This window comes from Aythya ferina (genome assembly GCF_964211825.1).
Source record: "Aythya ferina genome assembly, chromosome: W".
Lineage (NCBI taxonomy): Eukaryota > Metazoa > Chordata > Aves > Anseriformes > Anatidae > Aythya > Aythya ferina.
This window is the reverse complement of record NC_140313.1, coordinates 9,967,565-10,832,980: the sequence shown is the minus strand read 5'-3', so window position 1 is coordinate 10,832,980 and position 865,416 is coordinate 9,967,565. Positions and strand designations below refer to the sequence as shown.

General features: G+C 45.1%; 8 protein-coding genes, 2 long non-coding RNA genes and 1 pseudogene across 23 annotated transcripts in view; 6 read left to right on the top strand and 5 right to left on the bottom strand.

Moving 5' to 3' along the window:
* Positions 1-6,967: 6,967 nt before the first annotated feature.
* LOC311426334 (transportin-1-like) lies at positions 6,968-19,288 on the bottom strand. Its single transcript, XM_084502780.1, has 6 exons — positions 19,171-19,288; positions 16,359-16,407; positions 14,962-15,133; positions 10,083-10,238; positions 8,559-8,784; positions 6,968-7,077 (listed from the first exon to the last, which is right to left on the bottom strand). Exons 1-5 carry the CDS (start codon positions 19,284-19,286, stop codon positions 8,684-8,686), a joined length of 594 nt encoding a protein of 197 aa, XP_084358906.1. The 5' UTR covers positions 19,287-19,288; the 3' UTR covers positions 6,968-7,077; positions 8,559-8,683.
* A 5,152-nt stretch (positions 19,289-24,440) lies between these two features.
* Positions 24,441-94,206, bottom strand: LOC311426494 (transportin-1-like; the record flags this gene model as incomplete). The annotated part of the gene is made up of 6 exons (XM_084502861.1): positions 92,215-94,206; positions 92,017-92,109; positions 63,505-63,580; positions 35,205-35,354; positions 27,826-27,916; positions 24,441-24,450 (listed from the first exon to the last, which is right to left on the bottom strand). Exons 2-6 carry the CDS (start codon positions 92,098-92,100, stop codon positions 24,441-24,443), a joined length of 411 nt encoding a protein of 136 aa, XP_084358987.1. The 5' UTR covers positions 92,101-92,109; positions 92,215-94,206.
* LOC311426281 (uncharacterized protein) lies at positions 68,056-380,763 on the bottom strand. Its single transcript, XM_084502551.1, has 2 exons — positions 378,415-380,763; positions 68,056-68,081 (listed from the first exon to the last, which is right to left on the bottom strand). The coding sequence occupies exon 1, from the start codon at positions 380,549-380,551 to the stop codon at positions 378,479-378,481; it is 2,073 nt and encodes a 690-aa protein (XP_084358677.1). The 5' UTR covers positions 380,552-380,763; the 3' UTR covers positions 68,056-68,081; positions 378,415-378,478.
* Positions 109,897-157,701, top strand: LOC311426295 (endogenous retrovirus group K member 10 Gag polyprotein-like). 5 transcript variants are annotated; one of them, XR_014686655.1, is made up of 4 exons: positions 109,897-110,867; positions 110,973-111,065; positions 140,366-140,441; positions 157,267-157,701. XR_014686655.1 is itself a non-coding variant. In XM_084502634.1 (3 exons), exons 2-3 carry the CDS (start codon positions 110,982-110,984, stop codon positions 127,953-127,955), a joined length of 1,689 nt encoding a protein of 562 aa, XP_084358760.1. In that variant the 5' UTR covers positions 109,897-110,816; positions 110,973-110,981; the 3' UTR covers positions 127,956-131,068. The 5 variants fall into 5 exon arrangements, 2 of the variants coding, with proteins under 2 accessions (XP_084358760.1, XP_084358759.1); XR_014686656.1 differs by lacking the exon at positions 157,267-157,701 and having other exon boundaries at positions 109,897-110,816; positions 140,366-141,714; XR_014686657.1 differs by lacking the exon at positions 157,267-157,701 and having other exon boundaries at positions 140,366-141,714.
* LOC311426255 (microtubule-associated protein 1B-like) lies at positions 171,314-256,554 on the top strand. The gene is made up of 7 exons (XM_084502468.1): positions 171,314-174,580; positions 182,412-182,513; positions 225,333-225,415; positions 236,213-236,353; positions 236,966-243,230; positions 247,547-247,785; positions 252,158-256,554. Exons 1-7 carry the CDS (start codon positions 174,409-174,411, stop codon positions 252,311-252,313), a joined length of 7,158 nt encoding a protein of 2,385 aa, XP_084358594.1. The 5' UTR covers positions 171,314-174,408; the 3' UTR covers positions 252,314-256,554.
* On the bottom strand, positions 371,684-574,013 carry LOC311426361 (uncharacterized protein). 2 transcript variants are annotated; one of them, XM_084502818.1, is made up of 5 exons: positions 573,770-574,013; positions 530,615-530,655; positions 529,164-529,226; positions 516,868-516,951; positions 371,684-371,940 (listed from the first exon to the last, which is right to left on the bottom strand). In XM_084502818.1, exons 1-5 carry the CDS (start codon positions 573,942-573,944, stop codon positions 371,869-371,871), a joined length of 435 nt encoding a protein of 144 aa, XP_084358944.1. In that variant the 5' UTR covers positions 573,945-574,013; the 3' UTR covers positions 371,684-371,868. The 2 variants fall into 2 exon arrangements, 1 of the variants encoding a protein (XP_084358944.1); XR_014686675.1 differs by lacking the exons at positions 371,684-371,940; positions 573,770-574,013 and adding an exon at positions 510,267-512,905 and having other exon boundaries at positions 530,615-530,853.
* On the top strand, positions 383,983-397,451 carry LOC311426479 (very low-density lipoprotein receptor pseudogene; annotated as a pseudogene). The gene is made up of 3 exons: positions 383,983-385,300; positions 390,825-390,953; positions 397,321-397,451. The product of its transcript is annotated as a very low-density lipoprotein receptor pseudogene (transcript).
* An 85,867-nt stretch (positions 574,014-659,880) lies between the features above and the next one.
* LOC311426256 (chromodomain-helicase-DNA-binding protein 1-like) lies at positions 659,881-752,488 on the top strand. 6 transcript variants are annotated; one of them, XM_084502473.1, is made up of 37 exons: positions 659,889-659,996; positions 660,812-660,830; positions 661,419-661,623; positions 696,276-696,480; positions 700,405-700,472; positions 706,042-706,191; positions 706,473-706,732; positions 713,669-713,894; positions 714,826-714,926; positions 715,185-715,363; positions 715,849-715,976; positions 716,076-716,292; positions 716,889-716,978; positions 717,807-717,997; positions 719,116-719,304; positions 719,474-719,636; positions 723,646-723,798; positions 724,093-724,164; positions 725,691-725,840; positions 726,532-726,680; positions 730,140-730,236; positions 730,331-730,426; positions 731,409-731,585; positions 731,765-731,925; positions 732,626-732,667; positions 733,631-733,761; positions 734,148-734,286; positions 735,029-735,179; positions 736,196-736,318; positions 736,670-736,795; positions 738,106-738,363; positions 738,786-738,926; positions 745,904-746,082; positions 746,243-746,339; positions 747,109-747,166; positions 748,969-749,179; positions 751,081-752,488. In XM_084502473.1, the coding sequence occupies exons 3-37, from the start codon at positions 661,571-661,573 to the stop codon at positions 751,241-751,243; spliced, it is 5,094 nt and encodes a 1,697-aa protein (XP_084358599.1). In that variant the 5' UTR covers positions 659,889-659,996; positions 660,812-660,830; positions 661,419-661,570; the 3' UTR covers positions 751,244-752,488. The 6 variants fall into 6 exon arrangements, with proteins under 6 accessions (XP_084358596.1, XP_084358599.1, XP_084358595.1 ...); XM_084502469.1 differs by lacking the exon at positions 751,081-752,488 and adding an exon at positions 749,393-750,863; XM_084502470.1 differs by lacking the exons at positions 660,812-660,830; positions 751,081-752,488 and adding an exon at positions 749,393-750,863 and having other exon boundaries at positions 659,881-659,996.
* A 36,801-nt stretch (positions 752,489-789,289) lies between these two features.
* On the bottom strand, positions 789,290-795,866 carry LOC311426538 (chromodomain-helicase-DNA-binding protein 1-like). Of its 3 annotated transcripts, XR_014686801.1 has the most exons (6): positions 795,693-795,866; positions 795,438-795,534; positions 794,611-794,668; positions 792,598-792,808; positions 791,910-792,384; positions 790,914-791,788 (listed from the first exon to the last, which is right to left on the bottom strand). XR_014686801.1 is itself a non-coding variant. In XM_084502964.1 (5 exons), exons 1-5 carry the CDS (start codon positions 795,857-795,859, stop codon positions 790,534-790,536), a joined length of 696 nt encoding a protein of 231 aa, XP_084359090.1. In that variant the 5' UTR covers positions 795,860-795,866; the 3' UTR covers positions 789,290-790,533. The 3 variants fall into 3 exon arrangements, 2 of the variants coding, with proteins under 2 accessions (XP_084359090.1, XP_084359089.1); XM_084502964.1 differs by lacking the exons at positions 790,914-791,788; positions 791,910-792,384 and adding an exon at positions 789,290-790,696; XM_084502963.1 differs by having other exon boundaries at positions 790,914-792,384.
* An 11,594-nt stretch (positions 795,867-807,460) lies between these two features.
* LOC311426453 overlaps positions 807,461-865,416 on the top strand; it is a 385,986-nt gene continuing 328,030 nt past the window's right edge. Inside the window, exon 1 of the long non-coding RNA XR_014686771.1 lies at positions 807,461-808,238. This is a non-coding gene — a long non-coding RNA (uncharacterized lncRNA). The remainder of the gene's footprint in view (positions 808,239-865,416) is intronic.
* Positions 850,290-865,416, top strand: part of LOC311426377 — a 150,893-nt gene continuing 135,766 nt past the window's right edge. The window contains exon 1 of the long non-coding RNA XR_014686685.1: positions 850,290-856,010. This is a non-coding gene — a long non-coding RNA (uncharacterized lncRNA). The remainder of the gene's footprint in view (positions 856,011-865,416) is intronic.

Genomic DNA, 865,416 nt, shown 5'->3' with positions numbered 1-865,416 from the left:
TCAGCTGGTTTCCCTTGATCAACTAGACGGGTGATGTTATCATAAATGTTATCATAAAAGGAAATCAAATTTGTTAGGCATGACCTACCCCTCATGAACCCATGTTGGCTGGGACCAATGACTGCATTGTCCCCCAGGTGCGCTTCAATAACTTCAAGAATCATCTTCTCCATAATTTTACCAGGCACTGACGTGAGACTGACAGGCCTGTAATTGCTAGGGTCTTCTTTCTTACCCTTCTTGAAAACTGGCACAACATTTGCCAGCTTGCAGCCTACTGGGGCCTCTCCAGATTCCCAAGACCATTGAAAAATAATTGAGAGGTCACCCGATGACATTAGCCAGCTCTTTGAGCACCCTGGGATGGATCCCATCCGGACCCATGGACTTGTATGGATCCAGGTGGAGCAGCAAATCTCGCACACGTTCAGGGTCGGTTGGGAGTTTGTCATTCCCACCATCATGGTCCTCCAACTCAGGGCACCCTGGATCCGAAGCCCACCATCAGTGTTGAAGACAGAGGCGAAGAAGACATTAAATGTGTCTGCTTTGCCTATGTCATTGTCTGTGAGGAGACCTTCCCCATCAAGTATCGGACCTATATTTTCTTTGGTCCTCCTTTTTCTGTTCACATATTTTAAAATGCCCTTTTTATTGTCTCTCACAGACATGGCCAGCTTCAACTCTAGTTGGGCTTTGGGCCCACAAATTTTCTCACTACAAACATGAACAGCATCCCTGTATTCCTTCCTCGTCACCTAACCCTCCTTCCAGCAGCCGTACACTTTCTTTTTCCATCTAAGCTCCAGTAGAAGATCCCTGGTCAGCCAGGCCGGCCTTCTGCCCCACCTGCCTGCCTTCCAATACTTTGGAATCACCTGATCTTGTGCTTTTAGGAGGCAGTGCTTAAAGACTGACCAGCACTGATGGATGCCAATGCCTTCAAAAGCAGCTTCCCAGGGGACCTTAGTAACTAGTTCCCTGAGCAGCCTGAAGTCTGCTCTCCCCATATCCAGGGCTGAAGCGTTGGTGGCAGTTTTCCTTCTGTCACCATAAATTCTAAACTCAACCACTTCATGGTCAGTATGACCGAGACAGCTGCCAATTGCCATGTCTCCCACAAGACCCTCTCTGTTTTGCAGCAACAGATCAAGGAGGCCACCTTTCCTAGTTGGCTCCCTTAGCACCTGCACCAAGAAGTTATCATCTAGGTGCTTTACGAACCTCCTGGACTTGCTTGTGTCAGCTGTGTGGTGATCCCAGTTGACATCTGGCAAGTTGAAATCCCCCATAAGGACAAGGGGAGTTGGATCTCGAGGCATCTCGTAGTTCTGCAAAGGATAATTCATAGATGTCGTCATCCTGGCCAGGTGGTCTGTAATAGACTCCCACTATGACATCCCCTTTATTTATTCTTCCCTTAATCCTTACCCAGAGGATCTCAACTTTGCCATTGCCAACTTGAAGTTCAACACAGTCCAGCCCATGCTTCACAGACATCGCCACCCCGCCACCTCACCTACCCTGCCTGTCCCTCCTGAAGAGCCTGTAACCATCCATTGCAGCACACCAGCCACAGGACTCATCCCACCAGGTTTCGCTTATGCCGATGTCGTAGTTGTAGAACTGGGCCAAGACTTCTAGCTCATCCATTTTATTCCTCATACTGCGTGCGTTTGTATAGAAGCACTTCAAATGCGCCTCCCTACATGCAGCACCTTGTGGAGCTGACCGAAGGACCTTATCGGCATACAGTCCCTCTGATTCTAGTGCACCATCCCTTAGCTCATCACCGGCGTGCCATGTTTTATCCCCTTCCCCCTTTTACTCTAGTTTAAAGCCCTATCTATCAGCCCTGCCAACTCCTGAGACAAAATCCTTACCCCCCTCTGAGAGAGGTGCATCCCATCTTGTGCCAGCAGGCCTGGTGTCACGTAGACCTTCCCGTGATCGAAGAACCCAAAGATCTGCAGGTTGCACCAGTCCCGAAGCCACGTATTAATATGATGTGCCCACTTGTCAGCACTGATCCCCCCTATTGAAAGGACAGAGGCAAACACAACCTGTGCCCCTGATCCTTTAAGTAGTCGCCCCAAAGCCCTAAAGTCCCTTTTGATTGATCTTGGACTTCTCGTTGCTACCTCGTCATTACCAGCCTGAAAGACCAGTAGCGGGTAGTAGTCAGTGGGCCGTACCAGTTGCTTGACTTTCTTAGCTAAGTCTCTCACCGGAGCCTCAGGGTGACAACAGACTTCCCTGTCGGTTGGGTCCAGTCGGCATATCGGGCCCTCTGTTCCTTTCAAAAGGGAGTCCCCCATGACAATAATCCTTCTGTCTTTCTTGACAGACAATGTAGCAATGGAGGGGGTAAGTTGCCTTGCCTTAGGCACCCTCTCCAACTGGGACGGGCCTTCGTCTATGTTATAAATGAAGTCTCAACTCAATCTGAATTTTGTAATATTTATAAAACAAATATTTATAAAAGGTATAAAAGGCAAGTAAACAGCGCTGGGTGTGCGGGGAGTCTATGCTCCACCAACACGCACACACGAACATCAAACATTCTAAACATATAGAACATGGCTTTTACATACTAAACCCAAGTATGCCTATACATAGGTACAATCAGGAAAGAACAAACAATCCTTTAAGTTCCGTGACTTAACAGTCTCCATTTTCCATTCCTTTTCTTGATTACAAACAACAGTCTCCATTTTCCATTCCTTTTGAACAATATGTCTCGCTTTAAGTTGTCAAGCAACTCGGTCTTTGGGCCTTATGTATCCCGTTCTTCCCAGATTGAAGAAAAACATATCTATCTCCTTTGCAAGGCCAATGAGGCCTGGGTCAAAAGGCACGTTCAGGTCAGCAGGGGGCGTAACAGCAAAAGCCTTCGATGGCTGTGGCAGCAGAGGGGCCGATGGTGATGGCATAGCAGTCGGATCAGTAAAGGAGCCCGCAGCTCCCTCACTATCTGGCAAGCCACACGTTTGTGATTGTGGCTCCACATGGCTCTTTAAGGCCTCAGAGACTGCTTGCCAGGTGCTGAGCAATCCCAGTCATTTTTAGTTGCAGAGTCCCACACCTTGACCTCAGTTTGGTCCCATATTTCAGGATCATAAACTGTCCGATTGTTAATAAGGAGAATAAGCTGTAAGGTTACCAGGACAGTCTTTGTTCCTAAGGACGTATGATTCCCCATAATGCTCAACTGCTTACCAGCAAGAGGCAGTTGTGTGCACGGGTCCGCTTCTCTCAGCTCGAGCTTCTCTCCAGCTCCAGTGCGCCTGTTTCCAGCAACTTTCTGTACGAGCTTCTCTGAGTGGGGGCGGGGGGGGGGGTTGCTGGTTAGAACAGTTAACATTTATTGTTTAGTGTGGTTTCAAGTGTTAACGAAACGCGGGAAAAGCAATCATGTTTTGTTGCTTTCGGGAACCTTGTGGTGGGCAGAGCATGTGCAGAAGAAGAGGGAGACAGTCGAAGCCGCTCCTGCAGTCTGGAACAAAAGGTTGCTAATGGTGATGGGGAAACCATGAGCCTTTCACCCACAACGACCACCACAAAGAGAATTATAATATGAAGCGAGGATAGGATATCCATATGTATAGGCGTACTCGGGTTTCTTGTAAATATGTAACAGCAATGTCCTATATATATTTGGAAAGTTCGATGGTTGCGTGTGCGTGTTGGTAGAGCATAGACTCCCTGCGCGCCCAGCGCTGTTTACTTGCCTTTTATAAATATTCTTTTATGTTACTAAATTCAGAGTTGAGACTTCATTTATAACAAATTGGTGACCCTGACGTGATCTTCTTGGACTTTGGATCTGCGACCGGTAAAGGGAGGCGCCCCACCTAGTGGCCCTTGCTGATAGCAGTGCTAGAGTTCAACAAGATTTCGAACATAAGAGGCAAGTAAAAAAAAAAAAAAAAAAAAAGAGCTCTCCGTCAGTGACCCGTAGTCTTGCGCGCGAAGACCTGAATGAAGAGGATTTGTGAGTATACCGGTATACCGTTTGGTTGGGTGGGATTTGGCTGTGTGACTGTGTATAAGGGTGTGACTGAGACGGAACGTAGTTCCGAAGCGAGTGCGGAGGTCTTCTAACCGCGGTTCCGATCTCCCGCGAGGGACTCGGCGGGTGAAGGACCGAAGCGATTGTTCTAGGACTTCGTGGGTGGGTTAACCACTTGCAAGACACCTCTACACAAACACAGCCAGGGATTCGGAACCTCTTTAAGGTTTCCAGGGATTTGGAACTTATTTTAAGCTTCCAGAGATTCGGCCAGGGATTTGGAACCTCTTAGAGGATTCCAGAGATTCGGAACCTCTTTAAGGGTTTCAGGGATTCGGAACTTATTTGAAGGTTCCAGGATGGGTCTGGGGGAAAGTAGATTCTCCAACCTGGGAGACTCAGAGAACCCAGACATTCCACCAGAAAGCCCATTAGGGATAATGTTAAAATATTGGGATGTTTGGGAATCGATGAAAGGAAAAAATAAAGAGAAAATGGCTCAATTTTGTATGATAAAATGGCCAAAGGAACCTTTAAGGCCACATGTTTTTTGGCCATTTTTTGGATCCTTTGAGGATTGGGTGTGTCAGGCATTAAACCACTATGTTAACTCTAAGGAGCCTTTTAACCAAGAAGAAAGCAATTATGCAGCTCTGTGGGTAGGAGCCTCAAACGCATTTCCCCCAAAACAAATATTTGCTTTAAATACAAGAACTGACAGGGGAAAGGAAGAATGGGGACCTCTGGATAATATACCCCCTCCCTATTCATGGCAACCAGAACCGCCACATTTTGAAAGTCGATTGCCCACGGCCTGTTCTCTATCCCTCTCCTCCTGCACAAAGGACTAGAAGTAAGATAAGAGCCACAGAAAGGGAGGAAAGTGAAACACGAGGCCGGACTGATGATTTAGGAGGCCTTTACCCTTTGAGGGAGGTACCCCTTGGGGGGAACCAGGGGGGAATAGGGTTTGTAGTGGTTCCTTTGAACACGTCAGATGTAAGAAATTTTAAGAAGGAAATGGGAAACCTTTTAGATGACCCTTTAGGAGTTGCCGAAAGATTGGACCAGTTCCTAGGTCCAAACACGTATACCTGGGAAGAAATGCAGTCCATATTAGGAATCCTCTTCACTACAGAAGAAAGAGGAATGATCAGGCAAGCAGGAATGAGACTGTGGGAAAGACAAAATCAGGGAGGTCCTCCAGGGGATGTGAAATGGCCAAATACCAACCCTAACTGAGATCATCAGGCTGCTCAGGGGAGGCAAAATATGAGGGATCTTAGGACCATAATGATACAAGGGATAAAGGAATCGGTTCCAAGGGGACAAAATATAAATAAAGCTTTTAACGAGTGTCAGTGCAGAGATGAATCTCCAACTGAATGGTTAGACAGGCTGAGAAAAAGCCTTCAGATGTACTTGGGTATAGATACTGATTCCCCTGCAGGAGGGGCACTGTTGAGAACCCAGTTTGTAGCAAAATCCTGGGAAGACATCCGAAAGAAATTGGAGAAACTTGATGATTGGCATGAAAAAGGATTAGAAGAATTATTGAGGGAAGCAGAAAAGGTCTATGTGAGGAGAGATGGGGAAAAACAGAAGGCAGATAGTGATGAAAAATTCAGAGTTGAGACTTCATTTGAGACTTGAGACAAAAGGAATGGAAAATGGAGACTGTTAAGTCATGGAACTTAAAGGATTGTTTGTTACCTTTTCTGATTGTACATATGTATAGGCATACTTGGGTTTAGTATGTAAAAGCAATGTTCTGTATATTTAGAATCTTTGATGTTCATGTGTGCGTGTTGGTGGAGCATAGACTCCCCGTACACCCAGCGCTGTTTACTTGCCTTTTATGAATATTTGTTTTATAAATATTACAAAATTCAGATTGAGTTGAGACTTCATTTATAGCAAAACGTATCAAAAGATCCATCAGATGTTGTCAGCTAATGCTATGTCCAAAGACAGACTATTCTAAGTGACTAAAGAAAGTCCCACCATCAGCAGGATCTTGCATTTAGCTTCCTTCCTTCAGGTGCTGTCAAGTGTTAAGCTGACCAGGGCCAGAGAGAGATTGAAAAAAAGGTCCTTTGATAGTATCGGGTCTTGGACAGCAAGTAAAATACCATGGAAACAACCCAAACTGTTTTATTCTAGCGTGCCTGTGCCATGTGAAGCACTACATAGAAATAAAACAAATTTCAATAGCTGTCATAAGAAGATGCACACAACACATACGCATATGCTATTAATAAACAAATGTATGCTACAAAACAAAAACAAAACAAAACAAAAAAAATGTTTTTTTTGCCCATGTTGTGTGTTATCTGTGCTTTGTCCAAAGTATTCTGTGTTTATACATAAATTTGCATGTCTATTGTACTCTCTGATAAAGCAATTTCTACCGATGATGTGCTCTACTACACTGGAAAAGGGACACACAGAACAGCTTAGCTATACTGAAAGCGGTTACCCCCCCAAAAAAACAACAAAACAAAACAAAACAACCACCACTCATTAGAAATTAGCACACATTGCACCAATTTCTATGAAGTCCTATTTAACATTTATATTGATATACATATCTCCTCTGAGCTGAAAAATTGAGAACAGGAAAAAAAATCATGATGAAAAGCACATTTCACAAGCCACCACATACACAGACATTTATTAAAAATGGAAAGTATTTGTATAATAGTAGAATAATTGTGTATTAGGCAAGGCAGTCTATGTATTTTACATGTATATATTTAGTATTATCAAAATCCACGCAGAAAGATCAGCATTTCTCTTTTGTAACATGTAAAGCACATTGCAATAACCACTGAGCCAGTTTTTCAATATATGATAAGTGCTTTTACAGAACATAAGGTATACTCACTGGTTTACATGTATTTAGATGATGTCCTACAGAATCTGCTAGAGTTCCTATAGCATCATAAAGAATCAGCAGGTTTTTATGCTGGTATTTACTAAATGCGAAGACCAAAGTATCAAGTATATATGCAAGATCAGGAACAAGCTCTGTACAAGCCTCTTCTTCTAGAGTAGCAAATGCACTTAAGGACCAAAACAAACAAAACAAATAAACAAAACCCACGAAAACACAACAGGTCAGTCAGTACCTTGAAAAACAACACCACCCCAAAACACCCCACACTACCCATTTCTGTTTAAACATAAAATTGTATTTAGTTCTCAAATTCATCCAAGGTATGTTTTTAAAATGGTATTACTGAGGTAATCTCATTCTATTTTGAACAAACACATAAGGATTCAGCTCTTAAACTGTGATCAAGAAAATTCAAAAATATTCCTGTTATGTGTACACAGGAAGCCCACCCCATTCCCCCCCAGCATTACTATACATAAGTTGCAATGTATTAATTGCAATAGTAGGAACCATAACAACAAATGCTTATTTCAGCTAAAAACAGCTCACTATATTTAATGTCTACTGCTGCAGCTGCATCTAGAAGCCCCAGTGCTGTTGTGCCAGTACAGCACCAATATCAGACTGTATTCTCAGCAGTTAACTACATAGAAAAACAGACACAAAGGCATGGAAAACTAGAAGCAAAGACAGCTGACAAACAATTTTAGCCAGCCTTGGTCAATGCACAAATCATGACATCATGGAAACTTTACAGCTCCTTTGTCAAGTGTTAAATAAGCATTAAACAAAACAAAACAAAAAAAAAAAACAACAAAGCAAACAAAAGTCCCCAGTATGTGCCACTTCAGAGAAACAATAAAATATGAGGTGAACAAGCTCCTACTTAGCCCTCTACCAAGTACACAAATGCCTTTTTCTTAACAGTGCAACTGTGAACGCTTTGAGTGACTAGCATTATTTTATTTATTCTTTTATTATATTATTTTGAAGTATTCTTTCAGAAAGGCATAGAACGTGAGCAGGAAAACATGTTTCAATATCTTTTTGGGTACCCCCAACTAAAGGAGCAGTTTCTCAGTAGCACAGAAATGAAAGTTAGGCATCTGAGATGATACAGAAGATAGTGATGAAAACATATAGTATCCTACAACCAATTTTCAATATAGTAGACTAATGATCCGTGCAGCTATTTACTATAAGGATGCAGGTTGTTTTTGCTCCTCTCCAAGAAGTATTGCTAAATTATATTGCTATTTATAAAGCTAGTATGTTTTGACTTGACATTTTGCAGCCACTCACCGAGGTGATCGGCTCCAGGGCAGACACATTCTGCAGTGGAGCGGGGCATCGAGGTGGGCAGGGCTTTTTTTCTGGCATTGAGGCAGCTGAGGGAGCTGCTGGGACCCTTGACTTATTACAACTCAAGAGTAATTTGTGACTACTCAAGAAACAGCTGAACCTACTCAAGTTAAAAATAAAATAAAATAAAATAAAATAAAATAAAATAAAATAAAATAAAATAAAATAAAATAAAATAAACACTAGAAATGAAGTCATGCATTCATTGATAAAGGCATTAAAATATCTTTCCATAAAAAAGCAGTGTCATGAACAGTACTTTTTGGTTTTGAAGCTTTGGCTTACCTGCAGGCAGCTTCTTGTACTCTCTTGTTGCTATCCAGGATATGCTTTAGCAACTCAGTCATTAATGGCTTCAAGTATGTGTCTGGGTGTTGACTAACTACCCAGTGTGCATAGCGACTAAGAGTCTAGCATGTAATGGAGCGCACAAGAGCCTTTTTGTTGGAAAGGCACTGAATAAGGTGAGGGATCAGCTCAGGAAGATATGCAATCATACCCTGCATGCAGCCTATAAGGAAAAAATATAGTTATTGCAGTACCAGAACCAAAACTTTTTTTTTTTTTTTTTTTTTTTATTTCCTAGAAGGGACATATTTTCATTCTTTATCATGTAGCAATACATTTTAACAATATACAAAGCAATCCTAAGTCCTAAAAAGAAACCTTACCATAAACAATAAATAAAATCTACAATCACATTTATATTAACTTCAACCATATTTCTACTTCAGTGTTTTGCCAATCTCTAGAAATACTGTTTTATTAAATGGATTACAACACGTAGATCTAAGTAAAATGAGTTTATAAAATTTGCATGTCCTACATCAGTCAACTCAGTGACTAAAACAAGTAGAGAAAAATTTGACCTTTATAACAAATAATCACATCATTTAAAAGGATTCATTGAGAAATCTAATTTTCTTGTCTTCTCCTAGCATCACACAAATACTGAGCAGCAATAAAAGCTACACCTTTCAAGTCAACAAGGGCAGTAATACACTTGCTAGAAGAACTTTTACCTTGCTTGTCTTGAAATCAAAATCAACAAAAGTTTTCTAGCAACAAAGAAAAAGGCACTGTGAAAAAGAAAGATAATCCAGGAATGGACCCAAATGTATTCCTTCATTTTGCAAAATGGACATAGATGATAGAAATACAGACAGAAGGCCAAGCTTGTGACTAAGAACAAAGAAATAGAAGTTATCACAGAATCATAGAATGGCTCGGGTTGGAAGGGACCTCATAGATCATCTAGATCCAACCTCCCTGACATAGGCAGGGATGCCACCCACTAGATCAGGGTGCCCAGGGCCTCATCTAACGTGGTCTTGAACACCTCCAGGGATGGGGCATCCACAGCCTCTCTGGGTAGCCTGTTCCAGTGCCTCACCACCCTCTGAGTGAAGAATTTCCTCCTAACCTCTAATCTAAATCTCCTCTCTTTTAGTTTAAAACCACTCCCCCTTGTCCTGTCATTTTTTTGCATGAGCAAAGAGTGGCTCTCCATGTTTTTTAAAAGTCCCCTTTATGTACTGAAAGGTCGCAATGAGGTCTCCTCGGAGCCTTTTCTTCTTTAGGTTGAACAGCCCCAGCTCTGTCAGCCTTTCTTCATAGGAGAGGTGCTCCAGCCCCCCCCAGTCATCTTTGTGGTCCTACTCTGGACCCGCTCTAACAAATCAATAGCCTTCTTGTGCTGGGGGCTCCAGACCTGGATGCAGTACACAAGTAAATGCACCTAGAATGAATCACAGAGCTACTTTAGAGCTAATTAAAAACACAGCAATCTGATACGCACTGCTGCCTTACCTTCAGCAATTGCTCCAAGCACAAGAATACCAGATTCTTTAACTACCCATTCTGGATGGAAGAGCAGTTCCTTCAAAAGAGGCAAGATGTATGGCAGAAGTTCATCATGTACATGTACATTGGCCAGGACATCTAAAGCAGCAGCAGAACATTTCCCTGAGGGGAATCAACAGCAAGAATCTCTGCTTATTATACAACCAGTTGTAGTTAGTATAATTCTTATTTTAACTTTGAGCCGCCAGTGAAGTCTCAGGGCATTAGAAAGAAGGATACTTCCATTTCATTACAATACATGGTGATCTACTGTGTGCTGGTGAAAAGCTACAGCTACCAGTTTTGCAGTATTTAGAATAACCACTAAAAAGACATATACACTGGGGAAGTTGAAACTCTCACTTACAGGAACCACACAATCATATTGCAACATTGCATACACTATGTAATTTCAGGATGGTGTAACACTAAGGAAGAGGTAAGGTCTGTGACATGAATGTAACATACTGGAGAAACTAAGGAGTGATGACCTAAAAAAAATTAGCATTTGATTGAAACAAAAATGTTCAAACACGATCCATGTTTCAAACCAAATTAAAGTAAAAATAAATTAATAAAAAAAATAATAAAAATCAGTCTCTACAGACTGAAAGGAATCCATCAGCCTCTGTTCTGAGCTCTTATACATTATTGCTTTTTTCTGATGCACCAGTACAAAGAACACCTCAAAAATAATTTGAAAGCTTTTAATCTTGTGTTTTTACCAAATAAAAACACATAAAAGAAAAATCAGTAACAACTTCAAAATATGATTAAGAAATCCTTACTATTTTTCTGCTGTGGTGTTATGTCTACAAAAACAATTCTAAGATTGTTTTGTAAAGAAACTTTGTATTATAGAATTTATACTGCTTTTTTTTTGGTTATTAAAATCTCGGGTCCTTATTAATCTCTTAGAAATGGTGCAAATGGAACAAAATTACACACTAGACAGATATCAGGCAAAACATACATAGCATACAGAATCACACACAGAATCACAGAATTTCTAGGTTGGAAGAGACCTCAAGATCATCGAGTCCAACCTCTGACCTAACGCTAACAGTCCCCACTAAACCATATCCCTAAGCTCTACGTAACATGCAGAAATCCTAAAATGGACCTGAACTGTTAGTAGACCCAAATATGACACAGATAAGTTTCAGCCGGGAGGAAGGAACTATTAGAATAGATAATAAATATTAACCTTTCTGCTCTGCTCCTAGATGAGGTCCAACAGATTTGCATGAATCAAAACATAAACCCTCAACACAGAGCACATCTCAATTACAAAATAATAAACATCACCAACTCTCAACAAAGATCAATACATGCTGTTATTAGCTAAGGCTGTTTCAGCTTTCTACTAGAGGCAAAAAATGGAGGGCTCCCATAATTAATTACCAGGTGTAATTAGTAAACAATGCTGTTAACTGTTAGGCTGCACTGATGTTTCCTTTCTGTTCAAACTGGAAATCAAATATACAACAGAGGCTAAGAAATAGGGCACGAAATTCTGAATTTCAGATAATCCGAAATCTCTCGAGCCCAGATGACATATTTCAATACAGATTTCCCCAACTGTTCTGCTCTTTCTCTTTCAGGCTACCACTCACAGTAGCTTTAGCTTCCTTGCCATTTTAATCAAAACTCTGGACCACAGGGCATTCTCTGTCAATTTCAACTATGATTTTCAGGAAATATGTATTTAATTCTGCAATCTCTACACACAACAGTGACAACAACAGTGTTATGAATCTAAAAAATAACTAATAAGAGAATTTATAAAAATAAGCATATTTATGCCCATATTTTCTTCAAAAATAATAATGTATTGTTTTTACATGGCAAGGGTTTGGTAGCAGGGGGCTGTAGAGGTGGCCTCTAAGAAACAGCCCTGCAGCCACCAAGGTGTGTGAAGGAGGGGGAGGAGGTACTCCAGGTGCCAAAGTAGAAGTTCCACTGTGGCCTGTGGAGAGGACCATGGTAGAACAGGCTATCCTCCTGCAGCCCACGGTGTACCACGGTGGAGCAGATTTCCACACTGCAGCCCATGGAGGAGCCCATCGTAGAGCAGGTGGATCTGACCTGAAGGAGGCAGCAGCCCATGTTGAGCCCCTGATGGAGCAGACTCCAGGCCAGACCTCTAGCTCATGGAGAGGAGCCCACACATGAGCAGGTGACCTGGCAGGAGCTACTGCCTGTGGGGGACCCAAGGTGGAGCAGCGTGCTCCTGATGGATATACCCCGTGGTACGGACCCATATCTGGAGCAGTTCTTGAAGAGCTGCTGCCTGTGAGAAGTCCACGCAGGATCAGTTCGGGAAGGACTGCATCCCGTGGGATTAACCCCATGTTGGAGCAAGAGAAGAGAGTGACTGTGAAGGAGTGGCAGAGAGGAAGTGCTATAGACTGACCACAACCCCCATTCCCCTGTGCTGCTCAGGGGAGGAGGTTGAAGAGGGTGGAGGGGGGAGGGAAGGTATTTTTAGTTTCTCACTGTTCTAGTCTGCTAGTGATAGGTAATAAATTATATTAATCTTCCTATGCTGAGTCTGTTTTGCCTGTGACAATAATTGGTGAGTGATCACCCAGTCCTTATCTCAACCTTTGAGCCTTTACCATCATATTTTCTCCCCTGTTTTCTTTTAGGAGGGGGAGCAAGAGAGCAGTTGTGGTGTAGCTCAACTGCCCAGCAGGGTAAAACCACCATAAATAATTTAAAAATTTAGATATGTGCCAAATTTTTTTGATCCATAAACTTCAAGGTACATTCATCTGTTATGAAAACTCAAGGCTCTGTAAGAAAAAATAAAAATTATGTGGACGAATCATCTAAATTTCAAAACTGAAAAAAGGGTTCTTTAGGGAAGAAACTTTCCTGTAATATGTATTTCATGATACAGTGAGAAGAAAAAAAAAAGTGCAAGGACAAGTTGAAGTACAATTGTTGAGAACCTTCTGAACCAGAACTGAGGCAGCCACCAAGATCAGGCATTTCATTTCTATGGCTTCTCAGGGACTGAATGAAGTAGTTCAAAATCACATTATTAAGTTGTCAAAAAAAACCTACAGTATGATTTCCTATTAATATAAGTAAATCTAATTATAGATTTTATAGATTCATAAAGAACACATATTTTCTCAAGTTAATCCACATCAAATATAAATTTCTAATGGCCCCAAGCAGTCATACTTCCTCACTTTATCTAAAGGATCATAACTGAGAAGTCAGCTCTTGGACTGGAAATAACCCTTCAGCAACAATATGAAGTTTAACAAGAGCAAGTGCCAGATTCTGCACCTGGGAAGGCACAACCCTGGTTATACATACAGACTGGGGGACGAGATGCTGGAGAGCAGCCCTGCAGAAAGGGATCTGGGAGTTTTGGTTGATAGCAAGCTGAACATAAGCCAGCAGTGTGCCTTGGCAGCCAGGAGGGCCAACCCTATCCTGGGGTGCATCAAGAACGGCATTGCTAGCTGGTCAAGGGAAGTGATTGTCCTGCTCTACTCTGCACTGGTGCAGACTCACCTTGAGGACTGTGTGCAGTTTTGGGCACCACAGTATAAGAAAGACATAAAGTTGTTAGAGAGTGTCCAAAGGAGGGCTACAAAGATGGTGAAAGGTCTAGAGGGGAAGATGTACGAGGAGTGGCTGAGGTCACTTGGTTTGTTCAGCCTGAAGAAGAGAATACTGAGGGGAGACCTCATCACAGTCTACAGCTTCCTCATGAGGGGGAGCAGAGGGGCAGGTGCTGATCTCTTCTCTCTGGTGACCAGTGATAGCACCCAAGGGAACGGTTTGAAGCTGTGACAGGGGCGGTTCAGGCTGGATATCGGGAAAAAGTTCTTCACCGAGAGGATGGTCAGGAATTACAACAGGCTCCTCAGAGAAGTGGTCATGGCACCAAGCATGCTGGAGTTTAAGAAGCATTTGGACAACACTCTCAGACACATGGTCTGATTTTTTGGGTGGTCCTTTGGGGACCCAGGAGTTGGACTCGATGATCCTCATGGGTCCCTTCCAACTTGGGATATTCTATGATAACCCACTTGAGAATGTGTTCTACGTTTTCAGGTGGTCAGCACTAGAACCAACAAAAAAGACGGTGTGACAGCTACATATCTATCTCATGTGGAAGCAGATAGTCAGAAGACAAATCCTTGCCTGTTCCAGAATGAGGCTGCTTGCAAAGTATATTTAAATCAGATTTGCCAAAATTCTGCTTGTTGTCTGCTATCACTGAACTTAAATAATAATAATAATAATAATAAAAATTCCTAAAGATCCTATGACATATACACAGACCATCAAAACTATGGTTTCCTCACAGCTATCTCCAACTCTTCATAACTGAGGTACTATGTTCTGGTTAGAAGCAAACTTCTCATCAGTAGCCAGTTTCAGAGTGTAGACTGAAGTAAAAGAAAGCACTATTTAAGCTTCCCCCAGCTATGAACAATGTGTAAGAACTTTTTTTTTTAAAGGTAAAGCTAAACAGGTGATCTATGATTTGTGTTATATGATTTGTATTATTCTGTAGAATTAAAATTCTAACTCCAAAGCATCTGTTAAATTACATCCATTATGTTTGCAGCTCCATCTGCCATATTCACAATAAGAAATAAGCTTACAGATAGCAAGCTTTTCTCAATGCAGTTATATAGTTCAAATATCATCTGAAAGAACACCCCCCCAAACCACCAATTATATCAGGAGATGATTCTTTTTCTGTTTTTCTGTTCAAAAGCAAAGTTTCTGTATTCCTATACAAAGTCCTATTTTTACTGTGGGATTTTTTTTAGTTATATTTTAAAACATTTTACACATTACTTTGACATACTTAAATTCCAGTCAGAAATAGTATCATCATCATCATCAAGTTCATCATCATCATTGTCATCATCTTCAATACCATCTTCTTCATGTTGCTGAGCCATTGTCCGTGAACGATGAAAACGAGGTCTTATGTCCTGTTCACTATCTGGAATAGCTTCATCTTCTTCAATATCCCCCTGTCATCAAAATATTTCATCAGTGTAACTATATTGCTTAAGGAAGTTAAGAACGCAGTATAAATTTCAGTTCAGAATTTCATAACCACATGAAAGATTCACCTCCCACTTGTGCTACCCAGCTAACTAAAAATGTTATTATTCCTGCATTCTGCTACAGTATTTACCAGAAAATAACAGGGGAAAAAAAAAAAAAAAAAAGCAAGAGAGTTAAGCTCACATAAAAGCACAAAGTATCTGTCTTGTTAAGAAATCACTCTCAATGTGAATGAATTGGAAAGAAGTGATAGAGAAATTCTGGTACAGAGGCATATCCTAAAACACTGTGATGGAAAAAGTGTAGTTCAGTCTAGAAGGGCATTAGAACTAATTCTGAACATTTTTTTTAGGCTGCATTGTTACAATAGTTCTTGGGTAAAAGTATCCCAGCTCTGCCTAAGTTGGGTGAGAGAAGGTCAGGGCAAAGCAGGAAACGCCATGGATTATTTTCCAACAAGCATGGTAACAGTTAGCATTCAGTAGTTGGAACAGCACACCTTGCCCCAGAAAGATAATTCTCCATTGAACAGATGGAAGACTGGGTCTGGCCTACCAGCTGAATCATTCCGATTTACAGGTGTGTTCATTTGACTGGGCTCAAGTTATTTTTCTTTATAGAGGCTTGTATGGTGTTAAGTTTTGGATTTGTGATGAAAATAGTGCTGATACACACCAATGTTTTAGTTGTTGCTGAGCAGTGCTTACACAGAGTCAAGGACTCTCATGCTTCTCATGCTACCCTGCCAGCAAGGACGCTGGGGGTACACAAGAAGCTGGGAGGGGACACAACCAGGAGAGCTGATCTAAACTGTCTAAAGGGCTATTTCTTACCATATGATATCATGCTCAACAATAAAACTGGAGGGAATTAGCCGGGGTGTTACCATTGTTTGGGGCCTGGCTGGTCATTGGTGAGCTGGTGGTGAGCAAATGCATTGTGCATTACTTGTTTTGTTTTTCCCTTTGGTTGGGGGGGTTACTGTTTTTTTGCCCCCCCCCCCCCCCCAACTGTCTTTATCTCAACCCCACAAGTTTTCTCACTTTTGCCTTTCTGATTCTCTTCCCCACATCCAGCTAGCGTGAGCAAGAGGCTGTGTGGTGCTTAGCTGCCTACTGGGTTTAAACCATAACAACAGGTCAGAAGCTAAGCAGATATTCCCACAGAGCAAAAGAAATCAATGCTCACCTTCAGCAAAATAATATCTATCTCTGAATATCTCATACCATTTATCAGCCTGCAAAGAAATATTGATACATTTCAAAATAATACATAAATAAGGCAAGCTAATTTTCAGTTATCTGGGCCATAATTTTGATTGTAATTATCCCCCCCCCAATTAAAAAACAAAACAAAACACACAAACCACAAACTAAAAAACACAACAAAAGAAAAGAAAAACCCACAACTTCACCCTGATAACAAAAGCTAGTACCTAAACTAAGTTTCACTTCATTAAGTTCATCAATACTTTGTAATCTGCAGAAGTGTTAATTTAACAAGCTTTCTAACTAGAGGCAGACAGGTGGCACAACTGAGTTTTACACTTTAAAAACAGGATATTTTTCCATAAGATCAAACTTATTCTGAAACACCTTTCAGATATTGTCTAAAGCTTTTCAGTAATAATTCAAACTCTCATAATATGCTTGATAAATAAGTTGGTTCTCTCCAATAGTACTTGTCACTTTATTTTTGGCTGAGGACCCTATCTCAATACTGAAAGATGGAAGTTTTCACCTTCTGTGATTACTTTGAAGTATCACTCCTTAAGGCAAGTCCCCAACATAGAAATCTTGACTAATCTATATGAGAACTTCACTTAGTTATTAAACTGTTAATAGCTATGAGACTCCAACTGTAAAAAACTGAAAAAGTACTAGGGGGAAAAAAGGCAAATAGTTTACATGAAAAATATATTCACCACAACAAAATCTATAAAAATAAACATTATGTATTACAAATCAAATCAATCTAATAAAATCACCATGGACTGACTCAGCACGTGTGACAGACTCAGTCCCTGTACATTCTGAAACTGAGGAGTAATCAGGCCAGCAATAACATTCACACATTTCAATGGTATGTTACTTTCTGAACTTTTAATGAAAGAATACTAAGTATTCAGATTAATACCAATTTGCTGGCATTTCTGCAACATACTTCATGAAGTACGCAGAAGCTATGTATTTTGTAAGAAAGCCTACAGGAGCAAAATGGAACAAGAAATTAGATTTCACATAAACAGGTTTTTAGAAGATCTTGCCCCACCCTTAATTTAATATAAAAATTTTTGAGGTTGTCATCAAGTATTGACAGACTTTCAGAGCGCCCTATTCAAACTGGACTCATCAACAAACAAGTTGCTTGCAATAAACATAACATTGAAAGATCATGAGAGAAATTTCACATTACTCATCTGTTTTCCAAGAAATTTAAAAGCTTCTTAAAAAAAAAAAAATCAACCATAAAGCTCTTGCAATGTCAAGAGAGGTTAAAATTTCATACTACTCACCTTCTCAGTGTAAATATGATGTGTAGTGGGAAGGGGGGTGAGTAGAATCAAGAATTATACTATCATTCTTTTGTCTTTTGAGCTACGGGAGTAGGAATTAAGTAAAATCATTTTAAAACTTAAAAATCATTTCTCATAACATTATTTTCCCTGTTTTCAACCCCTACTTTCAGTGCTAAAAAATATGTTTTAATCTCAATTCTCTACTTTCTGATTGCTTATAAAAACTGAAATTTTGTTGATTTTTTAAATTGCTTCTCATCTAAAATTCTCATTTCTGTCAAAAAGAAAGCATCTTTACTCTCAACATCTTGAGAGTAAGAACAGAATCACAGACAGAACTGCCCTAGTATTTTCAAAAAACTTCCATGCATACATAAAAAAACAGTCTCCATTTACTGGGAACATTGAAGAATCCATTAATTATTACAAAAGACTTCAGATTAGTATGAAACAAGCTACAAACACTGCTGCAGACATGCAGATGTATAAATCTCAAACATGGATATTCATTTCCATTCAATCTAGGACCTACATTTTGAGGCTTATAATAACTTTTTAGAACTTACAAAACACTACAGGCAATCTGGTCTGAAGAAGTATAAAGGAACACATTATACATGCTTTGTTCAAGCCTAAATTGCAGTGACAATTAATACAAAATTGATTCCTAGTTCTAAGTGATCTTATGTCATTTTGTTATGTTTATAAAGATGGGCATGACTGTGCACCCAGAAGCATTGCACAGTGATCCCCAAAATGGCAGTCATCAAGTTTATGTGTACTGTGTTATGCCAGATATTATAGGCAATGTCACGTGGAGATCACAGAATCACAGAATTTCTAGGTTGGAAGAGACCTCAAGATCATCGAGTCCAACCTCTGACCTAACACTAACAGTCCTCCACTAAACCATATTGCTAAGCTCTACATCTAAACGTCTTTTAAAGACGTCCAGGGATGGTGACTCCACCACTTCCCTGGGCAGCCCATTCCAATGCCTAACAACCCTTTTGGTAAAGAAGTTCTTCCTAACATCCAACCTAAAACTCCCCTGGCACAACTTTAGCCCATTCCCCCTCGTCCTGTCACCAGGCATGTGGGAGAACAGACCAACCCACACCTCGCTACAGCCTCCTTTAAGGTACCTGTAGAGAGCAATAAGGTCGCCCCTGATGTTTGAGCTTAAACACACATTATATCTTTGTATCCATTTGATGCTTAACAGGCTGTTAAGCCTGAGGTAAAACACCACAGTGACAGAGTTAGGTTGCTTCTGGAGCTAGCTGGGTAAGAAATTCTCATAAGTCTTTTCAACGAACTGTGCTACAAACATTTTTACTAAGTAGAAGAACTAGCTACAGGAAATCTCTTCTAAAGATGCTGCAAGCTAGATACAATCTTTATAAGAGTAACTAAGAACAAGTCAATTGAAGTTTAAAGATGACTATAAAAAAAAAAAGAGTTGTAATTACTTATACTTACTTAGTAAGATGCCGACATAATACATCTTTACAAATGGGCTGTTCAGTCAAAGTCAGCCAAAACTCACAAGCTTCCAAAGCACCATTTTCATCTTGGTCCTGGGTCCTTTGAAGCATGTACTACACAATATAGAAACAAATTACTTGTATAAGATAGAAGTTTTAAGTACCCAGAAGCTACCAACATTGCAAAGTGTGTTTGCAAAAACAGAGTATGCCACCATAACAACTTTGTTTTTTGGGGAAAGGGGGAGAAAGATACTTAAGAGACTACTTAAGGCTATGGTAAGAATAAGCTAAGGAACTTCTTTCTTAATCCTAGATGATTCAGATTCTAAACTCCTTCATTGTTTAAGTGAGAACATTATTACCAATGGACAGAAATATGAACAGCCCATGTCCTAACTGAAACCAGGACATATATCCACCCCTTATCCCATACCATTTACGTCATGCTCAGGTTACACTCTTTCCAATACATTCTGATTAATCACCATTTTCATCTATGGTATATAGTAATCATAGTAGTGATGACACTCACTCAATGCCATGTTCTTTGGCCCAAGTGTCTATAAGGTTGTTTCGGAAATGAATCCCATTGTCTGACTCTATTCTTTCTGGGGTGCCATGTCGCCATAGGACTTGCTTTTCAAGGCCCAGGATAGTGTTCCGGGCGGTGGCAGGAGGCACAGGATATGTTTCCAGCCATCCGGTGGTTGCTTCCACCATTGTAAGTACATGGTGCTTGCCGTTGAGGGTTTGAGGGAGTGTGATGTAATCAATCTGCCAGGCCTCTCCATATTTATATTTCAGCCATCGTCCTCCATACCAAAGAGGCTTTGGCCGTTTGGCTTGCTTGATTGCTGCACGTTTCACAGTCATGAATAACCTGTGCTACAGCGTCTACGGTCAGGTCCACCCCTCGATCACGAGCCCATCTGTATGTTGCATCTCTACCTTGATGGCCTGAGGTGTCATGGGCCCATCGGGCTATAAATAATTCACCTTTATGCTGCCAATCCAGGTCCACCTGAGCTACTTCAATCTTAGTAGCCTGATCCACCTGCTGGTTGTTTTGATGTTGTTCAGTAGCCCGATTCTTGGGCACATGAGCATCACGTGGCGTACCTTTACAGCCAGGTTCTCTACCCGAGCAGCAATATCTTGCCACAATGCAGCAGCCCAGATGGGTTTGCCCCTGCGCTGCCAGTTGTTTTGCTTCCATTGCTGTAACCATCCCCACAGGGCATTTGCTACCATCCATGAATCAGTGTAGAGATAAAGAACAGGCCACTTTTCTCATTCGACAATATCTAAAGCCAGCTGAACAGCCTTCACTTCTGCAAACTGATTCGATTCACCTTCTCCCTCAGCTGCTTCTGCAACTCGTTGTGTAGGACTCCATACAGCAGCCTTCCATCTCCTATGCATCCCCACAATACGACAGGACCCATCAGTGAACAGGGCATACTTTCAGGTAGCTTGTACAGTGGGGCTTCTTCAGCACGACCCACCTCCTCCTCTGATGATATACCAAAGTATTTGCTTTCTGGCCAGTCCATAATCACTTCCAATATTCCTGGGCGACTGGGGTTTCCTATTCGAGCCCGCTGAGTAATCAGTGCAACCCACTTGCTTCATGTAGCATCAGTTGCATGATGTGTAGAGGGGACCCTTCCTTTGAACATCCAGCCTAGTACCGGCAGTCGGGGTGCTAGGAGGAGCTGCGCTTCAGTACCGACCACCTCCGAAGCAGATCGAACTCCTTCATATGCTGCCAATATCTCCTTTTCAGTTGGAGTATAGTGGGCCTCAGATCCTCTGTATCCCCGACTCCAAAACCCCAGGGGTCGACCTCGAGTTTCCCCAGGTTCTTTCTGCCAGAGGCTCCAGGTGGGGCCATTCTCCCCGGCTGCAGTGTAGAGCCCATTCTTTACATCTGGTCCTGTTCGAACTGGCCCAAGGGCTACTGCATGGACTATTTCCTGCTTGATTTGTTCAAAGGCTTGTTGTTGTTCAGGGCCCCATTCAAACTCATTCTTCTTACGGGTTACTTGGTAGAGCGGGTTTACAATCAGACTGTAATTTGGGATGTGCATTCTCCAAAACCCCACTACACCTAGGAAAGTCTGTGTGTCTTTTTTGCTAGCTGGTGGAGACATAGCTGTTATTTTGTTGATCATATCCATTGGGATTTGACGACGTCCATCTTGCCATTTTATTCCTAAAAACTGGATCTCTCGTGCAGGTCCTTTGACTTTATTTTGTTTTATGGCAAAACCGGCTTTCAGAAGGATTTGGACTATTTTCTTTCCTTTCTCGAAAACTTCCTCTGCTGTGTCGCCATGCCACACAATAATGTCATCGATGTACTGCAGGTGTTCAGGAGCTTCCCCCTGCTCCAGCGCAGATTGGATCAGTCCATAGCAAATGGTAGGGCTGTGTTTCCACCCCTGGGGCAGCTGATTCCAAGTATATTGGACTCCCCTCCAAGTGAAGGCAAACTGTGGCCTGCACTCTGCTGCTAGAGGGATGGAGAAAAATGCATTAGCAATATCAACTGTGGTGTACCACTTGGCTGCCTTCTATTCCAGTTCGTACTGGAGTTCCAGAATGTCTGGCACTGCAGCACTCAGTGGTGGCATGACTTCATTCAGGCCACGATAGTCCACTGTTATTCTCCACTCACCATTAGACCAATAAAAACTCACCATTAGACCAATAAAAACTCACCATTAGACTTTCGCACTGGCCATATGGGACTATTGAAAGGTGAATGAGTCTTGCTGATCACTCCTTGGCTCTCCAATTGACGAATTAGCTTATGGATGGGAATCAGGGAGTCTCAGTTGGTGTGATATTGCTGCCGGTGCACAGTTGTGGTAGTGATTGGCTCTTGCTGTTCTTTGACCCTCAGCAACCCCACAACAGAAGAGCCCTCTGAGAGACCAGGCAAGGTAGATAATTGTTTAATGTCCTCTGTCTCTAAGGCAGCTATACCAAAAGCCCACTGGAACCCTTTTGGGTCCTTGAAATATCCTCTTCTAAGATGCCAAGGATGCATAGAGCATCCGGGCCAGTCACAATATGGTGCTTTTGCCACTCATTCCCAGTCAGACCCACTTCAGCCTCCAATACAGTCAACTGCTGAGATCCCCCTGTCACTCCATAAATACAGATGGGCTCTGGCCCTTTATAGCTTGATGGCATTATAGTACATTGTGCACCGGTGTCTACTAAAGCCTTATACTTCTGTGTACTGGGTCTGGCTGGAATGTTAACTTTCCCGGCAGCAGCCCATACAGTGCCGTACTCTGTACTTGTAGCTGGAACAGCAGTGTTATCACACCAGTGTTGTGTCTACTGCTGAGCAGCAGTGGCACAGCATTGGGCCTTTCTCTAACCCTCCTAGGGGGTGGGCAAAAAGTGAGGAGAGAAACATCACTAGGGCAGCTGACCTAAACCAACCAAAGGGATATTCCATACCATGTGGTGTCACACTCAGCAATAAAAGGTGGAAACAGGAAGAAGAGGGGAGGGGTGGGCTCTCATTGAGAAGACGTCGGTCCTCCTCTCGAACACCGGCTGCGTGCGTTGAGGCCTTGCTTCAAGGACGTGGTCAATCATCGCTCATTTGTGGGAAGTAGAGAGTAATTTCTTTCCTCTGCACTTCCATATAGCTTTCATTTATTTTGTTTGTTTGTTTTCCTCCCTTTTTCCCCTTTCCCTTTTATTTCCCCTTAGTTAAATTGTTTAGTTCATGGTAGTCTTTATTTAATTATTATAATTATTTCCCTTTAGTTAAATTATCCTTATCTCAACCCGTGAGTTGTTCTTTGCTTTACTTCTCCCCCTCCTCATCTAAAGGAGGGGGAGTGAGAGAGAGGTTGTGGGGTTTAGCTGCCCAGCACGGTAAAACCACCACAGTCCTTTTTGGCGCCCAACGTGGGGCAACACAGCAGAAGAAGTTTTTGAGAAAGGGAAGAAAATAATCCAAATTCTCCTGAAAGCTGGTTTTGCCATTAAAAAGAGCAAGGTCAAGGGGCCTACACAGGAAATCCAGTTCTTGGGGGTAAAATGGCAGGATGGACGTCGCCATATTCCAATGGATATGATCAATAAAATAACAGCAATGTCTCCGGCAACTAGCAAAAAGGAAACGCAAGCTTTCCTAGGCCTCGTGGGATTCTGGAGAATGCATGTGCCAGGCTATAGTCAGCTTGTGAGTCCTCTATATCGAGTGACTCGAAAGAGAAACTATTTTGAGTGGGGCCCTGAGCAACAACAGGCATTTGAACAAATCAAACAAGAAATAGCTCGTGCAGTAGCCCTTGGGCCTGTCCGTACTGGACCAGCTGTGCAAAATATACTGTACACTGCAGCTGGGGAGCATGGGCTCACCTGGAGCCTTTGGCAGAAAACCCCAGAAGAAACTCGAGGTCGACCTCTGGGCTTCTGGAGTCGGGGCTATCGAGGATCAGAAGCCAATTACACCCCAACTGAAAAAGAAATACTCACAGCATATGAGGGTGTTCGAGCTGCTTCAGAAGTTGTGGGTACAGAGGCACAGCTCCTCTTGGCACCGCGGCTACCTGTGTTACATTGGATGTTCAAAGAGAAAATTCCCACTACACACCATGCAACTGATGCTACATGGAGTAAGTGGATAGCGTTAATTACACAGCGGGCTCGAATGGGAAAACCCAATCGCCCAGGAATCCTGGAAGAGATTATGGACTGGCCGGAAGGCAGAGATTTCGGAGCGCCAACAGAAGAGGTAACCCGTGCTGAAGAGGCACCACCATACAATGAGTTGCCAGAAGACAGAAAGCAGTATGTGTTGTTTACTGACGGATCCTGCCGTGTGATAAGGAGCCATCGGAAATGGAAAGCTGCTGTGTGGAATCCCATACGACGAGTTGTGGAAGCCATGGAAGGGGAAGGTGAGTCGAGTCAGTATGCAGAAGTAAAAGCCATACAACTAGCCCTAGATATCGCCGAAAGAGAAAATTGGCCAGTATTGTATCTTTATACTGACTCATGGATGGTGGCAAATGCTCTGTGGGGGTGGCTGCAGCAATGGAAAGAGAGCAACTGGCAGCGCAGAGGTAAACCTATCTGGGCTGCTACCCTGTGGCAAGATATTGCTGCCCGGGTAGAAAACCTGGATGTTAAAGTACGTCATGTAGATGCCCACATGCCCAAGAGTCGCACTACTGAAGAACATCAGAACAACAAAGAAGTGGATCGAGCTTCGAAAATTGAAGTGGCTCAGGTCGACCTAGACAGGGAACGTAAGGGTGAGCTGTTTGTAGCTCGATGGGCCCATGAAACATCAGGACATCTGGGGAGGGATGCCACATACAGATGGGCTCGTGATCGAGGGGTGGACTTGACCATTGAGGCCATCACACAGGTTACCCATGAGTGTGAGACCTGTGCTGCAATCAAGAAAGCCATGAAGGTAAAATCTCCCTGGAACAGGGGGAGATGGCTAGGGTTTCAATATGGTGAGGCCTGGCAAATTGACTATATCAGACCACTCCCAAAAACTCGCCAAGGCAAACAGTACATACTCACCATGGTAGAAGCAACTACTGGGTGGCTGGAAACATACCCTGTAAACCATGCCACGGCCCGAAACACTATCTTGGGCCTGGAAAGACAAGTATTGTGGCGTCATGGTACACCAGAGAGAATTGAGTCTGACAATGGGAGTCATTTCCAAAACAATCTTGTTACCTCCTGGGCAAAGAGGCATGGTATTGAGTGGGTGTACCACATCCCTTATCACCCACAAGCCTCTGGGAAGGTTGAGAGGTACAATGGACTGTTAAAGACTATGTTACGAGCATTAGGTGCTGGGACTTGGCTAGTTAACAATAGGGGGTCTGACAGCCGTGCTGGTCCTGCCGAAACAAAACCCCTACACACTGTGAAAGGAGCTAAAGTTCCCGTAGTGCATATAGGAAGGTGGATGGGGAAGGCAGTGTGGGTTGCTCCTGCCTCGGGAAAAGGCAAACCCACTCGTGGGATTGTCTTCGCCCAAGGACCAGGGTATACCTGGTGGGTCATGCAAAAGAATGGGGATATCAAGTGTGTGCCTCAAGGAGATTTGACATTGAGAGAAAACTAAGTTATATGTTGTAGGAAGATGCTGTAGGATCAACGACAGGTCAACTTTGCAAGGAGCCGGGCAGTGCAACAAGGACTTGAGCTAAGCTGGTGCTGGTGTCCAGACATCCAACTCCGCCTGCCTTGAGTGGCCACTTTGGCAGATGAAGACCTAATCATCAACAGTTCTTATGAACATTTTCCAAGAAAGACCCATGGAATGAAATATACACCTGCCTATTAATCCTGTCCTGTTAAATCCTTGTCCTGTTAAAGGACAAGGGATAATGATGAGAATGCTTGTATGCTAAAGTATGGGGATCTGAGTGTGACACAAATGTTATGGAATAAGGGGTGGAGGTTGTACTGGGTCTGGCTGGAATGTTAACTTTCCCGGCAGCAGCCCATACAGTGCCGTACTCTGTACTTGTAGCTGGAACAGCAGTGTTATCACACCAGTGTTGTGTCTACTGCTGAGCAGCAGTGGCACAGCATTGGGCCTTTCTCTAACCCTCCTAGGGGGTGGGCAAAAAGTGAGGAGAGAAACATCACTAGGGCAGCTGACCTAAACCAATCAAAGGGATATTCCATACCATGTGGTGTCACACTCAGCAATAAAAGGTGGAAACAGGAAGAAGAGGGGAGGGGTGGGCTCTCATTGAGAAGACGTCAGTCCTCCTCTCGAACACCGGCTGCGTGCGTTGAGGCCTTGCTTCAAGGACGTGGTCAATCATCGCTCATTTGTGGGAAGTAGAGAGTAATTTCTTTCCTCTGCACTTCCATATAGCTTTCATTTATTTTGTTTGTTTGTTTTCCTCCCTTTTTCCCCTTTCCCTTTTATTTCCCCTTAGTTAAATTGTTTAGTTCATGGTAGTCTTTATTTAATTATTATAATTATTTCCCTTTAGTTAAATTATCCTTATCTCAACCCGTGAGTTGTTCTTTGCTTTACTTCTCCCCCTCCTCATCTAAAGGAGGGGGAGTGAGAGAGCGGTTGTGGGGTTTAGCTGCCCAGCACGGTAAAACCACCACATTCTGTGCATCTTACATGTCAGGCCATCGAATCCACACAGTCCAATAATCTCGATTGTCTCTTTCCTCCCTCTGGCTGGAGGCAGGGCCCCCCTAATCCTGGTCAGAATCTTCTTCGTTTCTGTGTTTAAAGGACTGTCTGCTGGAAGTTGGAGCAGCAAACTTGTCAGAGAATCCCTTTTTCCCAATTGTTTTCTTTTGCAACACACGTTGACTTCATCTGGATCTGTGGATGTTTGTCCATTGTCTGGGTCTTCATAAATCACCACCCGTATGGCTAATTCCCTCAGGTGCTGGATTCTCCTCTCCATAGTGGTCCACTTGCCTGGTAGACATACAAGCTTGTCGTTGAAGAGGTACCTTTCCCTCACAGCTGACAGGAGATGCCTCCAGAGGCTGTAAGGTCGTGCTCCATCTCCAATTGCTTTGTCAATGCCTGCGTCTCTAGCAAGGGATCCCAGCCGCCTGGCTTCCCTGCCGTCTAATTCCACACAATTGGCTCCCATGTCCCAGCATCGGAGCAGCCAGGTGACAAGCTGCTCACCTATGCAGTGACCAAAATCTTTTTGCACGTCTTGTAGCTCACGCTGGTATAGGTTTCGGGTAGTTACTGTTGATTTTTCGGCATCCTCATCTTCCTCCTCCTAAATCCCCGATGGCCAGGCATCTTCTTCTCTATACCTAGATTTGGCAGAAGACTCTCTACGTTCTAAATGACCTGAATCTCTATACCATTTTTTCACCTTCTCTACAGGGGCAACTTGCACTGCTACAGCTCGTTTCTCTGACACAGCCACAGGAGCTGGAGGGGCTGCAAGAGCTGGATCTGGAGCCGCTGCAGGAGCTGTAACGGCTGCAGGGGCTGGAACTGGAACAACTGCAGGAGCTGGAGTGGCTGCAGGGTCCATCGTAGGGGTCGGAGTGGCTCTTGGGCCTGTCACAGGACTTGGAGTGGCCACAGGATCTGTCACTAGGTTGATAGTAGCATCAATTACAGCTTGATAGGCGTAGGCCAGACCCCAGCATGTTACAGTGATTTGTGTCACTTTGGAACTGTCAGAGTCATGACACCCTTTTTTCAAGCATTCTACCAGTTTTTTAGGATGTTGCAGTTGTTCAGGGGTGAATTTCCAAAACACTGGAGGTGCCCACTGCTCTAGAAACCTGCCCATATCCTCCCACACTCCCTGCCACTCACAACTATCCTGCCTCAGGACAGATCTCTGGATGAGATTCCTAAGTAGTTGTTTAAACAAAACCTGAAGTGCATTCATGAGGAATAACAACAAGAACATGCTGGTCTGAGTATCCCAAGGATATTCAATATCTTGGAGAATTATTGTAACAAGCTTGGAGGACAAGAGGGCAGTGAAGGAGAAAGGGAAAGTGAACAAGTAAGAAAAAATATCTCCCCCTTTCCCCTCCACAGATTGACTCCCTGATGAAAAAAAGGCAATAGGTGTTATTGTTAATGGTTTCTGAGATATGGTTTCCAAAGTATAGAGTCGACGACAGTGCTGAGTAGAAATACCAGGTTAGAGTCATGACCGGAAATTTCATCATCTCATAAGCCACTGTTACAATGCACAGGAAAGTGAAGCCTGTGAGTTGAGATAAAGACAGTCTATTAATATAGGAAAATAATAATAACAATAATAACAATAATGATGATAAAAGTACTACTACTAATAATGTGTACGAAACAAATGATGCACAATGCAATTGCTCACCACCCGCTGACCGATGCCCAGCCTAACCCCGAGCAGTCCGGCCCCCTCCCCCTGGCTAGCCACCCCTATATATTGTTTAGCATGATGTCAGATGGTATGGAGTACCCCTTTGGCTAATTTGGGTTAGCTGTCCTGGGTCTGTCCCCTCCCACCTCTTGCTGCACCCCCAGCCTGTCCGCTGGCAGGACAGAGTGAGAAGCTGAAACGTCCTTGGCTTGGTGTAAGCACTGCTCTGCAACAATTAAAACATCAGCATGTTATCAACATTATTCTCATTCTCAATCCCAATCACAGCACCCTACCAGCTACTAGGAAGAAAATTAACTCTGTCTTAACTGAAACCAGGACAGTTTGCTATTGTGAGTAAGAACACATAGTAACAGAAATACTGCTCTAGTCTGAGTTGTTAGCAGATTACAGCTTGGAAAATTGAAAAATGCCCTAATGACTTTCCAATTGCAAACGAGACTTCATTAATGCAACTGAAATTAAGAGATTTGGCATTTTCCCTGAGAGGGCTTAAAAAAATCACAAATTTGTTGTATCCAGTTATTTTTCAGGAAGACAAAAACAGAGTAACAAAAAGTAATGTCTGAAGGCACTCCTCACTGTTGTTATTTCTTTTTTAATTATGCATTATATGTATTAATAGTATATGCTCCATGAAGTTAGATATTAATACATTAAAAAGGCTATTTAAACCCAGTGGTATAAGATAACCATGTGCACAGCCTGGAAATCATAGAAAGAACAGTGTACATAGTAACAAAGCAAAATGTGGGAAGGGTATTTGAAGGTTTTTTTTTAAATATTACCATGCCAAATTTTAATAAGTACTTCCAGTGGTAAGCTATAAAGTTCTACTGACTTCAGGCAATGGATATAGTTGCTTTGTAACCATAAATTACAAAATAGTATAGGAAGATTATTCAATACAGTTTTGTATACTCTATAACAAACAGTGCTGTGTTAGTCTTATTAAGTCAAAAATCAGGAAAAGAATGGCAAGATACACAAAGCATTAAGAACAAAGACTTTATGGAGTAACAGACATCTTTATCTGAAGAAAGCAACAGGATGCACACAATCTTATGACTTCAGCAACAAGCTGAGTTTCTGTTATAACTTCATATCATCAATACACCATTCATTACAAGAAATCTCATTATGCATTGTATAATAAAAAGAAAGGATTTCTACTGATAAAGACCTTAGGAACCATGCATTATATAAATGTCATCTGTGAACATACAAGTACAATCTAATAATTGAAATCTGTTAGATCTACTCCTGACATATCCTGTTATCGTGTTTTCAGAAAAAAACAAACAAACAAACAAACAACAACAAAAACAATAAAACACCCATCTGTTTCTGCCCACCTGGAAGTGATGAACATGGAGCTCTTGACCAAACTTAAACAGAAAAAGACGGCCTACAGAGAGCAGAAGCAAGGACAGATAGCCTGGGAGAGATACAGAGACATTGTCCAAGCAGCCTGGCATCGGGTTAAGAAAGCCAAAGCCATTTCTTTTAGAATTAAATTTGGCCAGGGACATCAAGGGCAATAAGAAAGGCTCCTATAGGTACATTGGTGATTAAAGGAATACCAGGGAAATTGTGGGCACTCTCTGGAAAGAAACAGGAGACGTGATCACCCAGGATATGGAGAAGGCTGAAGTACTTAATGACTATTTTGCCTTGGTCTTCACTGACAAGGGCTCCAGCCACATAGCCTGTTATAAATGAAGTCTCAACTCAATCTGAATTTTGTAATATTTATAAAACAAATATTTATAAAAGGTATAAAAGCTATAAAAGGTATAAAAGCTATAAAAGGCAAGTAAACAGCGCTGGGTGTACGGGGAGTCTACGCTCCACCAACACGCACACACGAACATCAAACATTCTAAATATACAGAACATTGCTTTACATACTAAACTCGAGTATGCCTATACATATGCACATTCAGAAAAGGTAACAAACAATCCTTTAAGTTCCATGACTTAACAGTCTCCATTTTCCATTCCTTTTCTTGATTACAAACAAGTCTCCATTTTCCATTCCTTTTGAACAATAAGTCTCGCTTTAAGTTGTCAAGCAACTCGGTCTTCAGGCCTTATGTATCCCGTTCTTCCCAGATCGAAGAAAAACATATCCATCTCCATTTCAAGGCCAATAGGCCTGGGTCAAAAGGCACATCCAGGTCAGCAGGGGGCGTAACAGCAAAAGCCTTCGATGGCTGTAGCAGCAGAGGGGCCCATGGCGTAGCAGTCGGATCAGTAAAGGAGCCCGCAGCTCCCTCACTGTCTGGAAAGCCACACGTTTCTGACTGTGGTCCCACAAGGCTCTTTAAGGCCTCAGAGACTGCTCGCCAGGTGCCGAGCAATCTCACTGCAACCTTGCCATTTTTAGTTGCAGAGTCCCACACCTTGACCTCAGTTTGGTCCCATGTTTCAGGATCATAAACTGTCCGATTGTTAAGAAGGAGAATAAGCTGTAAGGTTACCAGGACAGTCTTTGTTCCTAAGGACGTATGATTCCCCATAATGCACAGCTGCTTACCAGTGAGGGGCGGTTGTGTGTGTGGGTCCTCTTCTCTCAGCTTGAGCTTCTTCCCAGCTCCGGTGCGCCCATTTCCAGCAACTTTCTGTACAAGCTTCTCTGAGCAGTTTGCTGAGTTTGGCCGAACCTATCTTCATGAGGTGATCAACATGCCTGTTCCCTTCCTGGTCTCCGTTCTGCTAGCCTGTTCCTTTTCATTCCTTCTTTCTGCTTCTTTATTGATGACATAACTTCTTCACATCGTGTTGTCTTCTTTTTTTTTCTTCTCTTTTTCTTGAGGGCAGGCTCCCCTCTTATACCCTTCTCTCCACAGCAGTTCTTTTCAAAACAACTTTTCATTGGTCAAACAACTTTGAATGTAACAACAGCAAACACACAGAAACTTCCATGCCTTAATGGCTGGAGAACAAGCAACCCGAGACTGCATGGAGTCTCATGAATTACCCTTCTTTGTTCCCTCTAAACTCTTTTATATTCCTGATGACCTCATCGTTAAGAGTCTAATGTTATCTCAAACACAGGGCTTTCCATCCCCCATGGCCACACTCTCAAATCTTCCCCTTCTTTATTAATATCAACCATTTTCTTGACACGAATTACCACTCCATATGTAACAGCCCAGACCCCAGATCACAAAGGCAGGGACTGGGAGAATGATGAACTGCCCAGTGTAGAAGATTAAGTTCAAGACCATCTAACTGAAAATCTTTATAAAAATATGGTCTTTGATTTGTAACAAACTTCAAATAAATATTACAGAATCTATTAATATTTCCCTTGACAAATGTGAAATCTATCAGATACAGCAGTTGGAGCTAATTAAGCAGTAAATATGTGAAAGAACAAACTCCAGAGGTATATTGTTAAAAATGGAAGTATAATTGTCATGACAGCATCTTTTTTATGCCACTATTTCAATTACATGCAAACCCAGTTTTTAGCATCAACTCTACAATAAAAAATTTGAGCATAAAGGAAAAGCACCTATGTTTCAGTACTTTTGTTATAAATTAGACCACACAATTTACTGGTCTATTGAAATTATTTTATTAATCAAGTAAGCAGACACAAGCAAAACAGCACTGGGCAGCTGGGGAGTCTCCGCTCTGCAACAGCATGCAACTTCCCTTTCCAGGGTTGCTGTTTTATAGCAGTCAAGTTCCAGATTTTCGGGACTTGTTGAACTGGCTGAGGCTGCGCCTTCTATTGTTGAGAGGGGGGTCGTTGTTCCTCTGCTGGTGATCACGCTTTGTGCTTGTGTTCAGGTGGGGGTAGTGAAGCGGCAAACAGGATGTCTCGTTTCACTCAAGGATGTTTACCCAGTACCCCCTCCTGCTATCTGCTTGCTTAATCCTCCCCTTTACCAAGGCCGTTAAATTGTACAACATTATCTCCTCAGCAGATTCTCCAAATTCCTCAAAGACAATGAACAAACCCCCACTAATTTATCACACTTTCATGCCAATAACAGGACAGGGGAAGGCTGCTGTGTGTGGTTTTTTTTTTGGGTGTTATTTTGACTCTAGCTCCTAAAAGCAGATTTCTAAACTCCACAACTCTAAAAAGCTGAACTTCATGACAAAATTCCCCCTCATAGGGCAATCATTAACTTTCAATTTCCTTCTGTAGTGAAGCTCTTCAGTCCTTCCACTGCTCTTAAACATTCAAACCTTGCTTGCTTATAAGGAGGAGCTACGCTAAGGTCCTGCCCAGCTTAGAATCCCTGGAAAGTTTTAACAGTCAGACAACTCCTAAATGGAATTATTTCCTGATAACTTCGTTGGTCCTCAACACACGCAGCATTTATTTCTTTTTAATTTAAATCCATGTTTCAACATTGGCACAAGGGGTTTTAAAACCCTTTGTGGTGCAATTGCTTGAAGTAACGAGGAAAATAAAACTAACATTCACATTTTAAAGAAGATGTACAGCATTGAAGAGGCTTTCAGGGTAGGGCGTAGTTGCATTACCTGAGCATCCCTAGGCTTCCAACCTTAGATGCTATCGCGCTGGGGAAACCTGGTGTGCTAGCTTTAAGGAACAGTACGGAGCGTAGAGTGGAGTGGAGACACCAAAGCTAGACTCTGTGACCAGGTGGGGACTCGATGGTTCTTGTGCACACTGAGACCGGTAAGCTGCACTTTTTGCTACCCTGAGCCAAGGACCTGTCATGTTTTGACAAATGCTGTCCCCTAGTGTACTTTTGCTCATTATAATATCATTATAATACCAAAACACACCTCCATCCCAAAAGCTACCCGCCTCCAAGGTGCGACCACCCCTCACCAAGCATGCACTCTGAATTTCTCAGAGCCTATTACTTTAAACGGAGACAGGAGAACTTTTCACCAATCATAACTAAGATATGCTTGACTAGAGTCCCTCAAGCTCCACCTAAGATATAGAAAATAATATAAATTGGCCTAAGAGAGAGGGGATGTCAGGGAAGATACCACTGTCAGGGGAGATACCATCCCGAGGGAATACAACATCCTTAGGACCTCCTGAATCCTGGGACCAGTCGACGGGCTGAGCCTCTCTTCCCCCCCCCCCCCCCCCCCCATTGGGACACCTTTGGGTGAGATTTGAACACTTGGTTATAAATCTTTCTAGAGTCTTTGATCGTTTTAATGCATTAATTTCTAGGCTGCGCACCTGTAACACCTGTAACACCTGCGTATTTCATGTGTGAGGAATGTTTTAACAATTCGTGTCCATAAAGAACAATTCTGTTTGAATCCTGTCTGCCTCTGGGCCCTGCACTGGCAATGCACGAGTCGTGGTGAATGGAGCCAAGTCCAGTTGGAGGCCAGTCACTAGTGGCGTCCCCCAGGGCTCGGTGCTGGGGCCGGTCCTCTTTAATATCTTCATCGATGATCTGGACGAGGGCATCGAGTGCACCCTCAGTAAGTTCGCAGATGACACCAAGTTAGGTGCGTGTGTCGATCTGCTTGAGGGTAGGAAAGCTCTGCAGGAGGATCTGGATAGGCTGCACCGATGGGCTGAGGTCAACTGCATGAAGTTTAACAAGGCCAAGTGCCGGGTCCTGCACCTGGGGCGCAATAACCCCAAGCAGAGCTACAGGCTGGGAGAGGAATGGTTGGAAAGCTGCCAGGCAGAGAAGGACCTGGGAGTGATGGTGGACAGTCGGCTGAATATGAGCCAGCAGTGTGCTCAGGTGGCCAAGAAGGCCAACGGCATCCTGGCTTGTATTAGGAACAGCGTAACCAGCAGGGCTAGGGAGGTGATCGTCCCCCTGTACTCAGCTCTGGTGAGGCCGCACCTCGAGTACTGTGTTCAGTTTTGGGCCCCTCGCTACAAGAAGGACATCGAGGTGCTTGAGCGGGTGCAGAGAAGGGCGACGAAGCTGGTGAGGGGCCTGGAGAACAAGTCCTACGAGGAGCGGCTGAGGGAGCTGGGCTTGTTCAGCCTGGAGAAGAGGAGGCTCAGGGACGACCTTATTGCTCTTTTTAGGTACCTCAAGGGAGGCTGTAGCGAGGTGGGGGTTGGCCTGTTCTCCCACGTGCCTGGTGACAGGACGAGGGGGAATGGGTTTAAGTTGAGCCAGGGGAGTTTTAGGCTAGATGTTAGGAAGAACTTCTTCACTGAAAGGGTTGTGAGGCACTGGAACAGGCTGCCCAGGGAAGTGGTGGAGTCACCATCCTTGGAAGTCTTCAAAAGACGTTTAGATGTAGAGCTTAGGGATATGGTTTAGTGGAGGGCTGTTAGCGTTAGGTTGGAGGTTGGACTCGATGACCTTGAGGTCTCTTCCAACCTAGAAAATTCTGTGATTCTGTGATTCTGTGAAAAAGGCTGTTAAGGTCCTTGAAAGCATCCAAAGAGGGCAACAAATCTGGTTAAAAGGCTAGAAGGCATGTCCTATGAGGGGTGGCTGAGGACACTTGGGTTTGTCACGCTTGGAGAAAAGGATGTGGAGGGGTGACCTCATTGCTCTCTATAACTTTCTGAGGAGGGGAATTGGAGAGGGAGGGGTGGCCCTGAAGTAGTCTGTCAGTTGGACTTGATAATTAGAATAAAAATTTAGAATAAAAATTCTGCTATACAACCAAAGCAGGTGTTAGAAGTTGCCTGCAAATAAGTAAAAAATGCAAATATGCTTATATTGTGGAAGAGGCACACAATAAGACAGTAGTTAGAAAATCAAAAATCCATGTAACAACAACAAAAAAATCTAGCTGATGTTCTCTTCACCATACTTTATTTACTGTTTTCTGACAGAAGAGAATAGGAAGCAAAATCATAGAATCATTAAAGTTGGAAAAGACCTCCAAGGTTATCTCGTCCAACCACCCCCCTACCACCAATATCACCACTAAACCATGTCCCACCACGTCCAACCTTTCCTTAAACACCCCCAGGGACAGCGACTCCATGACCTCCCTGGGCATAAGTATGACTTTCATATATTCCCACTGAAGATGAATATCAGCAACAAAACATGGTGAAGTTGCAACAATTATTGGAAGCAAACAGTTTTCAGAGTTTAATAATTCTTCATCCCGACTAGTGCAGCTACAATCTATATCAATAACTTTTTCAGTATGCAGAATATAGCAATAAGAGCAAACTCACCTACAGTAGCTCTGATTAAGGGGGAGGAATCACCAATATTGTTCATACATTCACTTTTAATGAAGTCAGTTACCCCATTTGGAAAGCTGTGGAAATGTGTTTTTACATTATTCTTCAAGATGAGACCACTCAGGGAACGTGTTGGTTCATCTGCAACAGAAAATAAGTTACATTCAACCTTCATTTGGCCCATAGGAGAAGGCAGATTTCCAGAACAACGCTGCAAAAGCAAAGCTTATAATGATAAATATTAATCTTTATTTCCTTATCTCTCCTTCCAGCTACACACATCAATTTATGTAGTAAAGCTTTTAATGTTCAGAATTCATTTTATTTATTTATTTATTAAAAATGAGAATATCAGTATTGTCAATTCTACACATTTTAAGAGAAAGGTTTCTAAATATAAAAGCAATAAATAGATCTGAAGTCACAGGATATAGGAGACTCATGGAAGACACTGGTCAGCCAAGGACATTCAGACATTCTGACTATACAAGACAAGTTTGCTATAGCACTGTTACTATAAGAAATTGATGACAACCCAGCTTTTACCACAATAAGACCTAAAAATGAGGTAGGGACTATGCAGAAAGTCCTTTCCCCCCAACTCTCACAGAAATACATTGTTCAATTTTTCTACAAAATATTATACTCCCTTCAGATGCCATCTGTTCTATTCATCTATTAAATTAATAATCAGAGGGAGATGAAAAAAGGCTTTATAAATGTTAACAGATAAGTGCTATATAGTGTGAACCATAAGAAAAAAGCTACTAGAATTGACCTAAACAGAGTAAGAATTTAAATTTAAGTAAAAAATTGAGTTCTCTTCAATGAGCTATTTTACTCCTGCATATTCCTCTAAATTATTGGAACAAGAGGGGAAAAGGAAAAAGAACAGCCAAGATTTTTCAGTTATACTGCAGCAGCCTCATGTTTGGCTCTTCAACCAATTTAAGGGCCAACAACTTGTAAATGGGGTTGCATCAGGCTGGTGACCTGTCACTAGTGGGGTTCCCCAGGGCTCCAGGGACAAGTCCTCTTCAATGCTTTCATAAACAGCTTGGATGAAGGACTTGAAGGTTTTTTGAGCAAGTTCACAGATGATACCAAATTGGGTGGAGCTGTTGACTCCGTCAATGGTGGTGAAGCCTTGCAGAGAGATTTGGACAAATTAGAGATCTGGGCAATTGCCAACAATATGAAGTTTAACAAGAGCAAGTGCCAGATTCTGCACCTGGGAAGGCACAACCCTGGTTATACATACAGACTGGGGGACGAGATGCTGGAGAGCAGCCCTGCAGAAAGGGATCTGGGAGTTTTGGTTGATAGCAAGCTGAACATAAGCCAGCAGTGTGCCTTGGCAGCCAGGAGGGCCAACCCTATCCTGGGGTGATAGAACAGCATCAAGAACAACATTGCTAGCTGGTCAAGGGAAGTGATTGTCCTGCTCTACTCTGCACTGGTGCAGACTCACCTTGAGGACTGTGTGCAGTTTTGGGCACCACAGTATAAGAAAGACATAAAGTTGTTAGAGAGTGTCCAAAGGAGGGCTACAAAGATGGTGAAAGGTCTAGAGGGGAAGATGTACGAGGAGTGGCTGAGGTCACTTGGTTTGTTCAGCCTGAAGAAGAGAATACTGAGGGGAGACCTCATCACAGTCTACAGCTTCCTCATGAGGGGGAGCAGAGGGGCAGGTGCTGATCTCTTCTCTCTGGTGACCAGTGATAGCACCCAAGGGAACGGTTTGAAGCTGTGACAGGGGCGGTTCAGGCTGGATATCGGGAAAAAGTTCTTCACCGAGAGGATGGTCAGGAATTACAACAGGCTCCTCAGAGAAGTGGTCATGGCACCAAGCATGCTGGAGTTTAAGAAGCATTTGGACAACACTCTCAGACACATGGTCTGATGTTTTTGTTTGTTTGTTTGTTTGTTTTGTTTTTTTTGGGGCGGCGTCCTTTGGGAACCCAGGAGTTGGATTCAATGATCCTTTTGGGTCCCTTCCCCCTGGTATATTCTATGATTCTATGATTCCATGACCTTTTCTGGGAGAATGGAGAAGGAGGGAAGAAAGGATTTGTTATTTAAAAAAAAAATAATAAAGACTGGATGTATGATGATAATTTTTTCTCAACCACAGGACTTAAGGGTTAAGAATTAAGAGTTGTGACAAATATTATTTTTACTCTGCAAGTCAAATCAAGTAATTCTGTAATTTTATTTAAAGTTTTGAAGATATCATCAGTAAAGGTGTGTTGGGTCTGTCTGAGCTGGAGTCACCTTTTCCCTGCAGCAGTCCGCACAGTGCTGTGCTCTGCACTCGTATCTGGAACAGCACTGATATCACTCCAGTGTTGTGTCTATTGCTGTGTAGTGCTGGCACAGCATCAGGACTCCTTCCAAGCCCCCAAGAGCCAGCAGGCTGGGGGTGGGCAAGTGATGGGGAGGGGACATCGCAAGGGCAGCTGACCTAAACCAACCAAAGGGATATTACATAACACCTGATGTCACACTCAGCAATAAAAGGAAGGGCTCTCGTGGGGGAGGGGGCTGTTCCTCCTGAACAACCGCTATGTGTTTTGAGGCCCTGCTTCCCAGGACGTGGCTGAACATCGCTCGTTGATGGGAAGTAAAGAATATTTTTTTCCCTCTCTCTGTGCTTCCTCACGGACTTATTGTTTCTTTTGTTTCTTTTTTCTCCCCATTTCCTTTCCCTCTAATTAAACCTTTCTCATCTCAAACCTCGAGTTCTCTGTGTTGTATTTTCTCCCCCTTCCTCTTTGAGGAGAGGGGGAGTGAGAGAGCGGTTGTGGTGGAGCTCGGCTGCCCACCTGAGTAAAACCACCACAAAAGGTCAGTTGGAGAATGACCTAAAGACAGAAGTCCTCACTTAAATGCTTGATCAGTCTCAGGTTTGACTGAAATGCTCTCAGAATTAAAAATAAAATCTCTGTATCAACTATTATACCAATTTAATATGTCAAATGGATTGCTTTACATAAACTCTAATCCACTGATAGCACATCTTCAAGAAATCCAGTCCTGCATAAATGATTAAGATTTAAAGTTCTGCCTATGTACCTGGCCAGGAAGGAAGCCAAAGGGGACTTCCTTTCATTTCCATATGATTTAAAGCCCTTCAAACGACAGTGAATGCATCATCTTCAGCAACCAGCTAGACACAGAATTCATTGGTTTCTCATTCTTTATCAACCAGCAGTATCTTCCTGTGGTGGAGGTGAAGGAACTCACCAAAGTTCCAAACAGAATTCTGATTATAATATTGTACATTAGCAAGTATTAATATAAACTATAGCGAGACAATATTAAACAGTGCATTTAGGAAAAATGTTTATCCTTTAGAATGCCTGGCTACGACTACAAAAGAAACAAGGCAACAGATTCAATTAAACCAAGCAGAGATAGAGATACTACCATGGAATCATAGAATCGTTATGGTTTGAAAAGACCTCCAAGATCATCTGGCTTAATCATCCCCCTACCACCACTGTCACCCACTAAACCATGTCACTAAGCACCAAGTCCAACCTTTCCTTAAACACCCCCAGGGACGTTGAATCCACCACCTCCCTGGGCAACCCATTCTAATGCCTGACCACTCTTTCTGAGAAGAAAAGTCTCATAATTTCCAACCTAAACCTCCCCTGGCACAACTTAACGCCATTCCTTCATGTCCTATCGCTGGTTATCTGGGAGAAGACACCAACCCCCAGCTCCCCACACCTTCCTTTCAGAGAGCAATGAGGTCTCCCCTGAGCCTCCTCTTCTCCAGACTAAACAAACCCAGCTCCCTCAGTCACTCCTCATAAGACCTGTGTTCCAGACCCTTCACCAGTTTTGTAGACCTTCTCTGGACATGCTCCAGGGCCTCGATGGCTTTCTTGAAGTGAGGGGCCCAAAAGTGAACACAGTACTCAAGGGGCGGCCTCACCAGAGCTGAGTACAGGGGGATGATCACTTCCCTGGTCCTGCTGGCTACACTATTCCTGATACAAGCCAGGATGCCGTTGGCCTTCTTGGCCACCTGGGCACATTGTCGGTTCATGTTCAGCTGAGCATCAACCAGCACTCCCAGATCCTTTTCCTCTGCACGGCTTTCCAAACACTCTGTGCCAAGCCTGTAGCATTGCATGGGGTTGTTGTGACTGAAGAGCAGGACCCAGCACTTACCCATGTTGAATCTCATCCCATTGGCCTCTGCCCAGCAATCCAACCTGTCCAGGTCCTTCTACAGGGCCTTCCTACCCTCCAGCAGACCGACACTTCCCCCCAACTCGGTGTCATCTGCAAACTTCCTGAGGGTGCACTCAATTCCCTCATCCAAATAATCAATAAAGATATTAAAGAGGGTGGGCCCCAACACTGACCCTGGGGGAATACCACTCGTGACTGGTTGCCAGCTGGATTTCACTCCATTCACCACCACTCTCTGGGCCTGGCCATACAGCCAGTTTCTAACCCATCCATGGGCTGCCAGCTTCTCCAGGAGAATACTGTGGGAGACCATGTCAAAGGCTTTGCTGAAGTCTAGGTAGACTACATCAACAGCCTTTCCCTCATCCACCAGGTGGGTCACCTGGTCATAGAAGGAGATGAGGTTGGTCAGGCAGGACATGCCTTTCATGAACCCATACTGGCTGGGCCAGATCCCCAGGTTGTCCCCTGCTACCAAAACCTTGCCACATAAGCCCATTACAGTGATCTAGTCTGTGATGGCTCCTAGGAAGCAACATCATCACCTCTTTCTAGATTTTCAGAAAGTAGACTTGCTGTGAAACTTTACCATGGTGTCAGAAGTTTCTTACACTGCAGATATACTTGTTCAGCTTCATCTACATGAAGCCAAATATAATCTTATAAAAGGCCTGTTATCACTTCTTACACAGGTCATATGAGAATAAGAATGCCTTTCCTATATCACCAAACAGGAGTGGAAACCAGAGAACAAATACTTTTCAATAACACCAATAATAGCACCCACAGTGTTTTTGCCAGCTGCAGAGCTGAGCACCTTTTCTGAAGGCAATCTTAAGAGCCCATACAAAAGTGTGTCTTGATCCCACAATCAAAATATCTGATGCTACTAAAATTGACTTCAGTAACTGGCTACGCGTTATTCCTGCTTTTGCAAAGTCTTTTAAAATTATTTCCATTCCTTCTACTATGACATAATTTTAACTCCTCAGAATGTGGTGGTGCAGTCCTGCCCCCCCCCCCCCCTCGCTGGACTACTCTGCGATCTCAAGATAAACTAATGTTATGTTCTTGTCATTATTACAAGTGCAGTGAGTTGGGGTGATGAGGCACTCCCTAACTGCACCTGGAATTCCTGCTAACTGGATACCAGAACTGTACAATCTGGAATATACCTGGAATTGTATGGCTGGTGGGCAACACAAGAATTAAACAACCTGAATTGGGGCCAGGATGGAAAAATACTGACTAAAGCCAATCATCTCGCAGTCCTATAAATACTGGTCCTAAGCAAAACACCCCTCAGACCTCTCCAGGACCACAGCAGGTTGTGACCTAGCATCTCCCCCTGAGGTGGGATGCCTTTCAGGGCAAGACTCCTCAAGGTTCAATCATAGAATCATAGAATACCCCTAGATGGAAGGGACCCACAAGGATCACCGAGTCCAACTCCTGGCACCACACAGGTCTACCCAAAAATTCAGACCATATGACTAAGTGCACAGTCCAAATGCTTCTTAAACACCAACAGGCTTGGTGCTGTGACTACGTCCCTGGGGAGCCTGTTCTAGTGTGCGAAAACCCTCTTGGTGAAGAACCTCTTCCTGATATCCAGTCTGAACCTCCCCTGTTGCAGCTTGACACTATTCCCTCGGATCTTTTCGCTGGTCATTAAAGGTGTGAAATGTGTTCATCTGATTCATGTCAATATGGAACAATGCTAGGGCCACATGATGAAATGTGACCTTCTGTCTTACATACCCTTGTATAACCACAAGTCTAAGAAAAACAGAGTAGTTAATGTATATAGTTCTTGTATCTTACAAAGGAATGGTCCAGCAATTCGTGTCAGTAGGGGATTTGAAGGGTTAACATTGAGGCCTGGGTCTAGGGGATAAGAGAACAAAGGGGTTTTCAACAAAACTGCTGACTATTGCAAGTCTCTGGCATCTGGCCCAGAGACTACCAGATAAGAAGAGAGCTCAAGTTTCTGATATCTGGCCAAGAGATTAAGGAGAAGGGGAAAGCTGAAGGACGACTAAAAGACAAAGCTTGCGTGGGACGCTACGCAAGTCTCTGACATCCGGCCAAGATGGACAAAGGAAAAGGACAAGAAAAAAAGCCTGGGAGGAAGACTAGGAGCCTTCAACACAAGAGACCCCCAGAGGGACCACCAGAGACTGATACGCATGCGCCAGTGGAAGGGTTCGGATTGCAGGAACTAATTGTAATAACCCTGCCTTTTCTACAAGTACTAATGAATATGTATCAGCCTAGGAGCATAAAAACCATCCGCCTGAGGTAACTGGTGTGCGTCTTGGTGGAGCAGAGACTCCCGGCGCACCCAGCGCTGTTTGCTTGCCTCTATTTGTTTAATAAATTGTAAACTTTAATTGCAATCCTATTTGGGACTCAGTCATTTATTACAAAGGGAAGAGATCGGCGTCTACCCCTCTGCTCCCGCTTGTGAGGAAGCTGTAAAACGTGATGAGGTCTCCCCTCAGCCTCCTCTTTTCCAGGCTGAACAGGCCAAGTGACCTCAGCCGCTCCTCATATGTCTTCCCCTCTAGGCCCTTCACCATCTTTGTAGCCCTCCTCTCAACACTCTCCAATAGTTTCACGTCCTTTTTGTACTGTGGTACCCAGAACTGCACACAGTACTCGAGGTGAGGCCACAGCAGCACAGAGTAGAGCAGGACAATCACTTCCTTCTACTGACTAGCGATGCTGTGCTTGATGCACCCCAGGATATGGTTGGCCCTCCTGGCTGCCAGGGCACACTGCTGGCTCATATTCAGCTTGCTATCATTCACAACCCCCAGATCCCTCTCAGTGGGGCTGCTCTCCAGTGTCTCATCCCTCAGTCTCATCCCCCAGTCTGTACGCATAGCCAGGGTTGCCCCTTCCCAGGTGCAGGACACGGCACTTGCCTTTGTTAAACTTCATGCGGTTGGAGATTGCCCAGCTCTCCAGTCTGTCCAGATCTCTCGTTAAGGCCTTTCCACCCTCAACAGAGTTAACAACACCTCCAAGTTTAGTGTCATCAGAAAATTTGTTCAAAACACCTCCTAGTCCTACATCCAAATCATTTAATAAAACATTGAAGAAAACTGGCCCTAAAATGGAGCCCTGGGGGACCCCACTGGTGACTGGCCACCAGCCTGATGTAACCCCATTTACCATAACCCTTTGAACCCTACCCATCAGCCAATTATTCACCCATCATATGATGTTTTAATCTAGCTATATGCTGGACATTTTGTCCAGTAGGATCCTATGGGAAACCGTGTCAAAAGCTTTATTGAAATTCAAAAAAATCACATCAGCTGGTTTCCCTTGATTGACTAAATGGGTGATCTTATCATAAAAGGAAATTAATTTTGTTAGGCAGGACCTACCCCTCGTGAACCCATGTTGGCTGGGACCAATGACCGCATTGTCCCCCAGGTGCACTTCAATAACTCCCAGGATAATCTTCTCCATAATTTTACAAGGCACTGACATGAGACTGACAGGCCTGTAGATGCCAGGGTCTTCTTTCTTGCCCTTCTTGAAAATTGGCACAACATTTGCCAGCTTCCAGCCTACTGGGACCTCTCCAGATTCCCAAGACCATTGAAAAATAATTGAGAGGTCACCCGATGACATTAGCCAGCTCTTTGAGCACCCTGGGATGGATCCCATCCGGACCCATGGACTTGTATGGATCCAGGTGGAGCAGCAAATCTCGCACACGTTCAGGGTCGTTTGGGAGTTTGTCATTCCCACCATCATGGTCCTCCAACTCAGGGCACCTAGAGTCCCGAAGCCCATTATCGGTGTTGAAGACAGAGGCAAAGAAGACATTAAATGTCTCTGCTTTACCTATGTCCTTGTTTGTGAGATGACCATCCCCATCAAGAAACAGACCTATGTTTTCTCTGGTCCTCCTTTTTCTGTTCACATATTTTAAAATGCCCTTTTTATTGTCTCCCACAGACCTGGCCAACTTCAACTCTAGTTGGGCTTTGGACGCATGAATTTTCTCTCTACAAAGGCCAACAGTAGTTGTGGTTGTAGCCAACAGTTATAGTGTCCATCTATTTTAGGTCAGCGAGTTTCTAAATCTTATTTTAATCCTGTCACAATTCTCTCCCAGTTATACTCTTCCTTTCTTCCTTTTAGTCTTCCACATCTACTACCGTTGGCAATAAAGAATTGCAGCATCCAAGTTATAGAATCTTTCAACAGAACTCTCAAAGAAGAGTCAGAAAAAAAACACTACTACTAAACAACCCCCCCAAAAAAAAATATTAAAAAAAATCATGGAATCACACAGAATCACAGACTCGTTCAGGTTGGAAGGGACCTCCGGAGATAATCTGGTCCAACCACCATGCTCAAGCAAGGACACCTACACAAAGTTGTCTGGGTCCATGTCTGTTGGGAATTGGCATACAGGACATGTGCCCGTGGAACAATTGTTCAATTTGAGCTTGCTTTAAGCAACCAGGGGTAGGCCTTAGAAATCTCAGGGCCTGCTGTAGCTGAGCAAACCAAGCTGCCAGAGTAACTGTGAGAAGCTCCCACGGCAATGACTCCCACATCGCCCAATTAAGGAACTCAGAAAATATTGTTACCAGCAGCTGGCCTCAAGGACTAGGTCTACGTGACCGCTGATCACAAAGGGGGTTGTTTTCCTGACTGCTAATCAAAAGGGGGGTTCTTTTCTTGACAGGTGGGGTTGTTTTCTTATAGTTGTTTGTCTGAGTGCTCTTGACCAATAATCTTGTGTGAAACACTGTCCACCCCTGTAAAGTTCACTATAAAAGTTAGGCTATTCGGGCAATAAAAGGGAGCAGCATGATCTGACTCAACTGGTGTCTGTCGTGCTTTCGGCCATGCTTCGCAACACATGTCCAGGCAGGTTTTGAAGATTTCCAAGAAGGGAGACTACAGCCTCTCTGTTCTACCTGTGCCAATGAACCTACAACAGAATCATAGAATCATAGAATACCCCTAGATGGAAGGGACCCACAAGGATCACCGAGTCCAACTCCTGGCACCACACAGGTCTACCCAAAACTCACAATTCAGACCATATGAATTAGAGAATGGTCCAAACCCTTCTTAAACACCGACAGGCTTGGTGCTGTGACTACGTCCCTGGGGAGCCTGTTCTAGTGTGTGAAACCCCTCTTGGTGAAGAACCTCTTCCTGATATCCAGTCTGAACCTCCCCTGTTGCAGCTTGACACTATCACTGGTCATTAAAGGGAAGAGATTGGCGCCTTCCCCTCTGCTCCTCCTTGTGAGGAAGCTGTAAAATGTGATGAGGTCTCCCCTCAGCCTCCTCTTTTCCAGGCTGAACAGGCCAAGTGACCTCAGCCGCTCCTCATATGCTTTCCTCTCTAGGCCCTTCACCATCTTTGTAGCCCTCCTCTCAACACTCTCCAATAGTTTCACATCCTTTTTGTACTGTGGTACCCAGAACTGCACACAGTACTCGAGGTGAGGCCACAGCAGTGCAGAGTAGAGCGAGACAATTATTTCCCTTGACAAAATAGCAATGCTGTGCTTGATGCAACCCATGATACGGTTGACCCTCCTGGCTGCCAGGGCACACTGCTGGCTCATATTCAGCTTGCTATCAATCACAACCCCCAGATCCCTCTCTGTGGGGCTATGTCCTGGTTTCAGTTAGAAAATAGTTAATTTTCTTCCTAGTAGCTGGTAGAATGCTATGTTTTGGCTTAGGATGAGAAGAGTGCTGATAACACCCCGATGTTTTAATTGCTGCAGAGCAGTGCTTACACCAAGCCAAGGACATCTCAGCTTCTTGCTCTGTCCTGCCAACGGGCAGGCTGGGGGCGCAGTAAGAGCTGGGAGGGGACAGACCCAGGACAGGTGACCCAAACTAGCCAAAGGGGTATTCCATACCATCTGACGTCATGCTAAACAATATATAGGGGTGGCTAGCCAGGGGGAGGGGGCCAGACTGCTCGGGGTTAGGCTGGGCATCGGTCAGCGGGTGGTGAGCAATTGCATTGTGCATCACTTGTTTGTACATATTATTAGTAGTAGTACTATTATCATCATTGTATTATTATTATTATTATTATTATTATTATTATTATTATTATTATTATTATTATTTTCCTGTCTTATTAAACTGTCTTTATCTCAACTCACGGGCTTCACTTTCCATTTCTCTCCCCCGTCCCAGAGAGGGAGGGGGGAGGGTGAGCGAACGGCTGCGTGGTGTTTAGCTGCCGGCCAGGTTAAACCACGACACATACCTTGACCCTAGAGGCATAGCTACCCAAGTTGAAAGGAAATACAGCCACCAAAAGGTGTTCTACCAAAAAAATTACTGCTCCAGTTTCTGTTGGGCAGTCCCCCAGAGGGAGTAGAAAGGCTGATGTTACTTCTGACCCTAATGAAGGGACTGCTGAAGGGCCCTGCTTCTGGCTAGGCAGAGGAAAGGGACAACCAGATTTACTGGACTGTGTGGATCCGATGGCCTGGCACATTGGACCCACAAGAGTACTCTGGGAGTATTGCCATGGGGGTCGACAAGCCCCATGGTTGGTGATAACATCGGACTCATAAGGATGAAGCCATGAGGAATGTAAACAAGTTAGAAGGAACAAAGAAGTGGCGATTCATGAGAGCCTTGCTGTCTCAAACTGCTTGTTCTCCAACTCTTATGATATGGAAGTTGCTAAATGTTTGCTGTTGCTGGGCAAAGTTGTTAACCAATGAATAGCTAGTGGGAAAGTACCGCTTGTAGAGCCAATGGTATAAGAAGGGAGCCTGTCCTCAATAAAGGTTGTTGAAGTTATTGCTCCTTAAAGAAACCCTGGCGTCATTATGCCACAGAGTACAAGGCTCTAGTGGAGACTGGTGCAGTGTACCCTGATGCCATCAGGCTACCAAGGGGTTGAACCAACTGTATCTCTAGAGTGACAGGGGGATCCCAACTGTTAACTGCATTGGAGGCTGAAGTGAGCCTTACTGTGAATAAGTGCCAAAAGCACCCCATTGTGATTGGCCTGGAGGCTCCATACATGCTTGGCATAGACTTCCTCAGGAGAGGGTACTTCTAGGAACCAAAAAGGTAATGGTGGGCTTTTGGCATAGCTACCTTAAGTATGGAGAAGATTAAACACCTGCATACGTTGCCTGGTCTCTCAGAGGATCCTTCTGTTGTGGGGTTGCTGAAGGTTCAAGAACAGCAGATGCCAATAGCTACCATAACAGTGCACTGTGGAATAACTGCCTGAGGTGACTTGGAAATTAAACTGATATCCACATTTTAAAGAAAAGGTACAGCACTGAAGAAGCTTCCAGGGTGGAGTGTAGCTGCACTACATAAAAGTTCATTAGGCTTCCAACCATATATGTTGGAGACACCTGTAGTGGGTTTATGTGGCAAGGTTTTGGTAGCAGGGGGCCATAGGGGTGGTTTCTGTGAGAAGGATCTAGAAGCTGCCCCATGTTTGGTAAGGGCCCCACTGCTGACCAGAGCCAAGCCAATAAGTGATGTTGTTTTGCGCCTCTGTGAGAGCATATTTAAGACGGGAAAAAAAATGCTGCTACTCAGCAGCTGGGACAGTGAGAAGAGTGAGAAACAGCTTTGCAGGCATCAAGGTCAGTGAAGAAGGAGGGGGAGAGGTGCTCCAGGCGCCAGAGCAGAAGTCCCCTGCGGCTTATGGTAAGGACCATGGTGAAGCAGGCTGTCCCCCTGCAGCCCATGGAGTACCACGGTGGAGCAGGTGGACCTGCACCGACGAAGGCTGCAGCCTGTGGAAGACCCCTGCCAGAGCAGATTCCGTGCCGGACCTGTAGCCTGTGGAGAGGAGACCACGGAGGAGCAGGTGACCTGGCAGGAGCTGCTGCCTGTGGGGGATCCAGGTTGGAGCAGTTTGCTCCTGAGGAATGGACTCCTTGGTACGGACCCATATCTGGAGCAGTTCTGGAAGAGCTGCTGCCTGTGGGAAGCCCACACCAAATCAGTTCAGCAAGGACTGCATCTCGTGAGAGGCACCCCACAGCACAGGGAACGAGAGTGACCAAGAAGGAGCAGCAGAAAAGAAATGCTATAGACTGACCACAACCCCCATTCTTCCGTTCCCCTGCACCACTCAGGGGGAGGAGGTGGAAGAGGGTGGATGGGGGGAAAGGTGCTTTTGTTTTCTTTCCTTTGTTTCTCACTTCTCTAGCTTGTTAGTAATAAGCAATAAATCTTACTATCTCCCTATACTGAGTCTGTTTTGCCCGTCATGATAATTACTGTGCGATCTCCTCATCCTTATCTCAACCCTTGAGCCCTTTTCATCATATTTTCTCCCTGCTCCTCTTTGAGGAAGGGGAATGAGAGACACATTGTGGTGGAGCTTGGCCACCCACCCGAGTAAAACCACCACAACACTGTGTCCAGGCTCTGTGATAAGACAGGAACTTGATTGTTCCTGTGCACACTGAGACAGATAAGCTGCACATTTGCTACCCCGTACCAAGGGCCTGTCATGTTTTTGATAAAATGCTGTCCTTTGCTCATTATAATATTATAATACCAAAACACACTTTCATCCCAAAGGCTACCTGCCTCCAAGGTGTAACCACACCTCACTGAAGATGCGTTTAAAAATGTTTCTAGTCTATACATTTAAAGCAAAGCAAGAAAATTTTGCACCAATCATAACCAAAATATGCATGACTAGAGTTACTCAAGCTCCACCTAAAAGATAGAAAATAATATAAACTGGCTTAAGAGAGAGGGGATGTTAGAGAAGATACCATTGCGAAGGATACCTTCTGATTTCTGTGATCAGTTGATGGGCTGAGTCTCTCCCCACACACACACACCCCTTTGGGTTAGACAGGGAACAAGATAAAGGATGTTGATTCCATAGGTCTTAGCTAGCACAATTGTATGTTAACGACCCCAAAGATAAGGGAGTAAAAGACTCTATGCATAGATAAGGGCACCAGAAAGAACTGGCTTGACTGTTGAAATCTGTCAAAAAAAGGAAAGGTCAGAAGTTTAGCAGCAAGGAAGACTTCTAGCCTTCATCAGAAGACCACCATAGTACACCGGATGACCACCCAGGACTCTAGTATGCATGTGAATAGGGGCGGGAACCTATGTTATTGATTCTTCGGAGACCTGATGAATATGCAAGAGACTTATGGGAAATGAAATGAATATGTATTTGTCCCACTAATAGTAACACTATTAGTAACCCTAATTACACTACTAGTAACCCTTGGTGTGTGTGTGTGTTCAGCAGAGCAATCCCCACACACACACGGTGCCATAATAAAGAATACCTGCTTAATAACTTTGGTTATTGAGTTTTCACTGCGTCATGGGTAAGATATGAACACTTGGTTATACCAAGTGCCTCCCTGGGAAACCTAGAAATCTCTATAGAGTTGCTTTATACCTTTTAAAGTGTTTATAGCCAGGCTGTGTTACTCATACTTTTGGTATTTGAGTATGCTTCGCAAACAGTGAATTTATCACTGGAAATCCAAAGAACCTGTATACCTGTTGCTTTAATAAATTGCACGAGATTGCATTAAACCTAGCCGTGATAATTCTCATTGAACACAACTGAAATCTTTAAGTGTGACCACGGTAGTTCATGGAGCGAGGGATTCACAAATGTGCTACATTAATACATTCACAAATAATGTGCTACGTTATTTGTGAATCTGTAATCATGATAATTCAGTACCCTGAATCCAACCGGACTTAGCTAATTGGGCATCACACTCAATTACTTTAACCTTTAATGAATCAGAAAAAAAATGACATAGTCGGCAGGATAGCCATGGATAAACTGCTGCAAAAATACAAATGTGCCCCTTCCCAGGCTGGGAAGGAGTGGGCTCAAAAATTTTGGAAAAATTGAGAGAAAGTGGTAGAACACATTAAGCAGTATCAGGCTGTGCAAAAGATTGGAGTGAAAATGGGTAAAGATGTAATCTGTGCAGTATTAGGAGCCTGTTTGTCTTGCACTCAGCAAGAAGCTAAGGAAATTCCTGCTCCCAAACTAATCTCTGATGTGGATATACAGCTTTAAAACTGGAAAATGAGGTGTTAAAGTCATTTTTGTTCTTTGAAAGAAAGACAGGAAAAACACTAGGAATCAGAGTTGATAAACTTTTGAATGAGAATAATCATCTTAAACAATTGCTGGAAAGGGTTAATCATCTGTTAGATAAAATACAGCCTTCTGCTCCAGTTAAGCAGGTTCGTAGATTAATGCGTAGTGCAGACCCTGAAAGCTGGGATGGTGATATTTGGCTTGACAGTGATGATGAGGTCAAAGAGACTGCCAAACCTTAATTGATTTCCTTGAGACTTTTGGTTAAAACTGAGACCACTGTTGATGACAATGATGAAATCCGCACTCCTGTGTGAACAATCCCATAGTCACCAGCAGAGTTTATAAAAATACAGGAAAAATTCTCAAGACGGTCAGGAGAATCGGAAGTCGAGTATGTGTGGTGAGATTCTCTTGAAGGTGGAGACCAAATTATGTTGAGTGAGGAAGAAGCAGGAAGCTTTCGGGGACCAGGAACATTTTAAACTACCACGCCAGGAGATCATAACTACTCTATAACTGCACGAGCTGCATACTGGGCAGGTGGTATAGAACCCCAGGAGAGAGGGGAATCACTGGAAATTAGAGCCACAGGCTATTCCATCTTGGCTGCCGCAGTACAGAAAGCAGCCTGCATACAGGCGATATATGAAAAAGAGAAATTTAGGAAATTCCCCATGTTAGCCCCCTATCGACCCAGCTCGATTAACCTCTCTTATCCGTGGCCTCCATGATTGTCTCAAGATGTCTGTAGCAAATACAAAGGATCACATACAAGCTGCTCGTAGGGATGGTGATTATAGTCGTAGATGAAATCCACACTCCCTCATTCCCACCTGGAGTGAATTTGTATGAGGCATAGGTAAGTATGGATGTCGAATGGGCTGGATCAGTTCATCCAGTACTAAGCCCCCAAAACACTCCCAGCAAGATCACCAGATCCACACTCAAAAACCCAGATACCCCAATTTCAAAGAGAGGTTCAAACCTAATAGGGAACGGGGCGAGTTGTGGTGTAAGGCCCTAGATTTGGGTGTACCCCAACCAATCTTGCATGGTGTCTCTACAGAGGATCTCCCTACATTAGTCCAATCTCTGGGTAAGAAAAATATTCCAGCTGGGGAGAATTGCCTAGCTGGAAAACTCTCAACCCATAAGTGCACCTTCTGCACCAAGCCCAATTGGCAAGGCAGAATCTCAGCAAAAAAAATCCTATCCCCGGGGAGGGCAGTGAGCCACACTGCTCAACAGGTATTAGCAATTCAATGGCTCTCTGATGAACACTCTGACCCTATCATTGCCATTCCTGTTGAACCCAAAAAAATATTGGTAAATTTTCTTATTGATACCAGGACCCAAATGTCAGTAATTACACATGAGACAGCACAGACCCCGAGCATAACACCTGGTCAACTCAGGGTTAAATTCATGGGAATCAATGGTGTGGAAAAACAATGCCCCACTGCAGAAACTTCACTCTGGTTGCCAGAGGAACAAAAATTAACCAGGATAGAAGTATTAGTTGGTGCTGCATATACTAATATTTTAGGATTTGACGTACTGCATAGGAGAATGTGGAAACTCCAAGATGGAACTGTGTAAAGTTTTGCAACATATCAAAGGGATTCAGGCACAGTGAAACTGAGTCAGTTACAAACATTTGTACCCTTACCCCCCTCTCAAATCACTGATGTTCGGCGACATGCATTGTCATCAGCAGCACTTAGGGGGATTGACGGGGTGGTAAGAGAATTGGAAGAAATAGGTATTGACCTGATGAGATACATCCAAGGGTCCTGAGGGAACTGGCAGTTGAATTTGCTAAGCCACTATCCATCATATTTGAGAAGTCATGGCAGACAGTGAAATTCCCACTGACTGGAGAGGGGAAACATAACCCCCATTTTTAAAAAAGTGTTCTGCGTCTAGCCGAAGAATACTGGCACAGCATCAGGACAAAACACCGGTGTGATACCAATGCTGTTCTAGCTACAACGGCAGAGCACAGCACTATATGGGCCACTGCAGAGAAAGTTAACTCCATCCCAGCCAGAGGCAGTACAACCTCAACCCACCAAAGGGATATTCCATATTGTATGATGTCACACTTATCAATAAAAGGTGGGAAAGGGGAAGGAGAGGAAGCTCTCGTTATAAAGACGTCCGTCCTCCCAAACAACTGCTACACGTATTGAGGCCCTGCTTCCCAGGACATGGCCACACATTGCTCATTGATGGAAAGTAGAGAGTAATTTATTTTCTCTCTCTATGCTTCCGTGCAGCCTTTGCTTGTTTTCTCCCCTCTTCCTTTTCCCTTTAATTAAATTATCCTCAGCTCAACCCGTGAGTTGTTGTTTTTTTGTTTTGTTTTGTTTTGTTTTGTTTTGTTTTTCTTTCCAGCATACTTTCTTCTTCCCCTCTTCTTCTAAGGAGGGGGAGTGAGAAAACAGTTGTGGTGGAGTTCAGCTGCCCAGCAGGGTAAAACCACCACAGTCCTTTTTGGCACCCAACGTGGGGCTCGAGGGTTGAGATAACAGTAGAATTGATTAAAATGCTTATGTCTAATACACTTACTTTCTAGTCACCATGTTCAGTTTCCTGTTAATATTTTCCTGTTTGATCAAGCCTCATGTAGTCCATGCCATGTTCTCCCTTCTCTATATCCAATCAGAGAGTATGCTAAAATCTGTATTCGGATTCTTTAGTTCACTGTGCTGTAAAGCACTGGCCTTGAGTTTAATCTGGTACTCAGGCCCTGCACTGTTATCATTCTGGTCTCTTGGAAATCATCTTTTTGAGAATATTAAAAATTACACTGCTTTCTTTTCCTCCTCTGGAAGTCAGTTTATGAATAGTATTGGGAATGATGTCTCCTCCTTCTTTCTTTGTGGACTAATTACAGCAGTTTTTGAGTACCTTGAATGTCCATGGCTAACCAACATACTCCTATTGCTAGGTCTCCACAGTGTGTTTCTTCTTTTTTCGTTAAACAATTAGTTAAGAATACCACCCAGGAATCTGCCCCAAGACAGTGTGGTGGCAGGTGGCAAGGTGTGTGGAAGAATATGGGCAGGTACCTGTCACAGTTCTCTCCTCCAGTGGTTTTGAACTTCACCCCTGAACAAGTGCAAAATCCTAAAAAAAATTATAGAATGATTGAAAGTTGTATGCCCTGACCCTGGCAATGCCGGAGAGCTACAGCTCACTGCACTGTGCTGGGGTGTGGCCTGCACCCATCAAACAGTAATTAACACTACCCAGCACCCTCAAGGGAAGAAGGAGGTCTCTGAATCTGATGACCAGATAACATGCACTGTGGCTAAACCAGAGGGCCAACCATCCATGGTATCAGTCGCCCCCATAGCCAAGACAAAACAATGGAAACAAAGTAAGCTCCTTTAGTGAGGGAAGAAGCTCCTCCTAAGAAGGAGGGAAAAGAGGAAAAGGCAGGAACCTCTAAAGCACAGCTACCACAAAAACAGCAGGAAGAAGAGACAAATCAAAAATAAATCAGAAACCACCTGATCCCTATGCCTGAGTGAGCTGCAAGATACATGAAAGGATTTCAGTCCTCACCCAGGCAGGCACATCCTCACGTGACAGCTTTGATGCTGGGACACCAGGGCCAATAGCCAGGAACTAGAAAGCCAGGAAGCCAAGCAGCTAGGATCCCTCTCTAGAGAAAGGGTCATTGATAGAGTAATTGGTAGAGAGGCAGAGCTTCTCAGCCTCTGGAGGCAACTCCTGTCAGGTGTAAAGGAAAGGTATCCCTTCATACTGTATATCACCAGCAGTGTGCAGGCCACAGTTTCCTTTCACTTGAAGGAAAAGGAAAACCCGGGGAACTACAGGCCAGTCAGTCTCACCTCCGTGCCTGGCAAGGTCATGGAGCAGATCCTCCTGGAAACTACGCTAAGGCACATGGAAAATAAGGAGGTTACTGGTGACAGCCAACATGGCTTCACTAAGGGCAGATCATGCCTGACAAATCTGGTGGCCTTCTATGACAGGGTTACAGCATTGGTGGATAAGGGAAGAGCAACCGACATCATCTACCTGGACTTGTGCCAAGCATTTGACACTGTCCCCCATGATATCCCTGTCTCTAAATTGGAGAGACACGGATTTCACGGATGAACTATTTGGCAGGTCAGTGGCTCAACGTCAAGGTGGAGATTGGTAACGAGCGACTTTCCTCAGGAGTCAGTATCTGGACCATCACTGTTTAACATCTTTGTTGGTGACATGGATAGTGAGATTGAGTGCAGCATCAGCACATTTGCCAATGACACCAAGCTGTGTGGTGTGGTCGACATGCTGGAGGGAAGGGATGCCATCCAGTGGGACCTTGACAGGCTTGAGAGGTGGGCCTGTGCGAACCTCACGAGGTTCAACAACAAGGCCAAGTGCAAGGTCCTGCACTTGTCTTAATGACATAATGGTCTATCCTTGTATATTACTACTTATGCTGCATACATGTATATTGGATAATGACTACATAAGTATTTCCCAATGATAGCAATTACTAGTTAAGTTTGAAAACTGCACTGAACATTGGGAGCAGTTATTCTCTCTATGCAAGGCGCCAGACTTGGGTGTCCAGGTTAGGAAGGAAATCTGTCTGATTCCTATATCGTTAGAAGAAGATGAGATGGTGTTCGGAGCAGGAGCCTAATCTGGGTGCTGTGAACAGCACTCTGCAAGAGTGCCCCTTTTCCTCCACTCATTGCAACGGGAACTGAGGAATCATAGAATCATAGAATGATTTAGGTTGGAAGGGATCTTAAAGATCATCTAATTCCACCACCCCCCTGTCGTGGGTATGGACACCTCCCACTAGACCAGGTTGCTCAAAGTCCTTGAATACTTCCAAGAATGTGGCATCCCCAGCTTCTCTGGGTAATCTGTTCCATTGCCTCACCACCCCTTTAAGTACTGAAAGCCTGATAAGGCTATAAGGAATATGAACCTTTCAATTCAGGCCACTAGATTAAATGCCTAAAAATTAACTGTGGTAACTAAAGCTTATAATGGTAACATTTTATATTGTGTATGGAAAGTGACCAAGTTACCAATTTTGAATGAAGGCTAAAGTATTTCTGGGTGCTTAGCTGATGACAAGTCAAAAAGGCATTGGTTCATTGTTGGCATGTAAAGGTGGTATATGAAGCCCTGCTGAAGTGAATGAACACTTTGTCACTTCTTCAGTTGCTGAGTTTCATCTAAACTTAAATGTCCAAATAAAATGGTAGTTAAAGAAATGACTGGAGATGAAACTCTTGATTTTGCCTCTTGAAATATTCATTGATGGCCAAGATGACCAGAAGGAAAAATGATTGATGTATACTTTAAATGAAAGCAAGTTCATTTACTTTACCTTTTTTCCTCTGCCTCCATGTCATATTGGTAGATGCTAACCCATAACCTCATCCTATAATATTGATTCAGGTTTGTTCTCACTGAATGTCACCTGGTTTCCTAGCAACACACACATGCCACAACCATTTTGTAATGCAAACCATTCTATAAAAGGTGTGGTATATAAACTGAAAGTGAAACAGTGGTATATAAACTGAAATTTAATGAAATAGTAAAGTATATGAAATAGTAAAGTAAATAAAATGAAAAGGAAATGAAAAGAAATGAAATAGTAAAGTAAAAGCTTGTGGGTTGAGATAAAGACAGTTTAATAGGACAGAAAAGGAAGACAAATAATAATAATAATAATGATAACAGTAATGTGAGAAACAATCTGTAGCCAATAACACAGGTTCAGGCAAGGATCTCAGTGAGGTAGCATTTTTATTCGTGATTGTAATGGCAGGCATCCTGCAAGCAGGAGTGCACAGCAAAAGTATATCATAAGCTTATATTCCCTATTACCTGGCACTTGATTCCTCCCGTTTTCTCATTGGCTGAGTACTACAGGTTCACAACCTACTTGACGCACTTCTATGCCATATATGTACAATTTTATTTGACCAACCATTAATTTCTCCTTTTCCTTTTTTTTTTTTCCTTCTTCTCTCGTGACTAGAGGGCCTGTGATTTTTTGTTTTTACAGATTTTGCACTGCTCATCCTGTTTTCCCTAGATGTCCTCCTTATTTGGGACCTTCCCCTTATCTGCTTAACATGCTCCACACTGCTATGCCTCTGTTATGCCTTCCCAATCACTTTTGAATATGCAAGGTTAGTGGAATTTTCCACTGCAAAAACACAACTTTAATTCTCACAATTCCCCCCTCCTCTTCTTTTCTTACTCCTATTGTTGCTTTTGTACCTTTTTACATTCCCCACTCTTGAGTTTTTCCAACATTTCCCTGTTCCTTTTCACTAGAAGATTAGCTGGAGTCCTCTTAATTCTGTGTGTATGGGTCTGTGGTGTAATTGCCTGAAGTAACTAGGAAAATAAAACTAACATTCACATTTTAAAGAAAATGTACAGCATTGAAGAGGCTTTCAGGGTAGGGCATAGCTGCATTACCTGAGCGTTCCCTAGGCTTCCAACCTTAGATGCTATTGCGCTGGAGAAACCTGGTGTGCTAGCTCTAAGGAACATTACGGAGCGTAGAGTGGAGTGGAGACACCACGGCTAGGCTCTGTGACCAGGTGGGGACACGACTGTTCTTCTGCACACAAAGACGGATAAGCTGCACTTTTTGCTACCCTGAGCCAAGGACCTGTCATGTTTTGACAAATGCTGTCCCCTAGTGTACTTTTGCTCATTATAATATCATTATAATACCAAAACACACCTCCATCCCAAAAGCTACCCGCCTCCAAGGTGCAACCACCCCTCACTGAGCATGCACGCTGAATTTCTCGGAGCCTATACCTTTAAACGAAAGTGAGAAAACTTTAAAACTTTTCACCAATCATAACTAAGATATGCTTGACTAGAGCCACTCAAGCTCCACCTAAAAGATAGAAAATAATATAAATTGGCCTAAGAGAGAGGGGATGTTAGGGAAGATACTATCCCGAGGGAATACAACACCCTGACTCCCGGGACCAGTCGACGGGCTGAGCTTCTCTTCCCCCCCCACTCCCCCATTGGGACGCCTTTGGGTGAGATTTGAACACTTGGTTATAAAAATTTCTAGAATCTTTGATCCTTTTAACACGTTAATTTCTAGGCTGCCCACCTGTAACACCTGTGTATTTCATGCATGCTAGCTTGCTTTTGCAGACAATCACTATCGCTGGCAATCCAAAGAACCTGTGTACCTGTTGCTGTAATAAATCACACTTGATTGCATTGTTATAGCTCTCATTAAGCGCAACTAGGGTAAGGGTGGTTATATGTTATTGGTGAATCCGTGACCGTGATGGTTCAGTGTTCTGAATCCAACCAGACCCCAGACGGTTATTGGTGAGTATCCGACCGGACCCCTAATGGTTAATGCATTATTGGTGAAATCTGTGATTGTGATAGTTCAGTACCCTGAATCCGACCGGGCCCATAACGGTTAATCAGCTACACCCCTTAACGCGAAAGGGTCCCAAGGGGGCTTTGGCTTTGTATGTCTTCAATAATAGTTACATTTGGAATTATCGCCCCCAGGGCATAATTTCTCTTCCATCCTCGGGGCAACACATTCCTCGCTTTATTACCGCATAGCCAATATCAGCCCTTGCCGTTTGGGACTGGCCATCTGGTTACAGGATGATTCCATTGTTGTGTCTGATGTGCATTATACATATTAGCATTCCTGTAGCTACCATATTCGGTACCGTATGGATAATTTCCTATCTCACACGTAACATTTCTACACCTAGGATCAGTATTATTGTCCCGTGAATTTTCATCAGTATGGAGAATAATCAAGATACTAATATAAAAACCAGAATACCCTGGAAACACTCTAACTCTATGTAATCCAACTCTTTTTCCCAATTACACGTGGTATTCATTAATTTTTCCTAAGGAAAAGTTAAATGTCAATTTACAACTATGATTCACACCTCCTCCTTATTTTTAATTTTAAAGGTTCGCCTATAGGAACAGTCTCTCAGGTCTCATACTTAGGAATTATCTATTCTAGAATTACCTTAGCTACCGTGTTCGCAGCAGCAGATACTGATGGGAAAGTTTCCACCCAGCCTGACAAATGATTGACCAAGACTAGTAACTATTAAATCTACGTACTCTAGGGAGTTCTGTAAAATCTACCTGTATGCTTTGGAAGGGTTGAATTCCTGGTTCTCGCCCCGCTTTGGACTGACTGCAGATAATTTTCCTATTTACCTTCTGACATCCTACACAACTCCTGCATACTTGCTTAGCCAGAATACAGATATTCCTACATATACATGTATATACATGTATTTCCCTAGCACAGCATTGGAGGTATGCCTCCAACCACCTGGGTTTCCTCGGGTCCTCCAGAGTTGCCCTCAGCCTTTCCCACGTGTGTCCTGCACCATCAGGAGCCTGGAGGCGACAAAACATGGACTCCTCAATGCCAGGTGGAGATTAAACAAGGTGCTTCTTCCTCAGCCCCCCGAATCGAATACAAATAGAAAGCTCCAGCAGCCACAACACGCGAGGGAAGAAGCAACACCTGGACCTGGCCACCTCGGGACACCTGTAGCTGCAAACACCCAAACCCCAACAGTGAGCAAGGAGGTTGCAGCCAACAGAGGAGAAGCAGAGATGAGAAAGCAGACACAGGAGTTAGGAACGTCGTTACTGTTTACCATCTGTTTTACTACTGTAAAACTTTTACCATCTGTTTTACTACTTGGCCAGCAGGTCAAGCGAGGTGATTCTCCACCTCTATCGAGACTCTTATGAGACCCCAGTTGGAGTACTGGGTTCAGCTCTGGAGCCTCCAGCAAAAGAAGGACATGGAAGAATTAGAACGAAAACCAAGGATGGCCACAAAGATGATGAAGGGTCTGGAAAATCACTCCTAAAAAGACAGGCTTAGGGAGTTGGGGTTGTTCAGCCTGGAAAAGAGAAGGCTCCAGGGAAAACTTATAACAACTTAAAAAGGGCCTACAGGAAAGATAGAGATGGGATGTAGTGATAGGACAAGAAGCAACAACTTTAAACTAAAAGAGTGTAGATTTAGAATGGATATAACAAAGAAATTCTTCGCTATTGTATTGGGTTTATGTGTCAAGGTTTTGGTAGTAGGGGGCTGCAGGACAGGCCTCTGTGAGAAGAATCCAGAAGCTGCCCCACATTACATAAGAGCCAGTTTCAGCCAGCTCCAAAGGGATCCAACGCTGCTCAGAACCAAGCCAATAAGTGATATGATTGTGCCTCTGTGAGAGCATATTTAAGAAAGGGAAAAAAATTGCTGCACAACAGCAGCTGGGAGAGAGAGGAATGAGAAACAACCTTGCAGACACCAAGGTCAGTGAAGAAGGAGGGGGAAGAGGTACTCCAGGCACTGGAGCAGAAGTTCCCCTGCGGCCTGTGGAGAGGACCATGGTGGAGCAGGTTGTCCCCCTGCAGTCCATGGTGTACCACAGCAGAGCAAATTTTCACATTGTAGCCTGTGGAGAGGAGCCCACGCAGGAGCAGGTGATCTGGCAGGAGCTGCCACACGTGGGGGACCCGTGTTGGAGCAGTTTGCTCCTGAATCACAGAATCATACAAATCCCTGAATAATCTCCAGGTCATTAGCTAGTGTAATCCATGTTATCAATATGTCAAATTATACCAGCTGAAAAACTAACCTGATGCATCTATTCTATAATACAAAAGCTTTCACCTAGATATTTCTTTTAACCCCATCAAAAAGGCTATCATTTATTATCTTTCAGCACATGTATGCTAATTAACAGAGGAAAGACTTCCCAAAAGATAATTCTTTCCCTGCTGCTCACATACCAGAGCTCTCATTACCCTGGGTACTGAATGTATACAATTTACTTCTTTAGGATATACACCATCCTTCTACACAGAAATGTGGCCTTACAGTTCGACTACTCTTCATAATTAACCAAAAATTAGCATTTCCCATTTATTGGCATTTACCCTGCAGAACCACACTGATATTAATACTGAATAAATTTAACCAGAAATGTGCATATTCTCCTATAACTTGTCAATTACCTGAAAGTCAAAAGTTGTTCAAAAATCACATAACAAACTATGAAAAACTGCTTTGGATGGAACCCATGGTACAGACCCATATTGGAGCAGTTCTTGAAGAGCTGCTGTCCATGGGAAGCCCATGTAGGATCAGTTTGGGAAGGACTGCATCCTGTGGGAGGAACCTCACATTGGAGCAGGGAAAGAGTGACTGTGAAGGAGCAGCGAACACAAAGTATTATGGACTGACTGCAACCCCCATTCCCTGTTCCCCTGCACTGCTCGGAGGGAGGATGTAGGATGGAGGGAGGGTGGAGGGGGGAAGAAGATGTTTTTAGTTTACTTTTAGTTTCTCACTCTTCTAGTCTGCTAGTGACAGGCAATAAATTCTATTAATCTCCCTATGCTGAGTCCATTTTGCCCGTCATGATAATTGTTGAGTGATCTCCCTATCCTCATCTCAACCCTTGAGCCCTTTTCAATGTATTGTCTCCCCCTTTCCCTTTGAGGAGGGGGAGTGAGAACACAGTTGTGGTGGAGTTCAGCTGCTCGGTAGTGTGAGGAATGTTTTAACAATTCGTGTCCATAAAGAACAATTCTGTTTGAATCCTGTCTGCCTCTGGGCCCTGCACTGGCAATTTAATTCTTGAACCACAGATGCAGTGTGTCCCAGTCTCCCCCTCATTCTAGTCAATTTATCACTTCTTAAAGTTATGAACCTGTTTGCTTTTGTTATTCCGGACTTCTATTTCTAACACTGCTATAGATGTGTCTGTGAATGGCTGGGGAAGAATGTTTTAATTACTCGTGTGTCTGGGAGTTTCAGAACAACTGATAACAACTAGTGACTGTTATGGGATACTATGTGGATCTTTGGTATCTGGTTAGGGGGGGCCGAGAGATAAAGAGGAAGGAGAAAGAAGCTGAATGACGGCTGGGAGACAAGACTTGAAGAGGATGTTCTATAAACTTGGTATGGTGCCCAGTAAGTACAAAGGGGGAGAGGAAGACTACGAGCCTTCAGCATGAAAGACCCCTAGAGACCCCCAGAAGAGACCCCAGAGGAGACTGTGCATGCTCCAGTAGGAGGGACTGCACCCCGGAAGCTAATTTTAATAATCTATTTTTTTTAGAAGTAGTAATGAATATGTATTAGTCTGGGAGCATAAAAATCAGCTGCTTGATGTAACTGGTGTGCGTCCTGGTGGAGCGGAGACTCCCGGTGCACCCAGCGCTGTTTGCTTACCTCTATTCCTTTATATTCTTTCAATAAATCCTATTTTTTTTATTTAATCCTAATTTGAATCCTGAGCCATTTATAACAGTGGGGTAAAAACACCACGACTATGAGGCACTGGAACAGGTTGCCTAGAGAAGTTGTGGATGCCCCATCCCTGGAAGTGTTTAAGGCCAGGCTGGATGGAGCTTTGAGAAACCTGGTCTAGTGGAAGGTGTCCCTGCCCATGTCAGGGGGTTTGGAATTAGATGATCTTTAAGGTCCCTTCAGTTATAAATGAGGTCTCAACTCGATCTGAATTTTGTAATATTTATAAAACTAATATTTATAAAAGGTATAAAAGCTATAAAAGGTATAAAAGGCAAGTAAACAGCGCTGGGTGTGCGGGGAGTCTACGCTCCATCAACACGCACACACGAACAGCAAACATTCTAAATATACAGAACATTGCTTTACATACTAAACGCAAGCATGCCTATATATACATACAATCAGGAAAGGTAACAAACAATCCTTTAAGTTCCGTGACTTAACAGTCTCCATTTTCCATTCCTTTTCTTGATTACTAATAAGTCTCCATTTTCCATTCCTTTTGAACAATATGTCTCGCTTTAAGTTGTCAAGCAACTCGGTCTTCAGGCCTTATGTATCCCATTCTTCCCAGATCGAAGAAAAGCATATCCATCTCCTTTTCAAGGCCAATAGGCCTGGGTCAAAAGGCACGTCCAGGTCAACATGGGGCATAACAGCAAAAGCCTTCGATGGCTGTGGCAGCAGAGGGGCCGATGGCAGTGGCATAGCAGTCGGATCAGTAAAGGAGCCCGCAGCTCCCTCACTATCTGGCAAGCCACACGTTTGTGATTGTGGCTCCACATGGTTATTTAAGGCCTCAGAGATTGCTCGCCAGGTGCCGAGCAATCCCACTGCAACCTTGTCGTTTTTAGTTGCAGAGTCCCACACCTTGACCTCAGTTTGGTCCCATATTTCAGGATCATAAACTGTCCGATTGTTAAGAAGGAGAATAAGCTGTAAGGTTACCAGGACAGTCTTTGTTCCTAAGGACGTATGATTCCCCATAATGCGCAACTGCTTACCAGCGAGAGGCAGTTGTGTGCACGGGTCCGCTTCTCTCAGCTCGAGCTTCTCTCCAGCTCCAGTGCGCCTGTTTCCAGCGACTTTCTGTACAAGCTTCTCTGAGCAGTTTGCTGAGTTTGGCCGAACCTATCTTCATGAGGTGATCAACGTGCCTGTTCCCGTCCTGGTCTCCGTTCTGCTAGCCTGTTCCTTTTCATTCCTTCTTTCTGCTTCTTTATTGATGACATAACTTCTTCACATCGTGTTGTCTTCTTTTTTTTTTTTTTTTTTATCTTGAGGGCAGGCTCCCCTCTTATACCCTTCTTTCCACAGCAGTTCTTTTCAAAACAACTTTTTCATTGGTCAAACAACTTTGAATGTAACAACAACAGCAAACACCCAGAAACATCCATGCCTTAATGGCTGGAGAACAAGAGAACCAGCTGGAGAACAAGCAACCCGAGACTGCATGGAGTCTCCTGAATCACCCTTCTTTGTTCCCTCTAAACTCTTTTATATTCCTGATGGCCTCATCGTTAAGAGTCTAATGTTATATCAATCATGGGGTTTTCCAACCCCCATGGCCACATTCCTAAATCTCCCCCTTCTTTATTAATATTAACCATTTTCCCGACGCAAATTACCACTCCATATATAACACTTCCAACCCAAACCATTCCATGATTCCACATAGATCAATCAACCAGCAAACTGACTATAGGTATAACTGGTACCCGCTGCTCCTGACCCCTGACAGTATGGTTAGCAGAACCAGCAATAAGGCAAATATCCGTAATATGTAAGCAGGCTGTTAATGTATACCCCTGCCCCCTTCTCCTCCCCCTCTCTGGCCCCAGGGTGTGAGGACACCCTTTGTCATGGTGATAAAAAGCATTAGTGTTATCAAGACCCAAGTGCTGAATCACCAAGGATGATATGGGGGAACCAACTGACAGGGTGATTAAGTTTCTCAGGGCTATCAATACCCAGGTGCGGGGTTGCCAGGAGATGATGACATCCCTCCTGGAACAGGGAAATGTAACAGCACAGGGTGCATTGTCTATAAAATCGAGCAGCAACAAGCCCTAATTGGGACTTAGACTGGAAGTGCTGCCGGGCAACAAAACCCATGATATCCTTCCCCCTCACCCAGTGGCCAGGGCTGCCTCCACCACTCCACCATCACCTTTTTCCTCAGAGGACTGAGTGAGTGACTCATGTTCTTTTACATAAAGCCTGAGTCTAGGTTATGATTATATTACACAGTGAACAATAAGAATTTGACCCAATCTGCAGAAGGTCCATCCAGGTAACTGAAAAGCCTGTGTAACTCACAATTCTAGAAATTCTGTGCAACTATAAGCTACGCTAAGTGCTAGAAACTGTAGATAAGCCATACTGATTGTTAATATATTTTTAATGTAATAATAAAAATAAATCTATAATTGAAACCACAACCCTGTTGCAGTCCTCATTCTGCCAAGGGTCCCTAAAGAACCTGCCTGTCCTCCATAGTGCTGGATGACAACAGGAATAAGCTTCCTATTTCTATCAAACTGAAGAGAAGAAAGTGAGGCGGGGGGAGGGGGGAGCATAAAACAGTCAATATCTCAAAAAAAACTTACCTTCAGACTTTAACTTTGTAAGAACAAAAATCAGGTAGTTGTTGAAATCTGGATACTGACTGAGTTCTTCTAGTTTCTGAAGAGAGAACCTGTTAAGGAAAAGCTGAATTTGGTACACACAGCATTTATAGCTTTCTAGATACAAAGATTATTGAATGAGTTTATGTACTACTGTGTCATTTCAAACAGCAATGACCATAAGCTCACAATACACAGAGTGAGAACAATCTGAAAGTAGTTTCTGCAGTTTTCATACTGAAGCAATAGCTTTTAGCTAAGGTGAAATCTGAAATTAATAACATAAAATAACATAACATAAAATAACATAAAATAAAAACAAAACCCAGGGACAAACACACAAACTGATGCTTAAATATAATCAAATCCTGAAAAAAAGCTTCCTCTTAACAGTTTTGGATTTCAATATTTACACTTTGAAGCCCATGATACCTAAGAAATCCACTGAGAGACAATCACATAAGTCTTTATTTGTATCTGCAACAATAAAACAGCTATTATGATTCTGATAAGCTACTCATTTTCTTATTATTAGAAATATACTTCTTTATGATTAACTAACCACATCCTGAGCTTTCAGCAGTTAGATTGTTAACTGCAAATGCCCAGATATTTGTACCAAGAAGTTTATGCTTATCCACTGTCTCCTAATAAAAGTAAAATAAAAATCTGTATTCATACCCATTTTCTACAATGTCAACTCATTGAACGAGCATCTTACTAGCAATACCAACACATTCACTATGCCCTTGAGAGAACCACAAGAAGAATTACATTTCTTAACAGCTATGAAGCTATATAGCAGTTTTTCTAGAATTTGTAACTCTTTCGACCTCAAACCTCCAAGTATTCTGACACCGCTTGACTAGAGCATTAACCTGGCATTCTTGTTATACCCTGTTCTCACACCCTGCTATTCATTAGTATCCTCCTTATTCCTTTCCTCCTAATTTCTAACCTAAATCTCCTCTGCCTTAGTTTAAAACCATTCCCCCTTGTCCTATCACTATCAACACATGTAAACAGGCGTTCCCCCTCCGGTTTATACACTCCCTTCAAGTACTGGAAGGCTGCAATGAGGTCTTCCTGGAGCCTTCTCTTCTCCAAGCTAAACAAGCCCAGTTCCCTCAACCTTTCTTCATAGGGGAGGTGCTCCAGCCCTCTGATCATCTTAGTGGCCCTATTATTGGTCAAAGCACTCAGAAAAACAACTAGAAGAAAACAACCCCACCTGCAAGAAAACAATCCCCTTGTGATTAGTAGTCACGTAGACCTTATCCTTGGTACCCGCTGCTGGTAACAATATTTTCCTGCATTCCTCAGTTGGGCGATGTGGGAACACTGTCATAGAAGCTTCTCACAGTTATCCTGGTATCTTGGTTTGCTCAGCTGCAGCAGGCCGTGGGATCTATGCTGTTTCCCGATTCCCTCAACAATTCCCCCTTCTTCTTTTGAGCAAACCAAGCCTGACACAGCAGTTTTACAAGTAACTCTTTTAGCTATACCTACAACACACTACGATGATTACCACCACCATAAACCAAATCTTTAATCCCCTTGTGACTAAACCCAGCAACCATCTACACCTTGTTTCAAACAAATCATCGAGCTATTAATTGAAAGAACCGATATCATTTTGAGTCTCTCTCATGTACTACTCTTCTGGAGTAGGTGACGCCCGGGACAGACAGGGTGACATTATACTGTTCTGACCATCTCCGGCACTCACAGATTTTGTTGTTGCTTGATCTTGGTCACAAGTGCAAACATTGCTGACAATATTAGAATCTCCGTCCGTAATTTCTCCGTCCGTTGGAACATTCTGGACGGCCTTCACGAACCGGCTTGGCACCCAAACTGGTCCGGCCGTTGTAGAGACACAGAAATATCCCCGGCCAATGAACAAGACAGGAACTGGACCCTTCCAGACTCCTGTAGCAGGATCATGGTAACTTACTCTTATTTGCGGCAGCACATTTGGTGCTGCTTTATTCATGGATTGAAAATGGATACTTGCAGGAGGATCTTCTCGGTCACCGGTCAAGCATAGATGATTCAAGACGAATAACGCCTTGGACAGTCGCTCATCAACATCTTTAATTTCTTTTAACCTTGCTAACTGTTCCTTTAAGACTTGATGTGATCGTTCGACAATTGCTTGGCCCGTGGGAGAATATGGGATGCCTGTGATATGCGTTACTCCCCACATCTTCATAAAGGTGCTGATCTTTTTGCTGACATACGCTGGGCCGTTGTCCGTCTTGATCTGCTGTGGTACCCCCATGATGGCAAAGCACACTGTCAAATGCCTGCACACATGGAGTGCCTTTTCCCCTCCCTGTGCTGTTGCCCATATGAATCGTGAAAAGGTATCAATACACACATGCACATATCTTTTAGTACCAAATTCTGGCATGTGCGTGACATCCATTTGCCATACCTCGAGTGCCTTAACACCCCGTGGATTAATACCCAAGCCTAACCCCGGCCCATGATGACTGCAGGAGGGGCATGCTCTTACTATTCCTTTAGCTTCTGCCCAAGTAAGTCCAAACATTCTCCGAAGACCTTTTGCATTCTGGTGAAACATTTCATGCGACACACGTGCATGCATAAAGTCACTTTCTGGTCTTGCTGTGATTACACTTACCAACTTGTCTGCTTGCGCATTACCTTCTGCTAATCCAATTGAGAACTGGTGACTACGTATGTGAATGACACAGTAAGGTGCGGTTCTTCCTTGAATGGCATCTCGCAGTTGCAGAAACAATGACAACAATCTGTCCTTCTTAGTTTGCCGTATCAAGGCGTCCTCAATCCGGTTCACTACATTGACAACATACAGAGAATCTGAAACGATATTAATTGGCTCATGCATCCAGCGTTGGCAAGCCCAAACAACTGCGGACAATTCTAGTGTTTGTAATGTATCCGCTGTTGTCCCTGTAATTAGGTGATTTTCCCAGGTGCCATTCTCATACCACACACACACTGCCTGCCTACTTACTGCACCGGCATCAGTATAGACTGTGCGACCCACTACCGGCCGAGGCGAAATTTGCGGTACCGCTTGCCATTTATACGATCTTATAACTTGCCATAGAGGCCCTTTCGGGGCCTGGGAATGTACCAATCCCGGGAATCCTAGCACGGCTTCTTGTAGAGGAATGGATTGCTGTAAACACCATTCCAAATGATCCTGAGTTATCGGTAGACTAATATCCCCGGGTTCCTGGCCGCTGATATCAATACTCCGAGAGCGACCCTTACGTACCAATTCCGCAATAGCTTCCGCCCGGGTCTGGATACTCATTTTTGGCTGTATTGATAGAAAAATCCATTCCAAAATTCGAAAATGTTGCCCTATCATCCTTCCTTCATAATTATCTATTTTAGTTATATCACTTCTACTTTTAGGGTCAGTGGCATCCGCCTCACACTGTTCCTGTCTTTGTTGCCCCTTATTTTCACCCTCTTCTTTTTGCCACTGACCAATCACTGCAAATGGGTGAGACACATGATTGACTATTACAAAAGAGAGTGGAAGTTTTGTGATGCGTCTGCAAGCCGCGCCAGCTGCAATCTTTAAAGATATGCGGGAAAGGGCCTGCCGTTGTTCATTCATCAGTGTAATGCTTTGTTCTGCCCTCCTACCCCGCAACAAAGGTAACAATAGAGCCAGGTCATCATTACTAATTCCCACGATACGCCTGACCCACTGAATATTGCCCAAGAATGTTTGGACGTCCGTTAAATTATGCAAAGTAGTAGATATATCGACCTTCTGTGGTCGGATGGTAGAGTCTGATATCTTCCATCCCAAGGATAGCCAGGGCCGTTTCCGCTGAACTTTTTCTGGAGCTATCTTTAGTCCTTTCGCTTCCAGGGTGTCGTGGTTTAACCCGGCTGGCAGCTAAATACCACGCAGCCGTTCGCTCACCCTCCCCCCTCCCTCTCTGGGACGGGGGAGAGAAATGGAAAGTGAAGCCCGTGAGTTGAGATAAAGACAGTTTAATAAGACAGGAAATAATAATAACAAAATAATAATAACAATAATAACAATAATGTTACAATGGTGATAATAGGAAAGTAATAATAATATGTACAAACAAGTGATGCACAATGCAATTGCTCACCACCCGCTGACCGATGCCCAGCCTAACCCCGAGCAGTCCGGCCCCCTCCCCCCGGCTAGCCACCCCTATATATTGTTTAGCATGACGTCAGATGGTATGGAATACCCCTTTGGCTAGTTTGGGTCACCTGTCCTGGGTCTGTCCCCTCCCAGCTCTTACTGCACCCCCAGCCTGCCTGTTGGCAGGACAGAGCAAAAGGCTGAGATGTCCTTGGCTTGGTATAAGCACTGCTCTGCAACAATTAAAACATTGGGGTGTTATCAGCACTCTTCTCATCCTAAGCCAAAACACAGCATTCCACCAGCTACTAGGAAGAAAATTAATTCTGTTCTAACTGAAACCAGGACATCTATCCACCCCTTATTCCATACCATTTATGTCATGCTCAGGTTACACTCTGTTTCATACATTCTAATTAGTCACCTATAGTAGTCATAGTAGTGATAACATACAGTATTATATAGTAATTAACATGGTACAATTCAGTTCATGGGCTATTCTCACCCAGTATTAAATCTCCTTGAGGTACACACCGGACCTCTCCGTTCTTTTGCATCACCCACCAAGTGTATCCAGGTCCCTGAGCGAAAACAATTCCACGAATAGGTTTGCCTTTTCCTGAGGCAGGAGTAGCCCAGACTGTTTTACCCAGCATATTTCTTACATGCACTACAGGAACTTTATCCCCATCTACAGTACGTAACAGGTTTGATTGGGCAGGTCCAGCTCGGTTGGCAGATCCCCTAGTATTGACTAGCCAGGTGGCCTTTGCCAAATGCGTATCCCAATTTTTGAATGTTCCATCGCCCATTGCTTTTAATGTAGTCTTTAACAGTCCGTTGTATCGTTCAACTTTCCTGGAGGCTGGTGCATGATAGGGGATGTGATACACCCACTCAATACCATGTTCTTTAGCCCAAGTGTCTATAAGGTTGTTTCGGAAATGAGTCCCATTCTCTGACTCTATTCTTTCTGGGGTACCATGTCGCCATAGGACTTGTTTTTCAAGGCCCAGGATAGTGTTCCGGGCGGTGGCATGAGGCACAGGATATGTTTCCAGCCATCCGGTGGTTGCTTCCACCATTGTAAGTACGTGGCGCTTGCCATTGCGAGTTTGAGGGAGTGTGATGTAATCAATCTGCCAGGCCTCTCCATATTTATATTTCAGCCATCGTCCTCCATACCAAAGAGGCTTTGACCGTTTGGCTTGCTTGATTGCAGCACATGTTTCACAGTCATGAATAACCTGTGCTATAGCGTCCATGGTCAGGTCCACCCCTCGATCACGAGCCCATCTGTATGTTGCATCTCTACCTTGATGGCCTGAGGTGTCATGGGCCCATCGGGCTATAAATAATTCACCTTTATGCTGCCAATCCAGGTCCACCTGAGCTACTTCAATCTTAGCAGCCTGATCCACCTGCTGGTTGTTTTGATGTTCTTCAGTAGCCCGATTCTTGGGCACATGAGCATCTACGTGACGTACTTTCACAGCCAGGTTCTCTACCCGAGCAGCAATGTCTTGCCACAAAGCAGCAGCCCAGATGGGTTTGCCCCTACGCTGCCAGTTGTTTTGCTTCCATTGCTGTAACCATCCCCACAGGGCATTTGCTACCATCCATGAATCGGTGTAGAGATAGAGAACAGGCCATTTTTCTCGTTCAGCAATGTCTAAAGCCAGCTGAATGGCCTTCACTTCTGCAAACTGACTCGATTCACCTTCTCCCTCAGCAGCTTCTGCAACTCGTCGTGTAGGGCTCCATACAGCAGCCTTCCATCTCCGATGCTTCCCCACAATACGACAGGACCCATCAGTGAACAGGGCATATTTCTTCTCATTCTCTGGTAACTGGTTGTACAGTGGGGCTTCTTCAGCACGACCCACCTCCTCCTCGGATGATATCCCAAAGTATTTGCCTTCTGGCCAGTCCATAATCACTTCCAATATTCCTGGGCGACTGGGGTTTCCTATTCGAGCCCGCTGAGTAATCAGTGCAACCCACTTGCTCCACGTAGCATCAGTTGCATGATGCGTAGAAGAGACCCTTCCCTTGAACATCCAGCCTAGTACTGGCAATCGGGGTGCTAGGAGGAGCTGCGCTTCAGTACCGACCACCTCCGAAGCAGATCGAACTCCTTCATATGCTGCCAATATCTCCTTTTCAGTTGGAGTATAGCGGGCCTCAGACCCTCTGTATCCCCGACTCCAAAACCCCAGGGGCCGACCTCGAGTTTCCCCAGGTTCTTTCTGCCAGAGGCTCCAGGTGGGGCCGTTCTCCCCGGCTGCAGTGTAGAGCCCATTCTTTACATCTAGTCCTGTTCGAACTGGCCCAAGGGCTACTGCATGGACTATTTCCTGCTTGATTTGTTCAAATGCTTGTCGTTGTTCAGGGCCCCATTCAAACTCATTCTTCTTACGGGTTACTTGGTAGAGCGGGTTTACAATCAGACTGTAATTTGGGATGTGCATTCTACAAAACCCCACAACACCTAGGAAAGTCTGTGTTTCTTTTTTGTTAGTTGGTGGAGACATAGCTGTTATTTTGTTGATCACATCCATTGGGATTTGACGACGTCCATCTTGCCATTTTATTCCTAAAAACTGGATCTCTCGTGCAGGTCCTTTGACTTTATTTTGTTTTATGGCAAAACCGGCTTTCAGAAGGATTTGGACTATTTTCTTCCCTTTCTCAAAAACTTCCTCTGCTGTGTCACCCCACACAATAATGTCATCGATGTACTGCAGGTGTTCAGGAGCTTCCCCCTGCTCTAGTGCAGACTGGATCAGCCCATGGCAAATGGTAGGGCTGTGTTTCCACCCCTGGGGCAGCCGATTCCAAGTATATTGGACTCCCCTCCAAGTGAAGGCAAATTGTGGCCTGCACTCTGCTGCTAGAGGGATGGAGAAAAATGCATTAGCGATATCAATTGTGGCGTACCACTTGGCTGCCTTCGATTCAAGTTCGTACTGAAGTTCCAGCATGTCCGGCACTGCAGCACTCAGTGGTGGCGTCACTTCGTTCAGGCCACGATAGTCCACTGTTAGTCTCCACTTGCCATTAGACTTTCGCACTGGCCATATGGGACTATTGAAAGGTGAATGAGTCTTGCTGATCACTCCTTGGCTCTCCAATTGACGAATTAGCTTATGGATGGGAATCAGGGAGTCTCAGGTGGTGTGATATTGCCGCCGGTGCACAGTTGTGGTAGCGATTGGCACTCGCTGTTCTTCGACCCTCAGCAACCCCACAACAGAGGGGTCCTCTGAGAGACCAGGCAAGGTAGATAATTGTTTAATGCCTTCTGTCTCTAAGGCAGCTATACCAAAAGCCCACCGGAACCCTTTTGGGTCCTTGAAATATCCTCTTCTAAGATAGTCTATGCCAAGGATACATGGAGCATCCGGGCCAGTCACAATGCGGTGCTTTTCCCACTCATTCCCAGTCAGACTCACTTCAGCCTCCAATACAGTCAACTGCTGAGATCCGCCTGTCACTCCACAAATATAGATGGGCTCTGGTCCTTTATATCTCGATGGCATTATAGTACATTGTGCACCGGTGTCTACTAAAGCCTTATACTTCTGTGCGTCTGACGTGCCAGGCCATCGAATCCACACAGTCCAATAAACTCGATTGTCCCTTTCCTCCCCCTGGCTGGAGGCAGGGCTCCCCTAACCCTGGTCAGAATCTTCTTCATTTCTGTGTTTGAAGGACTGTCTGATGGAAGTTGGAGCAGCAAACTTTTCAGAGAATCCCTTTTTCTTGATTGTTTTCTTTTGCAACTCACGTACCCGTGCCTCTAGGGTCGCAGTAGATTTTCCATCCCATTTTCTCATGTCCTCTCCATGGTCTCGTAAGTAAAACCACAGGGTGGCACAGGGTGAGTACCCACCATATCGTCTTCCTTGTGTGGATGAACGCCTACCCCTGATAGCTGAGACACTGCTCTGTACAGGTACGGAGGAGAATAATCTCTCTTCAAGTTGGTGAACCTTTTCAGAAAGTTTCTCCACAGTGTTCTCTTTTGGTCGGTGGACACTGGTTGGTTCAGGTGGGGATGAAGATAGATTCTCTTTAAGTTGGTGGAACTCTTCAGAAAGTTTCTCCACAGCTGAGACGCAGGCCTGTAAGGAAGAGGAGAGACTTTCTTCGTACTGCCGGAGTTGTTTAGCCACTTCATCCACTGTGGGTTCCTCGTCCTCTTTCCAGGCCATTATTGCCAATGAGCTGGCATATGATGATGGTGCACTCCGTACAAACTTCCGCCACATGGGTCGTGTACACCTGACTTCATCTGGATCTTTGGATGTTTGTCTGAGGTCTGGATCCTCATAAATCACTTCCTGTACGGCTAATTCCCTCAGGTACTGGATTCCCTTCTCCATAGTGGTCCACTTGCCTGGTAGACATAAAAGTTCTTCCTTGAAGGGATACCTTTCCCTCACAGCTGAGAGGAGACGCCTCCAGAGGCTGTGAGATTGTGCTCCATCTGCAATTGCTTTGTCAATGCCTGCGTCTCTAGCAAGGGATCCCAGTCGCTTGGCTTCCCTGCCGTCTAATTCCACACAATTGGCTCCAGAGTCCCAGCATCGGAGCAGCCAGGTGACAAGCTGCTCACCTATACAGCGACCAAAATCTTTTCGCACATCTCGTAACTCACGCTCGTTTAGGCTTCGGGTAGTTACTGTTGATTTTTCGGCATCCTCATCTTCCTCCTCCTGAACCCTTGATGGCCCAGCGTCGTCGTCGTCTCCGTCGTCTCTATACCTAGATTTGGCAGAAGACTCTCTGTGTTCTAAACGACCTGAATCTCTATACCATTTTTTCACCTTCTCTACAGGGGCAGCTTGCACTGCTACTGCTCGTTTCTCTGACCTTGTTACAGGGTCTGCCACAGAGGTTGGAATACTCTCCGCAGGGTCAACTTGCACTGCTACTGCTCGTTTCTCTGACCTTGTTACAGGGTCTGCCACAGAGGTTGGAATACCCTCTGCAGGGTCAACTTGCACTGCTACAGCTCGTTTCTCTGACCCTGTTACAGGGTCTGCCACAGGGGTTGGAATACCCTCTGCAGGGTCAACTTGCACTGCTACAGCTCTTTTCTCTGACCCAGCCACAGGAGCTGGAGCGGCTGCAGGAGCTGGAGCAGCTGCAGGAACCGGAGCTGGAGTGGCTGCAGGAACTGGAGTTGGAGCAGTTGCAGGAGCTGGGACTGGAGTAGCAGCAGGAGCTGGAACTGGAGCGGCTGCAGGAGCTGGGGCTGGAGCGGCTGCAGGAGCTGGGGCTGGAGCGGCTGCAGGAGCTGGGGCTGGAGCGGCTGCAGGAGCTGGAACTGGAGCGGCTGCAGGAGCTGGAACTGGAGCGGCTGCAGGAGCTGGAACTGGAGCGGCTGCAGGAGCTGGGGCTGGAGCATCTGCAGGAACTGGGACTGGAGCATCTGCAGGAACTGGGACTGGAGCATCTGCAGAAGCTGGGACTGGAGCGGCTGCAGAGTCCACCGTAGGGGTCACAGTGGCCGTTAGATCTGTCACAGGGCTTGGAGTGGCCGCAGGGTCTGTCACTAAGTTGATAGCAGTATCAATGGCAGCTCGATAGGCATGAGCCAGGCCCCAGCATGTTACAATGATTTGTGTCACTTTGGAACTGCCAGAATCATGACACCTTTTTCTCAAGCATTCTGCCAGTTTTTGAGGATTTTGCAGTTGTTCAGGGGTGAATTTCCAAAACACTGGGGGTGCCAACTGCTCTAGATGCCTGCCCATATCCTCCCATACTCCCTGCCACCCACAACTATACTGCCTCCGGGCAGATCTCCGGATGAGCTTCCTAAGTAGTTGTTTAACTTTAAGCAGAACCTGAAGTGCATTCAGGAGGCAGAACAACAAGACTATGCTGGTCTGAGTATCCCAAGAATATTCAATATCTTGGAGAGCTATTTTAGCAAGCTCGGAGGGTAAGAGGGTGGTGAAGGAGGAAGGCATAGTGATGCAGGAGGATACAGGGGTGGTGAAGGAGAAAGGGAGAGTAATCAAGTAAGAAAAAATATCTTCCCCTTTCCCCTCCACAGATTGACTCCCTAATGGAAAAAAACAATAGGTATAATTGCTAATAGTTTCCAAGATACAGTTTCCAAAATACAGAGTCGACGATGTTACTGAGTACAAATACCAAGTTAGAGTCATGACCAGATATCTCATCGTCTCATAAGCCATTGCTACAACACTCAGTACCATAATGATCTGAAACCAGGGCCCGGAGAGGATAAACAACATGACAGAGAGCAAGTACGGAAAATAATGTACTATAATACTCAATTTGGAAAACAGGCGCAGCAGAGTTGAGATTAAAGCGATCGGCATTATGACAAGTGACTATTAAGCAGGTCTAATACTTACACCAATTTTAGTTTAACACACTGTGGTCAGATCTGCCGTTATCTCAACCTTTCGTGCCCCACGTTGGGCGCCAAAAAGACTGTCGTGGTTTAACCCGGCTGGCAGCTAAATACCACGCAGCCGTTCGCTCACCCTCCCCCCTCCCTCTCTGGGACGGGGGAGAGAAATGGAAAGTGAAGCCCGTGAGTTGAGATAAAGACAGTTTAATAAGACAGGAAAATAATAATAACAAAATAATAATAACAATAATAACAATAATGTTACAATGGTGATAATAGGAAAGTAATAATAATATGTACAAACAAGTGATGCACAATGCAATTGCTCACCACCCGCTGACCGATGCCCAGCTTAACCCCGAGCAGTCCGGCTCCCTCCCCCCGGCTAACCACCCCTATATATTGTTTAGCATGACGTCAGATGGTATGGAATACCCCTTTGGCTAGTTTGGGTCACCTGTCCTGGGTCTGTCCCCTCCCAGCTCTTACTGCGCCCCCAGCCTGCCTGTTGGCAGGACAGAGCAAAAGGCTGAGATGTCCTTGGCTTGGTATAAGCACTGCTCTACAACAATTAAAACATCGGGGTGTTATCAGCACTCTTCTCATCCTAAGCCAAAACATAGCATTCCACCAGCTACTAGGAAGAAAATTAATTCTGTTCTAACTGAAACCAGGACACAGGGTATTCTGAATAAACTGTAGATCGGAATCCTGGAAGCAATCTGGCCTGCAAAACAGAATGTCATCCATGTAATGGTAAATAATGACATCACACCACGCTGTTCGGATTGGCTCCAAGGCCCAGGCTACATATAGTTGACATAATGTGGGGGAGTTCTTCATACCCTGCGGAAGCACGAGCCACTCGTAGCGTTTTGCTGGGGCTTGCTTGTTAATGGCAGGTACCGTAAAGGCAAATCTCTGGCAGTCCTTGTCTGCTAAGGGAATTGTAAAGAAACAGTCTTTTAAGTCTATGATCAAAAGGGACCAATGTTCAGGCAGCATGGTCGGGGATGGTAAACCAGGTTGCAAGGCTCCCATAGCTTGCATTTGGTCATTTACTTTTCTGAGATCTTGTAGGAGTCGCCACTTTCCCGATTTCTTTCGAATCACAAAAATCGGCGTGTTCCAGGGACTCGTGGATGGGTGTATGTGTCCTGCCTGGAGCTGTTCTTGAACTAAAGTCTGTGCTTGCTGCAACCTGTCTGTCGTCAATGGCCACTGCTCCACCCAGATAGGCCGATCAGAATGCCATGTCAAGGCCAGGGTGGGCGGTTGCTCAGCAGTGGCCACTAAGGAAAATCCTTGCTGTCGGTAGTAATCACTGCCCCAAGCTGAGAAAGTATATCCCTCCCGATTAACATTTGAAGATTTGCGGGCAGTGCCATCACGTACAGTCTAGCTGAAATCGTTTTCTCTTGGAATTTTAACGTCACAACCTGTGCACTGAGATATGTCGCTGAGCTGCCGCCAACTCCCGTAATTCCAGTGGCTGGAGATGTTAGTGGCCAATGTTTTGGCCATATCGTGATGCTGCAGATCGTAACATCCGCACCAGAATCGATCATGCCGGTGACAGTAATTTGGTGTGATCCGATGGATAATATCACATTCATCATAGGTCGGGAGGCCAGAGATCTGGTAAAACAGATAACATGGTCCGTGGAGCCAAAACCTCCTGTTCGGTCGACCTGTGCTCCCGCACAGGGTTGATAATTTTGGAGTGCAACAAGTTGGGCTATTCTGGTACCTTTCGGAATAAACAAGGGTGGGTTGAGCGTGTACGCCATGACTCTAATTTCTCCTACGTGGTCAGCATCGATAACCCCCGGAATGACCATCAATCCTTTAAGGCCTACAGAGGATCTACCTAATAGCAAGCCGCCTAATGGTGTGTTTGATAGTGGGCCTTGGATCCCCGTAGGAATGGCCGCTACAGACTTATCGGAAAGCGTGACGCTTACTGATGTTGCCAGGTCCACCCCGAGGCTTCCTCTGGTGGCTGGGGCATTATTGTCGAGAAATCCGCCCCGTCTGGCTGTACTGCGGCTACTGTTGTCGTCGCGCGGCCGAACGCACTCCTCTTGGAGTTTCCCTGAGCCCTGCACATCGGTGTAGCATGTGTATCAGATCGGCATAGGTCGCACCAGAGGGTAGCTGTACACTGTCTTCTTGTATGGCCAAGCCTCCCGCATCGATAACATCGCCACTGCTCCTGGGGGTTACGTCTCGAGGGACCACCATTGGATCGGGACACTATGGCAGCCAAAGGATCACCGATGGCTGATGCAACAGCTTGAGCCATCACAGCTGCTTGCTTGGACTGATCAACACACTCTACCCTCTCCAACATCTCTTCGATGGGAGCAGTTTTTGGTAGTGTAGCTAGGATGCTTTGGGTTTTTGTGTTCGCGTTGTCAAAAGCAAGCATTCTAAACATGCTCCGTTTCAAGTCTGGTGTCAGGTCAGGATGATCCATGATCGCTGTCCACAATCGGTCGATGAACTTGGCATAAGGTTCACCTTGGGCCTGGTGGATTGAAGCAAATGGAGGAGCTTTCTTTTCCCCAGGGAGGGCAAAAAGAGCTCGAAGTGCAAGCTGTGCAGCTGTTCGATGAACAATCTCAGGGAACTGCAGCTGAAGCTGAGGGTCGAAGTACGGGCCTGTCCCTGTTAGCATTTCAACTGTGGTGCCATATAGGGGGTCCCCCGTTGGACGCGGTTGACTCGCTTCCACTTGTGCCAATCGTAGCCATTCTCTTTCAAAAATCAACAGTTGAGAGGGAGTTAACAACAGACGGGCTATGTTTTGGCAGTCGAAGGGACACATCAAATCTGCCTGGAAGATCCAGTGAATTATCTGTCGTGCTGCTTGGGAGTGTAAGCCATAATCCATGACTGTTTTTCTAGCTTGTTGTAGAAGCTTCCAATCATGTGGCTGCCATGATCCGGTGCCTTGCCCAGAGTTGACAATAACTGGGCAGGCCAAAGAGGAGGAGGCATGCCAATCTCCCTCGAGAATGGCGTCACGTATGATACCCGACCACCTGGTTGATATCGGTGCTGATGGAGTTGGGGTGGCAGATAACGGGGGAGAGACACCCTGGGTGGATTTATGGTTCTCTGGCGGCGGCGCAGATGCTGGGGGCATCGTGTCGAGATTTTCCGGTGCAGGAGGCGAAGAGGGCAGTTCACAGGCCGCATCCGTACCGGGCTCAGACAGTCCCTTGGCGATGGCTGCTGCTGAGTCCTTTATTGAAGAGGTCATGCCTCGAACCGGGGTCAGTATAGGACCCGATGGAAATAATCGTGACAATGAGGTGTCGGATTTCGTAGTCGATGTTTTGGTAGCCCCAGACTGCACGGACAAAGCCTGTGTTGCTGCCATGACAACCTGGCGTTCGGCCTTCAGACCGCTCAGGGCATCAATCACCAAACGCCAAGTTTTACATAAATCCTTGTCAAACTTTCCACGTGTGGTACTCGTCTGACATAAACGGTCTCCTATGAGTTGCCACTCATCTGGGCTAAAAGTTTGAGGGGTCTCCTTCAGAAAACCCTCCTTCTGGGCCCAATTTATCAAGGATTTAACCTTTTTCGTATTGCAAGCCACGCCTCTCATAGTGAGGATGTTAGAGAGAAGCTGCACGGCCGCCTCCGCCTCCATGGTTACGCGATCTCCGCCCTGCTGTTGTTCGGCGACGCCTCTTATCTCCCGTAGCAACTCGATCCCGGACGGCCTGCGTCGCACCGTGATCACGTCAATTTCCCACGTTCCGTAGCAATTCCGCGTCCCGCCGCGATTCCGCGTCCCACCGCGATTCCGTGTCTCACCGCGAGTCCGTTTTCCGCGTCCCACCGCGATTCCGCGTCCCACCGCGATTCCGCGTCCCTCCGCGAGTCCGTTTTCCGCGTCCCACTGCGATTCCGCGTCCCTCCGCGAGTCTGTTTTCCGCGTCCCACCGCGATTCCGCGTCCCACCGCGAGTCCGTTTTCCGCATCCCACCGCGATTCCACGTCCCTCCGCGATTCCGCGTCTCACCGTGAGGCCCGTGTACAGTGTTTTCGGGTCGGTGTCTGGTCTGCTCCAGCGCCGGTCAGATGGGCGCTCCGATGTCCCGGCGGCGCGGCGGGGTCGCGGCGCCGCTGCTCCCGACGCCGCTGGCTTCTTGGTCCCCCTGTGGTCCGATGTGCCGGCGCCGCTAGTGTCCCACTGCGCTGCGATGTCCGTCCCGGCGCCGCTGCGATGTCCTGTTCAGGTCAGCCTGTTCGGGCGCCATATATTGCAGGAAGCACAGCCGAAAGCACGACAGACACCAGTAGAGTCAGATCATGCTCCATTTTATTGCCCGAATAGCCTAACTTTTATAGAGAACTTAACAGGGGTGGACAGTGTTTCACACAAGATTATTGGTCAAAGCACTCAGAAAAACAACTAGAAGAAAACAACCCCACCTGCAAGAAAACAATCCCCTTGTGATTAGTAGTCACGTAAACCTTATCCTTGGTACCCGCTGCTGGTAACAATATTTTCCTGCATTCCTCAGTTGGGCGATGTGGGAACACTGTCATAGAAGCTTCTCACAGTTATCCTGGTATCTTGGTTTGCTCAGCTGCAGCAGGCCGTGGGATCTATGCTGTTTCCCGATTCCCTCAACACCCTTCAAGTACTGGAAGGCTGCAATGAGGTCTTCCTGGAGCCTTCTCTTCTCCAAGCTAAACAAGCCCAGTTCCCTCAACCTTTCTTCATAGGGGAGGTGCTCCAGCCCTCTGATCATCTTAGTGGCCCTCCTCTGGACCCGTTCCAAGAGCTCCACATCCTTCTTGCGCTGGGGGCCCCAGGCCTGCACGCAGTATTCCAGGTGGGGTCTCACAAGGGCAGAGTAGAGGGGGACAATCACCTCCCTCTCCCTGCTGGCCGCCTCTTTTTTAATGCAGCCCAGGACATAGTTGGCCTTCCAGGCTGCAAGTATGCACTGCTAGCTCATGTCCAGCTTCTCGTCCAGAAGGAAGTCCATCAAGTCCTTCTCTGCAGACTACTCTCAAGTTCTTCTTTGCCCGGTCTATATAAATACCTGGGATTGCCCCAGCCCAAGTGCAAAACCTTGCACTTGGCCTTGTTGAACCTCATTACGTTCTCATGGGCCCACTTCTCCAGCCTGTCCAGGTCCCTCTGGATGGCATCCCTTCCCTCTATTGTATCGACTGCACCGCTCAGCTTGGTGTCATCTGCAAACTTGCTGAGAGTGCACTTGATTCTGTCATCTATGTCGTTGATAAAGATGCTGAAGAGTACCAGTCCCAAGACCAACCCCTGAGGGACACCACTTGTGACTGGCCTCCACCCAGACATAGAACCGTTGACCACAACCCTTTGGCTGTGACCAACCAACCAATTCTTTATCCACCTAACAGTCCATCCTTCAAATCCATACCTCTCCAATTTAGAGAGAAGAATGTGGTGAGAGACCATATCAAAGGCTTTGCTCAAGTCCAGGTAGATGATATCCATCACTCTTCCTTTGTCCACCGATGCCATCACTCCATCATAGAAGGCCACCAGATTGGTTAGGCAAGATCTGCCTTTGGTGAAGCCGTGCTGGCTGTCTCGAATCACCTCTTTATCTTGTGCATGCCTTAACATGTCTTCCAGGAGGATCTGCTCCATGATCTTCCCAGGCACAGAGGTGAGGCCCACCTGCCTGTAGTTCCCCGGTCTTCCTTTCTCCCTTTTTTAAAAACGGGAGTAATGTTTCCCTTTTTTCCAGTCACCGGGGGCTTCACCCGACAGCCATGGTTTTTCAAATATGATGGAGAGTAGCAACCACATCATCCATCTCTCTCAGCACCCTGGGATGCATACCATCTGGCCCCATGGACTTATACACACCCAATTTCCTTAGGCAGTCCTGGACTTGTTCCACTGCCCCCGTGGGACAGAATCCGCTCCTCTCACCCTCTCCTTGAGGTTCAGGGTCCTGACAGACATAGGAAACTTGACCACCAGTGAAGACTGAAGGCAAAGCACTTATTGAGTACCTCATATTTTTACATGTCTAAGAAAAGCCAGTTCTCCCGTCTCATTTATCAGAGGGGGAACACTCTCCTTGGCCGGTCTCCTCCTGCCTATGTATCTGTAGAACCCCTTCTTGTTATTCTTCATATCCCTTGCCAAGTTCAGCTCCATCTGTGCTTTGGCTTTCCTGATCCCGTCTCTACACATCCGGATGACACCCCTGTATTCCTCCCAGGCTACACAACCCTGCTTCCACTTCCTGTACATTTCCCTCTTTTCTCTCAGTTTAAGCTGAAGGTCCTTGCTCAGCCATGCTGGTCACCCACCTCCTCTGCTCTATTTCTTTTGCTGAGGGATGGAGAGCTCTTGCACTCTCAGAAGGGTGTCCTTAAAGAGCTGCCAGCTCTGTTCCGTTCCTATGCCCTTAAGGACAGTTTCCCAGGGGATCCCAGCAAATAGTTCCTTGAGCAGCCGGAACTTTGCTCTCCTGAAGTTCAGGGTCCTAACTCTGCTTTTTGCAGACACATATTCCTCAAGATCACAAACTCCACTAGGGCATGGTCGCTACAGCCAAGGCAGCCTCCAGTCTTAACCTCTCTAATGCTCTCTTCCACACTGGTGAGCACCAGGTCTAGTAAGGCTTCACCTCGGGTCAGTCCATCTATTACCTGGACCAGGAAGTTATCCTCAACACACTCCAGGAATCTCCTGGATTGCCTGGAACCCGCCGTGCTGCTACCCCAGCAGATATCTGTGTGGTTGAAATCCCCCATCAGGACAAGAGCTTGTGAGCACGACAGTTCTTGCAGCTGAAGCAAGAAGGCCTCGTCGACAGACTCCCCCTGATCAGGTAGCATGTAGCAGACCCCAACCACTAGATGTCCTTTACCAGACCGATCCTTGATTTTCACCCACAAGCTCTCAACCTGGTCACGGCTGTTTCTCAGGCACAGCTCTTCACAATCTATCCACTTCCTAACATAGAGAGCAACTCCTCCTCCCCCCCTTCCTCGCCTATCCCTTCTGAACAGTTTGTAACCATCAACAGCCACACTCCAGTCGTGGGAATCATCCCACCAGGTTTCTGTGGTGGCAACTACATGATAGTTCCCCACTAGCACGGTGCCCTCCAGCTCCTCCTGTTTGTTACCCATACTGTGTGCATTAGTGTAAATGTACCTCAGCTGGGCCACCTTTTGGGAGGGAGAAGCCCTAATACCCTCTTGACCATACTCAGGTGATTCCATAGTTCCCAACCTCTCGCCAACCCTTGTGTCCTTCCTGCAAAATGTTATGTCACCCTCATCCTTCCCCAAGACACAAGATTGCAAGGTCTTGCTATCACATTCCTTACCCACAAGAACTGGCACGATACATTCAGGCTCCTTTACAGTGCCCCTGGTTCCACCCCCACCCCCTTCATACTTAGTTTAAAGCTCTGTCAGTGAACCCTGCCAACTCCCATCGTAAAATCCTTTTCTGCCGGTGAAAAAAGCTATTCCTGTATGTTGTCAGCAGTCCTGGTCTCAAGTAAATCGACCCAAGATCAAAAAAAAACCAACCCTGCTCGTGACACAAGGCTCAGAGCCAATTATTAACCCGCTGGCTCATCACGTCCAGTCCCTCGTTATTTCTTATAACTGGAGGGATAGAGGAGAACACGACTTGCGCTCCCGAACCCTTGACCAGTCTCCCCAAGGCTCTGAAGTCCTTCTTCATAGTCCTTAGAGGAGTTCTTAATATTTCACAGAATTCACAGAATCATCCAGGTTGGAAGAGACCTCCAAGATCACCTAGTCCAACCCCTGACCTAACACTAACAAGTCCTCCACTAAACCATATCACTAAGTTCTACATCTAAACGTCTTTTAAAGACCTCCAGGGATGGTGACTCCACCACTTCCCTGGGCAGCCCGTTCCAATGCCTAACAACTCTTTTGGTAAAAAAGTTCTTACTAATATCCAACCTAAACCTCCCCTGGCGCAACTTCAGCCCATTCCCCCTCGTCCTGTCACCAGGCACGTGGGAGAATAGACTAATCCCCACCTCGCTACAGCCTCCTTTAAGGTACTTGTACAGTGCGATAAGGTCGCCCCTGAGCCTCCTCTTCTCCAGGCTGAACAATCCCAGCTCCCTCAGCCGCTCCTCGTAGGACTTGTTCTCCAGACCCCTCACCAGCTTCATTGCCCTTCTCTGGACTCACTCGAGCACCTCCATGTCCTTCTTGTAGTGAGGAGCCCAAAACCAAACACAGTACTCGAGGTGCAGCTTCACCAGAGCCAATTACAGGGGGACAATCACTTCCCTAGACCTGCTGGCCACACTGCTTCTGATACAAGCCAGGATGCTGTTGGCCTTCTTGGCCACCTGAGCACACTGCTGGCTCATATTCAGCCGACTATCCACCAATACTCCCAGGTCCTTCTCTGACAGGCAGCTTTCTAACCACTCTTCCCCCAGCCTGTAGCACTTCTTGGGGTTGTTGTGCCCCAGGTGCAGGACCCGGCACTTGGCATTGTTGAACTTCATACAGTTGGCCTCAGTCCATCGGTCCAGCCTATCCAGATCCTCCTGCAGAGCCTTCCTGTCCTCAAGCAGATCGACACATGCACCTAACTTGGTGTCGTCTGCAAACTTACTGAGGGTGCGCTCAATCCCCTCATCCGGATCATCGATAAAGATATTAAAGAGGACTGTCCCCAGTATGGAGTCCTGGGAGACTCCACTAGTGACTGGCCTCCAACTGGACTGGACTCCATTTACCACGACTCTTTGGGCCCGGCTATCCAGCCAGTTTCTAACCCAACAAAGCATATACCAGTCCAAGCCAAGAGCAGCCAGTTTCTTCAGGAGAATGCTGTGGGAAACGATGTCAAAAGCCTTGCTGTAATCAAGGTAGACCACATCCACAGCCTTTCCCTTATCCACAAAGCGCGTCACTTTGTCATAGAAGGAGATCAGGTTCGTCAAGCAGGACCTGCCTTTCATAAACCCATGCTGACTGGGCCTGATCGCCTGCTTGCCCTGCAAGTGCCGCGTGATGACACTCAAGATAATCCACAAGCTTTCCTAGTGCTGAGGTCAAACTAACAGGCTTATAGTTTCCCGGGTCTACCTTCCGGCTCTTCTTGTAGATGGGTGTCACATTTGCTAGCCGCCAGTCGACTGGGACCTCCCCTGATAGCCAGGACTGCTGATAAATGATGGAAAGCAGCTTGGTCGGCTCTTCCACCAGTTCTCTCACTACCCTCAGGTGGATCCCATCGACTTGTGTACATCCAAGTGCTGTAGCAGGTCGCCAACCATTTCTTCATGGATTGCGAGGGCCACATTCTGTTCCCCATCCCCTTCTACCAGCTCAGGGTACTGAGTATCTAGAGAACAACCGGTCTTGCCATTAAAGACTGAGGCAAAGAAGGCATTGAGTACCTCCGCCTTTTCCTCATCTCTTGTTACTATGTTTCCCCCCACATCCAGTAAAGGATAGAGATTCTCCTTAGTCCTCCTGTTCGCGTTAATGTAGTTATAAAAACATTTTCTGTTATCTTTAACACCAGTAGCCAGATTGAGCTCCAGATGAGCTTTGGCCTTTCTAATTTTGTCCCTGCACAGCCTCGCAACATCCTTATAGTCCTCCTGAGTAGCCCGCCCTCTTTTCCAAAGATTATAAACCCTCTTTTTTTTCCTAAGCTCTAGCCACAACTCTCTGTTCAGCCAGGCCAGTCTTACATGCTGGCTCGTCTTTGGGCACGTGGGGACGGACAGCCATTAAGATTTCCTTCTTGAGGAGTGCCCAGCCTTCCTGAACTCCTCTGCCCTTCAGAACTACCTCCCAAGGCACTCTGCCAACCAGTGTCCTAAACAGCTCAAAGTCTGCCCTCTGGAAGTCCAAGACAGTAGTTTTACTGGTCCTGGTTTCATCACTGCCTACTTGAAACAATAAAAGAGGATAATAGCCTGAGGGCCGTACTAGGGAAGGAAGTTTCTTCCTTACGTCTTTAACCTGGGCCCCAGGAAGGCAGCAGACCTCCCTGTGCAGCGGGTCTGGTCTGCATATCGGGCCTTCCGCTCCCTTCAGCGGTGAGTCACCAATGAAAATGACCTGTCTTTTACTTTTTACTGGGGAGGTTTTAATGCAGCGGGTAGCCTGATTAGACTTTGGTGACACCTCCAAGTAGGAAGAGCCATCACCCTGGCCATTGTACAGTTGTCCTCGCAGAGCAGTGTACCTGTTCTGCAGAGGCAGCTGGGGAGGTAGGGGAATCACCAGGCAAGTGCACCTGCTACGCTTGTAACGCCGAGCAGGGACCTTTTGCCATTGCCCCCTGTCCCCCAGTTCATCGCCATCTTTGTTAGGGGGAGGAGAGGAGAGGGGGTTCACTGTAGCAGGCACTCTGTCTGCCTGCTGGTCCCCTCCTATTACCTGCTCGCAACGTGGTAGGGGGTGATGTGTTTCTTGTGGAGCCTCTGCTGGCTGCCTAAGCCTCAGGGCTGGTATTTGGGGTGTCTCACCCCGGTGCCTTTCTTTCAGGCCTGGCAGGGAGTTGCTCCACCAGTCTATCTCCTGTTCACACTCCCTGATAGCCCTTAACCTCTCCACCTCCTCCTTGAGCTCTGCCACCAGGCTGACCAGGTCATCCACCTGCTCACACCTCACACACGGTGTCTCTGCCACCCTCAGATGGCAGCAACAGGCATCCCTTCCCTCCAGCGTGTCGACCACACCACACAGCTTGGTGTCATTGGCAAATGTGCTGATGCTGCACTCAATCTCACTATCCATGTCACCAACAAAGATGTTAAACAGTGATGGTCCAGATACTGACTCCTGAGGAAAGTCGCTCGTTACCAATCTCCACCTTGACGTTGAGCCACTGACCTGCCAAATAGTTCATCCGTGAAATCCGTGTCTCTCCAATTTAGAGACAGGGATATCATGGGGGACAGTGTCAAATGCTTGGCACAAGTCCAGGTAGATGATGTCGGTTGCTCTTCCCTTATCCACCAATGCTGTAACCCTGTCATAGAAGGCCACCAGATTTGTCAGGCATGATCTGCCCTTAGTGAAGCCATGTTGGCTGTCACCAATCACCTCCTTATTTTCCATGTGCCTTAGCGTAGTTTCCAGGAGGATCTGCTCCATGACCTTGCCAGGCACGGAGGTGAGACTGACTGGCCTGTAGTTCCCCGGGTCTTCCTTTTTCCCTTTTTAAAAATGGGGGTTATGTTTCCCCTCTTCCAGTCAGTGGGAACTTCACTGGACTGTGATGACTTCTCAAATATGATGGATAGTGGCTTAGCAACTTAATCTGCCAGTTCCCTCAGGACCCTCGGATGCATCTCATCAGGTCCCATGGCCTTGTGCACCTTCAGGTTCCTTAGATGGTCTTGAACCTGATCTTCTCCAGTAGTGGGAGGTTCTTCATTCTCCCAGTCCCTGCCTTTGCCTTCTGGGGCTTGGGCGGTGCGGCTAGAGCTCTTGCCAGTGAAGACCGAAGCAAAAAAAGTCATTGAGTACCTCAGCCCTCTCCCTATCCCAAATAACCAGGTCTCCCGTTTCCTTCCATAGAGGGTCCGCAATTTCCAGAATCTTCCCTTACGTATAGAAGCCTTTCTTGTTGCTTTTGATGTCCCTGGCCAATTTTAATTCTAATAGGGCTTGTGCTTTATTAATCTGATGCCAAGCTGCTCGGACAATTTCTCTGTATTCCTCAGAGGCTACTTTTCCTTGCTTCCACACTCTGCAGGCCTCAGTTTTCTGCTTGAGTTTGGCCAGGAGCTCCTTGTTCAGCCATGCATTTTTGCTTGACTTCATCTTTGTTGGGATGCATCCTTCCTGAGCTTAGAGGAGGTGATCCTTGAAGAATATTAACCAACTTTCTTGGTCCCCTCTTCCCTCCAGGGCTTTGCCCCACGGGACTCTACCAAGCAGATCCCCGAAGAGGCTAAAATCTGTTCTCTCAAAGTCCGGGGTAGCGAGCTTGCTGTGCTCCCTTCCTTGCTGCCTTCAGGATCCTAAATTGCACCATTTTGTGGTCGCTGTAGCCAAGACTGTTCTTGAGCTTCACATTCCCCACCTTGTTGGTGAGAATGAGGTCCAGCATAGCACCTCTCCTTGTTGGCTCCTCTATCACTTGGAGAAGGAAGTTTTCATCACTGTATTCCAGAAACCTCCTGGATTGCTTATGTCCTGCTGGGTTGTTCCTCCAACAGATATCTGGGTGGTTGGAGTCCCCCATGAGGACCAGGGCTCGCGAACGTGAGGCTGCTTCTGTCTATAGAGGGCCTCATCTGCTTGGTCTTCCTCATCAGGTGGCCTGTAGCAGACCCCCACTATAATGTCATGTCACCTGTCCCTGCCCTCCCTGTAATCCTGACCCATAAGGTCTCTGTCAGCTCCTCATCCATTCACAGGCAGAGCTCCACGCATGCACTCCAGCTGTTCATTGACATAGAGGGTGATGCCCCCTCCTCATCTCTTGTGCCTGCCCTTCCTAAAGAGCCTGTGTTCCTCCATTCCAACAGTGCAGTCATGGGAGCCATCCCACAGTATCTCTGTAATGCCAATGAGGTCATAGCTCTGCAGTCATGTGTACATTTCTAACTCCTCTTGTTTATTCCTCATGCTAAATATGTTAGTGTAGAGGTATTTAAGTTAGGCCCCTGATGAAGCTGACTTACTGGGGCCAGCTTCCAGTCGACTGGGGCCTCTCCAAATTTCCAAGATTGTTGAAAAACAATTAAAAGAAATCTCACGATAACATCAGCCAGCTCTTTGAGTACCCTGGGATGAATCCCATCAGGCCCCATAGACTTACGTGCATCCAGTTGGAGTAGTAAATCCCCCACAAGTTTGGAATTGGCTGGGAGTTTATCATTTCTACAGTCACGGTCCTCCAACTCAAGGTCCCAGGGCCCCCGTCATCAGTGTTGAAGACAAAGAAGGCATTAAATATCTCTACTTTGTGTATGTCTCTATTTGTGAGGTGCCCATCCTCATCAAGTAATGGACCAATGTTTTCTCTGGTACTCCTTTTGCTGTTAATATACTTAAAGTCCTTTTTGTCGCCTTCCACAGTACCGGCCAGCTTTAACTCTAATTGAGCTTTGGCCTCACGAATTATCTCCCTGCAATGTTGAACAGCATCTCTGTAGTCCTCCCATGTCATCTGACCTCGCTTCCAGTGTCCATACACTTTCCTTTTCTGCCTAAGCTCTAGAAGAAAATGTTCCCCTCAGAAGTGAATCACCAATTACAATAACCATTCTTTTTTTTTCTTGTCAGAGATGGTCATGATGTAGGGGGGGTAGGCTGACTTCCCCTTGGTGACCTCTCCAACCCATAATGACCTTCATCCACATCATAGGAATAGTCAGCATGGATTCACCAAGGGGAAGTCATATTTGACCAATCTGATATCCTTCTATGATGAGATGACTAGTTGGGTAGATGAGGGGAGAATGGTGGATGTGGTCTACCTTGACTTCAGCAAGGCTTTTCACACTGTCTCCTATAGCATCCTCATAGGCAAGATCAGTAAGTGCAGCCTAGATGACTGGACAGTGAGGTGGATGGATAATTAGCTGGATGGCAGAGCTCAGAGGGTTGTGCTCAGTGGTGCAGTCTAGTTGAAGGCCTGTAGCTAGCAGTGTGCCCCAGGAGTCAGTATTGGGTCCAGTCTTGTTCAACTTATTCATCAACGACCTGGACAATGGAATGAGAGTTTGCTGAGAACACAAAAGCTCGGAGTGGCTAATAGCCTAGAGGGCCGTGCTGCCATTCACAGGGACCTGGACAGGCTGGAGGGTTGGACCGAGAGGAACCTCATGAAGTTCAACAATGCAAGTGCAGGGTCCTGCACCTAGGGAGGAATAGCCCCAAGCACCAGTACAGGCTGAGGGATGACCTGCTGGAGAGCACCACTACTGAAGCAAGTTCAGAGGAGGGCTACTAAGATGATTAGAGGACTGGAGCACCTGTCATATGAGGACAGGCTGAGAAAACTGGGCCTGTTTAGCCTGAAAAAGGGGAGACTGAGGGGAGGGTGTCAAGAGGGTAGAGCCAGTCTCTTTTTAGTTGTACCCAGTGCCAAGACAAAAGGAAACAGGCACAAACTGAAGCACAAGAAATTCCATATGAATATGAGAATCACAGAATCACACAATTGAAGGGGTTGGAAGGGACCTCAAAAGTTCATCGGGTCCAACCCCCCTGCCAAAGTAGGTTCCTCAGAGCAGGCTGCCCAGGTAGGCGTCCAGACAGGCCTTAAATATCTCCAGAGAAGGAGACTCCACAACCTCCCTGGGCAGCCTGTTCCAGTGCTCCATCACCATCACCGTGAAGAAATTCTTTCACGTGTTGGTGCGGAACTTCCTGTGCTCTATCTTGTGACCATTACTCCTTGTCCTGTCCCTACAAACCACTGAAAAGAGGTTGGCCAAATCCCTCTGTCTCCCACACCTCAGGTATTTATACACATTGATGAGATCCCCTCTCAGTCTTCTTTTTCTCCAGGCTGAACAGACCCAGGTCTCTCAGCCTTTCCTCATAAGGAAGATGCTCCAGGCCCCGTATCATCTTTGTGGCCCTCCGCTGGACTCTTTCCAGGAGATCCCTGTCTTTTTTGTACTGGGGAGCCCAGAACTGGATACAGTACTCCAGGTGAGGCCTGACCAGGGCAGAGTAGAGGGGGAGGATCACCTCCCTTGACCTGCTGGCCACACTCCTTTTAATGCCCACCAGGATCCCATTGGCCCTCTTGGCCACGAGGGCACACTGCTGGCTCATGGTCAGCCTGTCATCCACCAGGACCCCCAGGTCCTTCTCATCAGAGCTCCCCTCCAGCAGGTCGTCCCCCAGCCCGTACTGATACATGCGGTTGTTCCTTCCCAAGTGCAGGACTCTACACTTGCTGTTATTAAACTTCATTTGGTTTCTTCCTGCCCATCTCTCCAGCTGGTCCAGGTCTCGCTGAATGGCAGTGCAGCCTTCTGGCGTGTCAGCCCCTCCTCCCAGCTTTGTGTCATTGGCGTACTTGCTGAGGGCAGACACTATTCCCTCATTAAGGTCGTCGATGAAGATGTTGAACAAGACCAGACTCAGCACCGACCCCTGGGGAACACCGCTATTCACAGGTCTCCAGCCGGACTCTGCGCCGCCGATCACCACCCTCTGAGCTCGGCCAGTCAGCCAGTTCTCAACCCACCTTACTGTCCACTCCTCTATCCCACACTTTCTCAGCTCTGCTATCAGGATGTCATGGGAGACAGTATCGAAAGCCTTGCTAAAGTCAAGGTAGATGACATCCACTGCTCATCTACCCAGCTGGTGATGCCATCATAGAAGGCAACAAGGTTGGTCGAGCACGACTTCCCCTTGGTGAATCCATGCTGACTACTCCTCATAACCTTCTTCTCTTCCAATTGCTTGGAGATGGCATCCAGAACAAGCTGTTCCAACACCTTCCCAGGATCAGAGGTGAGACTGACTGGCCTGTAGTTTCCCGGATCCTCCTTCTTGCCCTTCTTGAAGACTGGAGTGACATTGGCTATCCTCCAATCTTCAGGCACCTCTCCTGTTCTCCAGGACCTTTCAAAGACGATAAGAGAGCGGTTTGGCAATCACCTCTGCCAACTCCCTTAGCACACGTGGATGCATCCCATCAGGACCCATGGATTTGTGTGCATTGAGCCCACTCAAACGCTCCCAAATCACTCCCTCATCAACCGGGGGGGAGATCTCCACTTCCCAGACTCTTTCTCCTCCCTCCAGGGTCGAGGAGTCCCGGGGGGGAGTCCTTAAAGCAAAGACTGAAGCAAAGAAAGCATTCAGTATCTCCGCATTCTCAGCATCTCCCGTTACCAGGACACCCCCCAAGGGGGTGAGGGGGCACTTCTTTACTGTGAGGGTGACAGAGCACTGGAACAGGTTGCCCAGAGAGGTTGTAGAGTCTCCTTCTCTGGAGATATTCAAAACCCTCCTGGATGCCATCCCGTGCAAGGTGTTCTAGGTGAACCTGCTTGGCAGGGGTTTGGACTAGATGATCTTCAGAGGTCCCTTCCAACCTCGGCCATTCTGTGATCATCACTTGTCTGTCCATCAAGTTCCAGAGCCTCATACCTGTTGTATAAGGGCACCTGGAAAGGCGAGGTAGACAGGGAAGGGATTTGTCTGCTTGGGGTGGCAGGCAAACATGTAACATATACATATGTATACATTGTTACATACATACACAGACATTTTCAATTACAGGACATGCCCTGTCAAGTTATAATGAAACATTTTCCCAAGCTGACATACAATGATAAAAATATGCCACAAATCTAACCTTTCCAATCCAACATATGAGGACCTTCTTGAAAGCACAGGTATCTCAGCACAGCAGGGAGTTACTACTGCCACTTGAAAAGAATTTGAAACATCAGTTAACTGCACCTTTGTTTAGTCAATTTGTACTCGTATTCAGGACAGCATCCACTATATTGCCCATCCTGCACATACAGTGCTATTTTTCAATACACAAAGCAGATGCTATTAAGTTATTTGAAGCAGAACTTTAAAATATAATTTCACATTAAAACTATTGTTGCTATAAACATTTTTGTATTTGAAATACTGAAGAAGAACACCTATTTAAGTTTAGGGCATTATCAGAACTTATTCACTTTGCATAGAATTTTTCAAAGGAAGCAATAGCATCTTGAAAAGGTTAAACATCTGCAAGAACAAGATGATTAAGATGAAAACTAACCACCTTTTAGATAAGGGCAGAAGCCTTCCCAAGCCTGACTGCATCTGTTAGGAAAGCCCAGCAGTCAAGTAAATTTGGCTTCAAGCTAAACTCTTAAAATAACCATATATATGGGTCTTACCTATGTCAGTGAATTATTTTGCTTTATGTGAAGACCTTCAAGCAAATGCCTTAAAAAGGGATCAAAATGATAAACTCATAACCTTCATAGATGTTCAGAAGGACTTCTTTGTATTTCAAAGCACTTATATGTTAACTTAAAGAGCAGGAGACAGTAGGTAAGAGTTTGATTTTTCAAGATCTATGCTTCTATTAGTCTTAATTTAAAATTTCCCCCTCAAACTTTGTTCCTTAAAACTCTGCTATTTTATCATTTCTACAATCAAAAGAGACTTAAGGGGGAAAAAAAAAATATAAATCCAAAACACTAACATCGAATGCACTGCAAAGCAGCACGAGAAGCTGCATACAGTAGATTACCCCCTTCTTGTCAATTTGAAAGACAAATAAGAAGCAGTATTTTAGGCTCAGGCTTCCAGACAAGCAGCAACATCCTCACAATGCAGCAAAACATGCAGCGTCAGGGCCAGCGAAAGCATGCAGGCAACGGCTCCACCAGCGGCACATACCCCCCACTAGCTCCGGCTTTCGTCTCGAATCCCAGCGCCAGATTAGCTCAAAGGCTCCTGCTCGCTGACCCTCCCCTTCCCCCCTTTGCCGCATGGACGATGGGTACTCCGCAACGCGATGCGAGCTCTGCTACACGGGCAGCGAACCCCCCCCCCCCCAGCCCCCTTGGCGCGATCCGCCACGGCGAGGGCGGCGCTCCTGCCCCGCCGCGGCTGGGCGCTGGCAGTGGCCCAACGTAAATCCGGTAAAGCGACAGATACCGAAGCAGCCACGCCAGGATTTGAAAAAAAAAACAACAACCCTTAGCCTTTCTTTTTTTTTTTCTTTTTTTTTTTGATACCAACAGGTGTCCGGACCTGCGGCGGGAGAAGGCGACTCTACACAGCCTTTCAAACGCCGCGCCACACGTCCATCCGTTGAGCCGGCGGAGGCTCGGCTCAGCACGCCGCCACAGCAGTGCTGGTCTGCGGCTGCGCAGGCCACACTCCCCCCACCCGGCTCCCCAGTGCCCGCCCGGGCCCCCCTCCGCCCTGCCTGTCCCATGCAGGCCTCGGCCAAGGATACATGTTGCACAGCTCTCTGTGTGGTAGTGTCTGGGGATTGGGACTCCTTGAGTAGCTGCTCGTCAGGCTTCCACTCGTACTCCATCTTTGCTTGCTGGAAAACACCAGAAAACAGGAGGACGCGGTTAGCAACGCAGCAGACCCCAGGCCGTGGGGGAAGAAGAGATCAAGCGAGCGGCCAGACCCGGCCCACTCTCACCCCTTTGGTCCGCCAGCCCAGAGCCCGGCCCCATGACCGGCCGGAACCGACCTGTTCCTGCTGCCGCCTACTGAGCGCCACACCGAGCCGACAGACAGCGCGAATTTGCAATCTGGCCCTAACAGCCGCCTTGCGAACTCCTGGGTCCTAGTGCCAGGCACGCCTCCGACCGCCTGGGCTGCCTCGAACCCGCCAGCGTCGCTGTCAGCCTTTCCCGGGTGCGTCCCACACCATCAAAACAAAGTGCTTCTTCCTCAGCCCCCCGAATCGAATACAAATAGAAAGCTCCAGCAGCCACAACACGCGAGGGAGGAAGCCGCCCGGACCTGGCCACCTCGGGACACTTGTGGTTGCGAACACCCAAACCCCGACAGCGAGCAAGGAGGTTGCAGCCAACGGAGGAGAAGCAGAGATGAGAAAGCAGACACAGGAGTTAGGAACGTCGTTACTGTTTACCATCTGTTTTACTACTGTGTGATTTGGTTTAATGTTGAGTAGATTTCAGAAGTTCTCAGTGTCACATGTATAAAGAGGGAATAGGTCTGACTACACAAGGAAGGGGGAAAGAAACTCAAAAGAAACTGTTGTGAATACCTAGTGTATCTTATCCTTAGCCTCAAAATATATATTTTAAGGGAGATCTCAGGACAAAAATATCAATTTATACATATGTATATCATATAAATGTATTATATATATTATCATAGTGTTGTGGTTTAACCCGGCAGGCAGCTAAGCACCACACAGCCATTCGCTCACTCCCCCACAGTGGAATGGGAGAGAGAATCGGAAAAAAGTAAGAATGCAAGAACTTGAGGGTTGAGATAAGGGCAGTTTAATAAGAAAAGGGAGAAAACAAGAATAAGAAAAAGAAAAGTGTCGTGGTTTAACCCGGCCGGCAGCTAAACACCACGCAGCCGTTCGCTCACCCTCCCCCCTCCCTCTCTGGGACGGGGGAGAGAAATGGAAAGTGAAGCCCGTGAGTTGAGATAAAGACAGTTTAATAAGACAGGAAAATAATAATAATAATAATAATAATACAATGATGATAATAGTACTACTACTAATAATATGTACAAACAAGTGATGCACAGTGCAATTGCTCACCACCCGCTGACCGATGCCCAGCCTAACCCTGAGCAGTCCGGCCCCCTTCCCTGGCTAGCCACCCCTATATATTGTTTAGCATGACGTCAGATGGTATGGAATACCCCTTTGGCTAGTTTGGGTCACCTGTCCTGGGTCTGTCCCCTCCCAGCTCTTACTGCACCCCCAGCCTGCCCGTTGGCAGGACAGAGCAAGAAGCTGAGACGTCCTTGGCTTGGTATAAGCACTGCTCTGCAGCAATTAAAACATCGGGGTGTTATCAGCACTCTTCTCATCCTAAGCCAAAACATAGCATTCTACCAGCTACTAGGAAGAAAATTAACTCTGTTCTAACTGAAACCAGGACAAAAAGCAATAAAACAAGTGATGCACAATGTAATTGCTCATCACCTGCCAAGAGATGCACAGCCAGTCCCCAAGCAACAGTAGTCTTCCCAGCCAAGTTCCCACAGTTTTATTCTTGAGCAAGACATCATATGGTAAGGAATATCCCTTTGGCCGGTTTGGATCAGCTGTCCTCGTTTTGTGGGAACCAGCTTTTCCTGCATTGAACATCCAAACCAGTAAACGTATGTTCTTTTAGATAATACAATTTCAGATTTGCGTACGGTTATTTGATCTTCATTTCCTACTGTCATCCATTCCCTTTGGCTGGTGGGTCTAGGAATAGAATAAGAAGCTGAGGAAACTAAATTGCTAGCTTTCTATCCTATTGAGACAATTCCAGCTATAATAGTTTTTGCTTTATGTTGCATATCATACTAGAAATTGTGTACATGTGCAATCGATCCCATAATACACCACTTTGTAATGAAGCTGACCTCAGGTTTCCCGGAACACTGGACATTTCAATACTAGAGGCAAATAAATCTGTAATGCGATTATTTCTCCATGGAATATCAGCTAGATATAGTACCTTTGATCAACTAATCTTCTGGACAAAGGCCAGAGTAATTCATAGGATCATAGAATCATAAAAGTTGGAAAAGACCTCCAAGATCATCTAGTCAAACAGCCCCCTATGTCGCATTAAGGGGTGTAGCCGATTAACCATTATGGTCCTCCTCAAAGGGAAAGGGGGAGAAAATACGATAAAAAGGGCTCAAGGGTTGAGATGAGGACAGGGAGCTCACTCAACAATTATCGTGATGGGCAAAACAGACTCAGCATAGGGAGATAATAAGATTTATTGCCTCTTACTAACAAGCTAGAGAAGTGAGAAACAAAGGAAAGAAACCAAAAATGCCTTCCCCCCATCCACCCTCTTCCACCTCCTCCCCCCAAGAGGCACAGGAGAACGGGGGAATGGGGGTTGCGGTCAGTCTATAGCACTTCGTCTTCACCGCTCCTTGGTCACTCTTGTCCCCTGTGCCGTGGGGTCCCTCCCACGGGATGCAGTCCTTGATGAACTGATCCGGCGTGGGCTTCCCACAGGCAGCAGCTCTTCCAGAGCTGCTCCAGATATGGGTCCGTACCACGGGGGCCATGCCTCAGGAGAAAACTGCTCCAAACTTGGTTCCCCATGGACAGCAGCTCCTGCCAGATCACCTGCTCCTGCGTGGTCTCCTCTCCATGGGCTACAGGTCCGGCCCGGAATCTGCTCCGACAGGGGTCCTCCACAGGCCGCAGCCTCCGTCAGTGCAGGTCCACCTGCTCCACCGTGGTACTCCATGGGCTGCAGGGGGACATCCTGCTTCACCATGGTCCTCACCACAGGCCGCAGGGGACTTCTGCTCCGGCACCTGGAGCACCTCTCCCCCTCCTTCTTCACTGACCTTGGCGCCTGCAAGGCTGTTCCTCACTCCTCTCACTCTCCCAGGTGCTGTGTGGCAGCATTGTTTTTTTTTTTTTTTTTTCCCCTCCCCTGTCTTAAATATGCTCTCACAGAGGCACAAACAACGTCGCTTATTGGCTTGGCTCTGGTCAGCAGTGGGGCCCTTACCAAACATGGGGCAGCTTCTAGATTCTTCTCACAGAAGCCACCCCTATGGTCCCCTGCTACCAAAACCTTGCCACGTAAACCCACTACAATATCTGAATTAGTTTGGAAGCAGGAGTTTCCTTAGCTTCTTCCTGAGCACAAGACAGACACCTGATACTGCACAGATTACAGCTTTACCTTTTCTCCCTCCAATCTTTTGTGCAGCCTGACACTCCTTAATGCTTTCTACCACTTTCTCTTTATTTTTCCAAAAATTTTGAGCCCACTCCTGCCACACCTGGGAAGGGACACATTTACATTTTTGTAGCAGTTTATCCATAACAGTCCTGCTGACTACGTGTAATTTCTCTGTCGCATTAAGGGGTGCAGCCGATTAACTGTTATGCGTCCGGTCGGATTCAGTGTACTGAATTATCATGGTCACAAATTCACCAATAACATATTAACCGATATGGTCCAGTTGGATTCAGAGTACTGAACTATCACGGTCACGGATTCACCAACAACGTAACATGTCCTCACTCTAGTCGCGTTCAATGAGAACTATCACGGCTAGGATATGTGCTCGCTTCGGCAGCACATATACTAAAATTGGAACGATACAGAGAAGATTAGCATGGTCCCTGCGCAAGGATGACACGCAAATTCGTGAAGCGTTCCATATTTTTTTGCCCACCTGTTAAACACGTGGCTCTGGGGCTGGTGCCAACGCAGAAATCTTGTTTTTTTCGACCATGGGGCACTTTACTCAGCATCCGGCCTGATGGCCGCAGACGGGTCCCTATCTTTTAGGGGAAAAAGGATCCTGGGCCAGGAGCTGGCAGGGCTCATTGAGAGGGCTTTAAACTAGGTAAGAAGGGGGATGGGGCTGAAGCAAGGATTGTTGGGGCTGTGCCAGGGGGAACAATGGCAAGGCCGGAGGATAAGGTAATGGCCCAGCTGAAGTGCATCTACACCAATGCACGCAGCATGGGTAACAAACAGGAGGAGCTGGAAGCCATCGTGCAGCAGGCAGGCTACGACTTGGTTGCCATCACGGAGACATGGTGGGACCAGTCTCATGACTGGAGTGCTGCAATGCCTGGCTATAAGCTCTTCAGAAGGGACAGGCAGCACAGAAGGGGTGGTGGTGTGGCTCTCTATATTAGAGAGTCTTTCGATGTTGTAGAACTCGAGGCTGGGAATGACAAGGTCGAGTCCCTTTGGGTTAGGATCGGCAGGGACAGCAAGGCTAGTGTCCTGGTTGGGGTCTGCTATAGACTGCCGAACCAGGATGAGGAGACGGATGAGGAGTTCTACAGGCAGCTGACAGAAGTTGCGAAATCTTCAGCGCTTGTACTCGTGGGGGACTTCAACTTCCCTGACATATCCTGGAAGCACAACACAGCCCTGAGAAAGCAGTCTAGGAGGTTTCTGGAGAGCGTGGAAGATAGCTTCCTGACGCAGCTGGTTAGTGAACCTACCAGGGGTGGTGCCCCGCTAGACCTTCTCTTCACAAACAGAGAAGGACTGGTGGAGGATGTGATTGTCGGGAGCTGTCTTGGGCAGAGTGACCTCGAAATGGTGGAGTTCACTATTTTTGGCGAGGCCAGGAAGGGGACCAGTAAAACCGCTGTATTGGACTTTCGGAGGGCTGACTTTGAGCTGCTCAGGACACTAGTTGGTGGAGTCCCTTGGGAGGCAGTTCTGAAGGGCAGAGGGGTCCAGGAAGGCTGGGTGCTCTTCAAGAGGGAAATCTTAATGGCACAGGAGCGGCCTGTCCCCATGTGCCCAAAGACGAGCCAGCGGGGAAGAAGACCAGCCTGGCTCAACAGAGAGTTGTGGCTTGATCTTAGGAGAAAAAAGAGGGTTTATAATCTTTGGAAAAGTGGGCAGGCCACTAGGGAGGACTATAAGGATGTAGCGAGGCTGTGCAGGGACAAAATTAAGAAGGCCAAAGCTCATCTGGAACTCAATATGGCTACTGCCGTTAAAGATAACAAAAAATGTTTTATAAATACATCAACACAAAAAGGAGGACTAAGGAGAATCTCCATCCTTTACTGGATGCGGGGGGAAACTTAGTTACAAGAGATGAGGAAAAGGCGGAGGTACTCAATGCCGTCTTTGCCTCAGTCTTTAGCGGCAATACCGGTTGTTCTCTGGATACCCAGTACCCTGAGCTGGTGAAAGGGGATGGGGAGCAGGATGTGGCCCTCACTATCCACGAAGAACTGGTTGGTGACCTGCTACGGCACTTGGATGTGCACAAGTCGATGGGGCCGGATGGGATCCACCCAAGGGTACTGAGAGAACTGGCAGAGGAGCTGGCCAAGCCACTATCCATCATTTATCAGCAGTCCTGGCTATCGGGGGAGGTCCCAGTCGACTGGCGGCTAGCAAATGTGACGCCCATCTACAAGAAGGGCCGGAGGGCAGACCCGGGGAACTACAGGCCTGTCAGTTTGACCTCAGTGCCAGGGAAGCTCATGGAGCAGATCCTCTTGAGAGTCATCACGCAGCACTTGCAGGGCAAGCAGGCGATCAGGCCCAGTCAGCATGGGTTTATGAAAGGCAGATCCTGCTTGACGAACCTGATCTCCTTCTATGACAAAGTGACGCGCTGGGTGGACGAGGGAAAGGCTGTGGATGTGGTCTACCTTGACTTCAGCAAGGCTTTTGACACCGTCTCCCACAGCATTCTCCTCAAGAAACTGGCTGCTCTTGGCTTGGACTGGCGCATGCTTCGTTGGGTTAGAAACTGGCTGGATAGCCGGGCCCAAAGAGTCGTGGTGAATGGAGTCCAGTCCAGTTGGAGGCCAGTCACTAGTGGCGTTCCCCAGGGCTCGGTGCTGGGGCCGGTCCTCTTTAATATCTTCATCGATGATCTGGACGAGGGCATTGAGCGCACCCTCAGTAAGTTTGCAGATGACACCAAGCTATGCACGTGTGTCGATCTGCTTGAGGGTAGGAAGGCTCTGCAGGAGGATCTGGATAGGCTGCACCAATGGGCTGAGGTCAACTGCATGAAGTCCAAGTGCCGGGTCCTCCACCTGGGGTGCCATAACCCCAAGCAGAGCTACAGGCTGGGAGATGAGTGGTTGGAGAGCTGCCAGGCAGAGAAGGACCTGGGAGTATTGGTGGATAGTCGGCTGAATATGAGCCAGCAGTGTGCTCAGGTGGCCAAGAAGGCCAACAGCATCCTGGCTTGTATCAGAAACAGTGTGACCAGCAGGGCTAGGGAGGTGATCGTCCCCCCGTACTCGGCTGTGGTGAGGCCGCACCTCGAGTACTGTGTTCAGTTTTGGGCCCCTCGCTACAAGAAGGACATCGAGGTGCTTGAGCGGGTCCAGAGAAGGGCGACGAACCTGGTGAGGGGCCTGGAGAACAAGTCCTACAAGGAGCGGCTGAGGGAGCTGGGCTTGTTCAGCCTGGAGAAAAGGAGGCTCAGGGGCGACCTTATTGCTCTTTACAGATACCTTAAAGGAGGCTGTAGTGAGGTGGGGGTTGGTCTATTCTCCCACGTGCCTGGTGACAGGACGAGGGGGAATGGGCTAAAGTTGCGCCAGGGGAGTTTTAGGTTAGATGTTAGGAAGAACTTCTTTACCGAAAGGGTTGTTAGACACTGGAACAGGCTGCCCAGGGAAGTGGTGGAGTCACCATCCCTGGAAGTCTTTAAAAGACGTTTAGATGTAGAGCTTAGGGATATGGTTTAGTGGGGACTGTTAGCGTTAGGTCAGAGGTTGGACTCGATGATCTTGAGGTCTCTTCCAACCTAGAAATTCTGATTCTGTGATTCTGTGGTAAAATGAGGTCCACTGTCTGAGGAGAGTCCCTCTGGTATTCCAAAACGAGGAATTACTTCTTTCAGTAAAACCTTTACTACCTCCCTAGCTTTATTAGTTCGGCAAGGGAAGGCCTCTGGCCATCCAGTGAATGTGTCCACCAATACTAGAAGATATCAATATGATCCTTGCTTAGGCAATTTGGAAAAGACCACTTGCCAATACTCCACAGGTTTCATCCCTTTCCTTATGTGCCCTGGCGTTGGTTTTGGCTGGATCTTGGGGTTGCTGGCACAGCACACAGGGCACCTTCGCACTACTTGGTTTGCGATAGTTTGCATTTTTATTCCAATTAAAAAGCGCTTCAGGCAATCTACCATGACATCAGCACCAAAGTGTGTCCCTTTGTGTAAGTCTTTCATTAGCTGTTCAGTCATAGTTTCTGTTATCAGGAGCTGTTCATTGGGGGTCTCTCACCATTCATCTTTTTGCTTTGTACGTTTTAGTTTTTCCGCTAGTTGGATCTCTTTAGTGGTATATTCTGGTGGACTGAGCAAAGTCTTTGCACAGGGGACTAACATGCCTTGTAGGTCTCCTGGTGCTCTTCTAGTTGCTTCCTTGGCTGCTAAGTAAGCTTTCCTGTTTCCTATTATTATGTCATGATCACCCTTTTGGTGGGCCTTGCAGTGCATTGCTGCTACAGCTTTGGCCCTTTGCACTGCTTCTAACAACCGTAAAATTTCTGGACTGTGCTTAATTGGTCCTTCAGCTGTTGTCAATAGCCCTTGTTCCCTCCAGATGGCTCCATGGGTGTGAAAAACTCCACAGGCATATTTAGAATCTGTATAGACGTTGAGGGTCTTCCCTTCTGCAAATTCCAAGGCCCTAGTCAAGGCAATTAATTCAGCTTTTTGTGCTGAGGTATTGTGGGGGAGTGACTTTGCTTCTACAGTGTCCCAAAGGGCCACAACTGCGTATCTTGCTTTGGGTTGTCCGTTTTCCATAAAACTGCTACCATCCGTAAAATACTCAAGGTCCGCGTTAGCGATTGGTTCATCCTTAAGGTAAGTTCAGCTGGTGTATGTGTGCTCAATAATACCCGCACAGTCATGTTGGATTTCTCCCGTCTCCTTGGCTGGAAGAAGCGTTGCTGAGTTCAGGGTGCTGACTACAGACAACTTTATGTCTCCTTGGTCTACTAGTACAGCTCAATATTTAGTTGTTTGGCTTGGGGATAGCCAGACGTTTCATTTGGCTTCCATTACAGCTAGCACTGCATGCAACACAAATACCATCAAGGGTTGTCCCAGAGTCAGTTTTCTAGCCTCTTGGACTAGGAGTGCAGTCGCTGCTACTGCCCTCGAAGAAGGCGATCCCTTACTCGTTTCATCTAGCTGCTTGGAAAAATATGCCACTGGTCTTTTCCATCTTCCAAATATGTGGGTCGTTGTACTGGGTCTGGCTGGAATGTTAACTTTCCCGGCAGCAGCCCATACAGTGCCGTACTCTGTACTTGTAGCTGGAACAGCAGTGTTATCACACCAGTGTTGTGTCTACTGCTGAGCAGCAGTGGCACAGCATTGGGCCTTTCTCTAACCCTCCTAGGGGGTGGGCAAAAAAGTGAGGAGAGAAACATCACTAGGGCAGCTGACCTAAACCAATCAAAGGGATATTCCATACCATGTGGTGTCACATTCAGCAATAAAAGGTGGAAACAGGAAGAAGAGGGGAGGGGTGGGCTCTCGTTGAGAAGACGTCGGTCCTCCTCTCAAACACCGGCTGCGTGCGTTGAGGCCTTGCTTCAAGGACGTGGTCAATCATCGCTCATTTGTGGGAAGTAGAGAGTAATTTCTTTCCTCTGCACTTCCATATAGCTTTCATTTATTTTGTTTGTTTGTTTTCCTCCCTTTTTCCCCTTTCCCTTTTATTTCCCCTTAGTTAAATTGTTTAGTTCATGGTAGTCTTTATTTAATTATTATAATTATTTCCCTTTAATTAAATTATCCTTATCTCAACCCGTGAGTTGTTCTTTGCTTTACTTCTCCCCCTCCTTATCTAAAGGAGGGGGAGTGAGAGAGCGGTTGTGGGGTTTAGCTGCCCAGCACGGTAAAACCACCACAGTCATCACCCCGACCGCCACCCCCTTCATTCATGAACAAACAATTGGAAAGTTTTTTTCATGTTTGGCAGCCCTAGGGCTGAGGCTGACATTAGGTCCCTTTTTATATTATCAAATCCCTTTTGGCACTCGGCAGTCCCTTCAGACACATTTTCTGTCCCCTTTGTTGCTTCATACAGAGGCTTTGCTATTAGTCCAAAACTGGTGATCCAAATTCAGCAATAACCTGCCATCCCTAGGAATCTTCACAATTGCTTTTTCATTTTGGGGACATCAATTTGGCATATAGCTTAGTTTTGCTCAATACAAATCAGTTGCTGAATAACTAATGGGTCTACTTACAATAGGCTGACTGAAATTGAGACCTTTTATACTGATTCTTCCATAAAATATACCAACTTGGCCTCCCATTAGTCTAACTCCTTCCATCTTCAACACAGATCCTTACTTAATTAAAAATGTGGGACAACAACGAGTTCTCTTTAAACCTAGCTGGTCTCTAAAAAGGGTAGAGCTAGTTCTGTGCATTAATCTCTCAGAAATCAACCCAAAATGTACCACTTTTTAGAGAACTGCCTACACCAGCTGGTTAGCATGGTTACACAGACGTTCTCTGAAACAATCTCGGTGCATGCCACGAGATGCCACTGGGTTATTGGGAACAGGATTAGGTATACTAAATAGCATTGACGCTGAGGTTCTAATGAGTAGAATAACTGCTACCACAGACAACCTAAGGAAATTGGAATGACCAATAAAATCATCCTTATCGACCTCAGGAGCAAGTCAATGGCTTCTATCAGACATTTTACCCCACTGGGAACAAACTGAAGAAAATGATCATCAATTAATTGTAAATGACCTTGGAAAAACTCAAGGTGATACTTCCCTTGCCTTGAGCTGCATCCAAGCACAGTTGTGGATACAGTCTGTAGCAGCAACTATTATTAGAGAGGGAGAAGGAGGAACTTTGCCCACTGAAATTTGAAAATTGATTTGGGATGATGCTTCAGAATTTGAAAAGGAGTTTCAAACATGGTGGCAATTAGTCAACTTTACCTACTATGCAGAAAGTGTTAAAATTATTGCCTTTATACTTACCATAAGCAATGTCACAGTATACAATGTGTATCCAATCATTGCATTAGGACTCAATCATAATGGAACTATACTTTATCCTAAGGAGCGTAAAGTATGGGCCCATCAAAAGGGAGGAAAGTGGCAGACAATTCATGTAAATGCATGTATTGTGCGTGAACAAAGAGGCTTCATCTGTGAAAGTAACACGCTCGAAGCCCAAGACATTTGTCTTGACACTGAACAAAACATTTGTCACTTTGAGGTACATCCTAATGAAACCCTTGAAACTGTACTTGTATATATTGGGAAAGGCTGTGTTTGCATGAGCAAAGATAATACTACTGTAAAGTGGTCACCCTAATGTTTGTGTTTGTAACTTTACCAAAATTCTATGATATGATTTTAGTTACTCAGCTCCTGTCACCTCTTACCAACTTGTTACATCCAATTATATTCTGCTTCATAATCTGCTGCCTACTCCTATTGGAATGAACCTTACACTGGTGAAGAAATTAGTGTTACATGAAGACTTGAAGTGGCTGATGAAACAAGTTTGAGAAAATGGATGAAAGACTCTGATTACCGTCCATCATGATATAGAAGAAATACATTGAGTGATGGAAGAGTAAGGAAAGGTGAAAAACACCACTGGTGGGACACTTTGTTTGGATGGTCGCCAACTGCCACAGGAATCTTCAACAAGATGCTTCGCCCTGTTGTTCTGTTAATACTCATTGTATTATGCTTTATGCTAACAACTAGTTTGTATGTTAAACTCTGGATCATGATGAAATGTTAAGTAACCCTACACAATATACATACACTCGATAATCCTCATCCCAAGAATGTATGTGATATACCTGATACATTCCAAATGTCATGAAGCTTGAGTGACTATAGTCATGGGGTGGATTATGTGGAGTAATTGCCTAAAAGTAAATAGGAAAATGAAAATAATATTCACATTTTAAAGAAAATGTACAGCATTTCAGGGTAGGGTGTAGCTGCATTACCTGAGCATCCCTAGGCTTCCAACCTCAGATGTTACCAAACTCGGGGAACCTGGTGCGCTAACTCTAAGGAACAGTAGGGGCCGTAGAGCGGAGTGGAGACACCGCGGCTAGGCTCTGTGACAAGAGGGGGACTCAATTGTTCTTGTGCACACCAAGACGGATAAGCTGCACTTTTGCTACCCTGAGACAACGACCCGTCATGTTTTTGACAAAAATCTGTACTCTAGTGTACTTTTGCTCATTATAATATCATTATAATACCAAAACACACCTCCACCCCAAAAGCTACCCGCCTCCAAGGTGCAACCACCCCTCACTGAGCACACGCTATGAATTTCTCAGAGCCTATACCTTTAAACGAAAGTGAGAAAACTTTTCACCAATCATAACCAAGATATGCTTGACTAGAGTCACTCAAGCTCCACCTAAAAGATAGAAAATAATATAAATTGGCTTAAGAGAAAGGGGATGTTAGAGAAGATACCATTGTCAGGGAAGATACTGTTGTGAGGGACCTTCTGACTTCTGGGATCAGTCGACGAGCTGAGCCTCTCTTCCTCCCCCGTCCCCAATGGGACAACTTTGGGTGAGATTTGAACACTTGGTTATACTGCGTGTCTCCACAGAAACTTAGAAATCTCTATAGAGTTTTTGTGCCTTTTAACACATTAATAGCCGGGCTGTGTACCTGTGTATTTCATGCATGCTAGCTTGCTTTTGCAGACAGTAAATTATCACTGGCAATCCAAAGAACCTGTGTACTTGTTGCTGTAATAAATTGCACTTAATTGCATTGTTCCTATCACAGAATCACAGAATTTCTAGGTTGGAAGAGACCTCAAGATCATCGAGTCCAACCTCTGACCTAACGCTAACAGTCCCCACTAAACCATATCCCTAAGCTCTACATCTAAACGTCTTTTAAAGACTTCCAGGGATGGTGACTCCACCACTTCCCTGGGCAGACTGTTCCAGTGTCTAACAACCCTTTCGGTAAAGAAGTTCTTCCTAACATCTAACCTAAAACTCCCCTGGCGCAACTTAAGCACATTCCCCCTCATCCTGTCACCAGGCACGTGGGAGAATAGACCAACCCCCACCTCACTACAGCCTCCTTTAAGGTATCTGTAAAGAGCAATAAGGTCGCACCTGAGCCTCATTTTCTCCAGGCTGAACAAGCCCAGCTCCCTCAGCCGCTCCTTGTAGGACTTGTTCTCCAGGCCCCTCACCAGGTTCGTCGCCCTTCTCTGGACCCGCTCAAGCACCTCGATGTCCTTCTTGTAGCGAGGGGCCCAAAACTGAACACAGTACTCGAGGTGCGGCCTCACCACAGCCGAGTACGGGGGGACGATCACCTCCCTAGCCCTGCTGGTCACACTGTTTCTGATACAAGCCAGGATGCTGTTGGCCTTCTTGGCCACCTGAGCACACTGCTGGCTCATATTCAGCCGACTATCCACCAATACTCCCAGGTCCTTCTCTGCCTGGCAGCTCTCCAACCACTCATCTCCCAGCCTGTAGCTCTGCTTGGGGTTATGGCACCCCAGGTGGAGGACCCGGCACTTGGACTTCATGCAGTTGACCTCAGCCCATTGGTGCAGCCTATCCAGATCCTCCTGCAGAGCCTTCCTACCCTCAAGCAGATCGACACACGTGCATAGCTTGGTGTCATCTGCAAACTTACTGAGGGTGCACTCAATGCCCTCGTCCAGATCATCGATGAAGATATTAAAGAGGACCGGCCCCAGCACCGAGCCCTGGGGAACGCCACTAGTGACTGGCCTCCAACTGGACTGGACTCCATTCACCACGACTCTTTGGGCCCGGCTATCCAGCCAGTTTCTAACCCAACGAAGCATGCGCCAGTCCAAGCCAAGAGCAGCCAGTTTCTTGAGGAGAATGCTGTGGGAGACGGTGTCAAAAGCCTTGCTGAAGTCAAGGTAGACCACATCCACAGCCTTTCCCTCGTCCACCCAGCGCGTCACTTTGTCATAGAAGGAGATCAGGTTCGTCAAGCAGGATCTGCCTTTCATAAACCCATGCTGACTGGGCCTGATCGCCTGCTTGCCCTGCAAGTGCTGCGTGATGACTCTCAAGAGGATCTGCTCCATGAGCTTCCCTGGCACTGAGGTCAAACTGACAGGCCTGTAGTTCCCCGGGTCTGCCCTCCGGCCCTTCTTGTAGATGGGCGTCACATTTGCTAGCCGCCAGTCGACTGGGACCTCCCCCGATAGCCAGGACTGCTGATAAATGATGGATAGTGGCTTGGCCAGCTCCTCTGCCAGTTCTCTCAGTACCCTTGGGTGGATCCCATCCGGCCCCATCGACTTGTGCACATCCAAGTGCCGTAGCAGGTCACCAACCAGTTCTTCGTGGATAGTGAGGGCCACATCCTGCTCCCCATCCCCTTTCACCAGCTCAGGGTACTGGGTATCCAGAGAACAACCGGTATTGCCGCTAAAGACTGAGGCAAAGACGGCATTGAGTACCTCCGCCTTTTCCTCATCTCTTGTAACTAAGTTTCCCCCCGCATCCAGTAAAGGATGGAGATTCTCCTTAGTCCTCCTTTTTGTGTTGATGTATTTATAAAACATTTTTTGTTATCTTTAACGGCAGTAGCCATATTGAGTTCCAGATGAGCTTTGGCCTTCTTAATTTTGTCCCTGCACAGCCTCGCTACATCCTTATAGTCCTCCCTAGTGGCCTGCCCACTTTTCCAAAGATTATAAACCCTCTTTTTTCTCCTAAGATCAAGCCACAACTCTCTGTTGAGCCAGGCTGGTCTTCTTCCCCGCTGGCTCGTCTTTGGGCACATGGGGACAGGCCGCTCCTGTGCCATTAAGATTTCCCTCTTGAAGAGCACCCAGCCTTCCTGGACCCCTCTGCCCTTCAGAACTGCCTCCCAAGGGACTCCACCAACTAGTGTCCTGAGCAGCTCAAAGTCAGCCCTCCGAAAGTCCAATACAGCGGTTTTACTGGTCCCCTTCCTGGCCTCGCCAAAAATAGTGAACTCCACCATTTCGAGGTCACTCTGCCCAAGACAGCTCCCGACAATCACATCCTCCACCAGTCCTTCTCTGTTTGTGAAGAGAAGGTCTAGCGGGGCACCACCCCTGGTAGGTTCACTAACCAGCTGCGTCAGGAAGCTATCTTCCACGCTCTCCAGAAACCTCCTAGACTGCTTTCTCAGGGCTGTGTTGTGCTTCCAGGATATGTCAGGGAAGTTGAAGTCCCCCACGAGTACAAGCGCTGAAGATTTCGCAACTTCTGTCAGCTGCCTGTAGAACTCCTCATCCGTCTCCTCATCCTGGTTCGGCGGTCTATAGCAGACCCCAACCAGGACACTAGCCTTGCTGTCCCTGCCGATCCTAACCCAAAGGGACTCGACCTTGTCATTCCCAGCCTCGAGTTCTACAACATCGAAAGACTCTCTAATATAGAGAGCCACACCACCACCCCTTCTGTGCTGCCTGTCCCTTCTGAAGAGCTTATAGCCAGGCATTGCAGCACTCCAGTCATGAGACTGGTCCCACCATGTCTCCGTGATGGCAACCAAGTCGTAGCCTGCCTGCTGCACGATGGCTTCCAGCTCCTCCTGTTTGTTACCCATGCTGCGTGCATTGGTGTAGATGCACTTCAGCTGGGCCATTACCTTATCCTCCGGCCTTGCCATTGTTCCCCCTGGCACAGCCCCAACAATCCTTGCTTCAGCCCCATCCCCCTTCTTACCTAGTTTAAAGCCCTCTCAATGAGCCCTGCCAGCTCCTGGCCCAGGATCCTTTTTCCCCTAAAAGATAGGGACCCGTCTGCGGCCATCAGGCCGGATGCTGAGTAAAGTGCCCCATGGTCGAAAAAAACAAGATTTCTGCGTTGGCACCAGCCCCAGAGCCACGTGTTTAACAGGTGGGCAAAAAAATATGGAACGCTTCACGAATTTGCGTGTCATCCTTGCGCAGGGACCATGCTAATCTTCTCTGTATCGTTCCAATTTTAGTATATGTGCTGCCGAAGCGAGCACATATCCTAGCCGTGATAGTTCTCATTGAACGCGACTAGAGTGAGGACATGTTACGTTGTTGGTGAATCCGTGACCGTGATAGTTCAGTACTCTGAATCCAACTGGACCATATCGGTTAATATGTTATTGGTGAATTTGTGACCATGATAATTCAGTACACTGAATCCGACCGGACGCATAACAGTTAATCGGCTGCACCCCTTAATGCGACAGAGAAATTACACGTAGTCAGCAGGACTGTTATGGATAAACTGCTACAAAAATGTAAATGTGTCCCTTCCCAGGTGTGGCAGGAGTGGGCTCAAAATTTTTGGAAAAATAAAGAGAAAGTGGTAGAAAGCATTAAGGAGTGTCAGGCTGCACAAAAGATTGGAGGGAGAAAAGGTAAAGCTGTAATCTGTGCAGTATCAGGTGTCTGTCTTGTGCTCAGGAAGAAGCTAAGGAAACTCCTGCTTCCAAACTAATTCAGATATTGTAGTGGGTTTACGTGGCAAGGTTTTGGTAGCAGGGGACCATAGGGGTGGCTTCTGTGAGAAGAATCTAGAAGCTGCCCCATGTTTGGTAAGGGCCCCACTGCTGACCAGAGCCAAGCCAATAAGCGACGTTGTTTGTGCCTCTGTGAGAGCATATTTAAGACAGGGGAGGGGAAAAAAAAAAAAAAAAAACAATGCTGCCACACAGCACCTGGGAGAGTGAGAGGAGTGAGGAACAGCCTTGCAGGCGCCAAGGTCAGTGAAGAAGGAGGGGGAGAGGTGCTCCAGGTGCCGGAGCAGAAGTCCCCTGCGGCCTGTGGTGAGGACCATGGTGAAGCAGGATGTCCCCCTGCAGCCCATGGAGTACCACGGTGGAGCAGGTGGACCTGCACTGACGGAGGCTGCGGCCTGTGGAGGACCCCTGTCGGAGCAGATTCCGGGCCGGACCTGTAGCCCATGGAGAGGAGACCACGCAGGAGCAGGTGATCTGGCAGGAGCTGCTGTCCATGGGGAACCAAGTTTGGAGCAGTTTTCTCCTGAGGCATGGCCCCCGTGGTACGGACCCATATCTGGAGCAGCTCTGGAAGAGCTGCTGCCTGTGGGAAGCCCACGCCGGATCAGTTCATCAAGGACTGCATCCCGTGGGAGGGACCCCACGGCACAGGGGACAAGAGTGACCAAGGAGCGGTGAAGACGAAGTGCTATAGACTGACCGCAACCCCCATTCCCCCGTTCTCCTGTGCCTCTTGGGGGGAGGAGGTGGAAGAGGGTGGATGGGGGGAAGGCATTTTTGGTTTCTTTCCTTTGTTTCTCACTTCTCTAGCTTGTTAGTAAGAGGCAATAAATCTTATTATCTCCCTATGCTGAGTCTGTTTTGCCCATCACGATAATTGTTGAGTGAGCTCCCTGTCCTCATCTCAACCCTTGAGCCCTTTTTATCGTATTTTCTCCCCCTTTCCCTTTGAGGAGGACCATAATGGTTAATCGGCTACACCCCTTAATGCGACATAGGGGGCTGTTTGACTAGATGATCTTGGAGGTCTTTTCCAACTTTTATGATTCTATGATCCTATGAATTACTCTGGCCTTTGTCCAGAAGATTAGTTGATCAAAGGTACTATATCTAGCTGATATTCCATGGAGAAATAATCGCATTACAGATTTATTTGCCTCTAGTATTGAAATGTCCAGTGTTCCGGGAAACCTGAGGTCAGCTTCATTACAAAGTGGTGTATTATGGGATCGATTGCACATGTACACAATTTCTAGTATGATATGCAACATAAAGCAAAAACTATTATAGCTGGAATTGTCTCAATAGGATAGAAAGCTAGCAATTTAGTTTCCTCAGCTTCTTATTCTATTCCTAGACCCACCAGCCAAAGGGAATGGATGACAGTAGGAAATGAAGATCAAATAACCGTACGCAAATCTGAAATTGTATTATCTAAAAGAACATACGTTTACTGGTTTGGATGTTCAATGCAGGAAAAGCTGGTTCCCACAAAACGAGGACAGCTGATCCAAACCGGCCAAAGGGATATTCCTTACCATATGATGTCTTGCTCAAGAATAAAACTGTGGGAACTTGGCTGGGAAGACTACTGTTGCTTGGGGACTGGCTGTGCATCTCTTGGCAGGTGATGAGCAATTACATTGTGCATCACTTGTTTTATTGCTTTTTGTCCTGGTTTCAGTTAGAACAGAGTTAATTTTCTTCCTAGTAGCTGGTAGAATGCTATGTTTTGGCTTAGGATGAGAAGAGTGCTGATAACACCCCGATGTTTTAATTGCTGCAGAGCAGTGCTTATACCAAGCCAAGGACGTCTCAGCTTCTTGCTCTGTCCTGCCAACGGGCAGGCTGGGGGTGCAGTAAGAGCTGGGAGGGGACAGACCCAGGACAGGTGACCCAAACTAGCCAAAGGGGTATTCCATACCATCTGACGTCATGCTAAACAATATATAGGGGTGGCTAGCCAGGGAAGGGGGCCGGACTGCTCAGGGTTAGGCTGGGCATCGGTCAGCGGGTGGTGAGCAATTGCACTGTGCATCACTTGTTTGTACATATTATTAGTAGTAGTACTATTATCATCATTGTATTATTATTATTATTATTATTATTTTCCTGTCTTATTAAACTGTCTTTATCTCAACTCACGGGCTTCACTTTCCATTTCTCTCCCCCGTCCCAGAGAGGGAGGGGGGAGGGTGAGCGAACGGCTGCGTGGTGTTTAGCTGCCGGCCGGGTTAAACCACGACACTTTTCTTTTTCTTATTCTTGTTTTCTCCCTTTTCTTATTAAACTGCCCTTATCTCAACCCTCAAGTTCTTGCATTCTTACTTTTTTCCGATTCTCTCTCCCATTCCACTGTGGGGGAGTGAGCGAATGGCTGTGTGGTGCTTAGCTGCCTGCCGGGTTAAACCACAACACTATGATAATATATATAATACATTTATATGATATACATATGTATAAATTGATATTTTTGTCCTGAGATCTCCCTTAAAATATATATTTTGAGGCTAAGGATAAGATACACTAGGTATTCACAACAGTTTCTTTTGAGTTTCTTTCCCCCTTCCTTGTGTAGTCAGACCTATTCCCTCTTTATACATGTGACACTGAGAACTTCTGAAATCTACTCAACATTAAACCAAATCACACAGTAGTAAAACAGATGGTAAACAGTAACGACGTTCCTAACTCCTGTGTCTGCTTTCTCATCTCTGCTTCTCCTCCGTTGGCTGCAACCTCCTTGCTCGCTGTCGGGGTTTGGGTGTTCGCAACCACAAGTGTCCCGAGGTGGCCAGGTCCGGGCGGCTTCCTCCCTCGCGTGTTGTGGCTGCTGGAGCTTTCTATTTGTATTCGATTCGGGGGGCTGAGGAAGAAGCACTTTGTTTTGATGGTGTGGGACGCACCCGGGAAAGGCTGACAGCGACGCTGGCGGGTTCGAGGCAGCCCAGGCGGTCGGAGGCGTGCCTGGCACTAGGACCCAGGAGTTCGCAAGGCGGCTGTTAGGGCCAGATTGCAAATTCGCGCTGTCTGTCGGCTCGGTGTGGCGCTCAGTAGGCGGCAGCAGGAACAGGTCGGTTCCGGCCGGTCATGGGGCCGGGCTCTGGGCTGGCGGACCAAAGGGGTGAGAGTGGGCCGGGTCTGGCCGCTCGCTTGATCTCTTCTTCCCCCACGGCCTGGGGTCTGCTGCGTTGCTAACCGCGTCCTCCTGTTTTCTGGTGTTTTCCAGCAAGCAAAGATGGAGTACGAGTGGAAGCCTGACGAGCAGCTACTCAAGGAGTCCCAATCCCCAGACACTACCACACAGAGAGCTGTGCAACATGTATCCTTGGCCGAGGCCTGCATGGGACAGGCAGGGCGGAGGGGGGCCCGGGCGGGCACTGGGGAGCCGGGTGGGGGGAGTGTGGCCTGCGCAGCCGCAGACCAGCACTGCTGTGGCGGCGTGCTGAGCCGAGCCTCCGCCGGCTCAACGGATGGACGTGTGGCGCGGCGTTTGAAAGGCTGTGTAGAGTCGCCTTCTCCCGCCGCAGGTCCGGACACCTGTTGGTATCAAAAAAAAAAAGAAAAAAAAAAAGAAAGGCTAAGGGTTGTTGTTTTTTTTTTCAAATCCTGGCGTGGCTGCTTCGGTATCTGTCGCTTTACCGGATTTACGTTGGGCCACTGCCAGCGCCCAGCCGCGGCGGGGCAGGAGCGCCGCCCTCGCCGTGGCGGATCGCGCCAAGGGGGCTGGGGGGGGGGGGGTTCGCTGCCCGTGTAGCAGAGCTCGCATCGCGTTGCGGAGTACCCATCGTCCATGCGGCAAAGGGGGGAAGGGGAGGGTCAGCGAGCAGGAGCCTTTGAGCTAATCTGGCGCTGGGATTCGAGACGAAAGCCGGAGCTAGTGGGGGGTATGTGCCGCTGGTGGAGCCGTTGCCTGCATGCTTTCGCTGGCCCTGACGCTGCATGTTTTGCTGCATTGTGAGGATGTTGCTGCTTGTCTGGAAGCCTGAGCCTAAAATACTGCTTCTTATTTGTCTTTCAAATTGACAAGAAGGGGGTAATCTACTGTATGCAGCTTCTCGTGCTGCTTTGCAGTGCATTCGATGTTAGTGTTTTGGATTTATATTTTTTTTTTCCCCCTTAAGTCTCTTTTGATTGTAGAAATGATAAAATAGCAGAGTTTTAAGGAACAAAGTTTGAGGGGGAAATTTTAAATTAAGACTAATAGAAGCATAGATCTTGAAAAATCAAACTCTTACCTACTGTCTCCTGCTCTTTAAGTTAACATATAAGTGCTTTGAAATACAAAGAAGTCCTTCTGAACATCTATGAAGGTTATGAGTTTATCATTTTGATCCCTTTTTAAGGCATTTGCTTGAAGGTCTTCACATAAAGCAAAATAATTCACTGACATAGGTAAGACCCATATATATGGTTATTTTAAGAGTTTAGCTTGAAGCCAAATTTACTTGACTGCTGGGCTTTCCTAACAGATGCAGTCAGGCTTGGGAAGGCTTCTGCCCTTATCTAAAAGGTGGTTAGTTTTCATCTTAATCATCTTGTTCTTGCAGATGTTTAACCTTTTCAAGATGCTATTGCTTCCTTTGAAAAATTCTATGCAAAGTGAATAAGTTCTGATAATGCCCTAAACTTAAATAGGTGTTCTTCTTCAGTATTTCAAATACAAAAATGTTTATAGCAACAATAGTTTTAATGTGAAATTATATTTTAAAGTTCTGCTTCAAATAACTTAATAGCATCTGCTTTGTGTATTGAAAAATAGCACTGTATGTGCAGGATGGGCAATATAGTGGATGCTGTCCTGAATACGAGTACAAATTGACTAAACAAAGGTGCAGTTAACTGATGTTTCAAATTCTTTTCAAGTGGCAGTAGTAACTCCCTGCTGTGCTGAGATACCTGTGCTTTCAAGAAGGTCCTCATATGTTGGATTGGAAAGGTTAGATTTGTGGCATATTTTTATCATTGTATGTCAGCTTGGGAAAATGTTTCATTATAACTTGACAGGGCATGTCCTGTAATTGAAAATGTCTGTGTATGTATGTAACAATGTATACATATGTATATGTTACATGTTTGCCTGCCACCCCAAGCAGACAAATCCCTTCCCTGTCTACCTCGCCTTTCCAGGTGCCCTTATACAACAGGTATGAGGCTCTGGAACTTGATGGACAGACAAGTGATGATCACAGAATGGCCGAGGTTGGAAGGGACCTCTGAAGATCATCTAGTCCAAACCCCTGCCAAGCAGGTTCACCTAGAACACCTTGCACGGGATGGCATCCAGGAGGGTTTTGAATATCTCCAGAGAAGGAGACTCTACAACCTCTCTGGGCAACCTGTTCCAGTGCTCTGTCACCCTCACAGTAAAGAAGTGCCCCCTCACCCCCTTGGGGGGTGTCCTGGTAACGGGAGATGCTGAGAATGCGGAGATACTGAATGCTTTCTTTGCTTCAGTCTTTGCTTTAAGGACTCCCCCCCGGGACTCCTCGACCCTGGAGGGAGGAGAAAGAGTCTGGGAAGTGGAGATCTCCCCCCCGGTTGATGAGGGAGTGATTTGGGAGCGTTTGAGTGGGCTCAATGCACACAAATCCATGGGTCCTGATGGGATGCATCCACGTGTGCTAAGGGAGTTGGCAGAGGTGATTGCCAAACCGCTCTCTTATCGTCTTTGAAAGGTCCTGGAGAACAGGAGAGGTGCCTGAAGATTGGAGGATAGCCAATGTCACTCCAGTCTTCAAGAAGGGCAAGAAGGAGGATCCGGGAAACTACAGGCCAGTCAGTCTCACCTCTGATCCTGGGAAGGTGTTGGAACAGCTTGTTCTGGATGCCATCTCCAAGCAATTGGAAGAGAAGAAGGTTATGAGGAGTAGTCAGCATGGATTCACCAAGGGGAAGTCGTGCTCGACCAACCTTGTTGCCTTCTATGATGGCATCACCAGCTGGGTAGATGAGCAGTGGATGTCATCTACCTTGACTTTAGCAAGGCTTTCGATACTGTCTCCCATGACATCCTGATAGCAAAGCTGAGAAAGTGTGGGATAGAGGAGTGGACAGTAAGGTGGGTTGAGAACTGGCTGACTGGCCGAGCTCAGAGGGTGGTGATCGGCGGCGCAGAGTCCGGCTGGAGACCTGTGAATAGCGGTGTTCCCCAGGGGTCGGTGCTGAGTCTGGTCTTGTTCAACATCTTCATCGACGACCTTAATGAGGGAATAGTGTCTGCCCTCAGCAAGTACGCCAATGACACAAAGCTGGGAGGAGGGGCTGACACGCCAGAAGGCTGCACTGCCATTCAGCGAGACCTGGACCAGCTGGAGAGATGGGCAGGAAGAAACCAAATGAAGTTTAATAACAGCAAGTGTAGAGTCCTGCACTTGGGAAGGAACAACCGCATGTATCAGTACGGGCTGGGGGACGACCTGCTGGAGGGGAGCTCTGATGAGAAGGACCTGGGGGTCCTGGTGGATGACAGGCTGACCATGAGCCAGCAGTGTGCCCTCGTGGCCAAGAGGGCCAATGGGATCCTGGTGGGCATTAAAAGGAGTGTGGCCAGCAGGTCAAGGGAGGTGATCCTCCCCCTCTACTCTGCCCTGGTCAGGCCTCACCTGGAGTACTGTATCCAGTTCTGGGCTCCCCAGTACAAAAAAGACAGGGATCTCCTGGAAAGAGTCCAGCGGAGGGCCACAAAGATGATACGGGGCCTGGAGCATCTTCCTTATGAGGAAAGGCTGAGAGACCTGGGTCTGTTCAGCCTGGAGAAAAAGAAGACTGAGAGGGGATCTCATCAATGTGTATAAATACCTGAGGTGTGGGAGACAGAGGGATTTGGCCAACCTCTTTTCAGTGGTTTGTAGGGACAGGACAAGGAGTAATGGTCACAAGATAGAGCACAGGAAGTTCCGCACCAACACGTGAAAGAATTTCTTCACGGTGATGGTGATGGAGCACTGGAACAGGCTGCCCAGGGAGGTTGTGGAGTCTCCTTCTCTGGAGATATTTAAGGCCTGTCTGGACGCCTACCTGGGCAGCCTGCTCTGAGGAACCTACTTTGGCAGGGGGGTTGGACCCGATGAACTTTTGAGGTCCCTTCCAACCCCTTCAATTGTGTGATTCTGTGATTCTCATATTCATATGGAATTTCTTGTGCTTCAGTTTGTGCCTGTTTCCTTTTGTCTTGGCACTGGGTACAACTAAAAAGAGACTGGCTCTACCCTCTTGACACCCTCCCCTCAGTCTCCCCTTTTTCAGGCTAAACAGGCCCAGTTTTCTCAGCCTGTCCTCATATGACAGGTGCTCCAGTCCTCTAATCATCTTAGTAGCCCTCCTCTGAACTTGCTTCAGTAGTGGTGCTCTCCAGCAGGTCATCCCTCAGCCTGTACTGGTGCTTGGGGCTATTCCTCCCTAGGTGCAGGACCCTGCACTTGCATTGTTGAACTTCATGAGGTTCCTCTCGGTCCAACCCTCCAGCCTGTCCAGGTCCCTGTGAATGGCAGCACGGCCCTCTAGGCTATTAGCCACTCCGAGCTTTTGTGTTCTCAGCAAACTCTCATTCCATTGTCCAGGTCGTTGATGAATAAGTTGAACAAGACTGGACCCAATACTGACTCCTGGGGCACACTGCTAGCTACAGGCCTTCAACTAGACTGCACCACTGAGCACAACCCTCTGAGCTCTGCCATCCAGCTAATTATCCATCCACCTCACTGTCCAGTCATCTAGGCTGCACTTACTGATCTTGCCTATGAGGATGCTATAGGAGACAGTGTGAAAAGCCTTGCTGAAGTCAAGGTAGACCACATCCACCATTCTCCCCTCATCTACCCAACTAGTCATCTCATCATAGAAGGATATCAGATTGGTCAAATATGACTTCCCCTTGGTGAATCCATGCTGACTATTCCTATGATGTGGATGAAGGTCATTATGGGTTGGAGAGGTCACCAAGGGGAAGTCAGCCTACCCCCCCTACATCATGACCATCTCTGACAAGAAAAAAAAAGAATGGTTATTGTAATTGGTGATTCACTTCTGAGGGGAACATTTTCTTCTAGAGCTTAGGCAGAAAAGGAAAGTGTATGGACACTGGAAGCGAGGTCAGATGACATGGGAGGACTACAGAGATGCTGTTCAACATTGCAGGGAGATAATTCGTGAGGCCAAAGCTCAATTAGAGTTAAAGCTGGCCGGTACTGTGGAAGGCGACAAAAAGGACTTTAAGTATATTAACAGCAAAAGGAGTACCAGAGAAAACATTGGTCCATTACTTGATGAGGATGGGCACCTCACAAATAGAGACATACACAAAGTAGAGATATTTAATGCCTTCTTTGTCTTCAACACTGATGACGGGGGCCCTGGGACCTTGAGTTGGAGGACCGTGACTGTAGAAATGATAAACTCCCAGCCAATTCCAAACTTGTGGGGGATTTACTACTCCAACTGGATGCACGTAAGTCTATGGGGCCTGATGGGATTCATCCCAGGGTACTCAAAGAGCTGGCTGATGTTATCGTGAGATTTCTTTTAATTGTTTTTCAACAATCTTGGAAATTTGGAGAGGCCCCAGTCGACTGGAAGCTGGCCCCAGTAAGTCAGCTTCATCAGGGGCCTAACTTAAATACCTCTACACTAACATATTTAGCATGAGGAATAAACAAGAGGAGTTAGAAATGTACACATGACTGCAGAGCTATGACCTCATTGGCATTACAGAGATACTGTGGGATGGCTCCCATGACTGCACTGTTGGAATGGAGGAACACAGGCTCTTTAGGAAGGGCAGGCACAAGAGATGAGGAGGGGGCATCACCCTCTATGTCAATGAACAGCTGGAGTGCATGCGTGGAGCTCTGCCTGTGAATGGATGAGGAGCTGACAGAGACCTTATGGGTCAGGATTACAGGGAGGGCAGGGACAGGTGACATGACATTATAGTGGGGGTCTGCTACAGGCCACCTGATGAGGAAGACCAAGCAGATGAGGCCCTCTATAGACAGAAGCAGCCTCACGTTCGCGAGCCCTGGTCCTCATGGGGGACTCCAACCACCCAGATATCTGTTGGAGGAACAACCCAGCAGGACATAAGCAATCCAGGAGGTTTCTGGAATACAGAATCACAGAATTTTCTAGGTTGGAAGAGACCTCAAGGTCATCGAGTCCAACCTCCAACCTAACGCTAACAGCCCTCCACTAAACCATATCCCTAAGCTCTACATCTAAACGTCTTTTGAAGACTTCCAAGGATGGTGACTCCACCACTTCCCTGGGCAGCCTGTTCCAGTGCCTCACAACCCTTTCAGTGAAGAAGTTCTTCCTAACATCTAGCCTAAAACTCCCCTGGCTCAACTTAAACCCATTCCCCCTCGTCCTGTCACCAGGCACGTGGGAGAACAGGCCAACCCCCACCTCGCTACAGCCTCCCTTGAGGTACCTAAAAAGAGCAATAAGGTCGCCCCTGAGCCTCCTCTTCTCCAGGCTGAACAAGCCCAGCTCCCTCAGCCGCTCCTCGTAGGACTTGTTCTCCAGGCCCCTCACCAGCTTCGTCGCCCTTCTCTGCACCCGCTCAAGCACCTCGATGTCCTTCTTGTAGCGAGGGGCCCAAAACTGAACACAGTACTTGAGGTGCGGCCTCACCAGAGCTGAGTACAGGGGGACGATCACCTCCCTAGCCCTGCTGGTCACGCTGTTCCTAATACAAGCCAGGATGCCGTTGGCCTTCTTGGCCACCTGAGCACACTGCTGGCTCATATTCAGCCGACTGTCCACCATCACTCCCAGGTCCTTCTCTGCCTGGCAGCTTTCCAACCATTCCTCTCCCAGCCTGTAGCTCTGCTTGGGGTTATTGCGCCCCAGGTGCAGGACCCGGCACTTGGCCTTGTTAAACTTCATGCAGTTGACCTCAGCCCATCGGTGCAGCCTATCCAGATCCTCCTGCAGAGCTTTCCTACCCTCAAGCAGATCGACACACGCACCTAACTTGGTGTCATCTGCGAATACAGTGATGAAAACTTCCTTCTCCAAGTGATAGAGGAGCCAACAAGGAGAGGTGCTATGCTGGACCTCATTCTCACCAACAATGTGGGGAATGTGAAGCTCAAGAACAGTCTTGGCTACAGCGACCACAAAATGGTGCAATTTAGGATCCTGAAGGCAGCAAGGAAGGGAGCACAGCAAGCTCGCTACCCCGGACTTTGAGAGAACAGATTTTAGCCTCTTCGGGGATCTGCTTGGTAGAGTCCCGTGGGGCAAAGCCCTGGAGGGAAGAGGGGACCAAGAAAGTTGGTTAATATTCTTCAAGGATCACCTCCTCTAAGCTCAGGAAGGATGCATCCCAACAAAGATGAAGTCAAGCAAAAATGCATGGCTGAACAAGGAGCTCCTGGCCAAACTCAAGCAGAAAACTGAGGCCTGCAGAGTGTGGAAGCAAGGAAAAGTAGCCTCTGAGGAATACAGAGAAATTGTCCGAGCAGCTTGGCATCAGATTAATAAAGCACAAGCCCTATTAGAATTAAAATTGGCCAGGGACATCAAAAGCAACAAGAAAGGCTTCTATACGTAAGGGAAGATTCTGGAAATTGCGGACCCTCTATGGAAGGAAACGGGAGACCTGGTTATTTGGGATAGGGAGAGGGCTGAGGTACTCAATGACTTTTTTTGCTTCGGTCTTCACTGGCAAGAGCTCTAGCCGCACCGCCCAAGCCCCAGAAGGCAAAGGCAGGGACTGGGAGAATGAAGAACCTCCCACTACTGGAGAAGATCAGGTTCAAGACCATCTAAGGAACCTGAAGGTGCACAAGGCCATGGGACCTGATGAGATGCATCCGAGGGTCCTGAGGGAACTGGCAGATTAAGTTGCTAAGCCACTATCCATCATATTTGAGAAGTCATCACAGTCCAGTGAAGTTCCCACTGACTGGAAGAGGGGAAACATAACCCCCATTTTTAAAAAGGGAAAAAGGAAGACCTGGGGAACTACAGGCCAGTCAGTCTCACCTCCGTGCCTGGCAAGATCATGGAGCAGATCCTCCTGGAAACTACGCTAAGGCACATGGAAAATAAGGAGGTGATTGGTGACAGCCAACATGGCTTCACTAAGGGCAGATCATGCCTGACAAATCTGGTGGCCTTCTATGACAGGGTTACAGCATTGGTGGATAAGGGAAGAGCAACCGACATCATCTACCTGGACTTGTGCCAAGCATTTGACACTGTCCCCCATGATATCCCTGTCTCTAAATTGGAGAGACACGGATTTCACGGATGAACTATTTGGCAGGTCAGTGGCTCAACGTCAAGGTGGAGATTGGTAACGAGCGACTTTCCTCAGGAGTCAGTATCTGGACCATCACTGTTTAACATCTTTGTTGGTGACATGGATAGTGAGATTGAGTGCAGCATCAGCACATTTGCCAATGACACCAAGCTGTGTGGTGTGGTCGACACGCTGGAGGGAAGGGATGCCTGTTGCTGCCATCTGAGGGTGGCAGAGACACCGTGTGTGAGGTGTGAGCAGGTGGATGACCTGGTCAGCCTGGTGGCAGAGCTCAAGGAGGAGGTGGAGAGGTTAAGGGCTATCAGGGAGTGTGAACAGGAGATAGACTGGTGGAGCAACTCCCTGCCAGGCCTGAAAGAAAGGCACCGGGGTGAGACACCCCAAATACCAGCCCTGAGGCTTAGGCAGCCAGCAGAGGCTCCACAAGAAACACATCACCCCCTACCACGTTGCGAGCAGGTAATAGGAGGGGACCAGCAGGCAGACAGAGTGCCTGCTACAGTGAACCCCCTCTCCTCTCCTCCCCCTAACAAAGATGGCGATGAACTGGGGGACAGGGGGCAATGGCAAAAGGTCCCTGCTCGGCGTTACAAGCGTAGCAGGTGCACTTGCCTGGTGATTCCCCTACCTCCCCAGCTGCCTCTGCAGAACAGGTACACTGCTCTGCGAGGACAACTGTACAATGGCCAGGGTGATGGCTCTTCCTACTTGGAGGTGTCACCAAAGTCTAATCAGGCTACCCGCTGCATTAAAACCTCCCCAGTAAAAAGTAAAAGACAGGTCATTTTCATTGGTGACTCACCGCTGAAGGGAGCGGAAGGCCCGATATGCAGACCAGACCCGCTGCACAGGGAGGTCTGCTGCCTTCCTGGGGCCCAGGTTAAAGACGTAAGGAAGAAACTTCCTTCCCTAGTACGGCCCTCAGGCTATTATCCTCTTTTATTGTTTCAAGTAGGCAGTGATGAAACCAGGACCAGTAAAACTACTGTCTTGGACTTCCAGAGGGCAGACTTTGAGCTGTTTAGGACACTGGTTGGCAGAGTGCCTTGGGAGGTAGTTCTGAAGGGCAGAGGAGTTCAGGAAGGCTGGGCACTCCTCAAGAAGGAAATCTTAATGGCTGTCCGTCCCCACGTGCCCAAAGACGAGCCAGCATGTAAGACTGGCCTGGCTGAACAGAGAGTTGTGGCTAGAGCTTAGGAAAAAAAAGAGGGTTTATAATCTTTGGAAAAGAGGGCGGGCTACTCAGGAGGACTATAAGGATGTTGCGAGGCTGTGCAGGGACAAAATTAGAAAGGCCAAAGCTCATCTGGAGCTCAATCTGGCTACTGGTGTTAAAGATAACAGAAAATGTTTTTATAACTACATTAACGCGAACAGGAGGACTAAGGAGAATCTCTATCCTTTACTGGATGTGGGGGGAAACATAGTAACAAGAGATGAGGAAAAGGCGGAGGTACTCAATGCCTTCTTTGCCTCAGTCTTTAATGGCAAGACCGGTTGTTCTCTAGATACTCAGTACCCTGAGCTGGTAGAAGGGGATGGGGAACAGAATGTGGCCCTCGCAATCCATGAAGAAATGGTTGGCGACCTGCTACAGCACTTGGATGTACACAAGTCGATGGGATCCACCTGAGGGTACTGAGAGAACTGGTGGAAGAGCCGACCAAGCTGCTTTCCATCATTTATCAGCAGTCCTGGCTATCAGGGGAGGTCCCAGTCGACTGGCGGCTAGCAAATGTGACACCCATCTACAAGAAGAGCCGGAAGGTAGACCCGGGAAACTATAAGCCTGTTAGTTTGACCTCAGCACTAGGAAAGCTTGTGGATTATCTTGAGTGTCATCACGCGGCACTTGCAGGGCAAGCAGGCGATCAGGCCCAGTCAGCATGGGTTTATGAAAGGCAGGTCCTGCTTGACGAACCTGATCTCCTTCTATGACAAAGTGACGCGCTTTGTGGATAAGGGAAAGGCTGTGGATGTGGTCTACCTTGATTACAGCAAGGCTTTTGACATCGTTTCCCACAGCATTCTCCTGAAGAAACTGGCTGCTCTTGGCTTGGACTGGTATATGCTTTGTTGGGTTAGAAACTGGCTGGATAGCCGGGCCCAAAGAGTCGTGGTAAATGGAGTCCAGTCCAGTTGGAGGCCAGTCACTAGTGGAGTCTCCCAGGACTCCATACTGGGGACAGTCCTCTTTAATATCTTTATCGATGATCTGGATGAGGGGATTGAGCGCACCCTCAGTAAGTTTGCAGACGACACCAAGTTAGGTGCATGTGTCGATCTGCTTGAGGACAGGAAGGCTCTGCAGGAGGATCTGGATAGGCTGGACCGATGGACTGAGGCCAACTGTATGAAGTTCAACAATGCCAAGTGCCGGGTCCTGCACCTGGGGCACAACAACCCCAAGAAGTGCTACAGGCTGGGGGAAGAGTGGTTAGAAAGCTGCCTGTCAGAGAAGGACCTGGGAGTATTGGTGGATAGTCGGCTGAATATGAGCCAGCAGTGTGCTCAGGTGGCCAAGAAGGCCAACAGCATCCTGGCTTGTATCAGAAGCAGTGTGGCCAGCAGGTCTAGGGAAGTGATTGTCCCCCTGTAATTGGCTCTGGTGAAGCTGCACCTCGAGTACTGTGTTTGGTTTTGGGCTCCTCACTACAAGAAGGACATGGAGGTGCTCGAGTGAGTCCAGAGAAGGGCAATGAAGCTGGTGAGGGGTCTGGAGAACAAGTCCTACGAGGAGCGGCTGAGGGAGCTGGGATTGTTCAGCCTGGAGAAGAGGAGGCTCAGGGGCGACCTTATCGCACTGTACAAGTACCTTAAAGGAGGCTGTAGCGAGGTGGGGATTGGTCTATTCTCCCACGTGCCTGGTGACAGGACGAGGGGGAATGGGCTGAAGTTGCGCCAGGGGAGGTTTAGGTTGGATATTAGTAAGAACTTTTTTACCAAAAGAGTTGTTAGGCATTGGAACGGGCTGCCCAGGGAAGTGGTGGAGTCACCATCCCTGGAGGTCTTTAAAAGACGTTTAGATGTAGAACTTAGTGATATGGTTTAGTGGAGGACTTGTTAGTGTTAGGTCAGGGGTTGGACTAGGTGATCTTGGAGGTCTCTTCCAACCTGGATGATTCTGTGAATTCTGTGAAATATTAAGAACTCCTCTAAGGACTATGAAGAAGGACTTCAGAGCCTTGGGGAGACTGGTCAAGGGTTCGGGAGCGCAAGTCGTGTTCTCCTCTATCCCTCCAGTTATAAGAAATAACGAGGGACTGGACGTGATGAGCCAGCGGGTTAATAATTGGCTCTGAGCCTTGTGTCACGAGCAGGGTTGGTTTTTTTTTGATCTTGGGTCGATTTACTTGAGACCAGGACTGCTGACAACATACAGGAATAGCTTTTTTCACCGGCAGAAAAGGATTTTACGATGGGAGTTGGCAGGGTTCACTGACAGAGCTTTAAACTAAGTATGAAGGGGGGTGGGGGTGGAACCAGGGGCACTGTAAAGGAGCCTGAATGTATCGTGCCAGTTCTTGTGGGTAAGGAATGTGATAGCAAGACCTTGCAATCTTGTGTCTTGGGGAAGGATGAGGGTGACATAACATTTTGCAGGAAGGACACAAGGGTTGGCGAGAGGTTGGGAACTATGGAATCACCTGAGTATGGTCAAGAGGGTATTAGGGCTTCTCCCTCCCAAAAGGTGGCCCAGCTGAGGTACATTTACACTAATGCACACAGTATGGGTAACAAACAGGAGGAGCTGGAGGGCACCGTGCTAGTGGGGAACTATCATGTAGTTGCCACCACAGAAACCTGGTGGGATGATTCCCACGACTGGAGTGTGGCTGTTGATGGTTACAAACTGTTCAGAAGGGATAGGCGAGGAAGGGGGGGAGGAGGAGTTGCTCTCTATGTTAGGAAGTGGATAGATTGTGAAGAGCTGTGCCTGAGAAACAGCCGTGACCAGGTTGAGAGCTTGTGGGTGAAAATCAAGGATCGGTCTGGTAAAGGACATCTAGTGGTTGGGGTCTGCTACATGCTACCTGATCAGGGGGAGTCTGTCGACGAGGCCTTCTTGCTTCAGCTGCAAGAACTGTCGTGCTCACAAGCTCTTGTCCTGATGGGGGATTTCAACCACACAGATATCTGCTGGGGTAGCAGCACGGCGGGTTCCAGGCAATCCAGGAGATTCCTGGAGTGTGTTGAGGATAACTTCCTGGTCCAGGTAATAGATGGACTGACCCGAGGTGAAGCCTTACTAGACCTGGTGCTCACCAGTGTGGAAGAGAGCATTAGAGAGGTTAAGACTGGAGGCTGCCTTGGCTGTAGCGACCATGCCCTAGTGGAGTTTGTGATCTTGAGGAATATGTGTCTGCAAAAAGCAGAGTTAGGACCCTGAACTTCAGGAGAGCAAAGTTCCGGCTGCTCAAGGAACTATTTGCTGGGATCCCCTGGGAAACTGTCCTTAAGGGCATAGGAACGGAACAGAGCTGGCAGCTCTTTAAGGACACCCTTCTGAGAGTGCAAGAGCTCTCCATCCCTCAGCAAAAGAAATAGAGCAGAGGAGGTGGGTGACCAGCATGGCTGAGCAAGGACCTTCAGCTTAAACTGAGAGAAAAGAGGGAAATGTACAGGAAGTGGAAGCAGGGTTGTGTAGCCTGGGAGGAATACAGGGGTGTCATCCGGATGTGTAGAGACGGGATCAGGAAAGCCAAAGCACAGATGGAGCTGAACTTGGCAAGGGATATGAAGAATAACAAGAAGGGGTTCTACAGATACATAGGCAGGAGGAGACCGGCCAAGGAGAGTGTTCCCCCTCTGATAAATGAGACGGGAGAACTGGCTTTTCTTAGACATGTAAAAATATGAGGTACTCAATAAGTGCTTTGCCTTCAGTCTTCACTGGTGGTCAAGTTTCCTATGTCTGTCAGGACCCTGAACCTCAAGGAGAGGGTGAGAGGAGCGGATTCTGTCCCACGGGGGCAGTGGAACAAGTCCAGGACTGCCTAAGGAAATTGGGTGTGTATAAGTCCATGGGGCCAGATGGTATGCATCCCAGGGTGCTGAGAGAGATGGATGATGTGGTTGCTACTCTCCATCATATTTGAAAAACCATGGCTGTCGGGTGAAGCCCCCGGTGACTGGAAAAAAGGGAAACATTACTCCCGTTTTTAAAAAAGGGAGAAAGGAAGACCGGGGAACTACAGGCAGGTGGGCCTCACCTCTGTGCCTGGGAAGATCATGGAGCAGATCCTCCTGGAAGACATGTTAAGGCATGCACAAGATAAAGAGGTGATTCGAGACAGCCAGCACGGCTTCACCAAAGGCAGATCTTGCCTAACCAATCTGGTGGCCTTCTATGATGGAGTGATGGCATCGGTGGACAAAGGAAGAGTGATGGATATCATCTACCTGGACTTGAGCAAAGCCTTTGATATGGTCTCTCACCACATTCTTCTCTCTAAATTGGAGAGGTATGGATTTGAAGGATGGACTGTTAGGTGGATAAAGAATTGGTTGGTTGGTCACAGCCAAAGGGTTGTGGTCAACGGTTCTATGTCTGGGTGGAGGCCAGTCACAAGTGGTGTCCCTCAGGGGTTGGTCTTGGGACTGGTACTCTTCAGCATCTTTATCAACGACATAGATGACAGAATCAAGTGCACTCTCAGCAAGTTTGCAGATGACACCAAGCTGAGCGGTGCAGTCGATACAATAGAGGGAAGGGATGCCATCCAGAGGGACCTGGACAGGCTGGAGAAGTGGGCCCATGAGAACGTAATGAGGTTCAACAAGGCCAAGTGCAAGGTTTTGCACTTGGGCTGGGGCAATCCCAGGTATTTATATAGACCGGGCAAAGAAGAACTTGAGAGTAGTCTGCAGAGAAGGACTTGATGGACTTCCTTCTGGACGAGAAGCTGGACATGAGCTAGCAGTGCATACTTGCAGCCTGGAAGGCCAACTATGTCCTGGGCTGCATTAAAAAAGAGGCGGCCAGCAGGGAGAGGGAGGTGATTGTCCCCCTCTACTCTGCCCTTGTGAGACCCCACCTGGAATACTGCGTGCAGGCCTGGGGCCCCCAGCGCAAGAAGGATGTGGAGCTCTTGGAACGGGTCCAGAGGAGGGCCACTAAGATGATCAGAGGGCTGGAGCACCTCCCCTATGAAGAAAGGTTGAGGGAACTGGGCTTGTTTAGCTTGGAGAAGAGAAGGCTCCAGGAAGACCTCATTGCAGCCTTCCAGTACTTGAAGGGTGTTGAGGGAATCGGGAAACAGCATAGATCCCACGGCCTGCTGCAGCTGAGCAAACCAAGATACCAGGATAACTGTGAGAAGCTTCTATGACAGTGTTCCCACATCGCCCAACTGAGGAATGCAGGAAAATATTGTTACCAGCAGCGGGTACCAAGGATAAGGTTTACGTGACTACTAATCACAAGGGGATTGTTTTCTTGCAGGTGGGGTTGTTTTCTTCTAGTTGTTTTTCTGAGTGCTTTGACCAATAATCTTGTGTGAAACACTGTCCACCCCTGTTAAGTTCTCTATAAAAGTTAGGCTATTCGGGCAATAAAATGGAGCATGATCTGACTCTACTGGTGTCTGTCGTGCTTTCGGCTGTGCTTCCTGCAATATATGGCGCCCGAACAGGCTGACCTGAACAGGACATCGCAGCGGCGCCGGGACGGACATCGCAGCGCAGTGGGACACTAGCGGCGCCGGCACATCGGACCACAGGGGGACCAAGAAGCCAGCGGCGTCGGGAGCAGCGGCGCCGCGACCCCGCCGCGCCGCCGGGACATCGGAGCGCCCATCTGACCGGCGCTGGAGCAGACCAGACACCGACCCGAAAACACTGTACACGGGCCTCACGGTGAGACGCGGAATCGCGGAGGGACGTGGAATCGCGGTGGGATGCGGAAAACGGACTCGCGGTGGGACGCGGAATCGCGGTGGGACGCGGAAAACAGACTCGCGGAGGGACGCGGAATCGCAGTGGGACGCGGAAAACGGACTCGCGGAGGGACGCGGAATCGCGGTGGGACGCAGAATCGCGGTGGGACGCGGAAAACGGACTCGCGGTGAGACACGGAATCGCGGTGGGACGCGGAATCGCGGCGGGACGCGGAATTGCTACGGAACGTGGGAAATTGACGTGATCACGGTGCGACGCAGGCCGTCCGGGATCGAGTTGCTACGGGAGATAAGAGGCGTCGCCGAACAACAGCAGGGCGGAGATCGCGTAACCATGGAGGCGGAGGCGGCCGTGCAGCTTCTCTCTAACATCCTCACTATGAGAGGCGTGGCTTGCAATACGAAAAAGGTTAAATCCTTGATAAATTGGGCCCAGAAGGAGGGTTTTCTGAAGGAGACCCCTCAAACTTTTAGCCCAGATGAGTGGCAACTCATAGGAGACCGTTTATGTCAGACGAGTACCACACGTGGAAAGTTTGACAAGGATTTATGTAAAACTTGGCGTTTGGTGATTGATGCCCTGAGCGGTCTGAAGGCCGAACGCCAGGTTGTCATGGCAGCAACACAGGCTTTGTCCGTGCAGTCTGGGGCTACCAAAACATCGACTACGAAATCCGACACCTCATTGTCACGATTATTTCCATCGGGTCCTATACTGACCCCGGTTCGAGGCATGACCTCTTCAATAAAGGACTCAGCAGCAGCCATCGCCAAGGGACTGTCTGAGCCCGGTACGGATGCGGCCTGTGAACTGCCCTCTTCGCCTCCTGCACCGGAAAATCTCGACACGATGCCCCCAGCATCTGCGCCGCCGCCAGAGAACCATAAATCCACCCAGGGTGTCTCTCCCCCGTTATCTGCCACCCCAACTCCATCAGCACCGATATCAACCAGGTGGTCGGGTATCATACGTGACGCCATTCTCGAGGGAGATTGGCATGCCTCCTCCTCTTTGGCCTGCCCAGTTATTGTCAACTCTGGGCAAGGCACCGGATCATGGCAGCCACATGATTGGAAGCTTCTACAACAAGCTAGAAAAACAGTCATGGATTATGGCTTACACTCCCAAGCAGCACGACAGATAATTCACTGGATCTTCCAGGCAGATTTGATGTGTCCCTTCGACTGCCAAAACATAGCCCGTCTGTTGTTAACTCCCTCTCAACTGTTGATTTTTGAAAGAGAATGGCTACGATTGGCACAAGTGGAAGCGAGTCAACCGCGTCCAACGGGGGACCCCCTATATGGCACCACAGTTGAAATGCTAACAGGGACAGGCCCGTACTTCGACCCTCAGCTTCAGCTGCAGTTCCCTGAGATTGTTCATCGAACAGCTGCACAGCTTGCACTTCGAGCTCTTTTTGCCCTCCCTGGGGAAAAGAAAGCTCCTCCATTTGCTTCAATCCACCAGGCCCAAGGTGAACCTTATGCCAAGTTCATCGACCGATTGTGGACAGCGATCATGGATCATCCTGACCTGACACCAGACTTGAAACGGAGCATGTTTAGAATGCTTGCTTTTGACAACGCGAACACAAAAACCCAAAGCATCCTAGCTACACTACCAAAAACTGCTCCCATCGAAGAGATGTTGGAGAGGGTAGAGTGTGTTGATCAGTCCAAGCAAGCAGCTGTGATGGCTCAAGCTGTTGCATCAGCCATCGGTGATCCTTTGGCTGCCATAGTGTCCCGATCCAATGGTGGTCCCTCGAGACGTAACCCCCAGGAGCAGTGGCGATGTTATCGATGCGGGAGGCTTGGCCATACAAGAAGACAGTGTACAGCTACCCTCTGGTGCGACCTATGCCGATCTGATACACATGCTACACCGATGTGCAGGGCTCAGGGAAACTCCAAGAGGAGTGCGTTCGGCCGCGCGACGACAACAGTAGCCGCAGTACAGCCAGACGGGGCGGATTTCTCGACAATAATGCCCCAGCCACCAGAGGAAGCCTCGGGGTGGACCTGGCAACATCAGTAAGCGTCACGCTTTCCGATAAGTCTGTAGCGGCCATTCCTACGGGGATCCAAGGCCCACTATCAAACACACCATTAGGCGGCTTGCTATTAGGTAGATCCTCTGTAGGCCTTAAAGGATTGATGGTCATTCCGGGGGTTATCGATGCTGACCACGTAGGAGAAATTAGAGTCATGGCGTACACGCTCAACCCACCCTTGTTTATTCCGAAAGGTACCAGAATAGCCCAACTTGTTGCACTCCAAAATTATCAACCCTGTGCGGGAGCACAGGTCGACCGAACAGGAGGTTTTGGCTCCACGGACCATGTTATCTGTTTTACCAGATCTCTGGCCTCCCGACCTATGATGAATGTGATATTATCCATCGGATCACACCAAATTACTGTCACCGGCATGATCGATTCTGGTGCGGATGTTACGATCTGCAGCATCACGATATGGCCAAAACATTGGCCACTAACATCTCCAGCCACTGGAATTACGGGAGTTGGCGGCAGCTCAGCGACATATCTCAGTGCACAGGTTGTGATGTTAAAATTCCAAGAGAAAACGATTTCAGCTAGACTGTACGTGATGGCACTGCCCGCAAATCTTCAAATGTTAATCGGGAGGGATATACTTTCTCAGCTTGGGGCAGTGATTACTACCGACAGCAAGGATTTTCCTTAGTGGCCACTGCTGAGCAACCGCCCACCCTGGCCTTGACATGGCATTCTGATCGGCCTATCTGGGTGGAGCAGTGGCCATTGACGACAGACAGGTTGCAGCAAGCACAGACTTTAGTTCAAGAACAGCTCCAGGCAGGACACATACACCCATCCACGAGTCCCTGGAACACGCCGATTTTTGTGATTCGAAAGAAATCGGGAAAGTGGCGACTCCTACAAGATCTCAGAAAAGTAAATGACCAAATGCAAGCTATGGGAGCCTTGCAACCTGGTTTACCATCCCCGACCATGCTGCCTGAACATTGGTCCCTTTTGATCATAGACTTAAAAGACTGTTTCTTTACAATTCCCTTAGCAGACAAGGACTGCCAGAGATTTGCCTTTACGGTACCTGCCATTAACAAGCAAGCCCCAGCAAAACGCTACGAGTGGCTCGTGCTTCCGCAGGGTATGAAGAACTCCCCCACATTATGTCAACTATATGTAGCCTGGGCCTTGGAGCCAATCCGAACAGCGTGGTGTGATGTCATTATTTACCATTACATGGATGACATTCTGTTTTGCAGGCCAGATTGCTTCCAGGATTCCGATCTACAGTTTATTCAGAATACCCTGTGTCCTGGTTTCAGTTAGAACAGAATTAATTTTCTTCCTAGTAGCTGGTGGAATGCTATGTTTTGGCTTAGGATGAGAAGAGTGCTGATAACACCCCGATGTTTTAATTGTTGTAGAGCAGTGCTTATACCAAGCCAAGGACATCTCAGCCTTTTGCTCTGTCCTGCCAACAGGCAGGCTGGGGGCGCAGTAAGAGCTGGGAGGGGACAGACCCAGGACAGGTGACCCAAACTAGCCAAAGGGGTATTCCATACCATCTGACGTCATGCTAAACAATATATAGGGGTGGTTAGCCGGGGGGAGGGAGCCGGACTGCTCGGGGTTAAGCTGGGCATCGGTCAGCGGGTGGTGAGCAATTGCATTGTGCATCACTTGTTTGTACATATTATTATTACTTTCCTATTATCACCATTGTAACATTATTGTTATTATTGTTATTATTATTTTGTTATTATTATTTTCCTGTCTTATTAAACTGTCTTTATCTCAACTCACGGGCTTCACTTTCCATTTCTCTCCCCCGTCCCAGAGAGGGAGGGGGGAGGGTGAGCGAACGGCTGCGTGGTATTTAGCTGCCAGCCGGGTTAAACCACGACAGTCTTTTTGGCGCCCAACGTGGGGCACGAAAGGTTGAGATAACGGCAGATCTGACCACAGTGTGTTAAACTAAAATTGGTGTAAGTATTAGACCTGCTTAATAGTCACTTGTCATAATGCCGATCGCTTTAATCTCAACTCTGCTGCGCCTGTTTTCCAAATTGAGTATTATAGTACATTATTTTCCGTACTTGCTCTCTGTCATGTTGTTTATCCTCTCCGGGCCCTGGTTTCAGATCATTATGGTACTGAGTGTTGTAGCAATGGCTTATGAGACGATGAGATATCTGGTCATGACTCTAACTTGGTATTTGTACTCAGTAACATCGTCGACTCTGTATTTTGGAAACTGTATCTTGGAAACTATTAGCAATTATACCTATTGTTTTTTTCCATTAGGGAGTCAATCTGTGGAGGGGAAAGGGGAAGATATTTTTTCTTAGTTGATTACTCTCCCTTTCTCCTTCACCACCCCTGTATCCTCCTGCATCACTATGCCTTCCTCCTTCACCACCCTCTTACCCTCCGAGCTTGCTACAATAGCTCTCCAAGATATTGAATATTCTTGGGATACTCAGACCAGCATAGTCTTGTTGTTCTGCCTCCTGAATGCACTTCAGGTTCTGCTTAAAGTTAAACAACTACTTAGGAAGCTCATCCGGAGATCTGCCCGGAGGCAGTATAGTTGTGGGTGGCAGGGAGTATGGGAGGATATGGGCAGGCATCTAGAGCAGTTGGCACCCCCAGTGTTTTGGAAATTCACCCCTGAACAACTGCAAAATCCTCAAAAACTGGCAGAATGCTTGAGAAAAAGGTGTCATGATTCTGGCAGTTCCAAAGTGACACAAATCATTGTAACATGCTGGGGCCTGGCTCATGCCTATCGAGCTGCCATTGATACTGCTATCAACTTAGTGACAGACCCTGCGGCCACTCCAAGCCCTGTGACAGATCTAACGGCCACTGTGACCCCTACGGTGGACTCTGCAGCCGCTCCAGTCCCAGCTTCTGCAGATGCTCCAGTCCCAGTTCCTGCAGATGCTCCAGTCCCAGTTCCTGCAGATGCTCCAGCCCCAGCTCCTGCAGCCGCTCCAGTTCCAGCTCCTGCAGCCGCTCCAGTTCCAGCTCCTGCAGCCGCTCCAGCCCCAGCTCCTGCAGCCGCTCCAGCCCCAGCTCCTGCAGCTGCTCCAGTCCCAGCTCCTGCAGCCGCTCCAGTTCCAGCTCCTGCTGCTACTCCAGTCCCAGCTCCTGCAACTGCTCCAACTCCAGTTCCTGCAGCCACTCCAGCTCCGGTTCCTGCAGCTGCTTCAGCTCCTGCAGCCGCTCCAGCTCCTGTGGCTGGGTCAGAGAAAAGAGCTGTAGCAGTGCAAGTTGACCCTGCAGAGGGTATTCCAACCCCTGTGGCAGACCCTGTAACAGGGTCAGAGAAACGAGCTGTAGCAGTGCAAGTTGACCCTGCAGAGGGTATTCCAACCTCTGTGGCAGACCCTGTAACAAGGTCAGAGAAACGAGCAGTAGCAGTGCAAGTTGACCCTGCGGAGAGTATTCCAACCTCTGTGGCAGACCCTGTAACAAGGTCAGAGAAACGAGCAGTAGCAGTGCAAGCTGCCCCTGTAGAGAAGGTGAAAAAATGGTATAGAGATTCAGGTCGTTTAGAACGCAGAGAGTCTTCTGCCAAATCTAGGTATAGAGACGATGGAGACGACGACGACGCTGGGCCATCAAGGGTTCAGGAGGAGGAAGATGAGGATGCCGAAAAATCAACAGTAACTACCCGAAGCCTAAACGAGCGTGAGTTACGAGATGTGCGAAAAGATTTTGGTCGCTGTATAGGTGAGCAGCTTGTCACCTGGCTGCTCCGATGCTGGGACTCTGGAGCCAATTGTGTGGAATTAGACGGCAGGGAAGCCAAGCGACTGGGATCCCTTGCTAGAGACGCAGGCATTGACAAAGCAATTGCAGATGGAGCACAATCTCACAGCCTCTGGAGGCGTCTCCTCTCAGCTGTGAGGGAAAGGTATCCCTTCAAGGAAGAACTTTTATGTCTACCAGGCAAGTGGACCACTATGGAGAAGGGAATCCAGTACCTGAGGGAATTAGCCGTACAGGAAGTGATTTATGAGGATCCAGACCTCAGACAAACATCCAAAGATCCAGATGAAGTCAGGTGTACACGACCCATGTGGCGGAAGTTTGTACGGAGTGCACCATCATCATATGCCAGCTCATTGGCAATAATGGCCTGGAAAGAGGACGAGGAACCCACAGTGGATGAAGTGGCTAAACAACTCCGGCAGTACGAAGAAAGTCTCTCCTCTTCCTTACAGGCCTGCGTCTCAGCTGTGGAGAAACTTTCTGAAGAGTTCCACCAACTTAAAGAGAATCTATCTTCATCCCCACCTGAACCAACCAGTGTCCACCGACCAAAAGAGAACACTGTGGAGAAACTTTCTGAAAAGGTTCACCAACTTGAAGAGAGATTATTCTCCTCCGTACCTGTACAGAGCAGTGTCTCAGCTATCAGGGGTAGGCGTTCATCCACACAAGGAAGACGATATGGTGGGTACTCACCCTGTGCCACCCTGTGGTTTTACTTACGAGACCATGGAGAGGACATGAGAAAATGGGATGGAAAATCTACTGCGACCCTAGAGGCACGGGTACGTGAGTTGCAAAAGAAAACAATCAAGAAAAAGGGATTCTCTGAAAAGTTTGCTGCTCCAACTTCCATCAGACAGTCCTTCAAACACAGAAATGAAGAAGATTCTGACCAGGATTAGGGGAGCCCTGCCTCCAGCCAGGGGGAGGAAAGGGACAATCGAGTTTATTGGACTGTGTGGATTCGATGGCCTGGCACGTCAGACGCACAGAAGTATAAGGCTTTAGTAGACACCGGTGCACAATGTACTATAATGCCATCAAGATATAAAGGACCAGAGCCCAACTATATTTGTGGAGTGACAGGCGGATCTCAGCAGTTGACTGTATTGGAGGCTGAAGTGAGTCTGACTGGGAATGAGTGGGAAAAGCACCGCATTGTGACTGGCCCGGATGCTCCATGTATCCTTGGCATAGACTATCTTAGAAGAGGATATTTCAAGGACCCAAAAGGGTTCCGGTGGGCTTTTGGTATAGCTGCCTTAGAGACAGAAGGCATTAAACAATTATCTACCTTGCCTGGTCTCTCAGAGGACCCCTCTGTTGTGGGGTTGCTGAGGGTCGAAGAACAGCGAGTGCCAATCGCTACCACAACTGTGCACCGGCGGCAATATCACACCAACTGAGACTCCCTGATTCCCATCCATAAGCTAATTCGTCAATTGGAGAGCCAAGGAGTGATCAGCAAGACTCATTCACCTTTCAATAGTCCCATATGGCCAGTGCGAAAGTCTAATGGCAAGTGGAGACTAACAGTGGACTATCGTGGCCTGAACGAAGTGACGCCACCACTGAGTGCTGCAGTGCCGGACATGCTGGAACTTCAGTACGAACTTGAATCGAAGGCAGCCAAGTGGTACGCCACAATTGATATCGCTAATGCATTTTTCTCCATCCCTCTAGCAGCAGAGTGCAGGCCACAATTTGCCTTCACTTGGAGGGGAGTCCAATATACTTGGAATCGGCTGCCCCAGGGGTGGAAACACAGCCCTACCATTTGCCATGGGCTGATCCAGTCTGCACTAGAGCAGGGGGAAGCTCCTGAACACCTGCAGTACATCGATGACATTATTGTGTGGGGTGACACAGCAGAGGAAGTTTTTGAGAAAGGGAAGAAAATAGTCCAAATCCTTCTGAAAGCCGGTTTTGCCATAAAACAAAATAAAGTCAAAGGACCTGCACGAGAGATCCAGTTTTTAGGAATAAAATGGCAAGATGGACGTCGTCAAATCCCAATGGATGTGATCAACAAAATAACAGCTATGTCTCCACCAACTAACAAAAAAGAAACACAGACTTTCCTAGGTGTTGTGGGGTTTTGTAGAATGCACATCCCAAATTACAGTCTGATTGTAAACCCGCTCTACCAAGTAACCCGTAAGAAGAATGAGTTTGAATGGGGCCCTGAACAACGACAAGCATTTGAACAAATCAAGCAGGAAATAGTCCATGCAGTAGCCCTTGGGCCAGTTCGAACAGGACTAGATGTAAAGAATGTGCTCTACACTGCAGCCGGGGAGAACGGCCCCACCTGGAGCCTCTGGCAGAAAGAACCTGGGGAAACTCGAGGTCGGCCCCTGGGGTTTTGGAGTCGGGGATACAGAGGGTCTGAGGCCTGCTATACTCCAACTGAAAAGGAGATATTGGCAGCATATGAAGGAGTTCGATCTGCTTCGGAGGTGGTCGGTACTGAAGCGCAGCTCCTCCTAGCACCCCGATTGCCAGTACTAGGCTGGATGTTCAAGGGAAGGGTCTCTTCTACGCATCATGCAACTGATGCTACGTGGAGCAAGTGGGTTGCACTGATTACTCAGCGGGCTCGAATAGGAAACCCCAGTCGCCCAGGAATATTGGAAGTGATTATGGACTGGCCAGAAGGCAAATACTTTGGGATATCATCCGAGGAGGAGGTGGGTCGTGCTGAAGAAGCCCCACTGTACAACCAGTTACCAGAGAATGAGAAGAAATATGCCCTGTTCACTGATGGGTCCTGTCGTATTGTGGGGAAGCATCGGAGATGGAAGGCTGCTGTATGGAGCCCTACACGACGAGTTGCAGAAGCTGCTGAGGGAGAAGGTGAATCGAGTCAGTTTGCAGAAGTGAAGGCCATTCAGCTGGCTTTAGACATTGCTGAACGAGAAAAATGGCCTGTTCTCTATCTCTACACCGATTCATGGATGGTAGCAAATGCCCTGTGGGGATGGTTACAGCAATGGAAGCAAAACAACTGGCAGCGTAGGGGCAAACCCATCTGGGCTGCTGCTTTGTGGCAAGACATTGCTGCTCGGGTAGAGAACCTGGCTGTGAAAGTACGTCACGTAGATGCTCATGTGCCCAAGAATCGGGCTACTGAAGAACATCAAAACAACCAGCAGGTGGATCAGGCTGCTAAGATTGAAGTAGCTCAGGTGGACCTGGATTGGCAGCATAAAGGTGAATTATTTATAGCCCGATGGGCCCATGACACCTCAGGCCATCAAGGTAGAGATGCAACATACAGATGGGCTCGTGATCGAGGGGTGGACCTGACCATGGACGCTATAGCACAGGTTATTCATGACTGTGAAACATGTGCTGCAATCAAGCAAGCCAAACGGTCAAAGCCTCTTTGGTATGGAGGACGATGGCTGAAATATAAATATGGAGAGGCCTGGCAGATTGATTACATCACACTCCCTCAAACTCGCAATGGCAAGCGCCACGTACTTACAATGGTGGAAGCAACCACCGGATGGCTGGAAACATATCCTGTGCCTCATGCCACCGCCCGGAACACTATCCTGGGCCTTGAAAAACAAGTCCTATGGCGACATGGTACCCCAGAAAGAATAGAGTCAGAGAATGGGACTCATTTCCGAAACAACCTTATAGACACTTGGGCTAAAGAACATGGTATTGAGTGGGTGTATCACATCCCCTATCATGCACCAGCCTCCAGGAAAGTTGAACGATACAACGGACTGTTAAAGACTACATTAAAAGCAATGGGCGATGGAACATTCAAAAATTGGGATACGCATTTGGCAAAGGCCACCTGGCTAGTCAATACTAGGGGATCTGCCAACCGAGCTGGACCTGCCCAATCAAACCTGTTACGTACTGTAGATGGGGATAAAGTTCCTGTAGTGCATGTAAGAAATATGCTGGGTAAAACAGTCTGGGCTACTCCTGCCTCAGGAAAAGGCAAACCTATTCGTGGAATTGTTTTCGCTCAGGGACCTGGATACACTTGGTGGGTGATGCAAAAGAACGGAGAGGTCCGGTGTGTACCTCAAGGAGATTTAATACTGGGTGAGAATAGCCCATGAACTGAATTGTACCATGTTAATTACTATATAATACTGTATGTTATCACTACTATGACTACTATAGGTGACTAATTAGAATGTATGAAACAGAGTGTAACCTGAGCATGACATAAATGGTATGGAATAAGGGGTGGATAGATGTCCTGGTTTCAGTTAGAACAGAATTAATTTTCTTCCTAGTAGCTGGTGGAATGCTGTGTTTTGGCTTAGGATGAGAAGAGTGCTGATAACACCCCAATGTTTTAATTGTTGCAGAGCAGTGCTTATACCAAGCCAAGGACATCTCAGCCTTTTGCTCTGTCCTGCCAACAGGCAGGCTGGGGGTGCAGTAAGAGCTGGGAGGGGACAGACCCAGGACAGGTGACCCAAACTAGCCAAAGGGGTATTCCATACCATCTGACGTCATGCTAAACAATATATAGGGGTGGCTAGCCGGGGGGAGGGGGCCGGACTGCTCGGGGTTAGGCTGGGCATCGGTCAGCGGGTGGTGAGCAATTGCATTGTGCATCACTTGTTTGTACATATTATTATTACTTTCCTATTATCACCATTGTAACATTATTGTTATTATTGTTATTATTATTTTGTTATTATTATTTCCTGTCTTATTAAACTGTCTTTATCTCAACTCACGGGCTTCACTTTCCATTTCTCTCCCCCGTCCCAGAGAGGGAGGGGGGAGGGTGAGCGAACGGCTGCGTGGTATTTAGCTGCCAGCCGGGTTAAACCACGACACCCTGGAAGCGAAAGGACTAAAGATAGCTCCAGAAAAAGTTCAGCGGAAACGGCCCTGGCTATCCTTGGGATGGAAGATATCAGACTCTACCATCCGACCACAGAAGGTCGATATATCTACTACTTTGCATAATTTAACGGACGTCCAAACATTCTTGGGCAATATTCAGTGGGTCAGGCGTATCGTGGGAATTAGTAATGATGACCTGGCTCTATTGTTACCTTTGTTGCGGGGTAGGAGGGCAGAACAAAGCATTACACTGATGAATGAACAACGGCAGGCCCTTTCCCGCATATCTTTAAAGATTGCAGCTGGCGCGGCTTGCAGACGCATCACAAAACTTCCACTCTCTTTTGTAATAGTCAATCATGTGTCTCACCCATTTGCAGTGATTGGTCAGTGGCAAAAAGAAGAGGGTGAAAATAAGGGGCAACAAAGACAGGAACAGTGTGAGGCGGATGCCACTGACCCTAAAAGTAGAAGTGATATAACTAAAATAGATAATTATGAAGGAAGGATGATAGGGCAACATTTTCGAATTTTGGAATGGATTTTTCTATCAATACAGCCAAAAATGAGTATCCAGACCCGGGCGGAAGCTATTGCGGAATTGGTACGTAAGGGTCGCTCTCGGAGTATTGATATCAGCGGCCAGGAACCCGGGGATATTAGTCTACCGATAACTCAGGATCATTTGGAATGGTGTTTACAGCAATCCATTCCTCTACAAGAAGCCGTGCTAGGATTCCCGGGATTGGTACATTCCCAGGCCCCGAAAGGGCCTCTATGGCAAGTTATAAGATCGTATAAATGGCAAGCGGTACCGCAAATTTCGCCTCGGCCGGTAGTGGGTCGCACAGTCTATACTGATGCCGGTGCAGTAAGTAGGCAGGCAGTGTGTGTGTGGTATGAGAATGGCACCTGGGAAAATCACCTAATTACAGGGACAACAGCGGATACATTACAAACACTAGAATTGTCCGCAGTTGTTTGGGCTTGCCAACGCTGGATGCATGAGCCAATTAATATCGTTTCAGATTCTCTGTATGTTGTCAATGTAGTGAACCGGATTGAGGACGCCTTGATACGGCAAACTAAGAAGGACAGATTGTTGTCATTGTTTCTGCAACTGCGAGATGCCATTCAAGGAAGAACCGCACCTTACTGTGTCATTCACATACGTAGTCACCAGTTCTCAATTGGATTAGCAGAAGGTAATGCGCAAGCAGACAAGTTGGTAAGTGTAATCACAGCAAGACCAGAAAGTGACTTTATGCATGCACGTGTGTCGCATGAAATGTTTCACCAGAATGCAAAAGGTCTTCGGAGAATGTTTGGACTTACTTGGGCAGAAGCTAAAGGAATAGTAAGAGCATGCCCCTCCTGCAGTCATCATGGGCCGGGGTTAGGCTTGGGTATTAATCCACGGGGTGTTAAGGCACTCGAGGTATGGCAAATGGATGTCACGCACATGCCAGAATTTGGTACTAAAAGATATGTGCATGTGTGTATTGATACCTTTTCACGATTCATATGGGCAACAGCACAGGGAGGGGAAAAGGCACTCCATGTGTGCAGGCATTTGACAGTGTGCTTTGCCATCATGGGGGTACCACAGCAGATCAAGACGGACAACGGCCCAGCGTATGTCAGCAAAAAGATCAGCACCTTTATGAAGATGTGGGGAGTAACGCATATCACAGGCATCCCATATTCTCCCACGGGCCAAGCAATTGTCGAACGATCACATCAAGTCTTAAAGGAACAGTTAGCAAGGTTAAAAGAAATTAAAGATGTTGATGAGCGACTGTCCAAGGCGTTATTCGTCTTGAATCATCTATGCTTGACCGGTGACCGAGAAGATCCTCCTGCAAGTATCCATTTTCAATCCATGAATAAAGCAGCACCAAATGTGCTGCCGCAAATAAGAGTAAGTTACCATGATCCTGCTACAGGAGTCTGGAAGGGTCCAGTTCCTGTCTTGTTCATTGGCCGGGGATATTTCTGTGTCTCTACAACGGCCGGACCAGTTTGGGTGCCAAGCCGGTTCGTGAAGGCCGTCCAGAATGTTCCAACGGACGGAGAAATTACGGACGGAGATTCTAATATTGTCAGCAATGTTTGCACTTGTGACCAAGATCAAGCAACAACAAAATCTGTGAGTGCCGGAGATGGTCAGAACAGTATAATGTCACCCTGTCTGTCCCGGGCGTCACCTACTCCAGAAGAGTAGTACATGAGAGAGACTCAAAATGATATCGGTTCTTTCAATTAATAGCTCGATGATTTGTTTGAAACAAGGTGTAGATGGTTGCTGGGTTTAGTCACAAGGGGATTAAAGATTTGGTTTATGGTGGTGGTAATCATCGTAGTGTGTTGTAGGTATAGCTAAAAGAGTTACTTGTAAAACTGCTGTGTCAGGCTTGGTTTGCTCAAAAGAAGAAGGGGGAATTGTTGAGGGAATCGGGAAACAGCATAGATCCCACGGCCTGCTGCAGCTGAGCAAACCAAGATACCAGGATAACTGTGAGAAGCTTCTATGACAGTGTTCCCACATCGCCCAACTGAGGAATGCAGGAAAATATTGTTACCAGCAGCGGGTACCAAGGATAAGGTCTACGTGACTACTAATCACAAGGGGATTGTTTTCTTGCAGGTGGGGTTGTTTTCTTCTAGTTGTTTTTCTGAGTGCTTTGACCAATAATAGGGCCACTAAGATGATCAGAGGGCTGGAGCACCTCCCCTATGAAGAAAGGTTGAGGGAACTGGGCTTGTTTAGCTTGGAGAAGAGAAGGCTCCAGGAAGACCTCATTGCAGCCTTCCAGTACTTGAAGGGAGTGTATAAACCGGAGGGGGAACGCCTGTTTACATGTGTTGATAGTGATAGGACAAGGGGGAATGGTTTTAAACTAAGGCAGAGGAGATTTAGGTTAGAAATTAGGAGGAAAGGAATAAGGAGGATACTAATGAATAGCAGGGTGTGAGAACAGGGTATAACAAGAATGCCAGGTTAATGCTCTAGTCAAGCGGTGTCAGAATACTTGGAGGTTTGAGGTCGAAAGAGTTACAAATTCTAGAAAAACTGCTATATAGCTTCATAGCTGTTAAGAAATGTAATTCTTCTTGTGGTTCTCTCAAGGGCATAGTGAATGTGTTGGTATTGCTAGTAAGATGCTCGTTCAATGAGTTGACATTGTAGAAAATGGGTATGAATACAGATTTTTATTTTACTTTTATTAGGAGACAGTGGATAAGCATAAACTTCTTGGTACAAATATCTGGGCATTTGCAGTTAACAATCTAACTGCTGAAAGCTCAGGATGTGGTTAGTTAATCATAAAGAAGTATATTTCTAATAATAAGAAAATGAGTAGCTTATCAGAATCATAATAGCTGTTTTATTGTTGCAGATACAAATAAAGACTTATGTGATTGTCTCTCAGTGGATTTCTTAGGTATCATGGGCTTCAAAGTGTAAATATTGAAATCCAAAACTGTTAAGAGGAAGCTTTTTTTCAGGATTTGATTATATTTAAGCATCAGTTTGTGTGTTTGTCCCTGGGTTTTGTTTTTATTTTATGTTATTTTATGTTATGTTATTTTATGTTATTAATTTCAGATTTCACCTTAGCTAAAAGCTATTGCTTCAGTATGAAAACTGCAGAAACTACTTTCAGATTGTTCTCACTCTGTGTATTGTGAGCTTATGGTCATTGCTGTTTGAAATGACACAGTAGTACATAAACTCATTCAATAATCTTTGTATCTAGAAAGCTATAAATGCTGTGTGTACCAAATTCAGCTTTTCCTTAACAGGTTCTCTCTTCAGAAACTAGAAGAACTCAGTCAGTATCCAGATTTCAACAACTACCTGATTTTTGTTCTTACAAAGTTAAAGTCTGAAGGTAAGTTTTTTTTGAGATATTGACTGTTTTATGCTCCCCCCTCCCCCCGCCTCACTTTCTTCTCTTCAGTTTGATAGAAATAGGAAGCTTATTCCTGTTGTCATCCAGCACTATGGAGGACAGGCAGGTTCTTTAGGGACCCTTGGCAGAATGAGGACTGCAACAGGGTTGTGGTTTCAATTATAGATTTATTTTTATTATTACATTAAAAATATATTAACAATCAGTATGGCTTATCTACAGTTTCTAGCACTTAGCGTAGCTTATAGTTGCACAGAATTTCTAGAATTGTGAGTTACACAGGCTTTTCAGTTACCTGGATGGACCTTCTGCAGATTGGGTCAAATTCTTATTGTTCACTGTGTAATATAATCATAACCTAGACTCAGGCTTTATGTAAAAGAACATGAGTCACTCACTCAGTCCTCTGAGGAAAAAGGTGATGGTGGAGTGGTGGAGGCAGCCCTGGCCACTGGGTGAGGGGGAAGGATATCATGGGTTTTGTTGCCCGGCAGCACTTCCAGTCTAAGTCCCAATTAGGGCTTGTTGCTGCTCGATTTTATAGACAATGCACCCTGTGCTGTTACATTTCCCTGTTCCAGGAGGGATGTCATCATCTCCTGGCAACCCCGCACCTGGGTATTGATAGCCCTGAGAAACTTAATCACCCTGTCAGTTGGTTCCCCCATATCATCCTTGGTGATTCAGCACTTGGGTCTTGATAACACTAATGCTTTTTATCACCATGACAAAGGGTGTCCTCACACCCTGGGGCCAGAGAGGGGGAGGAGAAGGGGGCAGGGGTATACATTAACAGCCTGCTTACATATTACGGATATTTGCCTTATTGCTGGTTCTGCTAACCATACTGTCAGGGGTCAGGAGCAGCGGGTACCAGTTATACCTATAGTCAGTTTGCTGGTTGATTGATCTATGTGGAATCATGGAATGGTTTGGGTTGGAAGTGTTATATATGGAGTGGTAATTTGCGTCGGGAAAATGGTTAATATTAATAAAGAAGGGGGAGATTTAGGAATGTGGCCATGGGGGTTGGAAAACCCCATGATTGATATAACATTAGACTCTTAACGATGAGGCCATCAGGAATATAAAAGAGTTTAGAGGGAACAAAGAAGGGTGATTCAGGAGACTCCATGCAGTCTCGGGTTGCTTGTTCTCCAGCTGGTTCTCTTGTTCTCCAGCCATTAAGGCATGGATGTTTCTGGGTGTTTGCTGTTGTTGTTACATTCAAAGTTGTTTGACCAATGAAAAAGTTGTTTTGAAAAGAACTGCTGTGGAAAGAAGGGTATAAGAGGGGAGCCTGCCCTCAAGATAAAAAAAAAAAAAAAAAAGAAGACAACACGATGTGAAGAAGTTATGTCATCAATAAAGAAGCAGAAAGAAGGAATGAAAAGGAACAGGCTAGCAGAACGGAGACCAGGACGGGAACAGGCACGTTGATCACCTCATGAAGATAGGTTCGGCCAAACTCAGCAAACTGCTCAGAGAAGCTTGTACAGAAAGTCGCTGGAAACAGGCGCACTGGAGCTGGAGAGAAGCTCGAGCTGAGAGAAGCGGACCCGTGCACACAACTGCCTCTCGCTGGTAAGCAGTTGCGCATTATGGGGAATCATACGTCCTTAGGAACAAAGACTGTCCTGGTAACCTTACAGCTTATTCTCCTTCTTAACAATCGGACAGTTTATGATCCTGAAATATGGGACCAAACTGAGGTCAAGGTGTGGGACTCTGCAACTAAAAACGACAAGGTTGCAGTGGGATTGCTCGGCACCTGGCGAGCAATCTCTGAGGCCTTAAATAACCATGTGGAGCCACAATCACAAACGTGTGGCTTGCCAGATAGTGAGGGAGCTGCGGGCTCCTTTACTGATCCGACTGCTATGCCACTGCCATCGGCCCCTCTGCTGCCACAGCCATCGAAGGCTTTTGCTGTTATGCCCCATGTTGACCTGGACGTGCCTTTTGACCCAGGCCTATTGGCCTTGAAAAGGAGATGGATATGCTTTTCTTCGATCTGGGAAGAATGGGATACATAAGGCCTGAAGACCGAGTTGCTTGACAACTTAAAGCGAGACATATTGTTCAAAAGGAATGGAAAATGGAGACTTATTAGTAATCAAGAAAAGGAATGGAAAATGGAGACTGTTAAGTCATGGAACTTAAAGGATTGTTTGTTACCTTTCCTGATTGTATGTATATATAGGCATGCTTGCGTTTAGTATGTAAAGCAATGTTCTGTATATTTAGAATGTTTGCTGTTCGTGTGTGCGTGTTGATGGAGCGTAGACTCCCCGCACACCCAGCGCTGTTTACTTGCCTTTTATACCTTTTATAGCTTTTATACCTTTTATAAATATTAGTTTTATAAATATTACAAAATTCAGATCGAGTTGAGACCTCATTTATAACTGAAGGGACCTTAAAGATCATCTAATTCCAAACCCCCTGACATGGGCAGGGACACCTTCCACTAGACCAGGTTTCTCAAAGCTCCATCCAGCCTGGCCTTAAACACTTCCAGGGATGGGGCATCCACAACTTCTCTAGGCAACCTGTTCCAGTGCCTCATAGTCGTGGTGTTTTTACCCCACTGTTATAAATGGCTCAGGATTCAAATTAGGATTAAATAAAAAAAATAGGATTTATTGAAAGAATATAAAGGAATAGAGGTAAGCAAACAGCGCTGGGTGCACCGGGAGTCTCCGCTCCACCAGGACGCACACCAGTTACATCAAGCAGCTGATTTTTATGCTCCCAGACTAATACATATTCATTACTACTTCTAAAAAAAATAGATTATTAAAATTAGCTTCCGGGGTGCAGTCCCTCCTACTGGAGCATGCACAGTCTCCTCTGGGGTCTCTTCTGGGGGTCTCTAGGGGTCTTTCATGCTGAAGGCTCGTAGTCTTCCTCTCCCCCTTTGTACTTACTGGGCACCATACCAAGTTTATAGAACATCCTCTTCAAGTCTTGTCTCCCAGCCGTCATTCAGCTTCTTTCTCCTTCCTCTTTATCTCTCGGCCCCCCTAACCAGATACCAAAGATCCACATAGTATCCCATAACAGTCACTAGTTGTTATCAGTTGTTCTGAAACTCCCAGACACACGAGTAATTAAAACATTCTTCCCCAGCCATTCACAGACACATCTATAGCAGTGTTAGAAATAGAAGTCCGGAATAACAAAAGCAAACAGGTTCATAACTTTAAGAAGTGATAAATTGACTAGAATGAGGGGGAGACTGGGACACACTGCATCTGTGGTTCAAGAATTAAATTGCCAGTGCAGGGCCCAGAGGCAGACAGGATTCAAACAGAATTGTTCTTTATGGACACGAATTGTTAAAACATTCCTCACACTACCGAGCAGCTGAACTCCACCACAACTGTGTTCTCACTCCCCCTCCTCAAAGGGAAAGGGGGAGACAATACATTGAAAAGGGCTCAAGGGTTGAGATGAGGATAGGGAGATCACTCAACAATTATCATGACGGGCAAAATGGACTCAGCATAGGGAGATTAATAGAATTTATTGCCTGTCACTAGCAGACTAGAAGAGTGAGAAACTAAAAGTAAACTAAAAACATCTTCTTCCCCCCTCCACCCTCCCTCCATCCTACATCCTCCCTCCGAGCAGTGCAGGGGAACAGGGAATGGGGGTTGCAGTCAGTCCATAATACTTTGTGTTCGCTGCTCCTTCACAGTCACTCTTTCCCTGCTCCAATGTGAGGTTCCTCCCACAGGATGCAGTCCTTCCCAAACTGATCCTACATGGGCTTCCCATGGACAGCAGCTCTTCAAGAACTGCTCCAATATGGGTCTGTACCATGGGTTCCATCCAAAGCAGTTTTTCATAGTTTGTTATGTGATTTTTGAACAACTTTTGACTTTCAGGTAATTGACAAGTTATAGGAGAATATGCACATTTCTGGTTAAATTTATTCAGTATTAATATCAGTGTGGTTCTGCAGGGTAAATGCCAATAAATGGGAAATGCTAATTTTTGGTTAATTATGAAGAGTAGTCGAACTGTAAGGCCACATTTCTGTGTAGAAGGATGGTGTATATCCTAAAGAAGTAAATTGTATACATTCAGTACCCAGGGTAATGAGAGCTCTGGTATGTGAGCAGCAGGGAAAGAATTATCTTTTGGGAAGTCTTTCCTCTGTTAATTAGCATACATGTGCTGAAAGATAATAAATGATAGCCTTTTTGATGGGGTTAAAAGAAATATCTAGGTGAAAGCTTTTGTATTATAGAATAGATGCATCAGGTTAGTTTTTCAGCTGGTATAATTTGACATATTGATAACATGGATTACACTAGCTAATGACCTGGAGATTATTCAGGGATTTGTATGATTCTGTGATTCAGGAGCAAACTGCTCCAACACGGGTCCCCCACGTGTGGCAGCTCCTGCCAGATCACCTGCTCCTGCGTGGGCTCCTCTCCACAGGCTACAATGTGAAAATTTGCTCTGCTGTGGTACACCATGGACTGCAGGGGGACAACCTGCTCCACCATGGTCCTCTCCACAGGCCGCAGGGGAACTTCTGCTCCAGTGCCTGGAGTACCTCTTCCCCCTCCTTCTTCACTGACCTTGGTGTCTGCAAGGTTGTTTCTCATTCCTCTCTCTCCCAGCTGCTGTTGTGCAGCAATTTTTTTCCCTTTCTTAAATATGCTCTCACAGAGGCACAATCATATCACTTATTGGCTTGGTTCTGAGCAGCGTTGGATCCCTTTGGAGCTGGCTGAAACTGGCTCTTATGTAATGTGGGGCAGCTTCTGGATTCTTCTCACAGAGGCCTGTCCTGCAGCCCCCTACTACCAAAACCTTGACACATAAACCCAATACAATAGCGAAGAATTTCTTTGTTATATCCATTCTAAATCTACACTCTTTTAGTTTAAAGTTGTTGCTTCTTGTCCTATCACTACATCCCATCTCTATCTTTCCTGTAGGCCCTTTTTAAGTTGTTATAAGTTTTCCCTGGAGCCTTCTCTTTTCCAGGCTGAACAACCCCAACTCCCTAAGCCTGTCTTTTTAGGAGTGATTTTCCAGACCCTTCATCATCTTTGTGGCCATCCTTGGTTTTCGTTCTAATTCTTCCATGTCCTTCTTTTGCTGGAGGCTCCAGAGCTGAACCCAGTACTCCAACTGGGGTCTCATAAGAGTCTCGATAGAGGTGGAGAATCACCTCGCTTGACCTGCTGGCCAAGTAGTAAAACAGATGGTAAAAGTTTTACAGTAGTAAAACAGATGGTAAACAGTAACGACGTTCCTAACTCCTGTGTCTGCTTTCTCATCTCTGCTTCTCCTCTGTTGGCTGCAACCTCCTTGCTCACTGTTGGGGTTTGGGTGTTTGCAGCTACAGGTGTCCCGAGGTGGCCAGGTCCAGGTGTTGCTTCTTCCCTCGCGTGTTGTGGCTGCTGGAGCTTTCTATTTGTATTCGATTCGGGGGGCTGAGGAAGAAGCACCTTGTTTAATCTCCACCTGGCATTGAGGAGTCCATGTTTTGTCGCCTCCAGGCTCCTGATGGTGCAGGACACACGTGGGAAAGGCTGAGGGCAACTCTGGAGGACCCGAGGAAACCCAGGTGGTTGGAGGCATACCTCCAATGCTGTGCTAGGGAAATACATGTATATACATGTATATGTAGGAATATCTGTATTCTGGCTAAGCAAGTATGCAGGAGTTGTGTAGGATGTCAGAAGGTAAATAGGAAAATTATCTGCAGTCAGTCCAAAGCGGGGCGAGAACCAGGAATTCAACCCTTCCAAAGCATACAGGTAGATTTTACAGAACTCCCTAGAGTACGTAGATTTAATAGTTACTAGTCTTGGTCAATCATTTGTCAGGCTGGGTGGAAACTTTCCCATCAGTATCTGCTGCTGCGAACACGGTAGCTAAGGTAATTCTAGAATAGATAATTCCTAAGTATGAGACCTGAGAGACTGTTCCTATAGGCGAACCTTTAAAATTAAAAATAAGGAGGAGGTGTGAATCATAGTTGTAAATTGACATTTAACTTTTCCTTAGGAAAAATTAATGAATACCACGTGTAATTGGGAAAAAGAGTTGGATTACATAGAGTTAGAGTGTTTCCAGGGTATTCTGGTTTTTATATTAGTATCTTGATTATTCTCCATACTGATGAAAATTCACGGGACAATAATACTGATCCTAGGTGTAGAAATGTTACGTGTGAGATAGGAAATTATCCATACGGTACCGAATATGGTAGCTACAGGAATGCTAATATGTATAATGCACATCAGACACAACAATGGAATCATCCTGTAACCAGATGGCCAGTCCCAAACGGCAAGGGCTGATATTGGCTATGCGGTAATAAAGCGAGGAATGTGTTGCCCCGAGGATGGAAGAGAAATTATGCCCTGGGGGCGATAATTCCAAATGTAACTATTATTGAAGACATACAAAGCCAAAGCCCCCTTGGGACCCTTTCGCGTTAAGGGGTGTAGCTGATTAACCGTTATGGGCCCGGTCGGATTCAGGGTACTGAACTATCACAATCACAGATTTCACCAATAATGCATTAACCATTAGGGGTCCGGTCGGATACTCACCAATAACCGTCTGGGGTCTGGTTGGATTCAGAACACTGAACCATCACGGTCACGGATTCACCAATAACATATAACCACCCTTACCCTAGTTGCGCTTAATGAGAGCTATAACAATGCAATCAAGTGTGATTTATTACAGCAACAGGTACACAGGTTCTTTGGATTGCCGGCGATAGTGATTGTCTGCAAAAGCAAGCTAGCATGCATGAAATACACAGGTGTTACAGGTGGGCAGCCTAGAAATTAACGTGTTAAAAGGATCAAAGATTCTAGAAATTTTTATAACCAAGTGTTCAAATCTCACCCAAAGGCGTCCCAATGGGGGAGTGGGGGGGGAAGAGAAGCTCAGCCCGTCGACTGGTCCCGGGAGTCAGGGTGTTGTATTCCCTCGGGATAGTATCTTCCCTAACATCCCCTCTCTCTTAGGCCAATTTATATTATTTTCTATCTTTTAGGTGGAGCTTGAGTGGCTCTAGTCAAGCATATCTTAGTTATGATTGGTGAAAAGTTTTAAAGTTTTCTCACTTTCGTTTAAAGGTATAGGCTCCGAGAAATTCAGCGTGCATGCTCAGTGAGGGGTGGTTGCACCTTGGAGGCAGGTAGCTTTTGGGATGGAGGTGTGTTTTGGTATTATAATGATATTATAATGAGCAAAAGTACACTAGGGGACAGCATTTGTCAAAACATGACAGGTCCTTGGCTCAGGGTAGCAAAAAGTGCAGCTTATCCGTCTTTGTGTGCAGAAGAACAGTCGTGTCCCCACCTGGTCACAGAGCCTAGCCGTGGTGTCTCCACTCCACTCTACGCTCCGTACTGTTCCTTAGAGCTAGCACACCAGGTTTCTCCAGCGCAATAGCATCTAAGGTTGGAAGCCTAGGGAACGCTCAGGTAATGCAGCTATGCCCTACCCTGAAAGCCTCTTCAATGCTGTACATTTTCTTTAAAATGTGAATGTTAGTTTTATTTTCCTAGTTACTTCAGGCAATTACACCACAGACCCATACACACAGAATTAAGAGGACTCCAGCTAATCTTCTAGTGAAAAGGAACAGGGAAATGTTGGAAAAACTCAAGAGTGGGGAATGTAAAAAGGTACAAAAGCAACAATAGGAGTAAGAAAAGAAGAGGAGGGGGGAATTGTGAGAATTAAAGTTGTGTTTTTGCAGTGGAAAATTCCACTAACCTTGCATATTCAAAAGTGATTGGGAAGGCATAACAGAGGCATAGCAGTGTGGAGCATGTTAAGCAGATAAGGGGAAGGTCCCAAATAAGGAGGACATCTAGGGAAAACAGGATGAGCAGTGCAAAATCTGTAAAAACAAAAAATCACAGGCCCTCTAGTCACGAGAGAAGAAGGAAAAAAAAAAAAAGGAAAAGGAGAAATTAATGGTTGGTCAAATAAAATTGTACATATATGGCATAGAAGTGCGTCAAGTAGGTTGTGAACCTGTAGTACTCAGCCAATGAGAAAACGGGAGGAATCAAGTGCCAGGTAATAGGGAATATAAGCTTATGATATACTTTTGCTGTGCACTCCTGCTTGCAGGATGCCTGCCATTACAATCACGAATAAAAATGCTACCTCACTGAGATCCTTGCCTGAACCTGTGTTATTGGCTACAGATTGTTTCTCACATTACTGTTATCATTATTATTATTATTATTTGTCTTCCTTTTCTGTCCTATTAAACTGTCTTTATCTCAACCCACAAGCTTTTACTTTACTATTTCATTTCTTTTCATTTCCTTTTCATTTTATTTACTTTACTATTTCATATACTTTACTATTTCATTAAATTTCAGTTTATATACCACTGTTTCACTTTCAGTTTATATACCACACCTTTTATAGAATGGTTTGCATTACAAAATGGTTGTGGCATGTGTGTGTTGCTAGGAAACCAGGTGACATTCAGTGAGAACAAACCTGAATCAATATTATAGGATGAGGTTATGGGTTAGCATCTACCAATATGACATGGAGGCAGAGGAAAAAAGGTAAAGTAAATGAACTTGCTTTCATTTAAAGTATACATCAATCATTTTTCCTTCTGGTCATCTTGGCCATCAATGAATATTTCAAGAGGCAAAATCAAGAGTTTCATCTCCAGTCATTTCTTTAACTACCATTTTATTTGGACATTTAAGTTTAGATGAAACTCAGCAACTGAAGAAGTGACAAAGTGTTCATTCACTTCAGCAGGGCTTCATATACCACCTTTACATGCCAACAATGAACCAATGCCTTTTTGACTTGTCATCAGCTAAGCACCCAGAAATACTTTAGCCTTCATTCAAAATTGGTAACTTGGTCACTTTCCATACACAATATAAAATGTTACCATTATAAGCTTTAGTTACCACAGTTAATTTTTAGGCATTTAATCTAGTGGCCTGAATTGAAAGGTTCATATTCCTTATACCTGTCGTGGTTCCGCTCGAGTGGGCAGACGAGCTCCACCACAGCCGCTCTCTTACTCCCCCTCCTCAAAGAGGAATGGGGAGAAAATATGTGAAAAGGGCTCAAGGGTTGAGATAAGGACGAGAAAATCACGCAATAATTATTTTAACGGGCAAAACAGACTCGGCATAAGGAGATAGTAAGATTTATTGCCTACAAATAACAAGCGAGAGAAGTGAGAAAACAAAGGAAAAAAAAAAACAAAAGCACCTTCCCCCCATCCACCCTCTTCCACCTCCTCCCCCCGAGCGGCGCAGGGGAACGGGGGAATGGGGGTTATGGTCAGTCTACAGCACTTCTTCTCTGCCGCTCCTTCTCAGTCACTCTCGTCCCCTGTGCTGCGGGGTCCCACCCACGGGATGCAGTCCTTGATGAACTGATCCGGCGTGGGCTTCCCACAGGCAGCAGCTCTTCCAGAACTGCTCCAGATATGGGTCCGTACCACGGGGTCCATCCCTCAGGAGAAAACTGCTCCAACCTGGCTCCCCTACGGGCAGCAGCTCCTGCCGGGTCACCTGCTCCTGCGTGGTCTCATCTCCATGGGCTACAGGTCCGGCCCGGAATCTGCTCCGGCAGGGGTCTTCCACAGGCGGCAGCCTCCATCGGTGCAGGGCCACCTGCTCCACCGTGGTCTCCTCCACGGGCTGCAGAGTGGAACCCTGCTCCACCGTGGTACTCCATGGGCTGCAGGGGGACATCCTGCTTCACCATGGTCCTCACCACAGGCCGCAGGGGACTTCTGCTCCGGCGCCTGGAGCACCTCTCCCCCTCCCTCTACACTGACCTTGGCACCTGCAGGCTGTTTCTCACTCCCTTGACTCTCCCGGCTGCTGTCTGGCGCAGCGTTTTTTCCCTGTCTTAAATATGCTCTCACAGAGGCGCAAAACAACATCACTTATTGGCTCAGATCTGGAAAACAATGGGGCCCTTCCCAAACATGGGGCAGCTTCTAGATCTTTCTCACAGAAACCACCCCTATGGCTCCCTGCTACCAAAACCTTGCCACGTAAACCCACTACACCTTATCAGGCTTTCAGTACTTAAAGGGGTGGTGAGGCAATGGAACAGATTACCCAGAGAAGCTGGGGATGCCACATTCTTGGAAGTATTCAAGGACTTTGAGGAACCTGGTCTAGTGGGAGGTGTCCATACCCACGACAGGGGGGTGGTGGAATTAGATGATCTTTAAGATCCCTTCCAACCTAAATCATTCTATGATTCTATGATTCCTCAGTTCCCGTTGCAATGAGTGGAGGAAAAGGGGCACTCTTGCAGAGTGCTGTTCACAGCACCCAGATTAGGCTCCTGCTCCGAACACCATCTCATCTTCTTCTAACGATATAGGAATCAGACAGATTTCCTTCCTAACCTGGACACCCAAGTCTGGCGCCTTGCATAGAGAGAATAACTGCTCCCAATGTTCAGTGCAGTTTTCAAACTTAACTAGTAATTGCTATCATTGGGAAATACTTATGTAGTCATTATCCAATATACATGTATGCAGCATAAGTAGTAATATACAAGGATAGACCATTATGTCATTAAGACTGCAATGAAGACAAGATGCAGTTATTATGGTGACTTTCATTAGACCCCAGATTCAACCCAGTGTGAGCTAAGGCTTGGAGAGGTGAACAAACAAATTTGAAAACCAAGGCAACAATTGATTAAACCTTACATAAGAGGACAAAGTGTCCATATTAAGTATATCCCATTTTCTGGAAATGTAACCTTTTAGGACAGGTTAAATCAACTGAATGAAAATATATTAAGCATTTCAAAAAAGAAGATTAGAAGCTATTTGGGGCAACTTACACGTTATTACTTTTTTTACACGTTATTACTTTTTTACACGTTATTTCTTTTCCTTCCTAATAAAATGTCTTTATCTCAACACATAAGCTTTTACTTTTTTTCTTGATTTTCTCCCCCATCCCGCTGTGAGGGGAGGGTGAGTGAATGGCTGCGTGGTGCTTAGCTGCCAGATGGGTTAAACCACAACTTCCTTTGTTAGTATTATCACAGCATGCTAAAAGTGTATCTGGAGAGTAGATGAGCAGACCTCAGATGAGATGTCTCAGGCTAAGAGACAGCAAAAGGGAAAACAAACAAGAATGATAATTCTCTCATGTTATGAAATCTCACATTCAACTAATTTACATGGTGACAGCATCTCTCTGCTTTTTAAATCAATGACATCAAGCAGATAAATGATTAAGGTAAAGAAAATAATAGAGGAACATTAGGAGAAAAATCCTTAAAAGTCAAATATACATGTAGGAAATTGAGGGGAAGAAAATAAATGTAAACAAAAATGCAGAGAATAAATACTTCTATTTTTGCTAAGAACTGAATATCTTCTAGCAGAACATGGCTAAATGTGGCCAATAATTTGAAAAATTATTAATCCTTGGTACATCTCCTTTTATCATGTATTTCAAACAGCTTTCAAAAGAATAGCAAGTATTACTATCTGCTGTTTATAAATGAGAAAACACGAGAATAATGACGGTCAAATATGTGATTCAATATAAATGCATTTGTGACAAATATAAAACACATTGGTTCCATTAGCAAATTGACTACTCTCATTCCTTCAGAATTATATTAGCTTACTTTACTTGCTAAAATAAGATTTTACTATTTTTTAACTGCCATTAGCAGTAGAGAACAAATTCAGATCTTGGAAGATGAGATGGTGTGGTGGTTTTACTCAGGTGGGCAGCTGAGCTCCACCACAACCACTCTCTCACTCCCCCTCTCCTCAAAGAGGAAGGGGGAGAAAATACAACACAGAGAACTCGAGGTTTGAGATGAGAAAGGTTTAATTAAAGGGAAAGGGAATGGGGAGAAAAAGAAACAAAATAAACAATAAGTCCGTGCGGAAGCACAGAGAGAGGGAAAAAAAATTATTCTCTACTTCCCATCAACAAGCGGTGTTCGGCCATGTCCTGGGATGCAGGGCCTCAAAATGCGTAGTGGTTGTTCAGGAGGAACAGCCCCCTCCCCCATGAGAGCCCCCCTTTTTATTGCTGAGTGTGACATCAGGTGTTATGGAATATCCCTTTGGTTGGTTTAGGTCAGCTGCCCTGGCGATGTCCCCTCCCCATCACTTGCCCACCCCCAGCCTGCTGGCTCTTGGGGGCTTGGAAGGAGTCCTGATGCTGTGCCAGCACTACGCAGCAATAGACACAACACTGGAGTGATATCAGTGCTGTTCCAGCTATGAGTGCAGAGCACAGCACTGTGTGGGCTGCTGCAGGGAAAGGTGACTCCAGCCCAGACGGACCCAACACAACCTCCACCCCTTATTTCATAACATTTGTGTCACAATCAGGTACCACACAGTTTAGTATATAGATGCTCTCATCACCTTTGTTCTCTGTCCATTTAAGTATTTATACGTCTGTACTTCTTTTCATTCCATAGGTCTTTTCCCAAAATGTTCATAAAAACTGTTGATGGTTTCAGCTTCATCTGTCAAAGTGGTCACTCAGGGCAGGCGAAGTTGGTTTTCTCGACACCAGTACCAGCTTAGCTCAAGTCCTTGTTGCACTGCCCGGTTCCTTGCAAAGTTTACCTGTTGTTGCTTCTGCAGTGTCCTCCTACAACACATAACTTGGATGACAGATTAATTTTCTCCCAGTGTTAAATCTCCTTGAGGCACACACTTGATATCCCCATCCTTCTGCATTACCCACCAGGTATACCCTGGTCCTTGGGCAAAGACAATCCCATGAGTGGGTTTGCCTTTTGGCAGAGGCAACCCACACACTGCCTTCCCCATCCACTTTCCCACATGCACTACAGGGACTTTAGCTTCTCCCACAGTGTGTAGGGGTTTTGTTTCAGCAGGACTAGGACGGCTGTCAGGCCCCCTGTTGTTAACTAGCCAAGTGGCCTCTGGTAGATTTATATCCCAATGTTTCCACGTCCCAGCACCCAATGCTCGCAGCATAGTTTTTAACAGTCCATTGTACCTCTCAACCTTCCCAGAGGCTTGTGGGTGATAAGGGATGTGATACACCCACTCAATGCCATGGCTCTTGGCCCAGGAGGTGACCAAATTGTTTCGGAAATGACTCCCATTGTCGGACTCAATTCTCTCCAGTGTACCATGTCGCCACAGCACCTGTCTTTCCAGGCCCAAGATAGTGTTTTGGGCCATGGCATGCTTTACTGGATATGTTTCCAGCCACCCAGTAGTTGCTTCTACCATGGTAGGTATGTAACGTTTGCCTTGGCGGGTTTGTGGGAATGGTCCGATATAGTCAATTTGCCAGGCCTCATCATTTCAAAATCCAAGCCATCTCCCCCTGTTCCAGGGAGACTTTACCCTCATGGCTCGTTTGATTGCAGCACAGGTCTCACACTGATGGGTGATCTGTGTAATGGCTTCAATGGTCAGGTCCACCCCTCGATCACGAGCCCATCTGTATGTGGCATCCCTCCCCAGATGTCCTGATGTTTCATGGGCCCATAGAGCTACAAACAGCTCACCCTTACGTCCCCAGTCCAGGTCCACCTGAGCTACTTCAATTTTCGAAGCTCGATCTACTTCTTCGTTGTTCTGATGTTCTTCGGTAGCACGATTCTTAGGCATATGGGCATCTACATGACGTACCTTTACAGCCAGGTTTTCTACCCGGGCAGCAATATCTTGCCACAGGGTAACAGCCCAGACAGGTTTACCTCTGCGCTGCCAGTTGTTCTGTTTCCATTGCTGCAGCCACCCCCACAGAGCATTTGCCACCATCCATGAGTCAGTGTAGAGATACAGTACCGGCCATTTTTCTCTTTCAGCAATTTCTAGGGCCAGTTGTATAGCTTTCACTTCTGCATACTGACTCGACTCACCTTCCCCTTCCATGGCCTCCACAACTCGTCATGTGGGACTCCACACAGCAGCTTTCCACTTCCAATGGCTCCCTACCACACGGCAGGATCTGTCAGTAAACAACACATACTGCTTTCTGTCTTCTGGCAACTCATTGTATGGTGGTGCTTCTTCAGCACGAGTTACCTCTTCTGTCGGTACTCCGAAATCCCTGCCCTCCGGCCAGTCCATAATCTCTTCCAGGATTCCCGGGCAGTTGGGTTTCCCCATTCGAGCCCGCTGTGTAATTAACGCTACCCATTTACTCCACGTAGCGTCGGTTGCATGGTGTGTAGGGGGGAGTTTCTCTTTGAACATCCAATGTAACACAGGTAGCCGTGGGGCCAAGAGGAGTTGTACTTCTGTACCAACAACTTCTGAAGTGGCTTGAATCCCCTCATATGCTGTTAATATTTCCTTTTCAGTTGGTGTGTAATTGGCTTCTGATCCTCAATAGCCCCGGCTCCAGAACCCCAGAGGTCATAGAATCACAGAATCACAGAATTGTCTAGGTTGGAAGAGACCTCAAGATCATCAAGACCAACCTCTGACCTAACACTAACAAGTCCTCCACTAAACCATATCACTAAGTTCTACATCTAAACGTCTTTTAAAGACTTCCAGGGATGGTGACTCCACCACTTCCCTGGGCAGCCCGTTCCAATGCCTAACAACCCTTTCGGTAAAGAAGTTCTTCCTAATATCCAACATAAAACACCCCAGGTGCAACTTTAGCCCGTTCCCCCTTGTCCTGTCACCAGGCACGTGGGAGAATAGACCAACCCCCACCTCGCTACAGCCTCCTTTAATGTACTTATGAAGAGCGATAAGGTCGTCCCTGAGCCTCCTTTTCTCCAGGCTGAACAAACCCAGCTCCCTCAGCCACTCCTCGTAAGACTTGTTCTCCAAACCCCTCACCAGCTTCGTTGCCCTTCTCTGGACTCGCCCGAGCACCTCGATGTCCTTCTTCCACAACACTGGAGTGATTTCAGTGCTGTTCCACCTACGAGTGCAGAGCACAGCACTGTGTGGTCTGCTGCAAGGGAAGGTGACTCCATCCCAACAGACCCAACAGAGATGGATTTTATTCTGATTTACTTACCATCAAAATAATTGTTAATTAAATTCTCAGTGCAAAATATCACTGTAGATGCATCAGCCCAAAATAATCCAGCTTGACTTTCAGTGTTTATTATATTCTAGTGTATGTTTTCCTGTTCATGCTCAGGAAAACAAAACAAAACAAAACAAAACAAACAAACAAAAAAAAAAGCAAAGCAAACCAACCAACCAACCAACCTAAAAAAAAAAAAAAAAAAAAAGGAACCAAAATCCCTTTTAAATGGAAATTTGTCTGGAAGTCACTGGAAAAGAATTCTTCTGGAATAAAACTTTTAGTGGCTACCCTCAGTGAGAAAGGAAGGCAAAGCCAAGCTGGAAATAAGTTAGATGTCCCTGACTAGTCCTTGTGCATTTGTTGCTGGTGCAATCAATAGTGGATGGTCAGGCTAAGTCAATAGTAACACAATGAGAGAGATAGAAGGAGGCAGGGGTCTGCATGCAAACTTGCAATCTTGCAATTTCTCCCCAAAGGCATGGAGTTCAGTATGCTTGTTCATAGTATGATCGCTCTGAAAAATGCTTACTCACAAGAGCATCCCATTAACTTTCAGACTTGGAGCCAGAACACCTTGGCATTGCCTGAAAAGAAGTTAAAAAGCAGCACACTATAGCAATCCCGCTATATGATTCTATGCTGCTACTTTGGACAAACAGTCCTGTTAATTGCAGCAGGCTTTTTTTATTGTAGTCAGTAGGTCCATGGAAATCTGCAGGTGCTATCTCAGGGGATGTGGAAGGCAACTTGGAAAATCTAGTCTGTTGTATGTTGCAGGAAGGACAGCTGAAAACATGAGAGACACCAGTATGGTCAGATCATGCTCTCTCTTTATTACCCGAATAGCCTGACAAACGGATGAGACACGATTGCTTACCAGTAAGAAGAGTGCACCTTCTGCTATACATCTGGAAGCCGTGCCAGCTGCAACCTTAGAAGCTATTTGTGAAAGAGCCTGCCCGTGGTCATTTGTTAGTGTAATCTGCGGCTCTGCATTCCTGCCCCGCAATAAAGGTAGTAATATAGCTAAGTCATCATTAGTAATCCGTACAATGTGGTGACCCCACTGAATATTACCCAGGAACATTTGTACATCTGTCAAATTATGTAACACCGTAGTTATATCAACTATCTGTGGATGAATGGTAGAGTCTGATATGTTCCATCCCAAGTATAGCCATGGCTGTTTCCGTTGAACCTTCTCTGGGGCTATCTTCAACCCTTTTGCTTCCAAAGTATCCTGAATAAACTTTAAATCTGAATCCTGGAAGCATTCTGACCCAAATGTCATCCATATAATGGTAAATGATTACGTCACAACATGCTGTCCAAATTGGTTGTAATGCCCAGGCCACATATAATTGACATAATGTAGGGGAATTCTTCATCCCCTGCGGAAGCACTAGCCATTCATAGCGCTTTGCCAGGGCCTGTTTGTTAATGGATGGTACCGTAAAAGCAAATCTCTGACAGTCCTTTACAGCCTGTGCCACCACATCTGGTTGCCTGGACTGATCAGCTCTCTGTACCCTTTCCAACATGTCCTCTAACGGTGTGGTTCTCGGCAGTGTAACTAAGATGTTTTGAGTTTTTGGGTTTGCATTGTCAAACGCAAGCGTTTTAAACATACTGCTTTTAGACTCCGCAGTTAGATCAGGATGATCAGGAATTGCTGCCCACAACCGATCGATAAATTTAGCATATGGTTCCCCAGGGGCCTGTTGTACTGATGCTAACGGAGGTGCTTTCTTTTCCCCTAGGAGACTAAGAAGAGCCCTCAGTGCGAGCTGTGCAGCTGTTTGGTGAATAATCACAGGAACTGCAACTCAATCTGGGTACTGAGATAAGGACCTGTTCCCTTTAACATCTCTGCAGTAATCCCATACAGAGGGTCCCTCGGTTGACGCAGTTGACCCGCTTCCCCCTGTGCTAACCACAACCATTCCCTTTCACAGAATCACAGAATCACAGAATTTCTAGGTTGGAAGAGACCTCAAGATCATCAAGTCCAACCTCTACCTAACGCTAACAATCCCCACTAAACCATATCCCTAAGCTCTACGTCTAAACGTCTTCTAAAGACTTCCAGGGATGGTGACTCCACCACTTCCCTGGGCAGCCTGTTCCAGTGTCTAACAACCCTTTTGGTAAAGAAGTTCTTCCTAAGATCCAACCTAAAACTCCCCTGGTGCAACTTTAGCCCATTCCCCCTCGTCCTGTCACCAGGCATGTGGGAGAACAGGCCAACCCCCACCTCACGACAGCCTCCTTTAAGGTATCTGTAAAGAGCAATAAGGTCGCCCCTGAGCCTCCTTTTCTCCAGGCTGAACAAGCCCAGCTCCCTCAGCTGCTCCTCGTAGGACTTGTTCTTCAGGCCCCTCACCAGCTTCGTCGCCCTTCTCTGGACTCGCTCAAGCACCTCCATGTCCTTCTTGTAGCGAGGGGCCCAAAACTGAACACAGTACTCGAGGTGCGGCCTCACCAGAGCCGAGTACAGGGGGACGATCACCTCCCTAGCCCTGCTGGTCACACTGTTTCTGATACAAGCCAGGATGCCGTTGGCCTTCTTGGCCACCTGAGCACACTGCTGGCTCATATTCAGCCGACTATCCACCATCACTCCCAGGTCCTTCTCTGCCTGGCAGCTCTCCAACCATTCATCTCCCAGCCTGTAGCTCTGCTTGGGGTTATTGCGCCCCAGGTGCAGGACCCGGCACTTGGCCTTGTTAAACTTCATGCAGTTGACCTCAGCCCATCGGTGCAGCCTATCCAGATCCTCCTGCAGAGCCTTCCTACCCTCGAGCAGATTGACACACGCGCATAGCTTGGTGTCATCTGCAAACTTACTGAGGGTGCACTCAATGCCCTCATCCAGATCATCGATGAAGATATTAAAGAGGACCGGCCCCAGCACCGAGCCCTGGGGGACGCCACTAGTGACCGGCCTCCAAGTGGACTTGACTCCATTCACCACGACTCTTTGGGCCCGGCTATCCAGACAGTTTCTAACCCAACGAAGCATGCGCCAGTCCATGCCAAGAGCAGCCAGTTTCTTGAGGAGAATGCTGTGGGAAACAGTGTCAAAAGCCTTGCTGAAGTCAAGGTAGACCACATCCACAGCCTTTCCCTTATCCACCCAGCGTGTCACTTTGTCATAGAAGGAGATCAGGTTCGTCAAGCAGGACCTGCCTTTCATAAACCCATGCTGACTGGGCCTGATCGCCTGCTTGCCCTGCAAGTGCTGCGTGATGACTCTCAAGAGGATCTGCTCCACGAGCTTCCCTGGCACTGAGGTCAAACTGACAGGCCTATAGTTTCCCGGGTCTGCCCTCCGGCCCTTCTTGTAGATGTCACATTTGCTAGCCGCCAGTCAACTGGGACCTCCCCCGATAGCCAGGACTGCTGATAAATGATGGATAGTGGCTTGGCCAGCTCCTTTGCCAGTTCTCTCAGTACCCTTGGGTGGATCCCATCTGGCCCCATCAACTTGTGCACATCCAAGTGCCATAGCAGGTCACCAACCAGTTCTTCGTGGATGATGAGGGCCACATCTACATTTCAAACAATAACAATGGGGAAGGAGTTAACAATAAGCGCGCCAAGTTTTGACAGTCAAGTGGACACATTAGTTCTGCCTGGAAAAGCCATTGAATTATCTGTCGAGCCGCCTGGGATTGTAATCCATAGTCCAAAACCATTTTTCGAGCTTGTTGTAAAAGCTTCCAATCATGCGACTGCCACAACCCGCTGCCTTGCACAGGGTGGATAATAATAGGGCAGGCCAAGGATGTAGCATGCCAATGTCCTTCTATGATGGCATGATGTACGACGTCGGAGCACCTGTCCCTCCTTGGTGCTGACAGTGTTGTAGCGATAGATAATGAGGGAGTTGGCTTCGGTGGGGCAGACAAGAGAGGAAGCTCCTCCGAATCCTTAATTTTTAAGTTCTCCAATTTCTCTAGCAGTTCTTGGAACAGCTACTCCAATGATGGAGTCGAGTCCGGTGGGGCAGACGAGAGAGGAGGCTCCTCCAAATCCATAATTTTTAAGTTCTCGAAGTCCACTAGCAGTTCTTGGAACAACTCCTCCAGTGAAGGTCAGTTTTCGCAAGCTGCTGCTGCACCTCTCATTGCCAAAGCATCCCGAGTGGATTTATTGCTGCCTGACAGTGGCACAGATGCTGGCAGCACAGCTTTATCAAGATTTTCTGGCGCAGGGGGTGGGGAGGGCAGCCCCCACTCCCCATCAGCACTCTGCTTCGATAGTCCCTCAGTTATTTCTGCCATTGATTGATTTATTGGAGAGGTCATACCTGGAACCGGGGTGGGTGCAGGAACCAACGAAAAAGATCGTGTCAGCCGCATTCCTGAGGTCTCAGGTTTTGTACTTCATGGTCTGTCAGTCCCAGACGGTACTGACAAGGCTTGCACCGCCGCCATAGCGAGCTGCTGTTTGGTTTTCATATCACACAGTTCATTAATCACTGTGTGCCACGTCCCACTTACACCTTTATCTAGCTTTCCACTTGAGATGGATTTATCCCATAAGCAATCTCCTACGTGCTGCCACTCATCTGGGCTAAACATTAGAAGGATTTCCTTCAGACAACCCTCCTTCTGAGCCCAGTGCACCAAGGATTTGATCTATTTTCTACATTGCAAGATACACCTGTCTTAGAGAGAATACTAGAGAGAAGCTGGATAGCTGCTTCCTTCTTCGTGGTTATGTCAGACAAGCCGCAGGGTCATGATCTCCACCCCTCTGCTATGTGCCAACTTGCCACACGGTGCGGTCGTCTGCTGTTTCCACTGACGCCTCCGATCTCCTGTAGCAACTTGGCCCCGGATGTCCCGTGTCTCACCGCAATACGTCACTTTTCCGGGTCTCACCGTTATTCCTCTGTTCCTGTGTCTCACCGCTATCTCTGTATCTATCTCCGCGATCTCTGTATCTATCTCCACATCTCACCGCGATCTCTCTATCTCCGCGTCTGCCAGGTCTCTCAGTGTCTCTCAGCGTCTGTGGCTCTCAGCCTGTTCGGGCGCCATATGTTGCAGGAAGAACGGCCGAAAACACGACAGACACTAGTATGGTCAGATCATGCTCTCTCTTTATTACCCGAATAGCCTGACTTTTATAGCAAACTTAACAGGGGCGGATAGTGTGTCACACAAGATTATTGGTCAAAAGCACTCAGACAAACAACTGCAAGAAAACAACCCCACCTGCAAGAAAACAACCCCCTTGTGATTAGCAGTTACGTAGATCCTGTCCTTGAAGCCAGCTGCTGGCAACAATATTTTTCTAAATTCCTCAATTGGGCGATGTGGGAGCACTGTCATTGGAACTTCTCATAGTCGTCCTGGTAGCTTGGTTTGCTCAGCTGCAGCAAGTCATGGCCTCCTTGCTGTTTCAAGAATACCTCAACAGTCTCCCAATCTTTTCTTCTTCAATTTATGACTTTTACTGGTCCTTCTACTGTGGTCTTAATTACATTTTCCATTAAATTGGCCATGGGTGGCTGCTTAATACTCCCCACACAGAGACACTAATTGAATGAGAAGAAAATGTTATGGTGAAACTGGAGGCTTGAGCCTAGAGCTATAAGATGCTGTAAAATGAAAAGGTAATCAGAGACTCCTCTGGGGATAAGCAAAACTTTTCATTGAATGATTTATCTACAATTATATTAATGTTAAAAATACAATGTGTGAATGCAGAAATATAATAACGAACTATTTTATAGTGCATGGGTCATAAGGAATTGTTTGGATGCCTTTTCTAAATGACAAAAGCTGCTGTGACTAAACTAACTTAGTGTAAAACCTCCATAGAAAACACGCAGTCCTTGTGGTAAGGATGTCCAAATAAATAACCTTGTTTCCGTAATTTCTTAGTAAAATTATTTCCTGTTACAGAGTTGATATATTATGGTTTGCATAAATGTGATATTCTCAATAAAATGTGAAAACACAACTCTGACCATGTGTTGCTAAAATCCAGGGCCTTCATATTACCCAGTGTGGTGGCTTTACCTAGCTCGGCAGCTGAACTCCACCACAGCCACTCTTTTACTCCCCCGCTTCAAAGGGAAAGGAGGAGAAAATATGATGAAAAGGGCTCAAGGGTTGAGATAAGGACTGGGAGATCACTCAACAGTTATTGTCACAGGCAAAACAGACTCAGCATAGGGAGATTAACATAATTTATTACTTATTACTAACAAGCTAGAGCAATGAGAAACAAAAAGCAAACTAAAAACATCTTCCCCCCATCCACCCTCTTCTACATCCTTCCCCCAAGTGACATAGGGGAACGGGGGATGGGGGTTGCAGTCAGTCTGTAAAACTTCATCTCCGCCCCTGCCTCATGGTCAGTCTCTTCCCCTGCTCGAGTGTGGGGTCCCTCACACGGGGTACAGTCCTTCCTGAACTGCTCCTATGCGGGCTTCCCACAGGCAACAGCTCTTCAAGAACTACTCCGATATGTGTCCGTACCACAGGGTCCATCTGTCACAAGCAAACTGCTCCAACATGGGTCCCCCATGAGCAGCAGCCACCTTCAGGACAGATCTACCCGCTCCACCGTGGGCTCCTCCACAGGCTGCAGCGTGGAAATCTGCTCTGCCATGGTACACCATGGGGACAACCTGCTCCACCATGGTCCTCTCCAAAGATCACAGGGGAACTTCAGCTCTGGCACCTGGAGCACCTCCTCCTTCTTCAGTGACCTTAGTTTCTGCAAAATTGTTTCTCACTCCTCTCTCTCCCAGCTGTTTTTGTGCAACATTTGTTTGTTTGTTTGTTTGTTTTTCCCTTTCTTAAATATGCTTTCTTAAATATGCTCTCACAGAGGTGCAAACAACATTACTTATTGGCTTGGTTGGCTTGGCTCTGGGCAGTGGTGGGTCCCTTTGAAGACGGCTGAAACTGGCCCTTATCTAACATGGAACAGCTTCTGGATTCTTCTCATAGAGGCCACCCCTGCAGCCCCCTGATACCAAAACCTTGCCACGAAAACCCAATACACCCAAAAATGGGGATTACATTCTACTGCACAATGTAATTCAATGAATTTATTTGGAGGGGTTATATTTTTCACACTTCCTTTCAAAAAACTGAGTACAACTGCAGCATGTTGTGTTTTATCTCAGAAATAGCAGCCTTTCAGCACTGGACAAAATTATTCCTATATGTAGAAAATTGTAGTTTCAGGATTACTGGGAGTAGAAAGAGCAGTGGGCATTTAAATACATATTATTGTGCCAGATAATGACGTTATAATAGTAAAATATGTCAGATCTTGCTAACATAAACCTTGCCTTCCTTGTGTTTTGAAGACTAAACCTTTTAAATTTGTAATTTAAAAACTTGCTGTAACGAACATAACAGAGGTTCAAAAAAAAAGTTCATGCTATCTTGGTGTCCTGGTTTCAGTTAGAACAGAATTTTCTTCCTAGTAGCTGGTAGAATGCTGTGTTTTGGCTTGGGATGAGAAGAGTGCTGATAACACCCCGATGTTTTAATTGTTGCAGAGCAATGCTTATACTAAGCCAAGGACATCTCAGCCTTTTGCTCTGTCCTGCCAACAGGCAGGCTGGGGGTGCAGTAAGAGCTAGGAGGGGACAGACCCAGGACAGGTGACCCAAACTAGCCAAAGGGGTATTCCATCCCATCTGACGTCATGCTAAACAATATATAGGGGTGGCTAGCCGGGGGAGGGGGGGCGGACTGTTCGGGGTTAGGCTGGGCATCGGTCAGCGGGTGGTGAGCAATTGCATTGTGCATCACTTGTTTGTACATATTATTAGTAGTAGTACTATTATCACCATTGTATTATTATTATTATTATTATTGTTATTATTATTTTCCTGTCTTATTAAACTGTCTTTATCTCAACTCACGGGCTTCACTTTCCATTTCTCTCCCCCGTCCCAGAGAGGGAGGAGGGGGGTGAGCGAACGGCTGCGTGGTGTTTAGCTGCCGGCCAGGTTAAACCATGACACTTGGATAAAACCGAATGAAATACTTTGAAAAGAACACAAATATAATGCTTCTTTTCTGCATTTTGATATTTGCTTGGTAGCGGAGCTATGTTTTTGTATTGGAAATCATACTTTTCAGCAATGGCTTTAATATTGTCACTCTACTGCATTTGCAATACTGAAAAAGAACAAAACTTTTACATATTTCAGAAATATGTTGAGAGCACTCTAGCATTAGAAGTTGTCATACAACATTTGCTAAACACTGGAACCTGACAAAAACTGGGACAATTCTTTGGCAGAAATCATGGAGGGCTCCTGCCTTTCCCAATGTATGGTTCCAGCTCCACAAGTGCTCTTGGGGCGCTGCCTTGGCAGGACCAGGAAAGACCCCCATGGGTGCAAGGCAAACACTGACTGTGAGCCCTTGTACATCAGAGTGCACTGTGGTGGTGGTCTCTACCCACTCCCAAAAATAGAGGCCCTTAAGCAAAATGCTCTGCTTGCTGCCCTCTCTAGGCACCCCTGATGCATGCCGTCTACTCGGGCCATTGACTAAATTCTACAATGTAACTCTTAGTCAGCAAATCTCAACCTACTGCATAATATTGATGACTAGGAATGACATTAAATTAAAGAGCAAATAAAGTAGAAAGAAAGAAGATATCAGAGGAAAAACATCCTTAAATCATCTTTACTTTGTATCAGCCTGTTGGGAGTGCATGGAATACACAGATAAAATTAGACAGAAACAAACTGGAAGCCAAAACCAACCCAAAATGATGCTGCAAAACTATATGGATAGTAACATTGCTCTTAAGCCATAATAGAAAGTGCAAGATGATGGAGAAGAAGCAGATGGTTACTCATGTAGATGGTTTGAACAAACAGCTCTGGTGTTTTGTTTTCAGAGATGTAACATGAAGTTAACCATGCCTCCTGTTCATTCCGTAAACATAGCAAGTTCTAAGGAAAAATATGAGCTTTTGTTGTAACTGAAATAAAGAACTAGATTATCATGGCAGTATGGCTAAATGACACTTCAGTAGAATAACTAAAACCTGTAAAGGCAGTATCAATCACAAAATATTCCCATAGGAATAGGCCACATTTCATTCTAACATACTACACATCTTTAGGTGATATCTAGAGTTCTTGAAAAAGAAGTAGAATGAAACATGTCATGGTTTTGGCTGGGATAGAGTTAATTTTCTTCCTAGTAGCTGGTATGGTGCTCATTTTTTTGATATAGGATCATAGAATCATAGAATGGCTCGGGTTGGAAGGGACCTTAAAGATCATCTAGTTCCAACTCCCCTGCCATGGGCAGGGATGCCACCCACTAGATCAGGTTGCTCAGGGCCTCATCCAACCTGGTATTGAACACCTCCAGAGATGGGGCATCTACAACCTCTCTAGGCAACCTGTTCCAGTGCCTCACCACCCTCTGAGTGAAGAATTTCCTCCTAACCTCTAATCTAAATATCCCCTCTTTTAGTTTAAAACTATTTCCCCTTGTCCTGCCATTGTATGCCTGAGCAAAAAGTTGTTCTATGTCTTTTTTATAAGCCTCCTTTAACTATTGAAAAGCTGCAATAAGGTCACCCCTGCACCTTCTCTTCTTCAGGCTGAACATAGAATCGTAGAATCACAGAATGGCTTGGGTTGGAAGGGACCTTAAAGATCATCTAAGTCCAACCCTCCTGCTATAGGCAGGGATGTCACCCACTAGATCAGGTTGGCCAAGGCTCCATCCAGACTGTCCTTGAACACCACCAGTGTGGAATGGGGCATCTACAACTTCTCTGAGCAACCTGTTCCAGCACCTCACCACCCTCTGAATGAAGAATTTCCTCCTAATGTCTAGTCTAAAACTATTCTCTTTTAGTTTAAGGCCATTCCCCCTTGTCCTGTCATTATCTACCTGAGTAAAGAGTCCTTCTCCATCTTTTTTATAAGACCCCCTTTAAGTATTGAAAGGCCACAATGAGGTCTCCCCAGAGCCTTCTCTTCTCCAGGCTGAACTTGCTCAGATCTCTCAGCCTTTCTTCATAGGAGAGGTGCTCCAGCCCTCTGATCATCTTTGTAGCCCTCCTCTGGACTCGCTCTAACAGGTCCACATCCTTCTCGTGCTGGGGATCCCAAACCTGGATGCAGTACTCCAAGTGGGGCCTCACAAGGGCAGACTAGAGGGGGACAATTACCTCCCTTGACCTGCTGGTCACACCTCTCTTGATGCAGCCCATGATGCAGTTGGCCTTCTGGGCTGCAAGCATGCACTGCTGGCTCATGTCAAGCTTTTCATCCACTAGAACTCCCAAGTCTTTTTCTGCAGAGCTGCTCTCAATGAATTCTTCACCCAGTCTATGCTCATGTCTGGGATTGCTCCAGCCCAGGTGCAGCACCTTGCACTTGGACTTGTTGAACTTCATTAGGTTCATGCAGGCCCACTTCTCCAGCCTGTCCAGGTCCCTTTGAATGGCAGTTCTTCCTTGTTCAGTATCAACCGCACCACTCAGCTTGATGTTATCTGCAAACTTGCTGAGGGTGCACTCAATCCCATTGTCTATGTTGTTGATAAAGATATTAAACAATACCAGTCCTAGGACAGACCCCCAAGGGCCACCACTCATCAGAAGCCTCCACCTGGATATAGAGCCCTTGACCACTACTCTTTGGGTATGACCCTCAAGTCAATTCCTTATCCACTGAATGGACAATAATGTTGATAACACACTGATGTTTTAGTTGTTGCTGAATTGCGCTTGCATTACGTCAAGGACTCTTTTGTTTCCCATGCTGCCTGCTAGTGAGAAGGCTGGCAGGTACACAAGAAGCTGGGAGGGGAAACAACCCAGACAGCTGACACAAACTCACAAAAGGAATATTCCATATCCTGTGACACCATGCTGAAAAAGAAAACTGGAGGGAGTTGGCCAGGGGGGCAGCCAATGCTTGGGGACTCAGGCGAACCAGTGTACTGGCTATACCCAAAGTCTTGCTCATGCATATAGGGACAAAAATATCAGCTCAAACTGGGTGCTGGAGAAACTGACAGATAGATGTCTTGCTCAGCAGCTGAAGGCCAATGTAGCACATGCCAAGAAAAAAACCCAATATGACTATTAATCTATTATCTTACCCCATAAATAATGAGCAGGACAAGGGCCCTTTAAGCTCTTCTGCATGGCAGCTGACTGCTACATGTTCTCCCCTTAAGTAGGGATGCCTCTCAAGGTCACACTTGCTGCAGAGAACACTTACTCCTTGCAAGAGATTCCTTTCCACGACAGATCCTCGGTAAGTGATTAATAGCTTGCTAAACTTTGTAAGCTTCACTAAAATTATATCTTAGATTGATCGTGCATATATAACCTTGATATAAACAGCTGAACAACTCTGGGACTAGGAGTGGATTCAACCGCACCTAGGCTCCTTACCTCTTTGGCTCAAGGAGTTTAGAAATCATGGAGTTTTAGAAAACAAAACCAAAATGCATAGACAGTGGAGACAGAGATACTCATCCTGGGAAGATTATAAGGGTATGGCCCAGTGTACTGGGTCTGGCTGGGATGGATTTATTTCCTTGCAGCAGCCCATATAGTGTTGTGTTCTGCACTTGTAGCTAGAACAGCATTGGTTTCACACTGGTATTTTGCCTATTGCTGAGCAATACTGGCACAGCATCAAGAGTCCCTCCAAACCCACCCAAAAGCCAGCAGGCTGGGAGTGGGCAAGAAGTGGGGAGGGGACATCACCAAGGCAGCTGACCTAAACCAACCAAAGGGATAGGTTCTTTGCTAACCAAGGACAGCAAAGGAAGTTAAAAGAAACTGTATCCCCACAGTGAGTGAAACAATCACAGAATTGTCTAGGTTGGAAGAGACCTCAAGATCATCAAGACCAACCTCTGACCTAACACTAACAAGTCCTCCACTAAACCATATCACTAAGTTCTACATCTAAACGTCTTTTAAAGACCTCCAGGGATGGTGACTCCACCACTTCCCTGGGCAGCCCATTCCAATGCCTAACAACCCTTTCGGTAAAGAAGTTCTTCCTAATATCCAACATAAAAAACCCCTGGCACAACTTTAGCCTGTTCCCCCTAAAGAAGACCCAGCTAAAAGCGACATGGAGAAGGCTGAGGTACTCAATAATTTTTTTGCCTCAACTTTGACTGGCAAGTGCTCTAGACATATAGCCCAAGTCACAGAATCCAAAGGCAGGGACTGGGAGAATGAAGAACTGCCCACTATAGGAGAAGATGAGGTTTGAGACCATCTAGGGAACCTGAAGGTGCACAAGTCCATGGGACCTGATGAGATATATCTGCAGGTCCTGGGGGAAGTGGTTGATGAAGTTGCTAAGATACTGTCCATCATATGTGAGAAGTTGTGGCAGTCTGGTAAAGTTCTCACTGTCTGGAAGAGGGGAACAGATCCCCCATTTTTAAAAAGGGAAAAAGGAAGACCCGGGGAACTACAGGCCAGTCAGTCTCACCTCTGTGCCTGGCAAGATCACGGAGCAGATCCTCCTGAAAACTATGCTAAGCCACATGGAAAATAAGGAGGTGACTAGTGACAGCCAACATGGCTTCACTGAGGGAAAATTGTGCCTGACAAATTTGGTGGCCCTCTATGAAAGGGTTGCAGCACTGGTGGATAATGTTGTGTCCTAGTTTTGGCTGGGATAGAGTCTCTGTGAAGAGTCCAGAAGCTGCCCCATGTTAGATAAGGGCCAGTTTCAGCCGGCTCCAAAAAGGGCCCACTGCTGGCCAGAGCTGAGGCAACAAGTAATGTTGTTTGAGCCTCTGTGAGAGCATATTTAAGAAAGGGGAAAAAACTGCTGCGCAACAGCAGTTGGAAGAGAGAAGTAAGAAACAGCCCTACAAACACCAAGGTCAGTGAAAAAGGAGGGGGAGGAGGTGCTCCAGGTGCCAGAGCTGAAGTTCCCCTGTGATCTTTGGAGAGGACCATGGTGGAGCAGGTTGTCCCCCTGTAGCACATGGTGTACCATGGCGGAGCAGATTTCCATACTGCAGCCTGTGGAGGAGCCCATGGTGGAGCAAGTAGATCTGGCTAGAAGGAGTCTGCTGCCCATGGAGAGCCCCCACCAGAGCAGAATCAGGGCTGGACCAGTAGCCTGTGGAGAGGGGACCATGCAGGAGCAGGTGACCTGGCAGGAGCTGCTGCCCATGGGGGAGCCATGTTAGAGCAGTTTACTCCTAAAGGACGGACCTCAAGGTACAGACACATATTGGAGTAGTTCTTGAAGAGCTGCTGCCTGCAGGAAGCCCGCATAGGAGCAGTTCAGAAAGGACTGTATCCCATGTGAGGGACTCCACGTTGAAACAGGGGATGACAGTGACCATGAAGCAGGGGTGGAGATGAAGTGTTACGGACTGACCGCAACCCCCATTCCCCTGTGTCGCTCAGGAGGAGGATATAGAAGAGGGTGGATGGGGGGGGGAAGGTGTTTTTAGTTTGCTTTTAGTTTCTCACTGCTCTAGTCTGTTAGTAATAGGCAATAAATTATGTTAATCTCCCTATGCTGAGTCTGTTTTACCTGTGACGATAACTGTTGATTGATCTCCCAGTCCTTATCTCAACCCTTGAGCCCTTTTCATCATATTTTCTCCCCCTTTCCCTTTGAAGCGGGGGAGTGAAAGAGTGGCTGTGGTGGAGTTCAGCTGCTGAGCTGGGTAAAACCACCAAAAACAGCAAGTGGATATTCCAACCAGGACTAGAGGGGCCCTGCCTCTGGACAGGCAGAGGAAAGGGATAACTGGATTTACTGGACTATGTGGATCTGATGGCCTGGCACATTGGACCCGCAGGAGTAGAATGCTCTAACAGACACCAGCACACAGTGTACCTTAATGCCATCAGGCTACCAAGAGTCAGAACTCATCTGTATCTCTGGAGCGACGGGGATCCCAACACCTAACTGTATTGGAAACTGAAGTGAGTCTAACTGGGAATGAGTGGCAAAAGCACCCTATTGTGACTGGCCTGGAGGCTCCTTGCAACCTTGGCATAGACTACCTCAGGAGAGGATATTTCAAGGACCCAAAAAGGGTACCAGTGAGCTGTTGGCATAGCTGCCTTAAGTACAGAGAAGATTAAGCAGCTGTCTACCCTGCCTGGTCTCTCAGAAGACCCCTCTGTTGCGGGGTTTGCTGAGGGTTGAAAAACAGCAGGTGCCAGTCACTACCACAGCTGTGCACTGGCAGCAATATCACACCAACCGAGACTCCCTGATTCCCATCCATGAGCTGGTTCATCAGCTGGAAAGCCAAGGAGTGATCAGCAGGACTTGCTCACCCTATAAATGGGTTTCCAGATACATAAAGATGATGACAAACAAAACTACTGAAGTGAGATTCCAGTAGGGCAAGTTACAGTGTGAATACTACCAATGGAGCTGAGAACCTGCAGCTTTCTCAGAGATGCATCCATAAGGTTAAAGCATCTTTTCTTCTTTGACTTCTATCTCAGATGAAGTGGCATATGCTTGTGAATACATGAGGGCAGAGGTCTGCATCCCTTAAAGAATTTAGTACAAGACCATTTTCTTCCAAATGTAGCCTCTTGTTCCTTAAGGTTTTAATGTGTGAAATATGTCCCATCATCATACAGTTTGACTGTAACAGTTCACATTTTATACTTTATTCTAGATGCATATTATTTTACAACACAATATAAAATAGAGGACTACCTCAGGAGGCTATTTCAAATATTTATATGTATTACCTACCTGCATGCAAGCATTTTTGTCTTTGACATAATGTCCAGCTTTTGGCTAGAATAGTTAATTTTCCTCCTAGTAGCTGGTATGGTGCTGTGTTTTGGATTTAGGATGAAAATAATGTTGATAACACTCTAATGTTTTAGTTGTTTCAAAGCAGTGCTTATGCTAAGTCACGGAGTTTTCAGCTTTTCATACCACCCTGCCAGTGAGCAGGCTGGGGGTGCACAAGGAGCTGGGAGGGGACAGAACCAGGACAGCTGACCCAAACTGGCCAAAGGGATATTCCATACCATATGACATCACGCTGAGCAATTAATATGGGGTGGCTGGCCAGGGTTGGGGGGGACTGCTGCTCAGGGATGGGATGGGCATTGGTCAGCGGATGGTGGGCCCACTGACTGATGCCCATCCCATCCCCTAGCAGCAGGGTTTGCATTGTGCATCACTTGTTTTGTTCACTATTATTACTATTATCATTATTTTATTTTTTCCTAATAAACTGTCTTTATCTGAACCCATAAGCTTTTACTTTTTTCTGATTCTCTCCCCCAACCCACCTGGGGGGGAGGGTGGAGTGAATGCTGTGTGGTGCTTACCTGCTGGCCAGGTTAAATCACAACACAAAATATATCCATTTTGCCTTTTGCTCTTCAAATCCATGGACATTTTTTCAGTTATGTATATTTTCATTTTTTCTTAAAATAACAAAGTGCTAAAAAGCATATATAATGTCTTTTGTGCACTGGCATGTATTTCTCAGAGTAACACATTTAATCTGCTGTGCTTGTGAGGCAAGTAATGGTTTTACCTTAATGTCCAAGAACCACTATCACTCCATTTTGCAACCAGTTAGCAAGTCCCCTTAGAAAGCTCCTTCCTGTGGTGGTTTTACCTTGCTAGGCAGCTGAACTCCACCACAGCCACTCTCTCACTCTCCTCCTCAGAAGAGGAGGGGAAGAAGAAAAGGAAAGAAACAACTCACGGGTTGATATAGGGATAATTTAATTAAAGGAAAAATAATTATTAAGGGGAAAATATTAATAGTTTAAAAATTTAACTAAAGGGGAAAAAAAAAAACAACAAGCAAAGGCTGTATGGAAGTGCAGAGGAAAGAAATTACTCTCTACTTCCCACCAACAAGTGATACTTGACCATGTCCTTGAAGCAGGGCCTCAACGCATGTAGATGTTGCTTGGGAAGACAGACGTTTTCATGAGAGCCCACCCCTCCCCTCGCCTTCCTGTTTCCACCTTTTATTGCTGAGTGTGACATCACATGGTATGGAATATCCCTTTGATTGGTTTAGGTCAGCTGCCCTAGTGATGTTCCTTCTTCACCTCTTGCCCACCCCCAGCCTGCTGGCTCCTGGGGGGTTAGAGGGAGTCCTGATGCTGTGCCAGTATTGCTCAGCAGTAGACACAACACTGGTGTGATGCCAATGCTGTTCTAGCTGCAAGTGCAGAGCACAACACTGTATGGGCTGCTGCAGGGAAGATTAACTCCACCCCAGCCAGACCCAGTACACTTCCATACTCCAGAGACTGGATGCTCTTGTTGGTGATTGGAATAAATACATATCCCAAAACTATGTATTGCAATTGGAGAAGCCAGAAGCTGGCTTCCTCTAAGGGGCACCATGTGGCAAGTATTGAGGATATCTATAATAAGAATACAGACTATTAGTGTTGGGGTCACATAAGACATAGCCACAGTGGAGAGGACATTATTTCTAGATAAGCATGTGCACCCATATTAATTTGGGCCCAGATATGCTATCTCATGGAAACTGCCAGGCTCAACAAGAAAACACTAGTCATAGAAGGGCTCAGACAAATGGGGGTACCCTAAGAACAACATTCTCTACCCATGAATACCTTGCCAACTTTAGAACTGCTACTAGCTCTTCTGCATCTATACAATTGCATTTGTTCTATCAGCAGTGTCAGCTCTAGTGAAGAATGAGCACTGTTGCTCTTTATCTTTGCATCATCTTAGCCATCTGACATGGCTGTAAAAATGCTTGCCCACAGCCTACAATCTGAGCTGCTGTAATGGCAGCTCAGAATAGTCTCCTTTGAATGCAACATCCGAACACATCACACATTAGCCAAGGCTCTCAATGCTGTATTTATGTAGAACTATTCATATTAAAAATAGTAGCTGCTATAGGTACCTGAAACACACATTAATTAGAATGAATTCACTATGCCCTAAAACAACATATATATTCTGAGAAAATAGGACTGATGCATTGGTTCATCCAGGCAAGTACTGTTTCTGAGAAGTAGGCAGGGAATATGAACAGTCAGTACTGGAAGGAGCTGCACACAGAGGAAGTGTCATCTCAGTCACGGACCAGAAGTTATCTAGGTCACAGTGAGATTTTTCCCACATCACTTTAGCCATATAAACAAAATGCAAAATGTAAAACAGTGCCTGGTTCCTGTCAGTGAAGTGAGAAGAACATCTCATAGAGGCTGATTTATTTTAGACTGCTCTATCCCATTTTAGGGGAAAATAACGCACAATTAGAAGGTGACTGGGTTTCTCTCAAGTGGGTCTCAGTGAGTATCAGAAAGCCAATGTCTAATATTTACATGGTAATCAAGAGGGATCCAGCCTTTGTTTCTGTAATTGTAGATGTTTTCTGATACTACTGCTCCCTAGAGTTGCTCAAACCTAATCAAAATTAGTTACTCAAAGCCCTTTGAACTTTTGGAGCCTTAAAATTATGGATTTTATCAGCTAGTGCTTTTCTAGGGTGAGACAAATATATCCATGGGCCTTGAATACATGTAAAAACCTGCTTCCAAAAGAAAAAAAAAATAAGAAGAATATTTAGATTGCCAGTTGTGAGGGGGGAAAAACACGGCTCAAATTTTGTGGCAGTGTTACAGTAAGATGCAGGAGACTGGACTCGTGGCCTTAGACAACTGAGCTGCTTTTTTCATTCAGTCAGGAGTGCAGCTGGAGCCCCAATGCCAGCTTTTCCAGATCACAGAATCAAAGGGGTTGGAAGGGACCTCGAAAGATCATCAGGTCCAACCCCCCTGCCCAAGTAGGTTCCTCAGAGCAGGCTGCCCAGGTAGGCGTCCAGACAGGCCTTAAATACCTCCAGAGAAGGAGACTCCACAACCTCCCTGGGCAGCCTGTTTCAGTGCTCCATCACCATCACCGTGAAGAAATTCTTTCACGTGTTGGTGCGGAACTTCCTGTGCTCCATTTTGTGGCCATTGCCCCTTGTCCTGTCCCCACAAACCACTGAGAAGACGTTGGCCAAATCCCTCTGTCTCCCACACCTCAGGTATTTATACACATTGATGAGATCCCCTCTCAGTCTTCTTTTCTCCAGGCTGAACAGACCCAGGTCTCTCAGCCTTTCCTCATAAGGAAGATGCTCCAGGCCCCGTATCATCTTTGTGGCCCTCCGCTGGACTCTTTCCAGGAGATCCCTGTCTTTCTTGTACCGGGGAGCCCAGAACTGGACACAGTACTCCAGGTGAGGCCTGACCAAGGCAGAGTAGAGGGGGAGGATAAACTAATTAGATGAACTAATGAGGTTTGCCAGGGATCACCTGTGGCTCCTCATGGCATAGCCACCAGGCTTCCAGGACAGCCAAGCCACAGGCTGAGATCTTAGGAAGGCCTTGGGGAGTGAGGAATGGCTAAGCCAGCAGAGTAAGAGCAAGAGGGAACAAACAACAAGGAATGACCAAACTGGGAGGGTGAGAACCCTGAAGGGCACAGGGGGAGAAAGGGAGGTGGAAACCGCACCAAAGCAGACGGTGCCAAAGGAAGAGGCCCTTGCCCCCAGTCCCAGACAGGTCCTGCTGCAGGCCAGGGCACACTCCAAGGCTGTCCCCACAGTACCCCCTCGGGGCAATGTTCGCATCCCGTATCCTTCCTGCTTCCAGGGGCTGCTGCAGGGAGGATTTACTGCAGATGACATCAGCTGTGGATGCTGGAAAAGCGGCAGTGGCAGTGCAGGGATGTGCCGGCTCCCCCCCTTCCTCCTCCTCCTCCTAGTTGCTAGGTCCCTGCCCTGCACTGTCTCCGTATAAAAGCGTCACCACCCTTCCAGTTGATCTCAGTCCCTGCCACTTGCGGATCTATCACCGAGCGGCCCTCCTCCCCTCAGAGTCCCGGGGTGGAGCGGGCAACCGCGATGGCCACTGTGGTGGTGGAAATAGACTCGGAGCCATCTTGTAGCATCCCCAACCCTACCTCGTCCAGCCTTTCGCACCGCTTCCTGGACAACAAATTTTACCTGTTGGTGGTTATCGGCGAGCTGGTGACTGAGGAGCATCTGTGGCAGGCCATCGCCAACATCGAGCGAGGTGAGGCGGCGGCAAGGTGCAGGACAGCCGCAGGCGCGGCTGCACCGCGGGGCGAGCCGGGGCGTCGCGGAGCGTGGGCGGCCACTCACATCTACCGTCGACCCCTTGCTGGTTGTAGGGAGCTAGGGGAGGAACAACACAAACATGAGCTGCAAAATCTGTTCACTTATCATTTTATGAGGGGATTATCGTCCCGCCTGACTGCACGTCCCTCCTATTCCCCCTCCCGCCCGGTCGCGTACGAGCGCCGGGGCGCGGCGGTCAGAGGCTACAGGGTGAGCCCCCTGAGGCTTACGGCGGCGGCTCCTCGCTGCCAGCCGTACAAAGATCCACAGTCGTCTCAGCGTGCGCCGTTCCTCAACCCCCGTTCTGCTTGCTGGCGGCGGGCGAGGTCGGTGAGCCCCCTCCTCGCCATTGTCGGGGTGGAAGCGCTGGGGCTCCGGCAAGAACCAGATGCTTGCCAACTCCGTCTGCTCGGAGAAACCGACGGGTGGGTGTGGTGCAGTCCGCACTGCGGTCCCTATGGCAGCCCAGAGCGGACAAAGGGCACCCGCGCCGCCGCTGAAAAACGCGTTTGGGTTAGGGCAGTTTTTCTGTTTTTTCCCCCTCGGCTCCCGAGCAAACGGTTCTCCTTCACCGCGAAATCAAACCGACAGAATTCGGGTATTTTTTCCTCTGGCTAGCAAAATTTTCTCCGAGCAGGAATGCATCTGTGCCTATTGTGTCTAACTTTCAGCAATGAGACTTTCTGTTTGCTACTTTTTTTTTTTTTCTTCTTTTTTTCAGGACCTAAGCTTTAAATACACACTGGTATCTATATTTAAACAAATAAAAACATGTAGGTAACAAGGCTAATATCTGAGTGTTCAGCCTCATTATTGTCCAGCTACAGGCTGCTATGACTCAATGTTTATTTGTGATACCTTCACGTATTGCTGTCTTAAGAAAGAGACAAATGAAATAACTAGAGTTTTTAAGTTATTGATGTAGTTTCTAATAAAATAGATAGCGGTGCACATGGAGAAGGGAAAAAAACCCTGTTGCCATAATAGCGGTATGAAACACAAAGGAAGCTATTGCTGGACCCTATAGTTTAAGCTCAATTGAAACATGATTTTGTAATATCTATTTTGTTCTGGTCTGATGAAAGCAGAGATCAGAAACCTGCCATTGTTAGAGAGGAGAAAGACCATGCAAGGGGGAACTGGTAGCAGCCTTGTCATGTGGGTGTGGTTCAGCAGTCTAGTTAGACTTGAATAGTCTCTATTGTTTTCTCAAACATTGTTGGTTTAGTTGGCTATTTCTCTTGTTTCTTTTTCTTCTCTGTTTGTGGTAAAGGGCTGCCTCATCACAGATAACTAGCGTTACTATGACCTGTTCATCTTTATTGTGACTATCCTGTTTTAGGGAGAATTACTGAGGTAGATGCTTTGTCATTCAGAGCCTCTTCAGCATTGCACTTTCCTAATTTTATCTAAGTTTTGACTGTCAGAAATGACTTGGCTGCATTTTAATTAAATAAAATTTATAGAGCAAAAAACTTCTACCCTCAAGACATCTGATGTCATCCTTCCTCTGAAGAAATGCCCTTCAGTCTCTTCTTGAAGCTTCTACTATACAGTCACTAAGCATAATACCCACTTACAGTTTTAGATGTTCAGAGGGAATGCTTTGGCTTTTTCATCATTTTGGATTAGAAGTCACCTCACTGCTCCTGGTGTCAGATGGTCTGATTGGGATTTTGCTCACTAGGAAAAAACCTTGATCAAATTTTGCATTGTGTTGCTCTGGATGAGTATACTAGTCTGAAGCTCTATCTGTGTGAGGCAAATATGAACTTGACTAATCTTTCTTTTGGGCAAGTATGCTGTAGTCTAGGGGAAGGAAAAAAAAAACAACAAAAAAACAAAAAAAACAAACAAAACAGCTTCTTTCAAGCTTTATTCTCAGCAGAGCCTTAAATGAGTTTAGGGTTCTTGATTATTGCCTTGATGTCTTGTACATCTCTTAAGTCATCACTGAAAAGTGTGAATTCATGCACTGAACTACAGAGCAATGTGTTAAAGACAATATTTGCTGATAACACAACAGTGGCATGACGTTATACAACCTGGTAGAATTCAGAGTCATATCATGAAGCAGGAATGGCTTGAAGCTTCATTTCTAAATGATTACATTTGGGATAACTTTTTTTTTTTTCAAAAGGGGCAATCCTCCAATCTGCTATTCATCAAAAAATAAGGGAGGAGTAAAAAGAAAGCTTCAAGATCTTTCCACTGATTCAGCAGATGCTACTGGGTGTGCTGTCTGATTAGTCCTGTGTCTAGTGGCATTGCACTCCTAAGACTTCAGAAAGAAATAGCTCCAGCTCAGTCATACTTCCAGTAGTTAATTCCATCCTGTTAATGCTGTACATCATTGGATTGACCTTGAATTTTACTTCCAGAGTTATCTCCGTTCTATCCAAACATGATTTGGTTATATAATGAATATAATACATTATACTAGATTATAATGTACATGTACAATTTTTGCATTCAGAATGCTGAATCATGCAGCTGCAGATCTGGGATATTCTATCTAAATCCCAATTTCAGCTTCTAGGACTACCATGCACATGGTATGTCTAGGCTTTTTTAGGTATTTATTTTACATTGAGTGGTGTATTTTGGACACTGGCTCAGCAGCTTGACTATGCCTAATCAATCAGAACTTTATCCCTACCACAAATCTGGATTCATGACAAAGGTCTAGCAGAGGCAGTCTTTGGCTACAAGCTGACTAACCTAGTGAGGTGTGCTTTAAACTGAAGGACTTGGGGGGTGGGGTCCATAATAACAATGCTTGTGCCATTGCAATGGACTGGGGAATGAGCCAGGCCAGCCTAATGAGCAACAAATGTTCCTTAGCTGCCTCCAATGACAGAAGCCATAAGACCAGCTACCTCAACAGTGAGTATACCTATGAGAAATCCTCTTGCATCCCTCTAGGGATACCTGTACCCTCTGCTTCCCTAAAGTGCCTGTATACCAATGTATGCAGCATGAAGAATAAATAGGAAGAACTAGAGATCCGTGTGCGGTCACAGGGCCATGATCTCACTGTGATCACGGAGACTTGGTGGGACAGCTCACATGACTGGAATGCTGTCATGGATGGTTATGTCCTTTTTAGGAAAGACAGGTCAGGGAGGTGAGGTGGTGAAGCATCTCCTTATGTGAGAGAGCAACTGGAATGTATCGAGCGCCACCTGGAAGTGAATAATGAATGAGTGGAAAGCTTGTGGGTGAGAATTAAGGAGCAGGCTAACATGGGTGACACTGCTGTGGGTGTTTACTACAGACCACCTACAGGCTTTCTACAGGCAGCTAGAAGTAGCTTTCATGTTCACAAGCACTGATTCTCATGGGGGACTTCAATCATCCTGATATTTATTGAATAAGCAACACTTCCAGGCACACATGGTCCAGGAGGTTCCTGCAATGCATTGAAGATAGCTCCTCTGCCATCTGCATCAGAAAGTTAATGAGGAGAGGTGCTCTGCTGGACCTTGCTCTTACTAACAAGGAAGGGCTGGTTGAGGGCAACCTAGGATGCAGCGATCAGAGATAATAGAGTTCAGGATCTTGTGTGGAAGAAGCAAAGCAGTTAGTAGGATTGCAACCCTGGACTTCAGGAGAGCCAACTTCTACCTCTTCAAGGACCAACTTGGAGGTATCCTAGCTAGAGTGTTGGAAGGTAAGGGGGCCCAAGAGAGTTGGTTGACACTTAAACACAGCTTCTTCCAAGCTCATATCGGTGCATCCCTAAGAGCAAAAAAACAGGGAAAGGTAGCAAAGGGCCTGTGTGGATGAGCAAGGTGCTCATGAATAAACTCAAAGGAAAGAAGAAAGTCTATGAAATGTGGAAAAAAGGCCTGGTCACTTAGGAGGAATACAGGAATGCTGTCAGGACCCATAGGGATGCGGCAAGGAAGGCTAAGGCCCATTTGGAATTAAATCTGGCAAAAGCAACCTTCCAGGTTGCACCTGAGTAACCTTCCATGGGGTCAAAGATAACAAGAAAATCTTCCTTTTACTATCAACATAAAAAGAAAAGCCTAGGGAAAATTTGGGTCCGCTACTGAATGAGGTGGGTGCCCTTGTAACAGGGAACACTGAGAAGGTGGAAATGCTGAATGCCTTCTTTGCTTCAGTCTTTACTGCTAAGACTGCCCCTTGGGAATCCCAGACCCTGGAGGAAAAAGAGAGAGTCTGGAGAAAGGAAGACTTCCCCTTGGTTGAGGAAGATCTGATCAGAGAGCATCTAGCCAAAATCAGTGCACACAAATCCATGTTCCCTGCACCCATGTGTGCTTAGGGAGCTGACAGATGTGATTGTTGAATCACTCTCTATCATCTTTGAAAGGTCATGGAGAATGGAAAGAGGTACCAGATGACTGGAGGATAGCCAATGTCATGCCAGTCTTCAAAAAGGGCAAGAAGGAAGACCCAGGCAACTACAGGCCAGTCAGCCTTACCACTGGTCCCTGGAAAGGTGATGGAACAACTTGTTCTGGATACCATCTCCAAGCAATTTGAAGAGAAGAAGGTTATCAGGAATAGTTAACATAGGTTCACCAAGGGGAAATCATGCTCGACCAATCTAGTAGCCTTCTGTGATGTCATCACTGTCTGGGTAGATGAGGGGAGAGCAGTAGATGTTGTCCACATGGCCTTCAGCAAGGCTTTTCACAATGTCTCCCAAAATATCCTTTTAATGAAGCTCAGGAAGTATGGGATGGAAGAGTGGACAGTGAGGTGGATTGAGAACTGGCTGACTGGCAGAGCTCATAGGATTGTGATCAGTGGTGCGGAGTCTAGTTGGAGGCCTGTAGCTAGTGATGTTCCCTAGGGGTTGTTACTGGGTCCAGTTTTGTTCAACATCTTCATCAGTTACCTGGACGAAGTGATAGAGTCCACCCTCAGCAAGTTTGCTGATGATACAAAACTGGGAGGAGTGGTGCACCAGAAAGCTGCGCTGCCATTCAGTGAAACCTAGACAGGCTGGAGAGTTGAGCAGAGAGGAACCTGATGAGGTTAAACAAGAGTAAGTGTAGAGTCTTGCACCTGGGGAGGAATAACTGCAGGCATTAGTACAGGTTAAGGGCTGACCTGCTGGAGGGGAGCTCTGCAGAGAAGGACCTAGGGGTCCTGGTGGACAACAGCAGTGTGCCCTTGTGGCCAAGAAGGCCAATGGCATCCTGGGATGCATTAAAAAGGTCAAGGCCAGCAGGTTAATGGAGGTGATCCTCCCCTTCTATTCTGATCTGGTGAGGCCACATCTGGAATACTGTGTCTGGTTCTGGACTCTCCAGTTCAAAAAAGAGATCTAGAGAGAGTCCAGAGGAGAACCACAAAGATGATTAAGGGCCTGGAACATCTTCCATACGAGGAAAGGCTGAGAGACCTGGGTCTGCTCAGCCAGGAGAAGAGAAGACAGAGGGGATCTGATCAACATTTATAAATATCTAAAATGCAGGAGGAAAATGGATGGGGGCCAGGCTCTTTTCAGTGGTGTGCAATAGGACAAGGGGCAATGGCTAAAAATGGGAATACAGGAAGTTCCACACAAATGTGTAAGAACTTCTTTACAGTGAGGGTCACAGAGCGCTGGAACAGGCAGCTCAGAGAGGTTGGGGAGTCTCCTTCTCTGGAGATCTGGTCTCAAGACCTGCCTGGATGCTTTCCTGCTCAACCTACTGTAGGGAACCTGCTTTTATCAGGGGTCTCGGACTTGATCTTCAGAGGTTCCTTCCAACCCCTACAATTCTGTGACCCTGTGGTTAGGGATGGTGGACAGGCTCATCATTAACAGTATTGCTGAATTATAGTCAATTTTGCTTAATTGATTTCCAGAAAACTTTGAAGCACCCCCCCCCTCCCAAGCTTGCTGTTAGTGACCTGTTGTCTTCTAGCTTCTTGAAGTTCAGCACTCATTCATTCAATATACATCAGCCTCATGATCAATATCAGTTTACTCATCAGTTTTCAAATGCACTGTACATGCATGGTGTTATATAGTCTTTACTTTCCTCTTTTCAAATATTCCAACACCTGGAAAACATTAAAGCTTGCTGAGTTGTATTTGCCTGTCAATACCAAACATACCATATGGCCAAGAGATTTCTGAGAAATGAAAATCAGGAGACTTGCAGAAGGATACTTGTTGCTTATGCCTCTGAACAATGATGCATAAGTGATTAAGTGGAAGTAGATGATCATAGTTCAGTTATATTTTAGAAGAGCTTCAAAGAAACATACAGGCAATGCTGTATTTTGAAATCTATGTAAAGCTTAAAATACCAACTACTTAATAGCACATGCTTCTTACAGGGATACACTACTAGTTCATACCTTGACTGTCCTACTGACAAGGAAAAGTGCTCAATGAGTTATCTCAGAAGAAGGATCAGACTCTTGAAATGCAGATATCCATAACTGCATAGAGAACCTCATCAGAGCTGCAATGGGAGATCAGCAGTACAGATCTGGTTTATCTACTCTTCCCCCTCTTTTTCCTCCTTATCCTTCAACCCTACAACATGGCCTCTACCAGAGTGAGGCTTGACATTTCTGCTGCCTTGAAAGAGAATAAAATATGAGAGGTAGTGTTGACAGGAAAGTTAGCAGCCTGTAGTGCTAGTCTCATGGTAAGGGGTTGGCCATGCGCCTCTTCAGGCTTTTCTTCCACCCCAAAAAGGTACCAAATCAGAAAGTGATTTAACTCAACAATTTCATGCAAAGACATGTTCGGGCATGTGGGAAGGGGCCACTAGATCCTTCGTCACCTGCACTCCATTCTGTATTTTCCAGTTGATTTGTATAAGCCTAATGACATTCTGTTGGAATCAAAATCACAACAGTACCTAGGCTTACCTTTAGTGCAACTACTCATTATTTTTCAAAGCTAAACAAGAAAATTGTAGAAAAATGTTAAAACATATTCTTCTATTAGTAGTGTTGGTGGTTTTATGTTTTGTTTTTTTTTATTATTATTATTTATTTTTTTCATACAAATCTTATGGTAGGAATTTATATGTTTATCTTTTGGCTGCTGTGAAGTTTTTTCTTTTTCCCCAGTCAAATTTCAGTCCTTAAAATGTCTGCTTTCAAAATATCTTTTTATGTTCACATTATATGTCAAGTATCTTACTTTTGAAGTAGCTGGGGGGGAAGCTATAGGGAGTAAAGATGTGATATTTATTTTTATTTATTTATTTTTAAAGAAAAAGATCAAAAAGATCTATTTTTAAATCTCAAAACTAGATTTTAATATTTAATAAATAAAAGATCACTTAAATTTTAATTTAAAATATGGGATGCTTCAAAGCTTTTGAATGAAGAGGTCAGCATTTTAATACGTCATATTTAAATATTAATTTACAACATGCTAGATGATGCTCTTTTTTCACAGGGGGACAAATAAAGTGGCTGTGGAATGTGGCTAAAGTATCGCCTGAGTGATTCACTCTACAATTTTGTAAATTGCTATTCTAAAGTAAATTCAGGGACATCAATAACTTCTCATAATGTCACTACTTGGATGCAGGACCTTAAAGGACTGTTACCTCTTGGAAAGGCAAATTTCTTCTTGCTTTTGACTGATCCCTGTCCAGAGTGCTTCTGAGCACTCAGCACTTTGCAGAAGATGGTTGTGTGGCTTGAAAGGAAGAGAGGCTGCTTTTGGAATTTAAAAATATGTAAATAACAAGAATTTAAATTTAGTAATAGTGAATTATAACTTCTAATGTTCATATGTCAAGCTAGATGTTTTGTATTCTGAATTTTAGGAATCCGGTCATGGGACACAAACTTGATTGAGTGCAATTTAGATCAAGAACTGAAACTTTTTGTGTCTCGCCATTCAGCTCGATTCTCTCCTGAAGTTAAAGGTGAGTTTTTGGAAGTTTATCAGTTTTTTTGAGAGGAGAATTAATAAATATGCTTAGGTATCTGATGGCCCATTTTTGTCTCTGGTTCTTTACAATTAATACTTTTTTCCTTTATTTTAAAATATGGTTTAAATTTGTCTTAACTTTCTGACAAAAGTAAATGTCACTTACTGAAGCTGTCACTTAAATGAAACTTTAAAATATTCATTTTTTTTACATTAGCGTGATGTGTATATGATCACGATTACTTTAGTAATACATTTTAGTTTTGGGGCACCATTAAAATTAACTGAAATTTACTTTTTGACCGAACAGCTTATGTAGTGTCAATCTATTAGTCTTGGAGACTTAAGCTGTTCCTTATTGCGGTAGGTAGAGCACATACAAAAAATAACCTGAAAGCTTAGCTCTACAGTTTGACAGAGCCAGAAATGGTGTCACGGCTGTTGTACAAGTGTAGCTCAAGCTGTGTTTCTCCCTCAATGGCTTGGAACTTTTTCTTGGTATAAAAAGCTGAGGGGTGAAGGGTCTATCTTGGCTTACAGGATCTTTGTTTTTCATGAGAAAGTTAACATTTTACAGGACTCATGAGACTAAATCTGCTTCCTTTTCAAGGCTGTCCTTCCTTTAGAGGATTCATAAAATTAAAAATAAAAAATAAAAAAAAATAAAATTGAGTTGTAAAACTTGATTTTGTTCTGGTTGCATGGGACTGAAGTGTTTGGTAAGTTTTAACATCTTACTACTTTAACACAAATGCTGAATGAGCATGTGTGAAAATTAATCTTGGTTTTCATATAAAAATATATAGCCTTCTCAAAGGAGTACAGTTTGCTTTCATTGGTGAAATCATTGTGGCCATGTGCACGTTGACCAGTACAACCTAGTACTAATAAACGTTATAAATTCCAGCTTCAGCAACATCTCTTAAGTATGGTGAAAAGGGCCATGAAATGTTGTATCATGCTACTGTATCACATTCCTAGTGTCAGTTACTATACACTGTTGACAAAGAGATCGTGATGTCTTGCTAACATGACAGCATTGACCTGATGGTCTTGTATAATGTACCAAAATGTCTTATGTAACTAATTATTCCTTTTGCAGCATAGATTATAGCAGACTTTGTCATATCTGCCCATATCTATAAAGAGTAAAATATGGCCAGATTTAAGGAAAAGATATGCCTCTATTTTTTCCCTGGTTTGAAAACCAACAGATCTTTAACATGTACAAAACTTCATCTTTAAAACTTCAGGGGGAAAAAAGATCCTATGCTGCTTCTTCAGCAAAATATTCTAATGTGTTTAATAATTTTTGCTGTCTTTTTAAGGTGTTATCTCTTAATAGCATTGAATAGCATTGCATGAATTAAATACTCTATTTTTATATGATAAATGAAAGATTATGCGCCTCTCTTTTTTTTTTTTTCTTTTTTTTTTTTTTTTTCTATAGATATATTATAGAATCCTTTAGGAATTGTATTTTTTGTTGTTTTTCTTGTTTGTCTAGACCTGTCTGAGCCTGTCATTGTGTTGAATTACAGCTTAATTGCATGCGACTGGAATTAATCAACATCTCTATGTCAACCAGTAAAGTATGTGTTTTTTCAGCACTGCTCAATCTTTAAACAATAAGTTGCCAAAATTGATGAGGGTCCTTTGTGTCTTCTCTACTGTTTGATGTGAAGGAGAGCTTTTTGTTGTTGTTGCCATATGTTCATAAAATTTTAGAATGTTTCATTTGTTACAATGCCCAAATGTTGAATTTTGGTGAGTGTTCAATCTATGAAACTGGCAACATAAATACTAAAATGATGGTTGGAAGTACATATTTCCTTATGGTCTCAAATTCAGAAATTCCTTGTATAAGAGGCTACCCAAATTCTACAGAAAGTGTTCATCCAAGGTGAGAGGATAGTGTATGGCATGTCAGATGGGATGTAATTAAACAGCTTTTTTTTTTATTCTCTCCAGTCTTCTGAGACTGAACTCTTTGTGTAACACAAAAATAGGGATAGTTTACTCATGAGGAAGGGCAGAGGAATTTAGTGTGTCTGCACAGCTCTTACTGTAGTGAGGCTTGACTACTGACTGAAGCCTCTTTATTTATGCACCACCAGCTCAGTACGTGTATCAATGTGAAGGGTATGAGTCATTCTTAAAAAGGAAGCTTGGAGGAAATGGGGTCAAATCTATCCCCACACCATATGCCTGCAGTGTTGTGGTGGTTTTACCCTGCTGTGGTGGTTTTACCCTGCACGCTGCTTCTAAAAGGATGGAGAAAAATGTATTAACGATATCAATTGTGGTGTACCACTTGGCTGCCTTCGATTCCAGTTCGTACTGGAGTTCTAGCATGTCAGGCACTGCAGCAGTCAGCGGTGGCGTGACTTCATTCAGGCCACGATAGTCCACTGTTAATCTCCACTCATCATTAGACTTTCTCACTGGCCATATGGGATTATTAAAAGGTGAGTGAGTCCTGCTGATCACTCCTTGGCTTTCCAGCTGATGAACCAGCTCATGGATGGGAATCAGGGAGTCTCGGTTGGTGTGATATTGCTGCCGGTGCACAGCTGTGTGTGGTGGTTTTACCGTGCTGGGCAGCTAAACCCCACAACCGCTCTCTCACTCCCTCTCTTTTAGATGAGGAGGGGGAGAAGTAAAGCAAAGAACAACTCACGGGTTGAGATAAGGATAATTTAATTAAAGGGATATAATAATAATAATTAAATAAAGATTATTATGAACTAAACAATTTAACTAAAGGGAATAAAAAGGGAAAGGGGAAAAGGGAGGGGGAAAGAGAAAATAAAAAGAAGGGAGGAAAACAAACAAATAAAATAAATGAAGGCTATGTGGAAGTGCAGAGGAAAGAAATTACTCTCTACTTCCCACAAATGAGCGATGATTGACCACGTCCTTGAAGCAGGGCCTCAACGCACGTAGCCGGTGTTTGGGAGGAGGACTGATGTTTTCCCAACAAGAGCCCACCCCTCCCCTCTTCTTCCTGTTTCCACCTTTTATTGCTGAGTGTGACACCACATGGTATGGAATATCCCTTTGATTGGTTTAGGTCAGCTGCCCTGGTGATGTTTCTCTCCTCACTTTTTGCCCACCCCCTAGGGGGGTTAGAGAGAGGCCCGATGCTATGCCACTGCTGCTCAGCAGTAGACACAACACTGGTGTGATAACACTGTTGTTCCAGCTACAAGTGCAGAGCACAGCACTGTATGGGCTGCTGCCGGGAAAGTTAACATTCCAGCCAGACCCAGTACACTGTGGTAGCGACTGGCACCTGCTGTTTTTCAACCCTTAGCAAACCCCACAACAGAGGGGTCTTCTGAGAGATCAGGCAGGGTAGACAGCTGCTTAATCTTCTCTGTACTTAAGGCAGCTATGCCAACAGCCCACTGGTACCCTTTTTTGGGTCCTTGAAATATCCTCTCCTGAGGTAGTCTATGCCAAGGTTGCAAGGAGCCTCCAGGCCAGTCACAATAGGGTGCTTTTGCCACTCATTCCCAGTTAGACTCACTTCAGTTTCCAATACAGTTAGGTGTTGGGATCCCCTGTCACTCCAGAAATACAGAGGGTTTCTGCCCCTTGGTAGCCTGATGGCATTAGGGTACACTGTGTGCCGGTGTCCACTAGAGTGTTGTACTCTTGCGGGCCTGATGTGCCAGGCCATCAGATCCACACAGTCCAGTAAATCCGATTGTCCTTTTCCTCTGCCTGTCCAGAGGCAGAGCCCCTCTAGTCCTGGTTGGAGTATCTGTCTCTTAATTCTTGCAAATGCGAAGCAGAGGTCCCTTCATCAGTGTCAGGAGTAACATCAGCCTTTCTACTCCCTCTGGGGGACTGCCCAACAAAAAACAGAGCAGTAATTTTCCTAGGAAACCCCCTTTTGGCTGCTGTATTTCCTTTCAGTTCATGTACCCGAGCTGCTAGGGTCGAGGTAGGCTCTCCATCCCACTTCCTCATATATTCCCCATGGTTACGCAGATAAAACCACAGGGTGCCATGTGTTGTGCATCCTGGGTACTTGCTCCCTCAAGCAGGAAAATGCTGACTCTTAATGGCTGAAATATTGCTCCATCTGGGTGAGGAGGAAGATATATTTTCTTCAAGGTGGTGGACCTGTTGGGACAGTTTCTCCACAGCTGAGATGCAAGTCCATAGTGGTGCAGAGACATTTTCTTCATATTGCTGAAACTGGCTGGATACAATATCTACTGTTGGTCCCATCCCATCTTTTGAATTTATAGCTGACAGCGTGCTGGCATGCGATGATGGTGATGGTGCACCCTGTGCAAACTTCTGCCATATGAACGGCATACACTGGGCTTTATTGGGATCTTTGGGTGTCTGGTCATTGTCCACATCACTATAGACCATCTCCAGCACAGCTAATTCCCTCAGGTGCTGGAGACCTTTCTCCATGGTGGTCCACTTGCCTAGGTGATATACAATATCTTCCCTGAAGGGATACTTTTCCTTCACACCTGACAGGAGTTGCTTCCAGAGGCTGAGAACTTGTGGCTCTCTCCCATTTTCTCTGTCAATGACCCTTTCTCTAGAGAGGGATCCCAGCTGCTTGGCTTCCTTGCCTTCTAGTTCCTGGCTACCTGCCCCAGTATCCAAGCATCAAAGCAGTCAGGTGAGGATGTGCTCACCTGGGTGATGGCTGAAATCCCTTTGTATATCTCGCAACTCTTTCAGGGATAGGGATCGGGTGGTTTCTGATTCATTTTTGATTTCTGTCTCTTCTTCCTCCTGTTTTTGTGATGACTCTGCTTTAGAGCTGCCTGCCTATTTCAGTTCTCCCTCCTGGGACTTCCCTTACTAAATGAGCTGAATTCTGTTTCCATTGTTTTGTCTTGGCTATGGGCCCAACTGATACCATAGATGGTTGGCCCTCTGGTTTAGCCACAGTGTTTCTTATCTGGTCATCAGATTCAGCGACCTCCTCCTCCTTCCCTTGAGGGTACTCAGTAGTGTTAATCACTGTTTGATAGGTGCAAGCCAGGCCCCAGCACAGTGCTGCAAGCTGTAGTTCTCCAGCATTGCCAGGGTCAGGGCATAAGTTTTTCAAACATTCTATCAATTTTTTAGAATTTTGCACTTGTTCATTGGTGTGTATTCAAGACCTTGTCTAAATAAAATCAATTTTATCTAGATATCTAATCAGTACCTAGTTACCCCTAACCTTTGTCTCTAGGAAGAAATACTGCTCAAGCAATGCACTGTGGCTTTTTTGTACTTTGTCCTCTTGTCACGAAGTACGTGTATCCATGGAAGACACACTTACTATCTCAACAGTACCAGAAGGTCTTCTACTGAACACAATTCAACTGTTGGTGACCACGCTGGCTTAAGAGAGTCCTTTACCTGTGCCCAAGACTCTTTCACCAGTCTTCCTGTGGCCAGGGAGGAAGTTGTCAGTGCAAGAGTTGTTTGGTATCTCCACGGCAGCTGCCTGTATCAGCAGGCTTGACTCCTTCAGGCTTCCTAGGCTGTTGTTCTGTGAAATGGTCATTGCCCCAAAAGTCTTACAGCTTTCATTTTGAAAACTACCATTTCAGAAGTTGCAGTTAAGGATTATTATTGTCCTGTTGAGAATTTTTGGGCCTGGGCATTTTGGTCATCAATACCTGCAACTCCATTGTTTGCCAAAACGATAATGTAGTTCTATTACCTTTGTCAAAGCTGATCTGTACCCAGATAATAGCACACCTGGTAGCTTGCAATGTGAGATTGTGGTGTTGCTGATAAAAATCCTAAAGACCAGGAGTTTAGCGCTGTCTTCCTGGAAACCACAAGTCATCAAAACTCATCAAATAAGATGACAGGTATTTGAGCAAAAGCTATCACTTAAAATGAAATAAACAAAAAAGTCAAGGCCAGACTTCTGTTTTGCTTACACCCACCTAAAACAGAGTAACAGATCATCAGTCTGGCTTTTTGTCTCTACTGTGAGATCTGTCTAGTAGATTTTATAGTCCTATGTGAGTAAAAGCAAAGGGTGAATTAGCTGGAATCTGAGCACCGTCACTAAGTTCTTAGGAATTAATTCAGCTTAAAAACTTGAGTAGTTTGGTATACACATTTAGGGACAATCTATAAATATGATTCTACAGCTATTAGAGACTGTGATAGCTGGAATAGCTGTCAAATGGAGTAATTTCAGCTCATATGTTTGGAGAGGCTAATTTTAGTTGTCTCCCAGACTTGTTTTGAGTTTTAAAATATTTGTGTCTTGGAAGAAAGAAACTGGAGGCAGAGTAGGACTTGAATAGGGAATTGAGCTGACTTGTGCTGCTCTGGTGCAATGACAGTGCTACCCAGTTGCCAGCAGTGCAGGGACCAGGGAGTGCGGGTGTCCTTGCAGAGGCAATCAACAGGGAGGCCACACGCAGTGCTCTCATCCACTTGCAAGCTGTTTTTGTGTGGAATGCTAGGATTTTGGTGTCTCAGGAGAGGATTACAGTGCAAGACTGTTAAGATCCATGAATTGTCAAAGCCTTCCTTTTCTTAGTAATAACCAAAATGCCAGAGATGAGCTAATAAGTGATTTTTTTTTTTCTTTCAGTGAATAAATTTTATCACTTATGTGACAATCATTCTGTCACTGACTTCCATTTCTACTCTTTTTTTAGGAATGTTCTCAAAGGAAATCATAGAATATCCCGAGTTGGAAAGGACCCACAAGGATCATTGAGTCCAAATCCTGGCACCACAGAGGTCTACCCAAAAATTCAGACCATGTGACAAAGTGCACAGTCCAAATGCTTCTTAAACTCTGACAGGCTTGGTGCCGTGACTACTTCACTGGGGAGCCTGTTCCAGTGTGCGACAACCCTCTCAGTGAAGAACCTTTTCCTGATATCCAACCTGAACCTTCCATTGCAGCTTGACACCATTCCTGCGGGTCCTATCACTGGTCACTAAAGAGAATAGATTGGTGCCTTCCCCTCCACTCCCCCTTGTGAGGAAGCTGTAGACCTCAATGAGGTCTCCCCTCAGCCTTCTCTTTTCCAGGCTGAACAGGCCTAGTGACCTCAGCTGCTCCTCATATGTCTTCCCCTCTAGGCCCTTCACCATCTTCGTAGCCCTTCTCTGGACGCTCTCCAATAGTTTCACATCCTTTTTGTACTGTGGTGCCCAGAACTGCACACAGTACTCGAGGTGAGGCCGCAGCAGCACAGAGTAGAGCAGGACTATCACTTCCCTCAACTGACTAGCAATGCCATGCTTGATGCACCCTAGGATATGGTTGGCCCTCCTGGCTGCCAGGGCACACTGCTGGCTCATATTCAGCTTGCTATCAATCACAACCCCCAGATCCCTCTCTTCGGGGCTGCTCTTCAGTGTCTCAACGCCTAGTCTGTATGTATAGCCAGGGTTGCCCTGTCCCAGATGCAGGACCCAGCACTTGCTCTTGTTAAATTTCATGCGGGTTCGTGATCGCCCAGCTCTCCAATCTGTCCAGATCTCTCTGCAAGGCCTTTCCACCCTTGACGTAGTCAACAACTCCTCCCAGTTTAGTGTCATCAACAAATTTGTTCAAAACACCTTCTAGTCCTCCATCCAAATCATTTATGAAAACATAGAAAAGAACTGGCCCTAAAATAGAGCCCTGGGGGACCCCACTGGCGACTGACCACCAGCCTGATGTGGCCCCATTTACCACAACCCTTTGAGCCCTACCCATCAGCCAAGGAAAGCTAACTTATATTTCTTCTCAGATAAAAATGGTTCTGTATTTGCAGTGAGTTGCCTACCATTGAGTTCAGTAGTAGGACCAGACCCAGCCTTCACTGGGAAAAAGAGTTTAGATATTTCTTGTCTCTAGTCTAAATGAAAAGGGAAGCATGTATTAGTCTTTGTTGCCAAATGTAGTTTGAGAAGTACTGCTATGTCTGCTGCCATCAGCCTCACATCAACATGAAGAGCTCCAGCCTTCATGTACCATATAGAGACAAATGTAGAAAACATTGCAAGAGTTGCATTAACGCTGGCCATGGATCCAGGTGCTTTTGTCTGTAGACTGCTGGGAGTATCCCTTAGTATCTCATAGTCTGTATGAGTAGGTAGCTGTGGTGGTTTTACTCGGGTGGGCAGCCAAGTTCTACCACGGCTGCTCTCTCACTCCCCCTCCTCAAAGAGGAAGGGGAAGAAAATGCGATGCAAAGGGCTCAAGGGCTGAGATAAGGATGAGGAGATTGCACAATAATTATCGTGATAAGCAAAACAGACTCAAAGTAGGGAGATAGTAAGATTTATTGCCTATTACTAACAAGCTAGAGAAGTGAGAAACAAAGGAAAGAAACCAAAAATGCCTTCCCTCCATCCACCCTCTTCCACCTCCTCCCCCCAAGCAGCACAGGAGAAGGGGGGAAGGTGGGTTGTGGTCAGTCTATAGCACTGAGTCTCTGCTCGGTCACTCTCTTCCCCTGCTTCAGTGTGGGGTCCCTCCCACGGGATGCAGTCCTTAATGAACTGATCTGGCATGGGCTTCCCACAGGCAGCAGCTCTTCAAGAACTGCTCCAGATATGGGTCCGTACCACGGGGTCCATCCCTCAGGAGAAAACTGCTCCAACCTGGATCCCCCACAGGCAGCAGCTCCTGCCAGGTCACCTGCTCCTGTGTGGTCTCCTCTCCACGGGCTACAGGTCCGGCCCAGAATCTGCTCCGATGGGGGTCCTCCACAGGCCGCAGCCTCCATCGGTGCAGGTCCACCTGCTCCACTGTGGGCTCCTCCATGGGCTGCAGCTTGGACCCCTACTCCACCGTGGTACTCCATGGGCTGCAGGAAGACATCCTGCTTCACCGTGGTCCTCACCACAGGCTGCAGGGGAACTTCTGCTCCGGCACCTGGAGCACCTCTCCTCCTCCTCCTTCTTCACTGACCTTGGTGCCTGCAAGATTGTTTCTCACTCCTCTCACTCTCCCAGCTGTTGTGAGGCAGCATTTTTTTTTTTCCCCTTTCTTAAATATGCTCTCACAGAGGCGCAAACAACATCACTTATTGACTTGGCTCTGGTCAGCAGTGGGGCCCTTACCTAACATGGGACAGCTTTAGATTCTTCTCACAGAAGCCATCCTGCTTCCAAAACCTTGCCATGTAAACCCACTACAGTAGTGAAGACATGCACTTTAGTTAGAAGTAGTCACAAATAGAAAGCTGTTCTGTAACAGACCCATGCAATTGCATCAAACACCCATATCGTCCTCCCAAAAAGACATGATGGGTATGTTTGGCTTGTAGACACTAGTTGTAAACTGTTTCTAGAGTCAAGAGGAAAAGCCAATACTCCTGATGTCCTGTATTTGCATGCATTAGTGGTATAATCTTTGTCTGTGTAATCTTTCAGTGACTCTAATGGACTATAGAGATTGTTACCTGCAAGTCAACTCCCCCGTCAAGCTAGGCAGCTTTTAGAATCTGTTCCTATTTTATGGCAGCTATTCTGGCAAAAAGACGGATCCTGGCTTTGGCTTCCAAGTCCTGCGTCACAAATAGGCTTTACAAGTTCTTGTAAGCTCTTTATCTTGGGGTGAACCTGGCCAACAGCCAAGCACACAGAGAGCTGCTCACTTCCTCCCCTGCCAGCCTCCCTTCGGGAGAGACTATAAAGAGCAAAACCAAGAAAGCTTGTGGGTCAAGATAAAGACAGTTTAATAGGTGAAGGAAGGAAGAAAAACTAACAAGTGAAGTAAAAGAAATCACTCACCACCTCACAAAGGCAGACCAATGCCCAGGTAGACTATGAACAACAGCTGCCTTGGAAACCAAAAACCAAACCTTCTCCCTCTACCCCAGCTTTTATTGCTGAGCATTGTATATGGTATGAAATATCCCTTTGGCCAGTCAGCTGGCCCAGCTTCCAGCTTTGTTTCCCCCCAAATTCTTGCTCATCCCCATCCTACTCACTGGGGGACGGGGGACGGGGGACGGGGGGGGGAAGAAAGTCTTGATGCTGTGCAAACATTGTTCAGCAATAGTCAAAGCATTGGTGTATTATAAACATTGTTCTATGCACAAATCCAAAATACAAGCATCTTACTGGCTGTTGTGAAGAAAGCTAACTCCATCCCAGCCAGCACACACTTCTAGAAATGGATGGAGCCAGTACATACTTCTAGAAAGGTTTGTTTCTTAATATTTGTTTCTGTATCCATTAAGAGCAGCACTCTTGGATGAGTCATTCCAAAAGACTGTCAGGAAAGGACTGAAGTTTCTAGGATCACCCTAAGTGTGAGGAAATGGCCATCATGGCCAACTGTGCCTGGCTATACAGGACAGACATGATAGACTAGAAAAAATATTAACAGAAGGAAAAGGGAAAACTTGCTTTCATCTTTCTATGTTCAAATCACTGTTTTGTTTTGTTTTGTTTTGTTTTGTTTCTGGCACCATTGTTGAACTTGAGGGAAATAAATATGGGATAAAGTCTGACAGTCCCCTAAAAAGAGAGACGAACTGAAGGGGTTTTGATTTTGATCTTGAGGCTTTGAAACATCCAGCATACTTCTTGGCATGGATATTATGTCCATCCAGCATGCTTTCATAACCTCAGGCTCTGTCTTGAAGCTTTCTCAGTCTTCTAGAACCTGCATGGAGTTTAGACAAGCTGAAAAAGAGAATGCAAAGTTGCTTTCTATATGAACAATACTTCAAATAGATAATAGAAGGCAATGTCTTCAAGAGTATCTAAGGATAGGATTTAATGCTTGTAGCAAGCTACTAATTTAGTGGCATTACTCAATTATTTGTCTAGTGCTATTGAATTTTTAAAGTTATTAGTAGCAGCATAGCTCATTCTAAAAAGTTATTAAAGTGGAAGATTTAAATATTTTAAAATACTAATTAGTTATTTGTACATTTTAAATTTCCAAAGAAGTTTAAATCTTTGTTTATTTTTTCAATAATTGTATTATAGAATACCATTCTTCTTATATTTCTTATATAAGAAATTTCTTGTCTTATATAAGACATCTTCTTATATATAAAAGCTTGAAATAGTCTTTTGTTTTTTATACATTTGTTTTGAATTATGTTAATGAAATATATCACATAGATCAACCTGATGTAGATCTCAGATACTTTATTGTTTAAGTAATTTTCTTTTCTTATGCATGAAAAATGCTTTTGATAAACCATGTTGATCATAGAATGGTTTGGGTTGGAAGAGACCTTAAAAATTATCTAGTTTCAACCCTCCTGCCATGGACAGGGACACCTTCCACTAGACCAGGTTGCCCAAAGTCCCATCCAACCTGGCCTTGAACACTTGCAGGGATGGGGCACCCACAACTTCTCTGGGCAACCAGTTCCAGTGCCTCACCACCCTCATAGTAAAGAATTTCTTCCTAATGTCTAATCTAAATATATTTGCTTTTAGTTTAAAGACATTGCCCCTTGTCCTGTCACTATACTTCCTGATAAAGAGTCTCTCTCCATCTTTCCTGTAGGCCCCCTTTAAGTACTAAAGGCTGCTATAAGGTCTCCCCGGAATCTTCTCTTCTCCAGGCTGAACAACCCCAACTTCCTCAGCCTGTCTTTGTAGGAGGGTTGCTCCATTCCTCTGATGATCTTCATGGCCCTCCTCTGGACTCCCTCCAACAAGTCCATGTCATTCTTGTGCTCTGGGCCCCAGAGCTGAACACAGTATTCCAGATGGGGTCTCATGAGAGCAGAGCAGAGGAGGGAAAATCACCTCTCTCAGCCTTCTGGCTGGTTCTTCTCATGCAGCGCAGAATACTATTGGCTTTTTGGGCTGCAAGCACCCATTGCTGGCTCATGTCAAGCTTTTCACTAACTAATACCCCCAAGTCCTTCTCTGCTGGACTGCTTTGTATCCACTCAATCGACATACCTGTATTCATGTTTGGGATTGCCCAGACCCAGGTGCAGGACCTTGCACTTGACCTTGTTGAACTTCAAGAGGTTCACACAGGCCCACCTCTTGAGCATGTCAAGGTCTCTCTGGATGGCATTCCTTCCCCCTCCAGCATGTTGACTGCACCACACAGCTTGGTGTCATCCGCAAACTTGATGAGGGTGCAGTCAATCCCACTGTCCATGTCGCCAACAAAGATGTTAAACAGCGCCAGTCCCAATACTCACCCCTGAGGAACACCACTCATTACTGATCTCCACCTGGACATTGAGCTGTTGATTGCAACTCTTTGAGTTTGACCATCCAACCAATTCCTTATCTACCACATAGTCCATCTGTCAAATCCATGTCTCTGCAATTGAGAGACAAGGATGTTGTGTGGGACAGTGTCAAATGCTTTGCACACCTCCAGGTAGACCTGCACAAATCTCTGCACAAATCCAGAGACCTCTTCCCCTTGAGGATGCTAGCTATTGCTTGATATGCTCAGTCCAGGCCCCAGTACAGTGTAATGAGCTGTGACTCTGGAATTGCCAGAGTCAATGGCCTGAATGAGAAGGGGAAGGTGTCATTCCCTGTATCCTCTACAGTTGGGCATTCAGAGGAGTAAAGGTAAAAAGTATAACTGTTAATAGATGGTTCCCAAAGTACAAAGATGTGGTGTTTTCACACTGATGGTTAGTTCAATGGTTCTCCCCTCCTCAAAGGAACAGGTAGAGAAAATACAATGAAAAAAGCTCATGGGTTGAGATAGGGACAAGGAGATCACTCATTAATTACCATCACGGGCAAAACAGACTGAGTGTAGAGAGATTAATATAATTTATTGACGATCACTAGCAGACTAGAACAGTGAGAAACTAAAAGCAAACTAAAACTACCTGTTTTGCTCATGGGGTGGGGTGGGGGGTGGTACAGTTTCTTTTATTTTCCTTTGCTGTTTTGCTGTCCTGTGTGGTTGAAGAAACCTTTTGTTATTTTTTACATCTCTAGCCAAGTTCAGCTCCAGCTGTGCCTTGGCTTTCCTGATCCCCTACTCGCACTCCCAGGACATACCCCTATAATCTTCCCAGGATGCGTATCCCTGCCTCCACTGCCTATGCTTTTTTTTTTTTTTTTTTTTTTTGGCTAAGAGCTCATAACTTAGACAAACTGGTCTCCTGCCTCCTCTGCCCAACTTCTTGTGTGTCGGGATTGAGAGCACTTGTGCCCTAAGAAAAATTGCCCAACTTCTTGTGTGTCGGGATTGAGAGCACTTGTGCCCTAAGAAAAATGATAGTAAATATCTCCCATCTCTCATTTATTCCTTTATATCTGTGGCAGTTTCCCAAGGGATCCCATGCACTACTGCTCTGAACAACCACGTTTGCTTTTCTGAAGTTTAGGGTCTTAACTCTACTTTTTCTCCATTCTGTACCCCTCAAGACTGAAAATTCTACCAGGGCATGATCACTGCAGCACAGGCTAACTCCAGACTTGGCCTTTCTGATAAGTTCTTCCTTCTGCATTGGTCAGCAACACATCCAGTAATGCCACTCCTCTGCTTGGGCTCTCTATCACCTGTACTAGGAAGTTTTCCTCATTGCACTCCAGTAGTTTCTTGGAACAATTGCAGTTTGTTGTGCCACTCTTCTAGCAGATGTCCAGGTCGTTGAAGGCCCCTAGCAGGATCAGGGCCTGTGATTGTGACGCTTCCTGTAGTGTAAGAAAGAACTCTTCATCAACATCCTTTCCTTGATCAGGTGGCCTCTAGTAGAAACCAACCACAAAGTTTACTTTGTTGGCTTCGTCCACAAGCTCTTGACCTGTGCATTGCTGTTATTCAAAGATGGCTCCGTGCAATCAATCCTAAAATCCTGTTTTTTTTTGTTTGTTTGTTTGTTTTACAGAGGGCAAACTCCCCACCTTTCATTCCTTGCCTGTTCCTTCTGAACAGCTTATAGCCACCAATTGCAGCACTCCATTTGTGTGATTCATCCCATCAATTTTCTGTGATAGTAATCAAGTTGTAGTTTTCCAGATTGTTGTCCGTAGGTTTGTGCCCAGTGTGCCGCGACAATAAGTACACAGAGTCAGAATCCACATGAAGGTCTTTTAATTAAATAATTATATAACTCTGCAGAGTCAGGTGTTTGGCAATCTTTTGCAAAGCAAGCACACCTCTGACTCAAATCACAATAATTTATACACAGAAAACTTATGAAAACTATCTCTTTGGCTACTTTTGATTGGCTATTACAGCTCACCTAATTTATCTCTACTGAGTTTGCGCATTACGAAGGAACAGCGGGGGGGGGAACGACGACAGACATGACACACCAAATCCCACATTAGCATATATTACAATTTTGATTGGTGTGAATTTAAATATGTTAATGAGCATTAATGAGCAAAAGGTTGCCATGGGTCAGTCTGAAGCTGTTTTTCTCCTTCTTGTTTTTTACCTTTTATCCCTTATCTTCCTTGCTTCTGCTAGCCCAAGGCTACCTGTCTCTCTCTTTCAGCTAAAAGACTACACAAGCAATAGAAAGACTACACAAGCTACAGGACTCCCTATTTTCTTCAAGGCTTTCTTGTTTTTTTTTCCCAGGTTTGGGACTACAAGATGGGTGGTGGTACCAGCTCCTCTTGTTTGTTACTCATGCTATATCTGTTTGCATAGAGGCATTTCATTTGGACCTTCAACTGTCTAAATTTTTTGACAGAACCTTTTTGGAGAGTTGGGGAGCATTCCTCACTACTCTGGTAGGTTCAGTCTTCCTCCCTGTTGCTCATGAGTGTCATGGTTTAGGGCCCTATCGCCTAGGTTTGTTAGTTTAAAGCATGATGCAGCCAAAGCCAACCTGCCAGTGAAGATTCTCCTTCGTTTCCTATATAGGTGGATACCAGTTCTCCCCAGTAATCTGTATTTGTCATAGTACTTTCTATGATCATAAAAGCCCTGTCGATGACACCAGCCACATAGCCAGGTGTTAATCTGCATGATGTGTCAACTTCTGCCCATGACCCTGTCTCTGACTGGCAAGATGGAGAAGGCCACCACCTGGGCCCCCATCCCCTTCACTTGTGCCCTTAGGACCCTGAAGTCCTACTTGATTTTTCTCAGGATATGCTGCACCATATTGTTGGTGCCCGCATGGAAAAGAAGTAGGGATAGTAGTCTGTGCTTTTTACCACTTGTGGCAGTCTCCCTGCAGCATCCCAGACCTTGGCTCCTGGCAAGTAGCAGACTTTCCCTAACTGAATATCAAGTCAGCAGATGGGCACCTCAGTGCCTCTCAGTAGGGAGTCACCCCCTACCAGTACTCGCCATTTCCTTCTGTTACTTTTAGCATGCATAGCTGATGCTGTTTCACCCTGTGAGTCTTGCTCTTTGATTTCATCCACTGCCAAAGCTTCATATTTGTTGCTGGTTGGTACTTGTGAGGAAACAGGGGAATCATCATCCTGTTGCCACGAGTTACAAGAGACCGTGACACCTCCTTTTCTAAGGTGCTATCTGTGTCTTGTTGATGTTTTTTGTCTGCTACTCCTTGGAGGTCAGTGTGACAGGGCCCTAGTAATTCTCTGTGCAACGCCTCAAGTAATACTCTATTTCTTATTCTCCTTCTTTAATGCATTGTAACCTGCTGACTTCCTCCTGTAGTTCTTCCACCTGCTGCCTGAGTGACTCCACCAGTGCACGCCTTGTACAGGTGGAGCTCCCATCCTCCTTTACCCAGGAGTGTGAGCTGCAGATGTTGCAGCCATCCACATGGACAGCAGCCTCCCTAACAGGAAGCTCTGTCTGGATGGCCACCTCCACTCATCCCAGGCTAGCCTGGCTAGGGAGATGGTTTCTGGCTGCTGCAGAGCATAGCACTTGCCTGATCTCAACTGCTATTCTTCCAAGGATCTCAGAGCACTGCCTAATCAGCCCTGATAATTCCTTGGAGATCTCAAAGTGCTTGGTAGGTTCACACAAACTACAGGAGTCCAGAGAGACCTTCAAGGCTTCAGTCTAAGCCTGCTGGTGAGAAGGGGAGATGGTAGCCCACCTACTGGCAGAGTACACCACCTTTCTCACACAAACTGCCATATTCCTGTTTGCATGCCATGTTTGTGGTGCTCCTAGTCACTGGTGCTCCCTAGGGGTAAGATATATATGGTTGCCTGTACTTTGAACTGGCTACACAGTCAGCCAGCACTGCCCAACTCTTGCTCAGCCCTCCCATGAGACCAGTTGTCTGTCAGCCAGCACCTCCACACAGACATCACACACAGCCCGAGGGTGTCAGGGTCCAGAAATCCCCTCAGACAACCCATGGGACTTTGCAAGCCTCGCGCTCTTCTCAGCACACAGCAATTGCTGCTGTTGCCACTTCTAGTGATACTTAGTAATACTTGGCTATAATAGTGATGCTTGCTTACTGTTAATAAACATACTTGCTAATGAAACAACTCCTAAAATTATTGCACTTAAGGATATATCTTCAGAAAATACAATGTTAGAGGGTTTATAATAAGCACACACAGTAGCTGAAGACACTGATTAATTTAATCAGGGTTATTTTACCTGCTGCTAAAGTATAGGAGTATGGATGCTGCCACTGGAAAATGATGGAGCATTGAAGTTGTGGCTATGTATTTAGGGAAAATATCAGTTCAGTCATCCTGTTTCAGAAACACTGGTAATGCAAAATATTGTCTCCATTATAAAGGTAGTAGGTATTTACTACCTTGTTCAGATCCATTTCTTATGAAGCAGAATGACATTTAATACTATGAATCTTAATAATGCCCAGAGGCATTCATGTGAAAATTTCTCATTTAATTTTTGCTGGATTATTTTTCTCATTTAAACAAAAATAATAATGCGAAATTAAGCACAGAGCTCCAGTAGCTAGTAAGGGTTCTTTCCCAATATTCTCCACCTAATTTTGAAAGATTTATCTTTTAATATACTTAGGGAATCATTGAAGGCCTGTTATTTCCCTTATATCAGCCCAAGGGAAATATTGCTGTTTCTAAATATAGATTTTTTTTCCCTGGAGGAAATAATTATTAATAGCCAATACTCGAATTCAGACATAGAAATTGCTTTTGTGTTGTCATGAAAAAAAAAATCAGTGCAGTACATACTCCATTTTACATGTGCTCTTCAAACACCATTTTCAAGTTAATCAGTACTATAGGAGAATACTTAGAAAGTTTATACTTTTTAAAATGTTACTAGGTGAGTGGCTCTTCAATGGCCAGACAACCTGTTCAGACCAGTTCTCAGTGTACTAACATTCGAAGGTAGAGTTAATTCAGTATTGTGTTTATTTCTTTGTTGTTGTTTTTTCGTTATCTTATTCCTTTGCTAACAGCTCCCTTCTACTATTATACTAATCTGATAATTAGGGAGAAAATGCAGAAAATCTTGACATAATCACATACTTCAGAACTTTAAATGGCTGGTTTAATTATGAAAAAAATCTGCATTTGTTAACAAAGTAATAAAATGCAGAAAGAGGGAATAAGTCCCCAAGCGGGAGAACATATATGCTGCTACTAATCTTGCACAGGAATGCTTACATGCTTAAAATTCATGTTCTGTTAAAATGCCTTGTTCATTTTTTTCCTTAGATAAAGGCTTTTTCAGATATAAGTTAAATGTATCAAATCTTATATCCCTTTTGCTGCCCCCACAATTTTCATATTGAACACAGTGTAAAAATTCAGTTCCATTTAAAAAGTATCATCAGAAAAGCATTGTTTACCAGTCAGCATACACTTGACATTTTCAGGGACATGCATACAAATTCTTCCCTTTCCACAGTTTATTCAGGGAGAGGGGTGAGGGAGGATGATCTGCACATCTGAGGCACGGGTACTTAATTAGGTCATAAGTAGTAGTAGCAGCTGTGGGTTGATGTGCCAATACTGCCCATGGGTTTACGTGGCAAGGTTTTGGTAATGGGGCCATAGGGGTGGCTTCTGTGAGAAGGATCTAGAAGCTGCCCCATGTTTGGTAAGGGCCCCACTGCTGACCAGAGCTGAGCCAATAAGCGATGTTCTTTTGCACCTCGATGAGAGCATATTTAAGACAGGGAAAAAAAAAAAAAGCTGCGCCACACAGCACCTGGGAGAGTGAGAGGAGTGAGGAACAGCCTTGCAGGCGCCAAGGTCAGTGAAGAAGGAGGGGGAGAGGTGCTCCTGCTTCATGGTCACTCTCTTCCATTGCTACAATGTGGCGTCCCTCACACAGGATTCAGTCCTTCCTGAACTGATCCTGCGTGGGCTTCCCACAGACAGCAGCACTTCAAGAACTACTCCAAAGACGGATCCGCACAATGGGGTCCATCCTTTAGGAGCAAACTGCTCCAACCTGGGTCCCCCAGGGATGGCAGCTCCTGCCAGATCATCTACTCCTGTGTGGGCTTCTCTCCACGGGCTGCCGGTCTGGCCCGGAGTCTGCTCTGGCGGGGCCTCTCCATGGGCCACAGCCTCCTTCAGGTCAGATCCACATGCTTCACCACAGGCTCCTCTATGGGCTGCAGCATGGAAATCTGCTCTGGAGCCTGGAGCACCTCCTCCCCCTCCTTCTTCACTGACCTTGATGTCTGCAAGGTTGTTTCTTACTCCTCTCTCTCCCAGATTCTGTTGCTCAATTTTTCCCTTTCTTAAATATGCTCTCACAAAGACGCAACCAGTGTTGTTTATTTTCTCGGCTCTGGACAGTGGCATAGAATCAGAACGACTTGGGTTGTAAGGGACCTTAAAGATCATCTGGTCCCAACCCCCCTGCCATAGGCAGGGATGCCACCCACTAGATCAGGTTGCTCAGGGCCTCATCTAACCTGGTCTTGAACACCTCCAGGGATGGGGCATCCACAACCTTTCTGGGCAACCTGTTCCAGTGCCTCACCACCCTCCGAGTGAAGAATTTCCTCCTAACTTCTAATCTAAATCTCCTCTCTTTTAATTTAAAACCATTCCCCCTTGTCCTGTCCTTGTCTGGTTGAGCAAAGAGTCACTCTTCATCTTTTTTATAAGCCTCCATTAAGTACTGAAAAGCTGTAATGAGATCACCCCAGAGCCTTCTCCAGGCTGAACGGCCTCAGCTCTCTCAGCCTTTCTTCATAGGAGAGGTGCTCCAGCCCTCTGATCATCTTTGTGGCCCTCCTCTGTACCTGTTCTAACAGATCAACATCCTTCTTGTGCTGGGGGCTCCAGACCTGGATGCAGTACCCTAGGTGGGGCCTCACAAGGGCAGAGTAGAGGCCCCTCGACCTGCTGGCCACTCCTCTTTTGAGTGGCATGTCCCTTTTGTATCCATGAAACTGGATCTTATGTAACATCTTGTCTTACATGGGCAGCTTCTGGACTCTTCTCACAGAGGCTGCCCCTGCAGCCCCTCTGCTACCAAGTCCTTGCCATGTAAACTGAAGAGACTTGTCCCAGCAAGTCTCACTAATACCAATGATCTACCTCTGGGAAAGGTCCAAAGCTTCCAGTTCATCCCGTTTGTTCCCTATACTGTGTGCATTGATATACAGGCATTTCAGATGTACTCCTGAATCCGCAGTGCTCCCTGGAGCAGTGTATATTGCCACCCTCAGACAGTGCCATACACATCCCTTGCTTTAACCTCAGCGTTCCCAATGGTATTCCCCTCCCCCATTGATCCTGGTTTAAAGCTCTCTCAATCAGTCTCAAATAACAGCAAACATGCTGTGGCTTGATGGTACATCTATAAAATATAAAATAAAATATATATGTAAAATATATATTAAATATATTAAATATATACTATAGATAATATATATAATATAAAATATAAGTCCACATGCCACCCGAGGGAACAGGAGAGATGTTTACAGCTGCATATCTAGATTTTAGGTTGGATGTTAGGAAGAACTTCTTTACCGAAAGGGTTGTTAGACATTGGAACAGGCTGCCCAGGGAAGTGGTGGAGTCACCATCCCTGGAAGTCTTTAAAAGATGTTTAGATGTAGAGCTTAGGGATATGGTTTAGTGGGGACTGTTAGCGTTAGGTCAGAGGTTGGACTCGATGATCTTGAGGTCTCTTCCAACCTAGAAATTCTGTGATTCTGTGATTTAATATTTGCTAACAGCAAATTGATTAAATTTATATGCAGTGAGAGATGTGCCAAAGAATGTCTATTTTTATTTTATAGTAAGCAAGTCAAGGACAGTTTGTAATAAATGTGCCAATTTTCTTGGGATTCTTTAATTTATTTATTTTTATTCTTTTGCATATGAAAGAGAAAATATTTCCTTCAATTGTAATTATCATTATGAGGGTTTTACTGTTGAACATATATTATTCTTGGGGTCTAATATTTATATCTGACAATATCTGTGCTTAGAATCTGATTGGATTTAAGCCCATGCTTTGTTGTCTTTTAAGTAAAAAACAAAAATGCACGTACTGTCTCATAATATAAGGGAAAACAGGGCAAGGAAGAATTGTTGGAAATCCCGGAAACTTGCTGAGGCCTTCAAACTGGAAAATAAGGGATGCAAGTGAGGGTGGAAGAGACTGTTTTGAAATCTAAATCTGTTTTATTTCTACACTGTTGGTCATTACTTAAAGCATTGGAAAGTCCGTCTCTGACCCATTGTGGTGGTTTCACACTGATGGCTAGCTAAACTCCACCACACTGCTGTCTCACCCCCCCTCCACAAAAGGACAGGAGGAAAAAATATGATGAAAAAAGGGCTCACAGGTTGATATATGCACAGTTTAATTAAAGGAAAATAAAAAATAAAAATCAAACAAACAAACAAAAACCAAGCAAAGGCCACATGGAAGCAAAGGGAGAAAAGATTCTCTACTTCCCATCAGCAAGCACTGTTTGGACATGTCTTGGGTAGCAGGACCTCAATATGTATAGCAGTTGCTCAGGAAGACAGATGTTTTCATAATGAGAGCCCTCCCTCCCCCTTCTCATTCCCCTTCCTCAGCTTTTATTGCTGAGTGTGACATCATATGGTATGGAATATTCCTTTGGTCAGTTTAGGTCAGCTGCACTGGTGACGTCCCTTCCCCAGCTCTTGGCCATCCCCAGCTTACTGGCTTTGGGGAGTGGGGTGGTTGGAGACAGAGTCTTGATGCTATGCCAGCATTGCTCAGCAATAGACAAAACATTGGTGCGATATCAATACTGTTCTAGCATTACACCATCTTATCTGAATCAGGAAAATGTTTTTTCTCTTGATTGTTCCAGTGGGCTTCTTCAAGGTATCTTGGAATGGGCCTCCTTTTGTGTGTGCCTGTCCAAGGGCACACTATTAAAGCTTATGAATATCCTCTTCCAAATGCAATAAAAAATCCCATTTTTGCTCTAGATTCTGCAAAATTTAGGGCAAGTAAAACTTGCAGAAAGTTTTGAGGCTTGCTAGATCAAAATTAAGCTGTTGGGTTTTGATAAGTGATTTATACTTATATATATACTGTCTACTGTATTTACCTTTCTCCCTTGTTCTCATTCACATGAGAGCTGAAATATTTTTCCTCTCTTTTCTGGATATTCTGGATATCTGAAGCATATCGCATTTTAAAAAACTCACAAGGTCTGTTTTTTTTTTTCTTTCTTATTTTTTCCCCCATTTATTTATTTATTTATTTATTTTTCATTCTGGCTCTTGTATTCCCCAATTGTTTTATTTGGGGAAACTCATCATGAAGATACTTTCAACAATATGACTTTTGGGGCTACAGCTAAGATCCTCCAGAGGTGAGGATTCTTGGAGCATGTATGTTTTCAGGGGCAGTCAGTGCACAGAGATAATATCAAGGCCTGTAGCCTGCCTAGGAGAGACAGAGGCATGAAGGGACCATCTCTATAAATGAGAATGTGGACTGCCTCTCTTTAAAAATCCAGACTGTTCTAAGTCCCCTAGTTTAAACAGAACCTTTGCATCTCTGGGATCTATCAAGGACTGTATAAGAGCTACCACTTCAGATAAATTATCAGTGTGAATCATGAAATCCCCAGATGGAATATATATACAACACAACTTTTAAAACTGTACTGGGTCTGTCTGGGACAAGGGTTGCCAATAGATTTTTTTTTTTTTTTCACAGCATGATGAAATTTGTATAATGAAACCTGCTTTAATTACTCAGTTGGTGCCTGCAAATGATTCCTTAATGATTGGTGGCCTTTCTGTTCAAGTCTATGGGAAACCTGTGATTTGCGGGCTAGGACACTAGCTGATGTAAGTCAGCATGATTCTGTTGATTTAATCAGTGTGCACTAAGTTAACTTAGTTAAAAATATCTCCATATATATTAAATAGTATAGATAGCCTCTGTAGACAAGACAACGATGACCAGTAAAGGAGACTCTCATATGGTATTCAGTGCACTCATTTCTCTTTTATAGATGTCTTTATTTTCTCTGATTGCTATCTTAAAGAGTACTTAATCAGCTCTGCAGCAATTTTACTTTTGGAAAGTATTAGGTAAAGCTGACCATATGGTAACTTAAGAAGACTAGCTGTTGAAAAGCATTGCAATATATTCATTCCTAAATAAACATATCTGTATTTGAATCCATGATTCTTCTAAATAAATAATGTTTAAAGTACGTGTATTTAAAATAATTTAAAAAGCATTATTGTTCAATTACAAATATCCAAACTGTAAACAAAAACTGTTCTCAGTGGGGGAGAAAGTGTTAGGAGAATAGAATCATAGCAGCTTATGGATTAATCCCCTAAGCAGAGACTGGTCTGTGCATGTTATGGAAGCAGCTTTCCAGTTACAGGGCATCAGATGAATAAGAAGCAAACACTGCCACAAATGCTATTAGTAGTGTGTAATAAGATTAACTCTCTATAGTACTTGCAATATCCTTGAGATTTTTCCTAAAGCAGCACAGGGGCGATCACTGCATCTTAAACAATGACAAATTTTATCTTTCATTGTTGTATGGATACAACTCTCATTGGCATTAATAGGTGTTAGGCATGTACATAAAGGGAAGAATAGACCTTAAAGTTTAAGTAATCATGGTATGCTAAAGCTTTCTAACAATTTCACAAAGGACCAGACCAAAGTTGTACAACTCTTCCCATGGGGTGAAAATATTAAGTGTTTTCTGATTCATATCTTTGAGGCATAAAGGGTGATTAGAGGTTCCTAAATAACAGTTTAGGAGAAATCAATAAGATTTAGCTTAAAGAGACAGAACCCAAGACAGAGCTCATATTTGAGCTCATAAATGTTTTTCCTTTCCATGATTGGGTGAGCCTTTTCTTTCCTTCATTTTAAGGTAACTAGCTTTATGTGTACTGAGTATTTCAGTGGAATTCCTGTGAGTTTGTTGAACATTTATCTAGTTAGAGATGCAAGATGAAACGATGTTAAAAGGAAGTTTTAGCAATGACAGTATTAGAAGGGAGATAAAGTACATTTAAAAGGTATTTTATTTATTTTATTTTATTTTATTTTATTTTATTTTATTTTATTTTATTTTAAATACAGGAAGGATCTTGGCTACTTACTTAAATTCCATTAAGGAGAAACATAATGCTGATGTTTTTTGTCTTGTTTTCAGTATCAGATATTTATAATCAGAGAAACTCCTCCAGTCCTCATTGAGCTCAGTGGCAGTTTTCCTATGTAGTTCACTTGAAATTGAGTTAGGCACTATGTTGTTTAATACAGATTGGCACAACCGTGCTGTTATACAAAATCATTGCAATAAATCCGATGCTTCTTTTAAAACAGAAAAAAAAAAAAAAAAAGCAAAAAAAAAAAGCTGCCCCTGGAAAAAGTCCCAAGCATTTTTCCTTTGATGCACAAATTTGCTTAGCATCTTTAACAGCCTAGTAACTGGTTTGGCTTATAATGTTGTGAATATATCAGGCATTCAGTATAACAAAAGAACAATTATACTTCTAACCATTCCTGTGAATTATGATATAAGGTACTGCTTGATAAACACTGGTGTGTGAGGTAATGAGCCACACAGGTTTGTTTTTTTGTTTGTTTTTTTTTTTCCAAATAAGATTTTTTTTTGGCTATTTGACAGTTATACCAATTTGGGATGTAAAAGTGAGATTCCTTTTCTGAATAACTCAGCCAAGTTAAAATATCACACTGCTGTAACTATTGCAGAAGAAATTACACTGGGAAATGGACTGCTCTGCTCATGATTATTTTAGTTTCTGGGTCTGAGATATTTTCTGGTGGTAAGAGAAGAAATTTCTTTCTAGGCAGAGAAGATTGTTTCTGGAAGAGGTCTGATGTTGTGCAGTTCTCTTTTCTTTTCCCTGGTTATTAATGCTTCCAAATGCAGGTTTGGACAAGGACTTTCAGTGATCTTCAGGACTGATGAGTCAACTCTGCATCACTGCAGCCTCCCATCATGGTGTGTGTTGGCTGCTAACTTATATGCAGTACGTTTATGTGCTGTGCAGCTTAAAACCAAAACTCCAAATCAGTGGAACAGTTCTGTAGCATAACCTAGAGCTTCCCTTGCTATTTACTATGCATTTAAGATTTAAGGGCAGGAGAGAGGTTATGATGAGACAATGAGAGGATTACAGCCTAAAGATATGGGGCTGACCATAGCATATGAATCATTAACTTCCTAATTTGCTGTTAACGGGTTTTTAAGATTTACTTATAATTGAAATGTGTAACTCAAGACAACTGCTTACAGAGAATCTTACATTGTCCCACCTGTCTGTATCAAGTTTATGAAGTATAAAAAATAAGAAAGGAAAAGACAAAACTGATTTGCTTTTGTTAGATAGTCCTGGCCAAATTTCTCACTAACTTCAGTGGGTGCTGTTTTCTGTTTTCTATTGCCCTTTGTACCTAGAGTTTCAATGTCTGGATTGATAAAATTATTATTTGTTGAATGATATAGATATCTTATTAGCCATGCACATGGTTTATAGAAGAACTTCAGCTGTGGAAAGTAGTTAAAGGTGACTTAGGGAGTCCTAAAAAATAATCCATTATATATAGCTTTTTAAGTATTTGGTATTTTATAATGTACAATATTGTGATGTACCCAGCAGAAAAAAAAAGGATTATGTAACTGGGTCTGTTCAGCCTGGAGAAGAGGAGGCTGAGGGGAGACCTCATCACAGTCTACAACTTCCTCGTAAGGGGGTGTCGAGAGGCAGGAGACCTTTTCTCCATTAACACTAGTGACAGGACCCGCGGGAACGGGGTTAAGCTGAGGCAGGGGAAATTTAGGCTGGACGTCAGGAGGGGGTTCTTCACAGAGAGGGTGGTTGCACACTGGAACAGGCTCCCCAGGGAAGTGGTCACTGCACCGAGCCTGTCTGAATTTAAGAAGAGATTGGACTGTGAACTTAGGCACATGGTCTGAACTTTTGGGTAGACCTGTGCGGTGTCAAGAGTTGGACTTGATGATCCTTAAGGGTCCCTTCCAACTCAGGATATTCTATGATTCTATGATTCTATGATAACTAAAGCACTCTACTTGGCTTCTAAACCTTCAGGTTTCTGTATGACCTTGGAAATTGTTTCCTTATCTCTATTTTATGGGGTTAAAATCCTTTAACACCTACAAGATGGGCTCTAAAGATAAAATTAATTGTGAAAGTAGTTGTTCAGAGATCAGTGTATTTAGATTTCTCATCTACAAAACCAATATATGGAAATATTTCTAAACAAGACTAAAATATGCATTTCAGGAAGCCAATCTGAAGTGTGAGCATTTTGGAGGAAGATCCCAAGTTTTGTTTATATGGAGCATTAATAAGTGCTACCTTGAAACTACAAGTGCTTACCTTGAAAATAATGGAAAACACAATTTAATTTATATTAAAAGGCTTTAAGGGCAAAACAATTTAAGACATAAAGAGGCATATGAAGATTTCTATGTTGATGAGTGCTGCCATCTTCTAGCTGTCTCTGATACCTCTCATTTCAAGGCTGAAAGGGTGATTCTTGTGGGAGATGGTGACTTCAGGTATATGAATTGTTACTGAAAATTGTGTATGACTGCAGCAATGCTATTGAACAAGGCAGTTCTGACTACAGACAGTGCAGGGCCCTCTGGTTAACAGCCATTACTCTTCCCTTTCTTCCCACCCAGATATGAAATTGCCCTGCTCTCTAAACACTCTTTTTTTTTTTTTTCCTTTCTGTAATTACAGGACATCTTTACTTGCAGGAGGGTCATAAAGATACATTTACCTGTCTGCAAAGCATAATTCCAGATGTGCCAGTTCAGATTTACCACCTTTGCTTGCCATCATCTCACTGAATTTACAATGCTGCCAAATAGTGGTGGACAAAGCTTCTAGGATTTTAGCTTTATGCACCATGGGGATTATAAATGACCCAGGTCAATGAAAGAATAGAAGTGGCAGAGAACAGAAACAAATGTGTCTGCCTACAGCAACAATTAGGCATCAAATGAGAAAGCAAAGACTGCTGCCAGGAACCTGATAGCTCTGCAGCAACCGGTTGGGGTACTAGGTAGTTCTCTCAGAAATGAGAGAAATCTTAGATATTGGGAATATTAGGTTATCTTAGGATGGATAAGGAATGTTTGGTCTCCTACTCAAAGAAGGATTCCAATAATTAAAGACAAGTCACTCACCCACTGAGCAAACTCTTTGTCTCCAATTGCTCCTCAAAATACTTCAATGTTCTTTGCAAAAACTGTTTAAAAAAGTGACAAAAAGGCTGCTTTCTTCAAGACAAGGCTTGTCTTCTTGCCTATTGGTAGAAAATTTTAATGCTAGATAACAATAACTTGCAGCTGAATTAATCGAACAGATCGATGCTGTTGACTGACTACTGGATATATTTTTCCTTAAGCAAAGCCAAGAGGGAACCCATTTATCAGGAGCACTGGATTCCACTACTGTTGCAAGTGCAGTATATGAACAGGAGATATATTCTTGTTCTCTTTGGCTCTGATTTTACTACTAATTTTCCTCTGACTTTTACTAAAGTCAGCCCAACTTCAAAATCGATTCCTTCCCGGGATTGAGTATGATCTGTCGTTTTTAGAAATCTAGAGAATACAGACACAGTTGCTGCTGGAAATAGCAATCAGGGACAAGGCCTCTTCAGTCTTTCTAGGCATCTGGGTGCAAATCCAACAATTATTTTGAGATCGAATTCAAGAGATGTTCTGGATTAATTGGAAATGCTGACTTTTCCCTCCATCCTATCACAGAATCACAGAATGACAGAATTGTCTAGGTTGGAAGAGATCTCAAGATCAATGAGTCCAACCTCTGACCTAACACTAACAAGTCCTCCACTAAACCATATCACTAAGTTCAACATCTAAACGTCTTTTAAAGACCTCCAGGGATGGTGACTCCACCACTTCCCTGGGCAGCCCGTTCCAATGCCTAACAACCCTCTCAGTAAAGAAGTTCTTCCTAATATCCAACCTAAAACACCCCAGGTGCAACTTTAGCCCGTTCCCCCTTGTCCTGTCACCAGGCACGTGGGAGAATAGACCAACCCCCACCTCACTACAGCCTCCTTTAATGTACTTATGAAGAGCGATAAGGTCGTCCCTGAGCCTCCTCTTCTCCAGGCTGAACAAACCCAGCTCCCTCAGCCGCTCCTCGCAGGACTTGTTCTCCAGACCCCTCACCAGCTTTGTCGCCCTTCTCTAGACTCGCTCGAGCACCTAGCCCTAGCCCTGCTGGCCACACTGCTTCTGATACAAGCCAGGATGCTGTTGGCCTTCTTGGCCACCTGAGCACACTGCTGTTTCATATTCAGCTGGCTATCCACCAATACTCCCAGGTCCTTCTCTGACAGGCAGCTTTCTAACCACTCTTCCCCCAGCCTGTAGCTCTGCTTGGGGTTATTGCGCCCCAGGTGCAGGACCCGGCACTCGGCCTTTTTGACTTCATACAGCTGGCCTCAGCCCATCGGTCCAGCCTATCCAGATCCTCCTGCAGAGCCTTCCTACCCTCGAGCAGATCGACACATGCACCTAACTTGGTGTCATCTGCAAACTTACTGAGGGTGAACTCGATCCCCTCATCCAGATCATCAATAAAGATATTAAGGAGGACTGGCCCCAGTACCGAGCCCTGGGGAATGCCACTAGTGACCGGCCTCCAACTGGATTTGACTCCATTCACCACGACTCTTTGGGCCCGGCTATCCAGTTTTTAACCAAACGAAGCATACGCCAGTCCAAGCCACGAGCAGCCAGTTTCTTGAGGAGAATGCTGTGGGAAACGGTGTCAAAAGCCTTGCTGAAGTCAAGGTAGACCACATCCACAGCCTTTCCCTCGTCCACCCAGCGCGTCACTTTGTCATAGAAGGAGATCAGGTTCGTCAAACAGGACCTGCCTTTCATAAACCCATGCTGACTGGGCCTGATCGCCTGCTTGCCCTGTAAGTGCCGCATGATGACACTCAAGATAATCTGCTCCATGAGTTTCCCTGGCACTGAGGTCAAACTGACAGGCCTATAGTTTCCCGGGTCTGCCCTCCGGCTCTTCTTGTAGATGGGCGTCACATTTGCTAGCCACCAGTCGACTGGGATCTCCCCCGATAGCCAGGACTGTTGATAAATGATGGAAAGCGGCTTGGCCATCTCCTCTGCCAGTTCTCTCAGTATCCTCGGGTGGATCCCATCTGAGGATCACTAATGCACTGAGAATAGGAATTACTAAGATAAACTTAAAATACATCATTTCTATGTATATATACACCTCTATAATAATTAAGAAATAATATTTAAGATAAACAATAAAAATCACAAACTAATAAGGATTCTTCTGGTGGGGATTAAACACCTCCCCTTCTCCCACTTCCAGGAAGTGTTCCCTGGAAACACTCCAATTCCGTGATTCAATCCCTTTTACTCATTAATTCATTAAGAATTCTAAGGAGAAGTTAAAGGTTTACAGTAGATAGTTTTAACAGTTTTACCCTTAAAAGTCTTTGCTAATGTAGTCTCTCTGGTATCAGGGTTAAGTGATGCTTTTACCCAGGTATGAGTCCACCCTTTCTCAGCCGTTCTTCCTGTCGTCTCAGTAGTCAGGAGCACTTGGAACAGTCCTTCCCACTCAGGTTGCAGTTTCAATTCTCTCCACGTTCGCATCAGATCCCAATCTCCTGCTTGGAATGGATGGATCAGGGCTTCCAGGAGTGGGGTTTGAGCTAACAGTCCACGGGTCCTGAGAGATGAGAAAGAAGACGACAGCCTGAGTATATAGTTCTTAAGAAAAGCATCTTTTGTCTCAAATTGAGGTAATTAATTCCCTTTGTCCATGTACAGCAATCCAAATAATATTTCATATGGTGAAACTCCCACATCTTTTCTTGGTGCAGTTTGAATTCGGAGAAGTGCCAAAGGTAAGCACTTCGTTTGGGGAAGCTGAGTTTCCAGAACTTAGTTAATTGCTTCCTTACTGTCTGATCCTCTCCACCCTTCCAGAAGAGGAAGGATGCCAAGGAGTGTGAAATTTCCACTTGATTCCTAGAGTCCACATTAGCCCTTGCAATATTTCTGACATAAAGTGATTTCTTTGATCAGAGTCAATATTTTCAACAATTCCATACCTGGGAGTTATTTGTTCTAAAATTACTTTAGTTACTGTGTTCGCAGTAGCAGATACTGAAGGGAAAGCTTCCACTCACCCTGATAAATGATCTACCAAGACTAATAAGTATTTAAATCTACCTACTTGAAGGAGTTCTGTAAAATCTACCTGTACATTTTGGAAGGGTTGAATTCCTGGTTCTCACCCCCCTTTGGGCTGACTGCAGATAACTTTCCTATTTACCTTTTGACATACTACACAACTCTTGCGTACTTGTTCAGCCAGAATATATATATTCCTACACATACATATTTCCATAGCACAGCATCACACGTTGCTTGAATTCCCCAATGACCCTCTTGATGTAAAACAGTTAATATTTGCCTCATTAGCACTTTATTCAGCATTTCTCTCCCCTCAGGGAGTATCTGTTTTCCTTTGGACTTTGTGACTCCTAATTCCTTAAAAACCTCTTTCTCTTAAAACTTTTTAGTTCTTTTTAGTTTTGGGTAGGGGTAGCTCAACAATTCCCTGAATCCTCTCTGGATTTATTCTTCATTCCCTCTCAGACACTAGATGCCATAACTATTTGACTACTCTTTCTACTAATTTTAATTTATTTTCCAATACTTTCAAGCCCTGTTTTCCCAGAAAGTCAAATAGCTTGTTGGTGGCTTCCTTCACAACTGTTTTCTCCTGTCCTGACAATAAAAGATCATCCACATATTGTAACAGTAAAACCTCCTTTGGAGGTGTGTCGTGGTTCCGCTCGAGTGGGCAGCCGAGCTTCACCACAGCCGCTCTCTCACTCCCCCTCCTCAAAGAGGAATGGGGAGAAAATATGATGAAAAGGGCTCAAGGGTTGAGATAAGGACGAGAAGATCACGCAGTAATTATTGTAACGGGCAAAACAGACTCGGCATAGGGAGATAGTAAGATTTATTGCTTATTACTAACAAGCTAGAGAAGTGAGAAACAAAGGAAAGAAACCAAAAGCACCTTTCCCCCCATCCACCCTCTTCCACCTCCTCCCCCCGAGCAGCGCAGGGGAACGGGGGAAGGGGGGTTATGGTCAGTCTACAGAGCTTCTTCTCTGCCGCTTCTCTACCTTTCCACTGCAGCCCCCACTCCCCCCCCGTGCCACTCAGAGCAGGGACGAGGTGGAAGTCAGTGGATGGGGGAAGGTGCCCCCAGCTTGTTTCTTTGTTTCTCACCGCTCCAGACCATCAGCAATAGGTAATCAATTTTATTAATCTTCCTATGCTAAGTCTGTTTTGCCCGCAACAGTAATTGTCATATAATCCCCACTGAGGTACACTTGAGGAACCCTTGAGGTACACTTTTTCATTTATCAGGGAACTAGCTTTCTGAGAAGCCCCAACTCCCTTATTCTGAATTTATAACAGCAGTCTCTCCTTCTTCCGCTCTGGATATTCCTATTTGAAGTGGCCGGCCTGGCCACACTTAAAACATCTTCTCAAAGCCTGTCCCTGCTAGGATTTAGGCTGCAACACAGGTAGTTTTCCTTGTCTGCTATTCCTCCATCTCTCTTCCTCTCCTTTCCATCCTGGGCCCTCCAGGATCTCCCCCTTTGCCTCACTACCCAGTATGCTGTGAATACCATTTATTTTGCTCTCTGCTTCTCCTTCTCATCTCCCCTCCTGGCATACACCTTCATACTACCTGCACTGTTCACTCCATCCTCTCACCTTCTGGAACTTTTTCTGTATATCTGGCCAGACTTTAATCACAAAATGAACTTTAAAGAGCCTTTAGGCTACCGAGTCCTCAGGATTCATCCCCGAGTACTTTCTAATTCTGACCCCGAGTCTCTCATAGGATTTCTATGTTGTGGGATGTTACTATTTCAGATGGATAAGCAGATATTTCTGCTCTATCGGAATTACTCTCAGTCGGGGGAGGGGGGGGGTTAGTTCTTTCCCATTCTTGCATAGCTGCCTGGCAAATCATTCCCCTCCTAAACATTCTTCTCCAGTGAATAACATACCCAAGATTGACATTTCCCCCCCAGGAATACAAATTAGGCCTTAGAAATGGATTTGACTGCTCTGCTAGGCCCTCAATTAAAGACTTCATTTCCTTCTTAAAACTCCTAACCTTTCTGCTGGTAAGGGGGGAGTGGCACTGGCCCTGCACGGCCCTACCGGGACCCCCCGCCTCCACTCCTGCTGCTCTGCGCTCCCCGGCAACTTCTCCAGGGACAGCATCAATTGCAGTCCCTGTCTCCCCTCCTGGAGCAGTTGCTGCTGCCTCCGGTGCAATATTAGGATTATAGGGAGCATAACTTGATTCCTCCTCTGAAAATGGAACCTTATTGTTTACGTATAAATTTCAAGCCTGAATTTTCATCGGACCCGTATTTTAGCCAAAATACTGAAGTTCCTTTTATTAGCTTTTTAGGCCAGACAATTACACAACGTCAAACCATTTTTAAATATTTTTTCATATTTTTTAATCCTTTTCCCTAGCTTTTGGCTTGTTTTTCCAAAACCTTATCATTCTCTCCAAAGGGCTATCTTTAGGCACAATGCCGGGGTCTCTAACCCCACACTGCTGACTCTTGGAACCCTTAATCCCCATCTCTTCCAGACGTGCTGCTGTGGACTTTACCACCCACAGGGTACCACACGCCTTCACCTAGGATTAGGACAGAGGTGGGGTGTACTGCTGAGCACCTCAATTCACCGTGCTCGGGGTACCGTACACCTAAGGGCCCAACCCCCCCGAGACTCTCTTTCACTTATCTCTCTTTCGCTTTGTCTCTCTCCAGCCGAGGGGACTTTGTTCGTCCCCTCATGGGACTACAGAACCTCACGGATCGGGACTCCACACTCGCTTCGCACTAAAAGTGCATCTCATTCACACTCCACACAAGTCTCCCGAAACCCAACCCGAGGCAAGATATGGTAAAGTTTCCCTTACCTCGGTCCGTGCATGGCTTCCCAGTCTGGGTTATCAGCAGTAATCCCCGTGCCTGTTCCCGATCTGGGCTGAACTATATCTGGGCTGTGTCTCTGTATGTCTGTGCTGACCTCCCTTCTCCCCAGTGCTTCGCAGAGTCTGTCTTCAGATTAACAGTCTCAGTCCTTTGCCGGCCATACCGAGATGACCCACCACCCCCGATGGCACCACTGAAATCAGCGGGGTGCACCTTCCTGTCTGTGGTGGCAAGAGATCTTCGGCAGGCAACAAGATTCCAGACGAGCCCCCAAATTGTGAGAAAAATCTCTAATAATTTTCTTCAGACAGGATCTTCTGTGAAGCTATTTTATTCGTGATTGCAATGGCGGGCGTCCTGTCAATCAGGAGCACATTTTAGTAAACAAATCATAACCTTTTATTCCCTATTACCCGATGCCTGATCACCTCCCCTGTTTCCTCATTGTCTGAGTACTACAGGTTCACAAGCTACTCGATGCTCCTCTTTACCATATATGTACAATTTTTGTTTTTTTCAACCCTTTAATTTTGCCTTTCTCATGTTTTGAGAACTCGTGATCTTTGTTTTGCTGTTCTCATAATGCTCATCCTGTTTCTCTCAAGCTTCTACCTTATTTTGGAACAGTGAGGCCTTCTACTGTCCACTTATCTACTTAGCATTTCTCGTTATTATGACTACACAACTACCTTGGAATACAGAAAAGTAATTCTCTACTGCAAAAACACAACTTTGTTTCTCACACAAATACCCAGAATATGAAAAACACAACCAACTACACATGTACTAACTTATGAAACAACTCTATAGAGAATGTTAGGTTTCCCGAGGAAGCACTCGGTATAACCGAGAGTTCAAATCTTACCCAATAGGAGTCCCTGTGGGGGGGGGAAGAGAGGTTCAGCCCATCAACTGATCCCCGAAGTCAGCGATGTCCTTACAACTTATCTGTGATGGTGTCTTCCCCTACATTTTCCTTCTCTTGAGCCATTTTTATACTATTTTCTTACTTTTGTGTGGAGCTTGAGTGACTTCAGTCATACGTGTCTTTGTTGATTGGTATAAATTTTTCTCGCATTTGTTTAAAGGTATAGGCTCAGAGAAATTCAGAGCCCATGCTCAGTGAGGGGTGGTCGCACCTTGGAGGTGAGTAGCTTTTGGGATGGAAATGTGTTTTGGCATTATAATGAGATTGTAATGAGCAAAGTTCACCCAGAGGACATGACTCGGTTATCAGTTAGACCGAGGGCTACCAATACCTAAGGTTGCAGGCTATGTTGCCAAGGAGACTATCAGGGAACAGATTCAATGCCTAACTGTCATATTTCACCCTGGAAATTTCTTCACCACTGAACCTTCTCTTAAGATGACAGGTATCCTTACACAATAGGTTTGAGGCTCTGGAGCTTGAGGAATGGGTAGGTGAGGATGTGGTGGAAGGACCACCCATGAGGTTGTCTAGGGCAAGGAATTTTACTCCATGCCTCAAGACTGCCTCCACCAAGAAGGAAAGAAGGGTAGCTGTTGTAGGCAACTCCCTTCTGAGGGGAACAGGGGGCCCCATATGTCGGCCTGACCCTATCCATAGGGAAGTCTGCTGCCTCCCTGGGGCCTGGGTCAGGGACATTACCAGGAAACTTCCTGGCCTGGTTCGCTCCTCCCATTATTACCCCTTAGAGATAATTCAGGCTGGCAGCAATGAAATCGCTGAGAGAAGCCTGAAGGCTATCAAAAGGGACTTCAGGGCATTGGGGCGGTTACTGGATGGAGTGGGAGCACAGGTGGTGTTTTCCTCTATCCCTTCAATGGCAGAGAGGGATACTGAGAGGACCCAGAAAAACCAGCTGATCAACACATGGCTGGTGCCACTGCAGGAATTTTGTTGTGTTTTTTTTTTGACCATGGGGTGGTTTACTTGACACCTGGCCTGATGGCTGCAGAAGGGTCCCCCCTATCTCAAAGGGGGAAAGGGATCCCAGCCCAGGAGCTGCTGGGGCTCGTTGAGAGGGCTTAAAAGCTAAAGAGGGCTAAAAGTTACAACTAGGTATGAAGGGGGACGGGGATGAAATGAGGCTTGATAGAGATGAGCCTGGGGGAGCAATGCCAGGGTTGGGGGTGAAGGCAATGGCTCAGTTGAAGTGTATCTACGCTAATGCACTCAGCATGGACAACAAACAGGAGGAGCTGGAAGCCATTGCGTGGCAGGCAAACTACAACTTAGTTGCCTTCACTGAAACGTGACCACTCCCACAACTGGAGTGCTGCAATGGATGGCTACAAGCACTCCAGAAGGGACAGGCAACAAAGAAGGGGCGGTAGCGTGGCTCTCTATATTAGAGAGTGTTTTGATGTTGTTGAGCTCGGGGCTGGGAATGATAAGGTCAAGTCCCTATGGATAAGGATCAGGGGGAAGGCCAACAAGGCAGACATTCTGGTGGGGATCTTTTATAGACCACCAAACCAGGATGAAGAGAAGGATGAGGCGTTCTATAAGCAGCTGGCAGAAGTCATACAATTGCCGGTGCTTGTTCTCATGGGGGACTGTTGTGGTTTAACCCGGCCGGCAGCTAAGCAGCACACAGCCGTTCGCGCACCCTCCCACTGACCAATGCCCAGCCTATCCCCGAGCAGCCGGTCCCCCCCACCCTGGCCAGTCCGCCCATATTAATTGTTCAGCATGACGTCAGATGGTATGGAATACCCCTTTGGCCAGTTTGAGTCAGCTGTCCTGGGTCTGTCCCCTCCCAGCTCCTGCTGCACCCCCAGCCTGCCTGCTTGCAGGACAGTGTGAGAAGCTGAAAAGTCCTTGGCTTAGTGTAAGCACTGCTCTGCAACAATGAAAACATCAGTGTGATATCAACATTATTCTCATCCTAAATCCCAAACACAGCACCCTCCCAGCTACTAGGAGGAAAATTAACTCTATCCTAGCCAAAACCAGGACAGGGACTTTATCTTCCCGGACGTATGCTGGAAATACAATACAGCCCAGAGGAAGCAGTCTAGGAGGTTCCTGGAGAGTATGGAAGATAGCTTCCTGACGCAGCTGGTTAGTGAGTCTACTGGAGGGGGTGCCCTGCTAGACTTACTGTTCATGAACAGAGAAGGACTGGTGGGAGATGTGGTGGTCGGGAGCTGTCTTGGGCAGAGTGACCACAAAATGGTAGAGTTCTCTATTCTTGGGGAAGTCAGGAAGGGGGGTCAGTAAAACTGCTACCTTGGACTTCTGGAGGGCAGACTTTGATTGTTCAGGACACTGGTGCGGGGGGTCCCTTTGGAATAGTCCTGAAGGGCAGAGGGGTCAAGGAAAGCTGGACGCTCCTCAAGAAGGAAGTCTTAAAGGCCCAGAGGCAGTCTGTCCCAGTGTGCCGTAAGATGAGCTGGCAGAGAAGAAGACCCACATGGTTGAACAGGGAACTTCTGCTGTGTCTCCAGGTGTACAGGATCTTGCTGGGATGGAGTTAACTTTCCCTGTATCAGCTCATACAGTGCTGTGCTCTTCACCTGTAGCTAGAACAGCATTGGTATCACACCAGTGTTGTGTATACTGCTGAGCAATACTGGCACAGCATCAGGACTCCCTCTAACCCCCCCAAGAGCCAGCAGGCTGGGGGTGGGCAAGAGGTGGGGAGGGAACATCACCAGGGCAGCATGCACCCCCAGCCTGCCCACTGGCAGGACAGAGCAAGAAGCTGAAAAGTCCTTGGCTTAGTGTAAGCACTGCTCTGCAACAACGAAAACATCAGTGTGTTATCAGCATTATTCTCATCCTAAATCCCAAACACAGCACCCTCCCAGCTACTAGGAGGAAAATTAACTCTATCCTAGCTGAAACCAGAACAATATCCACCCCTTATTCCATACCATTTATGCCATGCTCGGGTCCCACAGTTTCCATTATAATATTATGATAATTAATCACCAATTTTCATATATGTATATAAAATGTCCACTGAGTTTGTGTAGTCCATGACTGACTTTGGGCTCCATATGTCTTAACAATCTTTCAGGGCAGATCAGATGGTGTGTGATGTTGGATCGTCGCATGCTGAAGCCTGTTCTGGCTACATCACACAGCTATGCTTGTCCAATTCTATTAACATTCATTCATTGTTATCTACATGACTGTTAGTGTGATACCATTAATAGGACATATAGCCATCATAGTAGTGATGACATACAGTATTATATAGCAATTAACATCATACAGTTCAAATCATATACTATTCTCTTCCCAAGTCAAATCCTCTTCAGGTACATATCCGATTTCCCCATTCTTCTGCATTACCCACCAAGTGTATCCAGGTCCCTAAGCAAAAGCAATCCCAAGGTTTGCCTTTGCCTGAGACAGGAGTAGCCTAGAGTGCCTTCCCCAGCATGTTTTTTACGTGCACTACAGGAACTTTATCCCCTTTTACAGTATATAACAGTTTTGATTGGGCAGGTCAAGCTCGATTGTCAGATCCCCTAGCGTCGACTAACCAGGTGGTCTTTGCCAAATGTGTGTCCCAGTTTTTGAATGTCCTAGCACCCATTGCCTTCAGTGTAGCCTTTAACAATCCATTGCATTGCTCGACTTTCCCGGAGGCTGGTGCATAATAGGGGATGTGATACACCCACTCAATACCATGCTCTTTGGCCCAAGTGTCCATAAGGTTGTTTCGGAAATTAATCTCATTGTCTGACTCAATTCTTTCTGGGGTGCCACGTCGCCATAGGACTTGCTTTTCAAGGCCCAGGATAGTATTCAGGGCAGTGGCATGGGGCACAGGATATGTTTCCAGCCATCCAGTGGTTGCTTCCACCATTGTAAGTACGTGGCGCTTGCCATTGCGAGTTTGAGGGAGTGTGATGTAATCAATCTGCCAGGCCTCCCCATATTTACATTTCAGCCATCGTGCTCCATACCAAAGAGGCTTTGACTGTTTGGCTTGCTCGATTGCAGCACATTTCACAATCATGATTAACCTGTGCAATAGTGTGCATGGTAAGGTCCACCCCTCGATCACGAGTCCATCTGTATGTTGCATCTCTGCCTTGATGGCCTGAGGTGTCATGGGCCCATCGGGCTATAAATAATTCACCTTTATGTTGGCAGTCCAGGTCCACCTGAGCTACTTCAATCTTAGCAGCCTGATCCACCTGCTGGTTGTTTTGATGTTCTTCAGTGGCTCGACTCTCAGGTATGCAAGCATCTACATGGTGTACCTTTACAACCAGGTTCTCTACCCGGGCAGCAATATCTTGCCACAATGCAGCAGCCCAGATGGGTTTGCCCCTGCTCTGCCAGTTATTTTGCTTCCATTGCTGTAACCACCCCCACAGGGCATTTGCAGGATAACTAAATTGTCAGATCATGGGGATCTTCTATTAACAGAGCAATTGGATGTTTTACTGAATGTAACCTTATGTATGCGTTCCTGTTAGGCAAGGAAGAAGAGCTACTAAAATAAAATTAATTACAAAGGCTAATGCCAGAACTGGATGCTACAGAGGGAGACCTGCCCTCTTTCCCTTTCACAATATACAGTCTATCTGCTTTCAAATAAGTACACCAAAAAGAACAGATGTTAAGAAAACTAGCTTTCTTTAAATGAATTAGATCATTAGCCCCAAGTCTCTAGGCACTGTCACACACAAGACAATAGACAGCAACCCCATCTCACATTTTGAGAATATTCTTTTTTTCCCCCCTTCTTATTTACTTTCTGTCATTTGATTATAAGCTTATATGCTTATATAAGCATGTGTTTATATATGCAGAGCTTCCCCAGAGCAACAAGAAATGATGCATTGAAATTTGAGCTCAGTGAGCTCAAGGCAAGGAGGATAGGTGCAGGCAGGACAAGGAGGAGGAGGAGTGCAGGAGGGGTGCAGGCAGGGGCTGTGTGGGAAAGGCTGGCTACCCACCCACTCAGACTGCCTTGACACTGCTCTTGTTTTTTTCAGGAATGCAGTTTACGTGGAAGGGAAAGCTATTCTGGTTTTCAGACTAATTACCAGTTTCTCAATGACAACACAGCTGATAATTAATCTTACTGCAGTTCTCACAGAAAGACATGCTGATAAAGAGTTGCCAATTACTGTGAGAAAAAAAAAGTCAAGAGTAGTGTTGTGTTTTTCTTGCATCAAATCCCAGTCAGATGAATACCATTACTAAATACACAAAGTATGAAAGCCAATGGGCTGTGAGGCTGCACTAAAATTGCTTGCATATTATTCATCCAGGAGCTAGATGTATTTTGCATGTCTGTTCACTCTTGTTGCCTATCATTGCTTTTTACAGTTTGTTAGGGGATCGCGTTGTTTCCCCTAGCAGAATGGATCTCCCCAGGCATCCAGAGTTCACTCAAAGAGTCGAATCTTAATTAAAGCACCAAGAATGTAATGGTACCCATGTATCAGTGTTATAAATGAAGTCTCAACGCAATCTGAATTTAGTAATATTTATAAAAAATATTTATAAAAGGTATAAAAGGCAAGTCAACAGCACTGGGTGTGCGGGGAGTCTATGCTCCACCAACACGCACACACAAACAGCAAACTTTCTAAATATACAGAACATTGCTTTTACATACTAAACCCAAGTATGCCTATACAATCAGGAAAGGTAACAAACAATCCTTTAAGTTCCATGACTTAACAGTCTCCATTTTTCATTCCTTTTCTTGATTACAAACACAGGAGAATTCCAGGGCTAGTCGTGGGAACAATACATCTTGCTTTAAGTTGTTAAGCAATTCGGTCTTCAGGCCTTATGCATCCCGTTCTTCCCAGATCGAAGAAAAGCATATCCATCTCCTTTTCAAGGCCAATAGGCCTGGGTCAAAAGGCACGGTCAGGTCAACAGGGGGCGTAACAGAAAAGGCCTGCGATGGCAGTAGTAGTGGGGGAGCCGATGGTGTAGGGCTCGTTTACTGATCCGACTGCTTCACCATCAGCCCCCCTGCCGCTACTGCCATCGCAGTGCCTTTTGACCCAGGCCCTATTGGCCTTGAAAAGGAGACTGATATGTTTTTCTTGGATCTGGGAAGGTTAGGATACATAAGGCCCGAAGACTGAGTTGCTTGACAACTTAAAGCAAGATATATTGTTCATGAGGAATGGAAAATGGAGACTGTTGTTTTTAATCAAGAAAAGGAATGGAAAATGGAGACTGTTAAGTCATGGAACATAAAGGATTTTTTGTTATCTTTTCTGATTGTACATATGTATAGGCGTACTCGAGTTTAGTATTTAAAAGCAATGTTCTGTATATTTAGAATGTTTGCTGTTCGTGTGTGCGTGTTGGTGGAGCGTAAACTCCCCTCACACCCAGCGCTGTTTACTTGCCTTTTATAAATATTACTAATTTCAGATTGAGTTGAGACTTCGTTTATAACAGGAGGATGGCTTCTGTTATTAGTGCAGGCTCTGATTTGGTGCTGTCCTTATTGAGCACCCCCCCCTTCCCCCATCGGTGCCTCCCAGGCCCCCCAACACAATGCCGCTCACTGTTGCTCAGTCACCACTACATACCAGGTTCAGGTGATGCAGAGCTCATTCTGTGGCCTAAGGTTTCACTAAATTTACTCTACTAATGTGAAACAATAGCTACCTGAATTCTTTACATACTAGCAGCTTGTTTCCCTTTCTAGTTTTTGTAAGTAGGAGAAAGATTAATCAGTACAGCAGGGCGGTGGGGTAAGTATCCAACCATCCTGATAGGGAATTTCTCACAATGTCCTGGTATTAAATAATATTAGGGAAAGGCTGAAAGGGGAGTTTTAACACCATAGTTTTAATTAACCTGGTTCATTTGGTATGTCTGGGCACGTGGGATTTACATAGGATGCTACCTGGCTTGAGAGTGCTCCCATGATGCATGATGGGGAGCACGTGTGTGCCATGCAGGACAGTGCTGCTGCTGGTGGGGAGTGGGGGACAACCCCTGTTATTTGCTAATTTCACAAATTGTGTTTGACAGTGTGGGAATAGAAATGTTGTTTTTGCAGAGTTACATTGTTTAGAAGGAAGGAATGTGGTACTGAGATATGCTTACAGTGATAAGAAAGCTTAGCAGGCGACCTTGTAAAATGCAGACAACCAGTCTCCTTAGGACAATTAGGTGAAAATCGCGGTGTTAAGTCAAGTCAGATAAGTGAAGAAACATTACCACTTCAAGCAGTAAAAATGTCAAAAGAAATTTGAAATTTAACAGGCTGGTAACTGAAGGCCATGCATTGTTTGTGAAGCATCAGATAGATTGTGAACCTGGATTACCCACTCAGTGGGGAAACAGGGGAGGGTCCTGTCATCAAAAAGTATATAAACTGTGTTTTGGAACTAGTAGATGCGCTCTCTGCTGCTTGTGGGGCGCCCGCCATTGCAATCACGAATAAATTACTACTTCACTGAGGTCCTTGCCTGAGCCTAAGTTATTGGCTACAGAGTGTTTCTCACAATTTGCAGTGCAGGTGTATGTTGCAAGTATTCACTTTGCTTCTTGTAGGGGAAGTTTGCAGCCCGTGCTGGCTTTCCAGCTGCTGTGGCTAAGCTGCTAATAGTTCCTGGAAAACCTTATTTAAAACCACCTGTTCATGTTACAGGACTGTGTAATCTCAGGTATATCTGTGGTGTAGATAAGTCCATAAAAATACAGGGCCATACGCTCAGCTGGTGACAGTTACTCTAGTCCCTGATCCACACCAGCTCAGTGAGACCAAGGTGAGTAACAGGGAGTCCTCCTGTCAGGGAGAAGAGGCAGGGCCCATTGCTATTGCTAGTTTTTTGTTTTTTTTTTTTTTAATTGCCTTGAATTTCTGGAGTTTCTGGCCCCTAGGGCTGTTGTATGAAAAAGCAGATCCTTTCCCCAGTGTGCAATAATCCAATTCTCACACACTCAGGAGAGCTATTGCTCTTATTTAGGCCTGGGTGCTCGTTGGATTTTCCACAAGTCAAGCACACCTGTAATAAATGACTGAGTCCCAAATAGGATTGCAATTAAAGTTTACAATTTATTAAACAAATGGAGGCAAGCAAACAGCGCTGGGTGCGCCAGGAATCTCTGCTCCACCAAGACGCACACCTATTACATCAGGCGGCTGGGTTTTATGCTCCTAGTCTAATACATATTCATTACTACTTAGAAAAGGCAAGGTTATTATAATTAGTTCCTGGAATCCGAACCCTCCCACTGGCACATACGTATCAGTCTCCGGTGGTCCCTCTGGGGGTCTTGTGCTGAAGGCTTGTAGTCTTTCTCCCAGGCTTTGTTCTTCAGTTGTCCTTCAGCTTATCTCTCTCCTCATTTGGTAGTCTCTGGGCCAGATGTCAGAGACTTGTGCAGTGTCTTGTGCAATAGTCAGCAGTTATCTCAAAACCCTTCTTTCTCTTATCTCCTTCGAGGGGGAATGGGAAAAAGTTGCGCCAGGGGAGTTTTAGTTTGGATGTTAGGAAGAACTTATTTACCGAAAGGGTTGTTAAACATTGGAACAGGCTGCCCAGGGAAGTGGTGGAGTCACCGTCCCTGGAGGTGTTTAAAAGATGTTTAGATGTAGAGCTTAGGGATATGGTTTAGTGGAGGACTGTTAGCGTTAGATCAGAGGTTGGACTCGATGATCTTGAGGTCTCTTCCAACCTAGAAATTCTGTGATTCTGTGATTCCTAGTCTCAGGCCTGGGCATCAATGTTAACCCTTCAAATCCCCTATTGACACGAATTGCTAGACCATTCCTTTGCAAGATACAAGAACTATATATATTAACCACTCTGTTTTTCTTAGACTTGTGGTTACACAAGGATATGTAAGACCGAAGGTCACATTTCATCATATCATGCGGCCCTAGCATTGTTCCATATTGACACGAATCAGATGAACACATTTCACACACCTAATGCCAGTTTCTTGATTAAATGTATCGTCATACTTCTTGGCTCCTTTTCAGGACCTTCTGTGCATGTCTTCCTTTCTTTGGGGGTCCTTGGTGGTCTTTGGTGGTCTTTTCTGATGAAGTACCCTAACCCTTTTTAATCCATATATGGTCACATGTCACCTAAGGACAATTTAAGGCTACTTTCTCTTGCCAACTTTCTATTGTTTCTTACAGAAGGAGTATTTTGTCCCAGATCAAAGGGAGCTTAGGTTAAATGATAAACATTCTTTTTGGTCCTGTACTACATAAATGATACTTGATTATAGGGACGTTTATTTAAACATAGACAATACCTCTTCTTTTCCAAGGGAGAGTTTGTTCCATTACAGGACAACATGATAACATATTTCTGAAGACATGAGCCAGTTCAGCTGCTGTGGCCAGTGTGTGATGCTCTTGGTTACCAGAGAGCTACTGAATGGTGGGACATATAGCTAGCTCATGGAAAGTGCTGTTTTAAACCATGCTGGATGGCTGGTTTAATTTAAATTTTCTTTTATTTTTTTTCTCTCTGTGCTTGCAGGTCAGAAAATTCTTCACCATACAAGTAATGTCTTAGAAACTGTAGTCCTGATCAATCCCTCAGATGAAGCAGTTAGTACTGAGGTAAGTCAGTCAGAAATATTTCATTGCATGGACCATACTGTTACTGTAAAAGTCGATCAAAGAAGTTCTCTTAAGACTCAATTTGGAGTTTTAGAAAGCAGGCATTCTTTAATTGCTGCGCCAGACACACAGGGGATCGCTCCACCTAGTGTGCGTGCTGAATTGTTCAAGCTACGGGAGTTATATACAAACAGAATACACATATTCATTAGATTTCCAAGAAAGAATTAACATATTCATACCGTTTCCCTACTCATTAAAATATGTAAATGTACCGGATGCATGTGCATTTGTTTCTACTGGTGGTCTTTCTGGGTCTTCTGGTGGTCATCGATAGTCAATTTAGGCATGCATACTAAGATAAGTCATTTACATATCAAAGGACCTATGCATACCATGAGTTCCTCACCTATTCTTTTTCAGACACATCCTCCAGGCCTGGGTTATCTTGACCTCCTCCCCCATCCTGGGACAGAGTTCTGTATGGTCTTATAGATAAGGCTGACTAGTGGGTAAGGTGACGCTAGAGATACAGAGTTTCTAGACTTCCTTCTATCTAACTAAACATAGTAAAGGTTTGGCTCATCTGTTCATAAAATATTTCAGATTTGGTTCTATTACTCTACCAGGGAGAAAACCATATGTCCTTCTGACTCAATATCAACAGGAGCTGCATTAAGTGGACAGGATGAGAGCAGGGCCTAACTATGGATGAAAAGGCACGTTAGGAGCAAATATCATCAAAATCATCAGCCATCCCTTGATTTTTTTTCTTCCTGGTTTCCCAGACTCCTGGTAAAATGTCAGCGGTGTAGGATAGAAACACACCTCTGATCTCAGTGCTCCTTTCCTCATAATGCACCAAATTTCCTTTTGCTGAAGTGGAGGCATCTGTGCTGAAACTGCATCTGCTTTTCTTCTGCTTTTCTTCTGCTCATCCATTGCCTGGTAGCTCTGAATGCCTATTTTGCACATGAAAAAGAGCTTGAAAAAAAACTGGTTGCCCTGAGTCAAATTGAGATCTTTGAGAAGAATTACATCTATGTGATGTGTCCTTCAAAATGTACGTGAAACGATCAATAGACTTTGGAGAGTGCCCCAGAAGAGAATTGTCAAATCCTCATTAACTCACTAGTGATGCAGTGAAAACTCAATAACCAAAGTTATTAAGCAGGTATTCTTTATTATGGCACCGTGTGTGTGTGGGGATCGCTCCGCCAAATACACACACCAAGGATGTGCAGTGTGCTTATTAGTGGGATAAATACATATTCATTTAATTTCCCGTAAGTGTCTTGCATATTCATCAGGTCTCTGAAGAATCATTAACATGGGTTCCTGCCCCTGTTCGCATGTGTACTAGAGTCCTTGGGTGGTCATCCGAGATACTCTGGTGGTCTTCTGATGAAGGCCAGAAGTCTTCCTCGCTGCTAAACTTCTGACCTTTCCTTTCTTTGACAGACTTCAGCAGTCCAAGCCAGTTCTTGCTGGTGCCATTATCTATGCATACACTCTTTTACTCCCTTAACTTAGGGGTCGTTAACATATAATTGCCTTAGCTAAGACCTACGGAATCAACATCCTTTACCTTGTTCCCTGTCTCAAGTCCCCCCTTTTCTTTATCTTAAGCAAATTCTTTTGCTTATAGCACTCCTTGATTCAAAGTTTTCATAAAATTCTTACCAGTTTTTACTTGGTGCTTGATTTGGTTACACTTCCAGGTTTCATAATCATCTAGGCCTTTTATACAGCACCAAAATACATACTGTACCAATACACAGGTTAAGAATACTAATAAAAGCAAGATCAATATTCCTACAAGTAACTGCTTAAGCTAAGAAAGGTTCAGTAACCAAGAAGTCATTTTCTTCCATAAATCTCGAAAACCCCACGAGGTGTCACCTTGAACTACATTATGGAAGATCTTGATCTTTTCCAGATATTTTCTGAGATCAGTCTCAATTCATCCTGCCTCATTTATATACATACAGCAACTAATATTTATTAAAGTGCATACTTCCCCTTGGGAGGCTAATAAAAGGTCTAGAGCCTAAAATGTTCTTATTGATTTGTTCTAGTTGCTTGCCCCAAACTATAATGTTATAAATTAAGTCTCATTTATAACACCATTCTTGTATAGCAGCTCTCCTCCTGATCATTCCCATTTCTTTCCCTGTAAACAACATACTTATAGACATAATTCCCTTCCCCAAGAGTATAAGTCAGGTTGTAGGAACTGGTCTAATTGTTCAGCTAGGCTGTTGGGGTCCTCGAATAAAGACTTCCTCTCCTTCTTAAAAGTCCTAACCTCTCCGTTGGTAAGGAGGGGGTTAGTTCACCTAAGAGGATACACAGTTAGTGTTAGCACTGTTAGTATCAGGGAAGGCAAAATTCTCAATATATCTTCTACCTTGTTCTAATTCTTGCCAGAGCCTAGAGTACGATCCTTCTTTAGGGACAGTGTTAATTACAGTCCCTGTCTCCCTTCCTGGAGTGACTGCTGCTGCCACGGGTACAATAATAGGATTATAGGGGGCATAACTTGTCTCCTTCTCCGAAAAAGGAATCTTCTTGTTTACACATAAATTTAAAGCCTGAATTTTCATCAGACCCGTATTTTGGCCAAAATACTGCTGTTTCCTTAATTGGTTCTTTTGTCCAGACTGATACACAATATTTAACCTTTTTTTTTTTTTTTTTCTTTCTTTCACAATCCCCTCTAATTTTATGTTTCCAATTTCTTACCATTCTTCAGGAAGAACTATTGGTAGGCACTCCCCCAGGGATATCTCCCTGTCCCCTGGAACCCATATTTCCCATTTTTCCTAGCCCTCGTCAGTATGTTGCTACAGAAATTTCCCTTCTGCAGTGTACCACACACTAACATTCCGATTCTGAAAAATGGGGGTGTACTGCCAAGCACTTCCCTGTGCAAGGGTTACCGCACACCTATGAGTTTACAAAATTCCCTGGTGTACTTCCAAGCACTCCCCCATGCAAGTGTTATAAATTAGACCACACAATTTACTGGTCAATTGAAATTATTTTATTAATCAAGTAAGCAGACACAATCAAAACAGTCCTGGGCGGCTGGGGAGTCTCCGCTCCACCACGACACGCAACTTCCCTTTCCAGTGTTGCTGTTTTATAGCATTCAAGTTCCAGCTTGTCGAGACCTGTCGACTTGTCGACTTGTCGAGACTTGTTCTGAGGCTGCGCAGTCTGTTGTTTGTTGGTCTTTATTCTTCCTCCGGTGATCACGCGTTGTGCTTGTGTTCAGGTGGGGGCAAAACAGGATGTCTTGCGGTGGGTGGGTGGTATCTTACAGAATCTTTGTGTTAACAAGGATGTTTACCCAACCCCCCTTCTCCATTTGTCCCCATGTCACAATGCCGTGAGTTGTGAAACCTTATCTCCTCAGTAGATTCTTTGAATTCTCAAGGACAATGAACAAACCCTCTACTAATTTATCACACAAGGGTTACCGTACACCAAATTTCCCTGGTGTAGTGCCAGCACTTCCCTGTGCGAGGGCTTACCATACACCAAATTTCCCGAGACTCTTCCTTTCTCTCCTTTATCTCACGCTTCGTCCGTCTCCGGCCACGCCCATCACGGAGCCACGGAACCGCGGATCAGGACTCCACACTTGCGTCGTACAGAAGTATGTCTCACTCGCACATCACACAGAGTCTCACCCGACCCCCAAGGCAAAACTTAATATTTCTTACCTTGGTCTGTGCACAGAGTTACCGGATCGATTCTTAAAAACCCAGAGTGCCTACCTTCTTCCCTTCCCCACTACTTCACGGATCCTGCCTCTTTAACCAGTCTCGGGCCCTCTGTCAGCTTTCCGCAGAACCGCCACTGTCGATGCACAGGACCTCTGAAATCAGCAAGGCATGCCTTCCTGCTACTGCGGCGGTGGAGCTCCCCAGTAGGTGACTGGATCCTGGACGAGCCCCCAAATTGTGAGAAACACTCTGTAGCCAATAACTTAGGCTCAGGCGAGGACCTCAGTGAAGTAGTAATTTATTCGTGATTGCAATGGCGGGCGCCCCACAAGCAGGAGAGAGCGCATCTACTAGTTCCAAAACACAGTTTATATACTTTTTGATGACAGGACCCTCCCCTGTTTCCCCACTGAGTGGGTAATCCAGGTTCACAATCTATCTGATGCTTCACAAACAATGCATGGCCTTCAGTTGCCAGCCTGTTAAATTTCAAATTTCTTTTGACATTTTTACTGCTTGAAGTGGTAATGTTTCTTCACTTATCTGACTTGACTTAACACCGCGATTTTCACCTAATTGTCCTAAGGAGACTGGTTGTCTGCATTTTACAAGGTCGCCTGCTAAGCTTTCTTATCACTGTAAGCATATCTCAGTACCACATTCCTTCCTTCTAAACAATGTAACTCTGCAAAAACAACATTTCTATTCCCACACTGTCAAACACAATTTGTGAAATTAGCAAATAACAGGGGTTGTCCCCCACTCCCCACCAGCAGCAGCACTGTCCTGCATGGCACACACGTGCTCCCCATCATGCATCATGGGAGCACTCTCAAGCCAGGTAGCATCCTATGTAAATCCCACGTGCCCAGACATACCAAATGAACCAGGTTAATTAAAACTATGGTGTTAAAACTCCCCTTTCAGCCTTTCCCTAATATTATTTAATACCAGGACATTGTGAGAAATTCCCTATCAGGATGGTTGGATACTTACCCCACCGCCCTGCTGTACTGATTAATCTTTCTCCTACTTACAAAAACTAGAAAGGGAAACAAGCTGCTAGTATGTAAAGAATTCAGGTAGCTATTGTTTCACATTAGTAGAGTAAATTTAGTGAAACCTTAGGCCACAGAATGAGCTCTGCATCACCTGAACCTGGTATGTAGTGGTGACTGAGCAACAGTGAGCGGCATTGTGTTGGGGGGCCTGGGAGGCACCGATGGGGGAAGGGGGGGGTGCTCAATAAGGACAGCACCAAATCAGAGCCTGCACTAATAACAGAAGCCATCCTCCTGTTATAAACGAAGTCTCAACTCAATCTGAAATTAGTAATATTTATAAAAGGCAAGTAAACAGCGCTGGGTGTGAGGGGAGTCTACGCTCCACCAACACGCACACACGAACAGCAAACATTCTAAATATACAGAACATTGCTTTTAAATACTAAACTCGAGTACGCCTATACATATGTACAATCAGAAAAGATAACAAAAAATCCTTTATGTTCCATGACTTAACAGTCTCCATTTTCCATTCCTTTTCTTGATTAAAAACAACAGTCTCCATTTTCCATTCCTCATGAACAATATATCTTGCTTTAAGTTGTCAAGCAACTCAGTCTTCGGGCCTTATGTATCCTAACCTTCCCAGATCCAAGAAAAACATATCAGTCTCCTTTTCAAGGCCAATAGGGCCTGGGTCAAAAGGCACATCCAGGTCAACAGGGGGCATAACAGCAAAGGCCTGCGATGGCAGTAGCGGCAGGGGGGCTGATGGTGAAGCAGTCGGATCAGTAAACGAGCCCACAGCTCCCTCACTATCTGGCAAACCACATGTTTCTGACTGTGGTCCCACATGGCTCTTTAAGGCCTAAGAGACTGCTCGCCAGGTGCCGAGCTTAACGTTAAGCTGCTGAAAGTGAAGATAACTTTTTAAATAAAATAACAATGAAGATGTGGTAGAGTTGGGATCTTCTTTCAGATACGTACTCTTCAGAGGCTGTTTTCTACTTGTACTGAAAAAATTAGTTTTTCAGCAGAGATTTAAGTCAAATCTTCCTCGTGTAGCCTCCCTGGTATGAGAAGGAATTATTTAGAACAACTGATTGCTTAACAATAAATATATAAATTTGAAATGATGGATTGTTAGGAGAGATGAGGTGATTATGTCACCTTCATGGAGATGGAGCTTGAATGCAATATCTACACGTGGAGTTGTTCCGGATGGACTCTTCTCATTGAGTTTGATACATGGATAGCCTTATTCTGAAAACACCATTCTGGTTTAACTTAATTCTTCTTGAACAGAGGAATGCTACACTTGAGATTTGTACCTTACCTTAATCAAAATTATCAAATCAAAATAATCAAAATCGCCACTTGCCAAGGTGATCAGCCGAGGGGCAGACGCATTCTGCAGCAGAGTGGGGGACAGGCAGGGCTTTTTTTCTGGCATCAAGCCCACTTGAGGGAGCCGCCAGGACCCGGCAGCCCTACCGAGGGAGGCTGACGAGGCATAGGCAGAGCCAGCAGCATCAGCAGCGGGCCATTTAAATCGGGCGCCACTGCCATTTCACAATGGATGCGAGACACCCCAAATGGGGGTGGACCCCCTTCCCTGTTGCTGTCAGGCGGAGGGAGGGGACCTAGGAGTTGAGGAGGAATGGAGACAGGTCCCTGCTTGACATCGAAGGCGATGCCCCCCCTACCGGCCCCACCTTCCCAGGTGCCCTTACACAACAGATTTGAGGCCCTGGAGCTTGAGAGACAGGTAGGTGAGGATGAGGTAGAAAGTCTACCCAGGAGCATGCCTAGGGCGAGGAAGTCTGCTCCATGCCTCAGGACTGCCTCCACCAAGACAGAAAGAAGGGTGATTGTTGTAGGCGACTCCCTTCTCAGGGGAACAGAGGGCCCTATTTGTCGGCCTGACCCTACCCATAGGGAAGTCTGCTGCCTCCCTGAGGCCAAGGTCAGGGACATTGCCAGAAAGCTTCCCAACCTGGTTCGCCCCTCTGACTATTATCCTCTTTTGATAGTCCAGTCTGGCAGTGATGACACTGAAGAGAGAAGCCTGAAGACTATCAAAAGGGACTTTAGGGGACTGGGTCGGTTAGTGGAAGGAGCGGGAGTACAGGTGGTGTTTTCGTCTATCCCTACGGTGGCAGGGAGGGGTACAGAGAGAGCACGGAAAGCCCACCTGATAAACACGTGGCTCAGAGGCTGGTGCCAGCACAGAAAATTTGTTTTTTTGGACCATGGGGCGCTTTACTCAGCACCCGGCCTGATGGCTGCAGATGGGTCCCTATCTCTAAGGGGAAAACGGATCCTAGCCCAGGAGCTGGGGGGGCTCATTGAGAGGGCTTTAAACTAGGTAAGAAGGGGGACGGGGCTGAAACAAGGCTTGTTGGAGCTGTGCAAGGGGGAACAATGGCAAGGCCAGGGGAGAAGGCAATGGCCTGGCTGAAGTGCATCTACACTAATGCACACAGCATGGGTAACAAACAGGAGGAGCTGGAAGCCATCATGCGGCAGGCAGGCTACAACTTGGTTGCCATCACGGAGACATGGTGGGACCAGTCTCATGACTGCAGTGCTGCAAAGTCTGGCTATAGGCTCTTCAGAAGGGACAGGCAGCACAGAAGGGGTGGTGGTGTGGCTCTCTATATTAGAGAGTGTTTTGATGTTGTGGAACTCGAGGCTGGGAATTGTAAGGTTGAGTCCCTATGGGTTAGTATCGGCGGGAAGGCCAACAAGGGAAGCATCCTGGTGGGGGTCTGTTATAGACCGCCGAACCAGGATGAGGAGACAGATGAGTTCTACAGGCAGCTGACAGAAACTGCGAAATCGTCAGCGCTTGTTCTCGTGGGGGACTTCAACTTCCCTGACATATCCTGGAAGCACAACACAGCCCAGAGGAAGCAGTCTAGGAGGTTCCTGGAGAGTACGGAAGATAGCTTCCTGACGCAGCTGGTTAGTGAGCCTACTGGAGGGGGTGCCCCGCTAGACCTTCTCTTCACAAACAGAGAAGGACTGGTGGGAGATGTGGTGGTTAGAAGCTGTCTTGGGCAGAGTGACCATGAAATGGCAGAGTTCTTCATTCTAGGAGAAGGCAGGAAGGGGACCAGTAAAACCGCTGTATTGGACTTCTGGAGGGCTGACTTTGAACTGTTCAGGACACTGGTTGGCAGAGTCCCTTGGGAGGCGGTTCTGAAGGGCAGAGTCCAGGAAGGCCGGGCACTCTTCAAGAAGGAAATTTGAAAGGCTCAGGAGCAGATCGTCCCCATGTGCCCAAAGACGAGCTGGCAGGGAAGAAGACTGGCCTGGCTGAACAGAGAGCTGTGGCTTGAGCTAAGGAGAAAAAAGAGGGTTTATAATCTTTGGAAAAGAGGGCGGGCCACTGAGGAGGACTATAAGGATGTTGCGAGGCTGTGCAGGGACAAAATTAGAAAGGCCAAAGCTCATCTGGAGCTCAGTCTGGCTACTGCTGTTAAGGATAACAAAAAGTGTTTTTACAAATACATCAACGTAAAACGGAGGACTAAGGAGAATCTCCATCCTTTACTGGATGCGGGGGGAAACTTAGTGACGAGATGAGGAAAAGGCTGAGGTGCTTAATGCCTTCTTTGCCTCAGTCTTTAGCAGCAAAACCAGTTGCTCTCTGGATACCCAGTACCCTGAGCTGGTGGAAGGGGATGGGGAGCAGAATGTGGCCCTTACTATCCATGAGGAAATAGTTGGTGACCTGCTACGGCACTTGGATTTGTGCAAGTCGATGGGGCCAGATGGGATCCACCCGAGGATATTGAGAGAACTGGCAGAGGAGCTGGCCAAGCCACTTTCCATCATTTATCAACAATCCTGGCTATTGGGGGAGGGTTTATGAAAGGCAGGTCCTGCTTGACGAACCTGATCTCCTTCTATGACAAAGTGACACGCTTGGTGGATGAGGGAAAGGCTGTGGATGTGGTCTACCTTGACTTCAGCAAGGCTTTTGACACCGTTTCCCACAGCATTCTCCTCAAGAAACTGGCTGCTCGTGGCTTGGACTGGCGTATGCTTCGTTTGGTTAAAAACTGTCTGGATAGCTGGGCCCAAAGAGTCGTGGTGAATGGAGTCAAATCCAGTTGGAGGCCGGTCACTAGTGGCATTCCCCAGGGCTCGGTACTGGGGCCAGTCCTCCTTAATATCTTTATTGATGATCTGGATGAGGGGATCGAGTTCACCCTCAGTAAGTTTGCAGATGACACCAAGTTAGGTGCATGTGTCGATCTGCTCGAGGGTAGGAAGGCTCTGCAGGAGTATCTGGATAGGCTGGACCATTGGGCTGAGGCCACCTGTATGAAGTTCAACAAGGCCAAGTGCCGGGTCCTGCACCTGGGGCGCAATAACCCCAAGCAGAGCTACAGGCTGGGAGATGAGTGGTTGGAAAGCTGCCTGGCGGAGAAGGACCTGGGAGTATTGGTGGATAGCCAGCTGAATATGAACCAGCAGTGTGCTCAGGTGGCCAAGAAGGCCAACAGCATCCTGGCTTGTATCAGAAGCAGTGTGGCCAGCAGGGCTAGGGAAGTGATTGTCCCCCTGTACTCGGCTCTGGTGAGGCCGCACCTCAAGTACTGTGTTCAGTTTTGGGCCCCTCACTACAAGAAGGACATGGAGGTGCTCGAGCGAGTCCAGAGAAGGGCAATGAAGCTGGTGAGGGGTCTGGAGAACAAGTCCTGCGAGGAGCGGCTGAGGAAGCTGGGTTAGTTCTGCCTGAGAAGAGGAGGCTCAGGGGCAACCTTATTGCACTGTACAGGTACCTTAAAGGAGGCTATAGGGAGGTGGGGGTTGGTCTATTCTCCCACGTGCCTGGTGACAGGACGAGGGGGAACAGTCTAAAGTTGCGCTAGGGGAGGTTTAGGTTGGTTATTAGGAAGAACTTCTGTACTGAAAGAGTTGTTAGGCATTGGAATGGGCTGCCCAGGGAAGTGGTGTGATCACCATCCCTGGAGGTCTTTAAAAGACGTTTATATGTTGAACTTAACGATATGGTTTAGTGGAGGACTTGTTAGTGTTAGGTCAGAGGTTGGACTCAATGATCTTGAGGTCTCTTCCAACAATTCTGTGATTCTGTGATTCTATGAAAATTGATTTTTCAATGTTGGACAAGGCTTTTGAAATATTTTCAGAGTGTTTACTCAACAGTGCATAGTCTTACAAAAGTTTTGTTTAGTTTTGTTCTTCAATTTAAGTTGAATTTAGCCAATAGAAGTATACTGAATATATGGATTTTTCTTAGCGTACAAGTAAGTCTCCCCCTGGGTGGAAACAGGAATTATTACTAGCTGCAGTGACGATCAAGTAACAAGAATCTACTTTAAAATAGTTGAGATTTTAAAATGCAGAAGAAGGTTATTTCTCGGTAGCAAACTACTTTGAGGCATTAGGCATCCACATAATTTTCTAATGTTTTTTGAAAAGGTCTTTGGCTGCTACACTTTAAGAAGTTATAGTGCCCATACTTAGTGATATCATGAAATGTAAATGATTCATGTGACTGTATCTGAGTGCCTGAAGTTCAAGTTTATGTTTATGGTGAAGCAGAATCGTGATTTGTGGCTGTTAATTTCCAGTGATGCTTTTGCAACTGAATGGAAAGTCATGCTGTATATTGGAAAATAAAGAACGACCTTCCAAAAACTGTCTGACACATGTAGTTGTTCCTCATTATCATGTGTGAAACAGTTGGCCAAGACTGTCCTGATACAGTACTATTAAAATTCACCAAGTTACATAAGAAATGCATTTGTTCATGAAAATATTATTTTTTCATTCAAATTTTATTCTCTTCTGCTCCTTGTTCTTTTATCCATGTGTTTTTTATTCATTAGGTCTTCTCTCTAAACTCTTCTTGTGCCTCCTTTTTTCCCTTTTGCTCCTTGTAACTTGATAATATTTCAACAGTCCTGGGAGACTGGTGCAAAATATGTTTTAAATTAGGCAAGGTAAACTGCATGTTCTCAGAGAAATATAGAACCGCATGCTAACTCCCATTATTGATGTACTTATCTCCTTCATTCTAGGTGCGTTTAATGATCACAGATGCTGCAAGACACAAACTCCTTGTACTAAGTGGACAGTGCTTTGAAAACACAGGAGAACTCATTCTTCAGTCAGGGTCCTTTTCCTTCCAAAACTTCATTGAGATATTCACGGATCAAGAGGTGTGTTCAGAAAAGTGTCTTCCATACATTGTTATGTGATGGCACAAGTTTCTAGAAGACTAAAAATGGCCTTCTGTTAAGTTAGAATTAGCACTGATAGCTTGACGCTGATGCTCTTTACTCTTTAATAGAGGGTTTCTTTCAAAACGTATTTAATTTACTTTAGCTTTGATATAAAATGCTTAACAAAAAAAAATACATTTTAATTTGGGGAATTAAGATTATGACTTTGAGAAACAGAAAACAGAAAGAACTGAAGCCCATGTGAGGAGGGGTGGGGAAGGCAACTGCCCCTGGGAGGATGCTGACCTCCTCCAGGCTGCAGATACTCTGTGCCTGTTAAGAAGATGTGCTGTTTCCCTTAGATATTTGGACAGCTCTTCTGGATGGACTGAGGCAGCACAGAGACTCTTGAGCCTATGGCAGAGATAGTGGCAGCTCTGGCAGCATTAGCTTCATAGCCCTCATCCCCTCTGAATATACAAACTCGTACGATCCTCCTATAAAGAGTGAAAGAGGGAAGGGGGAACCTTGGAAAATGCTGTGTTATGGTATTAATTATTAAAAATGAATCTACATGCATCTTCTTGTGTTTTTGTTTTAAAACCCTAGATTGGTGAATTATTGAGCACCACCCACCCTGCTAATAAAGCCAGCTTAACTCTTTTCTGTCCTGAGGAAGGGGACTGGAAAAATTCTAACCTTGACCGACACAACCTTCAAGACTTTATTAATATTAAACTCAACTCAGCTTCCATATTGCCTGAAATGGAAGGACTCTCTGAATTCACAGAGTATCTGTCAGAATCTGTAGAAGTACCATCACCCTTTGACATTTTGGAACCCCCAACCTCAGGAGGCTTTTTGAAACTCTCCAAACCCTGCTGTTATATTTTCCCAGGTGGAAGAGGGGACTCTGCATTGTTTTCAGTGAATGGATTCAACATGCTTATCAATGGAGGATCTGAAAGAAAATCTTGCTTTTGGAAACTTATCCGACATTTGGACCGGGTAGATTCCATTCTGCTCACTCACATCGGAGATGATAACTTGCCAGGAATCAATAGCATGCTTCAGCGAAAGATAGCCGAATTAGAAGAGGAACAGTCCCAAGGGTCTACTACCAACAGTGACTGGATGAAAAATCTGATCTCACCTGATTTAGGAGTTTTATTTCTTAATGTACCTGAGAACCTGAAGAACCTGAATCCTAACTTTAGAATAAAAAGTAGTATAGAAGAAGCTTGTTTTACTCTCCGGTATTTAAATAAACTGTCTATGAAACCAGAACCTCTTTTCAGAAATGTAGGAAATACCATTGACCCCATCATTTTATTTCAGAAAATGGGGGTTGGCAAACTTGAGATGTATGTGCTCAATCCTGTCAAAAATAGCAAAGAGATGCAATATTTTATGCAACGGTGGAGTGGTACTAGCAAAGATAAAGCTGAATTTCTGCTACCAAATGGCCAAGAACTAGACATTCCATTATCCTATTTCACCTCTGTCTCATCCCTGATTGTGTGGCATCCAGCTAATCCTACAGAAAAAATAATCCGAGTTCTATTTCCTGGAAACAGCACCCAATATAATATTCTAGAAGGATTAGAAAAACTCAAACACTTAGATTTCCTTAAACAACCAATAGTTACACAAAAAGACCGAACTGTAAACATTGCTAGTCTGGCTGTGAAACAAGAAAAGGTGAAACAACGAACAGACAGCAAAGAGAATCTCAAGCCTGCTGCAAAGACACCACCAATCAAGATAGTCAGAAAAGAATCTAAAGAAGAAACACGGGAGCCTGCAAAGCCCAGTCCAGCACTGGAAAATACTCAGAAATTAGAAAGCAAAGAAAAAGTTCCAGTTAAAAAAGAGAAACCAGCCAAAACAGAGACCAAACCTATAGTGACAGAAAAAGATGGAACAAGCAAAGAAGAGCAAATAGTGAAATCTGAAACTCCTGAAAAACAAGTTACAGATGTAAAATCAAAAGTGGCAAAGGAGAAGACAGTGAAAAAGGAAGTCAAAAAAAAACCTGAAGAAAAGAAAGAGGAAAAGGAAAAAACAAAGAAAGAGATTTCTAAAAAAGAGGAGAAAATACTTATCAAAAAAGAGGAAAAACACAAAAAAGAAGAGATCAAGAAAGAAGTTAAAAAAGATGTGAAAAAGGAAGAGAAGGAAAGTAAGAAGGAAGTAAAGAAAGATGCTCCACCAAAGGAAGCTAAAAAAGAAGCGAAGAAGGAACTTAACAAGGAAGAAAAAGAAGCCAAAAAGGATATCAAAAAGGTTTCTAAAGAAGCAAAGAAGACAACTGGTCCTTCAACTGAAGCCAAAAAGCTAGCAGCAAAGCCTAAATCACAAAAGAAGGAGGACCCTGTTAAAAAGGAAGCAGTACCTGCTGGAAAGCCAAAGGAAAAAGGAAAAATTAAGACTGTGAAGAAGGAGATCAAATTCAGTGGAGCACAAGTTGCCCTTGTAGCAGTTGGAACTGCTGCCACAACTGTAACAGCTGTAGCAGCTGCAGAAATTACAGGTAGTGGAAAAGAACTTGAAGTGGAAAGATCCCTTATGTCTTCACCAGAGGATTTAACAAAGGATTTTGAAGAATTAAAAGCTGAAGAAGTAGAAACAATAAAAGAAACAAAACCTCAGGTTGCATTCATAGAGGATGAACTGAAACTCACTGGCAAAGAACAAAAAGAGGCCTTTGATTCCCAAAAAGAAAAATTAGAAAATGAAGGACCTTCAGAGTCCTCTGATGAAGGTATAACAACCACAGAGGCTGAGGGTGAGTGTGAACAGACACCTGAAGAATTGGAACCAGTGGAAAAGCACAGGGTTGATGACAATGAAAAATTTAAAGATGAGGGAACTGGCTTGGCAGAATCATCTGAAGTGGAAAATTATGAGGAAAAGGCAGAGACAGAAGATGCTGAAGAACAAGGTGAAGATGAGGAAGAAAAGACATCATTGGACACCACAAAACTATACATGGAAGAAGCAAGAATAATGGAAGAGAGTTCAGAAGAAATAATGGTCAAAGCAGATGTTAGCATTAAAGATGAAAAATATATTGAAAAGGCAGATTATGAGGCATCAGGTGAACAATATGAAGAAACAGTAGAAAAGGCAGAAACTAAAGAAACTGAGGAAGAGGAGGAAGACAAAACAGAAGATAAAGAGGATACTGAAAAAATAGAAGCTAAAGAAGATTATGTGATGGCTGTTGTAGACAAAGCTGCAGAAGCTGGTGAAGTTGAAGATAAATATGGCCTACTCATAATTACACCAACAAAATGCTCAGAGCCTCAGTCTCCAGCAGTTGAACTGGCCTCACCAATCCATGATGAGACATTACCAGGTAATTCAGAAAGTGAAGCTATTGTTTCTGATGAAGAAAATAGAGATCAACCTGAGGAATTCACTGCTATTTTGGGTTATACACAGTCTACTACCGAAATACCCAGTAAACCAACTTCAATGGATGAAATGTCTACACCCCGGGATGTCATGAGTAATGAAACTAATAATGAGGAAAGTGACTCAACTTATCAGGAGTATGCGAACATCACCAAGTATGAGACATCACTGTACTCTCAAGACTTTGGTAGACTTAAGCTTTCTACACTTCCGGATGCTTTTAATGGAATATCTGAAGGAACCAAAACAGAGGCCACAGAAGGTAGAGACTATAATGCCTCAGCTTCTACCATCTTGCCACCTTCTTCATTAGAGGAAGACAAATTCTGCAAATCTGCATTCCAGGATGTATACTGGCAAAAAGAAAATGAAACCCAAGGCACTACTAAATTAGAAATCAAAGAAACCTGCTCAGAAAATGTTGGTGGAAAATGTAGTCCAGCCAAGAGTCCATCTGAGAATTTGTCTCCTCTATCACCAGTTGTCAAAACACCACTGAGTGAACATAGTGTGAACTTTTCACTTACTCCCAATGAGATCAAGGTCTTGGCTGAGAATGTCCCCATTGCTATATTGCCTGATGTACATCAAGAAGTTGCCAAAGAGCACTGTGCAAGCCTTGAAGATATAACATTAGAAGTAGTATCTCCCTCACAGTCTGCTGCTGGTAGTGCTGGCCACACACCTTATTATCAGTCTCCCACTGATGAAAAATCCAGTCAGCTTCCCTCTGAAACCAGTGAAAAGTCAACAGAAGCTCCAGTTAGCTTTGAATTCAGTAAAGTCATAGATGAGTCTTCAAAACCCATAATAAGCCCTATGGATGAACCTGTGCCAGATTCAGAATCTCCTATTGAAAAGGTTCTCTCGCCTCTACGGAGTCCACCACTGATAGGTTCAGAGACCACTTACGATACATTTTTGAGTGATGATGTAAAGTGTCCCACCAGAGATTATGGAAGTCCCTCTAAGGGAATACCTGAAAAAGAAAAAACACCTGTTCAGATGAGCCCAGCTTCTGAAGGCAGCTCTGTGGGCCTTTGCCAAGAAAAGAAAGATGAAAAAAGCATGGAGTTTATGGTAATTAAGGAAAGCTTCAGCCTAGAAAGGAAAGTGGAGGATACAGAACCCAGCAACTCTCAGTCCTCATTGGTCTTGGATGACCAGAAGTTAACAGGTGATCTCTCACCTACTCAAATAGATATCAGTCAGTTCAGTTCTTTAAAAGAAGACACCAAAATGTCAATTTCTGAAGGCACTGTTTCTGACAAATCTGCAACTCCTGTTGATGAGGTCATAGCAGAAGACACCTATTCCCATATAGAAGGAGTAGCTTCTGTCTCTACAGCATCTGTTGCTACTAGTTCATTTCCAGAACCAACTACTGATGATGTATCTCCTTCTTTGCATGCTGAGGTTGGATCTCCCCACTCTACAGAAGTTGACGATTCCTTTTCAGTGTCAGTTGTACAAACACCAACAACGTTTCAGGAAACAGAAATGTCTCCATCTAAGGAGGAGTGCCCAAGGCCTATGTCGATTTCTCCACCAGATTTCTCACCTAAAACCGCAAAATCAAAAACCCTTATGCATGATCACAGATCTCCTGATCAGTCAGTAGAATTTGGTCAGGAGTCCCCTGAGCAGTCTTTAGCAATGGACTTTAGTAGGCAATCTCCAGAATATCCTACTGTAGGCATAAGTATACACCATATATCTGTAAATGGACCAACAGAAGTAGATTATAGCCCTTCAGATATACAGGAGGCAACTTTTGCACAGATTTCCCCTGTGGAGCAGACATCTTACGCTCAGGAGAAGGATATTTCAGAAATTATTTCAGTTTCTCAAACTGAAGCTTCATCTTCAACTTCATCAGCTCATACACCTTCCCAGGTAACTTCACCACTGCTAGAGGAAACTTTTTCAGGTGCTGTTTCACCCAGAGATATGTCACTACATTCTTCTTTTACCTCAGAAAAGGTATTGAGCCTAGGAGAAAGGCTGTTTCCAAAGTCTGACCCATCTCCACTAACTCCAAGGGAATCTTCTTCTCTATACTCTCCTAGTTTTCCAGATTCACATCCTGTAATCACAGAAGTAGTTTCAGATAGTTACACATCTTCATTGTCACTGCAAGTGTCCTCTGACAAAGCATTTGGTAAACAGGCTGTCATATTACGGGAACCTCTAACAAAGCACAGCCCAGAACTTTTATTCAACCCAGAAATAATAGATTCACCGATAAGCAGTAGGTCACCAGAAGAGCTTAGTTATTCTTATGAGGCCACAGAGAAAACTACTAGGTCACCAGAGGATATTAGCTACTCCTATGAGGCAGTTGGAAAATCTACTAGATCATCTCAGGCCACAGATTATTCCTATGAGACAACAGGGAAAACCACCAGATCACCTGGGGCCATAGATATTTCCTATGAGAGAATTAGGAAAGCTAACAGATCACTTGATGCTATGGATTCTTCCTATGAGACAACAGGGAAAACCACTAAGTCACCAGAAGCCATTAGCTACTGCTATGAGACAACTGGGAGAACCACCAAGTCACCAGAGACCATGGCTTACTCCTATGAAATAACTGGGAAAGCCACCAGCTCACCTGAAGTTAGTAGCTATTGCTATGAAGCAAGTGCACATCTTACTCCAGGAAAATCATTAGCAGAATCTTGTCAGGATGTTGATTTATGTCTTGTGTCCTCCTGTGAATATAAACATCCTAAAACTGAACTTTCACCTTCATTTATCAACCCAAATCCCCTTGAGTGGTTTGCAATGGAACAGTTTCAAGATCAAGAAAAGCCATTAACTCAGTCTGGGGGAGCCCATCCACCTTCTGGGGGAAAGCAGCAAGAGCGTCAGTGTGATGAAACCCCTCCCACATCAGTGAGCGATTCTGCCCCATCTCAGACTGATTCAGATGTTCCCCCTGAGACTGAGGAATGTCCTTCCATCACTGCAGATGCTAACATTGACTCAGAAGATGAATCAGAAACCATTCCAACAGACAAGACAATTGCATACAAACACATTGACCCACCACCTGTCCCAGTTCAGGATCACAGCCCTTCCCCTAGGCACCCTGATGTCTCCATGGTTGATCCAGAGGCTTTGCCAGTCGATCAGAATTTGGGTAAAACTTTGAAGAAGGACCTCAAAGAAAAGACAAAAACAAAAAAGCAGGGCACTAAGACCAAGTTGTCTTCTTCTGTTAAAAAAAGTGATGGTAAATCAAAGCAAGCGGCTTCACCAAAACCAGATGTAAGAGATTCTTTAGACAAAAATTCCCAAACAGATTCTCCAAAAAAGGAGTTTGTGGAGAAGAGAACCAAAAATATCTCTAATCCAGATGTAAAGTCCCAAGTGGAAGAGAAAGATAAGGATACCAAGAATGCAACAAATACAACAGCATCCAAGTCAACAAAGACTGCAACCACAGGTAAAGGCAGATAGGATCTCCCTAGTGTTAAGATTTTCTTAGTTGTTTAAGTGAAGTTAGGTTGTCCTTATATCAGTTGAGAATGCAATTTACAGCAAACACCCAAAGAAAGTCCATGCTTTAAAAATAAATCCAGAGTGTAAAGGCTGCATTTAAATGAATGAAATATGCTGAATTAACTTTTGCGATCTGGGAAACTAGATGCATCAGTTTGCTCAGATGTAAAGAATTAGAGTGAGTACATCAAGTATAAAAAGATTAATACTAGCTGTCTAAATTAGTTAGCCAACTAATAGAATTAAAAGTATTGCTTTTGTAGGTGAAGTGAAATTAGTAGTAAAGTGACCCACTTTATTCATTGTAAGAATCATGTAGGCATAATGCTCCTAACATAAACCATTCAAACCAATTCATTTTAATTTTGTGAGAGGCAAAGGTGATATAGGACATTGGATGTGTTTATTACTTTGCTGGATTCTTTTTAAAGAGTATTTTAAAAATAACAGCAGTATGAGAACTTTCAGTGAGCTAAGCATGTACATCACATAATCTGGTTAAAGTCTTATGCTGTCAGTGATGGCTAAATATATGGAAAGTTAATGTTATTTTGAATGACTGTTGTGTAGTCTATAAGTAGTAATAAAATATGAATTATATCACTGAAGGAGGCATTGTGCTAATATGTTGTTTCTGGCAGATCTTGTTACAGAGCATTTTGAGGATACTTTGATTTTGCTGTTGTCATCAGGACTGATATTCTATTGAAAGCTTTTTACAAGACGCAAGTCTAGGATTCAGTACAAGCAAACCAGCATTCATCTGTCTGTAGCTTCCCCATTTTCTGTGGTCTTCTGTTCCTTTCATATACCATCATTTGCAGGTCTCTGTTAATAGATGCTTTTCAAAGTAGTGGTATAGTTCCTCATGCTGTACATTTCTCCAACACTTTATATTAGATTCTTCTTCCTTGAAGCATACTTCTCAGACATACACTAGAGCTGAAGACAAGGCTTTATTTGATATTGACATTTAGGTGTAAAATATAATGTCTAATACTTTATCCAGTGTTGGTATTCACAGTTCAAAAGGTTTATTACAGACTTTTTATCACAGATGATCAAAGATTTTGTAAAATATGCATTAGTTAAAATGATCTAATTCAGGAAAACTTATCATATTATGATGCTTATTTGGCATATTGCTCTCTGATGAATATCATCAGGTCATGTTAGACAATTGTAATGGACTTTCCTGGCCTTTCAATATGTAACCCTTAATAAAGTGTATTGCTCAGATAATTTAGTTTACCAAACTTCATACTCTGTAACTTCATGGAGAGGCTAATAAAACATAAATGGTGATCATCTAAATACAATTACTGATTGAATCTTGATTGTCAGGTCACCCTGTGATTCAATGTGTGACAAAAGCAACTTTTATGAAATATTTTTAGTGCTAGTGTTTAAACTTTGAACTTCCTTTTGACTGAAGCTCTTAGAACAGGTACTACACCATGTATAACAGCAAAAACACTCTTCCCCTTACTTTTTGTGATGTGGCTAATTTGTGTATGCAAATAAGGAACTAGCAGGCAAACAAATACTTGTTCTTAGTTCCCTGAAGTAATTGAATTAGGAAATTTCACTGTCCTCCCAAGTTCCTTTTTGCCCCTCTTTCTGCTCTCATTTAGTAGCTTCCTGATGCTGTAAGACAGCCTGAAAATATCAAAGCTGTTGTGCTGATACCCCAAATCTCAAGACTGTTTAAAATCTGCATGACTTCCTGTGTGATCCTAAGTTTTATAATCATGCATACCCAAGACTTTGGAAAGCTGTGATTCTTAACTTGAGAAATAGAATCATAGAATGGCCTGGGTTGAAAAGGACCTTAAAGATCATCTAGTTTCAACCCCCCTGCTCTGGGCAGGGTTGCCAGCCACTAGAGCAGGCTGCCCAGAGCCGCATCCAGCCTGGCCTTGAATGCCTCCAGGGATGGGGCATCCACAGCCTCCCTGGGCAACCTGTTCCAGTGCCTCACCACCCTCAGAGTGAAAAACTTTTTCCTAATATCTAACCTAAATCTCCCCTGTCTTAGTTTAAAACCATTCCCCCTTGTCCTATCACTATCAACAGATGTAAACAGGCATTCCCCCTCCTGATTATACACTCCCTTCAAGTACTGGAAGGCTGCAATGAGGTCTTCCTGGAGCCTTCTCTTCTCCAAGCTGAACAAGCCCAGTTCCCTCAACCTTTCTTCATAGGGGAGGTGCTCCAGCCCTCTGATCATCTTAGTGGCCCTCCTCTGGACCCGTTCCAAGAGCTCCACATCCTTCTTGTGCTGGGGGCCCCAGGCCTGCATGCAGTGTTCCAGGTGGGGTTTCACAAGGGCAGAGTAGAGGGGGACAATCACCTCCCTCTCCCTGCTGGCCACCCCTTTTTTAATGCAGCTCAGGACACAGATGTCCTTCCGGGCTGCAAGCATGCACTGCTAGCTCATGTCCAACTTCTCGTCCAGAAGGAAGTCCATCAAGTCCTTCTCTGCAGACTACTCTCAAGTTCTTCTTTGCCCGGTCTATATAAATACCTGGGATTGCCCCAGCCCAAGTGCAAAACCTTGCACTTGGCCTTGTTGAACCTCATTAGGTTCTCATGGGCCCACTTCTCCAGCCTGTCTAGGTCCCTCTGGATGGCATCCCTTCCCTCTATTGTATCGACTGCACCGCTCAGCTTGGTGTCATCTGCAAACTTGCTGAGAGTGCACTTGATTCTGTCATCTATGTCGTTGATAAAGATGCTGAAGAGTACCAGTCCCAAGACCAACCCCTGAGGGACACCACTTGTGACTGGCCTCCACCCAGACATAGAACCGTTGACCACAACCCTTTGGCTGCGACCAACCAACCAATTCTTTATCCACCTAACAGTCCATTCTTCAAATCCATACCTCTCCAATTTAGAGAGAAGAATGGTGAGGGACCATATCAAAGGCTTTGCTCAAGTCCAGGTAGATGATATCCATCACCCTTCCTTTGTCTACCGATGCCATCACTCCATCATAGAAGGCCACCAGATTGGTTAGGCAAGATCTGCCTTTGGTGAAGCTGTGCTGGCTGTCTCGAATCACCTCTTTATCTTGTGCATGCCTTAACATGTCTTCCAGGAGGATCTGCTCCATGATCTTCCCAGGCACAGAGGTGAGGCCCACCTGCCTGTAGTTCCCTGGGTCTTCCTTTCTCCCTTTTTTAAAAACGGGAGTAACGTTTCCCTTTTTCCAGTCACCAGAGACTTCACCCGACAGACATGATTTTTCAAATATGATGGAGAGTGGCTTGGCAACCACACCATCCATCTCTCTCAGCACCCTGGGATGTATAACATCTGGCCCCATGGACACATCCAATTTCATTAGGCCTGACTTGTTCCACTGTCACAGTGGGACGGAATCCGCTCCTCTCACCCTCTCCTTGAGGTTCAGGGTCCTGACAGACATAGGAAACTTGACCACCAGTGAAGACTGAGGCAAAGCACTTACTGAGTACCTCAGCTTTTTCCATGTCTAAGAAAGCCAGTTCTCCCATCTCGTTTATCAGAGGGGGAACACTCTCCTTGGCCTGTCTCCTCCTGCCTATGTATCTGTAGAACCCCTTCTTGTTGTTCTTCACACCCCTTGCTGAGTTCAGCTCCATCTGTGCTTTGGCTTTCCTGATCCCATCTCTACACATCCAGACAACACCCCTGTATTCCTCCCAGGCTACGCAACCCTGCTTCCATTTCCTGTACATTTCCCTCTTTTCCCTCAGTTTAAGCTGAAGGTCCGTGCTCAGCCATGCCAGTTGCCTGCCTCCTCTGCTTGATTTCTTTTGCTGGGGGATGGAGAGCTCTTGCACTCTCAGAAGGGTGTCCATAAATTTTACTTACTTTACCTTAATTTACTGAATGGTAATTCAGTATTCACGGGCCTGCAATTGTAATTGTTGGATAATAATAGCATATTACTTATATAAGTAATACATATATAAGGTTTAGTCAATTGTTGTTTATGTGGTAGTGAGCTTTTATTGTATTATATAGTTAGTTACATTTATTATTTTTTCCTCTTAGTACAGTTGTAACTGGGATACAACAGATCTGGAAAGTGTCATTAGGAGGGTAACGCCATAACTGTTTCAAAGGACACAGAAGTACAGCTGTAGCTATGTAATGCTTAACAAACAGCAGCTATTTTAAGGAATATCACCTCAGCAATTATAACATAATTAGTAAATGCATGTTTTTAACCAGCCTGTAATATATTCTTTTGTTGTTTTATTTCCAAAGGATCTGGGAATACTAAGTTGGCAAAATCTACGGTGGTGCCTCCAGGACCTCCAGTGTATTTGGATCTGGTGTATATTCCCAACCACAGCAATAGCAAGAATGTCGACATTGAGTTTTTCAAGAGGGTGCGGTCATCCTACTATGTGGTGAGCGGGAATGATTCTACAGCTGAGGAACCAAGCAGGACTGTTCTGGACTCCCTGCTGGAGGGCAAAGCCCAGTGGGAGAGTAACATGCAGGTAAGCTCTTCACTAGTGTTTCTACCTGGAACTTTAAACTTCTCCGGGAAGCAACTATGGGAAGCCAAAGCATTGTTGGAGTGGATGGCGACTGCTCGGGACATGGGATTTCCAGCCAGGGCACCTCATTTTGCCAATAATGTGAGAGGACACCCAAGTCAAGCACAGAGATGCACCATACTCAGCCACTCCCCCATTTCTGGACCATCTGACCTGTCCCTCGAGAATAAAACAATTTGGAACTCATGGTTTACAGGGCCATTTAGCTGTTTCACACTATTGCTATACCATATATGATCCAAGTTTGGAAACTTGCAGTTTGTAAGTAGGAAAGAAAAGTGAATATTTCATGCTTTGTATAGTAATCACATACACTTGGAAACTTCTTGTACCTTTCCAATATGGTAAATAAATAAACAAAATATTTGGCCATAATCTGAAGAGCTATCAGTACAGACAATCATAGAATCATAGAATCATAGAATATCCTGAGTTGGAAGGGACCCTTAAGGATCATCAAGTCCAACTCTCGACACCGCACAGGTCTACCCAAAAGTTCAGACCATGTGCCTAAGTTCACAGTCCAATCGCTTCTTAAATTCAGACAGGCTCGGTGCAGTGACCACTTCCCTGGGGAGCCTGTTCCAGTGTGCAACCACCCTCTCTGTGAAGAACCCCCTCCTGACGTCCAGCCTAAATTTCCCCTGCCTCAGCTTAACCCCGTTCCTGCGGGTCCTGTCACTAGTGTTAATGGAGAAAAGGTCTCCTGCCTCTTGACAACCCCTTACAAGGAAGTTGTAGACTGCGATGAGGTCTCCCCTCAGCCTCCTCTTCTCCAGGCTGAACAGGCCCAGTGACCTCAGCCGTTCCTCGTACGTCTTCCCCTCCAGGCCTTTCACCATCTTCGTAGCCCTCCTCTGGACACTTTCCAACAGCTTCATGTCCTTTTTATACTGTGGTGCCCAGAACTGCACACAGTACTCGAGGTGAGGCCGCACCAGCGCAGAGTAGAGCGGGACCATCACCTCCCTTGACCTACTAGCGATGCCGTTCTTGATGCACCCCAGGATACGATTGGCCCTCCTGGCTGCCAGGGCACACTGCTGGCTCATATTCAACTTTCTGTCTACCACGACCCCCAGATCCCTCTCTTCTAGGCTGCTCTCCAGCGTCTCATCGCCCAGTCTGTACATGCAGCCAGGGTTTCCCCGTCCCAGGTGCAGGACCCGGCACTTGCTCTTATTGAACTTCATGCGGTTGGTGATCGCCCAGCTCTCCAACCTGTCCAGATCCCTCTGCAAGGCCTTTACGCCCTCATTTGAGTCCACAACTCCTCCAAGTTTGGTGTCATCAGCAAACTTGCTCAAAATACCCTCTATTCCTACATCCAGATCGTTTATAAAAATATTGAAAAGTACCGGCCCTAAAATGGAGCCTTGAGGGACCCCACTGGTGACCGCCCGCCAGCCTGACGCAGCTCCATTTACCATAACCCTTTGGGCCCTGCCCGTTAGCCAATTGCTCACCCATCGTATGATGTTTTTATTTAGCTGTATGGTGGACATTTTGTCCAGTAGGATCCTATGGGAAACCGTGTCAAAAGTCTTGCTGAAGTCCAAAAAAATCACATCAGCTGGTTTCCCTTGGTCCACCATACGGGTGATCTTATCATAAAAGGAAATCAGGTTAGTTAGGCAGGACCTACCCTTCACAAACCCATGCTGGCTGGGACCAATGACTGCTTTGTCCCCCAGGTGTGCCTCAATAAGTCCGAGAACCATCTTCTCCATGATTTTACCAGGCACTGACGTGAGACTGACAGGCCTGTAATTGCTAGGGTCTTCTTTCTGACCCTTCTTGAAAATCGGCACAACATTTGCCAGCTTCCAGTCTACCGGGACCTCTCCAAATTCCCAGGATCGTTGAAAAATAATTGATAGAGGTTCCGCGATGACATCCGCCAGCTCTTTCAGCACCCGGGGATGAATCCCATCCGGACCCATGGACTTGTAGGGATCCAGGTGGAGTAGCAAATCCCGCACACGTTCAGGGTCAGTTGGGAGTTTGTCATCCCCACCATCCCGGTCCTCCAGCTCAGGGCACCCTGGGTCCCGAAGCCCATCATCGGCATTGAAGACAGAGGCAAAGAAGGCGTTAAGCGTCTCTGCTTTGCCTACGTCATCGTCTGTGAGGAGACCTTCCCTATCAAGGAGCGGCCCTATGTTTTCTTTAGTTCTCCTTTTTCCATTCACATATCTAAAAAAACCCTTTTTATTTTCTCTCACAGACACATCCAGCTTCAACTCTAGCTGTGCTTTGGCCACTCGAACTTTCTCCCTACAAACACGAACAGCATCCCTGTATTCTTTCCATGACGCCTGGCCCTCCTTCCAGTAGCGAAACACTCTCTGTTTCCGCCTAATCTCCATTAGAATGTTCCTGGTCAGCCACGCCGGCCTCCTGCCCCGCCTGCCTGACTTGCGATATTTTGGAATTGCCTTATCTTGTGCTTCTAGGAGGCATCGCTTAAAGAGTGACCAGCACTGGTGGACATCGAGGCCTTCAAGAGCAGTTTCCCAGGGGACCTTGCTGACTAGTTCCCTGAGCAGCCTGAAGTCCGCTTTCCCCATATCTAGGGATGAGGTTTTGGTGGCACTTTTCCTTCTGTCACCATAAATTTTGAACTCAACCACTTCATGGTCGCTATGACCGAGGCGGCCACCAATCACCACATCTCCCACCAGACCCTCTCTGTTTTCTAGCAACAGGTCTAGGAGGGCACCTTTCCTAGTTGGCTCCGTTAGCACCTGTACCAAGAAGTTATCATCTAGGTGCTTCATGAACCTCCTGGACTTGCTCGTGTCAGCCGTGTAGCACTCCCAGTTAACGTCCGGCAAGTTGAAGTCCCCCATAAGGACAAGGGGAGTTAATCTCGAGGCCTCTCTTAGTTCTGTAAAGAATAATTTATCGGTGCTATCATCCTGGCCAGGCGGTCTGTAATAGACTCCCACAACTACATCCCCTTTATTCGTTCGTCCCTTGATCCTTACCCAGAGGCTCTCAACTTTGCCATCGCCGACCTGAAGTTCCACACAGTCCAGCCCCTGCTTCACATACATCGCCACCCCACCACCTCGCCTACCCTGCCTGTCCCTCCTGAAGAGCCTGTAACCATCTATCGCAACACCCCAGTCACAGGACTCATCCCACCAGGTTTCGCTTATGCCGATGATGTCGTAGTTGCGGGACTGGGCCAGGACTTCTAGCTCATCTATTTTATTCCTCATACTGCGTGCGTTTGTGTAAAAGCACTTCAGGTGCGTCTCCTTACACTCAGCACCTTGTGGATCTGACCAAAGGACCCCACTGGCACACAGCCCCTCTGATTCCAGCGTACCATCCCTTAGGTCTTCACCGGCGCGCCTGGTTTTAGCCCCTTCCCCCTTCGACTCTAGTTTAAAGCCCTATCTATCAGCCCTGCCAACTCCTGACCTAAGATCCTTACCCCTCTCCGAGAGAGGCGCATCCCATCCGGTGCCATCAGGCCCGGTGTAGCATAGACCTTCCCATGATCAAAGAACCCAAAATTCTGCCGGTCACACCAGTCTCGAAGCCACGAGTTTATGTGAACAGTACGTCTTTCAGCTTCGATCCCCCCTATCGGAAGGACAGAGGCAAACACCACCTGCGCCCCTGATCCTCTAAGTAGTCGCCCCAAATCCCTAAAGTCTCTTTTGATCGCCTTCGGACTTCTCGTTGCTACTTCATCGCTACCAGCCTGAAAGACCAGTAGCGGGTAGTAGTCAGTGGGCCGTACCAGGCGCTTGACTTTCTTGGCGAAGTCTCTCACCCGAGCCCCAGGGAGGCAACAGACTTCTCTGCGGGTTGGGTCTGGTCGGCATATCGGTCCCTCTGTCCCTTTCAGGAGGGAGCCCCCCATAACAATAGCCCTTCTTTCTTTTTTGAAGGATGATGTGGCAATGCGACGTGTAGGTCGCATTGTCTTAGGCGCCCCCTCCAACTGGGACGGGTGTTTGTCTACTTTGTCATTTAGATTGTCTTGCTCTAGTCCTTCATATCGATTATTTAAGGGTAGATGAGAAGGTGAGGTGGGACAATAACCTGCTACTTCTCTGGAAAGCTGCATCTCAGCAGCTTATAGAACCAAAACTGCTTCTTTACAGTCATTTCATCTTATTTACATATTTACTTATTTCCTTTTATCCATTCATTTACCTAAGTATTTATTGCATAAAGAGCCACTCTTTCCAAAAGGGAAAAATGTTTGTTGGCCAGGACTTCTAACAGACATTTTTCTTATCAGTTGTTTCTGTTGCCAATTCCTGAGGAGTTATCCTGTTTTGTGTTGCAGGTGACCTTAATCCCAACCCATGACTCAGAAGTGATGAGGGAATGGTACCAAGAGACCCATGAGAAACAGCAGGACCTCAACATCATGGTTTTGGCAAGCAGCAGCACTGTTGTCATGCAAGATGAATCTTTTCCCGCATGCAAAATTGAACTGTAAGAATGAGACCACGTACCACAACATTAAACTTTGTTTCCAGAAATTCTTCAGTTTGAAAACACCTTTTATAAAAATTCAACCCACCTATTTTAGCTGCTGAACTATATACCTGCCAAATGCTTTACTGTGTCACAATGATGTAAGTCACTAATATTTTTCAGTCTTTGATAATTACTAAGGGAAATGACAGTATTCCCACAGTAGGATTCATAGTACTGTGACAATACAGATCCAGTTTCATCTCCTCTGAATGTTTGGAAAGCATGCACTAGCAACTCCAACTGACTTCCGTCAGGTAGAGGCATTTGCCTTCTAAAGAAACACAAAGAGAGAGAAAAAGAGAGAGGGTTAGGAGGAGAAAGTAATAAAAAATTAGATCTGCGTTAGTCTCATGGCAACAGATGTATCGCTTGCTGCAGTTTGCTTATGCTCTCACATGAAAAGACAGTTTTAAATTTGTATCATTCTGAGCTATAGCAAAGGAAGTCCTTACTTTACAGAATTGTTAGCTGGAAAATAAGAAGCGGCAGAATGTGGTTGGGAAGGGATGTACAACCTAAACTCTCATTAGCAGTTTTCCACTTTAATTTGAACTCTGCATACTGACATACCATAACAATCACAGGCCAAATATACACATAGTCTGAACCCCATTCAGAAATTTAAAACCTTCCTTTCAACATGCAGAACATGTCTAAGGCATGCTCCCAGTGAAAATACACTTACGCCACTCAGAACTGACCAGTCCATATGCTTAAACAGTCATGTCAACTGTTGATTGACTGAAGTAAAATACCAAAGCAGTTAGAAGTACATACAGTATACAATTTGCCTTAGAACGTGACTTCAATGTATAAAGAAACTTGCACTTATTTTTTTACTGTTGAGACATCAAATTTATAAAACATCTGTGTAGGATCATAGTTACACCAGTAAAGTGTGAGTGTGCATGTATGGTACTAGAAACCTATCTGACTAGTCAAACAGCTTGGTGCTATGAATTACATATGTTAGTTATGTGTGCACTTCATTGATGCACCTGGACAGCTCAACAAGGCAAGACAAGCATTTTTTACAAAGTTTCTTTTGTATTGTGGAAGCAAGATTGAAGTGGTGTCCACTATGAGAGTTGCAAAACTTAGCAAAACATTCAGGATGATGAAAAAGGTTACCTGCAAGTCTGTACAGTATTAAACCTTCCTTGGTTTTACCTTGTTTTATTTGTTTAATTTAAGAGTGAATGGGTGTGTTGGGTCTGGAATAAATGTACAGAAACCTTTCTTTTAGTGCTGCATGAGCTTTTAATAGATGAACTTTTAACAAAAGTCTTAATTTACAGGAAAATGCAAAGAAAAAAATCAGGTAAAGGCAAATTTTTCTTAGTAGTTTTGTAAGATAAATGAATAATTTGTTTAAGGTTCTAGTAAGAATGGATATTGAGGTAAAATTTATTGAAAATAGTCAACTACCAATACCTTGCAGTGGGGGGCACCCTGGTGGTAAAATTAACCTATTGATGATAACAGAAAATGGGATTTGAAATGTTGATTGCCTAATATTTACAAGGGTGTAGCCTACATTCTCAACCCTCACAAGATCTTGAAAAAAGATACAATAAACTAAAACAAGTCTTTCCTTTCCTTTCCTTTCCTTTCCTTTCCTTTCCTTTCCTTTCCTTTCCTTTCCTTTCCTTTCCTTTCCTTTCCTTTCCTTTCCTTTCCTTTCCTTTCCTTTCCCCCCTTCCTTACCTTCTTAAGACTGCTTGCAGAGGAAACAGCATATAGAACAGTTCCATGATTTAAAATAGTCTGGATTTTTTTAATCTCAGAAGTTTTACCCCAATAAAAACATATTGTTACATCGTAGAAGGTTTGTGAACTGGAATTTGAAGAATGTACAAAAGCCTCCAAAATGGAGATATGTGCTGGCCTGTATGATTCACCCTTATGGCTGGTATTAAGTTTCACAGTGTAGTGGACTATGACCTCATTTTATTTTATTTACTTATAATTTATTTCAAATTTACATTCTTTAGGATATTTTTATTTAATAGGCATATGTTTGCACTCCTAATTTTTTTTATTTTTTTTTAATATATACTGCTTTACAACCCTTTAAATGTGGGCTCTTGAGGCCTATTTAATACTGTAAATTACTGTTTATCAGGTGTTGGGATTTTCAATTTATTTTTAACATTATCTTTTTTTTTTGTTGTCTCTAGCAATACTGCTTTATTAAGCTTTTAAGTTGTAAAGAATAACTCAGAATGACTATGGCACAGAAGACAGATGGAAATGTATTGTGAAATTAAGCATTTTTTCTGGGCTCATAATCATTAACTTAAAATTGCCTTTGTAATACGTAGACTTCAAAGCTATATTTCTGCAATTCTTTCTGTTTTGTCTACTTTCTTACATAGGTAAGATTTCAAACTTTTTGAGGGGGTAGGAACAGATTTTCTGACAATATCTGAAATGTTTTATACCTCTGCTTTGATAGAAAATCTGTTTTAAGTACAGCAGTGGTTCAGAGACTAATCTAACTTATGCCAATGTGAATCAGGAAAAATTTCACTGCAATCAGAGAAGTTACAGTCATTTGGTCCTACTGTAAATTAAATTAGAATCAAGCCTTAAATCTCCCCAAGTAAGTTTGTGATGACTCAAGCATTTGTTTTACTTTAAAAAAAAAAAAAAAGTAGTTAAAACCGATCTTAAAATGTACATTCGTTTTTTGCTACTACAATAATATTAAAAAAACAGTCTGGCTCTTCTGAGGTATTGTAATGCCTATTCCATCTATTCCCTTTTAAATGGCAACTGTGTCTGGGTGTAACACAGTGATGAACTCCTCCATTAGCTTCTTTTACCCTTAATGTCTTTCCTGCCTGTGGAACTAATCTAACTGTGCTAGTTATAATACTACACGATTAACTTAGTAGCAGTCATCAAAATGTACTGTGTACATTAACGATGAGTGCTGTTGATCAGCATAGATTTCTAGGAGCATGGTTTGTTATTGATTAATTATAAAAAATCAGTATTTGAGTGCAAAGGACGCTCAATTTAAATCATGGTATTATACATAATAGCATGCCCAGTCATGATCTTTATGCTATTACTATACTCTTTCATAAAATTAAATGAAGAATTAACTTTAGAAATCACCTTCCACTCCTGAACTTGGACAGGGTCTCTCTTGCATGCCTTTTCCAAGTCCTGTGGTGGGCCTAACTTCATTGACCTCAACTTTTCACCCCATCTTTTATAGAATTCATTTTTGATTTTTTAAAATTATCTTACATACTGTGGTGAATGGAGGTAACTGTGTATATAAGTATTTTTAATTGTCTACAATAGCTTATGCATTTTAGGACAGTTCTGGTACTCATTTACTAATATTTAATCAATTTGTTGAATTTTTAATCCCTCCCACCGCAAGCAAGTCAGCTCCACAGAGCACTTAATGTGCATTTGGGACATTTTTGTCATATGCTTCACTTTGTTCATCTGTTGCCAGAGGTTCTTGTTCAATAATGATGTTTTGAGACAAATAGTAATTTTGCTGGTCTGGGCTTATTAGAAAAGGAAAAAGTATAATGTTTGCACTTGAAAGAAACTGTAAGCTTTCATCTTCACATAACTGAACAAAACACTAAAAGCAACTGGGGTAAGCATTTCTTAGAATGCAGTTATATTGTTCACCTGGTTTAAAAATGTTTGCTATTTAAAAATTAAAAAAAAAGTCTGTTTATTGTGACTAAAATAAATAAATAAATAAATAAACCAACAAAAAATACTGAAAGGAGAAAAAAGGAAGGAAAAAAATAAAAAGCTTCTCTGCACTAGATGGTGGGAGCTATCTGTTCAAGACCGAGCTGTAATCACAAATGAAAAAGAAAAAATCTGAAATATGTTTTCACGCATTTGCATGTGGCCATTATTTTCTAAGCTATGGAAAGGAAGAGTCTTGTTGCTGTCTGAGAAGCACTTCACACACTTCCTCTCTCTTGTTCTGAACGGTGTTTGTGTAGGTCTGCAGCTGTGTATGGTATTATGTCTTATAATCCTGAATCACTTATATTCTATCCAGTCATATCTACCATAGAAAAGTAGTTTCCAGTGAAAGTAATATGTAGTGCTTTTATTATATTTGTGTGCAATATCTGCTCTTCCACTGAGGATATTTGATGTAAAGGAAACAAACTCAGTTCCACAATAAAATACAAAAGTGGTAAAGTGGTGTTGACCTGTTTCTTGTCCTTGTGTATGCATGTATTTGTAAGTTTTCCCTTTCCTTCAGTAATGACTACCTACTATACAGAACTTTTCTCAAAAGGTCAGTGACTATTTAAACACTAGATAAGAACCAAACTCTATTTAGAAAATAGAAAATAAATGAAGATTACTTTTATTTCTTATGGTGTAAAACATTACTATGATGTACCATGATGTGTCTTCTTTTTGATGTTCTCATTTCTGTATTCCTCACTAGCATGAGAAAACACCTACTTTTCAGTAAGTATGCATTCAAGTGGCTGTGTCAGAGATGATACCCAATAAAGCTACATTAAACTGAGCCCACCCTGGTTTGAAAAGAGATCTGTTCCACACCAGGGAGTTGCAAGTTAACAAGAGTGCATTGCTTGTCTCCAGAGAACATGGACCCTTCACAACCACTGTTGCCCTGTAATCCTGGTGAGAGGAGATGGGGTCAGCTAGCATGGAGTATCTGGGAGAAGCAGGGAGACAAGACAAAACTGTACTTTCATGCTCAGAAGAAAAAGGCTCAAGGGTTGAGATAAGGACAGGGAGATCACTCAACAGTTATTGTCATGGGCAAATGAACTCAGCACCAGGGAGATTAATATAATTTATTGCCTATTACTAACAAACTAGAACAGTGAGAAACTAAAAACAAACTAAAAACACCTTCTCCCTCATCCAGCCCCTTCTACGTCCAACCCCCGAGCTGCACAGGGGAATGGGGGTTGCGGTCAGTCCATAACACTTTGTCTCCGCTCCTGCTTCATGGTCACTCTCTTCCATTGCTACAATGTGGCGTCCCTCACACAGGATTCAGTCCTTCCTGAACTGATCCTGCGTGGGCTTCCCACAGACAGCAGCACTTCAAGAACTACTCCAAAGACAGATCCGCACAATGGGGTCCATCCTTTAGGAGCAAACTGCTCCAACCTGGGTCCCCCAGGGATGGCAGCTCCTGCCAGATCATCTACTCCTGTGTGGGCTTCTCTCCACGGGCTGCCGGTCTGGCCCGGAGTCTGCTCTGGCGGGGCCTCTCCATGGGCCACAGCCTCCTTCAGGTCAGATCCACATGCTTCACCACAGGCTCCTCTATGGGCTGCAGCATGGAAATCTGCTCTGGAGCCTGGAGCACCTCCTCCCCCTCCTTCTTCACTGACCTTGATGTCTGCAAGGTTGTTTCTTACTCCTCTCTCTCCCAGATTCTGTTGCTCAATTTTTCCCTTTCTTAAATATGCTCTCACAAAGACGCAACCAGTGTTGTTTATTTTCTCGGCTCTGGACAGTGGCATAGAATCAGAACGACTTGGGTTGTAAGGGACCTTAAAGATCATCTGGTCCCAACCCCCCTGCCATAGGCAGGGATGCCACCCACTAGATCAGGTTGCTCAGGGCCTCATCTAACCTGGTCTTGAACACCTCCAGGGATGGGGCATCCACAACCTTTCTGGGCAACCTGTTCCAGTGCCTCACCACCCTCCGAGTGAAGAATTTCCTCCTAACTTCTAATCTAAATCTCCTCTCTTTTAATTTAAAACCATTCCCCCTTGTCCTGTCCTTGTCTGGTTGAGCAAAGAGTCACTCTTCATCTTTTTTATAAGCCTCCATTAAGTACTGAAAAGCTGTAATGAGATCACCCCAGAGCCTTCTCCAGGCTGAACGGCCTCAGCTCTCTCAGCCTTTCTTCATAGGAGAGGTGCTCCAGCCCTCTGATCATCTTTGTGGCCCTCCTCTGTACCTGTTCTAACAGATCAACATCCTTCTTGTGCTGGGGGCTCCAGACCTGGATGCAGTACCCTAGGTGGGGCCTCACAAGGGCAGAGTAGAGGCCCCTCGACCTGCTGGCCACTCCTCTTTTGAGTGGCATGTCCCTTTTGTATCCATGAAACTGGATCTTATGTAACATCTTGTCTTACATGGGCAGCTTCTGGACTCTTCTCACAGAGGCTGCCCCTGCAGCCCCTCTGCTACCAAGTCCTTGCCATGTAAACTGAAGAGACTTGTCCCAGCAAGTCTCACTAATACCAATGATCTACCTCTGGGAAAGGTCCAAAGCTTCCAGTTCATCCCGTTTGTTCCCTATACTGTGTGCATTGATATACAGGCATTTCAGATGTACTCCTGAATCCGCAGTGCTCCCTGGAGCAGTGTATATTGCCACCCTCAGACAGTGCCATACACATCCCTTGCTTTAACCTCAGCGTTCCCAATGGTATTCCCCTCCCCCATTGATCCTGGTTTAAAGCTCTCTCAATCAGTCTCAAATAACAGCAAACATGCTGTGGCTTGATGGTACATCTATAAAATATAAAATAAAATATATATGTAAAATATATATTAAATATATTAAATATATACTATAGATAATATATATAATATAAAATATAAGTCCACATGCCACCCGAGGGAACAGGAGAGATGTTTACAGCTGCATATCTAGATTTTAGGTTGGATGTTAGGAAGAACTTCTTTACCGAAAGGGTTGTTAGACATTGGAACAGGCTGCCCAGGGAAGTGGTGGAGTCACCATCCCTGGAAGTCTTTAAAAGATGTTTAGATGTAGAGCTTAGGGATATGGTTTAGTGGGGACTGTTAGCGTTAGGTCAGAGGTTGGACTCGATGATCTTGAGGTCTCTTCCAACCTAGAAATTCTGTGATTCTGTGATTTAATATTTGCTAACAGCAAATTGATTAAATTTATATGCAGTGAGAGATGTGCCAAAGAATGTCTATTTTTATTTTATAGTAAGCAAGTCAAGGACAGTTTGTAATAAATGTGCCAATTTTCTTGGGATTCTTTAATTTATTTATTTTTATTCTTTTGCATATGAAAGAGAAAATATTTCCTTCAATTGTAATTATCATTATGAGGGTTTTACTGTTGAACATATATTATTCTTGGGGTCTAATATTTATATCTGACAATATCTGTGCTTAGAATCTGATTGGATTTAAGCCCATGCTTTGTTGTCTTTTAAGTAAAAAACAAAAATGCACGTACTGTCTCATAATATAAGGGAAAACAGGGCAAGGAAGAATTGTTGGAAATCCCGGAAACTTGCTGAGGCCTTCAAACTGGAAAATAAGGGATGCAAGTGAGGGTGGAAGAGACTGTTTTGAAATCTAAATCTGTTTTATTTCTACACTGTTGGTCATTACTTAAAGCATTGGAAAGTCCGTCTCTGACCCATTGTGGTGGTTTCACACTGATGGCTAGCTAAACTCCACCACACTGCTGTCTCACCCCCCCTCCACAAAAGGACAGGAGGAAAAAATATGATGAAAAAAGGGCTCACAGGTTGATATATGCACAGTTTAATTAAAGGAAAATAAAAAATAAAAATCAAACAAACAAACAAAAACCAAGCAAAGGCCACATGGAAGCAAAGGGAGAAAAGATTCTCTACTTCCCATCAGCAAGCACTGTTTGGACATGTCTTGGGTAGCAGGACCTCAATATGTATAGCAGTTGCTCAGGAAGACAGATGTTTTCATAATGAGAGCCCTCCCTCCCCCTTCTCATTCCCCTTCCTCAGCTTTTATTGCTGAGTGTGACATCATATGGTATGGAATATTCCTTTGGTCAGTTTAGGTCAGCTGCACTGGTGACGTCCCTTCCCCAGCTCTTGGCCATCCCCAGCTTACTGGCTTTGGGGAGTGGGGTGGTTGGAGACAGAGTCTTGATGCTATGCCAGCATTGCTCAGCAATAGACAAAACATTGGTGCGATATCAATACTGTTCTAGCATTACACCATCTTATCTGAATCAGGAAAATGTTTTTTCTCTTGATTGTTCCAGTGGGCTTCTTCAAGGTATCTTGGAATGGGCCTCCTTTTGTGTGTGCCTGTCCAAGGGCACACTATTAAAGCTTATGAATATCCTCTTCCAAATGCAATAAAAAATCCCATTTTTGCTCTAGATTCTGCAAAATTTAGGGCAAGTAAAACTTGCAGAAAGTTTTGAGGCTTGCTAGATCAAAATTAAGCTGTTGGGTTTTGATAAGTGATTTATACTTATATATATACTGTCTACTGTATTTACCTTTCTCCCTTGTTCTCATTCACATGAGAGCTGAAATATTTTTCCTCTCTTTTCTGGATATTCTGGATATCTGAAGCATATCGCATTTTAAAAAACTCACAAGGTCTGTTTTTTTTTTTCTTTCTTATTTTTTCCCCCATTTATTTATTTATTTATTTATTTTTCATTCTGGCTCTTGTATTCCCCAATTGTTTTATTTGGGGAAACTCATCATGAAGATACTTTCAACAATATGACTTTTGGGGCTACAGCTAAGATCCTCCAGAGGTGAGGATTCTTGGAGCATGTATGTTTTCAGGGGCAGTCAGTGCACAGAGATAATATCAAGGCCTGTAGCCTGCCTAGGAGAGACAGAGGCATGAAGGGACCATCTCTATAAATGAGAATGTGGACTGCCTCTCTTTAAAAATCCAGACTGTTCTAAGTCCCCTAGTTTAAACAGAACCTTTGCATCTCTGGGATCTATCAAGGACTGTATAAGAGCTACCACTTCAGATAAATTATCAGTGTGAATCATGAAATCCCCAGATGGAATATATATACAACACAACTTTTAAAACTGTACTGGGTCTGTCTGGGACAGGGGTTGCCAATAGATTTTTTTTTTTTTTCACAGCATGATGAAATTTGTATAATGAAACCTGCTTTAATTACTCAGTTGGTGCCTGCAAATGATTCCTTAATGATTGGTGGCCTTTCTGTTCAAGTCTATGGGAAACCTGTGATTTGCGGGCTAGGACACTAGCTGATGTAAGTCAGCATGATTCTGTTGATTTAATCAGTGTGCACTAAGTTAACTTAGTTAAAAATATCTCCATATATATTAAATAGTATAGATAGCCTCTGTAGACAAGACAACGATGACCAGTAAAGGAGACTCTCATATGGTATTCAGTGCACTCATTTCTCTTTTATAGATGTCTTTATTTTCTCTGATTGCTATCTTAAAGAGTACTTAATCAGCTCTGCAGCAATTTTACTTTTGGAAAGTATTAGGTAAAGCTGACCATATGGTAACTTAAGAAGACTAGCTGTTGAAAAGCATTGCAATATATTCATTCCTAAATAAACATATCTGTATTTGAATCCATGATTCTTCTAAATAAATAATGTTTAAAGTACATGTATTTAAAATAATTTAAAAAGCATTATTGTTCAATTACAAATAACCAAACTGTAAACAAAAACTGTTCTCAGTGGGGGAGAAAGTGTTAGGAGAATAGAATCATAGCAGCTTATGGATTAATCCCCTAAGCAGAGACTGGTCTGTGCATGTTATGGAAGCAGCTTTCCAGTTACAGGGCATCAGATGAATAAGAAGCAAACACTGCCACAAATGCTATTAGTAGTGTGTAATAAGATTAACTCTCTATAGTACTTGCAATATCCTTGAGATTTTTCCTAAAGCAGCACAGGGGCGATCACTGCATCTTAAACAATGACAAATTTTATCTTTCATTGTTGTATGGATACAACTCTCATTGGCATTAATAGGTGTTAGGCATGTACATAAAGGGAAGAATAGACCTTAAAGTTTAAGTAATCATGGTATGCTAAAGCTTTCTAACAATTTCACAAAGGACCAGACCAAAGTTGTACAACTCTTCCCATGGGGTGAAAATATTAAGTGTTTTCTGATTCATATCTTTGAGGCATAAAGGGTGATTAGAGGTTCCTAAATAACAGTTTAGGAGAAATCAATAAGATTTAGCTTAAAGAGACAGAACCCAAGACAGAGCTCATATTTGAGCTCATAAATGTTTTTCCTTTCCATGATTGGGTGAGCCTTTTCTTTCCTTCATTTTAAGGTAACTAGCTTTATGTGTACTGAGTATTTCAGTGGAATTCCTGTGAGTTTGTTGAACATTTATCTAGTTAGAGATGCAAGATGAAACGATGTTAAAAGGAAGTTTTAGCAATGACAGTATTAGAAGGGAGATAAAGTACATTTAAAAGGTATTTTATTTATTTTATTTTATTTTATTTTATTTTATTTTATTTTATTTTATTTTATTTTAAATACAGGAAGGATCTTGGCTACTTACTTAAATTCCATTAAGGAGAAACATAATGCTGATGTTTTTTGTCTTGTTTTCAGTATCAGATATTTATAATCAGAGAAACTCCTCCAGTCCTCATTGAGCTCAGTGGCAGTTTTCCTATGTAGTTCACTTGAAATTGAGTTAGGCACTATGTTGTTTAATACAGATTGGCACAACCGTGCTGTTATACAAAATCATTGCAATAAATCCGATGCTTCTTTTAAAACAGAAAAAAAAAAAAAAAAAAAAAAAAAGCAAAAAAAAAAAGCTGCCCCTGGAAAAAGTCCCAAGCATTTTTCCTTTGATGCACAAATTTGCTTAGCATCTTTAACAGCCTAGTAACTGGTTTGGCTTATAATGTTGTGAATATATCAGGCATTCAGTATAACAAAAGAACAATTATACTTCTAACCATTCCTGTGAATTATGATATAAGGTACTGCTTGATAAACACTGGTGTGTGAGGTAATGAGCCACACAGGTTTGTTTTTTTGTTTGTTTTTTTTTTCCAAATAAGATTTTTTTTTGGCTATTTGACAGTTATACCAATTTGGGATGTAAAAGTGAGATTCCTTTTCTGAATAACTCAGCCAAGTTAAAATATCACACTGCTGTAACTATTGCAGAAGAAATTACACTGGGAAATGGACTGCTCTGCTCATGATTATTTTAGTTTCTGGGTCTGAGATATTTTCTGGTGGTAAGAGAAGAAATTTCTTTCTAGGCAGAGAAGATTGTTTCTGGAAGAGGTCTGATGTTGTGCAGTTCTCTTTTCTTTTCCCTGGTTATTAATGCTTCCAAATGCAGGTTTGGACAAGGACTTTCAGTGATCTTCAGGACTGATGAGTCAACTCTGCATCACTGCAGCCTCCCATCATGGTGTGTGTTGGCTGCTAACTTATATGCAGTACGTTTATGTGCTGTGCAGCTTAAAACCAAAACTCCAAATCAGTGGAACAGTTCTGTAGCATAACCTAGAGCTTCCCTTGCTATTTACTATGCATTTAAGATTTAAGGGCAGGAGAGAGGTTATGATGAGACAATGAGAGGATTACAGCCTAAAGATATGGGGCTGACCATAGCATATGAATCATTAACTTCCTAATTTGCTGTTAACGGGTTTTTAAGATTTACTTATAATTGAAATGTGTAACTCAAGACAACTGCTTACAGAGAATCTTACATTGTCCCACCTGTCTGTATCAAGTTTATGAAGTATAAAAAATAAGAAAGGAAAAGACAAAACTGATTTGCTTTTGTTAGATAGTCCTGGCCAAATTTCTCACTAACTTCAGTGGGTGCTGTTTTCTGTTTTCTATTGCCCTTTGTACCTAGAGTTTCAATGTCTGGATTGATAAAATTATTATTTGTTGAATGATATAGATATCTTATTAGCCATGCACATGGTTTATAGAAGAACTTCAGCTGTGGAAAGTAGTTAAAGGTGACTTAGGGAGTCCTAAAAAATAATCCATTATATATAGCTTTTTAAGTATTTGGTATTTTATAATGTACAATATTGTGATGTACCCAGCAGAAAAAAAAAAAGGATTATGTAACTAAAGCACTCTACTTGGCTTCTAAACCTTCAGGTTTCTGTATGACCTTGGAAATTGTTTCCTTATCTCTATTTTATGGGGTTAAAATCCTTTAACACCTACAAGATGGGCTCTAAAGATAAAATTAATTGTGAAAGTAGTTGTTCAGAGATCAGTGTATTTAGATTTCTAATCTACAAAACCAATATATGGAAATATTTCTAAACAAGACTAAAATATGCATTTCAGGAAGCCAATCTGAAGTGTGAGCATTTTGGAGGAAGATCCCAAGTTTTGTTTATATGGAGCATTAATAAGTGCTACCTTGAAACTACAAGTGCTTACCTTGAAAATAATGGAAAACACAATTTAATTTATATTAAAAGGCTTTAAGGGCAAAACAATTTAAGACATAAAGAGGCATATGAAGATCTCTATGTTGATGAGTGCTGCCATCTTCTAGCTGTCTCTGATACCTCTCATTTCAAGGCTGAAAGGGTGATTCTTGTGGGAGATGGTGACTTCAGGTATATGAATTGTTACTGAAAATTGTGTATGACTGCAGCAATGCTATTGAACAAGGCAGTTCTGACTACAGACAGTGCAGGGCCCTCTGGTTAACAGCCATTACTCTTCCCTTTCTTCCCACCCAGATATGAAATTGCCCTGCTCTCTAAACACTCTTTTTTTTTTTTCCTTTCTGTAATTACAGGACATCTTTACTTGCAGGAGGGTCATAAAGATACATTTACCTGTCTGCAAAGCATAATTCCAGATGTGCCAGTTCAGATTTACCACCTTTGCTTGCCATCATCTCACTGAATTTACAATGCTGCCAAATAGTGGTGGACAAAGCTTCTAGGATTTTAGCTTTATGCACCATGGGGATTATAAATGACCCAGGTCAATGAAAGAATAGAAGTGGCAGAGAACAGAAACAAATGTGTCTGCCTACAGCAACAATTAGGCATCAAATGAGAAAGCAAAGACTGCTGCCAGGAACCTGATAGCTCTGCAGCAACCGGTTGGGGTACTAGGTAGTTCTCTCAGAAATGAGAGAAATCTTAGATATTGGGAATATTAGGTTATCTTAGGATGGATAAGGAATGTTTGGTCTCCTACTCAAAGAAGGATTCCAATAATTAAAGACAGTCACTCACCCACTGAGCAAACTCTTTGTCTCCAATTGCTCCTCAAAATACTTCAATGTTCTTTGCAAAAACTGTTTAAAAAAGTGACAAAAAGGCTGCTTTCTTCAAGACAAGGCTTGTCTTCTTGCCTATTGGTAGAAAATTTTAATGCTAGATAACAATAACTTGCAGCTGAATTAATCGAACAGATCGATGCTGTTGACTGACTACTGGATATATTTTTCCTTAAGCAAAGCCAAGAGGGAACCCATTTATCAGGAGCACTGGATTCCACTACTGTTGCAAGTGCAGTATATGAACAGGAGATATATTCTTGTTCTCTTTGGCTCTGATTTTACTACTAATTTTCCTCTGACTTTTACTAAAGTCAGCCCAACTTCAAAATCGATTCCTTCCCGGGATTGAGTATGATCTGTCATTTTTAGAAATCTAGAGAATACAGACACAGTTGCTGCTGGAAATAGCAATCAGGGACAAGGCCTCTTCAGTCTTTCTAGGCATCTGGGTGCAAATCCAACAATTATTTTGAGATCGAATTCAAGAGATGTTCTGGATTAATTGGAAATGCTGACTTTTCCCTCCATCCTATCACAGAATCACAGAATGACAGAATTGTCTAGGTTGGAAGAGATCTCAAGATCAATGAGTCCAACCTCTGACCTAACACTAACAAGTCCTCCACTAAACCATATCACTAAGTTCAACATCTAAACGTCTTTTAAAGACCTCCAGGGATGGTGACTCCACCACTTCCCTGGGCAGCCCGTTCCAATGCCTAACAACCCTCTCAGTAAAGAAGTTCTTCCTAATATCCAACCTAAAACACCCCAGGTGCAACTTTAGCCCGTTCCCCCTTGTCCTGTCACCAGGCACGTGGGAGAATAGACCAACCCCCACCTCACTACAGCCTCCTTTAATGTACTTATGAAGAGCGATAAGGTCGTCCCTGAGCCTCCTCTTCTCCAGGCTGAACAAACCCAGCTCCCTCAGCCGCTCCTCGTAGGATTTGTTCTCCAGACCCCTCACCAGCTTTGTTGCCCTTCTCTGGACTCGCTCGAGCACCTCCATGTCCTTCTTGTAGCGAGGGGCCCAAAACTGAACACAGTACTCAAGGTGTGGCCTCACCAGAGCCGAGCACAGGGGGACAATCACTTCCCTAGCCCTGCTGGCCACACTGCTTCTGATACAAGCCAGGATGCTGTTGGCCTTCTTGGCCACCTGAGCACACTGCTGTTTCATATTCAGCTGGCTATCCACCAATACTCCCAGGTCCTTCTCTGACAGGCAGCTTTCTAACCACTCTTCCCCCAGCCTGTAGCTCTGCTTGGGGTTATTGCGCCCCAGGTGCAGGACCCGGCACTCGGCCTTTTTGACTTCATACAGCTGGCCTCAGCCCATCGGTCCAGCCTATCCAGATCCTCCTGCAGAGCCTTCCTACCCTCGAGCAGATCGACACATGCACCTAACTTGGTGTCATCTGCAAACTTACTGAGGGTGAACTCGATCCCCTCATCCAGATCATCAATAAAGATATTAAGGAGGACTGGCCCCAGTACCGAGCCCTGGGGAATGCCACTAGTGACCGGCCTCCAACTGGATTTGACTCCATTCACCACGACTCTTTGGGCCCGGCTATCCAGTTTTTAACCAAACGAAGCATACGCCAGTCCAAGCCACGAGCAGCCAGTTTCTTGAGGAGAATGCTGTGGGAAACGGTGTCAAAAGCCTTGCTGAAGTCAAGGTAGACCACATCCACAGCCTTTCCCTCGTCCACCCAGCGCGTCACTTTGTCATAGAAGGAGATCAGGTTCGTCAAACAGGACCTGCCTTTCATAAACCCATGCTGACTGGGCCTGATCGCCTGCTTGCCCTGTAAGTGCCGCATGATGACACTCAAGATAATCTGCTCCATGAGTTTCCCTGGCACTGAGGTCAAACTGACAGGCCTATAGTTTCCCGGGTCTGCCCTCCGGCTCTTCTTGTAGATGGGCGTCACATTTGCTAGCCACCAGTCGACTGGGATCTCCCCCGATAGCCAGGACTGTTGATAAATGATGGAAAGCGGCTTGGCCATCTCCTCTGCCAGTTCTCTCAGTATCCTCGGGTGGATCCCATCTGAGGATCACTAATCCACTGAGAATAGGAATTACTAAGATAAACTTAAAATACATCATTTCTATGTATATATACACCTCTATAATAATTAAGAAATAATATTTAAGATAAACAATAAAAATCACAAACTAATAAGGATTCTTCTGGTGGGGATTAAACACCTCCCCTTCTCCCACTTCCAGGAAGTGTTCCCTGGAAACACTCCAATTCCGTGATTCAATCCCTTTTACTCATTAATTCATTAAGAATTCTAAGGAGAAGTTAAAGGTTTACAGTAGATAGTTTTAACAGTTTTACCCTTAAAAGTCTTTGCTAATGTAGTCTCTCTGGTATCAGGGTTAAGTGATGCTTTTACCCAGGTATGAGTCCACCCTTTCTCAGCCGTTCTTCCTGTCGTCTCAGTAGTCAGGAGCACTTGGAACAGTCCTTCCCACTCAGGTTGCAGTTTCAATTCTCTCCACGTTCGCATCAGATCCCAATCTCCTGCTTGGAATGGATGGATCAGGGCTTCCAGGAGTGGGGTTTGAGCTAACAGTCCACGGGTCCTGAGAGATGAGAAAGAAGACGACAGCCTGAGTATATAGTTCTTAAGAAAAGCATCTTTTGTCTCAAATTGAGGTAATTAATTCCCTTTGTCCATGTACAGCAATCCAAATAATATTTCATATGGTGAAACTCCCACATCTTTTCTTGGTGCAGTTTGAATTCGGAGAAGTGCCAAAGGTAAGCACTTCGTTTGGGGAAGCTGAGTTTCCAGAACTTAGTTAATTGCTTCCTTACTGTCTGATCCTCTCCACCCTTCCAGAAGAGGAAGGATGCCAAGGAGTGTGAAATTTCCACTTGATTCCTAGAGTCCACATTAGCCCTTGCAATATTTCTGACATAAAGTGATTTCTTTGATCAGAGTCAATATTTTCAACAATTCCATACCTGGGAGTTATTTGTTCTAAAATTACTTTAGTTACTGTGTTCGCAGTAGCAGATACTGAAGGGAAAGCTTCCACTCACCCTGATAAATGATCTACCAAGACTAATAAGTATTTAAATCTACCTACTTGAAGGAGTTCTGTAAAATCTACCTGTACATTTTGGAAGGGTTGAATTCCTGGTTCTCACCCCCCTTTGGGCTGACTGCAGATAACTTTCCTATTTACCTTTTGACATACTACACAACTCTTGCGTACTTGTTCAGCCAGAATATATATATTCCTACACATACATATTTCCATAGCACAGCATCACACGTTGCTTGAATTCCCCAATGACCCTCTTGATGTAAAACAGTTAATATTTGCCTCATTAGCACTTTATTCAGCATTTCTCTCCCCTCAGGGAGTATCTGTTTTCCTTTGGACTTTGTGACTCCTAATTCCTTAAAAACCTCTTTCTCTTAAAACTTTTTAGTTCTTTTTAGTTTTGGGTAGGGGTAGCTCAACAATTCCCTGAATCCTCTCTGGATTTATTCTTCATTCCCTCTCAGACACTAGATGCCATAACTATTTGACTACTCTTTCTACTAATTTTAATTTATTTTCCAATACTTTCAAGCCCTGTTTTCCCAGAAAGTCAAATAGCTTGTTGGTGGCTTCCTTCACAACTGTTTTCTCCTGTCCTGACAATAAAAGATCATCCACATATTGTAACAGTAAAACCTCCTTTGGAGGTGTGTCGTGGTTCCGCTCAAGTGGGCAGCCGAGCTCCACCACAGCCGCTCTCTCACTCCCCCTCCTCAAAGAGGAATGGGGAGAAAATATGATGAAAAGGGCTCAAGGGTTGAGATAAGGACGAGAAGATCACGCAGTAATTATTGTAACGGGCAAAACAGACTCGGCATAGGGAGATAGTAAGATTTATTGCTTATTACTAACAAGCTAGAGAAGTGAGAAACAAAGGAAAGAAACCAAAAGCACCTTTTCCCCCATCCACTCTCTTCCACCTCCTCCCCCCGAGCAGCGCAGGGGAACGGGGGAAGGGGAGTTATGGTCAGTCTACAGAGCTTCTCTGCCGCTTCTTCTCGATCACTCTCGTCCCCTGTGCTGTGGGGTCCCTCCCACGGGATACAGTCCTTGATGAACTGATCTGGCATGGGCCTCCCACAGGCAGCAGCTCTTCCAGAGCTGCTCCAGATATGGGTCCATACCACGGGGTCCATCCCTCAGGAGAAAACTGCTCCAACCTGGATCCCCCACGGGCAGTAGCTCCTGCCAGGTCACCTGCTCCTGCGTGGTCTCCTCTCCACGGGCTACAGGTCTGGCCCAGAATCTGCTCCGGCAGGGGTCTTCCACAGGCGGCAGCCTCCGTCAGTGCAGGTCCACCTGCTCCACCGTGGTCTCCTCCACGGGCTGCAGCATGGAACCCTGCTCCACCGTGGTACTCCATGGGCTGCAGGGGGACATCCTGCTTCGCCATGGTCCTCACCGCAGGCTGCAGGGGACTTCTGCTCCGGCGCCTGGAGCACCTCGCCCCCTCCTTTTTCACTGACCTTGGCGCCTGCAAGGCTGTTCCTCACTCCTCTCACTCTCCCAGGTGCTGTGTGGCAGCATTGTTTTTTGTTTTTTTTTTTTTTTTTTTTTTCCCCTCCCCTGTCTTAAATATGCTCTCACAGAGGTGCAAAACAACATCACTTATTGGCTCGGCTCTGTTCAGCAGTGGGGCCCTTACCAAACATGGGGCAGCTTCTAGATCCTTCTCACAGAAACCACCCCTATGGCCCCCTGCTACCGAAACCTTGCCACGTAAACCCACTACCTTTCCACTGCAGCCCCCACTCCCCCCCCGTGCCACTCAGAGCAGGGACGAGGTGGAAGTCAGTGGATGGGGGAAGGTGCCCCCAGCTTGTTTCTTTGTTTCTCACCGCTCCAGACCATCAGCAATAGGTAATCAATTTTATTAATCTTCCTATGCTAAGTCTGTTTTGCCCGCAACAGTAATTGTCATATAATCCCCACTGAGGTACACTTGAGGAACCCTTGAGGTACACTTTTTCATTTATCAGGGAACTAGCTTTCTGAGAAGCCCCAACTCCCTTATTCTGAATTTATAACAGCAGTCTCTCCTTCTTCCGCTCTGGATATTCCTATTTGAAGTGGCCGGCCTGGCCACACTTAAAACATCTTCTCAAAGCCTGTCCCTGCTAGGATTTAGGCTGCAACACAGGTAGTTTTCCTTGTCTGCTATTCCTCCATCTCTCTTCCTCTCCTTTCCATCCTGGGCCCTCCAGGATCTCCCCCTTTGCCTCACTACCCAGTATGCTGTGAATACCATTTATTTTGCTCTCTGCTTCTCCTTCTCATCTCCCCTCCTGGCATACACCTTCATACTACCTGCACTGTTCACTCCATCCTCTCACCTTCTGGAACTTTTTCTGTATATCTGGCCAGACTTTAATCACAAAATGAACTTTAAAGAGCCTTTAGGCTACCGAGTCCTCAGGATTCATCCCCGAGTACTTTCTAATTCTGACCCCGAGTCTCTCATAGGATTTCTATGTTGTGGGATGTTACTATTTCAGATGGATAAGCAGATATTTCTGCTCTATCGGAATTACTCTCAGTCGGGGGAGGGGGGGGGTTAGTTCTTTCCCATTCTTGCATAGCTGCCTGGCAAATCATTCCCCTCCTAAACATTCTTCTCCAGTGAATAACATACCCAAGATTGACATTTCCCCCCCAGGAATACAAATTAGGCCTTAGAAATGGATTTGACTGCTCTGCTAGGCCCTCAATTAAAGACTTCATTTCCTTCTTAAAACTCCTAACCTTTCTGCTGGTAAGGGGGGAGTGGCACTGGCCCTGCACGGCCCTACCGGGACCCCCCGCCTCCACTCCTGCTGCTCTGCGCTCCCCGGCAACTTCTCCAGGGACAGCGTCAATTGCAGTCCCTGTCTCCCCTCCTGGAGCAGTTGCTGCTGCCTCCGGTGCAATATTAGGATTATAGGGAGCATAACTTGATTCCTCCTCTGAAAATGGAACCTTATTGTTTACGTATAAATTTCAAGCCTGAATTTTCATCGGACCCGTATTTTAGCCAAAATACTGAAGTTCCTTTTATTAGCTTTTTAGGCCAGACAATTACACAACGTCAAACCATTTTTAAATATTTTTTCATATTTTTTAATCCTTTTCCCTAGCTTTTGGCTTGTTTTTCCAAAACCTTATCATTCTCTCCAAAGGGCTATCTTTAGGCACAATGCCGGGGTCTCTAACCCCACACTGCTGACTCTTGGAACCCTTAATCCCCATCTCTTCCAGACGTGCTGCTGTGGACTTTACCACCCACAGGGTACCACACGCCTTCACCTAGGATTAGGACAGAGGTGGGGTGTACTGCTGAGCACCTCAATTCACCGTGCTCGGGGTACCGTACACCTAAGGGCCCAACCCCCCCGAGACTCTCTTTCACTTGTCTCTCTTTCGCTTTGTCTCTCTCCAGCCGAGGGGACTTTGTTCGTCCCCTCATGGGACTACAGAACCTCACGGATCGGGACTCCACACTCGCTTCGCACTAAAAGTGCATCTCATTCACACTCCACACAAGTCTCCCGAAACCCAACCCGAGGCAAGATATGGTAAAGTTTCCCTTACCTCGGTCCGTGCATGGCTTCCCAGTCTGGGTTATCAGCAGTAATCCCCGTGCCTGTTCCCGATCTGGGCTGAACTATATCTGGGCTGTGTCTCTGTATGTCTGTGCTGACCTCCCTTCTCCCCAGTGCTTCGCAGAGTCTGTCTTCAGATTAACAGTCTCAGTCCTTTGCCGGCCATACCGAGATGACCCACCACCCCCGATGGCACCACTGAAATCAGCGGGGTGCACCTTCCTGTCTGTGGTGGCAAGAGATCTTCGGCAGGCAACAAGATTCCAGACGAGCCCCCAAATTGTGAGAAAAATCTCTAATAATTTTCTTCAGACAGGATCTTCTGTGAAGCTATTTTATTCGTGATTGCAATGGCGGGCGTCCTGTCAATCAGGAGCACATTTTAGTAAACAAATCATAACCTTTTATTCCCTATTACCCGATGCCTGATCACCTCCCCTGTTTCCTCATTGTCTGAGTACTACAGGTTCACAAGCTACTCGATGCTCCTCTTTACCATATATGTACAATTTTTGTTTTTTTCAACCCTTTAATTTTGCCTTTCTCATGTTTTGAGAACTCGTGATCTTTGTTTTGCTGTTCTCATAATGCTCATCCTGTTTCTCTCAAGCTTCTACCTTATTTTGGAACAGTGAGGCCTTCTACTGTCCACTTATCTACTTAGCATTTCTCGTTATTATGACTACACAACTACCTTGGAATACAGAAAAGTAATTCTCTACTGCAAAAACACAACTTTGTTTCTCACACAAATACCCAGAATATGAAAAACACAACCAACTACACATGTACTAACTTATGAAACAACTCTATAGAGAATGTTAGGTTTCCCGAGGAAGCACTCGGTATAACCGAGAGTTCAAATCTTACCCAATAGGAGTCCCTGTGGGGGGGGGAAGAGAGGTTCAGCCCATCAACTGATCCCCGAAGTCAGCGATGTCCTTACAACTTATCTGTGATGGTGTCTTCCCCTACATTTTCCTTCTCTTGAGCCATTTTTATACTATTTTCTTACTTTTGTGTGGAGCTTGAGTGACTTCAGTCATACGTGTCTTTGTTGATTGGTATAAATTTTTCTCGCATTTGTTTAAAGGTATAGGCTCAGAGAAATTCAGAGCCCATGCTCAGTGAGGGGTGGTCGCACCTTGGAGGTGAGTAGCTTTTGGGATGGAAATGTGTTTTGGCATTATAATGAGATTGTAATGAGCAAAGTTCACCCAGAGGACATGACTCGGTTATCAGTTAGACCGAGGGCTACCAATACCTAAGGTTGCAGGCTATGTTGCCAAGGAGACTATCAGGGAACAGATTCAATGCCTAACTGTCATATTTCACCCTGGAAATTTCTTCACCACTGAACCTTCTCTTAAGATGACAGGTATCCTTACACAATAGGTTTGAGGCTCTGGAGCTTGAGGAATGGGTAGGTGAGGATGTGGTGGAAGGACCACCCATGAGGTTGTCTAGGGCAAGGAATTTTACTCCATGCCTCAAGACTGCCTCCACCAAGAAGGAAAGAAGGGTAGCTGTTGTAGGCAACTCCCTTCTGAGGGGAACAGGGGGCCCCATATGTCGGCCTGACCCTATCCATAGGGAAGTCTGCTGCCTCCCTGGGGCCTGGGTCAGGGACATTACCAGGAAACTTCCTGGCCTGGTTCGCTCCTCCCATTATTACCCCTTAGAGATAATTCAGGCTGGCAGCAATGAAATCGCTGAGAGAAGCCTGAAGGCTATCAAAAGGGACTTCAGGGCATTGGGGCGGTTACTGGATGGAGTGGGAGCACAGGTGGTGTTTTCCTCTATCCCTTCAATGGCAGAGAGGGATACTGAGAGGACCCAGAAAAACCAGCTGATCAACACATGGCTGGTGCCACTGCAGGAATTTTGTTGTGTTTTTTTTTTGACCATGGGGTGGTTTACTTGACACCTGGCCTGATGGCTGCAGAAGGGTCCCCCCTATCTCAAAGGGGGAAAGGGATCCCAGCCCAGGAGCTGCTGGGGCTCGTTGAGAGGGCTTAAAAGCTAAAGAGGGCTAAAAGTTACAACTAGGTATGAAGGGGGACGGGGATGAAATGAGGCTTGATAGAGATGAGCCTGGGGGAGCAATGCCAGGGTTGGGGGTGAAGGCAATGGCTCAGTTGAAGTGTATCTACGCTAATGCACTCAGCATGGACAACAAACAGGAGGAGCTGGAAGCCATTGCGTGGCAGGCAAACTACAACTTAGTTGCCTTCACTGAAACGTGACCACTCCCACAACTGGAGTGCTGCAATGGATGGCTACAAGCACTCCAGAAGGGACAGGCAACAAAGAAGGGGCGGTAGCGTGGCTCTCTATATTAGAGAGTGTTTTGATGTTGTTGAGCTCGGGGCTGGGAATGATAAGGTCAAGTCCCTATGGATAAGGATCAGGGGGAAGGCCAACAAGGCAGACATTCTGGTGGGGATCTTTTATAGACCACCAAACCAGGATGAAGAGAAGGATGAGGCGTTCTATAAGCAGCTGGCAGAAGTCATACAATTGCCGGTGCTTGTTCTCATGGGGGACTGTTGTGGTTTAACCCGGCCGGCAGCTAAGCAGCACACAGCCGTTCGCGCACCCTCCCACTGACCGATGCCCAGCCTATCCCCGAGCAGCCGGTCCCCCCCACCCTGGCCAGTCCGCCCATATTAATTGTTCAGCATGACGTCAGATGGTATGGAATACCCCTTTGGCCAGTTTGAGTCAGCTGTCCTGGGTCTGTCCCCTCCCAGCTCCTGCTGCACCCCCAGCCTGCCTGCTTGCAGGACAGTGTGAGAAGCTGAAAAGTCCTTGGCTTAGTGTAAGCACTGCTCTGCAACAATGAAAACATCAGTGTGATATCAACATTATTCTCATCCTAAATCCCAAACACAGCACCCTCCCAGCTACTAGGAGGAAAATTAACTCTATCCTAGCCAAAACCAGGACAGGGACTTTATCTTCCCGGACGTATGCTGGAAATACAATACAGCCCAGAGGAAGCAGTCTGGGAGGTTCCTGGAGAGTATGGAAGATAGCTTCCTGACGCAGCTGGTTAGTGAGTCTACTGGAGGAGGTGCCCTGCTAGACTTACTGTTCACGAACAGAGAAGGACTGGTGGGAGATGTGGTGGTCGGGAGCTGTCTTGGGCAGAGTGACCACAAAATGGTAGAGTTCTCTGTTCTTGGGTGTGGGAATAGAAATGTTGTTTTTGCAGAGTTACATTGTTTAGAAGGAGGGAATGTGGTACTGAGATATGCTTACAGTGATAAGAAAGTTTAGCAGGCGACCTTGTAAAATGCAGACAATCAGACTCCTTAGGACAATTAGGTGAAAATCACGGTGTCAAGTCAAGTCAGATAAGTGAAGAAACATTACCACTTCAAGCAGTAAAAATGTCAAAAGAAATTTGAAATTTAACAGGCCGGCGACTGAAGGCCATGCATTGTTTGTGAAGCATCAGATAGATTGTGAACCTGGATTACCCACTCAGTGGGGAAACAGGGGAGGGTCCTGCCATCAAAAGGTATATAAACTGTGTTTTGGAACTAGTAGATGCGCTCTCTCCTGCTTGTGGGGCGCCCGCCATTGCAATCGCGAATAAATTACTACTTCACTGAGATCCTCGCCTGAGCCTAAGTTATTGGCTACGGAGTGTTTCTCACAATTTGGGGGCTCGTCCGGGATCCAGTCACCTACTGGGGAGCCCCACCGCCGCAGCAGCAGGAAGGCATGCCCCGCTGATTTCAGCGGTCCTGTGCATCCACGGTGGCGGTTCTGCGGAAAGCTGACAGAGGGCCCGAGACTGGTTAAAGAGGCAGGATCCGTGAAGTAGTGGGGAAAGGAAGAAGGTAGGCACTCTGGGTTTTTAAGAATCGATCCGGTAACTCTGTGCACAGACCAAGGTAAGAAATATTAAGTATTGCCTTGGGGGTCAGGTGATCTGGTGTATGGTAAGCCCTTGCACGGGGAAGTGCTGGCACTACACCAGGGGAATCTGGTGTACGGTAATCCTTGCACGGGGAAGTGCTTGGAAGTACACCAGGGAATCTAGTAAACTCAGGTGTGCGGTAACGCTGGCACAGGGAAGTGCTTGGCGGTACACCCCCATCTTTCAGTACGTTGGTGTGTGGTACACTGCAGAAGGGAAAATTCTGTAGCACATACTGGCGAGGGTTAGGAAAGATGGGAAGTACGAGTTCCAGGGAATCTGGTAAACTCATAGGTGTGCGGTAACGCTGGCACGGGGAAGTGCTTGGCGGTACACCCCCATCTTTCAGTACGTTGGTGTGTGGTACACTGCAGAAGGGAAAATTCTGTAGCACATACTGGCGAGGGTTAGGAAAGATGGGAAGTACGAGTTCCAGGGAATCTGGTAAACTCATAGGTGTGCGGTAACGCTTGCACGGGGAAGTGCTTGGCGGTACACCCCCATTTTTCAGTACGTTGGTGTGTGGTACACTGCAGAAGGGAAATTTCTGTAGCACATACTGGCGAGGGTTAGGAAAAATGGAAAAATATGAGTTCCAGGGGACAGGGAGATATCCCTGGGGGAGTGCCTACCAATAGTTCTTCCTGAAAAATGATAAGAAATTGGAAATATAATCCCAAAATTAGAGGGATTGTAAAAGAAAAATAATTAAAAAAAAAAAAAAAAAAAAAAAGGTTAAATATTGTGTATCAGTCTGGACAAAAGAACCAATTAAGGAAACAGCAGTATTTTGGCCAAAATACGGGTCTGATGAAAATTCAGGCTTTAAATTTATGTGTAAACAATAAGATTCCTTTTTCAGAGAAGGAGCCAAGTTATGCTCCCTATAATCTTAATATTGAACTGGTGGCAGCAGCAGTCACTCCAGGAAGGGAGATAGGGACTGTAATTAACACTGTCCCTAAAGAAGGATCGTACTCTAGGCTCTGGCAAGAATTAGAACAAGGTAGAAGATATATTGAGAATTTTGCCTTCCCTGATACTAACAGTACTAACACTAACTGTGTATCCTCTTAGGTAAACTACCCCCTCCTCCTTACCAGCAGAGAGGTTAGGACTTTTTAAGAAGGAGAGGAAGTCTTTATTCAAGGACCCCAACAGCCTAGCTGAACAATTAGACCAGTTCCTACGACCTGATTTATACTCTTGGGGGAGGGAATTATGTCTATAAGTATGTTGTTTACAGGGAAAGAAATGGGAATGATCAGGAGGAGAGCTGCTATACAAGAATGGGAAAGAGCTCATCCTCCAGGACCAGGGGTAATACCGGCAGGGCAGAAATACCCACTTGCCAATCCTGGCTGGAATAATAATAGTGTGCAACACAGAAATCATATGAGAGACTTAGTGTCAGAATGAGAAAGTACTTGGGGATGAGACCTGAGGACCCAGTATCCCAAGGGCTCTTGAAAGTTCATTTTGTGATTAAAGCCTGGCAAAATACGCAGAAAATGCTTCAGAAGGTGGGGGAATGTAGTGAACAGTCACTGGGGGACCCTCCTGCGGGAGGCCCTGGAGGGGTGTGTCTGGAGGGGAGTTAAGAAGGGAAAAAAAAAAAAAAAGAGATTGAAACTAATGGTATTGACAGTGCAGCGGGTAGTGAGGCAGAGGGTTGGAGAAAGATGAAGAAAATCTTCAGGGGGAGTCAGGGCCAGGATGGAAAGGAGAGGAAGAGAGATGAAGGAATGGCAGGCAAAGAAGGCTGCCTGTGTTGTGGCCCGAGTCCTAGCAGAGACAGGCTTTGATAAGATGTTTTAAGTGTGGCCAGGCTGGCCACTTTGAATGGGAATATCTGGAGTGGAAGGAGGAGGAAAGAAGGAAAATGGGATGAAATATGCTATATTGATATGTTGTTTCAGTATCTTGGAGGGAAAAGGTATGGAATTAAGTTGGACCCTGACTGAGCCTTTGGTGCTGGTATTAGAAAAGTACAGGCTGGAGAAAGATGAAGGAAGTGTTAAAAGAGTTGCTGAAGGTGTTAAAGGTGTGGCATGTAGTATTTAACAGAGCTGTTTGAAGTTGAATGAGCAGGGAAAGGTGATGTAGGCATTATCTAAGTAACAGTCTAGAAGTTTTGGTATATTTGCATATTTGCTGTGGTGTTTGGTCAGTTTCCCAAGCATCGGGAAGGGGGAACAGCCTGCTCCACCAGGGGCCTCTCCAGCGGCCGCAGGGGGGCTTCAGCTCCAGCGCCTGGAGCGCCTCCTCCCCCTCCTTCTGCACTGACTTTGGTGTCTGCGGGGGGGTTTCTCGCTCTCCGAACTGCTGTTGAGCAGCAGGTTTTTGTTTGTTTCTTTGTTTGTTTGTTTTCGTGGATGTGCTCTCACAGAGGCACGGACTGTGTTGCTCATGGCTTGGCTCTGGGCAGCAGTGGGCCCCTTAGGGCCAGATTGTGGGAATAGAAATGTTGTTTTTGCAGAGTTACATTGTTTAGAAGGAGGGAATGTGGTACTGAGATATGCTTACAGTGATAAGAAAGTTTAGCAGGCGACCTTGTAAAATGCAGACAATCAGACTCCTTAGGACAATTAGGTGAAAATCACGGTGTCAAGTCAAGTCAGATAAGTGAAGAAACATTACCACTTCAAGCAGTAAAAATGTCAAAAGAAATTTGAAATTTAACAGGCCGGCGACTGAAGGCCATGCATTGTTTGTGAAGCATCAGATAGATTGTGAACCTGGATTACCCACTCAGTGGGGAAACAGGGGAGGGTCCTGCCATCAAAAGGTATATAAACTGTGTTTTGGAACTAGTAGATGCGCTCTCTCCTGCTTGTGGGGCGCCCGCCATTGCAATCGCGAATAAATTACTACTTCACTGAGATCCTCGCCTGAGCCTAAGTTATTGGCTACGGAGTGTTTCTCACATGGGGAAGGCACTCTAGGCTACTCCTGTCTCAGGCAAAGGCAAACCTTGGGATTGCTTTTGCTTAGGGACCTGGATAAACTTGGTGGGTAATGCAGAAGAATGGGGAAATCGGATATGTACCTGAAGAGGATTTGACTTGGGAAGAGAATAGTATATGATTTGAACTGTATGATGTTAATTGCTATATAATACTGTATGTCATCACTACTATGATGGCTATATGTCCTATTAATGGTATCACACTAACAGTCATGTAGATAACAATGAATGAATGTTAATAGAATTGGACAAGCATAGCTGTGTGATGTAGCCAGAACAGGCTTCAGCATGCGACGATCCAACATCACACACCATCTGATCTGCCCTGAAAGATTGTTAAGACATATGGAGCCCAAAGTCAGTCATGGACTACACAAACTCAGTGGACATTTTATATACATATATGAAAATTGGTGATTAATTATCATAATATTATAATGGAAACTGTGGGACCCGAGCATGGCATAAATGGTATGGAATAAGGGGTGGATATTGTTCTGGTTTCAGCTAGGATAGAGTTAATTTTCCTCCTAGTAGCTGGGAGGGTGCTGTGTTTGGGATTTAGGATGAGAATAATGCTGATAACACACTGATGTTTTCGTTGTTGCAGAGCAGTGCTTACACTAAGCCAAGGACTTTTCAGCTTCTTGCTCTGTCCTGCCAGTGGGTAGGCTGGGGGTGCATGCTGCCCTGGTGATGTTCCCTCCCCACCTCTTGCCCACCCCCAGCCTGCTGGCTCTTGGGGGGGTTAGAGGGAGTCCTGATGCTGTGCCAGTATTGCTCAGCAGTATACACAACACTGGTGTGATACCAATGCTGTTCTAGCTACAGGTGAAGAGCACAGCACTGTATGAGCTGATACAGGGAAAGTTAACTCCATCCCAGCCAGATCCTGTACACCTGGAGACACAGCAGAAGTTCCCTGTTCAACCATGTGGGTCTTCTTCCCTGCCAGCTCATCTTACGGCACACTGGGACAGACTACCTCTGGGCCTTTAAGACTTCCTTCTTGAGGAGCGTCCAGCTTTCCTTGACCCCTCTGCCCTTCAGGACTATTCCAAAGGGACCCCCCCCCACCAGTGTCCTGAACAATCAAAGTCTGCCCTCCAGAAGTACAAGGTAGCAGTTTTACTGACCCCCCTTCCTGACTTCCCCATGTGAGAAACACTCTGTAGCCAATAACTTAGGCTCAGGCGAGGATCTCAGTGAAGTAGTAATTTATTCGCGATTGCAATGGCGGGCGCCCCACAAGCAGGAGAGAGCGCATCTACTAGTTCCAAAACACAGTTTATATACCTTTTGATGGCAGGACCCTCCCCTGTTTCCCCACTGAGTGGGTAATCCAGATTCACAATCTATCTGATGCTTCACAAACAATGCATGGCCTTCAGTCGCCGGCCTGTTAAATTTCAAATTTCTTTTGACATTTTTACTGCTTGAAGTGGTAATGTTTCTTCACTTATCTGACTTGACTTGACACCGTGATTTTCACCTAATTGTCCTAAGGAGTCTGATTGTCTGCATTTTACAAGGTCGCCTGCTAAACTTTCTTATCACTGTAAGCATATCTCAGTACCACATTCCCTCCTTCTAAACAATGTAACTCTGCAAAAACAACGTTTCTATTCCCACAATTCCCCCCTTTTCTTTTTTTATAAACTGTTGATTTTTGCAAAAACTCTTTTTATTTTTATTTATTTATTTATTTTAAGTGTAATTTGGTAAATATCTTCCTCTTCTTCACTTTCTTTGCTCTCCATTTCCTCTAATATCATTTTATCTGAGTAGGGTGGTGGATCTATGGTCATTTGTTTCAATAATGTGGTTTCAATTAACCGCTGGACAAGTCCCCTTACACAGGGGATAATGCAACAGCCAATAGCTGTCAAAACTCCTGCTACTATAATCAAGGATGTAAATATGGACATTACCATCCCTTTCCATTTACCAAACCAAGATTTCAACCATCCTGTGATGGAAGTGTCTGCTCCCGAATTTTCTGCCAATTCATTGGCAAGGGTGGTAAGCCCTTGCAATGCTCTTGTTACTGTGCCATCCGGGGCAGTATTGTTACGGATAAAAGTACAATGGTTGCCCAGCATCACGCATACACCACCCTTCTCCACAAGAATCATATCTAATGCTATCCTGTTTTCCCAAGCCATTTTGCTGATGGCATCTAGTTGTTCAGCGATTCCTCTCATCGCATCCTTGGTATAATTGATGAATCTCTGCTGATTATAATAGAAATAATTAATCCAATCCACATTTTTATTGATTGTTACCCACCAGAACAGTAACTCAAACCCTGCAGCAATTTAATTTCTGGCTTTATATTCATCCCGAACTCCTCTAGGTACCCCAATAGAATCTATGTATACTCTATCATCATATGATATTCCTAAGCCTCTTTTACTTCTTCTGGGTATTTGTGATGTTTCTCTTTCAAATGCCAGGGTGAAGGGTATAGCTGATTGAACAAGTGCACAAGTGCCTTCCCAATTAGATGGTAGGGTGGACCGTAAGATCTTCCCTCCACCATACCACCAGGGATCTGCCCTGGGGATCTCTAGTCTTGAGCAGTTTCCCATCAAGTCCTTGGTAGCACAAGGCAAATTCTCCCAGATGCCAGGTAGCACTCACACCCTGCCGTGAGAGGCAAGCTGTATGGTTACCTATAGCTGTAGAGAATGCAGGGGGAACCGTGATATTGTTATCATGCAAGAAACAGCAAAGAGAGACTTACAGGCCTCATTTCCCCAGGCAGTCTTTTCTTGGTACAATGCAATCATACATCGCATCCCTTGGGAGTCTTTGGTCCACCCCCATGGGAAGGGCACTATCTGGGCAATCGGTCATCCCGAGGCACAAGCATAGCAGTAGCTACGGTTGAGACTCTGGACAGTATATTTGACCCATTCTATCCAGGCATTCACATCCCCATACCCTGTTTGAATCTCAAATGTTTGAACTGCCACATTTCAGAGGGCCTCCTGTTTACTCTCCTGTTTTCTCCTTGAGTTTCTCCCTTTCTCTGATGGCAATAGAGGATTGTTTCCATACAGCTATTCTCAATCTGGCTGTTGTGTCTCTCCCAGTTATTTGTTCTTTCTGCTCAATTGTCATTGGGCATTTAAATCTCCACAAGCTAACACCTCACAAGCATCAAACGTGACGGCTTGTGGTACATAACCCTCCATCACAGTCACCCATATTTTGATGGGGTATCCCGTTTTTGCTATTATCTGGTCATGCCTTTTCCAAGTTACCAATTGACCGAGGCCTTCTCTGAGGCCTAGAATCACTAAAAACAAAATTAGTAATCAATTTTTCCCTGTCATTATTTTTAAACCTTAGGTTTCCAAATAATTATCGATACAAAAATAAGATGTACACTACTACTATAACAACCCCCCCCTTGGGAGCACTGCAGTTCGCTATAGGTCTGTCCTTTCTCTCAATCACAAGTCACACTCGTTAGTTACCTGTGAAAATAAAAGGTTAGTTTACAATTGTAAGCTCTTATCCTGCTCAGAGTCCACTACGAGATTTTTCTCTTCAATTTCAACTTCCAACAAGTCTTTTGTAGGAACAGCTTCCCAGGTACTAGCGTCGACAGATGCCTTCACTCGAGTATAGTGAGTCCAACCTTTTTCTGCAGTTCTTACGGCTGTTTCAGTGGTCAGTAATTGTCCTTCCCATTCAGGCCGGAGTTGACTCTTTCCAGGTCCGAATCAGGACCCGGTTTCCTGGGTGATGGTGGTGAATGGGGAATTCCAAAGGTGGGGTTTGAGCCAACAACCCACAGGTCCTGAGAGATGACAAAGAAGAAGACAACCCCAGAATACAGTTCTTAAGGAAACTCTCTTATTTTGAATTGTGGTATCTCATCCCTTCTGCCCAGATAGGGCAATCTGAACAGCATCTCATACGGTGAAATTCCTATATCCTTTCTTGGTGCTGTTTAAACCTGTAGGAGTAAGCATTTTACCCAAAGAAGTTGGGTTTCTAACACTAGTTTAGTTAATTGCTTCTTTAATGTCTGATTCATTGCTCCACCTTCCCAGAAGAGGAGGGGTGCCAGGGGCTGTGAAAATCCCACTCAATCTCTAAGGCCTGCTTTAACCCTTGCAGTAAAGCTTACACCCATCTAGTCACGTGGTCAATTAGGACAAACAAGTAACTCAGTAAAGTTTACCTGTATACTTTGGAAAGGTCAAACCCCTGGCTCCCGTCCCCCTCTAGATGGGTTACAGAACACCTTTTTATTTACCTTTTGACATATGGTACATCCTCTACATATGTGCTTCCCTAAAGTGTATATTCCTACACAGACATACTTTCTTAGCACAACATCACACATTGCTTGCACCTCCCAATGACTCTTCTGATGTAAAACAGTTAATATTTGCCTCATTATCACTTTATTCAGCATTTCTCTCCCATCAGGGAGTATCGATTTTCCTTCAGACTTCATGGCTCCTGATTCCTTAAAAAAATCTTTCTTTTAAAACTTTTTAGTTCTTTCTTAATTTTCAACAATTCCCTGAATCCTCTCTGCATTTATTCTGTTTTCCTTCAGACATTAGATGCCTTAAATACCTGACTTCTCTTTCTCCATATTGTAATTTATTTATTTATTTATTTTTTTAATACTCCCAAGCCCTGCTTTCCCAGAAAGTTGAATAGCTTGTTAGTAGCTTTCTTCACAACTCTTTTCTCCTGTCCTGACAATAGAAAACGATCCACATATTTGTTAACATTAATACCTCCTTGGGAGGTTGTAATTGCTCCAAAATCTTTCTTTAGAACTTACCCAAATAGATAGGTGGCCCTGTAAACCCCTGAGGTAAAATTGTCCACCTATATTGTTGCTTCCGCCCCCATTTCAGGGTCTTTCCAGTCAGAGGTGAATATACATGTTTGTTTGCTCTCAGGGCCAGAGAGCACTCCATTAATAACACTGTTATTCCAGTCTAACAATTTACTATTTGAATGCCCAATTTAATCATCAGATCCCTTCCCAACAAATTAGTCCCTGCCTTGGGTACATACAATAATTACCCAGTGATCATTTTATCCCCTAGTCTCAGCTTGGTATCCCCCAAAAGTGGCACTGTTATCCCAGTCCCTTCTACCCCCATCACTTTTTAGGATTTCATTAGTTAATTTAATCCCTGATACTTTACAGGTCAGTAATGACCTAGCTGTTCCCCAGTGTATTGGGTTTGATGGCAAGGTTCGGGGGCTTTGAGTAGGGGGGTGGGAAACTGCAGTGGCAGCCCCTGTGAGAAAAAAAACCCGGAAGCCTCCCCGTGGCAGATAAGGGACAATTTCATCTGGCCCTAAGGGGCCCACTGCTGCCCAGAGCCAAGCCATGAGCAACACAGTCCGTGCCTCTGTGAGAGCACATCCACGAAAACAAACAAACAAAGAAACAAACAAAAACCTGCTGCTCAACAGCAGTTCGGAGAGCGAGAAACCCCCCCGCAGACACCAAAGTCAGTGCAGAAGGAGGGGGAGGAGGCGCTCCAGGCGCTGGAGCTGAAGCCCCCCTGCGGCCGCTGGAGAGGCCCCTGGTGGAGCAGGCTGTTCCCCCTTCCCGATGCTTGGGAAACTGACCAAACACCACAGCAAATATGCAAATATACCAAAACTTCTAGACTGTTACTTAGATAATGCCTACATCACCTTTCCCTGCTCATTCAACTTCAAACAGCTCTGTTAAATACTACGTGCCACACCTTTAACACCTTCAGCAACCCTTTTAACACTTCCTTCATCTTTCTCCAGCCTGTACTTTTCTAATACCAGCACCAAAGGCTCAGTCAGGGTCCAACTTAATTCCATACCTTTTCCCTCCAAGATACTGAAACAACATATCAATATAGCATATTTCATCCCATTTTCCTTCTTTCCTCCTCCTTCCACTCCAGATATTCCTATTCGAAGTGGCCAGCCTGGCCACACTTAAAACATCTTATCAAAGCCTGTCTCTGCTAGGACTCGGGCCACAACACAGGCAGCCTTCTTTGCCTGCCATTCCTTCATCTCTCTTCCTCTCCTTTCCATCCTGGCCCTGACTCCCCCTGAAGATTCTCTTCATCTTTCTCCAACCCTCTGCCTCACTACCCGCTGCACTGTCAATACCATTAGTTTCAATCTCTTTTTTTTTTTTTTTTTCCTTCTTATCTCCCCTCCAGACACACCCCTCCAGGGCCTCCCGCAGGAGGGTCCCCCAGTGACTGTTCACTACATTCCCCCACCTTCTGAAGCATTTTCTGCGTATTTTGCCAGGCTTTAATCACAAAATGAACTTTCAAGAGCCCTTGGGATACTGGGTCCTCAGGTCTCATCCCCAAGTACTTTCTCATTCTGACCCCAAGTCTCTCATATGATTTCTGTGTTGCACACTATTATTATTCCAGCCAGGATTGGCAAGTGGGTATTTCTGCCCTGCCGGTATTACCCCTGGTCCTGGAGGATGAGCTCTTTCCCATTCTTGTATAGCAGCTCTCCTCCTGATCATTCACATTTCTTTCCCTGTAAACAACATACTTATAGACATAATTCCCTTCCCCAAGAGTATAAGTCAGGTTGTAGGAACTGGTCTAATTGTTCAACTAGGCTGTTGGGGTCCTCGAATAAAGAATTTCTCTCCTTCTTAAAAGTCCTAACCTCTCTGCTGGTAAGGAGGAGGGGGTAGTTCACCTAAGAGGATACACAGTTAGTGTTAGTACTGTTAGTATCAGGGAAGGCAAAATTCTCAACATATCTTCTACCTTGTTCTAATTCTTGCCAGAGCCTAGAGTACGATCCTTCTTTAGGGACAGTGTTAATTACAGTCCCTGTCTCCCTTCCTGGAGTGACTGCTGCTGACACCAGTTCAATATTAAGATTATAGGGAGCATAACTTGGCTCCTTCTCTGAAAAAGGAATCTTATTGTTTACACATAAATTTAAAGCCTGAATTTTCATCAGACCCGTATTTTGGCCAAAATACTGCTGTTTCCTTAATTGATTCTTTTGTCCAGACTGATACACAATATTTAACCTTTTTTTTTTTTTTAATTATTTTTCTTTTACAATCCCTCTAATTTTGGGATTATGTTTCCAATTTCTTATCATTCTTCAGGAAGAACTATTGGTAGGCACTCCCCCAGGGATATCTCCCTGTCCCCTGAAACTCATATTTTTCCATTTTTCCTAACCCTCGCCAGTATGTGCTACAGAATTTTCCCTTCTGCAGTGTACCACACACCAACGTACTGAAAAATGGGGGTGTACCGCCAAGCACTTCCCCGTGCCAGCGTTACCGCACACCTGAGTTTACCAGATTCCCTGGTGTACTTCCAAGCACTTCCCCGTGCAAGGATTACCGTACACCAGATTCCCCTGGTGTAGTGCCAGCACTTCCCCGTGCAAGGGCTTACCATACACCAGATCACCCGACCCCCAAGGCAATACTTAATATTTCTTACCTTGGTCTGTGCACAGAGTTACCGGATCGATTCTCAAAAACCCAGAGTGCCTACCTTCTTCCTTTCCCCACTACTTCACGGATCCTGCCTCTTTAACCAGTCTCGGGCCCTCTGTCAGCTTTCCGCAGAACCGCCACCGTGGATGCACAGGACCGCTGAAATCAGCGGGGCATGCCTTCCTGCTGCTGCGGCGGTGGGGCTCCCCAGTAGGTGACTGGATCCCGGACGAGCCCCCAAATTGTGAGAAACACTCCGTAGCCAATAACTTAGGCTCAGGCGAGGATCTCAGTGAAGTAGTAATTTATTCGCGATTGCAATGGCGGGCGCCCCACAAGCAGGAGAGAGCGCATCTACTAGTTCCAAAACACAGTTTATATACCTTTTGATGGCAGGACCCTCCCCTGTTTCCCCACTGAGTGGGTAATCCAGATTCACAATCTATCTGATGCTTCACAAACAATGCATGGCCTTCAGTCGCCGGCCTGTTAAATTTCAAATTTCTTTTGACATTTTTACTGCTTGAAGTGGTAATGTTTCTTCACTTATCTGACTTGACTTGACACCATGATTTTCACCTAATTGTCCTAAGGAGTCTGATTGTCTGCATTTTACAAGGTCGCCTGCTAAACTTTCTTATCACTGTAAGCATATCTCAGTACCACATTCCCTCCTTCTAAACAATGTAACTCTGCAAAAACAACATTTCTATTCCCACACCCAGCATGTTTTTTACGTGCACTACAGGAACTTTATCCCCTTTTACAGTATATAACAGTTTTGATTGGGCAGATCAAGCTCGATTGTCAGATCCCCTAGCGTCGACTAACCAGGTGGTCTTTGCCAAATGTGTGTCCCTATTTTTGAATGTCCTAGCACCCATTGCCTTCAGTGTAGCCTTTAACAATCCATTGCATTGCTCGACTTTCCCGGAGGCTGGTGCATAATAGGGGATGTGATACACCCACTCAATACCATGCTCTTTGGCCCAATTGTCCATAAGGTTGTTTCGGAAATGAATCTCATTGTCTGACTCAATTCTTTCTGGGGTGCCACGTCGCCATAGGACTTGCTTTTCAAGGCCCAGGATAGTATTCAGGGCAGTGGCATGGGGCACAGGATATGTTTCCAGCCATCCAGTGGTTGCTTCCACCATTGTAAGTACGTGGCGCTTGCCATTGCGAGTTTGAGGGAGTGTGATGTAATCAATCTGCCAGGCCTCCCCATATTTACATTTCAGCCATCGTGCTCCATACCAAAGAGGCTTTAACGTCTTGGCTTGCTCGATTGCAGCACATTTCACAATCATGATTAACCTGTGCAATAGTGTGCATGGTAAGGTCCACCCCTCGATCATGAGCCCATCTGTATGTTGCATTTCTGCCTTGATGGCCTGAGGTGTCATGGGCCCATCGGGCTATAAATAATTCACCTTTATGTTGGCAGTCCAGGTCCACCTGAGCTACTTCAATCTTAGCAGCCTGATCCACCTGCTGGTTGTTTTGATGTTCTTCAGTGGCTCGACTCTCAGGTATGCAAGCATCTACATGGTGTACCTTTACAACCAGGTTCTCTACCCGGGCAGCAATATCTTGCCACAATGCAGCAGCCCAGATGGGTTTGCCCCTGCTCTGCCAGTTGTTTTGCTTCCATTGCTGTAACCACCCCCACAGGGCATTTGCTACCATCCATGAATCAGTGTAGAGATAGAGAACTGGCCATTTTTCTCATTCAGCAATATCTAAAGCCAGCTGAATGGCTTTCACTTCTGTAAATTGGCTTGATTCACCTTTCTCAGCAGCTTCTGCAACTTGTCGTGTAGGACTCTGCAGCAGCCTTCCACCTCCGATGTTTTCCCACAGTACAACATCATTGAACAGGGCATATTGTTTCTCATTTTCTGGTGGCTTTTTATACAGTGGGGCTTCTTCAGCACGGGTCACCTCCTTCTCTGGTGATATCCCAAAATATTTGCCTTCTGGCAAGTTTACAATCACTTCCAAGATTCCAGATACAACTTGGAGCAACTTCAGTTAAGTCCAAAGTTGGTGGCTTTGAGTCAGGTGGCCACTATGTATCTTTGTCTAACTTTGCATATGACTAATTGCATTTCTTTTCTAGCTACGTTAATTTGTTAACTTCTACTTATATATGAAGCTTAGTTTTGCCTGAAGCAAAGTGTGTGTTGTTTGTCGCCAACTATTACATATGCAATTTCTATGGCAACTAAAGGGAGACAGTTTCTTCTGTTTCCTTTCCAGTGATAAAGACTAGTTTCAATAAACTCTGCCTAATCTCTTCATTTGGGGGGAAGGGTGCAGGATAACTAAATTGTCAGATCATGGGGATCTTCTATTAACAGAGCAATTGGATGTTTTACTGAATGTAACCTTATGTATGCGTTCCTGTTAGGCAAGGAAGAAGAGCTACTAAAATAAAATTAATTACAAAGGCTAATGCCAGAACTGGATGCTACAGAGGGAGACCTGCCCTCTTTCCCTTTCACAATATACAGTCTATCTGCTTTCAAATAAGTACACCAAAAAGAACAGATGTTAAGAAAACTAGCTTTCTTTAAATGAATTAGATCATTAGCCCCAAGTCTCTAGGCACTGTCACACACAAGACAATAGACAGCAACCCCATCTCACATTTTGAGAATATTCTTTTTTTCCCCCCTTCTTATTTACTTTCTGTCATTTGATTATAAGCTTATATGCTTATATAAGCATGTGTTTATATATGCAGAGCTTCCCCAGAGCAACAAGAAATGATGCATTGAAATTTGAGCTCAGTGAGCTCAAGGCAAGGAGGATAGGTGCAGGCAGGACAAGGAGGAGGAGGAGTGCAGGAGGGGTGCAGGCAGGGGCTGTGTGGGAAAGGCTGGCTACCCACCCACTCAGACTGCCTTGACACTGCTCTTGTTTTTTTCAGGAATGCAGTTTACGTGGAAGGGAAAGCTATTCTGGTTTTCAGACTAATTACCAGTTTCTCAATGACAACACAGCTGATAATTAATCTTACTGCAGTTCTCACAGAAAGACATGCTGATAAAGAGTTGCCAATTACTGTGAGAAAAAAAAAAAGTCAAGAGTAGTGTTGTGTTTTTCTTGCATCAAATCCCAGTCAGATGAATACCATTACTAAATACACAAAGTATGAAAGCCAATGGGCTGTGAGGCTGCACTGTTGAGGGATTTTTGAAACAGCAAAGATCCCATGATTTGCTGCAGCTGAGCAAACCAAGCTGCCAGGACGACTATGAGAAGTTCCCATGACCATGTTCCCACATCGCCTGAGTGAGGAACTTAAAAAATATGTTGCCAGCAGCTGGCTTCAAGGACAAGTTCTATGTGACTGCTAATCACAAGGGGGTTGTTTTCTTGCAGTTGTTTGTCTGAGTGCTTTTGACCAATAATCTTGTGTGAGACACTATCTGCCCCTGTTAAGTTTGCTATAAAAGTCAGGCTATTTGGGTAATAAAGGGAGAGCATGATCTGACCATACTGGTGTCTGTCGTGTTTTCACCCGTTTTTCCTGCAACAAAAAACAGGCTGAGACCCGGCGAGACCTGCGAGACGCCGAGAGACCTGCGAGATTCTGAGAGACGCTGAGAGACCTGAGAGAAGCTGAGAGACCTGAGACGCAGAGAGACGCAGAGAGACTACGAACAGAGATGCGGTAATGCGCGGGACGCTGAGAGACTCGGAGCACAGACCCGGACAGACGCAGTGAGACGAGGAGTGTTGTCGTGGTGACGCGGAGAAGTGAAGTATCGCAGTGAGACGCAGAGTGGAGTCGCGGTGAGACGCGGAATGGAGTTGCGGTGAGATGCGGGACATCCGGGATCGAGTTGCTACGGGAGATAGGAGGCGTCAGTGGAAACGGCAGACGACCGCCACCGTGTGGTGATCTGGCACATAGCAGAGGGGTGGACATCACGACCCTGCGGCTCGTCCGACGTAACCACAGAGGAGGAAGCAGTTATTCAGCTTCTCTAGTATTCTCTCTAAGACAGGTGTATCTTGCAATGTAAAAAAGATCAAATCCTTGATGCACTGGGCTCAGAAGGAGGGTTTTCTGAAGGAAATCCCTCTAATGTTTAGCACAGATGAGTGGCGGCATGTAGGAGATCGCTTATGGGATACAGCCATCTCAAGTGGAAAGCTGGATAAAGATGTAAGTGGGATGTGGCACACAGTGATTAATGTGCTGTGCGGTATGAAAACTGAACAGCAGCACTCTCTGGCGGCGGCGCAAGCCTTGTCAGTACCGTCTGGGACTGACAGAATGCCGAGTACGAAATCTGAGACCTCAGGAACGCAGCTGGCACGATTCTTTTCGCCGGTTCCTGCACCCACCCCGGTTCCAGGTATGACCTCTCCAATAAAGGAATCAGCGGCAGCAATAACAAAGGGACTATCGAAGCAGAGTGCTGATGGGGAGTGGGGGCTGCCCTCCCCACCCCCCGCGCTGGAAAATCTTGATGAAGCTGTGCTGCCAGCATCTGTGCCGCTGCCAGGCAGCAATAAATCCACTCGGAATGCTTCGGCAATGAGAGGTGCAGCAGCAGCTTGCAAAGATTGACCTTCACTGGAGGAGTTGTTCCAAGAACTGTTAGAGAAATTGGAGAACTTAAAAATTACGGATTTGGAGGAGCTTCCTCTCTTGTCTGCCTCACTGGAGCTGACTCCCTCATTATCCGTCGCTACAACACCATCGGCACCAAGGAGGGATAGGTGCTCCGACGTCATACGTGATGCCATCATAGAAGGGCATAGGCATGCTACATCCTTGGCCTGCCCTATTATTATCAACCCTGTGCAAGGCACCGGGTTGTGGCAGTCGCATGACTGCAAGCTTTTACAACAAGCTTGAAAAATGTTTTTGGACTATGGATTACAACCCCAGGCAGCTCGACAGATAATTCAATGGATTTTTCAGGCAAAACCAATGTGTCCACGTGACTGTCGAAACTTGGCGCGCTTATTGTTAACTCCTTCCCATTGTTATTGTTTGAAAGGGAATGGTTGCAGTTAGCACAGGGGGAAGCGGGTCAACTGCGTCAACCGAGGGACCCTCTGTATGGGATTACTGCAGAGATGTTAAAGGGAACAGGTCCTTATCTCAATACCCAGATTCAGTTGCAGTTCCTGTGATTATTCACCAAACAGCTGCACAGCTCTCACTGAGGGCTCTTCTTAGTCTCCTAGGGGAAAAGAAAGCACCTCCATTCACATCAGTACAACAGGCCCCTGGGGAACCATATGCTAAATTTATCGATCGGTTGTGGGCAGCAAATCTTGATCATCCTGATCTAACTGCGGAGTCTAAAAGCGGTGTGTTTAAAATGCTTGCATTTGACAATGCAAACCCCAAAACTCAAAACATCTTAGTTACACTGCCGAGAACCGCACCGGTAGAGGACATGTTGGAAAGGGTACAGAGAGCTGATCAGTCCAGGCAACCAGATGTGGTGGCACAGGCTGTAAAGGACTGTCAGAGATTTGCTTTTACGGTACCATCCATTAACAAACAGGCCCCGGCAAAGCGCTATGAATGGCTAGTGCTTCCGCAGGGGATGAAGAATTCCCCTACATTATGTCAATTATATGTGGCCTGGGAATTACAACCAATTCAGACAGCGTGGTGTGATGTAGTTATTTACCATTATATGGATAACATTCGGCTTGGTAGGCCAGAAGGCTTCCAGGATTCAGATTTAAAGATTATTTGGGATACATTGGAAGCAAAAGGGTTGAAGATAGCCCCAGAGAAGGTTCAACGGAAACAGCCATGGCTATACTTGGGATGGAAAATATCAGACTCTACTATTCGTCCACAGAAAGTTGATATAACTAGGGTGTTACATAATTTGACAGATGTACAAATGTTCCTGGATAATATTCAGTGGGGTTGCCACATTGTACAGATTACTAATGACGACTTAGCTATATTACTACTACCTTTATTGTGGGGCAGGAGTGCAGAGCCGCAGATTACACTAACAAATGACCACGGGCAGGCTCTTTCACAAATAGCTTCTAAGGTTGCAGCTGGCGCTGTTTGCAGACGTATAGCACAAGTTGCACTCTCCTTCCTAATTAGCAATCATGTGTCTCATCCATTTGCGGTCCTTGGTCAGTGGCAAAAAGAAAATGGGGAGAGTAAGGGGCGACAAAGACAGAAACGGTATCAGGAGGATGCCTCTGACGCTAACAGCACTGGGAATAGGAATAGCATAAGTGAAACAGGTGATGGCAAGGGCAGCATTTTTGAGTTCTGGAATGGATTTTCCTACCAATTCAGCCAAAAATGAGTGTTCAAACATGGGCAGAAGCTATCGCAGAGTTAGTACGTGAGGGTTGCTCTCAGAGAATTGAGATCAGTGGGCAGGAACCAGGAGATATTAGTCTGCCGATGACTCAGGATCATTTGGAATGGGGTTTACAGCAATCCATAACACCACAAGAAGCTGTGTTAGATTACCCGGGATTGGTACATTCCTGAACTCCAAAAGGGCCTCTCTGGCAAGTTATAAGATCATATAAATGGCAGGTAGTACCACGGCTTTTGTCCCGACCAGTGGTGGGTCGCACTGTATACACTGATGCAGGTGCAGCAAGTAGGAAGGCTGTGTGTGTGTGGTACGAGAATGGAAGTTGGGAGAAATACATAATTCTGGAGGAGACGGGATTCATTGCAAACACTGGCATTGTCTGCAGTTGTTTGGGCTTGTCAGTGCTGGATGCATGAGCTGATTAATACAGGCTCTCTCTGTTGTCAATGTGGTAAAACGGATAGAGGATGCCTTGATATGGAACACTAAGAGGGACAGATTATTTCTGCAGCTGCGAGATGCCATTCAGGGGAGAACTACACCTTACTGTGTTATCCATATACGTAGTCATCAGTTCTCAGTTGGGTTAGCAGAAGGTAATTATACCTTCACTGAGTAGTATGAGAAAGATTCAATATGATATCAATTCTTTCAATCAATGGCTCACTGATTTGTTTGAAACGATGCATAGATGGTTACTGGGATCAATCAAAGAGGGATTAAGGATTCTGTTTGTTGTGGTGTTAATCATCATTGCATGTTGTATTGTAATAAATGTGGTTAAAGGGTTACTTGCAAAACTGTTACATCGGGCTTGGTTTGCTCAAAAAGAAAAAGGGGGAATTGTTGAGGGATTTTTGAAACAGCAAAGATCCCATGACTTGCTGCAGCTGAGCAAACCAAGCTACCAGGACGATTATGAGAAGTTCCCATGACAGTGTTCCCACATCGCCCAATTGAGTAATTTAAAAAATATTGTTGCCAGCAGCTGGCTTCAAGGACAAGTTCTATGTGACTGCTAATCACAAGGGGGTGGTTTTCTTGTAGTTGTTTGTCTGAGTGCCTTTGACCAATAATCTTGTGTGAGACACTATCTGCCCCTGTTAAGTTCACTATAAAAGTCAGGCAATTCGAGCAATAAAGGAGAGAGCATGATCTGACCATACTAGTGTCTGTCGTGTTTTCGGCCATTCTTCCTGCAACAGGCCTCTGGCTTCTCAAGGAGAATACTTTAGGAAACCATGTCAAAGGCTTTTCTGTATTCTATGTAGACTACCTCAACAGCCTTTCCATCATTCAACAGGCAGGTCACCCAGTCATAGAAGGAGATGAGGTTGGTCAGGCTGGACTGGCCATTCATGAACCCATGCTGGCTGGGCCTGATCTCCAGGTTGTCTTGCACATGCTGTGTGATGCTGATTTGTTCCATAACCTTTCCTGGCACCAAGGTCAGGCTGGCAGGCCTGTAGTTCCTCAGGTCCTCATTATTACCCTTCTTATAGATAGGCATCACATTAGCAAGTATCCAGTCATAGAATCATAGAATCATAGAATATCCTGAGTTGGAAGGGACCCTTAAGGATCATCAAGTCCAACTCTTGACACCGCACAGGTCTACCCAAAAGTTCAGACCATGTGCCTAAGTTCACAGTCCAATCTCTTCTTAAATTCAGACAGGCTCGGTGCAGTGACCACTTCCCTGGGGAGCCTGTTCCAGTGTGCAACCACCCTCTCTGTGAAGAACCCCCTCCTGATGTCAAGCCTAAATTTCCCCTGCCTCAGCTTAACCCCGTTCCCGCGGGTCCTGTCACTAGTGTTAATGGAGAAAAGGTCTCCTGCCTCTCGACACCCCCTTACAAGGAAGTTGTAGACTGTGATGAGGTCTCCCCTCAGCCTCCTCTTCTCCAGGCTGAACAGGCCCAGTGACCTCAGCCGTTCCTCGTACGTCTTCCCCTCCAGGCCTTTCACCATCTTCGTAGCCCTCCTCTGGACACTTTCCAACAGTTTAATGTCCTTTTTGTACTGTGGTGCCCAGAACTGCATACACTAGGTGAGGCTGCACCAGCGCAGAGTAGAGCGGGACCATCACCTCCCTTGACCTACTAGCGATGCCGTGCTTGATGCACCCCAGGACACGATTGGCCCTCCTGGCTGCCAGGGCACACTGCTGGCTCATATTCAACTTTCTGTCTACCACGACCCCCAGATCCCTCTCTTCTAGGCTGCTCTCCAGCGTCTCATCGCCCAGTCTGTACATGCAGCCAGGGTTTCCCCGTCCCAGGTGCAGGACCCGGCACTTGCTCTTATTGAACTTCATGCGGTTGGTGATCGCCCAGCTCTCCAACCTGTCCAGATCCCTCTGCAAGGCCTTTACGCCCTCATTTGAGTCCACAACTCCTCCAAGTTTGGTGTTATCAGCAAACTTGCTCAAAATACCCTCTATTCCTACATCCAGATCGTTTATAAAAATATTGAAAAGTACCGGCCCTAAAATGGAGCCTTGAGGGACCCCACTGGTGACCGCCCGCCAGCCTGACGCAGCCCCATTCACCATAACCCTCTGGGCCCTGCCCGTTAGCCAATTGCTCACCCATCGTATGATGTTTTTATTTAGCTGTATGGTGGACATTTTGTCCAGTAGGATCCTATGGGAAACCGTGTCAAAAGCCTTGCTGAAGTCCAAAAAAATCACATCAGCTGGTTTCCCTTGGTCCACCATACGGGTGATCTTATCATAAAAGGAAATCAGGTTAGTCAGGCAGGACCTACCCTTCACAAACCCATGACGCCTGGCCCTCCTTCCAGTAGCGAAACACTCTCTGTTTCCGCCTAATCTCCATTAGAACATTCCTGGTCAGCCACGCCGGCCTCCTGCCCCGCCTGCCTGACTTGCGATATTTTGGAATTGCCTTATCTTGTGCTTCTAGGAGGCATCGCTTAAAGAGTGACCAGCACTGGTGGACATCGAGGCCTTCAAGAGCAGTTTCCCAGGGGACCTTGCTGACTAGTTCCCTGAGCAGCCTGAAGTCCGCTTTCCCCATATCTAGGGATGAGGTTTTGGTGGCACTTTTCCTTCTGTCACCGTAAATTTTGAACTCAACCACTTCATGGTCGCTATGACCGAGGCGGCCACCAATCACCACATCTCCCACCAGACCCTCTCTGTTTTCTAGCAACAGGTCTAGGAGGGCACCTTTCCTAGTTGGTTCCGTTAGCACCTGTACCAAGAAGTTATCATCTAGGTGCTTCATGAACCTCCTGGACTTGCTCGTGTCAGCCGTGTGGCACTCCCAGTTAACGTCCGGCAGGTTGAAGTCCCCCATAAGGACAAGGGGAGTTAATCTCGAGGCCTCTCTTAGTTCTGTAAAGAATAATTTATCGGCGCTATCGTCCTGGCCAGGCGGTCTGTAATAGACTCCCACAACGACATCCCCTTTATTCGTTCGTCCCTTGATCCTTACCCAGAGGCTCTCAACTTTGCCATCGCCGACCTGAAGTTGCACACAGTCCAGCCCCTGCTTCACATACATCGCCACCCCACCACCTCACCTACCCTGCCTGTTCCTCCTGAAGAGCCTGTAACCATCTATCGCAACACCCCAGTCACAGGACTCATCCCACCAGGTTTCGCTTATGCCGATGATGTCGTAGTTGCGGGACTGGGCCAGGAATTGCTCACCCATCGTATGATGTTTTTAATTAGCTGTATGGTGGACATTTTGTCCAGTAGGATCCTATGGGAAACCGTGTCAAAAGCCTTGCTGAAGTCCAAAAAAATCACATCAGCTGGTTTCCCTTGGTCCACCATACGGGTGATCTTATCATAAAAGGAAATCAGGTTAGTTGGGCAGGACCTACCCTTCACAAACCCATGCTGGCTGGGACCAATGACTGCTTTGTCCCCCAGGTGTGCCTCAATAAGTTCGAGAACCATCTTCTCCATGATTTTACCAGGCACTGACGTGAGACTGACAGGCCTGTAATTGCTAGGGTCTTCTTTCTGACCCTTCTTGAAAATCGGCACAACATTTGCCAGCTTCCAGTCTACCGGGACCTCTCCAAATTCCCAGGATTGTTGAAAAATAATTGAGAGAGGTTCCGCGATGACGTCCGCCAGCTCTTTCAGCACCCGGGGATGAATCCCATCTGGACCCATGGACTTGTAGGGATCCAGGTGGAGTAGCAAATCCCGCACACGTTCAGGGTCGGTTGGGAGTATGTCATCCCCACCGTCCCGGTCGTCCAGCTCAGGGCACCCTGGGTCCCGAAGCCCATCATCGGCATTGAAGACAGAGGCAAAGAAGGTGTTAAGCGTCTCTGCTTTGCCTATGTCATTGTCTGTGAGGAGACCTTCCCTATCAAGGAGCGGCCCTATGTATTCTTTAGTTCTCCTTTTTCCATTCACATATCTAAAAAAAAAACTTTTTATTTTCTCTCACAGACACAGCCAGCTTCAACTCTAGGTGTGCTTTGGCCACTCGAACTTTCTCCCTACAAACACGAACAGCATCCCTGTATTCTTTCCATGACACCTGGCCCTTCTTCCAGTAGCGAAACACTCTCTGTTTCCGCCTAATCTCCATTAGAATGTTCCTGGTCAGCCATGCCGGCCTCCTGCCCCGCCTGCCTGACTTGCGATATTTAGGAATTGCCTGATCTTGTGCTTCTAGGAGGCATCGCTTAAAGAATGACCAGCACTGGTGGACATCGAGGCCTTCAAGAGCAGTTTCCCAGGGGACCTTGCTGACTAGTTCCCTGAGCAGCCTGAAGTCCGCTTTCCCCATATCTAGGGATGAGGTTTTGGTGGCACTTTTCCTTCTGTCACCGTAAATTTTGAACTCAACCACTTCATGGTCGCTATGACCGAGGCGGCCACCAATCACCACATCTCCCACCAGACCCTCTCTGTTTTCTAGCAACAGGTCTAGGAGGGCACCTTTCCTAGTTGGTTCCGTTAGCACCTGCACCAAGAAGTTATCATCTAGGTGCTTCATGAACCTCCTGGACTTGCTTGTGTCAGCCGTGTGGCACTCCCAGTTAACGTCTGGCAAGTTGAAGTCCCCCATAAGGACAAGGGGAGTTAATCTCGAGGCCTCTCTTAGTTCTGTAAAGAATAATTTATCGGCACTATCGTCCTGGCCAGGCGGTCTGTAATAGACTCCCACAACGACATCCCCTTTATTCGTTCGTCCCTTGATCCTTACCCAGAGGCTCTCAACTTTGCCATCGCCGACCTGAAGTTGCACACAGTCCAGCCCCTGCTTCACATACATCGCCACCCCACCACCTCACCTACCCTGCCTGTCCCTCCTGAAGAGCCTGTAACCATCTATCGCAACACCCCAGTCACAGGACTCATCCCACCAGGTTTCGCTTATGCCGATGATGTCGTAGTTGCGGGACTGGGCCAGGACTTCTAGCTCATCTATTTTATTCCTCATACTGCGTGCGTTCGTGTAGAAGCACTTCAGGTGCGTCTCCTTACACTCAGCACCTTGTGGATCTGACCGAAGGACCTCACTGGCACACAGCCCCTCTGATTCTAGCGTACCATCCCTTAGGTCTTCACCAGCGTGCCTGGTTTTAGCCCCTTCCCCCTTCGACTCTAGTTTAAAGCCCTATCTATCAGCCCTGCCAACTCCTGACCAAAGATCCTTACCCCTCTCCGAGAGAGGTGCATCCCATCCGGTGCCATCAGGCCCAGTGTAGCATAGACCTTTCCGTGATCAAAGAACCCAAAATTGTGACGGTCACACCAGTCTCGAAGCCACGAGTTTATGTGAACAGCACGCCTTTCAGCTTCGATCCCCCCTATCGGAAGGACAGAGGCAAACACCACCTGCGCCCCTGATCCTTTAAGTAGTCGCCCCAAATCCCTAAAGTCTCTTTTGATCGCCTTCGGACTTCTTGTTGCTACTTCATCGCTACCAGCCTGAAAGACCAGTAGCGGGTAGTAGTCAGTGGGCCGTACCAGGCGCTTGACTTTATTGGCAAAGTCTCTCACCCGAGCCCCAGGGAGGCAACAGACTTCTCTGCGGGTTGGGTCCGGTCGGCATATCGGTCCCTCTGTCCCTTTCAGAAAGGAGCCCCCCATAACAATAGCCCTTCTTTCTTTTTTGAAGGATGATGTGGCAATGCGATGTGTAGGTCGCCTTGTCTTAGGCGCCCCCTCCAACTGGGACGGGTTTTTATCTACTTTGCCATTCAGATTGTCTTGTTCTAGTCCTTCATATCGATTATTTAAGGGTAGATGAGAAGGTGAGGTGGGCAGAGAGAGGGCTCGCCTACCACCCCGAATAGGCACCTGCCTCCATTCCCCCCCTTGATCTAGGTCTCCTCCCGCTGCCTGGCAGGAGGAGGGAACCTCCGTCTTCTGCATAACAGGAGATGCCTGTGCTGTGGCAGGCTCGTGAGCCTGCCTCAGAGAGGGTAGAGTGCACCTCCACCAGTCAATTTCCCTCTCTGATTCCCTGATGCTCCTGAGCCTGTTCACCTCCTCCCGAAGCTCCGCTACCTGGCTGAGCAGTTCTTCAACCTGGGCACACCTCCCACAGGCATACCCACCACTGCTGTCGGAGACCGACAGAAGGCTGGGGCACACTCTGCAGCCCAGGACCTGGACGGCTGTGTGTTTCTCCGAGCCCTCCGTCTGAGTAGCCACACTGGTGACCGTGGCTGGAGATGCCGCACGAGATGCGGAGGCCACGGTTTTCTGCCAGGTTGATACCATGGTCAGGTTCTACGCAAGCAGGTTACAAGCACCGAAGGGAGAGGCAGCTGCAACAGAGCGACGATGGGCCCCCCGCTCGCCCTGTCCGTGCGAACTGCCGCGCAAACTGCCGCACCACGCCCTTCGACGTGCCACGCCCTGTTTGCCCGTCCTGTTCCCCACGCTCCTGGGTGCTCGCGCTCCCTAGGGGCAACTTTTAAACAGCCTGGGAGGGGGCGCTGCTGGCTCCGCCCGCGCCTCGTCAGCCTCCCTCGCGAGGACTGCCGGGTCCCGGCGGCTCCCCCGAGTGGCCTCGATGCCGGACAAAAAGCCCTGCCCGCCTCGGTCCCCTGCTCCGCTGCAGGACACGTCTGCCCCGGAGCCGATCGCCTCAGCAAAAAATCACCTCCAGCACAGCTAATTCCCTCAGGTACCAGATTCCCCTCTCCATGGTGGTCCACTTGCCTGGTTGACATCCAAGATCTTCCTTGAAGGGATACCTTTCCTTCCTGCCTGACAGGAGACGCCTCGAGAGGGTGAAGATTTGTGCTCCTTTCCCAATTGCTTTGTAAATGCCTGCTTCCCTAGCGAGGGATCCCAGCTGCCTGGCTTCCCTACCCTCTAATTCCAGGCTATTGGTTCCACTCTCCCAGCACCGGAGCAGCCAGGTGACAAGGTGCTCACCTGGATGACGACTGAAATCTTTTCACATATCTCGTAGCTCATGCTGGGATAAGCCTCAGATAGTTATTGATGCTCTTATGATATCTTCCTCTTCGTCTTCCTGTTCCTCTAATGGCCCAGGCACTTTGGAGTAGCCTCCTCTCGTCGTCTCCTTCCTCCCCAGTCTGAGTAGGAGTTCCTCTGCTTTCTAAATGACCTGACTTTCTCATCCACTGCTTCATCTTGTATACAGGGGCAACTGATACTAGTATAGCCTGTTTCCCTGGCCCAGCCTTGGGGCCTTTCACATGGGTTGGAACAACTGCAGGGTCCATCACAGGAGTGGCCAAAGGGGTTGGAGTGGCTGCAGGGTCTGTCACTGGGATATTGTGGCTCAATATGCATAGGCCAAGCCCCAGCTCGTTGCAGTGATTTGTGTCTCTTTGGAATTGCCAGGGTGATGACAGACCTTTTTCAAACATTCTTCCATTTTTTTAGGATTTTGCAGTTGTTCAGGGGTGAATTTCCAAAGCACTGGGGGTGCCCACTGCTCTAGATGCCTGCCCTTATCCTCCCACGCTCCCTGACACTCATAACTATCCCGCCACATGACAGATCTCTGGATGACATTCCTAAGTAGTTGTTTAGCCTTAAACAAAACCCGAAGTGCATTCGGGAGACATAACAATAACAACATGCTGGTCTGAATGTTCTAAGGATATTCAAAGTTTTGAAGAGCTATAGTAACTAGCCTGGAGGAGAAGAAAGTGGTGAAGGAGAAAGGGAGAGTGAACAAGTGGGAAAAAACATCTCTCCCTGTTCTCTCCATAGACTGACTGAATGAAGAAAGAAGGTAAAATGTATAATTATTAATATTTTCTGAGATATGGTTTCCAAAGTATGGTGTTGATGGCAATACTGAGTACAAATACCAAATTAGTCTCATGACCAGTAATTTTATTTAATTTTACTCTCAAGTAAACTCAGAAATTTCTTCCTTATGCTTTATGTCTTTCCCTTGTGCAGACAGTAGTCCTCTCTCTTTCCAAATGTGCATGTACTACTCTGAATGTTTACATATTTGTCTTTGCTTGTCCCTCCCATCAGGGGTTCAATGATTCTTCCCTCCAGGTTTTTATTAAGACCTTGTCTCTTGGTTGTATCTTATGAATAGTCAATCCTAAAGGTGGTGTTTGAGCCATCATTCCAATTTCTCTTAGCTCTTGTAATCTCCTTCCAATAGTAATTACATATTTCTGGATACTATGATCCTCAACTACATTGTTCCCTGGAGGCATCCCTTGAGAATAAGGCATACCATATAACATTTCATATGGCGATAATCCAGTCTCACTGTGTGGTTTAGTTCTTATGTTTAAAAGTGCCAATGGTAAGCATTTAGTCCAGGGCATTTGTGGGTGCCACGGAGTATGGTATTCCCACTGAATACCTAATGATTGACATAATAATTTTATTATTTTAGAAGTAAAGTGTGTGCCCTGATCAGAATCAATGTACTAGATTATCCCATATCTAGGTATCAGGTGTTCTAATAGAATTTTTACCACCATTTGTGCTGTAGCTTGTGCTACGGGATAAGCTTCTATCCATTGTGTTAAATGATCTACTATTACCAATAGATATTTTATCCTCTCTACTTTGGGCAATTCAGTGAAACCAACTTGTACTTTCTCAAAAGGCCTATAAGCTGTTTGTTTTTGTATCTCCCTCCCGTGGCTGCTTGTTGAAACTCTTTCTTATTTATCTTCTGACAAGTTAAGCAACGGTTATGTAATTTGCTTTGCTATTTCAAAAAAAAACCAATGCAACCAAATTGTTTTAGTAAATGATCACTTAACACCTTTGTACCCCAATGTGTTTGTGCATGCAAACGTCCCAATATTTGCTTCGCATAAGCTTTTGGCAATATCTCTCACCTGTCTGGCAGTGTCCATTTTCCTTGTTCTAACTTAGCCCCTATTTTCTCCAGTTTTGTTTGTTTGTTTTGTTTTGTTTTCCATTGCATTTCAAAGTTGGTCCAAAATTTCCATAGGGGTTTCTTTTGGACCTTGTTGGAACAGATTCTCAATTCCCAATTTAACCAGATTTTGGTATTTACCATTCGTTATTTCTGGGGTGACTATGGTCTCAGTGTGGGGTCGGTCAGGAGAATGCAATCGTCAACAGTTCCCTGAGCGGTTCCATAGGCAATCTGAGCTCACTCAAACTCAGGTTGTTTTAAGAGTTAGCTGCTTTTCTGTTTCCATGACAACTCTCTGGGACCCATCATGGTCCCTCTGCCCCAGAGGGCTCACACCCTGATTTTGAGATCTCAGCCTCCTGTTGAGGCAGAACTATTAACATTCCTACATCCTCTTTCCCTGCTCATTCAACTTCAAACAGCTCTGTTAAATACTACATGCCACACCTTTTCCACAAAAATTTACATTTCAACAGGACCGAATTTCAAGCTGAATGCCAATTTTTCTCATGCACTTTGTTACTAAGCTCATAGAAAACAAGGAATCATTCCTGTGTATCCGTCAATATGAGGGTTTAAAAGGTATTGACGCCTAAATAAACTCGCTCTCCCCCTTCTTACCAAATTCACAGGACTCAAGCCCGAACCACCAAAGAAATGACTCTCTCCGTTCTACCGCTTTGATAATCAGTCAGCCCCCTCCCCCCAGTACTTGGGAAACTGACCAAACACCACAGCAAATACACCAACACTTCTCAACTGTTAGGTACTTAGATAATGCTCCCGCCTTTTTCTTGTCACACTCAAACCATTTAAGAGCAAAAATGGGATCACAAGATACACCACCAGGCCCATATATTGGGCACCACCAATCAAAACTTGGATGAAACAGCACTTCTTTTCGGTCTGTCATGCACTTCGCTCGTCTCCGCCCACTCTCCTCATGGAGAATACAGAACTCCACACTCACTTCGCAGCGACACTGCATCTCACTCACACAGCACAATCATGCAATCACACAGAGAGGCCTCTAGCACATCTCATTCATACCACAAGAATATAATTTAGAATGATAAACAACCAAACAAGTATTGTCTCTGACTGTGTTCTTCGTGGAGTGACTTATTCCACTTTGTTTCAAACCCTCACACTTACACAAATACTTTCAACACAAAATACCTGGGCATTTAATACATACAATTATTAACACTCCAGTTAGTATCCCTCCAGCAGCTGAAAACATACCGTTTGTCTTCAGCTTCAGGACGTCTTTGTCTGCTCCTGCGGTGAGTGGCTGAGAGTGGAGTCCCCTCCGAGCAAAACACTCAGGGTGCACCTAGGGGCATCCACTCCGCAGCCGATCCCGCAGCCGAGCAGAGTGTCTCCTGCCTGGTTCACCCAAATGACTCACAGAAAGCTGACTCCACAATCAGTTAGATTGTAAATTAGGTATGTTTACTCAGTGCTGGGCGGCATGGGGGGATAGCCCCACCAAAGTCATGCACGCATAATGTGGCAACTTGCTTTGGTTATATCCAGTAAAGAGTTACATATACATGAAGTTTCCCAACACTCCTATACATATGCATAACCTGTCCCTTTGTGAACAGTCCTCCTTATCTCAGACCCCTTGGTTAAAGTCTGAGCCATGAAGTTGTTTTGATCTGGTTCTCAGGGTCCGAGGGGCTCCTGTTATCTGGAGGTCTAAGCGCAGCACAGGCACAGTACATCGCAAATGTAGCACATATTCATTCTTAATCAATCGCTCTCTAATTTCTAATTCCAATGTTTCAGCTGCAGCATACTTGCTCTCTTCCGGATCCATGGGTATTCTACTATTAACATTAATGTTCAAAGCCTGACAGACCCCATCCTCCATGGACCCAAATATCGGCCAAAATACATGGGGTCTTAAGGGTTCTTTTGGTCATTCTATCATATAATACTGGACCATTTTTAATTTACTCTTTCACTTTCTGGGGCCCCTATTGTTCCAATTTCTAATCATTATTCCTAATGGACTTTCTGGTGGTATGTCTGGTAATTTGCTCCCTTTCTTCTGGTCCCTAGTCTTCGATTTTCTCTGACCCATCTAGGAATTTTACTATGGCAATTCCCACAGCCCTTGGTTACCTTAGTAAGAGTGTCTTGCAGGGGGTTTAGGACCTATCACCCACCCATGAACCTTATAGTCGCTTCGGTCCTTCACCGGCCAAGTCCCTTGTGGGAGATTGGAACCCTGGTTAGAAGGCCTCCACACTCGCTTCGGAACTCAGTTCCATCTCAGCCACACTCTTACACACAAAGGCAACCGAATCCCACCCAACCGAACAGTATATGCCTTAAATACTTACAACTCCATCGTCTTCGTTCAGATCTTTGCACGCAGAATTACGGGCAAAATACAGTGCTGCAGCCAGCAAGGGAGCTCATAACAAAATCAAAATCTTTGCTTACCTTTACTCTGGTTCAGGATGACATTAGTCCTGATCCGACTCAAACAGGAGCCACTAAATGGTGGGGCGCCTCTCCTAGATCAAATCAGAATTCAGGAACCAAAGCCATCCTGGACGAGCCCCCATTTGTAATAAATGGCTCAGTCTTCAAAATAGGACTATAATCAAAGTTTACAATTTATTAAATGAATAGAGGTAAGCAAACAGCGCTGGGCGCGCCGGGAGTCTCTGCTCCACCAAGATGCACACCAGTTATATCAAGCAGCTGATTTTTATGCTCCTAGGCTAATACATATTCATTACTACTTTTTAAAAAAAACAGGGTTATTATAATTAGTTTCCGGAATCCAAACCCTCCTACTGGAGCATGCCTATCAGTCTCCGGTGGTCCCTCTGGGGGTCTCTTGTGCTGAAGGCTCATAGTCTTCCTCCCTCTTGTCCTCCTCCTTTGTCCAACTTGGCTGTATGTCAGAGACTTGTGCAGCATCCCCTGTAAGCTTTGTCTTTTAGTCGTCCTTCAGCTCACCCCGTCTCCTTAATCTCCTGGCCAGATATCAGAGACTTGCATAGTGTCCCATGCAATAGTCATAATAGTTAGCAGTTATTCTGGAACCCCCCAGATATCAGAGACTTCAAGGAAAAGCCTACAAATACATTTCCCTTCAGCTCTCTATTGACACAAATTGCTAAAACATTCCTTTGCAAGATACAAGAACTATATACATTAACCACTCTGTTTTTCTTAGACTTGTGGTTATACAAGGGTATGTAAGACAGAAGGTCACATTCATCATACCATGCGGCCCTAGCATTGTTCCATATTGACATGAATCAGATGAACATATTTCACAACTGCAAAGCTCAAGTGAGGGCAATTAATTCAGCATTCTGTGCTCACATGCTGGCAGGCAATGTTTGAACTTCCACTATCATCTCAATAGCAATGACTGCATATCCAGATATTCTTTTTTCTTCCTTCATAAAACTGCTACCATTTCATAGAATCATAGAATATCCAGAGTGGGAAGGGACCCAGATGGATCATCAAATCCAACTCCTGACAACGCACAGGTCTGCCCAAAATTTTAGACCACATGATTAAGTGCACAGTCCAATCACTTTTTAAATTCAGACAGGCTTGGTGCAGTGACTACATCCCAGTGGAGCCTGTTCCATTCTGCAATCACCCTCTTGGTGAAAAACCTCTTCCTGATGTCCAGCCTAAATTTCCCCTGCCTCAGCTTAACACCATTCCCGCCGGTCCTATCACTGGTGTTTACAGAGAATAGGTCACCTGCCTCTTCACTCCCCCTTGCGAGGAAGTTGTAGACTGCGATGAGGTCCTCCCTCAGCCTCCTCTTCTCCAGGCTGAACAGGCCCAGTGACCTCAGCCGTTCCTCATACCTCTTCCCCTCTAGGCCCTTCACCATCTTCGTCGGCATCCTCTGGACACTCTCCAACAGTTTAATGTCCTTTTTGTACTGTGGTGCCCAGAACTGCATACACTAGGTGAGGCCGCACCAGTGCAGAGTAGAGGGGGACAATCACCTCCCTCGACCGACTAGCAATGCCGTGCTTGATGCACCCTGGGATACGGTTGGCCTTCCTGGCTGCCAGGGCACACTGCTGGCTCATATTCAACTTGTTGTCAACCACAACCCCCAGATCCCTCTCTGCAGGGCTACTCTTCAGCGTCTCATTGCCCAGTCTGTATGTAAAGCCAGGGTTGCCCTGTCCCAGGTGCAGGACCCAGCACTTGCCTTTGTATAAACTTCATGTGGTTGGTGATCGCCCAGCTCTCCAATCTGTCCAGATCTCTCTGCAAGGCCTTTCCACCCTCAGCAGAGTCCACAACTCCTCCAAGTTTGGTGTCATCAGAAAATTTGCTCAAAACACCTTCTAGTCCTATATCCAAATCATTTATAAAACATTGAAGAGGACTGGCCCTAAAATGGAGCCTTGAGGGACCCCACTAGTGACCATCCGCCAGACAGATGTGGCCCCATTTACAACAACCCTTTGAGCCCTGCCCATCAGCCAATTGCTCACCCATCGTATGATGTTTTTGTTAAGTTGTATGCTGGACATTTGTCCAGTAGGATCCTATGGGAAACCGTGTCAAAAGCTTTGTTGAAGTCCAAAAAGATCACATCAGCTGGTTTCCCTTGATCGACTAGACGGGTGATCTTATCATAAAAGGAAATCAAATTTGTTTGGCAGGACCTACCCCTCATGAACCCATGTTGGCTGGGACCAATGACTGCATTGTCCCCCAGGTGCGCCTCAATAACTTCAAGAATCATCTTCTCCATAATTTTATCAGGCACTGACGTGAGACTGACAGTCCTGTAATTGCTAGGGTCTTCTTTCTTACCTTTCTTGAAAACTGGCACAACATTTGCCAGCTTCCAGTCTACCGGGACCTCTCCAGATTCCCAAGACCATTGAAAAATAATTGAGAGGTCACCCGATGACATTAGCCAGCTCTTTGAGCACCCTGGGATGGATCCCATCCAGACCCCTGGACTTGTATGGATCCAGGTGGAGCAGCAAATCCCACAGACATTCAGGGTTGGTTGGGAGTTTGTCAGTCCCACCGTAATGGCCCTCCAGCTCAGGGCACCCAGGGTGCCGAAGCCCATCATCAGCATTGAAGACAGAGGTGAAGAAAGCATTAAATGTCTCTGCTTTGCCTATGTCTTTGTCTGTGAGGAGACCTTCCCCATCAAGTATCGGACCTATGTTTTCTTTGGTCCTCCTTTTTCTGTTCACATATCTAAAAAAAATGTTTTTATTGTCTCTCACACACATGGCCAGCTTGAACTCTAGTTGGGCTTTGGCCCCACGAATTTTCTCCCTACAAACACGAACAGCATCCCTGTATTCCTTCCTTGTCACCTGACCCTCCTTCCAGCAGCCGTACACTTTCTTTTTCTGTCTAAGCTCCATTAGAAGAACGCATCTGCTCCGGAGCCAATTGTCTCGGCTAGATCGATTTGTAATCGATTCCCAGACTGTGTCTTGCAAAGGGGTATCCTTCAGGTAGGGTCTACTTGAATAGAGCTCCTCACAGTCTTCCGTTCGGATCCCATCCTCCTTGCTAATCTGTTTTTAGCCTGTTCCTCCCAACAGGGGGCTTAGGCCTTCCTCTACCACGTCCTCTTCCTCAATAACACCCTCTAAGTCCACCTCCAGGTCTTCTTTGAGAACCATGAGTTCCTTAGCACAGCAGTCAATCTAGCATCCTCTTTCTGTTAAATTACCCAAGCCACGTCCAACAATTTTCCCAAATCTCTAGCATCTGCCACCTGAGGCTTTTGCAATTTCTTCTGAATTTCATCATTTCACAAGTACTAGCCTCCCTATCCAGCTGTAGCTTCTGGCAGCTATTTTCCAGTTATTTAAATCTGATTGGAAAAGGCACTTTCACCACAACCAGACCATCATTCCCAACTGCCTGTCTCAACAGGGCTTGCAACACAGTTCCCTGCCACCTGCAAGTTCTTCCTGCCACTGGCAATTTTCTCAGACTCATCCTCCAATCCCTCCACCCCAGAGAGCTCACGCCTGTCATTCTAGTGTCTCTGCCTCAACCCTGGACCTACTAACATTTCTACATCCTCTTTCCTGCTCTTTCAACTTCAAACATCTCTGTCCAATACTACATGCTGAACAACACCTTTTTAACACCTCCTTTTTATCTTTCTCCCATCTGTCCTTTTCTAATGCCAGCACTAAAGGGTCAGTAGGGGCCAAAAATATTCCATGCTTCTTTTGCCACTCCAGATGCTGTCTCAATTTTAAAGAATATATCATACAATACTTCATCCCATTTTTCTTCCCTCTTTAAAAACAACATTAATTATAACAAAGTATTATAATCCAAAGTGCCATTCATAGGCCATTTTCCCATCATTCAAATTATACATCGACCACCATAGATTACAGTATTTAATCATTTTTTCCATTTTCATGACCCCACTCGGGGGTCTGGCAATCTATTTTTGATGTTTCAAGATACATCCACCCCAAAGGTGATTTTTTCAGGATGGTTCCCTTAGACAATCCCTCACCCATATTAAATATGAGTGTTAAGACAAATATATATATAATCCAAGTAAACAAAAACACATACATAGTTCCAATACCAAAATTCTGATAACCAAAGTAAAATTTAGAAAATCAAGACAGTTAGCCAAGTTGGGGACTCTAACACCTTTTTCCGAAGCAAATGGGAACTCTAACCCCATCACGGGTCTTAAACCTAACCCTGCGTAGCTTTCATTGTGTCTTAAGGGCAGGTAACTAAAATTTCCAAAAGAATGCCTTTGTACTTACAAAACAATGATCTTCACTCAGGGGCTTTTTATCCTTATGATCATATCCATTATGATCATTATGACCATATATCCTTCTGACTCGGTATCAAACTAAGCAACAAAAATAGAAGTAATAAATCAGAAGAAATATATTCATCTTATTTTTTCACAGGCAATTGTTGTACTAAAACAATTAAGCAAAGCAGTAAACATATCTGTTTCTTTGCTTCTGGTCTCAGTTTCTCAGGATGAGGTAGAATACTGTTGCTGCTGCAGTTACTTCTGTATTCTCTGCTGTCTATTCTGGATAGTGGTGGAAAGGCTGCTGTTTGAAAGCCTTCCCTCTTTTTTTTTTTTTTTCTTTACACACTGAACATATTTGATATTGTTCTTATTTCAAGTATCTAGGAAAACATCCCTGCCATTATTGGAAAGAGCCTGTGAAACCTAGTTCTTTTGCTGTTGGAGTAAAAAAAAAACAAAAACAACCAACCAAACAATCAAACAAAAAAAGAAATCATATCTTTAATATGATAGATGTTATGGACATGGCATTAGGGGATGTGGTTTAGTGATGGGATTTGGAAGATCAGGTCATTGTTTGGATGTGCTGATCTTGAAAGTTTTTTCCAACCTAGATGATTCTATGATTCTGAGATGTTGGTCTGGTTGAAGATCTAGTGTGATCATACAGACTGTAATATTCCTGCTCCTCAATGCTTACCCTGACCATGACTACAAATATGTTTTTTTTCCTGGCCACACTTCTTCCTTACAGAAACCTTTCTATTGGACCTGGGAAGCATCTGCACTTGAAATTGTTCACTAATCTGCACTGAGGCTGGGAATGTACTTTTCTGAATTTATGTCTGTGGATTCATTTTGGTAAGAGCACAGCAAGAACAAGTGAAAAAAAGAATAATAAAACTTCTTTCAGATATATGTTCTGAAAAACACATGAACTTGGGGTGCATCAAGCACGGCATCGCTAGTAGGTCAAGGGAGGTGATTGTCCCGCTCTACTCTGCGCTGGTGCAGCCTCACCTCGAGTACTGTGTGCAGTTCTGGGCACCACAGTATAAAAAGGACATGAAACTGTTGGAAAGTGTCCAGAGGAGGGCTACGAAGATGGTGAAAGGCCTTGAGGGGAAGACGTACGAGGAACGGCTGAGGTCACTGGGCCTGTTCAGCCTGGAGAAGAGGAGGCTGAGGGGGGACCTCATCACAGTCTACAACTTCCTCGTAAGGGGTTGTCAAGAGGCAGGAGACCTTTTCTCCATTAACACTAGTGACAGGACCCGCGGGAACGGGGTTAAGCTGAGGCAGGGGAAATTTAGGCTTGACATCAGGAGGGGGTTCTTCACAGAGAGGGTGGTTGCACACTGGAACAGGCTCCCCAGGGAAGTGGTCACTGCACCGAGCCTGTCTGAATTTAAGAAGAGATTGGACTGTGAACTTAGGCACATGGTCTGAACTTTTGGGTAGACCTGTGCGGTGTCAAGAGTTGGACTTGATGATCCTTAAGGGTCCCTTCCAACTCAGGATATTCTATGATTCTATGATTCTATGATTCTAACTTGTCCTTTAAAAACTTGGTTAAATATCATAAATAGTATCATCTGTTGTGACATGGTTTGCATGACTCTAGATACCAATGATTTGGGCCATGTTTTATTTTATTATTTTCAGAAATTACACAGGACATTTCTGACCTTTCAAGGTACTTTCAGGCATGGAAATACCAGTTTCAATGCCTCTTCCTCCTCAGGCTGCAGTTTTCTGGCAGCAATGATGATAGCTGGGCAAAAGTAAGAGCAAGGCAAGTACTACAGCAGCTTCATCCCGGGAAGCAAGATTACTCTACCTGTCCTTGGATGGAGCAAATATGTCCTGAGCACTTGGCCTGCTGCAGGACCGCTATTTCACAAGGAAGTTTACTGACAAGAGATGATTTCCCTTTACCTTTGTGTTTCATTCTGGCATGGTCTGAGGCAGCGGCAACAGCAGTCATTCAAGGACACAAGCAGATCCAGCTTTTGTTGTTGGAAAGGCTGTTGACAATGGGATCTTAGGCGAGATTAGCAAAGATCTTATATCTCCTGCTCTCCTTGCTGAAGTAGGATACTTACAGTCTTCTTATGTGTATATATATGTTTTAGTGTATATAAACATGAATCTGTGTGCTTATACTCATAGCAAGTCAAAGCAAGTTAATGCTATTTCTAAATCTATTCCCTAAAAATGAATACAAAGAAAGATCATTTTTAAAGGAATGCTAAATAATTTGATAATAACTACATACCTTGAGCTTTGAACTTCATTCTTAGATTTCATCTTTTGGGTTCCTTTTTCCTTCAAATAATACTTTTATGCAGTCATTTGGACTTTATTTGTTTTTCACATTGTATATGTTATTATTAGGATAACTTCAACATGATTTAGTATAATGGTAATTTGTAACACATCTAATATCTTTCAGGGTCAAGAAGAGGAGTCAGGAAGGGTTAGGAAGAGGAGCTGTACTCCAGTATCAACCACTTTTAAAGCATTTCGAAACCCTTCATATGTTGCCAGCAACTGTTTTTCAGTTGGTCTATAGAAGGCCTTGGATCCTCTGTATCCCCAACTCCAAAACCCTAGGTGTCAAATTCGAGTCTATGTCTCTTTCTTCCAGAGGCTCCAGGTGGGGCTATTATCCCTGGCTTTGGCATAGAGCACGTTTTACCTCTTGGCCTGCTCGAATTGGCCCAAGGGCTACTGCTTGAACCATCTCCCATTTAATTTGTTCAAAGGCTTGTTGTTGCTCAGGGACCCATTTGAAATCGTTCTGCTTCCGTGTCACTTGATAGAGTGGGCTTACAATCAGACTGTAATTTGAAATGTACATCCTCCAAAATCCCATGACACCTAGTAAAGATTGTGTTTACTTTTTGCTAGTTGGTGGAGACATTTTTTCTTGCCTTTTTTTTTTTTTTAATATTATTTTTATTTTTGTTGATCACATCCATTGGGATCTGATGACATCCATCTTGCCATTTTATTCCTAAAAACTGGATCTCCTGTGCAGGTCCCTTGACCTTACTCTGTTTAATGGTAAAAACAGCTTTCAAAAGGATTTGGATTATTTTCTTTCTTTTCTCATTGAAACAATCTCTCCTCAGGTAGTCTGTGTCAAGTACGCATGGAACCTAAGGGTCAGTCACAATAGGGTGCTTTTGCCACTCATTCCCAATTAGGCTGTATTGGGTTTATATGGTTGTCCTGGTTTCAGTTAGAACAGAATTAATTTTCTTCCTAGTAGCTGGTGGAATGCTGTGTTTTGGCTTAGGATGAGAAGAGTGCTGATAACACCCCGATGTTTTAATTGTTGCAGAGCAATGCTTATACCAAGCCAAGGACATCTCAGCCTTTCGCTCTGTCCTGCCAACGGGCAGGCTGGGGGTGCAGTAAGAGCTGGGAGGGGACAGACCCAGGACAGGTGACCCAAACTAGCCAAAGGGGTATTCCATACCATCTGACGTCATGCTAAACAATATATAGGGGTGGCTAGCCGGGGGGAGGGGGCCGGACTGCTCGGGGTTAGTCTGGGCATCGGTCAGCAGGTGGTGAGCAATTGCATTGTGCATCACTTGTTTGTACATATTTTTATTACTTTCCTATTATCACCATTGTATTATTATTATTATTATTGTTATTGTTATTATTTTGTTATTATTATTTTCCTGTCTTATTAAACTGTCTTTATCTCAACTCATGGGCTTCACTTTCCATTTCTCTCCCCTGTCCCAGAGAGGGAGGGGGGAGGGTGAGCGAACGGCTGCATGGTGTTTAGCTGCCGGCCGGGTTAAACCACGACAGTCTTTTTGGCTCCCAACGTGGGGTACGAAAGGTTGAGATAACGGCAGATCTGACCAGAGTGAGTTAAACTAAAATTGGTGTAAATATTAGACCTGCTTAATAGTCACTTGTCATAATGCCGATCGCTTTAATCTCAACTCTGCTGCGCCTGTTTTCCAAATTGAGTATTATAGTACATTATTTTCCATATTTGCTCTCTGTCATGTTGTTTATCCTCTCCGGGCCCTGGTTTCAGATCATTATGGTACTGAGTGTTGTAGCAATTGCTTATGAGACGATGAGATATCTGGTCATGACTCTAACTTGGTATTTGTACTCAGTAACATCGTCGACTCTGTACTTTGGAAACTGTATCTTGGAAACTATTAGCAATTATACCTATTGTTTTTTTCCATTAGGGAGTCAATCTGTGGAGGGGAAAGGGGAAGATATTTTTTCTTACTTGATTACTCTCCCTTTCTCCTTCACCACCCCTGTATCCTCCTGCATCACTATGCCTTCCTCCTTCACCACCCTCTTACCCTCCGAGCTTGCTACAATAGCTCTCCAAGATATTGAATATTCTTGGGATACTCAGACCAACATAGTCTTGTTGTTCTGCCTCCTGAATGCACTTCAGATTCTGCTTAAAGTTAAACAACTACTTAGGAAGCTCATCCGGAGATCTGCCCGGAGGCAGTATAGTTGTGGGTGGCAGGGAGTATGGGAGGATATGGGCAGGCATCTAGAGCAGTTAGCACCCCCAGTGTTTTGGAAATTCACCCCTGAACAACTGCAAAATCCTCAAAAACTGGCAGAATGCTTGAATAAAAGGTGTCATGATTCTGGCAGTTCCAAAGTGACACAAATCATTGTAACGTGCTGGGGCCTGGCTCATGCCTATCGAGCTGCCATTGACACTATCAACTTAGTGACAGACCCTGCGGCCACTCCAAGCCCTGTGACAGATCCAACGGCCACTGTGACCCCTACGGTGGACTCTGCAGCCGCTCCAGTCCCAGCTCCTGCAGCCGCTCCAGTCCCAGCTCCTGCAGCCGCTCCAACTCCAGCTCCTGCAGCCGCTCCAGCTCCGGTTCCTGCAGCTGCTCCAGCTCCTGCAGCCGCTCCAGCTCCTGTGGCTGGGTCAGAGAAAAGAGCTGTAGCAGTGCAAGTTGACCCTGCAGAGGGTATTCCAACCCCTGTGGCAGACCCTGTAACGGGGTCAGAGAAAAGAGCTGTAGCAGTGCAAGCTGCCCCTGTAGAGAAGGTGAAAAAATGGCATAGAGATTCAGGTCGTTTAGAACGCAGGGAGTCTTCTGCCAAATCTAGGTATAGAGACGACGGAGATGACGACGATGCTGGGCCATCAAGGATTCAGGAGGAGGAAGATGAGGATGCCGAAAAATCAACAGTAACTACCCGAAGCCTATACGAGCGTGAGTTACGAGATGTGCGAAAAATTTTGGTCGTTGTATAGGTGAGCAGCTTGTCACCTGGCTGCTCCAATGCTGGGACACTGGAGCCAATTGTGTGGAATTAGATGGCAGGGAAGCCAAGCGACTGGGATCCCTTGCTAGAGACGCAGGCATTGACAAAGCAATTGCAGATGGAGCACAACCTCACAGCCTCTGGAGGCGTCTCCTCTCAGCTGTGAGGGAAAGGTATCCCTTCAAGGAAGAACTTTTATGTCTACCAGGCAAGTGGACCACTATGGAGAAGGGAATCCAGTACCTGAGGGAATTAGCCGTACGGGAAGTGATTTATGAGGATCCAGACCTCAGACTTGAAGAATATTACTATCATAAGTCTGAGAGATATTTATAGTTATACACAGTAACCATAATGTTATATTTAAAAAGCAGCATACCTTTCATTTCAGGGTTTATTTAAATTGTCTTAATTGGAAACAAACAGCATCAAGATGATGAGAAACTAGATAAGGAAAACTGGTCCAGAGCTTTCACAGCAAGATAATTGTTACACAGGTGGCTTAATCAAGTATAGATTCATTTAATTAGGAAACAAAGAACTGGAAAGAATTATTTACATCAGTATTCGTCTCCCTGCAGTTGTAGATTATAGATGTTTAGTCTAGAAATGTCTGCTGGCTATCTAAACTGTATGCCCATTCAAAATCTGTCATCTCTGTCCATTCGTGGGATTAATTTTTCAGTTCTCTCTGATTCTCTTTGTTCAGTAGTGCTTCTCTAGCTGCAGTGCCTTGCCTTTACCCCCGCTGAACTCAGCTGCCAAAGCAGTCACTTTCTGTTAGTGACATGCAGCTCTTTGGGAAAGTCTGGTGCAGAGGATGAGGAACAGTGTCTGTTACAACATAACCTACAAGTTTGAATTTCCCTCTATTCCTGCTGACCCTTTTCTAGCTATTCCTTTGTTGTTTCAAATTGTGTTTTCCATCTCTTTTTACTGTTCCAAATTGTTCTCAGATATTTCCTGTTTCCTGTTCTTCCTGTGTCACAGATGTGGCTTACTCAAGCCTATGTTGAAATGGAAAACACTTTGGAAGATTTGGTCCTTGCCATGCCTTAAGTAGTTTGTTCTATTTCCTAAATCTTTTCTGTTAGGAAGTAAGAGGATCACAAGAAACGCGGAGTTCAGCTTGCTAGTCTATTTTTCATCTGCCTGGTTCTTCAAACAAGGTAATGATGCTTACAGTGTTGCTTAGTTTCTTCATTAACGTGAAATTTGGGCTCTCTTAATCGCTCTGCACAATGTATTTAAAGATAAAAGAAATGAAAGTAGAGATAATAACTACTAGGGAAGGCACAAACCTAAGAATTTATCTAATTGTTGAAGTGTTCTTTGATATGGTGCTTAAAAATAAAAATTAAAAATCCTGTAATCTTTGTTCTTGATGTGAAGTTGCTAAGGTGTCTTCTATACAAGGCCTCTCAATACAAGTCTAATGTCTTCTAGGTACAGTTAATCTGCACAGTCCCCTCTTTAGTAATCTACTTCAGTAAAAGAGTACTCTTGAAGTGAGGAAATATTTCAGTAGGGACAGAAACTACCAAAAAAAAACACCACAAACTATTCTAGGCATTGTGCAACAATATTAGAAAACTAAAGATTAATTCAATCCTTAGTAAACTATTATTCAACAAAGTAACTTAAACTGGGGAGGAATACATGTCTGTTACTTATTTCTGGAATTCTTTCTTAACAACTGAAGCAACCCATTTACTTTATCTGTAAAAATGAAGACCTCGAGAGGAAAAGGTTAAGTGATATTTTCCAAAACTTTTATTATATTTTCTTTGAAAGATAGTTGATGATGCTTGATGATGCTTCTTCCAAGAAAGGATTTCTTAGCTCACAGTAAGAGTCAATTCAGTAATTGCTTTATCAGAGTTGGTTGAAATCTGGGAATTTTGTTGCTGTTATTCCAATTGTGGAAGTTAGCTGCTTTTGGATGGGGATGTTTTGTTTTCCTTATTAACCAAGGATATTGTCGTGCTAAGGGGTGTAGCCGATTAACCACTATGGACCTGGTCGGATTCAGGGTACTGAGCTACCACAATCACAGATTCACCAATAACGCATTAACCGTTAGGAGTCCGGTCAGATTCACCAATAACGCACTAACTGTTAGGGGTCCGGTCAGACTCAGAGCACTAAATTACCACGGTCACGGATTCACCAATAACATATAACCACCCTTACTCTAGTCGCGTTCAGTGAGAACTATCACGGCTAGGAACAATGCACGATTTATTACAGCAACAGGTACACAGGTTCTTTGGATTGCCGGTGATAGTTACTGTCTGCAAAAGCAAGCTAGCATGCATGAAATACACAGGTGACACAGGTGCCTGGAAATTAACACATTAAAAGGCACAAAGACTCTATAGAGATTTCTAAGTTTCCGCAGAGACACCCAGTATAACCAAGTGTTGAAATCTCACCCAAAGGCATCCCAAGGAGGGTGGGGAGGCTCAGCCCATCAAGTGATCCCAGGAGTCAGGAGGTCCTCAGGGTGGTGTATTCCCACAGCATGGTATCTCCCCTGACATCCTCCCTCTCTTAGGCCAATTTATATGATTTTCTATCTTTTAGGTGGAGCTTGAGGGACTCTAGTCAAGTATATCTTAGTTATGATTGGTGAAAAGTTCTCCCGTCTCCGTTTAAAGCAATAGGCTCTGAGAAATTCAGAGCGCATGCTCAGTGAAGGGTGGTCGCACCTTGGAGGGGGGTAGCTTTTGGGACGGAGGTGTGTTTTGGTATTATAATGATATTATAATGAGCAAAAGTACACTAGGGTACAGCATTTGTCAAAACATGACAGGTCCTTGGCTCAGGGTAGCAAAAAGTGCGGCTTATCGGTCTCGGTGTGCACAAGAACAATCGAGTCCCCACCTGGTCACAGAGCCTAGCCATCGTGTCTCCGCTCCACTCTACACTCCGTACTGTTCCTTAGAGCTAGCACACCAGGTTCCCGCAGCACAATAGCATCTAAGGTTGGAAGCCTAGGGAACGCTCAGGTAATGCAGCTATGCCCTGCCCTGAAAACGTCTTTAATGCTGTACATTTTCTTTAAAATGTGAATGTTAGTTTTATTTTCCTAGGTACTTTAGGCAATTGTACCACAGATATCAAGAAAGACTTTAAACTAAAAACCTTCTTAGGATTCGTAGTCTGTCTTCTGCCTGTGCACTATGTTGACTACTGAATGGTATCCTCTTGGACTCTAGCACCTGATGTTGAATGAATGTAGGTACCAAACAACAAGTTAAGGGGTTTTAAGACATTCAATTACAGTTAACAAGGCAGGCCCCAGCAAGCGTGCCTATATTAAATCAACGTGTCTATATTCATAGATATGTGCTCAGATTAAAAATAGGGAAGTAATGCTATTTGCTACAAGAGCTGCGACCAGTCCTTAGTAACTAATTGTGTTCCCAATGTCTTCCTCTTTCATTTGCCTCAAGTAGCAAAGCCAAAGCAGAGTGACTGGAAGTTAAAGAAGTAACTTCAGGGATTCCAGATAAGTAATTGAAGGCACTAAGAGACGCATACTAAATGTTATTGGTGTTATGGCTATTAGATACTTGCTGCAAATAAAAAATAATAATCTGTCCTGGTTTCAGTTAGAACAGAATTAATTTTCTTCCTAGTAGCTGGTGGAATGCTGTGTTTTGGCTTAGGATGAGAAGAGTGCTGATAACACCCCGATGTTTTAATTGTTGCAGAGCAATGCTTATACCAAGCCAAGGACATCTCAGCCTTTCGCTCTGTCCTGCCAACGGGCAGGCTGGGGGTGCAGTAAGAGCTGGGAGGGGACAGACCCAGGACAGGTGACCCAAACTAGCCAAAGGGGTATTCCATACCATCTGACGTCATGCTAAACAATATATAGGGGTGGCTAGCCGGGGGGAGGGGGCCGGACTGCTCGGGGTTAGTCTGGGCATCGGTCAGCAGGTGGTGAGCAATTGCATTGTGCATCACTTGTTTGTACATATTTTTATTACTTTCCTATTATCACCATTGTATTATTATTATTGTTATTATTATTATTGTTATTGTTATTATTATTATTGTTATTATTATTTTCCTGTCTTATTAAACTGTCTTTATCTCAACTCACAGGCTTCACTTTCCATTTCTCTCCCCCGTCCCAGAGAGGGAGGGGGGAGGGTGAGCGAACGGCTGCGTGGTGTTTAGCTGCCGGCTGGGTTAAACCACGACAATGGTAAATTTACACGGATTGTTTTTGTTCAAGGACTTGGGTGCTCTTGGTGGGTAATGCATAAGTATGAGGAAGCCTGATGTGTACCTCTAGGGAATTTCACCTTATGTGATGTCACAATTCAAAAGGGGAGCTACCCAGCTCACAGGTATGTAGCAGTCTTAACCATGAGTTCATACGATTCCAAGGTATAAAAGGACACAGATGCTTTGTTACCTACTTATAGGTAACAAAAATAAATATTGTTAAATATATATATATGTATATATAATTTAATTATGTATAGTTAGGTTGGTAGCATAGTAAGTCATTCTTGAAGAGTTACATCTATGTGAAATATGTTCATCTGATTTGTGTCAATATGGAACAATGCTAGGGCCTCATAATGAAATGTGACCTTCTGTCTCACATTCCCTTGTATAAATAACCACAAGTCCAAGAGAAACAGAGTGGTTAGTGTATATAGCTCTTGCATCTTGCAAAAGAATGGTCTAGCAGTTCGTGTCGATAGAGGGTTTGAAGGGTAAACCTTGAGACTCGGGTCTGGGAGATAAGAGAATAGGGGGGAGTTTTTTGAGATAACTGCTGACTATTGCACAAGACACAACTTTCCGACATCTGGCCTAGAGACTACTAAATGAGAGGGGGGGAAGCTGAAGAACGACCGAAGGACAAAGCCTGGGAGGAAGACTACGTGCCTTCAGTATGAGCGACTCCCAGAGGGACCACCAGAGACTGATATGCATGCATCCGTGGGATGGTTCAGGTCCCGGGAAACTAATTATAATAATCCTGCCTTTTCCAAAAGTGGTGATGAATATGTATTAGCCTAGGAGCATAAAAAAACAGCCACCTGATGTAACTGGTGTGTGGCTTGGTGGAGCAGAGACACCCAGTGCTGTTTGCTTACCTCTTTTCCTTTAATAAATTGTAAACTTTGATGGTAACCCTATTTGGGACTCAGTCATTTATAACATCTATGAAGAAATCATTAGCATAGTTCTTAAAGAAACAAAAAGAAATAATTCTCCAACTGGACAGTCATATAAATCAGAATATAACGTGTAACTTTCTTTTATGGGAAGACACTTAAGTAATAAATTATTTTTAATTGCTAGGAAAGAAAAAATGTTTGATGAATAGAATCATAGAATCATTCAGGTTGGAAAAGACCTCTAAGATCATCTGGTCCAACCTTTATCCTAGCACTGCTGTGGAGTAATTGCCTAAAGTAACTAGAAAAATTAAACTAATATTCACATTTTAAAGAAAATGTACAGCATTGTAGAAGCTTCCAGGGTGGAGTGTAACTGCACTACCTAAGCATTCCCTAGGCCGCCAACCTTAGATGTTAATCACACTGGGGGAACCTGGTGTGCTGACAGTACGGAGCGTAGAGCAGAGTGGAGACACCGCAGCTAGGCTCTGTGACCAGGTGGGGACGCAATTGTTCTTCTGCACACAGAGAACGATAAGCTGCACATTTGCTACCCTGAGCCAAGGACCTGTCATGTTTTTGACAAAAAGCTGTACTCTAGTGTACTTTTGCTCATTATAATATCATTATAATACCAAAACACACCTCTACTCAAAAAGCTACCTGCCTCCAAGGTGCGACCACCCCTCACGGAGCATGCACTCTGAATTTCTTGGAGCCTATACCTTTAAATAAAAGCAAGAAAACTTTTTACCAATCATAACCAAGATATGTTTGACTAGATCACTAAAGCTCCACCTAAAAGATAGAAAATAATATAAACTGGCTTAAGAGAAAGGGGATGTTAGGGAAGATACCATCACGAGCGACCTTCTGACTTCTGGGATCAGTCAACAGTCTGAGCTTCTCTTCCCCACCCCCCCCCCCATCGGGACTCCATGGGGTAAGATTTGAACACTTGGTTATACCAGGTGTCTCTGTGGAAACTTAGAAATCTCTAGAGTAAGGGCGTGTTACGTTGTTGGTGAATCCGTGACCGTGATAGTTCAGTACCCTGAATCCAACCAGACCCATAACAGTTAATCAGCTACATCCCTTAACGTGACAACTGCCAAGTCCACCATTAAACCATGTCACTAAGCATGACATCTACATGTTTTCTGAAGACCTCCAGGTATGTACTCAAGTACTTCTCTGGGCAGCCTGTTCCAGTACTTGACTACCCCTTCAGGGAAGAAATTATTCCTAATAGCTGTACTGGGTCTGTCTGGGATGGCGTTAACTTTCCCCACAGTGGCCCATATAGTGCTGTGCTCTATGCTAGAACAGCATTGGTATAACACCACTGTTTTGTCTATTGCTGAGCAATGCTGGCACAGCATCAAGACTCCCTCCAAACCCCTTCACAGCCAGTAGGCTGGGGGTGAGCAAGAAGTGGGGAGGGGATATCACCAGGGCAGCTGACTGAAACCAACCAAAGGGATATTCCATACCATATGATGTCACACTCAGCAAAAAAAGGTGGGAAAGGGGAAGAAGAGAGATGTGCTCTCGTTATGAAGATGTCTGTCCTCCCAAACAACCACTACGCATATCGAGGTCCTGAATTGCAGAAAATGCTATATAAATTATTCCCGTATTATAAAACAATTATAACAGTAACTTTGTATTCTATACTCAAGGTCTAAAAGCCCAAAAAAATTATTTAACCATGAGTATTGCTTAATTTTATACCTTATCTCAGACTTGACTTGTAAAGAAATACATATATGCACTGTTATAAATGTTCCATTATGAACTTCACTTAAATTACTAACCCACCATTTAGGTTCAACTGGGCCAGCTACCCAAGGCCAACTTTCAGCTCCTCTTGGTCCCCCACAAACCCAGCAATTGCTAAGATTAAAAGTCTTAGCCACTTCCTCCCCCAGAATAAAAAAGTTATTCCCATGGCTCAATTGCCCTTGTAAGAATAGTACCAGGAAGTATAGCATCCTTCTCATCCTTCTACGTCGTCCGGGGGGGGTATGTAGGGGTGTGAGAAATGTCCTCAATCAAGGGGTTGGATCCACTTCCAGAATCTACTTAAACTGGTGTCACTGTTCAGCCTTCGAGGGTGGTTCAGCTCCTGGAAAACTAATTACAATAGGTTAAAAAAAACTCTTACTACATACATACATTTTTCGTCTGCTCGCTTGTTTCTTTTTCTGGGACAGCTTGATTTCAGTGCGGGAGAAGTCCGGTCGAGGCCCTCACACTCGGCAGTCAATACCCGTAGGGGTTGCCTCCCTCGGTAGACTATACACACTATACACACCGCAGTGGAGAGTCCTGCCCCGGTCTTGCCTTCTCCCCTTTCTTCATTGCAGGCTTGTCCCTTTCTTCTGGTATTTCATGCAGAGCAGGCCCTATTTCCGGAACATTAGTTCCCCAGGAGCGGACTCAACCTTCCAGGTTTTGGGTATTTATTGGTCCTTTCACTCTGGATGCATGGGTCCAACCCCTTTCTGCTGTTCTTACAGCTGTTTCAGTGGTAAGTAAAACAAGATACGGTCCCTCCCACCGGGGTTGTAAGGATTCTTCTTTCCAAGTTTTTATTAAGACCTTATCCCCTGGTTGTATTTGATGGATGGTAAACCCTAAAGGTGGTGTCTGAACCAGTATTCCAATTTCTCTTAGTTCTTGCAACCTCTTCCCAATAGTAATTATATATTTCTGGATACTTCGATCCTCAACTACATTGTCCCCCAGGGGCATTCCCTGTGAGTAAGGCATACCGTATAACATTTCATATGGTGATAATCCAGTCTCACTGTGTGATTTAGTTCTTATGTTTAAAAGTGCCAATGGTAAACATCGAGTCCAGGGCAATTGTGTCTCAATCATCAATTTAGCCAATTGCTGTTTTATTGTTTGATTCATTCTCTCTACTTTCCCTGAGCTTTGTGGGTGCCATGGAGTATGATATTCCCACTGAATACCTAATGATTGACATAATAATTTTATTATTTTAGAAGTAAAGTGTGTGCCTTGGTCAGAATCAATGTACTGGATTATCCCATATCTAGGTATCAGATGTTCCAATAAAATTTTTGTCACCGTTTGCGCCGTAGCTCGTGCCACAGGATAAGCTTCCACCCATTGTGTTAAATGGTCAACAATTACCAATAAATACTTGATTCTCCCTACTTTAGGCAATTCAGTAAAATCAACTTGTACTCTCTCAAAAGGCCGATATGCTGTTTTTCTTCCTCCCGCTGCCGCCTGTCGAAATATTTTCTTATTTATTTTCTGACAAGTTAAACAACCTTGTGTGACTTGCTTTGCTATTTCAAAAACCCCTATACAACCAAATTGTTTAAGTAAGTGATTACTTAATGCTCTTGTACCCCAGTGTGTTTGGGTATGCAAACGTTCCAATATTTGTCTTGCATAAGCTTTTGGTAACACTTCTCGTCCATCTGGCAATGTCCATTTTCCTTGTTCTAATTTAGCACCTATTTTCTCCAGTTTTGTTTGCTCTTCAGGAGTAAACTTCTTTTCTTCTTCTTGTTTTTCTTCTCCTTGTCTTACTTCTTCCTGTACTATATTAATTTTAGCAGCCTGAATTCTTAAAGCTGCTTCTTGAGCTTCTTTATCTGCTAGATTATTTCCCCTAGTGTGGTATTCCAATCCTTTCTGATGCCCTCTTACATGTACTACTGCTATTTCTTTAGGTTCCCTTAAAGCTTTTAAAATTTTCCTTATTAATTCTTGATGTATAAGATTCTTCCCTTGAGTATTAATTAAACCTCTTTCCTCCCAAATTTTTCCAAAGGTGTGAACCACTCCGTATGCATATTTAGAATCTGTATATATAGTTCCACTTTTTCCCTTTAATAGTTCCAGGGCCCTGTATAGGGCATACAGCTCACAAGCCTGAGCTGACCATGATGGACTCAGGGGGCCTGATTCCACAGATTCCAGATGTTTATTAATTATGGCATACCCTGTTTTTCTTTTTCCCTCTACTACTCGAGAGGAACCATCTATGAATAGTATCTCTCCCTTTTCTAATTCAGTATCTCTCAAATCGGGTCTCACTTTAGTCTGGGTCTCGATTACCTCCAAACAATTATGCTGTAGTTCCTCTGAGGGTTTTCCAAATAAAAATTGTGCTGGGCTCTGAGCAGAGGTTACCTTCAATTCTAAATCAGGGGAGTCAATTAGTATAGCTTCATACTTTAGGATCCGGCTGTCTGTTAACCATTTCTCCGCTCTCTGTTGTAAGACACTTCTGACATTGTGTGGAGTATACACTTTTAAGGGAGCACTAAAAGTAATCTTTCTCACTTCTTCTATCAATAATGCTGTAGCAACCAAGGCTTGAAGACAAGCAGGCCACCCCCTACTTACTGGATCAAGTAATTTGGAACAATACCCCACAGGTTTTTTAATTCCTGCCCAATCTTGAGTAAGGACTCCATATGCTGTCTGGTTTGATGTGTTCACAAAAAGATAAAAGGGTTTCTCTAGATCTGGGAGACTTAATACAGGTGCTTGTATTAATGCTTTTTTTATTTCTTCAAATTTTTGATCATCTTCTGTGGACCACTTGAATCGATTATCAATTAGTTTTTCATATAAAAATTTAACTTTTTCACTGTAGCTTTCAAGCCACGGTCTACAATATCCTAATAATCCCAATACTTGCCGAATTTCCTTTTTAGTTTGTGGGGGTCTTAAGGAGAGGATCCCAGATACCCTGTCAGGATCCAATTTCTTTTCTCCCCTGCTTAACCAGTGTCCTAAGTATTTTACCTCCTGTTCCACAAATTGTAACTTTGATCGGGACACTTTTAATCCCTTTTCCCCCAGAAAATTTAACAAATTAATAGTGGCTTTTCGGGTTCCTTCTTCAGTCTCTCCAGCTATTAACAAATCATCCACATATTGCAATAACTTTACCTCCCCAGGTAATGTAAAATCTTGTAGAACTTTTTCCAAAGTTTGTCCAAATAGATTCGGTGACTCAGTAAACCCTTGTGGTAGCACAGTCCACCTTAATTGTTGTTTTCGTCCTGTCTCCGGGTCTTCCCACTCGAAAGCAAAGTAATCCCTGGAATTTTCATCTAAAGGACAGGTCCAAAAAGCATCTTTCAGATCTATTACACTATACCAAGTATATTTGGGAGAGACATGACTCAGCAGGGTGTAAGGATTTGCTACCACAGGGAATTTAGTGATTGTTCGCTGATTTACAGCTCTCAGATCCTGTACCAGTCTGTATGACCCATCCGATTTCTTCACAGGGAGGATGGGTGTATTATGAGGTGACATACACGGTTCTAAAGTCCCTTCCTCCAAAAGTCTATCAACTATAGGTTTTAATCCCCTTCGACCCTCCATTGGTATAGGATATTGTTTAATTCGAATAGGACGATGTGGATCCATTATCTGAACATTTATGGGGTCCATTTCCATTTTTCCAATTTCTCCCTCTTTATACCACACTAAAGGGTTAATAACTTCTTCATCTTTTTGGGTTAAAGTGTATAATTTGATTTGCAACTTATCCCCTTGACTCTGAATACTTAAGTTCAATTTTAAAATCAAATCCCTTCCTAGTAAATTGTACCCCGCTTCAGGAAGCAAAAGTAAATCATTAAGACAAATCTTTTGATCAGTTTCTATTTCCACATCTTTTAAAACAGGAACCTTAAAGGGCTCCCCTCTTGCCCCTATTACAGACGTATAACTCTTCCCTTCTTTTATTCCCTCTGGGAGCTTTTGAATAGTGGATCTTTCAGCTCCTGTATCTACTAAAAATAGTACTTCTTCTTTATGGGGACCAATTAATAGTTTTATCAAGGGCTCTGTTGATGTTGAAGTCCCCAGAAGATATAGCCCCTGACACCCCTATTCTTCTTTAAACATTTTCTCGTCTTGTTCCCGCTTACGACAATTCTTCTGTAAATGTCCTCTTTTTTGACAATAGTAACAAGCGGGGATCGCTGAATACCCTTGAGAAGGCTGGCCTCTAGGGGTTTCTTCTATACTTCTTCTCTTCTCCCTCTCTCCTAACAAGGGCTTTTTCTGACTTTCTTTTACTGCTGCTACAAAGATCTTGGCTTTTGTTTTTTTGTTTCTCCTCATCTCTCCTGACATATACTTTTTGCGCTTCTCTAAGTAACTCTTCTAATCCTCTCTCTTGCCAATTTTCTAACTTTTCCAATTTCTTTCTTATGTCCACCCAGGATTTGGCTACGAATTGTGTTCTAAGGAGTGCGGTTCCAATTGCTGTATTCGGATCGATCCCCGAATACATTTGTAAACTTTTCTTTAATCTCTCCAACCATTCTGTTGGAGATTCCTCTTTTCCTTGTTGTTCATTGAATGTTTTATTAATGTTTTTTCCTCGTGGAACCGCTTCTCTGATCCCTTGTATAATCATTGTTCTCAAATCTCTCATGTTTTGTCTTCCCTGGGGTTGCTGGTGATCCCAGTGGGGATCCACATTTGGCCATTTTTGATCTCCTGGGGGTCCAGCTTGATTTTGTCTTTCCCAAATCCTCATTCCAGCTTGCCTAATCATTCCCCTTTCCTCAACAGTAAATAAGATTGCTAAAATGGATTGTATTTCTTCCCAGGTATAAGTGTTAGGACCCAGGAATTGATCTAGTCTTTCGGCTACTCCGAGGGGGTCATTTAACAGAGTCCCCATTTCTTTCCTAAAAGATCTCACCTCTGTGGTATTTAAAGGGACTGCCACGAACCCAAATCCTCCCTGATTGCCTCCAAGGGGTACTTCTCTTAATGGATATAGAGAGGTTTCTTCAGGTACGGCAGTCTTACTTCTTGTGCATGCAGCCGGAGGCAGGTCTAATTCTGGTGCTGTTTGTGGTGGAGGCAGGGACCATGGCTGCACTGCCGGAGAGATTACCAGAGGGGGAGGAGGGGGAGCCGGGAGAGCCGGGAGTGTGTTATTAGGACCCAGAGGTGGTGGTGGTGGTGGTAAATTATCCAGCGGCTCCCATTCATCATTCTTTCTTTTTTCCTGCTTTTCCTCCCCTCCAGAATCCTCATTTGTTTTTAGTGCTAATATTGAGGCTGGACGTGGAGTCCCAATCCACAATTCTGCATACTCACTTTCTTCCTGACAGAAAGGCTCTTTTGAATTAACATATATATTCAAAGCCTGACAAATCCAATCATCAAACGATCCAAAAACAGGCCAGAAAACACACGGTCTTAAAGGTTTTTTTGGCCATTCTATCATACAGTAATGAACCAATTTTAATTTATTTTTTCCTTTTCTGGGGCCCCTATTGTTCCAATTTCCAATCATTATTCCTAATGGACTTTCTGGTGGTATATCTGGTATTTCGCTCCCTTTCTGGTCCTTGGTCTTTGATTTTATCTGACCCATCTGGGAATTTTACTAGTGGCAATTCCCACAGCCCTTGGTTGCCCCGAGTGAGAGTGTCTTGCAGGGGGCTTAGGACCTATCACCCACCCACGTATCACTCCATTCACCAGCCCAGCCCCCCCCGACAGGAGATTAGAACTGGTGAGAAAACAAAAAGACTTCTACGCCTCAGACTTTAGAAGCCTCAGTTACACTCTCACACACAAACACAGGCAACCGTACCTTTACCCAACCGGACGGTATCTTACGAATCAGTCGTCTTCGTCCAGAGTCCAATCGGACGGTATCCACAAGCGTCTTCGTCTGGGATCGAACCAGACGGTATCCAAACGACTGTCGTCTTCGTCCGGTTCGATCCCGGACACCGGAACCCAACCAGACGGTATCCAAACGACCCTGTCGTCTTCGTCCGGATCTTCGCGCGCAGAATTACGGGCACAAAAACACAGCCGGCAAGGGAGCTCAAAAAAAATCAAAAATTCTTTGCTTACCTTTATTCAGGTTCAGGATGGCGTTAGTCCCGATCTGACTCAAACAGGAGCCACCAAATGGTGGGGCGCCCCTCCTAGAGTAAATCAGAATTCAGGAACTATAGCCATCCCGGACGAGCCCCCAAATTGTTATAAATGGCTCAGAATTCAAATTAGAATTAAATGAAAAATAGGATTTATTAAAGGAATAGAGGTAAGCAAACAGCGCTGGGTGCACCAGGAGTCTCCGCTCCACCAGGATGCACACCAATTACATCAAGCAACTGATTTTTATGCTCCTAGACTAATACATATTCATTACTACTTCTAAAAAAAATAGATTATTAAAATTAGCTTCCGGGGTGCAGTCCCTCCTACTGGAGCATGCGCAGTCTCCTCTAGGGTCTCTTCTGGGGGTCTCTAGGGGTCTTCCATGCTGAAGGCTCGCAGTCTTCCTCTTCCCCTTTGTACTTACTGGGCACCATCCCAAGTTTACGGAACACCTTCTTCAAAACACCTTCTTCAAATCTTGTCTCCCAGCCGCCTTTCAGCTTCTTTCTCGGCCCCCCCCTAACCAGATACCAAAGATCCACATAGTATCCCATAACAGTCACTAGTTGTTATCAGTTGTTCTGAAACTCCCAGACACACGGGTAATTAAAACATTCTTCCCCAGCCATTCACAGACACATCTATAGCAGTGTTAGAAATAGAAGTCCAGAATAACAAAAGCAAACAGGTTCATAAATTTAAGAAGTGATAAATTGGCTAGAATGAGGAATGAGGGGGAGACTGGGACACACTGCAGCTGCGGTTCAAGCATTAGCATTGAATTGCCAGTGCAGGGCCCAGAGGCAGACAGGATTCAAACATTTCAAACAGAATTGTTCTTTATGGACACGAATTGTTAAAACATTCCTCACAATCCCTTATCTTCTTTTCAATATCCCCAATTCGTGTCTCTTCTGTTATTAATAATTGGATTTCATCAGTTTGTTCTTGGAGGGTCCAATTCTTAAGCATCATAATTGACATATTCCCTTCTTTTTTTAATGAAGTTATTACCAATGTACTATTTATCACCCGGCGTATTAATAGTGTAAGACAAGGTATCATACAAGGTACAAATAATAATGTCATTATACCACATAATAATAAAAATAACACCCTTTTAACCCATGGTCCACCAGGCAGCCATGAAAATAAATCCCATTCCATATCCTTCCAGGTTTGTGTTGGGACGTGGGCTAATTTTCTAATTTCCTTGGTTATCTTTTTAACTACTTTCCCATTATCGTCAATTTGTAAACAACAATTAGAATAATTTAGTTTACCACACACACCCCCTTCTTCTGCTAGTAAATAGTCCAAGACCATTCTATGTTGGAAAATAGCATTCCTCATCTGGGTAGATTGGTCAGCTAGGAGATCCAGAGCTGTTGCTGTTTGATTAGTTATTATTTCGAGAACTGCTTGTAACCTAATTATGCGATTCAAATTATAAATAGGTTCTGAGCTCCAGATATTACTTCATTCGGATTCCATGTAGCTGGTCCATAATACTGTATGATTCTTTCAGGGGGCCATTCATTTTCTCTCCATTTTTGAGCACTACCTCCAGCTAAAGAGGTATCAATATATCGTTTCTCCCTATTGAGATCATCATATAATTTTACTCCTAAGTGATTCCCTTGTATTTGAGATAATAAAAAGAATAAAGGTCTTATGTATCCCACGTAGCATATTCCTGACCAATCTTTTGGTAACCTTTTATAGGCCCGTTTGCCACATATCCAATAATGTCCTTTTAAAGCCCACGTCCCATTTGGAAAAGGACCATCCCAGTTTTTTCTATTCCTTGGGGCATGAAAATACAAGGTGTTCTCGTTACCAAGTGGCCCAGTTACAATGTTTGCTTCCTTAATACTCGTATATATACACTTCCAAGCCCCTACACTAGATTCCCACTCACAATTACAGCTAATTTCTCCTTCACGACTTGTCATATTATTGGCTGACCAGAAATGTTTAAAAAACACTTGCGTCCCGTTCTCATTTTGCCACCTCCAGCGATAGATTTTTACCACATGCTGTTCCCTAGTGGTGTTATCACGCTGACAACTCAAGATTTGAACATCGAATTGTCCTTTTGATTGTGCTCTTGCCATGGCTTTACACCCAGGTCCAAAGAATTCCTTAGATGAGCATTTCAGCCAAGTCCCATTTTTCAGCTGGACATGTGTAGCATTCCATTTTCCTTTACTTGCTGTACAGTTTATAGGTCTACATTCAGGATCAGTACATTCATATCCAGGGGACAGAGTCCATTTACAAATGCTTTCTCCCACCTTTACTGTCCCTGTTCTGTTTAAACAATATATACCTTTTTCTGATGAATACAATTGCCACGGGCCTTCTTCCTCTTTCCAGAATTGTGTTCCATTATGAACTTCACTTAAATTACTAACCCACCATTTAGGTTCAACTGGGCCAGCTACCCAAGGCCAACTTTCAGCTCCTCTTGGTCCCCCACAAACCCAGCAATTGCTAAGATTAAAAGTCTTAGCCACTTCCTCCCCCAGAATAAAAAAGTTATTCCCATGGCTCAATTGCCCTTGTAAGAATAGTACCAGGAAGTATAGCATCCTTCTCATCCTTCTACGTCGTCCGGGGGGGGTATGTAGGGGTGTGAGAAATGTCCTCAATCAAGGGGTTGGATCCACTTCCAGAATCTACTTAAACTGGTGTCACTGTTCAGCCTTCGAGGGTGGTTCAGCTCCTGGAAAACTAATTACAATAGGTTAAAAAAAACTCTTACTACATACATACATTTTTCGTCTGCTCGCTTGTTTCTTTTTCTGGGACAGCTTGATTTCAGTGCGGGAGAAGTCCGGTCGAGGCCCTCACACTCGGCAGTCAATACCCGTAGGGGTTGCCTCCCTCGGTAGACTATACACACTATACACACCGCAGTGGAGAGTCCTGCCCCGGTCTTGCCTTCTCCCCTTTCTTCATTGCAGGCTTGTCCCTTTCTTCTGGTATTTCATGCAGAGCAGGCCCTATTTCCGGAACATTAGTTCCCCAGGAGCGGACTCAACCTTCCAGGTTTTGGGTATTTATTGGTCCTTTCACTCTGGATGCATGGGTCCAACCCCTTTCTGCTGTTCTTACAGCTGTTTCAGTGGTAAGTAAAACAAGATACGGTCCCTCCCACCGGGGTTGTAAGGATTCTTCTTTCCAAGTTTTTATTAAGACCTTATCCCCTGGTTGTATTTGATGGATGGTAAACCCTAAAGGTGGTGTCTGAACCAGTATTCCAATTTCTCTTAGTTCTTGCAACCTCTTCCCAATAGTAATTATATATTTCTGGATACTTCGATCCTCAACTACATTGTCCCCCAGGGGCATTCCCTGTGAGTAAGGCATACCGTATAACATTTCATATGGTGATAATCCAGTCTCACTGTGTGATTTAGTTCTTATGTTTAAAAGTGCCAATGGTAAACATCGAGTCCAGGGCAATTGTGTCTCAATCATCAATTTAGCCAATTGCTGTTTTATTGTTTGATTCATTCTCTCTACTTTCCCTGAGCTTTGTGGGTGCCATGGAGTATGATATTCCCACTGAATACCTAATGATTGACATAATAATTTTATTATTTTAGAAGTAAAGTGTGTGCCTTGGTCAGAATCAATGTACTGGATTATCCCATATCTAGGTATCAGATGTTCCAATAAAATTTTTGTCACCGTTTGCGCCGTAGCTCGTGCCACAGGATAAGCTTCCACCCATTGTGTTAAATGGTCAACAATTACCAATAAATACTTGATTCTCCCTACTTTAGGCAATTCAGTAAAATCAACTTGTACTCTCTCAAAAGGCCGATATGCTGTTTTTCTTCCTCCCGCTGCCGCCTGTCGAAATATTTTCTTATTTATTTTCTGACAAGTTAAACAACCTTGTGTGACTTGCTTTGCTATTTCAAAAACCCCTATACAACCAAATTGTTTAAGTAAGTGATTACTTAATGCTCTTGTACCCCAGTGTGTTTGGGTATGCAAACGTTCCAATATTTGTCTTGCATAAGCTTTTGGTAACACTTCTCGTCCATCTGGCAATGTCCATTTTCCTTGTTCTAATTTAGCACCTATTTTCTCCAGTTTTGTTTGCTCTTCAGGAGTAAACTTCTTTTCTTCTTCTTGTTTTTCTTCTCCTTGTCTTACTTCTTCCTGTACTATATTAATTTTAGCAGCCTGAATTCTTAAAGCTGCTTCTTGAGCTTCTTTATCTGCTAGATTATTTCCCCTAGTGTGGTATTCCAATCCTTTCTGATGCCCTCTTACATGTACTACTGCTATTTCTTTAGGTTCCCTTAAAGCTTTTAAAATTTTCCTTATTAATTCTTGATGTATAAGATTCTTCCCTTGAGTATTAATTAAACCTCTTTCCTCCCAAATTTTTCCAAAGGTGTGAACCACTCCGTATGCATATTTAGAATCTGTATATATAGTTCCACTTTTTCCCTTTAATAGTTCCAGGGCCCTGTATAGGGCATACAGCTCACAAGCCTGAGCTGACCATGATGGACTCAGGGGGCCTGATTCCACAGATTCCAGATGTTTATTAATTATGGCATACCCTGTTTTTCTTTTTCCCTCTACTACTCGAGAGGAACCATCTATGAATAGTATCTCTCCCTTTTCTAATTCAGTATCTCTCAAATCGGGTCTCACTTTAGTCTGGGTCTCGATTACCTCCAAACAATTATGCTGTAGTTCCTCTGAGGGTTTTCCAAATAAAAATTGTGCTGGGCTCTGAGCAGAGGTTACCTTCAATTCTAAATCAGGGGAGTCAATTAGTATAGCTTCATACTTTAGGATCCGGCTGTCTGTTAACCATTTCTCCGCTCTCTGTTGTAAGACACTTCTGACATTGTGTGGAGTATACACTTTTAAGGGAGCACTAAAAGTAATCTTTCTCACTTCTTCTATCAATAATGCTGTAGCAACCAAGGCTTGAAGACAAGCAGGCCACCCCCTACTTACTGGATCAAGTAATTTGGAACAATACCCCACAGGTTTTTTAATTCCTGCCCAATCTTGAGTAAGGACTCCATATGCTGTCTGGTTTGATGTGTTCACAAAAAGATAAAAGGGTTTCTCTAGATCTGGGAGACTTAATACAGGTGCTTGTATTAATGCTTTTTTTATTTCTTCAAATTTTTGATCATCTTCTGTGGACCACTTGAATCGATTATCAATTAGTTTTTCATATAAAAATTTAACTTTTTCACTGTAGCTTTCAAGCCACGGTCTACAATATCCTAATAATCCCAATACTTGCCGAATTTCCTTTTTAGTTTGTGGGGGTCTTAAGGAGAGGATCCCAGATACCCTGTCAGGATCCAATTTCTTTTCTCCCCTGCTTAACCAGTGTCCTAAGTATTTTACCTCCTGTTCCACAAATTGTAACTTTGATCGGGACACTTTTAATCCCTTTTCCCCCAGAAAATTTAACAAATTAATAGTGGCTTTTCGGGTTCCTTCTTCAGTCTCTCCAGCTATTAACAAATCATCCACATATTGCAATAACTTTACCTCCCCAGGTAATGTAAAATCTTGTAGAACTTTTTCCAAAGTTTGTCCAAATAGATTCGGTGACTCAGTAAACCCTTGTGGTAGCACAGTCCACCTTAATTGTTGTTTTCGTCCTGTCTCCGGGTCTTCCCACTCGAAAGCAAAGTAATCCCTGGAATTTTCATCTAAAGGACAGGTCCAAAAAGCATCTTTCAGATCTATTACACTATACCAAGTATATTTGGGAGAGACATGACTCAGCAGGGTGTAAGGATTTGCTACCACAGGGAATTTAGTGATTGTTCGCTGATTTACAGCTCTCAGATCCTGTACCAGTCTGTATGACCCATCCGATTTCTTCACAGGGAGGATGGGTGTATTATGAGGTGACATACACGGTTCTAAAGTCCCTTCCTCCAAAAGTCTATCAACTATAGGTTTTAATCCCCTTCGACCCTCCATTGGTATAGGATATTGTTTAATTCGAATAGGACGATGTGGATCCATTATCTGAACATTTATGGGGTCCATTTCCATTTTTCCAATTTCTCCCTCTTTATACCACACTAAAGGGTTAATAACTTCTTCATCTTTTTGGGTTAAAGTGTATAATTTGATTTGCAACTTATCCCCTTGACTCTGAATACTTAAGTTCAATTTTAAAATCAAATCCCTTCCTAGTAAATTGTACCCCGCTTCAGGAAGCAAAAGTAAATCATTAAGACAAATCTTTTGATCAGTTTCTATTTCCACATCTTTTAAAACAGGAACCTTAAAGGGCTCCCCTCTTGCCCCTATTACAGACGTATAACTCTTCCCTTCTTTTATTCCCTCTGGGAGCTTTTGAATAGTGGATCTTTCAGCTCCTGTATCTACTAAAAATAGTACTTCTTCTTTATGGGGACCAATTAATAGTTTTATCAAGGGCTCTGTTGATGTTGAAGTCCCCAGAAGATATAGCCCCTGACACCCCTATTCTTCTTTAAACATTTTCTCGTCTTGTTCCCGCTTACGACAATTCTTCTGTAAATGTCCTCTTTTTTGACAATAGTAACAAGCGGGGATCGCTGAATACCCTTGAGAAGGCTGGCCTCTAGGGGTTTCTTCTATACTTCTTCTCTTCTCCCTCTCTCCTAACAAGGGCTTTTTCTGACTTTCTTTTACTGCTGCTACAAAGATCTTGGCTTTTGTTTTTTTGTTTCTCCTCATCTCTCCTGACATATACTTTTTGCGCTTCTCTAAGTAACTCTTCTAATCCTCTCTCTTGCCAATTTTCTAACTTTTCCAATTTCTTTCTTATGTCCACCCAGGATTTGGCTACGAATTGTGTTCTAAGGAGTGCGGTTCCAATTGCTGTATTCGGATCGATCCCCGAATACATTTGTAAACTTTTCTTTAATCTCTCCAACCATTCTGTTGGAGATTCCTCTTTTCCTTGTTGTTCATTGAATGTTTTATTAATGTTTTTTCCTCGTGGAACCGCTTCTCTGATCCCTTGTATAATCATTGTTCTCAAATCTCTCATGTTTTGTCTTCCCTGGGGTTGCTGGTGATCCCAGTGGGGATCCACATTTGGCCATTTTTGATCTCCTGGGGGTCCAGCTTGATTTTGTCTTTCCCAAATCCTCATTCCAGCTTGCCTAATCATTCCCCTTTCCTCAACAGTAAATAAGATTGCTAAAATGGATTGTATTTCTTCCCAGGTATAAGTGTTAGGACCCAGGAATTGATCTAGTCTTTCGGCTACTCCGAGGGGGTCATTTAACAGAGTCCCCATTTCTTTCCTAAAAGATCTCACCTCTGTGGTATTTAAAGGGACTGCCACGAACCCAAATCCTCCCTGATTGCCTCCAAGGGGTACTTCTCTTAATGGATATAGAGAGGTTTCTTCAGGTACGGCAGTCTTACTTCTTGTGCATGCAGCCGGAGGCAGGTCTAATTCTGGTGCTGTTTGTGGTGGAGGCAGGGACCATGGCTGCACTGCCGGAGAGATTACCAGAGGGGGAGGAGGGGGAGCCGGGAGAGCCGGGAGTGTGTTATTAGGACCCAGAGGTGGTGGTGGTGGTGGTAAATTATCCAGCGGCTCCCATTCATCATTCTTTCTTTTTTCCTGCTTTTCCTCCCCTCCAGAATCCTCATTTGTTTTTAGTGCTAATATTGAGGCTGGACGTGGAGTCCCAATCCACAATTCTGCATACTCACTTTCTTCCTGACAGAAAGGCTCTTTTGAATTAACATATATATTCAAAGCCTGACAAATCCAATCATCAAACGATCCAAAAACAGGCCAGAAAACACACGGTCTTAAAGGTTTTTTTGGCCATTCTATCATACAGTAATGAACCAATTTTAATTTATTTTTTCCTTTTCTGGGGCCCCTATTGTTCCAATTTCCAATCATTATTCCTAATGGACTTTCTGGTGGTATATCTGGTATTTCGCTCCCTTTCTGGTCCTTGGTCTTTGATTTTATCTGACCCATCTGGGAATTTTACTAGTGGCAATTCCCACAGCCCTTGGTTGCCCCGAGTGAGAGTGTCTTGCAGGGGGCTTAGGACCTATCACCCACCCACGTATCACTCCATTCACCAGCCCAGCCCCCCCCGACAGGAGATTAGAACTGGTGAGAAAACAAAAAGACTTCTACGCCTCAGACTTTAGAAGCCTCAGTTACACTCTCACACACAAACACAGGCAACCGTACCTTTACCCAACCGGACGGTATCTTACGAATCAGTCGTCTTCGTCCAGAGTCCAATCGGACGGTATCCACAAGCGTCTTCGTCTGGGATCGAACCAGACGGTATCCAAACGACTGTCGTCTTCGTCCGGTTCGATCCCGGACACCGGAACCCAACCAGACGGTATCCAAACGACCCTGTCGTCTTCGTCCGGATCTTCGCGCGCAGAATTACGGGCACAAAAACACAGCCGGCAAGGGAGCTCAAAAAAAATCAAAAATTCTTTGCTTACCTTTATTCAGGTTCAGGATGGCGTTAGTCCCGATCTGACTCAAACAGGAGCCACCAAATGGTGGGGCGCCCCTCCTAGAGTAAATCAGAATTCAGGAACTATAGCCATCCCGGACGAGCCCCCAAATTGTTATAAATGGCTCAGAATTCAAATTAGAATTAAATGAAAAATAGGATTTATTAAAGGAATAGAGGTAAGCAAACAGCGCTGGGTGCACCAGGAGTCTCCGCTCCACCAGGATGCACACCAATTACATCAAGCAACTGATTTTTATGCTCCTAGACTAATACATATTCATTACTACTTCTAAAAAAAATAGATTATTAAAATTAGCTTCCGGGGTGCAGTCCCTCCTACTGGAGCATGCGCAGTCTCCTCTAGGGTCTCTTCTGGGGGTCTCTAGGGGTCTTCCATGCTGAAGGCTCGCAGTCTTCCTCTTCCCCTTTGTACTTACTGGGCACCATCCCAAGTTTACGGAACACCTTCTTCAAAACACCTTCTTCAAATCTTGTCTCCCAGCCGCCTTTCAGCTTCTTTCTCGGCCCCCCCCTAACCAGATACCAAAGATCCACATAGTATCCCATAACAGTCACTAGTTGTTATCAGTTGTTCTGAAACTCCCAGACACACGGGTAATTAAAACATTCTTCCCCAGCCATTCACAGACACATCTATAGCAGTGTTAGAAATAGAAGTCCAGAATAACAAAAGCAAACAGGTTCATAAATTTAAGAAGTGATAAATTGGCTAGAATGAGGAATGAGGGGGAGACTGGGACACACTGCAGCTGCGGTTCAAGCATTAGCATTGAATTGCCAGTGCAGGGCCCAGAGGCAGACAGGATTCAAACATTTCAAACAGAATTGTTCTTTATGGACACGAATTGTTAAAACATTCCTCACATGCACAAACTCAAGATTTCAAAAGCATTCAATACACAGGAAGTTAACGGTGTAGTGGGTTTACATGGCAAGGTTTTGGTAGCAGGGGGCCATAGGGGTGGTTTCTGTGAGAAGGATCTAGAAGCTGCCCCATGTTTGGTAAGGACCCCACTGTTTTCCAGAGCTGAGCCAATAAGCGATGTTGTTTTGCACCTCTGTGAGAGCATATTTAAGACAGGGAAAAAAAACGCTGCTCCACACAGCAGCTGGGAGAGTGAGAGCAGTGAGGAACAGCCTTGCAGGCGCCAAGGTCAGTGAAGAAGGAGGGGGAGAAGTGCTCCAGGCGCCGGAGCAGAAGTCCCCTGCGGCCTGTGGTGAGGACCATGGTGAAGCAGGATGTCCCCCTGCAGCCCATGGAGTACCACGGTGGAGCAGGGTTCCATGCTGCAGCCTGTGGAGGAGACCACGGTGGAGCAGGTGGACCTGCACCGATGGAAGCTGCCGCCTGTGGAAGACCCCTGCTGGAGCAGATTCCGGGCCAGACCTGTAGCCCGTGGAGAGGAGACCACGCAGGAGCAGGTGACCTGGCAGGAGCTGTTGTCCGTAGGGGATCCAGGTTGGAGCAGTTTTCTCCTGAGGGATGGACCCCGTGGTACGGACCCATACCTGGAGCAGTTCTGGAAGAGCTGCTGCCTGTGGGAAGCCCACGCCGGATCAGTTCATCAAGGACTGCATCCCGTGGGTGGGACCCCACAGCACAGGGGACGAGAGTGACCGAGAAGGAGCGGCAGAGAAGAAGTGCTGTAGACTGACCATAACCCCCATTCCCCCGTTCCCCTGCGCCGCTCGGGGGGAGGAGGTGGAAGAGGGTGGATGGGGGGGAAGGTGCTTTTGGTTTCTTTCCCTTGTTTCTCACTTTCTCTAGCTTGTTAGTAATGAGCAATAAATCTTACTGTCTCCTTATGCTGAGTCTGTTTTGCCCGTTACAATAATTACTGCGTGATTTTCTCATCCTTATCTCAACCTTTGAGCCCTTTTCACATATTTTCTCCCCATTCCTCTTTGAGGAGGGGGAGTGAGAGAGCGGCTGTGGTGGAGCTCGGCTGCCCACTCGAGCGGAACCACGACAAACAGTGAATTTTTTGATTCTTAAATTACACTCTGGAGTCTGGTTTAGAAAGGAAAACCTGCAGGCTAAAAAATGACATTTGGAAGTTTATTTCTATGTCATTAAAATATGCCATATTCCATGGCACCCATGAGTACATACATAAATTAGTGTATATAATAATCTGTTTATCATGTATATGATATACACAATATGTATATACATAATATATATATACATGTTATCATGTATCTCATATACATAAACCTAACAACACTGGGTCTACAGAATTATATATCTACCAATGAGAGATTTTACAAATAAAATCTCAGTATGAATTGCAACCCTGATCTTCGACTCCTATAGCTTCTGCATGTTATAATTTTTTTTTCTCTCCCAACTATCATACATATGTGAGGTCTATCAATAGATATATAAAACCTATCCAAACCATGCAAATCAATGCTAAAAAGCAGTGGAAAGAAGTACAGTAGGTTAAAAAAAAATACTGTTATATGCATTTAAGTGTTCATAGAATGAAATTAACTGATAAAATTAATTTCTGTGGTCAAAACTAATCCTAGGACCAGGAGCGCAGCGAACAGGGTGGGCAAACAGGGCATGGCATGGCAGTTTTCATGGCAGGTCAAGGAGGGTCAGTCATTTTTGTGTTGTGGGATCAGCAGAGGAAGGGCCTTCTACTGAAGAAATGGTGTCCACCCGCCGAACCTGCCAATCTGCAGCTGAAACCCAGATGGGGGGGCTGCAACCTCCCTGGGCAGATGCCTCCACCCAAACAGACCTCCCGAGGATTGAAAGAGAGGCCCAGGCCCTCAGTTCCAGGGAGCTCCAGTCTCTGGAAGTCCCCCTAGGGTCTGAAGGCAGAGGTGGGTGTCATGGGTACAGGTGTGCCCAGCTGGATGAGCTCTTCAAACAGATTGCTCAGTTGCAAGAGGAGCTCACCAGGCAGCGTAGCATTCGGGAATCTGAACAGGAGATAGACAAATGGTATTATACACTGACATGGTCTGAGCAACAGCCCTGCCTTAAGTCCAAGCAAGGGGTAGGGAAACAAGCTTGCAGCCCATAAGAAGCACATTTGAAAGACTCACAGGATGAGGGAGAGTGGACGCTTGTCTCTGATCAGAGGTGGAGGAGGAGTCTCCCCCCTGCCCCTGAAGTGCCCCTGCACGATAGATATGATGTTCTAAGGAAGGAGAGAAGAGATTCTGGGAGAACTCATAAAGACCTCAGAAAGACAAACCACAGGGAACTCAAAAAGGCCGACCACACAAAGTTAGCTCTATCTCCCAACTGCATCAAAACCAGTGCCACATAGAAGGCACAAAGGGTGTTAGTCATTGGAGATTCCTTTCTGAGAGGCACCGAGGCTCCCGTTTGCTGTCTAGACAATCTCTCCAGAGAGGTTTGCTGCCTGCCTGGGGCCCGTATTCGTGATATCATGAAGAGGCTACCAAGAGTCCCACCCCTTCCTGCATCAAAAGAGGAGTGGCCAACAGGTCGAGGGAGGTGATTGTCCCTCTCTACTCTGGCCTTGTGAGGCCCCACTTGGAGTACTGCATTCAGGTCTGGAGCCCCCAGCACAAGAAGGATGAGATTTATTTGAATTATGAGAAGGAAGGATCTGTTAGAGACGGTCCAGAGGAGGGCCACAAAGATGATCAAGGGACTGGAGCACCTCTCCTATGAAGAAAGGCTGAGAGAGATGGGGCTGTTCAGCCTGGAGAAGAGAAGGCTCTGGGGAAACCTCATTGCAACCTTTCATTACTTAAAGGGGACTTATAAAGAAGATGGAGAGTGACTCTTTGCTCAAACAGATAATGACAGGACAAGGGGGAACGGTTTTAAACTTTGACCTCTTCAGGGACCTAATTAGAGCAATCCCCTGGGCCAGGGCCCTAGAGGGAAAGAGTTGGCTAATATTCAAGCACCACTTTCTCCAAGCTCAGGATTGGTGCATCCCTACGAGAAAGAAGTTGAGCAAGGGGGACAGGAGACCTGCATGGATGGGCAAGGAGACCTTGGGAAAACTTAAACAGAAGAAGAAAGCATACATAATGTGGAAGAAGGGACAGACTGCTTTGGTAGAATATAGGAACATTGTCAGAGAATGCAGGGATGTAAAGAGGAAAGCCAAGGCATGGTTAGAATTAAATTTATCAAGAGACATCAAGGACAGCAAGAAGCGCTTCTTCAAATATATCAGCAGCAAAAGGAAGACTAAGGAAAATATGGGTGCGCTGCTAAATGAGGTGGGTGCCTTGGTGATGGTGGATACAAAGAAGGCACTTACTGAATGCCTTCTTTGCTTCAGTCTTCAATGCTAAGGCTAGCCCCCACACACTACCGAGCCCAGAAACAAGAGAGAAAACCTGGAAAGAGGAAGACTTTCCCCTGTTTGAAGAGGATTATGTTAGAGGTTACTTAGGCAAGCTAGACACTCACAAATCTATGGGCCAGATGGGATGCACCCGAGGGTGCTGAGGCAGTTGGCAGATGTGATTGCTGGGCTACTTTCCATCATCTATCAGCAGTCATGGTCTTCCGGAGAGGTCCCAGATGACAGGAGACTTGCTAATGTCACGTCCATCTATAAGAAGGGTCATAAGGAGAAACCAGGTGTGGTGGTTTTACTCGGGTGGGCAGCCGAGTACCACCATGGCCACTCTCTCACTTCCCCTCCTCAAAGGGGAAGGGGGAGAAAATACGATGAAAAGGGCTCAAGGGTTGAGATGAGGATGGGGAGATCGCTCAACAATTATGATGATGGGCAAAACAGCATCAGAGTAGGGAGATAATAAAATTTATTGCCTATTACTAACAAGTTAGAGAAGTGAGAAACAAAAGGAAAGAAACCAAAAACGCCTTCCCCTCTTCCATCTCCTTCCCCGAGCGGCGCAGGGGAATTGGGAAATAGGGGTTGCAATCAGTCTACAGGGTTTTGTCTCCGCTGTTCCTTCTCGATCACTCTTTTCCCCTGATCCAGTGTGGGGTCCCTCCCATGGGATGCAGTCCTTGATGAACTGATCCTGCATCAGCTTCCCACAGGCAGCAGCTCTTCCAGAACTGCTCCAGATATGGGTCTATACCACGGGGTCCATCCCTCAGGAGAAAACTGCTCAAACCTGGGTCCCCCACGGGCAGCAGCTCCTGCCAGGTCACCTGCTCCTGCGTGGTCTCCATGGGCTACAGGTCCGGCCCAGAATCTGCTCCAGCAGGGGTCTTCCATAGGCAGCAGCCTCCGTCGGTGCAGGTCCACCTGCTCCACCGTGGTCTCCTTCACGGGCTGCAGAGTGGAACCCTGCTCCACCGTGGTACTCCATGGGCTGCAGGGGGACATCCTGCTTCACCATGGTCCTCACCACAGGCCACAGGGGACTTCTGCTCCAGCGCCTGGAGCACCTCTCCCCCTCCTTCTTCACTGACCTTGGCGCCTGCAAGGCTGTTCCTCACTGCTCTCACTCTCCCAGCTACTGTGTGGCGCAGTGTTTTTTTTCCTGTCTTAAATATGCTCTCACAGAGGTGCAAAACAACATCACTTATTGGCTCAGCTCTGGAAAACAGTGGGGCCCTTATCAAACATGGGGCAGCTTCTAGATCCTTCTCACAGAAACCACCCCTATGGCCCCCTGCTACCAAAACCTTGCCACGTAAACCCACTACATCTTGGTATCCCCATTCTTTTGCATGACCCACCAGGTATACACCGGTCCTTGGGTAAATACAATCCCACAAGTGGGTTTGCCTTTTCCCATGGCAGGAGAAACTCACACTGCCTTCCCCATCCACTTTCCCACATGCACGACAGGGACTTTTGGATGTGCACAAGTCGATGGGGCTGGATGGGATCCACCCAAGAGTACTGAGAGAACTGGCAGAGGAGCTGGCCAAGCCACTATCCATCATTTATCAGCAGTCCTGGCGATCGGGGGAGGTCCCAATTGACTGGCGGCTAGCAAATGTGACGCCCATCTACAAGAAGGGCCGGAGGGCAGACCCGGGAAACTACAGGCCTGTCAGTTTGACCTCAGTGCCAGGGAAGCTCATGGAGCAGATCCTCCTGAGAGTCATCACGCAGCACTTGCAGGGCCAGCAGGCGATCAGGCCCAGTCAGCATGGCTTTATGAAAGGCAGATCCTGCTGGACGAACCTGATCTCCTTCTATGACAAAGTGACACGCTGGGTGGATGAGGGAAAGGCAGTGGATGTGGTCTACCTTGACTTCAGCAAGGCTTTTGACACCGTCTCCCACAGCATTCTCCTCAAGAAACTGGCTGCTCTTGGCTTGGACTGGCGCACGCTTTGTTGGGTTAGAAACTGGCTGGATAGCCAGGCCCAAAGAGTCGTGGTGAATGGAGCCAAATCCAGTTGGAGGCCAGTCACTAGTGGCGTTCCCCAGGGCTCGGTGCTGGGGCCGGTCCTCTTTAATATCTTCATTGATGATCTGGACGAGGGCATCGAGTGCACCCTCAGTAAGTTTGCAGATGACACCAAGTTAGGTGCGTTTGTCGATCTGCTTGAGGGTAGGAAAGCTCTGCAGGAGGATCTGGATAGGCTGCACCGATGGGCTGAGGTCAACTGCATGAAGTTCAACAAGGCCAAGTGCCGGGTCCTGCACCTGGGGCGCAATAACCCCAAGCAGAGCTACAGGCTGGGAGAGGAATGGTTGGAGAGCTGCCTGGCAGAGAAGGACCTGGGAGTGATGGTGGATAGTCGGCTGAATATGAGCCAGCAGTGTGCTCAGGTGGCCAAGAAGGCCAACGGCATCCTGGCTTGTATCAGGAACAGTGTGACCAGCAGGGCTAGGGAGGTGATCGTCGCACCTCGAGTACTGTGTTCAGTTTTGGGCCCCTCGCTACAAGAAGGACATGGAGGTGCTTGAGCGGGTCCAGAGAAGGGCGACGAAGCTGGTGAGGAGCCTGGAGAACAAGTCCTACGAGGAGCAGCTGAGGGAGCTGGGCTTGTTCAGCCTGGAGAAAAGGAGTCTCAGGGGCGACCTTATCGCGCTGTACAGGTACCTTAAAGGAGGCTGTAGCGAGGTGGGGGTTGGTCTGTTCTCCCACGTGCCTGGTGACAGGATGAGGGGGAATGGGCTAAAGTTGCACCAGGGGAGTTTTAGGTTGGATCTTAGGAAGAACTTCTTTACTGAGAGGGTTGTTAGGCATTGGAATGGGCTGCCCAGGGAAGTGGTGGAGTCACCATCCCTGGAAGTCTTCAAAAGACGTTTAGATGTAGAGCTCAGGGATATGGTTTAGTGGGGACTGCTAGCGTTAGGTCAGAGGTTGGACTCGATGATCTTGAGGTCTCTTCCAACCTAGAAATTCTGTGATTCTGTGATTCTGTGATTCTGTGACTTTAGCTTCTCCGACAGTTTGTAGGGGTTTTGTTTCAGCAGGACCAGGATGGCTGTCAGACCCCCTATTGTTTACTAGCCAAGTGGCCTCTGGTAGATTTATATCCCAATGTTTCCACGTCCCAGCACCCAATGCTCGCAGCATAGTTTTTAACAGTCCATTGTACCTCTCAACCTTCCCAGAGGCTTGTGGGTGATAAGGGATGTGATACACCCACTCAATGCCATGTCTCTTGGCCCAGGAGGTGACAAGATTGTTTCGGAAATGACTCTCATTGTCAGACTCAGTTCTCTCTGGTGAACCTCGACGCCACAGCACTTGCCTTTCCAGGCCCAAGATAGTGTTTCGGGCCGTGGCATGGTTTATGGGGTATGTTTCCAGCCATCAAGTAGTTGCTTCTACCATGGTGAGCATGTACCATTTGCCTTGGTGGGTTTGTGGGAGTGGTCCGATGTAGTCAATTTGCCAGGCCTCACCATATCGAAACCCTAGCTACCTCCCCCTCTTCCAGGGAGAGTTTACCCTCATGGCTTTCTTGACTGCAGCACAGGTCTCACACTGATGGGTAACCTGTGTGATGGCCTCAATGGTCAGGTCCACCCCTTGATCACGAGCCCATCTGTATGTGGCATCCCTCCCCAGATGTCCTGATGTCTCATGGGCCCATCGAGCTACAAACAGCTCACCCTTACGTCCCCAGTCCAGGTCCACCTGAGCCACTTCAGTTTTCGAAGCTCGATCTACTTCTTTGTTGTTCTGATGTTCTTCAGTAGTGCGACTCTTGGCCATGTGGGCATCTACATGACGTACCTTTACAGCCAGGTTTTCTACCCGGGCAGCAATATCTTGCCACAGGGTAGCAGCCCAGATAGGTTTACCTCTGCGCTGCCAGTTGTTCTGTTTCCATTGCTGCAGCCACCCCCACAGAGCATTTGCCACCATCCATGAGTCAGTGTAGAGATACAGTACCAGCCATTTTTCTCTTTCGGCAATCTCTAGGGCCAGTTGTATAGCTTTCACTTCTGCATACTGACTCGACTCACCTTCCCCTTCCATGGCCTCCACAACTTGTCGTGTGGGACTCCACACAGCAGCTTTCCACTTCTGATGGCTCCCTACCACATGGCAGGATCCGTCAGTAAATAACACATACTGCTTTCTGTCTTCTGGCAACTCATTGTATGGTGGTGCCTCTTCAGCACGGGTTACCTCTTCTGTCGGCACTCCGAAATCCCTGCCTTCCAGCAATGATCTCTTCCAGGATTCCCGGGCGGTTGGGTTTCCCCATTTGAGCCCGCTGTGTAATTAACACTATTCACTTACTCCACATAGCATCAGTCGCATGGTGTGTAGTGGAGATTTTCCCTTTGAACATCCAATGTAACACAGGTAGCCGTGGCGCCAAGAGAAGTTGTGCTTTTGTACCAACAACTTCTGAAGCAGCTCGAACACCCTCATATGCTGTGAGTATCTCTTTTTCCGTTGCCGTGTAATTGGCTTCTGATCCTCGATAGCCCTGACTCCAGAAGCCCAGAGGTCGACCTCGAGTTTCTTCTGGGGTCTTCTGCCAGAGGCTCCAGGTGAGCCCATGCTCCCCAGCTGCAGTGTAAAGTATGTTTTGCATAGCTGGTCCTGTACGGACAGGCCCAAGGGCTACTGCACGAGCTATTTCTTGTTTGAGTTGTTCAAAGGCCTGTTGTTGCTCGGGGCCCCACTCAAAATAGTTTCTCTTTCGAGTCACTCGATATAGAGGACTCACAAGCTGACTATAGCCTGGCACATGTATTCTCCAGAATCCCACGAGGCCTAGGAAAGCTTGCTTTTCTTTTTTGCTAGTTGGCGGAGACATTGCTGTTATTTTATTGATCACATCCATCGGAATATGGCGATATCCGTCTTGCCATTTTACCCCTAAGAACTGGATTTCCTGTGTAGACCCCTTGACCTTCCTCTTTTTAATGTCAAAGCCAGCTTTCAGGAGAATTTGGATTACTTTCCTCCCTTTCTCAAAAACTTCTTCTGCTCTGTTGCCCCACACAAGGATGTCATCAATGTACTGCAGGTGTTCAGGAGCGTTCCCCTGTTCCAGTGTCATCTGGATCAGTCCATGGCAAATGGTAGGGCTGTGTTTCCACCCCTTGGACAGTCGATTCCAGATGTATTGGATGCCCCTCCAAGTGAAAGCAAACTGCGGCCCGCATGCTGCTGCCAAAGGGATGGAGAAAATGCATTAGCATTATCAATTGTGGTGTACCACTCAGCTCCCTTTGATTCCAGTTTGTACTGGAGTTCTAGCACGTCCGGCACTGCAGCACTGAGCAGTGGCGTGACTTCGTTCAGGCCACGATAGTCCACTGTTAGCCTCCACTCGCCATTAGACTTTCACACTGGCCATATAGAACTATTAAAGGGTGAGCGAGTCTTTCTGTTCACTCCTTGACTCTCCAGACAGTGAACCAACTCATGGATGGTAATCTGGGGGTCTTGGTTGGTGTGATGCTGCCATCGGTGCACCGTTGTAGTAGCAATTGGTTCCTGCTGTTCTTCAACCTTCAGCAATCCTACAACAGAAGGGTCTTCTGAAAGGCCAGGCAGGGTAGACAGCTGCCTAATCTTCTCTGTGCTCAAAGCAGCTATGCCAAAAGCCCACCGGTATCCTTTTGGATCCTTGAAGTACCCTCTCTTGAGGTGGTCTATGCCAAGGATGCGTGGAGCCTCTGGGCCAGTCACAATGAGATGCTTTTGCCACTCATTCCCAGTTAGACTCACTTCAGCTTCCATTACAGTTAGCTGTTGGGATCCCCCTGTCACTCCAGAGATACAGATGAGTTCTGTCCCTTCTGTCACAGAGGCGCAAACAACATCGCTTATTGGCTCAGATCTGGAAAACAATGGGGCCCTTCCCAAACATGGGGCAGCTTCTAGATCTTTCTCACAGAAACCACCCTTATAGCCCCCTGCTACCAAAACCTTGCCACGTAAACCCACTACAGTAGCCTCATGGCATTAAGGTACATTGTGAGCCAGTGTCCACTAGAGCTTTGTATTCCTGTGGTCCCGATGTGCCAGGCCATCAGATCCACACAGTCCAATAAATCCGGTTATCCCTCTCCTCTACCTGGCCAGAGGCAGGGCCCCTCTAGTCCTGGTTGGAGTGTCTGCCACTTAATTCTTGCAAATGAGAAGCAGAGGTCCCTTCATCAGGGTCAAGAATAACATCAGCTCTTCTCCTGCCTCTGGGGAACTGCCCAACAGAAACTGGAGCAGTGTTTTTCTTAGGAGCCCCTCTTCTTGCTGCTGTATTTCCTTTCAGTTCACGTTCCCAAGCAGCTAGGGTTGAAGTAGGTACACCATCCCATTTCCTCATATCTTCCCCGTGGTCACGCAGATAAAACCACAAGGTGCCATGTGGTGTGCGTTTTAGGTACTCTCTCTTGAGCAGGAAAATACTGATTCTTAGTGGCTGAAATATCACTCCATCTGGATGAGGAGGGATATGCTAGTTCTACGAGGTGGTCAAGTCTTTCGGACAGTTTCTCCACAGCTGAGACACAGGCCCGTAGTGGAGTAGGGAGATTGTCTTCATATTTTTGAAGCTGGCAGGACAGTTTATACGCTGTTGGTCCCATCCCCTCATCCCAGTTAATTACTGCCAACCTACTGGCATGTGCTGATGGTGCACTCCACACCGATTTATGCCACATGGATGTTGTGCACTGGACTTCATTGGGATCTCAAGGTGTCTGGGCGTTGTCCAAATCACTATAAATCATCTCCCGCACAGCTAATTCCCGCAGATGCTGGAGACCTTTATCCACAGTGGCCTACTTGCCTACTTGATATACAATATCTTCTTTATGGGGATACCTTTCTTTCACAGCTGCCAGGAGTCTCCTCCAGAGGCTGAGAACCTGTGTCCCTCTCCCAATTCCTTTGTCAATTACCATTTCTCTAGAGAGGGATCCCAGCTGCTTGGCTTCATTGCCTTCTAGTTGTTGGCTATTGGCCCCAGCATCCCAGCATCGAAGCAGCCAGGTGAGGCTGTGTTCACCTGGGCGTCGACCATAATCCTTTCGTATTTCTCGCAATTCACTCAGGGATAGGGATCGAGTGGTTTCTGATTCCTTTATGATTTCCATCTCTTCTTCCTGCTGTTTTTGTGATGTCTCTTCTTTAGAGGTGCCTGCCTTTTCCCCTTCTCCCTCCTTCTTAGGAGAGGCTTCTTCCCTTATTAAACAAGCTGACTTCTGTTTCCATTGTTTTGACTTGACTATGGGGGCGACTGATACCATAGTCGGTTGGTCCTCTGGGTCAGCAACAGCAGGTGTTATCTGGTCATCAGACTCAGAGACTTCCTCCCTCTCTTCAAGGTGCTGGATGATGTTAAACAGTGTTTGATAGGAGTAAGCCAGGACCCAGCACAATGTTGCAAGCTGTCGTTCTCTGGCATTATCAGGGTCAGGACATACGACTCTCAAACATTCTACCAGGTTTTTAGGATTTTGCACTTGTTCAGGGGTGAAGTTCAAAACTATTGGAGGAGACACCCATGACAGGTACCTGCTTATATCCTCCCACACACCTTGCCACCCGCCATAAGACTGTTTCGAGACAGATTCCCGGGTAAGCTTTCTAAACAATCGACTAATCTTAGAGAGAAGAGGAAACTCATTATTCATAATTAGAAATAGCAATATATGAGTTACACATGGATATTCAAATACTCAAAAACTGTTGTAATTAGCCCACTGTGAAAGAAGAAGGAGGTACCATTCCTGATATTATTCATAAACTGACATCCAGATTGTTATAAATGGCTCAGTCTTCAAAATAGGATTAAATAAAAAATAGGATTTATTAAAAGAATAGAGGTAAGCAAACAGTGCTGGGTGCACCAGGAGTCTCCGCTCCACCAGGACGCACACCAGTTACATCAAGTAGCTGATTTTTATGCTCCTAGACTAATACATATTCATTACTACTTCTAAAAAAATAGGTTATTATAATTAGCTTCCGGGGTCCAGTCCCTCCTACTTGAGCATGAGCATCAGTCTCCGGTGGTCCCTCTGGAGGTCTCTAGGGGTCTTTCATGCTGAAGGCTCGTAGTCTTCCTCTCCAAGTTTTTTCTTGTCCTTCCCCTTTGTACTCTTTGGCAGAATGTCAAGTTTACACAGCATCCCCTGCAGGTCTTGTCTGCTAGCCATCCTTCAACTTCTTTTTTTTCCTTCTTCTTAATCTCTTGGCCACCTGGCCAGATATCAGAGGTTTGCATAGTATCCCATAACAGTCACTAGTTGTTATCAGTTGTTCCGAAACCCCCAGACATCAAAGACTTCATACAAACACAAATAGCTTTCTTATTGACACTTCACCAGTAATTAAAACATTCCTCACCAGCCATTCACAGGGACAGTCACACCTATAGCAGTGTTAAGTCAATCTGTTAGAAATAGGAGTTCAGAATAACAAAATCAAACAGGTTCATAGATTTGAGGAGTATTTTCTGAAGACTTGATAAATTGACTAGAATGAGGGGGGGACTGGGACACACTGCATCTGTGGTTCAAGAATTAAATTGCTAGTGCAGGGCCCAGAGGCAGACAGGACTGTTCTTTATTGACACGAATTGTTAAAACATTCCTCACAAGATGAAGAAAGGAAGGCAGTGTAGTTCTGAATATTCTCTAAAAAATAGCTTCCATGAGACCCAAATAACAGTGCAGAGCCTGAATGCCAGATTAAACTCAAGGCCAGTGCTTGGCAGCACAGAGAATTCAAAAAAAAAAAGGAATACATTGTAGCACATTCTAGGATCGGATATAGAGAAGAAAGGAGAACATGACACGGATTGCATGACATATGATCAAACAAGCCAATATTAACAGGACACTGAACATGGTGACTAGCAAGTAAGTGTGTTAGTTTTAAGCGTTTTAATCAATTCTATTGTTATCTCAACCATTCAAGCCCCACATTGGGCGCCAAAAAGGACTGTGGTGGTTTTACCGGGCTAGGCAGCTAAACACCACAACCACTCTCTCACTCCCCCTCCTTAGATGAGGAGGGGAAGAAGTAAAGTAAAGAACAACTCACGGGTTGAGATGAGGATAATTTAATTAAAGGGAAAAATTAATTATTAAGGAAAGATTATTATTAACTAAACAATTTAACTACAAGGGAAAAAAAAAGGGAAAGGGGAAAAGGGAGGGGGAAAGGGAAAAAATAAACAAACAAAACAAATGGAGGCTATGTGGAGGTGCAGAGGAAAGAAATTACTCTCTACTTCCCACAAATGAGTGATGCTTGACCACATCCTTGAAGCAGGGCCTCAACGTATGTAGCCAGTGTTCGGGAGAAGGACCGACATTTTCACAACAAGAGCCCACCCCTCCCCTCTTCTTCCTGTTTCCACCTTTTATTGCTGAGTGTGACATCATATGGTATGGAATATCCCTTTGGTTGGTTTAGGTCAGCTGCCTTGGTGATGTTTCTTTTCTCACTTTTTTGCCCACCCCCTAGGAGGGTTAGAGAGAGTCCTGATGCTGTGCCAGCGTGGCTCAGCAGCAGACACAACACTGGTGTGATACCACTGCTGTTCTAGCTACAAGTGCAGAGCACAGCACTGTATAGGCTGCTGCAGGGAAAGTTAAAATCCCAGCCAGACCCAGTACAATCCCCAGGTCCCATTCTGCTGATCTGACCATACTGGTGTCTGTCGTGTTTTTGGCCGTTCTTCCTGCAACACAAGTATAAGATAATTTATAGTGATTTCTGATTGCAAGGCTGCCTTCCAGGCTTTTTCATCATCCACACAGTTTCCTCGGGCAGTGACTGAATTCCCTTTCTAGTGCCCTCTTATATGCACTATTGTAATTCCAGTAGGTAATTATAGATTATTTAAGTCTTGTTTTACAAGCTCTTCGTGGACCAATTCCTTCCCCTTACTATTGATCAACCCACGCTCCTCCCAGATTTTACCAAACGTGTGAACCACCAAATATGCGTATCTCGAATTGATACCGATGGTTCCCTCTTTTCCTTCAAGAAGTTTGAGTGCCTGATTCAAGGCATATAATTCATGTTTTGGCTGACCAGCTACTGGGCAATCAGCCCATCTCTTTCAGTTCTTCACTTAATCCATGACCTATAGCATATCCATTACACCTCTTCCCTGTACTACCCTTGAGGATCCATTGAAACAGAATATCTCCTTCCTCAAGGGCAATATCTTGTAAATTAGACTTTAGTTTATCATTTTATTTTAGTTTATTTAGGTTATCAGCAGTAATCCCCGTGCCTGTTCCCGATCTGGGCTGAACTATATCTGGGCTGTGTCTCTGTATGTCTGTGCTGACCTCCCTTCTCCCCAGTGCTTCGCAGAGTCTGTCTTCAGATTAACAGTCTCAGTCCTTTGCCGGCCATACCGAGATGACCCACCACCCCTGATGGTACCGCTGAAATCAGCGGGGTGCACCTTCCTGTCTGTGGTGGCAAGAAATCTTCGGCAGGCAACAAGATTCCGGACGAGCCGCCAAATTGTGAGAAAAATCTCTAATAATTTTCTTCAGACAGGATCTTCTGTGAAGCTATTTTATTCGTGATTGCAATGGCAGGCATCCTGTCAATTAGGAGCACATTTTAGTAAACAAATCATAACCTTTTATTCCCTATTACCCAATGCCTGATCACCTCCCTTGTTTCCTCATTGTCTGAGTACTACAGGTTCACAAGCTACTCGACGCTCCTCTATATCATCTATGTACAATTTTTCTTTTTTTCAACCATTTTTTCCCAGCCCTTTAATTTTTCCTTTTTCCCTTTTTTTCCCTTTCTTATGTTTTGAGAACTTGTGATCTTTGTTTTACTGTTCCCACACTGCTCATCCTGTTTCTCTCAAGCTTCTACATTATTTTGGAACAGTGAGGCCTTCTACTGTCCACTTATCTACTTAGCATTTCTCGTTATTATGACTACACAACTACCTTGGAATACAGAAAAGTAATTCTTTACTGCAAAAACGCAACTTAGTTTCTCACAGTCTGACATTCGATTAAATCCAGGCAGTTATGTTCTATATGACTTGCCAAGGCAATCGGCTCCCGGGCAGACGTGTTCGAAGCCACTCGAAGCAGCCGAAGGAGCCGCCAGGACCCAGCAGCCCTCGTGAGGGAGGCTGATGAGGCATAGGCGGAGCCAGCAGTGCCCCCTTCCCGGCCATCCAAAAGCAACCCCTAGGGCATGCAAGTGACCAGAAGCGGGGCAGCCAGGGCGTGGCATGTCAGAAGGGTGTGGCATGTCAGAAGGGCGTAGCGCATCAGAAGGGTGCATCAGGAGGGCATGGAAGTTTGCACAGCAGTTTGCGCAGGCAGGGCGAGCAGGGAGGGCCCTTCACTGCTCTTTTGCAGTGGTCTTTCCCTTCGGTACTTGTAACCTGCTTTCGAGGAACCTGGCCATGGTATCAACCAGGCAGAAAAACATGGCCTCCGCATCTCTTGCAGCCTCTCCAGCTGCAGTCACCGATGTGGCTACTCAGACAGAGAGCTCAGGGAAACACACTGCTATCCAGGTCTTGGGCTGCAGGGTGTACCTGAGTCTTCTGTTGGTATCCGACAGCAGCAGCAAGGGGTATGTCTGTGTGCCCAGGTTGAAGAGCTGCTCAAACAGGTAGCGGAGCTTCAGGAGGAGGTGAGAAGGCTCAGGAGCATCAGGGAGTCAGAGAGGGAAACTGGCTGGTGGAGGTGTACTCTGCCCTCTCTGAGAGAGACTCACAAGCCTGGCAAAGCACAAGTGTCTCCAGCTAAGCAGAAGACAAAAGTTCCCTCATCCCACCAGGCAGTAGGAGGAGACCTAGGCCGGGGGGGGAATGGAGGCAGGTTCCTGTTCAGGGTGGTAGGCGAGCCCTGTCCCTTCCCACCTCACCTTCCCATCTACCCTTATATAACAGGTATGCGGGTCTAGAACACAACAGTCAGAACAACGATGTAGACGAAAAGCCCATCCCAGTTGAAAAGGGTGCCTAAGACAAGGCAACCTACCATCCGCATCACTATATCTTCTGTCAAGAAAGAAATAAGGACCCAAACCACAGGGAAGTCTCATGTGAGAGACTTAGCTAAGCAAGTCAAGCGCCTGGTATGGCCCACCGACTACTACCCACTACTAGTCTTTCAGGCTGGTAATGACGAGGTAGCAATGAGAAGTCTGAGAGAGATCAAAAGGGACTTTAGGGCTTTGAGGTGACTACTTAAAGGATCAGGGGCACAGGTTGTGTTTGCCTCTGTCCTTCTGATGGGGGGATCAATGCTGACAAGCAGACAAGCATTAATACATGGCTTCAGGACTGGTGCAACCGGCAGAACTTTGTTTCTTGATCATGGAAAGGTCTATGTGACACCAGGTCTGCTGGCACCAGTGCAGAGTAGAGCGGGACAATCTCCTCCCTCGACCGAATAGCAATGCCATGCAAGACGCACCCCAGGATACAGTTGGCCCTCCTGGCTGCCAGGGCACACTGCTGGCTCATATTCAACTTACTATCAACCGCAGCCCGCAGATCCCTCTCTGCAAGGCTGCTCTCCAGCATCTCGTCGCCCAGTCTGTACGTAAAGCCAGGGTTGCCCCATCCCAGGTGCAGGACCTGGCACTTGCTTTTGTTAAACTTCATGCGGTTGGTGATGGTCCCGCTCTCCAATCTGTCCAGATCTCTCTGCAAGGCCTTTCCACCCTCAACAGAGTCCACAACTTCTCCAAGTTTAGTATCATCAACAAATTTGCTCAAAACACCTTCTAGTCCTGCATCCAAAACTTTTATAAAAACATTGAAGAGGACTGGCCCTAAAATGGAGCCTTGAGAGACCCCACTAGTGACCATCCGCCAGCCAGATGTGGCCCCATTTACCACAACCCTTTGAGCCCTGCCCGTCAGCCAATTGCTCACCCATCGTATGATGTTTTTGTTAAGTTGTATGCTGGACATTTTGTCCAGTAGGATCCTATGGGAAACCGTGTCAAAAGCCTTGCTCAAGTCCAAAAAGATCACATTGGCTGGTTTCCCTTGATCGACTAGATGGGTGATCTTATCGTAAAAGGAAATCAGATTTGTTAGGCAGGACCTACCCCTCATGAACTCATGTTGGCTGGGGACCAATGACTGCATTGACCCCCAGGTGTGCTTCAATAACTTCAAGAATCATCTTCTCCATAATTTTACCAGGCACTGACATGAGACTGACAGGCCTGTAATTGCTAGGGTCTTCTTTCTGACCCTTCTTGAAAACGGGCACAACATTTGCCAGCTTCCAGTCTACTGGGACCTCTCCAGATTGCCAAGACAGTTGAAAAATAATTGAGAGATGTCCCGCGATGACATTAGCCAGCTCTTTGAGCACCTTGGGATGAATCCCATCTGGACCCGTGGACTTGTAATGGTACAGTGTTAGGTTGTAGTTGTTGTTCTAAGATGATGAGGTTTGCATCTGGCTCACTACAAACCCTCAAAAGAAAAGGAGGGATTGATACTAAGTCAGAAGTACATATGGTTCTCTCCCTGATAATAATAATAATAGAGCCAAATCTGAAACATTTTATGAACAGGTAGGCCAAACCTTTACTATGTTTAGTTAGATGGAAGTTTGGAAACTTTGGATGTGTAAATGATGACCCAGGCCTGGAGGATGTCTGAAAAGATTAGGTCAGAAACTCATGGCATGCATATATCCTTGGATGTGTATATGACTTAGCTTAGCATGTATGCCTGTTGACTATTGATGAACATTGGAAGAACCCAAAGGACCACCAGTAGAAATAAATGCGCATATGTTGGGGATATTTATGTTATAAATGGCTCAGAATTCAAATTAGGATTAAATAAAAAATAGGATTTATTAAAAGAATATAAAGGAATAGAGGTAAGCAAACAGTGCTGGGTGCACCGGGAGTCTCCGTTCCACCAGGACGCACACCAGTTACATCAAGTAGCTGATTTTTATGCTCCTAGACTAATATATATTCATTACTACTTCTAAAAAAAACAGGTTATTATAATTAGCTTCCGGGGTCCAGTCCCTCCTACTGGAGCATGCGCATCAGTCTCCTCTGGGGGTCTCTAGGATTCTTTCATGCTGAAGGCTCGTAGTCTTCCTCTCCAAGTCCTTCCCCTTTGTACTCCTTTGGCACCATACCAAATTTATAGAACATTTTCTGCAGGTCCTTCAGCCGTCCTTCAGCTTCTTTTTTTGTCTTCTTCTTAATCTCTTGGCCACCTGGCCAGATACCAGAGGTTTGCATAGTATCCCATAACAGTCACTAGTTGTTATCAGTTGTTCTGAAACCCCCAGACATCAAAGACTTCATACAAACACAAATAGCTTTCTTATTGACACTTCACCAGTAATTAAAACATTCTTCACCAGCCATTCACAGGGACAGTCACACCTATAGCAGTGTTAAGTTAATCTCGAAGAAGACAGAAAAAAGGCTGTAACTGTTAGAAATAGAAGTCTGGAATAACAAAAGCAAACAGGTTCATAAATTTGAGGAGTATTTTCTGAAGACTTGATAAATTGACTAGAATGAGGGGGAGACTGGGACACACTGCATCTGTGGTTTAAGAATTAAATTGCCAGTGCAGGGCCCAGAGGCAGACAGGACTGTTCTTTATGGACACGAATTGTTAAAACATTCCTAACAATCCCTTATCTTCTTTTTAATATCAACAATCAATTCGTGTCTCTTCTGTCGTTAATAACTGGATTTCATCAGTCCATTCTTGGAGGGTCCAATTCTTAAGCATCATAATTGACATATCCCCTTCCTTTTTTTTTTTTTTATGAAGTTATTACAAATGTACTATTTATCATCCGGTGTATTAATAACGTAAGGCAAGGTATCATACAAGGTATAAACAATAACATCATTACACCACATGACAATAAAAATAACACTTTTTTAACCCATGGTCCACCAGGCAGCCATGAAAATAAATCCCATTCCATATCCTTCCAGGTTTGTGCTCGCTCACTCACCTCCCCCCCCTCCTTCTCTGGGATGGGAGAGAGAAATGGGAAAGTGAAGCCTGTGAGTTGAGATAAAAACAAGAAAATAATAACAATAATAATAATAACAATAATGATGATAATAGTACTACTAGTAATAATGTGTACGAAACAAGTGATGCACAATGCAATTGCTCACCACCTGCTGTCCGATGCCCAGCCTAACCCCGAGCGGTCCGACCCTCCTCCCAGCCTGCCTGCTGGCAGGACAGTGAGAAGTTGAAACATCCTTGGCTTGGTGTAAGCACTGCTCTGTAACAATTAAAACATCAGCATATTATTAACATTCTTCTCATCCTAAACCAGAACATAACATTCTATCAGCTACTAGGAAGAAACACCCTTTTTATCAATCTTTAAACAGCAATTACTAAAGCTAAATTTTCCACAGACTTCTCCTTCTTGTGCTAGTAAATAATCCAAAGCTAGGCAATTCTGATACAAAGCAGTTCTCATCTTTATAACTCATTTAGATCAGTTCTCATCATTTATAACTATTTCTATTACAGCTAATAACCTAATTATTCTATTAAGTATATATACTGGGGTCCTATAGCCCCAGGATCTGTCTTCTGCCCACGTAGCTGGATCATAATAGGCAAACGCCTTCAGGGTCGATTCAGGCTTGTGTTACCGTTCGGCCTGTCAGGGTGATCCAGCTCCTGGAAAACGAATCACAATTTTATATAGGTTTAAAAAGGGTTCTTATGTTATTTTCTCGGGACAACCTGATCTTAGTGTGGGAGAAGTCCGGTCAAGGCCCTCTCACTCGGCAGTCAATACCCATAGGGGTTGCCTCCCTCGGTAGACCATACACACCGCAGTGGAGGGTCCCGCCCCGGTCTTGCCTTCTCCCTTTTCTCCCTTTAGGCTTGTCCCCTTTATTTGGCATCCTTAATTCATGCAGAGCCTTGTTGCCAGAATATTAATTCGTCCTTAGCTTGAGTTTCAGTTTCCCAGGAGCAGACTCAACCCTCCAAGTTTCAGTAGTTACTGGTCCTTTTATTCTGGATGTGTGGGTCCCTTTCTGCAGTTCTCACAGCTGTTTCAGTAGTCAGTAAAACAAGGTACAGTCCCTCACATCGGGGGTTCAGTGATTCTTCCCTCCCATGGCTGCTTGTTGAAACACTTTCTTTTTTATCTTCTGACAAGTTAAGCAACGGTTATGTAATTTGCTTTGCCGTAGCAGGATTCATCTGATAGCCATGGCTACATTCACATTTGTAGCCACCTTTCAGGTTGATACAGATTTGACTACAGATACCAGGGTTTTGGCATTCATCACTATCTCCACAGTTTCCCAGCTGGACAGTCACATTCATTTATGTTGCATTCCTTCAGGGGCTCATCACCCCAGTCCTTGCAGTCTCTCTGCTGGTTACACACTTTATTGATATCTATGCATTCTCCACTTCTGCACTTGAATTTGCCAGGTCCAGAGCACTGAATAACATTGTTACAGTTTGCTTCATCAGTGCCATCCAGACAGTCTTCACATTTTGCTCTAGAACCGTTGGCAGCAGTGCACAGGCTGGCGAGGGCGAGCAGCAGGCAGAGTGCCCTGCAGCGCGGCAGCACCCGCCGCCGCCCTGCACCTGTATCACTTATACTGCTCCTATTACCCGTGCTGTTAGTGTCAGTGGCATCCTCCTTTTCTTTTTGCCACTGACCATTCACCACAAATGGATGAGACACATGATTGCTAATTAGGAAAGAGAGTGTAACGTCTGCTATACGGCTGCAGGCAGTGCCAGCTGCAACCTTAGAAGCAGTTTGTGAACGAGCCTGCTGGTGGTCATTTGGCAGTGTAATCTGCGTCTCTGCACTCCTGCCCCGCAATAGAGCTAAGTCGTCATTAGTAATAGTTATAACACCGATCTGGGGATGAATAGTCTTTTTTTCATTGCAAGATAAACCTCTTATAAAAAGAATGCTAGAGTGAAGCAGCACAGCCGCTGCTGCCGCTGCCTCCATGGTTACGTCAGACAGGCTGCAGGGTCCTGATGTCCGCCCCTCTGCTCTGTGCCGGCTTGCCATACGGTGAGGGTCGGCTGCCGTTGTCCACTGATGCCTCTGGTCTCCCGTAGCAACTCGATCTCGGATGTCCCGTGTCGCACCGCAATTACTTCAATTTCCCCGCATTTTGCAGCTTCTGTCAGGTCTATTCTGTGTCTCTCAGAGCCGTCCGTGGCTCTGCAGCGTCTCTCAGGGCTCTCTCCGTCCAGCGGTAGTTCCCTCCGTAGTGTCTCGGGTCTCCCGGCGCCGCTCCAGGCTCTTGGCGCCGCTCCGGTCTCGGCCTGTTCAGGTCTCAGTGAGTCCAGGTCTCGGCCTGTTCGGGCCTCATATGTTGCAGGAAGCATGGCCGAAAGCATGACAGGCACCAGTAGAGTCAGATCATGCTCCCGCCTTTTTCTTGTCACAGTCAAAACATTTAAGAGCAAAAATAGGATCACAAGATACATCGCCAGGCCCATATATTAGGCACCACCACTCAAAACTTGGATAAAACAGCACTTCTTTTCAGTCTGTCACGCACTTTGTTCGTCTCTGCTCACTCCCCTTGTGGAGAGTACGGAACCATGGATCGGAACTCTGCACTCGCTTTGCAGCAACGCTGCGTCTCACTCACACAGCACAATCGCACACAGAGGCCTCCAGCACATCTCATTCATACCACAGGAATATAATTTACAATGATAACCAACCAAATAAGTATTGTCTCTGACTGTGTTCTTCGTGAAGTGACTTGTAACACTTTGTTTCAAACCCTTACACTTACACAAATACTTTCAACACAAAATACATACAATATGCAAATATTACAATATACAAAATTTCAACACAAAATACATACATAAAAACACATACAATTATTAACACTCCAGTTAGTATCCCTCCAGCAGCTGAAAACATACCATTTGTCTGCAGTTTCAGGAGATCTTTGCTCCTGCGGTGAGCAGCTGAGAGTGGAGTCCCCTCCGAGCAAAACACTCAGGGTGCACCTAAGGGCGTCCGCGCTGCAGCCGATCCCACAGCCAAGCAGAGTGTCTCCTGCCTGGCTCACCAAAATGACTCACAGAAAGCTGACTCCACAATCAGTAAGATTGTAAAGTAGGTATGTTTAGTCAGTCCTGGGCGGCACGGGGCGGGTAGTCCCACCAAAGTCGTGCACGCCTAACGTGGCAACTTGCTTTAGTAAAGAGTTACATATACATGAACATTCCTATACATATGCATAACCTGTCCCTTTGTGAACAGTCCTCCTTATCTCAGACCCCTTGATTAAAGTCCGAACCATGAGGTTGTTTTTGATCTGGTTCTCGGGGTCCGAGAGGCTCCTGTTATCTGGAGGTATAAGCGCAGCACAGCACAGTAGCACATATTCATTCTTAATCAATTGCTCTCTAATTTCTAATTCCAATGTTTCAGCTTGCTCTTTTCCAGATCCACGGGTATTCTACTATTAATGTTCAAAGCCTGACAGACCCCGTCCTCCGTGGATCAAAATACATGGGGTCTTAAGGGTTCTTTTGGTCATTCTATCATATAATACTGGATCATTTTTAATTTACTCTTTAATTTTCTGGGGCCCCTATTGTTCCAATTTCTAATCATTATTCATAATGGACTTTTTGGTCATATATCTGGTAATTTGCTCCCTTTCTGGTCCTTGGTCTTCGATTTTCTCTGACCCATCCGGGAATTTTAGTTGTGGCAATTCCCACAGCCCTTGGTTGCCCCCAGTGAGAGTGTCTTGCAGGGGGTTTAGGACCTATCACCCACCCACGTATCACTCCCTTCACCGGCCCAGCCCCCCCCACAGGAGATTAGAACCGGTGAGAAAACAAAAAGACCTCCACGCTGACTTTAGTAGTCTCAGTTACACTCTCACACACAAACACTGGCAACCGCACCTTTACCCAACCGGACGGTATCTTACGAATCAGTCGTCTTCGTCCAGAATCCAATCGGACGGCATCCACAAGCGTCTCTGCTGTCTTCGTCTGGGATCGAACCAGACGGTATCCAAACGACTGTCATCTTCGTCCGGATCTTCGCGCGCAGAATTACGGGCAAAAAACATCTGGCAAGGGAGCTCAAAAAAAAATAAATTCTTTGCTTACCTTTATTCAGGTTCAGGATGGCATTAGTCCCGATCTGACTCAAACAGGAGCCACCAAATGGTGGGGCGCCTCTCCTAGATTAAATCAGAATTCAGGAACTATAGCCATCCCGGACGAGCCCCCAAATTGTTATAAATGGCTCAGGATTCAAATTAGGATTAAATAAAAAAATAGGATTTATTAAAAGAATATAAAGGAATAGAGGTAAGCAAACAGTGCTGGGTGCGTCCTGGTGGAGCGGAGACTCCCGGTGCACCCAGCGCTGTTTGCTTACCTCTATTCCTTTATATTCTTTTAATAAATCCTATTTTTTTATTTAATCCTAATTTGAATCCTGAGCCATTTATAACATTTACATACTTGAACTAGTTCCAGGAAATAAAGTGGATATGTTTGTTATTTTTATTTTTATTTTTTTTTAAATCGAATGAATACGTATGTTTTGATTGTATATAACCCCTGTAACAATTCTGTGGGCACACTAGGTGGAGTGATCCCCTATGAGTCCGGTGCTGCAATTAAAGAATGCCTGCTTTCTAAAACTCCAAATTGAGTCTTAGAGAGTTGCTTTGACCAACTTTTATGATAACAAAACCATGGACACCATTTACAAATTTGCAAATTGACTTTATTCAAGTTTATTATATTCAAGTGCCTAAATGCTTTGGTCTACCTTGACTTCAGCAAGGCTTTTGACACCGTCTCCCACAGCATTCTCCTCAAGAAACTGGCTGCTCTTGGCTTGGACTGGCACACGCTTCGTTGGGTTAGAAACTGGCTGGATATTCGGGCCCAAAAGTCGTGGTAAATGGAGTCAAGTCCAGTTGGAGGCCAGTCACTAGTGGCGTTCCCCAGGGCTCGGTGCTGGGGCCGGTCCTCTTTAATATCTTCATCGATGATCTGGATGAGGGGATTGAGTGCACCCTCAGTAAGTTTGCAGATGACACCAAGCTATGCGCATGTGTCGATCTGCTTGAGGGTAGGAAGGCTCTGCAGGAGGATCTGGATAGGCTGCACCGATGGGCTGAGGTCAACTGCATGAAGTTCAACAAGGCCAAGTGCCGGGTCCTGCACCTGGGGTGCAATAACCCCAAGCAGAGCTACAGGCTGGGAGAGGAATGGTTGGAGAGCTGCCAGGCAGAGAAGGACCTGGGAGTGATGGTGGATAGTCGGCTGAATATGAGCCAGCAGTGTGCTCAGGTGGCCAAGAAGGCCAACAGCATCCTGGCTTGCATAAGAAACAGTGTGACCAGCAGGTCTAGGGAGGTGATCGTCGCACCTCGAGTACTGTGTTCAATTTTGGGCCCCTCGCTACAAGAAGGACATGGAGGTGCTTGAGCGGGTCCAGAGAAGGGCGACGAAGCTGGTGAGGGGCCTGGAGAACAAGTCCTACGAGGAGCGGCTGAGGGAGCTGGGCTTGTTCAGCCTGGAGAAAAGGAGGCTCAGGGGCGACCTTATCGCACTGTACAGATACCTTAAAGGAGGCTGTAGCGAGGTGGGGGTTGGTCTGTTCTCCCACGTGCCTGGTGACAGGACGAGGGGGAATGGGCTAAAGTTGCACCAGGGGAGTTTTAGGTTGGATCTTAGGAAGAACTTCTTTACTGAGAGGGTTGTTAGGCATTGGAACAGGCTGCCCAGGGAAGTGGTGGAGTCACCATCCCTGGAAGTCTTTAAAAGACGTTTAGATGTAGAGCTCAGGGATATGGTTTAGTGGGGACTGTTAGCGTTAGGTCAGAGGTTGGACTCGATGATCTTGAGGTCTCTTCCAACCTAGAAATTCTGTGATTCTGTGATTTAATTTTGAATATGTCCTTGTCATTTTAGAGATGTTATCAGGATGGGTCGAGGCCTATCCTTTTAAACTTGCAGCTGCAACAACTTTTGCAAAAAGTTGCTGAGATAATTAATTCATTGGTTTAGTATTCCCCTAATACTAGATAACAATAGGGGGACTCATTTTATTGGACAAAAAATGCAGAAATTTTGTGCAGCCCTAACAAATAGAACCAAAGTGCCGTTGTACTTATCACCCCCAATCCAGTGGGGCTGTAGAGAGGAAAAACTCTGATTTGAAAACCAGATTGGCAAAGATTTGCTTAGCTGAAATCGCTGGATGAATTACCTCTCCCTTGATGTATATAAGAAACAATGTGAATAGAAAATATGGGCTGTCACCTCATGAAATTTTAATGGGCAGACCCCGTGCAACTGCCTTACACAACACCCTTGATAACAGTGTATTGTTAACTCTGTTTTGTGAGAAAGAGAGAAAACATACTTTGAGGAAAGGGTGAGATGACCCAGGCCTTGGAGATGTCTAAAGGATGATTAACTGGCAATCAGGAAGACCATTTTGTTGACATTCTTGTGGGAAACATCCTGAGTATGTCCTTGAATAGGTCACCAATCAATGTAACATGAATAGTTGGCTGAAAAAGAAAGATTAGCAGTATTCTAATGTGACATATTCGCGAAGTATCCTCATTATAAAAGTAAAAATCACGCCCCCAGGCTGGGAAACCCTGGGGCCCAGTAGGAGACCCTTCCTTTCTGAGGATGCACAGAATCATTCTGTCATGTTAGCAGTATGCTAATTATGTAACAAACCAGAGGCTAGGGGATTGTACAAATATGCAATTATATTGATAAGGGATTGTATGAAGAGTGGTGTGGAAAATCCTAAGGTGTGCCAACTTTCTGGGAAAACACCTGATACCCAGACCTGTGCAATTCTGAAATTAACATGATAGGACTTCAGGGAATGTAAGATTATGAGGGGTATGTGGCCCCAATGCCTATAAGATATTGCATGTTAATTGGACTGGATCTTGTAAATTAGGATGTTGTTTTTTTTTTTCCTGTTGTAATGCCCAGGCCACATATAACTGACATAATGTAGGGGAATTCCTCATTCCCTGTAGAAGCACTAGCCATTCACAGTGCTTTGCCGGGGCCTGATCGTTAATGGGGGGTACCATAAAAGCAAATCTCTGATAGTCCTGTGCCACTACATCTGGTTGCCTGGACTGATCAATAAATTTAGCATATGGTTCCCCAGGGGCCTGTTCTACAGATGCGAATGGAGGTGCTTTCTTTTTCCCTGGGAGACTAAGAAGAGCCCTCAGTGAGAGCTGCACAGCTGTTTGGTGAATAATCACAGGAGCTGCAACTGAATCTGGGTATTGAGATAAGGACCCGTTCCCTTTAATATCTCTGCAGTAATCCCATACAGAGGGTCCCCCGGTTGACGCAGTTGATCCGCTTCCCCCTGTGCTAACTGCAACCATTCCCTTTCAAACAATAACAATGGGGAAGGAGTTAACAATAAGCGCGCCTAGTTTCGACAGTCAAGTGGACACATTGGTTTTGCCTGAAAAATCCATTGAATTATCTGTCGAGCCGCCTGGGATTGTAATCCATAGTCCAAAACCATTTTTCGAGCTTGTTGTAAAAGCTTGCAGTCATGTGGCTGCCACAACCCGGTGCCTTGCACAGGGTGGATAATAATAGGGCAGGCCAAGGATGTAGCATGCCTATGCCCCTCTATGATGGCATCACGTATGATGTCGGAGCACCTATCCCTCCTTGGTGCCGACAGCGTTGTAGCGACGGATAATGAGGGTGTCTGCTCCGGTGGGGCAGACGAGAGAGGAAGCTCCTCCAAATCCGTAATTTTTAAGTTCTACAATTTCACTAGCAGTTCTTGGAACAATTCCTCCAGTGAAGGTCGATTTTTGCAAGCTGCTGCTGCACCTCTCATTGCCAAAGCATCCCGAGTGGATTTATTGCTGCCTGGCAGCGACACACATGCTGGCAGCACAGCTTTATCAAGATTTTCTGGCGCAGGGGGTGGGGAGGGCAACCCCCCCTCCCCATTAGCTCTCTCCTCCGATAGTCCCTCAGTGGTGGGGGTGGGTGCAGGAACCGACAATAAAGATTGTGTCAGCCGCATTCCTGAGGTCTCAGGTTTCGTACTTGGCGGTCTGTCAATCCCAGACGGTACTGAGAAAGCTTGTGCCACCGCCATAGCCAGCTGCCATTTCCACAGATGCCTCTGTCGCGTTAAGGGGTGTAGCTGATTAACCGTTATGGGCCCGGTCGGATTCAGGGTACTGAACTATCACAACCACAGATTTCACCAATAGCGCATTAACTGTTAGGGGTCCAGTCAGATTCAGCAATAGCGCATTAACCATCTGGGGTCCGGTCGGATAGTCGCCAATAACGCGTTAACCGTCTGGGGTCCGGTCGGATAGTCGCCAATAACGCGTTAACCGTCTGGGGTCTGGTTAGATTCAGAACACTGAACTATCATGGTCATGGATTCACCAATAACATATAACCACCCTTACCCTAGTCGCACTTAATGAGAGCTATAACAATGCAATCAAGTGTGATTTATTACAGCAACAGGTACACAGGTTCTTCGGATTGACGGCGATAGTGACTGTCTCCCATTCCCACCTGGAGTGAATTTGTACAAGACATGGATAAATACGGACGCCGAATGGGCTGGATAAGTTCAGCCAGTATTAAATCCCAAGACCACTCTTGGCGAGTCCACCAAATCCACACTCAAAATCCCAGGTACCCCAAATTCAAAGAGAGGTTCAAACCTAATAGGGAACGGAGTGAGTTGTGGTGTCAGCAAAAAAAACTCTTATCCCTGGGGAGGGCAGTGAGCCACCCTGCTCGGCGGGTATTAACAATTCAATGGCTCTCTAATGAACACTCTGACCCTATCACTGCCATTCCCTTTGGACCCCGAAAAATATTGGTAAATTTTCTTATTGATACCAGGACCCAAATGTCAGTAATTACACATGAGACAACACAAACCCCGAGCATAACACCTGGTCAACGCAGGGTTAAATTCACGGGAATCGATGGTGTGGAAAAACAATGCCCCACTGCAAAAATTTCACTCTGGTTGCCAGAGGAACAAAATTTAACAAGGATAGAAGCATTAGTTGGTGCTGCATATACTAATATTTTAGGATTTGACATACTGCATGGTCGTATGTGGAAACTCCCTGATGGAACTGTGTGGAGTTTCACGACACATCAAAGGGATTCAGGCACAGTAAAACTGAGTCTGTTACAAACATCCATACCCTTATCCCCTGCTAAAATCATTAATGTTTGGCAATATCTGTTGTCAGCAGCAGCACTTATGGGAATTGACGAGGTGGTAACAGAATTGGAAGAAAGAGGCATTATTAAAAGGACTCATTCACCTTACAATTCACTGGTGTGGCTGGTAAAGAAACCAACCAGGCAATGGCATTTTACAGTGGATTACAGACAGTTGGATGCTAACACCACTCCTTTGACTGCCACAGTTCCAAACATGGCAGAGATAGTGAAAGCCCTCTGTGTATCTAACAGTAGCAATGGTGCTAACTACTCCCAAATATCTCTATGCATGGGAAATCAAAGATTGATATTTTACCCTCTTTCTAACCCTGCCGGTTGAATACAACCGAGCATATTTTATTTTCTTTTGTGTTCACAGGAACCCTGAGCGAACTGTATATGGACAGCTGGAAGATGACGAATCAACAGTTTGGATTAATAATGCTATGCTTTACCCTGACCTTGATGCAATTACAGACCTTAAAGGAAACTTAGCTACTGTAGTTGTGCATGGAGCTGAGGTGTTTCACCATGGCATCTAACCATGTATTGTCACAGTATAGCACAATCTATTGTCACAGTATAGCACAATCACTGGAACATCTCAAAACAGAAAGGACCTAAATCTCTCTACTTTACTTCTACATGGAAACAAAATATTTTCAAAAGATGAATGGAGTTGGAACGATTCTCTAAGAACGGCTGAACTACAAGCCACGTCTGGACAGACAATACAAATTGGTTGATGAATAACTAACTGATCCACTTATAATCGGCCGACTGAAATTAAGACAGTTTCCAAAATAACTGAACCAAATTTTGATTGCTGGTACATTTTTACTTTCACCAAATGTATAATTGTGTACTGTCTTTGGGGCTACAGAGGCACAGAATTACATAGAAATACATAGGAGTAAGTATTTTCAAAAGATGAATGGAGTTGGATCGAGAGGCAGGAGACCTTTTCTCCATTAACACTAGTGACAGGACCCGCGGGAACGGGGTTAAGCTGAGGCAGGGGAAATTTAGGCTGGACGTCAGGAGGGGGTTCTTCACAGAGAGGGTGGTTGCACACTGGAACAGGCTCCCCAGGGAAGTGGTCACTGCACCGAGCCTGTCTGAATTTAAGAAGCGATTGGACTGTGCACTTAGGCACATGGTCTGAACTTTTGGGTAGACCTGTGCGGTGTCAAGAGTTGGACTTAATGATCCTTAAGGGTCCCTTCCAACTCAGGATATTCTATGATTCTATGATTCTATGATTCTATGATTCTCTAAGAATGGCTGAACTTCAAGCCACGTCTGGCCAGACAATACAAATCAGTTGCCGAATAACTAATGGGTCTACTTAAAATAGGTCGACTGAGATTAAGACAACTTATTTGAGATTTTGTCAACTTATTGCACCCCTTTATATTCTGCTTCATGCCCTGCCTACTTCTGTTGGAATGAACCCTACCTTGGTGAAGAAATTGCTGTTACGTGAGGGCTTGAAGCGGCTGATGAAACAAGTTTGAGACAATGGACAAAAGACTCTGATTAGTGTTCATCATGATGCACAAAGAAATACATCGAGTGATGGAAAGAGTAAAGAGAGATGAAAGACACAGTTGGTGCGACACTTTGTTTGGATGGTCACCAGCTGCCATGGGAATCTTCAACAAGATGCTTCACCCTGTTGTTGTTCTGTTAATACTCACTGTATTATGCTTTATACTGACAATTAGTTTGTACATTAAACTCTGGATTATGGTGAGATGTTTAGCATCTGTACAAAATCTACACACACTCAATAAACCTCGTCCCGAGAATGTATGTGATATCCCTGACATATTCCAAATGTCGTGAAGCTTGAGTGACTATAGTCACGGGGTGGATTATGTGGTGCAATTGCCCAAAGTAACTAGGGAAATAAAACTAACATTCACATTTTAAAGAAAATGTACAGCATTGAAGAGGCTTTCAGGGTAGGGCGTAGCTGCATTACCTGAGCGTTCCCTAGGCTTCCAACCTTAGATGCTATCGCGCTGGGGAAACCTGGTGTGCTAGCTCTAAGAACAGTACGGAGCGTAGAGTGGAGTGGAGACACCATGGCTAGGCTCTGTGACCAGGTGGGGACGCGATTGTTCTTCTGCACACCGAGACCGATAAGCTGCACTTTTTGCTACCCTGAGCCAAGGACCTGTCATGTTTCGACAAATGCTGTACCCTAGTGTACTTTTGCTCATTATAATATCATTATAATACCAAAACACACCTCCACCCCAAAAGCTACCCGCCTCCAAGGCGTGACCACTCCTCATTGAGCATGCGTTCTGAATTTCTCAGAGCCTATACCTTTAAACGGAGACAGGAGAACTTTTCACCAATCATAACTAAGATATGCTTGACTAGAGTCACTCAAGCTCCACCTGAAAGATAGAAAATAATATAAACTGGCCTAAGAGAGAGGGGATGTCAGGGAAGATACCACCGTCAGGGGAGATACCATCCCGAGGGAATACATCATCCTGAGGACCTCCTGACTCCCGGGAGCAGTCGACGGGCTGAGCCTCTCTTCCCCCCCATTGGGACGCCTTTGGGTGAGATTTGAACACTTGGTTATACTGGGTGTCTCTGCGGAAACATAGAAATCTTTATAGAATCTTTGTGCCTTTTAACGCATTAATTTCCAGGCTGCGCACCTGTGTACTTCATGCATGCTAGCTTGGTTTTGCAGACAGTCACTATCGCCGGCAATCCAAAGAACCTGTGTACCTGTTGCTGTAATAAATTGCACTTGATTGCATTGTTCCTAGCCATGATACTTCTTATTGAACGCGACTAGAGTAAGGGCGGTTATACGTTATTGGTGAATCCGTGACCATGGTAGTTCAGTGCTCTGAATGCGACCAGACCCATAACAGTTAATCAGCTACACTCCTTAACGCGACAGAGAAATTGGCATAGTCGGCAGGATTGCTATGGATAAACTGCTGCAAAAATGCAAATGTTTCCCTTCCCAGGTGGGGAAGGAGTGGGCCCAAAAACTTTGGAAAAATCAAGAGAACAAGGTAGAGCACAATGATCAGTGTCAGGCTTCACGAAAGATCGGTCAAAGAAAGGGTAAAGGTGTGATTTGTGCTGTGTTAGGAGACAGTTTGTCTTGTGCTCAGCAGGAAGCTAAGGAAACTCCTGCTCCCAAACTGAGACTACTGTTGATGATGATGGTGGAATCCGCACTACTGTGCGAACTATTCCATGGTCACCAGCAGAGTTGCTTAAAATACAGGAGAAGTTCTCAAGGCAGTCAGGGGAATTGGAAGTTGAGTATGTGTGGCGAGTTTCTCTTGAAGGAGGAGATCAAATTATGTTGAGTGAAGAAGAGGCAGGAGGCTTTTGGAGACCTGGAGTATTTTTAATCACCACACCAGGAGACCATAGTTACTCTATAACTGCACGGGCAACATACTGGGCAGGTGGAATAGATCCTCAGGAGAGAGGGGAACCCCTGGAAATTAGAGCCACAAGCTATTCTGACCTGGCCGTAGCAGTACAGAAAGCAGCCTGCATTCAGGCGATATATGAAAGAGATGAATTCAGAAAATCCCCGGTGTTAGTTCCTATTGACCCGGTTCGATTAACTCCTCTCATCCATGGACTCCCTGATTGTCTTAAGATGTTTGTAGCAAATACCCAGGATCGCATACTAGCTGCTCTTAGGGATGATGATTGTGGTTGTAGGCGGAATCCAAACTCCCCCATTCCCACCTGGAGTGACTTTTTACGAGACATAGATAAATATGGATGCCGAATGGGCTGCATTAGTTCATTCAGTATTAAGTCCCAAGACCACTCTTGGCGAGTCCACCAAATCCACGCTCAAAATCCCAGATACCCCAAATTCAAAGAGAGGTTCAAACCTAATAGGGAACGAGGTGAGTTGTGGAGTAAAGCCCTAGCTTTGGGTGCACCCCGACCATTCTTGCGTGGTGTCTCTATGGAGGACCTCCGTATGTTAGTCCAATTTATGGGTAAGAAAAATATTCCAGCTGGGGAGAATTGCCTAACCAGAAAACCCCCAACTCATAAGGAAACTGCAACTTCTGCCCTAGCATTGTTCCATATTGACACGAATCAGATGAACATATTTCACACCAGTGAGGGGCAGTTGTGTGCACGGGTCCACTTCTCTCAGCTTGAGCTTCTTCCCAGCTCCGGTGCACCTATTTCCAGCGACTTTCTGTATGAGCTTCTTTGAGCGGATTGCTGAGTTTGGCCGAACCTATCTTCATGAGGCGATCAATGTGCCTGTTCCTGTCTTGGTCTCCGTTCTGCTAGCTGGTCCCTATTCATTCCTTTTTCCTGCTTCTTTATTGATGACATAACTTCATTATATCGTGTCGCCTTTCTTCATCTTGAGGACAGGTTCCCCTCTTATACCCTTCACCCCATAGCAGTCCTTTTCAAAACAACTTTTCATTGGTCAAACAACTTTGACTTAACAGCAACAGCAAACACCCAGCAACTTCCATGCCTTAATGACTGAAGAACAAGCAACCCTGAGACTGCATGGCGTCTCCTGAATCACCCTTCTTTGTTCCCTCTAAACTCTTACACTCCTGATGGCCTCATCGTTAAGAGTCTGATGTTATCATCAACCATGGGGCTTGCTGACCCCCATGGCCACACTCCCAAATCTCCCCTTTCTTTATTAATATCAACCATCTTCTTGACACGAATTATTATGCCATATATCACACACACGTCTGTCCCAACCCATAAGGAAACTGCAACTTCTGCACCAAGCCTAATTGAGGAGGCAGAAGCTCAGCAAAAAAACTCCTTTCCCTGGGGAGGGCAGTGAGCCACCCTGCTCGGCGGGTATTAGCAATTCAATGGCTCTCTAATGGACACTCTGACCCTATCATTGCCATTCCCGTTGGACCCAAAAAACTATTGGTAAATTTTCTTATTGACACCGGAACCCAAATGTCAGTAATTACACATGAGACAGCACAAACCCTGAGCATAACAACTGGTCGATGCAGGGTTAAATTCAAAGGAATTGATGTTGTGGAAAAACAATGCCCCACCGCAAAAATTTCACTCTGGCTGCCAGGGGAACAAAAATTAAAACTGGCCATATGGCCAGTGCCAAAAGTCTAATGGTGAGTGGAGACTAACAGTGGACTATCAAGGCCTGAACGAAGTCACGCCACCGCTGAGTGCTGCAGTGCCAGACATGCTAGAACTCCAGTAAAAACTGGAATCAAAGGGAGCCGAGTGGTATGCTACAACTCATATCACTAATGCATTTTTCTCCATCCCTTTAGCAGCAGACTGTAAGCCACAGTTTGCTTTTACTGGAGAGAGGGGTGTCCTCTCTCCCAGAGAGGGAGGGGGGAGGGTAAGTGAATAGCTGTGTGGTGTTTAGCTGCCAGCTGGGTTAAACCACAATAGGAACCATCTATACCAATTTGAGATATGTTTATGGGGTGGTTCACATGTTTGCTAAAATCTGGGAGGAGTATGGGTTGATCAAATATAAGGGGAAGGAATTGGTGCACAAAGAGCTTGTAAAGCAAGACCTAGATAATTTGCACTTCTAGTATGTAATAATAATAATGCATATAAAAGAGCACCAGAAAGGGAATTCAGTCACTGCCCCAGGGAACTCTGTGGCAGATGAAAAAGCCCAGCCGGTGGCCTTGCAATCAGAAATCACTATAATCTTATACCTGAAGGAATTAGGAGCCACGAAGTCTGAAGGTAAATGGATACTTCCTGATGGGAGAGAAATGCTGAATAAAGTGCTAAAGAGGCAAATATTAACTGTTTTACATCAAGAGAGCCATTGGGGAATTCAAGCAACGTGTGACGCTGTGCTACTGAAATATGTATGTGTGGGAATATATACTCTGGCTAAACAAGTATTCAGGCGTTATGTAGTATGTCAAAAGGTAAACAGGAAAATTTTCCACAAGCAGCCCCAAAGGGGGCTAGAACCAGGAATTCAACCCTTCCAAAGTGTACAGGTAGATTTTACAGAACTCCTTCGAGTAGGTAGATTTAAATACTTATTAGTCTTGGTCAATCACTTGTCAGGGTGGGTAGAAGCTTTCCCTTCAGTATCTGCTACTGCGAGATTGGTAGCTAAGGTAAGTCTAGAACAGATAATTCCCAGGTATGGAATCATTGAAAATATTGACTTTGATCAAGGAAATCACTTTACGTCACAAATATTGCAAGGGCTAAAAGGGCTAATGTGGACTCTAGGAATTAAGTGGAAATTTCACGCTCCTTGGCATCCTTCCTCTTCTGGAAGGGCAGAGCGGGTGAATCAGACAGTAAAGAAGCAATTGACTGAGTTCTGGAAACTCGGCTCCCCAAACAAAATGCTTACCTTTGGCACTTCTCTGAATTCAAATGGCGACAAAAAAGATGTGGGAGTTTCACCATATGGAATATTATTTGGATTGCTGTACCTAGGCAAAGGGAATGAATTACCCTTGGACCCTATCCTTGGAAGTCCATCCCTTCCGAGCAGGAGACTGGGTTCTGATACGGTGTGGTGGTTTTACTCAGGTGGGCAGCCGAGCTCCACCACAGCCGCTCTCTCACTCCCCCTCTCCTCAAAGAGGAAGGGGGAGAAAATACAACACAGAGAAGTCGAGGTTTGAGATGAGAAAGGTTTAATTAAAGGGAAAGGGAATGGGGAGGAAAAAAGAAACAAAAGAAATAATAAGCCCGCGTGGAAGCACAGAGAGAGGGAAAAAAACTTATTCTCTACTTCCCATCAACGAAGCGATGTTCGGCCACGTCCTGGGAAGCAGGGCCTCAAAACGCATAGCGGTTGTTCAGGAGGAACAGCCCCCTCCCCCACGAGAGCCCTCCTTCTTACTGCTGAGTGTGACATCAGGTGTTATGGAATATCCCTTTGGTTGGTTTAGGTCAGCTGCCCCGGCAATGTCCCCTCCCCATCACTTGCCCACCCCCAGCCTGCTGGCTCTTGGGGGCTTGGAAGGAGTCCTGATGCTGTGCCAGCACTACACAGCAATAGACACAACACTGGAGTGATATCAGTGCTGTTCCAGCTACGAGTGCAGAGTACAGCACTGTGTGGGCTGCTACAGGGAAAAGGTGACTCCAGCTCAGACAGATCCAACACTACTTCCACCTCTTATTCCATAACATTTGTGTCACAATCAGGTACAGTTTAGTATATAGATGTTCTCATCACCATTGTTTTCTGTCCATTGAAGCATTTATATGTCTGTACTTCCCTTTATTCCATAGGTCTTTTCCCAAAATGCTCATAAAAACTGTTGATGGTTTCAGCTTCATCTGTCAAAGTGGTCACTCAGGGCAGGCGAATTTGGTTTTCTTGACACCAGCACCAGCTTAGCTCACATCACTGTTGCACTTGCCCGGTTCCTTGCGAAGTTGACCTGTCGTTGGTTCTGCAGTGTCCTCCTACAACACATAACTTGGATGACAGATTAATTTTCTCCCAGTGTTAAATCTCCTTGAGGCACACACTTGATATCCCCGTCTTTCTGCATTACCCACCAGGTATACCCTGGTCCTTGGGCAAAGACAATCCCACGAGTGGGTTTGCCTTTTCCCATGGCAGGGGCAACCCACACCGCCTTCCCCATCCACTTTCCCACATGCACTACAGGGACTTTAGCTTCTCCCACAGTGTGTAGGGGTTTTGTTTCAGCAGGACCAGGATGGCTGTCAGACCCCCTATTGTTAACTAGCCAAGTGGCCTCTGGTAGATTTATATCCCAATGTTTCCACGTCCCAGCACCCAATGCTCGCAGCATAGTTTTTAACAGTCCATTGTACCTCTCAACCTTCCCAGAGGCTTGTGGGTGATAAGGGATGTGATACATCCATTCAATGCCATGTCTCTTGGCCCAGGAAGTGACCAAATTGTTTCGGAAATGACTCCCATTGTCGGACTCAATTCTCTCTGGTGTACCATGTCGCCACAGCACTTGTCTTTCCAGGCCCAAGATAGTGTTTCGGGCCGTGGCATAATTCACTGGATATGTTTCCAGCCCCCCAGTAGTTGCTTCTACCATGGTAAGTATGTAACGTTTACCTTGGCAGGTTTGTGGAAGTGGTCCGATGTAGTCAATCTGCCAGGCCTCACCATATCGAAATCCAAGCCATCTCCCCCTATTCCAGGGAGACTTTACCCTCATGGCTCGTTTGATTGCAGCACAGGTCTCACACTGATGGGTGACCTGTGTAATTCCTCAATGGTCAGGTCCACCCCTCGATCACGAGCCCATCTGTATGTGGCATCCCTCCCCAGATGTCCTGATGTTTCATGGGCCCATCGAGCTACAAACAGCTCACCCTTACCTCCCCAGTCCAGGTCCACCTGAGCTACTTCAATTTTCGAAGCTCGATCTACTTCTTCCTTGTTCTGATGTTCTTCGGTAGCACGATTCTTAGGCATATGGGCATCTACATGACGTACCTTTACAGCCAGGTTTTCTACCCGGGCAGCAATATCTTGCCACAGGGTAGCGGCCCAGATAGGTTTACCTCTGCGCTGCCAGTTGTTCTGTTTCCATTGTCACAGCCACCCCCACAGCACATTTGCCACCATCCATGAGTCATTGTAGAGATACAGTACCGGCCATTTTTCTCTTTCAGCAATTTCTAGGGCCAGTTGTATAGCTTTCACTTCTGCATACTGACTCGACTCACCTTCCCCTTCCATGGCCTCCACAACTTGTCGTGTGGGACTCCACACAGCAGCTTTCCACTTCCGATGGCTCCCTACCACACGGCAGGATCCGTCAGTAAACAACACATACTGCTTTCTGTCTTCTGGCAACTCATTGTATGGTGGTGCCTCTTCAGCACGAGTTACTTCTTCTGTCGGTGCTCCGAAATCCCTGCCCTCTGGCCAGTCCATAATCTCTTCCAGGATTCCCAGGCGGTTGGGTTTCCCCATTCGAGCCCGCTGTGTAATTAACGCTACCCATTTACTCCACGTAGCGTCGTTTGCATTATGTGTAGTGGAGATTTTCCCTTTGAACATCCAATGTAACACAGGTAGCCGTGGGACCAAGAGGAGTTGTGCTTCTGTACCAACTTCTGAAGCGGCTCGAATCCCCTCATATGCTGTTAATATTTCCTTTTCAGTTGGGGTGTAATTGGCTTCTGATCCTCGATAGCCCCGGCTACAGAAACCCAGAGGTCGGCCTCGAGTTTCTCCTGGGGTCTTCTGCCAGAGGCTCCAGGTGAGCCCATGCTCCCCAGCTGCAGTGTAAAGTGTGTTTTGCACAGCTGGTCCTGTACGGACAGGCCCAAGGGCTACTGCACGAGCTATTTCTTGTTTGATTTGTTCAAATGCCTGTTGTTGCTCGGGGCCCCACTCGAAAGAGTTTCCTCTTTCGAGTCACTTGATATACAGGACTCACAAGCTGACTATAGCCTGGCACGTGCATTCTCCAAAATCCCACAAGGCCTAGGAAAGCTTGTGTTTCTTTTTTGCTAGTTGGCGGAGACATAACTGTTATTTTGTTGATCACATCCGTCAGTTGGTGCGATATTGCCGCTGGTGCACAGTTGTAGTCGCAATTGGCACTTGCTGTTCTTCAATCCTCAGCAATCCTACAGCAGAAGGGTCTTGTGAGAGACCAGGCAGGCTAGACAGCTGCTTAATCTTCTCTGTACTCAAGGCAGCTAGGCCAAAAGCCCACTGGTACCCTTTTGGATCCCTGAAGTACCCTTTCTTGAGGTAGTCTATGCCAAGGATGCACGGAGCCTCTGGGCCAGTCACAATGGGATGCTTTTGCCACTCATTCCCAGTTAGACTCACTTCAGCTTCCAATACAGTTAGCTCTTGGGATCCCCCCGTCACTCCAGAGATAGAGATGAGTTCTGCCCCTCGGTGGCCTGATGGCATTAGGGTACACTGTGTGCCTGTGTCCACTAAAGCTTTATATTTCTGCAGTTCTGGTGTGCCAGGCCATCGAATCCACAGTCCAGTAAATCCGGTTGTCCCTCTCCTCTACCTGGCCAGAGGCAGGGCCCCACTAGTCCTGGTTGGAGCATCTATCAATTAATTCTTCCAAATTTGAAGCAGAATTCTCTTCGTCAGGGTCAGGAGTAATACTAGCCCTTCTACTGCCTCTGGGGGACTGCCCAACAGGAGGATTGCTGCCCCAAACTGGGGCAGCAATCCTCCTAGGGGCCCTCTGTTGCTGCTGTATCTTTCCGTAGCTCACGTACCTGAGCAGCTAGGGCCGAGGTCGGTTCACCGTCCCACTTCCTCATATCTTCCCTGTGGTCACGTAAATAAAACCACAAGGTACCTCACGGTATGTGTCCCGGATTCTCCCTTGTTTGAGCCGGAGACTGCTGGCGCTTGATGGCCGAAAGATTCTTCCATCTAGGTGAGGAGGAAGCTATGTGTTCATCTAACCGTTGGGACAGTCTCTCCACAGCTGAAATGCAGTCCCGTACTGGGGCAGAGAGATTTTCTTCATATTTATGAAGGTGATTGGACACGTCCACTGTTGGCCCCATCCCCTCCTCCCAATCCATTGCTGCCAGTGTGCTGGCATGTGATGAGGGTGCAGCCCGTACAAACTTCCGCCACATGGATGTTGTGCATTGGACTTCATCAGGGTCTTTAGGTGTCTGGACATTGTTTAAATCACTATAAAGCATCTCCAGCACAGCTAATTCCCACAGCTGCTGGAGGCCCTTATCCATAGTGGTCCATTTGCTTACTTGGTATACAATATCTTCTTTGTGGGGATACCTTTCTTTCACAGCTGTTAGGATTCGCCTCCAGAGGCTGAGAACTTGTGCCTTTCTCCCAATTACTCTATCAATGAGCCTTTCTCTAGAGAGGGATCCCAGCTGCTTGGCTTCATTGCCTTCTAGCTGTTGGGTATTGGCCCCAGTATCCCAGCATCGAAGCAGCCAGGTAAGGATGTGCTCACCTGGATGACGACTGAAATCCATTCGTATTTCTCGCAGCTCACTCAAGAATAGAGACCGAGTAGTTTCTGATTCATCTATGATTTCAGTATCTTCTCCGTGATGTTGCCGTGATGACGCTGCTTTAGAGCTGCCTGCCTTTTCCTCTTCTCCCTCATCCTTAGGAGGAGCTTCTTCCCTTACTAAACGACCTGATCTCTGTTTCCACTGTTTTGTCTTTACTACAGGGGCGACTGATACCATAGATGGTCGGTCTTCTGGAGTGGTCACAGTGTGTGCTGTCTCATCATCAAATTCAGGAAACTCCCTATCCCCTTGAGGGTGCTGGGCAATGTTAATTGACATTTGATAGGCGTAAGCCAGACCCCAGCAGAGTGCAGCAAGCTGGTGGAGTTCTCTGGTATTGCCAGGGTCAGGGCATACGTCTTTCAAACATTCTACCAGTTTTCTTGGATTTTGCACTTGTTCAGGGGTGAAATTAAGGACCATCGGAGGAGAAAACTGTGACAGGTACCTGCCCAAATCCCCCCACACACCTTGCCACCCACAACTACTTTGTCTGGGGACAGGTCCTTGGATAATATTCTTAATAAATTGCTTTACCTTGGGGAAGACAAACACTAGATCTAGTAATAGGAGGATAATATCTGACCAAGGGTATCCAAGATACTGAAAGGCTGCTGTAATTAGCCCACAGGGAGAAAAGTAGAAGGCACTACCCCCGATATTATTCACTGATTGACTGCTAGGGGCAAAAAAGAAGGCGCTGTAATTCTTAATATTTTCAAAAAGATAATCTCCATGAGACCAGGAAGATAACAATGCCGGGCCTGAATACCAAACAAAACTGAAGGCCAGTATGTTACAGCACAACATGATAAAAAAAAACAAGCACAGACTTCACCACTTTCTCCGATCAGATGTAAAGGAAAAAAGAAAACAGAGAGTGGACTACATACAACATAGCCACACAGAAAAATATTACCAGAAAACCGAACATTATGACTACCAGTATGTTAGTTGTCAATACTTCAACCAATGCTATTGTTATCTCAACCCTTGAGCCCCACGTTGGGCGCCAAAAAGGACTGTGGTTGTTTTACTCAGGTGGGCAGCCAAGCTCCACCACAACCGCTCTCTCACTCCCCCTCTCCTCAAAGAGGAAGGGGGAGAAAATGCAACACAGAGTGTTGAGGGATTTTTTGAAACAGCAAAAATCCCATGGCTTGCTGCAGCTGAGCAAACCAAGCTACCAGGGTGACTACGAGAAGTTCCCATGACAGTGTTCCCACATCGCCCAAGTGAGGAATTTAGAAAAATATTGTTACCAGCCTCTGGCTTCAAGGACAAGGTCTACGTGACTGCTAATCACAAGGGGGTTGTTTTCATGTAGGTGGGTCTGTTTTCTTGTAGTTGTTTGTCTGAGTGCTTTTGACCAATAATCTTGTGTGAGACACTATCCGCCCCTTTTAAGTTCACTATAAAAGTTAGGCTATTTGGGCAATAAAATGGAGCATGATCTGACTCTACTGCTGTCTGTCGTGCTTTCGGCCGTGCTTCCTGCAACATATGGCGCTCGAACAGGCTGAGACCCGGACTTGCTGAGACCCGAACAGGCCGGGAGACCAGAGCGGCGCCGAGAGACCCGAGGCACACGGAGGGACTACTGCCGCACGGAGAGAGCCCTGAGAGACGCTGCAGAGCCACGGACAGCTCTGAGAGACACGGAGAGACCTGGCAGAAGCCGGAACACCTGAGAGACATTGAGAAACTCCAAGCATCGACCCGGACAAAGGACTCGCAGTGAGACGCGGGGAAAGAAAGCGCGGGGGGACGCGGGGAAAGAAACCGAGGGGAGACTCGGGGAAAGAAACCGCGGGGGGACGCGGGGAAAGAAACCGAGGGGAGATGCGGGGAAAGAAACCGCGGGGGGACGCGGGGAAAAGATCCTCGGGGACACGCGGGGAAGGAAGCCACGGGGAGACGCGGGGAAAGGAAACTGCAGGAAACGCGGGAGCCGCGGAGGGACGCGGGAGCCGCGGAAAACGCGGGAGCCGCGGAAAACGCGGGAGCCACGGAAAACGCGGGAGTCGCGGGCAGACGTGGAAGCAGCGGGAAACGCGGGAGCCGCGGTGGGACGCAGGAAATTGACGTCATCGCGGTGCTACGCGGGACATTCGGGATCGAGTTGCTACGGGAGACCAGAGGCGTCAGTGGACAACGGCAGCCGACCCTCACCGTGTGGCGAGTTGGCACATAGCAGAGGGGCGGAGATCACAACCCTGCAGTCTGTCTGACTGTCGTGGTTTAACCCGACCGGCAGCTAAACACCACGCAGCCGTTCGCTCACCCTCCCCCCTCCCTCTCTGGGACGGGGGAGAGAAATGGAAAGTGAAGCCCGTGAGTTGAGATAAAGACAGTTTAATAAGACAGGAAAAAAAAAATAACAAAATAATAATAACAATAATAATAATGATGATACAATGGTGATAATACGAAAGTAATAATAGTATGTACAAACAAGTGATGCACAATGCAATTGCTCACCACCCGCTGACCGATGCCCAGCCTAACCCCGAGCAGTCCGGCCCCCTCCCCCCGGCTAGCCACCCCTATATATTGTTTAGCATGACGTCAGATGGTATGGAATACCCCTTTGGCTAGTTTGGGTCACCTGTCCTGGGTCTGTCCCCTCCCAGCTCTTACTGCACCCCCCAGCCTGCCCGTTGGCAGGACAGAGCAAAGGCTGAGATGTCCTTGGCTTAGTATAAGCACTGCTCTGCAACAATTAAAGCATCGGGGTGTTATCAGCACTCTTCTCATTCTAAGCCAAAACACAGCATTCCACCAGCTACTAGGACGAAAATTAATTCTGTGCTAACTGAAACCAGGACATCTATCCACCCCTTATTCCATACCATTTATGTCATGCTCAGGTTACACTCTTTTCCATACATTCTAGTTAGTCACCTATAGTAATCATGGTAGTGATAACATACAGTATAATATACTATTTAACATGGTGCAATTCAGTTCATGGGCTATTCTCACCCAGTATTAAATCTCCTTGAGGTACACACCGGACCTCTCCGTTCTTTTGCATCACCCACCAAGTATATCCAGGTCCCTGAGCGAAAACAATTCCACGAATAGGTTTGCCTTTTCCTGAGGCAGGAGTAGCCCAGACTGTTTTACCCAGCATATTTTTTACATGCACTACAGGAACTTTATCCCCATCTACAGTACGTAACAGGTTTGATTGGGCAGGTCCAGCTCGGTTGGTAGATCCCCTAGTATTGACTAACCAGGTGGCCTTTGCCAAATGCGTATCCCAGTTTTTGAACGTCCCAGCGCCCATTGCTTTCAAGGTAGTCTTTAACAGGCCATTGTATCGTTCAACTTTCCCGGAGGCTGGTGCATGATAGGGGATGTGATACACCCATTCAATACCATGTTCTTTGGCCCAAGTGTCTATAAGGTTGTTTCGGAAGTGAGTCCCATTGTCTGATTCTATTCTTTCTGGGGTGCCATGTCGCCATAGGACTTGCTTTTCAAGGCCCAGGATGGTGTTCCAGGCGGTAGCATGAGGCACAGGATATGTTTCCAGCCATCCGGTGGTTGCTTCCACCATTGTAAGTACATGGCGCTTGCCATTGCGAGTTTGAGGGAGTGTGATGTAATCAATCTGCCAGGCCTCTCCATATTTATATTTCAGCCATCGTCCTCCATACCAAAGAGGCTTTGACCGTTTGGCTTGCTTGATTGCAGCACATGTTTCACAGTCATGAATAACCTGTGCTATAGCGTCCATGGTCAAGTCCACCCCTCGATCACGAGCCCATCTGTATGTTGCATCTCTACCTTGATGGCCTGAGGTGTCATGGGCCCATCGGGCTATAAATAATTCACCTTTATGCTGCCAATCCAGGTCCACCTGAGCTACTTCAATCTTAGCAGCCTGATCCACCTGCTGGTTGTTTTGATGTTCTTCAGTAGCCCGATTCTTGGGCACATGAGCATCTACGTGGCGTACTTTCACAGCCAGGTTCTCTACCCGAGCAGCAATATCTTGCCACAATGCAGCAGCCCAGATAGGTTTGCCCCTACGCTGCCAGTTGTTTTGCTTCCATTGCTGTAACCATCCCCACAGGGCATTTGCTACCATCCATGAATCGGTGTAGAGATAGAGAACTGGCCATTTTTCTCGTTCAGCAATGTCTAAAGCCAGCTGAATGGCTTTCACTTCTGCAAACTGACTCGATTCACCTTCTCCCTCAGCAGCTTCTGCAACTCGTCGCGTAGGACTCCATACAGCAGCCTTCCATCTCCGATGCTTCCCCACAATATGACAGGACCCATCAGTGAACAGGGCATATTTCTTTTCATTCTCTGGCAACTGGTTGTACAGTGGGGCTTCTTCAGCACGACCCACCTCCTCCTCTGATGATATCCCAAAGTATTTGCCTTCTGGCCAGTCCATGATCACTTCCAATGTTCCTGGGCGACTGGGGTTTCCTATTCGAGCCCGCTGAGTAATCAGTGCAACCCACTTGCTCCATGTAGCATCAGTTGCATGATGCGTAGAGGGGACCCTTCCCTTGAACATCCAGCCTAGTACCGGTAATCGGGGTGCTAGGAGGAGCTGCGCTTCAGTACCGACCACCTCCGAAGCAGATCGAACTCCTTCATATGCTGCCAATATCTCCTTTTCAGTTGGAGTATAGCGGGCCTCAGATCCTCTGTATCCCCGACTCCAAAACCCCAGAGGCCGACCTCGAGTTTCCCCAGGTTCTTTCTGACAGAGGCTCCAGGTGGGGCCGTTCTCCCCGGCTGCAGTGTAGAGCACATTCTTTACATCTGGTCCTGTTCGAACTGGCCCAAGGGCTACTGCATGGACTATTTCCTGCTTGATTTGTTCAAAGGCTTGTCGTTGTTCAGGGCCCCATTCAAACTCATTCTTCTTACGAGTTACTTGGTAGAGTGGGTTTACAATCAGACTGTAATTTGGGATGTGCATTCTCCAAAACCCCACAACACCTAGGAAAGTCTGTGTTTCTTTTTTGTTAGTTGGTGGAGACATAGCTGTTATTTTGTTGATCACATCCATTGGGATTTGACGACGTCCATCTTGCCATTTTATTCCTAAAAACTGGATCTCCCGTGCAGGTCCTTTGACTTTATTTTGTTTTATGGCAAAACCGGCTTTCAGAAGGATTTGGACTATTTTCTTCCCTTTCTCGAAAACTTCCTCTGCTGTGTCACCCCACACAATAATGTCATCGATGTACTGCAGGTGTTCAGGAGCTTCCCCCTGCTCTAGTGCATTCATGAGGCAGAACAACAAGACTATGGTATTCTGAGTATTCCAGAAATATTCAATATCTTGGAGAGCTATTGTGACAAGCTCAGGGGATAAGAGGGTGGTGAAGGAGGAAGGCAGAGTGACCCAGGAGGATACAGGGGTGGTGAAGGAGAAAGGGAGAGTAAGCAAGTAAGGAAAAATATCCTCCCCTTTCCCCTCCACAGATTGACTCTCTAATGGAGAAAAACAATAGGTATAATTGCTAATAGTTCCCAAGATGCTGTTTCCAAAGTACAGAGTCCACGATGTTACTGAGTATAAATACCAAGTTAGAGTCATGACCAGATATCTTATCGTCTCATAAGCCATTGCTATAACACTTAGTACCATAATGGTCTGAAACCAGGGCCCGGAGAGGAGAAACAACACTACAGAGAGCAAATACGGAAAATAATGTACTATAATACTCAATTTGGAAAACAGGCGCAGCAGAGTTGTGATTAAAGCAATCAGCATCATGACAAGTGACTATTAAGCAGGTCTAATCCTTACACCAATTTTAGTTTAACACACTCTGATCAGATCTGCCGTTATCTCAACCTTTCGGGCCCCACGTTGGGCGCCAAAAAGACTGTCGTGGTTTAACCCGACCGGCAGCTAAACACCACGCAGCCGTTCGCTCACCCTCCCCCCTCCCTCTCTGGGACGGGGGAGAGAAATGGAAAGTGAAGCCCGTGAGTTGAGATAAAGACAGTTTAATAAGACAGGAAAAAAAAAATAACAAAATAATAATAACAATAATAATAATGATGATACAATGGTGATAATACGAAAGTAATAATAGTATGTACAAACAAGTGATGCACAATGCAATTGCTCACCACCCGCTGACCGATGCCCAGCCTAACCCCGAGCAGTCCGGCCCCCTCCCCCCGGCTAGCCACCCCTATATATTGTTTAGCATGACGTCAGATGGTATGGAATACCCCTTTGGCTAGTTTGGGTCACCTGTCCTGGGTCTGTCCCCTCCCAGCTCTTACTGCACCCCCCAGCCTGCCCGTTGGCAGGACAGAGCAAAGGCTGAGATGTCCTTGGCTTAGTATAAGCACTGCTCTGCAACAATTAAAGCATCGGGGTGTTATCAGCACTCTTCTCATTCTAAGCCAAAACACAGCATTCCACCAGCTACTAGGACGAAAATTAATTCTGTGCTAACTGAAACCAGGACACTGACGTAACCATGGAGGCAGCGGCAGCAGCGGCTGTGCTGCTTCACTCTAGCATTCTTTTATGAGAGGCTTATCTTGCAATGCAAAAAAGACTATTCGTCCCCAGATCGGTGTTATAACTATGTTCCTGGATAACATTCCGTGGGGTTGCCACATTCTACAGATTACTAATGACGATTTAGCTCTATTACTACCTTTATTGCGGGGCAGGAGTGCAGAGACACAGATTACACTAACAAATGACCACCGGCAGGCTCTTTCACAAATAGCTTCTAAGGTTGCAGCTGGCACTGCCTGCAGCCATATAGCAGACGTTACACTCTCTTTCCTAACTAGCAATCATGTGTCTCATCCATTTGTGGTGAATGGTCAGTGGCAAAAAGAAAATGGGGAGAGTAAGGGGCGACAAAGACAGAAATGGTACCAGGAGGATGCCACTGACACTAACAGCATGGGTAATAGGAGTAGTATAAGTGACACAGGTGGCAGTGCGGGGCGGCGGCGGGCACTGCCACGCTGCGGGGCGCTCTGCCTGCTGCTCGCCCCTGCCTGCCTGTGCGCTGCTGCCGACGGTGCTAGAGCAAAATGTGAAGAATCCCAGTTCCTGTGTAGTAATGGACGCTGTATTCCTTTACTCTGGAAATATACAATATTTATATCTATATATCTATATAGATATAAAAATCTATAGCAATTACAGGCCTGTCAGTCTCACGTCAGTGCCTGGTAAAATCATGGAGAAGATGGTTCTCGAACTTATTGAGGCGCACCTGGGGGACAAAGCAGTCATTGGTCCCAGCCAGCATGGGTTCGTGAAGGGTAGGTCCTGCCTAACTAACCTGATTTCCTTTTATGATAAGATCACCCGTATGGTGGACCAAGGGAAACCAGCTGATGTGATTTTTTTGGACTTCAGCAAGGCTTTTGACACGGTTTCCCATAGGATCCTACTGGACAAAATGTCCACCATACAGCTAAATAAAAACATCATATGATGGGTGAGCAATTGGCTAACGGGCAGGGCCCAGAGGGTTATGGTAAATGGGGCTGTGTCAGGCTGGCGGGCGGTCACCAGTGGGGTCCCTCAACGCTCCATTTTAGGGCCGGTACTTTTCAATATTTTTATAAAAGAACTGGATGTAGGAATAGAAGGTATTTTGAGCAAGTTTGCTGATGACACCAAACTTGGAGGAGTTTTGGACTCGAATGAGGGTGGAAAGGCCTTGCAGAGGGATCTGGATAGGTTGGAGAGCTGGGCGATCACCAACCGCATGAAGTTCAATAAGAGCAAGTGCCGGGTCCTGCACCTGGGACGGGGAAACCCTGGCTGCATGTACAGACTGGGCGATGAGACGCTGGAGAGCAGCCTAGAAGAGAGGGATCTGGGGGTCATGGTAGACAGCAAGTTGAATATGAGCCAGCAGTGTGCCCTGGCAGCCAGGAGGGCCAACCGTGTCCTGGGGTGCATCAAGCACGGCATCGCTAGTAGGTCAAGGGAGGTGATTGTCCTGCTCTACTCTGCGCTGGTGCGGCCTCACCTCGAGTACTGTGTGCAGTTCTGGGCACCACAGTATAAAAAGGACATTAAACTGTTGGAGAGTGTCCAGAGGAGGGCTACGAAGATGGTGAAAGGCCTGGAGGGGAAGACGTACGAAGAATGGCTGAGGTCACTGGGCCTGTTCAGCCTGGAGAAGAGGAGGCTGAGGGGAGACCTCATCACAGTCTACAACTTCCTTGTAAGGGGGTGTCGAGAGGCAGGAGACCTTTTCTCCATTAACACCAGCGACAGGACCCGCGGGAACGGGGTTAAGCTGAGGCAGGGGAAATTTAGGCTGGACGTCAGGAGGGGGTTCTTCACAGAGAGGGTGGTTGCACACTGGAACAGGCTCCCCAGGGAAGTGGTCACTGCACTGAGCCTGTCTGAATTTAAGAAGCGATTGGACTGTGCACTTAGGCACATGGTCTGAACTTTTGGGTAGACCTGTGCGGTGTCAAGAGTTGGACTTGATGATCCTTAAGGGTCCCTTCCAACTCAGGATATTCTATGATTCTAAATGTGATGGTGATGAAGACTGCTCAGATGGCAGTGATGAGAGTGCTTGTGTGAAGAAGATGTGTGCTGAATCTGACTTTGCGTGCAACAGTGGTCAGTGCGTGCCAAACAGATGGCAGTGTGATGGGGATCTGGACTCTGAAGATGGGTCTGATGAGAGTGCTGAGCTGTGTCATATGAGAACATGCCAGGTAAATGAAATCAGCTGTGGTCCTCAGTCAACCCAGTGTATCCCAGTGTCCTGGAAATGTGATGGTGAAAAAGACTGTGACAGTGGAGGAGATGAAGAGAATTGTGGCAATGTGACTTATAGTGCAGCAGAGTTCACATGCAGTAGTGGGCAATGTATTTCCAAAAGCTTTGTCTGCAATGGTCAAGATGACTGCAGTGATGGTAGTGATGAGCTGGAGTGTGCACCTCCTACCTGTGGTGTTCATGAGTTCCAGTGCAAGAGTTTTACCTGCATCCCTATCAGCTGGGTGTGTGATGATGATACTGACTGCTCCGACCACTCGGATGAATCTTTGGAGCAGTGTGGCTGCCAGCCTGCACCTCCAGTGAAGTGTTCTGCGAGTGAGGTGCAGTGCGGCTCAGGTGAATGTATCCACAAGAAGTGGCAATGTGACGGAGATCCTGATAGCAAGGATGGAAGTGATGAAATTAACTGCCCTTCTCGGACCTGCAGGCCAGACCAGTTCAGATGTGAAGATGGGAACTGTGTCCATAGGAGTAGGCAGTGCAATGGTGTGAGAGACTGTCTGGATGGCACTGATGAAGCAAACTGTAACAATGTTATTCAGTGCTCTGGACCTGGCAAATTCAAGCGCAGAAGTGGAGAATGCATAGATATCAATAAAGTGTTTAACCAGCAGAGAGACTGCAAGGACTGGAGTGATGAGCCCCTGAAGGAATGCAACATAAATGAATGTTTGGTGAACAACGGTGGATGCTCCTACATCTGCAGAGGTTTCATTATTGGCTATGAATGTGACTGTCCAGCTGGGTTTGAGCTTGTAGACAAGAGAACCTGTGGAGATATTGATGAATGCCAAAACCCTGGTATCTGTAGTCAAATCTGTATCAACCTGAAAGGTGGCTACAAATGTGAATGTAGCCATGGCTATCAGATGGATCCTGCTACAGGAACCTGGAAAGGGCCATACGGGTACAGAAATACAAATAACACCTGTGATTACAATGACACTGCTAAGCAGGGTTTAGGGGTTTATGGCACGGAGACAAGGGGTAACAACTATAGTGTTTGGAACAATTGTACAGCTTTGGCCTTACCTCCTGATGTTTTTCTGATTTGTGGGGATAGGGCCTGGCAAGGTATCCCTGCAAATGCTATCGGATGTCCATGTTACTTAGATAAACTCATTATATTTGCTCCTAGCTTGTCACAGTTGCGTGAGATCACCAGACATAAATGGGCATTGCTTGCACTGGATAGCAATGATAATGCCGAATTGCTTGGTGTTGCAGCTAGAGCGGCATTGGCAATTTTAGTGCCAGGAGTGGCATCTGTGGCTGCACTTAAGAACTTAGAAAAATTGGTATGCTGGGCTGAGAAGCAAGCCCATGCCATGACAGAGATACTTGAGGAGAAGTTACCAGATCAAATTAGTCTGCGACATGTGCTTTTACAGGATCAAGCTGCTATTGACTTCTTGCTTTTGGCTCAAAGGCATGGGTGTGAGGACTTTGAGGGAATGTGCTGTTTGAACCTTTCTGATCATAGTGAGTCAATTCACAAATCCATTACTTTCCTGAAAGAGCACATGAGAAAGATTCAATATGATATCAATCCTTTCAATCAGTGGTTCACTGATTTGTTTGAAACGATCCATAGATGGTTGCTGGGATCAATCAAAGAGGGATTAAGGATTCTGTTTGTTGTGGTGTTAATCATCATTGCATATTGTATTTTAATAAATGTGGTTAAAGGGTTACTTGCAAAACTGTTACATCGGGCATGGCTTGCACAAACAAACAAACAAACAAAAAAAAAAAAGGGGGGGGGGATTGTTGAGGGATTTTTTGAAACAGCAAAAATCCCATGGCTTGTTGCAGCTGAGCAAATCAAGCTACCAGGGCAACTATGAGAAGTTCCCATGACAGTGTTCCCACATCGCCCAAGTGAGGAATTTAGAAAAATATTGTTACCAGCCTCTGGCTTCAAGGACAAGGTCTACGTGACTGCTAATCACAAGGGGGTTGTTTTCGTGTAGGTGGGGTTATTTTCTTGTAGTTGTTTGTCTGAGTGCTTTTGACCAATAATCTTGTGTGAGACACTATCCGCCCCTGTTAAGTTCACTATAAAAGTTAGGCTATTTGGGCAATAAAATGGAGCATGATCTGACTCTACTGCTGTCTGTCGTGCTTTCGGCCGTGCTTCCTGCAACAACAGAGAACTCGAGGTTTGAGATGAGAAAGGTTTAATTAAAGGGAAAGGGAATGGGGAGGAAAAAAGAAACAAAAGAAACAATAAGCCCGCACGGAAGCAGAGAGAGGGAAAAAAACTTATTCTCTACTCCCATCAACGAGCGATGTTCGGCCACGTCCTGGGAAGCAGGGCTTCAAAACGCGTAGCGTCCCAGAACCCATTGCTTTCAATGTAGTCTTTAACAGTCCATTGTATCGTTCAACTTTCCCGGAGGCTGGTGCATGACAGGGGATGTGATACACCCACTCAATACCATGCTCTTTGGCCCAGGTGTCTATAAGGTTGTTTTGGAAAGAAGTTAAGAAACGATGCTCCTTGTAAAAACACAGTGCTGTGCTCTTCACTCGTAGCTGGAACAGCACTGATATCACTCCAGTGTTGTGTCTATTGCTGCATAGTGCTGGCACAGCATCAGGACTCCTTCCAAGCCCCCAAGAGCCAGCAGGCTGGGGGTGGGCAAGTGATGGGGAGGGGACATCGCCAGGGCAGCTGACCTAAACCAACCAAAGGGATATTCCATAACACCTGATGTCACACTCAGCAGTAAGAAGGGGATATCTCGTGAGGGAGGGGGCTGTCCTCCTGAACAACTGCTACGCGTTTTGAGGTTCTTCTTTAATAAGCCCACGTGGCCTTATTGTTTCTTTTCTTTCTTTTTCTCCCCTTTCCCTTTAATTAAACCTTTCTCATCTCAAACCTTGAGCTCTTTGTGTTGTATTTTCTCCCCCTTCCTCCTCCTTCCCCTCCAAATTGTGGCCAGCAGGTTGAGGGATGTGCTTCTCCCCTTCTACTCTGCTCTCCTGAGACCCCACCTGGAGTACTGTGTTCAGCTCTGGAGCCCCCAGCGCAAGAAGAGAGAAGAGAAGGCTTCGGGGAAACCTTAGAACAACCTTCCAGTACCTAAAGGGGGCCTACAGAAAAGCTGGAGAGGGATTCTTTTTTGGGGAGTGGAGTGATAAGACAAAGGGTTATGGCTTTAAACTAAAAGAGGGTAGATTTAGATTAGATATTAGGAAGAAATTCTTTACTCTGAGGGTGGTGAAGCACTGGAACAGGTTTCCCAGAGAAGTTGTGGATTCCCTATCCCTGGAAGTATTTAAGGCCAGGTTGGATGGGGCTTTGAGCAACCTGGCCTAGTGCAAGATGCCCCTGCCCATGGCAGGGGAGATGGAATTAGATGATCTTTAAGGTCCCTTACAACTATGATTCTGTGATACTATGACACAGCACAAACGAGACAATTGAGTCATTAAACAGCCATGGGTTTATCACAGAATCACAGAGTCACAGAACTGTAGGGGTTGGAAGGGACCTCAAAAGATCATCGGGTCCAACCCCCCTGCCAAAGCAGGTTCCTCAGAGCAGGCTGCCCAGGTAGGCATCCAGACAGGCCTTAAATATCTCCAGAGAAGGAGACTCCACAACCTCCCCAGGCAGCCTGTTCCAATGCTCCATCACCCTCACTGTGAAGAAGCTCTTTTGCATGTCAGTGCGGAACTTCCTGTGTTCTAACTTGCAGCCATTGCCCCTTGTCCTATCCCCACAAACCACTGAGAAGAGGTTGGCTACATCCTTCTGTCCTTCACCCCTCAGATATTTATACACATTGATGAGATCCCCTCTTAGTGTTCTCTTCTCCAGGCTGAACAGACCCAGGTCTCTCAGCCTTTCCTCATAAGGAAGATGCTCCAGGCCCTGTATCATCTTTGTGGCCCTCCGCTGGACTCTTTCCAGGAGATCCCTGTCTTTTTTGTACTGGGGAGCCCAGGTCTGCTCCTCCGATCACCACCCTCTGAGCTCGGCCAGTCAGCCAGTTCTCAACCCACCTTATTGTCCACTCCTCTATCCCACACTTTCTCAGCTTTGCCAGTAGGATGTCATGGGAGACAGTATCGAAAGCCTTGCTAAAGTCAAGGTAGATGACATCCACTGCTCATCTACCCAGCTGGTGATGCCATCATAGAAGGCAACGAGGTTGGTCGAGCACGACTTCCCCTTGGTGAATCCATGCTGACTACTCCTCATAACCTTCTTCTCTTCCAATTGCTTGGAGATGGCATCCAGAACAAGCTGTTCCAACACCTTTCCAGGGACAGAGGTGAGACTGACTGGCCTATAGTATCCCAGATCCTCCTTCCTGCCCTTCTTGAAGACCGGAGTGACATTGGCTATCCTCCAGTCTTCAGGCACCTCTCCTGTTCTCCAGGACCTTTCAAAGATGATAGAGAGCGGTTCGGTGATAACATCTGCCAGCTCCCTTAGCACACGTGGATGCATCCCATCGGGACCTATGGATTTGTGTGCATTGAGCCCACTCAGACGCTCCCGAACCACTCCCTCATCAACCAGGGGGGAGCCCTCCATTTCCCAGACCCTTTGTCCTATTGCCAGGGGCAAGGAGTCCCAGGGGAGTGTCCTTGAAGCAAAGACTGAAGCAAAGAAAGCATTCAGTATCTCTGCCTTCTCAGCTTCTCCCGTGACAAGGACACCCTCCTCGTTCAGCAAGGGACCCACATTGTCCATAGTCTTCCTTTTACTGTTTACATACTTGAAAAAACCCTTCTTATTATCCTTTACCTCTTTCGCAAGCCTCATCTCTAGGTGGGCTTTAGCCTTCCTTGTTGCGTCCCTGCAGGCCCTGACAACACATCTATACTCCTCCCAAGAGGACAGGCCCTTTTTCCACACTTCATAGACCATCCTCTTCCTTTTGATCTTATTGATGAGCTCCTTGCTCATCCACACGGGTTTCCTGCCCCCCTTCCCCAATTTCCTATTCCTCAGGATGCACCGACCCTGAGCATGGAAGTGCTGCTTAAATGTAGCCCAGCTCTTGCATGCACCCTTGCCTTCTAGCAACCTATCCCATGAGATACCCCCAAGCAGGTCCCGGAAGAGGTCGAAGTTGGCTCTTCGGAAGTCCAGGGTTGCAATCCTGCTCTTAGCCTTACTTCCTTTGCCTAGATCCATCTGGAACTCCACCATCTCATGGTTGCTGCATCCCAAGCTGCCCCCAACCTTCACATCCCTAACAAGGCTATCCCTGTTGGTAAGAACGAGGTCCAGGAGCACCCCCCGCCTTGTCGGCTCCTCCACCACCTGGGTCAGAAAATTGTCCTCAACGCATTGTAGGAACCGTTTGGACTGCTCATGCCTGGCCGAGTTGCTTACCCAGCAGATGTCTGGGTAATTGAAGTCCCCCATGAGGACCAGCGCTCGTGATCGTGAGGTTACTAGCAGCTACTCGTAGAAGGCCTCATCGACTTCCTCCTCCTGATCTGGAGACCTGTAGTAGACCCCTACCACCGTGTCTCCCATACCTGCCCACCCCTTAATTCTTACCCACAAGCTCTCCACTTGTCCTTCACCCTCCCCCAGGTGGAGCTGGGTACACTCTAATTGCTCCCTCACATAAAGGGCAACCCCACCCCCTTGCTTCCCCAGCCTGTCTTTCCTAAAGAGGACATAGCCCTCCATGACTGCGTTCCAGTCATGTGAGCTGTCCCACCACGTCTCAGTGATCGCAACGAGATCGTGGCCCCGCGACCGAACACAGATCTCGAGCTCATCCAGTTTATTTCCCATGCTCCGTGCATTGGTGTACAGGCACTTTAGGGAAGGAGCAGGTGCAGTTACCCCTGGGGGGATGCAAGAAGATGATACTGGACGGGGGATCGGGGACGCTACCTTCTCTGAGGAGCCCACAGACAATCCTATGGGAGAGCTCAGAAGTTTTTCCCTGTCTTCAACAGTGACAGCAGTGACAACTTCCCCCAGCCCTTCTCTGTCACCTTTAGCTCCCCTCCCTTCCCCCATCAAACCTAGTTTAAAGCCCTGGAAATCAGCCCAGAGAGCTTGCTCCCCAACACACTTGCACCCCACTTGCTCAGTTGGTGTCTGTCCGTAGCCCACATACCCGGACTCTCAAAGGACGGCCCAAGATCAAAATACCCATATCCCTGGTCCAGACACCACCCCCTCAGCCAGTCATTTACCTGTCCTGTTCTGCTCCTTCTATCTGCATCCCAGTCACCCAGTGGGAGGACAGAGGAGAACACTACCTGCACCCCCGATCCCCTCAACAACCTTCCCAGGGATGCAAAGTCCTTTTTAATATTCTTCATTTTTCTAATAGCGGCTTCCTGGGATATAACCTGAATGACTACGAGAGGATAGTAGTCCTCCAGTTTAATGAGTTGTGGCAGAGCCTTCCTAACATCTCTGACATGTGCCCCAGGAAGACAGCACACTTCTCTGGCTAGGTTATCTGGATGGCAGAGTGGAGCCTCAGTGCCCCTCAGCAAGGAGTCCCCTATCACCAGGACTCTCCGCTCTTTTTTTGTGGCACAGGTTACAATGCCGTGTTCCATCCAGCCCTGATCCTTATGTTTTGCACTTCCCCCAATCTTGACTCTCTTCTTGGGGTTGCTTCCCAGGTTCGGACTACTGTCCAGACACTCAGCCACTTCCGCAACCTCCGTAAGAGCCTCAAATTTATTTCCCAGGGACACCGTGGGGGTAGGTGGCACTGTGGGTGTCGGGGGCAGACGTCTCTGCTCCGAGCCGAGACAAGGGTCCAGCCCCTTGTCTCTTGCGGACAGTCTGGCCCTGTTCCACATGTGTTCAACGGGGGCAGCCTCTACCCCTTGTCGGGACATAGGAGAGGGCTGCCAAGCAACAGCAGGGGTGGGGAGTCCCCTCCTATCTGTCACCCTCAGAGACTCCCTCGGGCTGCCAATTTCTCTCTGCAGCCCAGCCACCTGCTCGAGGATTCCCTGAAGCAGGACACACCTGCACCCGTGACAGCGCTAAATTTATGAAGGGCAGGTCTTGCCTGAGTAACTTGATTTCCTTCTATGACAAGATGACCCACTTATTGATGAGGAAAATCTGTGGATGTCGTCTACCTGGATTTCAGTATTTGCCTTTTTTTTTTTTTTTTTTTTTTTTTTTAGGTTTTTGGTATTTGACACCATCTCCCACAGTATTCTCCCAGAGGACCTCCAGACCTCCAAGCAGCTCACCTAGTCCAACCTCTGACCTAACACTAACAAGTCCTCCACTAAACCATATCACTAAGCTCTACATCTAAATGTCTTTTAAAGACCTCCATGGATGGTGACTCCACCACTTCCCTGGGCAGCCCATTCCAATGCCTAACAACCCTCTCAGTAAAGAAGTTCTTCCTAATATCCAACCTAAAACACCCCTCGTGCAACTTTAGCCCGTTCCCCCTCATCCTATCACCAGGCACATGGGAGAATAGACCAACCCCCACCTCGCTACAGCCTCTTTTAATGTACCTATAGAGAGCAATAAGGTTGCCCCTGAGCCTCCTCCTCTCCAGGATGAACCATCCCAGCTCCCTCAGCTGCTCCTCGTAAGACTTGTTCTCCAGACCCCTCACCAGCATCGTTGCCCTTCTCTGGGCACACTTGAGCACCTCCATGTCCTTCTTGCAGCAAGGGGCCCAAAACTGAACACAGTACTCGAGGTGCGGCCTCACCAGAGCCGAGTACAGGGGGACAATCACTTCCCTAGCCCTGCTGGCCACACTGCTTCTGATACAAGCCAGGATGCTGTTGGCCTTCTTGGCCACCCGAGCACACTGCTGGCTCATATTCAGCCGTCTATCAACCAATACTCCCAGGTCCTTCTTTGCCAGGCAGCTTTCCAACCACTCATCTCCCAGCCTGTAGCTCTGCTTGGGGTTATTGCGCCCCAGGTGCAGGACCCGGCACTTGGCCTTGTTGAACTTCATACAGTTGACCTGTTCTGAAGACATTTGTTTTCCCAAACTACTGCTATGTGTATTGAGGCCCTGCTGCCCTGGATGTGGCCAAACATCCCCCGTTAATAGGTAGTAGAGAATTTTTTTTTCTCTACTTCCATGCTTCTGCGTGGCCTTTGCTTGTTTTTTTACCTTCTTCTTCAGTCCTTTCTGGTGCTCAACATCGTCCTCAAAGGGTTGAAATAACAGTAGATTTGATCAGAACGCTTATAATTAACAAGCTTACTTGATAGTCACCATGTCCTCTGGTTTGCTGTAAATATTTTTCTATGTGATCCACGGCATGTTCTCCCTTCTACTGTATATCTGGTCAGAGAGTCTGTTAAAGGTGATGTTCGTTGGTGTTTTTTTTCAGTTCACTGTTCTGTAAAGCACTGGCATTGAGCCTAATCAGGTATTCAGGCCCTGCATTGCTATCATCTCTGTCCTTTGGGATCTATCACTATCTCTTCGAGAATATTAACAACTACAAACTTTTCTTTTTTCTTTCCTTCTCTGGAAGTCAGTATGTGGATGGTATCAGGAATGGTACCTCCTCCTTGTTTCCCTGTGGGTTAATTACAGAAGCTTTTGAGTATTCTGAATTTCTGTGGGTAACCAACATCCTTCTAGTGCTAGGTCTCCAGAATGTTTCCTCTTCTCTCTAAGGTTAATCAGTTAGTTAGAAATCCCACCCAGGAATTTGCCCTGAGAGAGTGTGGTGGGGGGTAGCAAGGTGTGTGGGAGGATATGGGAAGGTACCTGTCAGAATTTTCTCCTCTGATAGTTTTGAACTTCACCCCTAAACAAGTGTGAAATCCTAAATAATAATAATAATAATAATAATAATAATAATAATAATAATAAAACAGATAGCATATTGGAAAGATGTATGCTCTGACCCTGATAAAGCCGGAGAACTACAGCTCGCTGCTCTGTGCTGGGGCCTGGCCTGCACCTATCAAATGGTAGTTAACATTACCCAGCACCCTCAAGGAAAGGAGGAGGTCTGAATCTGATGAACAGATAACACACACTGTGGCCAATGGTCTATGGTATCAGTTGACCACATAGTCAAGAATGAGAGAGGGAGTTAGGAGAATCTTATCAAGTAGAGATAGAGTGCTGACAGCATTAAATTAGGATGCTACTTAGTGTCTTTGCTAACTATGGTGCATTGTGCAAATTAACTAAAGCAAGAAGCCTTGGGCCCCTTGCCAAGGTCAGTCTCCTAATAAGAGTGTGAGCCTATCTTAAGAAACTGGCAGAAATGGGCCCTGCGGATGGACAAGAGCCAAGGAGCAACTGAGTCTGCGCAAAGACAAGAGGTCAACTGGCGGTGATGAGGAAGAGTAAGCAACCTTCATCCCCCAACCCCCAGTGACCACCACCAGGAGACACTGCGCAAGCACTGATGGGAGGAGTTTATGGAAATGACTCCTTGGAACTAATTTTAATATGAAGCAGGGACAGGTTATGAATATGTATAGGCGCATTGTGAAACTTTATGCATATGTAACTCTTTGCTGCATATAACCATGGCAAATTGCTGCGTCAGGTGCGCACGACTTTGGTGGGACTAACCCCCGTGCTGCCCAGCACTGAATAAACATACCTACTTTACAGTCTTACTGATTATGGAGTCCATTTTCTGCAAGTCAAAACAATGGAAGCAGAAGTCAGCTTCTTTAGTGAGGGAAGAAACTCCTCCTAAGAAATCCCAGGAGGGACAAGTGGAAGAGGCAGGCAGCTCTAAAGCAGAGACATCACAAAAACAGAAGGAAGAAGAGAGAAATCATACATGAATCAGAAACTACTTGATCCCTATCCCTGAGTGAGTTGTGAGATATACAAAAGGATTTCAGTCATCACCCAGGTGAGCACATCCTCACCTGGCTGCTTTGTTGCTGGGACACTGGGACTGGCAGCCAGGAATTAGAAGGCAAGGAAGCCAAGCATCTGAGATCCCTCTCTAGAGAAAGGGTCATTGACAGAGACTGGGAGAGAGGCACAGGTTCTCAGCCTCTGGAGGCTACTCCTGTCAGGTGTGAAGGAAAGGTATCCCTTCAAGGAATATATTTTATATTAACTAGGCAAGTGGACCACCATGGAGAAAGGTCTCCAGCACCTGCGGGAATTAGTTGTGCTGGAGGTTGTTGTTATGGTTTAACCCGGCCGGAAGCTAAGCACCATACAGCTGTTCGCTCACCCTCCCCCCTCCCTCTCTGGGAGATGGGTAAACTAAAGCAAGATGGGTAACCTTGTCATGAAAAGAAATTAAGTTAGTCAAGCAGGACTTTCCCGTCGTGAACCTGTGTTAGCTATGACCAATGACTGTTGTCTTTCAAATGTTTTTCAATAGCTCCCAGGATACAGCCCTGAGAAAGCAGTCTAGGAGGTTTCTGGAGAGCGTGGAAGATAGCTTCCTGATGCAGCTGGTTAGTGAACCTACCAGGGGTGGTGCCCCGCTAGACCTTCTCTTCACAAACAGAGAAGGACTGGTGGAGGATGTGATTGTCAGGAGCTGTCTTGGGCAAAGTAACCACGAAATGGTGGAGTTCACTATTCTTGGCGAGGCCAGGAAGGGGACCAGTAAAACCGCTGTATTGGACTTTCGGAGGGCTGACTTTGAGCTGCTCAGGACACTAGTTGGTGGAGTCCCTTGGGAGGCGGTTCTGAAGGGCAGAGGGGTTCAGGAAGGCTGGGCGCTCTTCAAGAGGGAAGTCTTCATGGCGCAGGAATGGTCTGTCCCCACGTGGCCAAAGATGAGCTGGCGGGGAAGAAGACCGGCCTGGCTCAACAGAGAATTGTGGCTTGATCTTAGGAGGAAAAAGAGGGTTTATAAGCTTTGGAAAAGTGGGCAGGCCACTAGGGAGGACTTTAAAGATGTAGCGAGGCTGTGCAGGGACAAAATTAGGAAGGCCAAAGCTCATCTGGAGCTCAATCTGGCTACTGCCGTTAAAGATAACAAAAAACGTTTCTATAAATACATCAGCACAAAAAGGAGGACTAAGGAGAATCTCCATCCTTTACTGGATGCGGGGGGAAACTTAGTTACAAGAGATGAGGAAAAGGCGGAGGTGCTCAATGCCTTCTTTGCCTCAGTCTTTAGCGGCAATACCGGATGTTCTCTGGATACTAGGTACCCTGAGCTGGTGGAAGGGGATGGGGAGCAGGATGTGGCCCTCACTATCCACGAAGAACTGGTTGGTGACCTGCTACGGCACTTAGATGTGCACAAGTCGATGGGGCCGGATGGGATCCACCCAAGAGTACTGAGAGAACTGGCAGAGGAGCTGGCCAAGCCACTGTCCATCATTTATCAGCAGTCCTGGATGTCGGGGGAGGTCCCAGTTGACTGGCGGCTAGCAAACGTGACGCCCATCTACAAGAAGGGCCGGAGGGCAGACCCGGGAAACTACAGGCCTGTCAGTTTGACCTCAGTGCCAGGGAAGCTCATGGAGCAGATCCTCCTGAGAGTCATCACGCAGCACTTGCAGGGCCAGCAGGCGATCAGGCCCAGTCAGCATGGCTTTATGAAAGGCAGATCCTGCTTGACGAACCTGATCTCCTTCTATGACAAAGTGACACGCTGGGTGGATGAGGGAAAGGCTGTGGATGTGGTCTACCTTGACTTCAGCAAGGTTTTTGACACCGTCTCCCACAGCATTCTCCTCAAGAAAATGGCTGCTCTTGGCTTGGACTGGCACACGCTTCGTTGGGTTAGAAACTGGCTGGATAGCCGGGCCCAAAGAGTCGTGGTGAATGGAGTCAAGTCCAGTTGGAGGCCAGTCACTAGTGGCGTTCCCCAGGGCTCGGTGCTGGGGCCGGTCCTCTTTAATATCTTCATCGATGATCTGGACGAGGGCATCAAGTGCACCCTCAGTAAGTTTGCAGATGACACCAAGTTAGGTGCATGTGTCGATCTGCTTGAGGGTAGGAAAGCTCTGCAGGAGGATCTGGATAGGCTGCACCGATGGGCTGAGGTCAACTGCATGAAGTTCAACAAGGCCAAGTGCCGGGTCCTGCACCTGGGGCGCAATAACCCCAAGAAGAGCTACAGGCTGGGAGAGGAATGGTTGGAGAGCTGCCAGGCAGAGAAGGACCTGGGAGTGATGGTGGATAGTCAGCTGAATATGAGCCAGCAGTGTGCTCAGGTGGCCAAGAAGGCCAACGGCATCCTGGCTTGTATCAGAAACAGTGTGACCAGCAGGTCTAGGGAGGTGATCGTCCCCCTGTACTCGGCTCTGGTGAGGCCGCACCTCGAGTACTGTGTTCAGTTTTGGGCCCCTCGCTACAAGAAGGACATGGAGGTGCTTTAGCGGGTACAGAGAAGGGCGACAAAGCTGGTGAGGGGCCTGGAGAACAAGTCCTACGAGGAGCGGCTGAGGGAGCTGGGCTTGTTCAGCCTGGAGAAGAGGAGGCTCAGGGGCAACCTTATCGCTCTTTATAAGTACATTAAAGGAGGCTGTAGCGAGGTGGGGGTTGGTCTGTTCTCCCATGTGCCTGGTGACAGGACGAGGGGGAATGGGCTAAAGTTGAGCCAGGGGAGTTTTAGGTTAGATGTTAGGAAGAACTTCTTCACTGAAAGGGTTGTGAGGCATTGGAACAGGCTGCCCAGGGAAGTGGTGGAGTCACCATCCCTGGAAGTCTTTAAAAGACGTTTAGATGTAGAGCTTAGGGATATGGTTTAGTGGGGACTGTTAGCGTTAGGTCAGAGGTTGGACTCGATGATCTTGAGGTCTCTTCCAACCTAGAAATTCTGTGAAATATCTGTGAAATAATCTTCTCCATAATTTTACCAGGCACTGAAGTGAGATAGGCCTGTAATTACCAGGATCTTCTTTCTTACCTTTCTTGAAAACTGGGAAATCTTTTGCCAGCTTCCAGTCAACTGGGACCTCTCCAGATTCCCAAGACAGTTGAAAAATAATTGAGAGAGTTCTTGTAATGACATCAACCAGCTCTTTCAGAACCCTGGGAATCTCATCAGACCCCATAGAATTATGTGCATCCAGCTGGAGGAGCAAATCCTGCATATGTTCAGAATCAGCTGGGAATTTTTCATTTTTGCAGTCAGCGTCCTCCAGTTCAGGGCTCTGGGGGTCCCAGGTCCCATCACTGGTGTTGAAGACAGAGGCGAAGAAGGCATTAAACTCTGTATTGTCTACATCCCTGTTTGTGAGGTGACCATCCTCATCAAGTAATGGACCAATGTTATCTCTGGTCCTCCTTTTGCTGTTAATATATTTTAAAAAGCCCTTTTGGTCATCCCACACAGTTCTGGCCAGCTTCAACTCTATTTGTGCTTTGGCCACATGAATTTTCTCCCTGCAATGGTGAACAGTATCTCTGTAGTCCTCCCATGACACCTGACCTCACTTCCAGTGTCCATACACTTTTTCATACATTTTTTTTCTTCACCTAAGCTCTATAAGAGGATCCCTGCTCAGCCAACCCGGTCTTCTGTCCTACCTGCTTAACTTCTGACACTTTGGAGTTGCCTGCTCCTGTGCTTTTAAGAGGTGTCTCTTAAAATGTGACGAGCACTGATAGACCCCAACACCTTTAAAAGCAGTTTCCCGGGGGACCTTACTAACTAGTTCCCTGAGCAGCCTGAAGTCCTCATAAGGACAAGGGCAGCTGATGTAGAGATATCCCTTACTTCCTTAAGAAATAATCCATCAGGTTCATCATCCTGGATGGTTAGTCTATAGAAGACTCCCACAACGCTATCCGCTTTATTTGCTTTTCCTTTAATCCTTACCCAGAGGCTCTCAACCATGTCATCGCCAACTGCAAGATCCGCACAGTCCAGCCCCTCCATTACATACAACAATACCACTCATACAACAATACCAGGACACCTTCCAAAATTCACAGCTCACGCTAAATAAAGGAGTAACTTGCATAACAACCTGTCCACTAGGAAATGGTCTAGTTATAAATTCATTTAAAAGCCATCAGATTTTAAACTAGTGGTTTTAAACAAACAAACAAAAAAAGCCATATATTCAGTGAGGTATGCAAGAAAGGAATGTCTGCATTTCCAGTAAGCATTTGAAAGGAAGGTAGAGAAACTCATTTAGTCTTACCAAGTTCATTCGTTGCATGCCTGTGTTCTTCATCAAATTAAAGTTTCATCAAAACGCACACTGCAGGACAGGTGTGATGACCACCTGGAGCTGGCACTGATCAGGAAATAGTATTTCTTAGGTGTACAATTTTGTCTGGATGATAAGCTTTCCAAAGAAAATCTAATCTTAAGATAAATAAAGTGCAGTTTTTGCAGGGCTTGTATCTTCCCAGTAATTCAAGAACAGACAGTTAATTAGGAACATTAGTAATAAATGTGCATACACAGAGGCTGTAGCGAGGTGGGGGTTGGTCTATTCTCCCACGTGCCCGGTGATAGGACAAGGGGGAACGGGCTAAAGTTGCACGAGGGGTGTTTTAGGTTGGATATTAGGAAGAACTTCTTTACTGAGAGGGTTGTGAGGCATTGAAACGGGCTGCCCAGGGAAGTGGTGGAGTCACCATCCCTGGAGGTCTTTAAAAGACGTTTAGATGTTGAACTTCGTGATATGGTTTAGTGGAGGACTTGTTAGTGTTAGGTCAGAGGTTGGACTCGATGATCTTGAGGTCTCTTCCAACCTAGACAATTCTGTGATTCTGTGAGAATAACCCACCACCACCACCCCTTTTTCCCTTTTCCTACCTTTTATTGCTTAGTATGACATCATATGGTATGGAATAACCCTTTGGCTGGTTTAGGTCAGCTGCCCTGGTGATGTCCCCTCCCCCCCCCAGCCTACTGGCTCTTGGTGATAGGGGGAGTTTGGAGGGAGTCTTGATGCTGTGCCAGTATTGCTCAGCAGTAGATGAAATACTGGTGAAATACCAATGCTGTCTGTTGTGTTTTAACCCAGTAGACAGATAAGCACCACTCAGCCATTCACTCACCCCACACACACACACACACACAACCGGATTTATTAATTATGAACAATCTTAATTGTTCAGCATGACGTCATATGTCATGTTATATGTTATACCCTTTGGCCAGGCTGGGTCAGCTGTCCTAGTTCTGTCTCCTCCCAGCTTCTTGTACACCCCCAGCTTCCCCACTGGCAGAGCAGTTTGAGAAGCCAAGAAGTTCTTGACTGTGTGTAAGCACTGCTCTGCAACAACTAAAACATCAACATGTTATCAGCATTATTCTCATCCTAAATCCAAAACACAGCACCATACCAGCTATGAGGAGGAAAATTAACTTTATCCTAGCCAAAACCAGGACAACATCCACCCCTTATTCCATACCATTTATGTCACCATAGGACTTGATTTTCAAAGCCTAGGATAGCATTCCAGGCAGTGGCATGGGACACAGGATATGTTTCCCGCCCTCTTGTGGTCGCTTTTACCATTCTTAGTGCATGGCCTTTGCCTTGGCAGGATTGAGGGAGAGTGGCTTGCTTGATTGCAGCACATATTTCACAATCATGGATAACCTGTGCAATAGTGTCCATGGTCCAGTCCAACCCTCAATCACAAGCCCATCTATATGTTGCATCTCTGCCTTGATGGGCTGAGGCATCATGGGACCACAAAGCTATAAGTAATTCATTCTTATGTTGATAGTACAGTTACACCTGAGCCATTACAATCTCAGCAGCCTGAACCACCTGCTGGTTGTTTCAGTGTTCTCTAGTGGCCGGATTCTTATCTATATGGCGTACTTTTACAACCAGGTTCTCTACCTGGGCAGCAATATCTTGCCACACTGCAGTAGCCCAAATGGCTTTACCTCTGTGGTACCAGTTGTTTTGCTTCCATTGCTGTAACTACCCCCACAGGGCATTTGCCACCATGCAGGAGTCAGTGTAGAGACAGAGCACTGGACACAAAGAGGGCATTTTCTTTGAACATCCAGCCCACTACTAGCAGTCAGGGTGCCACAAAGAGCTCTGCTTCAATACCAATCACTTCTGAAGCAGCTCAAACCCCCTCATACGCTGCCAATATCTCTTTTTTGGTTGTAGTATAGGGACCCTCAGATCCTCTGTATCCCCATCTCCAAAACCTTAGGGTCAGTCTTGAGTTTCCCCAGGTTCTTTCTGCCAGAGGCTCCAGGTGGGGCCATTCACCCTGGCTGCAGTGTAGAGCACATTCTTTACATCTTGTCCTGCTTGGACTGGCCCAAAGGCTACTGCATGAACTATCTCCTGTTTAATTTGTTCAAAGGCTTGTCGTTGTTCGGGGCCCCATTTAAAATCATTCTTCTTACGGGTTACTTGGTAGAACGGGTTTACAATCAGACTGTAATTTGGTATGTGCATTCCCCATGACACCTAGGAAAGTTTGTGTTGCTTTTTTGCTAGTTGGCAGAGGCTGTGAGAAACAGTCTGCAGCCAATAACACAGGCTCAGGTAACTACTTAGTGAAGCAGTATTTTTCTATGTGATTGCAATGGCAGACATGCTGCAAGCAGGAGTGCACAGCAAATATTGAATATGCAAGGTTAGGGGAATTTTTCCACTGGGAAAACAACAACAACAACAACAACAAACACTTTAATTTTCACAATTCCCCCCTCTTTTCTTACTCCTATTGTTATTTTTGCACCTCTTCACATCCCCCCACCCTTGAGTTTTTCCAACACTAGGGTGTAATATTTTTCTTTGTATGTCATGAGGGATGACGGATAAACAATGCCATTATTACTAGAACACTAACAAATGGTTGCTTCAGCCAATTCCTTCCAGGCAACCATGAGGTCAATTTTTCCAATATGTCTCTAACTATCCAGGAAGTGTCATCTTGGGCCACCTCACGTAAGATCTTGGTTTGATCTCAAAAATATTTGGGAGAAGTATCAGTTTGCCCCATTTGGTCTACATACTTACATCAACTGGCATTAATTATACTGTGAACCCCTCCTTGAAAGGCGAGTAATAAATACAGTACCATGAGACTCTGGAATACCATCTCAGACAGACTTGTCACCTCCTCTTGCAGTGCCCAGATTGCATCATAGTTTTTAAAATTCACTCACCACTAACCAAGGGATATTTTGATGCAACTGTAGTTGTTTTACTTGGGTGGGCAGCCGAGCTCCACCACAACCACTCTCTCACTCCCCCTCTCCTCAAAGAGGAAGGGGGAGAAAATACAACACAAAGAGCTCGAGGTTTGAGATGAGAAAGGTTTAATTAAAGGGAAAGGGGAGAAAAAGAAAGAAAAGAAAAAATAAGGCCACGTGGAAGCACGAAGAGAAAGAAAAAGAAGTTATTCTCTACTTCCCATAAACGAGCAATGTTCGGCCACGTCCTGAGAAGAAGGGCCTCAAAACGCGTAGCGGTTGTTCAGGAGGACAGCCCCCTCCCTCACGAGATATCCCCTTCTTACTGCTGAGTGTGACATCAGGTGTTATGGAATATCCCTTTGGTTGGTTTAGGTCAGCTGCCCTGGTGATGTCCCCTCCCCATCACTTGCCCACCCCCAGCCTGCTGGCTCTTGGGGGCTTGGAAGGAGTCCTGATGCTGTGCCAGCACTATGCAGCAATAGACACAACACTGCAAGACTCATTCACCTTTTAACAGTCCTATATGGCCAGTGCGAAAGTCCAATGGTGAGTGGAGGCTAACAGTGGACTATCAGGGCCTGAATGAAGTCACGCCACCACTAAGTGCTGCAGTGCCAGACATGCTAGAACTCCAGTACGAACTAGAGTCAAAGGCAGCCAAGTGGTATGCTACAATCTATATCGCTAATGCATTTTTCTCCATCCCTCTAGCAGCAGCATGCAGGCCACAATTTGCTTTCACTTGGAGGGGCATTCAATACACTTGGAATCGACTGTCCCGGGGTGGAAACAGAGCCCTACCATTTGCCATGGACTGATCCAGACAACACTGGAACAGGGGAACGCTCCTGAACACCTGCAGTACATTGATGATATCATCGTATGGGGTAACACAGCAGAAGAAGTTTTTGAGAAAGGGAAGAAAATAATTCAAATTCTCCTGAAAGCTGGCTTTGACATTAAACATAATAAGGTCAAGGGACCTGCACAGGAAATCAAGTTCTTGGGGGTAAAATGGCAGGATGGACGTTGCCACATTCTGACGGATGTGATCAACAAAATAACAGTTATGTCTCCGCCAACTAGCAAAAAAGAAACACAAGCTTTCCTAGGCCTTGTGGGATTTTGGAGAATGCACGTGCCAGGCTATAGTCAGCTTGTGAGTCCTGTATATCAAGTGACTCAAAAGAGGAAACTCTTTCGAGTGGGGCCCCGAGCAACAACAGGCATTTGAACAAATCAAACAAGAAATAGCTCGTGCAGTAGCCCTTGGGCCTGTCCGTACAGGACCAGCTGTGCAAAACACACTTTACACTGCAGCTGGGGAGCATGGGCTCACCTGGAGCCTCTGGCAGAAGACCCCAGGAGAAACTCGAGGCCGACCTCTGGGTTTCTGTAGCCGGGGCTATCGAGGATCAGAAGCCAATTACACCCCAACTGAAAAGGAAATATTAACAGCATATGAGGGGATTCGAGCCGCTTCAGAAGTTGGTACAGAAGCACAACTCCTCTTGGTCCCACGGCTACCTGTGTTACATTGGATGTTCAAAGGGAAAATCTCCACTACACATAATGCAAACGACGCTACGTGGAGTAAATGGGTAGCGTTAATTACACAGCGGGCTCGAATGGGGAAACCCAACCGCCCGGGAATCCTGGAAGAGATTATGGACTGGCCAGAGGGCAGGGATTTCGGAGCACCGACAGAAGAAGTAACTCGTGCTGAAGAGGCACCACCATACAATGAGTTGCCAGAAGACAGAAAGCAGTATGTGTTGTTTACTGACGGATCCTGCCGTGTGGTAGGGAGCCATCGGAAGTGGAAAGCTGCTGTGTGGAGTCCCACACGACAAGTTGTGGAGGCCATGGAAGGGGAAGGTGAGTCGAGTCAGTATGCAGAAGTGAAAGCTATACAACTGGCCCTAGAAATTGCTGAAAGAGAAAAATGGCCGGTACTGTATCTCTACAATGACTCATGGATGGTGGCAAATGTGCTGTGGGGGTGGCTGTGACAATGGAAACAGAACAACTGGCAGCGCAGAGGTAAACCTATCTGGGCCGCTACCCTGTGGCAAGATATTGCTGCCCGGGTAGAAAACCTGGCTGTAAAGGTACGTCATGTAGATGCCCATATGCCTAAGAATCGTGCTACCGAAGAACATCAGAACAAGGAAGAAGTAGATCGAGCTTCGAAAATTGAAGTGGCTCAGGTGGACCTGGACTGGGGACGTAAGGGTGAGCTGTTTGTAGCTCGATGGGCCCATGAAACATCAGGACATCTGGGGAGGGATGCCACATACAGATGGGCTCGTGATCGAGGGGTGGACCTGACCATTGAGGAATTACACAGGTCACCCATCAGTGTGAGACCTGTGCTGCAATCAAACGAGCCATGAGGGTAAAGTCTCCCTGGAATAGGGGGAGATGGCTTGGATTTCGATATGGTGAGGCCTGGCAGATTGACTACATCGGACCACTTCCACAAACCTGCCAAGGTAAACGTTACATACTTACCATGGTAGAAGCAACTACTGGGGGGCTGGAAACATATCCAGTGAATTATGCCACGGCCCGAAACACTATCTTGGGCCTGGAAAGACAAGTGCTGTGGCGACATGGTACACCAGAGAGAATTGAGTCCGACAATGGGAGTCATTTCCGAAACAATTTGGTCACTTCCTGGGCCAAGAGACATGGCATTGAATGGATGTATCACATCCCTTATCACCCACAAGCCTCTGGGAAGGTTGAGAGGTACAATGGACTGTTAAAAACTATGCTGCGAGCATTGGGTGCTGGGACGTGGAAACATTGGGATATAAATCTACCAGAGGCCACTTGGCTAGTTAACAATAGGGGGTCTGACAGCCATCCTGGTCCTGCTGAAACAAAACCCCTACACACTGTGGGAGAAGCTAAAGTCCCTGTAGTGCATGTGGGAAAGTGGATGGGGAAGGCGGTGTGGGTTGCCCCTGCCATGGGAAAAGGCAAACCCACTCGTGGGATTGTCTTTGCCCAAGGACCAGGGTATACCTGGTGGGTAATGCAGAAAGACGGGGATATCAAGTGTGTGCCTCAAGGAGATTTAACACTGGGAGAAAATTAATCTGTCATCCAAGTTATGTGTTGTAGGAGGACACTGCAGAACCAACGACAGGTCAACTTCGCAAGGAACCGGGCAAGTGCAACAGTGATGTGAGCTAAGCTGGTGCTGGTGTCAAGAAAACCAAATTCGCCTGCCCTGAGTGACCACTTTGACAGATGAAGCTGAAACCATCAACAGTTTTTATGAGCATTTTGGGAAAAGACCTATGGAATAAAGGGAAGTACAGACATATAAATGCTTCAATGGACAGAAAACAATGGTGATGAGAACATCTATATACTAAACTGTACCTGATTGTGACACAAATGTTATGGAATAAGAGGTGGAAGTAGTGTTGGATCTGTCTGAGCTGGAGTCACCTTTTCCCTGTAGCAGCCCACACAGTGCTGTGCTCTGCACTCGTAGCTGGAACAGCACTGATATCACTCCAGTGTTGTGTCTATTGCTGTGTAGTGCTGGCACAGCATCAGGACTCCTTCCAAGCCCCCAAGAGCCAGCAGGCTGGGGGTGGGCAAGTGATGGGGAGGGGACATTGCCGGGGCAGCTGACCTAAACCAACCAAAGGGATATTCCATAACACCTGATGTCACACTCAGCAGTAAGAAGGAGGGCTCTCGTGGGGGAGGGGGCTGTTCCTCCTGAACAACCGCTATGCGTTTTGAGGCCCTGCTTCCCAGGACGTGGCCGAACATCGCTTCGTTGATGGGAAGTAGAGAATAAGTTTTTTTCCCTCTCTCTGTGCTTCCACGCGGGCTTATTATTTCTTTTGTTTCTTTTTTCCTCCCCATTCCCTTTCCCTTTAATTAAACCTTTCTCATCTCAAACCTCGACTTCTCTGTGTTGTATTTTCTCCCCCTTCCTCTTTGAGGAGAGGGGGAGTGAGAGAGCGGCTGTGGTGGAGCTCGGCTGCCCACCTGAGTAAAACCACCACACCGTATCAGAACCCAGTCTCCTGCTCGGAAGGGATGGACTTCCAAGGATAGGGTCCAAGGGTAATTCATTCCCTTTGCCTAGGTACAGCAATCCAAATAATATTCCATATGGTGAAACTCCCACATCTTTTTTGTCGCCATTTGAATTCAGAGAAGTGCCAAAGGTAAGCATTTTGTTTGGGGAGCCGAGTTTCCAGAACTCAGTCAATTGCTTCTTTACTGTCTGATTCACCCGCTCTGCCCTTCCAGAAGAGGAAGGATGCCAAGGAGCGTGAAATTTCCACTTAATTCCTAGAGTCCACATTAGCCCTTTTAGCCCTTGCAATATTTGTGACGTAAAGTGATTTCCTTGATCAAAGTCAATATTTTCAATGATTCCATACCTGGGAATTATCTGTTCTAGACTTACCTTAGCTACCAATCTCGCAGTAGCAGATACTGAAGGGAAAGCTTCTACCCACCCTGACAAGTGATTGACCAAGACTAATAAGTATTTAAATCTACCTACTCGAAGGAGTTCTGTAAAATCTACCTGTACACTTTGGAAGGGTTGAATTCCTGGTTCTAGCCCCCTTTGGGGCTGCTTGTGGAAAATTTTCCTGTTTACCTTTTGACATACTACATAACGCCTGAATACTTGTTTAGCCAGAGTATATATTCCCACACATACATATTTCAGTAGCACAGCGTCACACGTTGCTTGAATTCCCCAATGGCTCTCTTGATGTAAAACAGTTAATATTTGCCTCTTTAGCACTTTATTCAGCATTTCTCTCCCATCAGGAAGTATCCATTTACCTTCAGACTTCGTGGCTCCTAATTCCTTCAGGTATAAGATTATAGTGATTTCTGATTGCAAGGCCACCGGCTGGGCTTTTTCATCTGCCACAGAGTTCCCTGGGGCAGTGACTGAATTCCCTTTCTGGTGCTCTTTTATATGCATTATTATTATTACATACTAGAAGTGCAAATTATCTAGGTCTTGCTTTACAAGCTCTTTGTGCACCAATTCCTTCCCCTTATATTTGATCAACCCATACTCCTCCCAGATTTTAGCAAACATGTGAACCACCCCATAAACATATCTCAAATTGGTATAGATGGTTCCTATTGTGGTTTAACCCAGCTGGCAGCTAAACACCACACAGCTATTCACTTACCCTCCCCCCTCCCTCTCTGGGAGAGAGGACACCCCTCTCTCCAGTAAAAGCAAACTGTGGCTTACAGTCTGCTGCTAAAGGGATGGAGAAAAATGCATTAGTGATATGAGTTGTAGCATACCACTCGGCTCCCTTTGATTCCAGTTTTTACTGGAGTTCTAGCATGTCTGGCACTGCAGCACTCAGCGGTGGCGTGACTTCGTTCAGGCCTTGATAGTCCACTGTTAGTCTCCACTCACCATTAGACTTTTGGCACTGGCCATATGGCCAGTTTTAATTTTTGTTCCCCTGGCAGCCAGAGTGAAATTTTTGCGGTGGGGCATTGTTTTTCCACAACATCAATTCCTTTGAATTTAACCCTGCATCGACCAGTTGTTATGCTCAGGGTTTGTGCTGTCTCATGTGTAATTACTGACATTTGGGTTCCGGTGTCAATAAGAAAATTTACCAATAGTTTTTTGGGTCCAACGGGAATGGCAATGATAGGGTCAGAGTGTCCATTAGAGAGCCATTGAATTGCTAATACCCGCCGAGCAGGGTGGCTCACTGCCCTCCCCAGGGAAAGGAGTTTTTTTGCTGAGCTTCTGCCTCCTCAATTAGGCTTGGTGCAGAAGTTGCAGTTTCCTTATGGGTTGGGACAGACGTGTGTGTGATATATGGCATAATAATTCGTGTCAAGAAGATGGTTGATATTAATAAAGAAAGGGGAGATTTGGGAGTGTGGCCATGGGGGTCAGCAAGCCCCATGGTTGATGATAACATCAGACTCTTAACGATGAGGCCATCAGGAGTGTAAGAGTTTAGAGGGAACAAAGAAGGGTGATTCAGGAGACGCCATGCAGTCTCAGGGTTGCTTGTTCTTCAGTCATTAAGGCATGGAAGTTGCTGGGTGTTTGCTGTTGCTGTTAAGTCAAAGTTGTTTGACCAATGAAAAGTTGTTTTGAAAAGGACTGCTATGGGGTGAAGGGTATAAGAGGGGAACCTGTCCTCAAGATGAAGAAAGGCGACACGATATAATGAAGTTATGTCATCAATAAAGAAGCAGGAAAAAGGAATGAATAGGGACCAGCTAGCAGAACGGAGACCAAGACAGGAACAGGCACATTGATCGCCTCATGAAGATAGGTTCGGCCAAACTCAGCAATCCGCTCAAAGAAGCTCATACAGAAAGTCGCTGGAAATAGGTGCACCGGAGCTGGGAAGAAGCTCAAGCTGAGAGAAGTGGACCCGTGCACACAACTGCCCCTCACTGGTGTGAAATATGTTCATCTGATTCGTGTCAATATGGAACAATGCTAGGGCAGAAGTTGCAGTTTCCTTATGAGTTGGGGGTTTTCTGGTTAGGCAATTCTCCCCAGCTGGAATATTTTTCTTACCCATAAATTGGACTAACATACGGAGGTCCTCCATAGAGACACCACGCAAGAATGGTCGGGGTGCACCCAAAGCTAGGGCTTTACTCCACAACTCACCTCGTTCCCTATTAGGTTTGAACCTCTCTTTGAATTTGGGGTATCTGGGATTTTGAGCGTGGATTTGGTGGACTCGCCAAGAGTGGTCTTGGGACTTAATACTGAATGAACTAATGCAGCCCATTCGGCATCCATATTTATCTATGTCTCGTAAAAAGTCACTCCAGGTGGGAATGGGGGAGTTTGGATTCCGCCTACAACCACAATCATCATCCCTAAGAGCAGCTAGTATGCGATCCTGGGTATTTGCTACAAACATCTTAAGACAATCAGGGAGTCCATGGATGAGAGGAGTTAATCGAACCGGGTCAATAGGAACTAACACCGGGGATTTTCTGAATTCATCTCTTTCATATATCGCCTGAATGCAGGCTGCTTTCTGTACTGCTACAGCCAGGTCAGAATAGCTTGTGGCTCTAATTTCCAGGGGTTCCCCTCTCTCCTGAGGATCTATTCCACCTGCCCAGTATGTTGCCCGTGCAGTTATAGAGTAACTATGGTCTCCTGGTGTGGTGATTAAAAATACTCCAGGTCTCCAAAAGCCTCCTGCCTCTTCTTCACTCAACATAATTTGATCTCCTCCTTCAAGAGAAACTCGCCACACATACTCAACTTCCAATTCCCCTGACTGCCTTGAGAACTTCTCCTGTATTTTAAGCAACTCTGCTGGTGACCATGGAATAGTTCGCACAGTAGTGCGGATTCCACCATCATCATCAACAGTAGTCTCAGTTTGGGAGCAGGAGTTTCCTTAGCTTCCTGCTGAGCACAAGACAAACTGTCTCCTAACACAGCACAAATCACACCTTTACCCTTTCTTTGACCGATCTTTCGTGAAGCCTGACACTGATCATTGTGCTCTACCTTGTTCTCTTGATTTTTCCAAAGTTTTTGGGCCCACTCCTTCCCCACCTGGGAAGGGAAACATTTGCATTTTTGCAGCAGTTTATCCATAGCAATCCTGCCGACTATGCCAATTTCTCTGTCGCGTTAAGGAGTGTAGCTGATTAACTGTTATGGGTCTGGTCGCATTCAGAGCACTGAACTACCATGGTCACGGATTCACCAATAACGTATAACCGCCCTTACTCTAGTCGCGTTCAATAAGAAGTATCATGGCTAGGAACAATGCAATCAAGTGCAATTTATTACAGCAACAGGTACACAGGTTCTTTGGATTGCCGGCGATAGTGACTGTCTGCAAAACCAAGCTAGCATGCATGAAGTACACAGGTGCGCAGCCTGGAAATTAATGCGTTAAAAGGCACAAAGATTCTATAAAGATTTCTATGTTTCCGCAGAGACACCCAGTATAACCAAGTGTTCAAATCTCACCCAAAGGCGTCCCAATGGGGGGGAAGAGAGGCTCAGCCCGTCGACTGCTCCCGGGAGTCAGGAGGTCCTCAGGATGATGTATTCCCTCGGGATGGTATCTCCCCTGACGGTGGTATCTTCCCTGACATCCCCTCTCTCTTAGGCCAGTTTATATTATTTTCTATCTTTCAGGTGGAGCTTGAGTGACTCTAGTCAAGCATATCTTAGTTATGATTGGTGAAAAGTTCTCCTGTCTCCGTTTAAAGGTATAGGCTCTGAGAAATTCAGAACGCATGCTCAATGAGGAGTGGTCACGCCTTGGAGGCGGGTAGCTTTTGGGGTGGAGGTGTGTTTTGGTATTATAATGATATTATAATGAGCAAAAGTACACTAGGGTACAGCATTTGTCGAAACATGACAGGTCCTTGGCTCAGGGTAGCAAAAAGTGCAGCTTATCGGTCTCGGTGTGCAGAAGAACAATCGCGTCCCCACCTGGTCACAGAGCCTAGCCATGGTGTCTCCACTCCACTCTACGCTCCGTACTGTTCTTAGAGCTAGCACACCAGGTTTCCCCAGCGCGATAGCATCTAAGGTTGGAAGCCTAGGGAACGCTCAGGTAATGCAGCTACGCCCTACCCTGAAAGCCTCTTCAATGCTGTACATTTTCTTTAAAATGTGAATGTTAGTTTTATTTCCCTAGTTACTTTGGGCAATTGCACCACATAATCCACCCCGTGACTATAGTCACTCAAGCTTCACGACATTTGGAATATGTCAGGGATATCACATACATTCTCGGGACGAGGTTTATTGAGTGTGTGTAGATTTTGTACAGATGCTAAACATCTCACCATAATCCAGAGTTTAATGTACAAACTAATTGTCAGTATAAAGCATAATACAGTGAGTATTAACAGAACAACAACAGGGTGAAGCATCTTGTTGAAGATTCCCATGGCAGCTGGTGACCATCCAAACAAAGTGTCGCACCAACTGTGTCTTTCATCTCTCTTTACTCTTTCCATCACTCGATGTATTTCTTTGTGCATCATGATGAACACTAATCAGAGTCTTTTGTCCATTGTCTCAAACTTGTTTCATCAGCCGCTTCAAGCCCTCACGTAACAGCAATTTCTTCACCAAGGTAGGGTTCATTCCAACAGAAGTAGGCAGGGCATGAAGCAGAATATAAAGGGGTGCAATAAGTTGACAAAATCTCAAATAAGTTGTCTTAATCTCAGTCGACCTATTTTAAGTAGACCCATTAGTTATTCGGCAACTGATTTGTATTGTCTGGCCAGACGTGGCTTGAAGTTCAGCCATTCTTAGAGAATCATAGAATCATAGAATCATAGAATCATAGAATATCCTGAGTTGGAAGGGACCCTTAAGGATCATCAAGTCCAACTCTTGACACCGCACAGGTCTACCCAAAAGTTCAGACCATGTGCCTAAGTGCACAGTCCAATCGCTTCTTAAATTCAGACAGGCTCGGTGCAGTGACCACTTCCCTGGGGAGCCTGTTCCAGTGTGCAACCACCCTCTCTGTGAAGAACCCCCTCCTGACGTCCAGCCTAAATTTCCCCTGCCTCAGCTTAACCCCGTTCCCGCGGGTCCTGTCACTAGTGTTAATGGAGAAAAGGTCTCCTGCCTCTCGATCCAACTCCATTCATCTTTTGAAAATACTTACTCCTATGTATTTCTATGTAATTCTGTGCCTCTGTAGCCCCAAAGACAGTACACAATTATACATTTGGTGAAAGTAAAAATGTACCAGCAATCAAAATTTGGTTCAGTTATTTTGGAAACTGTCTTAATTTCAGTCGGCCGATTATAAGTGGATCAGTTAGTTATTCATCAACCAATTTGTATTGTCTGTCCAGACGTGGCTTGTAGTTCAGCCGTTCTTAGAGAATCGTTCCAACTCCATTCATCTTTTGAAAATATTTTGTTTCCATGTAGAAGTAAAGTAGAGAGATTTAGGTCCTTTCTGTTTTGAGATGTTCCAGTGATTGTGCTATACTGTGACAATAGATTGTGCTATACTGTGACAATACATGGTTAGATGCCATGGTGAAACACCTCAGCTCCATGCACAACTACAGTAGCTAAGTTTCCTTTAAGGTCTGTAATTGCATCAAGGTCAGGGTAAAGCATAGCATTATTAATCCAAACTGTTGATTCGTCATCTTCCAGCTGTCCATATACAGTTCGCTCAGGGTTCCTGTGAACACAAAAGAAAATAAAATATGCTCGGTTGTATTCAACCGGCAGGGTTAGAAAGAGGGTAAAATATCAATCTTTGATTTCCCATGCATAGAGATATTTGGGAGTAGTTAGCACCATTGCTACTGTTAGATACACAGAGGGCTTTCACTATCTCTGCCATGTTTGGAACTGTGGCAGTCAAAGGAGTGGTGTTAGCATCCAACTGTCTGTAATCCACTGTAAAATGCCATTGCCTGGTTGGTTTCTTTACCAGCCACACCAGTGAATTGTAAGGTGAATGAGTCCTTTTAATAATGCCTCTTTCTTCCAATTCTGTTACCACCTCGTCAATTCCCATAAGTGCTGCTGCTGACAACAGATATTGCCAAACATTAATGATTTTAGCAGGGGATAAGGGTATGGATGTTTGTAACAGACTCAGTTTTACTGTGCCTGAATCCCTTTGATGTGTCGTGAAACTCCACACAGTTCCATCAGGGAGTTTCCACATACGACCATGCAGTATGTCAAATCCTAAAATATTAGTATATGCAGCACCAACTAATGCTTCTATCCTTGTTAAATTTTGTTCCTCTGGCAACCAGAGTGAAATTTTTGCAGTGGGGCATTGTTTTTCCACACCATCGATTCCCGTGAATTTAACCCTGCGTTGACCAGGTGTTATGCTCGGGGTTTGTGTTGTCTCATGTGTAATTACTGACATTTGGGTCCTGGTATCAATAAGAAAATTTACCAATATTTTTCGGGGTCCAAAGGGAATGGCAGTGATAGGGTCAGAGTGTTCATTAGAGAGCCATTGAATTGTTAATACCCGCCGAGCAGGGTGGCTCACTGCCCTCCCCAGGGATAAGAGTTTTTTTTGCTGACACCACAACTCACTCCGTTCCCTATTAGGTTTGAACCTCTCTTTGAATTTGGGGTACCTGGGATTTTGAGTGTGGATTTGGTGGACTCGCCAAGAGTGGTCTTGGGATTTAATACTGGCTGAACTTATCCAGCCCATTCGGCGTCCGTATTTATCCATGTCTTGTACAAATTCACTCCAGGTGGGAATGGGAGACAGTCACTATCGCCGTCAATCCGAAGAACCTGTGTACCTGTTGCTGTAATAAATCACACTTGATTGCATTGTTATAGCTCTCATTAAGTGCGACTAGGGTAAGGGTGGTTATATGTTATTGGTGAATCCATGACCATGATAGTTCAGTGTTCTGAATCTAACCAGACCCCAGACGGTTAACGCGTTATTGGCGACTATCCGACCGGACCCCAGACGGTTAACGCGTTATTGGCGACTATCCGACCGGACCCCAGATGGTTAATGCGCTATTGCTGAATCTGACTGGACCCCTAACAGTTAATGCGCTATTGGTGAAATCTGTGGTTGTGATAGTTCAGTACCCTGAATCCGACCGGGCCCATAACGGTTAATCAGCTACACCCCTTAACGCGACAGAGGCATCTGTGGAAATGGCAGCTGGCTATGGCGGTGGCACAAGCTTTCTCAGTACCGTCTGGGATTGACAGACCGCCAAGTACGAAACCTGAGACCTCAGGAATGCGGCTGACACAATCTTTATTGTCGGTTCCTGCACCCACCCCCACCACTGAGGGACTATCGGAGGAGAGAGCTAATGGGGAGGGGGGGTTGCCCTCCCCACCCCCTGCGCCAGAAAATCTTGATAAAGCTGTGCTGCCAGCATGTGTGTCGCTGCCAGGCAGCAATAAATCCACTCGGGATGCTTTGGCAATGAGAGGTGCAGCAGCAGCTTGCAAAAATCGACCTTCACTGGAGGAATTGTTCCAAGAACTGCTAGTGAAATTGTAGAACTTAAAAATTACGGATTTGGAGGAGCTTCCTCTCTCGTCTGCCCCACCGGAGCAGACACCCTCATTATCCGTCGCTACAACGCTGTCGGCACCAAGGAGGGATAGGTGCTCCGACATCATACGTGATGCCATCATAGAGGGGCATAGGCATGCTACATCCTTGGCCTGCCCTATTATTATCCACCCTGTGCAAGGCACCGGGTTGTGGCAGCCACATGACTGCAAGCTTTTACAACAAGCTCGAAAAATGGTTTTGGACTATGGATTACAATCCCAGGCAGCTCGACAGATAATTCAATGGATTTTTCAGGCAAAACCAATGTGTCCACTTGACTGTCGAAACTAGGCGCGCTTATTGTTAACTCCTTCCCCATTGTTATTGTTTGAAAGGGAATGGTTGCAGTTAGCACAGGGGGAAGCGGATCAACTGCGTCAACCGGGGGACCCTCTGTATGGGATTACTGCAGAGATATTAAAGGGAACGGGTCCTTATCTCAATACCCAGATTCAGTTGCAGCTCCTGTGTTTATTCACCAAACAGCTGTGCAGCTCTCACTGAGGGCTCTTCTTAGTCTCCCAGGGAAAAAGAAAGCACCTCCATTCGCATCTGTAGAACAGGCCCCTGGGGAACCATATGCTAAATTTATTGATCAGTCCAGGCAACCAGATGTAGTGGCACAGGACTATCAGAGATTTGCTTTTATGGTACCCCCCATTAACGATCAGGCCCCGGCAAAGCACTGTGAATGGCTAGTGCTTCTACAGGGAATGAGGAATTCCCCTACATTATGTCAGTTATATGTGGCCTGGGCATTACAACAGGAAAAAAAAAAACAACATCCTAATTTACAAGATCCAGTCCAATTAACATGCAATATCTTATAGGCATTGGGGCCACATACCCCTCATAATCTTACATTCCCTGAAGTCCTATCATGTTAATTTCAGAATTGCACAGGTCTGGGTATCAGGTGTTTTCCCAGAAAGTTGGCACACCTTAGGATTTTCCACACCACTCTTCATACAATCCCTTATCAATATAATTGCATATTTGTACAATCCCCTAGCCTCTGGTTTGTTACATAATTAGCATACTGCTAACATGACAGAATGATTCTGTGCATCCTCAGAAAGGAAGGGTCTCCTACTGGGCCCCAGGGTTTCCCAGCCTGGGGGCGTGATTTTTACTTTTATAATGAGGATACTTCGCGAATATGTCACATTAGAATACTGCTAATCTTTCTTTTTCAGCCAACTATTCATGTTACATTGATTGGTGACCTATTCAAGGACATACTCAGGATGTTTCCCACAAGAATGTCAACAAAATGGTCTTCCTGATTGCCAGTTCCTCAGTTAATCATCCTTTAGACATCTCCAAGGCCTGGGTCATCTCACCCTTTCCTCAAAGTATGTTTTCTCTCTTTCTCACAAAACAGAGTTAACAATACACTGTTATCAAGGGTGTTGTGTAAGGCAGTTGCACGGGGTCTGCCCATTAAAATTTCATGAGGTGACAGCCCATATTTTCTATTCACATTGTTTCTTATATACATCAAGGGAGAGGTAATTCATCCAGCGATTTCAGCTAAGCAAATCTTTGCCAATCTGGTTTTCAAATCAGAGTTTTTCCTCTCTACAGCCCCACTGGATTGGGGGTGATAAGTACAACGGCACTTTGGTTCTATTTGTTAGGGCTGCACAAAATTTCTGCATTTTTTGTCCAATAAAATGAGTCCCCCTATTGTTATCTAGTATTAGGGGAATACTAAACCAATGAATTAATTATCTCAGCAACTTTTTGCAAAAGTTGTTGCAGCTGCAAGTTTAAAAGGATAGGCCTCGACCCATCCTGATAACATCTCTAAAACGACAAGGACATATTCAAAATTAAATCACAGAATCACAGAATTTCTAGGTTGGAAGAGACCTCAAGATCATCGAGTCCAACCTCTGACCTAACGCTAACAGTCCCCACTAAACCATATCCCTGAGCTCTACATCTAAACGTCTTTTAAAGACTTCCAGGGATGGTGACTCCACCACTTCCCTGGGCAGCCTGTTCCAATGCCTAACAACCCTCTCAGTAAAGAAGTTCTTCCTAAGATCCAACCTAAAACTCCCCTGGTGCAACTTTAGCCCATTCCCCCTCGTCCTGTCACCAGGCACGTGGGAGAACAGACCAACCCCCACCTCGCTACAGCCTCCTTTAAGGTATCTGTACAGTGCGATAAGGTCGCCCCTGAGCCTCCTTTTCTCCAGGCTGAACAAGCCCAGCTCCCTCAGCCGCTCCTCGTAGGACTTGTTCTCCAGGCCCCTCACCAGCTTCGTCGCCCTTCTCTGGACCCGCTCAAGCACCTCCATGTCCTTCTTGTAGCGAGGGGCCCAAAATTGAACACAGTACTCGAGGTGCGACGATCACCTCCCTAGACCTGCTGGTCACACTGTTTCTTATGCAAGCCAGGATGCTGTTGGCCTTCTTGGCCACCTGAGCACACTGCTGGCTCATATTCAGCCGACTATCCACCATCACTCCCAGGTCCTTCTCTGCCAGGCAGCTCTCCAACCATTCCTCTCCCAGCCTGTAGCTCTGCTTGGGGTTATTGCGCCCCAGGTGCAGGACCCGGCACTTGGCCTTGTTGAACTTCATGCAGTTGACCTCAGCCCATCGGTGCAGCCTATCCAGATCCTCCTGCAGAGCCTTCCTACCCTCAAGCAGATCGACACATGCGCATAGCTTGGTGTCATCTGCAAACTTACTGAGGGTGCACTCAATCCCCTCATCCAGATCATCGATGAAGATATTAAAGAGGACCGGCACCAGCACCGAGCCCTGGGGGACGCCACTAGTGACTGGCCTCCAACTGGACTTGACTCCATTCACGACGACTCTTTGGGCCCGGCTATCCAGCCAGTTTCTAACCCAACGAAGCGTGTGCCAGTCCAAGCCAAGAGCAGCCAGTTTCTTGAGGAGAATGCTGTGGGAGACGGTGTCAAAAGCCTTGCTGAAGTCAAGGTAGACCAAAGCATTTAGGCACTTGAATATAATAAACTTGAATAAAGTCAATTTGCAAATTTATAAATGGTGTCCATGGTTTTGTTATCATAAAAGTTGGTCAAAGCAACTCTCTAAGACTCAATTTGGAGTTTTAGAAAGCAGGCATTCTTTAATTGCAGCACCGGACTCATAGGGGATCACTCCACCTAGTGTGCCCACAGAATTGTTACAGGGGTTATATACAATCAAAACATACGTATTCATTCGATTTAAAAAAAAAAAAAAAAAAAAAAAAACAAACATATCCACTTTATTTCCTGGAAATATTTCAATTATGTAAATGTTATAAATGGCTCAGGATTCTAATTAGGATTAAATAAAAAAATAGGATTTATTAAAAGAATATAAAGGAATAGAGGTAAGCAAACAGCGCTGGGTGCACCGGGAGTCTCCGCTCCACCAGGACGCACCCAGCACTGTTTGCTTACCTCTATTCCTTTATATTCTTTTAATAAATCCTATTTTTTTATTTAATCCTAATTTGAATCCTGAGCCATTTATAACAATTTGGGGGCTCGTCCGGGATGGCTATAGTTCCTGAATTCTGATTTAATCTAGGAGAGGCGCCCCACCATTTGGTGGCTCCTGTTTGAGTCAGATCGGGACTAATGCCATCCTGAACCTGAATAAAGGTAAGCAAAGAATTTATTTTTTTTTGAGCTCCCTTGCCGGATGTTTTTTGCCCGTAATTCTGCGCGCGAAGATCCGGACGAAGATGACAGTCGTTTGGATACCGTCTGGTTCGATCCCAGACGAAGACAGCAGAGACGCTTGTGGATGCCGTCTGATTGGATTCTGGACGAAGACGACTGATTCGTAAGATACCGTCCGGTTGGGTAAAGGTGCGGTTGCCAGTGTTTGTGTGTGAGAGTGTAACTGAGACTACTAAAGTCAGCGTGGAGGTCTTTTTGTTTTCTCACCGGTTCTAATCTCCTGTGGGGGGGGCTGGGCCGGTGAAGGGAGTGATACGTGGGTGGGTGATAGGTCCTAAACCCCCTGCAAGACACTCTCACTGGGGGCAACCAAGGGCTGTGGGAATTGCCACAACTAAAATTCCCGGATGGGTCAGAGAAAATCGAAGACCAAGGACCAGAAAGGGAGCAAATTACCAGATATATGACCAAAAAGTCCATTATGAATAATGATTAGAAATTGGAACAATAGGGGCCCCAGAAAATTAAAGAGTAAATTAAAAATGATCCAGTATTATATGATAGAATGACCAAAAGAACCCTTAAGACCCCATGTATTTTGATCCACGGAGGACAGGGTCTGTCAGGCTTTGAACATTAATAGTAGAATACCCGTGGATCTGGAAAAGAGCAAGCTGAAACATTGGAATTAGAAATTAGAGAGCAATTGATTAAGAATGAATATGTGCTACTGTGCTGTGCTGCGCTTATACCTCCAGATAACAGGAGCCTCTCGGACCCCGAGAACCAGATCAAAAACAACCTCATGGTTCGGACTTTAATCAAGGGGTCTGAGATAAGGAGGACTGTTCACAAAGGGACAGGTTATGCATATGTATAGGAATGTTCATGTATATGTAACTCTTTACTAAAGCAAGTTGCCACGTTAGGCGTGCACGACTTTGGTGGGACTACCCGCCCCGTGCCGCCCAGGACTGACTAAACATACCTACTTTACAATCTTACTGATTGTGGAGTCAGCTTTCTGTGAGTCATTTTGGTGAGCCAGGCAGGAGACACTCTGCTTGGCTGTGGGATCGGCTGCAGCGCGGACGCCCTTAGGTGCACCCTGAGTGTTTTGCTCGGAGGGGACTCCACTCTCAGCTGCTCACCGCAGGAGCAAAGATCTCCTGAAACTGCAGACAAATGGTATGTTTTCAGCTGCTGGAGGGATACTAACTGGAGTGTTAATAATTGTATGTGTTTTTATGTATGTATTTTGTGTTGAAATTTTGTATATTGTAATATTTGCATATTGTATGTATTTTGTGTTGAAAGTATTTGTGTAAGTGTAAGGGTTTGAAACAAAGTGTTACAAGTCACTTCACGAAGAACACAGTCAGAGACAATACTTATTTGGTTGGTTATCATTGTAAATTATATTCCTGTGGTATGAATGAGATGTGCTGGAGGCCTCTGTGTGCGATTGTGCTGTGTGAGTGAGATGCAGCGTTGCTGCAAAGCGAGTGCAGAGTTCCGATCCATGGTTCCGTACTCTCCACAAGGGGAGTGAGCAGAGACGAACAAAGTGCGTGACAGACTGAAAAGAAGTGCTGTTTTATCCAAGTTTTGAGTGGTGGTGCCTAATATATGGGCCTGGCGATGTATCTTGTGATCCTATTTTTGCTCTTAAATGTTTTGACTGTGACAAGAAAAAGGCGGGAGCATGATCTGACTCTACTGGTGCCTGTCATGCTTTCGGCCATGCTTCCTGCAACATATGAGGCCCGAACAGGCCGAGACCTGGACTCGCTGAGACCTGAACAGGCCGAGACCGGAGCGGCGCCAAGAGCCTGGAGCGGCGCCGGGAGACCCGAGACACTACGGAGGGAACTACCGCTGGACGGAGAGAGCCCTGAGAGACGCTGCAGAGCCACGGACGGCTCTGAGAGACACAGAATAGACCTGACAGAAGCTGCAAAATGCGGGGAAATTGAAGTAATTGCGGTGCGACACGGGACATCCGAGATCGAGTTGCTACGGGAGACCAGAGGCATCAGTGGACAACGGCAGCCGACCCTCACCGTATGGCAAGCCGGCACAGAGCAGAGGGGCGGACATCAGGACCCTGCAGCCTGTCTGACGTAACCATGGAGGCAGCGGCAGCAGCGGCTGTGCTGCTTCACTCTAGCATTCTTTTTATAAGAGGTTTATCTTGCAATGAAAAAAAGACTATTCATCCCCAGATCGGTGTTATAACTATTACTAATGACGACTTAGCTCTATTGCGGGGCAGGAGTGCAGAGACGCAGATTACACTGCCAAATGACCACCGGCAGGCTCGTTCACAAACTGCTTCTAAGGTTGCAGCTGGCACTGCCTGCAGCCGTATAGCAGACGTTACACTCTCTTTCCTAATTAGCAATCATGTGTCTCATCCATTTGTGGTGAATGGTCAGTGGCAAAAAGAAAAGGAGGATGCCACTGACACTAACAGCACGGGTAATAGGAGCAGTATAAGTGATACAGGTGCAGGGCGGCGGCGGGTGCTGCCGCGCTGCAGGGCACTCTGCCTGCTGCTCGCCCTCGCCAGCCTGTGCACTGCTGCCAACGGTTCTAGAGCAAAATGTGAAGACTGTCTGGATGGCACTGATGAAGCAAACTGTAACAATGTTATTCAGTGCTCTGGACCTGGCAAATTCAAGTGCAGAAGTGGAGAATGCATAGATATCAATAAAGTGTGTAACCAGCAGAGAGACTGCAAGGACTGGGGTGATGAGCCCCTGAAGGAATGCAACATAAATGAATGTGACTGTCCAGCTGGGAAACTGTGGAGATAGTGATGAATGCCAAAACCCTGGTATCTGTAGTCAAATCTGTATCAACCTGAAAGGTGGCTACAAATGTGAATGTAGCCATGGCTATCAGATGAATCCTGCTACGGCAAAGCAAATTACATAACCGTTGCTTAACTTGTCAGAAGATAAAAAAGAAAGTGTTTCAACAAGCAGCCATGGGAGGGAAGAATCACTGAACCCCCGATGTGAGGGACTGTACCTTGTTTTACTGACTACTGAAACAGCTGTGAGAACTGCAGAAAGGGACCCACACATCCAGAATAAAAGGACCAGTAACTACTGAAACTTGGAGGGTTGAGTCTGCTCCTGGGAAACTGAAACTCAAGCTAAGGACGAATTAATATTCTGGCAACAAGGCTCTGCATGAATTAAGGATGCCAAATAAAGGGGACAAGCCTAAAGGGAGAAAAGGGAGAAGGCAAGACCGGGGCGGGACCCTCCACTGCGGTGTGTATGGTCTACCGAGGGAGGCAACCCCTATGGGTATTGACTGCCGAGTGAGAGAGCCTTGACCGGACTTCTCCCACACTAAGATCAGGTTGTCCCGAGAAAATAACATAAGAACCCTTTTTAAACCTATATAAAATTGTGATTCGTTTTCCAGGAGCTGGATCACCCTGACAGGCCGAACGGTAACACAAGCCTGAATCGACCCTGAAGGCTTTTGCCTATTATGATCCAGCTACGTGGGCAGAAGACAGATCCTGGGGCTATAGGACCCCAGTATATATACTTAATAGAATAATTAGGTTATTAGCTGTAATAGAAATAGTTATAAATGATGAGAACTGATCTAAATGAGTTATAAAGATGAGAACTGCTTTGTATCAGAATTGCCTAGCTTTGGATTATTTACTAGCACAAGAAGGAGAAGTCTGTGGAAAATTTAGCTTTAGTAATTGCTGTTTAAAGATTGATAAAAAGGGTGTTTCTTCCTAGTAGCTGATAGAATGTTATGTTCTGGTTTAGGATGAGAAGAATGTTAATAATATGCTGATGTTTTAATTGTTACAGAGCAGTGCTTACACCAAGCCAAGGATGTTTCAACTTCTCACTGTCCTGCCAGCAGGCAGGCTGGGAGGAGGGTCGGACCGCTCGGGGTTAGGCTGGGCATCGGACAGCAGGTGGTGAGCAATTGCATTGTGCATCACTTGTTTCGTACACATTATTACTAGTAGTACTATTATCATCATTATTGTTATTATTATTATTGTTATTTCACAGATTGTTCACAATTGTTATTGTTATTTATTGTTATTAACAAGTAATTGTTATTATTTTCTTGTTTTTATCTCAACTCACAGGCTTCACTTTCCCATTTCTCTCTCCCATCCCAGAGAAGGAGGGGGGGGAGGTGAGTGAGCGAGCACAAACCTGGAAGGATATGGAATGGGATTTATTTTCATGGCTGCCTGGTGGACCATGGGTTAAAAGAGTGTTATTTTTATTGTCATGTGGTGTAATGATGTTATTGTTTATACCTTGTATGATACCTTGCCTTACGTTATTAATACACCGGGTGATAAATAGTACATTGGTAATAACTTCATAAAAAAAAAAAGGAAGGGGATATGTCAATTATGATGCTTAAGAATTGGACCCTCCAAGAATGGACTGATGAAATCCAGTTATTAACGACAGAAGAGACACGAATTGATTGTTGATATTAAAAAGAAGATAAGGGATTGTTAGGAATGTTTTAACAATTCGTGTCCATAAAGAACAGTCCTGTCTGCCTCTGGGCCCTGCACTGGCAATTTAATTCTTAAACCACAGATGCAGTGTGTCCCAGTCTCCCCCTCATTCTAGTCAATTTATCAAGTCTTCAGAAAATACTCCTCAAATTTATGAACCTGTTTGCTTTTGTTATTCCAGACTTCTATTTCTAACAGTTACAGCCTTTTTTCTGTCTTCTTCGAGATTAACTTAACACTGCTATAGGTGTGACTGTCCCTGTGAATGGCTGGTGAAGAATGTTTTAATTACTGGTGAAGTGTCAATAAGAAAGCTATTTGTGTTTGTATGAAGTCTTTGATGTCTGGGGGTTTCAGAACAACTGATAACAACTAGTGACTGTTATGGGATACTATGCAAACCTCTGGTATCTGGCCAGGTGGCCAAGAGATTAAGAAGAAGACAAAAAAAGAAGCTGAAGGACGGCTGAAGGACCTGCAGAAAATGTTCTATAAATTTGGTATGGTGCCAAAGGAGTACAAAGGGGAAGGACTTGGAGAGGAAGACTACGAGCCTTCAGCATGAAAGAATCCTAGAGACCCCCAGAGGAGACTGATGCGCATGCTCCAGTAGGAGGGACTGGACCCCGGAAGCTAATTATAATAACCTGTTTTTTTTAGAAGTAGTAATGAATATATATTAGTCTAGGAGCATAAAAATCAGCTACTTGATGTAACTGGTGTGCGTCCTGGTGGAGCGGAGACTCCCGGTGCACCCAGCACTGTTTGCTTACCTCTATTCCTTTATATTCTTTTAATAAATCCTATTTTTTATTTAATCCTAATTTGAATTCTGAGCCATTTATAACATAAATATCCCCAACATATGCGCATTTATTTCTACTGGTGGTCCTTTGGGTTCTTCCAATGTTCATCAATAGTCAACAGGCATACATGCTAAGCTAAGTCATATACACATCCAAGGATATATGCATGCCATGAGTTTCTGACCTAATCTTTTCAGACATCCTCCAGGCCTGGGTCATCATTTACACATCCAAAGTTTCCAAACTTCCATCTAACTAAACATAGTAAAGGTTTGGCCTACCTGTTCATAAAATGTTTCAGATTTGGCTCTATTATTATTATTATCAGGGAGAGAACCATATGTACTTCTGACTTAGTATCAATCCCTCCTTTTCTTTTGAGGGTTTGTAGTGAGCCAGATGCAAACCTCATCATCTTAGAACAACAACTACAACCTAACACTGTACCATTACAAGTCCACGGGTCCAGATGGGATTCATCCCAAGGTGCTCAAAGAGCTGGCTAATGTCATCGCGGGACATCTCTCAATTATTTTTCAACTGTCTTGGCAATCTGGAGAGGTCCCAGTAGACTGGAAGCTGGCAAATGTTGTGCCCGTTTTCAAGAAGGGTCAGAAAGAAGACCCTAGCAATTACAGGCCTGTCAGTCTCATGTCAGTGCCTGGTAAAATTATGGAGAAGATGATTCTTGAAGTTATTGAAGCACACCTGGGGGTCAATGCAGTCATTGGTCCCCAGCCAACATGAGTTCATGAGGGGTAGGTCCTGCCTAACAAATCTGATTTCCTTTTACGATAAGATCACCCATCTAGTCGATCAAAAGAAACCAGCCAATGTGATCTTTTTGGATTTGAGCAAGGCTTTTGACACGGTTTCCCATAGGATCCTACTGGACAAAATGTCCAGCATACAACTTAACAAAAACATCATACGATGGGTGAGCAATTGGCTGACGGGCAGGGCTCAAAGGGTTGTGGTAAATGGGGCCACATCTGTCTGGCGGATGGTCACTAGTGGGGTCTCTCAAGGCTCCATTTTAGGGCCAGTCCTCTTCAATGTTTTTATAAAAGTTTTGGATGCAGGACTAGAAGGTGTTTTGAGCAAATTTGTTGATGATACTAAACTTGGAGAAGTTGTGGACTCTGTTGAGGGTGGAAAGGCCTTGCAGAGAGATCTGGACAGATTGGAGAGCGGGACGATCACCAACCGCATGAAGTTTAACAAAAGCAAGTGCCAGGTCCTGCACCTGGGATGGGGCAACCCTGGCTTTACGTACAGACTGGGCGACGAGATGCTGGAGAGCAGCCTTACAGAGAGGGATCTGGGGGCTGCGGTTGATAGTAAGTTGAATATGAGCCAGCAGTGCGCCCTGGCAGCCAGGAGGGCCAACTGTATCCTGGGGTGCGTCTTGCATGGCATTGCTATTCGGTCGAGGGAGGAGATTGTCCCACTCTACTCTGCGCTGGTGCAGCCTCACGTCAAGTACCGTGTGCAGTTCTGGGCACCACCGTACAAAAAGGACATTAAACTGTTGGAGAGTGTCCAGAGGAGGCCGACGAAGATGGTGAAGGGCCTAGAGGGGAAGAGGTATGAGGAGCGGCTGAGGTCACTTGGCCTGTTTAGCCTGGAGAAGAGTCTGAGGGGGGACCTCATCGTGGTCTACAATTTCCTCATGAGGAGAAGTGGAGAGGCAGCTCACCTATTCTCTGTAAACACCAGTGATAGGACCCGCGGGAACGGTGTTAAGCTGAGGCAGGGGAAGTTTAGGCTGGACATCAGGAAGAGGTTCTTCACCAAGAGGGTGGTTGCATGTTGCAGCAGGCTCCCCAGTGAAGCAGTCACTTCACCAAGCCTGTCTGAATTTAAAAAGCAATTGGAATGTGCACTTAGTCACGTTCTAAACTTTTGGGTAGACCTGTGCGGTGCCAGGAGTTGGACTTCATGATCCTTATGGGTCCCTTCCAACTCGGGATATTCTATGATTCTATGATGACTTGGGGCTCCATCTGTCATAAGAGTCCTTCAGGGCAGGAGAGATGGTGAGTGGTGTTAGACTGTCACATGCTGAAGTCAATTCTGATTCCATCATCGCTGTTCTTGTGTTGTTCTGTCAAAATTTATTTTTCATTAATCTCTGTGATTTTTACTGTGATACCATTAATATGACATTTAGCAATTGTAGTGATGACATACAGTATTATATTAATATTTAACATAATACAATTCAACTCATGGGCTATTCTCACCCAGTATTAAATCCCCTTGAGGTACACACCAGACCTCCCCATTCTTCTGCATTACCCACCAAGTGCATCCAAGTCCCTGAGCAAAAGTAATCCCATGAATGGGTTTGCCTTTTCCTGAGGCAGGACTAGCCCAGACTGTCTTCCCCAGCATGTTTTTTACATGCACTACAGGGACTTTATCCCCTTCTATGCTATGTAACAGGTTTGATTGGGCAGGCCTAGCATGACTGGCAGATCCCCTAGAACTGACTAACCAGGAGTCTTTCATCAAATGCATATCCCGATGTTTGACTGTCCCAGCACCAATTGCTTTCAGTGTAGTCTTTAACAATCCACTGTATCGTTCAACTTTACCGGAGGCTAGTGCATGATAGGGTATGTGATACACCCACTCAATACCATGCTCTTTGGCCCAAGTATCTATAAGGTTGTTTCGGAAATGAGTCACATTGTCTGACTCACTTCTTTCTGGAGTGCCATGTCGCCATACGACTTGCTTTTCAAGGCCCAGGATAGTGTTCCGGGCGGTGGAATGAGACACAGGATATGTTTCCAGCCATCCAGTATTTGCTTCCACCATTGTAAGTACATGGCACTTGCCGTTGCGAGTTTGAAGGAGTGTGATGTAATCAATCTGCCAGGCCTCTCCATATTTATATTTCATCCATCGTCCTCCATACCAAAGAGGCTTTTACCGTTTGGCTTGCTTGATTGCAGCACATGTTTCACAGTCATGAATAACCTGTGCTATAGCGTCCACGGTCAGGTCCACCCCTCGATCACGAGCCCATCTGTATGTTGCATCTCTTCCTTGATGGCCTGAGGTGTCACAGGCCCATCGGGCTATAAATAATTCACCCTTATGTTGCCAGTCCAGGTCCACCTAAGCCACTTCAATCTTAGCAGCCTGATCCACCTGCTGGTTGTTTTGATGTTCTTCAGTGGCTTGACTCTCAGGTATGCAAGCATCTACATGGTGTACCTTTACAACCAGGTTCTCTACCCGGGCAGCAATATCTTGCCACAATGCAGCAGCCCAGATGGGTTTGCCCCTGCTCTGCCAGTTGTTTTGCTTCCATTGCTGTAACCACCCCCACAGGGCATTTGCTACCATCCATGAATCGGTGTAGAGATAGAGAACTGGCCATTTTTCTCGTTCAGCAATATCTAAAACCAGCTGAATGGCCTTCACTTCTGCAGACTGACTCGATTCACCTTCTCCCTCAGCAGCTTCTGCAACTTGCCATGTAGGACTCCATACAGCAGCCTTCCATCTCCGATGCTTTCCCACAATACGACAGGACCCATCAGTGAACAGGGCATATTTCTTCTCATTCTCTGGTAGCTTGTTGTACAGTGGGGCTTCTTCAGCATGGACTACCTCCTCCTCTGATGATATCCCAAAGTATTTACCTTCTGGCCAGTCCATAATCACTTCCAAGATTCCTGGGCGACTGGGGTTTCCTATTCGAGCCCGCTGAGTAATCAGTGCAACCCACTTGCTCCATGTGGTATCAGTTGCATGATGTGTCGAGGGGATCCTTCCTTTGAACATCCAGCCTAGTACCGGCAATTGGGGTGCCAGGAGGAACTGCGCTTCAGTACCGACCACTTCCAAAGCAGATTGAAGTCCTTCATATGCTGCCAATATCTCTTTTCCGGTTGTAGTACAGGGACCCTCAGATCCTCTGTATCCCCATCTCCAAAACCCTAGGGTCAGTCTTGAGTTTCCCCAGGTTCTTTCTGCCAGAGGCTCCAGGTGGGGCCATTCACCCCGGCTGCAGTGTAGAGCACATTCTTTATGTCCTGCTTGGACTGGCCCAAGGACTACTGCATGAACTATCTCCTGTTTCATTTGTTCAAAGGCTTGTTGGGCCCCATTCAAAATCACTCTTCTTACGGGTTACTTGGTAGAGCGGGTTTACAATCAGACTGTAATTTGGAATGTTCATTCTCCAAAACCCCACGACACCTAGGAAAGTTTGTGTTTCTTTTTTGCTAGTTGGTGGAGACATAGCTGTTTTTTTTTATTGATCATATCCATTGCGATTTGACGACGTCCATCTTGCCATTTTATTCCTAAAAACTGGATCTCTTGTGCAGGTCCTTTGACTTTATTTTGTTTTATGGCAAAACCAGCTTTCAGAAGGATTTGGACTATTTTCTTCCCTTTCTCGAAAACTTCCTCTGCTGTGTCACCCCACACAATAATGTCATCGATGTACTGCAGGTGTTCAGGAGCTTCCCCCTGTTCCAGCGCAGACTGGATCAGTCCATGGCAAATAGTAGGGCTGTGTTTCCACCCCTGGAGCAGCCGATTCCAAGTATATTGGACTCCCCTCCAAGTGAAAGCAAACTGTGGCCTGCACTCTGCTGCTAGAGGGATGGAGAAAAATGCATTAGTGATATCAGTTGTGGCGGACCACTTGGCTGCCTTTGATTCCAGTTCGTACTGGAGTTCTAGCATGTCCGGCACTGCAGCACTCAGTGGTGGCGTGACTTTGTTCAGGCCACGATAGTCCACTGTTAGACTCCATTCACTGTTGAGGGATTTTTGAAACAGCAAGGAGGCCATGACTTGCTGCAGCTGAGCAAACCAAGCTACCAGCACGGCTGAACAGGGTGAGACCCGAACAGGCTTAGACCCGGACATGCTGAGAGACCTGAGAGATGCTGAGAGAAGCTGAGAGACTTCAGAGACCCGGAGAAGCCCTGTGAGATGCTTAGAGACACAGAGAGACTTCAGAGACACGGAGAGCCCTGAGAGACGCTTCAGAGACACAGACAGCCCTGAGAGACACGGAGAGACCTGACAGAAGCCTAAACACCTGAGAGACATTGAGAAACTCCAAGCACCGACCCGGACATAAAAATCGCGGTGAGACGCGGGGAGAAATCGCGGTGAGACGCGGAGATTGACTGATAGAGATTGCGGTGAGACCCGGAGACTGATTGATTGATACAGATCGTGGTGAGACGCGGGAACAAGGAATCGCGGTGAGACGCGGGAAAGTGACGTAATCGCGGTGAGACGAGGGACATCCGGGATCGAGTTGCTACGGGAGACCAGAGGCATCAGTGGACAATGACAGACGACCCCCACCATGTGGTGAGTTGGCATATAGCAGAGGGGTGGAGATCATGACCCTGCAGCCCGTCTGACGTAACCATGGAGGAGGAAGCAGCTGTGCAGCTTCTCTCTAGCATTCTCTCTAAGAGAGGCGTATCTTGCAATGTAAAACAGATCAAATCCTTGGTACACTGGGCCCAGAAGGAGGGTTTTCTAAAGGAAATCCTTCTAATTTTTAGCCCAGATGAGTGGCGGCTCGTAGGAGATCATTTAAGGGATACAACCATCACAAGTGGAAAGTTCGATAAAGATCTATGTATGACCTGGCTTGCAGTGCTTAACACGCTGTGCGGTATGAAAACCAAACAGCAGCCGGCTATGGCGGCAGCACAATCTTTCTCAGTACCGTCTGGGACTGACAGACCACCGGGTATGAAACCTGATACCTCAGGAATGCAGCTGACACATTCTTTATTGTCGGTTCCTGCACCCACCCCGGTTCGGTGTATGACCTCTCCAATAAATCAATCAGCAGCAGAAATAACTGAGGGACTATCGGAGCAGAGTGCTAATGGGGAGGGGGGGTTGCCCTCCCCATCCCCAGCGCTGGAAAATCTTGATGAAGCTGTGCTGCCAGCATCTGTGCCGCTGCCAGGCAGCAATAAATCCACTTGGGATGCTTCGCCAATTAGAGGTGCAGCAGCAGCTTGCAAAAATTGACCTTCACTGAAGGAGCTGATGGGTACACTACAAAGAAAACAAGACCTGATTAACAGACTGGAGACTCAGCTAGCAAAACAGAAACAGCTGAGGATTGAGCAAGTCAAAATTGTTCAAGAGGAAGCTGCCAAGATCAAAGAGTGGGTAACATCTAAGCTGAGAGAGCTTGAGCTAGAAAACTACCACCTGAAAAACTGTAATCAGAGGCTGACGGAGCAAATTACAGCCCTTCAGGATACATTGCAAGGTATGACCAGCATTTCTCCCTTCAAATCTCTTTGGAGCTGTAATTCTCTGAAGTCCAGAGCAACACAGACTTCTTTACCTGAGAAGATAGACCAGAAATCTATGCTTCTTGCACCTGCTTTCAGGCAGCTATGTCAAACAAGACCTACCAAACGTGTCTTCTCTACAACAAGCATCGTCCTTGCCAATGACACCTTCACTGAGGATGGAGAAGACAAATCTCTGCTTTCTCAGAACACACTGAAGCTCGTGTCTGACCCATCAAGCTGGAATCTCTCTGCAGAAAAAGACATATTTTCAACCATAAGCTCTGAACACAGGTTAGGGTGCTCTGATCCTGTGTCTCTGGACACTCCAGCTGAGCCCACAAAAATCCTTGAGGCTTTGACTTTCCGGTCTTAACTAGAGGAAAACCATTGCACTGTGAGCACCTTGCAACAAGTGTCTTTGGACGGAGCCGGCTCCTCTGATGATCTGAGTGCCAGGTTCCATTCCCACCACCTGGATTCCACTTCCTCAGGAAAAATAATGAGCATGCTTGAGGGCACCCTCCAGACTGCTGGGTGTAGTGGGTTTACGTGGCAAGGTTTTGGTAGCAGGGGGCCATAGGGGTGGTTTCTGTGAGAAAGATCTAGAAGCTGCCCCATGTTTGGGAAGGGCCCCATTGTTTTCCAGAGCTGAGCCAATAAGCGATGTTGTTTTGCGCCTCTGTGAGAGCATATTTAAGACAGGGAAAAAAAATGCTGCTACACAGCAGCTGGAAGAGAGAGAGCAGTGAGGAACGGCCTTGCAGGTGCCAAGGTCAGTGTAGAAGGAGGGGGAGAGGTGCTCCAGGTGCCGGAGCAGAAGTCCCCTGCGGCCTGTGGTGAGGACCATGGTGAAGCAGGATGTCCCCCTGCAGCCCATGGAGTACCACGGTGGAGCAGGGTTCCACGCTGCAGCCCGTGGAGGAGACCACGGTGGAGCAGGTGGACCTGCACCGATGGAGGCTGCCGCCTGTGGAAGACCCCTGCCAGAGCATATTCCGGGCCGGACCTGTAGCCCGTGGAGAGGAGACCACACAGGAGCAGGTGACCTGGCAGGAGCTGCTGTCCGTAGGGGATCCAGGTTGGAGCAGTTTTCTCCTGAGGGATGGACCCCGTGTTACGGACCCATATCTGGAGCAGTTCTGGAAGAGCTGCTGCCTGTGGGAAGCCCACGCCGGATCAGTTCATCAAGGACTGCATCCCGTGGGTGGGACCCCACAGCACAGGGGACGAGAGTGACCGAGAAGGAGCGGCAGAGAAGAAGTGCTGTAGACTGACCATAACCCCCATTCCCCCGTTCCCCTGCACCACTTGGGGGGAGGATGTGGAAGAGGGTGGATGGGGGGGGAAGGTGCTTTTGGTTTCTTTCCTCTGTTTCTCACTTTCTCTAGCTTGTTAGTAATGAGCAATAAATCTTACTATCTTCTTATGCTGAGTCTGTTTTGCCCGTTACAATAATTACTGCGTGATTTTCTCGTCCTTATCTCAACCCTTGAGCCCTTTTCACATATTTTCTCCCCATTCCTCTTTGAGGAGGGGGAGTGAGAGAGCGGCTGTGGTGGAGCTCAGCTGCCCACTCGAGCGGAACCACGACACTGGGCCACCCCTGGCCGTGTCAACATCGGCTGTTACAGCAGGTTCCATCTCTCCAAGGAGGGATAGGTGCTCCGACATCATACGTGATGCCATCATAGAGGGGCATAGGCATGCTACATCCTTGGCCTGCCCTATTATTATCGACCCTGTGCAAGGCACCGGGTTGTGGCAGCTGCATGACTGCAAGCCTTTACAACAAGCTCGAAAAATGGTTTTGGACTATGGATTACAATCCCAGGTGGCTCGACAGATAATTCAATGGATTTTTCAGGCAAAACCAATGTGTCCACTTGACTGTCGAAACTAGGCGCGCTTATTGTTAACTCCTTCCCCATTGTTATTGTTTCAAAGGGAATGGTTGCAGTTACCACAGGGGGAAGCAGGTCAACTGCCGGGGGACCCTCTGTAAGGGATTACTGCAGAGATATTAAAGGGAACGGGTCCTTATCTCAATACCCAGACTCAGTTGCAGTTCCCTGCGATTATTCACCAAACAGCTGCACAGCCCACACTGAGGGCTCTTCTTAGTCTCCCAGGGGAAAAGAAAGCACCTCCATTCACATATGTAGAACAGGCCTTATCAGACCATACTAGTGTCTGTCATGTTTTCGGCCGTTCTTCCTGCAACAGGAGTGGCCACAGGGTCTGTCACTAGGTTTATAGTAGCACCAATGCAGCTCGATAGGCATAGGTCAGGCCCCAGGACGTTGTGATTTATGAATCTCTGGTATTGCTGGGGTGATGACACACCTTTTTGAAGCATTCTACCAGTTCTTTAGGATTTTGCAGTTGATCGGGGTAAATTTCCAAAGCACTGGAGGTGCCTGCTGCTCTAGATGCCTGCCCATATCCTCCCACACTCCCTGCCACTCACAACTATCCCGCCTCAGGACAGAGCTTTGGATGACATTCCTAAGTAGTTGTTTAACCTTAAACAAAATCTGAAGCGCATTCAGGAAAAATAACAAGAAGAGCATGCTGGTCTGAAAATTCCAAAGATATTCAAAATCTTGAAGAACTCCCCCCGTCCCCTCCACAGACTGGCTCCCTGAAGAAAAAAGGCAATAGGTGTAATTGCTAATAGTTTCCAAGATATGTTTTCCAAAGTATAGAGTTGACAAAAGTGCTGAGTACTAAGACCAAGTTAGTCTCATGACCAGCAATTTCATCATATCATAAGGCAGTGTTACACCGCACAGTAACATAATGATCTTAAACCAGGGCCCGGAAAGGATAAACAGCACAACAGGGAACACATACAGTAAGTAACGTGCTATATAACTCGATTTGGAAAACAGGCACAGCAGACTTGAGATCAAAGCAATCAACATTGTGACTAGCAACTATTAAGCAGATCTAATACTTATACCAATTTTGTTTTAACCCACTCTGGTCAGATCTGTCGTTATCTCAACCCTTCGTGCCCCACGTTGGGCGCCAAAAGGACTATCATGGTTTAACCTGGCTGGCAGCTAAGCACCACACAGCCGTTCACTCACCCTCCCCCCTCCCTTGCTGGGATGAGGGAGAGAATCAGAAAGAAATTAAGGCCTGTGGTTTGAGATAAAGACAGTTTATTAGGACAGAAAAGAAAGGAAAATAATAATAATAATGATAATAGTACTACTAATTATAATGTGTACAAAACAAGTGATGCACAATGCAATTGCTCACCACCCGCTGACCGATGCCCAGCCTATCCCTGAGCATCCGGCCCCCCTACCCCGGCTAGCCACCCCTACATATTGTTTAGCATGACGTCAGATGGTATGGAATACCCCTTTGGCCAGTTTGGATCAGCTGTCCTGGGTCTGTCCCCTCCCGACTCCTGCTGCACCCCCAGTCTGCCCGCTTGCAGGATAGAGTGATATGCTTAAAAGTCCTTGGCTTAGTGTAAGCACTGCTCTGCCACAATTAAAACATCAGTGTGTTATCAACATTACTCTCATTCTAAATCCGAAACACAGCACCCTACCAGCTACTAGGAGGAAAATTAACTCTATCCTAGGCAAGACCAGGTCACTTGCCTTTCAACATGACAAAGTTATCCTATTGCCACCTTATAGAAAAATTTCAAAGTTGCATTACTGCATATTTTAGTCAAAATTAATATAATTTTAGTTGTTTTTTTTTTCACATTAAAATAAATAAATACTTTCATTAAATTATTTAAAAGGTGCTTTCCGTGAACATAAAAACTAATAAATTGGGTGCCATGATACTCTTTGACAGCCAGAGCTTTGGATATTTGGACAGATGAGCCTTCTAAGACCTTCACTTTAATCTCCTACTGAACACCCAAAAGACCACCAAAGAGTTTTTAACCAAACAAAAAGATGAGGTATAAACTAGTATAATTAGCTCAACTTTTAATCAAAAAAATATTAACTATTAAATGACAAAGAAATCTTGAAAAGACACTTTAATTGCTATTCTAGGTCTCTATAATTCTGCTTCAGGGCAATTTTTAATTGTAGCACTGCTCTGTAAAGCACTAATCGGTCCTGAGAAAGGCTCTTTTCTATCACCTGCAGGGCTCAGCTATCCAATTCCTATTCCCTACTGCAATCTCTTAATCTCTTCATCTACAGATTCCCAAGGCCACTGTTGTCACTCGTTTCCTTCCTTCCTGTCTCTCCAGTACACCGAAATTTCCAAAGGCCTCTTTCCTTGATAATGTTCAAGAGTTCTAAAAGGAAGGGAAGTTCTCCTCACTCTGGGGGCTCTGCTCTAGCCAATCTTAAGAGAGGATAATCAAATGTGAAAAAAATAAACAGAAGCAAAAACAAATAATGTCCTTCACAGTGAGCCAGAATGAATATCCATCAACAACAATATCCAACAGCAAAAACCTAGTGTAGATACAGAAACAAAACAAAAATGCTGTTCATTTCTCCTGTATATCCCTCTCTCCAGCTTCCAGTGTTACTTTATGTTGATAACTAGTCAGCTTTATCTGTAAGAAAATACAGAATTGTATCTCAGAATGACAGCCATGTGACCAAGATTATGAGGATGTTTGGAAATAAAATTAGGCGAGGAACTCATGGTATACATATGTCCTTGGATGCATAAACAACTTATCTTAGTACGCATGCCTAAGTTGAAACAATAAGACAGGAAAGAAGGAGATGACCTGAGCATGGGCTAGAATTGGGTGCAACCAATGAACAGAGTGAGGAAGACTATCGAAGACCACCAGAAGACTGGTCCACAACTGCATCAGTTGACAAGGGAAGACCAACCCATGGTCTCCAAACTGGAGAGATATGAATTTGATAGTTGGACCATTCAGTGGACAAGGAGTTGGCTTGAAGGTTGCACCTAGAGAGTGGTGGTCAAGGGCTCTATGTCCAGGTGGAAGCCAGTGACGAGCGGTGTCCCTCGGGGGTCTGTCCTGGGACTGGTACTGTTTAATACCTTTATCAATGACATAGACAGTGGGATCGAGTGCACCCTCAGGAAATTTGCAGATGACACCAACCTGAGTGGTGTGGTTGACACTATTGAAGGAAGAACTCCATCTACCCTCTGTAACTTTTTCCAAATATCAGGGGTTGACTGTTTACTTTATGAGCTTCATCTTTGGGGTACAGATCTGTCCATTTCCTAGCTACTTCACATAATCTTTCATAGCATGCCAAGGGGTCCTCATTAGGAGGATGCATGACTTGATACAACTTAGAAATATTTTTGGGTTTCAGTACCCCATGTTTAATTCAATATAAAATCAATTGTTGATACTTTACCAACATTTTTTCCCCATCCATATTTAGATCCTAAGCAGGTTGCTGTTTGGGAATGAACCTCTTGGGGCCTTCTTTCACATTAACCATCCTATTTTCTTCATTAACCTTTTCTAGGACTAATTGCCTTTCTTCTGGGAGGAGGAAGGCATTCAGCAGGACTTGCATAGCTTTCCAACCTGGGTTATGGTTCAGCACTATCATTTGAAATACTCTGTATACCTTTCCATGTTTTTCACAATAAGAACCTGCTGGCTCTTTCCAATTTATCAAGTCAGAGGATGAAAAAGAAATTTTTACAAAGACTGGGGATTTAAACTAGTCGAAGGAAGAAGGGGATAAAACCAGGCATGCCGGTGATGAGCTAAGGGATGGTGCACTAGAATCAGAGGGACTGTGTGCCAGAGAGGTCCTTCGGTCAGCTCCACAAGATGCTGCGTGTAGAGAGGCACATTTGAAGTGCTTCTACACAAATGCACGCAGTATGAGGAATAAAATGGACAAGCTAGAAATCTTGGCCCAGTCCCACAGCTACGACATCATCGGCATAAGCGAAACCTGGTGGGATGAGTCCTGTGGCTGGTGTGCTGCAATAGATGGTTACAGGCTCTTCAGGAGGGACAGGCACGGTAGGCGAGGTGGTGGGGTGGCAATGTATGTGAAGCATGGGCTGGACTGCGTGGAACTTGAAGTTGGCGATGGCAAAGTTGAGAGCCTCTGGATAGGATTAAGGGACAAATAAAGGGGATGTCGTAGTGGGAGTCTATTACAGACCACCTGGCCAGGATGACAACGCCAATGAATTATTCTTTGAGGAACTAAGAGATGCCTCAAGATCAACTACCCTTGTGGTATTTCAACTTGCCAGACGTCAACTGGAATCACCACATGGCTGACATGAGCAAGTCCAGGAGGTTCATAAAGCATCTAGATGATAACTTCTTGGTGCAGGTGCTAAGGGAGTCAACTAGGAATGGAGCCCTCCTAGATCTTTTGCTGGAGAACAGAGAGGGTCTTGTGGGAGACGTGTCAATTGGCGGCCATCTCGGTCATAGTGACCATGAAGTGGTTGAGTTTAGAATTTATGGTGACAGAAGGAAAGCCGCCACCAAAACTTCAGCCCTGGATATGGGGAAATGTTGCAGGAAGGACGGCCGAAAACATGACAGGCACTAGTATGGTCAGATCATGCTCCCTCCTTTATTACCCGAATAGCCTGACTTTTATAGCAAACTTAACAGAGGCGGATAGTGTCTCACACAAGATTATTGGTCAAAAGCACTCAGACAAACAACTGCAAGAAAACCACCCCCTCGGAATTAGCAGTCACGTAGATCCCGTCCTTGAAAGACAGAAAAAGAAAGTGTACGGCTGCTGGAAGGAAGGTCAGGCAATGAGGAAGGAATACAGGGATGCTGTTCGTGTTTGTAGGGAGAAAATTCGTGGGGCCAAAGCCCAACTAGAGTTAAAGCTGGCCATGTGTGTGAGAGACAATAAAAACATTTTTTTTAGATATGTGAACAGAAAAAGAAGGACCATAGAAAACATAGGTCCAATACTTGATAGCAAATGTTCCCAGGAGGATGCCTGGGGCGAGGAGATCAACTCCGCGCCTCAGGACTGCCTCCACCAAGAAAGACAGGAGGGTTATTGTTGTTGGTGACTCGATTCTTAGGGGAACAGAGGGCCCTATTTGTCGGCCTGACCCTACCCGTAGGGAAGTCTGCTGTCTCCCTGGGGCCAGGGTCAGGGACGTTGCCAGGAAGCTTCCTAACCTGGTACGCCCCTGTCCTGGTTTCAGTTAGAACATAATTAATTTTCTCCAGTCCCAGCTCCTGCAGCTGCTCCAGTCCCAGTTCCTGCAGCCGCTCCAGTCCCAGTTCCTGCAGCCGCTCCAGTCCCAGCTCCTGAAGCTGCTCCAGTCCCAGCTCCTGCAGCCGCTCCAGTCCCAGCTCCTGCAGCCGCTCCAGCTCCGGTTCCTGCAGCCGCTCCAGCTCTGGTTCCTGCAGCTGCTCCAGTTCCAGCTCCTGCAGCCGCTCCAGCTCCGGTTCCTGCAGCCGCTCCAGCTCCGGTTCCTGCAGCTGCTCCAATTCAAGCTCCTGCAGCTGCTCCAGCTCCGGTTCCTGCAGCTGCTCCAGCTCCGGTTCCTGCAGCCGCTCCAGCTCCTGTAGCTGGGTCAGAGAAACGAGCTGTAGCAGTGCAAGTTGACCCTGCAGAGGGTATTCCAACCTCTGTGGCAGACCCTATAACAAGGTCAGAGAAACGAGCTGTAGCAGTGCAAGTTGACCCTGCAGAGGGTATTCCAACCTCTGTGGCAGACCCTGTAACAAGGTCAGAGAAACGAGCAGTAGCAGTGCAAGCTGCCCCTGTAGAGAAGGTGAAAAAATGGTATAGAGATTCAGGTCGTTTAGAACGCAGAGAATCTTCTGCCAAATCTAGGTATAGAGACGACGGAGACGATGACGACGCTGGGCCATCAAGGGTTCAGGAGGAGGAAGATGAGGATGCCGAAAAATCAACAGTAACTACCCGAAGCCTAAACGAGCGTGAGTTACGAGATGTGCGAAAAGATTTTGGTCGTTGTATAGGTGAGCAGCTTGTCACCTGGCTGCTCCAATGCTGGGACACTGGAGCCAATTGTGTGGAATTAGATGGCAGGGAAGCCAAGCGACTGGGATCCCTTGCTAGAGATGCAGGCATTGACAAAGCAATTGCAGATGGAGCACAACCTCACAGCCTCTGGAGGCGTCTCCTCTCAGCTGTGAGGGAAAGGTATCCCTTCAAGGAAGAACTTTTATGTCTACCAGGCAAGTGGACCACTATGGAGAAGGGAATCCAGTACCTGAGGGAATTAGCCGTACGGGAAGTGATTTATGAGGATCCAGACCTCAGACAAACATCCAAAGATCCAGATGAAGTCAGGTGTACGCGACCCATGTGGCGGAAGTTTGTACGGAGTGCACCATCATCATATGCCAGCTCATTGGCAATAATGGCCTGGAAAGAGGATGAGAAACCCACAGTGGATGAAGTGGCTAAACAACTCCGGCAGTATGAAGAAAGTCTCTCCTCTTCCTTACAGGCCTGCGTCTCAGCTGTGGAGAAACTTTCTGAAGAGTTCCACCAACTTAAAGAGAATCTATCTTCATCCCCACCTGAACCAACCAGTGCCCACCGACCAAAAGAGAACACTGTGGAGAAACTTTCTGAAAAGGTTCACCAACTTGAAGAGAGATTATTCTCCTCCGTACCTGTACAGAGCAGTGTCTCAGCTATCAGGGGTAGTCGTTCATCCACACAAGGAAGACGATATGGTGGGTACTCACCCCGTGCCACCCTGTGGTTTTACTTACGAGACCATGGAGAGGACATGAGAAAATGGGATGGAAAATCTACCGCGACCCTAGAGGCACGGGTACATGAGTTGCAAAAGAAAACAATCAGGAAAAAGGGATTCTCTGAAAAGTTTGCTGCTCCAACTTCCAGCAGACAGTCCTTCAAACACAGAAACGAAGAAGATTCCGACCAGGATTAGGGAGGCCCTGCCTCCAGCCAGGGGGAGGAAAGGGATAATCGAGTTTATTGGACTGTGTGGATTCGATGGCCTGGCACATCAGACGCACAGAAGTATAAGGCTTTAGTAGACACCGGTGCACAATGCACTATAATGCCATCGAGCTATAAAGGACCAGAGCCCATCTATATTTGTGGAGTGACAGGGGGATCTCAGCAGTTGACTGTATTGGAGGCTGAAGTGAGTCTGACTGGGAATGAGTGGGAAAAGCACCGTATTGTGACTGGCCCGGATGCTCCATGTATCCTTGGCATAGACTATCTCAGAAGAGGATATTGCAAGGACCCAAAAGGGTTCCGGTGGGCTTTTGGTATAGCTGCCTTAGAGACAGAGGGCATTAAACAATTATCTACCTTGCCTGGTCTCTCAGAGGACCCCTCTGATGTGGGGTTGCTGAGGGTCGAAGAACAGCAAGTGCCAATCGCTACCACAACTGTGCACCGGCGGCAATATCGCACTAACCGGGACTCCCTGATTCCCATCCATAAGCTAATTCGTCAATTGGAGAGCCAAGGAGTGATCAGCAAGACTCATTCACCTTTCAATAGTCCCATATGGCCAGTGCGAAAGTCTAATGGCGAGTGGAGACTAACAGTGGACTATCATGGCCTGAACGAAGTGACGCCACCACTGAGTGCTGCAGTGCCGGACATGCTGGAACTTCAGTACGAACTTGAATCGAAGGCAGCCAAGTGGTACGCCACAATTGATATCGCTAATGCATTTTTCTCCATCCCTCTAGCAGCAGAGTGCAGGCCACAGTTTGCTTTCACTTGGAGGGGAGTCCAATATACTTGGAATCGACTGCCCCAGGGGTGGAAACACAGCCCTACCATTTGCCATGGACTGATCCAGTCTGCACTGGAGCAGGGGGAAGCTCCTGAACACCTGCAGTACATCGATGACATTATTGTGTGGGGTGACACAGCAGAGGAAGTTTTTGAGAAAGGGAAGAAAATAGTCCAAATCCTTCTGAAAGCTGGTTTTGCCATAAAACAAAATCAAGTCAAAGGACCTGCACGAGAGATCCAGTTTTTAGGAATAAAATGGCAAGATGGACGTCGTCAAATCCCAATGGATGTGATCAACAAAATAACAGCTATGTCTCCACCAACTAACAAAAAAGAAACACAAACTTTCCTAGGTGTTGTGGGGTTTTGGAGAATGCACATCCCAAATTACAGTCTGATTGTAAACCCGCTCTACCAAGTAACCCGTAAGAAGAATGAGTTTGAATGGGGCCCTGAACAACGACAAGCGTTTGAACAAATCAAGCAGGAAATAGTCCATGCAGTAGCCCTTGGGCCAGTTCGAACAGGACCAGATGTAAAGAATGTGCTCTACACTGCAGCCGGGGAGAACGGCCCCACCTGGAGCCTCTGTCAGAAAGAACCTGGGGAAACTCGAGGTTGGCCCCTGGGGTTTTGGAGCCGGGGATACAGAGGGTCTGAGGCCCGCTATACTCCACCTGAAAAGGAGATACTGGCAGCATATGAAGGAGTTCGATCTGCTTCAGAGGTGGTCGGTACTGAAGCGCAGCTCCTCCTAGCACCCCGATTGCCAGTACTAGGCTGGATGTTCAACGGAAGGGTCTCTTCTACGCATCATGCAACTGATGCTACGTGGAGCAAGTGGGTTGCACTGATTACTCAGCGGGCTCGAATAGGAAACCCCAGTCGCCCAGGAATATTGGAAGTGATTATGGACTGGCCAGAAGGTAAATACTTTGGGATATCATCCGAGGAGGAGGTGGGTCGTGCTGAAGAAGCCCCACTGTACAACCAGTTGCCAGAAAATGAAAAGAAATATGCCCTGTTCACTGATGGGTCCTGTCGTATTGTGGGGAAGGATCGGAGATGGAAGGCTGCTGTATGGAGTCCTACACGACGAGTTGCAGAAGCTGCTGAGGGAGAAGGTGAATCGAGTCAGTTTGCAGAAGTGAAAGCCATTCAGCTGGCTTTAGACATTGCTGAACGAGAAAAATGGCCAGTTCTCTATCTCTACACCCATTCATGGATGGTAGCAAATGCCCTGTGGGGGTGGTTACAGCAATGGAAGCAAAACAACTGGCAGAGCAGGGGCAAACCCATCTGGGCTGCTGCATTGTGGCAAGATATTGCTGCTCGGGTAGAGAACCTGGCTGTGAAAGTACGTCACGTAGATGCTCATGTGCCCAAGAATCGGGCTACTGAAGAACCAGCAGGTGGATCAGGCTGCTAAGATTGAAGTAGCTCAGGTGGATCTGGATTGGCAGCATAAAGGTGAATTATTTATAGCCCGATGGGCCTGTGACACCTCAGGCCATCAAGGAAGAGATGCAACATACAGATGGGCTCGTTATCGAGGGGTGGACCTGACCGTGGACGCTATAGCACAGGTTATTCATGACTGTGAAACATGTGCTGCAATCAAGCAAGCCAAACGGTCAAAGCCTCTTTGGTATGGAGGACGATGGCTGAAATATAAATATGGAGAGGCCTGGCAGATTGATTACATCACACTCCCTCAAACTCGCAATGGCAAGCGCCACGTACTTACAATGGTGGAAGCAACCACCGGATGGCTGGAAACATATCCTGTGCCTCATGCCACCGCCCGGAACACTATCCTGGGCCTTGAAAAGCAAGTCCTATGGCGGCATGGTACCCCAGAAAGAATAGAGTCAGACAATGGAACTCATTTCCGAAACAACCTTATAGACACTTGGGCCAAAGAACATGGTATCGAGTGGGTGTATCACATCCCCTGTCATGCACCAGCCTCCGGGAAAGTTGAACGATACAATGGACTGTTAAAGACTACATTGAAAGCAATGGGCGCTGGGACATTCAAAAACTGGGATACGCATTTGGCAAAGGCCACCTGGCTAGTCAATACTAGGGGATCTGCCAACCGAGCTGGACCTGCCCAATCAAACCTGTTACGTACTGTAGATGGGGATAAAGTTCCTGTAGTGCATGTAAAAAATATGCTGGGTAAAACAGTCTGGGCTACTCCTGCCTCAGGAAAAGGCAAACCCATTCGTGGAATTGTTTTCGCTCAGGGACCTGGATACACTTGGTGGGTGATGCAAAAGAACGGAGAGGTCCGGTGTGTACCTCAAGGAGATTTAATACTGGGTGAGAATAGCCCATGAACTGAATTGTACCATGTTAATTGCTATATAATACTGTATGTTACCACTACCATGACTACTATAGGTGACTAATTAGAATGTCTGGAAAAGAGTGTAACCTGAGCATGACATAAATGGTATGGAATAAGGGGTGGATAGATGTCCTGGTTTCAGTTAGAACAGAATTAATTTTCTTCCTAGTAGCTGGTGGAATGCTGTGTTTTGGCTTAGGATGAGAAGAGTGCTGATAATACCCCGATGTTTTAATTGTTGCAGAGCAATGCTTATACCAAGCCAAGGACACCTCAGACTTTTGCTCTGTCCTGCCAGCGGGCGGGCTGGGGGTGCGGTAGGGGCTGGGGGGGGACGGGCCCGGGGCAGGTGACCTGAATTGGCCGAAGGGGTATTCCATACCATCTGACGTCATGCTAAACAATATATAGGGGTGGCTAGCCGGGGGGAGGGGGCCGGACTGCTCGGGGTTAAGCTGGGCATCGGTCAGCGGGTGGTGAGCAATTGCATTGTGCATCACTTGTTTGTACATATTATTAGTAGTAGTACTATTATCATCATTGTATTATTATTATTATTATTATTATTATTATTATTATTATTATTATCCTGTCTTATTAAACTGTCTTTATCTCAACTCACGGGCTTCACTTTCCATTTCTCTCCCCCGTCCCAGAGAGGGAGGGGGGAGGGTGAGCGAACGGCTGCGTGGTGTTTAGCTGCCAGCCGGGTTAAACCACGACAGCCCCTCTGACTATTACCCCCTTTTGATAGTCCAGGCAGGCAGTGATAACATCGAAGAGAGAAGCCTCAAGGCTATCAAAAGGGACTTTAGGGGACTGGGTCGGTTAGTGGATGGAGCGGGAGTGCAGGTGGTGTTTTCGTCCATCCCTACGGTGGCAGGGAGGGGTTCAGAGAGGACACGGAAAGCCCACCTGTTAAACACGTGGCTCCGGGACTGGTGCCAACACAGAAATCTTGGGTTTTTTGATCATGGGGCACTTTACTCAGCACCTGGCCTGATGGCCGCAGACGGGTCCCTATCTTTTAGGGGAAAACGGATCCTGGGCCAGGAGCTGGCAGGGCTCATTGAGAGGGCTTTAAACTAGGTAAGATGGGGGATGGGGCTGAGGCTAGGATTGTTGGGGCTGTGCTAGGGGTAACAATGGCAAGGCCGGAGGATAAGGCAATGGCCCAGCTGAAGTGCATCTACACCAATGCACGCAGCATGGGTAACAAACAGGAGGAGCTGGAAGCCATCGTGCGGCAGGCAGGCTACGACTTGGTTGCCATCACGGAGATGTGGTGGGACCAGTCTCATGACTGGAGTGCTGCAATGCCTGGCTATAAGCTCTATAGAAGGGACAGGCAGCATAGAAGGGGTGGTGGTGTGGCTCTCTATATTAGAGAGTCTTTCGAGGTTGTAGAACTCGAGGTTGGGAATGACAAGGTCGAGTCCCTTTGGGTTAGGATCGGCAGGGACAACAAGGCTAGTGTCCTGGTTGGGGTCTGCTATAGACCACTGAACCAGGATGAGGAGACGGATGAGGAATTCTACAGGCAGCTGACAGAGGTTGCAAAATAGTCAGCTCTTGTACTCGTGGGGGACTTCAACTTCCCTGACATATCCTGGAAGCACAACACAGCCCTGAGAAAGCAGTCTAGGAGGTTTCTGGAGAGCGTGGAAGATAGCTTCCTGACGCAGCTGGTTAGTGAACCTACCAGGGGTGGTGCCCCGCTAGACCTTCTCTTCACAAACAGAGAAGGACTGGTGGAGGACGTGATTGTCAGGAGCTGTCTTGGGCAGAGTGACCACGAAATGGTGGAGTTCACTATTCTTGGCGAGGCCAGGAAGGGGACCAGTAAAACCGCTGTATTGGACTTTCGGAGGGCTGACTTTGAGATGCTCAGGACACTGGTTGGTGGAGTCCCTTGGGAAGCGGTTCTGAAGGGCAGAGGAGTCCAGGAAGGCTGGGCGCTCTTCAAGAGGGAAGTCTTAATGGCGCAGGAATGGTCTGTCCCCACGTGGCCAAAGACGAGCTGGCGGGGAAGAAGACCGGCCTGGCTCAACAGAGAATTGTGGCTTGATCTTAGGAGGAAAAAGAGGGTTTATAAGGTTTGGAAAAGTGGGCAGGCCACTAAGGAGGACTTTAAAGAAGTAGCGAGGCTGTGCAGGGACAAAATTAGGAAGGCCAAAGCTCATCTGGAGCTCAATCTGGCTACTGCCGTTAAAGATAACAAAAAACGTTTCTATAAATACATCAGCACAAAAAGGAGGACTAAGGAGAATCTCCATCCTTTACTGGATGCGGGGGGAAACTTAGTTACAAGAGATGAGGAAAAGGCGGAGGTGCTCAATGCCTTCTTTGCCTCAGTCTTTAGCGGCAATACCGGTTGTTCTCTGGATACTAGGTACCCTGAGCTGGTGGAAGGGGATGGGGAGCAGGATGTGGCCCTCATTATCCATGAAGAACTGGTTGGTGACCTGCTACGGCACTTAGATGTGCACAAGTCGATGGGGCCGGATGGAATACACCCAAGGGTACTGAGAGAACTGGCAGAGGAGCTGGCCAAGCCACTATCCATCATTTATCAGCAGTCCTGGCTATCGGGGGAGGTCCCAATCGACTGGCGTCTAGCAAATGTGACGCCCATCTACAAGAAGGGCTGGAGGGCAGACCCGGGAAACTACAGGCCTGTCAGTTTGACCTCAGTGCCAGGAAAGCTCATGGAGCAGATCCTCCTGAGAGTCATCATGCAGCACTTGCAGGGGAAGCAGGCGATCAGGCCCAGTCAGCATGGCTTTATGAAAGGCAGGTCATGCCTGATGAACCTGATCTCCTTCTATGACAAAGTGATGCACTGGGTGGACGAGGGAAAGGCTGTGGATGTGGTCTACCTTGACTTCAGCAAGGCTTTTGACACCGTCTCCCACAGCATTCTCCTCAAGAAAATGGCTGCTCTTGGCTTGGACTGGCGCACGCTTCGTTGGGTTAGAAACTGGCTGGATAGCCGGGCCCAAAGAGTCGTGGTGAATGGAGCCAAGTCCAGTTGGAGGCCAGTCACTAGTGGCGTCCCCCAGGGCTCGGTGCTGGGGCCGGTCCTCTTTAATATCTTCATCGATGATCTGGACGAGGGCATCGAGTGCACCCTCAGTAAGTTCGCAGATGACACCAAGTTAGGTGCGTGTGTCGATCTGCTTGAGGGTAGGAAAGCTCTGCAGGAGGATCTGGATAGGCTGCACCGATGGGCTGAGGTCAACTGCATGAAGTTCAACAAGGCCAAGTGCCGGGTCCTGCACCTGGGGCGCAATAACCCCAAGCAGAGCTACAGGCTGGGAGAGGAATGGTTGGAGAGCTGCCAGGCAGAGAAGGACCTGGGAGTGATGGTGGATAGTCGGCTGAATATGAGCCAGCAGTGTGCTCAGGTGGCCAAGAAGGCCAACGGCATCCTGGCTTGTATCAGGAACAGTGTGACCAGCAGGGCTAGGGAGGTGATCGTCCCCCTGTACTCGGCTCTGGTGAGGCCGCACCTCGAGTACTGTGTTCAGTTTTGGGCCCCTCGCTACAAGAAGGACATGGAGGTGCTTGAGCGGGTACAGAGAAGGGCAACGAAGCTGGTGAGGGGCCTGGAGAACAAGTCCTACGAGGAGCGGCTGAGGGAGCTGGGCTTGTTCAGCCTGGAGAAGAGGAGGCTCAGGGGCGACCTTATCGCTCTCTATGGGTACCTCAAGGGAGGCTGTAGCGAGGTGGGGGTTGGTCTGTTCTCCCATGTGCCTGGTGACAGGACGAGGGGGAATGGGCTTAAGTTGAGCCAGGGGAGTTTTAGGTTAGATGTTAGGAAGAACTTCTTCACTGAAAGGGTTGTGAGGCACTGGAACAGGCTGCCCAGGGAAGTGGTGGAGTCACCATCCCTGGAAGTCTTCAAAAGACGTTTAGATGTAGAGCTTAGGGAAATGGTTTAGTGGGGACTGTTAGCGTTAGGTCAGAGGTTGGACTCGATGATCTTGAGGTCTCTTCCAACCTAGAAAATTCTGTGATTCTGTGATTCTGTGATTGATGGGGAAGGTCTCCTCACAGACAATGACATAGGCAAAGCAGAGACATTTAATGCCTTCTTCACCTCTGCCTTCAATGCTGATGATGGTCTTCGGGACCCAGGGTGCCCTGAGCTGGAGGACCATGATGGTGGGAATGACAAACTCCCAACCGACCCTGAATGTGTGTGGGATTTGCTGGTCCGCCTGGATCCATACAAGTCCATACAGGTCCGGATGGGATCCATCCCAGGGTGCTCAAAGAGCTGGCTAATGTCATCGGGTAACCTCTCAATTTCAATGGTCTTGGGAATCTGGAGAGGTCCCAGTAGGCTGGAAGCTGGCAAATGTTGTACCAGTTTTCAAGAAGGGTAAGAAAGAAGATGCTAGCAATTACAGGCCTGTCAGTCTCACGTCAGTGCCTGGTAAAATTATGGAGAAGATGATTCTTGAAGTTATTTAAGCACACCTGGGGGACAATGCGGTCATTGGTCCCCAGCCAACATGAGTTCATGAGGGGTAGGTCCTGCCTAACAAATTTGATTTCCTTTTACGATAAGATCACCCATCTAGTCGATCAAGGGAAACCAGCCAATGTGATCTTTTTGGACTTGAGCAAGGCTTTTGACACGGTTTCCCATAGGATCCTACTGGACAAAATGTCCAGCATACAACTTAACAAAAACATCATACGATGGGTGAGCAATTGGCTGACGGGCAGGGCTCAAAGGGTTGTGGTAAATGGGGCCACATCTGTCTGGCAGATGGTCACTAGTGGGGTCTCTCAAGGCTCCATTTTAGGGCCAGTCCTCTTCAATGTTTTTATAAAAGTTTTGGATGCAGGACTAGAAGGTGTTTTGAGCAAATTTGTTGATGATACTAAACTTGGAGAAGTTGTGGACTCTGTTGAGGGTGGAAAGGCCTTGCGGAGAGATCTGGACAGATTGGAGAGCGGGACGATCACCAACCGCATGAAGTTTAACAAAAGCAAGTGCCAGGTCCTGCACCTGGGATGGGGCAACCCTGGCTTTACGTACAGACTGGGCGACGAGATGCTGGAGAGCAGCCTTACAGAGAGGGATCTGGGGGCTGCGGTTGATAGTAAGTTGAATATGAGCCAGCAGTGCGCCCTGGCAGCCAGGAAGGCCAACTGTATCCTGGGATGCATTAAGCACAGCATTGCTAGTCAGTCGAGGGAGGTGATTGTCCCACTCTACTCTGCGCTGGTGCGGCCTCACCTCGAGTACCGTGTGCAGTTCTGGGCACCACCGTACAAAAAGGACATTAAACTGTTGGAGAGTGTCCAGAGGAGGCCAACGAAGATGGTGAAGGGCCTAGAGGGGAAGAGGTATGAGGAGCGGCTGAGGTCACTGGGCCTGTTCAACCTGGAGAAGAGGAGGCTGAGGGAGGACCTCATCGCGGTCTACAACTTCCTCGCGAGGGGGAGTGGAGAGGCAGCTCACCTATTCTCTGTAAACACCAGTGATAGGACCCGCGGGAACAGTGTTAAGCTGAGGCAGGGGAAGTTTAGGCTGGACATCAGGAAGAGGTTCTTCACCAAGAGGGTTGTTGCACACTGGAACAGACTCCTCAGTGAAGTAGTCACTTCACCAAGCCTGTCTGAATTTAAAAAGTGACTGGACTGTGCACTTAGTAACATGTTCTAAACTTTTGGGTAGACCTGTGTGGTGCCAGGAGTTGGACTTCATGATCCTTATGAGTCCCTTCCAACTCGGGATATTCTGTGTTTCTATGATTCTATGACTGACAAGTCATATAGGTCCACTGCCTCCTGGAGTGGGGCCTGTATGATTGGATTCCTAGTTCTTGTCCTCCCTGTCGTAGGACTGAATCCTGATGTTCTTCTAAATTCTTCATATCTTCCTTGTCTCTCATTACCACTTCCCCTATCAGAACCTTTCTCATTTGATACTAGGAACTATACATCTTGGTCTTCTTCCAAATATTTCAAACACCTCTGTCCAATAATACAAGCCGAACAACATCTAGGTAAATGCTTATTTTCCTTTTCAGTTGACATCATCATCACATTACCATCACTAATCAACAATTTGCATTTATTTCGAGTTTCATTATCATTCCTTAAAGAGAAGAACAAACCCATATAATGTATTTAATCCAATTTACCCGTTCTTCTACAAAACAATATTAATTGCAAAATAGTATCAGTGTACCCAATTCTGGACATTTTTCCTCATCATCCAATTTATATTTAGGCCACCACTGCATGTAATATTGTTTTAACTTGCCTTTAGTCAGGAGATCCACACCAAAATTATTCCAGTTCTTAAGGATGCATCCTAGAGGTGAACAAGGGGTTGGTTTGGAGGAAGGCATGGTCCCCATTTTATCAAACAAGAGAGTCAAAAATACCAAGTGAAGGGGCCTATGCCCAGTCCTTCATACACTCTGGTCACCGCCAACTGCGCACAAGAAATTATCTTACCCAAGCGCTGGCACAAACTCAGCTCCAAGGCAGAAATGTTTTGTAGCAGCAGCAGGGGATGGCAGCGTGAAGGGTTTTTCCTGCTTCAAGTCCACTCACGGCAGCTGAGGGAGCCACCAGGACCTGGTAGCCCTCGCAAGGGTGGCTGACGAAGTGTGGGCGGAGACAGAATTGCCCCTCCTCTGTCGTATAAAGGCAGCCCCTGGAAGCATGAGTGACCAGGGTGGGCAAACAGGGCGTGGCACACCAGTCAGGGCAGGGCACGGCAGTTTGTGCAGCAGTTTGCGCAAGCAAGGAGAGCAGGGAGGTCAAGCAGGGTTGGTCATATTTGTGTTCTGGGAAGGGCCTTCTACTGAAGAAATGGTGTCCACCCACCAAACCTGCCAGTCTGTGGCTGAAACCCAGACGGGAGGGACACAACCTCCCTGGGCAGATGCCTCCACCCAAACAGACCTCCCAAGGATCAAAAGAGAGGCCCAGACCCTCAGTTCCAGGGAGCTCCAGTCTCTGGAAGTCCCCCTAGGGCCCGAAATCAGAGGTGGGTGTTGTGGGTGCAGGTGTGCCCAGCTGGATGAGTTCTTCAAACAGATGGCTCAGTTGCAAGAGGAGCTTACCAAGCAGCATAGCATGCGGGAATCTGAGCAGGAGATTGTATTATATGCTGAATGGTATTATACGCTGACATGGTCTGAGCAACAGCCCTGCCTTAAGTCCAGGCAAGGGGTAGGGAAACAAGCTTGCAGCCCAAAAGAAGCACATTTGAAAGACTCACAGGATGAGGGAGAGTGGACCCTTGTCTCTGATCGGAGAAGGAGGAGGAGGAGTCTCCCTCCTGCCCCTGAAGTGCCCCTGCGCAATAGATACGAGGTTCTAAGGCAGGAGAGAGGAGACTCTGGGAGAACTCGGGGAACTCAGAAAGGCCGACCACATGAAGTTGGCTCTGTCTCCCAGTTGCATCAAAGCTATTGCCACAAAGAAGGCGCAAAGGGTGTTAGTCACTGGAGGCTCCTCTCTGAGAGGCACCGAGGCTCCGATTTGCCATCTGGACAATCTCTCCAGAGAGGTTTGCTGCCTGCCTGGGGTCCATATTCGTGATATTACTAAGAGGCTACCAAGCCTGGTAGGTCCCAAAGACTACCACTCCTTCGTACTTTTTCAAGTAGGATCAAATGATGCTGTAACAAGGAAACTCCGAAATATCAAAAAAGATTTTATGTCCCTTGGAAAAATATTGAAGGGATCAGGAGTGCGAGTAGTGTTCTCCTCTGTCCTCCCAGTTGGTGACTGCACACAGGACACCTTCGCACTACTTGATTTGCAATAGTTTGCATTTTTGGTGCAAAGCGCTTCAGGCTGTCTACCGTGACATCTGCACCAAAGTGTGTCCCTTCACGTAAGTCTTTCATTAACTGCTCAGTCATAGTTTCTGTTATCAGGATCTGTTCATTAGGGGTCTCCCACCATCCATCTTTTCGCTTTGTACATTTCAGTTTTTCCGCTAGTTGTGTCTCTTTAGTAGTATATTCTGGTGGATTGAGCAAAGTCTTTGCACAGGGGACTAACGTGCCTTGTAGGTCTCCTGGTGCTCTTCTAGTTGCTTCCTTGGATGCTAAGTAAGCTTTCCTGTTTCCTATTATTATGTCATGATCACCCTTTTGGTGGTGAAGTGAAGAAAGCATACCTGAGAACACTACCACTCTAAGTAACAACAAGGAAATACTTGTGAACTGTCCCAATGCAATCAGGAAGGTTTCTGGAAATGTGATACAACCGATTGCCCAGCTGAAGGGCCTCTAAACCGGAGCATGCAGCATGGGAAACAAGCAAGAGGAATTGGAAACCGTGGTGCCATTAGACAAATATGACCTGATTGCTATCACGGAAACACAGTGGAATGGATCACTGAAGGGATGCAAGACACAGACTCCTGATGGCTCTTGAACAGGAGATGTTTATTGCCCTTTTTCACTACTACATATACTTTCCCTGTAGCCCCACGTGCTGTCCACGCGCCCGAATCTATCATACAATTGGTTAGAGACCCTCAGATGCGCCTGGAGCCAGCCAGCAATTGGCCACTGCCCAAAGCTCATCTTTAACACTGTATCCAATTTACTTTATCTCAACCCTGCTCAAGTTTTTGTTTCTACTGCTTGTTTCCTCATTATCTCTAATTCAGGGACGTGTGAAACAACGCAAAGCCACCTGCAAATTCCTTTCCCACAGATCACATAACTGGAACATTGGAATAGAGGGCTACAATCTCTTCAGAAGGGATAGACAGGAAAGGAAGGGAAGGGGGTGTTGCCATCTACATTAGGGAAGGGATTGATAGTAAAGAGTTGCCTTTGAGAAACAGCCACAGACATGTTGAGAACTTGTGGGTGAGAGTTAAAGACCACACCAATAAAGGACAGCTTGTGGTTGGGGTCTACTACAAGCCACTCAATCAAGGGGAGCCTGTGGATAAGGCATCCTTGCTTCAACTATGTAATAAATGACTGAGTCCCAAATAGGGTTGCAATTAAAGTTTACAATTTATTAAACCAATAGAGGCAAGCAAACAGCGCTGGGTGTGCCAGGAGTCTCTGCTCCACCAAGACGCACACAAGTTACATCAGGCGGATGTTTTTTATGCTCCTAGGCTAATACATATTCATTACTACTTCTAGAAAAGGCAGGGTTATTATAATTAGTTCCCGGAATCCGAACCCTCCCACTGGCGCATGCGTATCAGTCTCCGGTGGTCCCCCTGGGGGTCTCTCGTGCTGAAGGCTCATAGTCTTCCTCCCAGGCTTTTTCCTTGTCGTCTCCTTTGTCCATCTTGGCCGGATGTCAAAGACTTGCGCAGCGTCCCATGCAAGCTTTGTCTTTTAGTCGTCCTTCAGCTTTCCCCTTCTCCTTAATCTCCCGGCCAGATATCAGAGACTTGCATAGTGTCCCGTGCAATAGTCATAAGAGTTAGCAGTTATTCTGAAACCCCTTTGTTCTCTTATCCCCTAGCCCCGGGCCTCAATGTTAACCCTTCAAATCCCCTATTGACACGAATTGCTGGACCATTCCTTTGCAAGATACAAGAACTATATACATTAACCACTCTGTTTTTCTTAGACTGAGTGAGGCAAGGGTATGTAAGACAGAAGGTCACATTTCATCATATCATGCGGCCCTAGCATTGTTCCATATTGACACGAATCAGATGAACACATTTCACAAACTACAAGAAGCGTCACGCTCACATGCTCTCATCCTGATGGGGGACTTCAGCCACCCAGATGTCTGCCAGAAAAACTACACAGCAGACTGTAAGCAATCCAGGAGATTCCTAGAGTACACTGAGGATAACTTCCTGGTCCAGGCAGTAGACAAACCAACCAATTGAGAAGCATTACTTGACCTGGTGCTCACCAACACAGATGAACTCATTAAAGAGGTCAAGATTGGAGGCAGTCTGGGATGTAGTGACCATGCCCTGGTTGAGTTTGTGATCTTGAGGAATATGGGCCTGGCGAAGAGCAAAGTCAGGACCCTGAACTTCTGAAGAGCTATTTAAAGACCTAGTAGATGAGATCCCCTGGAACACCATCCTTAGGAACAAAGGAGCTGAGCAGAGCTGGAGACTCTTTGGGGATGATACTCTGATAAGGATGAGACTCTCCATCCCTCTGTGTAAGAAAGTGAGCAGGGAGGGCAGACAACTGGGATGGCTGAGCAAGGACCTGCTGGTCAAACTGAGGCACAAGAAGGAAATGCACAGGCAGTGGAAACAGGGACATGGGGAGAGTACAGGGATGTGGTCCATATGTGCAGGGATGGGATCAGGAAAGCCAAGGCATGGATGGAACTGAGTTTGGCAAGGGATGCAAAGAATAACAGGAAGGGATTCTATAGGTACATTGCTCAGAAAAAAAAGGCCAAGAAGAGTGTACCCCCCTCTGATGGATGAGAAGGGTGAACTGGTAATGACAGACATGGAGAAGGCTGAAGTACTCAACAACTCCTTTGCCTCAGTCTTCATGGACAGTCAGGCTTCCGAAGTCTTTCATTTATGTGAACCCGTAGATCGAGGCTGGGGGAGCAAATTCCCACCCACTGGAAGCGAAGACCAGGTTCGAAACCACCAGATGAAACTAAACAGGTACAAGTCTACTGGACCTGATGACATGCATACCAGGGTCCTGAGGGAACAAGCTGATGTAGTTGCCAAGCCTCTCTCTCTCTGTCATATTTGAAAAGTCCTGTCAGCCAGGTGAAGGTCCTGGTGACTGGAAAAAGGGAAACATCACTCCCATTACTAAAAAGGGTAGAAAGGTGGACCCGGGGAACTACAGACAGCTGAACCTCACCTCTGTACCTGGCAAGATCATGGAACAGATCCTCCCGGAAGCAATGTCAAGGCACATCACCTCTTGCCAAAGAGTTGATCTGAGACAGCCAGCATGGCTTCACCAAGGGTATATTGTGCCTGACCAATCCAGCAGCTTTCTGTGATGGAGTGACTGCATTAATTGAGAGAGGAAGGATGGATCTGCCTGGACTTCTGCAAAGTCTTTGATACAGTCCCACATGACATCCTGGTCTCCAAATTGGAGAGAGATGGATTTGATGGGTGCACCATTCAGTGGATAAGGAGTTGGCTTGAAGGTCGCACCCAGAGAGTGGTGGTCAAGGGCTCTATGTCCAAGTGGAGATTGGTGATGAGTGGTGTCCCGCGGGGGTCTGTCCTGGGACTGGTACTGTTTAATATCTTTATCAATGACATAGACAGTGGGATCGAGTGCACCCTCAGGAAACTTGCAGATGACACCAACCTGAGTAGTACAGTTGATACCAAAGAAGGAACGGATGCCATCCAAAGGGACCTGGACAAGCTTGAGAAGTGGCCCCACATGAATTGAATGAGGTTCAACAAGTCCAAGTGCAAGGTGCTGCACCTGGGCTGGAGCAATCCCAGACATGAGTACAGACCAGGAGAACTCATTGAGAGCAGCCCTGCAGAAAAGGACTTGGGAGTTCTAGTGGATGAAAAGCTTGACATGAGCCAGCTGTGCACGCTTGCAGCCCAGAAGGCCAACTGCATCCTGGGCTGCATCAACAGAGGAGTGGCCAGCAGGTCGAGGGAGGTGATTGTCTCCCTCTACTCTGCCTTTGTGAGGCCCTACTTGGAGTACTGCATCCAGGTCTGGAGCCCCTAGCACAAGAAGGATGTGGATCTGTTAGAGTGGGTCCAGAGAAGGGCCGTGAAGATGATCAAGGAGCTGGAGCACCTCTCCTATGTAGGAAAGCTGAGAGATCTGGGGTTGTTCAGCCTATAGAAGAGAAGGCTCCAGGGGTGACCTCATTGCAACCTTTCAGTACTTGAAGGGGTCTTATAAAAAAGATGGAGAGAGACTCTGCTTAGTCATAATAATGAGAGGACAACGGGGAATGGTTTAAAACTAAAAGAGGGGAGATTTAGATTAGAGGTTAGGAGGAAATTCTTCACTCAGAGGGTGGTGAGGCACTGGAACAGGTTGCCCAGAGAGGCTGTGGATACCCCATCCCTGGAGGTGTTCAAGACCAGGTTAGATGAGGCCCTGAGAAACCTGATCTAGTGGGTGACATCGCTGCCTATGGCAGGGGTGTTGGAACTAGATGATCTTTAAGGTCCCTTCCAACCCGAACCATTCTGTGATTCTGTGATTTATTAACAGTCTTGGCTATCAAGGGAGGTCCCAGTCAACTGGCGGCTAGCAAATGTGATGCCCATCTACAAGAAGGGCCAGAAAGAGGATCTGGGAAGCTACAGTCCTGTCAGTCTGACCTCGGTGTCAGGGAAGCTCATGGAGCAGATTATCTTGAGTACCATCACAAATCACCTAATAGACAACCAGCTGATCAGGCCTAGTCAGCATGCGTTTATGAAAGGCAGGTCCTGCTTGATGAACCTGATCTCCTTCTACGACAAGGTGACGCGTTCAGTGGATGAGGGAAAGGCTGTGGATGTGGCCTACTTAGACTTCAGGAAGTCTTTTGACACCATTTCCCACAGCATCCTCCTGAAGAAGCTTACTACTCATAGCTTGGATGGGTATAAGCTTCGTTGGGTTAAAAGCTGGCTGAGTGGCCGAGCCCAAAGAGTCATGGTGAATAGAGTTAAATCCAACTGGATGCCTGTCAATAGTGTTGTCCCCCTGTGCTCAGTACTGGGGCCACTTTTCTTCAATATCTTTATCAATGATATGGACTAAGGGATCGAGTGCACCCTCAGGAAGTTTGCAGATGAAACCAATTTGAGGAAAATGCTGATCTGACGGAGGGTAGGAAGGCCCTGCAGAGCGACCTGGACAGGATGGGTCACTGGGCAGAGGCCAATGGGATGAGGTTCGACATGTCTAAGTGTCGGGTCCTGCACTTTAGCCACAGCAACCCCATGCAGCGCTACAGGCTCAGGGCAGAGTGGCTGGTAAGAGTGGCAGAGGAAAAGGATCTGGGGGTGTTGGTTGATGCTCACCTGAACATGAGCCGGAAGTGTGCCTAGGTGGCCGAGAAGGCCAATGGCATCCTGGCTAGTATCAGGAATAGTGTAGCCAGCAGGACCAGGGAGGGGATCGTCCCCCTGTACTCAGCTCTTGTGAGGCCATACCTCAAGTTCTGTGTTCAGTTCTAGGCCCCTTACTACAACAAGGACATTGAGGTGTGTGGTGGTTTTACCGTGCTGGGCAGCTAAACCCCACAACCGCTCTCTCACTCCCCCTCCTTTAGATGAGGAGGGGGAGAAGTAAAGCAAAGAACAACTCACGGGTTGAGATAAGGATAATTTAATTAAAGGGAAATAATTATAATAATTAAATAAAGACTACCATGAACTAAACAATTTAACTAAGGGGAAATAAAAAGGGAAAGGGGAAAAGGGAGAGGAAAAGGGAAAATAAAAAGAAGGGAGGAAAACAAACAAAATAAATGAAGGCTATATGGAAGTGCAGAGGAAAGAAATTACTCTCTACTTCCCACAAATGAGCGATGATTGACCACGTCCTTGAAGCAAGGCCTCAACGCACGCAGCCGGTGTTCGAGAGGAGGACCGAGGTTTCCCAACGAGAGCCCACCCCTCCCCTCTTCTTCCTGTTTCCACCTTTTATTGCTGAGTGTGACATCACATGGTATGGAATATCCCTTTGATTGGTTTAGGTCAGCTGCCCTAGTGATGTTTCTCTCCTCACTTTTTGCCCACCCCCTAGGAGGGTTAGAGAAAGGCCCAATGCTGTGCCACTGCTGCTCAGCAGTAGACACAACACTGGTGTGATAACACTGCTGTTCCAGCTACAAGTACAGAGTACGGCACTGTATGGGCTGCTGCCGGGAAAGTTAACATTCCAGCCAGACCCAGTACAACCTCCACCCCTTATTCCATAACATTTGTGTCACACTCAGATCCCCATACTTTAGCATACAAGCATTCTCATCATTATTCCTTGTCCTTTAACAGGACAAGGATTTAACAGGACAGGATTAATAGGCAGGTGCATCTTTTCGTTCCATAGGTCTTTCTTGGAAAACGTTCATAAGAACTGTTGATGATTAGGTCTTCATCTGCCAAAGTGGCCACTCAAGGCAGGCGGAGTTGGATGTCTGGACACCAGCACCAGCTTAGCTCAAGTCCTTGTTGCACTGCCCGGCTCCTTGCAAAGTTGACCTGTCGTTGATCCTACAGCATCTTCCTACAACATATAACTTAGATTATAGATTAGTTTTCTCTCAAGGTCAAATCTCCTTGAGGCACACACTTGATATCCCCATTCTTTTGCATGACCCACCAGGTATACCCTGGTCCTTGGGCGAAGACAATCCCACGAGTGGGTTTGCCTTTTCCTGAGGCAGGAGCAACCCACACTGCCTTCCCCATCCACCTTCCTATATGCACTACGGGAACTTTAGCTCCTTTCACAGTGTGTAGGGGTTTTGTTTCAGCAGGACCAGCACGGCTGTCAGACCCCCTATTGTTAACTAGCCAAGTGGCTTCTGGTAGATTTGTGTCCCATTGTTTCCACGTCCCAGCACCTAATGCTCCTAACATAGTCTTTAACAGTCCATTGTACCTCTCAACCTTCCCAGAGGCTTGTGGGTGAAAAGGGATGTGGTACACCCACTCAATACCATGCCTCTTTGCCCAGGAGGTAACAAGATTGTTTTGGAAATGACTCCCATTGTCAGACTCAATTCTCTCTGGTGTACCATGACGCCACAATACTTGTCTTTCCAGGCCCAAGATAGTGTTTCGGGCCGTGGCATGGTTTACAGGGTATGTTTCCAGCCACCCAGTAGTTGCTTCTACCATGGTGAGTATGTACCGTTTGCCTTGGCGAGTTTTTGGGAGTGGTCCGATATAGTCAATTTGCCAGGCCTCACCATATTGAAACCCTAACCATCTCCCCCTGTTCCAGGGAGATTTTACCTTCATGGCTTTCTTGATTGCAGCACAGGTCTCACACTCATGGGTAACCTGTGTGATGGCCTCAATGGTCAAGTCCACCCCTCGATCACGAGCCCATCTGTAAGTGGCATCCCTCCCCAGATGTCCTGATGTTTCATGGGCCCATCGAGCTACAAACAGCTCACCCTTACGTTCCTAGTCTAGGTCCACCTGAGCCACTTCAATTTTCGAAGCTCGATCCACTTCTTTGTTGTTCTGATGTTCTTCAGTAGTGCGACTCTTGGCCATGTGGGCATCTACATGACGTACTTTAACATCCAGGTTTTCTACCCGGGGAGCAATATCGTGCCACAGGGTAGCGGCCCAGATAGGTTTACCTCTGCGCTGCCAGTTGTTCTGTTTCCATTGCTGCAGCCACCCCCACAGAGCATTTGCCACCATCCATGAGTCAGTATAAAGATACAATACTGGCCAATTTTATCTTTCGGCGATATCTAGGGCTAGTTGTATGGCTTTTACTTCTGCATACTGACTCGACTCACCTTCCCCTTCCATGGCTTCCACAACTCGTCGTATGGGATTCCACACAGCAGCTTTCCATTTCCGATGGCTCCCTATCACACGGCAGGATCCGTCAGTAAACAACGCATACTGCTTTCTGTCTTCTGGCAACTCATTGTATGGTGGTGCCTCTTCAGCACGGGTTACCTCTTCTGTTGGCACTCCGAAATCTCTGCCTTCCGGCCAGTCCATAATCTCTTCCAGGATTCCTGGGCGATTGGGTTTTCCCATTCGAGCCCGCTGTGTAATTAACGCTATCCACTTACTCCATGTAGCGTCAGTTGCATGGTGTGTAGTGGGAATTTTCTCTTTGAACATCCAATGTAACACAGGTAGCCGCGGTGCCAAGAGGAGCTGTGCCTCTGTACCCACAACTTCTGAAGCAGCTCAAACACCCTCATATGCTGTGAGTATTTCTTTTTCAGTTGGGGTGTAATTGGCTTCTGATCCTCAATAGCCCCGACTCCAGAAGCCCAGAGGTCGACCTCGAGTTTCTTCTGGGGTTTTCTGCCAAAGGCTCCAGGTGAGCCCATGCTCCCCAGCTGCAGTGTACAGTATATTTTGCACAGCTGGTCCAGTACAGACAGGCCCAAGGACTACTGCACGAGCTATTTCTTGTTTGATTTGTTCAAATGCCTGTTGTTGCTCAGGGCCCCACTCAAAATAGTTTCTCTTTCGAGTCACTCGATATAGAGGACTCACAAGCTGACTATAGCCTGGCACATGCATTCTCCAGAATCCCACGAGGCCTAGGAAAGCTTGCGTTTCCTTTTTGCTAGTTGGCGGAGACATTGCTGTTATTTTATTGATCACATCCATTGGAATATGGCGACGTCCATCCTGCCATTTTACCCCCAAGAATTGGATTTCCTGTGTAGGCCCCTTGACCTTGCTCTTTTTAATGGCAAAACCAGCTTTCAGGAGAATTTGGATTATTTTCTTCCCTTTCTCAAAAACTTCTTCTGCTGTGTTGCCCCACACGAGGATGTCGTCAATGTACTGAAGGTGCTCAGGAGCTCCCCCTTGCTCCAGTGCAGACTGGATCAGTCCATGGCAAATGGTAGGGCTGTGTTTCCACCCCTGGGGCAGCCGATTCCAGGTGTAATGGATGCCCCTCCAAGTGAAAGCAAACTGCGGCCTGCATGCTGCTGCCAAAGAGATGGAGAAAAATGCATTAGCGATATCAATTGTGGCGTACCACTTGTCTGCCTTTGACTCTAGTTCGTACTGAAGTTCTAGCATGTCCGGCACTGCAGCACTCAGTGGTGGCGTGACTTCATTCAGGCCTCGATAGTCCACTGTTAGCCTCCACTCGCCATTAGACTTTCGTACTGGCCATATAGGACTGTTAAAGGGTGAGCGAGTCTTGCTGATTACTCCCTGACTCTCCAGTCGGTGAACCAACTCATGGATGGGAATCAGGGAGTCTCGGTTGGTGCGATATTGCCATCGGTGCACCGTTGTAGTAGCAATTGGTACCTGTTGTTCTTCAACCTTCAGCAATCCTACAACAGAAGGGTCTTCTGAAAGGCCAGGCAGGGTAGACAGCTGCCTAATCTTCTCTGTGCTCAAAGCAGCTATGCCAAAAGCCCACCGGTATCCTTTTGGATCCTTGAAGTACCCTCTCTTGAGATAGTCTATGCCAAGGATACACGGAGCCTCTGGGCCAGTCACAATGGGATGCTTTTGCCACTTATTCCCAGTTAGACTCACTTCAGCTTCCAGTACAGATAGTTGTTGGGATCCCCCTGTCACTCCAGAGATACAGGTGAGTTCTGTCCCTTGGTAGCCTGATGGCATTAAGGTGCATTGTGCGCCAGTGTCCACTAAAGCTTTGTATTCCTGTGGTTCTGATGTGCCAGGCCATCGGATCCACACAGTCCAATAAATCCGGTTATCCCTCTCCTCTACCTGGCCAGAGGCAGGGCCCCTCTAGTCCTGGCTGGAGCGTCTGCCACTTAATTCTTGCAAATGAGAGGTAGAGGTCCCTTCATCAGGGTCAAGAATAACATCAGCTCTTCTACTGCCTCTGGGGAACTGCCCAATAGAAACCGGAGCAGCATTTCTCTTAGGAGCCCCTCTTCTTGCTGCTGTATTTCCTTTCAGTTCACGTACCCGAGCAGCTAGGGTTGAAGTAGGTACACCATCCCATTTCCTCATATCTTCCCCATGGTCACGCAGATAAAACCACAAGGTGCCACGTGGCGTACGTCTTGGGTACTCTCTCTCTTGAGCAGGCGAATGCTGATTCTTGGTGGCTGAAGTATCACTCTGTCTAAATGAGGGGGAATATACTTGTTCCACGAGCTTGTCAAGTCCTTTAGACAGTTTCTCCACAGCTGAGACACAGGACTGTAGCGGAGCAGAGAGATTGTCTTCATATTGTTGAAGCTGGCAGGACACATCATACATTGTTGGTCCCATCCCCTCATCCCAGCGAATTGCTGCCAGGGTACAGGCATGTGCTGATGGTGCACTCCGCACAAATTTACGCCACATGGATGTTGTGCACTGGACTTCATCGGGGTCTTGAGGTGTCTGGGCATTGTCCAAATCACTATAAATCATCTCCCGCACAGCTAATTCCCGCAGATGCTGGAGACCTTTATCCACAGTGGTCCACTTGCCTATGTGATATACAATATCTTCCTTATGGGGCTATCTTTCTTTGATAGCTGCCAGGAGTCGTCTCCAGAGGCTGAGGGCCTGTGCTCCTCTCCCGATTACTTTGTCGATTACCCTTTCTCTAGAGAGGGATCCCAGCTGCTTGGTTTCATTGCCTTCTAATTGTAGGCTATTGGCCCCAGCATCCCAGCATCGAAGCAGCCAGGTGAGGCTGTGTTCACCTGGGCGTCGACCATAATCCTTTCGTATTTCTCGCAACTCACTCGGGGATAAGGATCGAGTGATTTCTGATTCCTTTATGATTTCCGTCTCTTCTTCCTGCTGTTTTTGTGATGGCTCTGCTTTAGAGGTGCCTGCCATTTCCCCTTCTCCCTCCTTCTTAGGAGAGGCTTCTTCCCTTACTAAACGAGCTGACCTCCGTTTCCATTGTTTTGACTTGACTATGGGGGCGACTGATACCATAGTTGGTTGGTCCTCTGGGTCAGCCACAGCATGTGTTATCTGGTCATCAGATTCAGAGACTTCCTCCCTCTCTTCAAGTTGCTGGATGATGTTAAACAGTGTTCGATAGGAATAAGCCAGGACCCAGCACAATGCTGCAAGCTGTCGTTCTCCGGCATTATCAGGGTCAGGACATACAACTCTCAAACATTCTACCAAGTTTTTAGGATTTAGCACTTGCTCAGGGGTGAAGTTCAAAACTATTGGAGGAGACACTCGTGACAGGTATCTGCCAACATCATCCCACACACCTTGCCACTCACCACAAGACTGTTTCGGGACAGATTCCCATGTAAGTTTTTTAAACAATCGACTAATCTTAGAGAGAAAATGAAACCTGTTATTCAGAACTAGAAATAGCAATACATGGGTTACAGATGGATCTTCAAAATACTCCCAAACTGTTGTAATTAGCCCACTGTGAAAGAAGGGAAAGGTACCATTCCTAATATTATTAATAAACTGGTGTCCAGATGAGAAAAGGAAGGCAGTGTAGTTCTGAATATTCTCTGAAAAATAGTTTCCATGGGACCCAAATGATAACAGCGCAGAGCCTGAATTCCAGATTAAAACCAAGGTCAGTGCTTGGCAGCACAGCGAATTAAAAACAGTGAACACAGATTGTAGCACTTTGTCGGATTGGATATATAGGAGTGTCGTGGTTTAACCCGACCGGCAGCTAAACACCACGCAGCCGTTCGCTCACCCTCCCCCCTCCCTCTCTGGGACGGGGGAGAGAAATGGAAAGTGAAGCCCGTGAGTTGAGATAAAGACAGTTTAATAAGACAGGAAAAAAAAATAACAAAATAATAATAACAATAATAATAATGATGATACAATGGTGATAATACGAAAGTAATAATAGTATGTACAAACAAGTGATGCACAATGCAATTGCTCACCACCCGCTGACCGATGCCCAGCCTAACCCCGAGCAGTCCGGCCCCCTCCCCCCGGCTAGCCACCCCTATATATTGTTTAGCATGACGTCAGATGGTATGGAATACCCCTTTGGCTAGTTTGGGTCACCTGTCCTGGGTCTGTCCCCTCCCAGCTCTTACTGCACCCCCCAGCCTGCCCGTTGGCAGGACAGAGCAAAGGCTGAGATGTCCTTGGCTTAGTATAAGCACTGCTCTGCAACAATTAAAGCATCGGGGTGTTATCAGCACTCTTCTCATTCTAAGCCAAAACACAGCATTCCACCAGCTACTAGGAAGAAAATTAATTCTGTGCTAACTGAAACCAGGACATCTATCCACCCCTTATTCCATACCATTTATGTCATGCTCAGGTTACACTCTTTTCCATACATTCTAGTTAGTCACCTATAGTAATCATGGTAGTGATAACATACAGTATAATATACTATTTAACATGGTGCAATTCAGTTCATGGGCTATTCTCACCCAGTATTAAATCTCCTTGAGGTACACACCGGACCTCTCCGTTCTTTTGCATCACCCACCAAGTATATCCAGGTCCCTGAGCGAAAACAATTCCACGAATAGGTTTGCCTTTTCCTGAGGCAGGAGTAGCCCAGACTGTTTTACCCAGCATATTTTTTACATGCACTACAGGAACTTTATCCCCATCTACAGTACGTAACAGGTTTGATTGGGCAGGTCCAGCTCGGTTGGTAGATCCCCTAGTATTGACTAACCAGGTGGCCTTTGCCAAATGCGTATCCCAGTTTTTGAACGTCCCAGCGCCCATTGCTTTCAAGGTAGTTTTTAACAGGCCATTGTATCGTTCAACTTTCCCGGAGGCTGGTGCATGATAGGGGATGTGATACACCCATTCAATACCATGTTCTTTGGCCCAAGTGTCTATAAGGTTGTTTCGGAAGTGAGTCCCATTGTCTGATTCTATTCTTTCTGGGGTGCCATGTCGCCATAGGACTTGCTTTTCAAGGCCCAGGATGGTGTTCCGGGCGGTAGCATGAGGCACAGGATATGTTTCCAGCCATCCGGTGGTTGCTTCCACCATTGTAAGTACGTGGCGCTTGCCATTGCGAGTTTGAGGGAGTGTGATGTAATCAATCTGCCAGGCCTCTCCATACTTATATTTCAGCCATCGTCCTCCATACCAAAGAGGCTTTGACCGTTTGGCTTGCTTGATTGCAGCACATGTTTCACAGTCATGAATAACCTGTGCTATAGCGTCCATGGTCAAGTCCACCCCTCGATCACGAGCCCATCTGTATGTTGCATCTCTACCTTGATGGCCTGAGGTGTCATGGGCCCATCGGGCTATAAATAATTCACCTTTATGCTGCCAATCCAGGTCCACCTGAGCTACTTCAATCTTAGCAGCCTGATCCACCTGCTGGTTGTTTTGATGTTCTTCAGTAGCCCGATTCTTGGGCACATGAGCATCTACGTGGCGTACTTTCACAGCCAGGTTCTCTACCCGAGCAGCAATATCTTGCCACAATGCAGCAGCCCAGATAGGTTTGCCCCTACGCTGCCAGTTGTTTTGCTTCCATTGCTGTAACCATCCCCACAGGGCATTTGCTACCATCCATGAATCGGTGTAGAGATAGAGAACTGGCCATTTTTCTCGTTCAGCAATGTCTAAAGCCAGCTGAATGGCTTTCACTTCTGCAAACTGACTCGATTCACCTTCTCCCTCAGCAGCTTCTGCAACTCGTCGCGTAGGACTCCATACAGCAGCCTTCCATCTCCGATGCTTCCCCACAATACGACAGGACCCATCAGTGAACAGGGCATATTTCTTTTCATTCTCTGGCAACTGGTTGTACAGTGGGGCTTCTTCAGCACGACCCACCTCCTCCTCTGATGATATCCCAAAGTATTTGCCTTCTGGCCAGTCCATGATCACTTCCAATATTCCTGGGCGACTGGGGTTTCCTATTCGAGCCCGCTGAGTAATCAGTGCAACCCACTTGCTCCATGTAGCATCAGTTGCATGATGCGTAGAGGGGACCCTTCCCTTGAACATCCAGCCTAGTACCGGTAATCGGGGTGCTAGGAGGAGCTGCGCTTCAGTACCGACCACCTCCGAAGCAGATCGAACTCCTTCATATGCTGCCAATATCTCCTTTTCAGTTGGAGTATAGCGGGCCTCAGATCCTCTGTATCCCCGACTCCAAAACCCCAGAGGCCGACCTCGAGTTTCCCCAGGTTCTTTCTGCCAGAGGCTCCAGGTGGGGCCGTTCTCCCCGGCTGCAGTGTAGAGCACATTCTTTACATCTGGTCCTGTTCGAACTGGCCCAAGGGCTACTGCATGGACTATTTCCTGCTTGATTTGTTCAAAGGCTTGTCGTTGTTCAGGGCCCCATTCAAACTCATTCTTCTTACGAGTTACTTGGTAGAGTGGGTTTACAATCAGACTGTAATTTGGGATGTGCATTCTCCAAAACCCCACAACACCTAGGAAAGTCTGTGTTTCTTTTTTGTTAGTTGGTGGAGACATAGCTGTTATTTTGTTGATCACATCCATTGGGATTTGACGACGTCCATCTTGCCATTTTATTCCTAAAAACTGGATCTCCCGTGCAGGTCCTTTGACTTTATTTTGTTTTATGGCAAAACCGGCTTTCAGAAGGATTTGGACTATTTTCTTCCCTTTCTCGAAAACTTCCTCTGCTGTGTCACCCCACACAATAATGTCATCGATGTACTGCAGGTGTTCAGGAGCTTCCCCCTGCTCTAGTGCAGACTGGATCAGCCCATGGCAAATGGTAGGGCTGTGTTTCCACCCCTGGGGCAGCCTATTCCAAGTATATTGGACTCCCCTCCAAGTGAAGGCAAATTGTGGCCTGCACTCTGCTGCTAGAGGGATGGAGAAAAATGCATTAGCGATATCAATTGTGGCGTACCACTTGGCTGCCTTCGATTCAAGTTCATACTGAAGTTCCAGCATGTCCGGCACTGCAGCACTCAGTGGTGGCGTGACTTCGTTCAGGCCGCGATAGTCCACTGTTAGTCTCCACTCGCCATTAGACTTTCGCACTGGCCATATGGGACTATTGAAAGGTGAATGAGTCTTGCTGATCACTCCTTGGCTCTCCAATTGACGAATTAGCTTATGGATGGGAATCAGGGAGTCTCGGTTGGTGCGATATTGCCGCCGGTGCACAGTTGTGGTAGCAATTGGCACTTGCTGTTCTTCGACCCTCAGCAACCCCACAACAGAGGGGTCCTCTGAGAGACCAGGCAAGGTAGATAATTGTTTAATGCCCTCTGTCTCTAAGGCAGCAATACCAAAAGCCCACCGGAACCCTTTTGGGTCCTTGCAGTATCCTCTTCTAAGATAGTCTATGCCAAGGATACATGGAGCATCCGGACCAGTCACAATGCGGTGCTTTTCCCACTCATTCCCAGTCAGACTCACTTCAGCCTCCAATACAGTCAACTGCTGAGATCCCCCTGTCACTCCACAAATATAGATGGGCTCTGGTCCTTTATAGCTCGATGGCATTATAGTACATTGTGCACCGGTGTCTACTAAAGCCTTATACTTCTGTGCGCGTGATGTGCCAGGCCATCGAATCCACACAGTCCAATAAACTCGATTGTCCCTTTCCTCCCCCTGGCTGGAGGCAGGGCCCCCCTAATCCTGGTCAGAATCTTCCTCGTTTCTGTGTTTGAAGGACTGTCTGCTGGAAGTTGGAGCAGCAAACTTTTCGGAGAATCCCTTTTTCCTGATTGTTTTCTTTTGCAACTCACGTACCCGTGCCTCTAGGGTCGCGGTAGATTTTCCATCCCACTTTCTCATGTCCTCTCCATGGTCTCGTAAGTAAAACCACAGGGTGGCACGGGGTGAGTACCCACCATATCGTCTTCCTTGTGTGGGTGAACGCCTACCCCTGACAGCTGAGACACTGCTTTGTACAGGTGCGAAGGAGAATAATCTCTCTTCAAGTTGGTGAACCTTTTCAGAAAGTTTCTCCCAAGTGTTCTCTTTTGGTCGGTGGGCACTGGTTGGTTCAGGTGGGGAGGACAATAGATTCTCTTCAAGTTGGTGAACCTTTTCAGAAAGTTTCTCCACAGCTGAGACGCAGGCCTGTAAGGAAGAGGAGAGACTTTCTTCGTACTGCCGGAGTTGTTTAGCCGCTTCACCCACTGTGGGTTCCTCATCCTCTTTCCAGGCCATTATTGCCAATGAGCTGGCATATGATGATGGTGCACTCCGTACAAACTTCCGCCACATGGGTCGTGTACACTTGACTTCATCTGGATCTGTGGATGTTTGTTTGAGGTCTGGATCCTCATAAATCACTTCCCGTACGGCTAATTCCCTCAGGTACTGGATTCCCTTCTCCATAGTGGTCCACTTGCCTGGTAGACATAAAATATCTTCCTTGAAGGGATACCTTTCCCTCACAGCTGAGAGGAGACGCCTCCAGAGGCTGGTGGGTCGTGCTCCATCTGCAATTGCTTTGTCAATGCCGGCGTCTCGAGCAAGGGATCCCAGCCGCTTGGCTTCCCTGCCGTCTAATTCCACACAATTGGCTCCAGAGTCCCAGCACCGGAGCAGCCAGGTGACAAGCTGCTCACCTATACAGCGACCAAAATCTTTTCGCACATCTCGTAGCTCGCGCTCGTTTAGGCTTCGGGTAGTTACTGTTGCTCTTTCGGCATCCTCATCTTCCTCCTCCTGAATCCTTGACGGCCCAGCGTCGTCATCATCTTCGTCATCTCTATACTTAGTTTTGGCAGAAGCCTTACCTGGATTGGCAGAAGACTCTCTGCGTTCTAAACGACTTGAATTTCTATACCATATTTTCACCTTCTCTACAGGGGCAGCTTGCACTGCTACTGCTCGTTTCTCTGACTTTGTTACAGGGTCTGCCACAGGGGTTGGAATGCCCTCTGCAGGGTCAACTTGCACTGCTACAGCTCGTTTCTCTGACACGGCCACAGGAGCTGGAGCGGCTACAGGAGCTGGAGTTGGAGCTGGAGCAGTTGCAGGAGCTGGGACTGGAGCAGCAGTAGGAGCTGGAGCTGGAGCGGCTTCAGGAGCTGGAGCTGGAGCGGCTTCAGGAGCTGGGACTGGAGCAGTTGCAGGAACTGGGACTGGAGTAGCGGCCGGAGCTGGAACTGGAGCGACTGCAGGAACTGGGACTGGAGCAGCTGCAGGAGCTGGAGCTGGAGCAGCTTCAGGAGCTGGGACTGGAGCAGTTGCAGGAGCTGGAGCTGGAGCGGCTGCAGGAGCTGGGACTGGAGCGGCTGCAGGAGCTGGGACTGGAGCGGCTGCAGGAGCTGGGACTGGAGCGGCTGCAGGAGCTGGGACTGGAGCGGCTGCAGGAACTGGGACTGGAGCAGCTGCAGGAGCTGGAGCTGGAGCAGCTTCAGGAGCTGGGACTGGAGCAGTTGCAGGAGCTGGAGCTGGAGCGGCTGCAGGAGCTGGGACTGGAGCGGCTGCAGGAGCTGGGACTGGAGCGGCTGCAGGAGCTGGGACTGGAGCGGCTGCAGGAGCTGGGACTGGAGCGGCTGCAGAATCCACCGTAGGGGTCACAGTGGCCGTTGGATCTGTCACAGGGTTTGGAGTGGCCGCAGGGTCTGTCACTAAGTTGACAGCAGTATCAATGGCAGCTCGATAGGCATGAGCCAGGCCCCAGCACGTTACAATGATTTGTGTTACTTTGGAACTGCCAGAATCATTACACCTTTTTTTCAAGCATTCTGCCAGTTTTTGAGGATTTTGCCATTGTTCAGGGGTGAATTTCCAACACACTGGGGGTGCCAACTGCTCTAGATGCCTGCCCATATCCACCCATACTCCCTGCCACCCACAACTATACTGCCTCCGGGCAGATCTCCGGATGAGCTTCATAAGTAGTTGTTTAACTTTAAGCAGAATCTGAAGTGCATTCATGAGGCAGAACAACAAGACTATGGTATTCTGAGTATTCCAGAAATATTCAATATCTTGGAGAGCTATTGTGACAAGCTCAGGGGATAAGAGGGTGGTGAAGGAGGAAGGCAGAGTGACCCAGGAGGATACAGGGGTGGTGAAGGAGAAAGGGAAAGTAAGCAAGTAAGGAAAAATATCCTCCCCTTTCCCCTCCACAGATTGACTCTCTAATGGAGAAAAACAATAGGTATAATTGCTAATAGTTCCCAAGATGCTGTTTCCAAAGTACAGAGTCCACGATGTTACTGAGTATAAATACCAAGTTAGAGTCATGACCAGATATTTTATCGTCTCATAAGCCATTGCTATAACACTTAGTACCATAATGGTCTGAAACCAGGGCCCGGAGAGGAGAAACAACACTACAGAGAGCAAATACGGAAAATAATGTACTATAATACTCAATTTGGAAAACAGGCGCAGCAGAGTTGTGATTAAAGCAATCAGCATCATGACAAGTGACTATTAAGCAGGTCTAATCCTTACACCAATTTTAGTTTAACACACTCTGATCAGATCTGCCGTTATCTCAACCTTTCGGGCCCCACGTTGGGCGCCAAAAAGACTGTCGTGGTTTAACCCGACCGGCAGCTAAACACCACGCAGCCGTTCGCTCACCCTCCCCCCTCCCTCTCTGGGACGGGGGAGAGAAATGGAAAGTGAAGCCCGTGAGTTGAGATAAAGACAGTTTAATAAGACAGGAAAAAAAAATAACAAAATAATAATAACAATAATAATAATGATGATACAATGGTGATAATACGAAAGTAATAATAGTATGTACAAACAAGTGATGCACAATGCAATTGCTCACCACCCGCTGACCGATGCCCAGCCTAACCCCGAGCAGTCCGGCCCCCTCCCCCCGGCTAGCCACCCCTATATATTGTTTAGCATGACGTCAGATGGTATGGAATACCCCTTTGGCTAGTTTGGGTCACCTGTCCTGGGTCTGTCCCCTCCCAGCTCTTACTGCACCCCCCAGCCTGCCCGTTGGCAGGACAGAGCAAAGGCTGAGATGTCCTTGGCTTAGTATAAGCACTGCTCTGCAACAATTAAAGCATCGGGGTGTTATCAGCACTCTTCTCATTCTAAGCCAAAACACAGCATTCCACCAGCTACTAGGAAGAAAATTAATTCTGTGCTAACTGAAACCAGGACAAGGAGAAAGGAGAATATGACACGGATTGCATGACATATGAACAAAGCTATTATTATTAACAGGGCAATGAACATGGTTACTAGCAAGCAAGGGTGTTAGTTGTATGCGTTTAATCAATTCTGTTGTTATCTCAACCCTTCGAGCTCCACGTTGGGCGCCAAAAAGGACTGTGGTGGTTTTACCGTGCTGGGCAGCTAAACCCCACAACCGCTCTCTCACTCCCCCTCCTTTAGATGAGGAGGGGGAGAAGTAAAGCAAAGAACAACTCACGGGTTGAGATAAGGATAATTTAATTAAAGGGAAATAATTATAATAATTAAATAAAGACTACCATGAACTAAACAATTTAACTAAGGGGAAATAAAAAGGGAAAGGGGAAAAGGGAGAGGAAAAGGGAAAATAAAAAGAAGGGAGGAAAACAAACAAACAAAATAAATGAAGGCTATATGGAAGTGCAGAGGAAAGAAATTACTCTCTACTTCCCACAAATGAGCGATGATTGACCACGTCCTTGAAGCAAGGCCTCAACGCACGCAGCCGGTGTTCGAGAGGAGGACCGAGGTTTCCCAACGAGAGCCCACCCCTCCCCTCTTCTTCCTGTTTCCACCTTTTATTGCTGAGTGTGACATCACATGGTATGGAATATCCCTTTGATTGGTTTAGGTCAGCTGCCCTAGTGATGTTTCTCTCCTCACTTTTTGCCCACCCCCTAGGAGGGTTAGAGAAAGGCCCAATGCTGTGCCACTGCTGCTCAGCAGTAGACACAACACTGGTGTGATAACACTGCTGTTCCAGCTACAAGTACAGAGTACGGCACTGTATGGGCTGCTGCCGGGAAAGTTAACATTCCAGCCAGACCCAGTACAAGGTGCTGGAGTACGTCCAAAGAAGAGCAATGAAGCTGATGAAGGGTCTAGAGAACAAGTCTTATGAGGAGACGCTGAGGGAGCTGGGGTTGTTTACCTTGGAGAAAAGAAGTCTCAGGGGAGACCTTATTGTACTTAACAATTACCTTAAAGGAGGTTGTAACACAGTGGGGATTGGGCTCTTTTCTCAAGCACCAAGTGATAAGATGAGGGGAAATGTCCTCAAATTGCGCCAGGGGAGGTTTAGGTTGGATATTAGGAGAAAATTCTTTATGAAAGTGTTGTGCAGCGTTGGAATAGGCTGCCAAGGGAAGTGGTTGAGTCACCATCCCTGGAGGTCTTCAAGAAATGTGTAGATGTAGAACTTAGTAGTGTGGTTTAACAGTGGACTTGTCAGTATTAGGTTAAAGGTTGGACTAGATAATCTTAGAGGTCTTTTCCAACCTGAATGATTCTATGAGTCAATGATTTTAATATCTCACATTTGCCATTGGACTGTTGAGTCTCTTACCACCTCTGGACAGGGAGAGGATACTGGAAGTCCCTGATCAAAACAGTTGGTGTGGGCTGGAGTTCTGTAGATTCGTTCTCCCTGCCAGCAGCCAGCAAGATGATCCATGCAAGCCTCTGAGGTAGTCCCATCTGGGTCGCCAAAAACTGTTGTCTGATAAAATGTTCAGATTCGTTATCTGGTGTGCAATAAGCCAAAATACACAAACTAGGTTGAGATATTGTTTATTTCAGAGTTGTGCAAGTCTGGGTACCAGGTGGTTTACCACAAAGCTGGCCCTACTCCAGACTTTTTGTTGATTTTTATACAGTTCTACATAGTCATTATCATATTAGTTCATCCCACTAAATTCTAACTGGTTAGTGATTTACATATAGTTGCCCAATCTTATCTAGGAAATCTATGCTCATGGGTAGGGTCTTCACCTGCACTGGGCTTGTCCCGACCTGTGGGTGTGTTTTTTAGCATTATAATGACATTACAATGAGAAAACTTTACCTTCAGACATTACTGTTCCTCTTCTTCTGCCAACTTGTCCTAATTCCGCTTGGCATGCTGATTACTACATCCAAGTTCTTTATATTCCAAGGTATTCTACGCAATAGATAATGCTAGTTCTACATTCCAGCCAAAACAAGAACAGTTTCCACTCCTTATTCCCTATCATTTACATCATGCTCAGGTTCCATGTTTTCTAATACATCCTCATTAATCACCACATTTCATGTCTTTTGATATATGCACACAGATATCATTCACTTAGTCTATGGGTGTTGTGGTTTAACCCAGCCGGCAGCTAAACACCACACAGCCGTTCACACACCCTCCCCCCTCCCTCTCTGGGATGGGGGAGGGAAACAGGAAAATGAAGCCTGTGGGTTGAGATCAAGACAGTTTATTAAGACAGAAAATAAAATAAAATGATAATGATAATGATAATGATAATGATAATGATAATGATAATGATAATGATAGTAGTACTACTACTACTAATGTGTACGAAACAAGTGATGCACAATGCAATTGCTCACCACCCACTGACCGATGCCCAACCTATCCCCGAGCAGCTGGCCCCCCTGCCCCAGCTAGCCACCTCTATATATTGTTCAGCATGATGTCAGATGGTATGGAATACCCCTTTGGCCAGTTTGGGTCAGCTGTCCTGGGTCTGTCCCCTCCCAGCTCCTGCTGCACTCCCAGCCTGCCTGCTGGCAGGACAGCGAGAGTGAAAAGCTGAAAAGTCCTTGGCTTGGTGTAAGCACTGCTCTGCAACAATTAAAACATCAGTGTGTTATTAACATTATTCTCATCCTAATCCAAAACATAGCACCCTACCAGCTACTAGGAGGAAAATTAACTCTATCCTTGCTGAAACCAGGACAATGGGCCATCCATCTGAAATGTCAATTGAATTCATTTAATCCATGATTTTGGACTTCATTTGTCATAACAGTCCTTCAGGGCAGGAGAAATGAAATTTTGCTTGATTCCATCAAGATTCATTCTTCATTAGTTTGTGTGACTCTTACTGTAATACCTCTGATGTGACATAGAGCAACCATAGTAGTGATGACATAGAGCATTATATAGCAATTAACATCATACAAATCAAATCATGGGCTAGTCTCACCCCAAATCAAATCCCTTTGAGGTATGCATCAGACTTCCCCATCCTTCTTCTACATTACCCACCAAGTGCACCCACATCCTTGAGCAAAAGCAATCCCATGGATGGGTTTGCCTTTGCCTATGGCAGGAATTACCCATCCCATCTTCCCCAGCATGTTTTTTTATGTACACTACAGGGACCATAAGCCCTTCTACAGTATGTAAGAGTTTTTATTGGACAGGCCAGCTGGGTTGGCAGATACCCTAGTATTGACTAACCAGGTGGCTTTTGCTGAATGTGTATCCCAGTGCTTGAATGTTTCACTACCTATTGCTCTCCGTGTACTCCAGTCCATCATATCTTTTGATTTTCCTGGAGCCTGGTGCATGATAAGGGATGTGATATACCCACTCAGTGACATACCTTACGGCCCAGGTGTCTATGAGTTTGTTGCCACCCCCCACTCCTCCATAAGCAGTCCCTAGGGAGCACAAGTGACCAGAAGCATGACAAAAAGAGTGGGAAAACAGGGTGTGGTGTGGCAGTTTGCACGGGAGGGCATGCAGTGAAGGTACCCCATGACGGAGGGCCGTTCCATAGGACAAGTGGGAGGCACCAAGTACACCTTAACCCTGCACCCAGATCTCCACAGGTCAACAGCACGCACCTTTCCTGATCCTCAAGACAGAATGGTGGGCACTTGTCTCAGGGCAAAGGCTACGGCACTGGCTGCGCGGTCTGCACCATCTACCCCAGTGGTGGTTGATACCTCCACCTAGACACAGCTACTGAGGGGTGAGGCTGCAGTGCAGACTTCTGACTGCTGGAAGTGACTAGATCTTTCTCCTGGAGCAGGGACAGGTGGCAAACCTGCCTGCAAAATGTGTGCCCAGGTAGAGGACCTCCTGCACCAGGTGGCTGAGCTGCAGGAGGCAGTGAGAAGGCTGCTTAGCATCAGGGAGGCTGAAGAGGAGTTAGACAGCTGGATCCTAGGACAATCTGCAGGGGACCCATAGCCCACAGCCAAACAGCCCAAAACTCCCTCACCAACACTCACAGAAGTGGCGGGGGGGCAACAACACAGGAGAGTGGAAGCTGGCAAAAAGAACCAGCAGGAGGAAGAGTCTTCCCTCAGAGTCTGAGGTGCCCTTACAGAACTGCTTCCCCCCTCTGTGGACTGAAAAGGAAAGACCTGTAGCAAGGAGGGTGGAGCTGAATAAGACAACTGTTGTGGTTTAACCTGGCCAGCAGCTAAGCACCACACAGCCGTTCCCTCCCCCTCCCCCCTCCCTTCCTCTCTGGGATGGAGGAGAGAAATGGGAAAGCCTGTGGGTTGAGATAAAGACAGTTTATTAAGACAGGAAAATAATATATATTTTCTATATAATCTCTATATATTGTTTAGCATGATGTCAGATAGTATGGAATACCCCTGTTAGAAATGGCTCAGTCTTCAAAATAGGATTAAATAAAAAATAGGATTTATTAAAAGACTAGAGGTAAGCAAACAGCGCTGGGTGCACCAGGAGTCTCCGCTCCACCAGGACGCACACCAGTTACATCAAGTAGCTGATTTTTATGCTCCTAGACTAATACATATTCATTACTACTTCTAAAAAAAATAGGTTATTATAATTAGCTTCCGGGGTCCAGTCCCTCCTACTGGAGCATGCGTATCAGTCTCTGGGGGTCCCTCTGGGGGTCTCTAGGGGTCTTTCATGCTGAAGGCTCGTAGTCTTCCTCTCCAAGTTTTTTCTTGTCCTTCCCCTTTGTACTCCTTGGCACCGCAGCATCCCCTGCAGGTCTTGTCTCCTAGCCGTCCTTCAGCTTCTTTTTTTGTCTTCTTCTTAATCTCTTGGCCACCTGGCCAGATATCAGAGGCTTGCATAGTATCCCATAACAGTCACTAGTTGTTATCAGTTGTTCTGAAACCCCCAGACATCAAAGACTTCATACAAACACAAATAGCTTTCTTATTGACACTTCACCAGTAATTAAAACATTCCTCACCAGCCATTCACAGGGACAGTCACACCTATAGCAGTGTTAAGTTAATCTCGAAGAAGACAAAAAAAAGGCTGTAACTGTTAGAAATAGAAGTCCGGAATAACAAAGGCAAACAGGTTCATAGATTTGAGGAGTATTTTCTGAAGACTTGATAAATTGACTAGAATGAGGGGGAGACTGGGACACACTGTGTTGAGGGATTTTTGAGACAGCAAGAATCCCATGGCTTGCTGTAGCTGAGCAAACCAAGCTACCAGGGCAACTATGAGAAGTTCCCATGACAGTGTTCCCACATTGTCCAATTGAGGAATTCACGAAAATATTGTTACCAGTAGCTGGCCTCAAGGACAAGGTCTATGTGACTGCTAATCACAAGGGGGTTGTTTTCTTGCAGGTGGGCTTGTTTTCTTGTAGTTGTTTGTCTGAGTGCTTTTGACCAATAATCTTGTGTGAAACACTGTCCGCCCCTGTTAAGTTCACTGTAAAAGTTAGGCTATTCGGGCAATAAAATGGAGCATGATCTGACACTACTGGTGTCTGTCGTGCTTTCGGCCGTGCTTCCTGCAACAACACTGCATCTGTGGTTCAAGAATTAAATTGCCAGTGCAGGACCCAGAGGCAGACAGGACTGTTCTTTATTGACACGAATTGTTAAAACATTCCTCACACCCCTTTGGCCAGTTTGCGTCAGCTGTCCTGGGTCTGTCCCCTCAGGATCAGGAAGACCAAGCAGATGAGGCCCTCTATAGACAGATAGAAGTAGCCTCATGTTCACAAGCCCAGCAGGGCATAGACAATCCAGAAGGTTCCTGGAATGTACTCATGATAACTTCCTTCTCCAAGGGATAGAGGAGCCAACCAGGAGAGGTGCTATGCTGGACGTCATTCTCACCAAAAAGGAGGGGCTGGGGGGGAATGTAAATTTCAAGGGTAGTCTTTGGTGCAGTGACCATGAAATGGTGCAGTTGACGAGATTCGACGGACAGGTTGATACCCACCATCCAGCTCATAAAATGTTCTCCTTTTATAATAATATAAATGTTGAAGAGTGGACGTTGTGCCAATGGCAACCAGTGAATGGCCGGATGGTCTTTACAGATGGGTCCGGAAAAACAGGCAAAGCTGTAGTAACTTGAGAAGAAGGTGGAAAGTGGAAACACCAGATTGAGCGGATCCACGGTTCCCCACAGATAGTTGAATTACATGTTATTATAATGGCTTTTAAGCGCTGGCCAAAAGTACCTTTGAATATTGTATATAACTCACAATATGCTGTAGGTGTCGCTCAGCGCATTGAGAGGGCACATTTGAGACATATCCCAAAGGAAAACTTGTTTCTAAAATGTAAGGAGCTGTTATTTTTGGTGGAGCAGCGAGTGCACCCGTATTGTATTATTCACATGTGGAACCATACCATGTTACCCGGTATTTTTGCAGAGGGTAACGCATGCACTGACCAGCTAACTAATATGACCCTGACTGCCCCGGTGCCTAAGGTGCAGGAGCAATCCTATGCTTTTTTCCATCAATCCATCAAAGTCTTGGCGAAACAATTCGTTATATCGATCACTGTACTGGATCTCTTTGGGATGTTAACTTTCCCTGCAGTAGCCCATACAGTGCTGTGCTCTGCACTTGTAGCTAGAACAGCAGTGGTATCACACCAGTGTTGTGTCTGCTGCTGAGCAGTGCTGGCACAACATCAGGACTCTCTCTAACCCTCCTAGGGGGTGGGCAAAAAAGTGAGAAAAGAAACATCACCAGGGCAGCTGACCTAAACCAACCAAAGGGATATTCCATAACCCGTGCTGAAGAGGTACCACCATACAGTGAGTTGCCAGAAGACAGAAAGCAGTATGTGTTGTTTACTGATGGATCCTGCCGTGTGGTAGGGAGCCATTGGAAGTGGAAAGCTGCTGTGTGGAGTCCCACACAACAAGTTGTGGAGGCCATGGAAGGGGAAGGCAAGTCGAGTCAGTATGCAGAAGTGAAAGCTATACAACTGGCCCTAGAGATTGCCGAAAGAGAAAAATGGCCAGTACTATATCTCTACACTGACTCGTGGATGGTGGCAAATGCTCTGTGGGGGTGGCTGCAGCAATGGAAACAGCAACTGGCAGCACAGAGGTAAACCTGTCTGGGCTGCTACCCTGTGGCAAGATATTGCTGCCTGGGTAGAAAACCTGGCTGTAAAAGTACGTCATGTAGATACCCACATGCCCAAGAGTCGCGCTACTGAAGTACATCAAAACAACGAAGAAGTGGATCGAGCTTCGAAAATTGAAGTGGCTCAGGTCGACCTAGACTAGGAACGTAAGGGTGAGCTGTTTGTAGCTCGATGAGCCCATGAAACATCAGGACATCTAGGGAGGGATGCCACTTACAGATGGGCTCGTGATCGAGGGGTGGACCTGACCATTGAGGCCATCACACAGGTTACCCATGAGTGTGAGACCTGTGCTGCAATCAAGAAAGCCATGAAGGTAAACTCTCCCTGGAACAGGGGGAGGTGGCAAGGGTTTCAATATGGTGAGGCCTGGCAAATTGACTATATTGGACCACTCCCACAAACCCACCAAGGCAAATGGTACATACTCACCATGGTAGAAGCAACTACTGAGTGGCTGGAAACGCATCCAAGTTCTTTATATTCCAAGGTATTCTACGCAATAGATAATGCTAGTTCTACATTCCTACAATCCAGGTTATCAAACAGTGACTGGACCTAATAATTGTTGCTCTTCTGAAGCCTAGAAATGGTTGACTTCTTGGTTTCCGGATCTAAATTTCTGGGTAAAGAAAATTTTAGTAGTACTAATTATAGCAGTAGCTTTCTTTGTTTGTATCTATGTGTTAATACAATGTTCATTTAAATGTTGCTCAAAGTTAGCAAACGTTGAAATGAAAAGATGAGACTCATCTAACTTTAGGAGGTTAAATAAGTCTCAAAGGGGGGAATTATGATACCAGTAAATAGATTTATTTATTTATTTATTTTCGTGAAAGAGAAAAAATATGTACTCTGAGGAAATGGCAAGATGACCCAGGACTTGGAGATGTCTAAAGGATGATTAACTGAGGAGCTGCTAATCAGGAAGACCATTCTCTTGCTATTCTTTAGGGAAACATTCTGATGTATGCCTTTGAATATGTCACTGTCGTGGTTTAACCCGGCCGGCAGCTAAACACCACGCAGCCGTTCGCTCACCCTCACCCCTCCCTCTCTGGGACGGGGGAGAGAAATGGAAAGTGAAGCCCGTGAGTTGAGATAAAGACAGTTTAATAAGACAGGAAAATAATAATAACAAAAGTAATAATAATACAATGGTGATAATAGGAAAATAATAATAATATGTACAAACAAGTGATGCACAATGCAATTGCTCACCACCCGCTGACCGATGCCCAGACTAACCGAGCAGTCCGGCCCCCTCCCCCCGGCTAGCCACCCCTATATATTGTTTAGCATGACGTCAGATGGTATGGAATACCCCTTTGGCTAGTTTGGGTCACCTGTCCTGGGTCTGTCCCCTCCCAGCTCTTACTGCACCCCCAGCCTGCCCATTGGCAGGACAGAGCAAAAGGCTGAGATGTCCTTGGCTTGGTATAAGCACTGCTCTGCAACAATTAAAACATCGGGGTGTTATCAGCACTCTTCTCATCCTAAGCCAAAACACAGCATTCCACCAGCTACTAGGAAGAAAATTAATTCTGTTCTAAAACAGAAACAATCTTTGTCATCTGCCAGGATCCCCACCAAACATGTCGTGAACAGGTCGTTAGCACTAGCCAGGGACAGGCACAGCACTTCTTGTCCTGTCATGTTGGCGAGGGTGACCCAGATGTTGCAGCATGGTTGGATGGAGACACAGGGCTGGCAATAACCGACGACAGCGGCAATTGTGAGGAGGAGGCCAACCATGGCCTTACCCCCCTTGCTGGTACCCATCTTGGTCCGTGACCTGTGGAGACACAAGCATACCCTCGACCCCAAGTTATTAGAGGCTGGGGTCCCTCCCAAAGACCTGTATTTAATTTTTTTTACCATCACTAAGGCCTGCTCTGATTGTGGCACCTGTGTCAGCGCAGATTTCATACTTTTGTAATGTTTTACTATGGGCGGTCCCTCTTCGTGAGGAAAAGATAATGATAGGTGATTCATTACGTAAAGTGCCTTTCCCAACCTGTTCTGTGGTGTTTCCTGGGTGTCTCCCCCTTTTTGTTTATTGAGCAGTGCTTTCAAGGTGTGATGTGTGCGCTCTACAATGGCTTGACCCACTGGGGAATGAGGAATGTCTGTGATGTGTTGGATACCCCAAGTTTGAAAAAAGGTTTGAAGGGAGTGACTACTGTAGGCGGGGCCAATGTTGGTTTTTATTTCCTTTGGCATGCCTAGCACTGTGAAAGCGACACGGAAGTGAGCCTGAACATGGCGGCTAGTTTCACCCGCCGCAGCTATCAACCAAATAGCATGAGAGAAAGTGTCTACCAACATCTGAACATATTTCAAGCGACAACATTCTGGAATATGAGTTATGTCAGTTTGCCATAACTGTAAGGACTGTAGACCTCTAGGGTTTACCGTTAAAGGCAGGGTCGAAACATGTTGTTGACAGTCAGGACATGTTTGGACGATCAATTTGGCATCAGTGATTGTGGTGGTTTTACCGTGCTAGACAGCTAAACACCACAACTGCTCTCTCACTCCCCCTCCTTAGATGAGGAGGGGAAGAAGTAAAGTAAAGAACAACTCACGGGTTGAGATAAGGATAATTTAATTAAAGGGAAAAAATAATTATTAAGGAAAGATTATTAACTAAACAATTTAACTAAAGGAAAAATAAAAAAAGGAAAGGAGAAAAGGGAGGGGGAAAGGGAAAAAAATACAAATAAAGGCTATGTGGAAGTGCAGAGGAAAGAAATTACTCTCTACTTCCCACAAATGAGTGATGCTTGACCACATCCTTGAAGCAGGGCCTCAACACACATAGCCGGTGTTTGGGAGGACCGATGTTTTCACAACAAGAGCCCACCCCTCCCCTCTTCTTCCTGTTTCCACCTTGTATTGCTGAGTGTGGGTATATCATATATGTATATCATATGGTATGGAATATCCCTTTGGTTGGTTTAGGTCAGCTGCCCTGGTGATGTTTCTCTCCTCACTTTTTTGCCCACCCCCTAGGAGGGCTAGAGAGAGTCCTGATGTTGTGCCAGAACTGCTCAGCAGCAGACACAACACTGATGTGATACCACTGCTGTTCTAGCTACAAGTGCAGAGCACAGCACTGTATGGGCTGCTGCAGGGAAAGTTAATGTCCCAGCCAGACCCAGTACAACCTCCTTCCCTTATTCCATAACATTTTTGTCACTTTCAGGTCCCCCATACTTTAGCATATAAGTATTCTCATCACCATTATTCCTTGTCCTTTAACAGATTAATAGGCAGGTATATCTTTTCATTCTATAGGTCTTTCTCTAAAAAATGTTCATAAGAACTGTTGACGATTTGGTCTTCATCTGTTAAAGTTGTCACTCAGGGCAAGCAGAGTTGGATGTGTGGACGCCAGCACCAGCTTAGCTCAAGCCCTTGTTGCACTGTCCGGTTCTTTGCAAAGTTGACCTGTCGTTGATCCTGCAGCATCTTCCTGCAACATATAACTTTTTTTAGTTTAGTTTACAGATTAGTTTTCTCTCCTTGAGGCACGCACTTGAATTTATTTTCCTTCCCTACCTGTACAAACCAGTGTCTCAGCTATCAGGGGTAAGCGTCTGTCCATGCAAGGAAGATGATACAGTGGGTACACACCCCGTGCCACCCTGTGGTTTCACCTACGTGACCATGGAGAGGACATGAGAAAATGGGATGGAAAATCTACCGCGGCCCTAGAGGCATGGGTACATGAGTTGCAAAAGAAAACAATCGGGAAAAAGGGATTCTCTGAAAAGTTTGCTGCTCCAACTTCCAGCAGACAGTCCTTCAAACACAGAAACAAAGAAGATTCTGACCAGGATTAGAGGGGCCCTGACTACAGCCAAGGGGAGGAAAGGGACAATCTAGTTTATTGGACTGTGTTTGAATTCGATGGCCTGGCCCAAACTTGAGACACACAGCAGTATAAGGCTTTAGTAGACATGGGTGCACAATGTACTCTGATGCCATCAAGCTATAAAGGGCCAGAGCCCGTCTGTATTTATGGAGTGATGGGGGGATCTCAACAGTTAAGTGTATTGGAGGCTGAATGAGTCTGGGAATGAGTGGCAAAAGCACCATATTGTGACTGGCCCGGATGCTCCGTGTATCCTTGGCATATCCTTGGCACAACACCTTATCAATACATGTACATGTTTGCACAATCCCTTAGCCTCCAATTGGTTACATTATTAGCTTACTGCTGACATGACAGAATCATTCTGTACATCATCAGAAGAGGAAGGGTCCCCTGTTGGGCCGGGGTCTCCCAGCCTAGGGACATAATTTTTACAATTATAATGAGGATAGTTCACATTAGAACACTCCTAATCTTTGTTTTCAGCCAACTACTCACATTACATTGATAGGTGACTGTCCTGGTTTCAGTTAGAACAGAATTAATTTTCTTCCTAGTAGCTGGTGGAATGCTGTGTTTTGGCTTAGAATGAGAAGAGTGCTGATAACACCCCGATGTTTTAATTGTTGCAGAGCAGTGCTTATACCAAGCCAAGGACATCTCAGCCTTTTGCTCTGTCCTGCCAATGGGCAGGCTGGGGGTGCAGTAAGAGCTGGGAGGGGACAGACCCAGGACAGGTGACCCAAACTAGCCAAAGGGGTATTCCATACCATCTGACGTCATGCTAAACAATATATAGGGGTGGCTAGCCGGGGGGAGGGGGCCGGACTGCTCGGTTAGTCTGGGCATCGGTCAGCGGGTGGTGAGCAATTGCATTGTGCATCACTTGTTTGTACATATTATTATTATTTTCCTATTATCACCATTGTATTATTATTACTTTTGTTATTATTATTTTCCTGTCTTATTAAACTGTCTTTATCTCAACTCACGGGCTTCACTTTCCATTTCTCTCCCCCGTCCCAGAGAGGGAGGGGTGAGGGTGAGCGAACGGCTGCGTGGTGTTTAGCTGCCGGCCGGGTTAAACCACGACAGTGACATATTCAAAGGCATACATCAGAATGTTTCCCTAAAGAATAGCAAGAGAATGGTCTTCCTGATTAGCAGCTCCTCAGTTAATCATCCTTTAGACATCTCCAAGTCCTGGGTCATCTTGCCATTTCCTCAGAGTACATATTTTTTCTCTTTCACGAAAATAAATAAATAAATAAATCTATTTACTGGTATCATAATTCCCCCCTTTGAGACTTATTTAACCTCCTAAAGTTAGATGAGTCTCATCTTTTCATTTCAACGTTTGCTAACTTTGAGCAACATTTAAATGAACATTGTATTAACACATAGATACAAACAAAGAAAGCTACTGCTATAATTAGTACTACTAAAATTTTCTTTACCCAGAAATTTAGATCCGGAAACCAAGAAGTCAACCATTTCTAGGCTTCAGAAGAGCAACAATTATTAGGTCCAGTCACTGTTTGATAACCTGGATTGTAGGAATGTAGAACTAGCATTATCTATTGCGTAGAATACCTTGGAATATAAAGAACTTGGATGCGTTTCCAGCCACTCAGTAGTTGCTTCTACCATGGTGAGTATGTACCATTTGCCTTGGTGGGTTTGTGGGAGTGGTCCAATATAGTCAATTTGCCAGGCCTCACCATATTGAAACCCTTGCCACCTCCCCCTGTTCCAGGGAGAGTTTACCTTCATGGCTTTCTTGATTGCAGCACAGGTCTCACACTCATGGGTAACCTGTGTGATGGCCTCAATGGTCAGGTCCACCCCTCGATCACGAGCCCATCTGTAAGTGGCATCCCTCCCTAGATGTCCTGATGTTTCATGGGCTCATCGAGCTACAAACAGCTCACCCTTACGTTCCTAGTCTAGGTCGACCTGAGCCACTTCAATTTTCGAAGCTCGATCCACTTCTTCGTTGTTTTGATGTACTTCAGTAGCGCGACTCTTGGGCATGTGGGTATCTACATGACGTACTTTTACAGCCAGGTTTTCTACCCAGGCAGCAATATCTTGCCACAGGGTAGCAGCCCAGACAGGTTTACCTCTGTGCTGCCAGTTGCTGTTTCCATTGCTGCAGCCACCCCCACAGAGCATTTGCCACCATCCACGAGTCAGTGTAGAGATATAGTACTGGCCATTTTTCTCTTTCGGCAATCTCTAGGGCCAGTTGTATAGCTTTCACTTCTGCATACTGACTCGACTTGCCTTCCCCTTCCATGGCCTCCACAACTTGTTGTGTGGGACTCCACACAGCAGCTTTCCACTTCCAATGGCTCCCTACCACACGGCAGGATCCATCAGTAAACAACACATACTGCTTTCTGTCTTCTGGCAACTCACTGTATGGTGGTACCTCTTCAGCACGGGTTATGGAATATCCCTTTGGTTGGTTTAGGTCAGCTGCCCTGGTGATGTTTCTTTTCTCACTTTTTTGCCCACCCCCTAGGAGGGTTAGAGAGAGTCCTGATGTTGTGCCAGCACTGCTCAGCAGCAGACACAACACTGGTGTGATACCACTGCTGTTCTAGCTACAAGTGCAGAGCACAGCACTGTATGGGCTACTGCAGGGAAAGTTAACATCCCAAAGAGATCCAGTACAGTGATCGATATAACGAATTGTTTCGCCAAGACTTTGATGGATTGATGGAAAAAAGCATAGGATTGCTCCTGCACCTTAGGCACCGGGGCAGTCAGGGTCATATTAGTTAGCTGGTCAGTGCATGCGTTACCCTCTGCAAAAATACCGGGTAACATGGTATGGTTCCACATGTGAATAATACAATACGGGTGCACTCGCTGCTCCACCAAAAATAACAGCTCCTTACATTTTAGAAACAAGTTTTCCTTTGGGATATGTCTCAAATGTGCCCTCTCAATGCGCTGAGCGACACCTACAGCATATTGTGAGTTATATACAATATTCAAAGGTACTTTTGGCCAGCGCTTAAAAGCCATTATAATAACATGTAATTCAACTATCTGTGGGGAACCGTGGATCCGCTCAATCTGGTGTTTCCACTTTCCACCTTCTTCTCAAGTTACTACAGCTTTGCCTGTTTTTCCGGACCCATCTGTAAAGACCATCCGGCCATTCACTGGTTGCCATTGGCACAACGTCCACTCTTCAACATTTATATTATTATAAAAGGAGAACATTTTATGAGCTGGATGGTGGGTATCAACCTGTCCGTCGAATCTCGTCAACTGCACCATTTCATGGTCACTGCACCAAAGACTACCCTTGAAATTTACATTCCCCCCCAGCCCCTCCTTTTTGGTGAGAATGACGTCCAGCATAGCACCTCTCCTGGTTGGCTCCTCTATCCCTTGGAGAAGGAAGTTATCATGAGTACATTCCAGGAACCTTCTGGATTGTCTATGCCCTGCTGGGCTTGTGAACATGAGGCTACTTCTATCTGTCTATAGAGGGCCTCATCTGCTTGGTCTTCCTGATCCTGAGGGGACAGACCCAGGACAGCTGACGCAAACTGGCCAAAGGGGTGTGAGGAATGTTTTAACAATTCGTGTCAATAAAGAACAGTCCTGTCTGCCTCTGGGTCCTGCACTGGCAATTTAATTCTTGAACCACAGATGCAGTGTTGTTGCAGGAAGCACGGCCGAAAGCACGACAGACACCAGTAGTGTCAGATCATGCTCCATTTTATTGCCCGAATAGCCTAACTTTTACAGTGAACTTAACAGGGGCGGACAGTGTTTCACACAAGATTATTGGTCAAAAGCACTCAGACAAACAACTACAAGAAAACAAGCCCACCTGCAAGAAAACAACCCCCTTGTGATTAGCAGTCACATAGACCTTGTCCTTGAGGCCAGCTACTGGTAACAATATTTTCGTGAATTCCTCAATTGGACAATGTGGGAACACTGTCATGGGAACTTCTCATAGTTGCCCTGGTAGCTTGGTTTGCTCAGCTACAGCAAGCCATGGGATTCTTGCTGTCTCAAAAATCCCTCAACACAGTGTGTCCCAGTCTCCCCCTCATTCTAGTCAATTTATCAAGTCTTCAGAAAATACTCCTCAAATCTATGAACCTGTTTGCCTTTGTTATTCCGGACTTCTATTTCTAACAGTTACAGCCTTTTTTTTGTCTTCTTCGAGATTAACTTAACACTGCTATAGGTGTGACTGTCCCTGTGAATGGCTGGTGAGGAATGTTTTAATTACTGGTGAAGTGTCAATAAGAAAGCTATTTGTGTTTGTATGAAGTCTTTGATGTCTGGGGGTTTCAGAACAACTGATAACAACTAGTGACTGTTATGGGATACTATGCAAGCCTCTGATATCTGGCCAGGTGGCCAAGAGATTAAGAAGAAGACAAAAAAAGAAGCTGAAGGACGGCTAGGAGACAAGACCTGCAGGGGATGCTGCGGTGCCAAGGAGTACAAAGGGGAAGGACAAGAAAAAACTTGGAGAGGAAGACTACGAGCCTTCAGCATGAAAGACCCCTAGAGACCCCCAGAGGGACCCCCAGAGACTGATACGCATGCTCCAGTAGGAGGGACTGGACCCCGGAAGCTAATTATAATAACCTATTTTTTTTAGAAGTAGTAATGAATATGTATTAGTCTAGGAGCATAAAAATCAGCTACTTGATGTAACTGGTGTGCGTCCTGGTGGAGCGGAGACTCCTGGTGCACCCAGCGCTGTTTGCTTACCTCTAGTCTTTTAATAAATCCTATTTTTTATTTAATCCTATTTTGAAGACTGAGCCATTTCTAACAGGGGTATTCCATACTATCTGACATCATGCTAAACAATATATAGAGATTATATAGAAAATATATATTATTTTCCTGTCTTAATAAACTGTCTTTATCTCAACCCACAGGCTTTCCCATTTCTCTCCTCCATCCCAGAGAGGAAGGGAGGGGGGAGGGGGAGGGAACGGCTGTGTGGTGCTTAGCTGCTGGCCAGGTTAAACCACAACAGTTGTCTTATTCAGCTCCACCCTCCTTGCTACAGGTCTTTCCTTTTCAGTCCACAGAGGGGGGAAGCAGTTCTGTAAGGGCACCTCAGACTCTGAGGGAAGACTCTTCCTCCTGCTGGTTCTTTTTGCCAGCTTCCACTCTCCTGTGTTGTTGCCCCCCCGCCACTTCTGTGAGTGTTGGTGAGGGAGTTTTGGGCTGTTTGGCTGTGGGCTATGGGTCCCCTGCAGATTGTCCTAGGATCCAGCTGTCTAACTCCTCTTCAGCCTCCCTGATGCTAAGCAGCCTTCTCACTGCCTCCTGCAGCTCAGCCACCTGGTGCAGGAGGTCCTCTACCTGGGCACACATTTTGCAGGCAGGTTTGCCACCTGTCCCTGCTCCAGGAGAAAGATCTAGTCACTTCCAGCAGTCAGAAGTCTGCACTGCAGCCTCACCCCTCAGTAGCTGTGTCTAGGTGGAGGTATCAACCACCACTGGGGTAGATGGTGCAGACCGCGCAGCCAGTGCCGTAGCCTTTGCCCTGAGACAAGTGCCCACCATTCTGTCTTGAGGATCAGGAAAGGTGCGTGCTGTTGACCTGTGGAGATCTGGGTGCAGGGTTAAGGTGTACTTGGTGCCTCCCACTTGTCCTATGGAACGGCCCTCCGTCATGGGGTACCTTCACTGCATGCCCTCCCGTGCAAACTGCCACACCACACCCTGTTTTCCCACTCTTTTTGTCATGCTTCTGGTCACTTGTGCTCCCTAGGGGCTGCTTATGGAGGAGTGGGGGGTGGCAACAAACTCATAGACACCTGGGCCGTAAGGTATGTCACTGAGTGGGTATATCACATCCCTTATCATGCACCAGGCTCCAGGAAAATCAAAAGATATGATGGACTGGAGTACACGGAGAGCAATAGGTAGTGAAACATTCAAGCACTGGGATACACATTCAGCAAAAGCCACCTGGTTAGTCAATACTAGGGTATCTGCCAACCCAGCTGGCCTGTCCAATAAAAACTCTTACATACTGTAGAAGGGCTTATGGTCCCTGTAGTGTACATAAAAAAACATGCTGGGGAAGATGGGATGGGTAATTCCTGCCATAGGCAAAGGCAAACCCATCCATGGGATTGCTTTTGCTCAAGGATGTGGGTGCACTTGGTGGGTAATGTAGAAGAAGGATGGGGAAGTCTGATGCATACCTCAAAGGGATTTGATTTGGGGTGAGACTAGCCCATGATTTGATTTGTATGATGTTAATTGCTATATAATGCTCTATGTCATCACTACTATGGTTGCTCTATGTCACATCAGAGGTATTACAGTAAGAGTCACACAAACTAATGAAGAATGAATCTTGATGGAATCAAGCAAAATTTCATTTCTCCTGCCCTGAAGGACTGTTATGACAAATGAAGTCCAAAATCATGGATTAAATGAATTCAATTGACATTTCAGATGGATGGCCCATTGTCCTGGTTTCAGCAAGGATAGAGTTAATTTTCCTCCTAGTAGCTGGTAGGGTGCTATGTTTTGGATTAGGATGAGAATAATGTTAATAACACACTGATGTTTTAATTGTTGCAGAGCAGTGCTTACACCAAGCCAAGGACTTTTCAGCTTTTCACTCTCGCTGTCCTGCCAGCAGGCAGGCTGGGAGTGCAGCAGGAGCTGGGAGGGGACAGACCCAGGACAGCTGACCCAAACTGGCCAAAGGGGTATTCCATACCATCTGACATCATGCTGAACAATATATAGAGGTGGCTAGCTGGGGCAGGGGGGCCAGCTGCTCGGGGATAGGTTGGGCATCGGTCAGTGGGTGGTGAGCAATTGCATTGTGCATCACTTGTTTCGTACACATTAGTAGTAGTAGTACTACTATCATTATCATTATCATTATCATTATCATTATCATTTTATTTTATTTTCTGTCTTAATAAACTGTCTTGATCTCAACCCACAGGCTTCATTTTCCTGTTTCCCTCCCCCATCCCAGAGAGGGAGGGGGGAGGGTGTGTGAACGGCTGTGTGGTGTTTAGCTGCCGGCTGGGTTAAACCACAACACCCATAGACTAAGTGAATGATATCTGTGTGCATATATCAAAAGACATGAAATGTGGTGATTAATGAGGATGTATTAGAAAACATGGAACCTGAGCATGATGTAAATGATAGGGAATAAGGAGTGGAAACTGTTCTTGTTTTGGCTGGAATGTAGAACTAGCATTATCTATTGCGTAGAATACCTTGGAATATAAAGAACTTGGATGTAGTAATCAGCATGCCAAGCGGAATTAGGACAAGTTGGCAGAAGAAGAGGAACAGTAATGTCTGAAGGTAAAGTTTTCTCATTGTAATGTCATTATAATGCTAAAAAACACACCCACAGGTCGGGACAAGCCCAGTGCAGGTGAAGACCCTACCCATGAGCATAGATTTCCTAGATAAGATTGGGCAACTATATGTAAATCACTAACCAGTTAGAATTTAGTGGGATGAACTAATATGATAATGACTATGTAGAACTGTATAAAAATCAACAAAAAGTCTGGAGTAGGGCCAGCTTTGTGGTAAACCACCTGGTACTCAGACTTGCACAACTCTGAAATAAACAATATCTCAACCTAGTTTGTGTATTTTGGCTTATTGCACACCAGATAACGAATCTGAACATTTTATCAGACAACAGTTTTTGGCGACCCAGATGGGACTACCTCAGAGGCTTGCATGGATCATCTTGCTGGCTGCTGGCAGGGAGAACGAATCTACAGAACTCCAGCCCACACCAACTGTTTTGATCAGGGACTTCCAGTATCCTCTCCCTGTCCAGAGGTGGTAAGAGACTCAACAGTCCAATGGCAAATGTGAGATATTAAAATCATTGACTCATAGAATCATTCAGGTTGGAAAAGACCTCTAAGATTATCTAGTCCAACCTTTAACCTAATACTGACAAGTCCACTGTTAAACCACACTACTAAGTTCTACATCTACACATTTCTTGAAGACCTCCAGGGATGGTGACTCAACCACTTCCCTTGGCAGCCTATTCCAACGCTGCACAACACTTTCATAAAGAATTTTCTCCTAATATCCAACCTAAACCTCCCCTGGCGCAATTTGAGGACATTTCCCCTCATCTTATCACTTGGTGCTTGAGAAAAGAGCCCAATCCCCACTGTGTTACAACCTCCTTTAAGGTAATTGTTAAGTACAATAAGGTCTCCCCTGAGACTTCTTTTCTCCAAGGTAAACAACCCCAGCTCCCTCAGCGTCTCCTCATAAGACTTGTTCTCTAGACCCTTCATCAGCTTCATTGCTCTTCTTTGGACGTACTCCAGCACCTTGTACTGGGTCTGGCTGGAATGTTAACTTTCCCGGCAGCAGCCCATACAGTGCCGTACTCTGTACTTGTAGCTGGAACAGCAGTGTTATCACACCAGTGTTGTGTCTACTGCTGAGCAGCAGTGGCACAGCATTGGGCCTTTCTCTAACCCTCCTAGGGGGTGGGCAAAAAGTGAGGAGAGAAACATCACTAGGGCAGCTGACCTAAACCAATCAAAGGGATATTCCATACCATGTGATGTCACACTCAGCAATAAAAGGTGGAAACAGGAAGAAGAGGGGAGGGGTGGGCTCTCGTTGGGAAACCTCGGTCCTCCTCTCGAACACCGGCTGCGTGCGTTGAGGCCTTGCTTCAAGGACGTGGTCAATCATCGCTCATTTGTGGGAAGTAGAGAGTAATTTCTTTCCTCTGCACTTCCATATAGCCTTCATTTATTTTGTTTGTTTGTTTTCCTCCCTTCTTTTTATTTTCCCTTTTCCTCTCCCTTTTCCCCTTTCCCTTTTTATTTCCCCTTAGTTAAATTGTTTAGTTCATGGTAGTCTTTATTTAATTATTATAATTATTTCCCTTTAATTAAATTATCCTTATCTCAACCCGTGAGTTGTTCTTTGCTTTACTTCTCCCCCTCCTCATCTAAAGGAGGGGGAGTGAGAGAGCGGTTGTGGGGTTTAGCTGCCCAGCACGGTAAAACCACCACAGTCCTTTTTGGCGCCCAACGTGGAGCTCGAAGGGTTGAGATAACAACAGAATTGATTAAACGCATACAACTAACACCCTTGCTTGCTAGTAACCATGTTCATTGCCCTGTTAATAATAATAGCTTTGTTCATATGTCATGCAATCCGTGTCATATTCTCCTTTCTCCTATATATCCAATCCGACAAAGTGCTACAATCTGTGTTCACTGTTTTTAATTCGCTGTGCTGCCAAGCACTGACCTTGGTTTTAATCTGGAATTCAGGCTCTGCGCTGTTATCATTTGGGTCCCATGGAAACTATTTTTCAGAGAATATTCAGAACTACACTGCCTTCCTTTTCTCATCTGGACACCAGTTTATTAATAATATTAGGAATGGTACCTTTCCCTTCTTTCACAGTGGGCTAATTACAACAGTTTGGGAGTATTTTGAAGATCCATCTGTAACCCATGTATTGCTATTTCTAGTTCTGAATAACAGGTTTCATTTTCTCTCTAAGATTAGTCGATTGTTTAAAAAACTTACATGGGAATCTGTCCCGAAACAGTCTTGTGGTGAGTGGCAAGGTGTGTGGGATGATGTTGGCAGATACCTGTCACGAGTGTCTCCTCCAATAGTTTTGAACTTCACCCCTGAGCAAGTGCTAAATCCTAAAAACTTGGTAGAATGTTTGAGAGTTGTATGTCCTGACCCTGATAATGCCGGAGAACGACAGCTTGCAGCATTGTGCTGGGTCCTGGCTTATTCCTATCGAACACTGTTTAACATCATCCAGCAACTTGAAGAGAGGGAGGAAGTCTCTGAATCTGATGACCAGATAACACATGCTGTGGCTGACCCAGAGGACCAACCAACTATGGTATCAGTCGCCCCCATAGTCAAGTCAAAACAATGGAAACGGAGGTCAGCTCGTTTAGTAAGGGAAGAAGCCTCTCCTAAGAAGGAGGGAGAAGGGGAAATGGCAGGCACCTCTAAAGCAGAGCCATCACAAAAACAGCAGGAAGAAGAGACGGAAATCATAAAGGAATCAGAAATCACTCGATCCTTATCCCCGAGTGAGTTGCGAGAAATACGAAAGGATTATGGTCGACGCCCAGGTGAACACAGCCTCACCTGGCTGCTTCGATGCTGGGATGCTGGGGCCAATAGCCTACAATTAGAAGGCAATGAAACCAAGCAGCTGGGATCCCTCTCTAGAGAAAGGGTAATCGACAAAGTAATCGGGAGAGGAGCACAGGCCCTCAGCCTCTGGAGACGACTCCTGGCAGCTATCAAAGAAAGATAGCCCCATAAGGAAGATATTGTATATCACATAGGCAAGTGGACCACTGTGGATAAAGGTCTCCAGCATCTGCGGGAATTAGCTGTGCGGGAGATGATTTATAGTGATTTGGACAATGCCCAGACACCTCAAGACCCCGATGAAGTCCAGTGCACAACATCCATGTGGCGTAAATTTGTGCGGAGTGCACCATCAGCACATGCCTGTACCCTGGCAGCAATTCGCTGGGATGAGGGGATGGGACCAACAATGTCCTGCCAGCTTCAACAATATGAAGACAATCTCTCTGCTCCGCTACAGTCCTGTGTCTCAGCTGTGGAGAAACTGTCTAAAGGACTTGACAAGCTCGTGGAACAAGTATATTCCCCCTCATTTAGACAGAGTGATACTTCAGCCACCAAGAATCAGCATTCGCCTGCTCAAGAGAGAGAGTACCCAAGACGTACGCCACGTGGCACCTTGTGGTTTTATCTGCGTGACCATGGGGAAGATATGAGGAAATGGGATGGTGTACCTACTTCAACCCTAGCTGCTCGGGTACGTGAACTGAAAGGAAATACAGCAGCAAGAAGAGGGGCTCCTAAGAGAAATGCTGCTCCGGTTTCTATTGGGCAGTTCCCCAGAGGCAGTAGAAGAGCTGATGTTATTCTTGACCCTGATGAAGGGACCTCTACCTCTCATTTGCAAGAATTAAGTGGCAGACGCTCCAGCCAGGACTAGAGGGGCCCTGCCTCCGGCCAGGTAGAGGAGAGGGATAACCGGATTTATTGGACTGTGTGGATCCGATGGCCTGGCACATCAGAACCACAGGAATACAAAGCTTTAGTGGACACTGGCGCACAATGCACCTTAATGCCATCAGGCTACCAAGGGACAGAACTCACCTGTATCTCTGGAGTGACAGGGGGATCCCAACAACTATCTGTACTGGAAGCTGAAGTGAGTCTAACTGGGAATGAGTGGCAAAAGCATCCCATTGTGACTGGCCCAGAGGCTCCGTGTATCCTTGGCATAGACTATCTCAAGAGAGGGTACTTCAAGGATCCAAAAGGATACCGGTGGGCTTTTGGCATAGCTGCTTTGAGCACAGAGAAGATTAGGCAGCTGTCTACCCTGCCTGGCCTTTCAGAAGACCCTTCTGTTGTAGGATTGCTGAAGGTTGAAGAACAACAGGTACCAATTGCTACTACAACGGTGCACCGATGGCAATATCGCACCAACCGAGACTCCCTGATTCCCATCCATGAGTTGGTTCACCGACTGGAGAGTCAGGGAGTAATCAGCAAGACTCGCTCACCCTTTAATAGTCCTATATGGCCAGTACGAAAGTCTAATGGCGAGTGGAGGCTAACAGTGGACTATCGAGGCCTGAATGAAGTCACGCCACCACTGAGTGCTGCAGTGCCGGACATGCTAGAACTTCAGTACGAACTAGAGTCAAAGGCAGACAAGTGGTACGCCACAATTGATATTACTAATGCATTTTTCTCCATCTCTTTGGCAGCAGCATGCAGGCCGCAGTTTGCTTTCACTTGGAGGGGCATCCATTACACCTGGAATCGGCTGCCCCAGGGGTGGAAACACAGCCCTACCATTTGCCATGGACTGATCCAGTCTGCACTGGAGCAAGGGGGAGCTCCTGAGCACCTTCAGTACATTGACGACATCCTCGTGTGGGGCAACACAGCAGAAGAAGTTTTTGAGAAAGGGAAGAAAATAATCCAAATTCTCCTGAAAGCTGGTTTTGCCATTAAAAAGAGCAAGGTCAAGGGGCCTACACAGGAAATCCAATTCTTGGGGGTAAAATGGCAGGATGGACGTCGCCATATTCCAATGGATGTGATCAATAAAATAACAGCAATGTCTCCGCCAACTAGCAAAAAGGAAACGCAAGCTTTCCTAGGCCTCGTGGGATTCTGGAGAATGCATGTGCCAGGCTATAGTCAGCTTGTGAGTCCTCTATATCGAGTGACTCGAAAGAGAAACTATTTTGAGTGGGGCCCTGAGCAACAACAGGCATTTGAACAAATCAAACAAGAAATAGCTCGTGCAGTAGTCCTTGGGCCTGTCTGTACTGGACCAGCTGTGCAAAATATACTGTACACTGCAGCTGGGGAGCATGGGCTCACCTGGAGCCTTTGGCAGAAAACCCCAGAAGAAACTCGAGGTCGACCTCTGGGCTTCTGGAGTCGGGGCTATCGAGGATCAGAAGCCAATTACACCCCAACTGAAAAAGAAATACTCACAGCATATGAGGGTGTTTGAGCTGCTTCAGAAGTTGTGGGTACAGAGGCACAGCTCCTCTTGGCACCGCGGCTACCTGTGTTACATTGGATGTTCAAAGAGAAAATTCCCACTACACACCATGCAACTGACGCTACATGGAGTAAGTGGATAGCGTTAATTACACAGCGGGCTCGAATGGGAAAACCCAATCGCCCAGGAATCCTGGAAGAGATTATGGACTGGCCGGAAGGCAGAGATTTCGGAGTGCCAACAGAAGAGGTAACCCGTGCTGAAGAGGCACCACCATACAATGAGTTGCCAGAAGACAGAAAGCAGTATGCGTTGTTTACTGACGGATCCTGCCGTGTGATAGGGAGCCATCGGAAATGGAAAGCTGCTGTGTGGAATCCCATACGACGAGTTGTGGAAGCCATGGAAGGGGAAGGTGAGTCGAGTCAGTATGCAGAAGTAAAAGCCATACAACTAGCCCTAGATATCGCCGAAAGAGAAAATTGGCCAGTATTGTATCTTTATACTGACTCATGGATGGTGGCAAATGCTCTGTGGGGGTGGCTGCAGCAATGGAAACAGAACAACTGGCAGCGCAGAGGTAAACCTATCTGGGCCGCTACCCTGTGGCACGATATTGCTCCCCGGGTAGAAAACCTGGATGTTAAAGTACGTCATGTAGATGCCCACATGGCCAAGAGTCGCACTACTGAAGAACATCAGAACAACAAAGAAGTAGATCGAGCTTCGAAAATTGAAGTGGCTCAGGTGGACCTAGACTAGGAACGTAAGGGTGAGCTGTTTGTAGCTCGATGGGCCCATGAAACATCAGGACATCTGGGGAGGGATGCCACTTACAGATGGGCTCGTGATCGAGGGGTGGACTTGACCATTGAGGCCATCACACAGGTTACCCATGAGTGTGAGACCTGTGCTGCAATCAAGAAAGCCATGAAGGTAAAATCTCCCTGGAACAGGGGGAGATGGTTAGGGTTTCAATATGGTGAGGCCTGGCAAATTGACTATATCGGACCACTCCCAAAAACTCGCCAAGGCAAACGGTACATACTCACCATGGTAGAAGCAACTACTGGGTGGCTGGAAACATACCCTGTAAACCATGCCACGGCCCGAAACACTATCTTGGGCCTGGAAAGACAAGTATTGTGGCGTCATGGTACACCAGAGAGAATTGAGTCTGACAATGGGAGTCATTTCCAAAACAATCTTGTTACCTCCTGGGCAAAGAGGCATGGTATTGAGTGGGTGTACCACATCCCTTTTCACCCACAAGCCTCTGGGAAGGTTGAGAGGTACAATGGACTGTTAAAGACTATGTTAGGAGCATTAGGTGCTGGGACGTGGAAACAATGGGACACAAATCTACCAGAAGCCACTTGGCTAGTTAACAATAGGGGGTCTGACAGCCGTGCTGGTCCTGCTGAAACAAAACCCCTACACACTGTGAAAGGAGCTAAAGTTCCCGTAGTGCATATAGGAAGGTGGATGGGGAAGGCAGTGTGGGTTGCTCCTGCCTCAGGAAAAGGCAAACCCACTCGTGGGATTGTCTTCGCCCAAGGACCAGGGTATACCTGGTGGGTCATGCAAAAGAATGGGGATATCAAGTGTGTGCCTCAAGGAGATTTGACCTTGAGAGAAAACTAATCTATAATCTAAGTTATATGTTGTAGGAAGATGCTGTAGGATCAACGACAGGTCAACTTTGCAAGGAGCCGGGCAGTGCAACAAGGACTTGAGCTAAGCTGGTGCTGGTGTCCAGACATCCAACTCCGCCTGCCTTGAGTGGCCACTTTGGCAGATGAAGACCTAATCATCAACAGTTCTTATGAACGTTTTCCAAGAAAGACCTATGGAACGAAAAGATGCACCTGCCTATTAATCCTGTCCTGTTAAATCCTTGTCCTGTTAAAGGACAAGGAATAATGATGAGAATGCTTGTATGCTAAAGTATGGGGATCTGAGTGTGACACAAATGTTATGGAATAAGGGGTGGAGGTTGTACTGGGTCTGGCTGGAATGTTAACTTTCCCGGCAGCAGCCCATACAGTGCCGTACTCTGTACTTGTAGCTGGAACAGCAGTGTTATCACACCAGTGTTGTGTCTACTGCTGAGCAGCAGTGGCACAGCATTGGGCCTTTCTCTAACCCTCCTAGGGGGTGGGCAAAAAGTGAGGAGAGAAACATCACTAGGGCAGCTGACCTAAACCAATCAAAGGGATATTCCATACCATGTGATGTCACACTCAGCAATAAAAGGTGGAAACAGGAAGAAGAGGGGAGGGGTGGGCTCTCGTTGGGAAACCTCGGTCCTCCTCTCGAACACCGGCTGCGTGCGTTGAGGCCTTGCTTCAAGGACGTGGTCAATCATCGCTCATTTGTGGGAAGTAGAGAGTAATTTCTTTCCTCTGCACTTCCATATAGCCTTCATTTATTTTGTTTGTTTTCCTCCCTTCTTTTTATTTTCCCTTTTCCTCTCCCTTTTCCCCTTTCCCTTTTTATTTCCCCTTAGTTAAATTGTTTAGTTCATGGTAGTCTTTATTTAATTATTATAATTATTTCCCTTTAATTAAATTATCCTTATCTCAACCCGTGAGTTGTTCTTTGCTTTACTTCTCCCCCTCCTCATCTAAAGGAGGGGGAGTGAGAGAGCGGTTGTGGGGTTTAGCTGCCCAGCACGGTAAAACCACCACACATAGCACCTCTCCTTGTTGGCTCCTCTGTCACTTGGAGAAGGGAGTCAATGCATTCCATCAGTCTCCTGGACTGCTTATGCCCTGCTGTGTTGTCCCTCCAACAGATATCAGGGTGGTTGAAATTCCCCATAAGTACTAGTGATTGTGAACGTGATGCTGCTCCTAGCTATCTACAGAGAGCCTCATCCGCTTGTTTTTCCCAATCAGGTTGCCTGTAGCAGATTCCCACTGTAATGTTGCCTAGCCCTGTCCTCCCTTTAATCCTAACCTGTAAACTCTCAGTTGTCTCCTCATCTATCCCCAGGCAGAGAGACCTCCATGTGTTCCAGCTGTTTTCTCACATAAAGGGTAACACCCCCTCTTCATCTCCCCAGCATACCCTTAAAAAGCCTGTATCCATCCACTGTAACATTCCAGTTATGGGAGCCATCCCACCATATCTCTGTGATCCCAGCAATATCATGGTCTTGCAAATGTACACAGATCTCTAACTCAGCATGTTTATTCACCATGCTGTATGCATTAATGTACAGACACTTTAGAGAGGCACCCCAGCATGCTTATTTCCCTGTAAATGCTTGTATTGTTTTCCCCAGAATGGTTTTATTGCTTCTGTGTTTCCTTTCATTCACAACACTTCAGGCCCTTTGCTCATTAACCCTGCCCATTACTCCCTCACAGGACTGCTGTTAACCAACTCCCCCATCATTCCTAGTTTAAAGCCTTTTTCACATTCCTGCACTTGATTTTTATTTTTTAATTTTGGAAAAAGCTTTTCTCACCTACTCTTGTTCTTAAGGTCTTAATGACACTTAGACATTTGATTAATAATCCACCACTCAGACCAGCATCTAAACTTTCTGTCAGATACCTAATCACATACCAATTCAAACATCCCACTAGACTTATATTAACTATCAAGTCTCATAGTGTTCTGGCTGCTGGATTTCTTTGATATGCATTAACACAACCATGGAACAAGTCTAAATGTAAGTGTACAGATTTACAATTTACAAATCAAGCTAGGAATGATATTCTAAACAGGAAAAATATAACAATCACATTGACATATGAACTCCTACTCGGACATACCGTGTGGAATCAAAAGGAGAAAGATTTCATTGAATTACAATCGTTTCATTGACTCCAAATTGAATCCAGATCTTAAAAATTTCTGAGTCTGGTCATTCTGAATCACATTTAAAGACCTTCACGTGTGAATTCAGTATCATTATCTTGTTTCTGGATTTCTACTCTGGGCCATATTCATTGTATGGAATTAAAGTCATGAACATATATAATACTTCATAGAATCATAGAATATCTCGAGTTGGAAGGGACCCACAAGGATCATCGAGTCCAACTCCTGGCTCCACACAGGTCTACCCAAAACTTCAGACCATATGATTGAGAGCATAGTCCAAACTCTTCTTAAACTCCAACAGGCTTGGTGCAGTGACTACTTCCCTGGGGAGCCTGTTCCAGTGTGCAACCACCCACTAGGTGTAGAACCTTTTCCTTATATCCAGCCTGAACCTCCCCTGTCGCAGCTTGACACCATTCCCGTGGGTCCTATCACTGGTCACTAAAGAGAAGAGATCAGTGCCTGCCCCTCCACTCCCCCTCATGAGGAAGCTGTAGACCACAATGAGGTCTCTCCTCAGCCTCCTCTTTTCCAGGCTGAACAGGCCAAATGACCTCAGATGCTCCTTGTATGTCTTCCCCTCTAGGCCCTTCACCATCTTAGTAGCCCTTCTCTGGACACTCTCCAACAGTTCCACGTCTTTTTTGTACTGTGGTGCCCCAAACTGCACACAGTACTCAAGGTGAGGCTGTACCAGTGCAGAGTAGAGCGGGACAATCACTTCCCTCGACTGACTAGCAATGCCACGCTTGATGCACCCCAGGATACGGTTGGCCCTCCTGGATGCCAGGGCACACTGCTGGCTCACATTCAGCTTGCTATCAACCAAAACCCCCAGATCCCCTGTTGCACAGAAACAAACTTTACAACCCGAGGAGAGTTATAAAGCAGGTATGTTTATTGCAGCGCTGGGTTCAAGGGGGATCACTCCTCCTAGCTTGCACATTAAGGCTTACTAGCAGGGTGCTTATATTGATGGGATAGATGCATATTCATTTCACTTCCCCTGTAAGTCTTTTGCATATTCATTCGGTCTCTGAAGAATAATTAACATAGGTTCCCACCCCTATTCGCATGCACGCTAGAGTCCTCGGGTGGTGGTCCAGTGTACTCTGGTGGTCTTTTGATGAAGGCCAAAAGTCTTCCTCGCTGCTAAACTTTTGACCCTTCCACTCATTTACAGACTTCAGCAGTCCAAGTCAGTTCTTGCTGGTTCTATTATCTGTGTGCAGAACTTCCTCTGCTCTAACTTGCAGCCATTGCCCCTTGTCCTATCCCCACAAACCACTAAGAGGTTGGCCAAATCCCGATGTTTCCCACACCTCAGGTATTTATATACATTGAGGATATCCCCTCTCAGTCTTCTCTTCTCCAGGCTGAACAGACCCAGGTCTCTCAGCCTTTCTTCATAAGGAAGATGCTCCAGGCCCCGTATCATCTTTGTGGCCCTCCGCTGGACTCTTTCCAGGAGATCCCTGTCTTTTTTGTACCGGGGAGCCCAGAACTGGACACAGTACTCCAGGTGAGGCCTGACCAGGACAGAGTAGAGGGGGAGGATCACCTCCCTTGACCTGCTGGCCACGCTCCTTTTAATGCACGCCAGGATCCCATTAGCCCTCTTGGCCACAAGGGCACACTGCTGGCTCATGGTCAGCCTGTCATCCACCAGGACCCCCAGGTTCTTCTCCTCAGAGCTCCTCTCCAGCAGGTTGTCCCCCAGCCTGTACTGATACTTCGGGTTGTTCCTTCCCAGGTGCAGGACTCTACACTTGCTCTTATTAAATCTCATTTGGTTTCTTCCTGCCCATCTCTCCAGCCAGTCCAGGTCTCTCTGAATGGAAGCACAGCCTTCTGGCATGTCAGCCCCTCCTCCCAGCTCTGTGTCATCAGCATACTTGCTGAGGGCAGACACTATTCCCTCATCAAGGTCGTCGATGAAGATGTTGAACAAGACCAGACCCAACACCGACCCCTGGGGAACACTGCTAGTCACAAGCCTCCAGCCAGACTCTGCTCCGCCAATGAGCATGATTTGGTGGATTTCACCCCTTGGTGAATCCATGCTGACTACTCCTCATAACCTTCTTCTCTTCCAATTGCTTGGAGATGGCATCCAGAACAAGCTGTTCCAACACCTTCCCAGGGACAGACGTGAGACTGACTGGCCTGTAGTTTCCTGGATCCTCCTTCCTGCCCTTCTTGAAGACCGGAGTGACATTGGCTATCCTCCAGTCTTCAGGCACCTCACCCGTTCTCCAGGACCTTTCAAAGATGATAGAGAGCGGTTCGGTGATATCATCTGCCAGCTCCCTTAGCACACGTGGATGCATCCCATCGGGACCCATGGATTTGTGTGCGTTGAGCCCACTCAGACGCTCCCGAACCACTCCCTCATCAACCAGGGGGGAGCCCTCCATTTCCCAGACCCTTTGTCCTATTGCCAGGGGCAAGGAGTCCCAGGGGAGTGTCTTTGAAGCAAAGAAAGCATTCAGTATCTCTGCCTTCTCAGTGTCTCCCTTGACAAGGACACCCCCCTCATTCAGCAAGGGACCCACATTGTCCATAGTCTTCCTCTTGCTGTTTACATACTTGAAAAAACCCTTCTTATTATCCTTTACCTCTTTCGCAAGCCTCATCTCTAGGTGGGCTTTAGCCTTCCTTCTTGCGTCCCTGCAGGCCCTGACAACACATCTATACTCCTCCCAAGAGGACAGGCCCTTTTTCCACACTTCATAGACCATCCTCTTCCTTTTGATCTTACTGATGAGCTCCTTGCTCATCCACACGGGTTTCCTGCCCCCCTTCCCCAATTTCCTATTCCTCAGGATGTACCGACCCTGAGCATGGAAGTGCTGCTTAAATGTAGCCCAGCTCTTGCATGCACCCTTGCCTTCTAGCAACCTATCCCATGAGATACCCCCAAGCAGGTCCCGGAAGAGGTCGAAGTTGGCTCTTCGGAAGTCCAGGGTTGCAATCCTGCTCTTAGCCTTACTTCCTTTGCCTAGTTCCATCTGGAACTCCACCATCTCATGGTTGCTGCATCCCAAGCTGCCCCCAACCTTCACATCCCTAACAAGGCTATCCCTGTTGGTAAGAACGAGGTCCAGGAGCACCCCCCGCCTTGTCGGCTCCTCCACCACCTGGGTCAGAAAATTGTCCTCAACGCATTGTAGGAACCGTTTGGACTGCTCGTGCCTGGCCGAGTTGCTTACCCAGCAGATGTCTGGGTAATTGAAGTCCCCCATGAGGACCAGCGCTCGTGATCGTGAGGTTACTAGCAGCTACTCGTAGAAGGCCTCATCGACTTCCTCCTCCTGATCTGGAGACCTGTAGTAGACCCCTACCACCGTGTCTCCCATACCTGCCCACCCCTTAATTCTTACCCACAAGCTCTCCACTTGTCCTTCACCCTCCCCCAGGTGGAGCTGGGTACACTCTAATTGCTCCCTCACATAAAGGGCAACCCCACCCCCTTGCTTCCCCAGCCTGTCTTTCCTAAAGAGGACATAGCCCTCCATGACTGCGTTCCAGTCATGTGAGCTGTCCCACCACGTCTCAGTGATCGCAACGAGATCGTGGCCCCGCGACCGAACACAGATCTCGAGCTCATCCAGTTTATTTCCCATGCTCCGTGCATTGGTGTACAGGCACTTTAGGGAAGGAGCAGGTGCAGTTACCCCTGGGGGGATGCAAGAAGATGATACTGGACGGGGGATCGGGGACGCTACCTTCTCTGAGGAGCCCACAGACAATCCTATGGGAGAGCTCAGAAGTTTTTCCCTGTCTTCAACAGTGACAGCAGTGACAACTTCCCCCAGCCCTTCTCTGTCACCTTTAGCTCCCCTCCCTTCCCCCATCAAACCTAGTTTAAAGCCCTGGAAATCAGCCCAGAGAGCTTGCTCCCCAACACACTTGCACCCCACTTGCTCAGTTGGTGTCTGTCCGTAGCCCACATACCCGGACTCTCAAAGGACGGCCCAAGATCAAAATACCCAAATCCCTGGTCCAGACACCACCCCCTCAGCCAGTCATTTACCTGTCCTGTTCTGCTCCTTCTATCTGCATCCCAGTCACCCAGGGACTATTTCCCAGGGACACCATGGGGGTAGGTGGCATTGTGGGTGTCGGGGGCAGACGTCTCATTTTGCTCCGAGCCGAGACAAGGGTCCAGCCCCTTGTCTCTTGTGGACAGTCTGGCCCTGTTCCACATGTGTTCAATGGGGACAGTCTCTACCCCTTGTCAGGACATAGGAGAGGGCTGCCGAGCAACAGCAGGGGCAGGGAGGCCCCTCCTATCTGTCACCCTCAGAGACTCCCTCAGGCTGCCGATTTCTCGCTGCAGCCCAACCACCTGCTTGAGGAGTACCTGAAGCAGGACACATCTGCACCCGTGACAGCACTCTCCTCCCTCATGGCCCAGATGGACCTCCAGATTCCGGAGTTCCCCACAGTCACCTGTCTGGACTGCCACCTCCCCCCTCAGGGGATCCACCTGGGTGCCCATGTGAGCCCAGAGAGGCAGCATCTCCTCCGTTTGGGTTGCCAACCGCTGCAACAGGTGCCCACCATGGCGAGGTCTAGGTTCTCCTCCCTGCCCCGCTTGAACTGCCTGTGCTAACTGCCAAGCCGGTCCTGTTAGCGCATCCTGTTAGTGGCGCTCCTGGATCACGGTGCTCCCTAGGGACTACTTTTATAGCGCTGGGGGTGGGTGGGCTGTTGACACCCCTGGCTCCAGCCTCAGCACGTCAGCGCCCACAGGGGCACAAGCACAGCTCCTGCCTGCCCGGGGCGGGGTGGGGGGGGGGGGTGGGGGGGGGGGCGGGGCTGGGGCTGGGGCTGCGGCTCTGTTCTGCGTTATTGGGGGGTTTGGGGTTGGCTTTGTTCGTCTCCCTGCCAGGAGCCCTCGCTGCAGCCGATCCCTGCGAAGTTCCCGATTGAATGACAATAGGGCCAAAAGTCTTCCTCGCTGCTAAACTTTTGACCCTTCCACTCATTTACAGACTTCAGCAGTCCAAGTCAGTTCTTGCTGGTTCTATTATCTGTGTGTATGGGGTCTTTTCCTCCCTTATCTTGCTGGTATGGAGTCTTCTCCTCCCTTATCTTCAGAGTCCTCCCGTTGATATTCCCTACATCAGTCCTGTGAGAAACTAAGTTGTGTTTTTGCAGTTGAACATGTTTTTGAAGTAGAGTGTTGTTTTTTTCTTTGTTTTTGTTTGCTTGTTTTGTTGTTGTTGTTGTTGTTTGTTTGTTTGTTTGTTTTTTCAGTAGAAACTAACCTTCCGTATTCAAAAGTAGTTGTGTAGTCAGAACAAAGAGAAATGCCAAGTAGATAAGTGGACAGTAGAAGGCCTCACTGTTCACCAATAAGGTAGAAGCTTGAGAAAAACAGGATGAGCAGCGTGAGAACAGTAAAAAACAAAGATCACAAGCTCTCAAAATATAAGAAAGGGGTGTGAGGAATGTTTTAGCAATTCGTGTCAATAGAGAGCTTGAAGGGAAATGTATTTATAGACTTTTCCTTGAAGTCTCTGATATCTGGGAGTTTTCAGAACGACTGCTAACTATTATGACTATTGCATGGGACACTATGCATGTCTCGGATATCTGACCAGGAGATTAAGAAAGCTGAAGGACAACTAGAAGACAAAGCTTGCAGGGGACACTGCGCAAGTCTCTGACATCCGGCCAAGATGGACAAAGGAGACAACAAGGAAAAAGCCTGGGAGGAAGACTATGAGCCTTCAGCACGAGAAACCCCCAGAGGGACCCCCAGAGACTGATATGCATGCTCCAGGGTTTTGATTCCAGAAACTAATTAAGATAAGCCTGTTTTTTCTAGAAGTAGTAATGAATATGTATTAGCCTAGGAGCATAAAAATCAGCTGCTTGATGTAACTGGTGTGCATCTTGGTGGAGCAGAGACTCCCGGCGCACCCAGTGCTGTTTGCTTACCTCTATTCGTTTAATAAATTATAAACTTTGATTATAGTCCTATTTTGAAGACTGAGCCATTTATAACAGGGGGAAAAAAAAAGGAAAAAGGAGAAATTAAAGGGTTGATCAAAAAAAAATTGTACATATATGGTATAGAGGAGCATCAAGTAGCTTGTGAACCTGTAGTACTCAGACAATGAGGAAACAGGGGAGGTGATCAGGTGTCAGGTAATAGGGAATAAAAGGTTATGATTTATTTACCAAAATGCGCTCCTGATTGACAGGACACCCGCCATTGCAATTGCGAATAAAATAGCTTCACAGAAGATCCTGTCTGAATAAAGTTATTTGAGATTTTTCTCACAGCTATCAAAAGGGACTTTAGGGCTTTGGGGCAACTAGTTAAAGGATCAAGGGCACAGGTTGTGTTTGCCTCTGTCCTTCCGAGAGGAGGGATCAGTGTTGACAAGCAGACTCATTTTATTAATACGTGGCTTCAGGACTGGTGCAACTGGCAGAACTTTGGGTTTGTTGATCATGGGAAGGTCTATGCGACATTAGGCCTGCTGGCACCAGATGTTATGTGCCTCTCTCAGAGAGGGATAAGGATTTTTGCCCAGAGTTAGCATGGCTGATCGATAGGGCTTTAAACTAGAGTCGAAGCGGGAAAGGGATAAAATCAGGCCCAATGGTGATAAGCTAAGGGATGGTGCACTAGAATCAGAGGGACTGTGTGCCAGTGAGGTCCTTCGGTCTGCTCCACGAGGTGCTGCATGCAATGAGGTGCATTTGAAGTGCTTCTACACAAATGCATGCAGTATGAGGAATAAAATGGATGAGCTAGAAGTCTTGGCCCAGTCCCACAGCTACGACATCATCAGCATAAGCGAAACCTGGTGGGATGAGTCCTGTGGCTGGTGTGTTGCAATAGATGGTTACAGGCTCCTCAGGAGGGACAGGCAGGGCAGGCAAGATGGGGGGGAGAGTGGCGATGTATGTGAAGGAGGGGCTGGACTGTGTGGAAGTTCAAGTTGGCGAAATTTGAAGTTGACTGTGCGGAACTTGAAGTTGACTAAACTTGAAGTTTAGTCACCACATATCTGTCGCAGGTAAGGAATCTCTTGACCTTGAGAAGTAACCTTGGGAGGTGTCTCTGCTCAAGGGGAAGATCCTGGCATGCAGCCTGCTGTAGTACAGGAGAGCTCAATGGGCTCTGGGCTGTCCCCTATCTATGGGGTAAGATGACTGACTACTAGTCATATTTGCATGCCAGCCATATTTTGTTGGTGCATGATCCATTAGCCCTTGGGTCTATCTCCCCCGAATCCACCTTGATCCTGGTTCAACTATCACAGACCGATGCATTCATCACAGTCACCACTGATGGTTAGTGCCCTAGCAGGGATACGGGTGAAAGGTCAACTTAGGGAGGGGCAGGAGGAGTACACTGCTGTTGTGGTTTAACCCAGCTGGCAGCTAAGCACCACACAGCCATTCACTCACCCTCTCCCCTCTCTCTCTGGGATGGGGGAGAGAATCAAAAAAAAGTAAAAGCTTGTGGATTGAGATAGACAGTTTATTAGGACAGAAAATAAAGGAAAATAATAACGATAATAGTACTATTAATAATGTGTACAAAACAAGGGATGCACAATGCTCACCCGCTGACCAATGCCCAACCTATCCCCGAGCAGCCAGTCCCCCCACCCCAGCCAGTCCCCCCATAATAATTGTTCAGCATGACATCAGATGGTATGGAATACCCCTTTGGCCAGTTTGGATCAGCTGTCCTGGGTCTGTCCCCTCCCGTCTCCTGCTGCACCCCCAGCCTGCCCGCTTGCAGGACAGTGCAAGAAACTGAAAAGTCCTTGGTTTAGTGTAAGCACTGCTCTGCAACAACTAAAACATCAGTGTGTTATCAACATTATTCTCATCCTAAATCCCAAACACAGCACCCTACCAGCTAATAGAAGGAAAATTAACTCTATCCTAACTGAAATCAGGACAACTGCCTAAGGTATTCCCTGCACCATCATCCAGATTATTAATGATGTTGAACAGGACTAGACTGAATTTTGATCCCTGGGGTACTCCACTAGTTGCTGGCTTCCAACTAGACTTTGTGTCACTGACAACCACCCTCTGGGCCGGGCCATTCATACAGTTTTTAATCCACCTCACTGCCCATCTAACCTGAACATGAATGGCTTGCCTATGAGGATCTTATGAGGGACAGTGTCAAAGGCCTTACTGAAGTACAGGAAGACTATATCCGCTGCTCTCCCCTCATCCATCAGGCTCACCATTTCATTGTAGAAGCTTATCAGGTTGATCAAGCATGACTTCGCCTTGGTGAATCCATACTGGCTACTCCTGATGACTTTCTTGTCCTTTATGACCTCTTGTCCTTTCCCCTTCCCTCCTCCTGTATCCTGGGCTGCATCAAAAGAAGCATGACCAGCAGGCTGAGAGAAGTGATTCTCCCCCTCTACTCTGCTCTTGTTAGACCTCACATGGAGTAGTGCATCCAGCACTGGAGCCCCAGCACAACAAGGATGTGGACCTGTTAGAATGAGTCCAGAGGAGGGCCACAAAGATGATCAGAGGGATGGAACACCTCTCCTATGAAGATGAGACAGTTATGGTTGTTCAGCCTGGAGAAGAGACTTTATTTGGGAGTGTGGCCATGGGGGTCGACAAGCCCCATGGTTGGTAATAACATCGGACTCTTAACCATGAGGCCATGAGGAATGTAAAGAAGTTAGAAGGAACAAAGAAGGGTGATTCAGGAGACACCTTGCTGTCTTGGACTGCTTGTTAAGACATGGAAGTTGCTGGGTGTTTGCTGTTGCTGGGCAAAGTTGCTGACCAGTGAATAGTTAGTGGAAAAGTACTGCTGTTGAGCGAAGGGAGCCTGTCCTCAGTGAGAGAGTTGAAGTTATGTCATCAATAAAGTAGTAGCAGTTACTGATCCCAAAAGAACCTTGGTGTCTCTGTGGTCATTACGCCACAATGGCACCTGAACAGGGACAACCTGAAGAGCAGGGACCAGCTGACAGAACAGGGACAAAAACGGAATGAACAGGGACAGGCTAACAGAATAGGGACCAGGACAGGAACAGGGACACTGATCGCCTCATGAAGACAGGTTCAGCTGAACTCAGCAAACCGCTCACAGAAGTGAATCCCGCACTGAAAGGAAGCGCACCCAAGCTGGAAGGAAGCTCATACTGAAAGTCGCTGAAAGGAAGCGCACCCGAGCTGAGAGGAGACCTGTGCACACAACTGCCCCTCACTGGCCGAAGGCAAGCAGTTACACGCTATGGGGAATCATATGTCCTTAGAACCAAAGAATGTGTTGGTAACCTTCCAGTTTCTTCCCTTGTTGCGGTTTAACCCAGCCGGCAGCTAAGCACCACACAGCCGTTCACTCACCCTCTCCCCTCCCTCTCTGGGATGGGGGAGGGAAACAGGAAAATGAAGCCTGTGGGTTGAGATCAAGACAGTTTATTAACAGAATTTACAATAATGTGTACGAAACAAGTGATGCACAATGCAACTGCTCACCACCTGCTGACCAATGCCCAGCCTATCCCCGAGCAGCTGGCCCCCCCACCCCAGCTAGCCACCCCTATATATTGTTCAGCATGATGTCAGATGGTATGGAATACCCCTTTGGCTAGTTTGGGTCACCTGTCCTGGGTCTGTCCCCTCCCAGCTCTTGCTGCACCCCCAGCCTGCCCGCTGGCAGGAGAGCAAGAGAGAAAAGCTGAAAAGTCCTTGGCTTGATGTAAGCACTGCTCTGCAACAATTAAAACATCAGTATGTTATCAGCATTCTTCTCATCCTAATCCAAAACATAGCACCCTACCAGCTACTAGGAAGAAAATTAACTCTATCCTAACTGAAACCAGGACACCCGTCTTGGGAGCCATCTCACACAGTCTCTGTGATCCAAGGTCTTAGCACTGTGACAGTACTTACATCTCTTACTCATTTTGTTTATTCCCCATATTGTACATCATAGTGTGCAGGCACTTCAGAGAGATACCTCATCATGTTGGGATCCTAGAAATATTTTGTTTTTGTTTTTGTTTTTTTTCTCCATAATGGTGTCTTGTAGACATTTCCTTGTTTACATGCTGGTGGTGGAAGTAACCCTGCTTAAGCCCCATTTTGTTGATTTTGTGATTTCTTCCTATCACATCTCTCCATGCGCTTTGTCTAGCAACCCTTTCTATCACTCCTTCACAGGGCTGCTGCTTACTCTATCCCTCTCCCCTCATTCCTAGTTTAAAGAGCTTGTTTCAGTCATGTCTTCATTTTTAGCTAGATGACCCTTTTTAGAACCTTTTCTATTAACATTTTGTCAATTTATTAGCAAATACACGATTTCTAACTTGGAAGTCAATACAGTTTAAAAACAAACTGCAACTTTTAATTAAGAAGCTATTTTGAGATGTTGTATTGGGTTTATGTGGCAAGGTTTACATGCTGGGAGGTGGGAGGTGGTGCAGGGGTGTCCTCTGTGAGAATAGACCAGGAGCTGCCCCCATGCTGGACAACGCCAATTCCAGACAGCTCCAAAACAGACTTACTGCTGTCTAAAGCTGAGCCTATCAGTGATGCTGGTGGTGCCTCTGTGATAAAATATTTAAGAAAGGGTAAAAAGCGCTGTGCAGCAGCTGTGAGAAGGAGAGGAGTGAGAAAAACAACTCTTCAGACAACAAGGTTAGTGAAGAAGGAGGAAGAGGAGGTGCTCCAGGCACTGGAGCAGAAATTCCCCTGCAGCCCATGGAGAGGACCATGGTGATGCAGGTTGTCCCCCTGCAGTCCATGGAGGACCATGCCAGAACTGAGGACCATGCTGCAGCAGGTGGAGGATGCCATGCCAGAGCAGGTGGATATGCCATGAAGGAGGCTGCAGCCTTTGGAGAGCCCATGCAGGAGCAGGCTCCTGGCCAGAAATGCAGCCTGTGGAGAGGAGCCCATATAGGAGCAGGTTGTCTGGCAGGAGTTGTGGCCCATGAGACACCCACACTGGAGCACCCTGTTCCTGAAGAACTGTATCCGGTGGAACGGACTGACATTAGAGCAGTTCATGAAGGACTGTATCCCATGGGAGAGACCCCACAGAACAGGGGAAGAGCATGAGGAGGAAGGAGTGGCAGAGACAAACTATTATGAACTGACTGCAACCCCCATTTCCTATTTCACTTATTTGCCCTTATTGATGGCATCTTCAGGATGACTCTGGTTCTCAGGTACCCAGCTGTACTTCAGGGATGCCAGATGCACCCTTCAAAGATGTTCGTTTCCCAGGCCAAGTTCCCAGGATGGATTCCCAGGCTAGCAGTTCCCAGACTGGCAGACATTTTCTCCTGTCAGTTTTTAGCAGCCGTTTTCTGACAGTATTTTCTTATTATTGTAAGGTCACCTCTGTGATTGCTCCCATCAGTTGGTCTGCCTTGATGATGGTTTTAGTTTTAACTGTCTAAGCCAAGCAGTGTTTTCACATTCATGTTCATTCACGTCTTCTCTACTATTTACTATTAAATTATCTTTCAGTTTTCAATAAAAATAATTACATTTCTTCAGATAAAATTTCAATTATTTTAGAGATATTTTTTCAAAAGACAAGGATACCACAGTATCCTCTTGTTATTGTATGGGCTGTTTCTCCTCCATCCACCATTTTTTTAATTGTAATTTTATGCCAAACAATAAAGAGCATCTGACAAACCCTAACCTTAAAAGAGAAAATAAAAAGGAAAACTCATACATACCCTAGTACTTTTCTTCATTATTTTAACTGTTTCTTTACCTATGCACCAGGCCTATTCCTCTGAATCAGATCCTTCTCTAGCAATTCACAGGAAGTTCCGCACCAATATGCGAAAGAACTTATTCATGGTAAAGGTGACAGAGCACTGGAACAGGCTGCCCAGGGAGGCTGTGGAGTCTCCTCTGGAGATATTCAAGGCCCATTTGGACGCCTACCTGGGCAACCTGCTCTACGGAAACTGCTTTGGCAAGGGGGGTTGGTCCTGATGATCTTTCGAGGTCCCTTCCAATCCCTACAATTCTGTGATTCTGTGTTATCACCACTATTTTAATCAAAATCCCAAGACACAGCATTGTGTGAGTGTCTACGATGAAAATTAACTCTGTCCCAACCACACCTTCCTAGATCTGTTATTTGAGAATAGGGAAGGCCTTGTGGGATAGGTGGTGGTAGGTGGTTGTCTAGGACACAGTGATCATGACATAGTTGAGTTCAAAATTACTGGTGTGTTGTGGTTTAACCCGGCCGGCGGCTAAACACCACACAGCCATTCACTCACCCTCCCCCCTCCCTCTCTGGGATGGGGGAGAGAAACGGGAAAGTGAAGCCTGTGAGTTGAGATAAAGACAGTTTATTAAGACAGGAAAATAATAATAACAATAATAATAATAATAGCAATAACGATGATAATAGTACTACTACTAATAATGTGTACGAAACAAGTGATGCACAGTGCAATTGCTCACCCACTGACCAATGCCCAGCCTAACCCCGAGCAGTCCAGCCCTCCTCCCCCTGGCTAGCCACCCCTATATATTGTTCAGCATGACGTCAGATGGTATGGAATACCCCCTTTGGCTAGTTTGGGTCACCTGTCCTGGGTCTGTCCCCTCCCAGTTCCTGCTGCACCCCCAGCCTGCCCGCTGGCAGGCCAGAGCAAGAAGCTGAAAAGTCCTTGGCTTGATGTAAGAACTGGTCTGCAACAATTAAAACATCAGCATGTTATCAGCACTCTTCTCATCCTAAGCCAAAACATAGCATTCTACCAGCTACTAGGAAGAAAATTAACTCTGTCCTAACTGAAACCAGGACACTGGTGTAAGGAGCAAAAAGGTCAGCAGAGTTGCCGCCCTGTACTTTAAGAGAGCAAAATTTTAGCTACTCAGGGAGTGAGTTAGCAGTGTCCCTGGGGAATTGGCTCTAGAGGTTGTAGGGTTCCATGAGAGCTGTTCGCTTTTCAAGAACTACCTTTTAAAAGCCCAGGAGCAGGCCATTCCATTGTGTCACAAATCAAGCTAGTGGGGCAGAAGACCAGCTTGGCTGAACAGGGAACTCCTCCTGGAACTTGGGCAGAAAAAGACAATATACGATCTCTGGAAACAAAGTCAGGATTCACAGGGAGATTACAGAGCTGCAATTTGCATCTGTAGGGAGAAAACAAAAAAAGCTAAAGCTCAACTTGAGTTGACATTGGCCAGTGTGGTGTCAAACAAAAAAAGGCTTTTTCAAGTATGGCAACAGAAAGAGGAGGTCTAAGGAAAACATTAAACATTACGTTAATTTCCCTATGCTGAGTCTTTTTTGTCTGTGATGGTATTTGGTGAGTGATGTCCCTGTCTGAATCTCAACCCACGAGCCTTTTTTCATCATATCATCCTGTTCTTTTGAGAAGGGGGAGTGAGAGAGCAGTGTGGTGGAGCTTAGCTAGCCACTGGTGCGAAGCCTTAACAAGGGAGCAGGAAGAAGATTCGAGCAGGCTTTTGGGAAAGCTGTGAGATAGGTAGGTGTTGCATGTAGAGCTCTCCTTTCTCCACTAAACCTGTAAGAGATAAGAGCCTGTCCCTTGGGACAGTAGCTGCAAAGGAGGTGCCATTAGCCCAGGCCCCATGCCAGAGCACCATCTACGTGCCCCTTGCAAAAAAGTATGGCTTAAGCATGTTTTTGAACTCAGAGTAATTTTTGTACAACAAAATGGATCAAACATGATGCATGTAGATAATATTCCAAAATGTCGAAGCTGGACAGGATTTTTTGCAACCCTGTCTAATAATTATGATTCATAGATCACTACAAGGAAGAAGACAAATATGAAGTCTTATGTGCATTCCTTAAAATGACCATACTGTGTGTTTTTTTTAAGGTATGCCCACTCTATAATTCTTTTTTCCTGCCACATCTTATGAAGCTGACAATTCATACACACTACGTCCACTATTGCTGATGCAATAGTATAGGTGACCTTTGAATGGTTAGGAAGCCTCTATCAGTCATAATGCATTTGAAATCGTCCTTGGCAAAATTCAGTCTCTAGAATGTTATTATGGGAAAAGTTGCTGTATATACTAAGGAATCTTATTGCTAAAACAAAGAAGACGTTACTTGTGGTATTCAAGAGTCATTTTCAGTTGTGTTGTAGTTTGAACAAAGATTCTAATACACAGATCTTTATGCTTTTATTAATATGTGGCATGTTGCTATGAAGATTAAAACAGTGCTAAAGGTGAAGCAGTCATTGTAGCAGCTGTAGGTTCTAAAAGGATAGTGTGCAGTCCTTTTAGATTTTTCAAAATCTTTAAAAGCTTTTCTTGTGTAGCAAATTTAAATTTTGCTAATAACAGGACTGTTTGTGTTTTTTTTTTAATCAGTTTACATATCTCTTTCAGAAACATTTAACTTATTTCCCAAAGCCAGTGGACCACAGGTTAAAATAAATAAATAATTTGTTCTATTAGTGCACTAATACTATTAGTTGTTTCTCACCATTAAATGAACATTTACATACATTTATGTATATACTTATATAATATATATGTATATATAATGTATTTGTATGCATACATATATGATTGATAGATAGATAGGTAGATAGATAAAATTGCTTTCTAACCACAGAGCCAGCTCTAGTCCAAATCCACAGTAGTCTGCTGTGTTTCTTACTGTTAGACAGGTAGCCATTTGGATCAGTAAGTGGTGGTGCCTTGCATGCATGGTCAGCTTTTTATGACACAAAGTCATCAAGCCAAACTCAATCCCTGTGTAAATTCACTTAGTGGGATAAATAGTCATGGCATGTGTAATTGCACTCATTTGGTCTCATAACTGGAAAATTTCAGTCATGACCTACATCTGCTGTTAATTAGTAGATCTCTGCTTGTGTTTTAAAAAAATGCTGCTAAATTTGTGTTCTATGCTAAAATGAAAGCACTATACATTCTAAACCTTACAAATGCAGATATCACTTATCTGATAAAACTGCTTTTAAGACAGATGAGTATATCAACATTCTCTAAAATTAACTTACACGATAGAAAACAGGCCTGTTAATTCAGTTTCTTTTATCAGGCATGAATAATGAAATGCATTGTTCTTGCCATGCATACAATCCCACAGCCTCCTCCTAGGATTACTAAAAATGACATCAAGTATCACATCTGATCCAGCTACTCATGAATCTTAAAAGAGACATATATTCCACAACTGTCTGGAAGATATTGTTTCCCAGATACAGATTTGGTATTTAGTTTATCTTAACAGCTATTGTTTATCAGACAACAATTCAGAAGGAATCACCTTTTACATTGCCAGATATTTCTGAAATAAACTCAGAAATCATGTAAAGAACAGGTGAAAAGGCAAAGAAAACAGAGACATCGTGGCTACCCTTAGAGCCTGAATATTTATTGAACAAATCATACTCAAATAACTGAAATACATTGGGTACTTGTAGTGAATTATTAAAGATCACATTGTTACAAAAGTCTGCATTTTCAGCAGTACGTAACTACAACTATACATAAATGTCACAACTGCTTAATATTATTTCCTGTTCTATATACAGCACAGTAGAAGTATCTAGAATACTGGAATGTGAGAAACAATCTGCAGCCAATAACACAGGCTCAGGCAAGGATCTCAGTGAAGTAGCATTTTTATTCGTGATTGCAATGGTGGGCATCCTGCAAGCAGGAGCACACAGTAAAAGTGTATCATAACCTTATATCCCCTATTACCCAGTACTTGATTCCTCCCCTGTTTCCTCATTGGCTGAGTACTACAGGTTCACAACCTACTCGATGCTTATCACTGTACCATATAAGTATAATTTTATATGACCAACCTTTAATTTCTCCGTTTCCCCCTTTTTTCTTCTTCTCTTGTGCCTGGAGGAGCCCGTGATTTTTTGTTTTTGCTGATTCCGCAACTGCTCGTCTTGTTTTTTCTTAGCCTTTCTCCTTATTTTGGGACAGTGGGACCTTCCACTGTCCCCTTTTCTGCTTAACAGACTCCCCACTGTTATGCCTGTACAATCACTTTTGAATATTAGGTTAGTGGAATTTTCCACTGCGAAAACACAACTTTGATTCTCACAGAAATTAAAATATACAAGAGGGATACAGAAAGTGGGGAAAGGAAAGAAAAGAAATCTAGGAAGTGCAACGCATACATTAGTATTTAACAGTCAGAAGCTAAACTAGTTCAGAACAAAGCCTGTCCTGTAAAAGGAAGAGTTATATAAAAAATTAAGGTGAGCTTTCAGACTGTGTCTAGCACAACATTCCATGAGTAGATGATACCATTTAGTTTTTTGCTTTGTATTGTTAGTTCTCTGGGAGCAAGAACAAAAACGTAAAATCCACATGTTGACAGTACTGTGGAAAGGTACCCTTTCCCTCTTTAAAAGTTCTCCTTCCAGAAATTTACTGTATTGTTCAACTATTTTATGGATTTGTAGAAGACATTAAAACTTGTCCTTTCTTTCAAAAAGGCTTTAAAGACCTGTCATGATTTTGGCTGGGACAGAGTTAATTTTAATCACAAACGCTTACACAATGCTGTATCTTGGGATGTTGATGAAAATAGTGGTGATAATACACCAATGTTTTAGTTGTTGCAGAGCAGTGCTTACACGGAGCCAAGGACTTTTCTGCTTCTCGTACTGCCCTGCAAGCAAGGAGGCTGGGGGTGCACCAGAAGCTGTGAGGGGACAGAGCCAGGACAGGTGACCCAGGCTGACTAAAGAGATATTCCATACCATATGACGTCATGCTCAGCAATAAACGATGGGGGAAAGAAGGAGGAAGGGGGGGACGTTCTGAGTGATGGCCCTCATCTTCCCAAGAAGCCGTTACATGTGATGAGCCCTGCCTTCCTGGATGTGGCTGAACACCTGCCTGCCAATGGGAAGTAGAGAATGAATTCCTTGTTTTGCTATGCTTGCGTGCGTGGTTTTTGCTTTACCTAGTAAACTGTCTTTATCTCAACCCATGAGTTCTCTCACTTTTACCTCTCTGATTCTCTCTCCCACCCCACCTAGGGAGAGTGAGGGAGTGTCTGTGATACTTAGCTGTCTGCTGGGTTTAAACCACATCAAGATTCAAACAAATTTTTTTGAAAGACTGATGAAAAACTATTGCTTGCCTTTCTCCAGGTTAGACGGATAGGAATCAGAAAGGACATTTTAAGTAAATTACAGTTTTTGTGATTGCTCCCACTATAACTGCATGTGTGTGAGTAGACCCTGATAGGGAATCAGTTCCTTGCTTGTACGCTATAAGTAGTTACTCATCTACAGCACTGAATAAGAAAGCAAGACTGAAGACACTATTAAACAAGTCAGTTCAGTCTGAGGAACAACATTCAGAAAAACAAAGAACCAACACCTTCTCAGAACATGGGAAAAAAAAATTCCATCAGAGCTACCTTGCCAAGGAGCATTAAGTCCAAAATAGCACCATTCATCAGTGTCTCGAATCCTGTGGCAGCATCACAATCACTTACCACAAGGAAACCCTGAGTTTTATACTATATCTATATATATCAAAAGAGTACATGAATATAGAATTTCAATATACAGACAATGGATGAAAATAAACTACTAGGCTTATTACATCTAAATGAGAAAAAAAGGGGAACTCAGACTCTGCAAGAAGCAATTAGGGGTGGTGGAAATAGAGATAGCGTGTAGTTTACCAGTTGCACGTGAGCAGTGGAGTTTGAGTAGTGAAAGACGTTTTTATGATACACATTTATTCCACTTGTATTCTCTAAAGCAAGGCTCAGAGCCCCATACTTTCTTCTTACACTTGATTTACAGAAACAATTCCTGATATATGAAACCATGATCTCATCAAATCTATACACCATATGTAATACAAATGGAGGAATTATGACTGAAAAGAGTAGAGGTAATTGATTTGGGTGAAATGGTGTCAATAGCCATTTACTGAAGTCAGGAATGCCACTTCAGCCTCACTTTTCTTCTTACAATTTACTTCCTTTGAGATAGGAAAATATCCCTGCAGAGAGGAAAAGTAATATTAGCTGTGCTTCTACAAAGTCTGATTGATGGGATTCTCCTTCCTTTTTCCCATCCTAAGGCTTTTATAGTCTTCTAACTGTAGTTTAGATGTAAACACCTACTAAACATGGCTTTATCAACTGTAAATATTATGGCCACAGGGAGGAAAAAATGTTTAAAAACTAGGAAAGCCTTGGAACATCTGAGTAAATATCTTTACTTTGAGCTGAACAAGTGTGCCCTAGCAGCTGAAATGCACAAGACTTGAGACAACAACCCCCCTCCACAGCTGAGCTGGGGAATTCAGCCATTTGTTGCAGCTGGGGAAGACACCAATGATCCTACCAAAGCTACAGAGGAAGAAGCTATGGAGTGACAACCCTTTCCACAGCTCACCATCAACTGTACATGCTACACTGTTCCTCAAAATGATGTCTCTTGCTACCACCAAACCAAGCAATTTCTGTGTCCTTCACAAGAGCTGGGACAGCTCAGGCCTAAGACTGCACCTGCACATGTTGAATGTGCAGCTATTTTGTGATACAAATATGGATAATAACTAGCAATTATCCATTTTGCACACATGAAGCACAAAACTCAGTCACAGTGTCTCAATAACATCAATGCAAAACTCATGGCCAAAACTCTATAGATGTCATTGAGCCCCTTTGACTATATAACTCAGTACTAATGTGGTTAGCCAAAAAATTAATATTAATGATATTATCCATTAATGAATTACTTTGCCTAATTGCTTTTTAATATATCTCAAGGTCCATTTTATGGCTCCACCTGGCCTCCAACATGGAAAACATGTCTTAGTTATGAAAGACCACTTCATTATTAAGAGAACTTTTCAGAGCTTAGACCTCTCACTTTTTAAACACCTTACACTTTAAGCAGTTAATGTGCACTTATTAGTGATTTTCTTATAATGCCTCACTGAAAAGAGCATTTATCCTTTTCCTATTAGCACTTTAAAGGTACTGTAGTGTATTATCATGGTCTCTGGACAAGTAAAGAAATGGTGACTTGTTAATCAGCTGTTTGAGATAGCTTTATATTAAACATACTTAAACATTCTGTCCCATTGGCTGAAGTCTATGCCTATTTAGCAAAGCACTTAAATATATGTAACAGCTTAAGCATCAGTAGGAGGCTAAAGATTAAATGTGTGACTACAATACTTTGCTGATGATATGTCACAATGGGATCTTAAAATAATTGTGTTTAACTAGTGTGGTGGTAAAATTATTAATATTTAAGTTTTGAGAGGTCTGGGTAAGAAGTTTAATCTAACAAAAGGAACATTCCTTTTGGGTAAAAGCTAGCAGTCAGTGATTTTTTTCCAACCTCCACTACTGAGCTAAGATAATACTGGATGTGCCACTACTACAGTCTCCACCAAGAGCCATCTCTCCATATTCTCTTTGATCATATTCCATTGATTCTCCTGGAGAAGCTGGCAGCCCATGGCTTGAACGGTTACACTCTTTGATGGGTTAAAAACTAGCTGGATGGCCAGGCCCAGAGAGTGGTGGTGAATGGAGTAAAATCTAGCTGGTGAGCAGTCACAAGTGGTGTTCCCCAGGGGTCGGTGTTGGGCCCCATCCTCTTTAATACCTTTACCGATGATTTGGACAAGGGAACTGAATACACCCTCAGTTAGTTTGCAGACGACACCAAGTTGGGGGGAAATGTCAGTCTGCCAGAGGGTAGAAAGGCTCTGCAGAGGGACCTGGACAGGTTGGATCAAAGGGCAGAGGCCAGTGGGATGAGGTTCAACATGGCTAAGTGCCAGGTCCTGCACTTTGGCCACCTCAACCCCATGCAATGCTATGGGATTGGGAAAGAGTGGCTGGAAAGCTGTGCAGAGGAAAAGGATCTGGGGGTGTTGGTAGATGCTCGCCTGAACATGAGCCAGAAGTGTGCCCAGGTGGCCAAGAAGGCCAATGGCATCCTGGCTAGTATCAGGAATAGTGTAGCCAGCAGGACCAGGGAGCGGATCGTCCCTCTGTACCCTGCTCTTATGAGGCCACACCTCGAGTACTGTGTTCACTTTTGGGCCCCTCACTACAAGAAAGACATCGAGGCCCTGGAGTGTGTCCAGAGAAGGGCTACAAAGCTGGTGAAGGTCCTGGAACACAAGTCCTATGAGGAGCGGCTGTGGGAACTGGGGTTGTTTGGTCTGGAGGAGGCTCAGGGGAGACCTTATTGCTCTCTACAACTATCTGAAAGGCAGTTGTGGGGAGCTGGGAGTCAGCCTCTTCTTGCAGATAACCACTGATAGGACAAGAGGGAATGTCTTCAACTTGCACCAGAGGAGGTTCAGGTTGGAAATTCGGAGACATTTTTTCAGAAAGAGTGGTTAGGCATTGGGACGGGTTCCCCAGAGAGGTGGTGGAATAACTGTCCCTGGGAGTGTTTAAGGAGTTGCTAGATATTGTACTTAGGGACATGTTTTAGTGGATAATATTGATGGTAGGGGGATGATTGGACTAGATGATCTTGGAGGTCTTTTCCAACCTTAAAGATTCTATGATTCTATACTGTCAGTTGTGGCAGTTAAGCTACTTAGGGAGTCCATCTCTCCCAGGCATGAGTACTTAGCTTTATTAACATATAAATGATTGTCTAGAGTCTATTCTTCTCAAGGATGGATACCTGGTTTTGTTAACATAGAAATTATTTTTCCTCACCTCTTTCATTTCTTTGAAACAGTATATAAGTTGTGTCACTGCAATCATATGGCAGAGAATGGGGGAGCAGATAGGGAGTTGCTGTCTGAACGTTCTCACTATGATCATAGTTAATAAAGCTTCAGTCTGACGTCTTAAATGTAAACAATGACAGTACTGCCATATGTTAATTTTAAAATAATCATGCTCACACAAGTCTGCAAATCTGATACACACAAATATTGCACAGCTATGAATTTTAGAACTTCCTTTATAAAGTGTGGGAAATATAATGTTATCCAGACGGAATAGCAAAGTTTTGTTAACAGGGTTTTGTTAGCAGTCTAGATAGTAATTGAAATTTAATCAAAGGAGTTTTCCGTGTACTCTCCTTTTCTTATCTGCCTTTATTATTTTTTTTTTGGGGGGGGCAGATTTTGAGTCATTAATGAACAATATGAGAATAAAACACACACGTTCTATGGTTCTGAGTAACTGTTTTATTTTCCTTCTCAAATTCCACGTCCAGTTCAGGGTTTATGAAAACAGTTACGGTAACAGAGCAAAACCTTATCAACCTTGTCTGATATGCCACATCTTCTGCATTTATGTTAACATTATACTTACTCCCTGTCAATCTCAAATGAAGACTGCCGTCTTTGTATGTTTATTACTCAAGTAGAAACAAACAACTTAAAAAAGTGAAAGGGAAAGAAAGAAAAGAAGAAGAAGAAGAAGAAGAAAGAGAGAAAGAGAAAGAGAAAGAGAAAGAGAAAGAGAAAGAGAAAGAGAAAGAGAAAGAGAAAGAGAAAGAGAAAGAGAAAGAGAAAGAGAAAGAGAAAGAGAATCCCCCCTTTCCTCACACTGCATTATCATTGACTTTTTCCTCTATATTGCTATGTAAAAAATACCAAAATCAAGTATTCAAAATTGAGATGTCAAGTTTGTAAAATCATGAGACAGGCTTACAAAACATGAACCTTTAAAAATTCCTATGTTTACTTTCTGGCATGTGAGCCAGAAAGACTCCCGGTTTTCTGCAAGCTTGAAGGCTACCACATCATTTTTAAATGAAAGCTGAAATCCTCGCTTAACTGCTTGGCTCAAGGAGTCAAGGCTTTAAGAAAAATCAATATCATTAAACTTGTGATGAAATTGTGAATGCTGGCTACTCTTTTGAAGTAAACATAAGATAAATCTAATGAACTTTCACAGTGTTGTGGGTTTTTTAAAGAAATTTGCATACTAATAAATTGTTTATTAGATTAAAGAAATTACATACCTTTATCTTTGGAAATCCCCCATTCCTTGGGCTGGTTGTAAAGAGTTTCTGGCTAACCCAAATTCTTAAGCTTGGTTGATAAATCTGTAGTGACATAAATACATATGATTTCTTACTAACAAAAAGGAGATCCATTAAATACAGTCAAATGATATTCATATGACAGACTACATTACTGAAACCAAGTCTAATGTCAGTTGAGTTTGGCCCAGAAACCTAGAGCTGTGTTGAATTCTGATTTTTGGGTAGACCTGTGTGGAGCCAGGAGTTGGACTTGATGATCCTTGTAGGTCCCTTCCAACTTGGGATATTCTATGATTCTATGACTTTATGCTCAGTACAAATTTTCTGAGTACCCATGGCAACAGGATCTGTCCCTGGAATATTTCAACTATACTGTATATGACAATCTGAATTCAATAGCATAGGATGTACTTTTAAAATTACTTTTAGAATCTCTTTAAGAAAATCTGTAATATGGCAGGATTTACACATATAAAAGGATGTCTGGTACTATTAAACTTATTTAGGATTTTGTGAGACCACATACATGCCCCCTCTCTTCTGCCTCCAAGTCCTGTAACACAAAATCCCTGGTAAAGAATGTTAGACTACTGTCTTATTTAGGATCTGGAGGAAGAAAAACTAGAATGAACAACTCCCACAATACATTCCTGTATTACAGCTCTGCACAGCACCACTAGCAGCAATAACTCACTGGCAAGACTAATGAAGATTATTATCTTTGCTGATGACTGCAAGAGACAAGACGAATGCACCTTTGATAATCCTTTCAAAATGAACTGTGAACTGGACCTTGCTACTGTCTGAGGTCATTGAACATAGCTATAATCCTGTGCTAGCACCTTATTTTTAGATATGAAAGGAATTGCAACACATAAAGGACATGATAAAATAGCTGGCAGCAGGATTAAATGGTTATGGTACTGGCCTATGACTCTTTTGTGTCAAAACTTGCTATTCAACCATAGGAGAGATGATTTGGGTGGACACATTCTACTGAGACACTAAGGGAAGAGCCCACTTTCCCTAGGCATGCTCTGCAATCAAGAGAGACTTATCCATCAGAAAAATGGGTAAGATCCAAAGCAGGCCACTGGCTACAGTGGAAACCTATAGTGAATAAATGCCAGTTAGAAAAATCTGAGCTGCAGACCTCCTGCACTTCAGTTTCTCAACTTTAGGATGGGAATTGGTGCATTTCTCCATCTCACTCTCATTAAACACAGTGCATATACAACACAAGTTGTATATGACACTGAAGAGCTTAAATTTATTTTCCTGCTGGGTCTGCCTACTAGGTCTTTGGTTTGTGAATTAAACTTTCTGCAGTGGCTGAATGTCAAACTATTGCAAGCTGAACTACCTTGCACCCTTCAAACTTGTTTGTACTTTGGGACTCAAAATTTACTGTGTCACTTAAATTTCTGATTAACCGGCTTTTATTCATGTACTTGCCATTGTATCTACACTGAAACCAGAGAAATGTTTTCATTTTCATGAAGTTGTATGTTGACAATTGCTAGTCATAAAAGGTCAGTGAAGAAGGAAGGGGAAGAGGTGCTCCAGGTACCAAAGCAGAGATTCCCCTGCAGCCTGTGGAAAGGACCATGGTGGAGCAGGTTATAACCCTGCAGCCTATGGAAGACCACACCAGGACAGATATCCATGCTGCAGCCCAGGGATGACCCCATGCCACAGCAGGTATGTATGCCCTGAAGGAAAGCTGCAGCCCATGCTGGAGTAGGCTCCTGGCAGTCAATGGAGAGGAGCCCACACTGGATCTGTGCATTCCTGAAGGACCCCAGTGGAAAGGACTCATGCTGGAGCAGTTCTTGAAGAACTGCAGTCTGTGGGAAAGAAAGACCAACGCTGGAGCATTTTGTGAAGGACTTTATCCCATGGGAAGGACCCCATGCTGGAGCAGGGGAAAAGTGCGAGGAGGAAGGAGCAGCAGAGACAAAGATTATAAACTGACCCCAACCCCCATTCCCCAGCCCCCTGCACTGCTATCTTCCCCAAGCAGAGTTTGTTTTGCCCATGATGGTAATTGGTGAGGAGGGGGAATGAGAGAACAGCTTGGTGGGCATCTGGCAGCTAGCCAAGGTCAACCCACCACACAGTTAAATCATTCTGATAAAAAACTAATTCATTTTAAGCAAATTTGGAAGAAAAGCTTGTACTAGGATCAATGCTGTGATGGTTTCACATTAATGGGCAGCTAAGCTCCACCATGCCACTCTCTCACTCCCCCTCCTCAAAAGGACGGGGAGAAAATATGATGAAAAAAGGCTCATGGATTGAGATAAGGACAGGGAGATCACTGACCAATTACTGTCACGGGCAAAACAGACTGAGCATAGGGAGATTAATGTAATTTATTGCCTACTGATAACAGACTAGAGCAGTGAGAAACTAAAAACAAACTAAAAACAAACTAAAAACACCTTACCCCCATCCACCCTCTTCTACCTCCTCCCCCCCCTCCCCCACTGCCCAGCAGTGCAGGAGGGTGGGGAATGGGGATTGCGGTCAGTCCATAGTGCTTTGTCTCTGACATTCCTGCTTCATCATGCTCTTCCCCTGCTCCAGTGTGGGGTGCCTCCCACAGGATGCAGTCCTTCCCAAACTGTTCTAACAAGGGTCCTTCCCAGACTGCAGTTCTTCAATAACTGCTCCAATATGGGTCTGTACCATGGAGTGCAGTCCTTCCTGCTCCAGAATGGGACCCCCATGAGCAGCAGCTCCTGCCAGACCACCTGCTCCACTGTGAGCTCCTCCATAGGCTGCAACATGGATATTTGTTCTGGTGTGGTCCTCCATGGGCTGCAGGGGGACAGCCTGCTCCACCATGGTCCCCTCCACAGGCTGCAGGGGAACTTATGCTTAAGCGCCTGGAGCACCTCCTCCCCCTCCTTCTTCACTGACCTTGGTGTCTGCAGGGTTGTTTCTCTCAATATTTTTTCACTCTTCTGTCCAAGCTGATGTTGAGCAGACTTTTTTTTCTTTATTAAATATGTTCTCACAGAGGCACAGTGTCACTCTTTCACTCAGCTTTGGCCAGCAGTGGGTTCCTTTTGGAGCTGGCTGGAACCGGCCCTTAACTAACATGAGGCAGATTCTGGTCTCTTCTCACAGAGCCCCCCAATGCAGCCTCCCTGCTACCAAAACCTTATCAGGTAAACACAATATAAATGCACGTTTTCTCATTAACTTAGTGGAAGAAGTATACCAGAGTTCCCATATGCCATACTTTACTTTTAGCATATGTAGTGGGTTTACGTGGCAAGGTTTTGGTAGCAGGGAGCCATAGGGGTGGTTTCTATGCGAAAGATCTAGAAGCTGCCCCATGTTTGGGAAGGGCCCCATTGTTTTCCAGATCTGAGCCAATAAGCGATGTTGTTTTGCGCCTCTGTGAGAGCATATTTAAGACAGGGAAAAAAACGCTGCGCCACACAGCAGCCAGGAGAGTGAAGGGAGTGAGAAAACAGCCTTGCAGGTGCCAAGGTCAGTGTAGAAGGAGGGGGAGAGGTGCTCCAGGCACCGGAGCAGAAGTCCCCTGCGGCCTGTGGTGAGGACCATGGTGAAGCAGGATGTCCCCCTGCAGCCCATGGTGTACCACGGTGGAGCAGGGTTCCACGCTGCAGCCTGTGGAGGAGACCACGGTGGAGCAGGTGGCCCTGCACCGACGGAGGCTGCCGCCTGTGGAAGACCCCTGCCGGAGCAGATTCCGGGCCGGACCTGTAGCCCGTGGAGAGGAGACCACGCAGGAGCAGGTGATCTGGCAGGAGCTGCTGCCCGTAGGGGAGCCAGGTTGGAGCAGTTTTCTCCTGAGGGATGGACCCCGTGATACGGACCCATATCTGGAGCAGTTCTGGAAGAGCTGCTGCCTGTGGGAAGCCCATGCCGGATCAGTTCATCAAGGACTGTATCCCGTGGGTGGGACCCCACAGCACAGGGGACGAGAGTGACCGAGAAGGAGCGGCAGAGAAGAAGTGCTGTAGACTGACCATAACCCCCATTCCCCCGTTCCCCTGCGCCGCTCGGGGGGAGGAGGTGGAAGAGGGTGGATGGGGGGGAAGGTGCTTTTGTTTTTTTTTCCTTTGTTTTCTCACTTCTCTAGCTTGTTAGTAATGAGCAATAAATCTTACTATCTCCTTATGCTGAGTCTGTTTTGCCCGTTACAATAATTATTGCGTGATTTTCTCGTCCTTATCTCAACCTTTGAGCCCTTTTCACATATTTTCTCCCCATTCCTCTTTGAGGAGGGGGAGTGAGAGAGCGGCTGTGGTGGAGCTCGTCTGCCCACTCGAGCGGAACCACGACACATGTATACTACAATGGCAACTTTTCTTATTTTACTTAAGATGTTAACATGCACATACAGAAAAAGAATTATAACAGATCTCAGCATTAAAACAGTATTTAAGTTTTCAGTCAATTTCTTGTGAGTTCATCATTTGCTCTTCAAGCACAATCAGGTAATGAAATGATTAATTAGTAACTATTTGTATCCACACTTAATGGCAACTGCAGATGCAGAACTAAGTCTCTTGTTACAAATTTAGGTGAACACAGAGTATGGCAGCAAAATTCAGGACCAAAGTCTGCATGCTCAAGTTTTTTGGTAGTTTCATACTCAACACTGTGAAATTACTGGAGCAATAGAGGAGGAAGAAAAAACACTCTCAGAGTAACCACAGGCTGTCCAAAAGTCCATTTAGCCCAGTATCCTCACTCCATCAAGTTTTGTACCTAAGGGAAAGACCACCAAGAACAGTGGCCTATAGTAGAATCCCAAAGAAATAGTAGAAAGAAAAGGGAAAACCCAGACTAACGCTTCTCTTGTAGGCTCTCCCAGTTCCCTACTTCGAATTTTGGGGTATATATAAGGTATACACCAAGTTGAATCCCAAAGCATGTTTTTTTTTTTGTTTTATTTCCCATACCGTAATTTAATGTATACTGTTTTACTGTTACTCCAAATATAAACGCACAATCTAGAGTATCATATAAATTATGTATGTCATAAATAATACTTATGGATATGGGTATTTCTTTAATCAGGAGACATAAAGGAAAATAACATTGCCTGGCAAGTACTGTTCTTCTGTTCTTGTTGCTTTATTTAATTACTTAGTTGAGAAATTAAGTGTAAGAAAATTTATGAATATTTCCATGGGACTTTTTCCTGCTATCAGCAATAGAGTTATTTAAACTTGTACCACAGATGCATTAATTTAAAAAAAAAATGTTCTTCCTTTCTAACGTAATCTTTTTGAGTATCTGCATGATGGTAATGTGTACTTTCTAAACATCAGTGCTTTAAGAATGTAAGAATTCTACCTGATAATGTGCCTATTAAGCCAAGGCTTATACTACCTTCAGGGAAAATATACAAATTTCTTTTAAGCTTTTTTTTTTAACATATTCCCACAAAGTTATGTTATGCAAGTAGACAGACAAGAAGGTTACAGCTAACAAAGCTGATCCAGAAATATTTATTCTTGCAGGCTGAAAAATTGTACATATTTTGAGGGTAATTTTTTATGCAGTATTTACAGAAAGAAACATCAGCAACCCTCACAGGAACATCTACATAGGGATTCATTTAGTAGTGCTACAGTGAATTTGCCAGGCCAGAAGCCTAAACTGAATTTAATGTAATATTCAAACAGTGATTCATGGTATCATTCCAACTTAAACATTTGAAAAGAACATTTTTGTACCTTACCAAATTGCATGCTCAACCACTATTGTTCAACATAGCAGCAGAGTGAAAAAATCTTTGAAATAAAAGAAAAAAAAACAAATATTTAAAAATATTTTTCAAATATCCTGTCCTGGTCAATGATACGAACTGAATTATTTTTATGAGGTTGTTCTAGGTCTGTTAGGTGTAGTATCCCTCTCTTCAGGCAAACCAACAATATGCAGGGCTCAGGTGTGGGGCAGCAGTATTACGATACAAAAAAAAAAAGTATTTGTTGATGAAAGTTTTTGATCCCAACACCTGAAAAGCAGTGTCATGACTATGCACTATTACAAGCTGTATATGAATTCTTATTTCTGTTTTTACGAGATCTTCAGATTTTTCAAGATTTTCCACATGGCATCCTTATCTCCAAAGCGGAGAGAGATGGATTTGATGGGTGGACCATTCAGTGGATAAGGAATTGGCTTGAAGGTTGCACCCAGAGAGTAGTGGTCAATGTCTCTATGTCCAGGTGGAGGCCGGTGACGAGGGTTGTCCCTCAGGGGTCTATCCTTGGACCGGTACTGTTTAATATCTTTATCAGCAACATAGACGGTGGGATCGAGTGCACCCTCAGCAAGTTTGCAGATGACACCAAACTGCGTGGTGCAGTTGATACCAAAGAAGGAAGGGATACCATCCAAAAGGGACCTGGTCAAGCTTGAGAAGTGGGCCCACATGAACCTAATGAGGTTCAACAAGTCCAAGTGCAAGGTGCTGCATCTAGGTCAGGGCAATCCCAGGTATGGGTACAGACTGGGAGAAGAATTTATTGAGAGCAGCCCTGAAGAGAAAGACTTGGGAGTTCTAGTGGATGAAAAGCTTGATGTGAGCCAGAAGTGCATTGAGGCCAACTGCATCCTTGCCTATGCACCTCTCCTATGAAGACAGACTGAGTGAGCTGGGGCTGTTCAGCCTGTGAAGAAGAGAAGGCTCAGGGGTGACCTTATTGCAGCTTTTCAGTACTTAGAGGGGAATTATAAAAAAGATACAGAGAAACTTTTTGCTCAGTCAGATAATGACAAGACAAGAGGGAAGGTCTTTAAACTAAAAGAGGGGAGATTTAGATTAGAGGTTAGGAGGAAATTCTTCACTCAGAGGGTGGTGAGGCACTGAAACAGGTTGCCCAGAGAGGTTGTGGATGCCCATCCCTGGAGGTGTTCAAGTCCAGTTTAGATGAGGCCCTGGGCACCCTGATCTAGTGAGTGGCATCCCTGCCCAGGGCAGGGGTGTTGGAACTAGATGATCTTCAAGGTCCCTTCCAACCTGAGCCATGCTATGATTCAGCCTTTGTGAAAAAGAAAGGTTCAATAAAAATTTGTCCTGGAAAAAGACAAAGCATTACTTAAAACTCCAATTCCGTGTATCAACACTGTCCTGTTCAGATATGGTATGCTAGTGCATAATTATAAAATTTTAGTATATGGAGTGTGCATGTTTGCGACTGTATAGACACCCATATACATAGACCACTTGCTTTTTAATGTGCATATGAATGGTACCCCAGATATATTCAGTGTCTGCTTTGGACAAAAATGACTTTTTTAAAAACTTTACTTCAAATTGTTCTAGCCATAAACAAGTAAAGGTGCTTTTTCTTTTTCTTTTCTTTTTTTTTTTTTTTACACCGTTGAACATCTAATTAGCAAAACTATTGCAAAAAGTGAGCTTTTATTTCTGCTTATTTATTTTCTAAGTTGTGAAGGCCTTAATTGTCCCTAAGCTTTCAGTAATCAAGTATTGTAGGACAAATTGCATCAAATATATTCTTCATGTGCAATTACATAAGCATGTTAAAAAAGATCAATATACACATTCAGATGGCCAAAACTGCTTAGCTGTCATATCTCTCAATAACATCTCTTGACCAAATTCTGCCCATGGCTACACATAAACAAAACAGGATCTGACGTATTCCTTAAGCTCCTATACAGCTCTTAACTAAGAATAAAAATGCAGAGAATGCAAATGATAAAATAACTTAATACCTGATCCAGTTCAGACAAGGATAAACTACAGGAAATATTCAGTTTAACTGATCTCCTTTTGGGATCTTTTGCTTTGGGGTGTTTTAGGATGAATGGATTAAAAGTGGAAGACTCGTGAGGAGGATGGGATGAGAACAGAAGACTGGTGAGGGGGATTATAAACCTGCTCAAGTGACCTTGCAGCTGGGATGATATAAAAGGCTGAAGAGTAGTCATATAGGAAAGCATGTATATCATACCTATTGCTGTTTATCTTCTATGTGTTTGACAAGTAGCACATCTGCATATAGATAACATAGGTGTTTGGTAGATTTAGAGGCGCAGTATTGGACATGCTTGAGCTCCCTGCTTTGGTAGGGAGAAGCACAGTGAAGATTAAAGCACGGTGGTAAACTTTGACTGTGTGAACCTCTGATAAACAGGTGTAAACAGCAGGTCTGCAATCCTCTAGCATGGACCAAGCTTAGCAGTGTTTGCTTGTGTGCCTCTGCCTGGGTGCTGCTTTAAAGATGCCCTGGCTGATGAGGTAACAAAAATATTTTTTCTTTGTGTTTCAGCTGTGGGTCTGTGGTTGTTCCTGCTGCTTGCCTGTGCTGACGCACACAGGATGACTTAGATATACTGTACAACACCTATCCCCTGAAATTCCACAGCACTAGTGCTTTAGATTGAAGCCATCTAATCGTGGTGAGTCAGAAGTAAAATAATGAGCTGTTCTAGATTTTTTTTTTTCTTTTAAAAGGTAGATTAAAATTAAACTATGACAGATGTATCTGTTTACTGATACATGCTTTTATTAGTTAGTGATAAGCCTGCCATTTAAATTCCTTAGCATCTACAATGCAAACTGAACTGCCATGGGAACAGGGGGAAAAGGACACACTAAAGTGCTTTAAAAGAAAATGGATCATTTTCTTTTTAAAAGAGAGAAATCAAACAGGCCTTTTATACATTTCAGAAAGTGTTTACCGTATTAAAAAAAAAGTCTCCTTTCTCAGAGGTCTCAGAAAACTGAGTGGAGGTCATGGAAAACTATGTATGTTATGACATATAGCACTTTCCAGGAAGGTGTTATACTGAAATTCTAACATTAAAAAAAAGTTTAAAAAAAATCATGTCAGGACTTTATACATTGCAAAGGAATATAAAAGATTCCTTCTTTCTTCAGTGGTTGCTTTGTAAGCAAATAAATTTTGCACAAGTAAGGACAGATCCTTAAATGTCAGTTGTTCTTGTGTAAGATGTATCCATGATATATCCAAGATATATCCAAAATATCCATGAGTTAAAATTGTCAGAAGAATACGAAGTACAGTCTTTTGCCTTTTTATTTATCCTTAAATTATTGACAATGTTAACAGTATACAGCTCCAAGAAAGATTTATTCACAAGGTATGAGCAAATCATAATTCCAAGTCTAGGAAAAGGAGAAACAGCATTGAAAAATAATCTTCTAAGTTGTTTGTTTTTAATTGTAAGGAGCTTAAGAAATACTTTATGGAATAAGAACATTAAAAAACTTAGAAGTTAAAACAGTGGAGTTAAACCAAGAGTTACTTTGTTCTTAGTCAACAAGCTTATTCTAGTCACTTTTAATTTTATTAAAAGCTTAACTAAATAATTAATGTACCTTCTGCAAAGGAAATAGTTTGATTTTTCCTGTTTTTAAAGTTTAGTTCAGCTTAGTGAAATGAAACAGCTAAATTCTCAATGATCAGTGAAAGCAGAACAGACTCTTTGCATATGCTGTTATATTAAAAAAATGTAAAAACTTCAACAATCATGTATTTCAGTGTAGAAAGTATTGATTACTTAAATATACAAAGAAGATTTTTTTCCTGCAAATTAGAATGGTTAAGGAGACACTTGGAATAAATACAATAATGTAGTGGGTTTACGTGGCAAGGTTTTGGTAGCAGGGGGCCATAGGGGTGGTTTCTGTGAGAAAGATCTAGAAGCTGCCCCATGTTTGGTAAGGGCCCCACTGCTGACCAGAGCCGAGCCAATAAGCGATGTTGTTTTGCGCCTCTGTGAGAGCATATTTAAGACAGGGAAAAAAACGCTGCGCCACACAGCAGCCAGGAGAGTGAAGGGAGTGAGAAAACAGCCTTGCAGACGCCAAGGTCAGTGGAGAAGGAGGGGGAGAGGTGCTCCAAGCACCGGAGCAGAAGTCCCCTGCGGCCTGTGGTGAGGACCATGGTGAAGCAGGATATCCCCCTGCAGCCCATGGAGTACCACGGTGGAGCAGGGTTCCATGCTGCAGCCCATGGAGGAGACCACGCAGGAGCAGGTGACCTGGCAGGAGCTGCTGCCCGTGGGGGAGCCAGGTTGGAGCAGTTTTCTCCTGAGGGATGGACCCCGTGGTACGGACCCATATCTGGAGCAGTTCTGGAAGAGCTGCTGCCTGTGGGAAGCCCACGCCGGATCAGTTCATCAAGGACTGCATCCCGTGGGTGGGACCCCACAGCACAGGGGGCGAGAGTGACCGAGAAGGAGCGGCAGAGAAGAAGTGCTGTAGACTGACCATAACCCCCATTCCCCCGTTCCCCTGCGCCGCTCGGGGGGAGGAGGTGGAAGAGGGTGGAAGGTGCTTTTGGTTTCTTTCCTTTGTTTCTCACTTCTCTAGCTTGTTAGAAATGAGCAATAAATCTTACTATCTTCTTATGCTGAGTCTGTTTTGCCCGTTACAATAATTATTGCGTGATTTTCTCGTCCTTATCTCAACCCTTGAGCCCTTTTCACATATTTTCTCCCCATTCCTCTTTGAGGAGGGGGAGTGAGAGAGCGGCTGTGGTGGAGCTCGGCTGCCCACTCGAGCGGAATGGTTAAGGAGACACTTGGAATAAATACAATAACTATGTCAAAGACAAGTGTGTTCACTACTGCAAGGAAAGTATGTCCGTGGTCTGACTTCAGTGCTACTGTGCTGAAAATGGTGATGGAGAAGATAGTCTGCTAAGTGTCACATTTTAAGCAACCTTGTAAACTAAGGCAAAAACTAATCTTTCTTTGATTTAAATTCTCATCAACAATCACATTTGGATAGTTATAAGTTGTATTTTATGTTGTGGACTGGAGGCTGGCTGTACAAAAGCAAGGTTCCTGTAGCAGTCAGTGAAATCAGTTTTGTAAAGTCAGCATCAAGGCCAGAATATAATACACAATTTAAAAGTATCCAAATGCAGAAAATCAAATGCAATTACACATTTATTTACTTTTCCTATTGTTAATTCTGCAGTGTAACAAAGTAAAATCTCATTTGGCTGTTTCTGAAATGTTTTATATTTATTGTGAAATTCACTAATTCCACTTTTTTCATAATCATTTACCCTTCAAGATCATCAAGTCCAACCATCATCTAGCACTAGAAGTCCACTGCTAAGCTATGTCCCTAAGTGTGCCACATCCACATGTCTCTTAAATACCTCCAGTGATAATGACTCTACCACTTCCCTGGGCAGCCTGTTCCAATGTCTAACCACCTTCTCCGTGACAAAATTCTTCCTGATGTCCAATCTAAACCTTCCCTGTGCAACTTGAGGCCATTACCTAGTGTCCTATCACTTGCCTCCTGAGAAAAGAGACCAGAACCCTCCTTGCTGCAATCTACTTCCAGGCAGCTGTAGAGAGCCTGGATGTAGGATGTAGGATGATATAGCACCCAAAATATATCACATTTATGTATAGATATGTATTCAGACATACTTCAGTAATAGCTGCATCTTCAATGAAGAACGTTATATGACTACAAAGCATCTAATCTAATTCTGTCTTTGCATAACCTTTTTGCAAAAAATGATTTTCTTTGTTTTGCTGAGACATACAAACTTTCTCAAAAAATATCACATATAAAGAATGTTTAGATGTATAATATGTTTCATCATTAAAAGTAGGTATTCATCAGCAGTAGAATCTCACAGTATAACAAATGTGCCAGGAAACCAGTAAAAATATAAACATAATTAATAATGGAGGAAATGAATGACTGTTACAATATGGTTCAATAAATACATTCCAACTAAGTGCTTATAAGTTCAGTTGGGCTGAGGCCAAGCCTTTTTTTTTTTCCCTCTTGAAGAACATCTATCCTTCTTGAGAATGTATCAAATAATAAGAAAAATTAGTTGGCTTCCTACGTACTTCCCTGACAGAACAATGTTAAATCTATTTCATTTACTAAATGCAATGATTTCTTTCTTCTTTTTTTGGTGGGGGGGAGGGTGAAATTATTAGATATTACTTTGTATGTATTCCTACGTGTTATGTGTATTTTTCATATTATGCTTAATAATTTTGTTTCAATTAAATAAGCCTTATTGCACAAAGAAGGATTTTAGTTTTCTATTCAAAAAAAATCATGAAAATCAAAGATCCAGCATACAGAGGGTTCCAGAGTACATCAATCATTGTATGGCAAATCCCCATAATTTCAGAAAGTATGACTTATGTGGGTCACATTTATAAACAGGTGTTGGGAATGGGGAAAGAAGGTTTGTACCTACATTAAAAAAAGTTTCTTTGCTAACACTTACCATTTTTAGATTCTGTGAAGTCTTTGGATTGCAGTTTCTCTGAAGTAGCACAAGGAGAACAATCTGAAAATAATTAAAACCAAACAAACGTCATTCCAACTATCACAACATTATAAAGGCTTTTTTTTTTTCTGGTATAATATTGAATGAGCCAAGTATAAGCTTCAGTGGTTAAGATTAAATTCATGAAAAATATTCTAACCATATCTTCTATCATGCTTAACTGCATTTCAGTGGTCTGTAGGCTTAAATATAGCACAAAGAAATCCCTGTTACCTGGATTCGCAAATCCCTACGATATTCTTAGCAGTTTGAACATCTATGAAGAACGCTATACCTAATGGTTAACACACTTGAAAATCAGCCAAGTGGACAAAAAAACATCCTATGTTTACCGTAAAGGTGGTTCATTGTTCCCAGGCATTCTACAAAGTGTTTTGTTTTGTTTTGTTTTTATTATTTTAATTAAGAAACAAGTATAACAGTGTTAGGTTTTCACAATGCAATGGCTAAGAGAGTAGGCATTTTTTGAAATAATACTGCATTACATAACCTACAGTTTTCTCTCCCTCTATTCCACACATACATACCCCTATTTTAAATGGGGGGGCGGGGGGGAGGATAAGAGTAGGTGCTATTTATCTCATGGTGTCTTAAATTCCTACTCTCTTAATTGACTCTATTTGTAGTATACGTCTTTTATCAGTTTTCACATAGTGAGAAAAATTAAAGTCCTCTTCAATTGCTTATATATTTCTTACCTATAGTGTGTATGTATGAAATGCAATTAGGCATGAGTCATATATTTACATACAAACACATATATATTGGATATAAAATTGCAAATTCATATCTGTAGATGTTCACATAAACATTTGGAAGAAACGTACACCAAAATGCATTCATTTTGTTTCAAAAGAACCACCAAAAATTTAACTTCTTCATATGCAAAAAAAATGAAGAAGTCTGTTGCAAGAATGACTGCTTTCTAAAAATAAAACCCAGCAGCCTGAGAGGAATCCAGTGTAAGGATGGAGAAAGAAATTCGTTTTACAAGACAGAAAAAAAAAAAGAGACAAAAAAATATCTGAAAGGCTAACAAAGCAATGTAAATTATGTTCCAAAATGTGTTTTGGTGTTTTTGGAGTGCAAGAGCACAGATTTAGGAAAACAGTTCACATACCCCCTTGAACGTGTGCAGAAAAATCCTGTCTAGAAAACCATCTTTAAATGATACAGAGTTAAATATATGTACTGTGCATTTCTCATCTTCTTGAAGAAAGCCTATTTGCAAATGTGCACTGAAGGGAGAGGGGGCAAGCTGCTGCAAAGTCCAGCTAAGGACAAAAGAAAAAGAAACAAAGAAAGAGAGAGAGAAATAATTTTAAAACAACACAACAACAACAACAAAAAAGCCCACACAACTATAGATTGCAATTGCGTATACTTACAGACAAAAGTCCCTGCTCATTTTCTGTCCTTTCTACATGATCTGAAACACAAATGTGAATTAAGAAAAGGGCAGAATGCTACAGAAGGGAATTTATAGGTGGGGGAGTGGAAAGAGGGTAGGGGATGTGAGAAAAATGACTGCATCTATTCCAAAATGCAGCCTTGGGGGGGGGGGGGGGGAGGTGAGCAGGGGAAAGTCCCCCTCCCCATGGGTTTTGGCTGATAATTCTGATGGTAGCTGTCTAGCTGTCAGCTCTCTCCACCCTCCTCCCGTCCCCTCCTTACACATATACACTCCTCTTACTTACACCCTCCCTCTGCTGCGGAGCCAGGCTGTTTAGTCTTTAATAATCCGCAGCCCAACATCCTCCCACTGTCTGTGTGCCAGGACAGCGCCAGCCCCGCCAAGGCACCCCACCACCGACACTGAAAGGCGGGGGAGAGTCGTTGACGCGCCTGTCTGTTGGTGTGCCGGCCGTTGATGTCCCCCCGCGCCACCCCACGCCCGCGGACCCTGGTGCTCCCCTCACAGCAGGGATTTGGGCGGCGGCCAGGCACGGAGCGGGGCCAAGGCGCTGCATAGCCGTGCCAGCGACGCAGAGCAGCCCACGGGGGGGAGGGCGGAGGGAAGGGCAGCTATATACTGTAATAATAATCCTGCAGCAGCGTCAGCAAAAAGCATTTGAGGAGAACGGGAGGGAGACAGATGCAGCTGCCTATTCCTGTTCCTCACCTTGCCTGAGAGGAAAGAAAATGGTGGGCAGGAAGAACTAGGTGTCACATCATGGCATAGACATACCGGGCCAAATCAGCCTAGGTGTGCACCAGGCCACAACACCAGCTAGGGAAAAGCATGCATTCAGGCATGGAAAAAATCAATGAAACCAGGGAGAGAGACCAGAGAGGCCTGTGGCCGCCCAAAGGTATAGGTCAAGTGCACATAGAGGTGAGCAGAAAGTGCCCATTGATTAAGGAGGTATTGGGGAGGTATTGGGGAGGCAAGGGCAATCCCCAGACATGGACTGTATATCTCGAAACAAGACACTGGAACTTGATTAAGGAGGTATTGGGGAGGCATTGGGGAGGCAAGGACAATCCCCAGACATGGACTGTATATCTCGAAACAAGACACTGAAACTCATGATAAGGAAGCGGCAGACGGACAGAGAAACAAACGTAAGGACTATAAATCTCAAAACTGGACATTGGAATTCATTATAAAGATACAACAAACGGAAGAATTGGCAACAACCAGCTCTCGCAATTAAGAAACCTGCCAATTCAGCAAATTCCTGACCAAAGGTGAAAAGTACACTGTGAGGAAGACTCGGGGTCTTCCTCCCAAAGACCCCTGCCCACATCCCAAAGACCCCTGCCCACAATTCTTGGAAGGCTCTACGCAGGCGCAAGGTGCCAAAAGGCTAATTAGCATAAGAAGCGAGGGAAGGCGAGGATAGGTAATGCATATGTATAGGTGCTTGTAGAATATTGATAGATTGATTGTATAAATTCAAGACTGCTTTCCGCTTTGGGTATGCACGATAGGTGGAGAGATCCCCCGTGCATCCAGCGCTGCAATAAAGAATATACCACTTAAAGGAATTTCGGCTTCGATCTTTGAATCAATCTGGCACCCCAGATGGGACGACCTCTCTGCCGGACTGCAGGACCCGCTGGGGACAGGACTCCCTAGGGTACCCCCGGGATTTCCCGGAGGGACTCCTCGACTCACCGGATCACTGCGGAGGCAGACAAGGACCCCATCATTGTAAGTGAGTATATTCTTTATTCTGGTTTGGTTTTCTGGTAGACCGGTCATCTGGGACTGTCCAGTAAGTCGGAAGGTGACTTCTGCAGGACAGTATTTGGTATATACTTTGTGGTTAGTACCACAAGTATATCTGGGGACCTTGGGGTCCATCTGTATCTGGAACTGTCTGTAAGTCAGAAGGTGATCTTCTGCGAGGCAGTGTTTGGTATATACTTTGTGGTAAGCACCATAAGTATATTTGGGGACCTTAAGGAAAGAGCTCGCTTTAAGGTCCATCTGGAATTGTGTTGTCTATTTCGGTTTTCTGACTCATGGAGTATGGTATTTAACTTTGGTTATTGTTACTGTGATTTTGGCTATTTTTCTGGTGGTAATAGTAAGTTCGTGGCATTGTTATAAGAGAGATATCGTTACGGTGTTACACAGTTCGGTTTTCTGACTTATCGCATGTGGAATTTGACTCTGACTATTGTTATTGTGATTTTGGCAATATTGCTGGTAATAGTAGTTTTGTGACATCGCTACTGAAAGATAATGCGTGCCCGTATTTTTGTGAGTGATACGTTTTGTGATACGCTTTTGCAAGTAACATGTGTATTCTGAAACTGTAAACTGGAAAATGGGGGGGCAAACAAGCAGTGAAATTTTAAAGAAAAGTGTGTTAGGATGTGTTTTAAGTCATTGGAAGGATATTGGAGGATCTGCCGGTGGAAGTGTGAACAGGAAAACATTGATAAAATATCGTAATCAGTGGTGGCCGCTTTATAAGCTGGAATGTGGAGAAAAGTGGCCCCTAAATGGAACTTTAAACTATAATATTTTGCTACAGTTAATGTTGTTTTTTGAGAAGCAGAACAGGATGAAATGCTGTATACTGATGTTTCAGCATCTTGGTGGGAAAAGGTACAGAATTAAGTTGGCCCCTGACTGAGCCTTTGATGATGGCATTAGAGAAGTACAGGCTGGAGAAAGATAAAGGAAGTGTTAAAAGGGTTGTTGAAAGTGTTAAAGGTGTTTGAAGTTGAATGAGCAGGGAAAGAGGATGTAGGAATGATAATAGTTCTGCCTCTGCCCGAGGCAGAGATCTTAAAATCATGGGTGTTAGCCCTTTGGGGCAAAGGGACCATGATGGGTCCCAGAGAGTTGTCACAGAAACAGAAAACCAGTTAACTCTTAAAACAACCTGAGTTCATGTGCGAGCTCAGATTGCCGATGGGACCGCTCAGGGAACTGTGGACAATTGCATTCCCCTGACCGACCCCCACTAAGACCCTAATCATCCCGAAAATTATGAACGGTTAAGTAAATACTAAAATCTGGATGAATTGGGAATTGAAAATATGCTTCCAACAAGGTCTAAAAGAAACCCCTATGGAATTTTTAGACCAACTCTGAAATGTAATGAAAATAAATAAATAAATAAATAAAACAAAACGGTTTGGACCTGGCTTCGGAGGACAAATTGACTAGCCTTTTCCTAGGGTAATTGACCCCTGATTTCAACAGGAATAATGGGGACCTGGGGAATCTACCCTAGCGGATCCTCCACTGGTTATAATGAAGTTAGGGGAGGAATGGAAGTGAAATTTCTTATTGATATGGGGCAACGTATTCAGTTCTAAATCAAGCATTAATGCCTTCACAGAATTATTATGTTAGGGTAAAAGGTGTGTTGTGGTTTAACCCGGCCGGCGGGGAGAGAGATGGGGGGTGAGGCCCGTGAGTTGAGATAAAGACAGTTTAATAAGACAAAATAATAATAATAATAATAATACAATGATGATAATGGTACTACTGCTAGTGGTGTGTGCAAACAGGTGATGCACAATGCAATTGCTCGCCACCCGCTGACCGATGCCCAGCCTAGCCCCGAGCAGTCCGGCCCCCTCCCCCTGGCTAGCCACCCCTATGTATTGTTTAGCCTGACGTCAGATGCTATGGAATACCCCTCTGGCTGGTTTGGGTCACCTGTCCTGGGTCTGTCCCCTCCCAGCTCTTACTGCACCCCCAGCCTGCCTGTTGGCAGGACAGGGCAAAAGGCTGAGATGTCCTTGGCTTGGTATAAGCACTGCTCTTTAACAATTAAAACATTGGGGTGTTATCAGCACTCTTCTCATCCTAAGCCAAAACATAGCATTCTACCAGCTACTAGGAAGAAAATTAACTCTGTTCTAACTGAAACCAGGACAAGGTGTAACCGAAAAGGCTTATTTTTGTGAACCTTTGAAGTACAAGTTACGGAAACAATGGAGCATACACAGATTTTTATATATGCCTAACTCCTCATGGGCACTCTTAGGTAGAGATTTATTAGAGCAAGTAGGAGCAGAAATTGTTTTTGAAAAAGGGAAAATGGAATTAAGTATAGGAGAAGAACAACTAACAAATGTGTTAAGTTTGGCACTAATACAAACTGACCCTAAAAGTGAAATACCTTTAGAGATCACAGATCAAGTATGTCCAGGAGTTTGGGCTACTGAAACCCCTGAAAGAGGTAAAAATGTGACCTTAATAATTATTAAATTAAAGCCAGGAGAGAAACCCATTAAGGTTAAGTAATATCCTTAGAGGATAGAAGATAGGAAAGGAATTAAAGAGATAATTAATAAATTTTTACAGTATGGATTATTGATTGAATGCGAATCAGAATACAATGCACGCATATTGCCAATTAAAAAGGCAGATGAAAAAGCTATAGGCTAGTTCAGGATTTGAGGGCCATAAATAAAATCACTGAGGATATACATCCAGTAGTGGCAAACCCTTATACTTTGCTGTCTAAATTAAAGAATAGTCAAGTCTGGTTTACCGTACTGGATTTAAAAGATGCCTTCTTCTGCCTAGGCTTAGCCACAGAAAGCCAAAACCTATTTGCCTTTGAATGGCAAAATCCCGATTCAGGCAGAAAGACGCAGCTTACGTGGACATTACTACCTCAAGGATTCAAGAATAGCCCCACTATTTTTGGAAACCAATTAGCAAGGGAACTCGAAACATGGATGCCTCCGGACACTGAAGGTGCTTTGTTACAATATGTAGATGATCTCTTAATAGCTACTGAGACTAAAGGGAGTTGTATTCAATGGACTATAAGTCGTCTTAATTTTCTGGGTTTAAATGGATATCAAGTCTCTTGACAGAAAGTCCAGCTGGCTCAACAAAGTGTGACCTATCTGGGATTTGAAATTTCGGAAGGACAACGAGAACTAGGAACTGAACATAAGGAAGTCATTTGCCAGACTCCAGAACCTCAAATGGTAAAGGAGCTACAAACCTTTTTATGAATGACAGGTTGGTGTCGCCTTTGGATTTATAATTATGGACTATTGGTAAAGCCTCTATGTGAATTGATAAAGATTAACCAGTCAAAGTTAGTCTGGACTGGAGAAGCACAAAAAGTCTTTAAACAACTTAAACAAGAATTGATGATTTTGAAATATCAAGCAATATTGGTAGAACAGGACAACGTGGAAATTGTGATAACTAATATTGTGAATCTAGCCTCTTTTCTTAGTGATGCTCCGGCACAGCCTGTGATTCACGATTGTTTAGAAACTATAGAGACTGTGTATTCCAGCTGACCAGACCTTAAAGAGGAGCCCATGGAAGATGCGGAAGAAACTTGGTTCACGGATGGGAGCAGTTTTGTTACGCAAAGACAACGTAAAGCTGGATATGCTATAACAACTACTCAGCAGGTAATCGAGTCTAAGCCTTTACCCCCTGGAACATCAGCTCAAAAGGCGGAGATAGTTGCTCTCACGAGAGCATTGGAACTGGCAGCGGGAAAAAGGGTAAATATTTGGACAGATTCTAAATATACATTCGGCATGGTACATGCTCATGGAGCAATTTGGAAAGAACATGGATTGCTGACCGCTCAGTGAAAACACAAAGTATGCTGAAGAAATTTTAAAATTGTTAGAGGCTGTAAAACAACCAGAAAAGGTAGCTATCGTGCATTGTCAGGGACACCAAAAGGGGAACACCGATTTTGAAATTGGAAATCGATTGGCAGAGGCTAAGCAGGCAGCTGAAATAACTGAGGTGAAGGCATTGTCTTTGATACCAGACGGTAAAATCCAAACTATATCCAAATTATACAAAAGAAGACTTAAAATTAATTGAAGATTTGAAAGGTAAAATGAAACCAGATGGATGAGTATATTTAAAAGATAACCACATAGTAATACCCTCTAGTTTGACATGGCCCATAGTTCTTACAGAACACAATAAAACGTATTGGGGAGCTGGCACACTGCATAAGAGCCTGAGTCAGACATTAGTGGGATGATATGATAAAACAAGTAACTCAACAATGTAGCATTTGCTTACACAATAACCCCAATACCAAGAATAGAATAAAATTTGGAATAATCGGTAAAGGAAATTATTCGGGGCAACAGTGGCAAATTGATTTTTCAGAACTCCCTAGAAAAGGGGGGTATCATTATTTACTGGTTCTGACTGACACGTTTTCAGATGCTTTGGATTCTAGTAGCAATGTCTTCTGATAGAGTTTCACATTTTGTGCACAAGTGGTAGAACAGATAAGTAAGATTCTAAAGATAGATTGGCAACTGCATACTCCTTATAGACCACAGGCAAGTGGACAGGTAGAAAAATGAACCATTTAATTGAACAATAAATAGCTAAAATTGGATAAGAAGCTAATTTGTCATGGACTCAATCCCTCCCTTTAGCATTACTTGGAATTAGAGTTAAACCTAGAATAAAAGGGAATTTGAGTCCCTTCAAAATCTTATATGGAAGGCCATAGCAATTTCTATTTAGTGGAGAGGACCTAACGCAGTTAGGATCAGAATATTTATATGCTTATATAACTGAACTTCAGAAACAATTAAATAAAGTACATAAATTTGTTTTAGGGACCAGGGCTAGAGGGTTGGATCAACCAATCCACCCCTTTAAGCTCGGGAATTATATATATATATAAAGACTTTTTCAGGACAACCCCTACAGGAAAAATGGAAGGAAAGTGGATGGGAGCATACCAAGTATTACTGACAACACACACCGCCATTAAGATTAAGAAGCAAGCAGCTTGGATCCACAATTCAAGGGTGAAGAAGGTCCCAGCGAGGATATAGACCACCACTCCAATTGGACCAACAAAATTACGGTTTTCCAGATCCTAATGATTGCAGGGGTGCGGTTCTCGGATTCGGGGTGGGCAACTTGGGATGAGAACTTACACCTGACCTTAATACAAACAATTTCTCAAGTAACTAATAAGACGAACTGTTGGGTATGCACCCATCTGCCACAGCATGGGAATAAGGGTGTATCGTTAATCGGGATTCCGTTGCCTGCAAACTTATCTTGGACTAATTTGTGGGAAAACACATCTTGGGGTCGAAAATATGAAGAAGTTTTGGAACTGGAAGTTAGTAGCTTCGTGCCGTTGGAATCTTACTATGTATGTGTACAAAGGTGTAACCCGCCTAAGGGTATGGGAAAACAGGATTGTATAAATACAGGTACTACTTATGTGGGGAATCAGACATCTTGTAATCGAAAAATTGATATTAGTACAACTAGCAGTTGGGCAAATTCAACCAGCTGGACGGTTCCAGAAGGAAAAGGGTGGTATTGGCTATGCAATGATACAGCCTGTAAGGTCTTGCCCGAGAATTGGAAGGGAACTTGCACTCTTGGAGCGGTAGTCCCCAATATGACAGTACACGATGTAGTGCCTCGAGCCTACTTGAGAAATCATATGCGGAGAATCAGACGAAAAATTAACAATCCATTGATAGAGAGACACACCGCTTTTCATAGTTTTGTTTGATGGTTTATCCCATGGTTAGGAGTGAGTGAATTGGAAAAGGCAATAGTTAATATTTCTGCAATTATAGAGAAGTTAGAAAACAAAACTCTGGATGCTATAAAGGCTCAACAAGAAGAGATATCTAGTTTATCACAGGTAGTATTACAAAATCGGATGGCCCTAGACTTGTTACTGGCCGCTCAAGGGGGAGTCTGTACAGTAATAAACACAAGTTGTTGTGTGTATGTAGATCAGAATGGAAGGATCTCTACCGACCTGGAAGAAATATGGAAGCAGACAAGGATCCTACATGATATCAGTAAAGATGATCTTTCGTGGAGTTTTAGTGAAATATGGAATAAGTTAACCTCCTGGTTGCCCAATTTTCAATGGTTGAAACAAGTGTTCATTGCTCTAATCGCATTAGTAGTATTAGGAATATTTGTGTGCATGTTGTTTAGATGCCTGCTTTGTTGTGTTACTGTAAATAATGAAAGTATCTGATGCAAAAGAATTTGCATGAGAAAAGAAAAGGGGGGATTGATTAAGGAGGTATTGGGGAGGCATTGGGGAGGCAAGGACAATCCCCAGACATGGACTGTATATCTCGAAACAAGACACTGAAACTCATGATAAGGAAGCGGCAGACGGACAGAGAAACAAACGTAAGGACTATAAATCTCAAAACTGGACATTGGAATTCATTATAAAGATACAACAAACGGAAGAATTGGCAACAACCAGCTCTCGCAATTAAGAAACCTGCCAATTCAGCAAATTCCTGACCAAAGGTGAAAAGTACACTGTGAGGAAGACTCGGGGTCTTCCTCCCAAAGACCCCTGCCCACGTCCCAAAGACCCCTGCCCACAATTCTTGGAAGGCTCTACGCAGGCGCAAGGTGCCAAAAGGCTAATTAGCATGAGAAGCGAGGGAAGGCGGGGATAGGTAATGCATATGTATAGGTGCTTGTAGAATATTGATAGATTGATTGTATAAATTCAAGACTGCTTTCCGCTTTGGGTATGCACGATAGGTGGAGAGATCCCCCGTGCATCCAGCGCTGCAATAAAGAATATACCACTTAAAGGAATTTCGGCTTCGATCTTTGAATCACCATGCAGCAGTGCTTGCAGCCCTGAAAAGCTCAGAGGGATGCACAGCACACAGTTACACAGGTACAGTGAGCTCCAGACAAAATGGCCTAAAAGCCAAGGACTGAGACATCCCCACACCATAAGGTGACACAGGAACAGCTGGGAACATTGGGAGGAAGAGCCTGCTGGGGTGAACATGGTCCCTTTTGTTATAAATGGCTCAGGATTCAAATTAGGATTAAATAAAAAAATAGGATTTATTGAAAGAATATAAAGGAATAGAGGTAAGCAAACAGCGCTGGGTGCACCGGGAGTCTCCGCTCCACCAGGACGCACACCAGTTACATCAAGCAGCTGATTTTTATGCTCCTAGACTAATACATATTCATTACTACTTCTAAAAAAATAGATTATTAAAATTAGCTTCCAGGGTGCAGTCCCTCCTACTGGAGCATGCGCAGTCTCCTCTGGGGTCTCTTCTGGGGGTCTCTAGGGGTCTTCCATGCTGAAGGCTCGCAGTCTTCCTCTCCCCCTTTGTACTTACTGGGCACCATCCCAAGTTTACGGAACATCTTCTTCAAGTCTTGTCTCCCAGCCGTCCTTCAGCTTCTTTCTCCTTCCTCTTTATCTCTCGGCCCCCCCTAACCAGATACCAAAGATCCGCATAGTATCCCATAACAGTCACTAGTTGTTATCAGTTGTTCTGAAACTCCCAGACATCAAACACAAACAGCTTTCTTATTTGACGCTTCACGAGTAATTAAAACATTCTTCCCCAGCCATTCACAGACACATCTATAGCAGTGTTAGAAATAGAAGTCCGGAATAACAAAAGCAAACAGGTTCATAAATTTAAGAAGTGATAAATTGACTAGAATGAGTGGGAGACTGGGACACACTGCATCTGTGGTTCAAGAATTAAATTGCCAGTGCAGGGCCCAGAGGCAGACAGGATTCAAACAGAATTGTTCTTTATGGACACGAATTGTTAAAACATTCCTCACACTTTGCTGTGAGAGAGCCCAGTTCCTGCTCTCCTCTGTGATTTGATTCAAAGATTGAAGCTGAAATTTCTAAGTGACGAAGTATCCTTTATTGTCAGTGCTGGATGCACAGGGGATCCTTCCACCTAACATGCATGTTCGAAGTAACAAACTATCTCATATTTATACAGCAAAACAATGAATATTTAATTAACGCCTATACATATTCATTGCCTAAACCCGCCTACTCTCGCTTCATATGCTAATTATCTTATCAGTCCTTGCGCTTGCGCAAAGCCTCACAAGAATTGTGGGCAGGGGTCTTCCGGACGTGGGCGGTGGTCTTTGGGAGGAAGACCATAGGTCTTCCTCATGATGTACTTTTCACCTTTTGCTAAAGAATGCCATGTTGGCTGAATCAGTTGTTTTCCAAGCCTCAGGAATGCCGAGTTGGCTCAAGTTAGCTCAAGTTTCAGCATAACTGAAGGTCGACAGATAATGGGATGTTTCAATTAACAAGATGCTTCAACATAACAGAAGGTCGACAGATAACAAGATGTCGTATATTTTGTTCTCATTATATTTTAACTACAAGATTTATTCTATCCTAAAGTGAGTTTATACAATATCAGATTCCTCTCAAATACTGTAACCTGTTTGGTGGTCCCTCTGTCCCCACATCTTTCTTTCCATTTTAACCACTGGAGACAGGGCCTGAGGCTGCTGGCACACAGGGTGCAGAAGGATAGGTGCACAAGAGGCTTGGTCAGACAGTCCATGGGGACATATTATAGGAAGTGGCACAAAATCTGAGCACAGTGGCATATAGAACAAAAGACAGAAACAGCTAAGTGATGTCGCAGGGGTTGGAGTGACTACAGAGCCCATTTCAGGAGTTGGAGTGGCCTCAGGGTCTGTTGCAGGGGTTGTAGTGGCGCTGACTGCAGCTCTGAAATCTTTTTGCATATCTCGTAGCTCACGCTGGTATAGGCCTCAGGGAGTTATTGATGCTCTTATGATCTCTTCCTCTTCACCTTCCTGTTCCTTAGCCATTTCAGAGTAGCCTGCCTTGTCGCCTTCTTCCCCAGTCTGAATAGGAGTTCCTCTGCTTTCTAAATGACCTGACATTCTCATCCATTGTTTCATCTTGGATACAGGAGCAACTGACACAGGGGCAACTGGTACAGTCTGTTTCCCTGGCTAAGCCTTGGGGCCTGTCACAGGGGGTAGAACAAGTGCAAGGCCCATCACAGGGGTTGGAATGGCTGCAGGGCCCATCACAGGGCTCATAGCAGCGTTGATTGCTGCTTGGTAAGCATAGGCCAAGCCCCATCACGTTGCAGTGATTTGTGTCTCTTTGGAATTGTCAGGGTGATGACGCCTTTTTCAAGCATTCTGCCAGGTTTTTTAGGATTTTGCAGTTTTTCAGGGGTGAATTTCCAAAGCGCTGGAGGTGCCCATTATTCTAGGTGCCTATCCATATCCTCCCACACTCCCTGCCACTCATAACTATCCTGCCTCAGGACAGACCTCTGGATGGCATTCCTAAGTAGTTGTTTAACCTTAAATAAAATCTGAAGCCTATTCAGGAGACATAACAATGGCAACATGCTGGTCTGAACATTCCAAGGATATTCAAAGTTTTGAAGAGCTATCGTAACTAGCCTGGAGGAGAAGAGGGAGGTGAAGGAGAAAGGGAGAATGAACAAGTGGGAAAAAATATTTCCCCCATCCCCTCCACAGACTGTCTTTCTGAGGAGAAAAGGTAAAAGGTGTACTTATTAATAGTTTCTGAAATATGGTTTCCAAAGTGTGGAGTTGATGGCAACACTGAGTACAAATACCAAATTAGTCTCATGACCAGTAATTTTATCATATCATAAGCCAGTGTTACACAGTACAGCAAAATAATAATGTTAAACCAGCCCCCGGAAATGATAAACAGCACGAGAGGGAACACATACAGTAAGTAATGTAACTCAATTCAGAAAACAAGCACAGCAGACTTGAGATCAAAAAAAACAATCAGCATTGTGATTAGCAACTATTAAACCGATCTAATGCTTATAACAATTTTGTTTCAACACACTCTGTTCAGATCTGTCATTATCTTAACCCTTTGGGCCCCATATTGGATGCCAAAAGGACTGGTGTGGTGTAAGTATGGTTTAATCCATCAGGCAGCTAAGCACTACACAGCCATTTGCTCACCCTCTACTGCTCCCATTGGTATGAGGGAGAGAATCTTGAGGGGAAAAAAAAAAAAGAAAAAAAGTAAAAGCTCGTGGGTTGAGATAAAGAAAGCTTAATAGAACAGAAAAGGAAGAGAAATAATAATGTCCTTGTTTCGTTTAGCTGCTGGTACTCAGCATTGCCATCACCTCATGTGGTGGTTTTACCGTGCTGGGCAGCTAAACCCCACAACCGCTCTCTCACTCCCCCTCCTTTAGATAAGGAGGGGGAGAAGTAAAGCAAAGAACAACTCACGGGTTGAGATAAGGATAATTTAATTAAAGGGAAATAATTATAATAATTAAATAAAGACTACCATGAACTAAACAATTTAACTAAGGGGAAAATAAAAGGGAAAGGGGAAAAAGGGAGGAAAACAAACGAACAAAATAAATGAAAGCTATATGGAAGTGTAGAGGAAAGAAATTGCTCTCTACTTCCCACAAATGAGCGATGATTGACCACGTCCTTGAAGCAAGGCCTCAACGCACGCAGCCGGTGTTCGAGAGGAGGACTGACGTCTTCTCAACGAGAGCCCACCCCTCCCCTCTTCTTCCTGTTTCCACCTTTTATTGCTGAGTGTGACACCACATGGTATGGAATATCCCTTTGATTGGTTTAGGTCAGCTGCCCTAGTGATGTTTCTCTCCTCACTTTTTTGCCCACCCCCTAGGAGGGTTAGAGAAAGGCCCAACGCTGTGCCACTGCTGCTCAGCAGTAGACACAACACTGGTGTGATAACACTGCTGTTCCAGCTACAAGTACAGAGTACGGCACTGTATGGGCTGCTGCCGGGAAAGTTAACATTCCAGCCAGACCCAGTACACCTCAGTACTTCAGCAGTCATCTCTTGGAAACTATTAATAATTTCACTCTTTAACTTTACCTAAGGCTGCTGTATGGAGTCCTACATGACAAGTTGCAGAAACTGATGAAGGAGAAAGTGAATTGAGCCAATTTGCAGGAGTGAAGGACATCCAGCTGTCTTTAGATATTGCTGAATGAGAAAAGTGGCCAGTTCTCTATCTTTATACTGACTCCTGGATGATGGCAAATGCCCTGTGGGGGTGGCTGCAGCAGTGGAAGCAGAGCAACTGGCAGCGCAGAGGCAAACCCATCTGGGCTGCTGCGTTTTGGAAAGATATTCAGAACTTGGTTGTAAAGGTACACCATGTAGATGCTAATGTGCCCAAGAATCAGGCCACTGAAGAACATCAAAACAACCAGCTAACAATCAGGCTAACAAATCCCCTATCATGCACCAGCCTCTGGGAAAATCGAGCAATATAATGGACTGTTAAAGACTACGCTGAAAGTAGTGGGTGCTGGGACATTCAAACATTGGGAAACACATTTGGCAAAGACCACCTGGTTAGTCAACACTAGGGATCTGCCAACCGAGCTGGACCTGCCCAATTAAAACTGTTACTTACTGTAGAAGATGTACAATGTTGTGACACAAAAGACTATACAAAGGCTACAACTACAAAGACTACCACTACAGGAGAAGTGCAGCCATGTAGATGCAGCACATTGATAAAGAGAGACAGAGACAATACACTGCCACACAGTGTCACTCCATAAAATGCTATACAGAGATATAAGATAAAAGAATAGAGATACAAGTACTAAGAAACTGAATGCCTCTTATTGTTCATCATGTGTAGTTATAAAACTCAAAATGGATGAGGCAAAGGAGATTAAAATGGTATATAATATATGTTGTACACTAATAGAAAATTAAGACTTCTCTATTAGGCATAGGTATTGTGGTGGTTTTACCCAGCTGGGCAACTGAGCTCCGGCACCTGGAGCACCTCCTCCTCCTCCTTCTTCAATGACCTTAGTGTCTGCAGGGCTGTTTCTTACTCCTCCCTCTCCCGGCTGATGTTGCACAGCATTTTTTTCCCCTTTCTTGTGCCTCTCATAGAGACACAAACAACATTGCGTACTGGCTCGGCTCTGGCCAGTGGCAGGTCCCTTTGGAGACAGCAGAAAATGGCCCTTGTCTAACATGCAGCAGCTTATGGATTCTTCTCACAGAGGCCACCCCTGAAGCCCCCTGCTACCAAAACCTTGCCACGTAAACCCAATACACAGGGAAATATTGTGAACTGTCACAAAGCAATTAGGAAGGGTTCCTCTGACAAGGTGATGTGCCCAGCTGAAGTACCTCTAAACCAATGCATGCATGTGTTAATACAATGTTCATTTAAATGTTGCTCAAAGTTAGCAAACGTTGAAATGAAAAGATGAGACTCATCTAACTTTAGGAGGTTAAATAAGTCTCAAAGGGGGGAATTATGATACCAGTAAATAGATTTATTTATTTATTTATTTTCGTGAAAGAGAAAAAATATGTACTCTGAGGAAATGGCAAGATGACCCAGGACTTGCAGATGTCTAAAGGATGATTAACTGAGGAGCTGCTAATCAGGAAGACCATTCTCTTGCTATTCTTTAGGGAAACATTCTGATGTATGCCTTTGAATATGTCACTGTCGTGGTTTAACCCGGCCAGCAGCTAAACACCACGCAGCCGTTCGCTCACCCTCCCCCCTCCCTCTCTGGGACGGGGGAGAGAAATGGAAAGTGAAGCCCGTGAGTTGAGATAAAGACAGTTTAATAAGACAGGAAAATAATCATAACAAAAATAATAATAACAATAATAATAATAATAATACAATGGTGATAATAGGAAAGTAATAATAATATGTACAAACAAGTGATGCACAATGCAATTGCTCACCACCCGCTGACCGATGCCCAGCCTAACCCCGAGCAGTCTGCCCCCCTCCCCCCGGCTAGCCACCCCTATATATTGTTTAGCATGACGTCAGATGGTATGGAATACCCCTTTGGCTAGTTTGGGTCACCTGTCCTGGGTCTGTCCCCTCCCAGCTCTTACTGCACCCCCAGCCTGCCCGTTGGCAGGACAGAGCGAAAGGCTGAGATGTCCTTGGCTTGGTATAAGCACTGTTCTGCAACAATTAAAACATCGGGGTGTTATCAGCACTCTTCTCATCCTAAGCCAAAACACAGCATTCCACCAGCTACTAGGAAGAAAATTAATTCTGTTCTAACTGAAACCAGGACAATGCAACATGGGGAAAAAAGCAGGAAACCTTGCAGGAAACAAGCAGGAAACCAAGCAGGAAACAATTGCACCATGGCTGGAAACCTGATTGCTATCACAGAAATGTGACCTGATCGTATATGACCTGATTGCTATCACAGAAACATGGTGGGATGGATCACATAACTGGAACATTGGAAGAGAGGGCTACAGTCTCTTCAGAAGAGATAGGCAGGAAAGGAAGGGAGGGGGTGTTGCCTTCTACATTAGGGAAAGGATTGATTGCGAAGAAATGCCTCTGAGAAACAAACACAGACAGGTTGAGAGCTTGTGGGTGAAAGTTAACGACCACACCAATAAAGGACAGCTTGTGGTTGGGGTCTGTGAGAAACACTCCGTAGCCAATAACTTAGGCTCAGGCGAGGATCTCAGTGAAGTAGTAATTTATTCGCAATTGCAATGGCGGGCGCCCCACAAGTAGGAGAGCACATCTAGTAGTTCCAAAACACAGTTTATATACTTTTTGATGACAGGACCCTCCCCTGTTTCCCCACTGAGTGGGTAATCCAGGTTCACTATCTATCTGATGCTTCACAAACAATGCATGGCCTTCAGTTGCCAGCCTGTTAAATTTCAAATTTCTTTTGACATTTTTACTGCTTAAAGTGGTACTGTTTCTTCACTTATCTGACTTGACTTGACACCGTGATTTTCACCTGATTGTCCTAAGGAGTCTGGTTGTCTGCATTTTACAAGGTTGTTTGTTGAGCTTTCTTATCACTGTAAGCATATCTCAGTACCACATTCCTTCCTTCTAAACAATGTAACTCTGCAAAAACAAAATTTATATTCCCAAAGGTCACCCGATCAAGGGAAGCCTGTAGATGAGGCCTTGTTGCTCCAACTACAAGAAGCATCGTGCTCGCACACTCTCATCCTGATGGAGCCCTTCAACCACCTGGATGTCTGCTGGGAAGACTCAAGACTGGAGGCAGTCTGGGCTGCAGTCACCATGCCCTGGTTGAGTTTGTGATCTTGAGGAATATGGGCCTGGCTAAGAGCAAAGTCAGGACCCTGAACTTCCAAAGAGTGAACTTCCAGCTATTTAAAGGGGTTGGCGCATGGGAACCCCACAGGCAGCAGCTCCTGCCAGATCACCTTCTCCTGTGTGGTCTCCTCTCCACGGGCTACAGGTCTGGCCTGGAATCTGCTCCAGCAGGGGGTCTCCGCAGGCCGCAGCCTCCTTCAGGGCAGGTCCACCTGTTCTATCGTGGTCTCCTCCATGGGTTGCAGCGTGAACCTGCTCCACCATGGTACACCATGGGCTGCAGGGGGACAGCCTGCTCCACCATAGTCCTCTCCGCAGGCCACAGGGGAACTTTGGCTCTGGTGCCTGGAGCACCTCCTCCCCCTCCTTCTTCACTGATCTTGGTGTCTGCTAAGCTGTTTCTTACTCCTCGATCTCTCAGATGCTGTTGTGCAGCAGTTTTTTGTTTGTTTGTTTTTGTTTTTGTTTTTGTTTTTGTTTGTTGTTGTTGTTTTTTTGAATACACTCTCACAGAGGTGCAAGCAACATCACTTACTGGCTTGGCTCTTGGCAGCAGCGGGTTCCTTTGGAGCCGGCTGAAACTGGCCATTATCTAACATGGGGCGGCTTCTGGACTCTTCTCACAGAGGCCACCACTGCAGCCCTCCACTACCAAATCCTTGCCACATAAACCCACCACATTCCACCCCTTGCTTCTGTTAAAAGCATATTTAAGAATTATCACAATTTGCTCTTACATCACAATTTTCACAAAGTTCACTTACATCAAAAAGAAAAAGCATTCCCCACACCAAATTAAAAGTAACATCATCACAACACCAATGAAGTGGACAATTTACGTGCACTCCACCCCTTGTCCCTTCACCACATAGCTACAAAGCATATTCCTCACAATTATTACTTTTTTAAATTATTCACAATTGCATTCATAAACAACATCCAGTCCATGTTTTGCCCATTACTTCTCTCAACTATCAACCTTATCTCAAATTCCTTGAGCTTCATGTTGGGCACCAAAAAGGGCTGTGGTTTACCTTTCTGGGCAGATGAACTCTAGCATAACTGCTCCCTCACTCCCCCTCCTCAGAAAAAGAAAATCACGGGTTGAGGTAAGGATAATTTAATTAAAGGAAAAGGAAGTGGAAAGAAAAAAAAGAAAAAAAAAAAAAAAAAGCAAAGGCCACACAGAAGCCCAGAGAAAGAGGAAAAAAAACTATTCTCTACTTCCCATCAACAAGCAACGTTCAGCCACATCCTGTGTAGCGGGACCTCAATAGGAGTAGCCGTTGTTTGGGAAGACAGATGTCTTCATAATGAGAGTTCTCCTCTCCTCTCCCTAATATTAGATGAATATGGATAATAATATAGATATAATATAGATAGAGAGATTAATACAGATAATCTTTTGGCCCTTTAAATGCTGTGAACACTATGTTGTGCATCATTAAACAGGCCACCGATCAGGGCTCAGCACATCATGCAGATCTCATCCATATGGGTTGCCCCATTTTGGTTATTTGAGCTCTTACAGGATTTTCTTACGAGAAAAAAAAAAAATATCCATCATTTCTACTGTCAGACAGACAGGATGTTCTCATAAGAACTTTTTTTGCTGCAGTTTTATATAATGACAAGGCCATTTAGGTGGAGTAATTGCCAGTCCCAAGAAGGAGCTGCCTGCAGGCTTCTCTGTTACAATGAGCTGGCTAAATTTAACCCTTTAGTCAAGGGATTTGTGCACCACAACACAGGCCTGTAGGCCAAGCTGCATATGCAGTGCAGCGCAGCGCAGCACAGCTCAGGCTTGGGCCTACATAGGTTAACTGTATTAAGGATCACTAAATCCTGGATGTACAGTGGTCTCTTGGTCAGGATCACTATAGTGGTCCACATAAGATTTCCATTTGTTGAATGGGATCAAATATCTAGCATATCTCTGCACCTTTCTGCTTAGTTACCATGTCTCCGGGAATGCTTTGCAAGCCTGTCAGCTCAGAGGAAATTAGGCAACTGGAAGAGAAATGTGGTGCTCACTCAGCCCCTGATATTTAAACCCATGATAAGCTATCATAGTAACTCCAGCTTTAATGCATTAGAATCTGATCATTAGCTGCTTAGGCATGTTGCTGCACAGTGTAATTATTCCGTTTCTTGGAACAAATTTTCTTTAATAAATTAAGGAATATCTTTTATCTGTTCTTCTTTCTGCTGAATTTCATATCAGCTGCTGGCACCACTCTGTCGGCACATGACTGAAATTCAGACATAGCCACCCCTGAGACCTTTTCACCAGTCCTTTCTTGCTCCCTTCCATATCTTTGTGCTCAAAGGTAGATGTGATGTCTCTTGCTTATATGGAGGCTTAGGGCCACGTTCTACCTTTTATATTTGCACACATGCTACACTTGGACCTCTTCTTTCCTGTTGCCAGTTTTTCTGAGTGTGGACTCTACCCACTCTCTCCAGTCAGAGTCCAAGCAAGTATCCTCTACCCCCACCCTCCCTCAGGAGACTGACCAGACTCTTCCCTTTGATCACAATCAGCTTGACACCAGGTAACTGAGCTCAGCCACAACCTTCCTGACAGCATACTACCACTGCTCAGCACAATCTGCATCCCCTCCACCCATTTCAGTTACACTTCTTTTATCATTTGTATGTTATCTGGGGATACTGCCAACTCCCAAGGTCCTTACTAACAACTCTGTATGTACTATGATGCATGCAACACACATCATATGCCCTCTGACTTTTCCCAGCTCATGTTCCATGCTTCCTCATGTTTCCCAAGAGGATGCAGGCAGTCTGATGTTTGTGGCAACACCTGACACACCAACTGTCCAAGCCCACAGAGTGCCAGCATAAGTTTAACCCACAGATCCCAGCCTCCCAAGCAGCTTTGGTCATTTTCACCTTTCTTGCAGCTTGCCTTTTGCTGCAGAATGCTTGCATGCAAGAAAGCAGCAAGTAGGAGAAAGCAATCCAGGCACTCTTGTGAACAGTTTTTTATTACACAAATGAAAAAAATCAGAAATACATAGTTACTTTTCTCCTGCTTCCTGGCCCTTCCACATGTAATCACTGATCAAACATTAGGTCTCTATCACATCAGAGATCATAAATTTAAACTTACACCCTCAGCCTACTGTCAGGGCAGTATGCGAAGAAGAAAATTCCTTGATTCAGTGGAAGCACTGCTCAGTAACAACTAAAATATCAGTGTGTTATCGGCACTGTTTTCATCACAAATACAAAACATAGCACCATGCAAGATACCATGAAGAAAATTAACTCCATCCCAACCAAAAACCAGAACAATATCTACCCCTTATTCCGTACAATTCCTGTCATGCCCAGGTCCCACACTATACAATACATCCTCATGAATCACCACCACTCTTCAGGTCCTTTGATTTATAGTGTATATAAAGCACATATGATTAAGAAGACATTGAGAAGGCAAGGACAATTTCCAGATAAGGACTATATATCTCGAAACAGGACACTGGAACTCATGATAAGGAGACAGCAAGCAGAAGAATCAACAAAAGCCAGTTCTTGCGGTTAGGAAACGGGCCAACTCAGCAGAATCCTGATCAAAGGTGAAAAGTACACTGTGAGGAAGACTCAGCGTCTTCCTCCCAAAGACCACTGCCCACATCCCGAAGACCCCTGCCTGCAATTCTTGGGAGGCTTTGCGCAGGCGCAAGGCACCAAAGAGCTAATTAGCATGAGAAGCGAGGGAAGGTGGGGATAGATGATGAATATGTATAGGTGCTTATAGAATATTAATAGCTTGATTGTATAAGTTCAAGACTGCTCTCTGCTTTGGGTATGCACGATAGGCGGAGAGATCCCCCGTGCATCCAGCACTGCAATAAAGAATATACCACTTAAAGAAATTTCGGCTTCGATCTTTGAATCACATAATTCCCTTAGTCTATGGGCCATTCCTCTAAAATCTCCTTTAAGTTCATTTAGTCTATGACTTGGGGCTCGTAACTGTTGTAATGGTTCTTCAGGACAGGACAGGTGGTGTGTTGTGTTGGATTGTTGCATGCTGAAGCCAGATCAGGTTGCATCACTGCTGCACTTACCCAGATCTTTACAATATTCATTCTTCATTGGTTTGGGTGACCCCTACTGTAATACCATTGATGCGACATATAGCAGCCATAGTACTGGTGACATAATGCATCATATAACAACTGGCATCATATAGTACTGGAATCAGATGACCTCTACTGGGGCCTGATGGGATCCACCACTCTCACTTCCCCTGCTCAGAAGAAAAGGAGGAGAAGAAAGTATGCTGGAAAGAAAAAATACTCACGGGTTGAGATAGGGATAATTTATTTAAAGAGAAAAAAAGAAGAGGAAAAAACAAGTAGAAGCACAGAGAGAGAGAAAAAAAAAATCTCTACTTCCCATCAATGAGCAATGTTCAGCCACATCCTGAGAAGCAGGGTCTCAGTATGCATAGCGGTTGTTTGGGAGGACAGACATCTTCATAACGAGAGCCACCCCCCCCCAGCTTTTATTGATGAGTGTGACATCATATGGTATGGAATATTCCTTTGGTCGGTTTAGGTCTGCTGCCCTGGTAATGTCCCCCATGTCTTGCCCACCCCCAGCCTGCTGGCTCTTGGAGGCTTGGAGGGAATCCTGATGCGGTACCAGTCTTGTGCAGCAATAGACACAACACTGGTGTGATACCAGTGATGTTCTAGCTACAAGTGCAGAGCACAGTACTGTAAGGGCTGCTTCAGGGAAAGTTAACTCCATCTCAGCCAGGCCCAGCACACCATCTCAGGTATTCTCTGCACCATCATCTAGATCATTAACGTTGTTGAATGGGACTGGACTGAATTTTGACCCCTGGGGTACTCCACTAGTTGCTGGCCTCCAACTAGACTTTGTGTCACTGACAACCACCCTCTGGGCCAGGTCATTCATACAGTTTTTAATCCACCTCACTGCCCATCTAACCCGAACATGAATAGCTTGTCTATGAGGATCTTATGAGGGACAGTGTCAAAGGCCTTACTGAAGTACAGGAAGACTATATCCGCTGCTCTCCCTTCATCTATCAGGGTCACCATTTCATTGTAGAAGCTTATCAGGTTGATCAAGCATGACTTCCCCTTGGTGAATCCATACTGGCTACTCCTGATGACTTTCTTGTCCTTCATGACCTCTTGTCCTCTCCCCTACCCTCCTGTATCCTGGGCTGCATCAAAAGAAGCATGACCAGCAGGTTGAGGGAGGCGATTTTCCCCCTCTACTTTGCTCTTGTTAGACCTCACATGGAGTAGTGCATCCAGCAATGGGGCCCCAGCACAACAGGGATGTGGACCTGTGTCGCGCTAAGGGGTGTAGCCGATTAACCGTTATGGGCCCGGTCGGATTCAGGGTACTGAACTATCACAATCACAGATTCACCAATAACGCATTAACCGTTAGGGGTCTGGTTGGATTCAGAGCACTGAACTACCACAGTCACAGATTCACCAATAACGTATAACCACCCTTACTCTAGTCGCACACTCATGTCTTGCACACCTCCAGCCTGCTGGCTTTTGGGGGGGGTCTTGTTGCTGTGCTAGTATTGCTCAGCAATAGACAAAACACTGGTGTGATACCAAAGAATCATAGAATCATAGAATATCAAAATCTGAAGGGACCCACAAGGATCATAAAGTCCAAATCCTTGGTCCCCAAAGGACCACCAAAAAAAATTATATATATATATATAAATATAAATATTAAAAAAATCAGACCATTTGTCTGAGAGCATTGTGCAAATGATTCTTGAACTCTGGCAGGCTCGTTGACGTGACCATTTCCCTGGGGAGCCTGTTCCAGTGCCTTACCACCCTCTTGGTGAAAAACCTTTTCTTGATATCCAGCCTGAATCTCCCCTTTTTCAGCTTCAAGTCATTCCCTCAGGTGCTGTTGCTGGTCACCAGAGAGAAGAGATCAGCGCCTGCCTCTCCACTCCCCCTTGTGAGGAAATTGTAGACCGCGATGAGGTCTCCCCTCAGTCTTCTCTTCTCCAGGCTGAACAAACCAAGTGACTTCAGCTGCTCCTCATATGTCTTGCCCTCCAGGCCCTTCAGCATCTCTGTAGCCCTCCTTTGGATACTCTAACAGTTTTATAACTTTCTTATACTGTGGCACCAAAAACTGCACAGTACTCGAGGTGAGGCCGCACCAGCGCATAGTAGAGCTGGACAATCACTTCCCTTTTCTGGCTAGCAGTGCTGTTCTTGATGCACCCCAGGATACAGCTGGCCCTCCTGGCCACCAAGGCACACTGCTGGCTCATGTTCAGCTTGCTGTTGACAAAAAAACCCAGATCCCTTTCTGCAGGGCCAGTCTACAGCATCTTGTCCCCCCACCTGTACATATAACCAGGGTTGCCTCTTCCCAGGTGCAGGACCTGGCACTTGACTCTTGTCAACTCTTCATATTGTTGGCAATTGCCCAGCTCTCTAATTTGTTATATGATGCTTTATGTCATCGTTGCTATGGCTGCTATATGTCATTTCAGTCTCCATTTTACTTTTGCACTGGCCATATGGGACTATTAAAGAGTGAGTGAGTCTTGCTGATCACTCCTTGGCTCTCCAGTCGATGAATGAGCTTACAGATGGAAATCAGGGAGTCTCAGTTGGTGCAGTATTGCCGCAGGTACACTGTTGTGGTAGTGATTGGCACCTGCTGTTCTTTGACCCTCAGCAACCCCACAACAGAAGGATACTCTGAGAAACTGAGCAAGGTTGATAGCTGTTTAATTTTCTCCATCTCCAAGGCAGCTATACAAAATGCCAACTGGTACCCTTTTGGGTCCTTGAAGTACCCTCTCATGAGGTATTCTATGCCAAGATTGCATGGAGCCTCTGAGACAGTCTCAATGGGGTGCTTTTGCTACTCCTTCCCAGTTAGGCTCATTTCAGCCTCCAGTATAGTTAGCTGATGGGATCCCCCTGTCACTCCAGAAACAAAGATGGATTCTGCCCCTTTATAGCTTGATGGCATTAGGGTACACAGTGAGCTGGTGTCCTCTAGAGCCTTATGCTTCTGTGTGTCTGGTACATCAGGCCATTGAACATACAGAGTCCAATAAACCTGCTTGTTCCTTTCCTCTGCCAGGCTTTAGTCAGGGCCCCTCTAGTCCTGGTCACTGCATTCAAATTAATTACTCACTTCTTGTAAATGTGAATCAAATGTTCTTCCATTCAAGCCAGGAGTAAACTCAACCCATCTACATTTTCTGGATATCTGCCCAGAAGAAACTGGAGCAGCCATTTTCCTGGAAGAACCCCATTTTCCATTGTTTTTCCTTGCAAGTCACATACCCATGCCTCTAGGGTCGAGGTAAATTTTCCATCCCATGTCCTCATGTCCTCCGTATGGTCGCGCAGGTAAATCCACGGGGTGGCACATGATGTGTATGCACAATGTCCTCTCTCTTGGGCAGAGGAACACTTACTCCTAATAGCTGAGACAACTGTTTGTACACATGGGGAGTAGGACATATCCTCTATGAGTTGGTGGGTCTCCTGGGAAAGTTTCTCCATAGCTAATAGGCAGTCACCTAAAGAAGAAGAGAGATTTTCTTTGTAGTGCCGGAGTTGGCTAGCCAATGCATCCACCATATGTTCCTCTCCATCTTTCAGGTCATTACTGCCAAGGACTTGGCATATGACAATGGTGTGCTCCATACAAACCTCCATCATATGTGTCACATGCACTTGACTTCATCTGTACGTTTGGATAACTGGTTGTTGGGTTGTTGTCTAGGTCATCATAAATCACCTCCACTATGGCTAATTCCCAAGGTACTGGATACCTCTCTCCATGCTGGACCACTTGCTTGGGTGAAAAACATCATCTTCCTTGAAGGGATACATTTCCTTCACACTTCCAGAGTGCCTCTAGAGGGTGAGGGCTTGTACCCCTTTTCCCCTTTTCCAACCACTTTGTCAATACCCGCTTCCCTGCAGAAGGATCCAAATTGCTTGGCCTCCTTGTCTTCTAATTCTTTCTTAGTGGCACAGTTATCATAGAATCATAGAACCATAGCATCTTAGAATCACAGGATGACTTGGACTGAACTGAACAAAGCCCTTAAGAAGTGCTACAGGGTTTGTAAAATCATAGAATCATAGAATGACTCAGGTTGGAAAGGACCTCAAAAATCATCTAGTTCCAACACCCCTGCCCTGGGCGGGGATGCCACTCACTAGATCAGGGTGCCCAGGGCCTCATCTAACCTGGTCTTGAACACCTCCAGGGATGGGCATCCACAACCTCTCTGGGCAACCTGTTTCAGTGCCTCGCCACCCTCTGCATGAAGAATTTCCTCCTAACCTCTAATCTAAATCTCCCCTCTTTTAGTTTAAAGATCTTCCCTCTTGTCCTGTCATTATCTACCTGAGTAAAGAGTCCTTCTCCATCTTTTTTATAAGACCCCCCTTTAAGTATTGAAAAGCTGCAATAAGGTCATCCCGGAACCTTTTCTTCTTCACAGGCTGAACAGTAACAGCTCTCTTTGTCTTCATAGGAGAGGTGCTCCAGCCCTCTGATCATCTTCATGATCCTCTTCTGTATTTGCTCTAACAGATCCACATCCTTCTTGTGCTGGGGATCCCAGACCTGGATGCAATACTCCAAGTGGCACCTCACAAAGGCAGAGTAGAGGGGGACAATCACCTCCCTTGACCTGCTGGCCACTCCTCTGTTGATGCAGCCCAGGATGCAGTTGGCCTTCTGGGCTGCAAGTGTTCACAGCTGGCTCACATCAAGCTTTTCATCCACTAGAACTCCCAAGTCTTTCTCTTCAGGGCTGCTCTCAATAAATTCTTCTCCCAGTCTGTACCCATACCTGGGATTGCCCTGACCCAGATGCAGCACCTTGCACTTGGACTTGTTGAAGCTCATTAGATTCATATGGGCCCACTTCTCAAGCTTGACCAGGTCCTTTTGGATGGCATCCCTTCCTTCTTTGGTATCAATTGCACCACTCAGTTTGGTGTCATCTGCAAACTTGCTGAGGGTGCACTTGATCCCACCGTCTATGTTGCTGATAAAGATATTAAACAGTACCGGTCCAAGGATGGAGGTCCAAGGATGAGGGAGGGGGTGGACTGGATTTGACTGGGATGGAGTTAACTTTCCCTGCAGCAGACCATATAGTGTTGTGCTCTGCACTTGTAGCTAGAACACCATTGGTATCATACCTGTGTTTTGTCTATTGCTGAGCAATACTGGCACAGCATCAAGACTCCCTCCAAACCCCCCGAGAGCCAGTAGGCTGGGGGTGGGCAAGACGTGGACACATATTCAGGGCAGCTAACCTAAACCGACCAAAGGGATATTCCATACCATATGATGTCACACTCAGCAATAAAAGCTAGTGTGATGGTTTTACTCATGTGGGCAGCCGAGTTCCACCACAGCCGCTCTCTCACTCCCCCTCCTCAAAGGGAAAGGGGGAGAAAATACGATGCAAAAGGCTCAGGGGTTGAGATAAGGATGGGGAGATTGCTCAACAATTATTGTGACAGGCTAAACAGACTCAGAGTAGGGAGACAGTAAGATTTATTGCCTATTACTAACAAGCTAGAGAAGTGAGAAACATAGGGAAAAAACAAAAAAAAAAAACAAAAAACAAAAAACAAAAGAAAACACCATGCCTTCCCCCCATCCACCTTCTTCCACCTCCTCCCACCGAGCAGCGCAGGGGAATGTGGCAATGGGGGTTATGGTCAGTCTATAGCATTTAGTCTCCACCACTCCTTCTCAGTCACTCTCTTCCCCTGCTCCATTGTGGGGTCCCTCCCACAAGATGCAGAACTTCCCGAACTGATCCTGCGTGGGCTTCCCACAGGCAGCAGCTCTTCAAGAACTCCTCCAGATATGGGTCCGTGCCATGGGATCCATCCATCAGGAACACACTGCTCCAATATGGGTCCCTCACGGGCAGCAGCTCACGCCAGATCACCTGCTCCTGCGTGGGCTCCTCTCCATGGGCTACAGGTCCAGCCCAGGATTTGCTCTGGAAGGGGGTCTTCCACAGGCTGCAGCCTCCTTCAGTGCAGGTCCACCTGCTGCACCATGGTTTCGTCCACAGGCTGCAGTGTGGAACCCTGCTCCACCATGGTACACCATGGGCTGCAGGGGGACAGCCTGCTCCACCATGGTCCTCACCACAGGACTTCAGCTCTGGCACCTGGAGCACCTCTCCCCCTCCTTCTTCACTGACCCTGGTGTCTGCAAGGCTGTTTCTCACTCCTCAGTCTCTTAGCTGCTGTTCCCCAGCAGTTTTTTTTTTTTTCCCCCTTCTTAAATATGCTCTCAGAGAGATGCAAACAATATCACTTATTGGCACAGCTCTGACCAGCGGTGGGGCTGTTATCTAACATGTGGCAGCTTCTGGATTCTTCTCGCAGAGGCCACCACTATGACCCCTCTGCTACCCAAACCTTGCCACGTAAACCCCAGGAAAGGCGAAGGAGGCAGGGAGGTGGTGGCTCTTGTTATGAAGGTGTCTGTCCTCCCAAACAACTGCTACACATATTGAGGCCCTGTCTCCTGGGACGTGGCTGAACATTGCTCATTGATGGGAGTAGAGAATATTTTTTTCCTCTCTCTCTGGGCTTCCGCATGGCCTTTTCTTTTCTTTTCTTTTCTTTTCTTTTCCTTTCTTTTCTTTTCTTTTCTTTTCTTTTCTTTTCTTTTCTTTTCTTTTCTTTTCTTTTCTTTTCTTTTCTTTTCTTTTTTCTTTTCTTTTCCTCTTCTCTTTTCTTTTCTTTTCCTCTTCTCTTCTCTTCTCTTCTCTTCTCTTCTCTTCTCTTCTCTTCTCTTCTCTTCTCTTCTCTTCTCTTCTCTTCTCTTCTCTTCTCTTCTCTTCTCTTCTCTTCTCTTCTCTTCTCTTTTTTTCTTTTCCACTTCTTTTTCCCTTTAATTAAATAATCCTTATCTCAGCCTGTGAGGTTATTTTTTTGTTTGTTTGTTTGTTTGTTTTCTTTCCAGCATAGTTTCTTCTCTCTCTCTTCTTCTGAGGAGGGAGAGTGAGAGAGCAGTTGTAGTGGAGTTCAGCTGCCCAGCAAGGTAAACCACAGTCCTTTTTGGCACCCAACATGGGTCTCAAAGGGTTGAGATAACAGTAGATTTGATTAAAGTGCTTTCAATTAACATACTTGATAGCCACCATGTTGTCTGCTTTGCTGTTAATATTTTTCTTCATGATCTTTTTTTATATGATCCGTGCCATCTTCTCCCTTCTGTATATCCGGTCAGAGACTTTTCTAAAGGCTGTGTTTTGGTTTTTCAGTTCCCTGTGCTATAAAGCACTGGCCTTGAGCCTATTCTGGTACTCAAGCCCTGCACTGTTATCATTTATGTAATTAGGAAACTATTTTTTTTGAGACTATTCAAAACTAGGCTCACATATTTTCCTTCTCTGGAAGTCAGTTTGCAGATGGTATCAGGAATGGTACCTCCTTCTTCTTTCCCTGTGGGCTAATTACAGTAACTTTTGAGTATTTTGAAGGGCTGTGGGTAACCAACATACTCATAGAATATAATTTTAGAATCATAGAATCATTTAAGGTTGGAAAAGACCTCCAAGATCATCTGGTCCAACCATCCCCCTACCAACAATATCACCCACTAAACCATGTCCCTAAGCACCACGTCCAACCTTTCCTTAAACATCCTCAGGTACGGTGACTCCACCTCCTCCCTGGGCAACCCTTTCCAATGTCTGACTACTCTTTCTGAGAAGAAATGTCTCCTAATTTTCAAACTGAACCTCCCCGGTGCAACTTGAAGCTATTCCCTCTAGTACAATTGCTGGTTATCTGTGAGAAGAGGCCAACCCCCAGCTCCCCACAATTGCCTTTCAGGTAGTTGTAGAGAGCAATAAGGTCTCCACTGAGCGTCCTCTTCTCCAGACTAAACAGGGGGACCATCACCTCCTTGGTCCTGCTGGCTACACTATTCCTGATACAAGCCAAGATGCCATTGGCCTTCTTGGCCACCTGGGCACACTGTCGGCCCATGTTCAGGTGAGCATCAATCAGCACCCCCAGATCCTTTTCCTCTGCACAGCTTCCAAGCCACTCTGCCCCAAGCCTACAGTGTTGCATGAGGTTGTTGTGGCCAAAGTGTAGGACCCAGCACTTAGCCATGTTGAACCTCATCCAACTGGCCATGGATCCAACCTGTCCAGGTCCTTCTGCAGGGCCTTCCTACCCTCCGTCAGTTTGACACTTCCCCCCAGTCCCCCCAACTTGGTGTCATCTACAAATCTACTAAGGGTGCACTTAATTCCCTCATCCGAATTATCAATAAAGATATTAAAGAGGATGGGCCCTAACACTGACCCCTGGGGAGCACCATTCATGACTGCTCACCAGCTGGATTTCACTCTGTTTACCATTACTTCCTGGGCCCGGCCTTCCAGCCAGTTTTTATGCCAGCAAAGATTGTACCTGTCCAAACCATGGGCTGACAGCTTCTCCAGGAGAAGACTGTGGGAGAGCATGTCAAAGGCCTTGCTGAAGTCTAGGTAGACTATGTCAACAGCCTTTCCCTCATCCACCAGGCAGGTTACCTGGTCATAGATGGAGATGAGGTTGGTCAGGCAGGACTTGCCTTTCACAAACCGATGCTGACTGGGCTTCATCCCCAGGTTGTCCCACATATGCTGCGTGATTACGTTCAAGATGACCTCTTCCATCACCTTTCCTGGCACCGAGGTCAGGCTGACAGGCCTGTTGTTCCCTGGGTCCTCCTTACGACCCTTCTTATACATGGGTGTCACATTAGCCAGTCTCCAATTATCCGGGACCTTTCCAGATAACCATAATTGTTCGTAGATGATGGAAAGCGGTGCAACAATCACATCCGCCAACCCCCTCAGCACCCTTGGATGCATCCCATCAGGGCCCATAGATTTGTGGGTGCCTAGTGTGACAAACAAAGCTGTGTTTTTGCAGTAGACCGTGTTTGTTTTTTTAAATTCCACTAACCTTGCGTATTCAAAAGTGATTCTGCAGGCATAAAAGTGGCATAGCACTCTGCAATATGTTGAAAAGATAAGGGGAAGGTCCCACTGTCTCAGAATAAGAAAAATAGCTAAGAAAAACAGGACGAGCAGTGCGAAATCAGGAAAAACAAAAAATTACAAGCCCTCTAGACACAAAAGAAAAAGGGGAAAAAAAGGAAAAGAAGAAATTAACAGTTGGTCAAATAAAATTGTACATATATGGTTTAGAAAGGTGTTGACTAGCTTGTGATCTTTAGTACTCAGTCAATGAGGAAATGGGAGGAATCGAGCACTGGGTAATAGGTGATGATATACTTTTGCTGGGCACTCCTCCATTGCAATTGCAAATAAAATACCTTCACAGAAGACCCTGTCTGAGAAAATTATTGAGGTATTTCTCACAATTTGGGGGCTCATCCAGGATGTTGTCGCCTACCAGAGAGCTCTTGCCACCACAGATGCGAAGGTTGTGGTGCAATTGCCTAAAGTAACTAGGAAAATAAAACTAACATTCAGATTTTAGAGAAAATGTACAGCATTGAAGAGGCTTTCAGGGTAGGGCATAGTTGCATTACCTGAGCGTTCCCTAGGCTTCCAATCTTAGATGCTATCGCTCTGGGGGAACCTGGTGTGCTAGCTCTAAGGAACAGTATGGAGCGTGGAGTGGAGTGGAGACACCACGGCTAGGCTCTGTGACCAGGTGGGGACTCGATTGTTCTTGAGCACACCGATAAGCTTCACTTTTTGCTACCCTGAGCCAAGGACCTGTCATGTTTTGACAAATGCTGTACCCTAGTGTACTTTAGCTCATTATAATATCATTATAATACCAAAACACACCTCCACGCCAAAAGCTACCTGCCTCCAAGGTGCAACCACCCCTCACTGATTTTAAACGGAGACGGGAGAATTTTTCACCAATCATAACTAAGATATGCTTGACTAGAGTCACTCAAGCTCCACCTGAAAAATAGAAAATAATACAAATTGGCCTAAGAGAGAGGGGATGTCAGGGAAGATACCACCGTCAGAGGAGATACCATCCCGAGGGAATACACCATCCCGAGGACCTCCTGACTCCTGGGAGCAGTCGACGGGCTGAGCCTCTCTTCCCCCCCATTGGGATACCTTTGGGTGAGATTTGAACACTTGGTTATACTGTGTGTCTCCGTGGAAACGTAGAAATCTCTATAGAGTCTTTGTGCCTTTTAACGTGTTAATTTCCAGGCTGCGCACCTGTGTCACTTGTGTATTTCATGCATGCTGGCTTGCTTTTGCAGACAGTCACTATCGCCGGCAAATCTGTGTACTAGTTGCTGTAATAAATTGCACTTGATTGCATTGTTCCTAGTCGTGACAGTTCTCATTAAATGCGACTAGAGTAAGGGTGGTTATACGTTATTGGTGAATCTGTGACTGTGGTAGTTCAGTGCTCTGAATCCAACCAGACCCCTAACGGTTAATGCGTTATTGGTGAATCTGTGATTGTGATAGTTCAGTACCCTGAATCCGACCGGGCCCATAACGGTTAATCGGCTACACCCCTTAATGCGACAAAGGTGCAACCCGCTGATTTCACCTGTCCCGTTGGGGGTGTTGGGTTGTCTCTGGATGGCCAACAAAGAATGGAGACTGTTAAACTAAAGACAGGCTCTATGAAGAACTAGGGAGAAGGGAGAACAGTAGGAACAGGCACAATTACTGAAATGGACTCGGTAATTCCAAGCATGGACCAAAGTAAGACAAGCTTTACTGTATTACCTTGGGGGGTGTGGAGTGTGAATGAGACGCACTTATGGTGTGAAGGAAGTGTGGAGTCCCAGTCCATGGTTCCATAGTCCCACAAGGGGAACAGCCAGAGACTGATGAAGCGAAAGATAGATGAGTGAAAGAGTCTCAGGGAATTAGGAGACTCTAGGTGTATGGTACCCCGGGCATAGCAAAGTGTTTGGCAGTACGACCCACCTCTCTCCTTACCCTAGGTACAGGCATGTGGTACCCCTTGTGGGCAGTGAAGTCCACAGCAGCACATCAGGAAAAGTTGGGGAATAAGGTCTCCAAGGAATAGCAGAATGGGGATGGAGACCCCGGAACTGTGCCTAAAGATAGTCCTCAGAAAAAATGATAAGGAATTGTGAAAAAAAAAAAATCCAGGGAAAAAGATAATAAAACAATGGTAGACATTTTTCCCTTTCCCCCTCCCTTTTCCCCTTTCCCTTTTTTCCCTTTAGTTAAATTGTTTAATTAATAATAATCTTTCCTAAATAATTATTTTTCCCTTTAATTAAATTATCCTTATCTGAATCCATGAGATGTTCTTTCCTTTACTTCTTCCCCTCCTCTTCTAAGGAGGGGGAGAGAGAGAGCGGTTGTGGTAGAGTTCAGCTGCATAGCACAGTAAAACTGCTGCTACCCTCTGTTCCCTCTACTGAGTGTCAAGTTGATGCCTTCACATATGCCTGAGCTGTGTATATCTGTGCACATGTTAACCTATGGTTCCCTTCTCTGTCTCTGGAAATAAACTACTGCTTATAATTTGTGTGCTGACAGGCTTTGTCATGTTGCTTGGATACCAAAAAGTGTATAGCCTGGTTTGGTGGACCTTCAGTGTGAGCCTTCATTCAAAGGCCAGATTGTGCAGAGCAGCTTAGCAAGATGTTGAGCTGAGCTACTTGCTGACTCATGTAATTGCCTTTTACAGTCTTCTTATAAAATACTTCAGTAATCTCTCTTGGTGCAGAATTAAGTTTTGCATAAATGCCTTCACATTGGATCTTGAAACATTTTTAATCTGGCGATCAGTTAAATATTGAACTACCCTGTCTGCATACACCAAGGGAGCAGCTGCTGTAAGATTATGAAAAGCTCATCCAGATGTTCTGACATTTTATTGGTTGCAGCAGTCTGCATGGATCTCCTCTGCATAGCTGTCTGAACATATCTTGCTGCTTACATGGTCTGCTCATCAGTGCCTAACTGGAGGCATCCCTCCTGCTGTGATCCCCAGGGTATTTCTCAGTTAATTTGTAAATCAACTGATTAATGGTGTGTTTACCACATCCACTATGAGCAAGGATTGAAACTACTTGTGCTCAATAAAGGGAATAGTAAACCAAAAAGTGCCAAGGGAATTTTATCTGTACTGTATTTGCTTTATTAATAGGCAGAGAGAAAAATATCAGAGGGTTAGAGGGAAGCAGCACAGAGAATCCATCCTCAGGGGCTCTTGCAGAGTGCTGTCTGTGACAGATGAATATAATTCACTCCACCTGACTGCAGTGCACCTATCCTGGTTCATGCAAGGTAACAGTCAGACCTATGCAGTGTATTAGAAGACCTCCCTCTGTCCAATAATATCACTAAATGAGGAAGAGGAGAGCAGAAGTGCATCGGAGGAGAGATGATTTTATAGCTTCTGTGCTACATGTATGTCTTCTGCACATTTAATCAGCAGATGATGTTTATCACTGATGGAGTCGTGGGCCCATCCTGTTCCTCCTGCCTGGCAAATTCCTGGGCTGGGAGTGAGTGTCTTCAGTAAAGAGGAGTTTCTTTTTGCAGTCTGGAATATTGACATCCCCTCTCTGCCTGCTACAAGCTTGTCCACAGCTTGGCCAACTCATCAACTGAAATATAGACAAGGAGAGTCCTGCTGAATAGCTTCAGCCACTATGGCAGTTGGGAAGAGCTGAGAGAGTGGTCTTCATCACTTTCATCTTCATGGCCTAACCTTGAACTGGTCATCTCAGGCTGCATTTGGATATTTGTAGTGGGTTTACGCAGCAAAGTTTTGGTAGTGGAAGGCTGCAAGGGTGGCTTCTGTGAGAAGCGTCCAGAAGCTGCCCCATATTAGATAAGGGCCAGTTTCAGCCGGCTCCAAAGGGACCCACTCCTGCCAATAAGCCAAGCCAATAAGCGATGTTGCTTGCTCCTCTGTGAGAGCATATTTAAGAAAGGGGAAAAAAACTTCTGCACAACAGCAGCTGGGAGAGTGAGGAGTGAGAAACAGCCTTGCAGACACCAAGGTCAGTGAAGAAGGAGGGGGAGGAGGTGCTCCAGGCGCTGGAGCAGAAGTTCCCCTGTGGCCTGTGGAGAGGACCATGGTGGAGCAGGTTGTCCCCCTGCAGCCCATGGTGTACAACAGCAGAGCAGATTTCCACACTGCAGCCCATGGAGGAGCCCAGGGTGAAGCAGGTGGATCTAGCCTGAAGGAGGCTGCAGACTATGAAGAGCCCGCACCAGAGCAGATTCTGTAGCCTGTGGAGAGGGGACAACGCAGGAGCAGGTGAAGTGGCAGGAGCTACCACCCGTGGGGGACCCATGTTGGAGCAGTTTGCTCCTGATGGATGGACCCCTTGGTACAGACCCCTATTTGGAGCAGTTCTTGAAGAGCTGCTGCCTGTGGGAAGCTCATGGGATCAGTTCGGGAAGGACAGCATCCCATGGGAGGGACCCCACATTGGAGCAGGGGAAGAGAGTGATGGTGAAGTAGCGGCAGAGACGAATCGTTATGGACTGACCGCAGCCCCCATTCCCTATTCCTCTGTGCTGCTGAGGGGGAGGAGGTGGAAGAGGGTGGATGGGGGGAAAGTGTTTGTAGTTTTTCTTTTTTTCTCACTGTTCTAGCTTGTTAGTAATAGGCAATGCATTTTATTAATCTCCCTATGCTGAGTCTGTTTTGCCTGTGACAATAATTGTTATCTCCCTGTCCTTATCTGAACCCTTGAGCCCTTTTCATCATATTTTCTCCCCCTTTCCCTTTGAGAAGGGGGAGTGAGAGAGCGGTCATGGTGGAGCTTGGCTGCCCAGCTGAGTAAAACCACCACAACATTAGAGAACTGGCACTGCTGGTGTGGCAGTCCTGGTTGAGGAGGCTGAGCTGTCTGCTTGAGCCTGGCTGTTCATCTCTGGGAACTGGACCTGCTGGGGGGAGCCCTGACTCTGTGGGGATGCTTGAAACAGTTCAAATCCAGATGTGGGCTCAGTAGCACTTTGTCTCACTGTCAGCAGTCCCAAACCTGGGATCTTAGCACTGCTGGAGTCTGTGGGATTATGTCTTAATCTAGGCTGTGGTGTGAAACTTCAAGTGCTTGCTTCTGGCAGTCTGACACCCTCTGACATTGCTAGAAGTTGCTTGGCTGCTCTGAAAAGTATCTCCTGTTTTTGCTGAAGCCTTATCTGATATGTGAAGTGTGAGGTTTATTTTCCTTCTGCTCCATCTCCTCACTCTGAGCTAGCAGCTTCAGCGTTGCTAGCCTAAATACAGCTGTCTCCTCTCATGCCCTGAAGCTTGCTAGCAAAGGGCATGTGGAGTGCCTTGTGGCAGGACGTGCAGAGCAGAGAATACAGTGTTGCATCAGCTGAAGTGCCCAGGAGCAGCCATGTCTGGCAGCAGCCAGGATGTACTGTCCTCCTCCCTGATACTCAGGCAAGCCTGGCCTCTGCTTGGTGTCTGAGCATCTCTGGTGTCACATGGTGCTATGACACAATCACTCCTCTTGAAGCTGGTTTAGACACAGGTGGTCTGATGCCCTTTCAGTGTGTCCGCTTGCCACCTGTTCAGTTGGCTGTGGTTCCTAGCAGCTGTGGGAAACTGCTGATAACAAGTAAACTGAGCTCATCTAGCCATGGGAAGCCAGCTGCCATCACGTAGATGCTGTCAGCTGCTAAGACCTATTTCCAGAAATGTCAGTGTTTGAAGCCTAGAGACATAGTGCTAACACATGGAAAGATCCCACTCAGACTGTTTAAGAAGAAAAAAAAAACAAGAGAGAAAAGTTTTTGTTTGTTTGTTTGTTTGTTTTTCTAAACATTGCTACTAGCAAATGAACAAGGTGAAGGGCTTTGAGTCCCTCTTCTAACTGGGAAATGCTCTGTGCTCCTCAGTGGAGAGCACCCATTTAGGGAGGGGTCTGTTTTGGGGGGAAGAATGCTGGGACTTCTTTGTTGGACTTTTTTGATATTAGAGCTTACAGGGAAAAAAATAAAATACAGAAGGGTTAAATGTAAAGTATTGGTTGAGTTATTGTGTGGGTATATAAATTTAAAAAGAAAAAAATAAAATCAAAACCAAAACCAAACAAAAAACCACCATCCAGAATCTATTTCTGCTCAAGAGTTTTAAAACTGTGGTTGACTCCCAACCTCCTGCTTGCTAAGGCTGACTTAGCTAACACCTTAACTCAGCTAATGCTCCCCTTAAGCCAAGAAAACTTCTGAGCTAAGGACCTCATTTACATGTATGCCAACTGCCCAGGAAGAGACAGGTCATGGCCAAAGAGAGTACAGGTTTTGTCCAACATTTTGCTTGTATTTGAGTCTGGGACCTGAATGTTTCTCAGGAATCCTAACTAGGTAAGGTCATGCATGAGCCTGGGCGTGAATGGTGAGGGTGAAAGGACCATGGGAAGCACAATAACCTATGTGGCTCAGGGGATGTTGAGTTTGTCGACTTACAGAACCATTGGAGCAGCATGCTGGCATTGGAAGTCTGACCCTTTCTGCAGGCTGCTAGCCATATTTATGTACTCAATAAAGCCTACTTGTTAATAGAGCCATGCTGCTTAACATCAGTGGCCTTACCCCCAGAGCATGTTGCATGCTTCAGGCCAAATTATTCTCTCACTTCTTTGATCCAAGCACCCAGTGAACTTCTTGGGATATGAGAACAGAATTCATCAGTTGCCTAATACATGCAGTCCTGACCAGCAGTCATTAGTGTTTCTGTGGTATGGAAAAACTAAAGGCTGAAGTACTAGTATGAGGCTGTAAAAGAGCTGACAGTCAGGGAGGGCAGGGTTTAGGAATCTCCAAGGGGCGGGGATGTGCCATTGCGACCTGTTCCCATGGAATTTGAAGACCCTGGTGAAGATCCAGGTATTGTACTTGTGCATTTCCTGCATGTGGGGACAGAGGAGAAATATTGGAGCAGGAGGTGGACAGCCAGAAAGTGATGAATGTCCCTCTTGGATGATCTCTGAGGAGACTGGCATCCCTCAGTACAGAGGGGAAACATAACCCCCATTTTTAAAAAGGGAAAAAAGGAAGACCCGGGAAACTACAAGCCAGTCAGTCTCACCTCTGTGTCTGGAAAGATCATGGAGTAGATCCTCTTGGAAACTATGCTAAGGCACATGGAAAATAAGGAGGTGATTGGTGACAGTCAACATGGCTTCACTAAGGGCAAATTGTGCCTGACAAATCTGGTGGCCTTCTATAGTGGAATTACAGCACTGATGGAGAGGGGAAGAGCAACTGACATCATCTACCTGGCCTTGTGCAAAGCATGTGATGCTGTCCCGCATGATATACTTGTCTCTAAATAGGAGAGATGTGGATTTGATGGATGGACTGCTCAGTGGCTGAGTAATTGGCTGGATGGTCGCACTCAAAGAGTTGCGGTCCTTGGCTTGATATCCAGGTGGAGATCAGTAAAGAGTAGTGTTTCTCAGGGGTCAGTATTGGGACTAGTATTATTTAATACCTTTGTCAGTGACATGGACAGTGGGATTGAGTGCACCCTCAGCAAGTCTGTGGACAACACAAAGCTGCGTGGTCTGGTCGACACACTGGAGGGAAGGGATGCCATTCAGAAGGACCTTGGCAGGCTTGAGAGGAGGGCCTGTGCAAACCTCATGAAAGTCAACAAGGCTACGTGAGAGGTCCTCCATATGGCTCAGGGAAAACCCAAGCACAAATGCAGACTGGACAATGAGTGGAATGGTGGTAGCCCCGAGGAGAAGGACCTGAGGGTGCTAGTTGATGAGAAGCTCATCATGACCTGGCAACGTCTGCTTGCAGCCCAGAAAGCCAGCCGTATCCTGGGCTGCATCAAAAGAAGCATGGCCAGCAGGCTGAGGGAGGTGATTCTTCCACTCCCAGTCTAGACTCCACCAAGACTGTGTTCAGCTCTGCAGCCCCTAACATGAGAAGGTGTCCTAGTTTCATCTAGGATAGTTACTTTTCCTCCTAGTAGCTGGTAGGGTGCTCTGGGATGGGGGAGAGAATTAGAAAGAAATGAAAGCCTGTGAGATAAGGATTATTTAATTAAAGGGGAAAGGAAAGGAAAGGAAAGGAAAGGAAAGGAAAGGAAAGGAAAGGAAAGGAAAGGAAAGGAAAGGAAAGGAAAGGAAAGGAAAGGAAAGGAAAGGAAAGGAAAGGAAAGGGCCGTGCGGAAGCAAAGAGAGAGAAAAAGCAGTTGCTCTCCGCTTACTCTCAGTTACTCTCAGTTACTATCCGCTTATCCAACTGGGATAATAACAACCCACAACACAAAAATCATATGAGAGCACAGTAGCTCATAGCACAGTAAAACCACTACAGTCCTTTTTGGTGCCCAACGTGGGGCTCGAAGGGTTGAGATAACAATAAAAGTGATTAAAATGCGTACACCTAACACACTTACTTGATGGTCACCATGTTCAGTTTCCTGTTAATATTTGCTTGTTTGATCATATGTCATGCAATCCGTGTCATGTTCTCCTTTCTGCTCTATATCCTATCCAAGAGTGTGCTACAGTCTGTGTTCATTTTTTTAAATTCTCTGTGCTGCCAAGCACTGGCCTTGAGTTTAATCTGGCATTTAGGCTCTGCACTGTTATTTGGGTCTCATGGAAACTATCTTTTAGAGAATATTCAGAATTACACTGCCTTCCTTTCCTCATCTGGAAGTCAGTTTATGAATAATATCAGGAATGGTACCTCCTCCTTCTTTCACAGTGGACTAATTACAACAGTTTTTGAGTATTTTGAATATCCACGTGTAACCCATATATTGCTATTTCTAATTCTGAATAACGGGCTTCCTCTTCTCTAAGGTCGATTGTTTAGAAAGCTTACCTGGGAATTTGTCCCGAAACAGTCTGGTGGCAGGTAGCAAGGTGTGTGGGAGGATATAGGCAGGGACCTGTCACGGGTGTGACTGTTCTCCCACATGCCTGGTGACAGGACGAGGGGGAATGGGCTTAAGTTGCGCCAGGGGAGTTTTAGGTTGGATGTTAGGAAGAACTTCTTTACCGAAAGGGTTGTTAGACATTGGAACAGGCTGCCCAGGGACGTGGTGGAGTCACCGTCCCTGGAAGTCTTTAAAAGACGTTTAGATGTAGAGCTTAGGGATATGGTTTAGTGGGACTGTTAGTGTTAGGTCAGAGGTTGGACTCGATGATCTTGAGGTCTCTTCCAACCTAGAAATTCTGTGATTCTGTGATTCTGGGTGTCTCCTCCAATAGTTTTGAACTTCACCCCTAAACAAGAGCAAAATCCTAAAAACCTGATAGAATGTTTGAGTAATATGCCCAGACCCTGACAATGCCAGAGAATGACAGGTTGCTGCATTGTCCTGGGTCCTGGCTTACGCCTATCAAACACTATTTAATGCCGTCCAGCACCCTCAAGGGAGGGAGGAGGTCTCTGAATCTGATGACCAGATAACACATGCTGTGGCTGACCCAGAGGACCAACCGACTATGGTATCAGTCGCCCCCATAGTCAAGTCAAAACAATGGAAACGGAAGTTAGCTTGTTTAGTAAGCGAAGAAGAAGCCTCTCCTAAGAAGGAGGGAGAAGGGGAAAAGGCAGGCACCTCTTTAAGCAGAGCCATCACAAAAACAGCAGGAAGAAGAGATGGAAATCATAAAGGAATCAAAAACCACCCGATTCCTATCCCTGAGTGAGTTACAAGAAATACGAAAGGATTACGGTCAACACTCAGGTGAACACATCCTCACTTGGCTGCTTCGATGCTGGGATGCTGGGGATAGCCAACTATTAGAAGGCAATGAAGTCAAGCAGCTGGGATCCCTCTCTAGAGAAAGGATCATTGACAGAGTAATTGGGAGAGAGACACAGGTTCTCAGCCTCTGGAGGAGACTCCTGGCAGCTGTGAAAGAAAGGTATCCCCACAAGGAAGATACTGTATATCAAGTAGGCAAGTGGGCCACTGTGGATAAAGGTCTCTAGCATCTGCAGGAATTAGCTGTGCTGGAGACGGTTTATAGTGATTTGGACAATGTCCAGACACCTAAAGATCCCAATGAAGTCCAGTGCACAACATCCATGTGGCGTAAATTTGTGCGGAGTGCACCATCAGCACATGCTAGTACGTTGGCAGTATTTAACTGTGATGAGGGGATGGGACCAACAGTGTATAATCTGTCCTGCCAGCTTCAAAAATATGAAGACAATCTCTCTGCTCCGCTACGGGCCTGTGTCTCGGCTGTGGAGAAACTGTCCCAAAGGCTTGACCATCTCGTAGAACGAGCATATCCCTCCTCATCCAGACGGAATGATATTTCAGCCACTAACAATCAGTATTTTCCTGCTGGAGGGAGAGAGTACCCAAGACGCACACCACGTGGTACCTTGTGGTTTTATCTGTGTGACCACGGGGAAGATATGAGGAAATGGGATGGTGAACCTACTTCAACCCTAGCTGCTCTGGAACGTGAACTTCAAGGAAATACAGCAGCGAGAAGAGGGGCTCCTAAGAAAAACGCTGCTCCAGTTTCTATTGGGCAGTTGCCAAGAGGCAGTAGAAGGGCTGATGTCATTCTTGACCCTGATGAAGAGACCTCTGCTTCTCTTTTGCAAGGATTAATTGACAGATGCTCCAGCCAGGACTAGAGGGACCCTGCCTCTGGCCAGGTAGAGGAGAGGGACAACTGGATTTACTGGACTGTGTGGATCTGATGGCCTGGCACATTGGAACCACAAGAATACAAAGCTCTAGTGGACACTGGCGCACAATGTACCTTAATCCCATCAGACCACCAAGGGACAGAACTCATCTGTATCTCTGGAGTGACAGGGGGATACCGACAACTAACTGTATTGGAAGCTGAAGTGAGTCTAACTGGGAATGAGTGGGAAAAGCATCCCATTGTGACAGGACCGGAGGCTCCATGCATCCTCAGCATAGACTACCTCAAGAGAGGGTACTTCAAGGATACAAAAGGGTACCGGTGGGTTTTTGGCATAGCTGCTTTAAGCACAGAGAAGATTTCCCCAAGACCTCTGTCTGGGTAGCCACATCGGTGACTGTGGCTGGAGAGGTTGCAAGAGATGTGGGGGCCAAGGTTTTCTGCCATGAATATCCATTCTGCCATGGATACCATGGCCGGGCTCTTCAAGAGCAGGTTACAACCACCGTTGGGAAAGACAGCTGGAAAAGAGAGGTGAGGGCCCCCTCCCTGCTCGCCTTGCTCACACAAACTGCCGTGCCATGCCCTGACTTATGCGCCACGCCTTGTTTGCCCAACCTGTTCACTGTGCTCCTGGTGGCTCGCGCTCCCTAGGGGCTGCCTTTGTACGGCCAGGGAGGGGGTGCTGCTGGCTCCGGCAGCTCCCTCGCCTGCCTTGAGTGGCCTCAATACCAGAAAAAAAGCCCTGCCTGCCTCGATCCCTCGCTCCACAGCAGAACGCGTCTCCCCGGAGCCAATCGCCTCAGTGAGTGAGTATATCAACACCCGTAAATGATAAGCAGCATGACAGGGAACACATATGCAAAGTAATGTGTTCTATAACTCACTTTGGAAAACAGTCAGAGCAGATCTGAGATCAAAAAAATCAACATTGTGATTAGCAACTATTAAACTGATGTAACGCTTATAACAGTTTTGTTTTAACATGCTCTGGTCAGTTCTGTTGTTATCTCAACCCTTCGAGCCCCAGGTTGGGTGCCAAAAGGACCGTTGTGTTTTAACCCGGCCAGCAGCTAAGCACCACACAGCCATTTGCTCACCCTTCCCCCTTCCTCTCTGGGATGGGGGAGAGAATCAGGGAATGGTTTAGCAGGCAGCTATGCAAGAATGGGAAAGAACTAACACCCTTCCCCCTCCCCCCCCCGGACTGAAAGTAATTCTGATTGAGCAGAAATATCCGCTTATCCAACTGGGATAATAACAACCCACAACACAGAAATCATATGAGAGACTTGGGTTCAGAATGAGAAAGTACTTGGGGGTGAATCCTGAGGACCCGGTAGCCCAAGGAATCTTGAAAGTTCATTTTGTGATTAAAGCCTGGCCAGATATACAGAAAAAGCTCCAGAAGATGAGAGGATAGAATGAACAGTCACCGGAGACCTTGAAGGTGTATGTCAGGAGGGGAGATGAGAAAGAAAAGCAGAGAGCTAAGCTAATGGTATTCACAGTGGAACAGGTAGTGAGGCAAAGGGTTGGAAATAGAGAAGAAAACTTTCAGGGGTAGTTAGGCCCAGGATGGAAGGGAGAGGAAGAGAGATGAAGGAATGGCAGGCAAGGAAAGCTACCTGTGTTGCAGCCTAAATCCTAGCAGGGAAAGGCTTTGAGAAGATGATTTAAGTGTGGCCAGGCTGGCCACTTCAAATAGGAGTGTTATAAATGAAGTCTCAACTCAATCTGAATCTAGTAATATTTATACTTATAAAAGGTATAAAAGCTATAAAAGGCAAGTAAACAGCGCTGGGTGTGCGGGGAGTCTACAGTCCACCAACACGCACACACGAACATCAAACATTCTAAACATATAGAACATCGCTTTTACATACTAAACCCGAGTATGCCTATACATACGTACAATCAGAAAAGGTAACAAACAATCCTTTAAGTTCCATGACTTAACAGTCACCATTTTCCATTCCTTTTGTTATAAATGAAGTCTCAACTCACTCTGAATTTAGTAACATAAAAGAATATTTATAAAAGGCAAGTAAACAGCGCTGGGTGCGCGGGGAGTCTATGCTCTACCAACACGCACACCCAACCGTCAAACTTTCCAAATATATATAGGACATTGCTGTTACATATTTACAAGAAACCTGAGTACGCCTATACATATGGATATCCTATCCCCGCTTCATATTATAATTCTCCTTGTGGTGGTCGTTGTGGGTGAAAGGCTCATGGTTTCCCCATCACCATTAGCAACCTTTTGTTCCAGACTGCAGGAGCGGCTTTGACTGTCTCCCTCTTCTTCTGCACATGCTCTGCCCACCACAAGGTTCCCAAAAGCAACAAAACGTGATTGCTTTTCCCGCCTTTCGTTAACCCTTGAAACCACACTAATAATATTATTATCATATAACATTAAACAATAAATGTTAACAGTTCTAACCAGCAACCCCCCCAGAAACTTCCGTGCCTTAACAGAGGGGAAAACAAGCAACCCCAGACAGCAGGGCGTCGCCTCAATCACCCTTCTTTGTTTCCTCTAAACTCTTTACATTCCTGATGACCTTATCGTTAAGAGTCTGATGTTATCACCAACCAGGAGGCTTTCCGGCCCCCATTGCCACATTCCCAAATCTCCCCCTTCTTTATTAATATCAACCATTTTTCTGACAGGAATTAGGAATTACCACTCCATATATAACAATCCCTCCTCTTCTTTTGAATGTCATTAATTTGTGTCTTGGCTTCGAATTTGGCCAAGGCCAATTGAACCATAAAAGAATGCTTTCACAATATTCTCTGTAAGTTTGATAAACAAGTTTTTAGCAATGGTTGGAATCCCATATTTAGCTCATGTTTCAATTTCATGATTCCGCAGGGTGTATAATAATTGTACTTTTCCCAATTGTTATAAATGAGGTCTCAACTCAATCTGAATCTAGTAATATTTATAGAACAAATATTTCTAAAAGGTATAAAAGGCAAGTAAACAGCGCTGGGTGTGCGGGGAGTCTACGCTCCACCAACACGCACACTCAAACATCAAACATTCTAAATATACAGAACATTGCTTTACATACTAAACGCAAGTATGCCTATACATACGTACAATCAGGAAAGGTAACAAACAATCCTTTAAGTTCCATAACTTACTAAAATCGAGTACACCTAAACATATGTACAATCAGAAAAGGTAACAAACAATCCTCCAAGTTCCACGACTCAACAGTCTCCATTTTCCACTCCTTTTGAACAATATGTCTCGCTTTAAGTTGTCAAGCAACTCGGTCTTCAGGCCTTATGTATCCCGTTCTTTCCAGGTCAAAGAAAAGCATATCCATCTCCTTTTCAAGGCCAATTCTGATTGTTAAGAAGTAGACTAAGCTGTAAGGTTACCAGGACAGTCTTTGTTCCTAAGGACGTATGATTCCCCATAATGCGCAGTTGCTTACCAGAGAAGGGCAGTTGTGTGTGCGGGTCCACTTCTCTCAGCTTGAGCTTCTTTCCAGCTCCGGTGCACCTGTTTCCAGCGACTTTCTGTATGAGCTTCTCTGAGCAGTTTGCTGAGTTTGGCTGAACCCATCTTCCTGAGGCGATCAAAGTGCCTGTTCCCGTCCTGGTCTCCATTCTGCCAGCCTGTTCCTCTTCTCTCCTTTTTCCTGCTTCTTTATTGATGGCGTAACTTCATCGTGTTGCCTGTGGGAATATAAATGTTGTTTTTGCAGAGTTACATTGTTTAGAAGGAAGGAATGTGGTACTGAGATATGCTTGCAGTGATAAGAAAGCTCAACAAACAACCTTGTAAAATGCAGACAAACGGACTCGTTAGAGCAATTAGGAGAAAATCATGGTGTTAAGTCAAGTCAGATAATTGAAGAAATATTACCACTTTAAACAGTAAAAGTGTCAAAAGAAATTTGAAATTTAGCAGGCCAGCAACTGAAGGCCGTGCATTGTTTGTGAAGCGTCAGATAGATTGTGAACCTGGATTACTCACTCAGTGGGGAAACAGGGGAGGGTCCTGTCATCAAAAAGTATATAAACTGTGTTTTGGAACTAGTAGATGCGCTCTCCTGCTTGTGAGGCGCCCGCCATTGCAATTGCGAATAAATTACTACTTCACTGAGATCCTCGCCTGAGCCTAAGTTATTGGCTACGGAGTGTTTCTCACATTGCCTTTATTTTTATCTTGAGGACAGGCTCCCCTCTTATACCCTTCTCCCCACAGCAGTTCTTTTCAAAACAACTTTTCATTGGTCAAACAACTTTGAATTTAACAACAACAGCAAACACCCAGAAACATCCATGCCTTAATGGCTGGAGAACAAGAGAACCAGCTGGAGAACAAGAAACTGGAGACTGCATGGAGTCTCCTGAATCACCCTTCTTTGTTCCCTCTAAACTCTTTTATATTCCTGATGGCCTCATCGTTAAGAGTCTAATGTTATCATCAACCACGGGGCTTTCCAATCCCCATGGCCACACTCTCAAATCTCCCCCTTCTTTATTAATATCGACCATTTTCTGGACACAAATTGCCACTCCATATATAACAGGAGCATCTGGAGTGGAAGAAGGAGGAGAGATTGCTGTTATAAATTCAGAATAGAGAAGTCAGGGCTTCTCAGAAAACTAGTCCCACTGAAAGCCCTTGATAAATGAAAAGTGCTCAAGGGTTGAGATGAGGACAGGAGGATCACTCTACAATTATCGTCATGGGCAAAACAGACTTAGCAGAGGGAGATTAATAAAATTTATTACCTATTGCTGATGGGCTGGAGCGGTGAGAAACAAAGAAACAAGCTGGGGGCACCTTCCCCAATACACTCTTTTCCACCTCTTTCCCTCACTGTGTGGTGCAGAAGGGTTGGGACTGGGGGTGGCAGTCTGTCCATGGTGCTTCTGCCAACCTGTTCCTCTTCGCTTCTTTTTCCTGATTCTTTATTGATGTAACTTCATCGTGCTGCCTTTTTTTTTTTTTTTTTTTTATCTTGAGGGCAGGCTCCCCTCTTATGCCCTTCTCTCCACAGCAGTTCTTTTCAAAACAACTTTTCATTGGTCAAACAACTTTGAATGTAACAACAACAGCAAACACCCAGAAACATCCATGCCTTAATGGCTGGAGAACAAGAGAACCAGCTGGAGAACAAGAAACTGGAGACTGCATGGAGTCTCCTGAATCACCCTTCTTTGTTCCCTCTAAACTCTTTTATATTCCTGATGGCCTCGTCGTTAAGAGTCTAATGTTATCTCAGCCATGGGGCTTTCCAACCCCCATGGCCACATTCCCAAATCTCCCTCTTCTTTATTAATATCAACCATTTTCTCGACACGAATTACCACTCCATATATAACACCAATTAACCCTCCTTCATTATTAGCTCTTACCTCTATCCACCATTCATAGGGGACCTCTTTCGGCTCATAACTGGTTATCTTATTGCTTTCATTACATCAAGCATACTCTGGTTTCCATAGCATAGCTTTAACAGGCATAGTAGTGTTTGTTCCTGAATTCTTCCCCTCCGGGTGTTAACAATGCATTCACTACAATTCTGAGACCAACAGCATGTAATTAGGAGAGGTCCGGTAAAGACCATGTTACCTGGCAGTTATTACCCTAAGGGGTTGCAGTCCTTGGTAAACCTTCTTGAGCCACAGTACTGGTCCCTTCTCCGGTCTTTCCACTTCTTTTCCACTTTGTTTCCACTGCTCCATGGTCGCTCTCTTCCCCTGCTCCAGCGTGGGGTCCCTCCTGCGGGGTGCTGTCCTTCCTGGGCTGGTCCTCTGTGGGCTTCTCCACGGGCAGCAGCTTTCTGGGAGCTGCTCCTGGTTGGTGCCACTGGGTCTATCCATCAGGAGCGGGTTGGTCCAGCTTGGGACCCCCATGGGCAGCAGTTTCCCCCCCGCCAGTCACCTGCTCCTGCATGGGTTCCTCTCCACGGGCTGCAGTGTGGAGATCTGCTCCGTCATGGTAAACCATGGGCTGTGGGGGGGGGGGGACAGCCTGTTCCACCATGGGCCTCTCCATGCACTGCAGACGGGCTTCAGATCCAACACCTGGAGTGCCTCCTCCCTCTCATTCTTCACAGACCTTGGTGTCTGCAGGGAGGTTTCTCACTCCTCGCTCTCCCAGATGCTGTTGTGCAGCAGGTTTTTTTTTCGTTTTCTTGGATGTGCTCTTGCAGAGGCACAAACTGCATTGCTCATGGCTTGGCTCTGGGCAGCAGTGGGCCCCTTTGGAGCCGGCTGAAACTGGCTCTTATTTGCCACGGGGCAGCTGCTGGATTCTTCTCACAGGGGCTACCACTGCAGGCCCCCCAGCTACCAGAACCTTGCCAAGTAAACCCAATAGTTTGGGGCAGCTAGGTCATTACTGGCCTGTAAAGTATCAGGGCTTAAATTAACTAATGAAACCCTAAATGTGATGGGGGTAGAAGAGACTGGGATAACAGTGCTACTTTTTGGGGATACCAAGCTTAGACAGAGCGAGAAGCTAAGTCCTTTTCTTAGTGTAAACACTACTCTGCAACAATTAAAACGTCAGCATGTTATCAACATTATTCTCATCCTAAATCCAAAACACAGAACCATATCAGCTCCTAGGAGGAAAATTAACTCTATTCTAACCGAAACCAGGACAACCACCTGTGTTGGTTTTCCTCAGGTGGACAGCTGTGTTCTACCACAGTCACTCTCTCAGTCCCCCTCCTCAAAGAGGAACGGCACAGAGAACTCAAGGTTTGAGATAAGGATGATTTAATTAAAGGGAAAAGGGAGAGGGGAAAAAGGCAGGGGAGGGGAGGGGAGGGGAGGGGAGGGGAGGGGAGGGGAGGGGAGGGGAAAAAAGAGAAAAGAAAAGAAAAGAAAAGAAAAGAAAAGAAAAGAAAAGAAAAGAAAAGAAAAGAAAAGAAAAGAAAAGAAAAGAAAAGAAAAGAAAAGAAAAGAAAAGAAAAGAAAAGAAAAGAAAAGAAAAGAAAAGAAAAGAAAAGGAAAGGAAAGGAAAGGAAAGGAAAGGAAAGGAAAGGAAAGGAAAGGAAAGGAAAGGAAAGGAAAAGAAAAGAAAAGAAAAGAAAAGAAAAGAAAAGAAAAGAAAAGAAAAGAAAAGAAAAGAAAAGAAAAGGAAAGGAAAGGAAAGGAAAGGAAAGGAAAGGAAAGGAAAGGAAAGGAAAGGAAAGGAAAAGAAAAGAAAAGAAAAGAAAAGAAAAGAAAAGAAAAGAAAAGAAAAGAAAAGAAAAGAAAAGAAAAGAAAAGAAAAGAAAAGAAAAGAAAAGAAAAGAAAAGAAAAGAAAAGAAAAGAAAAGAAAAGAAAAGAAAAGAAGGAAAGGCCGCACAGAAGAACAGAGAGAGAAAAAGCAGTTACTCTCTACTTCCCATCAATGAGCGATGTTCAGCCACATCCTGGGAAGCAGGGCCTCAATACACATAGCGGTTGTTCAGGAGGACAGATGCTTCCACAAGGAGAGCCCCCCCCCCCCCCCCCTTCCCCTTTCCCACCTTTTATTGCTGAGTGTGACATCATATGGTATGGAATATTCCTTTGGTCGGTTTAGGTCTGCTGCCCTGGTAATGTCCCCTCCCCATCACTTGCCCACCCCCAGCCTGCTGGCTCTTGGAGGCTTGGAGGGAATCCTGATGCGGTACCAGTCTTGTGCAGCAATAGACACAACACTGGTGTGATACCAGTGATGTTCTAGCTACAAGTGCAGAGCACAGTACTGTAAGGGCTGCTTCAGGGAAAGTTAACTCCATCTCAGCCAGGCCCAGCACACCATCTCAGGTATTCTCTGCACCATCATCTAGATCATTAACGTTGTTGAATGGGACTGGACTGAATTTTGACCCCTGGGGTACTCCACTAGTTGCTGGCCTCCAACTAGACTTTGTGTCACTGACAACCACCCTCTGGGCCAGGTCATTCATACAGTTTTTAATCCACCTCACTGCCCATCTAACCCGAACATGAATAGCTTGTCTATGAGGATCTTATGAGGGACAGTGTCAAAGGCCTTACTGAAGTACAGGAAGACTATATCCGCTGCTCTCCCTTCATCCATCAGGGTCACCATTTCATTGTAGAAGCTTATCAGGTTGATCAAGCATGACTTCCCCTTGGTGAATCCATGCTGACTACTCCTGATGACTTTCTTGTCCTTTATGACCTCTTGTCCTCTCCCCTACCCTCCTGTATCCTGGGCTGCATCAAAAGAAGCATGACCAGCAGGTTGAGGGAGGTGATTTTCCCCCTCTACTTTGCTCTTGTTAGACCTCACATGGAGTAGTGCATCCATCAATGGGGCCCCAGCACAACAGGGATGTGGACCTGTGTCGCGCTAAGGGGTGTAGCCGATTAACCGTTATGGGCCCGGTCGGATTCAGGGTACTGAACTATCACAATCACAGATTCACCAATAACGCATTAACCGTTAGGGGTCTGGTTGGATTCAGAGCACTGAACTACCACAGTCACAGATTCACCAATAACGTATAACCACCCTTACTCTAGTCGCATTTAATGAGAACTGTCACGACTAGGAACAATGCAATCAAGTGCAATTTATTACAGCAACTAGTACACAGGTTCTTTGGATTGCCGGCGATAGTGACTGTCTGCAAAAGCAAGCCAGCATGCATGAAATACACAAGTGACACAGGTGCGCAGCCTGGAAATTAACACGTTAAAAGGCACAAAGACTCTATAGAGATTTCTACGTTTCCACGGAGACACACAGTATAACCAAGTGTTCAAATCTCACCCAAAGGTATCCCAATGGGGGGGAAGAGAGGCTCAGCCCGTCGACTGCTCCCAGGAGTCAGGAGGTCCTCGGGATGGTGTATTCCCTCGGGATGGTATCTCCCCTGACGGTGGTATCTTCCCTGACATCCCCTCTCTCTTAGGCCAATTTATATTATTTTCTATCTTTCAGGTGAAGCTTGAGTGACTCTAGTCAAGCATATCTTAGTTATGATTGGTGAAAAATTCTCCTGTCTCTGTTTAAAATAATAGGCTCCGAGAAATTCAGAGCGCATGATCGGTGAGGGGTGGTCACACCTTGGAGGCGGTAGCTTTTGGCGTGGAGGTGTGTTTTGGTATTATAATGATATTATAATGAGCTAAAGTACACTAGGGTACAGCATTTGTCAAAACATGACAGGTCCTTGGCTCAGGGTAGCAAAAAGTGAAGCTTATCGGTGTGCTCAAGAACAATCGAGTCCCCACCTGGTCACAGAGCCTAGCCGTGGTGTCTCCACTCCACTCCACGCTCCATACTGTTCCTTAGAGCTAGCACACCAGGTTCCCCCAGCGTGATAGCATCTAAGGTTGGAAGCCTAGGGAACGCTCAGGTAACGCAGCTACGCCCTACCCTGAAAGCCTCTTCAATGCTGTACATTTTCTCTAAAATGTGAATGTTAGTTTTATTTCCCTAGTTACTTTGGGCAATTGCACCACATAATCCATCCCGTGACTATAGTCACTCAAGCTTCACGACATTATGAATATGTCAGGGATATCACATACATCCTCGGGACGAGGTTTATCGAGTGTATGTACATTGTGTAGGGATGCTAAGCGTTTTACCATAAACCAAAGTTTAACGTACAATCTAATTGTCAGTATAAAGCATAATACAGTGAGTATTAACAGAACAACAACAGGGTGAAGCATCTTGTTGAAGATTCCCAGGTAATTCAAGATGTTTCGGGTATCTCTACTGGAGGTGGCACTCCCCCTATGGGATTTTGGGGTCCCCAAATCCTTCTATTAGGGCATTTATATGAGCTTCCAGTGATTGCTAATATTCTAATCAATACAAGATTTAATATACATACAATTAGCATCCAAAGGGTAGCTATGCCCCGATATACTTCAAGTTCTTTTAAACTTAACTTTCAGATCTCCAGGAGTAGACTCAACCTTCCAGGTTCCTGTTACGGGTCCCTTTACTCGTGATGCATGTGTCCACCACTTTTCCACCGTTCTTTTAGCCGTCTCTGTATTAAGCAAGACAAGATAAGGACCTTCCCAATGTGGAGACAATTCTTCTTTCCAAGTTTTTATCAACACTTTATCTCCAGGCTGTATTTTATGAATTGTGAACCCCAAGGGCACGTTTTGAGCCAACATCCCCTTCTCCCGAAGTTCGTTCAATTGTTTTCCCAGAGTTATCACATATTTCTGGGTCTCATAGTCTTCTATCAGAGAATGATCTAAGGACATTCCTTGGGAATACGGCATACCGTAAAGCATCTCATAAGGTGATACTCCAGTGTCCCCGTGTGGCATGGTTCTTATGTTTAGCAATGCCAATGGTAAGCATTTTACCCATGATAATTGAGTCTCAATCATCAATTTGGCCAATTGGTGTTTAATTGTCTGATTCATTCTCTCGACTCGTCCAGAACTTTGAGGATGCCATGGTGTATGATATTCCCATTTAATGCCCAGGGCCACAGTCAAAGCCTTTAAAACCTTTGAAGTAAAGTGTGTCCCCTGATCGGAATCAATGCTCCCGATTAAACCAAAGCGAGGAGTAACATTCTCCAACAGTTTTTTAGCTACCACTGCAGTGGTGGCTCGTGCTGCAGGATAAGCCTCTACCCAATGTGTTAGTTGATCCACGATCACCAACAGATATTTATATCTTCCTACTTTTGGTAGTTCAGTAAAGTCCACCTGTATTCTCTCAAATGGTCGATATGCAATCTTTCGTCCTCCAGCAGGTGCTTGCCTAATCGCCTTCTTATTTACCTTTTGACACGTTAAGCATCCTTGGACGGTTTGTTTGGCTATCTCATATATTCCTACACACCCATAACATTTTAGAAATTGATCACTCAATGCTTTTGTTCCCCAGTGGGTTTTTAGGTGTAGCCGTAAAAGTAGACGCCTAGTTTGTTCCTTTGGCAGTATTTCTCTTCCATCAGGCAGAATCCATTTTCCTTCTTTCAGTTCTGCTCCTATGGTCTTTATAATTTTTATTTCTGCTTCTGTATACTTTTTCTCTTGTGTCCCTTTTCCGTTATCCGTTTCTTTTAGGGTTAGGACTACATCATGCTTCCTAAGAGCTGCTTCCCTAGCTTCTCTATCTGCTAGGTTATTCCCTCTTATGTGGAAGCCAGTTCCCTTTTGATGTCCTCTGACTTGTACCACAGCAATCTCCCTAGATCCTCTCAATGCCTGCAATATTTGAGTAACTAAAGTTTGGTGAATCAGCCCTTTTCACTGTGTGCATATGAGTCCCCTTTCTTTCCAAATTTTCCCAAATGTGTGGACTATTCCATAAGCATATTTAGAGTCTGTATAAATAGTGCCATTTTTTCCTTTCAATAGTTCTAGGGCTTGTAATAATGCATAAAGTCCACATGCTTGAGCGGACCAGGCAGCGCTGAGTGGTCCTGATTCTATTAGGACCATATCCCCATTTACGATGGCATACCCTGATCTTCTTTTTCCATCTACTACTTTGGATGATCCATCAATAAATAATTTTTCCCCTGTTTCTAATTCTGTCTCCTCGAGATCGGGTCGGATTTTGGTTTGCAATTCAATCACTTCCACGCAGTTATGTTGTAGTTCTGTTAGGGGTTCCCCATATAGAAATTGTGCAGGACTCTGTGCAGCAGTTACTTTTAGTTCTAAATTAGGGGAGTTGATCAGGATGGCCTCATACTTCAGCATCCTACTATCTGTTAACCATTTTTCAGCCTTTTGCTGGAGTACTCCCCTAACATTATGTGGAGTATATATCTTCAGAGGTGCCCTAAAAGTGACTTTTCTAGCTTCCTCATTCAGTAAGGCAGTAGCCACAATTGCCTGTAAGCACACTGGCCACCCCCTACTCACAGGGTCTAATAGTTTGGAACAATATCCCACAGGTTTCTTGATTCCTGCCCATTCTTGAGTTAGTACTCCATATGCAGTTTGGTTAGAAACATTTACAAATAAATAAAAGGATCTTTCTAAATCTGGGAGGCTCAGCACTGGAGCTTCTATTAACGTTTTCTTGATCAACCTCAACTTTTCCTCATCTTCCTCGTTCCACTTAATTTTTTTCTCCAGTCAATTTTTCATATAAAAACTTTGCCTTTTCACTAAACCCTTCAATCCAGGGTCTACAATATCCCAAGAGGCCGAGCATTTGCCTCACTTCCTTCTTTGTTTTGGGTGATGATAGGGCTAAAATCCCAGATACCCTGTCAGGATCCAGTTTTTTCTTTCCTTGGCTAAGCCAATGTCCTAAGTACCTTACTTCCTTTTCCACGAATTGTAATTTAGATTTTGAGACCTTCAATCCTTTTTTCCCTAAGAAATTAAGTAATTCAATAGTGCTTCTCCGTGTCTCTTTTTCAGTCTCCCCAGCTATTAATAGGTCATCCACATATTGCAACAATTTCACTTCCCCCTTTACCTTGTCGTGGTTTAACCCGGCCGGCAGCTAAACACCACGCAGCCGTTCGCTCACCCTCCCCCCTCCCTCTCTGAGACGGGGGAGAGAAATGGAAAGTGAAGCCCGTGAGTTGAGATAAAGACAGTTTAATAAGACAGGAAAATAATAATAACAATAATAATAATAATAATAATAATAATAATAATAATGATACAATGGTGATAATAGGAAAGTAATAATAATATGTACAAACAAGTGATGCACAATGCAATTGCTCACCACCCGCTGACCGATGCCCAGCCTAACCCCGAGCAGTCCGGCCCCCTCCCCCCGGCTAGCCACCCCTATATATTGTTTAGCATGACGTCAGATGGTATGGAATACCCCTTTGGCTAGTTTGGGTCACCTGTCCTGGGTCTGTCCCCTCCCAGCTCTTACTGCACCCCCAGCCTGCCTGTTGGCAGGACAGAGCGAAAGGCTGAGATGTCCTTGGCTTGGTATAAGCACTGCTCTGCAACAATTAAAACATTGGGGTGTTATCAGCACTCTTCTCATCCTAAGCCAAAACACAGCATTCCACCAGCTACTAGGAAGAAAATTAATTCTGTTCTAACTGAAACCAGGACAACCTCAAAAAGTTGTAATAATTTTTCTAAGGTTTGGCCAAATTAATTTGGGGATTCAGTAAATCCCTGAGGAAGTACAGTCCATCTAAGCTGTTGTCGCCTTCCTGTTTCGGGGTCTTCCCATTCAAAGGCGAAGTAATTCCAAGACCCTTCACTTAATGGGCAGGCCCAGAAAGCATCCTTCAAATCTATTACACTATACCATTTATGCTGAGGTGTTAGGTGGTTTAATAAAGTATATGGGTTAGCCACCACTGGAAATTTGGTTATGGTTCGCTGATTCACAGCCCTAAGATCCTGAACCAACCTATATTATCCATCAGCCTTTTTTACTGGCAAAATAGGGGTATTATGTGGGGACATACATGGTTCCAGCATCCCCTTTTGGAGCAACCTGTCTATAACTGGTTTGAGTCCTCTTTTCCCCTCCAATGGGATAGGATATTGCCTAATCCTTATTGGCTGTTGTGGATCCACTATTTCTACTACCAAGGGTTCCATATCTAATTTTCCTGAATCTCCCTCTTGATACCATATCTGTGGGTCTATTTCTCCCTCATCTTCTTGGGTTAGGGTATATAGATGAATTTTTAATTCTCCCCCCGGCTCTTGATTTCCAACCCTAATCTTATTTTTAAGTCCCTTCCTAATAGATTGTGCTCAACCTCAGGCACCAGCAATAGGTCATTGAGACATAGTTTCTTTTCTGATTCTATTTCTATATTTTCCAATATAGGAACCTTAAAGGGCTCACCTTTTGCTCCTACTACCATGGTATTCCTCTTTCCTTCCTTAACCCCTTTTGGTAATTTTCTAATAGTTGATTTCTCCGCTCCAGTATCTACCAAAAAATACACCTCTTCCCTCTGGGGACCTATTAATAATTTTATCAAGGGCTCATTCGATGTTCGGGTCCCCAAAAGATATAGCCCCTGACACCCCTAGTCTTCCTTAAACATTTCTTCATCCTGTTTCTTTTTTCTACAGTTCCTCTGAAGATGCCCCTTTTTGCCACAATAGTAACAGATAGGGATTCTATCTTGTTGTCCTTTCCATTTATCCATGGGTTCTCTTTCACCCTGTTTTTTTCCTGATCCTTTCCTGCTTTCCTGTCCACTTGGTTTTTGACTTTCCCTTATTGCTGCCATTAAAACATTTGCTTTTGCCTTCTGTTTTTCCCCATCTCTCCTCACATAGACCTTTTCTGCTTCCCTCAATAATTCTTCTAATCCTTTTTCATGCCAATCATCAAGTTTCTCCAATTTCTTTTGGATGTCTTCCCAGGATTTTGCTACAGACTGGGTTCTCAACAGTGCCCCTCCTGCAGGGGAATCAGAATCTATACCCGAGTACATCTGAAGGCTTTTTCTCAGCCTGTCTAACCATTCAGTTGGAGATTCATCTCTACACTGACAGTCGTTAAAAGCTTTATTTATATTTTGTCCCCTTAGAACCGATTCCTTTATCCCTTGTATCATTATGGTCCTAAGATCCCTCATATTTTGCCTCCCCTGAGCAGCCTGATGATCTCAGTTAGGGTTGGTATTTGGCCATTTCACATCCCCTGGAGGACCTCCCTGATTTTGTCTTTCCCACAGTCTCATTCCTGCTTGCCTGATCATTCCTCTTTCTTCTGTAGTGAAGAGGATTCCTAATATGGACTGCATTTCTTCCCAGGTATACGTGTTTGGACCTAGGAACTGGTCCAATCTTTCGGCAACTCCTAAAGGGTCATCTAAAAGGTTTCCCATTTCCTTCTTAAAATTTCTTACATCTGATGTGTTCAAAGGAACCACTACAAACCCTATTCCCCCCTGGTTCCCCCCAAGGGGTACCTCCCTCAAAGGGTAAAGGCCTCCTAAATTGTCAGTCCGGCCTTGTGTTTCACTTCCCTCCCTTTCTATGGCCCTTATCTTACTTCTAGTCCTTCGTGCAGGAGGAGAGGGAGAGAGAACAGGGGCCGTGGACAATCGACTTTCAAAATGTGGCGGTTCTGGTTGCCATGAATAGGGAGGGGGTATATTATCCAGAGGTCCCCATTCTTCCTTTCCCCGTCAGTTCTTGTATTTAAAGCAAATATTTGTTTTGGGGGAAATGAGTTTGAGGCTCCAACCCATAGAGCCGCGTAATCACTTTCTTCTTGGTTAAAAGGCTCCTTAGAGTTAACATAGTGGTTTAATGCCTGACATACCCAATCCTCAAAGGATCAAAAAACTGGCCAAAAAAACATGTGGCCTTAAAGGTTCCTTTGGCCATTTTATCATACAAAATTGAGCCATTTTCTCTTTATTTTTTCCTTTCCTCGATTCCCAGACATCCCAATACTTTAACATTATCCCTAATGGGCTTTCTGGTGGAATGTCTGGGCTCTCTGAGTCTCCCAGGTCAGAGAATCTACTTTCCCCCAGACCCATCCTGGAACCTTCAAATAACTTCCGAATCCCTGGAACCCTTAAAGAGGTTCCGAATCCCTGGAATCCTCTAAGAGGTTCCAAATCACTGGCCGAATCCATGGAAGCTTAAAATAAGTTCCGAATCCCTGGAAACCTTAAAGAGGTTCCGAATTCCTGGCTGCGTTTGTGTAGAGGTGTCTTGCAAGTGGTTAACCCACCCACGAATTCCTAGACCAATCGCTTTGGTCCTTCACGGGCCGAGTCCCTCACGGGAGATCAGAACCACGGTTAGAAGACCTCCGCACTCGCGTCAGAACTAAGTTCCATCTCAGTCACACCCTTACACACAGTCACACAGCTGAATCCCACCCAACCGAACCGTATACTCAGTAGTAGTACTATTATCATCATTATTGTTATTATTATTATTGTTATTATTATCATTGTTATTATTATTTTCCTGTCTTAATAAACTGTCTTTATCTCAACTCACAGGCTTCACTTTCCCGTTTCTCTCCCCCATCCCAGAGAGGGAGGAGGGAGGGGGAGTGAACGGCTGTGTGGTGTTTAGCTGCCAGCCGGGTTAAACCACAACATTAGGTTGCAAGCTGTCCTCAAAATTGTAACCAATCAAACAGCGATGGCTTTGGATCTTTTGGCTGATCAATCCACCCAGATGAGGAATGCTATCTTTCAACACAGAATGGTTTTAGACTATTTACTAGCAGAAGAAGGGGGAGTGTGTGGAAAGCTGAACGATTCTAATTGTTGTTTACAAATTGATGATAATGGGAAAGTGGTTAAACGGATAACAAAGGAAATTAGGAAATTAACCCACATCCCAGTACAAACTCGGAAGGGTATGGATTGGGATTTGTTTTCATGGCTGCCTGGTGGACCATGGGTTAAAAGGATGTTATTTTTATTTTTATGTGGTATAATGATGTTATTGTTTATACCTTGTATGATACCTCACTTTGCATTATTGATACACCGAATAATAAATAGTACCCAATTTGTGATGACATCAGTAGAGAAGAAAGGTGATGTGTCAATAATGATGCTTAAGAAATGGACCCCCCAAGAACCGACTGATGAAATCCAGTTGTTACTGGCAAAAGTTGAAGAAGAGACACAAATTGAGAATATTAAAAAGAAGATGAGGGATTGTAAGGAATGTTCCAGCAATTTGTATCAATAGAGTCTCTGATATCTGGGGATAAGAGAACAAAGGGGTTTCAGAATAACTGCTAACTATTATGACTATTGCATGGGACACTATGCAAGTCTCTGATATCTGGCCAAGAGATTAAGGAGAAGGGGAAAGCTGAAGGACGCCTAAAAGACAAAGCTTGCATGGGACGCTGCGTAAGTCTCTGATATCCGGCCAAGATGGACAAAGGAGAAGGACAAGGAGAAAGCCTGGGAGGAAAACTATGAGCCTTCAGCACGAGAGACCCCCAGGGGGACCACCGGAGACTGATACACATGCGCCAGTGGGAGGGTTTGGATTCCGGGAACTAATTTTAATTTTTCTATTAATTTTTCTGCCTTTTCTAGAAGTAGTAATGAATATGTATTAGCCTAGGAGCATAAAAACCAGCTGCCTGCTGTAACGTGTGTGAGTGTTGGAGGAGCCCAGTCTCTCCGCGCACCCAGCGCTGTTTACTTGCCTTTTATTGACCCCATAAATAAATCTTATAAAGCTAAATTGACTCGGAATTTATAACACAACCTTACAGGTTGTGGAGTGTGTTTTCCGCAAGTCAAGTTTGGTCGAACCTACCTTCATGAGGCGATCAGTGTCCCTGTTCCTGTCACGGTCCCTGTTCCGTTAGCCTGTCCCTGTTGTTAGTTTGTCCCTGTTCTTCAGGTTGTCCCTGTTCGGGTGCCATTTGTGGCGTAATGACCACGCAGACAACAGGGTTTCTTTTAGGATCAATAACTTCAACTACTTTACTGAGGACAGGCTCCCTTCTTATACTATTAGCTCTACCACCGGTACTTTTCCACTAACTATTCATTGGTTAACAACTTTGCCCGGCAACAGCAAACACTTAGCAACTTCCATGTCTTAATGGTTGGAGAACAAGCAGTTTGAGACAGCAAGGCGTCTCCTGAATCACCCTTCTTTGTTCCTTCTAACTTCTTTACATTCCTCATGGACTCATCCTTATGAGTCTGATGTTATCACCAACTATGGGGCTTGTTGACCCCTATGGCGATACTCCTGCAGTGCAGAATCCTAAAAAACTGGCAGAATTTTTGAAAAAGGTGTGTCATCATCATGGCAATTCCAAAGAGATCAAAATCTCTGCAACGTGCTGGGGCTTGGCTTATGCTTACCGAGCCACAGGCAACACCACTACAAGCCCTGTGACAGATCCTGCAGCCGCTCCAACCCCCCATGACAGACCCTGTGGCCACTCTAACCCCTGTGATGGGACCAGCAGCCTCTCCAACCCCTGTGACAGACCTTGTGGAAGATGATGAACCAACAGTTTGGATTAATAATATTATGCTTTACCCTGACCTTGATGCAATCCCTTCTGGTTTATAGCCAAGGAGACCCAGGATGGCCATGGTCCCAAGCCTATGTCAAATACACTGGAATTTTGGGAACACAGGCCATAAAGGAAAAATTAAACTTAGCTACAGTGGTTATGCATGGAGCCAAGGTGTTTTCAAGACATGAGTGAGGCTGGGGTAACAGATGGCTTCCACTCCTAAAAGGAAGGACAGGAGAAGAAATCTGGGTAGGGTGTGGAATGGTCAATGGCTTAACTCACAAGAAAGCCACATTAATAACAATATCTGGAAACCAAGTGACAACAAAGTCCTGTACTACAGATGAGTGGGATTGTTGGTATAATTTTACCCTGGTGGAACCCACTATTGTAACTTGTATATGGCAACAACACTGTACAGGTTCAGGCCTGTTGCAATCACGGTGTACAGGGCTACTATTCAGATTCAAAATAGATTTGATTGAACCCGATCCAACTACACTACCTGACCTAACTCCATCCACTACATTTGATATACTGCAATATAGAATTAGAAATATACCCACTGTCACCATAGTGCCTTATGATGACCCTTGGAACAATGCATTGTCACGGTATAGTGCAATCATTGGAACACCTCAGAACAAAAAGGATCTAAATCTCTCTACTTTAGTTTTACATGGGGGTAAAATATTTTCAAAAGATGAATGGAGTTGGAATGATTCCCTAAGAATGTCTGAACTTCAAGCCATGTCTGGCCAGACAATACAAATCGGTTGCCAAATAACTAACGGATCCACTTATAATAGGCTGACTGAAATTAAGACAGTTTATGCTGATTCTATCAGACCAAAAAATTATAATACTGATTGTACCAAAATAAATGAACCAAATTTTGATTGCTGGTATTTTCACCAAACCTATAATTGTGTACTGTCTTTGGGGTTACAGAGGCACAGAATTACTATTTGAATTTATGGTTAATACAGAAACATCATCGACTGAAAAGGATAAGAAGCCTCTGCCCCCACAGATATTTGAAAATGAACCAACTCGGCCTCCCATTGGTCTAACTCCTTCCATCTTCAACACAGGTCCTTACATAATTAAAAATGTGGGACAACAACAAATTCTCTTTAAACCTAGTTGGTCCCTAAAAAGGGTAGAGCTAGCGCTGCACATTAATATCTCCAAAATCAACTCAAAATGTATCACCTTTTTGAGAACTGCTTACACTGTCTGGTTAGCATGGTTACACGGACGTTCTCTGAAACAATCTCGGCGCATGCCACGGAATACAACTGGGTTATTGGGAACAGGATTAGGTATATTAAATAGCATTGATGCTGAGGTCCTAATGAGTAGAATAATTGCTACTACAGATGACCTAAGGAAACTGGAACAACCAATAAAATCATCCTTATTGACTTTAGGAGCAAATCAATGGCTTCTATCAGATGTTTGGCCCCATTGGGAACAAATTGAGGAAAATTATCATCAATTAATTGTAAATGCCCTTAGAAAAACCCAAGGCAATACCTCCCTTGCCTTGAGCTGCATCCAAATGCAGTTATGGATACAATCTGTAGCAGCAGCTATCATTAGAGAGGGAGAAGGAGGAACTTTGCCCACTGAAAATCGAAAATTGATTTGGGATAATGCTTCAGAATTTGAAAAAGAGTTTCAAGCATGGTGGCAATTAGTCAACTTTACTTATTATGCAGAAAATGATAAAATTGTTGCCTTTATACTTACTATAAGTAATGCCACCGTATACAATGTGTATCCAATCACTGCATTAGGACTCGATCATAATGGAACTATACTTCCCATCAAAAGGGAGGAAAGTGGCAAACAATTGATGTGACTGCGTGTATGTGTATGTGAACAAAAAGGCTTAATCTGTGAGAGTAACACCCTCGAAGACCAAGACATTTGTCTTGACACTGAGCAAAATATTTGCCACTTTGAGATACATCCTAATGAAACCCTTGAAACTGTACTTGTATATATTGGGAAAGGTTGTGTTTGCATGAGAACCCATTGTGATTCTACCATCATAGATAATACAATTGTAGATACCAGTAATCACTCTAGTGTTTGTGTTTGTAATTTTACCAAAATTCTAGGATGTGATTTTAGATACTCAGCTCCTGTCACTTCTTATCAACTTATTGCGTCCAATTATATTCTGCTTCATAATCTGCTGCCTACTCCTATTGGAATGAACCTCACATTGGTGAAGAAATTGCTGGTACATGAGGACTTGAAGCGGCTGATGACACAAGTTTGAGACAATGGACAAAAGACTCTGATTAGTGTTCATCATGATGCATAAGAAATACATCGAGTGATGGAAAGAGTAAAGAGAGATGAAAGACACAGTTGGTGGGACACTTTGTTTGGATGGTCACCAGCTGCCATGGGAATCCTCAACAAGATGCTTCACCCTGTTGTTGTTCTGTTAATACTCACTGTATTATGCTTTATACTGACAATTAGATTGTACGTTAAACTTTGGTTTATGGTAAAACGCTTAGCATCCCTACACAATGTACATACACTCGATAAACCTCGTCCCGAGGATGTATGTGATATCCCTGACATATTCATAATGTCGTGAAGCTTGAGTGACTATAGTCACGGGATGGATTATGTGGTGCAATTGCCCAAAGTAACTAGGGAAATAAAACTAACATTCACATTTTAGAGAAAATGTACAGCATTGAAGAGGCTTTCAGGGTAGGGCGTAGCTGCGTTACCTGAGCGTTCCCTAGGCTTCCAACCTTAGATGCTATCACGCTGGGGGAACCTGGTGTGCTAGCTCTAAGGAACAGTATGGAGTGTGGAGTGGAGTGGAGACACCACGGCTAGGCTCTGTGACCAGGTGGGGACTCGATTGTTCTTGAGCGCACCGATAAGCTTCACTTTTTGCTACCCTGAGCCAAGGACCTGTCATGTTTTGACAAATGCTGTACCCTAGTGTACTTTAGCTCATTATAATATCATTATAATACCAAAACACACCTCCACGCCAAAAGCTACCGCCTCCAAGGTGTGACCACCCCTCACCGATCATGCGCTCTGAATTTCTCGGAGCCTATTATTTTAAACAGAGACAGGAGAATTTTTCACCAATCATAACTAAGATATGCTTGACTAGAGTCACTCAAGCTTCACCTGAAAGATAGAAAATAATATAAATTGGCCTAAGAGAGAGGGGATGTCAGGGAAGATACCACCGTCAGGGGAGATACCATCCCGAGGGAATACACCATCCCGAGGACCTCCTGACTCCTGGGAGCAGTCGACGGGCTGAGCCTCTCTTCCCCCCCATTGGGATACCTTTGGGTGAGATTTGAACACTTGGTTATACTGTGTGTCTCCGTGGAAACGTAGAAATCTCTATAGAGTCTTTGTGCCTTTTAACGTGTTAATTTCCAGGCTGCGCACCTGTGTCACTTGTGTATTTCATGCATGCTGGCTTGCTTTTGCAGACAGTCACTATCGCCGGCAATCCAAAGAACCTGTGTACTAGTTGCTGTAATAAATTGCACTTGATTGCATTGTTCCTAGTCGTGACAGTTCTCATTAAATGCGACTAGAGTAAGGGTGGTTATACGTTATTGGTGAATCTGTGACTGTGGTAGTTCAGTGCTCTGAATCCAACCAGACCCCTAACGGTTAATGCGTTATTGGTGAATCTGTGATTGTGATAGTTCAGTACCCTGAATCCGACCGGGCCCATAACGGTTAATCGGCTACACCCCTTAGCGCGACACAGGTCCACATCCCTGTTGTGCTGGGGCCCCATTGATGGATGCACTACTCCATGTGAGGTCTAACAAGAGCAAAGTAGAGGGGGAAAATCACCTCCCTCAACCTGCTGGTCATGCTTCTTTTGATGCAGCCCAGGATACAGGAGGGTAGGGGAGAGGACAAGAGGTCATAAAGGACAAGAAAGTCATCAGGAGTAGTCAGCATGGATTCACCAAGGGGAAGTCATGCTTGATCAACCTGATAAGCTTCTACAATGAAATGGTGACCCTGATGGATGAAGGGAGAGCAGCGGATATAGTCTTCCTGTACTTCAGTAAGGCCTTTGACACTGTCCCTCATAAGATCCTCATAGACAAGCTATTCATGTTCGGGTTAGATGGGCAGTGAGGTGGATTAAAAACTGTATGAATGACCTGGCCCAGAGGGTGGTTGTCAGTGACACAAAGTCTAGTTGGAGGCCAGCAACTAGTGGAGTACCCCAGGGGTCAAAATTCAGTCCAGTCCCATTCAACAACGTTAATGATCTAGATGATGGTGCAGAGAATACCTGAGATGGTGTGCTGGGCCTGGCTGAGATGGAGTTAACTTTCCCTGAAGCAGCCCTTACAGTACTGTGCTCTGCACTTGTAGCTAGAACATCACTGGTATCACACCAGTGTTGTGTCTATTGCTGCACAAGACTGGTACCGCATCAGGATTCCCTCCAAGCCTCCAAGAGCCAGCAGGCTGGGGGTGGGCAAGTGATGGGGAGGGGACATTACCAGGGCAGCAGACCTAAACCGACCAAAGGAATATTCCATACCATATGATGTCACACTCAGCAATAAAAGGTGGGAAAGGGGAAGGGGGGGGGGGGGGGGGCTCTCCTTGTGGAAGCATCTGTCCTCCTGAACAACTGCTATGTGTATTGAGGCCCTGCTTCCCAGGATGTGGCTGAACATCGCTCATTGATGGGAAGTAGAGAGTAACTGCTTTTTCTCTCTCTGTTCTTCTGTGCGGCCTTTCCTTCTTTTCTTTTCTTTTCTTTTCTTTTCTTTTCTTTTCTTTTCTTTTCTTTTCTTTTCTTTTCTTTTCTTTTCTTTTCTTTTCTTTTCTTTTCTTTTCTTTTCTTTTCTTTTCTTTTCTTTTCTTTTCTTTTCTCTTTTTTCCCCTCCCCTCCCCTCCCCTCCCCTCCCCTCCCCTCCCCTCCCCTGCCTTTTTCCCCTCTCCCTTTTCCCTTTAATTAAATCATCCTTATCTCAAACCTTGAGTTCTCTGTGCCGTTCCTCTTTGAGGAGGGGGACTGAGAGAGTGACTGTGGTAGAACACAGCTGTCCACCTGAGGAAAACCAACACAGGTGGTTGTCCTGGTTTCGGTTAGAATAGAGTTAATTTTCCTCCTAGGAGCTGATATGGTTCTGTGTTTTGGATTTAGGATGAGAATAATGTTGATAACATGCTGACGTTTTAATTGTTGCAGAGTAGTGTTTACACTAAGAAAAGGACTTAGCTTCTCGCTCTGTCTAAGCTTGGTATCCCCAAAAAGTAGCACTGTTATCCCAGTCTCTTCTACCCCCATCACATTTAGGGTTTCATTAGTTAATTTAAGCCCTGATACTTTACAGGCCAGTAATGACCTAGCTGCCCCAAACTATTGGGTTTACTTGGCAAGGTTCTGGTAGCTGGGGGGCCTGCAGTGGTAGCCCCTGTGAGAAGAATCCAGCAGCTGCCCCGTGGCAAATAAGAGCCAGTTTCAGCCGGCTCCAAAGGGGCCCACTGCTGCCCAGAGCCAAGCCATGAGCAATGCAGTTTGTGCCTCTGCAAGAGCACATCCAAGAAAACGAAAAAAAAACCTGCTGCACAACAGCATCTGGGAGAGCGAGGAGTGAGAAACCTCCCTGCAGACACCAAGGTCTGTGAAGAATGAGAGGGAGGAGGCACTCCAGGTGTTGGATCTGAAGCCCGTCTGCAGTGCATGGAGAGGCCCATGGTGGAACAGGCTGTCCCCCCCCCCCCCACAGCCCATGGTTTACCATGACGGAGCAGATCTCCACACTGCAGCCCGTGGAGAGGAACCCATGCAGGAGCAGGTGACTGGCGGGGGGGAAACTGCTGCCCATGGGGGTCCCAAGCTGGACCAACCCGCTCCTGATGGATAGACCCAGTGGCACCAACCAGGAGCAGCTCCCAGAAAGCTGCTGCCCGTGGAGAAGCCCACAGAGGACCAGCCCAGGAAGGACAGCACCCCGCAGGAGGGACCCCACGCTGGAGCAGGGGAAGAGAGCGACCATGGAGCAGTGGAAACAAAGTGGAAAAGAAGTGGAAAGACCGGAGAAGGGACCAGTACTGTGGCTCAAGAAGGTTTACCAAGGACTGCAACCCCTTAGGGTAATAACTGCCAGGTAACATGGTCTTTACCGGACCTCTCCTAATTACATGCTGTTGGTCTCAGAATTGTAGTGAATGCATTGTTAACACCCGGAGGGGAAGAATTCAGGAACAAACACTACTATGCCTGTTAAAGCTATGCTATGGAAACCAGAGTATGCTTGATGTAATGAAAGCAATAAGATAACCAGTTATGAGCCGAAAGAGGTCCCCTATGAATGGTGGATAGAGGTAAGAGCTAATAATGAAGGAGGGTTAATTGGTGTTATATATGGAGTGGTAATTCGTGTCGAGAAAATGGTTGATATTAATAAAGAAGAGGGAGATTTGGGAATGTGGCCATGGGGGTTGGAAAGCCCCATGGCTGAGATAACATTAGACTCTTAACGACGAGGCCATCAGGAATATAAAAGAGTTTAGAGGGAACAAAGAAGGGTGATTCAGGAGACTCCATGCAGTCTCCAGTTTCTTGTTCTCCAGCTGGTTCTCTTGTTCTCCAGCCATTAAGGCATGGATGTTTCTGGGTGTTTGCTGTTGTTGTTACATTCAAAGTTGTTTGACCAATGAAAAGTTGTTTTGAAAAGAACTGCTGTGGAGAGAAGGGCATAAGAGGGGAGCCTGCCCTCAAGATAAAAAAAAAAAAAAAAAAAGGCAGCACGATGAAGTTACATCAATAAAGAATCAGGAAAAAGAAGCGAAGAGGAACAGGTTGGCAGAAGCACCATGGACAGACTGCCACCCCCAGTCCCAACCCTTCTGCACCACACAGTGAGGGAAAGAGGTGGAAAAGAGTGTATTGGGGAAGGTGCCCCCAGCTTGTTTCTTTGTTTCTCACCGCTCCAGCCCATCAGCAATAGGTAATAAATTTTATTAATCTCCCTCTGCTAAGTCTGTTTTGCCCATGACGATAATTGTAGAGTGATCCTCCTGTCCTCATCTCAACCCTTGAGCACTTTTCATTTATCAAGGGCTTTCAGTGGGACTAGTTTTCTGAGAAGCCCTGACTTCTCTATTCTGAATTTATAACAGCAATCTCTCCTCCTTCTTCCACTCCAGATGCTCCTGTTATATATGGAGTGGCAATTTGTGTCCAGAAAATGGTCGATATTAATAAAGAAGGGGGAGATTTGAGAGTGTGGCCATGGGGATTGGAAAGCCCCGTGGTTGATGATAACATTAGACTCTTAACGATGAGGCCATCAGGAATATAAAAGAGTTTAGAGGGAACAAAGAAGGGTGATTCAGGAGACTCCATGCAGTCTCCAGTTTCTTGTTCTCCAGCTGGTTCTCTTGTTCTCCAGCCATTAAGGCATGGATGTTTCTGGGTGTTTGCTGTTGTTGTTAAATTCAAAGTTGTTTGACCAATGAAAAGTTGTTTTGAAAAGAACTGCTGTGGGGAGAAGGGTATAAGAGGGGAGCCTGTCCTCAAGATAAAAATAAAGGCAATGTGAGAAACACTCCGTAGCCAATAACTTAGGCTCAGGCGAGGATCTCAGTGAAGTAGTAATTTATTCGCAATTGCAATGGCGGGCGCCTCACAAGCAGGAGAGCGCATCTACTAGTTCCAAAACACAGTTTATATACTTTTTGATGACAGGACCCTCCCCTGTTTCCCCACTGAGTGAGTAATCCAGGTTCACAATCTATCTGACGCTTCACAAACAATGCACGGCCTTCAGTTGCTGGCCTGCTAAATTTCAAATTTCTTTTGACACTTTTACTGTTTAAAGTGGTAATATTTCTTCAATTATCTGACTTGACTTAACACCATGATTTTCTCCTAATTGCTCTAACGAGTCCGTTTGTCTGCATTTTACAAGGTTGTTTGTTGAGCTTTCTTATCACTGCAAGCATATCTCAGTACCACATTCCTTCCTTCTAAACAATGTAACTCTGCAAAAACAACATTTATATTCCCACAGGCAACACGATGAAGTTACGCCATCAATAAAGAAGCAGGAAAAAGGAGAGAAGAGGAACAGGCTGGCAGAATGGAGACCAGGACGGGAACAGGCACTTTGATCGCCTCAGGAAGATGGGTTCAGCCAAACTCAGCAAACTGCTCAGAGAAGCTCGTACAGAAAGTCGCTGGAAACAGGTGCACCGGAGCTGGAAAGAAGCTCAAGCTGAGAGAAGTGGACCCGCACACACAACTGCCCTTCTCTGGTAAGCAACTGCGCATTATGGGGAATCATACGTCCTTAGGAACAAAGACTGTCCTGGTAACCTTACAGCTTAGTCTACTTCTTAACAATCAGAATTGGCCTTGAAAAGGAGATGGATATGCTTTTCTTTGACCTGGAAAGAACGGGATACATAAGGCCTGAAGACCGAGTTGCTTGACAACTTAAAGCGAGACATATTGTTCAAAAGGAGTGGAAAATGGAGACTGTTGAGTCGTGGAACTTGGAGGATTGTTTGTTACCTTTTCTGATTGTACATATGTTTAGGTGTACTCGATTTTAGTAAGTTATGGAACTTAAAGGATTGTTTGTTACCTTTCCTGATTGTACGTATGTATAGGCATACTTGCGTTTAGTATGTAAAGCAATGTTCTGTATATTTAGAATGTTTGATGTTTGAGTGTGCGTGTTGGTGGAGCGTAGACTCCCCGCACACCCAGCGCTGTTTACTTGCCTTTTATACCTTTTAGAAATATTTGTTCTATAAATATTACTAGATTCAGATTGAGTTGAGACCTCATTTATAACAATTGGGAAAAGTACAATTATTATACACCCTGCGGAATCATGAAATTGAAACATGAGCTAAATATGGGATTCCAACCATTGCTAAAAACTTGTTTATCAAACTTACAGAGAATATTGTGAAAGCATTCTTTTATGGTTCAATTGGCCTTGGCCAAATTCGAAGCCAAGACACAAATTAATGACATTCAAAAGAAGAGGAGGGATTGTTATATATGGAGTGGTAATTCCTAATTCCTGTCAGAAAAATGGTTGATATTAATAAAGAAGGGGGAGATTTGGGAATGTGGCAATGGGGGCCGGAAAGCCTCCTGGTTGGTGATAACATCAGACTCTTAACGATAAGGTCATCAGGAATGTAAAGAGTTTAGAGGAAACAAAGAAGGGTGATTGAGGCGACGCCCTGCTGTCTGGGGTTGCTTGTTTTCCCCTCTGTTAAGGCACGGAAGTTTCTGGGGGGGTTGCTGGTTAGAACTGTTAACATTTATTGTTTAATGTTATATGATAATAATATTATTAGTGTGGTTTCAAGGGTTAACGAAAGGCGGGAAAAGCAATCACGTTTTGTTGCTTTTGGGAACCTTGTGGTGGGCAGAGCATGTGCAGAAGAAGAGGGAGACAGTCAAAGCCGCTCCTGCAGTCTGGAACAAAAGGTTGCTAATGGTGATGGGGAAACCATGAGCCTTTCACCCACAACGACCACCACAAGGAGAATTATAATATGAAGCGGGGATAGGATATCCATATGTATAGGCGTACTCAGGTTTCTTGTAAATATGTAACAGCAATGTCCTATATATATTTGGAAAGTTTGACGGTTGGGTGTGCGTGTTGGTAGAGCATAGACTCCCCGCGCACCCAGCGCTGTTTACTTGCCTTTTATAAATATTCTTTTATGTTACTAAATTCAGAGTGAGTTGAGACTTCATTTATAACAAAAGGAATGGAAAATGGTGACTGTTAAGTCATGGAACTTAAAGGATTGTTTGTTACCTTTTCTGATTGTACGTATGTATAGGCATACTCGGGTTTAGTATGTAAAAGCGATGTTCTATATGTTTAGAATGTTTGATGTTCGTGTGTGCGTGTTGGTGGACTGTAGACTCCCCGCACACCCAGCGCTGTTTACTTGCCTTTTATAGCTTTTATACCTTTTATAAGTATAAATATTACTAGATTCAGATTGAGTTGAGACTTCATTTATAACACTCCTATTTGAAGTGGCCAGCCTGGCCACACTTAAATCATCTTCTCAAAGCCTTTCCCTGCTAGGATTTAGGCTGCAACACAGGTAGCTTTCCTTGCCTGCCATTCCTTCATCTCTCTTCCTCTCCCTTCCATCCTGGGCCTAACTACCCCTGAAAGTTTTCTTCTCTATTTCCAACCCTTTGCCTCACTACCTGTTCCACTGTGAATACCATTAGCTTAGCTCTCTGCTTTTCTTTCTCATCTCCCCTCCTGACATACACCTTCAAGGTCTCCGGTGACTGTTCATTCTATCCTCTCATCTTCTGGAGCTTTTTCTGTATATCTGGCCAGGCTTTAATCACAAAATGAACTTTCAAGATTCCTTGGGCTACCGGGTCCTCAGGATTCACCCCCAAGTACTTTCTCATTCTGAACCCAAGTCTCTCATATGATTTCTGTGTTGTGGGTTGTTATTATCCCAGTTGGATAAGCGGATATTTCTGCTCAATCAGAATTACTTTCAGTCCGGGGGGGGGAGGGGGAAGGGTGTTAGTTCTTTCCCATTCTTGCATAGCTGCCTGCTAAACCATTCCCTGATTCTCTCCCCCATCCCAGAGAGGAAGGGGGAAGGGTGAGCAAATGGCTGTGTGGTGCTTAGCTGCTGGCCGGGTTAAAACACAACGGTCCTTTTGGCACCCAACCTGGGGCTCGAAGGGTTGAGATAACAACAGAACTGACCAGAGCATGTTAAAACAAAACTGTTATAAGCGTTACATCAGTTTAATAGTTGCTAATCACAATGTTGATTTTTTTGATCTCAGATCTGCTCTGACTGTTTTCCAAAGTGAGTTATAGAACACATTACTTTGCATATGTGTTCCCTGTCATGCTGCTTATCATTTACGGGTGTTGATATACTCACTCACTGAGGCGATTGGCTCCGGGGAGACGCGTTCTGCTGTGGAGCGAGGGATCGAGGCAGGCAGGGCTTTTTTTCTGGTATTGAGGCCACTCAAGGCAGGCGAGGGAGCTGCCGGAGCCAGCAGCACCCCCTCCCTGGCCGTACAAAGGCAGCCCCTAGGGAGCACGAGCCACCAGGAGCACAGTGAACAGGTTGGGCAAACAAGGCGTGGCGCATAAGTCAGGGCATGGCACGGCAGTTTGTGTGAGCAAGGCGAGCAGGGAGGGGGCCCTCACCTCTCTTTTCCAGCTGTCTTTCCCAACGGTGGTTGTAACCTGCTCTTGAAGAGCCCGGCCATGGTATCCATGGCAGAATGGATATTCATGGCAGAAAACCTTGGCCCCCACATCTCTTGCAACCTCTCCAGCCACAGTCACCGATGTGGCTACCCAGACAGAGGTCTTGGGGAAATCTTCTCTGTGCTTAAAGCAGCTATGCCAAAAACCCACCGGTACCCTTTTGTATCCTTGAAGTACCCTCTCTTGAGGTAGTCTATGCTGAGGATGCATGGAGCCTCCGGTCCTGTCACAATGGGATGCTTTTCCCACTCATTCCCAGTTAGACTCACTTCAGCTTCCAATACAGTTAGTTGTCGGTATCCCCCTGTCACTCCAGAGATACAGATGAGTTCTGTCCCTTGGTGGTCTGATGGGATTAAGGTACATTGTGCGCCAGTGTCCACTAGAGCTTTGTATTCTTGTGGTTCCAATGTGCCAGGCCATCAGATCCACACAGTCCAGTAAATCCAGTTGTCCCTCTCCTCTACCTGGCCAGAGGCAGGGTCCCTCTAGTCCTGGCTGGAGCATCTGTCAATTAATCCTTGCAAAAGAGAAGCAGAGGTCTCTTCATCAGGGTCAAGAATGACATCAGCCCTTCTACTGCCTCTTGGCAACTGCCCAATAGAAACTGGAGCAGCGTTTTTCTTAGGAGCCCCTCTTCTCGCTGCTGTATTTCCTTGAAGTTCACGTTCCAGAGCAGCTAGGGTTGAAGTAGGTTCACCATCCCATTTCCTCATATCTTCCCCGTGGTCACACAGATAAAACCACAAGGTACCACGTGGTGTGCGTCTTGGGTACTCTCTCCCTCCAGCAGGAAAATACTGATTGTTAGTGGCTGAAATATCATTCCGTCTGGATGAGGAGGGATATGCTCGTTCTACGAGATGGTCAAGCCTTTGGGACAGTTTCTCCACAGCCGAGACACAGGCCCGTAGCGGAGCAGAGAGATTGTCTTCATATTTTTGAAGCTGGCAGGACAGATTATACACTGTTGGTCCCATCCCCTCATCACAGTTAAATACTGCCAACGTACTAGCATGTGCTGATGGTGCACTCCGCACAAATTTACGCCACATGGATGTTGTGCACTGGACTTCATTGGGATCTTTAGGTGTCTGGACATTGTCCAAATCACTATAAACCGTCTCCAGCACAGCTAATTCCTGCAGATGCTAGAGACCTTTATCCACAGTGGCCCACTTGCCTACTTGATATACAGTATCTTCCTTGTGGGGATACCTTTCTTTCACAGCTGCCAGGAGTCTCCTCCAGAGGCTGAGAACCTGTGTCTCTCTCCCAATTACTCTGTCAATGATCCTTTCTCTAGAGAGGGATCCCAGCTGCTTGACTTCATTGCCTTCTAATAGTTGGCTATCCCCAGCATCCCAGCATCGAAGCAGCCAAGTGAGGATGTGTTCACCTGAGTGTTGACCGTAATCCTTTCGTATTTCTTGTAACTCACTCAGGGATAGGAATCGGGTGGTTTTTGATTCCTTTATGATTTCCATCTCTTCTTCCTGCTGTTTTTGTGATGGCTCTGCTTAAAGAGGTGCCTGCCTTTTCCCCTTCTCCCTCCTTCTTAGGAGAGGCTTCTTCTTCGCTTACTAAACAAGCTAACTTCCGTTTCCATTGTTTTGACTTGACTATGGGGGCGACTGATACCATAGTCGGTTGGTCCTCTGGGTCAGCCACAGCATGTGTTATCTGGTCATCAGATTCAGAGACCTCCTCCCTCCCTTGAGGGTGCTGGACGGCATTAAATAGTGTTTGATAGGCGTAAGCCAGGACCCAGGACAATGCAGCAACCTGTCATTCTCTGGCATTGTCAGGGTCTGGGCATATTACTCAAACATTCTATCAGGTTTTTAGGATTTTGCTCTTGTTTAGGGGTGAAGTTCAAAACTATTGGAGGAGACACCCAGAATCACAGAATCACAGAATTTCTAGGTTGGAAGAGACCTCAAGATCATCGAGTCCAACCTCTGACCTAACACTAACAGTCCCACTAAACCATATCCCTAAGCTCTACATCTAAACGTCTTTTAAAGACTTCCAGGGACGGTGACTCCACCACGTCCCTGGGCAGCCTGTTCCAATGTCTAACAACCCTTTCGGTAAAGAAGTTCTTCCTAACATCCAACCTAAAACTCCCCTGGCGCAACTTAAGCCCATTCCCCCTCGTCCTGTCACCAGGCACGTGGGAGAACAGTCACACCCGTGACAGGTCCCTGCCTATATCCTCCCACACACCTTGCTACCTGCCACCAGACTGTTTCGGGACAAATTCCCAGGTAAGCTTTCTAAACAATCGACCTTAGAGAAGAGGAAGCCCGTTATTCAGAATTAGAAATAGCAATATATGGGTTACACGTGGATATTCAAAATACTCAAAAACTGTTGTAATTAGTCCACTGTGAAAGAAGGAGGAGGTACCATTCCTGATATTATTCATAAACTGACTTCCAGATGAGGAAAGGAAGGCAGTGTAATTCTGAATATTCTCTAAAAGATAGTTTCCATGAGACCCAAATAACAGTGCAGAGCCTAAATGCCAGATTAAACTCAAGGCCAGTGCTTGGCAGCACAGAGAATTTAAAAAAATGAACACAGACTGTAGCACACTCTTGGATAGGATATAGAGCAGAAAGGAGAACATGACACGGATTGCATGACATATTGTTATAAATGGCTCAGGATTCAAATTAGAATTAAATGAAAAATAGGATTTATTAAAGGATATAAAGGAATAGAGTTAAGCAAACAGCGCTGGGTGCACCGGGAGTCTCCGCTCCACCAGGATGCACGCCAATTACATCAAGCAACTGATTTTTATGCTCCTAGACTAATACATATTCATTACTACTTCTAAAAAAATAGATTATTAAAATTAGCTTCCGGGGTGCAGTCCCTCCTACTGGAGCATGCGCAGTCTCCTCTGGGGTCTCTTCTGGGGGTCTCTAGGGGTCTTCCATGCTGAAGGCTCGCAGTCTTCCTCTTCCCCTTTGTACTTACTGGGCACCATCCCAAGTTTACGGAACACCTTCTTCAAAACACCTTCTTCAAATCTTGTCTCCCAGCCGCCTTTCAGCTTCTTTCTCGGCCCCCCCCTAACCAGATACCAAAGATCCACATAGTATCCCATAACAGTCACTAGTTGTTATCAGTTGTTCTGAAACTCCCAGACACACGGGTAATTAAAACATTCTTCCCCAGCCATTCACAGACACATCTATAGCAGCGTTAGAAATAGAAGTCCGGAATAACAAAAGCAAACAGGTTCATAAATTTAAGAAGTGATAAATTGGCTAGAATGAGGAATGAGGGGGAGACTGGGACTCACTGCAGCTGTGGTTCAAGCATTGAATTGCCAGTGCAGGGCCCAGAGGCAGACAGGATTCAAACATTTCAAACAGAATTGTTCTTTATGGACACGAATTGTTAAAACATTCCTCACAATCCCTTATCTTCTTTTCAATATCCCCAATTCGTGTCTCTTCTGTTATTAATAATTGGATTTCATCAGCTTGTTCTTGGAGGGTCCAATTCTTAAGCATCATAATTGACATATTCCCTTCTTTTTTTAATGAAGTTATTACCAATGTACTATTTATCACCCGGCGTATTAATAGTGTAAGACAAGGTATCATACAAGGTACAAATAATAACGTCATTATACCACATAATAATAAAAATAACACCCTTTTAACCCATGGTCCACCAGGCAGCCATGAAAATAAATCCCATTCCATATCCTTCCAGGTTTGTGTTGGGACGTGGGCTAATTTTCTAATTTCCTTGGTTATCTTTTTAACTACTTTCCCATTATCGTCAATTTGTAAGCAACAATTAGAATAATTTAGTTTACCACACACACCCCCTTCTTCTGCTAGTAAATAGTCCAAGACCATTCTATGTTGGAAAATAGCATTCCTCATCTGGGTAGATTGGTCAGCTAGGAGATCCAGAGCTGTTGCTGTTTGATTAGTTATTATTTCGAGAACTGCTTGTAACCTAATTATGCGATTCAAATTATAAATAGGTTCTCGAGCTCCAGATATTACTTCATTCGGATTCCATGTAGCTGGTCCATAATACTGTATGATTCTTTCAGGGGGCCATTCATTTTCTCTCCATTTTTGAGCACTACCTCCAGCTAAAGAGGTATCAATATATCGTTTCTCCCTGTTGAGATCATCATATAATTTTACTCCTAAGTGATTCCCTTGTATTTGAGATAATAAAAAGAACAAGGGTCTTATGTATCCCATGTAGCATATTCCTGACCAATCTTTTGGTAACCTTTTATAGGCCCGTTTGCCACATATCCAATAATGTCCTTTTAAAGCCCACGTCCCATTTGGAAAAGGACCATCCCAGTTTTTTCTATTCCTTGGGGCATGAAAATACAAGGTGTTCTCGTTACCAAGTGGCCCAGTTACAATGTTTGCTTCCTTAATACTCGTATATATACACTTCCAAGCCCCTACACTAGATTCCCACTCACAATTACAGCTAATTTCTCCTTCACGACTTGTCATATTATTGGCTGACCAGAAATGTTTAAAAAACACTTGCGTCCCGTTCTCATTTTGCCACCTCCAGCGATAGATTTTTACCACATGCTGTTCCCTAGTGGTGTTATCACGCTGACAACTCAAGATTTGAACATCGAATTGTCCTTTTGATTGTGCTCTTGCCATGGCTTTACACCCAGGTCCAAAGAATTCCTTAGATGAGCATTTCAGCCAAGTCCCATTTTTCAGCTGGACATGTGTAGCATTCCATTTTCCTTTACTTGCTGTACAGTTTATAGGTCTACATTCAGGATCAGTACATTCATATCCAGGGGACAGAGTCCATTTACAAATGCTTTCTCCCACCTTTACTGTCCCTGTTCTATTTAAACAATATATACCTTTTTCTGATGAATACAATTGCCACGGGCCTTCTTCCTCTTTCCAGAATTGTGTTCCATTATGAACTTCACTCAAATTACTAACCCACCATTTAGGTTCAACTGGGCCAGCTACCCAAGGCCAACTTTCAGCTCCTCTTGGTCCCCCACAAACCCAGCAATTGCTAAGATTAAAAGTCTTAGCCACTTCCTCCCCCAGAATAAAAAAGTTATTCCCATGGCTCAATTGCCCTTGTAAGAATAGTACCAGGAAGTATAGCATCCTTCTCATCCTTCTACGTCGTCCGGGGGGGGTATGTAGGGGTGTGAGAAATGTCCTCAATCAAGGGGTTGGATCCACTTCCAGAATCTACTTAAACTGGTGTCACTGTTCAGCCTTCGGGGGTGGTTCAGCTCCTGGAAAACTAATTACAATAGGTTAAAAAAAACTCTTACTACATACATACATTTTTCGTCTGCTCGCTTGTTTCTTTTTCTGGGACAGCTTGATTTCAGTGCGGGAGAAGTCCGGTCGAGGCCCTCACACTCGGCAGTCAATACCCGTAGGGGTTGCCTCCCTCGGTAGACTATACACACTATACACACCGCAGTGGAGAGTCCTGCCCCGGTCTTGCCTTCTCCCCTTTCTTCATTTCAGGCTTGTCCCCTTCTTCTGGTATTTCATGCAGAGCAGGCCCTATTTCCAGAACATTAGTTCTTTTTAGTTTTAACTTCAGTTCCCCAGGAGCGGACTCAACCTTCCAGGTTTTGGTATTTATTGGTCCTTTCACTCTGGATGCATGGGTCCAACCCCTTTCTGCTGTTCTCACAGCTGTTTCAGTGGTAAGTAAAACAAGATACGGTCCCTCCCACCGGGGTTGTAAGGATTCTTCTTTCCAAGTTTTTATTAAGACCTTATCCCCTGGTTGTATTTGATGGATGGTAAACCCTAAAGGTGGTGTCTGAACCAGTATTCCAATTTCTCTTAGTTCTTGCAACCTCTTCCCAATAGTAATTATATATTTCTGGATACTTCGATCCTCAACTACATTATCCCCCAGGGGCATTCCCTGTGAGTAAGGCATACCGTATAACATTTCATATGGTGATAATCCAGTCTCACTGTGTGATTTAGTTCTTATGTTTAAAAGTGCCAATGGTAAACATCGAGTCCAGGGCAATTGTGTCTCAATCATCAATTTAGCCAATTGCTGTTTTATTGTTTGATTCATTCTCTCTACTTTCCCTGAGCTTTGTGGGTGCCATGGAGTATGATATTCCCACTGAATACCTAATGATTGACATAATAATTTTATTATTTTAGAAGTAAAGTGTGTGCCTTGGTCAGAATCAATGTACTGGATTATCCCATATCTAGGTATCAGATGTTCCAATAAAATTTTTGTCACCGTTTGCGCAGTAGCTCGTGCCACAGGATAAGCTTCCACCCATTGTGTTAAATGATCAACAATTACCAATAAATACTTGATTCTCCCTACTTTAGGCAATTCAGTAAAATCAACTTGTACTCTCTCAAAAGGCCGATATGCTGTTTTTCTTCCTCCCGCTGCCGCCTGTCGAAATATTTTCTTATTTATTTTCTGACAAGTTAAACAACCTTGTGTGATTTGCTTTGCTATTTCAAAAACCCCTATACAACCAAATTGTTTAAGTAAGTGATTACTTAATGCTCTTGTACCCCAGTGTGTTTGGGTATGCAAACGTTCCAATATTTGTCTTGCATAAGCTTTTGGTAACATTTCTCGTCCATCTGGCAATGTCCATTTTCCTTGTTCTAATTTAGCACCTATTTTCTCCAGTTTTGTTTGTTCTTCAGGAGTAAACTTCTTTTCTTCTTCTTGTTTTTCTTCTTCTTGTCTTACTTCTTCCTGTACTATATTAATTTTAGCAGCCTGAATTCTTAAAGCTGCTTCCTGAGCTTCTTTATCTGCTAGATTATTTCCCCTAGTGTGGTATTCCAATCCTTTCTGATGCCCTCTTACATGTACTACTGCTATTTCTTTAGGTTCCCTTAAAGCTTTTAAAATTTTCCTTATTAATTCTTGATGTATAAGATTCTTCCCTTGAGTATTAATTAAACCTCTTTCCTCCCAAATTTTTCCAAAGGTGTGAACCACTCCATATGCATATTTAGAATCTGTATATATAGTTCCACTTTTTCCCTTTAATAGTTCCAGGGCCCTGTATAGGGCATACAGCTCACAAGCCTGAGCTGACCATGATGGACTCAGGGGGCCTGATTCCACAGATTCCAGGTGTTTATTAATTATGGCATACCCTGTTTTTCTTTTTCCCTCTACTACTCAAGAGGAACCATCTATGAATAGTATCTCTCCCTTTTCTAATTCAGTATCTCTCAAATCGGATCTCACTTTAGTCTGGGTCTTGATTACCTCCAAACAATTATGTTGTAGTTCCTCTGAGGGTTTTCCAAATAAAAATTGTGCTGGGCTCTGAGCAGAGGTTACCTTCAGTTCTAAATCAGGGGAGTCAATTAGTATAGCTTCATACTTTAGGATCCGGCTGTCTGTTAACCATTTCTCCGCTCTCTGTTGTAAGACACTTCTGACATTGTGTGGAGTATACACTTTTAAGGGAGCACTAAAAGTAATCTTTCTCACTTCTTCTATCAATAATGCTGTAGCAACCAAGGCTTGAAGAAAAGCAGGCCACCCCCTACTTACTGGATCAAGTAATTTGGAACAATACCCCACGGGTTTTTTAATTCCTGCCCAATCTTGAGTAAGGACTCCATATGCTGTCTGGTTTGATGTGTTCACAAAGAGATAAAAGGGTTTCTCTAGATCTGGGAGACTTAATACAGGTGCTTGTATTAATGCTTTTTTTATTTCTTCAAATTTTTGATCATCTTCTGTGGACCACTTGAATCGATTATCAATTAGTTTTTCATATAAAAATTTAACTTTTTCACTGTAGCCTTCAAGCCATGGTCTACAATATCCTAATAATCCCAATACTTGCTGAATTTCCTTTTTAGTTTGTGGGGGTCTTAAGGAGAGGATCCCAGATACCCTGTCAGGATCCAATTTCTTTTCTCCCCTGCTTAACCAGTGTCCTAAGTATTTTACCTCCTGTTCCACAAATTGTAACTTTGATCGGGACACTTTTAATCCCTTTTCCCCCAGAAAATTTAACAAATTAATAGTGGCTTTTCGGGTTCCTTCTTCAGTCTCTCCAGCTATTAACAAATCATCCACATATTGCAATAACTTTACCTCCCCAGGTAATGTAAAATCTTGTAGAACTTTTTCCAAAGTTTGTCCAAATAGATTCGGTGACTCAGTAAACCCTTGTGGTAGCACAGTCCACCTTAATTGTTGTTTTCATCCTGTCTCCGGGTCTTCCCACTCGAAAGCAAAGTAATCCCTGGAATTTTCATCTAAAGGACAGGTCCAAAAAGCATCTTTCAGATCTATTACACTATACCAAGTATATTTGGGAGAGACATGACTCAGCAGGGTGTAAGGATTTGCTACCACAGGGAATTTAGTGATTGTTCGCTGATTTACAGCTCTCAGATCCTGTACCAGTCTGTATGACCCATCCGATTTCTTCACAGGGAGGATGGGTGTATTATGAGGTGACATACACGGTTCTAAAGTCCCTTCCTCCAAAAGTCTATCAACTATAGGTTTTAATCCCCTTCGACCCTCCATTGGTATAGGATATTGTTTAATTCAAATAGGACGATGTGGATCCATTATCTGAACATTTATGGGGTCCATTTCCATTTTTCCAATTTCTCCCTCCTTATACCACACTAAAGGGTTAATAACTTCTTCATCTTTTTGGGTTAAAGTGTATAATTTGATTTGCAATTTATCCCCTTGACTCTGAATGCTTAAGTTCAATTTTAAAATCAAATCCCTTCCTAGTAAATTGTACCCCGCTTCAGGAAGCAAAAGTAAATCATTAAGACAAATCTTTTGATCGGTTTCTATTTCCACATCTTTTAAAACAGGAACCTTAAAGGGCTCCCCTCTTGCCCCTATTACAGACGTATAACTCTTCCCTTCTTTTATTCCCTCTGGGAGCTTTTGAATAGTGGATCTTTCAGCTCCTGTATCTACTAAAAATAGTACTTCTTCTTTATGGGGACCAATTAATAGTTTTATCAAGGGCTCTGTTGATGTTGAAGTCCCCAGAAGATATAGCCCCTGACACCCCTGTTCTTCTTTAAACATTTTCTCATCTTGTTCCCGCTTACGACAATTCTTCTGTAAATGTCCTCTTTTTTGACAATAGTAACAAGCGGGGATCGCTGAATTCCCTTGAGAAGGCTGACCTCTAGGGGTTTCTTCTATACTTCTTCTCTTCTCCCTCTCTCCTAACAAGGGCTTTTTCTGACTTTCTTTTACTGCTGCTACAAAGATCTTGGCTTTTGTTTTTTGTTTCTCCTCATCTCTCCTGACATATACTTTTTGCGCTTCTCTAAGTAACTCTTCTAATCCTCTCTCTTGCCAATTTTCTAACTTTTCCAATTTCTTTCTTATGTCCACCCAGGATTTGGCTACGAATTGTGTTCTAAGGAGTGCGGTTCCAATTGCTGTATTCGGATCGATCCCCGAATACATTTGTAAACTTTTCTTTAATCTCTCCAACCATTCTGTTGGAGATTCCTCTTTTCCTTGTTGTTCATTGAATGTTTTATTAATGTTTTTTCCTCGTGGAACCGCTTCTCTGATCCCTTGTATAATCATTGTTCTCAAATCTCTCATGTTTTGTCTTCCCTGGGGTTGCTGGTGATCCCAGTGGGGATCCACATTTGGCCATTTTTGATCTCCTGGGGGTCCAGCTTGATTTTGTCTTTCCCAAATCCTCATTCCAGCTTGCCTAATCATTCCCCTTTCCTCAACAGTAAATAAGATTGCTAAAATGGATTGTATTTCTTCCCAGGTATAAGTGTTAGGACCCAGGAATTGATCTAGTCTTTCGGCTACTCCGAGGGGGTCATTTAACAGAGTCCCCATTTCTTTCCTAAAAGATCTCACCTCTGTGGTGTTTAAAGGGACTGCCACGAACCCAAATCCTCCCTGATTGCCTCCAAGGGGTACTTCTCTTAATGGATATAGAGAGGTTTCTTCAGGTACGGCAGTCTTACTTCTTGTGCATGCAGCCGGAGGCAGGTCTAATTCTGGTGCTGTTTGTGGTGGAGGCAGGGACCATGGCTGCACTGCCGGAGAGATTACCAGAGGGGGAGCCGGGAGAGCCGGGAGTGTGTTATTAGGACCCAGAGGTGGTGGTGGTGGTGGTAAATTATCCAGCGGCTCCCATTCATCATTCTTTCCTTTTTCCTGCTTTTCCTCCCCTCCAGAATCCTCATTTGTTTTTAGTGCTAATATTGAGGCTGGACGTGGAGTCCCAATCCACAATTCTGCATACTCACTTTCTTCCTGACAGAAAGGCTCTTTTGAATTAACGTATATATTCAAAGCCTGACAAATCCAATCATCAAAAGATCCAAAAACAGGCCAGAAAACACACGGTCTTAAAGGTTTTTTTGGCCATTCTATCATACAGTAATGAACCAATTTTAATTTATTTTTTCCTTTTCTGGGGCCCCTATTGTTCCAATTTCCAATCATTATTCCTAATGGACTTTCTGGTGGTATATCTGGTATTTCGCTCCCTTTCTGGTCCTTGGTCTTTGATTTTATCTGACCCATCCGGGAATTTTACTAGTGGCAATTCCCACAGCCCTTGGTTGCCCCGAGTGAGAGTGTCTTGCAGGGGGCTTAGGACCTATCACCCACCCACGTATCACTCCATTCACCAGCCCAGCCCCCCCGACAGGAGATTAGAACCAGTGAGAAAACAAAGAGACTTCTACGCCTCAGACTTTAGAAGCCTCAGTTACACTCTCACACACAAACACGGGCAACCGTACCTTTACCCAACCGGACGGTATCTTACGAATCAGTCGTCTTCGTCCAGAGTCCAACCGGACGGTATCCACAAGCGTCTTCGTCTGGGATCGAACCAGATGGTATCCAAACGACTGTCGTCTTCGTCCAGTTCGATCCCGGACACCGGAACCCAAACAGACGGTATCCAAACGACCCTGTCGTCTTCGTCCGGATCTTCGCGCGCAGAATTACGGGCACAAAAACACAGCCGGCAAGGGAGCTCAAAAAAATCAAAATTCTTTGCTTACCTTTATTCAGGTTCAGGATGGCATTAGTCCCAATCTGACTCAAACAGGAGCCACCAAATGGTGGGGCGCCCCTCCTAGAGTAAATCAGAATTCAGGAACTATAGCCATCCCGGACGAGCCCCCAAATTGTTATAAATGGCTCAGGATTCAAATTAGAATTAAATGAAAAATAGGATTTATTAAAGGATATAAAGGAATAGAGGTAAGCAAACAGCGCTGGGTGCACCGGGAGTCTCCGCTCCACCAGGATGCACGCCAATTACATCAAGCAACTGATTTTTATGCTCCTAGACTAATACATATTCATTACTACTTCTAAAAAAATAGATTATTAAAATTAGCTTCCGGGGTGCAGTCCCTCCTACTGGAGCATGCGCAGTCTCCTCTGGGGTCTCTTCTGGGGGTCTCTAGGGGTCTTCCATGCTGAAGGCTCGCAGTCTTCCTCTTCCCCTTTGTACTTACTGGGCACCATCCCAAGTTTACGGAACACCTTCTTCAAAACACCTTCTTCAAATCTTGTCTCCCAGCCGCCTTTCAGCTTCTTTCTCGGCCCCCCCCTAACCAGATACCAAAGATCCACATAGTATCCCATAACAGTCACTAGTTGTTATCAGTTGTTCTGAAACTCCCAGACACACGGGTAATTAAAACATTCTTCCCCAGCCATTCACAGACACATCTATAGCAGCGTTAGAAATAGAAGTCCAGAATAACAAAAGCAAACAGGTTCATAAATTTAAGAAGTGATAAATTGGCTAGAATGAGGAATGAGGGGGAGACTGGGACTCACTGCAGCTGTGGTTCAAGCATTGAATTGCCAGTGCAGGGCCCAGAGGCAGACAGGATTCAAACATTTCAAACAGAATTGTTCTTTATGGACACGAATTGTTAAAACATTCCTCACAATATGATCAAACAAGCAAATATTAACAGGAAACTGAACATGGTGACCATCAAGTAAGTGTGTTAGGTGTACGCATTTTAATCACTTTTATTGTTATCTCAACCCTTCGAGCCCCACGTTGGGCACCAAAAAGGACTGTAGTGGTTTTACTGTGCTATGAGCTACTGTGCTCTCATATGATTTTTGTGTTGTGGGTTGTTATTATCCCAGTTGGATAAGCGGATAGTAACTGAGAGTAACTGAGAGTAAGCGGAGAGCAACTGCTTTTTCTCTCTCTTTGCTTCCGCACGGCCCTTTCCTTTCCTTTCCTTTCCTTTCCTTTCCTTTCCTTTCCTTTCCTTTCCTTTCCTTTCCTTTCCTTTCCTTTCCTTTCCTTTCCTTTCCTTTCCTTTCCTTTCCTTTCCTTTCCTTTCCTTTCCTTTCCTTTCCTTTCCTTTCCCCTTTAATTAAATAATCCTTATCTCACAGGCTTTCATTTCTTTCTAATTCTCTCCCCCATCCCAGAGCACCCTACCAGCTACTAGGAGGAAAAGTAACTATCCTAGATGAAACTAGGACACCTTCTCATGTTAGGGGCTGCAGAGCTGAACACAGTCTTGGTGGAGTCTAGACTGGGAGTGGAAGAATCACCTCCCTCAGCCTGCTGGCCATGCTTCTTTTGATGCAGCCCAGGATACGGCTGGCTTTCTGGGCTGCAAGCAGACGTTGCCAGGTCATGATGAGCTTCTCATCAACTAGCACCCTCAGGTCCTTCTCCTCGGGGCTACCACCATTCCACTCATTGTCCAGTCTGCATTTGTGCTTGGGTTTTCCCTGAGCCATATGGAGGACCTCTCACGTAGCCTTGTTGACTTTCATGAGGTTTGCACAGGCCCTCCTCTCAAGCCTGCCAAGGTCCTTCTGAATGGCATCCCTTCCCTCCAGTGTGTCGACCAGACCACGCAGCTTTGTGTTGTCCACAGACTTGCTGAGGGTGCACTCAATCCCACTGTCCATGTCACTGACAAAGGTATTAAATAATACTAGTCCCAATACTGACCCCTGAGAAACACTACTCTTTACTGATCTCCACCTGGATATCAAGCCAAGGACCGCAACTCTTTGAGTGCGACCATCCAGCCAATTACTCAGCCACTGAGCGGTCCATCCATCAAATCCACATCTCTCCTATTTAGAGACAAGTATATCATGCGGGACAGCATCACATGCTTTGCACAAGGCCAGGTAGATGATGTCAGTTGCTCTTCCCCTCTCCATCAGTGCTGTAATTCCACTATAGAAGGCCACCAGATTTGTCAGGCACAATTTGCCCTTAGTGAAGCCATGTTGACTGTCACCAATCACCTCCTTATTTTCCATGTGCCTTAGCATAGTTTCCAAGAGGATCTACTCCATGATCTTTCCAGACACAGAGGTGAGACTGACTGGCTTGTAGTTTCCCAGGTCTTCCTTTTTTCCCTTTTTAAAAATGGGGGTTATGTTTCCCCTCTGTACTGAGGGATGCCAGTCTCCTCAGAGATCATCCAAGAGGGACATTCATCACTTTCTGGCTGTCCACCTCCTGCTCCAATATTTCTCCTCTGTCCCCACATGCAGGAAATGCACAAGTACAATACCTGGATCTTCACCAGGGTCTTCAAATTCCATGGGAACAGGTCGCAATGGCACATCCCCGCCCCTTGGAGATTCCTAAACCCTGCCCTCCCTGACTGTCAGCTCTTTTACAGCCTCATACTAGTACTTCAGCCTTAGTTTTTCCATACCACAGAAACACTGTATTTTATAAGAAGACTGTAAAAGGCAATTACATGAGTCAGCAAGTAGCTCAGCTCAACATCTTGCTAAGCTGCTCTGCACAATCTGGCCTTTGAATGAAGGCTCACACTGAAGGTCCACCAAACCAGGCTATACACTTTTTGGTATCCAAGCAACATGACAAAGCCTGTCAGCACACAAATTATAAGCAGTAGTTTATTTCCAGAGACAGAGAAGGGAACCATAGGTTAACATGTGCACAGATATACACAGCTCAGGCATATGTGAAGGCATCAACTTGACACTCAGTAGAGGGAACAGAGGGTAGCAGCAGCATCTGGAAACCACCTGATGGGAGCAGTTGCAGAGGTAACCTGACTGTAATAAGAAAGTTCTGACATAAAATGTCTGCTAAAACACAAACAAAAGAAAAAGACTGCCAGCCTGAAAACTCAACCTGAGAACCAGAATCCTTGAAATGTGACTGAATACCTCATATGGAAGGCATCCTGAAGATACCACTCCATTGATAAGAACAAAACAAGGGAAATATGATTTATCACCTGAGAAAGGGGGGATACATGTGAGGAATAAACTCTTGTTGAAACAAGAAACATTATCTGTTGACTGTCTCAGGAGGAAGACCAAAGCTAATAGAACCTGTCAATTACATAAGCAGTGGTGTCCTACACTCTCTTATGTCTCAATGATATAAAAAGGGCCTGATTTTTACACAAGATGGAGCTTCTCTCTCTGAGAAACTTTCTGTGCTGCACATACTCCTTTCTCTCTTTTGTTCCATTTTCCTCCTTAAACAGGCTAAAAGCTTCACTGGAACATCACGTTAACTCCATTATTTAATGACACAGACTGTAATGCTCCACACCTGGTGATGCAGATCAACTTCGAAGTGCAACTGTCTGTTATTTTGTTCACCTTCTGGGCCCATTCCTGGGGGGAGTCTTTCTTTTTTTTCCTTTTTCTTTTTTTTTTTTTTTTTCTTCCTATTATTTGTTTTTGGAAATGATTTTAGCTTTGAACCTTTTAGACATTGGTCTTTGTTGTTGTTTTTTTTTTTTTTTTGGTTTTGGAAATGTTTTGATTTTTGTCCAGTTCAGTGGTCTGTTGTTTTTTGTTTTGTTATTGTTTTGGAAATAGTTTCAGTTTTGACCTATTTAGTGGACAGTATTTTTTGGTTTTGGTTTTGGAAATGGTTTTAGCTTTGACCCCTCTGGTGGTCTGTCTTTATTGTTTGTTTTCTTTTTGGAAATAGTTTTAGTTTTGACCTGTTTGGTGGTTGGTCTTGTTTGTTTGTTTGTTTGTTTTGGAAATGGTTATTTTTTTTGATCAATTTAGTGTTTTTGTTTGTTTGCTTGTTTTGTTTTGTTTTGTTTATTGTTAGAAATATCCCAATAATTTTCTAAGACAGAGTCCCTTGTGAAGCTAATTTAAATGCAACTGCAGTAGTGGGTGTCCTGCAAGCAGGAGCGCACAGCAGAAGTGTATTGTAGCCCTATATCCCCTGTTACCCAATGCTTGATTCCTCCCTTTTCCTCATAGGCTGAGTACTATAGGTTCACAACCTACTCGATGCTTATCACTATACCATATATGTACAATTTTATATGACCGACCTTTAATTTCTCCATTTCCCCGTTTTTTCTTCTTCTCTTGTGCCTGGAGGAGCCTAGTTCACAACCTACCTGACTCTCGTTATTATGCCCCATATGTACAGTTTTATTTGACCAACCTTTAATTTCTCCTTTTTTTTTTTGGAACTGGACGGGCCCATAATTTCATAACTTCTTGTTCTTGCTGATTCTGAAGCTGCTTATCTTGTTTTTCTTAGACATCTTCCTTATTTTGGGACAGTGGGACCTTTCGCTGTTCCTATATCTCCTTAACATATCCCCCACTGTTATGCCTGCGCAATCACTTTTGAACATGCAAGGCTATTGAAATTTTCCACTTTAGAAACACAAATTTAATTCTTACAAAATCATTTTAGTTTTGACCTGTTTGGTGTCTGGTCTTTATTGTTTTTGTTATCTGTTATTTGGAAATAGTTTTAGTTTTGACCCATTTGGTGGTCAGTCTTTTTTTGTTTTGGTGGTTTTGTTTTTCACATAATCATCTAGGTTGGAAGAGACCTCAAGATCACCTAGTCCAACCCCTGAACTAACACTAACAAGTCCTCCACTAAACCATATCACTAAGCTCTACATCTAAACGTCTTCTAAAGACCTCCAGGGATGGTGATCACACCACTTCCCTGGGCAGCCCGTTCCAATGCCTCACAACCCTTTTGGTAAAGAAGTTCTTCCTAACATCCAACCTAAAACTCCCCTGGCGCAACTTTAGCCCATTCCCCCTCGTCCTGTCACCAGGCACATGGGAGAACAGACCAACCCCCACCTCGCTACAGCCTCCTTTAAGGTACCAGTAAAGAGCGATAAGGTTGCCCCTGAGCTTCCTCTTCTCCAGGCTGAACAAACCCAGCTCCCTCAGCCGCTCCTCGTAGGACTTGTTCTCCAGACTCCTCACCAGCTTCGTTGCCCTTCTCTGGACATGCTCGAGCACCTCGATGTCCTTCTTGTAGTGAGGGGCCCAAAACTGAACACAGTACTCGAGGTGCAGCCTAGCCAGAGCCGAGTACAGGGGGATAATCACTTCCCTAGACCTGCTGGCCACACTGCTTCTGATACAAGCCAGGATGCTGTTGGCCTTCTTGGCCACCTGAGCACACTGCTGGCTCATATTCAGCCAACTATCAACCATCACTCCCAGGTCCTTCTCTGCTAGGCAGCTTTCCAACCACTCATCTCCCAGCCTATAGCGCTGCTTGGGGTTATTGCGCCCCAGGTGCAGGACCCGGCACTTGGCCTTGTTGAACTTCATACAGTTGACCTCAGCCCATCGGTGCAGCCTATCCAGATCCCCCTGCAGAGCCTTCCTACCCTCGAGCAGATCAACACATGCACCTAACTTGGTGCCATCTGTACGCTTACTGAGGGTGCACTCGATCCCCTCATCTAGACCTTCGATAAAGATATTGAAGAGAACTGGCCCCAGTAATGAGCCCTGGGGAACGCCACTAGTGACTGGCTTCCAACTGGATTTGACTCCATTCACCACAAGTCTTTGGGCCCAGCTATCCAGACAGCATACGCCAGTCCAAGCGATGAGCAGCCAGTTTCTTCAGGAGAATGCTGTGCTTTGTTTTTGTTTGTTTTTTTTGGGACAAAATGGTTTGTTTTGTCAGTTCTTTGGTGGTTGGTATTTTTTTATGTTGTTGTTGTTGTTGTTTTGGAAATGGTTGTACTTTTGATCCATTTAGTGGTTGGTCTTTTTTTTGTTTTGTTTGTTTTTATGGTTTTGGAAATGGTTCAAGATATGACCAGTTTGGTGTTTGGTCTTTTTTATTTTTGATTTGTTAACTATAAATGGTTTTAGTTGTGACCTCCTGGGTGTTTGTTATTTTTGTTTTGTTTTGTTTTGGAAATGCTTTTAGTTTTGACCTGTTTGGTTTTCAGTCTGTTTGTTTTTTACTGTTTTGGAAATTGTTTTCTCTCTTCTATTTTTGTTTGTTTCTTTTGGAAAAGATTTTGCTTTGGACCCCTTTTGTGCTCAGTATTTTTTCCTTCTGTTTTCTCTATTGGATTTACATGGCAAGGGTTTGGTAGCAGAGGAGTGGTAGTGGTATCCTCTGCGAGAACAGTCCAGAAGCTGTCCCATGTTAGATAAGGTCCAGTTTCAGCCAGCTTCAAAGGCACCTGTGCTGTCTAGAGCCAAGCCAATAAGCAATGTTGTTTGCACCTCTGTGAGAGCAAATTTAAGGAAAAAAAAAAACAAAACAAAACAAACAACAACAAGAAAACTGCTGCACAACAGCAGTTGGGAGAGAAAGGAGGAAGAAATAACCCTGTGGACGCCAAGGTCAGTGAAGAAGGAGGGAGAGGAGGTGCTCCAGGCGCTGGAGCTGAAGTTCCCCTGCGGCCTGCGGAGAGGACCACGATAAAACAGCCTGTCCCCCATGCAACCCATTGTGTACCATGGCAGAGATCTCCACACTGCAGGCTGTGGAGGAGCCCACAGTAGAGCAGGTGGATCTGCCCTGAAGGAGGCTGCGGCCTGAGGAGAGCCCCTGCCATAGCAGATTCCGGGCCGGACCTGTAGCCCATGGAGAGTAGCCCACACAGGAGCAGGTGAACTGGCTGGTGAACACAGACGATCTCAATAGGGAGGTCAGGATAGGTGGCAGCCTGAACTGCAGCCATCATGCCCTGATAAAATCCACAATCTCAAGGGACACAAGCTGGGTAAAGAGCAAAGTTAAGACCTTTAATTTTAGGAAAACACACTTTTGCCTGTTTAAGGAACTGGTAAATGCAATCTTATGGGAAACTGCCTTCAGGGACATTAAAGTAGAAAAGTGTTGGCAGCTCTTCAAGGATGATTATCTTCAAGCACAAGAACTCTTGATCCCCAAGTGCAAGAAATCAGACAAGGAAGGCAGGAGACCAGCATGGCTGAGTAAACATCTCTTGGCTGAACTGAAGAGCAAAAAGGAAATGCATAGGCAGTGGAAGCAGGGACACACATTTTGGGAATAACACCAAGCCATGAGTTTTCTCACTTTTACCCTTCTGATTCTCTCACCCATCCCACTGTGGGGGAAGTGAGTGAGCAGCTGTGTGGTTACCCCACAACATCCTCTTATACATCCTTCACTTGCTTCTCTTTACAAAATGAAAAAATAAGGAGGGGAAAAACACAAGCTGACTATCATATCTTAACATGTTAGAGATTATTTTTTTTCCTGCAGCAGCATGTCACACTTCCTGGTTTATTCTGTCAACCCTTCTGACATACCCAAGGATAATTTTTAGTGCGTTAAATGCAAAACTTTTCTTTGTGAAATAAGAAAGTATCCTCTGCTAGTCAACGCTGGCTACTTGAATTAATTACAATCAGATGGTTGAATGAACTAAACAGACGCAGGATTCTGTCCTGGATAACAGTAAGCATTTGACATGCAGAATGCCAGATAAAGTATGGAACTGAGGACATCTACTGATGACTGCATAAAATTATTGTTCTGATGAAACAAAAGCGGAGAGTTAATTCCTTTTCTGTTTTGTTGAGGGATTTTTGAAACAGCAAGGAGGCCAAGACTTGCTGCAGCTGAGCAAACCAAGGTACCAGGACGACTATGAGAAAATCCCATGACAGTATTCCCACATTGCCCGATTGAGCAATTGAGCTGGCTTCAAGGACGGGATCTACATGACTGCTAATCACAAGGGGGTTGTTTTCTTGCAGGTGGGGTTGTTTTCTTGCTGTTGTTTGTCTGAGTGCTTTTGACCAATAATCTTGTGTGAGACACTATCCGCCCCTGTTAAGTTCACTATAAAAGTTAGGCTATTCGGGCAATAAGATGGAGCATGATCTGACCATACTGGTGTCTGTCGTGTTTTCGGCTGTTCTTCCTGCAACACTGTTTGTTAATATTTCAACTTTCTAAAGGGCCTCATTTAATTCGTGTTCTTCAATTTAGGATTTCCAAATCTACCTCTGGGCATGAAGTAATGAAAATGAATCTTCTTTTTCTAAGTGATTTCAGTGAAAGCATGTACTAGGTCTGGCTGTGATGGAGTTAACTGTTGTGTAATGACCACACAGACACCAGGGTTCTTTTAGGATCAGTAACTGCTTCTACTTTATTAATGACATAACTTCATTAATTCCCCTTATAGAGGACAGGCTCCCTTCTTCTACCATTCTCCCCACAGCAGCCCTAACTCTTCAATGGTCAACAACTTTGCTCGGCAACAGCAAACACCCAGCAACTTCCATGCGTTAATGGCTGGAGGACAAGCAACCCGAGACAACAATATTGCAATCAATGGTGGTCCTATAGGATCCATCTTCTGCCCACATAGCTGGATCACAATAGGCAAATGCCTTCAATCAAGGGATCGGGCCGCTTTCAGGGTCAATTTGGGTTTGTGTTACCGTTCAGCCTGTCGGGGTGAGTCGAGTCAGTATGCAGAAGTGAAAGCTATACAACAGGCCCTAGAAATTGCTGAAAGAGAAAAATGGCCGGTACTGTATCTCTACACTGACTCATGGATGGTGGCAAATGCTCTGTGGGGGTGGCTGCGACAATGGAAACAGAACAACTGGCAGCGCAGAGGTAAACCTATCTGGGCTGCTGCCTTGTGGCAATATATTGCTGCCCGGGTAGAAAACCTGGCTATAAAGGTACGTCATGTAGATGCCCATATGCCTAAGAATCGTGCTACCGAAGAACATCAGAACAACGAAGAAGAAGATCGAGCTTTGAAAATTGAAGTAGCTCAGGTGGACCTGGACTGGGAACGTAAGGGTGAGCTGTTTGTAGCTCGATGGGCCCATGAAACATCAGGACATCTGGGGAGGGATGCCACATATAGATGGGCTCGTGATCGAGGGGTGGACCTGACCATTGAGGCCATCACACAGGTCACCCATGAGTGTGAGACCTGTGCTGCAATCAAACGAGCCATGAGAGTAAAGTCTCCCTGGAATAGGGGGAGATGGCTTGGATTTCGATATGGTGAGGCCTGGCAGATTGACTACATCGGACCACTTCCACAAACCCGCCAAGGTAAACGTTACATACTTACCATGGTAGAAGCAACTACTGGGTGGCTGGAAACATATCCAGTGAATCATGCCACGGCCCGAAACACTATCTTGGGCCTGGAAAGACAAGTGCTATGGAGACATGGTACACCAGAGAGAATTGAGTCCGACAATGGGAGTCACTTCCGAAACAATTTGGTCACTTCCTGGGCCAAGAGACATGCCACTGAGTGGGTGTATCACATCCCTTATCACCCACAAGCCTCTGGGAAGGTTGAGAGGTACAATGGACTGTTAAAAACTATGCTGCGAGCATTGGGTGCTGGGACGTGGAAACATTGGGATATAAATCTACCAGAGGCCACTTGGCTAGTTAACAACAGGGGGTCTGACAGCCATCCTGGTCCTGCTGAAACAAAACCCCTACACACTGTGGGAGAAGCTAAAGTCCCTGTAGTGCATGTGGGAAAGTGGATGGGGAAGGCAGTGTGGGTTGCCCCTGCCATGGGAAAAGGCAAACCCACTCGTGGGATTGTCTTTGTCCAAGGACCAGGGTATACCTGGTGGGTAATGCAGAAAGATGGTGGGTAATGCAGAAAGTGTGTGCCTCGAGGAGATTTAACACTAGGAGAAAATTAATCTGTCATCCAAGTTATGTGTTGTAGGAGGACACTGCAGAACCAACGACAGGTCAACTTCGCAAGGAACCGGGCAAGTGCAACAGTGATGTGAGCTAAGCTGGTGCTGGTGTCAAGAAAACCAACTTCGCCTGCCCTGAGTGACCACTTTGACAGATGAAGCTGAAACCATCAACAGTTTTTATGAACATTTTGGGAAAAGACCTATGGAAAAAAGGGAAGTACAGACATATAAATGCTTCAATGGACAGAAAACAATGGTGATGAGAACATCTATATATTAAACTGTACCTGATTGTGACACAAATGTTATGGAATAAGGGGTGGAAGTTGTGTTGGGTCTGAGCTGGAGTCACCTTTTCCCTGCAGTAGCCTACACAGTGCTGTGCTCTGCACTTGTAGCTGGAACAGCACTGATATCACTCCAGTGTTGTGTCTATTGCTGTGTAGTGCTGGCACAGCATCAGGACTCCTTCCAAGCCCCCAAGAGCCAGCAGGCTGGGGGTGGGCAAGTGATGGGGAGGGGACATTGCCGGGGCAGCTGACCTAAACCCGCCAAAGGGATATTCCATAACACTTGATGTCACACTCAGCAATAAAAGGGGGGGCTCTCATGGGGGAGGGGGCTGTTCCTCCTGAACAACCACTACGCGTTTTGAGGCCCTGCTTCCCAGGATGTGGCCGAATATCACTCATTGATGGGAAGTAGAGAATAATTTTTTTTCCCTCTCTCTGTGCTTCCGCGTGGACTTATTGTTTCTTTTGTTTCTTTTTTTTCCCTCCCCATTCCCTTTCCCTTTAATTAAACCTTTCTCATCTCAAACCTCGACTTCTCTGTGTTGTATTTTCTTCCCCTTCCTCTTTGAGGAGAGGGGGAGTGAGAGAGCAGTTGTGGTGGAGCTCGGCTGCCCACCTGAGTAAAACTACCACAAATAATGATGATAATAGTACTACTAATAATAATGTGTATGAAATGAGCGATGCACAATGCAATTGTGCATCGGATGGATTATCCCATATCTAGGTATCAGGTGTTCTAATAGAATTTTTACCACCATTTGTGCCGTAGCTTGTGCTACGGGATAAGCTTCTACCCATTTTGTTAAATGATCTACTATTACCAATAGATATTTTATCCTCCCTACCTTGGGCAATTCAGTGAAATCAACTTGCACTTTCTCAAAAGGCCTATAAGCTTTTTTTTTTTTTTTCTCTCTCCCGTGGCTGCTTGTCGAAACGCTTTCTTATTTATCTTCTGACAAGTTAAGCAATGTTCTGTAATTTGCTTTGCTATTTCAAAAAAAAAAAAAAAAGCAACCAAATTACATTTGTAAAGGATCACTTAACACCTTTGTACCCCAATGTGTTTGTGCATGCAAACGTCCCAATATTTGCTTCGCATAAGTTTTTGGCAATATCTCTCGCCTGTGGCAGTGTCCATTTTCCTTGTTCTAACTTAGCCTCTATTTTCTCCAGTTTCGTTTGTTTGTTTTGTTTTGTTTTCCATTGCATTTCAAAGTTGGTCCAAAAATTCCATAGGGGTTTCTTTTGGACCTTGTTGGAACAGATTCTCAATTCCCAATTTAACCAGATTTTGGTATTTACCGTTCATTATTTCCGCGGTGACTATAGTCTCAGTGTGGGGTCGGTTAGGGGAATGCAATCGTCAACAGTTCCCTGAGCGGTCCCATTGGCAATCTGAGCTCACTCATAAACTCAGGTTGTTTTAAGAGTTAACTGCTTTTCTGTTTCCATGACAACTCTCTGGGACCCATCATGGTCCCTCTGCCCCAAAAGCTCACACCCCTGATTTTGAGATCACAGCCTCCTGTTGAGGCAGAACTATTAACATTCCTACATCCTCTTTCCCTGCTCATTCAACTTCAAACAGTTCTGTTAAATACTACATGCCACACAACTTTTAACACCATCAAGAACTCTTTTAACCCTTCCTTTATCTTTCTCCAGCCTGTACTTTTCCCATGCCAACACCAAAGGCTCAGTCAGGGGCCAACTTAATTCCACTCCTTTTCCCTCTAAGATGCTGAAACAACATATCAGTATACAACATTTCATCCTATTTTCCTTCTCTCCTCAAAACCAACATTAATTGCAAGATAGTGATTGTGAGAAACACTCCGTAGCCAATAACTTAGGCTCAGGCGAGGATCTCAGTGAAGTAGTAATTTATTCGCGATTGCAATGGCGGGCGCCCCACAAGCAGGAGAGAGCGCATCTACTAGTTCCAAAACACAGTTTATATACTTTTTGATGATAGGACCCTCCCCTGTTTCCCCACTGAGTGGGTAATCCAGGTTCACTATCTATCTGATGCTTCACAAACAATGCATGGCCTTCAGTTGCCGGCCTGTTAAATTTCAAATTTCTTTTGACATTTTTACTGCTTGAAGTGGTACTGTTTCTTCACTTATCTGACTTGACTTGACACCGTGATTTTCACCTGATTGTCCTAAGGAGTCTGATTGTCTGCATTTTACAAGGTCGTCTGCTAAACTTTCTTATCACTGTAAGCATATCTCAGTACCACATTCCCTCCTTCTAAACAATGTAACTCTGCAAAAACAACATTTCTATTCCCACAGTGTTATAGTCGATTAATCCATAAAGTGGCCATTTAGTTTATATAGTGGCCACCATTGATTGCAATACTCAGTGAAAGTCCTCGTCCTTTCTGTGCCCCCAGTTCTAACAATATCCTTCGAATGTGCCAATGTGCACCCAAGGAGGCTTTCTTTAAAACGTCTTTGTTTTGGATATTACTCATTTCCTTGATTTCCCATTCCCTTTTATTTATTTATTTATTTATTTATTTATTAATTACTATTCCTTAGTAGTTACTGTCCTTTGTTTCAATTTCCAGGCAAACCTTTTCACTGCGAGCTTTTAGTATCTTTTCCTAATCTTCACAAATGTCCCAGTTCTCTGGGATTAAACTCTTCTTCCCACATACACATTTACTATTTCAGATTATTAATGAGCCCTGTTCCAATCATAAATCCATGGAACTTCAGGAAAAGAGCTGAAGCACTCAGCCTTCTGTCTTCAAGACAAACATTACCACCTTTTCCACAAAAATTTACATTTCAACAGGACCGAATTTCAAGCCAAATTCCAATTTTTCTCATGCACTTTTTTAGGAAGCTCATACAAAACAAGGAATCACTCCTGTGTATTCGTCAATACACAGGGGGTTAAAAATACACAGAGGGTTTAAAAGGTATTGATGCCTAAATAAATTCACTCTCCCCCTTCTTACCAAATTCCCAGGGCTCAAGCCCGAACCACCAAAGAAATGACTCTCTCCGTTCTGCTGCTTTGATAATCAGTCAGCCCCCTCCCCCCCCAGTACTTGGGAAACTGACCAAACACCACAGCAAATACATCAACACTTCTCAACTGTTAGTTACTTAGATAATGCTCCCACCTTTTTTCTTGTCACACTCAAAGCATTTAAGAGCAAAAATAGGATCACAAGATATACCGCCAGGCCCATATATTGGGCACCACCAATCAAAACCTGGATTTGGATAGTTTTAATCCCTTTAAGTTTAAAAAGTTCAGTAACCTAATACTTTCTTTCTTCACAGCTTCCTGACTCTCCCCTGCTAACAAGTCGTCTACATATTGCACCAGCATTACTTCTGGGTTTAGTTCATAGGTGCTTAATACCTGCTCCAGGGCCTGCCCGAACAAGTTCAGCGACTCTGTAAATCCCTATGGAAGCATGGTCCACCTTAACTGCTCTTTCCGATGGGTCTCATTCAAAGGCAAAGTAATCTCTGCATTCTTCCTTTAAGGGACAAGCCCAAAAGGCATCCTTCAAGTCTATAACACTGTAATATTTCAGTTCTGGGGAAAGCTGGCTCAACAAGGTATACGGATTGGCTACCACTGGGAATCTGGTGAATGTTCTCTTATTTACCTCTCTTAGATCTTGGACTAAACGGTAAGAGCCATCTAACTTCTTAATGGGTAGTATAGGAGTGTTGTGGGGAGACATGCAGGGTTCCAATAACCCTTATTTCAATAGTCTTTCAATTTCCAGCTGCAACCCCTTTCTACCCTCTTGCGACATCGGATACTGCTTTACTCGAATGGGGATTTCAGGATTTCTAATGGTAATTTCAAAAGAAGTGATGTCCAATTTCCCCACTGACTCAGGAGTGTACCACATCTCTGGATTGATTTTTGCCTTGTCTTCCACAGTGAGGGTACACAGCTTAACTGCGATTTCCTCATTTCTTACTTCTAAAGTGATTCCCAGTTCTACCATTAGATCCCTTCCTAATAGGTTATATTCTGCTTTGGGCACCAGTAAAAAGGATCCTACTATACATCAAGATAGGGTTTCTATTTTTACTCCCTTTATTATTGGGACCTTAAAAGGCTTTTGCTCCTATTACTTGCAATTTCTCCAGGGAAAGCGAACACCTCCGGGGCACAGCCTGGACAGTAGATCTTTCTGCCCCTGAGTCCACAAGGAACTCCATTTCTTGGTGTTGGGGACCTAATTTTAAGAAGATGGATTGCTTCCTGCAATCCCTCTTCATGTGCCCTTTCTTCTGACAATAGAAACACTCAACCTGCCTCATGTCCCTCAAATCACTCTGACTCCTGTGGGGTTTTTCCCTGGGTTTTGAAATACCTGCTCCCCCTGTACAGGTTGGAGCTGCCTTTGGTCCTTCTCAGACTGCCACCACCAAAATCCTTGCCTGCCTCTTCTGAATCTCCTCTCTCCACACGTACACCTTCTGCGCTTCCCTCAGTAATTCATCTAATCCCTTTTCCTGCCAATCCTCCAATTTTTCCAATTTCCTTCTAATATCCACCCACAATTTTGCCACAAACTGAGTTTTCAGTAGAGCCTGTCCTACAGGAGTGGCAGGGTATAATCCCGAATAGAGCTGCAGATTCTTCTGCAGTCTCTCTAGCCACTCAGTGGGGGTTTCATCCTTCCTTTGGTGTTTGCTAAATGATGTATTAATGTTATGTCCTCTGGGAACAGATTCCTTAATCCCTTGAACAATTATAGTGCGCAAATCTACCATATGGGTTCTATGTTCACAGTTCTGGTTGTCCCAGTTCGGCCATTTTAATGGCCATTTTATATCTGCGCCGGGACCATGTTGGTGTTGTTGATCCCAAACTCTCATGCCTGCCCTCCGAATCATTTCCCTCTCTTCCATTGTGAAAAGTATACTTAAAATTGCCTGCAACTCTTCTCAGGTGTATACATTAGGACCCAGGAACTGGTTCAGCCTCTCAGACACTTCGAGGGGATCCTCCAAAAGATTCCCCATTTCCTTCTTAAATTCTCTCACATCTCCTGAACTCAGGGGAACAGACACGAACCCCACTCCCAGCTGCGGCCCTCCCATAGCTATTTCTCTTAGGGGGTCAAGAGAAGTTTTGCTTCTTGTCCTGGTTTCAGTTAGAACAGAATTAATTTTCTTCCTAGTAGCTGGTGGAATGCTGTGTTTTGGCTTAGGATGAGAAGAGTGCTGATAACACCCCGATGTTTTAATTGTTGCAGAGCAGTGCTTATACCAAGCCAAGGACATCTCAGCCTTTCGCTCTGTCCTGCCAACAGGCAGGCTGGGGGTGCAGTAAGAGCTGGGAGGGGACAGACCCAGGACAGGTGACCCAAACTAGCCAAAGGGGTATTCCATACCATCTGACGTCATGCTAAACAATATATAGGGGTGGCTAGCCGGGGGGAGGGGGCCGAACTGCCCGGGGTTAGGCTGGGCATCGGTCAGCAGGTGGTGAGCAATTGCATTGTGCATCACTTATTTGTACATATTAGTAGTAGTAGTACTATTACCACCATTGTATTATTATTATTATTATTATTTTATTATTATTGTTATTATTATTTTCCTGTCTTATTAAACTGTCTTTATCTCAACTCACGGGCTTCGCTTTCCATTTCTCTCCCCCGTCCCAGAGAGGGAGGGGGAGGGTGAGCGAACGGCTGCGTGGTGTTTAGCTGCCGGCCGGGTTAAACCACGACAGTCTTTTTGGTGCCCAACGTGGGGCCCGAAAGGTTGAGATAACGGCAGATCTGACCAGAGTGTGTTAAACTAAATTTGGTGTAAGTATTAGACCTGCTTAATAGTCACTTGTCATAATGTTGATTGCTTTAATCTCAACTCTGCTGCGCCTGTTTTCCAAATTGAGTATTATAGTACATTATTTTCCGTATGTGTTCTCTTTCATGTTGTTTATCCTCTCCGGGCCCTGGTTTCAGATCATTATGGTACTGTGTGTTGTAGCAATGGCTTACGAGACGATGAGATATCTGGTCATGACTCTAACTTGGTATTTGTATTCAGTGACATCGTCGACTCTGTACTTTGGAAACTGTATCTTGGAAACTATTAGCAATTATACCTATTGTTTTTTTCCATTAGGGAGTTAATCTGTGGAGGGGAAAAGGGAAAGATATTTTTTCTTACTTGATTACTCTCCTTTTCTCCTTCACCACCCCTGTATCCTCCTTGATCACTCTCCCTTCCTCCTTCACCACCCTCTTATCCTCCGAGCTTGTTATAATAGCTCTCCAAGATATTGAATATCCTTGGGATACTCAGACCAGCATAGTCTTGTTGTTCTGCCTCCTGAATGCGCTTCAGATTCTGCTTAAAGTTAAACAACTACGTAGGAAGCTCATCCGGAGATCTGCTTGGAGTCAGTATAGTTGTGGGTGGCAGGGAGTATGGGAGGATATGGGCAGGCATCTAGAGCAGTTGGCACCCCCAGTGTTTTGGAAATTCACCCCTGAACAACTTCAAAATCCTCAAAACCTGGCAGAATGCTTGAGAAAAAGGTGTCACGATTCTGGCAGTTCCAAAATAACACAAATCATTGTAACGCGCTGGGGCCTGGCTCATGCCTATCGAGCTGCCATTGATACTGCTATCAACATAGTGACAGACCCTGCGGCCACTTCAAGACCTGTGACAGATCCAACGGCCACTGTGACCCCTACTGTGGACACTGCAGCTGCTCCAGTTCCAGCTCCTGCAGCCGCTCCAGTTCCAGCTCCTGCCGCTACTCCAGTCCCAGCTCCTGCAACTGCTCCAACTCCAGTTCCTGCAGCCGCTCCAGCTCCGGTTCCTGCAGCTGCTCCAGCTCCTGCAGCCACTCCAGCTCCTGTGGCTGGGTCAGAGAAACGAGCTGTAGCAGTGCAAGTTGACCCTGCAGAGGGTATTCCAACCCCTGTGGCAGACCCTGTAACAAGGTCAGAGAAACGAGCTGAAGCAGTGCAAGCTGCCCCTGTAGAGAAGGTGAAAAAATGGTATAGAGATTCAGGTCTTTTAGAACGCAGAGAGTCTTCTGCCAAATCTAGGTATAGAGACGACGGAGATGACGACGACGCTGGGCCATCAAGGATTCAGGAGGAGGAAGATGAGGATGCCGAAAAATCAACAGTAACTACCCGAAGCCTATACGAGCGTGAGCTACGAGATGTGCGAAAAGATTTTGGTCGTTGTATAGGTGAGCAGCTTGTCACCTGGCTGCTCCGGTGCTGGGACTCTGGAGCCAATTGTGTGGAATTAGATGGCAGGGAAGCCAGGCGGCTGGGATCCCTTGCTCGAGACGCTGGCATTGACAAAGCAATTGCAGATGGAGCACAATCTCACAGCCTCTGGAGGCGTCTCCTCTCAGCTGTGAGGGAAAGGTATCCCTTCAAGGAAGAACTTGTATGTCTACCAGGCAAGTGGACCACTATGGAGAAAGGAATCCAGTACCTGAGGGAATTAGCCATACGGGAAGTGATTTGAGGATCCAGACTTCAGACAAACATACAAAGATCCAGATGAAGTCAGGTGTACACGACCCATGTGGCGGAAGTTTGTACGGAGTGCACCATCATCATATGCCAGCTCATTGGCAATAATGGCCTGGAAAGAGGATGAGGAACCGACAGTGGATGAAGTGGCTAAACAACTCCGGCAGTATGAAGAAAGTCTCTCCTCTTCCTTACAGGCCTGCGTCTCAGCTGTGGAGAAACTTTCTGAAGAGTTCCACCAACTTAAAGAGAATCTATCTTCATCCCCACCTGAACCTGGGGAAACTCGAGGTCGGCCCCTGGGGTTTTGTAGTCGGGGATACAGAGGATCTGAGGCCCGCTATACTCCACCTGAAAAGGAGATATTGGCAGCATATGAAGGAGTTCGGTCTGCTTCGGAGGTGGTCGGTACTGAAGCGCAGCTTCTCCTAGCACCCCGATTGCCGGTACTAGGCTGGATGTTCAAGGGAAGGGTCTCTTCTACGCATCATGCAACTGATGCTACATGAAGCAAGTGGGTTGCACTGATTACTCAGTGGGCTCAAATAGGAAACCCCAGTCGCCCAGGAATATTGGAAGTGAATATGGACTGGCCAGAAGGTAAATACTTTGGGATGTCATCAGAGGAGGAGGTGGGTCGTGCTGAAGAAGCCCCACTGTACAACCAGTTACCAGAGAATGAAAAGAAATATGCCCTGTTCACTGATGGGTCCTGTCGTATTGTGGGGAAGCATCGAAGATGGAAGGCTGCTGTATGGGGTCCTACACGATGAGTTGCAGAAGCTGCTGAGGGAGAAGGTGAATTGAGTCAGTTTGCAGAAATGAAGGCCATTCAGCTGGCTTTAGACATTGCTGAACGAGAAAAATGGCCTGTTCTCTATCTCTACACCGATTCATGGATGGTAGCAAATGCCCTGTGGGGATGGTTACAGCAATGGAAGCAAAACAACTGACAGCGTAGGGGCAAACCCATCTGGGCTGCTGCTTTGTGGCAAGATATTGCTGCTCGGGTAGAGAACCTGGCTGTGAAAGTACGCCACGTAGATGCTCATGTGCCCAAGAATCGGGCTACTGAAGAACATCAAAACAAACAGCAGGTGGATCAGGCTGCTAAGATTGAAGTAGCTCAGGTGGACCTGGATTGGCAGCATAAAGGTGAATTATTTATAGCCCGATGGGCCCATGACACCTCAGGCCATCAAGGTAGAGATGCAACATACAGATGGGCTCATGATCAAGGGGTGGACCTGACCATGGACGCTATAGCACAGGTTATTCATGACTGTGAAACATGTGCTGCAATCAAGCAAGCCAAACGGTCAAAGCCTCTTTGGTATGGAGGACGATGGCTGAAATATAAATATGGAGAGGCCTGGCAGATTGATTACATCACACTCCCTCAAACTCGCAATGGCAAGCGCCACGTACTTACAATGGTGGAAGCAACCACCGGATGGCTGGAAACATATCCTGTGCCTCATGCCACCAGCCGGAACACTATCCTGGGCCTTGAAAAGCAAGTCCTATGGCAACATGGTACCCCAGAAAGAATAGAGTCAGACAATGGGACTCATTTCCGAAACAACCTTATAGACACTTGGGCCAAAGAACATGGTATTGAGTGGGTGTATCACATCCCCTATCATGCACCAGCCTCCGGGAAAGTTGAACGATACAATGGACTGTTAAAGACTACATTGAAAGCAATGGGCGCTGGGACATTCAAAAATTGGGATACGCATTTGGCAAAGGCCACCTGGTTAGTCAATACTAGGGGATCTGCCAACCGAGCTGGATCTGCCCAATCAAACCTGTTACGTACTGTAGATGGGGATAAAGTTCCTGTAGTGCATGTAAGAAATATGCTGGGTAAAACAGTCTGGGCTACTCCTGCCTCAGAAAAAGGCAAACCTATTCGTGGAATTGTTTTCGCTCAGGGACCTGGATACACTTGGTGGGTGATGCAAAAGAACGGAGAGGTCCGGTGTGTACCTCAAGGAGATTTAATACTGGGTGAGAATAGCCCATGAACTGAATTGTACCATGTTAATTACTATATAATACTGTATGTTATCACTACCATGACTACTATAGTTGACTAATTAGAATGTATGGAAAAGAGTGTAACCTGAGCATGACATAAATGGTATGGAATAAGGGGTGGACAGATGTCCTGGTTTCAGTTAGAACAGAATTAATTTTCTTCCTAGTAGCTGGTGGAATGCTGTGTTTTGGCTTAGGATGAGAAGAGTGCTGATAACACCCCGATGTTTTAATTGTTGCAGAGCAGTGCTTATACCAAGCCAAGGACATCTCAGCCTTTCGCTCATTGTATTATTATCATTATCATTATCATTATCATTATCATTATCATTATCATTATCATTATCATTATTTTATTATTATTGTTATTATTATTTTCCTGTCTTATTAAACTGTCTTTATCTCAACTCACGGGCTTCGCTTTCCATTTCTCTCCCCCGTCCCAGAGAGGGAGGGGGAGGGTGAGCGAACGGCTGCGTGGTGTTTAGCTGCCGGCCGGGTTAAACCACTGACACTTCTGTACCAACAACTTCTGAAGCGGCTCGAATCCCCTCATATGCTGTTAATATTTCCTTTTCAGTTGGGGTGTAATTGGCTTCTGATCCTCGATAGCCCCGCTCCAGAACCCCAGAGGTCGGCCTCGAGTTTCTCCTGGGGTCTTCTGCCAGAGGCTCCAGGTGAGCCCATGCTCCCCAGCTGCAGTGTAAAGTATGTTTTGCACAGCTGGTCTGGTACGGACAGGCCCAAGGGCTACCTGTGGTACATTGGATGTTCAAAGGGAAAATCCCCACTACACATAATGCAACCGACGCTACATGGAGTAAATGGGTAGCGTTAATTACACAGTGGGCTCGAATGGGGAAACCCAACCGCCCGGGAATCCTGGAAGAGATTATGGACTGGCCAGAGGGCAGGGATTTCAGAGCACCAACAGAAGAAGTAACTCGTGCTGAATAGGCACCACCATACAATGAGTTGCCAGAAGACAGAAAGCAGTACGTGTTGTTCACTGACGGATCCTGCCGTGTGGTAGGGAGCCATCAGAAGTGGAAAGCTGCTGTGTTGACTTTATTATTATTGTTATTATTATTTACCTGTCTTTATCTCAACTCACAGGCTTCACTTTTAAATTTCTCTCCCCATCCCAGAGAGGGAGGGGGGAGGGTAAGCGAATGGCTGTGTGGTGTTTAGCTGCCAGCCGAGTTAAACCACAACAGAAGGAAAAGCTGTAATTGAACTTGTAAAAGAAATGAAGAAAATTGCACATGCCCCAGTTCAAACTTGGAATGGAATCGATCTGGGAGGATTATTGGGGGGGACTTTATGGGTGTCGATTGGCTTACTAAAATTGGCATGGTTGTACTGGGGATATGTGGAGGATTCTTAATAATTCCATGTTTAATACCTTGTTTTACCAGACTAATACTCTCGGTTATACAAGGAATGCAAATATCTGTGGTACCTGTTGTGGGAATAGAAATGTTGTTTTTGCAGAGTTACATTGTTTAGAGGGAAGGAATGTGGTACTGAGATATGCTTACAGTGATAAGAAAGCTTAGCAGGCGACCTTGTAAAATGCAGACAATCAGACTCCTTAGGACAATCAGGTGAAAATCGGGTGTTAAGTCAAGTCAGATAAGTGAAGAAACATTACCACTTCAAGCAGTAAAAATGTCAAAAGAAAATTGAAATTCAACAGGCCGGCAACTGAAGGCCATGCATTGTCTGTGAAGCATCAGATAGATAGTGAACCTGGATTACCCACTCAGTGGGGAAACAGGGGAGGGTCCTATCATCAAAAAGTATATAAACTGTGTTTTGGAACTAGTAGATGCGCTCTCTCCTGCTTGTGGGGCGCCCGCCATTGCAATCGCGAATAAATTACTACTTCACTGAGATCCTCGCCTGAGCCTAAGTTATTGGCTACGGAGTGTTTTTCACACTGTTGACCCAGAACCAGGGAAAGAGAAAACCCATTCCTTGATGATAATAAAAACAAAAGAATATCCAAAATTGATACCACTTCGGCAAGTATTGACTCGATTGGAAAGGAAAACACGAATCAATACCATGAAAAATGAGATGGGGGATTGTGAAATGTGTTCATCTGATTTGTGTCAATATGGAACAATGCTAGGGCCTCATGATGAAATGTGACCTTCTGTCTTACATACCCTTGTATAACCACAAGTCCAAGAGAAACAGAGTGGTTAGTGTATATAGTTCTTGTATCTTGGAAAACAATGGTCTAGCAGTTCTGTCAATAGAGGGTTTGAAGGGTAAACCTTGAGACTCAGTCTGGGAGATAAGAGAATAGGGGGGAGTTTTTGAGATAACTGCTGACTATTGCACGAGACACAAATTTCTGACATTCGGCCCAGAGACTACTAAATAAGGAGAGAAGGGAAGCTGAAGAACGACCGAAGGACAAAGCCTGGGAGGAAGACTACGAGTCTTCAGTACGAGCGACCCCCAGAGGGACCACCGGAGACTGATATGCATGCGTCCGTGGGATGGTTCGGATCCTGGGAAACTAATTATAATAACCCTGCCTTTTCCAAAAGCGGTGATGAATATGTATTAGCCTAGAAGCATAAAAAACAGCTGCCTGATGTAACTTGTGTGCGTCTTGGTGGAGCGGAGACTCCCGACGCACCCAGCGCTTTTTGCTTGCCTCTATTCCTTTAATAAATTGTAAACTTTAATTGCAATCCTATTTGGGACTCAGTCATTTATTACAGCACATTTGCTTTTTTTTTTTTCTTTCTTTTTTTTCGTCACCTCTTCCTTTTCCCTTTAATTAAATTTTCCTTATCAAGAAGGCCCTATGAGCCTTTTTCTTTCCATCATACTTTCTTCTCCCCCTCTTCTTTTGATGTGGTGGAGTGAGAGAGCGGTTGTGGTGGAGTTTGGTGGCCCATCAGGATAAAAACACCACAGAACGTTTTTTTGGAGCAAAGGGGATGTTTCTGTCTTGTGCCCCCGGCTACACCCCTGGCTGCTGAAAAAGCAGATGAAATCTAAATTTGTCACTGGGGAATATACTGTCTGAAGGTTTACTTTGTAAATGTCTTGGACTTTTTTGTGCAGATAATGGTTGCAATATAAAACATCATGATTGTTCCATCTGTTTTACAGTTTGTTGTGGTTTAACCCAGTAGGCAGATAAACAAAACAGTGTTGTTTGCTCATTCTCTTGCCCTGTGGGATGTGGGAGAGGATTGAGAAGAAGAGTACAAGAAGGCATGGATTGAGATAAGGACAGGTTGATAAGAAAGAAAAGAAAAAAGTTAAGAAATGGAGGGGAAAAAAGCAATAAAAATAAGAGAAAAATTAATCAAAGCAAAAGATGCACAATACAATCATTCCCTTAGTCTATGGGCCATTCTTTAAAATGTCCATTTAAATGCTCATTTAAAATGGCCGTTGAGTTCATTTTAGTACATGATTTTGGGCTCCCTCTGTCATAATTGGCCTTCCGGACAGTAGAGATGGTCTGTGGTGTTGGATTGTTGCATGGTTATATCAATTCTGGTCACATCACCACTACATGTGCCCAGTTCCAGCAAGATTCAGTTGTCATTAAACTGGGTGATTCTTACTCTAATAATATTGATATGGCATATAGCAATTGTAGTAGTGATGACATGCAGTATTATATAGGAATTAAAATATCATACCATTTAAATCATGGGCTATTCTCACCCATCATTAAAGCCCCTTGAGGTACACACCAGACTTCCCCATCCTTCTGCATTACCCACAAAGTGCACCCAGATCCTTGAGCAAAAGCAATCCCAGGGATGGGTTTGTCTTTTCCCAAGGCAGAAATAACCGAGACTGTCTTACCCAGTATTTTTTTACGTGGACTGGAGGGACTTTATCCCCATCTACAGTACGTAAAAGTTTTGATTGGGCAAGTCCAGCTGGATTGGCAAATCCCCTGGTGTTGACTAACCAGGTACCTTTTGCTAAATTATGGGTTTGCCTCTGCAGTGTCAGTTGCCGTATTCCATTGTTGTAACCACCCCCACAGGGCATTTGCCACCGTCCATGAATCAGTGTAGAGATAGAGAACTGGCCACTTTTCTCATTCAGCAATATCTAAAGCCAGCTGGATGGCTTTCGCTTCTGCAAATTAGCTCAATTCACCTTCTCCTTCATCAGTTTCTGCAACTTGTCATGTAGGACTCCATACAGCATCCTTCTACCTCTGATGCTTTCCCATAATATGACAAGACCCATCAGTGAACAGGGTATATTGGTTCTCATTTTCTGGTAGCTTAGTATACATTGGGGCCTCGTCAGAATATGTCACCTTCTCCTCTGGTGATATTCTGAAATCTTTGCCTTCTGGCCAGTCCATGATCACTTCCAAGATTCCTGGGCAACTGGGGTTTCATATTCAAGCCTGTTGTGTAATCAGTGAGATGCACTTACCCAGCAGTTGCATGATGTGTAGAGGGGATCCTCCCATTGAACATCCAGCTCATCAGTAGAAGTTGGGGTGCCAAGAGGAGCTGTGCTTCAGTACCAAACACTTCTGAAGCAGCTTGAAACCCTTCATAGGCTGCCAATATCTCTTTTTCGGTTGGAGCAGGTATAGCAGACCTCAGATCCTCTGTATCCCCGACTCCAAAACCCTAGGGATCGACCTCAAGTCTCCCCTAAGGCTTTCTGCCAGAGGTGGGGCAGGTGGGGCCATTCTCCTCAGCTGCGTTGTAGAGTAAATTTTTTACATCTTGTCCTACCCAGACTGGCCCAATGGCAACTGCATCAATTATCTCCCATTTAATTTGTTCAAAGGCTTGTCATTGCTCAGGGCCTCATTTGAAATTGTTCTTCTTCTGGGTCACTCGATAGAGAGGGCTTATAATCAGACTGTAGTTTGGAATACCCACAACGCCTAAGAAAGCTTGTGTTTCATTTTTGTTAGTTGGTGCAGACATAGCTGTTATTTTGTCGATCACATGCATTCAGATCTGACAACATCCATCCTGCCATTTTATTCCTAAAAAAAATGGATCTCCTGTGCAGGTCCTTTGACCTTACTTTGTTTTATGGAAAAACAAGCCTTCAGAAGGATTTGGACTATTTTCTTCTCTTTCTCAAAAACTTCTGCTGTGTTGCCCCACACAATGATGTCATCGATGTACTGCAGGTGTTCAGGAGCTTCCCCCTGTTCCAGTGCAGACTGGATCAGTCCATGGCAAATGGTAGGGCTGTGTTTCCACCCCTGGGGCAGTTTGAGCAGGACAAGCTGTAAAAAATATGTGGGGGAAGAGAGATTTTCTTCATATTCCCAGAGTTGGACAGCTAATACATCCACCGTGTTTCGCTTTCCATCTTTCCAGGTCATTACTTACAAGTAGTTTGCATATGATGATGGTGTACTACATATAAACTTCTACCATGTGAGTTTCATGCACTTGACTTCATCTGGATCTTTGGACAGCTGTTTATTGTCTAGGTCATCATAAATTGTACTGGGTCTGGCTGGGATGTTAACTTTCCCTGCAGCAGCCCATACAGTGCTGTGCTCTGCACTTGTAGCTAGAACAGCAGTGGTATCACACCAGTGTTGTGTCTATTGCTGAGCAGTACTGGCACAACATTAGGACACTCTCTAACCCTCCTAGGGGGTGGGCAAAAAAAGTGAGAAAAGAAACATCACCAAGGCAGCTGACCTAAACCAACCAAAGGGATATTCCATACCATATGATGTCACACTCAGCAACAAAAGGTGGAAAAGGGGAAGGGGGGGGGGCTCTCGTGAAAATGTCAGTCCTCCTCCTGAACACCGGCTACGTGCATTGAGGCCCTGCTTCAAGGACGTGGTCAAGCATTGCTCATTTGTTGGAAGTAGAGAGTAATTTCTTTCCTCTGCACTTCCACATAGCCTTTATTTATTTTTTTTTCCTTTCCCTTTCCCTTTTCCCCTTTCCCTTCTTTTCCCCCTTTAGTTAAATTGTTTAGTTAATAATAATCTTTCCTTAATAATTTTTCCCTTTAATTAAATTATCCTTATCTCAACCCATGAGTTGTTCTTTACTTCTTCCCCTCCTCCTCTAAGGAGGGGGAGTAAAAGAGCGGTTGTGGTGTTTAGCTGCCTATCACGGTAAAACCACCACATAAATCAACACCAGATGAAGAGGCTTTACATGGCAAGGTTTTAGTAGTGGGGGGATGAAGGGGTGGCCTCTGTGAGAAGAGTCCAGAAGCTTCCCCATGTTAGATAAGGGCCAGTTTCATCCATCTCCGAAGGGACATGCCTCTGCCCAGAGCCGAGCCAATAAGCAACGTTGCTTGCTCCTCTGTGAGAGCATATTTAAGAAAAGGGAAAAAAACAAACAAACAAACAAACAAACAAACAAAAAAAACCTGCACAACAGCAGCTGGGAGAGGGAGGAGTGAGAAACAGCCTTGCAGACAGCAAGGTCAGTGAAGAAGGAGGGGGAGGAGGTGCTCCAGGCACCAGAGCCGAAGTTCCCCTGTGGCCTGTGGAGAGGACCATGGTGGAGCAGGTTGTCCCCCTGCAGCCCATGACTGAACCTCATCCCATTGGCCTCTGTCCATCAACCCATCCTGTTCAGGTCCCTCTGCAGAGCCTTCCTACCCTCTGACAGATTGATACTTCCCCCCAACTTGGTGTCATCTGCAAACTTCCTGAGCGTGCACTCGATGCCCTCATCCAAATCATCAATAAAGATGTTAAAGAGGGTGGGCCCCAACACTGACCCCAGGGGAACACCACTCGTGACTGGTCGACAGATGGATTTCATTCCATTCACCACTACTCTCTGGGCCCAGCCGTCCCGCCAGTTTCTAACCCAGCAAAGAGTGTACCTGTCCAAGCCATGGGCTGCCAGCTTCTCCAGGAGAATACTGTGAGAGACTGTGTCAAAAACTTTGCTGAAGTCTAGGTAAACTACATCAACAGCCTTTCCCTCATCCACTAGGCTGGTCATCCACTCATAGAAGGAGATGAGGTTGGTCGGGCAGGACTTGCCTTTCACGAACCCATGCTGACTGGGCCTGATTCCCCCATTGTCCCGCAGATACTGTGTAATTGCACTCAAGATGACCTGCTCCATCACCTTTCCTGGCACCGAGGTCAGGCTGACAGGCCTGGGTCCCCCTTATGGACCCTTCTTATAGATGTGTGTCATATTAGCAACTCTCCAGTCATCTGGGACCTCTCTGGATGACCATGGCCGCTGATAGATGATGAAAAGCGGCCCAGCAATCACGTTCACCAGCTCCCTCAGCACCTTCAGGTGTATCCTATCTGGCCCCATGGACCTATCTAGCCCTGTGATGGCCCAGATGGAGCAGCAGGACTCTAACTGTTTCCATCTGAGTTGTGGGAGGTTTCTTCTGCTCCCTGTCACAGACTTCCAGGTCAGGAGGCTGAGTAACCTGGGGATAAGTGGTCAGACTAGTAAAGACATATGTAAAGAAGGCATTAAGAACCTCAGCCTTTTCCTTATCCTCAGTAGTCATGTTTTCCCCTGCGTCCAGTAAAGGATGGAGATTCTCCTTGGCCCTCCTCTTACTGTTAATATATTTGTAAAAACATTTTGTTATCCTTAACCATAGTGGACAGGTTGAGCTTGTTCTGGGCTTTAGCCTTCCTGATTTTTTCTCTGCATATACTGGCAACTTCCTTGTACTCTCCCTGTATCTCAACCCTTGAGCTTATCATGCTTTCTCCTCCTTTCCCTTTGAGGAGGGGGAGTGAGAGAGTGGTTATGGTGGAGCTCAGCTGCCCACCAGAGTAAAACCACCACATCAGCACAACTAATTCTGTCAAGTACTGGATACCCCTCTCCATGGTGGTCCACTTGCCTGGGTGACATACATCATCTTCCTTGAAGGGATACCTTTCCTTCACTCCTGACAGGAGTCACCTCGAGAGGGTGAGGGCTTGTGCTCCTTTTCCAATCATTTTGTCAATGACCCTTTCCTTAGAGAAGGATTCCAGCTGTTTTACTTCCTTTCCCTGTTATCCCAGAATCATAGCAGCCAGGTGACAATGTTCTCACCTGGACAATGGCTGAAGTCCTTCTGACTATCTCACAGCACACTCAAGGATAGGAAATGGGCAGTTACTGTCTTGTTTATGACTTCTGCCTCTTCTCCCTCCTTGTCTCATGATGGCCCTACTTCAGAATAGCCTGCCTCTTCCAGGTCTTCCTCCTTGTCCCTCCGAGGTTAAGTATAGTCTTCTTGCCTTACTAAATGAACTGACTTCCACTTCAATTGTTTCTTCTTGAATATAGGGGTGACTGATACTGGCACATGTTGGCTCTTTGGTTCATCTACAGCACCTATTGAAGGGGTTGTTGAGTTAGCTGCAGCACCTGATGCAGGGGTTGGATCAGATCCATAGGCATTCTCTTCCCCTTGAGGGTGCTGAATAGTGTTGACTATTGTTTCATAGGTGCAGGCCAGACCCAACACAATGCAACAAGCTATGACTGTGCCATTGCCAAGATCAGGGCATACCTTTTTTTATACATCCTTTCAGTTCTTTAGTATCCCACACTTTTTCATGTGTGAATTCCAAAAATATCTGAGGTGGCAATCATGATACCTGTCCATATCCTCCCACTCACCTTGCCACCCGTAACTGTTTTGCCTCAGGGCAGATCTCTGAGAGATGTTCTTAAATAGTTGTTTAAACTGAAAAAAAAAAAAAAACAAACAACAAACAATGCATGTAGGAGACATAGCAATAGGATCATGCTAGTTTGAACATCCCAAAGATATTCAAAATTCTTAAGAGCTATTGTAACTAGCCTAGAGGAAAAGGGGAAGGTGAATGGGAAGGGGAAGGCATCCAGCCTTTTCCCCCACCTAGGTTGGTTCCCCAAGAAAAAGTAGAGAGTATACTTGTTAATAGTTTCCATAAGAAGGTTCTTGAAGTACAAGCATGACGGCAATAATGAATACAAATACCAGTTTAGCTTCATGACTGGTGTAACATGACCATATGCTACATACAAGCTGACAAATTCACAACCTTAGGCCAGCCCTTAGAGTTGATAAACAATGAAGGCGTTAAGAAAAATAACCTTGAGAGCAAATAAATCAACATTATGGTGAGCAACTATTTAACCAACATAATGCTTATAACAAATTATATACAAGTTTGTTCTACCATGCTCTGGTCAGATCTTATTCGAGACAGCCAGCATGGCTCCACCAAGGGCAAATCATGCCTGACCATTCTGGTGGCCTTCTATGATGGAGTGACTGCATCAGTTGACAAGGGAAGACTGAGTGATGTCATCAACCTGGACTTCTGCAAGGCTTTTGACATGGTCCCACATGACATGTGTCTACAAATTGGAGAGAGATGGATTTGAAGGGTGGACCATTCAGTGGATAAGGAATTGGCTTGAAGGTTGCACCCAGAGAGTGGTGGTCAAGGGTTCTACGTCCAGGTGGAGGCCGGTGATGAGTGGTGTCTCTCAGGGGTCTGTCCTGGGACCGGTACTGTTTAATACCTTTATCAGTGACATAAACAGTGGGATCGAGTGCACCCTCAGCAAGTTTGCAGATGTGACATCAAGCTGAGTGGCGCAGTTGATAAAACAGAAGGAAGGGATGCCATTCAAAGGGACCTGGTCAAGCTTAAGAAGCGGGCATACATGAACTGAATGAGCTTCAACAAGTCCAAGTGCAAGGTGCTGCACCTGGCTCAGGGCAATCCCAGACAGGAGTACAGACTGGCTGGAGAACTCATTGAGAGCAGCCCTGCAGAGAAGGACTTGGGAGTTCTATTGGATGAGAAGCTTGACATGAGCCAGCTGTGCACGCTTGCAGCCCAGAAGGCCAACTACATCCCGGGCTGCATCAACAGAGGAGTGGCCAGCAGGTCAAGGGAGGTGATTGTCCCCCTCTACTCTGTCCTGGTAAGGCCCCACTTGGAGTACTGCATCCAGGTCTGGGGCCCCCAGCACAAGAAGGATGTGGACCTGTTAGAGCAAATACAGAGGAGGATCATGAAGATGGTCAGAGGGCTGGAGCACCTCTCCTACAAAGAAAGGCTGAGAGAGCAGGGGCTGTTCAGCCTAAGGAAGAGAAGGCTCGGGGTGACCTTATTGCAGCTTTTCAATACTTGAAGGGGACTTATAAAAGAGATGGAGAACAACTTTTTGCTTGGGTAGACAATGACAGGACAAGGGGGAATGTTTTTTTTATGCACGGAATTACTATTTTAATTTATAATTAATAAACAAAATATATGGAATACATCCACAATAGGGTGGCCATGGATCCATGCTTAAACTGGCTATAATGGAAACATGCTTGAAACTTCCCCACCCACATTTCTAAGTTTGTCTGTAGTAGCATTATGAAACAATTTTAACTTTTCTAAACAGTAATGGGTTATAAAAGATGAGAACAAAGATCAGCGGATTCCGTCTCTAACAGGGAAAAGCAGAAACACCATTTCAATAGAATGCCAAATTGAAAACAACACTGAGTATGCAACAGCCTCCCACATTACTATAGAATATGCTGTAAGTAAGCTTAAACACAACATCAATCATATACATGCAAGAGTATCCTGGGGCAAGAGTGTTCTGGGCAGTAAGCTGGCTGAGCTTATCAGGAGGGCTTTAAACTAGATGTGAAGGGGAAGGGGATGCACCGCTGAGTGATGGAAGTATGCCTAAAAACACTGTCACTCCAAGTAACAACAGGAAAATACTTGTGAACTGTCCCAAAGCAATCAGGAAGCATTCTGGAAATTTGATGCGATCAGCAGAAAAATTTGATAAATTGATAAAGGAAATTTGATAGCTCAGCAGAAGTGCCTCTACACCAATGCACACAGCATGGGAAACAAGCAAGAGGAATTGGAAACCATGGTGCAATTAGACAGATATGACCTGATTGCTATCATGGAAACGTGGTGGGATGGATCACATAACTGGAACATTGGAATAGAGGGCTACAAGCTCTTCAGAAGAGATAGGCAGGAAAGGAAGGGAGGGGGTGTTGCCCTCTACATTAGGGAAGGGATTGATTGCAAGAAATGCCTCTCAGAAAAAAACATGGACAGGTTGAGAGCTTGTGGGTGAAAGTTAACGACCACAACAATAAAGGATAGCTTGTGGTTGGGGTCTACTCAATCCAGAAGATTCCTATAGTGCATTCAGGATAAATTCCTGGTCTAAGTATTCGACAAGCCAACCAGAGGAGAAGCATTACTGGACCTGGTTCTCACCAACATGAATGAACTCATTAAAGAGGTCAAGATTGGAGGCAGTCTGGGCTGCAGTGACCACACCCTGGTTGAGTTTGTGATCTCGAGGAACATGGGCCTGAGCAAAGTCATGACCCTGAACTTCTGAAGAGAAAAGAGCAAACTTCAAGCTATTTAAAGACCAGGTGGATTAGATCCCCTGGAACAATGTCTTTAGGGACAAAGGAGCTGAGCAGAGCTGGAGACTTTAAGGATGTTTTCCTTAGAGCACAAGAACTCTCCACCCTCCCGTGTGAGAAAGCGAGCAGGGTGGGCAGAAAACTGGGATGGCTGAGAAAGGACCTGTTGGTCAAATCAAGGTGCAAGAAGGAAACGAACACACAGTGGAAGCAGGAACATGTGGCCTGGGAAAAGCACAGGGATGCGGTCTGGATGTGCAGGGATGGGATCAGGAAAGCCAAGACAGATGGAACTGAGTTTGGCAAGGGATGCAAAGAATAACAGGAAGGGATTCTATAGGTACATTGCTCAGAAAAGAAAGGCCAAGGAGAGTGTACCCCCTTTTACGAATGAGAAGGGAGAGCTGGTAACAACAGACACGGAGAAGGTTGAGGTACTCAACAACTTCTTTGCCTCAGTCTTCACTGATAGTCTGGCTTCCCAAGTTGCTGTGGTTTAACCCGGCTGGCAGCTAAGCAACACACAGACATTTGCTCACCCTCTCCCCTCCCTCTCTGGGATGGGGGAGAGAATTAGAAAGAAATTAAAGCCTGTGGGTTGAGATAAAGACAGTTTATTAGGACAGAAAAGAAAGGAAAATAATAATAATAATGATAATAGTACTACTACTAATAATGTGTAAAAACAAGTGATGCACAGTGCAACTGCTCACCACCTGCTGACCAATGCTCAGCCTATCCCCGAACAGCCGGTCCCCCCACCCTGGCAAGCCCCCTGTGCTGGGTCTGTCTGGGATGGAGTTAACTTTCCCTACAGCAGCTCACACAGTGCTGTGCTCTGCGCTCATAGCTAGAACAGCACTGGTATCACTCGTGTTGTGTCTATTGCTGCATCGGACTGGCACCACATCAGGACTCCCTCCAAGCCCCCAAGAGCCAGCAGGCTGGGGGTGGGCAAGTGATGGGGAGGGGACATAACCAGGGCAGCTGACCTAAACTGACCAAAGGGATATTCCATACCACATTGTTGCAGGAAGCACGGCCGAAAGCACGACAGACACCAGTAGAGTCAGATCATGCTCCATTTTATTGCCCGAATAGCCTAACTTTTATAGTGAACTTAACAGGGGCGGATCGTGTCTCACACAAGATTATTGGTCAAAAGCACTCAGAAAAACAACTACAAGAAAACAACCCCACCTGCAAGAAAACAACCCCCCTGTGATCAGCAGTCACGCAGACCTTATCCTTGAAGCCAGCTGCAGGTAACAATATTTTTCTAAATTCCTCAATTGGACAATGTGGGAACACTGTCATGGGAACTTCTCATAGTTGCCCTGGTAGCTTGGTTTGCTCAGATGCAGCAAGCCATGGGATTTTTGCTGTTTCAAAAAATCCCTCAACACCACATGATGTCACACTCAGCAAAAAAAAGGGAGGCTCTCGTGGGGGAAGGGGGGCTGTGCTCCCAAACAACGAACAACCATTATGCATTTTGAGGCCCTGCTTCCCAGGACATGGCCGAACATCGCTCATTGATGGGAAGTAGAGAATAACTTTTTTTATTTTTTTTCCCTCTGTGCTTCTGCACAGCATTTTTTGTCTGTTTGCTTTGTTTGTTTTGTTTGTTTGTTTTCCCTCTCCCTTTTCCCTTTAATTAAATCATCCTTATCATAAACTTCAAGCTCTTTGTGTCGTATTTTCTCCCCCTTCCTCTTTGAGGAGGGGGGAGTGAGAAGTGGCCGTGGTGAAACTCAGCTGCCCACTCAAGAAAAACCACCACACCCCCCCATATTAATTGTTCAGCATGACATCAGATGGTATGGAATACCCCTTTGGCCAGTTTGGGTCAGCTGTCCTGGGCCTGTTCCCTCCCAGCTCTTGCTGCACCCCCAGCCTGCCCACTGGCAGGACAGCATGAGAAGCTAAAAAGTCCTTGGCTTGGTATAAGCACTGCTCTGCAACAATTAAAACATCTGTGTGTTATCAACATTATTCTCATCCTAAATCCCAAACACAGCATCATACCAGCTACTAGGAGGAAAATTAACTAGCCGAAACCAGGACACAAGTCTTTCGCTTCCCTGAACCTGTAGATGAGGGTTGGGGGAGTAAAGTCCCATCCACTGTAAGCGAAGAACAATTTAGAAACCACCTGATGAAACTAAGTACAAGTCAATGGGGCCCTGATGACATGCATCTGAGGGTCCTGAAGTAGTTGGCTGACGTAGTTGCCAAGCTTCTCTCCATTATATTTGAGAAGTCCTGGCAGTCAGGCGAAGTCCCTGGCGACTGGAAAAAGAGAAACATCATTGACATTTTTAAAAAGGGTAGAAAGAAGGACCTGAGGAAGTACAGACCAGTGAGCCTCACCTCTGTGCCTGGCAAGATCATGGAAAAGATCCTCTTGGAAGTAATAACAAGGCACATGCAAGACAAGGAGGTGATCCAAGACAGCCACCATGGCTTCACCAAGGGCAAATCATGCCTGACAAATTTGATAGCAGAGGAATGCAAAAAAATGCATCCCTTTAGGATCCCTTCCAACCCAAGCCATTCTATGATTCTATGTCTCTCCCCATTGTGTTGGGTCTGTCTGAGCTGGAGTCACCATTTCCCTGTGCAGCCCACACAGTGCTGTGCTCTGCACTTGTAGCTGGAACAGCACTGATATCACTCCAGTGTTGTGTCTATTGCTGCATAGTGCTGGCACAGCATCAGGACTCCTTCCAAGCCCCCAAGAGCCAGCAGGCTGGGGGTGGGCAAGTGATGGGGAGGGGACATTGCCAGGGCAGCTGACCTAAACCAACCAAAGGGATATTCCATAACACCTGATGTCACACTCAGCAATAAAAAGGGGGGCTCTCGTGGAGGAGGGGGCTGTTCCTCCTGAACAACCACTACGCATTTTGAGGCCCTGCTTCCCAGGACGTGGCCGAATATCTCTCATTGATGGGAAGTAGAGAATATTTTTTTTTCCCTCTCTCTGTGCTTCCGCGTGGATTTATTGTTTCTTTTGTTTCTTTTCCTCCCCATTCCCTTTCCCTTTAATTAAACCTTTCTCATCTCAAACCTCGACTTCTCTGTGTTGTATTTTCTCCCCCTTCCTCTTTGAGGAGAGGGGGAGTGAGAGAGCGGTTGTGGTCGAGCTCGGCTGCCCACCTGAGTAAAACCACCACAGTCCTTTTTGGCACCCGATGTGGGGCTCAAGGGTTGAGATAACAATAGCATTGGTTGAAGTATTGACAACTAACATACTGGTAGTCATAATGTTCGGTTTTCTGGTAATATTTTTCTGTGTGGCTATGTTGTATGTAGTCCACTCTCTGTTTTCTTTTTTCCTTTACATCTGATCGGAGGAAGTGGTGAAGTCTGTGCTTGTTTTTTTTTATCATGTTGTGCTGTAACATACTGGCCTTCAGTTTTGTTTGGTATTCAGGCCCGGCATTGTTATCTTCCTGGTCTCATGGAGATTATCTTTTTGAAAATATTAAGAATTACAGCGCCTTCTCTTTTGCCCCTAGCAGTCAATCAGTGAATAATATCGGGGGTGGTGCCTTCTACTTTTCTCCCTGTGGGCTAATTACAGCAGCCTTTCAGTATCTTGGATACCCTTGGTCAGATATTATCCTCCTATTACTAGGTCTAGTGTTTGTCTTCCCCAAGGTAAAGCAATTTATTAAGAATATTATCCAAGGACCTGTCCCCAGACAAAGTAGTTGTGGGTGGCAAGGTGTGTGGGGGGATTTGGGCAGGTACCTATCACGGTTTTCTCCTCCGATGGTCCTTAATTTCACCCCTGAACAAGTGCAAAATCCAAGAAAACTGGTAGAATGTTTGAAAGACGTATGCCCTGACCCTGGCAATACCAGAGAACTCCACCAGCTTGCTGCACTCTGCTGGGGTCTGGCTTACGCCTATCAAATGTCAATTAACATTGCCCAGCACCCTCAAGGGGATAGGGAGTTTCCTGAATTTGATGATGAGACAGCACACACTGTGACCACCCCAGAGGACTGACCATCTATGGTATCAGTCGCCCCTATAGTAAAGACAAAACAGTGGAAACGGAGATCAGGTCGTTTAGTAAGGGAAGAAGCTCCTCCTAAGGATGAGGGAGAAGAGGAAAAGGCAGGCAGCTCTAAAGCAGCGTCATCACGGCAACATCATGGAGAAGATACTGAAATCATAGATGAATCAGAAACTACTCGGTCTCTATTCTTGAGTGAGCTGCGAGAAATACGAATGGATTTCAGTCGTCATCCAGGTGAGCACATCCTCACCTGGCTGCTTCGATGCTGGGATACTGGGGCCAATACCCAACACCTAGAAGGCAATGAAGCCAAGCAGCTGGGATCCCTCTCTAGAGAAAGGCTCATTGATAGAGTAATTGGGAGAGAGGCACAAGTTCTCAGCCTCTGGAGGCAAATCCTAACAGCTGTGAAAGAAAGGTATCCCCACAAAGAAGATATTGTATACCAAGTAAGCAAATGGACCACTATGGATAAGGGCCTCCAGCAGCTGCGGGAATTAGCTGTGCTGGAGATGCTTTATAGTGATTTAAACAATGTCCAGACACCTAAAGACCCTGATGAAGTCCAATGCACAACGTCCATGTGGTGGAAGTTTGTACGGGCTGCACCCTCATCACATAAGGAAACTCCTGCTCCCAAACTGATCTCTGATGCGGAACATATCGCTTTGAAATCAGAGAATGAGGTATTGAAGTCATCATTGGCCTTTGAAAGGGACACAGGAAAAGCATTAGGAGTCAGAGTGGATAAACCTGTGAGTGAAAATAATTATCTTAAACAATTACTGGAGAGGGTTAGTCATCTGATAAATAAAATACAGCCTTGTGCTCTGGTTAAGCAGATTCGTAGATTGTTGCATAATGCAGACCCTGAAAGCTGGGATGGTGATATCTGGTTTGACAGTTGTCGTGGTTCTGCTCGAGTGGGCAGACGAGCTCCACCACAGCTGCTCTCTCACTCCCCCTCCTCAAAAAGGAATGGGGAGAAAATACGATGAAAAGGGCTCCAAGGTTGAGATAAGGACAAGAAGATCACACAGTAATTATTGTAACGGGCAAAACAGACTCGGCATAGGGAGATAATAAGATTTATTGCTTATTACTAACAAGCTAGAGAAGTGAGAAACAAAGGAAAGAAACCAAAAGCACCTTCCCCCCCCCCCGATCCACTCTCTTCCACCTCTTCCCCCCGAGCAGCACAGGGGAACGGGGGAATGGGGGTTATGGTCAGTCTACAGCGCTTCTTCTCTGCCACTCCTTCTCGATCACTCTCATCCCCTGTGCTGTGGGGTCCCACCCACAGGATACAGTCCTTGATGAACTGATCCGGCGTGGGCTTCCCACAGGCAGCAGCTCTTCCAGAACTGCTCCAGATATGGGTCCGTACCACGGGGTCTATCCCTCAGGAGAAAACTGCTCCAACCCGGATCCCCCACGGGCAGCAGCTCCTGCCAGGTCACCTGCTCCTGCGTGGTCTCCTCTCCATGGGCTACAGGTCCGGCCCGGAATATGCTCCGGCAGGGGTCTTCCACAGGCGGCAGCCTCCGTCGGTGCAGGGCCACCTGCTCCACCGTGGTCTCCTCTACGGGCTGCAGCGTGGAACCTTGCTCCACCGTGGTACTCCATGAGCTGCAGGGGGACATCCTGCTTCACCATGGTCCTCACCACAGGCCACAGGGGACTTCTGCTTCGGCGCCTGGAGCACCTCTCCCCCTCCTTCTTCACTGACCTTGGCGTCTGCAAGGCTGTTCCTTACTCCTCTCACCCTCCCAGGTGCTGTGTGGAGCAGTGTTTTTTTTTCCTGTCTTAAATATGCTCTCACAGAGGCACAAAACAACATCACTTATTGGCTCAGCTCTGGTCAGCAGTGGGGCCCTTACCAAACATGGGGCAGCTTCTAGATCCTTCTCACAGAAACCACCCCTATGGCCCCCTGCTACCAAAACCTTGCCACATAAACCCACTACACCCATGGACATGAATCTTGGTATATTTTTACTATATTTCACTCAGTGCTCATAACATGCTCCTGGGCCAATTTCAAGACCCATTCCAGCATCAAAATTGAAATTAAACAGCTATTTGTACCAACTCAGCCTCCCATTGAGCTAACTCCTCACATGTTCCACACAGGTCCTTACATAATTAAAAATATGGGATAACAAGCTCTAGTTGGTCTCTAAAAAGGGTAGAGATAGCTTTCCCAGGAGAGCCATCACATCAGTTGTTGGCAGCACAGACAGAGCCTCCATCTCATGGTCTGACACCAGTTGCTGGCACTCACTGTCAGCCATCACTGCCTAGGGGTGTAGGACACATTATGGGATGCAGAGGAAGAGCAGTTTGGGATCACAAAGGATGTATGGGATGTTTAGAGGAGGAAACAAAGGTGGGAAAAAGGTGTGTGTGTGTGTGTGTGTGTGTGCAACAGTCTTTACCAAGAACTGGAGTGGGTTTGCAGCCTCAGGGACTTGTATGTCCAGATGCCAGCAACTGGGCAGATTGGAATCCAGCAGTCAACTACTGGGCAGACTGAATATCTGAGCCCAGCTGCTGGAGGGATCCACCATGTAAATATGTATATATATATATATATTCTCACTGGTGGACCTCCATCCTATCCAGCCAGAGAGGGGAGCAGGATGAGGCTGTTGGTGCTATGTTCATATGAGCGCTCTGAGTGTCTGTGATCTGTGTAGCTGGCTATGTATATATGTGGTGTATATGTGTGCTCTGTGTGCATGTGCCTGTGCCTGCTGGGAATAAATTTTTAGCCTTGTTATTGGTTGGATCTAGGGACATGGAGCAGCAGCAGCCTCACATATCTTTGGCTGTCAGATCTGGCAAAATATATTTTCCTCTAACAAAATCAGTGACACCTTAGGCACAAGAAATACTCTTACCCAGATCCTAGAAGCATGCTGAGATGCCATAAACCCATAATACACTTTCAGAAGGTAGAAGAAAAAGAGAGCTTATTCCCATAGGTGCAGCCTCTGGTATGGCAGAAGAGAGTATGGGATCACAGCAGCTCTGACTCCAGTTAAACTCTTGTGAAATCATACCTTTGAAGAAGATTCCCAAGACAGTTTGGTCTCAAGGAAGGCCAGGCTGGCAGTTTCTAAAATACTATAAAAGCATTCCTTAAACTGAAAAGGTCACTTGTGCAAGAGATCGTTGAGGTGAGCAGTGAAAGTGGTTTCATGAACTCTACTGCGAGTAGAAGGAGAGAAAGCTGAGAAACTCTACCAATAAATAATCTAGGTGAGGGAAACTGAAGAAACTAACAATATTAGTAAGTAGTAGAAAATAACATAAAATGTAGACTTCTCCCAAACTTTATAATTTGTTATTTAACTTCATGTCCTGCTGAAGCAGGACTTTATTCTGCTTTTTAGTGGACGCAGTCTAGCATTTTTGCTACAGAGAGAAAGCAGAGATATCTCACAGCTCTAAGTAAATCATGAAACTTTATAAACAAGCTATCCTCATTACAAAAGAGGTAGGTTTAATCATGTTAATTTACTTGTGGAAACTACTACTGTTGAAGTCCTGAGAAGAAAAAAAAAAAAAAAAAAGACAATTTATAGCAAACTATCCAGTAGTAAGAGATTATAGTGGTGATGTGTAATGCCTTCCTGACAAAGGGGTGTTTGTAGTAGGTGCAAGCACATGTATTATAACTTTATTACTCTAAAATAGCATAATGTGTTCCAGAGCCTTCTAGAAACCATACAACAGCTCTCCATAGATGTCTGATCAAATGATGTTATAATCTTGATAGTACTGCTGGTAAATTTCCCTAGTGCACACTCCAACTATTAATTTATGCTAATGCTGTCATATTTTCATAGCTATTGTTATTTTTGATAGCTAAAATAATCTTAATTATAAAGTTTAAAATTATATAAGCTTAATTAACAAATATACTTAATTTATGTACAGACATGCATTCTTACTGTATAGACAATCCTCTCTATATTATTATATACTCTATATCCTTCTTAATGAAGCAATTGCCCTAAAAACTCATGAGAGGAATACCAAGGAACTGAAAATATTTAAGATGTTTGCAGATTTGGGGCCTTATCTGACAGCTAAGCACCATGCAGCTGCTCACTCTCCACACCCCACCTCTCTGGCCCAGAAGGACAGGGGAGAGAATAGGAAAAGCAAAAGCAAGAAAACTCTAGATCAATATAAAGACAGTTTAATAAGCAAAGGAAAGAAAAAAATGAAAGAAAAAAATCACAAAACAAGCGATGCAAAGGCAATCACTCATCAACTCTCACAAGTAAACCAATGCCCAGCCAGTCTCTGAGCAATGGCTACCTCCCTGCAAAAAAAAAAAAAAACACAACTCCCTTCAGTTTTTATTGCTGAGCATGATGTCATATGGCATGGAATATCCCTTTGGTCAATTTGAGTCAGCTGTCCAGGTTGTGTCCCCTCCCAGCTTCATGTCCACCCCCAGCCTACTTGCTGCAGGGGCAAAAAGTGGGAAAAATAATAGGCCTTAATGCTGTGCAAGCACTGTTCAGCAATACCCAAAACACTGGTGTGTTATCAACAGTTTCAGTCACAAATCCAAAACACAGGACCATGTGGGCTGTTATAAAGAAAATTAGCTCCATCCCAGCCAGACCCACTACACCTTGGTAAAGTGTTTCAGTGTTAAATACCTTATTTTTTTTTTCATTTCAATTTAAGGCAGTTACTTACATTCTGACATTCCTGAGTTTAAAGTCCATTGATTTTGTGGCATCTTTCTCTAACACAATGAAGTATACTCCCTTAAGCTGACTTAGGCAAACTTAAGTGCTTCAGTAAGGAACATAGTCTAATACAGCTTTTTTTTTGCAGACTTTGAAGCTGTTTTCTTGTCTGAACACCTTATGCATTTTTTTTTTAACTCTAGGGGAGGAATAAAAGTTTATTCTGTCTTTAATCCCTGAGATTTTGAGGTATTTTCCTATAGTGTTTGAGAGAGGGACTAGTGGAAGTGCTTCATCTAGTCTCTGCTGCTTCAGTCTGGTTCCAAAATGGAAATGGAGTTTCAATGCGCAAGTCGATCCCAACACTTACTTGGTGGGTGTCCTGATTTTGGCTGGGCTAGAGTTAATTTTCTTCCTAGTAGCTGGTATGATGCTGTGTTTTGGATTTAGAATGAAAATAATGTTGCTAACACACTGAAGTTTTAGTTGTTGCTGAGCAGTGCTTACGCTAAGTCAGGGACTTTCCAGCTTCTCATACTGCCCTGACAACAAGGAGGCTAGAGATACACCAGAAGCTCTGAGAATCAGGACAGCTGATCCATACTGACCAAAGGAATATTCCATACCATACGACATCATGCTGAACAATAAGAGCGGGGGAGAATTGGCCAGGGGAGCTGCTGTTGCTCAGGGATTGGCTAGGCATCAGTCGGCTAGTGGTGAACAATTGTGTTGCGCATCACTTGGCCTCTCCTCTCCTCCCCTCCTCTCCTTTATCTCAACCCACAAGCTCTCACACTTCTACCTTTTTCAATTTTCTCTCCCATCTCGCTGTGTGTGTGTGAGCAAACGGCTGCGTGATGCTTAGCTGCCTGCCAGGTTAAACCACAACAGTGGGCCAAAGGAGCAGTTCCAGGAAACCCGTGCAGATCTGCTGAGGGGATGCCTTGGCTGCCCAGTGTTGCTCACCCTGGGGGGGGGGGGTGGCAGCCATAAAATAATCCCTAGGCCCAAGGTCTCTAGCTGACCAACTGTGGCTCAGATGCTGGCTCCTGGCCAACACAGCTCTTCAAGCATGAACTGATTTGACAGCTACTGTAGCCACCTTGCTCTGATATATCCACACAAGGACTCTTCTTTCAAACTTTTCCTTCCTTCACGAGCAAACTGTTTTCATGCTAATCTCAATTTATTTTACTCTTGCAGGGTGCTGAAGAAATTTCCAAGTATGGTACTACATCCTCGTCAGACATGACCCCACAATCCTCCCTAGCATAGCAGTGCATAATTGCATATGTGTGAATCTAAAGAGGAGAAAGCAGGTGAATTGCTTCCTCTTTCCAACACATTTGGCTGTGGAGCTGTAATGCTCAGAGTGTAGTTTTTTACCCAGCAGCCACTACTTTCTTTTGACACTCTGGAAACATGTAAACTGTAGCGATAACACATTATTATTATTTTTAATGAACATGACCCACCTAAACAAACAGCTTGGTCATTAATCATTTCAACTAAAGTACAATATCAAAAGGAGTGCACTGCCTTCAGCTGGGGGATGCCTTCCTCATGGAGGCATGTGTTCTCTGTGCAGCTGCATGCCAAGCCTTCCTAAATATGCCCTAATGCCACTTTTAACTGTGTAGGAAGACTAAGAAATGCAAATGTGTTTGTTAGGGGTCTCTGATTTTACACAGGAAAAACCTTAAACAAATAACCCCACCCACACTACACTAAACGGTAACATGTTGACTTGTGGAAAATGGACTCCACAATCAGTAAGATTGTAAATTAGGTATGTTTATTCAGCGCTGGACAGCACAGGGGTAGTCCCGCCAAAGTCATGCGCACCTGATGCGGCAACTTGCCTTGGTTATATGCAGTAAAGAGTTATATATGCATGAAGTTTCCCAATACACCTATACATATGCATAACATGTCCCCGCTTCATATAAAAATTAGTTCCAAAGAGTCATTTCCATAAATTCCTCCCATCTGCGCTTGCACAGTGTATTCTGGTGGTGGTCATCAGGGGTCGTAAAGTTCTTTTACTATTTCTAGATTCAATATAATGTTTCTCTATCTATCACTCTTTCAAAATATCTGTTAGACTCCAGTTTTCATCTGAGTTGGTTCTTTTTCCACTCGCTGTAGGAGTTTCCTGTACTCTTAAAATACCATAAGGTACATTGGATCACTACGCAAAGAACCATGAACAAAACCACGACCGCGATTATTGTGATAAACAACTGTTTCAGCCAGGTTAGGTCTGGCAACCAGGAAGTTAATTTTTCTACCAAGTCTGTAAATCCCCAGGATGTATCATCCTGAGCTACTGCGTGCAAAATTGTATTCTTTTCCCAAATCTTCTCCAGGTCAGTCTCAATCTGTTTTTGTTAACATATACACAGTAAGTTTGGTTTATGACTGTACACAATCCTCCCTCCTTGGCTAAAAGCATTTCTAATCCCATCCTATTCTGAAGCGCTACTTTATGTAGGGAGGAAATTTCTTCCTATAATGCCAACAAAGCATCGGCCTTTTTCACTCTGGTGTGATGGATCCAGGCATTCTGCTCCTTGATTCTGATTGCTGTGAAAGAAGTAAGGAGTACCTGGAATGGTCCTTCCCACTGTGGTTTCAAGATCTTCTCTGCAAGAGACTTTACGTAAACATAATCTGCAGGTTGTATATTGTGCACTGGTCCATCTAACCCTCTACCTGGAGTCCCACTCACATGCTTTCCAATTTCATTAAGCTGTTTACCTAAGACCACCATATAGGAGGTCATAATTTTATCCCCAGCTTGCATGGATATTCCTCTTTGTAAGATTTCAAAGGGGCTTAACCCTTCCTTTACCCTTGGTCTAGCTCGTATACGCAAAAGGGCTAAAGGAAGAGACTGAGGCCAGGCCCAATTTGCTTCCTGTCCCAATTTCACAATTTGTTCTTTGATTAAGTGGTTCATTTTTACTACTTGGCCACTTGACTGAGGGCGATATGTGGTATGAAGTAATTTGTTGTACCACTTTTGCCCCTGTCAGAGGATATAGTTGCTGGAACTCCAAAACGAGGTATTATTTCTTGTATCTTAATTACCTCCCAAGCCTTGGCTGTTCTAGTTGGGAATGCTTCTGTCCATCCTGAAAAGGTGTCAGTTAATACCAATAAATACTGATACTCCCCTTTTCTTGGGAGTTCAAAAAAAAATTAATTTGCCACTGTTTGGAGCTTGATTACTTTTATACCTGCCTAACAATGGTATACAAATTAGGCCCTATCCATTTTCTATTTAAAAACTCTTATACTACTTCAGCTCCCCAGCATGCTTTATTATGTTGTCCAATCACCATTCAATTTAATATGGTATCACAATTCTCCCATCATTTATTTACATTAAACCTGTAGGTAACATTTTCGGTTACATCTTAGAATATTCTACTTCATTTTCTAAAGCTTTTGTTAATGCCTGGTTTTCTGTTCCTGGTACTAGTGCCAAAATTTGACTCTCGGATGCCTGTTCTGCCACCCCTTTGTCTCCTGCATCAGCCAATCTATTTCTCTTTTCAATATCAGTATTTTCTGCTTGATGTAGGCAGGTATACCGCTCAGAGTAATTTCAGTATCTCTTCTGCATGTTTAATTGAGGAAGATAAAAGTCCTCTCTCCTTCCATGTGTATTGCCCCATGTGTATGCACCACACCAAAGGCATATTTCAAATCTGTCCAAATGTTTGCCAGCTCAAAAAAATTATCAAGGCGATGATTTCCACCTTTTGGTCTGATGTTTGTTACCGCATATCCTGTGAGGTGAAGTCCCTGGTGGACGAAGCTGCTGCCATCTATATACCAATCCTCCACATCTTCTAGGGGTGTATCCTTTAAGTCTGGTCAGCTGGAGTATACCGTGTCTGTGGTCTTGATGCAATCATGATTAGGTGATCTGGAAACTGTTACTAAGGAAAGAGGCTGGGTTCACAGTATTAGTGCCGAAAAATTTTAGTAAACTAATAGTCCATTCTACACATTCCTTTTCTTCAATAGTAGCTATCATTTCTGTATTGCAACAGTGTCCCCTTTTCCCGAAGGGGTCTTTCGAGCTTCAAGATCACAGTTCCTGAATATGGTGGGGCTATTCTTGAACCCCTGTGGTAACACAGTCCAAGTCAGCTGAGTTTTCCGTCCTCTATTAGGATTTTCCCATTCAAAGGCAAAGAGTTTCTGGCTTTCAGTTGCCACGGGCAGGCAGAAAAAGGCATCCTTTAAATCTAATACCATGAACCAAATTTGACTGTTTTTCTTATTTTGTAATTCCAATCATTTTTCCCAATTTAAATTTCAAGCACTGAAAAACAAAAACAAACAAACAAAAAAAAAACAACCAACCAAAAAAAAATGCCTTTTCCTGTTGGCCAGTTGCTCCTATTACATTTACAGACTAACACAGAGAAAGAAGTTCCTGTAACCAACAAAAAAAATCAAGCCTCGCTTTTTCATGAGCAATTGGCTAACGGGCAGGGCCCAAAGGGTTATGGTAAATGGAGCTCCGTCAGGCTGGCGGGCGGTCACCAGTGGGGTCCCTCAAGGCTCCATTTTAGGGCCGGTACTTTTCAATATTTTTATAAACGATCTGGATGTAGGAATAGAGGGTATTTTGAGCAAGTTTGCTGATGACACCAAACTTGGAGGAGTTGTGGACTCAAATGAGGGCGTAAAGGCCTTGCAGAGGGATCTGGACAGGTTGGAGAGCTGGGCGATCACCAACCGCATGAAGTTCAATAAGAGCAAGTGTCGGGTCCTGCACCTGGGACGGGGAAACCCTGGCTGCATGTACAGACTGGGCGATGAGACGCTGGAGAGCAGCCTAGAAGAGAGGGATCTGGGGGTCGTGGTAGACAGCAAGTTGAATATGAGCCAGCAGTGTGCCCTGGCAGCCAGGAGGGCCAATCGTATCCTGGGGTGCATCAAGCACGGCATCGCTAGTAGGTCAAGGGAGGTGATTGTCCCGCTCTACTCTGCGCTGGTGCGGCCTCACCTCGAGTACTGTGTGCACTTCTGGGCACCACAGTATAAAAAGGACATGAAACTGTTGGAAAGTGTCCAGAGGAGGGCTACGAAGATGGTGAAAGGCCTTGAGGGGAAGACGTACGAGGAACGGCTGAGGTCACTGGGCCTGTTCAGCCTGGAGAAGAGGAGGCTGAGGGGGGACCTCATCACAGTCTACAACTTCCTCGTAAGGGGTTGTCAAGAGGCAGGAGACCTTTTCTCCATTAACACTAGTGACAGGACCCGCGGGAACGGGGTTAAGCTGAGGCAGGGGAAATTTAGGCTGGACGTCAGGAGGGGGTTCTTCACAGAGAGGGTGGTTGCACACTGGAACAGGCTCCCCAGGGAAGTGGTCACTGCACCGAGCCTGTCTGAATTTAAGAAGAGATTGGACTGTGAACTTAGGCACATGGTCTGAACTTTTGGGTAGACCTGTGCGGTGTCAAGAGTTGGACTTGATGATCCTTAAGGGTCCCTTCCAACTCAGGATATTCTATGATTCTATGATTCTATGATTCATTCCCTAGCTTTATTTCAACTAGTGGACCTGCTAGGGTAGATGTCCCAGGTCCCCGTCATTCCTGACTGTTGCATGTTTATCCTGCAGCCTAAGACAATTTCTTTCTGATATCAGGAACCGATTGCCCTAGAAAGAGGCTAGCCTCTGTTTGTTTTCTGAAGCCAGGTCAAATTTATTGTCTGTTTCTTTGTTTAGTTTTGGTTTTCTTCATTGTATTTCAAAGTTGGTCCAAAAATTCAACAATTACATAGGGATTTCTTTTGGACCTTGCTGGAACAGATTCTCAATTCCCAATTTAACCAGATTTTGGTATTTACATAATTTCCGGGGTGATTAGGGTCTCAGTGGGGGGGTGTCTGTCAGGGAAATGCGATCGTTGACAGTTCCCTGAGCGGTCCCATTGGCAATCTGAGCTCACACATGAACTCAGGTTGTTTTAAGAGCTGCTTTTTTGTTTCCATGACAACTCTCTGGGACCCATCATGGTCCCTCTGCCCCAAAGGCTCACACCCCTGATTTTGAGATCACAGCCTCCTGTTGAGGCAGAACTATTAACATTTCTACATCCTCTTTCCCTGCTCATTCAACTTCAAACAGTTCTGTTAAATACTACATGCCACACAACTTTTAACACCTTCAACAACCCTTTCAACCCTTCCTTTATCTTTCTCCAGCCTGTACTTTTCCCATGCCAACAGCAAATGCTCAGTCAGGGGCCAACTTAATTCCACTCCTTTTCCCTCTAAGATGCTGAAACAACATATCAGTATACAACATTTCATCCTATTTTCCTTCTCTCCTCAAAACCAACATTAATTGCAAGATAGTGTTATAGTCGATTGATCCATAAAGTGGCCATTTAGCTTATGTATTGGCCACCATTGATTGCAATACTTAGTGGAAGTCGTCTTGCTTTCTGTGCGCCCCAGTTCTAACAATATCCTTCCAGTGTGCCAATAGTGTGCCAGTGTGCCCAAGGAGGCTTTCTTTAAAACGTCTTTGTTTTGGATATTACCCATTTCCTTGATTTCCCATTCCCTTTTATTTATTTATATTAGTTACTGTCCCTTGTTTCAATTTCCATGCAAACCTTTTTACTACTTACTATCTTTTTCTAATCTTCTTCCCAAATGTCCCAATTCTCTGGGATTAAACTCTTCTTCCCACATACAAACTTTACTATTTCAAATCATTAACGAGCCCCGTTTCAATCATAAATCCACAGGACTTTGGGAAAACACCTGAAGCACTCAGCCTTCAGTCTTCTAGACAAACAATACCACCTTTTCCACAAAAATTTACATTTCAACAGGACCGAATTTCAAGCCAAATGCCAATTTTTCTCATGCACTTTGTTAGTAAGCCCATACAAAACAAGGAATCACTCCTGTGTATCTGTCAATATGGGGGTTTAAAAGGTATTGACGCCTAAATAAATTCACTCTCCCCCTTCTTACCAAATTCCCAGGGCTCAAGCCCGAACCACCAAAGAAATGACTCTCTCCATTCTGCCGCTTTGATAATCAGTCAGCCCCCTTCCCCGATACTTGGGAAACTGACCAAACACCACAGCAAATATACCAAAACTTCTAAACTGTTACTAAGATAATGCTCCCACCTTTTTTCTTGTCACACTCAAAACATTTAAGAACAAAATAGGATTACAAGATGCACTGCCAGGCCCGTATATTGGGCACCACCAATCAACACTTGGATAAAACAGCACTTCTTTTCGGACTGTCATGCGCTTCATTCATCTCCAGCCATTCCCCTCACGGAGAATATGGAACCACGGATCGGAACTCCGCACTCACTTTGCAGCAATGCTGCATCTCACTCACACAGCACAATCATGCAATCACACAGAGAGACCCCTTGCGCTTCTCGTTCATACCACAAGAATATATCACTTAAAACAATAACCAAACTTGTTTGTATCATTTCTGTCTGTGTTCCTCGTGGAGTAATTCACTTCACAACAATACTTTGTCTCAAACACATACACAAATGCTATCAACATGAGATACCCAGACATCCACAAATAAGACATACAATTATTAACGCTCCAATTAATATCCCTCCAGCAGCTGAAAATATTACCCAGGTAACCTTGTCACAATTGTGAGAGGCCTGCTTACCCTTCTCCTGCTTCTTATACAGTCATTAGCAGGCCCATCCTGGCTCCCAAAACTGGGATGCAGCGGTAACCTTGGATTTGCTTGATCTACTGCCAAGATCGCTAGCGGCTGCTCTGTTGGTCAGCAAATCCCCCTGATTCTATTGGTCAGCAAATACCCTTTGACCACTCGTATGGGTCACCAAATCTCTCCTTGACCACACTATCGGTCAGACTGTAGGTTACCCTCCTCTCATATGGGGACTACGCTGCACGCCAGATGTCTATGCACGATTTACCAGCTGCCCCGTCACGCGTACGACTTCCTGTACTGTAAAACATACCGTTTGTCCGCAGCTTCAGGAGGTCCTTGTCTACTCCCGCGGTGAGCGGCTGAGAGCGGAGGCTCCTCCAAGGAAAATACTCAGGGTGCCCCTAGGTGCATCCGCTCTGCAGTCAAACCCGCAGCTGAGCAGAGCGTCTCCTGGCTGGCTCACCAAACTGACTTGCGGAAAACAGACTCCACAATCAGTTAGATTGTAAAGTAGGTATGTTTATTCAGCGCTGGGCAGCACAGGGGTAGTCCCGCCAAAGTTGTGCGCACCTGACACAGCAACTTTCCATGGTTATATGCAGCAAAGAGTTACATATGCATGAAGTTTCACACTACGCCTATACATATTCATAACCCATCCCCGCTTCATATTAAAATTAGTTCCAAAGAGTCATTTCCATAAACTCCTTCCATCTGCGCTTGCGCAGTGTATTCTAGTGGTGGTCGTCGGGGGTCGTGGGGATGAAGACTGATGACTCTTCCTCGTCACCGCTAGTTGACCAGGAGCGGTACTGGTACCGACACTGGCCCCAGCGCTTGTTTGCTGCGGCAGGCAGATACCTGCTGCCCTCGGCTCAGACAGTATCCGGTGCGGCAAGGAGGCCGCTTGCGCCCTTCCTGCCGCCATAACACGATGGTGCTATCCCCTCCCAGCCATTGCTCCTCCTCCTTGCTCTGTCCCAAGGCGCAGGACTGACATCACACCCAGGATTTCCATCTGACTGAGGGGAAGAGGAGGTGGTTGAGCGGAGCGGCAGCGTGATGGCGATGGTCGGGAGGACTTAAGAAGCGGCGGCACAGCACAGCCCCTACCGTGTTTTCCCAGGCTCCTCCCTGCTTGGAGGGGGGGGGGAGCGAGGGGTGGCTCTATTGTTCGAACCGGTGGGGGCTGCGGGCGAGCCCACTGTGCAGGGCTGTGAGGAGCCGGCGGTCCAGGCCCTGCGGCGGTCACCGGAGCAGTCTTCGGCTAAAGGTTACAGCACAAACCTCTTCGTGGAGCGTAGCTCTGTCTTGCGCTAGGGAGGCTGGCACGAACACACACGCAGGTAGGTAGAGGTCTGTCATGGTTCCTTTCCCTCTCTCAACTGGAGTTGTGCGGTAGCTTTCGAAGATGGATGGGGAGGTGGCTGGTACTGAGGACAGGGGGCTGGATACCTACTGCGGATCTGGGCTCCTGGGCCTGCTCGCTGTTATCCGACGGGGGAGGGAGCTGTGAGAGCCGAGGCAGCTAATTGGGGTTGAGGCTTTTTCACTGGTTCCTGTGGGGGGAGCCTGTGACGAACCGGCTGGGAGTGCGGCCTTCGCTCTTCTCTGCCCATGGGGGGCGCTGGGGGAAGTGAGCATGGAGGACTGCGGCGGCCTTGGTGACTCTACTAGGAGCAGCGCTTGCGCGGCGTGCACCACCAGCGGAGTGCTGTCTCCGGGGGCTGGAAGCGAACCCACGAGGGGTAGGGATGCAGCTCTGGCCTCGGCTTCTCTCGGGAATGCTTTGGGAGCGGTCGGTAACGGGAGGCTGCGAGAGCGTGGTCGGGGAGGATCGCTGCGGAGAAGGGAGCTGGCGACAAGGAAAGACTTTCGTGACGCTAAAAGGGTATCGCCAGGGATTCCGAGAGTACCAGACACGGAGGCAGGCAGCAAGGTGTTTGCCCCCTGGGCGCGGGAGGACAAGCAGTGGGGAGCTAGGCCCCGTTGAACGCCAGCTGCTGGTTCTCGAGAAACCACTAAGCTGCTCGGCTTACTGCCGTTGGGGCCCTGGCCTCGCTTTGCGGCCGCTTTGGGGTTACAAGGCTTTTTCCTGTCACTTTTTCTTTCATCATTGCCTTTGTTTGATGGCTGGAGTGGCCTTTCTGTCCGAAATAGTGCCTGAGCACAGGTTTTTTTCCACCCCAGAACGAGATAGCCCTCGCCCCTATCGTAGGCTGTGGGTAGGGTCGTACTTAGAAGGGAGCAGTTCGAAGCAGGCAACTTGCAGATGAGCCACTAATTGCTTTCATGCCACTAAATCAGTGAGAGGCACAGCTCTTCAGCTGATTATCAGTGAGTTCATACTTGCACTACATTTAAAGTGAGTCTAAACTTTTTGTAGGTGTATCTGAAGCTAGTGAACTGATTGAAGATGTTTGTGTATGTGAAATGACAGTCATTCCACCTGTGGGATCTTGTTTGCTTGGTGTAGTTGAGCTGTGTGTTTTTTTTTTTTTGTTTGTTTTGTTTTGTTTTTGTTTCTTTTTTGTTTTTAATAGGGACGGTCCTTATTTTCCAGCCTCTGCCCTCGACTGGATGTAAGCATTATGTCTGTGTCTGGAAATTTTTTGTGCATGAAATAATTTCACTTTTCAGATCTTAGCAGAGCATTAATATCTGTAGTTTATATTTTTGCATTTGGGGAGGCTGTTTTCCTTTAAAACTTAGATCTGGTTGTTCTTAAGATAGTACTATAGCAAAAATCATGCCACCTGGTATAATGCGGATACATGGTAAGCCACTCTTCTCAACCCAAAATACTTAAAAGAATAGTATTTTCAAAGCTGGTCTGTGGGCAGACCAGCAACTATTCTGCAGCTAGTGGTTTTGCAGAACTTGTAGTACAATCAATTAAAAGTTGTATAAAAGAACATATAATGGCTGGGACCTGATAGTTTTTTGCCCAACTGCAAAAAAGGTCTTTCCTTCTGTGCATTTCATGTATTTCATTTAGTTATTTAATTTTTTCAGTGTAGTATAACAAAATATATTTTTTCAGTTAAAATGTGAGATATACCCTTCTAGCATTGGTGTGATGGGACAGGTAATTTTCAGTATCTTTCAGTTGTAGCCATCAAATATTTCAAATTGTGTTTAAAATTATGCATGTTGTTTTATTACTTTAGGTAATTTTGGGAAAAAAAACTTGAATGCATGCAAAGAACGGTTGAATAAACACATCACCTGGAAAACACAGAGTACCAGGAAGTGGATTCTTGACATCCACCTTGTAACCTGAGTGACTTCTATTTATCTTTTAAACTTCTTAATATTTACAATGAATGGGCACAGTGATGAAGAACGTGTAAGAAACAGTAGTGGAGAGTCAAGGTAAGCACTTTGTCGTTTCAGTCCCTGGTTGTGTATTCTCTTATATTTTGTTTAATAGAACTGCTTTACCTTTTAATTTTGTGCCAAAACTTCCTAGTGAGCAAACAAGCCATGTTTAGGAGGACTGGCTATGCTTTTTTATGTCTGCTTAATCTGCTTGTTAGTTTCATATAGTTTTGTTTAATAACTAATAATCATGGATATACCTTACAGAATAGAACTTAACTAGTATTAGAACTGTATCAGTGTTACTCTTTTTTTTTTCCTCAAAAGTTGCCGTAAGTGTTAAAAGCTGAAACAGATTGGATTGAAATGTTAAAATAAGACTCCATGTCTATGAAGTGCAGGGCATGCATGCATAGTATATGCTGTATAAGCCCTGAACTGGACTATCTCTAAAGCTGGAACAATGAGTTGTTAATTCTAGCTTTTGATATGTGCTACTTTATGAGGCTTCCTTCTTTGTTGAGCTGTGAAAGCAGTATAATGGAAAGTGTTAAATTCATGTTTGGTTTCCAAAATGGAAGTACAACTTTCCCAACTGTTTTCCTAATTTAAAAAAAAAAAAAAAAATCTATTCACTATGTGAGTAATGGGGTGGGAAGATGGGGAAGAGAGAAATGTTTAGCTGATATTAGGTGCAAATCTCTAGGAAATTTATGAACAGTAAAATTAAAGAAACTTTTGACAACTCTTGTGTATTCTTTTGATGTCATTATTCTTGTTATACCTAGGAATATTCTAGAAAGATAATAAACTTTGGATCTTGTGAATAATTTGTAAACTCTAATTTATTTTAAATAAAGATCTCTGCTTCCAGTAAAGATGGTACTTGTCTAATTAGCAAACAAATTTATTTCTACTAAGTGGCAAAACATTCCCAGTTACATAAAACAAATAAACAAAACAAGCTTTGTCAGTTGAATAGAGGAATATGAACAAAATAGAAGTGTGAATAAAGCTAATCTTCTGAACTTTTTAGAGAATTATAAATAAGTCCTTCAACAAACGTTAATTTTTTGGGGACAACTCTGACCTTGTATTTATGAAAGGTTTTACTACTTGAAAAAAGCCACCTAGCTAAAAAAAATAATGTAGGAAAATTACTTCATATCAAGCTATGACCACTTTGATATAAAAATACCGGTATATCAAAGTTATTTAAAAGCTGTAGCAATTCTCATAAGACTAAACTAAATAAATATCATTAAAGCTTCCTGAACAATTTTATTAAAAGTAAATATCAGCAAATTACTTGGAACTTGATAGTTGCTGGTGAAGTGAGACTTTGTTCTGCGTTTTAAATGTGCTGTTGAGCTATTTTAAAACTTTTTTTTTAAAAAAAAAAAAAAAAACTTTTTTTCCCTAGTTTTTTATTAATCATTAACCCTGTAGCCTACTGAATTCACAGGCAGATGTCAGAAAGCATATTTGCATGTTTACCATTTGCAATCAGGAAACTCTGTACATGAAGAGTGAAATTTCCTGTTTTAAAGAATTGAGCCAATTTATGTTATTAAAATAACTATTATAAAAGGAGTTTACATTGTTTTAAAGAAACTCTTATAATGAATTGCAGAAATTGTGGAAAGCTTGTAGTATTCTCAGCAATAGGAGGGCTAGAGAAGGGGCTAATTGGAAACCTTAGATTATATATAAACGGCCAGCACTGTGGTAAGGAACTGTAGCTGTCTTCTATTCCCTGTGACTGGCAGTGAAAAGGCATTTCTGAAGCATGTGGGAAAGGAAAGGGCAATTTGCCATGCTCCTATGCTCCTTTCCACTCTTGAATCTCTTCATCTGTTTGGTAGATGACCAGAAATCTTTCCATTGCTGCAGATGCTGAGCCTGAAGTTTTGTTTTGCTACAAGTAGAAGTGAATCTCTTGTATTTTCACAGTTGAATAATTGTTGTACTGTTTGGACTTTCCTTGGCCATGTTAGCAACCTCTGAAGCTATAAGTATGTGCTAGTACCAGGCATGGCAAAGATTGTGAACTGACAAACACTAAACTAATCTTGCTGCTTGATGTTAGAATTTGTGTAATAATTACAGTGGAATCTACTCTTCGGCTTTTTCTTTATTATAAATCACTGTTTTGGATTGTTTTTAGTAGTTCTAGGTGAAATATCACAGATAATGTTCATCTGGATAGCAAGTAAATATAAGCAGAAAACTTAATAGCAATACTCCGAGAAACTTTTAAAGTTAAGCAAAGTGTTTTTGTGTATGTTCTTGAAAGCATTCTGTTGCAAACTTGAATAGGAGTAAATACATATTAGTTACCTAGTAATAAGAACAGGGAATGCAGAAGTGAAACGTTGAATAGCAATCTGACTTCCCATCTCTTTGATTCTCCTATGTTTCCTGTAGAACAAGACATGGAGCGCTTGAGCAGACCTACTCTGTAGGTAAAAAGGAGTATACTCAGTATACCCCATTTGGAAAGTAGCTGGCTGGGGTGCATTGTACTTCCTTTTTTTTAGTAAGCAGAAAGTGGTTTCTTGCACCAAATATCCTTATCATTGTTTACATTCTTGAAAGCTGATGTTACGACAGTGCAGTAATTTCTGTGGATTTAATTTGCTTTGTTGATTTAATAGTCTGTGGACCACAAAAGACAGTTAAGTAAAACCAGCTCTTTGTCAGCAGGCTTGAATTTGCTGTATAAACTCATACCTTCCACAGAAGATTAAAAGGATAAATTGAAAGCTACTACTCTAGGATCCTGCTTTCAAGAAAACATGAGCATACTTACAGAAGTATTCTTATCTATTGGTTTCTTTTTGGTAGATGTCTGATAGGAAATAATAATAAAAATTAAAAACTGTGCATGTATAGAGAATTGTATTGTGTTTATGTGGCAAGGTGTTGGTAGCAGGGTGCTGCTGGGGTGGTCTCTGAGAAGAGACTGGGGCTGTCCCTGTGTTGGACAAAGCCAGTCCCAGCTGGCTTGGCAATGGAACCATTTTTCTTGTTTTCTCACTCTCCTACTTAAATTTTAATTGGCAGTAAACTACATTAATTTTCACTGAGTTGAGACTGTTTTGCTCATGACAGTGATTGGTAAGTGATCTCTGTGTCTGTATCTTGACCCACAAGCTCTTCCATCTTATTTTCTCACCCTGCCCTGTTGAGGAGGGGGGAGTAAGAGAGTGGCTGGGTGGAGGTCTGGCAGACAGCCAAGCTTAACACACCACCACAAGAGTATATACCTTAAAGTATGGATATATCTGTATATTTTAATGCAGAAGACTCCTGAGATCAGAAAAAATACCTGAAAGGTGAAGGAAACTGTACATAGAACTTAATGTGAAGGGCTAGTGGATGAAGCAAGCTCTTTGCTTTTGTTAGTAATAGTCTTCTCTTTGATTAGCAAGTTGTGATTTTTACCAAGAAAATTTGTCATGGAATTGAGCATTATCAGATATGTTGGTCTAAGTTTAAAAAAAAAAAAAAAAAAAAAAAAAAAAACACGCTTCTCTTCATCTTACAGTTCAGACAGAATATTCATCAAAAAAAACAAAACACACAAGTATTTCTGTCTAGAACCTTTTTCTGTTAAAAGAATAAATTCTAAATTGATGATACAGCTTTCATTGTGTATGTAGACTCTAGTTTGGCTTTGGGATTCCTGCTGATTTTTTTCAGTTCCCAAATGTTGGGATGCATCACTGAGCTTAGAAGAGGTGATCCTTGAATATTAACCAGCTTTCTTGGGGCCCCTCTTCCCCCCCAGGGCATTATTACATGGGACTCTACTGTAATAAATGGCTCAGTCTTCAAAATAGGACTATAATCAAAGTTTACAATTTATTAAAGGAATAGAGGTAAGCAAACAGCGCTGGGTGCGCCGGGAGTCTCTGCTCCACCAAGACGCACACCAGTTACATCAAGCAGCTGTTTTTTATGCTCCTAGGCTAATACATATTCATTACTACTTCTAAAAAAAACCAACAGGGTTATTATAATTAGTTTCTGGAATCCGAACCCTCCTACTGGAGCATGCGTATCAGTCTCCGGTGGTCCCTCTGGGGGTCTCTCATGCTGAAGGCTCATAGTCTTCCTCCCTCTTGTCCTTCTCCTTTGTCCAACTTGGCTCTATGTCAGAGACTTGTGCAGCGTCCCCTGCAAGCTTTGTCTTTTAGTTGTTCTTCAGCTCTCCCCGTCTCCTTAATCTCCTGGCCAGATATCAGAGACTTGCATAGTGTCCCGTGCAATAGTCATAATAGTTAGCAGTTATTCTGAAACCCCCCCAGATATCAGAGACTTAAAGGAAAAGCCTACAAATACATTTCCCTTCAAGCTCTCTATTGACACGACTTGCTAAAACATTCCTTTGCAAGATACAAGAACTATATACATTAGCCACTCTGTTTTTCTTAGACTTGTGCTTATACAAGGGTATGTAAGACAGAAGGTCACATTCATCATACCATGCAGCCCTAGCATTGTTCCATACTGACACGAATCAGATGAACATATTACACACTACCAAGCGGATCCCTGAAGAGGCCAAAGTCTGCTCTCCCAAAGTCCAGGGTAGCGAGCTGTGCACCCTCCTCTCTGCCCTAAGGGTCTTGAACTCCACCATTTCATGGTCACTGCAGCCAAGGCTGCCCTTGAGTTTCACATTCTCCACCAGCATCTCCTTGTTGGTGAGAGTGAGGTCCAGCATAGCACCTCTCCTTGTTGGCTCCTCTATCCCTTGGAGAAGAAAGTTATCGGTGCATTCCAGGAACCTCCTGGATTGCCTATGCCCTGCTGTGCTATCCCTCTCAACAGTTATCAGGGTGATTGAAGGGTTAGCATCAAAATCACTGAGGTTTAATCTGAATTAAATCTGTGATGGTTTTACCCAAATGGGCATCTGAACTCCACCACAACTGCTCTCTTCTACTTCTCAAAGGGAAAGGGGGAGAAAATATGATGAAAAGGGCTCAAGGGTTGAGATAAAGGCAGGGAGATCACTCAATTATTGTCACAGGCAAAAACAGACTCAGCATAGGGAGATTAAGGTAATTTATTACCTATTACTAACAAGCTAGAACAGTGAGGAAACTAAAAGCAACTTCCCCCAAACAGCCATCTTCTATGTCCTCCCCCCAAGCAATACAGGGGAATAGGAAATGGGGGTTGTAGTCAGTTTGTAACACTTTGTCTCCATTGCTCCTTCATGGTCAATCTCTTCCCCTGCTCCAGTGTGGGGTCCCTTACCTGCAGGTGGCAGCTTCCACCAGATCACCTGCTCCTGCATGGGCTCCTTTCCATGGTCTGGTCTGGAGTCTGCTCCGGAGGGTGTTCTCCATAGGCCGCAGCCTCCTTCAGGTCAGATCTATCTGCTCCCCTGTGGGCTCCCTCCATGGGCTGCAGTGTGGAGATCTTCTCTGCCATGGTGCCCGTGGGCTGCAGGGAGACAACCTGCTCCACCATGGTCCTCTGCACAGGCCGCAGGGGAACTTCAGCTCTGGTGCCTGGAGCACCTCCTCCCCCTCCTTCACTGGCCTTGCTGTCTGTAAGGCTGTTTCTCACTCCTCATTTTCCCAGCTGCTGTGTTGCATCTTCCCCCCCCCCCCCCCCCCCTTCTTAAATTTGCTCTCACAGAGACACAAACAGCATTGCTTACTGGATTGGCTCTGGCTAGCAGCAGGTCCCTTTTGGAGCCATCTGAAACTGGCCCTTATGTAACACTGGGCAGCTTCTGGACTCTTCTTACAGAGGCCACCCCTGCAGCCCCATGCTACGAAAATCTTGCTGTATAAACCCAATACATTACTCATGTGGTAGAGTCTTATAGGTAATTCCCTGACAGGGTTTAGAGACTTATATGCTTTTTTAATAACTAAAGCTTGCTAAATGTGTCTGTGTTAGGGAAAAAGTGTCTTTTTGTTTTTTACTTCTTAGTAGTGTGCCAGTTGTTTTGTGTTTGCAGTAAAATGGGGGGAGACTGGGTGGAGTATTCATGAAAGAAAACCAGAATCCATTAGCTAAAATATTGTAGCTAAAAGGTTGGTTATATTTGAGTCCTGAGGCAAGGTGAATCTGGGCCATTCTTAGGTTATACTGAGAAGTAATGACTCCTTGTTAAATTTCTACTAGGTCGGCACTAGTCAAGTGAACTAAAGGGAAAAAAAAAAAAAAAGGCCAAGTAAAGATACATCCCAGTGAAGTTGCATCCACAAATGCCAAGTGCCAGAAAAGGATGGGTGGATAGTGAATTGACGTGGTATATCAAATTGCTAGTAGCTGTGTTGAAAAGAATTTGAAATTGAAAACTTACTACAGTAGTTCTTCAGTAAGATGTAATTTTCAAAACCCTAGTTTTTATTTTGGATACTGCTTAAGATACATGACTAGAATCCTGCAGACAAACTTCTTTTTCTGTTTTTTGGGGGGATTTTTTTTTTATTCTCCTCTTTAGATAACACTTCTTTTTTTGTTCCAAGCAAGTCTTGGCATATTTTTGAGACATCTTTTGGTTTTAGAAAATTAGATAGGTCTGTGTTTTTTATCATTGCTGCTTTCTTACAAGTATTATTTGAAAAACAAATAAAACGTTACTTTATTTCAGAAGTTGATGATGCAAATTGGTATTCTGACTGATGCCAATCTGAAACTGTTCCTTATGAGAGGTTAATAAGAACAAAACAAAACAAAATCTTTTTCTTTCGTTTGTTCATTCTAATGCGTAAGTAGTTACCTTTTAAAGATAATTAAGAAATGAATCTTAGGCTGAAAATTTCCATTCAACTTCTGTTTGAATAGGTAAGTAGTTTTGATAGACAGTAATTAGTTGTTGTTTGTGGTGCTGTTACAAAGTTTTCTTTTAATGGCTGCAGAATTCAAATAGCTTGATAAGGGAATAAGTTTTCAATTTTATAGGTGTGTGTGTGTATGGATGGAGGGGTGTGTGTATATATCTATGTTTCCCCTAGGCTTAAGAAAAAATAATCTCTGCGAGACAGCAGAGAGTGTGACTAAACTGAGTACCTTGTTCTTAAGACTTTTCATGACACCTATGTTCCTGTAAAATCATTTGAAATTGCAATATACTAGTAATTAGTTCTTTTTTAAAAAAAATCTTATAAAGTTGAATGTCATAGCTTGAAATGCTGACAAATCAGCTTTACACTTTGTGAAAGAAGATTGTTATTAGGAATTAAGAAAAAGATAATTTCTTTGAAGGTAAAACAAGGACACAGTCTGCACTTGGAAATATGAGACAGCTAGTGGTTTGCCTTGGCATAAACTTCTATTCTAGTTCTTAGACTGCAGTGATCTCAGTGGTAGAAAGAAAAATGTATATGTTCTCTATGATGTTTGGAAAAGGGTGGGTTTGTTTGTTTTATGCTGAAAACTGAGTACCCTGTAGCATTTCCTGTAGAGTGTGTTTTGCCTTGCATTCCTAATCAATGTTATTGTTGGTCCATTAAATTTCTTAGAGGAAAGTCCTTTGATAAAGAGATTATTGCGGATATTGGGGTTTTAAGTACTGCGTGTCATGCAGTGCTGCTTGTACAGTCTCAGCAATCCATAGTGTATCTTCAATGTAAAATGTGCTCATATATTGCTCTACTTCCTATGTCCTCTGTGAATACAAACTTTTGATTTTGGGATTATAATACTGTCTTTGTAGGGGTTATGCCTCCAAGCCTAAATTCTACTGAAGCTTAAGGTAGAAACAGACTCTGCAGTAAGAACACATGACATTAAATGTGTGCTGGTAGTCCTCAGAGCCATCCATAGCTGGTTATCCTTTAGCCAGTGAATAAGCAAGTTTTTCTAAGCTTCAGTAAAAATGAAGTCACAGCTATTATTAATCTTGTCTATTTTTTGTGTGCTGTAGTTACATAAAGACCTCTGGGAATGTGGTACACATGAGAGTGCACAGGCAGGAAGTTTAGTGTAGTTGGATGCATCTGCATTGCTTTGGGTGACTAGAGTTCAAGTAAGCTCTATGCAGTATGTACTAGTCTTCTGTGCTTGAACTCCAATAGGTACTTTTTATCAGTAAATTTGAAACTTTTTAAATCATGTATTGTTCTCCTTAGTACTGCTACAGAGGGGAAAGGTATGAGAAGTAGGCCACTGATAGTAAAAGTCAATAATTTGTAAAAGGGTAGAAAGGAGGACCCAGGGAACTACAAACTGGTGAACCTCACCTCTGTGCCTGGCAAGATCATGGAACAGGCCCTCCTGGAAGCAATGTCAAGGCACATGCAAGACAAAGGGGTGATCCAAGACAGCCAGCATGGCTTCACAAAGGATAAATTGTGCCTGACCAACCTGGTGGTCTTCTATGATGCATCAGTTGACAAGGGAAAACCGACTGATGTCATCTACTTGGACTTCTGCAAGCCCTTTCACATGGTCCCACATGACATCGTGATCTCCAAATTGGAGAGAGATGGACTTGATGGGTGGACCATTCAGCGGATAAGGACTTGGCTTGACTTGTCTTGGCTCTCTGTCCAGGTGGAGGCCAGTGATGAGTGGTGTACCTCAGAGGTCTGTCCTGGGATGGTATTGTTTAATCTTTATCAGTAACATAGACAATGGGATTGAGTGCACCCTCAGCAAGTTTGCAGATGACACCAAGCTGAGTGGTGCAGTTGATATCAAAGAAGGAAGGGATACCATTCAAAGGGACCTGGTCAAGCTTGAGAAGTGGCCCCACATTAACTAAATGAGGTTCAACAAGTCCAAGTACAAGGTGCTGCACCTGGCTCAGGGCAATCCCAGACAGGAGTACAGACTGGCTGGAGAACTCATTGAGAGCAGCCCTGCAGAGAAGGACTTGGGAGTTCTATTGGATGAGAAGCTTGACATGAGCCAGCTGTGTACATTGGCGGCTCAGAAGGCCAACTGCATCCTGGGCTGCATCAACAGCGGTCGAGAGAGGTGATTGTCCCCCTCTACTCTGTCCTGGTAAGGTCCCACTTGGAGTACTGCATCCAGGTCTGGGGCCCCCAGCACAAGAAGGATGTGGACCTGTTAGAGCAGGTCCAGAAGAGGGTCACGAAGATGATCAAGGGGCTGAAACACCTCTCCTATGAAGAAAGACTGGGAGTTGAGGCTGTTCAGCCTGGAGAAAAGAAGGCTCAGGGGTGACCTCATTACGACCTTTCAGTACTTAAAGGGGACTTACAAAAAAGAAACACAGATGGAGAGTGACTCTTTGCTCAATCAGATAATGACAGGACAAGGGGGAATGGTTTTAAACTAAAAGAGGGGAGATTTAGATTAGAGGTTAGGAGGAAATTCTTTACTCAGAGGGCGGTGAGGCACTGGAACAGGTTGCCCAGAGAGGTTGTGGATGCCTGTCCATGGAGTTGTTCAAGACCAGGTTAGATGAGCCCCTGAGCAACCTGATCTAGCAGGTGGCATCGCTGCCTATGGCAGGGGTGTTGGAACTAGATGATCTTTAAGGTCCCTTTCAACCCTAGCCATTCTATGATCCAATGTTTTTATGAATAATTGGCTTTTGAACTGGTGTCAGTGACAGGGGTTTGGTTCTTTGAACATGGAACCCCTTTTGAAGATCATCAGCTGCTTGGGATACATGGGATCTGCCTCGCTAAGAGGGGCAAAAACTGAGGCATCCTGTTTCCCAGTAGGATGGCTGACCTCATGAGGACTTTAAACTAGTAATGACGGGGGAGGGAGAGGGTTACCAGCAGCCCTGTGAGGGAGCAATGGACAGGGTTACTGAACAGAGGGCATGGGGTGATGTGACGGAGGGATCACAAAATGGGGCTTAAGCAGAGTCACCTCCAGCATTTGTAGGTTAGCACAAAAATGACTACAAGGTGCTGTTATCTAAAAATCTCCCCAAACCTCCAAACCTTTCTAGGAACCAGATATGCTGCAGTTCCCCTCTTAAGTGCCTGTATACTAATGCATGTGGTAAGGGAAATAACCATGATGAGCTAGAAGTCTGTGTGCAGTTGCAGGGCTATGATCTTGTTGAGATCAGGGAGACATGGTAGGATGGTTCTCACGACTGAAGTGTTGCAAATAAAGGATACACTCTCTTTAGGAAGGACAGGCTGGGGAGAATGAGGAGAGGGAGTTGCCCTCTATGTGAGAGAGTAGCTGGAGCGCATGGAGCTCTGTCTCAGGATGGATGAGTAGTAAATTGAGAGTTTATGGTTTAGGATTAAAGGGAGGAATGGGTTAGGTAACATTATAGTGGGGATCTACTATAGGACGCCTGACCAGGAACACTAAGCAGATGAGGCCCTCTACAGACAGATAGGAGCAAACTCACCTTCACAAGTGCCGGTCCTTGTGGGGGGACTTCAAACATTCTGACATCTGTTGGAGGGACAACACAGCAGGGCATGAGCAATCAAAGAAGTTCATGGAATGGATTGATGATAACTTCCTTCTACAAATGATAGAGGGGCAGATGAGGAGAGTTGCTCTGCTGGACCTTGATATCACCAACAGTTCTTTCCGGGGTTAAATGTCACCATAAGACTTGCTTTTTGAGGCCCAGGATAGTGTTCTGGGCGGTGGTGTGGGGCATGGAATATGTTTCCAGCCATCCAGTGGTTGCTTTCACCGTTGTATGTGGTGCTTGCCATTGTGGGTTTGAGGGAGTGATGTAATCAGTCTGCCAGGCCTCTCCATATTTATATTTCAGCCATCATCCTCCATACCACAGAGGCTTTAACCGCTTGGCTTACTTGACTGCAGCATGTTTCACAGTCATGAATAACCTGTGCTATAGTGTCCATGGTCAGGTCCACCCCTCGATCATGAGCCCATTTGCATGTTGCATTTCTTCCTTGATGGCCTGAGGTGTCTTGGGCCCATCGAGCTATAAATAATTCACCCTTATGTCGCCAGTCCAGGTCCACCTGAGCCACTTCAATCTTAGCAGCTGTCCTGGTTTCAGTTAGAACAGAATTAATTTTCTTCCTAGTAGCTGGTGGAATGCTGTGTTTTGGCTTAGGATGAGAAGAGTGCTGATAACACCCCGATGTTTTAATTGTTGCAGAGCAGTGCTTATACCAAGCCAAGGACATCTCAGCCTTTTGCTCTGTCCTGCCAACAGGCAGGCTGGGGGTGCAGTAAGAGCTGGGAGGGGACAGACCCAGGACAGGTGACCCAAACTAGCCAAAGGGGTATTCCATACCATCTGACGTCATGCTAAACAATATATAGGGGTGGCTAGCCGGGGGGAGGGGGCCGGACTGCTCGGGGGGACCAGAGCCCATCTATATTTGTGGAGTGACAGGCGGATCTCAGCAGTTGACTGTATTGGAGGCTGAAGTGAGTCTGACTGGGAATGAGTGGGAAAAGCACCGCATTGTGACTGGCCCGGATGCTCCATGTATCCTTGGCATAGACTATCTTAGAAGAGGGTATTGCAAGGACCCAAAAGGGTTCCGGTGGGCTTTTGGTATAGCTGCCTTAGAGACAGAGGGCATTAAACAATTATCTACCTTGCCTGGTCTCTCAGAGGACCCCTCTGTTGTGGGGTTGCTGAGGGTCGAAGAACAGCAAGTGCCAATCGCTACCACAACTGTGCACCGGCGGCAATATCGCACTAACCGGGACTCCCTGATTCCCATCCATAAGCTAATTTGTCAATTGGAGAGCCAAGGAGTGATCAGCAAGACTCATTCACCTTTCAATAGTCCCATATGGCCAGTGCGAAAGTCTAATGGCGAGTGGAGACTAACAGTGGACTATCGTGGCCTGAACGAAGTGATGCCACCACTGAGTGCTGCAGTGCCGGACATGCTGGAACTTCAGTACGAACTTGAATCGAAGGCAGCCAAGTGGTACGCCACAATTGATATCGCTAATGCATTTTTCTCCATCCCTCTAGCAGCAGAGTGCAGGCCACAGTTTGCTTTCACTTGGAGGGGAGTCCAATATACTTGGAATCGGCTGCCCCAGGGGTGGAAACACAGCCCTACCATTTGCCATGGGCTGATCCAGTCTGCACTAGAGCAGGGGGAAGCTCCTGAACACCTGCAGTACATCGATGACATTGTGTGGGGTGACACAGCAGAGGAAGTTTTTGAGAAAGGGAAGAAAATAGTCCAAATCCTTCTGAAAGCCGGTTTTGCCATAAAACAAAATAAAGTCAAAGGACCTGCACGAGAGATCCAGTTTTTAGGAATAAAATGGCAAGATGGACGTCGTCAAATCCCAATGGATGTGATCAACAAAATAACAGCTATGTCTCCACCAACTAACAAAAAAGAAACACAGACTTTCCTAGGTGTTGTGGGGTTTTGGAGAATGCACATCCCAAATTACAGTCTGATTGTAAACCCGCTCTACCAAGTAACCCGTAAGAAGAATGAGTTTGAATGGGGCCCTGAACAACGACAAGCGTTTGAACAAATCAAGCAGGAAATAGTCCATGCAGTAGCCCTTGGGCCAGTTCGAACAGGACCAGATGTAAAGAATGTGCTCTACACTGCAGCCGGGGAGAATGGCCCCACCTGGAGCCTCTGGCAGAAAGAACCTGGGGAAACTCGAGGTCGGCCCCTGGGGTTTTGGAGTCGGGGATACAGAGGATCTGAGGCCCGCTATACTCCACCTGAAAAGGAGATATTGGCAGCATATGAAGGAGTTCGATCTGCTTCGGAGGTGGTCGGTACTGAAGCGCAGCTCCTCCTAGCACCCCGATTGCCAGTACTAGGCTGGATGTTCAAGGGAAGGGTCTCTTCTACGCATCATGCAACTGATGCTACGTGGAGCAAGTGGGTTGCACTGATTACTCAGCGGGCTCGAATAGGAAACCCCAGTCGCCCAGGAATATTGGAAGTGATTATGGACTGGCCAGAAGGCAAATACTTTGGGATATCATCCGAGGAGGAGGTGGGTCGTGCTGAAGAAGCCCCACTGTACAACCAGTTACCAGAGAATGAAAAGAAATATGCCCTGTTCACTGATGGGTCCTGTCGTATTGTGGGGAAGCATCGGAGATGGAAGGCTGCTGTATGGAGCCCTACACGACGAGTTGCAGAAGCTGCTGAGGGAGAAGGTGAATCGAGACAGTTTGCAGAAGTGAAAGCCATTCAGCTGGCTTTAGACATTGCTGAACGAGAAAAATGGCCTGTTCTCTATCTCTACACCGATTCATGGATGGTAGCAAATGCCCTGTGGGGATGGTTACAGCAATGGAAGCAAAACAACTGGCAGAATAGGGGCAAACCCATCTGGGCTGCTGCTTTGTGGCAAGACATTGCTGCTCGGGTAGAGAACCTGGCTGTGAAAGTACGTCACGTAGATGCTCATGTGCCCAAGAATCGGGCTACTGAAGAACATCAAAACAACCAGCAGGTGGATCAGGCTGCTAAGATTGAAGTAGCTCAGGTGGATCTGGATTGGCAGCATAAAGGTGAATTATTTATAGCCCGATGGGCCCATGACACCTCAGGCCATCAAGGTAGAGATGCAACATACAGATGGGCTCGTTATCGAGGGGTGGACCTGACCATGGACGCTATAGCACAGGTTATTCATGACTGTGAAACATGTGCTGCAATCAAGCAAGCCAAACGGTCAAAGCCTCTTTGGTATGGAGGACGATGGCTGAAATATAAATATGGAGAGGCCTGGCAGATTGATTACATCACACTCCCTCAAACTCGCAATGGCAAGCGCCACGTACTTACAATGGTGGAAGCAACCACTGGATGGCTGGAAACATATCCTGTGCCTCATGCCACCGCCCGGAACACTATCCTGGGCCTTGAAAAGCAAGTTCTATGGCGACATGGTACCCCAGAAAGAATAGAGTCAGACAATGGAACTCATTTCCGAAACAACCTTATAGACACTTGGGCCAAAGAGCATGGTATTGAGTGGGTGTATCACATCCCCTATCATGCACCAGCCTCCGGGAAAGTTGAACGATACAACGGACTGTTAAAGACTACATTGAAAGCAATGGGCGCTGGGACATTCAAAAATTGGGATACGCATTTGGCAAAGGCCACCTGGTTAGTCAATACTAGGGGATCTGCCAACCGAGCTGGACCTGCCCAATCAAACCTGTTACGTACTGTAGATGGGGATAAAGTTCATGTAGTGCATGTAAGAAATATGCTGGGTAAAACAGTCTGGGCTACTCCCGCCTCAGGAAAAGGCAAACCTATTCATGGAATTGTTTTCGCTCAGGGACCTGGATACACTTGGTGGGTGATGCAAAAGAACGGAGAGGTCCGGTGTGTACCTCAAGGAGATTTAATACTGGGTGAGAATAGCCCATGAACTGAATTGTACCATGTTAATTACTATTACTATGTCCTGGTTTCAGTTAGAACAGAATTAATTTTCTTCCTAGTAGCTGGTGGAATGCTGTGTTTTGGCTTAGGATGAGAAGAGTGCTGATAACACCCCGATGTTTTAATTGTTGCAGAGCAGTGCTTATACCAAGCCAAGGACACCTCAGCCTTTTGCTCTGTCCTGCCAACAGGCAGGCTGGGGGTGCAGTAAGAGCTGGGAGGGGACAGACCCAGGACAGGTGACCCAAACTAGCCAAAGGGGTATTCCATACCATCTGACGTCATGCTAAACAATATATAGGGGTGGCTAGCCGGGGGGAGGGGGCCGGACTGCTCGGGGTTAAGCTGGGCATCGGTCAGCGGGTGGTGAGCAATTGCATTGTGCATCACTTGTTTGTACATATTATTAGTAGTAGTACTATTATCATCATTGTATTATTATTATTATTATTATTATTATTAATTATTTTCCCGTCTTATTAAACTGTCTTTATCTCAACTCACGGGCTTCACTTTCCGTTTCTCTCCCCCGTCCCAGAGAGGGAGGGGGGAGGGTGAGCGAACGGCTGCGTGGTGTTTAGCTGCCAGCCGGGTTAAACCACAACAGTCTTTTTGGCGCCCAACGTGGGGCACGAAAGGTTGAGATAACGGCAGATCTGACCAGAGTGTGTTAAACTAAAATTGGTATAAGTATTAGACCTGCTTAATAGTCACTTGTCATAATGCTGATTGCTTTAATCTCAACTGTGCTGCGCCTGCTTTCCAAATTGAGTATTATAGCACGTTATTTTCCGTATGTGCTCTCTGTCATGTTGTTTATCCTCTCCGGGCCCTGGTTTCAGACCATTATGGTACTGTGTGTTGTATCAGTGGCTTATGAGATGATGAAATATCTGGCCATGACTCTAACCTGGTACTTGTACTCAGTAACATCTTCGATTCTATACTTTGGAAACTGTATTTTGGAAACTATTAGCAATTATATCTGTTGCCTTTTTTCATTAGGGAGTCAATCTGTGGAGGGGAAAGGGGAAGATAATTTTTCTTACTTGATCACTCTCCCTTTCTCCTTCACCACCCCTGTACCCTCCTTGATCACTCTCCCTTCCTCCTTCACCACCCTCTTATCCTCCGAGTTTATTACAATAGCTCTCCAAGGTATTGAATATCCTTGGGATACTCAGACCAGCATAGTCCTGTTGTTCTGCCTCCTGAATGCGCTTCAGGTTCTGCTTAAAGTTAAACAACTACTTAGGAAGCTCATCCGGAGATCTGCCCGGAGGCAGTATAGTTGTGGGTGGCAGGGAGTATGGGAGGATATGGGCAGGCATCTAGACCAGTTGGCACCCCCAGTGTTTTGGAAATTCACCCCTGAACAAGTGCAAAATCCTCAAAAACTGGCAGAATGCTTGAATAAAAGGTGTCGCGATTCGGGAAGTTCCAAAGTAACACAAATCATTGTAACATGCTGGGGCCTGGCTCATGCCTATCGAGCTGCCATGGATACTGCTATCAACTTAGTGACAGACCCTGCGGCCACTCCAAGTCCCGTGACAGATCCAACGGCCACTGTGACCCCTACGGTGGACTCTGCAGCCGCTCCAGTCCCAGCTCCTGCAGCCGCTCCAGTCCCAGCTCCTGCAGCCGCTCCAGTCCCAGCTCCTGCAGCCGCTCCAGTCCCAGCTCCTGCAGCCGCTCCAGTCCCAGCTCCTGCAGCCGCTCCAGTCCCAGCTCCTGCAGCCGCTCCAGTCCCAGCTCCTGCAGCCGCTCCAGTCCCAGCTCCTGCAGCCGCTCCAGTCCCAGCTCCTGCAGCCGCTCCAGTCCCAGCTCCTGCAGCCGCTCCAGTCCCAGCTCCTGCAGCCGCTCCAGTCCCAGCTCCTGCAGCCGCTCCAGTCCCAGCTCCTGCAGCCGCTCCAGTCCCAGCTCCTGCAGCCGCTCCAGTCCCAGCTCCTGCAGCCGCTCCAGTCCCAGCTCCTGCAGCCGCTCCAGTCCCAGCTCCTGCAGCCGCTCCAGCTCCGGTTCCTGCAGCTGCTCCAGCTCCGGTTCCTGCAGCCGCTCCAGCTCCGGTTCCTGCAGCCGCTCCAGCTCCGGTTCCTGCAGCTGCTTCAGCTCCTGCAGCCGCTCCAGCTCCTGTAGCTGGGTCAGAGAAACGAGCTGTAGCAGTGCAAGTTGACCCTGCAGAGGGTATTCCAACCTCTGTGGCAGACCCTATAACAAGGTCAGAGAAACGAGCTGTAGCAGTGCAAGTTGACCCTGCGGAGGGTATTCCAACCTCTGTGGCAGACCCTGTAACAAGGTCAGAGAAACGAGCAGTAGCAGTGCAAGCTGCCCCTGTAGAGAAGGTGAAAAAATGGTATAGAGATTCAGGTCGTTTAGAACGCAGAGAATCTTCTGCCAAATCTAGGTATAGAGACGACGGAGACGACGATGACGCTGGGCCATCAAGGGTTCAGGAGGAGGAAGATGAGGATGCCAAAAAATCAACAGTAACTACCCGAAGCCTAAACGAGCGTGAGTTACGAGATGTGCGAAAAGATTTTGGTCGCTGTATAGGTGAGCAGCTTGTCACCTGGCTGCTCCGATGCTGGGACACTGGAGCTAATTGTGTGGAATTAGACGGCAGGGAAGCCAAGCGACTGGGATCCCTTGCTAGAGATGCAGGCATTGACAAAGCAATTGCAGATGGAGCACAATCTCACAGCCTCTGGAGGCGTCTCCTCTCAGCTGTGAGGGAAAGGTATCCCTTCAAGGAAGAACTTTTATGTCTACCAGGCAAGTGGACCACTATGGAGAAGGGAATCCAGTATCTGAGGGAATTAGCCGTACAGGAAGTGATTTATGAGGATCCAGACCTGAGACAAACATCCAAAGATCCAGATGAAGTCAGGTGTACACGACCCATGTGGCGGAAGTTTGTACGGAGTGCACCATCATCATATGCCAGCTCATTGGCAATAATGGCCTGGAAAGAGGATGAGGAACCGACAGTGGATGAAGTGGCTAAACAACTCCGGCAGTATGAAGAAAGTCTCTCCTCTTCCTTACAGGCCTGCGTCTCAGCTGTGGAGAAACTTTCTGAAGAGTTCCACCAACTTAAAGAGAATCTATCTTCATCCCCACCTGAACCAACCAGTGTCCACCGACCAAAAGAGAACACTGTGGAGAAACTTTCTGAAAAGGTTCACCAACTTGAAGAGAGATTATTCTCCTCCGTACCTGTACAGAGCAGTGTCTCAGCTATCAGGGGTAGGCGTTCATCCACACAAGGAAGACGATATGGTGGGTACTCACCCCGTGCTACCCTGTGGTTTTACTTAGGAGACCATGGAGAGGACATGAGAAAATGGGATGGAAAATCTACCGCGACCCTAGAGGCACGGGTACGTGAGTTGCAAAAGAAAACAATCAGGAAAAAGGGATTCTCTGAAAAGTTTGCTGCTCCAACTTCCAGCAGACAGTCCTTCAAACACAGAAACGAAGAAGATTCCGACCAGGATTAGGGAGGCCCTGCCTCCAGCCAGGGGGAGGAAAGGGATAATCGAGTTTATTGGACTGTGTGGATTCGATGGCCTGGCACGTCAGACGCACAGAAGTATAAGGCTTTAGTAGACACCGGTGCACAATGCACTATAATGCCATCGAGCTATAAAGGACCAGAGCCCATCTATATTTGTGGAGTGACAGGGGGATCTCAGCAGTTGACTGTATTGGAGGCTGAAGTGAGTCTGACTGGGAATGAGTGGGAAAAGCACCGCATTGTGACTGGCCCGGATGCTCTATGTATCCTTGGCATAGACTATCTCAGAAGAGGATACTGCAAGGACCCAAAAGGGTTCCGGTGGGCTTTTGGTATAGCTGCCTTAGAGACAGAGGGCATTAAACAATTATCTACCTTGCCTGGTCTCTCAGAGGACCCCTCTGTTGTGGGGTTGCTGAGGGTCGAAGAACAGCAAGTGCCAATCGCTACCACAACTGTGCACCGGCGGCAATATCGCACTAACCGGGACTCCCTGATTCCCATCCATAAGCTAATTTGTCAATTGGAGAGCCAAGGAGTGATCAGCAAGACTCATTCACCTTTCAATAGTCCCATATGGCCAGTGCGAAAGTCTAATGGTGAGTGGAGACTAACAGTGGACTATCGTGGCCTGAACGAAGTGATGCCACCACTGAGTGCTGCAGTGCCGGACATGCTGGAACTTCAGTACGAACTTGAATCGAAGGCAGCCAAGTGGTACGCCACAATTGATATCGCTAATGCATTTTTCTCCATCCCTCTAGCAGCAGAGTGCAGGCCACAGTTTGCTTTCACTTGGAGGGGAGTCCAATATACTTGGAATCGACTGCCCCAGGGGTGGAAACACAGCCCTACCATTTGCCATGGGCTGATCCAGTCTGCACTGGAGCAGGGGGAAGCTCCTGAACACCTGCAGTACATCGATGACATTATTGTGTGGGGTGACACAGCAGAGGAAGTTTTTGAGAAAGGGAAGAAAATAGTCCAAATCCTTCTGAAAGCCGGTTTTGCCATAAAACAAAATAAAGTCAAAGGACCTGCACGAGAGATCCAGTTTTTAGGAATAAAATGGCAAGATGGACGTCGTCAAATCCCAATGGATGTGATCAACAAAATAACAGCTATGTCTCCACCAACTAACAAAAAAGAAACACAGACTTTCCTAGGTGTTGTGGGGTTTTGGAGAATGCACATCCCAAATTACAGTCTGATTGTAAACCCGCTCTACCAAGTAACCCGTAAGAAGAATGAGTTTGAATGGGGCCCTGAACAACGACAAGCGTTTGAACAAATCAAGCAGGAAATAGTCCATGCAGTAGCCCTTGGGCCAGTTCGAACAGGACCAGATGTAAAGAATGTGCTCTACACTGCAGCCGGGGAGAATGGCCCCACCTGGAGCCTCTGGCAGAAAGAACCTGGGGAAACTCGAGGTCGGCCCCTGGGGTTTTGGAGTCGGGGATACAGAGGATCTGAGGCCCGCTATACTCCACCTGAAAAGGAGATATTGGCAGCATATGAAGGAGTTCGATCTGCTTCGGAGGTGGTCGGTACTGAAGCGCAGCTCCTCCTAGCACCCCGATTGCCAGTACTAGGCTGGATGTTCAAGGGAAGGGTCTCTTCTACGCATCATGCAACTGATGCTACGTGGAGCAAGTGGGTTGCACTGATTACTCAGCGGGCTCGAATAGGAAACCCCAGTCGCCCAGGAATATTGGAAGTGATTATGGACTGGCCAGAAGGCAAATACTTTGGGATATCATCCGAGGAGGAGGTGGGTCGTGCTGAAGAAGCCCCACTGTACAACCAGTTACCAGAGAATGAAAAGAAATATGCCCTGTTCACTGATGGGTCCTGTCGTATTGTGGGGAAGCATCGAAGATGGAAGGCTGCTGTATGGGGTCCTACACGATGAGTTGCAGAAGCTGCTGAGGGAGAAGGTGAATCGAGTCAGTTTGCAGAAGTGAAGGCCATTCAGCTGGCTTTAGACATTGCTGAACGAGAAAAATGGCCAGTTCTCTATCTCTACACCGATTCATGGATGGTAGCAAATGCCCTGTGGGGATGGTTACAGCAATGGAAGCAAAACAACTGGCAGCGTAGGGGCAAACCCATCTGGGCTGCTGCATTGTGGCAAGATATTGCTGCTCGGGTAGAGAACCTGGCTGTGAAAGTACATCACGTAGATGCTCATGTGCCCAAGAATCGGGCTACTGAAGAACATCAGAACAACCAGCAGGTGGATCAGGCTGCTAAGATTGAAGTAGCTCAGGTGGATCTGGATTGGCAGCATAAAGGTGAATTATTTATAGCCCGATGGGCCCATGACACCTCAGGCCATCAAGGTAGAGATGCAACATACAGATGGGCTCGTTATCGAGGGGTGGACCTGACCATGGACGCTATAGCACAGGTTATTCATGACTGTGAAACATGTGCTGCAATCAAGCAAGCCAAACGGTCAAAGCCTCTTTGGTATGGAGGACGATGGCTGAAATATAAATATGGAGAGGCCTGGCAGATTGATTACATCACACTCCCTCAAACTCGCAATGGCAAGCGCCACGTACTTACAATGGTGGAAGCAACCACTGGATGGCTGGAAACATATCCTGTGCCTCATGCCACCGCCCGGAACACTATCCTGGGCCTTGAAAAGCAAGTTCTATGGCGACATGGTACCCCAGAAAGAATAGAGTCAGACAATGGAACTCATTTCCGAAACAACCTTATAGACACTTGGGCCAAAGAGCATGGTATTGAGTGGGTGTATCACATCCCCTATCATGCACCAGCCTCCGGGAAAGTTGAACGATACAACGGACTGTTAAAGACTACATTGAAAGCAATGGGCGCTGGGACATTCAAAAATTGGGATACGCATTTGGCAAAGGCCACCTGGTTAGTCAATACTAGGGGATCTGCCAACCGAGCTGGACCTGCCCAATCAAACCTGTTACGTACTGTAGATGGGGATAAAGTTCCTGTAGTGCATGTAAAAAATATGCTGGGTAAAACAGTCTGGGCTACTCCTGCCTCAGGAAAAGGCAAACCCATTCGTGGAATTGTTTTCGCTCAGGGACCTGGATACACTTGGTGGGTGATGCAAAAGAACGGAGAGGTCCGGTGTGTACCTCAAGGAGATTTAATACTGGGTGAGAATAGCCCATGAACTGAATTGTACCATGTTAATTGCTATCTAATACTGTATGTTACCACTACCATGACTACTATAGGTGACTAATTAGAATGTATGGAAAAGAGTGTAACCTGAGCATGACATAAATGGTATGGAATAAGGGGTGGATAGATGTCCTGGTTTCAGTTAGAACAGAATTAATTTTCTTCCTAGTAGCTGGTGGAATGCTGTGTTTTGGCTTAGGATGAGAAGAGTGCTGATAACACCCCGATGTTTTAATTGTTGCAGAGCAGTGCTTATACCAAGCCAAGGACACCTCAGACTTTTGCTCTGTCCTGCCAACAGGCAGGCTGGGGGTGCAGTAAGAGCTGGGAGGGGACAGACCCAGGACAGGTGACCCAAACTAGCCAAAGGGGTATTCCATACCATCTGACGTCATGCTAAACAATATATAGGGGTGGCTAGCCGGGGGGAGGGGGCCGGACTGCTCGGGGTTAAGCTGGGCATCGGTCAGCGGGTGGTGAGCAATTGCATTGTGCATCACTTGTTTGTACATATTATTAGTAGTAGTACTATTATCATCATTGTATTATTATTATTGTTATTATTATTTTGTTATTATTATTTTCCCGTCTTATTAAACTGTCTTTATCTCAACTCACGGGCTTCACTTTCCATTTCTCTCCCCCGTCCCAGAGAGGGAGGGGGGAGGGTGAGCGAACGGCTGCGTGGTGTTTAGCTGCCAGCCGGGTTAAACCACGACAGCAGCCTGATCCACCTGCTGGTTGTTTTGATGTTCTTCAGTGGCCTGACTCTTGGGCATGTGAGCATCTACATGGTGTACTTTTACAGGTAGTTTCTCTGCTCAGACAGCAATATCTTTTCACTGTGTGGCTACCCAGATGGGTTAGTCAATGTGCTGCCAGTTGTTTTACTTCCATTGCTGTAACCCCCCCCACAGGGCATTTGCCGTCATCCATAAATCAGTATAGAGATAGAGAACTGGCTGCTTTTCTCGTTCAGCAATATCTAAAGCTAGCTGGATGGCCTTCACTTCTGCAAATTGGCTTGATTCACCTTCTTCTTTAGCAGTTTCTGCAACTTGTCGTGTAGGACGAGTTGCAGCCTTCCACCTCCGATGCTTTCCCACAATATGACAGGACCCATCAGTGAACAGGGCATATTGCTTCTTGTTTTCTGGTAGCTTTTTATACAGTGGGGCTTCTTCAGCACATCACCTCCTCCCCTGGTGACATTTTGAAAACTTTGTCTTCTGGCCAGTCCACAGTCACTTCCAAGATTCCTGGGAATCTTGGGTTTCCTATTTGAGCCTGTTGTGTAATCAGTGTGATGCACTTTCCACACATGAGGGAACTGATGTTATGTTGGGTGAGGACCCTCCCTTTGAACATCCAGCCCAGCACTGGCAGTTGGGGTTCCAAGAGGAGCTGTGCTTCAGTACCAACCACTTCTGAAGCAGCTGGAACTCTTTTATATGCTGCCAATATCTCTTCTTTGGTTGGAGTATAGCGGGTCTCGGATCCTCTATATCCCCGACTCTGTAACCCTAGGGGTTGACCTTGAGTCTCGTCATGCTCTTTCTGCCAGACAATCCAGGTGGAGTCATCCTCCCCAGCTGCAGTGTAGAGTACTTTTTTTTTTCTTTTTTTTTTTTTTCTTTACACCTTGTTCTGCACAGACTGGCCCAAGGGCAGCTGCATGAACTGTCTCCCATTTAATTTGTTCAAAGGCTTCTCATTGCTCAGGGCCTCATTTGAAATTGTTCTTCTGGGTCATTTGATAGAGAGGGCTTATAATCAGACTGTAGTTTATTATATGCATTTTTTTCCTAAGAAAAATGGATCTCCTGTGCAGGTCTCTTGACTTTAATCTGTTTGAAGGCAAAACCAGATTCCAGAAGGATTTGGAGTATTCTCTTCTCTTTCTCGAAAACTTCCTCTGCTGTGTCACCCCAAACGATGTCATCGATGTACTGCAGGTGTTCAGGAGCTTCCCCCTGTTCCAACGCAGACTGGATCAGTCCATGACAAATGGTAGGGCTGTGTTTCCACCCCTGGGGCAGCCGATTCCAAGTATATTGGACTCCCCTCCAAGTGAAAGCAAATTGTGGCCTGCACTCTGCTGCTAAAGGGATGGAGAAAAATGCATTAGCGATATCAATTGTGGCATACCACTTGGCTGCCTTCGATTCAAGTTCGTACTGAAGTTCCAGCATGTCCGGCACTGCAGCACTCAGTGGTGGCGTCACTTCGTTCAGGCCACGATAGTCCACTGTTAGTCTCCACTCGCCATTAGACTTTTGCACTGGCCATATGGGACTATTGAAAGGTGAATGAGTCTTGCTGATCACTCCTTGGCTCTCCAGTTGATGAACGAGCTTATGGATGGGAATCAGGGAGTCTTGGTTTGTATGATATTGCTGCTGCTGCACCGTTGTGGTAGCAATTGGCATCTGCTGTTCTTTGACCCTCAGCAATCCTACAACAGAAGGGTCCTCTGAGAGACTGGGTAAGGTAGATAGCTGTTTAATCTTCTTTGTCTCCAAGGCAGCTATACCAAAAGCCCACCGGAACCCTTTTGGGTCCTTGAAGTACCCTCTCCTGAGGTTGGTGTATGTTAAGAATGCACAGAGCCTCCAGACCAGTCACAGTGCTTTTGCCACTCATTCCCAGTTATTCTCACTTCATCCTGCAGTACAGTTAGCTGTTGGGATCTCCCTGTGACTCCAGAAATACAAATAGGTTCTGCCCCTTTATAGCTTGGCATTAGGATGCACAGTGAGTTGGTGTCCACTAGAACCTTCAACTCCTGTGTGTTTTATGTGCCAGACCACCAAATCCACACAGTCTGGTAAACCTGGTTGTCATTTTCCTCCACCTGGCTGGAGGCAGCCTCCTCTATTCTTGTAATAGTATTCATTACTCACTTCATGGAAATGTCAATCAGATGTCTTTTTCAATAAAATCAGAAATAAGATCAACCCCTCTGCTCCCACTAGAAACTGGAGCAGCCATTTTCCTGGAAGAACCCAATTTTTTGATTGATTGTTTTATTTTGTGCCTCTGGGGTTGAGGTAGATTTCCCATCCCACTGCATCAGTGCAGCTGATATCCCACCAGCTGCACTGGTGATATCCCCTTCCCACTTTTTGCCCACCCCCAGCCTGTTGGCTTTGGGGGCTTTGGAGAGAGTCTTGATGCTGTGACAGCAATGCTCAGCAGAAGACAGAACTTTGGTGTGATACCAGGGCTGTTCTAGCTACAAGTGCAGAGCACAACACTATATGGGCTGTTGCAGGGAAAGTTAACTCCATCACAGCCAGACCCAGTACCGTCTCCCTTCTTAGAGATCTTCAAAAGCCACCTGGACATGGTCCTGAGCAACCTGCTCTAGGTGTCCCTGCCTGAGCAGGAGGCTTGGACCAGATGATCTCCAGAGGTCCCTTTCAACCTCAGCCTTCTGTGATTCTTTGTGAATATTGATATTGTGTTTCATAATTTGTTTTAGCAATGCCTTGTTTTGAAGAAAAAAAAAAAGAAAACCCAGCAATATTAGCCATTAGTTTACGGTAGTCATCCTGCATTCTTCCTTTGTAGATGATATAATTAGGGTAGTCCTAAAAGAACTGTAATGAACCTTATTATTTGATTTTTTTTCATCTTGCTGAGGTGATCAGCTCCGGGGCAGACGCGTTCTGCAGCGGAGCGGGGGATCGAGACAGGCAGGACTTTTTTTTTTTTTTTTTTTTTTTTTTTTCCAGCATCGAGGCCACTCGAAGCAGTTGAGAGAGCTGCCAGGACCCGACAGCTCTCGCGAGGGAGGCTGACGATGCGTAGGCGGAGTCAGTAGCGCCCCCTCCCCGGCTGTTCAAAAGTAGCCCCTAGGGAGTGCGAGTGACCAGGAGCACGCCGACCAAGACTGGCAAGCAGGGTGTGGTGTGTCAGAAGGGCGTGGCGCAGCAGTTCCTGCAGGCAGGGCGAGCAGGGAGGGCCCCTCGCCACTCTCTTGCAGCGGTCTCTCCCTTCGGTACTGATACTGGTAGCCTGCTTGCAAGAAACCTGGCCATGGTATCAACCAGGCAGAAAACCGTGGCCTCTCCAGCTGCAGTCACCAATGTGGCTACTCTGAGGGAGGGCTCGGGGAAACACACTGCCATCCAGGTCTTGGGCTGCAGGGTGTGCCCGAGTCTTCTGTCTGTATCTGACAGCAGCAGTGAGGGTTATGCCTGTGGGAGGTGTGCCCAGGTTGAAGAGCTGCTCAAACAGGTAGCAGACCTTCGGGAGGAGGTGAACAGGTTCAGGAGCATCAGGGAGTCAGAGAGGGAAATTGACTGGTGGAGGTGTACTCTACCCTCTCTGAGACAGACTCAGGAGCCTGCCGCAGCACAGGTGCCTCCTGCTACGCAGAAGACAAAAGTCCCCTCATCCCACCAGGCAGTAAGAGGGGACCTAGGCCACGGGGGGGAATGGAGGCAGGTTCCTGTTCGGGGTGGTAGGCGAATCCTGTCCCTGCCCACCTCACCTTCCCATCTACCCTTATGTAACAGGTACAAGGCTCTAGAACACCATAGTCAGAACAATGAAGTAAACGAAAGCCAGTTCCATTTGGAGAGGGTGCCTAAGGCAAGGCAACCTACCCCCTGCATTGCTACATCGTCTGTCAAGAAAGAGAAAAGGGTTATTGTCATGGGGGACTCCCTTTTGAAAGGGACAGAGGGCCCGATATGCCAACCGGACCCAACCGACAGGGAAGTCTGTTGTCTCTCACCCGAGCCCCGGGGAGACTTAGCTAAGAAAGTCAAGCAACTGGTACGGCCCACCGACTACTACCTGCTACTGGTCTTTCAGGCTGGTAATGACGAGGTAGCAAGGAGAAGTCCGAGAGCGATCAAAAGGGACTTTAGGGCTTTGGGGCGACTACTTAAAGGATCAGGGGCACAGGTTGTGTTTGCCTCTGTCCTTCTGATAGGGGGGATCAATGCTGACAAGCGGGCTCACCACATTAACACATGGCTTCGGGACTGGTGCAACCGACAGAACTTCAGGTTTTTCTATTATGGGAAAGTCTACGTGACACCAGGCCTGCTGTCACCAGATGGGATGCGCCTCTCTCAGAGGGGGGAAAGGATTTTGTCTCAGGAGTTGGCAGGGCTGATAGATAGGGCTTTAAACTAGAGTTGAAGGGGAAGGGGATAAAACCAGGCATGCTGGTGATGAGCTAAGGGATGGTGCACTAGAATCAGAGGGACTGTGTGCCAGAGAGGTCCTTTGGTCTGCTCCACAAGGTGCTGTGTGTAGGGAAGCGCATTTGAAGTGCTTCTACACAAACGCACGCAGTATGAGGAATAAAATGGACGAGCTAGAAGTCTTGGCCCAGTCCCACAGCTACAACATCATTGGCATAAGCGAAACCTGGTGGGATGAGTCCTGTGGCTGGTGTGCTGCAATAGATGGTTACAGGCTCTTCAGGAGGGACAGACAGGGTAGGTGAGGTGGTGGGGTGGCAATGTATGTGAAGCATGGGCTGGACTGCGTGGAACTTCAAGTTGGGGATGGCAAAGTTGAGAGCTTCTGGGTAAGGATTAAGGGACGAACAAATAAAGGGGATGTCGTAGTGGGAGTCTATTACAGACCACCTGGCCAGGACGACAACGCTGATGAATTATTCTTTGAGGAACTAAGAGATGCCTCAAGATCAACTCCCCTTGTCCTTATGTCCTTATGGGGGATTTCAACTTGCCAGACATCAACTAGGATCACCACATGGCTGACACGAGCAAGTCCAGGAGGTTCATAAAGCACCTAGATGATAACTTCTTAGTGCAGGTGCTAAGGGAGTCAACTAGGAAAGGTGCCCTCCTTGATCTGTTGCTGCAAAACAGAGAGGGTCTTGTGGGAGATGTGGCAATTGGTGGCCGTCTCGGTCACAGTGACCATGAAGTGGTTGAGTTTAGAATTTATGGTGACAGAAGGAAAGCTGCCACCAAAACTTCAACCCTGGATGTGGGGAGAGCAGACTTCAGGCTGCTCAGGGAACTAGTCAGCAAGGTCCCCTGGGAAGCTGCTTTTGAAGGCATTGGCGTCCATCAGTCTTTAAGCTGGTCAGTCTTTAAGCACTGCCTCCTAAAAGCACAAGATCAGGTGATTCCAAAGTATTGGAAGGCAGGCAGGTGGGGCAGAAGGCTGGCCTAGCTGACCAAGGATCTTCTAATGGAGCTTAGATGGAAAAAGGAAGTGTATGGCTGCTGGAAGGAGGGTCAGGCGATGAGGAAGGAATACAGGAATGCTGTTCGTGTTTGTAGGGAGAAAATTCGTGGGGCCAAAGCCCAACTAGCGTTGAAGCTGGCCATGTCTGTGAGAGACAATAAAAAATGTTTTTTTTAGATATGTGAACAGAAAAAGGAGGACCGAAGAAAACGTAGGTCTGCTACTTGATGGGGAAGGTCTCCTCACAGACAATGAGACTGGCAAAGCAGAGACATTTAATGCCTTCTTCACCTCTGCCTTCAATGCTGATGATGGGCTTCGGGACCCTGGGTGCCCTGAGCGGGAGGACCATGATGGTGGGAATGACAAACTCCCAACCGACCCTGAACGTGTGCGGGATTTGCTGCTCCGCCTGGATCCATACAAGTCCATGGGTCCGGATGGGATCCATCCCAGGGTGCTCAAAGAGCTGGCTAATGTCATCGGGTGACCTATCAATTATTTTTCAATGGTCTTGGGAATCTGGAGAGGTCCCAGTAGACTGGAAGCTGGCAAATGCTTTTTGCCAATTTTCAAGAAGGGTAAGAAAGAAGACCCTAGCAATTACAGGCCTGTCAGTCTCACGTCAGTGCCTGGTAAAATTATGGAGAAGATGATTCTTGAAGTTATTGAGGCACACCTGGGGGACAATGCAGTCATTGGTCCCAGCCAACATGGGTTCATGAGGGGTAGGTCCTGCCTAACAAATTTGATTTCCTTTTATGATAAGATTACCCATCTAGTCGATCAAGGGAAACCAGCCAATGTGATCTTTTTGGACTTGAGCAAGGCTTTTGACACGGTTTCCCATAGGATCCTACTGGACAAAATGTCCAGCATACAACTTAACAAAAACATCATACGATGGGTGAGCAATTGGCTGACGGGCAGGGCTCAAAGGGTTGTTGTAAATGGGGCCACATCTGGCTGGCGGATGGTCACTAGTGGGGTCCCTCAAGGCTCCATTTTGGGGCCAGTCCTCTTCAATGTTTTTATAAATGATTTGGATGTAGGACTAGAAGGTGTTTTGAGCAAATTTGCCGACGACACCAAACTTGGAGGAGTTGTGGACTCTGATGAGGGTAGAAAGGCCTTGCAGAGAGACCTGGACAGATTGGAGAGCTGGGCGATCACCAACTGCATGAAGTTTAACAAAGGCAAGTGCGGGGTCCTGCACCTGGAAAGGGGCAACCCTGGCTTTACGTACAGACTGGGCGATGAGACACTGGAGAGCAGCCCTGCAGAGAGAGATCTGGGGGTTGGGGTTGACAGCAAGTTGAATATGAGCTAGCAGTGTGCCCTGGCAGCCAGGAGGGCCAACCATATCCTGGGATGCATCAAGCACGGCATTGCTAGTCAGTCGAGGGAGGTGACTGTCCCGCTCTACTCTGCGCTGGTGTGGCCTCACCTCAAATACCATGTGCAGTTCTGGGCACCACAGTAAAAAAAAGGACATAAAACTGTTGGAGAGTGTCCAGAGGAGGACGATGAAGATGGTGAGAGGCGTAGAGGGGAAGACATATGAGGAGTGGCTGAGGACACTGGGCCTGTTCAGCCTGGAGAAGAGGAGGCTGAGGGGGGACCTCATCGCAGTCCACAACTAACTCGCTGTGGTGGTTTTACTCAGGTTGGCAGCCGAGCTCCACCACAACTGCTCTCTCACTCCCCCTCTCCTCAAAGAGGAAGGGGGAGAAAATACAACACAGAGAAGTCGAGGTTTGAGATGAGAAAGGTTTAATTAAAGGGAAAGGGAATGGGGAGGAAAAAAAAGAAACAAAAGAAACAGTAAGTCCGCGCAGAAGCACAGAGAGAGGGAAAAAATATTATTCTCTACTTCCCATCAATGAGCGATGTTCGGCCACGTCCTGGGAAGCAGAGCCTCAAAATGCGTAGTGGTTGTTCAGGAGGAACAACCCTCTCCCCCACAAGAGCCCCCCTTTTTATTGCTGAGTGTGACATCAGGTGTTATGGAATATCCCTTTGGTCAGTTTAGGTCAGCTGCCCTGGTTATGTCCCCTCCCCATCACTTGCCCACCCCCAGCCTGCTGGCTCTTGGGGGCTTGGAAGGAGTCCTGATGCTGTGCCAGCACTATGCAGCAATAGACACAACACTGGAGTGATATCAGTGCTGTTCCAGCTACAAGTGCAGAGCACAGCACTGTGTGGGCTGCACAGGGAAATGGTGACTCCAGCTCAGACAGACCCAGCACAACCTCCACCCCTTATTCCATAATATTTGTGTCACAATCAGGTACAGTTTAATATATAGATGTTCTCATCACCATTGTTTTCTGTCCATTGAAGCATTTATATGTCTGTACTTCCTTTCATTCCATAGGTCTTTTCCCAAAATGTTCATAAAAACTGTTGATGGTTTCAGCTTCATCTGTCAAAGTGGTCACTCAGGGCAGGCGAAGTTGGTTTTCTTGATACCAGCACCAGCTTAGCTCACATCACTGTTGCACTTGCCCGGTTCCTTGCGAAGTTGACCTGTCGTTGGTTCTGCAGTGTCCTCCTACAACACATAACTTGGATGACAGATTAATTTTCTCCCAGTGTTAAATCTCCTCGAGGCACACACTTTCTGCATTACCCACCATCTTTCTGCATTACCCACCAGGTATACCCTGGTCCTTGGGCAAAGACAATCCCACGAGTGGGTTTGCCTTTTCCTGAGGTAGGAGCAACCCACACTGCCTTCCCCATCCACTTTCCCACATGCACTACAGGGACTTTAGCTTCTCCCACAGTGTGCAGGGGTTTTGTTTCAGCAGGACCAGGATGGCTGTCAGACCCCCTGTTGTTAACTAGCCAAGTGGCCTCTGGTAGATTTATATCCCAATGTTTCCACGTCCCAGCACCCAATGCTCGCAGCATAGTTTTTAACAGTCCATTGTACCTCTCAACCTTCCCAGAGGCTTGTGGGTGATAAGGGATGTGATACACCCACTCAGTGGCATGTCTCTTGGCCCAGGAAGTGACCAAATTGTTTCGGAAGTGACTCCCATTGTCGGACTCAATTCTCTCTGGTGTACCATGTCGCCATAGCACTTGTCTTTCCAGGCCCAAGATAGTGTTTCGGGCCGTGGCATGATTCACTGGATATGTTTCCAGCCACCCAGTAGTTGCTTCTACCATGGTGAGTATGTAATGTTTACCTTGGCAGGCCCATCTGTATGTGGCATCCCTCCCCAGATGTCCTGATGTTTCATTGGCCATCGAGCTACAAACAGCTCACCCTTACGTCCCCAGTCCAGGTCCACCCGAGCTACTTCAATTTTCAAAGCTCGATCTTCTTCTTTGTTGTTCTGATGTTCTTCGGTGGCATGATTCTTAGGCATATGGGCATCTACATGACATACCTTTACAGCTAGGTTTTCTACCTGGGCAGCAATATATTGCCACAGGGTAGCAGCCCAGATAGGTTTACCTCTGCGCTGCCAGTTGTTCTGTTTCCATTGTCGCAGCCACTCCCACAGAACATTTGCTACCATTCATGAGTCAGTGTAGTGATAGAGAACTGGCCACTTTTCTCTTTCAGCAATTTCTAGGGCCAGTTGTATGGCTTTCACTTCTGCATACTGACTCGACTTGCCTTCCCCTTCCATGGCCTCCACAACTTGTCATGTGGGACTCCACACAGCAGCTTTCCACTTCCGATGGCTCCCTACCACACGGCAGGATCCGTCAGTGAACAACACATACTGCTTTCTGTCTTCTGGCAACTCATTGTATGGTGGTGCCTCTTCAGCATGAGTTACCTCTTCTGTCAGTGCTCTGAAATCCCTGCCCTCCGGCCAGTCCATGATCTCCTCCAGGATTCCTGGGCGATTAGGTTTCCCCATTCGAGCCCGCTGTGTAATTAACGCTACCCACTTACTCCACGTAGCGTTGGTTGCATGGTGTGTAGTGGGGCTTTTCCCTTTGAACATCCAATGTAACACAGGTAGCCGTGGGGCCAAGAGGAGTTGTGCTTCTGTACCCACAACTTCTGAAGCGGCTCGAATCCCCTCATATGCTGTTAATATTTCCTTTTCAGTTGGGGTGTAATTGGCTTCTGATCCTCGATAGCCCCGGCTCCAGAACCCCAGACGTTGGCCTGGAGTTTCTCCTGGGGTCTTCTGCCAGAGGCTCCAGGTGAGCCCATGCTCCCCAGCTGCAGTATAAAGTATGTTTTGCACAGCTGGTCTGGTACGGACAGGCCCAAGGGCTACTGCACGAGCTATTTCTTGTTTGAGTTGTTCAAAGGCCTGTTGTTGCTCGGGGCCCCACTCGAAAGAGTTCCGACAGACCCAACACACTCGCAAGGGGGAGTGGAGAGGCAGCTGGCCTATTCTCTGTAAACACCAGTGATAGGACCTGCGGGAATGGTGTTAAGCTGAAGCAGGGGAAGTTTAGGCTGGACATCAGGGAGAGGTTCTTCACCAAGAGGGTGGTTGCACACTGGAACAGGCTCCCCAGGGACGTAGTCACTGCACCAAGCCTGTCTGAATTTAAAAAGTGACTGGACTGTGCACTTAGTCACATGGTCTAAACTTTTGGGCAGACCTGTGTGGTGCCAGGAGTTGGACTTGATGATCCTTATGGGTCCCTTCCAACTTGGGATATTCTATGATTTTATGATCTTGTTTCTTGTAATTTCCTTTCTTTGTGTCCTCATCCTTCTTTCTTCTAGTTACCAATTTGTTTTTGTAGTTTTGTATTTATTAATAATTGAGTTAAATACTGAGTTTGAAAATTTTGCTCTTTTCAGATGTTACTATTAGTTGATATGCAGTCTGGTAATATTACCCTGCTCATGTTTGAATCAGGTCAATTTATTTTGAGAAGCAGGGATCATGAGATAGCAGGATCAACATAATAAGCACTAAGCCCAGTGGGGGATCCATTTCCAGGCAGCCATTGTTAAGAGGCAATGTTGGCAAGATATAGAGTCTATGTATTTTGTCTGAACACTGAATATTGTATGAACTACATTTGTTGGTGGATTGGTATTACTTACTGGAGAGCATAGAAGATAGCTAGTTGATCTATTCAGAAAGGAAAAGATTTCAGTTTAGCTTTTTAGATTCAACTACTGAACAACTATTTACACTATCTATTTAGACTTTTTTCCTACTATTTCACAATCCTTTTTTTGTACTTGCCACTTAATTCCTGTCTTGAAAAACATTAAATCGTTAAAATTTCCCATCAACTGTGTATCGTATTGACATGAATTTTGCTTATTTATCTAGATACATTAGAAAGTTTTTTTTTTTCTTTTTTTTTTTTTTTTTTTCCCCTTTGGTCTTTACCAGTTCTCTCCTGTATCTAGTTTGTTTTTCAGAATATTGGCAACTTGTTTGGCCCAATATGGTTTATTTCAGTTGCAGTTCCCTACCCCCACCCCTCTACCTTTGTTTTGTTTGTCTTTGGCCCTATATTTACTTGAACCTATGGGTAGTGTTATATTAGTGCATGTGAAATATTTTACCTTTCTGTGGAAAGCTAACCTAATCATCACCATACTTGTGGCTCAGTGTTTGTGCCTTTATTAGATTTGGTAATCCATGTTATTGCCATGAGCATGGCAACTTTGGACGAGCCTTGTCCTCCTGCATGAAGGTATTTGATTCCCTTCCTTTTCTGCAAGGGTATGTAGGTTTTAAGAGTTTTTGGTGGCATTTTCTCACAAGGACTTATTTGGCAGGTATTTACTTGTGTCTCGCTGTTTCTCCTTGCTGAATTTTCTTCATTTGTAGTTAGTGCTGTCTTCTGCAGTCTACGTGACATTTACCCATCTAAGTTACTAAGTTACCCATCATTAAAGGTAAGGTAACAGTTGTGTACAAGAATACTATTATATTAAAAAGTTTATGGTAAATCATGATGGATGCTGCCCTTAATTTCTGGTAAATAGTTTGAACAGTTATATTCTACAGTGAGTACCTTGCTTTATTTTGCAAAACCAAGTTAATCTGTTAGTGTTACAGCATCCTGCCTGAAGCAGGCCCTTGATGACAGGAATGGGAAGTTTGGAGGAAGCAATTTTGTTATTTCCCAGTTTTCTCCTCAGTAAGTATGAGTAAACCCAGCAGTTGTATTTCTCCATATCCCGTACTTCCAAATAAGGAAGCTTCACCATGGTTTGTTTCTTTCTCTTTTTTTCAAAGTCAGCAGATGCAGATTATTTATTGAGGTACTGTCTACAGGAATCAGTTTGTGAATTTATTTTTCCTCAATAAATTCAGTTTAATTTGTGTTAGCAACAACAGGGAGAGTAGTGGTTTTGTTTTGTGACTTTAAATGTCAGTCAAGTGTGTTCTAGTGCAGAAGATGATCAGTTCCCATTGTCTGCCAGCCAGATGAAATGTGCTAACAGTGATAGTCTTAGACTTTGATATCAGCTTTAGGGTTTTTATTGTTTGGGATTTTTTGTTATCTTTATTGTTTGTTTGTTTGTTTCCTTTTTAAATACTTGCATCTGAACTATACATAATTTGAAATTATTTTGCTGTGTGGTGGAGTGATTCCAATGTTTTCTCTCGTATATTTGATATAGGGTAGTATTTAACCTAATGAGGAATTTGATTAAAGTTTCAACTCAGTTCCTTTGTGAAATTATTTTAGAAAACCAAATGTTTCTGTTTTTGAATAGTCATGAAATAAATGTTTAACTTAACGTATTTTAAAAGAAAAATATTTAAAATCTAATATAAAATGAATGTACAGGTGGAATAATCCAGTGACTCAATATGCTAAGTGTCTTGGCACAAATCATTCAGAATTTGTCTGTGTGGGGAATTTTACTGCTGTTTTTTTAACAGAATAAGATGGTCTGTGTGGATTTATATTATGTGTGACAATACATTTCTTGTTTTCCAGTTACTTTTATAAATACATTGATGTTTAAAATGTTTAGTAGTATTTTGTATATAGTTGGTCCAAATCACATGAAATGTGGGTTTCTAGTACTTCCTCAAAGATTTTTTTTTCCCTACTTTTTCATGAAAAAAGTCAAACTAGGGAAACAAAACTGAGATTATATTTTCCTTAAAGGAATGTGTGCTCAAAAAAAATATGGAAGGGATGACAGAGGTGACGATTGCTGATCTAAAAAGATTTTTAAAACAATCGTGTATGTGTGTGTATGTATATGTGTGCATGTGTGTATATATATGTATACAAATATATGCAAAAACATGTGAGGTTTGATAAAGCTAAGTAAGGGTTTGGGTGGGTGAGAAATACCCTTGCTTGACTCCTCTGAGTTCATTTTCTGTTTCCTGCTTTTTTTTGTTTGCTGAAAAGTATCTAATTAAACTTTGAATTTTCACTCCTGCCTTACTCCAGTACATTCATTTGTATGCTATCCACGTGCGGGGGCTAATTTAACAATTGATTTATAGGTGAAGCTAAAGTCTTTTTATTGTGACTTTTTAAATCCTGTTTTCTTAGCCATTGTATAATATCCTGCTATCTTCTGATTGCAGCCAGTCAGATGATGATTCTGGGTCAACATCGGCTTCTGGATCTGGTTCAAGCTCTGGAAGCAGTAGTGATGGAAGTAGCAGTCAGTCAGGTAGCAGTGATTCTGAGTCTGGTTCAGAGTCCAGCAGTCAGTCAGAATCAGAATCTGACACATCTGGAGAGAAGAAACAGGTTCAAGCTAAACCACCAAAAATTGATGGATCTGAGGTAAAATAAGACATGAACCCTTTCTGGGGAAAAAGCACTGTACAGAGTAGCTTCAAGAGCAGCCTTTATTTAAACGAATAAACAAAGCATTTTTAATTAGAATTTTAACAGAATTGGGTTAGTGAATATGCATGCTTAGCTCTCATAATCACTGAGCTCTTAAATTCTCATGTTTGTTCATATTTAGTTAGCTATTTTTGTCATGCAGAAGCACCTATTAACTTATTGTATATTTTTCAAGACAAAGTGACATTATTTCTAAAATTTTATTTAAGTTGTTTCTCTAGTGCTTAGTTTCTTCATATCAATAAGTCATTGTACAACAATTTCAGGCTTACATACGTTTTGTTTTCTGTATGGGGAAAAGTTTGCTAAAATTAGAAATAAACTGTTATTTAGAAATCTCTTAAATCCAGTGGTTGAAAATTACCCAAACTCTCCTCTGTTTCTCTGTGACATATGAACTTAATTTGAATGATAGACCATATCTATGAAAACTAATAAAATATTCACTACTGTAAGACTCAAAGACTGTTAAGGATTCTCTTTTATTTTTTTGTTCATGTACTTCAGTATTCCCATATGAAGCTAACATATATCAACTAAGCAGCCTGAAAAGACTTATCTGGATCAGTTTAAAAGTTTACTTTACAAACATTTTATCTTAATTATAGAGGCCTGCACAGCTACTGTTATATTTACTGTTAAAAGTGTGCCAGCAATTCTCATGTAACATTATTTTCTGCAGAAGTCTCGCTACTTTAAAATGCTATCCAATATTATTAATACATGCAGTATTTTTATAGGGAGTATTTTTTTTTTAATTAATAACACTGAGATACTTCTTTAAGGGACTGGGGTATCTCTCCTGTGAGGAAGGGCTGAGAGAGCTGAGACTGTTTAGCCTGGAGAAAAGGCGGCTCAGGGAGAATATTATCAATACCCAAAGGGAGGATGCAAAGAGGACAGAGCCAGGCTGTTTTCAGTGGTGCTCAGTAACAGGACAAGAAGCAATGAGCACAAATGGAAACACAGGAGGATCTGTCTCAACATCACAAAACACTTTTTTTTTTCTTTTTTTACTGTGTGGGTGATGGAGCAGTGGAACAGGTTGCCCAGAGAGGCTGTGGAGTCTCCCTCCTTGGAGATCTTCAAAAGCTGCCTGGACATGGTCCTGGGCAACCTGCTCTAGGTGTCCCTGCTTGAGCAGGGGGCTTGGACCAGATGACCTCCAGAGGGTCCCTTTCAACCTCAACTATTCTGTGACTTTAACAGCGATGCTGCTCATGTTAAGAAAAGTAAATATGTGGTAAACTGTAAAGTTTCAACATGTTTAAGTGACTTTTGTATCTGAATTCCAATTCAGTTTTGGAAGTCCAGTCCAAAATATACTTGCTGTGCAGGGATCAATAATGATCAAGAAACAACAGCAAATGATAGCCTCATCAGGCAGTGGTTCAGAAGAGGTGAATAACATATAAATTCGTCTATTAAAGTCTAAACATCCATGTCTCATTGCCCCATATGTTAGAATGAAATTACGTAGAGCCAAGTTCTCTTGTGTGTGTATAAAAAGTCTGTATTTAGTCTATAAAAGTAATGTTCAAATAAGTGACATGCAAAGATTTTTTTTCCTGTTTCCTTATATGCATGTTTTCGGGTAAGTTGTGCCAAAATTAGAGCAGTCTAGATTAGTATTTTTAGCTAGATATACTGTGATGTATGGACAAAACTTTCAAGTCACGTAGTACTAAATTTCATTGTATTTCTGCATTCTAAGTTCAATAAAGACAGCTAAAATACTAAAAGACTTTCTCATCATTGTTTCTATATAAAGATAGTTCCTGGAGTTTTCAAAAAAAAAATTAAAATCCCACAAGTCTGTATAGAGTAGTAAACTAGATTTTTACAACTTCTGTAACAGTCATAAAATAATGATTGTATTTTAAGACCCATACCTTAATTTTAGCAATTTTTAAAACCTAAAGCATAGGCTAAACAGATACTGACTTTGTGTAGTATGAACATATTTCAAGGACATTAGTGACTGTGAGTTAGAATTACATATAAAGCAGATTTTCATATTTCCTTTATTATTTAAAAAAAAAAAAAAAGTAAGCATTGAATCATAGATCCACAGAATGGATTGGGTTGGAAGGGACCTTAAAAATTGTCTAGTCCAACACCCATGCCACGAGCAAGGACACCTTCTTCCACTAGATCACGCTGCCCAGAGCTCCATCCAACCTGACCTCGAGGACTTCCAGGGATGGGGGCATCCACAATTTCTCTGGGCAACCTGTTCCAGTGCCTCACCACCCTCACAGTGAAGAATTTCTTCCTTATATCTAATATATCTTTCCATTATCTCTTATATCTCTTTCAGTTTAATACCATTACTACATGTGCCATCACTACATGCCCTTGTAAAGTATTTCTCCATCTTTCTTATAACCTCCCTTTAATTATTGAAAGGCTGCAATAAGGTCTCCCCAGAGCCTTTTCTTCATGCTGAATAACCACAACTCCCTCAGCCTGTCTTCATAGGAGAGGTGTTCTAGCTGTCTGATCATTTTTGTGGCCCTCCTCTGGACTTACTCTAACAGGTCCACCTCTTTCTTGTACTGCAGACCCCAGAACTGGATGCAGTACTCCAGGTGAGGTCTCACAAAAGCAGAGTAGAGGGGGAGAATTGCTTCCCTCAACCTGCTAACCACGCTTCTTTTGATGCGGCCCAGGATAGGATTGGCTTTCTGGGCTGCAAATACACGCTGCTGCCTTACATCCCATTTTTCAACCACCAACACCCCTAAGCCCTTCTCTGCAGGGCTGCTCTCAATCCATTTATAGCCCAAGCTTTGTTGATGTTTGGAATTACCCTGACCCAGGTGCAGCGCCTTGCATTTGGCCTTGTTGACCTTCATGAGGTTCATGTGGGCCTGCTTCTCAAGCCTGTCAAGGTCCCTCGGGATGGCATCCCTTCTTTCTATGATATGAATACCACCACTCAACTTGGTGTTATCTGCAAACTTGCTGAGGTTGCAGTCAGTTCCACTGTAGTTAGTGGGATCGATCATTTAAGATAAGAAGAGATTGGACTGTGCACTTAGTCACATGGTCTGAACTTTTGGGTAGACCTGTGCGATGTCAAGAGTTGGACTTGATGATCCTTAAGGGTCCCTTCCAACTCAGGATATTCTATGATTCTATGATTCTATGATTTGATTCCACTTTGGTCACAAGTCTTATTACTGTTTAATGTTGTGTGTTTTTTTTTGTTGTTGTTTGTTTGTTTTGGTCAAGTTTAGCTGCTCATCATTAAAACTAATCAAAGGAGTTAATCATATAGAGTTAAAATGTTAATTTATAGCTGTTGAGCTGTTGCTAAGTACTCTTCCTGAAAATTCTTTTTCATTGTAAAAATGATGTAAACTTATTCCCCATTAGATTGGTTTTAGGATTTTTTAAGATAATTTTAAAGACAATTTTAAGTTTTTTTTGGTTTAGGAGTAGAAAGAGAAGAAACGTACCTAGTATTCGGAAAAATTTCCTAGTCATGTTTAAAGGTGAGAGAACTCTAAAAGGGCAGGAAATTTTATTGAGGCTTTTGATAGAATTTAAAACTTGATTTATTAACTTCCAGCAGTTTAAACATTGACTATATGTACACACTGATTATTTGTTAAGACTTTTTTGTGGTATCTTCTTGAGTTCTAGTATATTCATAGATGGAGAAATACAGAATCAATAGTAATCCCAATCTTACTCAATATCAGTGAGTATACTGGGGGGTGTGTGTGAAGAAGATAAGACATGAATATGATTTCAGTTTGAAAGTAGGAGCTGAATTATCTTTTTAATAGTAAAAACACTTCATTCTTTTTGTGATAATGAATCATATATGTTTTTTTACTTCATCTGCAGGATTTATCAAGCAGTGAAGATTCTGCAGGTGACTCATCCAGTGAAACCAAAAAGAAAAGACATAGAGAGTAAGTTATTTTTCATAAATATCATCATTTTTTGTTATGGCAACATATGCTTGTAATTATCCAGACTTCACTTCTCTGCACTTGAAATAAATAATCTTGTGCTTCTTGATTTTGAGTGATGTTTTAGAATATTTTAAAATAAATACTCTCAAAGGAACATATATATATCATTATTCATTTCTGAGCAAAAGAGACTGCATTACCTAAAGTTTTGTTGAAGAATATTCACCAGCAATTTTTATTTTTAAAACAGTCATATTTGTGGCATATTTTTGAGCTGAAGCCTTTTAAAAGTTCCAAAAATTATTATAGGTTTGACAGTAATTAGCTTTATTGACTACCCAAGACACTTTAATTGAAATTGAGATGGTTTTAAGCTGTAAATCAAACAGTTTATGACAAAGATCATACCTTCTCATTGCCACAATGAGAGGAGAATAAACATAATGACCTTGGAAGGGTGGGTGTGTCTGTTAATGAACAGTATATAGAAATTGAATCATTCTCTCTTCTTCTCCAGTTAATGAATCATCTCAATATTCAGGGTTGTCAATATGAATTCTTCAAGAAATGATAGTTAAAAAAAAAAAAATAAAAAAAAGCTTGCTATGCAAGATGGTACTTCTATAGTGATGAATTAGTTTTTATAGTCCACTGTTATTTAAGAATGTGATTACACAAATTAATTCTGAAAATTAATTCTGTTCTAACTGAAACCAGGACAACACCTAAAAACATACTTTGTTATAGGAAATATATATTAAGTTTAGAAACTAGTAACCAAATAATCTCATATGTCCAGTGCTTCAATTTTCATTTCAGACTGTTTTGAACAAGTATGTTTGCAGCTGTTTTATGACATGCAGATCAGATTTATCTATTTAACTTAGTACAGGATCAAACCATAGAGTATGGTGTTTTATATATTGTCCATATCATAGAATCATTAAGGTTGGAAAAGACCTCCAAGATCATCTGGTCCCAACCATCCCCTTACCACCAATATCACCCGCTAAACCATGTCTCTAAGCACCACGTCCAACCTTTCCTTAAACACCCTCAGGGATGGTGACTCCACCACCTCCCTGGGCAACCCATTCTAATACCTAACTATTCTTCCTGATAGGAAAGGGCAACCCATTCTAATACCTAACTATTCTTCCTGATAGGAAATGTCCACCTCCCCTGGCACAACTTGAGGCCATTCCCTCTAGTCCAATTGCTGGTTATCTGGGAGAAGAGGCTGACCCCCAGCTCCCCACAACTTCCTTTCAGGTAGTTGTAGAGAGCAATAAGGTCTCCTCTGAGCCTCCTCTTCTCCAGACTAAACAACCCCAGTTCCCTCAGCCACTCCTCTTAGGACTTGTGTTCCAGGACCTTTTGTTTTTGTTTTGAGGCCTCAGAAGGGCAGAATAGAGGGGAAAAATCACCTCCCTCGACCTTCTGGCCGCCCCTCTGCTGATGCAGCCCAGGATGTAGTTGGCCTTCAGGGCTGCAAGCGTGCGCTGCTGGCTCATGTCAAGATTTTGTCCACCAGAACCCCCAAGTCCTTCTCTGTAGGGCTGCTCTCAATGAGTTCTTCTCATTGTTTCATGTCAGCAGCCTTTCCCTCATCCACTAGGCTGGTCACCCACTCATAGAAGGAGATGAGGTTGGTCAAGCAGGACTTGCTTTTCACGATCCCATGCTGACTGGGCCTGATTCCCCCATTGTCCCGCAGATGCTGTGTGATTGCACTCAAGATGACCTGCTCCATCACCTTTCCTGGCACCGAGGTCAGGCTGACAGGCCTGTAGTTCCCTGGGTCCTCCTTATGGACCATTCTTATAGATGGGTGTCACAATAGTAAGTCTCCAGTCATCTGGGACCTCTCCAGATGACCATGACTCCTGATAGATGATGGAGCGCGGCCCAGCAATCACATCCACCAGCTCCCTCAGCACCCTTAGGTGGATCCCATCTGGCCCCATGGACTTGTGACAGTCCAGGTGGAGCAGCAGGACTCTAACTGTTTCCACCTGGGTTGTGGGAGGTTTCTTCTGCTCCCTGTCCCAGACTTCCAGGTCAGGAGGCTGAGTACCCTGGGGATAAGTGTTCAGACTAGTAAAGACAGATGTAAAGAACCTCAGCCTTTTCCTTATCATTTGTAGTCATGTTTTCCCCTGCATCCAGTAAAATATGGAGATTCTCCAAAAAATACAGATTGTGGAGTTGCATGAGGTTGGGGGGGGGTTGTTTGTTTTGGTTCTTGTTTTTTTTCGTTTTGCTTTGGAGGGATGTTGTTTGCATGTTTCTTAATTTACTGCTTACGGAAAAAATATTTCACGGAGATGGATGTTTTCATAGCATTTCCAAGATACACATATGTATCGACCACAATAAAACTGTAATTTCTAGGACCAGTGCATATTCAAGTGAAAGAAGGGTTGAAGTACTGAATCTTAGGTTTTATAATCGTAAATTTAATGAAGAAGCCTTTGAGTAATATTCTACTTCTTGAAGGACATGAGCATATGTGGTGGTTTTACCCCGCTGGGCAGCTGAACTCCCCCACAACCGTTCTCTCCCTCTTCTCAAAGGGAAAGTATGATGGAAATGGCTCAAGGGTTGAGATAAGGACAGGGAGGTTGCTTGCCAATTATTGTTACGGGCAAAACAGACTCATCATAGGGAGATTAATATAATTTATTGTCTATCACTAGCAGACTAGAACACTGAGAAACTAAAAGCAAAATGAAAACACCTTTCCACCTCCCCATCCACCTTGTTCTATGTCCTCCCCCTGAGCCGCACAGGGGAACAGGGAATGGGGGTTGCAGTCAGTCCATAATGCTTCATCTCTGCCTCACTTTCACAGTCGCTCTCTTCCTGTGTCTCCAACGTGGGGTCCCTTCCATGGAATGCAGTACTTCCCGAACTAATCCTATTTGGGCTTCCCACAGGCAGCAGCTCTTCAAGAACTGCTCCAGTATGGGTCCATACCATGGGCTGCAGCCTCCTTCAGGCCAGATACACCTGCTCCAATGTGGGCTCCTCCACAGGCTGCAGAGTGGAAATCTGTTCCACCATGGTACACCATGGGCTGCAGAGGGACAGCCTGCTCCACCATGGTCGTCACCACAGGCTGCAGGGGAACCTCTGCTCTGGCGCCTGGAGCACCTCCTCCCCCTTCTTCTTCACTGACCTTGGTGTCTGCAGGGTTGTTTCTTACACCTCTCTCCCAGCTGCTGTTGCACAGCAGGGGTTTTGTTTGTTTGTTTTCCCTTTTAAAATTATGCTCTCACAGAAGCACAACCAATGTTGCTCATTGGCTCAGCTCTGGCCAGCAGCAGGTCCCTTTTTCAGGTGGCTGAAATTGTCTCTTACCTAACATGGGGCAGCTTCTGGATTCTTCTCACAGAGGCCACCCCTGCAGCCCCCCTGCTACCAAACCCTTGCCACGTAAACCCCATACAGCATCTTGGTCAAAGACCCCTTAACGTGATAATAGATGGTAGCATAAAGATTTAGCAACCTTTCAAGAATGCGTGCCAGGCTCTCCCTTCCCCAAGCTATTAATATTACATTTGCCTTTGTAAACTCGGAGTCATAGAACAGCCCGAGTTGGAAGGGACCCGCAAGGATCATCGAGTCCAACTCCTGGCTCCACACAAGACTACCCAGAAATCAAACCACACGTCTGACAGTGTTGTCCAAATGCTTCTTGACCTCTAGCAGGCTTGGTGCCATGACTACTTCTTTGGGGCACCCATTCCAGTGCCCAGCCACCCTCTTAGTGAAGAACCATTTCCTAATATCCAACCTGAATGTCCCTGATGCAGCTTTATGCTCCCAGTGTTCACCAGAGAGAACAGATTAGTGCCTCCCTCTGCTCTGCCTTGTGAGGAGGCTGTAGACTGTGATGAGGTCACCCCTCAGTCTCCTCTTCCCTAGGCTGAACAAACCAAGTGACCTCAGCTGCTCCTCATACGTCCTGTCCTCTAGAGCCTTCACCATCTTTGTAGCCCCTCTTTGGACACTCTCTAATAGTTTCATATCTTTCTTTTATTGTGGTGCCCAAAACTGCACATGGTACTCAAGGTAAGGCCATATCAGTACAGAGTAGAACGGGACAAACACTTCCTCCAAATGGCTAGCTCTGCCATGCTTGATGCACCCCAGGATATGATTGGCCCTTTTGGTTGCCAGGGCACACTGCTGACTCATATTCAACTTGCTATCAACCAGAACCTCTGGATCTCTTTCTGTGGGGCTGCTCTCCTGCCTCTCATCCTGCAATTTGTGCATATATCAAGGGTTGCCCTGTCCCAGGTGCAAGTTGAATTGTCCCAGGTTGCTCTTGTTGAATTTCATACGAAATTTCTCAGCCCTCTAATTTGTCAAGATCTCTATACAAGGCCTCTCTACCCTCAAGGGAGTCAACAGCCTCTCCTGATTTAGTATCATCCGCAAACTTATTTAGTATACATTTGAGTCCTGCGTCCAGGTCATTTATAAAAACATTGAAGAGAACTGTCCCTAAAATGGAGTCCTGTGGAACCCCACTAGTGACTGGACACCAGCCTGATATAATCCCATTTACTATAAACCTTTGAGCCTGACCCGTCAGCCAATTGTTCACCCATCGTAATATGTATTTATCTAGCTGTATGTTGGACATTTTGTCCAGAAGGATACTGTGAGAAACAGTATTGAAAGTTTTTCTGAAATCCAAAAAGATTACATCTAATGGCTTCCTTTGGTCAACTAGATGGGTAACCTGTCATAAAAGGAAATTAAGTTAGTTAAGCAGGACTTTTCCCTCATAAACCCGTGTTGGCTATGACCAATGACTGCATTGTCTTTTAGGCATTTCAGGAAACTGAGGTAAGATACTGTTGATCAGCGGGTGCTTCTTTCTTGTTGCAAATGGATCATCTCAGCTAAGCAGCGGCACAGAGATACTGCCACTGGAAGTCACAAGTGGCTTACTCATATCTTGTATGGGTGTGAAGTATTGATCTGGGAGCTCAGTGAAGGCTTTTGGGAGCCAGTGCCTTTCAGATTGCCTTGGTTCAAGTCTTTCTGTGTTTCTCACATCTGATTCTGCATTATTTTTGGTTCCTGTGTCAAAGTTGCTGATTTCTCACATGAGGCACAGTGAACATAGTTATCAGAGAATTTTGGACTCTACAAAATATAATTTTAAGGGAGTTTATGATTTGAGCATAGGTAAGTTCCAGTAAACATATATCTTTTCAGCTAAAGTCTTGTTAAGTACTTTTTTTTTATGTCAAGTTAATTCATTTCTTAAAGCTGTAATTTATACAGAAATCCAGATTTTATTTTTTTTTTAATTTACATCTTGATAATAGAAAACAATTCAATTCCCTTTGAAACCATTATGCATTTTTACCCATCTGTTATCCATTCATGATAATTTTCTGTTCTTTCTGCTGAAATAATGATTATAACATTTTTATTTCTATGGAGAATGTTGAAATTAAAGCAGCAAACCCGTGGTGAATACCTGATTATAAAAGAAAACAAAACTAATGCGAGTTACTGTTTTGTCTTTCAATATGTACAGTGAAGACTGGCAAATGTCTGGGTCAGGGTCAGTATCGGGAACTGGTTCTGATTCTGAATCAGAGGAAGATAGAGAGAAAAGCAGTTGTGAAGAGAGTGAATCTGACTATGAGCCAAAAAACAAGGTCAAAAGCCAGAAACCTCCAAGGAGGTAAGAAGTCTCACATTTTGGATACTCTAGTACTATTTCAAATTAGAAATTGAGTATTGTACTACTGTATAGGCAAATGAAAACATTAATACATATTACAGAAACTGAAGACTAAGCTACAAAAGATGTTATCATACCAGTGTTTTGTGTTGAATGCCTCTGTACTGTATCTGAAAGTGGTGTAACTGAGCAGTCATGAAATATATGTATTAAGAAACAAATACAGAAGGCTTGTGGTTGTACATGTTGAAACCCCACTGTTCTATTTTACTGTTTTCAAGAATTAAGCCAAAAAATGGTAAAAAGAATGCAGGACAGAAAAAGAGGCAGCTTGATTCATCAGATGATGATGATGACGATTATGACAAGAGAGGATCTCGTCGCCAGGCAACAGTCAATGTTAGTTACAAAGAAGCTGAAGAAGCTAAGACAGATTCTGATGACTTGCTGGAAGTTTGTGGAGAAGATGTCCTGCAGCCTGAAGAAGATGAATTTGAAACTATAGAGAAGTTTATGGATAGTCGAATTGGCCGAAAAGGAGGTATTTTTTTTAAATCAGTGTTCTTAAGATCACAGAATGTTAGGGATTGGAAGGGACCTTGAAAGATCATCTAGTCCAATCCCCCTGCCAGAGCAGGAACACCTAAATCATGTCACACAGGAACACGTCTAGGCAGGTTTTGAGTGTCTTCAGAGAAGGAGACTCCACAACCCCCCTGGGCAGCCTGTTCCAGTGTTCTGTCACCCTCACTGTAAAAAAGTTTTGTCTCATATTTAAGCGGAACCTCTTATGTTCCAGCTTGCACCCATTGCCCCTTGTCCTGTCATTAGATGTCACTGAGAAGAGCCTGGCTCCGTCCTCCTGACACTCACCCTTTACATATTTATAAACATTAATAAGGTCACCCCTCAGTCTCCTCCAAGCTAGAGAGACGCAGCTACCTCAGCCTTTCCTCATAAGGGAGATGCTCCACTCCATTAATCATCCTTGTGGCTCTGAGATGGACTCTCTCAAGCAGTTCCCTGTCCTTCTTGAACTGAGGGGCCCAGAACTGGATGCAATATTCCAGATGCGGTCTCACCAGGGCAGAGTAGAAGGGGGGGGAGAACCTCTCTCGAACTACTAACCACACCCCTTCTGATACACCCCAGGATGCCATTGGCCTTCTTGGCCACAAGGGCACAGTGCTGGCTCATGGTCATCCCGCTGTCCACCAGGACCCCCAGGTCCCTTTCCCCTTCACTGCTGTCCAGCAGGGCAGTCCCCAACTTATACTGGTGTCTGGGGTTGTTCTTGCCCAGATGCAGGACTCTACACCTGCCCTTGTTATATTTCATTAAATTTTTCCCCGCCCAATTCTCCAGCCTGTCGAGGTCCCACTGGGTGGCAGCACAGCCTTCCAGCATGTTATCCACTCCTCCCAGTTTAGTGTCGTCAGTGAACTCGCTGATGGTGCACTCCATTCCCTCATCCAAGTCATTGATGAATGTATTGAACACCAGTCCCAGTACTGACCCTTGAGGGACTCCACTAGATACAGGCCTCCAACTCGACTCCATCCCATTGACCACAACCCTCTGGCTTCTTCTCTTCAGCCAGTTTACAGTCCACCTCACTACCCGATCGTCCAGACCACACTTCCTCAGTTTAGCTGCAAGGATGCTGTGGGAGACGGTGTCAAAGGCTTTACTGAAATCAAGATAGACCATGTGCACTGCCTTTCCATCATCTATCCACCTGGTTATATCCTCATAAAAGGCTATCAGGTTGGTCAAGCACAACTTCCCTTTGGTGAAGCTATGTTGACTGCCCCTAATGATCCTTTTATCCTTGATATGAATAGAGACAATGCCAAGGATAAGTTGTTCCATCACCTTACTAGGGATGGAGGTGAGGCTGACCGGTCTATAGTTACTCAGGTCCTTCTTCTTGCCCTTTTTGAAGACCAGAGTGACATTTGCTTTCCTCCAATCCTCAGGCACCTCTCCCGTTCCCCACGACTTACCAAAGATGATGGAGAGTGGCCTAGCAATGACTTCCGCCAGCTCCCTCAGCACCTGCGGGCACATCCCATTAGGACCCATGGACTTATGGATGTCCAGATTTCTTAATCGGTACTTAACCCAGCCCTCATCAACCAAGGCAAACTCCTTTATTCTGACTTCCTCTGGGGACTCAGGGGTACGGGGCTCCTCAGGACAGCCTCTGGCATTATAGACAGAGGCAAAGAAGGCATTCAGTAACTCTGCTTTCTCTTTATCTTTTGTCACCAGGGCACCCACCTAATTCATCAGTGGGCCTACATTGCCTCTACTGTTAGTTTTATCTACAGTGTATTTGAAGAAGCCTTTTCTGTTGTCCCTGACCCCTCTTGCAAGGTTTAATTCTAAAGAGGCCTTAGCTTTCCTAGTTGCTCCCCTATATCCTCTGACAACAGCCTTATATTCCTCCCAAGTGGCCAGCCCCTCCTTCCATGATCTGTAGACTCTCCTCTTCCACTTGAGTTTGCCCAGCAATTCCCTGTTTAACCATGCAGGTCTCCTGGCTCTTTTTCCTGACTTCCTACCTGTTGGGATGCTCTGTTCTTGAGCTCAGAAGAAGCAGTCATTGAAAGCTAACCAGCTATCTTGGGCTCCTTTTCCTTCAAGTACCTTGTCCCATGGGATTTCCCCTAGCAAATGCTTGAAAAGGCCAAAGTTGACCCTACTGAAGTTGTGATTCTGCTCGGTATTCTGTTCCTGCCACACGAGATCCTAAACTCCACCATCTCATGGTCACTGCAACCAAGGCTGCCTTCACCGTTTCAACCAGCCCCTCTTTGTTAGTGAGGACAAGATCCAGCAGCGCTCCTCTCCTAGTTGGCACATCCACCATTTGCATCAGGAAGTTATCATCAATACACTGAAGGAACCTCCTGGATTGCGGATGGCTGGCTGAGTAGGCCTTCCAGCAAATGTCAGGGTAGTTGAAATCCCCCACAATAACCAGGGCCTGTTATCGCAAGGCTGCTATCAGCTGCCTGTAGAAGGCCTCATCAACTTCCTCATCTTGATCTGGTGGCCTGTAATAGACACCCACAACAGTATCCCCCATGCCAGCCTGCCCCTTAATTCTCACCCACAGACTCTCAACTTGCTCCTCATCTGCCCCAAACAGTACTCAATACAATGTAGTTGCTCTCTCACGTAAAGAGCAACTCCGCCACCTTGCCTTGCTGGCCTGTCTTTTCTGAGAAGGACATACCCATCCGTGACCACATTCCAGTCACTTGAGCTGTCCCACCATGTCTCTGTAATTGCCATGAGATCATAGTCTCCTGACTGAACATGGATTTCTAATTCCTCCTACTTATTCCCCATGCCACGTGCATTGGTGTAGAGGCACTTCGGGGAGCGAGCTGAGCACGCCGATTTCACCCTAGGGGAGTGGGAGGCCTCCCGGTCTTCCTCACTGCTAGAGTGCTGCCCCACCATTGCAAGCCCAGGTACAACCCCATCCCCTTATGGATTTAGTTTAAAGCTTTCCAAATGAGCCCTGCTAATTCCTGTCCCAGAACCCTTTTGCCCCCTGTGAGATAAACCTTTCCCACGTATTACTGTCAGGCCTGGTGTCTTATAAAACCAGCCATTATCAAAGAACCCAAAGCCCTGCCTATAGCACCAGTCATACAGCAAATCATTTATGGACCAGATCCTTCTATTCCGTCTCATGTCATCACCCCAGATCAGAAGGAGGAAATGACTTGTTCCCCAGACTCTTTCACCAACTGTCCCAAGGCCTTGAAATCTTTCTTCATTCCCGTCAGACTACGGGATGCATCTTCCTCTCCACCTATCTGGAAGATCAGCAGTGGGTAGTAGTCTGTGGAGCGCAGCAGGTTGGGGAGTATCCTGGTGATATCCCTGATCCAGGCTCCAGGAAGATGGTGGAGTACATTGTGCAATATAAATGTCAGGTGTTCTCAGCTGTAGGTCACCTGTGATTGTAAACAATAAGTTTAAAAATACCAGGGAATCATCTTGTTTTTCATACTCATATGTGTATGTTTCTTTTGTAAACTTTATAAAATAAAGCATAGAAGAACTTGCATAACTAATGAAAAAATAAAAAAAAATACGTGGAAGATAGCTCCATATTACGCAACTGCATACCATGCTGTTAAACTACTATTTGTACAGTTTATTGATTACATGATAGGTATAAACTGTTTATAGTGAGGCAGAGAAAGTGGACTGGATAGGGCATCTAACAAGTAGGCTGAACCCTAAAGGATGGTATTGGGAAGGCTGAAGCACTGAGATGGTGATTTCAGGTATTCCTGTATAATTAGTCTCAATACAATACAATGGATGGTGGAATGGCTACAAAGTGCATCTAAAATTTCAGTAATGTGCTTGGATATGAATTTCTAAAATTTTATGAATTATGATAGGGGTCTCATTTTCATTAGCTGATAGGATGCAGTATCCTACTTAAGTGTTTTTTTAGTCTGAAAATTAGGGTTCAAATCATAGAAAATTTGCCCCCCCTCACACTTCAAAACTGCCTTTCTTCATGGGTTATACCTAAGTTCTAGAGTTTCTGATATGCTATAGAGCTTGCACTCTCTTCCCTCTCACCTTCCTTCTCCCATACTGTCCTAAATGCCATTGTATCTTTACTCCAGCCACTTACTCAAATGCAAAGTATCACTGCTGTGTTAAAAGCCTTTTGAATAAGGCTTCTTGTATTCTGTATGCTTAGATGTTACTGTTTGTGCTGTTCTTTGTTATTGTCACTCTCTTGCTAGATCTAGACCCTGAATCTGGTTGGGTCCAGATGAAGGGTCTAGATCTTCCTTTCTTGGCTCTTCTCACAGAAATGAGCTTGTTTACAGATGAAGCATACTAGCAGCAGTAATACAGACTTAATGTAATTAAAACTTACTCCACATAAAATTCCAAATGCAGGGGGAAAAATGTTGTAAAAAGAGGTTAGGAAGACATAACACAAGATCAGTACATTCCAATAAGCAAGAAATCAGGCAAAAATGCTGGGAGGCAAGAATGAAAGATCAAGGAGCTCCTGGCCAAACTAAAAAACAAAAAGGAAGCATACAGAGAGTGGAAGCAAGGATGGGTAACCTGGGAAGAATGCAGAAACATTGTCTGAGCATCCAGGGATGAGGTTACGAATGCCAAAGCCAAGATGGAATTGAATCTGTCCATAGATGTCAAGGACAATAAGAAGGGCTTCTATAAGTACATTAGTGACAAAAGGAAGGCTAGGGAAAATGTGGGCCCATTGCTGAACAAGATGGGGAACCTGGTTACACGGGACAGGGAAAAGGCTGAGGTACTGAATGCCTTCTTTGCCTTGGTCTTTACCATCAAGGCTGGCCCTCAGGAATCCCAGGTCCCAGAGACCTGGGGAAAAGGCTGGAGGAAGGAAGATGGATCCATGGTGGGAGATGATCAGGTCAAGGAATACTTAAGCAAACTGGACATTCATAAGTCCATGGGCCCTGATGGGGCCACAAGTACTGAGGGAGCTGGCAGATGTCCTTGCAAGGCCACTCTTGATAATCTTTGCTTGATCATGGTGACTGGGAAAAGTGCCTGAAGACTAAAGGAAAGCAAATGTCACTCATCTTCAAAAAGGGCAAGAAGGAGGACCCTGGGAACTACAGGCCAGTCAGCCCCACCTTGATGCCTGGGAAGGTAATGGAGCAGCTAATCCTGGAAACCATTTCCAGGTATATGAAGGACAAGAAAACCATCAGGAGGAGCCAGCATGGATTCACCAAGAGGAAGTCATGCTTGACCAACCTGATAAGTTTCTATAATGATATGACCAGCCTGATGGATGAGGGGAGAGCAGTGGATATAGTCCACCTGGACTTAGTAAGGCCTTTGACACTGTCTCCCATAAGATCCCCATAGACAAGCTGTTAAAGTGGCCATTGCTGGATGGACAAACAGCGAGGTGGTTTGAAAACTGTCTGAATGGCTGGGCCCAGAGGGTGGTGGTCGGCGGCACAAAGTCTAGTTGGAGGCCAGTAGTAACTAGGGGTGTACTGCAGGGGTCAATACTGGACTCAGTCCTGTTCAACATTTTCATTAATGATCTGGATGATGGAGCAGAGTGTACCCTCAGCAAGTTTGCAGATGACACAAAATAGAGGGGCACGGTGGATACACCAGAGGGTCTTGCTGCCATCCAGAGGGACCTGGACAGACTGGAGAAATGGGCAGAGAGGAACCTCATGCAGTTCAACAAGGGGAAGTACAAAGTCCTGCACATGGAAAGGAACAACCCCAGGCACCGGTACATGCTGGGGGCCACCCAGCTGTAAAGCAACCTTGCAGAAAAGTCTATGGGGGTCCTGGGGGTCACCAAGTCGAGCATGAGCCAGCAATGTGTCCTTGCAGCAAAGAAGGCTAATGATATCCTGGGATGCATTCATTAGGCAAAGTACTGCCAGCAGGTGGAGGGAGGTGATCCTTCCCCTCTACTCGGATTTGGTGAGGCCACACCTGGAGTTTTGTGTCCAGCTCTGGGCTCCCCAGTACAAGAGAGACCTGGATCTACTGGAGAGAGTCCAACAAAGGGGCCACAAAAATGATTAAGGGACTGAAACATCTCTCCTATGAGGAGAGGCTGAGAGAGCTGGGACTGTTTAGCCTGGAGAAGAGAAGGCCCAGGGGTATCTCATCAATGTCTATAAATGCCTGAAGGTAGGATGCGAAGAGGATGGAGCCAGGCTCTTTTCAGTGGTGCCCAGTGACAGGACGAGAGGCAATGGGCACAAATGGAAACACAAGAGGATCCATCTCAACATCAGGAAGCACTTTTTTCTTTTTCTTTTTTACTGTGTGGGTGATGGAGCAGTGGAACAGGTTGCCCAGAGCCTGTGGTCCTGGGCCTGTGGTCCTAGGCCTGTGGTCCTGGGCAACCTGCTCTAGGTGTCCCTGCTTGAGCAGGGGGCTTGGATCAGATGACCTCCAGAGGGCTCCTTCCAACCTCAACCATTCTGTGATTCTGTTAATTGTTTTCATAGCTTCCATAGTAATAATTGAATAGTAGGTTTTTCAAGTTGCAAGTCTGATCAAGCCTAATGTTAAATATCTATTATATGCTCAGAGAGGAGAAGAATCTAGTAAAGATGGCATCAAGCAGTCCTTGTGGAGCGTTCCCTGGGGTTCACAAAAAAAACTAGGGGCGACAAGAAAATTCTAATAAGAAAAGATGAGGTACTATAGGTTCGATGCAAAGTGTTTTGGTTTCTGTTTTGACTCTTTGGAGTATTTTTACATGTATTAACTTAGTTTCATCATAATATTAAAATAAGAGGAGTGACATAAGTATTGTAGCTGAAATTAGTCAAGGTACATGCTTAGGTAGAAACATCAGGTTGTTTTCTGCAGTACATTTTTTACTGTTTAATTTATGGCAGTGCATTCTTAATCAAGCCTAATGGTGTGGTGTCTTATTCAGCCACTGGTGCTGCAACCACTATCTATGCAGTCGAGGCAGATGGTGACCCAAATGCTGGTTTTGAAAAGTCAAAGGAGCCAGGAGAAGTTCAGTATCTTATTAAATGGAAAGGTTGGTCACACATACATAATACTTGGGAAACTGAGGAAACCCTGAAGCAACAAAATGTTAAAGGAATGAAGAAACTGGACAACTATAAGAAAAAGTATCAGGAAACAAAACGATGGTGAGTGTTTTTATAACTACTTCCATGTAACATATTTTGTAACAGTATAGATGTTTTATTGTGTTTATGTATGTTCCATTGCCTCTTTATGAAGGCATATCAAGTGCCTTTACAACAGGAAGACAAAATCTAAGTTGAAGCTTCCTTAATACTTATGATCCTGTAACATTCTGAGCATTCCAAATTTGGTTGAGAAAGTGAGTATACTCACACCTTCTGTAAAATCAGGCCTTTTAAGGAAGCAGCTTTTGCACCTAGACTTTAATGCACGTTATAAACGAAGTTTTAACAAGGTGAGTGGTGAGTTTTCTGGTTTTGTTTTAAATCTTACCTTTTACTAGTTTTGTCATTGATTGTACTTTGATCAGAGTTCTTTGGGAATTCCTGCAGAGATTATTAAAAATAAAAAGAAAAAAACCTGAAATTCCTAAAGCACTCAAAACATTACAGCATTTACTTTTTTGGCTCAAACTTCCTTTAAAGCCTCAGAACCAAGAACTGAAGAAATCCTTATGTTTTAGTGCTACCTTTTTGTGTTCAATTTTATTAGTGTGTTTAATATAATCTGTGAATGCTGGTGGGATTTTTAGCATCTCATACTCATAAAATGGATTCTTATTAGCGTGATTATTAGTGCTGTTTTACGAAAATATCATGTGAAGTATACTACTCGCTGTTGAGAATAGACATTGTAAATTATCTGCATAACTAGTACAAGCTGTAGCTGATAGAAATGTCTCTTAATTTAGCTTTCTCAGGCCAGATGCAACACTTTTATAGCAGGAATTTCATTCAGAGTTGTAGTTCCTTCAAAGAAGCTTTCTAAGCAGCATTCCCATGATGTTTACATTCAGAGCTTTAGAATTGCTACATTTTCTTAGTTTTATAACTACATAACGTAATAAGTGCTTTAAATAAATTTCCATTTCAGGCTGAAAAATGCTTCTCCAGAAGATGTGGAATATTATAACTGCCAGCAGGAACTTACAGATGATCTACATAAACAATATCAAGTAGTGGAAAGGATAATTGGTACGTGACAAACTTGCAAACAGAAAATGTTGTTGAGAATATTCTGTGTTCGTTACTTTCACATTGCCTTTATAGTTAAGAAATTTAGGTTATAAATATCCCTAACAACTTAAGGCAAAACAAAATCTGATAAAGAGAAAACTCATTGTACTGTCTTTGCTGTGAAACTAGTTCATGTTGTCTTATCACTTAAAATGAGTGCTTTCTTAAAAAACAAAAGGAAAATATTGATCTGGTATCTCTGATACGTTTCTGCAGCTCATTCAAATCAGAAATCAGCAGCTGGTTATCCAGATTACTATTGCAAATGGCAGGGTCTGCCTTACTCAGAATGTAGCTGGGAAGATGGTGCTCTCATTGCCAAAAAATTTCAGGCATGTATTGATGAGTATTTTAGCAGAAATCAGTCCAAGACCACTCCATTTAAGGACTGCAAGGTGAGTGTGTAATTGCAATGGATTTATACAGTTGTGATAATTTTAAAAAAGAAAAAAAAGTTGAAGTATTTTATGCATCCTGAGATCAGATGCTAATTATAAAATATTTTTGAAGGTTGTTCAGAATAGTAATGATAGTTATATTTATATATGAAGTAAGTATCATTACTGAGAATAGTTTTTTGTAGATATTTGTTCCCTGCTTCTTTTATTACCGTTCAAAGATGGAATTTGGTATTCTTAGTTTTTTAAAAGTATCCTTTGTGAAAGAGTTAATGTCACTTCTGTTGTGGAATGTAGTTCAGCCATTCAACTTGCTCCTCCAACTTGCAAGTGAGTTGATGTTGTATGGCCTAGTTGTCTGTGATGAATAAACAGTAGAATTGGCAACTCAACAACATTTCTACCACTAATTTGTTTCTATAGGAAAGCATTTTGATAACTTCAGTCAGTAGCAGGACTGATGCTCAATTTGCTTTTGACAGATTCTTAAACAGAGGCCAAGGTTTGTTGCACTAAAGAAGCAGCCATCTTATATTGGAGGACATGAGAGTTTAGAGTTAAGAGATTATCAGTTAAATGGACTGAATTGGCTTGCTCACTCATGGTGCAAGTAAGTATAGTCTTAAATGAGTTTTGCTGTTTTTAAATTGTAAGCATTTATAAAACTTTTTTTTTTTTTTTTTTTTTTTTTTTTTTTTTTTTTTTTTAGAGGGAATAGTTGTATTCTTGCAGATGAAATGGGTCTGGGAAAAACAATACAAACAATTTCTTTTCTGAACTACCTGTTCCATGAACATCAACTGTATGGGCCTTTTTTGCTGGTCGTGCCACTTTCTACCTTGACGTCTTGGCAAAGAGAGATTCAAACTTGGGCTCCTCAGATGAATGCTGTGGTTTACTTAGGAGATATAACTAGCAGAAATATGGTGAGTATTTCTTTGTATCATTGAAAAAACTTAGTGGTAAAAAGCAAGACTCATTTCATGTTCCTGTCTTATGCTAATCTCCGATATAAATATCTGGGCCTGATATATAAATATCAATAAATAATATATTTATTTAATAAATATTTCAAATACTTATTTGAAATATTTTGTGTTTAAAATGCAAATTAAAAGCTTAAATTTTGTTCTGATATAAATGTATGTGAAAGATTCCCTTCCTGCTTAATAATAAAAATGATTAAAAATGCAACCTTGCATTTGAAAATAAATTGTCTTTTGTCATGCAATTATTTAGGTCCATAAAATAAATATAAATATTTAAGTATAACAGCCACAATTTTAATTCCTTTTCTGAAATGAGGAACGTAAGTAACTGTTAAATTAAAAAAAAAAAAAGTTTTGTGGAAATTTTGTCATTTTTTCAGAAGTTTAAATTAATAGCTTGAGTATTGTGTTCCTGTTTTGTGATCAGATTATTGTATGTCACTTAACATTTATATTGCTGTAGTTCTTAAAGTCATACTGACCAATAAGACTGTTTTTCTTCTAGCTTACAATTTACTTGATTCTTTTTATAGATTAGAACTCATGAATGGATGCATCCACAGACCAAACGATTAAAATTTAATATACTTCTAACAACTTATGAAATTTTGCTGAAGGATAAGGTAATCACACTTATTTCTTCAGGGTGATTAAATGAGTTTTACATTTGACAAATGTTTTTGAGTTGCACATATTTTGGTTCTGGATGTGGAGTATGACAACGTTGCTTTTAGAAATATGGCAGTGAAGTGTTCTTTTTTTTAAAAAACACATTTATATTTTCTGTATGTGTGGTATGGCTTTCTCCCCCCCCCCCCCCCCCCTTTTTTTTTCTCCATATCAGTTTGCTTGGGCTTCTCATTACTGTAGTAATTTCTTCACTTCTCAAAATGCTCTACTTTTTTGTAGACTATCATCCAGGAACTGAAAAAAAAAAAACAAACCAACTCATAGCCCCAAACACCTGTGATTCACAACTCTGAAATCCATGTTTTCTTTGTATTTGTGTGTGCAGTAGTATGTATATTCTTACTATTTCTATGACGGTAGCCCATAGAGTTATTGTTAATCTTAATGGCATATGAAAATTTTAACTGAAAGCCAAATGAGTGGAACTTCTTTACTTCATTTGTTTGTACATACTGGAAAGAAGAGAGTCTATTCTGTTTTTTTTTTTGTTTGTTTGTTTGTTTGTTTGTTTTATTTTAAAATTTATAGATCAACTTTATTTAGCCTTTTTCTTTTCTTTTCTTTTCAACTTGGGATGCTTCCATAACCTTTTGTTGAATCCTGCAAACATAAAAACTATAATTGATGCTAAAAATGCATAGGTGTCCATATGGTATTAAAATTAAAAAGTGATGGGATTTATAACCTCATGTAAAATGTCAGAAATTACATAATATATTAACTTGTTTAATGTCTTCTTCCCCCATCCCAATTTCTTTAAGTCATTCCTTGGTGGTCTGAATTGGGTGTTTATAGGGGTTGACGAAGCTCATCGTTTAAAAAATGATGATTCCCTTCTGTACAAGACTTTAATAGACTTCAAGTCTAATCATCGTCTTCTTATTACTGGAACCCCTCTGCAAAACTCCCTCAAAGAGCTTTGGTCTTTGCTGCACTTCATCATGCCAGAAAAGTAAGGAAGAGTTTTACATGGTTCTTTTTATTTATTTATCAAGTTTCTTATGGTGGAATATTTTAGTGATTGGAGAATCAATAGAGATAGAGAATTACATCGTGAAACAGTTTAAATATCTTATATAAAATAGATGTACATACTTTTTCATACTATTTTTCATTCTATTTTTGATAAGTCATTCTGGTAGCAGTTGCTGCTTTTTCTGTTTTAGCAGTCCACAAAAAGGGTGGATTGATGTATGTGGTTGATTGATATTGATGTATGGTTGATTGATATACGTCTTTTTCCCTGAAAGCACATATCTTAATCTAAAAGGAAAACCACATGGACTTACTGTATGGAAACAGAATGGGGCTGAGGATGTCTTCTTTTCTGTGTTAGTACCATTAATGAGAACAAGTTTGTACCATGATGCCTGATATACAGTAGTTCAGTCAGGCAGCCTTATGGTTTGCATACAATACGTTTATTGTATTGACATTATTCTGTAGTGACTTCTGTTTATATCTGGAATAAAGGAGAACACATGTTCCTTTCAGATATCTTGTGAATACAAATCACTGTAGCTCCAATTTCGGAGCTATGCATTACATCGACTTCTTCAGAACCTTACAGTCCATTTTCTTAGTCTGTTAGCACATATCAGAGGATAATCAAATTTCAGCTAGACCATCCAATCTGCAAGAAGTATGTAAAGTGGTCTGTTCTCTTGCACTCCCTCCAGCCACGCAACTTTTTTTTTCTCATGCTGCTCTTGAGAAATATAATAATGGAATTTCTGTAACCCTCTACCTGGGTTTCCATGCAGAAAAGTAAAATGCAGAGCTTTCATTGGAGAAATTAAAATTCAGTAGTTTGTTTTGAACTTTCATTTTGCAAAAGTGTTTGGAAACTTCCATTCTACTATTTGCAGACAAAATGTTTAGAATTGCTTGTGAGATGAAAATTCAGAAATTTATTGAATGAAACAGAGGGGAGTGGGGAATGAGTCCATATGCTTTTGTGTGCATGTGGTATATTTATGGTTTTTTTTTGTGTTCTGTTTCTTCGCTGTTGCTTCTTCAGGTCATTCATACTGTGTCATTATTCTCCCTTTATTCTTTCTTATGTTGAAGGTTTTCTTCCTGGGAAGATTTTGAAGAGGAGCATGGCAAAGGGAGAGAGTTTGGTTATGCAAGTCTTCACAAAGAACTTGAACCGTTTCTACTCAGAAGAGTTAAAAAAGATGTAGAAAAGTCTTTACCTGCTAAGGTTGAGCAAATTTTGAGGATGGAAATGAGTGCATTACAGAAGCAATATTACAAGTAAGTAATGACACTTTTAAAATCGCACTATTTTAATTAGATGTCTGTATGAAAAGTAATGAAGTGTAATAGTTCTCATGATGCAATTTGAAATGATATTTTGAGAGCTTACCATTTGTGGAAATATGACATGTTAGAAATTACTTCCACTACACATTTTATATCATAGGTGGATTTTAACCAGGAATTATAAAGCCCTGAGTAAAGGATCAAAAGGCAGTACCTCAGGCTTTTTGAACATCATGATGGAACTCAAGAAGTGTTGTAACCATTGCTACCTCATTAAACCACCAGATGATAATGAATTCTATAATAAACAGGAGGCCTTACAGGTAATACCACCTTGTTTTTTAATTTATTTTTATAAAGTTGTTTTCCATCTCTAATATACATGCAGAAATTTTGTAGTGTTCTAGCAATTTATTAATTCTTATTAAAGTATATTAATAGAATTATATAATGTTAACATTTAATATTAATAAACAAGTTCTCAATTAAATGTACATCATGGGTTTTACAGGTAAGTGAATTGTTTCTTTATTTCTTAGCTAGAACTGAATAATAGAGAGATCAATACTAAATAAAGCATCTCTGTGCAAATGCATGACTGGCAAAGCACCAACAGTCCATGTGATAGCAGAAAGTGATCTGCATAGTCTCTTCAAGCTTTTTTGTAAACAAACACTGTTCGCTGCATGCCTGTAAACAACCAAACTGAAAGGAAATAAAAGTAATAAACATCCAAAGCTTAGTCTGATTTTTATTGTTATAAATGAAAATACCTGTAAGCATCATTACTAAAGATGATTCGTGATTGTTTTGTGTTTTGTTTTGTTGTTGTTTTTTTTTTCTTCAGGGTTTTGTTGCATTTTTTGTTTGTTTTGTAAATGTTAACCAATCTTTGTACTTGTATTGAGTTCATGTCACAAGGTTTTGGTAGCAGGGGGGTTGCAGGGGCATCCTCTGAGAAGAGACCAGAAGCTGCCCCAGGTCAGATAAGAGCTTACTCCAAAAGGGACCCACCACTGGCCAAAGCTGAGCCAATGAGCAATGCTAGTTGCACCTCTGTGATAACATATTTAAGAAAGTTTAAAAAATGCTGCACATCAGCTGTGAGAGAGACAAATGAGAAAATGTGAAAAACAATCCTGCAGACACCAAGGTCAGTAAAGAAGGGGGAGGTGCTCCAGGTAGCCTGCAGAGAAGACCATGGTGAAACAGGTTGTCCCACTGCAGTCCATGGAGGACCCCATGCCACAGCAGGTGGATATACCCTGAAGGAAGCTGCAGCCCATGGGGGACCCACACTGGAGCAGTGTGTTCCTGAAGGACTGCACGCTGTGGAGAAAACATGTTCTTGAAGAACTGCAGCCTGTGGGAAGCCCACGTTGGAGCAGCTTGTGAAGGACTGCATCCCATAGGTGGGACCCCACACTGGAGCAGGGGAAGAGTGACCGTGAAGGAGTGGCGGAGATGAAGCGTTATAGACTGAACACAGTCCTCATTCCCTGCTCCCCTGCTCCGCTCAGGGGGAGGATGTAGAAGAGGATGGATGGGGGGAAGGTGGTTTTTAGTTTGCTTTTAGTTCTCGCTGCTCTACACTGTTATTAATTGGCAATAAATTAAATTAATCTTCCCCAAGCTGAGTCTGTTTTGATCGTGATTGTAATTGGTGAGTGATCTTCCTGTCCTAATATCAACCCATGAGTTTTGTTGTTCTTTTTTTTTTTTTTTTTTTTTAATCATAATTTCTGCCCTTTTACTGCCAAGGAGGGGGAGTGAGAGAACAGCTTGGTGGGCACCTGGCAGCATTTTATACCAACACAAATGCTTCTAATGATCTTTTTTTTTTTTTTTTCCTGTAAGCTTTGAAGTTCATAATTTCAAGACTTTCCCAAAACTACTAGATTATGCAGTGACAGCTTGTGATTTCAAGGTGTTTTATATTATAAAGTGTTTCTCAAAGCTAAAGGGTATTTAATTTACAACGTGGCACACTCTAACTACCTAAATTATAATTAAACTCTTTAGAACTGTTCAGCCATTATTTGTAATAATTGCATATTTTTAATAATGATTTCCTTGGCTCATCTGAATAAGCTTTGCTAACTCTTATTATGAATGATACATCCTTCTCATTTCAGGCAAAAGGAATGAAAGCACCTAAATCCAATTTTTTTATTCTACATAATTCTATCCTGAGCCTCTTCACCTAAAGAGGCCTAATGTTTTCAACATTAAATTCAATGTGCATCTGAATTCCTCTTCTAGTTGTTCCCACTGGAGCTGAGAAGGTACATGGTCTGTTTTGAAAGTAGTAGGACTGGCTTTTTCCTGGGCGAACGGGCGGACAAGAGGCGGTCTGCGCACACAGGATCGGTGGAGGGGGATATTGGGAACGCTGGGAAAAATCAGCAGTCGGCTGTCGGCCGTTGAAGAGAGCAGGTCGTTTGTACTGTGAACACCTGTCGAAACGCCTCGTCACGGAGAATCATGGAGCGTTTACTGGAGCAGCGATACACGATCAAATTTTGCGTAAAGCTTGGTAAAACTGGCAAAGAGACTCACAATGTGATTAAGGAGGCCTACGGTGATGCTGCCATGGGTAGATCGGGTGTTTTTGAGTGGCACAAGCTGTTCCGAGAAGGTAGGGAAAGAGTGGAAGATGACGACCGCTCCGGACGCCCTTTGACCAGCAAGACCAACGAAAATGTGTCGCGAGTGAAAAATTTACTGAACCGTGATTGCAGGATGAGTATCAGAATGATTGCTGATGACTCGAGCATTCCTCAAACCCAAGTTTTTGAGATGGTGAAAGAAAACTTAGCCATGAAGAAAGTGTGCGCGAAGTTTGTGCCGCGAGTGTTGTCAGAGGAGCAAAAGGCCAACCGGAAAGCGATCTGCCAGGATCTTCTTCATCATGTGAATGAGGAGCCCGACTTTTTGGACAATGTAGTGACTGGTGACGAGACGTGGGTGTTTGAATATAACCCGGAGAGTAAGCGGCAGAGCACAGAATGGCACACCCCTGCTTCCCCACGCCCCAAGAAAGCACGAATGAGCAAATCCAAGCAAAAGTCCATGCTCATTTGCTTTTTTGATCGACATGGAGTCATCCACAAAGAGTTTGTACCACCCGGACAAACAGTTAATGCAGTTTTTTACATGGAAGTCCTCACAAGACTGCGAAAACGCATTGCTCGTGTCCGCCCAGCCATCGTCAACAATTGGTGGCTGCACCATGACAACGCACCGAGCCACACAGCGTTCCGCGTAGTGGAGTATCTTGCCCAGCACAAGGTGGCAATGCTGCCTCAGCCCCCCTACAGCCCTGACTTGGCCCCGCCAGACTTTTTTCTATTCCCGAGAGTAAAATCAGCGCTCAAGGGGAAGCATCGTGCATCGGTAGAGGCGCTTCAAGAGGCCGTGACGAGGGAGCTAAACAGCATTCCGGTCCAGGCGTTCATGGAGGCGTACAAAAACTGGAAAACTCGTTGGCAGCAGTGTGTAGATGCAGAAGGGTGCTACTTTGAAAAATTCTAATCGTTTGTTCTATTCTCATGAATAATTTTTTTTTAGAAAAATGAGTCCTACTACTTTCAAAACAGACCATGTATAATGCTATAAGCCATCTAAAGCCTCTTGGGCTCTACAAACAAGATTCCTCTCATTTTTAACTTGCCTGAGAAACTTGACAGATTAGTTACTGTTTAAAAATAATTAGAGGGTCAAATAGCAGTGCTTATTTCTGTTCAAAAGATGGAAAGCAAGGAGTAAGTAGTACTAAATTAGTAACGTAATCTTACTTCCTACCAAATGATTATTTGGTAGGAAAACATTGAGTCTATATCTCAACTGCTCTAACTTGTAGCACAGTTTATTTGCTTACTTTTTTTAATGAAACGTTAAGATGATGTTTTATTAGCCAAAGCTGAGAAATGCATTTCCTTTAAAACATGCTAGTTAGTATTCCTGTTGCTTCCAATTAGAGTACTCCATGCTTTTATAATGAGTTTTTACGAGATCAGGACTGACTAAGTCCTTATTAAACTTTCATATTCAATTAATGCTGCATACTAGTAAATGTATATAGTGGTATAGTATGGACATCTGAATGCGTTATTTAGTTCTAGGAGACTATTGTGTGCACATTTTAAAACATATTTTTAAGGGAATGTCAGAATTTCTGTCATTCTTCCCATTCCAGTAGACAAGAAAGCAAACCTTAAACCTTAAAAAACCTTAAACCTTAAAAACCTTAAAAAAAAGTGTAACCAACTGCAGTGTATATTAGTGTTAAGGTGAACTAATTTTGCAATACACCTTTTCTTATCTTTGTAGCATTTAATACGAAGCAGTGGGAAACTAATCCTTCTTGACAAGCTACTGATTCGTCTACGAGAACGTGGCAACAGAGTACTGATTTTCTCTCAGATGGTGAGGATGCTAGACATCCTAGCAGAATATTTGAAGTATCGTCAATTTCCTTTTCAGGTAGGAATTTTGCTGGTAGTAGCCAAGAAGCCTTGATCTTTGCCACTTTAGCTTAAGAAAAGGAAAAGTGTCCTTTTTAGTAGAAGGATTTATAAAAGTTTAATTTTATGTACAGAAAAAGACTATATGATAAATGGTGTTTTGAAATTAAAATGATAAATTAGAAAGGTGGTGTAAAATGTTACATTGCTCTTCTCCTTGCCCCTAATTGTTTTGGCAATTGAGATTTCAAGTTGCTCTGATTAGAATATAGTATGAGAGTTCCTCTTTAACTGTAATATTTGATCTCTTTAGAGACTTGATGGATCAATAAAAGGGGAATTGAGGAAACAAGCACTGGATCATTTTAATGCAGAAGGATCAGAGGTATGATATTAGTGGGTGGTGATTTTTAAATCTATACAGCTTTATTTTTTTTCCCAAGAAATATAACAAATATTACCAAAAAAATGAAGACAGAAAAAAGTAAGGGATGTATCATGTTGAAATTTTGTTATTGGTAACCTATATATTACAAGATTTACAACTCTTTTTTTTCTGAGAAGAGGTTAAATAGGAAACAGAATTTATGAAAATGACGTTTAACTAATATAACTGCATAAGTTACCTTTTTAGATTTTTGACAGTGCTTTTTATCAAAGTAATTTTCAGTACTGTATAAACACTGAAGAATTTAACCTGTGGTTTTTTTTGTTTGTTTGTTTGTTTGTTTTGTAGGACTTAGTCCTTCAGTTTTTACAGGAGCACTGAACTTTTGCATAAGCCTTTGACATTGAACAAGTACTTAGGGAATGGGCAGAACTGAGTTGTGTATATCCTTGTATAAAGAAAAATTGTTTTAAATATTTTTTAAACCTGGCTTCTGTTATCTTCATTTACTATTTTTTATTTCCTTGCCCTGGAAGAAAATGAAGAACTGATTTATAGCCATCGTGTACTTCTATAAGATTCCTAGTTTATTTAGCATTCCTACAATGGAAGCCATTCCATACCTTTGATAATCTTAGGTCTTCTGTTCAACACTGACAGGGTTTTTTTCAGCAATAGAAGCATAACATTTGTCAGTTGCTATTGGGCTTATATTTATGTTATGGTTGAGGAGGAAGGACTTAATTTCATAACATAATCTTCAGATATTTGTTAAAACAGAACTAACTTCTGTATGTAAATTTCTAATATAGACATCATTGCCTTTTTCTGGAATTCTTGTAGTTGTACTGTACTTTTTTTTAAGATGAAGGGGGATCCAAACTTCACATGGTATTCAAAAAAGGAGGTAAATTATAGACTTGTGCAGCAACAGAATTGTTTCCTGTTTTATTCTCTATTTCTTTCCTAATAATCCATAAAACTACATTTTACCTAATCAACTTTCTTCACTATTACTGAGTGAAGGTCTCAATATCTATGACAACTCCAAGGACTCATTCCTGTGCATTAATGGTTTGCTATTACTTGTCACTGTATTTAATATTCAAAATTGTTTCCTATTTCTCTTTATCTTGAATTTCATATGCTTTTTTTTTTATTGCCTGTCTCATAAGATCCTCCTGCAGTCCTTCATAGTTGTCCTTTGTCCTTGAATAATTCCATATCATCTGAAAACTTTGATCATACTATTTTCATATTGTTTCTGAGTGTGTTGAAGAGCATTGACCCTGACAGAACTCGTTTCCTATCTCTTAACCAGTTACTTATATGCTCAAGAATCTTCCCTCTTATGCCATAGCTGCTTAGTTTTCTTTAAATATATATATATATTTAAGCTTCATACTCAAAGAAGCTTCACCTATGGAAGAACTATTTGATAGTGTATGAGTTGATAGTCCGCTCCACAAAGCATTATTATGACTAATACATATATAAAGCTATTTCTTATTTTATAATTTCAGGATTTCTGCTTTTTGCTGTCTACCAGAGCTGGAGGATTAGGTATAAACTTGGCATCTGCTGACACTGTAGTTATATTTGATTCTGACTGGAATCCACAAAATGATCTGCAAGCGCAGGCTAGAGCTCATAGGATTGGACAGAAAAAACAGGTATGCATATTTGTCTTCTAAGCTTCAAACCTGAAGGAGGGTTTCACACAGTAGCCATAAGCTGTTTGTCTGGCCATCGCAGTCTTTGTGTATTTTGAGAATAACTAGAACTTGCCAGGTATGTCTAAAAATGTTAATAATGCTCATTTGACATTTTTTAATAAATAAATAAATAAATAAATAAATAAATAAATCTCTCCCTATATGGAGAAATGGCATAGTAGCTGTAGTATATGGAAGAGTAGAGAGAAGAGTTCTGGGCTTGTCTCATGTTCATTGGCTTCATGTCATCCTAGAAAATAACTGTTATATTTAAGGCACATCTCCTTTACCTAATGATAAATAATTAGTAGTTCTCTTTGGGTTTCTTTCTTGCAAAAGACTTCAAGTAATAATCAGATATGACACTGTTCCTTATGGCCATGCTTGTGCCTAATCATTGAAGTTTAAAGAGGAGAGGTCTAAGAATTTCTTTATTTTTAAAAAACTTTACGTAGAGACAATGGTAATGTGATTGACTGGTTTCATATGAGAAATACTAGTTCAATGAGATAGAAGATTAGAAGTAAGGACTAACATTGTTGTTGTTCAAGGTGTGTTTTTTTTTGTTGTTGTTGTTAATCTTATCTGAATATTGTTTTCCTGTGTAATTTGTGAGCATGTAAGTAAAGCCTATTTATAATATACATAGGTTAATATTTATCGGCTAGTCACAAAAGGATCAGTAGAAGAAGATATTCTTGAAAGAGCCAAGAAAAAGATGGTGTTAGATCACTTAGTGATTCAGAGAATGGACACTACAGGGAAAACTGTACTACATACAGGCTCTACTCCTTCAAGGTATATTTATATAACTTACATATCAATTTAGAGTTAAGTATACTTGACTATTTTATTAAAAGTGCAAGTCACTTCACTTGGTTAACAAAAGGCAAAAAATATATGGTAAGGTGTTATATCATAAAATCATAGAATGGCTTAGACCTTAAAGATCACCTCATTCCAACTCCTCTGCCATGGGCACGGATGCCACCCACTAGATGAAGTTGCTCAAAGCTCCATCCAACCTGGCCTTGACCACTTCCAGACATGGGGCATCCACTACTTCTCTGGGCAACCTGTTCCAGTGCCTCACCATCCACCAAGTGAAGAATTTTCTCCTAACACATGATCTAAATCTCCTCTTTTAGATTAAAACCCTTCCACCTTGTCCTATCATTATCTGAGTAAAAAGTCAGTCTCCATCTTTTTATATAAGCCCTCTTTAAGTACTGAAAGGCCACAATGAGGTCTCCTCAGAGCCTTCTCTTCTCCAGGCTGAAAATATAATCATAGATTCATTAAGGTTGGAAAAGACCTCCAAGATCATCTGGTCCAACCATCACCCTACCACCAATATCACCCACTAGACCATGTCCCTAAGCACCACGTCCAACCTTTCCTTAAACACCCCCAGGGATGGTGACTCCACCACCTCCCTGGGCAACCTGTTCCAAAGTCTGACTACTCTTTCTGAGAAGAAATGTCTCCTAATTTCCAACCTGAAACTTCCCTGGTGCAACTTGAGGCCATTCCCTCTAATCCTATTGCTAGTTATCTGGGAGAAGAGGCTTACCCCCAGCTCCCCACAACTGCCTTTCAGGTAGTTGTAGAGAGCAATAATGTCTCCCCTGAGCCTCCCTCTTCTCCAGACCAAACAACCCCAGTTCCCTCAGCCGCTCCTCAGAAGACTTGTGTTCCAGACCCTTCACCAGCTTTGTAGACCTTCTCTGGACATGCTCCAGGGCCTCGATGTCTTTCTTGAAGTGAGGGGCCCAAAAGTGAACACAGTACTCGAGGTGCGGACTCACCAGAGCTGAGTCCAGAGAGATGAACACCTCCCTGGTCCTGCTGGCTACACTATTCCTGATAGTAGCCAGGATGCCATTGGCCTTCTTGGCCACCTGGGCACACTGCTGGCTCATGTTCAGGCGAGCATCTACCAACACCCCTAGATCCTTTTCCTCTGCACAGCTTTCCAGCCACTCTGTCCCAAGCCCATAGCATTGCATGGGGTTGAGGTGGCCAAAGTGCAGGACCTGGCACTTAGCCATGTTGAACCTCATCCCACTGGCCTCTGCCCTTCGATCCAACCTGTCCAGGTCCCTCTGCAGGCCCTTCCTACCCTCTGGCAGATTGACACTCCCCCCCAACTTGGTGTCATCTGCAAACTTCCTGAGCGTGCACTCAATTCCTTCATCCAAATCATCAATAAAGATATTAAAGAGGGTGGTCCCCAACACTGACCCCAGGGGAACACCACTCATCGTCGACATCACTGGTCAACAGATGGATTTCACTCCATTCACCACTACCCTCTGGGCCTGGCCGTCCAGCCAGCAAAGAGTGTACCTGTCCAAGCCATGGGCCGCCAGCTTCTCCAGGAGAATACTGTGAGAGACTGTGTCAAAGGCTTTGCTAAAGTCTAGGTAGACTACGTCAACAGCCTTTCCCTCATCCACCAGGCTGGTCACCCACTCATAGAAGGAGATGAGGTTGGTCGGGCAGGACTTGCCTTTCATGAACCCATGCTGACTGGGCCTGATTCCCCCATTGTCCCGCAGATGCTGTGTGATTGCACTCAAGATGACCTGCTCCATCACCTTTCCTGGCACCGAGGTCAGGCTGACAGGCCTGTAGTTCCCTGGTTCCTCCTTACAACCATTCTTATAGATGGACCTCACATCCCCAGCTCTCAGCCTTTCTTCATAAGAGAGGTGCTCCAGCCCTATGATAATCTTCATGGCCCTCCTCTGGTCCCCTGCTAATAGGTCCACATTTGTTTTTGTGCTTTTTTTTTGCCCCAGACCTGGATGCATTACTCCAAATGGGGCCTCACGAGGGCAGAGTAGAGGGGGACAATCACCTCCCTTGACCTGCTGGCCACTCCTCTGTTGATGTAGCCCAGGATGCAGTTGGCTTTCTGGGCTGCAAGTGTGCACTGCTGGCTCGTGTCAAGATTTTCATCCACCAGAACCCCCGAGTCCTTCTCTGCAGGGCTGCTCTCAATGAGTTCTTCTCCCAGTCTGTGCTCCTGTCTGGGATTACCCTGGCCCAGGTGCAGCACCTTGCACTTGGATTTGTTGAACCTCACTGGATTCACAGGGGCCCACTTCTCAAGCTTGACCAGGTCCTTTTGGATGGCATCCCTTCCTTCTGTTTTATCAACTGTGCCACTCAGCTTGATGTCACATCTGCAAACTTGCTGAGGGTGCACTCAATCCCACTGTTTATGTCTTTAATAAAGATATTAGACAGTACCAGTCCCAAAAAAGACCCCTGAGGGACATCATCATCCTCCACTTGAACATAATACCATTGAGTGCAACTCTCCATTTCTTAACATAGAGAGCAACACCCCCACCCTTTCTTCCTTGTCTATATCTTCTCTAAAGCTTTTAGCCCTCGATTTCAGTGTTCCAGTTGTGTGATTCATCCCACTGTGTTTCCGTGATAGCAATTATGTCAGAGTTTTCTAATTGGACCATGGTTTCCAACTCCTCCTGTTTGTTTCCCTTGCTGCATGCATTGGTGTAGAGGCACTTCAGCTGGGCTATTGGCTGTATCACCTTTTTAGAGGAGCCCTTCCTAATTCCTTTGGGACAATTCACAGGTATTCCCCTGTTGCTTCCTAAAGTGTCAGTGTTCCCAAGTTCTTTTCTGTCACTAAGAGGTACATCCCCTTCCCCCACTTCATCTAGTCTGAAGCCCTGCTAATAAGTCCCACCTGCTTACTGCCCTGAACACTCTTGCCCCACTTGGTCAAGTGTGCCCCATCCAGTGTCAGCATGCCTGGTCTCTCAAAAGTACATCTGAGATCATAAAACCCAAAACCTTGAGCATGGCACCAGCCATGCAGACAGTCATTCACTTGGTCTGTTTGTCTCCTTGGGTCCCATTCACCAACTGGGAGGATACAGGAGAACACTATTTGCACTCCTAATCCCTTCAACATCTTTCTGAGGGGACACGAAGTCCTTTTTGATATTTCGGCATCTGGTTGCAGCCTTATTTGACCCTACATGAAAGAGTAGGAATGGGTGGTAGTCCTCTGACCCCAACAGTATATAATATAATAATAAAATAACAGCAACCTTATAAGTAAAGATTGCAAAGTATAATGTCTTTCTATATTTTTGTTTACATATTAAATATAGCTTTTATTTAACAGTCAGAAGGAAGCTTGATTAATTCATGGTTATAGTAATTTGAAAAAATTCTCAAAGATAAAATGCTTTTCTGAAATTTCCCGTATTTCAGCTCAACACCTTTTAATAAGGAAGAGTTATCAGCAATTTTGAAGTTTGGTGCTGAGGAACTCTTTAAAGAACCTGAAGGGGAGGAAGAGGAGCCTCAGGTAAATGGAGCAGTGCATCTACACTTTATGGATATAACAACTGAAAAATATGTATGAATTATTTTGTTATAAAAAGAAACAACTTCTGTTTCAGGAAATGGATATAGATGAAATCCTGAAGAGGGCTGAAACTCGAGAAAATGAGCCAGGCCCATTAACTGTAGGAGATGAGTTACTTTCTCAGTTCAAGGTATTGCTCTGTTCCCTCCCTCCTCCCATAATCATGATTTTCTTTATAAATGCTACTTTTTATTTCCTTTTGTGTAACCTTTTTCTTTCTTATGAAATTGTCAATTTGTTGACAATAGGTCAACTCTCGCATAGAATGTCTTTTCACCTATACAGGATAGTTACCACCAGTGCAAACATTTAAAAATGCATAATGTATTCTGCTAACAAAATAAGAAAGACATTTACAAATACATTAGTCTTTGATTTAATGATTGTAATACTGGGGAGGGCTGTTCTTCATTTAATGCTTTACACTGTTAAGCAACTATGGCACTTCTGAAAACAGAATGAAGTTTGGATTTCTTAGTTGATGACCTTTAGGAATTCCTTTCAACACATACGTAAACTTGAATTCCAGATGTATTTAACTGGATAATACTTAAAATATTATGGTGGGTCTAAATTGTGGGTGTGCCTTGTATCTCTTTGTGTGTGTGATTTTGTTTGTTTTTTGTTTAAAGTGGGGAAGGACTTTTCTTTAGATAGAGTACTAAATCACCTTCCTGCTGCTCATTCATTTGCAATATATTGTGGTTTCTACAGTTTATTAATGTTTGGTTAGTTCTGCGTAATAATGCAGAATTTTACATCAGCTTGAGCATTCAAATACTGTTAGCTTTGCTTTGAAGGAAATTAAACAACAATCACACAGCTATCAAGGAGGTATTTCATAGTGTTTCTATATTAGTCAACTTGTAAAAGAAGAAAAATATTCTCATATGTATATTCAGATGTGTTGCATGGAGCGTGTGCATTTCACGTATGAAATTACTTTCAAGACAATGATTCATGAACTATTTTATATGTATATATTTTGTATACATAAATAAATAAAATATGCCATTCCAAACTAAGTTTTCTTAAAAAGTTAGTTGCTGACTCCTTGTTTAAATAAAACCATGTACTCATTTTGTGAAAATACTTATGTTCCAATACATAAGGTAGCTAACTTTTCCAATATGGATGAAGATGACATTGAATTGGAACCAGAACAAAATTTAAGAAGTTGGGAAGAAATCATTCCAGAAGTCCAGCGGCGACGATTAGAAGAGGAAGAAAGACAAAAAGAACTTGAAGAAATATATATGCTCCCAAGGATGAGGAACTGTGCAAAACAGGTATCTCTGGGTTTTGACCAATTTTCTTTGATATTTGCATTGATGTTTTTTTGGCTTGTACTTTTGTGTTGGATGGTTTTTGCGTGTGCCCCCCCAATACATATTTTTGATGGGCTAGATAACAAATGAATAAAATGTTTTAGTCACATAGCTTTGAACTACTTACTCTGAAATTCCAGATTAGCTTTAATGGAAATGAAGGGAGATGCAGTAGGAGCAGAAGATATTCTGGATCTGATAGTGACTCTGTCTCAGAAAGAAAACGACCAAAAAAACGTGGACGACCACGAACTATTCCTCGAGAAAATATTAAAGGATTTAGTGATGCAGAGATTAGACGGTAAGATGTGGGGGGACATGTGCTTAATGGGACTTTTTTTTTTTATCATTATGAGTTTGAAAATATGGAAAACAATCTATCTAGGTATTTAAAGCTTTACTTTTTGTAGTTTGTGGTGCTGAGATAAAGAACTATCACATCCAGATTTTGAACAGATTTAGGTGAGGGATAAAATTGGGTTGGAAAAATATTCTTTATTGTTTACAGTCTTTTAATATGTGTTATTCTTCCTGCATCCCCTGAAGGCAGTGATTTCAAAAACAGTTGTTACAGTGGGTGAGCTTTTTTTTTTAAAAAAACATGTAAACTTTCCATCATTTTACCTAAAAACTGTAGTTGAAGAAAGGATGTGTATATCTTTGTGGAAATACCTACAAAATGTTGAGAGAATTTTGTTTTAAACTTTAAATTTTTAAACTTTTGTTTTAAACACCTTGTGTTGCTGAATGCTTTGACTTGTGAAACTAGTAAAGTAACCTTTGAAATGAATTATATTTTCTATTTTATTTGTATCAGTTAATAAACCAAACAGAACTCTGGCTTTAAATGTGGGTTAATTGAAATGCTAACCTGCCCTGGTCTCTCTAGTTCTTTTCTTTGCATTGTCCATATAGCATTGTACTAAGACTTTACAAATAAATTTTGAAACCGGTGTAGTTAAGCATATGTTTTTAACTGCAGAATTATTTTCTGTTACTAGATTTATCAAGAGTTACAAGAAATTTGGTGGCCCACTTGAAAGGTAAACTCATTTGATTATATTTGTGTAGCAATTTGGAATCTGGTTTACATTAAAATTAGATCAGTACACCAAAAATCCTTAGGCTGAAGAGATAATAGTATACCCAACTTTTTGCCTTGATTATAACATAAAATTAAATTATTTCCTTTCTTCATACGTGGTATTTATGTAGAAAGACAGAAAGACAAACCTTTCAATTTTGGAAGACTACTTCGTCTTTTTTTACACTTTACCTATTAGCTTCTTTAATCCACATTAGTGACGATCATTCAGTTTTCTTGTTTGATAGTATGGTAAAAGCTTATGGTTTTATGCACTGTAACTACCAGTTTTGCATTTTTATTGTCAGTTATTATTTTAAGCTTTCTGTATTACTCCATATTCTCCAAAAAATTATCACCTTCATTTTCTTTAACAATACTTATATTCTATATGATCATACAATATATAATAGTTCCTTTTATTTTCAAAAGAATATACAGAAATATATTGAAACTGTATAGTTAGGGTCCTTTATAGTTCCTATTGTATTGTCCTCTAATATCTGAAACACCTTTTTTTTGATTTTTTTTTTCCTTTTTTTAAATAATATTTTCTGTATTCTTTTCTATAGATACTTTTAAGTGCATGGATTAAAAATGCACACAGCATAGCAAGTGTGGGTGAATTCTAGCTTATTTCATAACTACTCTAGTTTCAAAGTCTGAAGGAGTCATTCATGAATACATTAGTGACAAAAGGAAGGCTAGGGAAAATGTGGGCTCATTGCTGAACAAGATGGGGAACCTGGTTACACGGGACAGGGAAAAGGCTGAGGTACTGAATGCCTTCTTTGCCTTGGTCTTTACCATCAAGGCTGGCCCTCAGGAATCCCAGGTCCCAGAGACTCAGGTATTCCTTGGTTCTCTGATTGTGTAGTTACTAATGTTTTAGAGTTATAAAACCATACTTCTTTTTTTATAGGTTAGATGCTATAGCTAGAGATGCTGAGCTAGTTGATAAATCGGAAACAGACCTTAGACGTCTGGGAGAACTTGTACATAATGGATGCATTAAGGCTTTAAGGGACAATGCCTTTGGACAAGAAAGATCAGGTAAATTGTATTTGGGAGTTGGCAAGCAGAATAAAAAGTGTCAAGTGTTATGAGCTATTCTTAAGGTCTGATTATAACATTTATTTTCTTGGGGGAAAACAGAAACAAAAATGTTAGTGTGCTTGGTGAATTTAAAAAATAATCCCCATTCCCTGTGTATTTTGTCACAGTGGAATGTGACATGATTTTGTTTTATCATGAAATTTGTAATTAATCTACTAGTATTTGGAAGACCTTGAGATTCTGGAGCTTAGAGTGTTTGTTTAGAAAAAGTTTTTCTAATTGAATGTCATCTGCTATATTATCAATTTTGTTTTTTCTTTACGTTTGTGTATAACATTCACCTAAAGGCTGAATATTTTAACAGTTTTGTCCTTTATTTTAAGGAGGTGGACTTGGGAAGGTTAAAGGCCCAACATTCCGAATATCAGGAGTGCAGGTGAATGCAAAGCTAGTCATCTCCCATGAAGAAGAGTTGGCACCATTGCACAAATCCATTCCTTTAGATCCAGAAGAAAGGAAAAGGTATTTTTTTTATTCTCCTCCTAAAGGAAACAATAATCTAGAAAATTATTCGAGGCTTGTAAGCATATATTTAACCAGTCCAGACTGTAAGCACGCTGGGACACCAGTGTTGCTTCATTTCCTGTAAGAACTGGTAGCATAATCTGATCCACATTCTTTGTTTATTCTTTCTTCCCTCTCCTTTGTAGCCAGTATTTGCTTTGGCTTCTGAACTGTATTCACTGGGGCCTGGGTTCAGTTACTCTTAATTATTTCAGAGTAGAAATTAGGCTTGTTGAGGAGTTGCTTTGTGTCACCTCTGCCTGAGGGAAAGCAATATCTGTCAAAGGGGAACAGATACCAATTGTTGGTGATAGTTTCAGCCCTCTGAACTTCTTAGCTTGCTACCTTCTGTATCACAGTCCCTAGACTATGCTTATTCAGTTAGCAGTTACACAAGAGTGATATTTTAAGCTTGTCTTCATTGTTAACCAATTCTGTCTTAATCCATGACCACAGATAGATATCTGTTGTTCTTTATATCTTGATCTAGATCTGCTTTAAAACTTGTTTCAGTACTGATTTCAATAAATATTTTATAGAAATTGTAAGAAAATCTTATGATAGTTATCTGGATTACTTACCTAAATATACCAGCATTTTAGTGGTGTAACATTTTTGTTTCTGCTCTTAGCATGTTCCTTTCTCCCTTGCTAAGTTTGAGAAGGTGGCTTATTTATGTTTCTATTTTTTTTTCTACTAGATATGTCATCCCATGCCACACCAAGGCAGCTCATTTTGATATAGATTGGGGTAAGGAAGATGATTCCAATCTGTTAATAGGTATCTATGAGTATGGTTATGGCAGCTGGGAAATGATAAAAATGGATCCTGATCTCAGTTTGACGCAGAAGGTATGTCATCTATGAAATTTCATGAAGGACTTTTTTTTTTTGATGTTTAAGTAATAATGCTAAAAAGATCAGTTACTGAAAGAGCTTATTTTCTGATCGCTGAAATTGCACAGAAGTTAGGACAGTTGTACTCCTTTGTATTCTTGTTGTACATCTATTAGAATTCAAGATCTTGTATATTCATTTGAATTATACCTTCTTATAGTCTGTTACATTATCTTTGTGTATTTGGATCTCTGTCACTTGAATTTTCTCTCTTCCATCTGTTGTTTCCCTACTTTAGATGCTCTAGTTATGTTAATTTTATTCTTGATCTTTTGGAGGGAAGGATATTTTGGGGTTTTGGTTTGGTTTTCTCACCCCTCCTTTCTTTCCCATCCACAGTTTCTTTGCTTGAAACTGCCTCTTATTCACAATATGAGAATAGCTGTGTTCATTAGACAAGTAGTAGTGCAGCGTCTGCCTAGTAGTGAGAAACAGATATTTAGGGAAAGACTGAAGTGAAGCAAACTCAGTGACATTGTCAACAACCTGTAGCTTTGGGATTTGAGAGGTCAGGATTGTATCCAAATCTGTTTAATGATATCGTACCCCTGCCTTCCATAATTTTGCCTGTTTTATGAAATCACTCATTTATATTTTTGGCTTCAGAAATATTCTGTGGTAATGAGTTCTGCATTTAGAAGAAGCACAAGTCAGAACTAGATCTGTGGATGACAGTGGTACAGGAGCTCTGAATTTCTTAGATAAACTATGAAATTGGAAACAGAAATTTGAGGCTATTTTTTTGAGTTTACTGTAAATTTTGTGAGGCCATTTCCAAGACTCTACATTATTTGTGTGTTTGCAGAAAATATATAATGTTCAAGAAATTATACATTCCTTCAAGTATGCTGTTATGTTTGCCAGGTGTAGTTGGAGTGAATTGGTTTTCTACGTTTTTTTTTTTTTTTTAAATGCAGCTTCCAATTTTGATAATGTGTACTTATAGTTGATACCACCATTGCTCTCTTCAGATTTTACCTGATGATCCGGACAAGAAACCCCAGGCCAAGCAGTTACAGACCCGTGCAGACTACCTCATTAAATTACTGAATAAAGACCTTGCAAGAAAGGAAGCACAGAGACTTGCTAGTGCAGTAAGTAAATCTTGACATTCAGTAGCAAGATAACATTATGCTTATGGGCATATCAATAGATCCTTCTTTTTCCTTAGTTCTACTCTTTGTGCAATTTTCTCCATATTGCTAATCACATTATATGAGACTAACTCGAGGAATGAATTGCAAGTTTAATATTATTTTATTGCCTCTTATTTGTATATATACTCTACTGTTGCGCTAGGTTCAGTCTCCAGTCCTGAGAACAGTATTAGTCGTTAGTGTTAACAAATAAAATTAATGTTTTATTTAACATAAAAACAATTTTTTCTGTAACTATGGTGCAGATACTTGTCAGTTCACATAATAAAGGCACCTATTTGCATTCAGGGCAATTCAAAGAGGAGGAAAACAAGAAGTAAGAAGAGTAAAGCAACAAAGGCTGCAAAAATAAAAGAAGAAATAAAAAGTGACTCCTCGTCACCACCCTCAGAAAAATCTGGTGAAGATAATGAGGTAAACATCTTTCATATGGTATGGGTTATTCAGTTCTTTATTAGTAACACTTTCAAATTGATCTTCTGTTTGATTTAATAAAATTGAAACACTTGAATGGCATTCTCCTTCTGTGGCAAATAAAATTGCATCAATATAATCACATGGAAGACTGTATCTATTTTAATTTAATGATAAGTCTGTAGCTGAGGCATTTATGATTAGTTGTCCAAATTATTATGTCCTAAAAGAATGTTGTAGTCCAATTACAAGTGACATCATGCAATTTCAATGCTCTTTAAACACTTGAGCATTGTATCTGCTAGAAATGTAATTTTAATGTAACGTGAAAACTCATATCATAAATACTCCAATGTTTCTGACTAATCCGTTATTACTACTGATAATGATTCTTCAGGTAGCAACTTTTTCCAGGCTCAGGAAAAAAAATCAAGCTTGATTAGAAAGCACAGCATGAATAAATGATGTTTTGATACATACAAGTGAATGTTCCTGTATATGTCAAGGGTTTCATTATTCTAATAGACTACTTAACTTTCTTATATTTTTATTACTTCCAATTAATTCCTTTAGGCCTCTGCTTTTGTTGGGTCACTTATTTAAATCTATCACACAGCAGAAATCACGGGGGGGGGGGGGACAGGGGACAAAACAGATCACAGAATCACAGAATTGTAGGGGTTGGAAGGGACCTCAAGAGATCATCATGTCCAACCCCCCTGCCAAAGCAGGTTCCCTAGAGATGATGAAGTCTAGGGGCTGGCCATGTTGCTCACCTAATTCTGTGACTTTGAAGGTAGATAAAAGAACACCAGATTCTTCAGAACACCTCTGGAAAAGAGCAAGTTGGAACTCTGTTCCCTTTTCCTTTGACTGTGAATGTTTAATTTGTGGTCAGTAAAAAAGTTACTAGAAGAAAGCTAAACAGAACAGAGGTCTTTTATCCTCACCATCACTTGAGTGCCCTCAAAAATCAGCTGTTTTCTGATGCCTACTTCCTTATTGCTTTTAGCTCTTTAAAGCTTAACTACCTTTTACAGGGGCAGATTTCTTTGGGGATATGAAAGTTAAATGGGCTTAATCTCTCACCCCCATTACTACTGCCCAATCAGTACTTTTTTTGTGTCACATCAAGGAAATTAGTAAGTAGTCCTTATTTTTCTTTGCAACTGTATCCAGCTCTAGTTGATAGGTAATAAACCTAAGAAATCACACACACACAAAAAAAAAGTAAATTTTTATTTTATGGTTACAAAACTTGTATAGCTAAGAAATCAGTTTGATGTGATATATATGCTTGTGTATCACAGGATGAGATTGTTTCAGTGAAACATCCGCATAAAAAAGTAAAAGCAGAAAAAGAAAATGAAGAAAAGCATGAGCCAGATATTGGTATAAAAAAGGAAGCTGAAGAAAAAAGAGAGACAAAAGAAAAGGAAATTAAGAGGGATTTGAAAAGGGAGAAAAAAGAAAAGGAGGATAAGAAAGAATTTAAATATATTAAAGAAAAGAGAGAAAACAAAGTAAAGGAATCCACACAGAAAGAAAAAGAAGTAAAGGAAGAGAAGGTAACTAGGTTTACTTTTCTTATAGCACTAGAAAAGGCCACCAGCTTTTGTGAATGATTTTGAGTTGAAAATGTATTTTGGATCACTTCACAGTTGTCATTACATTGAAATCTTTTGCGTCATTTGAAATTTTATTTTTACCACTTGCAACTACAGACAAATGAAATGGGAAATTGCCCCTTTAAAGATGCATAGCTTAATGACCGTGAATGCAAGTAATATAAGAAACTCATAACTTTTCCATTCTCATTCTCCATCCCTCAGAGAGAGAAAATAAAATGTACCATAATTGCATGTCAGAATATATTTTTCTTGCTATAACTGAAGAGAATGCAGTAATTATGGTGATTGCCTAATTACAGTATAATTCCAGTCGAAAAATAAGGTTTGCTGATCAGATACATTTTCATATTTATTCTTAGGTAAATGAAATCAAATCTGAAAATAAAGAAAAAAATAAAAAAGTTCCATCGTTGGATATTCCAGTTCATATTACTGCAACTAGTGAACCAGTTCCTATATCTGAAGAATCTGAAGAACTGGATCAGAAGACATTCAGTGTGGTAAGTCTCTTGTTGATAACTTAGTGTTTACACTTGATATTCTAAATGAACACAATTTTGGATGTTCTTGATTCTGCTAATTAGACATTATAACAAAGATATCTATTGTCAGTAAAATCTCAGAACAATGAAGGATTATCTATACTATACTAAAATCAGTTTTGTTTTTGGGCCAGCAGTTTTGTTTTATTCTATTTTTGCAGTATAGTGAAGAATATTTGTCCATTGGCCTGTGCACTGAATAGTTTTAAAATACAGACTATGAAGATCCATAATCAAGAATAACTCGTGTCCTTAAAGGACAGAAACAAATGAGTTTTAACACAGTTGTTGTAGCCACTGGCCTGACCTTATCAAATACCCTTTTGTTCTTTGTAAGCGAATGAGAAAAATTAAGTTTCAAAGTTGATCTTGAAGTATTACAGACTTCCTGTGTTAGACACAGGAAGTAACAAATCCAAAAGTCCTTAGAAATATCTTGTCAGAGTGATTGATCTCTCTGAAATAAAGTAAAATAAAATAAAATAAAATAAAATAAAATAAAATAAAATAAAAACTATTAAATCACTACTTTTGACTACAACAGTATCAATATTGGAAGAAAAAATGTTAGGTAAACTCAACCTATACAATTTTATAGGTTGATTAGGACCTTTGGAAAGGTGTCAAGGAGTTATTCTGAGCAGCTAATTTTCTGCTGTGGAACTTCTATCATTCAGTTTTCAACAGTTGTCTGCTACTGCCAGATGGGTCTACTGGATCTACTGTAATGTTAACTGTGAGAGGCAAATTATCTTGTTTTCTCATCAGTATGGTAACTGACCAGTTTATGTATGTGGGTTTGGGGGATTTATTTTTGTTTGTTTTGTTGTTGTTTTTTTTAATCTAAACATTATAAGCAAATTGTCCATGACTTCCAGGATATCTTATATGTGGCTAGGTGACCGAAAATCACTTGATTCCCATGTATAGTTATGCTTCTCTGATCACCTCTACATTAACTTAAGCAATGCACTCTGTAAACTGTCTTTAAAAGGCTGCTTTAATCTGTGGTTAGTGCAATATATAATGTAACTGTTTAATAAATCAATGGCATGAACTGGCAATGGAACAGCAGCTTCACTGATTTCTGAATTATCCCTTGATGTTGATAGGGGAGCGGAGATGTTCTTCAAATGCCCTCAGTTTTGATTCGGGATCCAGGAGGTTCCTGGAATGCATTGATGATAACTTTCTTCTCCAAGGGATAGAGGAGCCAACAAGGAGAGGTGCTATGCTGGATATCATTCTCACCAACAAGGAGGGGCTGGTGGGGAATGTGAAATTCAAGGACAGCCTTGGCTGCAGTGACCATGAAATGGTGCAATTTAGGATCCTGAGGGCAGTGAGGAAGGAGTACTGTGTTCAGCTCTGGGGCCCTCAGTACAAGAAGGACAGAGAAGTATTAGAATGAGTCCAGAAGAGGGCCACGAAGATGATCAAGGGGCTGGAGCACCTCTCCTATGAAGGCAGGCTGAGAGAGCTGGGGTTGTTCAGCCTGGAGAAGAGAAGGCTCCAGGGAAACCTTATAACAACATTACAGTACCTAAAGGGGACCTACAGGAAAGCTGGGGAGGGATTCTTTATCAGGGAGTGTAGAGATAGGGCAAGGAGTAATGGATTTAAACTAAAAGAGGGTAGATTTAGATTAGATATTAGGAAGAAATTCTTTACTGTGAGCATGGTGAAGCACTGGAACGGGTTTCCCAGAGAAGTTATGGATGCCCCATCCCTGGAAGTGTTTAAGGCCAGGTTGGATGGGGCTTTGATTAAACTGGTCTAGTGGAAGGTGTCCCTGCCCATGGCAGGGGGGTTGGAACTAGATGATCTTTAAGGTTCCTTCCAACCCAAACCGTTCTTTGAATGTATGTTTCTATGATATACAGACTTGCCTCTTTTCCATAGTGGGAACAATTCTAATTTGTTTGTGTATAGAACGTTTTTGGACAGGCCCTCTCTTCTGGAATGTATAATCATCATTAAGCCATAGTCAGATGCAGTCTAATTAGTATGTTTATCTTATCAAATGGAAATATACTGATGAGGGTTGTAGAGGCCAACTCATTTGACTTCTCTGCCATGTGACAGGTAGAATATGCATTTCATCTGTCTGCCTTGCTGTTGTGATTGGATGGTATTTCCAAGCAAGCGTATTTAATTTAAAACATGTTTACTGGTTTATCTCCATCTATTATTAATACATTTGAATTAGTGTGAAAATTCAGGAACACACATATTACATGTATATATGGGTACATCTGTATTGTACGCTGTTGCTAATTTAGGCATACCTAAAGTAGCTTTATCACAGAATCACAGAATTTCTAGGTTGGAAGAGACCTCAAGATCATCGAGTCCAACCTCTGACCTAACACTAACAAGTCCTCCACTAAACCATATCACTAAGCTCTACATCTAAACGTCTTCTAAAGACCTCCAGGGATGGTGACTCAACCACTTCCCTGGGCAGCCCGTTCCAATGCCTAACAACCCTTTCGGTAAAGAAGTTCTTCCTAATATCCAACCTAAAACAGCCCTGGCAACTTTAGCCCATTCCCCCTCATCCTGTCACCAGGCACATGGGAGAACAGACCAACCCCCACCTCGCTACAGCCTCCTTTAAGGTATCTGTAGAGAGCAATAAGGTCGCCCCTGAGCCTGCTCTTCTCCAGGCTGAACAATCTCAGCTCCCTCAGCCGCTCCTCGTAGGACTTGTTCTCCAGACTCCTCACCATCTTCATCGCCCTTCTCTGGACCCGCTCAAGCACCTCGATGTCCTTCTTGTAGCGAGGGGCCCAAAACTGAACACAGTACTTGAGGTGCGGCCTCGCCAGAGCCGAGTACAGGGGGACAATCACTTCCCTTGCACTGCTGGCCACACTGCTTCTTATACAAGCCAGGATGCTGTTGGCCTTCTTGACCACCTGAGCACACTGCTGGCTCATATTCAACCGACTATCAACCATCACTCCCAGGTCCTTCTCTGCTAGGCAGCTTTCCAACCACTCATCTCCCAGCCTGTAGCTCTGCTTGGGGTTGTTGTGCCCCAAGTGCAGGACCCGGAACTTGGCCTTGTTAAACTTCATACAGTTGACCTCAGCCCATCGGTCCAGCCTATCCAGATCCTCCTGCAGAGCCTTCCTGCCCTCGAGCAGATCGACACACGCACCTAACTTGGTGTCATCTGCGAACTTACTGAGGGTGCACTCGATGCCCTCATCCAGATCATCGATGAAGATATTAAAGAGGACTGGCCCCAGCACCGAGCCCTGGGGGACGCCACTAGTGACTGGCCTCCAACTGGATTTGACTTCATTTACCACAACTCTTTGGGCCTGGCTATCCAGCCAGTTTCTAACCCAATGAAGCGTACACCAGTCCAAGCCACAAGCAGCCAGTTTCTTGAGGAGAATGTTGTGGGAAACAGTGTCAAAAGCCTTACTGAAGTCAAGGTAGACCACATCCACAGCCTTTCCCTCATCCACCAAGCACGTCACTTTGTCATAGAAGGAGATCAGGTTCGTCAAGCAGGACCTGCCTTTCATAAACCCATGCTGACTGGGCCTGATCGCCTGCTTGCCCTGTAAGTGCAACGTGATGACACTCAAGATAATCTGCTCCATGAGCTTCCCTGGCACTGAGGTCAAACTGACAGGCCCATAGTTCCCCGGGTCTGCCCTCCGGACCTTCTTGTAGATGGGCGTCACGTTTGCTAGCTGCCAGTCAACTGGGACCTCCCCCGATACCCAGGACTGATGATAAATGATGGTAAGCGGCTTGGCCAGCTCCTCCGCCAGTTCTCTCAGTATCCTCAGGTGGATCCCATCCGGCCCCATCAACTTGTGTACATCCAAGTGCCGTAGCAGGACGCCAACCATTTCCTCATGGATAGTGAGGGCCACATTCTGCTCCCCATCCCCTTCCACCAGCTACCTACTTTCAGGGTACTGGGTATCCAGAGAGCAACCGGTATTGCCGCTAAAGACTGAGGCAAAGAAGGCATTAAGCACCTCCTTTTTTTCCTCATCTTTTGTAACTAGGTTTCCCCCCGCATCCAGTAAAGGATGGAGATTCTCCTTAGTCCTCCGTTTTGCGTTGATGTATTTGTAAAAACATTTTTTGTTGTCTTTAACGGCAGTAGCCAGATTGAGCTCCAGATGAGCTTTGGCCTTTCTAATTTTGTCCCTGCACAGCCTCGCAACATCCTTATAGTCCTCCTCAGTGGCCCGCCCTTTTTTCCAAAGATTATAAACCCTCTTTTTTTTCCTAAGCTCAAGCTGCAACTCTCTGTTGACCCAGGCCGGTCTTCTTCCATGCCGGCTTGTCTTTGGGCACGTGGGGACGGACCACTCCTGTGCCATTAAGATTTCCTTCTTGAAGAGCGCCCAGCCTTCCAGGACTCCTCTGCCCTTCAGAACTGCCTCCCAAGGGACTCCACCAACCAGTGTCCTCAGCAGCTCAAAGTCAGCCCTCCGGAAGTCCAATATAGCAGTTTTACTGGTCCCCTTCCTAGCCTCGCCAAGAATAGAGAACTCCACCATTTTGTGGTCACTCTGCCCAAGATAGCTTCCGACCACATCTCCCACCAGTCCTTCTCGGTTTGTGAAGAGAAGGTCTAGCGGGGCACCACCCCTGGAAGGTTCACTAACCAGCTGCGTCAGGAAGCTATCTTCCACGCTCTCCAGAAACCTCCTAGATTGCTTTTTCTCGGCTGTGTTGTGTTTCCAGGATATGTCAGGGAAGTTGAATTCCCCCTCGAGAACAAGCACTGATGATTTCGCAACTTCTGTCAGCTGCCTGTAGAACTCCTCATCCGTCTCCTCATCCTGGTTCGGCGGTCTATAACAGACCCCCACCAGGATGCTATCCTTGTTGGCCTTCCCGCCGATCCTAACCCACAGGTTCTCAACCTTATCATTCCCAGCCTCGAGTTTCACAACATCAAAAGATTCTCTAATATAGAGAGCCACACCACCACCCCTTCTGTTCTGCCTGTCCCTTCTGAAGAGCCTATAGCCAGTCATTGCAGCACTCCAGTCGTGAGAGTGGTCCCACCATGTCTCCGTGATGGCAACCAAGTCGTAGCCTGCCTGCTGCACGATGGCTTCCAGCTCCTCCTGTTTGTTACCCATGCTGCGTGCATTAGTGTAGATGCACTTCAGCTGGGCCATTGCCTTCTCCCCTGGCCCTGCCATCGTTCCCCCTGGCACAGCTCCAACAAGCCTTATTTCAGCCCCATCCCCCATCTTACCTAGTTTAAAGCCCTCTCAATGAACCCCACCAGCTCCTGGGCTAGGATCCGTTTTCCCCTTAGAGATAGGGACCCATCTGCGGCCATCAGGCCGGGTGCCGAGTAAAGCGCCCCATGGTCAAAAAAAACAAAATTTCTGTGCTGGCACCAGCCTCTGAGCCACGTGTTTATCAGGTGGGCTTTCCGTGTCCTCTCTGTACCCCTCCCTGCCACCGTAGGGATGGACGAAAACACCACCTGTACTCCCTCTCCCTCCACTAATCGTCCCAGCCCCCTAAAGTCCCGCTTGATAGCCTTGAGGCTTCTCTCTTCAACGTTGTCACTGCCAGCCTAGACTATCAAAAGAGGATAATAGTCAGAGGGGCGAACCAGGTTGGGAAGCTTCCTGGCAACGTCCCTGACCCTGGCCCCAGGGAGGCAGCAGACTTCCCTATGGGTAGGGTCAGGCCGACAAATAGGGCCCTCTGTTCCCCTGAGAAGGGATTCAGTCGCCTACAACAATCACCCTTCTTTCTTTCTTGGTGGAGGCAGTCCTGAGGCGTGGAGTCGACTTCCTCGCCCTAGGCGTCCTCCTGGGTAGGCTTCCTACCTCATCCTCACCCACGGGTCTCTCAAGCTCCAGGGCCTCAAATCTGTTGTATAAGGGCACCTGGGAAGGCAGGGCCGGAAGGGGAGGGCATCGCCTGCGAGATCGAGCATGGACCTGTGTCCATTCCTCCTCAACTCCCAGGTCCCCTCCCTCTGCCCGACGGCGACAGGGCAGGGGGTCCACCCCCATTTGGGGTGTCTCACCCCGGTACCTCTCCTTCAGGCCCTGCAGGGAGTTGCTCCACCAGTCTATCTCCCGCTCGCACTCCCCGATAGCCCTCAACCTCTCCACCTCCTCCTTGAGTTCTGCCACCATGCGGACCAGGTCGTCCACTTGCTCGCACCTCATGCACACAGTCTCTCTGCCTCCCGCCGATGGCAGCAACAGGCTCAGACACTCCCCGCATCCAGTGACCTGAACTGCTGCATTTTTGGATGGGCAGTCGGTCTGGGTGTGTACTGACTTCCTGGAGAGAGCACCGTGCCTGGTGGAGACCATTGCAGCCTAGCTAACGGGAGACTGCCGTCAGAGGAGTTGTTCGTATGTCGTTCATATCTTTATCCTAGATATGTTAGTTTCTCTTAATATCTGCATAGAACAAGGGCTTATAAACTGCTCAGAGAAGGAATGCTTATCTTCTGCTGAATGCCAAGTTTAATTGTTTCAGAAAGTATCTACTTGAAATATACTGAATCTTGACACTGAGTTTGTATAGCTTTCAAGGTCCTAAAAAGTAATATAAGTCTTGTCTGATATACTCGTGCTGTTAAACCCATGATTTTAAAAATGCATTATAATAATTCTTTTCCCTTTTATTTTTTTTTATATTAAATTAGTGTTTTATTTAATATCTGTGTTGCATATAATCTAATGTATATAATCTAATATAAGAATAAATTTTCTACTTGGTTTCAAATACTTTTTTTTCCAAATTAAACCTCTTGTAAAACTAAATGTAATGGGCTGTGAGTGAAGTCTTTTTCATTTGGCTTAGATCAGTACTGTTTTTGCCTGTATAAATAGCACAGTAAGGGTGGGTCATGTTTTAGATTTTTTTTCCCCTTTGAATTAATGTATTTCTTTTTTTCCATTTTACAGTGCAAAGAAAGAATGAGGCCTGTCAAAGCAGCATTGAAACAACTGGATCGACCAGAGAAAGGCCTTTCTGAAAGGGAACAGCTAGAACATACTAGACAGTGCCTAATCAAAATTGGGGACCATATTACTGAATGTCTAAAGGAGTACCCAAATCCTGAACAAATTAAACAATGGAGAAAGTAAGTTATTCTACAAAATTTTTATTGGAAAAAGGAAAATCCATAATATGATTTCAGTTTACTGAAGTAAAGTTGAAATAATATAAGTCTGCGTTCTCTTGTATTGTACATGAAAAACTAATATATGGAAGAATTATAACCTCTCTTTCTTTCTCCTCAGAAACTTGTGGATTTTTGTCTCCAAGTTTACAGAATTTGATGCCAGAAAGCTGCACAAACTGTATAAACATGCAATCAAAAAACGCCAAGAATCTCAGGTAATACTTTAAAACTCTCTCTATACAAATATGTATTCTAATTATTATAACTTTTTTTAGATTATCAATTTAATAGATAGGATAGAGTTAATTTTCATCTTAGTAGCTGGTAGGGTGCTCTGTTTGGGATTTAGGATTAGAATAATGTTGATAACACACCGATATTGTAATTGCTGCAGAGCAGTGCTTACACTAAGCCAAGGACTTTTCAGCTTCTCATGCTGTCCTGCCAGCGAGGAAGCTGGGGGTGCAGCAGGAGCTGAGAGGGGACCGACCCAGGACAGCTGACCCAAACTGGCCAAAGGGATATTCCATACCATCTGATGTCATGCTGAACAATTAATATGGGGTGGCTGACCAGGGTGGGGGGAACTGCTGCTCGGGGATAGGCTGGGCATTGGTCAGCGGGTGGTGAGCAACTGCATTGTACATCTCTTATTTTGTACACATTGGTAGTAGTAATACTATTATCATTATCATTATCATTATTATTTTCTTTTCTTTTCTGTTCTAATAAACGGTCTTTATTTCAACCCACAAGCTTTTACTTTTCTCCAATTCTCTCCCCCTTCCCACTGCGGGGGGAGGCTGTGTGGTGATTAACTGCTGGCTGGGTTAAACCACAACAAAGGAACAATAACAAAATGATTACTTGAAGTGTATTTTTCTGTTCATTGTAAACTAGTCTATTTTGTTAGGATATTTTCTGAAGAATTCAGATGCAACTTTGGGATTTATCAATTACAGTTTCTGTACTTGTCTCTTTCAGCAACATAATGATCAGAACATTAGCAGCAATGTGAATACACAAGTAATTAGAAATCCAGGTAAGAAATCTTAAGTGTATTCTTGTGCTATGTACCTTAAATGTGGGATGTAAAATGAAATAAGTTTTAAAAATGTTTCCTAGAACTCCCATATTCCTCGATATAATAGGGATAGGCTGTCTTGGCATAACTTCACTAATTTGCTGATGAAATTCAACTGAGCAGAGACTGAACCTGGTACTTCCTGATTTTAGTAGCAAGTTATTTGGCCGTTCTTTTAAAATAAATAAAAAGCAAATATTTGTATTTAATTTTGGCAAGGGAGAGAGGCCTACTCAAAACTTGTAAACTTCTTGGAGGCTCTGTGCATATTTGTAGCAGTTGTAATGTCACCATGACTTCAGGAAATATGGGATGTCTTTTATTGTTGACAAAATCAGTTTTTCTATGCTCCCACACTTACCTTCTTTTAATACTTATTTTTATATCATGTCATGTAAAACTTGAGTATGTTATCATTGGTTTAAAATGAACATAATATGTTTCATTAATAAGTTGTACCTTTAGAACTGACGTTCATGCTACGGCTCTCTCTCCTTAGAGAGGAACTTCCAACCATTCTGTCTAAAAGTGCACTGTTGAAGGCCTCTACTCACCTCTCATTTGGACCACACTCATACTCTCCATTCAGTTTATAAGGCTGAAAAGCTTAGCTTCTCAGCCCTACATATTCCTAGCTTGCATGCCTTCTATTTACTTCTGAGGTCTCTCTGAGTTCACTCACATTAGTGCATTTGTCTTTAAACTGTTTAGATCTTGTTTCTGTCAAATGATACTGTCATTTTCATATTGCTTTAAATCTGACAGGTAGAAATGCTGTTTGAATTAGGTGAAGAAAAATGTATAGTGTATAAGACTTCCTTATAGAATCATAGAATCATTAAGGTTGGAAAAGACCTTCAAGATCATCTGGTCCAACCATCACCCTACCACCAATATCACCCACTAGACCATGTCCCTAAGCACCACGTCCAACCTTTCCTTAAACACCCCCAGGGATGGTGACTCCACCACCTCCCTGGGCAACCTGTTCCTAAGTCTGACTACTCTTTCTGAGAAGAAATGTCTCCTAATTTCCAACCTGAAACTTCCCTGGTGCAACTTGAGGCCATTCCCTCTAATCCTATTGCTAGTTATCTGGGAGAAGAGGCTTACCCCCAGCTCCCCACAACTGCCTTTCAGGTAGTTGTAGAGAGCAATAACGTCTCCCCTGAGCCTCCCTCTTCTCCAGACCAAACAACCCCAGTTCCCTCAGCCGCTCCTCAGAAGACTTGTGTTCCAGACCCTTCACCAGCTTTGTAGACCTTCTCTGGACATGCTCCAGGGCCTCGATGTCTTTCTTGAAGTGAGGGGCCCAAAAGTGAACACAGTACTCGAGGTGCGGACTCACCAGAGCTGAGTCCAGAGAGATGAACACCTCCCTGGTCCTGCTGGCTACACTATTCCTGATAGTAGCCAGGATGCCATTGGCCTTCTTGGCCACCTGGGCACACTGCTGGCTCATGTTCAGGCGAGCATCTACCAACACCCCTAGATCCTTTTCCTCTGCACAGCTTTCCAGCCACTCTGTCCCAAGCCCATAGCATTGCATGGAGTTGAGGTGGCCAAAGTGCAGGACCTGGCACTTAGCCATGTTGAACCTCATCCCACTGGCCTCTGCCCTTCGATCCAACCTGTCCAGGTCCCTCTGCAGGCCCTTCCTACCCTCTGGCAGATTGACACTCCCCCCCAACTTGGTGTCATCTGCAAACTTCCTGAGGGTTCCTTTAAGGCTTATAACCTTTGTCTACTTTATTAAACAGATGTTGAAAGAATTAAAGAGAATACAAACCATGATGACAGTAGCAGGGACAGTTATTCTTCTGATAGACATTTGTCACAATACCATGATCATCATAAGGACAGGCATCAGGGAGCTGCTTATAAGAAAACTGACTCTAGGAAAAGGCCGTATTCAGCCTTCAGCAATGGAAAAGATCATAGAGAGTGGGATCACTACAAACAAGACAGCAGGTAAGTTGCTTCAGCTATTGTAAAGTCTCTTAAGAATTCCCTTCCTGTAACCTGCTTGTAGTAAGCAACAAAGTGTTTTGTTTTGTTTTGTTTTGATTAATACAGAATTGCAAAGAAAGCTCTCTAATGCAGTTCTGTTGAATTGACATAATTGTAGTTCTTACCGTGTATTCAGTAATACTAATATACTGGTGTTTTGTTTGTTTGTTTCAGATACTATAGTGATAGTAAACATAGGAAGTTGGATGACCACATGAGCAGAGATCACAGGTCAAACCTAGAAGGAAGTTTAAAAGATAGTAGGCCTTATTCAGATCACCATTCCCATTCAGACCACAGGATGCATTCAGATCCCTGTTCAATTTCAGAGTACAGCCATCATAAATCTTCCAGAGATTATAGGTACCACTCAGACTGGCAAATGGACCACAGAGCTTCTGGTAGTGGCTCAAGGTCACCATTAGATCAGAAGTCTCCTTATGGTTCAAGATCTCCATTTGAACACTCATCAGATCACAAAAATACACCTGAACATACATGGAGTAGCCGAAAAACATAACAAAGACTGACATTTTCTGGACCTTCTTTTAGCCATATACAGTAAGCTAACACAGTAATTGCCTTATGTGACTTGAAAGACTGGATATTCTATCAGTAACAGTATTGTTACTTCTTCCCAGGATGCAAGGTCTGTTATCCCAACAAAAGAAAAATATTTTTGTATTTAAAGTTTATGCTGCACAGTGCTGCAAATGTTGTGGCACTTTTTCTCTTTTTTTATTTTTTTTTTTTTATTATTTTTTTTACAGGGACCTCAACACTATCCCATCAAGACTGGATCTTATAAAACTGTTTTTAGGCTGAACACAGTTTAAATTGTTTATAAATGAATTTTTAAACACTGACATATGGTCATGTTTCAAGAAGGAATGAGGAGTTTGCTTTGTTTTCTTAGTAAAGAATTCTCACTTTCCAAAACTGTATGTTTACATTTTACACTGCAACCACCTTGCCACTTTTCATAACAAGCTCGAATATTTAAATTCTTTATCTATAACTGTAACATAGCCAGGATTTCTTCTGTGATCAGTTGTAATAATGCCTTTTTACAATAAATAAATGAAAATAAATCACTGCAAATTAATTAAATTAACTTTTTTTTTTCTCTTGTTCCTTTCCCCACCAGCTCAGGCCTTCTTGTCACAAGTATGAAAAAAAAGTCAGTGTGCTAATTCTTTTTAATAAAATATCTTGATGAAACCACTGCTCAGAATGTAGAAATGGGGAAAGGGAACATTTTTATTCCTTTTGTGCCCCTTTTTTATTTGATAATTCAGATACATTTTTGTTTGTTTGTTTGTTTCTATTAAACTGTCAATATCGTGATTTGTTGTAATGAAATGATGAGAAATATTGAATTAAATTGTGTTCTGGAAAGTTTTTTTCCGGTCCATTAGTTTTAAAGGAGGAGTGTTCAATATCTGAACACTTAAGAATCAAATTAGCCAAAATTTATTGTACATCCATTTGTTTTCCCTCTTAAAATGGGCAATAACATCAAATGTGCTATGCAGCCAGATAATATTTTAGAAGATTTGAATTACTTTATTAATAGAATTGTTACAATGCACACTGATTGTACATAGATCACATCTATCTGACAAATTAAATTTAAACTAAAAGTGTGTGTGGGCTCTTGTTTTTAGCTGGTATTTTTCTACAGTGTACGTTTCTCATATTTAACCATAAAAATATTAAACTCTATGTACTAAATTTTAATACACAACATAATTAGGGAAGATAAATGTCTACACTGGCATGTGGTTGGAGCTACTCTGTTGCTTCAGTTTTTCTTGTTTTACAACTTGTTGAGCATTTTTTCTGATTAACTGTGTTTACAGGAACAAATTGACAAATCTGGTGGCCTTCTACGATGGGATTACAGAATTGGTAGATAAGGGAAAAGCAACTGCTGTCATCTACCTGGACTTGTGTAAAGCATGCAGTGCTTTCTCACACAATATCCTTGTCTCTAAATTGATGGACGCATCACTCAGTGGCTAAGGAATTGGCTGGATGGTCGCACTCAAAGTTGCAGTCAGTGGCTCAATGTCCAGGTAGAGAACAGTGATGAGTGGTGTCCCTCAGGGGTGAGTATTGGGACCAGTGCTGTTTAACGTATTTGTCAGTGACATGGATGGTGGGATTGAGTGCAACCTCAGCAAGTTTGCCGATGACATCAAGCTGTGTGGTGCAGTCGATGCGCTGGAGGGAAGGGATGCCATCCAGAGGGACCTCGACAGGCTTGACAAGTGGGCCTGTGCAAACCTCATGAAGGTCATGTGTAAGGTCCTGCACCTGGCTCAGGGCAATCCAAGTACAAATACAGACTAGGTGGAGAATGGATTGAGAGCAGCTCTGAGGAGAAGGATTTGGGAGTGCTGGTTGATGAGAAGCTCGACAAGAGCAGGCAATGGGCACTCGCAGCCAAGAAAGCCAGCTGTATCCTCAGTTGCATCAAAAGAAGCATGACCAGCTGGTCAAGGGAGGAGATTCTCCCTCTCTACTCTGCTCTCGTGAGTACTGTGTTCAGCTTTGGGGCCCCCAATATAAGAAGGATATGTACCTATTAGAATGAGTCCAGAGGAGGGCCACGAGGATGATCAAAGGGCTGGAACACCTCTCCTATGAAGACAGGCTGAGGGAGCTGGAGCTGTTCAGCCTGCAGAAGAAAAGGCTCTTGGGAGACGTTATAGTGTCCTTCCAGTACTTTCAGGGGGCTTACAGGAAAGAGGGGGATGGCCTCTTTGTCAGGGCATGTAGTGATAGTGTGAGAAACAAAGTTGTATTTTTGCAATAGCAGGTGTTTTTGCAGTGTAAAATTCCACTAACCTTGCGTATTCAAAAGTGATTCTGCAGGCATAACAGAGGCATAGCAGTGGGGAGTATGTAAAGCAGGTAAGGGGAAGGTCCCACTATCCCACGATAAGGAGGATAGCTAAGAAAAACAAGATGAGCAGTGCCAAATCAGTTAAAAAAAAAAACACAGGCCTTCTAACCATGAGATAAGAAGGAAAAAAAAAGGAAAAGGAGAAATTAACGGTTGGGCAAATAAAATTGTACATATATGGTATAATAATAAAGGTCAAGTAGTTTGTGAACCTGTAGTACTCAGCTTATGAGGAAACAGGGGAGGAATCAAGCATCAGGTAATAGGGAATATAAGGTTATGATATACTTTTGCTGTGCACTCCTGCTTGCAGAACATCCACCATTGCAATTGCGAATAAAAATGCTACTTCACTGAGATCCTTGCCTGAACCTGTGTTATTGGCTACAGATTGTTTCTCACAAATTGGGGGCTCATCTGGGATCCAGTAACCTTCTGGGGAGCCCCATTACCACTGCAGCAGGATGGCACGCCCCACTGATTTCAGCGGTCCTGTGCCTTGGTGATGGTGGTACTGCAGAGAACTGACAAAGGAACCGAGACTGGTTAAGAAGGCAGGATCGGTGAAGAATTAGGGAAGAAAGGAAGGTAGGCACTCCGGTTTTGAGAACTGACCCGGTAACTCTGTGCACAGACTGAGGTAAGAAATATTAAATATTGCCTTGGTGGTCAGGTAAGACTCTTGTGTGAAGTGTGATGGGGATGTACTTTTGTATGAAGTGAGTGTGGAGTCCCAGTCCCTGATTCTGTAGCTCTGTGATGGGTGTGGCCGGAGACGTACAAAGCGAAAGTTAAAAGTGAGAAAGGAAGAGTCTTGGGGAAGTCTGGAGTACGGTACCCCCTTGCACAGTAAAGTGCTTGGCAGTACACCCCCATTTTCTAGAACTGGAATGTTAAATCTGACAGGTAGAAATGCTGTTTGAATTAGGTGAAGAAAAATGTATAGTGTATAAGACTTCCTTATAGAATCATAGAATCATTAAGGTTGGAAAAGACCTCCAAGATCATCTGGTCCAACCATCACCCTACCACCAATATCACCCACTAGACCATGTCCCTAAGCACCACGTCCAACCTTTCCTTAAACACCCCCAGGGATGGTGACTCCACCACCTCCCTGGGCAACCTGTTCCTAAGTCTGACTACTCTTTCTGAGAAGAAATGTCTCCTAATTTCCAACCTGAAACTTCCCTGGTGCAACTTGAGGCCATTCCCTCTAATCCTATTGCTAGTTATCTGGGAGAAGAGGCTTACCCCCAGCTCCCCACAACTGCCTTTCAGGTAGTTGTAGAGAGCAATAATGTCTCCCCTGAGCCTCCCTCTTCTCCAGACCAAACAACCCCAGTTCCCTCAGCCGCTCCTCAGAAGACTTGTGTTCCAGACCCTTCACCAGCTTTGTAGACCTTCTCTGGACATGCTCCAGGGCCTCGATGTCTTTCTTGAAGTGAGGGGCCCAAAAGTGAACACAGTACTCGAGGTGCGGACTCACCAGAGCTGAGTCCAGAGAGATGAACACCTCCCTGGTCCTGCTGGCTACACTATTCCTGATAGTAGCCAGGATGCCATTGGCCTTCTTGGCCACCTGGGCACACTGCTGGCTCATGTTCAGGCGAGCATCTACCAACACCCCTAGATCCTTTTCCTCTGCACAGCTTTCCAGCCACTCTGTCCCAAGCCCATAGCATTGCATGGGGTTGAGGTGGCCAAAGTGCAGGACCTGGCACTTAGCCATGTTGAACCTCATCCCACTGGCCTCTGGCCTTCATTTTTGGATGGGCAGTCGGTCTGGGTGTGTACTGACTTCCTGGAGAGAGCACCGTGCCTGGTGGAGACCATTGCAGCCTAGCTAACAGGAGGCTGTCATTACAAGAGGTGTTTTTATGGGCGGTGGGGAAAGCTCTGCCTGCGTGAACTGCCACGCCACTCCCTTCTGACGTGCCACGCCCTTTTTGCCCACCTTGGTGATGTCATCTTGTTGGATGTGCACCCATGTAACTGTCTTGGTAAATGAGGGCACTCCCATCTATGCTATACCACTCACTGTGAATAAGACAAATGTGTGGCAATTAGCAAACTCAAGCAATGCTAGTATCTCTTCTCCATCAGATTCCCTCCATCCCTGCATATCCTACTGAAAAGGAAAATCTGTCATGTATATACTCAGTTAATAGGAACAATAAGGAGAATGCCACCCAGGGATTAGATGTACCCCAGCTCAAGAAGTATATAGACGTATTAGAACAAGTCCAGAGAAGAGCCACGAAGATGATCAAAGGGCTGGAACACCTCTCCCTCCAAGGCAGGCTGAGGGAGTTGGGGTTGTTCAGCCTGGAGAAGAGAAGGCTCCAGGGAGACCTTAGAGAGGCCTTCCAATATCTAAAGGGGGCCTACAGGAAAGCTGGGGAGGACGTCTTTGTCAGGGCGTGTAGTGATAGGACAAGGAGTAATGGCTTTAAACCAAAAAATGGTCGATTTAGATTAGATGTTAGGAATAAATTCTTTACTATGATGGTGGTGAGGCACTGGAACAGCTTGCCCGGAGAAGCTGTGGATGCCCTATCCCTGGAGGTGTTTAAGGCCAGGTTGGATGGACCTTTGAGCAACCTGGTCTAGTGGGAAGTGTCCCCGCCCATGGCAGGGGAGATGGAATTAGAAGATCTTTAAGGTCCCTTCCAAATCAAACCATTCTATGATTCTATGTACATTCCTGGAATCTGACCAGGCAATGTAGAACTGTTAATGCATTTGAAACTACCAATTATGCTGTCTTTAAAGATTATGGAAATAGCAGTGGGCCCCCATTGGTGAATAGCTCCAGAAGGAGTATATCAGCTATGTGGTCCACAAGCACGTAAAGCATTTCCTCCTGGATAGTATGAGACCTCTGCCCTGGGAGCCTTAGTTTCAGATGTTAATCTTAGTTTCAAACACCAGCCTCCAGGAAAATCAAGCAATATAATGGATTGTTAAAGACTACACTTGAAGGCAGTGGGCACTGGGACATTCAAACATTGGGACACACATTTAGCAAAAGCCACCTGATTAGTCAACACTAGGGGATCTGCCAACCAAGCTGGACCTGCCTGTTATAAATGGCTAATTCCCAAAATAGGATTATAATCAAAGTTTACAATTTATTATAAGAATAGAGGTAAGCAAACAGCGCTGGGTGCGCCGGGAGTCTCCGCTCCACCTAGTCGCACACCCGTTACATCAAGATGCTGATTTTTATGCTCCTAGACTAATATATATTCATTACTACTTCTAAAAAAAACCAGGGTTATTATAATTAGTTTCCGGAATCTAAACCCTCCTACTGGAGCATGCGTATCAGTCTCTGGTGGTGTCTCTGGGGGTCTCTGGGGGTCTCTCATGCTGAAGGCTCATAGTCTTCCTCTCAGGCTTTTTTTCTTGTCCTTCTCCTTTGTCCTTTTTGGCTGCATGTCAAAAGCTTGCACAGCGTTCCCTGCAAGCTTTGTCTTTTAGCCGTCCTTCAGCTTTCCCCTTCTCCTTAATCTCCTGGCCAGATATCAGGGGCTTGCATAGTGTCCCATGCAATAGTTATAATAGTTAGCAGTTGTTCTGAAACCCCCAGATATCAGAGACTTCAAGGAAAAAAACTACGAATACATTTCCCTTCAAGCTCTCTATTGACACGAACTGTTAAAACATTCCTCACAATCCCTTATCTTCTTTTTAATATCCTCAATTTGTGTCTCTTTTTCAACTTTTGTCAGTAATAACTGGATTTCATCAGTCCGTTCTTGGAGGGTCCAATTCTTAAGCATCATAATTGACATATCCCCTTCCTTTTTGAATGAAGTCATTACAAATGTACTATTTATTATCCGGCATATCAATAATGCAAAGCAAAGTATCATACAAGGTATGAAGGTATGAATAATAACATCATTACACCACATAAAAATAAAAATAACATCCTTTTAACCCATGGTCCACCAGGCAGTCATGAAAACAAATCCCAATCCATACCCTTCTGAGTTTCTGCTGGGACGTGGGCTAATTTTCTAATTTATTTTGTTATCTGTTTAACCACTTTCCCGTTATCATCAATTTGTAAGCAACAATTAGAATCATTTAGTTTCCCACACACACCCCCCTCTTCTGCTAGTAAATAGTCTAAAACCATTCTATGTTGAAAGATAGCATTCCTCATCTGGGTGGACTGATCAGCTAAAAGATCCAAAGCTGTTGCTGTTTGATTGGTTATTATTTCGAGGACAGCTTGCAACCTAATTATTTGATTCAAATTATAAATAGGTTCTTGAGCTCCAGATATTACCTCATTCGGGTTCCAGGTAGCTGGTCCATAATACTGTATGATTCTTTCAGGGGGCCATTCATTTTCTCTCCATTTTTGAGCACTACCCCTGGCTAAGGAAGCATCAATAGATCATTTTTCTCTATTAAGATCATCATATAATTTTATTCCTAAATGATTTCCTTGTATTTGTGACAATAAAAAGAACAAGGGTCTTATGTACCCCACATAGCATATTCCTGACCAGTCCTTTGGTAGCCTTTTGTAGGCCTGTTTGCCACACACCCAATAATGTCCCTTTAGAGCCCACGTCCCATTTGGAAAAGGACCGTCCCATTCCCTTTTATTCCTTGGGGCATGAAAATACAAAGTGTTTTCATTACCAAGTGGTCCTGTTACAATGTTTGCCCCATTAGTACTCGTATATATACACCTCCAAGCTCCCGCACTAGATTCCAACTCACAATTACAACCAAGTTCTCCTTGGCGGCTTGTCATATTACGAGCTGACCAGAAATGTTTAAAGAACACTTGTGTCCCATTCTCATCTTGCCACCTCCAGCGGTAGACCCTTACCACATGCTGCTCCCTAGTGGTGTTATCACGCTGACAACTCAGGATTTGAACGTCGAATTGTCCCTTTGATTGTGCTCTTGCCATGGCTTTACATCCAGGTCCAAAAAATTCTTTATATGAGCATTTCAGCCAAGTCCCATTTTTCAGCTGGACGTGTGTAGCGTTCTATTTTCCTTTACTTGCTGTACAGTTTATAGGTCCACATTCAGGATCAGTACAATCATATCCGGGAGATAGAGTCCAATTACAAATACTTTTTCCCACCTCTACTGTTCCTGTTCTGTTTAAACAGTATATACCCTGCTCTGATGAGTGCAATTGTGACGGGCTTTCTTCCTCTTTCCAAAATTGTGTTCCATTATGAACTTCACTCAAATTACTAACCCACCACTTAGGTTCAACCAGGCTAGCTACCCAGGGCCAACTTTCAGTTCCCCTTGGTCCCTCACAAACCCAGCAATTGCTAAGGTTAAAAGCCTTGGCCACTTCCTCCCCCAGAATGAAAAAGTTATTCCTCCATTCTTGCCCATGGCTTAATTGCCCCTGTAAAAATAATACCAGGAAGTATAACATCCTTCTGTGTCGTCCAGGGGGTAGTGTGGGGGCATGAGAAATGCCTTCAATCAAGGGGTTGGGTCCACTTCCAGGATCGATTTGAGCTTGTGTTACTGTTCAGCCTTTGAGGGTGATCCAGCTCCTGGAAAACTAATTACAACAGGTTTTTTTGTTTGTTTGTTTGTTTTTTAAAAAACAATCTTATTTATTATATACATATATTTTTGTTTGTTTGTTTGTTTCTTTTCCCTGGGACAACCTGGCTTTAGTACGGGAGAAGTCCGGTCGAGGCCCTCTCACTCGGCAGTCAGTACCCATAGGGGTTGCCTCCCTCGGTAGACTATACACACCGCAGTGGAGGGTCCTGCCCTGGTCTTGCCTTCTCCCTTTCCTCCCTTCGGGCTTGTCCCCTTTATTTGGCATCTTTAATTCATGCAGAGCCTTGTTGCCAGAATATTAGTTCTTCCTTAGCTTGAGTTTCAGTTTCCCAGGAGCGGACTCAACCCTCCAAGTTTCAGTAGTTACTGGTCCTTTTACTCTGGATGTGTGGGTCCAACCCCTTTCTGCTGTTCTCAAAGCTGTTTCAGTGGTAAGTAAAACAAGGTACATTCCCGGGGGTGTAATGATTCTTCCCTCGAGCTTTTTATTAAGACCTTGTCTCCTGGTTGTATTCGATGAATAGCAAATCCTAAAGGAGGTGTTTGAGCCATCATTCCAATTTCTCTTAGCTCTTGCAATCTTCTTCCAATAGTAATTATATATTTCTGGATGCTATGATCCTCAACTACATTGTTTCCCAGAGGCATCCCCTGTGAATAAGGCATACCATATAACATTTCATATGGTGATAATCCAGTCTCACTGTGTGGTTTAGTTCTTATGTTTAGAAGTGCCAATGGTAAGCATTTTGTCCAGGGCGTTTGTGTCTCGATCATTAATTTAGTCAATTGTTGCTTTATTGTTTGATTCATTCTCTCTACTTTCCCTGAGCTTTGTGGGTGCCACGGAGTATGATAGTCCCACTGAATACCTAATGACTGACATAATAATCTTATTATTTTAGAAGTAAAGTGTGTGCCCTGATCAGAATCAGTGTACTGGATTATCCCATATCTAGGTATCAGGTGTTCTGATAAAATTTTTGCCACCATTTGTGCCATAGCTCATGCTACAGGATAAGCTTCTACCCATTGTGTTAAATGATCTATTATTACCAATAAATACTTTATCCTCCCTACCTTGGGCAATTCAGTGAAATCAACTTGTACTTTCTCAAAAGGCCTATAAGCTGTTTTCCTTCCTCCCGTGGCTGCTTGTCAAAACACTTTCTTATTTATCTTCTGACAAGTTGAACAACCTTGTGTAATTTGCTTTGCTATTTCAAAAACCCCTATGCAACCAAATTGTTTAAGTAAATGATTACTTAATGCTTTTGTACCCCAATGTGTTTGTGTATGCAAACGTTCCAATATTTGCCTTGCATAAGCTTTTGGTAATATCTCTCGCCCGTCTGGCAATGTCCATTTTCCTTGTTCTAATTTAGCACCTATTTTCTCCAGTTTTGTCTGTTCTTCAGGAGTAAACTTTTTTTCTTCTCCCTCTTGCCTTTCTTCCTCCTGTACTATAATAATTTTAGCAGCCTGAGTTCTCAAGGCTGCTTCTTGAGCTTCTTTATCTGCTAGATTATTCCCTCTGGTGTGGTAATCTAATCCTTTTTGGTGTCCTTTTACATGTACCACTGCTATTTCTTTTGGTTCTCTTAATGCCCTTAAAATTTTTATTATTAATTCTTGATGTATAAGATTCCTCCCTTGAGTATTAATTAAACCTCTTTCTTCCCAAATTTTCCCAAAGGTATGAACCACCCCATATGCATATTTAGAATCTGTATATATAGTTCCACTTTTCCCCTTTAATAGTTCCAGGGCCCTATATAGGGCATACAGCTCACAAGCCTGAGCTGACCATGATGGACTCAAGGGTCCTGATTCCACAGGTTCTAGGTGTTTATTAATTATTGCATATCCTGATTTTCTTTTTCCCTCTACTACTCAGGAGGAGCCATCTATGAATAGTGCTTCTCCTTTCTCTAATTCAGTATCCCTTAAATCGAGTCTTACTTTAGTCTGGGTCTCAATTACCTCTAAACAGTTATGTTGTAATTCCTCTGATGGTTTTCCAAATAAAAATTGTGCTGGACTCTGAGCAGAAGTTACCCTTAGTTCTAAATCAGGGGAGTCAATTAGTATCGCTTCATACTTTAGGATCCGGCTGTCTGTTAACCATTTCTCCGCTTTCTGTTGTAAGACACTTCTGATATTGTGTGGAGTATACACTTTTAAGGGAGCATTAAAGGTGATCTTTCTAACTTCCTCTATTAATAATGCTGTAGCGACCAAAGCTTGGAGACAAGCAGGCCACCCTCTACTTACTGGATCAAGTAATTTAGAACAATACTCCACGGGTTTCTTAATTCCTGCCCAGTCTTGAGTAAGAACTCCATATGCCGTCTGGTTTGATGTGTTCACAAAGAGATAAGTTTTTTCCAGATCTGGGAGGCTCAATACAGGTGCTTGTATTAATGCCCTTTTTATTTCCTCAAATTTTTGATCATCTTCTGCAGACCACTTAAGTTGGTTATTAATTAATTTCTCATATAAGAATTTAACTTTTTCACTGTAGCTTTCAAGCCATGGTCTACAATATCCTAATAATCCCAATATTTGCCGGATTTCCTTTTTAGTTTGTGGGGTTCTTAAGGATAGGATCCCAGATACCCTGTCAGGATCTAACTTCTTTTTTCCCTTACTTAACCAATGTCCTAAGTATTTTACTTCCTGTTCCACAAATTGTAATTTTGATCGAGACACCTTTAATCCCTTTTCTCCCAGGAAATTTAACAATTTAATAGTAGCTTCTCGGGTTCCCTCTTCAGTTTCTTCTGCTACGAATAGATCATCCACATATTGCAATAATTTTACTTCCTTGGGTAATGTAAAATCTTGTAAAACTTTTTTCTAAAGTTTGTCCAAATAGATTTGGCGACTCTGTAAACCCCTGTGGTAGCACGGTACACCTTAATTGTTGTTTCTGTCCCGTTTCAGGGTCCTCCCACTCAAAAGCAAAATAATCTCTGGGTTTTTCATCCAGAGAGCCGGCCCAAAAAGCATCTTTCAGATCTATTACGCTATACCAAGTATGTTTGGGAGAGATATGACTTAGTAAAGTATAGGGATTTGCCACCACAGGAAATTTAGTGATTGTTCACTGATTTACAGCTCTCAGATCCTGTACCAGTCTGTATGACCCATCTGATTTCTTTACAGGGAGGATGGGTGTATTATGAGGTGACATACATGGTTCTAGAGTTCCTTTTTCCAGAAGTCTGTCAACTATAGGTTTTAATCCTTTTCAACCCTCCATTGGTATAGGGTATTGTTTAATTCTAATTGGACGGTGTGGATCCATTATTTGAACATTTATGGGGTCCATTTCCATTTTTTCAATTTCCCCTTCCTTATACCACACTGAAGGGTTAATGAATTCTTCATCTTTTTGTGTTAAAGTGTATAATTTAATCTGCAATTTATCCCCTTGGCTTTGAATGCTTAAGTTTAATTTTAAAATCAAATCCCTTCCTAGTAAATTGTACTCCGCTTCAGGGAGCAAAAGTAAATCATTAAGACAAATTTTTTTATCTGTTTCTACTTCTACATCTTTCAAAACAGGTACCTTAAAGGGCTCTCCTTTTGCCCCTATTACAGACATATAACTCTTCCCTTCTTCTATTCCTTTTGGAAGTTTTTGAATAGTGGATTTTTCAGCCCCTGTGTCTACTAAAAATAAAACTTCCTCTTTATGGGGACCAATTAATAGTTTTATCAAGGGCTCTGTTGATGTTGAAGTCCCCAGAAGATATAGCCCCTGACACCCCTATTCTTCTTTGAACATTTTCTCATCTTGTTCCTGCTTACGACAGTTCCTCTGAACATGTCCCTTCTTGTTGCAATAGTAACAGATGGGAATTGTCGATTTCCCTCGACAAGGCTGACCCCTAGGGTTTTTTTCTATTGTTTTTTTTCTCCTCTCCCCGGACAAGGTCTTTTTCTGACTTTCTCTTACTGCCACTACAAAGATCTTGGCTTTTGCTTTTTGTTTTTATTCATCTCTCCTAACATATACTTTCTGTGCTTCCCTAAGTAATTCTTCTAACCCTCTCTCTTGCCAATCTTCTAGCTTTCCTAATTTTCTTCTTATGTCCCCCCAGGATTTAGCTACGAATTGTGTTCTAAGGAGTGTGGTTCCAACTACTGTATTCAGATCAATTCCCGAATACATTTGTAGGCTTTTCTTTAATCTCTCCAACCATTCTGTTGGAGATTCATCTTTTCCTTGTCATTCATTAAATGCTTTATTAATGTTTTGTCCTCGGGGAACCGCTTCCCTTACTCCCTGTATGATTAATGTTCTCAAATCCCTCATATTCTGTCTTCCCTGGGGTTGTTGATGATCCCAGTGGGGATCCACATTTGACCATTTTTGGTCTCCTGGGGGTCCTGCTTGATTTTGTCTTTCCCAAATCCTCATTCCGGCTTGCCTGATCATTCCCCTTTCCTCAGCAGTAAATAAGATTATTAAAATGGACTGTATTTCTCCCCAGGTATAAGTATTAGGGCCTAGGAATTGGTCCAGTTTTTCAGCTACTCCAAGGGGGTCATTTAATAGGATCCCCATTTCTTTCTTAAAATTCCTTACATCTGTGGTATTTAAGGGGACTGCCATGAACCTGATGCCTCCCTGATTGCCTCCGAGGTGTACCTCTCTTAAGGGATATAGAGAAGCTCTCTCAGATACAGCAGTCCTACTTCTTGTACATGCAGCCGGAGGCAGGTCTAATTCCGGTGCAGTGGTGGAGGCAGGGACAACGGTGGTACTGCTGGAGATATTACAGCCACTGGAGGGGGAGCTGCCGGGGGTGTATTGTTAGGATATAGAGGTGGTAAATTATCCAATGGCTCCCATTCATCATCTTTTTCTTTTTCCTGTTTTTCTTCTTCTTCAAAATTCTTATTTGTTTTTAGTGTAAATATTGAGGCTGGGCGTGAAGTCCTAATTTACTTTAATTTACTTTTTCCCTTTCTGTGGCCCCTATCATTCCAATTTCCAATCATTATTCCTAATGGACTTTCTGGTGGTATATCTGGTATTTCACTCCCTTCCTTCTGGTCCCTAGTCTTCGATTTTCTCTGACCCATCTAGGAATTTTACTATGGCAATTCCCACAGCCCTTGGTTACCTTAGTAAGAGTGTCTTGCAGGGGGTTTAGGACCTCTCACCCACCCACAAATCCTATAGGAATCGCTTCGGTCCTTCACTGGCCAAGTCCTTCGCGGGAGATTGGGACCACGGTTAAAAGACCTCCACACTCGCTTCGGAACTACGTTCTGTCTCAGTCACACTCTTACACACACAGGCAACCGAATCCCACCCAACCGAATGGTATACGCCTTAAATACTTACGGCTCTGTCGTCTTCGTCTGGATCTTCGCGCACAGAATTACGGGCAAAAAACAATGCTGAAGCCAGCAAGGGAGCTCATAAAAATCAAAATCTTTGCTTACCTTTATTCAGGTTCAAGATGGCATTGGTTCCGGACAGGAGCCACCAAACGGTGGGGCGCCTCTCCTAGATTAAAATCCAGGAACCAAAACCCTCCCGGACGAGCCCCCAAGTTGTTATAAATAGCTCAGTCCCAAAATAGGATTATAATCAAAGTATACAATTTATTAAAAGAATAGAGGTAAGCAAACAGTGCTGGGTGCGCCGGGAGTCTCCGCTCCACCTAGTCGCACACCCGTTACATCAAGATGCTGATTTTTATGCTCCTAGACTAATATATATTCATTACTACTTCTAAAAAAAACCAGGGTTATTATAATTAGTTTCCGGAATCTAAACCCTCCTACTGGAGCATGCGTATCAGTCTCTGGTGGTGTCTCTGGGGGTCTCTGGGGGTCTCTCATGCTGAAGGCTCATAGTCTTCCTCTCAGGCTTTTTTTCTTGTCCTTCTCCTTTGTCCTTTTTGGCTGCATGTCAAAAGCTTGCACAGCGTTCCCTGCAAGCTTTGTCTTTTAGCCGTCCTTCAGCTTTCCCCTTCTCCTTAATCTCCTGGCCAGATATCAGGGGCTTGCATAGTGTCCCATGCAATAGTTATAATAGTTAGCAGTTGTTCTGAAACCCCCAGATATCAAAGACTTCAAGGAAAAAAACTACGAATACATTTCCCTTCAAGCTCTCTATTGACATGAATTGTTAAAACATTCCTCACATGCCCTATGAAACCTGTTATGTACTCTAGAGAGGGACAAAGTCCCTGTAGTGCACGTAAAAAACATGCTGGGGAAGACAGTCTGGGCTATTCCTGCCTTAGGCAAAGGCAAACCCATCCATGGGATTGCTTTTGCTCAGCAACCTGGGTGCACTTGGTGAGTAATGCAAAAAGAATGAGGAGGTCCGTACCTCAAGGGGATTTGATGTTGGCTGAGAATAGTCAATGATTTGAATTGTATGATGTTAATTACTATTTAATGCTGTATGTTATCACTACTATGGTTGATATATGCCATATCAGTGTTGTTTGCGCCTCTGTGAGAGCAGATTTAAGAAAGGGAAAAAAAAAAAAATGCTGTGCAAAAGCAGCTGGGAGAGTGAGGAGTGAGAAACAGCCTCGCAGACACCAAGGTCAGTGAAGGAGGGGGAGGAAGTGCTCCAGGCACCTCAATTTGCTTTTACTTGGAAAGGGATACAGTATAGCTTTAATAGACTGCCTCAAGGATATAAACGCTCCCCTTCTACTGCTCACAATGCCTTGGCAAAGGTTTTAACAGAAATCCCCAGCTTGCCAGGCATTATGATATATCAGTACATCGATGACATATTGATAGGAGGGAAAAATGCAGAGGGAGTCCAACATGCCATGGAAGCTGTACAAGAAAAATTGATAGCTTTGGGATTAGACATTCCTCTGTCAAAACATCAGGGGCCTGCACAAGAGGTTAAGTTTCTGGGAGTCTGGTGGATTAAAGGAGCCACTTGTATTCCTCCCGACACCCTGGAGAAAATAGAGCAGAGGCAGAGTCCCTCTAGCACAAAGGCATTACAGCAAATTCTGGGAGCTTTAGGTTACTGGCATAAACATATCCCCGTTTTTTCTATCTTGGCTGGTCCCTTATACAATTTGCTTAGAAAAGGGAAATCATGGGAATGGACTAAACAGCATGAGGATGTGTTAGAATTATTAATAAAAGAACTAAGGTTATTTCCACAGCTAGGCCCCTTACACCCAACCGACCCTATCCATGTAGAATGGGGATTCATTGAACATGGTTCCTATTTGAATCTCTGGCAAAAGGGACAAGAAGGACCAAAGAGACCATAAGAGTTTAGCTCCCACTCTTTCAATGACACCAAAATGAGACATTCTGATCTTGAAAAAGGCTTGCTGTTTCTAGTGCAGGCAGAACAGAAGAGAACAGTGTGTTTGTTCAGGGTCCTGTCCGTCTCCTAGATATAGTTCACAAGGGTATTGTACCACCTGCAGGTATTGCCCTGAAACCCACAGTCTGTAAGTGGTATGCCTATTTAGAAGGTATCAATGAAAATATGCCTATTACAGAAGGCAATGTTAAGGTATCTAAATTGCAGAAAGATATATACAGTACTTTACTGCTCCAAATCCTGCCAAGCAAAATAATGAGTGGAAATATAAGGCTGTGGCTTTAGAAGTAGCCACAGGACAAAGATGAAACAGGCAAAGGCAGTGCTCAAGTGGTCAACTTAGATCAGTCTTACTAGCTGCACAACATGGTGCCAGTCATATCTATACCAATTCATATGCAGTTTATAAAGGAGCCACAGAGTGGATAGGCCACTGGGCAGCAAATGGCTGGAAGGTAAATAGAGTTATAGAGTTCCTGTCTGACAAATTGACAGCTGTCCCTATCCCTGGAGCTGTTTAAGGCCATGTTGGATGGACCTTTGAGCAACCTGGTCTACCGGGTAGTGTCCCTGCCCGTGGCAGGGGGTTGGATTTAGATGATCTTTAAGGTCCCTTCCAATCCATACCATTCTATGATTCTATGATTTTAATGCATATTCCTAGTGTGTGGGGAGCATGACAGCATGGTGACTGGTATTACATGCAGACTACTGACTGGTGTATTAATTGGGATGGACCATTGGATTACCAGATGATCCCATAAAGGTTGATAACCAATATGCAAACTTCAGTATTTCTCATTAAGATAGTCCAAAACACTATAATTGGAATTGTACTAAAGTCTATAATGTCCGTGGCCATGTCTGTGGGAGACAATAAAAAAGGGTTTTTTTAGATATGTGAACAGAAAAAGGAGGACCAAAGAAAACGTAGGTCCGCTACTTGATGGGGAAGGTCTCCTCACAAACAATGACATAGGCAAAGCAGAGACGTTTAATGCCTTCTTCGCCTCTGTCTTCAACACTGATGATGGGCTTCGGGACCGAGGGTGCCCTGAGTGGGAGGACCATGATGGTGGGAATGACAAACTCCCAACCGACCCTGAACGTATGCAGGATTTGCTGCTCTGCCTGGATCCATACAAGTCCAGGGGTCCGGATGGGATCCATCCGAGGGTGCTTAAAGAGCTGGCTGACATCATCGCTGGACCTCTCTCAATTATTTTTCAATGGTCTTGGGAATCTGGAGAGGTCCCAGTAGACAGTAAGCTGGCAAACGTGCCAATTTGTTGAGGGATTTTTGAAACAGCAAGGAGGCCATGACATGCTGCAGCAGAGCAAACCAAGCTACCAGGACAACTACGAGAAGTTCCCATGACAATGTTCCCACATCGCCCGAGTGAAAAATTAAAAAATATTGTTGCCAGCAGCTGGCTTCAAGGACAAGATCTACGTGACTGCTAGTCACAAGGGGGTTGTTTTCTTGCAGTTGTTTGTCTGAGTGCTTTTGACCGATAATCTTGTGTGAGACACTATCCGCCCCTGTTAAGTTTGCTATAAAAGTCAGGCTATTCTGGTAATAAAGGGGAAGCATGATCTGACCATACTGGTGTCTGTCATGTTTTCAGCTGTCCTTCCTGCAACAAATGCTGCCCGAACAGGCTGAGACCTGGTGAGACGTGAAGAGACGCAGAGAGACGCTGAGAGACTTGAGACATGGAGACACCCACAGAGATGTCGGACGCAGAGAGGCGCAGAGAGACGCAGAGAGACACGGAACATGGAGAGACACGGAGAGACACAGAGAGACTAGGAACAGAGATGCGGTAACACGCGGGACGCGGAGAGACTCGGAGCACAGACACGGACAGATGCAGATAGACGAGGTGAGACATGGTGCAGTGTCACGGTGAGACACAGAGAAGTGTCACGGTGAGACGTGGAATAGTGATGTGGTGAGATACGGGACATCCGGGGCCGAGTTTCTATGGGAGATCAGAGGCGTCAGTGACGACGACAGACGAGCGCCGCTATGAGGCGAGTTGGCACACAGCAGAGGGGTGGAGATCACGACCCTGCAGCTCATCCAATGTAACCATGGAGGAGGAAGCAGCTATCCAGCTTCTCTCTAGTATTCTCTCTAAGACAGGTGTATCTTGCAATGTAAAAAAGATCAAATCCTTGGTGCACTGGGCTCAGAAGGAGGGTTTTCTGAAGGAAAGATGAGTGGTGACACGTAGGAGATTGCTTATGGGATAAAGCCATCTCAAGTGGAAAGCTAGATAAAGATGTAAGTGGGATGTGGCACACAGTGATTAATGCGCTGTGCAGTATGAAAGCCGAACAGCAGCTGGCTATGGTGGCAGTGCAAGCTTTGTCAGTACTGTCTGGGACTGACAGAACACCAAGTGCAAAACCTGACACCTCAGGAACACGGCTGGCACAATTCTTTTCGTCAGTTCCTGCACCCACCCCGGTTCGGGGTATGACCTCTTCAATAAAGGAATAATCAGCAGAACTAACTAAGGGACTATCGGAGCAGAGTGCTGATGGGGAGTGGGGGTTGCCCTCCCCACCCCCCGCGCCAGAAAATCTTGATGAAGCTGTGCTGCCAGCATCCGTGCCGCTGCCAGGCAGCAATAAATCCACTCATGATGCTTCGCCAATGAGAGGTGCAACAGCAGCTTCTGAAAATCGACCTTCAGTGGAGGAGCTGTTCCAAGAACTGCTAGAGAAATTGGAGAACTTAAAAATTAAGGATTTGGAGGAGCTTCCTCTCTTGTCTGCCCCACCGGAGCCAACTCCCTCATTATCCATCGCTACACCACCATCGGCACCAAGGAGGGACAGGTGCTCCGACGTCATAAGTCATGCCATCATAGAAGGCCATTGGCATGCTACATCCTTGGCCTGCCCTATTATTATCGACCCTGTGCAAAGCACCAGGTTGTGGCAGCCGCATGATTGGATGATAGGCCAGAATGCTTCCAGGATTCAGATTTAAAGTTTATTCGGGATACATTGGAAGCAAAAGGGTTGAAGATAGCCCCAGAGAAGGTTCAACGGAAACAGCCATGGCTATACTTGGGATGGAAAATATCAGACTCTACTATTCGTCCACAGAAAGGTGATATAACTACAGTGTTACATAATTTGACAGATGTACAAATGTTCCTGGATAATATTCAGTGCAGTCGCCACATTGTAGGGATTACTAATGACGACATAGCTATATTACTACCTTTATTGCGGGGCAGGAGTGCAGAGCAGCAGATTGCACTAACAAATGACCAACGGCAGACTCTTTCACAAATAGCTTCTAAGGTTGCAGCTGGCACTGCTTGTAGACGTATAGCAGAAGTTGCACTCTCCTTACTGGTAAACAATCATGTGTCTAATCCGTTTGCAGTGCTTGGTCAGTGGCAAAAAGAAAAGGGGGAGAGTAAGGGACGCCAAAGACAGAAACAGTATCAGGAGGATGCCACTGACATTAACAGCACTGGGAATAGGAATAGCATAAGTGAAACAGGTGATAGCAAGGGTGGAATGATAAGGCAGCATTTTCAAGTTCTGGAATGGATTTTCCTACCGATTCAGCCAAAAACAAGTGTTCAGACACGGGCGGAAGCTATCTCAGAGTTAGTATGTGAGGGTTGCTCTCGGAGAATTGAGATCAGTGGGCAGGAACCAGGAGATATTAGTCTGCCGATGACTCAGGATCATTTGGAATGGTGTTTACAGCAATCCATACCACTACAAGAAGCTGTGTTAGATTACCCGGGACTGGTACATTCCCAAACTCCAAAGGGGCCTCTCTGGCAAGTTATAAGATCATATAAATGGCAGGTAGTATCACGGCTTTTTCCCGACCAGTGGTGGGTCACACTGTATACACTGATGCAGGTGCAGCAAGTAGGAAGGCTGTGTGTGTGTGGTACGAGAATGGATGTTGGGAGAAATACATAATTCTGGGGGAGACAGGGGATTCATTACAAACATTGGAATTGTCTGCAGTTGTTTGGGCTTGTCGGTGCTGGATGCATGAGCCAATTAATATCGTCTCAGACTGTCTGTATGTTGTCAACGTGGTAAACCGGACAGAGGATGCCTTGATATGGCAAACTAAGAGGGACAGATTGTTGTCATTATTTCTGCAGCTGTGAGATGCCATTCAGTGGAGAACTGCACATAGCCATCAGTTCTTGACTGGGTTAGCAGAAGTTAATTCACAAGCAGAGAAGTTGGTGAGTATAGTCACAGCGGATCCATACAAGTCCAGGGGTCCAGATGGGATCCATCCCAGGGTGCTTAAAGAGCTGGCTGACATCATTGCGGGACCTCTCTCAATTATTTTTCAACGATCTTGGGAATCTGGAGGGGTCCCAGTAGACTGGAAGCTGGCAAATGCTTTTTGCCAATTTTCAAGAAGGGTAAGAAAGAAGACCCTAGCAATTACAGGCCTGTCAGTCTCACGTCAGTGCCTGATAAAATTATGGAGAAGATGATTCTTGAAGTTATTGAGGCACACCTGGGGGACAACGCAGTCATTGGTCCCAGCCAACATGGGTTCATGAGGGGTAGGTCCTGCCTAACAAATTTGATTTCCTTTTATGATAAGATCACCTGTCTAGTCGATCAAGGGAAACCAGCCAATGTGATCTTTTTGGACTTGAGCAAGGCTTTTGACACGGTTTCCCATAGGATCCTACTGGACAAAATGTCCAGCATACAACTTAACAAAAACATCATACGATGGGTGAGCAATTGGCTGACGGGCAGGGCTCAAAGGGTTGTGGTAAATGGGGCCACATCTGGCTGGCGGACAGTCACTAGTGGGGTCCCTCAAGGCTCCATTTTGGGGCCAGTCCTCTTCAATGTTTTTATAAATGATTTGGATGTAGGACTAGAAGGTGTTTTGAGCGAATTTGCCGACGACACCAAACTTGGAGGAGTTGTGGACTCTGATGAGGGTAGAAAGGCCTTGCAGAGAGACCTGGACAGATTGGAGAGCTGGGCGATCACCAACTGCATGAAGTTTAACAAAGGCAAGTGCGGGGTCCTGCACCTGGAAAGGGGCAACCCTGGCTTTACGTACAGACTGGGCGATGAGACACTGGAGAGCAGCCCTGCAGAGAGAGATCTGGGGGTTGGGGTTGACAGCAAGTTGAATATGAGCTAGCAGTGTGCCCTGGCAGCCAGGAGGGCCAACCATATCCTGGGATGCATCAAGCACGGCACTGCTAGTCAGTTGAGGGAGGTGATTGTCCCGCTCTACTCTGCGCTGGTGCGGCCTCACCTCGAGTACTGTGTGCAGTTCTGGGCACCACAGTACAAAAAGGACATAAAACTGTTGGAGAGTGTCCAGAAAAGGACGATGAAGATGGTGAAGGGCGTAGAGGGGAAGACATATGAGGAGCAGCTGAGGTCACTGGGCCTGTTCAGCCTGGAGAAGAGGAGGCTGAGGAGGGACCTCATCGCGGTCTACAACTTCCTCACGAGGAGGAGTGGAGAGGCAGCTGACCTATTCTCTGTAAACACCAGTGATAGGACCTGCAGGAATGGTGTTAAGCTGAGGCAGGGAAAGTTTAGGCTTGACATCAGGAAGAGGTTCTTCACCAAGAGGGTGGTTGCACACTGGAACAGGCTCCCCAGTGAAGCAGTCACTTCACCAAGCCTGTCTGAATTTAAAAAGCAATTGGACTGTGCACTTAGTCACATGGTCTAAACTTTTGGGCAGATCTGTGTGGTGCCAGGAGTTGGACTTGATGATCCTTATGGGTCCCTTCCAACTCGGGATATTCTATGATTCTACGATTCTAATTGCAGTAGTCACGAGGCTAAAATTCAGAGATTGGGCCTGGTAGCTCAAGCCCTCCAAATAGGTTGCATTTGTCATAACTACACCACTTCAACTAATGACACTTGGTCTCATTTGACTAATAATGAGACATGGTCTGATATAATTTGTTCAGAACTCGGTATACTCTCTATGGGACACACTGAGTGGTTTAGTAGTGAAGGAACATGGACTACAGACTTACCTGTGGAAGGTCAATGACCTTCCACAGGTAAGGTCAACGACCCCAAATGTGTTGGGGCCATTAACACTTTGCCCCCTCTGGAGAGAACAACACCTTGAACCAGCTTCTTGGGGGACAAACCAAAAGGGAATCAAGACCCTTGGCAATATCCCAAGACAGGGACTGTTGTTGGATGGGCCCTGGAATCAATTTTCACACCTCAAGTCACAGCATTCCAGAATCAAAGGATGTTGTGTAACCTCACTGGACAGATTGAAGCACTGGCTAGTGCCACTCGTGTCAGGTTGGAAGAACTGAACATGCAACTACAGGCCACATCGAACATGGCATTACAGTATAGACTGACATTAGATTTGTTACTGTTGCATGAAAATGGAGTGTGTGGGTACTTGAGCTTGGCCAACAACACTTGCTGTATCCATATACCAAATGTATTAAAGAATTAAGGTCTTGTGTTACTTAATAAACAACTAGGCAGCATGAGGCATGTGGCAAAAGTGAGTAGAGACCTTAGGGAAAGTATGGAAGGCAGATGGTTGAACAAACTTTTGCATGGATTAGGATTCTCACTATCAGGATAGCTTGCTTCTTTATTGCAATCTACATTAACAGTAATCACTGTAATTATTGTTTTGTACATTATTAGCTTGCATCAAATCCATGCTAACCCAGTTGTTGCTTCGTCAAGTGTGCATGGTGTCTGGGTGGACTAAATTAGAGCTGCGTCCAGGTGGAGAGGAAGAAAATGCGAACACAAGAGATACCCCCAAGACTGATTCTATACAAGCATGATTTAGATCTTGAATCAAGAAGTGACTATAGTCACAGGGTGGATAATGTGGAGAACAGTCATACTTGTTAATGTCACTGATAAAGCACCAGCCTTGAGCAAAGGGGAGTTGAGCAGCTTTCTCCTGCTTATCTCATACAAACTTTGTGGATGCAGTTCTGCAGGCTTGGTATAAGAGGTTGACGAAGGTGGGAGTCTTGTGTTGGTGAGACGGCCCTGTTTTGGTGGCAGAACAGAATCTTGAAGGCTACGGTGCCTGCAGTGAAACCTTTTGCTTCATTATTTTAAAAATGAATATTAAAATTAACACTCCTGAATATGATAATGAGCTTAATGAAGTACATGCTAAACATATATGACTATGGTACTCGGCTCTTCACTCAAATCATGCTAAACATCACCCCAGAGAGGGAAGAGATAAGGTTAGGATATAAAAGAGTACTAGGATTTAGTGTAAAGTTAGTGTTAGGGAAAAAAAAAAAAGAAAAAAAAAAAAGAAGTTAGAGTGCAGAAAAAAGAAGAGCTGGTGGGGAGAAAAAAGAATTTGGAAACTTAGAAGAGGCAGTTGATGGGTTGTGCCTCCTCCACCAAGACAGGGATGCCTTCTCGGTAAGCTCTGCTCCTTTGGTGAGGAATACCCAGGATAGCATTTTGCTAGCGCTATCATCATATATTAGCGCTATTGCAGTAAATGTATTTATTAACGGCAATTCCGAGTCTATTATATCTGTCACCATATTAAATACGTTCAACTTTGCAAAACTGTCTCAGTGAAAGTCCTTGGCAGGGCTCTAAAACAGGCAAACGTTGGACTAGAAATACTTTCAACTTTGTGAAACTGTTTCAGTGAAAGCTCTTAGCAGGGCTCTGAAACAGGCAAACGTTTGACTCTGATAAGTCCCCTTTAACATGACAGACCCTCAGCAACCCCACAACAGAAGGGGGTTGAGAGACCAGACAAGGTAGACACCCCTCTAATTTCCTCCTTCTCCAAGACAGCTATGCCAAAAAGCCCACCGGAACCCTTTTGGGTCCTTGAAATATCCTCTCTGGAGGCAGTTTATGCCAACAATGCACAGAGCTTCTGAGCTCGTCACAATGGGGTGCTTTTGCCACTCATTCCCAGTTAGGCTCAGCTTTGGCCTCCAATACAATTAACTGTTGGGATCCCCCTGTCATTCCAGAAATACAGATGGGTTCTGCCCCTTGGTAGCCTGATGGCTTTAGGGTACACTGTGCGCTGGTATCCACTAGAACCTTATACTTCCATGAGTCTGACGTGCCAGGCCATCGAATCCACACAGTCCAATAAACCCGATTGTCACTTTCCTCCCCACAGATGGAGACAAGGCCCCTCTAGTGCTGGTCATAGTATTCATTACTCTGGGGAACTGGAGCAGCAATTTTCCTAGAAGAACTCTCTTTTGTGATTGTTTTTCCTTGCAACTCACGTACCCGTGCCTCTAGGGTCAAGGTAGATTTCCTGTCCCATTTCCTCATGTCCTCCCCATGGTCATGCAGGTAAAACCACAGGGTGGCTCGTGGTCTGTACCCACTACATCCTCTCTCTTGAGCAGAGGGACTCTTATTTCTTATAGTTGAGATACTGGTTCGTACATGTGAGGAGGAAGATGTATTCTTTTTGAGTTGGTAGACCTCCTGGGAAAGTTTCTCCATGATGTCATATGGTATGGAATATCCCTTTGGCCAGTTTGGGTCAGCTGTCCTGGTTCTGCCCCCTCCCAGCTTCTTGTGCATCCCCAGCCTTCTCGCTAGCAGTATGAGAAGCTGAAAAGTGTCTTGGGGAAAAAAAAAAAAAAAAAGTGACTTAGTGTAAGCACTTAAGCACTGCTCGGCAGCATTTAAAACATCACTGTTTTATCAACATTATTCCCATCTTAATTCAGCACCATACCAGCTACTAGGAAGAAAATTAACTCTAGCCCAGACAAAACCAGGACAACACATCACTCCCATTTTCTATGAATGAGGTAGCATTTCATGTCAGAGGAGGAATTCTCTCTCTCTAACTGTTGCTCTCTCTGTAGAGCTAGCCCAGTAGCGACCAACCCTTCTGATGGCTATGGCAAGTTAAAAAGTAATATAACGTACATTTATTAATTCTAAATCCTATAAAAAGACCCTAGATAATTCTTCTAGGAGTTGCACAAATCATGGTTGCGAGTCCTTGAAAGGCCACCAGTTTGGAAGATTATTTTTTTTTATTTGCTTATTAAATGAGGTTGTAAGTCTCACTTCTTACAAATGATATTGCCTTTATGTATCGATAAATATTCTGACTGAAATCAGTTGTAGAGATGCATCAGGTGGAAAATAATTTCAAGTGTGCCTACTTATGTGGCAATCTCATTCTTCCCCCTCTGTCGTGGTTCCGCTCGAGTGGGCACGCCGAGCTCCACCACAGCCGCTCTCTCACTCCCCCTCCTCAAAGAGGAATGGGGAGAAAATATGTGAAAAGGACTCAAGGATTGAGATAAGGACGAGAAAATCATGCAATAATTATTGTAACGGGCAAAACAGACTCGGCATAAGGAGATAGTAAGATTTATTGCCTACAACTAACAAGCGAGAGAAGTGAGAAAACAAAGGGAAAAAAAAAAACAAAAGCACCTTCCCCCCCCATCCACCCTCTTCCACCTCCTCCCCCCGAGCGGCGCAGGGGAACGGCGAATGGGGGTTATGGTCAGTCTACAGCACTTCTTCTCTGCCGCTCCTTCTCGGTCACTCTCGTCCCCTGTGCTGTGGGGTCCCACCCACGGGATGCAGTCCTTGATGAACTGATCCGGCGTGGGCTTCCCACAGGCAGCAGCTCTTCCAGAACTGCTCCAGATATGGGTCCGTACCACGGGGTCCATCCCTCAGGAGAAAACTGCTCCAACCTGGCTCCCCTACGGGCAGCAGCTCCTGCCAGATCACCTGCTCCTGCGTGGGCTCCTCTCCACGGGCTACAGGTCCGGCCCGGAATCTGCTCCGGCAGGGGTCTTCCACAGGCGGCAGCCTCCGTCGGTGCAGGGCCACCTGCTCCACCGTGGTCTCCTCCACGGGCTGCAGCGTGGAACCCTGCTCCACCGTGGTACTCCATGGGCTGCAGGGGGACATCCTGCTTCACCATGGTCCTCACCACAGGCCGCAGGGGACTTCTGCTCCGGCGCCTGGAGCACCTCTCCCCCTCCTTCTACACTGACCTTGGTGCAAGGCTGTTCTCTCACTCCCTTGACTCTCCCGGCTGCTGTGTGGCGCAGCGTTTTTTCCCTGTCTTAAATATGCTCTCACAGAGGCGCAAAACAACATCGCTTATTGGCTCGGATCTGGAAAACAATGGGGCCCTTCCCAAACATGGGGCAGCTTCTAGATCTTTCTCACAGAAACCACCCCTATGGCTCCCTGCTACCAAAACCTTGCCACATAAACCCACTACACCCTCCCCCATGACTTTTTTAAGCTCTTCAATAAATACATATTGAATTTTTCAGTGATGTGCTATCCATGTTTTGAATCTTTGAAAGCTTTTTATGAGTAAACATACGCGTTCACTGACAAATAAGACAACATTCTCTATCAGCAGATACATCTTTGCTCTCAGGGTCTGAGATAACACTATTATTTCAGTCTAACAGCTTATCTTTCAAATGCCCAATTTCATCATCAAATCCTTTCCCAACAAGTTAGTCCCTGCCTTGGGTACATATAATAATTGCCCAGTGATCATCCTATCCCCTAGTCTCAGCTTGGTGTTTCCCAAAAGTAGCACTGTTATCCCAGTCCCTTCTATCCCCATTGCTTTTAGGGTTTCATTAGTTTATTTAAGCCCTGATACTTTATGGGCCAGTAATGACCTATCTGTCACAGTGTATTGGGTTTACGTGACAAGGTTCTGGTAGCAGGGGGCCTGCGGTGGTAGTCCCTGTGAGAAAAATCCAGAAGCTGCCCCATGTTAGATAAGGCCAGTTTCAGCTGTCTCCAAAGGGTCCCACTGCTGCCCAGAGCTGAGCCATGAGCGACGCTATTTGTGCCTCTGTGACAGTACACCCAAGCAAAATAGAAAAAAATAAGGAGAAAAAACAACAGCAACAAACCACCACCACCAACAACAAAAAACTGTTGTACAACAGCATCTGGGAGAGCGAGGAGTGAAAAACCTCCCTGCAGACACCAAGGTCTGTGAAGAAGGAGGGGGAAGAGATGCTCCAGGTGCCAGAGCTGAAGTTCCCCCGTGGCCCACAGAGAGGCCCATGGTGGAGCAGGCTGACCCCCTCACAGCCCATGGTGTACCACGGTGGAGCAGATCTCCATGCTGCAGCCCATGGAGAGGAGCCCATGCAGGAGCAGGTGATGGGGGGGTGTCCCCAGGGGGTTCCAAGCTGGACCAACCCGCTCCTTATGAATAGACCCTGCATCACAGATCCACACCTGGAGCAACATCCAAAGAGCTGCTGCCTGTGGAGAAACCCACACAGGACCAGCCCAGGAAGGTTGGCACCCTGAGGGAGGGGGGACCCCACACCAGAGCAGGGGAGAGAGCAACTGTGAAGGAGCAGTGGAAATGAAGCACCTGGATCGACCACAGACTCCACTCCCAGCCCCCCCGCGCCACTCAGGGTAGGGAAGTAGTGGAAGAGGGTGGATGGGGGAAGGTGCCCCCAGCTTGTTTCTTTGTTTCTCACTGCTCCAGCCCGTTAGCAATAGGTAATACATTGTATTAATCTCCCTATGCTCTGTTTTGCCCATGACGATAATTGTAGAGTGATCTCCCTGTCCATATCTCAACCCTTGAGCCCTTTTTCATTTATCGGGGGCTCTCAATGGGACTAGCTTTCCAAGAAGCCCCGACTCCCCTATTCTGAATTTATAACAGCAAACTATCTCTTCTTCTTCCACTACGGATTCTCCTATTTGAAATAGATGGCCAAGCCATACTTAAATCATCTTCTCAAAGCCTGTCCCTTCTAGGATTTAGGCTGCAACACAGGTAGCTTTCCTTGCCTGCCTCTCCTTCATCTCTCTTGCTCTCCTTTCCATCCTGGGCCCGACTCCCGCTGAGAGTTTTCTTCCTCTATCTTCAACCCTCTGCCTCATTACCTGGTATGCTGTGAATACCATTAGTTTCGCTCTCTGCTTTTCCTTCTCATCTCTCCTCCTGACATACACCTTCAGGCCCTCCTGCAGGAGGGCCTCCAGTGACTGTTCACTCCACCTTCTGGAGCTTTTTCTGTCTATCTGGCCAGGCTTTAATCACAAAATGAACTTTCAAGATCCCTTGGGCTACTAGGTCCTCAGGATTCATCCCCGAGTACTTTCTCATTCTGAACCCAAGTCTTTCATATGATTTCTGTGTTGTGGGTTGTTATTAACCCAGCTGGATAAGCGGATATTTCTGCCTATCGAAATTACTCCCAATCTGGGGTGGTGGTGTTTTTTTCACATTCTTGCATAGCTGCCCACCTAATCATTCCCCTCCTAAACATTCTTCTGTTCTTCTCCAGTGAATAACATACTCAAGATTGACATTCTGTGCCCCCCCCCCCGAATACAAATTAGGCCTTAGAAACTGATCCAACTGTTCCACTAGTCCTATAGGGTCCTCAATCAGAAACTTCATTTCCCATTTCCTTCTTAAAACTCTTAACCTCTCTGCTGGTAAGGGTGGGGGGGAGAGTTCACATAACCTATTTGTATTTCAGGTGTGCCTACTTACGTAACAATCTCATTCTTCCCCCTCCCCCATGACTTTTTTAAGCTCTTCAATAAATACATATTGAATTTTTCAGTGATGTGCTATCCATGTTTTGAATCTTTGAAAGCTTTCTATAAGTAAACATGCATGTTCAGTGACAAATAAGATGGCATTCTCTATCAGCATAGCTTCAACTATTCCTTGTAAGATCATGTGTTGTTGTTTGTCTTTCTGTAGTTGCTCTATTTTTGTATTGTTGATTTATTTAGATAACTTGATGTGACTGTTTCACCAAAAGCCAAAAAAAAAAAAAAAAACGGAGCCTCGCAAATGGAAATGCTTTCTATGTCTGGGTTTAGACAGTATGGTAAAATATCTAACTAGCTTCACAGTTAAGAAACATACACCAAATAATGGACTTATGTTCAAAAAAGTACTAGGATATTGGCTCAATGGGAGCAGAAGTGTAGAGTGAAATCTTTGATTCTGAAGATCTAGTGCCCACCCCTGCATGTTTTGGAGGATTTTGCTTTGTACAAGCACTACTCTGATTCAAATAGTGTATTATATACTTTTCTAGAGCACTTCCGATATAGTTTCATCTGAAAGGAGCTATTTCATGCAGTCCAAGATGTGAACCAAATCATGGTGAGTGGTGACAATAAATAATCCCTTCACTTCAAAAGTAAAAATCTTGTAAACTCTTTCAATAGTGGGAAAAGATCACCTGCCTGGTAGTGCTGACAATTTTCTTACAATCCTTAAAATCAACATGCTCTATTATAGCTCCCTGAGTAAAAAAGAAGCAATAACAAAAATCAACCCCATAGCCTAAAAGCACCTCATTTGTAAGTGAACTGGTTAGTCAAATTACAAGAAGTAAAAAAGAAGAAAATGCTCAACATAACACAAAAGCAGATGACCCAGATCTAGCTCTGCCATTGTGGAGAGGACACTGTGTAATCTTGGGCAAATAATTTTTTCCTCATTGCACTTGGTTTCTGTTCTACTTTTTATGTTTTTGGTAATCTCTCATTTAATCTTTGGACAAGGCTGCTGTGTCCCTCACTGCCAGGCCCTCATGTCAGTGGGTCCCTCATGTCAGTCAAGATTTCTAGGTAGCATTATTGTAAATCAGATAAAAATAAACTCCTAGTGCCATTAAACTTTGCTCAGAGTATGTTTTTACTGGAGATTTGAACTGCCAGTAGTTAACTGGCAAGATATTGGCCTCCATTGGGGTACTTGCCACAAACTAACTGCAGTTTAATTGTGGATAATAATCACAGAATCACAGAATTGAAGGGGTTGGAAGGGACCTCGAAAGATCATCAGGTCCAACCCCCCTGCCAAAGCAGGTTCCTTAGAGCAGGCTGCCCAGGTAGGCGTCCAGACGGGCCTTAAATATCTCCAGAGAAGGAGACAATAATGGTTAATAATAATAATGGTTAGCTGATAATCAAGACAGAAACTTCATTTCCTTCTTAAAACTCCTAACCTCTCTGCTGGTAAGGGGCGGGGGGAGTTCACATAACCTATTTGTCCTTGCCTTACTGGGGCCTCCCTAAGAGGATACATAGGAGTGTTAGTACTGCTAGTATCAGGGAAGGGGAAACTCTCAATCTCTCTTCTACCTTGTTCTAATTCTTGCTAGAGCCTAGAGTGCACTCCTTCTCTAGGGACAGCGTTAATTCAGTCCCTGGCTCCCTTCCTGGAGCGGCTGCTGTTGCCACTGGTGCAATATTAGGATTAGAGGGAAGGGGTAAATTATCCAAGGGTTCCCATCCTTCCTTCTGACTCTTCTTTCTCCTGGTCCTGACCCATTTTCACTAACTGACTTACCCCCTGCACCCAGCAAGCAGCATAAATCCTCCAAAAAAGGAGTCTTATTGTTTACATATATATTTAAAGCCCGAATATTCATCAGACCAGAATTTTGGTCAAAATACTGCTGTTTTCTTAATTGGTTCCTTTGTCCAGATTAATACACAGTATTTAATCATTTTCTTTTTATAATTTCCCCTAATTTGGGGATTATTTTTCCAATATCTTATCATTCTTCCTGAAGGACTGTCAGTAGGCACTCCCCCAGGGATATCTCCCTGTCCCCTGGAACCCTTATTTCCCATTTTTCCTAGTCCTTGTCAGTGTGCTGCTACAGAATTTTTTTCCTCCTGCAGGGTACCACACACTAACATTCCAGTTCTAGAAAATGGGGGTGTACTGCCAAGCACTTTACTGTGCAAGGGGGTACCGTACTCCAGACTTCCCCAAGACTCTTCCTTTCTCACTTTTAACTTTCGCTTTGTACGTCTCCGGCCACACCCATCACAGAGCTACAGAATCAGGGACTGGGACTCCACACTCACTTCATACAAAAGTACATCCCCATCACACTTCACACAAGAGTCTTACCTGACCACCAAGGCAATATTTAATATTTCTTACCTCAGTCTGTGCACAGAGTTACCGGGTCAGTTCTCAAAACCGGAGTGCCTACCTTCCTTTCTTCCCTAATTCTTCACCGATCCTGCCTTCTTAACCAGTCTCGGTTCCTTTGTCAGTTCTCTGCAGTACCACCATCACCAAGGCACAGGACCGCTGAAATCAAGGCTCTGCATGAATTAAAGATGCCAAATAAAGGGGACAAGCCCGAAGGGAGGAAAGGGAGAAGGCAAGACCAGGGCAGGACCCTCCACTGCGGTGTGTATAGTCTACCGAGGGAGGCAACCCCTATGGGTACTGACTGCCGAGTGAGAGGGCCTTGACCGGACTTCTCCCGTACTAAAGCCAGGTTGTCCCAGGGAAAAGAAACAAACAAACAAACAAAAATATATGTATATAATAAATAAGATTGTTTTTTTAAAAAACAAACAAACAAACAAACAAAAAAACCTGTTGTAATTAGTTTTCCAGGAGCTGGATCACCCTCAAAGGCTGAACAGTAACACAAGCTCAAATCGATCCTGGAAGTGGACCCAACCCCTTGATTGAAGGCATTTCTCATGCCCCCACACTACCCCCTGGACGACACAGAAGGATGTTATACTTCCTGGTATTATTTTTACAGGGGCAATTAAGCCATGGGCAAGAATGGAGGAATAACTTTTTCATTCTGGGGGAGGAAGTGGCCAAGGCTTTTAACCTTAGCAATTGCTGGGTTTGTGAGGGACCAAGGGGAACTGAAAGTTGGCCCTGGGTAGCTAGCCTGGTTGAACCTAAGTGGTGGGTTAGTAATTTGAGTGAAGTTCATAATGGAACACAATTTTGGAAAGAGGAAGAAAGCCCGTCACAATTGCACTCATCAGAGCAGGGTATATACTGTTTAAACAGAACAGGAACAGTAGAGGTGGGAAAAAGTATTTGTAATTGGACTCTATCTCCCGGATATGATTGTACTGATCCTGAATGTGGACCTATAAACTGTACAGCAAGTAAAGGAAAATAGAACGCTACACACGTCCAGCTGAAAAATGGGACTTGGCTGAAATGCTCATATAAAGAATTTTTTGGACCTGGATGTAAAGCCATGGCAAGAGCACAATCAAAGGGACAATTCGACGTTCAAATCCTGAGTTGTCAGCGTGATAACACCACTAGGGAGCAGCATGTGGTAAGGGTCTACCGCTGGAGGTGGCAAGATGAGAATGGGACACAAGTGTTCTTTAAACATTTCTGGTCAGCTCGTAATATGACAAGCCGCCAAGGAGAACTTGGTTGTAATTGTGAGTTGGAATCTAGTGCGGGAGCTTGGAGGTGTATATATACGAGTACTAATGGGGCAAACATTGTAACAGGACCACTTGGTAATGAAAACACTTTGTATTTTCATGCCCCAAGGAATAAAAGGGAATGGGACGGTCCTTTTCCAAATGGGACGTGGGCTCTAAAGGGACATTATTGGGTGTGTGGCAAACAGGCCTACAAAAGGCTACCAAAGGACTGGTCAGGAATATGCTATGTGGGGTACATAAGACCCTTGTTCTTTTTATTGTCACAAATACAAGGAAATCATTTAGGAATAAAATTATATGATGATCTTAATAGAGAAAAATGATCTATTGATGCTTCCTTAGCCAGGGGTAGTGCTCAAAAATGGAGAGAAAATGAATGGCCCCCTGAAAGAATCATACAGTATTATGGACCAGCTACCTGGAACCCGAATGAGGTAATATCTGGAGCTCAAGAACCTATTTATAATTTGAATCAAATAATTAGGTTGCAAGCTGTCCTCGAAATAATAACCAATCAAACAGCAACAGCTTTGGATCTTTTAGCTGATCAGTCCACCCAGATGAGGAATGCTATCTTTCAACATAGAATGGTTTTAGACTATTTACTAGCAGAAGAGGGGGGTGTGTGTGGGAAACTAAATGATTCTAATTGTTGCTTACAAATTGATGATAACGGGAAAGTGGTTAAACAGATAACAAAATAAATTAGAAAATTAGCCCACGTCCCAGCAGAAACTCAGAAGGGTATGGATTGGGATTTGTTTTCATGACTGCCTGGTGGACCATGGGTTAAAAGGATGTTATTTTTATTTTTATGTGGTGTAATGATGTTATTATTCATACCTTCATACCTTGTATGATACTTTGCTTTGCATTATTGATATGCCGGATAATAAATAGTACATTTGTAATGACTTCATTCAAAAAGGAAGGGGATATGTCAATTATGATGCTTAAGAATTGGACCCTCCAAGAACGGACTGATGAAATCCAGTTATTACTGACAAAAGTTGAAAAAGAGACACAAATTGAGGATATTAAAAAGAAGATAAGGGATTGTGAGGAATGTTTTAACAGTTCGTGTCAATAGAGAGCTTGAAGGGAAATGTATTCGTAGTTTTTTTCCTTGAAGTCTCTGATATCTGGGGGTTTCAGAACAACTGCTAACTATTATAACTATTGCATGGGACACTATGCAAGCCCCTGATATCTGGCCAGGAGATTAAGGAGAAGGGGAAAGCTGAAGGACGGCTAAAAGACAAAGCTTGCAGGGAACGCTGTGCAAGCTTTTGACATGCAGCCAAAAAGGACAAAGGAGAAGGACAAGAAAAAAAGCCTGAGAGGAAGACTATGAGCCTTCAGCATGAGAGACCCCCAGAGACCCCCAGAGACACCACCAGAGACTGATACGCATGCTCCAGTAGGAGGGTTTAGATTCCGGAAACTAATTATAATAACCCTGTTTTTTTTTAGAAGTAGTAATGAATATATATTAGTCTAGGAGCATAAAAATCAGCATCTTGATGTAACGGGTGTGCGACTAGGTGGAGCGGAGACTCCCGGCGCACCCAGCGCTGTTTGCTTACCTCTATTCTTATAATAAATTGTAAACTTTGATTATAATCCTATTTTGGGAATTAGCCATTTATAACAGGCAGGTCCAGCTTGGTTGGCAGATCCCCTAGTGTTGACTAATCAGGTGGCTTTTGCTAAATGTGTGTCCCAATGTTTGAATGTCCCAGTGCCCACTGCCTTCAAGTGTAGTCTTTAACAATCCATTATATTGCTTGATTTTCCTGGAGGCTGGTGTTTGAAACTAAGATTAACATCTGAAACTAAGGCTCCCAGGGCAGAGGTCTCATACTATCCAGGAGGAAATGCTTTACGTGCTTGTGGACCACATAGCTGATATACTCCTTCTGGAGCTATTCACCAATGGGGGCCCACTGCTATTTCCATAATCTTTAAAGACAGCATAATTGGTAGTTTCAAATGCATTAACAGTTCTACATTGCCTGGTCAGATTCCAGGAATGTACATAGAATCATAGAATGGTTTGATTTGGAAGGGACCTTAAAGATCTTCTAATTCCATCTCCCCTGCCATGGGCGGGGACACTTCCCACTAGACCAGGTTGCTCAAAGGTCCATCCAACCTGGCCTTAAACACCTCCAGGGATAGGGCATCCACAGCTTCTCCGGGCAAGCTGTTCCAGTGCCTCACCACCATCATAGTAAAGAATTTATTCCTAACATCTAATCTAAATCGACCATTTTTTGGTTTAAAGCCATTACTCCTTGTCCTATCACTACACGCCCTGACAAAGACGTCCTCCCCAGCTTTCCTGTAGGCCCCCTTTAGATATTGGAAGGCCTCTCTAAGGTCTCCCTGGAGCCTTCTCTTCTCCAGGCTGAACAACCCCAACTCCCTCAGCCTGCCTTGGAGGGAGAGGTGTTCCAGCCCTTTGATCATCTTCGTGGCTCTTCTCTGGACTTGTTCTAATACGTCTATATACTTCTTGAGCTGGGGTACATCTAATCCCTGGGTGGCATTCTCCTTATTGTTCCTATTAACTGAGTATATACATGACAGATTTTCCTTTTCAGTAGGATATGCAGGGATGGAGGGAATCTGATGGAGAAGAGATACTAGCATTGCTTGAGTTTGCTAATTGCCACACATTTGTCTTATTCACAGTGAGTGGTATAGCATAGATGGGAGTGCCCTCATTTACCAAGACAGTTACATGGGTGCACATCCAACAAGATGACATCACCAAGGTGGGCAAAAAGGGCGTGGCACGTCAGAAGGGAGTGGCGTGGCAGTTCACGCAGGCAGAGCTTTCCCCACCGCCCATAAAAACACCTCTTGTAATGACAGCCTCCTGTTAGCTAGGCTGCAATGGTCTCCACCAGGCACGGTGCTCTCTCCAGGAAGTCAGTACACACCCAGACCGACTGCCCATCCAAAAATGAAGGCCAGAGGCCAGTGGGATGAGGTTCAACATGGCTAAGTGCCAGGTCCTGCACTTTGGCCACCTCAACCCCATGCAATGCTATGGGCTTGGGACAGAGTGGCTGGAAAGCTGTGCAGAGGAAAAGGATCTAGGGGTGTTGGTAGATGCTCGCCTGAACATGAGCCAGCAGTGTGCCCAGGTGGCCAAGAAGGCCAATGGCATCCTGGCTACTATCAGGAATAGTGTAGCCAGCAGGACCAGGGAGGTGTTCATCTCTCTGGACTCAGCTCTGGTGAGTCCGCACCTCGAGTACTGTGTTCACTTTTGGGCCCCTCACTTCAAGAAAGACATCGAGGCCCTGGAGCATGTCCAGAGAAGGTCTACAAAGCTGGTGAAGGGTCTGGAACACAAGTCTTCTGAGGAGCGGCTGAGGGAACTGGGGTTGTTTGGTCTGGAGAAGAGGGAGGCTCAGGGGAGACATTATTGCTCTCTACAACTACCTGAAAGGCAGTTGTGGGGAGCTGGGGGTAAGCCTCTTCTCCCAGATAACTAGCAATAGGATTAGAGGGAATGGCCTCAAGTTGCACCAGGGAAGTTTCAGGTTGGAAATTAGGAGACATTTCTTCTCAGAAAGAGTAGTCAGACTTAGGAACAGGTTGCCCAGGGAGGTGGTGGAGTCACCATCCCTGGGGGTGTTTAAGGAAAGGTTGGACGTGGTGCTTAGGGACATGGTCTAGTGGGTGATATTGGTGGTAGGGTGATGGTTGGACCAGATGATCTTGGAGGTCTTTTCCAACCTTAATGATTCTATGATTCTATAAGGAAGTCTTATACACTATACATTTTTCTTCACCTAATTCAAACAGCATTTCTACCTGTCAGATTTAACATTCCAGTTCTAGAAAATGGGGGTGTACTGCCAAGCACTTTACTGTGCAAGGGGGTACCGTACTCCAGACTTCCCCAAGACTCTTCCTTTCTCACTTTTAACTTTCGCTTTGTACGTCTCCGGCCACACCCATCACAGAGCTACAGAATCAGGGACTGGGACTCCACACTCACTTCATACAAAAGTACATCCCCATCACACTTCACACAAGAGTCTTACCTGACCACCAAGGCAATATTTAATATTTCTTACCTCAGTCTGTGCACAGAGTTACCGGGTCAGTTCTCAAAACCGGAGTGCCTACCTTCCTTTCTTCCCTAATTCTTCACCGATCCTGCCTTCTTAACCAGTCTCGGTTCCTTTGTCAGTTCTCTGCAGTACCACCATCACCAAGGCACAGGACCGCTGAAATCAAGGCTCTGCATGAATTAAAGATGCCAAATAAAGGGGACAAGCCCGAAGGGAGGAAAGGGAGAAGGCAAGACCAGGGCAGGACCCTCCACTGCGGTGTGTATAGTCTACCGAGGGAGGCAACCCCTATGGGTACTGACTGCCGAGTGAGAGGGCCTTGACCGGACTTCTCCCGTACTAAAGCCAGGTTGTCCCAGGGAAAAGAAACAAACAAACAAACAAAAATATATGTATATAATAAATAAGATTGTTTTTTTAAAAAACAAACAAACAAACAAACAAAAAAACCTGTTGTAATTAGTTTTCCAGGAGCTGGATCACCCTCAAAGGCTGAACAGTAACACAAGCTCAAATCGATCCTGGAAGTGGACCCAACCCCTTGATTGAAGGCATTTCTCATGCCCCCACACTACCCCCTGGACGACACAGAAGGATGTTATACTTCCTGGTATTATTTTTACAGGGGCAATTAAGCCATGGGCAAGAATGGAGGAATAACTTTTTCATTCTGGGGGAGGAAGTGGCCAAGGCTTTTAACCTTAGCAATTGCTGGGTTTGTGAGGGACCAAGGGGAACTGAAAGTTGGCCCTGGGTAGCTAGCCTGGTTGAACCTAAGTGGTGGGTTAGTAATTTGAGTGAAGTTCATAATGGAACACAATTTTGGAAAGAGGAAGAAAGCCCGTCACAATTGCACTCATCAGAGCAGGGTATATACTGTTTAAACAGAACAGGAACAGTAGAGGTGGGAAAAAGTATTTGTAATTGGACTCTATCTCCCGGATATGATTGTACTGATCCTGAATGTGGACCTATAAACTGTACAGCAAGTAAAGGAAAATAGAACGCTACACACGTCCAGCTGAAAAATGGGACTTGGCTGAAATGCTCATATAAAGAATTTTTTGGACCTGGATGTAAAGCCATGGCAAGAGCACAATCAAAGGGACAATTCGACGTTCAAATCCTGAGTTGTCAGCGTGATAACACCACTAGGGAGCAGCATGTGGTAAGGGTCTACCGCTGGAGGTGGCAAGATGAGAATGGGACACAAGTGTTCTTTAAACATTTCTGGTCAGCTCGTAATATGACAAGCCGCCAAGGAGAACTTGGTTGTAATTGTGAGTTGGAATCTAGTGCGGGAGCTTGGAGGTGTATATATATGAGTATTAATGGGGCAAACATTGTAACAGGACCACTTGGTAATGAAAACACTTTGTATTTTCACGCCCCAAGGAATAAAAGGGAATGGGACGGTCCTTTTCCAAATGGAACTTCAGGTCGGCAATGGCAAAGTTGAGAGTCTCTGGGTAAGGATCAAGGGACAAACGAATAAAGGGGATGTCGTTGTGGGAGTCTATTACAGACCGCCTGGCCAGGACGATAGTGCCGATAAATTATTCTTTACAGAACTAAGAGAGGCCTCGAGATTAACTCCCCTTGTCCTTATGGGGGACTTCAACCTGCTGGACGTTAACTGGGAGTGCCACACGGCTGACACGAGCAAGTCCAGGAGGTTCATGAAGCACCTAGATGATAACTTCTTGGTGCAGGTGCTAACGGAGCCAACTGGGAAAGGTGCCCTCCTAGACCTGTTGCTAGAAAACAGAGAGGGTCTGGTGGGAGATGTGGTGATTGGTGGCCGCCTCGGTCATAGCGACCATGAAGTGGTTGAGTTCAAAATTTATGGTGACAGAAGGAAAAGTGCCACCAAAACCTCATCCCTAGATATGGGGAAAGCGGACTTCAGGCTGCTCAGGGAACTAGTCAGCAAGGTCCCCTGGGAAACTGCTCTTGAAGGCCTCGATGTCCACCAGTGCTGGTCACTCTTTAAGCGATGCCTCCTAGAAGCACAAGATCAGGCAATTCCAAAATATCGCAAGTCAGGCAGGCGGGGCAGGAGGCCGGCGTGGCTGACCAGGAATGTTCTAATGGAGATTAGGCGGAAACAGAGAGTGTTTCGCTACTGGAAGGAGGGCCAGGCGTCATGGAAAGAATACAGGGATGCTGTTCGTGTTTGTAGGGAGAAAGTTCGAGTGGCCAAAGCACAGCTAGAGTTGAAGCTGGATGTGTCTGTGAGAGAAAATAAAAAGGGTTTTTTTAGATATGTGAATGGAAAAAGGAGAACTAAAGAATACATAGGGCCGCTCCTTGATAGAGAAGGTCTCCTCACAGACAATGACGTAGGCAAAGCAGAGACGCTTAACGCCTTCTTTGCCTCTGTCTTCAATGCCGATGATGGGCTTCGGGACCCAGGGTGCCCTGAGCTGGAGGGCCGGGACGGTGGGGATGACAAACTCCCAACCGACCCTGAACGTGTGCGGGATTTGCTACTCCAACTGGATCCCTACAAGTCCATGGGTCCGGATGGGATTCATCCCCGGGTGCTGAAAGAGCTGGCGGATGTCATCGCGGAACCTCTTTCAATTATTTTTCAACGATCCTGGGAATTTGGAGAGGTCCCGGTAGACTGGAAGCTGGCAAATGTTGTGCCAATTTTCAAGAAGGGTCAGAAAGAAGACCCTAGCAATTACAGGCCTGTCAGTCTCACGTCAGTGCTTGGTAAAATCATGGAGAAGTTGGTTCTCGGACTTATTGAGGCACACCTGGGGGACAAAGCGGTCATTGGTCCCAGCCAGCATGGGTTTGTGAAGGGTAGGTCCTGCCTAACTAACCTGATTTCCTTTTATGATAAGATCACCCGTATGGTGGACCAAGGGAAACCAGCTGATGTGATTTTTTTGGACTTCAGCAAGGCTTTTGACACGGTTTCCCATAGGATCCTACTGGACAAAATGTCCACCATACAGCTAAATAAAAACATCATATGATGGGTGAGCAATTGGCTAACGGGTAGGGCCCAAAGGGTTATGGTAAATGGGGCTGTGTCAGGCTGGCGGGCGGTCACCAGTGGGGTCCCTCAAGGCTCCATTTTAGGGCCGGTACTTTTCAATATTTTTATAAACGATCTGGATGTAGGAATAGAGGGTATTTTGAGCAAGTTTGCTGATGACACCAAACTTGGAGGAGTTGTGGACTCGAATGAGGGTGTAAAGGCCTTACAGAGGGATCTGGACAGGTTGGAGAGCTGGGCGATCACCAACCGCATGAAGTTCAATAAGAGCAAGTGTCGGGTCCTGCACCTGGGACGGGGAAACCCTGGCTGCATGTACAGACTGGGCGATGAGACGCTGGAGAGCAGCCTAGAAGAGAGGGATCTGGGGGTCGTGGTAGACAGCAAGTTGAATATGAGCCAGCAGTGTGCCCTGGCAGCCAGGAGGGCCAATCGTGTCCTGGGGTGCATCAAGCACGGCATCGCTAGTAGGTCAAGGGAGGTGATTGTCCCGCTCTACTCTGCGCTGGTGCGGCCTCACCTCGAGTACTGTGTGCACTTCTGGGCACCACAGTATAAAAAGGACATGAAACTGTTGGAAAGTGTCCAGAGGAGGGCTACGAAGATGGTGAAAGGCCTGGAGGGGAAGACGTACGAGGAACGGCTGAGGTCACTGGGCCTGTTCAGCCTGGAGAAGAGGAGGCTGAGGGGAGACCTCATCACAGTCTACAACTTCCTCGTAAGGGGGTGTCGAGAGGCAGGAGACCTTTTCTCCATTAACACTAGTGGGGCGTGCCATCCTGCTGCGGTGGTAATGGGGCTCCCCAGAAGGTTACTGGATCCCAGATGAGCCCCCAATTTGTGAGAAACAATCTGTAGCCAATAACACAGGTTCAGGCAAGGATCTCAGTGAAGTAGCATTTTTATTCGCAATTGCAATGGTGGATGTTCTGCAAGCAGGAGTGCACAGCAAAAGTATATCATAACCTTATATTCCCTATTACCTGATGCTTGATTCCTCCCCTGTTTCCTCATAAGCTGAGTACTACAGGTTCACAAACTACTTGACCTTTATTATTATACCATATATGTACAATTTTATTTGCCCAACCGTTAATTTCTCCTTTTCCTTTTTTTTTCCTTCTTATCTCATGGTTAGAAGGCCTGTGTTTTTTTTTTAACTGATTTGGCACTGCTCATCTTGTTTTTCTTAGCTATCCTCCTTATCGTGGGATAGTGGGACCTTCCCCTTACCTGCTTTACATACTCCCCACTGCTATGCCTCTGTTATGCCTGCAGAATCACTTTTGAATACGCAAGGTTAGTGGAATTTTACACTGCAAAAACACCTGCTATTGCAAAAATACAACTTTGTTTCTCACACTATCACTACATGCCCTGACAAAGAGGCCATCCCCCTCTTTCCTGTAAGCCCCCTGAAAGTACTGGAAGGACACTATAACGTCTCCCAAGAGCCTTTTCTTCTGCAGGCTGAACAGCTCCAGCTCCCTCAGCCTGTCTTCATAGGAGAGGTGTTCCAGCCCTTTGATCATCCTCGTGGCCCTCCTCTGGACTCATTCTAATAGGTACATATCCTTCTTATATTGGGGGCCCCAAAGCTGAACACAGTACTCACGAGAGCAGAGTAGAGAGGGAGAATCTCCTCCCTTGACCAGCTGGTCATGCTTCTTTTGATGCAACTGAGGATACAGCTGGCTTTCTTGGCTGCGAGTGCCCATTGCCTGCTCTTGTCGAGCTTCTCATCAACCAGCACTCCCAAATCCTTCTCCTCAGAGCTGCTCTCAATCCATTCTCCACCTAGTCTGTATTTGTACTTGGATTGCCCTGAGCCAGGTGCAGGACCTTACACATGACCTTCATGAGGTTTGCACAGGCCCACTTGTCAAGCCTGTCGAGGTCCCTCTGGATGGCATCCCTTCCCTCCAGCGCATCGACTGCACCACACAGCTTGATGTCATCGGCAAACTTGCTGAGGTTGCACTCAATCCCACCATCCATGTCACTGACAAATACGTTAAACAGCACTGGTCCCAATACTCACCCCTGAGGGACACCACTCATCACTGTTCTCTACCTGGACATTGAGCCACTGACTGCAACTTTGAGTGCGACCATCCAGCCAATTCCTTAGCCACTGAGTGATGCGTCCATCAATTTAGAGACAAGGATATTGTGTGAGAAAGCACTGCATGCTTTACACAAGTCCAGGTAGATGACAGCAGTTGCTTTTCCCTTATCTACCAATTCTGTAATCCCATCGTAGAAGGCCACCAGATTTGTCAATTTGTTCCTGTAAACACAGTTAATCAGAAAAAATGCTCAACAAGTTGTAAAACAAGAAAAACTGAAGCAACAGAGTAGCTCCAACCACATGCCAGTGTAGACATTTATCTTCCCTAATTATGTTGTGTATTAAAATTTAGTACATAGAGTTTAATATTTTTATGGTTAAATATGAGAAACGTACACTGTAGAAAAATACCAGCTAAAAACAAGAGCCCACACACACTTTTAGTTTAAATTTAATTTGTCAGATAGATGTGATCTATGTACAATCAGTGTGCATTGTAACAATTCTATTAATAAAGTAATTCAAATCTTCTAAAATATTATCTGGCTGCATAGCACATTTGATGTTATTGCCCATTTTAAGAGGGAAAACAAATGGATGTACAATAAATTTTGGCTAATTTGATTCTTAAGTGTTCAGATATTGAACACTCCTCCTTTAAAACTAATGGACCGGAAAAAAACTTTCCAGAACACAATTTAATTCAATATTTCTCATCATTTCATTACAACAAATCACGATATTGACAGTTTAATAGAAACAAACAAACAAACAAAAATGTATCTGAATTATCAAATAAAAAAGGGGCACAAAAGGAATAAAAATGTTCCCTTTCCCCATTTCTACATTCTGAGCAGTGGTTTCATCAAGATATTTTATTAAAAAGAATTAGCACACTGACTTTTTTTTCATACTTGTGACAAGAAGGCCTGAGCTGGTGGGGAAAGGAACAAGAGAAAAAAAAAAGTTAATTTAATTAATTTGCAGTGATTTATTTTCATTTATTTATTGTAAAAAGGCATTATTACAACTGATCACAGAAGAAATCCTGGCTATGTTACAGTTATAGATAAAGAATTTAAATATTCGAGCTTGTTATGAAAAGTGGCAAGGTGGTTGCAGTGTAAAATGTAAACATACAGTTTTGGAAAGTGAGAATTCTTTACTAAGAAAACAAAGCAAACTCCTCATTCCTTCTTGAAACATGACCATATGTCAGTGTTTAAAAATTCATTTATAAACAATTTAAACTGTGTTCAGCCTAAAAACAGTTTTATAAGATCCAGTCTTGATGGGATAGTGTTGAGGTCCCTGTAAAAAAAATAATAAAAAAAAAAAAATAAAAAAAGAGAAAAAGTGCCACAACATTTGCAGCACTGTGCAGCATAAACTTTAAATACAAAAATATTTTTCTTTTGTTGGGATAACAGACCTTGCATCCTGGGAAGAAGTAACAATACTGTTACTGATAGAATATCCAGTCTTTCAAGTCACATAAGGCAATTACTGTGTTAGCTTACTGTATATGGCTAAAAGAAGGTCCAGAAAATGTCAGTCTTTGTTATGTTTTTCGGCTACTCCATGTATGTTCAGGTGTATTTTTGTGATCTGATGAGTGTTCAAATGGAGATCTTGAACCATAAGGAGACTTCTGATCTAATGGTGACCTTGAGCCACTACCAGAAGCTCTGTGGTCCATTTGCCAGTCTGAGTGGTACCTATAATCTCTGGAAGATTTATGATGGCTGTACTCTGAAATTGAACAGGGATCTGAATGCATCCTGTGGTCTGAATGGGAATGGTGATCTGAATAAGGCCTACTATCTTTTAAACTTCCTTCTAGGTTTGACCTGTGATCTCTGCTCATGTGGTCATCCAACTTCCTATGTTTACTATCACTATAGTATCTGAAACAAACAAACAAAACACCAGTATATTAGTATTACTGAATACACGGTAAGAACTACAATTATGTCAATTCAACAGAACTGCATTAGAGAGCTTTCTTTGCAATTCTGTATTAATCAAAACAAAACAAAACAAAACACTTTGTTGCTTACTACAAGCAGGTTACAGGAAGGGAATTCTTAAGAGACTTTACAATAGCTGAAGCAACTTACCTGCTGTCTTGTTTGTAGTGATCCCACTCTCTATGATCTTTTCCATTGCTGAAGGCTGAATACGGCCTTTTCCTAGAGTCAGTTTTCTTATAAGCAGCTCCCTGATGCCTGTCCTTATGATGATCATGGTATTGTGACAAATGTCTATCAGAAGAATAACTGTCCCTGCTACTGTCATCATGGTTTGTATTCTCTTTAATTCTTTCAACATCTGTTTAATAAAGTAGACAAAGGTTATAAGCCTTAAAGGAACCCTCAGGAAGTTTGCAGATGACACCAAGTTGGGGGGGAGTGTCAATCTGCCAGAGGGTAGGAAGGGCCTGCAGAGGGACCTGGACAGGTTGGATCGAAGGGCAGAGGCCAGTGGGATGAGGTTCAACATGGCTAAGTGCCAGGTCCTGCACTTTGGCCACCTCAACCCCATGCAATGCTATGGGCTTGGGACAGAGTGGCTGGAAAGCTGTGCAGAGGAAAAGGATCTAGGGGTGTTGGTAGATGCTCGCCTGAACATGAGCCAGCAGTGTGCCCAGGTGGCCAAGAAGGCCAATGGCATCCTGGCTACTATCAGGAATAGTGTAGCCAGCAGGACCAGGGAGGTGTTCATCTCTCTGGACTCAGCTCTGGTGAGTCCGCACCTCGAGTACTGTGTTCACTTTTGGGCCCCTCACTTCAAGAAAGACATCGAGGCCCTGGAGCATGTCCAGAGAAGGTCTACAAAGCTGGTGAAGGGTCTGGAACACAAGTCTTCTGAGGAGCGGCTGAGGGAACTGGGGTTGTTTGGTCTGGAGAAGAGGGAGGCTCAGGGGAGACGTTATTGCTCTCTACAACTACCTGAAAGGCAGTTGTGGGGAGCTGGGGGTAAGCCTCTTCTCCCAGATAACTAGCAATAGGATTAGAGGGAATGGCCTCAAGTTGCACCAGGGAAGTTTCAGGTTGGAAATTAGGAGACATTTCTTCTCAGAAAGAGTAGTCAGACTTAGGAACAGGTTGCCCAGGGAGGTGGTGGAGTCACCATCCCTGGGGGTGTTTAAGGAAAGGTTGGACGTGGTGCTTAGGGACATGGTCTAGTGGGTGATATTGGTGGTAGGGTGATGGTTGGACCAGATGATCTTGAAGGTCTTTTCCAACCTTAATGATTCTATGATTCTATAAGGAAGTCTTATACACTATACATTTTTCTTCACCTAATTCAAACAGCATTTCTACCTGTCAGATTTAAAGCAATATGAAAATGACAGTATCATTTGACAGAAACAAGATCTAAACAGTTTAAAGACAAATGCACTAATGTGAGTGAACTCAGAGAGACCTCAGAAGTAAATAGAAGGCATGCAAGCTAGGAATATGTAGGGCTGAGAAGCTAAGCTTTTCAGCCTTATAAACTGAATGGAGAGTATGAGTGTGGTCCAAATGAGAGGTGAGTAGAGGCCTTCAACAGTGCACTTTTAGACAGAATGGTTGGAAGTTCCTCTCTAAGGAGAGAGAGCCGTAGCATGAACGTCAGTTCTAAAGGTACAACTTATTAATGAAACATATTATGTTCATTTTAAACCAATGATAACATACTCAAGTTTTACATGACATGATATAAAAATAAGTATTAAAAGAAGGTAAGTGTGGGAGCATAGAAAAACTGATTTTGTCAACAATAAAAGACATCCCATATTTCCTGAAGTCATGGTGACATTACAACTGCTACAAATATGCACAGAGCCTCCAAGAAGTTTACAAGTTTTGAGTAGGCCTCTCTCCCTTGCCAAAATTAAATACAAATATTTGCTTTTTATTTATTTTAAAAGAACGGCCAAATAACTTGCTACTAAAATCAGGAAGTACCAGGTTCAGTCTCTGCTCAGTTGAATTTCATCAGCAAATTAGTGAAGTTATGCCAAGACAGCCTATCCCTATTATATCGAGGAATATGGGAGTTCTAGGAAACATTTTTAAAACTTATTTCATTTTACATCCCACATTTAAGGTACATAGCACAAGAATACACTTAAGATTTCTTACCTGGATTTCTAATTACTTGTGTATTCACATTGCTGCTAATGTTCTGATCATTATGTTGCTGAAAGAGACAAGTACAGAAACTGTAATTGATAAATCCCAAAGTTGCATCTGAATTCTTCAGAAAATATCCTAACAAAATAGACTAGTTTACAATGAACAGAAAAATACACTTCAAGTAATCATTTTGTTATTGTTCCTTTGTTGTGGTTTAACCCAGCCAGCAGTTAATCACCACACAGCCTCCCCCCGCAGTGGGAAGGGGGAGAGAATTGGAGAAAAGTAAAAGCTTGTGGGTTGAAATAAAGACCGTTTATTAGAACAGAAAAGAAAAGAAAATAATAATGATAATGATAATGATAATAGTATTACTACTACCAATGTGTACAAAATAAGAGATGTACAATGCAGTTGCTCACCACCCGCTGACCAATGCCCAGCCTATCCCCGAGCAGCAGTTCCCCCCACCCTGGTCAGCCACCCCATATTAATTGTTCAGCATGACATCAGATGGTATGGAATATCCCTTTGGCCAGTTTGGGTCAGCTGTCCTGGGTCGGTCCCCTCTCAGCTCCTGCTGCACCCCCAGCTTCCTCGCTGGCAGGACAGCATGAGAAGCTGAAAAGTCCTTGGCTTAGTGTAAGCACTGCTCTGCAGCAATTACAATATCGGTGTGTTATCAACATTATTCTAATCCTAAATCCCAAACAGAGCACCCTACCAGCTACTAAGATGAAAATTAACTCTATCCTATCTATTAAATTGATAATCTAAAAAAAGTTATAATAATTAGAATACATATTTGTATAGAGAGAGTTTTAAAGTATTACCTGAGATTCTTGGCGTTTTTTGATTGCATGTTTATACAGTTTGTGCAGCTTTCTGGCATCAAATTCTGTAAACTTGGAGACAAAAATCCACAAGTTTCTGAGGAGAAAGAAAGAGAGGTTATAATTCTTCCATATATTAGTTTTTCATGTACAATACAAGAGAACGCAGACATATTATTTCAACTTTACTTCAGTAAACTGAAATCATATTATGGATTTTCCTTTTTCCAATAAAAATTTTGTAGAATAACTTACTTTCTCCATTGTTTAATTTGTTCAGGATTTGGGTACTCCTTTAGACATTCAGTAATATGGTCCCCAATTTTGATTAGGCACTGTCTAGTATGTTCTAGCTGTTCCCTTTCAGAAAGGCCTTTCTCTGGTCGATCCAGTTGTTTCAATGCTGCTTTGACAGGCCTCATTCTTTCTTTGCACTGTAAAATGGAAAAAAAGAAATACATTAATTCAAAGGGGAAAAAAAATCTAAAACATGACCCACCCTTACTGTGCTATTTATACAGGCAAAAACAGTACTGATCTAAGCCAAATGAAAAAGACTTCACTCACAGCCCATTACATTTAGTTTTACAAGAGGTTTAATTTGGAAAAAAAAGTATTTGAAACCAAGTAGAAAATTTATTCTTATATTAGATTATATACATTAGATTATATGCAACACAGATATTAAATAAAACACTAATTTAATATAAAAAAAATAAAAGGGAAAAGAATTATTATAATGCATTTTTAAAATCATGGGTTTAACAGCACGAGTATATCAGACAAGACTTATATTACTTTTTAGGACCTTGAAAGCTATACAAACTCAGTGTCAAGATTCAGTATATTTCAAGTAGATACTTTCTGAAACAATTAAACTTGGCATTCAGCAGAAGATAAGCATTCCTTCTCTGAGCAGTTTATAAGCCCTTGTTCTATGCAGATATTAAGAGAAACTAACATATCTAGGATAAAGATATGAACGACATACGAACAACTCCTCTGACGGCAGTCTCCCGTTAGCTAGGCTGCAATGGTCTCCACCAGGCACGGTGCTCTCTCCAGGAAGTCAGTACACACCCAGACCGACTGCCCATCCAAAAATGCAGCAGTTCAGGTCACTGGATGCGGGGAGTGTCTGAGCCTGTTGCTGCCATCGGCGGGAGGCAGAGAGACTGTGTGCATGAGGTGCGAGCAAGTGGACGACCTGGTCCGCATGGTGGCAGAACTCAAGGAGGAGGTGGAGAGGTTGAGGGCTATCGGGGAGTGCGAGCGGGAGATAGACTGGTGGAGCAACTCCCTGCAGGGCCTGAAGGAGAGGTACCGGGGTGAGACACCCCAAATGGGGGTGGACCCCCTGCCCTGTCGCCATCGGGCAGAGGGAGGGGACCTGGGAGTTGAGGAGGAATGGACACAGGTCCATGCTCGATCTCGCAGGCGATGCCCTCCCCTTCCGGCCCTGCCTTCCCAGGTGCCCTTATACAACAGATTTGAGGCCCTGGAGCTTGAGAGACCCGTGGGTGAGGATGAGGTAGGAAGCCTACCCAGGAGGACGCCTAGGGCGAGGAAGTCGACTCCACGCCTCAGGACTGCCTCCACCAAGAAAGAAAGAAGGGTGATTGTTGTAGGCGACTGAATCCCTTCTCAGGGGAACAGAGGGCCCTATTTGTCGGCCTGACCCTACCCATAGGGAAGTCTGCTGCCTCCCTGGGGCCAGGGTCAGGGACGTTGCCAGGAAGCTTCCCAACCTGGTTCGCCCCTCTGACTATTATCCTCTTTTGATAGTCTAGGCTGGCAGTGACGACGTTGAAGAGAGAAGCCTCAAGGCTATCAAGCGGGACTTTAGGGGGCTGGGACGATTAGTGGAGGGAGCGGGAGTACAGGTGGTGTTTTCGTCCATCCCTACGGTGGCAGGGAGGGGTACAGAGAGGACACGGAAAGCCCACCTGATAAACACGTGGCTCAGAGGCTGGTGCCAGCACAGAAATTTTGTTTTTTTTGACCATGGGGCGCTTTACTCGGCACCCGGCCTGATGGCCGCAGATGGGTCCCTATCTCTAAGGGGAAAACGGATCCTAGCCCAGGAGCTGGTGGGGTTCATTGAGAGGGCTTTAAACTAGGTAAGATGGGGGATGGGGCTGAAATAAGGCTTGTTGGAGCTGTGCCAGGGGGAACGATGGCAGGGCCAGGGGAGAAGGCAATGGCCCAGCTGAAGTGCATCTACACTAATGCACGCAGCATGGGTAACAAACAGGAGGAGCTGGAAGCCATCGTGCAGCAGGCAGGCTACGACTTGGTTGCCATCACGGAGACATGGTGGGACCACTCTCACGACTGGAGTGCTGCAATGACTGGCTATAGGCTCTTCAGAAGGGACAGGCAGAACAGAAGGGGTGGTGGTGTGGCTCTCTATATTAGAGAATCTTTTGATGTTGTGAAACTCGAGGCTGGGAATGATAAGGTTGAGAACCTGTGGGTTAGGATCGGCGGGAAGGCCAACAAGGATAGCATCCTGGTGGGGGTCTGTTATAGACCGCCGAACCAGGATGAGGAGACGGATGAGGAGTTCTACAGGCAGCTGACAGAAGTTGCGAAATCATCAGTGCTTGTTCTCGAGGGGGAATTCAACTTCCCTGACATATCCTGGAAACACAACACAGCCGAGAAAAAGCAATCTAGGAGGTTTCTGGAGAGCGTGGAAGATAGCTTCCTGACGCAGCTGGTTAGTGAACCTTCCAGGGGTGGTGCCCCGCTAGACCTTCTCTTCACAAACCGAGAAGGACTGGTGGGAGATGTGGTCGGAAGCTATCTTGGGCAGAGTGACCACAAAATGGTGGAGTTCTCTATTCTTGGCGAGGCTAGGAAGGGGACCAGTAAAACTGCTATATTGGACTTCCGGAGGGCTGACTTTGAGCTGCTGAGGACACTGGTTGGTGGAGTCCCTTGGGAGGCAGTTCTGAAGGGCAGAGGAGTCCTGGAAGGCTGGGCGCTCTTCAAGAAGGAAATCTTAATGGCACAGGAGTGGTCCGTCCCCACGTGCCCAAAGACAAGCCGGCATGGAAGAAGACCGGCCTGGGTCAACAGAGAGTTGCAGCTTGCGCTTAGGAAAAAAAAGAGGGTTTATAATCTTTGGAAAAAAGGGCGGGCCACTGAGGAGGACTATAAGGATGTTGCGAGGCTGTGCAGGGACAAAATTAGAAAGGCCAAAGCTCATCTGGAGCTCAATCTGGCTACTGCCGTTAAAGACAACAAAAAATGTTTTTACAAATACATCAACGCAAAACGGAGGACTAAGGAGAATCTCCATCCTTTACTGGATGCGGGGGGAAACCTAGTTACAAAAGATGAGGAAAAAAAGGAGGTGCTTAATGCCTTCTTTGCCTCAGTCTTTAGCGGCAATACCGGTTGCTCTCTGGATACCCAGTACCCTGAAAGTAGGTAGCTGGTGGAAGGGGATGGGGAGCAGAATGTGGCCCTCACTATCCATGAGGAAATGGTTGGCGTGCTGCTACGGCACTTGGATGTACACAAGTTGATGGGGCCGGATGGGATCCACCTGAGGATACTGAGAGAACTGGCGGAGGAGCTGGCCAAGCCGCTTACCATCATTTATCATCAGTCCTGGGTATCGGGGGAGGTCCCAGTTGACTGGCAGCTAGCAAACGTGACACCCATCTACAAGAAGGTCCGGAGGGCAGACCCGGGGAACTATGGGCCTGTCAGTTTGACCTCAGTGCCAGGGAAGCTCATGGAGCAGATTATCTTGAGTGTCATCACGTTGCACTTACAGGGCAAGCAGGCGATCAGGCCCAGTCAGCATGGGTTTATGAAAGGCAGATCCTGCTTGACGAACCTGATCTCCTTCTATGACAAAGTGACGTGCTTGGTGGATGAGGGAAAGGCTGTGGATGTGGTCTACCTTGACTTCAGTAAGGCTTTTGACACTGTTTCCCACAACATTCTCCTCAAGAAACTGGCTGCTCGTGGCTTGGACTGGCGTACGCTTCATTGGGTTAGAAACTGGCTGGATAGCCAGGCCCAAAGAGTTGTGGTGAATGAAGTCAAATCCAGTTGGAGGCCAGTCACTAGTGGCGTCCTAGTTCTACACTCTATATTTACCTGGGTTCTACACTCTACATACCTGGGTAAATGTAGAGCGTAGTGATATGGTTTAGTGGAGTACTTGTTAGTGTTAGGTCAGAGAATTAGGTGTCCAAGGACTGGAACCGTAAGTCAGTCACATTAAGGAAAGTATAACTAGAATAAAAACAATTTTGTCCCTTTAAACAGAAATTTCAAATCCTCAGTTGGTTCAACTTGCCATGAAGCTTTCTGTGCTCCTTCTTCTGATGGCATGTCTTGCTTCTCTTCCAGTGGTGCTGCTTTTATGTGGTTGTAACATATCCACAGTTTGATCCCTTCCGCTTTGATTGCAGTGTGGGTTTGGAGCAAGACAGTTAAAGATCCTTTACACTTTGCTTTAGGGGCTCATCTTTCCACATTCAGATCAGCACCTGATGTCCAGGTCAGAATGGATGCACCAGAACATCCAATGGAACCTGTAGTCATTCCTGTATGTATCTGTGAAGAGAGGACAACGTGGCAGACAAAGACTGCAAATATTGTCTTACCCAATCTTCCCCCCCTTACATGCATTTGACTCCCTAATGTCACCAATCCATTTACAGGGTACAGTTTGCCATATAACAATTCAAATGGGCTACCTTTTTTCTCTAGCTCTGGCGGTGTAGTGGGTTTACATGGTGTGGTGGTTTTACCGTGCTGGGCAGCTAAACCCCACAACCGCTCTCTCACTCCCCCTCCTTTAGATGAGCAGGGGGAGAAGTAAAGCAAAGAACAACTCACGGGTTGAGATAAGGATAATTTAATTAAAGGGAAATAATTATAATAATTAAATAAAGACTACCATGAACTAAACAATTTAACTAAGGGGAAATAAAAAAGGAAAGGGGAAAAAAGGGAGGAAAACAAACAAACAAAATAAATGAAAGCTATATGGAAGTGCAGAGGAAAGAAATTACTCTCTACTTCCCACAAATGAGCGATGATTGACCACGTCCTTGAAGCAAGGCCTCAACGCACGCAGCCGGTGTTCGAGAGGAGGACCGACGTCTTCTCCACGAGAGCCCACCCCTCCCCTCTTCTTCCTGTTTCCACCTTTTATTGCTGAGTGTGACACCACATGGTATGGAATATCCCTTTGATTGGTTTAGGTCAGCTGCCCTAGTGATGTTTCTCTCCTCACTTTTTTGCCCACCCCCTAGGAGGGTTAGAGAAAGGCCCAATGCTGTGCCACTGCTGCTCAGCAGTAGACACAACACTGGTGTGATAACACTGCTGTTCCAGCTACAAGTACAGAGTACGGCACTGTATGGGCTGCTGCCGGGAAAGTTAACATTCCAGCCAGACCCAGTACAACCTCCACCCCTTATTCCATAACATTTGTGTCACACTCAGATCCCCATACTTTAGCATACAAGCATTCTCATCATTATCCCTTGTCCTTTAACAGGACAAGGATTTAACAGGACAGGATTAATAGGCAGGTGTATCTTTTCATTCCATAGGTCTTTCTTGGAAAATGTTCATAAGAACTGTTGATGATTAGGTCTTCATCTGCCAAATTGGCCACTCAAGGCAGGCAGAGTTGGATGTCTGGACACCAGCACCAGCTTAGCTCAAGTCCTTATTGCACTGCCTGGCTCCTTGCAAAGTTGACCTGTCGTTGATCCTACAGCATCTTCCTACAACATATAACTTAGATTATAGATTAGTTTTCTCTCAATGTCAAATCTCCTTGAGGCACACACTTGATATCCCCATTCTTTTGCATGACCCACTGTCCTGGTTTCAGTTAGAACAGAATTAATTTTCTTCCTAGTAGCTGGTGGAATGCTGTGTTTTGGCTTAGGATGAGAAGAGTGCTGATAACACCCCGATGTTTTAATTGTTGCAGAGCAGTGCTTATACCAAGCCAAGGACATCTCAGCCTTTCGCTCTGTCCTGCCAACAGGCAGGCTGGGGGTGCAGTAAGAGCTGGGAGGGGACAGACCCAGGACAGGTGACCCAAACTAGCCAAAGGGGTATTCCATACCATCTGACGTCATGCTAAACAATATATAGGGGTGGCTAGCCGGGGGGAGGGGGCCGGACTGCTCGGGGTTAGGCTGGGCATCGGTCAGCGGGTGGTGAGCAATTGCATTGTGCATCACTTGTTTGTACATATTATTATTACTTTCCTATTATCACCATTGTATTATTATTATTATTATTATTATTGTTATTATTATTTTGTTATTATTATTTTCATGTCTTATTAAACTGTCTTTATCTCAACTCACGGGCTTCACTTTCCATTTCTCTCCCCCGTCCCAGAGAGGGAGGGGGGAGGGTGAGCGAACGGCTGCGTGGTGTTTAGCTGCCGGCCGGGTTAAACCACGACACCCACCAGGTATACCCTGGTCCTTGGGCGAAGACAATCCCACGAGTGGGTTTGCCTTTTCCCGAGGCAGGAGCAACCCACACTGCCTTCCCCATCCACCTTCCTATATGCACTACGGGAACTTTAGCTCCTTTCACAGTGTGTAGGGGTTTTGTTTCGGCAGGACCAGCACGGCTGTCAGACCCCCTATTGTTAACTAGCCAAGTGGCCTCTGGTAGATTTGTGTCCCATTGTTTCCACGTCCCAGCACCTAATGCTCGTAACATAGCCTTTAACAGTCCATTGTACCTCTCAACCTTCCCAGAGGCTTGTGGGTGATAAGGGATGTGGTACACCCACGCAATACCTGTGGTGGTTTTACTCAGGTGGGCAGCCGAGCTCCACCACATCCGCTCTCTCACTCCCCCTGTCCTCAAAGAGGAAGGGGGAGAAAATACAACACAGAGAACTCGAGGTTTGAGATAAGAAAGGTTTAATTAAAGGGAAAGGGAATGGGAGGAAAAAAAACAGAGACAAAAGAAGCAATCAGTCTGCGCGGAAGCACAGCGAGAGGGAAAATTATTCTCTACTTCCCATCAGCGAGCGGTGTTCGGCCACGTCCTGGGAAGCAGGGCCTCAAACGCGTAGTGGTTGTTCAGGAGGAACAGCCCCCTCCCCCACGAGAGCCCCCCCTTTTATTGCTGAGTGTGACATCAGGTGTTATGGAATATCCCTTTGGTTGGTTTAGGTCAGCTGCCCCGGCAATGTCCCCTCCCCATCACTTGCCCACCCCCAGCCTGCTGGCTCTTGGGGGCTTGGAAGGAGTCCTGATGCTGTGCCAGCACTATGCAGCAATAGACACAACACTGGAGTGATATCAGTGCTGTTCCAGCTACGAGTGCAGAGTACAGCACTGTGTGGGCTGCTGCAGGGAAAAGGTGACTCCAGCTCAGACAGACCCAACACAATACCATGCCTCTTTGCCCAGGAGGTAACAAGATTGTTTTGGAAATGACTTCCATTGTCAGACTCAATTCTCTCTGGTGTACCATGAAACCACAATACTTCTCTTTCCAGGCCCAAGATAGTGTTTCGGGCCGTGGCATGGTTTACAGGGTATGTTTCCAGCCACCCAGTAGTTGCTTCTACCATGGTGAGTATGTACCGTTTGCCTTGGCGGGTTTTTGGGAGTGGTCCGATATAGTCAATTTGCCAGGCCTCACCATATTGAAACCCTAGCCATCTCCCCCTGTTCCAGGGAGATTTTACCTTCATGGCTTTCTTGATTGCAGCACAGGTCTCACACTCATGGGTAACCTGTGTGATGGCCTCGATGGTCAAGTCCACCCCTCGATCACGAGCCCATCTGTAAGTGGCATCCCTCCCTAGATGTTCTGATGTTTCATGGGCCCATCGAGCTACAAACAGCTCACCCTTACGTTCCCAGTCTAGGTCCACCTGAGCCACTTCAATTTTCGAAGCTCGATCCACTTCTTTGTTGTTCTGATGTTCTTCAGTAGTGCGACTCTTGGCCATGTGGGCATCTACATGACGTACTTTAACATCCAGGTTTTCTACCCGGGCAGCAATATCTTGCCACAGGGTAGCAGCCCAGATAGGTTTACCTCTGCGCTGCCAGTTGCTCTCTTTCCATTGCTGCAGCCACCCCCACAGAACATTTGCCACCATCCATGAGTCAGTATAAAGATACAATACTGGCCAATTTTCTCTTTCGGCGATATCTAGGGCCAGTTGTATGGCTTTTACTTCTGCATACTGACTCGACTCACCTTCCCCTTCCATGGCTTCCACAACTCGTCGTATGGGATTCCACACAGCAGCTTTCCATTTCCGATGGCTCCCTATCACACGGCAGGATCCGTCAGTAAACAACGCATACTGCTTTCTGTCTTCTGGCAACTCATTGTATGGTGGTGCCTCTTCAGCACGGGTTACCTCTTCTGTTGGCACTCCGAAATCTCTGCCTTCCGGCCAGTCCATAATCTCTTCCAGGATTCCTGGGCGATTGGGTTTTCCCATTCGAGCCCGCTGTGTAATTAACGCTATCCACTTACTCCATGTAGCGTCAGTTGCATGGTGTGTAGTGGGAATTTTCTCTTTGAACATCCAATGTAACACAGGTAGCCGCGGTGCCAAGAGGAGCTGTGCCTCTGTACCCACAACTTCTGAAGCAGCTCAAACACCCTCATATGCTGTATTTCTTTTTCAGTTGGGGTGTAATTGGCTTCTGATCCTCGATAGCCCCGACTCCAGAAGCCCAGAGGTCGACCTCGAGTTTCTTCTGGGGTTTTCTGCCAAAGGCTCCAGGTGAGGCCATGCTCCCCAGCTGCAGTGTACAGTATATTTTGCACAGCTGGTCCAGTACGGACAGGCCCAAGGGCTACTGCACGAGCTATTTCTTGTTTGATTTGTTCAAATGCCTGTTGTTGCTCAGGGCCCCACTCAAAATAGTTTCTCTTTCGAGTCACTCGATATAGAGGACTCACAAGCTGACTATAGCCTGGCACATGCATTCTCCAGAATCCCACGAGGCCTAGGAAAGCTTGCGTTTCCTTTTTTGCTAGTTGGTGGAGACATTGCTGTTATTTTATTGATTACATCCATTGGAATATGGTGACGTCCATCCTGCCATTTTACCCCCAAGAACTGGATTTCCTGTGTAGGCCCCTTGACCTTGCTCTTTTTAATGGCAAAACCAGCTTTCAGGAGAATTTGGATTATTTTCTTCCCTTTCTCAAAAACTTCTTCTGCTGTGTTGCCCCACACGAGGATGTCGTCAATGTACTGAAGGTGCTCAGGAGCTCCCCCTTGCTCCAGTGCAGACTGGATCAGTCCATGGCAAATGGTAGGGCTGTGTTTCCACCCCTGGGGCAGCCGATTCCAGGTGTATTGGATGCCCCTCCAAGTGAAGGCAAACCGCGGCCTGCATGCTGCTGCCAAAGGGATGGAGAAAAATGCATTAGCAATATCAATTGTGGCGTACCACTTGTCTGCCTTTGACTCTAGTTCGTACTGGAGTTCTAGCATGTCCGGCACTGCAGCACTCAGTGGTGGCGTGACTTCATTCAGGCCTCGATAGTCCACTGTTAGCCTCCACTCGCCATTAGACTTTCGTACTGGCCATATAGGACTATTAAAGGGTGAGCAAGTCTTGCTGATTACTCCCTGACTCTCCAGTCGGTGAACCAACTCATGGATGGGAATCAGGGAGTCTCGGTTGGTGCGATATTGCCGTCGGTGCACCGTTGTAGTAGCAATTGGTACCTGTTGTTCTTCAACCTTCAGCAATCCTACAACAGAAGGGTCTTCTGAAAGGCCAGGCAGGGTAGACAGCTGCCTAATCTTCTCTGTGCTCAAAGCAGCTATGCCAAAAGCCCACCGGTATCCTTTTGGATCCTTGAAGTACCCTCTCTTGAGATAGTCTATGCCAAGGATACACGGAGCCTCTGGGCCAGTCACAATGGGATGCTTTTGCCACTCATTCCCAGTTAGACTCACTTCAGCTTCCAGTACAGATAGTTGTTGGGATCCCCCTGTCACTCCAGAGATACAGGTGAGTTCTGTCCCTTGGTAGCCTGATGGCATTAAGGTGCATTGTGCGCCAGTGTCCACTAAAGCTTTGTATTCTTGTGGTTCTGATGTGCCAGGCCATCGGATCCACACAGTCCAATAAATCCGGTTATCCCTCTCCTCTACCTGGCCAGAGGCAGGGCCCCTCTAGTCCTGGCTGGAGTGTCTGCCACTTAATTCTTGCAAATGAGAGGTAGAGGTCCCTTCATCATGGTCAAGAATAACATCAGCTCTTCTACTGCCTCTGGGGTACTGCCCAATAGAAACTGGAGCAGCATTTCTCTTAGGAGCCCCTCTTCTTGCTGCTGTATTTCCTTTCCGTTCACGTACCCGAGCAGCTAGGGTTGAAGTAGGTACACCATCCCATTTCCTCATATCTTCCCCATGGTCACGCAGATAAAACCACAAGGTGCCACGTGGTGTACGTCTTGGGTACTCTCTCTCTTGAGCAGGCAAATGCTGATTCTTGGTGGCTGAAGTATCACTCTGTCTAGATGGGGGGGAATATACTTGTTCCACGAACTTGTCAAGTCCTTTAGACAGTTTCTCCACAGCTGAGACACAGGACTGTAGCGGAGCAGAGAGATTGTCTTCATATTTTTGAAGCTGGCAGGACACATCATACATTGTTGGTCCCATCCCCTCATCCCAGTGAATTGCTGCCAGGGTACTGGCATGTGCTGATGGTGCACTCCGCACAAATTTACGCCACATGGATGTTGTGCACTGGACTTCATCGGGGTCTTGAGGTGTCTGGGCATTGTCCAAATCACTATAAATCATCTCCCGCACAGCTAATTCCCGCAGATGTTGGAGACCTTTATCCACAGTGGTCCACTTGCCTATGTGATATACAATATCTAACTACTTCTGATGTAAAGTGAGGTCTGTTATCTGAGGAGAGTCCCTCTGGTATTCCAAAATGAGGGATTTCTTCTTTCAGTAAAGCCTTGTGAGAAAGAAAGTTGTGTTTCTGCAATAGAAGGTGTTTTTGCAGTGGAAAATTCCACTAACTTTGTATATTCAAAAATGATTGTGCAGGCATGACAGTAGCATAGCAGTGGGGAGTAAGTTAAGCAGATAGGGGGAAGGTTCCAGTGTCCCAAAATAAGGAGGATAGCTAAGAAAAACAGGACAAGCAGTGCAAAATCAGGAAAAACAAAAATCACAAGCCCTCATCCACCACTCCTTCATGGTCGCTCTCTCCCCTGCTCTGGTGTGGGATCCCTACCTCAGGGGTGCCAACCTTCCTGGGCTGGTCCTGTGTGGGTTTCTCCACATGCCATGGCTCTTTGTGTGTTGCTCCAGGTGTGGATCTATGCCATGGGGGTCTATCTGTGAGGAGCAGGTTGGTCCAGCTTGGGACCCCCTGGGGACACCCCCCCATCACCTGCTCCTGCATGGGCTCCTCTCCATGGGCTGCAGTGTGGAGATCTGCTCCACCGTGGTACACCATAGGCTGCGGGGGGGAGCCAGCCTGCTCCACTATGGGCCTCTCTGTGGGCCATGGGGGAGCTTCGGCTCTGGCACCTGGAGCGCCTCCTCCCTCCTCCCCCTCATTCTTCACTGACCTTACTGTGTGCAGGGAGGTTTCTCACTCCTCGCTCCCCGAGATGCTGTTGAGCAGCAGTTTTTTTTTGTTGTTTTTTTTTTTTTCCTTTTCTTGGATGTGCTCTCACAGGCACAAACTGCACTGCTCATGGCTTGGCTCTGGGCAGTGGAGGGCCCCTTCTAAGCCAGCTAAAACTGGCCCTTATCTAACATGGGGCAGCTTCTGGATTCTTCTCACAGGGGCTACCACTGCAGGCCTCCTGCTACCAGAACCTTGCCACGTAAACCCAATACACTAGGGCAACTATGTCATTACTGGCCTGTAAAGTATCAGGGCTTAAATTAACTAATGAAACCCTAAATGTGATGGGGGTAGAAGGTGCTGGAATAACAATGCTACTTTTGGGGGTGTAGTGGGTTTACGTGGCAAGGATTTGGTAGCAGGGAGCCATAGGGGTGGTTTCTGTGAGAAAGATCTAGAAGCTGCCCCATGTTTGGGAAGGGCCCCATTGTTTTCCAGATCCGAGCCAATAAGCGATGTTGTTTTGCGCCTCTGTGAGAGCATATTTAAGACAGGGAAAAAACGCTGCGCCACACAGCAGCCAGGAGAGTCAAGGGAGTGAGAGAACAGCCTTGCACCAAGGTCAGTGTAGAAGGAGGGGGAGAGGTGCTCCAGGCGCCGGAGCAGAAGTCCCCTGTGGCCTGTGGTGAGGACCATGGTGAAGCAGGATGTCCCCCTGCAGCCCATGGAGTACCACGGTGGAGCAGGGTTCCACGCTGCAGCCCGTGGAGGAGACCACGGTGGAGCAGGTGGCCCTGCACCGACGGAGGCTGCCGCCTGTGGAAGACCCCTGCCGGAGCAGATTCCGGGCCGGACCTGTAGCCCGTGGAGAGGAGCCCACGCAGGAGCAGGTGACCCGGCAGGAGCTGCTGCCCGTAGGGGAGCCAGGTTGGAGCAGTTTTCTCCTGAGGGATGGACCCCGTGGTACGGACCCATATCTGGAGCAGTTCTGGAAGAGCTGCTGCCTGTGGGAAGCCCACGCCGGATCAGTTCATCAAGGACTGCATCCCGTGGGTGGGACCCCACAGCACAGGGGACGAGAGTGATCGAGAAGGAGTGGCAGAGAAGAAGTGCTGTAGACTGACCGTAACCCTCATTCCCCCGTTCCCCTGCGCCGCTCGGGGGGAGGAGATGGAAGAGGGTGGATGGGGGGAAGGTGCTTTTTTTTTTTTTTTTTTCCCTTTGTTTTCTCACTTCTCTCGCTTGTTAGTTGTAGGCAATAAATCTTACTATCTCCTTATGCCGAGTCTGTTTTGCCCGTTACAATAATTATTGCATGATTTTCTCGTCCTTATCTCAATCCTTGAGCCCTTTTCACATATTTTCTCCCCATTCCTCTTTGAGGAGGGGGAGTGAGAGAGCGGCTGTGGTGGAGCTCGGCTGCCCACTCGAGCGGAACCACGACAGGGGGACACTAAGCTGAGGCAAGGGATAGAACACTAGGCAATTATTATATGTACCTGAGGCAGGGACTAACTTGTTGGGAAAAGATTTGATAATGAAACTGGGCATTCAAATAGTAAATTGTTAGACTGGAATAACGTTGTTATTAATGGGGTATGCTCAGAACCTGAGAGCAAAGATATATTTGCCTTTGAATGGAAAGACCTTGAAATGGGGCGGAAGCAACAATACAGATAGACAGTTTTACCTTGGGGGTTGCAGGACCACCAAATTTATTTGGAGCAATTCCAACCTCCAGAGGAGATGTTACTGTTACAATATTTGGATGATCTTTTATTGTCAGGACAGGAGAAAACAGTTGTGAAGGAAGCCACTAACAAGCTGTTCAACTTTCTGGGAAAACAGGGCTTGAAAGTATTGGAAAATAAATTAAAATTAGTAGAAAGAGAAGTAGAGTATTTAGGGCATCTAGTGTCTGAAGGGGAATGAAGAATAAATCCAGAGAGGATTCAGGGAATTGTTGAGCTACCCCTACCCAAAACTAAAAAGAACTAAAATGTTTTAAGAGGTTTTTAAGGAATTAGGAGTCACAAAGTCCAAAGAAAAACAGATACTCCCTGAAGGGAGGGAAACGCCGAATAAAGTGCTAATGAGGGAAATGTTAACAGTTTTACATCAAGAGAGTAATTGGGGAATTCAAGCAATGTGTGATGCTGTGGTATAGAAATATGTATGTGTAGGAATATATATACCCTGGCTGAGCAAGTATGCAGGAGTTGTGTAGTATGTTAAAAGGTAAATAGGAAAATTATCTTCAGTCGGCCGAAAGCAGGGGTGAGAACCAGGAATTCAACCCTTCCAAAATGTACAGGTAGATTTTACAGAACCCCTTAGAGTATTTAGAGATTTAAATACTTGTTAGTCTTGGTCGATCATTTGTCAGGGTGGGTGGAAGCTTTCCCTACAGTATCTGCTACTGTGAACATAGTAACTAAAGTCACTGTAGAACAAATAATTCCCAGGTCTGGAATTGCTGAAAATATTACTCTGATCAAGGAAATCACTTTATGTCAGAAATATTACAAGGGCTAATTTGGTCTCTGAATTAAGTGGAAATTTCACACTCCTTGGCATCCTTCCTCTTCTAGAAGGGTGGAGCGGATCAGACAGTAAAGAAGCAATACACTAAGTTCTGGAAACTCAGCTCCCCTGAACGAAATGCTTACTTTTGGCACTTCTCCGAAATCAAACTGCACCAAGAGAAGATGTGGGATTTTCACCATATGAAATATTATTTGGATTGCTGTACATGGACAAAGGGGATGAATTACCTCGATTTGAGACAAAAAAGATGCTTTTCTTAAGAACTATATACTCAGGATGTCGTCCTCTTTGTCATCTCTCAGGACCCATGGACTGTTAGCTCAAACCCCACCCTTGGAAGCCCTGATCTATCCATTTTGAGCAGGAGATTGGGTTCTGATGCAAACACAGAGAGAATCGAAGCCGCAACCTGGGTGGGAAGGACTGTTCCAAGTGTTCCTGACTACTGAGATGACAGGAAGAACAGCTGAGAAAGGGTGGACTCATACCTGGGTAAAAGCATCAGTTAACCCTGATACCTGAAAGACTGCATTAACAAAGACTTTTAAGGTTAAAACTGTTAAAACTATCTATCTATTGTAAACCTTTAACTTCTCCATAGAAGAATTCTTAATGAATTAATGAGTAAAAGGGATTGAATTACACAGAATTGGAGTGTTTCCAGGGAACACTCTCTGGAAGTGGGAGAAAAAGAAGGGGGGGTATATAATCCCCACCAGAAGAATCCTTATTAGTTTGTGATTTGTATTGTCTTTCTTAATTATTATTTCTTAATTATTGTAGGGGTATATATATATATAAAAATGATGTATTTTAAGTTTATCTTAGTAATACCTGTTCTCAATGGATTAGTGATAGGATGGAGGAAAAAATCAGCATTTCCAATTAATCCAGAACATCTCTCGAGTTCTATCTTGAAATAATTGTTGGATTTGCACCCAGATGCCTAGAAAGACTGAAAAGGCCTTGTCCCTGATTCCTAATCCAGCAGCAACTGTGTCTGGATTCTCTAGATATCTAAAAATGACAGATCATACTCAGTCCCGGGAAGGAATCGATTTTGAAGTTGAGTTCCCTACACATAATCCTGGTTACAATATACTGTGTTATCAAAGGTGCCCTGTAAACAACATTAATAGAAACTCGGGGCAATAATATTGACCCTGGGTGTGGAAATATTATCCATGAAGTAGGGAATAATCCATACTGTACCAAATAAGGTAGCTATGGGAATGCTAATATACATAATGTGCACCAGATACAAGGTGAGAATCCGGTAACCGGATGGCCTGTCTGAAATGGCAAGGGGTGGTACTGGCTATGTGGCCATAAAGCCAGGAAGGTGTTTCCTCTAGGATGGAAGGGAGCTTGTACTCTGGAGGCAATAATTCCAAAAGTAACTATTACTGAAGACCCACAAAGCCAAAGCCCCCCTGAGACCACACGCAGAATTAAGCGGACTCCGGATAATCTTCTAGTAAAAAGAAACAGGGCATTTCACAGTCTTTCAAGGTGTTTTTTACCTTGGTTAGGGGTGAGTGAATTAGAAAAAGCTATTGTAAATATCTCAGCTATAATTGAAGAACTAGAAGATAACACTCTGGATGCAGTCCAGGCATTACAAAGGGAAGTAAAAAGTTTGCAAAAATAGTATTCCAGAATTGAATGGTATTAGATTTATTACTAACCTCACAAGAAGGAGCGTACACTGTAATTAATGCTAGTTGCTGTATGTATGTAGATAAAATGGGACGAGTTTGACTGATCTCAAAAATATTTGGGAAAATATTTTTTCCCAAAAAAAAAAAAAGAAAACAACACAAAAACAAGATCCTACATAGAGTGGCTGAAGTTGACAATTCCTGGGGATTTAGAAACATTTGGGAGAGACTAACTTCATGGTTACCTGAATGGAATTGGCTCAAACAACTATTTGTTGGTATTATAATAATAATGGCATTGTATATCTGTCATCCCCTGTGACATCCGAAGAAGCATATTGTGCCTTAATGTTGGAAAAAACTCAAGAGTGAGGCATATGAAGAGGTACAAAAACAACAGTAGGAGTAAGAAAAGAAGAGGGGGGGGAATTGTGAAGAAAAAAAAAAAAAAAAAGTTGTTTTTTTGCAATAGAAAGTGTTTTTGCAGTGGAAAATTCCACTAACTTTGTATATTCAAAAATGATTGTGCAGGCATGACAGTAGCATAGTAGTGTGGAGTATGTTAAGCAGATAAGGGGAAGGTCCCACTGTCCCAAAATAAGGAGGATAGCTAAGAAAAACAGGACAAGCAGTGCGAAATTAGGAAAAACAAAAATCATGAGCCCTGTAGTCATGAGACAAGAAGGGAAAAAAAGGAAAAGGAGAAATTAACGGTTGGTCAAAAAAACGTACATATATGGTATAGAAGGGCGTCGAGTAGGCTGCGAACCTGTAATTCTCTGCCAATGAGGAAACGGGAGAAATCAGACGTCGGGTAATAGAGAATATAACGTTATGATAAACTTTTACTGTGCACTTCTGCTTGCAGAATGCCCACCAATGCAATTGCGAATAAAATAGCTTCACAGAAGTCCCCGTTAAAAAAAAAAAAAATTGAGATTTTTCTCACACCTTTATTAATTTTGCATGGGAAGACCTCTGGCCATCCAGTGAATGTGTCCACCAGCACTAGGAGATATCAATATGATCCTTTTCTAGGAAATTCAGAAATTCCACTTGCCAATACTCCCCAGGTTTCATCCCTTTCCTCATCTACCCTGGCTGTTTGGAAAAGTGGGCCAGTGGTCTTTTCCAGCTTCCTTTGCCTTCCCCTCTTTCACCTCTACTTCTACCTTTGTCTCTTCCGCAACCTACTTGTCTGTCTACTATAGCTGCTGCTAAAAGTGATACCTGTAATTTCTTTTCCTTCTTCTCTTTTTTCTTTTTCTTTTTTTTTTTCTTTTTTTTTTTTTTTTCTTTTTCTTTTTCTTCTCATTTCTTTCTTTGCTTCTTGGTTATTGTAAACCTTGTAGGCTATTTCAATCAGCTGAGATTGACATTCCTCCGATCCCCTCTACCTTTTGCAGATTTTCCTAATGTCCGGGGTCAACTGCCCTATAAACAGCATGTTAAATATTTTCCTATTTTCCTCCTCCTCTGCTTCCAGATCTGTCCACTATCTGGCCATTTCACAGAGGTGTTCAAAAAAGACAGATGGGCTCTCATCTAGGTCCTGGTGGACGTCATATAATTTAGAAAGGTTTTTGTTTTTGGTACCCCATGTTAAATCCAACAAAAGATCAATTGTCAATATTGTCCTAATGACTGTTGACCCCTGCTGGTATTTGGGTCTCACCTAGGATTTTTCTTAATTGTTACTAATTCCTCTACCTTTCCTCGCGGGTACCTCTGCCTTGCCTCCACCTGAGCTTTTTCCAGAACCATTCTCCTTTCCTCTGCAGTCAAAAAGGTGTTTAATAAAGCTTGCATATTCCCACAATTGGAGTTATGGGTAATCATAATAGTTTCTAAGAACTGATGCATTACTGCTTGATTATCCCTATGAGATCCAACAGATTGTTTCCAATTTAACAAATCTGATGTTGTAAACGGAACATGAACAAAAGCAGGTTCTCCCTCTGGTCCCACCACCTGTCTTAGTGGAGCATGGATAACTGGCCCCATCTTCTGTTGAGTGTGATGTGCTACTGGGCTAAAGTTGGAGTCACTCTGGGCCTCAGGAAAGGCCTCTGATGTCCCTGCAGAAGCTTCGGAATTAGGGGAAACATCTGAGTCCCTTCCCAAAGATGGATTGTACGGCAGTGATGCCGAGGGTACCAATAACTGAATGTCTTCTTGTTCTAGATCTGGATAAATTTGAGGGGTGTTACCTTTCCCTTTGTGGTAGTTTTACTCGGGTGAGCAGCCAAGCTCCACCACAACCGCTCTCTCACTCCCCCTCTCCTCAAAGAGGAAGGGGGAGAAAATACAACACAGAGAGCTTGAGGTTTGAGATGAGAATGATTTAATTAAAGGGAAAGGGAATGGGGAGAAAAAGAAACAAAAGAAACAATAAGTCCGCGCGGAAGCACAGAGAGAGGGAAAAAAAAATATTCTCTACTTCCCATAAATGAGCGAAGTTCGGCCACGTCCTGGGAAGCAGGGCCTCAAAACGCATAGCGGTTGTTCAGGAGGAACAACCCCCTCCCCCACGAGTTTTTATTGCTGAGTGTGACATCAGGTGTTATGGAATATCCCTTTGGTCGGTTTAGGTCAGCTGCCCTGGCGGTGTCCCCTCCCCATCACTCGCCCACCCCCAGCCTGCTGGCTCTTGGGGACTTGGAAGGAGTCCTGATGCTGTGCCAGCACTACGCAGCAATAGACACAACACTGGAGTGATATCAGTGCTGTTCCAGCTACGAGTGCAGAGCACAGCACTGTGTGGGCTGCTGCAGGGAAAGGTGACTCCATCCCAGACAGACCCAACACACCCTTTACCCCCTTTCTTTTTGGCACATAGCATAATATGATCTTTCCACAATACACACTCAGTCTGAATTTTTTGGGTCCTTATACAATGACATGAAAGTGCATCAACTCATACCATTTTTCCTCCTGCCAGCAAAATAACATCAATTTAAGGATCCATTTTCTGACAATTGTTCCCCATAGTCCAGTTTATATTGAGGCAACCACTGATTACAATATTGCCTCATTTTGTCCTTTGTCATAGAGTCACCACCAAAATTGGACCTATTTTTAAGGATGCATACAAGGAGGGAACGAGGGGGGATTTTGGACTAACCATTTCCCATTTTCCCTTTAGTGGCTGCTCACACTCAACCTTGAATTTGAGGGGTTTTATCAATCAACTAAGGTGGCTCACAGGTCTGTATCCTGCTCTTATTCCTGGCAATAATTTACTGTCTGCAAAAGCAAGCTAGCATGCATGAAATACACAGGTACACAGCCTGGCAATTAACACTTTAAAAGGCACAAAAACAAAAATCATGAGCCCTCTAGTCACGAGAGAAGGAGGAAAAAAATAAGGAAAAGGAGAAATTAATGTTTGGTCAAATAAAATTGTACATATATGGTATAGAAGTGCATTGAGTAGGTTGTGAACCTGTAGTACTCAGCCAATGAGGAAATGGGAGAAATCAGGTGTTGGGTAATAGGGAATATAAGGTTATGATAAACTTTTACTGTGCGCTCCTGTTTGCAGGACGCCCGCCATTGCAATTGCGAATAAAATAGCTTCACAGAAGACCCAGTCTGAAGAAAATTATTGAGATTTTTCTCACAATTTGGGGGCTCGTCCGGGATCTTGTCGCCTACCAGAGAGCTCTTGCCTCCACAGACAGGAAGGTGCACCCCTCTGATTTCAGCGATCGAGATCATGGAGCAGATCATACTAACAGCATATGAGGGGGTTCGAGCTACTTCAGAAGTTGTTGGTACAGAAGCACAGCTGCTCTTGGTACTACAATGAGCTGTGCTACATTGTATGTTCAAAGGCAGAATCCCCAGCTATACATCATGCAATCGATGCTATGTGTAGAAGTGGGTAGTGTTAATTACACAGCAGGCTTGAATGGAGAAACCCAACTGCCCAGGAATCCTGGAAGAGTTTCTGGGACTGAGAGAGCACTTGTGGTGGAGTTCAACTGCTCAGCAAGGTAAAACCACCATACTGGTATAGTAATAACAACGAACTGGCGGGAGATTCTGATTATGATCTTACCGGGAACCTGTACCTATACGACCATTAATCAAAACCAAAATTGCAAATGAACGAGATAACAATGTTTGTACTACAGCACAAACCACCCCTATGGATGAATTAGCAAAGTTGCAGGAAAAGTATTATATGCACCTGGAGGAATCTGAGATGGAATATGTGTCGAGTCTCCCTTGAGGGGTAGGGACTGAAACCTATTAAATGAGGAAAAGGCTGATAACCCTGATCAGGAATTCCATGCATGGACCGAGGTAAGGCAAACTTTACCGTATATTGCCTTGGGATGGGTTCGGTGAGACTCTTGTGTGGGGTGTGAATGAGATGCACTTTTTGTGAGAAGTGAGTGTGGAGTCCCAGTCTGTGGTTCTGTAGTCCCATGAGGGATATTATGCTCCGTATACTCCTAATATTGCATTGGAGGCAGAAGCAGCTGCTCCAGGAGGGGAGACAGGGACTGCACTTGACACTGACCCTGGAGAAGGAGCACACTCTAGGCTCTGGCAAGAATTAGAACAATATAAAAGAGATACTGAGAATTTCGCCTTCCCTGACACTAACAGTACTAACACTGTGTATCCTCTTAAGGAGGTTCCAGTGGGACAATGACAAGTAGGTTATGTGACCACACCCCCTTACCAGCAGAGAGGTTAGAAGTTTTAAGAAGGAAATGAAGTCTTTGACTGAGAGCCTAGCAGAACAGTCAGATCACTTTCTAAGGCCTAATTTGTATTCCGGGAGGGTGTGTGTGTAGGAAAATGTCAATCCTGAGCATGTTATTCACTGGAGAAGAATGTTTAGGACAGAAATGATTCGACTTTGTCCTGGTTTCAGCTAGGATAGAGTTAATATTCCTCCTAGTAGCTGGTAGGGTGCTATGATTTAAATAAGGATGAGAACAGTGTTGATAAGACAAGTTTTGTTTCAGAACAGTGCTTACACTAAGCCAAGGACTTTTCAGCTTCTTGCTCTGTCCTGCCAGCGGGCAGGCTAGGGGTGCGGCAGGAGCTGGGGCCTGTTATAAATGGCTCAGGATTCAAATTAGGATTAAATAAAAAAATAGGATTTATTGAAAGAATATAAAGGAATAGAGGTAAGCAAACAGCGCTGGGTGCACCGGGAGTCTCCGCTCCACCAGGACGCACACCAGTTACATCAAGCAGCTGATTTTTATGCTCCTAGACTAATACATATTCATTACTACTTCTAAAAAAAATAGATTATTAAAATTAGCTTCCGGGGTGCAGTCCCTCCTACTGGAGCATGCGCAGTCTCCTCTGGGGTCTCTTCTGGGGGTCTCTAGGGGTCTTTCATGCTGAAGGCTCGCAGTCTTCCTCTCCCCCTTTGTACTTACTGGGCACCATCCCAAGTTTACGGAACATCTTCTTCAAGTCTTGTCTCCCAGTCGTCCTTCAGCTTCTTTCTCCTTCCTCTTTATCTCTCGGCCCCCCCTAACCAGATACCAAAGATCCACATAGTATCCCATAACAGTCACTAGTTGTTATCAGTTGTTCTGAAACTCCCAGACACACGAGTAATTAAAACATTCTTCCCCAGCCATTCACAGACACATCTATAGCAGTGTTAGAAATAGAAGTCCGGAATAACAAAAGCAAACAGGTTCATAACTTTAAGAAGTGATAAATTGACTAGAATGAGGGGGAGACTGGGACACACTGCATCTGTGGTTCAAGAATTAAATTGCCAGTGCAGGGCCCAGAGGCAGACAGGATTCAAACAGAATTGTTCTTTATGGACACGAATTGTTAAAACATTCCTCACAATCCCTTATCTTCTTTTTAACATCCCCAATTCGTGTCACTTCTGTTGTTAATAACTGGATTTCATCAGTCCGTTCTTGGAGGGTCCAATTCTTAAACATCATAATTGACATATCCCCTTCCCTTTTTAATGAAGTTATTACAAATGTACTATTTATCACCCGGTGTATTAATAACGTAAGGCAAGGTATCATACAAGGTATATACAATAACATAATTACACCACATGACAATAAAAATAACACTCTTTTAACCCATGGTCCACCAGGCAGCCATGAAAATAAATCCCATTCCATATCCTTCCAGGTTTGTGTTTGCTCGCTCACCTCCCCCCTCCTTCTCTGGGATGGGAGAGAGAAATGGGAAAGTGAAGCCTGTGAGTTGAGATAAAAACAAGAAAATAATAACAATAACAATAACAATAATGATGATAATAGTACTACTAGTAATAATGTGTACGAAACAAGTGATGCACAATGCAATTGCTCACCACCTGCTGTCCGATGCCCAACCTAACCCTGAGCAGTCCGGCCCTCCTCCCAGCCTGCCTGCTGACAGGACAGTGAGAAGCTGAATTTGGCTTGGTCCTTGGCTTGGTGTAAGCACTGCTCTGTAACAATTAAAAACAATTAAAACACCAGCATATTATTAACATTCTTCTCATCCTAAACCAGAACATAACATTCTATCAGTTACTAGGAAGAAACACCCTTTTTATCAATCTTTAAACAGCAATTACTAAAGCTAAATTTTCCACAGACTTCTCCTTCTTGTGCTAGTAAATAATCCAAAGCTAGGCAATTTTGATACAAAGCAGTTCTCATCTTTATAACTCATTTAAATCAGTTCTCATCATTTATAACTATTTCTATTACAGCTAATAACCTAATTATTCTATTAAGTATATATACTGGGGTCCTATAGTCCCAGGATCTGTCTTCTGCCCACGTAGCTGGATCATAATAGGCAAACGCCTTCAGTCAAGGAGTTAGGCCCGCTTTCAGGGTCACTTCAGGCTTGTGTTATCGTTCGGCCTGTCAGGGTGATCCAGCTCCTGTAAAACGAATCACAATTTTATATAGGTTTAAAAAAAAGTTTTTTTTTTATGTTATTTTCTCGGGACAACCTGATCTTAGTGTGGGAGAAGTCCGGTCGAGGCCCTCTCACTCGGCAGTCAATACCCATAGGGGTTGTCTCCCTCGGTAGACCATACACACCGCAGTGGAGGGTCCTGCCCCGGTCTTGCCTTCTCCGTTTTCTCCCTTTAGGCTTGTCCCCTTTATTTAGCATCCTTCATTCATGCAGAGCCTCGTTGCCAGAATATTAGTTCTCCCTTAGCTTGAGTTTCAGTTTCCCAGGAGCGGACTCAACCCTCCAAGTTTCAGTAGTTACTGGTCCTTTTATTCTGGATGCGTGGGTCCCTTTCTGCAGTTCTCACAGCTGTTTCAGTAGTCAGTAAAACAAGGTACAGTCCCTCACATCGGGGGTTCAGTGATTCTTCCCTCCCATGGCTGCTTGTTGAAACACTTTCTTTTTTATCTTCTGACAAGTTAAATAACAGTTATCTAATTTGCTTTGCCGTATGGCCCTTTCCAGGTTCCTGTAGCAGGATTCATCTGATAGCCACGGCTACATTCACATTTGTAGCCACCTTTCAGGTTGATACAGATTTGACTACAGATACCAGGGTTTTGGCATTCATCAATACCTCCACAGTTTCTCTTGTTTACAAACTCAAACTCAGCTGGACAGTCACATTCATTTATGTTGCATTCCTTCAGGGGCTCATCACCCCAGTCCTTGCAGTCTCTCTGCTGGTTACACACTTTATTGATATCTATGCATTCTCCACTTCTGCACTTGAATTTGCCAGGTCCAGAGCACTGAATACAGTTTGCTTCATCAGTGCCATCCAAACAGTCTCTCACACCACTGCACTGCCTACTCCTATGGACACAGTTCCCATCTTCACATCTGAACTGGTCTGGTCCACAGGTCCAAGAAGGGCAGTTAATTTCATCACTTCCATCCTTGCAATAAGGATCTCTGTCAAATCGCCACTTCTTGTAGATACATTCACCTGAGCCGCACTGCATCACCGGAGGTGCAGGCTGGCAGCCACACTGCTCCAAAGATTCATCCGAGTGGTCGGAGCAGTCACCTTGACCATTGCAGACAAAGCTTTTGGAAATACATTGTCCACTACTGCATGTGAACTCTGCTGCACTACAAGTCACATTGCCACAATTCTCTTAATCTTCTCCACTGTCACAGGCTTTTTCACCATCACATTTCCATGACACTGTTCTCATATGACACAGCTCAGCACTTTCGTCAGACCCATCTTCACAATCCGGGTCCCCATCACATTGCCATCTGTTTGGCACACACTGACCACTGTTGCACACAAAGATTTAGCACACATCTTCTTCACACAAGCACTCTCATCACTGCCATCTGAGCAGTCTTCACATTTTAATCTAGCACCGTTGGCAGCAGTGCACAGTCAGGCGAAGGCGAGCAGCAGGCAGAGCACCCCGCACCGTCACCTGTGTCACTTATACTACTCCTATTACCCATGCTGTTAGTGTCAGTGGCATCCTCCTTTTCTTTTTGCCACAGACCATTCACCACAACTGGATGAGACACATGATTACTAGTTAGGAAAGAGAGTGTAACGTCTGCTATACGGCTGCAGGCAGTGCCAGCTGCAACCTTAGGTTTGTGAAAGAGCCTGTCGGTGGTCATTTGGCAGTGTAATCTGCGTCTCTGCATTCCTGCCCTGCAATAGAGCTAAGTCGTCATTAGTAATAGTTATAACACCGATCTGGAGACTAATAGTCTTTTTTGCATTGCAAGATAAACCTTTTATAAAAAGAATGCCAGAGAGAAGCAGCACAGCCGCTGCTGCCGCTGCCTCCATGGTTACGTCAGACAGGCTGCAGGGTCCTGATGTCCGCCCCTCTGCTCTGTGCCGACTCGCCTCATGAGACTTTATGGACACGAATTGTTAAAACATTCCTCACAGGCCCAAAACTGAACACAGTACTCAATGTGCGGCCTCACCAGAGCCGAGCTTCTTGCTGAGGCCAACAGTATGAAGTTCAACAAGGCTAAATGCCAGGTCCTGCACCTGGGGCACAATAACCCCAAGCAGAGCTACAGGCTGGGAGATGTGTGGTTGGAAAGCTGCCTAGCGGAGAAGGACCTGGGAGTGATGGTTGATAGTCGGCTGAATATGAGCCAGCAGTGTGCTCAGGTGGCCAAGAAGGCCAACAGCATCCTGGCTTGCATAAGAAACAGTGTGGCCAGCAGGTCTAGGGAAGTGATTGACCCCTGTACTCGGCTCTTATATTTGGATTATTAATATTGTTACAGTGATGCTATTATATTGTGACCATGTAATCAATGTCAGTCAATATATACAACTTATATTAACAGGATTACAAGAAGGGAACAATTAACATGGGTGAAAAGTGAGTGTATATAACAGAACCACAGAATCACAAAATCACAGAATTTCTAGGTTGGAAGAGACCTCAAGATCATCAAGTCCAACCTCTGACCTAACACTAACAAGTCCTCCACTAAACCATATCACTAAGTTCTACATCTAAACGTCTTCTAAAGACCTCCAGGGATGGTGACTCAACCACTTCCCTGGACAGCCTGTTCCAATGCCTCACAACCCTCTCAGTAAAGAAGTTCTTCCTAATATCCAACCTAAAACAGCCCTGGCAACTTTAGCCCATTCCCCCTCGTCCTGTCACCAGGCACATGGGAGAACAGACCAACCCCCACCTCACTACAGCCTCCTTTAAGGTACCTATAGAGAGCGATAAGGTCACCCCTGAGACTCCTCTTCTCCAGGCTGAACAAGCCCAGCTCCCTCAGCCGCTCCTCGTAAGACTTGTAAGACATGGTCCCACATGAAATCCTGGTCTCCAAATTGGAACAAGATGGATTTGAAGGGTGGACTATTTAGTGGATAAGAAATTGTGTGGTTGGCTGCAGCCAAAGTTGTGGTCCATTCACCATGCCCAAGTGGAGGCCAGTGACAAGTGGTGTACCTCAGGGGTTTGTCTTGGGACCAGTACTGTTTAATATCTTTATCAATGACATAGATAGTGGGATCAAGTGCACCCTCAGCAAATTTTCAGATGACACCAAGCTGAGTGGTACAGTTGATACAGTAGAAGAAAGGGATGCCATCCAAAGGGACCTGGACAAGGTTGAGAAATGGGCCCATGTGAATCTAATGAGGTTCAACAAGTCCAAGTGCAAGGTGCTGCACCTGGGTGTCCTGGTTTCAGTTAGAACAGAATTAATTTTCTTCCTAGTAGCTGGTGGAATGCTGTGTTTTGGCTTAGGATGAGAAGAGTGCTGATAACACCCCGATGTTTTAATTGTTGCAGAGCAGTGCTTATACCAAGCCAAGGACATCTCAGCCTTTTGCTCTGTCCTGCCAACAGGCAGGCTGGGGGTGCAGTAAGAGCTGGGAGGGGACAGACCCAGGACAGGTGACCCAAACTAGCCAAAGGGGTATTCCATACCATCTGACGTCATGCTAAACAATATATAGGGGTGGCTAGCCGGGGGGAGGGGGCCGGACTGCTCGGGGTTAGGCTGGGCATCGGTCAGCGGGTGGTGAGCAATTGCATTGTGCATCACTTGTTTGTACATATTATTATTACTTTCCTATTATCACCATTGTAACATTATTGTTATTATTGTTATTATTATTTTGTTATTATTATTTTCCTGTCTTATTAAACTGTCTTTATCTCGACTCATGGGCTTCACTTTCCATTTCTCTCCCCCGTCCCAGAGAGGGAGGGGGGAGGGTGAGCGAACGGCTGCGTGGTGTTTAGCTGCCAGCCGGGTTAAACCACGACACTGGGTCAGGGCAACCCCTCTTCTGGGCAAAGAACTTCTTGAGAGCTGTCCTGCAGAGAAAGACTTGGGAGCTTTAGTTGACGAAAAGCTTGACATGAGCCAGCAGTGCATGCTTACAGCCCAGAAGGCCAACTGCATCCTGGGCTGCATCAACAGAGGTCGAGGGAGGTGATTATCCCCCTCTACTCTGCCCTCATGAGGCCCCACTTGGAGTACTGCATCCAGGTCTGGGGCCCCCAGCACAAGAAGGATGTGGACCTGTTATAGAGGGTCCAGAGGAGGGCCATGAAGAGGATCAGAGGGCTGGAGCACCTCTCCCAGGAAGAAAGGCTGAGAGAGCTGGGGCTGTTCAGCCTACAGAAGAGAAGGTTCCAGAGAGACTTCTTTGTGGCTTTTCAGTACTTAAAGGTAGAGTTATTAATGCCTGAATCTAAATTTGTCCAAGCTTCAATATTGTTATTACAGGAGACTGAACAAGGGGAAGTAAAAATCCTGGTTGAAGCTGAGGATGCAGTGATTCCTATTGCTTGGGCAGGTGAAATAGATAGCCCAAAGTGTCATGGTTAATGGAGTTAAATCCAGTTGGAGGCCGGTCACTAGTGGTATCCCCCAGGGCTCGGTACTGAGGCCGGTCCTCTTTAATATCTTTATCGATGATCTGGATGAGGGCGTCGAGTGCACCCTCAGTAAGTTTGCAGATGACACCAAGTTAGGTGTGTGTGTCGATCTGCTTGAAGGTTAGGAAGGCTCTGCAGGAGGATCTGGGTAGGCTGGACCGATGGGCTGAGGCCAACTGTATGAAGTTCAACAAGGCCAAGTGCCGGGTCCTACAACTGGGGCACAACAACCCCAAGCAGCGCTACAGGCTGGGAGATGAATGGTTAGAAAGCTGCCTGGTAGAGAAGGACCTGGGAGTATTGGTGGATAGCCAGCTGAATATGAACCAGCAGTGTGCTCAGGTGGCCAAGAAGGCCAACAGCATCCTGGCTTGTATCAGAAGCAGTGTGGCCAGCAGGTCTAGGGAAGTGATTGTCCCCCTGTACTTGGCTCTGGTGAGTTATATTATGTCACAATATTGTTATTACAGGAGATATTCTCCCCCTTCCCATCAGCCTCAAGGTTCCTGGGCGCCAGGCCAACTTTGTCCCTCCTTACCAACCTTGAAGGACCTATGAACTGGGGCTCATGGACCTGGACCCTGGAGCTGGGGAGCATGGCCTCACCTGGAGCCTCTGGCAGAAAACCCCAGGAGAAACTTGAGGTTGGCCTCTGAGGTTCTGGAGCCGGGGATATCGAGGAGCAGAATCCCACTACACCCCAACTGAAAAGGAGATACTAACAGTGTATGAGGGTGTAACACACTCAGCAATAAAAAGTGGGAAAAAAAGGGAGGGGGGGCTCTTGTTATGAAGACGTCTGTCTTCCCAAACAACCACTATGCATATTGAGGCCCTGCATCCCAGGACATGGCTGAACAGCACTCATTGATGGGTAGTAGAGAATTTTTTTCCTCTCTGTGCTTCCGCGCAGCCTTCGCCTATTTATTTATTTATTTTTTACTCTTCCTTTTCCCTTTAATTAAATTATGCTTATCTCGACCCGTGAGCCTTTTTTTTTTCCCTTTCTTTCCAGAATACCTTCTTCTCCCCCTCTTCTTTTGAGGAGGAGGAGAAAGAGACCAGTTGTAGTGGAGTTTAGCTGCCCAGAAAAGTATAGCCACCATCCACGCGTCCCCTATGGGCAGCAGCTCCTGTCAGATCACCTGCTCCTGCATTGGCCCCTCTGCACAGGCTACAGGTATGGCCCAGAGTGTGCTCTGGTGGGGGCTTTCCATGGGCTGCAGCTTCTTTCTATCCACATCTGTAGGCTCCTTCATGGGCTGTAGATGGATATCTACTCTGCAGTGGTTCACCATGGGATGCAGGGGGACAGCATGCTTCACCATGGTCCTTTCTACAGGCTTCAGGGCAACTTCTGCTCTGGTGCCTGGAGCACCTCCTCCCTTTTCCTTCTTCTGGGTGTCTGCAGGGCTGTTTCTCACTTCTCACTCTCCCAGCTGCTGTTGTGCAGCAATTTCCCCCCCCCCCCCCTTTCTTAAATATGGTCTCACAGAGGTGCGAACAGCAGCACTTACTGGCTCAGCTCTGGCCAGCAGCGGGTCCCTTTTGGAGCCAGGTGGAACTGGCTTTTAACTAATATGAGGCAGCTTCTGGACTCTTCTCACAGAGGCCACCCTTGCTGTGCCCCCTGCTACCAAACCCTTGCCACAGAAATCCAGTGTAGGGCTGAATAATTAAAGTAGCATATTATAATTTTAGTAAAGTTGCAAAAAAAATAAAAATTTGAGTGATTGCTTGAATCTATAGTGGTTATCTATGAATATTGGATGTGAAAAATAACAAGAAGGGGTTCTACAGATACATAGGCAGGAGGAGACAGGCCAAGGAGGATGTTCCCAGGGAACTGGCTTCCTCAGACATAGAAAAAGCTGAGGTACTCAATAAGTGCTTTGCCTCAGTCTTCACTGGTGGTCAAGTTTCCTATGTCTGTCAGGACCCTGAACCTCGAGGAGAGGGTGAGAAGAGCAGATTCTGTCCCACTGTGACAGTGGAACAAGTCCGGAACGACATAATGAAATTAGATGTGTATAAGTCCATGGGGCCAGATGGTATACATCCTGGAGTGCTGAGAGAGATGGCTGATGTGGTTGCCAAGCCGCTCTCCATCATATTTGAAAAATCATGGCTGTCGGGTGAAGCCCTGTGGTGTAATTGCCTGAAGTAACTAGGAAAATAAAACTTAAAGAAAATGTACAGCATTGAAGGGGCTTTCAGGGTAGGGCATAGCTGCATTACCTGAGCGTTCCCTAGGCTTCCAACCTTAGATGCTATTGCGCTGGAGAAACCTGGTGTGCTAGCTCTAAGGAACAGTACGGAGCGTAGAGTGGAGTGGAGACACCACGGGTAGGCTCTGTAACCAGGTGGGGACTCTATTGTTCTTGTGCACACCGAGACCGATAAGCTGCACTTTTTGCTACCCTGAGCCAAGGACCTGTCATATTTTGACAAATGCTGTCCCCTAGTGTACTTTTTGCTCATTATAATATCATTATAATACCAAAAGACACCTCCATCCCAAAAGCTACCTGCCTCCAAGGTGCGACCACCCCTCACCGAGCATGCACTCTGAATTTCTCAGAGCCTATTACTTTAAACGGAGACAGGAGAACTTTTCACCAATCATAACTAAGATATGCTTGACTAGAGTCACTCAAGCTCCACCTAAAACATAGAAAATAATATAAATTGGCCTAAGAGAGAGGGGATGTTAGGGAAGATACTACCGTCAGGGGAGATACCATCCTGAGGGAATACACTATCCTGAGGACCTCCTGACTCCTGGGACCAGTCGATGGGCTGAGCCTCTCTTCCCCCGCATTGGGATGCCTTTGGGTGAGATTTAAACACTTGGTTATAAAACTTTCTAGAATCTTTGATCCTTTTAATGCGTTTATTTCTAGGCTGTGCACCTCTAACACCTGTAACACCTGTGTATTTCATGCATGCTGGCTTGCTTTTGCAGACAGTCACTATCGCCGGCAATCCAAAGAACCTGTGTACCTGTTGCTGTAATAAATCACACTTGATTGCATTGTTATAGCTCTCATTAAGTGCGACTAGGGTAAGGGTGGTTATACATTATTGGTGAATCCATGACTGTGATAGTTCAGTGTTCTGAATCCAACCAGACCCCAGACGGTTAATGCATTACTGGTGAATATCCGACCAGACCCCAGACGGTTAATGCGTTATTGGTGAATCTGACTGGACCCCTAACAGTTAATGCGTTATTGGTGACTATCCGACTGGACCCCAGACGGTTAGCGCGTTATTGGTTAATATCCGATCGGACCCCAGACAGTTAATCCGTTATTGGTGAATATCCGACCAGACCCCAGACGGTTAACATGTTATTGGTGAATCTGACGGGACCCCAGGCGGTTAATGCGTTATTGGTGAAATCTGTGATTGTGATAGTTCAGTACCCTGAATCCGACTGGGCCCATAACGGTTAATCAACTACACCCCTTAACGCGACAAGCCCCCAGTGACTGGAAAAAGGGAAACATTTCTTCCATTTTTAAGAAAGGAAGAAAGAAAGACCCAGGGAACTACAGGCTGGTGAGCCTCACCTCCGTGCCTGGGAAGATCATGGATTAGATCCTCCTGGAAGACATGTTAAGACATTCACGAGATAAAGAGGTGATTCAAGACAGCCAGCACGGATTCACCAAAGGCAGATCTTGCCTAACCAATCTGGTGGCATTCTATGATGGAGTGACGGCGTCGGTGGACCTTTGTCTAACCTAACCCTAGGGCGATGGATACTATCTACCTGGACTTGAGCAAAGCCTTTGATATGGTCCCTCACCACATTCTTGTCTCAAAATTGGAGAGGTATGGATTTGAAGGATGGACTGTTAGGTGGATAAAGAACTGGTTGGTTGGTTGCAGCCAAAGGGTTGAGGTCAACAGTTCTATGTCTGGGTGGAGGCTGGTCACAAGTGGTGTCTCTCAGGGGTTGGTCTAGTGCTCTTCAACATCTTTATCAATGACAATGGCAACGTAATCGAGTGCACCCTCAGCAAGTTTGCAGATGACACCAAGCTGAGCGGTGCAGTTGATACAATAGAGGGAAGGGTTGCCATCCAGAGGGACCTGGACAGGCTGGAGAAGTGGGCCCATGAGAACCTAATGAGGTTCAACAAGGCCAAGTGCAAGATGTTGCACTTGGGCTCGGACAATCCCAGGTATTTATATAGACTGGGAGAAGAAGAACTCGAGAGCAGCCCTGCAGAAAAGGACTTGGAGGTCCTGCTGGACAAGAAGCTGGACATGAGCCAGCAGTGCATGCTTGCAGCCTGGAAGGCCAACCATGTCCTGGGATGCATTAAAAAAGGGGTGGCCAGAAGGGAGAGGGAGGTGATTGTCCCCCTCTATTCTGCTCTTGTGAGACCCCACCTGGAATACCGCGTGCAGGCCTGGGGCCCCCAGCACAAGAAGGATGTGGAGCTCTTGGAATGGGTCCAGAGGAGGGCCACTAAGATGATCAGAGCAGCCTTCCAGTGTTTGAAGGGAGCATATAAACAGGAGGGGGAACACCTGTTTACATGTGTTGATAGTGATAGGACAAGGGGTAATGGTTTTAAACTAAGATGGGGAGATTTAAGTTAGATATTAGGAGAAGGTTTTTCATTCAGAGGGTGGTGAGGCACTGGAACAGGTTGCCCAGGGAGGTTGTGGATGCCCCATCCCTGGAGGCATTCAAGGTCAGGCTGGATGCGGCTCTGAGCAGCCTGCTCTAGTGGTTGGCAGCCCTGCCCAGAGCAGGGGGGTTGAAACTAGATGATCTTTAAGGTCCTTTTCAACTCAGGCCATTCTATGATTCTATGAATATAAAACACAAAAGAGTTCTCATGGAAACACATCCTTTTCCAGTATATATAAGGACAGTTTCAAGAGTTTCATTATGTTCTATTTCAAAATGACATATATTTTGTTCAGTATCAAGACAAATGTGATGGTATTACTTTCACAAATAAATCCTTGCTGTTCCCATACAACACGTGCATTAACATCAACAGTTTGCCTTTTTTTTTCTATTTTGTTAGGCCCACAGTCTATGTTATAATGGATAGAGTACAGTTCCATTGTGATTTAATCCTAACACAAGGATTGGGTATATGGTATATACCAAAGCATTGCATATCGTTAAGACAAATGCTGTGGCCTTATTGGTGATGGGGTTATAAGTAAAATTGACTAAATTCCACCAGGGTTGGTATTTCCATTCAAATTTAGTTGCATTATGCCACATTACCTTTCAAATTTCAGTAGACAGGGTGCCCCCCTTCACCTTTTCTTATAATAGGTGCTACCATAGATTGCATCCGCAGCTGAGCTTGGATACAACAGAGCTAGAGAAACATTACCTTGGGCTACACCAAGTGCATCTACAATCAGTTCGTGGTCCCTTCTATTAATTCATTCCCCTCGAGGCAATATATCCGATAAGAGCCATTGGCTAGTTACAAATGCTAATAGAGATGACTGCAATGGATGTTCAAATTTGTTTAAATCACTTGTTGTTGTGGTTATTTTATTTATGAGCACTTCAGTATCTATACTATTTGATACTCCTCATCCTGTCCCTAGTATACCAGTCACATCTCTCCTTGTTTGTTTTGGAGAGGTGAGGGTTCACCTGCGTAACTATGTTAACCGTCTTGCATAGGACATACTTAGGAATTGTGAACAGGTTTGATTGCAGAGATATTAGCTTGCATCAATAGTTTTACTTGTTTAAGAGAGTCCATCATAGTATACTTAACATGAGCTTGAGACTATTGCCACTCTAGGGTTTTTTGACCATAGATTAGGAGGAGCAGTATTGTTAGGGTTTGGAATAGTAACATGAACACAGCATTTCCATCTTCCATCCTGTGGAGTGCTGTAAGAGATAACAAAGACTTGTTTCGGCAGGGAGAAGCCAAATAGGTTACCCCATTAAAAAGAAGGAAACATCCATCGTGCACTAATTCTATGTTTGCACTACTGCTACTACTGCTATTGGTAGCTTCCCAGGCAAGTGGGACACAAGGTTTGATTAGTGTCATACATACAGTACCGATGGATGGTAAATTGACCATCACAGTCTGCCCTGGCTGTAATATTGTCGGACATTCTCTTTCCCCGGTAGGTGGTGCTCCAAGTTCTGTTTTTACAAAGAAATCCTTGCCTACAGGGCTTCCATTAGGTTCTTATCAGTTATTTAATCAAGTACCTTGAAAAGTCATGTATCCCGTTGAGCCTCATGTGGTTTGAGATTGCTTTTTGATGAGCCATCAGCTCTTTCTACCATCCCATATTTAATTGAGAGTAGTATCATGTGTGAAACAGCCATTGAATTCCTTCTTGTTTTGCCCAAACTTGCATGAGAAATGTGAGCCATTATTACTTTGGATAACATCAGGGGTAGGTATATATGAGAATCAAGATGAAAGTTCTCACATGGTGTTTCACCCATCAGTCTTCCAACACTTATCACTATCAGCAAGTGGGAGACTACTTCCACTCCTGTGAGGATGTATCAATATCCCACAGAGGCTGTAAAAAGTCCAATGTTATCAATTTGCCAGGTAGACCATAAAGTTTTCCCTTCACTGATAATGTAGAGGTGGTGCTTTAGCAGGGTGATCCACTTGTATTTTCAATCTGCATTGGAAACATTCTTTAAGAATAGTTTCACGTTTTTCTGTTTATGGGCCAGTACTTTACTGCACAGAGTAAAGGAAGTGCTTCCTTACCAGTATGACCTAGGTTTTGATGTAGCTATTCTTCCAACCAATACCACTCAGGTTATAGGGTGATTTTTCTAATTTTAGTTAACTCAAAGAATCATTAAGGTTGGAAAAGACCTCCAAGATCATCTAGTCCAACTGTCCCACCTACCAGCAATATTACCCACTAAACCATGCCCCCAAGTACTACATCCAACCTTTCCTTAAACACCCCCAGGGACAGTGACTCCACCACCTCCCTGGGCAACACGTTCCAATGACTGACTGCTCTTTCTGAGAATAAATTTATCCTAATTTTCAACTCAAACCTCCCCTGGCGCAACTTAAGGCCATTCCCTCTTGTCTTATTGCTAGTGTTGCGTTAAGGGTGTAGCCAATTAGCTGTTATAAGCCCAGTTGCGTTCAGGGTACTGAACTATCACAATTACAGATTCACAAATAACATAGTACACCCTCACTCTAGTCGCATTCCATGAACTACCACAGCCGCACTTAAAAAATTTGGTCATGTTCAATGAGAACTATCATGGCTAAGTTTAATGCAATCTGGTGTGATCGGCTCCAGGGCAGACACGTTCTGCAGTGGAGCAGGGCATCACGGAAGGCAGGGCATTTTTCCTGCATCGAGGCCACTCAAGGCAGCTGAGGGAGCTGCCAGGACCTGGCAGCCCTGGCGAGGGAGGCTGATGAGACATGGGTGGAGCCAGAAGCGGCAGTCTATGCAAAGGCAGCCCCTGGGAAGTGCAAGCAACCAACTAGGAGTGCTTCAACCAGGGCAGGCAAACAGGGTGTGGCATGTCAGTCAAGGTGTGGAGCAGTTTGTGCGTGGCAGTTCGAGCAGGGAGGGTGCTCTCACTGCTCTTTTCCAACAGCGATTGTTACCTGCTCGCGAAAAGCCCAGCCATGGTATTCACCCAGGAGAAAGCCATGGCCTCTGCATCTCTTATGGCCTCTGCAGCCACAGCTATCGATGAGGCTACCCAGACAGAGGTCTTGGGGAATCATGCGTCCGTCCAGGTCTTGGGCTACAGGGTGTGCCCAAGTCTTCTGTCAGTGTCTGACAACAGCAGCAGTGGGTATGCCTGTGGGAGGTGTGCCCAGGTTGAAGAATTTCTCAGTCTGGTGGAGGAGCTTTGGGAGGAGGTGAGTAGGCTGAGGAGCATCAGAGAGTCAGAGAGGGAAATTGACTGGTGGAAGACTACTCTACCCACCCTGAGACAGACTAATGAGCCAGCCACCACACAAGAAACAAAGGTTCCCCTATCCCACCAGGCAGCCACTAAAAAAAGGACAAAGGTTCCTCCATCCTGCCAGGCAGTAGGAGGGGGCCTAGGTCAAGGGGGGGATAGAAGCAGGTTTCTGCTCAGGGTGGTAGGTGAGCCCTCTCCCTGCCCACCTCACCTTCCTGACTACCTTTACATAACAGGTATAAGGCTGTAAAACTTGACAGTCAAAGCAACAATGTAGATGAAAGCCCATCCTGCTTGGAAGGGGTACCTAAGGCAAGGCAACCTACCCACCATATCACTACATCTTCTACCAAGAACGAAAGAAGGGTTATCATCATGGGGGACTTCCTTCTGAAAGGGACAGAGGGCCCAATATGTCATCCAGACCCAACCCACAGGGAAGTTTGCTGCCTCCCTGGGGCTCAGATAAGAGACATTGCCAGGAAAGTGACTCGCCTGGTACGGCCCTCTGACTACTGCTCATTACTGGTTTTTCAGGCTGGTAATGACGAAGTAGCAAGGAGAAGTCCGAGAGCAATCAAAAGGGACTTTAGGGCTTTGGGGAGACTGGTTAAAGGATCAAGGGCACAGGTCATGTTTGCCTCTATCCTTCTGATAGGAGGATTCAATGTTGACAGGCAGACTCAGACCATGAATACGTGGCTCCGAGACTGGTGCCACTGGCAGAACTTTGGGTTTCTTGATCATGGGAAGTTCTACATGACACCAGGCCTGCTGGCACCAGATGGGATGTGCCTCTCTCAGAGGAGGGGAAAGGATTTTTGCTGATAGATGTGGCTTTAAACTAGAGTCGAAGTGGGAAAGGGATAAAACCAAGCCCACTGGTGATAAGGGATGGCATGCCAGAATCAGAGGAACTGTGTGCTAGTGGGGTCCTTTGGTCTGCTCCACGAGGTGCTGTGTGCAATGAGGTACATTTGAAGTGCTTCTACACAAATGCACGCAGTATGAGGAATAAACTGGATGAGCTAGAAGTCTTGGTTCAATCCCAGAACTACAATAACATCAGCATAAGCAAAAACTGGTGGGATGAGTCCTGTGACTGGTTTATTGCAATAGATGGTTACAGGCTCCTTAATGACAGGCAGGGCAGGCGAGGTGGTGGGGTGACACTGTATGTAAAGCAGGGGCTAGACTGTGTGGAGCTTGCAGTTGGCGAAGGCAAAGTTGAGAGCCTCTGGGTAAGAATTAAGGGGCAAACAAGTAAAGGGGATGTCATCGTGGGAGTCGATTACAGACCACCCGGCCAGGATGACAACACCGATGAATTATTCTTTGCAGAACTAAGAGATGCCTCGAGATCAACTCTCCTTGTCCTTATGGGGGACTTCAACTTGCCAGACACTAACTGGGATTACCACATGACCAGAACAAGCAGGTCCAGGAGGTTCCTAAAGTACCTTTGATGATAACTTGTGGGTGCAGGTGCTAAGGGAGCCAACTAGGAAAGGTGCCCTCCTAGACCTATTGCTGGAGAACAGAGAGGGTCTTGTGGGGGACTTGGCAATTGGCGGCCGTCTTGGTCATAGTGACCATGAAGCAGTTAAGTTTAAAATTTTTCATGACAGGAGGAAAACTGCCACTAAAATTTCAGCCCTGGATATGGGGAGAGCAGACTTCAGGCTGCTCAGGGAACTAGTTAGCAAGGTCCCCTGGGAAACTGCTTTTGAAGGCATTGGCATCCATCAGTGCTGGTCAGTCTTTAAGCACTGACTCCTAAAAGCACAGGATAGGGCAATTCCAAAATATCTGAAGTCAAGCAGGCGGGGCAGAAGTCTGGCCTGGCTGACCAAGGATCTTCTGCTGAAGCTTAAGCAGAAAAAGAAAGTGTATGGCTGCTGGAAGCAGGGTCAGGCAACGTAGAAGGACTACAGGAACACTGTTCACCTTTGTAGGGAGAAAATTCATGCGGCCAAAGCCCAATTAGAGTTGAAGCTGGCCAGGTCTGTGGGAGACAATAAAAAGGGCTTTTTAAATATGCGAACAGAAAAAGGAGGACCAGAGAAAACATAGGTCCGCTACTTAACGGGGAAGGTCACCTCACAAACAAGGACATAGGCAAAGCATAGAGGTTTAATGCCGCCTTTGCCACAGTCTTCAACACCAATGATGGCCTTCGGAACCCAAGGTACCCTGAGCTGGAGGACCGTGACAGTGGGAATGATAAACTCCCAACCAACCCTGAACGTGTGCGGGATTTGCTGCTCCACCTGGATCCATACAAGTCCAGGGGTCCAGATGGGATTCATCCCAGGGTGCTCAGAGAGCTGGCTGACTGGCGCATGATCAGTGAGGGGTGGTCGCACCTTTGAGGTGGGTAGTGTTTTGGTATTATAATGATATGATAATGAGCAAAGTTCACTAGAGTACAGCGTTTTGTCAAAATCATGACAGGTCATTGGCTGAGGGTGGCAAATGTGCAGCTTATTGGTCTCGATGTGCAAAAGAACAATCCAGTTCCCACATGGTCACAGACCCTAGCCGTGGTGTCTCCACTCCACTCTACCCTTCGTACTGTTCCTCTAAGAGTCAGCACACCAGATTCCTCCAGTGTGATTAACATTTAAGGTTGGAGTCCTAGGTGTGAGAAAAATCTCAAATAATTTTCTTCAGACAGGATCTTCTGTGAAGCCATTTTATTTGCGATTGCAATGGCGGGCGTCCTGTCAATTATGAGTGCATTTTAGTAAACAAATCATAACCTTTTATTCCCTATTACCCGACACCTGATCATCTCCCCTGTTTTCTCATTGGCTGAGTACTACAGGTTCACAAGCTACTTGACGCTCCTCTATACCATATATGTACAATTTTTCTTTTTTTCAACCCTTTAATTTCTCCTTTCTTATGTTTTGAGAACTTGTGATCTTTGTTTTATTGCTCTCACACTGCTCATGCTGTTTTTCTCAACCTTCTACCTTATTTTGGAACAGTGAGGCCTTCTACTGTCCACTTACCTACTTAGCATTTCTCCTTATTATGGCTACAAAACTACCTTGAAATACAGAAAATTAGTTCTCTACTGAAAAAACACAACTCAGTTTCTTACTCCTATTGTTGTTTTTGCACCTCTTCACATACCCCACTCTTGTGTTTTTCCAACATTAAGGTGCAATATTCTTCTTCGGATGTCATGGGGGATGATAGATACACAATGCCATTATTATTATTATACCAACAAATAGTTGTTTGAGCCAATTCCATTCAGGTGACCACGAAGTTAGTTTCTCCCAAATGTTTCTAAATCCCCAGGAAGTGTCATCTTGAGCCACTCTATGTAATGTTACAAATTACATTATTTCCAGGGTGACTATAGTCTCAGTGTGGGGTTGGTCAGGGGAATGCAATTGTCAACAGTTCCCTGAGGCAATCTGAGCTCACTCATAAACTCAGGTTTTTAAGAGTTTTCTGCTGTTCTGTTTCCATGACAACTCTCTCGGACCCATCACGGTCCCTCTGCCCCAGAGGGCTCACAACTGTGATTTTGAAATCACAGCCTCCTGTTGAGGCAGAACTATTAACATTCTGTAGTGGGTTTACGTGGCAAAGTTTTGGTAGCAGGGGGCCATAGGGGTGGTTTCTGTGAGAAAGATCTAGAAGCTGCCCCATGTTTGGGAAGGGCCCCATTGTTTTCCAGAGCTGAGCCAATAAGTGATGTTGTTTTGCACCTCTGTGAGAGCATATTTAAGACAGGGAAAAAAATGCTGCGCCACACAGCAGCTGGGAGGGAGAGAGCAGTGAGGAACGGCCTTGCAGGCACCAAGGTCAGTGTAGAAGGAGGGGGAGAGGTGCTCCAGGCGCCGGAGCAGAAGTCCCCTGTGGCCTGTGGTGAGGACCATGGTGAAGCAGGATGTCCCCCTGCAGCCCATGGAGTACCACGGTGGAGCAGGGTTCCATGCTGCAGCCTGTGGAGGAGACCACGGTGGAGCAGGTGGACCTGCACCGACGGAGGCTGCCGCCTGTGGAAGACCCCTGCCAGAGCAGATTCCGGGCTGGACCTGTAGCCCGTGGAGAGGAGACCACGCAGGAGCAGGTGACCTGGCAGGAGCTGCTGCCCGTAGGGGAGCCAGGTTGGAGCAGTTTTCTCCTGAGGGATGGACCCCGTGGTACGGACCCATATCTGGAGCAGTTCTGGAAGAGCTGCTGCCTGTGGGATGCCCATGCCAGATCAGTTCATCAAGGACTGCATCCCGTGGGTGGGACCCCACAGCACAGGGGACGAGAGTGACCGAGAAGGAGTGGCAGAGAAGAAGTGCTGTAGACTGACCATAACCCCCATTTCCCCGTTCGCCTGTGCTGCTCGGGGGGAGGAGGTGGAAGAGGGTGGATGGGGGGGGGGAAGGTGCTTTTGGTTTCTTTCCTTTGTTTCTCACTTCTCTAGCTTGTTAGTAATGAGCAATAAATCTTACTATCTTCTTATGCTGAGTCTGTTTTGCCCGTTACAATAATTATTGTGTGATTTTCTCGTCCTTATCTCAACCCTTGAGCCCTTTTCACATATTTTCTCCCCATTCCTCTTTGAGGAGGGGGAGTGAGAGAGCGGCTGTGGTGGAGCTCGGCTGCCCACTCGAGCGGAACCATGACACATTCCTACATCATCTTTCCCTGCTCATTCAACTTCAAACAGCTCTGTTAAATACTACATGCCACACCTTTAACACCATCAAGAACTCTTTTAACCCTTCCTTTATCTTTCTCCAGCCTGTACTTTTCCCATGCCAACACCAAAGGCTCAGTCAGGGGCCAACTTAATTCCACTCCTTTTCCCTCTAAGATGCTGAAACAACATATCAATATACAACATTGCATCCTATTTTCCTTCTCTCCTAAAAAACAACATTAAATGCAAGATAGTGTTATAGTCGATTGATCCATAAAGTGGCCATTTAGCTTATATAGTGGCCACCATTGATTGCAATACTCAGTGAAAGTCCTCGTCCTTTCTGTGCCCCCAGTTCTAACAATATCCTTCGAATGTGCCAATGTGCACCCAAGGAGGCTTTCTTTAAAACGTCTTTGTTTTGGATATTACCCATTTCCTTGATTTCCCATTCCCTTTTATTTATTTATTTATTTATTTATTATTACTATTCCTTACTAGTTACTGTCCTTTGTTTCAATTTCCACGCAAAACTTTTCACTGCGGATTTTTACTATCTTTTCCTAGTCTTCTTCCCAAATGTCCCAGTTCTCTGGGATTAAACACTTCTTCCCACATACAAACTTTACTATTTCAGATTATTAATGAGCCCCGTTCCAATCATAAATCCATGGAACTTCAGGAAAAGAGCTGAAGCACTCAGCCTTCAGTCTTCTAGACAAACATTACCACCTTTTCCACAAAAATTTACATTTCAACAGGACCGAATTTCAAGCCGAATGCCAATTTTTCTCATGCACTTTGTTAGTAAGCCCATACAAAACAAGGAATCACTCCTGTGTATCTGTCAATATGGGGGTTTAAAAGGTATTGACGCCTAAATAAATTCACTCTCCCCCTTCTTACCAAATTCCCAGGGCTCAAGCCCGAACCACCAAAGAAATGACTCTTTCCGTTCTGCTGCTTTGATAATCAGTCAGCCCCCTCCCCCCCCAGTACTTGGGAAACTGACCAAACACCACAGCAAATACACCAACACTTCTCAACTGTTAGTTACTTAGATAATGCTCCCGCCTTTTTTCTTGTCACACTCAAAGCATTTAAGAGCAAAAATAGGATCACAAGATATACTGCCAGGCCCATATATTGGGCACCACCAATCAACACTTGGATAAAACAGCACTTCTTTTCGGTCTGTCACGCACTTTGTTCGTCTCCACCCACTCCCCTTGCGGAGAATACGGAACCACGGATCGGAACTCCGCACCCGTTTTGCAGTGATGCTGCGTCTCACTCACACGGCACAATCACACAATCACACAGAGAGGCCTCTAGCACATCTCATTCATACCACAAGAATATAATTTAGAATGATAACCAACCAAATAAGTATTGTCTCTGACTGTGTTCTTCGTGGAGTGACTCATTCCACTTTGTTTCAAACCCTCACACTTACACAAATACTTTCAACACAAAATACCTGGACATTTAAGAATAAGACATACAATTATTAACACTCCAGTTTGTATCACTCCAGAAGCTGAAAACATACTGTTTGTCCGCAGCTTCAGGAGGTCTTTGTCTGCTCCTGCGGTGAGCAGCTGAGAGTGGAGTCCCCTCTGAGCAAAACACTCAGGGTGCACCCTAGAAGCGTCTGCTCCGCATCTGATCCTGCAGCCGAGCAGAGTGTCTCCTGCCTGGCTCGCCAAAATGACTCATAGAAAGCTGACTCCACAATCAGTAAGATTGTAAAGTAGGTATGTTTATTCAGCACTGCGCAGCACGGGGGGGGTATTCCCACCAAAGTCGTGCACGCCTAACATGGCATTCTATCATATAATACTGGACCCTTTTTAATTTACTCTTTCACTTTCTGGGGCCCCTATCGTTCCAATTTCTAATCATTATTCCTAATGGACTTTCTGGTGGTATGTCTGGTAATTTGCTCCCTTTCTTCTGGTCCCTAGTCTTCGATTTTCTCTGACCCATCTAGGAATTTTACTATGGCAATTCCCACAGCCCTTGGTTACCTTAGTAAGAGTGTCTTGCAGGGGGTTTAGGACCTATCACCCACCCACAAATCTGATAGGAATCACTTCGGTCCTTCACTGGCCAAGTCCCTCGCGGAAGACTGGAACTGCGGTTAGAAGACCTCCACACTCGCTTCAGAACTGAGTTCCATCTCTGTCACACTCTTACACACACAGGCAACCAAATCCCACCCAACCGAATGGTATACTCCTTAAATACTTATGACTCCGTCGTCTTCATTCGGCTCTTCGCGCGCAGAATTACAGGCAAAATACAGTGCTGCAGCCGGCAAGGGAGCTCATAAAAAATCAAAATCTTTGCTTACCTTTATTCAGGTTCAAGATGGCATTAGTCCCGACCCAACTTGAACAGGAGCCACCAAATGGTGGGGCGCCTCTCCTAGATCAAATCAGAATTCAGGAACCAAAGCCATCCCGGACGAGCCACCAATTGTTATAAATGACTGAGTCCCAAATAGGGTTACAATCAAAGTTTACAATTTATTAAATGATTAGAGGTAAGCAAACAGTGCTAGGTGAGCCGGGAGTCTCTGCTCCACCAAGACGCACACCAGTTACATCAGGCAGCTGGTTTTTATGCTCCTAGGCTAATACATATTCATCACCACTTTAGGAAACGGCAGGGTTATTATAATTAGTTTCCTGGGACCCGAACCATCCCACGAACACATGCATATCTGTCTCTGGTGGTCCCTCTGGGGGTCGCTCGTACTGAAGACTTGTAGTCTTCCTCCCAGACTTTTTTTCTTGTCCTTCTCCTTTGTCCAACTTGGCTGTGCGTCAGAGACTTGTGCAGCGTCCCCTGCAAGCTTTGTCTTTTAGTTGTTCTTCAGCTCTCCCCGTCTCCTTAATCTCCCGGACAGATATCAGAGACTTGCATAGTGTCCCATGCAATAGTCATAATAGTTAGCAGTTATTCTGAAACCCCCCCAGATATCAGAGACTTAAAGGAAAAGCCTACAAATACATTTCCCTTCAAGCTCTCTATTGATACGACTTGCTAAAACATTCCTTTGCAAGATACAAGAACTATATACATTAACCACTCTGTTTTTCTTAGACTTGTGCTTATACAAGGGTATGTAAGACAGAAGGTCACATTCATCATACCATGCGACCCTAGCATTTTTCTATACTGACACGAATCAGATGAACACATTTCACAAAGGGAAAAAAAAGGTTATTCACTACTTCCCATAAATGAGCGAATTTCGGCCACGTCCTGGGACGCAGGGCCTCAAAACGCATAGCGGTTGTTCAGGAGGAACATCCCCCTCCCCCTTTTTATTGCTGAGTGTGACATCAGGTGTTATGGAATATCCCCTTTGGTCGGTTTAGGTCAGCTGCCCTGGTGATGTCCCCTCCCCATCACTTGCCCACCCCCAGCCTGCTGGCTCTTGGGGGCTTGGAAGGAGTCCTAATGCTGTGCCAGCACTATGCAGCAATAGACACAACACTGGAGTGATATCAGTGCTGTTCCAGTTACGAGTGCAGAGCACAGCACTGTGTGGGCTGCTGCAGGGAAAGGTGACTCCATCCCAGACAGACCGAACACAACCTCCACCCCTTATTTCATAACATTTGTGTCACATTCAGGTCCCACATACTTTAGTATATAGATATTCTCATCACCATTGTTCCTTGTCCATTAAAATATTTATAGGTCTGTACTTCTTTTAATTCCATTGGCCTATCCCCAAAATGTTCATAAGAACTGTTGATGGTTTCAGCTTCTTCTGTCAAAGTAGTCACTCAGGGCAAGCGGAGATGGTTTTCTTGCCACCAGCAACAACTCAGCTCAAGTCCTTGTTGCACTGCCTGGTTCCTTACAAATTTGACCTGTCTTTGATCCTGCAGCGTCTTCCTACAACATATAACTTAGATTACAGATTAGTTTTCTCCCAGAGTTAAATATCCTTGAGGCACACACCTGATATCCCCATTCTTTTGCATTAACCACCAGATATACCCTGGTCCTTGGGTGAAGACAATCCCATGAGTGGGTTTGCCTTTTCCCGAGGCAGGAGCAACCCACACTGCCTTCCCCATCCACTTCCCTACATGCACTACAGGGATTTTAGCTCCTCCCACAGTGTGTAGGGGTTTTGTTTCAGCAGGACCAGGATGGCTGTCAGACCCCCTGTTGTTAACTAGCCAAGTGGCTTCTGGGAGATTTAGGTCCCAATGTTTCCACGTCCCAGTACCCTAAGTTCATAATGTAGTCTTAAACAGTCCATTGTACCTCTCAACCTTCCCAGAGGCTTGAGGCTGATAAGGGATGTGATATACTCACTCAATGCCATGTCTCTTGGCCCAGGAAGTGACCAAATTGTTTCGGAAGTGACTCCCATTGTCGGACTCAATTCTCTCTGGTGTACCATGTCGCCACAGCACTTGTCTTTCTAGGCCCAAGATAGTGTTTCGGGCCGTGGCATGGTTAACGGGGTATGTTTCCAGCCACCCAGTAGTGGCTTCTACCATGGTGAGTATGTACTGTTTGCCTTGGCGGGTTTGTGGGAGTGGTCCAATATAGTCAATCTGCCAGGCCTCACCATATCGAAATCCAAGCCATCTCCCCCTGTTCCAGGGAGACTTTACCCTCATAGCTCATTTGATTGCAGCACACGTCTCACGCTCATGGGTAACCTGTGTAGCCTCAGTGGTCAGGTCCACCCCTCGATCACAAGCCCATCTGTATGTGGCATCCCTCCCCAGATGTCCTGATGTTTCATGGGCCCATAGAGCTACAAACAGCTCACCTTTACGTCCCCAGTCCAGGTCCACCTGAGCCACTTCAATTTTCGAAGCTCGATCTACTTCTTTGTTGTTCTGATGTTCTTTGGTGACACGATTCTTGGCCATGTGGGCATCTACATGACGTACTTTTACATCCAGGTTTTCTACCCGGGCAGCAATATATTGCCACAGGGTAGCGGCCCAGATAGGTTTACCTCTGCGCTGCCAGTTGTTCTGTTTCCATTGCTGTAGCCACAGAGCATTTGCCACCATTCATGAGTCAGTGTAGAGATAGAGAACTGGCCACTTTTCTCTTTCAGCAATTTCTAGGGCCAGTTGTATAGCTTTCACTTCTGCATACTGACTCGACTCGCCTTCCCCTTCCATGGCCTCCACAACTTGTCGTGTGGGACTCCACACAGCAGCTTTCCATTTCCGATGGCTCCCTACCACACGGCTGGATCCGTCAGTGAACAACACATACTGCTTTCTGTCTTCTGGCAACTCATTGTATGGTGGTGCCTCTTCAGCACGGGTTACCTCTTCTGTCGGTACTCTGAAATCCCTGACCTCCGGACAGTCCATGATCTCTTCCAGGATTCCCAGTCCGTTGGGTTTCCCCATTCGAGCCCGGTGTGTAATTAACACTACCCATTTACTCCACGTAGTGTCGGCTGCATGGTGTGTAGTGGGGATTTTCTCTTTGAACATCCAATGTAACACAGGTCAAGGTGGGGCCAAGAGGAGTTGTGCTTCTGTACCCACAACTTCTGAAGCGGCTCGAATCCCCTCATATGCTGTTAATATCTCCTTTTCAGTTGGGGTGTAATTGGCTTCTGATCCTCGATAGCCCCGGCTCCAGAACCCCAGAGGTTGGCCTGGAGTTTCTCCTGGGGTCTTCTGCCAGAGGCTCCAGGTGAGCCCATGCTCCCCAGCTGCAGTGTAAAGTATGTTTTGCACATCTGGTCTGGTATGGACAGGCACAAGGGCCACTGCATAAGCTATTTCTTGTTTAATTTGTTCAAAGCCCTGTTGTTGCTCAGGGAATTATGTCAAGTGGGAATGATGTCAAGCTATGACAGAGGACGTTCAGTCTGGGTATCAGGAAGAGGTTCTTCACTGAGAGGGTTTTCACACACTGGAACAGGATCCCCAGGGACATAGTCACTTCACCAAGCCTGTCAGAGTTTAAGAAGCGCTTGTACTGTGCACTTAGTCACATGGTCTGAATTTTTGGGTAGCACCTGTGTGGTGCCAGGAATTGGACTTGATGATCCGTATGGGTCCCTTCCAACTTGGGATATTCTATGATCCCATGATTTCTTGGAAATTTAATGAATATATATGTTCTGACTGCATATAACCCTTGTAGCTTGAACAACTCAGCACACTCACTAGGTGGAGTGATCCTCTGTGCATCCGGCATCGCAATTAAAGAATACCTGCTTTCTAAACTCAAATTGAGTCTTAGAAGGATCGATCGACTGTCTTTTATGGTATCGGGGGGGGGGGAGGGGACATTCAAAGTGATGGCATTTGACTTCCCAAGGAACTGTTATGTGTGATGAGCCCTGCTTTCCTGGAAGTGGCTGAACACCTGCCTGCCCATGAGAAGTAGCGAATTAATTCCTTGTTTTGCTATCGTTGCATACTCAGCTTTTACTTTATCTAGTAAACTGTCTCTATCTCAACACATGATTTCCCGCACTTTTACCTTTCCCATTCTCTCCCCCATCTCACTGCAGGGGGAATGAGTGAGTGATTGTGCAGTACTTAGCTGCCTGTGAAGGAACCACAACACTGCTGATGGCACTAGTAACTAATATTTTTTTTTTTAATTAACATCTATTGTTTCCTCAGTTAAGACGGAATTATTTAGAAGTAACAAAACAATGAAATAGAGCAATATCACAGTGCAGTTGCAGATGAAGAGCTGTAAATTTAGAAATATTCTCACATTCACCTGTCTGTGGTGAAAGACAAAATAGAAATACCCCTACAGGTTGATGAATCGCAAAGTATCAAAAATGAACCGACCTTACGTGAGAATTTTTTAATATTAAATTCCATGACTATTTCAAAGATGCAGTTTATTTTAAGGGGGGGACACACAGGACAAACAAAACCTTATTGAAAAATAAAAGTTACATTTAATTCTTAGCCAGGCAGTTATGTGTGCCAGAGGACTTTTTTTTTTTGTAATTTTCCACTATGATACACTTTGATACTCACTCAAGGACAGAGATCGAGTAGTTTTTGATTCATTTATGATTTCAGTATCTTCTCCCTAATGTTGCCGTGATGACGCTGCTTTAGAGCCTTAGGCCTTGCTGAGCATTGTGATTAAATGAGCCAGCACTGTGCCTAGGTGGCCAAGAAAGCCAAGGGCATCCTGGCTGTATTGCATTTACATGGCAAGGTTTTGGTAGTGGGAGGCCGCAGGGGTGGCCTCTGTGAAAAGAATCCAGAAGCTGCCCTATGTTAGATAAGGGACAGTTTCAGCCAGCTCCAAAGGGACCCACTGATGGCCAGAGCCGAGCCAATAAGTGATGTTGTTTGCACCTCTGTGAGAGCAAAAAAAAAAAAAAAAAAAAGCTGTGCAACACAGATGGTATAGTGAGGAGTGAGAAAGAGCCTTGCAGACACCAAGGTCAGTGAAGAAGGAGGGGGAGGAGGCGCTCCAGGTGCCAGAGCAGAAGTTCCCCTGCAGTCTGTGGATAGGATCATGGTGTTGTAGGTTGTCCCCCTGTAGCCCATGGTGTACAATGTTGGAACAGATTTCCACACTTAAGCCTGTGGAGGAGCCCACAGTGGAGCAGGTGAATTTGCCCTGAAGGAGGCTGCAGCCGGTGGAGAACCCCAGCCACAGCAGACTCTGGGACAGACCTGTAGCCAGTGGAGAAGAGCCCACACTGGAGCAGGTGTTCTGGCCAGAGCTGCTGCCCGTAGAGGACCCAGGTCAGACAGACCCCTATTTTGAGCAGTTCTTGAAAAGCTGCTGCCTGCTCACCTGGATCCATACAAGTCCAGGGGTCCAGATGGGATTCATCTCAGGGTGCTCAGAGAGCTGGCTGACATCATCACGGGACCTCTCTCAATTATTTTTCAATGGTCTTGGGAATCTGGAGAGGTCCCAGTTGACTGGAAGCTGGCAAAAGTTGTACCAGTTTTCAAGAAGGGCAAGAAAGAGGACGCTGGCAACTACAGGTCTGTCAGTCTCACGTCAGTGCCTGGTAAAATTATGGAGATTATCCTGGGAACTATTGAAGCACACATGGGGGACAATGCAGTCATTGGTCCCAGCCAACATGGATTCACGAGGCCTAAGTCCTCTTTGACTAACTTGATTTCCTTTTATGATAAGATCACCCATCTAGTCGATCAAGAGAATCCAGCTGATGTGATCTTTTTGGATTTCATTAAAGCTCATTAAATATAAATATATAGTAATATATAAATTAATATATTAAATATAAAGCTCATTAAATTCCATTAAATGGGGCCACATCAGGATGGCGGATGGTCACCAGTGGGGTCCCCCAAGGCTCCATTTTAGGGCCAGTCCTCTTCAATGTTTTTATAAATGATTTGGATGTAGGACTAGAAGGTGTTTTGAGCAAATTTGCTGATGATACTAAACTGGGAGGAGTTTAAGAAGCGTTAGGACTGTGCTCTTAGTCACATGGTCTGAATTTTTGGGTAGACCTGTGTGGTGCCAGGAGTTGGACTTGATGATCCTTATGGGTCCCTTCCAACTCAGGATATTCTATGATTCTACGATTCTGTCCGTGGGAAGTCCCTGCAGGGTCAGTTCAGGAAGGACGGTATACCATGGGAGGGACCCCATGTTGGAGCAGGGGAAGAGAGTGACTGTGAAGGAGTGGTGGAGGCAATGTGTTACAGACTGACTGCAGCCTCCATTCCCCCCTTCCCCTGTGACTCTCTTGAGGAGGAGGTAAAAGAGGGTAGATCGGGGGAAGGGGAAGGTTTTTCTTGTTTCTCACTGCTCTAGCTTGTTAGTAATAGGTAATAAATTACATTAATCTCCTTATGCTGAGTCTGTTTTGCCTGTGATGATAATTGTTGTGATCATCGCCCTGTCCTTATCTCAACCCTTGGGCCCTTTTCATTACATTTTCTACCCCTTTCCCTTTGAGGAGGGGGAGTGAGAGAGTGGTTGTGGTGTAGCTCAGTTGCCCAGATTGGTAAAACCACCACACTGGCTTGTATCAGGAATAGTGTAGCCAGCAGGACCAGGGAGGTGTTCATCTCTCTGGACTCAGCTCTGGTGAGGTCGCACCTCAAGTACTGTGTTCAGTTTTGGGCCTCTCACTAAAAGAAAGACATCAAGGCCCTGGAGTGTATCCAGAGAAGGGCTATGAAGCTGGTGAAGGGTCTGGAACACAAGTCTTATGAGGAGCTGCTGAGGGAACTGGGGTTGTTTAGTCTGGAGAAGAGGAGGCTCAGGGGAGACCTTATTGCTCTCTACAACTACCTGAAAGGCAGTTGTGGGGAGCTGGTGGTCGGCCTCTTCTCACAGATAACTATCAAATGACCTCAAGTTGCACCAGAGAAGTTTCAGGTTGGAAATTATGAGACTTTTCTTCTCAGAAAGAGTAGTCAGGCATTGGAACGGGTTGCCCAGGGAGGTGGTGGAGTCACCGTCCCTGGGGGTGTTTAAGGAAAGGTTGGACATGGTGCTTAGGGAAATGGTCTAGTGGATAATATTGGTGGTAGGGGAACAGTTGGACTGGTTGATCTTGGAGGTCTTTTCTACCCTTTATGATTCTATGATTCTATATAATTTGTTTTTATATTGGCAGGATATTTTATAAATATGCATATATATAAAAAATAAATTCTACATCTGTAAAAGTATAGGTATAAAATGGATTAAATATTCTTAAATAAGAGATAGTGGAATTAATAATTTAAGTTTAAAAATGAATAGAAAGGAATTAAACAAATGTAAAAGGCAGGTTTAGGGACCCACACTTTACAAGGCTGTAGAACAAGTCTTAACATATCTGGGGGGGGGAAAAACCTTCAAGAGGGTGGAGGAGCACCAACAGGATTGTAGGTGATCACAGAAGTTGGAACATGCCTGAGGGCTATGGACCCCTCCTAGGAAGCATACCAAGGAGTCCCCTGTTCAAACCCTGTCACATGCAAAGAAGAGACCCATCCTTGTGAGATGGACTGAGACACCCACAATTTCGGGCCCTGTCCAATAGGATGACCATGACATGTTACTGGAGCAAACTTTGGTCTTTGCATGTTGCTGCAAGACAAAGGTAATGCTGTCTGTGAAAATGGAAAATCAGAACAAAATTCCAACTTCAAAAGAACATGTGAATGGGGACAATAAGAAAAAGACCTGAAGGGGATCCCAAAAAGGACCATGTGAACCAGAAGAATAAGACAATGATCCCATGATCTGTAAACTGGATTTTGATGTGCCTGTCACAGAGCACAAGTGATGGTGGAGCAGGTCCCTTTGCCCATGGTTGTGGAGGAATCTTACAGCTACCTGTAAGACCATTGTGGGGTGCAGGCTGGTGCGCTATGTTTTTTCATGCACTTAGGCCAATGCTGCAAAGAACAGGCATAAAACTGGGCATGAAATTGTCTTATTAGGTAATGTTTACTGCAAAAGCAGCAAGACCCAGGCTTTGGGACACAGACTGCAGCTCCATGTTTTTATAGACAACAGCTATCACAGAAAGAGCAAGCATATCAATAAGAGCAATGGGGGTGTTCCGGAGATGAAAGACAACGACTATTTTTGGACAGGATGCAGGAAGGATAGTGGTGATAAAAAGTTTGGTGGAGCTGTTGGTTCTGAGGCTTTGGCCTATAGGGCAGGAAAACAGAAAAAAATGTTATAACAAAGACTAAGATATGTGCACTTGTTAGGGCTATCCCATTTATGGTTTTCTTAATACCAATACAAGTCTATGCAATAGGACCATTGATCCTAGTGGATATGGGATCTCCCTTTTATCTTGTGTCCCAGTTTCCCATGACAAGCTCCCCTTGTATAGTGAAACATCTAAATATAAAATTGAGAAGTATCCGGCCCCTTACAGTACCTTGTGGGCATGCTCAGATGGCAAAATATATAATCACTTTAATATTGACCACCATGCTGGACTGAAATGTGGTGTTGGAATGCCAACTATGTGTTCCAATTAAATGTTCAGTTTCTCTGGGCCTTGTCATAAAAGAAGGCACTGAGAACCTGAAGGGCCTAAGGCACAGCCCGAGTAGGCAGTGCATGCAGTACAAATACCTGATTATTACACCTAGGGCATGAAAATATCTCTGACGTTGGAAAATATATTTGCCCCTTATTTGACTCTCAAAAGACACCATTTTTTTTCAGAAAACATAACCTGGCAAGTTTACATTTTGAGCAACTAAACCCAATATGCTTCTGGAGAACTCAGTTTCCAGGTCCAATAAGTTTCAAAAGTGATGTTACAAAATAGATTAGCTTTAGATATGTTATGGCTAAAGGAACAGGGTGTATGTGGAATGCTGAGGGAGAATGCTGTATAATCATTGATAATGCTACAACATCAATTGAAGAAGCCCAAGCAAAAAAGAAAGAAAGAAAGGACAAGACAATTGAACTGTTCCAATCCATGCAACCAAAAGACAAGTTGCTAGTCACAATGTTGTTACTTTGCTGTTAATATTTTTCTGTGTGATCCTGTTTTATGTGATCCATGCCATGTTCTCCCTTTTACTATATATCATAAATGAGAGTTTGTTAAAGGCTGTTTGCTTTGTTGTTTTGTTTTGTGTTTTTTTTTTTTTTTTTTTTTTTTTTTTCACTTCACTGTGCTGTAAAGAAATGGCCTTGAGCCTAATCTGGTATTCAGGCCCTGCATTGCTATCATCTCTGTCCTTTGGAATCTATCTCTCTGAGAATATTAAGAACTACACACTTCCCCACCCCCCCCCCCCGGAAGTCAGTTTGTGGACAATATCAGGAATGGTACCTCATTCTTCTTTCCCTGTGGGCTAATTACAGCAGCTTTTGAGTATTTTGAATGTCCATGGGTAACCAACATACTAGGTCTCCTGAATGTGTTTCTTTTTCTCCCTAAAGTTAAACAGTTAGTTTAGAATACCACCAGGAATCTGTCCCAAGACAGAGTGGTTGTGGGTGGCAAGGAGTGTGGGAGGATATGGGCAGGTACCTATCACAGTTGTCTCCTCTGATGGTTTTGAACTTCACCCCTGAAGAAGTGCGAAATCCTAAAAAATGATAGAATGGTTGAAAGATGTATACTCTGACCCTGGCAATGCCAGAGAATTCCAGCTTGCTGCATGGTGCTGGGCCCACATGGCCTTCGATTGTTTGTTGTTGTTGTTGTTTGTTTGTTGTTGTTGTTTGTTTGGTTTTGTTTTTCCCTCTTCCTTTTCCCTTTAATTAAATTATCCTTATCTCAACCTGTGAGTTGTATTTTTTTTCCTTTCCAGCATACTTTATCCTTCCCCTCAGCCAATTTCAGCCATTACCCAGGTGAGCACATTCTCACCTGGCTACTTCGATGCTGGGACACTGGGGCCAATAGCCAACAACTAGAAGGCAAGGAAGACAAGTAGCTGGGATCCCTCTCTAGGGAAAGGGTCATTGACTGAGAAAATGGGAGAGAGGCACAGGTTCTCAGCCTCTGGAGGCGACTCCTGTCAGGTATGAAGGAAAGGTATCCCTTCAAGGAAGATATTGTATATAACCTAGGCAAGTGGACCACCATGGAGAAAGTTCTCCAGAACCTGAGGGAATTAGCTGTGCTGGAGCTGGTTTATAGTGATTTGGACAATGACCAGACACACAAAGATCTCAACAAAGTCCAGTGCACATGGTCCATGTTGTGAAATGTGTTCATCTGATTCGTGTCAATATGGAACAATGCTAGGGCCTCATGATATGATGAAATGTGACCTTCTGTCTTACACCCTTATATAACAACAAGTCTAAGAAAAACAGAGTGGTTAATGTACATAGTACTTGTATCTTGCAAAGGAATGTTTTAGCAACTTGTGTCAATAGGGGATGTGAAGGGTTAACATTCAAGCCCGGGGCTAGTGGATAAGAGAACAAAGGGATTTCAGAATAACTGCTAACTATTATGACTATTGCATGGGACACTATGCAAGTCTCTGATGTATGGCCAAGAGATTAAGGAGAAGGGAAAAGCTGAAGGATGACTAAAAGACAAAACTTCCATGGGACGCTGCGCAAGTCTCTTACATCCGGCCAAGATGGACAAAGGAGAAGGACAAGGACAAAGCCTGGGAGGAAGACTATAAGCCTTCAGAACAAGAGACCCCCAGAGGGACCACCAGAGACTGAAACGCATGCATTCGTGGGATGGTTCAGATCTCAGGAAACTAATTATAATAACCCTGCCTTTTCCTAAAGTGGTGATGAATATGTATAAGCCTAGGAGCATAAAAACCAGCCGCCTGATGTAACTGGTGTGCGTCTTGGTGGAGCAGAGACTCCTGGCACACACAGCTCTGTTTGCTTACTTCTATTCACTTAATAACAGAATCACAGAATCACAGAATTTCTAGGTTGGAAGACACCTCAAGATCATCGAGTCCAACCTCTGACCTAACACTAACAAGTCCTCCACTAAACCATATCACTAAGCTCTACATCTAAACGTCTTCTAAAGACCTCCAGGGGTGGTGACTCAACCACTTCCCTGGGCAGCCCGTTCCAATGCCTCACAACCCTTTTGGTAAAGAAGTTCTTCCTAACATCCAACCTCCCCTGGCGCAACTTTAGCCCATTCCCCCTCATCCTGTCACCAGGCACATGGGAGAACAGACCAACCCCCACCTCGCTACAGCCTCCTTAAAGGTATCTGTAGAGAGCGATAAGGTCACCCCTGAGCCTCCTCTTCTCCAGGCTGAACAAGCCCAGCTCCCTCAGCTGCTCCTCGTAGGACTTGTTCTCCAGACCCCTCACCAGCTTTGTTGCCCTTCTCTGGACTCTTTTGAACACCTCCATGTCCTTCTTGTAGCGAGGGGCCCAAAACTGAACACAGTACTCGAGGTGCGGCCTCACCAGAGCCGAGTAAAGGGGGACAATCACTTTCCTAGCCCTGCTGGCCACACTGCTTCTGATACAAGCCAGGATGCTGTTGGCCTTCTTGACCACCTGAGCACACTGCTGGCTCATATTCAGCCGATTATCAACCATCACTCCCAGGTCCTTCTCTGCTAGGCAGCTTTCCAACCACACATCTCCCAGCCTGTAGCTCTGCTTGGGGTTGTTGTGCCCCAGGTGCAGGACCCGGCACGGCCTTGTTAAACTTCATACAGCTGACCTCAGCCCATCGGTACAGCCTATCCAGATCCTCCTGCAGAGCCTTCCTACCCTCGAGCAGATCGACACACACACCTAACTTGGTGTCATCTGCAAACTTACTGAGGGTGCGCTCGATGCCCTCATCCAGATCATTGATAAAGATTTTAAAGAGGACTGGCCCCAGCACCGAGCCCTGGGGGACGCCACTAGTGACTGGCCTCCAACTGGATTTGACTTCATTCACCACAACTCTTTGGGCCTGGCTATCCAGCCAGTTTCTAACCCAACGAAGCGTGCGCCAGTCCAAGCCACGAGCAGCCAGTTTCCTGAGGAGAATGCTGTGGGAAACAGTGTCAAAAGCCTTCCTGAAGTCAAGGTAGACCACATCCACAGCCTTTCCCTCATCCACCAAGCACGTCACTTTGTCATAGAAGGAGATCAGGTTCGTCAAGCAGGATCTGCCTTTCATAAACCCATGCTGACTGGGCCTGATCGCCTGCTTGCCCTGTAAGTGCAACGTAAATGACACTGCTCCATGAGCTTTCCTGGCACTGAGGTCAAACTGACAGGCCTATATTTCCCCGGGTCTGCCCTCCGGCCCTTCTTGTAGATGGGCATCACGTTTGCTAGCCACCAGTCCACTGGGACTTCCCCCGATACCCAGGACTGATGATAAATGATGGTAAGCGGCTTGGCCAGCTCCTCCGCCAGTTCTTTCAGTTCCCTCTGGTGGATCTCATCCGGCCCGATCGACTTGCGTAAATCCAAGTACCGTAGCAGGTTACCAACCATTTCCTCATGGATAGTGAGGGCCACATTCTGCTCCCCATCCCCTTCCACCAGCTCAGGGTACTGGGTATCCAGAGAACAACCGGTTTTGCCGCTAAAGACTGAGGCAAAGAAGGCATTAAGCACCTCCTTTTTTTCCTCATCTTTTGTAACTAGTGTTATAAATTAGACCACACAATTTACTGGTCTATTGAAATTATTTTATTAATCAAGTAAGCAGACACAAGCAAAACAGCGCTGGGCGGCTGGGGAGTCTCCGCTCCACCACAGCACGCAACTTCCCCTTTCCAGTGTCACTGTTTTATAGCATTGAAGTTCCGGCTTGTCGAGACTTGTCGAGACCTGTCGAGACCTGTCGACTTGTCGAGACCTGTCCTGAGATTGCGCAGTCTGTTGTTGGGAGTCGTTGTTCTTCCTCCGGTGATCATGCGTTGTGCTTGTGTTCAGGTGGGGGCAAAACAGGATGTCTTGCTTTGTCCCCATGTTACAATGCCGTGAGTTGTGAAACCTTATCTCCTCAGTAGATTCTTTAAATTCTCAAGGACAATGAACAAACCCCTACTAATTTATCACAATCCCTCCTTTTTCTTTTTCAAACATATTTTGTTCATTGAATTTTTGCAATATCTGCTTACTGAGCATCAAAGTTTCTGCGTTGTCCTCCTCCTGCTCAAGAGATTCATACTTAGCACGCACAAGCATAAGATGAGCAGCTTCTAATGGACTTTTCACAATTGCGATTACTTGATTGAATATACATGGTCCAAAAGTCAGTGTTAATATAAGTAACAACAAGGGGGCCCTGCTATGGTTGATAGCAGGGTAGTAAACCAAGGTGAGTAATTAAACCAGGATTCATACCAATTCTGATGAGCCTCATTTTCCCTTTTGCGTTTTTCTAATCCTTCCCGCAATTTAGTCATTGTATCCCTTACCACCCCAGTATGATCTTTACCAGATGGTATTCAGCCACTGTGTGATGGGTATACATATACTCTTCAGTGTGGTATAGAATCCTTGGTATAATGACCACCTGTACACAAAAATCATGAGATGTGTTAAACAATTTTAAAGATAGGCAAGGAGTGACTCCCAACAATGAACATACCCACCTAGTGTTATTTGCAGGAATTAACCATTTATGTGTTTGGTCCATTCTTATTTTTATTTATTTTTTTTTTTTCAGTGGCATGGCACAGATCATTTTTATCTCTTGGAACTGTGCCGATACATCTACCTTTTCCCGTAACTTGGGTCAAAGTTATCCCGATTTCCTGACTCCAATTGCACTTGGAAGAATTTGAATATGGGGGCTTAACACTTACACATAGCCAGTACCCTTCGGTTATCTCCTTGGGTACAACCCCTTTCTTTTTTTCACAATGCTTGGAAGCAGTGTGGGAAAGGATAACTCTGTCAACTTATTAGAAAACACTGTAGTAGGTTGGGCAGTCCCAGGTATATTTACAGTCTGGACAACCAAACCTTCCCCTAGTAACTCTTTATTAGGCCCGACTACCTTGGAAGTCTCGGGTTTTCCCTTCTTTATTAGTATGAGTCCTCCCCTATCTGTTCCGTGTTCGTAAAATCTGACATTTTTCCTAGTACCCAGCTAGTATCGTCCGAGTTTGTTATATTTATATATAGAACCTTGCAAATTTCTTTATTTCCGTGGAAGGTTCCTGTATACCCTATACCATGGCCTCACCACCTGTAACGGGGATCCAATTGTCGGTTACAACTTTGCAGCCCATATCCCACTTGTAAGAATTTATCCCGACCAGCCCCAAGTGTCCAGTCTGTAGCAATGGTTTCACACCCCCGGTATGCACAGTAATACACGTTCAGGCATTTACAGTACCCCTTTCCCGGGTTAGAACTTGGGCAGAAATAAAATCCCATATATTCCCAGCATCGGGGCCTCGAGATCAGCTGACATAGTGTAGAAGTAAAGCTTGGCCCCCCCCCGATGTTATCTGGGTTGCAATAACCTGTTGATCTTCGAATCAACTTAAAGTCCATTTAAAAGGTTGGTGGGAGTGGTGTTGAGTCGCTATGCAGGATGAAATCAGTGCGAGAACCCCCAAATACCGATAGGAATGGCTGAGGCCCATTTCTTTCCCCACTTATTCACTCCTCTGCCTCACTCGTCAGTTGGGTTGCAGCCAACTACGAGGTTTTAGTTCTTCTCGGCAGCAGTAGTGTTCTTCAGGGGAGAGCCTCTACCTTAACCCATGGTACCTATCGAGTTTGTCGCAATGTGAGCTCCAGGTCTTTGTTTCCTGGAGCGATCTCCCACTTCTCGTCACAGATGGGTCCTTTAACACGGCTGGCATGTGTCCATCCTTTCTCCGCAGTCCAAAGGGCTGTTTCTGTAGTAAGCAAAACAACATAGGGGCCTTCCCCATCGTGGTGTTAAAAAGAGTCTCTTTCAAAGTCTTCATTAGAATTGAGGGTGATCAAGTGGCAATTCCAAGTCATAGGGCATACCATATAGCATTTCAAAAGGAGAAATTCCTACATCAGTTCTGGGCTGCATCCATATGTTTAACTGTGCAAGGGGTAAGCATTTTACCCAAGAAGCCTTAATTTCCAGCATAAGTTTTGTTAGTTGTTTCTTAATTTCACCATTCATTCGCTCTACCTTTCCAGAAGAGGAGGGGTGCCAGGGGCTGTGAAAATCCCACTCAATCTCTAAGGCCTGCTTTAATCCTTGCAGTAAAACTTTACACTCATTCAGTCACATGGTCAATTAGGACAAACAAGTAACTCAGTAAAGTCTACCTGTATACTTTGGAAAGGTCAAAGCCCTGGCTCCCGTCCCCCTCTAGATAGGTTACAGAAGACCTTTTTTATTTACCTTTTGACATATAGTACATCCTCTGCATGTGTGCTTCCCTAAAGTATATATTTCTACACAGACATGCTTTCTTAGAACAACATCACACATTGCTTGCACCTCCCAATGACTCTTCTGATGTAAAACAGTTAATATTTGCCTCATTATCACTTTATTCAGCATTTCTCTCCCATTGGGGAGTATCGATTCTCCTTAAAATGATCCACATATTTGTAACATTAATACCTCCTTGGGAGGTTGTAATTGCTCCAAAACCTTTTTTAGAATTTACCCAAATAGATAGGTGGCCCTGTAAACCCCTGAGGTAAAATTGTCCACCTATATTGTTGCTTCCACCCCCATTTCAGAGTCTTTCCAGTCAGAGGTGAATATACGTTTGCTCTCAGGGCCTGAGAGCACTCCATTAATAACACTGTTATTCCAGTCTAACAATTTACTAGTTGAATGCCCAATTTAATCATCAAATCCCTTCCCAACAAGTTAGTTTCCGCCTTGGATACATACAATAATTGCCCAGTGATCATTTTATCCCCTGGTCTCAGCTTAGTATTCCCCAAAAGTGGCACTGTTATCCCAGTACCTTCTACCCCCATCACATTTAGGGTTTCATTAGTTAATTTAATCCCTGAAGCTTTACAAGTCAGTAATGACTTAGCTGCCCCAGTGTATTGGGTTTGCTGGCAAGGTTCGGGGGGGGGTGGGGGGGGTGGGAGTGGGAAACTGCAGTGGCAGCCCCCGTGAGAAAAACCCAGAAACCTCCCCGTGGTAGGTAAGGGACAATTTCATCTGGCCCCAAAGGGGCCCACTGCTGCCCAGAGCCAAGCCATAGCAACACAGTCCGTGCCTCTGTGAGAGCACATCCACGAAAACAAACAGACAAACAAACGAACAAAACCCTGCTGCTCAACAGCAGTTGGGAGAGCGAGAAACCCCCCCGCAGACACCAAAGTCAGTGCAGAAGGAGGGGGAGGAGGCGCTCCAGGCGCTGGAGCTGAAGCCCCCCTGCGGCTGCTGGAGAGGCCCCTGGTGGAGCAGGCTGTTCCCCCCCTCCCCGATGCTTGGGAAACTGAACAAACATCACAGCAAATATGCAAATATACCAAAACTTCTAGACTGTTACTTAGATAATGCCTACATCACCTTTCCCTGCTCATTCAATTTCAAACAGCTCTGTTAAATACTACATGCCACACCTTTAACACCTTCAGCAACCCTTTTAACACTTCCTTTATCTTTCTCAAGCCCGTACTTTTCTAATACCAACACCAAAGGCTCAGTCAGAGTCCAACTTAATTCCATACCTTTTCCCTCCAAGATACTGAAACAACATATCAATCAATATACCATATTTCATCCCATTTTCCTTCTTTCCACAAAAAACAACATTAACTGTAATATGGTGTTATAATTAATAGTTCCATTTAGGGGCCACTCCGCTCCATCCTCTAGTTTATAAAGTGGCCACCATTGATTACAATATTTGATAAGAGTTCTTTTACTTTCTGTACACTCTCACCCCACTATATCCCTTCAATGTGTTAGTATACACCCTAGGGGGCTTTTCCTCGAGGTTTCTTTGCTTTGAACATTTCCTATTGTAATCTACAGTGGTTAATATTCCACTGTTTTCCTAGAAGCTCTTTACTAGTCAATCCCAATCCCTCCAAAATCCACAATATATAGATACACAAATAAAATCAAACCACTGTAAATTAACTGCCTGTTGACAATTACACTGAGGACATTTAAACCTGATGAGCCGATAATATGCCTGGGCAAATTTTGTTCCCTTAGACATACACCTCAATGGCAGTTCTTATATTTACATATTTACATATTAACATATGAATAAAAGAATACTTTAACAAAAATGCCCGGGCTTTTATATATACAATATACAATGTACAGTTATTATTCCAGTTAGAATTATTCCTCAGCAGCTGCAAACACTATGCCAGTTGCCATTAAAGCTTGCTTACCGTCCTCCTGTCCTTTTCTTAAAATCTCGGACATCCCCGGAGTTAATGGGGATGGCCACATATTCCATTCCTGGCTGGGGTCCCCCCATCGCTATTTCTCGTAGAGGATATAATCCCTCCCTTAAAGCAGATTTCTGATTTCTTGCCCTGCTTCTGGTTACCGGCCCCTGTGTTTCATGATCCGATTCCGATTCTCCTGGATTAGCTAATTCGGAGAGTCCATTAAGGACGGGAGCCGTTGGTGCAGGCAGTGGAATATAGGGCGGGGGTGGTGTTGGGACTTCTAAGTCCTTTCTCTTTTTATCCCGCCCTCCTTTTTCTTTTAGAGGATATAGATGCATCCTCGTATCTGAATTTATCCAGAGGTGCACATACTCACTTTCTTCTAGACTAAAGGGTTCCTTTGAGTTTACATAAATATTTAGGCCTGACAAACCCAATCTTCAAAAGACCCAAATACAGGCCAGTAAAGGTGGTCTCCTCGAATCTGTTTACCACCCCAAACTTCAACACAATAATGTATCATTTTTACTTTATTCCTTCCCCGCCTAAAAGGGGAATCCTGCCAATTTTTAATCATTAATCCCGGGGTAACCTAACATCATACATTACCCCACCCATGGGACCAGAAGGCTTACTCTTCTTCTGTCCCATCTTCCAGAGTGTCCTCACACACACACACACACGCTCCCCCTTTTCGTGGCCCAGTCCCTCGCGGGATGTGGGAACCGCACTACCGAGGGGTCCGCTCTCGCTTCGTCCGCAATTGGACGTCTCAGTTGTCACACTCTGGGAAACCCAACCCCAACTGAACGGAACACCGGCCTATACTTACCCACCCCGTGGGTCTTCGTTCGGGCTTCGTGCACAAAGGTTGCCTGGGGTTTACCGGTTTTATTTGCTTGTGTCTAATTTTGGGTTCGTCGGTGAAGGGTTTGATTGAAAGTAGTCCTAGCGAAGGCCGCTGAAATCAGCGGGGCGCCCCCTCCGAAGGTCTTTCAATCAGATTTGCCTTCATCCGAGTCACGGCACCAAATTGTTATAAATTAGACCACACAATTTACTGGTCTATTGAAATTATTTTATTAATTGTGATAAATTAGTGGGGGGTTTGTTCATTGTCTTTGAGGAATTTGGAGAAACTGCTGAAGAGATAAGGTTGTACAAATTAACGGCCTTGGTAAAGGGGAGGATTAAAGCAAGCAGATAACAGGAGGGAGTATTGGATACACATCCTTGAGTGAAACCAGACATCCTGTCTGCCGCTTCATTACCCCCACCTGAATACGAGCACAACGTGTGAACACCAGCAGAGGAACAACGACCCCCCCTCTCAACAATAAACTGCGCAGCCTCAGCCAGTTCAATAGGTCTCGATAAGCTGGAACTCGACTGCTATAAAATAGCTACCCTGGAAAGGGAAGGTGCGTGCTGTGGTGGAGCGGAGACTCCCCAGCCGCCCAGCGCTGTTTTGCTTGTGTCTGCTTACTTGATTAATAAAATAATTTCAATAGACCAGTAAATTGTGTGGTCTAATTTATAACATTAATCAAGTAAGCAGACACAAGCAAAACAGCGCTGGGCGGCTGGGGAGTCTCCGCTCCACCACAGCACGCAACTTCCCCTTTCCAGTGTCGCTGTTTTATAGCATTGAAGTTCCGGCTTGTCGAGACTTGTCGAGACCTGTCGAGACCTGTCGACTTGTCGAGACCTGTCCTGAGATTGCGCAGTCTGTTGTTGGGAGTCGTTGTTCTTCCTCCGGTGATCATGCGTTGTGCTTGTGTTCAGGTGGGGGCAAAACAGGATGTCTTGCTTTGTCCCCATGTTACAATGCCGTGAGTTGTGAAACCTTATCTCCTCAGTAGATTCTTTAAATTCTCAAGGACAATGAACAAACCCCTACTAATTTATCACAACTAGGTTTCCCCCCGCATCCAGTAAAGGATGGAGATTCTCCTTAGTCCTCCGTTTTGCGTTGATGTATTTGTAAAAACATTTTTTGTTGTCTTTAACGGCAGTAGCCAGATTGAGCTCCAGATGAGCTTTGGCCTTTCTAATTTTGTCCCTGCACAGCCTCGCAACATCCTTATAGTCCTCCTCAGTGGCCCGCCCTTTTTTCCAAAGATTATAAACCCTCTTTTTTTTCCTAAGCGCAAGCTGCAACTCTCTGTTGACCCAGGCCGGTCTTCTTCCATGCCGGCTTGTCTTTGGGCACGTGGGGACGGACCACTCCTGTGCCATTAAGATTTCCTTCTTGAAGAGCGCCCAGCCTTCCAGGACTCCTCTGCCCTTCAGAACCGCCTCCCAAGGGACTCCACCAACCAGTGTCCTCAGCAGCTCAAAGTCAGCCCTCCGGAAGTCCAATACAGCGGTTTTACTGGTCCCCTTTCTGGCTTCGCTGAGAATGGAGAACTCTATGATTTCATGGCCACTCTGCCCAAGACAGTTTATAACCACCACATCTCTCACCAGTCCTTCTCGGTTTGTGAAGAGAAGGTCTAGCGGGGCACCACCCCTGGAAGGTTCACTAACCAGCTGCGTCAGGAAGCTATCTTCCACGCTCTCCAGAAACCTCCTAGACTGCTTTCTCTGGGCCGTGCTGTGTTTCCAGGATATGTCTGGAAGGTTGAATTCCCCCACAAGAACAAGCGCTGACAATTTCGCAACTTTTGTCAGCTGCCTGTAGAACTCCTCATCCATTTCCTCATCCTGGTTCGGCAGTCTGTAACAGACTCCCACCAGGATGCTTGCCTTTTTGGCCTTCCCGCCGATCCTAAACCATAGGGACTCAACCTTATCATTCCCAACCTCAAGTTCCGCAACATAGAATCATAGTATCATAGAATCATAGAATATCCTGAGTTGGAAGGGACCCTTAAGGATCATCAAGTCCAACTCTTGACACTGCACAGGTCTACCCAAAAGTTCAGACCATGTGACTAAGTGCACAGTCCAATCTATTCTTAAATTCAGACAGGCTCAGTGCAGTGACCACTTCCCTGGGGAGCCTGTTCCAGTGTGCAACCACCCTCTCTGTGAAGAACCCCCTCCTGATGTCAAGCCTAAATTTCCCCTGCCTCAGCTTAACCCCGTTCCCGCGGGTCCTGTCACTGGTGTTAATGGAGAAAAGGTCTCCTGCCTCTCGACACCCCCTTACGAGGAAGTTGTAGACTGTGATGAGGTCTCCCCTCAGCCTCCTCTTCTCCAGGCTGAACAGGCCCAGTGACCTCAGCCGTTCTTCGTACGTCTTCCCCTCCAGGCCTTTCACCATCTTCGTAGCCCTCCTCTGGACACTTTCCAACAGTTTCATGTCCTTTTTATACTGTGGTGCCCAGAACTGCACACAGTACTCGAGGCGAGGCTGCACCAGCGCAGAGTAGAGCGGGACAATCACCTCCCTTGACCTACTAGCGATGCCGTGCTTGATGCACCCCAGGACACGGTTGGCCCTCCTGGCTGCCAGGGCACACTGCTGGCTCATATTCAACTTGCTGTCTACCACGACCCCCAGATCCCTCTCTTCTAGGCTGCTCTCCAGCGTCTCATCGCCCAGTCTGTACATGCAGCCAGGGTTTCCCCGTCCCAGGTGCAGGACCCGGCACTTGCTCTTATTGAACTTCATGCGGTTGGTGATCGCCCAGCTCTCCAACCTATCCAGATCCCTCTGCAAGGCCTTTACACCCTCATTCGAGTCCACAACTCCTCCAAGTTTGGTGTCATCAGCAAACTTGCTCAAAATACCTTCTATTCCTACATCTAGATCGTTTATAAAAATATTGAAAAGTACCGGCCCTAAAATGGAGCCTTGAGGGACCCCACTGGTGACCGCCCGCCAGCCTGACGCAGCCCCATTTACCATAACCCTTTGGGCCCTGCCCGTTAGCCAATTGCTCACCCATCATATGATGTTTTTGTTAAGTTGTATGCTGGACATTTTGTCCAGTAGGATCCTATGGGAAACCGTGTCAAAAGCCTTGCTCAAGTCCAAAAAAATCACATCAGCTGGTTTCCCTTGGTCCACCATACGGGTGATCTTATCATAAAAGGAAATCAGGTTAGTTAGGCAGGACCTACCCTTCACAAACCCATGCTGGCTGGGACCAATGACCGCTTTGTCCCCCAGGTGTGCCTCAATAAGTTCGAGAACCATCTTCTCCATGATTTTACCAGGCACTGACGTGAGACTGACAGGCCTGTAATTGCTAGGGTCTTCTTTCTGACCCTTCTTGAAAATCGGCACAACATTTGCCAGCTTCCAGTCTACCGAGACCTCTCCAAATTCCCAGGATCGTTGAAAAATAATTGAGAGAGGTTCCGCGATGACGTCCGCCAGCTCTTTCAGCACCCAGGGATGAATCCCATCCGGACCCATGGACTTGTAGGGATCCAGGTGGAGTAGCAAATCCCGCACACGTTCAGGGTCGGTTGGGAGTTTGTCATCCCCACCATCCCGGTCCTCCAGCTCAGGGCACCCTGGGTCCCAAAGCCCATCATCGGCACTGAAGACAGAGGCAAAGAAGGCGTTAAGCGTCTCTGCTTTGCCTATGTCATTGTCTGTGAGGAGACCTTCCCTATCAAGGAGCGGCCCTATGTATTCTTTAGTTCTCCTTTTTCCATTCACATATCTAAAAAAACCCTTTTTATTTTCTCTCACAGACACATCCAGCTTCAACTCTAGCTGTGCTTTGGCCACACGAACTTTCTCCCTACAAACACGAACAGCATCCCTGTATTCTTTCCATGAGACCTGGCCCTCCTTCCAGTAGCAAAACACTCTCTGTTTCCGCCTAATCTCCATTAGAATGTTCCTGGTCAGCCACGCCGGCCTCCTGCCCCGCCTGCCTGACTTGCGATATTTTGGAATTGCCTGATCTTGTGCTTCTAGGAGGCATCGCTTAAAGAGTGACCAGCACTGGTGGACATCGAGGCCTTCAAGAGCAGTTTCCCAGGGGACCTTGCTGACTAGTTCCCTGAGCAGCCTGAAGTCCGCTTTCCCCATATCTAGGGATGAGGTTTTGGTGGCACTTTTCCTTCTGTCACGGTAAATTTTGAACTCAACCACTTCATGGTCGCTATGACAGAGGCGGCCACCAATCACCACATCTCCCACCAGACCCTCTCTGTTTTCTAGCAACAGGTCTAGGAGGGCACCTTTCCTAGTTGGTTCCGTTAGCACCTGCACCAAGAAGTTATCATCTAGGTGCTTCATGAACCTCCTGGACTTGCTCGTGTCAGCCGTGTGGCACTCCCAGTTAACGTCTGGCAAGTTGAAGTCCCCCATAAGGACAAGGGGAGTTAATCTCGAGGCCTCTCTTAGTTCTGTAAAGAATAATTTATCGGCACTATCGTCCTGGCCAGGCGGTCTGTAATAGACTCCCACAACGACATCCCCTTTATTCGTTTGTCCCTTGATCCTTACCCAGAGACTCTCAACTTTGCCATTGCCGACCTGAAGTTCCACACAGTCCAGCCCCTGCTTCACATACATCGCCACCCCACCACCTCGCCTACCCTGCCTGTCCCTCCTGAAGAGCCTGTAACCATCTATTGCAGCACCCCAGCCACAGGACTCATCCCACCAGGTTTCGCTTATGCCGATGATGTCGTAGTTGCGGGACTGGGCCAGGACTTCTAGCTCATCTATTTTATTCCTCATACTGCGTGCATTCGTGTAGAAGCACTTCAGGTGCGTCTCCATACACTCAGCACCTTGTGGATCTGACCGAAGGACCTCATTGGCACACAGCCCCTCTGATTCTAGCGTACCATCCCTTAGGTCTTCACCAGCGTGCCTGGTTTTAGCCCCTTCCCCCTTCGACTCTAGTTTAAAGCCCTATCTATCAGCCCTGCCAACTCCTGACCAAAGATCCTTACCCCTCTCCGAGAGAGGCGCATCCCATCCGGTGCCATCAGGCCCGGTGTAGCATAGACCTTCCCGTGATCAAAGAACCCAAAATTGTGCCGGTCACACCAGTCTCGAAGCCACGAGTTTATGTGAACAGCACGCCTTTCAGCTTCGATCCCCCCTATCGGAAGGACAGAGGCAAACACAACCTGCGCCCCTGATCCTCTAAGTAGTCGCCCCAAATCCCTAAAGTCTCTTTTGATCGCCTTTGGACTTCTCGTTGCTACTTCATCGCTACCAGCCTGAAAGACCAGTAGCGGGTAGTAGTCAGTGGGCCGTACCAGGCGCTTGACTTTCTTGGCAAAGTCTCTCACCCGAGCCCCAGGGAGGCAACAGACTTCTCTGCGGGTTGGGTCCGGTCGGCATATTGGTCCCTCTGTCCCTTTCAGAAGGGAGCCCCCCATAACAATAGCCCTTCTTTCTTTTTTGAAGGATGATGTGGCAATGTGATGTGTAGGTCGCCTTGTCTTAGGTGCCCCCTCCAACTGGGACGGGTTTTTATCTACTTTGTCATTTAGATTGTCTTGTTCTAGTCCTTCATATCGATTATTTAAGGGTAGATGAGAAGGTGAGGTGGGCAGAGAGAGGGCTCGCCTACCACCCCGAATAGGCACCTGCCTCCATTCCCCCCCTTGATCTAGGTCTCCTCCCTCTGCCTGGCAGGAGGAGGGAACCTCCGTCTTCTGCATAACAGGAGATGCCTGTGCTGTGGCAGGCTCGTGAGCCTGCCTCAGAGAGGGTAGAGTGCACCTCCACCAGTCAATTTCCCTCTCTGATTCCCTGATGCTCCTGAGCCTGTTCACCTCCTCCCGAAGCTCCGCTACCTGGCTGAGCAGTTCTTCAACCTGGGCACACCTCCCACAGGCATACCCACCACTGCTGTCGGAGACCGACAGAAGGCTGGGGCACACTCTGCAGCCCAGGACCTGGACGGCTGCGTGTTTCCCCGAGCCCTCCATCTGAGTAGCCACACTGGTGACTGTGGCTGGAGATGCCGCACGAGATGCGGAGGCCAAGGTTTTCTATCCTGGTTGATACCATGGTCAGGTTCTACGCAAGCAGGTTACAAGCACCGAAGGGAGAGGCAGCTGCAACAGAGCGACGATGGGCCCCCCGCTCGCCCTGCCCGTGCGAACTGCCGCGAAAAACTGCCGCGCCACGCCCTTCGACGTGCCACGCCCTGTTTGCCCGTCCTGTTCGCCGCGCTCCTGGTCGCTCGCGCTCCCTAGGGGCAACTTTTAAACAGCCTGGGAGGGGGCGTTGCTGGCTCCGTCCGCGCCTCGTCAGCCTCCCTCGCGAGGACTGCTGGGTCCCAGCGGCTCCCCTGAGTGGCCTCGATGCCGGACAAAAAGCCCTGCCCGCCTCGGTCCCCTGCTCCGCTGCAGAACACGTCTGCCCCGGAGCCGATCGCCTCAGCAAATGGCTCCTCTCTGATATAGAGAGCCACACCACCACCCCTTCCATGCTGCCTGTCCCTTCTGAAGAGCTTATAGCCAGTCATTGCAGCACTACAGTCATGAGAGTAGTCCCACCACGTTTCCGTGATGGCAACCAAGTCGTAGCCTGCCTGCCGCACAATGGCTTCCAGCTCCTCCTGTTTGTTACCCATGCTGCGTGCATTAGTGTAGATGCACTTCAGCCAGGCCATTGCCTTCTCCCCTGGCCTTGCCATTGTTACTCCTGGCACAGGTCTAACAAGCCTTGTTTCAATCCCATCCCCCTTCTCACCTAGTTTAAAGCCCTCTCAATGAGCCCCACCAGCTCCTGGCCCTGGATCCATTTTCCCCTTAGAGATAGGGACCCATCTGCAGCCATCAGGCCGGGTGCTGAGTAAAGCGCCCCATGGTCAAAAAAAACAAAATTTCTGTGCTGGCACCAGCCTCTGAGCCACGTGTTTATCAGGTGGGCTTTCCGTGTCCTCTCTGTACCCCTCCCTGCCACCGTAGGGATGGACGAAAACACCACCTGTACTCCCGCTCCCTCCACTAACCGTCCCAGTCCCCTAAAGTCCCGCTTGATAGCCTTGAGGCTTCTCTCTTCAACGTTGTCACTGCCAGCCTGGACTATCAAAAGAGGATAATAGTCAGAGGGGCGAACCAGGTTGGGAAGCTTCCTGGCAACGTCCCTGACCCTGGCCCCAGGGAGGCAGCAGACTTCCCTACGGGTAGGGTCAGGCCGACAAATAGGGCCTTCTGTTCCCCTGAGAAGGGAGTCAGTCGCCCACTACAGTCACCCTTCTTTCTGTCTTGGTGGAGGCAGTCCTGAGGCGTGGAGTCGACTTCCTCACCCTAGGCATCCTCCTGGATAATAAATTGTAAACATTGATTGTAATCCTATTTGGGACTTAGTCATTTATTATAATGTTGTGTACATTTGTGTGGAGTGTACCATCATCACATACCAGCATTCTGTCAGCAATGAATTGGAAAGACAGGATGGGATCAACAGTGGATGCTGTCTCCAGCTGTACTGGGTCTGGCTGCGATGTTAACTTTCTCTGCAGCAGCCCATACAGTGCTGCGCTCTGCACTTGTACCTAGAACAGCAGTGGAATCACACCAGTGTTGTGTCTGCTGCTGAGCAGTGCTGGCACAGCATCAGGGCTCTCTCTAATCCTCCTAGGTTGTGGGCGAAAAAAGTGAGAAAGGAACATCACCAGGGCAGCTGACCTAAACTAACCAAAGGGATATTCCATACCATAAGATGGACCACATGATAGCAATAAAAGGTGGAAAAAGGAAGAAGAGGGGAGGGGTGGGCTCTCCCTGCGAAAACGTCTGTCCTCCTGAACACCGTCTATGTGCATTGAGGCCCTGCTTCAAGGATGTGGTCAAGCATTGCTCATTTGTGGGAAGTAGAGAGTAATTTCTTTCCTCTGCACTTCCACAAAGCCTTTACTTGTTTTGTTTTGTTTTCCCTTTCCCCCTCCCTTTTCCCCTTTCCCTTTTTTCCCTTTAGTTAAATTATTTAATTCATGATAATCTTTCCTTAATAATTATTATTTCCCTTTAATTAAATTACACTTATCTTAACCTGTGTGTTGTTCTTTCCTTTACTTCTTCCCCTCCTCTTCTAAGTAGGGGGGAGTGAGAGAGCGGTTGTGGTGGAGTTCAGCTGCCTAGCATGGTAAAGCCACCACACGAGGCAGCTTCAGCAATATGAAGAAAATCTCTGCCCCAATACGGGCCTCCACATCGGCAGTGGACATTGTCCAAACAGATCCACCAAGTTGAAGACCATATACATTCCTCCTCACCTGTATGGAGCAGTATCTCAGCCATTAAGAATCAGTATTTTCCTGCTCAAAAGAGAGAGAACCAGGGACACGCAGCACATGGCAACATGTGGTTTTATCTGTGTGAAGTTGGGGAAGATATGAAGAAGTGGGATGGAAAGGAAAGGAAAGGAAAGGAAAGGAAAGGAAAGGAAAGGAAAGGAAAGGAAAGGAAAGGAAAGGAAAGGAAAGGAAAGGAAAGGAAAGGAAAGGAAAGGTGTGGAAAGGTGTGGAAAGGTGTGGAAAGAAAAGGTGTGGAAAGGAAAGGTGTGGAAAGGAAAGGTGTGGAAAGGTGTGGAAAGGTGTGGAAAGGTGTGGAAAGGTGTGGAAAGGTGTGGAAAGGTGTGGAAAGGAAAGGAAAGGAAAGGAAAGGAAAGGAAAGGAAAGGAAAGGAAAGGAAAGGAAAGGAAAGGAAAGGTGTGGAAAGGAAAGGTGTGGAAAGGAAAGGTGTGGAAAGGAAAGGAAAGGAAAGGAAAGGAAAGGAAAGGAAAGGAAAGGAAAGGAAAGGAAAGGAAAGGAAAGGAAAGGTGTGGAAAGGTGTGGAAAGGTGTGGAAAGGTGTGGAAAGGTGTGGAAGGTGTGGAAAGGAAAGGAAAGGAAAGGAAAGGAAAGGAAAGGAAAGGAAAGGAAAGGAAAGGAAAGGAAAGGAAAGGAAAGGTGTGGAAGAAAGGAAAGGTGTGAAAGGAAAGGTGAGGAAAGGTGTGGAAAGGAAAGGTGTGGAAAGTGTGGAAAGGTGTGGAAAGGTGTGGAAAGGAAAGGAAAGGAAAGGTGTGGAAAGGAAAGGAAAGGAAAGGAAAGGAAAGGAAAGGTGTGAAAGGAAAGGTGTGGAAAGGAAAGGTGTGGAAAGGAAAGGTGTGGAAAGGTGTGGAAAGGTGTGGAAAGGTGTGAAAATGTGGAAAGGAAAGGAAAGGAAAGGAAAGGAAATGAAAGGAAAGGAAGGTGTGGAAAGGTGGGAAAGGTGTGGAAAGGAGTGGAAGGAGTGGAAAAGAAATGAAAGGAAGGAAAGGAAAGGAAAGGAAAGAAAGGAAAGGAAAGGAAGGAAAGGAAAGGAAAGGGGAAGGAAAGGAAGGGAAAGGAAAGGAAGGAAAGGAAAGGAAAGGAAAGGAAAGAAAGGAAAGGAAAGGAAAGGAAAGGAAAGGAAAGGAAAGGAAAGGAAAGGAAAGGTGGTGGAAGGAAAGGTGTGGAAAGGACAGGAAAGGTAGTGGAATGGAAATGTGTGGTAAGGAAAGGCGTGGAAATGCAAGGTGTGGCACGGAGAGGACAGGCCAGGTGTGGAAAGGTGGGAATGGAAAGG

Coding starts and splice junctions, on each gene's coding strand:
- LOC311426334 (XM_084502780.1), bottom strand. CDS start 19,286: ATGCTTCAAAGGACCCAGGACCAAGATGAAAATGGTGCTTTGGAAGCT. Junction 16,408..19,170: donor TTATGTCGGCATCTTACTAA/GTAAGTATAAGT, acceptor ATTTCTTTGCAG/GCTGATAAATGGTATGAGAT. Junction 15,134..16,358: donor TAGATATTATTTTGCTGAAG/GTGAGCATTGAT, acceptor TTTTGATGACAG/GGGGATATTGAAGAAGATGA.
- LOC311426295 (XM_084502634.1), top strand. CDS start 110,982: ATGGAGTACGAGTGGAAGCCTGACGAGCAGCTACTCAAGGAGTCCCAA. Junction 111,066..126,350: donor CACAGAGAGCTGTGCAACAT/GTATCCTTGGCC, acceptor AATTGGGCCCAG/AAGGAGGGTTTTCTGAAGGA.
- LOC311426255 (XM_084502468.1), top strand. CDS start 174,409: ATGGCCACTGTGGTGGTGGAAATAGACTCGGAGCCATCTTGTAGCATC. Junction 182,514..225,332: donor ATTCTCTCCTGAAGTTAAAG/GTGAGTTTTTGG, acceptor CTGTGCTTGCAG/GTCAGAAAATTCTTCACCAT. Junction 225,416..236,212: donor ATGAAGCAGTTAGTACTGAG/GTAAGTCAGTCA, acceptor CCTTCATTCTAG/GTGCGTTTAATGATCACAGA.
- LOC311426281 (XM_084502551.1), bottom strand. CDS start 380,551: ATGGATGTGATCAACAAAATAACAGCTATGTCTCCACCAACTAACAAA.
- LOC311426361 (XM_084502818.1), bottom strand. CDS start 573,944: ATGGAGACCAGGACGGGAACAGGCACTTTGATCGCCTCAGGAAGATGG. Junction 529,227..530,614: donor ATGAGCAGGGACTTTTGTCT/GTAAGTATACGC, acceptor AATTATTTTCAG/ATTGTTCTCCTTGTGCTACT. Junction 516,952..529,163: donor CTTCACAGAATCTAAAAATG/GTAAGTGTTAGC, acceptor ATGTCACTACAG/ATTTATCAACCAAGCTTAAG.
- LOC311426256 (XM_084502470.1), top strand. CDS start 661,571: ATGAATGGGCACAGTGATGAAGAACGTGTAAGAAACAGTAGTGGAGAG. Junction 713,895..714,825: donor TATCAGGAAACAAAACGATG/GTGAGTGTTTTT, acceptor TTTCCATTTCAG/GCTGAAAAATGCTTCTCCAG. Junction 716,979..717,806: donor AAATTTTGCTGAAGGATAAG/GTAATCACACTT, acceptor AATTTCTTTAAG/TCATTCCTTGGTGGTCTGAA.
- LOC311426538 (XM_084502963.1), bottom strand. CDS start 795,859: ATGAGGCCTGTCAAAGCAGCATTGAAACAACTGGATCGACCAGAGAAA. Junction 792,809..794,610: donor ACAAGTAATTAGAAATCCAG/GTAAGAAATCTT, acceptor TTTATTAAACAG/ATGTTGAAAGAATTAAAGAG. Junction 792,385..792,597: donor CACTACAAACAAGACAGCAG/GTAAGTTGCTTC, acceptor TGTTTGTTTCAG/ATACTATAGTGATAGTAAAC.